Raw genomic sequence first — 1,153,433 nt, 5'->3', positions numbered from 1 at the left:
CAAAGCAGGGAGGAGTTACGTGTCCCACCGGAAACGAGATTGCAATATGCTCAGCTGCGGCATTGCGTGTCCGAGGAGGAGATGTATCAGGCGGCTACACGCGCCTTCATCCCCTTCGAGTGGCTGGTCCGCTCTTATGTTGGATCAAGGGGGCTGATATCTCTGATCTATCAGATCCTGCAGCATCCACAGGCACTACCCTCTCATCCATACCAGAGCCAATGGCAGTTGGCGTCTGGCACAGACATTATGCCCTCACAGTGGTGTTGATTATGGCAGGATATTCCCAAAATTTATCGTAGCATTTCACAGCGGGAAAATTCCTACAAACTCATGACCTAACGGTATTACACGCCCCAGCGTCTCCCTCCACAAGATGTTCCCTACATCCTCTCCTCTGTGCTGGAGGTGCCAGTCTGCATCGGGGGACTTTATACATGTTTGGTGGCCCGCCCATTGTTGACCCTATTCTGGAAAGAGGTCCTTAGCCACATCAACGCCCGTCCGCGCTGAGGACGGGCTGCAGGCCGGGCTGGACTCGGCTGCTACCCCTCTCCCTCCCTCCGATCCTAGCAGACAATACTCGAGGGTCAACCTCCTTTCACTTAAACCGCGCTTGCTGTCTTGTGCTCATCGTTTTTCACCAGAAGGGATTCTATATGCCCGATGTTGCAGGGCCTGTCTCTCCTCTTTTATTTTTGTTTCCAACGATCCGACCACGTTCTTGCCCCTTCCTACCTGTCCACCCACCTCTCTAAGAAATGGCTTTCTCATTAATGCGCGCTCACTGGTCAAGCACAATGTGGCTTTTCATGACTTTGTTGATGCTCGTCAACCGGATTGGGTGTTCATTACTGAGACTTGGACATCCGACACCTCTGGCCATGACTTGTTGATGGCCATTCCCGATGGCTATTCTCTGCACAGGCAGGATAGACTGCTCCGCAGAGGTGGAGGGATTGCTATTCTTGTGAGATCCTCTCTCCCATGTAGCATTAAGCCTCTATCCGGGCCCCAAGATCGCTTTGAAGCCTTCTATTTCTGTATTGCCTGTGCCCCGTCGGCATCTTTTACAGGGATCTTGATATACAGGCCTCCTGGCCTTAGATCGGGCTTCCCTGCGGACCTATTGAGAATCCTGGAACCCTATTTTGGTAAGCCGTGTCTTACCATCTTGGGTGACTTAAATTTCCATCTTGAGGACACCAATTCAAAAGACACTACATCTCTGGTTGAGTCACTTGGAGCTTGTGATCTTAAGCAACATGTGAGCAGTCCTACTCACACGGCTGGTCATATATTGGATGGGGTGTTTTCCAACGATCCTAGATTATCGACTGGCCTTCCTCTTCCACTGGTCTGGACTGACCACTTTGCTGTCCCGTTGCAATTTATTCTTCCTGCCCCTAGTTCTGCCAATCTGACGACTTCCTCACATACACTCAGGAGAAACTTAAGGAATGTTACGGACAAAGCTCTTGTTCCCTTTGTCTCTTCCACTCACTCTCTTGCTGGTAAGGATGCAGGTGAGGCAGCCGCTGATCTAACGAACTCCATAGTCAGTGATGTTGATAGGCTGGCCCCTGCTTCGCTGCGATATGTAGCAAGGCGAAAGCCTACCGCTCCCTGGTTCTCCAGCCAGTTGAGACTTTTGAGGCAGGGATGTAGGTGTACCGAGAGAAAGTGGAGGAAATCATGGGATCCTAGGGACCGAGAGGCCCACAAGTCTGCACTACGGGAGTATAAATTGAGAGTGGTAAAGGAGAAGCAGGAATACTTTGCTAATCTGACCAGCTCTCTTTCTTCTCCGGGGGAACTGTTTAAAATCGCTGATTCATTATGCTCCCTCCAACTCCCTGATCCTGTAGTCCATTCACAGGAACTGTGCAACAAGATTTCTGCTTTTTTCCATAAGAAGATTCTTGATATCCATGCCTCATTGGATGTCGAACGCCTTCTATTGGATCGGAGTATCTCTATGGAGCTGTCTAGTCTTGATTCTTTCAGTAGGGATACTGCTAGTCCATCTCTATCGGAATTCCCCCCCTTGTCGTTGGAGGAGCTGGGTCTCCTGCTGGATAGAACCAAGTCTTCTTCTCCTATGGATCCTCTACCTCTTAAAAAGCTCAAAGAGTGTAGAAGCAGTCTTCTTCCTTCCATGCTCATGGTTATGAACAAATCCATTTCCCAGGGCTCTTTCCCAACGGTATGGAAGAAGGCCATCGTGAAGCCTCTCCTCAAAAAACCATCCCTTGACCCTGGCCTTTTAAAAAACTTTAGGCCAATCTCCCTTCTTCCGGCACCTGCAAAGATATTGGAAGTACATCTAAATTCTCATCTGTCCGCCTTTCTTGATCAATCCGGATATTTGGATAACACACAGCATGGCTTCAGGAAACACCACAGCACAGAGTCTGCTCTGACTCTTGTGGCCGACAAGATCCGTCGGCAAGTGGACTCTGGCCAATCCACTGTCTTGGTTTTACTTGATCTCTCGGCCGCATTCGATACCCTGTCTCCCGCCATTTTAACATCTCTGCTTAGGGAGGCAGGGGTCGAGGGATCGGCTTTGAGTCTTCTAAACTCCTTTCTTTTAGAAAGAGAGCAGAGAGTGATGCTTGGGAACTACCTCTCCCCTGCCAAGTCTTTGCAATGTGGGGTGCCACAAGGGTCGGCCTTAAGCCCGACCCTGTTTAACATCTACGTGGCCCCCCTTGCTAGACTTATAAGATCGCAGGGGATGGAGGTAGTGTCCTACGCTGATGACACTCAAATCATGGTGTCTCTGGCTCATTCCTCTGTGGTGACATCTGCCTTGAGCTTCAGGGTATGCATGCAGTTGGTGGCAGACTGGATGACTGTTAATTCCCTGAGGCTCAATGGCGAAAAAACAGAGGTACTGGTTTTTGGAAAGAACCAGGATGTCTGGTCGAGCGAGTGGTGGCCTTCGTCTCTTGGCACCTGCCCCTCTCCCTCCCAATCAGCCAGAAATCTAGGTGTGATATTTGACACCTCACTCTCTATGTCCCTTCAAGTAAACAGGACCGTGGCCACTTGCTGGGGTGTGATTAGGACTCTAAATAGAATCCGTGAATATCTTTCTCCCCAAGCTCGGAAACAAATTGCAGTCGCTCTTGTTGGCTCCAGGTTGGATTATTGCAATTCCCTGTATATGGAGTCCAACAAGAGCCTTGTGCATCGACTGCAAATTGTGCAGAACGCGGCTGCACGTTTTGTATTGGCCCTTCCTAAGGTGGCTTCGGCGACTAAAGCCAGGAAAGATCTTCACTGGCTTCCAGTGCAGCACAGAATTTCTTTTAAAATTCTTTGCATGACTTACAGAGCATTGGCGGAGGGATCAATGAGTGGGATTAGTTCCTTGCTCGCTCGCTATGTCCCAGTTAGAGGCCTTCGATCCGCTGAATTGCTCCAACTTGTCGTGCCAAGGGTCAGGCTGGCAAGATGGGGAGCTAGGGCCTTTTCAGTGGTGGCCCCTCAGCTCTGGAATTCGATTCCCATTGAGCTTAAGAGGTTGCCATCTATTGAGTTGTTCAAAAAGGAGCTAAAGACATGGTTCTTTAGGAAGTCTTATCTCTAACTGAACGTTCCCTGGAGTGATAAGCTGTGTTTTGATGTTAGGCGCCTTGACGCCCATGGGGCAAAGTATGCGCAGAATAAAAACATTTTCATTCATTCATTCATCAAGGGGGTATTGGGGTTCCCTTTGCCTGAAGCCACAAGCACAATCTTACTAGGTGTCAAACCTGCTAGCCTGAAGGCACTTACCCGGAGCAATTGGATTCTGACGCTCCAAATGCTAGGCGCGGCCAAGCAGCGTATAGCCCTACACTGGAAAAAAACAGAAGCCCCTCCAATCTCAGCCTGGTTTGTGCGTCTCTGGCATGTTGTCACAATGGAGCTCTTCACAGCGCGATTGCAAGGGCGAGACAGGCGTTTTAAGGCTGTTTGGCAACCTCTGGTTAAGTATCTATGTGCTATTGAACATGCGCGCCACATGCCTACCAAGCTTAGGACGCTGTGTTCGAAAATGCTATTGTTCCACCTGACCCTGATAGATTGCTCCCGTAGTGGCTCCGGTGCATTGAGGCCCCGTCGGTGTGGGTGTAGGACCGAGCCTTCTTCCCTTCCCTCCCCCCCTCGCGCACATCACTCCTAGTCTTGCTGTATAGTTTTCCCCCTTCTACATCCTTCCTCTCTTTTCATCTTCTTTTCTCTTGCTTCTCTCCGCCATTTCACAGGTTATTGGGCCTTGTTGGGCTGACTGTTGTTTGAGGGCTGGTTGCCTGTTTGCTAGAGAAATAGACTTCAGGGGCCTTGCTTTACTGCGGGTCCAGATGGCATTACACTATACACCATGTGACTCGGCCGGCCCCTCAGGGGGTGTAGGCGACAACACTGTGTACATAATTACCCTGTGCATTGATCTCTAATGACGCCAGTGAAATGTCCAGCCACGCGGCCAGCCCTGTATAGGGTTGTAGGCTTAACGCTGTCTATCAAATTGACCTGTGTTATGTGTATTTGTCTGGAAAATAAAACAGATTTGAAACAAAAAAAACAGGCAGGACTGAAAATGTTTCTTAGAAGGGCCCCACCCTTTCTATTGCTGGCACCACTGACTATCCTTAGAAGCACTGTAAATTCCTGATGTTATCTTTACCCTATTAAGCAGTATTCAATTTATGACCTTTGGAAGAAATTAACTTCAGTACAAATCAAATGTTTCTTCGGCTGAATAGCCTATCGTCACATTGCATGGCCTTTGTGTTTAACAATTTCCTAGCTACATTTGCATTTACTCATTTGAAGAGTAGCCCCTTATTTTCCAACTAGCTCACAAAACGTGCATAATCCTGGCCTGTATTGTGATAAAGGCTCACTTTCCCTGTTTGCGTCACAACACACCGAGCACAAACAGAACAAGCATTTGCAATGCAATAGGTCTCGCAATTGCGAGATTTTGAGCTATTGGCATGGTAAATGGCAATGCCTTTTATTTGTGTTTAAAAACCCTGCCTTAATAAAAGACATTGTCATTTACAATACCAATAGGGAGAGGTGTGGCGCCGCGGCCAGGGCGACTGACGCTGGAATCTGGGGATCACGGTTCGATCCCCGGCTCCGGCGGCAGGTTAGCCCAGCACCATGTGACTCTGGGCAATAGCTTGCTTAATCTTCCCGATGGCCCCAGCGCCTAGAGACCCTTACGGGTGAATGTGCGCTTTACAAATGTGGGTTATATTGTAATGTGGGTTATTATAGGTCAAACTTTCTATAATGCGAGACCCATTGCATTGCAAATGCTTGTTTCTCTTGTAAAGGTGGCAACCCTTCCATGGCATGCCTTTTTACAAAAAGCATTTGACCACTGTTGCAGTAAAAGTAGAAAAAAATGCAAGGAATATGCAGAGAGCGGACATTGGGGGTACTGGATCCTGTGAAAAAAAGGCCAAAGCCTCCTTAACCAGTTGACAAAGGCATGTCAATTGTAAGACCTGTAAAATACTTAGGTGAGACTGAGATAAGACACCAGACACTGCCCAACCAAACTTTAGCAGCCTGGACTGAAACACCCAATGAGAGAGGGGGGTAATGCCCTTTTTGCCCTATGGGCATTGCGCAACTGAAGTGGCTTTTGGCCGCATTTTTAAGGCATCATGCGGATTCTGCTATGTGAAGCATTACTTTGCAAAAGATAATCACATTGCATAGTTCAGCAGAGAAATAGATTGTATACTGGTAATTAGGTGGTGTCACATTTGTGTGCCATATTGTGGCACAGGCGTATGGCATCAAACAATGGCGTACTGTGAGGAGCGGAGCAAATTTTTGAACAGAACAATACTTTGTTTACATGGTAGCAAAGTTCCAATAAGTTTTCTCTGCGAGTTGAGCCTTGCCACTGAGAATTGAGTCCAATTTCCAAGGTGCAGGTTTGAATCCTGTCAAGGTTGTTTCAGTAATTCATCCTTCCAAGGCCGATAGATAGAGTACCAATTGCAAGTGATTTAACTTCAGAAAAGACACATCGGTTTCTTAAAAATCATGGGCTGTAGCCATGAACGTCATTTGGGGGTAGTCAGGTGTAGCAGCTGCGACCTCTAGCCTGCTCCCTGCGACTCCAGGCACTTCCTTTGAGACTCCTGACCTCTGAGGGGGCAAATGGAGCAAGCTAGAGGTCGCAGAGACCCTGGACTACCTCCAAATAAGGTCCATGGCTGTAGAATCAGACTCGTAAATTCATTCTGCCTGTCTGAATGCTCCCCGAAAAACAGAACCTACCCCGCTGTGACAGTATCACAAATATCCACAAAGAAAATAGTTTTCAAAGGGTGTTTTCACGCACTGAGTAGTGGACCTGCCAGTAAATGATTCCACTTTTGGTAGAGCATCCATGCCACAGAAGTTGAATTCATTTGCATGAAATGGGAGCCCCAGTTAGCAAAGGTACATTTATGAAGTCTTAAACATCAGGGAATGTTAAAAATTACTGGCTCTGGCCATGCTTTTCATAAATACCACATAGAAGCTTCTCAGGCCTTCTATATAATTCTGAAAATGCTAATGAATCTCAACCATAGGAGATTAAGAAGTTTACAACATTACTGATATCTCTCTGCAAGTTCCTGTTCCGCCAAGAAGTCAGGACCAGTTGTTCTTTGCAGAATACTTCATTCTGCTTACAAACCAAAAGTACAGACAGAAGTTACTGACTAAGCAACGTCAGGGGGAATATAGCGACTGAGAAGCTAGCTCGCAAGCACACAATAGTGCATCTAAGCCTTTTATGTGGCAAATATACCTTTAAACTGAGCAGTCCCCACACCTGAACAACAGACAACTGTGCGCTACATAGTAATCAAATTACATATATATAATGCTTGACACAGGTCCATAATATGGATTTGCCGACCACTGTCCCTCATCATACATTACTAATCAATACATTAGTGTTTTCTAAACTTACCAGCCTTCCTCCAATATGATTCACCTCGCAACATCACTAGCGGGCAGAACTAAAGTGCCGCAGAAGGGCCATTCAAACGCTGCAATGAAACCAGACCAACTAGCACTGTTAACCCAGCCCAGCTGCAGCGTTGCCATGCAAAGCAGCAAATATACCATTCAAGGAAACAACCAACGCAACCCAGCACCAGGCACCGGCGCAGCCCAGCACAGGCCGGCCCGCTTCACAGATCAACTCCAACTCTAACTTCACCCCCTTGACCACTAAAGCTCAGTCAGAGACCCGCACTCACCTCTCCCTTTAAATGCCCAGTAATGGTGACCTTCCACGCATTGACGTCATCGTGCCCCTCGCGCTGCCATAACAAACAAGCATTGGCCGCGTGGCAGTAAAGCCGTGCGGCCGTGAAAGGATCATCTTCATGAAGAAAAAAAAAGAGCACACCCCGCATGGCAGTAGGGGGAGGGGGTCTGCGCGATTCCCTTGCGGGAGCGTGCGACCGTATAGTGCTGCACACTCCCGCAAGGAAATCGCCAAGATGTGCACGTGTTGCATTGCAAGCAATGCAACGCGTGCACGTTTTTGCCCCCAAAGCTGTGGCAATGGCTACAGGTCCTTCTCCTATGCAGCGCATGAGCGCTGCGTAGGCGAGACCTAAAAAGTGCCCCCTTTTATGGTGAATACGCTGCTCTCAGGTCAGCCACAAACTTGCGCTGCCCAGGGAGGCAGCTCATTCCAGTGAAATACAGAGTAGCTGTTTCAAAGCCACTCCTTGTTTCACACTGCAGGCGGTAGGTAACCCATGGAGGACCACCCTCTTGAGATAGCGCAGGTGCTCCATATGCGCCAGTGCTATCAGTTTTATAGAAAGGGCTGCACAAGAGTCTACATTATGACATTAGAACTACATGACAGTTAGAACAACTTGCACCTAGATTTCATTTTCTTTTAGAATGCAAGTCGCCCCTAATTTAATGATGAGGTTAGAGGGTAGAGGGAAGTCAGGAATGAAGAGGCTTAGGAGCGTAGAAGTTGAGGCGGCTGTTGAGGTATCCTGGGCCTTGGTTGTGCAGGGCTTTGTGTGCATGGCTGCCCTTGATTCGGTGCAGATAGGTTAAAGGCCAAAGTCAATCTTATTACACTGTGACCACTCCGTACTGACGGGATAACCTCTACATTTTCACAGGCAAACATTTGATACGAAATGGCTACGTAGTCCAATAGACTTTGTGTGCGGGAAGAAAGAAAAGTAAATTGAGCTGTTTTATAGACTGGCATCCTCCCATTTAGGATAACCAAATCTGCACTTCTAATGCTATCAAGCAGAAGGATTCCCCGTTTATCCGTTTTTATTTTGTCCAGTAAAGAGGATTCAGGAATATGTCAGATTTCCTCTTTGTCTGGGTTAGCATATATTGCCTGCGATGAATTAGAAATTTTTGCATTTAAATCTCCCACTAATACCACTAGAGGGCATTCTTCCATGGTAGCTATCTCCTTAATATATAAAAAAAAAGTGAACTCAATCGAGGATCAACATTTTTCCCTGGGGGAATATAGAGATTTGCCACCAGGAAGAAGGTAGACCTACCAAACTCTTCCAGACGTGCCAACTTCATGCAGATGCAAAGATTTGATGGGTGATAAAAGACTTTCCGATTCTAATTAATACTGTTCTTGAGCAAAATGGAGACCCCGCCACTAGCATGTACCTTTCAGAGTGCTTAGCCTAGCAAGAGAAAGTAAGAAACCCATAACAATCAACATCTTTGCACGCCCAGGTCTCTTGTAGGCATATAATCAGAGGATTTAAAGATTTTAAATAATTACATTTTTCCTCATCATGCCCCAGACCGGCCATATTCCAGGACAGAAGTAGCCCCCCCTGGCTACCTCAGAGGAGCACTTCTTTCTACCTCTGTACAGTTGGTATTCAGGGTTTTTGCTACCCAACTCCACTGGGCTAAGTCATCTTCTATATTAGGAAATTGATGTACAACTACAGAATGAGACACCAAATTTTTTGATTGGCCCTATTTATTTAATGAGACCATAATATTTTTAGCATTGCCCATAGAAAACTCTAAGTCAGGGCCCATAGGGTTCAACACCACAGAATTTCTCTGCCTCTGATCTTGTAAGCGTAGGCTTGTACTACACCTGGTAGAATAATCCTCAGAATTTGATACAGAAGTTATATCTAACCCTCGTTTTAAAAAGTGCTCACAGTTCTGTATGGCTAAGTTGGCCACAAGCAAAGAACAGAAGGTGACTCTGGAGAAGGAAACATTCTTGTGCTGAATAATATTCACATTTAGGATATCCCTGCTTTCTAACAACTTCAATGCCTCTATTTCAGAAAAAAAGTGTGAGAATGAGTCCTCTGTTTATCGGATCAGACTCAGTCTCAAATAACCAGCTGAAGTCCACTATGGGCGATGAAGCAGTCTGGACCATATTATCTTTCTTTACGGCATCTCTTTGGGGAATCCATAGAGGCACCCTATCACCATTATTAACCGTCTGTGCCTTCGCATTGAACTCGATCTGCATGTGAGACCCCACCTCTAAGTTACCGTCTGGTCCATCACCCCGAACTATGGACCATGTTTGAGATATAGGGTCTCCACCTTCCAGTATTTTTCTCCTCCCCAAGGGATCATCCCTCTCACTAAGCTGAAGAGGATGAGGTACTAAAGGGGACTGCAGCGGAAGACTTGATGGCGCCACTACTGCTCCAGTGGCCCCTGCTCTCCCATTAGGAGACAGAAGTACTGTGACGGGGTTCCTGGGTGCACCTTCCCCAATTAGCAGTTTAGAACCACCCTCCTCCACTGCAGTCTGAGCAACACTCTGGCTATCTGGGATCTGTGGAAAATGTAACTTTGACATTTTTCGTTTGGGGAATCGCCTTTTCCTTTTTTGTTTCTTGTTCCTATTTTCCCCTTTGCAGTTTGTTGCAAGCCCTCCCCTCTTCCCTACTTTCGTTCCCAAGTTCGCCAAAGAGTTCAGAAGTTGGGCCTGTGGGGCAGATGGAGTTGGGGCCTCCCCCCTGTCCCTCCCCCGCCTTTTTGCCCAATATAACCCTCGATTTTCTCGGCTTCCTCAATGGCTCCACTGGCCCCCCTTTTCCCCTTAATAAACAAAGGGTAAAGTTTTAGTGGGACATGTCCCAAAGGAAGGCCCACTGCAGCTTCCTCAAAAAGTGAACTTAAACAAAGCTCTTCATTTTCAAGGTTACAGGAAGATTCTATCGGGGACAGTGAGAAGAGAGGCGTACCTGCTTGAACAGACACGTCTCTCTCCTCTACACGAGGAACAAGTAAAAGGGGTCTAACATCAGATTGTTCGTCCAGTCGCACGGGTATAATAGAGGGGGGAATAATGGTGCCCAATTTATTCACTTTATGTACTTCGAACAACATTACGGAGATCATTTCCAGCATATGGTCTGAACTAAAAACAGATTTCTCCAATAAAGACAAAATAGAACTTAAAAGTCTTTCGATACAGACAAAATATTCTGAAAACACACCATCCCTCTCATTATCCAGCTTTGGTTGTGAGCAAGGCAAAAATACATCATGAACATCATGAGCATCATAGACGGACTCCACAGAATTACCATTCAGGGGACTTGTACTACAATATAATAGAGGCAAAGAGAAGCGCCTGAGGGGGGAGTTTACAATACAGGTGTTCTTCTCCTTCGGGCTGCTCATTGGATACCCGTTCTTTACAGGGTTCTTCACAGAGTTTACATTAATGGCTCCCCACCCCCTTGTTTGAGCTTCAGTGTCAATGTCTGGGAGTGTAAAGTCTTCCCTTAAATTAGGTTCTCCACAAAAAGAGGCCTTTTCCACCATTGCAACAATGACCTTCTCGGCGTCCTTCCGAATTCCTCCAATACACCCAAGCACACCCTCTTCACTGAGCCCCTTGCCAATGTTCCCCTCCATAGGGGCAGCATATACACCCACGGTCTTACTGGATGATTTTTTCCTGCTCAGTGAAGTGGTTTGCTGATTCTGCTGGTTAAGAGGATGATCCAAGCCCATGCCTACGTGCAAGGCAACGTCCGAAGCAACAGGTATACCAGCAGCCGGAAACTCCACTTCTGATGGATTCGAAGGGATATATAGGCTATGTTGTGACTGTGGGGACCGTTGGATTAAATGATTACCACATGGGCCAGGGACCAAATTTGTCCTTGAAGATATATCCGGTAAAAGGCTGATTAAGTCATCTTCCATGCCTGATCTTATCTGGCCCCTTGCCCCTTCTTGAGACATTATCAGATTCCCCGTGGAACCATAAGGGTTTCCCTGAGCTTCCCCTGTAGAGAGGAGGGGCGATATTACTGAGGCATTCTTGGAGTGCGGACTATCTTGCCCCAATGTTGCCTCCGCAGAAACAATCAAGGGAGCTTTCCAAAAGAAACCCGTAATAGTTGATTGAGATTTATAACAGAGATGTTGTAGATTTTTAATTCCACTGTATGATCTCCTCAATTTCCTTTACAACTAGGAGATGAGGTAAGTACGCGTCCAGAGCGTACTTTTCTGGAAGTCATCTCACTCTTAGGATGGAGACCCACTACGACCACCGCCTTGACCTTGACCACTGCAATGCTGCTCAGGTCCTTTAGAAATATATGGAGTGTTTATGAAGTGCCTCCTAGCCCTTTGCGATGATGCGTAGAAAGGCGCCACTGGGGATGCTGGGGGATGTAGTCCCTGTCCTCTGATTGCGCAAATGTGGCAACAGAAAGAACCGTTGCAATCCCCCGTGGACTGTTTTGGTGGCAAACCAGCGGGATAGGCAGGCAGGAGTAAAGTAACACTGGAGGTCAGCAAGGAATGAGCAAGAGTTTAAATAAAGCTAGTGTCTGTGCCCTAAGACCTAGCGGGGAAGCTGGAGGATATTATCGGGCATACCTGTCGTATTTTGAAGAAGTGCCCCCTTGTGTTGGGGCTAGGTGTTGCCCACGAGATCTGCCACCCACTACCAACTAGTAAACCCCAGCAAATAAATCCCAAATAAAACAGCAAAGAAACACTTCTACAGTGTTTGGGGTGATCGTGGCTCCTTCTGCGCACCGAAACGGTTATTAATACAGTGAGACCACGTTGTTGATTTTCCAGGGCTAATGCGTTGCTCACGGCTCACGGCTCACGGCTCACGGCTCCTGCCGCACCTCAAAGTGGTATCAGTCAGCGCAAAATCGGGAGGCCACTCCCGTAATCTCTGTAGGAATGGTGGGGCTCGCGACTCCCGCCATGCCCCGAAGGCGAGAGAAGTGCTCACACGCAGCTCCCGCCGCGGGTCACAGAAGAGGAGAGAAATGCTCACGGGACCGCTCCTCACACGCGGCTCCTGCAGCTGCTCACCTCCTCTTGCGGCTCCCGGAGCTTCCAGAGCGGCTATCTCTCCGCTCGCGGCTTCCGCAACAGCTTTCCACCACTCTGTCACTGCGGCCACGGAGAGAACGGCCCAGCCGCACCCCCGCGTCGCCTTGGGACGCTTGTCAGCCCCCCGGCCGCGCTTGAGGTTAGCCTGCGGCTCCGGACGCGAGAAGTCCACCCAGCAGGTCCGGACTCTAGTAAACGCCCCGCGGCTCCCGCCGCAGCACCTCAGAATGAAAAGCGGCCCCAGTCGCGCTCATGGGTGCCCAGCGGCTCCGGCCGCTGAAAAGGATGCCGACAGGACCTCGCCGGGCCGAGAGGTAAAAAGCGGCTCCAACCGCGCCCAGGGCTCGTTGGCGGCTCCAGCCGCGGCGGTACTGCCCAGCGGCTCCGGCCTCGTGTGGGTGTGTTGCGGAATGCAGCTCTCGCTTGCTCACTCTCACTCACTCTCGGCGTTCTGCAAGTGTTTGCCATTCGATTGTGCCATGTAAGGTGGAATATCAGCAGTTAATGGCAACTGTACTGTTTTTGATCACTGTGTTGATAGTTGGTAGCTGTTTGAATAATAATGACACGTGACAGCTTTTATTATTTTATTTTTTTTTCGCTCTCCTATAGCATCAGAACTAAGCTGTCAATCTGGGTTATTTGTTTTTTGACTGTTTTAAATTGTAAAACTGACTTGCGTGATGGAAGCACAGTGTGGTGCTCTCATCTCCGTCTAGTCCTATCTCTGTGTTCTGTACTCTGCTGCTCAGCTAGTGTAAGTGATGTCTGAGTGGTGGTGGGTTCTTCTGATACTGTTACTCAAACCATATTAAGTGGCCATTTTTGATCAATGCTTGCATTTACTGTGTGCTGTTTGATGAGCAATTCTGAGTGGTGGTGGGTTCTTCTAATATTGAAACCATATTTAGTGAGCTTTTTCGCTCCAAGTTTGCATTTACTGTTGTGTGCAATGCATTTTGTTGTTCTGGGTGATGGGGCATTTCTCACGGCTCAAACCCAATTCCTTTTATGTTTAATGTGTTGCTTTCTTTATTACACACATATCTCTGCTGTTTAGAGGGTGTGTTTGTGTGTGTGTGTGTGTGTTGTGTCTTTCAACCTGTTTTTCCTTCCTCTTTACTTATTGTTCTCACTTCTATACCTGTTGCCTCATTATTAGTTATCGTCTCTGTTAGGGAGAGAGGTGTGTGGTATCCTGTTCTCATCTCTGTCTGTCTAGTCCTATCTCTGTGTTCTGTACTCTGCTGCTCAGCCAGTGTAAGTGATGTCACAGAATGTTCCTTGTGTGTATGTTTGAGTGGTATTGTCAATTGCTGTGTGTGGGTTGAGCAGCAGGGATGCTGCTCCCGGTGGGGCTGGTTTTCTTGATACTTCTTTCAATACTACTACAACCATCTTATCCTCAAATGCTCCTGTCCTGACTGAACTAAAGAATAAATCTACCTTTTGGATATAACATCATCCCAGTTTACCTCTTTCTCTGCATTCGATATAAAGCCTATAATTCCTCCTCCCAAGTTTTTGCAGAACCCGGATCATCCTGCGATGTCATGGGAGGATCAGAGGGAATCATTTGCAACATATCTGGAGGCGGTGGGTGGTGATGTTTTTGTGTCAAAAAGGAGGTTTATGACAACAAGAGGAACCAAACAGGACAATATTTAATGGGGTCCAGTGTACGTGTCCGAGAGACTAGTCACAAAGTAATGTACAAAGTTCCCCAAGTGGGGTGGTGGAGAGATAGAGTATGTCAAGTGGAGCGTGGAAAGAGAAGGATAGGAAAAGCCAAAGAGGGGAATACCCTTGTTGGGACTAAAACCCTCACACACCTAGCAAGCTAGATGTCATGCTTCATCATATGGGTTTGCTCCTCGTCGGACTGGCGCTGCAATGTCCGACGGGCACCCATAAAGGGGCTCTTTAACGGAGATCTTTTGTCCCAGCCATATGATGCATGCGGGTGTGCGGGGAGGAAAAAGGGGTGTAGTCGTGAGAAGTGTGGTAAAAAATAAAAAAGGTGGGTCAGTCCACAATGAAATTTATTAACGTGGCTGGTGCCCTTGGTTAAAATGGTGGGAGGGGAGATAAATGCTACAGGTAGTATTGAGCAATATACCTACAACCCCCTGATCAGGTCAACATGTTTGATGCCCGGATGGCAATTCGTCAGGACCTTAGTGGGACGTACTACACAGTGAAAAAAATATATATATATAGGGTGTTCATACAACCTTACGCCTTGAGGTCATATAGGGGCAGGCAAGGAAGTCCTGCTGAGTAGGGGTGACCTAGAGAAGGTACAAAACAAAAAACATAGTGGTAGTTCTGTATATGTAATTTTGCAAGGTCATGCACACAACTCGCTCAAAGACATACTCGTGGGTGAAAAAAGAACAATGACTGCAAAGATACTCACAAGTGCCTACTCAACGGACACAACAATGGTTTACCATGCAGGAATAAAATAGTTGAAAAAGTTAAAAAATGACACTGGACATAAGACAAGTGAGGAGAGGCACATAATTGCCGATCTTACCCTAAGGGAGATCATAAGATGCCCCGCAGTCTGCTCCAGTGGGACCTGCATGTGAAGGTCAGGAACCTGGGAGAAGAGGGAGAGTGCGTCGATGTGGAGCAATTAATCGTGCCCAACCATAATGGAGTGGTAGCATATCGGGGGTCAGGACTCACAGAATGGAAATTGCCGATGATAAGGGAATACATCAGAACAACCATTGGGGCGCCTAATTTAGCCAAAGTGAATCAAGTGAGCCTGAGGCAACCCATGAGCCAAAGTGAGCACATGAACACCGAATCAGCACAGACTGTCCCCGCGGACCCCAGCAGGAATCGCTGGGGGGCAGGAGCCAGCCAACGCCAAAACCGCGCACAGGACACAACAGAGGCAACCGATAATAAGGCGCCAACGAAGACAGCACTCGCGTCCAACTGGCGGCGTCGAGCAATCGGAAGTATAGGATAAACTCCCATCCCATCAACAAAACCGTCCCCGGCATGTATTAGAGCTGGATGAGTACACTCGGCGGAGGCCGTTACAGCTGATCGAAGCAAACTTACCCGGATAGCGTGCGGTCAGCGCCGCTAACACCTACCCCCACCGTCTGGTCAGGCCAGAGCAGCTGGTCACCGTACCCGCGTCCGTGTGAAGTATAAGTAGTTCGTGTCTCGCCGAGTCCGCGTGGGGGCGGGGCTTCAACGGGGAGCTGCGCATGCGTCAGAGTGAAAGGCTTCAGACCACTACAACGGAATCGTCAGTGTTGACAGACGCCCGAAAGGAGCGGCCATATTAGGTGTGAAAAATCAGGAGGTCCGCTAAGTAGGGACGAATATAGGGCCAGCTTGGTAAAAGACAGAATTTAATACTATCGACCATGGTGATGGGTGTTAACGTGACAATGCCGACCATGGTACAGAATCATTGAGGCCACATATGTCAAGTTGAAGGCGATGTACCCATCTCTGCTCGATTTTGAACAGTGTCCGCTGTGAGATGTGAGGATGGGACTCTAATACTAACCATTGTATATTGTCTGCCTGATGGCCCTGCTGTGTGTAATGCTCATATAGCCTGGTATGTGTCTTGAGACACCTGATGTTACTCTTATGTTCCATGATGCGTAGTTTTACTGGTCTCATGGTCATCCCCAGGTAATGTTTATTGCAGGGGCAAGTGATGAGATAAATGCATCTGGTACTATTGCAATTGGTATGTTTGTGTAAGTGCCACTTGAAGGTCTCTGTGAGCATAATCTCCTTGATAGGTCGTGTTTGGGGACAAAAAACGCAGCCCCCGCAAGGGAAGTGCCCCGTCACTGCAGGGAGGCCCCATAAAGTACTTTGACTATTGGTATTATGTCTCTTGGGTCGTGTGTGTATGAGAGAATCCTTAAGGTTGGCCGTTCGTTTGAACGCAAACCGAGGTGGTGGGATATTGAGATCACTAGAGTTTAGGATGTGCCAGTGTTTGTTTATGGTTTTCTTGATATAGCCAGAGTTTTTCGTGAAGCAGGTGACACAAGTGATCACATTATCAGGTTCTTTAGGACTAGGCTCCAACAATGTCTCCCTATGGTTGTTAAGGGCTCGTTTGCGAGAATTATATACCAGACGAGCCGGGTAACCTCTATCCTGTAGTTTATGCTGTAGGATGTTTGCTTCATGGTTGAAGTCAGTCCTCTCTGTGCAATTTCTGCGTACCCGGAGGAACTGTCCAAAAGGCAGGTTGTCCCTCAGGGATCTCGGATGATGGCTCCCATAGAGAAGGAGACTATTCCTATCGGTACTTTTACGGTACAGAGTGGTCTTCAACCCGTCCGGGTTGAGACTGATATTGAGATCAAGAAAGGGGATGGTGGAGTCTGATATGGTACCCGTGAACTTGAGGAAGGGATTCTGCAGGTTGATCCATAAAGGGCAAAGTCCAGTCCCTGATAGGCCTATCGTCTCAGGGATTGGCTCTCTCCTAGAGCCACTGTCTAAATTCTGTGACTCCTTTTTACAACCAGTGGTGAGAAAGATACCTTCTTTTCTCCAGGACACCAGGGATGTGCTCCGTCTAATAGATAACATCGAGGGGAGGGAGGGTGTTGATCTCCTACTCACATTAGACGTCGAAGCATTGTACACCAGCATCCCCCAACAAGCTACCCTAGAAGCTGTCGAGACCACTCTACTACAGGAAGAATGGTATTCGCCCACACCTATCTCTTTCGTACTGGCATGTGCCACCATAGCCTTAACTGAAAACTTCTTTCAGAACGGTACCCAGCTTTATCACCAAGTCAGTGGTACTTCGATGGGTTCTACGTTTGCTCCTAGCCTAGCATGTATCTACATGTCTACCTTCGAAGAGAATATAATCAGCTCCCCTAATAATCCCTTCAAAGATAATTTGACTTTGTGGCGAAGGTACATAGACGATATTCTCATACTGGAGAGGTAACCGCACTACCTGTGAATCCTTCTGCACATGGATCAACCTGCAGAATCCCTTCCTCAAGTTCACGGGTACCATATCAGACTCCACCATCCCCTTTCTTGATCTCAATATCAGTCTCAACCCGGACGGGTTGAAGACCACTCTGTACCGTAAAAGTACCGATAGGAATAGTCTCATTCTCTATGGGAGCCATCATCTGAGAGCCCTGAGGGACAACCTGCCTTTCGGACAGTTCCTCCGGGTACGCAGAAATTGCACCTAGAGGACTGACTTCTACCATGAAGCAAACATCCTACAGCATAAACTACAGGATAGAGGTTACCCGGCAAGTCTGGTATATAATTCTCGCAAACGAGCCCTTAACAACCATAGGGAGACTTTGTTGGAGCCCAGTCCTAAAGAACCTGATAATGTGATCACTTGTGTCACCTGCTTCACGAAAAACTCTGGCTATATCAAGAAAACCATAAACAAACATTGGCACATCCTAAACTCTAGTGATCTCAATATCCCACCACCTCGGTTTGCGTTCAAACGAACGGCCAACCTTAAGGATTCTCTCATACACACACGACCCAAGAGACATAATACCAATAGTCAAAGTACTTTATGGGGCCTCCCTCCAGTGACGGGGCACTTCCCTTGCGGGGGCTGCGTTGTTTGTCCCCAAACACGACCTATCAAGGAGATTATGCTCACAGAGACCTTCAAGTGGCAGTTACGCAAACATACCAATTGCAATAGTACCAGATGCATTTATCTCATCACTTGCCCCTGCAATAAACATTACCTGGGGATGACCATGAGACCAGTAAAACTACGCATCATGGAACATAAGAGTAACATCAGGTGTCTCAAGACACATACCAGGCTATATGAGCATTACACACAGCAGGGCCATCAGGCAGACAATAAACGAAGGTTAGTCTTAGAGTCCCATCCTCACATCTCACAGCGGGCACTGTTCAAAATCGAACAGAGATGGGTAAATCGCCTTCAACTTGACATATGTGGCCTCAATGATTCTGTACCATGGTCGGCATTGTCACGTTAACACCCATCACCATGGTCGATAGTATTGAATTCTGTCTTTTCCCAAGCTGGCCCTATATTCGTCCCTACTTAGCGGACCTCCTGATTTTTCACACCTAATATGGCCGCTCCTTTCGGGCGTCTGTCAACACTGACGATTCCGTTGTAGTGGTCTGAAGCCTTTCACTCTGACACATGCGCAGCTCCCCGTTGAAGCCCCGCCCCCACGCGGACTCGGCGAGACACAAACTACTTATACTTCACACGGACGCCGGTACAGTGACCAGCTGCTCTGTCCTGACCAGACGGTGGGGGTAGGTGTTAGCGGCGCTGACCGCACGTTATCCGGGTAAGTTTGCTTCGATCAGCTGTAACGGCCTCCGCCGAGTGTACTCAGCCGGCTCTAATACATGCCGGGGACGGTTTTGTTGATGGGATGGGAGTTTATCCTATACTTCCGATTGCTCGACGCCGCCAGTTGGACGCGAGTGCTGCCTTCGTTGGAGCCTTATTATCGGTTGCCTCTGTTGTGTCCTGTGCGCGGTTTTGGCGTTGGCTGGCTCCTGCCCCCCAGCGATTCCTGCTGGGGTCCGCGGGGACAGTCTGTGCTCATTTGGTGTTCATGTGCTCACTTTGGCTCATGGGTTGCCTCAGGCTCACTTGATTCACTTTGGCTAAATTAGGCGCCCCATTGGTTGTTCTGATGTATTCCCTTCTCATCGGCAATTTCCATTCTGTGAGTCCTGACCCCCGATATGCTACCACTCCATTAGGGTTGGGCACGATTAATTGCTCCACATTGACGCACTCTCCCTCTTCTCCCAGGTTCCTGACCTTCACGTGCAGGTCCCACTGGAGCAGACTGCGGGGCATCTTATGATCTCCCTTAGGGTAAGATCGGCAATTATGTGCCTCTCCTCACTTGTCTTATGTCCAGCGTCATTTTGTAACTTTTTAAACTATTTTATTCCTGCATGGTAAACCATTGTTGTCTCCGTTGAGTAGGCACTTGTGAGTATCTTTGCAGTCATTGTTCTTTTTTCACCCACGAGTATGTCTTTGAGCGAGTTGTGTGCGTGACCTTGCAACATTACATATACAGAACTACCACTATGTTTTTTGTTGTGTACCTTCTCTAGGTCACCCCTACTCAGCAGGACTTCCTTGCCTGCCCCTATATGACCTCAAGGCGTAAGGTTGTATGAACACCCTATATATATATTTTATTTTTCACTGTGTAGTACGTCCCACTAAGGTCCTGACAAATTGCCATCCGGGCATGAAACATGTTGACCTGATCAGGGGGTTGTAGGTATATTGCTCAATACTACCTGTAGCACTTATCTCCCCTCCCACCATTTTAACCAAGGGCGCCAGCCACGTTAATAAATTTCATTGTGGACTGACCCACCTTTTTTATTTTTCACCACACTTCTCACGACTACACCCCTTTTTCCTCCCCGCACACCCGCATGCATCATATGGCTGGGACAAAAGATCTCCGTTAAAGAGCCCCTTTATGGGTGCCCGTCGGACATTGCAGCGCCAGTCCGACGAGGAGCAAACCCATATGATGAAGCATGACATCTAGCTTGCTAGGTATGTGAGGGTTTTAGTCCCAACAAGGGTATTCCCCTCTTTGGCTTTTCCTATCCTTCTCTTTCCACACTCCACTTGACATACTCTAGCTCTCCACCACCCCACTTGGGGAACTTTGTACATTACTTTGTGACTAGTCAAAAAGGAGGTTGCCTATTTTAAATGCCTATTTTAAAAGCACAATCTTGGGGTGGAGAGAAGGAAAGTGTTGAAAACGTAACACATACCATTTGCCGATGAGTGTGATGATGATGAGGCATCCGAGTCTGGGCAGGGGCCTGATGATGAGTATGGTGATGCCATAAGAGTTTTAGAGGAGAATTACAGGAAGAAGGTGAGCATTGTTGTGTAAAGGCATACATTTTTCTCTTGTGCGCAAAAGCCTGAGAAAGTGTTGAACAGTATGTCTTTGTATAAAGGACATTAGCTGTAACATGCAAGTTCAAATATTTGCATGAGGAAATCATAAGAGACCAGTTTATTAGCAGAATGTTAAGCTCAAAAACACAAGTGAAGTTATTGGAGTTGAAAGATCCTTTGTTGGACAAAACTATTACTATAGCTAGCCGAATGGAAAACACATCATTATATGTAAAAGGGTCAAGGCAAAGCGAAATTTGATAAAACTAGTGTGGAAGGAGTTCATATGATGCAGAAAACAGGAAAAGTGGCAGGTTTACTGTCAAGCAACCCCAGTATAAATAATTTGAGCCCTATGGGTTCATCTGCGGGGAAGTTTGTGAAGCCCATGTGTAATTGTTGCAGGAATATGAGACATTTGGCTGAATCAGATTTGTGGTCGGGCACTAAAGCCAAATGTTTCAAGTGCAAGAAGATGGGATATTTTTCTAGGATGTGCAAAAGGGAAGAAAGTGGTGGCAATAAGCATGTCAATGTAGTGCAGGATGCTGTTTGTGTGTCAAGATCAAATGTAAGTTGTTCTGGTGAGGGCGAGGTGGAAATCTTTGTGGTGAATGACTGCAGCCAGCAGCAGGGTCTTGTTGGTTATATTAAGGAAGGGTATGGTCCTCCGATGTGTGAGGTAAGGGTCAATGGTGAGAAAACATGCACATGGGTAGATTCTTGTTCACCTTACACCCTCAAAAGAATTTTATTGATGTAAATAATATGAAAGAATGCAAGGTACAATATTAACGGTGATATGATGAACATACAGTAAAAGATATGAGATGTATAAGGGAAAGATAAGTCAATTATAATAAGACAATGTGCAGTTAAAATAAGAATCAATAGAATAATAATCAAGTAGGTATAAAACATACTATACATGCAAGTCAATATACATAGTGAGCAAAAGAAATAGAGCAACCTAAAGGAAGTTATGGAGGTTTTGCAACTTCTTGTTGTAAAGGAGTTAGAGACAAGGAACGCCTAGCATTCAAATCAAAGAAGGATGTAATGGGGTCCCACAATTGTCTTCTTTTTGTAGCTAAAGCCAGTGGGTAAACAAATGCTGCGTCTAATCTTTGGTTATAACAGACAGCATACCACCATGCCTGATACGAAAGTTTAGTGTGATCTTTCCAAAGTTTAGTGATTTGCTGAAAGGCTACCGCTAATAGTAAGTCTATTATCTTGACGTTAGACGTGTGATGGGCCCAAATAGGAGATATGCTTCCTAAGAAAATGTGGATAATAGAAAAAGGGTGATTTGAGGAAAAAATAGTATTAATTTGGGACCAAACCTTATTCCAAAATATATGAACTGGAGCACACTTGAAGAGTAAATGTACCAAGTCTGCATGTGGTGAGGAACATGTCCAACACGTATCGGAAGTAGCTGAATGATATTTGCTACGGGCAAGTGGCGATATTAGGAGTCTAATATAAATAAAAAATAAGGTCTGAGTGGTGTTTGCAGCCCTAGAAGATTTGCGCAATTTCAGCCAGATTTTATCCCATATCTCAATAGACCATGAAACATCAAAATCCTCTTCCCATAATGTTTCTGTATTGGTTATGGCACGGGGTAGTGATGGAGCGTGAAGAAGTGCATAAATCTTGGAAGCTCTGCCACCCTTAGTTAATAATGTCCGTAACGAGGATATATTAGAAGAATCCATATATTGAGGAGGAGAGGATGCATTGTAAGTAATGTACGCTGAATGTAATGCTTGTGTTAGTAACAAGTATTTGGCATGAAATGTGGGGGGGTAAATTAAAAGAGGAAGCAGCTTGAGAAAATGGGATGATGCGGTCTTGATGAAATAATTGATGTACCCAAATAAGGTTAGGTTGTCTCCATGTTTTTCAATTTTTTTTTTATTATTTATCAGAATAGAAGTATTGTGCCATATAGGTTGTTCAAAAAAGGAGGATATAAGAGGCGGCGGGAGTATCTTGGAAGTATATTTAAGAATAGGAGTAGATAGCGATTGTGGCTTGCGTGAAAACAAAAGATATTCCTCAAAGGTGAAAGGCGAAATAAAGGATTGTTCCAAAGTGAACCATATAGGAGAAGGCACGGAAGGATCTAAAATCCATTTGGATGCTTGATTTAATAAAAAGGATTTATGGTATAATGAAAAATTTGGAAAGTTCACTCCACCTTCTGACTTGGGTAGGGGTAATTTGGATATAGACATGCAAGAGCGTTTATGTCCCCATATAAAGAGGGATAGGATTGAATTAATTTTTTTGAAATACTTCAAAGGTATTGAAAAAGGAATATTGGAAATAGTAAAGAGAACTATGGGAGAGAGCATCATTTTAACCGTATCCAATCTGCCCCACCACGATAAGTATAGGGGATGCCATTTTGTATTTAGCGGTACAAAAGAGGGTGGTGATGGACGGAGCATCTGAATCAATCAAACACTCACACCCAGTCAAAAGATCTGGGTTTAATCCATCACCGTTCTTTAGCCCACTCTGCCACCCCAGTTCAGACATGGCTATATGCAAATCAGTCTGACCCTGTGCCTCATGGGAACAGTCCTGCCCGAACTGCCAAGCCATGTCTTCCCTGGACCGGAAACAAGCTTCCGAGGACCGGTTTCTGGCATTCCAGCCATCTTCAGCCCGGCTTGCTTGAATCCAGTGGCAAAGTGAGCATATAGCCATGTCTGAACTGGGGTGGCAGAGTGGGCTAAAGAACGGTGATGGATTAAACCCAGATCTTTTGACTGGGTGTGAGTGTTTGATTCATTCAGATGCTCCGTCCATCACCACCCCCTTTTGTACCGATTTTGTATTTAGAGCAGTTATTTTTTGTATGCAGTCCTCCATGCTACGAGCAATGGAACCTGAAAGGGAAGAGCTAAAATGAAGACCCAGGTATTTAATATAGTTAGGATTCCTCGTGAAACCCGAATTGGTAAAGTCAGCCCTAAAAGTAAATTTAGTAAGGGGCAAGATTTTGCATTTGTCTTTATTTAATTTGTAACCGGAAACCTGTGCAGAAGAATTAACTTCATCCAGAAAAGCAGGAAGGGAAGATTCGGAATGTGACAAAAACAATAAAACGTCATCAGCATAAGCTGACATTTTAACTGAGGTCTGCTTGAATGTAAAACCGTGAATGTCAGTATTTTGACGGATCCGCAATAAGAAAGGTTCAAGGGCAAGGTTAAACAGGAAAGGAGATAGGGGGCAACCCTGCCTAACCCCTCTTTCCAAGGAGAAGTATGGAGAAATACCACCGTTTGCCGCAATAGCTGCTCTTGGATATGAATATAAAAGAGAAATCAGAGTAGGAATTTTTGGCCCAAATCCAAACCACTTAAAAGTATGGAAAATATATCTCCATTCGACTCTATAAAAAGCTTTCTCATGCATCTAGAGCTATAGCAGGAATGGAATCTGACGAGTGAGAAGTTTTGGATAAAATATCAAAGAATAACCTAGTGTTGTCCGCAAGCAATCTACCCTTAACAAAATCAGATTGCTCCTTTCTCAAAAGATCAGGTAAGTGAGATTCTAAACGTAAGGCCAAAGCCTTTGAAAAGATTTTGTAATCGATATTTACTGAATAGATGGGTCTATAATTTTTACAATGTTGAGGATCTTTACCCGGTTTGGGGAGAATGCAAATAAGAGCATCTGAAAAAGAACCTGAAGAGGTACCAGAGTCGAAAAACGTAGATAAAAGAAGATGTAATTTTGGAAGAAGTAAATTGGAAAAATGCATAAAAAATTCAACCGTAAAGCTATCTGAGCCTGGGGTTTATCCTTTTTAAGAGATTTCAGTGCGAGAATAAGTTCTTTTTGTGTTAAATTCGTCTCTAGGGAAGAAAGGTCGCCAGGTATGTCAGAAGAGAGATGAATTTTGGATAAGAAATTAGATATAGATTGATCGGAAGAAGAGGATTCAGAAGAATATAGTGTTTTATAAAATTGAAGAAATTCATTCAAGATGTCTTCATCCTTATGCTTTAACGACTGATCTTGACCAAAAATAGATTCTATATTACTTTTGTTTTATTTTATTTTTAAATAATTGGCTAGTAATTTCCCAGCCTTATTTTGACCACCATGGAATTTGGCACTGGATTTTAATAAAAAATTTGAAGCATTATCTGTGATGTCTTTATTAAATTGAAGTTTAGTGGCAATAAGTTCAATTAAGCAATCTTTCAATTTAGAAGTATAATAGGAGTGTTCCAAACGTTTGATTTTAGAGAGAAGATCTGATGTGGCTTGTCGCGCTTTTTTACGCTTGCGAGATACATAACCCAGAATGAAGTCTCTAGCAGCAGCCTTGAAAGCATCCCAAACTATTGAAAATGAAATGTCATCGGAATGATTTATCAAAAAGTATTCATGAAAAAATGAGGTAAAGGATGGGACAAAATTTGAATCAAGAAGAAGGGAATTATTAAAAAGCCATTTTCGAGTAAGGGATGGTTTTTGTAGTATGTCCAAGGAAATGGTGACAGGTGCATGATCAGAAATCAATATTGTCATATAGTTACTGCTTATCTATATACTGTGTTAAGTTAGCATGAGCTTATTAAATGTTTAAACGCCAATTTTCCTTTTGCTGCTTCTGCACACGACACATAATTGTTGATTTAGCTTTCAACCTAAAGAGCGTTGTGATTTACATGAGAATAATATGTTATTGCTCTGATATCAGCTTTGCTTAGTAAACTATGTCTGTACAGAGAGTGCTGAAGCTTCAAGGATAACTCGACACAGAATTGTTGTGAGGTCTGATCTCCGCACCTTCATAGACATAACATAAGTGCAGCTCCTGGCAAATTCTAGCTTTAGGCGCGTTTTATATTGCTTTGCTTAGAGCACACATACACACTTGATGCGGTTCGCATGCAGAGAGCTGGTGGAAGCTGATGTGATCTCTTCATACTAGGATCTTGAGGTATGGGCCCGCCCTGATAAAACCCAAAGAGACCTTCTTAGATATTAATATAATATGCTAGTTAGGAGGGTGAGAATTAGGTTTTGTTAACGCTTATTCATTACAGCATCTTAGCATGCTGTCACCTTTTGCTTTCTATGGACTAGTAACTATGCTGATAACTTTGCTTCTGATAATATGTTTCCTTGTATTATCTAAGATACTGCGTTTGAGAAAACCGCATTAGTAAATAAATATTTCAAATGTGCACGTGTCCTCATTTACTCCACGTTCTGGTTTGAAATGATTGTATAACGAAAGAGTGCTCATGTGTTCCACGTGACCTGAGGTATCGAAAGTTCATGTTCTGGTTTGTCTAAGCATTGGGAGTTTGTTGTGACCAATGAGACACTGTAGCTAGCTCGGTAAGGGGATTTTGGGTACTGAGGTGAGTTTTGGGCCACCCTAATTCACTGAGTTCCAAATCTCTATGCACAGTTCTGTAGGAGAACGGAATCCCTGCGACATGGCGCCCAATCGTTGCTGGTCTTATATCATGACACTCGAGTAGTATATCATTCAAACCTTAACCCCTTCACTGTTGTTTCCGGAAAACGGTGGTGTCGGACAAAACCTACCTATTTTTGAAATAGGTCTTTTCAAGCTTGAATCTTTCTAAAACGGTTTCCTTGAATTACTACCCAGTTGTGCTACAAAGTTTACTTAGTTTTTTCTACATTCCTGTGCTGTCATGGCCAATGCCGTGGACATTCCGCAGCATAGTCGCATTGCGGTGCGCAATCATTTGCAGACTTACAATGTTCCCGTTGATGGCTTGGCTGTGATTTTGGTGGTGAGTGCGGAAGCAGCTTACCCGTACGAACTCTTTTATTCGTGGGTGACATTTCCGGCTGTGGACGCTAATTCTGGTGTGTTCCACACTTACACTCCCTCACCTGTGCCGAATGAATATACTCCGTACAGGGCACTGGAAGTACCTATTGATCATTGGCAGCATCGCTTTTGGTTTGGTGGCGCCCTACCCCATTCTTTAACCGCTCCGAGGTTAGGTCCTTTGTCCATTCCAGGCGCAAATTGGCCTGTTTTGGCTGGATTTACTCCTCATCCTCAACACGGCAATTGTACCTTGGCGGAGGTTCGTAGACTACATGTAGTTTCTATTGCCGTGATTCGTGCATTAGTGCAATACATAGGTCGTCATCTCCCGGGTGGGCCCCCGGGGGGTCCGGCTCTTCCAGCAGGACAGGGCGGTTTGAATCTCAGTCTGGTTATGGTCAATGCTGTATTTAGTAAGCGTCCCCAGGAAAAGGATGATTTTCCTTTCTGGCTTGCCGAGAAATTTGACCAGCTGGAAGCAGTATTTCCTAATACAACTCCTGGAGATAAACATAGGATCTTAACGATTAGTTTGCCGAAGGATTTGGCCCCCGAACTCATTGACTGTGAGACCTGGGGAAAAACATTTGCGGCGGTCTATGCGAGGTGTTACGGCACTCCGTCTATGGCTGTCCTGCCTACGATCATTAAACGTGTTCAAGATGATCACGGACCGGAGGCAGCGGTTGAATTGGGTATGCGCCTGTGCGGCTCCTTTGATATAGGTTGCGATCTCATTCTTGCTAATGTCAAGGGGGATGCAGTGAACTTTTAGGTAGCTAATCATTTGGAGGCGATTCCCGACGCCGAGAAACCCCGGCAGTTAGCGAAGATTATTGTGGCTGCTTATAAGACAGTTGGTCGCAATAGCAAGGGCCTAAAGCCTTTTTCTATCAAAGAGAAAAAGCAACCCCAGGGGCAGACTTCGGAGACAGAAGTTTAGCCCAAGTCCAAAAAACAAAATTGGCCTAAAAAACAGAAACAGGGAAAGCAACAGCACAAACAGCAGACACAAGAATCTCGTCTTGCGTCTCCGATGCCTGCGCAAACAGAACGTGTTTATGACTTGCGCGATCGCGCGACGATTAAATCACCTGATCGTTTTCAGGTTTCTGATCAACGCTCTTCTCGTTCCTTTCAGGACTCATCGGCCCCGAAAACCGGTGGTGGAGGAGGCGGAAGAGGTCGGGGTGGTCAGCAAGGACGTGACCAGCCCCGCCAGACAGACGGTGCAGGAAGACAGGACGGCTCTACGCCGAAGAGACCGCAGTTTGCCAAGAAAAAAGTCGCAGCTTTGACAGCGCATCGATATGCCACAGATAGTGAGAACGCGGCTTTGGAATCTGACTTGGGCTCTGACCTTGCTGGACAGCGCAGCGGAGATTACCATAGTGAGAGAGGCCCTGCGTCCACTACTGAGGGTGACAGCGACTGATATCTATGTTGTAATTGAGACAGCTGATACAAGAGTTGCTCCCCCTGATAGACTTTATGAAATTGTCCTGTTAATCGAAGGAGACATACAACGTACTGTAAAAGGGGTGTTTTGGGAAAATCTTTTGTCTACGTATGACATTTTGCTTTCGGAGGCTGACTGGCCCCCACCTTTTGTTCTCGCGGCGCCACGAGGGGAGGAGGTAATCCTCCCCAGTTTCGCGAACGCTGTCTCGAAAGAGCATGCGCTGCATTTTGCAGAAGAGTGGGCTAAGGCTCTAGCGCCGGCTCTGTACCGCAATCAGTGTGGTTGGGATAAATTGTCCCCAAACCATGAGATACCCTTACGGTCTCAGCCACAGCCCCAACCTCAATATCCCATACGGCGTGAAGCCAAGGCTTCTGTCGCGGCAATCCTTGAACAATTGGAATATCAGGGTGTAATTGAAACGTGTGTGTCTCCAATTAATCACCCCCTTTTTACTGTGAACAAGCCGGACGGATCGTATCGTTTGGTTTTGGATTACAGGCATTTAAACTCGCATTGCCGTAACTGTGCAGTACAGAATACTCACGGCTCTGCCCTAGTGGATAGTCTTGTGCGTAAGCGTTTTAAAACCACGCTTGACATTTCCAACGGTTTTCATGCCCATAGATTGGATGGTCTTAGTTCCTAATGGACCAGCTTTACTTGCGCCGGGGTCCAAAAACAATTTTGGTGTCTCCCAATGGGCTATAAGAATAGTCCTGGTATTTTTACTGCCCGCATAGTCTCTCTCTTGGAGAGGATCGACCCGGATGCATGCTCGTATGTGGATGACATTTATCTCACAGACGACGAAATTTGGGAGCATCTGTGTCGAGTCAACAGCATAATTTGTAACTTTGCAGACATGGGTTACAAATTTAACTTTGCGAAATCGCACATTGCAGAGTACACAGTGTTGTTCCTGGGCTATGAGCTCAACAATGAAGGTAGAGGTTTGACTCCTCACTTCCTGGAGAAATGCGCACAGTTGCGCGCTCCGACAACACTGAAAAAATTACAGTCTTTGCTGGGTTTTTTAAATTTCGGGAGAACATACATTCCGGAATATGCCCAGCGTATCAAGCCTTTGTATGCTTTGATACAACCAACTTTTTCCAAGTCATGCTGGCTGCCTGAGCACTCAGCCATCTTGCAATCATTGCAGGCTGATCTGCTCGCTTCTAACTTCTTGCTGACTCGTGATAATCACACTAACCTGGTGATAAGAATTATTCCTGGGACGGTGGGTTTCACGTACCTGACTTTTAATGAAGGAGATACAGTACCTATTGCTTACAAGTCACACTTGTACACTTCGGCTGAAATGCAGTTTTCCACTGTGGAGAAAGTTTTAACGGCTGTGCAGATGGCGATTCTTAAGGAACGTGCTCTGTCACAGGGAAAACGCATGTTGGTTGTTACACCCTGTCCTCATTTGGAGGCAGTTACGAAAGCCAGTGTACCAAATTCTAAAGCTTTGCACCCTCGATGGATTCAATGGGCTGCTTCCTTGACGTCCGTGGATGTCACGTTTATTTTTGACGCCTCATTACGGTCGCAGGAGTACTTGCAGTATGAATTCGTTCATCCTGCTCCTCTAGCTATGCGTCCTTTGGAGGACTTCCATTGCATCATTTACACTGATGGTTCGGCGCAGGTTGCGCATGGCTCTAAACACGCCTACGTTTCCGCATGCGTCATTGTGGTCGGTGCCATGGTGAACGATGAGTTCAAGTCCAGAGTTGTGCACACGCAGACTCTAGGGGACTGCACCGCACAATTAGCAGAGCTTCGTGCTCTTTTACTTGCGTTGGAGTACGCTGATCCTAGTGTGACTACTCTTATTGTGAGTGATTTGCATTACTGTGTCCAGTCTTACAATGAAAACTTGTTCTTTTGGATTCAGAATGATTTTCGTGATTCCAAGGGTAGCACAATAAAACACAAGATGATCTGGGTTCGAGTGGCTGAGCTTAAGGCTAATCTGCTGCTTGTTTTTGTGATTCATACTTTCGGCCATCAGCGTGTGGGAGTTCACGCTGTCGGTAACTCGCTTGCTGATGAAGCGGCGAAATCAGCGGTATCTACATATTTGGTTGCAGCAGTTACACGGTCCAAAAGTAAGATTGATGATGACATCTTGGCGGCTGTTGCTGCCACTGAGAAGGGAGGTAAACATCCTACGGGGTTCCCTTCGAAGTACACATACCACTTAAGTCCCGAAAAGGTTCCTTTTGTGACAATTCCTGAAGTTGGAGAACGTTTGATTCCCAACTCGGTTCGCAGAGCTAGCTTGATTACAGCGGCGCATGAAGGTGTGGCGTCTGCGCATGCGGGCGTCTCGGCCACTGTAGCTCAATTACAACAAAGTTTCTGGTGGCGGGGACTGTACAAACAGATGCGAGACTATGTCCTTCAATGTGACATTTGCCAGCGGATTAAACCTTCGACTGCTGCGCGTCCGCCACAGACACAGTTGTACATATCTAATAAACCGTTAGGTTGTGTTTATTTAGATCACTGCGGTCCTTTTTCCTCTGATACTGCGTATAAGTACATCTTAGTAGCAGTTGATTCATGCACACGCTTTGTGTGGGTATGGCCCCATAGCAGCGCTGATTCACGGACTGTCATGAGAGATTTGCGTGTCTTTGTAGGGATTTTTGCCTGTGGTACCTTCCATTCGGATCAGGGTCCGGCTTTCGCCTCTGAGGCGTATAAGGATGCCATGACTTCGATGGGGGTCCAAGTCAAGTTTTCATCTCCCTACAGACCTGAGGGTAATAGTGTAGTGGAGCGAATGAACCGTGACTTAAAGCAATCATTGACAGCTCGAGTTATAGGCACTGGCAGAAACTGGCTGGCCCACCTCAATGGCGTGCAGCGTGCTCTTAATAATCTCCCTAGAAGGTCTCTGGGTGGGCGGACCCCATACGAAATGCTCTTTGGCATCAAGATGTTCGTCCCTGGCCTTGATGGTCTAGACTGCGTGGCTCGCGCCACAACCTTTGATGAAGATGAACATTGCAATGTTTTACAGGATCTACAAAAGACCAGAGACAGTCTTGCAAAGAAACATGTGCCCTCCACATCGGATGATGCGTTGCAGATCCCGGTAGTTGGCTGGCTACCCCAAGTTGGTGAACTGGTTCGAGAGAAGTTCGATAACAAGAAAGAATTTGGGCCTTCCTATCGAGCTACGGTTCCGGTCCTTGGAGTGAAGGGCAGAAGAACAGTCATTTTACCACCGCTTCCAGGTCGTAAGGAAAACAGGTTTATCTCAATTGACAATGTCAAGATACACAGAGTGGACGATTCTTCTTAGTATGACACCGGCAGTCTCCTGTCCTTCCATTGTGTGAAATTCTGTTTTGGCCACTGCTTCTAATCCTGAACCAGAAGTGTCCATCGAGTTACCTGCAATTTCCAGTCCTTTATTAAGTACTTTGCCTGGTACAGACCATGATGACATTGATTACACTTACCCCACTGACTTATCTATGCCTGACCTGCAAACACATTTGGCCACAGAATCCAGATTTTCTTTTGACTCTGTTTCCAATGCCTCAAAAAAGCCCTCACGGTTTGCAGTTTATGCCAGTTTATTTAAAAAACATTTTTTGATTCCACCTTGAACATATATTTGGCTGGTACGTTTTTCAATTTACCTTTTTATGTCAATTGGTTTTGTGGGTTTTTTTTCGAATTATCAATGGACACTATGTCGAGGAAAGAACATGCATCCGTCATCTCAATGGAACTTTGGCCCCCCTTTCCTCGTCACATTCTGCACACAGACTGAAAAGAGACTCGACATTTGTTAATATCACTGCTTGGCCTGTCCTAGATGGAATTGTGTGGGATGCAGTTAGATTTCAAATTCATGGCCCTACAGAGGTTGTTAATGTCCCTAATGTCCTTAGAGTTAACATGGGGAATGTAGTGAAACAAAACATACGTTCTGATGATTGGGATGTTCAGGCCGTGGAGACTTTGTTTTCTGATTTGAAATACTATGCTGCCTTTGATGCTGAGGATTTGTATTTAGAATCTGCTAATTATGGTGATTTGTTTTGCTTTCAACATTTTGGCAATCACTTCTTACATAAAGCAACTTCCAGAAGGAATGCTGTTAATTATACGCAATGGGAGCATTGCCCAGCTCCTAAACAAGGCAGTTCAAGTACCTTTTTGAAAAAGTACACTTATTTTACTGACTTCAATCGGTCCAATCCCGAGTCTTTTTATTTTAAAATGTCACAGAAGCTGATGTCCAAGGTTAGACTTACCGATACAAAATTGTTGTACTCGAAGTCCTTCCTTGATCAGCTCGCTGTTGGAGGCTACGAGTTGTGGAAGGAATCTGTTGACCTTAAATCTGTTTGGGGTTCTAAAGGCTGGCAGGTACAAGGCACTGAGGCTTTGCACCGTGCATGCCTCATCCCAAATCACATGTTGTTTCTGAACTCTACTATTTCACAAACGACATGCTTTGGATTGGCTACTTCTAAAAAATGAAATACTCCTACCATCCCAGAGTTAGAGGAATATTCTGGCTGGAACAATTTTACTCAGTTTTCCATTAGAGACTTGCAGACACTATTGCTAAATTCATCCTTTAACATTTCCAGTATGGATCCAAAAGGTTGGCTGATGTGGCACAGAAGTGCTGATTCATGCCAGCATCGTTTTTTGGGTTTGTCTGATGGCTTTAAACAGGTCCGACCTGATCCACGTTTTGACTCTGACCATTCTGTCACAACTTATTCAGTAGGCAAATTATGTCAAAATTGACTGAAACATTCTACCTTGGCTGCGGTTAAACTGCATCTATCCAAGCTGAATGAAGATGTAGATTTGAATGATTTCATAAAAGGCCCGGCTAGTGGTCGATCAAAAAGATGGATATATGCTATTTACAATGAAATCTGGAAGACATCTCAGATTGAGGCAGCGACTCGCCTTAGAGCTATTGATCAAGCTAATCTAGAAAAAGTGCTAGCAGTGGTAGATAATAGTATTAATATGCTTTCTTCCCGCATTTACACGTTAGATAATATTGTGTCCTCTGTAGTGGATATTGTGCAGGATGAGGTATCTGCATTATACCATGGTCAAAATCAATTGCATTCTATCATGCAATTTGCGTGGACCCTACAGAATTTGAAATCTGGCAAGGTGCCATGGACCTACATAAATGTTTCCTCTCTCTTTGCCCCTTTTAATTTGACTGATAAGCAGCGCTTGCTTTCCATGCGAGATGCATCTTTTTCAATGTTACATATTGAAAGGTTGGAATCCTTGCCTTTCTCTGTGGCAGAGGCAACTGCTGCAACGTGGCTTATCCACGGTTTAATAACATTGCCATTTGCTTTATATAAATTTACAAATCGTATGCGATATGCTGCTATAGGTCATTATGAACCATTAGGTAATGCTTTTCTCCATGAAGTCTGGTCCCTCCCATTTACTTATAGATGTTTTGAGGACGGACAAGAGGTTTATCTGAATGGGGAGGAGTGTACTGAGACACCGGATCACTCCTTAATGTGTAGACACATTCAATTGCACGGTTCTTGTAACCAAGACCGGCCAAATTTAGCCTGTGTTTTGAAAGGCACACCAGTTCTCGCAATCATTCCCACTTTCACTTTACTGGCAAACGGTAGTTATTTACTTTTAAATAATGAAGATTGTTGTGGGTTAATTAAAGGTGTTGCTTATGTGGTAACTGTATCAGAGCGTGTGGTGTGTTGCAAAAATGTACTTTACCCACCCCCGCATGGGAAAGGGGATGTTTCCATCTGGCCGCGCATCCCAACCTTGACGGCAGAGTTCAATGGCATGAGTAGAATAAGAGCTCTTTTGTCCCAAAAAGAAGTGGAATTGAGTTCGGCTCGAGAAACATTTGTGCTTCACATAGCTAACACCCGCACAGAGGTTCAGGCGCTTTTAAATACTGATTTGCCGTTGCATTTCAGCGAACTAGTTCATTCAATCTTTAACGCGTCCTCCACGACTGGGCTGGCGCACTTTTTTAAAATAGTTAGCAGCGGTCTCGTGACTTCATTTGAGAAAATATTTGGGGTCATTCCTGCTTTCTTCCATTCTATTTTTTCAAGTCTGTTTGGTGGATTCCCGGTTTTACTGGCACTGGCGGCAGGCGTTCTGGTGATCTTTTGTTTCATTAAACATGGATGCCCTTCCTGTGCAAGAAGCCGTGCAGACCCTCCTGGCACTGTTTCGCAACAGGATGCTTGAATATTATGGCACTCTGCCGCTTGCGACTTTAAGCACGGCATATGGATTATCGTTTCGATTTTCCTATTTTACATGTGTCCAGCCTGTGTTTCATTGCCTCAGCTGCAATTTCGACTGGGCCCTTGATTTGTGTCTCTGCAAGACGGTTTCTCCTGACTTCGATTTTAATCAGCTGATGGGTCCCGTCGTTACTCACGAGTTGGTTTGTTCTGGCGAAAGGATTATGGCCTTGGCAGCGATGCATGGACTAATGGGTCATTGCAACATACTCGCGGCAGCGCAAGATTTCTTGGCACAGAGCTTTCTTGAGAACGCACCGAGTTGTCCTCTGATGGTGATAGAGGCTCCGGTACTAGAAGAGCACGTATGTTCTTTCCAACTGTTAAATTGGATGGCTGAACTGTTTTCGGATGAAGACGGTGATTAAATTTTGGAGGCTGTTGCTGCATATTTTGCTTATTCGGTCTTGCACTAAAGCTTTCCAAGTTTCGGATCATGGCCCCTTGTTTTCCACTGACATAACTTTTTGCCAATTTTGCTTGAATTTTCACCTTCCAGAACTATTGGCTTGAGTACAAGTGTACACTGTATTGACATTTTGGATTTTTTTGAATTGGTTTATGAAATTCTTTTCCATCAATTTTTAGATAACATTGCTCATCGTTCTTGAACTCTGCTTTCATGAGGAGGCCCTTATCTTATCTTATCTTATCCGTGCTCGGATCATGGGGGGGGGTGTCATATAGTTACTGCTTATCTATTTACTGTGTTAAGTTAGCATGAGCTTATTAAATGTTTAAACGCCATTTTTCCTTTTGCTGTTTCTGCACACGACATATAATTGTTGATTTAGCTTTCAACCTAGAAGAGCGTTGTGATTTACATGAGAATAATATGTTATTGCTCTGATATCAGCTTTGCTTAGTAAACTATGTCTGTACAGAGAGTGCTGAAGCTTCAAGGATAACTCGACACAGAATTGTTGTGAGGTCTGATCTCCGCACCTTCATAGACATAACATAAGTGCAGCTCCTGCCAAATTCTGGCTTTATGCGCGTTTTATATTGCTTTGCTTAGAGCACACATACACACTTGATGCGGTTCGCATGCAGAGAGCTGGTGGAAGCTGATGAGATCTCTTCATACTAGGATCTTGAGGTATGGGCCCGCCCTGCTAAAACCCAAAGAGACCTTCTTAGATATTAATATATTATGCTAGTTAGGGAGGGTGAGAATTAGGTGTTGTTAATGCTTATTCATTACAGCATCTTAGCATGCTGTCACCTTTTGCTTTCTATGGACTAGTAACAATGCTGATAACTTTGCTTCTGATAATATGTTTCCTTGTATTATCTAAGATACTGCGTTTGAGAAAACCGCATTAGTAAATAAATATTTCAAATGTGCACGTGTCCTCATTTACTCCACGTTCTGGTTTGAAATGATTGTATAACAAAAGAGTGCTCATGTGTTCCACATGACCTGAGGTATCGTAAGTTCATGTTCTGGTTTGTCTAAGCATTGGGAGTTTGTTGTGACCAATGAGACACTGTAGCTAGCTCGGTAAGGGGATTTTGGGTACTGAGGTGAGTTTTGGGCCACCCTAATTCACTGAGGTTCCAAATCTCTATGCACAGTTCTGTAGGAGAACGGAATCCCTGCCACAATATAGAACCTATTTCAGAAGCAATTAAGGATTGGGAAACATGATGAGAAATAAAAAAAAATCTAATCTAGATTGAGTGTGATGAGGTGGCGAGAAAAAGGAATATTATCTTAGGGTGGGATTGCAGAGCCTCCAAGCATCAATAAGTTTAAACTGATGTATAAGATGTGTAAATGATTTATGTGATTTATGGGGACTGTAAGCGGCAACAGAACATCTGTCTAAAAAAGGGTCAAAAACTTCATTACAGTCCCCTACTAAAATAAAATTATCATCATAATATTGGGTGATATATGGGGCTAAGGAGGTCCAAAACGAGGCATCACCAGTTGCAGGGGCATAGATGTTTAGAAGGGAAACCGGAGTATTATCTACGATTAATGTGACCAGTACCCATTGTCCTAGTTGATCCATACAACTCGTGAGAATCTTGACAGAAAGGGATTTCTTAAATAAAAGAAGGACTCCATTACGTTTGCCATCACCCGGGGAGAAGAGTTCACCCACCAACCCCTTTTTAGCTTGGCAGATTCATCGGCAGAAAGATGTGATTCCCTTATGCATGCAATATCCTTATTAAGTTTGGCTAGGTGAATAAAACTCTCTGTCTCTTAATTGGGGAATGCAAACCTCTAACATTCCAAGATACAATTTTTAACGGCATGTATAAAATGTAAAGGGATACAAAACATGTGTTGCATTACAATAACTGTATGTAAATCCATAGAACTGAAAGAAAATAGTACAATAGGGAAAAATTGTAAAGAGAACAGAAGAATCAGTTATTAGCAAAGAAAGATGAGACGTAAAAAGGAAGAATGAGCAAGAGAGGAGAGAAGGAAAAAGAAAGAAAGTAAGGAGAAGAATATAGAAGAATGAGAAAATTGTAACAAGAAAAGATAACTTACATAACATCCAGAACATGGAAGGGGTGGGAGGGTGGAGGCCACATAGAACAATGACGGGTCCAAAAACTCAAGGGGAGAAACAGGAAGGGAGAACGATTCCCACAGACTCCAGGAACAAGAGGGGAGGAGATGATAATCAGGAAACATATCTGTATGAGGAAAAAGAACAACAAAGTAAGTCCAACCCAAGAACTAAATAGCAAGATGATAATCAGCCATCAGAGAGAAACTATATCCGTGAACTGTAAACCTGAAATAACAGAAACATTCTACATGTATAAGGGCTATTTAGAAGTAGAAGCAGAGGCAAATTCCATGTTGTCTGTATTGTGGGAGTATAAGAAACTTTTCAATTTCAGAGGATCATCATAAGTCGTAGTTTTGTTATTGAGAGTCACTTTGAAGAGGCAAGGATGAAGAAGCCCGAAGCGAGCTCTCATTTAACGTAATTGTGGCCTGAAGGAAAGACATTTTTTGTGACGATCAGCCGTGGATTTAGCATAGTCTTGCGAGAAATAAAGAGAGCTTCCTGACCAAATGATACGTTTCATGGACCTTGCAGCAGATAGAATTGTAAGTAGGTCAGTATATTCGAGGAAATACAGGATGATGCCTCTTGGTTTCCTTGCAGTTGAAGAGATCATTCCACCGGGCAGTGAGCCTAGACGATATGCTCTTTGTATGTTGAGGTTGGTGGATTCTGGCAGTTTTGGCAAAAAGGATTTGAAAAAAGCAATTGGGTCAGATCCTTCTGAATTTTCTGCCAGGCCATATATGCGAAGGTTGTTCCTTCTGTTCCTGTTTTCCAAATTTTTAATTAGTTTGTGTAGAAGTGAGACTTGCACACACAAAGGGTCTACTTTGGAAACAGAGGTTTCAAGTGATGCTACATTTTGTTCCAAGGTAGTGACTCTATTGTCCACATTAGACCACTTGTCGGAAAGCATTTGTAGGGTGGACTTAGTTTCTTCTATAAAGGGTCTCAGGGCCCTTATTTCGTCTAGCAGTAGATCCATCGTGGTTGAAGTAGATTGCTTAGGGGGAGAGGGAGGATCTTTTTTAAGTCTTTTAATAGAAGTCTTGTTAGTGCTGGACGTTGATGGGGTGGAAAAGGCAGAAGAGGCCTTGGAAGATTGCGTATCAGGTGTGTCCTCCATTGATAAGCACTGGTAACGAGAGCTAGTATGTATCAAAAATTTCCGTGTAGAAGGTGAGGGTTTATGAAGATCTTTAGATAATCTTCCCATAGAGCCAAGTAGATACACAAGGAATTTTGCAAAAATCAAATGGCACGAGAATAGGAATATGTAACTATGAATGACTCAAATATCAGTACTAACACTTATATCGAAACTAGGAGAAATCACAATTAATAACAGCTAGTTGGACTTGAGAGGACTTGAGATTTGAACACCATATCAAAACACTTACCGGCACCTGTTTTGCGACCTTAAAAATGCTTCGCAAATTCTTTCCCCTGCTTCCTAGAGAGGCAAGGGAGTCTGTTGCGCGTGCGCTTATACTGTCCAGGCTGGACTATGCCAATGCTCTGTTCAGCGGAATCCCTTCTTATCTGGTAAAACGCCTGCAAGTCATCCAGAACGCGACAGTCCGCCTCTTATTTAACATTCCTAGATGGATGAGTGTCCGCGCGGAGCTGCGCTTACTACACTGGCTTCCGGTTGCACAGCGCATCCGGTTTAAGTCGTTAGTTTTGGCGTTTCGTGCTATTCACCAACAAGGCCCCCAATACCTGAGGAAAAGGTTTGTTAGCTACATTCCCACACGTACTCTGAGATCTTCCACTCAGTTTCGACTATCCCTTCCCCGTTTCAAGCGTGCCAGGCTTGGCGGCCAGTCGATTTCGGTGGTTGTGGCGCGCGCTTGGAATGACCTTCCTCTTCAACTGCGCTCCACACCCAATGTAGCCGTCTTCAAAAAACACCTAAAAACTCATCTGTTTAACAGCGCTACTTGAGATTCCTTTTCTTAAAGCACGTGGTTTCGCTGTTCTTTCCCCCGCGCCAGGATACTCCTCAGTAGCAGAGCGCGCTATAAAATGGTTTAATAATAATATAATAATAATACAATGAGCCTTAATATGATCTTAAATGACTAACAAGAACGACAATAATATCATAATAAATTATATACTTTACATGCTGAATCCAAAGTATTAGTACCACAAGTACAGAGTCAGTGAATTCAATAACAACAATCTTGTCATATCATCAAAAAAATTAGCAATTCATACATAAGCATTGAACAGCATAAGTACGACTAACTGAAGTGAAACTGTATATTTGAGACCAAAAGGATTAATTAAATGCAAGCAAAGATCTCAAATAAGGCTACAGAATTAAGACGTAGGCTAAGCTAGAGTCATGTAGCTATCATGAAGTGAGAGAGTTTAATAAAAAAAGCATATCTGCTTAAAAAAGACATGGAGTAGTGACTCAGAGGAGCCAGGCCATAAGAACAACCATGAAAACGATAAGCAGTTATGAAACTATGGCCAGAAACATGTATTAAGGCCAAGTAATGTGAGGAAAAGTTAATTGTACACACAAAAGGGGTGGATAGAGTAAGTAACATAAAAATACACATATACACAACAAACAGAGAGGGCCCCAATAGGGCAAATCGCTCTATTTGAAAAAACTGCCCTCACTCACATACCAAGGTATGTGACATGCTTCATCATCGGGCCTGCTTACAATACGCCCTGGTGTACCCCACACAGGGCGGAGCATGAGGGAGGGGGAAAAAATAATAAATTTCTCTTAACACAACATATAGTCAGGACAAATGAACATAGACAACACTTAACACATAAATTGGTGAGAGTCGTGCAAACTCAATCAACACAGGAACCTCAGAGGGAAAATGCGAAAGAGACAGGCCGCCCCCCACTCATAACATTACCAACAAAAAATCGCCTTCCCTTAAATACTGTGGGATAAATGACCCCAGTTAAATTTCTACTGTTACTACTATCAGACAGAGGGTATCGGTCAACCTTCTTGCCCGATGTGCTACTTCTAGTCACTTATCTTTACTACCACATTTTAAAAAACGTGTGTGTATGTGTGTATATGCCCCACGGTTGGTACTATCTCCTTACTCTTCACTTCTACTGTGAAAAAAGGGGAGGGGAAGGTTGACAGAGCCTCACGGAAGCAACACCCAGGGGAGGATATGACAGGCTGGTACTCGCCTGAATCCCCACTTATCATCATCAGCATCAATCAACCCAGAAAGAAAAGGGGATAAACGGTGTGCAATGAAACCAAAAACCATATGTGTAACATGTGTTAAATGACCCACAATTAAAAAGAGCTGTGCTAAACTGGCAACTACACATTTATTCTGTGCTGTTTGCTCGCTCTATTAAAAACCACAAACCGACATGTTTCATCACCGTCATATACTTTACCGGTGATTTCTTCAGAGTTTAGTTCGGGTCAGCATGAATCTTGCACCTCTGGATTCTCCCTTTATTGTACCAGGTGGCCTCTTTTTTCAAGCCTACCGGCCCCCGTAGAAGAATCTGAAACTGTGGGGCACCCCTATATCATTAGCGGGTCCCGTGTATCGCCTGCTAGTCGGTCTCGTAAGTGTGCAACGGTCTGGCTTCTGCTCACCCTGCGTCGCAGGTCATTTATCCCACAGTATTTAAGGGAAGGCCATTTTTTGAGAGTCGTGCAAACACCAAGTGATCTCAACCGAGGAGTGCGACAAAAAAGTGCAGTATGAGGAGTGATTAAAACTGATTAAAGGTGTCAACCAGAATGCAACCTTTATTAAACTTTTCTTGACACCCCTACCAGGATTAAAAAAAAATGAAAAAGGATGGGAAAACGCCTCTAAGAGATAATTAGGAACCTCAAGGCTTCCCTCCTACCACTGCCAGAGTCAACATGTTTCGGCCGCTCTGTATGCGCCTGTAAGGTCACTCCGGTCTTCTTCAGGACCGTCACATTTGGTGTCACTCTGGGTTCCCCCGTACTTCGGATGTACGCGGTGTTACGGGTCGTGGGTGACTGAGCCAGGACGGGCCTATAGAACGATTGCGTTCTTTGGCGTCCTCCTCACCGGACACCAGTTCGAGTTTGTAATTGATATAAACTCGCGAATTTTCTCCCGCATTTGAGGGGACACTCTCCACATACATTACAGGAGAGGTACGGATCGATTTGACCTGCCTCCCTGTTGGGGTAATATTTCTCCGAAGTATGGGGGAACCCAGAGTGACACCGAATGCGACGGTCCTGAAGAAGACCGGAGTGACAAGAAAAGTTTAATAAAGGTTGCATTCTGGTTGACACCTTTAATCAGTTTTAATCACTCCTCATACTGCACTTTTTTGTCGCACTCCTCGGTTGAGATCACTTGGTGTTTGCACAACTCTCACCAATTTATGTGTTAAGTGTTGTCTATGTTCATTTGTCCTGACTATATGTTGTGTTAAGAGAAATTTTTTTTTTTTTTCCCCCTCCCTCATGCTCCGCCCTGTGTGGGGTACACCAGGGCGTATTGTAAGCAGGCCCGATGATGAAGCATGTCACATACCTTGATATGTGAGTGAGGGCAGTTTTTTCAAATAGAGCGATTTGCCCTATTGGGGCCCTCTTTGTTTGTTGTGTATATATGTATTTTTATGTTACTTACTCTATCCACCCCTTTTGTGTGTACAATTGAGGTCCTTGGGGGTTTGGGGTGGTAGAGTCTAAACTTATCTGACCCTCCCCCCTCTTTTGTGATTGAATAGGAAAAGTTAATTAGCAGTCACAATCCAGTGTCACCACGAAGAATACATGCAGCGCTGAGAAACTTGATGAAAAGAAACTCGCTGGCGCTGTTAATTGCAGGAGAGATATCCTCAATGTGGTAATAAGTGGCTGCCTCACAATATTTCTGAGAAGGAATGGCCTGTGGCGCATGAAATAGCGCGAAGCTCCACAGTCAATTTGAGGGAATGAAGAACATTTTCCGCTGTGTGAGAAAATAAATCTCCAGGAAAGCGGAGCGCAGGGGGTTAATGTCCAGCGATTATGAGGAAGGCGCTGAGGCGGAAATGCGCGTTGAAATTAAGACCGCATAGGAGCAAGCTCCGTCAGCGGGTGCATAAAATGGCGGCCGCTACCTAACCTGGCTGCGCTCCACGAATTACGCGGACAGCTCGATGAATACGCTACTGGGAGACTTGACGGCGGGGTCCGGTGAGTCTTCAGAGCTTCCCCCGCCTACTTCAGCATTTCAGCATCATGTCAGGTCCTGGGAGTCGCGCTGGGCTCGTCTCCGCTTCCCGTGTCCCGTGAGAGTCACGGACAAGCCGCCATCCTCTTCGAGTGCTGGCCTGCCCCCCCCCTCACCCTACACCCTCATAGTCCAAAATATGAGGAAGAAAACGGCTGGTTCTGAGTTATGTCCACCTGATTTTGAACTGGAAGGTTATTGCGGGGGTAAACTACTGTTACTAGGATATTACATGGCAGAATATAAGAATATTAGAATATAAGGGTTGTTCTGCTTAAGCAAGGGTGTATGTGGTTGAAAGAGGGAAAACGCTGTTGGGATGTAGAGAGCAAAAGGCTTTAGGTATAGTCATAAATCCAAATCACCCAGATCAGGTGCTCCCCACCAATGCAAGTCTCATTGCTAACTGTGACTGGTGGTCTGGAAGGTATCCCAGATTGTTTGCTGATGAACTGGGGTGAGAAATGTACATTTGGCCTTTAGGGTTCAGTTGAGCGAAGAGTTGTACAAGTTGTGCACAGCACGGATGGTCGAGCTAATAGAGTCATCCAAGTAGCTTAGTCCGGCAGTTTTGGCGACTAAATCCAACAGAAAGTTGAGGATGTGTGTGGACCCCAGAGACCTTAATGAATGCATTTCGGTCTAACTGCATCCCCTTCCATGCATTAATGAGATGCTCATGAGCATTGGCAAGGCCAAATATTTTTCATCATTAGACTTGTCTAGCGTGTACCATGAAGTGTCTCTGCATGAGTCGAAACATCTTACTTCCTTTATAACACCTGAAGGGGCATTCCAGTTTGTGTGCATGCCCTTTGGGTTGGCATCTGAGCCGGCGGTGTTACAATGTGTTACAACAAGTAATGCAGAATGTTTTGAAGGGCATGTCCAATTAGATATATTTTCAGTATGACATGTTGGTGTGAAGTCCTAACAAGGCAGGACATGATGGTATATTAGATAACGTCCTGGAAAGAATGGAAAAAGCAGGTTTGACTGTGAGCAAGGAAAAGTGCAAACTTTGTGTACAAGAAGTTGAAAACTTGGGGCACACACTGTCTTGTGATGGTACCCGGCCTAAATTTAAATTGGTGGAAGTGATCGAAAAGGCACCTTCAACTACCGACAAGGAACAGCTTAGTTCTTTTTTGGGTTTAGCTGAGTACTATTCCAAGTTTGTTGAAAATTTCTCTGATAAGGTGCATGTGCTGCATCTCCTGATGAAGAAGGGTGCAAAGTATGAGTGGACCAGACAATGTCAACTGGCTTATGAGCATGTGAAGGAAGCAATGGTCAAGGCGGTGGTGGTGCAATCCTTTGAGCCACGTGATAAGACTATGGCTGTAACCGATGCTACTGCGTATGGTGTGGGGTCTGTGCTTGTACAGCAAAGGGGTGGTCAGGAGAGAGTAGTTGCATTCGCATTCCAGACTTTGAAAGGTGCAGAAGAAACATACCCTTCCATTGAGAAGGAGGTATTGGCTTACAGGTGGGGTGTGCCACATTTTAAAACTTATGTCTGGGAGAACATGCTTGAGCTGCAAACTGACCACAAGCCTTTGGGGGAGTTGTTTTCCACCAAGGTTGCTGCTAGAGCTATTCCTAAAATTGTCAAGTGGCTCTATCGTTTGCGTAAATATAATTTTAGCCTCACATATGTTCCAGGCACAAAAAACATGAATGCAGATTGTTTTTTGCGTCTGCCTATAGAAGATGATCATGTACTCGTGGATGAAGAATAGGCAGTAGCGAGTGTGGAGGATGTGTGCAAGGGCGCTATTTCCCAGCAAGAGTGGAAGCAGGCTGTGGCAATGAATACGATTCTCCAACTCGCTGTATTCAATTAATCACAAGTCAGGGGCAGTTATGGTGTAATTTGGCCTGAATTATGTGACTACAAAAAGGTATGGACGGAATTGTCAGTGGTGGATGATGCAATCAGGAGGTGCGGTAGGTTGGTGGTTTCTGCGTCCTTGGTTGATGGAATGGATACATGAAGGGCATGATGGTATGTCTGCCATGAAGAGAAGAGCTCGAGGGGATTTTTGGTGGCCTGGAATGGATGGGGATATTGAGAGATTTGTTCAGGATTGTCTTACATGTGCATGTAGCAATAAGTCACATACTACTGTTGAGACTCCCATCAAAGCTACGGAATATCTATCTAGGGCATGGCAAAAAGTTGATATGGACATATGCGGCCCTTTCCATTTTAGAGGGTTGGATGGCAAGTATGCCTTAGTGTTGGTTGATTACTACACTAAATGGCCTTATGTGGCATTCACAAAAGACATCAATTCATTGGACATCATGTAATTTTGTGAGGAGTTATTTAGAAGAGAAGGAAGTCCAGAGTGTTTAGTGTCAGATAATGGTCCCTAGTTTGTGGAAGGGGAATTTCAAGTGTTCTTACAAAAATGTTGGGTGAACCATCATAGGACGGAAATGTTCCATCCACGTGAGAATGGTCTCGTAGAACGTTTCAACCGTGTTTTAAAATAGTGTGTGCAACTGCCAGTAGAATCGGGGTTGGACTGCAAGGATGACGTTAAGAAATTGTTGTGGAATTATCGCAGTGCCCTCCACTCAGTTACCCAGTTTGTTGCGAGGAAGGGTTGCATGCACCAAAGTAACACCAGCTTGGATGGAGTGGGTGAATTTAGCTAATGTGGTCCATGATGATCTTAAGAGAAGGGTGGGAGTTTATCAAGATAAATATGTGAGTTGACACAACAACAAGTTGGTGAGCTGTCAATACTAGTATGCTCAAGATGATTGGGGAGAACTAGTGGTGAGGGGAAGTTTTCAAAATGGACACATCCCCAGAAAATTGACAAAGTGAAAGGGAAGACTGTGTGGTTGGAAGATGTGTAGAAATGAAATGTCAGGAAGGTCACAAGATGCAATGGCGTAGAACGTGCTCATAGAGGTGTCATGTCTGGTAAAGTTGTGCGTAATACCTTTGAGACATACCCTGGCAGAGACTGTGTGAAGAAGAGTGTAATAAGTAGACCTGTCAGGAAAATGACTATGTGGGTTGATTTGCGGTTTAGTAGCCATATTGCATACATTTTGCAAACATTTTCCCTTGAGCTTTGATGTCTATGTTAACTATGGGGTTTTAGTTTTACTTTCCTCATTTTGTGTAAGAAGGGGGATACGTTATGTTGTACGTATTTTAGTATCCTGTGCTGACTGTTCTGTGAGGTCAGTCCATGATAACTGCGGAGTCTACATCTAGAATCTATGTGAAGATTCTCGGGAGAGGAGTTGGTAGGCTAGCTGGCCAGGGGTCGCTGTAACCAGCTGAATAACGTTCTTGTCAAACTACATCCAGAGTCCTGTTTCGTAAACATAGTACAGTATTTATAGTTTTCCCTGCTCCTCTCTGGTATGCCTTACTCCCATTGCATTTTTAGGTCTCGCCTATGCAGCACGCATGCGCTGCATAGGAGAGAGACCTTTAGCCATTGCACAACTTTGGGGGCAAAAACGTGCACGCATTGCATTGCTTGCAATGGCAACGAGTGCACGTCTGGCGATTCCCTTGCGGGAGCGCGCACCTCCATATGGTGGCGCCATATGGTCGCAATCATCACGCTTTGCTGCACGATCCCGCAAGGGAATCGTGCAGGCCCCCTCCCTGCTGTCATGCGAGGTGCGCGCTTGTGCTGGTTTAGGACTTGTGCCCTGTTCGTAATGTTTTGGTTGCGTTGTCCTCCAGTCTGATTGTAGCGCTGTGAAGCAGTTGAAATATCAACGTTAAAATAGCAAAGTTCTATCAATCCTCACTAAAAGTAAGCAAACTTCAGCCCTTGATGACATCTCTACTGCCACTCTACTCGGATGGGAGCATATTGTTCTTTCTCTAGTACTGCTGGGCACCCCAGAAAAATTCCGTCCAAAAATGAACAAAGTCGATGCGACTTTTATTCCGATGTGACATGGCTTTTCCGTTTGCCTTCTTAAATTAACATGTAACACAACATATGGAATTCCTACAGTCTGGCGATACAAAGAATGTGTGTGCCAGTTTAACATGGGTACATCACACGTATTCTTTAACCTCAACCATGTAGAAAGTATTTTCTAGAATCAAATGACCGCATAACATCCAGTAAAGGTAGCACGCCTGATAACTGGTTATTTAAATCAAGCACTAGGGAAGGGCAAGCGTTTCTAGGCGCTTTTAAATCTTTTTAGTACGTTTTACTGTAAGTTCTGAGCACAACATCCGAATGTTTGTCAACACTAATCTGTCACGGACTGGTGGGCACATCCAACCAGTTACTAACACCAGGATCCCTTTGCTTGCGATCAAACGGCAGACTCTGGGATCCTTTTTAAGAAGAGCTCCGCCTACTGCGTCTTTCCGGCTATTTATCATTTGCACTTTTGCGGTCATATCCAGGGGCCCGGGCTGCTCCTCTGCAACTCCACAGAACGAAATTCTGCTATTCTCAGTCTTGGCACCCCCTCCGCCCGGGAGTGTTTATTTAAAATACTTCACTCATTTAGCTCAACAGTCTGCCAGGACCCTGGGAGGCTGTAAGCTGAGGCCTAGTTTAAGTCTTTCACTTAAGGAGAGTGTCCTAGGAGGGGGGGCCTGGCTCCAAATGGGGCCCCTGGGGCTCCGGGCAGATTCCAGCACAGCGTTCGACAACAGCGAGGAGGAAAGAGCCAAGCTGTTTACACTTCTTTGTGCACGCTGGATACTCGTGCGCCAAAAGTGCAGCATAATTCAGCCTATGTTCCTGTATAAGAGGATCCCTACAGACAGCAGAGCGGTACAGCTCAGTGTCCACTTTTAATGGGCCTTCGTGTGTACAAAACAGATCAGCGTCACCCACCACAGTCCACTTTTAATGGGCTTCATTTACCACCAGATTAGCGCAGTCTGTTTTGAATGGGCTACCCTCGAACAGAGCAGCAGTTCCTTTATAAGAACAGCCTTCACACAAATAGACCAGCTACGGGCCCGAGGTGCACAAAAGCAGCATCGCTCACCACAGTCCACATTTAATGGGCCTCTCATGCACGAACAGAGCGGCGGCATCCACCATTGTATTCTTGTATATCATGAATTTCGCATGCACATATTAGCAGGGCCAACCACAGTCCACTTTACTTCGCGTGCACAGAGCGGCGCCATAGTCCACTTTTAATGGGCTCCACACTGAGCAGCAGTGCCAACCACAGTCCACTTTTTATAGACTTTGCTTGCACACAGTAGCAGGACCGACCAAATACAGCCTACCTTTAATGTAGTTCCGTCCACAGAATAGCAACACCCACCTCACTCCACCTTTAATGGAATTTGCATGCACAGAGTAGCAGGACCAACCAACCACAGTCCACCTTTAATAGACTTCACATGCACAGAGTAGAAGGACCGACCAAACACAGTCCACCTTTAATAGACTAGGCATGCACAGAGTAGCAGAACCGACCAACCACAGTAGTCGACCTGTGATGGACTTCCATGCACAGACTAGCATCACCCACCACAGTCCACCTTTAATGGACTTCACCTGCACAGAGTAGCAGGGCCGACCAACCACAGTCCACATGTAATGGACCTACGTGTATAGAATAGCCTCACCCACCTCAGTCCTCCTTTAATGGACTTCACATGCACAGAGTAGCAGAACCGACCAACCACAGTCCACTCTTCATGGACTTCCGTGCATAGAATAGCATCATCCACCACAGTCCACCTTTAATGGACTTTCCATGCACAGAGTAACAGAACCAACCAACCACAGTCCACTGTTCATGGACTTCCGTGCATAGAATAGCATCACCCACCACAGTCCACTTTTAGTGGTTATTCTGTTCACAAACAGGAGCACCCATCTCTCCCCAGCTGTAACTGTCTCCTAGTGCACACATCGAGCAGTGACACGTATAACACCCCACTGCCACCAATGTAGAGCTCTATGGTTGCCACAGACCATAGAGTGCACAAGTGCGCAAAGTACAATTGTTCCGCTTTCCATACACACATTTATCGGCACTTATATTTATTATGGAGGGCTTTTGTAATACCCAAAAATGTTTTATGCAATTTGAAATACAAGTGTAGGGAAGAGTTATGGCATACAGGCCAAAGCTATCGACTTTGGACCTGGGTAACCAAGTTCGATTCCTGACGCTTGTTCCACATCCTGTGATTTTGTGCAAGTTATTTAATATCCTTGTGCCTAAAAGCAAACTCTGACCTTGTGTAATATAACCGGTGTTCATGTAAAGCGTCCCAATGTCCTTCAACAGAATTCGTGCTATATAAAACTCCACCAAAAAAAGTATTCAGATGTTTACAGAACTTTCCTGTACACTCATGCATACTTGAGGTATGTCTAGCCTAATTGCACGGCCTGGCTGTTTGTCGTTTACAGAGGTGTCAGGGAATCATTGGGTATGATGCACACATAAAGATAAGAAAAAAATATTCAGAAAAATATTATCTTTTTATACACCACCTTAAAAACAAGCACTGGCATAGCCAATAGGTCGCGCTTCTGGGACCGTATAAGTATTTAGTTATGCAGCCCACTATACTTAGTGCAACAACATCAACTGTTGCATGGCTAAACACTTATAAGGTCAAAAAAGCGAGACCTATTGGCTATGACAATGCTTGTTTACATTTCCTTTCTCCTATAGTTTGCTACGTTCCTGCCTGCTATTTCTTTTCTCCAACAGTCTCCCTTGTTCCTGACCATCTTTCCTTTGTCCCAGAGTTTGCCCCCTTTAGTCACTTTTGTTTGATTTCTCTCTGTTTGTTTTCCCCCTGTTGTTTTAGGACTTGGAAATCCACGGACCCCAGGAACAAGTGTGTCTGAAGAGTGTTTACAGAAAGATGAATAAAAAGAGGATAAAGCTGAAGGGAGTAGCTGAGATGCCTCAAGGTAGAGTTGATGCCTTATCTTGGATGCGATATGGAACTATTTTTACACCCCATTTGATTTTATAAAGCAAAGTCCCAAATCCCAATATATTTAGGAATAGCTTCACAGCCTCTTTTTTTACAAAAATGAAAAACCCTGTAAATTTACGTTTATAGCTTTTTCATCAATGAAAGTTATCCTCCCTAGTTGCAGTGACTGTGAGAAGGAAAGAAAAAAGAATTGTTTGTGAATACGGGCATAACACCACAATAAGGCAAGACTATGTAGGTGCCTTAGAGAACCACCCAGAGGGGATATAAAGTTGCTTGTGACCTCTAACATGGCCCTCTACCTTCGGGATTGGGAGCACAGAAACAAATTAAATGTAATATTGCCATAGTATCTGAAAATCCTCTTGGTATTGATGGTTGCAGGGTCCCAGACATGTGATTTTAATTCCCCACTAAAGGATGTATGCTAATCAGGGGTAGCTAGAAGTTGCTACTTCTGGCTTGCTCCTTTGGTACCGATAGTACTGCCTCTGCTACCCCTGGTCTTAGGGAGGCTGACGCCACAAGGTAGAAGGAATAGGGTACTGAAATTCTCCATTACTTACTGCTTCTTGCACTCCTATGTAGCCGATAGGAGGATGATGAGTGGTTAAATCTGTAATGTTGTTGAAGCAGAAAGGTGTTGTGGTGTTGCTTCTTCTACTTCTGGCATTTTAGTAGATCAATACCCAAGCATACCAGCACACTTTTAGATATTAGAAGGCCTGCCGTAGGTGAAAATGCCCCTTAGCCTCATCACGCCTTCCTCTTATGAACATACCAGCAAGCAGATATTTGCAGACTATCCAATAGCCACAAAGATTAGCAAAGATTTCAATATACCTAGAAAGCCTCTGACACTTTTACACAGTAAAATTTACACCATCCCCGCAAAAAAGAACTCACTCCATAAGAAGCATTATTTTTTTTTAGAAAATGTTGCTGCATGAACTCCGATACGTAAACACATCCATCTAATATCGACATATCGTAAGAGAGACACAGCATCACAATCAGAAAGGTTGACAGACGAATAAACATACACAGACACAGAAACACATGATCGTATGCAATGTTTGCCATGCCCAAATGGAATCACTAAACCCAAACACTGTAACACACCCATGCTCATCAGACACTCAGCTGCAACTAAATACCAACTTGTACCGAGTCAAAAATGCAGACGTTTCTAGTCTGACACTGGGTACTCCAATTAACAGATACATCGAAACTACGACCATCAGAAATCCAGGCATTTCGACAATCGGATATCTAGGCATTCATACTATCTGTAACTGTGAACCTTTTTAGGTCTCGGCCTGATCCAGCGCATGCACTGGCCTTGCCGAGACATTTAGTAGCTGCTTTTACAAGTGCTACTTTCCGGGCTACCAGCTTTCTAGAACGCGCACAAGAGCGCGCAAGCACATGCGTGTAATAGCAAGCTGGGGGCCAGCAAGGTAGCACTTGCGGTGACGCTCTTGCGCACCACTCGCATCACCACTCGCATTTTATTTTTTTGTGATCGCGCAAGGCGTGCGCTCGTTTTCTCAAGTCTCTTCACCTGCCCCCTTCTCTCTCCTTGTTTTTTTTAGTTCGGGAACTGAGTGACTAAAGGAGAATCATTTCTCAGTGTGGATCCGAACAGTAAAAAAAGAACCCTTCCTCTGCGTTTAAGGTTACAGAAGGTATAATGAACAGAGCACCGTCCAGCGAGGGTCGTATTGCACATGAGCCAGCGAAAGTTTAAGCAGACTAGGGTAGCCATAGTATTTCTTTACACAAAGGAATGTATCAAATAATACTGCAGTACGCTCTGAAGGGAAATGAAATCATGCATAACATACAACAGGCCATTCGACGCGACTCCATACAATATACTTGCTGTACATACCGAAGCTCTGTAACTTCAGATGCCTGGAAAGAGCCAGGGATGCATACGATGGTAGTTATGCGAACCACTGGCTGCGACAGTTGTTAAATAAAGCAAGCAGCCTTAATTCTAAGAGAGGAACTTTGTTTTCTAATCCTGATGCAATTAAGAGTAACTCATGCGACTCAAATTTAGCACATACCAGCATCCTGTAATTTAAAAGCAACAGGCAGGTGTTCCAGATCTTAAAATACTGAACTCTGTTCCCTGGATGTGAAATGAGTAGACGTAGTAGGAGGAACCCGTTTTTTATACCAGCTCCATTCTATTTCTAGTCAAGAGTTCAAGTCCCGGCTAAAAACATAATAATTGTCAGACAGTTCCATCTTTCACAACGGCTGAGGAAACGGGCTGCTGCCTAACACTTGGAGTCGAGAGGGAGGCGCCCAGGAGCTGTGGAAAAGATCAACAGACGTTAGCTAAGAAGATGAAGGAACTTTTGTGGTCCTGGTGACAGAGCACAGAAAAAGAAGATCGTTGTGTTTCACCCGGAAGTAAAGAATACAGATAAATGCTGTCAGCTTGGAGGAAGCGAAACACACTCTAGCGGTCTACGGCAGAAACAGAGGGATGCTTACTTGATTAACAGAGACAAAGCCAGGGCTTTAATTGGGCCAGATCTCGCCAGTGCTCAGCACCGGCAGTTCTAAAAAGCATGTGCTGAGACTGGACCCTATCGGGCTCTCCATTTTTGACTGCACCCTCCGGTTGAAAAAAAACCCTCAACTTTGCAGCAGTACCACGGAAGCATTTTCAATCTGCTATTCTAGGAAGCCAAGGTTGGTGCTTATTTATGTTTTGCAAATACAACCATTGCAAAGCAAATAGTACTGGCTTGCTGCGGTTGTAATGTTACTTGTTGTTCTCTTTCCAGCAAGTCGCGGCTATCCATTAATGAAGGGAGTTCTCGGGGTGGAGGAGGAACAACCTGGGCCAGTCCTGGGGGTTAAATTAGCGACTCAAGCATTCTGGGGGTTGTAGTCATAGTCCTCGTGTGTACATGTTATCCTGAGGTTGTAGGTTACAGGAATGAAAGAGTAGTCAATGTGAAGTAAAATAAAGATTAATGGCAAGGCTGGGTGGGGGTTTGGGGGGGTGGAATATTAGGAGTAGACTCGAAGAGTGAAAACAAACCACATAGAAAAAAGTACCGATGAAAAATAGGAGTAACTGTGACTGCATTTGTGTAGCTCTTCATAACCCCTGCCAGGCTACAAAGTGCTGTATTGTGGTTTGGGCTAGTGCTTGCTTTGAAGGTTATTTGCTATTAAATCGATGTGGAGGTGTGTGTGAGTGACCAAAGGGGCGTGGGGCTCTGATACTGTTTTACATTGTAACATACCTGCCAACTTGCATTAAAGCCTCACAGTGTGAGGAGGAAGCGGGGCCTACAAGGCACTTTTGAACCCAAACCCCCCTCTTCCCAAACAAAAACAAGCACTTGCAATGCAATAGATCTCGCATGTTTGCAAGTTTAAGCTATTGGCATTGTAAATGACAATGCCTTTTATTTATGTTTTAAAAAGAAAAACAAAAATAAAAGGCATTGTCATTTACAATGTTAATAGCTCAAACTCACGTAAATGCGAGACTTATTGCATTGCAAATGCTTGTTCTTGTGGGTTCCAGGACAGAGGTTAACATTTTTAACAATTGATATTGTTTACCACTGGTGTCCTCGGGTAACAATATGATTACACTGCAATGGTGCCGAATCTGGCACTTTTTGTAGGAGCACCCCCAAACATTTGCCTTCCTCCTCCTACTTTTTATCGAATTCGATTTAGTGACTTTAGGTCTCTGTGCACTTTACCTCTGCTAACCACTGCTAAAGTGTTTGTGCTCTCTCTTCCAAACACGGTTGCATTGGCTTATACCCATTGGAATATTTAATGTACTCACACATCCCTAGTAAAGTGGCACTACTTGTGCCCAGGGCCTGTAAATTAAATGGTACTGGTGGGCCGGCAGGACTGGTTGTGTCACCCACTTGATTAGCACCTAAAACATCTCTCAGCCCTGTCATGCGGGGCCTGTGTGTGCAATTTAAACTGCCACTTCGACCTGGCAAAATAAACCTTTTGCTAGGCCCAAACCTTCCTTTTTATTTTCATACATATAAGTCACCCCTAGGGTAGTACCAGGACAGGTTCAATGGCAGGGTGCAATGTATTTAAAAAGTAAGACATGTACTTTTCAGTTTTACTTTGTCCTGGTAGTGAAAAACTCTTATTTTTTCGATACTTCAGTGCCAATCTCTCACATAGGATAACATTGAAGTTGGCTTTTTACATTTTATACATGTAATTTCCAAATGGGAGGAGATAACCAGTTACATTTTGGTGTGTCTGAAATCCAAATTCAAAACCCTAATATATGGTGAAGTCGGATTTTAAATTACAATGCTGAAAATGCCACTTGTTAGAAAGTTGATATTTTCTTGCCTTAGCCATTAGGTGCCTGAAGCCTGTCTCTGGTCACACGAAGCAGCATCAACAGCCCACAGGGAACCGCCAATGCAAGGCTCCAGCCCACTCATGTGCGAAGTCTGACCTGCTTTTTGCACCACGCCGACTACCACCCACAACACTCTCCTTGTTCCTCGCGACTCTCTCCAACGAGAGAGAAAAGGACTGTTGGCACAAAACTTGACAAGGTAAAACTTCAGCGGGACTAATCTGGAACTGTACCTGACCTCGGCTCCATATCGGTTGGCCTGAACCTTTGACTTTAAACAGGTTCAGTGCAACCAGATAGCTGTGTTTGTGACTTTACGTTTTTAGGCGCTATTTTACATTTTATTGATTAAAAATTCATAACTCTGTTTCTACTGATTGGAGTTTTCCCATGTTGGTCTTGTTTTGTTCATTAAATTGAGCTCTATTTGTCTAACCTCGTGTGGGAACTTTTGGTGCAGTGTTTTCACAGTGTTACTGCTTGAAGTGTTGCACAAATACTTTACACATTGCCTCAAGTTAAGCATGATTGCTCTGTGCCAATCTGCCAATCTACCAGGGAGTGAGCACAGGTTGATTTGGGATTTGCATGTCCCTTTCTCTGACTGGGATTGTTGGTTCTATTCAGCCACGGCTCACACCCCAGTCAACAAATAACGCAATTTCTAACAAGCAGGATGACCAAGTACTCCAATTTAGCACTTGTCACTCACAAGCTAGGAAGTTCAAGTAGGCAAAGCTTAATCAAGGAGGGTGACGATGTACAGTCCCACAGGTAGAAACATGCAGCTTTTTACTTATATAATATAGATCTTTAATTACCCATAAGAATAATAATCTACTCATACTATTATGACAGACAGTGAACACCAACAGTATTTAATACCTTCTCTGCCTGAGATCTAGTCCCAAAGGGTTTTAAAAGTCCTAATCAATAAGCCCTTGAATACTAGTTATTATTTGGTCCTTCAAAGCCTTGTAGATAGTAAATGAGAGAACCCTCTGTGGACTATCAATATCACTGAGAGGGAAAAGCGCATGGGGCTTTCAAGAATTGTACACAACTAGGGGTGGTACATACACAAGGTCAAGCATAGGATGTGGTTCGCAGCAACATGTTTGCCTAAATCAGACTAGCTACTCCCCAGTAAGTGTGGTTCAGTCATTTGATTGGATAAAACATCTTGAAAGGCCACCAGCATTCCCATGCAACATGTTTGCCATGGAGTCAATGGTGAAGTCCAACACTTGCAGGAACATGGACATCACAAGTAACTTGTGTTTTTCAACTATCAATGATTTCTGCCACTTGAGGAGTTTGTGATTCATCTAGACCACAAACCTGGTCTAATCTGACTCTCCAAATGACTCACATAGCACTCTTTCTCACTCATATTCTATTTCTGGTCCAGAGAGAGTAGTCTGTGGCTGATAAAGGCTTTTCAGTACTCTCTTGCCAAAGCATCCGTTTAGAGGATGAAGGGCTGACTGTGTTTAGGAACCTTCATAATCAGCACATGGCATGGGCCATTCTTCAGGTCATCAAAGGATTTACATAGTTCCTTAGATTCAATTACTTTCTTGGCTGGTTCTTCAAGGGCATATCTGCCAGAGAATCAATTTGGATCCCATACTTAGCCATAGATTTCTGGCAGTAACCATCAAGGCCTGGCCAAGGAAGGCTTTCATCTGGTATGCAGTGGCGGCCGGCACAGGTAAAAGCAGTGGGTTTGGTGTGGGGGAGTCGACAGATAATAGGATATGTAAAATTAAACAAAATATAAATAAAAGGACTTACTTTGTGCTCACTGCATTGCCGAGTCGGCGATGCGGGGAGCGCACGGTAAGTGGCTTTATTTTTTTTAATTTAAGTTTACCTATTCCGTCATCTATCCACTTCTCCCACTACTCGCCCCGTCGCCCCACCGCTCTTACCTGTGCCGTACGCCTCTGCTTGTATGGGCATTGGGAACATCCCACTCATTTACTTTTTGGAAACATTGACATATGACACAAAAATCATTGCATCAGTGTCATCTGAGGCATCGCAATACAAAATAATGTGCAGGCAATCGGGCACATCTTTGCTGCTCCAGTGACAGTAATACACACAACAGGAAATAAAACAATGTATTTGATTAGACAACATTAAGATGATGCAACATTCAGGGACTGTGCTTAAGAAAGCATACATTCACTTCCAGGAGTTTGTGTCACATTGTATGCCAGTCCTGAATGTCAACAAGGAGTGTTTTGTCAGTTTCTACCACTTTAATCCATATTTCCTCAGCCAGCAGACAATCTCTGTCCTCTTCAATTACATCTATATTGGGAGGCCTGAAGGTTGTATCCAATATATCATTATCCTACGCTTAACTATTAAGATGTGTGGGGTTAAGTAGGAATGGTGCTGGATTTTAAATTACAGCAAATGAAATCTACTTTGCCTGATATCCAAGCACTTTGTCTCAGTTCAGGTCTGTGATCAGCTCACAGGTGTCATGATCCGAATTAGAGAGTATTACCAGGGGGTCACGTACCCAATCTTGCAGCAATGCTTTACAGATTAAGGAGATACATCGGTCCTCCTCTTGAAGGTACACAATGGCATTTGGTGTATGTGATTCTGGATTCCATCCCTGAAAGGTCAACCAGCATCAGTGTGCAGCTGCAGTCAGTGAAGCACATGTCAGGCACTGACCCAGGAAATTGTGAAATCTGTTCCTGCCTTATTCTTTATACCTGATAAATGATGTTCCCTCATGTAGGTCCCCCATCATTCAACATCCATCCTCTATCCATCCTACCATTTCCTCTACCATTCTCAAGCAGTGTAACTCTGGGTGAGTCCATATCGCCATGTTGGACCCGAAAGGAGTGTCCCTCACTACAAATTTGCAGAAACTCTCCCAGACCTGAGACATCGGCAATATTAAGTAGGCACCGTCTTAGATTCATGCCTCAAGGTCAGATACGTAGGACATAAATCACCTAGGGTATAGCAGCCTGCCAGTAGTGTCTTCTCCCTATTGAGAGTGACTACCATCCAGAGCAGGTGTTGTAGATGGAAAGTTATATATTAGTATTCAAAGTCTGGGAGTGACAAACTTTCCTCCTCACACTGAGGCCTGATTGTGCTCAGTTTGACCCTGTAGCACCCACCATTCCATATTAGTTCGGTGAATATTGTGTCAACCCTGTAAAAATAGAATGGGCTAGGTGGCACATCATACCCTGGAATGAGTATACTGACAAAACACAAAGGCAAACCTACTCAATAAGAACCACTGCATTTGAACATTTTCAGAAAAATAGTAGTTCTTATTAGAATTGTAAATGGATATTAGATGCAAAGATAAGCTCAATCGAACAATAAGAAAGTTCAAGGATTTACATAGGAAAACAAAAGCAAGTAGTCATACAAAAAATAAACTGTATTTCATAAATGCAAATACGTGACGTCCATAGTGTCCCATGTGAAATGGAAACAAAAAACAAACCATAAATGACAGTACAAAATTGAGTTTATCTTCGCATTCCATGGCCCTCACAGTTAAAAACTCCCTGGAAACACCATTTATTTGTTTATCTGTTGCAACATTTGTATATACAGTGTTTCGTATAATGAGAAACTCAACAGACAGGGGTGTTGTTTTAATTGATCAAATAGACAACAGTCTTATGCCTGGATAATGATTTACTGTGTGGTTTTAAATGTGGTACCTGGATAGGTTTTTGGGGATTTGTATTTATTTATCCCACCATATGCTGTGACAAATCTTTCTCACAATGAATTGAAGTAGATATCTGTGATGAGGCGATCTGTACATATCGATATTTTAAAGGATATATCGTACCAATGTAATTATTTTTAGAACCTTTGGTGTTCGAATGTTTTTACTAAACAATCCTTTTTTATTCTGTACTTTTATGCATATTTTAAAATACGAATAAAGATCTTGATGTATTGACAGTACAAGTATACAAAGAAAACAAATATAAAAATACAAGTTTCCAAACTGTAGCATACGGCCAAATGGATAAATTGTCAATTGCAAGCGAGCCCTTTTGACAATCAAAAGGGGCGGATAAATAGTTCCTTTGAGTAAATCAGTGTAATACAGCAAAGAAGAGCACAGAATAGTAATATAATAGTGATCAAAGAGTGAAAGTACCATGCTAGTAATGATCTGAGTGTGTCTAAGAGTCAAAACTGCAGTTTGAAATAATACAACAGCAGGAGAATGCTGCCAAAAAGATTATAAAACAATTAGTGTTATGCGTTGCTTAGCTACATCGCAAGTGCACTAAATACACTAAAATTGGTTAGGATTAAAGTTACAAGAGTGAAGTTTATACTTGCATTAAAGGAAAGGTAAATTAATTCAGAGGTCGAAGTTATGGCGAGGTAATGGCTGTTTAAAAAAAATATCACAAAAAAAGAAGCATATGCAAAGGCAGTAGGTCTACCGCTACCAATGCTATGTAATATGCAATTTAAAATGGCGAGCAATCCTGCAGGTGTCAGAAACAAATCCGTTTTTGAAGTAGGTGGGAGTATCTTATATCAGTACTAGATGCCCCTAATGTCAGTCACAAGGCTGAGCTGTAATCTGGCTGCAGTACCTCAGTTCGCTCTTTGATGGAATTCTCATGGGATACCACCACTTGTGTCTTATTCTCACTTATGGACAAAGATGATGAAGAGGATTCCCTGATGGAGGATATTGAATGTGTAGCTGTGGTGGATGCAGTCCAAGAGTGTGATTCTGTGTTATCCGAAAGTGATTGGAAGACAGCTTGTGAGAATGATACAGTTTTAAAAAAAGTAATTGAGTATTCAACTCACGTCTGGCCTGAACCTAGATGTTTGAGTGGTGATCTGCGTGTTTTTTCCCAAGTGTCAGACGAACCGTTGAAAATGGTATTGTTAGTCGGGGTGACAAGTTTGTCCCTCCCGCAGGATTGCGCTTTTTAATCATTAGCAAAGCACATCTTGGGCATCTGGGATCCACTAAGACTGTGATGAAAATCAAACCGCATTACTGGTGGCCTTCTTTGGATTCTCAAGTTAAGAATACTATTGATAGTTGTCCTGAATGTCTTCTGTCCGATAAACATTGGCGGACTTTGAAGACCCCGTTACACCCTACTGAGTTCCCTAATGCTCCATGGGAAAAGATTGGTTTAGATTTCTCAGGCCCCTATTCTATAATTAATCAAGCTAGGAAATATGTCATATTGGCTGTCGATTATTTTTCCAAATGGATGTACAACCGTTTTGTTGAGTCCCCTGTTGTGTTCTTCGTGTGCACCGGGAGGTACACCATACACGGGACACAGGTTAGTTTCACTTTTCTTTATTGGCATCTCTCATTACTGCTAGTTAGCATCTCGTGCAGCTGCTGGTCCGCACGTCCGTCCCCGTCCATGTCCTGGTCATTGTCTGCCCCCTTTCCTCTGACGTCACCGGATCTGGTGTCCGGTGACCTGGTCACTCTGCCCACAGGGTCCTAACGCCCTACTGTCCGTCGCCCACACTGTCGGGTCACGACATCTCCCCCCTTGTTGCAAACAAATCTTTGTGACACATTTACTATAGTCCTCATTCACAGTTATATTGATGGAGGTGAACGAACGAGAGAAAGAGAGAGATATATATATATATATATATATATATATATATATATATATATATATATATAGAGAGAGAGAGAGAGAGAGAGAGAGAGAGTACTTGTCATTCTACATTTCTTCAATGAGTCTCTGTTGTTTACTGCATGCCCTTCGTGAATCTAGTGTCTCCATCGCTTCCTTGTCCTCTATCTTCTACCTTCCATGTGGCTGCAGTTGTCGCTGCCACTTCTTCTTTCTCCGCCTTCTTTGTCCTTGAAATGCTATCTCTTTCTTGTTATTCGTTGTTTGTCGTAGACAGCCGTTATCATCCATCCTTTCACTTTCGTCACCGCCAGTGACTCTTTGGAGAACTTGTTGTCTTATCATCTATATTATTTCTGCTCAACACCTTTGGTCCTGGCCCTGCGGTGCCTCCTGCCTTTATTTCCTTGGTGGCGCTTGTCCGCTCTGCTCATTGCATGTCTTTGTCCTTTCTTTTTGCTGCTCTTTCTCCTGCGGTATGTCTTTTCGTGTTGCTCCTTTTTACCCATGACCATCCCACCTTCGTCGCCAGTTGTCGTGTTCTTCGTGTGCGCCGGGAGGTACACCATACACGGGACACAGGTTAGTTTCACTTTTCTTTATTGGCATCTCTCATTACTGCTAGTTAGCATCTCGTGCAGCTGCTGGTCCGCACGTCCGTCCCCGTCCATGTCCTGGTCATTGTCTGCCCCCTTTCCTCTGACGTCACCGGATCTGGTGTCCAGTGACCTGGTCACTCTGCCCACAGGGTCCTAACGCCCTACTGTCCGTCGCCCACACTGTCGGGTCACTGTCGGGTCACGACATCCCCTGATACCGAGTCAACCATATCATTTTTTAACAGAATGTTTTCTTTGAAAGGGGCTCCTAAAATTATCGTGACAGATAATGGCACACATTTCGTTTCATAAAAAATGTACACATTTATGAACAAGTTAGACATAAAATACCTTAAAGTAGCTTTATACTCCCCCACATCTAACGGCTTAGTTGAGAGGGGTAACAAAGTGGTGAAGGAAGGTATACAGACAGCATTAGCATCCGGATTGGATGTAGGCAAATTTGTTGACCAAAAGATTTGGAATTATCACACGTCTCCCCACTGTACCACTGGGGTATCCCCTTTTACCTTGTTGAGGGGCAGAGAAGCACATACCCTTTTATTTCCATCTTGGCTAAAAGACGTGTCTGGCGAGGCAAAAGTTAATTTTGATGACATTTCCCATAGAGTACACTCCAAACAGTTATATATGAAGGAACCTTTTGACAGGAAATGCCGTTTGGATGGTGAGGACGTCAAAGTTTTTGATGCCCGTACAGGTGTACAAGGTCAGTAAAGGAGCTGCTTTTGTTGGGGAAAAAGGGGTGGTGGAATAAAAGGCAGCTTGTTAAGGTTTCTCCTGAACAAGCCAGAATATTACAGCCCATACAGAAACATTTCGAGGACGATCTTGATTGGGGACACTGGTAAGATCAGCTAGTTCCTGTGTTCAGCCTTCCCCATCTCAAGACTCAATTCCACCCCAAGTCGTTGCTAGCACTCCAATTCAGACTGATGTCAGTAGGGGTATCTGCAGTTTATCCAGGGGTCGTGTAATTAATTCTTTTAAAAGATTTGAGGATTTCATTAGGTATTAAGATTGTTTATTCTAACTTATTCTTTGCTATGTAATTTGACTTTTCTTTTTTTTTTTTTTTCTTGTAAGGGGAAAGGTGATGCGATGGTAGCAATACTGTATGTTGTTGACTATGTACATTGCACGCTGACGATGTTATTCACACGGTCAGCGCGCAATGCTTATTTTATGATATTGTATTGGTGTATTCTTTTGAATGAGGCTTCATGCGCTCATGCATGGAGCGTCCGCTGGAATGAGGTTCGAATGGCATCAGGCAGTTGCTGTTCGAGCATCTGACCGAGAGGATGCTCCGTGTGTTGGGTGGAGTGAATACTGTCTTTAAATAAACACTTCGACTTCAAGAACAGCCTTCCTGTGACTTATTTCACTTACACTACAAATTTCCATGCCTACATAAACTGCAGAACCCATGCAATGTGGGGAGTTTTTGAGAATTAACATATTTCCCCTTGTTAACATCTACTTTAATTAGTTGTTCGGTTTTAACACAAAGCCTGGCCTGTCTATTTTCGTAAATTGGGCTTTGAGTCAAAACTTATGGATATTTGGCTGACACGTACCGTAACACATCTAGTAATGGCCGTTGACGCACAGCAGGCCAAAGAGGTTTTTTTGCTGAATGTAGGACACTTTAGAGGCACCATACACCTTTTGCACTGGATCGATTGTACCCTTGCAATCTTTTCTGGCAACGAATTTCCTTAGTAAAACTGAGCCCTAGAAATAATATTCAGCAGTTCTTGCGGCTGTCATCCAGGATGAGTATACCACTAGAGATGAAAAATGGTCTAGAGATCTAAGACTTAAAGTTTCCAGAAAGAAAGATTTGTACTCACCCTCTTCATTGTATGCATCATTACTGCACTCCATGTATGCTATATCACATCCATTCTACTTGACAGGCCAGCTAAACCCTCCTGATCCCGTATTAAGCCCAACCAAGATGAAATATACATCAGCCTCTCTTACATCCAATGTTGAGCTATTACAACAAAAAGCATATCCACCTAAAACAGCCCAGACTTATTGGCTTTGCCAATGCTTGTTGAAGGTGCTGGAGCTAACACATGACCTCCTTTAACAGACTGAAGCAGCCTTTCATTAGACTAATGGGGTCCTTAAATTGTTGACTTTTAAACATTTTTCAAATTGGGGTCTTGTTCCTGAAACTGTGATGTCAGGAAAAGTAGGGGCCTTTGCTTTAAGCCAGAGATTTGTATATGTTAGTGTGAATATTCCTTCCACACATTTCCATATTAATTTAGCAAGCATATGTACTGTTCTATCTCATTCACCCCCCACCCCCAAACAATCAGTCCATTGATAAGATTCCATTTATAATGGCTAAGAAAATAGTTTTCTTCACCTGTGCATGGCTACAATAATTCAATGCATGATTCCTCCTGCAGTGAAGTACCTTGATATGCACTTATCTTACACACCATGACAAGTCTAAGAATAGACTTGCATTTCACACATCCACTGAAGAAATGGCTATTACATTTAATGGCAGTGAGTTAAAAGGTCGCTGCTCAGATCTCCGTTCAAGTTCCGGGTGACAGTTATGAGTCTAGGAAGGGTTTCCCACTTACGAAAGAAATCGGTTGGGTACCAATGAGTTATGGATACCTATAAATGTTCGTTGTATCGTCAATATAAAAGATAAAAAATGTAATACGATTGTTTTTAGTATTTAATATTTTTTTTTATTTCAAAGTATTTTATTGAAGAATATATAGATATATACAGTAAATATGCAAGGGTCATATATGTTTGGAAACCAAAAATACTGTGCTTGCAGGATAGCGAGGCTAAACTTTTTCTATCTGAGTTCTGGACGAACGGGGGCAGTAAAGTCCTTCTTTAACTGCTCTGCTTACGATGAGACGGTGCATAATTCGTTTCTTATGCTAAGGTAATAACCGCGTATTTGTTGTCAACAAACTTTGAATATTAAATGCGTTTGCGCACTGGAAAAAATGTTTTACCTTCTCTGTTTACAGACTTTATTTAATTCAGCCATGGGCTTTTTTATGATTTCTGATTTAAAAAAGCTCATTTATTCAATACTGTTCGAGTATGGATTTTGTGCTTTCTTCTGTTGGCCACCAGGGAGCCTAAGAAAGTCATGCAAAGAAAACGCTGCCTTCTGAAAGAAGTAAGGTCCCCATTAACACAAATCTTCCGACCATTTTAATATTTTACATCAAAATGTGAAACAAATATTTGTGGATGAATATTAATTTGTAGCCGCTATTTACCCGGCCACTGTGTAAATAGTGATTGTTTTTCTGCTATTTACTCAGCTGCTGGCCAAATAGTAAAATTACTTACTATTTAACGGACAGCCTTGAAAATAGCAGAAAAACATCACTATTTACCCGGCCACTGGCTAAATATTAGAGGTTCTGCACTGTTTGGCCTACAGCCAAGCAAATAGCAGAAAAACGTCACTATTTACCTGTCTGCTGGCTGCGTAGTAGAGATTTTGCACTAATTGGATGGCGGCCGGCAAATAGAAGAAAAACGTCATTATTTACCCGGCTGCTGGTTAAATAGTAGGGATTCTGCACTATTTTGCCAGTGACTGCGCAAATAGCAAATAAACTTCACTATTTACTTGCCTGCTAGATAAACAATAGCGATTCTGAACTGTTTAGTTGGTGGCCATGCTGATACCGGAAACACTTCATTATGTACCCAGCCACTGGTTAAACCTAGAGCACTGTCCAACTGGCAGCTATACAAATAGCAGATAAACTTAAATATGTCCCCAGCTACCGACTAAATAACAGAGATTTTGCATTCTTTGGCTGACAGCCGTGCAAAGAGCAAAAATACTTCACTATTTACTCAGCCACTGGCTAAACAGTAGAGATTCTGGACTGTGCCTAGCAGCAGTGCAAATAGCAGAAAAACGTCACTATTTACCCAGCAGCTGGGTGATTGGTTGACATTCTGCATTGATTGTCCAGCAGCTGTGCACATAGGAGGAAAACATAAATATTCACCCGGCCGCTTGCTGAATGGTAGTGATTCTGTGCTGTTCAGATGCCAACTGTAAAAATAGCATAAAAACGTCATTGTGGCCCACATGCATCAATCTAGGATTTTGCATTTCTTAAATAGCGAAAAATAAGGAATCGCTATTTAGGAAATGCAAAATGCTATGCATCAAGAAATCCTAAAAGTTTTTAGGATTTCTTAATTTTCGGAAATTGCGATTCCTTAATTGCGAAGTGCAATTAAGGAATGGCATTACATTGATTCCTATGGGTCTAGAGGCCCATAGGAATCAATGTAGTCAATTGGAAGGCAGTCTCAAATTGCGAGTGGCACTTTGAACATTTCATGGGTGCAGGGGGGGGTCCAAAGGACCCCCCCCTGCACCCCTGAAATGTACATTTCAGTACAAGTTACATACACACATGTCCTAAGGACATGTGTGTCTGTAACTGGACAGTTTAAAAAATTCATTTTCAAGCATTTTTAAACAATTTCGCAAATTACCACGAGGTTGAACCTCGTGGTAATTTGCACTTCCAATTTGAATTTTCGCAATTTTTTATTAAATGATGCATTGCTTTTAAGGAATTGCAAATTTGCAATTCCTTAAAAGCAATCGCATTTTTGGAATTCGGTAAAAATAACGAATTACTCAAAAAAGCTTGATGCATCCCAAACACATATTTAGGAAGTGCAAACGGCCGAATTTACCGATTCGCACCGTTTGCACTTCCTAAATACGTTGATGCATGTGGCCCAATGTACCCTGCCGCTAGCGAAACAAGAGATATTCTGTGGAGTTTGGCCGGTAGCCATCCAAATCGCCGAAAAAATGCATTATTTACCCGGTCATTGCCTAAATAGCAGAAATTCTGCACTATTTGGCTCCCTTTTTTGGTCCTATTTACATTCAGAAACAATCATAAAAATAATTTTACTAGCCTAAAGAAATTTCCAACTCTTTAAAGTGTTTTGTACATACCGATAAGTACTTTTGTGGTCACAAACCTCTTGATTTTACAATATGAGGTCCCTAGTGCAAAAACCAACTTAAATGCAGACACTAACTTATAGGTCTAAAGATCTCAAATGTTTCCAAGTTATTTTGATAGACATGGCCACTCAATTATCCTGGCTAAGAAAAAACAATGTAGGAGGCTCTTTATGGAGCTGTCTTCTGTTCCACAAATGCTCCTACACCTTTACCCTCTGATATGACTAATGATAAGGATATTTAGAACCTTTGCAGGATTAGTTAAAGCTGTTACCTCCAAAGCTATATACTCGCTCTTCCTCACAAGGCCAGGGGAATGTACACGGGCCAAATATAGGATTACCAAAAGGCTTCTTGTTATGAGAACACCTCTTTTTCTGCAGTAAATCAGTGCATTCTGGAATTATTCATTCTGGTTAAGGTCAAGCAGAGAGATCCGACTAAAACACCTGATAGCAATGATTTGTAAAAACAAGGAGCCTACTAATATTTAGGGTGATTTTCTCAAAATAGAAACAATTGCATAAGGACCGTTATAAAGTGTCCAGTACAGTATAATTGAGAGGCTTCATTCCAATTACATAACAGAAGTAAGAAAAACTATGAGCCTCATTTAGAGTTTTAAGAAAATAATTAACTCCATCAGGACGGTGAGGACAGTACCTCCGCAATCTTTAGGGACCTCCGCCTGCCAAATGTTGAATTGTGAGTTGGCTCTGTGGACAACTCTACATTGGCAGGAACTGCTGTCATGGCAGTTCTTGTCTATGCGCGGAACATTTGAAGGAGAGTACAGTGACTGATGAGGGGTGATGCCCCGAAACCAGTCCCAGGATGCTTCTTTATGTCCAGGAAGGACCTGGCTTGGCAGTTCGGGTTGGACTGTTCCCATAAGGAACAGGGTAAAGACTGATTTGCATATGGCTGGGTCTAAATTGGGGTGGCGTGGTGAGCAAAAGAATTAATGATTTAACCCAGATCCTGGTGACTGGTGGTGAATGTTTGCTTCATTAGGTAATCTGTCCATCAATTGTTTCTTTTGGGCAGTACAGGCAGACATGATGGACAACAAGCAACCTTAAAAAAATTGTTTTTCAAGAACAAACTCCAAAAGCCGGGGTTTGTTTTTGAAAAACAAAAAAATGAATGGTGCTGCATGCTGGGAGTTTTCACCTAGGGGGGCAGCGTCATTATTTGTTTAGGGTAGATGGTAGAAAGTCCTTCCTTTAAGGGCCTTTACTTTATCAGAGTAAGTATTCAGTCGAGAAACCACAAGCCCAGAAATGAGACTATTATTAATTGAACTGACGGTCCATGGAATATTAATACATTTTCCCAGTAAATCAGAAGAAGACATATAAGCATCAAAGACACAGAAAAAATTAAAATGACAGAGATTCTTAATCATTGACCTTATTACAAATATCTACAGTCTGGTTTGCCTGCAATGCTCTTCCTATTCCTGGTCCTCACAGTCTTTGTTATCGTCCTGGTTTTGTGCCCACTAGACCAGATCCTTTTGTTTCTGGTCCTTCTTGTTTAAGTCTTTGTGTGCCTGATCCTCTTGGTTCATGTCATCTGGTCACCCTGGTCCATTTAGACCCCCTTCTCCTAGCCCTTTTCGTTTCTTTCCTGATCCTTTTGACCCTTGTCCATTTAACCTACTCCTTCTGATCCTTCTCATCCTGCTCATCTGATTCACAGTACATCAGTTCCTACCCTTCCAGGTCCCCTCGGTCTACCTGGGCTCTTGTGTCCTGGCCCTCCTAGGCCTTGCCCTGTTAGCTCTTGTCTTTTTGCTTTAGATCATCCTTGACTTCCTGGCCCTGTGCCTTGTCCTCATGGTCCTTCTGGCACTTCACCCTCTTGGTCCTGGTTCTTTGTTTGGGTCCTTTTGAGCCTTGTCAAGAATCAAGAATTCTTTATTTGATGATTAAAAAAACCACGATAAAAGCACATATATATACATCTAATTAAAATCCAATTAAATCATTATCAGAATCCAGCTTGTAGTACAATCTAATTCTTTAAAAAAGGAGAAAAGACAATCTAAAAAAGTACAATAGAGGTCTTGACAATCATTCCCCCCCTCTGGTTACCCTTAGTCGGACTGACACTTTAATAAAATTCATAATGCAGCACAATGTCAACGGATCAGTTGCTTGTTGTAAATAAATTAAGGCCTCTCGAGCAAGTTAGACCTGCCATGTTGTACTTACAGTCTTTAGGTAATATCTTCATCACATATTCTGTAGCTAGCTTTTTAGTCGCTGCATTTAGAATCAAGTCAAGATCTAAAAAGGGTAACGTTGTAACTTGATTGTTGATATTTCTGTTCCGTTATTCATGACTGTCTAAAGTGTTGCACATCCTGAAGATCTGTATGTACTTTTTAAATTGTAAATATTATTGTGTTTTTTTATTGGCTTTTATGATTTTAACCAAATCGAATAAAGTGTATTTTGAACTTGCCTCTCGAGCATGTTTCATTTTAGCTTGTTTTAAAATATTTACCAAGAATCTTCGCCTAGGCATTGAATAAAAAGGACACAACAATACAAAATGAAGGGAATCCTGCGGAGACCTATTGTCGCAACCGCAGGTTCCCTTCTGCTGAATTGTAGTTAAAAACCCTGCTGGTAACGCTAATAAATAAGGTAATAAATTGAGCCTAAATTGACACATTAAAAACCTATCCTGGGCATTATACATAAGGTATAAAAATGGATCCATTCCCTCGGTGCCCTTAACAAGACCCTCACATTCTTTTTTGACCCTTCGGCCTCAGCTCTCTGTGTTATTTTCTGGGCTAAAAAGCTTTTTTTTACGATCACTTTATGCTGAGGTACAATTGCTACCGGATCGACAAAGAGATTCTTATAGCCCAGGGCTTCTAAGGTGGCCTTTACATAGTTGAGCCATGGGATTCTCATACATTTCTCTCTTCCTAGGCAGTCATTTAGAATTTCCCTACTCAGGGATGCCTCCGGATTAGTCCAAATTTTCAACCTAGCCACTATGGGTCTAAGCTTCACCAAGTCTTCGAGGTATGGCCTCCCTAGTTCCCTATGGACTATTACACCAGCGGTACTTTGTGGAACTTTCAAGATGGATCTTAAATATTTATTTTCTTCCCGCTGACGTTGCGAGATGTTGGCAAAGCGCCATACCTCCGCCCCATAGGTGACTTTGGAGCAGCACATAGAATCATAAAGGTTCATCACCTGTTCGGGACACAATCTACCTACCCTCCTCCCATAGCTTGCGATAGCGCCATTGGTGGCAATCATTTTACAACAACGCTCCTCTACCAGGGAATTAAATTGTAAAGACCCATCGAATAGTAAGCCTAAGTAGGAAAATGTTTTAAACTTTTCTATTTTGTGACTTTCTATCATGTAAATGGATTTGGTGCAAGGTTTATTGCCTGCCAACAGCACATACGATTTGCCCAGGTTAACAGACAGTTCTAAAGAACCCATAAATTTAACAAATCCGTCAATCAAAATCTGTAGACTCTTTGGCGTACGTGCGAGCAGGACCGCGTCATCCGCGTAAAGTAAAACAGGGATGTGACGCGACCCTACTCTTGGACAATCTGTCCTTAAATTTAACAAAAAATGCTCTAAATTATTTATGTAAAGTGAGAATAAAAACGGGGCAAGAATGCAGCCTTGGCGTACCCCGCTCCTACAAGGGAATGATTAAGTCAACCCACCCTTCATATTGTACCGGACTTTTGCCGAGGTGTCACTGTGAAGCTCTCTTAAAATGTTAATTAGGCCAACCTCAATCCCCATGAGGGTCATCATGTCCCAGAGCTTATCCCTATTCACGTGGTCAAAAGCAGCTGCCAAATCCATGAACCCCATATAGATGGCTTCGTTGCTGGCCTTAGTGTATTTGGCAGTCAGCATGTAGAGGTTCAACCATTGGTCACTAGTGGACCTCCCCATCCTGAAGCCGTACTGAGTGTCCGAGATGATGTTATTTTCCTCGGTCCACTCAGTCAGTCGGTTAAGGATCCCCCTACCCAAGAGTTTAGGAGACACGTCAATCAGAGAGATAGGGCGGTAGTATTGGGGGTCGTCCCTATTGCCCTTTTTAAAGATGGGGATGATTATAGCCGTTGATCATGAGGGCGGCAAACCACAGCTAATGGCTGGGTTTATGATCCTAGTCATTATAGGGGCCCACAGCTCCACACAGCTCAGAAACAAATCAGGCGGGATCCCGTCTGGGCCGGGGGCTTTATTTTTCGTCAAACCCTCAATTCCGGCAGTAATTTCCTTAATGGAGAAAACTACATGCTGGCCCTGGTGTACCTTCCCTACCTGCTCTTCAATTATTCCTGCTTCGTGGTTATATAGCCCCTTATAATGGGAGACCCACTGGTCCGGCAGAATATTCGTCCCTATTTCGGGGACATTGCCATCCTGGAAACTTGGTCTGTTAATAATTCTCCAGAATTCAGACATGTCCCTTTTTTCCCCTGCTTCTCTTAAGTCTGCCCATGCTTCCCCCTGTAGGTCTAATTTTCTCCTCTTAGTCTCACTCTTATATTTTTTCCTGCACAATGCAACTTGTTGGGGGTCCCTTGGTCTAATTTTAAGGCTACTTTTAAGCTCCTTTAAAGCCTGGGAGCAATCACGATCGAACCATCGTGGGTGACAGTGTTTCCTTGTAGGCGCCCTTGTTTTTAGCAATCCATCTATCAACTTAGCAATCTGCCCAAATGCCAAAAGTAACGGGGGACCTTCTACTGCCATATCTAAGCAATCCTCAAAAACGGACTTCCCAGTATCCATCAAGGATTTATAGAAGGTTTCCCCATCTATTTTAGACCACCTCAGTCGTCTACCCTGGTCCGTTACCTTCTCAATAATTATACCAGGCTGTCTCCTTCTAGGCCGAGCCAAATAGAGCAACTGCAATACTAGGGGATTGTGATCACTAAAAGAGCTCCATTCTATCCCTACACTAGTGATTCTGTTTTTTAAAACTCTAGAGGTTAGGATATAATCGATGAATGAGGAGCACCCTCTGCCCTTAAATGTCGGTGGTAGACTGCCATCCCTCTGCACGACCATGATATTAATCGTGTGCTCTAAATCATGGTTGTGTAGGAGTTTACTAAAGGCCAGACCTTCTGGCGTATGGTCAAAGTGCGGCCCGTTCTCCACGGGGCAATGAGACCATTCCGCGTCTATTGGAACTAGGGCCGGGCATAGGTGGCAATTAAAGTCTCCCATGACGAATATAGCAGGTGCATGTGCCCCCTTCCTAGCTGTGGTTTCTTGGCTCAATCTGTCATCCAATTCCCCTACAAGTGTATTATAGTCTCCACCCACCCCATTGTTGTAAACGTTAAACATGGTCAACCTTAACCCCTTGCCCTTAAATCGTACGGCTTGAATGGCATACGAGCACCAGTCCGTTTTAGACCATGTGCCCTGGAGGTTCAAGTCTACATATATGGATAGTCCTCCCATGGCTCTACCCGATCTGGAATTTTGTGCCGGGACAAAAAACATTTATACCCCTGGATGTGAAAGGTGCTATTGTCGACCGCCCATGTCTCCTGGAGGCTAATTATCTGATAGCCAGTAATATAGTGGCACCACTCAGTGTTATTGAATTTGGATGCCAAACCCGCTATATTCCAAGGGATAACTCTTACTACTTCCTGAGCTTCCCCTGTTCCCCCAATAGTCCGAATACATTCCAAGGTTTCAGCATGGCCAGAATTCCACCCACTACCCCCTATACGATGTTCAGTAGCTCTGGTCCTGGTCTCTATTATGTCTGCGCCCCTACCCCCAATGGGGGTGGTTAGCTGTACCAATGGACTTTGCAGCCCAGTTTCCCTCTATTTGCATCACCTGGACACGCCCTTCCCCGAGCCCTGATATTATCATCCTCAAGTCAGTCGTTAGTGTCCAGCGAGCTCAGGACCTCATATCTATTGTTTGTTGTGATTAAGTCAATATGGGGAACTGTTTCCAGGCTAGACTGACCCTCACCAATAGCACCAAATTTATGAGGGGGGTAAAAGAACCACAGCGGAACAACATTTACATAGTCGTGGTGAATAATAGCTGATCCCGCCTGCCTCATAATGTCATTAACCAATCTAGGGGATCTAAAACTCACCACAACACAATCACCCTCCATACTTTTCTTGGATTTACCCACCCATGGTACCCTTCTCACCATCTTAAAATTATTGTGCAAGTGATCGCCCAGCACGGTTTTAGCGGAAAGGAAATGAAGGGCTTTGTTTTTTAGTGTAGTCCAATGTTCTTCGCGACCATCCTGGGTTTTCGGGACATTTGCTAGGATTACTGAATATGGGCAAGCCTCCGGGGGAAGGTGCAGTGAGAAATTATTTTTAGTTGGCTGTTCCAGTGGGCTTAGTCTCCCTACAGGCCCCCGAGGCCCTTGTTTTGCTACCTCCCTGGGTTCTAAAGCTGGGGAAGTCGTAGTAGGTGCTACAATTTGGGCTATGTCCTGAGGCAAAGAAGTTATCATAGAGTCCACCAGGTCGTTTACTCTAGTTGTAATTGTGTTCAAAGGGTGAGCCGCTATTAAGTCACTCTCCGGTGATGGGCTTTTATGGTCTTGAAAATATTTTTCTATAGCATTAATCTACCATCTATTTGCTCGAGTTTGGCCATTAATGGCAAGATGAGGGACCTGAGGCGTTCGTCCATAATTCTCATGAACTCGGTCATATTGCATCCCAGGTTGGCCACTACTTCTTTCACAGACTGCTCATTTCTACCTGGGGTTCTGCCTTCAGAAGCCTTAGGTAGAACCTTATTTTGCTGCCCACCCAACCCAGGTAAGGAAATTATTTTCCTAGGTTGTTTAGCTTGTTGCTGGCTACCTTTGGGTGCATTACTAGCCTTTCTTTTACCCGTTACAGTCTTGGCCTTGCTCGTCGGCCTGGCCCACTGCTGCCGATTGCGTGTTACCGGGGGCGAAGGAACTAAACTGCTAGCAGAAGATGGAGTCGAGCTGATAGATAAGCTACCATCTAAGACTGACCCATTAGTAGCCTGCGGGAGATGTATAAGAGCAGATAAAACAGTAGGGCAATCCATTGTCTCTGGAACTAATATTGGAGGTACAATGTGACAAGATGGGTCCAGGGAACGCCTCCTTTCCACAAGTTAAATTTCTTTTGCCACAGCACTTTTGGCTAATTTAAGGAAGGCATCTAAGGTTCCGACCCTACCAGCCCCAGAACACACTTTAGGGTTAACTTTGGTCATAATAATGCAATATTACTCCCCTAATGTATATTACCGGGGATCTCAACCCCGCTGTAACAATGCAATTAGCCTGGTTTAGCAATGTCTGACAATGTCCGGGACCCTCCTTACTGCTGTCTCTGATGCTGGTCAACCATAGATGTAAGAGGGGTGGCCCGTCCCGGCCTCTTTCGGCCCCGGACGGCCCCGCCCTTGTCCCGGGCTTCTCCCGGGCCGCTCCCGCGCAGCGGGTGGAGAGATGGAATACGTAGCAAACAAGCTGTGTGGGCGGGGCTTCAAGCCGAACGCGTGACCAGCTGTAACGGGTCAGGCAGGGACTCCTGGTACTTGGGAGTCCCTGCAGCGTTCGGCACGTTCGTGTGTCCGCCCCCTCGGCTCCCAGCAGCTGCAGACGGCTCCCCAGGCAGACAGAGTCCTTCACAGGTAGCAGGGACCACGAAGCGGCATCCGCGAAGCGGGTGCGGCGAGGAGTAGCTGCAAAAGTACAAGGGTTCCAGATCCCACAGCAGCAACAACAACGGGTCAGGGTGCTTCGCTACACCCCCACAGATTAAACAGTGATTCCCCTGAGCCTTGTCATTTTGGTTGTGGTCCTTTTAGACATGCATGTCCAGTCACATTAGTCATCCTGGCTCTGGCCGAGCTGGTCCTCTTGATCTTCCTCACTCTGGTCTTGTTACCCCCAGGTCCTGCTATATCTGCTCCACCTGGTCCTCTGGGCCCTGGTCCTATGGTCATTGTCCCTCTGGCACTCCTAGGCCTGATCGATCCTGGTCCTATTGATGCTGATCCTTGTAATCCTCCTTACTTTGATCCCATTCCTCCAGGCCCTGATCCTCCTGGAATTCTTGCATTGACACCCTTGTCTTTCTTGCTTGTTCTAACTCCCAGTTCTACTGGCATGGATCGTGTCTTCCTGGATCTGGGCCTGACCCTCTTGGCCCTGGCCTTCCTCCTGCTTGTTCTCCTGCTGCTACACAAACTTATCATTGTTCTCATTTAACTTGTTTTCCTGGGTCTGACCATCCTGTTGCCCATCTTCCTGGCCATTCTGTTCTTGGCTCTGTGGTTTGGACCTCCTGGTTGTGATTATCCTGGTCTTGATGTCCCTGGTTGTGATCCTGTAATATTTTATAAATTCCTTTCCTCCAGTTAAAAAGAGTCTTTCATTTCTAACATCTTGCTGTAGAAAATATCCCTAATAGCCTGAATAATGTCTCAGAAACACATAATTCATTTACATGTCAACACAATACCACATTTTGTTATCCTAACTTGTCCTTAGAACTTGGTTATAGAAATAGCAGATATAAGTTTGGTAACTTTTTACGTAGTCTTGATTTGAATGACATTTTTATGTCATAGCACTCTGTCCATCCTCTTTGACATCTTAAATATATTATGTAGTGTGTAGAAGTTATATTAACTCCTTCATGACATATGATTGGCATAGTTGTTAAACTTCTTTTTGAAATGGAAATGTGTCCAGCTACAAAGTTTGCATTTTCATTTTCTAATGTAGTGCCATCCACTCTGCATCGTTCTAGCATAACTATTACATATTTCATATACCTTTGCAGTAACAATGTACATCTAAGTTCTGATCTGCAGTTTGGACGGGTCATATCTTGATGGGCGTTTTTGGGTACATTTTCAAAGGCCACAGGTTTACAATCTGGTAACCAAATAATTAATTGATATTCACATCCTCCTCATCTAATAGCCCTAGCATTACCATTAAAAATTATTAGCATCCTGGTGAACATTTTGAGAAAACACTAGAAATCCTTTACTACTCAACCTTTTAGGCCTTTCTGCAGCTCTGTTGGTGATATATTTCATGTCTTTGGGTCCATACAGATTATAGCTTGAAAATGAAGTATATTTTGGAAAAAAATAGACTCAAACATTTAAACCTTTAAGTGATTTTGAATGGGAACCAGTACTAACTTGTTATGCACCACAGCTCTAGGAGGCATTTTACTATCCTCAAATGTATTGTAACAGTTCTTAAATATTACTTGCTGTATGGACAAGGCAAGATGTTCCTCTACAAATAAGTACACAGCAAAGGTTTCTCAGTTATCATTATTTTTCTTATTTATTTATTTATTTAATTAATTTATTTATTCATTTCTGTGTTTTATAGAGCGCGAACTTGACCCATTAGGGTATCAGAGCGTTTTACAGGAAAATATAGCATTGCATAGATTCTGGTAGCAAATGGAAGCAAGTTAGTGACCTTGCATAAGCATGTTAAGAGCATTAGCCAGTTTTGTGACAGTTTTTGTGCCACAATATGGGCTAATTTGTAAAATGTAGCTTACACTTCATAGGCTTAACAGTTTCTCTCTATTCAGTTATCTGTTTTTTATTCAGTATCACTCTAAGTGTCACACATAACGAATTCAAATGTCACACATAACCAGGCAAACTATGGATATGCCGCACTCAAGTAGTCTCAAAACTTGGCAGCTATGCATCTCACTGGCTCCCGCCGCCTCCTGTCCCTGCCTGGAGCTCTCCTCGCCACCTACAGATCTCGCTGCTTTTCATGACGGATAGCTCAACAAGGCCGGACAAACCAATATCTTGCAAGACCATCATTGATAGTGCTTTTGCGCAATCAATGGTTGATGGCCTGTTACACTTGGGCCTAGAGGTGGGCAGTGTGTAGCCTGCCTGCAATAAAATGAGGTGCTGCCAATTTTCTAACTTTTGCCCACAGAGGGCACATTACAGCCCAAATTTGGCCCACTGGCCTGGAGAGGTTTCCCCACACAAATGGGAAAAACATCACCCATTTGTGCGGGAAACAGCCCAATCTAGCAACACTGGTTGCCAGTTTTGTAATACTAAGCAAGCACAATCGCCCTTAACCCGTTGGCTGCTTCCGCGATTTCGCGGCAGTGCGGCCGTTTTAAAAAACGGGCGCGGCTGCGTCGGCCACTGGCCGACGGCAGCACCAGCGAGGTAGTGCTGCCGTCGGCCAGTGGCCGACGGCAGCATGGAAGGGGTTACACAGAAGCCTAAAGCTAGCATGAGGCCTTCCATTACAAGCTCAAAAGGAGCCCAACCCTACCATATCATTAAAAGGAGAATCATTAAAAACATTAGAAACATTAAAACAAATTCTCTTGAATGAATAAACCATTTATGTACATGCTTTAAGACCATTCTCAGTATTGTTTGTTGACACCCAAATTCTCCCTGACTGAAGTGCAAGATGTCTGTGTGCTTCTGTTTGACTGTACATGTCTTGTTTGAATATTAAAAAAAAAACTGATTTATTCAAAATTAATTTACGTTTTTTTCATTTGAAAATAGCTTAGCTTAAATAATGCACTTACCTTTTACAAACTATTCTTCATTTGTATATGTAGTTATTTGTAAATGCTTCATACATGTTGCATACCCATTACAAGACGGTCACCACACTACCATTGCCTGGAGTCCTTTTTTTCTTTATGGCTGGCTAAATAAAGACCTCCTTCACACTATGTATAAATAGCAAAGATTTTGTACTATTTGGCTGGCAGCTGGCTAAATAATCACTTCCTTTTAAATAGTGTGGCTTAGCCAAATTCTTATGGTTGTAGCCTCTGAAAACTACTTTTGATGGTTAGCTCTTTTGGCAGTTAAAAAAATGGTGTCATTTGTTGTGTTGTGAGCTCGTGCCTGTTAGTGAGCTCATGGTGTTCCAATCCTCAAGTCCCCCTCGAGCTGTGGAATGCGATGAGATCACCAAAGGACAGAGCACCGAGATGAGAGGAGGTTTCTTGCTGGGGCTCCTCGACACTGTACTTGGGTTCAAGTTAATAAAAAAGTGGATTCAAGGGCACCCCTTCCGTCTCATCTTCCGCTGGCAGAACAAATTGGTCCAGGTGCGATCCTTGGAGGTGGCGATGGAACTCCTAGGCTTGGAACGCCAGGACACAGCGCCCAGGAACAAGGACTCCGGTGACAGGTGACGACGACGCTCGGCGGAGTGGCAAAAAGTGGGCAAACCCACGCAGGGGGGACGACGTGGCAGCGAGGATGCAGGAGCGGGACGCGGCGGTCGCTTCCGTGGCCCAGGTCACTGATGCAGCTACAGACCACGGTGAGGCGGCTTCATGAACTCGAGAGGCCCCCTGCAGCCCCTGGAGGGGGCCACCACTCTGAGGTAACACTCGTGCTTTCTCTCCATGATCGTGAGGGTGCCCGACGACACGATCTGGGAGAACAATGACTGGTGGCTTGTCTGCCTGCCCCCGAGACTTTTCCCTTTTTGTTTAGTGTATGGTATTTTTTCTCTTGGGGTGTGGGAGGGGTGGGCTAGGGTGGGCAGTGGTGGTAGCAGGGGCGGGCTTCTAGTTCGGACACAGTGGTTCTGGACGCTTGATGTGTGTGATGAACTGCATGCTACACTAAGACTTTGGGGAGGATATGAGGGGGGAATCGCCCATCTGGTCACTCACCACGGCGGGTGGGGACACACGGCCTCTATAGAGCAGTACAGTAAGGTCTTCCGATGCCGCCTTTAACTTTAGGAACATGGAACGGTAAGGGGCTGAACTCCCCTCAAAAACGCCAAAAGATCTGGAAGTACATCACTGACCATCATCTGGACATAGTGGGCCTTCAGGAGACTCACCTAGCTAAAGCGGAGGACTCCCACCTTAAACACAAAGCGTTCCCGTTCATCTATAGATCCTCCGCCGCCACTAAGCAGAGGGGGGTGGCCCTGATGTTTCGCTCGACCCTACAAGTCCATCCCATGGGAGTACAAAGCGACAGGGAGGGTCGATGGATCATGGTTAAACGCCTCGTACTATACGCACCTAACACTGGGCAAAATGCTTTTTTACTTACCCTGCTGAGGGCAGTAATAGAGTTTGTAGATGGGCCACTGATCATTATGGGGGACTTTAACATGGTATGGCAGAAAGACCTAGACAGCACGCACTCCCAAAGATCAGACATGGGCACATTTTCCCCTGACACACAGCCACAGATTTTAGACTTGGGCCTCTTTGACGCCTGGCGCTTCCTATATCCTCAGTCCAGGGATTTCACCTTCTTCTCCCACGTCCACCGCTCCTATTCTAGAATAGACCATTTCTTCCTGAGCCAGTCACTTCGTGGGGACTTACGGGAGGCCAAGATTTTCCCACTATCTGTTTCCGACCACAGCCTGCTGGCGGTGGGGCACCACTGGGATGTGAAGAGTACGGACACCCGCAGGTGGTATTTCCCAGCGGCACTAATTCAGGATAAGTCCTCGTGCGCCGCATTACGGTGGCACATTGATGAGTTCTTTACCCTCACTGATCCCGGGGACACCTCGGTCTTTACCACTTGGGACGCCTTTAAGGCGTACATGCGCGGACACTGCATTGCACTGAATACTGCTCTTAATCGGCAGCTCGGCCGGGAGAGGGAGCAACTAGAAGAGGAGCTCTCTTCCTTAGAAAAAGCACACAAGGAGAACCCCTCCCGGTTAGGACTTAGGCAACTAACGGCCGTCAGGGGTAAACTCCGAGCCCACTATACTAACAGAGCAGAATACACCCTGCTGAAACTGCGGCGACTTTCTTACTCCCAGGGAAACAAAGTGGGGAGACACCTGGCCAGGCAGCTACGGGACAAAAGGGAGCGGGAGTACATAGGGGGCATTCAAGATGCGCGGGTGAATTGACGCATCAGGATGACACGAAGGCGGAGCTCTTCGGGGCCTTCTACAAGAGCCTCTATACGGGGGAGCACCTGAATGCTACCGACCAGGCCGATTACCTGCAAGGCCTTACACTGCCGCAGGTCTCGGCGGAGTGGAATGAGGAACTTTCTGCCCCCTTCTCCAGGGAGGACGTGCTGTCTTCTATCAAAGCCTTAAAACCTCATAAGGCTCTGGGGGCGGATGGCTATACGGCCATCTTCTATACAACTTTCGCCTCTGAGATATGCCCCCATCTGGTCCAGCTCTTTAACCGCATGGCGGAAGAGGGAGGGACCTCCCGCACTATGGCAGAAGCACTTATCTCGGTCATTCCCAAGCCCGGTAAGGACCCTAGTAAATGTGCTTCCTATAGGCCGATTGCACTCCTGAATCTGGATGCGAAGCTCTACTCCTCTATCATCGCCCAGCGGCTCAACGACCTGATGCCGGCTCTCATAGACCCGGATCAGTCAGGGTTTATCAAAGGACGCCAAACCCACGATAACACACGGCGGGTAATACATCTAATTGAGAAAGCCAACAAATTTAAGATTCCAGCGGTTCTGGTGGGCCTAGATGCCGAAGAGGCATTCGACAGGGTGGACTGGGGGTTCCTGTTCCGTACCCTGTCCGCCTTTGGCTTCTCCTCCAAATTTATCACAATGATCCGAGCGAACTATCTCTCCCCCCGCTCACGTGTGGCAGTGAACGGTCGGCTCTCTCCCTTCTTCGAACACTCCAGGGGCACTCGGCAGAGATGTCCTCTGTCGCCGCTGCTTTTTGCCCTTAGCATTGAACCTCTAGCAGTAGCGGTGGGAGCCGATCCTGACATCTATGGCCTACCCTTTACGGGGGAATCCCACAAAATCACTCTCTTTGCCGATGATGTCCTCCTCTCCCTCTCGAATCCGGCCCGCTCTCTCCCCCACATGCAGGCAGCGCTAGGGTGCTATGAGGCAGTGGCAGGGTTAAAAATTAACTACGATAAGTCCTATATCCTCAACCTAACGATCCCCCAGTCGGAGCTTCCTCATCTTAAATCGCTCACCCCCTTGCCGTGGACAGGGTCCTCCATCCAATATTTGGGGATCCAATTGACACCCACGTTGGGGAAGCTGTATGCTGCTAACTTCCCTCCGCTCCTTGCTAAAATCCAGTCCGATCTCGCCCGTTGGAAACCCATGTTCATCTCCTGGCTTGGGAGGATCCATGCGATTAAAATGACCCTCCTCCCCAAGCTTTTATACCTGTTCCAGGCCCTTCCTATAGATCTCGACGTGGCCGGGAGAACGATCTGGGACCTGGTGTGGCTGCCAAGGAGCGGTAGACCCAAGAATGCATACCTCAGCACCCCCACTAGCATCACCTTGAAGGTCTGGGACTCAGTTTCCACTGATGATAGATGGACCACCTTCCCCTCTCCCTTCACGCCCATACATTTCAATCCCGCCTTCCCCCCGGCTACACTTGAGAGGCCATTTACGGTCTGGAAGGGCGGAGGTTGCCTAGCTCTCACACATCTATTCCACAATTATGACCCGCTCACATTTGAGAACTGCAGGAGGGATTATGGTGTACCTGAGGGTGAACGGTACCACCACGCTCAACTACTACACAGGGCGCTCTCCCCCCAAGTGAGAGAGGCGGCAACTCGGCCCCTCATGCGCTTCGAGGCCTTTTTGACCGAAACTAAGTCCATGAAGGGGGCCATTACATTCATCTATAGGCTCCTTCTTACCACTACAGTTTCCCCTAGACCCCGGTATATGCATATGTGGGAAGGGATCCTCCAACAGGACATCTCTGACGCCGACTGGACTCACCTATGGTCTGACATCTCCAAATGTAATCATTCAGTGGAGCTTAGGGAGGCACATATGAAAACCATGATAGATTGGTACCTCCACCCCGCCAAACTAAAACGAATTTTCCCGGGTACCTCTGATAGATGTTGGAGAGGCTGTGGGTTCTTAGGGGATTTCTGGCACATCTGGTGGGATTGCCCCATTATTCGGCCATTCTGGGAGGAAATTTTGGCCCAAATTAAGGATATGATGGGATACCCTATTCCTACCTCGATGGTCTCTACTTTGTTAGGTCTCCGTGATCCAACTCTAGAACACCAGACTAGGGCGGATAAGAGGAACTTGTGGCTCTGTATTGGCGCGGCGAAAATTACTTTGGCGGCAGCATGGAAGAATAGGGAGACCCCGGCCATGTCTCTATGGCATACGAGGCTCTGGAGGCTGCTCAGTATGGAAAGGATGGCAGACATTGTTTTAGACGACTTCAAGAATATCGAATTCCACTGGGGCCCACTGGTGACATTCCTCTCTAAGGGCCTGCCATCCGCAGTCTGTCCACTTAGCGTCCGCGCTCGCCACCTATTTCAGATCTGACCCCCTGTAGCTACACACCTGAGTCCTTGTCCTGTGCTTTACGCTACCACCACTGGGGCGGGAGAGGGGGGGGGATGGTTCAGTTTGGGGTTTTAGTTTGTTATGTGGAGAAGCGTGGCTCAGTGGTTAGAGGCGGCAGACCCGGAAGCTGAGATCGGCCGTGGACCAGGGTTCGATTCCCCGCCTTGGCGGGACTCGGGCTCAAAAAAATTCCACGGACTCGACAATTCTCACTCCGGTGCCTACTCGACTCACGGGGTCACACTCTGCAACTCTGGGCAATAGCTTGCTTAATCTCCACTACGGCCCCTCGCGGCGGGATGCCTGGCTTTCACCTTGTGGATACCCTGCCGGGGTATCTCACAGGGGAATACCAGGACGGGTTCCCTAAGCAAGCGCCTTGATACCTTCGGGTGATACGTGCGCTATATAAGTCGCAATACATTTACACATTTACATGACGTCCCTTGTATAGCTCCACTAAAGTGGCGCGTGCCAAGCTACGTACCTATGGCAGGGTCCCTCCGCACTTTTGCCAGCTTCTTAGGTCCATCTGCCCGGGGGATTAACCGATATATTGCTTTGTGTTGTCTCTGTACAACTGGGACTAGAGCGACCTCTTCCCCCATGGACTACTGCCGGCCGATTCCCGTGCTGACTCAATAGCATTCCTTGGAAGATGGGCCTAGTGCACAAGCCTTGACCACGAAGACCCTTCTCCAATCTGTTGTGTCGCTCTCAGGTGACTATTATGGCTACCCCCTGCGTGGGAAGTTGTGCGGGATTGTTGCATTTTTTCACTAAAACGTTTAATAAACACAATTTTGACTAAAAAAGTGGATTCAAATACTCTTGTCTCTGAGTATTTGCTACGCAACGATGGCGGTGAGCAACTTGAATCCTGTTGGACCTACTTGTTGAATTTTGCCATCGCCAACTTACAAACAGTGTTTTGGGAGTTTCATTTGTGACAGCGTGAGGTGCAGCCCGACAAAAGAATCATAATAGCTTATCTCCTCGTCGAGCTACAACCTGGGTTCTTTTTCTACATTTTCTTAGTACCTTTTATTCTTGGGAACTCTCCAAAGGCCGTTGACCGTTATACCCGCGAGGAACTCCTGAGCTACGTGTGAGGCATTCCCTGCTCTGCTATTCCCTTAAGAAGTTTTCAAGATCCTGAGCGGGGACGGAAGGAAGAAATGACGTGTGACACTTCCACACATGTTACGCTCACAACGTGAACAACGTGGCGGCCATCATGGTTAGGTGACTGCTGTCCGTCTGCTCCTGTGTTACAGCGAGTGCTGCTGGGCCTCTTCGGGAACCGGTAGGGCTGCTTCCGACTACGGTGACGCGCACACCTTGCGTGTCACTGACACCCAGAGATGCACCTTTGCCTTCTAACATGGGGACATGCACACCTTCCATGCCACGTATTTTGATCTCCAGTATTTTGTAAAAATACGATTTCACCACGCTGGTCAACAGTGACACGCACACCGGGTGTGTCATTTTAGTGCACCTCCAAGAAGGTTATAAGGATCAACTGGCACATCCCTGCAAGGCTACAGGTACATCTGGTCTGACACACAAGAGATTCAACTTGCAAACGGATACGGTATGCGCAGGATGTCTTGAAGTGTGCACAGCTACAAGGTGCTTTCTCCCTTTTTGTTATGTGTGGTTCCTCAGTAGCGCATTTGCGTGTTCTTTCAGGGTTGTGCTTTGCACATTTTTTTCACACTTTTGGGCAATTATCCTGTTCTGTGCAGCTATGGCCACAATTAATCTTCCTGCTCCACAACCCTCTATGGAGAAGTACGGCGAAGTCAGTAATCTAATGTGGGAAGAGTGGAAGGATTATTTAATAAATTACATTGACACCTTCAAATGTAAGGAACTACCACCTGAAAGGAAAAATAAATTCTCTTACATTGTTGGGGCCAGGTGGTTTACGGGTCTACAATCACATTGAGAAGAGACCCAGGGCAGGTGATGAAGGCAATGTTTTTACACAAGCCATAGTGGAATTAGATGCTTTTTTTGCACCCACTATTTCCAAAGCTGTGCACTACTTCAATTTTTATCACCGGAAACAAGGTCCTAACGAGAAAATTGAGGATTACATAGCTGCCTTGAGGAAATCAGCCCTGTCTTCTTAGTTTGGTGATATAGAAGAAGATTTAATCCGTGATCAGGTAGGTATGCATTGCAACAACCCTCATCTACAGAATAAACTTTGGATCAATGGGGATGCCAGTCTACGTGAAATTACTGCTATCATATCTAAGGCAGAACTTACTTTCAGATGCGGTAAGGCAGTTGTTATTTCAAGCAAGGATAACAGCGATGAAAGGTTCAAATTGTTGAAAGGAAACTTTGCACGTGTTAATGAACAAGTGAAGAAGAAGAATGAAAAGCACCATGGATATCAGAAGGTAGGGTTGAAACCTAACCAAAGGGACAAGTTTGCTGATTTAAAAGGCCAATGTTATAGGTGTGGTAGCTCGTCCCATCTGGCACATGACAAAAGGTGTTCTGCGTTAGGGCAGAAATGTTGCAAGTGTAAGCCAACTGGGCATTATGCATGCGTTTGTCGCAAGACTAAATCGGTGAAATGTCTTGTTGATGAGCTTGAGCAGGGTGAGGAGAGTTTGGAGTCTGATACTGAGGACTCCCACGTTCTGTGTGTACGGTAGGAGTCTTACAGGGCTGAAGGCAGACTGAGGAAAAAAACGGTATGCAGGGTTGTGTCTCGTGGTGTGTCTGTTACTCTTATGGCTGATTCTGGCTCACCCTACACCATTATCAATCATAATACGTGCATTGATTCGTGCAAGGAGAAAATGGGTGAGAAGTTATAAATTCCTGATATCCACCCTGTGAGTTACACAAGCGAGCCTATTGATTCATTGGGGTTCCTCAAACTCCCTTTTGAATATAAATGAAGGCATGTGGAATGCAAACTTTATGTGAAGGCTTCAGGACCGTGTGTCCTGGGGTGGTGGGATCAAGGGGAACTGGGCATTTTACGTGATCCTGACAGTCCTGATTCCGTTCTTAGTGTGGGCGATAGAAAGGAGGATGATGATGCTTGTGGTGTGGAGTTTCCAAGTCTCCCAAGGTCTTCTCTGGGAGAGTGGGTGAGCTGAAGGGGTTCTCACACAACATTATTCTAAAAAAAGACCCTTGTTCTTGTATCCACAAGGTGAGAAATATCCCCATGGGTGTTAAGGAAGATGTAATTAGTGAAATCCAGAAATTAGTGGACAGTGAGCTTATTGAAAGTGTTGAGTCAGATTGGGTCGCTCCCCTTGAGGTCGTCTTTGTGTGGACTTGAAGGAGCTCAAGAAGAACATTTTTCTGGATGTTTTCCTTCTTCCCAGAATATCAGAATTGTTGTACATTACAAGGAACTTGCATTGGGTCTCTACAATAGACCTGACCTCTGCCTACTATCAGGTACCCTTACATAAGAGCAGCATACACCTGACAGCCTTCGTCACCGTGTCAGTATTTTTCAGTTCAAACGAGTTCCCCTTGTGTTGGCATCTGCCGCCGCCATGTTCCAAAGGCTCATGCATCTAATTTTCAAGGACATAAAGAATGTGGTCTTCTTCCAAGACGAGATTCTTGTCATGGGTTCAGATAGGGCTGAACACGAAAGAACCCTGTTGAGGTACTTCGGACCCTGGAGCGGGATGGTTTGACTGCGGAGAACTCTAAATGCAAGTTTGCAAGGAAGAGTGTGACATACTTGGGGTATGAAATCAGTTCAGTAGGTATTTGTCCTTCAGAACAAAGAGGAGGTCATATCCTTTTTAGGTCTGGACAAATTTTATTTCAAATCTTTCCATAATTGTTCGGGGGAAATATTTTGCATCAGACAACTGCTAAAGAAAGGTTGCAAATTCTCTTGCACTGAAGAGTGCCAACTCAGTTTTGAGGGTTTTAAGAAGGATATTTGCTGAGCCCCCGCACTTAAGGTTTTTGAACCAGGTCTCAAGAGTTTCATGACCACAGAAGCCAGTTGGAAGGGTCTAGGTGCGGTGTTATCCCAGGTGAAGGAGGATGGTATGGAATGTATGGTGGCATTCTCTTCAAGAGCCCTCACTCCCATGGAGAAGAGGTACTCTGTCACTTGAGAGGGAGATTCAGGGTTGTGTCTAGGGACTCAAACACTTCAGACAGTACGATTGGGAAACATGTGTTACTATGAGAACGGATCACAAGCCTTTCACAAAGGTGCTCACTTCAATGGGCCTTGGCAACGTGTCTCCTACGATTTCACACATTTTTGTGCAACTGTTGGACTTTTTATACAAGATCAAGTACGTACCCGGCGTTTACAACAGAGTTGCCGATTTCCTTTGCAGATACCCCTTGCTAGTCAGTGGTGACACAAAGAATGAATGGGATAATTGGCTAGTAGCGACTATTTTCGGGGAAGAATTGCAGAATTGCACAGCATTTCTCATGATGAATAGGCCAATGTTTTGTGTCAAGATGAGAATTTGGTATTGGTTATCAATTACATTTATGTGGGTTGGCCTGAGAAAGCTCATTTAAGTAGTGACTTGCTGGCTTTTTGGAAGGACAGGAATGAATTGTCAGTGGAAGATGGTCTCTTACTCAGGAGTGGCAGATTGATTCCACCACTGGATTACCGGGACAAAGTTATCAATCTCTGCCATGGGGGTCTTCTAGGTATCGTTAAGAGTAAGTGCAGGGTCAAACAATCCTACTGGTGGCCCAGCATGGACAGGGATGTGGAAAGAGTTGTCAGGGATTGTATGCAATGTACAAATTCTGATAAGAGTATGGTCACCCACAGATCTCCCTTTTACCCTATTGGTATCCCTAGCTTTCCAGGGAGAGAGTGGAAATGTATGTTTTTGGTCCTGTGAGAGACATCAATGTTTACAAAAATACATTCTGGTCTTAGTTTATCACTTCTCTAAGTGGCCAGCAATCAAGGTTGTAGAAAGGGCTGATTCTGAAACATTATTGCTTTTCTTGGCAGAGGTTTTTGGACGAGAAGAACTGTCCAAGGATATCATTTCTGACCATGGTGGACAATTTATTAGTGGCATTTTTAGAAAATTCATCAAAGAGGCAGGTATAGTTCAAAGGACTAATTCCCCCTATCACCCAAAGGTAAATGATAGCAGTGAATGCTTTCTTAGAGTCATTAAAGGTATTATTGAGCTGTCCTTTAGTAACCAAATGGATCAGGAGGATGAACTAAGGAAAACTGTGTGTGCTTACAGGGTCATATGTTGTGAATCTACTAGACATTGCCCGTTTGAGTTGATGAGAGGTAGATCCCCATGCACAAAGGACAACATGGGGTGGTTGAATAGCACTAAAACTGTCTCATGGTCTACCAAGAGAGTGAGAGACTCCCTGGTGGCAGGTCAAACTAAGTATAAGGACAGGTATGACCGGTCTCACAGGACTAAGAGGGTGTGCTTACGTGTTGGTTAAGAAGGGAAGGTTGACGCGCAAAGGGGAGAGTAGATTATCTGCTCCTCTTAAAGTTGTTAATGTTTTGAGCAATTCTGCCATGCTCAGTGATGGCAAGGTATGGCATGCTAATAGGATAGCTTTGTTTAAAGGCATGGACACATTTGTGAGTGACAAAGATGTTGGACGTGACTTGGGGACAAATGTCCATCCCTTGAGGTATGATTGGATGGAAGATATTGCCTCTTCAGGGAGTGCTTGTCTCCCAGGACCATCTGTTGTTGCTAATGACGATGGGCCACCCTTGGTAACCAATGTTAATGTTCCGCCCTTGCCTATCTGTTCACTTCAGAGTTCAGGGACTTTTGCACGACCTCTGTCTGTTAACCCACAAATCACAAGTTGTGTTAATTCAAATGTTACAGAGGGGGAGAGTTGTATGGGAGATAGGCAGATGGTTGGTATTAAGAGTAGGGAGGTTACTAGGACTGGGAGGACTTGTGTTAAACCTGAACGCTTAGATGATTATATTACACACATTTGTCAAACCTGATGCTTACGTTCTCTTTCGCACTTCACACATGTTGATCTTCTCTTACGCACTTCATTCCTGTGTCGTGCACTCCGTTTGGCGTCACCTTTCTGCGTTTGTTTTCTTTTGTTCTGTTCCTTAAAGTACTTAACATTGTGGGGTATTCCCCCTTCATGCAAAACATGTGTAGTACTTGTGTTTTTGTTTTGGCTGCTTTCTTTTATTTTGTAGTGGAGAGACAGTGTTGTGTTGTGAGCTCATGGAGTTCCAAACCTTGAGTCCCCCTTGAGCTGTGAAATGCGATGAGATCACCAGAGGACAGAGCACTGAGATGAGAGGAGGTTTCTTGCTGGGGCTCCTCGACAGTGGACTTGGGTTCAAGCTAATAAAGAAGTGGATTCAAATACTCTTGTCTCTGAGTATTTGCTTCGCACCATTATTAAAGTAAGGTTTTTAGGAAGTTTGTAAAATATTCTTTTACCTGGCTTAAGTGTTATGATTTCAAAATTGTTTTGGCAAAGTGCCAAGGAACTACAAAAACAAGAGGTGAGATACAGTGCATTTATGGGTGATGAGCGCTACAGTCTATTTTAAATGCAATATAACCTGGCTAAGGACAATCTAAAGAAAAAAGTTCTAAACACTCTTCAAAATGTTTACGAATAGTATAACTGTACAGTATCATGTCCAACTATGTGGATCAGGGTGGACAAGGATGAGTATATTAGTCAAGTTAACGACATTGGAAGAATGCTGTTTTTAAAATAGTTTTAAAATGACTTTTGTCACTATTTTCCCCTGCCTGGTAAAACAACTGTCATTTTTTAATTATTTTGGAAATAGGCCAATTGCATTAGTTGACACCAAGAGGTGAAATAATGTGATTTTCTGATCTTTCAGCTCAACAGCCAGCTTTAACCGCCATAAAACCTGATTAATGAAAATCAAATTAGGCAAAAACAGATACTATTGTTGATTTGCAAAAATCCCTATTCTGGGATAGTGGCCCCACTCTTTTGAAATGCTTCAGAATATTAAGAATGTTTGCTAGAACGTCAAAAATATGTATATTAAGGTGGACACAGATGCAGATATTATCACAAAATGGTGTCAATGGGAAATATTTTTTCTAGATTTCTCAGATTTAATGGATGTTTGTGCGTTTTTGCCCACCCTTAGAGGGGCCTCTGTTATGCAGTCTCAAATAGCACAAAATACCGTCACTAGCACTGTGAGTAGATTGAAGTTTGCACATCAATATGATATTAGGGAACAACCACTTTAGCTATCTTCACCTTATACACCGGGGTCCATATAATGTAATATCCTCTCAGTTCAAAGACCTAATCAAGTTGGATGCCTCTCACAGATTCCCCAGACCTAGAAGGATGCTTTTTCACTCACATGTGAACATGTACGTAATAGGAGAAAAGAATGGCTATATAGAATATACTATTGTACGGGATCGGGAACAGGAGAGGTAGAAGGGAGCGAGTCTGACACCTGAAGTAGAGATTTTAAAGAAGGCTTTATTTTTAAGTATGCTTTTCGTCATCTACTCGAGAGTCTCAGTCGGGCAAACTCGTCCGGCTCCGTCCTTACGCCTCTGGGGAATGCTGGTAGTTCCAGGGTGCTTCTACCACGCAGGGGGTGGGAGCCCGCCAGACCAGTACTTCAGCGGTGGTCGTCGGGGCCGGGGTGCTCCTCACAGGTCAGGAAGGCAGGGGTGCTCCTCACAGGTCAGGAAGGCAAAAGAAAGGAGAAAGAGAGGAGTCACTCTGATGTTCCTCGTAGGACGCTTTGGGGGCCGGGGAAGTGAGGGACACCAAGTGCTGAAGTGTATTTACAACGGTCGTTCCTGTGCCTTTCGTGCTCGTGAGGGAAAGGGTTGAGGAGACTGTACACTATTTACACTAGCTGTTCACTCGTTCGAATGGCCACTACGTGCAACCCAGCCCGCCACGCTGCCCCGTACCTTTGTAAGCCACACTCCTCCCGAGGGAACGTGGCGGGGCGAATCGCCGGTACGTTGGCCTCCTGGCTTGAAGTCCACAGCTGGGCTCGTCAGGATCTCTTCCCCGCCGCAATCCGGTTCCGTCTCCGCTCTCCAAACTCTCACGCCTTCTTCTCCTCGGGAAACGCCGTCCGCAGTCTTCCGGGTCCTGCCTCCTTTTGGCTCCGTGACGTCCCAGGGGGGTGGAGTCTCGTCTCCCTCGACATCGGATTTAAAGGGTCCGTGTTCCTTCTCCCACCGGTACTCAGTGTCCGCCCGAGGCCACTCCTCCGGCCAGGGGGAGGTAGGCTGTGTGTCGGAAATAGAAAGGGGCGTAAAGGGAACAGCCGACCACCAGTCTATTGCAACATCAAGGTCATCACTGTGGACATCACTGTGGCGCCCCGCCCCGTCACAAATATGTACTTGAACTTGCACTTAAACAGTTTTAGAACATAGGCTCTAGGATGTACCTGCGCTCTGGGAGTGGTATGGAAACCTGAGAATACTGTGAGAAGCAGTGCTAGCATGCCCAAATGTAAATTATTATTCGCTACTGAAGAAGGACAAATATCCTGAAACATGTGTCTAGAGATGCACAGTACTGGCTGCACCAACAATGGTAAATACTAAAGACTTTCAACTAAAGTGAGTGTTATCATGCACTTCAATTACAACCATGTATCTTGGCGAATTATGTGCTGGGCAGTGTGCTCCCTCCTCATGGCGATATAGGTATAGATGGCTTTCTACACCTTGTAATGTTTGCAGGGTAATTCAGATGAGTTTACTATAGGGCCAGAGGATTTCAGTGTGTGAGCTTAATTTGCAATGATTCCATTAGCTAATTATTGATTTATTTATTTAGCATACATCTTGCCAGGAGATATCAGAGCATTTACCATTGTAGCAAACTAAATCAAGTATTGGCAAGGCCAATTGGGCTGAGTTGTCATTTAGCTATAGTACCTGAAGTAATTACTAAATGCCCTTATTGAGTCAGAAGCAACAGCTGTAATTCTTTAACAAGAGAGCAGCCACTCAAAACATTACTAGAGATCCCTCTCAAGTCAGAAGCATCTGTTTAACAAATCTATCACAAAGCTGCAACAACTCAAGTTGTTACTAAATGCCCCTCTCGAGTCTGATGCAGTTTCTGCAAACATCCTTCGCAGAGTTTGAGTGTGTGTGACCTTAGCATAAAAATGCATATATGCACTTTAGCTAATCTAATGAATTGAACTTGTTTTCTAAAAAATAAATATACCAATCCTAGTATTTGCTGATGAATCAATATTGCAACTTTCAATAAATGTCTTGATTGTTATGGAACACTTGTGAATCTAGTTTATACATTTACTACCAATCACTGGTAAATTCTAGTGCCTTCAGAGGGCATGGCTTGCCTGATCAAAAGGTAAAGCGCACTTTGAGTGCGCTCCCAACCATCCCTGCCTTCCTTCATAATCCGGCTCGCCGACCACTACGAGACTGCTGGGAGGTCTGACAGAAGGCCCCCCAAATCCAAATGACGATGGCTGGGCAACTCTAGACACAGATATACTCCTGATGACCTGCTGGCCTGGCAGTGCCCTGGCCTACAACCTCACGGCCAGCCATCCCGCAGAAAGTGTTGTACGTGGCTAATGAGAAGCCATGGTGAAGGACCACAGATGTAGGGTGGCACACCTTTGCTATGGCCTGGATGCATTGGTGGACCCAGCTGGGCATAAACTAATTTGCACAAGGCTGCTTTTGCCCACGAAGCCAAAGAGACACATGGCAACATTGATCACCCCGCCCTGGAGACATCAGTGAGGTGGGCGGGGGACACGGGCTGACTGTGGAGGTGTAGAAGCTCATGTTGTGTGACATTCAATTATGATAAGGCCTGGCCTGTTGAACGTGCAGAACCAGTCATATGCCTTTAGGTTGAAATGATGTCCTTTTAACTTACACAATGACATGTCAAAAGATGTACAATTCCTGTAACACATTGATGTCATACTTCCTGAGCAGGAAATGTGCCAATCTATTTCCACAAATAGCAAAGGCCGAATGCTAAAAGTTGATTGGACAGGGATTGTGCAAGTCCTTCTTGTTGATGCATTAGACGATCCCAATAGTTCAGCATGTGAACATCACACCTCCCACCATTTTTTATAACGCTTGCATCACAACATGCTAATACACTGTGATTAATTATATGCCTAATGCTTGTGTAATTCATGTCTGCTGTGGTCAGCAACACACCATGTATTTTTTCATAATGTTGAAGAAGTATTATTTTTCTGTATCATGGTTGGATATGTATTAACACAATGCTTTTGTGGTTTTTGTGTATAAAATACCTGTAGAAAGTTCCGCAGTTGGGACATGCTGCTGCTTTGCTCATGTTCCTGTGACTCACGTATATAGCTACTTACGGAACTTGACAATTGTCTATGTTTCTTTAATTCAGCTTCTACTGAGGAAGGCCCTGAGAGGAGAGGCCTGGGATCCATGCAATTGGCCAGTACACTGCTACCTACATTTTAGCCCCTGCCCTGAAGAAGAGACAGCAAATGTGGCTCCCCAGACCCCCCCCTTTGGAGAGGGGCTGCTTCGGGGCTTGTTCGCCACCTTTTTGACAGGACTTGTCGTGACACCACACACTGGGGCGACCTGGGCTGAGATTGTGATGGTATGTTTGGATCGGGGTGGGGGGTCACCCCCAGTCCTCGACTAATGGGCAGGCTTGTCCCCTTGTAAACGCCTGGTGGGTAGTACAGTTAAGGCACAGCACATAGCGACCCTGAATTTCCTCAGCAACCAGCTACACACCACTCAAGACCACCCTTGGCTGCTCGTGCTGCCCCTACTGTTGATGGGTAAGCAGGCTTTGGGGCCTTCCTAGCCACATTTGACTCTTGGGGTTGTGCCCACATGTTCACACACACCTTGCCATGGGGAAAGATAAAGGGCCAACGACACATACCGAACCAAGATGGACAGATTTACTACCACCCCAGTCACGAATAAGAGTCCGGAAGGGGCCATCCTTCCAAACCCAGGCTTGACAAAACTCAATGATCTTGCTACTGTACTACAAGCCATTCAAGTGTTTCGAGAGGCAGTTGAAACCAAAAATTGGGAAGTTCATGTGGATGTCCTGCTTATCCATCAAGACCTTCACAACATGGACCATAAAGTCACAGAAGCAGAAGAGAAAATGTCCACATTGGAAGACAAAATAACCTCACTGAAGACCAAAATGGCCAAACTAGTTTCTACCACTGCCACTCTCAAATGGAAGATACCGACAATAGATTGCATCACAACAATCTGCGAATTGTGGACCTCCCAGAAGGGTCAGAACCCTCTGATCCCACAGACTTTTTACATGATTGGCTGCGGTCATGGCTACCCACAATCACCCTCTTGTAATGGTTTGTGGTTGAAAGGGTGCACTGGTCCTTGGCACAGCTGCCACTGCAGGGTGCACTCGCACAGCCACTGATAACTAAGATACTTAAATACCGGAACAGAGATTCCATCCTTCCCTAATGCCAGGAGGGGGGAATCCTGACAAGCCGTGAGGTGAACGGCCAACGCGCAGCACAGCTCCTTAGCGCTACAGCGCCCTACCACCGCCGTGAGGGGAACGGCTACCAGCAACCACAACTCCCAGGTGCCCCTGCGCCGCCAGTGACGCCGCACGAGCGCCCGGAGGCGCTTCAAAGAGCGGAGCGCCCAGAGCTCCGGGGGGGAATCCTGACAAGCCGTGAGGTGAACGGCCAACGCGCAGTACAGCTCCTTAGCGCTACTGCGCCCTACCACCGCCGTGAGGGGAACGGCTACCAGCAACCACAACTCCCAGGTGCCCCGGCGCCGCCAGTGATGCCGCACGAGCGCCCGGAGGCGCTTCAAAGAGCGGAACGCCCCTCGCACTCGCGAGTCGCGCGCGGGAGCCGCCCGGGAGAAGCCCGGGACAAGGGCGGGCCGTCTAAGGCCGTCCAAGGACGATCAGGGACGGGACGGGCCACGTCCGTAACATCTTCCATTATGGGTAAGCGCAAATTGGTTACACCAGCGGCTGATGAGGCTAAAGCGAAGGTGCCAAAGTATACCACTAGTATACTTACATACTTAACTACAAAGGTGGGGGAATTATCTTCGCAGATTGCTGAGTCTGAGCGTGATTTGGGCCTTGCTCCCAGCCCCGGGATTGCTGATACTTCTAATTCTTCTGTTATAAACTGTATACCATTGGAGCCTCGGGTCATCATTGAGGCTTGTAGACCTACTTCGCCATTACCCGCAACAGTTCTTCCATGCCCGGCTGTATCTGAAACTGTGATACCTAACCTCCCTACGAACTCCGGGGATGTTGGAAGGTCTGTTTTAACTAGGGCTGGCTCTGCCCAGCCAATCCTTCTGATGGAGGAAGGTATTTTGGCCCTAGTGGAAAAACTTTTCACAGATAGACTTGAGACTGCTTTAATTCAGATTGCCTCGGACATTACTGAAACTCTAAAGGACTGTGTTAAGAACCTTATGGCAAAATGTGATCGTATTAATGATGTTCTTAATATTCGGGCACCTGCCTTCCCTATGCCCCTAGTTCCATGTCCTTCAACTGTGCAGGTCCCTGCCCCTAAAGTTTGTGATCCACCGATAACTAGGCCAGCTAACATTTCTCTTCTACCTATTGCTAAATCGGTGCCACAAAAAGGGAAAGTAGATAATGGAATATATATTCCCACGACAAAGGCCGTCCACAGTGCAAGCTGCTCCACAAGGCCTATAACCCAGTGGGGGGCTGTGGAAAAAAGGGTACCTCCAATAAATTTACCCCCGGAGGCAACACCTTTTGTCGCAATTTTGGTTAACGTGCCTAAAATTGAAGATGGGGTGGTAGAACAACAGGAGACCCTGCTGAGGAACGTTAAAAAATGGTGCAATGCCAATTGCACGGGGGAAAGTAACATCGCAGACAATATTGTGACAAGTAGACGGGTCAACTGGGTGGGTAGAAGTAAGAAAGAGGTATCTGGAGATTGTGTCATTGTAAATTTCAAATCCAAGAATGTCGCTAGTCGACTTTTCTGGGATGACTCTCCTCTGGATCCTGTATGTAAAGGGGTCCGGGCGATGCCTCTGGGCTTCTTTTATCCCCGACTTGATAGGCCAGTCATAAATGAGAATAATAAGTCACAGTCTACTGACAATATTTGGGCAGAGGATAATCTTATCTCACCTATGCCTACTAATGTCTGGATGACTAAGCCAATTAACGGTAATGGTGTAGCAAATGTTGTAAGGAATACACCCTCCAACGATATACTATTGTCAAACATGTTTTCGGCATTAGCTGATAGAATAGACATTGAATGACTAGAACCTGTACCTGAACAAGAAAACCAGATTTGCCAACTCCCAGGCAATACTGATATGACCCTTCCTGAAGTCAGAGTTGATACTGTTACAAACGACCCATCACAGTTAGATGGAGGGCACATACGGTTATTATCATGGAACATTGCTGGCCTACGGGCAAAACAAGACGACCCAATTTGGTTAAAATCAGTGAAGAGCCATGATATAGTTGCCTTACAAGAAACCTGGATGAAAGATAAAGGCTTCTGGGTTGAAGGTTATACTTCTTTCTCTGTTGATGCCCAGAGCTCAGCATCGGGTAGGGACAGGGGGGGTTTGCTATTCCTTGTTTCAGTTAAAATTGCAGGTATTGTTAGAGAAATTCCTAGTTCTTCTCATTACTTTCAGCTGGTGGAAATTTGTTTGGCGGACAAGAATAAGATTGTATTAATAAACTGCTATAATTCTATGCAGGGGGGGCCCCCACACTTTGTTTTAGACGGTTTATCGGACTTTTTAAGTAAATATATGTCTAAACAAACCACTTTTGTTCAGTGTATAATGATGGGTGATTTTAATGTTCATTTGTGTGAGTCTCACTGCCAGATTATTGATGTTAACGGCCCTGACAATACTTCACCGCCACACTTTGAACATAGCCCTAAGGGTGTGGCAATGGAAAACTTGCTATCATCAAATGATTTATATGAACCAGGGGTCTCGGATACAACAAACCGAGTGGTCACGTATAACGCAAGGGGCAGTGAATCGATTATCGACTATTTTTTTATGTCTCCAGGGCTCCTTCGTTATGTATTGTTTTATAACGCAATTGTAAGTGGGTTTAGTGACCACAACCCTGTGTTATTGGTTTTGGATGCTCTTTCCGGTTTGTATAAAGGAGAATTAAGGGCTACCTCTATAAGGGACGTGAGGAGTAAAGATCAGGGTAGACGCCTTAAATGGTGTAAAGTCTGTCCTGAGGATTTTCATGGTCTCATTATTCAAGAAATGGGTGTCGAAATTGGGAAATGTAGGAATAGAGAGTTGAGGGAAGGGGAAGTCGTGAGTGCCTTTGATGCTATCTGTGCTAGAGTCGAAAAAGAGCTTAGAGCCAAACCAGGGAGGGGTTCTGCTCCAGTGTGTAGATGGTTTGATCACTCTTGCTCACAGGCACATTCAGCTTTGCTGAAGGGCCTAAAACAATTCCCTAGAGATAGGCGCTTGGTGGCACACTTAAGAAGACAATACGCTCTGACAGTTAAACTTAGGAAAAAAGCCATCAAAGATGAAGCATGGGACTCTTTGATGGACCCCATAACCCTCAAACATAGCTCCAAATTTTGGGCTATAATTAATAATCCTTTGTTCTCCCACACTAACAATGTGGATCTTGAAATTAACATCCCGGAAGTTGACTGGATTAACCATTTCTCTAATATATATGGCTCTGATGAAATTGCCGAGGCGTTTAAAATACCTCACTCCTCATCGTCCCCCACCAAATTACATTTTACCAAACCTGAAGTAGAGATGGCAATTTTAGGCTCAGCTGTAAATAAAGCCCCGGGCCCGGATGGGGTACCCCTGGACTTATACAAACTTAATTCTGGGATGTGGGCTGAGATTTTAGCTAATGTTTTCAATTGTGTGTACGAGGGGGGTTTGCCTAAAACATGGTCATGTGCTATTATAGTACCTATTTTTAAAAAGGGTCTTAGAAGCGACCCTAAGTGTTTTCGACCAATTTCGTTATTGGATTCTTCAATGAAGATTTTGGGCAAAGTCCTGCTTGCTAGAATTAACACCTGGTCCATAGACAATAATATCCTAGCAGATGCCCAATATGGGTTCCGTGCTGGGAGAGGGACTGAGGACCAATGCTTAAATCTTCACTTATTAATCTCGAAATACACAACTGTTAAAAAAGGGTCAATTTTTGTTGCTTTTATGGACCTGTCCACAGCTTTTGATTTGGTGAATAGAGCTCGGCTGTGGACCATGTTGTTAAAACTGGGTCTTGATCCTCCCCTTGTATATTTTTTGGCAGAATTACACAAAGATTTAAAAGCTGCAATTAGAATGGACCAAGTAGGTAATCGTACCGCATGGTTCAAATCCAGCAGGGGCGTGCGGCAGGGCTGCATCCTTGCGCCTATGCTGTTCACTTTGTATATAAATTCACTTGAGGAAACTCTTTTAACCGCTACTTTGGATACTCCGCGTGCAGGGGAAACTCGAATTCCGGTTCTCCTGTACGCGGATGACGCAGCTTTAATAGCTCGGACCCCTATAGGTCTGCAAAAACTTTTAAATACTTTTAACGATTTTATGCTATCATTAGACCTAGTGATAAACAACTCCAAATCACACGTCATGGCTTTTGGGGCTGGAAAAAACAACTCCAAACAGTTTTACTGTAATGGTGACGTAATCACTAATGTTAAAATTTTCACGTACCTGGGTGTAATCTTTGATACCAAGGGGAGTTGGGCTCCGCAAATTGTGGCTAAAACTAAAGCGGTCAGAAGCTCGGCAACTGCTATTCTAAGTTTTGCCAGGAGATTGGGCGGGAAGCCAACAGGCGCCTTACTTAATTTGTACAGGGCAAAATCAGTGGCAATAGCCAGGTATGGTTCGGGCTTGTGGGGCTATGTTAATAGTGAACCAGTCCAAAGGGAAGAAAATAAGTTCCTGCGTTCCACTTTAGGGCTTCCCCAATCTACAGCCACGTACTCGGTTCACCAGGAAGTTGGGCTTGGGTATATATCTGATACCCTTTTTATGGCCCCTATCTTGTTATGGATAAGGCTTTGGACTAATAAAAACTTGGGTCTAAATCATAAAATACTGGCGGACTGTCTAAAACTAGATAACTATAAAAACATTACTTGGCTTTCATATATACAAAAATGCTCTCTGGACCTGGGACGTCCTGATATTTTTCAGGCCCCTCAGGGTCTAAAGAAATCTGATTTAGATTGGGTGAAGGCCAATTTTATATTATTGAAAAATGTGGAGAGGGAGGAACGCCAACTAGTCAAGCCAACGGTTAGAGCCCACTACCTGACCATTACCTGTCTTACTATACAACCGTACCTTACTATCGTCAATATCCCCTTTCATAGGTGGCTTCTGGTTAAACTTCGGTTTAACCAGATTTATACAGTTTTGTGTGATAGTCATGGTTGGTTTAAGGAGGAGGATGCTCCTGTCTGCAATTGTGATAGTTTTTCTACACAAAATAATATGCATTTTATGTTATTTTGTAATTTCTTTACGGAGCCCAGACAAAAATATTTGGTACCGCTTTTGAAGGATAAAGCTTTTTACCAGGCAAAACCTGCTCTCCTGTACCTTCAATTATTGGATTCTGCGCTGGTCATGTTTAGCGTGGCCAATTACCTCGTTGCTGCGGTTAGGATCAGGAGGAAAAGGCTTAAAAATGCAAATATTAGTGTTTTGTGAAGAAGATCGAAATGGATGTCGTTCACATTTAAATGTCTATTTTATCGAGTACTTACTCTTTTTATGATAACTTTTTATAATGTATATTAATTAATTATTGTTGATGTTTCCTCATATCATGCTTTTCTATGTATATGTAAATACTATTGATTAATGATTCTTGTATTTGCTATGAATTTGTATTGCCCTTCGTGTGATGTGATTGTAGAATGCTTTTATGATTTTTAACTAAATCGAATAAAGTGGTTTTGACTTGACTTGACTTGACTTGACTAATGCCAGGAAACTTGGGCCATTAACAATTCATGCATCTCACATCATGGCTTTCCAAGACTACACCCAGGAAGCATAATGGCAACGGTGCTCCTTTGATGAAGTTAAACAAAAGCTCAGGGCTTTCAACCTCCAATACATGCACCTCTTCCTGGCAAAACTAAAGGTACTCCACTTGACCCAAACCCAGTTTTGAATACACAAGATGCAGCTTGGGACTGTGTATCCGAATGGCCAATTTTGCAATGCCCTATCTTGCACACCGGGACACCTCAAGGTGGAGAAGCCCCATGCACCCCTGCCCCTCAAGAACCCCAACAAAGCCAATGTACCAGATCATACAAGACGCTGAGACCTTCTACAGGATCCCCGTCTCATTTGGTATGGAGACCCTGGCGCACAGGGTTTCCAATGTCTCGCTGTCAGGGGAGACCCACCTGAGTGAAGAAGGAGAACTCAGACAAAGCCATGATCGCACCAGCATAATCCTTGACCAGCCTGCAAATTAACCCAATTAACCACTACCGTTATACGTGGACATGCTTCGCGAGCGGCATTCGCAAATTTATTTGACATAGGGAAGCCACCAAAAGTGACACCTTGGAAACTTGTAAAACTCTCTTTTTCTTCTTTGCTTGCTTTGAGTTAAAGTTGAGTTTGATTGTTCTAGGGCGACAGATGCTTTGAGGGAAGAAGTTTGGGGTGGTTTGTGTTAGTGGGGTGTTTGTTATTCCAGTAGGTTTTGGTTCTGTTTGGATCACCAATTTACTACTAGGTATCACACACACAACGCCTGCAAGACAAAAAGGCCATGCTGTCCCCTACAGGGCCCCTCAGCCCCTCCCCTATCTTTGCCGGCCCTCTTCTTATGGGGGACCAATACACATCAATGATCTTGACAACTCATGGTGGCTCACAAAGCCTTAACCTGGAATGAAAAAGGGGTCCAAGACCACACAAAAAACTGCTGTTCTTTGCCATGCCGGGCACCTCCAACCAGCCATACTGCTGCTGCAGGAGATGCACCTCTAGGGTTAAAACTGGCCCTTTCTTTAACACTTTGGGTATGACAGAGTATGCCATGCAGGTTTCGCCAGAGGTTCTAGGGGAGTGGCTATACTCTTGCATCTTTTCCTCTCTCGGTCCCGTTCACTACTACAGACACTTCCTTGGTTGGTATGGTAGAGTGAAAGGTCTTCTGGAAGGACGCCCTCACAATATTATAGGTGTATATGTTCCACTGCACCTGTCCACCCATACCTTTGCAGCCCTAGCGGATGTGCTCATGGCCCTTCCCAAAGACACAACAATTATAGGGAGAGACTTTAACGCTACACCAAACCTCAACATAGACACTAATGGAACTCCAACACCACATTGCTAATCATGGACGAAGCAACTTACAGGTGGCTGGACTCATTACGCCTCTGTGCCATATGGATAATCTGGCACCCTCATGACAAAGCCTACACTCATGTCAGAGTCACAAAACACACTCTCCCACATCGATCTCTTCATAGTACCCACGACTGATGCTCAACATGTCACGCAAACCTACATCCTTGCTAGAGGAATCTCTGATCACTTGCCTGTTGAACTTCGATTTGGAGGACAGACACATACGTCGCACTCCATGTGGCATCTTAATGCCTGATTGGTACAAGGCAACAATTGCACTAAATTTCTCGCCACTGAACTGCAAGCCTATTTTGAGGCCAATGCTGGATCCGTAGACTGCACGAGGACACTCTGGGATGCCGGAAAGGCCACCATACGTGGGGGTGCCAAGAGCTACATATGACGAATGGCAAAGCCTACCAGATTTTGATACCTGTATCCCTAGAGCACCAACAGGCCTCCGACCCTTCCAAGAACATCAGACACCGTGCTTAGACAGATGGCTCTTGATGAGGCCCATAAAGGGGAAATGAACTAAAGCAAGTGCATGAGATACAAAAAAATGTGTCAGGGCAGCACAACAATATTTTTGTACAAAATGTTGCCTAAGCATAGGTTATCACTCTGGCCGACGTGACCCCGTCTAACTAAGCCGCAGAACAAAGTAAATTAAAGGCTCAATATCATGGTCGATACGCATATTTGTTATCAGAGTCCTTCAACCAACAGTGATGATAACGGAATGTGCCACTTTTAGACACTTGATTTAACCGCATCCATGAGTCCGATTCACAGAACTAACTTAAGACACAATCCTAAACTTACTACCATTTTGGTATTTACAGAAGGCACTTACTCATTTTGGTATTCACAGAAGGCACTTACTCATTTCCGTATTCACAGAAGTTAGGAGTCCTAACTTTAGAACTCCTAAATGCCTTCTGTGAATACCGAAAGTTTTAAAGTTAGGATTTTTCTCAGTTTAGGAGTCCTAAACTGAGAGAAATCCTAACTTTAGGACTTTCGGTATTCAAAGAAGGCATTTAGGAGTCCTAAAGTTAGGAGTCCTAACTTTACTACTCCTAAACTGAGAAAAATCCTAACTTTAAGACTTTTGTATTCACAGAAGGCATTTAGGAGTCCTAAAGTTAGGACTACTAACTTCTGTGAATACCGAAATGAGTAAGTGCCTTCTGTGAATACCAAAATGAGTAAGTGTAGGATTTTGTCTTAAGTTAGTTCTGTGAATCGGCCCCTATGACTGCAACTCATGCGAAGAGGTTCTAATATTTGAAGATAGAACCACTATACAATAGTATTTGGCAGCATCTGCAGAAAGCCACACCAGAACACTAAGTATTTGGCACTGACAAGTGCGCTGACAACTTTGTACAGGAATTGGAAAAATCGTGTTCCGTTAAAGATCCTTCGAATATATAATACAGGTAATTCCGATACCATATCAGGTCTTTTCAGGATCTTCAGACACAGTGCGTCAACTTCAAGACCCAATTCCATAAACATCTGCAAGTTAGACACACCCTAACTGTGTACAAAAAAGACCTGGACGCACTCCTGGAATACAACACACTGGAAGCCCAGATACTGATGGGGAAACTAGACAAGGATGGAGTATTGCAAATTCACCATACCATGATTAGCAACACCCCTGATGTCTACACGACCTTGATAGGGAAGTGGGAAGCTTGGTCTGCCCCTGGCGGACACTGACTGGCAATTAAACCATATGGCACCCTTCCAGATAGCCATATCCGCAGCTTAAGGCTGGTCCTGCCTAGTGAGAGCAGACATACCTTCCCTGCCCGTATTCTTGCGAGCAGGGATGGCATGTCTCTTTCCACTCAGAAGGAGCTTTAAAATTGCTCCAGCCAACTGAGAGAAGACACGTTTCCTTGCCCGCACTGATATGGGTTGGAAACTACTGTTTTCCGGGGTGGGCTCCCCAGGGCCTTCTAAGGCTGGGGAAGGGAGGTTGAATGCCTCACCCCCTCCACTTTTTCATGTCGTCCCCATGGAATGGAGTACCTGGGGCCTAGTGAGGCTTGGGGGGGTGGGCACTCCTTCCCATTTTTTATGATGTTGGCTCTGAGGGATGGGGTTTCCAGGATCCGTGGAGGGTTGAGGATGTGAGTTGCACGCCCACCTTCCAATTATTTTGATGACAGCCCTGGGGGAGTGGGTCCCTGTGGCCTCTCAGACGTTTGGAGAGGGCAGTCTCTAATTGAGATTTTCTGGGCCCTTGCAGACTTTGTTTTTCTGTCCTTACATCAAGAGAAGTATTATTGTATGCCTTTAGTTAATATGATATCAGTAATACGTATATATGTAGTTGTATACTCTTATATGTATCAAATCCTGTTTCTCTATATTGAATCATTTTTCCCCTCATTTAATGTGGTTCAACTGACTCGTGTGCGCCTGCTTCTCTTGAGAGGTACTCTTTCAAATACCCAACACTTTGGGCCATTTTGTTAATAGAATCAATTGCAGCCTTTTCTTTCTCAGACAGGGAGCATGTACCCTCAGTACTACAGTCTCCATGGCCCACTGACTACAACTGCTATATTTCTCAGGTGTTAGTCCACCCCGAGACACGCCTAGAAAACGCCCAGGGATCCTCCTCTCTCTTTTCATGGCCTGCAACAATCAAAGCATCCAGATTCAGTATCCCGGCCTCAACGATTTAGCGTTCAAGACTGCTATTAAATGGACAAAATTGATATTTAAATATTTGATATTTCATATTTTTATCTTTTTCATATTTAGAATAGTTTAACATATTAATTTTCAATTCCAATTGGTTCCTATGAAAACAGTTCCACCATGAAGTCCTATAGTGACGAAGAAGAAGCACAAGTTTTCAGAGACAATTTTATTATTTTCTGAAAAGATTCTGTAGAACAAGCAGTCTCTGACCCAAATGCAAATATATCAACAACATTTAAAACCTCTATGCAAAAGATGCTTGCACGTTATTCCAATTAAAAAAATGTATCCATTGTAAATAAAGGACAAAAGTGTGCTTTTACAGAATTGTTAAATACAAATGACTTTCCAAAATTGGATCCTCCCAGTGAGAGTGACCACATACATTACCTATACATGTGGTTCTTTGGCCTGATACAGATGATGGTTTGGGTAAACACTGATAATGATTATGATAAGGATTACCCAGGCACAATGATCTGATCAGGGCCTTTCAGAACAGTGGCTTAAAACTTTATAGTTGAATTGGGAGAGTTATCTAATTCCCAGCATAATTCTCCAAATAGGGTTTACTAGACTTTGCCTGGCAACCGATGTTTGACCCACTTCAGTCTGTCACCCAAACACTAATGATTGGACAATATATATACATCTGTCACAATATGTTGCCAGCAAATTAAGACAACCTTTAATAGACTCCCAACTGAATGTCCATACTTTTCTTTACCTAATAGCATAACTGCTACTCCTTCAATAAGACCAAATATGTTATTATTTTTACCAGGTTTGAAAAATATCCTAAAAAATGGGTTGAAAGGGTGTTGGCTAATTGTCAAAATATCCAGCAAACAATTGGGGGCACGGAGGTAGAACCTGTAATTTTATCAAATGGGGGCCAGAGGGCAGTATATCTTTTAGACAATGTTCATTCTTCTACGCTTTGGAAGAGTTGTAAGTGTTTACTCTTAAGAATCGATCCCAAACTGGAACATTTGAAGGCTAAAGAAACAGGTCAACAAGCAAATGGATCCTTATTTGGAGACAACTTCATTAAAGAGGTCAGTAAATATGTGTCTACATTTGCCACAATTACCATTGCGAAAACATTTTGGCACTAAGGTTTTTGGGGCAGGGAAAGGAAGGAGGACCTTTGCAGGCCATTAAACCCAACTAGGTGGTTTTAATCAGAGCAGAGGTTTCTACGAATTCAAACAAGACCTCAGACCACAATTATTCCCTGAAAGAATCAGATGATTTAGACAAAGTGGTTAAAGAAACAAAGCATCCCAAAACACAGGTAAGTCGTTTAATTTTTGGACACCATCTGTGGGAGGTCATTTATACTGCATAGCAATTGATAACAGCAGATCCCTGGGTATTACAAGCTGTTCAAGGTTATTGTACAGGCCTTCATGCCCCTCACGTTAAAACTACAGTCCCTCTTCCATTTTCCTTTGCCATGGATCAGGAGTTACTGGTAACTCGAGGTAAGTTTTCTATTACTAAAACAGGCCATAGAGAAGTGTCACTATGATCCAAAAGGTTTTTTAAGTCCAATTTTCTGGTTAAAAAGAAAAACAAAAAATACTACCCAGTAATCCATTTAAAGACGTTCAACAACTATGTGGTCAACCACCATTTCAAAATTCATCTCAGGGATTCATTGCCGAAGAAAGATTGGATGGTACACTTGCCTATTCGGCAATTCTGGCTTACCCCGCAAACTGAAAAATTCTATTATTTCAATATGGAGACAACTTTTTTTCAATTCATAAGCCTATCATTTGGGCCACCTTCGGTTGCTTGGTGTTTTTCCTAGGTAAAGAAACTTGTCAACACACTCATGAGAGCATAAGAGGTAAGATTATTTGCTTATCTAGATGATTTTCATCTCCTGGCCCAAGACAGGAACTTATTGTTAAACCAACTAACACAATTTATGGTCCTTCTACAAAGTCTGGGTTTACTATAAACATGGGCAAATCAGCTTTACAACCTTCAAAACAAATGAAATGTTTGGGAATTATGATGGATTGAGACAAAGCAATCCTGCAAATTCCTCGAGAAAAGGTTTCTCTCATTAAGAAGTAGATGTTACAGGTTAAAAATCTGCAATCTCTGAGAATTTTTATCATATTCAGAAATGATTCTTCTAGACCATGAGTCTCGGTTAGAACTTCAGTTGTGCCTAGACCACTTAGAGGCATGGAATGGCGATTTTATATTGGCCCAGATGTTGCATTAGAGTCTAATGCAAGTCAGTTGGTTTGGGTGCAAGATGTAATCAGTTCTGGCAGCAAATGGTCACAAGAGAAGGCTTCACTGCACATCAATTGCATAGGGATGCTTGCAGGATCCTTTGCAATACAAACATTCGCCAGGATACGTTACTCTATACTTCTTGGAATGAACAATCTTTCTGCAGTAAAATATATAAATCATCTAGGGGTACCAAATCAAAACCCTCATTGAGCCAGCAAAAAGTTTGGAGAGTTTTGTCTTGAGAGAAAGATCTTGATTCTGGAGGAATATTTACTTGCCAGTCTGAGCCTTAATGCATAAAGAACATATGATAGACGGAATGCTGAAAATATCAACGATTCACCCCAGTCACAGATCTGGGTTAAATCCATTGTTTTCCTGTGGGCCATGTCATTCCAGTTTGGACCCATCCATATGAAAATCAGTCGTGATACTGCTCCCCATGGGAACAGTCCACCCTGAACTGCAAGGCCAGATCCTCCCGGACCAGGAACAAGCATCCTGGGAGGGGTTTTGGGTATCACCACTCATCCGCGAGGCTAGCTCGAATCTAATGTCATAATGAGCACGTCTGGGCATACCTTCCCACTTATTGCGGCAAACGCAAAAAGAACAGATGATGGACGGAATGCTGAACAAATAAAACATTCACCCTTGGCATCTTTTTGGAGGTATGTGCTATGAAATTTGAAAGTGGCAGCCGAATGGGAGATTGTATTCACCCTGTGTGGGATTTTGCTGGGCCTGATCCCAGCCCCTGCAAAAAAGAAACTTAGACGCAAATTTTTTATGCTAGGGCCGGTGCTTGCAAAATGGGGGAATCGCCATTAAATGAATGGATGACCACCCACCCGGTTATGCAGTGTGGCTGCGAGATATGTCTTAGTGGGCGGTGGCCGAAGAGGTTAGGATGAAACATGAAAGATTGGAAGATGACTTGGTAGCGTGGAGACAGATGCTATTAGACTTGCAGAATGAGCGGGTTGAACAAGGGGCACACATTGAGGATGCTTAACATAAAAAGGGAAAACAAGCTTACTAATAGACCCCAACAAAGGGTTAGTGTGAACAGCACAAACGCCAAGACATTCTGTCACAATAAGGCACTGCAACTACAGACACGAGAATAATTAACCCAGTAATACATCTGCACAGCACAGAAGTGTGCTGCGACATTGTCACATTCTCTTTATTAATGGAAATAAAAAGCATTTAACTGCCACATCATGTGAGCAGTTACCGGGATGGGGCTTGTTGGGGAATTGTTTAAACAAACATATTGGGAAATCATCCTGTCATTTCATGTAAGCTATATCGTGATATGTCGTGATAATAATGATTGTAAAATATATTACATTGAGAAAACAATCCCAAAAAATTTTTTAAGCAAACATTCACCAACAGCATACAAAAGTAGATTAGGGTTCCAGATATCTCAAGGCTTGAATTACTGGCTTCTTCATCCTTCAATATTCAGAAGGCTTTCTTCCAAATTTGCTCCCTTTGCAATGCATCTTCTGCATCTCGACTGAACAGCTGACTCTGTTGCTACTACAGTTGGAAACCCTTATCCATAGGCAAAAGTAGCGAATGCTTTTTTTCAAGATTGGTCTCCTTCAACTGAATTATGCATTCCCACCTTTTATAATGAAATCTCGGGTATTGACGCAGGTACATTGCCAAACATTAACATTACTGCTCAACCTTGGATCCCTATGGTTCTAGAGCTCTCAAGACAACCTCCAGTCCCCATCTCAATATTTCCCAAGCTACTGTTGAATCCTTATGGTCAGTGTTACGATCTAGTGTTCAATAATGTCCTCAATTTGATAGCATGGATGGTTTCAAGTCAGCCTGCTCGTTTGCCAGTAAAGGACTCAAGGCACAACCAAATTATACAAATATGCCTGGATAGTCTGGAATAGTTAGTGTCTGGATAAGAGTGCAGATCCCTTTTCAGCGCATGATTATAATAGTTAATTTTTTTGCATCTAATCATAATAAATACAGGTCAACTTTTTCAGCTGAACACATAAGATTTGATGGTATACCTGTAGAAGAACATCCTTTGATGTGTATGTTGAAGGAAGTGAGATTTACAAAACCTCCTTCACCAAAATAATCGTATGTGGGATGTGAACATGATTTTGAATATGTTCCTCAGTTGGTGTGACATATCATCTCGGTCACTAAAACATTTATCTGTTAAACTAACTGTCCTACTTTGCTTGGTTTCTTGGAAACAATGTTCTGATGGCAAAGCTTTCTGTTTGTTCTGTCCAGTGTACTTCATCCTGGGTGTACCTCCCAATCTTTAGAAGAAAAAAAACTCACTTAATGTTGTTTTCTATCCCTATGTTCCTCCACAACCAAAATTATGTGTAGGGAAATGTTTGCAAGAGTACATTATGAAACCAAAAGATTTAAGAATGTCATCCTCCTCCCACTTCTGGTCTCCTTTAAACCTCCTCCATAAACAAGTTTCTTTATCAACGTTAGCTTGCTGGGTCAAATGGGCAATGAATTTGGCTGGTATTGACACTTCGGTTTTTAGAGCCAATTCCACTAGGAATGCCATGTTGACCAAAGCCTTTTGGTTTGGAGCAGGATTAGATGACATACTGAAATCGGCTGACTGGTCCAATGTTTCTATGTTTACATTTTATCACAAGCCCATTCCTCATGTTGCAAATTCTGTTGTTGCTATGCTTTAAACTAAATTAATAGGAGCTTCTGGTATTGAAATAAAGGGGAGATTTTATTAGCTTGAGTGATATAAAATCTTGATTTTATTAAAGACCCAGAGACGACTATTATCCCACCACATAGGTTATGTTCACCCTCCCCTTTCTTTTTTCTAATAGTGCCTACTGCATCAAATAACCAACCGACTTAAAGAGAATTTTAATAAGAAAAACATTTTTTAGGAGATTCTCAGTCCAGCCATGGAGATTTTCCCCACAATATATTTGAAATCTCTAGTGGATCTGCATTGTGAAATCAGCACAGGCTTCTTCTGGTGAAGTTTGTGATAAACCCCTGTTTGCTTTGATGAAGACATTTACAATTGTATTGGTTAATATTCCTATTTTAGAAAAGTTATTGGACTGCTTTTGCAAGAAAAAAAGAGCTTGTTGCTCCTAGTCTAAAGGTTTGTTGTGTGATCTGTTGTCTGACTGGTTAATGCCATTATACTGCAGTTGTTTCTACTTGATTCATGGGAACAGTATTTTTTCTTCACGGCTGCCATCAAATTAAAGGCAAGATAAGAAGGAATAATACCAGCCTCCTTGTCTATAATAAGATCAAGACTTATTTTCACTAAAGCTAGAAAATTCTCAATGTTACCCTATGTAAAATGCTGATCCACTGTTGGGAGATGATAAACCGTGTTTTATCATACAGGTTATGAAAAGTACTTCAGAGTCTAAAATGAGAGCATATTTTTTGTAAATTCAAAATATTCTCCTGAGCTATGTGAGAAAAAAGTCAGACACACTGAGTAAAACATGTACTTCCAACAGAAACAGCAGACTGTCAGTTGGTTACCCAGTGTTCTACTGCAGCCTCCCACAGTGTTCTAATGAACAACTAGAATGCTAACATGTATTTTTGACAAACATGTGGCACAATTGAAGCCATCTTGATTGAATTAAAGCTGTCAAACGTAAACCATTTACTTTAGTAATGAACACATTGAAGGGGTTCACATTGTCATAGAAATTATAATTAGTGCTATAGAAAGCAAAATTAGAACTTATTTCCTGTGAGTTCTTAAATATGCTCCCCGTACAATTCAGTAAAACATTCTGACATGCAGACTGAAACATGTAATTTCAACACCAGCAGCAGCCTGCCAGTTAACTCCCTGTGGATGAACTACAGTTATTCCAGTGTTCTAATAAGCATTTATGGTGCTAACATTCTGTATTTATGACAAACATGTGGAACATACTTAAAGCCACCCTGATGGAATCAAAGCTGTAAAACTGCCAGAATTTCCAACAGAGATTACTGCACAAAATAAATAAAACCAGTAGGGGAGCTTGATGACAGAAAGGTCTCTCGAGATGGTCACCTTTTTAAATAGAGCCCAAAATGTAGCCCAAATATAGCCCAAATGATAGAAGTGTGCAAAATGCTTAAGAAACTGATGGGACAAATAATCAAGTTATTCATTACATAAAATTAGCCACTAGGTAAAAATCCTTTTGTTGCTCTTTGAGAACTCAGGAAATGTTTCCTAAGTATAACTTTCTAGAACACATCGCATAATTTCTATGAGAAAAATACACTTTGCTAATTTTTAAAGGGAGTTTTGATTCCATCAAGATGACTTCAGGTGTGCCACATTTTTGTCATAAATACAAAATGTTAACACTCTAGTAGTTCATTAGAACATTGAAGGGAAGGAGGGGGCAAGAGCACATTCTTGAAACACTGAGGGCAGGGGGAGTGTGCCAGACAGAGGCAGCCAGCTGACCACGTCTGGAAGGCAGGATGGGCAGTGGCAGCATAACATGCCAGGCATGGTAGGCAGGAGGGGCAGGGGCAGAACAACAGACCATGGAGGGCAGGGGGGATCACAAGGGCAGCCAGCCAACCATGCAACAAACACAAGAGAGGCTGTGGTAGTGCAACAATCCATGGAGGGCGGAAGGCAGGGTCAGCACAATGGACCATTTAGGGCAAGTGGAAGCGAGTGTGGCAGGACAGCAGACTATGGAGTGGAGGCAGGAGGGGCAGTTGCAAATAGGTCATAGAGGGCAGACGAAAGGGGTAGGGGCACAGACTTGAACAATGAAAGATGGACAGGAGCAGAAAGCGGACCACACAGGGTAAGCGGGAGGAGCAGTGACAGCCCAGCAGACCATGCAGGGCATATAGGACTGGCAGTGGCAGTTCACTGAACCATGGAGGACAGGAGGGAGGGGAATGAGCATGCACACGGACAACATAGAGAAGGGAGGGGTAGCAGTGACAGGATCAGTAGGATGATCATTCAGGGATTGCAGGCGGGGCATTGGAAGCACAATGCACTATGCAGAAGAGAGGGGATAAGGGATAAGAGAGCATACACATGGGAAAGTGAAGGTGGTCAGGGGCAGAGGCTGCAAGCTGACCATGCAGGGCAGTAGCAGCACAATGGACCATGTATGGAAGGCAGAAGGGTTGCTGCAGCACAACAGACAATGGTGGGTAGGAGGGAGGGGGCTGGGGCATGCACAAAGGACCATGGAAGGTAGAAGGGGGAAGTAGGTGCTGGACTCAGACAACAGAGAGCAAGGGAAGGGCAGTGGTGGGGTAGAAAGCTGACCATGCAGGGCGGGCAGGAAGGGCGTTGGCTGCAAAACAGACAATACAGGTGAGGAAGGAGAGCAATTTGCAGCACAACAGGGCCTGGGCTCAGAAGACTGGAAGGCATGGGGAGGGCACAGGGACAGGGGTAGCAAGCTGACTATATTGGGCAGGAGGAGGAGCTGTGGCAAATCAATGTACCATGGAGGGTAGGAAGAAGGGGGAACGGAGATGGGAAATGGGGGTAGGGAAAACAAGCTAAACCGTGGAGGGCAAACAGGAGCAGCACACCAGACCATACCAAGCAGGAGTGAGGGGGCAGGGGCATGGACTCAGACAATAGAGGGTAGGGTGAAGGGGGCTGGGATAACTAGCTAACAGCTGAGAGCAAGTGGTAGGGGCAGTGGCAGCTCATCAGATCATGCAGGGCAGGAGGGGGGGCAGGGCATGGACTTGAGCAACAGAAGGAAGGGAGCTGGTGGGTAGGTGGAGCAAGTTAAGCAAGGAAGGCGAGCGAGAGGGGCAGTGGCACACTAAAGACATCACAAGGCAGGAGAGAGGGGCAGGGAAAGAATCAGATGAGGGAGGATGGGGAGCAAGGACACCAATTAATTCATCACATGTAATGGCAATACAGTTTCGAACTTCTATTTTCATCTAATAAATGAAGATACACTTGTTAACTGGACGTCTGAAATGAAGCTACACTTGTTAACTGGACGTCAGAGGACATTGCAAATTTCATAAAGTCAAAAAGAGAATTTTTTACAACTGGGAAATCATGATAACAGAAGAAATCATGGAGCGATACCAAGTGGTCCTACAAGATGCAAAACCACAAAGCAATAAGATCAAAATAGTCAGCAATGCAATTAGCCCACTACAAACAATGACACAGGCACTTCACTCGATCACAATCAAGACTGACTTTAGCACAGGCAGACCTTGCATGATGGCACATGGCTGAGAAGGGTTTGTATGATGTTAATTTGAATTGGCTCCCAGGAGTGTTAAATCAAGCAGACAATCAACTAAAATATATATCTCCATTCAATTATATCACTCAGGTAATCAAGAAGCAGCTTTCAAAGTATCTCTTGTCCTGAAATGTTAGTGGGTTTAAGATAATAATGCAGGATTCACAGCCTTTTGTCTTTTCCCATGATTTCAATTGCATGCAGGAAACATTGAACAAGTTTCCAAAGGCCATCACAGAATACCTTTAATGTCACATCCTAACAAAAGGAATAAATGGATCTGGGCATGCCACGGGGGTCTAGCAACATATATAATAGCCCTGTAATACTTCAAAGCAAACAAAATCACAAAGGGCTTTAACTGCAATCTAATTAACTCTCTGACAAGAAGAGTTCAATACCACATGGAAAGTCAAATTTGGAGGTTTTGACACAAGTTATGAGCTATCACAGAAAATACAGAAATGGACAACATGTGGTGTCCTTCTTAGAGTGAATGACCCTTTGAGTTCTATCTGGATGCTTCCCTAACGATTGTCCAGTGACACATATCCAACACACCATTAACAGCTGTGCAGTCTAGGACTACACGCTGGCTTCCTGCCACCTACTTGATTTTTTAAAATACTTCTCCATTGCAAAGAGATACGAAAGTAACCATTGCCACAAATTCTCACCATCGCAAATATACATCGAAAGTTGGATGAAATCAATGCATTGGGTCAAAGTAATGACCCTGATAGAATTATTCAATGGATCTTTTCAACTGAGAAATTATATAAAAGGTGGAAACACATTTCTTACCAACCTTCCTCTCTTTTGTCTCGAAAGCAATCGCCATGTGGGAATTGCTACAAACCTTACTAACATAACACTTAAAAGAACAGGCGATGCTTTAAAACAATCTCTGATTTGGTTCCAATGAATGGTATACCCAAGCCATATGAGGTTTACATCACACTTAAACAAAGAACTAAGATTACTGACCGTAGGATGCACGCCTTGGAAATGATGACACAGACACACTTCTTAATTTGCTTGCGACCTTCCAACTGCCAACACCTGTACCACAGGTTACATTTATTGCGCTCCTGAGGCAGGGCTTCACGTTGGACCACTCAGTTGCGCACCCATGATGAACACTTGAAAGCCTCCTCCCTTAGGCGTTCCATATGGTCATACCTAAGCATGACGCAACACTACTCTGACCACCAGCGCAGACCATAAGGCAATAGCACATAAAATGAAGGAACTGCACAAACAATACAAGACAGCAATCTGGGAAGCCAGACAAACAGCTTGCTCTAGTGCTAGTACTCAGAACAACGCATGTGAATTCTGGCAGTTGATTAATAAGGCAGCAAACTCACATTGTAAGGTGTGTGTCACAAATGTTTCTGATGAAGCCTGGTGCAGCTACTTAGGCAAACTGTATGATGGAACCTCGATTGGGCTGGGACTCCAACACAACTTTAATGCTAATGACCTTAAACAAATGCTGGTGTGCACAATGGATTAAATATGATACTTCATAATAAGAAGCAGACCCAAATGTTATACCAGCTGTGCTGTATAAACATGTTACATAGCACTGGAGTCAGACCTTGCAATGCTTCAATATAGGAATATTGCAATGGATCAATATTACAGCCAGCCTATAAAAAAAGTTCTAACAACAGACCTAAGTTTGTACAGGCTTAAAGCACTCTTAAATACGAAAGCTACGTATTTTATCAAACTGAAGTTGAACAACTTGCTAATAGACGAATGGAACGCAAAATAATTGCCCCAGACATGGTTTTGAGTGACCACAGAGGAGGGGCTGCTCATTTCCCTTGGCCACACCTCTATTGTGACGGAGTCTGATGTGAACAATGGCAAAAATCTCAAAATATCACTCATTTATCAGAGAATAACTTTCATTATATATAAGCCACAAATGTCACTCGAAAAGGACAGGTTCATACATTCGGTGCGTATTTATTTAGCACATCTTGATTTATCAAATGCGTAAATTTCAAAAAATTATGGTAGAAGATATTGCAATTAATGCATTGACAATATAAATCAACTTAAAAGCAACACATTTATAGACAATAAATGCATTCAAATATGTCGACGCGCTCACGGTGCATAGAGAAAAGGGTATTTAGAGGGGATGGGTGTGTGGGGGTAAAGGTGGGGACCGGGTAAAGGTGGTGTGACTAAGTTGTAATCACAGTGAAAAATGAGAGCCTTTACAGTCTATATACAGATCCAAGGGTTCCAAAATAATCTCAAACATAGGTTCCGTGACCATCCATTATTGGGTCCTATGTTTGGAGCGATAAACAGTATCGGTTGTCGACGTTTCGACCCCTGAAGGTAAGGGTGATTCAGAACCTCAGGTTGGGGTCTTCATCAACAACAATGTTAAAAAATAATAAGGGGAGCACTTACTGGGAGCTTTTCAAAAATCTGGTTGGGATTTTTGAAAAGCTCCCAGTAAGTGCTCCCCTTATTATTTTTTAACATTGTTTGTTACACTGGTGCTTTATCCACAGGTTGGACAGCCCACTGTAACCATGATCCTTTTAATTAATTACAGGCTTATCACAAAACATAGGAACCTTGGAAGGTCCAAATGCTTAAGGTCCACGCGGGCCCCATGCGAAGTAGGTAACTTTTCACTTTAGTTCGAGTGCATCAAATGATTTAACTGAGTATTAGATACACTCATTATTTTCGCATTATCTATAGGCGCTCCTGCCACACCTCACGTCCTGATGAAGACCCCAACCTGAGGTTCTGAATCACCCTTACCTTCAGGGGTCGAAACGTCGACAACCGATACTGTTTATCGCTCCAAACATAGGACCCAATAATGGATGGTCACGGAACCTATGTTTGAGATTATTTTGGAACCCTTGGATCTGTATATAGACTGTAAAGGCTCTCATTTTTCACTGTGATTACAACTTAGTCACACCACCTTTACCCGGTCCCCACCTTTACCCCCACACACCCATCCCCTCTAAATACCCTTTTCTCTATGCACCGTGAGCGCGTCGACATATTTGAATGCATTTATTGTCTATAAATGTGTTGCTTTTAAGTTGATTTATATTGTCAATGCATTAATTGCAATATCTTCTACCATAATTTTTTGAAATTTACGCATTTGATAAATCAAGATGTGCTAAATAAATACGCACCGAATGTATGAACCTGTCCTTTTCGAGTGACATTTGTGGCTTATATATAATGAAAGTTATTCTCTGATAAATGAGTGATATTTTGAGATTTTTGCCATTGTTCACATCAGACTCCGACCACTTATATATGTACCTGATTAACTGACCCAGGTCAGGGAGTTATTAGGGTCTACCCCGTTGTAACTCACCACACCTCTATTGTGAGCACCTGAGCTTTGCATAGTATAAGTAAGATTCTGTCATATTGGATTTAGGTAAAGAGGGGCACTGTGGGATTGATTGCAGGAGAGCTGTTGGAAATTAACTTTTTTTCAAGATCTTCCCCCAGATTCTTGCCTTAATTGATGTAACCCATTTTTGTTGGTTGTAGGACTCTTGCTTGTGCTCTCCCTTTTAAAGCTGATACAATTTGCATACACCTAATTGGCACATTTACCTTACTTGTAGGTGCCTAGTATATAGAACTATATGTGCCTAGGGCTTGGGCCTGTAAATCAAATGCTACAAATGGGCTTCAGCACTCATTGTGCTACCCACTAAAGTGGCACTGTTAAACATGCCTACAATCGTGCCCCTGCAGTTTCTGTGTGCAGTTTAAAACTGCCACTTCGGACAGGCAAAATTCACCTTATGACAGTCCTAAACCATTCTTTTTAATACTTATAAGTCACTCCTTAAGGTAAGTACTAAATGCCCATGGTGCAGGATCCATTTTATAGAAAAAGTAGGACAAGTGCATTTACGTTTTATATGTTCTGGTGTTGAAAAACCTCCAAAGCCATTTTTCACTGCAGAACGGCTGGCTCTCTCATAGAAAAGAACTGGCCTATGTTTCATTCCTTATGATATATAACTTAAGTTTGGGACTACATAGAAAAATGATTCAAGGACTCATTGCAATAGGAATTTAACATCCCACCTAATGGAATAGATTAATTTTGCAATACTATTTTCACAATGTCACTTTTAGAAAGTTGGCATTTCCAGCCGAAGTCAAATTTGCCTTCCTGACAGTGTGCAGGTTTACTTTACTGTTAATGGCACTCCTGTGGTGTAATGTGTATTGCTGCTAGACAGTCAACAAAAGACCTGGGTGTGGGGAGGTGTGGATATTCCTAGCTGGTTGGATGAGGAGATGTGCCCCTACCCAGTTTACAGCTTCAAATGGGCCTGTCCTGGTCCACACCGAAGAACCTGACACCTGACCTTCCCCTGCCTTTGTTTCATAAGCCAAACACAGAGGACAGGGAGAAATTGACCAGTACCAATTTTAGGGCACCACTGGCACTGGGCATAAAGGTGGCATCCCCTGAACTTGAAAACAGAACACTCCTGTACCTGGGAAGTCTCAGAATAAGGACTGCCCTGCTTACCTTGGACCCCAGAAGTGACTAAAAGGGTCAGTTGGATGACCTTCTGTGTGATTTAACTGATAGAACAAGTTCCTGGTGCATTTCTCACTTCCCAGCTAACCATACCAGACACAACTGGATCTATCCTGGTGCCCTCTGCTGACCTCTGTGGGAGCATTGTGCTCAAGATCCTGGATCCTTGGCTGGAGTCAGAGTGCACTTCTCACCAAAGGTGTACCCGGAATTAACACAGAGGCATGCAGAGCTACGCAGTTCCCAACAGGAAGCCTCGCCGGATCTAACATACAGTCCCGCCACACAGCTCCTCACCATGGTATTCACTGGATCCAACCCCGAATGACACAGAGTCATGCAGCTCCCAACTGAAAGCCTCACCTCACAATCCTCCAATAGACCTGCGCGGCAATAACATTTGCAGTACGACTTTCAACACTTTTGGTTACATGTGCATTATCACGTTGCATGCCGCGGTCGCGTATTATTTATTTGTTCAATTCTGGTAAATTGTACCACAGATCGTTTAACGGTAGGTTTCATTTCGGAAGTATTTGGGACGTTCATTAATTATTAAGTTTTCCAAATCCGAGTTGAATCACTTCTGGTTTGACGTCGGCTTAAATACCGAACGTGCATTCACAACATTCATGACGCAGACACGCTATGATCCCCATGGCGTCTTATTTTACCTTGTCTAGTATCTTGGGGATTGCAAGTAACTTTAATCTACGCATCGCAGACATGTAGAGTGTTAAGTAGTGGGACTTTGGTATAGGGAGCCGTTTCGTTTGGTTTTTGTCTTTATTTATACCGATATTCTTTCTTCCATGTTCACGCAGTTGACCTTGCCTGCACGCACAACGCGGTGGGGTTGATATCACTGTTTTCGTAATACAACACGTGGGTAAATGCAAACACTACGTGCTAGAGCATGCCTTAGTTGTAACATGGATATTTATTTTGACGTGGAGTTCTTCCTCAAGTCATTTCCGATAATCATTTATTTTGACTCAAGTGGTGCAGCGCTCCAGATACCACTGCGCTTCAAAATTAAATATATCATTTTGTTTTCGGTTGCCACTAATGAAGCTTGTTTATTATTTACCCGAAATGCATTCGGTCTCTTGTGAAATTGGAATCCATTGAAGATAACACACATATCGTTGAGGGTGTATGATAAACAAATCATTTTCGAAATGGATGTGATCCCTTTGTTTTGAATAGATTCAACAACTAAGCATTATTAAACTTAAAGTTGTGCAAAAACCTGGTCCTTAGCCAGTTTATTTAGCGCTAAACTAAAATAGTCCAGCACCCCTCCACTTTCCTTTTCTCCCTCGTGGTAGTCTGATGTGCTCCCCACACGCCCCTTGTGGGCAGAATGTATTGTTTACTACATATCTGCCCGCCTAATGGGGGGTCAGATAGTCATCACATCATCAGGGTAAAGGAGGGCGGGGCGATTGAAGGATTTTAACCAATTTACCCCCACTGGGGGAAATAATTCTCCAATCTCCTCCCTTTGGAGCACAGAAATACCATTGAGGCTTTAGGTGTGGGGTTATTACCCAATGCTAGAACCAGAGGCGCAACTAGAGCCACATTTCGGGGAGGGCTACTAAAAATTTCGGGTGGGGGGGCTAATTCTTCCAGTGATAGTCAGAGTGGAACTGCAAGGGCTCTAAAAAGGGGTGAAAAAACAACAAAGCCTTGTCAGCAAGTAAATGGTCTTTTAAAGACCTGTGAGGTACTTGGGTGCGGCTGTGTGTGTGCCCGGGAAGCTGTCTCAGCTGGGCTGCCACACACGACTGGGGTGTCTGAGGACCTTTTAGCTCAATGGGCGTTGCGCGCCTGGCTAGAACTGCCCGGGCCCAACCCATTAAACATTTTTTTTTTAAATCTATCCTTGCCATCTGGTGGGCTTTCTGCTCCAGCTGGGGGACGGACTGGAATGTTAATCTCCCAACTCACCCCTGAAGGGCATAAAGACTGTTGGGGCTTTTACAGCTGGGGTTATGGCCTGATACCTGCGCAGACTGACTCACCACACCCTGTTTTGACAGTATATTTCTGGTGACTAGTAATCTTTCTGCTTTCCCCCATTTTTCTGAACAGACATATACCCTGGTTTCTAGAGGACAATCTGCTCCCAGGGAGGACAAATTAGAGGTAAGTACATAAATGTCTTCCACAGGGCAGAAATACTGTTACGCCATATAAGGGTGTGGGTGAGGCCGGATGTCAGGTTAGGCTGTCCTTATAACATTTTTTAAAACTAATTGAATCCTTTGTTTATAGTGGACCTTTTGCCCCCCGCCGCCCTCAAAGCAGTGCAGATTGAAGAAAGCCCCCCCCAATTACCACCCCACAGGGTCAAAGATTGTTTTTCTATTTTTTTAGGGGCCACTTCCCCATTATCCAAAATCATCCCATGTGCCTAGAAGGTGGATCCCTGCTTCGGGTTCTTTTTCCTGTGGCGATCTTGAAGGAGGGACCCATTAAGTATATCTTTTGTCCCTTTTATAACAGCACCTCAAGGGGCTGAGATGTGCCCACATGCACTGATCAAACTGGAACCATCTGTGCCAAATGACAATGACTGCTTTTTGTTTCACTTTGAGTGACATCCGAGACCTTTATGCACTGCTTGTCACACAATGTAAAAATAAGAATGGGCACAAGGGAAGTTTCAAGCAATGCTGGCTGATGAGGGTCGAAACCCCGAAACCGGTCCTAGGATTCTTGTTTCCGGTCCAGGGAGGACCAGGCTTGGCAGTTCGGGCTAGACTGTTCCCATGAGGCACAGGGTCATGACTGATTTGAATATGGCCAGGTCTAAACTGGGGTGGCATGGTGAGCAAAAGAATGATGGATTTAACCCAGATCGCTTGACTGGGAGTGAATGTTTTGATTTGCTCTGCATTCCGTCCATCAGTTGTGTGTCTTTTGCTGTCATTTGCACAGCAATGGCAGCTACTCCTTTGAAGTTCACCTTTTGGGCCAACGTTCCATGTGGCTTCCTGGGAAGGGAGGCGTTAGATCCCTCAGCCTTCGGGTGGACTTCTCCAAGACTTTTTGCATTCACCCCCAACCCCCATGTTTGCGATTCTTGTTTTTGTTGCCTTTAGGACTCTGAGTACTAGGTTGGAGATAGACAGGTTGAGTTTGGTTTCTACGGAATCATAAATTAAAGCCATCTTTAATGGTAAAGTCAGAGTTTAAGTGACAAGTCTGAGAATGCCACTGATTGAAATGCCTGTCACTGGGTCACATGACTAGGTGTAGCTGGCAGTTGGTTCTTGTGAGACAAAGAAAAGGTAGGTGTTGGCAGGATGGGGCACTCAGAGTAAACTGGGTCGGGGAGTAACTGTCACCTACCAAACTTACACAGCCCTGCCTGAACACACTCACAAAGGACTTGTCACTAGTCTTTTATGTCCCTAGACAAGCTAGGGCAGGGAGTAAAGGGATGCCTGACACCTCTGGTGGTGGAAACCTGCAGAACCTTATCCTCATTCAAAGTTGGCACCAGATATAAATAATGGTCCCTCAGGGCTAGCTCATGAGTACAGCTCTGGACCTCTGGAAGACTTAAAAGAAGGACTGATGTGCTGAAAGAAGGACTGTCACTCTGCTGCCCTGCTGCCCGCCTGCCTGAGTGAGGAGGACTGGACCTGCATCTTGAACCCAAGACCACCAGAGTGCCTCTAAGGGCTAGTTGGCTGGCCTCCTGATCAGAGCCTCAGGGACAGAACAGGCTCCATTAATCCTGTACCCAGCACCAGTACTCAGGCAGCTGTGAGTCCTGCTGTCCTAAGTTGTGCCATACCAGTCCTTGACCCTTGGAAGTAGGCCTGAAGGTTCTCTTCCAGTCTTGCTGTGGTCCCAGCAGAATCAAGGCAGCGCATTGCCTTGCAAAACTCCAAATTGGAAAGTCTGTGCGAAGCATCCCCAACGCAGGGTTTTCGCATCGCAGCCTCCTTGGAACTGTCACTGGACGCGTGCTGACAGACTGCAGCGGTAACTTCTTTTGTCATGTAAGGCTCGGCGATTCAATGCTCAGCATTTACAATTGTATGCCACTTGCACCTCGCTAGGACACTTCATTTTTAAAACCTTTTGCTCATTTGCACATTGCTCTGTTCAGAACGAACTTTTACATACTCTGCCTTCTCTCTGAACTTTCCTCCTGCACCCCGGTCCACCACGGGGCTCTCCCGATTGTTGTGGAGGGTGCAGGCTCACACAGGCAGGTAGTCTTTCCTCAGTGGCAGTTGGGGGCGGAGCACCGCGATTAGCGCCGTGCTTCTACCTATATCTGCCAATGTGCTTCCCGTCGCGCAGCGGACGCCACTGGCGCACCAAAGGCAAGCCCGTCTGCGCCCGTCCGTGGCCGGCCGGGGCCAGGGGCCACGCACTATGCCTGTTCCTCTCTCTGCTACTCCTCAACGGAGCTTAACTCCCTTCAGGGGGAGTGGCCCATCAACTCAGATACTAGGAGAATTCTAGATACACTTGGCATACTGTCCCGAAAAAACACTACTTGCAGTACCACCCCCTATCTTCCTGTCCACACGCCAATTACTAGCCCAAGGACGCCCTCCCCAAAACCTCCCCCCCCCTCTTCCAGGTCTAGTCAGGACCACCTGTCTATATGGTATCTTAACACCCTCTCGATGGTTAAGCACCAACTAGAGATTTTCTATCTTCTTGACTCCATCAAGCCTGACATACTACTCTTATCAGAAACATGGCTAACAGCTGACTCCACCCCGGACATTCTGGCCGCTATTCCGGACAACTACTGCGTCCTCCAGGTTAACAGGCTTGAGGGAAAAGTGGGGGGAGGGAGTCGCGGACATCATCTCCCAGTCACATAACTTCACTTCTCTCACCACATCAACAATCCCTTCTGTTGATAGCCTCCTCTTTAAGTTTGAATTTAAAGGCTCCTCATTCACATGTGCGTTAGTCTATAGGCCCCCTGCCCATATGCCTAATTTTCCCCAATTATTCGGTAATCTGACAGCTCAGCTCGCGATTACCCATGCCAGAATCCTGATAATTGGCGACTTTAACTACTGGCCACATGACCCGCGTGAAAGCCCTTGCTCTGCAGAGTTCTCTCATTTGCTTAATGGAATGAACTTCACCCAGCACATTAAAATAGCCACTCACATAAAAGGACATACCCTGGACCAAGTCTGGACCTCCAACCTCGATATCACCGACCTACAGATTTCTCACTGCACATGGTCTGATCACCATCTTACTTCCTTCTCCATCCCCAACACCCCTACCACTAAGGTCCCCACACCAGACTCTTCCATGATCAGGAATTGGAGCCGGGCTGATATCTCAACTCTCTGCACTTTCTTATCCACCTCTATGCCTTGCACCTCTCAGCCTACAGGCCTTCCGGTCTCGCCGCATACTCGGGCAGAAAACATCAGTGCCTGGTTGGCCTCGGCAAGAGAAAGCTTCGCTCCCCTGAAAAAACGTAAAAACAAGTGGCCCATGACGCTCAGCGTTGGTTCACCAAGGACCTCAAGGATAAGAAACTTGCCTTGCGCCAAATTGAGCCCAAGTGGAGACTTGATTACTGTCCCATTAAAAAATCCACTTTTATTTCAGCCCTAAAAACCTATAAAACTGCCATTCTTACAGCTAAAGCTGAATATTTCTCCTTGAAGATCTTGTAATCCACCAACAAAGCTAAAGACATCTTTTCTATCGTGGGCGAACTTGTGAAACCCGACCGTGTCACTAGTAAACCCTCCCCATCACAAACTCTCTGTCACTCTCTCAACTCCTACTTTATTGATAACATTTCTAACATCAAATCTAGTGTCCCCAAGGCCACCTCACCCTCTGTTCCAGATTACGTTCATCGCAATCCTTCCCTCCTTGATCACTTCCCCCTGATCTCTCAGGAGGCTTTCTTTTACCTCCTCAAAAAGGTCTGCTCAGGCTCTCCGAGGGACAGTTGCCCCCCTCATATTGCCGGCAAGATCTTTCTCAACATTCCTGAACCCCCCCCTATCGCTCCTCAACAACTCCCTCACCACGGGGATTGTCCCTAACCTCTTCAAGTCGCACCTATCCTCAAAAAAGCAGGTTCTGACCCCCAGGTACTCAGCAATTTCCGCCCAATATCGTTGCTCCCCTTTCTTGGCAAAATCTTGGAGGCCTTTGTCGCAAACTGCCTAAGCACATTTGTGGAAAACGCCCAGTTCCTAGACCCTCACCAAGCTGGCTTTAGGCCCCAACACTCCAACGAGTCTATTGCCCAGGCCGTTCACGATGAACTCAGAAAGGGGGCTGACCAAAACAACACACAGGTACTGGTGCTCCTGGAGTAGCAGCGGCTTTCGACACCGTCGACCACAACTTGCTGCTCGAGCGAGTCGAGAGCGCCGGCATCCGGAGCACTCCGTTGGGATGGCTCACCTCCTTCCTCAACAACCGCTATCAAGCGGTTCGTCTTTCTAGCTTCTCGTTGGAGAAAAAAAGACTGACCTGCGGGGTCCTCCCTCTCCCCCCTTCTGTTTAATCTGTACATTCTCCCCCTGATTTTTGTTCTTCATAAGATAGAAGTAGTCACATTTAATTACACTGTTGATCTCCAGCTTATTTTCAACATCGACTCTTCACCCTCCTCTATGGAGAACATCCAATCCACCATGACCTTCATCAGTAACTGGATGAACGCAAACCAGCTAAAGCTTAATCCAGACAAGATAGAGCTGGTCATTACAGGGTCCCCAGGTAACCCGTGGAACCCTAACTTTTAGCCCCACTCCCTGGGTCGCCCGCCTTCCCCAGTCAGCTCGGTCAAGAGCCTAGGCGTCACTATAAGCAGCGATCTTACCATGAAGGCCCAAATCAACTCTGTGGTCTCTGTCTGCTTCTTCCATCTACGAAGAATCAGGAAAATCAGCAGATTCCTATCATTTGAGGCTCTCATTCTAGTCACCCTGGCTCTAGTCATGTCGCGTATTGACTAAGCCAACTCACTTTACGCCGGAATCCCTGCATATCAATCGCACCGGCTTCAAATGGTTCAGAATCAAGCCGCTAGGCTTGTCCATGGCCAGCCGAAGTTTAGCCACACAAAACCCCTGCTCAAGAGTCTACACTGGCTCCCAGTGACCCAGCGCAGCCTGTTCAAACTAGGCTGCCTGATTCCCAGAGCCCTGTCCTCCCACGGACCTGTTTTTATCGCCTCTAGAATACAGCGCTACGTTCCATCCCGCGACCTACGCTCTTCCAGTTTGAACCTTTTGACCCCTTGCCTATTTAAACGGAAAAAACACGGCGGCCTGAGATTCTCGTCTCTGGCACCACTTTTCTGGAACTCCCTCCCCCCGGGACTGTGCCAAATCCCCTCCTATCCCCAGTTTAGGAAATCACTTAAAACATGGCTTTTCTCTCAGGCCTACAACTAGTCCCCTCCCTCCGCCTCTGTCAACACCCCTCTGCCTAAGCGCCAAGAAAATGCTGGTGAACGTGCGCTCAACAAATAATATTATCATATCATATCATCATATTACTGCGCAATCCATCCTCGGCACAGGCCCCCCGTCGACGGCATCTCTGACGATGACGCAGGACTCCACATTGCAGGCCCCACAACTTCTTCTGAACTAGCTGGTAAGAGATGCATCTTTGAAACAGGACTTCGCAATGCAAGCCGATCAACCAGGACCTTGCACCGCCACATCACACCTCCTTGGAACCGCAGCTGCATGATGCATCCTCAGTGCAGGATATTGCAACGCTTAGCAACCAGCATTTAAGGTACTTTGTTTGGTGGGCCTAACTGGATCACTGTAGCCAGACCACCCTCAATCGTGGTCGGCCTGAACATGTGAATTTGCCCCGGCTTAGCACGATGAGATAATCACAGTGGTGCCTTGTGCCTTTTGGTGCTATTTTCACTTAAATCTTTAAATTTGCATACCTCCGATTCTACTGATTGTATTTGTGTCATTTTCATGTTAAATTATTTTTTTAATTTTACTTTGTTTTCTAAATTGATGTGATATATTTCTTGTGTTGTGGTTCACTTTATTGCTCCTGTGCTTGGCAGTCGTTCAGACTGCTCCTCAGGAGGGCAGAAGGCTATTTGGCGGCCAGCAGCTGTGAATGGCCACCAGAATAACTTAGCAACAGAGTGGCTACTTTCAAAAATTTGCTTTTTCATAATAGTGACATTAAATCCAGCTTGTTCATCAAGTCGAGTTTGATGATATGATTAATTAGATACCTTTAAGTTCCAATTTTAGTAATCCCATTCAGACGTTTGCAAGGCTGATATGTCAGCCTGTAACACTGTGGTTGCCAATGGGGCAACCAGTCTTTCCACATTCAAAATGACAATTCACTGCATGTTCAAGCAACATTATGGCAAACCAGCCAGGAGCTGATTGGTACCTCAAACCCTACTGCAGCGAAAGGAAGGGGACCCCTGCCCAAACGTATTCACATTTGCGCAACAAGGAAAGTGAGCAGACACCGCAATTGATTGGAAGTTCTGCTGAATCTGTGGGGCGGAGGTTCGCCCTGAAGCAGTCATCACAGAGTGAAAGAGACTACGTCAGAACCTTAGTAAAGCATGTGGAATATGTCAAACTAGGAAGAAGTGTAAAAAGATGACCTGAGCGCCCTGCCACTGACAGAAATCCGGCATATTACCTATTTTATATGTCCTTGCTGAGTAGCCACTAGGCAGTCTTAGAGGCGATCCCGCGAAAGTTACCTTTTTTCGATAGCATGTTAGAAAAGGTGAATATTGTTGGAGTTGACGCCTCAATCTGATTTTTTAGTTCAAAAGGATTTATCAGTGCCACTGATTTCCCAACACCGCTGGTATCTGGAAGAAGTGAGAGGTGTTGGTCGCTTGGACCACTTGGCGTAACACAGATGGTGTGCCTTTTCCACTGTGTGTTACACAGGCAGTATTCTTGGACCACTGTGCGTGATGGTATGCTTATCCCCTGGGTGTGATACAGGGTGCGATTCAGACATTTAGGGAAAAAAAATTGGACCTGGGTGTTTGGCCAAGAGAGACCTGTGGTTCTCGAGTTATTTCTATATACGTTGCTCTGTAATTTGCTTGTTGCTACCTACCTCATTGCAGGCAAACTTTCCCTTGGCCCCGGTCCGACACGGCTCGTGCCGATTGCTCAGAGGGCTGTGTTGGGAGTTTTGCACTACTTCCGGCGCCATCCCCACTACTTAGGGCACAGAGAGCGGGCACGCGCAGCGGACGCACCGGCGGCGCGCCAAAGGCAAGCCCGTCTGCGCCCGTCCGCACCTGGACCGTGCCCAGGGCCATACCCCCTAGCCGTTCGGGACCAGTCCCGATGAAATCATACTCAGGCATAGAAATCGTACAATTGCGCCCCATAATTAACAGTTCCTGTACTCAGCTTATACCAGATGACCCTTTCAAACTACAAACACAAAGTTGTACTCATTCCCCCTTTAAACCTGTCACGGACTCAAAATCTGATTCTAATATCAGTCAAAGTCTCAATAATAAAATGGGTCTCAACATAGTAGCTGCCCTTATTAATGCCCTTCATTAGGCAAACACAAAGAGGAGATTGCAGACATCATTTCTGACCACAAAATTGATCTCCTGTTCATCACTGAAACCTGGACAGACCTGGCATCCGAACCAGACCTGGTAGTTGCCACACCCGAGGGCTATAACATTGTGAGACAGGACAGAGTAGACAAAAAAGGGGGCGGGTTAGCAATCATTTCACAAAGCAAATTCAATACCAAGATACTTCATGCCCCCTTGAAAAATTGTGAAGCATTATACTTTTCCATTTCACCGACCCCCTCCCAAATCCTCAAAGGTATTCTTCTTTACAGACCCCCGGGATCTAGGACAGAATTTCTGATCACTCTCAGTGATATGTTGGAGTCCATAGCGGTTGAATGCACCTTTACCATTCTAGGCGATTTCAACTTTCCCCTTGAAAACATAAATGATAAGGACACCAAGACCCTATTGGCAGATCTAGAATCAGTAGGCCTATCTCAGCTAGTCCGAGACAGCACTCATGTTGCTGGACACACATGAGATGGCCTTTTCTCAAACTCCCAAAACATATTCGTAAAAGAAATTCTTCCTCTAGTCTGGTCCGATCACCATGCAGTTATATTTAGTATACCTCTTGACAACCATTCATCTACCAAGATATCAGCGAATGAAATGGTTGCATTTAAAATTTGGAAAAACATAGATAACCATCAGCTCAAGACAAATCTGTCCTCCACGCAACCTGAGCTGTCTGACGACCCAGATATAGCTTCTACAGCCTACAACAATTGGCTCCATAATGCTATCAACAAGCTAGTGCCAACTAAAACGTTATCCAAAAATCGAAGCCTCCCATTGGCCCCCTGGTTCTCCTCCGTTCTCAGAGAACAAAAACAAAAGTGCGGAAATCAAGAAAGACACTGGCGTAAATCTTATGCCAATGAAGAAAAACTTCTGTACAAGAGTGAATTAGCGAAATATAAACTAATGATCATTAAAAAAAAGCACATATTTCACAGCGCAGATTGAACAGGCTAAAAATTCAAACAAACAACTTTACCAAGTAGTCACCAAGCTAACACATCAAGTGTCAGTAGCTGTTCCTGCACCCACACAAACATTATGTAACTCCTTAGCAGACTACTTCTACGACAAATTAAACAATATCTGCGCCAATTTCTCTGTTCAAGGAAATTCTTCTGCTCAATTTGTAGTTACAGAGCCCCCTGCTCAGGTCTTAGCACAATTTTAAAAAGTCACCGTAACACAAACTAATATCATGATTACTATTAAATCCGGCTCAGCTAATGACCCCTGTCTACCAGCTGTTCTTGTACAAAATATAGAAATAATAGCCCCTGTACTAACGGAAATCTGTAATGCCACATTTTCCTCTGAGAAGTATCCCATTGCTTGGAAAAACACCATACTAAACTCTGTATTGCCTATCAAGCCTCCCGAAATCTAGGTCCCCAGTTTCTAACGAAATGTCTAGCCATCCACATTCCTAACAGACCACTCCGTTCCTCCAATTCATTTCTCCTGTCAGTGGGGCGACCGACGTTTTGTTGTCACGGTCACAAAACTATGAAATTCCCTCCCGCTCGAGATCAGAGCCTCTCAAACTCTGATGGCCTTCAGAAGAAAAATAAAGTCCTCGCTGTTTAATCAGTAAACTGTCTACCACACTGCCTCCGTCCACAGCGCCGAGACGCCCCAGGGCATTTGCGCGCTTTATACGTTTCAAAAAATAAATAAATACATTTTTCCCTGAGGACTATTGTTAATGTCTTTATGCTGGATCCGATATTGACAGACTATAAGGCTCAGTTAGTCCCATGTACCGTGCAGAGCTCCCCCTTGTCTCAGCATAGCATTGCGCTATGAGCGGGCTAAGGAATCTTTTTTGACAAAGTCATATTTTTTCTGTGTCAGTTTTTTAGGTGTTGGTTGCTTGAACCTCTGGGGGCGTGATACAGATGATATGCTTGGCACTTGGGTGTAATACAGTGTGCGATTGCTGATGTAAGGTGTATGTGTGATGTTGTGGTGCTGTTAAATTATTGCAAACTGCATTTAGTCCTAAGTATTGTGTTTTGATCCAATGTTTCATGTGAAGATGCTATTTCTCACCAACCGTAATTGATGCCAGGAATCAATATAGTTCACATACTATTTTCATTTTGCACTTTTTCTGTGTTGAAACCCTTCATGTGCATTATTATTTGTGTTTATGAAATGTTCATGTTGAGTTTTTGATGCATCTGTACATAGCGCTGAGCTCGTAGTTACGTGATTAGAAGCAGTAAACCCCTGTGTATATTTTCCCCATGATTCAGATCGAAACCAGAGTCCTTAAAACAAGTAAGCTAAGGTATCTTATCCTCTAAAACTACCAAATTTATCATGGAGACAAGTCAAGTCAAGTCAATAATCTTTATTCGGATATTTCGTTATCCATAAAAGTACACACATAATCACGTACATGGTCAAGATAATAAAAATCACAATAAAATAAGATAAAAAAGTGGTAAATTTTTCCATATCATTAGCAATAGCAACAATACTTGCATGACAATGTGCAAAAGTGCATTATTGTCCAAATCATCACCAACTTTCAAATATATTTCTATAGCAGCATCAAATAATATGTACATATGCAAAAATCACCTTTAAAATAGCAGCAATATATACACAGTACACATTCTCAAGCATCGGCTAAAAGGTGGTTTACTAGGGCATTTAGCAGCATTGTCTAAAGTGCTAGTTTTGTAAAGTGCATAGTTCCTATTTAGTAGACCATCTAGATAAAGTGCAAAATACAGGGTTACCCATGAAACATTAGAGTGAGCAGATTACTATGGCTCATATATTTACAAATAGCAGCGCGGAATAAAGTGCAACTGTAGAAAGTGCAAATATACGACACCTCTAAATGCATGTAATACATCTTAGCCTGATAGACATTAATTCATAGATTACTATGGCTCATATATTTACAAATAGCAGCGTAGAATAAAATGTGACTGTGCAAAGTGCAAATATACGACACCTCCAAATATATATAATACATCTTGGCCTAACAGATATTAATCCATAGAGGAGCGGAAACGAATAGCCATTTTTAAGAAGGTGCACACACGGTATATAATGCCATCATCTTTAAGATGAAGAACAGTCTTATAAGCCACTTTAAAATCCTTTGTACCTTTAGCTCTAAAGAATGGTATCAACAGGAGCTTACTATATTTTTGATAAAAGGAGCAGAAGAACAAAAAGTGCACCATTGTTTGATTCCCTGAATTCTGACATGGGCAGGCCAAGTTCTCAATATTAGGTTGGTAGCCTATGGGGAAACACAATAAGTATTTTATAGACCTTGCTCTTAAACGAAAGAGAAGACTACGCTCCCAACATGTGATATCTTTGAGGAGATAACCAGCTGGTATACACGAAGTGAGTTCAGTATCGCCTTCTATTTGGATGTACTGTTTCACAGAGGTTTTAACAGATTCTTGGTTATATCTGATCTCCCCATAATGTTTGTAAAGGATGTTGCAAAATGTCTTCCCGTCAATCCCATCTAGTTCATCAGGACTATCAAAAATATGCTCGAGGTTGACTGCTGCCAGGCTCGCCCGAACTTGGGCCAGCCAGGGAATTCTGATGCCCTGGTCACATTTTAAGCAGTCAGCCAAGATTTCCCTGGTCAGAGAGGCTTCGGGGGTTTTCCAAACCTTTATCCAAAACAGAACAGGACGAGCCTTAATGTAGTCCTCCTAATAAAACAGTTTTAATTCAGTGTGGCTTACAAAAATAGGCGATGAGATTGGTATTCGCAAGAGCCTTCTGCAAAATCTATTCTCCTCAGCCTGTGCATTTTTTAAATTTGTGTATCCCCAGATTTCGGCCCCAAAAGTCATGATTGGAACACATTGTAAATTTTTAATAATGACAGTACCACCTCTAATCTTTTTGGCTTAGGGAGGGTCAATACTAAGTTTATAGCTATCTGAGAATTGTATGCCCAGGTAGGGGGACATGGAGACAACATTAAAACACACGCAAACCCGGTTCCCCACACAGGCTAAAAAACATAATAAGGTTTGCTACGAATTGCATGCACACACGAAGGCACATACATTTCTCTGGCCAAAGGAGGGAACGTTCGACACTAACATACACATGAGAACATACATACAAACCAAATACACAGGTCAAAAGAAAGATAAGAGAAAGGCATTATTAGAACTAGGGGCCATCTTCGAGGACGCCCAGTTCAACAGTCCCACACTACAGATAGCAAACAAAGCATCAGCCCCTCCCCCACAATATGCAGGTATAGAGGTGCTCTTGCTGACTCTCCCCTCATTAGGATACTCTAATCCGCCAGTTGAAGAAATCAACGGGCCCCACAGCGAACAATGAGCAGTTAGGCTTAGGCATGAGGGACTAACAGGCCTGCAGGCCCTGGTAGTCACACAGCTACCCCAGTCTGGTGCAAGGGCTCCCAGAAACTCGACCCCAACCATTGCGCCCGACACAAGGACCCCAGAAGTATGGAGAACATGCACTCCCACTGGTTTAGGCGAACACACACGGTGATTGGAGGTTTGTAGTGGTTTTAGACAGCGATATAGCTAGCAGAAGTGAGGTACGGGGACCAACTCCCCCAGGATCCGATGACAAGGATGAGACTACAGGATTTGCCCAGTCAGCCAAGGGAGAAAGATGGAGTTGATGCTCGAGGCAGAAAAGGCACACAAAACCCACCTCATACTTTCAACCACTAGCCGACGTTCTCGGGTACGGTGTCAAGGATCCCCTTCACGAAACCCCTCAAACTAAAGGTAGGAGGGTTTCGAGTGACAGGAAAGTTATTATATTCTCTCATCCCGCCCAATCTTAGAGGATGAGATCTGCTAGCCAAACTGAGAATGACCATCCAGTTTACTACTGATGGGAACATGGCCTGCTCTTCCCAGTGGCTCCTACCCTTGGATCTGTAGCATTGAAACACCTACTTATCACAAGTATACCAGCAAAGACACAACCTACCAACCAGACCGCCTTCACTGAGGCGGTCTTAGCATACTTGGAAGGACTCTTGGATGCCGGCGAACTTGTTGGGCGGTGGGCATGTCGTGCACATGCCTGCTAGTTGAAACTGCTAAAAGGGCAAAAACTTTTGCAACTAATAGGGTAGTTAAGGATGAAGAGAATCGGGATTATGTCTCATTAGAGTCCGCAATGCTCCCCTGAGAAAAAGAGAGAAATGGGGGCAAGGAATGTGGGGGCAATGGTCATAATGGCTAGATCCCTTGCAGCTTTTGAAATACCGAGCTCAGGCAATGCCACACCACTGCACCTCCACACATCTGGGTATGGTGAAGACCAGGTTGCCTGGCACGATGTGGTGCCTCCAACCTGCCTAAGGACACCTGTCAGCTGTCAAATATGATACCTGAACTTGTAGCTGTCGTAAAGAATGCTGCGCACAAGGAAGACAGAAACCCACTGTGAAGAAATATCCCCGTTGATCGCAGGGGAAGGAAGGATGAGTATGAGACGATTCCCAAACAGGAGCAAGCCCAGAAAGACACTGCTAAATTGGTCCAACACAAATTTGAAAAAAAACACCCTTGAGGGGGCCTTGTTGGTGGTGAGCGTGCAAGTGGCACACATCTTAAAGGGTACACTGCCATAAAACCTCAGAGGGTTTCAACCAAGCTATAGCCGCAGGGGGCAGGGAGGTTGGCAGCATCCAGACCTTAGGGAATATTACTATTTCCACATGATGGGCCACCTCGCAGACAGATGCTGGTTAAAAGCATATCACGAACAGAGATCGATGAGCCAAGGTCAGCCACCACAAAAATCCTAATACTCAAAACGAAGCCCAGGGAAACCCAAATACACCCTACACTCAACAGCAGGCAGGCCAGTCAGCCCCCACACCCACGCAACAAGGATAAGGTACTGGCAAACACGTGGCTACTCAGCCCAACAGGGACCGGCTAGATGTGTTCTGCTGATCTGGCATCCTCACTAAAGTTCACCATTAAGGGCGCCTGAGGGAGCCAAGGCCTCACTCTGGTGCTGATCCCCAAATGTGGAATTGGCTGGCCACGCCCCAGGGGGAGGGAAGTCTGATGAGGAGTGGAGTGGCTCCCAGACCAAGTACTTAAAAAGCTGGCACCCAGAAGCCTGTATCCAAAGTCAATGGGACGTGTTCCAATTACCGAATCGAAAGGTCCCCATTCTTTGGCATTCGGACCATCTACTCATTTTTCCCTCATAGCGTGAAGCTCCAACAGAGCCCCCAGAAACTAAAACCTCTGGCCAGATGGAGTCCCTCTTTCAGTTCTAAAACCTGACCACAAGTGGCGGGTGTAGGAGGCTGGCTCAGTATATGGTGTACACCTATTGGGGAGGCACCCTGCACTGAGTCCAGGGAATCCTTAGTGATAGTAATAGTTGTACCTGATAACCAAAGCTTTCGCGGGGTAGTTGTTGAGAGCAGCTAGGGTGTATTCAGGAGGTCGTCAAGCGGGTATATTTTCACACAAGTTGTCAGTGAAGCTTCCACACAAGAAATAACCACACCAGTGTTAAAAAAATACCGTGTATTTATTATACACCAACACTAAAACTACTTTGGTATATCTCCTACCTGGGGATATCAATACACAATAAAATATACTTCAAAACAGGTAAGTAAAGCACAAAAAACACTTGGGCCCCTATTGTGGGGCCAAACCATATATTAAATACATGAATGTGAGGTGAGTACCATACCAAGACCAACACCCAAGGGACTAGGGGGAGCACTGAACCACCACAGGTAAGTAATTTAGAGTTGCTATTGCAAGGCGCCCGTGTGCAGAAGTGATACCCCAGGTCAGTGTCCATAGGATAACGAGGACCCAGAGGAAACCCGTTGGAACCAGGGAGGTTGGAGGACACCCTCACCAGTGGTGTTGGAATCACCCGTTGTCGTCAATGGGGTACCTCAGATGTCCAGCTGCTACAGAGTTTCATGGATAAGGTTGGAGGAACCCATGTGGAAACTAGCAGAGATCGCTGTTAGCATGAGCTGAAGCCATTTTGCTTGTCGCGTCCATTTTAGTTAGCCATGTGTTTACCATGTGCTTCCCCGTCTTCGCTGTTGCCTGCTTCTCTATTACGCCTGAGTCATCATCTATAGTTAACTCCTTCAGCACTGACCCTGAGCACTGGTCATGCTCAGATCGGCCTGTAGCTGCTAGAATGCACCTGTTACAGACTTAACTAAGGCTATTTTAACTGATGTCAGCAACTATGTATCTCCTCCCACTCTGTTGACTAAGTGATTCTTATGTAGCCTTATATGTGAATAACTATTCGTGTGTACACTTGTACCGCCTCTTTTTGAACCTCCATGACTAGTTACACTGCAACTATCACAATATATAAGAACCATGGTTTCTGTACTCCATGTACTGCCTCATACATTGCCTGAGGGTTATGTATCGATGCAGTTCCACTTATGAGTGTAAATAAAATATCTCTTTCATATTACAGCTTCTGTGCCAATCTCTATTTTGTCAGTCTAAAGGACCAGTGAGCAAAAAAGGGCGGACCCCTTCATCGGTGGGCCCCTGAAAAGGCTCACCCACCACACCTAGACATCAGTTTAAGATGAGGAGTACCTGCAAAAAGAGAGGACAGAGTCCAAACTACCCAGAGGTGTCCAGGAGGAGCGATCCAAGCCCTTGTTGGGGGTACTTTACTGTAGCACAGAATCTTGAAGCTGCAGCTGTGGCGCCTAGGCAACATTGTAGAGGCACAGGAGACATCCATGAGCTGTTCCACGTTGGCTGACGAGAGGCAATAAGGTAAGTGGTGGGCAGGACCACCAACAAGCATTGGCAAACACAACAGACATGTTGCTCAAAGAAATGCTTAGTTGCATATCAGCAAGGTTTGAGGGGCTCACTCAGCAAGGGTAAGTTAGAACCGGCCCTCAGCTAGTAGGATAGTCAGCAGGAACCAATGGAGACCCTTGGAGTCGCAGCAAAGCCTCAGCAGCATACAGAAGATGGATGTCCACATCACTGGAGAAGCAGGGAGGATGTCACTCTTTGAGCTGTGTGATGCTGGAAGCTGGGTCTTCTCGGAGTTCGAAAATCTTCGGTCAGGAGTGATAACAAGCAAACAGACACAGTCCACAGGGATGCGGTTGTGGTCGGCTGGAGAGGGATACAGTCTTCCAAGTAGCAGGGAAGACTGGGCAGGCCTCTGGAGAGCCAATAAAACAATACTTGTGTTGTAGAGCCGGGAGGTGTCCATTGGACAGCAGGAGCCATAAGTTGGTCGCCGTCGAGCTGCCTGCGGATGCAGGGGAGTGACTCTTTCACTCCAAGGTAGATTCCTTCTTGCTATCTTGATGCATTCAGAGTTATGGGGTATTCAGGAGGATGCACAGACACTGAGGTTGCAGAACTTGGAAGAGCACAGAAACAAATTTGTACTTGGAGCCTTCCTACCAGAAGCAGTCTTTGTCTTGGTTCCTGGTTCGATCCAGCAGCAGAGTTTGTTGTCCAACAGCAGAAGTGTCTTTAGACAAATCCTCAAACAAAGACAGTCAGTTCTTGGAGATTGCAAACCGGTTTATACAAAGAGGGTACCAAATGTGCCCTCCAAAGCAGTTTGAAGGCACTCAGAGGTACCCCCACCCTAGCTTAGACACCTATTTCTAAAGGAGAGGTGGCTACATCTCTCCTCTCATGAAATCCTTTGTTCTGCCTTCTCCTGCCTGAGTTAAGCTCTGCAGTTGGAGGGCAGAACAGTGTCTGGGGTCCGCAGCAGCACTGGCTTGCACGCAAACCCTGCAAGGCTATACAGGTAGACATGGGGGTCCTCTAAGGAGCCTGTCAGTACATAGTATCATGCAACTAACACTGGAATCATTATTCCAACATCTGTGAAACCATGCATGACCAGGGTCAGTGAAGCCATTATGTAGCTGGACATTTCAACTTTGGCAGTGTCCTCTGGATACCTTAAAATGGCTTGCACGAACTTACAATGTCAGGGAATAGACTCCAGGGTTTGTAGGGGTGTCTCTGCTCGTGCAGGGGCACCCTCCACTTAGAACCATGCAGGTTACCTTAGGGGTGACTTATAGGTTTTAAGTGCAGTGACCGGAATATAAGGAAACCCTTATACCTGAAGTGAAAAGTGCATGCAGCATTTCACGTAGGCTGCAATGGCAGACCTGCAGACACAGTTTGTCTGGGTTCCCATAGGTGGCACAATACATGCTGCAGCCCATGGAACACCCCTGGTGTATCAATGCTCTAGGTATCTTAGTACCATATATTTGAGACTTACAGGGGTACACTAGTATACCAATTGTGAGGTGTACAAAGTACTTACCAATAAATTGAGGAGAGTGAGCACAGACATTGGGGTCCTCAATAGCAGGATCCCAGAGTACTACAGTCAAAACACACTGACACCAGGCAAAAAGTGTGAGTATCAATGCCAGAAATATCCTACTTTCCTATAGCAGGATCTAGAATTCCTGTATGCCTGGGATAGTGAAGATCCAATAGCCTCCACAGCACACTCACAAGAGTCAATAAGTTGCGAGGTGCCTGCATTGTGCTGAGCCAGTCGAGAGGTTCATCAGGTTAGCCAGATGTCCTTGAGTTGCGAGGCAGTCTCGGTACAGTCATCATTCCCTAGACAAAGTTCAGTGTGGGTTCTTGGCCTTGGCCCTGGACTCCCCACGTTCTTATGATCTCTGCAATGTTTTCTGTTCTTTCCTTCAGGTTCTTTGAATATCCGAAATCTGGCCACCATGCCATACCCCTCTAAAATAAGCAACAGGAGCATGCCCGCTTGTTGGAAGTCCCTAGCTACAAGCCAATACCTGCAAACATGACTGAGAAGACATGGTCCGAGGGAGACGAGAGGTCGCAAAGTCCATCACAACTCCAGGCAAGGGTAAAACACAGAATGTGCTCAACCTGGTATCAGGCCTAGCAATTACCCAATGCATCAGGCCTCACATTCACCATCCAGAGAAAACAAATACACATGTTGAAGCGGTAAGCTCCAACCTCGGACACCACAAGACGATGATCAGTTGTACATGGGAGCCAAGGAACTACTTTTTGACCCTCTCTGCCTCATGATAAGTGAAATAGCAGATCACGCGAGATCTAGGAAAGTGCTCAAAACCTAACAAAAGTAGCCCAACGTTAACCCAAAGAAATGAAGACTATAGAGAAAGGGTGGGACTCAGATTACTAGCGCCACAAGAGAGTTGAATGTTGCACACCGCATGCCGAGACACACATAATCACGAAGCACATTGCAACCACCAACACTTAACAGTGGCACATCCCCTTCTTGTACAGACCTGTTGACATGTAGGTTGAAAGAAACCTGCACCGATGGCACCCACAGGCACAGGTTAGGAGAGACAGGGACTCAACAAAATGGCAACACCAATAAAACCATAGATTAAAACTGATAGATCCATCACTATGATCACAAGAACATGTCAGAAAACGCTAATCCAAGCACCCAGTAAAACCAGAGGGCTCATAAAATAGGTTAATTTTCCTGATTACCCATAAGCTACCATTACCCTTCAACCATCAAAATGATACCATGACCGGGGCCACCTTCTGGTGCCCCACAAAAGATTAAAAACTGCATTAATGGAGTGTGGAGAACACACCCCTGAAGGAAATGCAGGAACCCTAAAGAAACTATCATTAACTATGGCACACATGCAATCTTTTCTGAATTAACAAATGAAACAAGGTCTTATCCAGCAGTTCTAAAATGGAAACTCCAAGTAAACCACCTTTCAGCTGCCACGTCATAACCCCAATGCAGATCTAAAGTGTACTCTACCAAACTTGAAACAGCAAGCCAAGACAAGTATACCTCTGTATACTTGTGAGCCTCCTCCCCACACAACAATCACCCAAAAAAGTCCCAAATTGTGAGCCTTTATGCTCAAACAGTGTGCATATCCACCGCTCCTGCTGTTTCCAAGGAGCAGTATCCAAGACTAATGTCCAATTTCACACAAATGTGGAATGCACCACCGACATCAGGAATGATGATGTCCATCCACTTTTGATTTTATATAAACAGTTTCTTTATTCTTCGTATTCAATAAAATGACAGCCAAACAGCCAATGCGTTTCGTCCAACTGGTGTGGACTTCATCAGGGCTTTGAATTAATAAAACATATAGGGCCAGATGTAGGTAATTTGTTTTTTCCGATTCTTAAATACCGACTCATACCGAATCGGTATTTTAGAATCGGAAAATGGTATGTAGGTAAAATATCGGTAAAATTTACCGATTCGGAATGACTCGGTATCTGATTTCGGTATTTACCGAATCGGTAATTTCCGAATCGGTAAAACCCATTCATTCCTATGGGCCTCCTGGCCGGGGCATAGGAACTTCCTAGCAGGTATAGCCATCCAGGAAGGAAAACCCTGCGACTCCCAAAGCATAACACAACCTGTTAGGGTGGTGCCCTCGCTCACCGTATCGATACGAAGACAGGACCGGCCGTGTTCGCGTCCTCTTCAATGATGATGTGGGCCACGGGCCCCAGTAGTCTATTAAACGATGTACAGCGTGGCCATGTGGGACGCGTTTGAGCCACAGGTTAGGGAGAGTCTGAAAAGTGTGTCCAGAAGTAAAAAGACAAATCACGGTAGTTACATTATAAACATCCTGCGTTTTTTCCTTGGACATGCTCCAATGTCTGGTGAGTATCTAAAAATATGTTAAAGGGGGGGCGTGGCTAAGATGGCTGCCTGAGCAGACGTGCTGCTCCGGAGCTCCCGTCGACAGCCAGCATTAGCACCGGCCCTTGCGGCCGCTCCTGTGACAAGTCGGCACCCATCCACGCCAGACTTTGCCGGGACCCAGCGGCGACGGAGCGGAGGTGACCAGTGACCCCGGGCGTGCTATTTGCCCCGTCCCACGGGCCACCGTCCTCCGCGACTGCAGGAGGCCTGGCGTGGCCTGGTGCAGCGGCAGCGTAGCATGAGGTAGATTGCACCGCCCCTCACCCCAGCGGAGTCGGTGTGCTCCGGGAGCCCATCCACGGCACAGTAGACTGCCCCACTGTATCGCGAACATGCCGGGCGGGTGAGCTTCCCTCCAGGGGAGATCACCGGAGGCATCGAAGAACGAGATCGGGCTGGCCGCCATCTTGGATTGGGACCGGTCCGCCGGGCTGCATCTCCTGCCAGAGAAGGCCGCACAGTAACCCCACCACGGGAAGCACGGCAGAGGGAGACCGCGGATCATGGCCCCGGGGGGCAACGGAGCCCCGACTTACTAACAGCCCCAGTGGAGGGGCCCGGAGACGCGGCCGAAAGGGGGTGGCGCTGCCACAGTTTTGTGGCTAGGACACCACGGGCAGCGGGCGGTAGACCCGCGGAAGGGGAGAGTGACTGGTGGGCGCTGGGGAGGGTCCCCTGGGGCCCAACTGGTATATCCTGAGACAGCGCACTGCCCAGCTTCCGTGCAGGTGAGGAGAGGCCCGGCAACGTTGATAGCGGCGGGCCTAAGCTTTGCTTCTGAAGGGCCCAGGCAGCAGAGAGGTGTGGCGGGGGAGACACCCGGATCTGTCGGCCGATGCAGAGAGGAAGGTGAGCAGACGCCGTGTGGTGAAGGAGGCAGGTGTGGCGTCGTTGGCTACCTGTGAGCCATCGCGGTGGACAGAGGGGCTGCGCCGGAACACCTCACTATTTGACGGGGAGGACTTGCTGCTCCCGAGGACACCCTACTGGGATTCCGGCTCCTGGTGCACGTAGAGACGGCTGGCAATTGTGGTGGCGGGGACGGAACGATCCATGGAGGACTCCCCGAGGGCCTAGCCTGAGCTCCAACAGTGCAGCGGTGACAGGGGAGGCGTGGTTGAGACCCGCATGTCGCTCACACCCGGGCCGGGCCTCCATAACTACGGGCCCTGGGACAGGTTGTGCGAAGCTGAACACCGGGAGTGTACCCCACCAGCAATAAAGGGGTAAGGAGTGGATAGAGGGGAGGGCTCCGCAGCCTACACACGGTTGGAACATGGGAGAACAGCCGACCAGCGTGGCATGACTGAATGATCGTGGGGAATACCCGAGGGATCTAAAGTGTGACAGCAGGAGTGCCCCCGGACACCACCACAGAAGTACTCCCCACGCTGGTCCCCTAACGAGGCCGTGGAGACGTTCACTGTCACAACCGGTTGACGACAAGCTGGCCCCGGAGCCAAGGGGGAGTGCTATAAGACGCTCCCGAGCCCTGAGTGGTGTGGGTTATGTCCTCCAGAACTCGGAAGGACAAGACTTTCAAGGACTTGTTTGTCAAAGCACTAGTGGACAAAATGGCCTCTAATGGGAAAGCGGGGCCCTCGGATCCGCAGTCCGGGAGGGCGGACGGAACGGAACCCATCACAAAGGCCTTTCTTGAATCTATGTTCACCGCCCTGAGGGAGGACATCAATACCTTGAAACAAGAATTCATATCTGAGATCCGGGAGGTCAGGCATGAAATGGATGGCATTGGCGAGAGAGTGGCGGACCTGGAAGGGAAGAGCGATGGGAGAGACACGGAAATGGCAGCTCTGCAACAGGAGCTTCTCAGGATTCATGACCAGCAAGTGGACCTCCAAGCACATGTCGAGGACTTGGAGTATAGGTCTCGGCGCCATAACATACGCATCAGAGGGGTGAGAGTGGACGAGAGCTCAAAGGACCTTTTCACCTATTCCAAGGAGCTCTTCAATCACATCCTAGGCAGGCCACTTGAGACAGAGTTGAGGTTGGATCGAGCTCACAGAGTGGGACCCCCGAGGGCCTCGTCAGCACCGCCACCCGATATACTAGTTTGTGTGCAAGACTTTCGCACCAAAGAGGACATCCTGCAGAAGGCCCGACAAATGCACCCTATACAGTTTCGGTCCGACACTCCGGTACTCTACCAGGACTTATCTTCTCTCACCCTCCAGAGGAGAAGAACCTTCAAGCCAATAACTCAACATCTACAGCAACGCAACATCACCTACAGCTGGGGCCACCCATTCCGACTAGTGTTCCGCATGGACAATAAACTGTACCAGCTGCGCTCACTGTCTGACGCCTGCAAGTTGTTAGGAGTGGATTTGCCAGACTCGGAGAGCGGGGAGGCTGACCCCAGAGACGAGGCCGAGGACTCTAGGCCCTGATGGCGCATGCAAGGACGCAGGCGCCGACTCCGGAAACCCCGAGCTGCGGAGGTAATGGAGGGCAGGAAAGCGGCGCTGGAGGCTGTCTCGGCAGATCCCTCGGGTGGGCCCACTGGCTGACTTTGGACACAAACCTCATAGTCTGCCTGATTTTCTATGGCCCAGGCTGTCGGCGGGAGGGAGACATCGTCTCTGTTGCATTTTCACCCCAGATAATTCCAGACTGATCAACCATGGTTGATGGACTATCTATTTTTGCTCATTTTTTCATACTTAGATTGTTTGGTAGTTGGGGAATTGTGGGGGGGTTTGAGGGAGGGGGTTCAGTGCTCCAGGTCCTGTCCTACTCCAATGCTTGTGTAGATTCCCCGGCCAGTATGATCCCTCCCTGTCTGGCACTCCTTATTGCTGGGGCCGACCCAGGTGGCTCATTATTTCCTCAGCATGGCCTTGCCACTAACCTGTCATGCCCAACACCATCCTTAAGGTCTTAACCCTCAATGTGAGGGGCCTAAATAACCCTGTGAAGCGCTGAGCATTGTTGTAATGCCTAGAACACACCCAGGCTGATATATGTTTACTTCAAGAAACTCACCTGCTGGGGCGAGAGTGTTATAGACTAAAGGCGCGCAGGTTCCCCACTCAGTTCTTCTCCTCGTGCTCTACCAAAACGGCTGGGGTCGCGATACTAGTGGCGCAGCGCTTTCAGGGGGAGGTTCTACACAAAAGCGCTGAGATCCAAGGGCGACTTTTGGCTTACAGTTTCGCTTTAGCGGACTAACGTTCACTATTGGGTCATTACATGATCCAAAGGAAGCCAGGAAAAGTTACTACACTCTGCCCTAAATGAGATCACGGCTACGCCAGATCGTAATATCATTTTGGGGGGTGACTTCAATCTGTTATTTGATAACCAACTGGATAGATCAAGCCAGCGCACACACCAGGTGGGAACGATCTCTGCAGACGGGTTAGGGAGGCTGCGCGATCTGGGGCTCTATGACCTTTGGTGTACTTTCCACCCTCTAGATAGGGAATACTCCTACTATTCTAATGCTCATAAGACCTACGCAAGACTTGACCATCTACTAGTCTCAGCCCGATACGCTCGTTCACGACCTCAGTTGAAATAGGGGTGGCATCATTATCGGATCTCGCTCCAGTGGTTGCCACACTCTCCCTTCCACCCACATCACAACCTTCCAGGGTTTGGCGCCTAAGGGACACTCTCCTACATAGAGCCGAGGTTGTAAAGCACATACAGGCTGCCATCACTGACTACCTCTCACATAATGCGAATACAGATACATCTCTTGCAACACAATGGGCAGCACTGAAGGCTGTAATTAGGGGGGAATTCATTGCTCTCTCGACGGCAGATAACACAGAACGCCAGAGTAAGCGCGAGGAGCTCACAAGACGGGTCCATAAATTGGAGCAGATGCACCAAAGGACGGGTGCTCCTAGGGTGTGGCGCCAGCTCAAGGCTGCCCGCCAACAATTAGGGGCGCTTGATCAAGGTAGGGCAGAGTATGCAGCCCTTTGGCTGCGGCACGCCTTTTATACGGGGGGATAGATGTGGTCGCCTGCTGGTAAACAGGCTTCGAGAGACCCGTCAACGGCAGGGGGTTAAAGAAATTTCTTGATCGGACGGGATTGTGGTCTCTGAGGATGCGGCTATCGCAGAGACGTTCCGTGACTTTTATGCTAACCTCTACACCGGGGGCCCGGCAACTGGCTCCGAGGAGGTCGCCTTTCTGGATTCAGTCTCCCTTCCATCTCTGTCTCTGGCGCAGGCCGAACACCTCCATAGGAACATTCAGACGGAGGAAGTCATTGCAGCTATATCACGCCTTAAATTGGCGAAAGCCCCAGGCCCAGACAGCTTCCCGGCCGTTTTCTACAAAAAGTTCTGCGTGGCACTCGCCCCAATACTTACTCGCCTATTTAACTCCTTTGCGGAACAGGGGGCAATCCAGAGTGATCTGTTACGAGCATCCATAGTGGTGCTACCCAAACCGGGGAAAGACAAAACCAAATGCGGATCATATCGCCCGATCTCCCTCCTTAATGTCGATCTTAAATTGTACACTGGAATTCTTGCCGCTTGACTAGGCCCCCACATGCCCGGTCTTATAGACCCAGACCAGGCAGGCTTTATCTCCGAACGCCAGACATCTGATAATACTAAAAGGATCCTCCACCTCATAGAGAAAGCCACACGGGTACCCGGAGAGTACATGATGTTAGCCATAGATGCAGAGAAGGTGTTCGACCGTGTCCACTGGCCATATTTGGAGCGAGTGCTCGAGAGAGTGGGGATACGGGAAAAGTTTTGCACCCTTATAATTAATTGTTACAAATTCCCTACGGCCGCAGTCCAAGTGAATGGGTACACCTCCTCTTCCTTTCCCATAGAGAGGGGTACAAGACAAGGGTGCCCACTGTCGCCCCTCCTATTTGCCCTGTACATGGAGCCCTTGCCTCAAAGAATTCGGCCGAATCAGGCAGTGGAGGGGATCACATTTTGTGGCCATGTTCACAAGATCAGCTTGTATGCCGACGACGTCCTGATATCCCTGACTAACCCGAAGGAAGCCCTGCCGGAATGTTGGCGGACCTTGATGCTTTCACTCGGGTGGCCAGATTCAAGGTCAATGCAGACAAATCCTTGGTTTTGGATCTCTCGTTGTCGCGCTCTACCAGGGAATACCTGAGACCTCATTTACCATACAGTGGGCGACGGACACTATCCCATACTTGGGGATACAGTTAGCCTCCTCCTTTCCTACCGTAGCCTCTGCTAATTATGCATCTCTAAGGGGGACCATCCATCGTGAGATGGGTCGATGGAAGCACCATCCACTATCCTGGTTGGGCAGGATCGCGGCGGTCAAAATGACCATTTTACCCCAGTTTCTAAATCTCTTCTGCACACTTCCCCTTCGGCCGCCAACCGGGTGGATAAGACAGACACAGTCCGATTTGCCCCAGTTTATTTGGAATGGCAGGAAACCAAGGATGCGAAGAGCACTGGCGACGCTTCCTCCTGAGATGGGAGGCCTAGGGGTTCCCGATCTACAGTTGAACTTTCAGGCGGCTCAGCTACGATACTTGGTTGAGTGGTGTAGATGGGAATCGGGGAAACATTGGTTGTTTCAGGATCAGGCAGTTGTGGCGAGACCGCTGCAGGAAATCCCGTTCTTGCGTAAACCACACAGGCCCCCTAATTTGTACGCTTCACATATAACACGGGTCCCTCTGGAAGTGTGGGATGCCACTAACATCAAACATGGCCTTACTTCCTTTCCATCCCCCCTCACTCCACTGATGGACAACCCTGACTTCACTCCGGGCATGGATAAGCTGGCCTTTGCAGGCTGGAGACCCGCTGGCTGCCGGGTCCTGTCCCACATGCACAGAGCTGAAGGGGTTATCCCCTTTCCCCAACTTAGACAGGAATACGGTCTCCCTGAGACTGAGCGGTTAAGGTATCTACAAGTACGCCACTGGGCACTCCAACCCCAGATACGCTCGAGTGCAGATAGTCATCTATCCTCCTATGAACGCTGGCTTACCACCCATACATCAGATGCTAAACTCGTCTCTGACCTATATAAGATGCTCCAGGGTACTCAGACACACACATACAGCCCTAGCAGAGAAAGGTGGGAGAAGGAACTAAGTAGAACACTCAGTCACAAAGAGTGGGAGGAGATATACTACCGCGCCCGACACTCTGCATACCACATGGGGTTGACAGAGACCTTCACAAAAGTCACAACATACTGGTACTATACTCCAAAGAGATTACATGCAATTGATCGCCAGCGGGACAAGACTTGTTGGTGTGGTTGTGGACAGATAGGCACTCTGGTGCACTTGTTGTGGGAATGCACACACATTCAACCCTACTGGACTCAAGTGCTGGCGGAAGTGGATAAACATTTTGAAACAGAAATCCAGCGCTTTCCAGCTTATGTACTGTTGGGTCTTCCAAACCCCCTTACTTACCCGCTGAAATCTCATAAAAGTAGACAGATTGCTATTGCTCTAGGTTCGGCGATGCAAACTATACTGGCACATTGGCGCACTCCCAACATACCCTCCTTTGTGAGTTGGCTCCATAGACTGTAGCATGTCCTGGGAATGAAGAAGTTGACCCTCACATTAGCAGGGGAGGGATCCACCTACAATGAGCTATGGCACCCATTACTGTCACTCTTGGCGATGGAGTTCCTGGAAGTTACATGTCCACGATATCTTAAGACTATTGCGCCTTACAGACGCACGGGAGGCGGATCATTAGATAGGACATCCGGAGGTGGGGGGGCTGGAGGGAGATGGCTGGGGGGGTATGGAGCACTAGACTGGTTTTTTTTGGAGGGGGGGAGGGGGGTTATTGTGTTTGTGCCTAATTTTCTCTTTCTCTCTTTTTCTTGTATACTTCCATAGCCTCCTTCCATGTACAAGACTTAGATTGTTGCCTTACTACATGCTGGGCTGACGCTCTTGATTAGCACTGTTTGGTAATTTTGAATAGATGTAACCTTTGACTGGCGAAATGTACATGGATCTGCTCATGTGTTCAAACCCAATAAAGACATTTCAACCATAAAAATATGTTAAAAAGGTCTCAAAGCCTGAGGAATTGGTTGCAATTTGTGCCCACGAGTAAGAGCGTCATGGGCTAGTGACCCACAATTCTAGGTAGTACCATAGCGTAGAGATCTAGAGGTTAGATAAAAAGTGTGATTGGCACATAAATACGGGTAGATGGATTAGAAGATTAATGAATGTGAATCATGTGACAGATAAAAGGGACATGATTCAAAATCTCAAAAGGAGGCAAGGCAATTGGCCGCCTAACATTAGTATCTTTATGTAGTACATTATTAGACAGTGGTTAACCTAGCTAACTGATGAGACCTATACATGTGAGCCAGTTACATTCAGGATAAATATACATTTTAGATATGTGGAACCCCTACATAAAAATAAATCAGCACATTTTTAGTGTATACAATTCAGTGATAAAGAAAATATAAAGCTATATAGTAGTACAAAGAAATAGAAACAGTAAGGTCTTAGCACTGGAACAATGGGTATATTCCCTTTGTTGTATGATCCATACTTCCTTGTATGATGTAGTCTGTTAGGAGAGCGGTACAATTATAAATAATCATCAAGTTGGAGTGCCAATTATCGTCTTCAGCAGTTTTGAATGATTATAAAACAATAGAGTAGTGTGGCATGTAACCACACACGCACACCCCCTACCGTGACGTCGGACGGCGCCGTCCGACGCATGGAAAGGGTTAGAAAATGGTCAGCAAAGTAGAAGTTGTACTTTTTTGTGATTTATTCTTTCCAGTTTTTTCTGTCAAACGTAATAGCTAACACAAGCAACCTTGAGAGTGAGCTCTTGATAATATGATGCCTCACAGTTATTGTCCAATATTGCAAGCCCCCACCAAATACGGATGGTCAGACAGTGGAATAAGGGGAAAACAAAGCCTGGTAAGCCGGTTATTGTCCAAGTTGCAAGCCCCCAACGAATCCAGGGCACCAGACAGTGGAATATGAGCACAAGAAGGCCTGGTAAGCCTGTGAATCACAGTGTAGCAATGGAAATATGTAGGTAAAATGTAATAGTTGTGTAATAAAGCCTTCATGAGCCTGGACAAAATGATCAATCCTCCTACAAGTGTTGCTGCGAATGAGGGCTTATGAGCCCTTCTTTTGGGATTTGCTTAGACACCAACACCAATGGGCTGGTCCAGGGACTACTAGATGACTCAATCACCCCCAGCTCTAGCATCTTGGCAATCTTAACTTCAATGCTAGCTTTGACCTGGTCTGACAGGTTTTGCTTTCTTTTCACAGGCAAGCTGTCACGTGGGTCCACATCATGGGTACACCAAGTTGTCTGACCTAGGGTCAAGGAAAACAGAATAGCCAACTGTCTGAGAAAGTTCTAATAGTCTGTCTGCTGTTGGTATGTTAGAGTGGAGTAGAGAACTACCTCCTTTCACTGAACATTTGTTGACATTGGTTGACAGGAAGAGTGGGAGAGGCTAACTTTCATCCTCTTCTCCTCCATCTGTCACCATGACCATTGTGATGTCTGCTCTACCATGATGAAGATTTAGACTGTTTACATGGATAACCATTTGAGGGTTTCTGATGGTCCCTAAGTCAACCAACAAAACTCTTTAACCTTTTCAGACATCTGAGGCCATTATAAGTGACTGACAATCTTTGCCATGTTTTGGCCTGCCCCAGATGTCCAGCTAAGTGGATGTTATGGGCAAGGTTAGGGACGAATCTTTGTACTGTTGGGGGATCACCACTCTCATGGTTGGCCTTGGTTTGTGGTCCCTTGCCTCACTTTACAGAATTCCCTCCTCCCAGTACATATTATAGGTTCCAGTGACCCCTCGTTCCTCCTGTTTGACATCTCAACCCTTCAAGAACTAGTCTTTTGTTCTAGGTCAAGCCCTTTCTGGAGGGTCCTTTTGCTTTGTGGAGTTCTACCAGGTCAGGCAATATTCTCAGCAAAGCAGTCTCCTCTTGAGGCACCAGACCTTCCCACTTAGGATTAGGCTACTAATTCTGGACCTGTGGACTCTGGGATGTGACCTTGCTGAGCTTCCTGTCCTTCTTATTACCAGAGCCTTGGGACATTTTTCCGGGCTCCAAGGTCCCTTGAATTTCCTTTAAGGCTTTTCTGCTTTAGTGTAGACATGAGCCCGCTCTAAGAGGCCCAGCATTGCTGCATGAGTCTTCTTTCCACCTCTGCCCAGCCTGAAGTTTCAAGGCCATTGCCTAGCAAACACTCCACTCGGTTAGCCATGAATCTTTCGGGCACATGCATCAACATTTCATTTTGCGATTCTTTATTTGCGAAAATTAAGGAATCGCAAATAAAGAATCGCAAAATGAAATGCATCATTTTTTTCTTTATTTTTTTGCGATTCGGTAAAAATCGCAATTTTTACCGAATCGCAGGTAGTATGCGGATTTTTATTTGTGAATTGCATTTTGCGAATTCGCAAATTGCGAAGTCGCATTTTTGATGCATTCTAATGACATCACACCCAGGAAGCCAGGAAACTAATCACACACACCTGTAGCCTTGTTTAAACTGGAGGAGTGGCAGTTGGCAGTTGGAGCTCTGCTTGCAGCAACTGGAGGAGTGTGTTTGTCTGCTGTTGAAGGTGAAATGGCCTCAGAAAATGCTGTTGAAGACCTGCATGCCAGTAAAAGGAAAATAAAATTCAGTGACCAGGAGCTGGAAATACTGATTGAAGAAGTCACTTTGAGGCAGGACCAGCTTTTTGGAAAGCAATCTCTTAAGGTTCCTGAAGGAGTCAAGAGAAAACTTTGGCTTGCAATACAAGCCAAAGTGAATGCAGTGGGGGTTGCCCACCGTGATATTAATAATCTCCAGAAACGCTGGTATGACCTGCGCAGTGGTGCCAAGGAAAGAATTGCTAACAGGATCAAGGCTGCAAAAAAGACTGGTGGTGGCACACCCAGGGATAGACCTAATACCCCCCTTGAGGACATGGTTGAAGGAACCCTTGCAACTGAGGCAGTTATTGGAGTTATACAAATTGACACCTCAGAGCATGCTGGCCCATCTCAAGGTAAGAATACATACATACATGTTTTTATAGTGTAAATGTGAGTGGAGGAGACCCCTAATATTTTCGCAGGTGCTCATTAAAAATCCCCCAAATGCATATTTCAGTTTGTGTGAAGTAGGAGTTCAGAATAGCACTTTTAATGAAAGGAGCAATGCATCATGGGAGTCGTAGTCCATGTCACTTTAAAGTTTGAATAAATGAGTTAATAATTCAAAGTACCACATCAACAATGTTAGAATAGGAGACCAGCCATGATGCATGTGTGTTATTTTTCAAATTTAATTTATTTCATGTCACAAAAAGTGCAAAATTTAAAAGTAACATATTGTTTGCACTCTCTAATTCATAGATGCAGAACAGGACACTCATACCAATGAATTTGCAGAAACATATACTCAGGAAATGCAGAACCTTGCAGAAATAAATTCAGATACTTCTTCACCCACTGTACAGCCAAGAAATCACAGAAATAGAGTGCGCCAACTGCAGCACTCAGACAGTGATGAAGACCCAAATGTCAATGTTCATGAGCAACAGAGTGCTGAAACCCCTGCAACCCAACACACACAACTAAGCAGGTGTAATAGGCTCCAACAATTTTATAGGCGCAGGGCACGTCCATCACAACACAGATTATCCTTAGAAGATGACAGCAACGCCAGTGTTGTAGAGTTGAATCTGCTGAAAGTCCAACGCCTACAAGGGAAAGACATAAGGGTTATGAAGGGCAAACTGATTCACATCAGTCAAGATATTAGTACTATGAACAACAGTCTGACTCAAATGACAGAGGTAATTGAGAAAGCACATATGGCGTCATCAGAGAAACTTGACCGTATGGCAACAGCTCTTGAAACAATGTGTGAAGCTATACAGGCACAGCAAGTAGGGAGTGCCAATAGGCATAATAGGTCAGTGACCAGCATGCAGGCTTACACGAGGGCAATGAATCGTCTGTCCAGCAACACTGCACATGTAATCAAGCATACAGTTGGCATGCAAAAGGAGATGACACAATGTTGTGGGGAGATTTTCAGAGGAATGATATCACTCAAATATGTTGGAGATGAAATGCTACATGAGAAAACAACTGGAAACTTACTACCAGTTGGGGGTAGTTATGTTTGCTCAAAAGTCAGTAGCCAAGCTAAAACTACTCAAGCAGGAGAACGCCGTAGCTCCAGAAAACAAGACAATGGAAGCAGCATACCTACGTGTGGTGGAAATCTTACTGGCAAAGCGTTAGGGGTGCGAGGACACAAAAAATTACTTTGAACACTACTTACATTCCTTTTGAAGGACATCGAAATATCAATGCTTTACTATGACTGATGAAAGTCTATGCAAAATAATTTACTGTTTCAAACATGCATGTATGAAGATGTCCTGAGTACCATGACTCCTTTTTGAATTTCAAGAAATAAATACTTATAATTTTGGCACAAGACTGATTTGCATAGTTCTTACTTTTAAAAGTAATGTTGAGTTATCTATGCCCTTCTTCTCCTCCCCTTTGCTGCGTCAGGTCCATGTAATCTTGGTTGGGGTTGTTGAGGCTGGTTGTCAATGTTAGGTAGTACATCCTCCAACTCTAGTTGTAGCCCTCTCCTAGTGGCTAGGTTGTGCAGCATGGCACATGTTGCAACTATTTTACAGCAAACATCTGGACAATATTGTAATGCTCCGCCAGATTTATGTAGTATGCGAAACCTAGACTTCATAACACCAAAGGTTCTCTCTATGACATTGCGGGTTGATATGTGGGCATGGTTGTAGTGCTGTTCTTTGCGGGTTGCTGGATTGAGATAGGGTGTGAGTATGAATGACCTCACAGCATATGCACTGTCACCTATGGGATGAAGAAATGGTAGACACAAAGTATGAATATATTGGGACAGCATGGTACAGAGAGAAGTAACAATCAATTTAAATGTTTTTACCAAGCAAATATCCATCTCCAAAATGTCCAGCAAGCAGTTGTGTGTGGATGGTACTATGTCTAAATATATAGGAATCATGGGCACTTCCTGGGTAACTTGCAACTAAATCAGTGATGATAGTTTTTGAATTGCAAATTGCTTGAATGTTCAGAGAATGGTAACATTTCCTGTTGCGGTAAATGTACTCATTTTCAGATGGGGGACAAATGGGAACATGTGTGCCATCTTTACAGCCAATGACGTGCCAGGACAATGACTGCTGCCATTCTGAAAGAGCTTTAGATGCATTGTGGAACCCCTGAAAATGCACTCCAAATGAGTTTCACCTGCATTTTTTTTTTAAATTACCACCTGGTCTGACTTCTTCTAAAAATAAGAATTCTAAATTGCAATTTCTTAAGGAATCGCAAATTGCGATTTTTCATGCATGCACTTTTTTCCACATTTTTTGCGATTCCTTCTTTTTGTGGGTTTTTAAGGAATCGCAAAGGCATTTGTGATTCCTTATTTTGCGAAAAAACAATTTCACCATGATGCATCCCAGAAGTTGAAATTGCATTCGCACACGGCCGAATTTTGCGATTCGCACCGTTTGCGAATGCAATTTCCTTTGATATATGTGCCCCTTTATGTTTTACATGTCCTGGTAGTAAAAAAACTCCTAAGTTTGTTTGTCACTACTGTGAGGCCCACCCCTCCCATAAGATAACATCGGGATTCCTTTTTACATTTAATAGGCTGTAATTCCTAATTGGGAGTAGGTAGATATGTCATGGTTGATACGTATGAAACTGTAATTATAAACCCTCTTTAATGATTGATTGATTGATTGATAGGCTTTATTTCGATATACAAATACCATAAAAAGCTTGTACAACAATACAAAATACAATATAAATAGCAATCACATTCTAAAATAGACACATTATTTAAACAAGGGAAAATATTAAAACAGTTAGAACCGAATTAAATTGTCAAGGAAAGCCTTTTTGAACGAATCAACCAAGACCATTTTAAAAATTTTGACACAGCGCAAACAATCACAGTGGATGTGTCAGACATTAAAATGCACATCGCCACAATATGACGGGTGCCTAAAAGTCTACATAGGGGTTTTAACCAACGGGTTCTAGGTGCATGATAATCCGGACATTCAAAAAAGATATGAGCCACCGACTCTACTCTGGTGGGACAAGACGCACAAAACGGGGAAAGCTGGTAGGGCCGTTTCCAGCGGGCGACTACTTCACCTACTGGGAGAATCCCTACTCTAAACTTAAAATACAAAGTACGATCAAGAGGGATAGAAATAATATCTAAATAGGGTTCATAAGCCACCACATCTTTAATTCTCACAAAAGCTACAGTGGAGTTGCAATGTCGTGAATCTGAGTGTAAATTAGCGGAGACCCAGTTCCAGTACAACTTTTTAATCATAGCTTTGGGTGGGGCTGTTCTCAATGCCCATGCGTCTGTTAACCCTATCTCCCCCAGCAACCGTTTGACATCCCTCAACCATTTAATCTTGGATCAGCCTGCCTTAGCCATGACCTCTGATAGTGCTTCCGCATAGGAGGCTAGTTCGGGCGTCCGCCATAGTCACCATAGTCGAGCCCAGAGGAGCAGGGGGCGAAGTTGTGCTGCGGCCCCGCCCCCCTCCACCTGGACCCTTCCCTTCCCATTCGCCGCCCCGCTCCCGCCTCCCAGCTGCCCCTCCCTCCCACAGGACCTTATAGGGAGGAGTGCACGCAGTGGTGATCAGTGACCTCTGTCCCTTGGGCCGGTCACTCCACCACGCACCGCGCACACTCCCCGTGGGTGTGCCCAGGCTGCCTCGTTCCCGCCGCTGCCCGCAGCTGTGCTCCTGACCACCTGACCACCAGGCGTGGCTCAGCGCTGTAGAGCTTCTGTAGCGCAGCGCCGCTTCCTGCTGCCTGCTCGACTTCTCCCCTGCTCGTCTTCTCCCCTGCTGCACGTTGTCTCCTGCCTCTGCACTCTCGCTCTGTTTCCCCCCTGTATTGGTGCTGCTTCCCCTGTTGTGCCCAGCCTTTCTAACTTTCTTTGTGTGTCCCTTGCCTAGTCCGCCGTTTTTTCCCACTTTTCCCCCGCCGCGCTTGCCGCCACTTCCCCGCTCCCCGCCGCTGATCCCCTGCGGCCCCGCCCCCCTCCACCTGGACCCTTCCCTTCCCATTCGCCGCCCGCTCCCGCCTCCCAGCTGCCCCTCCCTCGCTCCGCCCCCCCACTCTCCTCATATGGCAGAGTGGCTAACGCGCAGCGTTAACGCGCATCGGGCGCGCCGATTGAGCGCCGAAGGTGCGCCAAAGGTAAGCCCGTCTGCGCCCGTCCGCGCCTGGCCCGCGCCCAGTGCCAGGACCCCTGGCCCCCACCGCCGGAAGCCGACCCGACGGTCCTACAACGCCACCGAACTCAACGCACTCAACACCGGCCGACCCCCGGGCTGCTACCGAGCCACACCGAGACGCACCCACGGACCCTTCAGCTGCCACTCCTGCAAGTTCACCTGCAACCGGACCCACGCTACACCAGCACCCACCAAGCCGAACTCCAGCAGCATCCACCTGAAGTTCATCCTGCTCAACACCCGCTCCATCCACAGACACGCCGTCGAGCTATGGAACCTGCTCGACACCACAGACCCAGACGTCGCCTTCATCACGGAAACCTGGATGAACGCCTCCTCAGCGCCCGACATCGCCATCGCCATCCCGGACGGCTACAAGATCATCCGGAGGGACCGCGTCAACCAGACAGGAGGAATCATCGCCATCATCCACAGGAACACCATCCGCATCTCGACCGACACCGACGACACCCTCGCACCCGCCGAACACCTGCATTTCCAGATCCACGTCAACCCCAAGACCACCCTCAGAGGCACCCTCATCTACAGACCCCTGGGACCACGCACACAATTCAGCGAAGACATCGCCGACTTCATCAGCCCACACGCCCTCCCCTCCGCCGACTACATCCTCCTCGGGGACCTCAACTTCCACCTGGAGAACAACAGCGACCGCAACACCACCACCCTGCTGGACAACCTCGCCAACCTCGGACTCAAGCAACTGGTGACCACCCCCACCCACTACGCTGGACACACACTCGACCCGGTCTTCTCCTCCAGCAAGGACATCGCCTTCAACCACGCCACGGGACTCCACTGGAGGGACCACAGCTGCGTCCACTTCAGCTTCAGTAGAACCACGGTCCACCACCACCAGCAACAGGTTCCCCGCAGAAGCTGGAACAAGATCACTGCAGACCAGCTCGCTACTTCCCTGAGCAAGAACCCTCCCACCAGCACAACGAACCCCAGCCAAGCGGCCTCCAACCTCACGAAATGGATCAGCGACTGCGTAGACGACCTCGCCCCTCTGAAGACCCCGCCGAGCAGACCCGGCAGCAAGAAAGCACCATGGTTTAACGACGAACTCAAGAGCTCCAAGAAGAACTGCAGAGCACTCGAGAAAACCTGGCGCAGAGACCCAACACCAGACAACATGATTTCCCTCAAGCTCGCCACCCGAAAACACCACCAACTGATCCGCGCCACCAAGAAAACCGCATTCAAGGAACGACTGGACAACAATGCACACAACAGCAAAGAACTCTTCAGCATCGTGAAAGAGCTCTCCAACCCCAACGCCGGAAACAACGACATCACCCCTTCGCAAGACCTCTGCAACTCCCTCGCCTCCTACTTCCACAACACAGTCGCGGACATACACAACAGCTTCAGCACCCAACCGACGCGCGCCACGACCGAACCACCGCCCCCCACTACCACCCTCCGCGCCTGGACCCCGATCAGCACCGAAGACACCGTCAACACGATGAACTCCATCCACTCCGGATCTCCGACAGACCCCTGCCCTCACCACGTCTTCAACAAGGCCGACGCTGTCATCGCACCCCACCTGCGGGACATCATCAACACCTCCTTCGTCACCGCTACCTTCCCGGAGAGCTGGAAGCACGCCGAACTCAGCGCCCTACTTAAGAAGCCATCAGCCGACCCCACCGACCTCAAGAACTAACGCCCCATCTCGCTGCTCCCATTTCCGGCAAAAGTCATCGAGAAGACCGTCAACAAGCAACTGGCCGCCTTCCTCGAGACGAACGGCTCCCTCGACCCCTCGCAGTCTGGCTTCCGGGCCAACCACAGTACCGAGACCGCCCTGATCGCAGCAACCGATGACATCCGAGCCCTAATCGACAACGGAGAAACAGCGGCCCTCATCCTCCTGGACCTCTCCGCGGCCTTCGACACTGTCTGCCACCGTACCCTAGTACAGCGCCTCAGCAACGTCGGAATCCAGGAGAAGGCACTGGAGTGGATCATCTCCTTCCTCGCCGGAAGGACACAGAGAGTCCGCCTCCCCCCGTTCAGATCGGAGGCCTCCGAAGTCATCTGCGGCGTTCCTCAAGGCTCCTCGCTCAGCCCAACACTCTTCAACGTCTACATGAGCCCCCTCGCAGCCATCGCACGCCAGCACAACCTCAACATCATCTCCTACGCCGACGACACCCAGCTGATCCTCTCCCTCACCAACGACCCCGCCACCGCCAGAGCCAACCTACACGAAGGGATGACAGACGTTGCCAAGTGGATGATGAACAGTCGCCTGAAACTGAACTCTGACAAGACAGAAGTCCTCATCCTGGGATCTTCACCCTCCGCCTGGGACGACTCCTGGTGGCCCCCCGCCCTGGGCAGTGCTCCCACACCCACGGACCACGCACGCAACCTGGGCTTCATCCTGGACTCCTCCCTCTCCATGACCAGACAAGTCAACGCCGTCTCCTCGTCGTGCTTCAACATCCTGCGCATGTTACGTAAGATCTTCCGATGGATCCCCACCGAGACCAGGAAGACGGTCACCCAGGCCCTCGTCACCAGCCGTCTGGACTACGGCAACTCCCTCTACGCCGGTACCACCGCCAAACTCCAGAAGAGACTCCAGCGGATCCAGAACGCCTCAGCACGACTCATCCTGGACATCCCCCGCCGCAGCCACATCTCCGGACACCTGAGAGACCTGCACTGGCTCCCGGTCAACAAGAGAATCACCTTCCGGCTCCTCACCCAAGCACACAAAGCCCTACACAACCAAGGCCCAGGATACCTCAACAGCCGCCTCAACTTCTACGCTCCCAAACGCCAGCTCCGATCGACCAGCCACGCCCTCGCCGCCATCCCTCGCATCCGAAGAGCCACCACAGGAGGAAGGTCCTTCTCCTACCTGGCCGCATAGACTTGGAACTCCCTTCCGACCCACCTACGCCTGACCCAGGACCACCTCGCCTTCAGGAAGCAACTCAAGACCTGGCTGTTCGAGCAGTAGCGGACCCCCTCCCCCCAGCGCCTTGAGACCCTCCGGGTGAGTAGTGCGCTTTACAAATGCTTTGATTGATTGATTGATTGATTGGTCCCTAATGGATCTGCAACCTAGATCCAGTAGCACTGGTACTGTTGGTGTGCACCTCGGAAGAGCCATAAAATCTTTCAGGAATTTGCTCTCCAATTTGGCTAGTGGGTCCAGGTTGCAGGTGCCCCAGAGCTCAGCCCCATATAGGGCGGCACTAACCCCTCTGGCTTTATATATTTCCACAACTGGGTCTATAGGTTTGCTAGTTGAGGAACGTTGTTTTTCTTAAGTAAGGTGCCTCCCACCCTTTTGTGGCCCAGTAACATTTTTTGGATGTGAGGGTTCCAGGTAAAGGAGTCATTAAGGCGAATACCCAAATAGTCAAACTCGGAAACCCTCTCCAATGGCTCAGAATTCAGAGCTGGGGGACGACCGAGCTTCTTCGGGGGATTCATAACCAAAAACTTGGTTTTATCAGTGTTGATTACCAACCCCCTCAACAGACAGAACTCCTGAAAGCTGTTCAAAAGGCTCTGAAGACCCATAGGGGACTTTGAGATAAGAAGAGTATCATCTGCGAAAAGCAGTGTCGGGATCCGTTTACCCGCCAGGGATGGAGCGTCCGAGGAATTTCTTAGCAGATGTTCAACCACACCGTTTACATAAATAGAAAACAGGGTGGGGGCTAACACACATCCCTGACGGACGCCCCTTCCCACGGGTATCCTATCGGTTTTTTCACCCTTCGTACCCCATCGAACCTGCGCAAAATTGCCAGCATGTAATTTTACCAAAAGAGAGAGAATATGCAAGGGCAACCCCAACTCTAGCAGAACCTTCCATAGCTCCTCCCTGGGAACCAGGTCGAAGGCAGTTTTTAGGTCTATAAAAGCCAGATATAAACTGCCCCTGCCCAGCACCACCACCTTCCAGTCTGAAGGCCTGCTCAATGGTCCCAGTACCAGTGCGGAATCCAGCTTGGAGGTCCGACAAGATGTTGTTTTCGTCCACCCACTGGAGCACCCTTCTCAGGATCACCTTCCCTGCCACTTTTTGGGAAGAGTCAATAAGACTTATTGGCCTGTAGTTGGCAGGGTTGTCCCAACACCCCTTCTTGAATATCGGGACAACCCCTGCCCCCTACCAGGATTCGGGTACAGGCGCACCTTCACTAATGGCATTTAGCAGAGATGACACCAGCTTCCCCCACTCCTTAGGGTTTGCCCGGATTACGTCACCCGGTAACCCATCAGGCCCTGCTGCTTTCAAGGGCACCAAAGTCTTAATTACATCCTCCACCTCTCTCGCGGTAAAGGGAGCATACTCTGAGTCTCCTGGGCAGGCGGCCAATGAGAGGCTAGTCTGGGTAGTTAGCTCATTGGAGGTGTAGAGAGACGCGAAATGATTGAACCAGCTCTGGGCTGAGATGTTACACGTTATCAGGGTGCTCTCTGGCCTGTCCCTAGATCTTATGAGATTCCAGAAACCTCTGGCATCCCTATCCAAGCTCGCTTTCCTGAGATCCGCCCAAAACCTGTCCTCCCATTCTCTCTTAGCTGCAAACAGGGTCTGCGAGTAGTCTTTCCTTGCCAATCGTATGGCAACCAAGGATTTACTCTTAACAGCATCAATCAGGGACTTTTTCTTCACCCTACACTTACTCGTATACCAACCATATGGGTTCGACCTTTTCTCACACTTCTCAGCTCGAGCGCCCTTACTTGGAAGATAGAAAAGTTTGCTCAAAGCTTTGGTGGTGGTACAAAAAAGCGCCGAGACTTCCCCGGGCTTCGGAATCAGTTCACCCAGTTTGGACTGTGCAGTATCTAGGAATGCCGCGATGGACAGCACTTTCTTTTCGTCCATAATGAGCTTACTCCACCTTAGGCGCCTGCCACATCTTGAGGGGTATACCTCCTGGTGGGCAGACGCTGAATGAGGCGCAAGCACCCCCAAATTCGACAACCACAAGGGACGGAGGACAAGAGAGAGAGGATTGTGGTCACTCTCAACAGTTGAAAGTACCTCCATATCCTGCAAATAACCCCAAAGTTTTACACCAAGGAGGAAATAATCTATCCTGGACGTATGATCCACCCTGTTGTATGTGTGGGCTCCATGTGGATCCGAAATCGTCCTGCCATTCGCAGCCCTAAGGCCGAATTCTAAGTTTAAAGAGTACATTTGAACCGCCACCTGAGACCACCTTCTAATGGGAGGTAAAGTTAAAACAGGTATACCTCTCCTAGTATCTTCTTCGACGGTCCCCAAGGTGTCTTCCAGTCCAAGGGGCTCAAACGTGCAGGTAAAGTCCCCTGCGACCAGAACATGAGAACTGTTAGTGCCCCTCCCAAGCAAGGATTCCAACTCTGCCACTATAGGAGAGTCTGCCTTTGTACCCCTAGCATAGATATTAAAAATATCTAGGGTCAGCCCTCTCCTTGGACCCCTAAGTGATAAGCTCAAGAGATCGAGTGAATTTGACACATGCTGGGTAACTTGACAACCCAGTGAGATGGCAACCCATATAAGAAGGCCTCCTGAGGGTCGGCCCTTCCCGGTAGGAGATGGTACTGCTGGCCGAAAGAAGGATGTATAACCTACCTTGTGGCAAGGCTCTCTACTCCAGGTCTCTTGGAAAATGCAGATAGAGTAGCCCTCCACAAGGGTGTTCCATTCCGGTACGGCCAGCTTCCTCGTGATACCCGCAACGTTCCAACTGAGAATCCTTAAATCTGGATCCGCCACAGGAGGCTCGCTGTGGGATGCGAGGTTGAAGACCCGCTCCCCCTCAGGGAGTATGCAAGGTTCGATTTCTCCTTGCTTACTTCCAACACTCAATTTGGCATCCTGGGCTTGGGGACTACGCGCAGCCAGAGAAGGTGGCAAACTGTTGTTAATGGTGTCCAAGTCAAGGGGCTCCGTCCAAAAACTCGAGCCAGAGGACAGGGAACCCGCCCCGGGAATAATGTCGTATCAATATCCTGGCATCCCTCCGTATAGTCCCAGCCAGGGAGCCGGCTGGTAGGGCATAGGGAGGGAGTCATACCTGGGGAAAGCAAAATTGTGTCTCCCTCTACCATCCGAAACAGTCCCATAATGGTTGCCAGCTGGTCTTGGGGCGGTGGTGGTCCCGATTTACAAAAAAGGGTGTAGGGAAACCCCGGGGAACTACCGCCCAATAAGCCTGATAGACTCCACCCAAAAGATAGCTGGTAAAGCTATACTCGGAAGGATCCTCCATTGGGTGGAGGAGAATAAAATCCTATCGGACTTTCAGGCAGGTTTTCGGGCAGGAATGGGGACAATTGAGCAGGTGTTCAGGTTGGCACTTTTGGGGTGGAAGGTGGTGGAACTAGGCAAGGGTAGTCTTTACTTGGCCTTTATAGACCTGAAGACTGCCTTTGACCTAGTCCCCCGGGAAGAACTATGGAGGGTTCTTTATGAGTTGGGATTACCCCCTTATATCTTGTCCCTCCTCATTAGCCTCCATGCCAATACCTTTGCACAGGTCCGTTGGGGTAAAAACGGAGAGGTCACTGAGAAAATACCGGTGTCTAGGGGTGTAAGACAGGGCTGCGTCCTGGCGCCCACCCTATTCTCACTTTATGTGAACGGAGTGGTAGATTATCTCCAACAAGAACCAGCCGATGCCCCCTGTCTCGGAGGAGTTCGGATCCCCACTCTGCTTTTTGCGGATGACACGCTTTTGATCTCGAAGACTCCCCAAGGCCTCCAGAAACTGCTAACGCGCTTTCAGGACTTTTGCGCTGCAAAAGGGTTAATAATAAATGTGGACAAAACCAAATATTTAGTCTTAAATCCACCAAGGAAACTGGGCCGTCCACCTACGCTTAACTCTGTTGCTCTAGAGAAAGTATCCGAATTCGACTATCTCGGAATTCGGATAACGGATAGAATGTCCTGGGCAAACCATATAGACAAAATGGTCCTGAACCATAAGAGAGTAGGAGGAGCTCTTATGAGGGAGTTCCGGGCCTCACCGAGGAGATCGCTCACCCCTGTAATCGAAATTTACAAGGCCAAAGTAGTGACATCAGCCTTGTACGGGGCGGAACTGTGGGGCCATTGCCGACTGGATGCTCTGGCGACAGCGGAGACTAAGCTACTGAAATCAATTATTGCCATCCCCCTGAGCACTCCTTCTGTACCAGTGTTGTTGGACACAGGCTGCAAAAGCATCAAAGATCAAGCTCTGCTTCGCCCCCTCCTTTTATGGACACGAATTTGGAGGGGTGAGGAGTTAAAATCCTACGCTGATGGCCTGGGGGAAATAATGAGCCTGGGGGGCTGGGCAAAAATAAGATGGCTAAGAGACACTAAAAAACTAATGGAGAAAATTGGTCTGGGGGACTACTGGTTATCACGTTCAGCCCCCCCGAAAGAGGTTGTAAAGGCCCTTTTCTGGAAATGGGCTGCGGAGCACCTAATTACAAACTCGAACCACTGCAAGTCTACTGCCGCATTTTTACTAGTTAAAGACATTGTGGTTTTTGAGCCTTATTTGGATTTAATTACCCTTCCCTTTGACCGAGCGCTTTATTTTAAATTTAGAGTTGGTTCCCTTCCTCTTGGTGCTCTGGTATCAAACTGGAGTCTAGCGGCCCGTATGTCCCCCTATTGTGCTTGTTGCCCGAGCAAGATAGAGTCCGTCGCACATGTCTTGTTCGAATGCCCGGACTATGCAAGGCCTAGGAGTATCTGGTTGAAGCCTCTTTGCCGAAACATGGGTACACGTAGCCATTTAGCAGCCTTACGCATCCTAACCACGGACACATCCCCCCCAATTGTATGTGGAACAGCAAAATTTTTAAAACAGTTTTGGCTTATTCGTTGTAAGAGATTGTCAGTAGCGATTTAATTCTATTTTAGATAATTTATTATTGAACACCTTTGTTCTTTTATCCTTTTTAAATGTCTTGTCTAATCTGACTTCTTTAAGTGATGCTTTTTGTAAATGAAAATGATTGTATTGTAAGTGTGCTTATAAGATATCTTGCATATCGAATAAAAGCTTATGACTGACTGACTACTACTCCAATGCCAGCACGACCGATCCCTAAGTTCTGGTTGCAAATTATTGGGGCAACCCTAGCATCCTTAAAATTAACCACCACGCAATCTCCCTCAAAACACTTTTGCCCGTGACCCACCCACCCTACCCTTCTAACTCCCAGAATCAACCCATCTAATTCTCTGGGCAGGGGTCTATTTATCCTTAACCAGTGCATAGTTTTGTTTTTTAACATCTGGTAGGATTCTGGCTGGCCCGCCGTCAAGGGTGGTACATTTGTGAGAATGGCAACATAGGGATGGCAGGCTGGGGCAGATTCATGGGTGGTGTTCTGAGGGCTTCCTTGGGGGGAAGTACACTGGGCTGGATGTTTATGGGAGGAATAGGGTTAATTCTTCCAGATTGGGCTAGCTCAAGACCTTTGCCGATACCAGAATTTCTTAAGTTGACATGGCCATTTTTACCGGTGGCCACAGAACCTGTGGGGTTCTCAACTTGAGTATTAGTTGCCCTTAAGGGATCTGGACATTTAGTTGTGTGCTTTTTAGCCAGCCCTGGGTTCCAATCGCCCCCTTTGGTGGTAACAACAGGTAGAGCAAGGGCCTCAACCGCAGACACCCCATTTACCGTTCCGTCTGCATGAGATAGGTTCGATGGGGTAGCAGAGGTCGCCCTAGCAGCATATCCCCCCCCCCCCTAGGTCATCAGCCCCAATCCTGGAATGCAATTTAATTAAGGACTTGGTAGAGAAAAAATTGTCCAGAGTCGTTTGCTCAAAGCTGTCCAGCCGCTCCACCAGCCTTTTAACCCTCTCTGCGACCGGCATCAGTAGAGATTTCATCAATTTCTCTATCTGGGCAATAAGGGGGAGATCAAGGGGTGTGAGCTCAGCAGGAACCACAGTCAGAATGTCTGGGTTAGCTGGTGACTCAGCGGAGAGCACACCCCCCATATCACCCTGAGAGCGGCCTGCCCCAGCCCCTACAGACTTTAGAGTCGCTACCACCCTAGTTCCAAGTTTCCTGATTTTCTTGTGAGGTTTAGGATGGCAACCTTTACGGGGGCTAGCATTTCTTTTCCTTTTGGTGTGGGCAGTTCTTACTACTGCATGAGATAATGGAGCTGGTGAGGGAGGGGTTTCCCCATCACTAGGAATGTTTTTAGAAATCAGCATGGGGGGTAGGACATTAGCAGGCTTCACAGCCATACTGTCGGCATCAGTCGGTGCAGCTAAGTCTAACGTGCACTCCACCCTATCAGGGCTAGACATCAAAACAGTTGCAAGTGGCTTATCCAAAAATGGACAGACATTGGTTACAGAGTCAATGTCACGAGCTGGAGAGAGGACCGGCGCCGAAAGACCCATGGACGCCCGCATCTTTAAGGGGAATTTAAGGAGTTCAACAGATAGTCGGCGCTCAGCACGTCTCTCAGCTAGGGCAATTTCTTTATCAATCTCACGGGTAGCCCTGGAGAAGTATCTATCTAAAGGCCCTAGGATTGCAGCCCCTACTGAAGAAGGTGAGGGATTACATGGGGGATTAAGTGAATGCATAGACATGTTTTAGAACAACTAACTAAGAACAAGAGAGAATCACAATATACCACAGCACAGAGTCCCCCCCACAAGGTAGCTCGCTAATCAAGAATCAGTGTATAAAACCCAAGAAGATGTCAACTCACTGTACCAAGAGGAAGACAGTATCCAATAGTTCTGAGCTAAATGACAGAGGGTAGGCACAGCCCAGCCTCCTGCGGCCCCTGATGGCCACGGACGGCCCGCCCTTGTCCCGGGCTGCTCCCGCGCAGCGGAATACTCTGCTAACTATAAAGGAAGGAAGAGTGGTCAGGGGGCGGGGCAGGCAGGCAGGGAGAGCGGACCAGGTGATATTACTCGGTCAACAGGGGCTCCTGGGAAACGGAGTCCCTGTATGAGCGCTCGCAGCCCTGTTGCCTGTAGAACCCTCGCCTTCGCCGTGCTCAGCGCTCCAGCGCTAGACCAGGTGCAGGCAATTACAATGTCCTTAACCTGCGGCGAGCAGTAGCAGAAGCCTTGGGCAAAACCAGAGTCAGTAAGGCAGTTCTAAAAAAATCTCCTCTCGGTGCACAAGCAGCAATTCACAGCGTCCCTTGGTCACTCCAACACGGCAGGTTTAAATCCTTTATGGTCAGGGGGCGGGGCAGGCAGGCAGGGAGAGCGCACCAGGTGATATTACTTGGTCAACAGGGGCTTCTGGGAAATGGAGTCCCTGTATGAGCGCTCGCAGCCCTGTTGCCTGTAGAACCCTCGCCTTCGCCGTGCTCAGCGCTCCAGCGCTAGACCAGGTGCAGGCAACTACAATGTCCTTAATCTGCGAAGGAGGAGCCGCGGAGTGGGTCCGGCGAGCAGTAGCAGAATCCTTGGGCAAAAACAGAGTCAGTAAGGCAGTTCTAAAAAATCTCCTCTCGGTGCACAAGCAGTAATTCACAGCGTCCCTCAGTCACTCCAACACGGCAGGTTGAAATCCTTTATGGTCAGGGGGCTGGGCAGGCAGGTAGGGAGAGCGGACCAGGTGATATTACTCGGTCAACAGGGGCTCCTGGGAAATGGAGTCCCTGTATGAGCGCTCGCAGCCCTGTTGCCTGTAGAACCCTCGCCTTCACCGTGCTCAGCGCTCCAGCGCTAGACCAGGTGCAGGCAATTACAATGTCCTTAACCCGCGAAGCGGGACCCGTGGAGCGGGTCCGGCGAGCAGTAGCAGAATCCTCTGCAGAATCCTCTGGGCAAAACCAGAGTCAATAAGGCAGTTCTAAAAAATCTCCTCTCGGTGCACAAGCAGCAACTCTTTATTGGTAAAGTCAGATTTTTCATTACAATTTAAAAAATGCCACTTTTAGAAGCTTGGGACTTTTTCTGCCCTCAGCCCTTTTCGATTGCAGTATGTCTTGGGTCACATAACTGGGTGTAGCTGAGAGTTTTAATTTGTGAATTCCTCCCAGTCACACTGTCTGCAAGTGTGAGGGATTAGGTATGCCTCAATGGGCCATCTGCTCGCAGGATGGAGAGTGGAGCTGAGTCCAGCCTCACTTACAACTGTATGGCCTATGCTCTACCTACACACAAACGGCCTGGCGACCCTGTATTTTCACTGAATCCAGCTTGGACCTAGGGTAGGGAAGTCAGGAAATTCCATACATTTCAAAGAACTACACTCCATCAAAGAGTTGCTCATCACACACCCCAGACACCCCCCTCCCACCACCACCCTTACACCTAATACCACTTCCCCCTCACCTCCTACTCGCCCTACCACACAACACTCCACACACCGGACCTCTATCCTCCCTCGCAATACCAACAATTGCAATACCAATTGCAATCACACTACCACCAAGCGTAATACTCCCTCTACACCTAACAACACTTCCTCCTCACCTACTACTCGCCTCATCACACATCTCTCCCCACATTGGACCTCTACCTCCTCTTGCAATACCACCAATCGCCCCAGACGCACTACCAACACGATCTCAGACCATGACGTACACACCCTTCTCCACTCTTACGTCCCGGCTCCCCAAAATCCACTAGCCACCAACAACATGTCCATCCCAACGATTATCTCTAACCTCCTCAGGCACCAAAAGGATAACAACAGAGGCGCCGTCCCCAACAACCTCACTAATGTACCCCTCATTATAGAATCGTCCTCCACCCTTTGCACCCCTAGCCTTAAATGCATACTTCTCAACTGCAGATCGGCCCAAAGACATTCCACGGAGGTCGCCGACCTCATCATGTCCCTGGAACCTGACCTAGCCATTCTGACTGAAACATGGCTGTCTGATTCCTCTACACCTATCTTGGATATCCTAGTCCCCCCAACTACTGTATCATTAGACTTGACAGGGCCAAAAAGACAGGCGGTGGAATTGCCTGCATCTACAGAAGCAACCTCTCAGTCTCTAAAGTGTCCGCCCCCTCTCTTACTTCCTGTGAATACCTCTGCCTTGATATCATCAGCGAAAGCAAACCGGTATGCTCACTACACATTATATACCACCCACCTGGGGACAAGCTCTCCTTCGTCCAACAACTCATGGATACAATAGCAGCCAACTCAGGACGGCAGCACACCCAAATTTTCCTTGGCGACTACAATCTCCACTGGAATGACAGCAGTGACACAGTGGTAAACAGCCTCAAAAGCTTTCTCAACGCACTTGATATCAACCAAATATGCAATAGCCCGACCCATGAAAGAGGTTCTATCCTTGACCTTATCATCTCCAAAGAGGGCGCTATTCAACTGGAGTCAATCCAACCTTGTGACTGGTCAGATCATCATATTGTCTCCTTCCTCATCAATGAAAAAATTAGACTTAACCCAGTTCAACCCCCAAAGCACAAAGCGTGGAAAAGAGACTTGAAGAAACTCAACCCAAACTCCTTACCGCCTAACAGCTGCAATCTCCTACTTCCCCCTTCTGGCGCTACGGACGTTCAACTTCTGACTGACCACTATCTCAATACTCTGTCCACAATAATCAATGAGGCGGCGCCCATGCAACTGAAAAGAGTTTCGTCCAAGAAGACTTCCAACCCATGGTATGACGGGAGCCTCAATGAGGATAGACGGGCCATGCGAATGGCAGAGCGCACCTGGAGGTCAGCCCCTTCTGCAGTGCACCTAAAAAGTCTAAAGTAACAGAGAAACGCCTACTTCAGGAAAATAAAACGCTCAAAAAGAGATTTCTTCAGCCTCCAGCTCGCCCAAGCTAAAAACCGCCCAAGAAAATTGTTTGAGTTAGTCAGAGCACAATCCAAAGAGCAACCCCAGACACTCAGCTCCATGGGCGCTACACCTTCCTGCGAAGACTTCTCTGCCTTCTTTATCCAAAAAACTGAGAGAATAATAAGCGATCTCCTCAATGACGCTATCCTGTACTCCAACCCCCGACACACAGCAGTGCCTCAACCAAAGAACAATGCTACTTGGTCTTCCTTTGGCACCTACTCCGAAGAAGAAATTGGCAGATTGCCCAGCACCTTGAAACCATCCAATCACCTCTCTGACCCCCTTCCTGCTAACGCTGTAAAAGACTTTTCCCCTTGGCTTCTCCCACTCTGGACTAAGATTATCAATAGCTCTCTTCAACAAGGATCCATCCCCAACGCCCTCAAAGTCGGGCAAGTCACACCGCTACTAAAAAAAACAACAGCAGACCCCACTGATCTAAACAATTACCGCCCTATTACAAACATTCCCACTCTCGCTAAACTGTTGGAAAAATGCGTACCGCTACAACTGACTAAACACATAGATAAGTATGATCTCCTCAACGCTCATCAGTCAGGCTTCCGAGCAGGGCACAGTACCGAAACTGCCATGACTCACATAGTGGACGACGCCCTCCAAATCCTAGACCAAAACGATACCTGCCTCCTCATCCTTCTGGATCTCTCCTCAGCATTCGATACAGTTAAACATGAGAACTTACTCGAACTGTTAAACACAAGAATGGGCATATCTGGGACTGTTCTCAAGTGGTTCACCTCATTTCTACACAACCGGACACAAAGAATCAAAAGCAACAACCTGCTGTCCTCTCCGGCACCTGTATCGCTAGGCGTCCCTCAAGGATCCTCCCTCTCCCCAACACTGTTCAACCTAGTTATGGAACCTCTCACTACTTTGCTACAGACATCTAATGTTCACTTTCACATGTATGCCGACGACACCCAACTTTATCTCAAAATACAATCTCCCAAGGACATCATGCTTCTGAACACCACGATCAGAAACACCCAATCCTGGCTTGCTGAGAATCACCTCAAACTCAATGCGCTGAAAACCGAGTTCCTCCTGATCTCACCTCCCGCTAAAATCTCCACGGCTCAAACATGGCTTAAACACTTAACGGCTCTAAATGTACAACCCATCGTCGTAGACTCAGCAAAATCTTTAGGCATAACACTTGACGCCAATCTCAACATGCAGCAGCACATCAGCAAGGCAACCAAAGGAGCGAACTTCCAAATCAATACCCTGAGAAAACTTAAACCCTTCCTTCCTGCCAAAGACTTCCAAACTGCAGTACAATCTATAGTCATCCCGCACATAGAATACGGTAGCACCGCCCTCTGCGGGCTCCCCCTAACTACAACGGCACCCCTAAGAGCGTCCCTTAACGCCGCAGCGAGACTCATCACCGGCTCAAAAAAACACTCGCATATTTCCCCGGACTTTAAATCACTGAACTGGCTACCTTTTGAAGCCAGAATACATCTGAAAATCGCATGCATGACACACAAGGCTGTTCACATGAACTCACCCGCCTACCTCACTCAAAAGCTGACAATTTCGGGTGGCTCTAGAACTACTAGAAGCACAAACAATCTTTTGCTGAAACCTCGAAGATTTCGGAAGGAAAAAACATATAAACGCTCCTTTTTTAGGAATGGCACCCAGGATCTGGAACTCACTCCCTCCTGAAACAAGGCTCATCTCCTCCAACACACTTTTTAAGAAAGAAGTTAAAGCGATCCTCATGGCTAAATACACATGATCTACTATTCCGTATTACTCATGAATCTGCTCTGTAAGACCTGCCCGACCCCCCTGGTCTATTGTACTACTTGTATTATCGACTTACTTGATTGTATACGCTCACTCTTTGTATTTTGTTATAATGTTGACGCACCTGGGTGACTATGTATATTGTTATATTGTTGACGCACCTGTTTGACTTCGCACACTTTACCCACACCACCTCAACGATCCCTACTTCTCTACTACTGTCGCACCTGTGGGACTATACATCCTACACTCACCCACCTCAACTATGCCCACCTTTAAGCTCCAAATATTTTAAACATGCTTAAGCAAGTATATGCTCCTTATTTTTGTACTTTATATTATTGACGCAACTGTTTGTCTATGCACCGTGTACCGACACTACCTCACCTGTGACCTACCTCATGTTTTTTGACCTACCTATGTAACTAAGCACCTTGTACCTAACTACCTCAAATATTACTTTGTATTACTCCTTATTACTTTGTATTATTATCCCCGTGTCCTTGTAAAGCGCTCTGATATCTGCAAAGATCTTGTTCGCGCTATATAAAACTTTCAAAATAAATAAATAAAATAAAAATAAAGAACGTTTCCAGAAGTTCCTCCCACCTTCCAGAAGAAGGGCATCAGGGTATAAAAATAGGACATTCAGACCGCCTCTTCAGTACCCTGCTGGACCTGCGTAAGGACTCTCAGAGGACTGCCTGTTGCTATAACCTGTTGTGTGCCTGAGTGAGTCCTGAACCCCCAAGAGGTGTTCCACCAGTCCTGGACCATTGTTTGTGGTACTAAAGGTGCCCAGTTGGCCAATTTCATAAACTGTGGTCTTGAACAAAATTTGGGCAAAAAGTTCTTGAGAATCAGGAGGATCAAGAAGGGGGTAGATTATGTTCCATCAAAGGATGTAGTAAGTTTGCGAGGTCTTGCAGGAGTCATAGGACTTTTGTCATCCTTCATTCAGGCGCTTTCCCCAGGACCGTTGCATTACAGGGTTCTTCAGCAGCTGAAATCCATGGGTTTGAGGAATGGTCTGTGGTACGCAGATACAGTTCCCCATCCCAGGAGGCTCAAGAAGACCTTAAATAGTAGTTAAGCAACCTGGACAGCAGAAACATCAAAGCAATTTTTGGGACTGTCCCGGAGTTTACAGTAGAATCCGAAGCAAACCACCTTGGTTGGGGTGTGGAATTCGGAGTGATGGAAACTGGATGAGGGTGGTTCTGGAAGAAACTCTCCTTACACATCAATTGCCTGGAGATGTTGGCAGGTCTGAATGCTTTGATGAGTTTCAGCTCCTCTCTAAAAACCAGTGTTGTATTGATTAGCATGGCCAATTTCATAGCAGTTTCCTATATCAATCGTCTAGGGGGAGCAAGTTCAAAAGAATCTGAATATCTAGCCAAGGAAATTTGGTAGCCCAATGAAACCTGGTCATCAGAAGTGCTGTGTCCTCTCTCCACTGAAACTCAGAGGTATGCAGGGGAAAAGACAGGAAAAAGTTCCAGTCAAGGCTAGGCCAGACGGGTCCCCAAGCTCCTTTGTGAGGAGCGGGTTCTCCCCTCCTCCGACCACATGTCTTTCAAAAAGGCACTGCGGGCCAACAGGAAATTCAAATCTTCCCTGAAAGAAGCAGTGGAAACTGTTTTCTCAAAAAGGAAAAGGGATTCACCCTCTGAGTAAGATTTTTTCTCTTTTTCAGTGGAGGAGATGCCTTTATTGGTTAGGAAGGGAAGTAAGGTAGCACTCCTTTGTAAAAAAACATTAACTTTCCTTGGTTAGCCTGAGTGCTACAAAAGATTGTGGTGTCCATAGCAGCACAATTAGCAAGAGCAGCCATGTTGGCACAATTGAGATAGGAGCCCCTCGTGGCACAAAGAGAATGAGTGGCCTTAATGGAACAAGAGACCACATTTTTGATACTGATGATGATTACTCATATGGTATTAAGGTAGAGTATGAGGCAGATTAATATTTCTTTGATTCTCTGGAAACACTGGATAATGACTTCCTTGAAGATGATTTAGATCCGCCTTCAAGTTCAAAGACTATTAAAGACCCTTTGGGGGTTGTGTGACACAACTATGCATGCCTAAACCATGCGTTCCTTAACAACGCGGCTGGAACAACTAATGAATCTTAACCATGCATTCCTTTAGTACGCAAGTCTGTACAGCAACTTGTTTTAGGGAAAGAGTTGGACTTTGGAACAGTACAATTTACTATTCCAACTCCAGTCCGCACAACAGTAGGGAAAGCTTTGTAACAACATGTGTGGTAAAGAAATTCGTGGTAAGGCACATTTGTTGTTCCGACCGTATTGCAAAGGCAACATGTGGTTCGGCCGCTGTTGTAAGTGCTGTTTTCCCCCATTTCGGTATGTAAATGTTCAATCCTACCCGTATTACACACCCAAGGGGCTCGAATTGGTGGCCTATGGACCATGTGATCTCTTTAATAAATTCTGGATCCGCAAGTCTCTCAATAAAGAGACACAACATTTGATGAGAGACGAATGTCCCAGAACATTCCTGGATAATAAGTCAGGAATTACTCCAAATTGGGACCAGTGTTCCCTGTAAGCTGCGCGCCTGGGCGCCAGCGCACCTCAGTGACCCCGAGTGCGCAGTGTCCCGAGTGAAGCACGCACACATCCAGAGAGAGCATTCGCGAAAAACGGTAATTGTGAGGTTCCAGGGTTGAGTTCTAAAGCAAGTGTCTCCTGCACTTGCTACTTTACTTTCTTAATGGGCCATGGCTGCGGGCTGATTGTGGGCCACTGTGAAATCTTCATGTTAATTGCAGCGCAGAGGGTACTTCAATTAACAGGAATACATTCACAATCAGCCAGTAGCCGCGCTCTATGAAGAAAAGGCATGCATCAAGTTTAAAAGCACAATGTGTAAAGCGCACGTCGTGCTTTTGGGCTTCCTGCATTTCTTCTCTTAATGAAGCGCGCCTGAGGGCTGATTGTGGGCACTTGTGAATGTATTCCTGTTAATTGCAGCACCCTTCTGCGCTGCAATTAACAAAAATATTTTCACAATGGCCCACAATTAGCCCTCTGCCTTGCTCTATTTGGCTCTCCAGTGAGTGCCGCCACCGAGGCTGCTGGAGAGTCTCAGTTTGGTGGTGCCTGCTGCCTGTTATGGCCTGTGTGTTGTATGTAACACGACGGTCTTTCATCCCCTGTCGGTTCCTCCCGCCCACCCCCACATTTTATTTATTTATTTATCACATTTCTAAAGCGCACTGTTACCCGGAGGTGTCCTGGCGCTATATGACTAAGAGTGCATGTGTTACGTCAGAGGAAGTCAGTTTGTAAAAAGCCAGGTCTTTAGGGCTCTTCTGAACGATAAGAGGTCCTGTGTCTGTCTGAGGGTGAGCGGCAGTGCGTTCCATGCTTTAGCCGCTCCCAGAGAGAAGCTCCTGCCCCCCCAACGAGCCTTCCTAGCCCTGGGGATTACCACCAGCCATTGCTCAGCTGATCTAAGAGCTCTTACTGGTTTGTACCAGTGGAAAAGCGCAGTCATGCACTGAGGGCCCAGGCCATTGAGTGCCTTGAAGACTATGCAAAGTGATTTAAATATTATTCTTTTCAGGACTGGGAGCCAGTGTAGCATCACCAACTCCCGAGCCACCGAGTCACGTTTAGAAGCTCCTGTGATCAAACGGGCGGCTGCGTTTTGCAGAATTTGAAGTTTATTAAGAATTCCCTGTTGTGCATTTAGGAGCAGACTGTTGCAGTAGTCCAAGCGCGATAACACTAGACTAGTAACCTCTGTCTTTTTGTGCTCTTCTGCAAGAACAGGCAGCACTTTCCATATTGTTTTAAGCATAAAATGGATGGATGAGGAGAGGGCATTTATTTGGGGCCTGAAGGATAAGGAGTCATCCATCAGGACACCCAGATTTTTAACTTTTGTGACCGGTACCGAAGGAGTCCCCATTTCCTCTGGCCAACAGCGAGGGGACCAGAAAGTATCTCTGGCTCCAAATAGCAAGACTTCAGTTTTCGCTGAATTCAGTTTTAGGCAGTTTCCTGCCATCCAGGTACTGACTTAACACATACAGCCTCTGAATCTGTCTGCTGTGTAGTCTGTTTCACCCGGAAGCAGTGACACCACTATCTGGGTGTCATCTGCGTAAGATGTTAACTGGAAGCCAAAGGATCTGATCACTGGCGCAAGGGTAGAAACGTAAACATTAAAAAGGGTGGGGCTCAGGGAGGCACAAGGGAGGACAAAAGGGTCGGACTCAAAGGTGCCTAGAACTACCTTCTGAGTCCTTCCGGATAGGAATGCATGTAGAATTTTAAGGGCCTTTCCTTGTATCCCACAGGCCCTCAACCGGTCCACTAACAGTTTATGGTGGACCGTGTCCAAGGCCGCAGACAGGTCTAGCAGGATCAAGGCCGCTCTACCTCCTGTATCCATTATAGATCTTATGTTCTCTACCGATTTGATCAGTGCGGAATCGGTGCTATGACCCGCCCTGAAACCGTGCTGTGAGGGATCTAGACATTGGCCACAAAGTAATGTACAAAGTTCCCCAGGTGGGGTGATGAGAAGTTAGAGTATGTCAAATGAAGCGTGCACAGAGAAAGATAGAAGAAAGCCAAAGAGGGGAATACCCTAGTTGGGACTAAAACCCTCACACACCTAGCAAGCTAGATGTCATGCTTCATCATATGGGTTTGCTCCTCGTCGGACTGGCGCTGCAATGTCCGGCGGGCACCCATAAAGGGGCTCTTTAACGGAGATCTTTAATCCCTGCCATATGATGCATGCGGGTGTGCGGGGAAGAAAAAGGTGTAGTCGTGAGAAGTGTGGTGAAAATTAAAAAAGGTGGGTCAGTCCACAAAGAACTTTATTAGCGTGGCTGGCGCCCTTGGTTAAAATGGTGGGAGGGGAGATAACTGCTACAGGTAGTATTGAGCAAGATACCTACAACCCCCTAGTATGGTCAACATGTTTCATGCCCGGAGGGCAATTCATCAGGACCTAAGTGGGACGTACTACACAGTGAAGAAATTAATAAGTGATCATACAACCTTATGCCATGAGGTCATAAAGACTAGCCACATTACTTTGTGGCTAGTCTCTTGGACACGTACACTGGACCCCATTAAATATTGTCCTTCCTGGTTCCCCTTGTTGTTATATATGGATCTAGACATTGACCAGCTCTCAGGAAGGTACTCAACTGAGTGTTTAAGATACCATCCATAATTTTTGCTGGAAGGGGTAGTCTGGCAATAGGTCGGAAGTTATTCAAATCGGTTATGTCAAGGTTCGGTTTTTTAAGTAGCGGGAGTATGGAGGCTTGTTTCCATCGTGATGGAAATTCCCCTTTGTCCAACATCGCGTTGAATAGTGGGGTGAGACCAGCGGCCATGGCCGCGGGGGCTAATTTAGCCACCGTGGCAGGGCAGGGGTCTGATGGGGATCCCGATTTTATCCTTAGTAGTCTGTTCGCGACCTCCTCCTCATTGGTCAGGGCAAAATTGGGAAGCGTCATATTGATACTGTTTCTTGCCTTTGGTGGAATTAGATTGATAATAGTAGCTAACCTACTTAATACATAGATACATTTTGGGAGTTTGTTTTAAAACCAGGACATATACAAAGGAGCATGTTGGGTTTTAAATACATTGGATTATTTTTTTTTATTTGTCCATCACACAACAATTTTATTTTGCCTCAGTTTTTTATGGGAGGTGGATTGGCCAAGTTTAATGTTACTTGGGCTGAGCATCTACACCACAGGGTACTCATAGTACGGCCCGTGGTGTAGATGCTCAGCCCAGGAGTGTCAGCAAACACCGCCTGTTTCTGCTTTATGGGGGCTGGACGATTCCAGGTCTAGTCAAGAGTGGAGATGCAGGGGCGCTATGAAGAGGTCAAATACAATAAAGCCTCATTAACAAGTAAATGGCATTTTAAAGACCTGTGAAGTACTCTGGTGACTGGCGCCAAAGGGGGGCTTTGATCTGACAGCTCCGGGGTGAGAGTCAGAATTAAAGCCAGCGATAGATGTGACCCCAGGCCCAGTGGTCGGACACCACCCCCACGAAGCAGCAAATTCAGAGAGAATACGAGCTGGCTACACAGGTAGAGGGGAGATTGGGGGGGGCTGTCTCTGGGCTGGTGATGGGGACGTGTAGACACAGTATGTGTGCACTGCCCAAGGCACAGAGACAGATAGAGACAGAGACTGACAGAGACAAGGACAGACTGACAGAGACAGACAGAGGCAGAGACAGATAGAAGCAGAGACAGATAGAGGCAAGGGCAGACAGAGCTAGATAGAGGCAGAGACAGGGACAGACTGACAGAGGCAGAGACCAATAGAGACAGAGGCAGAGACAGATAGAGGTATAGAGGTAGAGACAGACAGAGGTAGAAAGTGATAGAGACAGAGACAGAGAGAGAGAGACAGAGAGAGAGAAAGCGAGAGACAGAGATAGAGATAGAGACAGCGATAGAGGCAGGGACAGATAGAGACAGAGACAGGCAGAGATAGATAGAGGCCAAGACAGACAGAGACAGACAGAGATAGAGACAGGGACAGAGAGACGGAGAGGGAGACAGAGGGAGGGAGACAGAGACAGGGAGAGACAGACAGAGGCAGAGATAGAGAGACAGAGAGAAGGAGACGGAGACAGAGGGAGACAGAGGGAGAAGAAGGGAGAGAGAGGGTAACAGAGGGAGGGAGAGGAAGGGAGACAGAGGGGGAGACAGGGAGACAGAAAGAGGGAGACAGAAAGAGGAAGACAGAGTGAGAGGGGGACAGAGGGAGGGAGAGGAGATAAAGGGAGGGAGATAGAGGGAGGGAGACTGAGACAGACAGACAGAAGGAGAGAGAGAGGGAGACAGAGAGAATGAGACAGACAGAGGGAGAGAGGGAGGGAGACTGAGGGAGGGAGACAGAGAGCAACAGACAGAGGGGGGAGACAGACCGTAGGAGCCAGACAGAGGGAGGAGGGCAACAGACAGAGGGAGCCGGAGTGAGACAGATAGACGGAGGGAGACAGAGGGAGGGAGACAGATATAGACAGAGGGAGGGAGACCGAGGGAGAGAGGGAGACAGAGAGAGGGATGGAGACAGAGAGAAAGAGAGGGAGACCAAGAGAGGGATGGAGAGATAGAGAGAGAGATGTGTGTATGCCGGGTCTGGTGGCTCAGTAGATGAAGGCGTCACTGCAGGGGCCTGTGTTCAATCTCATGGTCACAGTTTCTTTTTTGTTCTAGCCCCGCCCACTTCCCCCACTGACCTCACCCCCACCTGTGCGGCCCTCAGCCACAAACCCCACTCTAAATTTGGCTCCAGAGAGAAAGTTTGTGAGTACCCATGATCTACACTAAATAAAACCAGTTTTGTTTTCTGCCCTTCTCCCTTACTTGCTTGCATCTCATTAATACTATTCTTTGATCTAGTTTCACATTGGGGCTGCCTACTCACTAGACATGCGACTCATCTGATCTACCCTTCCTGGAGTCACTCACCACATAACCACCCCACAAGAGTGCTGCCCTGCTTCCGTGTTTTTTGGCACTGAAGGCAGAATGTTAAAAGAGGAGAAGGTTAGGATTGCAATGGGGTTTGTAAAAATACATATAGAAGAAAAGAGAGGGACCCCTTGTGTTAACCAAGGGAATAGGGTACTATTAGCAAGTAAAAAACAAGTAATCCCTTGGATTATGCAAAGAGCCAATAACAAAAAGCTCAACTCTGAGTCATACCTTTAGGTGAGTACAGTACTACAGTCCATGCAATAGACTCCCACAAAACGTTTTTACCATTTATATTCTGACACTCAAAATTTATCACAAAACCTCTTTTTATGTAAACAAGCTTTTTTACGTATTGTGTGGTTTTTAAACAAAAATTGTTTTATGAGTTTGGTGACATCAATATGTGTGATGATTTTTGATAAAATATTGTAATTTGTTAAAAGGCTTTTTAAATAAAAAGAGGTTTTGTGATAAATTGTGAGTGTAAGAATATAAATGGTAAAAACGTTTTGTGGGAGTCTATTGCATGGTGAGTAGTACTGTACTCACCTAAAGGTATGACTCAGATGTAAGTTGAGCTTTTTGTTGTTGGCTCTTTGCATAATCCAAGGGATTACTTGTTTTATACTTGTTTGTAAAAATACAACACTGCAGCTAAACAGTGAAAACAAAAAAATACACTTTCTTTGCAGCTGGGTGTCTTGTTTAACACTGCAGGAAGCTGGCATCAAATCTCCCCTCCAGCCAGATAAATATGCATTTATAACAGCAATTTAAAAATGAAAAAAACACACAATCTCCGCAAATGTATTTTTTTTTTTTTTGGCCGCTGTTAACTACCAATAGTTTGCAACTTACTGCTTTTGATATACGTTTGATACCACATCAGTTTCATGCCATAGTAAAACAGGCTAGCCACCTGACATAAACCACGTGTTTTCTGGGGGCATTAACAAACCATTCGAACATCCCACTTGCATTTTTGGTAATTAAACATTTCAACCAATGGAAACTACAGATTTGTATCCATGTTGTGTTGTGGTGCTATAAAGCCATTGTAGGATTTAGGTGAAGTGCAAACTGCTCCTCTTTGGGGCTCCGTAATTTACTATCCTATCACTACAACCCTTCACTGTCTTTAAAGGAAGATGATAATACCCATTACATTTTACACGTTTTTCTTCGTTACATGTGCCCAGTGGTTAATTTGAGCCAGTGGTCTCACCCTCACTCATTTTTTGGGGACTGGCATTTATTTTTCCTCATCTCGTATTGACCGTGAGCAAGAGAGAGAGAAAGAAACACACCAACTGGAAAGAAGAAGGAAGAGAAAGACAGGAAAACCGTCACAAAAGGAGAAAACAGAGACAGGAAATTGGTATTTTGCTGCATCTTTTTGTCTCTGCATCCAGATTTATAATACAACAAGTAACATTACACCTACAGCAGTAAAATCTTATGATGGTACCACAATTGGAGTCTTGTGCTTTTCTAAACTCTAAGTGTACTTGCCTGTGTCACCAATTAATGTCATGGCGTGTGTATCCAAATTTCAAACCTGCCTTAAGACCCTTAACGTGGTGCTGTATTTGTGGAAGTGCACCGTCTTTTCACTTTTTTAAGCAAAAGTTTGGAGTGATATTTGGAGCTGAACCCACACGCGCAGTATGATTCCTGGCGCACATAGTCATGGCTGCAGCACTCAGAGACCCTCCACTGCCCCTCACATAGGAAAAAAATAGAGGGAACATTGATTGGGACCCAGAGCTGTTGACTTTAAGTCCGAGAAAGATCTTAGGAAAGGTCTTGAGCATGGCCTTAAACAGCGCCAAGACAGATTATTAGAAACACTGAGTCCACTGGCCATGATTGTATATATGACTGAGGAGGCGTCTGTTAAGAGTATGCCTGTAGATGTGGAACTCCTCCGATGTTGGAGCCAATGAGCCTTATGCCTGCATGGCAATGCCAATGCTAGCTTAATTGCGGAGAGGAGGGCTATTCTGATGAGGAACAATGCCAAGTTGGGTGATCCTGCCAACAAAGAGATACCAGGGGACCCAAATGGCTTCCTTTTTAAGGGAAGGGTCATTAAAACCCTGAGAAAATGTGGCTCAACATTCACTGCCTTCAGTAAGGCACAAACTAACATGAGATGAATGTTCAATTATGGAATTTTTGGAGGGGCCTGGCAGTCAGTGGTGGGATACAAAGGTCCCATATTATCATCAGGACCAGAGGGGATATGGAAAGAGTTTCCATGCAAACAGCAGTTTCTTCCCGTAAAGAGGATGAGCCCCTCACTCATGAGGCAGTAGGGGCAGATTCCAGGGATCTGGAGTTCAAGGTAAGACTCAATCCTCCAATTTGTTCTTCCCATTCAAAGGTAGGGGAAAAGTTAACATTTTTCACCCAAAATTGGTCTGCCATAAAACAGGATTTTTGGGTGTTAGAAACTCTGAAAGGTTGCAGAACAGAGAATTGCTATGCGTTCCCTCCATTAGCACTGATCCAGAAGGCATTATTAAAAGTATGGAGGGAACAATGCAGCATTGTTCTGGTAACTCCATTTTGAAGCACACAAGTATGGTTCCCTGAAGTAATGGAGGTAGCTGTGAAAATTCCCCGAATGATACCAGGGATTTCAGGCCTTGTAGAAGGGCAGGAAAAAGAGGAGAATTCTTTAGTGCTAGAAGGAATCTTAAACGTTCCTGTTTGGAGGATTTCAGGAGATCTGGTAGATACTCTGGCCTTTCAGGAAAGGCTAAAAACCTATTTGAAGAGTTGTGGGCACCATGTACCAGGAAAAGATACACAGGAGTATGGAGGAAGTGGGGTAGTAGGTACTTGGAGAGGAATTTAGATTCCATGGAGGCAGTAGAAGTAGCAAATTTCCTCACAGAGTTGTTGAAGTCAGGCCTCTCTTATAGAACTGTCAACTATTACAGATCTGGTGTTTCAGCAGGGCATTCCTCTGTGATTGATTTATTATTGGTAGTGATCCTTTGGTCTGAAGATTAATGAAGGGAATAAAGCTTAGGCGTCCACCTAGAGCGAAGTATGATTCTTTATGGAATGTAAATCCTATTTCTGGCCTATCTGGCTCCTGGCCTGATAGTTCCTATCTTTTCAGGAGACAGATATGTTTGAAGTTGGCAACTTTCCTCTGTCTAATATCCTTTAGAAGAGTCTCAGATGTTAAGACTTTAGAGGTTTGTAATAGGTTTTATTCCCCGGATAGGGTCCATTTGAGATCAATGACTGTAAGAAATTGTGTGTGGTGAGCTGCATGAATGTTTATAAACAAAGTATGCTGTATGGGGACGATCAGCTATTAATCGCCTATGTTAAACTCTACTGGGCAGTTTCTACAGCTACTATTTCACGATGGGTGAAGGCAGTGATGTCTGAGGCAGGAATTGATTTATCAAAGTTCGGAGCGCACTCTTCTAGGGGTGCACACTTGCAGACTTTCTGAAAGCAGCAGACTGATCTAGTGCTAACACATTTGCAAGCTTTTATCTTAAGCCAGTGGAGCACATGAGTAGTGTGGCGCTGGTGAGCTTTAAACATGTATAATGGTAGCCTCCGGTTTTATAATAAAATTGTGATTCTCCAATTAACATACAGAGAGAATCTTGATTTCATTAAAGACAACGGAAGCTAACATTATCCCACCCAACACTCCCATTTACTTATCTTACTATTGTCTATTTAAAGTAGTTTGCTTATTATGATTAGTTGTGGTTATATCACTAACTTGATGATTTTTCCTTACAGAGATAATTATTTACTTTAGGAGGAATTTTCTTCTTTTTCAGATAATTATTTGCAGTAAGAATCTTTCTGAAAGTCAAAGAAGTATCGCTTGTTTCGTCGCAGCATAAAGATGTAGGTTCACAGTGACCTAGAATTATATGTTGTTGGATTTTCTGGGACGGTATGTTTTATTTATGATGTTTATGTTCTTTAAAGGGCTGCATGTTGGGGAAGCAATAAACGTTTATTGCTTAATGGTAGCTTACAGTCTTGTAATGAAATCCGGGACCAACCTGCTTGCCTTTTCACCTGAGATGCATCGCCGGTAGAATTGACTTTGTGGCTTCCCCATCTATGTTCTTCTCTGCAAGAGTAAATCCATGACGGTGGTCCTTCGTCAAAGGGGTATCCAACCTCGTGGAACTGTTTTCCGCTACAGCCCTCTGTTATCCTGTTGGAGTTTTACAACTTCCATTTCGGTGACTAAGTCTGAGCGTAAAAATCTTCACTGTAGCTTCGGCTCAAGGCCATCCGACAACAACGCTCCTTCCTTGGACACATCCTGCAGCCTTGCCCCACTGAACCTTACCTTCTCAGTCACTTTTTCTTTGAAACAAATTCGAAATCTGAAGGTAAGCACTAACACAGCTGTGATATCTTCCTTCATAAGTTTTCTATGATCGTTGTTTATTTTCTACAGAGGTTTTAAGGTATTCTCTATGGTTATGAGATGTGTTAGTTCTTAGTTCTAGATCTTCTAGTATGACAGACTGTAGGAATGTGACTTGGTCAGTTTATATTCCGACCTGGCTGGATGAGATCCAATCTAAGAATAAACTACTGGATGATCACCTTCAAGTTTGGACTTCCCTTCTTTTAAATATTACACTGGCATACTCGGCAGCTTCTTCAGGGATCACAACAACAGAATACTATAGACATTTTCATCTATTGGTGAGAGACATTTGACTTCATTTGAGTTTTGAACGTAATTATTCATAATCTCTACGCTGTGCCTTTTCGTCTATTTTAAGAGTTTGAGCAACATTCGGCACATGCTCATCAGCATATTTTTTTAAAAGAGTTGCACCAACAATTAAAATATCTGATTGGGAGCTTAATCGATGTGGCGCTTGCTCAGGATTGAGCTTATTTCGTTTGGCGCATGCTCATAATTAACTCTATTAATTGCAAAAATCGTCTTAATAGTGTTTACGAAAAAAAGGCCCTGAAACGACTTTTATTTTAAACAGTAGCAGCATGAGCATATCTTTCCTGTTAATACCTCTACGCGCACTGTTTGGATTTAAACATTCGCACTTACCGAATGAATCTTGAAGGTTCGGCTGCTACAGGAACAATGGCATTACGTATCGACGGAAGGATCTGACGCAGGAGCTCCAAACTTTGCCCTGGTTACTAAGCAACCCTGTTGTTTAGCTTACGTGGAGACGTCTTGACGTGGAGGCCATTTTGAAATCCTACATGAAGCCTGTTTAAGCACTCCAGTTAACAATCTCAAGCCCTCGAGTTGCCGAACATCACTTTGTTGGATCTTTGCGAGTTTATTTACATACCTCTTCAGCGACTCACAAGCTTTGTGGTTTTGAGGTAATTTTTCACATTTTTGTTGAGCATTATTCTTTTAAACACTCAGGGGTCCATTAGGATGGCGGGCGGATTGCCCCCGCCAGGCAGGCGGTAGCCACCGCCGGCCTGGCGGGGGCAATCCGCCCGCCATCCTGACTAAAAACACCCCCCGCCATATTATCATGGCATGGTTGGCCGTGGCGGCAGCCGCTTTTCCGCCCCGGTCGCCTTGTGGCCGGGGCGGAAAAGGGTTTATATGGTGGCGGTGTCTATTAGACACCGGCTGCCATATTAGGATAGGCATTTGGGAATGCCTTTCCGTGGCGGCAATGCCGCCATGGAAAGGCATGCGGAGTCCCCCTGCGGGGGCCCGTTGTGGGCCCTCAGGGACTCCGTGGGGGTGGGGGGTGCACATGGGGGGTACCTATGGTACCCCCCTGCATTTCAATGCACAACATGACAGGCACCTCGCGGTGCCTGTCATGTTGTGCATTGAAATGCACAACGTGCATTTTTAGCATTGCGGCGGGCGGTGCTTTCAGCCCCGCCCGCCGCAATGCTAAAAATGCGGGAAGCGCCCGCCACTGTGGCGGGCGCATCTTAATATGTAAAACGGGACCCCCGCCCTTATGGCGGGTGGTCCCATTCACCGGTAGGATGACGGGCGGACAAAGTCCGCCCGTCATCCTAATGGACCCCTCAGTGTGTCCACAGCGATACACTCGCTTCAAGGAAGTTATATCTCTGCAATTTGTGGTGTGTCTTTACAGCGACACACACGCTTTACACTTCCATCTCACAGATGTTTTAATCAAGTGCACATAATTTTGTACAGCGACACATACGCTTTGCGTGTTGTTGAACTGCTTGACTATTATTTTTCATAAAAGTCTATCTCTACAGACTGTTCTGTGATCCAGACTATTCTGTGATACGCACGCATTAGATGGAGAACTACTACAAGCAAGATTCATTGAGCTCATAACTTATATAGTTCATGTCATACATTTCGACAATTATTATTCAGCTGCAACTCTTATTTAACTCTTCACACTACTGTATTATAATAGTAATTCTAAATGTTTTACATGTTTGTGGAGTATACACTTGAGTCTGATGCTAATATCTTCAAATCACATATTTGATTTACAATAACTAGTTCACTTGTGGTATTTTTATAAGCTTCATCTCTCCTATTTTCTGGTATAATTAATTTAATTGTAAATTACTTTAGTATAATTGGGGCTGATACTTTTTGGAGCAATGCAGAATGTTACTGCAGCTCCATTCTTTTTGGTCTGTACTGGTGAACCACCAAATAAGTGGAAGAAGTGGAAACATGTATTTGAGCGTTATGCTAAAGTTTTGCTACATCGTTGAGCGCCAAACGGAAAACTTCTTTGTTGCTTCATTGTTTTGGATCAGAAGGGCAAGACGTTTTTGATCATCTCCCAGAGTTATCAGCGTCAGAAGCTGATGGTCTTAATGAATATGAAATTTGTATATGTAAACTAGACAAACATCTCCCCAAAATTAGCACTATTTTGGAGCGATATCATTTTGGGAAGAGATTACAAAAAGATGATGAAACAGTTGAAGCATATTTAACTGATTTAAGGAAATTGGCCTCTTTATGTACATTCGAAGCTCTGACTGATGAACACATTCGTGATCAGTTCTTGTTAGGGTGCACTATGGATAAGGTAAGGAAGGAACTCTGGTTGCGTGATGAGCCAAGCTTGGATGAAGTTATTGCGGTAGCTAAGAGAATGGAAAATTCTTTAAAATGTGTAGCAATTATTAAAAGCAATGGCTCGAAAGAAAGCATTGTTCAAAACGTAAAAGTGAAAAGTAAAAAAAAATTGGTTGAAGAAAGTCTAGATACTGGGAATAACGTGCACAAAAAAAACCTGTTATGAAAGATAAACATAATGGAAGTTTTGTGACTTTGAGGTGTTTTAGGTGTGACAAAGTCGGACATCTTGCAAATGAATGGAAATGTCCAGCTCTTGGAAGTACTTGTAACAAATGCAAAAAGAAGGGACATTACAGGGTTTAGAAAATAGTAGTTTATGATGACAAATCTGTTAACTCCTCTCCAGAAGAATATGAATGTGGACAAATCGTTTCTGTGGTCAGTAGTAGAACTACCAAAAAATCTTGTCTGTTTGATGACATTAAAGTTGATGGTTATTGTACACGTGTTTTGTTCGATTCAGGAGCAAAGATAACCATTATCTCCAATGATTTTTACGTTAAGAATTTGAAGGATAAGATAAAATTATTCAAACCAGATATCATTCCATTAGCTTATGGTGGTGAACCGATAAGGATTCATGGGTTTTTTCATGGTTTTATTGAGTTTAAGGATAGGATGATTTCAGGAAAGATTTACGTATCAAAAAAGTGTGATAGCATCATAAACTGGATTCATCAGGGGGATTTAGGAATATATTTGGACCCAAATTCTGATCTCCCCCAATTTATTAAAAGAGTTATCTTGCTGTGTTGAGAATGTTACTGATGATGGGATAGCTGACTCACTGAAGAAGGATTATCCCAAAGTATTTAGAGAGGGTCTTGGCTGCCTGAAAGGTTATCAACGTAAGATAAAACTTAAGTGCAATTCTATTCCAGTGGCTTGCAAAGTTAGAAGTGTACCAATTGCTATTAAAAAAGACATGGAAAAGGAAATAATGAAATTAAGGGAAAATGGCATCATTGAGGAAGTAGAAGGAACGGAATGGCTTGCTCTGGTGGTGGCCGCGCGCAAAACGAATGGCGATTTACGTCTATGCATAGACTTGCGCCAATGGACTAAATGTGTAGTAATAGATAGATATCCATTACCTAATATTACTGAATTGCTTATGTTATTGGGAGGAGCAAAAGTTTTCAGTACCATAGATTTAACTTCAGCGTACCATCAGGTGGAGCTTGATGAATCTAGCAGAGATCTCATGGCTTTTGTCACTCCATTTGGGACATACAGGTTTGTAAGAATGCCATTTGGGCTAGTCTCTGCCTCATCGGTATTCCAACGCGTCATGGAAAGGGTTCTAGAAGATTTAGAAGGGGTTTGCATCTATCAAGATCATGTACTAATATATTTATGGAGATGATGTCAACCAACATGATGATCGGCTTAGGTCAGTACTGGGGAGACTGAGCGATAATAACCTGACAGTGAAATTGGAGAAGTGTAAATTTCAGTCTAGTTCATTAAATTATTTAGGGCACAATATTTCTGGCAATGTCATCAAGCTGAAAGAAGATTTGATTAACGTCATTCGCAATATGGCGTCCCCTTCTAACAAGGAGGAGCTAATGAGTTTTTTTTAGGGATGATCGAATATTACGCAAACTTAATTAAAGGTTTTGCTGATATGACTACGAACATGAGATTACTTTTGAGGAAAGGGATCAGTTTTGTGTGGTCAATAGAGTGTCAGAGTGAATTCTCCATGATTAAAGAAAAACTAAGTTGTGCACCGTTTCTAAAGAGTTTTGACTCAAACCTTAAATCGGTTTTAACAACTTATGCTAGTGAAAAGGGGTGGGGACTGTGTTACAACAAATAAGTCCAGATGGTGTCAAAACTGTGTTATTTCTTTCAAGAAGTTTGAAGGATCCTGAGACTCGTTATTCCGTAGTGGAACGTGAGTCGTTGGCTGTTTTTTGGGCTATAATTTGTATGGGGTGTTGAGTTTGAAGTCCAAACAGACCATAAGCCTCTTGTAGAAATTTTTGACAAAAAGGGTTTGGATTTCATTTCGAGTCGTATCACAAAATGGATTATAAGTTTGCAAGCGGACTCATTCAAGCTTAAGTACATCCCTAGTGTTAACACAATTGCTGATACATTGTCTCGCCTGGTATCTTCCTAATGTAAGGAGGATGATGATTTAGAGGAGGATGGTGATTGGGTGTGTTCTCTTGATCTTGGACACATATCGGAAGAAAAGTGGCTAGAAGAGGTTGAATCAGGTTGAACTCTAAAAGAAGTCATGATATTGATCAAAGAAAAGTGGAAACATTTCAAGAAAGGTTCAATTAACACAATACCTTTCTGATGTGTGAGAGACGAATTGAGTTTTGATAAGAACCTTTTATTTAGGGGTACTAGATTAGTGACCCCTGAAAGTAATAGAAATATCATACAATTGGCCCATCAAACTCATGCAAGCATTACAAAAACTAAAGAAAGGATTTCTATCTCTTATTGGTGGCCAGGCATGGACAAGTTAATTGAACGAATTGTACGAGAATGTGATGTTTGTAATGCGAGTGACAAAACTAAAAATACAAGAGTTCAACCAATGATTTTGAGAAATCGACCAAGACATCCGTGGGAGGATGTTGCTCTTGACCTTGTGGGTCCAATTACACGAAAAGGGTTCTCAAATCTTTATTTTGGTCATTATAGACATGTATTCTCGGTGGCCTGGGGTGTTTATCTTAAATAACACTGATTCAAAGTGTATAATTAAATGTCTTGAGTCATTATTTGGTAAAAAAGGTATGCCTAAAACTTTGCTGACAGATAAGGTGTTCATGTGGCATTGTACATAAAAAATGTTCTCTCTATCATCCCGAGGCAAACGGATTGATAGAGAGATTTAAAAGAAACTATAAGTCTGGCGAAATCACAATTCTTTTTTTTTTCTTGAATCTTTTTATTGATTTCAAATAACAGAAAACAGAAAAGAAAACAAAAAACAAGGCAGTACATTACAAACGTGTCATTTCGGCGCTGGGGGGGTACATTTTCAAATCAGATGTCAGAAGTATGTGATGAGATTGGGGAGGGGGGAGGAGACCAGGAAAAAGCAAGATATCTAGATTCCCGTGGAGGAAACATCAGGCTGTGAGGATGACGGGTCAGTGTCCAATTCTGAAGGGGGGGGGGTACATATATCACCACGGTATGCGTTCCATTGAGTCCAGATTTTCCCCCATTTGCGGGGCGTGCCACGGGAAACATACACTGTCTTTTCCCTAAACATTCACCAGTCCATGTTTTGTTGCCACACCAGAACTGTCGGTGGCCTCTGGGCACCCCATAACTGAGCAATGTCTCTCTTGGCGATCATATTACCCAAGGTCACCCATCGAAGCTGCGCCAGGTCATAATCATTCAGCTCCCAGACATTCAACAGACACCGTCTCACCTCAGGCATCGATTGCACACCCGTGACCTCACTCATAACTTCATGCACGCGAGTCCAATAGCGCATCACAGCAGGACATTCCCAAAGGATATGGAGAAACGTGCCTACCAAACCACAGCCACGCCTGCACAGTCCATCCACAGAGAATCCCATGCGCACCAGACGGGGACCAGTCACGTATACCCTATGAAGAATTTTGAGCTGGACAAACCAGAGGCGTGCCGGGATAGCCACTTCCTTCGGGGAAGAGATCGCAGCCTGCCAATCCTCGTCATCGAGTTCCAGACCATCACTAGACCATACCTCTCGAAGGTTACACAGTAGGTCGGTTCTGGCATTGATCAACTTTTTGTAAATGAGCGAAATCGTGCTATCAGGGACATGCCCATCTAGTATCCGATCTTCAAGCGGGGACGCCTCCGGAATATCTGAGCCCAGGGAAAAGACAGACAAAACCGCATGTCGGATTTGCGCATATCGAAAGGATTCTCTATCAGTCAATTCATACTCAACTTTCAGCTCCTCAAACGTCTTGATTCTACCCTTGATCCACACATCATTCACCCTACTGATACCTATCACATCCCACTTATCGAAACCCTTCGACTTCCAGAGGGATCCAAGTTTTTCCGACGCATAAAGCGGGGTAGCACAAGTCGGCTTATCAGCCCAGCCCAGGGCCGCCGTTGCGCGATACCACACCTGCACTGCCGTCCCGTGGGGCCCGTGAGAGAGTTGCCGGCAGATCTCACGTACAGAGCCCTATTGTAGTCTCCACCGGGCAGCAGCCATCTATCCATCTCAAACGCCGGGCTCGGCAAAGGACCGTAAGTGCAGTGGTTGATGGCCCCCAACTGAGAGGCCCAATAGTAGCGGCGGATGTCCGGGAGCGCAATACCCCCGTCATACCACGGGAGCGTCAGCTTCGCAAGAGCGATACGAGAACGGCCCCCCCATATCAATTGTCTCTGTAGACTTTCAATCTCACGGAAGTAGCGGGCAGGCACAATATCAAGTGTATTTTGCAGCGCATAAAGGAACCGGGGGAGCGACATCATCTTAAACAACGCCGCCCGTCCCAGAGGAGAGAGAGGGAGCCTACCCCACGCAGTCACATCAGCACGGAGGCGCTGGAGAGGGGGAAACAAATTGCGTTCGTAACGAAGCACAGGGTCCAAGGTGATAAAAATCCTCAAGTACTTGAATCCCTCCCGCACCACCGAGATAGGACATCCACGAGGCAGGAGAGGAGCCTCGCCGTAGAGAACAGACGCAAGACTTCGACCAGTTGATGACAAGACCGGAATTTTTACGGAAAGAAGTCAAGACGTCAAAAAGGACAATCAACGATTTCCGAGGCGACGTAAGATACAGGAGTATATCGTCTGCGTATAAGGATACCCGATCTTCAAACTCCGGAGTCCATCTAATGCCCTTCAAGGACGGTTCCCATCTCAGCCATGCCGCCAATGGCTCCAAAGCAAGGGCAAACAAGAGAGGAGACAAAGGGCAGCCCTGGCGCGTTCCCCTACCGAGAGCAAAGGAGACCGAGACACGACCGTTTACCACCACTTGGGCCAAGGGGTCGGTGTATAGCAGTTTCACCCAGTCAATGAAGGTAGGGCCAAAGCCGAATTTAGAGAGAACAGCCCAAATATATGGCCACTCCAGCGTATCAAACGCCATGCTGGCGTCCAGTGACGCCAAGATGGCCGGTTCAAGCAGAGTTGCCGCCCGCGCAAGGACTCCATGCAAGCGCCGGAGATTCAGTGCCGTGTTGCGATGGGGTATGAATCCGGATTGGTCCGGATGAACCAGATCGCCTATGACAGTGACCAAGCGGTTGGCAAGCACTTTGGCCAGGATCTTCGGTTCAGCGTTAATCAATGATATGGGCCTAAAGGAGGCGCAGCGGTCACGTGGCTTGCCGTCCTTGTGAATCACCACTATGGAAGCCAATCTTTGATCAGGAGGGAGGGAGCTTGCCTCCAGCGATTCCAAAAACATCGACCGTAGATACGGTGCTATCACATTCGGACGGAGCTTGTAAAGCTCTATAGGGAGCCCGAGGCCTTCCCCGAGCGAACCGAGCGGATGGCAGTCGCGACCTCATCAACTGTAAGCGGAGCCTCTAGGAGATCCCTTTCAGGGTCGGACAAACGTGGCAGCGAGATATCGCGCAGGAGCAAGTGGGAGTCCTGCTCAGGCCTATCAGATACCGGGGAGTACACTTCCCGGAAATAGTCAGCGAAACATTCAACAATATCAGCAGGGTCGGTGATACTCACGTCATTCACATCCACAATCACAGGGACCACTCGACTCGCACATTCCCTCTTATCCAGCCAAGCAAGCAATTTCCCCGCCTTATCCCCCACATCATACAGACGTCCCTGCTGTTCTCTGCTCATCTCCTTCGCCGCATCAGTCACCATCGCCCTATACTCGAGTTGTTTTAGACCCAAAAGGTGCAGCCTCTCCGGGGTGACCCCGGACTCCAATTCCCCTTCAAGAACGGTGATGTCGTTTTCAAGACGGACAACCTCCTCCCGCCGACGTCTCTTAACATTGCCAATCAAGGAGAGGGCCTGGCCCCGAATAACAGTTTTGTACGCTTCCCATAGCGTGACAGAGGAGGGCACAGAACCCACATTTTCAGCAAAGTATTGATCAATTGTTTTAATTAGTTCCGCCCTAACCTCGGGATCGCGGAGATACCAGGGGTTGATCGGGGCCACTCTACCCTCCGACCCCAAGTGAGCGTCCACTACCAACCAAAGTGGGGAATGGTCCGAGATGCCCCTAGCTAGATGTTTCACCTCCCTTACGAAGGAGACCTGGGAGGAGGGCATCAACACATAATCAAGTCTCGAAAGACTGCCGTGGGCCCCAAAGTGAAAGGTATATTGCAATTGCCCAGGATGAAGCAGGCGCCAGCAGTCAGTGAGCCCTAGAGCCTTCAGCAAGTCCCCCAACCAGGATTGTGACTTCGCAATTTCCCGGGGAGGGTAGCGATCACACATCCCCGACACTACAGAGTTGAAATCCCCGCCCACTACAAGCAGACCCTCGGGGACTCCTAAGATCACTCTTCCCAGATCCGCATAAGTAGTTGTCTGGAGACCCGGCGGTACATATACGGAGAGCAGGGTAATAACCCTCCCCTCCCAGCGCCCCACAATGGCGGCGTACCGTCCCCTATCATCAAGGATGATTTCTTCAACAGCAAGAGGGAGGGAGCTCCGAACCAGAATGCCCACCCCCCTGGAACCAGAAGTGAAACCCGAGTGCGCCAAGAGACGATAGCCACGCCTATTCATGGCATGGCACGTATTGCCAAGCAAGTTCGTCTCCTGAAGCAGAACCACATCAGGGGACAAACGTCGCAACAGCTGCAACACCACGCCCCGCTTGATCCTATCCCCCAACCCATTAACGTTCCAACACAGTAAATTAAGTCCCCTACCCCCCATCCCAAAGATCAACCCCATCCCCACCGCACACCGGATGCGACACTATACAGCAGGAGATCATCGATACTATGCCTTGAAGAAAACAATGAAACGTGAACTGCAACCCCCCAACCCCCTGAAAGACCCCGTACAACACACCCCCCACCCCGCACCCCTGCGTAAGACTCAAAAGCCACCCCAACTTGCAGTGTGCCTGTCGCCCTATCATACAACTATTCTACGAAAAGAACCCCAGAGGAGGAAGACTCACCCACCCCCCCGCCCACACCCCAATAAGATAACATGTTAGCAAGTAATAGTGGTATAGCACCAAACCACAGCCGAAAGTCAATACGATGGACCGGGAGCCAAGTCCGCCCCCTATTCCTGCTCCACCAGGCCTCCCTCCGCTCCACCGGAGTGTCCAGAGTGTTCAGAATGACCTGGTCCCGGAGGCAGCGTGTCCAGCCAGTCATTTGCCGCCCCTGGATGATCAAAGAAAAATGTTCGGTCATTGTACACCACACGTAGCCGGGCCGGGAAAAGCATAGCATATTTCATGTCTCTTTTCCTTAGGCTCTTTTTCACCCCCTGGAATCCAAGCCGCTGTTTCTGAACCTGCTGGGTGAAGTCCGGGTAGAAGCTGACCGTAGTGTTCTCATAAGCCGTTGGTCCAGATAGGCGTGACGCTTGCAGGATCGCATCTCTATCCCGAAAGCTAAAGATCCGAGCGATGATGGGTCGCGGAGTGGCCCCCTGCTTAAGCGGGCCACCCGGGATCCTGTGTGCAGGTTCTACAGCAAAAAACTTGCTAAGGCCCTTGGGTGCTAGATGATTCAGGACCAGATCTTCCACCAGCAGGTCCACCGAAGATGCTTCCGATGTCTCCGGGACACCGACCAGACGGACGTTGTTCCGTCGTGCACGGCCCTCAAAATCGTCCAGGCGTCGAGTGAGGCAGTCACGGGCGGCTCGCAGGTTACCGACCTCTGCCTGTAGATCGGAGACGTCAGTAACAAGACTAGATGTCTTTAGATCGAGGGATTTGACCTTTTCATTGGTTTTCGCAAGGTCAGCCCTGATCAGGGTAACATCGATAGCGACCGTATCCAACTTGTGGGCCAGGGCATCATACTGTCGACCCATTGTGGCCTTCATCCCGGCAATGGCGCCCATGACGTCCCTCAACGACAGATCGTCATCCATCGGGGATTCTTCTCCAACATTGGCCAGGGATTTAGTCGACCCGCCCGAAGAGCCCTTGGCGAGGGTGTACCTGTCCATGACATTTGATTGCACGGAGCCTCCTCGCATTGCCGGTCTGGTCTTGCGTTTCTCTCCCTCAGGCTTGGCGGCCATCTTAGTCCGTGCGCCCCGAAGGGTAGTCTGAGACCTAGTAAAAATGGCTAAAGTCGATGCGCCCGCTGCAATTTGGAAAATAAGATGGGAACCTAACACCAGGTGATGAGTAGCAGGAGGCCGAGTCGCCAGTTGTTGAATCGTGGTTAGGTTGAAAGCAGCAAGCCAGAGCGATCGAGACAAAGTCAAATAGGTCTAAGCGCGAGAAACGAAACTGAAAGTAGGCGACCGGGCAAGGGAGGCTCATATGGACCGTTGTTGTTCAATTACTGTCCGGCTGGCAGAGAAACCGGGCCCGGGGCAGTACCATGGAGCAGGCCGGAAAAGTTCAAGAGTCCATATCTTCGGCTCCCGAGGTCCGAATCGAAGTCCGAAAACGGATAAACGATCAGCAGGGCCGTGCCAGTAATAACCCGTCCTCTAAGTCAGGATAAGGTACAGGATAGTCGGTGGAGGTGGCGAAGGTCCGGGAGCCCTGAGCTCACGCGACCATCTTGGGTGCGCGCTAAGCTCCTCCCCGAAATCACAATTCTTACACATTATTGGAACCTTTTTGGGTTAATTAACATGCATTTTCGAAAGGGAAAGATCCTATATGTAGTAGTGATGAGGTTTTAGCTAAGGAAAACCTAAAGGCTGAACAAAGGAAGACGTATTTTAATAGGAAAAATGCTGTTAAAGCCCTTAAGGTTAATGTGGGTGACTTGGCGGCCATCAGATGTCCTGGTATTGTGGGTTGCAATAAATCAAAATACATGGATCCCTTGGTGGTTATTAAGGTATTCACTAATGCAGTGAAATCAGAAGATCATCGTGTATGGAACCTCAATAGGGTTGTAACTGTGAAAAGAAAATATGAAATGGAAAGGAATAAAGATCATCATGATCTCTTGAAGAAGGATTTCAAAACGAATGTTACAGATGACATTTCAAAACATCAAATAATTTTTCAAAATCTTCATCGTATTCAAATAATTTAGGTTCTAAGGTTGAAGAACTTAGAAGATCATCGAGGTGCATAAGACGTCCTACTCATCTTAAGGATTACATTTAGTTTTGTTAGTTAAAAAAAGAATGTTCACTGTATTTATTAGTATTAACATAGTTATGTTCTTTGTTTTTTTTTATTTATTAAAGGGGGAAGATGTGTGATATCTTCCTTCATATGTTTTCTATGATCATTGTTTACTTTCTACAGAGGTTGTAATGTATTCTCTATGGTTATGAGATATGTTAGTTCTTAGTTCTAGTATGTCAGACTGTAGGAATGTGTCAGTTGATATTCTGACCTGGCTGGATGAGATCCTATCTATGAATAAACTACTGGATGATCACCTACAAATTTGGACTTGCCTTCTTTTAAATATTACACCAGCCCAATTCACTTTTTGTATCCAAACTGCGTTTCATCGCAGTCGGCCTTAACTTTCGACTTTGACCTGGTCTCACGCGACTAGATGTACATGGTTGGCACTTTGATCCTTTAGGTGCTAGATTTCACTTTAAACTTTAAAAATTCATAACTGCAATTCTATTGATTGGGTTTTTGTTGTTTTGGTGTCAAATCATTTATTAAAATGTACTCTATTTTCCTAAATTGGTTTGGGATTCTGTTTTCTTGTGTTGTGTTTTCATTTATTGTGTTTTGCGTGCTGCATAAATACTTTACACATTGCTTCTAAATTAAGCCTGACTGCTTTATGTGCCAAGCTACCCATGGTTAAGCTCAGGCTAATTTAATGACTCTTTGTGGTTCATCCGGACTATGATTGTGTTTGCTGCTTGATCAGGGTACACCACCTAGTAGACCAACAACCCAATATCTCACAAAAACATTGCCACCAATTGCTATTTTTTGCTACTGATTTTCATTAGGTTTTGATTTCAACAATTTGTTTCTTTGAAAAACCATGAGTAGTCTCAAAACACAACCCCTTGTTGGATATAGAATTTAGATTAGTTTTCAGAAATGTATAGCTTTCTAGGTTTACCCTTGGTTTTCGCACATGTTTTCCCCACAAACTGAAAGTAAGGTGAAACTGCAAAAAAAAAAACGAGAAATATTGACTACCAGTTAGAAAAAGGCAAAACCTGAGGTAAAAAATGGTTTTCTTTTACAACCCTGCTTGTTCCTGAAAGCTGAGCAGGTATGCTCTTAGTACTACAGATCTTTTGTTAATGCCCTTTTTATAAAAATCATACACAACTTGCACATCACTGTTTCTCATTATTCCAACCCAAACAAATTGCTATATTTTAGCTATTTTCCGTTCCCTTTAAGGGAATCAACACACCCTTGTTACCTTTAAAATCCCCAAGTTTTGTGAGAAAACAAAGGAGGCAAATTTGACCTGGACACCTATTGTGGAAAAGAAAGTTATGACGACTTAAGAGCAAAATGCCCCAAACATCAAAAAAAGGGTCCAATACTGGTGGTAGAAAATCCTCAACAGCTAAGGGTTTAACACTACTTTACTAAATCTTCAATGTTACTATGGATTGTCCCCACATGAATCCAACACAACTTTAGTCAAGCACATCATTGTCACTGTCTGTTTATATGGCAGTAACACCAAATCAATCACAAGTTTTGCAACCCAAAGGTCCACTTCACCCCAAATATAATTGTTTACATTTGCAAGGAACCAATCAATAAAAGTAAAGAGGCTCAATGGATCCAATACTAAGGTCGTTATACTGTGCCCAAAGTTGGACTCAATCATCTCCCAACCATTGTGTTCATCAAAGCATCCAAGGCCTTCATTTCATTAGCTACATCCTAAAGAGGCTGTCTCAAGCATGACCCCAAGATCTCCTGCAAGCAAGCACCTTAATCAAGAGAGGATTTAGCTATGCTGCTATGTATGCTGTACCAAATCCACACAACATTAATTGCAATGCAAAATAAAGCTTTTGACAGACCCAAACACTGACCCAGCACACTCCATACCAAGACAAGTACTTTGGCTCCACATAAAAGTACGATACTTCTTGTAAATATACTCTCCTGCCCAGAAAAATGGAAACAAGTCAACATCTGTATCTCAGGAAAAAAACTTAATTCCCTCGCCCCCTTAAATGAGCTCTCACCTCTGTAAACAAACTGATGGTTGCCACCACATCTATGCTCTTAGGCAGGGAAAGGATACATTTCTCAACCCAAACTCCAGAACAACCTCTACATAAATACACATACATTCTCGCAAGACCTTTATAGTTTTCAACAAGGCCCATAACATCAATATAGTATTACCCATTAACCTTTTGAGCACAATGAATGAATGGGATGCATAGTTATAAAGCAAATACATGTGTCTGTAAAAGATTCCACTTGTAGGGTATGCTGTACAAATCACAATAAATGAAATGGCGTGGCAACGTGTTTTGGCATAGCCCAGGAGGGAATACCAAATCTGTTGAGATTGGCAATCCTCTTATTCTTCCCATAGCAAAATCTTGCAGTGAGTGATTTGTAGGATCTGTGATGTCTGCCTCAGGCCATTGAAGGGCATTAAAGAAACATCATTACACTAAAGGACCTAGGATGAGGGCTTTGTCTAGCACGCATGTTTTATCTTTCCTCACTCTTGTTGTGATTCTGAAAGGGTTGCAGATATTACACAGTGCCAAATCTACAGTCCATCTTTGCTTCTATTTTGCCCTCTGAAAATAGGGTAACTCAGATACTCATTTAATGTGAGTCTTCAACATCATACAAGATCAGTGTTTTAACACTTTCGGTGCTCATGACGAGCTCAGCTCATTCTTTGAGTGGGAGGAATCATGCTCAGCTCGTCATGAGCACAGCGCCACCGTGCTGCATGACGAGGCGAGCTCGTCACAAGCACCACGGCGCCGCGCGCGGCCCCCCCCCCGCGCTGCGGGGATATTAGCCCCGCGGCGAAGGGGTTAAACTTGGTATTGAGGAGGTTTCTTTGTGAAATGTCTTTTCGCTTCCTTGATAAAGATACTGCTGGATATATGGTCAACCTGTAAATGCATTGGATCATGGGTTAAACTACTGAACACTGGCCCAGGGGTAGCATAGCAAAACTGAGGAATGAGCTATACACCAAAATATATAGTTCTTTGCATTGGTGACATTGTCACATCTGTGCAAGACAGACCTAAAAATATTTCCAGAATACAAGATATTATTTAATAGGAGGTATAGAAACGGTTATTGGAGTATCTGGTAATAAGTGGTGCTCTTTCTGAAACCTGAAGAGGAGTCAAACTCTAGTCATGAGGAACTTTACATTTTTTCTGCAGACAAGTGCCCAACATAGGAACCTGCCTGTAAAGAGATCTTTCTTGACATCTGATTGAAAACTGAAATTATCCGATACACAGTGAAGTGGCTAGCTGAAGAAATTCAACTGTGCTGGGTTTAGTCCTAGAGAATCCTATGGTAGACTGATAAGACAAGGACATGTAGAGAGCACAATGGAGTGACCCTCGACCAACCCCTGAAAACTCAACAATCTCGCTACTTCCCTTCCCAGACAAAATCTTAGAGAAAGCCATCAACCACCAACTCACAGAGTACCTTGAAGATAACTTTCTCAATGCCTCCAAATCAGGTTTCCCGGCCAACCACAGCACCAAGACTGCCCTGATCGCAGCTACGGACGACATAAGATGCCTTCACACCCAAGGGTAAAGAGCAGCCCTCATCCTCCTCGACCTCTCGGCTGCCTTCAATACCATCTCCCATCACACCCTCATCACCGGACTCCACCACCTGGTCATCCAAGGCAACGCTCTGAACTGGATCGCCTCCTTCCTCTCTGGCCAAACACAGAGGATCCACCCACCACTTTTTTCCTCCAAACCCAAGAACATAATCTTCTGTACCCTCTTCAACACCTACATGACGCCTCTAGCAGACATCAACCACACCCACGGACTCAACATCATCTCATAGGCCAACGACACGCAGTTAATCCTTTCCCTCACAGAAGACACCAACACCACCAGAGCCAACATTTCAGAACACCTTGTCCGAAGACACCAACTGGATGAAGGCCAACTGCCTGAAGCTCAATTTAGAGAAAACGGAGCTACTCAACTTCGGAAACAACCCCTCAACAGGTATGACTCCTGGTGGTCCACCGCACTCGGTCATCCTCCTGCTCTCTTCAACCACGCACGCAACCTCTGAATCATCCTGGACAGCCATTTAACCATGAAGAACCAAGTCAATTCCATTTCCTCCTGCTCCAAACCCTTGCAGGCTCTGCAAAATCTTCCACTTGATCCCCATCTCCACCAGGAAAATAGTCACCCAAGCTCTCATCTCCAGCTGCTTTGACTATGGCAACACACTCTACACCAGAACCACCAAACAGCTACTCAACTGTCTCCAGACCATCCAGAACACCGCAGCAAGACTCATACTCAACCTCCCCAGGAGGACCAGCATGACCCCCCACCTCAGAGCCATCTACTGGCTCCCTGTACAGAACAGATGCCTCTTCAAGCTCCTGACTCATGCCCACATGCCCCTGCACAATTCCGGGCTCACCTACAGCAACTACTGCATGATGTTTCATCGACCCATCAGGGAACTCTGCTCCACCTCGCTCACCCTGGCCCACACCCCCCCACATCTGATGGAATCATTGCAGAGGTCGTTCCTTCACCTACGCACCTGTCCTTCACTTGAGGAATTCAGGAAGAAGCACAAGACTTGGCTTTTTGACCAAGGATGCTAGGACCTAGTACCTGGAGACCCCCCAGAGAGGCAAGTTACGCTTTTAAAACACTCTTTAATTTGATTTGACAAACGCAATGGAAACAAAAACGGCTGTTAAGCTTGATGGATTCCTTCAAGACATGATACCAGGATTCTGATACATAAACTGACTACAATGGCATGACACATTGAGAGATGCATGACTGTTCTCTAACTCTTCGTCTACAAAAAGGAAAAAGAATGCCCTCCTCTATCAATAGATTGAGCCTTAAGCTAGAGAGTAACTAAAAAACCCAGTGCATTAGGACAATTCAAGTCAACACTACTAGGAGCTAACAGTGCTCCTCATTGTTGATTCTTGATAAGAATGCAAAACTGAGCTGTAAAAACTGGGAGTGCAGTGGGTCAAAAAAGCAGTGATATGCAGGTTATCATTGAACAGGCAAGAAAACTACTATTGCAAAACACTTGGTCCTTTCAAGGGAGTCTAATAGGAATCTGTTTTCCAAATAGGAGGAGTTTCCGAGTCTTCTTGAATTGTTGGACACTTCTTTGTGACCTTAGATTAATGCCCATCTTTTTCAATAGCGTTGGTTCTAGGGAGCAAACGTTCTGCCATTGTACTTCTTTCTTTAGCATTTATAGTGGTATATCAGGTGTGCTCATCTGAGGTTGGTGTTCATAACTGGAATTCTGAAGGTGTAAGCTTTGACAGATAATACAGACCTTTCTTCAAAAAGTGTCAAAAACCTTAAATTGAACTCTTTGCTTCAGTGTTTAGATTTGCACATATACTGGCTTGGCTTGTTCTCTAGCTATTGAATCTTAATGATTTAAAGATGCCTGTGTAAATACTGCTGAAGAATTGTTGCTTAACATGTTCAGTTGGCCATTCATGCTATTGGGCATTTTTTGACAAGTGGGATGAATGACCGGTCAGAATATCAAATATTAAGAGCAGCTTTGGGAGTCTCTCAAGAGCAATGTGGCCTCATCCTGTGATTAAAAAAAAGGCACAGATAAGGAAATGGTGATGGGATACCTGAAGCCACAAAGAGAATGCTAATGACAGGACACCTTCAGTTGCCATTCAAAAGCAGAACAGTTTGTCAATAATTAAAGCTGTAATTTTTCTTTTTCTGGCACTATCAATTACTCCTACTTGCTTTAATATTATAAATGTAAAATTGTGTTGATTCAACATCAATAATCAGAAAGGTTACCTTGGGAAATGCATACTCTCCTTTTACTAGTAAGTGAAAAACATGTAATAAGGAGATATTCCAAACACAATTAATAGGCACAAGCTGGTGTCAGCAGATGGAGAGTTGAAAGCCGTGTGGGTGAGGGTGTAGGCTGCTCTAGCTATGTCCAAGCTCTTTTCAGCTGTATACTTATGGTTTGTGCCAAGAATTCTGTTAGTGGAATCTGATTCCTGTGCCTCAATAACACAGAAAATAGACCAAGATTTAATACAGCAGTATATATTGCCCTTATTGCACTGGGAATATTAAATGCAATGCATTTCTACAACCATATCAAAAGAGCTGTACTCAGTAAGTACATTGTACACAACCTAAACTCTTGCTAAAATAAAACACTTAATGAAACACATCGGCTCACTAAACAATACAGTATACACAGAGTGTGTGAAAAAACACAATCTTTAATCAGTCTATTAAGAACCACAATTCAAAACTAGATCATTGAATACAACATTTTTGATCCACATGCTGCAGAGCTATGGATCATGCAAATATTATTGCTGTAGGTAGCAGCAAGTGAATATCAATAGCATTTCAGTACCACGCAACATAGCAAGAGGCAGTGTTTTATGTCATCTCTTAAGATAAACTAGATTCCATTTTTTGTGAACAATATCCTCTCCTACTATGTGCACTAAGTAAAAAAAATATTTATATAATGTGCATTATTTTGTATTTCTTTAGCCTTTCATTTCAGCAACTATACCACAGACTGGTGCCATAAGCTTCTAGTGGAAGACAACCTGAATAACCTTGACCGTAAGCATAGTGGAATTATTACCTCATGTAATGAGAATACTAAAGCAAAACTCCACCATTAAACACATTTCTTGATTTTGGCAAAGTGAGAACAATTGGTATCCTATTCCCTTTTTAGCAAGATTTTAAAATCACCTTCCAAAAAAAGTGCCTAGCAGTATCAGGCTTTGGCGCAATATTTTTTTTCCTAGATTTTGCAACACATTAGGAGCCCAAATAAAAAGTAAAAAACTTTGCCCCAGTGGTTGCCATACCACACACATGGAGTTAGTCATTTTAGTTAATTGCTTGGGATTTACAATTGTGCAAAAAGCCTGGACTTCTAAATAACTTCATGATAAATGATTAATGGGAGGCGAGAGGAGATCCCCAAAAGGACAGAAAAAAGAGGGAGTCAGTAAAAGCTTAACATTTTCAGCCATCATGATCAGAATCATGGATTATTCAGCTCTGGCTCAAAGAAATGGACAACCGACTATCAAGTTTTGCTTGACCCTTCAAATATACACATATGTAGTTGCCTTTAAATGAAATCCTTTTCACTGTAAAGGACAGATGAAGGCAGTTGTTATTCAGTGATGAGAGACACTTTGATTGTGTTACTGTAATTGGTCTGTCTCAGAATGCTATTCAGATACATTGTATTTGATTAAACTTTATAGGTTTGACTTTTTAATCTTATGGAGTTTTAATGTTTTATCAAAAATGCTTTTGTATGTATGTTTTGTTTTATCTTTTATGGCCTTGTGCCGAATAAAGTTACATTAACTAACTGACTAGAACAATAAAGTCAGAAAACGAATTCAGTGTTTGCCATCGAGGTCTGCATTATCCAATTAAAGTTTTCCTCTTTTGTTGGACATGCAGTAAGTAAGCACATGAAAGGTAGAATGATGGTCGTTTTTTAACAAGCTTTATTTTGTGGACTTCTTACTTTCTTTGCAAAAGACGGCCTACTCCAATGGTATAATTGTTCCTTGATTTGACAGAACCAGCTGTGAAAGTATCTACATGGCTTAGTTGGAAAACCTTTTTTTCAAGTATGTTGTTTATATGTGGCATGTATCACCATAACGAGAATCAGAAATTTTCAATAATACTTTAGTACCCTGAATATAAAATGCCTGATCACCCTGCCTAAATTCCAAACCTTTTTGACATTTATGTTTGGTCCTCTTGCATGACTCACCTGCTCCAAAAATATTGGCTTCCACCTGTGTGCCACTGACACCATCTAATTTTTAGGTTCAGTAGAAGCCGGCTGTCGCAATGTAATTCCAACTTTCTATGAAGCACATTTTTGAGTGGATGAGCACGCACCAGCTCGGCTACACTTGGATAAAATCAAGGAGATGGTGGTTGGTGAAAAAGCAGACCTTTGGTCAGACGAATCGTACCGGTTCAGTAAGACATGATACTGAAATTTTCAGGGATTCACATATTTGTGCTCCTATCTCTACCTGCTCCTTCCATTTTTTACAACTGTGGGAAATGTACTTTACCAGACTGATGATGCCCAATGCACTGCCTTCACTGTCATCACAGGGTAAGTATTGGATTATGCAAACACTGTGAAACTTGGCTTATACATCTCTCCTTAAGCAACTGGTAGTTCAGAACCAAGTAGATCACTAACAGACAGGTGCCTAAAATTCTGTCATGAATGTCCCTTCTTTAGATCTTACCTAGGCTTTCAGTCAGAGAATACATAGTCCTCTGTACTATACGATGTTCATTGTATGGCCGCTCCCTGTAAGAGGCAACTTATGTGATCTTCTGTTTGCTGTTTGATCCTCTTTAGAAATCAGCTGCCATTATACTTATCCCCTATTCTCTGAACACTTTGAGGAAAGCGTTGAAGACCTGGTTCTTTGCTACAGTATCTAAATACCTTGCAGTTAGTTTTCATCCCTGTAGCAACAAGAAACCTTCTACATAGACGAGCAATGAATTATTATTAACCTATATCTATAGAGGTGTAAATAGATATATCTTTATAATGTGAGATGGAATGAAGTCGAGTGGCCATCTACAACATAAACTACACCCATGGTGACACATCATTTCCTTCAAACAGCTTCAAAATCAAAGGTGAAATTTGATAGGGCATTTTCCATTGGTTATATAGAAGATGGTTTTATACAGAAACAATAATCAAATGCAATGATCAGCGGCAAAGACAAAGTATGCCCTGCAATGAACAGCATGCATAAGGAGTAGCTTTTACAGTATTCAACTTAACAATGAAGTCAATGTGAATTTACTTCCATATGTTCAGGATATACCATAGTGGCAGAGATTTGGACAAAACCCATCAACTTTCCCTTTTACATACGTTATGTACTGATACTTGAGTTCCATGGGTTTTACCTTAGATGGTATTCATCCGAAGCTTACTTTAGAGTTTGATTCAATGAATTAAATATTAAGGACTTAAGGTACTGTACCTTCCTTTTTCATCTTTTCTCTTATTTAAAATGATTTTAAACCTTTAACACTGAAGAATATGTTGCAATAGATTATTATTTAACCTATTTTGTAATTAGCCAGTTTTGTTAATCACCACGTAGACTTAATGTTTCTGGGGTGGTAGTGTATGATATGTGTTTTTTTTATTTACGTTTTTGACTTTCCAAAAGAATAAAACTATATTTGGATGACAGGAACAATATTATATCAAATTGTTAGTGATATTTAAGTTGTGATTTTCCAACTATATTACCTGTGAACTGTTCTAAGTGCAAAGGACCAGCTCATCTAATTTTAGGAATTGTGCTTGCTCTAATGACTGGATCGGGATTAGGCTTCTTTACACTAAAACAATAAAGAAACTAATATAATGTTCTTGACTATGATGGCAAACGTCTCCAAACTGCTCCCGTTTCCTATTTCAAACCCTAGAGTGCTGGAGAACAAGTTCCACAAAATCAGTGCATTACTGTAAATAAAACACATATTACAAGAGTCCTACTAAGTGTTAAAAAACTCTTACTCAAGAGGCCCTAGAAACTGACTCTCGAGTTCCAAAGTTCTTACTTTAATCTGCTAGTAATGGCCTCATGTTGGACCCTTCAACCTGAAATTCTAGATCATTTACTTACATTTGCGAACCACTAACTCCAGGTCCCTTGCTCTCAAATTCAAGTGACACCCCACTGATGTGTGTTTCTAGCCCTAAACTAATGCATCAGAATTATGAAATCTCTTTAAAGACATCAAAACTGGTTGAGTCATCGAAAGTGGTCGACCTCATACAGTCAGAAAAATCTCAAAGCCTGGTTAACTTTCTCTGTTAAGATCTCAACATTCCACCCTTAATTGCAAAATTTAGATTTGAAATCATCATACTTGAAGTTATACACTATACAACCAAAACTCAAATCCCTCAAAGTAAAATGTAATGCCTACTCCTTGAGCTGAAACACTTCACAGTATATTGTGAAACTCTCCTTATTTCCTTTCCATTTGCCAATTTTACATAAAGATTCCGACTGGATTTTGTAGCCAACAATATGAACATATGGTAAACTGTTTAACTGCTAGTTGAAACCGTTTTATTCTTAACACAGGATTCTGAAAAGATACACTGAAAGTAAAGCCTAAAATGAGCTTGAGAAAGCATGTAATCACTAAAAAATGGCACAATGAAAAGGTGCTGTGTGTAAAGTCTTACCAGCAAAGACTTACTCTTTAGCGTCTATAGTTCTTTAAAAAAATGCTCGGAATATTGTCATAATATAAAAACATGGCTAACTGAACTTTAACCATACAAGGGATCTTCTGAAAAGTTTAGAAGGTCAGAGATAACTGCTCTATTTTAGAACTTGAGATTGTGATGCAGTTGATAGGATTTGAATACAAAGATGAACAAGAGGTTGCCAATAACCAATAACTCTAATATTATGTCAGATAAAATGTAATAAAGAGCCAATATAACGGGGTTGCCAATAACCAATAACTCTAATATTATGTCAGATAAAATGCAATAAACAGCCAATATAACCGAAGTAAAAAGTGGTCATTCTATATTAGGAATGTGCATACTGACTTTCCTTTTTGAGGCTTGATTCTGGGACTTGGCCCTGCTAAAGCAGTACTGCAGAGGCGTCTCGTTCTATGTACATGGTCATTGCAGTTGTTTTTCACTATTATTTTACTTATCGTAGCATTATAAATATTGTTAAATTAACCACACCAAAAGAAATATAGGTATAAAAATTGTGTCCTAAAATGGCCAGACTTACCACTATATTGAAACCTGAAACCCAGACATTTTAGCACAGAGCATGATTTTACTGTGATGTATGATATATACACAAAGGGGCAGTATTTTTGCCTTGCCTACATGCACTCCTCTCACTTCAAGCTATACAAAGAGAACAATTAAGGCTGTCAGAGTACAAACTCTGTTTCACCCTATAGGAACAAATGTATGGTAAGGATGGCATTATTAGCATTGTATTTGAATGTTCCCTGCTTATACAGTTAAACGTTCTCCCAATCCTATCTCGTACACCTTCAAGTTTATTTGTTTGATCTTTTTGTACTCACTTGTTCTATCAAAAAACTGAGTAAACAGTTCAAACTAGTTAAGTTGGCACCACTGCACTAGAATATCAAAAATGTGTATTTAATAGTAATCTTTAGGAAACTGGAAGCTCTTTACTTTTTCATACTTAGGCACCGTGCTACACATCTTTACAATAAATACAATTCAAGCTGTGCCCTATGTCACGCTTCAGTCAGTGCTCGTCAAAGAAGGCTACAACTATAGTATAAGGCACTTCATTCTGAATGAATTATATATGCACATCTGTCATTTACACGCTAAACACAGCTTGCTACAGATATTCCTTTCTCCTAACTTGTAACACTATATTACATCTGTGAAAAGACACCTAGGCTGATCATCATACGCTAATTACTACTGTTATTGCATAGGTCTACATATTAGATTAGATTAGATATTGCACTCAAACTAGTTTTACATCATTGTAAGAGAACTAAACAGTTATTTGGTTTCCAAGCATATTACGGTCCTTTTTGGACAGAACCACTTAAAAATAAATACATATGAATCCTAAAAAGCTTAATTTATATCATGTCTATAACTGTAATGTTTTAAAAACATTTCCAAGGTATATTGCGATAATATACAAAATATTTCATATTCATTTAAAAAATAAATCCCAGTTATGCACTTGCCATATTTTTAAACACCCATCTGACCATCAATAATACTATTCAAGTACACTATAGATTTTCACAAGCGTTTTAAACATCCTTCAAGTGTTGAGACTTTGCATAGTGCCAACCTTTACTGTTAGTGGCTATGTTAATATGTTTACAATAGTGTCACAAGCTACATCATCTAGGCTGGATATAAATGTTCCATACACCCAAGTGATGTTACAAATGCCACTGCACATACGTCAAACAACTACTCAGATTGTATCTGTCTGTGTGCACGTCACAAACAGGTAAACATGAAAAGACCAAGCAATAGCAAGGTAATGTCTTAAATAATCTTGCCCAAAAATGTTCTTTTTTTTAAATCAATGCACAGTACGGGTGAGTAAAAGTCACAATTGCCATTTTTCAAAAGTACAAATCATGCACTAAAGGCGCTCTTCAGATCAAGTCTCTGAAGTGAGTTTATAACAAGGTTCAATAAACAAGTCCTTGAAAGGTGTGGCCTCCGGTGAATGCAAACATAGTGGAAGTCTTGACACTAGAGTTTTTTCGCACATTCTCATTTAGTGTAGGTTCCCACTTCCCTAAAGCATTAAAATGTTGTTTGTCCATGTAATGCACGACTTCTATAAAGACCTCCAAAGAAGTCTTTAGAGCAAGCTCAGAAATTCTCCAGTCTTTCTTCCTTTTTATATGTTCTAACGCTACAAATGAAATATGATCGCAAATAGCATTCATTTTCCAAAATGGAAGAAATTAAAATGTATTGTACAATGCAATCTTAAATATCACCAAGGAGAAGTCAACGTAAAAAGAATTTGGGTTAATTCCACTGAATTTATACATTTTCTTATCTTATTGTACATTTGCTAAGCTAAGGAAAATTGGCTTGTCTGTATAAAAAAGTATTTTCTTTCAAACATCAACGTCTTTCACAATTGTTAAGACCAAAATACTGCCACTAAACATATGTGAAAGTTCAACTCATTATTCAGTACATCTTATAACCCACAAGCTATGTGCAGGTATGACAATGTCAAATGTTGCAAGAAAATAAATGCTTGCCTCACAAATACTGAAATATCTAGGGCCAAGGTAGTCAGTCATCTGTTGGAGGTACTGTTTTGCTAGTTCAGGCAATCAGTTGTGAAAAGCTATTGCGTAAAGCGATCTTGATGGGCAGAATTATAATACTTTAATCACATTTCCACACCAAGGTTTCAATGCTTGGAAAAGAGTGGCTACTACTACCCCACACAGTGGTGCTCATTTTATTGACTTTGGAAGGATTAAAGGTTATTTTCGTTCTACAATGATTTGAACCTGTGACAGAAACAGTTTTCAGTAGCAGGTGCATTTACACTGAACTCTCACGAACACAATACCAGGGTTCCAAACCAGTCCTTATTAGCCTGAGCGATAACCATAATGTGAACATTCTTTCCGAATTATTGATTGGAATATTGCACCAAAAGTATCTGTTTAGTAACTGGAATCAGATACGGTCATGGACAAAAGTTTATATTCAATGATAACTTTCACTTTTTTGAGTTAGAACTGTACTTTGCAAGACATTTCCATAAAATTAATTTCCAGCTGTTTCTGTATTTTTCAGAGAGCCATAAGAAGCTAACATCTTTTTTCAAGTCAATAGTTTTTTTTGGTTTCTTTACATTCATTTACAAAAATAAAACAGAAAGCAACCAATCCAGCAGATTCGGCAGGGAAACAAACACATCGTTGGATCTGAGATGTCATTTCATCCACCCAATGTTGCTAGACGAAGCAGTTCTTCATGAAACCATTTCATGTGTGATGCACTTGATGAATACTTTGGAGGCATAAGAACATCCAAAATAGAACACTCTTTACCTATTAGCAAAACTTTCAGAAAACGTTCTGCTCTGTTCTACTGAGGAACTAAAAGAAGGGAAGGTATACGAAGAGAACAATTAAGATAGTCATAAAAAGTTAAATTATTTTATCTACTGATCAAAATATATAGCAGTCTGTAAGAGGCCACGCAATTTCTTTGCTAGCAGGCATGATCTGCTTCTTCCATGCTCATACTGCTTCTTCGGCTGCTTGCTTTCGAAGCACCGGGAGACACTGATGAGAGAAGTGGATCAGTTACTGCTGGTGAGAGAGTATCGTCCATCAAAATGTCTTCCAGTTTGGATCTCATCTTTGTGGGCATATTGTAGACATTAGGAGAGTCCGTCATATGTCGGAGGGTGTTACTAAATGTGATGGTTCCATCTGTGAGATCAAGAGTTGTAGTGCAAGAAAGATCTGGGTGGTGCTGCGGTAACACCTCTTGGCCGCAACTGTCTAGAACTGACTCTTGTTTTATCACCCTGTTCACTAGATCTGAAGATGAGAGGCCGGAGGAAGGCATAACTGAAATTCCATGAGCTCTGGCCTGCATCTCTAGCTCCTAAAGAAAGAAACAGAAGAAACATTGGTCAGTAGGAAAGAAGAAAACATAAATTCTTATCAAATCTCACTCTGAATAATTAGACATGAATAAATGACAACTTTAATCAAATGTTATATCAGGCATTTGAAAGCCCACTTATGTTACGAGGCCAAGGGGGTCAGAAGCATAATTACACCCTATATAGTTATGTCACATACATCATATGGCATTGTGCCACAGACAAGCATCATCAGTGACCTCTAGATTATATGTATCATAGTCTACTTTAAAAGGAAATTATCAATTAACCTGGATGAATATCTTGTAACCACACTGATCAGCTGGGGTTCATGGTTTACAGAATGTAAGTCTAACATTGAGGGAAATATGTGTGAAAGTTACTCTACTGTAAATCTAGTTTGAGTAACTATCTGTATTTTTAAGGGTGGAGGGCTTATTAACTAACATGGTCTTCTAAATGCTTATTGAGTCTGACTCAAAAAAAAAAATAGAATATTTTGGATAAATCTGGATTTATCGGAGTAAGTTTGTGTTGGACAACCCCTAAAGATTTTAATGGCTCCTACCCTTTCCTATCTGTACAACATTAGGGGGGAAAAGAGATCAAATCAATTAGAGAGCAAGAGGAGCAAAAAAATTCCTATCCTTTGGATGGTACAGTAACTTTTATGAAAACTATTCCTGACCATTCTGCACCAACACGCCAAAACTAAAGCACTTAAAATGCACTTCGCATCCATCTACCGATCTGCCAGCTTACAATTCTAGACTTGAAACAAATAACATACATTTTTTAAGTTTTTAGATGTCGAAAAGAAATGGTTGCTTCTTCGATCAACCATCCAAATAGTTTGATTTGTCTTATAAACAGGACTACTGTCCCTGAGGTAAGTTACTCTTTTAACATGAGTAGGGTAGGGGAGAGTGTTTGTTTATAACATCTGCTTATTGTAAATGTGGTAAATACACAAGATTAACAGACACATACAAAATGATGTTAGTCTTATCTATCAAATCCTGAGAATGATTGTGCAGCATTCAGAAAATAACCCAAGATACGATTCAGACTTGTCAAATTGAGCTAAAAGGCTAAAATAAGTAAGATTCGCAAATCTGGAAGCACTGTTGTATCCTTGACTTGTTTATGTTATATTACAAAATCCAAGACTACACAGTTGCACATTTTTTACACACAGAGTTGTGCTGAAAAGGTACCTGGAATCCCACTATTTTTAAAATTATTGGATGCATTTGTAATCTGATTTTGAACACAAGGCGGCCAAAATGGGTGGAGAGAGAGAGAAAAAAAAGTGAGGGGAGGAGGAAGAATCACGATGAGCAGACTCTCAAGGGTGCAAATGCGTGTTTGGTGGGAGAACACAATTGGAGATATGATTTGTGCCTAGTGAGGAGTTCTTACTCTCTGCTTCATGTCTATGAGCCTACATGACAGTGCAGTGCCTGATGTCACATGGGTGACTTTCAAGCTGTCTCCAATTGTCAGCCAACACCAGTGGTAGTTTGCCTGTGATAGTTCACAGCAAGCCCCATCATGCGTGTAGCTTCTGCCCAAAAAAAAAAAAAAAACACTGTCCCAAAGTTGCCGGGATGAAAAAGGACAACTATGTGGAATATCTGCTCCCAATTTACTGTAAAGAGACTTTACAAGAACAATCTTTGGGGAAAGAAAAAAGATTTTCCCCTGGAAAGCCTCAATGATCACACATTGCCTTCAGCTAGCAGCTGCGGCCAATGGATACAGGATGTACAGTGATCACACCCCACCAACCCAACACCGTGCATCTCTGCTAGGCATGGGATCGTTATGAACAAATTAACACCTTTTCACTTGGCTTGATTACTCGCAGCAGAAAAGATATTTATATCCCAGCATTTCACACAAAAAAATATGTCTGCATCAGCAAACCTGTATTCGCAGCAGCAGATGCCGGTTTGCATGCTCCAGTTTCTTCTGTTTGTTCTCAAGTTCTCGTGTACGCTGCTGTTCTCTTTGCAGCTTGCGGATGTAATCTACTGACGCCTTCAAAATAGTCCCCTTGTTCCAGCGCATGTCACTGCAAGAACCAAAGCAAAAGACAGTGTTCAGGAGTCAGAGCCCTTCCAAGCAAATGAATTGCAGCAGTACTGGCTAGAGTATCATTTTGTTCACTTAAATATTAGGCATACACAACACTTGATGTCCCCAATTTGTGTACACTATTTAGAGGTGTGTAAAGGAATAGATGAAGCTGTCAGTTGATGTGTAGTTCTCAACTGAACCCCCTTTAAATCTTTGAACACCCCCCACGTACATATGCATAAAAGCCACATTGCACAGTTGCTAATTCATTTGTCAGTGTTTAATGTGCCCTTTGCTTTTGCATTTAAATGACAATTGCTTGCTTCTTTTTATCAAGGGGAGCTGGAGCGGGGAGGAGGGAAGGCGCGGGGAGGGGGAGAGGGAGGGGAAACAACTGAGCTCCAGAAGGTGAAGTGCCCCGTCCCATAGAAACTGATTGGAAAAACAGAACAATAGAAAATGTCATGCCATTATGTAATATGGGAAGACTGTAATGTTCCTAAATTCACTGCATAGTGCCCAGAGAGTGCTTGTTAGGTCAATCACTCCTACAATAATCTAACAACGCTTTACTCACTCTCTGCTGTAGGGAATACTCATGGAACAGTATGGGCCGGGTCGCACATTCCCTCTAATCTCCCAGTCTGTGGAACCTGCCTCCACAGCCCTAGAGGAAAGGTCAATATTAACTTTGACGGCACAGGAAAGATAAATTCGAGAATATAAGTGCAAACATCGTAAATGAAATCCCTTAGAACCTTAAACATAGCATCATATTTTCCTGTCACGAGCCAATCCATCAGACTGAAGGATTAAATATAGATCCCAGACTGACAGCACCTTGCCTTTAGGTGGCATGGCACAGTCTTGTCCCTGCTGCTATATCCTTCCAGGGTGAGAGGGTCTGACAGGGGTTTAAAATGACACAGCTAGCATTCTCTTTGAAAGACGTGAAATACTTTAGCTGCCAGTGTTCCTCCCTATATTGTTGACCAATAACGATAGATGTACCTTAATTGGATCCTCACTCAGTTTCTTCTCTCCACTTAACACTCTGTTTTGATGTGCATTCACCCCATTGAATTGGTATAGAATTCATCACACCAGTGCTTAAATTGACCCGGAGGTTGCTGGTGGAGTCTACTGGCACTCTTTTATGGGGAACAGCACTTATTTTTCCTTATCAAACATTCACTGAGAGCAAGAGAGGGTAACACACACAAAGGGGAACAAAGGTGTAAGAGAAAACCATCACAAAGAGAAAAGGCTGGATCCTGCAAGAGTGAGATAAAAGGGCAGGAAGTAACTGGTAGAAGATTAAAGAGAAATGAGGTGGATTCAAGACTATGCAGCCTTGGCATTCAGTGCACAGACATTTAATAACTCCATCCACAGACATCTGAGCAGAGCTTTGGGCACTGACACACATTATTTTCCAAATTAACTACTGCACCACACTCTCCCTACCCAGCCCTACATCCTAAAGATCTGTGTTACTGATATGTGTTTGGAACCATGCAAATGTACTCTTGTAGAGCATGAGCATCCCTCTACATTACATTAAAAAAATATTTTAGCTCTTTCACTGTAAGGAATATATGATGTGTGCTTACGGATGCATTACCTGACTTGTCACATGCAATTATTTTGTAACATGCACTTTAAAAAAAAAAAATGTTTTAAAATCATTAGGAGTCGTTATGGATACCACCTAAATCTATTTCCATACTTTTGCTTAACAACCCTTTTCAGAAGGGAAAACAGTAAGCTTTTTAAAAGAAAGAACCAAAGGCCAAACGTGTAATCCTTGTTGTGCCCTGCACTATTCAACACAATTTAATGTACACAGGTCCGGCCTTTAGCATGGGTGAGCTCGGCCCACGCCCATGGCACTGGAGCTGCCTGCCTAATCTCCCTTATACCAAGCTCCAAACTAAAGTGTGCTTAAACACTTTTTAGGAAGGCTGCTGGTAACCGTGTCCTCATTTGTTTTAGTTTTCTTCTCGCTGAGCCCCTTAACCTTCCCCACCTCATTTTACCCCTCCAAAGTTTTCAACACACCGATAATTGAAGATGGGTGAGAGAAAGGTAGCGCGCCATCTGGTTTCTCCCTTGGAGCTATCTAAGCAAAGGCCATCTCTGAATGTGTGCACTCTCAGTGTACTATAATGTGTGCCTTCTAAATGGGTGATCACTCCTCTGAGTGTCTGATCTCCCCTGTCGCTGCCACAGACTGAAAGAAAAGGCTGAGTGGCAGGAAAATGGCTCCTAGCTAGCTATGCCACAGTGACACTCAATCATTCATTCATTTTGTTGCTCCTCTGGCTCCTGGAGCAAACGACACAGGATGTTATAGTGCATGTACATGCAGCGGCCGTTGGAAGCGGGTCCATGTATGTGCACCTTGGCCCTCATACGATGTGACTGCACCGCCTGGAGAGGAAGCATGCCAAGGGTGGTCATGAAGGCCTTCCTTTATGGAAGAGCCCTGCGCAGGTGCATGTACTATGAAGGTGAGTAGAAGAGGTTGAGTCTCTTTTGTTTTGGCTATGTACAACTGCAAATGAGGGAACTTTCGCTTTAAAGTGGTAGGATGTTAAGTTATTCAGCCCATTCTGAATCACATGACGGAAACGGTCTAATATGGGGCCAGGTGAATGCAAAATAGTAGAGTCAATGTATGTAATAAAGAACCATGTCTCTGACAATGAAGGCAGGGTAAAGGATTCTTATGCCTTCAATGTGCCATTTTATAAAAATCAGTCAGCTGAGGACAACTGAGGATATCTCTTGGTTCAAATCGTACAAAGTGTTAATGTTCTTTTTAAGAAACTATATCTTGGCACCAATTAAACTATCTAAGTTGGAACAGATCAAGAGAAGGACTTATTTATTTTTTTAAAGCTGTGTTTACCTTTGAAAGGTCGTGCATTACTGAGATTGGGAACCATTTTACACTCTAAAGTATGTGGATGTCGAAATTACCTTTGCGTTTTTTACTGAAACATTTTGTTTGGGGGAAGAAGTGCGAGAAGGATAGAGATGAGTGAGAAGTCTGTATTTGCCGAATTAGTGTATACCTTTATTAGTCTGGAGTGTTAGCGCGTAGACTAAAACATTCACACAGGCATCTTGCAAAGGAAGAGAGGATGAAAACACTAAACATGGCACATGCAAATATCAATTTGCTACATTACAATTGCAGCTAAATGAGTAGAACTGTGTAACTGTTTATTGAGTCAGCGTAATGCCCACAATGGTCAGTTTTGCAATAGCATACGGACACGATTTGGGACATTTGATTATAGTGCACAAGCTCGGAATTTCAAAACAAAATTAACCAATAATGTTATTAAGACACAGTTGCAGTGTTTTCAGCCAACTGCGTGCCTTATGAGGGTAATTACTGTTCACTAAAACATGAGTCACTTAATAAATATAGTAGGAACCACCTTCTGTGGAATTAATAATTTATGTGTGGATTTTTCTAAATTGGGAATGGAGCAAAAATAAAGTCTAAAATACTTGCTTTAGTATAGTTGATGTTGCCTTCAGTATAAAGGCACATGTTTTTTTAAAAAGAGAAATCCAAATGCTCACACGGCCTACTGAAAATATGCAGTGGTGACATTCAAAGGTGGGATAAGCTCCCAATTTACACACCGTGGTTTTCTCACAAAAAATAAATCTTTGCTGCCCTGTAAGAACTGCGTAAAAGGAAAAGCACAGCAATATAACCAAACTATCTTAACTTCTTTAAATAGTCCGACTACATGTTGTAGCTTGTAACAAGTTGGCTTTACCATGGAAAATTGCAGACAACTTATACCTTTTTAACAGAGTCAAATTAAAAAAGTGTATGCTACTTTGAACTTGTTGACAAACAATGCCATCTTTTGAAAATATACTATTCATAAGAACTGTTAATTAAGAGATCTGATTATTTTAATAGCATTGTTATCACCTTTTGTACCCATCTATGTATTTGTATTAGTTTGGCCCATGCTGTTCACCGAGGCTGTGCAGCATCGACAAAAGTAAAGAAAACAAATGTGCAGTGAAACAGACACTTTTGCACATCGTATCATTCTATAAACAGGTGCAAGTGCCACAAAGCATGTGTGTAACCGCAGAATGACACACACACTACTCTTTTTTTTTGATGGTCTAAGAGAGCAAATGCCACTCAGAGCCGTAAAGAAAAAAGAAATGTCAAGTGTGCAAAAGTACTTTTTAGTTTAGCAGAATGTTCAGGAGCAAATGTCAAATCCTGTGCATTCCAAAAATGGGAATATTTAAAAGACTACAAAGGTGGAGGAAGTATGGAGGAGCAGTGTAGGGGAAAGCTAAAGTGAGAGGAAGAATACAAATATGGCTGGGTGGTGAATGAGAAGAAAAGCAGCATATAAAGGGTATATAGCAACATGGTGCTTGGGATGTGGGCAGAAGCGCATAAATTAGATCAGAACACAAGGGAGTGAAAACAGGGCATGCAGCGTGTGGTTGTTTGAGGAGAAAGCCACGCTCAAAAAGAGAGCTAGAAAACACATGACCTTTCATAGAATGCTCAAAGAAAAAGTAAAAGGTTGTTCCGTAAAAATGAGGAGTGGACGAATATAAGTCAGCCAAGCAAAAGGATGGTAAAAGGCACACCCACCATAGTTAGGCAATCCATCTGATAAGAAGCAAGCAAATGAGAGTGGCAATAAAGCCAATGAACGGTAAGCAATGAATGGGCTTTACGTCCACTGTAAGTTTTAGTAAGCCCATACTAGGTCTTTTGCAACCTGACAGCTGGCTCTGTCTTAACGGTGAGATCTAAAAAGGGTTCATGATTATTTCAGAGCTATAAAAAAGTTTTCAAATCATTGCTGCAGTGATGGAATCAACTACTGGGAAACCCAACAAGATGTACTCAGGCAATCCCTTCTTTAAACCTCCAGAATGTATTTTATACATTTTTTAAGTTAACATTATTATTATATGTTGAAAACAACTTTTGCAACTTTTGTTTACGGTCTAAAATTTACAAAGGTATGGTACGTTGAGCATGCTGACAAACAATGCAACTTTTTAAAAAAAAACAATGTAATAACTTTTAAAGATAAATACTCTTCTTTTTATTTGGCAGCTTCCGAAAAGTTAGGATTGATGAAAATAATGTAGCAACCACGTTTCTTACTTTCATGGAACAGATGAAAGAAAATATGCATTATGTTCCACTAAAGGAAATATTAGGTGATCAAAAGTCCATGAATATCCTACTGCGAGAATCCACAATTCACACAAATCATTCAGAGTTGTCGTGGCACAATGAAAATACATAGTTTTTGCTTCTGATTCAGAAATTTCCCTTGCCCCCTCTCTCATAAATGCCAATAAATAGAAGTGAATGAGGGTCTCTGTGTTGCGGTAATGAGAAAGAGATGCATCAAATGAATAAAGGATAAATAGAGACAGGATAATCTAATTTTTTGGGTTCAACTTCAATACAAAAAGTGCCAAATTGAGATATATAATCCAAATGTATGAAATAAGAAGAATAATTCTGCCAAAGTTCTTTACTATCATTTAAATATATATATGTAGGCATTAAAAATATACTTACGGGTCATTTGATTTAGGTATCAAAGTACCTAACTCTTTAATACGATCATTAATATTAAATCTTCTTCTTCTTTCAACTATAATAAAGCAAGGCAATGAAATAGGTAAATTAGACATTTTGTAAAAAGGAAAAAGTCATTTTAAGATAATAGCTAATGCAAATGTGTTCGCAAATAGGTTGTGCACTATTTTCCTAAGTAAGTTGCCATGGAACATATCCGCAGTCCTTTCTGCCTCGACAAAACTGCGTTTGACAAAATGTTTTCTTATATTATAAACACCATAACTGCTAATCCAGCAGCAAATTTGAAATGACTGCACCTTACGTGTATAAAAATATATCCAGCAACTGTATGTGCATAATGAGAAAAAGGTCTCTAGATTTGTGGTGTCATACAGAACACCATTTCAAAGTGAACTGAATGCATATTGCTGTTAAATGATGTAGGCACTGACATACATGGATAGATATTAAGTCCAATGATGAATCTAAATAACATACACATACGAACACCAAGCTATTTCAACTTGAATGAACATTTAGACTCTGTGCCTGATCAAGTAAAACAAATGCAATACACAAAGGACTGATCAACCTACTCAAATTGTGGTTGTCCTTCTTTTGTCTTTCTTTGGCCAATGCTCGTGCTTCAGACTCTGTAATAAAAGAACAGAGAAGTAAAGACATTTTCAATGTGAAACCTCTATAGCAAGGTATGTGAAATTTTGTCAATGGGTGTGTTGGCATCAATGGCAATAACACTTTGATCATAACTGGCTGTGTCTAATTAATATGTGGGCATCCATTTTGGTGTATAATTTGGTACAGGCACTGAACCAAATCATCCAAACTTTACCAATATGGCTCAGTATTCCATTTTTCCATGACGTTCAACTTATAAGCTTCCAATTATTTATATAAGCTGCACATAGACGTTTCCATTAGTCAATGTGAGGGAACAACAGGGACACAGACTCCTAGATGAACCAGTTCATTCTTTTAATGTGCCACTGATTTAAGTAATGATGGTAAATATGATCTGGATTGATAATGGGGACTAAATCTTGCCTCGCGGTATAAACTAAACAAGCAAACTCCAAATATTAGGACCAGAAGTACTCTGTGTTAGAGATATTTGACTTTAACTGATTTAAATGTGGCCTCTCAATGTAGAAAACATTATCAATGGCTCAACTGTTTGAATGCCTCAGGAGCAAAAGACATTTCAATCCATAATAATAATTCAATTGTTGTGCCAAGCTTTCAAGTTTGCAACTAAACTTATTAAATCATGATCAAAGTATTATGTTGTGTCACAATAACTTAAAACATCATTAGATAAAAAAAACTGAGCCACAATTCAGAAAACTGTTTAAAAAAGAACAAAAGAAAATAAGATAGCAGGTCAGTGCCTGTTATGCCAAACCAATTATAATGTACCACTCATGAGCCAGGTTTACAGTGTCTCCGATAACTCAAGGTGAACCATGTACATAGGCCCATGACGAATCAAGACTTCTCTTATATTTTGCACCCTACATGTCTTTGGGAACAGTAGCTGACACAGTCCTTCTGACTTTAAGTGAGTGAAAGGTTACAAAAGCATTCTTTGCCAGTCATTCAGCAAGTAAGTTGTAGCTCTCTAGTTGAAACATTTTTGTGTGGAGTCACGAGTTTCATGACATGTAGAAGACATAGCGAGACTGGTGCCACAGGCACCCCTGACATTTCTGAGGGATTTGTTAATTTTGTCAAGTTTATTGTTATTTTTGGGGGGTTTTGTCATGTGACATTTAGGTGCTTTAGGTTGCCTTGTTTTTAATCTGAAGCAAGAGCTATCCAGCCCTCCATCATGGGAACCATGTTCATGTACTATTGTATGTCAGTAGTGGCTGCCTGGGTGGTTATTACCAAATATCCATGCATCCTATGCTATGGATTATTAATCAATATTAGTATAACAATCTGTGTCCAATAAAACAAATACATTAATTGAAAGTATGTGGTGTATTTATGAATGGCAAATACAACTAATGCTTTTTGTTTTAATTGATTTATTAGTTTGTTTTATGGCACACAGTTTTTTTGTTCTCTAGCGGTAATTATTATAAAAAAAATTATGTATGGTTGTTACTATGGTTACAACCTCAAGAACCACTTTAGGCTAATTGTTATGTATTCAGAAATACGTATTTGCCTCTTCTAATATGGACTGAGAATCTAGTGTTGTTTAGAGGAGGGAAGAGAAAAACTCATCAAATGGTTGCAAGCTAAAAGGGATCCAATGTAACTGCTTAATATTTGATTTATTCTCTTGATCAGGATATCTGAAAGTAATGTTGAACTGCCCATTTCTTATATTTATTTAATATGTTATTCAAGTTACTGTTATGATTTAAGTAATACATTATGCCTCAATCATAGTTAGTGGAGAAGTGTGTCTCACTGGTTAGAGGAGGCAGACCCTGAAGCAGAGGTCAGACCCGGGACCAGGGTTCAATTCCCGACGCGGCAGGGTCTTGAGCCCAAATATCCACGGACTTGATCATTCTTGTTTCGGTGCCTACTCTAATCACGGGTTCACACTCTGCAGCTCTGGGCATTAGCTTGCTTAATCTCCACTACGGCCCCCCCCGCGGCGGGATGCCTGGCTTTCACCTTGGGGTGCCCAGTATGGGTATCTCACAGGGAATAAGCCAGGACGGGTTCCCAAGGCAAGCGCCGAGATGCCTACGGGTAATCGAGCGCTATATAAGAATGCATAATAATAATAATAATAATAATAATAATAGTTACCCCCTTAAGCGCTGCCGCCGGCCAACGGTCGTCACTAGCACTACCTCCCCAGTGCTGCGCACGACCGTTGGCCGACGGGCCAGCGCTCGTTATTTGAACTTTCAGCACTGGGTGCTGAACGTTCGACGCAGCTATGAGGTTACTGAAGGATAAAATATGTATCTATATCTTTACAAATAATGCAATGACAATGAAATCAGATTACAGACAATCCTTTCAAATGAGTGAATACTATGCATAACACTTTATGTTGGCCAAAAGGGGCCCCCTGAACTTTATTATATTGCTTAACCTAAACATACCTCTATTGGAAAGGTGTTATCTCACCTCAAATAGAACTTTAACCCTAACCATTAATCTAATTATAAGCCTAACCTTTAAACTACTCCTAAACCTTAACCTGAAACTAATCCCCATCCTCTTTGGAACTCTGTTACTGCCTTAACTTCAACTATCACATTAACCATAAATCGCAATAACCCTTGCATTACAATTAAACGTGTCCCAATTCAGAACTCTTTACTTAAATTAAAAAACACTGACCTCAATGATAAATTAACATATTATTTTTGTTATTTACTACAGGGACTTGTTCACAATGGTTTTATTCTTTCTTGCAGTTATAACATAACCCTATCAAATTACTTACAACTCAAGTTCTGACAATACAGAATGCAAACATCAAGCTTTGTGATTAAACAATACCACATTATAGATATTCTAACTATTAAAAGGGATATCTGTTCTATAAAGAACTCTGATAGGATCAGTCTCCATATCTAGAACTGTTTTAAGGGACCAAGACGGAGATTGCTACTCTGCAGTGCAAAATATATATGTTCATGTAATAAACGTAGTCCCCATATACATCCTTGTTAATTTCGTTCCCTGCTCAAAATAAAACATAAACACAAAAATATGGTCCAGATTAATTTCACAGCATAGTAGAACACAATTATTAAATTGGTGAATTCAGTACAGTGGTGCCGTTCTGCTTGGATATCAGCAAACAGAACACACAGCAACAACACAAAAATCAAGTGGAAATGGTGTTTTACTACAATAAGGCTTAGCTAAAATGATGGTATACTGGTGTGTCTTAGGCCAACTTAAACGTGATTTACAAAAGACACACTGAAAAATTATGAATATTATTCTAACTAATTTCTCTACAAAATAAGTTTTATATAAATAAAAAAGAGACATTTTAACAAGAATGAGTGAGTTCCTTGTTTTCTGTACTCATGACTTCTACGCATTATTTTGAGAAGGGCTGGTTTAGCTTTCGTCCAATTGACCTTATTGAATACAATGGGGCTTCTCAGTGATTTGTGTCTAAGAGGCATCTATGTACTACATTTCTAAGCAATTACTCAATTTTCAAAAAGATGTATTTCATTAGATGAATGATGTATAGTTCAGCCAAGTAATAGTTTGTTTGCAGTCGTGTTCCTTGATTAGTTAAACTAAAAGGCCCTTGTTTTAATTTGGATCTGAAGAGAACATCAACATATAGGATTTTTTATTTCATTGTTTAATACAACACTGGGCACTGCAGCTCAAGTGTTAATCATTATTTGGTGGAAGGAGCAGCTAGAACCGTGAAGGCATAAAGAGGCTTTTGCAGTCCTGGGTGTGGTGTTGTTTTGCTCCCCCTTTCCAACACGGAGTTGGCATAGCTTACCAATTCTAATTGGTTCCACTCACTCGCCAACTTGAGAAGTGGGGAACTGTGGAACGAAAGCACTGCGTTAAGTTAGGGAAAGGCGTGCCTTCAGTCCAGGAAATGTTATGGTAGAGAAATGCACTATTATTGAAATAACCAAATAGAGCTTTAATGCAAACATATATTTGTGACCACTCCCCTGCGGCCACTGAGGGGAAAAAAAGATGCAGTTGCAAAGGTATTTCTGTGTCTGGTGGTACTTCTGCGGCCTAGCGATATGTGCATTGACAGTAATTCTTCCCTACAGAGTCAAAGTCACCTGAGGAAATGGAGCATGTGATTACAAAGTTGGGCCATTTCACTGACCTTAAGCAAAGGAGAAATGCTACTAAGATAACCATACATGGTTTGAGGGGTGAAAACATTGAATAAAACTACTGAAGACTATTGGAACCAATGAAGAGGCAGAGTTTAGCAAAATTATTTTTTAAACCATGTGCCCCAGAAGAAGTTCATGAAAGAAATTTCAAAGGTAAGAGAGTTTTGAAGTTTCTATTATCAGCAAAGATATCACCCACGAGTATAGGGACTGAATTAAAGAACCTCCAGAGATGCTGGCACGAAGACACTGCAGGGGTGTATCATAACAACAAATTCATCACAAAGAACCCTAAACAAGGAATAGAGATAGCCAAAACACGTTCAGTTAAGGCACTACATAATGTGTTAACATTGAGATCAATGGGTAATATAGGTATGTTTATATGTATGGCTTATATGTACATTAAGTTAAAATATTACAAATGTGATTTGAGTTAGGCATAGCCTTAGAAAGTAAGAAATAGACTTAGGGTTTACTGTAAGAGTTATAATTAAGACACGTAATGAATGACAGATACTGCTAAGGGTGAGAGTAAGGTTTAAGGGTTGCAGTAAGAGTTCTGGTTACAATGTATTCAGAGTTATAATTGAAGGTAAGGGTAGGAAATGGTCATGAAAGAGGACACCAAAGTAGCAGTTGTAAATCAAAATATTAGCTGCAAGTACTTTGGTTAATTCACTGTCATGTCAATCTTTGTTAAGAGAGATCTTGCACATATTTGCTTGAGAGACACTTACCTCCATAGCAACACCCCTTGACCTGATCCCCCACCCCTTAATTTATGTTGGGGATGGGGGACATAGCAAAAACAAGCTTAGTGGGACTCATCACTTTACCAAAGTAATGGTATCAGGGTAATGGCAAATCTTTTAGCCAATAAAGGCTCTAGTCACCCTGGCTCAATGTAACTCTAGGAGGAAAGTTCATACCTTTCTCAAAAGAGGAACATCATTTATAGCTGCACAATAGCATTTATACACTGACAGGTTGGAATGAAATATAACTTCAAGGGTCTTTACTTTGTTGGTAGGAATAACATATTTTGCAAATTGTTTCTTTTTAATACAAATATGCTCATTTATGTACCTTATTTTGGAGTACTGGAAGAAGGGATTCTCCCATTGAGCCAACACAATGTTTAGTTCTTCCAAGATTGAATCCTCAAATAATGCACTCTGCGCAACTAGATGTCAGGATCGCAAGCTCGAGCCTGCTAGGGCAACAGGGTACAGTTGTCCACTGCTGGGAATTCAAATTCAATGCTCACGAAAAGCCTTTATCAATGTACAGAATTATTCAACATTCACAAGAAAAGAAGCACTACCAATTAGGCCTACTGGAAACGTCAAAAGGAGCATTTGCTCTTTCCAAATTTCCTTGTCCCTCCACCTGGTACTGACAGCTCGCAAATCACAAGATACTGAGTTACTACTGAAGACTGGACCCTGTTCCATTCAATCCTTCTGATATCATAACACCAAAAACAAAAAATGCAACTTCCAAAATACATTGTACTTTAAGAATCAAAGCTCAAAATATATTCCTTGTATTTTGCAACAAAATAATCGGAGGTCAATATTAATAGCTGAATGCATCAATCGCTGCTCAGGTTTAGGTTTGCCTGACTGAGGCTCATACACAAAATATTCTATGTGCCAAGAAGAAGGTTTCCACAAACAAATGCCTCCCAACTGATTTGGGAGGAAAACCCCTACTAGCATAAAACAACCTCCAGTACAAGATGACAATACATCCAGGTAAATGCAGATTACTTAGAGAGGAAGTTACAGAACAGTACTACAATCTACCCTCGGGAGCAAGAAACACTGAAGGAATTCTAAGAGGTTCCAAACCACAAAAGAGTAATTTCAGGGAAAAAGTATCAAATTGGGACTTACAGGTGGCAGATTCACTGAAACAATTCAACTGTGTTTTGATATGAATTTAGCGGAATATCTTTACCTCTACTGAACAGGAAACTGGAGACGGAAAGACATTATAAGTATGGCAGCCATCATGGATTGGTCTTTTATTAAAACCTATTATGAGAGATTAGCCGTTAGAAGATGGCTTCCTTGGGGATAAGGAACCGTGGTATAGACTATGCTTGGCCAGTTGCAAACAAACCGTCATATTAGCACCTTACAGGATGTACCTGCAACTGGCGAAGACCCCAGGCACAACCAACCCATACTCTCCCGAGATCTTTTCCACCGAGGATGTGAAGCTCATCAACCCAATCATGTGGGTGGGGAATCTGGGGGGGAGGGGAGAAAAAAAGTACCACTGTCTCACCCATGAGTGGTGAACTAAAGAGAGCACCCTGGGAAGAAAGTTCTAAATCCTCCTGGGATCATTGCGTCATGTGTACCTGATCCGCAACACCAGTAACTTGGATAGGTGGTGTGAGGAATTCCTGGCCGGCTGTCCAGGTGTAACAGTCAATGCTTACACGTGGTACAATATTGAAAATGCTTTTTGTCATCTTTTGCAGTTCTTTGAATTCTTTGCTTGTGAGACTGTGTGCGTGCTTTCATCCCAAAAATAGATTGTGCATTTTATTTTTGACAGGTAAAATGGCATTTTTGTGGGGCTATTTGTTCCTACCTGTGCTGCCGCTCACATTCTTCCTAGGGTTTTGTAAATACAGCCCAGGCACACTGCCCTTCTTCAATAATCCAGTTACCTGCATTAATATTTTTGAAACTTCACAGTCGGACGCTGCGAATAGCCCCAAGCAACCCCTGCTGGTTCCCAGTTACTTCATTTCTGACTGTTCCTAGTGTTCTTATATTTCCTTTTATGGTTAGCTGTGTTTATATGCACTATGCACTGCATTTAAGTTTCCCCTATAGCTGTATCCCATACAGGGGTCTTGGTATCTGCCTTCTTTGTAGGTTTCATGTTGGTTTCCCTGCTTAGGTCCCAGTCTTAGTACCGCCTACAGATTGCAACTGATTTTTTCCAGCAGTAGATTGATAAAATAACTGATTGATAGTGATGGTGGTGGAGTTGGTGGCAAGTTCTAATGCTTACCAAGTGCCTTCTTTAGTGTTAGTCTATTTTTATTTGTAACTTACATTCTCTGTTTAGATTTCTTCTGTGTTTATTATTGTGATATTATCTTTGTATATATAAAGTCTGTTCTATTGTAGCATTTATTTCTATCCTAGTTGTACTAATTTAAACTGCTCTGGCATCCCAGCCGAGCTTTAGTTACAGCAGTGCTAGATCTATATTTCTCATAGAATTATTAGTCTTTTCTACTACAGTGTTGTTTGTGCACCTAACAAAGATGCCTAATTCCCACCTCATACTGCCCATGTGGATTCTACACAGCAAACCTAATTTTCATAGCTGAATTCTGATTTGTTAATTCTGGAGTTATCTTGGGTGGATTTGTATGTTACATTTGTGTATACTTCTCCAGAGCACCATCTGAGCCCCACTGATTGTACATTCAGGCTGGCAATGGCAATAGATTGTCGAAACACCAGTTGCCTGTCACTGGCATGGCTGTGAAATTAAACACTAGGTATTGTAAAAATGAGTGAAGATGATGAACATATATTTATAACAGATCAAGCACTAGATTGGAACACTGGGTATTGCCCACCTGTCTGGTGTTAATAAGAAAACACTTCCCTTAAATTCACTGTTGCCAAAATGTAGGAAACAATGCATTCCCACAAAAGATAACCCCCATTTATTTGCTAGTTTCAACAGCCCACAACCTCCTTAATTCTGGACAATAGGGAAAACGCATTGTTGTTTCTGAAAGCTGCTGAAAGGTTCAGTAGCTAAAACAATGCCAAGTCTCCATTGTTATTCATGTATAATGAATGTTGATGCTTTAAAAGAATTCAGGTTGAAAATCCTCTAAAAGAGTTATATTGTAAATATTGTTTAAGTATGATAATAGATGCTGTTTCAAACAACTTTAAAAGGAGATATGTTTCAGATATGAAATGATAATATTTAGAGATGGTAGAAATTATTTTTATACTTAACGGTAAAGAATGTAATAGCCAATTGCTTATGCATGAATATCTTGGGATTGTATAGCAAGAACATAACTAGTGAGCAACTGAGCTTGGCACCAGATCTGCCAGGTGATCAGGATTGAGAATAAGAGGAAGAATGGAAGAAGTGTGAACATGTTCTCTGGTGTGCAAGACCCAAGAGTCGTGAGGAGTATCAATTCCTTATCACTGGAGGATAAGATTCTCCTTCAGGACATGAGTAATCAGTTGGTTATTTAAGTTCACAGTATTTTGTATCAATTGAAAAAGCTTAGCACCAGCCTTTTACCTCTTGCCTCTTTTGATTTCCAATCTTGAACTTTCATTGAGGGATCTATTCTCTAGATACTGGCACCTATCTTTGTTGTACCAGGAGCTTTACCTACACTACACCAATTCCATTAAATCATTGGGCCACTGCATCTAGGTGACCAGTACATCACTGACCATTACTCTGACCAAAGTAAGAATTCAAATATTGGAAAAATTACATATTTACATTAATATAATGCATGTGCTATTTAATCAAATATTTTTTACAAAATCCAAAATTAAGGGTTAGAAAATAAATAAATCAAAAAGGAGGTGCCAGCGGGACTCTCCCCAAGATATTTTATGTCACAAACACATTTACACTTCAAAAAATATGAAAAGAAAAAATAAGATTTAGAGAGAGCATAAGTATTAAAATAATAAAATAATGGTAAAATAATTGTTTGAAAATAATTTCATACATGCTGGAGTAAGGACCCCATTCAGTAGGTTATTCAAATAATTAAGAATGCAAGTAAGTTTAGGTATATTAATTTTTTTTTAAGTTAAAATAATTATTGGTTATGTCTAGTTGTACATACTGGTTTAGAAGGATTATTTTAAATGAATGAATCTGAATAAAATAATTTTAGGCTTAGGCTAGATAGATAAAAACAAGATCAAATAAATATAAAACAATAGTAAATTTGAGCATTTAGGATACGTAAAAAAACTAGAACTGATTAAATCACAAAAAATGCAAGGAATACCATACAAGTAAATTAGGATCATGTAATTATAGCTTAAGGGCAGTGATTACATTTAATACCAATTAAAAACACAAAATAGTCTTAGGATAACACCTAAAGTTGCTAATACGACAAAAACCTCAGATCATAAAAAAAATGCTTCAAGAAAAAGAGGAGAGAAATGAGAAAAGTGCACCAAAGCGGTTGTCAAATTTCATGGAACTGATCTGCAAACTAGCGGTGGCCAAGCAAAAATATCTCCATGGTAACCATAAAAAACAAACATGAGAAACCCAGAGGCTAGATGAATAAATCTGAAAAGCTACAAAAGCAACACTCCAGGTCGGATACTAGAGAAATTAGACTACCAATGGGGACAACAAGTACAACTTGAGAAGTCACAGACCAGATGATGTCCCTAAGTTTTGGATAAAGAAATTCACAAACGCATTTCAACCTGTAAAAATTCATTAACATGGTAATTATGACAATTAATTCTGTGTCAGAGCTGGAGGCAGGTTGAGCAGTGCCCTGAACCTCTGGGAAAAAGCTTGCGGCTTGGGCTATGTCCCTACCAGAACCCCTTCCTCAGAGGGAAAACCTTGGCCTCTAGAGGATTGAAAATTTGCACAACCTGGTGGGCAAGACTCCTGCCAAGGCTAAATGCAAACAAGGACAACCTATGGGAGATGATGCCACTGATAGGCTGAAAGAGTGTTTCTATCATGGTTTAAAAACAGGCAAGAGGGCAAAGCGGGTGGAAGCGGACGTCATTCGGTACCTCCGACGATCAGGTTGCAAATAATTCTGGGGTGGACCTAACAGGCTTAAACATCCCGAACGATGATGGTGGCAACACAGAATTCCTTGGTGCGTCGCACGATGGTTAAGATGTCAGAGACCTTGGCATCCATACTCTGAACCTGAGAGATAGAAAGGAGGTAAGCAGGGTCAGCAACCTAAATCACCTGCAGGTATACTGAACTCAGAGGACATTTGCCATCCCATGTCCTATGAACAGTCCCCAGCTGACAAGGTCAGCCAATATAAGGTGTGCAAACTTTGGAAGCCTTTGGACAAAGAGGTCGGGGATGCCTGAGGGCCCTATGAAAGATATTGACAGGTCTTGCATCGCTGCCGGATAAGTTGCTGGACATGGCAGGCCCACTGACCAAAGTTCCAGACATGGCAAAGGAGGCAAAAAAAGCGGGCTCGCCTAAAATTCTGTATGGATAGGGACAACATGAAGTGATACTCCTGGGCTATGCCAATTGTGCTGTTTCTATGAAGATATACATATCTCTGCTCATCAGGGTTGACCGTAAACTCACTGACTTCACCACTTCCAAAGGTAAATTATATTGCAAATTCTGGTCTCTGATTTTTTACCTGAAGTATGAATTACCTCTCCAACAACCACGTTTATAGACAAACTACACACATTTTCATGAAGGATATAGCATTCACCTGTTAACCCTTCTTGTCCCCTAGAGCCACAATCATGCATATATGAATCCACCCCACTCCACATCTGGCCAGACTGCATTGTACATCTCATACCACTTTGCTTTGTGGGCTGTGCCATGCCTAAAATCCCCATTTCAGACTACTATCTTGCAAGGTTGAACTTAGGAACCTATTTCTTCAATGAATAAACCACTTTACTATGGCTATGATTGCTAGTTTTTTCAGTATTTTTTCAGTGCTCGTTATGTGATTACAGTTAATATTCTACCAAGCATGTATGTAGTAATTACATTTCATACATTTGTTCTGCTTCAGTGAAAGTAATATAAATGTGTAATGTATTTGGTGAATTTGTGTTTTCTGTAAGTATTATATATGTAAGCTTCTCTCCATCCTAACCCACCTTACACCTTTACATCACACAATTAGGACTCAGATACTTGGTAGGGCTAGGTTTGCATGCAACAAAACAGTGGCTATAAAATAACAGAAATATGGATGTCCTAGAACAATATATCTGATGCAAATAATGGAGGTTGTGTGCGTACCAACAGCACTCTTTTTTCTTTAGGCACAGCAGTGTTTAGTTGAGAAATTGTACCAAGTATTGTATGGTAAGATGGTGTGTTTTATGAAAAAAACAAGAGGTTATCTGAAGATCCAGTGGTCTTCAAATGGGGATCTCCCAATTGACAACAGTTATTCATGTAAAATACACTTACTAAACTACCATATAACATACAATAGAATCAATAAATGCAAGACATACCGTAATATACTGTTGCGTCCAGGTTATCCTCGTTCTAAATGAATGCAAAAAAGCATTGTCAACGTACAGTAAACAGATTTCCAAAGATTTACCTGTGAGCTCCTTTTTAATATTGGGGAGATTAGCTGGACAAGAGTTGCTGATGCTAAGGCCTGAGGGAGGCATGCCTTGGTTGCCATATATATCAATCAAATTACCAGATACAGGTAACTGGAGAGAATAAAAAGAGAAAGAAAGACCTCAGCTAGTGCAGTGGCTAAATCCTTTCTTTCCACTTAACACCAGTCACATATCTACGCTGTTTGATGCACTCTGATTTCACAATTGATCCGTCAATTCTATGAAATGCATTGTAAATACCTGGTGTTTATTTAGTGTACCTGCCTATCTGTAAACAGAATAAATTGTTCAGCCTAGTAATTTCATAGACAGCAGCTTAGAGATGCTGGGTTTGACACTGATATTAAAACAAGTTGAGTACAAAGCATTGCATTTAAAGTTGTCTGTGAATAATTTTCTGATAATGCTAATTATTCCTACATTACATTGTAGGTTATGTTGGACAGTGAATTTATATTTTTTAACTCATATGCTATCCCATAACTATCCCATAACTTGTGCGGCTCAGGAGTCATGCCACTGAAATTAATGAGAAAGAAGTACAGGATGGCTTTAAAGGGGATGTGCTAAATGACCAAGAAACTCACTGCAAGAGATGGACTTTGCTGTGATGGACCAAGATGAACATACAGCATAAGATTAGGTCTTTGGGTAGTGGCAATGTAAGATTGTCAGTGAAGGTAGTCAATAAAATGTCTTTGAGGAGTCAATAGGACCACAACTTCTAAATTGTGAGATAAGGCCTATTGGTACATCAGTCAGGGATTTAGAAACTAACACTACCAAATAATGGAAAAACCAAAAGAGGAAAATATATGACAGTCTTGTGTAAAAGAGAACAGAAACTTTCAATCAAAAGAAATGCCACCTTTCATGCACAAAACTAATGAATGCTATATCTTTTACACTAAAAAATCTTATATGTTTGTGTTGATCATTTTACATCCTACTATATGGTTACAGATTAAAACACCTGGATTTTTCAATGTTACTAATATTATGTTTGACAGCATACGGAAATTACTTCTTATGATAAGCCTATACCTGTAACACCTAAAAAACTTTTGAGATAAACTTTACACATGTTAACAAAGCTATCTCCTATTTGATACATACATTTAAAAAGGATAAATTAATAGCTCAAGATCACTGTAAATTTGGGATTCCAAAATTCTACAGTGTTCCGTGCAACAATTTTCTGAAAAGTTCGTTTTTGCTTTCTTTCCGAATCTTTTCATTCTTAATATAACACAGTTTTCCATTCACTCTAGCACTCTTTTATACTTTCCTCTGGCAGGCTTTCACAAATTGATATTGTTGCTTTTCCTCATCTATAGTTACCTTTTGAGTTATTCTTCATGTTGTCCTTTAAGCTCTCCCTTCTAACTATCCACAGAGTTCGCTGAGTTTATCTGTGTGTCAATACCTAAAATTTTATACTGATCACTTCACATTGGACAACTCTATTAAGGTGTCTACTACTACTCATCCATTGTATCATCCCCGTTTCTTTCCTACATCCATACTCAATGCACAAGTTTGTCACTTATTGACTTTACTCATGTTTAACGTTATTATGAACTAATGATGTCATAAGACTTTACAATAGAACTGTGACCAGAGTATGCCTTCAACTCTGGAAGTAGTAGGTAGACATCACTTCCACTGTTTTTCTCCTTTATTCATATTGATTTTTTAATTCTTCATCTCATAATGACCTTTCTTTCTATATCTTATCTTATTTTTTAACATTCGGCTCTAGCAATGCTCCTCTTCCATTTCTCCTTACTATTAGTTTCTTCTAGCATTTACTTAATGTTGTTTCTTGTATGCAGATCCCATTTTTTATAAACTTTTCTCTCGTCTGCTTGATGGCCAAAATCAGCCATATACTCCAATTCACAAGAAGCAAATGTTGTTGAAAGTCTAATTTGAATCTCAAAAATGTTTATCACAGAATAAAATAGTCAAAGAATCGGGCACACATTATGTTCCAAATAACATGTGCATAATTGGCAAAAGTTCTGACTCTTTAACTACTATCCAATGGTAAAATATGGCAATATTGTCACACATATAAAATTCCCAGACCCTCTAGAAAAAATAAGAATGAAACTGAATTGTACCGTGTTGGCCATATGCAATCCAGGATCCATCAAGCCTAGGATTTCTTCATTGTAGCTCGACTCAAGACTTATTATATCATCAATTACATCATCCATCTGTAACAAAAACAGATGAAATATTTGGATAAATGCTTGATATCATTCGAGTCAAACAGCAAAGTGGTCAATTCATTCATATGAATATGAAATTAAATGCAGTTGAGGCTATGCAGGTTAATTTTAAACAACCTTTGGGATATGTTTGCCCCCCTACTCCTTTGTTGACCAATTTTAGCACATACAGAGTTGATATGCATGTTCAAAAAGTTAGAAATATATGTTCTAACCTCATTTCATGTTGGGTCATTTCACCATGGATTTTATAGTTAGAAAGTTCCACAAAGTTGAAGGCCACATCACCATAACTCAATCCGAGGTATCTTTCCTTGTTTGATTAACCCTTAGTGGGATATTCTTGCCCACCTACAAATGTGGTGACGGTGAAAGCAAGGACTCTGAAATAATGCCCCATACATATATAAAAGGTAACAGAACCGTTTACAAAAATTATTGGGCTAAAGGGTGCATGATGTTTGAAAAATAATATATTTTGGAATGGAGACTTAAACAAGTAAGAGTGTGAATCAGAAACGATCCTGCAGATCTCTGCACTATGTGAAAAGTGAACAAGAATCTTTTCGGTTAAAAAGCCCAGCCATCTTGCAATATTAATTGGTGATACAAAAGTTAGGCAAGCGAAAACCATCAAATTCACCGAGTCAGTCATCCCAGGTCCTTGGCGGATTCGGGTATGGCTATAAGAGCTATTGAAAGACTCAGCAAGTAGAGCAAGCAATAGATGACATTAAAATATGACATGGCAGCTTAAAAATACAAATAATTATTTGTAGACTTGCATTTCAATTTAATGCATCATGTAAAATTACTGCATTGAGCGACTTCTATCAAAATGTCCTATTTCAAAACGTTAGATATAAAGATTTTTAAAAATTCTCTACACCTATGCCATGCATGAGCCAGAAGAAGGTCCCACCTTCGAAAGTATGAGTGATCCATAAAATTACTACATAGTGAGAAACACTGCACCCTAGTAAATTACATATAAACTCAAGTTTTTAACCATAATGCTATCGCTAAGCTGATGTACCAATCCGTGCCCCAAAAATCAGGAGTTGGGGACAGTGAGGTGCAGAAAGGTTAAATTGTTTGCCTAAAATCGCACACTTTGGCCAAGTTTGTTAGACGTTCAAATTACTTTTTCCGTTCTCCCAAAATGCAATTCTGCCACGAGTCACTTCCTGTCTTTCTTCTTACACAATTACAATCTTTAGTGCATAACTGCCGTTAATGAGCTAAATCGGCATATTTTGTTTTTAAACTAGCTTGCACAATATAAAAGATACACAGAAAATGTACTGGGAATTAAATAAGAAATCTCTCCAGAAACAAGTCGAGAAAGTCATGAGTAAGTAATCAAATGACAAAAATGACCACTAACAAGAATAAAACAACCCAGCATAGTAAAAGCATAAAAATATATCTATATTGTTATCCATTGAGCAAGTAAATACACGAAAGCGGAGCACCCCGTTCACTGATAAAATCACCGACAGTATGTGAATTAAGATAAAGAACTATTTCAGGAGCTGTTCCACACATTGTTAAAGGCAATAAAATAGATTAACAATACAGTTCAATGTCACAGAAGGAGCCTGTTCTCGGTTTAAATGGTGGCAGTAAGAGTTTTAACTGGTTGCAACCTCCTAGCCGTATTTTCGTTTTCTTGCAGGTAATCCGTTTAAAACTGCAAGGTCGGCGGAAGGATAAAAACGCACTTTTTCTGAGGTAATTCATCCACATACTGTGTCACCACATCTCTGCTTCGTTTTGGAAGATGCGGTATGATAATATATATATATATTTTTCTTTTATTATTTGAGGAACTTAACAGGTGTGGGTGGGGAAGAGTGTGCAGCGCAGTGACCTGGCTAGTGTTTCAATAGAGGGAACATAGGAACTAGAGCCAGACGTTTAGATTGAGCGATATTCATTTTTGTTTTGGCTCACCCGCGGCAGAAACGGGTTTATTAGAGCTAAAAGAATTTGTATTGTACATAGGACAACGCTTGTTGTTTACCATAAAAATGTGCTGAAACTAAAATGTTAATTTTGTACTTTTCCTATAATGTAAAACAAAGATTCAATGTGTAGGAGAGCATAGTCACAGAGCACGGGCACTTACTGCTTCTGAGACTGAAAGTCAAATGACAACTTGTAGTTTTCCAACTAGTGTCTTGTTCAGGCTTGCTCCATCAGAACTGAATGTAGATATATAGCAAGATACATAAATGCTTGGGAGCAGAGAAAGTCGGTGAAAAGTTCCTTCAACCTGACTGACTACTACATAAAAGAAAGTTATGGTTGAGTTCTGGGCACAAGTACAATAAAAAGAAGTGGGGGGACTGAGCAAGTAAGACAATATTCAAATGACCCCATGACTTCACGACGTTGCGCTATAAAAGAAATACAATAGTGCTAAATGTAAATTTTGAACCTCTGCGCACTATTCGTGCAGGTGCTGCTGAACGTGTCCCGGAGTCCGAAAATTACACCAGGACAAGTTTAGCATATTTCTGTGGGGCCCAAGTTGTTTGCAGGGGGGACGGCTTCCACCCTGTGAAAAGAGTGGGGGGAGGCCGTGTACCTGCGTGTACCCCCGACTCGAGCCCTGGTTGAGTTTAACATTAGAGCAAACCTTGGTGTGTGGGTTGGGGGGCAATGACATACCACGCAAAAATAACTTCACAATGCAGAATGAAGGCCTGGGCACCTGACTTTCTCGCCCCCAAAAGATATACCTGCCCAGGTGCCATGACTGAGGGCTCAGGCCGAATTGTAGATACCAATGAGGACCCTGAGCTAAGCAGGGGGGTCCCGACTCTCCCTGCCCAAACACAGCCGCCCAGCGAAGCATCAATGAGTCTTGGTTCCAAATATAAGCTAGGAAAATGGAACATGGGTCTGATAGTATATGACAGACAAAACTGAGCGACAGTGGGCCCCGGTGCCACTGCACCTGCTGCACTGTGGACAGCTTCACGGCAGCTTAATTCAGAAAGTCATTCTACCGATGGGGACCACGTAGTCATTTTCAAACCAGAGACCATCACGATGAATTCATGATAGTTGGAGAAAAATCTTTTGAGAACATTCTTAAAATAAAAGAAGTGCTCACGTATTCACCTTTTCTTTTAGCTCTGTGACAAATTCGGAGTCACTGGCCCATATCTATCTACTCTGACGTCCCAGGCAACACATGTGTTTCATAAAATAGAATCAGACGCAGCACTGTGCCAAAAACGTAGATACGCGTTTTGTGTCAACTTTCGGATTTGTGAAGCCGCGGATTCAATTTTAAGTATCAACACCCTTCCCACTTTGCTAATGACGAGGTTATAGCACGGATATAGCAAGGCTTCGCGTTTTTTTTCACTTGTTTAAGGTTGTGAATCAATCCAGTGTATTTTTAATGGTGATATTAACCTCTGCACCACACGGTGGTTTTAATATCTGCCGATTAGCTCTGAAGCAAAAAGCGTGCTGTTTTTATCGATGTCACCCTGCAAACCCTTAATTCCGACTTGATTTCTGTCATGCTAAGACTGCAGCCAACTGTTTGACAACCTAACATGCCAGTGTCAGCCTGTGCTTTACTGTAGCACAGCACTGCAATCAGGTCGGAAATATTAAAATAGGATTTTTTTTTTAAAGCACAGTATATTTGCTTTTGTAGGAGCTAAGGAGTTACCTATTTCTGAAATATGTATCGATATTTCTATTGCATATGTCGATAAAGTATTTACACAGGGTTTCAGCTCGCTGTCGAATTCTTGGCACCTTCCCTGCTCATCGGTTTAATATTTCAAATTACTACCATAATGTGAGCAAGACTTAAATTTAAATTATGAAACACGTGGAAGTAAAGCTACTTCTGTAATTTGTCGAGAGGCCAAAGTCACACAGATTTTTCTGTAACTTACTCTCGTTTAAGGAGCGTTACAAAAGTAATCCATACTACTTCCTACAAAACCTTGGTGTACCTGCCCTCTGATTTTTTTGTTATACTCTTTGTTTGATTATCACTGGCCATTTTGCAATTTTCTTCCAGGGATTAAATCTCTATAAAATACCAAACAAATCAATAAAGCCCTAATGTGGCCGAAATACGCCAGTAAACAGAATTGTTAGTAGTCCCCTGGATGTCACGCAATGAAGGGCTCATTAGTAGATACCTTATCAGTCTAACACTACCAATAATCGAACCTCGCTTCGCCAGCATAAAATGGAGGCACCACACCATGCCACGTGCACCTCTTACCTCTTTTTCACAGTGGGAGCTGAGGGTAAGAAGCGCCATTGGGCTGTTCGGTGCGCTGCTTCCGAGCCCGGGTTGCATCATATGGTCGCCGGGCTGGTTAGGGCATGGCAAGCTCAGCACTTGGTTGGCATGTTTACTTCCTAAAGTAGTAGAGAGGTACTGCTTTACCTGCTGCCGCTGGGCTTGCTGAATGTGGTACTTGGTCGGATTTTCAAGGTGGGTCTGCACCTGGTAATATAATAAGAAACAGTGTCACTGGCCAGTGTGTATTCTAGTATAGGCTTAACAGAGTTAAACACATTGAGGAGATTGGTATAAGTTAACAGTTTCAAAGAGGGTCTTAAAGTAGAATGTATAAAACTAAGTAACCAATGGTGCACAAGTTTTCTACGGTGTGCCAAACACAAAGTGAAACTTTAAGACATACTCTTTTCCCTTGTTCCCTTGACACTAGGGACCTTATCTAGGGTTTGGTGGATGGGATACTCCATTAGAAACGTAGCAGATAGCCCGTCCGCCGTATTACAAGCATAATAGATCTAGGCACTTTTAACATGGAGGATGCATTTTGACAATGTATCCAATTCGTAAAAAGTTATACAAGGTCCTAAACTTGGCTATGAACTTGTATGGAAGGGCAGATGCAGAAGGCTTCTTTTTGTAATATCACGGATCACTGAAATACCACGTCACCATCCACGTAGATCAAAATATCATCCAACTTATATCTAGAACAGGAAAATCAACTTCAACACTCATAATAAATAATATCAAAAAGTACATTTTCTTTGTACCTCATCAACCCTTAATAAACTAGTAGTCAAGGCAGAAATAATTTTCAAGTATATGGAGTAAAACAGTTATTTTCACAGTTTAAGCCAAGTTTCACATACCTAATTGGCCGCAATTTGATTTTAAATTACCAAGGATATAGAAGATAGATAACACTACCCGACTCCCTTGCAGTATCACACTCATTTACACCCTTCCTTTCTTCGCTGTCCCCAACCAGATACTTATCCATATTCCCCCCTTCTTGTAAACCGCACTACTGCCTTAAAGCGAGGTCTGCACAAAACAATTTCTCTACATATGTACAAGGTTTCTATCTTAGAGGAAATATGCAATAGAGAGAGAGAGACAATTTGAGAGTAGAAAAACGGAGGAATACAGCCAAATTATGAAACACAAAGAAGTAGAAAAATTGTTGAAAAAATGACAGTTTTGCTACACCTAAAGTCAATTCTCCAAGACAGAACAGATCACGGAATATCACACAAAAAGGAAAAGTTTAATGCAAATTCATTTCCCAACCCAATTATTGTCAATCACGCTCATGGTCAAGTAGCATATCCTATTAAGTCAAAAGCGATGGCCACCAAGTTTCATGTAAACCGCTAAGGGCTACATACGTAAAGCAATATTCTACATCTTTGCAAATTACAGCAAGGAAGAACAAAAAATGAAGGAAATAATGTATACCATAGGAAATAATTCCATCCGTATAACTAGAGATGCATTATTTCTACCCCTTTCCGATGCAAGATTTGCACAAAACATAGACAAACTCATCTATTTCAAATTAAGTCATTGAAATTCTGTCAATATCAACTCATACATTTTAGTCACTGACTACCAAACATACATGAAGCAAACATTTTGCAAGATTCGAAATAAGCATTGCAATTCATCATAATAAAATACTTTATACATTTTAGTGCAAAATGCTAATAGTATGTACCAATGAAATATTAATAGAAATACTTGGAAAGTGATACACAAGCAGTCTCTTTCTGTGGACTATGACTGAAATTCTGATAACTGTCTCTGCTTCAGGACGGAAGCACAACGCCGAACAAACACACAAAAATAGCCTACCTGGTAATGATTGTAGTCCAACATTTCCAACATGGTGATAGTCCGAAAAATGTGTGGTTTGCTAAGCAGGCTGGCAGGCGACTATCTTTCTAAGCTGTTCCTCACTGGAGATCAGTGCATGAGACCATCACAAACAAGTTTTCTTAACACTGCAAAGAAACTTTGTCGCCACAGCACATCTTATAATAACCTAGGCTAATTAGTTACGCGTGTGTAATGAAACAGATCATACAAACAGCCTCTAGGGAACCAAGAAGGCTTAACCCTACATTTTGATACAGTTTTTTCACTGCTTTGACGTCACGCTTTTCCATAAACATAAAAGGACCTTTTTAGTGACGGGCTATCAAAGTACGATTGACAGCTAGCTTGAGGCAAGAGAACTATTCATCTTTAGTTCCAGTCTTACCACCAGACAATGGCAAGTCTCTTTCACTGTAACTTTTAAAGTTGAAAATTCTCTTTAGAAAGCAGACATTGCTTTAAAATTGCAACACATGAGCCTTTTCGAACGTGCATCAGAAGCTTTTCAGACCAGGTTTTCTCGACCCTTGCATATTTTTGCGATGCGCTCGCCTTAGCCAAGTATGACAGGGTGAGGGATAAAACAGATAAATTGTTTTGGCACAATTATCAAGGAAAATATTACAACAGTTTCTGTATACTTTGATTCTTACTTTCCCAAAAACTCGAACTCAAATCTTGTGGAAAGTTAGGCGCTCGAGCAGCGAAATCTCTTAATTTACACATAAATCTATCTTTAACAAGTAATGTCAGAATACATTACCCAAACTTTCTTGAATCAACAAAGGTAATTTATTTACTGGCTTTGTACGTGTCCCACAGTAGTGTCATGTGAATCAAATGCTTAATGTGTCAAAAGCAGGAAAAAGCAGATTTTTCTCCAAATTATGGCCTTTATATTGTTGAAGGGTAAACCGACGATAGTACAAAATGTCACCTTATAAAATTATATCTGCCATAACTGTTGCCTAAACCTTTTGTTAGCAGGTAGTGGAGCCAAGCGTAGGTCTACAACACTTAAAAAAGAAGTAGGTAGGTTCACTGGCAAAAGACAATCAAAAGATTTAACAGCTAATTTGATGTTCAAGACCTTTTTTTAGGTCGTGCATGACAGCGCAGCTGTCAGTCTATGTGATCAAGAGAAAAATAGCTTTAAGAACAGCACTGAGAGAGGGGCTTTGGCACCACCCAAATGTTGATTCACTTGTGTGGAGATTTTGATTGGGCAGAAGTTGAGTGTTTCCACCGAAAAAGAGCGCTTGCACTTCACCTTTTACCTTGAGGGAAAGCTTTTAGTCAACCTAGCAGGACTGTGTTGGGTTAGAGTGACAAGCCATTGATCAAGACTATAGTCTCATCTGTTTATTATGAAACGTTAAGACAAAGGCAATAGGCCTGACTTATTTATTGTGAAACGCAGATGTTAAAGCCAATAGGCCATTAAGGGTGGGTGGATTTTATGACATTACAATGAATGCCTTTACCACACAATGCCTAACCTTATAGTTAGGTGAATTTCTCAGTGACAACATTAATGTATTGAAATAAAAAATAAAAAAATCACAGAAATTCACCAGCTTTAGTTAAGAGTGCTAACTATAACTTGCACCTCCGCCATACACTGCTTATGACCTACATGACATCCCTTAAGACGTTTTTTGACACCATTTATGACATCACTCATGACATCTCAAATGAAATAAATCACTGATGACATCACTGATTACATCATCAAAACTTTGCTTTCCCACATATTGATCTATTATTTAATATGGTATTAGAGGTCTGAGAGTAGCGTTAACAGTCTTACTTATTTCAAAAGAGTGGCACACCTGAAGCCATCTTGACTTAATTAAACTGGTAACATTTAAAACATTTAATTTAGAGAGGAACAACATGGGGGTTCATTTTATCATAGAAATTATGATTAGAGCTGTAGAAAGCAAAATTAGGACATATTTTACATGAGTTCTCATATATCTTCCTCATCTATTTAATTCAAACATTCCGAAATCCAGACTGAAACACACACTTTCAACACCAGGAGCAGACTGCCAGTTAACTCCCTGGTGATAAACTGCAGCTTTACTAAAGTGTTCTAACAAGCAACTAGAGTGCTTACATTCTTAATTTATGAGAAATGTGTGGCACATTTGAATGCCATATTCATAGAATTGAAGTGGAAAACTGAAAGCATTTTCTATTGCTGATACTACAGTAAATGAGGAAATTATGGCATTCATACCAAATAGGTCTCCAAAGATGGCCATCATCGAAAAAAGAGCCCAAATGTAACCCACATACTACCCAAACATAGCCCAGTATAATCTATTGACCGATGTGTGCAAAACGCATCATTTTTATTTTTTGCAGTTTTATATATAGAGGACTTGACCCAAAGTTTTTGGAGTACTCTACATGACAACAGATTTATTTTGGTTTTAGGCATGGGGAGATTAAATGATTTGCTCAGACTCACAGGATGTTGAGACAACGCTCAAACTCAACGTTGAAACTCGAACCTGGTTTCCCATTTACAAAGTCAGCAGCTCTGGCCATGCACTCTCCCCTAAGTGGAGGTGGAACCGAAGGTGGAGTAGTGTGGCTCACTGGTTAGAGGCGGCAGGCCTGAGAGCAGAAGTCAGCCCGGGACCAGGGTTCAATTCCCGACGCGGCAGGGTCGTGGACCTTGGTCAGCGGACTCAATAATTCTCGCTTCGGTGCTTACTATAATCAGGGGTTCCACTCGGCAACTCTGGGCATTAGCTTGCCTAATCTCCACAACGGCCCCACCAATTCCGGGGATGCCTGGCTCCACCTTGGGGACTCCCAGCAAGGGACCATCCCACAGGGAAAGCCAGGACGGGTTCCCCAGAGTTATACAGCGCCGGGACGCCCCGTTGCTGGGGCAGCTGTGCGCTTTACAAGTATACTACATTTACATTTACATTTACATTTAAGTGCAACAAATAATCAAGTGATCAACTGGATAAAAAAAACATAAAGAGAGCAAATAATTCAAAGTGCTTTGGCGCTCTTTGAAAACTCAGAAAACGTGCCTTTAATTTAGTTTTTCAAATCACTAATCATAACTTCTATTGGAAAAGGCCCCTTTATTTTTATCATTTCCAAAGGAAATGCTGTAGGTTTTACAGTTTTAATTCCATCACAATGACTTTAGGTTTGACACACTTTTGTAATAAACACAGAATTTTAGCAATCTAGTTATTCATTAGGACACTATGGGAAAGCAGAGTTTAGAGGCATAGACTCTGACAATAGAGGACAGTGAGGGGGGGACAGCATCACCAAATTAACAATTCTGGGAAGGCCAGAGGAACAGTAGCAGAAAAAGGAACCATGGGGGCAGGGAAAAGGGGGCAGGGGCAGCAAACCAAACTATGCAGGGCAGGGGAGAGAAGCTGAGGGAACACAACGGTCCATTGAGGACAGAAAGAAGAGGCAGTTGCAGTACAACCGCACACGCCAACAGACCAGATTCAGGCAGGAGACTGCTCCTTTTTTCAGCCCAGAAGGGTTTTATTTTAGCTGTCTCCCACCTAAAATTTCCTCTTTTTCAATGTAAGTCAATGGAAAAAATCAATGGCCCTGATCTTCTTTTCAAACTCTCCCTCTTACAGAGTTCCAAATGTTGGTATGTGTGGAACAATGGACCATGGAGGGCAGGATGAATGGGGTAGGGACATGGGCTCAGACAATAGAGAGCAGGATGAAGAGGGCAGGAAAACCAAACTGCCCTTGCAAGGCAAGGGCCAGGAGTTGTGGCAGCACAACACACCACAGAGTGCAAATGGGAGGGCAGTGCAGCACAAATGGCGATGGAAAGTAATAGAAAGGGGACAGGGCTACGCACATGGACAACAGAGGGCAGCAAGGAAGGAGACAAGGGCGCCAAGATGACCATACAGGGCAAGCAGGAGGGGCAGTTGCAGCACAACGGACCATGAAGTGCAGGAGGAAGGGGACCGTAGAAGGCAAAAGGAAGGGGATAGGAGCACGCATATGTACAACAGAGGGCAAGGGGCCAGAGATGAGGACGGGAGCAGCAAGTCGACCATGCAGGGAAGCAGGAACGGCACTGGAAGCACAACACACCATGGAAGACAACAGGGAGTCTATAAGGGCATTTATATTGAAAACAGAGGGAAGGTGGGAGGGGGAGGGGCATCAAGCTGACCACACAGGTGGGAAGGACAGTGGCAGTACAAAAGACCATGCATGGCAGGTGGGAGGGTTAGTAGCAGCACAAAGGCCATGGAGAGATAGAGTGAAGGGGCAGGGGCATGCACAAAGAAAGGAGCATGGAGGGCAGAGTGAGGGGTAGGTGCTGGACACAGACAACAGAGTGCAGGCAAGGGGCTTCATAATAGACCACCCAGGATGGATAGGAGGAGCAGTTGCAACACAACAAAGCATGAAGGACAGTAGGGAGTGGCAGCAAAATGGACTTTGAGGGACAGGAGGGTGGGTAAAGGGGCATTGAACTTGGACCATGGAAGGTAGGGACAGGCGGCAGCCATCTGACCATGTTGGGCTGGCAGGGGGAGTGGCTGCTCAGCAGAATGCTCAAAGTAAACAGGAGAGGCCGTTGCAGCTTCATGAAACATGTTGGGGAAAAGTGAGGGAGCAATGGCATGCACACAGATATCGGAGGGCAAGGGGAAGCAGAGCAGGGGCGGCAAGCTAAGCACAGAGTTTAAACAGGAGGGAGGGGGCAGATACATGGACTTGGACAACAGAGGCAGTAAAGAGGTGGGTATCGCAAAGTAAGCTAATTGTGCAGGGTAGGCAGGAACAGCCAAAGGCATAATAATGGTCAAACAGGGCTGGAATGACAGGGCTGGGTCATGGACTTGAACAATGGAGGTGGCAGGGGTAGCAGGCCTTGGTGGAGACTGCACAACATACAATGCCATGCCAGGCAGGCTTCAAACCCCCCCCCCCGCCCCACACTGTGCATTGCTTTAGACCACTCACTTTATATTATCAAAAACCCTTAAAATTCAATGAATTAAAAAAGGTTAAAGTGATATTATAGTTGGAAAGTGTAAAAATATCAAACTTTTTTTTTTACTTAGAAATTCACTGAAAAAAATCAAAGTATAAAAAGATATCATAGTTAGGTGAAAATGTCACTTGAAACCTACAGGGTCTGATTCACAAAGGGCCTCAGCACTCGTGACCAGGGCCCCTGCAGTTTTGGGGAGTCTTTGCAGTCGGGTTGGAATGTCTGCAATGGGTATTCTCTTCTCATTGCGGAGATTCTGCCCCGAGTGCAGAGACTCCCCCACAACTGCGGGGCCTTCGCCACTAGTCCAGAAGCTCTTTGTAAATCAGGCCCAAGACTTGAAACTAACAAAACCATTTATATTTACTAGTTTAAGTTATCTTAACCAACCATACCTCGTGCCCTAAGGTAACCTACCTATTTTCTAGCATTTAATTTTATTCCCCCACTATCCATTAGTACTGTCCGGGCACAGATGCAGGTTTTTCTTCCTAGTTGGCAAAGCGCAGAGATACCCCTTCGGGAGTTTATTCAGGCGCTATAGAAGCATATAAATAAATAAACAATAACTTGCGTCCCGACTTAGTTTCCTCATTAATAATTTTACATCAAATGCTGCACTGATTTTATCAATGATGTCATAGAAGATGTCATGAGTGATGTAATATGTGTGGTAATTAGCAGTGCATTGTGAAGGTGCTAGTTATGGTTACTTTGAGGCACGAGTTATAGTTACTTGAGTTAACTAGCACTGCTGAATTTCATTGGATTTGTGTGTGTAAAATCTGAATCTAACAATAATGTCCCTATAACCTTTGTTGTTTTTTAAATCAAACATATGCCCTTCAACTAGTGGATCTCCTAGTGGAGGTATATAATGAAGCAATGGAGTGGGGGGAACTTCCACCCACCATGAGAGAAGCACTAATTTCAATGATTCCCAAACCAGACAGGGACCATTTACTAGCTAGCTCCCATAGACTGATTTCTCTATTAAATATAGACATAAAAATCCTTAGTGGCATTATGGCAGCGCGGCTCCTCCCTCGGATTTCCCGGGTCATCCACCCAGATCAAGTGGGGTTTATCCCCAAACGCAGTACCGCATACAACCTTAGGCGTACAGCATATATTTGGCAGGCTCCATGCCTGACGACTGACTATTATGCCATGGCGCTCTTAGACAGAGCAGGTATTTGATTCAATGGAGTGGCAATATTTATGGTCGGTCCTATGGAAGGTGGGTGTTTACCAAGACTTCCTTAAATGGGTTAAACTGTTGTACACTTCTCCCGTGGCATGTATCTGACTAGGACAACAGGTATCTAAACAATTTGAACTACACCAGGGGTCGCAACAGGGATGCCCGCTCTCACCGCTGCTGTTTACGCTCAGGATGGAACCACTAGCGTCTGCATTGCGGACTGGGTGGATGAGGGATCAAGGTACGAGAGACCCCCCATATGGTGTCCTTGTATGCCGTTGATACCTTGGTCTATTTACGCTGGCCATCAGAATCCGTGCCACTACTGATGGCGGAGCTGCGAAGATTTGGGGAGGCCTCAGGACACTGCATCAACACCAGAAAGTCCAAACTCATCCCAATCGGGAGATTGGTAGAAAGACCTCGGGCCGACGGTGGTGTGGAAATGATACCCTGGGGTGAGGAGGGAACGAAATAACTGGGAATACGGTTGGCACAGACCCCCACCAGGTTCCTAGAACTTAATATTGGCAGGATAATAGAAGGGCTAAAGGGATCCATAAGGTTCTGGCGAGAATTACTGTTGTTCCTCATGGGTCGTATTGTGATTATCAAAATGATTATCGTACCCAGGTGTCTGTAAGCGATGGAACACTCATTCTACTCATTCTATAATATACCTTTGAGTTACTTCCAGACATTGGACCAACTCCTTGTCGATCTTTTATGGGGTATTGGGTGTAGAAGGGTTTGCGAACATTACAGAGGCCGTGGGAACAGGGAGGTCTGAAGGTTCCATGCCTGGAGCTGTATTACATGCCATCCCAACTTCAGCATGCCGTGCACTGGCTGGACCCAGACTATATACGTGGAAGGATGAGTTATTAATGGGCACACATACTGGATTTACATTGCCGGAACTACTGGTGCTTGGAGGGGGAACCCCTGCCCATGTGCCATACATAATATGGCATGTAGCTGGGATGTGGGAACAGGCAGTACGAAGAGTGGTTAAGCATGCCCCCTATGCCCCGGGCCTGCCCCTTTGTCATTGCGACCGTTTGCCAGCATAGTGGAATCAATGTCTGTACATAGGTGGAAGGAAGGGGTGCCAAACACTGGAATATCTGTACACAGCAGGGAGATTCATAACATGTGAGGAAGCCATCTTTGAACTGGGGGCAGGACAATTTTTGCAATACAGGAAAATATCCCAAGTTACCCGAGAGATTTGGCCAGACTTCCCAAAGGAACCCCCTAGCACTAACATACTAAAGGTAATGCTGTATATGGCAGGGGGAAGATGATTAATTTCTCATCTATACAGGGCCTTGAGGAAGGATTTGTTGCATGGAACCCTACCAGTGAAACAGAAATGGGACAAAGTACTAGAGGAACTGCTATCAGTTAAAGAATAGGAGAAGGTGCACGAGGGAGTGAGAACAGTCAGCTCCAATGCAAGATTCAAACTCCTGCAATATATTATAGTTCACCAAGTATACCTCATTCCGAGCAGACTACATAGGATTTACCCGACCCAGGGAGATAAGTACCCCAGAAGTATATCACTGGCGGCGGACTTCCTCCACGTGATGTGGGCATGCCCTACACTGGATCCCTACTGGGACGCGGTGTTGACACACCAGCAGAGAGCTACGGGATGGGTCCTCCAAAGGGGAAATACGACACTGTCCTTGGCCTGATACCATCTACTAAAAACAAAAAACAAGTAGGTGTTTTCTTACCCTGGGACTGGTGTTAGGCAGGAGGCGGATTGTAATGGTACGACTACGCCAGAGACCCCCAAGAGTAGAGAAATGGATGAGGGATATGTGTGAATGGGCAATAGTGGAAAGGGTGCAAATGATGATGGTTTGGAAAGATGAAAAATGTGAGGATGACCTTCAGGCATGATATCAGATGCTTCAGGACCTTAGGGGGGAAGAGGACATGGGAACCCATGACCCCACAAATACAGCAGGAAACACATCACAAAGGGGACGTCATGGGGATGGTACAGTGCGAAACACACCTGAAATACAGGTTTAGTGACTATCACCACACCAAAAACCCATGACAACCGGGCCTATAGTTGAGAAGGGAAAGGGGTAGGGAAAGGAAAACCAAAACTTGACTGGATATGTTTGCATTTTTTGTAAGATAAGATGGCGCAATGTGTATTTGTTTAGAATGACTCGACACCATACGGTAAGCTGGGAAACAGGGGACTGCACTGCTCTTGCAATATATGAATGCAACAATGTTTCTACGTAATATAAATGCCAATAAAAACGAATAAATCTGTGAATTTCTACGTTTTTTTAATGCTTGTTCCTAACTATAACGTCTCTGTAACCTTTGGTTTCTTAGTGAATTTCAGTTTTCTTATATAAATTGCGCTAAGATTTCATCCATAATTTAAATAAACTGATATACATTTTCATAAGTTTATAAATGTATTTTATTCACACATTCATTCTTATTATATATGTTAAAACAAAATCTTTTGTTAATTAAGGTAAAGCAACTTATGTAGTCTTTCTATAATTGCAATGCGCCAAGTCTTTCTTTAAAAAAGTGTATTTTATGGATCTGCGGATCTGTTGTGAATCCTTGGACAAATACGGGGTCTGCTGGTTATTTCACATACTTCCAATACTAAAACAACAACATATTTATTGCAAACATATGCTATTGCAAATTCTAAAAGTATATCACTGCCTGTGTATAAGTGTGTGTGTGTGTGGCTTTGTGAGTGACAGTGGGGATTGGCTGTGTGAGTAGGTGTGTGAGTGAATGTGTGAGCAGTTTTGTGGGTCGTTGATTGACTTTATGGGTGGATAAGTGGGTGTGTGAATTGTGTGGGTCTGTGAGTGGTTTTGTGGATATGTGAGTGGGTGTGTGAGTAGTTGTGTGGCTTTTTGCGGATGATGCAGTACTGTTGGCAAGAATGGAGTGAGCAATGCATCGACTATTAGAAGGCTTAGAGTCCTTCTGTATAGCACAGAAACTGCCCATTAACGTTGATAAAACAAAATATATGATTTTCAATCAAAAACAAAAATTGTGTGCTACTTTTAAGGTTCATAGAACATCATTGAAACAAGTATCCACTTATGATTATCTTGGCATACGATTGGATGCTAAACTTAAGTGGTCCCAACAGCAATCCAAAAGTACAATCATATTAGCACAGCAAGCTGGAGGGATATTGAAGTTTGCAAATTCATTGGGCAAGTATTCAGTGAAATCAGCAATCCTAGCCTACAAAATGAAAGCAAGGGCTGCATATTTATATGGCACTAAGGTTTGGGGTTATAAGAAAAGCACCGAAATTCAAAACACTGAAAATAGTTTTAAACAACGTTTGCTACAACAGGGTCCTGGTACACCAATGTTATCTCTGAGGACGGAAATAGGTATAGCCAAAATTGAGGACTATATTGCACTGGCTCTTCTAAGATATTAGTTTGCATATGGTCTAAGCCTGCATTGACATCATATAGACTTACATTGCAAGATATTATGAAGCAGCAAGACTTTCACAAGCTACCTTGGTTTGCTCATTTGTCAGATGTTCTGACAACCATTTGCTTAAATACATATTGGCTTCATCCAGAAACAATCTCAAAGAATAGCCTTGATGTGGTAAAAACGGCATATTGGCCCTACAAACAACGAATAATTATGAGCCACCTAGGTGCCTTATCAAAGCGCTATTTCTCTTTCAATCAAGAATTGGTTTTAATTGATAGTCTGGATGATATGTATCGGGCAGGAAAAAAAGCTCTCTATCTTACATTTAGACTAGGTATCCTACCAGTGGCTTCTGTGATTCGAAGATAGATGAAAATACCTTGTGATGGAATAGAGCAATGCCCTTTTCCCCTTGGAGGATGCGAAACGTTAACACATTTTCTTTTGCTGTGTCACGTAGATATTATTTGTGACCAATCTTCTTAACATCTAACATTAGAACTTGCAAAGAGGCAAAGGCTCTCTGTATGAAATCTGATGACAGAGTTATTACAATGGCTGTTTCTTTTTATATATTTGCAGCACTGAAACAAAGATCAGTCGCACATTTAAACTTGAAGGTTGACAAGCAAGTTGGACAATCTTCTAATGGAGTTGTATACATCAAGTTAGCATGCAAGCAATTATACTTACTTTTCATACATTAAGAATTTATCAGTTTAGTTGCAAGGTTTAGTGAGTTACGCCACAGGTATTGTTGTTGAAATAATGAGTATTGACATAATGATTGGCTAGCAAATAGGTTGCTTGTTTTCAAACCTATTTTATATTGTATTAAAGGAAATAGTTGCATAATAATTCTCATTTGTGTGAGAAAAAGGAGTTACATTTTTATATATGTAAATTGATACTTGTATAGCGCACTGCTCATCCGCAAGGGTCTCAAGGCGCTTGTACGAATACCGCTGTGCAACCCATCCTGGCTTTCCCTGTGAGGTGTCCACTCCTGGGCACCCCCAAGGTGGGGGCCAGGCATCCTGGTATGATCTTAAATGAACTGCATAGTTTATTAAAAAGGTTATTATTTGTGCCGTAGTATTTGATCTGACAAATTATTTAAGATAATTGAGCTGTATATTGAATTTTAATTGCTATGGCTTGTTTGGCTGAAACAATAAACTGTCTATCTATCTATAGTTGTGTGGGTGTGTGAGTGGTTGTATGAGTGGGCATGTGAGAGGTTTTGTGGGTCTGTGAGTGGGTGTGTCAGTGGCTCAATGGGTGTGTGAGTGTGTGTGTGTGTGAGTAGATGTTTGGGTGTGTGAGTGTATGTAGGTGTTTTTTGTTTAATTTGGGACTGGATCCATGACTCCTCACAAATCTGTGAGGATCCGGGCAAATCCACAGATCCTCGTGCGCTTTAAAAAAACAGTTTTTGGACAATTTCCTGCCCATAAGGGGTCCCACAGACCCCCCCCTCCCCCATCAGTCCCATGGGGTCAGAGTTCCTCTACCTTGACCCCTCTATCACTTTTACATTGTATTGCCCCTTGGGAACGATGTCCTGATGTTAAAAATGGTGGCTGCAACTTTTCTCTCAGGTTGCGACCAGCCAATCACAGCACTGCTGTTGGAGCATGGACGTTGGTGGCCGGTAATTTTACCAGGTGAGTGATGGGGGCACACACGCACACTTACACATCATTCACACAGTAACACACCCACTCACAACACTAACAAATACACATATATTCATACATACATGCACGCACCAAACCAAAAAAAACCACATTCAGCTCCACAGCAGCTATCTGACAGGGAAGCCTCGGAGATTCCAGAAGGAGCTAAGGTCAGCCAGTGAGGTAAAGCATCAGTCCAAGTCTCTGAGGTCCCAGGAGAGTTAGGACTGCTGCCTTCCCTCAACTTGCTAAAGATTCTCACAGAATACCATAGTAAGCACAGTGGTTTTAGTGTTGGTGTCAAACCCTCATGGAAGAAGATCTGCTATTTGAAAATTCCTGTTATGTAATTTTAGGAAGGGTGGTATACTACAGTTTTGCCATCTATTAATCTATTATTGTGTAAATATACGTAATCCTGTATCCCAATACCAAAAGCTGACTTGTGCAAAAGCTAAGAGTAATACAAAAGGGCAGATTTGTTTATGGTTGCAAATCAGTGATAAATGCTACAGGCTGACTGATTCAAGGGAAAAAGTTATGTCAGAGGCCATATGTCTAATCTTATTGTTATAAAAATGTATAACAAACTCGGAAGGCCTGATTTATTTATTACAAAACACATGTTAAAGCCAAGCATTTGCGGTTGGACTGTTACTACTCCACCTGAAAGTCTGCATACAGGTATTGTGGTAAATGAACCCTCACAAATTACTGTAGATAACAAGGGTCTTGGTGTTTGTTTCCTGCTCTGGTTTTGTTCTCAGAGAAATCCTGCAGGTAGAACATTTGCACTTTGATAATCCTATTTAATTCTCTTGGGAGTGGTTGACTATTGCTTTGCCAATAATTATGTTGTGTATATTTTATTATTTTATACTTGATGGTTACCTTGTAAGAAAGATTTTTTGCTCATTTTTGTTGTCCTTAGAGGATTTAGTGATGAGCCAATGATAAAAGGAAAAGGCTTGACTCTTTCAATATAAAAATGTATATCAGATGCCTAAGGCCTGATCTGTTGATTATAAAAAAAAATTAACAAATGCAGCACGAATAACTTGTTTCTTCAAAAATGATTTGTTAAAGCCAACAGCCTTTTAATGGTGGGCTGGTATTTTACTGTTTTAACTGCGTATAGGGAGGCATTTTGGTAAGGTTTTTGGTGTTGACAAACCCTGTGGGTAGAAGATGTGCAGCATAATACTTCTTGCTAGACCCTTATCAGAACATCAACACAGTAAGTATTACTTGTGTTAAGAGTAGGAGAGTATTAGTCTAAGGGGTCAATCAAGAGACATGGACATAGACATTAGGTATATGTATGGTTCCTTACATTTAGTTATTCAGAACGTATCTCTTGAATACTTTTTTCAAGTATTTAATCTTGAATGTAGATTTACGTAATGTTAAGTGCTTCTAAGGTAAAATGTTGAGTGTCTGATGTATCCTTCCTAAACCAAAATGGTGTACGCTGTTGTAACCTGTATTGTATTCATCTGGTTACTTTCTCCCTAGCTGCTCAGCCAGTATGAATGTGATGCATGGATTGTTGGTGTGAGAGTCTTGAATGGAATGTTTGGGTGCCTGGATGCTTGAGTGTGTCAGTGGAGTATGGGCTGCGCAGCAGGCAGACTGCTCCTGGTGGGGCTGTAACTCTACAACTCAACTACCTGTAACTGAACTCAATAAATCTACGTAAAACTACGTCCTGGCTGCGAACCTCGTTATTACATACGCATTGTGAAGGTCACATTTCAAATTAGGACAAATGTGAATTGCATATGGCAGCTATCTCTGAACTCTAGTACATCAAAGTGCTTACCCCCGAGAACCTTGCTTACATCTTTTGGTGGTCCCCTCCTTTAAACTCTGTAGATCTGGGGGTCGAAGATTCGCCTTCCTCGGCCCCAAACTCTGGAACTCTCTCCCTCTCCCAGTTAGGACCTCCGGCACTCTCTTCCAATTTCGCAAATCACTAAAAACCTGGCTCTTCCCACAATCCTGCTAATCCCCTCTTTTTCCTCAGCACCCTTTCAGCGCCATGATACCTCCGGTGACAGTGCCCTATACAAAATCCCCTTAACATAACATAACCAATGTCAGTTTTTTGTGCTTGCTCCCATCTTACTCACTTTGAAGACTGATTTGTACTAGGATCATTTCTGCATTCAGCTATATTTATTCACTGGAACTGTTTGGGGTTGGAATTCTGCCATCTATGTCGGAATAGACTTGGACATTTCTTCAAAGGCGATATTGTTTAATGGCTTATTCTATTGAACTAAAGTTACTTTTATATCTGTGGAGTGCCAATACCCAAAGCAATCTAACGACTTTGAGCCCCAAACTTAAATTGTTTTTCTGAACATTTTATAAACTGTGTTCAATATTGTTCAAGTTATTTGTGAGAGTAGGTTCTGCATTCATGCATCGTCACACTGCTGAAGAGTTCGACTTCACACTAACATTTCATATATATTACACGTGAACTATTTGTATTCACAAGCACACGTAGATGCAGAATTTTACCCAACTCTACAAGGCATTTCTTACACAGCACTTTAGATAGTGTGTGATAATTCAGTTCAGAAGACTTTATAGTAAATATGATTTTTTTTATTTTCTTCCGAACTCAAACGCATGAGACAAATCCATTCCAAAAGAGGGTGCTATGCAGTGACATTTGTCTTTCCCAATTCACCTTCCCCTGTGTGCTCTGAAGTTATCTATTAGCCTCCACAGAGTACTGGGTGGGAGAGGCAGAGCAGCACGAAAGTTAGGATACTCCTACAGTGGAAGAGTGAATCTGACAACCCGCTTAGGGGGACCAGGCACGCATAGTTGTCTGCCAGGCCTTGGAAAACACTCTACATACACAGAGTGTATCTGGGTCAGCCAACTTCTGCTTGTTGTGTCATTCTACTTCTGATGATGGCACATTTGTAGGGGCAATGGGTAAGCCCATTTCTGCCCTTGGCTATATTGCCCTTTGAGTAACAGAATGTTGCATAACTTCATGAGCACATCCACCAGACCATGCTTACACTTAAGTGCCTGGGCTAGTGGCATGTTCTTTAGTATTCCATTGTTTTTTATTGTGTAGGTTCCATTTAGTTTATTTTCTTCTTTTTTATTTTAAAGCATCCTGCAACTTCACAGACAGTTCTATCAGGCTGCTCGCTTGCCCCTCATTTTTATCTGTGGTGTGCTGTATAAGTGGAGTCACTATTTCTATTATTATTTAATTGTCCGGCCATCTTGGACTGGTATTGTCCATAGTGTATCACTGTTTAGAAGCAATGTGTTAGCCGCCTAGGATCAATGCAACAATGATATACCATACACTTTAGTATGTGAAGATGGCTGTCAAGAGAGATGTTTAATAAGCAGTCATCCTGGAATTATATTGTGCTTAGTGTATCATTGTGTTTCGCTTCAAGACAGCCAACATGTTGCTTCTAAATGTGTCAGCTAAGCTGGAATTTAAAAAAAAACATGTGCTGTGTACAAAAGCATTACAAGACTTCCCCACTGCCACGTTTAATTTTAATTTTATATTGCAGGCTTGTGCTCACCAAGTTTAGGTGGTGGCATGTGTTTTTTTTTAACTTTTACTCGTTTGATTTACTTTCCATATGTTTGATGAGTTTGTGTGCCTGTTTGATTGTGGATGGGTAAATAGATGAATGCAAGAGTGATTAACAGGATGTATGTATGATGACTTATTGAGTGCCTAAACTTATCAGTGACTTTAGAGGCACTTTCAGTTATAAGCCAGACCCACTGTCATTACCAATGCTTATTAGCTATTTCATAGTTTTCACGAACCAAAGGTTGTAATTTCCAGAGTAGATACTGAGGTTTGAATTGCAGGCTGGAACAATCAAGGACAAAAGTCATCAGTTTTTTTGACTAAATAATACATCAAACTTGTTTGAATATCATTCCTGTGCTCAAATAAACTGGACCTTCGCCATGAAAGTTATTGAGAAGTGTATTTGACCTCAACATCCCTTCTAGTTATATTCCTCACGATACATGCCATAAGCTTTGTTGGCAAATAATTAATAAGGCACATTTTTCCGGTCTCTTCATTTCTGCTGGTGATTTTGTCTGGCTTTTCTGAAAATGAAAACTGCATAGCATTTAGATGTTAAGTATAAAAAAGCAACAAGACAGCCACCATCAGTTGACCTGACTCAGAAAGCCTTCTTGCCAGAGGAAGTTAATTTTATTCCTGGAAGTTCAGGAGTGCAGTATACCTATTCAACTAGTAAGCAAAATCTACTGACCAGAAAATGTTTGCGGGTCGGGCCTAGTGAGGTTAAGCAAACCATGTAAGTGGTACATTTGAAAGAGAAATATCTAAGTTTCTAAGGCGATACAGCTCTGCACCTAAATAGCTGCAGAGTAGAGTCACCTTCTATTTACAGATATTTTCTTGTTTGTGTCATCATTTTTTTTATTGAAGGAAGTTACACAACACAGGTATATCATATCAGAGAATAGAACAATTTATGTCATACTATGTGACTATGGATGATGGGGGGAGGGAGAGAGAAGGGGGGACATAGAGAAGGGGGAGGAGCACTGCCTAAGGGACAAATATTGCATGTAAAGTTGAAGAGGCTAAGCATGCAGTTTGGTGGCAGGAGTGGGCGACCACCTCAAGCGGCAGCGGGTGTTAGTCCAGCAGGCCATGGCTCCATGCAGAGAAGGGGAGGGAGGATAGTAACCCAAATGATCCTTCGCATGGCGGTGGGGGGAGGAAGAGAAAAAAGGGGTGGGCAGGAGCGCCACACTAGTCGAGTGGTGAGGTCAGAGTCTCTGCACTCCCAGTTCAGTCTGTAGGGAGGAAGGTCTGTACATTGGAATAGTGGAGACCTGCGGGGTCGGGTGGGGGGGGAGGAGCGGCTATCCTACAGTGGGAGAGGGTCCCCAGATGGGCCTGCTAGGGGTCAGGACAGTGGGTGAGAAGGTAGAAGAAGGGAGGGATTATCCACATACCTGTGTGACCAGGAGGAGAAAGGAGGGGAAGAGGAGGGAGAGTACGGGAGGGAGAAGGGGGAAGGAGAAGGGGGAGGGGGAGGGAGAGGTTCAGGATCTAGATAGAAAGGGGCAGTAATGGAAAAGGGGGGCAAGGGTTTGGCTAGGGGTGGGATGCAGTAGTGCGTGGATGTCATGTCCGGAGTGCACAAGTGCAAGTCTACCGAAAGAATAGTCAGGGTCTGCCGCCCGGCACTCTTGTGGACTGGCCGCAGTCTCCCGGACGAATAGCAGGATGAAGGAGGGAGGACAGAAGTGACATCCGCTTCAGGGGGCATCCTGCAGGAAGGGTGCCCATGTCTGTACAAACACCTCTGTTTGGTTCTGCATGCTGTAAAAAACAGGTTCATGCGACACAGTCTATCATCGTCACCATCCAGTAGTCCTCCTGCGAGGGGGCACAGGCAGCCCCCATTGGCGAAAGATACAGACTTTAGCTGTGGCCAGGGCAGTATGAAGAAGGCGGCGTCCTGGGTGGGAGACATCTGGAAAGTCTCTGGTGTTGTTAAGGAGGATGGCGGGGGAGTGAGGGGGAGTTGGGGAGGCATGGATACTCCTATGGTGTCTCCGACATAAGACCAGAAGGACTGGACCAAAGGGCATTCAGAGGATGTGAGTGGGATCTCAGTGGAGGTCAGGGCACCTCCAGCAGTCCGTATGGTGGAGTGGACTGGCCCTGTTCAGTTTCATCGCGGTCCAGTGCCATTCGTGAAGCAATTTGAAGAGGCGGAATTTCATCGGGGCTTCTTGGGAGCCCCTGTCCAGGGACTCCAAAGTGTCGACCCAATCATCACTCTCAAAAGTAATCTGTAAGCGGGCTTGCTACTTTCTACGAAGAATACGTGAAAGGGGTTGGGAGAAAACATGGTTTGAGAGCATGCCGTAGAGACCCGACATTATGCCCTTGTGTCTGCCGAACAGGGCCAGGTGGTCTACTACTGGTGAGGATAGTAAGGCCCAGGGGAGAGTGCCGAGACAGCATCTCAGGCTGTACCGTAGCTGCAAATACTGCCAGGCCTGTCTCGGGTGGACGTCAGACAGTCAAAGAGTTTCAGGGCACCTTTGTATAGAATATGGTCTAGGATGAGCTTGCCCGCCTCCATCCAACTTGTCTAACGGAGGAACTGGCCCTTAATGCTGATACGGCCATTACCCCACAACGGTGCCTTGTCGTACAATCGGGAGTCTACCCCCAGTAGGTGACAAGCTCATTGCCAAGCCCTGTGTGTGGCCCAGGGGGCGGCAGTTGTGTGCAGGGGTGCAGTCCCCATAGAGGAGGTTAAGACAAATGCCGCTCAAAGGAGCAACTGTTGTGTGTGGGTCCATTGTGGGGGTACCCGGGAGCAAATATGCCAGTTGGGAGAGAGGGAGGGTAAGAGTATAGTGCTCCACAGATGGGAGGCTCAGGCCTCCATAGGAGCAACGAGCCATGCGTCTGGACACTGCTAGGCGGGTTTGCATGGAGCCCCATATAAAGGACCAGATTTGAGAGTCAATTGAGCGTGGAATGGGTGGAGGCATCACCAGAGGCCAAATGCCTAGTGTGCAAGTAAATCTCGGCGGTGTGACCATCCTCACCACTTGCACCCTACCCCATATGAAGAATCTCAGAGGGGACCATTTCTCAGAGTAAAGCTTCATGTGAGTTATCAAGGGGTTCAGGTTGCCCATGACCACTCGTCCAGATCCCTGTTGACCAGTATCCCCAGATATTTAAGTCGGGAGGCCTTCCAACAGAAAGGGCAGCCATTGATAGCCACCTTCATGGTACCAGACGAGAGTGGAAGGGCCTTGCTCTTGTCCCAGTATACAAAGCGCAAAGTCATCAATGACTTCCATTAATGCCAGGAAGGAGCAGTGGGGTCTATTAGAGTAATCAAAACATCGTCAGCTTAGAGGTAGACTTTAGAGAGGCTGCCCCCAGCAGGTACACCCTCTATATGTGGCGAGTGGCGAATGGAAGTGGCCAATGTTTCCATGGCCAAGAGTAATAATACGGGTGGAGTGGGCATCCTGCTGGGTGCCTCTCCGGATCTGGAAGGGGTCAGACAGGAACCCCCCACAGTTGACCTGGGCCATCAGACAGTCATATAGTAGCTGAACCTTAGCGATAAATTAGTCCCAGGTCAAACATTTTCATGGTGGTGAAAAGGTATTCCTATTCGGTCAATGCCTTTTCAGCCTCTAAGGAGATGGCCACTGCATCGGTCGGAAAGTCTTTAGCGAACCAGAGGGCGTGAACCAGGGTGCGGAGATGGTTCCTGGAAGATCGTCCTAGCACAAAGTCGACCTGCGGGTGGTGAATCAAATAAGGAATAACCTTGCCCAGACGTGTTGCCTTTAGGAATGTGAGGATTTTAAAGTCGCTATTCAAGAAGGATATGGGTCTGTAGCTGCTGCACCATTAAGGGTCTCTTGTGGGTTTTGGTAACACTGCGTTCACTGCCTTGTTAGAGAGGGGTCCCAGAGAACATGTACGTTCTGCTTTCTGGTCAGTGGCGTGTAAGGAATTGATTACCTCCTACCCCCACCACCGGATGAATTCTGCGGGGAAGCCATCTTCCCCCGGGGACTTGTGATATGGTAATTTAGAAACGGCTCGGGCTATCTCCTCTTTGCTGATCTCCCCCGTCAAGAGCTAACTGCCCTTGTCTGATAAGCGTGGAAGGTCAACCCTCTCCAGGAAAGTGGCTACCTGGTCAGCTCTAGCCGGAGCCTCCGGGGTGTACAGTGTTTGACACGACGCAAACTCGTTGACGATGTCCTGTGGGTGAGTGAGGACCTCTCCGCTCGTCGAGCATATGGCAGGTTTGGCCATAGCAGCCACTCGTTATCTCAGTTGGGCCACCAGAAGGCTGCCTTCCTCCTGCTCCTGCTCATAGTGTCTCCCTTTCAGATGGAGGGCGTATTCAGCTTTAGGAGGTAAAGAGGCCATGCGGGCCTGTTCTAGGCGGCGGAGGTTGGGCACAGTGGGGTGGGCAGAGTAGATGTGAGTAAGGGAGGCTATCTCACCTTCCAGTTTATTCTTGCAAAGGGATGTCTGTTTGTTGTACACAGCCATATTCCTCATGAGTCGAACCCATATGGTCGCTTTTGTGACCGCCTAGAGCACCCTAAGGGAGTCTACGGAGCTTTGTTGTCCAACATGTAGGTGGAAACATGAGCTTTCAGTTGAGATTTGGAGTGGTTCCTTTGCACATTCAAGCACCATGGTTTGCGGCCCAGGGAGGCCAGTCCCATGTCAAGGGATAGTAGGACCAGAGAGTGGTCGGACAGGGCGGCTTCCAATATGCAGAATTCTCTGACCTGTGCCACTGTTGAGTGGCAGATGATAAAGTAATCCATTCTGGAAATTGTGCTGTGGACGTGGATCATGAAAGTATATTCCTTGTCCATGGGTGGCAAAGTCGCGAGTGGTCCACCAGGTTGTGATACAAGCCTACATCTCTCAGCAGGGCCATGTCCGTGACAGTCACCTTAGCCAAAGGGCTAGTCCTGTCCTTCACTGCATCCCTAGTAAGGTTCCAATCCCCCCCCCATGAGATACTGGAACTCCCCGATCTCCACAAGCAGATGGTTCAGCTGAAGAAAGAAAGGGAATTCAGCTCCCGTCAGGGCCTATACCAAGCCCACGCAAAGGAATCTCTCTCCCACCCGTAATTTAGTGAAAGCATACCTGCCATCCGGGTCTGACCATGTTGTTACCACCGTAACAGCCAGTGATTTGCGGAGGAGTATAACCACTCCGCATTTGCGAGGCGGTCTGCCCTTGGCGGGGGCTGGTGCGTAAATGCTGCTATATATCACCATGCCCAACCAGTCGCGTTGCCGCTTGTCGGATGCCTGTCTGTCCAGGTGTGTCTCCTGTAAGAGAGCCATTTCCACCCTCTCGGTCTGGAGTTTAGAGAGCACATTCTTTTGTTTGTTGTAGTGCGTGAGGCCATTGACGTTCCAAGATAGACGCGCAAAGGGTGGCGGTGGCGCGAGGCTGGGGTGGACATGTGGACACCGAAGGTCAGCCGTAGCGTTGAATGTTGTGGAAAGGATAAGTGGTGAAGGCTAGGCATGGGAGAGGGGGAGGAGGTGAGGCAGGGAGATGTTCTGGGATATGAGGTTTATGGGGCGGTGGACTGCTGCAGGCTGCTGAGGGGTCGGGTAAGGATGGAGAGATAGAGCGGTGGAGACAACAAGATCGGGATAGTAGAGAGGGAGTGAATGCAGGTAGAGGGGGAGGGGTGGAGGTGAAAGGAGGGTAGAAGAAATGGGGGTAGGGAGAGGGAAAAGAGAGGATAAAGAAATGCGAGACTGGCCACACAGAGAGGGTGCCGTCCAAGAAGCACCAGTTGGCGTGGGATGCGAGCCACTAGAAGAGCACTGAGGGAATTTTTAAAGGGAAAAGGAGGAGAGAGGAGGGGGCTGGAGAGAGGGAGAATAGGTAAGCTAAGCAGGAGTAGAATCGCAGCGCAGGGAATCCCGAGCTGTGTACTGCAGGTCTAGACTTGCGGAGGGAACACACAAAGAGGGCCCCTTAAGGGAGGCATGGTAGACTGAGGAGCATAGGAGCATGGACATGGTCATAATTGCAATTGTGTGTAAGCTAAGAACACTTGCTTGAGTTAATGGATGTGTAATTCTAATAATAAAAGTACAAGAATGCCCCATTTGAGCAGTGGCAGGGGGGAAGAGTATGCGGTCGAAGGCACTAGGTGCCGCTGAGACACTGTAGGACGATGGGCTGTCAGTCCCATTGGAAGGGTACGACACCCCATGCAGTGTAAGAGGCAGAGAATGGCAGGGTCTGCATGGGCGGGGGAGGCAGCATAGGGACAGCACCAATCTGTTCCCAGCCCTGGGGCCAAATTGGTGGCGTGTGTAGGGGTGTATTAGGGGGTCTGCAGGCAAGTCGGAGAGGATGGTTCACAGCGCACACAGCACACAGTACTCATATACATGAAAAACAAGCAATGAGATAGAAATAATAGACTAATGAAACATTGAGATAAACAGTCAATGAAAGAAACATAGTGGTACTCAGCAGTCCGTCGTCAGCTGGGCTCGGCAATCTCTCCATAGCGCCTCCGGGGTGCCGGGTTTGGAGCTGTACGACAGTCCTTAAGGCTCTCATTCTGTGGTGGAGGTGGGTTTCAGGGGAGAGCATTAATTGTCCATGCCCTGCTCCTGTGTGAGTACAGCCACTGCTTAAAGGGCCTGGTTTCTGTCTCCCAGGGAGCGTGCCACCCTGTCAGGGGCTCTGCCCCGACGACCGCGAGTAGCTGCCGGTTGGGGCCAGCAGGGCTAGTGACGAATGGGTGCTGCTCTCCACAGGCACAGAGTAAGCAGTGTCTATGTCCTGCGGGGAGAATCCAAGTATAAAGCGACGTAGGTCCTCAGAATCAAAGAATTCTATCGAGGAGCTGTCCTTAGTGATCCGCATGCTAGTGGGTTTGAAGAGGCCCTATTTGATGTCCAGCTGCCAGAGCTGGGGATGTAAAGAACGGAAGGCTCTGCGGCGGTCGTTGGTCTCCCTGGAGAAGTCTGCAGCCATCCGTACCTTATGGCTCTCGTAGGAGTAGGCTGCGGGTAGCAGTTGTCGGGCCTGCTCATGACGCAGGAAGCAGGCAATGAGGGGCCGTGATCATACTGATGGATCCCGTCCTGGTGTGCCAATGCGGTGAGCCCGCTGCATCTTCAGAGGACTGTCAAAAACAATGGCTGTGAGTTTTGGGAGGGTGCCCCGAGGAAGGATTTGGCGTCAGGGCCCTCCGCATTCCCTGAGAAGCCAAAGACATTGTCCCGCCAATTCCATTCCTCTAAGTCAATGACTTTGCTACGCGGAAATTTCTTGTTCCCTCTCTGGCAAGGTGTTGAGTCAGTCCTCTAGTGCGCCAATTCTCCGGTCAAGGCCATCCATGTGGGCCTGGAAATCTGCAATGTCCAAGCGAATAAATTTGGTCTCCGCTACCAGTTCGGAGATAGACGTGTCCATGCCCTCCAGAGGAGTTTTCCTGGAGTATACGTTCCATAGTGGCATTCGGAGCACCGGTCATAGCGGGTTGGGGTTGGCAGAGTTGCGGGGTCGTTGACCCCTGGCGGTTAGCCATAAGTCAAGATTGGTTGAGAGCTTCAGTGAAGAGAAACGTGCAGGTTTGTCTGTGGTCTTACTAGGAGACATTCTCCATTCATGGCGCCAGGTCCTTGTGTGTGCACCCTTCCTTGAGCAGCGGGAGCTGGTTCTTTTTTCTGCTCCAGCCAGGTGGGAACAATCCCAGTTTACCTGCCGCAAGAGTATTGGCAGAGAAACCAACGTTTGCTCCCGTCTGGCAGAAGCCTTTTTGCAACTCTTGCCAGGTGGGAGCAGACAAGTTTTCCCTGTCCATGCTCTTGTGAATAAGGAGACAGTGTCCTGGGGGGTAAACTCCCCAGGGCACAGTGATTGAGCCGACTCCCCGCTGCCTTTGGTGGCTCAGGGAGAGGGGCCGTGCACCTCCCTTTTATAATTATGATTTGGCCTGGAGGATTGAGTTCTCAGGGCCTTTCTAGGGTCCGGAGGGTGTCCATGCGTCCCCCTTACCTGTATTATTAAATCAGTCCCAGATGTTGGTTCTCAGTGAAGCTCAGGAAGGGTGCTGAGCGCCCCGACCTCCCCTTTAATTTAAGCAGAGACTTCGGGTGGTGTCCCAGGGGCCTCAGTGAGACTTAGGAAGGGGGGCACTTGCCCCCTCCTCCCCATAACATTAAAATATGCCACCCCAGGCCTTGACCTACTTGAGGGTTTTTTTTAAAAGCTTTTTTTATGTTTTGTTGTAGATCCACTGCAAATTTGCTGCAATTTTATATATTTTTTTAATGTTTTTGCAACAGAGGCCATAAGGGGGTCAGGACATCCCTACCCTGCCCGCTTATATCTTTTTTATGTTTTTATTTTAGGACTCTGGACTGAGTACCGGGTCCTCAGATTGCTGCTGAGACATTTTGAGATCTTTAGATCTTCCTAAGCATAAAAAAATCTATATATTTTTGCTTTAATTTCTTTCAAACTGATGAAACAGATTTACCTCAAACCACAAAAGGTATACTTTCTAGACCAAGGTCTAGCTTTCTGCCAAATTTGGTGTCATTTTGTTCAGCGGTTTTTGCAGTGTCACTGTTCAATTTTCCTATGAAAATGAATGGGCGAAACGTGATTTGGGACCCCCCTTTCCCCCTCTTTTTTTCTGCCCCTGCTTCACAGATCACCCTAAAACTTTCCAGGAGATAAAAGTAAAGTGAATATTTTGACCATACAGTTTACCCTCTGTACCTTATGGCAGGGCTTTAAGTGGGCCGGGTCTCACTGGTGCTGAGCAGCAGCAGTTTTTTAAAGGGGGCCTCGAAACGGGTCTCTATCGGGCTCTGTTTTGTGCCCTGGAGCAGGTGGTCTGGTTTTTCCGGACTGCAGCGACATAAGGCACATCGATGTGCGCATGCTCACACTGCTCCCTTCTAGGGGAAGAGAAATCCTTTAAAGAGAGTCATTTTCTCTCTGGATTTCCCTTCTCTTTTTGAAACGCAGGAGCAGCAACATTGTCCTGGTGTCACCAAGGCTTTAAATGGAAGCTTTTGCAATATTATATACAAGCCATAGTTGCTCCTTATTTATCTTATGCAACTAACAACCATTGACAAAGCCAACAATCCTGACTTGTAGGTATGGTGTTACTTGGTGTATCATATATCTGGATGCAATGACAGAAACAGCAAAATACAAGACGGGCGGCACACTATGCTAAGTACAGATTGTTACACTATATGTGTTAAACCACGCACTAATTACATAGGCAACGCCCCTTTGATTGCCCCCTTAGTTTTTCACCCCACTTAAAGCCCTGCTTTAAGGCTTGCGCCATGTTTATGCTCCATGCTTGTGCGCAAAAGAAACCTTGCGCATTGAAATCAGCTCACTGTTGATAATTCAAGAGGAGTCTTCGGTGAGTGATGTTCAGACAGTGGTATGTGGTTCACATCCTGGAAATGGAAAGATTCAGTGACATATCTTCACGCATACTGCTGTTAAAGGGTTTGATACACTTTACAGCTCAACAGCCATTCCAAATGAGTTTCTTTTTTTACTTAGTTTGACCTCAACGTCTGAAACAGCGGGGTGCTTTGTTAGAACATACCCTGCCTAATGAATCGATTGCTAAGGGCCTCCTGCCCTTTTCTAAGTGTGCAGCGTGGATTACTGTAATCTCACACTAATCTGACATTTCAAAAAAAGTCCCATTCTGTAGACCGACCCATTCTTAACATGTCCGTAAAGTGCACGCTAAATCGTAGCTACGTATATCCGGCTGGAGTATGTTCCAGACGAAAATAGCACTTTATAATTACAGCACATTTATGCACAGTACACACATTTTCCTGTTTCTTTTATGCTTTAAATGGACTTGTATGAACTTGTAACATGTATGGGTTGGAAGGAGGGTGAAGTTCCGCGAACTTTGTTGCTCTGTATTACTTACGCAGTGGCGTAGTAAGGGTGGGGGCGGTTCGCCCGGTGCGGCACAAGGGGGGGGGGGGGGGGGCGTCCTCCTCCCTTACGTGCGTTTGGAAAGAACCGCCACAGGACAAAGTGTCTGGCTGCGGCACTTTATTTAAGACATCTACTCTAGGACAAAAAGGTGCCGAGCTTTTTTTTTATTGACTGGGTTATTTTGAGCACCACGGTCCAGAGCAATGTATTGTATACGGAGCTGCAGGGACTTACGGTGACGCAAGTAGATCCATGGATAACCAAAGCATCCGCCTGTTATACAACGAGGCTGCACTTTGGGAACATTTCATTTTTGAGAGAAAAAGTATGTTCTGTTCGGGAATTGACTGCTCAAACACTTAGATTTCATAACTTGGACACATACTCCTGATAGGCACGTCAATGGTGCTTCCCAGAACCAGCGATCAGAGTGCATACAAAATGGAAATTGTGATCCTGGGTAAATGGGAGCAGCGTGAAAGGCCTGGCTGAAGAGAACGAAGTAATCTGTAATTATGTTGGTTTATCACATTTAATTAACGACGGCATACAGCATAACGCACACCTTAAATGAAAAATAAACGCAAGGTAAACTAGTGAAACGGGAAATATGCAATATTACGATATGAAGCCTCCATTGGTTTTTGCGATCACTGCGGCTATCTGTGAGTGTTACGAGATCGGAATCCTGCTTGGTATAGTGGGGAACTTGTGTATTTTTGATACTACGAGGTCTACCCTGTGGCAGAAAGCCCTGTGAATACATTATTTTAAACTTGCATTAGCACAGAATGAGATTGGCTGCAACAACTGTGCAAAATATTTAGTTTTACGATTAAAAAAGCTCTTCTAAAAAATACATTTTAATACACAAACTGTACCTAATCCAAACCTTTTTTTTAACTGTCCATTAAAAGCACACGTTGGTAACATCCTCACCATACCTCTGAAAAATAATAAAGGTTTGTAACCAGGAAGCTTCAAAGGGCTCCACTACCGGCACCCGAGCAGCCTTTACATTTGCAGATTAATCAATTGCACATATTTACATGCTGATTTCTTTCAGCAGGCAATCTAGCAAAAAGTTTGTTTCTTGTTCAGTTTCGTCCCTATCTCTTCTTCAACGGAGACACCTCCTCCCCCTCCTCCCCCCCCCCCCCGTTTCACTTCCAGCTGTTTAAGCTAACTGCCCCCGGACAGTTGTCCTCAACAAAAAGTAGGGGAGCTGTTTTTGTTTTTGTTAAAGGAACAAAATTTGGCAAGTCATGTCCCACATACCCTGACCACTTTGATCTCTGTACACAGTAGAGTGACCACAAGAGTGACCACATGGCACCAAAGAAGCGCTATACAAATGCAATTACAAAAGCCATATTTATTGCTAGTCCTGGGTTCCCTTTTCACAGTGTGTATATGTTGCAAGCCTTAATGTCAGGTCCTACTGAATGAGGTGCATCAACACACACAGGGTCGCCTTACAGTGTCCCGGAAGCGTTTGAATCAACCCCCCCCCCCCCCCCCCCCCATTCCGGGGCAGATTGGGATGTAGACAGCGATGATGCACATTTTGCGCTGCACAATTTCAAAGGGTTCTTGGTCATATCCTCATGCGAGTGAGGAAACACCCCTGCAGGTGGCGTGATTCCTTTCGTGTATAAAGCAACATCGTGGGGTTCAGGCATTGTTTGGCAGCCAGTGCGCGGCATGCACACATCCCGTGTTGCCCTACATCCAGGAGGTGCATTTTAGAGGGCGCGGGTGTGTGGGGGTCTCTGTGGTCCCTGAAATGAATTCCTTGTCTTTGCCAGGTACACACACAAAGCTGTGGCGCTGAGCAGGCCGGCAGTGTCAGGTCCCTAATTTGGCCACTAGTAACAATGGGGGGTTCCATTACAAAAACACTTTGTAGTGGTGCAAATACTTATGCACCATTTCTGGTGCTTGAGTAATATGAAACGAAGCAAACAGTTTTTGGGCAATCATGATACAAACTTGATATATCCGCTGTGCTAACATAGTAAGATTTTTTTTGCTCCCTTGGCACTATTCCAGAAGTCTAAAGCTAAATTTCACACATCGCCTTTAAGCAAATCCTGACTTTAGAGCCAGCAACACTGTTAGGACTTGTAATGCTCGTTTTTTATTGTAAGCACGAATATTCATTCAAAGTCCTGTTATCAAAAAACATGGCCGGTTATATGTGTCACTTACTGCATGGGAACATATGGCCATACAGAATTTCTGGACTCTAGCGTCAATCATAGTTAGTAGCTAAAAACACTCATGTCAGTTGTGATGTGTTTAGCTTCACTTTGATTTTGTTTTTTATATTTTCCGACTTGTAATTTTTTTTTGTTTTTTTTAACAACCCACTTGGGCAGAGGGAGCCAGCTTGGCAATGTAAATCAGAAGTTAACAATACATGATGCTAACATTTAGCTAGAGCATTGGTATGTTACCATAAAAGCTTAACACCAGGGTCAACAAGAACAGAAATACTATTTGAAATAAACATGCCGATCATTCTATTGTAGACTTCCCAAGCCTAAAAAATAAAACTTGTAAAAAAAGTATTTAACATAAAACGGTCAGTTTGTTTTTTTCCATTTAAAATTTTAAAATTCTGTAACTTGGCCTTACTTAAACGTGCTATGAGGCTCTTTCTAACTGCCATGTTTCTCTGTTCACACGATTTCCCCAATTAACTGTCCATTTGCATCTCGAAGCAGCCAAGCTAGCAGACAAAAACGTACTAAACGTCGAAAACTTATCGTTGCCACATGGTATCTGTAAAGGGCGAATTTAGCCGACAAAGACCTAATTAGCCAACCACTGAGGCGAAAACAAAGGTGGATGTCTTGGCACCTGGGGCGAACTGTTTCCAGAAAGGCGCTTGAATACATTTTAGGACTATCACTTAAGGTTTATGGGCTTACAACCTTTTCAGTGAACTCAACCAGAAACAAATTAAGCTCGAGCTCAAAGAACAAAAGCATGCCTTTAGCCTTCTTTTTTAACCTATCAAACCCCAAGACTTTCTCAAAAGAGATCGGAATTTCAAACAGAACAAGAGGGCGCCATAAAATGCACAAGAACGTCAGTCAGTCAGTCCTGTTTTAGCCCATGTATAAATGCACGCAAGGTGGTAAAAGCGAAACTTCAGCTCCCAAAAGGCAAAGCGCTATTGGTAAAAATGCCACTATTGGCAAACCCATAACATCGTGGCACTTGACAGATATATAAATAATATAACCTATAATCAGGGCCACTGAAATTATGCTGCAGGAGAGGGCCATATTATGCGGCAGGGTTAAGTAAATTATGCGGCAAGGAAAGGCAAATTATGCGGCATAACGCAGCACATTTTGCAATAGTATTACTTCATTATTTTGTCATTTTTAAATTTGGTAAGACTGTCTGGGCATTAGTTGCACCGAATTAGTACCAGTTTAATACCTAAATATAGCAATAAGCAAAAGAAAGGTGAGTAGTCCAGCTTTGAAAAGAGCCTTCCACAGGGATGCAAGGCAACACGTATCGCTGCATCTTTAGTAACTTTTTAACGGTTGGTGCAAGAAACAAATATTTTTTTGTTAAAATCTTCAGAGTATGAGGCAGATGATGGATTATGTGGCAAATGCAGCACATCTATGATAATGCGAAAATCGCTGCAGCCGCACAATCGCATCATTCCAGTGACCCTGCAAATAAACTGGGGACAGCCAGAGGCTGCATGACTCAGTAATGAACATTAGTGGAACAGGAAAAAGTGATGCACAGATTTCAGAAATGCAGATTAGGTCTACTCTCTGATCCGGAGGTCAAAGCTGTGCTTAGCACCTGGTTCACTCTTACTGTTTAGATGTTCAAAATGGTGTTGGGGAATTTAAGATTCAGTCTTGAGCCTTTCAGGCCAATCGCAAAGGGAGTCTTCTTAGATTCTGGCATAGGCACTGTAAGTGGAGGAGGCGGGGTGCTGAAGCACCCCCAAAATAACCATACTGGAGTTCAGAAAGTGAATGAGCAATGACTTTACATTTTGTTTTATCTGGTCGCATTTGCTGTGATATTGAAAGACCGAAGTCAAAATTCAGCCTATGGCTTCTGACAAACTGCTGCTTATTCTATTAACATAAACAATTATGTTTAATTTTCCATTTTTGACTGCAAATTGAGAATGTTTTGTAAAATGAACTTTCTGACAATCTTGCTGGAGCTACAAAGCCTGCAGAATGTCATTTTTTAAAAACATAAAATAGCATTTGAATAGCTGTAAAGGAACTGTACAAACATTAAAAAATATATCTGCAGTTAAGCCAACATATATAAAGCACATTTTTTGGTAGTCCCGAAGAGTGATGGAAATAAAATATTTAATAGTGTGAGAAATTGGGTTGTTAGTTGACTGGGGTGTTAACCTTGGTCGAGCAACAGCCACAATCCTCATCAGGGTGAACCACAAAAGTCACTAAATTAACCTGTGCTTAACACTCTGGTAGCTCAGCACAAAAGCAGTCAGGCTTAACTTAGAGGCAACGTCTAAAGTGATTTATGCAGCACACAAACAATAATAAAGTGAAAACACAACATAAGAAAAACCACACACCAACTTGGAAAATAGAGGACATTTTAATAAATTGACACCAAAATGACAAAAATCCAATCAGTAGAACCAGAGATAAGCTATTTCAAAGTTTTAAGTAAAAATAGTGCCTAGAAGCACAAAGCGTTAACTGTGGTTATTTTGTTGCGCAGGACAGGGCAAGTCACAAGTGCAAGCTGACAACAACGGTGCACAGGCCGGATACAGGGAGCAAGCTAGGCCCACTGAACAAGAGTTCCTTAAATCCTGGTCGCTGAGCGTTGCAAGATCCGTCATCAAGGATGTTTCGTGCAGCAGCAGTCTCGAGAAGCTGCAAGGCTGCGATGCGGAGTCAAGCGTTGTCGTCGAGGATGCCATCAGCAAGGGGCTAGCGATGCAAAGGCCTCCGTCGAAGATGAATTGCGTACTGTACCACAGCTGGGCTGGCAGAGCACCTTCAAGCCAACTTCCAAGGGTCTAGGACTGGGGTGGCGCCACTATGTGGGAGGGGGGACTCACAGCAGATAGAGTTTAGGTGCTGGGTACAAGGTGGTTGAACCCTTTAATGTCCCTGAGCCCTTGGAGTAACTCTGGTGGTTGGGTTCAAGATGCAGGTCCAGTCCTTTCACTCAGGCAGCAGGACAGCAGAGATGCAGTCCTTCTTGCCGAGTAGCACATCCGTGCTTCTGAGTCTTCCACAGGTCCAGAGGTGTACTGAAGAGCAGCTCTCAGGGTCCTATTTTTATACCTGGTGCCTTCTTTGAAGAAGGAGGAGTTTCTAGATAATTTCCTTTGAAGTGCATGATGTTCCCTGCTTCCTCTGCCCTGGCTCCTGGTTGTTTGCATGAACAATGCAGGGTTGACAAGTCCTTTGTATGAAGATACAGCACAGCCTATTCAGTTGCAAGTGGGGCTATACCCAGCTCCACCCCCATACTGCCAGTGGATGGCCCATCCAAGCACACCTAATCCCACTATGTGGCTGTCTGTGAGGAATAAACACAGTCCAACTGCAAGCCATCAAGTGACCCTGGGACAAGCTCAAGACACCAAATGTTTACTGCAAGTCACTGAGGGGTTCTGGGGCCATACAGAGGAATGAAGCCAAAACCAGAGTTTATTTATAAGACTATGGAACTGCCACAACAGTTAATGGAACTCCAGGACATGGAACTCTCTAAAGCTAGTTTTATTCTACATCTTTTTATTTGGGGGTCGGGGGGAGGCTAAGAATAATCTCTGAGAATCCGAACATAAAACAGATAGAGTTTTCTGGCGAGTAAAATGTAAATATAGCTATAGATTTCTTTCTAATCTATCAAACAGAATCAATCCTTAGATAAATAAGCATAAACAAAATAAAAACCAGGAATTAGGAAATTAACTTGACTTGTCTGTAGACAAAATGTATTTGGATAACACCAAATAATATAGGACACAGATTTCCATTTCTTTTTAGGACTTTAAATGAACCTGAATAAAACCACAAACTTGTGCTTAAATGGGAGCTGTGAGTGGCTTAAAGGAGTGCTGAAGAGTCTTGCTAGGATCCTGTTGTCATATGCAAAGCAGCTGAAGAAAATAATGTTTTGAGTTACCAAAATTCAGAATTTTAGGAGACAGCCATCCCTTCTGATCAATGAAGATATATCCACATCCAAGAATGGTGCAAAGTACAGAAATAACCCCTATACTAGCAGTATATCCTATCATATCACAATCCAGTCTATCTTAACAAATCAGCAGTCTAAGAAGAATATCCTACTGACTTTGTCTGAGAAATAGGACAAAAATAATGTATACGTGTGTGCTCTCACCAAAACATACATGAATGAATGAACTATGAGCACTAATAGGTGGCTTAGAACAAACAAATGTAAAATATCAATTCTTTGATTAAACAATTAATTAAACGTAGAACTGAGATACATTCAGTGAGAAACACAATTCCGTACGGGTGTATTCTTCAAAAGGTCAAAAATTATATAAAAAGTTGTATTATATAAAAGGGTACAAACTACAATTCACATTGAGGCAAAAGTAACTGAAATTAACTTTTTTTTCATATGGATATTTCCATCATGAATTCTTTTGCCATAACCCATTTCATATTTTTGAAGAATACACCCGAGCTGAATTGTGTTTCTTACTGAATGTATTTGTTTTGCGTTTGATCATTGTTGAATCAAATAATTCCTTTTTGACATATGTTTGTTCTAAGCCACATAATAAGGCTTATAGTTAATTAATTTCATATATCTTTTAATGACATTGATATCCAAAAGAATACCTTGAAGACACTATCACCTGATGGTTTAGATTACCCAAGCTTCCAAAGGTTTATTGGGTTGCCCATCTTTTGTTACGTACTCATCAAAATCACAGCGGACACTGGGATGCTAGACTGTTAGTCTTTCAATAGATTATGGCATTTATAGTGCCAAAGAAGCAGGACCCACCAAACAGAAGTATATATCTACTTTCAAACCCTTTCAGAACTTGCTATGTTATGTTATGTTAATTTTGTCTTTTATAGCGCACAGCTACTCAGAAAGAGTGTCAACTTCAAGAGATGTCAATGCCCTGTCTTTTTAAAAGAAGTCTATGGATTTAAAAGGCCAGTTGCCTGTCTCCTCGATAGACCATTCAGAAGAAGAAGCTACAAAAAATTAAACCAGGAGTTAGATTCCTCAAGCCACGGAATGGCCAGTCATTTTGTGAGACTTTGTCTGAAAAAGATTACACTGTGTTCTCAGGGTGAGAAACAAAATCAAAATACAAGGCACCTGATCAAATGAAACAAGATACATGCCAATACCTTGCAGGTCAATCCTCCACAGAGCATGCATATAGTCTTCATACTGCTTGCCATAGTGGGAGGATCTGTTCTGTCCCAGTCTATTTCAGGCTGGCAAAATGCTGAAACTTTGGATGGATCATCTGCTGCAGAACCTAAAAGGGCATGTTGGTGCTTAATGGGCTAAGTCGTTGCTTTATTTGTTGGTAATTGTACTTTGTTTTCAAAAGTATCTTGATTCTGCTGTGATCATTTTATATAATGTATTAATGTTTATATAATTATACATACATTATATATGAAAGAGACATCTTTCAAACTGCTGCATAGGGAATGACAGGATCTGGGCAGTGTTCAATGAATTGATCTTTCATAGTCGTCACACCTCCCTATGTTAATATGCAACACCTTCAGACATTCTGGACTTTTTAGTCAATAGCACTTACTCACAGGCCAACACCTTAATATGGGAAAAGGAACATTAAATGTCTCAGAAATCAAAGGACTTTAGGCTACAAAGGTAGGTTAGGCTAAAGTTATCACCCATGACACTGAGACGTATGGCAGCTATGGTCTTTGCTAATATTTCTTTTGGAAAACTTAAAAAGCATAGGATATTATAAGGAGAAAAGTTCTTTATGAGATATTGTTGCTTATAGTTTAACTGTTAACAATTGTTATGTAACCTCCGTTAGTTTACACTAGCCCTTGAATCCCTATGATATTATTTAGACTGCGGAGTGACCTTAGCAACTCAGTGGCTGCTATTTGTGACGTGGGTAGGCTGTACTGTCGGTTGGTGGATGAAATAAAGACTCAGAGATGAAACCGTTGTTATGGACTCAATCTTAAAATTGGCGATGAGGATGGGATTAAAGGGCTAGTACAAATTAGCCAAGGTTACAACATTATTGATAACGTTTTTGGACTCAGTCTTAACAAATAACCCATCATTAGGTATGGAAATCATGTTTTAGCCAAATATTGAAGACAAAGGAGATGTGAAACACAATGAAGAAGGGTCTGCAGAAAAGTTTCTGGTGGCAACGTTGCTTGCTGTTCAGAAATGATTACAAAGAAACAAAAACAATAGACCTGTGTCGCCAAAATACTGTTTACCATTCATAACAATTTGCATTTTCCACGTGGGAACAGCAAATAGAACCTCTGAATAAATGTGGATACACATAATAAATTATGCAGTTATATAAATAATCGCAAAAGCTAATAAGCTTGTGAAATTATTTTGCAGATCTATAGACCACACTCTGTATGTTAAAAAAGTGGAGATATGAATAAAACAAGGCACCGCAAGTTGACCAAGACTCCTTGCTAAATTCTGCATCAAATATATCGACGTCAATAGCACATTTTTACCAATTGATAAAATGAGGCAATCCCATCACTCTGTGGTGTTTCCCCTACAAACGGAGCCCAAGTGAGCCTTCCTACTCCTATATTCTGCTAAAGGCAGCACCGGCATTAGAGTATAGAATGAGCAACCCAAGCTGCCTTTAATTGCACCCATCCTAGTTTAATTGACCAAATATCTGGCGTTCACCATTGATAGCAAACTGAACACATACTCCTGCATAGCTAAAATGTGGAAATAAAGGTTTGACCATGCACAACTCACATCACTGTCCTACACAACCTCTCACTAGAAGTAAGAATATGATTGAAAACCCAAAATGTAGCCAAAACCAGACTGTCCAATAAACCTCTCATTTGTCCTTTAAGGATCGGGCATGCCCTGTCAGAGGACAGACTCGCACCACCTGTGAGAACCTTTTACAAATACTTTAAACATGACTATTAAGAACATTCAAGTTTTAAGAACTGATGTAAGCAGAATCCTGTGGGACAACTCCTCCAGAGTCAGTGCTCTGTGCAATATTATTAATTTATCAAAACTGTTATATGAAAAGCAATCCACTAGATTGTGGTTAATTGTGCTAGTAGAACACCTATGAAAAAAGTAAATTCAGACTTTTAAACAAGTTACCAATGCTCACATTACTAGAATTATAAATAAAAACTGTATGTCTGTTCTAACACCCTAAACTCTGACATCCACATATCTATTGATGTTTAAATATCTCAGGCTATTGATATTCTATTTAACGTATTTTAGTAAGCATCTTTAGTCAGTCTTCAGCCTATACAATGAAAAGGGCTACTTGCTTGTCAAAATTTACAAGTACTACAGCGCTTATATTAATCGTACACTCGCATAATGGCAACGAGGCTGATAGCACTATCTGTATATTCTTTCAGTTCAGAATTATTATTTATATCAGTTTTCGGTTTCAAATCTATTTTGTCAGCATTTTCAAACAGACAAATAACATAAATCACCCAAACTTACATACATCACCAGTGGGGTTTAAATATGCGTAATAGGCGGAGAAAAAATTAAACAACATTGTAACAAAATAATCTTGACACGGGGAAAGGAACACACTCAGTAGGTATCAAGAGGCATGTAATCTAGTCGGTGATATAGCAATAGGGTAGTGTCAGGAGGTGAAGGTATTGCCAATGCTTGATTTGTGTGCCAGTTAGGTGAGGCAGAGTGTGCAGGGACAAGATAGTGTATTCAGGGGCCCCACATTTTAGTTTATGTTCAATAGTTGTCGTAAATTTCTCCATGCCCAAAAGGGTCCAGATTTCATATAACCACTCAATTCAATTCAAATTAGTCTTTATTCGATAATTTTTCAATCATAAAAAGACATTTTACAATTAAAAGTTGTTTTTGTTACCACCCACACCCCACAAGAAGCAATATCCACAATGAGTCAAATATAAAACAAATCCTAACTCATCCTATTTACATATTTACATACTTTTAAATATATAGTATTAAAACAGTTATAAAACATTATAAAAACTAATTTCATCAATACAAAGTATATCAGTTACTTATGCAGTATTCAAAACATGTCACTTGCTAAATACAATCTGCAAATTTAAGTGGCAGGGTTTGATGACTATCCTTGGGATTACTCCAAGCTCGTTTTGCGTGCCCGAATTATCCACATCCAGTGGAGAAATTTCGACATGGCTATAACAACAGGCTGGGAGGTATCAGTTCTTAGAATCCTAGCAGCCTCGTTTGCAGATTTTAAGCCCAACTGGGCACAGATCGGTTTTAGCCATGATCGCCTAGGAGCATTATATTCGGGACAAGCAAACAACACATGTCCAATGTTTTCCTTGTGATCAGGACAGAAGGGGCACCGTGGAGATTGGTTCTTATACCACTTTTCAGTTAGGGCATTTAGCGGTAGTGTCCCCACCCTCAGTTGATGATATCTCCTCCTATCACCTGGGATGGTAATCCAATCCCAATAAGGTTCAAGGGCCGGTGCGTGCTTGAGTTCTAAGAATTCTCTGGCAAAGGATCGATCAATACATTTTCCAAAGCTCTTAGACTCAATCATGCTCCAATACAAATCTCGAAATATTTTTTTGGGTGGGAAAACATTATTTACAGGGTCATCCCACAATTGAGATAATCCCATAGCCCTATAAATGTTTTTTTACCTCTCTCATCCATGCTATTTTGTGTCTAGTGTCCTGAGTTCTAACCTCAAGGAAGCCTTGAGCATACTGGGAGAGTTCTGGGGTTACCCACAACCTCCTCCAGTAGGCAACTGATCTGTACTTGGCCATATCCTCAAAACTATGGAATCCCAGATCATAATTTAGGGGTAGCAAAGGGGTTGACATTGGTAGGCCAGTAATGTTGCGGAGGAATTTATTTTGTGCTACCGTCAACTTTGTAAGGTTACTAGGCCCCCAGAGTTCTGCCCCGTATAAAACCGCCGCTCCTACCTTTGCGTTGTAAATTTTTAAAACCGGACTTATGGGTTTGGAGTGTGAGGAAAATAATTCCTTAGTAAGGACTCCTGTCAGTTGAGCATGCCTAGAGGCTAGCTCATTGGTGTGTTGTTTCCAATCTAAGTTATACGACAAGGTAATACCAAGGTACTTAAAAACCTGGGTTTGTTCAAGTTGAACTCCATCCATTACAGCCTTCCCTCTAATATGTTTCCGGTTGTGCAAGACCATGAATTTAGTTTTACTAGTATTAATACCAAGGCCATGGTCTGCACAGAACGATTCAAAAACTCCAATAGCCCTCTGTAGGCCCTGTTGAGTCTTAGATATCAACAGGGTGTCGTCCGCAAACATCAACAGGGGGATCAGTCTTCCTGCCAACTTAGGGGCATCTGTAGGTTGTTGGTCAAAGTACCTGATCACCCTGTCGATGTATAGCGAGAAGAGCGTTGGTGATAGGACGCATCCTTGGCGTACTCCCTTTGCAATGGGAAATTTATCAGTAACACTGCCCTGCTGATTCCAGCGAACTTGCGCAAAATTATTCTCATGCATTCTAATAAGCAAGGACAAAATTTCATTTGGAATGCCCTGTTCTTGTAGAGCTTTCCACAGCTTGGGGCGGGGAACTAAATCAAATGCAGATTTTAATTCTACAAAGGCTGCAAAAAGCATCCCCCCCCCTAATAAAACAACACGCCAGTAAATTAACACAAATCTAAAAACTTGATCAATAGTACTAGTGTGACTTCGAAAACCAGCTTGTAGGGGTGACAAGATGTCCTGATCGTCAATCCATCCATGAATACGCTGCAATAATAGCCTCGCTAATACTTTTTGGATACATGCGATGAGGCTAATAGGCCTGTAGTTGCCTGGGTCCGAGCATGCCCCCTTTTTAAAGATGGGGATTATCTCGGCACCCTTCCAGGTCTCAGGAATAGACGAGCCCCTCGCAATACCATTGGCTAACAGCTGGAAATAGGTAGCCCATAGATCTTTATCATGTAGAAACAAATCTGCAGGGACAAAATCCAATCCTGGAGCTCGAGCTTTGGGTATATTATTTAATGTTTTTAGGACGTCAGCTTTAGAAAAGTGTAAGTGGCTCATAGTGGTGTTTACGGGAGCCACACACTCTTCATCTCCCCTATCCTCAGCAGCAAACTGGGTAGTATAATGAGAGACCCATGCTTCTGGTGACACGTGATTCACGGGTTCACCTCTTTTGGCCCCCCTTCCCCATTTGACAATGTTCCAGAAGGAGGTCATAGACCTTTCTTTGGAAGCTTTGAGGAGGTCCCTCCAGTAGCCTTCCTCCCAGTCCCCCTTAGCTCTAGCTTGGACTTTTTTGTATGTTACTCGGGCATCCCGTATCTTGTTTATTTCTTTTGATTTCACTGCATCAGATAGGGCCCTATAAGCAACCCTACAAGTTTTGTCATACCACTGATCTTCCTTCCTAGTTGGCGTGAGCCGCTTTTTAGTAACTTTTTTTACAAAGAAACATTTCAATTTTAAAAAAAACTCATCATGGATCATTATGCTTTCCTCATTAGCTGCACAATTAGCCCATCTAATACGTCTTATTATCGTTTGAGAGAGTAACTTGAACGTTTTCTCTCTGTTCATTTTCTTTAGATAGGTCGAACAACTTGAATGTCAAAATTAATGGGTCGTGATCGCTTTCAACCCTTGGCTCAATCCACATATCATCGACACTAGCCCAGTTCTCTTTGTTAATCAGAATATAGTCGATGCGACTGTGTGAAGTGCCATTAGTGAAAGTAGGGCTACCCTGCTTGTCCGAGCCCGTTCTTCCGTTGGTGGCCCGCAGCCCATACTCAACACAAGACTTTTAATTGGAGTGCAGCCTCGGACCACTTTTTAATAGGTGTTAAGGAGAGCTGAGGGATATCCCAGATATAGTCCTCTTCAATCATAAGGTCTACATCTTGGTTATCAAGTGGTTCAAAACAACAATTAAAATCGCCGCCAACAATAACATTAGCGTTCAAACAATATTGTTTTAAAAGAGAATCTAGCTGACCAACAGCCTCAGTGGGTTTGCCCCCTGGTAAGCCCCTAGAGTAAATATTAAAAACATAGAGATCCTTATGTTGGGGTCGCTGTAATTTAACCAGCAGTATATCAGGGCTATTAGTAGTCAATTGAAGAACTGAATGTTCACTGTTCTGTTTGACCCATGTTACCAAGCCACCCTTAGACCTTCCCCTTATGCTCGGTATGGCTGAAACATAGAAGTGTAGGTAGCCTTGAATAGGTTCAGGATCGAGCTGCCAGGTTTCCTGGAGAAGGATCATATCCTTCGAATCCAGGAAGGCTGACCAGTCCTGTGATGGAATTTTGCTTTTTAAACCAGCAACATTCCATGACATTAGAGTAAATAAATCATGGACTTGTTCGTTATTGGGTTCCATACTGCTAGATTGGCTCTCCCTGTGTTGTTGGGGGGAATCGGACTCATTTGTACAAGTCGCACTTACGATCAAATTTGGGGGTAAATTTACATTCTGAACGCTTTTGACAGTATAGTCAGATTGGCCAATGGGGTAATAATCATATTTTGTGGTACCCAGATCGGCCTGTATGTTGCTAGCATTTTTTGGTGGATCAATTGTCTCAGCATTAGTCTGAACTATCATATCTGGTGAGTCTCCCCCTACTTGTACACTGTAGGGTATAAATGAAGCAAAATTAGGTCTACCCAGTCAATCACAATCATTTAGCCCAGATAGAAGTTTATATCTGTTTCCTATGGCCAAGCCCCATTCAATAGGGGGAGCCCTTGTTCCTCTATTACTCCTTACTGAGTCCCACGCAAGACCCGGGATCTTGGAAAATGTAACATTCTGCTGTTCCCCATAGAAAAATTTAAGGGTGAGGGGGACCACAGTCCCTGATCTTCTTTGTGGGGGGAAAATATATTTTAAGACATTGGGAAGGACATCCGAATGGGAAAAAGTCACAGTAACACAGTCTCCTTTGAACTTTTTAGGACGATTCCCAATCCAAGCAACCCTTTTCACTGACTTGATTACACATGCAAGCTGTTGCTTGCCTCCTGGTGCCATCTGCATATTTCCCGTTAGCCAGTGCAATGCCTTGCTAGACAAGGATGATGTCAATTCAGTTTGTCCATCCGTGAGTGGGGGGACATAAGCCAACACTAAGACCACTGGAGAGGCTTCTTCAATAAATTGGAGGGGATCCGGTTCCTGGCATGTTATTGGCTGAATTATAGTTGTTACTGGTACACCATCAGTCGCCTGCGTCTGATTATTTAAATTAGTTGGATTTTGGGCTACACAGGCAGGGAGCGTCAACCCGCTCCCCTTTTCTATAGGACTTCTCACATTGTTCTCAGGTGGTTGATCCGGTTTTGTTGCCAGGATTGTTAGCTTGTTGACCCCATCCATAGCCTTAGTCTGTAGGCCGCTCAATCTTTTTACCTCGGCATTTAGTTTGTCGATCTTGGCAATTAGAGGTTTAATTATAGTTTTGGTTTTGAGGTCTATAATGTCAGCTATCTTCTGGAGCAGATCCTCATCCCTATAGCTTTTATCATGGTCGTGATCTTCTCCATATTCGGTAATTTTGGCTTTATTTTTCCCTGTGGGTGTTACTCTTCTTTTCCTATTTCCCGAGCGTAGACCTGACCGTTTTTGCTGAGTTTTTCTGCGGGTTATTACAGGTCGAATTTCCTGTTCGGGAGATGAAGGATAGTCAGAGTTGTGAACCATAATCTCCTGGTCAGAATCATTATTATTTTCCAGATCAGATGGCACTGTGTTTGCTACGTCATCCAACATAAAACTGTGTTGGTCAGCATGATTTTGACTTGAGTGGGCTGTAGTATCTATCGGATCCGTCAGGACATCAAGTGTTGTGGAGGCTGTCTGTTGTGGGCTTTGGGTTGGGCTAAGTAGCTGTAAATTGGGAGACTGGCTTAAGCCCAATGACTGTCTTCTTTCGTTGTTAATTTTGGCAACCACCTGGACCATGTAATTATCTATGGTTTTTGTACAGTCTTGGGGCTGTTTTTTTGACTTATTTTTGTCATGTTGGACACTACGTTGTTATTTTCCCGTTTAGCCACTCTTATTTCGTTGAGATGGTGCCTATCCCCAATTTGGCCAAACTTACTTGTTTGGCAGCGCAAAGAACAAGGTGATGGCTCTGCCATGTGTTGAGTATAGTGGATAAGTTAACGTGTTGGGGAGCCCCAACAAGACATAGCTGGGAAAGTAGGGTATATCTGTGTCGTACATTTCACTGACAGCAGATAAGACCTCTGACCAAAAGGATTGAAGTGTTGGACAGTGCCACAAGATACGGTTAAGTGTTCCATGATGGCCGCAGCTCCTCCAGCATTGGCCGTCCTCTCCCGGTTTCCACTAGGCCAGTCTGGCCGACATGCGATACCAGTAATGTGTTATTTTTAAAAGCGTTTCTTTGCTTCTGACAAGGCAGGCAGAGGCATGTGCTCAATGTTAGATGTCTGCCCATTCTTTATAAGTGAAGGTCGTTCGCATTAGAATTCACACCTCCGTTGTGCAGATGAGATAGGTTTGTATGTCGGGGTATAGAGGAATGTGCAAATGTTGCTAACAACCTTTTGTCCAATTCAAGGGTGAGAAGCCACATTTCAAAAGATGCAAGCAGTCGGCATGCATGTGACCGAATGTGCAGTTGTGTGATCCAATGCTTAATGGCAAGTTATTGCCCATGAGCAGTGGAGGGGAGGCCATAGATCAATTGGAGTTGGGGACAATCTAGAAGGCCATGTTGATCAAAGAAGTCACCCACCCGTTTGCAACCCGTAGTCAGAAAGAGTATAAAAGATGTCCCTGCATATCAGGTTGGAAGTCCAGGTTGCCCACAACAGGTGTCTGCGGGGAGATGGGTGAGGAGAGGTTCTTCATTGTCTGTACTTTATCCCATGTACCCAGAGTCGCTCCAGGCACAGAAGAAATATAAACCCCAACCCGCCTGTGTAGTTTAGAGAGCCATGGCACTTTCCATATGTGAGGTAGAAATAGGGTAGTGTCAGGCCTAGGGAGGGAATTCCATGTTTTGCCCAAAGGAAAGGAAACATGGCAATCAATAAGAGCTCGGTCCGCCTGTGTGATCGTAATGCCCAGCAGTTGTGTCTTCTGAAGGTATTCGAAACCCAGATACTCTGCCAAAGATGTCTAACTCCTGCATGAACTGCGGGAGGGAGACAAGGGGTTGTGTCAAATCAATCATCACATTGTCTGCGTACATGGCTAACTTATGGTCTCAGTCCCCCCATGCAAACCCTTGGTATCTGAGGGTTCCCTTATATCCTTTCGGCGAAGGTCTCCATATATAATGCAAATAAAAACGGTGAGAGCGGACAGCCCTGTCTGGTGCCACGCTCAATAGCAAAAGGGTTCAAAAGCATCCCATTCACCCTAACTCAAGCGATCAGAACAGTGTAGCTGCTCCATAACCACTTTTGAAAGTGTGTCCCAAAGTTGAATTTTTCTAAGACCAGCTGAAGGTAAGGCCAATGGACTCGATCGAATGCTTTTTCTGCATCGATCGAGAGAAGGAGGACTGGTGTGAGAGCGATGTACCTTGTCAATAAGATGGCAGATGTGGTTAGTGTTATCACTACATACTCGCTCAGGTATAAAACCGGCTGATACAGGTCCACCGGACCTTTCACATTGGGGCTTAGGCAGGCTGCTAGGACACTAGTGAACATTTCTGCATGTACGTTGAAGAGCGATATGGGGCAATAAGATGCACACAACTTGGGATCCTTCCCAAGTTTGGGAATAACTGTGATTATGGCATCTCTCTTTGTGTCCATGAGTGTTTCAGAGACACTAAAGGAGTTAAAAAGGCTAGTGAGTACGGAGGTTAAATTGAGGGCAAAGATTCTGTATAAATCGGCTGTGTAGCCGTCTTGGACAGGTGCTTTCCCTGCCTTCACCCGGGCTAACGCCATCAGGACCTGTCTCACCTGAATATATTTGTCCATCTGTGTGGAATCTATGTGTGGAATGCATTCTAGGTGCAGGGTATCGAGAGACTGCTGGGCCAAACCTAGGTTAAGCACTTCTGCGGGATAAAGTGTAGAATAAAAAATATTGGCAATTTGGGAGTCTTAATAGACCCCATCTCCCTGGTGTTGATCCAATTCAGTAATTCTCTGTCTGATAGTTTGGGCCTGCAGATGATGCGCAAAAAGATGCCCTGCTTTGTTGCCTCCTACGTAGTACCAGTGCTTAATACGCAAGAGTGCGTATTCAGATCTATTCATATCAAGTGCTGGAAGTTCTTCGCACTCCTTAGTCAGTTGTCGCCTCACCCTATGAGAGCCAAAGTGTTTGTGGTCTTCCTCAAGTTCTTTTACTCTGTTTTCTAAGTGTTGGTATTTATGGCGGCAATCTTTATTGTTTTTGGCTGCTATGCCTAGGAAGGTTCCCTGTATTGTCGATTTCAAAGTGTCCCATAGAGGTGCAATGGGGGTATCATTACATTTAAGGAATGTAGCTATCGGTGTGTCAATTTCAGTGTTTAGACTCATACTGAAGCAGTTTGGGATTAAAGTGCCAAACTGGGGTAACTTGGACAGTGTGCGTAGGTTTATAGTGATAGGCCAATGGCCAGATAATGCAGCAGGTCCTATTTCCACATTCGTTACTGACGTCATCAGATAAGGGGGGTAAGGTGGCAAGGCCCTGGTAGGTGATGCTGCAGGGATTGCTATTGATTTTGGGAGCCTTCTCGGAGCGTCGGGCCCTTCCAGGAATCAAGGTGGAGCAGCCAGGCAAGAGCAGCCAAAGCTAGGCTGTCGAGTACAGGAGCCGGGGACGCATGGTACAGCATACCCCACTCAGGTCCCATTTAAGTCACATGCTCGATCTCCACAGGCAGCCGACTCCCGTAGTTCACTTGCCAGTAGGGCAACACAGGGAAAGAGCCAATGCTCCACCAATGACCATGACGCTTTCCCAGTCAATGGGGCCGGTAGGGTGCAAGCGTGTTCGTATGACACTGTCTAGGCCACAGGGACCGGAGAAGCAGGACAGCATCAATGCATGATCTATTCATTGGCAGTCAGCAGGGTTCTCACAGGAGATGGCTTGCGCCAGTCCCAGAACTCCGCTCACCCAGGTCCCCGATCTGCCCACTCGATCACCCCATGGCACAAGTCCCGGTCTATGGCTTCCCCCAGCCTCACTGCAGCTCCCTCAACAGTCCGCTTGCGTCGTCCGTCTTGAGAATGTGACCAAGGGAGACACCCGGGCATTAGGCATCCAAATCACTTGATCGCAGGTGTCAGGATGTTCCCCGCAGGTCTTGCAGTTTCTCAGCCAGGTCAGCAGCAAACGGAGACAATATATGCATCCGGGAAATGCCACTATTGCTTGTCAGAAATATCAAACAGCAGAGCTCCATGAAGTTGCTGCCACTCTTATGGCATCTTGGTCACGCCCCTATTTATATCAGTTTTATAGAGTCATTTAGAGTTTGACGGTTGTAGGAAATGAGCATTAATAGGCAGATATACTCTTTGCCCTTGCTAAGTTGTATAACCATGTATACCCTCAAAACAGTGCAGACGGAACATCCTCCAGTTTTTAGCGCATGTCCTACAGCTGCCAAACTCTAACCTGTCCCATTAATCTTTAAAGCAATTTAGTTTGGAAGATCTCATGGCTCGTAGGCAGTGCTGATACACCAATTCTCAGACCCATAGGTAAGTTAACATTTTGCCATTCTAACACACTGTCCCTTAAAAACAAGGCATTTTTTGACAATTTGTTTAAAATTTGTATTTTCAGGTTACCATTGAGGTGTTGCTATAAAGCTGCCTGCAGTGGCCTTAAAATACCACTGTCCCTGTTTGTATGGTCCAAACTAAAAGATTGCTGGTGCTGCAACCTCATTTGAACCATTTTCATATTTTTCAATACTCACCACCACAAGCTATCATATGGATGATCAGAGTCCATGTAAGTAACCCCCGACAGTGCCTGCAACCCGCTTCTGCTGAGTTCACTGTCACTGTAAGAGCATTGTAGAAAGAGAACCAAATGTGAGAAATGCAAGGAGCGGGTCAATGAATATTCTGCATCTATCTCTGGTTCTCCTTCTCTCACCTGAACCTGGTCATCTCAAACTGGAATCACCTCAGCCATCACATGCAATTTGCTTCTAATTCAGTGAACCAGGCTCCCCAATTCTTTATAAGATATGAATTAGAATTTTTCTCCAGGCCAAATCTTCACCCGCAGGTAACACTGAAACTTTAGTATCCTGCCTCGTAATTACAGCTTGCTAAAAAGACCCAACTGGCCTAAGAAGATGGGTCTTACTTTTTCATGCCGATTGGCCATATTACAAGTGCATTATAGCCTCAAGTACTTGCAATATGGCAGAATGGATATCAGTATATTTCGACAGAGTATCCAATCCACCAAAATCGAAATGCGGCCCGTAATTTACTTACTTTATACGTTTTTTACTATTTCACATCTACATTTTGAATGACATTTATTTACCTATTGGCCACCTAACATTGTACTTGATTCCTCCATCCCTGTGCATTCCTGATAAGCCTGTGACCAAACACCCCGAGGGGAGAGTCAAGTGTACCTTATGGCCTACTTGGACTATGGATAGATGAAATTAGGGAGCACCAACATCTCGGCAACAGTACATGAAACTTCCAGCTTTCACTCCACCTCTACACTGCAAATGACGCTTGTGAAAGCATAGCAAATATACATTTACGATAGGGGTTACAGGTATTCACCACCATTAGCATTAATTGTACATTGGCCATTTGAAATATCTCAAAAGGCCATTGCGACTCACTGGTACATTTCATGTGCTGAAAAGAACTTTGGGTACAGTCAATATTTTTGGGATTTTAGTTATTCTTTTGAAAAACTGGAAAATGACAATATCTGAAAAGGAATCATATTTTTAATACCTTAATTGCCCAAATAGCAGTGGGGTTTGAAGGGATGCAGTTTAAATGTATTTATGTTTTCTGCAGAAAAAGTGTCATCCAGAATCTCACTTATGCAAAGAAATTTACTTGAAGGCTTGAGTGGTAGGTATGGGTGTGCACTAGACGTTTTAAGATGCCTATGCAGTTGTGCAAAGTCTGTAAATTTCATCCTTGATGATTGTCTGCAAAGTTTTCCAACTCCGACGGCCATCCTATCCTCTAAAGATTTCCGGCTCCATGATACAACTGAGGTGTGACATCATGGAGCAGTGTATCCCAACAGCCTGCAGACATCCAATGGTCCAGCTGAGGGGTTGCAGAGAGGGCCTTAGGGGAAGTTGCGGACTGGTAAGTTTACAAGGATGAGGAGCTGACCAGACCTGGGGCAGTCCTCAGGGACAGGGCCAAGCTAGGTGGCAGGACCATCACAGCATACGGACTGCCAAAAGAATAGATTGAAGATGTGGCTGGGTGGAATTCGAAGGGCTTGGGGGAGGAGATGCCCACACCTATGGCTCGGAGGATTGCTGCCAAGTGGCACCGGGTGACAGGCTTCAGATGCTAAACAGCACATGGGGCAGCTCGATAATTTCTGATTTTGATCCATTTGCTAAAGCGGACTTTCAAGAAACAATTGTGAAGCTTGCAAATTTTTTTTTTAAGTGAAACATTGCGAGTTGTATGATTTCCCAATTTTACACACATCACCCATGTTCCGGAGTAGTTTTGTGTAAGTGCAGGGAAGACTCACGAGCTACTAAATAGCAGCTGGTTCTGAAGGATCACAGTAAAAGCCCTGTGTTTTCCCTTATTAGAAGCAAAAAAGTTGCTAACTAAATAAAAAATGTTTGAAGGTTAAGCAGTTCGAGAAAATCTCCACTTTAAACGTGCTCTCTACACAGGCCTCAGAAGCCCTATAAGTTACTGCAGAGACACTTGAGTAAAGATGTCAAAAGATGTCAATTTGTAAACATGTGTATTGTATTGGTCCAGTACATGAACTTTAGCTGTCCAAACAGATGACACAAATTATCGAAAGAAACTTCCAACAACCACTCAGGAACAAATAAAAATTACATAATACGTATTTTTTATGGCTAAATCTGTCTTTTCAAAAACAGATTCTTCTTACATTCCACAATACACAAAACATCCAAACAACCGTACTCGTTAATTATACGAATTTCACATCATTTGAAATGTACAAATGAAGCATAAATTAAGCAAACCAAATGTCACATACCCTGGTGTTATTAAAATATGCAGTTTTACCACATGCGGTATTTGAAAGGCGGAAAAATCATTGTTGTACAATAGAGATTCTGGATCTCTAAAGCTTTATCTTTAGATATGCTCCAAATACAACACCACCCTCTTAGATTTTGGCAGACACTAGGGACTGTCGTCTCTTGTATAGAGTCAGATTTATTTTCATAAACTTATGGTGATTAAAATCAGCAAACATAATCACTTAATTAAATTTGATTAGAAATACATTAGTTTGCTTTGCAGGATATACCAGTGTTTCCAAAGATGATCCATGGCACAAAACCACCATTTGCTATGCAGTGGCGTCCCTAGGCCTTTAGCAGCCTGTGGCAGTCCCAGCCTTTGCCACCCTGCGGTGGCCATAAGAGCGGTTCTTGCTACGCCACTGTTACTACATTAGACTGCCTATCAACAAGCATTAAGTTGAGATTAGTTTTGTCTAGGGGGAAGCAGCAAGCAAGTCACAGGCTCAATCTCAATGCCTCACACAAAACCAGTGATATAGGTGATGTGGGAGCAGTCACAAAATGGGCAAGTTGAGGCTATCACACATATTCTTTAATCCTCTTTCCACTTTTATGCAGAACATAACAATGTAGGCACCTGTATAACTAGCTTGCCACTTGCCTGTGGCCTCAGGTTCCTGCTTGGTCCAGACTGATCCAGTGACACCGCAGCTGCCCAGGTTTTCCTGCTGGGGTTTTCCCGACCAGATTTTCCCACTCACCATTCTTCCAGCCAATAGAAGCTCAGCCCACACTAGGACCTACTTAATGCAGGCTGCAGCATGACAGCACCGCTGGCGCACCAAAGGCAAGCATGTCTGCGCCGGTCCATGCCTGGACCGCACCCAGCACCACAACCCCTGGCCCTCCTGCCCCCCAAAGATACACCATTGCAGCGATCTACACCCTGCAGCCTGGATGCCGCAACAAACACTTTTACCGCGCCGATCCATGCTTCGACCATTCACCTGCACCCACTTGCACTTTACCTGCCACTACACACACACCAGCCACACCCCAAACCACCTGAACAAAAACTCCAATTCGAATGAGCCCATCTCAACACATGCTCACTATGCAATAACTCCACTGAATTATGGGACCTCATCACCACCCTCACACCCAACATTTTCTTCCTCACTGAGACCTAGCTCAAGCCCACATCTGCCCTAGAAATTGCCACAGTGATCCCAGACAGATATAAAAACACTCACTGGACAAACACCCTCAACGCCTCCAACCCTGTTACCGCCACCAACCTCGAAAAAGGAAGAGAAAAACGTCAATGCCTGGATCACCAATTGTGCAGACAGCATGGTCCCCATCAAGAACAACGGCTAGAGAAAATCCTACAAAAAGGCCAGTCGGTACACCCAAGACCTCAAAACAGCAAAAAGGAACAGTAAACAGTTGAAGAGAAGATGACGCGCCAGTAAGGACACCTCCGACAGGGCATCCTTCCAGACCTCCCACAACCTCTACCACTGCCTGCTGAAGGCAACAAAGAAGACAGCCCTTCCAGCACGCATCCAAACCAGCATCAACAATACTAAGGAACTTTTCAACATTGTTAAGGAATTCTGCAACCTGGATCCTAGCAAAAACAACATCAGACCCTCACAAGAGATGGCGACAACCTTGCAACCATATACAGAAACCTCAAACCTAAACCTGCACCTATTGACTTTCTCGACAGATATGCCACCACCATAACTGACACAAAACACACACAGACCACCAGGAACATACTCTCCACCTAGGACAGACACCACCATCACTATGAGATTCATCCACTCAGAAGCGCCCACCGACCGTGCCCGCTCCACATCTTCAACCTTGGAAACCAAAGGATCAGCCAGGAACTCACCATTCTACTCAACATCTCTATCATCACTGCAACATTTCCTGGTGCATGGAAACACGCTGAAGTCAGACCACTACTCAAAAAACCCTCAGCTGACCCCACCGACCGTAAAAACTACTGGCCAATCTCTCTGCTCCCATTCCAGTGAAGGCACTGGAAAAGATTATCAACAATCAACTCAGGACACACCTGGAGCAGAACCATCTACTCGACGCCTCCCAATCCAGCTACCGCAGCAATCTCTGCACCGAGACCACCCTGATCTCAGCACCCAACGACATCTGAACCCTCCTCAACCGAGGAGAAACCGCAGCTTTGATCCTCCTCAACTTGTCAGAAGCCGTCAACACCATATCTCACCACATGCTGATCGAAAGACTCCACCACATCGGCATCCAAAGAGACACACTCAGATGGCTCACCTCCTTCCTCACCGGAAAAACCCAGAGGATCCACCTCCCACTTCTAAACCCAAGGAGATCACCTGCGGTGTCCCCCAGAGCTCATCCCTCAGTCCCGCTGCCCAACATCGTCCGGTCCCATGGTCTCAACATAATTTCCTACACACACGACTCAAAACTCATCCTCTCACTCACCAATGACCCTAGAACCAAATTCTACAGATGCATGACAAACGTGGCAGACTGGATGAAGAACAACTGCCTGCCGCTGAACACAGACAAGACGGAAATACTGATCTGTGGCAACAGCAGCAACACATGGAACGACTCCTGGTGACCTACATCCTGCACCCAATCGCTCCGATCGCACCAGAAACCTCTGAATCATCATTAAAAATAAGTTCACCATGAAATTACAGATTAACACCGGCTCCTCTGCCTGCTTCCTCACTCTGTGTATGCTACTTAAGATCTTCAAGTGGCAACATCTACACACGAGACGCACTGTGCCACAGGCCCTCAACATCAGCTGAATGGACTAAGGCAACTTCCTCTACGTAGGAAGCGCCACACACCTCCTACAGAGACTTCAGACCATACAGAACGGTGTGACCAGACTCATCCTTGGCCTTCTCCAACGAACCCACGTCACACCCCACCTCAGGCAACTCCAATGGCTCCCGGTACGGAACAGATACCAATTTAAGATGCAGACCCACGCACACAAGGCTCTTCACAACCAAGGACCAGCATACATTAACCACCGCCTTAACTTCCACCAGCCATCTAGAAGACTACGCTCAGCCTCCCTTTCTATTGCTCATACATCCCGCATCTACTGAAGCAGAAGTGGAGGATGTTCTTTCTCCCACATCGCAGCAAAGACCTGGAACAGCTTCCCCACGCACCTCCGGACCATCATCTCACTTCTGGAATTCCGAATGGCCCCCGAGACCAGGCTGTTCGAATAAGCTTCCAGGACCTGCAAGCACCTGGATACCCTATTGGGTGATTAGCCGCATTTTATAATTCCTGATTGATTGATACCATCATATTTGCAAATGGCCCACATGACCGCTACTAAGGAACGCTGGTATACTGAACACCAGATCACCAATGTTCTTGCTCCTGTCAGAGAACTCAAACGAAGTAAGCATAAGCAGAGCCCACTACTTGGACAACGCATGGCGCCCGCAGAAGGCAAGGCAAAAAGCAGCCAAGTTACAACAAAAACTGGCATTATGATCACTGCCTAGCCGGCCGTTAGCCGCATGCTGTTTGTTCTTTTATTTTATCTTCTTGACTACGAAATAACACTGAACTGAATACAGTCACAAAAAACTGAGTCTTCTTTGCCTAAAACAAATCTGTAGTCACACACAGATTACTACTGGCTTAATATGGAAAACAGCGAACAGTATTTGTTTTAAAATGAATAATCAGATGGGAAAAAATGGAACATACCGATTTTATACACGCTTTGAGTGTACTTGCATGGAAAGAGAAGTAGCAAATATGTGTTTTCACTACTATCAAACATGAAATATGGACCTAGGGCTGAGGCAAAATCAGCTTACTCTATTTCGATTAATATAAGCCCCAAAAGGAGTACAAATTTGTTTTTAGCATTTTTTTAACGGAATGTTATTTGTGGATAAGTATACATTCGAATACATTTCTACAAAAAGCGTAAAAATGCATAAATGGGTTGCAATCCGTTTCCCTCCATGCGAGCACTGGTGCAAAACACATTGCACCATCTGAACTGGAGCCACAGATTTTCACTTCATCCTGCATTATGCAATAATGTAAATGTAAATGTGTTTCGATTTATATAGCGCACTAATCACCCAGGGGTCTCAAGGCGCTTGCTTAGGGAACCCGTCCTGGTATTCCCCTGTGAGATACCCCGGCAGGGTATTCACAAGGTGAAAGCCAGGCATCCCGCCACGAGGGGCCGTAGTGGAGATTAAGCAAGCTATTGCCCAGAGTCGCAGAGTGTGACCCCGTGAGTCGAGTGGGCACCGGAGCGAGAATTGTCGTGTCCGTGGAATTTTTATGCCCGAGACCCGCAGAGGCGGGGAATCGAACCCTAGTCCACGGCTGATCTCAGCTTCCGGGTCTGCTGCCTCTAACCACTGTGCCACGCTTCTCCACAATAAGGGTTTGCTCTATTTTTTCAGAAGTGTTTCGTTCATCTGAGCATTGGAGGTAGAAACATCTGGAGCAGTTGAAGTCACACAGAGCCAGTCTCGGCAGGACTGTCGTTGTGTCAAAGCACAAATCGGAGAAAAACATCAAAGGGACATAACATGTTATTTTGTGAGGGTGGGGAAGCTAGCAGACCCTCGAAGGAAGTGCCCGTATGTGTGTCGTGCAAGTAGCTCATGTCCTCTTCTGCACATCTCCAGGTCTTCCCATTGTGCTACGGATCTGAGTGTTCTGTGGATCGGAAGAGCCGTGCTGTCTGGAAATGTTGCAAGAATGAGGGGCTTCAGAACCACTAGACTTGTCTACTGAAAAATGACTGAACCCCAGGCCAAACTACATTCACGGAGACATGTGACACTTCAAATAAAACCCACAACATCCCATTATTCTCTGAAAAAAACATGTTCAGCGGCGTTCTCGTGGTTTGCAATTAACAAACTAACAATCAACATTGTGCCGCTTTGACCTTTTCAAGTTGTCAAGTGTTTTTATCTGTTCACCCAACAAATAGCACTCTAAGGTGCTGGTGAAAAACACAGACAAAAAAACAGAAAAGGCTTAAACGTGGTGTTAAGCAGGAGGGGCCTAAGGAAAATAGCATTGAGTGACATTCTTGAGGAGCAAAGTTAAGTGGGCATTTGTTCCAAGCTGCCTCCGGACTTGGGAGTTTATCATTTAAAAAAACAGCTATTTTGCCAGACTATTTTCTTCCTTCAATGGCAATCATTGTTCTTAAAAATACAGTCTAGTTGTCATGGGATAGCTGGGAAGGGATGGAATGTTAAATTCTTTATAAATTAGGCGAAATGAAATAGAGAGACGCATTTACCAGTATTGAAACGATAACATTGTTTCGATATCTGTCACAGCGCCAAGATGCACTTGCGCAAACAGCATACATGCAAGTGTATCTTTAATATGCATTTTAATGTATTTAACCCATTTTTATGAAATTGGTTTAAAACTCTCCAGTTATTTCGAACGATTTTAAAAACACAGAATAATTAGCCTAAACAAAAAAGACGAATCATCCCTTTAAAAAAGTATTTTTTTTAAGTCAAGTCAACTTACTTATACACCAACTGAAACCTTGGGGTATTCCGGCACTGGCATGTACCCCACAACGTAATTGTCACACAGTCCAAACAAGCATCAGTAAAGTCAATAGGTCTGGCATGCTGTTGTGAAATACGAGCTAGCCCCCACTTGCTTTACCAATCATCAATGTCCCGGTGGCTGGATGAAAAGGAACAACCTAGCACTCCAAATCAGCAATGGCCTGGGTGTAAGAAGAGTGAGAGAAGCTGGGAACACTGAATGGGATGTGGTCTTTCAAGGTCGAGATTTTACTGACAACATCTAGGGATCAGCCAAAGTCAGCTAACAAACAAAAAGACAGTCATCTTAGCTCAAGCCTGTTCTTTAGTGCTGACAAAAAGAATTAAAAATCCATGAGATGGAAAAGAGTTCCACATGCAATTCAGTAGCTAGAAGAATACTCCTCCTATACAGCTAATAGCGTTAGGTGCGAGAGAGAAGCATCTCTGGCGATGAGCCAAAGCCACTCCATTGCCCTGATTATGAGTGGGTCACAGGGAAGGTGCAATTTAAAGCAACTGATAAAATCAGACTTTGCAGAATTCATCAGGTGTGCTAAATTTCAGATATTTCGAGTTTTTGCACAGCAGTATACGTATTTTGGCAACTACTGCATGAAAACCTGCATGTCACTGTAAATACCGTACTCTTTGCCCTTTAAATTCTGACCCACTCAGAATTAAGGTCGGTGTATAAGTTAAAGTGTCAGTAAGAATACCTCAGCTAAGCATATAAACGCGTCTGTAGCCATGCCTAAAAAGTTACGCTTTAAAATTGCTGACAGACCAACAATAAGGAATTAAACACTTTTGAGCCCTCCTACTTGATAGAGGGCGGGTTTCCTGTTTTACAGGATGCAAAATTAGACCATACCTTTCAGTGGACCCGAGGAGATAAGTTCAGGGCAAAAACGCATATCGAAGAAAGAGTAATCCATAAAACGATGTCAATGTGTCTCTATGTGATATATGTGCTTAAAAATATATCGGAGCTGCAATTATGCAACTTATTCAAATAGGTTAAGGGACATTTTAAAATGTGTTTATGGCTTGAGATGTATACTTGCATTGAATGAAATCACTGCGTCTGTCAAACAGAAAGATTGTTATTTTTAATATAGAAATCAAAGAACATGAAAGGTACAATATGTGAACAATGACCAGACCCCTGTTACTCAAGACTATCTTATACACTATATTTAAGATGGATGGTTACAAATGTGTGTCTTTAATTTTGATAAACTTAACTCACTTGTGTATTTAGATATTTTGAAGGTACCCATAAGAGGCAAATTACAGCATTCTCAATATGCACAAGGAAATAAGAGTTTCAAGCTCAATAAATTGAATTTGCATGAATGTAGATTTGCTTACAGTAAAGAATCCCGAGAGAGGGTTAGCCAATCTAGGGTTGAGCATAAACGAAGATTATAATGGGTCAATACTAAATACGATTATTTACAAGGTTCTGGTGCATAGAAAGATTATTTTGCTGCAAAGTTCAGAGATGCAAAACGAGGACCAGACAGGGAAATTGTCTGATCCTGTTACAAAAAGTAGAGTGGATTGAACTGCTATCAGATCAATTTATGAGATTGTGTCTATACAGTTGTAACCAAGACATCAATTTAAGAGGTTGTTTGATAACCAAAGACATACAATAAAATAGGTGTTTACAAAGTTTCATGACAATTTATATATAACAAAATAATAAAGCCAGCATTAAAGATTACTTACCCAATGTATATCGGCCCAAAAAAGGAACTATGTAAATGTGGGATACTTGTAAAGCACACTGTTACTCTACCCGAGTGTCCTGGCGCTGTAGACCGCTGGGGAACCCATCCTGGTTTCCCCTGTGAGATGGTCCCTTTCTGGGTACCTCCAGGGTGAAACCAGGCATCCCCGGCGTCTGTGGGGGGCCGTTGTAGAGATGAGGCAAGCTTAATGCCCAGAGTTACCGAGTGTGTTCCCTGGTTGGAGTAGGCACTGAGGCGAGAATTATCGAGTCCGTTGACCCTGGTCCAAGACCCTGCCGCGTCGGGAATTGAACCCTGGTCCCGGGCCGTTCTCTGCTTACAGGTCTGCCACCTCTAACCAGTGAGCCACACCTCTCCCTATAACTATAACTCTAACTATAGCCAGATATAACTTACACCAATAACATACTTGTCTAAGGTACAGTAGACTATATTATAATCTAAAAACAAGAAAGCAACAGGATGCGATAAACTGTAGTCAGAATTCTTCAAGAAAGGTATTAGCAACTTAATCTCTATTTTGGCCAAATTGTTCAACTTTGCATTAGCTGCTTAGATATATTCTGCTAGCGGAGTTGGGGCCACAATAGTTGTATTTGCTAAAATATCTGTTGAAACCATGGCCTTCCAGAGATCAATGTCTTTATCAAATTTGCACTGCAGATTTTATCTAGGGTATTGGTGTACTGAAGACGTTAAGTCATTGCAGCTCATGTACATCAGGGCCTGCAAGGACAGTATTAAAGAAATATGGAACACAGAGAATGGACTTAGGACTACAAGTGGATGTTGCAAAGTGCAAAGCCAAGGAGACAGAAATAATGTGGGAAAAGTTCAAGAAGTGAGGTGAGAATTAAAAGCCTCCCAAACACAAAAATGAACACTTAGTACCAGAATGTTATCACCTAAAATAGCTGGAAATTGTGACAGGTTCATGGGGAGTCACCCTGGATTTGTTGTCTTCTGTTGGTGTTAGAACTCTGTTCACTTTAACCTTGCTAAATGGCAGTAGAAAGCCAGTGCTTCTCCTTTCAAAGTGATGACATTAATGGAATTACTCCTAATAGGCATTTGTAACTTATCTCTAAGTCCCTAGTATATGGTACAAAATGTACCCAGCCTGGAAGTCAGGGCCGGCTCTAGGCTCATGGAGGCCCTGAGCAGGGAGTATAGGTAGGGGGCCCGAGGCCGCCAAATCCCTGCCAGGGGCCGCCACGCAAATATGTATCTAAGGATATATATTGGCGTGGCGGCCCCTGGGGTTTGGCGGCCCTGTGCAGGTGCACAGCTTGCACATGCCTTAGGCCGGCCCTGTGGAAGTTTTATGACATCAGCGGACAGCAGCACCTATTATGCCATCCACTTCATTGGCAGGACAGCCATGACTTCAGGCCTACCCTTTGTAGCCTGACTGCAGCAGAGTAAAAACTGCAATTCAAATAGTCAAAATAAACCCTTTTGACTGGAAAAATCCCCCCGTTTTAATATTATTCAGTCTCTCCTATGTAGGCCTTTGCGTCCACAAGGCAGGGTGCGTACTATTTCGAAGTAGGACATGTAGAGGTTTAATGTTAACATGTCCTTACAGTGACTAGCACCCAAAAGCTATGTTTCACTGTGTTAGGCCTAGCTGTAGAAAACAAGAGAACAGATGAAAAACCTAGAACTGCACTTTGGGAATAGGATAACTACTTTACATAATTAATAAAAATCCAATTAAATATTAAGTCAGATTTCTAATATATATTAAGGGAAAGTGACTTTTATAAAGTTACCTTTTCCCAAACTGTTGTTTCTGGATAGTAATTTGATTAGCATTTGAATAGGTGTGAAAAAGGTATGAAGTGGTTCCCAAGAGCAAATAATAGGCTGACCTGAATAGACAGAGATGGCTTCTGTACCTTCCAGAATATGCAGGGGAGAATGCAAGCAGCCTTTTTGACATTGTCAAATCATGCCTGTGTTTCAAAGCCTACATGACATGTCTGCAGGGTTTCCATAACTTTTTGGGGTGTACTTGAAAGGTAGAGAGCAGGATGCTGAAGGACCTGCTTTGTCCCACAGACTACTATCTCTGGGTTTTACACATATCACTTGAAAGGAAGGGAAACAGGATGCCAAAAAAGTCTTGTGCATCTAATGTCTAGTTGCTGGAAAACCCTACTTTTCTTTACCACACTTTAGTCTCTGGGTTTATTGAGGGCACTGGTGGCCTCAAATTTAATTTTTGGCACTACATACAGGAGGACACTAAACCTGCCATCTGCACTCCCCCCACCCACACACCCTCAGCCCACAGAGTCCATATTAGTGAGATCGAAGACTTTCACCATCTTGAACATTTCCTGACACATGGCATTATGGGCAATTTGTGAAAAGTGCATCTGTCTCAAGAGTCTTTATCATCATCATAAAACTGAATTTCATTTTCCAGTACTATGTGATAATCAAAACACTGGCTTCAATGAGATAATTATAGCATTGAGAAGAGGTCTGATTTGAAAAAACATCAGCCAAGGTAACATGATCCTGCTAAATAAAGGAAGTTATTAAACACCACAAATCTTCAAAAATCAAAACTAGTTGTTTGAGATTTACCATTGTTCCAACCTCCTGTGTATTAATGTGGCACCAATACGCACAATGAAATATAATCATAATAACTTAGTTTTGTATTGCACTTCCTTTCACTTGTCTGCCATTTCTAAGAGCCATCAATAACAGGTGGTATTAATATCCAATTTATGGCACTCAATTTACAGCTTCAGAAGGATGAAAGGTTAACTAAGTCATGCCGTGATTCAAATTTGTGACCTTCAGATCACCAAATTTGTTAGCCGCAAACATTCAGGACAGTAAGTCTAAGGGAAGGTCAACCAAGTCTTCATTAGAGATCCCTAACATTTTGTTGTATCTATGTATTACACCAGAAGGCAAGGAAACTTAATGGCCTATTTGATGAGGGCACTTCACAACTGTTGCTTCGAAATAAAAAACTATTAATAATAAATTTTAAAAAGCAGTTAATACATGCTTTCACATAATACGCTGGCGTTTGGTGAAGTGAAGAACGTGTTTTACATGCTCATATCGATTGCCAGACACCAACCGCATAACCTTTAAAATGCTATTGTTGGTTTAGAAATGTCTTCATGAGTTGAGGCACTCTCTGTGTGCAAAAAGTAAACGGTATATGGCTCAGAGACAGTTACATAGCTGCAGTGTATCATTACCTGAAGTCCCCAAATATAATCTGTCAAAAAAAGAGGGCCACTCTTTCTCTTTAAAAATACTGTTACTAATGAATTTGCTTACTCTTGACATCAAACACTCTTCCTCATCAGAAAGGTTAAGGTAAAACCTCAAGTCCTTCCTGTTTAGTCAGGCGAATTATAAAATCAGTGGCAAGAGACCCCATTGGGTGGTGGGAGGTCTACTGATGCAGCCAATCATTCATTCAATCAATGTATCAACCCTTACTCTCAACTGTGACTTATTGACCCAGGCTTTATTGAGGCTTTAACTGACAATAGATCCCAGATCAGCTCACAGAACTGTTTTCTCAGCACACTCGATTGCTCCTTCATGTTAGAAGTAAATGTTACACTGGATCTCCTACTAGTGTGTGTGTGGCCGAACTTTCATAAGATATCAATGCATGTTACATGCAAGACAGCCTCTGCATATAAGCATAGCTGTGGTTAACTCCAGAGACTGCTTGTGTAAACATAGAGCCCAGAAAAGCAAACTGTTTGAATCGTGTTGCTAATAAATGGATGCTTTATTGCCATATTTTACGAATTAAATATTTTGTGACAGAGCTTAAACTAAAAGGAGAGGGAAAGAACACTTTCTACATCTCTAGTGCATGAATTGTAACTGTGATTGCAAGGGAAAATGACTTATAAAAATCTGCTTTGTATGGAAGGTGAAAAAGTAGCATTAACTTCCAGAGCTTACTTGTGCTTCTGATAGGGGCATTGGGCCTTATGTACAAAGCACTCTTGTGATGAAAACATTGCAAATCACAAAATCACTGGGGTTGCAACTGTAAATGAGTTTTCTTTCATGTAAAAAGTCCTTTACTATTGGAAAATTATTACTTACTTTCAAAATACTTTTGAGATCCTTCTTGAATTGCAAAAAGGAGGTGGCGTGAAAGGGGCTTTACTCCTTATTCACAATTCAGAAAGGAATGTATCAATGGTGTGCGACTGTGGTCAAAAATCAATAATGAGTTATTCACTCCCAAGTAGGGATGGTAACTGATTCCCAAAGTAGAAGGGGGTCTCTTAAGGCCCCTTCCCCTCTGGGAATTGCGCATTCTAGGGCGGGAGAAGGTGGTGGTCTGGGGGACCAAAATGAAGAGCTGGCTTTTAAAGCAGTTCTGGTTCCTTTAAGTAACACAGGTCTCAAAATAAATAAATAAAAGTTTCCTTTTTGAAATACAATCATAGGGATGGAGGTCTGCTGTCCCTTAGCAGGACCATCCCTGTGACTGCAGCGAATCACAGGTGGTTGCACATTGTGACCTGACTAATGAATATTAACTAGGCACAATGTTCTCCTACCTCCTAAGATTCGGTATTTTAGAACTGACCTATTAGTATATAGGCCAGTCCACAAAATGCTATTCAATTCGCAAAAAGTTGGGGCACACCTTTTTACCACTTTTTGTGAATAGAATAGTTGTTCATCAGGCCCACTGTTCGAACATTTTTTTGATCAAAGACGGAACAGAGGTTGAGTGACCCCTCATCACTCCATAAAACACCATTATTTAAAACAGGTTTAAACACATGGATCGGCTCTTCAGGTGCAATGCTGAGGATCAGCATTCTGACTGCTGACATAACAGCTACAAGTGTGGGGAATCTATTTATGGCTTATCATAGGAAAAGCGAAGTAAATTAACAAAGTCTTTTAGGTTTGATAGCTGAAGTCACTATAAACATTCTGGGTAGGGATTAGACTGAATAGAGATATGTGATGAAATATGACTGGGGTTTTCTTAACCTTGAATCTAATTTGCATATTTACTGCCGAGTTCTCTGTAATAATTATGATCATTCCATTACACTTATCATGTAGATCAATACCATACAATAAATAATTTCACAGCTCTAAAATACCCATCAATATGTGCCTACTGGTTAGGGGTACATGAGGCTCTATTTATATTTACCTTGAAAAAAAGATTCTCTGACACGAATGCTTGACTCCTAACAACCCCTGTTTAACTGAGGATAGTATGCTAGAGAAAGGGTAAACAGACATAATATCGACTCCAAAATATCGACTGGACATAATAACGAGTATAAAATATAGACTGGACAAAATATCGACTGGACAGAATATAGACATCAAAAATATCGTTTTTAAGGTAAGTAATGTAATATCGAATGTTAAAAATATAGACATTTAAAATATCGAAGTATATAATATAGGTAATTAAAAGTATCTAATTTTTTATAATGTTTTTTATGTTATTATATGTGTGAAAATTGTGTATTTATGTTATAAATAATTTCAAATGAAATTTGTTTTTTAATTTTTTGCGTAATTAAATTCTGTAGCGGGTTGTGGGTTTATAGGGGAATAGGGTGGGAAGTAATTTAATTATAATTAATTAAATATGTAAATGTATTTATTGGTATTATTTTTTAAGTAATTGTTAATTAATTTATACTTGGTAAATAATTAAATTTTAATTGGCAATTAATTTTAATTAATTGAATAATTGCTAATTATGTTAATTTTACTAATTTATTTTCCGTAGCGGGTTGTGGGTTTATATGGGAATTGGGTGGGAAGTAATTTAATTAAAATTAATTAAATATGTTAAAAAAATTATTGTTTTTTTTTTTAGAATTGTTAATTAAAATTTTATGGGTAATTAATTACATTTTAATTGGCAATTAATTTTATTTAATTGATTAATTGCTAATTATGTTAATTTTAATTATTTATTTTCAGTAGCGGGTTCTGGGTTTATAGGGGAATAGGGTGGGAAGTAATATAATTAAAATTAATTAAATATGTTAAAAAAATTATTGTTTTTTTTTTAGAATTAATTGTTAATTAAAATGTTATGGGTAATTAATTACATTTTAATTGGCAATTAATTTTATTTAATTGATTAATTGCTAATTATGTTAATTTTAATTATTTATTTTCAGTAGCGGGTTCTGGGTTTATAGGGTAATAGGGTGGGAAGTAATTTATTTATAATTAATTAAATATTTCAATTAATTTAATTGTATTTAATGTGAAATAATAGATGAATCAGTTTTAATTGTTAATTAAATTAATTTTAATTTGTAATTAATTTGGATTAATAGGTAACAAATAATAATAATTAATTGTAATTTGTAATTTTAATTGATTAATTGTTATATTAAAAAAAATGGTAATTACTTTAAAATTATTTGTTATAGATATTAATGTATATTTTTTTAAATAATATATGAAGTATTTAATTTCCCTACTGTTGCACACTCTGGAGTGGGAATAGTAATTTTTACCCATACGCTATCCAACGCTTTCCCTACTGTAGCACTCTTTGGAGTGGGAATAGTAATTTTAACCCCTACGCTATCCAACGCTTTCCCTACTGTTGCACTCTTTGGAGTGGGAATAGTAATTTTTACCCCTACCCTATCCAACGCTTTCCTTACTGTTGCACTCTTTGGAGTGGGAATAGTAATTTTTACCCCTACGCTATCCAACGCTTTCCCTACTATTCCACTCACTGGAGTGGGAATAGTAATTTTTACCCCTACGCTATCCAACTCTTTCCCTACTGTTGCACCCACTGGAGTGGGAATAGTAATTTTTACCCCTACGCTATCCAACGCTTTCCCTACTGTTGCACCCACTGGAGTGGGAATAGTAATTTTTACCTCTACGCTATCCAACGCTTTCCCTACTGTTGCACCCACTGGAGTGGGAATAGTAATTTTTACCTCTACGCTATCCAACGCTTTCCCTACTGTTGCACCCACTGGAGTGGGAATAGTAATTTCTACCTCTACGCTATCCAACGCTTTCCCTACTGTTGCACCCACTGGAGTGGGAATAGTAATTTTTACTCCTACGCTATCCAACGCTTTGCCTACTGTTGCACTCACTGGAGTGGGAATAGTAATTTTTACCCCTACGATATCCAACGCTTTCCCTACTGTTGCACTCACTGGAGTGGGAATAGTAATTTTTACACTTACGCTATCCTACGGTAATAATATTGATTATAATTTAATTATATTATGTTACTATATATATATGTTTTAACAAATATGATTGTAATTTTTTTTTACTTTCATTAATTATTTAAATATTATAAGGTAAGTATTTTTAAGTATATTTTAGTAATTAATTTTTAATATTAATTTAATTTAACACTGTTTTTAATAAAGTCAATATTTTAATTAACTATATTTTTGTAAACGATATTTTGTAGTCAATATTTTTGTACTTACCTGTTTGTAGATACAAACTCGATATTCTGTCTGTCGATATTTTGTCAACGATATTTTTTCAACTCGATATTATGTGCCTCGATATTATGTCAGTGATCCACGAGAAAGATGTCAGGTTCCAAAAGTTCAGGACTCCTGAAAGACCCTGATGTCCCACGTTCATGCTCTGGGTACCGGCAGGCACATGGGCAGTGGCGACTCGTCAGCTAAAGCGGAGGAGCGTCGCCCCACTACCTTGAAGCAGTAAAAAAAAGGAAAAAATAAATTGATACTAATGTAATGTTATTCTAATTTTATTTTGTCCTCCTGCTGCAGCAGCTTTGCATGACAGGGGTGCAGAGCAGGGGAGGAGTAGTAGCAACCTCCTAAGTGCGCAATGACTGTTTCGCAGACACACTCAGGACGGCGAAACAGTCATGCACACTTTCCCTGTTCTACATACAGGCTGCATTACAGGCTGCATGGAGAACATGCCGAGGCACCCAGTCTCTGGCTGAGCGCTGAACCACGGCGCTCAGACCAATTGGTCAGGGGAAAATGGGTGCTTACCAATCAGACAGTGGAGCCTGGCTGCCTGCATCCTGTTTTATTCCTGACGCGAGGAGAGACGACAGAGAGACGTGGCAGTAAGGTACCTTTTTCTATTTTTTTTATATCCCCTTATCCCCTCCCCTCTCTCTGCCCGCCACCCAAGGTCCATGCCGGCCGCTACTAGACATGGGAGGAATCAGAGGAAAAACAGAGAGAGGGGTATGAAAAAAACATTATTGGATTCACCTTCTAGGTTGATTTGTCTCAACGGGTGTCATGAGGGGACTTCCACCAAACAACCTAAGAAACTTTGTGGAATTGGGGGAAACCAGCAAAAGCTAAGGAGAAGGCCACAGAGGTTGCAGTATAATGAATGGAGTACATTAACAAGAATAGGCAGATAGAGAATGCATGGCTTATGCATCGCAATGGTGGAATGAAATGTAATGACCTTTCAACAGACCAGGCGGGAACCTCAGGATGCCTTAAATCAGGTCACCAGATGCGGAGCAGAACGTAAGACAGGAATATGCAGGAAGGCAAACCAACAGTGCAAGTGGACCAAGGAATGGACCAAAGGGGAAACAGTAATCACCTGAAAACTGGAAAGGGAGCAAACAAAGGTGCAAAGATGGGTAATGTGCAAACTCTGGCAAAGTGGAAAACAGATCAAATATGCAACAAATTGCCAGTTGTCTGCTCCATACTGAAAGGGACCTAAACACAGTCTCTACCAGCAACACCCTGCAAATGAATCAGGCTACATAGGAAGTGAGGATGTAAAAAGAAACTGTATTGTGTGGTTTAATATTTACATTAAATTAATTTTTCACAGCCCATTTCTCCCGACTCTCTAGGATTTCCTGACTCTTGTGGTAAGATAGTCAATTTCGAAAAAATGGTTCCTTTTCTCTAAAGCTAAGGGTATCTACCAGTTGTGACCCCGATAAAATTGGGGTAACATGACACCAGAGCTTGGCAATTCAAAGAGGGCCCTCTCCATTGTATATGAAGAAAGTAACATGTAGTATTTTATATGCTTTAGCAAGAGGTATGGGTGTTTATGGAGGCCAAAAAACAGGGTCATAAAGGCAAAAAATTATTTGGCTCAATACGTTAGGCTAACTTTCTAAGAATGCATTGAAATGCCTCTTTACACACTGCCTTTTGTAGTGCATAAAGTAGTCCCTATTTACAAACAACAAAATGATCCTATCTTTTCTATATAGAGATCTCTGCATACTCAGGTATTCGCTTTGGTAATAAATGTGGAAGAGTGGCTTGAAAACGGGCAATTGCTACTACAAAATGGGGAGGGTTTGGGGAGGGATATGCTAATACAACCACACATCCACAAAAGATTAATACCAGTGCTATTCAAAACGGAACTTCCAAAGTAACAACAGCCCTAAAGGTATAAAAAAACAAGGGTAAACGTACTCAAGCCCAGCCTCGGTCAAGCACAACATGTAGCCCCTTGACATGTACTGTAATACACAAAGTGGAGAACAGGAAATACAGTAACACCCCATAAGAACTAATGTTAAACTAACTAAATTATCTCGCCAATTAAAATGTATAGCTATATTTTAAAGTTACAAAATTATATATAATCAATAATTAATGGATTATTGCAATTTAATAATACACCTAATTCAAAAAATGAATGAAACCTATTAAAATGTTAAAATATTCTCAATGAATAAAGAAGTTTTTTAGCAAGGTTTCCTACAGTTTAAATACAGATAAAAATGTTAGTGTGACAACTTTTTAAGTTCGTTATTTAGATTCATTATTTAAAACACATTTATTTTGATGAGGTAATGTGCTTTAACATTGTATTGGTTATTGGCTGCATTTATATTTTACATTAAACATTTTAATACATTTTTAGAGAATAATAAACGTTAATACTTTTGCCTCTACTGTTCCTTAGAGAGATCATGGTCATAGTGGCAGAGACCTCCACCTGCGTGTGCAAAGTTACTTTACACTTGTACACCCTGTTGTAGAAGGCTCCAGCCTCTTATTTGAGGATTTGTAGACATGGAAATCTACACCTAGGTGTAACTAACTGTACACTAAGAAATGGTTAGTAGCAAAAATATGGAGCGTTACACCTAGATCTAGTAGAAAATATGCACATGAGTAAATATTCACTTTTATATTTAACTTTGAGAATAGGTTCAAAAACCTTTACAAAGAGTTAACTGTCTTCTAATTAAAAATATATATTACAGACTTGCTTTTTATGATGAACTTTGCACTAATATGAGTAACACACTTAGAAGGCTATATTTTCCACATCAATTTTGTGTACGGTCAAAAGTGTAGGTATCAACAGTGCAGCACGTGCAGTGGCACAGGGCACACAAAGGAGAGGCCCACATCGCCCCAGTTAGTGGCTGTTTTCTTACTATAAAACCAGGGCAAGGGGCGGGGCTAATTCTCTTGCTTACAATAGGACCCAAGCGCACCCTTGCTACGCCACCTTGTGGGGATATTTTGCTATAATGTTGACCGCTGACTTCCAATATGCTTTCTTTGCTTGCAAGAGGTAGATAAACTATGTTCTACAGGGCTGTCTCTAGAATATACGGATTCTTCATGAAGCTTCAACCTAACAAGATTAAGGGTACTTCTGGACATAAAATATACTTTAAACCTAACCTTGCAGAAACAAAGATGCGTAAAATTATGTGTTTAAAGTGGATGGATGCATGGCTCTAGGAGCTCTTTCCTTACTCCCCAAGAAAGTACAAAGCAAAGCTCTCGAAAAGTCATTCTCAAAGTTGCTGGAGGATGTACTTTTCCCTTTCATGTTTAGAATGTCAAATATGCGGCTATCTACGCAAGAGATGCTGTTATTTACCTCAGCCTAATGGATTTTACTCGTTTGCAGCTCGGGTATTCCAATAGTTCTTTGTTCAAATCGTGTTTCTTAAAATACAGTTAACATTTGCTCTAGGCCCCACAGCACAGACTTCCTATTGAGCACCCGTGCCTTGCTTCTTAGCTTTTATGGTAGGGGTTGTAACCTTCCAGAGACAGAGGGCGGGAATCTCTAGTCATGAGATGACCCTGAATACCACTAAAAAGACAATATTATGGTTATCGCTCCATGAAATCAGAACTGTGGAGGCCAATCCCTTTCTTCTATTCAGAACGTCAGTGCCACTATTCACGACTGCCCTTTTTTATTTTTATTTCAAAAGTTTTTCCAAATGCAATTTCTAATAAGGGTGTGCTCACTTCCAATACATTCATGTAACTACAGACTGATGAAAACGCTAGCTATGTTTATACCAGAGATACATTTACACTCAATCACATCTATCTATTTTGCTTAAAATAAGGTCACAGACCAATGAATGATTGTCACTTTCTCATTTTGGCTGGTTGCATTTTGACAGATTAAAAATGATGCACGTGACACCCGGTGTAAACCTCTACTGGGGGCATCCAGGACAGACCATAAAGAGAGATTTACATTTGTTAGACCAAAATATTTGGTACTCAGACGATTGATCCAATAATCGCAATCATTTACGAGTAAATGGATGATCATTGATTATAAACTTAGAGGGTATCAATAAACACTGCCACTCTGATAATTGTTTACATGCTGCGGTCAAAATATCTCACGTAACCGAGCACATCAGCCAAGGAATAGCCATCTGTGTGCCATTACATAGACTGGATAGAGAAGATCTCCGGCCCAAACCGACAGCCAAACAGTTCATGTAGTCTCTGTAAGCCAACGTCTTAAACCTGGGATGAAGTTAATAAAGAAAGGGGGTTCTTGGGCAAAGGCTGGAAGTTCTCCCACACACTTTACTAGAAACCATGGGCCTGATTATAATGTCGGTGGGTCCGACACCAACGGCTTGTTGGTGTCGTACCCACCGACATCTGCCCCTGCAGTCCGCCCGCCACATTACGATGTGGTGGGTGGAGGGACCGTCCGCTGTGCTTCTGACAGGCTCAAGGAACCCGTTGGTGCGTCAGAGGGTTAGTAATCCCTACAATGAGGTAGGTAGGGATTACAATGTCCCTTTCCGCCTGCCCCTTCATGGCGGTTCACCCGCCATGAAAAGGCAGATGGAAAGTGACTTTGGGGGTCCCTAGAAGGGCCCCTTTCCCCCCTGGCCCTCCACTATGGGGCTGGGGGCACCTATGATCCCCCCTAAACATCCCTTGCACCATGTGACAGGCACCGCATAGTGCTTGCCACATAGTGAAGGGATGTTTTTAATGTGTTTATTTTCTATTGGGGCGTGTGCTGCAGCCCAAAGCACAAGCCGCAAATGAAAATATACACAATGCGACCACCGTGAAGGAGGTTGCATCGAACTAGGGCAGCGGGACCGCCGATTTCTAGTCGGGTGGTCCTGCTTCCAAAACTGTGCTGGTCAGACGAGAGTCTGACCGGCATCATAATAAGGCCTCATGTGTGAATATGAAGAAGTTACATAGAGTGCTCTGCTTCAGGCACAAAAAACAACTATGCTGGGTTGTGAATATTTAAATATGTTACCAGTAGATTATACAAAGAATTCAGCTGTATGTGCATAAACAAACTAAGCTATCTTACTAGTAGATTAAAGCATATATTTCAGCATGAGCTAGATACAGTAACACAGTGCTTTAACTGATTAAATACTCAAAACGGTAACTAACAAGAAAGTGATAGCAGAAAAGCTTCAGTACATCTTAGTCACTGTTGATCACTTGGGCTGCAATTTGTCATAAAGGGCCCTGCAAAAAGCCTTAGACTTATTATAGCTCAAAAACCCAAGCACAGCTTTTGACCAAGTTAACAGACCAAATCTTTGAGAAAGTATTAATTATGTCGGATTTAACTCACTCTTGGTAGATATTGTTATAAGATTGATGATTCTACTTTCGAAATGGATGGGAAGTCTTGGGCAAATGAAGGAACTTTTTGGGCTAGAAACCCCACTTTTAGAACATATAATGATCATATAACAATCATTCTGGGTGCATGGTCATGCCCTGGACCACACACGTATTCACACTCACATTCATACAATCATCCAGTGTTTCACAAATCAGTAAATCAATCTTTCATTCAGTCTTCACAAACCTCCCTTCTCCCTTCCCCCACTCCACAACATACTATGTTCAACCCATGCTATCACACTCATCACCCCATCCAACCCAGGAAACAACCTCTTCTCTATGAAGTTCCCTGGGACTTGGCTTGGCCACCTTAATTTTTTAACATCTAAAAGCCTTGCATGGTCCAGAAATTTACCAATTACGGCTTGTAATGTCAACTGAGCGCCAAAGGCTCCCAAATCCTGCTGGATACTCACAGGGGCTCCACTGTCACTAGGAAGGTAACCAGCTGCCTCGGTCGGGTGCACCAACAGAATCTGAATGATTTCCTTCAGGTGACAAAGTGTTCTTCAGCTGTCCCAAACCCGCCACTACTCCCTTTCTCTGGCCTGCCTGCGAAGACTTTTTTTCACTGCATCAAAACAAAGAATATCCAGGATCCTGCCTCTGCAAGGTCCCATAATCAGAAGTGTTTCTGAGTAAACAGAGGGCCAGAATACTCATTCTACATGTCCATCTAATGTCAGAGGCGCTTAGTCTGTTGGTGAGAATGTAGGAATCCTGTAAATCAAATGCTGCTGGTGGGCTTGTAGCACTGGTTGTGCCACCCACAGAAGCAGCTTATAAAGTGTGTCTCAGGCCTGCCATTGCAAGGCCTGTGCGCAGTCTAGCACTGCCATGTCGACTTGGCCAAGTGCACCCACTTGCCAGTCCCTAAAGCTTCCCTTTGCTTCATATTAGACACCCCTATGGTAGGCCCAAGGGCAGGGTGCATTGTAAGTATAAGGTAGGACATGCCCTGATGTGTGTAGCATGTTCTAATAGTGAATTACAGCCATTTTCGTTTTTCACTATTGAAGGCTACCTGTTCTCCATAGGCCAGAATGAGCAGCTAGATTATTACATGCTTATAATTCTTACTGACTCTGGGAACACTGTAGAAATTCGAATTTAGTATGCCTGGACTCAGAATAATAAATATATCTTTTAGTAAAGTTGATTTTAATATTCTGTTTTTGAAAATGGCACTTTTAGAAAGCAGGTATTTGATTGCCTAACCATTTGAGTCTGTCTCTGCTGGGTTGTGTATTCCTTGTCAGGGTTTGTGAGTGACAGGGCTGGGGGATTCCAGGAGACAGACTGGGGCAGCCCGGTGGTGAATAGAGAGATCTGCATCTAGATGGGAGGGAGGAGGTGCACCTGGGACCTGAATAGGGCTGGGCCTTCCCTCTACAATGCTGGATCCACCCCCTGTGGCTTGTCTGATGTCTCTGCCCTGCACTGTGAAAGGAGAGGAGGAATCATGTCAACAGAGTGTGCCAGAGCTGTATCTTTCCTCCCCTGTGCTGGCTCCACCTCCTGTGGGGCGTCTGATGTCTCTGGCTTGCACAGTGAAAGGAAGAAGAGAGTCATGTAAACAAAGTGCTCAGGAACTGGTTTGGACAAGGCAGAGGCCTCTCTGCCTTCAGAGAACAAAGGATCTTGGGGTATAAATATTGGGACCCTGATCCCAAGAGATTAGATCACTTCTGGACAATAAACCTTTCTGCCAAGGAGAAGAACCAAGGAAGCTGCAGGAGTTGTACTGCCCCTCTGCCAGTGTGCTGTTTGCTGGGTTGGCCTGCAGTGGTTGCTTCATTGCCAAGGGAAAGGAGAAGGAACTTTGTAAGGACTTTCATCTACAGAATATTCTCCAAGGGCATGAACTGTGCTTGCCTCCTGCTGAAGTCTCGGGGACAAAAGACTTCACCTCCAGCTCCCTCCTGAATTTCCTTGCTGGGAATTCTGACTCCAGTCACTTGCGTGCCACTGGGAGCTGGAAGCGCGACGCATCTAGATGAAGCGTGTTGCCGCCGCAGCTGAAATCATCCCAACGCCGGAGTAGCGAGCCTTCGTCGCATCTCCCTGGAAGTGTGTGTCAATCAAAGCTGCCTGCTGTCACATCACGGAGAAGCGTGACGCCATCCAGAGAGTCGCCCTCAGCATCACCGGAGAAGCGTGTCGCAGGGCCTGTCGCATCCCCAAAGTACAGAGTCGTCACAAGGCTGCCAGGGCGTCATCGACATCGCATTGCCACATCAAGGGCGCCATCTTCTCGCTTCGCAACCGGATCATCGCATCAAGGCGCCATCTTGCGCACCGCATTGGGCCCGCAGGCCGAGAATCTACGCTTCACCTCCGCACCGGTAAGGCTCACGACGAGTCCCCTACTCTGCGCAAGCATTGAGGAAAGACGCAACCATTCCCCCGGGTCACGGAACCGACGCATTTCTCCTTTTGCGAGCCTTTTGTTCACTTTGTGTTACGCATCCAGGTACTTTGTTGAGAACTTTGTCGCATTTACCAACAACTTGAACTAAGAGACTTTAATCATCTTTTAAGTAATCTTAAGTGTAGTATTGTGGATTTTTGTCATTTGTGGTGTTGTGTTTAAGTCTATATGAAGAATACTTATTTTTATAAAACCTGTGTTGTGTCCATCTGTAGTGTTTTCACTGTACTACTGTGTATATTCACAAATGCTTAACACACTGCCTCTGAGATAAGCCTGTCTGCTCGTGCCAAGCTACCAAGGGGGTGAGCAGGGGTTATTAAGGAGTGTGATCCCCTTATCCTGACTCAGACGTAAGGTTCCCTATTTGGACAAAGGTGAATGCCATTACCAACTAGAGACCCCAGATCTAACAATATGGTTGTTGGGTCCTCAAAATGTGTGGGACTACTGGAATTAGTCATGGACTGTTTAGCGCAAGACAGCCACAGAATATCAAGCCTATTATCATACTCAAAACAGTCCTTAATAACCGCATGGTTAAGAGTAGTGCAGCAATTAGTCCAAACAGATAATCTAGGTGACATGAATGCAAGCTTTATTAGGTCCTCAATATAGGAAAGACGCTGGTCTATAAAGTGAGAACTACTAGAAGTTATAGAGTAAATGCCGGCAAAATCTGTTTTCCTCATACTGCAAAGATTAAATATTAACATGCCTCCAAACCCTGCCATCATATAAGCCAGTTGGAAGAAACTGGGTCTTGTATTTGTCAAGGAAAGGCACAAAGGGGTTTGCCACCAAGGGAGGACATCAAATTAAAAAGGGCACCTACAGATAGAGTATTTGCCGCCTTGCTGTTATATTAATATGCCAACACTGTGTAGCATCAAAAATTATTCCTACATACGGAAAACTGGATACCCTCCTTAGCGAATAGAGATGATGCAAGGGTTCAGGGTTATAGGGCCACAACCATAATTAAGGAACTTGAATAATTAATATCAAGATCAAGTCTGGCCATGAAGGTATTGAAAACGTCCACCAAATTGTATAAACTGTTCAAAGTACATGACAGCAGCACAGCATCGTTCGCATACACTAATGCGGGATGGCGGAGGAATTCGTCATTGACACATCCTGTTCCCGCTCACCCAGAAATTAGTTCAACTTGTTCATATACAAAATGAACAAGAGTGGGACCAGGATGCAACTTCATGACTCCCACGTTCCAATATGATCGAGTTGGAACACTCGTCGTAGGGCCGAAACTGACACTGGCAGCTAAATTACTATGGAGAACAAAGATAATGGACCAATGATATATCAAGTGTTATGTCCAGAAGCAGCAACTATAATTTAGACTTATTAATCCAATCAAATGTGTATGGGAGGTCCATAAAAGCAAGGTGCAATGGGCAGCGCTTTATGGTATATACTCTGAACCAGCATTGGAAGATTCTCAAAATATTATGTTCATTGGCCCGAAGGCTAATCCTGGTAAAAATGACTCTGCCCAGTACCTTGCTTGTGGAGTCAATTATGGATAAGGGCTGATAAGATGGGAGTTCCATATGATTCAGCTTCGTACAAATGAGAACAATGATTGAAGATGCTCACAAACTGATGCTGCAATTTAACAGATCAATCTGTACCCGTCCAGGGGATAGGCTAGAAGGGCTTTCTTGCAGTGCAGTGACTACTTTGTGAAGGTCTGCATTGAACTTGATGGAGGTGAAGGAAATGTCAAATTTATTCACACAGCAATCCCTATGAGATGTAATTGGTAAATGTTCGAAAAATGTAGAACCCACTGCTCTGCAGTAATGTCAATACTGATACTCGTCATGCAGCTTCGACTGGATCTAATGGAGTTAACTGTGTTCCAAAACATCTTGGAGCCTTTTGATTCGCTGGCCAAAATTAAGGATTGTCATTTGTTATTCTTAATTTCTTTACGCCTTTCCTTAGAGTAGATTTATAGGCTGTATGACAGGCAGCTACAACAATTTTATCCTTTGGATTTTTAGATAGGGCATTCTTCAAGAGTGTATTAACAATGGAGGAAGCTGCGTTAACCTACTTAGGTGAAGACTGCTTCATGGGATTTACAGGTTTGAGTAGAAGGCTTTTTGCAACAATACACAGATTGATGCATGTAGAGAGATTTTTCCCACGTCCTGCTTGTCAGAAAGACAGATATAAAAATACCTATGATGGGACTAAACCAAGGAATCCAAGAAAATACTAGGATTCGGAAAGCTCCAAAAAGGCCTCAGGTTGTTATGTTTTTTGGCTATAATATAATTTTGAAGCACTGTATGTCATGAACAAAGTAGTCAAGATCAATGCAGGCTGTGAACCCCGATGCTCATATCTAACGTGTGGATGATGAGGGACAAGTCATAAGGCTACTAGGCAAAAATATATAGTCAGTTTTCGATGAACACTCTCTACAAAAAAGGTAAGAATTAATGATAAAGTGAAATCTGCCCTCTTGTGAAAATTAACTGTTACAGTATTAAGTTGCCAAAGTCAAGACCTCTGCTGTTACAAGTGGGAATTACAGTAGTGGCAGTGACAGTGACAGTTCACGTTCTTAAGCAGGCATTTAAGTTGCCACAGATAAACCATTCAGTCACAGAAAGAGGAAATTTTGAAGAAACTGACAGGTTATCAATAAAATTAAACAGTTCACAGAAATTGTTTCTATTAGAATAGGATAATTTGTCATTATAATAGTGAATTGCACTTATTTTAGCTCTTTACAACATAGGACAAAAAATGCCTGGATCCCTCCCTTGTCATCATTTATAACTATGATTTATACATCTGAGCAGGTTTAAACCACCACAAGAGGACCACTTAGCCCTTCCTGAGCCAGAAAGAGCTGTCATGATTGAAATACAAGTGTACCCATCCCAAATGTAATCTGCCACTGCCCAGGTCTCTTGTAAAATGGAAAGGGAATATGGCATTTTATAGAACTTTGTTGTTATTTGCTAAAGATGTTCTATGCAAGAAAACTGTATATAAACCTCAGATTTTTGGGGGTGATTTCGAGCTTTCCTGTGAAGTTGCTAGGGATGCTGTCGGTTTTCCTTTTGACTTTGCTGTTCATTAAGGACTTCGAATGTTTCTGATATGCACATTACTCTTTACTGTCCTATTTACTGACAGCCTTCATAGATTGCACACCATATAATTTCTATACTGCTCCTTTTTATTTATTTTTAAAATAAATCTTTATAAAATCTGTATAAAAATATACATCTTTATTATATATATTCATGTTTTAGTACTTAATTATTGAGTTTGTTCTTAACTGACTGTATTTTGGTATGCTGTGAGGTGCCTTATTTCGGTGATACATTGCCTCATGAAATTGAGGATTAAGACTATCAAATGCCTCAACCTGTGGGGTACTGTTGAGGTAATAATTTGAGGTATACAATTTAATGGGTTGCTGTTAGAAATGGGTTTTCTAGCTGGGAGGGTATGCACCAAAGCCTGGCAGAATCAACCACTCTAGTCAGGATAAGGGGATTAGTTACACGCCTAAAATAACCCCTACTCACCTCCTTGCTAGCTTGTCATGAGCAGTCAGGCTTATGTCATAGTCAATGTGTAAAGCATTTGCGCGTAACTCGCAGTAATACAGTGAAAACACTGAAAAAGGTCACCACACCAGGTTTAGAAAAATAGCCAATATCTATCTGTGTAAAACAAGACCAAAACGATAAAAATCCAACATACAGTTATTCAAGTATATCAATATTCTTAGCCTCCCCCAAAGAGGTGACGGTCACAATTTCAGCTGGAGCAACTCAAGATACTGCACAGGGCCTATGACTCTGGAAATACATTGGTCAAGATGGGAAGAAGACTTGATTCAGCTTGCCTTTGGGGGTGTGGAGGAGAAGGCACCTTCTACCATATACTCTGGGACTGTCCTGTAATACAGACTTATTGGATCTCAGTGGTGGCCTGTATAAACAGTGTCGGAGGAGAGAGTATGTCTCCCTTGGCGATGTGGTGCTTTGTGAATGTATGGGAGGCAATGGATCTGGGTCACATTGAGCAGATATGGGTCACCCTAGGCCTCATGGTGGCCAAGAGGAACATACTAAGATTGTGGGGAGCAGAATTACCGCCACAGCTCATAGATTGGAAGTGTGATATGGACTTGTGTATCGTGGCGGAAAGGTTAATCTATTAAAGTTGTGTTTGTCCCCGTAAGTGGGAAAGGATTTGGGGTCAATGGCATGAATACAGGGGTAGTATATGATACGCGTCAGCGAAGAGGTCCTCTGCAATTGCTGTGGGTGACAATGTAGTCGCAATTGAATGTAGTGATGTCTGCTTATGATAACGTTGAGTTCCACCCTGTGTGAAGTGGGGATCCTGTTTCTATTATGTATATCTGCAAAGCCTGATGCTACTGATTAGATTGTTATTTCTCTGTCGTCATATATTCAATAAAAAAGATATGATAAAAAAAGGAATATCAATATTAAAAAATAGACTTTAGAAATAGTTACTTGAAGTGGCTAGCTCTGTCCGAGGCTACCAACGCCCCCGGTTCCAGCCGGGCGTGGTGTCGCAAGACCCGCAAACAGTAACTTTTTGTTGCGCCCGACTGGGGCAGTGCAGGCCGGCTGCAGCGGAAGTCGAGGATATGGTGTGAAAGGAGCGGTGTGGAGTACGGTGCCCTCAGGTCCCGGTGCAGGCTGTGGTTCGGTGGCATTCGTCCAGCAGCGTCGGTGAGACCAAGGCTGCGGTGTGAAGTGGGGCAGTGCTCGCCGCGGTGCTGACAGTCACGATGCAGGCCACATTGGCTGTTGAAAATCTGGGATTGATGGGGCTGGCATCGATTGGCAGAGACAGCGGTGTGGGACCAGGCGGTCCTTCGTGTAACCCACAAGCAGTGCCCCCAAACAACGGTACAGGCAGCGGTGGTGATGTCAGTTTGCAGCTTCGTCGTCAGTGAGACAGGGGCGGGGGAGTGAAGCGAGGTAGCACTGAGTGCGGTGCACACAGGTCGCGGTGCAAGGAGCGGCTTGGTGGCGGCAGTAGACGTCATCAGTGAAACCAGGGTTGTGGTGTGGAGTGCGGCAGTGCCCTCTGCGGTGCCTTCAGGCCACGGAGCCACAGGCAGTCTTAGTGTCAGAAGATGATTGCGGTTTCCTTCTGGGGCAACTGCCTGGAAATTAAGTGCACTTGTCAGGTCAAAATGGCAGCTAAAAACTTTGCGCAGACACTGCCGTAGCAGATCTGAGACACATTTGAAAAGCTACTTGTGTGGGTGGCACAATCAGTGCAGCAAGCCCACTAGTAATATTTGATTTAACGGCCCTGGGCATACCTGTGCACATTACTAAGGACTTATTAGTAAATCAAATATGCCAATCCTGGATACACCAATCAGTAACACAATTTATCTGGAGAACATGTGCACTTTAGCCCTAAATAGCAGGGGTAAAGTGCCCAGAGTCCTAAAAACCAATAAAAACGAGGTAAAAAAAAAAAGTCGAAAGTGAAATGTAACTCAGCTGCCAGGGGTGTGTCTTTCCTGCTGCAATATTTCCCACCCAAAAAGGGCAGGACATGCTGTAACTCGAAACCTGTCCAAAATCACCACCACACCAGATAGAAAGTGATGCGGAATTGGGCAACTTGAGCCGGGGACTTGAAGAGTGAGAATACAGTACTTTGGAAGGTGAACGTGTTTGGGTCTTTAGCTCCTTGTAAGGGAATATTTCTTTCTGGGTCTCTTGAACTGTATGGTAGACAGGGTTTGGGGCTCCATAGGACTACTGACAAGCAGTGGCTGTCCAGCCTTTGCCCCATTTGGGAACGACATCCTGCTGCCATGACTAGTCCCAAGAGGTGTCATTTGTTTTAAACTTTTCAAGCTTCACACTTGTATACCTTGCAAAGTTTGAAAATATAATTAAACAAAGCTGCAAGTGAGTCGACCACGCAACTTCACACACCCTTAGTACTGCAGCATTTCTTTAACTGTTGGAAAACTGCAGTGAACTTAAAGAAATGGTCATGACAGAAAGAAAGAGCATTTATATTCAAATTGATAGCATCAAGGATGATACCACAATGTATCACATTCTAATATGTTTCGAGCAAGTTCAGTGTTGTTATTGTTTAAATGGTAATATAAGTGCTACAGTTCAAGCTTTTCTCAGCAGCCTGCCAGCTGAAGGGGTTATGAACACCAAGGCTGTCTACTCTTGATTCCACCTCATTTCGCCTTCATTCACCACCACCATAAACTCTCTACTCCTTTTTTTCACACTTCCAGGTTGTTTTTCATCCCTGCTTTCTTCCTTTTTCCGTATTCCGTATTTTTATTTTATTTTATTTCCCCCTTTGCTACTGTTCAAGCTCTTCTGATAGGTGAAAGAAAAATGTGCACTGTTTTTCACAACAAATAAGCTTTTATGTACTTATTGTTTCTTTTTTGCGACGACATGTAACGACCAACTGGAACTCTTAATTGCAAAACGAATGTTCCTGTTTTGTAGAAATAGAATAAACAATACCTTGAAATGAACACAAACAAAAAAAGAACTTGGCTGTACTGTAAAAGATTGTATTAATAGAAAAATAAATCCTGGACGCCTAAAAAAGAGTGCCGGAGGGCCCTACCTGCAATCACCTGCTCAAAAAAAGCACTGAGTGTGATGAACAAGAGAAATGGGACGGAATGAAGGATTGATCTCTGGCCCAGTGAGCAATCAGGGGCTCAAGCAGTGCTGGCCTCAGGAGACTTCCTTTCCTGCAGCTCCACTGCCTCTTCAAATTGTAAGTTCAAAGTTCATTCCAAATGTCTCCAGCCACACACTGTAACCTGTTTTTTTTTATTTTTGCGACTTCTGATTTATTTAATCAAATGACGTTTTAACGGAATACAACTGCCTTTGTACTTTTCAGAAACATTCTCCCACTTTTTATTCAAGCTCCTTCAATAGAGTGTGAAATGTGTCAAACAGTACATGCGACCAGCTTCTTTTCTTCTACGAAGCAAAAAATACCTCCTGTGAGAAAATCTGGGTTGTAAAATATTTTCTGCCGGGAGGTGTGTTAGGAAATGCATCATTACAAGGCCAAATATGTTATAGTGTTAACGTGCCTCCAGCTGGAATTTCACACTGAAACAAATTTAGCAATATGTTGCAGCACCTATTATGAACTGTGTAGTTAAGATGCTGTACACTGGGTTGAAAACTGGAATATTACATTGCTACTGCTTCACTAGGCCTTAATGTTAAATGAATTCATTATGCGTTCGGTGAGCAGGGCAGTGTGGAGTTAATCTTTGAGGCTTCCCTTAAGTGCAAGTTTCTGGTCACCATTCCCCAGCTTTAATAAGTAAAGTGTGAGGAGAGAATTGAAGAATTTAGTGTCTACTAGAGAGAGAGAGACAAGTCAACAGAAACCAAATATAACGAGAGGTAAAGAATCCCTTTAAATCCTATTATTGGTCAGCAAATGTGTCGTTCCAAATTAATAACCTGAGAGGAAGTTACCAGGCAGCATGAAAATCAAGTACACCTAGTCCCTCGTAAAACAAGTATCGATATAGGCAATTTTTTTCTTTAAGAGATTTTCCACATGGTAGACAACCCATAAGAGAACTTTTTTATTTTTCCAATGACGAAAATTGATGTCCTTGTTAGAGAAACCTCTTTCCTCTACAAGAGAATGAAATATGAAGCCTTTCCTTTCCCACAGTGGAAGAGATTTGTTTTACGTATATTTCTAGTTAGGGGAACTACCTTAAAAACACATAGGGGGTCATTAGGATGAAGGGCGGATCCACTCTACATCCTTCCCCGCCCGCTACCCATTTACCTGCTGCCACATTAGTATGACGGGGAGTACCGCGGCGGACGTGAAGACTGTCCGCCGCTTTTCCGCCCGGTCGACAAGTTGACCGGGCGGAAAAGGGTTTAATATGGTGTTGGTGTCTGCTAGACACCACCAGCCATATTAGTATGGGGAGGAAACATGCTTTCTGCGGAGTTCTCTTACAAGAGCCCGTTGCGGGCCCCCAGGGATTCTGGGGGCTGAGGGGTGCACATACCTATGGTACCCCCCCTGCATTGTCATGGACATGGTGGCAGGCACCTCGCTGTGCCTGTCACCTTGTGCATGACAATGCACGCAGTGCATTCCCAGCATTGTGGCGGGCAGTGCTGTGAGCACCTCCTGCCTCAATGCTGGGAATGGGGGGATGCCACCGCCACGGTGGCAGTGGCATCCTAATCATCGGGGCGGGACCGCTGCACCACAGGTGGTCGGTCCCTTCTCCTCTAGGGTGGCGGAAGTCCACCCGCCATCCTAATGGCCCCCATAGTGCGGATGGGTGGCTTGATGCCATAGAAAATGGCATCCTTTTAGTGTAACTTTCTGCTGACCGGGCCAAAACAGTAACAGAACTGTGCTTTGTTTAACTGACACACGGTGCACGTCAGCAACATACCTGTGACCACGCTGATGGTATAAAGGCAGCATCTGACAGTCAGTGTAGCCTGGTGTGCAGGCACAGATAAGGGCTGATCTCAGCTCGTTGTGATAGATGGCCCGACGGCTGTGACTGTCCTCGACCAGAGCAGGAGCAGCTTTTTCACGTCCCTACTGTTCTCATGTAATAAAGGGAGAGATCGACAACTCACGAGGGTACACATACTATGCTTCCAAAAGTGAAATAAAGTGCTTAGGAGACTTGCAAGGCATTCAGTAGACTGCCAACTCTCTTAAAAGGCGGGGTTACATTAGGATTTAAAGGAACTGATCCACAGCTACAGAATACCTAAGGAAACGCAGGCATGCTATTCAGAGCATTACATGGAATTCGGGAATATGATACGGACATTTTATTATATTTGCATGATGTCGAGTGACACTGTCTCAAGCCAGTGAGAATGTTCTAACAGAATCTTCAATTACTTACTGATCTGTTCCAAATTGAGAGTATTTAGATTTTTTTATTAGGAGGGTTAACACCTTGAACCTGGCATTATACTGGATATGGTTGAAAACTGCTGTAAAATTAAAAGTGTAAAGGAATTTGTCATCTAGACAGAACAGCTGGTCCTTTGACTCACAGGGACCATATGGCGCTCCCACACACGTAACTGTAGATTCTACATACAGGTCTTACTTACACTGCTCACAGGTAAGAGTAATCTTAAAACTCAAAATGCAAACTGATCCTACAGCAATGACCTCACCAGTTATGAAAAAATCTGGTATCCCACCAAGTATGGATATAATAATACAATGGTTGGATTTCATGAAAGACAGAATACAGATAATATGGACTTCATACATATCAGTTCTGCTGAAATAAATAATATGTGGAAGGAAGCAAGTTTGGAGGATTTGTGATGTTGAAACTAGAAATAGCACGCTGGATGATGGTTTCCATTCTCAGAATTGCTTTAGAAAAATACATTGTGTCGCAGATCAAACAGATTGAGAAAGAAGTCATTGAGCTAGAACAATAATTCATGAGTTCAAATACTTGGGGCATGAATACTTATGCTATTAAATATTGCCTCACCAAGACACTAAAAGAAAGATTACTCAGGCCTAGGAACTATTATTTTCAGATTCTTGCATTATGCACATGGAGCGAAGATATGTACACGGGCTAAATATCATACACAATTTAAATGGGAACAAAATAAGATATTCTTTGCACAAGACTATGCCAAAGAAACTTCAGTATCGGAAGGCCTTTTTTCAAGATTTGTCCTTAAATGTAGATTGTGGAAATTAGATAAAATTGCAAAGCACATCACAAATGAGGATTACTTACGAAAGGACATTCTAAACCTGGATGAGGTCTTGGCTAATACACGGGAGGCAGAAATGCATGCCTGATTGGTAGATTATGGTGTTCATTTATGATGTTAATTTTGGAAATGATTTATCTGGAGTTCTGCAGAAAACCACATAAGACGAGGCCATGTCTTGACATTATGGGCAAGGCAGGGTACGAAAAGGCCCTCTATGACTGAACTAAATGTGGGTAACATGTGCTGTTAATGGTTATTTCTTCTAGTCACTGATAGTCTACAAAAGAGTTCTATAATACTCAAAGCTTAAGTTTGGAGGTATGTTTCCTAGTTTTTGCAATTACCAGGAGCAGCATTCATCTAATTTTCGTTATTAATGTAACAGGGAAGAATGGTTGTTATAACTATGTTATATGGTATATGATTTTATTTTCATATGCAAGCCGAAATTATATATTTTTGCACTGACTCTGTGACACAGGGGATGAAGATGGGTATGAAGACTCCTGGTCCTGTGCTTCGTCCACCTGCAATTTTTATCCTTTAGAGGAAACAGAGGTGGATGTCACGGAATCATATATTGACATCTGGCCTTCTCCTCTTTTTCATTTCTTTCCCTATTATCTTATGTTACTCTTTTATTTTCCCTGCTGTACTTTGAAGAGAACAGCTATGAAGATTTTGAGTAAAAGTGATTATTTTCATAAATAATGTTAACTGAAGGTACAATTACACAAGTAGCTATATATGTGGGCCATGATTTTAATTTAATACTGTTTCAATATATTAATATATGACCTGTGTATAACATCAACGTATTATCTAAGGGTCTTAAACATCTGGTGAAATGTCATAGGATTTTGGAAAAAGACGGTGGGTGAAACAAAGAGGTGACATAAACCTGTAGCAAGGACAAGAATTAAACAAAAGAACATTTTACAAATTAAAAGGATTGGGTCTCTGGTGTAACAAACTCTGAAGCAGCTGAAATGAAGGATGGAGTAATAATCTTAGAAGCCAAGAAGGCTAGCTTGTCAGGTTTAGATTGGGAGGAGACCTGAGAGGTAGACTGGTTTGAGCTCGACTAAGTAATACCCTTGCACACTATGATCATGTTTAATATATATGGCTCTATCCCAAAACTCCTCGGAATAATGTAAAGATATTGGGAACACATTATTAGCAATACATTGGCGAAGACATTATTAGAGGGGGGTGCTTTTGAATTATGGGCATCAAATTCGACAGATAAAGTTAATTTTGGTCGTAGCTACCCACAGCTCACTTCATCCTTCGTCACGCCTCGTCTTAAATGCATACTCTTAAACTGTAGGTCGGCCTCTAGACACGCAGCTGACATAGCTGACCTCATTCTCACACAAGAACCGGACCTGATAACATTAACTGAAACCTGGCTGAAGGACCCCTCCACACCAATCAGTGACATACTAGTATCCACAAACTACGACATCATCAGACTGGACAGAACTGATAAGACAGGGGGAGGTAACGCCTGTATACCCTGTAGTAATATCTCAGTAAACAGATCCATGTCCCCGGGATTCCCTTCTTGCGAATACATGCCTCAACATCACCAGTAATGGCAAACCAGTATGCTCTTTACGCACCATCTATCACCCACCAGGTGACAACCTCACCTTCACCGAACACTTCATGGATATGGTATCCACGAACACCGGGCGCCAAAATACCCAAATATTCCTTGGCAACTTCAATCTACATTGGGACGACCACAATGATGCAGTGGTCAATAGTCTCAAAGATTTCCTAGATGACCTAGACCTCACCCAAATTTGTAACAGCCCAACACACGACAAAGGAGCTATCCTGGATTTAATAATCTCTAAAAGAGACTCTATTCAGCTAGAATCCATCCAACCATGCGACTGGTCAGACCTTCATATTATTACCTTCTTCATCAAAGAAATAGTGAAACTTAACACGGTTCAATCCACTAGACCAAAAGAATGGAAAAGAGACCTGAAAAAAATCTACCCTAATTCCTTACTATCTTCTAGCTACAACCTACTCCTGCCCCCTGCGGGCTCTATGGAAGTTCATGAACTCACCAATCACTACCTAAACTCCATGACCTCGAAAATGAATGAGGTAGCCCCCTTCAACTAAAGAGAGCCTCCATTAAAGAATCTAAACCCTGGTACAATGGAATACTCAATGAGGACAGACGATCTCTCAGAACTTCTGAGCGTACTTGGAGATCAGTTCCATCCACCAATCACCTCAAGATTCAAAGGAAAAAGAGAAATGCATATTACAGAAAGATCAAACGTACTAAAGCAGACTTCTTCAGCTCCCAACTAGATCAAGCAAGAAATCGTCCCCAAAAACTTTTTGAACTAATCAAAACCCAATCTAAAGAGGCACCTCAACGTCCACAAGACATAGCGTGCCCACAACCCAACTGTGAAGAATTGTCTGCCTTTTTTACTCAGAAGACTGAAAACAACAAGAAGGACCTCCTCAACAATCTTGCACTCGGGAACCCATACAAAAACCTCCCCATCAATTCCAATGACACCATCCCAAATCCCATCAAAGCTTGATCTAAAAAATGCAGCGGATTGGTCATCCTTTGCGACTTACTCGGAAGAAGCTATAGCCCTGAACCCCGCCAATCACTTCACCAATCCTCTTTCCCCGCAAACGCTGTTAAAGATTTAATTCCACTGCTGCTGCCTCTCTGGACCAAGATCATAAACAGCTCACTTCAACAAGGTTGCATCCGGACACCCTCAAAGTAGGTCAGGTCTCACCCATCCTAAAGAAACCCACGGCTGACCCTATGGACCTGAACAACTATCACCCTATTTCGAATATTCCGACTTTGGACAAACTACTGGAGAAATGTGTGCACCTACAGCTGACAAGGTATATTGATCACTTTGACCTTCTTAACAAACGCCAATAAGGCTTCCGAGCAGGTCACAGCACTGAATCAGCCATGACACATTTAATTGACGACGCGCTACAAATCCTTGATCAGAATGGAACCTGCCTACTCATCCTGCTAGACCTATCTTCAGCCTTTGGTATGGTCAAACATGAAAACCTCATAGACCTTCTGAAACATAGAATGGGATTATCAGGGTTAGTGCTAAACTGGTTTACCTCATTTCTTCCAAATCGAACACAACAATTCAAGGTCAATAACTCCATGTCAAATCCCGTCCCAGTAACTTTGGGAGTCCCGCAAGGGTCCTCACTATACCCAACATTGTTTAATCTTTTCATGGAACCACTCATTGAAATTCCTCATGCGTCTAACGTGCAATATCACATGTACGCCGACGATACACAACTATACCTTAAGATCCACATCTTAGAAGACATCAAATGGCTCAACACATCGCTTACGAATACCAGACATGGCAGGCAGAAAACCATCTCAAACTGAAGGCCCTAAAAACCGAATTCCTTCTAATAGCTCCACCTGCCCAAGTCCCCATAATGCAAGACTGGATCAAACATCTTACGGCACTCAACGTTCAACCGACCATCGTGGACTCAGTGAAATCGCTGGGAATAACTCTTGACAATATCCGCAATATGCAAAAACACATCAGCAACACTACAAAGGGTGCAAACTTCCAGATAAACACACTGAGGAAGATGAAAATCTTCCTGCCAATCAATGACTTCAAGCAGGCAGTACAAGCTCTAGTTATCCCTTGAGTGGACTACTGGAATGTCTCTCTTTGTGGCCTACCCAAAGCTACAACTGCACCACTAAGAGCTTCAATTAATGCTGCAGCCAAGACTCATAACTGTTTCTAAAAGAAGCGCCCACATCTTACCGGACCTAAAATCCCTGAATTGGCTATCGCTGGAAGCCAGAATTCATTTGAAAATAGCGTGTATGATGCATAAAGCCATGCATCACAAAATGCCCTAAACATATAACAGATCCTTCTCAGGGATGGCGCCCAGAATCTAGAATGCCTTACCCCCATAAACCAGACTTAACTCCTCCACTGCCTCTTTCAAAAAGGAAGTAAAATCGATTCTCATGGCCCAATTCACCTGAGTGTGGTCTAAAGAAATCTCGAGACCAAATGTATCTTCATTACTTACCCTTTTTAGGTCTCGGCCTGCATAGGCTGCGCTTGCGCAGTCTCGCCGGCGAGATCTTATGTTTCTTAGTGTGGGGGCTTGAACCCGCTCCTCTTCTCCATTGCCTGGCTTCCTAAACGGAGGCCAGCCATTGGAGAAGAGGGGCGTCTGTCCATTTAAGCCCCGTCTTTTTGGGATTGAGGGGTGTGTTTTTTCGTTTCTTTCTCTCCTCTTCCCATTGGCTGGAATTTTACATTCCAGCCAATGGGAAGAGGAGAGAAAGAAAAACACGCCCCCCAGTCGGAAAATGACGGGGCTTTTCGGAAACCCATTTCTGCTTGACCGCCGCCGGAGAAGCAAGGGAGAACGTCCGAGTCCTCCGCCCCAGCTGGTGAGTGCTCGCTTTTCTTGCCTCTGCCCCCTGTTTGTGCGTATTCATCAACAATTCACTCCCCTCCGTAGACGCACCTATGCCCGTCACCCTCCCTACGCCCTGTCAACTGATTCCCCCATCTGTGCCCACTAGAGTTCCCCAGATCATTACCCCTTCCTCCTCCTCTTCTGAGCCCGCCTCGTCGGGCTGGTCCAGGTCGATGTCGAACACGCCAGCCATGGCCTCTGCAGTACTCATATCAGTAATGTTTTGTTCCGTGGGTGCCAATATTCACTGATCGCAGTTCAGAAGTCCGAAGAATAGAGAAATGGCCAGTGCCTTTTTAATGCTTAGACTAAGGGAAGTGACAATTTCCTTAGATATATCTTGCACTACAACGCTACTTACACATGGTGCTGTGAGAGAACTCCGGGGTGAGGTGAACCAACTAACATTGATGTCAATCAAACTTTGGTCTTTCGATATATTTAGGGTGATAAACATTTGTCAATTTGTAACACATAGACTATGTATATGGTGCTAAACCAGTTCGTTTTGTTTTACTTAGATTTCTCTTTGTGTTTCCTACAATGAATGACAAAACATTACCATGAGGAAATGGCCGCTGCGTAGGCATGATTCGGATGCATTGCCTAAATGGTCATATTCAGGTGCAATGCCATTGGCCTCCATTTAGAACCCTGTGAGTTTCTATGCGTATCTCCCTAAGTCCCTTTTTTGTTTCATCGGAGGCAACGTAGCCTGACAACTTGTGTCCGTTTCTGAGTTGTAGTATGAACTTCCCCCCCGTTCGCGCAGCCCTTTTTGTGTATCCGTTCTTTGTCAAATGTTTTGGCGGTTTAGAAGGAAGGTAGACACAGAATGGAAGGTCGAACAGGAGCCGAGGAACAGATACAACGGTTATGTGAGTCTGCGTTTCAGTGGCAGCCTATGTGCGGCACTTATAGACTGGCAGCTTTATGCGGAGTTTTAACCTTGCGAGTCACAACTACTAAGTGCCCATAGGACACGTGTTACACTTTCTGCCCTACAGCGGGTTGCGTTCTGGAACTCGGAGTTTCGCTTTTAATATGGTATGTGCTCAGGAATCCGTATTTAGAAATCACTCATGCAATCGGTCACGCATTTGTTTGAGCTGGAACTTTTGATATTGTAAATGTCTTTTACGTATGTCTCATGGAGTGTATGGATGTGGTGTGTAGTCAAATTATGTGGGTTGGAAGGATTAGTTCGTTGAGGAATTGTGTGGCATGGAGTGTATTAGTGTAGTGGATTTATGTGCCATTGTGTGCTGTGGAATTATGTGGATAGTTATTATGAGGTACTGGAATTGTGTTATGGTGTAATTATGTGGAATGGTATTTTGTGTTTTGGAGTGGTACCTAGTGGAGTTTAATTATGTGGTGTGCTGTTAAAGTTTATGGCATGATGTCAAATTCTGTGGAGTGGATTGCAATTCATCCACTAGAAGAGTATTGCTTTCCCTGTCATATTTTACTTTAAATGTTAATGCTTTGTCTTTAATTCTATGTCAGGACCGGAGGCTTCGGATTATGCTTTTCTTCCTTCGCTTTATTACAAATACACAAAACACAGCAGCCTTAGAAAAGTTCCAATCCATGTTTTAAACCGCAGGAAAAACTTGGAAACAATGATTTCTTTAAAAGTCTGCAATCCAACGAACTACAGCTCCCATGAGCCTTTCAACCTTAGTCCTTTCACTATGTCCAATCCCGGTATGACAGCCAGTCCCTTCTCGACCTTCCTCCTCTTTCTTCGCTGCTCACGCAGCAGTCAGTTAAGTGGCATTTTCTCTCTTGTTATTCATTGTACTTGCCCGTCTGGGGATCGGACGGGGGTGTTTATTTGGGGCTCCGTTATTGTTTCTGTGCCTTTTGCCCCTGCAGAGCCCCAGCCGCGGGAGCGTCCTCGCTCCTTCCGCGGCGTTTGTCCTGTCAGCGGTGCGGTGTTGATAGCGCCCGCTAGAGGGCGCCCTTACGCCTCGCCTGCTCCTCGGCGCGCTCCCTTTCACTCTGAGGAGACGCGCGGAGGAGCCGGCCTGCCACGGAGCTTTGCCCTCTCCACCTCTTGACGTCCGGTGCTCCGTGTCTGTATCTGGCCCGGGATTTGAAGTGTTGACGCCCTGCGGGGTCTGTATTAGTGGCGGAGACCGCGTAAATCGCCGACTGGCGCATGCACGTTGGGAAACGTTTTCTGTGTGGTTCAACGCGCTATAAGGGGTGGTTCGACCCGGTCCCAGTGTGGAGGGTCAGCGCATTGGGGGCTCTAACGTGCGGCCTACCTTGCCAGTGTGCTCCTGGCCCAAAAACGTAGTTGCAGTCCGAGTTGTCTGCCCATAACCGTTTCACTGACGCCCTCTGTGTGGGAGGGTCTGGTGCTTAGTGCAACTTTACCACAGTTGATCGTTATTTGGCTTAGCAGCCATGGAGCAGGGGGATTATTTTGAGGAACCCCACTCCTACCTACAGGAAGAGGAGTTTTACCAAGCGGTCGACAGCTCTATCTATCGCTGTGTGACTGAGGTGGTGGGTCCCATGGAGGACCGGTTGTCTGCGCGCATTGTAGAAGAATGCGCCAAGCTGGCGCAGGCCCATTTGGGAGCGCCTACTGACCTCCCAGGGCCCTCAGGGGAGGGCCCCTCCGCGCCAAAGAAACCCTGCAGGGAAAGAGCTCCGGAAGGGGGGCAGGGGGTGGACAGAGGCGCCTTTGAGCGTCTCAGGGACGCTTTCTTAGCCAAGGCGACTGCTGGCCCCCCCGCACCACTTCCGGATCCTGAGCCTTCTGTGGTTTCGGGGACCGCACCTCCGTCTCCGGGGCTGGACTCCCCAGATACTGATGACGACGGGGAATCGGTCCGCTCTTGGCGTCCCTCGGGCTCGGCCACTGAGTTGCCCCGGGACAGTTCCGGCATGTTGGACCCGGATGAGATTATGCATCCGCGGTCCGCTGCCTGGAGGCCGGGGGACACGGTGGCAGAGTTCGTGGCAGGTCGCCTGCGTAAGCCTTTGGAAAAAGACGCAAGGGGTTGCCTACGAGGGGAGTGTCCGAGGCCCACTTTGGAGGGTAAGGTGGACCTGACGCCCGAGTTGGACGCAAAGATGGCCACCTTCCTCGCCAAATTTATGAAGGACCCACGTAAGGGCATCGACCGTTCCTGGCGGTCATGCCAAGATAAATTGTTGGACGCCGTGGGGCCCGCCACGAAGATCCTCGACATGGCAGAGGAGGCGAAAGCCAATGGCTCGGTTATTTCCCTGGAGGTCTTGTCCAATTGGGCGCAGAGGGTAATCATTTTCTTGGGTAACGCCAACTGCGCCCTATCCACTGAACGTCGGAGATCCCTGCTGATCAAGCTGGACCCGAAGTTAGGCGATTTGGCTTCTTCGGAAGCGGGGGCGGTCGCCCAGGGCGGCCTCTTTGGCGAGCCTTTCATTAAAGAGCTCGGCAAGTTTGTGTCCACGTTCACTTCGCTGGACAAAGCGCAGTCCAGCATTAAGCGTGTATTCCACCAACGTTTTTCCCATGGGGCCGGTCGGGGCAGGGGCCGCCCGACCGGCCGTGCAGGGCAGCAAGCCAGCGGTAGAGGGCAAGGCTCCGGCAGAGGCCAATACCAGACCTCCGCGAACTTCAATAACTTTTACCCCACGAGAGGGCAACGCTTCGGCGGTCGAGGCTACCGCAAGAACCCTGGACCCAATACTTCCAACGGTAAGTGTACGGTCTTCGGACCCGGTTCTCATGGGGGGCAGGTTAGCGGCCTTTTACGAGGAGTGGGCATCGCTCACTGCAGACGCCTGGGTTTTGCAAACCGTGCGTGGGTTCCACATAGACTTCTACGACCGGCCAGTTCAGGTGTGCCCCCCGCGGCCGATCATTTTCTCAGAGTCCGACGCGCGTTTGATAGACGAAGAGGTCTCGGAGTTACTCCAGAAAGGGGCCATTCGCCTATCAACGCGACATCCCGCTGGTTTCCTCAGCAATGTCTTCCTGGTAGACAAGACGGATGGGGGCAAACGTCCGGTGATCAACCTCAAGGAGTTCAACGGTTGGTTGGTCTACCGTCACTTCAAAATGGAGGGGATTCACCTCCTCCGGGATGTGCTCCTACCGCGGGACTGGATGGTGAGGTTGGATCTGAAGGACGCTTATTTGGTGGTACCCATCCATCCTCCCCATCGTCGTTTCCTTCAATTCTGCTGGAAGGACAGAGTGTTCGAATTCACCGCCCTTCCCTTCGGTCTTTCCTCGGCCCCTTGGTGCTTCACGAAGGTGCTGCACCCGGTAGTGGAATTCCTGCCTTGACAGGGTATTCGGATGATCGTCTACCTGGACGATATTCTTTTGATGGGCCAGTGCCCGGTGACCTTAGCTGGTCAGCTTCAGCAGGCGGTCCAGCTTCTCCGGAGGCTGGGTTTCGTCATCAACGAATCCAAATCGGTTCTGGTTCCATCTCAAAAACTTACCTTTCTAGGTTTTGTCATAGACTCCTTCAGAGCCTCCCTCAGTCTTCCCTCGAAGAAGATAGCCAAGATCAGGCATACGTTACGCCAGACGATTTCCAAAGACCGGACTTCTCTGCGCCAAGTAGCCAGAGTTGTGGGACTTCTGTCATCCTCCATTCAGGCGATTTTCCCAGGACCGTTGCACTACAGAGCGCTACAACGCCTCAAGGCCCAACACCTCCGACGGGGCATGTCCTACGACCAGATGGTACCCCTCTCGGAGGATGTGAAGGAGGAGATGTCCTGGTGGCTCTCACACATGGAGGCCTGGAATGGTCGGGCGATCTTCGGGTCGGTCCCGGACCTTGTGATGGAGTCCGATGCCAGCAGGTCCGGATGGGGTGCCCGTTGCGGGGAGTTCTCCACCGGCGGCGCTTGGTCATCCGACGAGCAACAGTTGCATATAAACCGTTTGGAGCTTCTAGCAGGGTCCTTCGCGGTCCGCTGTTGGACCAAGGATTCCGTGAAATCCTGCGTTCTTTTGAAGATGGACAATGTCTCGGCGGTTCGATATGTCAACCACCTGGGAGGCCCCCGCTCCAGAGCACTAGCAGACTTGGCGAAAGAGTTCTGGGATTATTGCCTTTCGCATCACATATCGGTGACGGCGGAATATTTACCGGGTCAGGCCAATCAGGTGGCGGACTGGCACTCAAGGCACCTGAGGGACGCAAGTCAGTGGATGTTGGACATCCCGGTTTTCCGGTGGCTGAACGCCCACTGGGGTCCGTTTTCGGTGGATCTGTTTGCGTCCCGACTGGACCACCAGCTTCCGAGATTTTTCAGTTGGCGGCCGGATCTGCTCGCGGAGGCCACGGACGCGTTCCTCTAGGATTGGAGCCAGGAGAGGCCTTACGCATTTCCTCCATTCTCGATGATTGTACGGACGGCGGCCCAGGTGCGCCGTCAGGAGGTGGAGATGGTGTTGGTTACGCCACTCTGGAGGTCTCAAGTCTGGTTTCCAGTTCTTCTGGAACTTTCTTGGGATTTTCCAATCCTACTCCCCCGGTTTCCTCACCTCTTGCTGAATCCAGATCGGGAACCTCACCCTCTCATCATGCGGGGCTCTCTCCACCTCATGGCGTGGAGGCTTTCCGGAAACGTTGGTCGCTCCCGGGCCTTTCGGGATCGGCTAAGGGCCTACTCTCCAAAGCCTGGGATGATAGCAAGACGAAGCGCTACAAATCCGCTTGGCTTAAGTGGATGCGTTGGTGTCTTCGAAGGGACCTTGATCCCGTGGTCGCAGGACTCGTTCCGATCTTGAATTTTCTAGCCGAATTGGCATCTAAGGGCCTCGCCTATAGGACGATTAACGCAATGCGTTCCGCAATCTCAGCGGGTCATCAGCCTGTGGAGGTTTCCCCGGTGGGGGAACATCCTTTTGTCTGCAGGCTCTTGCGGGGAGTTCGTCTCTCCTTACCCCCGGAGCCCCGGTATTCGGTCCTTTGGGATGTAAATGTGGTCCTGAACCTCTTCCTGTCCTGGCAGGCTAACGCTTATTTGTCCTTGAAGGAACTTTCAGCTAAATTGGCTATGCTGCTATGTTTAGTTTCTTGCCGACGTGTGTCGAATGTCCGCGCCTTGGATGTGTCTGCGCGAGTTTTTTCCCCGGACGGGGTCACTTTTTCGGTGGGACGTCGCACAAAGTCTGCGTCACGCACGATCTCGTACCCACCCTTTGTGGACACTCCCAAATTGTGCGTCATGCAATGTTTGACGGCTTATGAAGACATGACGCTGGATATTCGTCCTCCGGGCGAGCAACAATTACTAATTGCCTTGCGAAAACCACACAGAGCAGTCTCTTTCCCCACCATTGCAAGGTGGGTGCGTTGGGTCATGCAGGAGGCAGGCATTGATACCAAGCTTTTTGGAGCTCCCTCTGCCAGGGGAGCCATGGCTTCTAAGGCGTTTTCGGTGGGGGCTCGTTTGGAGGATTTAATGCGAGCAGCAGATTGGTCCTCGGATTCCACGTTTAAGAGGTTTTATTTTAAACCGGTGGTGGATTTTGCTCAATTGGTTGTGAGTAAGCTTTGAACTAGCATAATCCGAAGCCTCCGGTCCTGACATAGAATCGAAATTTGCCTAGCTTTCGTAACGGTAAGTTTCAATTCTATTAAGGACACGGAGGCGAGGATTATCCCACCCTGGAGTTCGGAGTTGCGAACCCACCCGTATCTCAGTAAGTAAACTGTTTTCGATCTATGCGTTGTACATGCTCTAATGCCAGTTCTTGATGATGTCCTCAGTTTGCATGCGATCAGTGGAGTTGTCGATGCTTCTCTTACACTGTCGTTTTTTTCTGATAGGAAATGACGGTTCCAAACAGGACTAATACGGAATGTGCGTAACCAGCGCGAAGAAAGAGGAGGAAGGTCGAGAAGGGACTGGCTGTCATACCGGGATTGGACATAGTGAAAGGACTAAGGTTGAAAGGCTCATGGGAGCTGTAGTTCGTTGGATTGCAGACTTTTAAAGAAATCATTGTTTCCAAGTTTTTCCTGCGGTTTAAAACATGGATTGGAACTTTTCTAAGGCTGCTGTGTTTTGTGTATTTGTAATAAAGCGAAGGAAGAAAAGCATAATCCTCGCCTCCATGTCCTTAATAGAATTGAAACTTACCGTTACGAAAGCTAGGCAAATTTCGATTCCTGGCTCATGAGGTTAGAATGTGGGTGGCCGAAAGAAGCCGGCATGAAGGCTTGTGCATTTTGGGCTCAGGGATTCCAGAGTATCTTGAGCTGAGCCAGATATCTGACTCAAGCTTGGTTTGGGCTTTCTGTGGGTCGCCCACTTTTGTCACTTAATGATAATTAAGGGGATAAAGGCGTAGTAAGGATATGATTTGACCATGAAAAATGATTCCATAATTCACTGTCCACACCATGTACATTCTTCGCTTCCCCTGTGCCCACCTCACACCACCTGAACCTCATCCTGCTGGCATCAATACGGTCCTCGATCAAGCCACAGACAATGTGTGTGTGTGGCTCTGTCTGTGTGTGTGTGGCTCTGTCTGTGTGTGTGTGTGTGTGGGTCTGTGAGTGTGTGTGTGGGTCTGTGTGTGTGTGTGTGTGTGTGTGTGTGTGTGTGTGTGTGTGTGTGTGGCTGTCTGTGTGTGTGTGTGTGTGGCTCTATGTGTGTGTGTGTGTGTGTGTGTGTGTGTGTGTGTGTGTGTGTGTGTATGGCTCTGTCTGTGTGTGGCTCTGTCTGTGTGTGTGGCTCTGTCTGTGTGTGTGTGTGTGTGGCTCTGTCTGTGTGTGTGTGTGGCTCTGTCTGTGTGTGTGTGGATCTGTCTGTGTGTGTGTGTGACTCTGTCTGTGTGAGTGTGGCTCTGTCTGTGTGTGTGTGTGTGTGTGTGTTGGGCTCTGTGTGGGTAGCTTGTTTTGTAGGTGGGTCTGTGTGAGGGTGGCTCTGTGTGTGTGTAGGTGGGTTGTGTGAGGGTGGCTCTGTGTGTGTGTAGGTGGCTGTGTGTGGGTGGCTCTGTGTGTGTGGGGGTGCTTCATGTGTATGATTGTGGGTGGCTCTGTGTGGGTGGCTCTGTATATGTGTGTGGGTGGCTTTGTGTGTGTGGCTCTGTGTGTGGGTGCAAATGCAATAGGTCTCGCATTTGCGAGAGATTAAGCTATTGGCATTGTAAATGACGATGCCATTTATTTATATGTTTTAAAAACAAAAACATAGATAAAAATAATGACATGAGCAAAGCCAATAGCTCTAACTTTAACAATGCAGAGACAATTGCATTGTAAATGCTTGTTGTAACAAGGGAACATCTAGGCAACCTAGACTTTATATCTTCCCTTTATTTGACGCTATGGGATAGTTTTATGCTGTACCTTTACTATTTTGCTTTTACATGATGTGATATATACGTGCTCTGACCTGCTTTCAATTGATGTAAAAAGAACTTTATTTACTGTAAATCGCTCTGATATCCACAAGGATTTTGTTCGCACTCTATAAAACTTTCAAAATAAATAAATTAATTGTTTCTTTCCATGTACAAATATTTAAATCCCAAACATCAGTAAATACTTCTGAATACAGAGGACAAGAGTTCAAGTTGTTGTCCCTCCCTCACCAGTCTTATTATGAGGGAGCACGGGCATTAAACAATGCAATGGATACAAGCAGGCATAGCAAACCATTCCAATAATTTTCAGGGACCCCATTTGAGTTTTTTCCCCAGAATTTAGACATGTGAAAACCAAATACTAAGATAAATAAATGACAGGCTTTTATTGACGATCTAGTTATATTACACGTTTTTTTGAGCAGTAAAACTGAAACAAGAATAACATTTTGAATAAAGTATAATATTAAGTCCCTACCTTGGTCGGTCTCACGCAAACACACATTCAGAAATACACACAACCATGCACAACCCTTTCCATAAAATGACGTCAGGAACTGGCAAAACAGCATAAATTATATTCCATGTATTAGATGTAAACTTCTGAAATAAAACGAATAAAAACAATAAAATATGCTATGGTTCTTATGGGGATTAACCCACAGTCACCACCTCCCTCTTTATACTACTAACAACCACAGTCTAGATAGACAATGGTGAAGTAGAACACAAAAAAGTAGGATGTTACTAGAGATAACTATAGCACGTGAATTTCAGTGATTTTTTTTTTTGTTTAAAAAGTTGCGTTGTCCTTGAAATTTTCATCTACCTATAACTTTACTTTAACTTTCGTTTTTTTCAGGGAATTTCTAGGGTTTTTATTGTAACCAAAGTAATATTTTATTACTATACCAACACCCCTGCAGGCACCCAACCCCCACCACACACAGCCTGGGCACACTCAAGCAGACTTACTGACTTTGTCAAAGAGTCACAACACCACAATCTAAAAAGAGAGCCTATTGTCTTTCTCAAGAGGTGAGTATAACAATATATTTTAAGCAGATCTAGCATCTTGCTCCCAAAATTACCCAAATGTATAATCCTATGTATATTTCAGTAATCCACACAATGCAATGTTTAATAACAGTGATTATAACTAAAAATATTTAATAAAGTTTTAATTTTAAAAAAGCATGCCATATTGGTGCAAATATTGCCATTAAAGTGCTAAGTGCTATACAGTACATGTAATAATCATACATGGCTAAAATTAACACATCTATAAAAGCTTTTTTTTAAACGTTTTTTTAAAGGGTTTTGTATGGTTTTTATTTAAAAAAATGACTAGTTCACTCTAGGCGGCAGGCTAAGAATAAATAGACTTTTACTTTACACATTATGAACATTTCCTCTTAACATCATATTGGAGTCTTGACTGTCATTAAATCGTATATCTGTTACAGACTCTATCAGGCCGATCTCTTGTGAATATTAAATAGGCCTATCTGCTTCTTTTATTTTTGGTTTGTTGCAGAGGGTCCATATTCTTCATGATTATCAATCTATAGGGTTAAACTAGCAAAGCTGGGCCCCTTTTAAATTTTGTACCAGGGAGTTTCACAAGAAGGTATGCAAATACTCTGTATTATTGAGTCCTGTTGGTGCTTTGCAATCAAATTCAAGTATAAAATGTGACTATCTGTCTCAGCCGTTCTCTATTACCACCTCGACAGAGATTAGGAACGGTATCCACCACATAGTAATTGAGACAGCTGAGATCATTCCTATGTTCAGCTTTAAAATGCCGAGCCACGGGTTAGCTGGCATCATTATTAACAATGGCCCGCAGGTGCTGTAAGATTCTCACATGCACCTGTAGCTTGGTACTGCCAACGTATCTCAAGCCACAGTTACAAGTCAGCACGTACACCACGTATTCCGTCCGGCAGTTATAATTACCTTTGATGGCTATTTTGTTACGGCTAAAAGGTGTTTCATAGTGCGTTGTATTCACACCAAACTTACATGCCCTGCTTGAGGAGCACTTGAAGAATCCCTGCTTAGGTTTCAGCTAGGTAGTAGTTTGACCAATCTCAGGGCTGCTTTTGACTAATTGGGACCTCATTGATGATCCCCGTCTAAAGGCAATAGTTGGTAATGTTGGTAGCCTTGGCGTCAGAACTCCATCTGTAAGAATATTGGGCCAGTTTTTATTGACTATAGACCTCAACTGTCTTTGTTGACAACTATATGTGGTGGTGAGCCTCATTGTATTTGTCATCTTCCATACTACTTGAAGTTTGAGATGTAACTGCGGTGTCCACTTTTATATGATGTACCTTTTGTTCTAATAGGGATTCCCTAGTTCTGACATTAGCTTTTTTAATGGCCTCGTTTATAATTATTTCATCGTAACCCCTCCGCCTGAATCTATCCTTGGCTTCTTGTATACATTTCTCTTAATTCAATTTCTGTGCTGCATATTCTTTTCGGGCTAAGGAATTCTCTATTGGGGATACCACTTATTAAGTTCATTCGGATGTGAGCTTTTGGCCTGTAGCGTGGAGTTTCCCGCCGTTGTTTTGCAGTGTAGTGTGTTTCTTATTTACCTCCAGCTACATATACTTTTGTGTCAAGGAACTCAACATTAGTATCACTAATAATGAATGTAAATTTCAGGTTTACAGAATTAGTGTTTATCGCCTGAATACAATCTTCTGCACTTTCATGGTTGCCCTTCCACACAATAAAAACATTGCTGATAAATCGAATCCAGTGCATTATAATAATAATAATAATAATAATAATAATAATAATAATAAGGAAGCTTATAAAGCGCCTGGTTACGCCCACGGCGTGTCCCCACGCTGTAGTAAGTGGGAGAGAATAGAATCCATGCCCAGACTAGTGACGCACAGGCCTATTAGAGAAGGAACAAGTATGTTTTAATCTCTCTTCTAAACCTGATCTCAGAGGGTTCCAACCAAAGCTCCAGAGGGAGTCTGTTCCAGCTCTTGGCCGCCAAGAGCCGGAAAGATCTACCACCCATCCTGGCCCTCTTGACTTTAGGGACAAGCAACAGGCCAGTCCCATTAGATCTAAGGGACCATGCGGGCCTGTAGACGGTAATAAGATTCTGCAGGTACCTGGGACCGATGCCTTGGGTGATGCAGTGGCATATACAAAGGGCCTAAACACAATTCTCTTCCTGACAGGAAGCCAGTGAAGAGTGTCCAAGGCCCTTTTAGAGGCCGCCCTTCTCGGTTGCCTGAGGATCAACCGAGCCCGAGTTGGACGCAAAGATGGCCACCTTCCTCGCCAAATTTATGAAGGACCCACGTAAGGGCATCGACCGTTCCTGGCGGTCATGCCAAGATAAATTGTTGGACGCCGTGGGGCCCGCCATGAAGATCCTCGACATGGCAGAGGAGGCGAAAGCCAATGGCTCGGTTATTTCCCTGGAGGTCTTGTCCAATTGGGCGCAGAGGGTAATCATTTTCTTGGGTAACGCCAACTGCGCCCTATCCACTGAACGTCGGAGATCCCTGCTGATCAAGCTGGACCCGAAGTTAGGCGATTTGGCTTCTTCGGAAGCGGGGGCGGTCGCCCAGGGCGGCCTCTTTGGCGAGCCTTTCATTAAAGAGCTCGGCAAGTTTGTGTCCACGTTCACTTCGCTGGACAAAGCGCAGTCCAGCATTAAGCGTGTATTCCACCAACGTTTTTCCCATGGGGCCGGTCGGGGCAGGGGCCGCCCGACCGGCCGTGCAGGGCAGCAAGCCAGCGGTAGAGGGCAAGGCTCCGGCAGAGGCCAATACCAGACCTCCGCGAACTTCAATAACTTTTACCCCACGAGAGGGCAACGCTTCGGCGGTCGAGGCTACCGCAAGAACCCTGGACCCAATACTTCCAACGGTAAGTGTACGGTCTTCGGACCCGGTTCTCATGGGGGGCAGGTTAGCGGCCTTTTACGAGGAGTGGGCATCGCTCACTGCAGACGCCTGGGTTTTGCAAACCGTGCGTGGGTTCCACATAGACTTCTACGACCGGCCAGTTCAGGTGTGCCCCCCGCGGCCGATCATTTTCTCAGAGTCCGACGCGCGTTTGATAGACGAAGAGGTCTCGGAGTTACTCCAGAAAGGGGCCATTCGCCTATCAACGCGACATCCCGCTGGTTTCCTCAGCAATGTCTTCCTGGTAGACAAGACGGATGGGGGCAAACGTCCGGTGATCAACCTCAAGGAGTTCAACGGTTGGTTGGTCTACCGTCACTTCAAAATGGAGGGGATTCACCTCCTCCGGGATGTGCTCCTACCGCGGGACTGGATGGTGAGGTTGGATCTGAAGGACGCTTATTTGGTGGTACCCATCCATCCTCCCCATCGTCGTTTCCTTCAATTCTGCTGGAAGGACAGAGTGTTCGAATTCACCGCCCTTCCCTTCGGTCTTTCCTCGGCCCCTTGGTGCTTCACGAAGGTGCTGCACCCGGTAGTGGAATTCCTGCCTTGACAGGGTATTCGGATGATCGTCTACCTGGACGATATTCTTTTGATGGGCCAGTGCCCGGTGACCTTAGCTGGTCAGCTTCAGCAGGCGGTCCAGCTTCTCCGGAGGCTGGGTTTCGTCATCAACGAATCCAAATCGGTTCTGGTTCCATCTCAAAAACTTACCTTTCTAGGTTTTGTCATAGACTCCTTCAGAGCCTCCCTCAGTCTTCCCTCGAAGAAGATAGCCAAGATCAGGCATACGTTACGCCAGACGATTTCCAAAGACCGGACTTCTCTGCGCCAAGTAGCCAGAGTTGTGGGACTTCTGTCATCCTCCATTCAGGCGATTTTCCCAGGACCGTTGCACTACAGAGCGCTACAACGCCTCAAGGCCCAACACCTCCGACGGGGCATGTCCTACGACCAGATGGTACCCCTCTCGGAGGATGTGAAGGAGGAGATGTCCTGGTGGCTCTCACACATGGAGGCCTGGAATGGTCGGGCGATCTTCGGGTCGGTCCCGGACCTTGTGATGGAGTCCGATGCCAGCAGGTCCGGATGGGGTGCCCGTTGCGGGGAGTTCTCCACCGGCGGCGCTTGGTCATCCGACGAGCAACAGTTGCATATAAACCGTTTGGAGCTTCTAGCAGGGTCCTTCGCGGTCCGCTGTTGGACCAAGGATTCCGTGAAATCCTGCGTTCTTTTGAAGATGGACAATGTCTCGGCGGTTCGATATGTCAACCACCTGGGAGGCCCCCGCTCCAGAGCACTAGCAGACTTGGCGAAAGAGTTCTGGGATTATTGCCTTTCGCATCACATATCGGTGACGGCGGAATATTTACCGGGTCAGGCCAATCAGGTGGCGGACTGGCACTCAAGGCACCTGAGGGACGCAAGTCAGTGGATGTTGGACATCCCGGTTTTCCGGTGGCTGAACGCCCACTGGGGTCCGTTTTCGGTGGATCTGTTTGCGTCCCGACTGGACCACCAGCTTCCGAGATTTTTCAGTTGGCGGCCGGATCTGCTCGCGGAGGCCACGGACGCGTTCCTCTAGGATTGGAGCCAGGAGAGGCCTTACGCATTTCCTCCATTCTCGATGATTGTACGGACGGCGGCCCAGGTGCGCCGTCAGGAGGTGGAGATGGTGTTGGTTACGCCACTCTGGAGGTCTCAAGTCTGGTTTCCAGTTCTTCTGGAACTTTCTTGGGATTTTCCAATCCTACTCCCCCGGTTTCCTCACCTCTTGCTGAATCCAGATCGGGAACCTCACCCTCTCATCATGCGGGGCTCTCTCCACCTCATGGCGTGGAGGCTTTCCGGAAACGTTGGTCGCTCCCGGGCCTTTCGGGATCGGCTAAGGGCCTACTCTCCAAAGCCTGGGATGATAGCAAGACGAAGCGCTACAAATCCGCTTGGCTTAAGTGGATGCGTTGGTGTCTTCGAAGGGACCTTGATCCCGTGGTCGCAGGACTCGTTCCGATCTTGAATTTTCTAGCCGAATTGGCATCTAAGGGCCTCGCCTATAGGACGATTAACGCAATGCGTTCCGCAATCTCAGCGGGTCATCAGCCTGTGGAGGTTTCCCCGGTGGGGGAACATCCTTTTGTCTGCAGGCTCTTGCGGGGAGTTCGTCTCTCCTTACCCCCGGAGCCCCGGTATTCGGTCCTTTGGGATGTAAATGTGGTCCTGAACCTCTTCCTGTCCTGGCAGGCTAACGCTTATTTGTCCTTGAAGGAACTTTCAGCTAAATTGGCTATGCTGCTATGTTTAGTTTCTTGCCGACGTGTGTCGAATGTCCGCGCCTTGGATGTGTCTGCGCGAGTTTTTTCCCCGGACGGGGTCACTTTTTCGGTGGGACGTCGCACAAAGTCTGCGTCACGCACGATCTCGTACCCACCCTTTGTGGACACTCCCAAATTGTGCGTCATGCAATGTTTGACGGCTTATGAAGACATGACGCTGGATATTCGTCCTCCGGGCGAGCAACAATTACTAATTGCCTTGCGAAAACCACACAGAGCAGTCTCTTTCCCCACCATTGCAAGGTGGGTGCGTTGGGTCATGCAGGAGGCAGGCATTGATACCAAGCTTTTTGGAGCTCCCTCTGCCAGGGGAGCCATGGCTTCTAAGGCGTTTTCGGTGGGGGCTCGTTTGGAGGATTTAATGCGAGCAGCAGATTGGTCCTCGGATTCCACGTTTAAGAGGTTTTATTTTAAACCGGTGGTGGATTTTGCTCAATTGGTTGTGAGTAAGCTTTGAACTAGCATAATCCGAAGCCTCCGGTCCTGACATAGAATCGAAATTTGCCTAGCTTTCGTAACGGTAAGTTTCAATTCTATTAAGGACACGGAGGCGAGGATTATCCCACCCTGGAGTTCGGAGTTGCGAACCCACCCGTATCTCAGTAAGTAAACTGTTTTCGATCTATGCGTTGTACATGCTCTAATGCCAGTTCTTGATGATGTCCTCAGTTTGCATGCGATCAGTGGAGTTGTCGATGCTTCTCTTACACTGTCGTTTTTTTCTGATAGGAAATGACGGTTCCAAACAGGACTAATACGGAATGTGCGTAACCAGCGCGAAGAAAGAGGAGGAAGGTCGAGAAGGGACTGGCTGTCATACCGGGATTGGACATAGTGAAAGGACTAAGGTTGAAAGGCTCATGGGAGCTGTAGTTCGTTGGATTGCAGACTTTTAAAGAAATCATTGTTTCCAAGTTTTTCCTGCGGTTTAAAACATGGATTGGAACTTTTCTAAGGCTGCTGTGTTTTGTGTATTTGTAATAAAGCGAAGGAAGAAAAGCATAATCCTCGCCTCCATGTCCTTAATAGAATTGAAACTTACCGTTACGAAAGCTAGGCAAATTTCGATTCCTGGCTCATGAGGTTAGAATGTGGGTGGCCGAAAGAAGCCGGCATGAAGGCTTGTGCATTTTGGGCTCAGGGATTCCAGAGTATCTTGAGCTGAGCCAGATATCTGACTCAAGCTTGGTTTGGGCTTTCTGTGGGTCGCCCACTTTTGTCACTTAATGATAATTAAGGGGATAAAGGCGTAGTAAGGATATGATTTGACCATGAAAAATGATTCCATAATTCACTGTCCACACCATGTACATTCTTCGCTTCCCCTGTGCCCACCTCACACCACCTGAACCTCATCCTGCTGGCATCAATACGGTCCTCGATCAAGCCACAGACAATGTGTGTGTGTGGCTCTGTCTGTGTGTGTGTGGCTCTGTCTGTGTGTGTGTGTGTGTGGGTCTGTGAGTGTGTGTGTGGGTCTGTGTGTGTGTGTGTGTGTGTGTGTGTGTGTGTGTGTGTGTGTGTGTGTGTGTGTGGCTGTCTGTGTGTGTGTGTGTGTGGCTCTATGTGTGTGTGTGTGTGTGTGTGTGTGTGTGTGTGTGTGTGTGTGTGTGTGTATGGCTCTGTCTGTGTGTGGCTCTGTCTGTGTGTGTGGCTCTGTCTGTGTGTGTGTGTGTGTGGCTCTGTCTGTGTGTGTGTGTGGCTCTGTCTGTGTGTGTGTGGATCTGTCTGTGTGTGTGTGTGACTCTGTCTGTGTGAGTGTGGCTCTGTCTGTGTGTGTGTGTGTGTGTGTGTTGGGCTCTGTGTGGGTAGCTTGTTTTGTAGGTGGGTCTGTGTGAGGGTGGCTCTGTGTGTGTGTAGGTGGGTTGTGTGAGGGTGGCTCTGTGTGTGTGTAGGTGGCTGTGTGTGGGTGGCTCTGTGTGTGTGGGGGTGCTTCATGTGTATGATTGTGGGTGGCTCTGTGTGGGTGGCTCTGTATATGTGTGTGGGTGGCTTTGTGTGTGTGGCTCTGTGTGTGGGTGCAAATGCAATAGGTCTCGCATTTGCGAGAGATTAAGCTATTGGCATTGTAAATGACGATGCCATTTATTTATATGTTTTAAAAACAAAAACATAGATAAAAATAATGACATGAGCAAAGCCAATAGCTCTAACTTTAACAATGCAGAGACAATTGCATTGTAAATGCTTGTTGTAACAAGGGAACATCTAGGCAACCTAGACTTTATATCTTCCCTTTATTTGACGCTATGGGATAGTTTTATGCTGTACCTTTACTATTTTGCTTTTACATGATGTGATATATACGTGCTCTGACCTGCTTTCAATTGATGTAAAAAGAACTTTATTTACTGTAAATCGCTCTGATATCCACAAGGATTTTGTTCGCACTCTATAAAACTTTCAAAATAAATAAATTAATTGTTTCTTTCCATGTACAAATATTTAAATCCCAAACATCAGTAAATACTTCTGAATACAGAGGACAAGAGTTCAAGTTGTTCTCCCTCCCTCACCAGTCTTATTATGAGGGAGCACGGGCATTAAACAATGCAATGGATACAAGCAGGCATAGCAAACCATTCCAATAATTTTCAGGGACCCCATTTGAGTTTTTTCCCCAGAATTTAGACATGTGAAAACCAAATACTAAGATAAATAAATGACAGGCTTTTATTGACGATCTAGTTATATTACACGTTTTTTTGAGCAGTAAAACTGAAACAAGAATAACATTTTGAATAAAGTATAATATTAAGTCCCTACCTTGGTCGGTCTCACGCAAACACACATTCAGAAATACACACAACCATGCACAACCCTTTCCATAAAATGACGTCAGGAACTGGCAAAACAGCATAAATTATATTCCATGTATTAGATGTAAACTTCTGAAATAAAACGAATAAAAACAATAAAATATGCTATGGTTCTTATGGGGATTAACCCACAGTCACCACCTCCCTCTTTATACTACTAACAACCACAGTCTAGATAGACAATGGTGAAGTAGAACACAAAAAAGTAGGATGTTACTAGAGATAACTATAGCACGTGAATTTCAGTGATTTTTTTTTTTGTTTAAAAAGTTGCGTTGTCCTTGAAATTTTCATCTACCTATAACTTTACTTTAACTTTCGTTTTTTTCAGGGAATTTCTAGGGTTTTTATTGTAACCAAAGTAATATTTTATTACTATACCAACACCCCTGCAGGCACCCAACCCCCACCACACACAGCCTGGGCACACTCAAGCAGACTTACTGACTTTGTCAAAGAGTCACAACACCACAATCTAAAAAGAGAGCCTATTGTCTTTCTCAAGAGGTGAGTATAACAATATATTTTAAGCAGATCTAGCATCTTGCTCCCAAAATTACCCAAATGTATAATCCTATGTATATTTCAGTAATCCACACAATGCAATGTTTAATAACAGTGATTATAACTAAAAATATTTAATAAAGTTTTAATTTTAAAAAAGCATGCCATATTGGTGCAAATATTGCCATTAAAGTGCTAAGTGCTATACAGTACATGTAATAATCATACATGGCTAAAATTAACACATCTATAAAAGCTTTTTTTTAAACGTTTTTTTAAAGGGTTTTGTATGGTTTTTATTTAAAAAAATGACTAGTTCACTCTAGGCGGCAGGCTAAGAATAAATAGACTTTTACTTTACACATTATGAACATTTCCTCTTAACATCATATTGGAGTCTTGACTGTCATTAAATCGTATATCTGTTACAGACTCTATCAGGCCGATCTCTTGTGAATATTAAATAGGCCTATCTGCTTCTTTTATTTTTGGTTTGTTGCAGAGGGTCCATATTCTTCATGATTATCAATCTATAGGGTTAAACTAGCAAAGCTGGGCCCCTTTTAAATTTTGTACCAGGGAGTTTCACAAGAAGGTATGCAAATACTCTGTATTATTGAGTCCTGTTGGTGCTTTGCAATCAAATTCAAGTATAAAATGTGACTATCTGTCTCAGCCGTTCTCTATTACCACCTCGACAGAGATTAGGAACGGTATCCACCACATAGTAATTGAGACAGCTGAGATCATTCCTATGTTCAGCTTTAAAATGCCGAGCCACGGGTTAGCTGGCATCATTATTAACAATGGCCCGCAGGTGCTGTAAGATTCTCACATGCACCTGTAGCTTGGTACTGCCAACGTATCTCAAGCCACAGTTACAAGTCAGCACGTACACCACGTATTCCGTCCGGCAGTTATAATTACCTTTGATGGCTATTTTGTTACGGCTAAAAGGTGTTTCATAGTGCGTTGTATTCACACCAAACTTACATGCCCTGCTTGAGGAGCACTTGAAGAATCCCTGCTTAGGTTTCAGCTAGGTAGTAGTTTGACCAATCTCAGGGCTGCTTTTGACTAATTGGGACCTCATTGATGATCCCCGTCTAAAGGCAATAGTTGGTAATGTTGGTAGCCTTGGCGTCAGAACTCCATCTGTAAGAATATTGGGCCAGTTTTTATTGACTATAGACCTCAACTGTCTTTGTTGACAACTATATGTGGTGGTGAGCCTCATTGTATTTGTCATCTTCCATACTACTTGAAGTTTGAGATGTAACTGCGGTGTCCACTTTTATATGATGTACCTTTTGTTCTAATAGGGATTCCCTAGTTCTGACATTAGCTTTTTTAATGGCCTCGTTTATAATTATTTCATCGTAACCCCTCCGCCTGAATCTATCCTTGGCTTCTTGTATACATTTCTCTTAATTCAATTTCTGTGCTGCATATTCTTTTCAGGCTAAGGAATTCTCTATTGGGGATACCACTTATTAAGTTCATTCGGATGTGAGCTTTTGGCCTGTAGCGTGGAGTTTCCCGCCGTTGTTTTGCAGTGTAGTGTGTTTCTTATTTACCTCCAGCTACATATAATTTTGTGTCAAGGAACTCAACATTAGTATCACTAATAATGAATGTAAATTTCAGGTTTACAGAATTAGTGTTTATCGCCTGAATACAATCTTCTGCACTTTCATGGTTGCCCTTCCACACAATAAAAACATTGCTGATAAATCGAATCCAGTGCATTATAATAATAATAATAATAATAATAATAATAATAATAATAAGGAAGCTTATAAAGCGCCTGGTTACGCCCACGGCGTGTCCCCACGCTGTAGTAAGTGGGAGAGAATAGAATCCATGCCCAGACTAGTGACGCACAGGCCTATTAGAGAAGGAACAAGTATGTTTTAATCTCTCTTCTAAACCTGATCTCAGAGGGTTCCAACCAAAGCTCCAGAGGGAGTCTGTTCCAGCTCTTGGCCGCCAAGAGCCGGAAAGATCTACCACCCATCCTGGCCCTCTTGACTTTAGGGACAAGCAACAGGCCAGTCCCATTAGATCTAAGGGACCATGCGGGCCTGTAGACGGTAATAAGATTCTGCAGGTACCTGGGACCGATGCCTTGGGTGATGCAGTGGCATATACAAAGGGCCTAAACACAATTCTCTTCCTGACAGGAAGCCAGTGAAGAGTGTCCAAGGCCCTTTTAGAGGCCGCCCTTCTCGGTTGCCTGAGGATCAACCGAGCCGCCGCATTTTGCATAGTCTGAAGCCGGTTAAGACTTTTGACAGTGGCACCCAAATACAGTATGTTACCATAATCTAAACGTGAAGTAACAAGTGCGTGCACCAGCGTCTTCCTGGCCTCTACAGGAAGGAGGTCCATCGTTTTGCGTAGGCCCTTCAAGACACCAAAGCAAGTCCCCACTACACGTCTGATATGGGGTTCAAATGTTAGATCAGAGTCTAACCATACACCCAGGTTCTTAGTCTGGGCGCACGGTATAGGGGCTGGACCTAAGCCAGATGGCCACCATACCGATGACCACACTGACGGGCCCCCCCCACCACGAGCACCTCTGTCTTGCTACCATTCACCGTTAGGCAGTTGTTAGCCATCCACAAGGCAAGCTCCTGCATGCACGCCCTGAAGTTGGATGCCGCCAGCTCCGGTGCCCGTGATAGCGAGATAACCAGCTGCGTGTCATCGGCATATGACACAATCCTAATTCCAAAACCCTCCGCTATGCTCGCCACTGGATACATATAGATTAAATAGGGTAGGGCTCAGGTCAGAGCCCTGAGGTACACCCTGATCCAGTTTCATAGCTTTGGAGTAGTGGGCGCCCTGTCTGACCTGAAAGCTACGCTCCATCAGGAATGATTGTATCCATTATATGTGCGTTATACATGGTTCAGTATGTTGCCCTGTGAACCTGTTCCACCCACCTGCCTACATGCAAGCATGCATAGCTGGGGAAGAAACAGGCTTGCATAGCAACCCCCTGTTTTTGCCTGAACAGGTCCTTGCAGAATAAAAAGAAGTTGTTAAAAAGGCACCACCTGATTAGATCCAATAACATAATATTGTGGTTGCAACAAGTTGCAGTTCTAGTTTCCAGGAAATGTCTGACTGCGGTTAGACCTACATGGTGATCTATACTTATATACAATGACTCTATGTACAACATTATCAGCAGAAGACCATCTTTTCACTCAATGTTTTTCAGTTTATTGAGGAAACCCCCAATGTCTCTAACATAAGTGGGGAGCATGGTCTTGCAAACAAAATCAATATATTGTGTTATATTCTCACAAATCCCTCCTATGGCAGAAAAAATTGGTCTGCCTGGGACAGGAGTTGTTAGTTTATGGACTTTTGGTATGAAATAGATCCTAGGAAGTACAGGGAATTCTTTATGCATGAATTTAAATTCTTCGTTGGATATTAACCCCTGTCCTTTCCAATGTTGTAGATCTTTTTTCAACCCATCCTTTGATTTTGTATGTTCAATCATGTTGGTTCTTTCATAGCAGCCAGTATTGCGTAGCAGGCGGTGTGCTTCCTGGATATATTCTGTTCTTAGTCAGATAACATTGTTACCGTCCGTGTCGGGCTTATTAATAACAATCAGTCTTTCATATTGGCGGTCTTGAAATTAGAATTTTTCTCTTCCTATAGTTCACTCTGCGATAGAGTTTTTTTATATCATCAATTACTCGTTCATGGTAGATATCAATGGCATCTTTCTGCATCATGGGAAGAAATGTTGATTTTGATTTAAAAGGACTGCTTCCTGCACCTGATTGGTTTCTCTCCACGGCCTGTAATCTCCTAGATCAGGGCTGTTATGCTGATCCCCACCAGTTTTATTGTCCAACTCATGTAGGGTCATGAGAGTACTTATATCTGAAGCTTGTAGATTGCCCAAACCTGCATTGACATTATCTGGTATTATTTTTTGCTGATTTATACCTTCCTTTATTGTGAAAAACTCCTTTAGTTTCAGTTTTCTAATAGAGGTAAAAATATCCACCCTAGTGCATCCATAGTTGAAGTTACTTTCTTTGCAAGAGGATAGCCCGAGTGATAGTAGTTGGGTTTCTGCCATAGTTAGAGTTATTGTGGTTAGATTTACAATGGTATTGTCTTCTTGCCCTATCTCCGGCACCATTGAGGCTTTTTGGGTTTTGTGCCTCCGACATTTGTGCCTGGCTCGTCTCTTTTTGTTCCTTTGCTGGCTTGTTGTCTCTTCAGTCAGTTTGTTGCTCTCTACTGTTGTGTTGCTTGTATTGATTCCTCCATCTTCTGACTCGTTTTCACTGGTAACCAAGCAGAGGTCTGAGGTGCATGATCCAACACTTGCTGCGCCCATCATCTCTGGATTCATAGAGCTTGTGCTGGTTTTTGACATGTTGTTGAACCTCATTCTCTTTGCATTATCGTATTTGCGAACAAATGTACAAATCTGGCCATACTCATAAACGGCCTTATCCCTGTCAAATGTATGGACCTTTCTAGTTTGATTTTGTCTTCTTGTTATTTTGAGCCTTTCCTGAATTTCCTTTCTGGTTTTCATTATATAATGTGTTTGTTCAAGCAGTTCCAATTGTTCATGTGTTTTGTCTATCTCTGTTAGTAAATCTTCCCTATCACTTTGGGCATATTTAATCAGTATTTTCACCAGATTCATGGATGCCATTAAATTAAGTTGTTCTCCGCACACTCCTTTAGTATGTTGGGATTGGGGTTGTCAAAACTAAGAGCTAATAAAATACGGAGCCCCCATGGGATTCTTCCAGCCTCCTCATACTTTTGGAGGGATTTTTGTTCCCACCATTTCGTGAGTTCATTGCCATGCACTTTTCCAGTGATTTTAACAATGATTTGGCATCAGACTCTTTCTTGTTAGTGCCCGCTGTTGCGGTTTGTCCATTGTTTATGATGCTCGGCATTTTGCTGAATAGCTCGTCAGCCGCCGCCTCCCTCTCCCGTAATTCGTACGCTGACATGTTGCAAATGCTGAAGGAATATTGTGATCGCCTATCGTAATTCTTGTGTCTGCTTTTTTTTAAAATAAAACCAATATGTGGGTGAGTCTCTCTTTTACCATCTTTCAGCCTACAACATTCAATCATAAAAATAACCACAAGGGAGATTTGCCCTCCAACTGAAGAGCATGGAGCTCCAGTTAGAAGTGCTTTAAAAAAAAATAAAAGGTAAATTTGTTATGTTGCTGGGGGTTGTTACCCCCCTTGCAGCCCCCACAATAATAAAAAAAATATTTGTTGGTGCCCTGTGTCCCTTATAGAAACACCATCAAGCTCAAAATAAAAAATATTAAAAAAAGGAAATAGCCCTTGCAGTGCATTATGGGGTCGCTCCTTCATAGAGCAGTGAAAAATAAAAGAGCAGCTCCTGATGCTCATTTATTATTTCTTTTTTTCTTTTGTAAAAATGTGTGTGGCTGTCATGAGATGGTATATTATTTATTAAGTGTTTGCCATGGTGGCCACCCACACCTCTAGTTTTAATATGGGGCCGCGGGTAGGAGCCCCAGGTCGTCCACAGCCCTAGCCGGTTGCCCCTATGGGTGCCAGCTTTTAAAATGTGTTAGTTGGTGCCCCTGCACCCACCTGATACACTCAATGTAGGGGTTGGTAGGGGCCACAGAGGGAGCCCCAAGGGCCTCACGAATCAAGCCGGTCTCAAGCCAACACCATACTCTGTGCTGGTGGTAGCTGGGCCGGCGTAGCATTTTCTATCTTCTCGCGCCAGGCAGGAACAAAGTTGAGTTTCCTGCCCAGGAAAGTGCATGCAGAGTATGCCTGCATCTCCCGAGTAGGGAACCAGAGTTTCCAGTGTGCGGGCTCTCCGACACACTATAAAGTATCGCACCACGGTGGATGTGGAGGGGGCGCAGCTCACCTTCTTTAAAAATTTGGCCCCGGGGATGAGTTCCCAGTAGTGCTCAGGGAGTGGTGCTGCATGCCCTCTTCACCTTTATTTAATAGTCAGCCTGGGGGATGGGATCCCCGGAGCCCAACAGTGGCACCGGGAGGGGGTATACGCCCGCTCCCCTTTATTTAATACTCAGCCCTGGGGGATGAAGTCTCCAGGGCCCAAGAGTAGCTTTGTGTGGGGGACACTCACTTATGCCCCCTCTCTAAGTATTCAGTAATAAGGCCCCAGGGCCCAGGCTCACCCTGGGGGTCAAAATAATATTTTTATTTGTTTTGCCGCAATTCCTTGGGAAATTAAGGTACAAAAATATTTGTATAGCTGGATGGTTGGGTTTGAGGACTCTTGCAAGAGTCCCACAACCCCAATTTTACAAAATAGAGCGTTCTGATTGTCCTTAGGGCTTTTTTCCCCTAGGACTTCCTCACTTTCTTACTTTAGCTGGAGCGAGCGTTCTGACATGCTGTTTGCAACATATAAGAAAATGTTGCTGCAGCCATTGCAGGACTTGGGGGCTAGTCCTATGTCCTGAGATTGTTTTAAAAAAAATATATAAGGGGTAGGGTTGGGATACCCTACCCTCTTTGTACTTGTGGGAGGATCCCACAGGGACCGTCCCTTGCAGTTACAGTAAAAAAGGGTTAATATGACACGTTGGGCTGCAGGTTTATACTGCAGTTTTCCCTCTGCAGTGGCAGGCCTGAAGCCATGTTTTTCTTCTCATTTTACTGGATGGCAAAATAAGTGCTGCAGTGCACAGATAACATTTAACTTTCCATGGTTTTCCACACCATGTTCTATAGCCTTATAGGAAAGTTAAATAGGGCAGTCAGGAATTAGCCAATTTCTACATGTTTTAAGGGTCAGAGACCAAACACTGAGCACTGGACATCATTGACCGAATGTTCAGAAACTAAAAAGCAGCAAGAAAATTCATCCAAAAAAGGGGTGATCACACGAAATAGGGGCATTTTTTCACAATATATGGTTTCCATTCATTTAAATCCCTCTCCCAATTCCGCTACCCTTAAAAGCCTCTTTTTACCCCGTACCCTGCCCCAAACCTTTCAAAATCTTTACTACACCACACCCTTCCCCATCCATATGACCTTTGTACACTAAAATCCCTTTACTACCCCTACCAATCCCTAAATCCTAAAAACCCTTAACCAGCCCTGAACCCTAAATCTACCTTACTACCCCATAATACCCTTAACCAGTTCTGAAACCTTAAAACCCTAAAAACCCTTTACGACCCCAAACCCTTACACACTCCCAAACTACCGCTTAACTCCCTTATTTTATATAACTAAAAAAAACACTTACCTGCGTGGAAAAGGCCTGTGTAGGAAGTGCCAGAAAATGCCATATGTCGTACTTACCTCCATAAACAAGCATTGGAAATGCAATAGGTCTCGCAGCATTAGAGTTAGTGCTTTTAGAATTGTTTATGGGTTTTTGTGTAAATCTTTAGCATTTTTGTTTCCTGTAGCCAATGCTAAAGAATTAAAAAAAAAAGCCATAAACATTTCTAAAAGCTCTAACTCAAATGCTCCGAGACCTATTGCACTGTGTGAGGGTGAGGGGTTGAGGGTGAGTGAGGGTGAGTGAGGGTGAGGGTGGGTGAGGGTGAGTGAGGGTGTGAACGTTCTAATGTGATTAATAGTGGCTTATTCTATCAAAACTGAATTGATAAGTGGTTGAGTAGGTCTGTTAAAGTGATGCAAAACCCAGCCGCTCCCCTCTAGGGGTGTTATTTGGAGGACTAAGACTGACCCTGTATTCTACAAAGTAAGCCTGCCTAGTTGGGTAGACTCATAGTATTGTTACTAGAGATACAGACCGCTTTTAATGCAAGGACCTGCAACACTCTATGCTTTTTTTAGTAACTTTTGATCTATTTGATTGGGAAACACATTTTATTTGCAGATTTTACCAAATATGTATCTAGTGAAGGATTGTATGCCATAATTATGCGGAAAACGCCACATCTCCTAATTACTGTGGCCCTGATGGTAGGGTGGCTAGTCTTTGCCGAGGCTCGACTCATGGCCTGCAGGTCACTGCTTTTGTCGGTGGCTTGAGTGATGGCTTGAGTGATCGCTCGAGGGGATTGCTGGCTTGCCTTCATTGGAGGGTTTCTGACCGGTTAAGTGTAGTGCAGTGCACATCCTGTGATTGTCCCGTCAAGCTTGTATTGCTTGAGTGGTAGTTGCTGATCTTGCATTGCCTCTGGTTCTTGAGGCAGAACAGTGTTTTGCGCAGGATTACACGTTTTGCACGTGGGGAGGCTGGGGTGCATCGGCGTTATAGCACATCTCCGTATAGAACGGTGTATTAAGTATTTCTGTTGACTAGATAAAATGCCCTCCCCAGTACAAAGCATTTTTATCTGCATTATTTTGGGTGGGTACGTACTGTTTTGGTGGAGTGCTTCGGCTGTGTTGATTACGCATCAGGCTTCGCCCTCCTTGGAAGACATTGCATTGGCCCAACCACCACCCCTGCATAGGACACCACATGCAGCACGCTGCGTGGGGGCGGTCTCCTTGACAGGTGTTGACCAAGTTCGGTCTGTATTGTGCAGCACCGCCCCCTCCCTCCCGCGCACACACATGGATGCCCCCTACCCACAGAGGTGTGTGATGTTTGCCTCGAACACAGAATGTACTGGCACTCGCTGGCTGCCTGAACACCCGGGGGGGATGGGGGAAGAATCCATTGGCATGGCAACCGGGGAGGTGGAAGGGGGCATGACTCAAGAGAAAACACAGGGTGGCTGCCATGTTTTGCAACAAACAGTACGATTGCCAAGACGCTGGCTGAGACCGAAGCCTGTTCTAAGAAGCGCATGCAAGCCCTGAAATAAATCACCTGAGCACGTGCGATTTACGATTTTAATGTCTTATTTTTGCTTAGCACTCGCTTTTAGTTTAGACTCTCCTACATACCTGGTGCGACCTGTCCCTTTCCAGGGCGCTGCGCGCGGGGAGCATGATTCGTTGGGGTCCGAAAACCGGACCAGATGTGTTTGCTGAATGTCTGCCTGTTCGTCAAGGCGCTTTCAGCTGTTAGAAGCCCCGTTTGTTACAAACGAGACGCTGTTGTCAGTCTGATTTTAACCGATGCGCCTCCGGTGCTTGCCAGGGTCGTGTCGTCTAGTCTTTTGTTGCAAGAGCTGAAGAGCATCTTAAAACTGTTCGGTTACTGAGTTCTGGCGGCCACAGTGAGAACATCGCTGAAATTGTGTGTCCGTAACTTTGCAAGAAGTGAACTTTGTTTGCCAAGAGAGTACCGAAAAGTGCCCTGGAGTGGAGGAGGGGGGAGGAGAGTAGGGGAGGCACGGCCTAGCGGCCGTGCAATCAAGTAGTGAGGGGGCGGAGCTGGGGGAGGCTGTGGAAGAGAGTAGGCAAGGCGACACGGCGGGAGGGGGCGGAGCGGGTAAACAAAGACGGACATGCACGCGCCCGTGACTTTTAAGGTCAATGCGCATGCGCATAAGCTTAATGCGCATGCGCATTGACCTTAAAAGTCACGGGCACTGCAAGGAATCGCCACGATTCCTTGCAGTGTGGATAAAGAGTGGATAACTCGCAATACTCTCGCCTTGCTCGATGCGCATGCGCATCGACAGGCGAGACCTAAAAAGACCCGCGCTGTAAAGTTAACCCATGGTAACGCCCGCACTGTAAGCATTCCATACAATATGCAAAGAAGAAGTATTGCATTTAGGGAGTTCTTTAATAATCGCAGCTGACAGATGTGTGGAGTCGTGGTGAGAAAAAAACAGGTTACCAATCCCGCAGTGTGAAATGCCTGCATCAGATATGCCTACATTCAAGTGACCTTCAATTTCTAAAAGAAACTGCTTCTCTATTTATGATACGTTGGTGCCACTTCTCAATGACAAACTGGGAGTCAGATTTACTAACGTTGTGTGTGGGCATAAGGGCAATGCAAAGTGATGCCAACAGTGTCAATCAACTTTCACACGCAGAGGGGAGTGTTAAATAGTACTGTGTCACGTACAGCAAAGCTCCTGATAATGAACGCAAAGTGTTCATTCCGTGGTGGGAACAGTGGAAACAACAATGTGAGTTAATACAATCCAACCCACACAAAAGTCACACCAAGTAGCATCACCTACCATTGTGTGATACTAGAATGAAAAGGAAACATACACAAACGGTGGGCAAAAGTTGGGGTGGGCGACATTAACGCGAAATATGTGTAAAATATCAAAAATAAACACAAAAGGTATACATATATGCACTTTACCCTTGAGAGGGTATTCCTCGAGTAGAAAAGGCAATCAAGAAACAGCTCAATAGGCTTTGTGCTGCGGCAGAGCACTTTATCAGGTTCACCGCCACGTGACAAAACTGTTGTTTATGTGGCCGATGACGTCAAACAATGAAATGCACATACAACGCTGCATAACTGGTGTCTCTTCACACAATGCAACACTGCTGATTTCCACGAAGAGCCTGCACAAATCTTTGTAAATCTGCCCGATGTTTAGACTGTGCTTGTAGCTTTATCCCAAGATCACACTTGTTATAATTGATCAAAGTTGGCAGTAAGTTCAGCATTGCTGGAATATCATTCTGTATATAAAGAGAACCTTTTCCTGTTGGCTGTTGGTCGCGCTAAACGAAGTGGGCTCCAGAAAGCAGCAGAGCGACCCTTGAAGAAAAAGCGCCGAAGCCGCCCCAGCGCCTCTCATCTGTCAGCGCATTTTGGCAGCGCTTGTTTGACACTACTGCTTGCGTTTCCCGCTTCGCGGGAAACACTCGCCTGGAACTGCCTACAGACCGCTGGGTGCAAAGAGACTTCACTGACCAGAAGCCTCTGGTAACAGGAACTGTACCTGACACGCCCCCCTCACCTGCCTTCATTAGCGCCTGAGGTGCGCTGAGCTGTGGAGAACCTTTTCCTGTTGGCTGTTGGTCGCGCTAAACGAAGTGGGCTCCAGAAAGCAGCAGAGCGACCCTTGAAGAAAAAGCGCCGAAGCCGCCCCAGCGCCTCTCATCTGTCAGCGCATTTTGGCAGCGCTTGTTTGACACTACTGCTCGCGTTTCCCGCTTCGCGGGAAACACTCGCCTGGAACTGCCTACAGACCGCTGGGTGCAAAGAGTCTTCACTGACCAGAAGCCTCTGGTAACAGGAACTGTACCTGACACGCCCCCCTCACCTGCCTTCATTAGCGCCTGAGGTACGCGCATCGCGGAACGCGCGCGGGCGACGCCGGGCTAAGCCCGGGCAAAGGGCGGGCCCTCTGTGGCCCTCAGTGGCCGAGGTAGGCCGGGCTGGGCCACGGTATTTAGAATTAGTTTTCTCTTAGTTTGTTGCGTGCCGTACTATATATTTTAAGGGTATGTAAATACGCCGACAGGCTTATTGTCACATAGTTCTTTTCTGCAAGTTTGTCTCACGTCCTCATCTCCTGTGACCATATTTTATTTTAAATTTCGCTTTAGTTTTAAGTTTGGGAATTCTGTTGTAGGACCTGTTACTTTTTCTTCTTATAGCTTCATGGAGGCAAAGAAACTACGCTCTGGGAAAGTTGTAATGGAGAAACCTGGTACATTACCCGGTCCTATTCATTTGAGGAAAAAACAAGCTACTAATGATCTCATGAAGGGCCAGATGCAACTGGTTCAAATTTGGGAGAAAAGCTTGAATAAATCCTTAGAAAATTCCAGGATAAGTGATACTGATAAATCTTTTAAACTGGATCTTTTTCCAAATGTGGAGGGAGTTTGTTTGTTGGAGCCTAGGGCAGAAATAAAAGGGTCTTTGAGTCAGCCAAGTGAGGTAAACCTCCCTTCATGCCCAGTATATGTGGCTGTCGCTGATCCTTTGATAATATCATCTCAAGCTTTGGGCCATAATGATCTTAAGGGAAATGATATCTTGGATGAAGCTAAGGGTGATGTTTCAATAGCTACTAGTATTGACTTAGAACTTTGTGGTCGATATGTAGATAAGACATCTTTATCCCATATAGCGGCTAACAAAACACCCGGTGGAGAAACACCCTCTGGTCTGCTATTATATAGCAGCACCCCCTCTATTAAATCTAGCGATAATCTGTCTACACAGAGTGGTGTGCAATCTCCGCAACTTAATCTATCGGGGATTTGTGCTTTTACATCATCCAGCTATCCAAAAAATGACAAACCTATCTCTGAGTCACTCATTGCCCTTGAGCAAATTCTGTCTTCCATATTACTTTTATTGGGTAAATTTGCGAAAGGTCTCTCTAATCGTCTTCATGCATTGAATCAATTCGCCGATGCACATTTTATGAAAATAAATAGCTCTAAAAGTAAAATTATGTGCATCTTTGGAAAGAAGAAGTGCAGATCTAGTAGCTATAATTGGTCCATTAGCGGAGAAAAACTTGAGGTAGTTAAATCCTACATGTTTTTAGGCAAATTAATCTCTGCTAATCTTAGTGAGAAGCCACACATTGAACATAGCTCACGAAAGGCAATGGCCCATGGAAGGGGACTATGTTCTTTGTATAAAGCTACAGGGAAGAGGCACTTCTCTTTATGCTTGGATGTATTCAGAGCGAAAATTCCTGCAACCCTCCTCTATGGAATAGAATTAGTGGATTTGAAACAATGGGGTTTCATGCAAAAAATGGAAGGAAAGGTACTAAGGAAAATCTCCTCATTTAATTCTGCCTGCTCTACATCATCATGCAGGCTGGAATTCGGACTTAGAAGTTGTTGGGCTCAGGGGTTGGCGGCCCTCGTAAGATGGGTAGCCTGTTTGGCCAGAGGTAAACCGGGCACCTTACGAGCAATCTTAAAAAAGGAATTATTGGGCAACTTTAATGAGTTCTCGCAGCTGGTAAAGAATTTTAGAAAAGCGATCATGCTGCTTGAATTGGATGAAAGCACGTTATTCTTGCTTTCTCCATTAGAGTTAAAGCTAAAGTTAAAAAGTATGTCCTGGGAACTTTGTTATAAGTCGGATATACTTGCCCAACAGAAGCATAAAGAAAAGGAAGCCCTGGTCACAACATATACACCAAAATTAGCCCAACAATATCTAATTTGGAATATTCCGCATGGAGTCCGTAGATTTTGGTACCTTTTACGTCATAATTTGCTTCCACTTAATCCACTGTTAGCAAAATGGTATGGAGTTTCTCCTATATGCAATCATTGTAATAATGCTATTCAAGATCTTAACCATGTTTTGTTCATTTGTCCGGTATTGTCCCCTATGCGTCAAAAATGGATAAAACCAATTTGTTTACAATTGGGAATTGTGAATGTAAAAATGTTTTTCCTTGCACTTTATTGTCCCCCTAACGAAATGTTCTGTTCCAGAATTTTTAAATATTTTAAAGAGTTCTTAGATATTTATTAATGAATTTACAGGAGATGCTGATGTTTGTATTACTTGTAGATAATTTGTGCCTGGTCCTGTTGTCGTGTGATCTTTTTTAATTTTTATCATTATGCTAATGTGTATGTATTTTTTATGTGGCCCTCACCGAGAGCCAAATCATAATAAACTTTGAACTTTGAGGATATAAAGAGCTATAGTGGGTATTCTTGCCAGTCAATATCAGTCACTAACACTCAGCTATTACCACGGATACCCTTCTGCATCGCGGCTGGATTCTCAAACAAAGTAGCCCAAATGCAATGGACCATCTGTGCCATGTCAATCAATACAAATTACTGTATTAGAAACACGATGGATTCATTGGATTGATGTAATATAATGGCATAATACTCGGCTCACGAGCTACTATTGTATTGCTTTTATATAGCGCTTCAAACCCCATTGAGCGAGGCGGAAGCACATGCTATCTATCCTCAGAGACTGCTTCTGAGTTGACTCTAAATGTACAATACACAAAAAATAACAATGATCTAAAATTATGTCATCGATCGTCTCATTCCATTTTTTGTAATCCAAGAAAGGAAAATCAGAATTGCATCAATTGCAATTTCCACATCGTTTTCTCTGCCACATCATGCCCCTTTGAAGGGGCAGACTGGCAGCATCATGACCCTTTGAAGGGACAGACTGGCAGCACCATGACCCTTTGAAGGGGCAGCCACCGATGGCTGCTCAAGGACAGAGGTACGCGGCTCTGACCAATTTGTCACAATCATTAGGCTGCCCGTCCTTTGTCTGGGAGACCTCTATAATCGGGTTAACACTTGGCTCCCTTTGAGATCTAATGCTTGTCACGGGTCAAAGGTTAACCAGACACCTTTTTACAAACTGCTACACTGTGCCCTTGGGGCGAAGGCAGTGATCTCTCTCACCTCAAGGCAGACACAGCCTTCTCCGTGAGACTTCAGGAATGTTACAACCCCAGACGGAACAAACACGTACTTTTGTATTTCATTCCGGACGATGTTAAGATGCAGGCCCTTCTGGCACTTGTACATACAAATGAAAGTGTCAATATTCCAAATCTGCATATGTGGAACAACTAATAATGCACTTATGTTTTAGTTACGTGTACATCGACGACATATTACCGAGAAGTCTACTTCTAGTTCTAATGCTTGCCAGGTTTTAGAATTAACTGGCTGTTAAACGAGTTTATAGAAATAAAAAAATAAAAAATGACATGCGAGAACATTTATGTCAAACCTTGATTTAAAAAAAAGCACAATGCCGCGTTGGCATGTGCTGCTATAACAGAGCAGTTTTTACTCTACTAGAAACCGACAAATAATCCCACGGCCATGAATATTTACAGAAGATGACATCTGCTTATAAGTGCAGCGATGAATCACAACTGAGCTATACTCACCAGTCTGGTTTCAGAGCAGCACTGATGTAAGTTTCCGGATGTAACAATGACGCTTTGATTTCATCATCCAATCCTAGCGAGTCTTCGGGCACCACAATGCTCTCGTTGTTTCGAGTAACCTTTGAAGTCGCGTTGTCCTGCTCGGTTACATAAACTGCTTTGCCTTGCTCGCGACAGGCGCTTGTGGGCTATGCAAACAAGAGGACACGCGATGCACAATGCTCCGACTAAAAGCCCAGTATTTATGGGAAGGGAGTGGAGGGCGAGGGAGCGCTAGTCTCTCCTAACTACCTACATGCATACTTTATGTCAAAAGTGCGAAACACGTGCTTATTTGTCTCATCAACCACCTACAGTGAGAACGTGTTTCTGGCAGTGCATAGATTAAGCTGCATATACGTGCTAACCAGCCCCAATGCAAGGATTTTTTTTTAAATCCACAGGTTAAATGAAATGTTGCGGGTTGTTCCACTCTTCAGGCATGTGGCTCTGGTGACCTCAATGCAGCAAGGGCCATATCTATGTACAATATCAAATTGAATCAGTTTCCGTAGGCAGCCTTCCATTAGGTTACCCTACCATTACCCCCAATAATTTTACATATGAAGAAATGTTGATTCTGTATCTACCCTTCTCGGCCTCATGCTAGGCAGTGCAGGACAATAGAAGTACACTCAGGTTGACTTTATAAAATCTACAGTTTGCTACAACCAGAAATTTCGCATATCTGAAGGCGGTTGAGGAGGAGGGATAGATAAAATTGATGAATTTACAACACACCCTTGCTTCTTAGAGATCAGTCTTTTGTACTGTGGGTGCGGCCACTGTTCTACCAAACTTAATGCAATGAAAGCAATTGTATGACAATGTAGTGGCATTTGTAAAGCGCATCATACTTTTAATGAGGCACACGCTACACTGCGGGGGACTGCTTGGTTGGCAAAGAGTTGAGCAGCAGTTTGTCCCATAAGGAAAGCATTTTGGTGTCATGCTCATGTGAAGAGAGTGGTGCTCATATCCTGTCTTACGTCACAGTCGTTTAAAAGTGTAAGGTCAGAAAGAGGACTGTGACGCAGAGCCCACAATCTACATTTATTAATTACTGAAACTTACAAGCAAAATCATATTAGAGGATTTTTATGCACAACTCTGGAGTGGTAAAGGAGTGACTTACAGGCATTGCTGGTTACTGGTAGCAAGATTATTCGTCCTAGTGTTACATGAGTCACACTTCTCTTATATGCGTCACAGGCCTTGATGCATTTTCAGTGGTGGCTGGCAGGGAACGTAGTTGGTGAGTCGGGGGCAAGGGGGGGGGGGAAATATATATTTTAAACAAACTTACCTTTTAAACAGCCGCTGTCTCGCTGCTTCCCTTCTAGGCGACGTCCTAACCAGGAAGCAGCCAGGCTCCCCATAGTCAATCATAACGCTGCAATGCAGCTTTGTGATTGGTCTGAGCGCCGTGGTTCGCCGCTGACGGGGACTTGGAGCCTTTTCATGTTCCTCACCAGGCTGTGCATTACAGCTTGTTAGGGAACATAAAAAGTGTGCATGACTGTTTGGCCGGGCCAAGACAGTCAGGAAGCAGTTCTGCGCACTTGGAGTGTGCAAACCACTCCTCTCCCTGTGACCTCAGCCCCTCCCCACCCAACTGAGCCTCGTAGCAAAGAAAAATAAAATGATATTAACAAAGTTATTATCATTTTCTTTTCTTTTTTTGCTCTGCGAGCAGTGGGGCAACACTCCTCCGCTTTAGCGGAGGAGCCGCCACTGCATTTTAACATAGTTGTTGATACACAGAAAGGATCTGAACCTGTAACTCAGTAACTCTGGATCTGCTAGGCACAATGAGGACATCTAATTAACATGAGCTTTTTAGCTTCATTTGTAGCGTAGGCAGCAGGTTTATTTGAGCTTAATTGTCACACATTTGCTCCATATTTTCTTCCGCTCTTGTTATGAAAGTCAGAGATGGATTCTTCCATTATCTGATGCAGAATAGCTACACATTTGCTTGAAGAATGTCCTTCTGTAAGTTCTGTGCCAACATTAGCCTCCATAATCTTCCTAATAAACTAATAAAAACAGTTTTCTGTCTGATGTAACAAATAAAGGATTGGAGAGAAAATCCTCCAGAGACTCCATGAGACATCAAATCAATGCTGTCACCTCCGCCAGCTTTCAAATACTTTGCATGCTCAGAAAGATCTTCAAATGGCTCCCTTCTGACACCAAAAAGATTGTCACCCAGGCCCACACCACAAGCAGACTATACTACGGCAATCTGCTACACAAACTGCAAACCATCCAAAACACCGCAACTAGCATAATCCTCAACCATTCTCACCGCACACACATCACATCTCACCTCCAAAAACTACACTTTCTCCCCATTCAGAAACACTGCCAGTTCAAGACACTCACCCATGCCTATAAGGCACTTCACAAATAGTGTCCCACTTACCTCAACCACTGTCTACATTTCCACCAACCAACCAGGAAACTCCGCTCTGCATCACTCGCGCTCACCTACACCCCCTTATCCATTGAAGCAAGACAGGAGGTAGGGCCTTGTCTTATTGGCAGCCAAATGCTGGAACGATCTCCCCAGCATACCAGGTTAGCCATGTCACGTATGAATTTCTACAAGAATCTTAAAACCTGGATCTTCAACTGATCCATCCTGCACAACCTGCACCTACTCAGCACGATACCATCACGGGTGACACATTTCATGCTCTCCATAGCCACGTTACATTACATTAATATGCAATGAAAGTATGTAAAGACCCTAGCAACTACCGAAGGCCAAGCTAAGTGACCAGCTGGTCGAGAGGAATACAGACAATGGGGATGCGAATTGATACCTACTCTCAAACAAGTATGTAGGAGGTACTGTATAACATGTCAGATATGAATCATAAACAAATGCAATAAACAAGCTTAATGTTCGGGAATTCACTTATACTTTAGAAATGCTTAAGGAACAATGTGGTTTATCTCATTTTCACCCTCATACTATTTTTGGATACAAAGATGTTTATAATGTATATATGTAGCGTTGGAATAAGATCCCCAATCAGAATATTTCCCCACTAGAGGGTTGAATAAAATTCTCATGCAGGGCTTAATGGATGGGACCACTGAAGGGTTCAATAAGGGGGCCAATTACCTGAAATTAAAAAAGGAAAATTGCTCGCCAAAACGATCAAAAGCATGTTCCATATTTATACATTTGAGATATAATATGAGGAGTTTTTTTTACAAATATATATATATATATATATTTTTGTTTACCAGTTCTAATTTCAATAAAGAAGGCGCTGACTCCATGGAAAAATGTTGCCAAAGAAAATTACTTTATTCCAGATGTCCTAGGCGTGTTTCGGCGGCGGACCGCCTTGCTCACTACATCAGGTAATCTCACAGTACTACTGCATATATATGAGTGGATGACACACAAGGATTGGTTGTCACAGCAACCGTCTATGGGCGACGGACATAAAAGAGTTGGTTTGTATCATCGTGAGTTTGCAAAAAATATACATATATACGGTAGGTTTAGAAAAGTTTTTCCATCTCACTATTATTAAAGCATAACTTAGTTTGCTACCAGCACAATAGATAAATATTATGTACATGTTAAAAATAAATAGAAATCCAAACTCTGACAATTTCTAAAAACATGTGTTCTGCTTCATATACACAGTCTGTAAGGTGCTGCTGCGGTTTCTCTTTAGCATATGAGGAGACATAGAAGAGTTGCAGCTCGTTAGACGATCACCCCACATTAATCATATAGAGGAATCTCACGTACTTATGCCTGTAAATGATAGAGGAATCTTGGTGTCTCTATAGCAAGAGCCTACGTAAAAATGCAGCGGAGAGCTGGAAATGGTCAAATATAAGCATGAAGCCAGCGAGTAAGAGGAGAGGAAGATGGGTTTGGTGATGGCTAATGCACTGTGATGTAGAATTATTTAAAGGGGCGAGTCTTCAATTCCTTCCTAAATTGGAGCAGTGTTGTGGAAGTCATGATAGATATGGAGATGTTGTTCTAGATCCCGAGTCCTTAGATATAAAACTAATGTTCACATAATTTATACAAAAACAGTCAAAAATCTAATACATTATAAAATACCATTATTCTGTGAGCAATAATTCTGGAGTTTAGGGACGGTCTCCACTACATCACCTACATATTCTATACCAAGCTCCCTGATAATTCTGTCCGACTTAACCAAATCAAGGTGATCCGAGAATAACTCACTGGGAGGAATGAGAGAAACATACCTGACATACTCTTTTTCTCCAAAAGGGTCTGTTTCCTTTTGGGACTTCGGAAATCTACCTTGTGCGATTCTCAAAGTTCGCAGGGTACACAACACACAAAAACAAAGTCTATAGGAAAAGGATGGTGCACCAAAATTAGCAGTCCAGGTAGGCTGTCGTATTTTGAAAAAGTCTTTTATTATTTTCAATCTTTTAAAAAGGCCTCAGCCAACGCGTTTCGTTCCCATATGAACTTCTTCAGGGCTAGAGAAAAACTTGGTGACACGTAAGGCAACCAAGCCTAATTTGTAAGTCGAAACCTCCACGTCGTCAACAGGTCAAATTCTTAGCATAAATGAATGCGATGTATTAGAAGGGGTTTCTAACGCCAATAAGCGTCATCGGGCAAGAGTCTTCATGGTCCAGACGTGAGAGAACCACACAGTGATAGAATTTCAGTATAAATAAGAAACTGAATAACTGTTCCTCGGTACTGAGAGGGGGTCATCGACTCTAATTAGTTCTGAGATTACCTAATGGTCTAACAGCCTACATACCGAGGAACTGTGGTTAGGTTTCTTATTTATACTGAAATTCTATCACGGTGTGGTTCTCTCACGTCTGGACCGTGAAGACTCTTGCCCGATGACGCTTATTGGCGTTAGAAACCCCTTCTAATACGTCGCATTTATTTATGCTAAGAATTTGACCTATTGACGACGTGGAGGTTTCGACTTACAAATTAGGCCTTTTTAAAAGATTGAAAATAATAAAAGACTTTTTCAAAATACGACAGCCTACCTGGACTGCTAATTTTGGTGCACCATCCTTTTCCTATAGAATTTGGTATCTGTCTTGACAGTGGAGATTTTTGTGGCCAGCTCCGGATGTTGTTGTACACAATGTCATATTGACTATCCGACATTGAAATTTAAGTGCAAAACCTTGGTCAGCCACAGTTGCGTTGTTAACACACAAAAACAAAGTGTAGACCAAGAGGAGTTTGTCCTGTGCAAAATAATTAATTACACTTTAGTGCCAGAAGAGAACTCTAGGGTGTGCGCTGGTTTCAAGCATCCAGCATAAAGCTCCCTAGAATTCACCCAGGAAACAAACCGAATATGACATGCATTCCATCATTAACGATCTAAAGAGGCAGTTCACAAGTGTCTATCCAGGGAGGTAGGTGATAGCAATCCCAGTTTGCTGCCGAAATCCCAGGTAACTGCCTCATGAACAACTGTACAAACATGCATTGGTAATAGCAATAGGTCTGGCTAATGAATGAAAATGCCATTTGTGGCTCAGTAAGCCAACAAACATGCTCTCAGTCACCCAACTTTGCATTCAGGCTTCCATTCATCCAGCCACTGACTCGATCTTTGACACAACCACAATAAAACACACACAAACTCAACAACATAAGCAAGATAAATTAAGAGAATACAAGTAGGAAAAAAGAAAACATGTTGCCTTCTCCACACAGTGGGCATATGCTTGCAATAACGAAAAACTGTCTTGCAGTGGTATTGCACATATTGTCCATGGCTGGAATGGTAAAACAAAGATACACGATAGATCACATCATTCCATAATGGTCAACTGGTTTAGAGGAAGTGGCCAAGTGGGATGGGGGCACTGCAAATGAAATGAGCGGCTAACAAGAGCCCCATTAGCACTAGTTGGTGGGCTGTAGTACGCTCTTTCGAAAAATAAAAATAATAACAATAGAGACAAATAAATGAAAGAGGAACTATAAAAAGAGAAACTGAAAACAAAAGGACTGGCCAGACAACCCTGACACTGAAGCACATTAATTTTTAAGGAGAATGTGCATATAGAAACAGAAGATGCCATCATTCACAGGTCAAGACAGCCAATGACTGGTGAGTACTCAAACATTACCCCATGCAGTATGCTGTGATGGATGGAAGCGGAGTGTAAATGGTACTCACTCAGATAAATAAATGTCAGAAGAGAAAAAAATGTGTCTATAGCCTGTAACACAATGTGTTAACAACTCACTGTTAAAGGCTACTGTTTTTAACAAATGTTTTTCACAAAAAATAAGCTATACCTACTGCTTTTTTCATAACTTTCCTATTAAGTAGATCAGACCTATGGCATAGGACATAGCTTTTCCCAGTGCACCAATCAGGCCTAGACCATGTAACCATAACAAACAAACAAAGGCCTACTGTATTAAGTGTAAGCCTTCCCACAAGGTAAACTAGAGGCACACAGTTCTCAAATTACACAAGTTTACAACATTACAGTTGACTAAGCAAAACACCATGTCTCCTTAGAGGGCTGAACAAGGATTCTCACAAAGCAAATCTTCTTTCATGGTTTATTATGGGAGTATCTAACACCAATGCCCTTGCCTACTACCGTAATCTGTCATATTTCATGTAACAAAATCCTTCCCGCACGCTTTAATACAGACTAATATTAATCCACCCTTAAGTAGACTGATGTTAACAATAAATAACATTTCATAAGAAACACATAAGGCCTATACCCATGATCAATGGCTTACCACCATAACTAACTCAGTCCTGCTGAATTAAGTGTAAGATTTTTCCCCATACAAAAAGTGCAATACAAGCACTCTTTTCAGTGGAAGCACAAAACATCAGCCCAATCAAATCCGGTACTCAGGCAAACCAATTTGTGAGTGGAGCCTAATCCCCTTTCCTAGTATTACTCTGAAAGCTGTTTTCCGGTTGATCACATAAATCCCCCTGACATCTACATTATCAATCAAATCTACAAATTAAAGAAAAACTGTAGTGCAGTACTAGCTACAAAGTGCTAACTGAGGGGCCGATTATGATGGCGGTTTTCCCGCATCCTCCGGGCCGGCGGAAGCCACCGCCGGCCCGGAGGATGCGGGAAAACCACTGCGGACTGAAAAAGACCTCCTGCCAGATTAGGATGGCTGGGGGATCGTTTTTCAGTCCGCAGCTTTTCCGCCGCGGTCGCCTTCCGACTGCGGCGGAATAGCTATAACATGGCTGGTGGTGTCTATCAGACACCGCCAGCCATATTAGGATGGAGTAAAATGTATGCTTTTCCACGGTGGCTTTTCCGCCGTGGAAAAGCATACGGACCTTCACTTCGGGGGGCCGTTGCGGGCCCCCTGGGTGAAGGGGGGTGCACATGGGGGGTACCTATGGTACCCCCCTGCATTTGCGTGCACAAAGCAGCAGGCACCGCGCGGTGCCTGCCGCTTTGTGCACGCAAATGCGGCGCATGCTTTTTTAACATTGCGGCGGGGAAAGCTTGAAGCTGCACCCGCCGCAATGTTAAAAATACAGGATGTGACCGCCAGGGTGTCGGTCACATCCTAATTTGCACGGAGGGACCGCCGCTGCCCCTGCGGACGGTCCCTCCTACTCTATGGTGGCGGACGGACTCAAGTCCGTCCGCCATCGTAATCGGTCCCTGAAGTGGGTAAATCATGGTGTATCGGCAAACACACATTAACGTCACTAAAATGGCACTCTGAGGTGTTAGACGCAAAAAAGTCTCAGAAAGTAAACAGAAATTACGCTAAAAATCAGTGTTTTTTCCATATTGTATTGGACCTAATGGACTGAGTGAAAGCACCTCTTTTAGTCGAAGTCTACCAGACAGCACAGCTGTCTTGTTTGCTAACGACATCTTCGGGACCTTCAGAAAACGTCCCAGGGAATGGATTGTGCCCATTACTTGCCATCAGCTTTGTGGTTCGTAACTCACAATTGCTTGTTTTCTACTGGCTGGCTTTATTTGCTTTAGCCTGTCCATCTTGAGTTTGTCCTTTCTCTTGCCCAAAGCTTATATTTAGAATATCCTTTCAACAGTGCTCTATTTCGGTAAACAGGCCTTTAAATCTTGTTCTATCTGATTACACTTCCTTGCGTTCAAAGCTAGAGGTCAAATGTCAGGTTCTGTCTTCCCTAAGAGAACTTACTGTTTACTTTTCTTTTGCTGATTTCAACGTGAGAGGATTTATGTGACAATCTTATAGCACCCAACAACCTTTAAATTTCTGTAAATGTCTGTGCAGATATTTCAGAATATGTCAGAATTGGGTAAGCACAAATGAAGTACATGTTCTGGTAATTCTTAAGTGTGGTAGAAACAAATATTTTAATACAATAAAAAACAATCAATACAATAGGTAATGGATTTTCCACACATTATCGTTTGTGCACTGTATACTTTGATCAGTAAGATTGTATGTCTGTGCAAATGTAATGGTTATTTCAATTGAAGATATGTTGTTGATAATGGCAGTGCACCACCACACTATGCAAACTCCACTTTATGCCACTCCACTCTACACCACTGCACTCGACTCTGAACCACTCCACACTATGCCACTCCATTCTATGACACTCCACTCTATTCTTCACCACTATACTCTATGACTCTCTATTCTATACCACTCTACTCTATGCCACTGGACTCTACCCCACTTTACTCTACTATGCACCACTCCAGTCTAGGTCACTACACTTTACTCTCTATCACTTCACTCTACATCATGCCACTCTATACCACTCTGAAACCTATCCCACTGCACTCTACGCCAGTGCCCTTGTCTCGGTACCACTCCTCTGTATGCCAGTGCATTCTATGCCAATCCACTCTATGCTACTCTACTCAACTCAGCACCATTGCACTCAAAGCCACTGCATCCTACCCTGCATCACTCCACTACGCCACTTTACTCTACTGAATCTACTCTGCGCCACTTCAATCTATGCTGCACAACTCCATGCCACTTTAATCTATGCCACTGCACTTTACTCTAACCACTGCACCTTACATGCCCCACGCCAATGCATTCTACACCACTTTACTCAAAACCAATGCACTCTATACCACTGCACTCTACGACAATCTACTCTGCACAAAGGTACTCTATTTAACTATACACCATTGTACTCTATGTCTCTGCACTCTATGCCACTTTTTTCTACTCTGCACCACTGTGCTCTATGTCACTCTAGTCTGCACCACTCTACACACTGACCTCTACGACACTCTAAAATACAACACTGCACTCTCCGCCACTAAACTCTACACCACTCAAATCTGCACCACTACATTCTATGCCACTGCAATCTCCTATGCCCACTTTCTACACTCTATGCCTCTCTAATATATACCACTCTACTCTATGCCAATGCACTATGCCCCCATTCAATTCTACTATGCACCAATGCACTCTTCGCCACTAAAGTCTACACCAATCCACTCTATGCCACTTTACTCTGCAACACTGCACTCTATACAATGCACTCTACTCTGTAACACTCCATGCCAGTGCACTCTACGCCACTCTACTCTAAACCCCTGCAATCTCTGCCGATGAACTCAAACCACTTTACTGAAGTCCAATGCACGCTACGCCACTGCATGCTACCCCACTCTGCACCATTGCACTCTAAATCACTGCACTCTACGGTGCTGTATTCTACTCTCCACCATTGAACTCTACGCCAATGCACTCTACACCCAGTACTTACTTTGAACCAGTGGTTTCCAGTGCTCAGCACTGGCACTTAATTGTCAACACCGGCACTTATGACAGTCTGCCACATGGTGCCTCTGTCTATATAATTTAGAGATAAAGACAACAACAGCTGTTTATTTATTCAAAATACATCAAAATGACTAATACCGGCTGCCCAAGCCATTGTTATAGCTTTGGGGGACTGGAATAGCCTGAATTGTCACACTTATAGGAGTGTGATGATTAGTAATTGTGTTTGTGGTATCATTGGTAGCACTGGCAGAGGCAATGGGTGGCGCAAGCTGCAGTGACCTTCTGACAAGGGCCCTGGCACTTACATTTTGTTTTACAAATTAAGCACTGTCAGACCACTGCACTCTACCCTGCAAGGCGTCACTCCTAACCACTGAACTCTACCCCACTCTACTCTGCACTACTCAACTCTACACCACTCTATTGCACTCTATGCCACTACACTCTATGCCACTTCACTCTGCATCACTCTGCATCACTCTACTCACTCTAATCTTCTCTGCACCACTGCACTCTACTCCATGCCACTCTACTCTATGCCACTCTACTCTACGCTCAGCCGTGCACCTCTGCACTCGATTGTGCACCTCTCCACTCCACTTTGCTCTAATCTAAAACAATCTACTGTACGGGACCGCACTCTATTCTACCCTGCACCACTGCACTCTACTTTACGTCTCTGCACTGTAAGCCAATGAGTTTTACATCGCTTTACTCAAAACTAATGCACTCAATGACACTGCACTCAACGCCAATCAAGTCTGTACTTTACACCACTTCATTCTAGGCTACTCAATTCCACTCTAAGACACTACACTCTGCTCTATCCCACTACACAATACTTTACTCCACTCTATGACACTGTACACATCTACCTCTATGCCACTCCATGCCACTTTACCCCAACCAATTCTACACTCTACTTCACTCAGACACTCTACTCTCTCCAAGACACTCCACAACACTACGTCACTAACTCTACACCAATCTATGCCACTCCATGACACTCTACGTCACTCCACTCCACGCAACTTTACTTTATGCCACTAACTTTCTAGCTAAGCATTATTTCCAAAAAAGGAATGTGGGATTTCTGCTCACCAACTATGTTATTCTAATAGAATGAATGCTCAATCGGGTCTTCCATATTCGCACTGAGTAAAAGTCTAAACGTAAAAGATGTACTGAAATATTAATTGTGCACTGGTACACCCAAACACACAGAAGCACATAACTCTCCATTCATCCAGCTGCCTCTAAAAAAAGCACCGTTAACAACCTTGTCAGAAATTACAAGCACGAAGAAGCGATGCTTTCGGGCATCAGTTTCTAAAGTTAGAGGATTGAACAGATGTTGTGTTAAGAGGTACGGGAAAAGCATTCGACCTTGCTGAAAAAGCATGAGCACCGCCATCCGCATTTGCATTCTCCTTTCCAGACTGAAACCAATCGTGTCTCCTTCACTGGGTGGAATATGGGTTCAAGCAGTAGATATGCTCTCAAGAAGTCCTCACACAAACGAGGCCTATTTGTGTAATTATGCAGGTTCCTGTTAAGCACATGGCCTATAATATAACAACAAACTGAAGCAAGTGAGATTGGCCAGAGCAATGCTTAAAGGCTGTTTGTTTCATGTACAGGTGTAGGACTTGGGCAGCTGTCTTTAAGATAGTGTGCACCAGAACTCAAATGGAATGTGATGCTTTACACTATATTCTCAGCCTCATTTGCTACAAAAAGCTACATAATATTACAATAACAAAACACAACACCAACAAACACAATAGCACTGCACTATAAAGCAATAATGCAAAAAAAAAAATAAACGACCACAAAGCAGCAACAAACATAGCAGCAACAACACACAATAGACACAAAAACATATCTGTTGTGTTATTTTGCTGTTTGTAGGACTTGGCCTTTTTGGCTAAAGTTCCCTAAACTTTTTGCTTTCCCCCTAGACCGTTTTCCTGGCATAGAGTTGCCAATTTAGATGCTTTGGGTACTTTGCCACTGCTGATCAGTGTTCCCTATGTAAAGTGTAATGGTAATTGGTTAGCCATGATTGGTATGTTTGCCTCACTAGTAAAGTCCCTAGTGATGTGCACTGTGTGTGCCAGGGCTAGTAATGCAAAGGCGCGAGGAGAAGGGAACTCAGGCCTGCAGTGTAGGGCCTGCGCGCAGTTTGCTAAGTTAACATGTTGTCCTGACAAGTGCAACCACTTGTCAGGTCTTACTTTCCCTTTTTCATACACAATGGGTACCCCCTGGGCAGGGTGCAGTGTAGGTAAAAGGCAGGACATATACTAAGATGTGTGTTATGTCCTGACAGTGAAAAATACTCCATTTCATTTTGTTTTTCACTGCTGAAAGGCCATTCGGCCCATGGGGTAGAATGAGGGAGGCTAGGTGCTGTGTTTTGGTAGCCTAGTTTCCTATACGTTTAAAATGGAGAGGTGATGTTTAGTATGTATGAACTCACAGTGTCATACATCTTTCTGTGAAAGTGGTTTTGTCACTGTGTGTTCAGAAACCACTCTTTTAGAAAGTGGCTGAGTTTTGTGCTTTAAGCATTTCTGTGTGTCTCTGCTGAATGTGGATTGACTGTCTGGATCTGAGAGGTGAGAGGAGCTGGGAGAGGTCTTGACCCAGGGAGGGGTTGAGATGGCACCAGGCTGCCCTTCATCTGCAGAGTAGGGGAGGAGAAGCCCGGGAGGTGAAAAGGCCTGGGGTGCTGCTATAAACCAATTGACCCGTCTCCTGCTGAGTGATTAAGGATCCGACCCCCAGTTTTAAAGGGAGACAGGTGACACTGGGAGGGAGACACCCAGAACTGATTTAGGGAGTGGTCAGTGACCCCTGAGCACAACAAACTTCAATGACATTAAGGGGTATAGTCATGAGAGCTGAAACCCCTGAACATTGAAATGAAACAGAAATGGATTGAGACTGAAAAGGCTTGGACCCATTTTGTGGTCAAGTGGAACCTCTGCTAAGGAAGGAGCAACTGAAGAGACTGCTGGGGAAGGACCAATCCTTGCTTAGTGATCTGGGGCTGGTCTGCAGTTTGTTGTTCCAACCAAGGAAGAGGCTGTTGGGACTGTGCCTGGAGGCGCTGGGTCCCCCTGCTTGACGAAGACTGTGCTTTGTGCTGTGTCTTGAACCCCAAGGGCCCGAGGTGAGCTGGCTCCCTGTTCGGAATCACAGGAACATAAAAGTTTCTGGAGAAGTCCCAAGCAACGCGGTGTGCATGTTCTTTTGCAGCTTGAGACCCTCGGAAGATGTGCCTTGTGATCGTGGGCACACAGGAAGTAAATAAACGGAGTCTCGGACGCGCAGGGTGCGTGTCGTGGTGCAAGCCAAGGCGTTGGCGAGGAGCGCCTGGTCGTTGTGTGCACCTGGAGAAAGAGGAGGTTTGGATGGGCATAGTGCGTGTCGAGGTGCATCCAAGGCGTTGGTGAAGAGTGCCTGGTCGTGGTGGGCACCGATCAAAGAAGTGAGTCTCGGACGCATAGGGTACATGTCGAGGTGCAGCCAAGAAGTTGGTGAAGGGCGCCTGGTAGTGGTGTGCACCGTGGGAGGAGGTGAGATTCCGACGCGCAGCGTGCGTGTCGAGGTGCAAGCTGGTATGTTGGTAAAGAACGCCTGGTCATCGTGTGCACCAGAGAAGAGGCGAGTCTCGGACAAGCAGAGTGAGTATCGAGGTGCAATGTTGGTAAAGAACGCCTGGTCATCGTGTGCACCAGAGAAGAGGCGAGTCTCGGACAAGCAGAGTGAGTATCGAGGTGCAACCAGAGGCGCTGGTGAGGAGTGCCTGGGTAGTGTGTGCACCGAATTTGAAGTAAGTCACCACAGTGCGGAGGGCGGGTCTCGGTGTCCACTGAGACCGCCGGAAGGAGGGCCAGGTCATTGGGCCCTCGGAGTGAAACAGTAGCTGCCCAGACCAGCAGCCCCAGAGAAGAGAAACCTTTAATCCACACATCATGTCTCAGGGGGTGAGCCAGATAGCCGGTGAGGCTGTGGCTGCAGAATTAGAGTTTAATATTGATGCACAGTTTACCTACAAGGTCGATCAGTTGAGGACATACCGCAGAGCTTTGGAATGGCCCATGAAGAGTAGCATTAAGAAGGAGGAGCTACAAGTGGCCTTGAGGGCCTGGTGGGAAGCCAAAGAGGCTCAGGAGACGGGTGATGTTGAGGTGGCTGAGGATGACCCAGGGAATGGATTTGGTCCACAGGATTTGCCAGTGGAGGGATCAGCCACAGGGGCTGGTAGTAGCCATTCAGGGAGGAGTTTTTCACCAGAGAAGTTGGAGGAAAACCAAAGGGTCAGGCTGCATGAGTTGGAGGTGTTAAAACTTAAAACTCAAACAGAGGAGAGCAGTAACGCTACATACTGTACACTCGTGCCTTGGAGATAAGCCTGGCTGCTCGTGCCAAGCTACTAAGGAGTGAGCAGGGCTATTTCAGACGGTGTCCTTACTTAGCCTAATGTTGAAACGAGGGGTCCGGATCTTACACCTGGCGACAGCGGTGTGGGCTAGTGACTCCCGCCTCCAGCATTTGGAGGCGTCGCTGAGGGATAAAGACCCCCACTTCCAACACTGTTGAATTGTGTTGTAGTGTTCTTCTATTTTATGTGTTGTCATTGTTTTGTTGTGCTGATGCACTTGAAATGAGGACTGCGTGCCTATACATACACATTTTTTCATACAATATCTCTTCAAATCACTATCAAGATATTACAAAACAGTGGTAAAAGTGATTTGCACAAAATAGTGCAACAGAACCCAATGAGGACATGGATTCACAATGAGCTTTAAGAAGATAAAAACCTTCAGAAATTAAACTTTCTTAGGCACGGCTGACCTCCGATCCAAGTAAGAGTGCTGTCTCACATTAGCAAACATCAAAGTCAGCAAGAGCACCAGTGACACCATATAACATTTATACACAAGGCTACACAATGGAAAAAAAAACTATCAAAAATACCTATGATGCTGCAACTACACTCTTTGGGCTTCACCTTTAAAAGAGGTGCCATTGAAGGGTATCTTGAACTTTATAGCTGCAATCAAGTTAAAATCTGACTTTTTCCCGCTAATATACTCCATCAACTTTGTAGGAAAAAATAAGACTGAAACAGTTTTAATTTAAAGTGAAAAGTGTAATAGACAATACATAGACACTTATCGGTGAAAAAGATAGCGTTACAAAATCCTGGTTTCTCTTATTAAATGATAATCTAGCACTCCTCTGCGAGTGATAAAAAGTGTATTCTCAAAGATGAATAAGGCAACTGCTCTGAATGTTCGCCCCTCCATAGGCGCATCATATCTAATAGCTACACTTTCGTAGACACTACATGATAATATCTCAAAGGCATACCTAGCAACAGTGGAGAAGGTGCAGTTGCACTGGGGGCTGGTCTCGTGAGGCCTCCAATGGACCTCAATGGATGTCTTCTATGGCCAAACGATGGACAGAGGGTCCATTTTCCTTGCTTGCGCTAGGGCCTTTGACAACCTAGCTGTACCACTGTAAAACCCTATACATTTAATATCAAGGACGTCAGCCTCTTGCACTCCAGAATGTCTCAAGATTATTAGAATTTTCATTTGACATGCAAACACTCAATGTTTGCCCAATGGGCCACACTGGCGTCCATGTCTGTAGCATGTCATATCTTCTCATGGCTATCCTTTTTCGTGTGCAATCGAAGCCACAGGCAATAGCACACAGGCCTGAATGTTGCTAATAGTGTCTCCTGCATTGCTGTAGACCACCAGGGAGCTATATCTCATCAGTAAGGTCTTGTGCATATGGTGGCACAGGCTCACCGAGGACATGGGTTCAAATCTCGACAATGACGTCCTTCAAAGGGTGCAGGTGTAAGTCTGTCTATTTTGGGGTCCCTGCTCAGAATTGGACTCTCAATCTACTCCTACAGAAAATACACCAACTTCTTCCTCTACTTTACCTACCATGGCCACTTTGTCTGTACTTCTGAAAGGCACAGGCACTATAGAGGAATGGCTGAGCTGACATGTTCTAAGACCAAGGGCTCCAAGATAGGAGGCACCACCCAATGTTGCGTTCACAAGCCTATAGCCGACCTTGACCTCCCTGTACACATTTATCACTTTCAAATTCACAGTCTACATCAAATACCTTGCGTATCACTCCAGAGACCCAGCCCAACACATCTTTCAGCAACTCAGACTCCCCAGAAAGACTTTCTACTGTATTGATCATGAACTTCAAACAAGACTGTGTGAACATGCTCTAGTCCACATCTTCTCACCCACCCCTGGCGTATCAGTTTCAGTAAGACCACAATAGCACCATGAAAGGATTTGTCCTGCCCTGTCCGGCACAAACTGAATTGCAGGCACAGTGGTGCAGGAAACAAAAGTCGTGGTACATGTTGTAAAGTAAAATGGGGATCAAGATAAGAAACAGAAATGCAAGCAATGTGGAATACGGAAGTATGAGTGAAGGAATATTGCAGGCAAAGATTTACTTTAGTTCAGATGCTGCATCAAACATCATAGCTCTCATCACGGAAAGAAATAACCTAAACATGAAAATCAAGAGTGTATCTCAGCTATTCCTATAACCTGTGCTTGAACTGTTTTAGGCATGGAGCAGCCAAGAACTTTTGTACTGAACAAATATACAGAGAGTGGGCTTTAAGATAGTCCCATTCAGCCACTGGTTGGTTAGGGTTGGTCTCCATCAGTGGCTTTAAGACACTGTCATTCAATCTGGGATCAGCCTCGGGTCGTATTTCTCTCTTGCTGTCACTCCATTAGCTATTAGACGTATTATGCCACTTCCTATAGAATGCCTCAATAACAATAATTGAGGTGCAGTCTTTTCAGGAGCAGTAGCTGGTGGTAGGGACTATTCTCCCACCACTAAAAGCAAAATAACCCTGGTGTTAAGCAAATATTTACTTGAAATGTAATCTAACTAAGCATGTTAATGCAATAAATCAATTGTCAGGTGTTATTTTTCAACGTAATCACTTTTTGTGTACAAAGGAATGTTAAGTGAAAAATGCAAAACTCATAGCTGTATTTCTCAAGAAGGGCGCGGGCACACGCGCATGCACAGTTTTCCCAAAGACAGTGATGAAGAGGAGGAGGGCTGCCCGGAAACACCGCAGCTAAGGTAAGTGGTTTTTATTTACTTTAAAGTTGTTGTAGTTAAGTTTTAAGCAATTGTTAATGTGGGGGGTTGGGAGGCAGGTGGTGTAGCAGAGCTCCATGGAGTTTGTTCTCAACTCTGTGGCCCTCAGCATAGCCCAGCTACGCCCACTAAGGCCGGGTTACAATTTAGGCAGTCAGAATTGAAACCAGCCAGTCATTTCGGCTGAATTCCGACAGGCTCAATGATGAAAAAATACATATAGAAAAGCATCATTGTCTTTCTTTGGTCAATTTCATTACGGTTGACGTGGTCATTGTAGCACAGCTTGATAAGCTATCTTGATTATCAGCACACATGACTGTTAAATATAAATAAAAGAAAGATGATGCTGTTCTTGGAAAGTTCAATAAAGAATGAATATTTTGTTGGTCCATAGTGAGTGTTTTCTGGTTGAAGTTCACCCCTAAGCAACTAAATGTGTCAAACAATAACATTTTATCAGAAATCTCTAACATATTGCCTAAACTGCATTCAGGCTTTACTGTTGATCTGGTATTAGAAAGGATGTAAAGCTAGAATCACAAATACAATTTACAGACATTACTTTTCAGCACTAACGGTGAATAGGCAGAGCCTGTTGGTTTTAATAAATGGCTTAGACTGTGGGAAGATGCTATGGTTAGGCATGGTTTAGAATGGTGTGATTGTGTCCCTCTTAAATTGCATGAGCTGTTCCTTAGGTTTGCTGTTGTAGGTGTATATACTCATAAAATACAACAGTACACACAATGTGTTGAAATGCAGTAGATCAGTGAACATGATCATAAGGTGGCAGAAGTTACGAGTAGTATTGTTCATCAGTCATCTTCAATAGTCACCATCAAGTATCGTTCATCAGGGGATGTAGTAGTAGCCTTCCCGTACCTTTTGCTAGAGGGTTCAATAGTAACCTTAAGGTAACGTTCTTCAGGCGTCTTCAGTAGTCACCTCCGGGTAATATTTAGGCCTCGTCCATAGTCAACTTTAAGTATCATACATCACCCTTCTTCATTAGTTGCCTTCTAGTTGTTACTAAGTTTTGCATTCTTAGGGTGCACACTGTACTTTAAATGTTTTTTATATTAGCTTATGACTAGTTTTGTATTTGTTAATGTAATTTATATGAATACAGACCTTGTATATATAGATTGAGTATTTGAGGATGTTATTAGGCCTGCAGCCTTGGATATAAACTGGAACCTTTTTTAATTTTTAATGTAAGTAGCTTTACATATATATATATATATATATATATATATATATATATATATATATATATATATATATATATATATGTTAAGTCATTTAGTTACCGTTTATTGTCTTCTGTGGTCCTAAATATAATTCATATGAATATATCCTTGCTCGATTCATCTAAGACTTACAATTTTTGATGTTGCCATGATGACCACCCTTGTCCAATCGAAACAAGGATATTAATTTTCAGATTGCTTCACACGGTCAGTACATAATGAGTAACAAATGTTTTCTGGTCTGTTAATCACAAATGTACTCAGTTTTTTTTAATGTATTCTTGTTTTACTTTTATGGTGGTATGAAACCGAATAAAGAATATTTGACTAGTTGCCTTCAAAAATCATTCGACGGGTATCTTCACTAATCACCATTAAGTTTCAGCCGTCAAGTGACTTCAGAAGCCACCTTCAAGAATCACTTTTCAGGAGTATTCAGTCGTATCCTTCAACGCATCATTCATCAGGTGCCTCACAGTTGCCTTCAAGGACAAAAATGTATCCAAATCCTTTTCTTGCCATGCAGTTGTTATTTAGTCAGTGAACATACATTTCAGCACACACAAATCTGAATTTAACATCTGTTTTAGAGATCAAAGCGAGTGCCAACGTGCTTTCTTTTAATTGCAGAATTATTGCGTTAGTAATGGTTTTAATTAACAGATGAAATAAAAATTGCCCCAAGGTCTCGGAGTGTTAAGAGGGGTGCTATGTAGGTCACTTGAATAAAATAAATGAATCAGACACCCAGTGTGATGACACAATGCCGGCACTGCAGAGGCTGGTTTTCGATCTTCCCACAGCTTCTAGGAGTCAAGACTTTCAATTTAAATAAAGAGGAAGCGGTCACTTTTACGGACCAGGATAAAAATAGCTGGTCTGCACAGAGGGCATTTTTGTCAAGAACAAAGCATACTATTTTCAAACAGCAAGGGGGCGGACTTCTGTGGGGCTTCCTTTTGAATGTGCAATTTAGCACGGGTGAAAAATGAACTATTTTTAGTATCTTGGGATGCTCCTCCCCAGAATTCCACGTCCTTCTAATTGTATGAGCAGGAGTTCATGTTCCCAAATAAAATGCATTCTCTGTTCGTGACTTCTCATAACTATTAAACATGTAAAAATATCCTATATCAATATTTCACCACATCAGTTTTTTTACGCTTAGTACTAACACAATCCTTTCCTATGCTTTCGGTTCGTGGGACTATTTTACATAGATATAAAGCATTTTATATGCAACATTGAGAGTTTGTATACCAACATGAGTGAAGCGATCACATGAGGATACATTTCAAGGACACTCCGTGTGATATTAATTTGTAAATATGCAACTTACTACATCTGCTACAGCCATGCTATTCTGCCCCATTTCTGTTTCCAGCCAGCTCTGCTATTTTATAATGGTTCATATTTTGTCTTGTCGAAAAAAATACAACGTTTGTTTTTTGTCCTGTCAGGAAGTAGTACTGATCGCTTCAAAAAGACATCAAGCAAAATAACATACACTTACTTTAAGTTTTTCATTGGGGCATAGCAGGAAGTACCTTCTCCTTCTTATGCCAAACTAGGAGACCATCAAATAACACTGGTGGAGAGAGGGTGATGCCGCTGGAGTAAACGCAAGGAGTTGGGTCAGAGTACGGCCGTGACAGATGGGTACCATGGCGGGGAACAAATGGGAATTACGTCACTTCACACCACAAGCACAACAGCACACTGCAGACTTTAAGTGACTACAGGCCCTGAAAGCCCTTACACGGCTTCCACACACGGGCCCACCCTATAAGGGGGTGACTTTTAGGAATAGTTCAGTGTTTGGGGCTTTCCGAGTTTGGAAGATTTATATAGTGGGCAAGACAAGAATCTGACGACGCAATGGTATGTCCCATAAAGATCATCTCATGACATCAGCTTGCTGACTGTAGAATAAACAACCTGGGACAGTCTTGTCACATCACAGTGTAGCAATTATTATAAATTTAAGCCATGGATCTCAACGTTTCCCATAGTAAATGCTTCATCGACCCAGTATTAGTAAGATTTATTAACCAATAATTTGTTTCATGTACTGCCAAATACAAAAATATGGTTTATTCCTGACTGTCCATTTATATTGAAAGGCAGATACTTCAACCACCAACAAACTCCTGTATTACAATTGGTTACAAAAGCGATGGGTGTGGCTATTGTTGACAGAAAATACTTCTGCACTAATGTAAAACATACTTCTTCCAGTTTCAGTATTTTAATTAAATGCATAAAGTGGCTGTTTTTTCAACACTGTTTACCTAGGTCTATGGGTAATCAACTCTAATAAATTATGATTGACTAAATTTTAAACTCTGAATGAAGAGCTACAAGTGCAAGGCAAAACAATTGCAAATTGAGAGGATTTTATTATTGGAATTGAGGCTGGATATTATCTTGCAAATATTTTCCAAATGTGCTTCATGTTCTGCACAGCGCACTGTACGCCTCACGCATAAAGCTGGTAAAGAAGCTGGCCTTGTGATAATGTTTAAATTCTCTCCCCCTCATTCATCATTATTCTGTCTTTTATGGTTATATCATGGGAAACAGCCAGTACAACCCGGCTGTTTCCATGCTTGCTATTACAACACGTGTTACAACACATGCTCCATTTCTACGCGTAGCCTTTACTACGCATTTATTATTAAGCATATGCTTTTACCACGCATGTCTTTACATCGAATTTTGTTATAAAGGTATGTATGATAAAGGCATGTGTAGTAGTAAGAGCATATGCGTGGAAACAGCTGTGTTGGTAGGCAATCCACGTTGTTACAGGAAACGGAGAGACACGTCCGCCTTCTCAAAACGACATGTACTGCCCCTTAGACGAGCTGCCTGCATGAGGAGAAAGGTAGGGCGTTTGGGCCTCAGGTTACTATTTTAGTGGTTTGGGTTAAAGAAGGGTTCTGGATGGAGGGGGAACATAGGAGTAGTGTTTTAGGGTTTAGTGAAGGGCTGGGGGAGGGAGGGCAAGGGTAGTGCTTTAGGGTTCTGACTTCTGAATATGCAAATACCTCAGCTCACAACCTCCACCAATGGATCTCCAAATGCGCTGACTCACTGGCTCCTATTAAGAAAGTGCTAGGCAAACCACACTCCAAAAAGCCGGTTGGTTCTCTCCTGCCCTCCATGAGTCCAGACGCTCCTGTAGACAGCTCGAAAAGAGATGGAGGAGCAGCAGCAAGACCATGGTACCGGCTCAACCTTCAAAACCGCTGTTACCGCACATCATCAATCATCAGCACAACAAAGAAAGAGGCTTTAAAAGAAAGGATCAATGCCAATGTGCACAATAGCAAGGAACGTTTTAACCCGGTCAAAGTTTCCACCAAACCCAGCCCAAGGACAACAGACATCCCAACCTCCCAAGACCTCTGCAACAACCTCAGGGCCTTCTTCCACTGTAAGATTAAGGAGAGCTATGACAGCTTCAACAACCTTGATACCCAAAGACCCTCTCGCCCTACTCAAATTCATTACAGCCACTGACACCATAGCCCAGCAAACCCTGATCCGCTGAACTCCCCTGACAACTGACAACACCCTCAAGATCATGAAGAGAATACACTCAGACTCACCCTCGGACTCCTGCCTGCACCACGTCTTAAACAGAGCCGGCAACTCCATCGCCCGCGAACTCTGCCGCACCAACAACTGCTCCATCAACTCCGCCTCATTCCCAGAAGACTGGAAACACGCAGAGATCAACCCCTTGCTGAAGAAACCCTCTGCCGACCCGAAGGACCTCAAGAACTTCAGACCCATCTCTCTGCTCCCCTTTCAAGCCAAGGACATTGAGAAGGCAATCAATGCCCAACTTTCCGAGTTCGAGGGGAACCACATCCTGGACCACTTGCAATCCAGCTTCCAAAGCAATCACAGTTTGGAGACCGCCCTACTTGCCGTCACAGATGACGTCCGCACCCTTCTCGATCGAGACAATACTGGAGCCCTCGTCCTCCTGGACCTCTCGGCCACCTTTGGCACAGTTTCCCACGGCACCCTCCACGCTGCCAGCATCCGCAAAAATGCCCTCGAGGGGATCTGTTCCTTCCTCACCAGCCGGACAAAGAGTCACGGATACCACCGATCCTCTTGGAACCCACGGAAATCAGCTGCGGAGTGCCTCAGGGCTCAGCCCTGGACCCCACTCTCTTCAACACCTACATAGCCCCGCTCGCAGCTATCGTCAGGCAGCACAGACTTAACATCGTCTGCTATGCTTATGACACCCAGCTGATCCTCTCCCTCACCAATTAACCCACAGTAGCCAAGAGAAACTTCCACAACGGGATGAAGGCTGTCACAACCTGGATGAAGGACAGCTGCCTCAAGCTAAACTCAGAGAAGACCGAAGTCCTCATCTCAACATCCCCCGCCGCAGCCACATTACCAGCCACCTGAGAGGCCTTCACTGGCTCCCAATAAACAAAAGCATCACCTTCAGGCTCCTCACACATGCCTACAAAACCCTACATGACATGGGACCGGCATACCTCAACCACTGCCTCTCATTCCACGTACCCAACAGTGACCTCTGCTCCGCTCCACTGGCCCTTGCCGCCATCCAAGGTATACGCAAGACCACAGCCGGGGGAAGATCCTTCTCCTACCTCAGAGCAAAGACCTGGAACACCCTGCCTCTCCTCCTAAGGCAATCAGCATCTCTGCCCCAATTCAGCAAGGATCTCAAGACCTGGCTCTTCGACTGAACCACAGTGCCTTACGACAGAGCTGCAGCCCCCCCAGGTGACTTGAGACCCTGAGGGGTGAGTAGTCACGCTTTACAAGTCACTTCATTGATTCGAAGGGTTTAGGGTAGGGGTAATTTATCCAATCTTTCATCTTCCTTCTTTTTCGTCCATTTTACTCTCCATTTATTCAGTTCTCCTAGCTTTTTGATATAGACAATCAAATCTTTAATATGAACTATTCTTCCCATTGAGTTCAAACTTTCAATGTCACTTTCTGAAAAGTCTAATCTGTAATGCTTTGCAAAATTCTTTTGTTTACTCACATCGATTTCAAGTTCTGCTGCTAGATCCTCTAATTGATCATATTTATTTTTCGTTTTCCACTGAATGCTTTTGCAAATGAACAGTAGTTCATCATCTCGATAGTAATTTAAACTATCTGGGCCAATTGTTCCAATTATTAATTCTTCGATATTCGCTTTTAATTTGGCCACATCAAGTTTTGGTGTGGTTACCCTGACTTCAGGACTCCCTATGTCTGACATAGCACCCATTGGTGTTTTTGGAGATAAATCCTCATTAAAAGTTAAATCAGGCATTCTTGATTTAGAAGTGTTTAATTCCGTTAAATCTGAATAAAATTTTTCAGCAGCCTTTTGAATTTCTGTATTTAAAGGAATAGTTAATCCATTTTTGTTTGTATTCTTTTGATCAAATACAGGCTGAACAGGACCAATAGTTACTGGAACTGTGACAGCTTCCATGCCTTTTGTCATTCTTTTAATTAATTCTTCTTTAGATCTTATATATTCATTATAATCAACATCTTCAACATTTCTTGTTTCTCTTGCATAATCTTTTGGAGGTTCCCTTGCTCTTGGAGTCATTGTAAAATGTCTACCTTCATTTCGAGCATTCTCGAATTCTGATCTTCTAGGAGTTTCAGTGATTTCACAATTATTTGGATAAAGTTTAGGAGCTTCACTAATTGGAGGTGCACTCGGTGAAGTTTCAGTAGAAACCACCGGAGTAGACCATGATCTAGGAGGTCTCAAAGGCTGATTAGGCTGATTCTTTCTAGTAGTTGTATATATTTCTTCCATAACTGCATCCTCAGATTCACTTTCCATAGATTTCCCTGTAGGAGAACCCATTACCATTTCATGAATTAAATACAATCCTTCACTCATGTTTCCCTGTCTCCACATTCGCAATCTATCTTCATGAGTTTCTCTTTTCCAAGGTGGATTTTTAGAAGGTCTTTTAATTCCACTAGCTTCTCTTTGTAACTGATACATCTCGTCTTCCCACTCAACTAAAGCTTCAAATTGAGTTGGTCTCGGTTTTGGAACAAGAACATTCATTTTCTCTCGTAAATTTCTTAAAACTCTTACATTAAATGAACCATCATTAGGCCAAGCTAAAACACCGTCGTTTTTAGTATAACGTTTCCAACTGTCGAACCATAAGACAGTATGATATCCGTATTCACCTTCCATGTACGCTGCAGGTGTTTTATACTTATGAAGTAGTTTACCACCTCGCGTTTCAATTTTCTTGTCAGGTGAAAATAAATTTTTGAATTTCTGAAATAATGTTGTCTTTTTCTCAACATGTTTAAAATGATAACTCATTTTTAAAAGTTAAATTTAATTCACAAAATCGTTCGTAAAATATTTCCGGGATGTTCCGCAAAACAACCAATCCGTGCGCGAAACACACCAACAAGCCAATGACAGTTGAGCTATGTCACTTTTCTGCTCAACCAATAAATTTGGAGTTTTTCCGAACAACCAATCAGCTCACAGGCCGTCAGAGACTTAAGAGCCAATCAGAATACAGCTTGTGACGTAGGTCACCCAATCCCAGCGCGGCTCTGTGACGTACACAGCAGCTGCGGTTTCTCGCTTCTCACTCCTGGCGCTTACCCTTCCTTCACAAAATCTTTTCACAGCGCCATTTTAAGGACACTTTTCAGTGTAAATTAATTCTTAACAATGACTATAAAGACAACATCTGTTCGTTTCACTATTTAGGATAGTTTACATATATTCAAGTATCCACACTTCGGAATAGGCGGCGCTATTCACACTAAGGATAATATTCAATTGTCAGTAGAGTAACCTTACCCCACCCTTCTAACACGTATAATTATGAACTCGCTTCGCTCTGAACCCACCGCGAAGTGAAAGTTCTAAGAGTTCCACTTGAACATAAAATACAATTCAAACTCGCACTTTTACACGGAAAATTCCCTAATTTCGAACACACATGAAATCCGTACAGGACTCTCACCTGTTTATAGAAATCATGCACCGTTAGCAAAATAACGACGTTATCCGTACAGGGCTCTCACCTGTTTATAGATATGAAACATGTACCCGTACAGGACTCTAACCTGTTTATAGATAATCATGCACCGACGTTAATTTTACCCTTCACTCAAGCTCGGATATAACTAATACTCTCATCACAGTGAGTTTTATGGAAGGCGCTTTGTCCCTATTCTCATGCTGCTTTGATTTCTTAGAAAACCCTCACTATACAAGATTCAGACCTAGCCCTAAAACTGTGCTGCTCGGCGACAACACTATGGTACACGGCGATACCTCTTGTGATACTCGGCGATATCACTACAAACAGAACAGATGGCTTGCGTGACTAATTTTTCGCCACACAATCTATACCGGTATAGCTTACAGATAGCACGAAAAACGAACTTAACATGTGTTAAAACATCGATCCTATTTCTATACCATAACGTAATCCCTAGCAACCAACATATTACCTTGGTTACCTCTTAGCAACCATCAATTTCTGCTACCAGAGAATTGATCCAGCGGGCTATAGAAAATATATCATAAACTACGCTACCCAACTTCATAACCTATAAATAAAATTCTAAACTAAATATGGACCCATTTATAAACCTGATATATTTTGGGCCTACTGAATCAGGTGGTCAGAATAAATCTATATACACATTATCTACAAACTATATACATTTTATACATTTGCAGAAAGAATATTGTCATTAGAATAAAACCCAACCATTTAAATGACCACCATAGGCGACGTGATCTAGCTAATAGTAACCTACACTTCTGAATAACCAAGACCAGCTTGTTTGTCAAAAGTAAGATTTTATTTACTAAATTATGGTATATAAGTTGAAAGTTTTATAAATGAAATTTATTAGCAATAATGCAAGCATGATTATAATGAAATATGAGAAAATTACTATTTAAGCAAATGAAACAATTTTAAAGAAAATATATAAAGTTTAGCATTTCTAAAACCTAATTCCCTAATTAAGCTAAATAGATAGAAATTAAAGTAAAGTTCTTTGAGGATTCTTACGTGCTCCACGCAAAGTCCAACAGCACATCACCCTCATCGGAAAGTCAGAAAGCAGCAGCCAGCCCATCCCTAAGGGCATGACTTTTTATACCTTTCTACGCTAACTAAACTAGCAAAGGAAAGTTTTCAGAAATCCTCGACGTCCCATTGGCTGAGAGTGACAAGTGACATGTCACCCGTTTCTCAAAAAGTTCCATTAAATCATGTCTCATAAAGACCATTGTCTCTTCCACGTGAAGCCAGAAGCTTCCTGAGATTGCAACAAATGTATTAAGTCATTCTCGCAGCGTCCATAGACTTTCAATACAACTTCCGCGGATGCCAAGTTAAGGACTGACAAAATGTTCACTTTCGACCTTGGCCATGTCCGACAGAATGATGTCAGCTCATCAGTTTTTGCTTTGTGAATGTAGCTTCAATAAACGTTTTAATTCAGAATGGGCGTCTCGTGACTTTCTGCAGAATTATATGTCAGCTCTTTTTCTGCGGTTCAAATGACTAGGCCCAAAAGCAGGCAACTTATGTTTTCTAGTATAAAACAAACACAAGAAAAGTATTAATGTAAGAAATAAAGTAGATTCTGTATCCACCCCATGGTTTACTAATTAATTAACCCACCCGATTTATCAAAATGTTACCTAGCCATTGCAAACAAATAAAGCAGCGTTTATATCTACCAGTCTCCGTTTTTCCATGAGACCCATATGCACCTAGAATAGTAGAAATGACATCACACAGACAAAGAAAAGCAAAACAAGCACATGCTTCTTTTAAGTTTGCAGCAATTAGTAATGACAAAAACGAAAACAATAAATTATTTTATTATTTTGTACGAACAAAAAGATGCAACATTTATGCATGTTTATGAGCACACATGTTAGTCCCCCCACGTGTAAAGTTTAATCTAAGTTGTATTAGCACGACATATCACAAATCATTAATAATTTTATTCATGTTATGGAAATGTGACTTCGCGAGTTTAAACAAAATTTTGTTTTCTATCTCGCTCCATCAGGGGAAGGGCTGGGGATCAGGGACGGTAGCGCAGGGGTAGGTTTTTAGGCTTTAAGGCAGGGGAAGGGTATTTTGTTTTAGAAGGGTTGGGATCCAGTGGGTGGGGTAGACCAGGGATTTAGGGTTTAGGGCAGGGGTCAGAGAAACCTTTGCCACGCATATGCCTTTAATATACAGGCTTTAATAACAAAATTTGTTGTAAAGGCATGCGTGGTAACGGCATATTCATTAGAAAAAGCACGCATGGTAAAGGTTTGTCTTCTAATGGCATTCGCGTTGTAACAGATGTGTGGTAAAGGCGTTAGAAAGGAATGCAATATAACGTCATACATCCTTACATCATATATCTGAAACATGCATCATGTCAACGCCTCTATCTAACGAGATAACACAAATAAATGGACAAACAAATAATGCATAAGCAGTGATTCTAAGAACTACAGATCAAGATAAATTGAGGACTGTTTGTACAAATTCACTCACGATGAAATATCACCAGGTAGAAGCTGGTTCTGCCTGCTCTCCTGGGATGGAACAATAGAAAGTGGCCAACAAGAAAGTGCCGGTTTATATGATTGATTTTTATATAATTTAGGAATAACTTCAGAGCTCCATATTCAGGAGCATATGACGGCCTTTCACACTTGCCAAAACCTGAGGTCCATTCATGAAAGTGTCAGGCATCAATTATTGAGTGCACTGCCATTAGATATCTGGGTGATATAAAAATGCCCTAATTTCAAGTATAAACTAAAGAAGCACACCTTGTTCAACTCTTTGTATAGGTCTGACGTGCTAACTGTTATGGCTGACACTTAATACAACTGATTAATAATTAATTTCAGGATTGCTATATATCATGCATGTTTAAAGTAAAAAAGAACAAAAAGAACAAAGTAGATTTTTTTTATTTTAAATGGATTCTGAGTCTGGCTGGTACTTTATTTCAAGATGGAAATTCTCTTTACTGCGTTGATGTAATTTGGTGTTGGTCTATTCACTTTATGCACAATAACTATATTGTTTTATCTGATGGGCGGCGAAATAAGGCTTTTATTGTTTGTTTATAACTGTTGTAAATGCGCTTGTTACTTGAGCCAAGCTAGCAAAGATGATTCATTTATTGCTCTCACAAAACAGTTTCATTATTAGAAGTCACATTTGGTCTTTGGAAGGGCTCAGTCACAACTCAGTTCAACAGACCCCCACTTCTATCTTAACCCAGTTTCATATAGTTACCAAAAATGTCATCCCACTCCAAGAAAACGTAGCAGGCAGAGATGCCTGTGTGATGTACAAAATAGCACTGTCTTCAAATGCATAAAAGATTCGTGAAATATGCAGCTGAATAATTAACACCAGGTACAGTGAATGCATTTTTCTTTCCCAATAAACATCCTAACCACATTTCACGGAGTTCAATCTACTGAGAATATGATGGCCAGGCAAATAGAAGGGAAAGAGCCAATAGGCAAGGTGGGAGGAGACATGAAAGAAAAATAAAAGAGGGGATGAAGCACAGAAAGAATATTAAAAGATACTAAGGGTAACTAATGTTCTAATCGTAAGACAGCACTTTACACTGAACGAAGTTGAAAGTCTAAAATTGGAAGAATGCTACGGAAACCATGCCTTGGCTCTACAAACAAAAAGCTGAAATCCAGCAACTGGATCATTGATTATTTTCAAATTCCTTTAAGAAAAATGCATGTTCAAGCACAATGAAGTGATATAGAGAATAGACAGTAATAATAACATGTTGGTTATATTTTTAATACTCATTTCACAACATTATGGCTACGAAAATTAAAAGAAAGTAGATAAAGAGCACCATCAACAGACCCAGACAAGGAGGGCACCAAGTAAAGATGGATAAACTCAGAGAGGTGGGTATTGTCAATCTGGCATAGATGATGGAGTACAACAGTCCAAAATAATATCTCCTCAAGCAACCAGAGACAGAGACAGAGAGTAAAATAAAAAATTAACAAGGAAAGTGTGAGCACATACATGAATATAGGATCTACTGGTGGCATCCCAAACCCAAAATGGTTCAAGATATCATCTCCTCAAAATAATGTTAGAGTCGGTGAACAGTTACGAAATTCATGGATGCTCCAAGCCATGCTCAACTTTTTTTTCCAGTCAATGGTGATGCCCAAAGGGTGTTTTCTGGCATGATGAGGAGTTCTTCTGGTGTCTAACCCTGGTGCTCCTCTGATTGTGTGAGAAGTCACTGAGCCTGTAGAGAAGTGTAACAGTGTAGTTTATTTTCTGCAGCAAATCTAATATGTGTGTGTTTGTGACTCTGAGACCAAAATAGAAGCACCAGGAGATTTAGGAATCTAACTGCGCATGTTGTGAAGAACGGAGAGAGGCTCAACGTCAGAACAGTGCGTTTGAAGATGACTGCGATTGAATCAGGCCTGTCAAGTCCCTATAATGACAGATGGCTTTCAATCCCCGCCTTGTATAAAAAACTATTTGATCTCAATGTTTGCCATGTTCCTACTCTCCCAGTTCATTTCTCTACTGCGCCTAGAATTAATTCAGTTATGCAGTATACAAATAGGGTAAATACATAACTCCCACCCACCCCTAGACAGTACTGGCCTTTCTCAGTTGTTGGTGCCTCAATTAATCAGATTCTGTGCTATCTGAGCCAAGCTACAAACAGTATCCTGCATTTTGGACACAACCAACATGGTGAAGCCACAGAAGAGCTGGTCTTCAAGGGAAGGGACTCCATCAGAAAAAAAGGAAAACACGGCAGTGCTCTTAGAGAACTATTTTCACTATCAATCTGAACATGACAGCAAGACACCAGGATTCTCTGCAGGTGATATTGGCCCCCTTGAATTTGAAGAAGAACTGTGTTACAATGGAGTTTCTTGAAGCACTTTTAAGATCATTGCCTCTTAGCCATTCCCTCTAATTATTCAAGACTTGAGTTATAATTATTTATAGATGCGATTGCAGGACCTTCGTCTTAGCACTCTTTTGTGTTTCTGATTTCATTGAGGTCCAGACTGTTTTTTCATTTCATCAAAAAATCATACATAGATAACTGCTAAAAGTGGTGGACTGGAATTTACATGGTATGGTACACAACAGCATGGCAGAAAAAATAATTCTGCGGGGACACTAGAGAAAGGCCATAACGCACAGGATATTAAAAGACTAAGAAAAAAGTATGAGGAGTTAATGCAATAAAATTCTAGGTTTACAGAATAGTAATTTGGAGGAATTACACTAAACAACAAAGGAACACATCTTCCAGAAATATTGTGGGAAGAAGAACCAAGCAGAAAATCACCAAAATAGAAATAAGAAACACAGCAAATGAGTACACAACATTACAAACAGCAAAGAACAAAACATGCAAAGATGGTTAAGGCAATAAGCCTGCACCTGCCACTTCAAGTGGCTCAGCAGTATGGTGATGGTACTAGAAAACCAGGAAGTGCACTCCTCTCCACTCCCTATTGGGGTGATGTCCCAAAAACAATAACAGAAAGAAATGGAATCAGCACACATCAATTATAAGTCTTATTTAAAGTTCATAGAACATCAGATGTCCACAATGATTTGAAGAAAATGCCAGGTCCAGATATTTCTCATAATCTCAACAAAAAAAAATCTTTATTGATAAACATGTGCAGTTGTTAAAATCCAATATTTAAAAATGTCATTTAGCCAACGAGTTTCTTCTCAAGAGTGACTTCTTCAGGGCTCAAAATTGTATAAACGTTATATGTCCCTATTCCAATAGCAAAGAAAAAATTCTAAGACACTTCGCGTACGAACGCTGAGACGATTGCTGTTGGTCACCCTGCCTTTCAATGTTAACGTCTGCATTATCATCATCGTACTAAGATGATTGCCTTGCCACTAGACTTATTTGTGTCTAGATCAACATCCTATTTTCTGAACTGTATCTATTGATTTTGTATTGTACTAATGCTAGAAGCCACTTAAGAGCACTTTGCGCAGGTCCAAGGTAAAGGAGCTACACAAAATCAAGTGACCGAAAATGTTTTGACATCTAAAAGTCCATTTAACAAAGGACTGAAACAAGGATGCATTCCGACACCTATTTTCTTTTCACTTTACAAATCGGACCTCACACAATGTCTTAAAAAAAGTGTTGGTGATCCTCCTAAATTTGGTATTCGGTGGGTTTCATATTTAGCATATGCTGATTACCTTATCTTATTATCCACAGCTCAGAACTGTTTTAAAGGACAACAAAACCGTTTTCAGCCATTCAACAATCAGAATGGTCTTTTGATCATCTTTAATAAAAGTAAAACCACGTCTCTTGGATGTGTTAAACCAAAATTCCTCTTGCATTTAAAAATGTGAACCTGTCTCTCATTACAATTAATGGGGTGTAGAAAATGACTCAAGACTCAATTGGTCACTGCATAAGTAAAAGATCTCTTAAACTGCAATGACTGCTAGCTAAGCAATCAAACGATTATCAAACAAGAATGGAGGTGGGGGTATAGGCGGAGCTCTTACTCTAACAGTATCGAACATAATTCTTATTTCACTATATGAATATACAATATCTGAAGAGCTGACATTGTAGAACCTGAAAATTTGATGTATTAAACTCAGACGAAAATGCCTCAACTTAATATCAACACCTCATTGTCAGAAAAGATTGGAATTGGGCCTTCACCATTTACATGCACTAAACCAGGCCTTAGCGGAAAACTACGCTACGCACGCGTAGTTTGCACTACTACGCGCTACGAGAATTTCACGTAGCACAGTGCAAAAACGCGTAGCATAGCGGGCATTTTTTGCTTGTTGCAGTCCTGAATGTCAAGTTGGCGACCGCGAGCGAGCAAATGACATCCCGGCAATAATTTTTCCTTGCTCACGATCAGCAACATCAAGTTGCCGATTGCGAGCGTGGAAAATAAACCTCCAGGCGAGATTCTCAATGCGGGGAGGTCAGGTTTCTCATTGTGAGTGGTCACATATGCTCACGACTGCTCGCGATGAGAAACTACCAGTCCACGCCAGACTGCAGCTCGAGTACAAATCAATTCGAGCGGCAGAATACGACCGCTTGCACTGTGCAAGATGCAGTTTGCAATGATTGCACAATGAGGACACGTATCCGGCACTGTGCAGTCATTGCGAACAACATTTCCTACCGCACCTCGCAGTTCGCATAGTGCTACTCGTAGCTTGCGTAGCGCGAAGTGCACTTCGCCTAGCTACGCATAATGTTACTATGCGAACTACGCCCAGGGTTACACTAAAACAAAATCAATGTAATCAATTATGTCCGTAACTGCTTCAAGGTAGATAAAAATACGTTGTAATATGCAATAAAATATGTTATTACTTTATCAGTCACAGGATATGTGATAGCATATGAGAAGTTGACGGTTTTGCTAACACAAATTAATAATAACAGCAAAGCAATTCCAGAAATCATTAATAAAGCAAGGTTTAAATTGACATTTTTTTCCGGGATAATAAAATCTGTAACTAAAAATATAGAAAGTTCATATACAATTATAAGACAGATTTATATGGGTTTAATGATTGATGCTTATTTCGATTATTCTTCATCCCATCATTGCAATTTGAAGGATGTTGGACTCAACCTAACAAAAGGAGCAGAAAGTGCTGCTTGTGTAACATCAGGGAAGAAACTACAGACCACATTTTAGGTTTGTCTGTTAGACTAGATGAAAAAGTACCTACAGACAATTTTTCGGAAAGGTGGAGCGTGGACAGTCACCCTCTTGAATTTTAGTGTTAAAACAAAAAAGTATATTGGTTGCCCAGTAAAATTCCTAACATCAGAAGCCATTCGTTTACTGAACAGGTGAAATGGAGACATTGAAATTTCGACCTGCGATTAGGACCAGAAACATGGAAAATAAACAGGACCAATTTAATAGATTACCATAATAATCAAATAGTTTTAGCAAAGACGTTTATACTGAGGAGTGGCTTTTCAGATTTGAATGTTATTTCATTTCTTATTCATAGGAAATGTTTGTAGCAAAGTTTATTTTACTTTTCATTCTGTATTGTAAATGGTTTTAATTAACCTAGACAGCTAAACACTAATTACCTTCACAAAATCAGGTGGGGAGATAACGTGATAAAGCAAACACAAAGAGATGATAGACAGAGCGCTGAAACTATTCAGACACTCACCACCTGCAAACAGATCTGGGTTGAATCCATCATCGTTCTTTAGCTCACTTAGCCACCCCAGTTCAGACCCAGCCATGTGCAAATCAGTCTTTTTTTTTATTAAAAGATGAAAAAACAACATACAAGGCAAAAAAGGGAACAGTGTACATGGACATGTGTTCACAGAGGAGGACACCTAGGCACAATGTTACACAATAGGTCAATGGCACATGGTGTGGGGAGGGGGCCAGCGGGGAAACAAATTAAGAATAACATAAAGCACACAATATATGGAATGTCGGATCAGGGGGACAGGGGGACTTCGGGGTTTTCCACGAATGGAGGCGAACATATATTTCCACGGTATGCGCTCCATTGGCTCCAGATGCTATTCCATTTTCTAGGTTTGCCCCGCACCACATACACAGTCTTCTCTCTGAACATACACCAGTCCATATTCTCCTTCCATACCGATACCGTGGGCGGCCGCTGGGAACCCCACAACTGCGCAACATCCCTTTTGGCAATCATATTCCCAAGGGTCGCCCACTGCGTCTGGGCCACACTATAATCATTCAGCTCCCACACATTCAACGGGCATCGTCTGGCCTAGGGCAGCAACACCACTCCCGTGACCCTACCCATCACGGCATGCACATTATTCCAGAACGTCACCACCTCCGGACACTCCCAAAGTATATGGAGGAAAGTTCCAAGCATCCCACAACCACGCTTACATAACCCGTCTGAGGAATAACCCATACGAATCAAGTGCGGACCAATGATATATACACGATGTAAGATTTTGAGCTGAACGAGTCGGAGACGGGCAGGAATCGCAACTTCTTTAGGCGAGGATAATGCAGCTTGCCAATCCTCATTGTCCAGCTCCTGACCATCACCGGTCCAAACCTCCCTAAGACGCACCAGCAGATCCACCCGGTGTTGATCAACTTCTTATATATCAGGGAAATGGTACTGTCGGGGACGTGGCCGTCAAGGACCCTATCTTCAAGGGGGGAGGACTCGGGGATGACAGTACCCGCAGGGAGATCCGAACTTAAGGCATGGTGAATCTGTGCATATCTGAAGAATTCCCTGTCACTCAATTCATATTCTGTCTTTAGTGCTGCATAGGTCTTGATTTTGCCCTTGACCCAAAGATCGCCCACGCAGCTAATACCAATCATATCCCATTTTTCAAACCCTTTCGTTTTCCGGAGACATCCCAAACTTTCAGAAGCATACAACGGGGTCGCACGAGTCAAACGATCTCTCCATCCCACAGACGCATTCGCAGCATGCCACACGCGTACAGCAATCTTGGTAGGTCCAGATAAATCCTTGCCTACCGCCTTGGAGTAGAGCGCCCTTCTGTAGTCCCCGCCCGGTAGCAAATATTTATCCATCTCGAACGCCGGGTTAGGAGCAGGAGCGTATGTCGCATGATTGATCACACTCAGCTGCGAGGCCCAATACTAACGCCTAATATCCGGCAGCGCTATACCCCCGTCATACCAGAGAAGAGTGAGTTTAGTGAGGGCAATACGAGAACGTTCATCCCAGATTAACCGTCTCTGCAGGCTCTCAACCTCTCGAAAGTAGCTCGCCGGAATAACATCGAACGTATTCTGAAGCGCGTACAAAAACCGCGGCAGGGCCATCATTTTAAAAAGGGCTGCACGCCCGAGCGGTGATAGAGGCAACCCGCGCCAGCGCACAACATCAAGTCTCAATCTTTGAAGGGGAGGGAGCAGATTACGTTCATAGCGAGCCACAGGGTCCAAAGATATAAAAATCCCCAAGTACTTAAAGCCCGTCGGAGAGACCCGAATGGGGCATCTGCGAGGCAAGGGAGGGGGACCGCCCGAGAGCACGTATACACAGGATTTAGCCCAGTTGATCACAAGGCCCGAATTCTTCCCAACCGAAGTAAGCACATTGAACAAAACATTCAGAGATTTTCGAGGGGACGTAAGGTACAATAGGATATCATCCGCATAGAGCGAGACGCGATCCTCAAAGTCCGGGGACAACTGGATCCCCTTAAGCGAGGGCTCCCAGCGCAACCAGGCAGCCAGCGGCTCATGGGCAAGTGCGAAAAGCAGTGGTGACAACGGGCAGCCCTGTCGCGTGCCCCTCCCGAGGACCAAAGACGCAGAGACTCGACCATTCACAACCACCTGCGCCAGTGGCTCCGCATACAAAAGTTTCACCCAGCCGATGAACCCGGGGCCGAATCCGAATTTCACAAGAGCGGCCCAGAGATAAGACCACTCAAGAGTATCGAAGGCCATCGTAGCATCCAAGGAAGCCAAGATGGCTGGCTCACGAAAAGACGCTGCCCTCGCGAGAACACCGTGCAAGCGCCGCAGGTTGAGCGCCGTGTTACGGTGCGGGATAAAACCGGACTGATCCGGATGGACCAGGTCACTGATAACGTTCGTCAGGCGGTTAGCTAATAACTTAGCCAGAATTTTCGGTTCAGCGTTTAGAAGCGAGATTGGTCTATAAGATGAACAGCGATCCCGTGGCTTCCCCTCCTTGTGAATCACTACGATATTAGCAAGACGCTGGTCACGTGGAAGGGAGCCAGAGTCGCGGGACTCTAGAAACATATCACGAAGATATGGAGCCAGTTTGTCTGGACACAATTTATACAGTTCAATGGGCAGACCATTAGGACCCATGGCCTTGCCAGAGCGCACTGAACGAATGGCGGAAGCCACCTCATCAGACGAAAGCACCGCATCCGTCAGGTCCCTGTCAGCTGCAGACAGGCAGGGCAAAGTAATATCGCGGAGCAACAAATGAGAGTCGGCCTCCGGCCTGTCAAAGACCGGAGCATACACAATTCGGAAGTGCTCCTCAAAGCATTCAACAATTGCAGCCGGGTCAGTCACGCACACTCCGTCAATGTTCTCAATCACAGGAACTACACGACTCGCCCTTTCTTTCTTGTCCAGCCACGCAATCAATTTACCCGCCTTATCCCCAACATCATACAGTCTGCCCTGCTGTTCCCTGCTCATGACCTTCGCAGCATCAGTAACCAGGGTCCTATAATTTAATTGTTTGAGGCTGAGGGAATGAAGCTTGGCACGGGACACACCGTGCACCAAGTCACTCTCTAGCGCGGCTATCTCCGCCTCCAGACGGACCACCTCTTCATGCTTACTTTTCTTGGCGTTAGCGATCAGAGATAAAGCCTGCCCACGTATCACAGCCTTAAACGCTTCCCACAACGATGCAGCAGATGACACAGACCCCACATTTTCTACAAAATAATGATCGAGGGATTTCAACAACTCGGCACGGGTCTTGGGATTGCGAAGAAACCAGGGGTTTATAGGGGCGACCCGTCCCTCATTACTCATAGAAGTATCCATGCTAAGCCAGACTGGGGAGTGGTCGGATATGCCCCGGGCGAGGTGCTTCACCTCCCCAATGGTGGAGGACAGCGCCGCCGGCACCAGAATATAGTCGAGTCTGGACAGACTGCCATGGGCTCCAGAGTGAAAGGTGTATTGCACCTGATCCAGGTGCAGCAACCTCCAACAGTCTACCATACCCAGTGTCTCCAAGAACCCACTCAAACAGGATTGCGACTTCGGAAGATCCCTGGGGGGGTAGCGATCTATGTTACCGGAGACAACCGAATTGAAGTCTACATCCATCACCAAGATGCCCTCAGGGAGCCCCAGTACTTCACGCCTAAGATCCGCAAAAGTCGAGGTCTGTAGACCTGGCGGGATATAGAAAGTAACAAAGGAGACAGTCCTCCCCTCCCATCTACCAGTGAGAGCAGCATAGCGCCCTCTGTCGTCAAGAATCACATCATCGATTGCCAAAGGGAGGGAGGACCTGACGAGGATACCCACACCCCTAGAACCAGAGGTGAAGCCAGAGTGTGCCACAAGACGATACCCTCGCCGATTCATGGCATGGCACGTGTTCCCAACCAGATGCGTTTCCTGCAACAACACAATATCGGGGGAGAGGCGCCTCAATAACTGTAACACCACACCCCGTTTTATCCTATCCCCCAACCCATTGGCATTCCAACACATTAGTTTCAACCCACTAACCCCCATCCCAGAAAGAAGTGCAGAATCCACCCCATAACGAACACAATGACCTGATCAAGAAGAAATACGATACGCTGCCTTGAAAGAAACCCACAAACACCCAAGAACCCCCCACCACCCCCCAATTAGAACCCGTTACAACACCCCCCACCCTGCACCCCTGCGTTAGACTCAAAAGCCACCCCAACTTGCAGTGTGCCTGTCGCCCTATCATTAAACTAGTCTACAAAAAGAAACCCCTGAGGAGGAAAGAGTCCCACTCCCCCCGCCACCCTCGGGTATATAGCAATAGAACACAGTAATAGAAGAAGTATCGAACCCAGCCGAATAACACGTGAATGTTCAGAAATCAGGAATCATAATGTCACTCTTGTTCCGATACACCGCCCTCGGCTCCACCCGGATGCCCGGTTGAGTCAGTCTGTTTGGGAAGGGTATCCAGCCAGTCACTAACTCCGTCAGGACGATCAAAGAAGAAAGTCCGGTCTTCGTATTCGACACGCAGCCTGGTTGGAAATAGCATTGCATATTTCAGGCCCAAGTCTCTCAGCCTTCGCTTCACTCCCTGAAACCCCATCCTTTGTCTCTGAACAAGCTGCGTGAAGTCAGGGTAGAAACTCACCGTCGTGTTCTCGAATTTTACGGGGCCACTTACTCTCGAGGCCTGCAGGATAGTGTCTCTGTCCCTGAAATTGAAGATCCTGGCGATGATAGGTCTCGGTGAGGCGCCCGACTTCGGTTTTCCGCTCGGCACTCGATGGGAACGCTCCACGGCAAAGAATTTACTCAGGCCTGTAGGGGCCAGGTGATTCAAGACGATGTCTTCCACAAGGAGATCAGTTGCCAAAGCACCAGAAGTTTCAGGGACCCCAATAAGGCGTATGTTGTTGCGCCGGGCCCTGTTTTCAAAATCCTCCAGTCGATGGGCCATGAGATCGTTGGAGGAGCGCAAGCGTCCAACTTCCGTCTGCAGATCAGATACATCGGTCGTGAGGCTAGAAGTCTTCAGGTCGAGAGACCTGACCCTTTCATTGGTCTTTGACAAATCAGCTCTGATCAAAGTAACATCAACTGCTACAGTGTCGATTTTGAGAGCGAGAGCCTCATACTGCTGACCAATGGAAGCCTTCATGTTGGCAATGGCGCCCATGACATCCTGCAAAGTCAATTCGGTCAACGCAGTCGGGTCGTCATTGGGGCCCTCCAAAGCTCGACTGGCGCCACCGGGGGACCCCTTGGGTTGGGTATAGCGATCCATGACATTGGTTTGAATCGGTCCCCCACGTAGAGGCGTTTTAGTCTTCCGCTTCTCGTTGTCAGGCCTGGTAGTCATTTTGAGTGGTGAGCCCCGAAGGGGCCCGCGAGACCTGGTGAAAATGGCCGCTCACCACCAGACCACTGAAAATCACGAAAGTGGGCAGAAAGGACAAAAGCAACAGCTCAGCCCAACACCCAAACCCTCACAACAGTTGGCGCATAATCAGGAAGTAGAGTTAGGCTGAACCCCGATGGGGGCGCGAGGCACTCACGCAATCAGAGGAGGCAAAGGCCCAGAAACGAAACCGAAAGTCAACTCAGGGCAACAGGGGTAGCCCCTCAGGCTGTTGTTGTTCAACTACTCCCCGGCATCTTGGTGTGCCAGCTCCCGGTGTCGCCGTAGGGCGGGCCTCAAAAACTCAGATCGGCGTATCTGCGGTTCCCGAAGTCCAAATGAAATTTTGAAAACAGCTAAGGTGTCAGCTGAGGTTCATCTTCAAGAACCCATGGTCAAAGTCAGGATATCTTTCAGGATATATGCGGAGGGCAGCGAGGGACTCGGGAGCCCTGTGCTCACGCGGCCATTTCGGATGTGCGCGTAGCTCCTCCTCCGTGCAAATCAGTCTTGACCCTGTTCCTCGTGGGAACAGTCCAGCCCAAACTGCCAAACTAGGTTTTCTCTGGACCAGAAACAAGCATATATAGTGATAAACAGTCCACCTTTCAGCTAGCCACACCAATTTTTAAATAGAGTTAAATAAAATAAAGTATTTGAGACCAAAAGGATTACAATCCTATTAGTAGAACTGGAGATATGCAAATGTAAAGATTTAAGTGAAAATACTGCCTAAAAGCACTAAGTGCCAACTGTCATTATCTGGTCACGCCGGACCGTGGCAAAGCCACAAGTTTAGGCCGATCATGATGGACTGCGGGCCAGATACAGGGATCAAGTTAGGCCCTCTGAACAAAGCACCTTAAATCAGGTGTCTGGAGCGAAATCTCGTGGAGGAAGAGTCGCGCAGAAACGGTTCGGATGAGCTGCGATGCGAGCCTGTCTTGAGGATGGGTCACACAGTGACAGTTCCAAAAAGCTGAAGGGCTACAATATGAGGTCCTACATGAAGGAGACATTGCGAAGCGGCAGTTCAGAGGAGCTGTTGGGTCCTGCATCATGCCGCAGTAGTTCTGATTCGGAGCTGCGAGGCAATGCGGAACTGTGAGGTGATGCTTTGTGTTGGTTCTGCTTGGACCACAGCTGGGTTGGCAGAGCCCTTTCAGGCCCCCTTCTAAGGGTCAAGGACTGGGATGGCACCACTTGGGGGGGGGGGGGGTGAGGAAGACTCACAGCTGACTGAGTCCAGGTGCTTGGTTCTAGGTGGTTGGAGCCTTTTCTGACCAAGGCTCTGACCAGGAGGCCAGCCAACTAGCTCGTGGAGTCACTGTGTTAGTCCTGAGTTCAAGATGCAGGTCCAGTCGTTCTTACTCGTGCAACAGGGGACAGTGTAGCAGGGTAGTAGAGTAGTAGTCCTTCTTGCAGCAGAGCAGCACAGCAGTCCTTCCGAGTATTCCACAGGTCCAGAGTGTGTGTGGGGCGCAGAACAGTAGTGGAAATCCCTTTGACAGTATTCTCCTTTGTCCTACTGTCTGAGCGCAATATACAAAGAACTGCCAGCTACACCTAATACCTAACCATATGACTCAGGATACAGGCTGCAGGCACCAAATATTTGGGACAAGAAAATGTCAAATTTCTAAAAGTGGCATTTTCAGAACTGTGATTTAAAGTGACCATTAAAGAGGGCTTTAAATTACAAATCTTTAGACACAAAACTCGACATTCCTACCTGCTACCAATTGAAAAGCAACACTTATTAAATGTAAAAATGTAATGCAAAGTTTTCCTTTGAGAGAGAGGTAGGCCTTGCAGTAGTGATAAACACATTTAAGAGTTTTTCTTTAGCAGGACAAGTTAACATGTCCAACTTTTTAAATACACTGCATCTCATGTTTTGGGCTGTATAGGGCCTATCCTAGGGATAGCTTACATTGGGTTTAGGCCTGGCAAAAGATTTAGTTTACCTGGTCGAAATGGCAGGTTGAAACTGCACACACAGACTACAATGGCAAGCCTAAGACATGTTTAAAAGCTACTTAAGTGGGTGGCAAAATAAATCAGAGCTCCAGGCCCACTAGTAGCATTTAATTTACAGGTCCAAGGTACATGTAGTATCACTTTAATATAGACTTGCAAGTAAATTATTTGTGCCAAATGTAAGTAAGCCAATTTCACCATGTTTAAAGGAGTGCATTTTAGCACTGGTTAACAGTGGTAAAGTGTGCAGAGTTCTAAAAGTCAACAAACAGGTTCAGAAAACAGGAGGGTGAAGGCAAAAGGTTTTGGGATGACCCTGCAGAAAGATCCAAGTCTAACACAAACATTCATCTGTGACTGGAAGAGGTAGCAAATGCACGTTTCAAAGGGAACAGCCTTGTTCAAAGAGATTATCATTCTCAGTGGGAGAATGCAGAGTCTTTTGTGGCCATCCAACCTTAAACTTGTGGTAGACTGGTGTTGCACCCTTAGCTTTAGAAAATAAGAGGATGTTTCACTAGGATAGCCTTGGGCATAAGGCCTTGAATTCAACACTTTGTTTAGTGACGAAGAAAAGGCTTATATTTGAAGTAGTATCAGCATAGAGAGGAATACAAGCATGACACGCAGTGTTGTCGTTTGTTCACCTGTAGTATCAGCATCAAGTTTGTATCCAAAATTACTTTTCAGCTGTGCAGATTTTGAGAACGAGACATCCAAAAATACTTGGAAGATGGCCAGTCCAACCTATGTGAGAATGGATTCCTTACTCCTAATAAAATTGAGAAATAGGCTATGCTGCTTCAAATTCAGTTTTGGATGATTTCAGGTGGTCTGTAACTTGCCACTGATCCTCAGTTTTCTTGGGTAGTCTGCCATGAAACTGTTTGTTGTCAAGAGTACAGAGTGTTGTATGTAACCTGCATGAGATGGGTCTGAATGCTGGCAGGTATACTCTAATCTGTATTCTTTTGAGGTTAAACACAGTACAATACTCATAATGATGACAATATGACTCAGTCTTCAGACCGTGAGGGAAACCGCAGAATCACTCGCACAAGCACACACACAGAGCCGACAAAGGTATGAGTCCAAAGTAACAGCAGAAGGTGCGCTATACAAATGTCAACAACTAATATAAACCAGAATACCGGCTAATGCTTCTGATGCAATATTCCTATCCTGTAGTTCCACAAAAGGTACTTCAGATTTAGCAATTCAAAATGAGTTGTGATTTTTTTTGTTTTCTACTATTCTTTTGTGACCAATCAGTCTTGCATAGGATTCTCAACACTTTGTAGCATCTTTAGACCTTGGCCTCCAAAAAAGCTCGATTTTGTGGGTATTTCAGGGTCTTCTGACTTGTCTTGAGCAGACTATTCTTCAATAGACACTTGATTTGTTCACTTGAGTCATTCCCAAACAGAGAAAAAAACCTCCTCGGGCCCAAAGTTACAGTCAGTCACTATGACCTGCATCACTAACCTTTGAGATTATTGGCGTACTTGCGCTCTCTTCATTACGGCTACACACTTAAGCATACACTCACCTCTGGGATATTTTTACAGATCCATTATGCAAAAATATTGTCAGTGAGCTTTGGCAAGTGGACCACACACATCTTCTGAACAAATAGCCGTCTCCTTTAAATCCATGCTTGGTAAAGAGGACTTTTTATCAATTCAAGAGCCATTACATAGAAGTTCAAAAGTTCTCGTAGATAACTGCTAATGGGTCATGAACTATACACCTTTTCGTAAAGAAAAGTGCACACGTGTAGTACAACGCTGTAAGATCACTACATAACATTTTTTGTTTGAAAACCAAGCTGTAGAATTTAAACTAGCTGATAATGGAGCAAGCGCCATCATTTTACATAAACCTTTTCATAAACGCAGCCAAGAAATGAAAGGAGCACGGCTAATTACCAGCATTCCTTTATGCATTACCTAGCGGTGTGTGGTAAATCTTTGCCCGCCTTTGTCTTGATCCCCAAATTTATCCTTTACTTATTTCTTCAAAGGTTAAAGTTCATTTGACTAATTAAGAGACCCATGAAACTACAGAGAGAACCATTGAAGGTACTTATTTTTTTTTTAACTTTCAAGGTTTTTCTGCTCAGCCTGGTACATTTTAATCTAATTTTACTAGGGGAAGAACTTACGAGAAACTAATCTTGTCACAGTCAGGCAGGTTGAAATTACTACGCGGCGCGGTGCAGAAAGCTGCATACTTGTAAGGTAGCCAGTAAGCACTTCCTTAAGCCGCTGCTGAATGGAAGGAATGTTTCTTGCCTGTCACGTTCAATGTAGTCACTTTAAGGAGTTCGGCTTTTAAGAAATAACGGTCGAATAATCGTTCCACGACTCGTGTAGTAAAGGAGTTTTTGGAAACGACGGTCATTTCAGCCTGCCTTGTTTTGTTTTTATACTAAGCACAGAAGAAGGTAACAAGTCATGCCTCACATCTATATCTGGGCAGTTTGTTTTGGCAGCAGGAGACAAGGCTGGCAAGGCACTTGGAAATCAAGATAGACGCCATTTGACAGTGATACGTCAAGAGTGTATACATTCTATTCCAATTGTCTACCTCGAGAATAGCTCAAATAGCCTAGGTATAGAATAAAACAGAACAAAATAAGTATCTGCACACGTCTCATATAAAGTAGAAAACCTAAGTAACACACTTCTCAATTGAAGTTCCTAAACGATACCCGGCAACATCACAAGTAATTAATTAATCGTTGTTCAGATATTTGACATTCTTTTCCAAATTCTGGGACTGATGTAGCACGTTGCAAATTAGTGAATGCGGTTGCCTGTGCACCTGCTATATTTTCAAGCATTCTGGTAGTGTTTTGCATTATTTTTGCGAAGTCAGCTTTTTGCTGCAACAAGTTATGAACAGTTGTGCTCTGTGTTCTACCTGCATTCATTTGAAACTATTTGCAATCATTCTAAAAGTATTTCGTATTAATTTCGCAACGTCGGGTATCTGTTGCAAAATGTGATTTGATGAATGTTCTGTCCTTATGCGCATTTGAACTTCTTGGGACATGGATCAATAATGTTTGTCCCAATTCTGTGCTGATAAAAGGTCACAACCAATTGCATATAGATAAAACGGAGTTGTGCAAAAGTAATTTAAGAGATACAGCTGAGTCTGTTGTCTGGCTCTTGGAATGACCAGGTGGTACAGCAAAGGGCCAATTCAACAAAGCAGAACTTCCTGTGGTGAGCGGAACTTCCTGTGGTGGCTTCCTGTTTGCCTTTCACTGGCCAGATCAGCAGAGGCCATCTTACTGTAGCAACTTCTCTGTCTAGCCCTCTTTCGACCTGCGGGAGCTTAGGGTTATGAACCCATGTCAATTTACACAGCACCCAATCACCCAGGTTAAATTAGACAAGCTCCAGATGCTACACTTAAAGCATACCAGACTACCACCAAGAAACTTCCTAACAGCCTCCGTTATCTGCATTGCCCCCTTCCTTGATCGCCCGTACCCTTTTCTACAAGATGAGTCATAAAGTGTGCCGGGATACACTAGTGATCAACCACTCTGGAGAAGGGTACATCAAGTGTATCCCTCTGTTTTGCCACCACCACAATTGTGTACCTCTTTTCTGCTGAACTGCTGCACTCTGAACCTGGGTACCACCTTTTTTCTACTTTATGAACTGTTACTTGCTTGCCTATTTCCAAACTTGCATCAAATGAACTACCTCCAACCACACTTGGGTACAACCTGTATGTCAGTTTGTAAATTGGTAACTGTCTATCTCTGCTTAGCACATAAATGATTTGCTGGCGCTTTTGGGCGCATCCTTAATATTACTACATACTACTATACACTACATCCATTAACATCACTATCTTAAATGATCTCACAGATGTCCTCATTTTACCCTGAGATGATCTACCATTGGGACATAACCCATTGTACTTGGTCTCGGACCATGTGAAGTGAGTTTGGAGCCAAGGGTAAGGCCCTGAGCCACCCCATTTCCTTGGTTTTGAGTACAGAGCCTGGCACTAGGACCAGCTATGCAAAGTGGGGGTTGGGTACAGAGCCTGGCCAAAAGCACTCAGTCTAATGTGAATAAAACTCATTGTGTGGAGCTTACAGCCATACACAATGGTGGCTGAATGCAGACAATGCCCCAAGCCCATGAGGCTAGAGAGTCCAGAGAGATCAGCTGTTGTCTGTGTACAATCACACTGTTAGTATTCTTTGTTTTTATCCATTTTTTGCACTGAAACCAGGCATTTTGAGTTTTCAGTCCCTATTATGAACAATCTTCAGCTGAATGTAAAGCAGACTGAGTGCAACAGTGCTTCCTTCACCCCGTCTGTAGGCACGGGGATGTCACTGTTAATGTCATATGAAATGCATGTGAGGTCATGAGAAGAACATGGGCAAGGCAAGAGTTGTTTGCACAGCTTACGATGAATGGGTAATTTTTCTCTTTTTCGTTTAGCATTATACTTATAATGTTACTTTTAATTTATGGGTATTTACAAGGTTCCTATGAAGGTTAACTTGTTATAAGCAACAGAACCAATAAGCAAAAGTAGCCATATTTAATCTTTAGCTTTTTGTGGCGATTTCTTTACGATATGCTGCACCCAGCATTGTCCTTTGCAAGGCTCTTAGTAAGCTTCCATCATTTCAGCCATGCACAGAATGTATAGAGCACAGCCACCAGCCAAGATTTGGACATAACACACTGTGCATGGCTGTAGGGTGTGTAAGGCAAAGGCCTGGCCAAAGTTCTGGTCATGCACTTCACCATCATTGAGAGCACAGAGACGCTCCTCATTATGCCCCATTTTGGACGTAGACCACTGTGTAGGGCTATAGGTCACATGCCGCCAAATGTAATCAGAAGGCAAACCACATAACCTGTAACCCACTTAAGATGGCCTTTGGCTATGTGCAGCAAGGGTTAAATGCCAGGGCCCTGCCATAGGTCATCCCCTGAGCTCACCTCCACGTCCTACGGTTTTGGTGGCAAGTCTGGCCTTTGTGAAGGCAAGTGCTGATCTTTATTTTGGACCAGTAGCAGCCACTACGAAGCACAGGTGCCGAGGCGGGGAGGGTTAGCAAAGGGGCGAATTAATAAATAAATAAACTCACTTACCTGAATGCCGAGGGGTACGGCCGCCTCTGCTCTGTCTCTTCGCCACCAGCCTCCCAGAAGTCCCTGTCCAATCATAACGCTGCCTTAAGCAGGGTTGTGATTGGTCTGGGCGCCGTGGTTTGGCGCTCAGACAGGGGCTTGGAGGCGTTGCATGTTCCTCACCAGGCTGTGTAATGCAGCCTATTGGGGAAGCTGCGAAGTGCGCATGACGATTTGACCGGCCCTCTTGGGTCGGTCAAACCATAATGCGCACTTTAGAGTGTGTTTACACTCATCCCCTACCCCTTGCACTGGCCAGTCCGGCCCACCCGCCCCACCCGGCACCCGAGCAGGAAGGAAAACTAAAACGAAAATAATGTTAGTTATTATCATTTTTGTTTTCCTTTTTACACTGCTCACAGAGCAGTGGGGCAACACTTAGCAGAGGAACGGACATTGTTTTGGACATAACCCACTGCACTGACGGAGCATAAAAGGGATTAAAAGCAGGGCAATCAGGCTCAGTCTACACATAATTCACATTGACTATAGCAATTAGAAGAGGGGGTTGAGCGCATGTCTTAGCCTGGCCTTTGGCCAGCCTTTGAGTCATACTCCCATATGAACATAACCTCTTCTGCGCACCCTTTGGGCCAGTGTAAAGGGGGTTGCGTGCAGAACAGAACCAATAAACAAGCAAACCATATGCCCAGCCCCCAAGAGGACACAGCCTTCAGCCATGTGTAGTGGCAAATGGGTATAGGTGTACTGTGGATTTTCATTTGAACTTTTTAGGATAAGTAGATCTGGATCCAAAAAGTGCAAAAGATTCAGCTGGCTACTTTATCTCTGCAAAGCCACTTCAGAGTGCATGCAAAGAAAATAGCAGTCCAAGGAATTCACACATCAGCAGTCAGTGTCCTGGATTGCATGTCCAAAACAACATTTTTGTTTGGCTTTTGAAGTAAGTATCTGTCCCGCTGCATAACCGTAACTCCCATATTCTCCCTGGGGTCTCTTGACTCTCTCACTGCCCACTAACATCCTCGCCACATTTTTTCGAGATATATGATCTACAGGCACTAATTTTTGCATTATATAATAGCAGTTGCAACAAACTTTTCTCTCTCATGGCCAGCGATTCATGAATCAACAGATCCTCTTGGATGCCACACCGCATCAAGGGAAACATCGTTCCATCCTCCAATGGGATTTCTTTTTCAAATTTGATTGACAGATTCAGAAATCCAAGATCCCGATTCCAATAGTCTAAATATATCTGAATAAAACACTGATCAGATTTTCACTAAAGCAAAGAAAGATTGCAAGTTGGCCCAGACTGACTCCTCCAAGATAAAGCCAACATAACTGAATCAAACTTTAGGAAAACTTAATGTATTTCTGTAAAGTGGTACCAAAGTATTTAAAGATTCTACAAATGCTTTTCTTAAGGGGAGTCCAATCTGCACAAACTCTGCGGGAGTCAACAAGAGCATTACTATTGTTTGGGCACCCTGGTAAAGTTTCAAAAGTCAAATTAATTTTGGAATTCCCATTATTTTTTAAAAGATTATGCAAACTTTTAGCAAGACTGCATCTCGAATTAGCTTAACAAAAGTACATGTATCCTTAGGAGGTAGTCAGAAAAATAGAAAGTGTTCCCTGGGTTTAGATTCTTGTAGGTAGAGGTTATATCTACCAATCGCCGCTACTCATTCTCTCAAAACAACACTCAATCATGCCCATTAGTACCTATTTCTATTAGTAGAACCACAAAAACAAATTAAAGTGGCACAGGATGATTTAATTGCAAAACATTTTTTCATAAATTTAACATAAATTACAATACATTTAAAATTTGAACAAGGCGCATTTTTTTATTTAATACAGTGCCTAATGCTGTTTGTTCAATATGTCAATGCACAATGTGGAAATTCATTTAAAAATAACACATATAATGGAATTAAAAACATGTAATAAAGTTAAAAGTGTCGACGCGTTTCGGTGGACACGGCGCTTAGCCCCACCTTCTTCAGGACAAAACAACATAATATGGATCTGTTGATAGAAAATTCAATGTCAGACAATATCCTTAAGTGCAGTTTTATATTTTGCATGACAATTCCCGTATACTTTTTTACATCCCTGCCATTTCATTGTTTTGTGGTTAACATTTTTTACCCTGGAGATTTGGTCCCCCTCCCGGATTGTTAGGCTTATTTACCTTAGGGCACACTCAGGCTAAGTTCACACTTACACTCTATTGTTATCGTTATTCACTCTACATACCTGAACGCGAATTAATTGTATTCAGCATAGAGTGGAAATTAAAACCGAGAGAGTAAAAAAATATATATCATTACTCCCACAGTGTTAGTTGGCTCACTGAATAGTAAAAGAGAAGGCAACAGAAACTCCCGATAATACACCGATATAGAAACTTCTAACAGAAAACAAAGGTGTGTGATATAGCAATATAAATATAGGCCGAGATGCCACAATTTGCAATAAAGAAAGATAATAAAATGTTAAATTCAATAAGAAATAGATACTGAAATTATTGTCTATCCATAGGTCGTGAATTGATAAACACTGACCCCAAGAACATCATTTTAATGAAAGAATGCGTATCAAATTTAACTGAAGGATACGACCAAGAGATAGTTGTTCAGGTATGTAGAGTGAATAACGATAACAATAGAGTGTAAGTGTGAACTTAGCCTGAGTGTGCCTTAAGGTAAATAAGCCTAACAATCCGGGAGGGGGACCAAATCTCCAGGGTAAAAAATGTTAACCACAAAACAATGAAATGGCAGGGATGTAAAAAAGTATACGGGAATTGTTATGCAAAATATAAAACTGCACTTAAGGATATTGTCTGACATTGAATTTTCTATCAACAGATCCATATTGTGTTGTTTTGTCCTGAAGAAGGTGGGGCTAAGCGCCGTGTCCACCAAAACGCGTCGACACTTTTAACTTTATTACATGTTTTTAATTCCATTATATGTGTTGTTTTTAAATGAATTTCCACATTGTGCATTGACATATTGAACAAACAGCATTAGGCACTGTATTAAATAAAAAAATGCGCCTTGTTCAAATTTTAAATGTATTGTAATTTATGTTAAATTTCTGGATTTTTTTTGTTGCAATTAAATCATCCTGTGCCACTTTAATTTGTTTTTGTGGTTCTACTAATAGAAATAGGTACTAATGGGCATGATTGAGTGTTGTTTTGAGAGAATGAGTAGTGGCGATTGGTAGATATCACCTCTACCTACAAGAATCTAAACCCAGGGAACACTTTCTATTTTTCTGATTATACTTTACCCAGTTCCTGTGGGTCCAGAGGGTAACTCTCTTTCGTTTTAAATTTAAAAATTCCTTAGGAGGTAGACCAGGAAAGGTGTACGCTAACTATGTGTGTCAGCTTTTTTTAATTAAGAAATTAAGTTTCAGATACATCATATTATTTATAGGAGTGTAAATCACAGTTTTACTTTGGAACGTTGAAAACGTAAAGTAAATTCTCTCTGCCCCAGAACTCACAATTCGATGTCAATTACAATATAGTGTACAAACTGTTAGCATACAACCTTGCAAGTCTAATTTTTGAATCGATGCTAGCAGAAAGGATGATTTTAAGGAAAACCGAAAAACACAATGGTGCAGATTCACAAAGGCATTTTCAGTCGGTAGTGTACAGTTGTGGCAGAGAATGTCTTCATTAAAACCTGTTTGAAGCTGTAGCGTAGCCAGGGTGTCATCGGCCCTAGTGCAAGGCAGGAAATGGCCCACTGGCTGCTGTTTCAATGATAAAATATAGCAATAATCCATACTTTTCCACCGTGGAAATGGTCGACATTTTACTATCAGATGTTTTAGTCTGTCTTGACAGTCCAACTGTCAGCTGACCTTTTAGCCTACACCAATATAACTCTACAGTTATTTGCTTCCTTACAAATACATATTCATTCTCATGCAATTTACTTCTAATGTTTCACATTTCCATAGAACATTCCTTTAGAGTCAGACCTAGTGCCATTGCCAATGCTTGTTTTTCTCATGTTACCTAGCTTGACTGTAGCTATGAAGGTAACGTTTTTACTGATTCGAAACATTTTCCTTTATATAAATGGCTGTGCATTACCCCCTCATAGATTCACTTATTTTCTCCTTCACAGTCCCCTTTATACAAAGGCTTTCTTTTGTATTGTGTTTCACACATATTTTCAATTAATGATTTTTGAATTATTGTGATAAACGAAAAAATAGGTGGAAAAAACAACAGATGTTTATCAGTTCAAGTTTTCTGCCAACCTGCGTGCACAAAAAAAATATCATTATAGTAAAGGGGAAAGGATCACAGCAATACTTGGAGGAGATGTAAGGAAGAGATCTCTCCACAGGGGAAATGTATGGTTGGAAACTTACACCCGGAGCTGCTTTTTAGATGCACTAATAGGAATGTTCTAAGCTGCCACATTTCCAAAGTCCATGTGTGACTTGCTGCTTCAGCCCAGGCTTTAACATTGCATTCTGGACTTTGTAGTCTCATTTATCCAATTAAAGCAGCAGGTCTACAAAAGTTCCAGAATGCAAAGAGATACCTTAACTCTAGCAGCTGGTGATCCATGGACCTGCGAACCTTGGCAGGTTTGAATGTATTTTGAACTGCAAATGTGGTGTATTGGCACGATGTTCAGGCGTACGTGTCCTCAAAGACTTTTACACCTTTTAGCAGGTAAATCAGGTCCAATAGCTTTAGGGAAATGCTTAATAACATGGAGAAGTGGGGGGAGATGTTGACTTTGGAACTTGGGGAATCAGGTTTGAGTCCTGGCATTGGCCCAACATCCTGTGATTCCAGCCAAATCCCTTAATCTTTCTGTGCCTTAAAAAAAAAAATCTGATCTTGTGTAATGCAATCTGGTGGTCATTTGACGTGCTCTAATGCCATTGGATCACGTTTGCTATATAAAAACTAGAGAAAATACCAGCAACCGATTTTTTTGTTGTATTTTATATAGCCCTGGAGTGAACTAGAATGCGTTACAGAGGGAAACGCAGAAATATACGCCATATGACAGCAAGCAATCAAGATGTTTATCACAATGTAGAGCAGAGAGTTTTCCACAATGCAAGCAGCAATCGGAGGTGTTTTGAGGTGGGCTTTTTAAAGTTCATTGCCTGGGTGGAGGAAGTATGGTGGGCAATGACCCAGCTGAATTGAGGGGAGTCTAAAAAGGTGACTCTAGAGTCCCCTACTAAATTGTTGCAGGGGCGTGGGAGTCCCCTTGCCAGGAGGGGCTCATTGTTCAGCCTAAGGAATTCTATACTTGCCAGGGAAGTGCTACATCACCTCTATATGGCATGGGCGCAGAGAGCAGACTGGTTAGTGTGTGTGCAGGGCCTAGCTATCATTAGTGCAGCAAGTGCACTACCATAGTGGCAGTTTTGACTCATACGTAGTGTACAGTGGTCATATGAGTGCTGCAAAGAACGTGTCCCATGCAAATCACTGGACTGTTTTTTTTGTAGATAGCTCAGTGGTTACTGGTTTTGTCACAGAGATTTTTTTGTTACTTGCAGTTCATAAGTTACAAATCTAATATAGCACTGTGTGCTATAAACGGTCGCCAATGAGTTGCATGCAAATTGCAAAGTATTGGCTAGAACGTTATGTTTTTCCCCTACTTTCATTATCCTAAGGTTGTTAAAAAGGGTGTGCTTGGGTAAAATAAAGCCAACCCCAACCACTGTGTTACGCTTCAAATACTGGGTTTCTGTTTCTCCAGACCAAGCACCTTTAAAATATACTGCCTATCAGTATGGATGGCATGTGACTGCTACATCTTGTAGTTCTCTTTGTCTTATGTAACATTTCCTATACACTGATTTACACGTGTATGTTTCATTGTATCTCTTATGTGTGTGATATAAAGTGCTCAGACACCTACACTAGTATGCGTAGCACTACAAAACAAATGGAATACATCTGAGAGAGTGTCTATGGACAGAAGAAGGGCCCTTTTGCCGGATGGTAGTGAGGGTATCCATGGAGAAGGAGGTCAGTGGGGGCCGCCAACAAAGACTGTTGCACCGGGCGCCACCAGCACTAAATCCAGCCCTGGGGGTGTAAAGTGCCCATTGGACCCCCAAAATAGCTTTTTTATTAACACCAAATCAGGGGATTGGGGCTTATTTTCCTTGGTTGCAGCAGGGTCTAGGGTATTTTTGCTACCCTAAAGTTTGTGTGGGTAAGGACGAATGAGTGAAAGCTGGAGCAAGAATAACTTTGACCGTGGCATTTTTTCTTGTGTTTACTGAAAGAAAGCTTTTAGTCAATCTGTTAGTCATGTGATTTTGGGCTATTTGTGAACACAGTGGTGAAGTCAGGGCTGAATGGAAAGGTCAAGTGGTCAGGAGGTCAAGCAAGGCAAGCACTGAAACAGCAGGGAGGGTTGTTCTTGAAATTTACACATCTCCATTGTTTATAAGACTAGGATACGGCGAATACCACAACTTTGTAGATGACCTTTCCTGTTTTTTTATGGACTGGCTTGACAACACAGCTTTTGCCAGACAATTATGTGAGCACAATTAGAAATGGATTTTGGCTCTACCTACAAGTAGGGAGCTGAGAGTAAATGTTTTGATAGGGCAGAAGATGTGTGCTACCTCAAAAAAAGAGGTTTGCCTCCACCATCTGTGATCAGTTTGTTTATTTATCCAGCTGGCTCAGCTTGAACTTTCAGGGGCACGCACATGACATTGTAATGCTGGTAAAAGTGTCTTAGATCACTAGATAATGTATGCTGTTTAGCTCTCTCAGGCCTCAGCAGAGATGGGAGGAGGGCTGTCGTTAACCTGAATGGATTTTTAAGTCTGGCTTGAAAATCTGACTGTCACCTGACCTTTTAGCCTACGCCAAAATAATTCAACAATTCTTTGCTTCCATACAAATACATATTCATTCTCGTGCTCTTTACCTGTAATGCTTCACATTACCTTAAAGCATTCCTTTATACCCAGACTTATTGGCATTGCGAATGCTTGCTTTTCTCATGTTACCTAGCCTGAGTGTGGCTATGAAGGTAGAGGTTTTGCCGATTCTAAACATTTTGTTTAATATACATGGCTGTGCATCCAACTCTTGATTCAGTTATTGTCTCTTGTTTAGTCCCCTTTAAACAAAGGCTTCTGTTTTGTGTTGCATGCATATTTTAAATGAATGATTTTTGAATCATTGCGATCAATTGAAAAATAGGTGAAAAAAACAAAAGATGTTTATCAGTTCATGTTTTCTGCCACACCGTGTGCACAAAAAATTATATCATTATAATAACTTTAATAAGGGAGGACCCATTAAACCTATCCTTCAAAGGTGTCTGAATGCTAAAGTCCTTTCACCAATGAGATTAATTTATACTTTATCACCTTGGATGCTCATGACGAGCTGAGCTCGTCATGAGCGACGGCGCTCCGGTGCTCATGACGAGCTGAGCTCGTCATGACTGCGCCCGTTCCGTGGAACGATCGCACGCTGGGCTGATTCACCTGCTGTGCTGAACGTTCCATTGGAACGGGTGCGGTCATGATGAGCTCAGCTCGTCATGAGCACCGGAGCGCCGTCGCTCATGACGAGCTGAGCTTGCCATGAGTATGGGGGCGCTGTATGCGCCCCCCCCCATGCCCCCCAGCACAGCGGGGAAAATACCGCGAGCAGCGAAGGGGTTAAAATATAATTTTACATTAATTTATAATTCCACTGAATCAACTTAAAAATACTAAGATATTATCTGCATTATAAGAACATAGCTAAAAAGAAAGGCAGGTGGTACAAAACGTTTCTGCAAGTTTTTTTTACGTTATTGCATTTTATATTTTTAAAACGCCAAGGATCAATCCCCAAAGATCTGCGGATGTTTTACTGAGAAAATAGGTGACTGCAGCAAGATAATCCCAACACAGATGTGTACTTTCCAGTATGGTGTGTGGGGTTCAGTCGAGATTGGAAAACAGAAGTACAGGCATGATGTGGGGGAATGAACAAGTAACTGGCACAGTGCTGGACTGTGCAATTTTCACATATGTACATCACGCCTATTTAGCACGCAGAGAGCTGAAGGTCAAAGCAACAACCGAGGCAGGGCAGCCTAACAGACAGTGGCATAGCTTGGGGAGGGGGCAGTCTGCCCCTGGTGGCACTTTTTTGGGGGGCGGTGGTGAGCACAAGGTAAGTTTGTTTTATTCGCCCTCCTCTTCTGACGCCTCCCCACACCCTCACTCATCGTCGTTTGTTGCCAGCACCCTCCCCCCACTCTTACCTGCCCCAGCCGTCACTGGGCGACAAACTCAAGCATCGCCGCAGGCAGGAAAAAACTCAAGCTATGCCACTGCTAACATATCCTGCCAAAGGCAGAAGAATATGACATTTCCAATGGAACGTCTTATGTCCAGCCTGACCAAATTCCCAGGGGATGTGAATGCCTCAACCTCATGCAGACATCACAAACACTCCCTACACAGAATCAATAACAACCGAGTCTTTGCAAACAAAAACCTGTCATCCCTTTAAGACACAAGAGGGCAGAATACAAAAATGTAAAGGAACATGAAAAATGAGCTTACCTACTGGAAACAATGAAATCTCCTGTCCCTGCATAATGATAGCAGCCAAATAGTGCCAGATGGAGCAACAATGCTGTGGCAACAATGGCCGGTTAACTTACACAAGATGACATCAAATAAAGGGACCAGTTACCTGAAGCCTGCTTTAATCTGCTAAAATGTTCCCCAATATACTGTGGAGAACAGTGTTTGGCACATGGAGTAGAGAGGGAAGACACCCAAATTGATGAGCAGAGCAGAATGCTGCTGGAATTGACATGCACAACTGAGCTGGGTCCTCAAGGATTATGTCCCACAACTCCCCATCACGTCTATGAGAGGTGGATCTGAACTCCACATAAACTTCGACATGGAACGATGACGGGGCATGTCATTTAAAAAGGCGGGGATATGTTCTCGGAGAGACCTATTCACACATTTGTAGAGGTATAACATGATAATGGAATACAATGGGGCAATGTTTAGTGTTATGGGACTGGTATATATGACAGATCTATATGGGGGAGTAGCAATACGAAACCAGAAAAGGATAGAAGTATACAGATCAAAGTAACATGGGGTGTAGAACATAGTATAGAAACATGACGATATAATCAAACCATAGAAACAATCAGTAAAATCCTTACAGGAATTAGGCCACACTGGGAAGAATCCATGGGCAGGGAATTTGAAGATGAAGATTAGAACAGAATTACGGAATAAGTAGCCTGGGTATCTAGGAATTGCAGTTTTAGGATAATACAGTTTAAATTCACCCATCAGGATAAGTAGAATGTTTAAGACAGGACCAGGAACCTGCCCCAGATGTCCCTTCCCTGAGGCTCATCATTACCACATGGTATGGGAATGTCGTACATTAAAGGAGGACTGGTCAAAAATACTAGAATAAGTTAAAAAGGCTGCGAATACACAGCTGACAGCCTCTCCAGAAGGAGGCCTACTAGGGGTGTACCCGAACCCTAGAGAAGCACAAAGAAGGATCTGCATATTTAACTCTAATTTATCTAAACATAAGAAATCCATGGGATCAAAGTAATAGAGTAGCCCTCCATTAACGCTGTGGAGGTCAGATGTGGTTAGATGGTTTAGAAATGGGGTCTCTAGTTTGCAGAGGTATGCACCTTGTCCAAGTAGGGACCACCACTCGAGTCAGGGTAAATCAAATATACACTAAAAGATAACCTGTGTTCACCCTCTGGTAGCTTGGTACAGAGCAGTTTAGCGTATCTAAAGAGGCAAGTGTAATGTATCTGCGAGACAGACACACACTCTGAAAACACCATATAAAGACTCCACACATGTTTAGATAATTCAAGACCAAAACAACACAAATCCAATAAGTAGATGTTATGAGTTTTAAAGGAATATAAAGAGGCCCTGGAGCGTAGAAGCAAATAGAAACTTTAGGGGGTTGAGGTCGCGAAGGGCTGAGGAAAAGTCAATAGTTCAAGTCGACCGCGATGGAGCGCAGGCCGGGGATAAGAATCTCGCAGGTCCTGTGAACAAAGTACCTTGACCCTGGACGCAAGTAGCGAGATGCGCGTTGCAGTGAGTGATGCGTCAATGTCAGGCCCACAGCTGAGGGGATGCGTCAATTTTTCACCTGTGCTGATGGCAATGCGTTGGCTTATAAAGACTAGCGTTGATTCTGAAGCCAATGCACGTGGTTCTCCAAGATGCCGAAGGGATGCATTGATCATCTTTCAGTGATGGTGGTGATGTGGTGGTTTTACCAATGGCGATACGCAGGGAGACGCCTCCAGGAGGCAGGGGATGCGATGGTCGAGGCAGTGGTTCTGGAGATGCTGCTTGGGCTCCAAAGTGTGATGCGCCAATTCTAATCCCGCAACAGGGTCGATGCACTGGATGCTGCTTCCAGCAGGCGGAGATACATCAATTTCACTGGTGCAAGTATCTGGGCCCACTTTCAGCGAACTAGGCATAGGAGTAGGGGGAGAGACTTTGATATCCCTGAGTTTCAAGCAACAGGCAACAAGCCAATAAGCCCTTCACTTGACTTCAGTTGCAAGACAGTGTCCAGCTCTCCTCAGCAGGGTCAGAGAACAGCAGGCAGCAGGGCAGCACAGCAGAAAAGTAAGCCTTCCAGGTCAGCATTCCAGCACAGGTTTAGTCATTGATGCAGCACAGCAGTTCTTCTGACAGAGTCCAGCTGTAGATCCAGAAGTGTCTGATTTGGTGGGATCAGAGACCCAGTACTTATGCCCAGTTGTGCCATCAAAGTGTGGGTGACTTCAAAGAAGGGTCTTTGAAGTGCACACAGCCCCTTTCATTCCAGCCAAGGCTCCAGCCTATCAGCAGGGGGTAACAGCAGCGGCCCAACCAGGTTAAGAGCCGCGGGGCTGGGTGGGAGGGGGATTTTAACAGACGACGATGAGGGTAAATTAATTATTTATTTAATTTTCCCTTGTGGTCCTCTGTCAAAATCCCCACCACCCTTACTTGCACGGGCCGCGACTGGGGGGTAATCAGCCCTTTGTATGGGGACAGGGCACTGCCTATTCAGATGTGTTAACCCCTCCCTCCCTTCCTGCCCAAGAAGAGCCATCAGAATGCAAATGAGTGCTTAGACACACCTAATCTTCCTGTGTTTGTGGCTATCTAAGGGGAATGCACAAAGTGTAGCTGTCACTCACCACAGACATGTATTAGGGATAGGCTTCAGGCACACCGAGCTGTAAGAGCAGAGAAATGTCAATTTTCTAAAAGTGGCATTTCTATAATAGCAATGTTAAATCTAACTTTGCCAGGAAAGAGGTTTTATCATTACCATTCCAAAGATTTCAAACATGGCACAGCTACTGCTTTCTAACCATAAATTATAGCTTAAAAGTGTATTAAGGAATGCTAGCCTATGAGAGGAGTAGTCCTCACAGTAGTGAAAAACGAATTTGGGTGTCTGTCAGTGCCAGGACATACAACACTTAAAAGTATGTGTCCTACCTTTAACTTACAAAGCACCATGCCTTATAGGCTACCTAGGGACTACCTTAGGGCTTTCCTATGTGTAAGTTTCAAGTTTCAAGTTTAATTTTATTTGTTTGATTACTTAAAATCTTACAAAAAAACAGCTAAAACTTCACCAATGTTTAAAATGATAAAACAATCGTATTTTCAATTAATTTTCAAGGAGTTAAATATATATCGCACACATTTAATTGTCTAATAGCCAGTCCTTAATGATTATTTCAAGAGCCGTATCCTTTAAAATCCATATTCACATGGTCTATTATTTGGTCAAGCAGAAGCTTCCCATTTTTTCTGTACCGCGCAAAGGAATTTGACAAATGCAGAACTCATTGGCAGATCTTCTGGATTTAGACTTACAATCAGAGTCTGTCTGCATGTCCTTACACCACGCATGATGAACATTCTTTTAAGCATAGTTTTTCTTTCGATTTCCAAATCCGGGCAAAGACACAATAAGTGTAAGATGTTTTCTTCTCCTAGTTTACAATGGTGTTATACCAAATTCTGCTATTGTGCTATTTAAGTAGGAGCTGACAATTGTGTTTGTTTTATTATTTACTTCCTGCCACAATAAACGGGACATTTTGTTCTCCTGATCGTTTTTTATTCTGTTCCATACTTTTAGTATGTGCGCCTTCCTTGCGTAGCGTTGATTGTTTAACCCAAACTCAAGTCTCACCTGGGCTTGTAAGGCATTCTTCGGGAGTAGAAATAAAGATCTGTACGTTTTGGCCACGGCTATATTAATAATCTCTGCATCTTTACCATTAAGTGCCTCACTACCATAGGTTAAGGCCGGCAGTAGTTTTGCGGCAATTATTTTTAATAAAGGATGATCGGACAGATCTCCTGTTGTTTTCTGAATGATTTTAAATGCCCCGACCAGGGAGATGGCTTTCCTTATAATGTCTGTTTTTTGTGTCTGAAAATAGCCGTTGTCATTAAAAGTAACTCCCAAGTACTCATAATCAGTGACTTGCTCTAATTTTTTGCTGTCCAAAAACCATTTATGTTTGGATTTAAGATGCACATTTTTCGAAATGACCATTACCTTGGTCTTTGCTTCATTTATTCGCATGCCATTATTTTGTGAATACCTAAAAATCCCTTCAATTAATCGTTGCATGCCCACTTTAGTTTGACTTAAAAGTACAACATTGTCTGCATATAATAGGTTAGATATCAGTTTGTTTGCTAACCTTGGAGGATGTGCGTTGATTTCATTTAGGTCAGTAGAAAGGTCAGCTAAAAATAAATTAAAAAGTAAGGGGTCCAGAACGCACCCTTGTTTCAAACCACTCGATGTAGGGATTGTATTGGTTAGTGTGTTTCCCTCACCTAACCTCACCCGTACCCGTGTGCAGGAGCCGGATCATTTTTAACAGGTTATGCGGAATTCCTTGATTGTTACGTTTGTCTCAAAGAAGTTCTCTGTCGACACAGTCAAAAGCAGACTTAAAGTCTACGAAACACAGGTATAGTGTTTTTTTAACTGTCATTGCTTTGTCAATTAGTATTGATAGTATTAAAATGTTTGTGGAAGTACCAAGGCCCTTATTAAAGCCTGTTTGGTTCGGAGGAAGTACCTGTTTCACCTTTGCCCATTCAGTTAAATTCTTCAGTAGGATTCCAGGAAACAACTTTGCGTCGGTATCCTGCAATGTTATTAGACGATAGTTTTCAAGTGATTGCCAGTTTCCTTTCTTCAGGATAGGTGTAATCAACGACCCTCTCCATGATTTAGGGATTTGGCCACTTTCGGCTACTTCTCTAAAAACATCTGTAAGAAAAATAGACCAGAAATCAGGTGCTTCCTTGTACAGAGCAAAGGGTATGCCATTAGGACCAGGCGCCCCATCCTTTTGTCTTTTAATTAGCCCGGCCACTTGAGTTTTGGTTATTAGGATTTCACAGTCGCCTTCTTGGTCAGCTTTTGTGTACATCAGATTGTCGGCTGGTTGTTTGTGCGCTTTAGATTCCGAACCTAGGTGATTTTTTAGGAACGTCACCCATTCTTCTTCTGATAAGCTAGATCCAATGGCAGCTTTATTTGGTCTGGCTAGGCCATTAATTAGTCTCCAAAATGGAAGATTTTTGTCAAGAGCTCTTGTTTGTCTTTATTTTTTTCATTCCAAATTAATTTTCTTAAAGCGCAATTTGTATTTTTTAATGATGCCAGAAGTCCTCATTGAGAGGGGACTTGGTTAGCTGTTTCCTAAGCCTGTTTCTCATGTTTCTAGTTTTCCTTACGGCATTTGGAAGAAAGATGTTAGTTTTTATTCTTTCCTTGGATTTGTTCTTTTTCCTTTGATCACCTGTCTTTTTTGTATTGTAGGTCACTATTTTCTGTGTAAATTCAGCCCACCGGTCAAGGGCAGTCGACTTTATTTGGTCGTCAAAGCATTCCTCAACTAGATTTTTTGCCATTGCTATTATCTCATCCATATTTTCGGGCTTCCATACAAGTTTCTTACAATCTGTCCTTGTAATGTCGAGTGCTTTTCAAATTTTGGGCAGAATAACTTTATCTTATTAATTTGTTGACTGTGATCACTGTTCGACACTTTTTTTAGACAGTAGGATGACACTCTGTTGAAAAGTACACAATGATGTAAATGTGTAATCAATAGATGAATTACCTCTAGTTGAATAAAAAGAATAAGCCGCTGGACAGTCCGTTGTGAATCTACCATTTAATATCCTGAGACCAAGCGATTCCATGTCCCTTACCAAATTTATCCCTATTTTATTTTGTTTGTTAGGTGTTCCAGGTTCCATTATTGGATCCGGTATTTCCCATTGTTGGTTTTGGGATTGAACAAAGTCATCCCGCACAAAGGATATCAACAAGTTTGTATTAAAGTCACCTGTTACGATATAGTCCGCTAATGGCTCTTCCAAGATTAGCTCCAGAAGCAAGTTATTTAAGGCAGTAATCATCTCTTTTTTTGATTTCTGTTTCGGAGGTATATATATATTGACTAAAATCAGAATTTTATATGACCCGCATCTGTGCGCTTTATATCGTAGTTTTACTACGAGTAAATTTGGATTATTTGTCTGTATTTGCTCATGTTTTGCATCTAATACTAATGGAACATATGTTGCCAGGCCTCTACAGGGGTGGCCAAACTTCTTGTATTTGATTGCTGGCACAAAATATCCCTTGTAGTTTTTTAACATAGGTGGGTCTATTGCCCATGTTTCTTGTAATAATATTAGTTGACTTTGATCTGAGAGACCTTCTATTTTGTCATCAATTAATTTGCTACAAATCCCCTTGATGTTCCATGAGCATATTTGTATTATAGAGGTAGCCATACTCTGCTCTTGTAATAGTACTTGTGACGAGTGTTGTCAATGTTCCTTGTTGCCGTGCAAGGCTGCTGTAATCCATAGTTCCTTTACCTCATTGGTGTCGTCTTTCTTTAGGTTCATGGGACATTTTTTATCTTCAATGAATGATTTGCCAAGAGGGTTTTTTAGAATAGAAAAGACACTCTCTTTTCTTTCAGGCAATAATTGTTTTTGACGTTCAACCTGTAGGAGTGGAGTTGGATAGACCTTCGGTAGTGGCTGGCTGATCAGTATACCCCATTCAAGAAAGGTACCATGCTCTTTCAGGATTAAGTCCGCTAATGGTCCTGTGGCTACTGTTAGTAGCGTTATCGGTAGGCATTCTTCGGGGTTTGGCTGAAAGCCCACACGTATAATGTCTTCTGAGGTTATCATTTCAAGCGTTGTGATCGATTTCAACAGTCGGAGGATATTTCCTCTATTTAGAACGTCGTGTGCTCCTTTTGATTCGTAGAGTGGTTTGAGGACAAGTTGTGTGGACCCATTTTTTTTCGCCGCTAGTGGCTCCATTTCTTCTGTCCTATGTGTAATAAAAGGGGAGTTTAAGGCTTCACAAGGGGTTTAAAATGCCAATTCGAAGTCGCAGTAAACTGCACACACAGGCCCTGGAGAGACAGGCCTGAGACAGGTTTGAAAGACTACTTGTGTGAGTGGCACAATCAGTGCTGCAGGCCCACTAGTACCAGTTAATTTACAGTCTCTGGTTATATGGTATACCACTTTACAAGGGACTTACAAGTACATTAAATATGGCAATTGTTTATACACCAATTTCAACATGTTTAGTGGAGAAGCACATGCACTTTAGCATTGGTCATCAGTGGTAAGTGCTCAAGGTCCTAAGGCCAACAAAAAGAATGAACAAAAACAGGAGGTAAGCAGGCAAAAGGTTTGGGGGAAGACCACCCTAAGGCTGACAGGTCTAACACATGCCAAAGACACACGATTGATGGACGGAATGCAGAACAAATCAAAACATTCACCCCCAGTCAAGAGATCTGGGTTAAATCCATCATTCTTTTGCTCACCATGCCACACCAGTTTAGACCTTGCCATATGCAAATCAGTCTTGACCCTGGGCCTCATGGGAACAGTCCAGCCCGAACTGCCAAGCCAGGTCCTCGCTGGACCGGAAACAAGCATCCTAGGTCCGGTTTCGGGGTGTCACCCCTCTTCAGCCAGGATAGGTTGATTCCAGTAGAACAGTGAGCTGGGACCCACGTCTGGGCATACCCGGCGCACTTAGGGCGAATAAGCAAAAGACACACAATTGATGGACGGAATGCAGAACAAATCAAATCATTCACCCCCAGTCAAGAGATCTAGGTTAAATCCATCATTCTTTTGCTCATCATGACACCCCAGTATAGACCTGGCCATATGCAAATCGGTCTTGACCCTGTGCCTCATGGGAACAGTCCAGCCCGAATGTATTTTTAACTAATGTGTATGTCCTTACTGAGGAAACCCCAGTGAATGAAGGGTAAATGGAGGTAGGTAGGCTGGTGTGGGGATGTGTTTTGATACAGCACAATAGATGCTTCTTGATGGACTCTAGAATATATGTTGGCCCCACATCTGGCCACAACCCAGGATGCACAGCCATAAAATGAGATCAGCTCACGAATCATTAAGTTCCAACCATATTTTTCATTGATAATCCATTTTATTTCCTCCAATTTAATCCAAAATCCAAGCGTATTCGTACTTCTTTTTTCAACTACAAGTTCAACAAATGCCTATCCAGGCTCCTCTTCAAAACATATGGGAATTCACCATTCCTCATAGTGCAACATTAAATAATATAATGCAATGCATTTCGGGCATTAATTGCCCTTCCTCAGAGGTAACTACAATAAAACAATAAAACAAAACATATATAAATCACCAGTTCTCATCCCACACAATAATACAATTAAACAAAACATATATAAATTACCAGTTCTCATCCCACACTCATATTATCATTACTTGGTGCAACCCTCTACAAATGTCATTTAACCTCCATTTTCATACAGCCCATGAGTAAAAAGAAACACCACCAAACGTGCAATTATGCGTTTTTTGTGTGAAACCAAATGAAATAAAATAAAATGAAGCTCATCAACATGCTCTGTGATGTTTACTTTGCCATTTCTGCAGTTATCCCCAACATTTTTGCTCCCACCCTACTGTTTTCTGCACCTGTTTTAGTTGGCTTTTAGGACTCTTCACACTTTACCACTGCTAAAGTCCTAATGCTGTCTCCTTTAAACGAAGAAGAATTGGCTTACGCCCAATTGGCACATTTAATTTACTTGTACGTCCCTAGTTAAAGTGGTACTATATCTACCCAGGGTCTGTAAATTAAATGGCACTAGTGGGCTTGTAGCACTTATACTGCAACCCATGTAAGTAGCCTTTCTAAACATGCCTCCGGGCCTGCCAATGCAGCCGGTGAGTGCAGTTTAAAACTGCCATTTCGACCTGGCAAAGTAAACCTTCAATGCATATTAGTCACCTCTAGGGTAGGCTCTAAACAGCCCATGGGGCAGAGTGCAGTATATTTAAAAAGCTGGACATGTACTTTATCTTTTACATGTCCTGGTAATGAAAAACTCTTACATGCATTTTTCACTACTGCAAGGCCTACCTCTCCCATAGAATAGCATTAGAGTTACCTTATTACATTTAATAAGTGGTAACGCTGAACTGGGAGCAAGTATGAATGTTGAGTTTGGTGCCTAAAGAATTGTAACTTATAACCCTCTTTGAGACAATCACAGGACAGAAAAACTAATGTCTAATATGCTGGGGGATCACAGGTAACCCGGGTAAGAAAGCTCCGGAGCCCAGGCCTCTGGATATCGCTGAGCTCTTGCTTTGGGGCTTACGACGACTGGAGTCTGGGGGTCTCCGTCAGAGTATACATCTTGTAGGAAGTGTTGTATTGTGTTGAGTTCGATTTTGACAACCCTCTTGACAGATGGTGGAGCAGGACAGTTCTAGGGGCCACTGCATGTGGGTGGGGGTAGTTGGGGAAGGTTTATTCCAGGCTTTCAGATACAAGATTTTCTTGTGTGACACAGCTGAGAATATTGTATTCTGAGATGCATATTAACTCCTACATTGTTTGTATTATGTGCTTGAATTGGGAGCTTCCACTTAGGGGTGCAGAGCAGTTACAGACATTGGCAGGAGTCAGAATTCAGGTAGAAGGAACCTTAACTTTGTGATATGCCCAGTGAGACCAGAGGGGGCATCATATAAGTTTATAACCTGGAATGTGAGAGGGCTGAATAACCCAACAAAGCGTAAACTGAGAGATCACCTATCTTAGCCGCTATGGGGTTGCAATAGCCTTCCTCCAGGAGACGCACTTGTTGGGAGACTGACTAAAAGCCATTCAGAGACGATGGCAGGGTAAGATGTTCACTACAGACTATTCTGGATGTGCACAGGGAGCCATGATATGGATAACCCCAGGGATTCCCTTTCAAGCCCTTAAGGTGATTAGGGATGTAGATGGTAGATATGTAATCCTAGAGGGGACATTAGATGCACACGCTCTTTACCTTATCAATATATACGCCCCCAATATTGATGACAGAGTTTATGGGCATAGTTCTCGGGCCACACAGATAACCCCAAACACAGAGATTGTCATGGCTGGCGGTGTTAATTGTGTGTTAAGTGGGGAGGTGGACAGGCACCCCCCCGGCTAGGTGTTAAACCCAGTGCAATAGCAGCACTACAGCTGGTACCGTACAGTTTAGGCTTGATTGATATATGGCATCACCGTTATCCACACACTTGTACATATTCATGCTACACTCCGGCCACTGCCACCTATAGTCGATTGGATTTTTTTTCATACAAATGACAGTTGCACTTTGGGTCTGTGAAGTACAGTACCTGGCCCAATACATCTGGGAAGACTCCTCATTGCTGATGTCATACTCCATTGCTAGGCAGCCCCCAAGGGTCCCTTTATGGCGACAAAACACCAAAACTTAGACTGATCCAGTGATTCAGAACAGTCTAAAGACATCGCTGACCCAATATTTCAATCAGAATTGGGAGACAGCTGGCAGCAGATCCATAGAATAGGATGCAATGAAGGAAATTATCCGGGGAATATGTCCGATGACTGCCGTGAGGGTCCGTCGCACACTAGAGCAAGACCTAACTAGACAGGAAAAACCCCTAGAGGAATTGGAAAAAGATTTGTCCCGGGATGCATCAGTTAGACAGGCCTGAGACTGGCAAAGGCACAAACTTTGTGAATTATGGGACCAGTTAGAAAAATATGACACGAAAAAAGGTAGGCAGCACCGTTATACGGAATGAGATAAAGCGGGTAGATTGTTAGCAAGGCTGATTGGCGCAGTCGACCCCACATCCTATTCTTGCCATGAGGGACCACGGACGCCACATGGTCTATATGCAGAAGGCCATTAACTTAGTGTTCGTAGCCCATCTCCGTGATGTGTATGCCACGTCACGGCTGCTAGAGGGCGGTGGTGGGGATTTTTGACTATTTAAATCACCTACCGTTGCCGGTCATGTAGCGGGAAGATAGAATACTACTGGGGAAGGGGGAATTAGTAAGCAAGAGCTGCAAGAAGTCTTACAGCCATGGTGAAAGCACCAGGAGGGGATGGGCTACTGTACAAATTTTATAAGAATTTCCCATATATTCTAATAGATAGTTGGTATTGCCCAGTGATACAAGGCTTTTGGTCGTAGGTTTAAGTGCAGTTACAGGAGGCCACTGGCTGGGTGATTCCTCGACAATAGATATGTGCCCGCTGGGCCTTCTTCCAGAAAACCCAAAGAGGAGGCTCTTTGGGTTCCTTATAGCAAAAAGGAGAATTGCAATCCACTGGATGGGTCCTCGTGCTCCAACGAGGGTGGCTTGGGAAACTGATGATGTGGTGGAATGGGCGAGAGCGGAGAAGGTACACTTGAGATGGAGGAGGAAAGACCTCAAAGCACAGGAGACCCTAGCAGCATGGGCTGAAATGACTCAGAGCCTACTCGCATACACAGGTTCTCAAGGAGCGGATGTACCAGAGAGCAGGGAAGAGTGGATAGTTCCCAGGGGAGGAGAGATTGACTCTCACTGCCGGGCAGATGGTGTCCTGCCTGGGACTGATATATTCAGATTGACTCTGTCAGTAGGATTGATCCACTAGGAAAGATTTTGTACCTACTATGGAAGCTCAAGGGGGAAGGGGTGGCGGTTGGGGGGTTAGCGTTTGTCCATTCTGTGTCAGTGATGACAGAATAGATTGGCTTTCTTGCAGGTCAGTTTACCTTTGATGTATTCACTGAATAATTCCAATGTTTTGGCCTGACTGCCTAGTGTGTAAGCTGCCTCTCTTGACTATTCAACTGAAAATAAACATTATACAAAAAAAACTTTTAAAAAACCCTCTTTAATGGTAATGTCAGACTTTAAGGGGCAGATGTATCAACATAGAGATTTGCGAATCTCAAATAGCGATTTTTAAGAAATCGCTATTTGAGATTTGCAAATTGGTATGTATGTAGAAAATCGCACTTTTTTGCGATTTCTTAAAATTCCTTCATTAGCAATTAAGGAATAATTTCCCATTCATTTCTATGGGCCAGGAGGCCCATAGGAATGAATGTGAAGTTATTCTCAATTTGCGATTCGCAATTTGCGAATCGCAAATTGAGAATAATTTCAAGGGTGCAAGGGTGTCATAAGGACGCCCTGATGCACCCCTGAAATTCACATGTGTGCGCATATGGCGCACATACATGCCCTAAGGGCATGTATGTCCGCCACATGGCACTTTCACAAAAGCAAAAAAGTGATTTTGTGAAAGAAATAGCAAATTACCACCAACTTCAAGTTGGTGGTAATTTGTGATTTCCTAATGAGAAATGGCACAACTTGGGTGTTTCATACATTGCATTTAAGGAATCGCAAAATTTGCGATTCCTTAAATGCAATCGCAAAATAAGGAATCGCAATTTTGTGATGCCTTATTTTGCACTCAAATGTGCTACATACATACTATTTAGCGAAAATGAGTTTGCAAACGCCGAAATTCTGCGAATTTCGGCATTTGCGAACCCATTTGAGCTTCATACATCTGCCCCTAAGTCTCAATTCTAAAAATGCCACTTTTATAAAGTTGCCAGTACTGGACGTCACTTACAAATATTTATGCCGACCTTTATGAGAAAAACATACAGGTCCGTTTTTTTACTTACGTCACTAGTTTTATTGTTTCATGTTTTCACTAGTGGAGCATTATTTTTTCCATAAACAAATCAACAGCTTTTTTTGTGCATGTACAAATATAAAACATTACATTACATGAAAATCTCAATAAACGGTACAATTTACAAATTTACAACACGGGGTTCTCCTCAGGACCAACAATCTTATTAATGTGAAATGCAGTCTTAATAGAGGCAGGGCCGGCTCTAGGCTCACGGAGGCCCTGAGCAGGGAGTGTAGGTAGGGGGCCCGAGGCCGCCAAATCCCTGCCAGGGGCCGCCACGCAAATATGTATGTAAGGATATATATTGTCGTGGCGGCCCCTGGGGTTTGGCGGCCCTGTGCAGGTGCACAGCTTGCACATGCCTTAGGCCGGCCCTGATAGAGGTGTTGTTAAGTTGACGAGACACTCTATTTAATTGTATGGCAACATTATCGCGTGTAAGTGCTCCAAAGTTCCAAACTGTGATGAAATATTCAAAACGCCGCGTTTTTCTTTAGTCGTGCCCTTCGTTCCCGTGTACTCGCGTCTTTCAGTGTTGGGGAGTCTGTTTGAAACGCGTCGACCTGTTTTGGTGCCTTTTGTCAACTGGAATATAGTGTGAATTGTGTTTAAAAAGCAGGGTTCCACTTCTAAACTGTCTTTTCTGACCAAATTAAATCTTGAGATGTAAAACCATTTATATGGACAGAGAATTCACTACTGACAATAGGACCAAAGTGTATGTTTTGGTGTGTGAGGGAAGGATGAATGAATTGGCCAGTGTGCGAGTTGGATGTGTTGTAAATTTGTAAATTGTACCGTTTATTGAGATTTTCATGTAATGTAATGTTTTATATTTGTACATGCACAAAAAAAGCTGTTGATTTGTTTATGGAAAAAATAGTGCTCCACTAGTGAAAAAATGAAACAATAAACTAGTGACGTAAGTAAAAAAACGGACCGGTATGTTTTTCTCATAAAGGTCGGCATAAATATTTGTAAGTGACGTCCAGTACTGGCAGTTGTGTTGTTCTTTTGATAGATGAGGCTTAGCCTTGCTGGGTCAGAGCCACGACCCTATGTCGTTTTTTCTTTTTTTTACTTTTATAAAGATTGCATTTTCTTGTCCTAACCATTTGGTGCATGCAGTATGTATCCTGGGTACATGATTAGGTGTAGCTGGCAGTTGGTCTTTGTGTAATTCTACCAGGCAATGAGAGAAAGGAGAACAGGTGTTGGCAGAATGGACCATCTCTGACTTGATGAGGAGGGGGCTGTCATCTACCACACTTGTACATCACAAAGGCTCTGCCTGAGCACATTCTGGTCTGATACTAGTCTTTTGAGATCCCAGATGAACTTGGGTACAGGGCAGGGAGGCAGTAAATTCCAAACACCTCTAGAGGTGAAAACCTTCAGAACCTTCCCCTACTTTAAAGTCGGCACCAGGTATAAATAATGGACCCTCAGACCCAAATCTTCAATACACCTCTGGACCTCTCGAAGACTCAGAAGGACTGCTGTGCTGCTATGCAGGAAGGATTGTTACTCTGTTGCCCTGAAGCCCTGCTTTCTCTGTTAAAAGGAATGCACCTGCATCTTGATTCCAGGACCACCAGAGTGACTCCAAGGGCTAGTTGGCCAGATCAGAGCATCAGGGACAGAAAAGGCTCCAACCACCTTGAACCCAGCACCTGAATTCGGTCTGCTATGAATCCTACCCGCCGAGTGATGCCACCCTAGTCCTGGACCCTTGGAAGTGGGCCTGCAGATGCATTGCCAGCCCAACTGTGGTCCTGTGGGCAGACCCGACGCAGCATAATGCATCTCCTTCCAGCTCCGCTTCAGAACTGCAGCATTGCGATGCAGGACCTTGCATCGCAGCCTCCTCGGAATTGCCACAGAACAATGCATTCTCAACGAAGGCCTTCGCATCTCAAGCCCCTCATGTATGGCATCCTCTATGGAAACACAGGACACACAGCTTCTTCTCAGCCACAGCTTCGGTACGCGACGCATCTGCGACGCAGGATCTCACAACACTCCACAACCAGAATTTAAGGCGCTTTTTTAGCGAGTCTAACCTGGTACCTTTACCTTGCTCCATTGTGGTTGTCTTGAACTTGTGACTTTTTCCCAGACCGACACACCCGGTTCACCTCAGTTGGCACTTTGGATACTATTTTCACTTAAACCTTTGGAATTGCATATCTCCTGTCCTACTCATTGTATTTTTGTCATTTTAGTTTATCTTCTAAATTGGTGTGGGATTTTCTTTTTGTTTTGTGTTTTCACTATATTGCTGTTTGAAGTGCTGCATCATACTTTACACAATGCCTAAAGGTTAAGCCTGACTGATTGTGCCAAACTACCGGAGGGATGACCACAGGTTATTTTGAGGATTTCTTGTGACTTCAGCCTGACAGAAATTGGCGTTGATGCTTGCGTAGGGTTTCTCCCCCCCTCAACCAGTAACCCAATTTCCCATAACCCAGTCCTATATTTGAATAGGATGAATCCATGTATGTATGTATGTATGTATGTATCCAATTCACCAAAGCCATGATATCTGCTTATGTTCTCAGTTCCATGAATAAAGTATTGACATGGCTTTCATATCTTCCTGAAAGCATATCTTGTGACCTTCGGAAAGATGTGGATTGGGAACTGAAATGAGAATCAGCGCGCAGTAAAAGTTAATTGTAAATATTTTCCGCATTACTTAATCCTATCATCTCACTGTGCAAGGCATTTGCTCAGCGAGGGGGCACTTATGAAATGCTGCATATCGCCATGAACTATTATGATAGTATAACTGGCATCTAGCGTACACAACTGTGACAGCAGTGGATTACTTGTTTTTTTACGTCATATCTGTTTCCATCAAATTAATGCTGACAAGGATGACACATAAGGTTCCATCTGTACATGATCATGCATTGCATCTAGTTGGCATTTGTATAAACACGTATATATATATATATAGCAAGCGAGAAACACTGATTCATGTGTGACAAATGTGCTGATTGTGTCCATTTGTTAACCATATGAGGATCTCACCAACCCTGCCAACGCCTGAACCTAAAAGGAATTACATTCCACTTTGCAATCATCAAACAATGATAGTGCACACAGTAGAAGGAGTACTGGGTAGGCTCATGGTGTGCCAATGTGTAGGAGTTATGGGCAGATGTACAAGCTGCCTGAGGTGGACAAGAGAATGCGAAGAAGTGATGTTGGAGGAAGCAACACACCAATGTTGAAAAAAGTTAAAGTAGGGAGGGTGGCACAAAGGTACACAGGAAGGAAGGGATTGCGATGGATACCTAGGACACCATTTGGAATGCAGACACTGAAAGTGGCATACATCAAGGGCTCCTTTTCTTTCTTTTTAAAATATGTTCTAGCACCTTTTGTTCCTAGGTATTGTGATGTTCGTTCCTTTGCCTTTTTCATACATTGTACCCAGATCATCCTCTCTTTGGCTGGAGAACCTCATTCTAAGACAGGCAATTATATCCTTGCCTAACCGCAGTAGCTAAATGGATGGCATTGTGCTGTCTCAAACTTACTGGGGAGAAAACAGAGGTCATGATAATGGGAAATAACCCAGACCTGTTGTATCTCTCATACTCGCCTGAATCCCTTGGTCCTCTACCACAGCCTAAAGCAGTGGTGAAGAATCAGGAAATATGGCAGGATAATAAACTGACTTTTGAGACACAAGTAAAAAAAAACTGGTGGTGGGCTGTTTTGGCACTTTAAGCCCAATTTGAAAAGTCCTGGAACATCTACCAGACTCGGCCCAAAGAACTGTGGTGCAGCCTTTAGTGGTCTCTCACCTGGACTACGGAGATATAATTTACTTGGGAGTCTCATAATCTGTCCTACAAAGAGCAGTAAGTCTCCTATTAAGGATACCCAAACACCAGTCAGTCAGAGCCTCCCTGTCTAAGTTACACTGGTTTCCATAAGGAAACGCATTCACTTAAAAAACTTATGTACAGCGCACAGAGCATTTAATAACAAGGGTGCAAGACTGTTGCATTAAATACTAGAACCTTATAGACCAAGTGGATACTTGAGATCAGCCTCCTCCTACTGGGCCATGATCCCCAGATTTCATAGAAGTCGGAGTGGCGGCAGCTCCTTTTCTTTTTTGGCTTCCAAACTTTAGAATGGGCTGCCTTCCATTCGGAGGATGGTTGCTGGGGTGCTACATTTCGGGAAGAGTCTTGAGACATGGCTACTGGGTTGAAATTGTTGGCAGCTCTCTCCAGCTTACTTGGCTCTGACCTTGTTGTTAGCACTAGAAGGCCTTGTGTGAGTAGCCACACGTTCTACAAGTTAGAATAGAATTTTTCATACTGTTCAGAGCTTTGCCAAAAAATCTTTATGTAGTGCACAAAATTGAATTAATGACAATTATATACATTGCCCACTGGTCGGAATGCCCAATCAGAAATTGGGCATTCTTGAGAGGAACTGTGCACAAGGCATTCCATCTTTGTCCAGATACTGATGGATAACAGCTTCAGCCATACTCATCAGCGTTCAGTTGCAATGTTTAGTCTTTGACCACTCATCATTCATAAACGCAAACTATACAAAGGCCAATCACCTTTGCCATAGTGTCTGATGCGTTGTGGCCATACTGTGTCAGCTCTGGGCAAGGCTGCCACCAAAAGCCATGGAATCAATTCCCCTGCTGTAGAAGACCACTTAATATGGGCTAATATGGGATTTGACCATGGTCAGATGAACTGTGCGTTCATTGCTTGCCGAAGGTCACACTCCGAGCCAACCCACCTCTGTATGCCCCATAGCTCGGTCAGTATGGACTATTCCATGCCCTTCAAGCTTTGGATTCACAGCATGGCCCGGTTCATATCGCAAGCCCACGTCTCTTCATTCTATGCTTCTTTCAACTAAAAATTCCCACCCTAATCTGGAAAGATACTGGGGAAAATTGGTTAAGTAAGTATAGAAAAACAGTGTTACTGTTTGTTCAGGGTCACTGATAAGAAGTGAAAAAACATAATACCTGTACTGTACAGAACTGTTCAAATCAAATCTGCCAATACCAGAAGTTCACTAAGTACTCATTGTGGTTGAATTACAAAAAGAGTACAAGTGCCTGCAACTTTTGTTCAAAGGGGATCCTGTCTACAGGTTCAAATCTTGTACCCTTTTAATTTTTAGCCTTCCAAAACCTTCTCTTAATGCAAACTCCGCCATTTGTATTATGCCTTGTAAGTGATTTCAAGCCTCCTGTCCTATGATATTTTCAGTTAAAAAACCTTTTTAATGGGGGTGTGGCTTGCAGCCGAGGAGAATGGTCGCAATCTAAGCGGCTCCTCGGCCCTCGCTACCACACTGTTTCCTATCCGGTACTAGTGCTATCAGGCCGCCCATAACAGATAGCCGCAGGACCACGGACCTTCCGGGCGACCCTGCTGGGCCTCTGCTGCCCGCCAGGTCCTCCTACACACCGGAGTTTGACTCCGACAGCCAGACCTCCCTCGGCCCAAGATGGCGGCCGCGGGCGCCGGACGCCTGACAGTAAACTCCGGGGCCGGTCCTGACGCCCAATAGCCCCAAGTCCCTCTGGGCAGTGTCGTCGAGTCTTGCGGGAGCGATTCCCCACCGCATCCGGTTGGGCCCGCATTGCTGGCCCCTCCAGGCGACGAGCAGCATGGCGATCTACGGGCCCTCCCTGCCGCCCAGCGCCTCCACTCACGCGAGTCCCCGGCCTCTGGCCTACTGCCGGGGACCTCCCTGCAGCTACCGGTGGCACCCGGTTTCCTCCTGCGACGCAGCAGATAGACATACTGCCTCACTTGCTGGACTACCTCCCCCAGCCTGACCACGTAGCCCAAAACGGCAAGAAAGACTTCCGGGCCTCTCGGCAGCCTGCTGGTATGTGACCACTCATCACCCTGAGCCCTACGTTGCCGCGCTGTGAATAGCACCCATCCTGCCTCAGCCTTGCGACGATCGGCCCCCCTGGGTCGTTGACGCTGCCCAGAGAATATAACCTGGTGCGGTCTACACCCCACTCTACGCCCTGGACTGGTGGATACAGGGTGTCCCAGTGCTGACCAGAGTCCTGCCTCTGCGAACCCCTTTTGTTGTTCCTGAGTGCTGCGGGAGAGGTGGTAACTCAGGGGATTTCTTTCGCCCCCCTGCGCTCGCTCCGACCAGGAAGCTGGGGTCCTTCCCCCCTCCCCCACCATGGACCTGAGACTCACACCGTGGGGCCTACAAGACTGAGAGTGGGGTTCCTGCCTCCCCTTTCCCTTGTGTGGACTGCTGTTTGCCCCCTGCCATCTGTGACCGTGTGGACCTGCAATTTCTATCAGAGACATATATTCCAGGGTACGCGAGGCTCGTTCCCCTCTGCGATCGACGTAGGACCCCCCTCTTTTTTCAAATTGCGTGCCGGCAAGATCTGCACTTCACAATGGCCTCTGGTAAGGGAAATCGACCCTCCAACCAAAGACAGATCAATAAATTATCCTGGGGCTCTAAGGGGGAACCTAAAGACACTGCTCCTGACGCTATACCTAAGACAGCGACTACCCCTCTGCAGACGAGACCCCCCACCCTGAATGATGTCATGGAGGCGATTGCTGGAGTCCGGTCCTCACTGGAGACCCGTATTGACTCCGTGAATATAGAAGTTACGCTGTTACGCGCGGATCTTCGGAAAATGGATACCAAAGTAAAAGATATAGAGATCAAAACCTCAGCACTCATAGACGATACCTCCACTCTACAGCAGCAAGTAACCCAACATCAGAAACAACAGCAACAGATGGAGCTTCTTCTCGCTGATTATGAAGGACGCGCAAGACGGAATAACCTCCGCATCCTGGGTGTTCCGGAGCGTCTTGAAGAGCCGGCCGCCGACCTCTTTGTGGAGAAACTGGTCTTACAACATCTCCAACCAAAGCAACTCTCCAATTACTGCTCCATAGAAAGAGCACATAGGGTCCCCGGGGGCAAGCCGAAGCCGGGTGCTCCCCCCCCGCCCTATCGTGGCCCGCGTATTCAATTTTAGTGACCGAGATGTCATCCTCCAGACAGCACGAGCGGGGCCCCCGCTGCGACTTGACAACGCACAGATCATGATCTTCCCGGATTTCACTGTAAAGGTACAGGCTCGTCGGAGCAGTTTCCTTGAAGTGAAGGAGGAGCTCCGCGCACAATCCATCAAGTACTCCATGCTGTTTCCCGCGAAACTCCGCATTGAATCGGAAGGCAAGACATGGTTTTTTGAATCCCCTGCCGAGGTTTGGGATTGGCTTGAAGGATGGCGCCAACCCGAAACTTCCCAGGACCGTCGCAGGAAATCAGCTGATCGCTCTGACTCAGAGGTGCTACCTGAAAGTCAAGACCTATTTGCAGACGCCACGCAAGGTGAGCAGCGCATCACTTGATGGAGACTTATCCGACGACTGGAGCACGTTTGCTCTAGACCGATTAAGCTTGCACAGCCTGAGATGTTGTTCCTCCCCGTCATGCGATTCTTTGGTGGCACCCTGGCTCCATATCCGTTACTTCCTCAGTCTGTCATGACACTGTGTTGCTGCCTGAACTATCCACATTGACCAGGGGCTGCAACGGACTACAGTATTTCGACTACGCGGAAGTGACCTTCTCACTGATTCGTGCTGAACTCACTCCTCAACTTTCACGACCTCCCTCTCCGGATCGGACTCAAACTAACGATCTGCAACCTATCCTGATTCATATATATCCTTTTCTTGAATTTGTTGTAATTGTGTATTTTGCTCCGTTTGTTGTTTTTCCTATGACTTGTGAGTGGTATCACTCATGTAGATGGTTCTAGGATACTACAGCCTCACTCACCCAATGTCCTTGCAGCGGAGGCACTCCTTGGCCCTTAGAACGCCTTATTGACACATGGGAGAGTGATCAGCTTCTTGATTCACTGGGGGGAGAAACGTTACAGAACTTGACTGTCCTGATCCTATCGGGAGTGTGAATGCTGTCCGCATACATTGGCTACTGCTGCTGGTCACTGCCAAATGGCTGAACTGATATAGATCGGACCTCCGGCGTGAGGCCGGCCGGGAGCCCACTGGGTACAATTGGCTATTTGACTCTCCTTATCCTCCTCTAGCTCCAGCTATCATGGCCTACTCTGGTTAATTCATTACTGTTATCTACTATGTGAATACTGTTATTGATGCAAGTTGCATTTGACTGCACTAGACGATATCATCCTGTTAACTGATAGCGAGGGCACCTATGGCTCTCCACGCACCCCATTAATGTTCGGGAGGGCGACAGGCACTCTGCCTAGTTGGGGAGTGGATAGTTTTAAGTCCGCGGGCAGGGGGGCAGGGAGGGGGGTTGGTGGTAGGGATGTGAGATGGGGGGAGGGTTTGAGGGGGACAGGGGTTGTTGGGAAGGTTAAGTTTGCCAAGTCAACGTTATGGTTTTTGGCTTTGTTCATGTTTACATATTGCAGAGAGTCTATGAACATGGAGTGCACTACGCAGCGATCCACGCTTTCACGACACAGTCCACACTTGCTATCAGCCAATGCCGACTCCCTCCTTCGAGAGAGATGGGTGCTTGAGAATCTGGGCCTGACGTTGCTGTCTTTTCTGACTTATTTCTTGTCTCCACGCCACACTGATGTCTCAGGCATGGGCCTACCTACACAATGCTCGACACTTTCTCAAAGAACCCACTGCCCAACAGTCGGCCATACCAGGTCTCTCACTAAACCCACTATGGGCATACCCGGGACTGTCATCTGCTACAGGGCACGACTGGTGCCCCCAAGACCACTAATCCGCGCACACCCTCCGCGCACACCCTCCGCGACCATGACACCCCCATCAACGACAGCTCTCTCACTCATGACGTGGAACGTCAACGGCCTAGGCAATAGAATTAAAAGAGGGATAGTCATACAATATCTTAAACGCCATGCCCCAGACTTGGTTCTCCTCCAAGAAACACACTTGATGGGCAATGCGTGCCAAGCACTACACCGGGGAGGCTATAAACTACTCGTACACGCAGGTTTTACTTCTGGTTCTAGAGGGACTGGGATCCTGGTTCGGAATAATGTTGCACTGACATGTACAAAGACATGGGCTGACCCTCTGGGTCGTTTCGCAGTAATAGAGGCCAACTGGGAAGGCAAACCGCTAAATGTCATCTCAGTCTACATCCCTCCAGCCCTAGGCACGACCGCATTGCAGGCCCTGCAATGGATAATGTTAGACCTCCCGCAGGGACCTCTAATTATTGGGGGCGACTTCAACATGACAATGAATAATGTCCAAGACCAGCACCCCCAGCGGCCGTCACACCGACCGGGTTCTGACCTATCTGACTTCGCACAAACAATGGGGCTTGAGGACCTATGGCGTTCATCTCACCCGACTACTTCTTATTTCACACACTATTCCAACGCCCACAACAGCAGCTCTCGTATAGACTATCTATTCTCACCAACCACTGACCTAGAGTTCTTTCGCCACCCTAAAGGGCTCCCCAGGGGAATCTCGGATCACTCCCCATTTACAGTAGAATTCACGCATCACCGCCAGAGACCCCGCGGCCCTATCATCATAACACCCTGGATCCTAAAAATCCCTGACATAAAAGACGACTTGCTAAAACACACAGAATATTACTTTGCGGAAAATGTCGGCTCGGTGAAATCCGCTGTAACTATATGGGAGACCTATAAGGCGGTAGTCAAGGGTAGGGCACTATCCCTAAAAACCGGTTACATCCGCAAGCAAAGCGAACACCTGTCTCAGGTAGAAACAGACCTGACCGACCTAGAATCACTCCACAACGCGAATCCCACGGACGTGACAGCGGATCGTCTCCGCGCAAAACAAATGGAATATAAGGCGCTGGCCTCTGAGAAGGAGCAGGCTAAGCTCCTGAAAACTCGCCACCGGGTCTACGGGCTGGGAGACAGGGCAGGTAAACTGCTGGCATGGCTGGAAAAACGCAACCAGGGGTCCCGATGGATCCCAGAATTGACCATACCGGGCCAGTCCCATATCACGGACCCAGGTGACATAGCAGAGGCCTTCGCAGCCCACATTGAGAAAATCCACACGGCCAAAGCACTATATAGTGCCGAAGAGTGTAGACTGCTCCTCGACGAGATGAGACTTCCCACTCTTTCCGACTCTGAAGTGCAGGAGTTGGAGGCAGACCTCACCTCGGAGGAGGTTGGAAATGCCTTGTTTGCCGTTCAATCAGGTAAAGCCAACGGCCCCAACGGTGTCCCTATTGAGTTCCTAAAAGGCATGGCAGGCGAGATCCTCCCGCACCTCAAGGCGATGTTTGAGGAGAGCCGTGAGGTTGGATGCCTGCCCCTCGACCAACGATTAGCGTCAATAGTGATTATCCGTAAACCTCATAAACCAACTAACGTTTGCGTCTCCTACCGACCGATCTCCCTCATTAACTCTGAGGCGAAGGTTCTGGCAAAGCTCCTCGTTACCAGGCTCGTGGTGGTCCTCCCCGCCTTGATCCACGAAGATCAATCCGGCTTCCTGCCAGGCCGGAATACGGCGCTCAACCTCCGACAGGTTCATAACGTGATGAGTAGAATGCCGCACCTCCGGGAAGACGCAGCCATTCTCTCCCTAGATGCTACACTGGCCTTCGATTCTATAGAATGGTCGTACCTCTTCGCGGTCCTACATCGCTTTGGCTTTGGTCCCAAATTCATCCAGTGGATCCGATTGCTTTACACTGATCTTTGGGGTCAAGTCTATGTTAATGGACACACATCCAGGCGATTTCCTCTACACAGAGGTACGAGGCAGGGGTGCCCACTATCCCCTCTGTTGTTTGCACTCACTCTCGAACCTTTGGCCCACTGGGTCAGGACTGACAACTCCATCCGCGGCCTCCAATGGAACGATGATATGATCGACAAGATCTCACTCTACGCGGACGACATCCTCGTATACGTCTCCTCCCCCCAAATCCTCTATCAATAGTCTATTACACGTCATCACCAACTTTGGCAAGTACTCAGGTTTTTCCATTAATTGGTCCAAATCGATAATATACATACTACACGGCCCACCACCTCCCCTCCCACGGGGCTACTCGATTGAACTGGCCCAGGAGGGATTCAAATACCTCGGAATATTTGTCACTCCAGACCCAAATATATTCTACGATCGCAACCTTAAAGGCCCACTACAAAGACTTCGTGATGACATTTCTCATTGGAGATTGCTCCCTCTCACTCTCCCCGGCAGAGCAGCCCTCTTTAAAATGCTAGCACTCCCTCGATTCTTATATGCCTTACAGAACTGTCCATTTCCCATAGCCGATTCTTATTTTAACACGCTCGAAGGAGACCTCCGACTCCTTCTATGGGACGGCGGTTCTCCCCGTATTGCTTTCCTCTCACTTACACAGGGGTGGTACGACGGAGGTATTGCCCTGCCGAACATCCGACTTTACTATTGGGCTACCCAACTGACCGCTACTAACACATGGATCTATGGTTCACCCACGAACCCGGCTTTTCACCTAGAGCGGTACCAGACCGGCCGCGGGGGCTATCTAGAAGCCTTATATGGTAAAAACTCTCGAGCCTGATATATAGGCCCGATGTCCCACACAATCACAATCTGGCACCGAGCTAACAAACGACTTGGGTGGGCCAACACTCTTACGCTATCCACCCCACTGTGGACCTCACATAAACTGGGCTCTCTCTGCCACTATCAGGGTTTTGACAGATGGGACACAATTGGCATCTCCACTTTAGGTGACATGCTTCACAAGGGTAAACTGCTGACGTTCGAGGAACTCCAGAAGACACATGAATTGGCCCAATCTGAGGCTTTCCGCTATCTCCAAATCAAACACGCCATACTTGCCAACGTCCCTGATCTTTCTTCTCTTCCACAATCCTCGCCCCTTGAGGATAGACTCTTATCGGAACCCCTCCAGGCCAAAGCAATATCGCACACTTACCGCAAATTATGTAATAATATGCCCAACGCCTTCCAACTCTTACGAGACAAATGGCAGGGCGACATCGGAGACTTAGACGAGACAGACTGGCAAGCGGCGCTGATGTCCCCGCGCGAATCAGCTATCAGTCATAGATTCCGACTCATACAATTAAAGATATTACACAGAACATACATGTCTGTCCCCCTACTGGCCAAGATTGGTAGACACACATCTGACCTCTGTCTCCGTAACTGCGGTCTGATTGGTACTTTCTACCACATTCTCTGGGAATGCCCAGTGATCCAAGATCTATGGGAGCGAGCTGTTCGCAAAATGACCGATGCTCTAGGGAAGCCCGTCCCTCTGACTCCCAGGTGCGGACTCCTCAATATATGGGACCCCACAGATCTAACTGCACTGGAGCAACAGTGGGCAGCTCTGGGCTTCCTCTTACTGAAAAGGGAAATAGCAATGCAATGGGGCTCACCAGCTAAACCGCTTTTAATGAGGTGGGTTGCTGCTATGGATGTGTGTATGTTGTCAGAAAAACGGTCTATAAGATCAGGGGTTGCCCTGGTGTCTGGGATAAAAAATGGGGGCAATGGAACGTCTATAGAGGTGAACTGTGTACTTCCCCCTCTACTGAAATGTCATTTGGCTAGATCTGGTTCCCCTCAAAATCGTGCTGGTGATCCATTGCTGTAACATACGTACTCTATGTCAAATATGTATTTTGTGATTGACTGCTTGATACCACCTCTGCTTTTGTTCAATAAAATATTTATAAAAAAACCCAAAAAAAACCTTTTTAATGATGTTTGTGCAAATGGTCCTTACCACCAGCTCCCCATTAGTAATTTTTTCACTAACTAAATATCAAAATAAAAAAAAGTTATACAATGTTTAAATAAATGCGTTTTCAGAGGTTTACCTTGCTATTTATTATGCACATTCAAAACTATACAATTGAGGTCGTCAGTGGTATAAAGAAAATCTGCTACAACACCAAGCCAGCCCTGAATGGGTACCAGCGGATGAGACAAAGCTGTGTTAATCCCTTTAAGATACTCATATTTTCAAAATTCAAGCAAGACATTTTGAAACATCGCATGGCATGACGTGGTTTGGATCTTGCCCGCTGTGACGACACTCTGTAATACATACAAAAACAGTTGTCTGTCCTGAAAAATCAAAAGCATTACTTTTGATATGTGCACCTCATTTTATCTAATTGAGCGCTTATATCTTATCCCTTCATCATTTTAATTTGTAGCAGATTCGGAGACTGGGTGAACCTGAAACGGGGGGCCCAGAGAAACAAGAAATCAGGGCGTGAGGTGCATAGAGGATCAGAGTTTGAACACACTGGAAATTAGGCTGAGTGAACTAGAATGGGGTAAGGACTCAGCAACATCTCCTTCCCCCTCTTCGCTAGAAGCTTCAGCGAAATAGAGACATATATTCTGAAAAAAGGATACTCGCTTGGCTGATGTTCTTATGAACAAAATGTCTGCAGGTTAAAGTTAGTTAAACATTGTTTTCCGCAAGGGCTTCACAGGCTAGTTTCAGCTTGACAACTCTGAAGATATAAATGCCTGCCACATGTAGGACTGATTCACTGGGTTCATCTACTCTGCAATTCTCTATATAGTCATAACAACAAAGGATTAGAAGCCTGTTTTGGACACAACTAATGTTATAATGAGAGATAAAATTGTTGATTGATTCCTACTTAAACGCAAGGTTTATCAACGTACTTATTACTGGGATGCTTACTCATGTTGCAGAAACATAGATTACCACTTACCAGGCATTCTCAGGAAAAACACTGCACAAAGGTGAGCATTTTAGGCAATCATCCAGTTCACTTACTCTTACAGGGCAATGTCTGACCATCTTGCTAAACATTACACGTTACTTATTTGTGGATTTGCAGATCCAACACAAGAATGAGTGACAAGCACTTTTACATCCACATCTGCTGTCAGAAAATATCCGCTTTAGGTGGCTTCTCAAAACGTATCTTTCTACTTTGTCTTCTCGTTCTGGTGGACAATATTCATTCTATCCCCTGCATACTATTTTCACTTCAGGCACCAAGGCGCCATGACTTTAATGTACAAGTGTTGATCAAAGGTTCCCACCACGAGCTATAGGATATTTAAATTTACAAATATGCATGTATACTCTGAAACATAACATACCTATGTTTCCTTTATTGCTTGTACTCACTCTGACCCAAATTACTCTACCCATGCCTTAATTTCTGCTGTGCCATTAGCAGGTAATCAGCTCTTACAATATTATGACATTGTTCTCAAGTGTATGCCTACAACAACTTCAGCAGAGGACAAGCATAAATCATATTGATGAAGGCGGCTAATAAAATTGTGTAAACCTTCAATTAAATCACCCATTTTACATAGCTGAGGGATTTGCAAATATGTAAGTACTTTTCACTATTTGCTGCAAAATGCAATCAAGTGTTTGTACTATGTTATTTAAATAAAGACCTCCCACTTTGCTAATGCTATTTTAATCAGGTATGTTTTAAACCCCCCGTCAATTCTGGCCATCCTTGGACCCTATGTTTCCCAATATATATATCTCCCTCCAACTGACATGCCTTTGACATGATCACTCGCACAAATTGTAGCCACATCATTGCAGGGCTCAAACCTTCCATTTACTCAGCTAACCCAATCTCAGACTATCATCCATCAAATCTCTCCCTACTGGACGAGCATAGTAAATTATGGTAATTTCTCATTAGCACTTATGTACCAGGGTAAAAGTTTATGACTTTCCTAAAAGTTTGGTCAAGTTTATCCTCCTGCAAAAAAAGCAAACGCTGACCCAGTCAACCTCAATAATTGCTGCATAAGGATGGGGGGGTCTCCCATTTAAGGTCACAGTCTTCCTCAACTATGTGGTTTCTGATTAAAAGATACATGACAATCTTATGAATGAATTCTAACCAACTTGTATTTTTGTATGAAGTACCGAAATTACCACGTTATAAATCATGCATGATGCTCATCGTACTCCAGAAAGAGGTAATTCTTACCTACTGCTCCTTTGCAATAGGTCAACTGCTTTTGATTCATGATTTGGGTGATGGGAACACATCTAAGGAAACCCTCCGCAATCAGACCCGAGGACCCTCTCATATATCTGGCATCATTCACGAAGAAAAACTGAAAACTCACGTGTTCAAGAAAGACTTCACATCCTTAACCTAAAGGCCTAGGACTCTGTGCTCTAGAAACAAGGACAGAGCTCCGTTAACTAAGAAATGACTACTGAAAGAGTGGGCTTGTCTCAGCCTTCAGAGGTCTTCTGGCACATCTCAATCTGTGGGGCAGCACTCTGGCTCAAAGTCTTGTCAACTTCTTCTTGCGACAGCAGTGCTACAAAGCAACTTTACAACAACTAAACAAGTTACTATATCTTTAGATGTATTCAATGAGAGAATTACTATGTAATACAGACATTGTGCACCATAAATAGCTGTGCTAAACATTGTCCTCAGAATCCGATATTCTGGCACTGCTGCATATCATAGACGAAATACTATGAACTGGATTTCACAGCACCAGAGACATAATTCCTTCCCATCCCCTCAGCTTCTATATAATATAATATCCTTTCTTTTTCTAGTAGTAGTTTAACTCTAAAAATAAAATAAGATTCAACCAAGTGTGCATATATTTCACCTTGAACACACAATATTGCTGTGATTTGGCTTTGTATTATTACTACCTACTTAAATCGAAGATCCAAACCAAGATTTTCCATTTATTTGTAAATTAAACTATTTCCGAAGAGGAATGACAAATCTTGCATGCCACAACTTCCCAGAAAGGCTCTGAAAAGAAACAAGGAGACTGCAGCCCTATGACCGGGCGGTTCCTCCACCTAAACGGTGTGGATCAGAGTCAACTCTGACCAACATCGTAATCAGGGCCTTTGTATTTGACGCCCTCCAACCACTGTAAAAATAGTTCACTTCCATTGTTTTGGCCGGGTTGAGAAACAGCACCTTGACCTATAGGTTTAAAACAAACGTGGCAAAACATGTACAATACCAGTTCTGTTCGATTGGGGGTATCTAGAATGTTATTCCTGAACCTAGTTTCATGACCAGTGTCCAGGCATTAGTTGCAGAATATCTGATCTCACACATGCGACTCTTCAACCATATCACCCGTGTCCTGATCCCACAAACATGGCTACACAATGAAGCCAAATATATAGTTAAAACTAACTGTTTACTTCTTGAAGTCCTGCAAGCAGACTCACATCATTACTTAGCACAGACATTGACTATGTCACTTACTGTGTTTGCAGACAGAGGTTTAAAAAAGCAGTGAACCTTGGTTTAATCTTTGGTATGTGCTTCAAGGGTGTGCAAGCATCTACTTGAGCAGTACCATTTCATCCCCTTGCTGGCTATCTATTTGAAAAAGCTACTTTTCAAATGACACTTCCCTGTAATGATGTTACAAGGCCTCCAAATTGATGTTTTTTCTCATTCCTTGATCATTTTGGGATCTCCTCTTATTCATTACCAGTATTAAGTGCACTTATTTGTCATTGATACATGTTTTATATCTTTTACACCTTTGCCAGAATGTTGCTCTCTTGCAACTTAGGGACTGAAAAAGCAAATTCCTAACCCATATGTTTAAGTCTTTTACTTTTTATGAAAATTGTAATAAAAAGCATATATATTTGGATGCACTCTTTCAAGTATATTCATAGTTATTTGCATAGCTACAATGGTGTGTGTGATACAGTAGGACATCTAGATTCTGAACTAAATAAAACATATTTGCCAGTCCTCAAAAATGAGACTCATCAACTTTTATCTGATGGCCTGTAATATCGTTAAAGTTCATCACTAAACAGCAAGGGAGATACAGGGAAAAATGGTGGATCAGAGAAACCTACAGTTAATAGTGTGGGATGAAGAAAGGAAAGGACCTGATTTTCAACACACTGGAGCTTAGGCAGAAAGGCACAGAATGGAGAATAGAGAAAAGAAGATCAGGAAATGGTGAAAGAAAATTGTCTACAAGAGATGTTGTACCCAAGAATGAATAAATTGGTGCACTGGATTAAACAAGTTGATTTCAAAGTGTATTTCTCTGTTGCACTTCAAATTGCCTATGAATTTAAAGACAGGATTAAAAATTGTGAGTAGAACATCATAGAGATGTCAACAACCAGGTTTATGAAGTCAAAAATGACAGTGCTATCACTTGTTATATCAAAATCTGGGAATGCAAGTCAAATGCTAGAACTGAATTTATGTCCAATAAGCATCAACAGTTAGGGCACCAAAACCAGAAAGGCTATAAACACTGGCTTATTATTCAGTTTCCAAACAAGCAGACCTTGTGCTCTAGGGAATAAAATTTCGTGACAGTAGCATCTATCCCATCCATAGTCCAACTCCCATTTCTCCATCCTGCCTGTGACCTCACCTGCATTCACACAGCTGCGTACTTTGGATTCATAAGTGGCCTCTAGGCAGCATGGCAACTTTATAGACCCCTCCCACAATAAACTAATATAGCTATTTCCAACTTCAAATCTAAGTGATAACATAGAAGAGGTAGGTGTAAGAGGTTGCTCACCTGCCTTGCTCCCCCAACATGCTCCTCATGCAAGACTTGATTTAGCCTGCTCCAATAGACAATGAACCCTGTTGCTTCATCCTCCAAGAATGAGGGCAAAACAGCCTCTGTTGCCTGCATCATCTCCACATAAAGGTGAACCATAGGTGTTTCAATCTCTGTGCAGCACCAATCTGTAGTAGGTCCACATGGAACATTTGCTAAGATATTTACCAATATAAGTAACGTGTTACTCCTTCCCTAGAAAACGTAATGCTCCAGTCAGCTGCCTGGTGTCTTGTGCTGGTGCTGACCTTGGCCTCGCAAAGGGCTGTCGTGTCAGAGGATCAGCCCTGGGACCACCTTTTGAAACTAGCATGCACTTCTTTTCTGGTTGATCAAGTGCATTCAATCCCTGATGCAATAACTAGCCTGACAACTCATGGAGCTGCACCCTTCTTTCAGCAATCTGCACTGATATGAAAATCTCATAAACTCCCAAAAGCAATGCTGAATTTCACAATATTTACACTGAAAAAAAACCACTTCAGAATATGGTATTAAAATAAACACATCTGAATATTTTAGTTTGATTTCCCAAATCACTGTCAGATATTCATAAAATCATAAAGATCATCCATTTCCTTGCTCCTGCGGAAATCTCCACTCATCAGAACTTCAAGACCAAAATCTCAGCTGCTGACAAATTTAACTCACTTTGCAACCTTACAAAGAACTGAAAAAAAGGTTCCTGGGATCAACGTCAGTCAAAATGTAACTATAGATGTGCTAGCAGTAGGCGTCATCCGTCCTATTAAAAACTTTACTGGACGCCCACAAAAGATACCACCACCTTTTAGCAGTTGTTAGAGCCAAATTCCAAGGCATTGCCTCGTTAAACAAAACGCGAAATTACGTTAACAATGAATCTAAATTACCCAACAAAGCTGGCACACATACAATTTTACACTGCAACTCTTTCGCCGTTTAGTTTTTGGCTATTTAATATACATGCAAGTCATTTATTCAGGCTGTTAGTCATGGTGTAGTGTGTGCACCACCTTTATTTCACACTGAAATTAAAGTGAAGACATCTAAAAATAGAACCACGGGAGTTACTCTTATGTTTCGATTTGTAATTGTCCCTCTGTGGGTATATACATATTTTAAATATTTTCACTGTCTTTAATTAAAAGGTCCTGAAATCTGGACTAAGTCTCAGTGTGTGAAATCGGGTCTATTCTAAGCAGGTTACAATTTTCCGGTAATTAGGACGCTGCTGTCTCCCTGTAGAGTGCTACTAACAAGCTCCCGCACTGTCGCGTCTAACAAGGAGACAAAACTAGTAAAAGCAGTGAACTCATTTGGGCAAAAAAGGGATTAAAGTAGCAACCCGCATAAAAACTGGAGTCTCTTTGTGCGTTTCAGAGCCTTTCTGGGAAGATGTGGTGTGCAAGATTTGTCACTCCTCTTCAGAAATAGTTATATTTACAAATAAATGGAAAATCTTGGTTTGAATCTTCGATTTAAGTAGGTAGTATTAATGCAAAGCCAAATCACAGCAATATCTGTGTCCAAGGTGAAATATATGCACATTTTGTTTATTATTTTTAGAGTTAAACCACCACTAAAAAAAGAAAGGATATTATATTTATTAGAAATTTGGGTTAAATGCCAGGAGGTTCTCACCTCAGATCACAATGGTTCTCCCTTGGCTTAAATATGTGTTTAGAGTTGTTCACTGCTTTGGAATATTTCAGATAAAAAAATAATGCAAACAAATAAATATGATGCATAGAAAGGCTGAGCAAACTCACATACCTTGAGAACCTCCATTGGTACCTGGGCGGAAGGGGGGAGGCTAGACGGGACTGTAACGTTGATGGCTGGAGTCTGACCGACTGGTACTCTCTGTTGCATGAAATGAGCCGCTTGCTGCTTCTGTTGCTGCTCGCGTCGCTCCTGCTGCTGCATCTGTTCACGCATGAGCTGCTGCCGTAGCAAGATCCGTGATGTCATACTGGAGGAGCTTAGTGGTGGCTTGGCAGCGCCAGGATGCTCGGATGAACTGCTGTGGGAAGGTAAGTGGCAAAGGCTCAGTTTCTTAATTAGCCAGGAATAGTGATAATGCAGACACAGTGAAGAACTTAGCTTGCTTCTAACAAGAGAAGGAAATTATGATGAGATGTGAAAAACACTCCACAAACACAGCATAATTAGAAACTAACGGTGTTCAGAAGGAAAATGTTGCATGAGATGCTCTTTGTATTTTGGTCTTCAGTACCATGTCTAAACTAATTTTAGTAATTAAAACATCTTTTTTATTTGCAAGAAATATATTATTTCAATTTTAGTGGAAGGGGTACAAATGGCAAATTCTGGTAAAATTATTCTTTGGCCAGCACAACAGAGGTTTTATGAAACAGATGCTACTAGTAGGTATTAACAAGACATTATAAAGTGAACACATTTAATAGGAAGGATCCGAGAGAGAATAGAAAGTGGCAGATTAGACAGGCAGGGCTGCAGAGACAGATGGTGCTAAGAAATAAACTGGGTGGCACAGCCCGCTGTGGCAGTATGACAGATACGTTTCACCAACTATATACCTTTTGAGGAATTTTTCACAGGGCCAACGTAAGTGCGTTTGTAGTCTACGGAGTGCAGACCAATTCTGAGTTAATAACATGAAGGGACGTTAATACAAGTAGGGCTCTAGGGAATAAAGCACTACATTTAAAAATGAAAGACAACACATGAGTCCATTGTTCAACATTTATCTATGTGCCTAAATGTGACCAATATTCTAAAGAGAAATCAGTAAAAGTCAAAATCAATACATCTATGTAAAACCTCAGCCAATCTTGTATTAAAATATGAAATCAAGACATCAAACCTATGGCACATATTAACATGAACACAAGAATGGGTGCATCAGTCCAGACTAATATTCGCAGTATAATTGTTGAGCCAAACAATGATATGCATCATTAAGTCTTGCACAATCTGGTATCAACATCGAATAATTCAGTGACCGTATCAACAAGCATGACCTATAGCATAATTTATCACTGTGAAAGATATCCTTCCCTATAACAGATAATAAAACTTAATTATTCCAGACTTAAGCGGTGCCCATTCTTTCTCACTCATGTTCTATGACTTGATAAATCCCATAAGAAAAATGTTTTGAGTTCTACTGAACGCGTATCCTTCATACACAGATCTTTGCAATTCATAAGATATGTTCCTGGGTTTCAGAACTTGCCCTCCTTGCAAGTAAAAATCAGCACACAAGGTAGATTTACAAGGGGATATCCTTCTTTGGCTGAAAAGGCTGCTCCATTGAGTTACAGTGTCTGTGAGCTGTCTCGTTGAAGATGGATACAGATAATGAAAATGGATTTATTGAAAGAGGTGTGACATTTGCACCATGCCTCCAGAAATCTGATATGAAATGCTCGTTTAATAGATAAACAGTTGTACTATAAATTGGGGATTAGGAAGGAGCAGAAAACCCTTGATGTAGACAAAAAATGTAGATTCACTACTAGTAAAAAAAAACATGATATTGCAAACTTGTTCAACGATTGCCTAAGATTTAACAGTATAGTATTTATTGTATATAACAAAAACCCAGAAAGAACATCACATCTAGTCTTCTAGTCTTTAACCCGCAGGCCAATACATACATAAACACATACTATATACAGATGTATTTCTCATTTCAGGCATGAACCAGTAATGTGTAGGACAAACATGACAGAAATGTAGGATTTTAATAGTGGGCATTCTGGAAAACAAAACCACAATTTTGTCTGTGGGGATGATTCAACTGAATGGTTCAGGCTATGCATTCAGGCACATGTCCTGACTAGTTACAATTGGGAGGCACTGTGCATCTGTTTGGTCACTCAACTATGAAAGCATGGTTACAATTTTATTATTAATCATAACCGAAACTGCGAACAATATTAAGAAAGACAGTCCACAAATAATTGTTGATAAATCAAGATACCCTTATTGTACACAATTGCCCAATCAACGGATACCAAATTATAATGGCCTAGCAGAGAAAACAATGACTTAGTACATTTTAGGGTCTTTCTCCTTGTAGTAGATTAAAAACAAACCTTAGTTTCTGAATATGACATGCCTGAGGTCGTAAGAAGTGAGAAAGCAAGTACCCCACCCGCCATGCTTAAATCAAGAGCATGAACGCTTGTACCGAAATAATTGTAGCTTCCTATAAACGGACAGATATGCTGACAGTATTATAGACACATTTACAGAGTTAAAGTGTGGTCAGAAAGACTAGCAAGAAGAGTGCTGGGGTAATTTAAATTCACATAAAGCAAAGATTGATGATCTCGGAACACTAGAGTCCGGTTCAATCTTAATACTAAAGATGCTGGCAATAAAGGGCCAGCATCATTTGGTTGGATTGAGATTAATGTATGATAAAGTTCTGTGTGTCTTGGGATATGGAAAATGCAAGCATCTAGTAGATGTAATTTATGATGACACTAAATACAAGTTAAAGTGTGGCATCTAGACAAAGGAAATCGCCGTGAGGCCTACAACAGTGACATGAAAGCTGGAAAAAGATAGAGTAAAAACAAGTTAAAAAAAAAGAAGTGACAGGAAAGAAATATAGCTGCCTTTGACAGCAGGTATTGAGAAGCTACATCTGAGTGCAGACATAGTTGGAGAACTTTGTTAAAATACCCTTGTACAGTTAAATAAGGATAGACTAAACAGAAGGTTTCGAAATGTACAAAATCATGAATCTCTGGACGTGTGGTATGCATCTCTGCACTGCAAGCAGACATTTTTTACTTCTTCCCTGAGCTACATTAACACAGAGAAGAAAGTCCATGAATGCAAGTGTATGTGATTCACCTACATACCTACTGTACACGGTTTTGCTCTACCGTGCATGAGTGTGTCACTAAAGTGTAAGTGCCGAAAGGTGTGGCAAAGCATCACAAATAACAATTGTGTGTGGGTGACCTCAATTGCACTGCATTCGCTTGGCAAGTAAATAAATCCAGTACTTGTATAGCGCACAAATCACTCCCGAAGAGGTCTCAAGGCGCGGAGGGCCGTTGGGAAGATTAAGCGAGCTATTGCCCAGAGTCGCATGGTGCTGGGCAGACCCCTGCTGCCGGAGCCGGGGATCGAACCGTGTTCCCCAGCATCCATCGTCAGTCCCCCTGGCCGTGGCACCACGCCTCTCCCCAGCAAGTGACATTTTTACCCACATATCGGAGACTACGCATGCAGAAGTTAATCATTATTCTCGTACAATCGGTAGACCTTTGGAGACACGCTGAATGAGTAATATAGACTTTTGCGACATTGTGAACTGCAACTTAATGTTTCTTGTTCCATGAATGTGTCGCACAAACACACAGAAAATGGTTTGTGTTCCAGGTCCAATACAGATGGCAACCAGCCCAGAACCTAAGAGGAAAGATAACAGGCTAGAGCGAAGGAGCCACCATATGAACATGTGCCAAACCAGAGATCTGGTCCGGCCGGGGATTTCTTTAAAAGGCAGACATGAGACCAGCACCAACCCTACAGATGCTCTGATTCAGGTTAAGGAACAGAGGCAGGCATTGCACTTTCTGCAGGTGAAGCAACCCAAAAAGGTCCATTTGATTGGCTAGACAAGCAGAACATTATTTTGTCGTGAGTGGCCCTTCGTGTCCACGTTTACGGTCTGATAAGTGAAATATGTAAATTCAAACTGCACACGCATGAATAAATACACAGACACATATGAACAAACATATAACCCTTGGAAAACGCTTTCTAGAATATATGAATCTCTGGATCAGGGCTATTTAGGTCCCAGAAAGTTTTGAGAATTGTACCGGGAGGACGCTAGGAATATATTTGTTTGCATGTTGGCAGCATGAAGTGTGTTAGTTTCCAAGTGTCAAGGCCCCCCAATGTTTAATTCCAAGGCATTGGCGTATCTCCAAATCATGGGCTCCCCCTACAGAATGTGAAGAGGGGCCCCTTAGTTTCCTTACCTCACAGACATTTATGGGCCATGGGCTGAAAGCCGCCCCCCACCGAACTTCAGGGGCCAAGGACCGACTTAAAACAACCATCTGTGGGAGAACGTATATTGTGTGGGAACTCGAAGCAGACGGCAGTGATACCAAGAGAGACGTCTTAGTATTATTTTTGGAAAGATCAAACAGAGTTCCTGACCATACGACTTATTAAAAAAAAAAAAAAGAAAAACACCATCCTGCTATTTAAGGCCTGTCAAGGCGAAACATTCCCAAACGAGGCTGATCCTTTTGATAAGGAGACTAATGCAGCTGTGGAGTAATCGCACTAATTAGCCGCTCAGGACCAGCAATTGGCCGCTGTACTTAAAATAAAAACCCTTTTGCAATTAGCAGAACCATATTTTCACATCTCAGATGAAAACCTTACACTCTGGGTTTTTACTTCAACCCCTTCCAATTTTGGTGGACAAATAGCATAACATATTAACGGGGCGCTAATTTCACTTCATTTTAAATTCTCAAGTGGCAGAACAATGTTTTTATTTTAAGGTGCTAAAAAATTAGGCTTTAAACAAATTATAGCCAAAGCAGCTTTAAATATTAGGACGAAACAAAAGTGCAGACAAATAAGGCACTGTCCTAAAGTAATTACGGATTTATCAGAATCGACTTCTATGCTAAGCAGATTTGTTTGAATAACTACTGTCGTACAAATTCTTCTGCATCTTAGATTTCCAGATTTTAAGATTATGTACAAGGAAATAAGTCAACCTTTCTGAGTAACCCGTTTTACCTTCAGAAAACAGAATATAATACAAAGGAAAGAAACACCTAAAACACTCCGTTTTGTTTCTTTAACATGGAATGACAAACAGAAAATTTAGAAGTACAAGCCCATGGGTCATAATATGAGATGGGCAGCTGGATTCTCTAGCTCTCCCTCCAATTGAAAGATCTCACTTTGGAATTCCTGTTGCCAGTGGTCAAATGACAACTCATAGGCTTTGCAAGGGCTTGTTTACAAACAGAATATAATACAAAGGAAAGAAACGCCTAAAACACTCCATGGGGAGGGTGGGGGCCCGCAACGGGCCCCCAATAGCAAAAACTGCATGCCTTTCCATGGCGGCAACGCCATGGAAAGGCTGCTCTCCGCCTGCATCGTAATATGAATGGCGGTGTCTTGCAGACACCACCACCATATCATGCCCCTTTTCCACCCAGTCGACAAGTCAACCGGCGGAAAGTCTTTCCGTCTGCCGAGGCCCCCCCAGCCATACTAATATGGCGGGGGTCTTTCAGGTATGGATGGCGGGTGGATCGCCCCCGCCGGTCCAGCGGTGGCTACCACCGACCCGTCAGGTGCAATCCTCCCGCCATCCTAATGGACCCCTAAATGTATACAAAACTCTCAAGTATCCAAGGTGAATGTGTGAGTACCTTATCCAGTCCAGGTGTTGTGCTTTACATTCTGTGATTTATGGTCCTCCACATCTTTTTATAAAACCAGGACTACTTCCCAGAATGGAGGGCAAAAATCCTGGACCAGATGAGTTAATCCAGCATGGACCTGGGAAACCTGAGAGCTCTGCTTTATGCAATTTTCCCTTTTATTCAAACACCAGAAATAACACTTTGAACTAAAAAAAATAAAAAAGAAGTTGTCGCAAATGTTTCTCTGGTTCTGTGTAGGATGTTGCATCTGTGTATAATTATGAAACGTTGGCTCAATCGCAAGCATCACAACTTCTACAGCATGTACTTTCCTTGCGTTATTAAAGCTTATAAAATAACGAGCCAAGACACCCTGCCAAAATGGAAGCCGAAATGGATGCCAAGAAGATCCTGTTATCTCTGAACCACAATAGCACAGGGGACCAACCCTGCCTTGTGTTGCCAAAAGGCACAATGATGAAACAAATGTAAGCATTATTCTGTATCTGTCACCTATATGATAAAGAATCCGGTACCGAAACATTACATGTAAAAAATGCTAAAAAGGGTCCATTAGAAACCTGTTATCTGTTCTTGCTATATTTCCGAGCTGATTTCTTAAAGAAAACATTACGTGATAAGGATCATGTATAATGCAAATATTGATCACTGAAACATTTCCTTTTAACTAGAAATCAACAGCAGCACAGGAACTATTACAACACTTTACCTACAAATGAAAACTGGTCACCCTTAAACGATGCTTTAAAATGACTCCTAATCAATTTGCCTGTGTTGTCATCAGTGTTTCTTCATTACTACAAAATATTAATCTTTCAAAGCAATTACTGCTTTACAGTACTATGAAAGACCATTTTGGGGAGACGGGGGGAGGGGGAGAAGCAAAAAGCTGAAACACAAGTTTAGGTGTTAAACACAGACAGTGGGAAGAAGCATTGTAAATGTCATGGAAGCATTCACAACCCCCACACACAATAACAATAATAAAATGCAACTTGAGCAGAAAAAACATCCACAAACTTCTTTTGAACAAGCATTGGCAATGCCAAATGGTCTAACTTATGAATGAAAGTGACTTTTGTCTAGGCATGCAATAAGTCATCATGCTCTGCAGCTCATCTTTGCACACATGGAACTACTCATCCATCCACTGACTCATTCATGCATTCACAAAAACTCAACAATATATGAAAGCTAAAATAAAAGAATAAAAGCAGAAAAAAGAAAACATGTTGCTCTCTAAACACAGCGGGAATGTGCTTTCAATAACAAAAGTAAACATAGCAGTGCTCATCTTGCAATGGTTTTGTACTGTGGGAAAGTGGGTTTCAGTAGCAGTACCTCTCCCTACTTTTTACCTGGCTTTTGGTGCAACTTTGACTGTAGTGTACTGGGTCCCTGCTGTCCAGGTTCCTAGTACCAGTGTTCTTTCCCCAAAACTGCACCATGATTGGCACGACTTCAGACCCCCCCTGTAAGTCCCTAGTCAATGGTTCTCCTTGTACCTAGAGCATTGGCACTGAAGAGGGTCCCTTGGGGACCCCTCACCAAGGCCATGCTAACTGCTACTGCAGCCTGCATGCCTTGGCGCAGACAAAAACCGACAAAGTCGACATGGCACACTGCCTGTGTGCCATGTCAAAGCAGCACTACTTAAGGTATGAAAGTCTAGCAGGCCTTACAAGCCCTAAGGCAGGGTGCACTATATCTCAGGTGTGGGCATAACTGCCTGAGCAGGTATGCCCCTACAATAGTTAAGTCTATTCTTAAATATTGTAAGTGCCAGTGAAGCCATAGAGAGTACATGGGCTGGTAACTCAACAGCTCGAGTTCCACAGCACCATTAAGGCTTCACTGAACCAAGGAGTGTTTCATACAAAACAACTCCCCTCAATAAACACACATTGATCCCAGTGTTGGATTTATTGAAACATGTACTCAGAGGACACCTCAGAGGTACTCCCTGAAAATCTACCAACCCTGGTATAGTCAGCAGTTTCAGTATTTGCAAATCTGGGCGATTCAGTCTATGTGACCTGTGTCAGTGAATGAGCTGTTTGCACAATTGATGGCATGAACGCACCCAGCACATGTTGCAGATCTAGTGGATTGGCAGCTCGTCCACCCTGCCAGGTTCATCATTTGCCAGTCTGAAGGTTTCGATGTTATAAGAGAAGATCTTCTACCTCTTCACTGTCAGTATATTAAGTTTGCAATATATATTCCTTTCTTTTGAAAGAAGTAAATACATTCCCTGTGGCCTGCTGGCTCCATCTCATTTTGAGACATCTATCATCCTATACAATATTGGGATGGAGTCTGGAATCTTTTGCATTATTTATCCAACGTCCTCATCTTTTGAAATACTTATCATTTTGAGCACAACATTCGGTGGTGGAACTCCGAGGAAGGCAGTGTTCTACCGAAACGCGCGTAGAGATAATCTGGAAACCACCCTAATAATCATGTGTTCAACTAGATGTTTTGTTATATCAACTTTGGCTTATCCATGAATTGCATTATTATCAAACAGACTATATATATATTTAAAATAGAATTATGAATTTTGAATACATTGTTTTGTAATTTTCTAAATACCAGGATCACTATTTTTAGCTGACATGTTCTTCTATTTTCATTGTTTTGAAGTTGCCCTAGATTATTTATAATAGGGCTCTCACTGGCTTCAGGCAGCCTGCCACCACAGACACGTTGACCCCTGGGTCGATAGTCCCTGCTCTATGAGGCCAGAAACAAAGCACATCCAGCGTGGAGGTGTCTCACCTCCTCCCTCAGAATGAGCACAGTGCTCAAGAGGAAAGTTTCAAAGGCCATTGTGTCTTTGTAATGCGACCCCAGCCTCTGCTGCTATCAGCAGGTGGCAGCTCCCGGTTTAAACACCCACTTTTGGCCAGTGGGAAAACTAAGTTAGAATTGGAGGTGTGCTCCCTTTCGCCAACTCCACCCCCCAGGTGCTGGAGGCGAAGTAAAGCACATTGTTCAGTGCCCACCATCTTGAAGATGGTGGGACTTATCCAATCAGGGCTATGCCCCCCCTCCCACAGGACGGTGGCATAATAGTGGGTGTAGACACCCCAGGTAAGAGACCCATTGGTCCCTACAATTTACTCCCCTGTAACTCCCCTAAATCATCTGGTGTTTAGGTGGCACCCCAGACCCTGAAAGCAGATTCAACTAACGCAATAATATGACAGAAGAAGATCGCTGCGGTTCCAGAACTCAGATCCGACGTAGAAGGAACTGGCATAAACTCCTGCGCTGCTCAAGACTCGACCTCTGCAACCTGCTGGCCTTCCTGAAACCTGTGGGGCCTCTAAGAAACCCCAGAGCCCTCCAGCCTTCTGCAAATTGCCAAGAACCTCAATTTGGGCCAGATGTGCTAGTTCCCGGTGACCGCCAGTAAAGAAATACGGTGGTTGAGGACCAGCACTTGTGTCGATGTGACTCATAAATGTGAAACAAACGTAGCAGCTAGCCTCCTTCACCTCACCTCAAGGGATCCTCTTAGCACAGTGACTGGCGTTGGGAACAGCCCTGCTCCTTAGAGCCCGCCCCCCCCTGCTGGTGGCCCCGACGGTGGAAGCAGAAACGTTGGCACAACTGCCTCTCCTCCATGACGGTCTACCCTGTAACTCACCTGTTGCCCGACGGGTGTCGGTGAACTCCGACATCCAGCATCCACAACATCTGGTACTCCTGCTCCAGGTACATCTTGACTCCCGTTGTACCCGAGTCCTGGGCCTCCAAGGGCATTCATCCAGCCGGAGAGGAAGACCTCCGACTGTCACAGGTAGCGAGGTCCTCCGAAACTCCTCGGGGGAGTCCTCCTTGCAGCGACCGCAAGGGTAACTGTGTCGTCGGTACTCCACCATCCAAGACTACACCTTCAACCCAGCAACCACGCCTGCTGGGCTGGCGGTGCATCCATAGAACTATAGTGATGTGCTGCCGGTCACCGCGACGGTAACTGTGTTGGCAGTCTACTGAACTCCATTAAAGCTATATACCTACCGGAATTCAAGCACTGATCGTGATGGTAAATATTTGACGGTATCAACCGCCGTGTGCCTAGACACTGAAAGTACTGCTTACTTTGAACTGCATGGTCTTTTATTCCGACTACCACAGTCTACCAAGTATTTATTAAAGTATTTTAAAACTGTACAAAGCCTATCTCCGATTTGAAGTCTTGCTTCTCAAAACATATATACAGAAACTTGTTATTTTTACACAAAAATGGTCTCGAATTTATTTTTCAGTGTGTGTGTCATTTATTTCCACTGTGAATACAACAATTGCTTAACACTGTCCTCTGATAAGCCTAACTGTTTACTTAAACTATCACAAAGAGAGAGTTAGTATTATCTACTTACTGCCTCTGCCTTCCTCTGGGGATATCTCGCATTCTCTACATAGTGTTCTACATTTTAGTACACTGTACAGAGAGGCATATCTTTACATGTATCTAGTATGGTCGTCTGGTTTTCTCGAAGAGCCACCTGGGATGCTGCTCACAGCACTTGAAATGAGCGACAAGCAAGCAGCCCATTATCAATGCCTGGGGAGCTATGGTATCCAGAAAAGAAATAACATAAAATTAGGAGATGCATAGAAATTAAAGGGAAACTACGTAAAAAGAACATTGAAAACTAAAGGACTGGCAACGAGCGCTGATAATAAAGCACACAAATTTTCAGATTGATGTGCGCACTTGATCTGATAATGCCGCCATTCACAGGGGAATAGGACTAATGACTGAATCATCATAGATCAATGCAGACTGTAAATGGCACTCAGACAGACCAGTGGCAGAAGTCGGAAAACCCAAGGAACGCTATGTATCTATATAGATATATATTTATATACATTTCGAAAAAAATTATGTTCCTTGGCTATTGGCTGAGCCAGACGCCTGTACCCGCTGTTGAGCTGCTCCGGTAATCCAGCCACATTGTTGGAGTATATATATATATATATTCACTGAAAAAACCATAGGTTTCACACCAGTTATAGTTAGGTGGAAATTTTACTCGCATAAAACCATTGAAATTCCCACGTTATAGTTAGTTGGACTCACTATAACTTGCGCGTGCAATGCACTGCTGATGACGTCACATATTACATCACTCATGACATGGTCAGTGATATCACTCATGACATCACTGATGACATCTCAAATGACATCACTGATGACAACATCCTTGTGACAAAGTGGCAGACCTCCTATCAGCATAAAATAACCTTTGACACACACATTCAAAAATAGAAACTAACATTTTCTTAAAAAAGGAGAAACCAATACCAATTACAACAACTTATTAGGTAATTCCAACATCTACATACACATCCACTCATTCACCAACAGTTCTATATAGTCACACATGCATGTACTTACTCATCATATGTACTCATACACCTATACATCCTGTTACACACTAATACTCATCCATATAGTTACTCACACACAAATTCACACATGCAAATAAACTATCAAATAAACATTTACTTGATTATAGTGCTATATACACACCACTACACATACTTCTACAGAAACGGAAACATATTTACTCTCTTAAACAATCAATTATAAAAACACATACTCACTAACCCACCCATACCCACAATCATCCACCCATACAGTCTTGCACACATGCTGTCTTCAAAATACATACAAATAGTGAGTCACTCATTCATGCATCTGTGCTCTAAGTAATATCCCCCACCGAACCATTAGACACTGATACGGATACTCAAAAAAACAACTAATAACCCATATACACACTCATGTAGCTACTCACCAACCCATGCAGCCACTTATACACAAAGTGAGACACAGATACAGATATTTAAATATTTAAACATTACTCGCTAATATATGTATTCACTAAGATACATTTAATAAGTCAGTTAACCAATCAATTTTACACAAAAAAAACATCCATTTAGACATTTATTTACCCATTTATTCTTCCATCAACCTTTAGATATACATATATAAAAAATATTTATTTTTCAGAAAGATACACATTCACTTGATGATGTCATCAGTGATGTCATTTGAGATGTCATCAGTGATGTCATGAGTGATGTCACTGACCATGTCATGAGTGATGTAATATGTAACGTCATCAGCAGTGCATTGCACGCGCAAGTTATAGTGAGTCCAACTAACTATAACGTGGGAATTTCAATGGTTTTATGCGAGTAAAATTCCCACCTAACTATAACTGGTGTGAAACCTATGGTTTTTTCAGTGAATTTAATAGGTTTTTTAAATGCTAATTCCTAACTATAACTGGTGTGAAACCTATGGTTTTTTCAGTGAATATATATATATATATAAAATTTCTATGGCAAAATGAAACCCCTCATTTTGTTCCTTTTCAAATTAAATGTATTAAGTGTTACCACTTTATTCCAATCAAGATGACTTCAGGTGTGCCATACGTTTGTCATAAGTAAGACTGTTAGCGTTCTAGTTGTTCTTTAGAACACTCTGGGACATTCTGTCATTGGGCTATAGTTGGGCTACATCTGGCTGATATTTGGGCTAAATTGGGGCTCTTTTGTCTCTGGTGGCCATCTTGGGAGACTGCATATCAGAATTTTTTTAATGAAATATAAGAGGATTTGAGAAGACACTCAAAATGTGCCCTAATTTTTCTTTCTTCAGCACTAATCATAATTTCTATGGCAAAATGAACCCCCTCATTTTGTCCCTTTGCAAATTAAATGTTTTAAGTGTTAACACTTTATTCCAATCAAGATGACTTCAGGTGTGCCATACTTTTGTCATAAGTAAGACTGTTAGCACTCTAGTTGTTCTTTAGAACACTCTGGGACATTTTGTCATTGGGCTATAGTTGGGCTACATCTGGCTGATATTTGGGCTACATTTGTTTTTTTTTGTCTCTGGTGGCCATCTTTGGGCTACATTGGGCTACATTTGGGCTCTAACATATATATAGCCCATTGTAGCCCAATATATATTTTTTCAAAGTTAATTTTCGTAAAAACCACTGGAGCATATATCTTGAGACATAGCAAAGGCACATCGGGGTACCAGTCCCTACAATTTTGCCAAGTTTGGTGGAAATCCATTCAGCCGTTCGGGCTAAAAGTGAGTCCAACCGCCCTAAGGAAATTAACATGGGGAAAACACGTTTTGGGACCCCCTTTTATCTCAGCCCCCGCTTGACGGATCCCCCCGAAACTTTCAGGGAAGGAGCGGAGCGCAGCGAGGCTAAGTTAAAGAAAATTACAGGCAGCTCCCTCATTCGGCGCCAAAGTTATTCACAATAGAATGTTGCGGATTTCCTATGGAAAACGATCCTAACTATAACTACCTACTGGCGACCGCCAGTAGGTAATATATATATATATATATATATATATATATATATATATATATATATATATATATATATAAAATTTCTATGGCAAAATGAAACCCCTCATTTTGTTCCTTTTCAAATTAAATGTATTAAGTGTTACCACTTTATTCCAATCAAGATGACTTCAGGTGTGCCATACGTTTGTCATAAGTAAGACTGTTAGCGTTCTAGTTGTTCTTTAGAACACTATGGGACATTCTGTCATTGGGCTATAGTTGGGCTACATCTGGCTGATATTTGGGCTAAATTGGGGCTCTTTTGTCTCTGGTGGCCATCTTGGGAGACTGCATATCAGAATTTTTTTAATGAAATATAAGAGGATTTGAGAAGACACTCAAAATGTGCCCTAATTTTTCTTTCTTCAGCACTAATCATAATTTCTATGGCAAAATGAACCCCCTCATTTTGTCCCGTTGCAAACTAAATGTTTTAAGTGTTAACACTTTATTCCAATCAAGATGACTTCAGGTGTGCCATACTTTTGTCATAAGTAAGACTGTTAGCACTCTAGTTGTTCTTTAGAACACTCTGGGACATTTTGTCATTGGGCTATAGTTGGGCTACATCTGGCTGATATTTGGGCTACATTTTTTTTTTTGTCTCTGGTGGCCATCTTTGGGCTACATTGGGCTACATTGGGCTACATTTGGGCTCTAACATATATATAGCCCAATGTAGCCCAATATATATTTTTTCAAAGTTAATTTTCGTAAAAACCACTGGAGCATATATCTTGAGACATAGCAAAGGCACATCGGGGTACCAGTCCCTACAATTTTGCCAAGTTTGGTGGAAATCCATTTAGCCGTTCGGGCTAAAAGTAAGTCCAACCGCCCTAAGGGAATTAACATGGGGAAAACAAGTTTTGGGACCCCCCTTTTATCTTGGCCCCTGCTTGACGGATCCCCCCGAAACTTTCAGGGAAGGAGCGGAGCGCAGGGAGGCAACGTTAAGGAAAATTACAGGCAGATCCCTCATTTGGCGCCAAAGTTATTCCCAATAGAATGTTGCGGATTTCCTATGGAAAACGATCCTAACTATAACTACCTACTGGCGACCGCCTGTAGGTAATTAATATATATATATATATATATATATATATATATATATATATATATATAGGACTTTTATTGGTTTTATTTTGGGGGCATTTGAAACGGACTCACTTGAGTACATTTTAGCACCACAGGGTCCAGAATGCTGAGCATTTAGCCACGCCCACTGGGTCAGGACTTCATAGATATTAAGGTGCTGTTATTTCCGTTTTCCTCTGCTTCCATTACCTGCCACTGACAAAGGGATTTGACATCCTGAAACGCGTTTGGCTAAAGACTGCTGCGTGCCCTTTTAAGATTCCTGTTTGCAAGCTGCAATTAAAGTATTAAGACGAACTAAAGGTGTGTGGTGGCTTCTTTCCGTGGGGCAACTGTGTTTTGGATATTATAGCAGCTACGCCTAGCTGCAAGAAGAGGAGCCCACTGTGTCAAAGTGGGTCCAAGCTAGCCCCAATTATGGTGGTGGCTGAAGGAGACACGATGTTGCCCCAGCATGAAGTTCGTGAATTGCGGCTATAAAGCAGAGACAGGCAATTTTAATTGAATGCCCACAGCTCCACTTGGACCTTTATTGGTTTTATTTTGGGGGCTTTTGAAACGGACTCACTTGAGTAAAATTTAGCACCACAGGGTCCAGAATGCTGAGCATTTAGCCACGCCCACTGGGGCAGGACTTCATAGATATAAAGGTGCTTTTATTTCCGTTTTCCTCTGCTTCCATTACCTGCTTATGATTCCTGTTTGCAAGCTGCAACTAAAGGATTAAGAAGACGAACTAAAGGTGTGTGGTGGCTTCTTTCCGTGGGACAACTGTGTTTTGGAGATTGATATATATATATATATATATATATATATATATATATATATATATATATATATATATACACATATATATATAACATGACCCAAAGACATTATGCCAATTAAAAAGCTAATTTTGCTGTCAATTTAGTACAGGTATTTTTCAATTTCCTTGTATTTAGGAGGTGCCGATCTCCATCACTTCCGCAGGACAGCGGATGTTGAGTAGGTGTTTTAATTTATTTCGTTTTCACATGTTTTAGATAATTATTTCTTTTCCAGTAGTTACAGTCCAAAGAGGGAGCTCTGCAACTACAAAGGGAGCACTGGGATCCAAGTCAGATTTTGTTCTCCCCTCTGGTTTTATTGTGCTCACAGCGCCCAGCCAGCCACACTGCCTGGATGGAGGCCTATTTCAAACACGAGTCATTGAGTATGCATGCCACAGGCAAGGCGGTCTGCACCAATCCGTGCCTGGACTGAAGCCAGTGCCGGTGATGCTGCACTTATTTCCTCAGTCTTCTTATGCTATCTGTCATAGAGTCCCTTGGAACTACACCTGATAAATGAAAAAGTAAGTGCTGCTTTATATCAACCATCCAGCCTTCCACGTTGGAAGGCCTGCTCTTGTGTAGAATATGTCATTACTCCTCTTTGGTCAGCCCTGAGCCCAATATATCCAATCATACCATACATTCATCATGCCAATTCTCTTTTATTCAATGTTCGATCCCTCCCCAAACATCGAGAGCACATCTCCAACCTCATCCTCAAATCCAATCCAGATATATTATCTCTAATCAAAACCAAATATGTGAAGCCTGCATTTCAGACATAGCCTCTGCCATTTCCCCAGATTGCCTAAATCAACGAGTACATCATCAAGGTAAACAAGGAGGCGGCCTGGCAAATGTTCACCGCACTTTTATTAGCTATACTATTTTTAGTATACTTTTACTGCGGGAGAAATTATGATGTTTTACCTTAAAACAGGCCACAACAATCCTTTTTAGGGAGTAATACTATATCGCCTTCATAGGCCCAAACTTTATTTCACCAATGCCCTCTTGGAATATTTTGCCCCAAACATACTTAAACACACCAATTTCACTATCTTGGGTAATTTAAACATGGGTTTTCATGACCCTAGCAATCCAGACTCTGCCTCTTTGAAGAAGCAGTGCGGGTACAAGAGCGCAATAATTGTTTTCGGGCACACATTTGTAAAGCCAGAGTTTTGCTGCACCCCATTTTCTACAACATAGCATTTATATGCCCAACCACTCCACTCCCTTTGGTCTAGTTGGATCATTTTTCAATTCCCTTTCACGTACTTCTATCACGATTCCTTCCGCCAGGAGCTAATCTTTGCTATGTTAGGCCATCAACTAGTCCATAACTAGAAAATCAAATTTCAAGGACTCCCTAGTAATTTACTCCTATTTAGCTCACATCTGATATTTGCACATCAACCACAAGATTTAATGATTGGATAATTTCCGCAATTTACAGTATCGCCCACCCCTCATACTCTGTCTAAGCCTTGGCAAGCTGTTTTTATTATGGAGCGAACTGCGGACGATGGCGGAGGCGGCTTGTGATGGGGACTAAGACCTTCGTATCTTGCAAAACGCATCTGCATTTCAAAGAGACACCGCACTATGGTGATTAGGTGACATCTATACTGCAACAATATAAAACACTTAAAAATGTGGCGTCCCCTCCACACCTTGAATGAGGAATAAAGCCAAATTTAGAGATTGCAATAAGTCGTTTTCTGCTGCGTTCTGCCCTCCTATATACCCGACAGCATACAGCTGCCTTATCCACTTTAATAAAAAGAAATATATATCTGGCTCCGTGGACCTTGACAAACCTCCAGATCGTGCTAAAGTGTGTGAAATCCAGTAGGAGCATCTCCATAAGCACGCACGTGTCTTAGAAAGATTCGCATCCCAGGTTTAGAGATCCTATATCGTATTGTCTGTGACTGGTCCTGATGAAGGTGGTCCCACTGCTGTTTTACCACCGAAACGCGTCGACCCTTCTCCTTCCTTTGAAATCTAAATGACTTTGGTCATTAATTGGAAAACAGATTCAACGCTATAGGACTTTATTTTTTATTTTTGTGATGGGATGGATGTTTAGGAAGTATGTATGTGTTGTATGTGTGGCTCTCTACCTGGTGTGCACATTTAATTGATTTTGTGTTTTATATGAATTTGAAAAACTAAGGACATATATTTATTACTTGACTGTGTTGCAAAATATTTTCCCTGAAGCCTCTTTGCAGAATGTATATATTTTTATAATTGTTGCATTTGAAAAATATGATATAAAGAAAAAAAGACTTTTTTACTGTAAAATGAAATAAAATGAGAAACAATTCACATTTTGTGTTGACATTGTTGGTGTATGCCCTGTGTTTGAGAGGTAACTCCCATGATATAAGTAATTATAGGTCAAGAGGGAGATTTTGCAGTTGTCTTGGTATTTCTTCTCCCCTCTACTCCCTGACCTGAAAGTAATTTCCAGAGGGGGTCCCCCTTTTCTTTACTATTAAGCCTTGGCAAGCACCATTCGGCGCCAACGTTCAATGAAGAACTATTATCTGACTAAAAGCCATTATAAAAACTAGAACGTCTATGGCATCACAACTAGCTTATTGAGGCCAAATTACATTAAAAATCACCCTTGAGAGACTATCAAAAGCTAATCCGCATCAATTAATCAATCATTCAATCATGGGTTTGTTAAGCACAACTACTCACCCAAGAGCGTCTCAAGGTGCTGGGGGGCGCAGTTCCCGGATCTTCAAGGCTACCCGTCAAAGAGCCAGGTCTTGAGGTACTTTGTGAACTTGGAGAGTGTTGTCATCTGTCAGAGGTGGAGAGGGAGGGTGTTCCATGCCTTGGCCACGAGGAAGGAGAAGGAGCGACCTCCTGTTCTGGTCTTCTTGATGCGCAGCACCGAAGGAAGGGAGTGCTGGGCTGAGCGGAGGGATAATTGGGGAGTGTGAAACGAGAGGAGGTGGTTCAGGTATGCAGTTCCGGTGTTGTGGAGGGCTTTGCGGGCATGGGTGAGAAGCTTGAAGGCGATTCTCTTCTCGACAGGGAGCCAATGTAGGGTCCGCATGTGTTGGGTGATGTGGCAGTGGCGCAGTAAGTTGAGGACTAGTCTGGCGGAGGCGTTTTGGACGTTATAATAAAGACACATGTTTAAACCAACAAAAAAAAAAACATCTGGCAATCCACCCAGAGACATCTTTCTTTTTCGCTAAGGGCTTATGCAACCACAGGCATAGATCAGTAAGTTCCCATTCTCACCCAAGCTCGGCTGAAATTGGTCTTTATTTTTCTCTAATAAAATCTCAGCGCTCCGAAACAAATCCCCCCTCTTACTCCCCATGCCCAGTTGGAAATCCCTGGCAACTCTAGCGCACAACAGACCTCAGGTCAACCTTTCCCTAGCCTGTTTTCACCTCTCTTCATTGATGAAACAACTTAATTATGCCCTCTATTAATCAGCTTTCTTTAGTGATACATGCCCTCCACACATTTTGCCCTGGGTTTGGAGGTCCTTCTGCCTTTGATCACTGAGCTGTGTACTATTGCAATATGTTCAGCCACTCTACCATGATCAGTGGAAACAAAGAAAACAAAAAAACTACTGTAGATCCTAATATACTTATAAATACAGACCAATCTCTTTGTTTTCTATTCCTTTCCAAGATCTTAAAGAAATCCACCAATAAGAAAATGTCAAGCTACTTAGAAGCTCATTGATATCACAGTCCATTGTACAGCACCCTAACAGTCTCGGTGGCAGCTACCTGGTCTAACCTGGATCAAGGACTCCCATCCAGTCTCACACGGTTAGATCTTTTGTCCTTGGCATGCTACCTCAAAGGATAAACTTATACCCATTCAACTCAACCACAGTCAACTGTGGGGCTCCTCAGGCATCTTACATCAGCCCATCTGTATTATCTTCTTTCAATGGCTTCCCTGGTTCGATTTTTTGGATTTGAAATTCTATCATGTGCAGACAACACTCTCTGGCATCCCTGATTCAGTCATTTGGATTTGAGATAATAGTGTATGCAGACGACACACAAATCATTGTATCCTTCTGTGAATACCAAACTCAGACTAATTCTACTTTCAGGGTGTGCATGAGTGCAGTTGGTTCGCTGATCCAATCCAACTTGCTCAAGCTAAAAAGTGAAAAACCCAAGGCTGTTCTATTTGACTATTACACAATACTGTGGTCTCTGGATTGGTAACCAACAGAAATAAGGCCTTCCCAGTCCAGTGACATCAGCAAAATATCTTGCTTTCTAAATGGACATGAAACTTACTTTCAAGAATCAAATGAAGAAGGGTAGCTGGTTTGTGCTTGACTATGCTGCTCATGGTGAAGAAATTTCTCCATCTGCTTCCAGATTCTGAAAAAAACCTTAGTGCATTCTCTAATCATTTTGATACTGGAATATTATAGTGCAAAGGTTCTTCACCTTTTGGCTTCTGTGGACCTCCACTGAATCATTAATAGAATCCGGGGACCACCATTATTGGGACCACCATTATTGGAAGCTGGGAACCCAGGCCTAAGCCATTTCTATGATCTGAACTTCAAAACAATACACACAAACATACAAAAACTAGCATAAACCAAACAAATGTTCAAATATAGAATTTTTAAGTTTAATTCACATTCAAATCTAGAAAATGTTTTCACATTTTCATTTTTGCTTTGTTATTTGTATATATGCTAATAATTGTAATATTATTTAATTTGGTAACAGTTGTGGACCCCCCAGTAGGCCTCGCGGATCCCCAGGGGTCCTCGGATCACAGGTTAAGAGCCACTGTTATAGGACACTTCATTTTGGATTACCGGACTACCTCCTCTGCTACTTTCAAGTGGTAGAAAAATGCAGCAGCGCACCTCATTCTTAAAATACCTTCCACAACACACAGTGTCTTATCACCTTAAGACCTTACATTGGCAGCCTCTAAATCCCTTTATATGACCCATAAAGCAAATAATGCCTCAGGACCTTCTTATCTAAAAAACATGTTCAATCTCCGTCAGCTATCATCTTAGATCTTCCTCGAAGAAACTGGTACAGATCCTTACCATCTACAGGATGTGTGTGGGAGAAAATTCATTTTCCTACCTTACGGAAACTCTCTAGAGCAAGCTTCCTTCAGATCTTAAACAACCTGGCTGTTCTAGTCCATCCTCTAGGTAGTTGTGACCTCCCACTTCAGTGCCTTTAGCCAGAACACCCTCTTGAGGTAATTGTATGCCTTATAAATAAGTAATTTCGACCTTTGAATGCATTTCACTGCCACCACTGAACATAAATGTAGGAAACTGGATCCTTAATTGGGATGGAAGGAAGTCCAACACAAGGAATAAAGCCTCAAACCTGTTCTTGTAAAACAGAGTCTCAATAATTTAATCATGAGCTCAACTCCCTGGTAGCTATGGTGCAGAGCAGACAAGCTCAACTTAAGGAAAATGCATACTATGTTTGTCAGTAACAAAACAGTTAGAACGTCAAAAACAAAATCTATTAAAACCTACAACCAAATTGGGAAAATGTTATGAATATAAATATATATATGTATATATATATGTATATATATATATATATATCTATATATATATCCTCACTCCTTGTTTCACGGTAACTCTCCTCCTCACTATGGTGGCGGGCTGCCGGCAAGGTTGTGACCCTTTTTGTAAATCCAAACATAACAATCTTCTTGCATCAAAGATTGCGCCGAGCCCCAATTTCGTGGTGAAGCGTGTGTTATTTCATATCAGGTTTAGGCAAACAATGTCCCGACGCGTTTCGGAACTCGCGTATATATGTATTGCTTTATTTTGGCTTCAAAGCCTTAAAAGCAATACAAACATCACAAAAATACAACTACTAAATGTTGAGTTAAATGACCCCAAAGGACAAAATAAAACAATAGGGGAAGCTGAGATATGAATTTTTAAAGATTTCATGCAGAAAGCGATAATCAGTAGTCACTGTTCACTTTTGACCAGGACTAGGCACACTCTCCGGCTGACTGAGATGGAACATGGGTTGGATATACCAAGTGGCAAAGATTTTACCTTCTGACGTAGTCTCTGAAACAGAGGTTGAAATCCTCCATTGTGGCAAGGTTGCAGGCTGTATCTGTTAAAGTCCTCTTGAAGCCAGCTAGACATTGATGAAGTTCCAATAAAGCTGCTGGTTTTGCCAGGAAAACGTCAGAGTAGGAGAAATTCAAATTTTGGAGCTTCGATGTCACTGCGTCGGATGAATACTTTTTACACCTTCGACCAGACACAATTTTTATCTTTAGACGTAGTCTTTTTTATGGCGCTCAAAATCCTCCAGCAGGGCAAGCCTGGAGCTGTATCTGATGAAGTCTCTATGAAATTGGACACCAGTGCCGCAAGGTCATGCTGACACTCTGAAGTACTTGAAGTCCAAATATTTTCTAAATCTCAAATCTTGAGCGTTTCTAAAGCAGCTTCTATTGGTCACACCTAAGGCTCCCAAGAACTTATGGACAGCACTTAGAGGATAGGACTCCCTGCAGCAAGAGCCACCAGCATGATCCAGTTTGGGCCCAGTTGCTACTGGGTAGCTGGGCAATTCAGGAACAAGGTCACTTGTAAAATCTTGCATTCCTTTAGTCACACAGAAGGTCAGCCAACTGGCCTTTGGGAGTCCACATCTTAGTACTGATTACAACTAGAAACAGGTCCTGCGATTCTGGCCTTCACACTGGTCTCAAACAGCAGACCCAGTCCTCTTCTGCCACAGATCCAGAAAGTGATGAGCTGTGGGTGAGGTGACAACTTTGTAGGTTCCTTGACACTCCCTAACCAATAGGAAAAACGTTCTCAAGAGCAACACTTTCCACTGTTGCAGTATATCCTGTGTGCCTTACTGCAATCTACCCTCCAGTACATCTTGAGGCAAATCCAAGATGGCAGAATCTCTCTGGCCCTGAAGGGAGCTTACATGCCAGCCAGGGATGTGTTTAGGAAAATGAGCAACCCCCCACCCCCTGCTCTTCTGTTATATCTAACTAGTTGGAGACCATCTCCCTCTCCTAATAGGCGGATGCCAAACTGGCTCAGGACGGACCATGGAATGAAAGGCTTCTCTTTCCCAGATCTCCTTTACTCTTAACTATTAAACTGTCAGGCCTGAACCTGATCCCTTTCAAGTTTACGATGTTCCTGAACCTGCTCCATCTGCCCTTCCTGACCTGTTATGTGTCACATACCTCAAACCCAAGTCCTCATGTGAAAAGGTCTAATCCATTGTATATGCTCTGGGAACAGTTTTCACCTCATTGGGGAGCACTGGCAATACTATCTGCCAGCAGGCTAATACTAATTAGCCGAGTGGAGGCTCAGGCAAAATCTGACTTATTTAAAGTCACTTTTTCCAAATATGTATTAAAAATCCGGATTCACCATTGAATTGTATTTTTAATAAACATTAGAAATAGTTTCTGAATTATTTCAGATGCTTTTCCCAAACTGGATATAGCAGGTTATGATTTATTCTGAAATCTAGTTTTCCTCATACTACAGACAAAGCCCTTTACAGTGTAAATAGCTATTGGAATTCAACATTAAATTCTTGCATGTACCACTTTTAAATACTAGGCACCTTACTTTTTGAGCTTCAAGACATACTTGGGGTGACTTATTTAATGATTATTTTCGCAAGTTTGCCTTCAGGTTTAAAAACTGCAGGAGTCAGGCTACATATATGATGGCCTTACTGGGAAGTTACATATTCCACTTTGGAGTTAGCCAATTTAACCATGTTGCTGGGATGAAAGAATATATATATTGGGGCCTGGAATGCAATACCCCAGATTGTAAAGTTCAAAAACCAGCCACATCAATTCAAAGAAATGAGGGTGACTGTGAAAAAGAGGCACTTTATCACAGGCCTCAACATGCATTTTACAACAGATCATACCTATGGCATCTAAAATACCTTTTTCTAATAAAAAAATTAGGCCTATAGCTGTCATCAGTTGCTTATCATCATAACCAACTCAAGAATACTGTATTAATTATTAGCTTTCCCACAAAGCAACCATCAGGCATATAGTCATAAAATGACAAAAGTATACAAAATTAAATTTGGTAAAGTAAATTACTGTCTTTCATAAGAAGGTCTAACAATAATTATCAGAGTGCAAATCTTATGCAAATCTTATGTAACCACAGTTTGTCAGAAGGTGTTAACCAAACCAAAACCCTTGACTACTGCGGTAATATGAGCGATATTGTCAGGTCCCACTAGCCCCTCCCGCTTGTCTTGAACAATGACAGCATAGACATTGCGATATCGATGCCGGGACTAATATAAAACTACAACTCCCAAGCACTGACGTGAGTTGCGGAAATGACGCATGCTGGGTTGCGGGAGATCAGTTTCTGCCTATATGAATATGGCGACTGCCGAGAATGCAGCGCTAATTATTGCTCTGTACCAAGATCCTGGTGCCAGTATGGTAAGGGTCCTCTTGCACCACCATCTGTTTGTTCTTTTGGTGGAATAGTCTGGGTTTTCGACATGGTGGGGAAAAGAACAGGGGTCAAGATTTATCCTCTGAGATTGCGCTACAGCATAAAACACCAGAAGAGACTCCCACTGGTGAGGCTTGCGAATTGAGCACTTCTTGCGGGAAGTCTTGATTGTATGCCTTGCCGGCAGCACTTCTTTGCTCTGCAGCCCTGCTATTGTGGGCGAAGGACAGAACCTGATTCTGGAAATCCTTGCAGGACTTTACCACCACCTGGTTGCTTCAGTTTTTTGGGACCCTTAGGGTGCAATCCACAAGGTAATTCCTTCCAGTTGGCGAGACTGGTTCGGTTCTCCTGTAAGACTGCACTTACTTGAATACGTGTGCCGGACCGGAGATGTCATGAGTGATGTCACTGACCATGTCATGAGTGATGTAATATGTGACGTCATCAGCAGTGCATTGCACCCGCAAGTTATAGTGAGTCCAACTAACTAAAACGTGGGAATTTCAATGGTTTTATGCGAGTAAAACTTCCAGCTAACTATAACTGGTGTAAAACCTATGGTTTTTTCAGGGAATTTAATAGGTTTTTTAAATGCTAATTCCTAACTATAACTGGGGTGAAACCTATAGTTTTTTCAGTGAATTTCATAGGTTTTTTAATAGCAAATATCTATAGGTATGAAAGTAATAATTTTTATAACAAATTTTAAATTGTGTAAATATATATATTTTTTTTAATGTTTGCCCTGGTACGCGCCCCGGGGCGCTCCCGGGGTGCGTACCGGTGAACGTACGGGTGAGCGTAATGCTACGGAGCGCCCCGGGGCGCGTACCGGGGAACGTCCCGAGAGCGCTATTCCCGCGAACGAAAACAACATCACGACGTTTCGCGTAGTCGCGTAATGCGTCATATGACGCACTGCGTAAGCGCACCCGGAAGCACGCGATCGCATACCATCGAGCAACGTCTCGACTCGCGTGTAGCGTAAGCGCGTCGGGTCATGTGATCTGAAAATAACACTTTTCATTGGTGCAGATCAGTTTTGGTTTCCAAATGATGAAAGCTTGGATCATGTGACTTGAAAATAACACTTTTCATTGGTCCAGAACACTTTTGTTTTCCAAATGATGAAAGCCCCCTCCTTTTTTCCTTATTCTGACTTTGTCCTTTGACTGAGGAAGACCTGTTTCAAGTTCTAGCTCAGAAAATGGCTACAGTAGTATTAGCAGCTGGAGCATCTGGCCCACCACCACCACCACCACCTAAAAGACCACCAGAGGATTATATTGGTGGTGAACAGGAAGAGGAGGAGGATGAGGAAGAGGAGGCACAGACAAGAGAGTTCCTGCCAGAAGATAAACAGCCCTACAAACCCAAAGAGCACTTTGTATGGCAGTTCTACAAACTCCCTCCCAAGGGGTTTTAAAAAAGTCAACGCAGCAAAGGTGACTTGCTTAATTTGTGGTGCTGAGCTATCCAGGGGGAACCCTAACAAAAAGTATTCCTTCGGGAATCATACGATGATTCGCCACATGATGCGTTGGCATCCAAACAACTACTCTAATGCAGAGTTAAGGGACCTCTGCAGTAAACTACCCCCATCAACGTCTCGACGCTCAACATCAAAACAACCCACTCCATCGGGTTCGGGGGCAAGAGACACATTGGCTGCTATCCAACCAAAGTTTAATGATTACAAAATGTTATGCAAATATTGTAACAAGTTACTTGCTTATGGTGAGCAAAGCATTGAACTTATCATGGTTTCTGGTGATAACCATGTGTCCAAAAAACCCCTAATTTTTCCTGATTTTTTTCATGCTCCAGTTGAGCCATTTACAATTCCCTGTTTTTTGTTTCTCCCCATAAAAAATACAAAAAAATATAAAAGTGTTCAGAAAAGCCAAAAAAAGTACAAAATGTTCAAACAAAAACATTAAAAAATAAATAAAACAACAAAAAGAAGAAAAAAACAGTTCTTTTTAGAACTACCTTTACTTTATAAAAATAAACCTATATTTTTAAAGAATCTGTGTCAATCTTTTTTCTGCAGGGTACGCATACCGGTACGTGCACCGGGGCGCGCACCGGGGAGCGCACCAAAAAAAAAAAGAAAAAAAAATTAATGAAGGAGTTAGCATGAGGAAAGAACACAAAGAGAGTAATGTTAAGAGAAAGAGAGCTAGAGGGAGAAACACAGAGGGATTGTTTACTACATAGTTAAAAACAGACAAAGTGTAATAGGGTGAAAATGAGAAAAGTAAAATCACTAAAGGAGCGAAAGAAGGGAAGAGAGAGGAAGAACACTAAACTAGATAAAAGGAATAAAGAATGTGTGCATGTTTAAAGAAATACATTTGACTCTTTACAATGATGTTACCTGTGTTAACTCAGTGTAGGAAGCATATTGAGTTTGTTTGCATAGAGGAATTGTATTTTGTAAAATTGTGAAGCTCCATGTGAAAGCTTTTGCCTCAGTCTTATCCCTGGTTTTTACATTTTTGAGTATAATGTGGCGCAGAGGTTTAAAAAGTGACGCATCTAACTCATACGTCACTTTTTAAATATGGTGCAAAAAGGTACATGTTTGGGCTTTCCTGGGGAGCGTAGGTGTTGAGGCTTGTGTCTAAGAGTGCAGTGGACTAGGCTTCATGAAGCCTATCCCCGACTGCACTCTTAGACACAGGTGTCAATTAGAATCTTTACAACGATGTTACCTATGTTAACTCAGTGTAGGAAGCATATTGAGTTTGTTTGCATAGAGGAATTGTATTTTGTAAAATTGTGAAGCTCTATGTGAAAGCTTTTGCCTCAGTCTTATCCCTGGTTTTTACATTTTTGAGTATAATGTGGCGCAGAGGTTTAAAAAGTGACGCATCTAACTACATGTGTCACTTTTTAAATATGGTGCAAAAAGGTACATGTTTGGGCTTTCCTGGGGAGTGTAGGTGGTGAGGCTTGTGTCTAAGAGTGCAGTGGACTAGGCTTCATGAAGCCTATCCCCGACTACACTCTTAGACACAGGTGTCAATTTGACTCTTTACAATGATGTTACCTGTGTTAACTCAGTGTAGGAAGCATATTGAGTTTGTTTGCATAGAGGAATTGTATTTTGTAAAATTGTGAAGCTCCATGTGAAAGCTTTTGCCTTAGTCTTATCCCTGCTGTGAGGCAGATGTTTGTAGATAGGATCTGTGCTATTTTGGGGAAAATGAATGGTTTTTACATTTTTGAGTATAATGTGGCGCAGAGGTTTAAAAAGTGACGCATCTAACTACATGCGTCAATTTTTAAATATGGTGCAAAAGGGTACATGTTTGGGCTTTCCTGGGGAGCGTAGGTGGTGAGGCTTGTATCTAAGAGTGCAGTGGACTAGGCTCCATGAAGCCTATCCCCGTCTGCATTCTTAGACACAGGTGTCAATTTGACTCTTTACAATGATGTTACCTGTGTTAACTCAGTGTAGGAAGCATATTGAGTTTGTTTGCATAGAGGAATTGTATTTTGTAAAATTGTGAAGCTCTATGTGAAAGCTTTTGCCTCAGTCTTATCCCTGGTTTTTACATTTTTGAGTATAATGTGGCGCAGAGGTTTAAAAAGTGACGCATCTAACTACATGTGTCACTTTTTAAATATGGTGCAAAAAGGTACATGTTTGGGCTTTCCTGGGGAGCGTAGGTGGTGAGGCTTGTGTCTAAGAGTGCAGTGGACTAGGCTTCATGAAGCCTATCCCCAACTGCACTCTTAGACACAGGTGTCAATTTGAGTCTTTACAATGATGTTACCTGTGTTAACTCAGTGTAGGAAGCATATTGAGTTTGTTTGCATAGAGGAATTGTATTTTGTAAAATTGTGAAGCTCCATGTGAAAGCTTTTGCCTTAGTCTTATCCCTGCTGTGAGGCAGATGTTTGTACATAGGATCTGTGCTATTTTGGGGAAAATGAATGGTTTTTAGATTTTTGAGTATAATGTGGCGCAGAGGTTTAAAAAGTGACGCATCTCACTACATGCGTCAATTTTTAAATATGGTGCAAAAAGGTACATGTTTGGGCTTTCCTGGGGAGCGTAGGTGGTGAGGCTTGTATCTAAGAGTGCAGTGGACTAGGCTCCATGAAGCCTATCCCCGTCTGCATTGTTAGACACAGGTGTCAATTTGACTCTTTACAATGATGTTACCTGTGTTAACTCAGTGTAGGAAGCATATTGAGTTTGTTTGCATAGAGGAATTGTATTTTGTAAAATTGTGAAGCTCCATGTGAAAGCATTTGCCTCAGTCTTATCCCTGTTGTGAGGCAGGTGCAAGATTTTGATGTAACAGTGTCCTAAAAGTGACGCAGTGAAATCTCATAGATTTTACTGCGTCATTATTACGAGGCTTTTTGTGGAGAAATGACCCCTCTCTGTAAATTACACTTGACAGAGGTATAATGTGGTGCAAAAGGTTTTAAAAATGACGCATCTACCTACATGCGTCACTTTTTAAATATGGTGCAACAAGGCACATGTTTTATGACGCCAATGCGTCACAAAAAGTGACGCTTCAGTAGCGCAAAACTGACGCATGGCTTTATAAATGAGGATCAATTATGTCATCTGTGTTACCTGAGATTAGGAAGTAGATTGTGCAGATGAGGTGAGACATGTCCAGAGGGACAGAGGAGGTGAGGTTTATGATCAAGACTGTAGTGGGAGAGAGGCCTTTCTCGGGAAGCATAGGTGGTGAAGCGTGTGTATAAGAGTGCAGTGGACTTATACACAGGTCTCATCTTCTTTGTACTTGTGGACAGAGCTGTCTTCCACTATACTCTTCAATACAGGCCTCACGTTTTGTGCACCCCTGGAGAATCCTCACCTGATCTGTAACCCTGAATAGATCGTTTGCTTTTTGTCATTGTTAGTGTCCCTACCATTTTCCCAAATTTGGTGGAATTCCATTGAGCCATTTGGCCTGTAGCCCTGTCTAAATATCCTGAGGTAAATTACATGTCAAAAACACATCTGAAGTGTTAGAATTTACAACCAATTAAAATGTTACTTTCATTTTCTACTTTTTTTTCCTGACATTTGATTGGTTATGTACATGAATATAAATGAAAAATGAGAGGGAAACACGCCATTTTGACTACAACTACTTGAGGTATATCTTGAAAGGATTTTCGCATTTTGTCTTCTTCACCTCTCTTTAAAGTAAGTTGATAATTTGTAAGGGGCACTTTAAGTTAATTTGTAAAAACGTTTTCTGATAGTTATTTACTGTCCCTCTGCTATAGTTAGAGATAGGCTCCTCTGTTATATTTATGGATTGACTTAGGCTTCTCTGCTATAATTATGAATTTACTTACGTTTCTTCACAGGCACTTTTTTATATTTCTACTTCCTGCCTGTTACCATACACTGCCCAAAGTTAACTTCACTTTTAAAAAATCAAAACTACCTGTCTGAACTTAAACCCAACTGTGCCATATTTCTACTGATTTTTTTTTAATGCAAATTTCAGCACAAAAATGGAAGGAGAACAGAACGTTTCCTTTGAAATTGTCCTAGAGATGAACAATGAAGAAATCATTGAACCCAATGACTTGGAATTCATGGATGAATCACGGGACCATGAACTTCTACAATGTGTAGAATCGGTGCATTTGTTAATTCAATATGAGGACGTTTCTGACAGTCAAATGTTGTAAGTTATGTTCACTCAAAAAGAGGACATTTCGGACAGTCAAATGTTAGACGTTATATTTAATTTGGAAAAAGAATCTGAAAAATAAATTCATATTTAATAATTCTAAAATTGTTTGAGACATTATTCATTTTTATATGTAATTCTTAAACTAGTACCAAATTGATTATAATGTAAAGTCAGACTTATAGTATACTGTGCAACTTTTTTGTTTTACATAGTAATTTTACTCATAGATACTTCCTTTCTCCCACTATATTATCTCCAATGTGTATTTGACATCTCTTTCCATCTCCTCCCTCCATGTTCTTTCTGCTTTCCTGACAGACTATGGTATGGATTCCATATACCACAATAACTTCTATAACAACATGCAAATTATCTACAGAGGAAACGGTGTACATTGAATTTAAGACTCTGCATTGGTACCTACATGTTGGTACTTAAATCACCCACACAACACAACAACTCTATTCAGTGATACCCTACCTCTAAGCACTTTAAATTATTATTTTAGTGTTTCACTGAGTTTTCCCCATGTGTGGGCGTGGGGGAGGGTGTGGGGGATGTGCGGGGTGTGTATGTGTGTGTGTGTGTGTGTGTGTCTGGGGGGGATGAGGTGTATAGGTGTGTGGGGTATGTGGGTGTGGGTGGGGATGTGGGTGTGTAAGGTGTGTGTGTGGGTGTGTGGGGTGTTTGGGTGTAGGTGGGAATGTGGGTGTGTGAGGTGTCTGTGGGGTGTGTGTGGGTGTGGGGGGTATGTGTGTAGGATGTGTATGTATGTGTGGGATGTGTGGATGTGTCTGTGAGGTGTGTGTGTGTGTGTGTGTGGGGGGGGGAGGTATGTGTGTGGGGTGTGTCTGTGAGATATCTGTGTGTGCGTGTGTGTGTGTGTGTGTTGGAGGGGGGGTGATGTGTGTGTTTGAGTGTGGGTGTGTGGGATGTGGGTGTGGGTGTGGATGTGTAAGGTGTCACTGTGGGGGTGTGGGGTGTTTGGGTGTGGGTGGAGGTGTGCGTGTGTGAGGTGTGTGTGGGGAGTGTGTGGGTGTGAGGGTGTGGGGTTGTGTGCGTGTGGGTGTGTGTGGGACGTACTTGTAGGTACCTAAAACAGCCACAGAACCCAAAAGCTCTTTTCAGAGCTACCCTACCTGTAATCACTCAAAATGATTATTTTACACTATTATTTTCACTATTTTTCACCAAAGTACGCTCCCCTGTACGCTCCCCGGTGCGCGTACCGGGCGCTCCCCCCCGCGAAAATCGAAAAAAAAGTACTTTTTTTTTGTCCCGCGGGACCCTTTTATGGCCCCCACATCAAACCTAGGGGGTCGGGGGGTGTACCCTGCCCCCTTTTGCTCATTTCCCCCTTTGATTTTTGCCACCTCTTGTGTCTCAATCCTACCGAGACACAAGATGGCGGCCGCTGCGGACTGTTTCGAATGTTTACAGACACCCGAGAACCAATCAGCTTGCCGTGCGCAAGTCGCGTGGCGCGCTCCCCAGTACGCGTACCGGGGCGCGCCTATAGATATATACTTTTTTTGAACCTAAATTACTCAAAATCCTCTGGAGCACATATCTTGAGACATAGCAAAGGCACATCGGGCTACCAGTCCCTATAATTTTGCCAAGTTTGGTGAAAATCCATTCAGCCGTTCGAGCTAAAAGTGCGACAGACCGCCCTATGGAAATTAACATGGGGAAAACATGTTTAGGGACCCCCCTTTTATCTCGGCCCCCGCTTGGCGAATCCCCCCCAAACTTTCAGGGAAGGACCAGAGCGCCGCGAGGCAAAGTTGCTGAACAATTCAGGCTGATTCCTCAACCGGCGCCAAAGTTATTCCAAATAGAATGTTGCGATTTCCCTACGGAAATCAATCCTAACTATAACTACCTACTGGCGACCGCCAGTAGGTAATATATATATATATATATATATATATATATGATTTCATTTCCGTTTGCCATAAAGGATAGTGTTGAACGATATGGAGTATAATACTAATGTGCTATTATTGAAATAAGTATGAACATCCAGAATCTCCACTACAGTATTGTTTTGTTTTCTTACCTACTACACAGGAGGTAGCATCTTCTTGCCACCTGTGGTCTGTTCGCCCCTGTGAATATTCCTGGCCTTTTCTTAAAAGGGTAGGTGAGGAGTATTTGTGTATGCTATCATCAAAGCATAGAACGTACATAGGATAGCGAATGTGTTCTTGACTATTCTGCTTTGTTGTTTCTTTATTTCCAGCAGCAAAAAGCCCAGGTCTAACAGATTATATGTTGCCCAAAAACTAGGTTATCCCTCGCTTCTATTTTTATTAACAGGTATTGTCTGTTGGGAATAATTTAGTAGTAAACTGCTGTGGTGTTCCTTCTATAACAAGAGAGTAATTGTTGTTCTTTATATCTGCAGATCTCCCTCCCTGCTGTACCCCTCCTTTCCTTGCATCACCTGATCCCTTCATCAGTCTGTGCTATCATAGTTGTCAGACTTTGAAGTTGTCGGGAGGTGGACCAACTTGAGCATCGATCCGATCCCGAGGATAACCAACCCTGTCAGATTCCATGTAACAAAACACCTTTCTGTAGGCTTTAGTACATATTAATACCAACCAATGTGTAAGTACATTCTTCTCTGAATGAAGATGAAGAGCCAGTGTAGTAGCATTTGATATATGGTTTTAATAAGCTTAAGTCATGGTAGAAATATCCCAGCCATCCATCAAAATCAGGCTCCAGTTCATTTTCATAGCAATTCATTCCAATGGAGCATACACATGTAGAGGTTCCAAAGGAACACACCATCCCGACATTCTACATAGACAGGGATAACACAGCAATCGTAAAGAATATAAATATTAGTTACCACACAACGTTTAAATGCTCATTAACTTTAACACATACTTTTCACAATAAATATGGCCGGCCTACTGCCTTTACAGAAGCTTTTCATAACAATCAGGCCAGTAACCTTTATCGTTGGCTTGGCATCATAACCAACTCAGACCTACAATGTTTTCGCTTAAGTTTCCCACAAGGCAAACATTAGTTATAACGCAATAAAATTGCAAATATCTATAAAATTATAGCTGTCTACATAATAAAAAATCTCTCCTAAGAGACCCTAATAAGGATTATTATAATGGTCATCTTTTATTCCCACAGTTTTTTGGTTGGGTCAGCAACACCAAAACCCTAGCTTACTATAATAATCTGTGAGATCCAAGCAACAAAATACCCGTCTACAGGCTTTAGCACAGTGAAATGATAAATCATCCTTAAAAGCCTACTGCCTTTATGTAATACATGCTTTTCAAATAAGTAAATCAGGTCTGCTAGCGTTGTCATAATATTTCATAATAAGCACATACAACCCTGTGTTATCTGGCATAGCTTGTCCCAGTGAACCGGTAAAAGTATAACCTTTACCACTGGCTTCACACCATGACCAAACAAAGACCTATTCAAGTGTACATAAACTGGCAACAATCATGCAACACCTTTATAAAATTAAAAACATGCAATATGCAGAAAAATATAGTTTGCAAAACAATATACAGCCCCTCTCAATAGGGCCTAACAAATATCACCACTTTAAAATCCCCCAGGATTGTCAGAGTACATGTCGAACACTAAAACCATTGCCTACTAATCTGTGAGATTACATGTAATAAAATGTCTTGCTAAAGCCTATAATGTGATAACAATCTGCTCTTACAGGCCTGCTGGCTTTAACAAATACTCTTCAGGATAAATAAGCTAGGTCCAGTGCCTTTGCCATCATGTTTCATTATAAACAATTCATACCTAGCTTTTCCCAGTGTACAAATCAGTCCAAGAATTTGACACCTTTACCAAATCAATCCTACCGTTAAAAGTGCAAGCTTTCCACAACGCAGTCATCTTGCACACAGTCATAAAATTAAAAAGGTATACAAAATTACAGTTGGCTAAGCAGAATACGGTCTCTCCAGAGAAGGCCTAACAAGGATTCTCACAGATCAAATCTTGATCTGTGGTTAGTCATAGGGGGTAAAGAACACCAAAACCCTTGCCTACTACAATAATCTGTGGGAAATTACAAGTAACAAAATCCTCTGCAGGCGTTCATATACAGTAATACAAACTCAATCTTGAATGGATTAACATTAACATACACTTTTGACAATAAATATGTCAAGCCTACTTCTTTTAACGTAACATTTCATACTAAAAAGATCAGGCCTACGGCCATTATCATTTGCTTGCTACCATAATCAATTCAGTTCTGCTGTGCTGAGTATAACTTTGCCACAGGGAGAAAATTGCGATACAGGCACTCTTTTCATTGGAAGTACACAACTTTGGCGCAATTAAAACATGTGCTCCTCTCCACCAATGTGGACGTAACCTAAACTCCTCTCTGTAGTACTCCTGACAGCTCTTTTTTTTGGTTGATCTCAAAGTCTGGTGAAAGCTGCACTATTAACATAGATCCAAACATTGGGTACTTCTATAGTTTCACATTCATGGAGAAACTTGGCATGTATAACTCTCACTGTAAGCCAGTAGCATGCGTCACAGCAGTACAAAACAAAAGTTGTCACAAGGAATTTTAAGGAAAGTGGCAGGAGACCAGCTTTTTTATGTGTGTATATATATATATATATATATATATATCTCCAACAAAACCCCTCCGTTGCAAAGAAGCAAGAGGCCACACGGGGGAATTCCTTTAGGAGCCTTTAATTTGACACACCGGCATTATGCATTTCGGTGAACATCGCATTCCTCAGATGCCACTGCTGACAGAAAACTGCTCCACTCACACTTAAATGTGTCCTGCTGCACTTCCGTTGGTTTAAAGTGCTCCACCCCTCAATCACCTGATGGCACACCCTCCTTAGTCTTGTCACTTGACTACAGGTCCCAGAGTTCATTGCTCCCGCATAGGTGGTGCAAGGGGGAGGCAAAACAAATCTTGAGCCCATGTGAGCTATTTGTTGTTCAGGGCAAAGTGCGATGAATAGCAATGGGCAGTCCTGTTTTTCATTTACTGTCCTCGGGTTCCCTCGGGTCCCCTTTTGACGTTCCAGCCTCAAATGCAGTTACCAGGCGGGCCGTGAGTCGGCATCACAGTGGGTCCCGGCTCTTCGTGCAGCCACGAACTGCTCAGAGCAGCAGCCCATTCCTAGGTCCGCACTCCGAGGCGGGCTGAAGCAAAATCCAATATATATGTTATAGTTTCCAAAATGTGTAACAAAGAAGGGGTAGAGAAATTAGATCAAGAGTTGATCCTAAGGCTCAATTTACCATTCCAAGAAATTAGAATGGAAGGTCCAACATGAGTCGGAGCCCCAAGTAGCAATGATTAACAAGAAGGGGACTCAGTTGTTCCTAGAAGAAGAGTAATAGTAATACGGTCAAGAAGGGAGGGAAATTGATGAGGGGGTAGTGCTCAGTGGAGTGCTCCCCTGGGCATCCCATTAGTTGGAATGAATGGCCTCACACACTCTTGCGAGTGTCATGCTTCATCATCGGCCGTTGCTCCTCGTTGGGCAGGCGGTGCAATGTCCAACGGGCTCACCTCTAGGAGGGGCTCTTTATCGGAGATCTTTTTTCCAACAGCCTGTGGGTGAAGTGCAAGTGAGGGGCCAGGTAAGAAGTGGATAGTGTAGGTGGGTGTGTTAAAATATAGCAAGGGATACCGGAGAGCCATTTATTCTGGTGGTTCCCATACTATAAGTAAAACCAGTGGGTGGCCTATGATCGCCAGAAATTAGGTTCTGTATCACGATCTAGGACTACACAGCGTTACGTGAGGTCAACATGTTTCTCGCTTCTGCGATTATGCTGCGATTCTTCAGGACCTTATTTAATTTTACATCTATCACAAAGGAAAGACCTGAAAGTGTCAACCTATAAACATCAATTTGTAACTGTTGTACTACCTGGGTGTAACCGCTCTTGCCTAGAGGAGACAAAAGGAAGAGTTACCAAAATACAAGGACAACAATTAACCAATCTTGACCGTGAGCACACTGTGATTGCGTGAAGAGAAGTGACTCTGTGTCTGTGGCATTCTGTGAGCAGTGACCTGTAAGTATCCACTTGATTCACATGTATCACAAGTCATCTCTATCACAATAGAAAAATAATAATAAAAAAATAAATTAAATAAAATAAAATAAATAAATAAAACTAAACTTAAAACATGATAGCAGCAGTTATTATTCATGGTGTCCACTTATTAACCCCTCTGTGATTCATTAGATACTCACCTATAGGTCAAGGAGTACAGGTGTCAACAGTACCCGGTAGGTGTGACTTCAAGGGAGAGAGCCAATAGGGGTTTAATGGCTACAGGGAGACAAAGGCACCAATTTCCAGAGTTATCAGAGAACCCCCAATGTCTTAACGTTTCTTAGGTGGAATACTGATATGCGGGTGGGTAAGCAATTGTATATTTTCAACTGCTTCTGTAGAATGATTGCCATACTCTTATTCAAGTATCCGAGACATAAGCACATATGTCCGTCATATAGCGTGGGCATATTAAGTTCTGATTACAAATGTCAGTGTCTGCGTATTGATTCTTGTAGAGATGCTTAACCTTACATTGTGCTTGGTTCAAAATAATGAGACCAGAGGCCAGTCGCACTCGAGTGCTCTCAGAGATTATAGCGCATATGTCATTCATCCAGCGTGGGCACAACCGGTTTTAGTTACACGCGCCACTGTCTCTCGTGCTAGATGTTGTGGGCCTGCCCAATCTCACCTTGTGCTTGGTACAACTGCGACCTCCAATCAGAGGCCAGGGGTGCTCATATGTGGTTGCCTAAGCAGCAAAGTGATCAGAGATATAAGCGCATACACACACCTCTTATATTAAGCTTAGTGCTCCGGCTTTTTCGAAACCAGATGCCAACAGTACTCCTTCGTAGTCGGCTGAGCAGCGAAGCAAACAAATGTATAAAGAGACATAAGCGCATCCAAACCCGTGCCACTGTCTGCGTGCTGAATATTGAAGTATAGCAGAGTCATACATTGCGCCCTACAATGTGCCCAGTAAACACACACAATCAGAAGCCAAAGGTACTCGGTTGCAGCCGGCCGTGCAGAGCCCGCCATTACTAAGGAAGCGCCCGGCGCGCACATCACGTTCAAGGTGTCCAGGACAGTACACCAAACCTGCTGCACTAACGCGGTTCACTAAAGCAGAGCGCGCCGCCTACTTACTTCTCAGAGCCTCGGTCAGTGCTCTTTCGCCTACCCATCACTACCGGGATCCGGATAGTACCGGGTCCCCGGTACACTGTTGTTTATGTTTGCTGGTTTGGGGCGTCACCACGTCTGGTTTCGAAAAAGCCGGAGCACTAAGCTTAATATAAGAGGTGTGTGTATGCGCTTATATCTCTGATCACTTTGCTGCTTAGGCAACCACATATGAGCACCCCTGGCCTCTGATTGGAGGTCGCAGTTGTACCAAGCACAAGGTGAGATTGGGCAGGCCCACAACATCTAGCACGAGAGACAGTGGCGCGTGTAACTAAAACCGGTTGTGCCCACGCTGGATGAATGACATATGCGCTATAATCTCTGAGAGCACTCGAGTGCGACTGGCCTCTGGTCTCATTATTTTGAACCAAGCACAATGTAAGGTTAAGCATCTCTACAAGAATCAATACGCAGACACTGGCATTTGTAATCAGAACTTAATATGCCCACGCTATATGACGGACATATGTGCTTATGTCTCGGATACTTGAATAAGAGTATGGCAATCATTCTACAGAAGCAGTTGATAATATACAATTGCTTACCCACCCGCATATCAGTATTCCACCTAAGAAACGTTAAGACATTGGGGGTTCTCTGATAACTCTGGAAATTGGTGCCTTTGTCTCCCTGTAGCCATTAAACCCCTATTGGCTCTCTCCCTTGAAGTCACACCTACCGGGTACTGTTGACACCTGTACTCCTTGACCTATAGGTGAGTATCTAATGAATCACAGAGGGGTTAATAAGTGGACACCATGAATAATAACTGCTGCTATCATGTTTTAAGTTTAGTTTTATTTATTTATTTTATTTAATTTATTTTTTTATTATTATTTTTCTATTGTGATAGAGATGACTTGTGATACATGTGAATCAAGTGGATACTTACAGGTCACTGCTCACAGAATGCCCCAGACACAGAGTCACTTCTCTTCACGCAATCACAGTGTGCTCACGGTCAAGATTGGTTAATTGTTGTCCTTGTATTTTGGTAACTCTTCCTTTTGTCTCCTCTAGGCAAGAGCGGTTACACCCAGGTAGTACAACAGTTACAAATTGATGTTTATAGGTTGACACTTTCAGGTCTTTCCTTTGTGATAGATGTAAAATTAAATAAGGTCCTGAAGAATCGCAGCATAATCGCAGAAGCGAGAAACATGTTGACCTCACGTAACGCTGTGTAGTCCTAGATCGTGATACAGAACCTAATTTCTGGCGATCATAGGCCACCCACTGGTTTTACTTATAGTATGGGAACCACCAGAATAAATTGCTCTCCGGTATCCCTTGCTATATTTTAACACACCCACCTACACTATCCACTTCTTACCTGGCCCCTCACTTGCACTTCACCCACAGGCTGTTGGAAAAAAGATCTCCGATAAAGAGCCCCTCCTAGAGGTGAGCCCGTTGGACATTGCACCGCCTGCCCAACGAGGAGCAACGGCCGATGATGAAGCATGACACTCGCAAGAGTGTGTGAGGCCATTCATTCCAACTAATGGGATGCCCAGGGGAGCACTCCACTGAGCACTACCCCCTCATCAATTTCCCTCCCTTCTTGACCGTATTACTATTACTCTTCTTCTAGGAACAACTGAGTCCCCTTCTTGTTAATCATAGTTTCCAAAATAACAGTGCGCTCTCAGTTGCAGTCAAACAGCCGAATTTTATTTGTTTAAAATTCGGCTGTTTGACTGCAACTGAGAGCGCGCTGGTATTTTGGAAACTATGACGTTAACTACTGTCGGCTGTGGCTCTACCGACTTTAACGCGCCAACGGGCGGATTTCCCAGGAGGAGCCTGTCCACATCAGAAAATATATATATAAATATATATATATATTTTTTTTTAGGTTTGGGAAGCGGGAAGAACTGAGTGCAGGTGGTGTGAATGGGTTGCAGAACACCAGCTTTTTTTCAAAACTTGTGTTGGAAGAGGGGGCGTAAATGTAGGCGGTAGTAATGGTCTGTTAAGGGAACACCTGTTACGTATGTTTTCACATAGGGGTGGGCCAGGGGAGGTAATGCGGAGTATGGTGTGGTAGGTTGTCGGGGAACCAGGTATTCATTTCTAATCTTTGGGTAGCAGAGGAGAGGAATGGCCAGGAGTTGATGTGGGGATGACAGGACACCTTGTGCATATAACAGAGGGCAGAGAGCTGAGGCAGATAAGGCCATGTAATGTAAACTTACCCATGATCCAACTACCCATACTTTCTACATGCATAGATGTAGAAAGCAGAGGCTTGGTATCTGGGTGGCATACATAACATATTGTACAAGTAGAAATATGTTTTCACCTCTGGTTAGCCTACTCGGGATTCACTCTCAGCTGTTTGATAGCACTCAAAATACCCTAGAGAAAACAATCCCCATTATTCCCTGTTAACCCTCTAGATTTCTATATGATGTTCATCAATTATACTGACATCAACTATTAAAGGATTAAAACAGTCTATACCTTGTGACACGCCTGTTGCCAAGCCACCACCCAAACATCAGTAGTAGCCAGGCCAGTCCTGAGATGCACTGACCAGCTGGGCATCTGTTGAGGATATGGTACACAGTATATCAATATTATTGGGCACTAGCACGTTGAGTGATTATGCACACCAACAACTTCAATAACCATGGATTGGATTAGTCAGGTATATATATCAATGCCTCCTGTGATGACGATGCGGCTCTTAAACGAGGATTAGAGTCTTCCTCTGGTTCCTTATTGAACGTATCTACACACCCAGTTTGTCAGCCTTCTGTCTTCCAGCTTTTCGGCATTCTCCTCACCAACATCAGTTACTCGCTTATGGTGGTGCCTGCAGCATACACCTCCAAGGCCTCTAGACTTTAGGTACAGTTCACCCTCGCTGCTCCTGGCTTTTGTGGCATCTTTAAAACACTTACTTCCTCAACTTCTGACCATCTGCACTGGCTGCATCTGGCGCTCAAGGGCGTCCATGCCCTCTCAGCTCCTTATTCTCGATGGGCTCCGGCCCAAGTGCTTCTAGTAGATTAGGCATGATCAGCTTCTAGTTCATTGTGGGCAATGTCTTCCCCATAACCATTAGCTCTATGTTTTCAGGTCCTCGCTGCACACATTAGTCCATTAAAATTCCAATATATAGCCCCAGTTTCATCACTACTTACTATTCATTATGCTTCTTCTTGTCCATTCATCAAGACTCCAAGAAACCTGAGAATGATTAGGGAAACGCTTTGCTAAATGTATACAAAGGCTGAGCCTCTCAAAGAATAAATCTTTATGGCAAAGGAATATCAAGAAAATAAATATTTAGACCATTAAAGATGTATTCTTTTAGAAGGAAGAAATGAATACCAAGTGCAGACTATTCTAATAGGACAAAAGTTCCAGCCTCGTACTTTGGAAGAAGGGAATCATTTCTAGTGCTGCATCACATCAATATATCCTACTCCTGTTGATACAATTGGCTTCTCGTGTAGAAATAATCAACCTGTGGATCCATCTCCTTTTTTTCCAATCCCTTTTCACTATATGTCCTTTGCCACCTCTCATTTTTAACAGGTTGGGTAAAAACTCAAGAAAGTATTTGAAGTGCTTTCCTCTTACTTCTGAAAAGTCCTGGAACTCAAAATGCTGCCCTCAAAAGGATGTCATAGTGAAGAGTTCGTACTACAAATAAAAGGGAGCCACCAGCTTGTATATAGGTAAATCGTAGTTTTGAAAACATTTCATTAACACAACCCACTTTTTAATTTTTCTATCATTATGTTACAAGGTCAGTTTTGTTTCCTATTGCTTGATCAAGCCTCACCTGACACCACTGACAGATCACGCTGACTCTGATGCAAACAGTAATGCGCTAATGACCACTTACACTGTTAGAATATTTCTAATACAGTGAAAATGTCTTTTACAACCTTCGGGCTTCAAAATTTTCTATTTGCGTCTGAAGGACAACCCAACCCCAACCTTACATGATCTTCCGTATTAATAATATATGGATGTGGATTTAGAGCATTTTAACAATACTAGGAAATTAGGAAACAACAGTAGGAAATTGAATAGCACAGACAGCCTTCTCTACTATTTCCATACTCCGAACCTGTCATGCCCTACATCAGTCATTCTCAGGATCGCCCTTCATAATCTGGAACTCTGTCTTCAGAAATTAGAACCACAGTGATTCTTGTATCATTACTTTATCAATGAAAGGATCATCTGTTTAGTGCGTACCTTGTCACAAACCCCATGGGGTTCATACACTGTCCTTTGATTTTACTCTTAAAAACTGATGCATGTTAAATCATTAATTCTATTATTTTCCTCCGTTCTTTTCCCATTCTCATCCTTTTACGCTCCACCCTATTTATGTTCCTCTCCTCCAATCCGAAAGTGGTTCCTCTACTCCCAGCCTCCCATCCCTAGTCATACCCTCCCTATGACGTCCTCTTCCTCTTCTGCTCTTACTTCCCACTCCCCCAGTGTGCTACTCCCCCATTTGTCTATCTTCATCCTACTCTTCCCTCATCTGTTCACATTCCCGACTTCCAACTAGTTCGCTAATACTAGTTGTGTGTAAGACTTTGAGTCACATTTATTTTAATTTTTAAAGCGCATCTATACCTTTGATGACCATGGAATATTTAAATGTAATATGAAGGTAGATTAAAGAAATTAAAAGTGGAAAGAGTCAATGAGGGGTTTGGGAATGTGTGGCTTAGTACAACTCAGTATCTCGATGTGGATTGCAGTGGGATGTATGACATTACAACGCATGCTTTTACATCGCATGCCTTTACAACGCGGTATTTACAACGAATACCTTTACAACACATAATGCTTTTAGGCTCTGGATAGTGAATTGTTTAATTTACTATTCCAACTCCAGTCCCCGTGGATAGTAGGGAAGGTGTTGGATAGTACATTAAACACATTCCCTATCCTAGAGCGCCCCCCAGCGCAATGCGTTGTAATGGTTTGCGTTGTAAAAGTTGCGTTGTAAATGCACTGCGTGGTAAACGTTGCGTTGTAAAGGTTGTTTACCATTGCAGTGCAATGCCATATTGGATGGTGGATGCAGATTATTCGAAAGGAATGTCTGATACATTGCATGTCTTCCTTGTTTGGAGTTGCTTTCCACCATGAGTAATTCAATGCACAGACAGCCAAAGATGTACCGGCGGTCAGGGCATTAGATTTCTTTTGTTGTGTTTTACAGAAAGCCTAAACAGGGCTGATCTCCTACCTACTGCATGCCACTTCGTATATTCTTGGCTGGGCTGACTGAAAGTTTAATCTGCTCAAGGTCAATTATATGAGTACCTTTCAATTTGGTAATAATACTCAACATCCAAATGCATGCGACAATTTCTGTTGCTGGTTATAAAATACTATTAACCTTACAAGACACAGAATTAAAACAGTTGTGTCTGACCCTTAACAAATATATTCAAACAATGGTCTTGTGGGACTAATTCAAGCAAGCTCCTATGTATTACTCCTAGGTAATCGCATGCATGTTCCTTCAGCTAGTTTTAATGATCATATCACACAAGGTTTTATACAAAAATATACATAGACACTGATACCTAGGGTTGTGCAAATACAATCATAAGGCTATACGAACAAAGCAACATAGGCTTAAACAATGCTTTCTATAGCAACTGAGGAGATGTTGATGTTTTGACCCGAAGTTCTTTGTCAGTTCTCATCAGAACATTGTCATCTGTCTAAAGCACTTGAGCTATGCATACATATATGGGAATCTGGAACGCGAATGGGACGGACACGGACGCAGTAGAGGCACAAATGAATATCTCTAGTCACTGGGTGCGAAGCCATTGTTGTTGTTTCGAGTCCTTACGGAACCAACTTACAGTATTGTAGTTCAATATATGTATACATACTTCAAGTGCTTTAGACAGATGATAATGTACAGATGAGACCCAACAAATAACTTTGGCTCAAAATGTCGCCACCTCCAAGCCTTAGTTGCTTACAATGCATTGTTTAAGCCTATGTCGATTTATTCGTATAGACTTATGACTGTATTTGAACAACCTTGGGTATCAGTATCTGTGTATATTTTTGTAAATATGATCACATTGTTTAGCATTCCTTCATCTGCACTACTGTTTCACTGTATATTATGGACTTTAAAACATTTTCAAATGAATAATGATATTGGAAACTTAGAGGCGATCCTCATGATATATTCAACTTTAGAATGAAACCTTGTGTAATATGATAATTGAAACTAGGTGAAGGAACTTGCATGAGTGATTAGATTACTTTGGAGTAACACATGAGGTGATCGCTTGACTGAGTCCCACAGGGCAATTGTTTTAAGGTACTTGTTTACCCTAAATTTTGTGGGCATACAGGGTTGCCTTTGTTTTGTTCACATGACCCTTAACACAACCAGTACAACAGATATTTCCATGACTGTGATACTTTTTAACACAAAGAGTAGAGTAGTTTCTAGGTGGCACTAGTAGCACTCCATCAGGACGGTGAGTCACAGGAGAGATGGGGCACTGGCTGTTCTTCAGGGAGTCGGCATCTCACTGGGTTAGAGCATTTTTACCTGGCCATGTTTGCAGTTGCGGCTCGTGCAGGTAATCGCGGTGAGTAGCAGGGCCGCGCGGGGATAGGATGGAAGAGACAAATGACAGACTAGGGAAAATAAAACCACTTACCTTGAGTTCGCCGCATCGTTGACTCGGCGATGTGGCGAGCGCAAGGTAAGTGGTTTTATTGATGTTATTTCCTTATTCTGTTGTTTGTAACTTACACCCCCCACCCCTGCCCCGCACCACCGCACTTACCTGCACGAGCTGCGACTGTATGTTTGTCAGCTCATTGCACAGTTAGATCAAACTTTAACCCATAAATATTGGTACAGCAGACAACTGTGTATGATCAAACTTGCAGGTAAAACAAGCAATGGAAAAGACATGAGGTCTTGGGGTTGGTGACCATTTGACTTGTCAAAGCTTTAATTCTGCTGTAGTCGGCAGAAGAATATTGCGAATGAATGAGAACAACAGATCAACAGATGATGGAGGCCGGCTGAAAAACCCCAATAATCATATTACACATGTAACTTTAGTAAAATCAAAACGTCTTTGTTAACGGCAGACCTAAAAAATAAGGTCATGATAAGTGATTACTTTATTGTATATATTCTATCTCTATTAAAATTACCAAATACAGACACCTCCAACGCCTCATGGAAAACTTATATCTTTAGGTTTGTGGACTTCGACATGCCTGATCCAACTACTACCAAACCTGGCCTCTCTGACATGTAGTCCCACCACAAAAAAAAAAATAGAAATGGGCAAACAGAGTAGTTACATTTTTACGGTGCACATCTGTAGGGCATAACTGACTGTAATCCAAAATTTGCACGCATACAGCCTCCAAACAGAACTGCATGTTCCTTCCTGGCTTGATAAAAAATGTCTCAGCTGTTCAATACATTTCAATAAATATGTTCAGGATGGCATCCGATTAAGATCTGAAGATGCTTTGGCACAATAATGCTCTTTGCAGAACTCAACTCCATACATAAATTAAACAGGAAGAAAAACATTTAATGATTTCAATATAAAAAATGATTTGGTTTTATTTCCTAACAACTTTGGTGCACATCAACCACGATTCCCAGCTGCAATAACACGATGCAGATTTTATAAATAGCTTTGGGGTCAGTGTAGGATTACATAGGGAGGTCCTCAAGATAATATTTTTTTCCACTGCCTCCCAAATATGTTTTTTTAAATCCAAGAGACACTTCGTGATTTTCGGGGTCCTTTAAATAATGCCTTAGCTGATCAAATTCTTAGGCTTTAGCTCACGTATGGTTTCCATATACTTAGGGCCATCAAATTAGGCTGCAGGGAAGGATCAAATAATGCAACAGGGTTCACTAAATTATATGGCAGGGTACACTAAATTACGTGGCTAAAAGATTACATTTATGAGGCATAATGCTGTACATTTTTCGATAGTATTACTTTATTATTTTGTCATCTGTACATATGTTAACGCCGTTGGGCAAAGCTAACCTTAGCGGTTCCAGATGATTAACACTTAAACACAGCAACATGCACCTTAAAAGAGACCAGTCAATGTTTGCCAAGTGCTTTCCATTGCGTGGCAACACACGTTGCAGCCTTTTTAGTAACTTTTGATCGTTTGAGCTAGAAACAATTTTTTTTAATAAAATCTGAGGATTATGCAGATGATGGCTCATGTGGCAAATGCAACTACCACATAATTATGCAGAAATCACCACAGCATCGCATATTATCAGTGGCCCTGCATATTCTTAGAACTTCAAGTTCCAATAGATTTAAGTGTTCGTTTTAAAAACACATCTACACAAACAAAGAAGCAATAGTGTATGATACAACGATTTAAAATTAAAAATGCTCATTGTGCCTGCCACACAGTGCAGGGATTTACAGGGAGGGACCAACGGTGCCCCCTCAGCCCCCAACTGGAGGCCGTAGAAGAAGGGGTGTCCTCCTAGGGGCTCCCAAAGTCGCTCTCCGACAGGCTTTGCATGCCGGAAAGCCCGACATGGAAAGCCTGTCGGAAACCGACATCATAATCACGATGGCGGAAACACCTTCCGTATGGGATTATGTGGCGGTTCCAAGTGGCTGACGGGCTCCTTGAGCCAGTCGGAGGCCAGTCAGATTGACCACCCGGTTTCAAATCTGACTGCCGTCATTGTAATACGGTGGTTGGATTTAAAACCTTGGATGTTGGTCGGAGGTTTCTGACCGACATCCAAATTAGGCCCTTAGTGTTTGCAGGAAGGGAGAGTCTGAAGAGCGAGGTAGAAAAGAGAAAATAAAGAAATTCTGAATAGACTGCAGAGGAGCAGTTGGTGATTCAGACAGACCCACACTCAGAAGGGAACAATAATTAAAACGGGACAGGACAAAGGTTTGAAGAAGGAGTTTCATGGAAGAAAAAGTAACTAAAGGTTTGATGTTTGTGAATGCTGAACAGCGTGAAACTGCAGGATTTAACAACAGTGGGAAAATTAAGGGAAGATTTAAATACAAAAAGAAAAAATAATAATAAGGGGGAATAGGAGAGGAAGAGTGAGCAGGAAAAATACTAGGATTCAGCTCTAGAAAATTAACAAGGACACAAGAAAGGAATACACAAAAATGGGAGTCATCAGCATATATGTGCTGCTGAAACCCACATTCAGAAATAATAGTATACAAAGTAAAACAAGCATTTACAATGCAATGGTTTCGCCTTTGAAAAAGTCAGAGCTATTGGCATTGTAAATGACAACATTTGTATTTATGTGTTGGTTTTGAAAACAGATAAATAAATGGCATTGTCATTTACATTGCCATTAGCTTAATCTCTCGCAAATGTGAGACCTATTGTACCCTACGGACGAGCTCAGTAGACAGCAATTACTACCACACACACACACCCAGAGCCACACACCCAGAGCCAGCCACACACACACAGAGCCAGCCACACACACCCAGAGCCACACACACACACGCACACAAACACCCAGAGCCACACACACACACACACACCCAGAGCCACACACACACACACCCAGAGCCACACACACACACCCAGAGCCACACACACACACCCAAAGCCACACACACACACACCCAGAGCCACACACACACACACACACACACCCAGAGCCACACACTCACACACACACCCAGAGCCCCCCCCACACACACACCCAGAGCCTCACACACACACACACACACACACCCAGAGCCACACACACCCACACACCCAGAGCCACACACACACACACCCAGAGCCACACACACACACACACACACCCAGAGCCACACACACACACACCCACCCAGAGCCACACCCACACACACCCAGAGCCACACAAACACACACAGAGCCACACACACACACACACACACACACACACACCCACCCAGAGCCACACACACCCACCCAGAGCCACACACACACTCAGGAGAGAAGGCACAGCGAGGGGGCAGGGAAGCAAGCACAGCGAGGGGGCATGGAAGCAAGCACAGCGAGGGGGCAGGGAAGCAAGCACAGCGAGGGGGCAGGAAAGCAAGCACAGCGAGGGGGCAGGGAAGCAAGCACAGCGAGGGGGCAGGGAAGCAAGCACAGCGAGGGGTCAGGGAAGCAAGCACAGCGAGGGGTCAGGGAAGCAAGCACAGCGAGGGGTCAGGGAAGCAAGCACAGCGAGGGGGCAGGGAAGCAAGCACAGCCAGGTGGCAGGGAAGCAAGCACAGCCAGGTTGCAGGGAGCAACCACAGCCAGGGGAAGGGGGACAAGGGGGCGGGGGAGCAAGCACAGCCAGGGGGGCGGGGAAGCAAGCACAGCCAGGGGGCATGGAAGCAAGCACAGCCAGGGGGCAGGGAAGCAAGCACGGGCAGGGAAGCAAGCACAAGGGGTCAGGGAAGCAAGCACAGCGAGGGGGCAGGGAAGCAAGCACAGCGAGGGGGCAGGGAAGCAAGCACAGCGAGGGGGCAGGGAAGCAACTACAGCCAGGTGGCAGGGAAGCAAGCACAGCCAGGTTGCAGGGAGCAAGCACAGCCAGGGGAAGGGGAACCAGGGGGCGGGGGAGCAAGCATAGCCAGGGGGTGGGGGAGCAAGCACAGCCAGGGGGCAGGGAAGCAAGCACAGCCAGGGGGCAGGGAAGCAAACACAGCCAGTGGGCAGGGAAGCAAGCACAGCCAGGGGGCAGGGAAGCAAGCACAGCCAGGGGGCAGGGAAGCAAGCACAGCCAAGGGGCAGGGAAGCAAGCACAGCTTAGAATGTCACAGTTCTTTATAAAGGGGTGCCACAGTTCTTTATGGCACTATTTAGGGCCTTCTGCCAACTTCCCTGACGGTTTGGTGCTCCTTAGTCCCTCTATGCGCTTCGTAGCGCTCTAGTACGCTTTGTGCTGCTTCGCGGTAGGTGCCCTGCTAAACCTCACGCATCTCGTGTGAGACGGCGTACGACGCGAACACTGAACTGCCTCAGGAGAGCCAGCGTACGCTACAAACAGGTGCCCAGTGAAGCGCGAGGCGTACCAGCCTCCGGGGGACACAAGGAGGCGTACCAGCCTCGGATGCACAGGCGTACGTGGCGAACTAGCTCGGAGGACACAGGGAGGCGTACCAGCCTCGGGTGCACAGGCGAACGTTGAGAGTTAGTTTTAAGCGCACAATACCTTTTCTTGCGATGTCGGATTCGGTGTGGGCGGCTCTAGGCGGACCACGCCATGAAGGCTACTGTCCGGCCGCCATCTTCAGAGAACTGACCAAAACAAAACAAACAAAAAAAAATAAAATAAACCACCGCATGACGTACGAAAAGGGGTGGGATGAGTAAAAATCGCAGGAACGCCCACGAATCTGCTCCGGCAATGAGCGACAGATCTGTCTTCCAATGGCTAGCCTCCATTTATGGAGCTAGCCAATAGAAGACAGAGGCGGTATAAAGATCCATATTTGTAAGCAAAAGTTTTCGCCTGCGCGATACTGCTTGCGCAGTAAACGCCAGGCGAAACCTAAAAAGGAGTGGACGAAAAACAGAGACCTGCTTACCCACAAAGTGAGAGCAGACATAGGACTTTTCCAGCAGACAGTAGAGAAGTCATTGTCTATCTTTTTTTTGGAGTTGGAAGGCAGTAAGACAGAGGAGAAGAAAAACCACAGGTTCAAAAACTTTGAGGGGAGAAGAGCTCCTTCTCTCAGAAGAAAGAGGTGATACTTCTTGTTAAAAAATAGGCAGGGTGAACAGTGAAGGAAAAAGCCAAGTATGGAAAGTGGAAATGCAGGGTTTATCAAAAACGTTTTTCATAATTTAAACATGAGAAAGGACTAGATGCACTCACGAGGGCTAATCTACTTCCAGTTTATGATAATCCAGATTTTGAGGTGCATTAAATTACCGCAAGTGTTCAGAGATATGCTGACTCAATGGGAGTTTATTTGGAGTTTATTGTCTAGGTTTAGCGTGATAGTAGTTCTCATGGGGTTGCTCACATGGATTCAACATCATCTCCTACACCGACGGCACCCAGCTCCTCATCTAGCTGTCAGAAGACCCCTCCAGCACCAGAGATAACTTCTTCAGTTATATTATGAACGTTGCCGACTGGATGAAGAACAACTGTCTTAAACTCAACACGGACGTCCTCATCTTTGGGACCACCTCTCCCTGTAACGATGCATGGTGGCTGGCTGAACTCGGATAGCCCCCCGACAGAGCCCGCCCGCAATTTTGGCAGCAAACTTTCCATGAAAAAACAGGTAAACGCAGTCTCATCTACCTGCTTCCATACCCTACACACATGTTCCGCAAAATCATCAGATGACCCCCAGTCAACACCAGAAGGACCGTCACGCAATCTTTCATCACCACCAGGATGGACTATGGGAGCACACACTACATAGGAATCACCACATGCCTCCTCAAGAGACTACAGTCTATACAAAACACAGCAGCCAGACTCATCCTGAACCTCTGCAGACAAACCCACATTACACCCCACCTCAAGAAGCTACACTGGCCTCTGATCCAGAAGAAATGGTTGTAAAAGATTTGACCTACACATACAAAGCCCTGAACAATGAAGGACCAGATTGCAATCAACAAACGCTTGACCTTACACCAACCAACAAGACATCTACGATTTGCCTCCCTCTTCCCTGCAGAAACCCCCCAGATCTGCCAAAGCAACAGTGGAGGACGCTACTTCTCACACCTAGCAGCCGAAAGCGTGGAACATCCTTTCCTTGCACCTCAGGACCCCTCCATCACTCCAAGACCTGGCTGTTCGAATGAGCAGATCACCACACAGCAAGACTCTAGCGCCTTGAGATCCTCACAAATTATTTGCCGCACTTTACAAATCCCTAGATGATTGACTGATTGAATGTTGGGATGTTAGTGTTTCAGCCCTTGTCAAATATATGATAGGTAGGTTGTCTGGCTTTGGTCCTTGTGCCGGGGCATTCCTTACATTGATTAGAAGAAGTTTGGAAAACCTCATGTGGACAAACAACAAAAGCTGTGTTTTTTACTACACTTCGGAGGACGCTGAGAAGGTCAGTTCCCGTTAGTAGACAGATGACATGTTTACTCTCATTACTTTCGGTCAGTCATTCAGATTTTTTCCCAGATGGTCAATTTGTTGGTGCAATCATATATGTTGTCAGTGGTATGTCATTGGAAGACAGGTTTGCTCCCCTGACAGGTGTGGATAGAAAGCAGATGAGACTGCGGGGAGGTAGTCCTCTTGTTTGGGCGTGTATGACTTGAGGAGATGACACAGAGAGTTTAACTTTTCTAAGTTCTGATCATTCTGCTCAACACAATCCCATTTATGGTCTAGTATTCGAGGTGGGCAAGCTTCCTTGCTATGTTCAGGTTGTTTCCCTGTGGAATTTAATTGGGCTTCTATGACATGTAGGTGGGTTCTTACAATTTGTTTCCAGGCTGGCTGATGGGGTAGCCTGTTTGAAAGCAGTTGATGCTAGTGCTGCAGCAACAATCGAGGAAGGAGAATCAACAATACCCCCCACATACTAGGCTATGAGTGGTGTTGTTTACTTTGATTTTAACAGTGATACGCACAGGGTGGTTATAATTAAGGGGCATCAGTAACCCCTAGCCATGGTTGCTACTGGGTAATACTGAGCTGTGTACATACTTTGGGATCAAAATGGTTTGATGTCCATTTGATGGGGTTGTGAACATCCAGTATTGTGTGCACTTCTGATAAAAGCAATCTTCATTTCTTATGACCTATCGCGTGGTCGTTCTTGGGTACTCGTCAGAGGAAACAAGAGAGAGAAGTTTTATGCCATTTGTGGTTAATTATTGGAGAGACAACTTATTTAACCTCTTAAGATTCATATAGAGTAGTGTTTTTAAAAGCTCATTTATAGTAAAGGCAGCTGTATGACTGTCACAGACAAGCAGGGTCCCCTTGTCATTTAAGTGAATAAATTGACCGGAAGGTATGTGGACCATTTTTGTTTATGTTATGGCAAGAAGTGTGCAAAGTGGTAAAGGTTGGCGTCTTTTTATATTGCAGAATTCTTTTCACATTTTGTGAAGCTGGCGACAGCAGAAAGTGTTGCCACATGGACGACAAGAACTAGAGGTTTTTTTTCCCACATGAAGTGCCATCATATGGTTGAGACCTCATGTTAAGAGAATACCCAATGGGCAGCTACCAATGAGGACTGTATTGTCGGCTACCACTCCAGGCTAAGGACAGCCCAGAGGGGCACCAAGTAAAAGACTTCTGTTGGCCGTAGGCAACCACTTATGCAGCGCAAAGCGTCCGGGTGCAGAAACTCTATAGCCAAAATGTTGTGTTTTTCATCAAGCCATAAATGTTCATTAGTGAAACCTATGTAGATAAGCCATAAATGAATGCAGTGGGAGCCCCTCACACCCCTGTGTCCGGGGTACCACTTGGCCTGCTGCAATTATGAATACAATAGTTAAGAAAAATAGTAAAGGAGGACTTGGACACTGGGAGAGAACATCACACAGAGAAACAGATAGCGCTAAGGGCTTTTTTTATTCTGAAACCGATGTGGGGGTGGAACATACACCACAAGTTTCAACTGAAATTATTTACGCAATTGTGCTTGAATATTTGTCTTAAACCTTTGTTACAGGTCTTGCACACTACGGGACAGCATATAGGAATGTGGACCGATGGAATGGTATAGACACTGAAAGTTACAGGATGCAGCAGAAATTGCAGATAATCTACAAAACATACACTTGCCCACCCAAATCGCAGTCCATCATACGATCAAAGGTCCATTTTCCTGCACTGAAGTTTGGAAAGAAATTCACCTACTTTGTGTTTCGCCATTTGCTTCAATCTGACGCTCTGGTTGTAGGACATCTACTGTACCCTGTGGTCTGTTCAAATGTCTGCAATTCCCTGTGCTCTGTCAAAACGGTAAGATCTTATCCACTTACAGTGATCAAGAAGTAGCAACTGATCTCATCAGGTAGAGGCGTTCAAAAAGGTGCCTAGGACATAATCGGTCTCGAACAGCCAGCATGAGATCCTATGAAAGTGGTAGAAGGATGGGTAAGTTATTCTTTTAAATGGTGTGTGCAGGACTGGTTGGCCAGGCATGGAGTTGGGAAAGACAAGAGTTTCTTAGCTTCAAAAATCTCACACACCAACTTGAATGGTTTGGTACAAAGCACGTGGGAGAGTTTTGGTTCCAGTAGGAGCACCTTAGGCTCAATGTGGGAACGAGGGATTGTGGGAACTTCATGATTGCTTTATGCATACCCACTGATCGAGTTCAAGCTTCTCTCCTAGCTCCAACACTTCTGTCTGGCTGCCAACAGAACATGGGAAGGCTTCTTCCTCCTAACTTGAATCTTTGAGTCCAATAATTTATTCCAGAAGTGCAAAGCATGTTTCCTGGCTTTGTCCACAAGGCCATCGCCCCTAGGAAGAATGTCATTGTCTGCATGAAGGTTCCTGCTATAAGTAGCTTAATGCCTGGACGTTGTTATTGTCTTCAAACCAGAAACTGGCACTGACGCCAGATAACGCTGCACCAAGTGGACTGCTTGCAGAAAATTCACTGTTGTGAGTGTTAATCTGAAGTGCCCTGCAAAGCTAAGAGAAGTCCTACCGGCCACAAAGAAATCACGGCTGCCCCATGAGATACCAAGATATACAAAATTTACCTGTGTGATCCTAGGGCCCGCTCTTGTCTTTTTGCAAATAGGAATTAGCACTGTGGCGATCACCTTAAAATATCAAGAGTGAGAATACTTGTTCAAATTTTTCAGCAACGTCTCAACAGAGGACAGAGAAGCAGTTTGCATCGCATCAAGGAAACTGACTGTTGCCCTGCCTTTTTGGCATCCTTGAAGCATTCAGGTGGATGGTTGATTTGCCTTCAGTGCACTATTACCCCCTGTTGATAGGTTAAAAAATGGAACCACTTTCTCTTGATTTATTTTTAACCATTTCTGTTTATCTCTTTACTGGTATCCAATCCGTTTTTGGCGTAGCATTAGATTCCTTGATGCAAACCTCATCATTTTGTTTCACAATGCTTATACTTTTTCACAGAAAGGGGTGTTTCCCCTTTAAGTTTATTAGTTCTTCGTGTATTGCAGTTTGGCAGTAGTTGTTTTGTCAAACATAGTTCCCTAAAGATTTTAGCCTTTTTGTCACTCTGGTCTAAATATAAAACAATCCAAGAAACACAATGAGGACTATTTTCCTCTGTGGACTAGACTGTGTGTCACTACTTAACACGTCAGATCAGATCATTCATCGAATCCACTGCTCTCATTCTTTGTTTTTGTTTTGCAGACCCAAAACAGGATCCAGTATGTTATTACCCATTGATTAGATCCCAAAATAATTACGCTGGTAGGTTTACATAACAATTTAATAAGATCATGATAAACAATACAAAAATAATACAGAAAGTTACCAGCTTTCCTACACAACCTTCTCTTTAACAAAACTACTGAGCATGCGACACATGGGGCGGGGCTCTTTCCTCCGAGTTAATTGTCGCTCTAGGTCTTGCATGTGCTGTGCAGCAAGACATATTGTTTACTACACAGTGCACTTACACCCTGCCGACAGCATTCTATTAGTTGATTTCATTGTCTCACATTTCTCAAAGTTCAATTGCCTAGCCCCCATAGACTTTACTTCCTTTCTTTTGTCAGCTCCTTTCTGGAGCATGGACCAAGTACATGTGTTCTTCCTGATCTTTGTTTTTCCTGGTCTCTTCGCAACACATAATTTTTTTTTATAACGGTGTCATTATTATTCCCGGATGTGCAATGTGCTTTCCTACTTTGAAAACTGCCATATGTCTTCTTATTTATGTTGCTTTCACCCTATCTGAATGGTAGATGGGAGGAGCACTCGAAAAATTCAAAAAGTATGTTTCAACTTATTTTTCAGATTATTAATCTTTTTATATCCAAGCGTGCTGCCGGGGTGGCACGTTTGTTCTGTCCGTGCCTGAACTGAAAAACCTATCTTAAGAGTCTGTGACCCTTAACCTCAGCGCACTGTAGCTATGCGTGGTTGTCTCCACGACACTCCGCTTAAAATTATTAACACATATAATGCTCAACTTTGGACTTTTAAGATTCAAGTTTTATCAAATAATAAACAAAATCATTCAAAACATTATATAGATTTGCTCTAACATAGTATTGTTCATTCAGTACATTTTTTTCAAATTCACAAAATTAAACATTCAAATTTCTTTTGCGTAGATGACTTTTCTGTAGCGCCCAATGCATTTCAAGCTCTTGGAGCTCTTCCTCAGGGGCCTGTGGACTAAATAGTAATTTCAAATTACTACCAGCAATCTTTATAGATACAGAAGACCAAAACATCATTATGTACAGGGTATATTTACAACATGACACTCGAAAAAACATGTTTGAGTAGTGAAACCACGAATAACCCACACCACTGTGAAGTGCAAAATAATCACCAAAAATTGCGGGAAAAACCAGCTCACTGATGTTGCTGTCACCCAAGTATTCAATCTACACCGGAAATAAGCAGAGAACATATCATTTGCACCTCACCACTAAATTCAACTCGTTGTGCCTGAATGGAGCTGAACCCTTACAGTACTCCCTTACCTTGCTGCAAAAACTCTTAATGGCAAAAAGCGGAATGTTCTATTCATGTGAGACTCTTGTGGATTCTGAAAAAATAATAATAAACAACTCTCTCACTACCGGGTTCACAACCCTCCAACCCATGATTATTTTATCACGCAATTCTGACTATCATCCTCTTACCTTAACTCGGTACACTGTGTTTCCAAATTCCAACTCTTTCGTCCGTATCTGCTCTCTAGCTGTCACTCGGAACTCCGACCGGCTACACTAAACCACCATTACTCGCGCTCCAAACTTAGTGTGGCAACTTCGAATGAACACTAAAAAAGGACTCCAACAGATAACTATTGCTCACAAAACTGCGGGCGCCATTTTGAAGAGGTGAAAAACGGCTCGCTCGACAACACAAAATGACCTTAAAGTGAAATATAAACACCCCGAAAATCATGTTTCAAAGGAAAATAACGGAAAAAATGGAGAAAATAGTGGAAAAGAAAGATAGTGAAGTGGTTTGTAACTGCTCCTACTCATACATTTTCAAAATATTTCAAATATTCAAGACATTGTTTATAGATGCAAGCATCTTGCTGATGCAGACTCTGCGGGCAAAAAGATTCATATAAAACACGATAGATCTACCTTCTCATTTAACCCTTTGGGTTCTTGTGTTGACAAAAGCCTGATCCAATGTATCTCTCTTTGGAGGAGGGACCTAGTGAGATCAACCCCCTCGTGTGTCTTTACAACTTCCAGTATGGAGTACCTGATTTGAGCTATGCTATGGTTATTGTCATTCCAATGTTTTGCCAAATTGCTTTTTACATTTTTATTCCTAATTGTGCTCTTGTGTTCCGTTATTCTTTTTTTTAACTTTCTCTCTGTTTTCCCTACGTAAATTTTGCCGCAGGGACATTTGATGTAATAGATTAGATTATTGGAATTGCAATCTCCGTTGTAATGAAGTGCAATTTCTTTACCAGTTTGTGGATGATGCAACTTATTACCTACGATCACATTAGAACAATGCACACAATTCTGACATTTCTTCATTCCTCTGTTGGACAATTCTGTCTCTCTTATCGGGGTCATCAACAGTTCTTTTAGGTTCTTTGACCTTGTATACGCAAATATTGGTTTATTATCAAATATTCCATTGAAATCGTCTTCATTCTTTAAAAGATCCCAATGTTTATTGATGATTGATTTCATTCTTTGAGAAGAAGTAGAACATTTTGACACAAACACATGCCTATCCATAGTTTTTTTAGGCTTCTGAGTTAATAAGTTGTCCCTGCTGTATGTCTCAATCTTATTTTAAGCTGTAGATAGAATGTCATCAGGGTAACCTCGTTCTTTATATCGTTGGTGTTGAACTGTCAGATTCTCTTTTAGATCTTCCTCTTGAGAACAAATCCTTTTGATTCGCATATATTGTGACACCGGTAGGTTATTTTTCAGGTTCTGTGGATGAAAACTTTGGAATAACAAAGAATTGTTCACATCTGTGTCTTTTCTGAAAACTTTCGTTTTAATCTGGGTATCTTCAATGTTAATCAAAACATCTAGAAATGGCAATTCCTTATCACTGATGACGTGAGTGAATTCAATGTTCTCATTTTAACAGTGAAGTTGTGAAAATGCTTTGCTCTGCATTGAACATTGATCAGAAGTTGCACTGTAGCTATCGACCAGAGGCTTCAGGTATCGTGGAGCAGATCAACGGCACGCTGAAGTCCCGAATAGCCAAAGTATGTTCATTGACTTCCTTAAGTTGGCCTGATGCTCTGCCCTTGGTACTCATGAGTATGCGTAGCACACCAGACAGGAGGACAGGTCTCTCTCCGCATGAGATCCTGATGGGGAGGGCAATGAGACTTCCAACTGTCCCAACCGCTGCTTTGTTGAACATTACAGATGACCTAATCCTGGATTACTGCAAGGGACTGACTGACGCCATTCATTCTGTGTCCCTCCAGGTGCCGGCTGCTGAGGTTCCATCTTCCAGAGACTTGTGTCATGATCTGTGCCCAGGGGATTGGGTCTTGCTGAAAAAACATGTCCGGAAGAACTGCCTAGACGTGTGCTGGAAGGGGCCCTACCAGGTCATCCTTATCACGAATACCGATGTGAAGTGCGGAGGGTTGCCGAATTGGATCCATGTTTCCCATACTCGAAGAGTTCCAGCACCCCTAGAAGAAACAGCTCCTCTCGCAGATGAAGATTCAGCTGTGGACGGTGAGCCACTAGAGGGGATCAGTCAAGCTGTGGGGGTGTCTGAAGAAGTTGGGAGCGCTACAGAACCAGAAGAAGAAGGACAGAACGGCAGTGAAACTGAAGTTGCCACAGAAGGAGAAAGCTGCTGTGAAAACAACTCAGACACAGAACAAGTCCAGAGTGATCAAGAACAGAGTGAGAGGACAAGAAATAGGAGAACCAGGTGTGGAGCAGCTACTTGGCCTGAAAGAAAAAAAGAGGTCAAGCTTGAAGCCAGCTCGAGAGGAAACTCTTGCTCCTATATCCGAAGACTCGGATCTGGACAAAGGTGTGCAAGAGGAGGAACAGGAAGGTCCAAGGAGATCAAGGAGGGTGCGAGTGCCTTGCAGAAGATACTCTACTCCTGAGTGGACCTACCTCGCTGCAGATGTCAGAAGCACGCAGAACTGGGAGGGTGAGGCAAGTGACCCTAACCAGAATTGACGTCATCATAACAGTGGAAATAGAGTTGCTGATACCAGGATTGGAGGTCGAAGGATTGCTGACTCTCAATATTGTCTATCCTCCTCTCCTGAGTGGAATAAGAGACTTGGTCTTAAACACAGTGGAATTTCCAGTTTGTTGTTCAAGGAGTCCAATACTCGAGGAGCTCCTTCTTCGTTTAGAAATATTAGAAGGGGTGATGAGAGTCGTTGGAACCCGTATAATTCCAGATTGCTAAAAGACTTTGTAGATAAATTAATGAAGAGATAACCTAGCGCCGAGTGGAAGAAGAAACTAGGGACTTCCAATTAGTGGACGGAGAAGGGCTAGGGTTGTCTGTTGCTAAAGAACACAAAGACTGATCTTGCGGAGAAGATTATCAGCTTCCAGGTGTGGTTCGACAAAAGACATTGTGCGGTGAAAGAAATTTGGAACTGCACTGTTTGAGATCATGGAGGCTGGCAACCCGAACCGCAGGGCCAAATGTATAATAGGCACACTTTTAGTGGGAGTGATTTTCCTTATAGCTTTAGTAGTTACTATATCATATGTAGTGGGACATGAAAACGAAGAGAAAGCAACAACAAAACCAAAGATTACATCGACACAGAAACCTAATATTGCTAGTAAAAAGGGGGACAATACAGAGAAAGACAAAGCTTTACTAGCAGCTGAGACTCGTAGGTTACATGTAGATGAATCACAGGGGAACTTTAAATCGAATGCATATGCTAAATTGTTATACAAATATGTTGATGCTATGGAGGCTAAAAATTGTTACGTCTGTATGAGACTGCCAGCCTCTGTAGACGAAGGTATCAGATACCATCATCTTCCATTGACTTATGGAATCACATGTAGTTTGTTGCTGAGCATATTTTATGAACGAGATGGGTTCGAATACTATTTTTCGAACTTTGACTCAGTGTTACCAGAAGTTCCAAATTACAAACATTTAAATAAATGGGATTATTATAAGAGTGAAGACAGATTACAGAAATTTTTCCTTCCATGGAAAACTTTAGATACTTCACATGCTCGAAGAAATAACTTGACTTGTAAAGTGTCAGAAATTGAGAAAAGGTTTGTAGGGCAGGTGGATGATCGATACAGGAGACAAAAGATTTTAAAATCTTCAGGTCAATGGAAAACAGATTGGACCGAAGAAGAAAGGGCACATCAAAGAAAGGGTAGCAATGGTCCAATAGCTCTAGATAGAGAGAAAAGGGGGAAACTGTGCATACACAGAAGTGAAACTTATTATGAGAATGTGTTTGTGGGAAAGGTGAGTTGTGAACATGCTTTCCAATTAGAATACTATTCGAAAGATTTCTTGAAGGAAATGCAGGTGATCCCAAACGTATATTTTGTCTGTGGGAGAAATGCAGACGTGAAACTACCAGATAATTGGTATGGATCATGTTATTTGGCAATTGTCTTTCCCAAAATATACCATGCTGAGGATTTGAAAATCATAGAGGGAGAAACACCAGCTAGAGGAAGAAGGGATGTAAGCGCTGAGGAGGTAGTTGGAGACGTATTTGGTGCTATGTTTCCTATTTTAGGGATAGCACTAAATGATGTCAAGATTAGAAGATTGGCAACAGTTGTAGATAGGTTGTCCGCCAGTACTGCTAGATCACTAATGCTGGTGGAAGGAGAGATGCAATCTATAAGGGCAATGGTTCTTCAGAACCGACTTGCTCTAGATGTTCTGTTAGCAAAAGAGGGAGGAGTCTGTAAGGCTTTGAAGGTCCAGGAATGTTGCACTTACATTCCAGACAATTCAAAACCTTTAGAAAAGTACATCCGAAATATTACTGAAATACACCATGAAATAGAGGATTTGACAAAGGTAACAGTGTGGGAAAAAGTAGGTCGAGGAATGGGTAAAGTTGGAGGTTGGTTTGCCAACCTAGGAAAGAATATCATTTGGTACATACTGAAACCTATTATCATAATAGTGATTTGTATAATCACCTTGTGGGGATTGGTGCGGCTGTATCAATGGTATAGATCAAACAAGTTGCAAAGAACCATGAGAAGGCAAGAGAGGAGATTGACTGCAATGCAGGATAATCAGTACCGGAGTCTAAAGGCTCTAGAGACGATGAAACGAGGGGGTACTGAAACGACTTCAGTCTGACTCAGTCCATACCTCAGGGATGGTGTTTTGAGGGTGATGACTACTGAAAGTCATCAAAGGGGGGATTGAGAGAGCGCAAGTTAAGAAAAACTGTAGAAGCGCACCATATTTACAAGCACGTCATATTAGTCTAGTAAACATGTTATAAGAGTGTCGATTTAAGAGAGTGAAAATACATAAGAGTGTTTAACTAAATGTAGAATGTATATATCTGTGTAAGAACTAATGTAGAATTGTGTAGAAATACTAAAATGATGTTGGAATCCTACGTAATGTGGCTGTGGAAGGGGAAAATGTAATTCTGCTAAACGTAGAAATGTGTAGGCCACATGGCAGTTCACATGAAGTACGGGATGCTGTTACACTTTCTTGTGAGGTAGTGGATTTCAATGTTATTGTAATTCAAAGTAGTATTGATCATGGAACTGAAATATATTTTATAGAAGTGTTTTTCATATAATCATTGTGTGTAATAAGTTAGAATATTGTTTAAACTAAAGAAATTTAATGTTTTACAGAGTGCATAGGCCCGTCCCATGGAGTCCTGTCAGGCCTGAATAGATAAAGTCATTTCTTTTGATTTGTATGTGCTCGTTAGAGAAAAGTCGTGCTAGACACTAACTGTGAATCCTGTTACATGGTTTACGACTTAGAGATATGGTGGAGGCCGGAATTTGGGGCCCACAGAGAAAGTGTCTTTTGCAGGTGCGAGGGGGTTTAATCAGGAAAGTGATGAATAGACTTTTGTTCAAGAGAGCCTGGCACAGGCCTGGAGGAGTCTTCAGGAATTTCCTGGGGGTACCGTCTTGCCGGAGAGGAGCCTGGGAAGCAAGGTCAACGCTAACGATGGGCCTAGAAGGAGTACCAGCATGGAAGTTGCCGCCAGAACCAACACCACGTGAGGGGCGTCTTTGTGGGCGTTTCTAATGTAAATGTGATTTTGTATTAGGGACAGCACCTCTGGGTGGAGGCAAGGCAGATGATCTGTGGAACCTAAGAGAGCGGATGGGTAGGCAGATAGGGAACTGCGAGACTTCGACTTTGAGACAAAGACTAAGGGAAGTGTGTGATCTTCTTTGGAAGTCACCACTGCTGACACCTTTTTAGGTTAAGATCTTGCTAAGTAGGGATGTCACTTAGTCTAGTGTAGGGACAGTCTAATCTGATTTCTTTCCTTTCTGTAAATGACTCATAAGCTACAGCTTGTGTTTATCCTCGTAACTTTGATAATTCTAGAATTTGTTTTGGTGATATTCTTCTGTCGACTAAGAGCATTTAGAAAATTCATGTTTGTATTGATACCCGTATATCTTTTGAATCTTATTTTGAGATGTTTGTATCTCCAGTTAAGTTTGGCTTTGTAATAAACTTTTAAAACTTTTAAGCTTCAGTAGTTCTTTAGAGTGGAGTAAGTCTTTAACTGATTAACCTAGTAGTGGATTGCCTTTTACTCAATGACAGGTACCAACGGTTCAGTCGACCTGAGTTGGGATCTAGATCTATAACCATAGACTAGAAATCCCGCGTTAACACTTTCATGTGCGGCGGTGAATCAAAAGCAAGATCGGTAAAATAAAATGTTTGCCTAAAATCACACAATTTCGTTAAGCAGGAAATGAGTCATTAATCCAGGTTTTCTAGTCTCACTTTGTGCATATCAGCCACTCGGTGGATACCTGTAAAACCATTTTACCTAAAACGTTAATACTTTGTTTTTACCTCTTTGTCAATGAAGGTAGAGCAAGGGTTACCGGCAGGAGCCACGTGAAAGCTCGGCACGTTATGGGCTCGAGGTTCCAATCAGATCTCAAGCTGAGCCACAGCCAGGTTTCAGGCTCGAGCCTGTTATGCGATTTCAGTGGCTCGCCCACCTCTGTTTATTTATAATCGTGACTGCACGTGAATGCATTTAATTTCATTTGTAAGGGCTGCAACTTAACACTATCGAACGGTTTCATCTTCAGGCACTATTTTCAGCAGCTACTAAAAGACCTTGTGTCATCATGTCTGATCAGCTAAGTACAACTTTTTTTAAGCTAGCCGTACTTTGCATTCTGACATTTCTAGTTTACACTGGGACAAGTCACACCATGAAAAACGGTATTAGATGAAAACTTAGATCTAACTGAATTAGTTATACTGGATAAGGAGTCACTGGGTAGCTAAGACATTTTATTTTTATACAGTTACATCCCCAGAGGGCCTGCCCAATAGGAGCCACCTGGCATCATGGCGGGGACCTGGATGTCCACAGCACTAAGCATATACAGGACTTGTTGTTTCTCTTTTCCAATTTTGTGTATGGACATACAGTTCTTAACATGTTTAGTGTTGTTGGCTGGAAAACACAGGACTGGCTGAATGTCACTTTTTTATGACAAGAGGTCAGCTAAGTGTGTAATATATGCTAATAATAAGCTTTCACTCCATGTATATCCTCTTTTGCTGCCCGCAGGTAGAATGAAAAATCCCACGGCATGGAACTGCTGTTCTTTAACCCTGGGCGTAGTTCGCGAAGTAGCGCTACACGTAGCTACGCAAAGTGCACTTCGCAAGCTACGGGTAGCACAATGCGAACTGCGTAGTGCGCTGTTCACGATGATTGCACTGTGCAATAATTGAAAACGGCATCTTGCACAGTGCGAGCTGTCTTACTGCCGCTCAAGAACATTTTTACTCGAGCGGCAGCTTTCTCAACGCGGATTGGTAGTTTTTCATCGCGAGCATACGCGACCACTCGCAATGAGAAACCTGACCTCCCCGCGTTGAGAAGCTCGCCGGGAGGTTTATTTTCCACGCTCGTGATTGGCAACTTGATGTTGCGGATCGCGAATGAGGATAAAGTCTCGCTGATATGTAATTTTGCTTGCTCGTGGTTGCCAACTTGACGTTGAGGACCGCGAGCAAGCAAAAAATGACCGCTGCACTACGCTACGCGTGTTTGCACTGTGCTACGTGCAATTCGCGTATCAATCAATCAATCAATCAAGGCTTTATAGAGCGCACTACATACCCGTGAGGGTCTCAAGGCGCTGGGGAGGGTGGCTGCAGCTAGCGGTCGAAGAGCCAGGTCTTAAGTAGTCTCCTGAAGGTCTCTGGGTCGTCTGTCTGCAGTAGGTGTGGAGGGAGGGCATTCCAGGTCTTGGCGGCTAGGTGGGAGAAGGATCTTCCCCCGGAGGAAGTTCTGTGGATGCGTGGGACGGTGGCCAGTGAGATGTCGGCTGAGCGAAGTTCTCTGTTGGGTACGTAGAATGACAGTCGGCTGTTGAGGTATTCAGGGCCGGTGTTGTGGAGTGCTTTGTGTGCGTGGGTCAGGAGTTTGAAGGTGATTCTTTTGTTGACGGGGAGCCAGTGCAGGTCTCTCAGGTGGGGGGTGATGTGGTCTAGGCGGGGGACGTTGAGGACCAGGCCTGCCGAGGCGTTCTGGATTCTTTAAAGTCTGCTGATGAGCTTGGCCGGGGCTCCGGCGTGGAGGGCGTTGCCGTAGTCGAGTCTGCTGCTGATGAGGGCGTGGGTGACGGCTTTCCGTGTGCCTGTAGAGATCCATCTGAAGATCCTTCGGAGCATGCGGAGGGTGTAGAAGCAGGTTGAGGAGACTGCGTTGATTTGGTGGGCCACCAGGAGTCGTCCCAGGCGGAGGGGTTGGGTCCGTGGAGGAGGATCTCTGTCTTGTCCGTGTTCAGTTTGAGCCGGCTGTCTTCCATCCAGTTGGCGACGGCCCTCATACCCCGGTGGAGGTTGGCTTTGGCGGTGAGGGGGTCTTTGGTGTGGGAGAGGATCAGCTGGGTGTCGTCGGCATACGAGATCAAGTTGAGGTCGTGGAGTCTGGCGATGCGTGGGAGTGGAGCCATATAAATGTTGAAGAGTGTCGGGCTGAGGGATGATCCTTGCGGGACACCGCAGATGGTCTTGGTGATTCCAGTGGAACGGGGAGGCGGACTCTTTGGGTTCTGTCGGAGAGGAAGGAGGCGATCCATTCCAGGCCTTCTCGGGGATCCCAGCGCCGTGGAGGCGTGTGCGTAGTGTGCGATGACAGACAGTGTTGAAGGCAGCGGAGAGGTTCAGGAGGATGAGGGCTGCTGTCTCGCCATTGTCGAGTAGGACTCCGATGTAGTCTGTGGCGGCGATGAGGGCGGTCACTGTGCTGTGGTTCTTGCGGAAGCCTGACTGGGAGGGGTCGAGGATCTTGTTCTCTTCCAGGTACCGGGTGAGCTGGGTGTTGACAATTCTTTCGATGACCTTCGCCGGGAACGGGAGCTGGGAGATGGGCCGGAAGTTCTTGAGGTCGCTCGGGTTCGCCTTGGGTTTCTTCAGTAGGGCGTTGATATAGGCGTGTTTCCAGCACGCAGGGAAGGTTGCGGTCTCGAATGAGAGGTTGATGATGTTCCGCAGGTGGGGTGCGATGGAGCTGTCGGCCATGTTGGTGGTGTGGTGGGGAAGAGGGTCGGATGGGGCACCGGAGTGGATGGTGCTCATGGTTGTGATGGTATCTTCGGTGGTTACGCTGGTCAATGCGGTGAGGTGGTCGTGGTCGGTGGGTGATTGTGGTAGCGGTGCGATGGGGTTGGTGTGGTGCGTCCGGGGGTTGAGGCTGTCGTGGATGTCGGTGATCTTGCAGTGGAAGAAGGCCGCGAGGGCGTCGCAGAGTCCTTGCAATGGCGGGATGTCGTTGGTGCAGGAGCCCGGGTTTGAGAGTTCCTTCACGATGTTGAAGAGCTCCTTGCTGTTGTGTGTGTTGTTGTCGAGGCGGTCTTTGAAGGAGGCTTTCTTGGTGGTTCTGATGAGGTGGTGGTGGTTGCGGATGGCGTCCTTGAGGGCTGCACGGCTATTGGGCGTTTTGTCGTTGTGCCAGGTGTTTTCCAGTCTTCGACAGGCGCGCTTGGAGGCTAGGAGCTCTGGGGTGAACCAGCTGGCTCTCTGGCTGGTGTCCCTGCCGGTGTGTTGTCTCAATGGGGCTAAGGTGTTGGCGCAGTCTTCCATCCAGTGTCTGAGGGCGCGGGCCCCCTCCTCGGGGTCGGTGGGTTGAGTGCGAGGTGGGCCTGTAGTAGTTCCTTGGTGGCCTTGCCCCAGCGACGTCGGGGGATCTGGAAGGTGCGGTGATGTGAGAGAGGTTTCTGGAAGCTAAAGTGGACGCAGTGGTGGTCGGTCCAGGTGAGTTCAGAGGCGTGGCTGAAGGCAACGTGGGGGCTGGAGGTGAAGATGGCATCTAGCGTGTGGCCAGCGATGTGGGTGGGTGTCGTGACGATCTGTGTCAGTCCCAGGGTGGTGAGGTTGTTGATCAGGGTGGATGAGTTGCTGTCATTAGTGTTTTCCAGGTGGTAGTTCAGGTCGCCGAGGAGGATGTAGTTGGAGGAGGTCAGGGCATGCGTGCTGATGAAGTCGGCGATGGAGTTGCAGAATTGGGGACAGGGTCCGGGTGGTCTGTAGACGAGGGTGCCTCTTAGGGTGGTCTTGGGGTCAGTGTGAATTTGGAAGTACATGTGTTCAGCGCTGCTGAGGGTGTCTGTAGTGCTTGTGGAGATCCTGATGGTGCTCTTGTGGATGATTGCGATCCCCCCGCCGACTCCGTTGACGTGGTCTCTGCGGGTGATTTTGTATCCGTCGGGGATGACCACTGCGATGTTTGGGGCAGAGGCTTCGGTCATCCAGGTCTCGGTGAGGAAGGCGATGTCAGGTGATGTGGAGTCGAGCAGGTCCCAGAGCTCGCCGGCTTGTTTGCGTGCGGAGCGGGTGTTGAGCAGGATGCAGCGGAGCTGGTTGGGTTCCGTCGTGGTCGGAGGTTCGGCGTCTTTGGTGGTCGCAGTCGGAGGTCCGGCGTCTTTGGTGCCAGGAGAAGCAGCAATTCCGGCAGGTGAAGGGGCCGTGGGTGCGCTTAGGGGGGGCTTTGTGGCAGCTGGATGGTCGTCCGAGGTTGAGTGCGATGAGGGTGTTGGCATTGTACCGAGTGCGGGCTTCGTGAGATGAGCGTGGTCCAGGCGCGGATGGGGGCAGACGGGCTTGCCTTAGGCACGCCTTCGGCGCGCCCGCTGCGCGCGGCCGCCATAAGAGGCGTGGTGCGAAGTAGCGCAAACTACGCAAGCGTAGCGTAGTGCTTTGCCCAGGCTTATTCTTCCTATCTGTATAAGATTTATCCTATTTTATGGCTGTGAGGGACACGTCTTGTTCACAGATTTATTAGAGTAAAAGCATAAGCAGTCTGTTGCATGACTAAGTAGTAGTATAAATGAAGAATTGCTGAGTGTATCATGCTATTTATTACTGTTGTTAAGTTTGGGATGGGGCCGTACATTAAAGAAGCAAACCCTTGAATAGGTCAAGATATCCCTTTCTACACCTCAACTGTGGTTGATTACACTCTGCACAAATATATATATATATATATATATATATATATATATATATATATATATATATATATATATATATGTATATATAAATATATATACCAGCAGCTCGTCCCGACGTTGTCCGGGTATGAATTGCTGCCGGCCAGTAGTCTATTGTTTTGTAGGATTTTGTTTTGATAACATTTCTTATCTGTGACAGGCCTGTGAAACGCTCCGATTCACAGTGCACTGCTGATGCACTTAAGAGTGCGCGTTCAGTAGTGTGTGAACTCGAGATTCCCTACTTTATTTTTCCTTGCAATATTATATAGCGCGAACTCGACAACATGGCATGAACACAATTTACATTACAGAAGAACACATTCATTTGTGGTAGGCACGGGGAGACAACGCGATTTGCCTGGAATCACAGGATGTTGAGCTGATGCAGAGATTCGAACGTAGCTCCCCAGCTCTAAAGTTCGCAATTCTAGAACTTGTGGCGGGAGGTGTGTCTAAAAGTGTATGTCGGTGCTGGCCATCAATGAGAGAGACCTGTGCATTTTTCAAATCGGTGGTGGAAAAATATGAGTATGTTGCTGGAGATGTGGGACGCCGTGCCACCAATGTACTTATCGGGGGAGAGTAAACACCCATTATTCCGCAACTTTCTTTCCGCATACCATCACTCCGCATACTTTCATTACGAAAGTACCATGACTCCACAATGCCATTATAACGCATGGCATTCCATTTTATATGCTTTTACCACGCATACATTTACAACGAAATTCGTTGTAAATGCATGAATGGTAAAAGCATGTTTTTTTTATGTTTGGATAAGGTAAGTATGGGTATAGAGGTATATGTTTTGGGGTACTGAGGTATGTGTTTTGGGGTGTTTGGGTATTTTAAGGGTTCAGATATAGTTTTGGGTTATGGGGTACAGGGGTAGTATTAGGGTTTAGGGATAGGTATGGGTTTTGGGGTACAGGTGTATTTTTAGGGTTCAGGGCTAGGTTTGGGTTTTGGGGTATAGGGGTATTTTTAGGGCTCAGGGGTAGGTTTGGGTTTTGGGATACAGGGGTATTTTAAGGGTTCAGGGCTAGGTTTGGGTTTTGGGGTACAGGGGTATTTTTAGGGTTCAGGGCTAGGTTTGGGTTTTGGGGTACAGGGGTAATTTAGGGTTCAGGGGTAGGTTTGGATTTTGGGGTACAGGCTTATTTTTATGGTTCAGGGCTAGGTTTGGGTTTTGGGGTACAGGAGTATTTTTAGGGTTCAGGGGTAGGTTTGGGTTTTGGGGTACAGGGGTATTTTAAGGGTTCAGGGCTAGGTTTGGGTTTTGGGGTACAGGGGTATTTTAGGGTTCAGGGGTAGATTTGGGTTTTGGGGTACAGGGGTATTTTTAGGGTTCAGGGCTAGGTTTGGGTTTTGGGGTACAGGGGTATTTTTACGGTTCAGGGGTAGGTTTGGGTTTTGAGGTACAGGGGTATTTATAGGGTTCAGGGATAGGTTTGGGTTTTGGGGCACGGGGGTATTTTTAGGGTTTAGGGATAGGTTTGGGTTTTGGGGTACAGGGTATATTTATAGGGTTAAGATGGGTTAGTGTTTAAGGGTGTTGGAATATTTTAAGGAGTAAGGGTGGGTTATAATTATGGGGTGCAGGGGTATTTAAAGGGAGCAGGGTGGACACCCGGAGCTGGAATGTACAGAACCTGGGAAGAAAGAAAAAATGAAATATTGGGCACAACGCTCGCTTTTTTTTTCTCCGTAATCCCGCGCCCCGTACACGCCCCCGCCCCCAGCACATGCCCACAGCACACGATATGAGACATGGCATGAAGGGCGGAACGTACCACACGCCCCCAGCGTTTGTCATGCCCACAGCGCAACGCAGACACACGCCCACAAGGGACTACTTTGCTGGCACGGTTCTTTTACCTTTTAAATGTATATGGTGGGCGTCTGCATAGCCTATGTCCTTCTGCTGCAACTGCCCTTTCCACCAACGCTGTATTGGGTGTTGTGATTGGTGCTGTGGTTCCTGAGATTACCCGCCTCAAAGTATATGTTTTTAAGTGTTGGCTGAAAATCACACCTGATCCCCAGACCTCCAGTGGATCAGGAAGCACGTATCGTAGGTGTCTGCGACTGATCCAAAAAACCCTTACGTTTTTAAAGAACTTAGAAATAAAAACATATTAGGCGGCCCAGTTAAACAACAAGTTATCCAAAGCACAAATGATTCTAACATCTTAGGCTTGGCGAAGACAAAGCAAGTCTGTTTTTCAGGCAACTGCAACTGAAAAAAAAATCTGAAACCCTTGAAGCAGGTGAATGCATTGTACTTCTATTAAAGCACAACCTTTTCTGTAGTGACTATGTCCCTGGAATATTTATTCTTGCGTCCTGTTGATTGGGAGAGTCTATGGTCCTTTATGTAGATTATTTTAAGTATGTAGCGGCACAAAACCACTTGCAAGCTCCGCACACAACCACTGACCCACCCACTAATACACTCATAAGATCCCTTACACACCCACTCACGGCCCCATACAACCACGCACACACCCACTCAGACACTCACAAAACCACTTGTAAACCCACTCATAGACCCATACAGCCACTCACATACCCATTCACACTCACAAATACAGCAACTCTCACACGCGTTCACACAACCATACAGCCACTCACACACCCACTTACACACTTACAAAACCACTTCACACCCACTCAGCTAATTCCTACTAACCCTGGGCGTAGTGTGCGGAGTGGGGCTCCGCGGAGCTACGCGAAGTGGGCACAAAACTACGCCCACCCGCGCACTCCGCGTAGCCCCACTACGCGCCGCCCGCCTCCCTCCCGCCCTCCCTAAATACTTAAATAAAAGGATAGAAAGCTTTTAAAAACACTTACCTTGTCCGCCGCGTCCCCGGGGCTCCCTCTCGCTGTCCCTGGATTCGCGCCGCCACCGATTCAGATACTAATGCGCATGCGCGGGCGCCTGCGCATGCGCATTTCTCATGAGAAATGCGCATGCGCGTCCGCCCGCGCATGCGCATTAGTATCCGAAATGGCAGCGCGAATCCAGGGACGGCGAGAGGGAGCCCCGGGGACGCGGCGGACAAGGTAAGTGTTTTTAAAAGCTTTCTATCCTTTTATTTAAGTATTTAGGGAGGGCGGGAGGGAGGCGGGTGGCAGCCGGCTACGCACCGTCTGCGGAGCGCGCGTAGTGCCGCCTGGCTACGCCTGCTACGCAAAATGCGTAGGAGACGGCACTACGCGCACTCCGTGCATGGAGCGTAGCTGGCCGCCCACCCTTAATTCCTACCCACACCCCTTTTCTTTTTCTTAAAGTTTTTTCTGGGACTGAAGCAGTGTCCCAAAATGGCTGCCAATATTTCCTGGCTGAAGTGTTGGCAGCCAATCAGATTACAGCACAAGATCGGGAAAGTTTGCAGACGCTTCACGTCCCTAGTAATACAAATGTGCATCTTTTCAAGTGAAAAAGTGGAAAAGAAAACAAATGAATGCACAATCTTGAATGTATTATTCTATATATACAATGTAATATAGGACACTATATCAAATCATGTTGTTTGTTTTATACTGTAAATTGTTTATGATTGCCATATTTGTGATTATCAATCAATCAATCAATCATAGGCATTTATAGAGCGCTCTACTTACCCGGAGGGTCTCAAGGCGCTGGGGGGGGGGGTGCTGCTACTGCCCGAACAGCCAGGTCTTGAGCTTCTTCCTGAAGGCGAGGTGGTCTTGGGTCAGGCGCAGGTGGGTCCGGAGGGAGTTCCAGGTCTTGGCGGCCAGGTAGGAGAAGGACCTTCCTCCTGTTGTCGTTCTTCGGATGCGGGGGACGGCGGCGAGGGCGTGACTGGCTGATCGGAGGTGTCGTTTGGGAGCGTAGAAGTTGATGCGGTTGTTGAGGTAGCTCGGGCCTTGATCGTGAAGAGCTTTGTGTGCGTGGGTAAGGAGACGGAAGGTGATTCTCTTGTTGACCGGGAGCCAGTGCAGGTCTCTTAGGTGTCCGGAGATGTGGCTGTGTCGTGGGATGTCGAGGATGAGTCTGGCTGAGGCGTTCTGGATCCGTTGGAGTCTCTTCTGTAGCTTGGCGGTGGTTCCGGCGTAGAGGGCGTTGCCGTAGTCCAGTCGGCTGGTGACGAGTGCCTGGGTGACAGTCTTCCTGGTCTTGGTGGGGATCCACCGGAAGATCTTCCGTAGCATGCGCAGGGTGTTGAAGCATGACGAGGAGACGGCGTTGACTTGCTTGGTCATGGAGAGGGAGGAGTCCAGGATGAAGCCCAGGTTGCGTGCGTGGTCTGTCGGTTTGGGTGCGGTGCCCAGGGCGGGGGGCCACCAGGAGTCGTCCCAGGCGGAGGGCGAGGATCCCAGGATGAGGACTTCCGTCTTGTCCGAGTTCAGCTTCAGGCGGCTGGTCGACATCCACTCGGCTACCTCTTTCATTCCTTCGTGAAGGTTGGCTCTGGCGGCGGCGGGGTTGTTGGTCAGGGAGAGCATCAGCTGGGTATCGTCGGCGTAGGAGATGATGTTGAGGTTGTGTTGGCGTGCGATGGCCGCGAGGGGGCTCATGTAGACGTTGAAGAGGGTTGGGCTCAGCGAGGATCCTTGAGGGACGCCGCAGATGACTTCGGTGGCCTCTGACTTGTACGGTGGTAGACGGACTCTCTGTGTTCTTCCGTCGAGGAAGGAGATGATCCATTCCAGCGCCTTCTCCTGGATTCCGACGTTGCTGAGGCGATGCACTAGGGTGCGGTGGCAGACGGTGTCGAAGGCCGCGGAGAGGTCTAGTAGGATGAGGGCCGCTGTTTCTCCGTTGTCCATCAGGGTTCGGATGTCATCGGTGGCAGCGATGAGGGCGGTCTCGGTGCTGTGGTTGGCTCGGAAGCCAGACTGTGAGGGGTCGAGGGATCCGTTCGTCTCGAGGAAGGCGGCCAGCTGCTTGTTGACGGTCTTCTCGATGACTTTGGCTGGGAACGGGAGCAGCGAGATGGGGCGGTAATTCTTGAGCTCGGTGGGGTCCGCTGTTGGTTTCTTGAGTAGAGCGCTGAGTTCGGCATGCTTCCAGCTCTCAGGGAAGGTGGCGGTGGTGAAGGAGGTGTTGATGATGTCACGCAGGTGGGGTGCGATGACGGCGTCGGCCTTGTTGAAGACGTGGTGAGGGCAGGGGTCGGTCGGAGATCCGGAGTGGATGGAGTTCATCATGCGGACGGTTTCTTCGGTGCAGATCGGAGTCCAGGCGCGGAGGGTGGTGGTGGGGGGCGGTGGTTCGGTCGAGTTGGACGTGGCGTTCGTCGGTTGGGTGTTGAAGCTGTTGTGTATGTCCGCGATCTTGTTGTGGAAGTAGGAGGCGAGGGAGTTGCAGAGTTCTTGCGATGGGGTGATGTCGTTGTTTCCGGCGTTGGGGTTGGAGAGCTCTTTCACGATGTTGAAGAGTTCCTTGCTGTTGTGTGCGTTGTTATCCAGCCGGTCCTTGAATGCGGTTTTCTTGGTGTCGCGGATCAGTTGGTGATGCTTCCGGGTGGCAAGCTTGAGGGTGGTCATGTTGTCCGGTGTTGGCTCCCTTCTCCAGGCTTTCTCGAGGGCTCGGCAGTTCTTCTTGGAGCTCTTGAGTTCGTCGGTGAACCACGGGGCCTTCTTGCTGCCGGGTCTGCTGGGCGGGGTCCTCAGTGGGGCGAGTTCGTCCGCGCAGTTGCTGATCCACTTCGTGAGGTTGTTGGCGGCCTGGCTGGGGTTCGCTGAGCTGGCGGGAGGGTGCTGGCTCAGGGAAGCGGCGAGCTGGTCGGCTGTGATCTTGCTCCAGCTTCTGCGGGCGACCTGTTGCTGGTGGTGGTGGGTCGTCGTTCTTCTGAAGGTGAAGTGGACGCAGCTGTGTTCCGTCCAGTGGAGTCCTGTGGCGTGGCTGAAGGCGATGTCTTTGCTGGATGAGAAGACGGCGTCGATTGTGTGTCCGGCGAGGTGGGTGGGGGTGGTCACTAGTTGCTTGAGTCCGAGGTTGGCGAGGTTGTCGAGCAGGGTGGTGGTGTTGCGGTCGTTGTTGTTCTCCAGGTGGAAGTTGAGGTCCCCCAGGAGGATGTAGTCAGCGGAGGGGAGGGCATGCGGGCTGACGAAGTCGGCGATGTCCTCGCTGAATTGGGTGCGTGGTCCCGGGGGTCGGTAGATCAGGGTGCCTCTGAGGGTGGTCTTCGGGTCGGTGTGGATCTGGAAGTGTAGGTGTTCGGCGGTAGTCAGGATGTCGTCGGTGAAGGTCGTGATGCGGATGGTGTCCCTGTGGATGATGGCGATGCCTCCTCCTGCCTGGTTGGCGGTGCGGTCCCTCCGGGTGATCTTGTAGCCCTCTGGGATGGCGATGGCGATGTCGGGCGCTGAGGAGGCGTTCATCCAGGTCTCCGTGAGGAAGGCAACGTCAGGAGCAGTGGTGTCGATGAGGTTCCAGAGTTCGATGGCGTGTCTGTGGACTGAGCGGGTGTTGAGCAGGATGCACTTGAGGTGGTTGCTGCTGGTGTTCGTCTTGGCGGGTGCTGGTGCGAGGCAGGTCCGGATGCAGATGAACTTGCAGGCGGTACAGCAGAAGGGTCCGTGGGTGCGTCTCGGGGTGGCTCGGTAGCATCCTGGGAATCGGCCGGTGTTGAGTGCGTTGAGAGTGGCGGCGTCGTACGTCCGGCGGGTGGGCTGGGAACTGCGGGGGCCAGGGGTCCTGGCACTGGGCGCGGACCAGGCGCGGACGGGCGCAGACGGGCTTACCTTTGGCGCACCTTCGGCGCTCATTCGGTGCTCCCGCTGCGCGCGTCCGCTGCGCGGTCGCTGAGGGGGCGTCATAAGAAGGGATCCGTGAGGGCGGGTCAGCTGTGAGGCGGGGAGCGCGTTGTCCTATCAGCAGGCGGGGGGGCGGGTCCGCGGCAAAAACCGGCGCGAAAATCGAGTCGGGCGGCCCTGCGGCGGCTGGGGCGCCGGGCTGGAGTGGCGTCAGCAGGCAGCAGTCAGGCAGCAGGTAGGAGGCAGGCAGCAGGCGGGGAGCGTGGGGGCAACCAGGCCGAGGGCACAATGGTATCAACACAATAAAAATATATATCGTTTGTGATAAAAAAAAGTAACAAAATCGCCAAGTATGATATCTTGATATATTGTAATCGTACGGTTTCCTTTTTGGTTTGCCTGCACTTAAGACATATTCCTTACTTGCCTAGGCCACCAGCCTATCAGACAGCTAACTCCTGTCGAAGTGAGGAGGCCCAAGGGGGAAAAGAGTCCCCTAGGGCCAATCAGAACACTATTTTGTGAAGTTGGGTTTGAGGTACTCTCAAACCCAACCATCTACATGTACATATATTTTTGTACCTTAACGTCTAATCACTGGACCAATATCTAGCTTCCTGATACATTTATTGTAATTCCGTTCAGCAGTTTTTGTGTTATCGCTTAAAAAAAAAAAGGCTAGGGAAAATAAATGTGAGGGGGCGGTTGTTTTGGAACCCATCTTTTTTTCAGCCCACACTTGACGGCCCACCCAAAACTTTCTAGGAAGAAACTAGTCGAAAAAGAGCACCTTTATGGAAAGTTTCCAGAAGATACGTCAAATGGTACAAAAGGTATTAGCAAACCAAAAAAGTTCTTTCTTATGGAAACAGAACTAACTATAATTACCCACTGGCAACCGCCACTGGGTAGTTATTTATATAATATTTATTTTCATGCCATGGCAATTAAAATAAATCTGATCTTATAAAACATGCGATTCAGAGCATCTGTACCAATATGTGCACATTCTCACATTACTGCAGTGCAAACGTCAAATTCCATATTATCACAATACAAGGCAATTAACTGCTTCACAGATTGCACATATAAAGACAACCCTGTGAAGAAACTCTCAGAGCAGACGTAAGACCTACGCTACGTTATTTTACTTTACTAAACAAATGTAACACCTGCCATCCTCCTTACATGCCTATTTTTAAAACAAATGCACGCAAACAAAATTCCCCCGCAAAGGCCATTCCTGCAGATGCGCAAAATGCAATCCGCTATTTATTGCCATCACTGAGGCATGGCAAGGGCATCATAGCCCTTCAGATATTACCTCTCTCGAGTCCTTTCCCCTCCCCACTCGGTCAATCTGCATTTATACCATCCGGACAGACAGACAGCGGAATGAGTATTGTATCATTTGTCATGGATATTGTAATTTTATGGCAAGACCGGAGGCTCCTATTATGCTTTCTTATCTTGCTTTAATTACACAGCAGCCAAGATAAGTAAAAAACTACAGTTCCCAGAGGGCCAGAGAACAACTGGGCCATGGGAATGAAAAAAAAAACGCGAGAACACCACAACCAATCACACGTGAGTTATCAGATAAAGACCCTAACTGACTGCGCAGCTTCCTCTTTTCTTGCTGCTCGCAGTCAGATAAGTGCCTTTCTCCTTTGCTCCCAGTGTTTTATGCATTGTTTGATATTATTTGTGACCGTTTTTGTAATATTGGTATTTGACTTGTTCAGCGCGTCCTCACGCTCGTGCTTTGCGCTACACGCGCGTGCCTCCACGAAGCTCCGGCGCTTCGTTTTCCTCCCCCCCCCCCCCCCCCCGTTTCAGACGCTCTTGGTAGCGTCTTAGCTCGCGCGTCTTCGCGCGTCTTCCTACCGCTTCAGGCTCTCTCTCACCGGTCACCGTCTGCGTGTGACTGCTGCTCCAGCCTCTGTGCCTTCTTAGCTCCGTGTGAGCCGTCGCTTCACGCTCTGCCCGGCCCTCCTCTTGTACACGCCCCCGCTCTACCTATTAACCCTCGCCTACCTCCTGTCCCAGCAAACAGTAAAAAAGGGTTATTTTGGTCCTCATTCACAGCCTAATTATGGAACGTGATAGTTCCTCAGAGGAAGTCCCTTCCCAGGACTCTCACACTTTTAAAAAGGATTTAAATAAATTCATTAATAACTCTGTTGAAACAGCTGTGGAAGTCTCTATGAAGAGAATGTCAAAAAATATGGAAAACTCCATGTTAAGCATCATGTCCAAAATTATGGCCCAGTCTGCGGGGGAAAGCAGAAAGAAAAAAGTGGAATTCTCTGCTCAATCTCGTGCCCCTAAAAAAGCGTCTTTGATTAGCGAGTCTTCCTCGCACTCGACTGAGGACCCAGTTCCTCCCAGGCCTCCTACTAAGGAGGGGTTTGTTGGCTCCGAGGGTAAACGCAAACAAAAAGAGAAACATGCAGAGTCTCCTAGGAGAAAATTAGTAATTTCCACTATATTGGACACAGATGACGATGATGATGATGCTAATTTCGATGACGCTGATCAATTGTTTGACCTGTTTGATAACACTGACCCTTCCCCCCCCTGCTAAATCTGCCAAATTGGATTCTTTTTCTTTTGAGCCTGTTTTTGACTCCGAGGGTTTTCCCATGTTCGATCCCTCCACTATTCGTCACCCTAATTCTACTGAATGGTTCCCTTCTCACCATGTGGGAGAATATATCTCTGCCAGGTTGCGTCTTCCTTTGGAAGCACCGGTAAGAGCCAGGCTTAAATCTGAATGCCCTAAGCCTTCTCTCCCAGACAAAATTACGATGGTCCCCTCCATCGACCAACCTCTCCTCACTTTCTTTTCCAAATTCGGCAAGGACCCCGGCAGAGGGGTGGATAAAGCTTGGACCACTTGCCAAGACAAGCTACTGGACATTGTGGGCCCTCTCGCCCGCATCTTTGATTTGGCGGAAGCTTCTCGCTTGGAGGGTTCTGAACTTTCTGCAGAGGATATCTCCATGTGGGCTCAACGCGCCTTCTGCCTTCTAGGGAATGCTAACTCCGCAATCACTCATGAGCGCCGCAAAGGTCTCCTAATCAAATTGGATCCTAAACTTTCAAATCTGGCACCCATGGATCCTGGCCCCAAGGCGAACGGTCTCCTCTTCGGAGAATCTCTGGTTCGTGATCTTAGTAGATTTGTTTCTACTTTTGCTTCTTTGGACAAAGCCCAGCAAACAGTAAAAAAGGTTTTCGCCCCTCGGGTTTTTGGACGGGCCGGCAGAGGCAGGGGTCGCTCTTCCGGCCGTCCCTACAATCAAGGCTCCAGAGGTTCGTTCAACAACAACCAAGAATACAAGCCTCAATTCTATCCCCAACGTGGCCGTGGCTTCAGAGGCAAAAGTCAACGAAACTATCGTCAAAACTCCAACCAACAAGGTAAGCCTTTCTTCTTCCCCTCCTGTAGGGGGTCGCTTAAAACTGTTTCTTCAAAAATGGTGCACCCTCAGTTCAGATCCGTGGGTCTTAGACACGGTTCAAGGCTACCTGATAGAATTCCTTTCCCCTCCCGTCCAATCTTCTCTCCCCCCCCCTCTCGTCTTTTCCACTCTAATGGCATCTCAAATTTCAAACGAGATCGAGGCTCTTCTCCACAAAAGAGCGATTCAAGTTTTTCCCTTCGACTCCTCAGGCTTTCTAAGCTCCATTTTTCTTGTTCAAAAGAAAAACAAGAAGCTCCGCACGGTCATCAATCTGAAATGGTTCAATCAGTTTGTGGTTTACCGCCATTTCAAAATGGAGACCATTTTACATCTGAGGGACACTCTTCGTCCCAGCGACTGGATGGTCCGTCTGGATCTTCAGGATGCTTACCTCACGGTCCCCATCCATCACTCTCAATGGAAATTTCTTCAGTTCCAGTGGGCAGGTATCACCTATTGTTTTACCTCTCTTCCCTTTGGCCTATCATCCGCGCCCTGGTGCTTCACAAAGCTTTTGAAACCAGTGGTCGCCTATCTTCGCTCTCTTGGCATACGACTAATTATTTACCTGGACGATATCCTGCTCATGAATTCAGACAAACAGTCTCTCCTCTCCGACCTTCTTTTGACTCAGTCCCTTCTCCTGGATCTGGGTTTTCTCATCAACAAGGACAAATCGTCTTTGACTCCTTCTCAGAACACGGAGTTCTTGGGGTTCCTGGTGGACTCTGCTGCAGCGTCCCTTCGCCTTCCCCTATCCAAAGTTTCCAAGATCAAAGCGGAGATCTTATCTGTTCTTCAGTCCTCTCTCTTATCGCTCCGATCTCTTGCACGGATCGTCGGCCTCCTCTCCTCCTCCATTCAGGCCATCTTTCCAGGCCCTCTCCATTATCGTGCACTTCAGCGCCTAAAAATCCGTCACCTTCGACAAGGTCTCGCATATTCAGATCTCGTGGCGCTAGACCCCGAGTCACGCACCGAGCTTCAATGGTGGATAGACCATTTAGATGCGTGGAACGGGCGCACTATCTTCGCCACGGCCCCAGATCTAGTCTTAGAATCAGATGCAAGCCTGTCGGGTTGGGGCGCCCGGTGTGGACCAATCTCGACTGGAGGTTCATGGTCCGCCGAGGAGTCCAAGTTGCACATCAACTGTTTAGAGATGCTTGCAGGTTCCTTTGCGATCAAAAGCCTTTCCAAAAACAGGATTCACTGTTCTATTCTCCTCCGCATGGACAATGTTTCTGCGGTCCGCTACATCAACCATCTTGGCGGAACAAGGTCCAAACCCCTGGCGGACTTGGCAAAGAGTCTATGGGAATTTTGCCTCGCCCATCATCTTTCTCTGACAGCCGAGTATCTCCCTGGAGATCTCAACAGCGTGGCGGATTGGCACTCGAGATTTCTTCGAGACTCCAGCGATTGGAAGCTGTGTCCATCCGTCTTCCTCTCTCTTTCCCATCTTTGGGGCCCTTTCTCTATCGATCTTTTTGCTTCCCGTCTCAATTCCCAATTGCCCCGGTTCTACAGTTGGCGCCCGGATCCCCTGGCTTTGGCGACAGACGCTTTCCTGCAAGATTGGTCTCGTCATCTTCATTATGCCTTCCCTCCTTTTCTGATGATCAACAGGGTTCTTTCTCAAGTTCGCCGCCAGTCTTCGTCCCTGGTTCTAGTTGCCCCCTTTTGGCAAGCCCAGGTTTGGTTTCCGACCCTTCTCGAAATGGCAGTGGACTTCCCGGTCCTTCTTCCCCCTTTCGGAGATCTACTTCTCAATCCTCAGGGCGAACGACACAGTCTCATTCTCGACTCCTCCCTGCAACTCTCGGCCTGGAAAGTTTCCGGCCTTCCGCTTCTGACGTCCTCATTTCACAAGAGGCTTCGATCTTCATCAGCCAGGCTTGGGCTCCAGGAACATCCAAAGCATACAGATCCGCCTGGTCTCTTTGGACAAGCTGGTGTTTGGAAAGGGACCTCGATCCCATTTCAGCCTCTCTGAATTTCATAATTAATTTCCTTGGTTCACAAGCCAGTGCCGGTAAGGCTTACCGCACCATCAATCTCTACCGCTCTGCCATCTCCCTCTACCATTCCCAAATCGATGGTAAACCAGTTGGTGCTCACCCTATGATTTGTCGTCTACTCAAAGGTGTACGTTGTGCGAAACCTCCGTTGGCTAAGTATACCTCTTTATGGGATGTTACAGTGATATTTAAATTGTTTAATAGTTGGCCAGATAATTATGTTCTTTCACTGAAAATGCTATCTGCTAAACTCACCATGTTACTGTGTCTAGTTTCCATTAAGAGAGTTTCTGATGTTAAGGCTCTAGATGTTTCTTCCCGCCAATATTCTCCTTCAGGTGTGCTGTTTCAGATACGCAGACGTACTAAGACTAATTTGGATTCAGTGTTTTACCCCTACTTTCCAGCTCATCCCAAACTGTGTGTGGGACAATGTTTAAAAGTGTACGAACACCGAACTGCTGATCTCAGAACGCCCTCTCTTTCTCAACTCCTTATTTCCTTTCGGAAACCCTTTCTCCCTGTCTCTTCTCCTACCCTTGCCCGTTGGGTCCGTTGGATCATGTCTCTTGCCGGAATTGATGTCTCCGTTTTCGGGGCTCATTCGGCCAGGGGAGCCATGGCTTCTACAGCCTTTTGGTCTGGCTCTCGTCTAGAAGACATTCTGAGATCAGCAGACTGGTCAAATGACAGTATATTTCGTATGTTCTACTGTAAACCTGTTCATACGGTGGCTTCTGATGTTATTAATATGCTTTGAACAAGCATAATAGGAGCCTCCGGTCTTGCCATAAAATGTAGATTTTTCTAGTATTCATGACGGAAAATCTTAATTTTATTAAAGACACGGAGGCGAGTATTATCCCGCCGCAACATTGTTAACATTTGTTCTCCCTCCCTACAGCGAATCCAGCCCTGCCACCGGCTTCGTCTTAGAAGATCTACCCTTCAAATCCTTCGATCTTCTCCTTCGAGTTCTCCAGTTCCAACGCTCCTGGATCCTCCTCCTGGACTCCTGTTTGGTCTTCTTCCTTGGATTCCCCTGATACAAGACTTATGTTCCTGGACTTTGGCTATATCCTTAATTTTATTCATTTTCCCTTTGTTTAATGACTATACTTGATCTGCTCGCCAGCGAAAAGAGGAAGCTGCGCAGTCAGTTAGGGTCTTTATCTGATAACTCACGTGTGATTGGTTGTGGTGTTCTCGCGTTTTTTTTTTCATTCCCATGGCCCAGTTGTTCTCTGGCCCTCTGGGAACTGTAGTTTTTTACTTATCTTGGCTGCTGTGTAATTAAAGCAAGATAAGAAAGCATAATACTCGCCTCCGTGTCTTTAATAAAATTAAGATTTTCCGTCATGAATACTAGAAAAATCTACATTGTACTCTACTGAAAGTCATAGAACATGCATTTCAACTTCTGCACGCCAGAGGGAGCCTTATTTCACAACTTGGTCACAGTCACTTCTGCCTTTCTGCTGGAATATCAATTACAGAGCGACAAGCATGAGGAATTTGGAGAAAGCGTGTTAAATATATGTTTTATGTTCACTTCTTTTGGTCAGTGCCCTACCCGGAAACCTCTCGTGCGTCATGAAAAGATAAATCCACACACATAAGGGACTGGATCTGGTTCCACGTGTCATCCTGGAAATGACAGCATTGCAATCTGGCATAAAATGAGCAGTATTCGAACAACGCTCTTAACCACTTGGATGCTAGGGTATGTGGAGCAATTTACTGTATATTTCCATTGAAATGAATGGGCACTCCATGACGAGTTACCCTTGTCATTAGCATGGAAGTGGAGGATAAGCCTCAACATCTAAATATCCATGAATACTATATTTACTTAATTAGTCTCTTCTGGCATCCGAGCGCTTTAAAATACACACATCTCTGTACAAGGAAAATATTTTCACATATTACAAGCGTAAAAATGTATCATATAACAATTATCATTTTGGTTAGGTGCAAATATCCGAGACATCATAACTAATTAACCCCCCCCACCCACCCCCCAACTCCTCCACTACAGTTTATGCATCAGATGCAGAGTGGATTCTCAAGAACTGCAACACATACCGAGTTCTATTGGATATGCGGATAACAATTCTGTGTTTTTATTTGCATATGACCGCCTGGCATCCAAGTCATATAATATCCCAGTCTTGGGAGACCGACAAAACAAGGAGAATAGATTAATACTATTCGATGGTGGAAATTCCTAGTGACCAGTTACAAATGGTCTCTGCTCGATTCATTTGTATGTTATGGGTTTTAGACATTTTGCTGTATGCGTCAGGAAGATAAACTATAGGTCATACTGATATGTGAAAATATGAACTGAAACTAACAGACAATACTAAAAATAAATAACCATTAACATGATACAAATGCGCTTTTCTATGTAATAGTTCAATAATCACTAAAAACATATATATGCCATGACTTAGGATCAAAACAACGTATTTTACTGCCAATTAACCCCCCCCCCCCCCCGCGCCCCCAGGGCTGGCTCGTTCGATAGATTACATTACATTACAATAAGTAATTAAATACATCATTTCAAATGCACCTGTAAATGTTTTTGAAACACCACTCCCTTACAGCTAATACAGGCTCATTATTGTACTTAAAGTACAAATAAAAAGCATTGGCAAGGCCAAATGCCTTGGCATGCTGATGCAAGTTATTTTGTTTTTTTCTAAATATGTGTTATAAAAAAAACGTTACTGACGCCCAAATATGGCCACCATATGCATTCAATGTACATTTTTCATTCATATAAATCCATTTAGTTGAGCCAAGCATTTTATTATTTTTATTTGTGAAGGCAACACGAAGAAATCACTACCCAGCTAAGCGCTCAAATCGAGACAGCTATATTATTACGTCACTGAAAACACATTATAACAAAAACTTTAAAAAGCAAGAAATAAATCACTATCTTAAATCGGTGCCCAATGATCAGGCCAAATAAAACAAGGTTATTTAAAGATTATATAAAAATGAAATACAACTTAAAAAAATACGCTTTAAACTGCATTTGTCACAGACAGAAAAGAAACTATTTTAAGTGGATGTGAGCAGTGTGCACAAGCTTTGTGCTGTCACTCAAAGTGAAGGGAGCTAACCAGCAAAGTAGATTTGTTCCCTCCCTTTTAATTACATCTAATGTATTCAAGCCGCAATGCGAATCTGACCTATGCCATTATGCATCATTCTACTCCCTCTTTGCTCTATATAGCAAGAACATGTTACCGGTTTCTGGCATTTTTTAAATACTCGAAATATGTTTTATCTATTTTCTGTGGGACCCCTAAAGCTAACATTTGCCGTATGAAATGGTTATTTTTTTGCCTTATGCAATGTTTAACTGACAGCAAGGGCACCTTTCCCATCGCGAAAGGCCTTTTTCTGTAAAATGCTTCAATGCTTGTGGGGCTGGTTCGCACCTCTAGGAGACCATGAAGAACAAGCATTTGCAATGCAATAGGTCTCGCATTAGGAAAGTTTGAGCTATTGGTATTGTAAATGACCCATTTTTTATTTATGTGTTGGTTTTGAAAATAGCGAAATTAATAGCTTTGTCATTTACAATGCCAATAGTTTTAACTTTTGCAAATGTGACACCGATAGCATTTGTAATGCAATATGTGTTGCATTTACGTGACTTAGATGTATTGATATTACAAAAAACAATGGCTTTTAATTTTTTAAAATAATTAATACTTAAAAGTTATTGTAATTTATAATGGCAATAGCTTAAACTTTTGTAAATAACTTTTGTAAACATTATGTTCAGTGTATTTTATTGTGACGAAAATCCAAGAACAGAAGTGCAATATTAACATCTTTTTGTGACATTTGTAATAAAGCTTGAAACATAGAGAGGACATATTTGAACCTGATGCTTGTGGAGGCCTGATGCTTGTGGACGTCGGATGCTTCTGGATGCTTGTGGATGCCTGTGTATGTCTGATGCTTGTGGACGTCTGATGCTTCTGGATGCTTGTGGATGCCTGATGCTTGTGTATGTCTGATGCTTGTGGACGTCTGATGCTTCTGGATGCTTGTGGACGGCTGATGCTTCTGGATGCTTGTGGACGCCTGATGCTTGTGTATGCCTGATGCTTGTGTATGTCTGATGCTTGTGGACGTCTGATGCTTGTGGACGTCTGATGCTTGTGGACGTCTGATGCTTGTGGACGTCTGATGCTTGTGGATGTCTGATGCTTGTGGATGTCTGATGCTTGTGGATGTCTGATGCTTGTGGATGTCTGATGCTTGTGGATGTCTGTTGCTTGTGGAAGTCTGTTGCTTGTGGAAGTCTGTTGCTTGTGGAAGTCTGTTGCTTGTGGATGTCTGTTGCTTGTGGATGTCTGTTGCTTGTGGATGTCTGTTGCTTGTGGATGTCTGTTGCTTGTGGATGTCTGTTGCTTGTGGATGTCTGTTCCTGATGCTTGTGGATGTATGTTGCTTGTGGATGTCTGTTCCTGATGCTTGTGGATGTCTGTTGCTTGTGGATGTCTGTTGCTTGTGGATGTCTGTTGCTTGTGGATGTCTGTTGCTTGTGGATGTCTGTTCCTGATGCTTGTGGATGTATGTTGCTTGTGGATGTCTGTTCCTGATGCTTGTGGATGTATGTTGCTTGTGGATGTCTGTTCCTGATGCTTGTGGATGTCTGTTGCTTGTGGATGTCTGTTGCTTGTGGATGTCTGTTGCTTGTGGATGTCTGTTGCTTGTGGATGTCTGTTGCTTGTGGATGTCTGTTGCTTGTGCATGTCTGTTGCTTGTGCATGTCTGTTGCTTGTGGATGTCTGTTGCTTGTGGATGTCTGTTGCTTGTGGATGTCTGTTGCTTGTGGATGTATGTTGCTTGTGGGTGTCTGTTGCTTGTGGATGTCTGTTGCTTGTGGATGTCTGATGCTTGTGGATGTCTGTTGCTTGTGGATGTCTGTTCCTGATGCTTGTGGATGTCTGTTGCTTGTGGATGTCTGTTGCTTGTGGAGGTCTGTTGCTTGTGGAGGTCTGTTGCTTGTGGGTGTCTGTTGCTTGTGGGTGTCTGTTGCTTGTGGGTGTCTGTTGATTGTGGGTGTCTGTTGCTTGTGGGTGTCTGTTGCTTGTGGGTGTCTGTTGCTTGTGGGTGTCTGTTGCTTGTGGGTGTCTGTTGCTTGTGGGTGTTGGACGCTTGTGAATGCTTGACGCTTGTGGATGTCTGACGCTTGTGGATGTCTGATGTTTGTGCATGTCTGATGTTTGTGCATGTCTGATGTTTGTGCATGTCTGATGTCTGTTGCTTGTGGATGTCTGACGCTTGTGGATGTCTGACGCTTGTGGATGTCTGACGCTTGTGGATGTCTGACGCTTGTGGATGTCTAACAGACATCAATTAATAAAAACGATGTCACTGGAAAGTAACTCTTCCTTCTCCTACAAATATCAATCCATCTTAACTCTACCTCTCAATCAACCTAATCAGGGAAGGCCTATCTACGAGTCAAATGAAATAGCAATCAATACAAGCCTGTATGTGCCAAAGACGCCCTGTCGCCTCAAAGCCACTGATAGATCTGCCCAGGCTTGCTGCAAAGGCCGTGGTCAGCCTCGTGTTTACCATCCCTTGTAGCCCACTTCCTGTGCCCCAGCCCTACCCCTTACACTCTCTCAAAGTGAATAGTAATCTGCCTTCCATCTCAACCACCCTCCAACAATGCAAACTCCACTACGCACTCCCTCGCCCTCTAACACATCCCGTTTGCCACTATCATCACTGGTATATCCTTTAAGTTATCTACTCCATAGCACTTTAAACTTACCATCCTTTTCGACTGTCAGAGTCCTGTCTGTATTTCCTTCCCCAACACAATTTAGCACGTCCAAGGTCAACCCTCTTAAGTACCAGAATTAGCCTCTCTCAACTCACTGCACTGCCAGGCTTCCTTCCCCTTTGCGCCAACAGTAAGTCCCCTGCCTCTTAGTTTGGCAGAGTCTAGACAACTCTGATTTGAAAGCTGACCACGACTTCACTTAGAACAGTGCCAGTTTGACCTCTGTCTATACCCATGGGTCTAAACCTCCTGGAAAATGAATGTCAATAGTAGTCTTGGATCTCCTCTTTGTCACAACCTCACCGAATGTCAATGTTGGGCTTGCACTCCCGAACCGACTGTGCACAAAGTCCCCTTGGTAAGGTCCGACTTACCCACCCTTTCTCTGCAGTCTGATTTGCCTCGTAAGTCCGTGGCAATGTCCAGACTGCACACCGTGTTTGTTTTCTTCCTTTGCTGCACCAAAGACAGAACAGCATGTCCTCCCTCTTCCCTTTTTGTGCCCGGGCTACCACCCTGCAGAGTCCAGACTGAACTCATTCTCTGCAACTAGCAGTACCCAGCATGCTCGCCCTCGCAACCTCTAACAGTGCCCTCCTCCCTCGCTGGCAGGTTGGCCCGCCCTCATCAGCTCCAGTGCCTGACCTGCCACCCCTATCCACCCCTCACACTGCCGTCCTGACATGTCCCAACCCCAGTCCGTCTCCTTCCACACCTACCCACCGCAAGCAGTCAGGTCGCCTCTCCCCATGCTGCCAGGCGGTGCCGAGGGACAAGGATATCAAAGCCAACCAGGTGGGTATCACTCGTATGGGGCCTGGGCAGACCGGACTCTCGGTATCGTCGTGTGAGCGCCGGGAGTCGTCTCAGTCCCGTCACAGAAATACGTCGTCATCGTGCCACTATGCCGCTCTAAAGTCCCCACCGCTGCCCGGCTCCGCCTGAAACGTAGGGCCACCCCTCGTTGTCGCCACTTCTAGAAGCCCCCCGGCCATGTGCTCCTGCCCCACTGCGGGCTCACCACGAACTCCCAGTCGTAATCAAACAGCTCTTCAAATGGACGTAGTGCCCCCGAGCTCCACGGGCTGACTGGTGCCTTACTCCACAAACCAGCAGGGGGGAGCACAAACATTTGCCCCCAAATGCACTCCTGTGGGCGCTATGGGCGCCCCGCTATCATGCTGCTCAACTCTTGGTGCTTCCCTGGGCCTCACAGTGCACTCGTACCCCCAGGCGTGCTTCAGTTCCGCCGCGGGGGGTCGCGGGCCATCCAGTTCACACCGAAGCCTCCCGCAGCCACCAACGGGCAGTTCCTCACCAAATCCGCCGGTACCCGGGCACCAGCAGCAGGCCCCCAGCCGAGCCCCTTTCGTTTGGGCCGCGGTAGCAGCGGCCAGCCCGCCACACCAATCCACATCAGCAGGCGAGGGGGGGCGGAGGGGCGGAGGGGGAAAGAGGCCAAGTCGCTCACCCGCTGGTGATCTGCGCGGACCGGTCTGGTCTCCTCGGTCTGCCGTCGGGCACACTCCGGGCACCTCTTTACAGTCAGGCCGCATGCACTGCTACGCTGAGCGGATCCAGGCTGCACTATAGGGCGCGGCTCCAAGGCCTACCACATCGTCAGCCACTCGTCCGGTAACGGCAGAATTCCTGCGCTGTCCCACTTGAATCTCCAGTAGGCAGGAAATATTGGCACCCACCTGCCCATGCTCTGCCGCCCGCCTCCTCTGGGGGCCGGGGCGCCGCTACCCTCGCCGGGCTTCCGGTTACTCCCGGCCTGCTGCTGCTTCATAGACATGACGGCCGGCCCATAAACAAGGGGATATCGTCAACAAACCACAAGGCCGCTTGAAACGGGGGGAGACCAGCTCTGGGCCCGCAGCTGCGCCGGCGCCTGTCCTGGGCCGAGTCCTGTCCTCAGCAAGCCGCAGGCTGTAAGAGCAACGCGTCCTGAGCCAGTCCTTGTACTTTGTGGGGGCTGTAGCGACCTTGTGCGCGGCTTTCTTAGCGGCCTGTCTCGGGCCTTGAAGCAGTCCCTGCAGTAACTCTAAACACAACAAGCTCAGCGCAACCGGAAGTTCGGCAACGTGAAGCCGGTCGTGGGGCGGGACTTCCGCCTTCTGCGTGAAGCCCGCATCCACGGTGTGCCACCATTGGTGACGCGGGTGGGGCTCCCATGCCTGAGGGAGAGCCCCGCGGTAGCTGCCGAAGTCAGGAGTGGCGGCGATGCGGTGAGTAGGGCTTACTTGTAAGGGGGGGCAGGGGTGTGTGTGAAGGGGGGTTGGGGGCTCGGGGGCTCCGGCGGGTATATGCGTGCGTGTCTGTGTGTGCGTGTGCAGGGGGGGTGGGGGGGCGGCACCATGTGTATGTGCGCTAGTGTGTGTGTAGGTGCGGGGGGTGCGCCTGTGTATGCGTGTGGCTGTGTATGCGTGTGGCTGTGATGTGCGTATGCGTGAGTGTGGGTGCGCGTGCACGCAGTGTAATCCAGCCGAGGAGAAGCGCGTGGCAGTTTCTTGTCCTTCATTCCCCCGAGTCAGCTAGCTATAAGTCTCCACCTGGACGCATCCTTTGGATGCGAATTCCAGGCTCGACCTAAAAAGGGAGAAAAAAAGCAAATTTCATGTAACCTGAGGAAACCAAGCTGCCTCTCATTGCAAGGAAATCTGTAATGACATACTGAGTTTAGACAGGTGTCTGACTAACAAGCTGGTAAGCAAGAAAAAAGCGTAGCAAAAATAATTTCAAGTGATGCATAACAACTGTCCCTTTTCACAAAGTTCATGGGTTCCTACTAGGTTGGGTGCAGATTTGGACATGTATTATTTTCGCAAAGGATTTCAGTGGCACTGCTAGAATCCTAGAACAGTTAGCTTTCCAGGCCAACTTCAAAATTCAGTATTTCAAATGTGTAAACTATACCATGCAGAAAATGTATTCTGCAGAAATATATGATACATAAATGACGCAGAAATGTGCCTTTGCATAAACAAAATAGTTTTCTCTACAAAAAATGGGGTTCCTTGTGTGGAATCCATTTACCCTAGACCTCCAATGAATTATTTCTTACTCTTTCCCACTCTGAAAAAGGCAATGAGGTACTGGAGTACTCAGTTGTGTGTGCTTCCAAGGTGAAAACATCCCTACGTCGTTTATCAATAAGCACTATTTTTTTTCTGTTTCCTCAATTTACTGGGCATTTCCTTCTTATAGTGTAAAGATGAAGTCCAGGCAATATATTCAAGAAAAATCCTTTATTTGAAGATAAGAACAGGTACCATCAGCTTCATCTCCTACCAGCTCTCAGCTCTCTCTCCAGTATTTCCAAACATAACATTCCAGCTTGCTTAGCAACCCCTGTACATTCTAAGAGAGAACTCTAAACATCTTCCCTCTTTAAATATTTATATAATGCATAATGCAAAGAAATAACATAATACAAAGAATAATAATAAATACTATAAGATACTATTTAACAAAATTCAAGGAAGAAATTAATCTATTATCATAAGTTAAATAGTACGGTCATCAGAGACTGCAGAATTTAAAGAAAGAAATTAATCAGTCATCAAAGACTGTGGAGCACAACATTTTGAAATATTTCCAGAACTCCATACTGAGCCATCTCCCAACATCACCATATTTTTCTTCACACTTCTCACTTGAATGGGTTTTGAGAATGTACTATCACCTTTTGCCACCACCCCACTGCGTTTAACCACAACCCATTCACCAACTTGTATATTGGAAGATTTTACTCCCCTCATACAATTATAACGAGTAGCAGATCCAGCTTGTTGATTAGTGACATCTTCCTCAATCCTCTGACGGTCTACCCACAGACAATCTTTGTCTTTCAACCATCCTGACACTTCTTTCACTCCTGGTTCTCGCCCTTTAAGGGACACAAAATGTGACACTCCAGTTACAGAATGTGGTGTTACTCTATAAGACCAAATCATCTTTTTGAGCTCATCTGACCATGATAGCCCATTGGCAATTGAAAGTTGCACATTTTCCATAATTAAACGATTAGTCCTTTCCACCAAACCATTGGCTTGAGGCCTGAACATAGCAACTCTTTCATGTTTCACACCCATTTTACAAAGATAGTCTTGCATTCTTCTTGACACTAACTGAGGCCCATTGTCTGACACAAGAATCTTAGGAATTCCCTCATTCATAAAGACTCTATCCAGAAACATAATTACTTTTTCTGTTACAATGCTGTCAGTAGTTTCCACAACAAACCACTTGGAATGGTAATCGATCATAACCATTAAAAACTTACAATTTGAACCCAATCTGGCAATAGGACCAAGAAAATCTAATGCTACTCTTTCCCAGGGACGTAGAGGAAACTTTACACATGCAAGAGGAGGTTGACGAACAATTTTAGTTTTATCGCTAGTGGCACATGCATAACATTCTTTAACAACTTCCTATACATCTTTATCTAACCCAGGCCACCAAAATGATTGACGTACACGCCTTTTAGTCATGTTCCTGCCCAGATGTCCTTCGTGAGCAATGTTGACAATCTTAGAACTAAGCTCCGACGGTGGTACCAATTTGTTCCTTCTCCATAACTTTCCTTCACTGACACTCAATTCTGACTCAACATTATTATATCCTTTGTAAAGAACATCATGAACAAGATCGCCACCCCAACCACCAGATACACCTTGCATAACTTTTTGTAACACATTGTCATTCAACATTGACGTATCCCATTCCTCCTTAACAAAAGCTTGTTCTTCATTATACCTTATTACGTCAATTTCAACTTCACATTCTTCCACACACACCGTAATAGGCATCCTAGACAAAACAATCAGCTAAAATATTTTTGAGACCTTTCATATACTCAACCTCAAAATTGTATTCCAACACTGATAGAATCCATCTTGAGGTTGAGTATATGAAAGGTCTCAAAAATATTTTAGCGGATTGTTTGTCTAGAATGCCTATTACGGTGTGTGAGGAAGAATGTGAAGTTGAAATTGACGAAATAAGGTATAATGAAGAACAAGGAATTTTCTTGAATATATTGCCTGGACTTCATCTTTACATTGGCAACGAGGATGGGATACAAATCCATTGTGCTTTGCACGCGTGGGTTTGTATCCCATCCTCGTCGGTAATGTAACGATGAAGTCCAGGCAATATATTCAAGAAAAATCCTTTATTTGAAGATAAGAACAGGTTCCCTCAGCGTCATCTCCTACCAGCTCTCAGCTCTCTCTCCAGTATTTCCAAACATGACATTCCAGCTTGCTTAGCAACCCCTGTACCTTCTAAGAGAGAACTCTACACATAGTACCTGGAATTACCCCATTCCTGCAATTACGAATGCAGATATGTTCCCATATTCGTAAACACAGTGGTCCAGGTTACAGTTCCACCAGTCCCAAATCTGTGAACCGGGATGGGGAAAGTAGTCTTAAAAAACTGCTTTTTTTGCGCAAGACGTCTAATTAGGTTCTAAAAAACAAACAAAAAAGTTACCAAAATGATTAAACAATTATCCTCGGCGGAGTGAAGTCTGCAGACTTCATAAAACACTCCATCAAATGGTAGGTGGAGTTGAGGTCCAGAAAACCCATTACTGAGGATGAACCTTCTGAACATCCTTTTACAAAATCGTAAAGAGATTAGCTGTATCCAACTATAGATTAGCCTTGCATAAGAAAGCCGTCCGCCAAGCATGATGGGGAAAAAATCTAACCGAACCAAAGAACGAAAAATTACGCCAGAACAATTGAAATGTACAACCTAATCACAAGCCATGCTTGTAGTACCCCGTTGTGTAAGTCTCTCATTTCTGTTAGTTAAAGAGTTCGTTCTGGCTGTTATGGGCCTAAATATTAGTACATTGTGTGCCTTTTCCATGTCTCGGCATTAAATTAAACAGTAAAAAAAGCCAGTGTCATGGAGAGGGAGACATGGACACACTAAGAAAATTTTAATGAATAAACCATTCAGACCTCACATTCATACAGAACAATGAAACTATTCAGAAAAACGTTTGCTGTGCTACTAAGCCAGTCAGGGATGTAGGGAACAGAAACAATCTATAACAAATTACTGATGTAAAATATGCCAACAAGTTTTCACAACAAGCTGTAAGTAAATTAATTTGCAATAGTTACTATGAAGAGTTGGAACCTAGCAGTAAAAGCCAGTTTTCGTAGGTCTAGTCTAAAGACAACATTAAATGGTGAGCAGCTTCAAGTAAATAAAAAAATCATAAATAATAAAATACATATATACATAACCTCATATAGGGCTTTGGATCAGGCCTCTTTATACACGGGTTTGCTCACCTGTCATTCACATTTTGATTCAACCAACCGTAGCTCGTAGCATGGAGCAAAATGGGTCTTTACCCACACCAGGAACTGAAGCAGTTGTCTCATTAAGTGTTTTACATGTCTTCATCTTGCACTTTTACCTCTCTTAATGTTCTGTTCCTTTCTGTGTGTGGGTTACCTGTGTATATGTGTGTGTAGGTGTGAAGCTTGCAATGCTTCCAGTAAGAGTCAGTTGCTGACACCTTAGAAAGCAGCATTGCAAGCTTCACACTTACACACACATATACACAGGTAACCCACACACAGAAAGGAACAGAACATTAAGAGAGGTAAAAGTGCAAGATGAAGACATGTAAAACACTTACTGAGACAACTGCTTCAGTTCCTGGTGGGGGTAAAGAGTGACTCTTGTTGTAAAGTGGTTGAAGGGTATCTTGCACAAGAGATGGGAACAATAAAGTGAAGAGGACTACATAAGGAAAGAAGTCACCAGTGGTCCTGGGAAAAGGAGGTATGGGGTCGCCATCAGCGGAAGGTGATGCACAAGGCATATACAGGGGTGCAGAGGTTGTACTGGTAGGTGGGCATCGGAAGGAAGCCACAGTGGATGACGCCACGAAAGTAATGAGGGGTCCATTGTCACAGGCAGGGAGGGGGGAACAAAGTGAGAAGACAAGGAAGGAATGGAAGCGCAGGAGCAGGTAGATGGTAGGGAGTTTAATGTTACAGGGATGTGCATGTGTGGGAGATGCACTGGGAAGGCAGAGAAGTGTATGGCCAACACAGTTTAATATGCTTGGAGTATTTCTTTTAGTGACCTATGGAACTGGAATCTTGTGATACACAATTGTATCGTATCTCCAGGCGCAAGAAAATACATTTTGGAGGCATCAATTAGGACTACCCCACTCTACTACACTGTTTATTATGGATAAAGAGTTGGGCCTGCTGTATGTGGAGAATAGTATATAAGTTGCACCTAAATTATTATGGGTTTCCTTGTGGAGTAATCTTGTAGTAAATTTCAAGATAGAGATCTTATTTGAGTAGCTCTTACTTGATCCCTGGAGAAAAATTACATGGTTGAAATACATCAACACCTTAGTTTCGCTTTAGGGCACCTATCCGTGAAATCAGATAGGAACTGGTTGCTAAACTCTTTTTACAATGTGAGCTCATTCGATAGAGAAAGCACCGAAAACTACCAAAAAGTTCAGTTAAAGCTTATCTTCTGATGAATGAATGAGTGAGTGAGCACCAAGTCTTCTATAAGGTTGGACCTACAATCACGGAACTCTGCAATGATTTTCAAGAACTGAAAAAGTTAAATCTAAGCTCATCTCCTGATGAATGAATGAATTAGCACCAAGTCATCTGTAAGGTTGGACTTCCAATCTTGGAACTCTGCAATGATCTTGCAGAACACTCTTGGGGCAGATCTGAAGACAGAAAAAGGAAAAAAAGCCTTTGAACTGCAAGTCTGGTAATAAGGATGGATAATTGATTGAAGAATACGTCAATCAGAATCTCAGCATATGTCTTCAGCATCTAAAGCTCAAGTGCCAAAGTTACCATTTGGACATTGTTGCTTACAAAAAGTTTGCCCTTCTCACTTACCCTACAGAAACCGCTTCTTTGTCAGGTGACAAAGCCAGGAGGAGAGACACTATCTTCTGCCTCTATGGCGAGGGGGTTCTGAATATTTAATATCACGATATACAACTGACTTGTACACACATTCTTTGCAGTTTCCAAAAATTTCATAAGACAACTATGATGACTAGAAACTGAAACCAAAATGCATGGTTATAACACATTTATTGGGATACTGATCTGCTCTTACAATGTGGTTTTAATGTTACTAATTTAGGAAAACTCTTTGGTGCTACCACAAATCAACAAACTACTAGTGTGGAATGTTGCATAAGTCACATTTTCTTCTGAACCTGACCCTAAGCTCTTTACCCTCTCGAACCACCATTGAACTCCGACAGTCTCAAAAGAGTCCGGGTTGGGATCTGGTTCTGAATTAATGTCTGAATACAAGCGGAATTCACAGCTGGGCTTAGGAAGTGTCTTTAAGCATTTTACAGTAGAAGTTTGAAGTTGGGGTGGATTTATGAATGTCATTCCCCACGTTCATTAGTTCTGAAAAAAATGACCTTCCTCCATCTGTTTTAATTTGCCCCATGTACGAGATGTGATGCAAGTATATGCAACATGGGAAAGCTTGAAAGGACATCCTGTCTCTTGCACAAACATGTTTCTGATAGAGATGCCTTGTATAAGGTGAACTGAAGGCTAGCCTGAGGTCTGGGATGACTTTCATCTATGGATATATCACATCAATGCATTGGTCATCATCTGAAATGAGTTTTAAGTATGTACCCATTTCAGAATAGCTTACAAAGGTAATCGCATTAGTTGTCCTTAGGCTTAAGATCCCAAAAAAGGTTTTACTTCAATCCATGCTCGATCTACGGCCTTGAGTTCTTAGGACAGCACGAAAAATAAGCTGCACAGGTTATTCTAAATCTTAGTATAAATACATTGGTAGACATGTCCATGGTTTGACTCTGGGCAGTAGCTCGCTTAATCTTCCCGACGGAACCTTGACACCTTTGGGTAATTGTTCGCGCTTTACACATACTGGACATTTACATTTAGGCTATATTCAGGGCCATGTACCTCCTAGTCATACAGTGATAAAGAGAGGATTGAATGAGTAGGTTGCTATAGGGTGCTGTAAGGATGGTACTTCAAATTAAAAATAATTACCCTAACATCACTGGTTAAAAGAAAGCCTGCATGTTTATGGTTCCCTGTGAGTGTAACATGTAAATTCATGCCACAGAAAACAGTACACAAGGTCAGCCGGATGCACAGAATGGCTTACTGCCCACAGTTTTTTTTAGTGTACACAGCATATGATGGGCAAGGCACTGGTGCAGGCGATAGTCCTCATTTGCAGTGGGGGTGCAATAGTCAAAACAAGCAATAATGCCATTAGGTCTTGCTTAAAAAATAATGCATCTCTCCGTAAATGCTGGCTTTAGGCACACACTAATTCATTATTCATTCTACCGACTGGTTCATTCTTGCATTCATTCATTTAAGGACAACCATATTAAACCACACAGACAGCCTCATTAACATACTCCAGGGTAATTAAAAAAATAAAATAGAACAAATAAGCTTCAACCTAAACATGGCAAGCACATACAATAACAAATACAATTAAACAAAGATGCATGAAGCCATCTTGCAATGGTATTGTACATAGGATACCCTTGTCTTTAAAACCTACAAGGCCTGTCATGTTTACAACCAATGCATTGGCCATTTTACAATAGTAAAACAATGTTACACTATGGACCTTACCATTCTATGACATTCACCTAGTTTAGAGGCAGTAGCCATGTGGGCTGTGGTGCACTGCAGATGAAATCAGTGGCATGCTGGCTGGCCTATTAGCACTGTCGGGGAAGCAGTAATAGCTCTAGAACAAATTTAAATAAAAAGAGGAGAAGAAATCAAAGGTTGCCTATAAACAAGCAAATTGGAAACCTGAAGTGCACTCATTTTCAGGTTGATGTAATTGTGTGATTAGGCAAATACCATCACTCAACAGTAACAGAGCAAATGGTTTAATTGTTCTGACCCATTGCCCATGATGCATGTTATTGTCAAGGGAAATCTCTTTAACTTTTCATGACATATCCTTTCACAATGAAATTATCAGGATTATGGCATTTGGCAAGGCAGTCACAAGCTATATTGTGATGAAGTTACAAATATGTACAAAGATACAGTTTTCAAATCAATTTTACATCCCTCCTAAAACCTAAGGATTATCATGCAGCAAATCATCTATTCCCCCAGTTTTTAGAGTGGGTCACCAACTTCAACATCCTTGTCTACCATGATAGTCTGTGAGATTCCATGCAATAAAATGACTGCCCAGAGGCTTAAACACAGTGTATTAACAATCCACCCTTATAAGCCTACAGTTTTAACACATGATTTTCATGAGAAGCAAGCCAGGTCACTAGGTTTTCTCATAGGTATCCACAATAAACAGATTAAACTTATGGAGTCCAACCAGGGCCGGACTGACTGTAGCGGGCACTGGGCATCTCCCCGGTGGGCTGACATGGTGGAGGCCAGTTTTGGGTTCCTGGACGGCCATTTTTGTTACTGGGGTCTGGCAATATCGGCCCCCTGTAACAAAATCAGCCGAAATTGGCCCTAACAAACAACTAGGACGCACTCCCCCCCCCCCCCTTGGGAGCCAGTCGAGCAGCTTGCCAGGGCCGGTTTTGGTTCCCAGTCCGGCCCTGAGTCCAACATAACTTTTCCCAACAACAAGGCTTAGATACTTTATCATTGGCTTGTCACTAATCGAACACAGGCCTACTGAATTAGGGATAAGCTGGTAACCATCGGGCATACTGCTATAAAGTTACTAATATGTACAAAAACTCAGTTTTTCAAAACAATACATATCTCATCTGTCAATGGCCTAACAATACTTATCGCAATAAAAAGCTTCAACTCCCAAGGTTTGTTAGAAGGAGTGACCAACACAACAAGACTTTTCTACTACCATAATATGAAATTTCACATAAAATTCCTATCAACAGCTTGTAACCCAGTGTGATAATAATCCACCATTAAACGCCTATTGCTTTTAATAAATGCTTTTCACAATGAATAAGCCACGACTACTGTTTGGTTTGTCACCATAAACAACTCTGGCCCATTGAGGATTATTACAGTGCAAATCTTCTATCTTCAAGGTTTACTATAGGGAGTAACCAAAACCATATATCTTGACAACTATGGTAACGTTTGAGGGGGCATATAACAAAGTACCTATTTATAGGCTTTAATACAGAGCAATACCGATGCACGCTTGTGAGGAAATGAGGTGTATTATATGGTGTGGTTGTGAAACCTCATGTGTAATACAATACCCACTACTTAAGGATCAGTCAAGTTTCATCTGTCAAGCATGCTCAGTCATGTGTAGTTGTGACTTCGAGCAGTCAGGCGTTGATAAAGGAACATGTGTAAAGTATTCAAACAGCACTAAAACCAGTGAGGAAGAAAGAAGTATGACTCTCAAGAAACCTGGTATCATTTTATAAAACTAGGTTACCATTTTATGAATTTATAGACACCAAAATGAAAAAGACCCACCAGAGTGTTCCAGAGATAAATCACTTACAAGCAAAAAATACATCAAGACTTTGCATTTTACCGTGAGCAATGAATTTGAAGCTTAGAAACTTTGTCAACAAAAGTCACAGTAAGGATAGATGTGGTTACTTAGAAGAATTTTGGGCGACCAACTTTGGCTGGGAGCCAGTAAAGGGGACTAGTAATGTCAGAAGAAAGAGTCACCTTGTTAAGAAAAGTAGTCCTCAGTCCAGTTCCAGCGATAGAGGCCACTAGTCAATAACTTCTATGGAGTGTTCCTGATGCAAGGTATACAGGATGATGAAGATGTTCAAAGATGCTGTGCAGTCAACAGAGATCTTCCTGGGGTTACTCCTAAGTCTTTGTGAGGCGGTTTTGGCCACAGGGTTCAACATCCCTCAAAGTCCTCTTAGGCTCGACAGAAGGCCAGTCCCCTCTGAGCAACCACTAGCCCAGCACAACAAACTCAGCGGTTCCCTTCGTTTTGCAGCAACTCTACTTTTAGGAGACCAAACTGCACTCCAACAACTCTCCCGGGTCTAGCGGACTCAGTTTCAACTTTTGAGAATCAGGTCCTGGTCTTTTAGGCTGCACGGGGCCGAAGAGAGATTGTAAATTCGCCGGGCAGGCAACTTAAGCTTTTGTGGCCCTGAATTACAAACAGGAAGTCAGCCAACTGACTCTATGAATCTCTTCTTCTGACTGGGGCCCAGAACCATCTTCTCCTTGAGTAGAACACACCAGGCACAGTCCTTTCCCTCGCTAGCCCAATGAGCAAAGGATGCAGTTGAACTTCGGTGCAGCCTCTCTTTGCTTCATTCCTCTTCTCCAGTCCAAATGAGATCTGAGGGTTCCCCTTTTCAGCCCAGAAACTGCCCTAAAGGGCGGCTGCATTTACTAGCCAATGGGCTACTAGATTCCCGCCCGCCTGAAGACAACTTCCTGTGAAGTGTGGCATATAGCTACACAAGAGTCAGGGCCGGCTCTAGGCTCACGGAGGCCCTGAGCAGGGAGTGTAGGTAGGGGGCCCGAGGCCGCCAAATCCCTGCCAGGGGCCGCCACGCAAATATGTATCTAAGGATATATATTGGCGTGGCGGCCCCTGGGGTTTGGCGGCCCTGTGCAGGTGCACAGCTTGCACATGCCTTAGGCCGGCCCTGCAAGAGTACTCTATTCTGCCGACACCAAAAATGTTGGGACCCTTCTCTTGGTGCACGGAGATTGGTAGCCCCCACCCCCGCCTCCCTAAGGTGTGGTTACTTGTGGGTTACTTGCCCATGGAAAACTGGTTTGGCAACTGGTTTCCTCTCTATGTACCCGCTGCTAGCCTGAACAACAGAGCATCCCCTCTCCTGTGTGTTCACCATGTTCCCTACAAAGGCAGCTTCCCCTCTGAAGCTTACCTGTTGGGGTAACACCCTATATGGCTTCCTGCCTGGGAGAGGTGACACCTCTTCGAACAACAGGGCCCTTCTGTATCCTTTCCTAGGATTCGTTCATATGTTTCCCCAGGAGGTCGGGAGGACTATCTTTGAGGACAGTCCATGGCTGCCCAAGGTTTCCAGTTTACGGTCGCTCACAAAGTGGCAACTTGCTAATATTGCACTGTAGTGTAGTTCCTATATTCCCAGTAGGCTCTGCGCATTGGAATAATATATTCAGCAGTGTAGACGTAGGACTGAGGTTATCTAGGTCTCTACTGACTATATTAGACTTAAGGTTTGCCAGCTAGCTCAGAGGTCACTAGAAACTTTCTCGAATAAACGAGGAGGAGTTTAACCTCCCTGGATAGACAAGAAGGGATTAGCTTCTAACAACCATAAAACATGACAACTTTGCTCTCCCTGAATAAGAGTGTATCTCTAGAGTTGTGTGAAAACAATAGACAGCTATTTCACTCAGTCAAATGTGCGTACTTAGTTTCACCAGAATGCAGAGAAAAGAGAGACGGGCGTTTTCAATAAAAGGTGTTATTTATTAAGCAGTCTTCTTCCTCATACAAGAGAAATGAATTGCCACGATTGTAATACTCATGGTAAAGTAAAGTGCGTACAGTAAAAGGAGGAGTATAAAATAATACTGTAAAAGCATTGATATGGTTTCTTAGCCATATGATACTTTAAAATCGATAAAATATATACATACATATATACATTGACTAATCGTACTCAACTGGTGCTTCTAAATACGCCTACCCCGGTGTACCTGCCCTAAGCCTAATACGTGGGAAGGAGTAAGTAAGTAGCAGTTTAAGTTAAGTTTGTTTTGCCAAGAATCTGACTCAAGAATTCTCTGTAAGGGTTTAGTCAGTTCCGTACCTGGGTAATAGAAAGCAGGAGGTCTTGTATCTCTTTCTCAGGACTCGATATCCCAGTAACCCGCGAAGGTATCTGGAAACACCGGAGCTGGATTTCTCGGCAGGAGAAAAGACAGCGTCTCTCTCAGTGCGTCAAGGAGGAGGGGCAGCTTCCGTGGGCTCTCGCATCAGCTGGGCTCTCGGGCAAGTAGATAGCTGCTCTGCTCCAGAATCACCACCGTGTGTTTGCTTAAGGCAACGTTGGTATATTTATACCTGAAAGGTGCCTGGGTTTGACGTAAGGTTGGACATAAGACGTCAATAAAGATGTCACTAAGAACTGGCCGTTCTTACAGTGCTTTACAGGAGTTCTAGGACGAAATCAAAACAAAAGCAAGGGGGGTTTCCCAGGTTGCTGGAGGCTTGGTTTTGTTTAGAGAACTCGGTGTGCTTACTAGGGGGGCGGAGAAGTAGCCTTGCTTAATGTGACAGCATGTGCTACGACTGAATTATGGATATGATTATTATGCCTTTGTATGGATATTATTGATTATAGCCGGACAAGGGCATAAAATAGGAATATCGATTCAGGTTCCTAGATAAAACACTACAGCACTTTGCTCACCAGTGACATTAAATTCGGTCTAACCATTAAATCGGAATTAATGCACTGATTCTTTTGATAACTTACAGTACCAAGTTTAATAGTCATATTCAGAAGTTAGCAAGGCTGTGATGCCAGCCTGTAACTCTGCATTTGCCAAGAGGGCTACTACCTTTTTAACTGTAAAAACGACAATGGTGGTTTTTACTGTCTGGACCTTGAACACATGAAACTAAAGGGCTAACCTTTTAACATAATGCACCCTCCCTGCCTTTAGGACTCAGTAGGCCAGCTATAGTGGTGACTAAATACAAATATTAACAAGCATTTGCAATGCAATAGGTCTCACATTTACGAGAGTTTGAGCTATTGGCAATGCAATAATTTTACTTCTCGCAAATGCGAGACCCACTTCAATGCATATTACTAGCATCCACGCGGTGCTTTCACGTTCATGGAGGCTGCGCCTTTTTTTAGACAAGCCGCGTCTAAAGAAAGAGGCATGGCTGACATTAAAGTGAACCCGTGGAATGGGGCGCTTTGACAAAAAAAGCATCTGTTTGTCAAGTTGACAAACAGATTTTTTGGGGGAAAAGCACCCCATGCCACGTTTTCACTTTAATAGTGTCCGCGCACCTTTCTTTAGACGCAGCTTGTGTAGAGAAAGGGGCGCGGCCTCCATGAATTTGAAAGCGCTGCATGGGCACTGGTAAACAAACCAAAAAAAACACAAAAATAAGTATGCGCGGCCTCTAAACTTAACGCGGACCACGCAGCTAAAATGAGGAAAGAAAGAAACGCAGCCACTATAGTTAAAGCAGTCCACCATTAGTAAATAAAAAAATAAAAGCGGGTGGCGTGCTGCAACGTAGTGGGTGGTATAGGGGCAAACCATTAAACAAAATAGTGTTCACAGTCAAAATAAATCAGACTGTGTAGCAAGACAAGTAAAAGGGCCAGTCGTTATAGGAGGTAACAAATGCAAACAAGGTGGTACCAAGGAGGGACTAACAAGCCTAATACAGATTCGGAAGCCAGCGTTTATGAAGGACAATGACACAAGCCAATAAAAATATGGAAGTAGAGTGGACGGGGCTTCAAAGCCATACTCCAATACTGCATGCCTCGCAGCAGTGCATGCGCTACCCAGGCTTGACCTAAAAAGGAAGGCTTTGCCTTTGGGTGTAATGGCAAAGACAAGGTAGCAGTTTGAAACTGTTCTGCCAGCAAGCAATAGCAGGCAGGGAGTCATTCTTTTACCTTACTGTGGAACAGCTGTTGTTGCAGTCCAAAAGAGGCACTTTAACCTACCGGTCCTAGCGGCCCTGCTATGATATATTAGGGTCTGACAGGTAAATCAAAGAATGCCAATTGGGGACAAGTCAATTAAACATACACTATTTTAAGGGTCAGAGCACATGCATGGAGTCCTGATTAGCAGGGCTCAGGGCATTTCAGAGCCATTACCTAGTATTCCAAATGAGAGCAAAAAGGAGGGGGTGGACCTGCACATAGCCTGTTTCCTCACAACCCTTAAAAGCCTATTGACTCGGATAGGCTGACACATTTTATTGTGAAAAGCATAGCTGTCTTTTTCATAACTTTACATAATAAAAAGATCAGACCTATAGCCTTGATCAATGGCCTGTCCCCTTACACAAAACAGTACTGCTATATTGAGCATTAGCTTTACCAAAGGGTAACAGGTAAAATATAAGGACACAGTTTCAGTGGGAGCACACATCGGCCCAATCAAATGCTGTACTCAAGGTAATCAAAATGTAGGCCTCTTTCTCAGTAGTACTTCCGAAAGCTCTGTTTATGTTTTTCTCCCAAGGCATGGTGATAGCTCCGCTGTCAAGCCTGACATGTAAAGCACTGAGCACAGGGACCAAATTATTGGGCACACTACCACACAGGAGCATTGCGGTGTGCAAGCCGTGAAGACTGCCCCAAGAAAGGTTGGGCAGCCAGTCTTGGCTTCCCACTAAAGAGTGGTAGATTGGATGAGTGCTTCTCTGACTGCATGTACCAAGGCCCCCCAACCTGGCTTAAACCATGCAGAGGAGAGTACTGCCTGTCCCAGTCCCTGGGGAGAGGTAGAAACCCTAAGCAGCAGGGATAGAGTCAGTGACCATACTCGCCTCCACTGGGACTACATGTTCATGAGAAAAGGCTATTCTAGTGCTCATTTGAAGAACTGCAGCCATTGCAAATGCTTAAAAATATCAAGCTAAAGTAAGAATTCATTTATCATTCTCCTCTATGCAACTTCTTCTTACCTGTTCATAATATGGACTGTGATCCTTCTATCTTACTTTTCTCGAATGATTTTGAAACTCCTTTGGAACAATGCTGACTTGGTTAAAAAAAAAAATTGGCACTATAGTTGCTGCATAGCTGCACAATTTGTCTGCCGTTCAGCACGCATACGTAAGGGAGGGGATGTGATCTAACGGCCAGAGCTGCTCACTCAGGAACTGGGGAACAAGGTTCGAGTCTCGGCGTCGGCTCAACATCCTGTGATTTTTGCCAAATCACACAATCTCCCCGTGCCCACTTAAAATGAATGCGTCCTTGTGTAATGCAACTGGTGCTCACTTAAAGCGCTCCAATATCTTCAGGCGAGTTTGTGCTATATAAAAACTGCAACTAAAAAAAAATGAACACTGGTCGAGTCGTTTACTGTTGCCCTCTGTGAATGTCAAAAAATGAACTCTCGCCCACGTCATTCCGTTTAATCTCTGGCTGCAGCAAGATCGCTCCGCGGCAGCGATGTGATGCGCGCGCTTTTCTTCCAGTAGGTACTCAACCCATGCTTAGCCTTAAATAAATCATTGTAGACTACGGTCTCTCTTGCTCACCACCAGATGAAACTCCCAAGAGAGCTTTTGCTTTTCGGCTTCTGACACCAAACCTGACTGTAGGGGGCAGCATCCGCTCACTGGTTACTTGTCCAACCGGAGGGATTGCCAGGAGGTGTTCTTGACTTGCTTCAAAGCGATATTTCTTGTAATAACTGTTGATACTTTTACAAAAAAAACGTCTCTCAAGATACTTGTGAGTCACATCCTAGTCAAGATAAGTGAAACAAGTTTGCTACTTATGTGTATTCTGGTGTAAAGGCGTTCAATGGCAGACACTGCGCATGGGGCTCAGGTTTGGGGCGCTGTAATCGAGATTTAATTTCTTGATTCTAACAAATATCAAGGCCTGATATTGTGAGGGCTACGAAGTGACATCTGTGAAAATAGGCACTACATACAAACAGGTTTGGAATGGGAAAGAAAATAGGACCAGGCAATAAAAAAAAAGAATAAAAAAACGTGACCAGTGTTTGCAAATCGGCACAGTTTTGAACTTGTAAAGACACAGTGTACGAGTGTATATCAAGCTATGGGAATACCGCATGGGTTTCCTTGCCGGTTTAAACTAAGGGAAATTAACAGTAAAAAACGGTCCACAAGACCACAAAACAGGCCCACAAAGTGCAAAAAAAGAGTCCTACACACGGATCTGTCAGACCAGCCCATTTGTCATTGCCTGATTGCCCCAGTCCGACCCTGTTGTGCACGAAAAACAACGCAATCTGCAACTAATCTAAACCACACGGCTACGTCTCTTACTTTGGGGTAATATATATGAGCACCGTAGTATTCAACCAGGCAAATGTATTTCGAGGTCACGTTATTTAGTTACCTCTATTAACACTGAGGGATGCAAAGGCAGATAAATCACAGCGGTGCACATTTAAAAAAAAACTTTCTAAGCTTTGTGACGTGCAAACTAAAAAAACGTTATGCAAACTAATAATAAAAAGTGAGGCTTTTTCAGTGACCCTTTACACCAGTGGGAAACAGCATAGGTAAGATTGCGTACCGTAGGTAATGCGTTATCTGTAAAATCCTGTAAATTTAGCAGGTCCATACTGGGTAAAACAAGGGAACCAAGCAGTGAACCTAACAGGTAGCATCAAAGATGACTGTGCTATACAAGTATGTTTCAAATGGGCAAGTAAGTGTTGAGTACGTCTACCCAATAATATCAGATAATGACTATTGGGTAGACACACCCAATGCTTACTTACAAATTTGACTACTGTGAGAGCTACAGGTGGTCCAAACCTCAAGAGTGGACTAACGCTTGATATTAGGGCATTACCCAACAGGGCAGGAGCGCAGGGTCACATCTTTCTGTCTATAAATGCAGGTATTCGCGTGGCACCTACTTTTGTTTCTCATTTGTTTCTTAGAAGATTCTGGGATATTACGTGGAGAATAAATCTTGAGCTAAAGAAATGTATTTGAATAATTGTGGAGGTGCATAAGGAATACAGTGTCTTACGAAACCTCTGAATAGCCTAAAGGATCAGTCTACTTAAGAAAATACCAGGGGACTTGGAAGCTCAGCCTGCATTTTTACAACAATTCAATCATCCCGTTCTCAGGACTTGGTTAAAACCAGAAATGCACATCCTGATTAGCCCTTAATTTGAGCCGGTGTTTGCCAGCGCTCCGGCCCAGCACTTATTTCTGAAAACTAGCAGTTATTTCTGACAGCCCACCACATGATAGTGCTGTCTGTTTTTTGGCAGAGCACATCAACAGCCAGTTTAACAAGTCAATAAACATTAAAAAAAATAACACCAGCAAATCTGGTCTTCATCGATTACATACAGAAACGCATAAAGAGCTTTGGGGCCCGTGATGTGGGTTCATCTCCTCTGCGGAATAAAGCAATATACCCGCCATTTATTGCCCCTGGGTTCTGGACGGACTTGTTACCTCAACGCCATACATATTATTGTGATGATTAAATCTGTCTTAGCTCCCCATCTATGTTCCACCTTCATTGTTCTTGAATTGTACTGTTCACGTGCATGTATGCTCCACAATGTACAGTTTCTTGAGCGGGTACAATAAAAAGATTAAAAAAATATATCTCACCAACAAGTTGATTCCTAAGGATTTGGGTAACATGGAATAGCCAAACTATCACATGTGTTGGAGTGTGATGGCTCTTAGGTAGTGCTTCGCTGCCATTTGGCAGTGCTGGCAGAGGTAGTGGGAGATGCATGCCTCCCACTAAATACAGACACAAGAGAGGCTCACATTCAGCATTGGAGTCATCGCTCGCCTTTTGGATACTATTCGACTGACCCCACTAGGGAGGGACTGATCGCTTTTAAACATATAAGGACTAGCCTAGTCTTGTTCACTACATGCAGAAGTGCAAAATCACACTAGGGAGTGACTGATTACTAATAAATATACAAGGATTAGCCTATTCTGTATTATTACGTGTACAAGTGCAAAGCCGGAGGAAGTCTTTGACAGGACGAAATGAGTTGGCTGGGCTGACTCTAATCTTTGTCTGACTCCACATAAATACCTGGGGTCCAATTAAGCACTGCTCCTAATAAAAAAACAACCTCAAGCTCCAGACCTAACAAAATGTAATAGCCTTACAGCACCACCAGAAGAGGGCACTAAAATGGACTCTACTAAAGCAGGGAACATTTGATGGGGTTAATGGTAATAACTGTACCAATCTTCTCAAGTTTGGATTCTTTTAAATGCTCTCTTGCTACTCTTCTTCAGGCCTCCATTCACTTTCCTGCTCTTCTCCCATCTCCCATCAGGCCCTGTTATCTTATTCTATTCTCCCTTCTTTCATTCACCAACATCTTTAGATTTTTCTTCACTTCAGCTCTTTTCTCTCTTTCAACTGTGATTTAATGTATTTGCGGACCTATTTTTTGCCTACCACCCTAGTTAAAGCAACCGTCACTTAACTTACATTATGATATGGTTATTGAAACTCTGAATGAATCAATGGTCTTCAAACTTTTCATGCCAGCTGTACTCCTGGCACCGATTAGCTCTCTCCCATAAATGATAAAATCTGACCATTATTATGTCACAGATGAAACATTATGAGCAAGTCAAGACATTTAGGAGGTGCTTGAGTGGGGAGATCCTCTGATAAATGTAGTCAAAAACCGATATTCAGTTGCAATTTTCTGCGTATATCAATGAATATCTACATCTAAGCTTGTTGCCTTGTAAAATGTGAGATCATACCTAAACTGGAATTAATAATAACAGGCCCAAGTCAAAAGTATGATGTGGGCATACATGATCTTAACAGGTGACTTCAACTCGAACCTTTATTCCAATGGCCCAGATGATGACCAGGTGCATGATGAATTTTGGAATATACCCTCTTAAATGATACCTCTAAAAAAAAGTTGTGGCCATCTTGGAGAGCAGATAACGGGCATATGCAAATAAGTCGGCCTCAGGCTAGTGAATAGAAGAGCAAGAGTGTATCAGTACCGACTCCTGCGTTCACCTCACCGAAATCCTTCTCCTCTTTAGACTATACCTTTTTGATTCTTCCTCTGTTCAGCTACTTGGACTCATTCAAGATTGAAACTCGAACAGAAAACAATCATAACTCTCAGGTTTTGAGGTTAAACAAGAACTGTCCATTATTGGTGAAATGTAGTGACACCAGCCTGGTACTACCACAACCAACCTAAAGAGACTTAACTGGAAAGGAGTCATCGAGAAAGGCGTAGAGGAGTGTTGCAGCCCGATAACCGAATCTATAGAAAATGGAGGGTTACGTCCCAGGTCACCATCATGTATAAAGACCATCAAAAAGGAGCACCATAACCAGTTCAGAACTCACATATGCAACCCATTTGAGGCTGAGCTAAGGCAGAAGATCGCAGGCTTCAGATGAAAAAAATATATGACAATTTCTGGGTGACCCTTCTACATGCTAGCAAGTCAAAAAACTCAAAACAATTCTGGAAGATTGTAAATAAGTGCGACCCAGGATGTAGTGTGGCAAATAATGGAAATACAGGTATGCACCATTGGCAAAATCATGTAATTGTGGCCCAACATGCTAATGCAACTGTGAAACCAATACCCAAAGCAGAGTCTAAATGGGATGCAAGAATTTCCGCGTTGAAAATGTCGCTCAACACGGAAAATCTAACCCAATGCACTCCAGAATTACTCGTTCATTCAAGTACGGAGATTTGCCTGGTTTACGAGCAAACAGGTTCTCGAAAAAAATGAACAAGGGAAGAAGAGATCGGGCTCTGGGCCAAAATGGCCTTCCTTAACAACTTTTTTAAAGCAAACCCTGAATATTGGGCGGCCCTTTTAACCCCATTATCCAATTCTTGCGTCTTCAACGAACAGATCCCGGATTCCTGGAGAGGTGCAATAATTCACCTGATGGAAAACCACAGACCCAGGAAATTACTGACAGATTACCTTACTCAACAACGAGGCCAAATTCTATGCAAACCCCCTGCTTGGGAACCTCGAGGCCTGGGCAAACGAACATCCAATAGCATATGTGAAGGCTGAGTGTCAGAAAATTGGGATGCCTTCTGTTTTTGCGGATCAATTATTATGTGCCAGTATGAACAAGAAAACTGTGGCTGATGCATTTTTTAATCGGGAAGAATTCCAGCGAGTAAGGACTTTGGCTGGCAAGCCAAGCATGACCAGATATCTTGATATGGTCAAAACTGACTGCACCACCAATTACATTTGGTGTGTTTGCAGTTGTTGGGAACGCTCTCTGCTTTTTTGTTTCAGATTGGATATCATGAAATATATGATTTGCTTTGAGCCGAGTTTCGTTCGTAATCTTGATGCTAAAATATGCCCCAGCGATGATATATCTGGCCGATCAATGTTTTTTAATGTTCTTTTGTAAATCTTATGCTAGGTACACCAGACACAATCTAACCTGGTTTTTAAGGGAACATTGTCCTGATCTTGGCCAATGTAGACCCCCCTATCAGATTTCTTTTTTTTATTTATTTTTTTATTTATTTATTTATTTTTCTTAGAAAATAATTCCATTACAATTTATCCATATATATAGATAAAAAAGAAAACACATTGTATAGTTCATCTAACAGAAAAAGCGAGAAGAAAAACACATACGAATAGGTTACATACAGGGAGCGACAAGATACTAATCCTAATGTTAACACTACATAAAAATACGAATTAAACAAAGGAGAACACATTAAAAAACAATACATGTCAATTAGACATAGACTGAGTAGACCAGGCCTTGATAGGAAACCAGATCTTTTCCCCCGCATCCTGGACCCCTATCAGATTTCTATTGCCATTAAATGACGAAGAAGCTGTCTTGCACAGAAGAGCCTTTTTAAAATCTGTTGTGCGTGCATGTAGGTCCGTGTTATCATAAAATCTTGCTGCTATTTACATTTTAATCTGGTTCTTGTACATATTTTTTTTATCTTATTGATTATACATTTCTTGCCTATTTTGTACTTTGAGATGCTTTTACGGATGCTCATTGCTTCCCAATAAAGTTTATTGAATTGAATATTGCAGAATTGGAGAACTATTTTTATTCCAAGTTCAAAAGATTTGAGATAATTGTTTTAGACTATTTTATGAGTTGTATATGATGAATGTCTGAACTTTTTGCGCACATGGTTTTAATTAACTATGACATGAATAAATCTGACCTCTTATGATATTCAATTTACAGCTAAAATATATGCAGTGTAAAACACTGCACAGAAGTCAAAACAATTCAAGTGAAATTAAAAGGGGGCATCTACAAGGAAAAGTAGAGTGTGTAAAATTAAGAGTATTTTGTGAGGGAGACAAAACGCCCAAGGGACTTGAGGCGGGTATATTGCGTACAAGAAATTTTGGTAAAAAATACTTTCAATTGTACCTTTCATTTTTACACATTGGCCAAATGAGCTTCTTAAAATTTGCAATGGCGTTCAGCAGTCTCTTTAAAAAGTGTCATTTTTACAATGGACATTGTAAAATGGATATTTTATTTATTTCAGACAAGAGTTAAGTGGTACAAAATGCTGGCTTCTATTTTCTTGCTCCAGCCTCGCTCTCCCCTTGAACATTTCTTAACGCCCAACACTTTGAAGACCACATTTCCTAGACACAAGCAAGTGGTTCAAGGTTCTGTGGCATCAACTGCTAGTGATGTCCGTTCATGTTTTACTGCGATTTTTTTTCTATTTGCTGGAAATTTGTCTATGCCGATCTAGGTAATTGTGCCAGATGGAACATGTGGGCCCGTTCCCTGCAAAGAACAATAAACCTATGAAGAAGACCGCACATAAGCAGTATTTCGATTGCAAAAATAGCTTCCAGGACATATTTAAACTAAGAAATAGTGAAATATAAAAATGATATCAAAATTATCTGGGGTGCTTAGAGTACGACTATATGGAAAGAAAACATTCAGGTACTGTAATGTAAATGTAAAAGAAACACGCTTTTATTTATGTTCCAAGTATCGAGAACCAATTCATATGTTCGCATATTTTAACAATAAGATCTGACTCCCAAAAATAGCATCCATTTATAGGGCCTGAACATTTTGAAAAGGGCAAAAAAAAGTCAGACAAGACCCGGCATCCGTAGAACTGCAGTATCAGCCACGAACAGGAGTTACAACAACAGTCCACAAAGCAAAGCGTTTTATGGGTCAGAAACCATACAGAGGTAATGACCTTCAAAAAACTCCATGTCAAGCAGTAGCAGGTACTAGCAACAGTGGGACAAAGAGCTCATGTAAGCTTTCAGGGGTGCACAGGGGCATTGCCTTTAGCTGGTCTATTATGTACACGTGTACGAAATGGTAACATCCGTGGAACAAGGCCCTGTATAAAAAGCACAGTCAATTGAACAATATAACCCATATTATGTGCGGTTATTAGATTGTATATAATGTATATTTTTGGGGGGGGTTAAATGCATGCCTTTGAAATAAAATAAACAAATAACATATGACTTGTATGTCACAAAATTAATTTTGTGGTCCTATGCGATTATTTGTTATTAGCCGTGGGGGTGTGTAAAGTCAAATAAATCGCAACGTTGCAAGTTTTAATTTTTTTATTTTTAACTTTGCCACTGAAGCGATGGGTAACAGACTGCACAGGACAGATGAGCTTCCTTTGTTCCTTGCACTGCTCCCTGCTACCCGTTAAGAGCCAGCCCGAACTTTCCAAAGCGCGGCACACTGTCCGCTTCACCACAGGCAACCAACCACTGCAGTGCAGCCCTCTCCGCACTGGTTGGAGTTGAGGGGAGATTTGAAGGCCCTGCAACATTGTTTCCTTGCAACGAGGTCCTGCCCAAGTAGCGCCAGTGGTGAAGAAAACAAACCAAGTAGTACTTCAAGGTGCCCTCTAAATGAGCTAGTCCATCATCAAGCCAAATCATAATATAAATCTAAGTTACATCTAAAGATGGTAGCACACATTTAAGAAAGCTTGCATTTACCGGACTAAAATTAGTTAAAATGTTGCACCTCTACAATAAGTGGCTTCACCCAAACTAGACACGTTTAGCTAAAACTGCTAGAATGGACAAAAATTTATTTTTTGGTAGGAGTAGGCTATGTTCATATTTTTCTAATAAACCTCCAATCAGTTTTCATTGGTCAAGAAACAAAACAGTGATGAGGTGCCCTTTTAAAAAAAATGGAAAATGGTTTTAACCAATACTATTTATTCTTGTTTAATCATCAGTGCAAGATGCTTACCTCCATGGCTACCCCCCCAAATCTATGAGATTACATGGCCTCCCTAGAGATCGATATTACTGAAGACAAGGTGCGCAAAGAGATTAGTAACCTACCGCTTCGGAAATCTACAGGCCAAGATGGCTTCCCTGTCCCCTCTTATGAAGCTTACTCTTCTCTATTAGTCAAGCCCCTCATCAAAGTGTTTAACTATTTCCTCACTTCTCATTTATTCAGTGACATTATGTTAGAAGCCTATATTACACTGCTTCTTAAAACAGACAAAGATCCAGCACAGTATACCTCTTATCACCCAACTGCCCTACTCAATTTTGACGCCAAACTGTTCAACTCCATAATTGCTTGCAGACTCCATTCCAGCTTAATAAAAATAGATAAGCTTCACCAACCAAAAAGCGGGGATGGCCTGGGTGGGAACTTCCATCCAATATCTAGAGATTAGCTTGCCAACACACACCCGCTTTCTCTATGATCACAATTCCCTCAAAGGCCTGAGGACCTTACATAAGGACCTCTACCACTGTGGGGAAGCCAGAGATCTCCTGGTTGTGACGATTAAATACATCTAACTTTATGCCAGGCCTCCTAAATACTTTACAAATGCTACCCCTAACCATCCTAATTCGACACTATTGCAAATTTGTCAGAAAATCCTAGATTTGTATTGGAAAGGCAAAAAGGCTAGAGTGGCCCGGTCAACGTTCTACGTCCACTGGATAAGTGGGACCTGACTTCTCAACGTCATTACATATACAAGGCAGTTTATAGCTCCATCCAGCTCTAGATTAGAATCACAATCTCGACAAAAAAAGTGGATGGAAGTGTAACAGAACTTCTCAAAGATACTGCTGACCTATATCTTATGGCTGCCATCTAAATACACTCAAGAGAATCAGGCCATTCTCCCAATCACAGCAACATTGCTAGATATTTGGAACATTTTAAAGTACAAGAAATCCTTTCCTTCTCACACCTTTAATCCATAATCCACATTTCTTCCAAAGGGACCTTTGACCCAGGATTTGCCGCTTGGAACGCATTACCTGCTTTAACAACATTTTTGATGGTGGCGAAGCTCATTCCCAGTTAATATTGACTGAAAAACGGGTCCTAAAAAGGTAACACATATCGCCTCACACAAGCATTCCACTGGGTGGGAGGTCGAGGACTCCACACATACCTTAGCAGGGATGAAACACAGGTGAAATCTCTTTTTAGTACTAATGTGTGGTGGAGGGGTATATCATGGCTATCTAAATATATCATTGCACTCTGTCCACTCCCAAAACTCTCCTATGTCACACTTTGAGAATGTGACCTAGGCACCAACATCCCAGATGAATCTTGGAGGACAATTTGCATAAGAGCAGCAGCAGGGCCGGCTCTAGGGCGGTGCGACCAGTGCCACCGTGCCAGGTGGTGACTTCAGGGGGCGCTCTGTTTGCAGGTTTAATTTGGTTTTAAAAGCACCTGCTGCTGCGTTCCCTGCCTCCAGCAATTTCCAAGTAACAATAAAAATGTGCAGATAACTCCAGTAATTAATGTTCTTCCTGGAGAGAGATCGGAGTTTTGCCTATGTGAGGTTTTGACTGATCATAAATAGCACTGAGGATTAATATGCCTGCTGCAAAGAATGTGAACCGTGCAGATCACAAAGTACATATGATGTAAACAGATAAATGGGTTACTGGTTTTCTATGAGAGATGCTTTTGTTACTAGCAGTTTATAAATTAAAATCCTAATTTAGAACAGTAAAGTATTAACAGTCTTCAAAGAACTGCATGCACACAGCAAAGTATAGATTAAAGCATAGATTAATGTTGCAAAAGGGTTAATTTGGGTAGAAATCGATTCTTATTATTAAATAGAACCCCAACTAGGCCTTTCCGTTTTCGAATTTGAGTTGGTGCTCCTCCAGACCAAGCACTCAAACTATACTGTCAACCAGTATGGATGGCATGTCACTCCTAAACCTTGTAGTCCTATTGCTTAAATACCATTTCCTACACGCTGATGTACACACGTATGATTGATTGTCTCCTGTGTAATGTGTGCCCAATGCAATGTGCTCAGACACCCTACACTGGTATGGGTGGCCCTATATAACTAATTAAATGCATCTGAAAGAGAGTGCTCAAGGAGTCTTGAGAGGCACTGTTAAAATGTGGTAGTGAGGCAATCTGCAGTGGAGGTGGTCACCATCACCACCATAGATGGTGGGCGCCAATAAACATTGTCACACCCGATGCCATCATCGCTAAAGCCGGCCCTGGTCAGCAGGCTCATACCTGTGCATCCAACACAGAGCTAGCTAGTGCTTTTAAGCAATGAATCAGATGGGACATCAACCCTACACGTCTCAATGCTATCTTTAGCAGCTCAGATACCTTCTAGAAGGGCTGTGGGGAATAGGGCATGTTGATTACCATCTGGTGTCCCTGTCCACATATTCAAACTCTCTGGCAGGATATTCTTGCTCAAATACAAACAATACACATATTACCCTCCCTGAAGACCTAATGATGGTCCTTCTTGGACACCCGGAAGCCCAAGGAATATATCCATTGACTATCGCAATGAGAACATTGAAAACCCATCTCCTACGGGCTGCACGACTCAGCAAAGCCCAATTAAGGAAACTCCTCTAGACAAAGTATATGGTGGGGGCAAATCTGGTCGATCTGTGCTATGGAATGCCTTACAGCACTAGTCTACGATTGCATGTAGAATTTGAGAAAACCTGGTGCGAATTCCTAACATATGTGAACATGGAACGTGGAGCAGGTAGGCTTCCCCCAGTAGTTACACAAGCCCCTCTCCACACCAGCATTTGTGAGCTACCTGGATCAGAGGATGATAACATCTAATTGTCTTGACATTTTGCCTTGATTGTTGTTGGAATATTTCATACAATTTAGTTAACCTAGTTTGCCTTTAGCGAACATTGGAACTCTTTAAGGAAAATACTTCTTTGGTACTATCCCAGTGGTTAAACGTATTAATTTTCTTTTTACTTTCACGTCGCCTTGTACATACATGCCAACCCTGCCGATTCAGGCGGGAGACTACCGATTTCAAGGCTAGTCCAGGCCTCCTAATTCCTGCAGGCAGAACCCGATTCTTTGGGGGCCTCAGATGGCAGGGGCTGGCCTTGTGAGACTCGGAGTATGCTTAGCACTACCAGTAACCTGATCCTGCAAGCAAGTACACAACATTTTTGTCACGCTTTCTCTGCCTGCCATTTCTGTGTGCTCCTGACAGGTATGGGAAAAAACATATATTTGAATTTCTGGTATTCGATCCTGCAGCAGCACACTTGCAAGTTCCATACACGCCAATAGAACCAATGCAGGCCGCATTAGAAGTCAATGGGAGAAATGCATTCTCCCGATCAGGTTTTAAAAATCTCTCGCTTTCCTCTTCCAAAATGTTGGCATGTATGCTTGTAGCCCGCTGCACTGTGTCTCCCACTCGTGTGTTACGATCTTTTACCTTTGTTAACACTCCCCTTGTGTTTCCTGTATGAAAATCTCACATAAAGTAGTTAATAAGGAATAAAAAAAAGGTGGGAAAGGGTTCAACGACCAAAGATAAGTCATATGAGTTTCCCTTTCCTTTATGCCCTGAAGTCTGCTGGGTCAGTTCTTAGTGAGTGCCACTGCCACTGCACCCTACTCCCCTATGTGTTGAATGTGAAGGCAATATGTTTCTTCAGGACTCACACAGTCTCTGCAGTTCAGACATAAACTCTTACACCCAACTCGCAGAAGTTGGGTTGGAGTGTTGCAAGCTCTGCCCTCACTAAACAATAGAAAAAACGTAATATTACAAACCACATCACCTAACCGTATTCAATGGTCAGAGAAATTATATCACCACTGTCCCACCAAAAACCTCAGTGGCGTAATTACTCAAAATTGTAAAAAGTTTGGCCACAAGACCCTAAGACATCCAAAGCAATTGGCAGGCACTGCACTATGCAAGTAATCAAGTAACCTAACACACCACACCCCAAAATAATACCCACATCACAACAAATACAATATCATAACACAACATAGCATACGAAAAAGGTATGCTATAACATGCATCACTTACCAAAACATTCCATATTATATCATGACACCCCACCTAAAGCCTCAGCATCCGAGGTCAAACATGGCCTAAAGCACAAAAGCAACATAAACCACCAAACGCCCCATACCACAATACACATAACCATATAGCATACCACTCCATCAGACGGCAACTCCTCATCCCAGAAAGAAATACATATAATTCAGTCATCAATCAGTGTTCTTACGGTCACCCTTTCCCGAAGCCCAAATAGCTCTTCAACTCACCCCTAATTTCCGTAGAATATGCGATTTCCTCTAACTTTGTTCCTGTCCGTCTTGTAACCAATTATAACAACAGCAACAAACACTTCTATGTTAATTCGATGAGTCCTGCCCAGAGCAGCACCTTGAGAAGTGGCCCATGCATTTCTTTACTCAATGTGTTCCTAGGTAGGTGCAGCACGTAAGCAACTCACCGACAAGGACACAAGTGTTAAATACCCACAGACTGGAGAACAGTTGCCATGCTTGAGAGACCCTAACGTTAGATAACATGGTTCACCTGGTATGTGCACAAGTTGTATTTGTTTCTGGCCCTAGTATTTGAGACTGGTAGATTCCTGCTCCATGTTTCTGTTTTTCATAAATCCTGGGGTGACACAGGCAGAGATTGGAACCCAGGGTCCTCTAGAGCACCTCACATGTGCAGGCAATTGGACCCACACACCTGGCCAGGTCTATGCAACTGTTGATTCAATGGAACACCCACACCAGAAACCCTAGCATCAGGTTTACAGTACAGGTTTACAGTAAGAAGTGGACAGATTAGGCTCCAACTACAGCGAGACAGTAAACCAGGCTCTCAGAGTCAATTAGAACCTAGATCACAAACGCCATAAACACTGCTATATGAAAATCCAGGCTCGAAACCACTTGGGTTATTTGAGGTTGCAAGCTCTTTTTTTTATTTAAAAAAATATATATTTTCATCAAAATGGGCACATATATACAACAATAACAAAAAGAAAAATCAGCTGGAGGTTTTACACATTAGGTGAAGACCCCAATAAACAGAAGAAAAAAACAAGCAGAAATTATTACAAAAGGGATACAGAATAATTTCGTACAAAACTGTCAATAATTAAATTATTCCATCCAGAATCAATGGTCTCCACAGGAATTCTAGCTTAACTAAAGAACGGACCCCCCTTGTTTTAGCCAAGGCTGCCTCTAGTCCGTAAGTCTCTCTAATAATAGACCACCAATCCTCAACCCAAGGGCGGTACTTTAGAGACCCACACCCGGGCGAGAGCCAATCTGGCAGCCGCCATCAAAATTGAAAAAAGACGGGCACCTGCCAAGTTATTCTCCTTATAGCCCAGTAAAATTTCGAGATTAGTAAGTGAGGAATCCAAACCTAATTTAAGTTGGAGTAACTTCGATTTTTCGCTAATAACCCGTATTCAATAAACATATGCATCAGATTGGCAGCATATAATCCGCATTTAGAGCATCTAGTCTTATCCCCCATCGGGTTACCCTGAGCCCATTTCGTTATTTTTGCCGGGGTGTAGTACAACATACATGTAATGCGCAATTGCTGAAGTTGCAGACTAACAGAGTGAACTGAATATGCATACAAGATTGTAACATGCGTATAAATGGCTCTATATAAAGGGCAAACAATAATGGAGACAAGGGACAACCTTGCCTAGTCTCACATAGAATTCTAAATGGAATGGACCGAGAACCCAAATAAGATAACTTAGCCTGTGGATTACTATATAAAGCCTGCACCCAAGCCCGAAACTGTGGTCCAAAACCAGCCTTGACTAGTACAGACCATAAAAGCTCCCACCTGAACCGATCGAAAGCCTTTTTGGCGTCTAAAAGATTTCATATAAAAGTCTATCTTTTTTTCTCAGCAAAATCAAACGCTCCAATAACCATATTAACATGGGAGGTAGTGTCCCTACCCATGATAAAACCATACTGTCTCTCAGAGGCTAATTGCAGCATTAACAGAGCCAGACGAGTCATTTGAAAATATCTTGGTGTCCGCGTTAATAAGAGAGATGGTGGAGTGAAGCCGCCGTGGAGCACAGCTTATCGAGGCCCCCCGCACCTATGCTGAGCGCTGAGAGATAAGCGCAGATAGTGCAGAAAACAAACTTTGACAACTAGTGAATTTATATGCTGAGGCGCCGCTACCACAGGCTGATATCACAGGAATCTTACGGCGGGAGTATGAGGGAACACAAGTGGAGGAGAAAAAGGAAAAAAATTAATGTGGCTTTCTTTTTTGCAAAGAGTGGGTGCTTACTGCGGGCATCTCGGCTGGCCACCTGGAGGTCGGTCCTTGACAGGTCGGGTCTGCTCTGGTTGGTGGCTCCAGCATTTGGAGCCGAGGGTCGAGAGAAGCATGGCGCTGCCTAAAACTGACCCGAGGAGCACAAGGGCTGGAAAAGCTGCCGCAGGTGAAGCGGGTGCGTCAGATGGTGAAAGTACCGCGGAGAGAGCCAGCATGACTATTGGTAAGCTGCTCTCGCGTCTGCTTCAGTCGGGGAAAGCAACCAAACTTTTAGCTGGCGGCTTGGACAGCCTGGATAAGGGGGAGTTAACCGTTAACAAAATTGCCGAAGTCATGTTCGCAGCATTACCAGACTGCAACAGTGTAGCAGAGGACTCTGCTTTATTCAGAACTGAGGCGCTGTTGAATGGCAACACTAGTATTAGGGAGGAGAATGGGGACAGCGGGGCAGTCCTCCTACCTTTAGTGGTAACCCAACAAGGGATGGGGGGCGAGCCGCCTGGCATGTCTATAGCTAATGAACAGCTGGTGAACGCCAATCAGTCTATGGACCACGTAGTGGCGGTGGCAAGAGTGGAAAAGGTGATGGCTTCGGGCACAAAGACTTGTGATATTGTAAATGACATGGTGGAGGAAGAAAATGGCAAGCAGGCTTCATATGAGGACATAGAGGAATTAGTTGAGTCCTCCATGCAGGCTTCTCCTACTGACACAGCTAAAGCACCAGCAGGACGGAGAGGGAAGGGTAAAAATAAAGTAAAAAAGCCACCAGTTGGGCAGGGTGTGGGATCTCCACGTGGGAAAGCTATTTCAGATAATAGTCCACTACGAAAATGGGTGCAAGCGAAAGGGGGGGATCAAGTCAATGGCACTACGGATCTCAGGCAGTAGCCCTACTGAAAGCAACCCATCGAAGGCTCACCCAGTGTCAGTAGCAGGGGGCAGTCCTAAGTCGGGGGGGGGGTCAGATGGGGTGCAATCTCTACCATCTGTACCTCCAACATCCAAGACTACTCATATCACACCTGCAGCACACCAATTAGCGGAAGGAGCTATGGGTGGTCAAGAAGCTACGACACCCTCACTCTTTTTAATACTACAGTCTCTGAACGAGCAAACACAGGAAGCTCAACAGTATTATAAACAGGCTTGAAAAGATAATAATAAAATGTAACAATCCTTACAGGAGATGGCAGATAAGCTTGGTGGGGTAACTCGAGATATATCAGAGCTACAACAGAGGGTCCCAGATACCGAAGAACTGTCTGTACTTACAGATGCCCTAGCACAGAAGCATGAGGTTCAGTTATCAGGTATACAGACAAAGTTGGAGGACATGGAAACTCGCCACCGCCGGCAAAACCTTAGGCTTTTTGGTGTACCAGAAGGTGCAGAAGGGGCAGATCCTAGAGCCTATATGGTACAATTACTTCAGAAGGCCTTTCCTGATGTATCAGATTGGGATTGGGACGCTCAGCTGCAAAGAGTTCATAGAGTACCACTGGTCCAAAGGAATAAGGGCAGTCAATTCTCTCGTCCATTTTTGATTTATTTTGGGAACTTTTTGCTGAGACAGGCTGTCGCATTGAAAGCCCGACCTAACTTTTCAGTAACAGTGGAAACAGTTACCTTTTTTGTTAGATCAGATTTAAGTAAAGCCACAATGGACAGGCGCTGGAAGCTGCGCCAATTTATAGGTCCGATAAAAGCTCTAGGTGCTCAAGCTTTTTTGCAAGAACTAGCACGGTTGAAAGTCTTCAAAGATGGACATACCTATTTCTTTACTGAAGAAAAGGAAATAGGTCAGACAGTGCAAAAGTGGCAAACTGATGCTGTGGAGAAGACACAGAGCAAGGGACTATAAATGGGATTTTTTTTCTTGTTCCAACTGCTTGAACTGCTGTTCTTCATTAAATCTAGCTGGCTAGATTCGACCGTGGTATCTAGGTGTAATCACTTTTTTTTCCTTTTTTCTCAGTCCTGTCTGGGATAGCTAAGTAACTTCCTCCACTGGAAATGTATCTTTTTCTTTTTTGGTGGACATTCTTGAGGGGTATTTATCTCTTTTTTTCCCTGATGTATTTAGTAGCAAAAACGTAGGCGCTATCTTAAATGTTGTTGATATAGAACAGGGTGTGGGGGTGATCTCGACGACTGTGACTCTGTACGGCTGCCTAGTCAGTGGCAGCTGGTAAAGGTGGGGAGTCCTCTTCTATGGGACAGGTGGGGGGTTGGAGTTTTGTTTGGGGAGGTAGGGCTAAGGGTGTTGTAATGAGGCAAAAAAAGCCATCATTGGGGCACTGCTGGATCAAGAAAAATGGAAGGTTTTTAGCTAGGTTTTTTTTTGTGCTACAAGGCGAGACACTAAAACGTACTCTTTTTGTTTTGAATCTAAAAGCCGAAATGGAGACTGGGTTGAAGTACGAAAATTGAATTATGAACCAGGTTAAATGTATGGCCTGGAATGTTTCAGGTCTCAATAGTGTAACTAAGAGACAGTTAGTCCGCGAAGAATTACGAACGTATCAGCCACATTTGGTTTTCTTAACAGAAACTCATCTTGCCTATAAAGATCGGCGCATTGAAACATTTAGGATATGATATTATTATTTGTACTACCCAATCTGTATCTATAAAGGGAGTGGCCATATTAAAAGATAAAAGGTTTCTTTGTAGGGTGATTAAGACTCAGTTTGATCAATGGTGGTGCTGGGAGTTGGCACAGTTTGAATTAAAGGACAAAAAGTTTATGGCTTGTGCACTATATGGCCCTAACGTGGACGATCCTACTATATTTGAACACCTCAATCTAGAATTATTAAACTGGGAGGACGAAAAATTGATTATGGGAGACTTTAACTGTGTAATAGATTACGGCATCGACTCTACTGGGAAATGTAGTTATATTAGGATGTGGAAGGCTCGGGCTGCAATACTTCAGCTGGCAAGGCTTCAGTCGGTTAAGGATGTATGGAGGCATTTGTATCCAACTATACCGGGCTACACATTTTATTCAGCTCCCCACAAGTTGTATTCTAGGATAGATATGGCCTGGGTATCGGACAGTCTCATTTTAACATCAGATATGGAAATATGTCCCCGGGTCACTTCAGACTATAACCCCATTATTCTAGTCTTTCAGGTTGAAGTAGAGAAAAGGGAAGGTAGGCTTTTTTCTTTTCTAAGGAATTTGCTGTCGGACAGCGAATATCTTGTTAGAATGGCCAAACATCTTGAGCAATTCTTTAGAGAGATACAGGGACAGCATCCCCATTAGTTGTTTGGGTTACTATGAAAGCCTACGTTCGTGGCATTACGCAAAAATTCATTTTACTACAGAATAAAAAACGCAAAGGGGAGATGGAGATAAGCGTGAATGCTCTGCGTACTATTGAGAAACAGCATGTCGAGGCAGTAAAAAATGCTCAGAGAAATCAAGCTAGTTTGCTCCTATCGTTAATAGATGGAAGAACCTTGGTGAAGCAGTTCCTCGGGGACAAAATGGCAGCTAGTTATAATAAATATCAATTAAAACAATATGAATATGGGGAACATATAAAGCAGATGCTCGCCTATCAGACAGCAGAGGCGAAGGCTAAAACAAAGATAAACGCAATAAAGGGCATGGATGGGCGGTTATATACCGAGTCTTCAGCTATTTTAGAGCAATTTCTGTTGTTCTATAAGCAGCTCTACTCACTCACTTGGACATCAAATCAAGAGGAGATACTACGATATCTCCAAGATAGCTGTCTGCCAACAGTAGAAACTGAGGAAGCCTCTATGTTAGATATGACTGTAACTGTGGAAGAAGTGGAGCTGGCGGTCTCAGCATTGCCAATAGGGAAGGCTGCTGGAGATGACTCAATACCATTAGAATTCTATAAATCTTTCAAAAAGAGTTTGCTTTTGTCTCTCAGTAGGGCAATACAATCAGTGTCTACTAGTGGGCGGTTACCGGAGTCGTGGTGTATGACCCAAATTGTGTTTTAAAAAAAAAAGAGCAAACCACCGACAGAATGCGGATCATACCGGCCCATTTCTCTTATTAACAAGGCTGCAAGCTCTATCAACAATATGGCTGATAAAGGGCAAGTGTAAGGTTAAAAGACCAAAAATCCCTCCAGCACAGCTTGCAGGGATAATCCATGATGTAGCTCTCACACAACCTGTTAAATTGAAGAGTTGCAAGATCTGTCTCCCCATAAAATACCACCATAATTAAAACCTTTACCTTACATAATCTACATTTATTCAAGTCAGAAGAATGCTCAATGTCTCACCCTGTGATCCTGTGGCCCTGTGCCTTGGGAATCTTGTATTAGGTAAACCCACAAACATTTAGTATACCAACAAGAACCTAGAGCGCTCGAGGTATATGAATTGCCAAACTAACTGCACTGTACAAAAACCGGTAACCTAACATTAGAGGCATTGTCATGTTATGTTAATGTTATGTTAATATAATTTATATTGCCCACAAATCACCCCGGGAGGGGTATCTTGGTGCAAGCAAAAACACAGACAAAACGGAGTCTGTTTGTAGAAGAGCACAGTCTTAAGTAGTTTCCTGAATTGGAGAGGTTCAGTGCACATTCAAATGTGTTGGGGTAATCTGTTCCAATACAGAGGGACTAGATAAGAGAAAGATCTGCCCCTTGTATGGGTCCTATTGAACCGTGGGACTATCAATAGTGCTTTCTCTATAGATCTAAAGAGTCTAGAAGGACAATAGAGAGTGAGCCTAGAAGATCAGACTCTTTGTCTTTCAGGGAGTTGTGTCATGCAACACATTTAAAAAATGATCCTTTTACTGACTTGTAGCTAATGAAGTGAGTGCGATAGAGGGGAGGAGGGCGTTCCAGATGGAAGGATGCAAATGAGATGTGCAGCGTAGTTTTGCACTACTTGAAGTTTGGATAGCAACGTCTCATTTGCAGAGGCCAGTAATGCATGTCCATAATCACTGATAACCAGCGCCTATACCAGAGTTTTCCTTGCAGACAGGGGAAGAAGGGTGAAAAATGTCTTAAACAGGATTATGGTGTGGAAGCAAATGCCAATGGTAGACAAAACCTGCTCCTTTATAAAGAGAGCTTGGTCCAATTGGGTGCCAAGGTTTTTGACTACATGTTTAGGACAGCCACCCGTCATTAGATCACAGTTGTTCACCCATGGACACCATGCTCCACTGATGCAAATGCAGTGCCAGGCCTTTCTTTGGAAAGGGGCACGACTCCTAATTTGGGCCTCTGCCTGAACTGTGATAAGGTTACTCATACGCAGTATTTGAGCTCCTGTCTGCCTGCCAGTACAGGCTGATCTACGGTATGGATAAAAGTGCATCTATAAAGCACACTTTTTGTCTGTCGGTAATGTGCACAGTCCTAAGGTTACATAGGAACTAAATTCAATGAATCTCCATATGAGGGTATCTAAATGTTCCTTTGTCAAGAAAACATTTGATCTGCATATGTTTTCTCTAGGCACCCATTCCTAACCAATGGTATTTGGTACATGAATGATGTTTTTGCCAACCTCTGAGAGCATGAAAAAAAGTCTGTTTTGAACAGCTTTATTGTAGGTTTGGTTGAGATGCTAAACCCTCTCGTATATTGTGCACTGACCAACTTTTTACTGCATACGATCAAGTGCCTCTTGGAGAGTAAAGGATGTTTATCTCTCTAGTGGACAGGACAGAATCATTTGCCAAAAACACACTGAAGGTTATGGACAAGGGAGAAACCACAATTATGACAGAGGTTCAGAAATGTTGTCTAGAGCTACAGAGCAAATCTCATTCAGAAAAGTTACTACTAATGGGAAAGAGTAGTGAAGAGGGCTGGCAACCTCAGAGGTGGACCTATTGCTTTATGCCAGGGTTGAAACCCAGCAGGAATTTGTTGCAGGAACAGAAACGCTTTAAGTTAATTCCTGAAGCACGGAAAAGGAAGTCTTAGTTACAGCTGCAGACTGTTCTATGGGAGGAAACTAAAGTAATACATTAAAAGAAAGTTAAGAGATGGCCTTCTATTCAGCCACAGTAATACTGGCCTCATTCCCATGTAATCTGCAGACTAGATCCTCAGCAAATGTATTTGTGATGTCATAAGTAATCATTGCAAGTTATGTAAGGTACAGCTCTACTATTAGTAAAGAGGGTCTCTGCTGAGTTGGCAGAGATGCACCTTTCACTGGGATCAAGCGTCTGAGTCAGTACCATCAGGATGTTTTAAAAGAAGCAGTTCAAGTAAACTTCTGCAGACCTTTAAGGATCAATGGCATTCGTGGAAGCTTGTACTGAGTGTGAAGACAGTTTGAATTGGCTAAGATTTGAGGGGAACTCTAAAAGGATAGCCGTATTTGACGAAGACCAACTGCTTCACGAGCAGAGCTCACTAGGGGCGATTATGGTTCAACGGGCTCAGCCTATTTGACTATACGTTAGTGTTTCCATTAGGTGCACAGTGTGACGCCCAGACTTCCATTTCTAAAACTACAAAAGTCCTTTGGAGTGAGTGCATAAATATTACTCTTGATGCAAAAACATCTACTATAAGTGCCACGTGAGCTGGATATATACTGCATTAAAAAACAAGCACAAAAATCAAGACTGCAAAGTCCAACAACCTGGATCAAACCTCCTTGAAGTATTCCTCTGTATTCGTTTTTAACTGCTTTGCACTTATTATTGTATGTATGCCTTAACAATTATATCATAGGTGTTGCAAAGTCATCCTGTGCCCTGGACACCCTCCAACTTTTTGCTGACTGGTAATGGTGGTAACTGACTCTGACTAACCCTGGGCTCCACCTAACCAAGCCCAGGGCCAGTGCTATGGTAAAAGAGACAGTTAGAATACAGTGATAACACCTACATAAACTGGGGTACACTATGGGTTGGGGTACCCCTGTGATTGACATGACCTACCTTATAAGGCCCAAGTACATAATAGGGCAGGGGGTTTGAAACTACCTCTCAGTCCCTAGTATATAATAGGGCATGGCAGTTTAGAGGCCAGCGACCCTTTCTTCACTTGCATGTGTGCACTGCTGAAGCCTGAAGTAAGTTTAAAAGTAACTCTGTGTTGCAAGACTGCTTTCAAAAAGTACATTGTGCCCAAACTCGACTTTGGCGTTTGGGGCACTTATAATCTACAATGTTTGGGCATATTAGGTACTTGCAGGGTCTCCCCTAGGTGTCCTAAGGGTGGTCGGTCAGGTATCTATAAGGAGGACCCTTATAAAATGAGTTTTATATGCCCTTGGTTATGTGAAGTTGCATATTTCACGCCCCACATTGTGATGAAGTGTTGCACAAAATCGACTTTGGTGCTAGGAGTACTGTGGAGGGGGTTCTGCAATATTTTTACATATTCAGAACCCATGTTCCAGGGGTGGGGGTCCTGTAGATAAAGGCAGAGTACTTATAAAATATGTTTTATAAGCTCTGGGGCTGGAAAAATGCCCCAAGTTATTTTTCCCATTGCAAATCCTCTGCCACATAGGTTAACATGGCAAGAAGTTATTAACTACTAACTTTTGATATGAGAAGGCTAGAAGCACCATTCAAAGACTTCCCAGAATGGTATTAATAAACTCAACAATATGATATTGTTGAATTTCTCCTAAAATGTACAGACAAGAAGGTATAAGACTTTCTTGTTTGTAATCCCAGATTCAGCCTTCCAGTGGTCGGTCCTGATTGGTCAGAGTTAAGTGGATTAGCTGGCTCATTTGAAGAGGATATAAAGAGCCCCTGGCGTTAACCAGTTTTGGTGTGAGGGCAATGCTCTGTTACACAGGAATGCCAGAGCAGGGGGAGGAGTCATAAACAATGGACTTCAAGGGAAGAGGAAGATACCAGTGTCATTTACAAGTCTACTCTTTTAAACCCAGCCAGATTCTAGGCTTAAGGAAGAAATGAGCAAATGCAAGGGGGAGAGACAAGGGAATCAGCCATCCTAGGGGTGTGTTTAGCCAGCTCTTCTCTCCCTGCTGGAAATCAGCCATTATGAATTTGGAAGAATTGGTGCACTTTGGGGCAAAATAGTGCCACACTCTGCAGTAACTGGTCATACCTTGGGGCAGTACCCTACACCCCATTGGACTGGAATGACCTCCTGCTTGACCCAGAGAACTTGAAATAAGTATCTGGGAGGGGCAGAGCCTCTCACATTTGCTGTCTGTTTGAAACCTAAGGAAGCAAGAAGGGCCATGCTGAGAAGTTTGATGTGTATTTCCTAACGCCTGCACTCTGAAGATTGCACCTTCTGCTCCATCTTGAACTACAGCCCTGTGGACTACCTTGCTGTAAAGGACTAAAGAGTGGACACCCTGCAAGCTACAGGTTAACAGCGCTCACCTGAAACAGCACCACCAAGAATTCTCAACCTGGAGCATGACCAGTTGATTTGTAAGGGTTTTGTCCATGTGCATTGTGGGAACTGAAGTCCTCAACTTTCAAGGCCCATCTTGCAGATTCCAGACCATTGGAGTGAGTTTGAGACACTTTGAGACCCTTTGGGGAACTTCAAGAAGAGGTTCCAGAAGTTTGGAGAACTTTGGAGCAACTTTAGGAAAAAGCTTCATAAGGGGACCAACTAAAACTGGCCAGCCAAGCCGCCTGCCTTCAACCGGGAGTCTGCCTGCTGTCCAGGTTTGTCCCGCTGAATAGCTCTGCAGGTCCTACTTCCAGAGTGTGACTGGGAGTAGGTGAAATCCGAGGCCGGCAAACCCTCACCGAATCGAGCCTGGTGAAGAGCATCGAGGAACCCCGCAGGAAAAAGCTCCGTAAAAGTTTCTAAGTCCGAATGAAGAAAAGGTGACTGGGAGCAACCGCGAAAGCCCAACTACCTTCCTTGGTTTGTCCCGCTGGAACGCTCCGGAGGTCGGACTTCCATAAGTTTGACCGGGAGCTCGTCGCAAGGCAATCCTGAGAACCCTCACCGAATCCGGACTTGCTGAGAGATTTGAGAGACCCAGGAAAAAAAAGCTCCAGAAAAGTTTCTAAGTCCAAAGGTAAAAACTGTGAACGAGAACTACCGCGAGGTGTAACCAAGTAGGGATCCTTCACAGTTGGCATGAAACTTTGACTTTGAGCTGTTCTATTATGACCAGATGTCCTGATAAGGCTCTATAGTTTTCTATGTGCTAGATATCGCTAAATCTTTTAAAATTCATATCTCTGGTTAACCTACATTGGAATTTTTTCAATTTGGTGTCATTTTAAAAATAAAAATATTTCCTATTTTTATAAATTGGTGTTGGATTTTTATTGTGCATTGTGTCTAAATTATTTACTGAATTGGTGTTTTTAAATGCTTTACATACTTGTCTTTGGAGTTAAGCCTGCCTGTTCACAGCCAAGCTACCAATGGGTGAGCATAGGAATAATTTTCTAAGACCTTTTCTGAGCCCTATACTGTGTTAGTGGCCTTATTGCCAGAGGCAGATATACATTTGCCCCTAATAATAATCCACTTTCCAACAGTAGAGCATGAAATCCAACAATAAGATCCCGCCCTACTGTTCTGCTTGTAGACTTCTTTCTTCCTTCCCCATTGTTAGATCGGCCCACTTCTCTCTTTCTGCTCCATGCTCTCTCTATGGCAGCCATCTGTTTTATACGTAAGCAGTTTATTGTTTTCGTTGCTGCTTTACATTTTTCATTATAGATTCATAGATGTTTTAAGGCATGGGCAAAGAGGACTTTGCTCTAGGGCCCCAGACTTTGAGTAGATTCCAGACAGCCTTCTTAACTGCCCGAGCCGGATGTGTTCTGCAGGCAGTCCTGCAGCTATTTATTTATATTTAAATATAGATTGTTTTAAAAACCATGTTCTTTTAATTTTTTAGGAAGGGTGATGTGTAGGAGGTCATTACAGAAAAATTGCGTAGAAATGTTTTTATGTTTTTAAAGCCATCCAACAGCCACACAAAAGATTAGTTTAGAAGGAAACAGTACCTCACTTATGAGAAATGTGAGGGGTGAGGCTACACAGATTATTTTCAACTACATTAGTGAGCTCCATTTGCCTTACAGTTTTGAAAAAAACAGGGCACTATATTGCCGTCTGTACATGTTTTTTCGTATATTGTATCTCCCCCTTTCCTCCTTTATGTTTCAGCACATTTTAGCAGACATATGGTCTCTACCATTCCAAGAGTGGCCTAAGCAGAAGTCATTTCTGTGGGTACCTTTCTCTACAGTCCACTTTTTCAACAATATATTCCTACAAGGAAAGACAAAGATATACAGTCCTGCGCAGGGTCCACGTCTCGCTTTCAAGCACAGTGCACAGCTGTTCTGCTCCATTTCCTGAGACTGTCCTTTGTGTAAGGGAAGCTTGTTTGGTGCCTGTCAAAGTGCTGAACCAGCTGTTTGTATGTGTATGTGAAGATATTTTTCAGAGCTGCCACTCACATTGTGCCTGTGAGAGTAATGTCTGCATGGGCTGGTAACGAAACCTTTGGGTGCTCTCCGGGCTCGTAAGTCTGCTGATTTGGGGAGGGATCCGACAGACACGGAAAGGAGGAGGGTACTTTCATACCCACAGAAGGTTTCTTGCAAACACACGTCTTAAATACATACAATTTAATGATATCCTTAGGACACATCTTACTCCTCACACAATCAAGGCTATATATAGGGGGGTGGACATGGGGTGCCCTCGCTGCTCAACTTTGGAACACATGGGGGTTTCCTGAACTTGTAGGGTTCTGGTGGGAGGTAATTTTTCATCTTAAGACACTGTCTAGATCACTCACTTATACACCTGCTGCTTCTTTGCTTGGTCTCCTCTGTAGGTCAGGCTCCAAGAAGGTTGGGAATAGATTTGTGGATTTGGCCCTTTCCTTGGCCAGGCTGCGTATGGCCATGGCCTGGAAATCCTCCTGGGGACCTAGTGTGGTGACATGGGTGTCTAATGTTAGTGGCTGGGCATGGGCTGAAGAAAGGGTACTTCAGAGTGAGGAGGATAGGGCCGTACATTGCAAACCTATTGCTTTTCTCTGGAGGTTAGTGGTTGATGATTGGGAGACCCTCTTGGGTTGAGGGAACAGTTGACATTGAGGAAGGGTAGGCTGTGGGGTGGAGTCCTGGTGGGCGGCGCATAGATGCCGCTGTAGATAGAATGGATTGCTGACCCCCACTTCCCCAGCCCCGCAGCAATTGATGTTGTCCTGACATCCGGTTGTATGACGGAACAACACAGGGAAATACTTTGCATGCCTTTCCATCGCATTTTCTACCACGCATGAATACATATGCTTTTACAACGTATGGCATGCCTTTACCACGCATTGTTTATTGACAGACTGATTGTGGGAGTTTGCTAAATAAATCAGTTATCTACGATTCCTGAGTGCTGCGATTCATTTTTTGCGTGGAAACGATTATTGGACCTGTGGTTGATCCCTCGCATGCACCCGCTGTTGAGCGCTCCAGCTCAAACCACCATTGCGTGAATATAATTGTTTCCTGGAGGCGCCCGGATTACACAGAGGAATAGCCGATAAAAGCCTGAGAGAGCCGAGCAACCGATTGATTGACTTGCTGAGTAACGAGCCACTCCGTGCGGAACCTCTGAGGTCGGGGTGGAGAACGGCGCCCGATCAGGAACCAGCTGGCTTGGTGAGTGAAGCAACTGCTGCAAACAAACGATACAGCTTTGTCTGTGCATTCGACACGGCTTGTTATGGGGAAAAGTGCGAAGTGATAGCCGATGTGTATCTGTTTCCTTCGCGACCCATCAGAGTGGGAATCGTCTTCTGTTACGAACTATAGGAATTGCAAACTCGAACCCAATCGATTGACACGAAATAACTCAAAATTTGTAAAGCTGAGTCCTTCCCGCTCTAACCAAATCCGCAAGCTCGACAATCCAATTTCAAGCATTTACCATGGAAGCTCGCAAAACCAAACGTATGGCGAAAGTAGCTACAATGTTTCAGAAAGACACGGACATTGCAAGTACAATCGTGAATGAAAGTGCTGAAACATCAAACCCAGAAACACCATTGAAACAACTATTTTTTCAGCTGGAAAAACAATATAGACGTGAAATTAACAAAAGCTGGGAATCAATAACTCTTCAAAAATATTTGGAAGCGGACAGGGTCCCACGTGGACTTCGCATTTTCACAATGCCCACCTATCCGGATACAAAAACTGAAATGTTTTTAGAGTGGGGTGAAAATAATATGCAGTGCAGTAAGAACATGATGCGTATTCTGATCAAATTCGCTGATAAAGATTTGGAGGAAATACATGACACAATAAAGGAACTGGAGCATAAAATCTCTGGAAAAGATAAAAAAAGAGTCAGAAAAATGCGCAAGGAAATGGAGGACCGCCTCGAAAAATATGAGGACGAAATTCAACAAAGGAAACATAGAAAGTTTCAAAGAGACGAAGCGGATTACAAATATGGACGCATTCTGACTTTTGCAAAACGTTATGACACCCTTAAATCAAATGTGGCGAAAAAAACACAATTATCCATAAGTGGGTCTGGAAGTAAATCCGATGTGAGCATCGGTGAGGGTACCACAACTAAAGGGTTCAAACAACAAACAAATCTGTCTTTTTTAGAGGAAATGCGCCTAGTGAACCTCGACCAAAATCTGTCAAAAACACAGAGCCAAGCGAGGGGAAGAGGCAGAGGCAGCGGATTTGGAAGAAGTACTACAAAGTTTTCAAAAGCCACAGAAGAACCAGAAGGTCAAAAAACAACGGTTGCAGCCACAAGAAGACAATACCCGCTGAGAAACAGAAACAAGAATCAATAGAAGAGGAAAATTTAATAATAAACCTGTCTGACCACACACTCACACCGGTGGAAAAGCAGGTTTTAAATAAAGGACTGAGTTTCTGTCCACAGAAGCACTTTAATTACACAGATACTAAAATTGACATATATAAGTTTGTACGCCAAAATAAAATTGGCAAAAATCTATGCCAACAAAGAAGAGAAGATTGCACAACAAACAGAGGAGGAAGGGGAACAAATAAATGCCATAAATGAAGTTGAATCAGAATTAACCATTGAGCTCATACCACATTTGAAAGTACTATATGACCTTGCTAATAAATATGAAAATGATCAGGTATCAGAAATGACAATGTTACGAGAAATGGGACTGGACACCCAAAGACATCAAGCAAGCACTCTACGATCAAAATCAACATATTGTCCACAACTATATCCAGGGAACAAAATAGATCTATTTTCAGAAGCCGTGATGGCAGAACTTGAAAAACTAGAAAAACAGCGTAACAAAAAAATAGAAAATGTCACAAAAAAGGAGCACGAAGCCATACAAGCACTGGCAAAACATTCGGGAATAATAATCAAGCAGGCGGATAAGGGTGGAAACATCGTTATCCAAAACACCCAAGATTATATAAAGGAAGCGCACCGTCAGCTAGAAGATGAGACTAAATATAAAAAATTGACGTTCAATCCAATCAACACTATGCAAAAAGAACTGAGAAACATGTTGGACGAGTGGCATGACCAAAAGTTGTTGGATAAAGAGGAAATAAAATATCTTTGGAAAGAAAATCCAACCATGCCAACAATATACTTCTTGCCAAAGGTGCATAAGACTTTAATTGACCCGCCGGGCAGGCCGATAGTATCCTCATGTGATTCAATCTATGAAAATGTCTCACTTTATGTGGATCAATATCTAGCTCCAATGGTTAAAAATGTACCCTCATATGTCCAGGATACTGGGGACTTTTTGCGTATACTATCAGGTATTACCTGGAACCCGGACTTCTTATTGGTTACAATAGATGTTGTGTCATTATACACATCAATCCAACATACAATAGGATTAAATGCTTGTGCTTACTTCCTAAAACAGAGAAACATCTCACAACTGGAACACTCAGCTATGCTACTAACTCTGATCAATACATGCTTGAACAATAACATCTTCCTCTTCAATCACAATATTTATCAACAACTGTGTGGGTGTGCAATGGGCGTCTCCTTCTCCCCAAACTATGCAAACCTTACCATGGGTTGGTGGGAGAAGGAGATAGCATGGGGACCTGACAATCAAGAAGAGTTGGAAAAAATAATGCTATGGTCGAGGTACATCGACGACCTCTTCCTGATATGGAATGCAACAAAAGCAGATTTCAAAAAATTCTTCACTAAACTGAACAATAATGATGTAGGATTGTCTTTCACATACAACACAAGTAGGAGCAGGATTGACTACTTGGATATCACAGTTTATATTGAAAACAATCAGATGAACACGACACTCTTTAGAAAAAGCACGGCAACAAACAGCATCCTACATGCTGAAAGTTTTCATCCCAAATCGGTAATAAACAACATTCCATTTGGAGAATTTGTAAGAATGAAGAGAAACTGCTCCAAGGAGGAAGAAGCTAACATGCAGATTGCCAAATGTGCATCCAGATTGGAAGCAAGGGGATACAGAAAGAGAGACCTGCATAAGAATATGGAAAAAATCAAGCAGAAAACTAGATCAGAAATCCTAATACAAAAACCTCAAGCGACAAACACAAACAAAGTTGAAACACCAAGACTGATCTTGAACTACAGCAAAGAGGCACACAAAATACGAGGATGTGTACAAAAATACTGGCCACTATTACATCAGGATGCAGACTTAAAGAAAGCCTTAGGAAATGAACCAAAACTGTCATTTAGAAGAGTACCATCTTTAAAAGACATGCTCGTGAGAAGCCACTTTGAAAGCTCGAGTAACAAATCCACCAACTGGCTTGAGAAACAACAAAATGGATTCACCAAATGCGGATGGTGTAAAGCCTGCAAAATTGGTAAAAATGTCAAATCCTTCAGAGATCCAGAAGGACGATTGGTGACAATAAAGACAAAAATAACCTGTACTACTCAATATGTAGTACACGTAATTCAATGTGATTGCGGACAAATGTACATAGGGAGCACAATCTGTGCCTTAAAGAAAAGAATGCTCAAGCACATAAGAGCGGTCAAGAATAGAGATCTGACATACGCCACAGCGAAACACATGCTCGAATGTCAAAGAAGAGACTGGAAGAAGATGTGCTTTTTTGGAATAGACAATATGGAATCCAATGAGAGACTGGGTGATCGAAAACTGAAACTACGCCAGCTAGAATCCAAGTACATTATTCGCATGAAAACAAAGATCCCGAAAGGGATGAACCTTGATGAAGAACTTTTTGTACATTTATAAACGAGAACTTGTAATAGAGAAATGTCTGTTTTCCCTTTTGTCTGGGGATATAAACATGACTATCAATATATACACAAACTATTGTTGGGCAAATGGATTGGCACATGATTGACGACAGAAATGCGTTACGAATATGGTTTGATAATTGCATATGGTACTAGATCTAAGAGGTTTTATCATTAAGAATTGTTATTAATTTTCAAAGGTCAAAGGGAGCAACAATAGGTAATCAACTCGCAAACCTCGGCACCAATGGTTCACATGTCATGACTGATATAATTGGTACTATACCTATAATTTGGAATCAAAACACAATGGTGATGAAAGTGCAGTAGTTTGAAAACAATGTGTCTTAATTAAGTTGAACAACAATGCTGACGTCTGTCACGTAAGGTGTCACTGTGTAGAAATACATGTAGAGGAACTACTTATCCCAGAATTCCATGGACAGTACCTGAATCGCATAGCCCTTAAAAACAGAGGCAAAGGTAGTGCCACCCACCGTGAGAAAGGGCGTGTGCCCGAAACGCGTCGGTGTGACAGACTGATTGTGGGAGTTTGCTAAATAAATCAGTTATCTACGATTCCTGAGTGCTGCAATTAATTTTTTGTGTGGAGAAAATATATATATATATTTATATACATAAACAATGTATTTGTGGGGGGAGACTCCCCTGAACCTACCTTAAATATGTGGCAAAGGCATGCACTGTTGTGCATGCCTTGTTAAAACATATGTGGTAAAAAATGTGAAGTAAAGGCACAACGTGTTAAAAACCTTGTTGTAAAGGCTGTTTCCATGACATCCTATAATAAGCCTAAAACACGCATGGACACAGGTAATGTTTACATTTTATTATGTATATTCTAAATATGTATTATTATTATTATTATAAGACATTTAGAGCTCCTGAATTAACCCCATCCCTCACAGGTGTTTGTTTACAAATTGTAGATCTAAAAAACGGATTCAGTGCTTATTTTGAACTGTATTACTAATAGCTGTAATCCCAGAAATCTGATTCTGAGCTTATTCTGTACTGCATTGTAATATTTTTGAAAATGCCAATGAAAAAAAGTGTTAAATAAATAGCAGGAGTCAGGATGTCACAAACAGTGAGCTATGACATCAGAGAGAGGAGGGTGAGAAAGGAGGGGGAACGAGGAGGTGCACTGAAGGAGCAAGGGGCAGATGAAGCATGGTTTACCGCTTAACAACAGCATGAATTCCGCTGCGGCGGTTTGAATAAGTGGGCGGGGCCGCGTCAAACAACGTACGTGCGTAGAACTACCGAGGTAGTGCTCGCGACGGTCGTTGGCCGACGCGCGCATCGAAGGGGTTAAGGAGAACAGGGGTAAAACATACAAGATAAAAACTGACCAACAAAGATAAGCATGGGACACTGTGTCAGAATTGCTATTATTGACCAGGATGGCAAATCTGCAGTAACAGGAAAGGTGTACTGATGGCAGAAAAAAGGCAGGAAAAGGGCAGATGGTGGAAAAGGAACAGGAGAGAACTGGAAAATATGGCCGACTAAGCTCAGCACATCATCATTGCTAAAAAGAAACAAACCTTGGCATGTTATGCTTCCACTTCCTTTCCGCTATGCTAACTAAAATCAACATTAACCAATACAACAAACAGATGAAACTGAGAGAGCGCAAACTGACTTAAATGTATGAGTACATCACACTTACCAGTAGTAAGCACAAATCATGAGGAGAAATGCCATGAGTGCTAATAGTATCTGCAATTATATTCTGAATGTATAGCTAATGTAGAGATTTAAGTAGAAGTGGGACTAATACAGAAATGTGTGACATTATATGATTTTAGTAGATGTGATTATTTCTGAATCCATGTCGTGTAGCTGTTAAAACATAAGATGGTATGTGGTTAAACGCAGAATGTGGTAGGCCTCAGGGTCAGAGCTGCAGAGCTAAAAGGGAAGGTGTTTCTTTTCACGACACAGATTGTATTAATGTTTTGGTCATCGCATTAAATGGGCCATGATTTATAGAGATGTATACTGAATAATAGAATAAGAATATTAACATGCTTTAATTAATGAAGAAGTTGAATGCTATAATTCTGATGAGAAATATTGTAGGCCTGAAATGTTTTAACGTTGATTTACACGTACATGTCTGGGCTGAGAAATGCTGCAAGCTTTTTCTTTTTAGAAGTCTATGAGAGTTGGGTTCTTGGCTACAGATATCTGTCTGCAAAGGAAGAGGGGGGATCCAATTATAAATGAATGAATAGAGGTCTGTTCAGTAGACGGCCTAGACATGGAGGAGGGTTCTGGAATGTTTGAGGGGTATCAGCGGGCCGGAGAAGAGTCTGAGAAGCAAGGTCAACTCTAACGTATGAGGCCCAATACAAAGCATCATGGAAAAAGCCAGAAGCTACACCACGTGAGGGGCGTCTCGCATGGGGCGTCTCAAATGTTGTTGACTGTTTTGTATTAGGGACAGCACCCCTGGGTGGAGTTAGAGCAGATACCTGAGGACCCTTTAGAGAGTGGATGGGTAGGCAGAGAGGGGTCATGACTGGAGAACTATAGGTTTTCACCAAGAGACTTAGAGTGAGTGACTTCCCTTGGGGGTCATTCATTGCTGACACCTTTGTTAGGTTGGGATTTGGTTAAGTAGGGATACCATCTAGAGCAGGGTAGGGACAGCCTAACCTGTGCTTTTCCTCCAACTTAAATGAAGGAGAGATATGCGTCAATGCTGATAGCTTTATTATTCTTAGAACTTGTGTTAGTGATTTCCGTTGCTCGTCTGAGGGCTTTCCGAGAGCACATGTATGTAATTGGACCTGTGTATCTCGTGAATCTCATTCTGAGATGCCTGTATTTGCAGCTTATCATATCTTTACAATAAACTTTTGAAAGCTAGAAGTTGTTTGTGATCTTTGGGAGCAGAGTCCTTTATTGGGTGAACTAACTTGGAAATAGGTGCACTTTCTTTCCTCACAGACAGGCAACAAAGGTTCAGTCGACCAGATCGAGGTTTGGATCAATAGATATAAGGTATCGATCAAAATCTCGCCCTTTCAGTTGGTAGCTATAGAGGATGGTTGCCTTCTTGAGGACGGTGACCTAGGCCAGGTTAGCTTACCCCAAGGCCCCTAGAGATCGATGATCGGAAGAACAGCCCGCCGAAGAAGATCCGGATGACGTGAGACAGAAAAAGCAGCAGTATCGGTCGAGAGTGAGTATAAAGGGTTATGCGTGTTAGATTGCGGTGTTTTGTATTGTATCTATGTTGTAATGTCTGGCGGAGTTGAATGTCTGTAGAGTGACTGTGGAACAGGTTGTGAGCGCGCGCAACCGGTGAAAATCTTAAGTTCAAGGAGAGCTTAAGTGGTTCGGGTGTATCGGACACCCAGAGTAATTGTCAACTAGTATGAAGGGGGTCATGAGGTACCATTGATCACCCGAGAGACCGAGATAGGGGGAACGTAAGAGTGAGTGCGTGAGTAACGGACGCTGGTCGGAAGTTACTGTGTGTGTAAGCAACCTATCAGAGAGACGATAGACATTTCGTCAGTTGTGTTGACAATTACAGATAGACTGTGGACGTACAGTCGAGAGAAGTGACCGCTTGGTCGGAAGTAGTCATTTTTCGGTGTATGAATGGGACGCATGCATAACCGGGAGACGAGTTGAGAAAGGAGGGGTGCTGCTGCGAAGCGGAGAAAAGTGACGTCAGAAAGTGTCGCGCAGTGATTGGCCGACCGGAGAAAGACCGCGCTGTGATAGGCCAGCTAGCAAAGACGTCAGACAGGGTCGCGACGTGATTGGCCGACCGGAGAAAAACCGCGCTGCGATAGGCCAAGCTAGCAAAGCCGCGACAGGATTGGTGGATTGTCATCAGGAAGTAAACAGAGTAGCGAGGCTGGATATTGTGCGCATAATTATGAAGTGTTTTAAATGGCTGAAAGCGGTGTTTAAAAGAGAGAAGCGGGGATCGTATGAAGGGGAAGAAGCCCCGCCGGAGGGTACGCCAGCTCGTTATATGGCAGTGAATGTTGGGCTGCATACGATCCTTTGGATATCAGAGTGGAGTAAGATTACTGAAGGAAATGAGGAACTGACGTTCCCGAAGTACGGGACGTTCAGATTAGAGGTGTTACATCGATTAAAATCAGTCATGACCTCAATGAGACCCTTGCCTAGACCGACCCAGTTTGAAGCTCTTGATGCATGGATTAGGGCAGCGCATGAAAAGAATATGAACAGACGACAAGAAAGGGTGAAGCGATCGGTAAGGGCAGTACAGGATGCCAAGTGGGATGCGGATGCTAAAAGATGGAGAGTGCATAACATGGAAGTAAATAAACTGTACCCAGTGTTAGAGGCGCCCGTAAATAAAAGTCCCCTGGAAGAAGATGAAGAGAGCGAAACAGAGGATAGCCTGATAAACAGATTATTGACAGACAGGCCACCCCCGTATAATAGAGCAGGGGGAGAGGTCGAGCATACTGAAGGAGAAAAGGGGAGCAATGCAGGAGAGCATAGACCGCTTCCCAGTTCAGAGTGGGATCCTGAGGCAAAGAAAGAGCTGTCCCAGCCTAGTCAGGTGCAACAGGTAGTCGGGAGGTTTGTGGTACAAAGAGCGCCGGAAACGGAAAGCGCCACATCCTACCCATTACCAGATGCACTACAGGTACCTGTTACCATAGGTCCTATAATATCGATATATGACCAAGAGAGAGCAAGAGGGGAAGAACGGGTACGGAAGGACAGAGAAAGAGCAGAGAAGGCAAGGAGGAACGATACGATTAATTCCCCAAGTCAGATGCCGATACCCAGAGAGTGGAGCACCCCGATGCACACAGCAGGGGACCCAGGAGGAGATCCTGGGGGCCCTAGATGGCCAATGGATCTGAGGGGATCTGGACGAAAATCCTTTCAAGAGCTAAATGAGTACATGAAGCAGTGGGATGAGGCAGTGAAGGCTCAAAAGAGCATCAATGCTGCGGAAGCTGAAAGGGAAAGTCAGGACAGCCGAGCTCGGACTCACTGCGGGGCTGGGGAGAGCAGCCCGGAGTGGGACTGTAGAGAGAGAGAGAGTAGGGGAGTCACCCATTGGGCCCGGAGGGGAGATAGAACAGACCTGGAAAACAGGGGCCCCGGGAGTGAAGGGGTGGCGCGCCCAATACTCAGTGAAGGGGAGAGGAGAGCGCAAGAGTACAGAAACAGCTTTAAGTGTCCACACTGTGTACCTGGCACCAGAGAACTGAATGGGAGTTGTGAGAGGTCGCACCATAGTCCCTGTGATGACGGAAATGAGCGCAGCCCAGGGAATATGGGGAACCAGGAAGGATCGTATCAGATACTGAGCGATACTAGGCAAAGAGGGAGTAGAGAGCAGAGGGAAAATAACAGAGAGGTGTGCGGTGAGAGGAGAGAAGAAGAAGAGAATGGGCAGAGAAAGAGTGGGGGTAACAGGCCCGTGTTTCATCTCCTTCCAAGATCGGATGGCCGAGCATGGGACCTGGAGAGATGGGAGCAAGAGAGGGCACCCATTAACTCTCCCGAACCCAAACGTAGAGCTCGAAGTTGGGATGGTAGGGAGACCAGTGAGCCCCCTTCGAAAGACATATTGCGAGCTGAGATAAAAGCCAAGAGACTCGATGTCACCAGTTTAAGGTCAGACCTGGATGACATGGTAGATGGTACCCTGCCTTTAGAGAGAATGGAAATGTATGAACAGGATGAAATACTGTATATGGCAAAGGACATTACTCGAAAAGCGAGAGCAGTCCATGAGAAGTTAGTCGAACTAGCAGGCAAATATATGGTGGACTTGTCAAGAACCAAAGCATTACAGGGTAACCACAGGCTACATTATACAGATCGAGACCTAGATGAGAGGAGAACGATTGGGCTGAAAACGCACATAAGGGAACTGATCGCTGGAATAAGGACATGGAGGGCACTAGACAAGTGGGAAGAGAGGTGGTCCAAGAAAGGGACCGGCAGGAGAAGCACGCTTGGTATGACACCAGGACAGCAGGGAATAGAAGCTTACCCTTTGCGTGAAGTTGCAAATGGGAACTATGTACATGTCCCTTGGAGTAGGGGAGATTTAGCTGCTTTTACCACCTCCTTCCCCAAATTACGTGAAAACCCAGTGGAGTGGTACAAGCAAGTGGAGAGATTTGTAAAAATCTCAAAGGTCCTATGGATAGATCTGAACACGCTGTTTGACATTGTAGTACCAGGCGATCTGTGGACAGCATGCAAGGTTAGCGCTGAGTGGCCCACAACGGAGCCAGAGAGAGATGCCAAGACTAATGGGCCGTCCGAGATTGTGATGGCAAAATTCGAGAGAGTGATGACTTGGCTGAAAGAGAAAGTGCCAATGCAAGACATAGATTGGGTCAGAATAGACCGAACAAGACAGGAACCCAAAGAGACAGTTCACGAATATTACGAGAGATTGCTGAAGGCGTTTAAACAGTATAGCGGCTTGGATGTAATGGATCCAAAAGACATAGGGCAATTTGTGTCCAAGTTCGTCCTGGGACTGAGACCGGATATTAGTTTAATGATTCAGCAACACTCGATTTGTTGGCAAACTAAACCTCTAGACGAAATACTGAGATATGCCAGGTACTGCTGTGATGAGATAGACTCCAAGGCTAAGAAACTAAAAGAAAAGTTGATGGTGGTACAGATGCAGGCAGCAGGGAAGGGGGGACAACAGCAACAGCAGCAAGGGACAGGTACAGGAGGAAAGAAGCAGTACAGTCAGAACAAGGGCAATGAGGAGAGTTCCACCTTTAGACCCAGAATAGACATAGCTGCCTTGAAGAAAACGACTAGGTGCCACCAGTGTAACGAGGTGGGGCATTGGAAACGCGAGTGTCCCTACAATGTAGAGATAGGAGAGCAAGAGATAGAGGAGGAAGAGGTCCAAAGCGCGCCTACAAGAGGGGTAACGCCATATCAAGGAAAGGTGCTCAAAGGGGGGGGGGGCTCCTCCCCGAGCCCAGTTCCCGCAACCTCCTCGAGTAGGGACTATGGGTAAGACCTATAGACAAATGCCACTGTTTGTAGAAGGGGAAGAGTGCTATTATGTGGACCCATTAACCGGACAGAGAGTGGAAAGAGAAGACTGCACCCTCGGGGCAGCCTTGGAGGTGGACCAAAGGGGACCCTATGTGGAAGCAGAAGTAGCAGGGTGCCCTACGACATTTCTGGTGGACACAGGAGCCACTAGATCCACGATCAGATCAGCTGCAGTTCCAGACCTGCCCATGTCTGGAGAGACCATACAGGTGGTAGGGGTCGCAAACAGGAGAATAACCAGCCAATTGACAGAACCGGTACAGGTGAAAATAGGGAAGTACAGCGATGAACACCAGTTTGTGGTTTGCGATTCAAGTCCTGTGTGTCTGCTAGGGAGAGACCTGTTGTGTAAATTGAATTGTACTATATACTGTACACCTCAGGGAGTGGAGGTATTGACCAATGATGATGACGCAGATTTCAAAGTTGCAAACTCAAGAATATGCGTGGAGCTGTACCCTACTTTGACAGTAGATGAGCTCCCCTGGGACTTGAGAGAGACAGTGGCACCAGAAGTATGGGATTTCACTGGGGAAGAGATTGGATTGGTCAAAGGGGTGGACCCAGTGAAAATTGTAGTGAAACCGCATGCTGAGTTCCCAAGAACACCCCAATATAAATTGACTCCAGAAACGATTGCAGGCATAAAACCCGTGATCGAGTCCATGATTAAACAGAGAATACTGAAAGAAATCGTGGGTAGTCCATGCAACTCCCCGATTATGGGTCTCCAGAAACCAAATGGGAAATTTCGGATAGTGCAGGACCTTCGAAAGATTAATAACATAGTCGTTTCGTGTTGTCCAGTGGTACCGAATCCATCAGTGATACTGTTTCAGATTCCATTCCAAGCTGAGTGGTTCACTGTGATCGATCTTTGTCAGGCTTTCTTTTCGATCCCTCTGGACGAAGAGAGCCATTTTCTTTTCGCATTTAAGCTGGAAAATCGCGTCCTAACATGGTGTCGTATCCCTCAGGGGTATACAGAGAGCCCATCGATCTTTAACCAGCTTTTGAAGAAAAATCTTGAAAGTCTAGTGCTGCCCCAGAAGTCAGTTCTGGTCCAGTACATAGACGACCTCCTTGTGGCGTCAGAAACAGAAGAAGCTTGCAGGGAGGACTCCATTGCTTTGTTAAATCATCTAGCTGCCAATGGGCACAAGGTGTCCCCGGGAAAATTGCAGTACTGCTTGACAGAGGTGCAGTACTTGGGACACAGAATAGAGAAAGGCAAACGAAAGGTGTCACCAGACAGGATAGAGGCGATCATGAAAATGAATGCGCCTAAGACACAGAGAGAGGTCAGGATGTTCCTAGGGATGGTGGGTTATTGCCGACAGTGGATCGTGAACTTTTCACTGAAAGCAAAGCCCTTGCAAAAACTGACGCACAAAGAGGTGAGCGATCCGGTACCATGGGACAAAGACTGTTTGATGGCGTTCTTACAGCTGCGAGAGGACCTGTGTCGTGCTCCGGCATTGGGAATGCCTGATTACAATAAACAATTTTTTCTTTACTGTTGTGAGAGAGAAGGGTGCGCGTTGTCTGTGTTAGTCCAAATCCATGGGAATGCCCGTAGACCAGTTGCTTATTTCTCGGCTACTTTAGACCCAGTAGCCGCAGCGTTGCCCGGATGTCTCAAATCCGTTGCTGCAACAGGTGTCAGCATTGAGAGATGTGAAAATATCGTCATGGGGCACCCGTTAGAGGTGTGCGTGCCCCATTCTGTTGAACTGTTGATGACCAGGACCAAAACACAGCATCTGACCAACAGCAGGCTCACGCGATATGAGCAAGTTATTCTTGCTGCAGAGAATGTGACCCTCAAGAGATGCTCTGTTTTGAACCCTGCTACCTTGATGCCACTTCCAAATGATATCGAAGATGATGATGAATACACAGACCATGACTGTCTCGATGTGACTGAACTATGCACCAAACCCAGACCCGACATCGTAGATGAGCCACTGACTGACCCAGATGAAATTTTCTTTGTCGATGGCTCATGTGTAAGAGACGAAGTTGGGCAGTTGAGAGCAGCTTATGCTGTTTGTACAATTACTGGAGTTGTGGAAGCTGGGTGCCTGGAAGGAGTACACTCCGCTCAGGTAGCCGAGATTATTGCCCTGACACGTGCTTGCTTGGCAAGCAATCAAATTCGAGTCACCATATACACCGACAGCCAATATGGGTATGGGGTAGTTCATGATTACGGGCAGTTATGGTCTCAAAGAGGGTTCATGACCTCTTCAGGCTCTCCCATTCGCAATGGAGAGTTTGTGCGCCTGTTGTTAGAGGCATTGCAATGCCCAGCAAGTATCGCAGTTGTAAAGTGCACCGCACATACCAGAAATGAGGACTTTGTTTCGAAAGGCAATAGATATGCTGATGAAGTTGCGCGGTATTGCGCAGAGCAAGGGTACTCTTTCACAGAGGTGGAAGTGGGTGGAATAAATGTAAGAACTGAATTAGCCATGATACTGGAAACTGTTGATACTTGGGATGAACTGTCAACCATGCAAGAAAATGCTCCTGATTCTGAAAAAGAAACATGGGAAAAGGCAGGATGTGTAATGGGTGAGACCCATTTTTGGGTCTCAGCAGACGGCAGAGCAGTGTTGCCCAATGAGATGGTGAGTCCAATGGCTAGACTCATACATGGTCCCGTACACTTAGGGAGAGATGCTATGCTGAGAGTGTTTAGACAAACTTGGTACAATCCTAAGTTTAGAATAGCAGCAGAAGCAGTGTGCCAGCGTTGTGTGACCTGCCAGCAGCTGAACGTAGGGAAAAGAACACCAGTTGCACTAAGTCACATAGGAAGGTCTGGAGGTCCATTCAATCGAATGCAGATAGATTTCATTGAAATGCCAAGGTGCAACCGCCTCCGCTATGTCCTGGTGGTTGTTTGTGTGTTCTCCAGATGGGTTGAGGCATACCCTACACGTAGGTGCGACACCCTCACAGTGGCCAAGTTACTGCTCAGGGAACTCATTCCTCGCTTCGGGGTGCCGGCCTTTTTGGAATCAGATAGGGGAACACATTTTAACAGCGAGCTTGTGAAGATGGTTTGTGTAGCGCTAAATATTGATCAAAAGTTGCATTGCAGTTACCGACCAGAAGCCTCAGGAATTGTGGAGCAGATCAATGGCACGATCAAGGCCAGAATAGCCAAAGTTTGTTCCTCAACGACCCTGAGTTGGCCTGATGCCCTGCCATTGGTTCTCATGAGCCTTCGTAGTACCCCAGACAGAAGAACGGGGTTATCACCACATGAGGTGTTAATGGGGAGAGCAATGAGGCTGCCATCTGTCCCAGCTACTGCACTGTTAAATATCACAGATGATATGATCCTGGACTATTGTAAGGGGCTGTCTGACGCCATTCGTTCTGTGTCCCTTCAGGTGCAGGCTGCCGAGGTTCCAGCGTGCCAGGGCCCGTGCCATGACCTGTACCCTGGGGACTGGGTCCTGGTGAAAAAACATGTGAGAAGAAGCTGCTTGGATATTCGTTGGCGTGGGCCCTTCCAGATCATCCTGATCACGAATACAGCTGTGAAGGTGGGAGGCCTGCCCAACTGGATCCACGCGTCACATACGCGAAGGGTTCCAGCACCTCGGGAAGAAACAGCTCCTCTCTCGGATAGACGTCCAGAAGAGGACCGAGAAGCCATAGAGGGGGCTAGCCAAGCTGTAGAGGTGCCAGCGGAAGCAGGGAACGAGTCTGACCAAGCTGAAGACGGTCAGTACAACAGCGAAACGGAAGACGCTACAGAAGGAGAAAGTAGCTGGGAGTACGAGTCAGACCCTGACAGGTCTGAGAGAGAGCGAGAACAGACAAGAAGGAGAAGGAGTAGAAGGGCACGTGGAGAAGCAAATTGGCCGCAAAGAAGGAGCTCTAGCCTGAGGTCAACTCCAGAGTTAACCCTTCCTCCGATATCAGAAGACTCAGACCCAGAAGAAGGTGCTCAGGGCGCTGAAGCACCGGACCGAAGAAGGTCAAGAAGAGTGCGTGTGCCTAACAGAAGATACTCCACTCCTGAGTGGACATATCTGGCGACAAATGTCTGTGAAACCGGAGACAGGGAGGATCCGAGCGGTGGTGGTGTCCAGTTCTGAGCCCATTATCACCGTGGAAATACGACTGTTGGTACCCGGTGTCGAACAAGAAGGGTCACTAACATTCATGCTCCCCAGACCTCCCCGCCTCAGCAAGTTAAAACACATGTTCCTTTCAGAATTGCAATTCCCCGACTTTGGTACAACGATAACAGCACATGAAGAGCACAATCTTCGTTTGGAAATACTGAACTATGCTATTGAAGCTGCAACCACAAACCTGATAGTAGACTGTTAAAGGACTTTGTAAATAAAGTGAACAGAAAAAAGAAGATTACCTAGCGCCCAGGAAGCAGAGAATTTTAGGGAACTTCCCTTGAGTTGATGGAGAAGGGCTAGGGTTGTCTTTATTGAACTGTTAAAGGACTTTTGCGAAGAAGGTTGTCAGCCTCCAGTTGTGTGGATTCGAAAGACAAAAAGATTAAAAAGAGACTGTAAAGGAACGAGAGGAAAAGAACTTTTTGCTAAGATAAGAGAGAGCCATATTGTCTGACGAAATGGAGGCCGGCACCCAGAACCGCAGAGCTAAATGTATGATAGGTACACTAATAGTAGGAGTGATAATATTAATAGCTTTAGTGGTAACAATTTCTTATGTAAAGGGACATGAGGAAGAGGTAAAGGTAACTGATGTGAAATCTGTAGAAACGCTTACACCTACTGTTGCTGGTGAGAAAAGGGAAAACATTCAAGAGAAAGCGTTATTAGCTGCAGAAGCCCGTAGGTTACACGTAGATGAGTCCCAAGGAGACTTTAGGTCAAATGCTTATGCTAAACTCTTATATGAATACGTGGATGCCATGGAGGTTAAGGATTGCTACGTCTGCATGCAGTTGCCGGCGTCTGTAGATGAGGGAATTCGATATCATCACCTCCCGCTGACATATGGCATTACATGTAGCTTATTGCTTAGTATATTTTATGAGAGAGATAGTTTTGAATACTATTTCTCCAATTATGATTCAGTGTTGCCAGAAGTCCCAAATTATAAGCAGATGAACAAATGGGACTACTGGAAGAGTGAAGACAGATTGGCCAAGTTCTTCATTCCTTGGATTACTTTAGATACTTCACATGCCCGTAGAAATAACCTGACATGCAAGGTGTCAGAAGTCGAGAAGAAGTTCATAGGGCAGGTGGATGATCGTTACCGGAGACAAAAGATTTTGAAAAAATCAGGACAATGGAAAACAGATTGGACCGAGGAAGAGAAGGCACACAAGAGAAAGGGTAGTAGTGGTCCAATAGCTTTAGATAAAACGCAGAGAGGAAAGCTATGTCTTCACCGAGCCAAAACGTATTATGAAAATGTATACGTGGGTGAAGTTGACTGTGAACATGCTTTCAATCTAGAGTACTATACTAAAGATTTCCTGAAGGGAATGCAAGTGATTCCAAATGTGTATTTTGTATGTGGAAGAAATGCTTACGTGAGACTACCTGACAACTGGTATGGATCATGTTACTTGGCAATTGTCTTCCCCAAAATATATCATGCACAAGACTTAGTGATCATTGAGGGCAAGACATCATCGAGGGGAAGGAGAGATATAGGCGATGCAGAAATGGTTGGAGATGTCTTTGGAGCTATGTTCCCTCTTTTGGGAGTAATCCTTAATGATGTTAAAATTAGACGACTGGCAACAGTTGTCGACAGGTTGTCTGCCAGCACTGCTCAGTCCTTAATGCTGGTAGAAGGAGAGATGCAATCGATAAGGGCTATGGTTCTTCAAAACCGTCTTGCATTAGATGTCCTACTAGCAAAAGAGGGCGGAGTCTGTAAGGCTTTGAAGGTCCAGGAATGCTGCACTTACATTCCAGACAATTCGAAGCCCCTTGAGAAAGTTATTAGGAACATAACTAATATTCACAAGGAGATCGAAGACTTGAGTAGAGAAAATGTTTGGGAAAAGGTGGGCCACGGAATGAGTACAGTTGGAGGGTGGTTTTCCACCTTAGGCAAAAGCTTTGTTTGGTATATCCTAAAGCCTATCATCATAATATTGATCTGTGGGATTATATTGTGGGGATTGGTGAGGGTATTCAAATGGTACAGAGCAAGAAGGTCAGAAAGGGCCCAAAGAGAACAGCTGCAGAGATTGGCTGCCATACAAGATAATCAGTACAGGAGTCTGAGGGCTCTGGAAGCGCAGAGAATGCCAGCAATAACTGCAGTCTAAATGTTAGTGATGACCCCGAGAGGTCATCAAAGGGGGGAACTGAGAGAGCGCAAACTGACTTAAATGTATGAGTACATCACACTTACCAGTAGTAAGCACAAATCATGAGGAGAAATGCCATGAGTGCTAATAGTATCTGCAATTATATTCTGAATGTATAGCTAATGTAGAGATTTAAGTAGAAGTGGGACTAATACAGAAATGTGTGACATTATATGATTTTAGTAGATGTGATTATTTCTGAATCCATGTCGTGTAGCTGTTAAAACATAAGATGGTATGTGGTTAAACGCAGAATGTGGTAGGCCTCAGGGTCAGAGCTGCAGAGCTAAAAGGGAAGGTGTTTCTTTTCACGACACAGATTGTATTAATGTTTTGGTCATCGCATTAAATGGGCCATGATTTATAGAGATGTATACTGAATAATAGAATAAGAATATTAACATGCTTTAATTAATGAAGAAGTTGAATGCTATAATTCTGATGAGAAATATTGTAGGCCTGAAATGTTTTAACGTTGATTTACACGTACATGTCTGGGCTGAGAAATGCTGCAAGCTTTTTCTTTTTAGAAGTCTATGAGAGTTGGGTTCTTGGCTACAGATATCTGTCTGCAAAGGAAGAGGGGGGATCCAATTATAAATGAATGAATAGAGGTCTGTTCAGTAGACGGCCTAGACATGGAGGAGGGTTCTGGAATGTTTGAGGGGTATCAGCGGGCCGGAGAAGAGTCTGAGAAGCAAGGTCAACTCTAACGTATGAGGCCCAATACAAAGCATCATGGAAAAAGCCAGAAGCTACACCACGTGAGGGGCGTCTCGCATGGGGCGTCTCAAATGTTGTTGACTGTTTTGTATTAGGGACAGCACCCCTGGGTGGAGTTAGAGCAGATACCTGAGGACCCTTTAGAGAGTGGATGGGTAGGCAGAGAGGGGTCATGACTGGAGAACTATAGGTTTTCACCAAGAGACTTAGAGTGAGTGACTTCCCTTGGGGGTCATTCATTGCTGACACCTTTGTTAGGTTGGGATTTGGTTAAGTAGGGATACCATCTAGAGCAGGGTAGGGACAGCCTAACCTGTGCTTTTCCTCCAACTTAAATGAAGGAGAGATATGCGTCAATGCTGATAGCTTTATTATTCTTAGAACTTGTGTTAGTGATTTCCGTTGCTCGTCTGAGGGCTTTCCGAGAGCACATGTATGTAATTGGACCTGTGTATCTCGTGAATCTCATTCTGAGATGCCTGTATTTGCAGCTTATCATATCTTTACAATAAACTTTTGAAAGCTAGAAGTTGTTTGTGATCTTTGGGAGCAGAGTCCTTTATTGGGTGAACTAACTTGGAAATAGGTGCACTTTCTTTCCTCACAGACAGGCAACAAAGGTTCAGTCGACCAGATCGAGGTTTGGATCAATAGATATAAGGTATCGATCAAAATCTCGCCCTTTCAAAACCCATCCTGCAGGTTCATGCATCCGGAGGAATGGTTAGGCTTATATTAAGTCAGGACACTTTCACCCCAAATGGCTGATTGGAAAGCTTTTGGACCTAGCAAGCAACGGCGGAAAAAATATATGCCGAGGGGGAGATCTTAACAAAGCTGATTGGGGAGATTTGCAAAATGTTGCCCACTCACTGGGATTCCAGTCCATCGCTGGTTAAATTAAGTCCACATCTGTAGACATATTGGATCTCCTTATAATAAATTTGCTTTCCACCACCAGGGGCAGTGCTCTTAAACAAACACCGAGCTCCGTCTTTGGTGGTACTTCTCATTCAAAAAGCTAAAATGAAAGACCCTGATGCTCATCACATGCCGCCAGGTGGCAGTAGTGATGCAAAACAAAATGATGCCTCGTCTGCAAAATTTGAGGTGTTTCAAAAAGTCTCAGAGATGTATAAATAATGAGGGCCAATATCATCGTCCCAAAATTCAATGGAAAAAACAGTTGGCAATTAAGATTATGTTTTCCACACCAGTGGTCATAGGACCACATAAAGAAAAAAACACATGCAACTCAATAAAACATTAAAGTATCATTATGGTTTCAATCTCAATTCACAAATAAAAAGTAATGTTAACCAGTTACGGGGTCATACTAAATTCACATCACATTTCATCCCAGGTGGCAGCACAGGTGTGGATGAGAGTCTCCAGTAACAATAAGCAGACACACACAATGCAAAGGCCATTAATGTTTATAGCACAGAACACGTTTATGTTTAGTGGTTCCAACTTTTATTTTGTAGTAATGTCACTAGTCGTTTAATTTACCTGACAGACTTATCTGGTCATAGAGCTACATATTATAAAAATCAATACTGAAATCAGTGCCAGAGGTGGTATTTTTGTCAGACCCTATATTCCATGTCACAAATTGTGTCTGGGGGATTATCAACAGCCCTCAGGTGTGATTTCAAGGCCCTACTCGGTTGTTGAGACCTGCAGTCCAGAGGAAGCAGTGCATCACTGCCCAGTGACCATAAAACGTAGTTTAGAGGCCCAAGTGGAAAGAAGTCTTATTGGCATTATTCGTACACAGCTATTTCTTTGATTAGAGTTTTTTTTGCTAGATAGTTGGATGTGGTATATGATCAGCCCGAACCTAACCAAAAGGTAGCAGAGTACTGTCCGGGTCAAAGATGCAGTCAACGAGTGATTGGTTGGATGGACAGCAGGATTTTGAGAGAGAGCATGGATTGTTACTTCATCTTGGTGTAGTGTTCTTTTAAGCGTTGTGCATTCAGTTCTCTCCTACTATGAGTCAGGATTGAGTGTTGAGTGGTCTTGATGCATAAGTGGATGTTGTGCCAGATCCTCAGAGGCCTGTTGCCCTGTTTTTTCTTTTGTCACACTTATTTGTCTTCAGTTTAATGGTCTCCTGGCTGCAGGTGATGAGCTTAGCAGCCAGTTAGGTGGAGAGGTTGGCCATGGTGGCGTTGAAGATGCGCAGGCTGTCAAGCAGAACCAGCGAAGTTCCCTAAGGATGTGGATGATGTAGTTATACTTCTTTAAGCCCTTATGTGGTGTGCCGCTGCACGCCAGATGCTCTTAAAGGGAGAGGTGGTGTAGTGTAGAAGGCCATTGATCAGGGATTTGCTGCAAATTGCTTGCACATACTTTCAAAAAAGAATGTTACCTAGTAGAAGGACAGAATAGCAGAACACAGCTGTATCTCGGAGCATGTCCAGTAAAAAGAACCACCAGCACAGAGCACTGTGGCTGTAAACAACTACAGAATCTGTATGGGAGAAAAATGACTTCTTCTTAAGCTCTCTGTATGGCCTACAGAGACAGTACCCAAGGGGAACAACTAAATTTACAAGGAAACGAACCAAACAATAATGGTATAATCTCAATTTCAGATTTTATCAGCAAAAAAGCAAACAATCACATTTATTTACAGTACCAACAGGAACAGTGCTGTTGATATCCGGCGCAAGTGCTAGAAAAGAAGAAGAGAAAAGGGGTGCTCAAGTGTTTAAGTGAAAAGTGAAGAAATCATGCTAAAAAACATTTCCAATATTTACAACAATATACACAAGCGATAGCTTTCCGCAATTAATAATACAAACAAAAAGCCTGTTCACTTCCTTCCAGGAAGAATAATGGAAGGGGGGGGTTGGGAAAAACTATGATACAGGCAGTTTACAAATTGGGCGTCGACGTTTCGACCCTATTGCACGTGGGGAGTTTACTACCTCGGCGGCGGGTCTTCTTCAGGACAATAAGGGGGAGGGGGGGGGGGACAGAAGGGCTTGGCCACAATTCACTAGGATTCTGGATAGTCACCTGTAAGACAGAATTATGGTGGATTTTAGCCCAAATGTTGCTTAAAAGACTGGTTTGTTTAAAAAAACATTTTTTGGGGGGGGGGTTACATTACCAATTAGTCTTATTTGGTCCAGATTCCGTCAATTTGAGTGGGTCACCTGTTGGGTACAAGGTGGAATAGTGGTCAGTGATCTGCTCCCTACAAATCACTGACTGCAATTAACAAAACCTCCTTGTGAGGAGTATCCGTCAACTCACCTGTCTGTGAGGCAGTTTAATTGCCGGTGAGTGGACTCGGACAGCCTGGGGGTCCAATCTATAGGAGAGGAATACCCTAGTTAATTCCAAGTGGGACATAAAGCCCATCTGCCTTCAAGTTTTAGTGGTAGATGTGGAATTGCACTTACCAATATATTTTTCTAGTAGGCTGTGGATTACCGGCGCCCCCACGGGCCGTCCGGTATTAGTTTTGACAGACCACTCCTATGTTGCAGATCAGGTTGCAGCGTGTACTCGCTGGTTGAATGGCCGTCGTGTTTCAGCACGAGCCGATATCTAATTAAAAGATTTAAGAAGCAGACGCATTACTTGTATGGCCGCTTCGTGTTTTGCCGTTTCTGTTTGCAAGGGGCGGGGGTATTATATCTCAAGGGTCTGTTTAGCGAAGGTGTCTTACCTAAATTCAGGCTCTCTCCGAGAAATAGCCCAGGTCGAGGATTGTTGTTTCCCAAACGGGACGAGTCAAGCGTCCAGATTCTGTAGTTACTACCGCGTAGTGGTGATAACGCGTGACTTTGTCAACCAATAACCTGAGGCTTGGTTCGCGCTTACATACTGATTCAAGCAACCTCAGACGCTACTGGCACACTATCACGTGTGCTGTTTGATCCAATGTCCTTACACTTGGCCCAGCGCGTGAACACAAAGGGGGGACTACAAATTTATCGTATTAGATCAGATAAAAAAGGAAGGAAGGACTTATTTAATTTACTTTCGGGTTCTTTTAAACCCCGTCCTATATGAAATGTTCATTCAATACTTTTAGATGACCTGTGCTACTCGCAACAGATGTGATACATTTTTTACTCAAATATATACACAGTTGATAGGGTCGAAACGTCGACGCCCAATTTGTAAACTGCCTGTATCATAGTTTTTCCCAACCCCCCCCCTTCCATTATTCTTCCTGGAAGGAAGTGAACAGGCTTTTTGTTTGTATTATTAATTGCGGAAAGCTATCGCTTGTGTATATTGTTGTAAATATTGGAAATGTTTTTTAGCATGATTTCTTCACTTTTCACTTAAACACTTGAGCACCCCTTTTCTCTTCTTCTTTTCTAGCACTTGCGCCGGATATCAACAGCACTGTTCCTGTTGGTACTGTAAATAAATGTGATTGTTTGCTTTTTTGCTGATAAAATCTGAAATTGAGATTATACCATTATTGTTTGGTTCGTTTCCTTGTAAATTTAGTTGTTCCCCTTGGGTACTGTCTCTGTAGGCCATACAGAGAGCTTAAGAAGAAGTCATTTTTCTCCCATACAGATTCAGTCTTATAAATGCAGATTGATTCGCATTACGTATTGTATATTGGTTTACTGATGATTTCATTTTAAATCTATAGTCAAGGACCACTGTTATTATATCATAAATACCCAGGTCCTTTTTGATTTTGTGGGTGAACACCCCATTAATCTAATGATGTAAACAACTACAGCCTGCATTTTAAAAAGCGAAATACTAAAATTGATGTGCTCATACGCGTTTTCAATTGTACGTGAATGAACCTGATGCCGGCACATCCTCAACTGAATCCTACCTCTCAATCATACTGTGTGAATATTGGGAAGAGGCAGTAAAGGTTTTGACAACCATATTTATTGTACTTAGTAAGGTCACATATAATAGAAATGTAATAAATGTTTCAGTAAGTCATAGCTGCTAAGGTTTCAGACTGCTTATGTGTGACATTTTCAAAATTTCTGTGTAATAATGAGTGACATTCATTTTCTCGCAAGCAAAATTAAGCAATGAAGATAAGGGAAATATATAAATATGAGAAATTATACCAATTTGAGCAATGTGAAACTCTAATAAGAGCTTAAAAATGTTGTTAAGCACCAGAAATGGAAGGGCACTAACCTGGTAAAAAGTAGTAACTCACAGCTAATCCTCACCAAATACAGTTTTGCGAATATGTGGTTCATGTTCTTTCTCTCCTTCTTACCTTTTGTCCTCTTTCTTGCTTTTTCCCTTCTTCCCACTGTCTCGTTTCCCATTTCCCTCATGTGTACTCTTTTTCTTCCTCCTTCCTCACCCCCTCAGACCTACCCCCTCTCTGCACTCTGGACCTAAAAGCGCTATGAAGCATTCAGCACAGTCCGCTTTCTAGTGCTTTTTTCAAATCAGTCAGTTATCCAACCCTATTCCTCTGTTAGCCATCCCCCACTTGGTTGCTAAATATAAAAGCTGTCTCAGAGGGGAGAGCTTTTGGCTTTGCGAATACTTGTTATATCTACTCTTCCTCTGCATACTCTGAGCTGCACTCACCCCTGCCCAACAACTGCTCAGACACTGCAGCGTGAAGCTGCGTCCGCATAAAATCAATTTTCCCTGGACAAATGTATATTATGTGCGACGTCACCAGGCCTATTCTCTCGGGGAGAAACACATGAAGGCCATCTACATTAATGGACAAAAAAAGATGAAACCATTTAGACATTCGATAAAAAGTTGCATTCTAATCATATTCAGCATAGAATGTTGAGGAACATAAAAGACTATTTTATGAAATCGGAAATTATCCTGACGTACTTCCTTCCTAATGACCAAGTGTCAGCTCCACATATGTCCTGTCAAGTGTTATATGTGCTGACTTGGCCCTGGGTCCGGCGCGCTCTCATGAAATAAAGAGCTCTGCAGGGTGTTTAAAGAAGCGCACGCTGTGCTGAGCTTTCCTGTGTGCTGCAAGCTCCTCTTGCTGGGCAATCAGTGATAACACTTCTCCCCTGCATCCCCCTGCTACTCTCTTGACAGTGTGTGCGAGCGGGAGAGAAAGGTCTGTGTGAACAGCTAGGAGTCAAGGATACACTCTCCACAATATGTCTGACTCCTCCCTCCACCCACCACCCCCACTGAAATGAAGAAAAAAACAGCCTTTCAAAAAGGCAGAGAAGCTCCACATGCCGTCGGAAACTTGTGTGCTTATTACATCATGAAAACAAAACTATAAGTAACTCTAAGAATAACAACATACAAAATTCAATTCCCTGATGACGGTCACAGTGGACAAACTCAGATCCCCAGGGACGGAGCAGCTGCTGTGTCCTTCACACCAACCCTAATGCACCAAATTACCTGCGGTGGTGACTAAATCCATGTGAGTCAGTCCAAACATTCCGGGCAGGTTGACCGGCGAGAGCAGCTCCGTACACCGGCCGACAGGTTGTCTGGGTCGCCTTTGTCCCGGTGAGGCTCGCTCAGCTATTAGCTGCAGCCATCTCTGGGCACTGCAGTTGAGCCCCATAAAACACCACTTTGCCCTCCGCTGCAGTCATCCTATGTTTTAGCCGCCGCCCCGCGATGGCCCGCCACCCTGCTTGGGCCCAGCTGTGTGTCGGCGTTGCAGAGGCTGAGATCTTGATTGCAGGAAGCACTGCTACCTTTAGCAAAATGAAACTGATTTTAAATACCGCACCACCCACCTATAACTGAGTTTTAGACACACCCCTGACCAGTGTGCCGTGCCTCGCAGGACGAATTCAAGTGTTACATTGTTGCACTTAAGCTCAGCCATCTCACCCTCCCCCTCAAGACTGCCGAACAGCGTGCACCGCGCGCTTCCTGCCACCACTCTCTGCTTTTACCAAATCGTATTTTAACACTAATCAGCCATAGCTTTCGGGACACTTGACAGCCGAGTTGAGGCACTATATGCGGGACCATGCATTTCAGTGCGGTGATGCGGACCACCACACTGAAATGAGTTACTCGAATGCCTGATGCGTGATACTTGGCAGGGCTGGTAAGTGGAATCACATTTTGGAACAGGAGACTGATTCAGTAGTGTCACACAACACTATCCAGAACAATTACAGTAATAAGCACATTAAAAAGTATTCAAGTCAGGCCTCCAAGTTTTTCAAGGCCCAGCAGTAAAGATGAACTCTCTTGACCAATAAGCTAGTGAGACAAAGGGGTGGCAGGCGGAGCGTGCTTGCATGAGGCTAATAAAAAAAGCAGCCCCAAAATCCTAAATTCGCCTGCAATTACTGTATAAATTAGTAGTTCCGATTTAAGATTAGTAGAACTTAACTGTGAGGAAATGGGGTGTATTATATGGTGTGGTTCGGAGATCTTGCTGTGTAAACACACTTCCAACACCTTTAAGGCCAGTCAGGATTCGATTGTCAAACCTTAGCTCAACCCAGAGTAGCTGTTTGTTCCAGCAGTCTGGCTCCAACAAAGGAACAAGTGTAAAGCATTTAAACAGCTCCAAAATAATTGAAGAAAGAAACATGGCTATCAAGAAATCGGGCACCAATTTATAAAAATATATTGTATTTTTAGGAATTTATAGGCCCAAAATGAATAATATACAGCAGAGGGTTCCCGAGATATAGATTTTTAAAGAAAGAATAATCAAGACTTTTCACTCAACTACGAACAAGCACTGTCAAATTCAACAAATATGACATTTGTGAAACTTTTTTAGAAAAAGGTTACATCAAGTATAAATGGAGTTACTTGGAGTTACATTGGGCAACCAGCTCTGGCAGGAAGCCAGTCAGAGGGACCACCAAAGTCCAACAGAACATTTACCTTCAGCAGGAAAGCAGTCTCCATTCCAGTTCCACTGTTAGTGGCCAGTTGCGATTAACGTCTATGGAGTGGTCCTGATGCAAAGGATACAGGATGTTGAAGATGCTTCAAGGATTCTGAAGATGCTGTGCTGTCGACGGGGGGTTTCTTGGGGCTACTTCTTAGTCCACGTTCCTGGTGAGGCGACTTTGGCCAATTTGGGTCGATGTTGCTTGAAATACTGAGTTCAGCAAAAGTCCAGTCGTCACTCTGCTACTGGTCTCTAGGTCCAAGAAAGTCAGTGGTTCCCTTATTTTGGTGATAGCTCTCCTTCTGTATGACCAAACTGCACCCGACAACTCTCCGAGTCAAGCAGAACAAGGTGCAACCTTTGAGCATCAGGTCTCGGTCTTCCAGGCAGCATTGGCTGTAAAATATGATCTGATAATTTCGGGTACCTACTCGCCAGACAATTTTCCTCAACTTTTGTGGCCGTGGGTTGCAAAAAGTAAGTCAGCCAACTGACTCATGGAGATTCTCCTTGCGATTGGACTCGGGGGAGAACTTATCCACAAGCAGGTCACAGTAGGCACAGTCCTTTCCTTCACAGCAAAAGACGCAGCAGGAGCAGTCTAACTTCAGTGCAGCCTCTCTTTGCCAGTTTCTCTTTTATGCCCAGAAGGTGCCATTATAGAAGGTTGTGGTCACTAGCCAAAGGGGGTAGTTCGGTCCCCCCAGCCAACTTTCTGGGAATTGTGGCATCTAGCTATGCCTGAAAACTCTATTCCGGCCATTCCCAAGATGTTGGGACCCTACTATTGGTGTCTGGAGCTTGAAAGTCTACCCCAGGGGTGTGGCTAACAGTAGGCTATTCGCTCAATGTAACCTTTAAATCACATTTACTGTACTGATTCTTTTGATACCTTGAAGTACCCACTTCGGTAGTCCTAATAAAATGTTAGCAGGGCTTTAGTGTCAACCTGCAACTCTGTATTTGCCAATGGGGCTACCGACCTCTTTTACAGTAAAAACCACAAATTAGGGTTTCTGCTGTTGGAACCTTTAAAAGTCCATGTTCCACTTTTTTATATACAGCACCCTGCCTAAATGTTAAAAATGCCTACCTTAAGGGTGATTAAGGGTGACCTATATATCAAAAAGGGAGTATTGGGCCTTGATATTGGCCTAAATTGCAAAGTCGAGTTAGCAGTTAAAACTGCACTATCAGCCTGCAGCTACCAGTCTGAGGTGGCAGTCTGGGAGACATGTTTTACTTTGTCATACTAAAGGTGGCACAACAAGTGCTGCAGTCCACGAGTGACAGTAACTTACAGGCACTAGGTACCCCATGTACCATAAACTAGGGCCATCAGGTGAGTTAAGCTATACCAACTGGAGATAAGCCAATGAGCCATTTACTTTTTAAGGGTCAGAGCACATACCATGAGTCCTGATTAGAAGGGCTCAGGGCATCTCAGAGTCATTACACCAGGGCCTAGTAGTAAAAATGTAGTCAGAAATCAGGGTGAACCTGCAAAAACGTATTTTTCCTAACTATAACAATTGCCTATGAAACTATAATAAAAGCCTTTACAGTAGAGCATGTGCAAAAACAATGCATAGAACACAAATTGAAATATTTCTTGTAACATTAAACGATATATCACAGTGAAGAGTGACTAAATAAGACAATCAGCGTGGGAATTTTTCACAAACTCAGAAACATTCCTTTTATAGGTGAATATCCGGTTCTGTAATCAAACTGCCAATTTTTACCTCAAAAGAATAAACAGAGTTTATTGCAACTGTTTGTCCAAAGAAGGTGTCTGGGCCAAAACTGTGTTTGCTCATTCAGCACCGTTAGTTAAATCTAATCCAAAAATACTTCTCAAATCCGTTCTCATAGTTCTTTACTCGGAGAGTGTGGGAGCTTATTAAATGTGCTGGCTTCAATACAGCAATTGCCCATCTATAACTCTTCATATAAATTAGACAAGTACTGTGTTTGGCCTGCCAGCTATTTACAATTTTTTTAAATATATTTTCCGTCAAAAAAATGACCAACTCACTTACTGCACATGAATACCCAGGCGTGTGTGTACAATCACATTGTACAACTGGTGAAATATGGCCACGATACTGTTCAAGAAATGCAGAAATTCAATTGCTCACTTTCCTAACTCTATGACCATGAGGTTTTCATTATGCAGTTTTACAGGTTCTTTACATTATTCCGTAAACTTGAAGGCGAACACCTTTTCGACTTTCTGCTAATCCATTTAAAAAACAGACTGAGAAAAATTAACATACTTAAATATGCTCAGGTTTACTACACAAACAAAGAGCCACAGCTCAATATTAAATTCAAATCCTTGTTTAATTATTTAGATTTCCATAGCTCTCTCACACACTGACGCACAAATAAATACACATTTTGTAACATAAAGCGTCAAAATTTCAAAGATTGCATAAGGAGTGGCTGCCTGTAGCAAGTGGGCCAATCACTCAATCAATCAAGGGCAGTGGCGTAACGAACCTTGAGGGGGGCCCCCTGCAGGGTAAGTGAAGGGCCCCCCTTCAGACTCAATCTAGAGCTCCCCAGCAGAATTACGGTTCTGACCGGGCCCCCTGGAGGGTGAGGGCCCCCCCGCACCGTGGGCGCTGCAGGGGCCTGTGTTACGCCCCTGATCAAGGGTTGGTAAAGCGCAACCACTCACTCGTGAGGGTCTCAAGGCGCTGAGGCCAGGTGGAGAGCAGATCTGTCTAAGTGCTGTAGTCATTTGAAGAGCCAGGTCTTGAGGTCCTTCCTGGACTGCGGTTCCAACCAACCAACCAAAAGGAATAGTGGTTGCCCCCCACAACCTTCCCAACACCCATCCCCACCTCAGCACAAGCCACTGCACAGGTCTTCATGTTGAATATTGGGGCCTGTATGGGGAGTAACTGAAGTTCATTGGGGAAGTGGGAGAAGCTCCCCTCTCCTCTTTCTGGCTCTTTGAAGCAGCCAAGATCTGTTGTAACTTAAAATAAAAGTTTCATCACATAGAGAAACTGACCAAGATAAAATTTCAAGCTCCTTTGTACCACATTTATGGCCTGGAAGAAAAGCGGCCCAAAATATCTGCGGGCTCTGTTCCACTACTACGCATCCTCCAAATCGTGGCTTGAGATCCACCAAGAACAACTTGATCGCTCTACCATGATGTTATCGCAAGTATGGAGGGAGATCGATTTAGGAAAAAAACATGACAGCCCTTCAAAGAAGATTACCAATCATTTCATGAAATGAACCATAATAACTTGGCCCTCCATATCGAAATAAACAGGTCCCATGGAATGCTGAAGGACAAGGCAGATCCGGAATGCAGGTCTTCCCTGATGCACCCCCAGCACCATTTTAGAAATGGGAATGTTTTATGGTTGCCTCATTCCACTGTGGCAGGGACGTGAAGAGACTTATGTCGCAAGCTAGCACATAGCAAAACAAAAGAAACAGCAATTCGCTTTCAGAATCAGTTTATTATTTATTGACAGAGCCTTTACAACAATAGAAACAAATAGTAGGGAGGAGATGTGGCCTAATAACCAGAGTTGCCAGCTTTGGAACTGGAGAACAAGGCTCGAGTACCGGCATCTGCGCAACATCTTGTGATTCAGAGCAAATTATTTAACCTCTCTGTGCCTTAAAACAACAAGCATTTGCAATTAAATAGGTCTTCCATTTATGAGACTCTTAACTATTGGCTTTGTTAGTGACAATGCCTTTTATTTATGGGTTGTTTTTAAAACCGATAAATAAAAGGCACTATCATTTACAATTCCAATAGCTTAAATTCCTGCAAATGTGAGACCTATTGCATTGCAAATCGCGTTAGGAGAGAGTGTGTCCTGCCTGCAACAGCAGGCAGGACAAATCTATTTGAGAAAATAGTGCTCGGAGGCTTTAATTAAAGCAGACTGAGCAATAACACGCGTAACAGGGAGTGTCCTCATGGGAGGTTACAAATTAAGACAAATCGGTATTAACGAGGGACTACTAAGCCCATTGACCAATGAAAAGCAACAGTTTACAGTGGACAATGACACAAGCCAATGTGAAAAATATGGGCGAGTTGGCGGAGCTTGAAGTACATACCTGAATACAGCAAGCCTCGCAGAGCAGCATATGCGCTGCCCAAGCTCGACCTAAAAGCAATATCCTTATTTTAATGTTTAGGTTTTTTATGTATCAAGTAAGTCAGATCAGTAAATAAGCTAAAACCAGGAAGAAAGATAGCACAGATAAGTCTCAAACGTTTCCTCCCAGTCTGCGTAATCATATTACAGTACTTGAGAAAAAGTAAAACAAATAACTACCAAATTATTTTCACGTTTAAGATGTCAAGAAGTCCCTCTCCAGTGGTAGACCCAACCATATTTTACTGATGCAAGACACTGAGAACCCAACAAGACAACAGTACATATCTATCATACACACACAGAAATGCTACATCAAAATGAGACTCCTAGCCAGTGAGACGAGGAGACTGCTAAAAAGACTGTGCTGTAGCAAAAGTCCAATCCAAGAGAAAACACATTTTGCAAACAGCCTTCAACAATGGCAGAAGTGAGAAACCACTGCATTACACAAAATACAGTTTGCAATAAATGATAATCTTGCATTGTATTAAGGCAGAAGTGTGCATTGCATTTGTTGTTTTTGAAGCATCACTTTTCTACCTTCCAGTAGGTCTCCAAAACTTCATCTGGTGAGTACTCAGATAGCCCTATGACGCCAGTAAGACGGTCTACAACAGCCATGTGCACCACCTGTTTCAAAAAGTGAATGTAGAAATGGCATTACCACCAGGTCCCTCCGTCCTCGACACCTTCACTACTAATGAGATGGATCCATCTCCTGACAGAAAAAAGAAAAGAAGGAATGCTGGACCTACCCCCACCCTTCCCCCCTCCCGCCGGGAGTACAAAAGGGTACAGGTCCCAGCATTCCCTCTGTTCTTTTTTTTCTGTCATTCTAACAGATGGATTGGAAGCGCGAGGAGCTTGACGACGCTCTCGCGCTGGACTTACTTTCGGATTGTTTTCTTCTGGATTTCCTGGGCCTCTCCCCCCCTGCCTGGCTTGGGGGAGTGGCGGGGGGCTGATCGCGCTTCTGGTGGCCGCGCGTGGAGTCTTGGTCCCGCGTGGGCTGGGCGCTCGCCCGATGGCCGCCCCTCCTGGTCTGCCGGGCTTACTGGGGGGCGTGGCCTCCTGTGTGATACCGGATTGGCTGCCACGGGGTGATGACTTCCGGTTTCCGCTGTCTGACTTCCGTCCTGATGGGGTCAGGCGCTGCTGTCCCGGCGGTTTTTTCGAGGGTTTAAAAGTCGGGGCAGTGGTGAGTACCGCATAGCGTTTTTTTGTTCTTTCTGCAGCTTTGTGCCTATTCTTACGTGCTGTGGGTGTTTTCTACGCTTTTGAGATGGGCAAGAGTTTGAGGAAGAGGCGCCATAGGGAGCGGTCTTCTTCTTCCTCCAGTTCCTCACGCTCTCCTTCTCCTGCCAGGTCCCGGCGTCATGGTGGGGGTGATGATGCGCGCTTGAAGCGCTTGATTCGTGAGACCATCACTGAGATGGGTGCTGGCAGGGCTCGTGGCAAGGGGGCGGCCTCTGCTCCTATGTCGTCTGATTCCTCTGCTGATGAGTCGGCGGTGGCTGGGGATTCTGATCTCAAGGGGAAGTATATTGACAGGGTCGCTCTGCCTGAGATTCTACAGCATGTCAAGGAGAACTTGGGTTTCACGGATGTGGCGACTCCCAGTACGTCTGGTGGTTCTTTGCTTCGGCAGTTCCAGAGTTCTGCCTCAGTGGATGTCCCGGTGCACCCCTTTATTAAGGATGTTCTGAAGCGAGAGTGGGCTGATCCAGATCGTATTCTGGTTCCCCGGTTTATGGCCCGCCTTTACCCCCTGCAGGATATGGCTACGGGGCTCCCGGACTCGATCCCCATTTACTCCTTTGTGGCGAGTTTGGTGGGTCGCACTTCCTTGTCGGAGGACGCTGTGCTGAAGGACCCTGTGGACAAGAAGGCCGACGGTGCTCTCAAGAAGGTGTATGCTGGCTCCCATCTGGCCTTGAGGGCTGGTGTTTATGGTACTTATGTGTCGCAATCTCTGATTTCTGACATCAAGTCCCTCTATCGGTCGATGGATGATACCACGGACTGTTCTACTCTTCTTGGCCAGATTGAGCGCCATGTGGAGCTTCTTTCTGACGTCTCTTTTGACGTGGTGCGGGCGGCTGCCCTCTCTGGTGGTGCTTGTGTGGCTGCTCGACGCAGTCTTGTGCTGAAAGACTGGAAGACTGAGTCTGCGCAGAAGGCTTGTGCTTTGCGTTTGCCCTTCCAGGGTTCTATGCTGTTTGGGGGGGAGTTGGAGGACAAGTTGCACAAACTATTTAAGGAAAAGAAGCACTCTTCTTCTTTTAAGGCTTCTCCTGCTGCTCCTACTCCCTTTAAGCCTTTCTTCCGCCCTTCCGCTCGTAGGCAGTTTCGGAAGGGCCAGGGAAGGTTTGCTTCTGGTCGGGGTCGGGATCGTAAGGCTAGGTCCCCTCCTCCTGCTAAGCCTCATTCCTGACTCTTTGGCTGTGGTTCCTGGGTTGTTGGTAGGAGGGCGGCTGCGCTTCTTCCTGGATGCCTGGGTTCAGTCCTGTTCAGACGCTTGGGTGTTGGACGTCCTGCGCGAGGGTTATGTGGTGGAGTTCTCTGTTCCCCCTCCAGACTCCGGTGTCTGCCCAACTCCCTTGCCTGCTTGCCGGTCCAAAAGGAGTCATCTCTCTCAAGGAGTGGAGGCTCTGCTTCTGAAGGGGGCCATTCAGGAGGTCCCTCCGGAGGAGGTGGGGTCGGGCTTTTATTCCCTGATCTTTCTTGTACCCAAGGTTACGGGGGGTTACCGCTTGGTTCTGGATTTGAGAGTTATGAACCGGTGGGTTCTAAAAATTCCCTTTCGCATGGAGACTCTGCAGCGGGTGATTCCTTTGGTGCTTCCAGGTCACTTCATGTGTACCCTGGATTTGCAGGATGCCTACTAGCACGTCCCGGTGCATCCTCGGTCCCGTTGCTTCCTGCGGTTTTGTGTTCAGGGGCGTCACTTCCAGTTCCGTGTGTTGCCCTTCGGTCTGAGGTCTGCCCCGAGGGTCTTTACGAAGGTGGTGGCTCCTTTGGTCGCTTGGCTTCATCTCCGGGGGGTGATGGTGTATCCCTACCTGGACGATTGGTTAATCCATGCTCCGTCCCGGGACCTGTTGTTGGAGGCCAGGGAGGTGGTTTGCTCTGCGTTGAGTCAGCACGGGTTTCTGATCAACTTCCCGAAGTGTCAGTTGTCCCCGTCTCAGGACTTGGTGTTCATTGGGGCCCGGTTTCGTACGAACCTCAACCGTGTGTTCCTGCCTGTCCCTCGGATCCGGTCCATGGTGTCTCTGGCCCGGCTGTTTCGGGCGGGGGGTTGTTTTCCGGTGCGCCTCTGGTTGAGGCTTATGGGTCTGATGGCGGCGACGGTTTTTACGGTGGCTTGGGCTCGGTTCCATCTGCGCCCTCTGTGGGGTTATCTTCTGTCCCACTGGAATCCTGTGTCTGGGAATCTGGAGTTCCGGCTGTCGGTTTCTCCTGTGGTTCTCCCGACTCTTCTTTGGTGGTCCACGCGGTTGCATCTGTCCCGGGGTCTCCCTCTGCAGCCTTCCCCTTCTCTGGTCTTGACGACGGATGCCAGCTCTCTGGGTTGGGGGGCGACTTTGGGGTCCCGGTCCCTTCAGGGTTGCTGGTCTGTTCTGGAGTATCGTCGTTCCTCCAATTGGCGGGAGCTGTCGGCTGTTTGTCGAGCTGTGATGGGGTTTCGGTCCCTGCTTCTGGGTCACAACGTTTTGGTTCGGTCGGACAATGCGGTGACCGTGGCGTATCTGAACCATCAAGGTGGGGTCCATTCGGCCTCCCTGAATGCTGTGGTGGTTCCCCTGTTCTGTTGGTCGCTGCTTTCCGGGGTCGTTGGAGTTGTCTCTCACCCGGGCTGCGTTTCAGCTTGTGTGCGAGAGGTTTGGGCGTCCCTTTCTGGACCTCTTTGCCTCCCGGCTGAATGCGCAGTTGCCTCGCTTCTGCTCCCGGTTTCGGCAGGTGGGTTGTTGGGGGGTGGATGCCCTGTCGGTTCCTTGGCCGTCTCGCCTGCTTTATGCCTTTCCTCCTCTGGCGCTGATTCCTCGGATTCTGGCGCGCCTGTGCCTGGAGTCTCGGGAGGTGGTTGTGGTCCTGCCCTTTTGGCCTCGGAGGTCTTGGTTTCCGACGGTTCGTCTGCTGGCGGTCCGGGGCCCTTGGTTTCTCCCCCTGTCCCCGTCTCCCCTGCGTTCGTCTCCGTCCCTGTCTCTTCTCCGGTTGCGGCTGTCGGTGTGGAGGTTGAGAGGCAGGGGTGGCGGCGGCGTGGCTTCCCTGAGCATTTAGCGGTGGCTCTTCAGAGTTCCCGTAGACCTTCTACCCTTCGGTCTTATGACCGTCATTGGGGTAATTTCAGTCATTGGTGTGCGGGGTTGGGCCTTTCCCCTTTGCTGTGTCCCTTACAGGCTGTGCTTCAGTTTTTGTGGGACGGTTTCGAGAAGGGTTGGGCTGTGTCCACTTTGCGGGCTCAGTGGGCTGCTGTGCGGGCGTTTCGTGCTCCGTGGGGTACCCTTTCGGATGATGAGGACTTGGTTTCTCGTCTTCTGCATGGGTTTTCCCTTTCTCGTCCTGGGTCCCGACCTTCCTTTCCCTTGTGGGATTTGCCTTTGGTCCTTAGGGCTTTGCTTGATCCTCCTTTTGAGCCCTTGTCTGACGTGGCCTTGAAGTTTGTTACTTTGAAGGTGGTTTTTCTTGTGGCCATCACCTCTGCTCGCCGCCTTGGTGAGTTGGGGGCCCTGATGGCGCGTGAGCCATTCTTGTCCTTTTCGGAGGGTGGGGTGGTTCTTCGCCTTGATTCCTCCTTCATGCCTAAGGTCGCTTCTCAGTTTCACCAGGCCCAGGAGTTGGTCTTGCCTGCTTTGGACCCTGGTTTTGATTCCCCGGGGGGTACTTGTTGGTCCTTGCTGGATGTGTGCCGGGCTCTTCGGGTGTATCTGGAGCGCACGGCTGATTTTCGGGTTTCTGATTCCCTTTTTGTCTCCTTTGGGGCTGCTACCCGGGGGCGTAGGGCTTCCTCTGTCTCGATTGGTCGCTGGCTGAAACAGGTCATTTCTTTGGCCTACTCCCTTTCTGGTTCCCCTCCTCCGGTGGGTGTTCAGGGTCGTTCTACCAGGGGGGTGGCTGCTTCTTGGGCTGAGGTTCGGGGTGTTCCTCTATCTGAAATTTGTAGGGCGGCCACTTGGGCTTCTCCCAATACTTTCATCCGGCATTATCGCCTTCCCAATTTGCTGGGTGAGGAGGGTGGTTTTGCTTTGGGGGTGTTGGGTTGCGTTCGCCCTTGATTTCTTTTTCTCCAATAAATCTCTGGATTTCTTTGTTGTCCTGGTGGTTTGTTGTGTTTTTTTCTTTGGGATGAAGGCCGGGTTGCGGCTTTGGTATGTCTCATTAGTAGTGAAGGTGTCGAGGACGGAGGGACCTGGGGGTAATGTCCTATTACGTATGGTAATCCTCATTACTCCGGGTCCCGTAGTCCTCGACATCTTCATGACTTCCCTCCCTCCCTTTGTGCCGAACTTCATCTTTGGGCTTGGTATTTCAGAGGGAATGCTGGGACCTGTACCCATTTGTACTCCCGGCGGGAGGGGGGGAAGGGTGGGGGTAGGTCCAGCATTCCTTCTTTTCTTTTTTCTGTCAGGAGATGGATCCATCTCATTAGTAGTGAAGGTGTCGAGGACTACGGGACCCGAGTAATGAGGATTACCATACGTAATAGGACATCTCGAGCTCCGAAAACCCATGGGTTGTACTGTTGAATAGCCTGTCACTACCATCTAATAAACTTTAGACAGTTTCCGTGTTGTTTCTGTGAGGTGTGGAAATACTTCGGTTGGGAACAAAAGGTCGAGGGTCAGTTGAGAGAATTGATTTAATGTCAGTTGTACCTGACATCACAAGGCACCCATGTACCGATACAGTGGGTGTCCATGAAACAGGAGGGTCTGTCTAGTGCATCCTCTTGATCTGAGAGAGGTATGTTGCGTCATGCTGACATGGTCAGATGGAGGCCACTGCCTGGTTCTTCATGCTTTTGGTGCTCTATGAATATGAGGGTGGTCTAGAGTATTCAGTAGTTGAGCAAAAGGACTTGGTGCAAGCAATAACTAGTTTTAATAAGTAATCTAGTTCAAACATGGGTCAGGGTTTACTGCACTCGATACTTTCACAACTGATGCTGCAAATTTTAGTGCAAACAAATGTACATATTAATGAACTCTACCCAAAGGAACGTGAAAAGTGAAAATTCCAAGCAGCGGCTGCTCTGCTATACTCCTGAAATCTCGATTTAAATCGAGATAGAGTGATCATAATCAATATTCCTCACTATACCTTCTTCTCTCGGTTTCAATGGATTCTTAACTGTTAGCAGATCACTTGGACGAAGAAATTAAACAAAGAGGTACACTAGGCCACCCTCCTTTCCACAAACTCGTGAAATTAGAGGCACATTTCCATGAGGTCTACCAATGGCTTCTCAAGTCTACAAATGTTACAAACAAAACCGTGAGTATTCACTAATGGCGCAGTGGGAATGGCATTGGGTTTAGGGGATATCTCATATTTAGAGTCAACTAACTAAACGCAACCTGGACCATTTAGTACAACATATTGCAGGTCTACCATCGTTGAGAAAGCAAACAGCAGAAAATGCTTTATGTTAGCCCTATAGTTCTAGAACATTACTGAAACAATTTAATTACGAAACACACCACAACCTATGAACACTCATCTAGGGAAAGATGACAGTGGCAAAGCATGAAAAAGCCACAAATACAAGAAAAGAAGCTTTTGAGAATGCATTTTCATTTGAGGTTTTGTGGCCCACTTTGATGCCATAATCTAGTTCAAATCAGAATAAAACGTGTGATAATTCTGAAAGACAGCAATAGAGCAATCCCTTTTATTAAAGGATGATCTAAGTGTCATTTAGGATGACTGTCCATGTATGCAAAATTTTTCAAATGAATGATTCTTAATTACTAGAACAAAAAGCGCTTCTTCCTAAACAGATCAGCAAAAGCTGCCGATATCAACCTTTTATCTTTCCAATCTCTTAACAACGTCATTTTTTGACTTCAATGACCAGCAAGAGACAGGGCTCTCTCGAAACATTGCAAAACACTAAAAGGAACCAAGTGAACTTTACTTCAGTAACAATAAATATGAAGCACCCTGCATGAGTAGGTATTCACGGTACAGCCTCAAAACCTTTGGTTTGCGACTAGCAGATACACACTCGAAATTAGCCTAGCTAGGGTTGCCTCATTCAGCACACACCAAGAATATGCTTGCCAAAAGGTGAGCTAGATTTCCATTTGCAAGATTAGGTAAAGCTGAGCAATGGTGAATGAAGTCGGAGCAGTCATTGTGAGAACTTCGTGCTAGACATTCGATTACAGAAGAAAATCAAGTTTTAAGAAGATTGTAGAGCTGAAAGTTGCCCTTTGCAAAGAAGAACGAGCCACGGCAGTCTTTACAGCAAATGAATTACAGCTGGGTGGCCAGGGCCGGACTGGCCAAAGCAGGTACCGGGCATTTCCCCAGTAGGCCGCAAGGGTGGGGGCCGTTTTTTGTTACTGGGGGTCGGCAATATCGGTCCCCGGTAACAAAATCGGCCAAAACCGGTGCTTGCAAACTGCTCATCTGCACTCCCCCTCACCCCCGGGAGGGCCGGGTGAGCAGTTTGCCAGGGCCGGTTTCTGTTCCCAGTCCGGCCCTGTGGGTGGCGTGAGTGAGGCATTCTTCGCGTCAACCTGGAAGTCGTAGTTCAGTGGGGGAAAATACTGACGCCAATTTAGAGAGAAAAGGCTGCAGGTCCAAGCACCCTGTTGGAGATTTAAAATATAAAAACGTGAGCCGGCTAAAATATTAAGCGTGGAGCCCATGTTGTTAATGCTCAAAGTTTAGCGCTCACACGGGGGAGGGACAGCAATGAGGAGCAAAGAGTGGAAAAGCAGGCGCCTTGGTGCAACCTAAAGCACGGTGCCCGTGTTGTGAAAATAAAAGCTGAGATGTTGACATAGAGTTGGGCAGCCGTGCTGCTGCCAATATTTGCTTAGTTTCCTGGTCAGCTGTGATTACATGCGGCATTCCGTACTGTAAAAAAACAAAAGGCAAAGTAATAGTTAATGACAAAAAAACTATTATAAAAGTGGGCACCTGCTAAAATATTAAGCGGCGTGCTGCTTTGTCATGGGTGGGATAAGGGAACATCATTAAAGAAAATAGTGCTCACGACTAGATAAAGCAGACCGTGTAACACCACAAGTAAAAAGTGCAGTCCTTATGGGAGGTTACAAATGCAGACAAGGCTGTACCAAGAAGGGACTAATAAGCCTATTCATGAATGAAAAGCAAAGATTTTGAAAGGACAGTAACAGAAGGCAATTGAAATTATGGGCAGGGAAATGGGCGGAGCTTCTAGTCCATACCTCAATAGAGCATGCCTCGCAGAGCAGCAAAAGTGCTGCCCATGCTCGACCTAAAAAAGTAATCCAACCCCTTGTAACCTCGTGTAATATAATTTGGTGTGGATGTAAAGCATTCCAACGCCCTCGGGCAGAGTTTGCACCACATAAAACTGTAAATATAATAAATATAACATAACACGAAAACTCTGCCACAATCTTCTCTGCACCGATCATTATACGTCCTGCACTGCACTACAGTATTAGGCACTACAACGGGTGCTGTCAGGAAATGAACAAATATAGGAGAAGCAAGACAGAGGGAGTCCATAAAATCAAAAAATAAGCAGTGGTAAGTGGGTACCCGGTAAAATAACTCTGGACAAAAGAGAGGAAGGTCTCAGAGACAACAAAAGCAAAAACATCCAGGTTGTGCCACACATTCTAGCCCAAATTTTGGAGGTAAGAGGGAAAGGGGTATGTTATCGGGAAGAGCGGAACTTTAAAAAATAAAAAGGTACACAGTGGAAGCCCAGTAGAATAGGATCGGAATTCACCAGGGGACAAAGACTGTCGACAAGCCTATCTCTCTGAATATCTCATGGTAAAAACTCCTAAAAAAACAATATAATGAAATAGAAAACAATACAATATAACGTGTGCCATTTTAAGTAACCAATTGCAAGTATGCATTACTTCTCCACAGTTTTGGCATTTACTATATTCAACTTATTGTTCATAGGTTGTAGAAATTATTGGAAATTAAATATATTTTGTTAAGCATCTGTATCACCAGTCAACCTTAAATGCATAGGCGAATTTTGCATGACATAACTGCAACTTATTCTGGATGTTGAGATATTGCCTCATTTGCAATGCGACATGCCACGTGGAAATCTGTCTATTTATGTTGGCCTGGTGCATTTTTCCATTAGGGAACATGTGCAGAGCCAATTAAGTTGCAAAGGGTGGTGGAGAAAACAAACCAGCCAGGAGGATCTTTCGGGGGCAACAATAGTCTCGCAAACCCTCTGCTGGGGCCACCAAGTGAAGGTTTAGAGACACACTGAATCTGCACCCCACAAAAATACATCTAAGAGGTGGAACTGTTGAAACTTAACTTTACAGGGGCCTTAACAAGCCCATATATGTGGGTGCAGCCAGAGACTATGTTCACAACCATTCAGCTCCCTTCAAGGCCCAGTGTTCTCTGCTGAACACTCTCACCAATTTGGATTATGCTGGGTTTCTGTGCGAATGCACACAGTGCTGAGCTGCATAGGCATCCCCATGTCACCAGTACTGTCATATGTTCTCTCTGATGCAGTATAGCAGGTCCAGAATAATCCCTGTGTGGTGCGCATTCAATGCATATCCTGTAAACTTCTTTACCATTGCATCCGCATCTGTAATAAGGCACTGGGTGCAATTTCAAGCAGATCCTTCATTTGCATTGGGTCAAGATTACTGGCAACTACCGTACGCCATACACTAAGACACCATCCGGTGGAGCAGTACTAAAAGTAAAAAAGGGAGAAAAAAGCAACATTGCCTTCTTACAGATGGTGAGGAAAATAAACGAATTTAACCTGCTTGCGCTAATTTTGACCCCTTTTTATGAATTTTATTTTTACTTCACCTTTGAAATTCCTGATACAGGTTTTACTATTTTACTTGGTTTGGGCAATTACATCCAAATCTATTGCTTTTTGGTTATGCTGCTCCACATAGCCCTCTTTGAGGAGTGCCTTGTCACTCTGGCCTACCTAAGTGAGGCAAGGAACCCTAAGAGAAACTTGATCATATCTGTGGACTGGAATGTGGTATATTTATTTATTTATTTATGTCATTTGTAAAGCGCCTGAACCACCCCACATGGGTTATCTCCGCGCTGAGAACGCATACAAGTGAGGCAGTGGGAGTTAAAAGAGTGAGGTTTTGAGTTTTTTCCTAAAGCTCAGATAGTTGGTGCAGAGGCGTATGTCTAGTGGAAGCTGGTTCCAGATTTGAGGGGCTAGATAGGAGAATGATTTGCCGCCCAATCTGGTTTGCTTGATGCGTGGGATGACAAGAAGACCTTTCCCATTGGAGCGGAGGGTGCACGATGATGTGTGTTTGGTCAGTTTGTTAGCCAGATATAAAGGACCCAGCTGGTTAAGGCCTTTGAACACTAAACAGCAGATTTTAAATTGGATTCTTTTACGGATGGGTAACCAGGCCGCTATCTCATCTTAACCTAAACTGTCTTTCAGTAATTAAGAATATTAATTGGGGTAATTAACGCAAAATATTTGCTAAGAGGCATTTATTAATTTCCTAGTCAGTTGCAATCATTCATGTGTTTAGTCAATATAAGAATCCCTCAGATGTCATTTACTTGCTCATAGTCAGACATGCAAATGACTTGTTCACCAACGCAATATTAAAATGTTTAACCGCAAGTGAATAATTTCCCTAATTTGTTACAATCTAGCAAATTAGAGAAATTATGCAATTGCTTTCTCATAACTCGATGTCCACACTATTTCGGGTTAGACATTAAATGTATTAACTTTTTTCTTCCTCTACCAACACCTTAAAAACACAAAATATTTTAACCATTCTCACGTAGATTAACCATTATTAAAATAAATGAGGATCCTCATCTTTAAAAGGTGCCCATCTTTGTCCCCCACCAAAATGCCTGTAAAATGGCTTACTGGGCTACTGCATCCATTGAAGATATGTGTATAACGTAAAGGACACACAAACAAATCCGGGCAAATCGACTCATCCTTTCATCTTCTTCGTTTGTTAAAGTAACATTTAATCGGATTATAATTAACCCTGCTATAAGCACTTAGAGAAGAGAAAACATATAAATGCGCTAAACAGATGTAATTATAATTATTACTACTAATAAATATCCAAACTGCGGCCTGTGGGAGATTGCTGTTTGACCGGCCCTGGGAGTGGGAGGGGAAGGGGGCGAGTGCTAGAAAAAAGCACCGCTCCAGCTTTTGTTACAGGGGGCCGATACTGCAGCAAAACCAGCCCCTATGGGCACATAACCAACCTACCGGGGAAATGCCCAGTGCCCGCTATGGCCAGTCCGGCCCTGGAGGAGACCCTCCTGAACAAATTACGTAGTGTAGTCTCTTTGAGGCTGCCTAATTTGGTGTCGTTCTTAGCTCGTAATTGCCAACCCCTTATGCAGACTGCTTGTTGTTTCCTGGCCTTTAATTTGAACACTGTGGCACTCAGTACAGGAGAAATATATTCAAATTACATGTATTTACCTTGTCCTGAAGAAGATAATGTTGCTCAAATTTTAAGGCACAGCGTTAGGTTCAGATCCGCTTGTGGAAGCAGAGGTGTTCCTCACTCATTTGGTGATTCAGCAAAAATCTATATCCGTCCCTGCAACTGAGTTACTCATACAAGAGGGTGGATCAGCAAGACATGAACTATTTCCATTAATATTTTTAACACAGAAGAATATCTCAAGATTTATACTAAAATGAACCCGAGAGGCCTCCAATGCCAAAAAGTCAATCAAAATGATTATTTCAATACATTTACGGCAATAAGGTGCACGGTAGTAGGCCGCAACTTATACCATTTTTTCTGCTTGCATCATAATTTTAAGAACATTTTTGCTCTGTGGCATATTACATTATGTGTTGAACTTTTGCAAACATAGAGCAAATTAATTCTGTATTAGATGTGCGGTTTATACAAGGAGGAGGATACTAACCAATTGCTACCTGGCAACAAGCATTGGCAAAGGGAATAATTCTCACATTTGGCGCCTATTGGCTTTGCCAATGGTTTTAGCCATTCGCCACAACATCCCTGAAGCTGTGACAAAGGACTAAAGATTTTTTTTTAAAAAAAGCTTTTGACATGACTGTTTATGTCATTGTGTAGGCCTGAATACCACTCATGAAGGCAAACAAAATGACACCCCCACTTAAAAAAAAAAATTACGTTACCGATAAGAGTTAGGAGTTTGGGGATAAACAATAAACATAAGAGGAGGAAGGGATGCCCACAAAGCTGATGAATAAATGAACCAGAAGCTAGGAAATGAGAGTTGTAATGGGAAGTAGTTGGTGGGCTGTAAGCCCGTTGTAAGCTAACAATATGTCTCACAACAGACAGCGCTTGGCCTCTCTAGTAGGCGAAACCTAACAATGCAGTTTATGTAGCAATACTTAGTTTCTCCAGATCCTGTACCTGAGTGGTCTAAGCTACCTATAGCATCCAAGAGTAGATTCACACATTCTGTACCAATTCTTACAAATGCAGAACTGTTTAGCACTGTTCAACAACTACTCCAGAGGTCTTCATAACTAGGGAGAAAGTGAGCCTCTCTGTAATGGGCCCTCAAGTAACCTCTTTTGCCACTTATGTCTGGGTGGGAGTAGGTGTCGTCATGATTTGCAGTGGAGCTCCAAACAACCCGCAAAGCCCACAACCCACCATTTTCTGTGAGCGAGCACAATGTGGATAGTTTTACCCCTTTAGGGGCACATGGCTGCCAATAGTATGCTGTTAATCATTTATTATCTTTTATTAACTGGACATAACTGCAATGTTTGAACCTCTATTCTGTTCAGAGCTGCACATTTTATGCAACAATTGTGAGAAAATGTTTGTCATTCTGCAGGGGGAAGGCTGATTATTTTTTTTGTGTGCTTTTTTTTACATGAGCGGAGCATAGCATTATAAAGCTTGAAGGCCTAGATGTATCAAGATTCCATTGGCGAATCTTAAATAGCGATTTTTAACAAATCGCTATTTAGAATTCGCATAATAGAATGTATGTAAAAAAATCGCTTTTTTTTAGCGATTCCTTTTTATTCTTTATTTGCGAATTCGCAAATAAGAAATAATTTCCCATGCATTCCTATGGGCCAGGAGGCCCATAGGAATGATTGTGAAGTAATTCTCAAATTGCGAATTTGCAATTTGCTAATCGCAATTTGAGAATTATTTCAAGGGTGCAGGGGTGTCTCATGGACACCCTGCTGCACCCCTGAAACTTACATGTGTGTGCATATGGCGCACATACATGCCCTATGGGCATGTATGTGTGTCACATGCCACCCTCAAAATTGCCAAATTTTGGTTTTTGAAAGGATTTCGCAAATTAACACGAACCTCAAGTTGGTGTTAATTTGCGATTCCTTAACCTGAATTCGCAATTTAAAAAAGCTTCATACATAGCATTTAAGGAATCGCAATTTTTTGCGATTCCTTAGTTTGCTAATTTCACATACATTCCAAAAGATGCAAAATGTCCGTTTGCGATTCGTTAAGGCCGAAATTCGCAGAATTTCGGCCTTAACGAATCGCAAAAGGCTTGATACATCTAGGCGGAAGTCCCTTCGTCTATGCCTATTACAGGAAAGCGCAATGGGATGGGTCCTGCTAGTTGACATGTTGCTACGAAAGAGCTAATGAAGACACTTACTCAGGCCTAGACAGGGCCATGAAAGTCAGGTGCCGCTAAGTTCAAAGTCAGCCAATTCATCAGTCATTAATGTTGCAAGGGCAACAGATGTTTGTCCGGACACTTATGAGAATATCCCTTATAAAGGTGCAGCTAATGCATTGAAATACAGATGTTTCCACATTTAAGGACATAGCCCCATGCAAATAGGCATCTGTGTTTCCCTATGCAGCATCGTGCAAGTGCGTTAGGGAGAGACAGATTGCATAAGTTCCAAACGTCAAGCCTTGCCTGTAACTGAAGACAAAATAGATCATGAGAAAATGTAAATATTGCTCATAAAGATCAGGAATGCCTTGCCCCCTCCCTTTCCCAGGCCCATTAAGGAAATCTGGGGATGGTCAAAAACTAGAAACAGGGGGGTTCTGGTGTGAACTAGAACGCCTCAACAACCTAAAAATATATAATGCATGTGGATACTATGTGCAATAAGAGCCCACACAATCAAGTGCCTTAAATAAGCAAGTCCGCTTCCAACTGTGTTAAAAACTTTGAAACACCAGAAAAGAGCTAACTCCTAATAAAGTCTCCTTACACAACTCGTTAGGGGTCGTAAGTGCTATATAAATACAATTACAAATACGTTTACAGAATATGTTATTTATAGTTTAGCGAATTGTATTTTATATTTAAATAGCACTCTTTAAAATATATATGACAGTATGTCAGACATTGTCTGACTAAGGCTACTAATATATTGTTTTTCTGTAAAACTGTAAATTGTGCAGCAAGACAAGGAAAATGATGCAGAGTTATGCAGTACATTTTGTGATAATATTACTTTTACAAATTGTGATACTGTGCAAAGATTTCTCCTTAGTACCTGTTGAATACCCAAATACACCAATAAGCATTTGAAAGTAACTAGTCAGTCTTTGAAAAGGGGTTCCAATGAGCAGAGAACATGTTGCCATGTATTTTTTAGAAACTTCTGATCCTTTTGAGCTAAAAACAATTTTTGGGGTTAAAATCTGTAGATCATGGCGGAGATGATGGATTATCTGGTAAACAGGGCAAATACGTAATTATGTGAAAAATATGCGTCTGGTGAATTGCATAATTCCAGTGGCACTAAACATAGTATGGAGAAAGGGTCACCACTATCATTTTTATGCTCTCTGGAATATTCTGTTCTAAACACGAGCTGCGCCACCAGATAGTATATCACATAATAACAATATTCAGCCACACTACAGGCTTAATAACGCACTCAATGCATCACACACGGCCATAGTTTAAAAAACACACATCACATTAGCTTGATATTCTTAGAGAACTAATAACACAACAGAGGAAGCAAGTAACCACCTGCCCACCTTCATTCTAACCTCCCTACCCTATCATGCAATTGTATTCTTTCACTTTCTGTCAATCGCTCTGAAGTAACTGAAACGACTTATGACGCTTTCTAAAACTTCTTAAGACATAAATGGCGTAGTGTTCAGCCATATTCAATGCAAAACGTATGTGGTGATGTATTCACCCGACGTAATGAAACTATTCTGAGATTTACAATAAATATTGCCTTCTATATTTATCTTTTCCCTGTTTGGTACATACAATGGATAAACAATTTACGCAAACAGAATGCGGTGTAATATCGCACTTTTTTTTACTCGCCATAAAGCGGTTTGTTCAATAACCTATCACAGTGCAACTTTGGAGCCACGACTCTTGCCAATGCACAGTAAGGCGTGCATGTAGTTAAACCACATATTTATAAAGTATATACACATGCATACACTTGCATTACATAGATAAAGTGGTGCTGCCTGGAATTAAAGGAACACTAACAGCTGAGCCCCTTAAGTGACATGGGGAAAACACTGGACCTATTGACTGCATTTAGGACAGGATGAATTGGGGGACCAATACCCCTCGAGTAGCAATCGAGTGAGAAAACACAAACTCTGCTTGTAGCCACTTATTTGAGGGGCCTCCCTCGAAGACAGTGGGACGGAATTTGCTTACAAGGCGGTAGGCCCATAATAAACAGGAAGGGACTATATTCTTTCACAACCCATCCGGCCCAGCCGTTGCTATTCAGCAGCAAACGCGCGCGCGTTGCTGAGCAGAACAGGCAGGCCACAAGTTCAGATAACACCAGCAGACAACGTAAAGCTGCTTACCCCATCATATAGTCATGGATGCGCTTCTGGCCCAGTAAGCAGAGGGTGTTCATGGCGCGCGCAGGTGTTGTCTTTGTCCAGGCCGCAAGCGGGGAGCCGCACTGAAAGGTCTTGGTGGAGCACGCGCTTCCAGAAACAGGCTTCACTTTTACTCCTACTGCCCACCTCCAAACAACGCTGGGCAGAACCGGCACGACTCTGTGCACAAACCTCTGCGAATCCAAACAGATGACTAACGATGAGCAGGCACGAGCCTTGCCAAGCCCCGTAGTTCTCGTTAACTGGAAGGAGGGCTGGTATGGTAATATCTGTTTGCTGATGCAAAGAGTCAATACATATTTGCTCACAGAAAATCCGGTCAAGTTTTCCTGTCTTATAAACGTTTGTTTATTCACAAACTAAAAATTCTGGCTTAATAAAGCTATGAAATGCTTTTCTCATTGATGTCATGGTTTAATGAATATGACTTTGGGGTCATTATATATTCAAAGAAATTGGGAAGAAAGACCCGTATCACCACTTCTCATGGCAGAGCACAGAAAAATATATACAATGTAAAAGGTATTACAAAACGAACCGCGTTATTCTTTTTTAAAATCATTATACTTTTTACAAAGTGAAAGAGTATGTATACGGTATCTCCTTGTGTGACGGACCCCGTGTCGCACGGGTGCGCACTGCGCAAGTGGAAGAGGTGTGGCGGCCAGGGTGGCTGACTCCGGACTAAGGGGTTCACGGTTCGATCCCCGGTGCCGGTGGCAGGTTACCCCAGCACCATGTGACCCAGCTTGCTTAATCTTCCCGAGGGCCCCCAGCGCTGGGACACTACTTTGGAGGTAGCTGTGCGCTTTACAAATACTGGTATTATTTCATTTATAACTCAACAGTTAATTTGTGGGGAAGAAATGTAACAGGGGTAATCTTACCTCAACTAAACGTGTTTGCTGTGAATCAGCTACATATGAGGACACTGAAGGGGGTGGGGCTCATTTTATTGCGGCACTTGTACTGAGAGGTATTCCTTAAAACACTTGAAATCTGTGTAGTGTACCAAGGGACAATTTGTGCCTTGGAATTCTGAATGTATTGAAAGAACATGTGATTAAAGGCTATTTAAAGTTTTCCACTAACGTCCTGGGGTACAATTTATTAGTGTTTTGCTCAGCACTAACTGAGAACAATGAATGTTAGCCATTAAAACCCACACTGATTCTTTTATGGTTATCGAAACCAGTTACTAAAATACTGGCCATAACGCGTTGGTTGTATGCAGAGCTTGAGTCGGGGTACCACGCGGGTGGACGGCATCCCCCCACTTATATTACCGGGTGGACACCGTCCCCCCTGCCAAACACTCTTTGGCTTCTCTGGGACGAGGAGCTCGGAGCTCACAGCACGCTGCTCACGCGCTGACTTCTCAGATACATTCGCATCTAAGGGGTGAGCGAGGGGCAGGCAATGAGCCCAATGGTGCAAGCCACCTTTCGTGACGTCACTTCCTGTTGTGATGTCACTTCCGATGACTGCGTCTCCCCACTTCTTGTGCCCTGGTTGTATGTTAAAAGAAAAAGGTAAAAACTCTTATGTAGTTAAGAAGGTAGTTTTTGTGTGTGGTGGTAAAACACATTATGTCTGTAGAGTGCATATATTTCTGAAGCAGCTGTTTTAAGAGGCTGAGCTAACAATGGGCTCTGATTGTGAATACAATAGTCATGTTTTGTTTACATTTCATGAAGTAGTTTAAGATTAAATAATGGTAAATGTAAAATGTAGTGCATTTAGATAATACCAGCTGCAAGCCACTCTACTGGTAAACTTAGAGACCGATTAGCTGCTGGAAGGAAAGCAGACGGACACTAGCCCACCTAACGGATGAAATCTGTATTTGACACAAATTGAGTCTTACTTCTGAAATAGCCTCGTTTGTGTGTGAAATATCACTCCTTTTTTGTGCAACAAAATCACCTAAAATGTAACACACATAATATGTATCTGGGTAGTTAGAGTTAGGATCGTGTTTCCATAGAAAATGTATTTTGTGTGTTGCTAATACCTATGGCACAGTTTGACAAATCTCCAGGTAACTTTCCAAAAACGTGCTACTGTTTAACTACCTTGTGTATAGAAAGTTTCAAGGTAATCCGCTGGGCAGGAGCCAAGAAAAAGGAGGGGGGTCCCTAAATGTGTTTTGTCCATGAATTTTTCCATAAGAACTTTAGACACAGCTAGAGCCCAAACAAACCACTGAAAGGATTTACATCATATTTGGGAAAAAGCAGCTCTGCATGTAGCCAACTGTACACTGCACATAATCTTTGGCCATGTGCGGGCGGCAGGGGGAGTTAGCATCCAGGCTCTGAGACCAACCCCCCTCCTTGCAGGCAGCCACCTGCACGCCGTGCCCAGCCATTGGCCATGCTCGGCATGGGGATGGCCACAGGGGGCGCGTGCCTTATCTCCCTGAGCCACAAAGGACCCCAGGGACAAAAAGCCACAGACCTTTTAGGGGAGGGGGAATACATCTACCCTCCTCGAGCCAATAGTGGTCCTTGGACCCCATCCCTGGGGCCATTACTTAAATAAAGGGTAGAGGCGCACCTTAATAAGACCCAGAAACCCCAGTGCCGAGTGCCATAAAAAAAAAGGGGGCTGCAAGATATGCTGATATTCTCATCCAACTATAACGTTACTTTAACTTTTTTGTCCAACAATAAATATATACATACAATATATACATACATATATACACATATACATATATATCTATACAAATACATACATATATATACACATATATACACATACATATACATATATATACACATACATATATATACACATATATACACATACATATATACACATATTCTGTTGATAAGAGGAAGGTGCACCAGGGATGGAGTCAGAGTCATCAAATGAGTCCTGCAGTTTCCTTTATTGTAGAAAAGTTCTTAAAAATTGGCCATCAGCCAACGTGTTTCGTTCCCTTGGGGAACTTCATCAGGGCTTAAAGTATGTAGTGAAAAATATTGCCTTTTCACTAATGTGTTCCTTTAAAGAAAGTAGCCTCTCGGGCGTAAGTCCACATTCAACTGATACAAACCCCTGACAAATCAGGTGGGAGTCTATTTCTCCAATCGCAAACGTTGTGAATATAAATATAAAGGGATCCCCCAAAGTCAGGGGCAATGGTGTCCCGGTTGAAAATATGTCTCGCTGGATGTTACTTGAGCTTAACTGCAGCAAGCTCAGGAAGTGGATGCACAGGACACTTTTTGCTTTTATATAGGGATTGAGGTGCTGAAACTTTGGTCATCCACTGTTGGGAGTTTTCTGTATATATACATACATATATATATATATATATATATATATATATATATATATATATATATATATATATATATATATATATATATATATATATACACACATACACACACACACACACATACATACATACATACATACATTACCTACTGGCGGTTGCCAGTAGGTATTTATAGTTAGGACCTATTTTCAATAGAAAATTCGCAATATTCTATTCCCAATAACTTTCGCGCGGATTGACAAATCTTTGCAAAATTTTCTAAACTCGTCGGACGCTCTGGTCCGCTTCCATCTTGAAAGTTTTAGGGTGATTCGTCAAGCGGGGGCCGAGAAAAAAGGGGGGTCCCATGCAATTTCCCATAGGAAACTTTAGACATGGCTACAGCCCAAACTGCTGAACGGAATGACACCAAATTTGGTAAAAAGATAGCTCTTGGTTCGGAAAGAACCTTTTCTGTTAAATGATGTAAATCCGTTCAGTAGTTGCTGAGAAAATCAAAAGTTAAAAACTTTATATATCTATGGCCGCGGAGGATCTGCGCACCCTCCTGATCACGGGAGGCGCATATTAAGTTGGGGAAATAATTCCCTTTCAATCCTGAGGGCCCCTGGGGCCAACTAGCCCACAAGGTGCTTCCAGTAAGCGCCACTGCGCTGCGTTGCAGAGAGGTGGTCCAGGACGTGCCCGTTTTTACACCTTTTTTTACACCTTTTTACACCTCTCTGCAACGGCGCTTACTGGAGGTACCTAGTGGGCTAGTTTGACCCTAGGGACCCTCAGGATTCAAGGGGACTTCATCTCCCAACTTAAAATGGCCACAGGGCGTGTTTACACAGTGGGGAAGGGAGGGGACGGGGCCTGAGGTGACATGTGTGTGCAAACACGCCCTGTGATGCATTTTAAGTTAGGGAAATAATTCCCCTTCAATCCTGAGGGCCCCTGGGGGCTAACTAGCCCAACAGGTGCTTGCAGTCTGCGCCACTGCGCTGTGTTGCAGAGAGGTGGTCCAGGCCATGCCCCTTTTTACACCTCTCTGCAACGCAGCTCTGTGGAGCTTACTGGAGGTACCTAGTGGGCTAGTTGGAGCCTAGGGACCCTCCGGATTCAAGGGGACTTAATCTCCCAACTTAAAACGGCCACAGGGCATGTTTACAAAGTGGTGAAGGAAGGGGGCAGGGCCTGAGGTGACGTGTGCAAACACGCCCTGTGGTGCATTTTAAGTTGGGGAAATAATTCCCCTTCAATCCTGAGGGCCCCTGGGGGCCAACTAGCTCACCAGGTGCTTCCAGTAAGTGCAAGTGCACTGCGTTGCAGAGAGGTGGTCCAGGACGTGCCCCTTTTCACACATCTCTGCAACGGCGCTTACTGGAGGCGCCTAGTGGGCTAGTTGTACCCAAGGGACACTCAGGATTATAGGGGGCTTTATCCACCAAATTAAAACTGCCACAGGGCGTGTTTGCACACATCAGCTGAGCCCCCCTCCCTTCACCAGTGTGCAAACGCGCCCTGTGGCGCGTTTTAAGTGGTAGTTTTAATCATTTGAGATGTCATCAGTGATGTCATGAGTGATGTCACTGACCATGTCATGAGTGATGTAATATGTGATGTCATCAGCAGTGCATTGCGGGTCACGAGTTATAGTTAGCTGAACTAACTATAATTGGGAAATTTCAATGGTTTTGTAACGCCCCTGAAACCTATGTTTTTTTCAGTGAATATATATATATATATATAATATATATATATATATATATATATATATATTTATACATACATATATATTACCTCCTGGCGGTCGCCAGTAGGTAGTTCTAGTTAGGACCTTGTTTCTATTCAAAAAGCGTATTTTCTTTTGTCAATATCTTTGGCACCGTTTGACGAATCTTCGCAACATTTTCAAAACTAACGGTTTACTCAGGTCAGCTCCTCTTTTCAAAGTTTTGGGTGATTTGTCAAGTGGGGAACGAGTAAAAAGGAGGGGGGTCGCAAAACGCTTTTTCCCCCATGTTAATTTCCATAGGAAATTTAGACACGGCTACAGCCCGAACTACTGAACGGAATTACACCAAATTTGGCAAAAGAGTAGCTCTTGGTTCAGAAACCGTGCTTTTGTTAAATGGTGTAAATCCGTCCTGAGAAATTAAAAAATAAAGATTATCGATATCTGAGGGCAGAGGAGGATTTGCGAACCCTGCCGAGCACGAGCTTCATTCTGATTGGCTGCCAACACTCCAAACCAAAATGTGTTGGCAGCCCCCCCAAGCCCCGGGGACCACCACCTCCCCGGGGCACTAATTATTTAAATACGGGGGTCCCTTGGGCCAGGGGGCCGCAACGGACCCCCGTATTTAAATAATTAGTGCCCCGGGGCTGTGCAAATGATGGAAGGGGGTCATGTGCCCCCCTCCTGTAGCCCTCCATGGCCATGGGGACCGCCACCCCCCAGGGCAGCTCCTGCAATGTCCAGGGGTGCCCACCCCCGGGACATCGCTGTTTGCTATGGCAGGGCAGGAGCATGGCTCCCGTCCTGCCATAGCTACACTGCTTTGCTTCTTGGAAGCAAGATCAGGAAACCTGCTCTCGCTTCCAAGAAGCAAAGCAGAATTGCTTTTGGGCAAAGGGAGCTGAGAGTCAGCAGCTCCCCTTGCCCAAAAGCAATGCCAGCTCCCGCAAGAGGCGGGGAGCCGGCTGGGACCGCTGGGGCATTGAGGCTCCCCCCCACAATCCCAAACGTTGGGGGCCTGCACCGGGGGATGTTGTCCCCGGGGCCAGAAGTGGCCCAGGGGCCCTCCTGGCAAAAATTTAAAAAAGTTTTTTATAGAAACGAAACCAATAGTGGCCCAGGGAAGGGAGGCCATGCGGCCCCCCCTTCCAGTTTTTTCCTTAAAATAAAAATGCTCAAGCTCTAGGGTCCTCAGGGCCCCAAAAATACTAAAATAAGGGGGGCCACACAACCTCAGGTCTTCATCGTTTCCATAGAAACTAAACTATAAACTCAATGAGACAAAAAACTGAAGGAACCACTGAGGGGCACTTCTGGACCTACTCAGAGGTATGAGCAGGGCCACTAGAATTTGCCTCTTTCTGTACCCCTCTTGCCTCTTACTGCACCTCTGTTAGTTCTTTCTGCACTGCCCCTGCTTCTTTCTGCGCTTCTGTTGCAGATTTCTGCATCCTCTTTCCTCTTTCTGAAAAAACAGAGGAGTCGCGGACAGGCAGCCCTTGAAAAGCTCCTTGTATACAAGTACGAGGAAACCAAACATCAACCCGATATTTTTTCCCCTAGGCTGCCCTGGGTGGAAAAAGGTTATGAGGCAATCTGAATCAAGTGAGGTAGAGGAACAGAGTTGTTTATTTTCATACAACTGCTCAATACCTTTTGGTGACATAAGGTGCACGTTGACCCACTGTTGTCTTGCCCACTTATTGATCCGGGCATCCCGCAACTATTATGTGTGCCTCGTGAAATTTGTTAACAAATGTTAGCTAAGTCACCCATGTCTTGCATATTTAAAAAGTGTTACCAGTAGAGATCCCCGTTTTATTATTTCCCTTTTCAAACAACATTAAAATACTTTTGTTGTTTTTTTATCATTTCAGGCATTAATTTTCTGTCAACTGGTTCCGAAGCCCACTGTCCAAATCTAGCACTTTCATCAAGACTAAAAAAGACTAAAAAAATATGCAACTACGAGGTGAAACACAAAAATCTAACTTTTTGCACATACTGGAAGATAATATGTTCCAAATTCAGTTATATCCTGAAATCAAGTGTTTTTTTTAGAAATCAGAAGGTGACACAAGATCACATGAGAAAACAATTTTCATTTTTGTGTCAAAAAGAACACACACCTTATCCTGACTCTCAGGGGAAGTCTCATCAGGTAAGAACATCAGACGGACATTTATGCTTTTTTCATTATGCTTGTTTCAACCATCAACCAGACAGCAGCTATTGACTGAGGGAAAACTTAAAGGATCAATAATATCTAACATACGTACCCCACACCCTCCTCTAAAATTAATTCCAATGGTAGACCCATATTTCTGATCAAAGTTTTCCACATATCCTGATCCCCTTTCACATGTTTAAGATGGCCACAGCGTCACATTTGTTGCAAGTCATCCCAAGGTACATGTCATGACAAATTATGCTGTAATGTATGAACGCGCTCAACGAACTGTGGTCTAGATCATTACATGGTTTACTACAGCTACACTAAACCCACCACTTTAAGAGTATTACCACCAGCACAGGAAATTGTACTTCATCTCACCTACAAAATCAACCCTACTTAGAAGACAAATTGTGTCCACTTTGTCAAGACAGCGTTAATTACATTGTTTGACTCAATTGTTATATTTGCTTACTATGTTCACGTTTATTAGGTCTTTCCCCTCATCCATTAACTTCTATTCCTATTTCTTATTCAAATTTAGGAAAATTACACTGCCATAAGAGGGTCCCAAATGATAACTAAGATGGCCACATGTTTTAGGAATTCAGATTCCCTGAAATGGACAGTAATGCAAAAACTGGAATTCAGAGGCGTCTAGGAAAATGAAAGCAACCCTACTGCAACTGAAACAGCAATGGCTCTATAGATTACATTTGAACAAAATTGGTTTGAGTGATGGAGTGCAATTGGTGCAATTGACACACAAAGAGTCATCGAGAGATACAGCTGTTTCTATGGAAAATGATCAAAGATAAATAATTATTGACAAACTGTAAAACTCTGAGATCACGACAGAAGATATGTTTTTGGGTACTAATATAACCGTGCAGTCAACAATGAATGGTAAATTCAAATTCTATAACCCAATAAAAATGTAAACAATAAAAACAGGAGAAGCATTCAACAGGGTGGCAAAGGCATAATGAAAGACAGCGTAGGAAATACATCTGGCCATTGAGTTAAGCAATTAAATCCTCTAGAAGATTGCATTGCCTTTGTAGGTAAGGTAAAACACCATTTTATGGGACTATGTTAATACTTTTAAAATAGTAGATTTGTTGAAGCGAAACATCCACAATGAATGTATAATAGTCTAGAGCACTGGACAGCAACAGGATGTGGACGTTCATATGCCACAGTGCAGTTAATCAAGATGTTAGGGTGCTGAGACGCTGCATATCGTGGAGAGGTGTGGTGCAGCGGCCAGGACAGGGTTCACTATTCGATCCCCGGTTCCGGCGGCAGCTCAGCTCAGCACCATGTGACCCTGGGCACTAGCTCACTTAATTTCCACGACGGCCCCCAGCGCCTTGAGACCTGCAAGGGTGAGTAGTTTGCGCTTTACAAATACAGATTTACATTTACATTTACATATCGCAGCATGCAGTGGGTGGGCTGCAGTGGCCGTTTTAGAAACATAAAAAGCAATCAGGAAATTAGCAAATTGTGGTCCTTGTCAGAAAAATCTAGCACTAGGTAAGCAATATGGGGTTAGATTCAGAATACGTTTTAGCTGAGAGAGTCCCCTTCCATACTACTGTAAATAGGATGTGTTGTAAATCATAGACTCTTTGTTTTACCCCAGACAGTTGCAGCCACTTGGTGAGGCGGGGAAAGGTGTGGGATAGGAGAAACTATCACAATGCAAATTTCATGAATGTCCAACTAAAGTTCTCATTTATAAGGAGGAGTTGTCCCCCCTGAGAGTCAGGATTGCTTGTGTTTTGTTGGAGATATGAAGAAAATTGTTGAATCATATGATTGCCTGTTTCTTTCTAATATCTAAAAATTACTCACTTTCTCTACCATACGTTACAGAACATATATCTGAATTAGGACCATAACATTTTTGAGTACACATAACATTTTGTTTTTGGGTGACACCAAGTTTTAATATATGTAGTTCCAATAAAAACACTGGGTTTAAACAATAGGCTCTGCAACTAATCAAGGGAAATAATGAGAAGAAAATGTGTAGCAACCAATGCCTGAAGAGCCTTCAATTAAAGGGTATACATTATCTTTTAAGGATGGTTGAAGAAGGCAATAATAAAAGAGTGACCCCCACTGGTAACACTTTTTGCATCTAAGGCACATGGATGATTGATATAAGATTTATAAACAACATTTCAAGAGGCATACATGATTGTTAGGGGACCCCCAGTGTTTACCAATATGCACTATAAGCTACGAAAAAGTTCAGAAAAGTTAGATAAAGACAAAGTATTGCATTACTCTATCTCAGTACAAGGGGATTTCTTCAAAAATTTAGAACTCAGCACAACCTAGGACAGGAGATTTTGTGTTGAAGTTTGCTTTCTTTCTATATATAAGCATACAAGGAGCATTGCGGCTCCATGTGTGTGTTCTCGTCTCCTCTTTTTGCAGGAGTTATGGTCTGTAGAACTTTAGATATTGCTCAAGATTGTATGACACTGAAGACCCTAGCCTGATGCTATATGAATTGACGAGAACCTTCTACTGTATGCGGGTTCACTTTAGATAAAATATACTAAACTCTATAGATATTGTAGTTGCACTAATTATTGTTTTTATTTTGTATATTATATACAAAGGGTCTGATAAGGAAGCACCTCAAACTCCCTGGAGTTTATTCAGTCATTTTCACTGGGTGGGATCATAGGTTAAATAGCTGCAGACCATGTCCTGCGCCGTGTTACCAAAGGGAATTATCATAGACCGCTCCATTTGGTTACTACTGTGAAGGTCTCTGTGCTGCAGTCACTGACTGGTTGGCACCGGTGGTGGTAACACCTACGTCAGGTAATGGTGACTGGCCGTGCACCTACATCAAATGCCCATAATGAGTGACATGAATGTTTGCAATAACCACAGTGCAAGATTTAACACCATGGCATGTGAATGCTATGGGCCATGAAAATCTTTGCAACTCAGTGACTATGTTCACCAGCCAAGTGGGACGTTTAATTTGAAGGATTAAAAGCACAAATCCTTTCTTACATATCTTATTCCACATCACAAAGACATTTGTCAAATAAAAAGCAGAAAAGAGCAAAACTTGTTGAACACAGGGAAAAAACAAGGAAGGAAGCATGGGCTGCTCCTTAACAGAAAAATGATATAACCTACAGCACTCCTACCCATTTTGCTAACATGATGGAGTCAAGGAAACAACTCTTACACATCATGGTGACTGTTTTTGTATGGCAAATTTGGACTTACATAAGAGAATGGACCTGTAGGTGGGAGGTATCCCTGGAAACATGAGTAATTGAATCCAACATGCACCAATAGCTCATGTGTGCATGTTTGTATCACTTAGGTCATCACATGCATCACCCACACATTCACAGTACCCATTATGAGTAGTTCGAACCCAGCTCACTCATATTAAAGTTGCTATGTAATGCTGATATTTTCCAGGAAGAGTGGGTGGTCATGTAGTTTAGCCAGCTATCAATAATCTAATTTCGTATGTCCAGTTTCTTAGTATGATGTGTCAGGCCTCTTGCAATCCAGCCCTTTATTTAATAATGTACCTTGTTGGGGTAAAAGGGGTAATTTAGGGTCAATAAAGGTGATGTAAATGATTGATGGCAGTCTATGCTCACTTTTCTTTCTTTGAATTCAGTCCAGCAACTCTCAACTATCGAAGATGCCATGAAAGTGTGAACATAAACCATATTTTGTTCTTTTCATTTTCCATTGAAAAGCAATTTATTTTAGATTTTATTTGTTGAGTTTGGCAAGTGACCAGTAAACTATGAAAACAAATTTTGATTGAACTGTAGGCAGCTAATAACATGGATATATATATATATATATTATACTTCTCACTGACATGCAATGCATTTATAATATATGGGAAGGGGTACTTTATCCCACAAATATTGGGCTACTTGTGAAGCACCTAGTCAACTATTATAAAGAATCGAATCCAGAACTCCAATGTGTTAACTTATCACAGAGGGGTTCTGACATCAAAATGCCCGAAGCCAGAAAGGCAGGTCAGACCAGGAAGTATAATGAATGCAAAAGACTGATTCATTCATTCATTTTCTTATGCTCGTTTTTTGTTGTTGTTTACAGTGACTAGCATGAAGGAGATATTTATGGCAATGTGTTTATTTTTAGCAATTCTCAGGTAACTATAGAAAAACTAGAATCTTTCTGCATGTTTCTACAAAATCTGAGATACTGCAACTTTTTGTAAATAGAAAAACTATTAACTAAATGAAGGTGATTCTAATTTCTTTTTGTGACAACTATCTAACAGCTTTTTTGATGTTTTTATTTTTGCACTAGAGATTCTATTGTTATTCTTTATATTTGCAAAAATGCGCTCTCTTTCATATGAAAGAGTAACATACTAAGGATTAAAGTGGTTTGTGGGAAAGGTGATGTTGTGACAATGAATTATATAGGATAAATTATCCCCAGCCATACATGATGAGATTATTGCAAGACACTTCAGAGATCCACAAATGTATTTAAACAAGCATTTACAATGCAATAGGGCTCGCAGCATCAAAGTTTGAGTTATTGGCATTGTGTATGACAATGCGTTGCATACATTTTTCCGAAAACTCTGAATTGGTGTATAAAGATTATTTGCAAACTGTCAGATGTTGCTCAATAATATGGAGAGTTGGGAATAATTATGCTATGCTATCTTTTGCTATCCTGTGCTTTTTTATTATGCTGTGCTGTGTTTTGTTATGCTATGCTGTATTTTGTTATGCTATGTTTTGTTATGCTATGCTGGTGAGGGTGTGTGAGGGTGAGTGAGGGTATGTGAGGGTGAGTGAGGGTATGTGAGGATGAGAGAGGGTGTGTGAGGGGGTGAGGGGGTGTGAGGGTGAGGGGGAGTGGGGGTGAGGGGGTGTGAGGGTGAGGGGGAGTGAGGGTGAGGGGGTGTGAGGGTGAGGGGGTGTGAGGGTGAGGGCGTGTGAGGGTGTGGGGGTGTGTGAGGGTGTGGGGGGGTGTGAGGGTGTGGGTGTGAGGGTGTGGGGGTGTGAGGGGGTGGGGGGGTGGGGGGTGTGAGGGTGTGGGGGGGTGGGGGGTGGGGGTGAGGGTGTGTGAAGGTGAGGGGGTGTGAGGGTGAGGGGGTGTGAGGGGTGTGAGGGTGAGGGGGTGTGTGTGAGGGGGTGTGTGAGGGGGTGTGTGAGGGGGTGTGTGAGGGTGAGGGGGGGTGGGGGGGTGAGGGTGTGAGGGTGAGGGCGTGTGAGGGTGTAAGGGTGAGTGAGGGTGTGTAAGTTTGAGAGGGTGTGAGGGTGAGGGGGTTTGAGGGTGAGGGTGTTTGAGGGTGAGGAGGTGTGAGGGTGAGGGTGAGGGGGTGTGAGGGAGGGTGAGGGGGGTGAGGGTGGGGGTATGTGAGCGTGAGGGTGTGTGAGGGTGTAGTACGGATAGCTTTGCATGTGACTTACTGACAACTCTCTTGTGAGGTGTACAAAGACAGAAGGTAAAGAGTAATACACAGGAGCTTCTGAGCAAATCATGTCATGTCCCCACGCCCACAAATAAAAAAAACAACTGCGCCGTAACCTCCCCCCCTCAATATGGCGCACATTACACCGTTCCACTCTATTTTGTAGTGCATGAATAAGAAACAACTTGTGTATGGCTTATATGGAAATGAAGGCGTGAGGAGGAACTTTGGTGGGCAGGTGGAGAACATGTGCCGAAGAGCCTGGAAGGACTTGGATAAAGAAGAGTGGGAATAGCGAGGCAAACGTGCAAATGATCCAATATGAGCTGAGTGACTAACAGGGAGAGCAGACTGCGAAGAACAGTTCAGCTATGTGTGACGAGGGAGCACATGCGCCCTATTCATGTTACCACTAAAGCTGCACGTGCCTCCGTAGCTTGTCTGACCCCTTGACCATCCCTTTAAGACTAGGAGTGGAGTCCTTGTAGGATTTGTCCAGAATCCCTTGTTTCTGTCAGGTACTCAGGCTGGGATTAGATTAGAACTCCACTCTTAAACTACCAACATTTACCCAGACACATTTTTTCGCGCTGGGATTAGAGCACCGAGACAAGATTTCACATCAGCGCAGTTGGTAGACCGCACACATCTCCTCCCCTTTAATAAAATGTTCAGGCTACTCAGGTGTTCTGGCGATGCAGCGCCTGCCCAGTTCCTTGGTGCTTGCAAGGACCATGCGGTCACAGGACTTCACTAGGGGTTGGCTGACATTCTAATTCGCTTCTTCCCTAGTCAACCCCAGGACGAAGAACGATGATGTCCCAAAAAGGAGGCAAGTTTGATGTTCAGGTATCACGTCAGTGGCAGTGCAGACCTTCCTGCTTTGGAAGAAGCCGCTGCGAGCACCTGTTGCAACGAGGCAACAGTGCACGCATCTTTTACTCAGTTTATTGCTGTAAACACAGAAATGATGCTGCTAATATTGTATCTATTACACGGATTGACTACGGAGCCCGTCGGTTGCTCCCTAGCGCTGCGAAGTGCCCCCGTGAGCTATATTTAGTGTGATGGAAATAAAACACATAAATACTAAAAGCAGTGCTGGTCACTGAAATAGCGTACTCAAGTTCCCAGAGGATTGCTGGGACTTGGACAGGAGCTTTTTGAAAGCTACACAAGAGCCTCCGGATATATATGGTGAAACCTGAGGTGCTCAGATTAGTACATGGGCACACTACTGACACCATGCGCTGTCCTTAGAAATAGAGACACATTAAGTAGCTAATCTCACATTCGGCAGATTCACTTATCAATATTAGTGTTGTGTTTATATAGCGCCTCATACCACACTTCTGCTGTTTCTTAGCAATGCAAATAACCAAAGTTGATATCACAGATTGAGTGGTACTCACTGACAGTGCGGCCTTACTCCTGCCTTTGGGTACAGCATGAAGGATGGCCTCCTCTGCTGGAAACGGCCGCGCTCTGCTTTGGCAGTGACAGGGCAGTCGCCTCGGGCCTTTATACAATTCGTGCTTGGAGCTCCGATCTGTGTGTTGTAAAATGGGCGCGGCGGTTGCAGACCAGGCCAGGTTGATGTGCTGCACACCAAATTGTCCCTTACCTCAGCAGCGGTCAAAGTCCATTAACAAGACGTAAGCAAGCAAAAACGAAACCTGCCGTGGGGCGGGACTTCCGTCTTCGGAAGCCCGCGCCCACGGAGTGCCTGGACAGAAAAGCAGTGCTGGTGACGCGGGGCTCCCATGCCCGAGGGAGAGCCCCGCGGAGGATGCAGAAGTCCGGAGTGGCGGTAAGTGGGGCTTAGTTGTAGGGGGCAGGGGGGTGCGCGTGTGTGTATGTGTGGGAGGGCGGGGGTCTCTGTATGTGTGTGTGCGTGTGTGTAGGTGCGCTCGTGTGTGTAACTTTGTGTGTGCGCATGCGTAAGCAGGGGGAGGTGTGGCTGTGTGTTACAGCTTTCCAGGAGACAGGAGCTGGCCACAGCGAGCGCTTTCTCGTGCGCGTGGCCTGCTCAAATCGCCTTCTGCCAGAGTAGATGCGCGCGGCCAGGTACTGTCTCCTGGAAAGCTGCCTCGCTAACAAAAGGGTCTCTGGCGAGACCGCGCTTTCGCGCGGTTAACGCCACGAGCCCTAAAAACGGTCTTCGTCCTTGTTCCTCTATATGGTGATGGAGCACCTCTGTGACTTGCAATATCATTATATTGTACGGTAGGGGTATGTCATTCCATTTATTAAATGAGTATAATATATTTTCTCATGACTGAATTGACATTTTGCACAGCATTTGTTTACTTATGTATGTTTTGCGTTGTATTAAAAACAAACAAAAAAAGACAATAAATCTCAAGCGTGAAAACAGACACCATAACTAAATAATTACAATAGTTTTTGTTGACTTTTAAGCCAGGCATGGAGATAAGTAGATTTCTAAATTTTTGGCAGACGACATAGATACCAACCATATTGTGTTTTTAAAAGGACATATATATGACTCATTATATTTGAGGAGTACAGCGTTGAGCCGGTCTTGTTGAAAGTGATTTCTTTTGTACATGTCGAGGGGCACTACTGTAAAGATTTTTTATACTTTTGGTAGGTGGCTTAAAGTGTATTCACAATATAACACTTTTACCAAGTGCAGTAGCACACATATGCATTTTGTTGTCAAACGTTTAATCAGTTACACTGGCAATGCCAACAAAGACCAAAAGAGTCACAAAACCATCACCAGCAAAAGATCAACAGCCTTCCACCACAGTTATTATCCCTAGAGTAGTAAGAGAACTTAAAAGGGAAGCGGTTTGTTTCTGCCACTGTCAATAAGAGAAGACAGGTTCATTTGGATCTCAGTGGGCCAGCTGCTATGTGGCTTGGGTGACGGAGGGAATGCCTGTGATGACTACCTCCACTTTAGAGCTCTCACCAACACTGTCCAATGCAGAATTCTAGCCAAAAGTGTTTCCAACAACAGGCCGGACTGGCCGGCATTAAAAAAAAAAAAAAAAAAACTAAATGAAAGGTATGCTAGAAAAACAAAAAATGATTTCCATTATGTGCAGGGAGTGTTATGAGCATGAGAAACCGTCAAGCATTTTTGAGGTCCAGGACTGCCATAGCGTGAATGACTATCTTCTGCTTTAAAAAGGCTGATGGGAATGACATCAGTGCTGCGGCCATAGATAGGATAGACCATCAGTGCTTCGGCCATATATAGGATAGACCATCTGAACTCATGGAGGAAGGCTATTTGCAATGGTAGAGCCAGTCGATGTTCAATAGTTGGAAACATAGCCTTCTCTCCATGTCTAAATAAAGCAAGGGGAACCAAAGAATGTGTGTAGGGGACATGTGTACCTTTTTGAAATATATCCCTTTATTTTCTTATTATAATCAGGCCAATATATTTGACATCAGGACCGATATGTCATATGTTGTTGCAAGTAGTGCCTTACCATGTAATACTAGCACAATACACAAAGATGGACCCCGGGTACACTACCGTACGCCTACTCTCAATGCTGGTAGAGTGGCAAAGAGCAGACAGGCTACTTAGAGGAACATGTGTTAAACACTTCACATCACCAACATGGACCATAAGTAATTGACTTAACGCAAATCATTAAATAAATCTGTACTTTGCAGTGTAAAAACATTTAACGTTGCGGTCAATTGGAAAAACACATTTTGGTTACTTAGAGGGTGAGGTCAACTGACCCCGCTCAGGGTTAAGGTCTAGTGAGTCTCTAGAACAGTTCACAACAGTTAGCACAATTTTACCTGGCTCAGGGGACTGGGGTACAGCGGTGCACTTTGCTTGTCAGACAGAGCTGTTAATCAGGATTGTGGTCTTTAAATAACTACCTTAGCAAAAAGGTACTTGCGGTTGGTGGTGAGCAACAACCTTTGGAACCTAAGCAAGGAGCTGGCCCTGAACCAGGAGTCTCCAGGAAGATCGACTATCTGGCACGGGGGACGCGGGTGCAGAGGTGCTTTTGGCTACCAATGGTGCTAAATAGATCTGCGGCCAGTGGTGCGGACAGGCGTGCGAAGAGAGGGTGAAAACAAAAGCAGGATCTTTACGAGGAAGCCACAGGGATGGCTGGTCCTGCAGCTACTCCATCCCAGTAGTGACCATAAACAGTAGGATTATGTCACTCAAAGTAGTCTGAACCTGCTTTTTAGTCTAAATTCAAGATGGTCAAAACCAATCTCGACTGAACACCTTAGCTGCGACTTCCTGCATAGCTCATTTCTCGCCTGCCCGTGAAAAATAGTGCCTGGGGGAGTGGGAGGCTTTGTTCTCGAGTGGGGGACACGTTCCTTTGTCCCATGGCGCAGGTGAAGCCTTTGATACTCATCACCATGATGGGCCGTTCACTAGCCATCTTGCGTGGGCATAAGTGTCTCCTCCTAGATACACAGGTCTTTGTCTCTGGCCTCTGGTAGCGGCACACACTTTCCCAGCATGAGATCAGACTTCCTTCTTGGCGGCAAACCCGCGGAAAAGCCAGCCAAGGGCACTTTACTGCATATTTTTATTGCATGTGATGCCTCAAAGTACATATAGGAATAAATAGATGCTGTGAATCAAAAACATTTATTGAAATGATCAAGAGCTAGTCATTTATAAATTATTTTGTATGTAAAAAAGAAAGACAGCACGAATGAAATGATACTAATGACTACCCATTGTTTTATTGGTCACTGGTCATATCTGTGCAGCATTAACTATACTTAAACTAACTAATAATCAATAAGCGTGCCCCCGACCACACAGTGGGCCCAGTGTGTATAGTGCGAGTTAAACAAGGTGTAATGGTCTGACCAGGCCTGTCTATCATAAAGGGCCTTCTACCTTGTTTGCTCTACAATATACTCAGCAACTTCAGAATCACACCAGCAAGAGACCTGCACAAAACCAGATCAGCATTCTGGCAACTATCTTCGATAGGTGGCTCTAGTCTCCTGTGCCTCATCAGCAGCCATTTTCCTGTACTGCTGGTTTTGGCCTAAATCTCTGCTTCTTCCAGTTGGTAGGAAAGTAAGTGTTCATTTGTGTTTCACTGCTTACGACCTGTGTGTGCTTTGCAGCCATAAGATCTCTGCATAAAAACGTACCTATTCCAAAATAAATGCATTTAAGTCGTTTGTTTGTATTCCGTTCCACGCCTCATAAATATTCTATTCCCGCAGCTGTAAAACCTGTTTATGTCCTTTAGAATTTTTGATTTAAATTGTTATTACCTGGTTAATGAAAATGGGCTAGAGGACAAGAACATACACAACTTTTAATAAAACCCGACACTGCCTGGGCCCCTAAGAACAGGCTACATGTGAGCTAAAGTGGACAAATCAGTGAACTCATATATTACCCAGAAATGTTGGTCTCCTGCAGCCCCAACTGTCGAGGAAAACAAAGACCGAGTGAATGGAATCAACCATTTTCCACATTTCACCGGGTGCTACGAGGTGCAAGTTGTATGATTCACCTCCCCTTTTCTTGACACCTAAATTTAACATTACTATATTATAAATGATGCATTCGTAGGCCGCTGAAAAAAGCAACCACTGACGGGACAAAACTGAGCAAAGAAAATAAGCCCACGCAGTTGCAAACAGTATAAATTATCATGCGTCATATTGTGTACAAATCATAAAAACAGCATTATTAGTGCTGACTAGCTGGATGCACTTTTTGACAGCACTATCTGTTATAATAGCGATGATGAATGGCACTCTGCTTCGAAAATTAAACGAGGAATACCCTTGACATTTAAGATTTATTATAAAAATGTAGCATTACAAAATGGCATCTTCGGTATAAGCAAAATAAAAATATACAGGTTTATAAATACCTAAACTTAAGAAAATAAACCGAATACCGCCCGGAAGTCCGATCCTCATCAAGGAAAACAATTTCTTTGATGAAGAGGCTGGTCTGCTTAGCCGATTTTGTCCTTTGAAAGTTGCCCTTGATCAATCGTGTCTGGGCTCACAACTTTTAGCTCTTCTTTTCTCCTTACTTCTGTCTTTTACCTACTCTTGGTCCTCCAATGCACCTTTCTTGTCGCACTAAGGGGGAAAAAGAGTTAGAGCCGGATTTAGATCTTGGTAGATGGGCTACCACGTCACAACGGTGCCGGATATCTGGTCCACCTAAATACAAATCCCATTTTAGCCTATGGGATTTATAGTTCGGCAGACAGGATATCCGTCACTTTTGTGACGGAGTAACCTAGCCACCAAGACTAAATCAGGCGCTAAATATTTTCTATGTCCCATCTAATCAGATATATTTAACAGTGCAACCCATTTGGCTACACAATGAGGTCCAGAAAACCGTGGCCAAGTTTAAGAATGTTCATTACAAATTAGTAATCAGGTTCAAATAGAACTCTTAAACCTTTGCTATGAAGGTACAAAATGACAACAGGTGGCCCGAGCCTCCTAAAGAAATTGAGGCAGAGCAGTATTAAACAGACAAGTAACTCTGTAGCTGCGATACAGAACAATAACATCAGAATCTGATATTCAGAATACAATCTTAAGTTATCTTTTCTATACATCAGTAATCGAAATCTTCCAAGCACAGTCCAAAGCAGGGCCGGACTGAGAACCAAAACCGGTCCTGACAAAGTGCTTGGCCGGCCCCCGGGGGGGAGGTTGGGTGTGTGACCGAGCTCTTTGCCAGGGCCGGTTTACGACTGATTTTGTTACAGGGCCGATTATGCTGCAAAAACGGCCCTGTAAAAAAAATGGTCCCCAGCGTCCCAAAACCGGCCCGCACACTTGCGGCGCATCGGGGGATTGCCCGGTGCCTGCAACCGCCAGTCCAGCCCTGGTCCAAAGCACAGGAATGGCTCGAATATTTAAACAGTCTCAGACATCAAAGAGTTCCATGCAACAAATAGTGACAAGGCACAGTAGAGTTAGCATCTCAGAAGCTCAGGCAAGAGTCTTTAGTAGGTCAGGAGTCAGTGTTAGAAGAAGCCACACTTAGAGCAGGATTCAAAGGGAACAGAGTTCATTCAAAGGGCAGTTTATTATCATGAAAGGGCTTGGCAAGGAGTCCAAGGAAGGTTCTGCACAGAATCTGCAGAAGGGATTCAGCAAAGAAGTCCGCACAAAAGTCCTCCTGAGCTCAAGGGGAGATCACTGTAAGGGATATGTAGGATTCTGAAGTCAGCCAGTATGAACGGGATATTATAATCCACCACGTCCACCCACTTCGTCACCTCGTCATCTAATGTCCATTGTTCATGTTGGTTCACACGTTGCAGACAGCAACATTCAGTAAATGTCCTACACTCAACACGGGAAGAACATCTCCTTCTCACACCCAGGTTAGGAAATAATAGTCCTTTAATTAATGTCCTGGTTTCTCATGTACTTTTGTCAAAGTCTGCTTCTCAAGCGATGTATTTATCTCTAGTGAAGAAATGTAGCTATTCTAAACTAGCAATGCATGTAAATACCTGCAAGAAAGCCACGTTAGCAAAACGGGGACCCAATATTTCAGGAAATGCAGCATATTGAAATAAAGGCCTAAGCTACAATGTTAAGTTCACCATTTAGTGTTATGGTGCACGTTCAATATACGTGTGCACAATTTCAAGTAGACAAATTCTTTAATACATTTTAGTTCATATTACATAAATCAATACTGTAAATGTTTAGTATAACTGAGAACTGCATATGAATGTGCATACGTGTAACATTAGTACATACATTACCTATCAAAATGATTTTTCAAATAATTATATGTTATACAGACAATATAGCACGTTTAGGAAAGTCGGATTTCTTCATCAGTAAAAGTACATAAGTTATTAAACGAGGATGGTTAATACATTATTCCATCTTCATTAAAACATCTTAAGCACATTCTTTTGAGCAAACTCTCTAATTCTACAATAAATACACTCTTTAATAATAATGTTGAGAGTAACTTTTCTCAGAAATCATTGAATTAAGTAAGAAACGTGTGCAAGGTGCACATTCATGTCGCATATCTGAGGACACTTTCTGTCATATTTCATGTAAAAAATGGACAGCTTTGCGCTGCAGCACCCTCAAGTCAGAAAATACAGGGGCATATTATCAACAAATAGCGATATTTATCGCTAAGAAGGCTTAGCGGAAATTTTTTTATTGCCGCGCATCACCGGATTTTATTGCTGAGATAAGGTGCTATTAGCAACGTTTATCTCAAAAGCGATAAAATTCCCGGCGATAGAGGCAAAATCCGTGAATATCGCTGAGAATACAGCGATATTCACGCATTATCGCTAACAGTGTCTTAGCCATTATATCCACCTCCCATTGGATATAATGGCTAAGAACTGGTCTGAGCAGGCGTTAGTTTTGGGAGATATTCGCGCTTAGCGCGAATATTTCCACCGCTACGCCTGTGTTGGTAATAGGTGATGTTAGCGACTGCTTTTAGTCGCTAACAGGTTGGGTACGCCCACTTTGCATGTCATTAGCAATAAATATCGCTGGCATGCAAAGCGGGCCCCAAACCGCTCGCTATCGCCTATAAGCTGTCGCTAACTGCTGTTAGCGACAGCTTGCTAATAGGGCGATAGAATTATCGCCGCTTAGTGGCCTAAAACGGCCGCTAAAGCGGCAAAAACTTCCTATCGCCCCCTTGATAATATCCACCATTGTTTTTAAACAAAGGAGCTTCACCCCTGCTCTTTTGAGCTACCAAGCCTTTGAGGCTTGACCCTCCAACTGAAATACGCACCTTAAAAACAGACAAATAATTAACTCTATGAAAGTTTTTCAGCTTTAACTGGCAGTTTATGAAGTTTGGGCTTCTTGTGGGGCTGAGTCTTGTCAACTGGCGCATGTATGCACTGATTTAGTCGGACTTTAACCACAAACCAGACTCCATTTCTTCAAAGAAACTTTAAAAGATGTTTGGCCAATTTTGTACAGATTAAGAAATTATTTAGAAAATAATTCTTTGTTATCTTTATTACTGACATAAATGACTTATTCACAGTTTAGAAACAGAGCACAGCTACGGGCCAGGTGTACAAAGCACGGTTTGCAAAATACAAGTTGAAATTTTGCAACCAGTATTTTTGCAACTAGTCTGGTATTCTGCAAACCAACCTATGTAGTAGCAGTTCAGATCACAAAATACCAAATTGTAGTGGGTTGCAATACACCCTTTCTCATGAGTATTAATCAGGTAATTGTGACCCACTAAATTGACAGCCATGGGGAGAGTGGCGTGCTGGGGTCAGCAGACCACCATATATGTGATTGCTTTTTAATAACGCAAAGTATTTTTTCTTAAGTGCAGTCTGGTTCTTTATAGGAAACAGGACTGTGTTTAAAAAGAAGAGCTTCTTTTTCTTTTCTGAGAGTTCAAAGGGGAATGGGTCTTAAGGCACAACTTTTCTTTTGCGAACAGGTTACCATCCCAATTTTGGGGTGGGGGTGGTAAAATATACATTTTTTGCACCGGATTTTAATCACAAAACATTGATTCGTATGATGAGGATTCCGTATGTTAGGGACATCTACAACACGCTCCTTCCAGATACCAAATGGGTATCCATTTCTAACCATTTTTAGCAAGTCGGAAAAACAATTAATAATCTTTTAGGGCCCGATTCACAGAACTAACTCAAGACAAAATCCTAAACTTACTACCATTTTGGTATTCACAGAAGGCACTAAGTATGTATCAAGGTACCAATGAGTGATTCTGTAATAGCGATTTTTAAGAAATCGCTATTTCAGAATCCCTAATTGGTATGTATCAAGAAAATCACAATTTTTTAGCGATTTCTTGAAATTCCTTAATTAATTGCAAATTCGCAAATTGCGAATTCGCAATTAAGTAATACATTCCCATTCATTTCTATGAGCCGGGAGGCCCATAGGAAGGAATGGGAATTTATTCTCAATTTGCGATTCGCAATTTGCTAATCGCAAATTGAGAATAATTTCAAGGGTGCAGGGGTGTCCAAAGGACATCCTGTTGCACCCCTGAAATAAGCATGGGTGCACATGTGGTGCACATACCTGCCCTAAGGGCAGGTATGTGCGTCACATGGCACTTTGAAAAATGCAAAAATGGGCATTTTTCAAGAAATTCGCAAATTACCACCAACTTGAAGTTGGTGGTAATTTGCGATTCCTTAGGGACAATTAGCATTTTTTTTTAGCTTCATACATTGCATTTAAGGAATCGCAAAATTTGCGATTCCTTAAATACAATTGCAAAATAAGGAATCGCAAATTTTGCGATTCCTTATTGTGCACTGGATTTTCCTTCATACATCCCATTTAGCAAATTCGCATTCCCAAAGGACGAAATTCTGCGAATTTCGGCCTTTGCGAATGCGAATTTGTATGATACATGAGGCCCTTACTCATTTTGGTATTCACAGAATGCACTTACTCATTTCGGTATTCACAGAAGTTAGGGGTCCTAAGTTTAGGACTCCTAATTGCCTTCTGTAAATACCGAAAGCCTTAAAGTTAGGATTCTTCTCAGTTTAGGAGTAGTAAAGTTAGGAGTCCTAACTTTACTACTCCTAAAGTGAGAAAAATCCTAACTTTAAGACTTTTGGTATTCACAGAAGGCATTTAGGAGTCCTAACTTTCCTACTCCTAAACTGAGAAAAATTCTAACTTTAAAACTTTTGGTATTCACAGAAGGCATTTAGGAGTCCTAAAGTTAGGACTCCTAACTTCTGTGAATACCAATATGAGTAAGTGCTTTCTGTGAATACCAAACTGAGTAAGTGCCTTCTGTGAATACCAAGATGGTAGTAAGTTTGGGATTTTGTCTTAAGTTAGTTCTGTGAATCGGGCCCTAAATGCTTTCATCACGTCAGTAAAAGAGTTTTAGTGTCCGCAAACCATCTGATTTTTCGGATCAGCATTTTTGTAAACGATAAAACTCTTTGTACATCCGGTCTATGTTCCTTATCTATTCTATTGGGAAGAGGAAAGCTGTTGCCTGAATTCCAGCTCCCACATTACCACTTTTCTCAACAAACGTTTTTGATGCGGAGACCCATCTACAGCACATAATGATTTTCGAAGTGATTTCAAATCACTTGTTTATTCAAGCATATTAAACAGCCACAGAGAAGCAGTGCAAGTAAATATTTTTTTACCTAACAACCACTATCATTTAGTCAAATGTAATGTTTTATTTGCAATCCTGAATGTCATTTACAATGGGGGTTGCTGAATAATTTATTACTGAGAAGGCGCAACTGAAGCATTCTTTATTTTGGTATGCCCATTCCTAAGTAATATTTTAAGTAATATTTTATTTAAAGAAACAGAAGGCATTGCAGACTGATCATTAGGCGTTTTAATGTAGGCACCCTGCTCAAGAAAATCCTACTTGATGGTTCTTCCTCTAATAAACGAATATGCCACAAATCCATTGAGTATGCGGTCAATCACCACTACCTTTGTGCCACTGAAGAGCATGAACAATCCCTCTGTGGGAGAGATGTGGACCCGCACACACTCCTCTTAAGACACCTGCAGCCTGAAGACTTCCTTATGCGGAGATAAATGCGGCAGGTTCTCATCGCCAAACAACAGTTCCTTTAAAAGTTCGATAATATACACTCAGTATTTGAGGTATGTTTTCTCAATCAGCTATCATAACCTCACTAAATAAGAAATTATCACAGGTATTCACTTCTGGAGCTCAAATAATAATGTATACAGCAGGGTTTGCCAAGACAGACCTCCACAAAAAGGTCAAACCAAAAAAGGTTGCTTGAACAAGCGCCTACAGATAATCAAAGACATCCAGACAAAAATATATGAACAAAATGAAGATGGAAGCCACATATGAATAACTGCAGAACATACAAAACATTTTTCAGAATTACATAGCTGTTGGGAATTTTCCACTTTTATACACTGATATATTCCATATTCCGTGTTTGCCAATACTATACATCAACTTGCCTCTTCCCAGGAGGTGAACATTACATTACCTTGGTAAATCCTGACTGCACAGCTAAGGTTGTGATAATTTCTGTCAAATTGTAGATTTCCTACCAACCAATTAGAGTGTTCTGCTGAAGGCTCGTTGGGGACAGAGCCTAATTCTAACACTAACCAAGATTAAATGATCTAACGTGAACACAAACCAGTTAAATGACCCACATTCAAAATGTGTCTGCATTCAGCAATGGTCCGGCTCATGCTGAACAACCTTTCCATTTTATTTTCTTGTAATACATGGGATTCTGTAATCCCTCGATAATAGCCATACTCCAATTTCTTTATTATCTGCAAATTGTGACACACCCGGCCGCTGATTATAAGGAAAAGACGCCAGAACCCGACTATTAGAAGTAATCACATTTGAGTTCTGATGCCACAATGCCTGCTGCCAGAGCCAGCGGCCGAAGTGAAAATAGAAACTTGCTTTTCTTTCTTCTGCTCTATTTTTCTAGCTTACAATGACAAGCAGAGAGCATATGTTTATTTTTGCACTCCTTAGATAGTTAGAGAAAAGCTAGAATCTCTCTCCACATTCTGAGGTAGTGCAACCTTTTTGTTTTAAATGACTTCTATTGAACAGTTTCTAATATCTGTTATCAACAGATGTTCAATTTTGCGCTAAAGTTTTTATTTTTATTCTTTATGTTTGCAAGCAGTCCCACTCCTTCATGTAACAGAGCTACGCACCAAGGTTTTAAGTGGTTCGTGGGAAAGTTGATGATGTGACCATGCATTATATGGGATAAAGTACCCCCTGCAGTACGTGATAAGGACATTGCAAGTCACCTCAGAGTTCCAGAACCTTATAAAGGAGCTCAGCCTTCTGCTTCGTTCCTCTATATGGTTAGGGAAATCCTCTGTGGATTGCAATAGCCTTATGATGTACAGCAAGGGGTACTTTATTGGGTTTCGCCTGCCGAAGGCTGCGCTCTGCGCAGCTTTTCGGCGCAGGTGAAATCCTATGTTGACCATAAGGACTTCGGGAACGTCCCCCGGCTCTCATTGGCTAGCTCCATAAATGGAGGCTAGCCATTGGGTGCCGGATCTGTCCGTCAAGGCCGGACCAGATTCGGGGGCGTTCCCGAGATTTTTTCCCTGGGCGGAGTTTCTCGTGTCCTCTCCCGCCCCCCTCCCGCCGTCCGTGTCCTCTCCCGCCCCCCTCCTTCCTCTCCCGCCCCCCTCCCGCCGTCCGTGTCCTCTCCCGCCCCCTCCCGCCGTACGTGTCCTCTCCCGCCCCCCTCCTGCCGTTCGTGTCCTCTCCCGCCCCCCTCCCGCCGTTCGTGTCCTCTCCCGCCCCCCTCCCGCCGTTCGTGTCCTCTCCCGCCCCCCTCCCGCCCCCTGTGTCCTCGTAGGTGCTTGTTGTTCTCCTTCGCCTCAGCGGGAGGGGGAGGCGGCGGAGGAGGGCGCAGGGCCCTCCCAGGCCTCGCCTCCTCCAGGATCAGCATGGAGCGGAGGGGGAAGCCATGAGTTTCCAAGCCCTCCCCCACCATACGCCCTCCTCCCGCACACAGCACACCACTACCTCCTCGTCCCCCATCTTACCTCAGCCAGCGCCTGCCCGAGGGCCGCCCGCGGGGGAGCAGGCTCGGAATTAGAGCCGAGGGGGAGCGGCGCCAGGCCCGAGACTAGACCCCGGTGCTGCGGAGGGGGAGAAGGCCCAGGGCCCGCGCCGAGGGAGGTAGGGGACCGAGCGAGGCCCGTGGATTCACTCGGAAGGTTTTCAGCCCCTTTCAGCTTCCGCCACCGGAGAAGCGAAGGAGAGTCTTTATTTGTGCCGGGCGGGGGGGAAGGGCGCCCCCCACCGCCGGGAAGCAGCATGGACGAGCAGGGCCGGCTGATGCAGGGCCGGGGGGTGGGCCTGCCAGGGCACCCCCCGCACCAGCGGCCCCCGGGCCTGCAAGGAATGAACCCCCACCAGGATAACGGGGAGCCTCCACGGAAGCAAGACATCGGGGACATTCTGCAGCAAATCATGACTATCACGGACCAGAGCCTGGACGAGGCGCAAGCCAAGTGAGTGATTACCCCGGGGTGACTCCCTGGTGCCCTCTTCAACCCCGATCCCCCTCCCACCCTCAAGTCCCTTACTGCACCTTCCTGTCCTCAGCAGACTCTCCTTACTGTACTCTCTAGTCCTCATTTGGTTCCCTCAACTGTACCCTCCAACCGTCACCACCAACTTCACCCTCTAACACTCATTCCCAACTATCACCCTGGTCCTTACTCCATTGTGCACCCCTCTCGCAGGGGCACGCTCCAATCCCAGACCCATACTGAGTCATCCAACCTCGCCCTTCTTCCGCCGACGCCCCACTTGCACTTTGCCTACAGAACCCCCCTGCCGAACACCCCCTAAATCTTGGGTGACCGGCATGTCAAATAAGTGCTTATTCCTCTGTGCAAGTCCTCTACCGTACTACTGTCCTCAACAGTTTAAAGCGTAGCGAGATCGCAGGCCTGCGGAGTGCTGGCTCCCCCACTCATACTACATCCCAACATCAACCTGAACATGGGTAAGCAGCATGTCCATTGGCATGCTTATTACCCCCATGACCCGCCCCAACCACACCATGGAGCCCTACTAAACCTCCCCTGCTAAGTTCAGAGCCTAAATGTGGCTCCGGCTAAGACAAGACCGCCCCCACACTGCGATCACAGAGCGGAAGAGGCTCAGGCATTGGGAATGCTACAGCCTCCTCCGCGGACCCCCACAACAATAACCAGAGACTGGACCTTGCTTACGCCAAGCCGTACTGAGCCTACATGGGCCACAGTTGGAAGGAACCACCCTCTTTCCCAATGCCCTTCTTCCGCGTTATAAGACCCCAACATCGAACATAGACTGGTTGAGGCAAAGGCCCCTTCAGAAGTACCCGCACCTAGATCCAGACCACAAGGGACATAAGAGGCGAGTGCCTGCCTCTTCGCCAATTACCCCCAACTCCTACTAAACCACCCTGCATCCCATGGATTGCGTAACTTCCACCGATCCACCCAACCGTAAATCGGACTATCCCCGTACCACTGCAGTGCCAGGGACAACAGGCCATTTCATGGGTCATCTTGCCCCGTTCGAGTTATAGTTCTTACTCTCTATCACACTCATTTAATTTACATTTCGCTGCTCCAGGTACCATTCTTCAGTTTCCAACTTGTTCACTTTGTGCCTCAAGTTTCTTTTGCCCTCTTACATTGTTTTCTTTTTTCCTCTTGTATTGTTTTCTTTTTCCTTCTTGCATTGTTTTCTTTTTCCTAACTCCGTCTTAGTTCCCTTTCATACTTTTCTCTCCAACTTATCTACTCTCCTTAACTAGTATCCTCTTCAAATTCTCGGTCCTCCTTTATTGGTTCCTCCCGTGGGCACCTGCAACTCTATCTCCCTGATACGCCACTTGCTTCTTTCTCTTCATGATCCTCATTATCTCACTCCAGATTATTTGATTTCCCATAATTTATCTCTCTGGTCCCTCTTCTCTCTCCAGCTCTCCTTTACCCATTTATTCTTTTTTTTTTTGTTGTCTTCTTTTGTTGGCTCCATTCTATTGCTAACTCGCTCTACAAATGCAATAGGTCTCACATTTGCGAGAGATGTAGCTAATGGCAATGTAAATGACATTTATTTATCTGTTTTCTAAACTAACTCATAAATACAAATTTTGTCATTTACAATGCCAATAGCTGTAACTTTTCCAAAGGCGAAACCATTGCATTGTAAATGCTTGTCTCTTATATATAGTGCTGTTTACCACCAGCCAGAGGTTAAATAGTGGTTACACCACCTATTTTAAAACAATGCTGTGGTCTAGTCAGAAGTAAAGTGGACACTTGTGGTGCACACTTTCCACTAGAGAATGCAGGATGCGTGAAAAAACAGTGTTAAACATTCAAGAGGTGTCCGTACATTATAAGTGGTGCAGTAATGATAGTACTGATTGGTAGCATTACCACAAATCTTCTACAACCATCCAAGCTCTCTATTATAAATCAGCAGGTATTTGGGACAGAAAGGGTTAGATATTTACACTGCATTTAGTAGTCAGACCAATAATTTGTGTAAGAACAGCCAGAAAAGTAGCTTCTACTGATGATGTCTTCTGCAACAGCAAAAAGCTGCCTGAGCCATCTATTACCAGCAGATGAACAGCACTCACTACCGGGTCATCTCCTGGTATCAGGGCGGCGCCTCCTGCAGTTTACCGGAGATATTTTTAACTTTGCTGACAGCAAAAAATGTGCGGTATCACAACTTTCAACACATTTTTTCGACTTTCTCATAATTACCACCCACTTCAAAACAGGAGCTAAATTAAGTTGTCAGTGTACACAAAGGGACTTGTTTTCCAATCTGCTCACCTCTGATTAACACTAACAACGCACCAATTTCTTTTTCCAGTATTTAGGCACCGTGAAAAAAATAAAACAATACAACTATGACAAACCAGGATGGGCCCCAATCACTTCCCTGAAGTTATGCATCACTCTACTGTGAATGGCATGACAGCTAAAACCTCCCACCACAGCTGGCAGGAGGAAGAGGAGGAGGAGGACGAGGCTCGCTGCTTCTATTTATAGCTCGACCAGTCCATGAGCAAACTATTGTTTCGATGGCGTTTGCTACAGTTTTATCGGTACTCCTCCAATCAGACGTCTGCGCGCCAAATAGATTCTGCATGCGCGAGGACATTGTATTCATGCAGTGGAGATTCCAAAAACCACAATCTGCAAAAACAAAATTCCTTTGCAACGCTGATCCAGCAATCTTCTCATTGTGTGAAGTCGTGGGTACCAGCCAATTAAGAATGTGAAAAACAAAAGGTTTTACTGATGAAGACATGCTCATAACTGAATTCAATTTTGTCTTTTACACTTTGATATTATAGGGAAATCACTTTTGTGTATTTTTTTCAGTAATATTTCACATTTGTTTGTTCTCCTAATATGCCTGGACCATCGAGTGTACTCAGAAATTACTTAAAGACATTATTACATTTAGACTCGGAGGTTTGTCAACTGGCATGGGTGTAGATTTGCCTATTTCGGGGATTTATAATGCTTCACAGGTTACACCAGCACGGCTAGCAAATCTAGGCTTAGTGCTAGCCAAGGCTTTCCAGGTCTTATCCTGTAAGATTTGGTGTTTTGTTTCTTGTGCATGAATATGCAAAGACATAACCTTATAGGCAAGTGAGGTGGTGTAGCAAAAGCTCTGGGTTTCCAGTTTTGGTGGCTTCGAAAACCATAAAGGAAGATGCATGGAATTTCATAAAGATGTAGGTTTCACAGCACGTCTAATCTTTCAGACGTCAGTGACTTTAATTGATCAAAATGCAAGTAGTGGACAGTGGTGCAAGAACAATTTTCAGAGTAGGGACGCTGCCATCCAATTAAATCACTAAAGTAATAGAACAACAAACAAGTATAGCAAGTAAGCCAAGCCCATCCAGCAGTAGAGTGGTTGCATTCAGTCCACAATGTCACACGTAAATTATTAAAGCATGGGGTGGTAGCCCATTGCCAATTACAGACAACAAAATTTCCATTGGATTGGACACAAAATTAGAACTGATGTGCAGCATTGCAGAAAATCTTTAGCACTTGCACATCGACACGTAAAGTGTCTTGATTTATTTGAATCCTATTCAAATATTTGCTTCCATCACACTTTAGAATTATAAACAATGTGCCTCATTTGTGCTTTCCTAACTACTGAGGTATTTTGATATATGTGTACAGTTCATCTACAGGCCTTTACATTTTGTTGTGTGTTAGAAAACAAATGACATACTACATCCTTTCTTTTAACACTCCCTGTACCCCATCAAGATTGTCAAATAGTTGACTTGACAAAATCCTCTAACTTTGCAGTCAGAGAAAGAAAAGTAATCACTAATCTTTATGTTTAAAGAATAAACAAAAATCAGTCAGAAAACAAAGCCTGGCATTTAACCTTTATCATTGAAGCACAGCAAATCTGACAAGATAAAAAACAAAATGAAAAGATATTGTTATTTCGTAATTAATCTTTTGAAATCTAAAATGGTTATTTTGGAGGAGCTCCAGAAGCCAATATACCCCTACTTACAGCGCCTATGAGGATGTGACCACTGCTATCATCACAAGGTCAGGGCGGCACCACTGCTAAGGTGGAAGAGCGTCGTCCCACTGCTCTTCGAGCAGGATAATACAATGATAATAAAGTACTTATTATCATTTTATTTTTTGAAGGTTCGGGGTTGGGTTAGGGAGAGGCGGGGCTGGAGGGACAAGAGGAGGAGTGATTTCCACACTCCAAGTGTACATGACTGCTTGGCTGGCTGTCTCGGGCCGGCCAAACAGTCAAGCGCACTTTGCATGTTCCCCACCAGGCTGCATTACACAGCCTAGTGGGGAACATGCCCACGCCCCAGTCCCCATCTGAGTGCTGATCCATGGCGGTCAGACCAATCACAATGCTGCATTGCAGCATTGCGATTGGCTTAGGGGAGCCAATCACAACACTGCACTGCAGTGTTGTGATTGGCTATGTGGAGACTGGGTGCTTCCTGGTTCTGGGACTCACTGGACAAGCGGAGGAGAGAAGTGTCCGGCAGAAAAGGTAAGTGTTATTTTGAATTTTGTTAGCCCCCGCCACTCCACCCTCATTCCCTGCCAGCCGCTACTGCACAAGGTTGATGCCTTGTCCTGCACTTTGTCTCTCCAATGACTCCAATGATGAAGACCTAGGGCAAGAACAAGGAGCTGAAGCTGCAAAATGTAAACCAGGATCTTATATAGGCAAAATATATCAAATTATAACTATGTACATGGGTGCAGGGTTTTTACTACTATGACTGGAAAATTCTGAACCTTTTCCAACACTGTTTATGTAAGTTCATGAACACAATGTTGTAATGGTACAGATTTTTATCATGTCATGTCCTTGCATTTCTTACTGTGATACTGGGGTCCTTGACCAAGAGGGAAGGGTTATTTTATTTAGTAGTACCATGGACCATGTCACCCTTGCTAAACCTCCAGTGCGTTCAAATTAGCAGTCCAATGTATATATCTGAAAAGTAACATCAGAGGATCAGCTCTTTACACACTGAGGAAGAGGAGATTTTAAAAGGGTACACAGCCTGTGTTACCCCAAAAGGCAACTGGAGTACATCAAATTAAAAATCAATGCTAACTCAATAAGGAGAAAGAGAGCAAATCATATCAGAGAAATAGGTTGTATTGTTGAACTTAACCAACACTTTCTATCGCTGCTTCTAAAGTATGCCACCAGATGTTGTTTTAATGCAGAGGAGAAGGGGAACTACATCCTTTAGCAATAACAATTACTGTAACATTGGAATGCTGAGAGGTCCATTGTAGACAATTATGGTTCAGTGCCTTCAACAACCATTATAGATCTCCGCAGAATGTTATATACGGGTTTATGTATTCCTTGTCTTAACTATATGGATACTGTAGATCACTGAGTAGTTTAATAATCAAACAGAGGCACAAGGCAAAATATTATTTTAATGCAAGAGAGAGGGTATTTTTATTCCTTACCATACATGGTCACAACACCACTTACATCCATGGTATCATCCTCTTTCATTTAAAGATGATAGTATATTTGCAGACAGACAATAACAATAGAATATGTAGTGCAAAATAAACACACCAAAAAGCAATTTGTAATTTCTTGCAAAAATAATTAGAATCATTTTGATGCAAGTCAGATTAAAAAAATGTGGTAGCTCAACGGATAGAAACAAGCACCTCTAATGAACTACAGTGTCGAAAATGTAAACACTGTCATAAATATATCATCCTGCAGGTCACTGTTCATTTGAGAAAAAATAATCAGCAGAACAGAAGCTAGATCTTCTTTTGTTGGTTAAACTGTAGTGGTAATTATGCTCTACAACATGCCTTTCACCTTGGCTCCTGGTACCAAGCATTATCAGGTTACAACTCAACTGTAATAACTAATTACAGTTGAGCAGCTCTGTCATTTTCTTATTACAGGTGGCTTAGGATGTCACAACTCAAATATAATTAGAACAAGTAGAGAAGACTGTCATACTGGCTATAATGTATTACATTGCTATATAATTTCACATGTGAAAAATAATATAAACACAAGCATTACCATACTTGCCAACTAACGGTGCCACAATGTGACACACAATATCAGCCCCCTTCACACAGTCTCCTGGTGAGGAGCCAATATCACACAGTAGAAAGGAAAACGAGATGAAAACCACTGTACAAATTTTTGTTTTGTTTTTGGGGAGTTTTATATTGCACAAACTAGACCAGAAGGTATCACATGAGAAGCAGTTGCATTACAGACACATTCCTTTTTGCAAGGCTTGGGAGATTGAGTGATTTGCCCAGAATCACAGGATGCTGAGTGTCCCTGCGGAGATTCGAACCCGGTCCCCCAACTTCGAGGTCGACCGTCATAGCCATTAGGCCACATTCTCTCCCCAATAGAGGTTTTCTAGCTAGTTTTCTGAGGCTTTGAACTGCCGACGTCCACCCCTTGGACGCTCATGACGAGCTCAGCTCGTCATGGAGTGCCCATTCATTTCAATGGAAATTACATTGAATGTCCAGGCACAAGCTCAGCATCCAAGTGGTTAAGGGGGTGAGAAAACACCAGGACATCACCATCAGCAAGCTTTTTTTGGGGGGGGATAGGTGGGCTTGGGGTCAGGGTGGGGTTCCAAAGTGCCTCATAGGTACTTCTTGGCACGAGGCCTCACACCCTCCTCACATGGTGAGGTTGTCCTTCAAGTAGGCAGGTATGCATTACCTCGAATTGTGCCTATCCACTCTTCATAGATCATACTGACAACTTGTAACAGGGCACCCTTTTTTCTAATGCAGACAGTTTTAACTGAGTTTGAGGTGTATTACTGATAATTTCTTACTCAAGCTGACACATAATGCTTCCTCATACCCGTGATGATGGACTTAAATAAGTGCCTCGGCAGAGCTTATCGTGTAACTTGTACTGATGCAGTTTATGAACAGTAAAAGCAGAACAACAACGCTATAGCTGCTGTGTCTTGGTGCTGGCATGAATGTAATGAAAACAAAGCTATTTCAAGTCATATATGTATGCTCATTATTTCTAAGCACATTTATTTTGGTATTCCTAATTAAGAAACATAACCTTCAAAATTCTATTTGACGAATGATTCAGTCATTAGTAATGTGCTTACACAAGCAGTACTCCAGGCTTTTGCATAGGGCACACCTGCCAGTGCCATTCAAACTATCAGCTACAGTAATGCAACGGGACAACACAGCCACCACAGAAAAAGTATTTCTTTGGCTAGGGACTGGATTAGGATGCTACAATAATTAACTAACGAAAAATTATCCTTAAACATCATTGCCCACCTTCTCCAGGGAAGAATACATTAACAAAGTGCCCAGATATATTAGTGACTTTTGGAGCCAAAACATATATATTAAGGGGAGGGGAATGCAGCCCCCTCCCTGGGGCCAAATACAATTAAGCAGGTGAGGAGGTCTTGCAGCCTCCCTGACTAAGCCTTCATAGGCCACGGGGACCAAAACCCCCGGGCCAAATATAATAAAAAAGGGGAGGAGGACCCCACCCCTAATGGAGAGGAGGGTCACAGCCCCCCCCCCCCTCCAAAAGTCTCTTATGGCCCCAGGGACCACATCTCCTGGGGCCTGCATTGTTTAAAGATGGGTGGCCTGCCTCTCCATATTAATAAATTGGTCCCTGTGAGATGGGGCCCCCAGACCAAAAAAGGCTATGGGAGGGGCCCCAAGTCCTGTAATGGCTGCAGTAACATTTTTCTCATGTTGCTGGCAGCCATTCAGAGCACTCGTTCCTGTGGAAGTCTGACTCCTAAAGGAGTGAGATGTCCCAAACAAAAAAAAAGCTCCTAGAGCCAATCGAAACACTATTTTTTTAGGTGGAGCCTAGGCAGCGTGCATGCGCAGTCTCTCGACATACTGTGGGCTTAGACCACACCGTAGCTCACTCTGTGGGCTTAGACCACACCCTTCACTTTCCATTTGTTCCTTCGTGTGCCCTTAGAAAATCCTTGCTTTTCTGTGGTTAATTGCATATATTTGCCCTTTCTCTTGGAGTGTTGCTCCTGCCTATAGCTACTGGCCCTATTATTTGTGGGCTTTCACTTCTTGCTTAATATGTTTGTTTCGGCTCACATTTTATTTATTCATTTATTTAACTTTGGGCCCCATGTTCATAAATGTTCATGTTTTATTTACTTAGGGCGGTAGCGTTGCGGGGAAGTGGATGTGAGCCCTGGTGAGCCATTGGAGTTGGGAGCCGCTGCAGCCACCGTCGCTGCTGAGGCGCCTCTCCCCATCCACCCTCTCCCTATGAGCAGATTCCTTCAGTGGCAGCATTAGACTGACTCCTTCCCCCTGGATCTGCAGCCTACTCGCACCAAGGTATGGGTGCTCTGAGGCCTGCCCAGCTTTTGTGTTGGTGTAGGGGAATGGATGTTTGGTTTACTTTCTGCTGTCTAGGCAGCCACAGCTCAGTGCTGCGGGCAGCCAAGGCCCCCTCTTGGTAGGTCACTGTGCCCCACAGGAGGCTTGAACTCAGATTCTGCACCCGGTTTCTTTTCAGCCCGGCTAGTGTGACGTCACAAGCCTTGTCTTTTGTTTATGGTCTGCAGGCATTGGTGGGAATAGCGTCACGCGCATCCTTGGTCTGTGTGCAGGCTGGGAGTGCATTGAGATGGTTGCAGCTGCGCTCCTGGGTTGTCAAAGATAGCAATAGCCTTGATGTGACTTTATCCGTGACCAATGTATGCAGGCAGGGTGCAGTGCGTCGTCATCCACTGGGTCAATTCCTGAGGAGAGTGTGAACTTTAGATCTTCTACTAAATTATTTGCAGTGCTCGGGCCTTTTTTTCTGCTCTTTATGTTTTGTTTGTTGCAAGTATGTATGATGTGACAGCGGTCCACCCCACCTTCTATGCAAAATGAGAGGTAGGCGTGTTGCCTTATAGCTTCTCTGCATTCAGTAGTGGTCATGTACATGTTTAGCTATCATGTCTTGCCTTCAAAACATTGTTTCTTTTCTGTATGGGCGCTACATGTAGTTTTGAGTTTGCCTCTGGAATCTATTGCTTGAAACTGTTGTAGATCTGTTTCAGTACTATAAAGCCTTGCACTTAGTTTCCATAACATAGCACAAACCTAGCATAGTGTAGTAAACGGCATGAGAGTGACGTTATGGCCTTTGCTACTACTTATGCCTTTTCGAGTTTGAAGTCCAGAGCTACGGTGGATCCCAACCCCCAAAGCATACCACAGCATACCAACTCCAGCGAAAGGCACTTCATCAGAGAGGAGACAGATCAGGTGGCAGGGCAGGACATTCTCTCAGAGGAGACACCCTTGGTGAGGCACCAACAAAGGCAGCCCAGGTAGATAGGTAGGGGTGATCCTTGAATGGAGCTTGCAGGATTGAAGTAGCCACACTGATCTCAGGAACTGAAAGACTAAACAATGGTCCCTGGTGTCAACTACTTAGTGCCAATGTGAGAAAAGTGTCATGATAACCAATTTGTGGAGTTTTAAAATGATACTGAAGGAGGTGACTTGAGATGTTCCTCTTCATCAGGGCCTCTTGACAGCAGGAACATCTGGTAAATGTCCCACAAAAACAGATCTAAGTTTACCAAAGTGAACTTTTATGGGAAGATAATAGTCCAGAATGAAGCTCATGTATTTTACTGAAAGGCACAGGGTGGATGAGATTCTAAAAGGGAAACATTTTGGTGGCCATGAATGTACCCAAAGCAGGTATACAACTCTATAAAATGCCAAGAGTTTTATCTAAGAAGAAGAGATGCCACCAAATATTTAACATTTCATCTCAAATGCAAAATGATAAATTATAGTTTTTTCTGCAGCAGGTGAGACACATACAGCTGGGTACCATGCCAACACCGATGAGCATAGATTTCTTGCTCACCAATTATTCTTTGTAGAGATTTAACAGTGTGAGTGAGAATGAAGTTATTGGTCAGTATGAGTCAGTCTTAATCTGTGATCTTCCAAAAAGGAAAGATGAGAACCATTTCGGAACAGTTCTGCCTGTATCCATTCATCATAATAGAGGACTTATGTGCAATGGTCTTCTATATGATCAATAAGGTCAATAAGGAACAGCGGGGTCAGCTTCACACATTACAAGTAGAGCAGTTAGTTGGGTGGTTTGTGCACTTTTAGGTGCAGTGTGGAAGAAGTGCCAAGGTTGCATCTAAAGTTTTAAGACAAATTTGATCAAGGGATGTGGAGTCCTCCACAATGTACTCTGGAGTAGCGAGAGGGCGCTAGAGAGTAGAATCAGAGAGACGGACCAGAGCGGAGCAGAGCAGAGCAGCAGCTGAAACGGAGCGGGTGGCTCGTCTCTACACCACGACCGAAAGACCTCCAGCCCGCCAGCCGGCCCCTGCATCGCGACCAGCAGGCGGCCTAAGAAGCGGTGCCTGCCCGCTCCAGCAGCGTTCGCGGTAATAGGGACCAAGTAGTTCGGTCCCGACCGCGCGGAGTAGAGGAACAGAACGGGAACCCATGGGCAACTCCGCCCCCAAACGTAACTCCGCCCATCCACCCACCCGCCGGGTACCCGCAGCGCGATCCGACGCGCAGCCGGCCGCCCAAGTGCGGGTGACAGCCTGCAACCATCTGATAGTGCCCGGGGCGGGGCCGAACGCCCAGGCCTCAACGGTGTCAAGTGCAGGGCGGCGGCGGCCCCAGAGGAGAACGCGACCAGAGCTGTCACAGGCCCACCAACGACCCGCAGAGCAGAGGCGATCGGGGATCGGACCGAGGAGGACCGGAGCGGAAGGAGAGAATTACTGACGGCGCTCCGAAGCACCAGTGCCGCACCAGCACTGAAGCGACCAGAGGAGTCAGAGCGGAGTCCCGGGACCTGGCGGACACCGATGAAGGAGACGGACGGCTTGAGAGGTGGCCTCTGACAGTGGGACGGTGAGAGGGGCGCCTGGGTTTGGGGAAGGGGGTGGTGGTGATTTGAGCGGTCAGCGCTGCCATTCCCCGCCCGGGTGACCCCCCTCCAAAGTGCCCTTCGCCTCCGAAGAGTGCCCACTCATCCACTTGTCTTGCGCCTAGAGGGACCTTTGGCTCCTCTTTACAGCCCACAAGCTCGCCAGGTAACACGTGGGGCAACCCAAAGTAAATACCCCCCCCGGGAAGGCGGAACAATTGCCGCCCCAAGATAAGGAAATGGCTCTCAAGAAACTGAGGTCGCGAACCATTTTTATGAAACGAATGGGAACTGAAGAGGCAATCAGGAAGTCATCTACTAAAGCGGTGAAAAGCGGACGGATAACAAGGACCCCCGCAATAACCAATTATTTTTCCACACTTACCTCTAATGACCAAACAGAAAGTCAACCGCCAACTGAAGGAATTAAACCTGAGACGAAGGAGGGTGGTGAAAACATAACGGGAGCTTCACAGGTACAATCAGGTGATCAAAACCTAATAAACCCAGAATTTGACCCAGAATTTGATCCAGAACAAAACATCAGTCCATCAATTAAAGAAGAACCCCCTACGGACTCTGACTTATTTGGACCAATCTCCTCTAGTCCATTAAACATCCAAAGCAGTACTGAATGTAACAACTCATGTATAGAAAGTATCGTCAAGGAGGAAGAAAAGAAGCTCGAAACGCAAATAAGGCCCGAGGAGATACTTACCAGCACAATACAAAAATCCCTGGTAGATCTCGACTATTCACCAGACCTTCACTTGTTTAAATCTTCCAGCTCAATTAATCATAACACACCCGTGTCTAAGTCACTTCTCATCCTACAAGAAATTTTGGAGTCTGTTCTTTCATTTTTAGGCCACATCCTGGAGAACTCAGACCAAACCCTTGAGGTCCAAATAGGAATTTTAAAATTCCTAGTAGAAGAAAAAAGAAAAAAAGACTACACCGAGTCCATAAAAACACAAGAAACCCCAGTAACTACCCAAGAGGCAACAAGTAATAACAACATCAATAACTTGCTACAAGATCAGGAGAAAAGCGACATTGGTACCCAAACGAAAGGAATATCAAACAAGGGACCTCAGAAAAACCACCAGGAGCCAATCACATATTCCCTAAAGAAACTCTTCAGCGAAGACACAACTAACGTTCATAACCAATATCCTATTTTTGCAAATATTAAAACCAATCCAACAATATCCAACTCGGCGACGGATCTTGAAAAGAAAGCTAACACCACACTCGACGGAAAACAAGAGATGGACACACAAAAAATCAAGAAGAACCAAGTAGGAGCTGGGAAAAAAAGAGGAAAACCGCAAAGAAGAATCAAAAAGAAGAAAGCGCGTAGGCTCAAATTCCAGAAAGCAATAATCCCCCCTGCATCCCAGCTTGAGCACGAAGAAAGCACAAAAACACTGACTCCCATCAAGGGAACAAATCGAAATGCGGCAGCAAACGCAGACATAAAAACTCCTCAACAAAATATCACTTTATACCCAAGAGCCGAAAAATTTCTCCCCAATCGAACAACCCTAGGGACAAGGGACCGTTTTAAAGGGCCAGACAATTACGTCAAAAAAAACCCATCCGGGGAAGAAACATTGACTAAATATTTACAAATAACAGAGCTTTTTCCCACTGATAGTGTCCCACTAAATCGCGGTAGAATAGTCAATTTATTCCAACGTATTACTTCATTACACACTTTAACAAGTAAAGAAATTGACTTAGTAATATTCCCTGATAGAGAAAACACCAAAACCGCGGTGGTAGTATTCTGGTCCCCGGTGTTACCAGGGATCATCCTTAGAGAACAAGAAACCTTACATAAATTCGGCTATGATTTGATCCCAACACATGAAATCACAGTCAACAATCCGAAAAAATGGTTCAAAGGAACCTTATGGGAAAACCCCCATAACACCGGCAGACGCTTGGAGGGGGTAGGTGGATAGGAGCCAATACCCAGATGAAATTCCCGGTAATGCACGGGCGTTCCTTACTATCGCCGGTGGAAGTGTTTTTATAACATGGCGAGGACTCCATCAGGAGCGATCTACTATCATGCAGCTGTAGCCTTACAACAGGTATACAGGGTGCTGCCTCGCCCTGTATGTTTTTAGAGGGTTTATTAATTTTTATCACGTGCACCTTATATATTATTATCCCGGTCCTGACGAAGCGCCAACGACCCTTATGGCGACACAAGCGCGAAACATGCTGACCTATGTTCTTATGACACCTGGGCATAGTGTGCCTTAGGGACAAGATTTTATCTAGCAGTTTATCTGCGAAGGGTTTACAATTCATACATTTGCTGCATGTTTACCCTTCTTTTAACAATGATTCTCCCACCACGTAGCACGCACATCACTCTCCTAACCCTCACTAGACCCATACCCCACATACCCGCATGCACCTCCCGGCAGTCCTTAAAAGATCTCCGACAAAGAGACCCTTCGGGGGACCCGTAGGGGATTGCAGCGCCGGCCCTACGAGGAGCAACTGCCCGATGATGAAGCATGACACTCTTCGGGGTGTGTGAGGGCAACAGAGGACAATATTGTTTGTTCCACTTCACTAATGGGTCACATCAACCTAGGATGTCTTTTTCTTCTTTCACGTTTCTTTCGGTTGTGCACGGGTGACTATTTGCACCCCTATGCGAGGGTTACATTGTTGAACCCCGCTACAGGAACAGTGTCCTCTTTTTGATAATTTATGTTGAAATAAGGAGCATGGACACTGGACCTTAATCGCTCCTTGGCCCCCCTCTCTCTTTTGTAAAATAAAAAACCCCCATACTCACACCAAAATCACCTACAGTACTGACGACTCAGCAACTAATTCAAATTCAAATCAAAATCTAAGGATTTCAGTAAAGAATGGTGAAAGGGAAGTTTGGAGCCAAGACGCGGAAGCAAAGGAAGCAGCAAAACTACTCCAGTCTTGGTCATGGATTTCTGAGTCACTGAACGGTGGGAAAAGTGCGAAGTATACGACCCATCCCGTTTAGCAACGGCCTTTTGATAACATCATGGAACATGGCAGAGAAAACCATAGATAAAATGTCGGCAGCCACAAAAAATCGTCCGGACATACTGGCATTACAGGAAACCTGGTCTATAAAAACTTTTAACCAGGATGGTTATTTTGTTTACGACATCCCTGCGCAGGAAGCCAAACGGGGACACGCAAAGGGAGGGATAGCTATCCTACTAAGGCATGAGTATCTCTGGGCCCAAGAGATTCTTGACACCAATTCTAAGCAATTTCAGTGCATAAAGATCAGGACGGAGACTCATCCCTCAGACCCTCAAAAAGGTTTATTACTTTTTAATGTTTATGTCCCCCCCCGGATCAAAGAACGATATCCAATTTGAGGAAACCCTTGACGCCATTCAGCAAATAATTGAAGCTCAATCTTACCCGCTATACCTTATTATGGGTGATCTTAACGGTAAAATATCAAACATCGAAATCTCCAACTGGGCGAACTGGTATAAAGATGAAGTTTTAGAAATACCGGTGCCGACATTCCCGATCAGAAGCAGGGCCGATAAAAGGGGGAAAATGCTACTAGGGTCACTTACAATATTAAATGGAATTATATTGAACGGGAACGTGGAAGGAGACATCCCCGCATCCCACACACGACGGGGAAATCGGACCCTCTCAACTCTAGATTATATGATCTGCAGCATGGAGTTATATGAGACTGCTTCACATTTGCGCACCTACTTCTCAGAAGAGAGTGACCACGCAATCTTGCTATTATACACGCAATGGAAAATAACCACCTGCTCACCTAGCCAAATCATGTATAAATATAGTACAGTCGAGACAAAAATAAACCAAAGACGGATCTACTGGAACTCAACTATGTTAGATAAAATAACAACCTTAATTGATACAAACCATCTTCTATCCATGGAATACTCCGCTGACCTAATAACGAATTTTGAATCCATCATCGAGAATCTAAAGCAAGTCTTTCTAAACAAATTGAAACAAGCTGCTCCAGTAAAAAATAAAAACAGAAATAATATCTGGAATTCCGCAACTGCAAAAAAACTAAATAAACTTATTAGAGCCCAATACGTGGATCGCTCAATTCTAAGGCAGGCAGAAATTCACAAACTGAAAAATCAACTCAAGAGGGAAAGGTGTCACCTAAAAAGAATAACCCAGGACAAAAATTGGGTCGATTTACAAATTGCGGCAAAAAAACGCAACCAACGATCATACTGGTCATTAATCGCAAAGGAAACCGGGACAAAAAAGGCCCTGCATTCCATCCCAGTCCCACCCAAAGACTGGGAAATCTACCTGACAGCTTTGTACAAAGAAAACATGAGTAACGAAGCGGTCGAAAACACAGCGAACAATAGTGAAAAAAACAATGATTCGATCGGACCCACTTCCCCGTTCTCAATAGAAATGCATATTCGAAAGGCGAGATCTACAGGAGCCTCCGGCCCAGACCAAATACCAATCAAGGTCCTACAGGCAGACCCTAAGGGTTGGAGTAAGATGCTCTCTCCCCTCTTTAACTACATCTTCAAAACAGCAATAGTGCCAAAATCCTGGAAGGGGAGCATTATAATACCGATCTTTAAAAAAGGATCAAGACATCAGGCTGGCAACTATCGCCAAATAGCATTACTAGATGCCACAGGGAAAATCTTTGCCGCTGAAGTGTTGGACCAACTCAAAAACTGGGCTTTTTCAAAGGATCTAATCCCCTTATATCAGGCCGGTTTCAGGCCAAAGCACTCGGTTATCGACAACATCGCGATATTACAAACAATCCTCGACAAATACGTTGTAGGAAAATCCAAGCCGGTATACGCAGCTTTTATTGACTTTTCTACCGCATTTGATCGAGTAGACAGACCATCTCTCTGGAAAAAACTGAGGAAGCTAAGAATTCCCGAACAACTATTACAAGTCATAATTACACTACATTCGCACACGTGGTGCCAGGTGCAAATTGGCCGTGATAAGGGCCTGACCTGACCAACATAATTCCAACGGCAAATGGACTAAAGCAAGGGTGTCTCCTAGCCCCCTTGTTATTTTCACTATACCCGAGTGATCTGCCTCAGCACTTGCAACTAGTACCTAGTCTGCCTCCAAAGATCGCTGCCCAAAACTTTCACGTCCTCTTATACGCAGACGATATTGTAGTGTTAGACCTCACGCCCTTCGGTCTGCAAAGACTTTTAGACTCTTTGAACAAATACACCCAGGAAAACTTCTTAGTTCCAAATCTCACAAAAACAAAAATAGTTTCCTTCTCAGGAAGAAAAAGAAGTACCAAATTCCGTTGGAGACTCGGAGCCGGAACAATAGAAGAGACAGACGAATACACCTATTTGGGCATTATTTTTACTAGGACATTAAAAAACAATACACAAATTAACAACCTAACTAAGAAATCTGAGGTGCATGCTGGAGCCCTTCAAAGACTATATACGGCTTCAGGTAACAGACATTTTTCATCCCTTCTCAAAGTATATAGCACAAAGATACCTCCAGTTCTATCATTTGCTCTGGAATACATTCCAATAAAACAGTGGTCATTTCTGGACCAAAAAGAAGGGAAGATATTAAGGAAAATGCTGAAGGTATCACAATCCATTCCGGTGCAAGCTCTCCGCCTCGAATTCTCACTCACCAGTTCATTTTCAAGAGCCATAGCAAATGTCATCAGGTGGGCTTATAACCTGCTACACGCAAAGGATGGAACCCTCCGTTCACTACTCAAAGCCGAGACCTTCGACCGTGATGCTTCGAAACAAGTTTTCTTCAGCAACATGTCCACTGCACTTAAACTAGCTGAGATCAACGTCAACCTGTTGCTTACGTGGACACCATCACAACTGAAACTCTTTTTAAAATGTTTAACCCCCAGACTCAGTTACGATCTTGATTTTTCATTTTCACACTGTGCCAAACTGACTCTGTATAAAAACTTTGCGGAAACAATTGCCCCTAAGCAAGTGCAACAATACATAGACTTTAATCTTTCGCACGGTGCTAGGAGAACAATCACCCTGTTACGGCTTGGCATTCTACCAACACTAACTCTAACATCCAGATGGAACTTAAATGGTTCTTCACTATGTAACCTCTGCACGGAGGGGAGCAGGACATAGAACATCTTTTATTCACATGCCGAAATCCAAAACTAGTGGCAGCGAGGACAAAACATCTGAATCCTATATACATCAACTGCCGTATCACTACTGTAAAGGACTTGATTATAGTATGTAAATCTCCCCCCAATGAATTAGTTTGTTTTAACTTTTATAAATTTTTTAAACCTTTTTTAGCTTTGTATTAACAAGAAATTCTAAAAGTACTTGTAATTGAATTTTATCGTATAAAATTTGTGGTCCTCAGTAGAGTACCAAAACAAATAAAAATAAACTTGAAACTTGTATTTAGAAGGAAGTGAATGGAGAAAGATGCTCATACAGCGCATTCACATGGGAGTTTTGCAGTATGTATTAGGGAAGAATACATTTACGGATTTACGGACATCTAGAGGAGATGTCCAACTTTATTTCTGGGATTCTTTCCTGTGTAAAAAGAATGCACTGTGAATGACTATTTGATGAGATTGTGGCAACCGATAGCGTTTAATAGGATTAGCACAGAGTTTGACCACTTCAAAGACGACTGTGGTAGAACTTATTTGTAGAATTCTGTGATGTCGTATTTGTGATTTTAGTTTGTAAACTGAATCAGAAGATTGCAGTCTTCTCCAATGTTTTTAAGTTCTCCGGATCGTCTTGGTAGTGTTTTGCCCTATGGTCAATGATTTTCAGCGTAAATAATGTGTCCACTTCCACGAGCCTTTCATGTGTCACAACACTGTCAAGGCTGCTTTCCTTATGGTAAGTAGCTTATATGCACAGTTATATGAGGCTGAACAGATCACAATCCACGAAGATAAATATTTTCTGCATAAGTCAGACACAGTGGATATTTAGTCAGCAAATGCTTCAATTAAGGTTGCCTGTCTGTAGACAATGTGCGGTATACATGACCTGAAGGGTGACTGATTAAGTCTGGCTCAAGGAAGTCCAATGGAATGCGAGATAGAGTGCCAATAAAGTAACATTTATATATGTATTGAAAGATTGAGCCCAAGCTCATCTTCTATCTTATTTATTCCGAATGAGTCCACCAGCTGTCTCCTGGCAGAAATATTAATTTCTCAGAAACTTCTGGCATCATACATTCTAACAAGACCATGAAATATTACAGCGACGTGAGCCAGAAACTTACAGAACATAAGATTCGCCTTTGTGAAATATATAAAATATGATGAGGAGGTGTAGGACGCCCTAGTGTTTGTAACAGTAAATCGAGTATCAGTGTCAGGTCTGCTAAGTCTGTTTGCGGCATGCAGCTTTAATATGATGGCATATTCCAAGGGGTTTAGGGAGATATTTTGAAGAAGCACAAAATTGGCTGCACCAATGATAAACAGTGCTTTTGCTAATAAAAAAAATACATAATGCAGATTTTCAAAATCTCAAGAAAATAACACAGCAGAGAAATTACAGGAAACAGGGTATGAACCTATCAATGCCATAACAACCGGAAGCAAGTGTTTAGGCTGATATCCGCTTCCACCAGATCGTGGAAACAGAAGAGGCAATGCATATCGGCCTAATAATGAACCGATATTTACTTGTTTTAGGTGAATTTTGAAATGGGTGAGATGGAACAGCAGTTCCTGCAGGCACTAATGTGGGGGGGGGGGGGGCTCCTGACACTACCCCCCACATTCCCACATCAAATGTTGCCTTGTAGAAAACTCATTCAACATCACAACTGCACCACCCAGCAGTAACAATAAGGGGTGACCAATGGGGCAGGAAACTATATGGGCAAAGGCAAAAATAAAATCACCTAAGCAACATAAAAAATTAAAATTATTAGGAAGAATGATTTAATGGGTAACCATCTTCAATAGTAGTATATCTTGGGAAAGTTAAATAAAACATAGGTAGTCATGAAATCATGTTTGGGGTATAACTTCATATTCAACATTAATAAAGAATACCAATTAAATTACAATTTTCCTTCTAGCAGCACCAAGTAATACTTATTGTACAACACTTTGGATCGATCACACATGCATTTTGACCTTAACCTTGTATTTACAGCTTAATGTGCTTTCATGCACGCTTGCCAGGAATTCACAAAAGGAATCAGAGCAGGTGTAAATTAGTTTAGCGCCGCGGATTCACCGACGTGCAGAGAATGTGCAGTAGTAACTCCCACGCAAGGGGCGGGAAGTGTGCAGAACAAGGCGTGGTTGTCTTTGTAAGATTGTTAATGCACAAACTTGTGTGTTTGTGGCCGTTAAAAAACACTGACATCGGGTGTATTCCGATTCTGGAAGTGGTCGGAGATTTAATCAAGGCAAAAACTGGAATAACTCCTCTTGCAAGATGGGAAGGGGGACGGATCACCCAAGACTGATTGTTTTTTGGGGAAGGACTTTCTCTACGGGGAAAATGTTTTCCCAGCGGAGTAGAAAATAAAGAGAAAAATATGTTTTACTCATTAGGCTCCTTCTCACCTGTGCTTTAGGTGGGGCCCACAACACTTGTTTTTAGGGAACAACACTTATCTTTCATCATCAGACTTTCATCCGGAGCAAGCGAGAAAAAAACATGCAAAGGTAAAATGAGGAGGAAGAGAAAGACGGAAAAAACGTGATATTGGAAGAAAGCTGGAAAGAAACCTGAATAAGTGAAATAAAGAGCGTAGGGCGTAACTGGTAGTGGTTCAAAGAGGCAGCGGTGGAATCAAGACTATGCGGCTTTGCAGGGCACAAGTCCTAAAAAAAGAAGTGGGGGGACGCTGACGTCATGACAGGAAGTGACGTCACGAAAGGTGGCTTGCACCATCAGACTCATTGCCTCCCCTCGCTCACCCCTTAGATGCTATTGAATCAGAGAAGCCAGCGCGTGAGCAGCGTTCTGAATGAGCTCCAATCTCGCCCCAGAGAGGCCAAAGAGTGAATGTGTGGCTCCATTTGCTCCAGTTATCGAGCTCCTGGTAAAATAAGTGGGGGGACGCCGTCCACCTGCGTGGTACCCCGACTCGAGCCCTGGTATTAAGCACCTTCACCTTCGATAGCCCCAGTCACAGGCTTCGAACAGAACTTTGGACACCAACGATTATTATATCAGAAATGAAGAACCAGGGAAAGCTATGCACCGGGAAAAGGGTGCCCGGGAAACATATCACATGATATTCGAAGTAGCATATTGGAAACTTGTGCATGGCACAACTTTTTCAGGCATACTTATGGAAAGTAATTAAATAAAAAAAGCAGTATATCTAAACCTGGAATACTTTTACAGGTGGAAAATTGCTACTTTGTGGAGAATTGGCCTATATTGTCCAAACAAAGCAGTTATCTGTAAACTGAATGCTCCAAGTTCAACTTAATTAACAAATCTTGTTGTAACGATAAAGTTGGGTCTCTGTTCTAAAGTTGCTATATTGGTCATGTAATGTCCCTGTATTATTAGTGAATAATAGCACTGCTGCCTTTACATTATTAGTAAGAGGCAGCTATACTGATTTTGAATGCCAACAAAAAGAAACCAGATAACAGTTGTAAAATTCATTGAATAGCACTAATTTAAGGAGAATTGTCAATTCACGAGCCTGCTGCATAATTACATCCATAAGACATCACCAGGATAACTCTCGAACCACCTATAAAACCATTCTAAACAAGTAGCCTAACTAAACTTGAGGGGGCCTCCCCTGCAAAGTGCATGGATGCTCTGGACCCTGTCAAGAACTTTCAGGCCCACCCGTGCACCGTGTTGGAGAGGGGGCACCACAGATTCTTACGGAACCCTTCAGTGATTCCCTTATTACCAGAGTTCACATTTGTTGCCTTTGCTAGATGTAGGTTTTATGCTGGTCTTACCCTTCTCTACTGTGTCAGTTTGTAGGAACTTTGGGACAAATATACCAAGTATTTTACAGGTCATAAACACTTCGATTCAAAGTTTATGAGCACTAACATGCTTTTTGTTAATTGCTAATCACATTTTAAGAGCTATCATTTTTTCCTCAGCTCCTAAATTGGGATTTCAAATGGATACTAACTCAGTATCTTGAAAGGGTGTGTTGTAGGTGTCCTTCCCAAATACTGAGTTGATTTTTTCTGGCTCCTCAAAGAGGGTGCTAACCCATTCACAATGCAAAGCAAATCATGTGTAAATATATATTTTTTTAAAAGCCTGAGAGGAGGCAGTGTTACAACGAACCACTGCTTCCATTTAAACTTTTAAAAAAACTTTTCTTTTTATACTCTGTCCTTGAAGAAAAACTGTCTGTGTTTAAAAAAAAATTGCTTTATGAAAGAGCAATCACAGACATGGAGATCTGCTGACCCCAGCAAGCACCCATCCCTGTGATGGCCTCCAATCATTGAGAGTTGGAATTTTCAACCTAAGTCATTATTATGCACGAGGTGCGACGAATTCTAACAAATATGATTCAGAATATTCAGAAGCAACCTATTAGTACACAGGTCTGATCTTAAAATCCTTTACTGAACGCAAACATAAATAGAATATATGGCCTCCAGGGTCTCAACCCAAATGTTGTGCCCTTAAAACCTCAAAAATAAATAGCAGATCATGGTTGCAGTAACCTTGACATAAGTTAATAGAAGGAAACTCTTAGTTTGTAGAAGAACAGTTTGTATCAGTTAGATCAGGAAAGTCATTGAGTACATACTGTATATGATGATGCATGTTAGTTTTCCCAACCACATAATCTAAATGTTAATGTTACATGAGAAACGTGATAAATAGACGAAATACAGGTTGATTTGCTTTTACGCAACCATTTTGTAATATTTTTTTCCAGAATGTCATACAAAATGTATTAGAACTGGCATCAACTGACATTTTCCTATGATCAATGCACAATTTCACAAACAATCGTGCTTGAACCAAAATTGGTGGATGGCCTCCCATGATGGCAAGTGGTTAGCCCTATTCTAAGCCCATATTCCCCTTTGCTTCTGTTGTGCTGAAGAAGAGGCCTTTGGCACAACATGACTGAAGCACACTGGTCCTTATCACCCAGTCAAGTCTGCTGATAGACAACTGTGGACAAAATGTGCCAACTGAATAGCATACCAGTTTCCTGAACACTGACAGATAGGATAGCAGAGACAGAACATCTCCCTTTGCATAATTTGCTCCAACAAGATCAACGGAACAAGTTTGAGAGTTGCAGAATCTTTGTTTGACTACAATCACAACTGCAAACTTATCAGTTCAAAGGCACCAGCTAATAGAGCATGATGAGTTTATGTTGCAGGCACTGCACCATCTTAAGAAGACAGGATGTTTTCATGATCTGCGATTTAGCGCTATCATGTTTCAGATCCGATCCTCCTATCTCAAAGGCATTAGGGATAGCGTTTTATTGCACAGCTACAGGTGTGAAGGCCGCCGCGTGAATCATAACGCTCGTCGGTAATCTCCAAACCAGTCATAATACATGTTTTTCCCATTTGGTTTCCTTCCCCAGCCTAATAGCTTCAGGGACCTGTAGATTAGAGGTCTTACTAGGAGCAGGGTCAATGCTTTTCACCCTATTGGTCTCAGAATGGTAAAATGTTGAGTCAACTCCACAACAATGCTAAAATGTGACTTATAAGTAGCACACAGATATTTCCAGCAAAAGTACTAACTCACTGAGCTAACAGCTCACTGTAGGAATTCTGAAGACAGCAGAGAAGCAGCAGGCTTTAAAATACACTGGAACCAGTGCAGGAGGAAATATAGTGGCAGTAACTATTAGTGGGAGGAGCACTCAATAGAACCCAAACAGGGATACACTAGTTTAAATTGAGATTTTCCACAGCAGGGGTGAGTAGACAATCATGATTTTATTGAAAACAGGGAGGCTGCTATTGTGCATACCCTCTTCATTTTCAACTCAGAGCAGCAACTTGAGAAAACATGTAGAACTTAGAATAAGAATCCTTCGACATTCTAATCCATTATATAATTCCATGTCAGGCAGCCATCTTCCTTCTGTTTTGCTGCGAACAAAAAGAAAACAAATTCATCTTGAAGCTTGAAACATCCAAAACTCCTCTGAGCTTATTTAATTATAATATGTTTTAGAAGGAGGTGACTTCAGGAAGTAAATAAGATCAGAGTCTGTGAAAAAACTTAAAGCCTTGCCCTAATCTTACTGACAACTCACTCCACTGGTTTAAAATAAAAAAAATTAAACACCGAATCGAATTACTAATCTGCTGAGGCGAAGATACTACACAAACCCCCTCCTGCCACCAAAGCCTTGGACGTCGTAGCCCCCTCTTGTAGAATGTGCTCCAAACTTTGCAATATCTATTCCAGCCCTCTTCGTGGCCTCTCTAACTGGCCTAGCCACAGTAGGGACAGAAACAGGCTTAAAAGGACACCTGAATGATATTAATAACTGTGCTTTTTCCTTACTCCTCAAATTCTCTGTCCGACTCTCAGAAGCAAACTTCGAACCACACATAACCTCCTGTTCTCCTCCAAAGTTGGATAAAAAATTGTTTGTGACAGTCTTAGTCCTTTCCTGAGATTGAAACAAACTCCCTCTAGTAAATAACTTTGTGATGTTACCTACAAGGCCTTAACATCCACCACCACTAAAAAAAAGAAATTAGACAAATTATCATGGCAACTTTAGTGACAGACTCCTTAAATCTAAAAATTAATTTTCCGACCAACAAGCCAACTCACTCAAAACTAGATCTACATCCCACAAGAATAATACTTTGGGCCCGTGTGTATCCTCAACCTCACACTCCTCAACAACCTTTTCACTACATCATGCTGTTCTGCAGGCAAACTATTCACCAACTCGTGGCCTGCTGAAATTGCTGACCTACTACTATTCACAGAACTGTATGAGCTTCCTTTCAGGAAAACCCCTGTCAAAAAGTTAACCATCTCTACCACAGGAGCTGATATGAGATCCAAACTCTGAGAAACACACCAACAAACCGATGTCTTCCATGTCAACCTGTATGCCTTAGATGTTCCTAGAGCCCAGGAATCTCTGATGAACTTTGAAGCCTCGGACGAGAAGCCAGACACCTGACAAGCTCTCTCAAAATCAACCAGCCCATCAATCTCAACAGTCCCTGTAAAACCAACTTGTGTCTCTCTCCCACCGCATTCACTAACAGATCCTAAACCTCTGGCAGAAGAATTGGATCATCTATCAACAACTCCATGACTTATGGTTACCATACTTAGGATTGCTTAAACAGAGCTATAGTACGTTTCATCACGCCCTCTCCTCACTTTCCACATTAACCTCTGAATAAACGCAAAAGGCGGGAATGCATAACTGCGGGCAATTACCCCAAACTGCAGACACGCATCTACAGCCTCCGCTTCCGAATCTGGCTGTCAGCTGTAATACCTGCACAGTTGAGCATTCACCCTGTTCGCAAACAGATCAACCATTAATGGATCCCATCTGTTGTCCAATGCCCTGAACACTTCCCTGTTCAATCTTCAATCACGAAATTCTTTAACTTCCCAGAATTCCAATCTGCCACCGTGTTGCTCATCCCCGGTATGTACAGAGCTTGAACTATGATTACTATCCTTGCTTAGAGAAAAAAAAATCCTTCGCTAAGTTCCCAAAGGCCTTCGATTAAGGCCTCACAATTTGTTGACATACCTCACTGCAGATACATTGACCAGCTTCAGTAATACCCAACATTTCACTTGATTTCAGACAAAACTCTTTATCGCAAAAGATCCTGCGAACAATCACAGGTAGTTCATATGCATTTCCTTCTCCTGCACAGTCCACGTTCCCCCTGTTGCAAGGGAACCACACCTTTCTCCCCAACCCTGAAGGCTGGCATCCTATTCTATAACCACATCCGGAATGTCACAAATAAATGGCCCTCACATTCAGGCTTCCAAGTTTCCCAGCCACCACTCCAGCTTCCCTGGCCTTCAACCTCTTCAAAGCAAACCTAGCATCCTGGATACTTGAAGTAAAGTTATCCATTCGCACAACATCATCCTCCTTATATCCCTGCAAATGTTCTTCACCTTCTCCGTGGTAATTTCATAATACATTCCAAAGTCCACATCTGAAACAATACCATCTCCTGAGCTGGTTCCAGACAAGCCTTCTTTCTGTTCACTGAAAACCCAAGATCCGCTAACACTCTCAGTGCTAGCTCCGTATGCTCCAGTGCTAAATCCTTGCTCTGACATGCCACAAGTTGCTTGAAACACCAGGCAAGCCGACGTTAAACCAAATGAAAGGCTCTTGAACCTCGATATTACCCCTTGTCAATGGAATCTCAGAGAATTCCTCCGCTTCTTGCAAGCAGGGACTGTCAAGTGCATATCCGCCAAATCTAGACGTGTCAACCAATCTTCCTTCCTCAACAGGTCTCTCAGCATATGAATTCCTTCCATCTTGAAGTGATTGTACTGAACCCAATCGTTCAATTCTCTCACGTTTATTACAGGCCTCAATCCTTTGTCCTTCTTTTCCACCAAAAATATATTACTCACAAACCCCAACATCACATTTTCTGCCTTCTCTATAGCTCCTTTCTTCACCAGCTCCCTTATTTCCTGTTCTACTATCCTCTCTTCTTCCTTTGAGAATCAAATGGCCCTTGGCCAATTTCCCTGCACCAGAACTTATACAAAATCTATCCAATACTCCTGCACGGTCTGCAACACCCAAGGATCTGCCGTTATCTCTTTCCAGCTCTGTGGGTGAGTCTGCCATCCAGTTTTTTTTCATATACACAAAGGGCCTTTTCCCAAACATACCTTGTTGACCTCTTGCTCTTATGACTCCTCTAGATCTTCCTCTTCCCTTTTGCTACTGGGGACAAAACCTGTTGCCTGTTATCCGGAGGGTCTGTATCCAGGCGAGAACGGCACCTGTGTGATCCCAAATCCACAGCCAGGGAATCGACCCTAGTGCCTTTCAACCTGACCATTACCAGTTGTAGCAGCCCACTGAGATCAGCACATGAAGATAGAAAAACTGGAGGAAAGTCTCCCTCGAGTCTATGGGCCCAGCACTTTTAAATACTCCTCTGCGGCTCATAGGAGAACTTAGCGGGGATGCCTCCATCTTCAACAGTTGAGTTGCTGCAACTCTTGACGAAATAGCCCCTATTAAGACCATGAAATTGGCTAGGAATATAACTCTCTGCCCCCTGGCTTACTACTGAGCTCCGCTTGGAGAAAAGTCTCTGGAAGAAGCTGGAGTGTGCCTAGCGGAAAACCTATAACCCTGAGGCAAAATGCGCATATAGAGCAGCACTAAAACAATTACATGGGCTAAATCGCAACACTATTAGGGACTTTGTTGCTAATCAAATTAGATCCTCTGACAATTCTGCCAAAGATGTTTTCAAGATTGTTCAGGGCTTTATTAAACCAGTGGCCTTGAAGAGCACCATAGCCCCTTCAGCCACCCTGTGTGAAGATCGGTCTGTCTTTTTCCAGGAGAAAGTTCAGACAATTTATTCTTCGTTTACCTTGACAAGGTTATCAGCTATGTCATCACCTGTCTACCACCACTCAGACATGGGGGCTGAATTTCGTCTCTTTTGCCCTGAATCGTCCTTCACCGAACTGAATAAAATTAAATCCGGATCTCCGGTTGACCCCTGCCCAACCAGGATTTTCAAACGACTGGCCCTTTTATTCAATCCTACACTTAACCTGATCTGCAATTCTTAACTGAAATCAGGCATCTACCCTATCATTTGGCAGACAGCTCTGGTCTAGCCAATCCTCAAGAAAGAGGATGCAGATCCGGCTGAACTTAACAGCTACCTTCATGACTCTCAGTCAGGTTTTAGATAAGGCTACAACACTGAGAAAGCTTTACTTGAAGTAGCGGACATGATATAGGGATCTCTAGACCAAGGTAGCTATGCGATGCTAGTGGTGTTGGATTTATCCGCAGCTTTTGATATGGTCTCGCATCAGATCCTTCTAGAAAGGCTTGAGCTGTTGGGAGTGACGGGAACCGCTCTAGCATGGTTCCGCTCTTTTCTTGAGGGTAGGTCGCAGAAAGTTCTCCTCCGCCCCTATGTCTTCTCCTCTAGTACCCCAAGGTTCAGCCTTGAGCCCGACTCTTTTCAATGTTTACCTAGCTCCCCTTGCCTCGCTGGTCAAGCAATGTTGTGTAAGGGTTGTCTCGTATGCTGATGACACTCAGCTTGTGTTCTCCTTTAGGGATAAAAATGAGGCAGCATTCTTCAATTTCAAGCAGTGCCTGAGGAACATCTCAATGTGGACGACTGACAGCTGAAGTTGAATACTTAGAAAACAGAGGTCATGCTTTTCAATTAGCCCTCCCCCCACAATCTGAACTTTTGTGGCCACAGGAGCTTAATCCTCCTCCACTTCCAGTTGTCTCCGCCAGGAATCTGGGGTTCAAATTTGACTTTACCCTTTCAGGAAAGGCTCAGATCTGCCAAGTTTCATCATCATGCTTTTGAAAACTGAAATCCCTGCAGAGATTTCTACATACCTTGCCTATGGACTGCAGAAAGACGGTGGTCCACGCATTAGTCAAGTCTCAGCTGGATTATGCTAATAGCTTGCATCAGGGTCTCCCAGCCAATTTGAATAGGAAACTACAGATTGTCCAGAATGCGGGAGCCAGGCTTATCAGAAATGTGCCACTCCGCCATCACATCACCCCCCACCTGCGCAGCCTGCACTGGCTGCCTGTAAAAAGGAGGATAGAGTTTAAGGCCATGACCATCGCCTACAGAGCAGCTAGAGACACTGACCCGCAATATCTGAAGCAGAGGCTTCAGAAATACCATCAGACCCGGGCTCGGAGGTCAAACTTCCAGTAACTTATTGTGGTTCCCCGCTTTGCCCAAAAGCCAGGATTGGCGGCTGGGCTTTCTCCATTAAAACTGCCTCTCTCTGTAACTCTCTGCCTGCGCATATATGGAAGGCCAAGTCAGAACCTATATTTAGGAAGGAAGGAAGGAAGGGAGATAGGGAGCGCTGGGACACCTCAGTCGGAGGTAGCCGTGCGCTCTATAAGCTGCAATAATAATAATAATAATAATTCTTCCCGACCGTCAAAAACCTTTCTGATATCCTTTAGAACTTTTTGTATGGAGTTACATGCACCAGTATACTTTGCCATTTCCTTCACAAATTAATCTCCAAAAAGCAGTCCCTTTGCCTCCTGGCCTGACTCCTTATTAGCAAGCTCTGCTAACTTAGGATCAATGTTCGTAAGGAGACTTTTCTTACGCTCAGAACACAAAGCTGCATTAGTGTTTCCCAGTAAACACACAGCTTGCTGCATCCATTGTCGCAGCTCTAATACATCCACAGCAGTCTCCTATAAATATGCCTCTTCACATGTCAAAACATTTTGTTATAGGACCAAATACATCAAGCAAGCGATCTTGACAACCTTTAAACCCTTGTTTAGTCCTCTTCTGAGATCTTTTCCTGACTTATTCAAGCATGTTAACATCCTCAAGTCTCACTTGGGTGTAAATGCCACCTTATTGGCCGAAGAAAGCCTTAGGCACTCAGATCGAAGTCTAATTCTAACTTCCTTAGACATCTCCTGCCTAATCCAAAAATACAATGGTATGTGGGTCAAACATACAGTCACCCAAAGGATCCTTCACTTAATCTACAGATCCTTTTTCTGAATAACCCAGTTAATTATTTTCTTTCCCACCTCCTCATCACTCCTGCCTCCCAAATCAGAAGAACCCAATATCACTATGTCCTCACTGCTGGAAGATACATCACAGGCCACTGCTCTGTTTATCCCTTTTTCCAGCCTTTATAGCCTTCTCATTCAACTTCATCCAGGTTGCCCTCTGTTTTTCCTTTGGACCGTAATGTCTTTTTGTCTTAAAACCTTTCTCTTTTTGCAGATGTTTTCTTTTTTGAATCCCCTTACGACCCTCATTTGCTCCACCTGCCTCCTTTGCAGACCAAAACGTCTTGTCCTCAACCTTACTTCCATCAAATTTCCCTTCCAGCTTCTCCATACAATTGTCTAGTTTCTTCCCCAACTGGGCTGCCAAAGAAGAATCTGCCTTATTAACACTTTCCTGCAGCTTATCATCTACTACTCAGATGCACAATTACTCTCCATACTTCTTATGTGAAGTTACCTATTCTTTCCTAATCAAATTCCAAATATTCTTCCAAAAAAAACCTGAAAAGCATCACTTACTTCATAGACCCTCAGAGAACAGTAATTCTCAGTGTCACCTGCTTCGCTCCGTGCCGACACGAAAACTGACAAAAAAAATGATCATCATAACCCTAAATATGGCCGCTCTCTCTGCTTTTGTAAACTCTGATTCCCTAACTCAAAATGGCCGTCCGTTTTCTGCCGCGCTTACAGCAGTTGAGCAAGCCCAAACCTAGTTTGGACTCAGTCGACAGTCCTACTCAGCCCTGAGCTCCATACCTCCTGAGGTAAGCACTTGCAAACTCATGCAGCAAAATCCTTTAAAATCGGATTTTCTGCTCACAACTGCCTCTATACCTGAACTCCATAACTTAAACTAATGTGCATCGTGCCGGCAACTTGTACGCCTATATGCCGGTCCCACAAGCGCCCAGCCAACCTCTTCAGAATTTTCTGAGAAGCAAGCTAGCTAATCAACGTACTATCGGGCTGCTCAAAACAGGCAGCCCATAACCGCCATTCCCTCAACAAACAGGCATGCCTAAAACCTCATCTGCAAATACAATACCATTTAAAATGCCTAAATCTCACTTAAAAACAAGAAATCTTACCGGGCCAAAAAAAGCCCACCACATAACAGGTTTTCCTTAATAATATCACGATCTTCTTCAAGCCAAAAGGCTGAACAGACCCCAAACACATACACTCATTCCCATACTATCTAAATCAGCTAAATGAGTCTGTAACGTCCCCGGTCACCAGGCTCAAACGAGATTTCCCAACACACTTAATCGGCTAAACTCTATTAGCAGATATGATTAGACACACATACAACTCAAACCAATTAATCACAATAACACTAACCTCACAAGATCAAAACTCACTGTACTTATCTTAGTAGTGAGCAGAAACATAAAAGGAAGATGGATGCCTGACTGGGATTATATAATGGAAAATAATGATAAAGCATTCTTATTCAAAGTTTTAAATGTTTGTTCAAGTTGCTGCTGTGAGTTGGCAATAAAGAGAATATGCATAATATTGGCTCCCAAGCCCTGCCATAAAATGCGATGTTAGACTAGAAGCCTTACACCAAACTTCTACAGCGAGTCCAACCGTCAGTTAATAGGCCCAGTTTTTCAACCTACATATGTCAATCTATTGCTAGCCCACTGTCAATGAACCAATCAAAGATGCCCTAAAAGCCAATGAAAATCAGATAGCTTCGGTGGCCTGGTTAGAGACACAAATTGCTAAACAAATTACATACAGAATAGTCAGTCAGTCAAAAAAACTGTATTTGATTTCACAAAATCATAAAAGCATACTGTATAAACATACACATACAACAACACAGAACTATTTAATATTCATCAATTAAAATCACAATGCTTATCACTAGGAGCTCAGGATCTTTATCATCAAAGGCCAACCTTAAAGAGTGCTGTGTGCATTTTAACAAAGTGCCAGAATGCAATGGATATTTCATCAGGTTTCCTTATCAATCTCAAAACAACTGTTAGCCATATTATTGTCTTACTGCAAGTGCCCCCTTATAAAATTGAGAAATGTGCAACACATTTTGTGAGATTCCACTGAGTGCCAAAATCTAAAACCACCTTGATATGAAATTGGCTTACGTGGTCTAAGTATGGGAAACAAATAACTTGCTCTTATGGACTGAAATAAAGGGCAAAGCAGTAAAAGGTGTACAGTAGCTTGATTTGATGTGTTATCGCAAGGACATGGTGGGAGATTTTGCATCCATCCACATTGTAGCCGAAATGTCACTAAAAAGTGTACAATGCCAAGGTGAAATCTAGATAAATAAAATCTATACTGAGAGTTTAAAATAAGCGTCAAGTAGAATTGCATCACTGGGGCGGAATCATTTCATTAGGTTCATTGGGTAACAGTTGCTTAGGGGCCAATCTAAATGACTGGCCAAGGTCCTTTTACCAGTAAGCTTCTCTAACTTGAGCTTTAGCTGATGGTAAAATATGAACTGGATCTTCAAAGAAAGAAGAGAGGCCCAAATCACTAAATGTACGTCCAACATATCTTAACCTCTGGATCTTCTCAAAATTACAGGTAATTAAACAGTCCGAAAGAATTTTCCCTAGAAAAATCAAATTCATCTGTAGACACTCTTTGACCCATAGTAATAACTGGACAAGAGCTATACAATCCTAAAGGTAATTCAAGCCCATTTCATAGTGACAGAAAAAGGTTGAGGACCCCTGGGGGACCATGAGAAGCCTCCACGTTAGGCATACTCGACAATTTGAAGCTTAGAACAGTCTGTGTACCCCCATACTCATGGCCCATACGTAGCAACTGACATACACTTTGCTCTATATACTGTCAACATTTCCCTGACGGGCATCTGGCCCAGCTTGGTTGCAAATCGTAAAAAGACATCCATCGGCCTATTGACTTGCGGCACCCTAATGAAATTAGGGTATTCCATTTCAGTAAATAATCAAAAAAGATCCCTAGATAGGAGAAATTAGGGACTTTCTCCATTGGTGTTTTTTGCAGACGGAAAGATTTTGTTGATTTTGGGCTACATACCATTATGAACAATTTTTTGAAATTTAATTTAAAATCTAAAGACTCCATAAATTCTGCAGAACCGTCAAGGGTTTTCTGTAAGCTATTTGCTGTCCTCGCTAGGAGGACAATATCATCTTCATAAAAAAGAATAAAAAAACATTGCCGGCCGTAGGACAATTTAACTTCTTCTGATGTATTGATGATATATATGATGATATATATATATGATGCCTCCAATCTATTTATATATACAAGAAACAGAAAGGGGGCAAGGATGCACCCCTGTTGTACACCCTGAACTGGGCTTGTAGGGTCAGTGCTATCCCCTTCAGGGTCATAGTAGATTTTCACCGTGGTATTCTGATGTAGCCTCCGAAGGAGGATAACCATGGGCTCCTCCACCCTCATACCGCCCATCATGCTCCAGAGTTTATCACGATTTACAGTGTCAAAAGCAGAAGACAAGTCCATGAAGGCCAGATGTAAGGAGTACTTCATGGACTTGGTGTACTTGCTAACAATTAGTGCTACGTTTAGACACTGCTCCACAGTTCCAGGGCCATCTCTAAAGCCATATTGGGTTCTTGAGAGTATGCTATTTTCATTAGTCCATGTTTCCAGACCGGTCAATAACACCCTACCTAAAACCATGGCCGTGGTATCTATCAGAGAGCTTGGCCTGTAGCATGCTGGATGATTTCTATCCCAATTTTTAAATATAGGGACCATGATGGCCTCTTTCATGAAGAAGGAAGTGGACTAAGAATTGCAGCCCTAAAAGTATTAGTCAAGATTGGAGCACAGAGTAGAGGATTCATTTAAAAAAGATATAGTGGAACCCTATCTGCAAATTCCCTGGACTATAGCTAGCTCCAGCTCCTTCACTGAACTAGTATCCCCAAAACCGGAGATTTGCACCAATTCATTACATATAGAAATGTTCCCTTCCTCAGGCCAATGACAATTTTGAGGATTAAAGATGCGCGAGAAGGGCGCAACCAACTCTGTCTCTGCAATCAAACAGTAAATTTTGGTTTCCGGACCCTCAGTGAATAGAGAGCGATTGACAACCATCCAAAAATGTTGTGAGTTCCTGAGGGAACCAGCTAACAATAGACCAGTCCAGGCTTCACTTTTATGCTCTTCCTTTCTTGTTTTAAATGTGACCTTATAAATATTCTATGCTGCAGTCACTGAGACTCCGTTTCTTGGGGCAGCGTGTAGGGCATTTTTTTTAATTCTTTGTGTGCTTTACCACAGGCAAACCGACTAAAAGGCAGAGTTATATGTGTGGAGCATTAAACTGTTAACTCAGAAGATACAACACGGCACAGAGTCTCAAAATCTCTGATCAGGGCAGTAGGTGTGGATTCATCTGGCAGACAGCTGTACATCCGGCTAAGATTCTCCCTGATTATTTTGGTCTCAAAAATGGGCGCTCCCATTTTAATCTGAGGCCTTGGCTTGTGCTGTACTTAAGGGGGAATAAAGTCGTTTGGACTGCCTCCCCACTATATTTAATATTTAAGTGGGCAACCAAAGGATTGGGGTCACTAGCATAATTCGAGGTGACACTAAAATCAATAACCCAATAACTATAGTTACTGGAGATAAGTATAAAGTTGATTATACTGGGATTAAAACCTCCTGAAAAGGTGGGGTGCAGTGAGGATTAGATTTTATGCTGTCAGACATAAAAACTAGGTCTGTGGAAGTAATAATGTTGTTTAAATCTTCTCCATAATGAGAATGTTTAAAATAAATTATTGTCTGGTCATCCTTATTTTCCAAACCACATACCCTTGTGTTATTAAAATTACGTAGTGAACAATTAAAATCCCCTACCAACAGAATGCACAGTGTGCGGCTAGAAGCATTCTCTTTCACAATTTCCTCACAGAGGATACCAGCTACTTGAGTATTTTGCTGGTCAAATACACTATGATAAACATTTACTGCCAGAATGTCCACAATGCACAGCCTATTTATCAGCAGTAGTTGAAACCAGGGTGAGGAATTTAGGAGTTTAACGTTCACATTAATATATTTGTGAGAAATCGGAGCAGCCAGGCCTCCCTTTGCCCTGCCTGTGGTAGCAGGTATAGCTGGAATGCAATAGGAGTGGTACCAGTTCATATGAAATTCTTTTAAGGACCATGTCTCCTGAAAACAAATCAGCTCATGGCTTGAAACACTGCTCAACCAGTCCTCGTTTCCAAGCTTTGTGCGTATTCCAGCAATGTTCCAGGATAATACTTTTAAGCGCGGTTAATTGCCATGCTGCAAGCAACCGGATCCACCCCTGTTTCCTGGGGCCTTTGAATTGGATGTGATAATCGAGGCGTACAGAGCTCCTCCTATGGCTGAATCAGGGTTCGATGGTAATCGCAGAGTAGATACATAGTCCTCAAATGAAAAAACACTTTAGGCCTCGTAAAGCATATTTAAAGTGCTACATAAATACCAATATAAAGCTTTGGCTATGGCAACCATAATTAGGTGTCAGGGCAGCCGAAATGTGCTTCCCACTGTAAATAACAAAAACAGAGGTAACAAAAGTGTCGCTTTCACCTAATCTTAAGTACTAGGAGCAGAATTTTGCTTTACCACAAAAGTCTTTGTTGCTCTAAAAACTGCTTGTACAACAAAAGCTGTTTTTTAAATATGCAGAGCAATCTAGCCCTTTGTCAAAGTTGCAAAACGTAAGCAGCTGTAAAATATGCACATTAATGTCAGCCTTTCTCTTTAATTAATGTACCATGACTCATGGTACCCCTTCCAAGCCTGCCGCATGGTTTCCAGGGTCCCACTACTGTCTATACCAAGAAGCATTTGCAATGCAATAGGTCTTGATTTAAATAGAGTTTGAGCTATTGGCATTGTAAATGACAATGCCTTTTATTTATGTTTTGGTTTTTAAAACATAAATAAAACGCATTCTCATTTACAATGCCAATAGCTCAAACTCGCGTAAATGCGAGACCTATTGCATTGCAGATGCTTGTTTGGGCAGCCTGAGGGGCCGATTTGGGCAGTGTGTGTGTTGTTCGGAAGCCGCCAGCAGCCCAGTGGGTGCCTGAGTGGCCTTTCTAGGGAAGATGGGCTTCCATTACCTCCCTTTTATCAACCGGCAGAGGTGTCACTCCCTTTGTCTCGCTGGGCTGGGCCTCTTAAAGTATGCAGGTTGCCTGAGCAGAAGTGGCCTCACTTCTTTTCAGGTGTGTTTCACCAGTGTGATCTAATCAGTGCATTTTTTTATGTAGAGACCCCCCTTCTTTTTTATAAAACTTTGCTGAAGGATTGTTTTGCGGAAAAGCAATATGCAGATGTGGGCCGCTTTTTTTTTTAGCATGCCCAGGACGATTTTTTAATCCCAATCCAACCCTGGGTCAGTCCAGCAGTGCCATGAGACCACGAGTGCAATTATCATTGTTTGGTTTTTACTTGCGCAAAAGGGTAACTTAAGTGTCACAAATTTGGCAGTGGAATGTTAGTCATAAGTACACTAAATACCATGGAAATGTCGCACTTGACAGCTATGAATTACGCACAAAACAACCAATCACAAGAGGAGACGGTCCTTCTACCTGGGGCCCCCCCAGTCAGCGCACTCGGTGTTCCCAGGCAGTGTCTTGATTTTTTATAAAAGCTTCTCGTTTCCACCAGACATTGTTTCTGAACTAAGCTTCTCTCGCACTGCACGTTTGGAATCAGAGGAGGGCCGCTATCCTTCTTCGAAACCAACGCGCTCGGAGGGAGGCCGGTGCGCTGGGCGCCGGCAGTCACCCACAGGTTCTTGTTGGCTGCTTCTGATCTTATTAAAAAGCGATAAATCACAGTAGCACAGTGGGGGGAGAAAGATGTGGCTTTTACCACCAGACCCTGGAACGTGGAATAAATATACTGCAACGGGTGGAACGGGTTCTACGGCTTTCCCATTGCCTGCTTCAAAGAGCAGCTAGCAGGTGCTATAGAACCGGTTGTGAGCAATGCCTGCGTAATGCCTTGGCCCCAGCTCTTCTGGACTGCAGCACAAGGAAGACAGCAACATGGAGGAAGTGGAAAAGCGCACACGAGAGCAAGCAGTAAACGATGGAGAGAGCATGGGGGCAGATATTTAGCAGGGAGAAGCACACAAAAGAGCGAGCTAGAAAAGAAATGCAGTCTCAGAGTACTGACCCAAATAAATACAAACAACACATCACATTACTGTTTGATCACCTAAAAGTTAGCAAAATGGTGTTCAGAATCTTATCCTCTGCCTCTCCTACCGGTGGTGCATACGCGCTTGAAGCAAATGTCGAATCAATGACTCAAAGACCTGGGTGAGAAAAGTAGATGGCCCCTAATCACTCGCTAGTACACTCTCATGATCGTTTTCAGAGGGTGAAGGATTCTCTTTCCGCCAGTAGAGGGCATTGACGCTCTATTAAGTAAATGCAAATGGTACAAAGTTATCGGCTTTTCATCGTGCTAATGGCGCCGAGTGTGAGAGAAAGAAGGACAGACATGAAGGCCTGCAGAGTGACGCGAGCATTGAAGCGAGGCGCAAGTGGTAAGGGAGGGCCTTCACACCCGCAATAAAAGAAGCCAAATGGCAGCTGTTCACAATGGCAGCTGTGCACGTCACGTGCGCGCTTGTGCGCGTGATAGTAAGCTGGTCGCCGGGAAAGTAGCACTTTTCAAAGCAGCTACTAGATGTCTCAGCCAAGCCAGCGCATGCGCTGGAACAGGCCGAGACCTAAAAAGGTGGTGGCATCCAATGTGAATTCAAATCCTCTGAACCCTTTGAAAGATGACACATATTATGTTTACTTCTGGCATAACCATTCGACCTATCATATGGTGTCCATTGGGTGGTCAGGTGGAATGCACTTATCCATTTATTAAATGCCCGTATTTAAGTTACTACAAAGTAAGTTCAGCCCCCAGAACCTTAGTATCATTTCCAAAGATGGTGCATCACAGACCAAGCCATAAATTACAATGGAAGAGAAGTGATGTGACTGAAAACACGGCGCGTGGCATCCTTTGAAAACTGAAAGACACTTTGAGAGTGTCAGCTCAACAGGAACTTCAGGGCGCAGCACTGCCTCCTGGGAGCCACCACTTACTGCCCCCTCGACTGTGTTCACAACTACTGATTTAACTTAGCAGTGTTTATGAAAATACAACTTATGTGTTTCCAAAAAACACTTTGCAGGTCAGTTCTCGCGACCTCATCTCGGGCTCCTGATAACAGGAGGACAGGGAGAGACTGAGGCACAATCAAGATGGTACTGGCCTATAGGGCAATCAGGCAGTGCCCGAGGGGCTGGTCTGACAGATCAGTGTGCAAGTCGGTTTTGAGCAACTTTTGATGTTTTTATGTCCAGTTGGATATTTTTTTTTTACCGTTGATTTCAATGATATTACCACTTTTTAGCTATCTGCTCCACTAAAAGAGGACACTTTTATTTTTCTGTCCAAGTCTGACACTGGACACAGTCCATGCACAGACTGCGTTTTAAAAACATGAACTCTGTAGTAATATGCTTGGATTGGCCATATCTGAAGGACGCAATTCAAATACGATCCCTTCACTCTGGAGCAATCTATTTTATTTAGCAGAGATATTTTGCATGCCTCAGACAGATCAATTTACCTGCTAGAACAGGACTGTCATGGTGCACATCACAACATATCTGAGGCTGATGACGACCCACACAGAGCAGCAGGATCCCAAGAACTGTCCAAGCTTCCAATGAGGCTGTGCTTACAGTCCTATCAAGAAGCTAGGAGAGGAACAGGATTGGGTCTTCCTTCATGAAATACTGACCCTTGCTCCTTGTTGGAAATCATGCCTTGCAGGTTTCGATGTACTGCACCCGGTTCCTGCTCTGTTGCTGCTATGGAGCCTCCGAGTTACCAGCAAAGGAAACAAGGTAAGTAAAAACAGTGTGTTGCTTCTCTGCATGTGTGAGTGTGTTTATTAGTGATTCAGAGTAAATGAGGCTGTGAGAGACGGAGTGTGTCAATGAGTGATTCAGTGTAAGTGAGCAGGAATAAATGAAAGCGAGTGAGTTAAGGAATGAGTGAGGGAGATTGTGAGTGGAAGTGAGTCTGAGGCGTAGATAGCAATGGTGCAGCAGGTGCCCAGAGGCCTGAGGGGTCCTACTGAATCCTAGTTATTATGTAGAGCACCCATACCTCAGGAGGTGTGAGTGTGGAACAGTGAGTGCAACTGCGTTTATGAGAATCATGAGAACCAGTGAGCGTGGGTACATTTGTGCGTGAGTGACAGTGAGTGAGAGTGAGTATGAGTATATGGGAGAGAGTGAGTTAGAACCAGGGAGGGGAAAAAGAGTGAATGAGGGAGGGAGTATGAAAGGAGTGAGAGAGTGTGAGTACGAGTGGGTCTGAAAGTCACTAGCGTGAACCTGCTGAAAGTGTGTTTTATACCCGCAAACCTCTTGCTCAACACAGCATACCGGTGAATTTTGCCTTTTCGAGGCACCCAAGGCAACATGCTGTGACTAGCATACTGAAGGTATTCTTGACATAAGGGAGGGCACCCAATGGCAAAATGCAGGCCCAACACACTGAAAGTAATTCTTGGCATAGGGGCACCTGTGGCAAAATGCTAGCGCTGTCACGATGGAGGTAATTTTTAGCATTAGCGAAGATATGCATTATAAAATGCAGATCTTGTAACACTAAGTATTGGCTTATGGAGGCAAAATGCTGGTCAATGCATACTGCAGGTAATTATTGGCCTTAGGGAAGGCAGCCATGGCATACTGGGGCTTGTGGGTAGGGTTGGGGGAAGCAAACCATGCTAAAATGCTGGCTCAGACATACTGGACCTTAATTTTGGATATATGGTTACTCATGGTATATGAGAAGCAGCAATGGCAATATTCTGGTACATTCTGTATGTAAATCTTGGCATAAGAGGGTAGACTGGTAAATGCTTGCATTAGCAATTAGTTGAGGTAATTCTTAACATATAGGGAACATCAAGGGAAAATGTAGAATAAAAATGGCTTTTGACATTGGGGTTAATATTTTAAGCCCCCACCACTTTCAAAGATCACCATCCGCCACAATGCGCCTCAGTTACCTACACCACATTGACTGGCTCTTTGTTCCATTCACCTCTGAAATCACGTAACACACAAGTTTATCCCAAAATGTAAACCCTGACCCTAGTCTACAAGATAACAAAGAGTGCAGCCGAGACCTGTACACTTTTTAGAACTCACAAACCAGCCATCGACCTTAACATGTACAGAAGGCGTGGAGCTCTTCGTAGATAACCTGGGTATATTTAATTACATTGTTGCTATTTCTTCCAAATGATTGATTACGTTTTCCCCAACAGCCTCGTCAGAAATATAGCTCAGTGAATGTACTCTCTACATGAGTTCCATCAATTGGCAGAAGTAACATCTGTTATTTACAGTGCTCAGAAACAACAGACTTACAGCCTGATTCATCAAGCTAAATTGCACTTGCAAAGGGCAAGATTCTCAGAGGCTTGCCTTTTGCGAGTGCAATTTTTGCATTTGGGATTCATCATCCCAAATGCAATATTCGCTATTAAAGAATTCGCACATTTGCGAAGAATTGCATTTAAGGAATCTCTATTTGAGATTCCTTAAATGCAATTCATGAATCATTTTAAAATTGCGAAATTGCAATTTTGGGCCGCTATTTACCGAGAGGTCAGACCTCTCGGTAAATAGCAAAAACTTAGAAAAATGTATTTAAATGCATTTTTCTAAGTTGCATGTTACACACACACATGTCCTTTGGACATGTGTGTGCGCAACACCAATGTAGATTACATTTCAGGGGTGCTACAGGGTGTCCTTTGGACACCCCTGCACCCTTGAAATCGCATCCTTATTTGCGATTAGCTAATTGCTAATCGCAAATAAGGAACATGTAGGAATCGCAATATTTTGTGCAATTCCTACATGAATCCCGTTTTGCACGTCCTTAATAGCGATTCCTTATGAATCGCTATTAGGGGCTCGCAAAACGGGAGAATGATGAATCAGGCTGTTAGTGTGGTACGAAGCGCTAAGCACAAGAAGCGATTAAAATTACCTTGGAATGAAGGGATTCTCCTAATGACTAAAAGATGAGCCATTATTGTTAACCCTTTAAAATTATCTAAGTATGTACCATTCTATGAATTACTGCTAAGTGGCATATATTTAGAAAAGGCCTGAGATCACCAAATTCCATTTGGTAATTGTATATTCCTTTCCAAACTTTAAGAGCTTACCGTTATTTAGATAAAGGATGCCAGTCACATACATCATATCACACACCACACTGCTAACAGTCAAATGAAACATTTTCAGGCAGATGTTGAAAATGTCCTAAAAGCAACCCTGGAGAACCAAATATATATATTCAAGTAAATGTAGTAATTCCTCCACTGACAGGAAAATGTAGGTTTTTATGACATTTCAAGTAAAATGTAAAAAAAAAATTTAAACAAAAATGTTGTTGGTGTCAAGGTAATAGTTTTCTGTGAGTTAAAAAGAAGCTCATTGGACCAAGAGAGGCACATTTTTAAAAGCTGGCCCTGACACCCTGCTGTTCAAAGCGCAAATTGTAAAACTGGAACAGACATTTCAAAGAGTTGTAAAACAAGCTTGCCTAATGGTGAAGAAAGCGTTGCTTAGAAAACTTGGTTTACAAAACTCCATGTCACTTTGTAAAAGTCAAGGACAGCGTAGATGTCTTCCGGTCACGGCTAAATACCGTAAAATGGATCCTTGCAAAGTCATCTACTTGTTCCAGAGGTCACCACTATTCCCTTTGGGAGCGAACTTTGATGCTGTTGGCAATCGATTATCTTCCTTTTAGCTGCATGGTTGTTTCGCCATAGCAACTAACAGGGGCTCTCATAACAAAAAAATCCAGCTTCTCATCTTTGATTGAGAGTCGATGCAGCTCATAGGTTTGAAACAAAGTAAGATACAGCAGTAGCATATGAGCATGTGTAATGATGAACATGAATTAGGCGAAGCAGGTGACACCCCTGATCTCAGAGGGAACGAAGGTAGCAACAGATTAGAAAGTAAGGAAGGACTCTCTGTTTTCTTGCTTGTGCCACAGTGGCAAAATGGAGGCTGCTAGGGAGCCTATGAGAGGAAAGGAGGCACCCTGTGATGTCAACAGGGTTTATTTTATTTTATTTTTTTATTTTAAACGTTTTATATAGCGCAGGCTAGACCCGGAGGTATCAGAGCACTTTTCAAGAGCATTAGATCATAGTTACAGGTTACATCGTTACAAAGGTTACACAGTTATTAGAGCATGACAACATCGTTACTTGTAAGGTCAAGATAAACAATAAGCACAAATACGAAAGGGGAAAAGCAAGGGGAAAGATTCAGGGGAGGGGGGCAGGAGCTGGGGAAGTAGACAGGTAATGAAGGTGGGAAAAAGGAGGGGAGGGTGAAAGACATCGCATGGAAAGAGGAGGGGAAGGGCGACGGAGACGCAAACCGGTAGACGAGTCAATGCAACGTCCAAAGTCCAGTAAGCTGTGATCCCAGGGGAAGTGGTGTCACTTACCTATCTCTGTTGCGGGAGGCTCCCTTTACGTACATTCTGCTACCCCATGTATTTTGGTGAAGTGACATACATGTATAGACTTTTTATGTCTACATATATGCAGGACACCAGACCAATATATTGCGGCACAGAGTCTGCTCAGGAACAGAACTATGCTTGGGATCGGCATTTAGGGACTGAGTCATCATACCACCTCAGTATCTATGAGCCAGAGTCTGAATAGCTATAGTGCCTCACTTGCCTCTTAACTTTACCAGAGAAACAAGTGAATTGGCACCCCAGAACACAACACTCTCGATCCTTTCAGGGATCGCGGTAACAGGACACACCCTTCCGTTCTCACACTTGTACTTGTCCTAAAATGCAATATTTGTGCCACAATAAAAAACAAATGCATACTAAAAATACTGTTGGCATGGTCAATAAAGCATATATCATAAAAAGACCTGTCATGTCATAAAACAGAATATCCCTTTTGGTGAACTGTGACTGCCCTTAGTTGGTCCTTGGTTCCATTGCTGATCTCCTACGTGTCCCTGCTGTGAGGAAACACCCAAGCGCTTCGCGGGTCCCGCAGCGCTTTCTGTCTCGTGAAGCTGCTGACTGCTGGGAACTCTTGGTGAGGAGCGCGGGGCAGGTGATAGTGTCGGCGGGGCTGCGAGCACAAAGACAGGGACTCCAGTGTCCAGGAGTCCCTGCGCGCCCAATCAGTCACACCTGGGCTGCTCTCCCCGCTGGCCCCGCCCCCCGCCAACGGAGTGAAAAGCGGACCCTGCCTACGGCCCACCGGGACCCTTTTGGTGAACTGTGACTGCCCTTACTTGGTCCTTGGTTCCATTGCTGATCTCCTACGTGTCCCTGCTGTGAGGAAACACCCAAGCGCCTCGCCGGACCCGCTTCGCGGGTCTCGCAGCGCTTTCTGTCTCGTGAAGCTGCTGACTGCTGGGAACTCTTGGTGAGGAGCGCGGGGCAGGTGATAGTGTCGGCGGGGCTGCGAGCACAAAGACAGGGACTCCCGTGTCCAGGAGTCCCTGCGCGCCCAATCAGTCACACCTGGGCTGCTCTCCCCGCTGGTCACGCCCACCCGCCTATCATCCAATAAGGCTGCTGTATTTGTTGTTTAAAGGTGACTAGTGCTACCGCTTCGCGGGAGCGTGCCGGGAGAAGCCCGGGACAAGGGCGGGACCGTCTGTGGCCGTCCGGGGCCGAGGGAGGCCGGGCTGGGCCAGCCCTCTGTCTCTTACTGCACTGGTTTATACTGATTTAAGAAAAAGGCTTTGTCGATTAAGTGCTAGACTTTAAGTTCTGTAAAAGGGTTGGTGACCTTATTAGTATGTCTGTATATTCTGGTAGTTTTGTTCAGACAACCCAAATGGACGAGTCTGGTCCAGCAGTTATCGGTCCCCTAGACAAATACTTTAATCGGCCCTCACAGGATATTGATAAAGAGATAACGCTTGCAGAGAGGCGTGCAGAGCGGAGGTTGTCTATTGAATTGTTGAAAAACCCAGGAGACAAACGACCTGTTCAAATATATCCTACACTGGTTACGCCTTTGTCATCCTTAAACTTGCCTGTTGTAGCTGAAATATGCCACAATGCTACTATTACTAAGGTGAACCATGGTATTGTAGCAGAATCAACATCTTCCTGTGTGAGTCAAACTGACACTATACTATGTCCATCTGATATATGTGCCCCGGTTCATGTGCCCCAAATAAAATCAGGTTCAAAAAGAAAAAGAAGTACTGCACCCAGAAAATGTAATACTGTTAAACCACCACATAAACTCAGGAAAGTGAGCAAAAAAAATGCGTGCCCTAGTAAGGCTGCCACTAATATAAGCCATAGTGGAGAAAGTATACAAGAGGTTGATGTTGTTGTGTTTATGGAAAAACAGCAGCGGACCTAAGATCGCCGCACCTAAACTCCAGTTCCAAAAAAATCAGTTTTTCCAAATATCTTTTTTTTTTTTTTTTTTTTTTTTTCTTCTGTGCTGCCAAACCCCGACACCAGCTGCTGTTTGGCGTCGCTGTGTTCTCCAGATCAATCAAATAGTTTTTTACGTTGTTGGGGGCGCACCAAAAATAGAAGTCCAAAATATAATAAGTATGAAAATGTCCTTTATTTATTTTTGTCCATTAAAATGCATATTATCAATACGAAATATCACGAGTTCAGCCAACGCGTTTCACTCCTTACCAAGGAGTTTCTTCAGGGCTGCGCTACTAGCAAACATGACAGTGGTGTCACTGGGGATGGAAAGGTAGAGGGAGAAGCTGTCCACCGGAGGCTTAATGCTGTCTGTCTCCAACTCCACGCCTGCATCAAGCAGATCCCCTCTGCAGGCCACTGTAGTGAGTAACTCAGTGGCGCTGGATCTGCGCTCGTAATGGAGCTTCAATAGTGGGCACGCCAGTAATTGTGCACCACGGGTTAAACAACCTAGTGAAAGGCCTGGAGTCCGAGGAATGGTACCTTTAGGACGGCTCAATGGCTACGGAGAGACACGCGGCAATCTGTCTCCTCTGTGTGATGGCAGGGTGTTGTTGTACTGGATAACCAGGGCACCAGCACTGTTAATTTCCCGGCAACTGGCTTGGCAATGGCCGGTACATTACAAGTTTCTAGCAACCTGTTACTAGATCTAGAAAGGTTGCTAAGGTCAATCTTACTACCAATAGAGGAACGAATTAGCAAATTAACAGATAGGCTAGACCATTTTGAGCAGGCGACATTAGAGAATTTCTTCTCTACAAAGTCACTCATAAAAACCCAAGGTAGGCTAGCTGAAAGTAGCAAGCCCAAAAATAACACCCATTGTATACCAGAGGATAAGGGACGGAGGCCACAAACTAATTCTCCAGCGCCACCTAAGTCGGATGGCGCAGTAGGGAAGAGACCACCCAAGCCTCTTGACTTGGCTACACCAGGCCCTGCTAACAATTGTTCCAAAACTACAACTACGTCCCACATCACGGCGCAATTAATGCTGCCTAGTCCAAATTTGTTGCCTAGTGATGGTGTAGGGGGTAACGCGTGTTCTAGCACAGGTACTGCTCTACCACTGTTCCATCAACTAGCAATCCACCCCCAGCAAGCAAACCCGCACATTTCCCTGCACCCAAAGTTCTCAAACCGTCCCTGCCAGCTTTGACTAAGCAACCCCAAAAGAAACCTCCAATGAACCTTACCCCTGATTCCGTTCTCTATGTAGCTGTCCTTACTAATGTTCCACCACTTTTAACGGGACAGAGAGAAACCTTCCAGATGCTTAAAAACAAGGTTATGCACTGGTTAAGGGTGAACCGGCCTCTACCAGGGGAAGTGGATGGATTAATACTGGGGGTAAGGAGAATTGAATGGATTGGTTGCACCCCAAAAAATTTGGGAGGGGACTGTATTGTGGTTAACTTTCAAGATCCAAGGGTGGCAGGATGGATCACAAAATTGGGATGGGGTATAAACAATGGAGGAATAAACATTGTTGACTTAACTTTCTTCTATCCACGCCCTATCAGTGTCCTGACTGGTCCGCTCAGTGAGCAAACTTGTCACTTAAATCCCCCACGGTCTAGGATTTACTCTCCTGTCCCGTCATTCCAGTACTATAACAATCCTATTGGTCCGAATAGTAATTCTCTAGTTGGCTGGCAGGATCCAGGTTGGGGATGCTGACAAAGTGTTTGCCAAATGGATACTGGTGGAATAGGTAACTGCATGAACCAACAAGGGAATTTTAATGACTCTGATCCAAATGCTGGGGTGATGTTAGATGACACGAACTTTGGTGTTGATATTTTGAGTATGGAGGAGGGCTGTGGAGATGTAAGGAATGGGGAGTCACCTACATTGATTGTACACATTGATAATGATATAGGTGGGGATAGTACAAGGTGTAATGTGAGACCTGTCGGGATTGATGTGAGTCTAGAGAATATTCAACAATGTTCTTTAACTAATAGAGCAGGGCTCGACAAATCCGAAAAATGGTACTAGTCCTGCAGGTCTAGTACCATGGAAAATCCCCTCGACCTGACTCCAACCCACTTGACCTCCGTCTCTGAAAACGGAGCAAAAGTGACAAGATAACAAGATTTAAAGGCATGTTTATTGCTCATTTCCTTTGTGAGCAATAAAAATGCCTTTAAATTGTGTTATCTTGTCACTTTTGCTCTGTTTTTAAAGACAGAGGACAAACGTTAGTTTGATTTCCTACTCGCCAGAAAGGGCGAGTAGGACCTAAAAATAGCTCGTCCTTATCCATTCTCCCTCGCAAATGCGAGCGGGCGAGTGGATTTGTCGAGCCCTGTAGAGTATGTGAGGAAGGGTTTAGTTCTGGGAAATTCCTATCGTGGAATATTGCTGGGCTGTGTAGCAAGTCTGAACTACAAACCTGGGTAGATTTTATTAACAGGTTTGACGTGTGTTGTTTCCAAGAAACATGGGCCTGTGACCCTATTTTTCTCTGTGGGTACTTACATTTTTCAATCCCTGCTACTAGAGGGGTTAGGGGCCGGCCAATGGGGGGGCTTACAGTGTGGATAAGGCAGGATTTGGACATTTCTATTAAGGTATTGGATCTGGGCCATAGTGACATCCAGATGCTGAGATTTTCCTCAGAAAAGTGGGGCGTGATTGATTTGTACAACATCTATGCAAGAGGAACAAAATCGGGGAGTTCTCCCACCCTAGAGGCTTTGCTCTCCTTTCTGGAAACCAAGTCCACAAGAAATAGAATTGTAGTAGCAGGGGACTTAAACAGGACCTTCGAACCACTGGATAGTACAAATGATCCATTAGGCCAGGATGAGGATATGCTTTGGGGTATACCATCTTTGAGCATAGAACCTATAAAGCGGTGGACGAAGTACGTACTGCTACTAAATGCCATGTGTTTGGAGCATGGGCTAAGAACTCTAAACGGGAGGACACCAGGGGACAAAGAAGGTGCTAGTACCTTTGATAATGGCCATAGTAGGAGTAGAATAGATTATGTCATATGTAGTCTGTCACTCTGGCAGGGGGTTTTTGATATGGTCATTAATGGTAGATTGGAAAGCGATCACAATCCCCTTTGTGTGACCCATAAATGGTGGAGTGTGGGGCCTTACAACATGCACACAAGAAAAGAACAACTTCCAACAATGGCCAACGACATGCAAAGGTTGAAATGGCCAAGTGTCTTAGCAAATGAAGAATCTATGGTTATTATTAATGCTGAGGTTGACAAGGCTCTCATTTCCATGGAAGCGGCAAAACCTACAATCCCTGGTTCTAGGGAAATTACAGATATTCATAATGGGTTTTTTAGCCTTTTAAGACCACACTTTATGCAACCAGTAAGTATGAAAGGTAAAAGACCTCCCAAAGTGGCCAGGTGGTTTAATCGCCAGTGTAGGGCAGCTCGGTTGGCACTGGGTCATGCAATTAGAGCAAGAGACAGGGTTATGATTAGTGTAGCTAGAAAATCCTACAACCTATGTATCCTCCGGGCAAAAAGACAATGGGATGTAGAGCATTGGGCGGAGCTAAAGGAGGCCGCCAGCAGCAAGGATTCCAGGCTTTTATGTAAGATTATAAAGTGGGGTAGAGGCGGTACCCCTGATAGGCCAGACAATAATGTGGCTGAAGAAGCCTGGGTTGAGTATTTTAGACCTCAATATGCTGATGCAAATAAGGACGGGCTAGGGGAGGTGTTACCGCCGGTTTTTGCTCCTGAAAACTTGTTCACTCTCAAGGAAGTCGAATTAGCTATTTCCTCTGTTAAAGGAGGGAAGGCACCAGGGTTAGACGGAATACCGTCAGATATCTTCAAACATGATATGGATAAGTGGGCGAGGTATGTCCTACTATTGAGTAATGCGATTGCCAAGGGTGGGGTGATCCCGGAGCTGTGGCAAGGTGCCATTATCATACCAATCCACAAAAAAGGAGATCGATCTCTTCCAGCAAATTATAGACCAATAAGCTTGATTGCAACCATACAAAAAGTTTTGGGGAAAATGGTTGTAAATCAGCTTATGGACTGGGTGGATGATAATAATGCCCTACCCCCTACCAGGCAGGTTTCAGGCGGGCCACCAGTACAATCGACCAAGTCTTTCGTTTTACCATTTTGCGGTGGAGGACGGTATTGCTTGGCAAGGGCTGCCTGTATGTTGCATTTGTCGACTTGCGGGCAGCCTTTGATTTGGTCCCACGGCAAAAGCTATGGATGGTATTACATAAGTTAGCCATACCACCTGAACTCCTTACCCTTATCATGCGATTGCACGAATGTAACTTTGCAAGGGTTCAGTGGGGTGGGAATGGCGAGACATCCTCTGACTTCCCGGTAGAAAGGTGGGTCCGACAAGGTTGCGCTATGGCACCCCTATTATTCTCATTATTTATAAATGGGATTGTGGGGAGGATGTTGGATGTTAGTGTAGACGCACCCTCGTTAGCGGGCGTCAGGGTCCCGATCCTGATGTTCGCTGACGACACACTAATTATGTCTAAGACTCCTGCTGGTCTACAACGTGCCCTAAATATATTTGATGATTTTTGTAAAGAGCTAGGCCTTGATGTAAACGTGGGCAAGGCGAAGCTAATGGTCTTTTCCCCGTGCCACAAAGCCCACCCCAGGGTATTCTTGAACAACATCAAGCTAGAAGTGGTTAGCGAATTTACATACCTAGGGGTCCAGATAACAGATGGCTCGGGCTGGCTACATCACTTGGAAAAAACGGCCATAAAACATCAACAAATCTCGGGGGCATTGCGGGGGGAACATCAGAAATCCAAAACAAAACCCATCAAGCCTGTTCTTATAGTGTATGACGCAAAGGCCCTGGGTGCGGCCCTATATGGGGCTGAGTTGTGGGCCTGGGATAACCTATCTACCTTACAGACATCTGAAAACAGGTTTTTTAGAGGAATTACGGGTGTACCCCAGAGCACCCCTCTAATTCCACTGTTTTCTGACTTAAGCAGACGAACAATTAGTGTTAGAGCAAGATTGCGCCCCATTCTTCACTGGAGACGTCTATGGACAACTCCAGAGATTAAACACTATGCAGACGGGTTCCTGGCAATTATCAAAGAAGACAAATTTCATAAGATTAAGTGGTTAAAAAACTTAAGGGCCATGTTAATCAAATTGGGCCTTTCTAATCTGTGGGATAACCCCCAGGGTGAAGTCTTCCCGAGTAAAGAAACCCTTAAGTTGCAATATTGGGATTGGGTGGATACTAGCCTTCTGAGGGGCACGAGATCCGATTCTATGGCTGGACGCTTTTTGGAGGTTAAAATATGTCCAAAACTGGAAAATTATTGGGATAGTATCACTGCCCGAATGGACAGGAAGTTACTTTTCCAATTAAGGTCTGGTTCCCTCCCTTTAAAAATACTGACTGCAGGATGGCAGAATTTGACCTCTAAGTGTTGCCCAGTGTGTAAAGCTGCTACTGAAAGCTTAGGTCACTTTTTATTTGTCTGTAATGCTTACTCCCTACCAAGGAGGGTGTGGTTAACTAGAGTTTGCAAAAATCTTGGAACAAGACGTAGTGCAGTGGCTATAAGAATTCTATGTACATCTACTGACGAGTCGATTGCACTAGGAGTGGCTAAATACTTGGGGTGGGCTTGGTCCATTAGGAGGAGGTTGATAGGTAGTGTTTGTTAGCGTAGTTCTTCAATGCAATTTTAATGTGTTTTTAATGTAATTTGGTTTTTACTCATGTACAACTTGTAGTATCGTATTTGCTTGCACAACTGTTTTAGAAATTGTATATGTATATTGATGAATGTATTATTTGTTATTTGGAATGTATTGTTTTAATGCTGTGCTTTTATGAGATTTTGTTTTCTCGAATAAAGCTTATACTACTACTAGAATATCCCAAACCTCTGTCCCTCCTAATGTCAGATTATTGTATATCAAAGATCTATGTGATTAGAGGCAGAACCCATACTTTAGCAAACACAGATGGATGTTAAACATCTCAGCTGACATAGCAATATTGCCTCTAAGCCTTCACTCAATGTGCCTGCTTAAACTCTTGAGCTCAGCTATATGACAAGACGCGTGCTCACAAACAGCAGCTATGTACTCATGTTGTGTCTAGGTACTAATGGCTGACCAGAAAGAATAACAAGGAGCATTGTTGTTTGACCTTGTCTATAGTATTAAGACTAAATCCCATTAAGGAACAGAAAACGAAAACATATGCATGTTCTGTGTGAAAGCACAGTGTGGCACAACAGCAAGCAGGTTTATATAGTAACATGTGCAAATGAGAATATGGCCTACAAAGTGCACAATTAAACTAACAAAGAGAAAACTACAATGGGCAAAGCAGGAATCACATAACATAATTATAAAGACAAGCTTTTATTAGGTTCAACACATCTAGATATATTTGTTTGTATAAACTCAAATGATGCTATGCAGAGCTACAAGAACAGGATATCTAGATTTATAGGGAGTTGCTTTACTTTTCTATTTTCATATTCATGGACAGAGATTCACCGTGTGACCCAAAGGAACTCTGACTTACTCTAGACTAAACTCAAGGATTTTAACTTGCAGGAGGTGTTACGTGATGCTAGACAAAGCATAACATAATTCTAAACAATGAAAGATAATATAATGCTAGACACAAATCTAAAAATAACAGTAATGAATCACCAACAAGTACTCTTGGCTAATGAAGCAATTCGATCTTAGCTTACAAAATCAGCCAGAAAGTGTTTTAAAATCCAGACCTTTAAGCAAAGTTTATTGTAGGGGACAGATCAGTAAATGGACAATGGTGAAATATTTAAAAATGAACAAGTACCTTAGGAATTATTTAGTGGGGGAAGGCTTTGGGAGGAGTCAAAAAGGAGTGATGGGCTGCGGTAGAAAGCCGCATTTATTGGGCGTGTTGGACAAAGTTAACTATTGACAATTGTGTCTATAAGGAAAGGATCTTCCAAGTCTAAGGAGGGGTTTAGAAAAACATTAAAAACATTTTTTTAATACTATCTCTGTTTACAGTAAGTCTGTTGCATAGTTTACATGACAAACATTTTCAGTGCTCGGCTCGAGCACAGGCGCCTAGAGCCAGAGAGATGGCTCCTAGGTCGGCTCTCACTCTTAATCTGTTGGCTTGCCCACCCTGAATTGCTGTAATATAATTCCTGACATTCGAAATCCAATCCCACCCTTGCGATCACGTCTTTTACTTCAGAGAGTTGTCATTCCAGGTGACATTAAAGCAGCATAATGTCAATAGTGGACTTTCTCAACCGTAAAGGAAGTGTGGGGCAGTGGAAAAAGTTCCTTTTGGGCCTGCTATCTTACCCAGCCAAGATATTTCTCGCATGCTCCTCCGCCTTTTAGGGGCAGCTAGTGAGTTCATCATATATACATGTAACCAAAGTAAGGACTGAGCTTTTTGATTTTAATTAAATGTGAAAACCAATAAAAAGATATTTGGAAAAAAAATAAAAAATCTTAGTTTATTGGGATGTTTTAATATTTATTTTTCCTAGCAGGTTAGAATCTTCATGCAGAGCAACTGCAAAATACTGTGTATGTGTGCTCTTATCTATGAAGACTGCTCGCCTCTCCTCCTCATCGTGGTAACTTTCCAGCACTGATGCAGCCAGAGGCACGGGCGGAGGCACAAAGCGCTCACACAAGTCGGGACTTCAAAGCGCAATATCTCTGCGACCTCAACACCCGTGTGAATGCGGTTTGCGGCGTTCCTTTCAACACAGCTTCGCCTTGCACATATCTCTGTATGTGGGATTTGTTTAGAACTAACCTAGCCAAGAGCTGGCGGAGCTCTGTGCACGTTCAAAGGCAAAGGTACTGTCAATGTGTGATTAGGGAGGCAGCTGGATTCCAAGAGTGAGAGTGAAAGTCATTATCCACTAAGATTACAGTTTATATCCTCTTTAAAAAAAAAAAAAAAAGACATTTACATTTCAATGGAGGTCTTTTTGTTGGGTTGTTCCCTTTTCAATTAACTACTCCCTGAAGCCTGAGTCAGAAGCATAGAGGAGAAAATTGCCATTGAAATTAACCAGTGCATGGTTTCTGGATTACGAAGGGCTTCAGAGGGACAGATGTGTGTTCTGGTGCCTTTTTCCCAGCCTATCACCACATACCTGTGACACCAAATGTGGCTACAGCCAACCAGGGTGATGGTGGAGGTCCACACGTGGCCTCTGAGAGGCTGCGTTTGCCAGCATGTCAAAGTCTCAGTTTCTCCTCCCCAGGCCCTATGTTTTGGGAGATTTGTTTATTCAGGTGTGGGTGAGGGCACTAAAGGAGTTCCCCTTAATTGCCATTCTTACCTCAGGCTACACAGGGGCGTTATACACACAAATTAAAATACAACAAACTAATTGAAATAGAAGTGTGTTTAGGTCAACATAAGATGCTAAACTTGGGTACTCAATATTTTGAAAAGAATGCTTTTAAACAATATTGCGTGAAGGTTCTGAGGGTGTCCAGAGGGAGCAATTTGACAATTTTCTGAGTAGTTTTAGTGTGCGGTAGCAGGTGGAAGGGATAGTGTTGAGTTGATTCGTTATGGAGATAATGCCATCAATCACGATGCCCAGGTTCCTGACTGCTTCAGACGGGCAAGTAGTCTGTCCCAGCTTAGCGGGTCACCAACCCAGTACCAAGAGAAAGGCGTCTTTGCCCAAGAGGTCCACCTCTCTTTTGTCGCTGTTGAGCTTGAGGCTGTTCCTTTTCATCCAGTCTGCTATATAACAGTCTGAACATTACTGTGGAATTGGAATGACCCCTTGTTCCATCAATTGAACATACATAAGAGGTCAACCTGTCTTCAGGATCCAAAGTTCAACTTCTAGGCACTAACCTGGAGAAATTTGTGATATTAGAGTACAGGAGAATTTTGAATTTTACTAACAAATGTAATTCTTTTAAATAGTGTTGCCTAGAATATTAAGGACCATGGGCTACCCAATCATGCTAATTCACTGTGCAATTGGATCGTAGACAGTTTCTTTTCACATGCATGATCATTCTCACACAAATACAGAGTTTGCGGTAATACATATAATCCACAAATACTGAATATATATATATATATATATATATATATATATATATATATATATATATATATATATATGATTCAGTTTTGACGGAAGATGGCCACGACGTCTCTACTCTACTACTTTGCGGTGCTGCATGTTAGCTGCCCCCATCTCTGGCCCTCAAGATTAGTAAAACCTAAATAAACCATTACCAATCAAAATAGGCATTTAATTTCAGCTGTATAAATCCTTCTGGTTCAAATTTTGGGCTCTTAGATAATGTACAGATTAGGACTGAGCCAGGCATCCATCCAAAAAAGTTAACTTTGCTCTTAAAAGAAATGTTACTCTTTTAACAATGTGTAATACATGCTTGTCCTGCCATCACACAGCAACGTTCAGTTTCTTCCTGAAAGCTGTGATGTGATCTCAGTGATGGAGCTTTTTGCACATTTCACTACACCCTGTAAGCAATTCTTCACTTGTACCAGTGAGACTTTTTTAATGTGGGCCAAGCTGTTATATCAGTAGCTTAACAAATGACACACAAGTGACACTGTAAGTCACAGACACAGGGGGACCTCTTTAGTGTGAGCACAGCAGACTTCACCAGAACACAGTCGTGCATGAAGTGTTCTTGCCCCAACCTTCACTGTGGCTCTGCTCAAAGCTTCCCTCCCTCCTTTAAGGTCCTCTGCAGCTGCTCCTTTCTTCCCATGTGGGGCCCCTGCAGCCCATTGCCTGTCCCATCTTTGAGGCCTCTCTCCACCACCTCTTCTCAGCGTTTTCAATTTTTACAATAAATGCAGTCTTCAAAGTAAGGGCTTTACTGCTGGCCCAACGAAGAAAACTTTCTTCAACGATTTGTACCTTTTGTTCTCCGGTGCTTCTATGTTTTTAGAAGAATAGCTAACCCCCACCAGGCTCGTAACGTATCTTCACAGTAGATGTGTGATTAAATTAGAAAGACTCAAATTAGCAAACATGCAAATGTGCGGAATGGCTCACCCAACCCATTTGTAACTGGATGCAAATGGCAGAAACTTGCCTCAAAGTCTATGACTGTGCACTTTTACTGCAAAGGGATTTTTGTGAGCAGTGTTCTCAGACCAAATGCATCTTCTGCTGTGTTTTATGTGTGCTATAATTCTAGACAATATTTATTTCACATAAGGAACCATACAACGGTCTAAACTTGTCTTGAAACATTGTTCACATTACATAATTGATCATAGAATACATTTTCAATACTTGTATTGCTTGGTATTCAGTGCCTTTTGTTCGGTAATGGAGCAGCACGTTAGGCAAGGCATACATGAATACATCATTTCAGTGTTTAATTATTTTTTATGTATCTGATAATATATTTCACCTAATTGAAGATGAGAATGTTTTAAATGCATGCCATCTACATTCTTTGTTTGCCTCTTCCTAGGGACGTCTAGCAGACAATACCTGACCCCACTTTATTTATTGAGTTATACATTGAATTTTCTTTCTCTCCCCAAAATGTCTGAGTAAGTGCTTTATGCAAGTCTGCATTGAAGGTTCCGTTGCTGGGCAGACGCGTCTACATAAATACACATATCTTGGTGCAGCATGCTACCTCTGTGGATGGACATCCCTTGTGTGGTTGATGGATGCTACTTAGGTGCTACTGTGTTATATCCTGTCTCACGTGATAATAATTTAGAACTCTTCGACATTTATACTTTCTCAGACTGCATGCCTTCTCAAAAAGCTTCCTCAATTTTCCTAAAATCCTGTATGGAAAATGTAACTTGACTGATCTTACTTTTTCCTTTCAATGAATGACTCAATCCTTATATCCGTCCTCGCAATACCTTACTCTCTTTGAGCGTTGCATACTACAATATGCATACCTGTTTGCTTTACTCTCTATTATTGTATTTCTGCAAATAGCGCCCACCTCACCTCATAAATGCCAGCCTCCCCTTCTATGAAACCATATACCTGCATCTCAACAAAAACAAATCTCTTCTAAGCCTATCTCTTCCTCCCACCAACCACTTACATGATAACTCTTAATAATTTAATCTACTGCAAAGAAACTAGAATAAATGTATGAAATGGTTTCCTTGAGAGCACAAGGCTAATTATTCTATATAGCTAATGATTTAACCGCTGGTAGAGCGCTGCCCATAGTGAAGTGATTTAATGCCTTGTTATGAATGGTAAGCGCTACATAAATGTAATAGAGACTTCTAACTTCAGATTCCACACTTTAGAATAATCCCTGGACAAAAGACTGGATCCAGAAAATCTTGAGAAGTACTTCGTGTGCAGGCAGGTGACACCGATTAGCTCCACACTAGCCACTCCTCAGGTGATGACATGGTGCCTACATACGTGCCACCCTAGTATGCTAACATCAGTTAGTTTCTTTCCATGCCAACAGCACGGATCCAGAGAGCTATCCTGTTTTTTTTTCTTACTACTTTTAGTTGTCTCTTTTTCAACAATTTGCTCCCAGTCTGCTAGGGACATGTTCCCTTCTACATCTACATCTAATAGGTTTAAGCCTTGTGTGAAATGTCACCGACAGATGTGGGTGTCTGATCCATGCTTGGTCCGTCTCTGGTGTCAAGCCACGACTCCAAGGCCTGTGCCAAGTGAAAGCCCATGTACCCCAAGGTAGTTAGCGAGCAAGTGATAAACCTCTTGGCGGCGCAGCAGAAGATGACTGCGCACCGTTCGGGTCCAGCTGTCGGGGTTGAGATCAGAGGATTCCGATCTCTGGCAGAATCTCAGCTTCATATCAATCTTCTGGAGCAGACAGCAATTGAGTTAGGAAGCCTTCCTTCCATTCGTGAAATAGAGGCTGGTTCAAGTTTTCACGGACAACACACCGCCATGTGGTATTGCAATAAGCAAGGTGAGGTGGGGTCATGGGCCCTGTGCCTGGAGGCTCTGCGCATCTGTACTTGGCTGGAGGGTCAGGACATTTTCCTGGTGGTACAACTCCTGGTAGGATCTTTGAATTGCAGGGCGGACACACTCAGCTGTCGAAGCCGTGCAGATCATGAATGGAAACTACACCCTGAGGTGGTGCAAGGTCTCTTCCAAGAATGGGGAGATTCTTAACTTGATCTGTTTGCCACCACTGAGAACAAGTAATGTCAGCAAAGAGACACATTCTGTTTAGAATGGAACTTGGGACTCCTGTACGCCTTTCCACCGCTACCATTACTGCCCCAAGTTCTCAAGGAGATCAGAACTGACAGTGCCGACATCATAGTAGTGGCTCCAGATTGAACACGGAGAGTATGGTACCCCAAACTCTTGAGCATGAGCATTGGCCCTCCAATCAGGCTACTCCTTCGGGAGCATCTACTTTCTAAGCAGTAGGGCAGGGTTCTGCATACTCTCCACCTTCATGCATGGAGATTGACCGGTGGCAGAGTCTTTGATCTCCCTCCCGAGGTCTGTGATGTTATCTTGACCTCCACAGCCACGTGTTCCTCTAAAAAAACCTGTAGAAGCCTACCGTTAGAATACATTTGAGGCCTGGTGCTCCTCCAGTCATGGGAACACCCATTCTGCACCACTGTCAGAAGTGTTGTTTATTTTGTCTGTGGTTGACGGACCAACCTTCTCTGTTCAAGTCAGCTGCTGTGACTAGTTTCCTGAAAGGTTTACCACACTTATTTCCCCCTACCCACTTTGTGATGCCCAACCAATGGGACCTCAATCCGGTCCTCGAGCCACTACACAGCTGTACTCAACTGCTTTTGACTTTAAGAAATATTTTCTTGGTTGTCATTACAGGAGGGTAAGCTAACTGGAAGATCTAGCAGTTAATTGTTCCATGTTTTGGTAAGGAAATAGTCACAAAAGAAATTGATGTAAGCCTGATGTCAGCCTGCCAAGGTAGTGCTTATATGGGCACCGCAATGTAATTTGTGATGCCGACAACACTGGATCAACACCACGTACCGGTGCGCAGAGGTAGTGCTCAGGGTGTTCATGATCTAGTCTGACACCTGGGCAATATTGTAAGGTGAGGAATCTGCAGCTAGATAAAGCCTCTACCAGAAAAAGCGTTACCGAAGGTATGTAACTTGTTCTTATAATACATACATATAACAGTCCTGCAACTATAGTAAGATTTTATAATATTTGTAACTTTTTTCTATACGGTTTACAAATTTGATGGTTCTAGCAACCAGATGAACATTGCCACCAATCATAATATGTGCTTCAGTATAATATGTGCTTCAGTATCTTTAATGTTCCAAATATTTAGTGTTCAACGTATTGGGCGACAAGCATATCTTTTCTCCTCTGAGAAGCCTGGGTAGACAGAAAAAACAATATGATCCAGTCAACACTTGCTGAGCCATAATGCTTTATTTTTATTTACTTTAAGCCATGCTGCACAGCAGCCCGTGCTGCTGTGCAACATCTTTAAAAAACATTAACAAAGTGATATAACACTTGCATGGGTGAAACCTATTGGCTTTGCCAATTTTTTAATGCCGCTTTTTCTGAGATGCTTGCATTAATTTAAAGATATTTTTACTTCTCGCTTTCCGACAGAGCAAAATCATTTTCATAGAACAATCCTTCATAAACCCTCCACCCTTGTAATGGACAAACTAAAAATGTGCTTAAATTCTCGATGAAAACAGAATCATTCAGTCATCCGCCTTTCTTTGCTCACTCCAATTTCCTGACTTTTATCTTTGGGCATCAAACCTAATGCTTCTTTCAGAAATTAACTACAAGCACTTGCTACATTCAGACATCCTACTTGCTAAATTGACGATTGTGCATACAGATTCTTGAAAATTGAACTCGAGCATCTTAGTATAAGAATATAATACATTCGTTTTATGAAATACTACACTTTTGGGCGTGACTTTTGGACAGTACTGAAAGTAACAAGTATTCACAGAGAGTTTAGTTAGGTTTGTCACAGTATTAATATACGTGATAGAAATGCACAGTGAAATGTAAATGGTGAAAAACATTCAAGTATTGTATCCAGATAAGGATCGCACCAGATGAGATAGGGACCAGTAGCAGAGCTGGGGATTGTAGGCAGGGAGGGCCAGATCCATGCCAGAGTTTCAAGGTGAACACTGTGAATAAGAGGTTTATTTATTAAGATATTCACTGTATCTAAATTCCAATTTCTTGGATAGCCTACAAAGTTGACATGAATACTTCACTCTTCCTGTAATTTTCTTGTTTCTAAATAACTTCTTTTATAAATACCTGAAATCCTAATCCTAAGTGTGACACTAACTGCAATTCTATCCTTTTTCTATCAACCCATATTTAAGCAACCACAAACTGACCCCAAAACGATTTCAAACCCTAGCTCTGCCGTAGACCCTAATCTTGACTATGCATTATCCTGACACTAGTTTAAACCTAATTCTGGTCACAGGTCTAAACAAGAAATGTACCCTTACCACAGGGGTGTGTTTTGCCCCATTTTCAGAACTTCTCTAATTAATCTCAAACTAACATTAGTCTTCTTGCGGTTGAGGTGGAACCAGTATACAGCTGGTAGAACTGCTGGTAGCAGCTTATGATATTCACTTTCTTAGGTTACACTTCACCTAACCATACGTTAGGAAAGTGAACATCTGGTTTCTCTTACCAGGCAGGTGAGGCTTGTTGGAACGATTACAGGGTTAAACAAGAATAGAGGCCACATTCAGTGCTCTAAGTGAACCAGAGCTTGGCCCTGACAACGCCAAAGAACAGACACTGAACCGCAGCCCTATGGTGCCCTCTATTTCTGCCATTTACCAGCTGAAGGGATAAATCCATACCTTCTTGCATGTCACATGCAAGTGCTGCAACACAATGCCAATGTCACGATAAGTCCCTTTTGTGACAAAGGGACAGAGTGACAGATGGCTACTGTTGTTTACCATCGATGTCCCAAAGCATTATTTCATTTCAACTGAATAACTAATTTAGTGCCATTACCTTTTAAACTTGTCTTGATGTTTTTTATGGATTTTGGTCCTGGTGCAAGATGCTATATACACACTGTTAAATACAATATGCTGCTGAGAACCAATTTTTTAATCTGTCTAGCATAGGATGCAAGCTCACGTGTTAATTACACACTCCATGGGTCGTGCAAACGTTCCTCTAGCCACACCCATTTTAGGCCCCGCCTGCTTTTTTTACTTGAAAGTACTGGCTAAGTTGATCATCTGGTCTACAACACGACCCATTCAGCCCCAAAATAAACTTAAAATTGCAAGGTCCATATGGAGACTTACTCCATATTTCTTATGCTCTATGCAAATATCAGACAATAATATGGTTCTACTTTATCGAAAACCCGAATAAAGTTGTCTTTGATTGATTGATTGATTGAGTAAGTTACCCACATTCAGTAATGGTCTATCTGGTCAATATTCTAACCACAGATTCCACACTACACATTATTCCCCAGGTACCAAACTGGATCCGGAGAATTTTCCAGCAATGCTCCTGCATGCCAATAGGAGGTGTCCTGTGGCTCATCACAGCGCCATACTGTCCCAGAAGTTACAGAACAAAGCACACAGATGCAAACACTGTGCTCTGAAGTGAGTTTCTTGTCTATTCCCTTTCCACACCTTCCTATGTCAAACAATTGTTGGTAAAAGTGTGCTGTTCACTTACTCGGGATGTTTTCAGATTTTCAAAAGTGGCCCTTCACAGACTAGGGAGGAGAGAGGGCAGTTAGGAATCTGCAGTATTCACCAGAAAGAGTGTTACCAATGGTAAATAACTTGTTCTTCTGATGGATACTTCTGGCCTCAGGCTCCTTACCTTAGACCAGATGGCAAAGAAGTTACTCCTTAGCATAAAAAGAGGATGTGCCAGGCTAGGAGTCTAAGAAACCTCAGAGTGATGCTCATCGGGATCCAGGAACGAGTCTGAAACATGGGGATGATAGCCTGAATGCCTCTGACTTACTGCAGCAGGAGAAAAGGCTTGAACCTCACAGCATACAGGACTGATCTAATAAATAGAAGCATCTGTGGCTGAATCACATCAGACTTCAGCTCATTTACTGTCAATCCCAATGACGTTAAGATTTCCACTATTGTCCAGAAGCGATCCACAGCTGATTGCGTCAAATCTGCCTCAAACAGCAAATCACCCAGGGATGAGTATGCAGGAACACCCGACCTCAAAAGATGGGCAGCATCACCGCCATAACTTTTTTGAACAGTGAGGTGGGGGTGAAGCCGAAGGGGACACAGCAAATTAAAAGTATTTCAGGCCTACAAAAAATAGCAGGTAACTCATGTGGGACTGCAGGATGGGTATATGAAAGTACGTGTCCTGCAAGTCCAAGGAGATCATTCAGTCCCGTACATACAGACAGATAGGATTAGCTCTGTTAGCCTCTTGAATATGTCCTTCTGCAGGAAAGAGTTCTGGTGTTGAAGGTCTATTATAGGCCTGAGGCCTCTTTTAGGCTGAGGAAACAGTGACAATAACTACCCCACCTTTTTTGGAGTCCAGTACCCATGGTATGACAACTTTGAAGGGTAAAAAATGTACCTCCTCAAGTTGGATGTATGGATACTCCTCTAGAATGTGTTCTGGTAAGGGAAGAAGGTTGGGTAAGCAAAAAAGAAAAGATAGGAAAGGGCACAGCTCTTTTGAACAACCTTCGAGACCCATCTTTCAGATGTGGTGGAACTCCAACCTGGAGATGTGCTGAATCCTGCATCCCATCAGTTTGGCATGAGCCACTGAGGGCGGACTAAAGCAGCTTGTAGGCTTTTGTAGAATTTGCAGACCTGATAGGGACATTGTTTTGCAGGAGGCAACAGCCCAAAGGAACTCACTGAGGCCCTACTATTTGTAAAGTATTCCAGAGCGAAGTCTGGCTTCTCTCTGAAGAGAGAAAACGCATATAAAGTCATGTGCATTAGTGATGCCAGCACCTTGAGTGAAAATCCAGTTGACTTCATCTAGGAATGTCTATGGGGCACAACAATGGTACTAACAGCCCTTCCAATGCAATCCGTGGAATCCAAGCCTGCGTGGATGACATATTTCGCTGCTTCCTGCCCATCATGACTCATCCAAGCCAAGAATGACCTAAGGTTCTCTGGGACTACTGGCAAGATCTCACTGGCCATCTCAATGTCGGGTTGGAAGAAGAAAATATTTGCTTGCCTAAAGCATCAATCCTTTTGGATTCAATGTCCCCAGTTATGGTCAGAAATAAATCAGAACTCACTTTACTGGTTGAAGAAGCCTTTACAATGTGATTTTTAGGAATAGAGTGTTCGGTGAGAAATTCAGGATCATCTGACATGGGGCTTGTTATTAGCTCGCCACCTACTGGCAGACATGAACATGGTTTTGACCAGCTAGCCACCAAGGAATCTGTGGCAATATCACTGAATGGAAGCACGTTCTCAGATGTCAGAGGAATCTCTGTCAAAACATTCTACCTAGTATCAACTGAGGGCAGTTCTAATTTCAGCACCTCAGCTGTCCTCCAAAACACTACTGCAAATGTGGCATTTTTTCTGATTGGTGACCCAAGTTGCAAGTCAATGTCCGCTTCACAGGTGGTTTCAAGTGCACTGGTATTTTGTAAGTCAAAGCATAATGCATCATCGTTGTGAGGAGGGGAGCAAGTAATACCCTCACCATCAATATCAGTGTCCTGGAGTGCACCCCTTTCTGGAACAGGATCAGAGTAAGAACCAAAAAGGAAATGGAGCCACTGCTGATATTTGCATTGTAGTGGCGGTACTAGATTACAGTCAGGCTGACTGACAACTGGTTGAGTTTTCATGATTTCTTAATGTGACACTGGTCGAGCTTGGGACCAATGTAGGTTCAGGATCTGACATGGGTGTAGGCAGCGGGTCATCAATCAGCAACAATAGAGTCTGTCCAAGCGCTGGAGTGGTTTGGACTGGCATGGGTCTTAGAGCAGGAGTGGATGTCTGTACTGAGTCAATACAGGCCTGGCAAAGGGTCTCAAGGGGTCAGATGGCACAGGGCAGTGCTATCCAGTGGTAACCTGGCTAGTAGCCCCTGCAGCTCCGTGGGGACGGATGCCATGCCAGAGGGAGTCAGATTATGCTAAAGATTTGCAGCATGGCCTCCTTGCAGGCCTTAATTTGCTGTGAGGTTGACAAAAGATCTGGGAACTCGGTTCTGAAAGGACCAACTTCGGTATTGGTTCAGTGAATAGCGACAACGAGGGAGTGCGATTCAAATTTTGATGCCCTCATGTCTTCTCTTTGGAATCAGAGTAGCGGGATAGGGTCGAGTCCAGCTGTGCTTTTTTATGCTCACAGTTTGACTTCCATTTTGACTTACTTGAAGATTTTGAGAAGTAAGTGGAGCAATTGCTGAAAGAGCCTGTGACCAGGACCTGTGTGAAAACCTGTCATGTTCGTCAATATACATATTTGCCTCCCAGTCTTAAAATACCTTTGGGTGCACAAGTATGCATTTTTTTTTACATGACTTAAAGTCATGGGCTGAACCCATGTACCAAGGATATGTGTCGTCTATGCTCAACATCCTCTTCCTGCAGTCACAGCACAGCTTGAATCGTATTGTTTCAGTGGGGGACATCATTCCTCAGCACACTGTTGAACAGTTGTTTGGAGTCATCACGAGGCCGATAAATGTGGGAGTGTAGCCCCCAAAACTCCATGGAGGGTGTAAAAAGAAGGGTACTGACATCAGTGTGCAGGGCAGTCACTTATATGTGGGTCAGCTCCATCACTTCCATGGGGGAATGCAGCAGCGAGGAGCTGCACAATACCGCCTATTAGTGTGAGGGGGCATTACCAAAAAATTACCCTGATCTGGTCTCAGGGGGGATATTTTAAATCAATGAATCTAGAGTTAGAATAAAATACGGTAGTTAATTTTATCCCAAATTCAACGACGCAGGTTACGTGTATTCACATTGTCCCATAACAATGGCTGACTCCATTACATGTTTACCTTTTTTGATCTTATACTGCATTCAAAGCCTGCAATGTAAAGAGACACTACCAAGAGAAGACAGCAGGTAAACAAAAAGAGCCTGGTGTGATAGATGACACTATGAAACCTATGAAATTTAACAGGTCATTATGAGTTAGCATTTTTCAAAAGGACAAATAAATCTGTAACCCCGGGCCACTAAGTAAAAAAAACAAAAAAAAACGCAACAGTCTGAGGCAGCAAAGCAGTCTTCGTGGAAGTTGCGCCCTGGAAAGCTCTTGAATAACTTAGTTATTGAGCAACAACATTTCATCAGTCTAAATGATGGGCATTAACAGACGATTGTTACAATTTGACCCTGAAAAACGTTCCATTGGAAAGCCTGCCTTGGATGCTGACTCACATCTTCCTCATCTTAACTATCAGCTATATTTATCTTAGAGATTTCTTCATGCATGGTTTGCCCAGGAATGAGCTAAAACGAAATAAAACAAACTAAGTACAGATTAGCCTTTAGGGTAGCGAGTTTATCATAGCATGGATTCCCCAGGAATCCCAAAGAAAACGTTCATAACCCTTTATGCTTTTCAGAACTGCTAAAGTGACCAAACCAAAATGAAGCATCCACTTAATTTTTCTAGAGAATGCATGCAACCTTTGATCTTGGTGGAGGGTGGTGGGGGGATTTATTGTTCTGCAAACTTGAAGTTTCTGAATGGAGTACACTGGTGGCAAGCGAATGGCAACTGACTTCAGTAAACTTTCTCGAATTTATTTTTACCAACTGCCCCCTTTGGATCAGGAAATTTGCAGTGTTTACTTGCTTAGGAATGCAGAGATTTGGTAAGAACGTTAACAATAAAAGATTTGTTTTAAAAGAATGAAAACAGAAATTGTATGTTGCATTACACAGATCGAAAACTCACGACCTTTTGAAGAACTCAGCTCTTCAATACAGTGGCGGAACTTGGGCTTAGGGTTTTGAGTAAAGGAGTGGGCATTTATTTATTCATGATACTTACAAAGAGCTCAGCTACCCCCACACGGGGTGTCCCGGCGCTAAGACAGGCGGCAGTTGCAGGTACCAAAAGAGGGCTAAGAGTTGGAAAACAGCCAGGTCTTCAAGTCACGTTGGAAAGTGGATTCAGATTCAGCCATACCCAAGGACAGTGGCAGGCTATTCCAGGTTTTGGCAGTAATCAATGTGAAAGTTCTGCCACCCATTCTGGAGCGGCCAAAAAGGGGAGTCATCATAAGGCATTAACTATATTACAACATTCAGTTCTTTGTAGCGCCTCAGGCTATAATTTCGAGAAGGTTTTCTATAGTGCCCAGTTCAGCCAAAGACTCCAAAATAAAATTCTAGCTTTACACCCAAATAAAATCTGTCCTTAAAAGAGCCTATCATGGGATGTTCTCAAAAATCTTCAGGTCGGGGACTTTTTACAGTTTCTGGTCCTATTTTCCCAGCACTATATTACTTTAGGTCCCTCTTGGATTTCTTAAAGAGGGCTTCCCAATATTCATATGCTTTTTTAATTTCTGGTAATGTTAATTGATTCATGTGCTTCTTCTCTTTACTAGAGACATGATTACTTTCATACTAATGATATTTCCAAGATTTGTAGCTTGCTCTGTGGGAGAAACTGTTCTTTATTCCATTTCCCCCACAATACACCATTTTACATGGTACATCTATAAGTATTCAATCCACTCTTCCGATCAATGTAATTTATATGGAAGTTTATGCAGCATGTGGTGCCTCACACTAGGTCTTTGGACTTAGTTTAAATGTCCTAATTTTATTTCAAGGCTTTAGCCAATACACATTTTTGACTCTTGCGGCACTTGTAGCTCTGCCAAGAAATCAATTATGACTGGGTACAGATTCCATAGAATTGGTGGTGGTTGAGTCTTTTGACAAACGGCACCAATGCTGCAAACATTGCTTGAGAAATCTGGATTTTTGCTTCCTTTCACTCCTCCTGATACCTCTCTAGGCCAAGTTGTACCAATAAAAGATACTGGTGAAAGAGGTGTGGCGCAGCAGCCAGGGTGCCTGACTCCGGACCACGGGGTTCACGGTTTGATCCCCGGCACTGTTGGCTGGTTAGCCCAGCACCATGTGACTCTGGGCAATAGCTTGCTTAATCTTCCCGAGGGCCCCCAGCGCCGGGACACCTCTCTGGAGGTAACTGTGCGCTGTACAAATGCTGGTATTTCATTTCATTTCGAATACCATGACATATATTGTCTAACACTATAAAATTAAGTTCAGTGGGTGAGCTCTGTGTTGAGGTTTATCATTGCAACCTCAATCTGTAAACCGATCTTTTCTGCTTAAGGCATGGAGCAGAGGATCCTTATGTTGGTTTTTGTAGCTAATGTTTACTTCTTGAATCCATTATTTCCTCTTCGAATTAAAAGCTGCATTCAAAGCTGCCTTAACATTGCCCTCTTCCTGGTCGGGAAACAAGGAACACAATTTCTGAACCGCGTGTCATTGTGGTTAAAGAAATATTGGCAGTTGCTTTCCTACAACAGATAAAGCGACCAAAGAACCCTAAAGGCAATTCCCAAAGACCGCCTCACACCACCAGACAGCACTGGCTCTGCAAAGCTTAGGTGGTTGGTAATGTTCTCTATCAGTTATGGATCGGTTCCTCACCATAGAAAGGCATGGCAAACCACACCACAGTTGTTTCAGACTGAATGCTGCTTGTTTCTTCTCAAACACACCCTCACCTGGATGTCTACAACCAAGCAGAACCAAGCATTCCCCTATACACCCATACAATAGATTGGAAATGGAATCTGAAGGTACCATATATCTCCCATAGCAAAATTAACTCATTCAACCTCCTGGAATCACATACAGTACAATGGAACTGAAATATAAGCCAAAAAGGAAAGTACAGGGTCATTGCTTCTTCACACACAACGCTTTTTGTGGAGCATGTGCATGGCTGGAGAGGTGGTTAAGGGAATGAAATAGTTTTACTTTAAACATTTTGTAGGGTGTAACATTAAATCTAAGGAACTTAACGACCACGATTTGTTAGCATTCACTGCTTTACAACTAACTGAAACACAAGTTCCATGGGTTTAATGCTTTACTGCTCCTGAAGGAATGAAAAAATGACTGTGTATGTGAATGGCCACATACATACATTAATAATTAACCATGTGAACAAACTATGGCCCACAGGCCTAGAGGCATGAAACGCCTGAATGAATGACATTGTTGGTCCCAACAAAAACAGAACCCTGCATTTAAACATACGACCGGGATTCACTGAGGGTGTGCAATGTAAGATTAACTAAAATTAACACAGTCGGAGTAGCATAAAGCAGAACAAAGGCTGGTGACCGCCACAGAGCAGTCCCCTGCCTTAGCCTCAACATACCCATTCTTGTATTGCCATAATGAATTAAGATCGGCCAGTAGTATTAAAGGACGTAGAACTCTGGAGCCAAAGCAAATACATTTTCCTTGGACTTTAGAAGGACGTTTTAAGGGATGGCTAAAGTGGGCAATTGTCCAATGCCCCAACCTTCCGAGGCCCCCCTGGAAAATTGACTTTATCTACAGCTCACTTCTAAGCATTTCTGTATCCCAACCTTCAACATATAGGCCCAGATTCACTATGATTTTGTGTTGTGTCACTTTTGTTGATTTAGATCATATTTTAAAAAAAGTTTTTGGCTTTGTGATTTGCTAACACTACTTAATTAAGGTATCAGACAGCTGGACTTCACCACCACCCAAGGTATTCATTCACTTGACCTTATACACTTAGTATATTAATAATTCTAACTATAATACTTGAATAAATCCCTTGAAGGCATTTGCACCCTATCACTTTTGTGGCACAGCCCAGATGCAAAATCCTATCAAGCATTTGCTAAGCAACACAAAGTCACCTTGCGTGGTTAGTAAATACAAAGTAACGCAAACCATAGCGCTAGTTTGTATTAATTTGCGTCAGGTAGGCCTGATATGGTTGGAACATGGCCGTTCCCATGCATCCACCCATGTATTTGGACGCAAACACAGATTTCCAAAGACATTTAAACCTGGGTTTGAGCCAAAATGCACCTACCTGATAGAGGCATAACAAAGTAAAATACCTTAATTCCTTCTTGTTATTTTTTTCTTTCTTTCCATGTGTACTGCATTCTGCAACACATAAAGAAAGAGGAGTATCCCTCTACGGAATGTTTTTGTGCAGGAAGTTATCCCTTCCTGCACAAAAACATTCCTGCCTGTAACGCAGGTAGCCTTGCACCATGGTGCCATGCTGCCAGGGTGTCTACACTGGCACTCGGCAGCAGTGTGCCAGCGCAAGGAGAGAGTCGAAATGCTACATATCATTGTAAATACCAAGCATTTCTACTCTATCCCTTTCATGGAATGCAGAAAGTTCCTTCGCTGCGCCATGATGAGTAAAATAATGGTAAATGTGCTCCATAAATGAATATTGTTGAATTAAAAAAATAAAAGTTGTGCCACACAGGGAGCCACACTGGGACTTCAAGAAGGCTTCTACAGAACCAATGCCTGATGCTCTTTCTGTGGGGACTACCAACTTAATGTAAACAAACACCCTCCGAATTAAAAACGATAGGATCACAATCTTGCACTTTCTTTTTCAAAATATAAATAATTTTTGGTAGTTATACATGCATAAACATTTTCTACTATATACCTTCCTTTATTTTCCCTCATACTGGGATGGAATACAGGAAAATCAAAAACTATTCGAAAGAAGGTTCCAGTACTGATTCCTTTGTCAAGGTACTCTAAAATAAGAAGTATAAGCACATGATAAGTAACAGAACCACAAGACCACAGAACATAAATAACCATATAACGAAACCACAGTAAAAACAAGCATTTGCAAAGTCTGCCAGCCTTTTGGCTTTGTGAAGGCTTTTTTTGTCATTTTTTTGTAAAAACGTTATTGTTGGAGGAGCCGATAAACTCTTGGCAATATAAAAAAAAAGCGCAGTTTATGTTTTCTAAATGTTACCTTGCCATAGAAGTCCCCAGTAGTAAGCAGAACTACTTTGTGCTTCTTGTAAAAAGAAAGAATGGCGTCACTCACAGTAAAGGCAGCCAATGGCTCAAGCTGGCTGACACACTGCCCTCTATGCTTTAGGGGGCAGAAAAAAAGTTCAATGATACAACAACTGGCCATGGATGACTAGTGCTGACTGAAAGCCCCAATGAATGATTAGAACATACATATATTTTTACTAAAATCACAGTCTTGGCTAATGCCAGGCCTAAAGAATGAGCCACGGGCCACTGCGGTAAGGTGTGAAGAAAATGCACACAAAGCCTAGTGCCAGGATAAAGAAAAGCACTAAGCAAACATCACACATAGTAATAACCTGACACATGTGGTGGAGAAAAGCAAGAATATGGACAAAGAAAAACATGCAACAACAGAAACAATTTGCTTGATGCGTAAACAAAAACGTAAACGCGAAATCTATAGCTTAGAACAAAGAATGGCAGCTAGGCACAAAATACAGCACCACCCAGTATAGTCACATGCAAGTCTCAAGAGTTTACATTGCTCACCTCAAATGACCAGCTGCCACCTGGTCATAAACAAATACAATTACAACAATAGTATGAGAGGCAATAATCACAGATATTAAAGAGTTTTGAGTACCAAAGATTTTCATCCACAGCTTCCATTGTAAGCAAGGAGTTCTTTATTCAAATTCTGATAGGCGCAGCCAAAGCATTTCACCCAATACCAAGGTCTTCCTCAGGGCACTCAAAGTAGTACTCAATAAGATTTGTTCATAATAGAACATGTCATGCTTCTGGCATAGTTCCAAAGGTCCTTTTATGCTTTCAATCCAGTCATCTTTCAAAGACTGTAGATGCGTTCACAAAATAATCAAATCCTGTTTCCATTTGGTATTATCAGAAGTTCAGAAATCACCAAACCACATAGACGAGGGAGCGAACATAATTCAGGTGTTCATTAACAAATTTCTTTAGACAACATCACTAAATCCTCAAATCATCGGAAACGTGAAATCTATAGCATACATGCCAACATTTTGCAACTGGAAATGTAGGCATTTTGGGGAAAACAAAATCGGGGGGAAATGTATTTTCCCCATTAACATAAATTGAAGCAGAGGCAATCTTATGTAGGAGATGGGTCAAATAAAGCCACTTTTTGCTTAAAAAACCCAGAGCTTCCCACATAATTCGGGACTGTGGGCATGTATGAAATACATTGGAGATTAAAAATGAAAGCATGTACAGACTAGAAATTTCTCCCAGATATGTGACTGACAGAAAGAAGCTTCAAGAGGTACAATAAGGAAATTTGATTGATTTTAAAGTATATCCATTTTTTATGTTGTCATGTTCTTCTCAGTTAGTTTTATGTACCTGAAGTATGTGTGAACTTAGCACTATTTCAGAATGCAAATTCAAATTTGTGATTCACAAAACGTGAATTAGCCCCCTAATAAATGTATTAAAAATGACATGAATATTGCATATTTTTCGGTGTGGGTGAGTATGGGGGAGGTATGTAGTGGGTTCACTGGCAACTGAAAAAAAAGGAGAACGCCATCAAACATGCAAGTTAGCATGTGTTCAATAATTATTTTACATGTCCTTTGCCATCCTAAAACAACTTATGGATTTACTCTTGTCTAGGGCAGAGATGATATCATTGTTAGAGTGAAGAGAAGGGGGGGGGGGGGGGTAATTGCTTAACACTGGTGGCGGGTCAAAGGAAAAATTTCTACCAAGGTAAAATGTTTCCCATGGTTTGGGGAAAAAAAAAACAGTATGCAAAAGGACTTGTGTAGCACAATTCACAATTGTATTTATTTATTTTGCTTTGGAACTCCTACGGAGGTCCACAAAAACACACCAACAATTTAAAAAGACAAACATTACATACAATACAAAATTTCTTCCTTATACATTACTATAAAATTATTTCAAACATACTGAAAAATGTGCAAATAATGCTATAATACGTAAAACAATCACATAACCGACCGATAAAAATTCTTATGTAGCACATTTAAGTAAGCACAATTGAACACTTTAAACATTTTTGCATAAATAAATGGCTATACTTGGAAGCAACAGACAATATGCTAAGATATCCGGAACAACTCTTCAAATCTGCAGCTGACATGGAATCTCTGGATGAGGCATGCAATCATTTGTGAATTCCGTGACAGTTGGGAATTCACTCCAAGAAACCTACCAGGCTAAATTTTCGACCTTATTATGTGAATCAGGACCATGTGCATCAGGACCATGTGCACATGGTCACACAAAGAGGACTTTGCGCTTTAGAAAACTTCATGTTCGACTTCTTGACACCAATTAATTCCACTGCAGTATTAAACAATTACTCTGAACCCGTATGAACCCTTCAAGGCCTAGGCAACATGCCGCTTCTCACTCCCTCAATATATTACTGCCTAATTATAAACCACCTTAATTCGCAAAAAGATGATAAATGTTACAAGTCCCAAGCTTTCATAACAGCGGTCTCTGCGTCAGTATCCACACCACTAAAACACAAAACAGCTCTCAAGTCTCCAAAAATTAAATGCATGTCTCCGACAGCATGATTTAAGAACTAAATTCACACTCTGGCCCTGTCACACCAAGACAACAGCAAATCCCTGCTTTTCTACATGCCAGGCATCCAACTCACACCAGGAAAAAGCCTGAACTCCTCCACTTAAGGAAGTACCTGAAGAGTATCGTGTTTTTTTAAATTTCTTTATTGAGGTTTTGTTCAGAATTTACAGCATCATGCAACAGTGTAACATTGACATATGTGTACTGACAAGTAGAGTGCATCAATTTTGCATAATATGCCAACCCTCCATAAACGAAGGAACCAAATCTATTCTCTTCATATGTCTAGTTGCACTCTACCTTCTATGGCAATCCAGTTCAAACATCCACACCATTCCATTTCCTCCCAACTGATCAGGATACAAAGGGTACCCAAACATTTCTGTAAAACCCCTTAATAACTAAGCAGCACTTGAGGGCTAACATCAAGGAATATACAAGGTCTCTGAGCCACTAGGCAGCCCCAGAGGGGCATGGATGCGTTTAATCACCATGTGAATCATTCACACTTAACTCAGCATCCTCTTTTTCTTTTGCATAAGGTGAGGATGGTTGCTCTGCGTCGGTCTTAGATTAGGTTAGTGGGTCCATTTTTGTGCCTCATCTTCCTCCACCCCACCTTCCGTCGGTGACTCATCAGGCCGTATTTCAGAGTAGCATCTCCCCAAGTCAGAGTCCAGGGTGACAGACGGAGAATCTGCACCCTGTATTTAAGTACCTCCTATCTGTTCCATCAGGACTCCCAATATTTCCAAGTCACAATCTGCGTGTTCATCAGTGCAGACTAATTTCAACCGTCGTTCCTCTGCCACCCCCGTTCTCTCATGCCTCCCTGCCATTTATGAATACTTGGCGACTTGGGTTGCGCCTGGTGTATGGCAAATCTATGTCTCCCGCTTGTGGGGAGGGAGCACTGACAGCAGGCAGTGCTTAACCGAACAGTCTAGCTGCAACTGCATAGCACTCCGGAAGCGTATTCTTTTGAGTAAGCCCTCATCCAAAAGGAACCACCAAGGATGCCAACTAGGAGAACTTTCCCATTTGTAAGCAAGTCTTACTTGTCCTAAAATTGTAATCTACCCTTTTATGGTACACTGCTCCATTGCTTTGTTGCAATGTTTGCGCTATGTAAGTACCTCTGCATGCACACAGAACAAAATGCACGCAAAACTGTTTTTGATAATTTGAAATGCTTTGGACTATCTTATTAAATGAACACACGAATCCATTAAACACTGGCTACATTAAATGCAGCTGAATAAAGAATAAAACTGTCACTCAGATCAGAAGTTATAATTTCAGTTTCAAACATGACAGAATACTTACTATACAATTAATGTTTGATGTGGAGTGACCTTAAAGCTTCGCATGCTCAATTTAAACTCAATTCAATTCTCTCTAGCCTCAGGCAAACAGTGACAATGTCTGACAACAAACCACCTATAACCACAAGATAATAGGTGTGATGTGTGGTTTTACACAATTTATGAATCAAACATCCAGTGGAGGGAAAAGAATGGAGTCAAACCAACTCAGAGAAGCAGTTGCATATAACTCAGTCTTATTACAGTGAAAAGAGGCAAGACCTGCAACGGATTTCAGTGTTTGAACCATTTACAACTAACTGCTTTATTCAACAATAGATCTACTGAGACTAGCACTTTCTTAACCCGTTGCATGCACGCGTCGGCCAACGGCCGTCGCGAGTACTGCCTCGGTAGTGCAGCACTTGTCTGGTGGCCAACGCGGCCCAGCCCACTTAATAGAACTCCCGCACCGCGGAACAATTTGCACAGAGGTTAAGGAGTTAAGCAATTACATATGCGGATTTACTAGTCAGTCCCTAGTATAGTGCACTGTGTGTGCCCAGGGTCTGCAAATCAAATGTTGCAAGTGGGCTGCAGCACTGATTGTGCCACCCACATTAGCAGCTGGTAAATGTAATTCTCGCCTGCCGTTGCAGAGCCTGTGTGCAGTCTGGTACTGCCATGTCGACCTGGCAAGTGCAACCACTTGCCAGGCCCTACCCTTCCATTTTCTGACATGCTAGTCACCCCTAAGGAAGTCCCAAGGTACCTCTGTGGGCAGGGTGCAGTATATGTGAAAGGTAGGACATGCCCTGGTGTGTGTGGCATGTCCTGATAGTGAAATCAGACAATTTCGTTTCTGACTAATGCAAGGCTACCTGTTCCCATAGAATACGAATCGGGGATTTGTTTATAGCATCTTATAAACATAACTACCCCTGTGTAACGCGGGCGGGAGAAAAGGGCAAGAGGCGTGTTCTCGTGACTGGTGTTTTTTTTACAGAATACAGGTAGTCAGTACAAGTTCGTCTGGAACTTAAAGTCCTTCGTGGGGATCGGCTCTGGGCGGATCGACGTGGGCTCCTTCTTTCGGACTCTGTCCTCCTTCCCATATCTGAACTCCTCCGGGGTAGTGCTGCGGAGGGGTCCGTTGTGCCATCAGTTGGTCTCGACATGAAGGAAAAAGGACAAAGAAGGCACTCGTCAGTTCTGGTGAACGTGCACTCACACGTGGACTAGGAAAGGGAGTGAGGAAGCACCAGAGGTGTCACAACATCGGACTCGGTGTGTAGGTAGGGGGGGTGCTTTGGGTAGGAGGAACACCGGGAACAAGGAAACCAGGTCACGGTACGGACCCTCCCTTTCTTCCCACCCAACTTGCTATCCTACCCCATACCTGTGCTAGCCATACACCTCCTGGCGTATGGCTGGGTGGCTTGTGTTGACGGTGGCCTCCTGGCTTCCGCGCCGTCAACGGGTCCGCTTCTTTCTCTCTCTGCCAGTGGTTGGGGATTTCTCCGCTCTCCGCCTGACTCTACTCTCCTGCCTCCGCTCTCCTCTCCTGGCTGCGGCCGGTGAACAAGCACACCTCCGCTTCTTCCACTTCCGTATTTGACGTGGCGGTCCTCAACCTAGGACACGCCCATCCTTCCTGGTCTTCCCAGTTAAAGGTATACGGCCCTTCTTCTTCCTCCGGTGGGTAAAAATGCATGTCCGTGTCCGTCTGATCTCGCTGTTGAGACAAGAAAAGAGGTGGGGTTTTGCAAAAGTCCCTGAGAGGGGGCTCGGAGCCCGCGGTCATCTGGTCTGACCGCCCCTCCCCGTTATACCCTGGTAACAAGGTAGGAAAATAATGTTTAATATGCCTGAACTCACAATGTTAATATGCGTCTTTTAGTGAAGGTGATTTTTACATTCTGTATTTGAAAATACCACTTTTAGAAAGTGGGTATTTTCTTGCTTAGCCATCCAGTGTGCCTCTGCTAGGTTTGTGTAATGCATGTCTGGCTTTTGGATGACAGGGACTGGGGAGGAGCAGTTGCTCCAGAGAGCCTGATGAGTCAGGGCTGGGCTGAATAGACCTGGGCTGCATTTAGAGTAGGGGGAGGAGATTTCCTTTCACCTGAATGGGCCTGGTCTGCATTCTACAATGCTGTTGCCACCTCCTGCCAGGAAGCTGCACCAGAGAGGACAGAACCGGTTTTGACCAAGCACAGGACTTCTCTGCCACCATAGGACAAAGGATTTTGTAGTATAAATATTGGGGCACAGACCCCAGAACTTTAGATCACTTCTGGGAATCAAGAGGAACCTTTGCTAACAAGACGAGCCTGAGAAGCTGAGGAGGAATACTGCCCCTGTGCTGGTTGGCCTGCAGTGACTAATTGCTGCCAAAGAAAGGAGAAAGGACGTTGCTGTTTGCTGTGTCCCCCTGCTTGAGGAAGATCTCCAAGGGCTTTAAACCGAGCTTGCCTCCTGTTCTGAACTCTCAGGGACACAAAGACTTCACCACCAGCCCCTCTGAACTGGGAGTTCTGACCTGCAAAGAGGTGCCTGCTGTTGTTTTGGACCGCTAGAGACTGTTTTTAGCTCGGAGATGGTAAAATCAACTCAACCCCTAGAAGCGTGACGCATTTGTATCGGTTTCCGATGCATTGCCAAAGAAACCATCCCACCACCTGCAGCGGCTCGAGAAATCACTGCACTCGCATTGAGTGCAACGATCTCCAAAGTCCGAGATCGCTGCACCGATTCCGACGCATGTCCTGCTGTGCGGCTGCAAGAATACATGCATTGTCCCTGATCATCGCAGCACCAAGTCTGTCGCAAAGCATGGGGACACAGTACGAAGCCCATTCATCACCTCCCCATGCAGTAAGAAATCGTGGCATCACCTATGCTCTAGTAAAGAACCACGCATCACCTCCCCTGCGCAGCAGTAAGGTACTGATGGATCACCTTCCCCGGAGCAAGGAACCAAGGCATCACCTTCCCTGAATGTAAGTTACTGATGCATCACCTTTCCTGCGGCCCGTTTTGTTTGTTTGCGTGACGTATCCAAAGTACTTTGTGTGAAAAGTGTCACTTCAGCAATTTGCTTTGAACTGAACTATTTCTACCATCTGAAAGTCATATCATTTTACTGTATTGTGGATTTTTGTTGCTTTGGGTCTTACTTGGTTTGAATAAAGATTACTTATTTTTCTAAACTGGCGTGGTGTCCATTTGTAGTGTTTCGACTGTATTACTGTATGTGTTCACAAATGCTTTACACACTGCCTCTGAGATAAGCCTGCCTATTCATGCCAAGCTACCAAGGGGGTGAGCAGGGGTTATTTTAGAAGTATATCCCCCTTACCCTGACTAGAAGCAAGGGTCGCTATTTGAACAAAGGTACTTACCTCTGCCAACTAGAGACCCCCATTTCTAACAGAAACATATTGAAAGTATTCTCCTAAAGTAAGTCTAATAACGATAGTAAATCTTGTTGATTGGCTTTTAGGGTTCCAGTTTGATGACCATTTAAGTAAACTAAAAGAAAGAAAGAGCAAAGAAAAAAATGCATGCAAGTTATTTCCCATGTAAATTCTTACATTTAATATAACGTCTGGCATCCTGACTTTATATTCACTGTTCCATATGTGTGAGAGAGAACAATTTGCATAACTAAGTAATCTTCGTTGCAAAGTAGTTTCAAATGCCCAAGAATATGTGTACTTAACATTATCATTTTAAATGTGTGTTTGGTTTGCATATTAAAAAGTTGTTGTCAAACTTAGACATGTGACATTCGGCTATAGTTACCCAACTCTATGGGAAAATAGCTTTGTAAATTCCTTTTGAGAGTTGGGTCTTCAGATAGTTCTCTCAGCTGGGTCTCAAGGTACAGGTTTAAAAAAACAAAACTTTATTGGGTTTTAAAACATAGAGAAAAAGGTACAGTCGACAGTATAATATGGTGGGAGCACAGTTTGCCAAACCGGATCAAAATGACATATGGAAATAGAAACAGAGCATGGATTTCCAGCAAGCGAGTACTGTGGGGGCAATGTTATATACAACAAGCGATTGTGCACATGTACAGGTGTGGGTCCCAAGGTAGAGATGTATGATAAATATGTAATGTTACATAGGAGCACGAGCCTTGTGTGTAAATTACGAATAGCAGAACCACCTTAGGTCCAAATAGTCAACAAAAGTAACCAACCAGATGGTGCAGAATTACCACATGCTTCTTTGTCAAGCAACTAGAATTGCGTAATGGGACATGGACAAGAATGTAGAACTGAACACAGAAAAATATTCTGCAGTGTAGGTCACAAGCATTCAACATTTTTCCCAAAGATATCACAGACCCAGATGGCACAAAACTACTGGAGTTACTACAACAAACATACATCTATACAAATGTAGTAGTATTTTTATCAGTGCACCAAAAATAATACTTGCAAACAAGACAATTAGGACAGATACCAAGCTGTAAAAGCAAAAAACCCAGAGCTAGAGCAAACAGTATGAGCGCAAGAGTTAACATACACTAAATGTTTACGCTTGAGGGGGTTGGATAGTATGATACCACATTCAATCAAGGCCTAGAAATGAAAGCCACCATTGCATACATTTCATCTGCCACTAATTGATTTGTTTGGTTCCACACAGTCCTTCTTTCCAACCCAGGAAGTCGGCATTTCAGCACTACTCTGGTTTTTGTCGGTTTTCTTCAGGACACACAATGTATCACAACTATAGATTACATTTTGAAAGTCACAACGTTTGGATGTAACACTGAAAGATAAAGCAGCACAACAATACCTAGGAATATCATAGACAGTCGATCAGTTTCGACTTTTTATTTTGCCAACACTGCTCTTGTAAAGGATAGAAAGGGTTGGGGATTCCTCTAAAAATTCAAAGGTGATCTTGAATCAATGCTATGTCAAAGATGTATAAGGAGACAAATGGATCTCACCAGTGAAACAGGTTAGTAGTTTCTATACACACATTATAAAAATGTGGCATGAAATTTAGCAAGTTATTTTGAGGCAACTCTTAGTGGCACTGACTGGCCCCCTCTCGGGCTACTTGCATTTGGATTTGAATAAGGCCTAGGTACGGTTGATCGAAGAACTGAAAATTGCTTAGTGCAGGGCACAGTGAGTCAAGGTACATGCAAAGTTTAAATATGCAATCACAGATTACTCCATTTTTTAACAGACCTTGCCTTAGGAGAGATCAGTGTGGCTGAAGAGGATTTAAACTAACACAGTAGACATCTCTGAGTGGAGAATTCCGTGTGAAAAATGCACGACATAAGGTTTTTCTATCACTTTTGGGCACAGTTGGCCTCTCTGAGAGATGACTACTTTTTTTAATGTGCGATCAAAGCATTACCTGTGACTTGATTCTTCTTCAAGAGAGATACCTATACATATAGGCAAGTTGGCATTTGTCCTATACACTTGGGTTCCTACGGAGATCTATAGATTCTTTAGGCTGCTTGTTACTTTAAGTTTGTCTCTAACACACTGTCAAATTCCTCCTGGTTTAGCTCTTGCTACTGCCATGTATCTTTAGCTTGTAAATAAACTTTGGGTTAAATCCTGAGAGCAGTGCTTCCCAAACTTTTTAAACAGGGATCCACTTTTTAGCATGGCAAACTTTCGCGACCTACCTAGCTTCAATGGACATGAAGCAGGCAATATTTGAATGTAACTAAAGTATCAAGAGTTAGCGCACTGTCATTTATAGATAGCATATTTCTATTGTAATAGCCACTATATTTCTACAGACATATAGCTTTAATAATAAAACTATACTGTAAAGAAAGGATAATGAGTGGAAATCGTGTTTCAGTGAATATTTATCATTTGTGCATCACCAAGAAAAAGTGTCTTGATTTGTTTTGATCCTATTAAAAACTTTGCTTCCATCACACTTTAGAATTACAAAACGAAATACTGCATTTTAGCTTTCAGAACTGTTGGAACTGTACATTTCATTTACAGTTACATTTCATTTACAGTTATTTACATTTTGTTGGCCGTTACAAAAATGACATCCTACAGCCTTTACTTTCACACTCTCTCTACCCTGCCAAATACTTTCACATAATTCACTTTACTTTACAAAATTCTCAAATTTTTCAGTTAGAGGAAGTAAACATCAATCTCAATGTTTAAAAAATTTGTCACTAGACATAGCCTGACATTTGACCTCTGTCAATTAAGCGCAACAAACATGACAAGATAAATACAGAAGATCCATCTCATTAGCTGTTGTTACTGGGCACACATGCTTAATGATGAGATCTGTAATTAATGTGCTAAAAGGCTGGGCATTTTGGTGACCCTCAGGCATACCAACAAACTGCAAGTGGGAACGGCAAGATCTATTCTCGGCATCATCGAGATTCAGTTGTAGCTTAGCCAATTCTGACTTAATTTTTAGGGTTGTGGAGTTTTAGAGTTTTGCCTATGCCTAAAATCCTCTATGTCAGAGACTCTTTGCTCCAATTCAGTAACCCGCAAGGCAAACAGCTGAATATTGACTTTGACCTGGCCCTATTGGTCATTTGTCTTTTTATGGGTCTCCTTTGAAGAGATTCTCATCTCCGAGTTCGCCCAATAGTTAATGTAGGATCTCCTCAATCAGAGGTACCTGAGTGTTTGAGTTGTTGCTGTCAGCTGTGTCTGAGGGGAATTAGGATCTTTCTGCTCACCCTCTGGATCACAGCCTTACAGTCCTCCCATAATATTTATGGAGAGGAGACGGAGCCTTTATTCAGGTTAAAATAGTCTACAATAGCAGTACGGACCTTGACTCTGAAGACAGAGTCTCAAAAGGCCATGGAGGGCAGTCACCATGTAAATGCTCTTGGTGTAGCCAGTAGCGGGGGGAACTCCAGGAGCACTGGAGTGTAGTCTGAGAGTGTTCGAGTTAGGTGGGAGAGCACAGTGGTCCACGTGAGGACATCTCAGGTGGTTGGCCAGTAGTCTATACGTGACCACATGCCATGTGTCTACGTAATGCATGTACGCTCCTCACTTTGCCTCATATGAGAAGCATATTCCTTGGTTGTCTCCAGTCTGCTGTATATGTTGGCGATATGTGGGTGTGTAGAACGCCTTGGCGAGTCATTCACAGTATTGTATTTGTTGTGGTACAATAATCCCTTTGAAAATATCTTCAAAAGCTGTGGGTGTAACCATATTAGAATCCCAAAGAGTCTGGTCATGTTGAATTATTGAAGCTATAAAGTTGCCTGATCACCTAAGGATGCTGACTCAGTGAAGCAATACAGTGGGCCTTTGTTTATTAATGTTTGAACTTTTACAAAAGCTTAACACATTTTTTAACAGCATATTACCCTACATAGACTTTTGTGGGCATCTGCCACTACCAAAGACTTAACATTGCTCATTATTTCTATTAGAATAAGTGTGCCTTGGTTTTACCACGGCAAAGCCAGTTACATTTAAGATGTGCATGTCAACCTTATTGTGTATCAGGGTAATTGAAAGCATCCTTCACTTTCAGGGCAGAGGCATACCCTGATCCAGTATTAACAGTTTGTAGAACTTTGTCTAACCTTGAAAACCCCTTCAAATGCTGTTATTTGCAAAGGCTTTGTCTGAACAGGATTAAGATCAAAGCGTCCTTATGAGTATTTTAGTCTAATTATGATATGTAGATACTTTATAACGATAATGAATGCTTGCTAGTTGTGTACTTACTGTATCTGTTGGTATGTCAAGGAGATGCTCATTCCCTCCTCCGCCAGCCTCTACAGAGTTCAACTTTGCTCAACCATCCTACACGAAGACTGGCTTTCTGGGAAACAAAACATAATCGATACTGTTTCCAATCAGCTGTTGTCCATGCCACTTGAAACTCTCTTTCAAAAGAACGATCGTTCATTTATTTTATCCTGTAAAAGCACTGTCTAGCTGGATCATATACTGAAAGAGCAGTAGATTGGATCACAGAGACTAGGCCACAGGCTATTAAGTATTGTACAAGTCTCTGTGCATGTTTGCTACTTTGCAGCACAGGGATATGGCCAGGTTGGCACTCTCGGAGCAGAGGCCTTAGAAAGAAGATGAGAGAAAGAACAAAGATATTTTCGTATCAGAGCAAACCACTGTGTTTGGCGTGCAAGGTTTTTGGTCTATATTGGGAGTTTGAGGAGCATTAAATAAAGAAATGTAAAATGCAAACAACAAAATGCAGCTGATAGGAGTCCACACGGTCATCAGCGAGCTATTTACAAAAGCACCCTTATGTTCTCTATGTACAATGCTGTAATCAAGCAGAGTGTTGATGGAATATGGACTTTTGCTGTGCACAATGCAGCTAATCCTGAATTCAGAATGTCTTGAAGAGACAGCGCAAGCACTGCCTAGGCATGACCTAAAAACGTTGGTCTTTAAGTACCAAAATCAAAACCGAAAAGTTGAAGCGTCTGCAAAATGCATTCAAATCACATGTAATTCAGCGTTTCTAGCTTTAATGTGATTCACATTACAAATCATGCTGAAAGTTGACTTCGAAGTGATTTAGCAAATCAGACTGGGAGCAGTGATGTAAGCCCTTCTCCATTCAGATCTCGATACCATTTACAATGAACTCTCTCTCCAATTGTACATACTGAACACTACTCATCAAATAGTGAATGTTGAAGGGGAAGCTCAGCCGGCCCCAGACCATCTCATTGGTCTTTAAAACTTAGAAAGACTTAGAAAGTAGCAACTATACTTTGCAATTTCCTCTCTCTACTTGTATGAAGACAGACATCCTTTTAGGTTTACAAGTTGGTAAAGAAATAACTCGACAATTCTTTGGGACTTGACTGTGTTAGATATCGTTGCCTGTGTCTCCACAATAGACTTCTCAGCGTATTCCTAACTTTCCTCTCTTTAGACCTACTTCTCTATAAAAAATATAGCCAGCAAAGGGAGACCCACGCAAAATGTACTGTCTATGCCAACGCCGGTTAACCCATTTAACAATTGTATGTTTTATGTATATAAACCTTATAAAAAAAATGTTTTAAAAAAGGAAGCACTAATTGGGCTGCGGTTTGGGGACTTCGGTCCTTTAACGTGTCTGATACATTTAATTGATTTGACAAACTGTGACAGACAAACACCCTATATTTTAGAAGCCAGAGTTGAAAAAGTTTTGGCTGAAGTTTCATAATTACCATACCGACGAACATGTCATCAATCAAACCTTTTTCATTAATACTGTGTATTTAGATACTGCCCTGAGATCATTATGAAGAATAGGAATTGCGCTCAAAATGTGTGAAAGCTGCGTAACAAAATTTCAATATGATACAGACCCATATTAACAATTTCTTACGGGTATCTCAGATGTATTTTAATGTACCTGAACTGTACCGATAACAGAAAGGTAACTGGCATCATGGATAGCAAATGGAGCTGGACACCTATGGCAACCTTATTTTCTCAAGAAATGTTAATGATATATATCACTTCACCTTGTGCTCCCCAACATTTGTGCACCACGTCATTCTCATCATAGGTGTTATACCCAGCATTATGAGATTTATTGGTAGTGCTTAAAACGAAGTCATCTTAACATTCATTCATTTTAACCGACTGAGTGCACGTTGCTAAATCTTTAGGATGCACAGGTGTCTTAAGCAGATTCAGAAACAGACACAGGACCTTATCTTAGTTAGATGGGTCGTTGTTGAGTATGAGATTTACTGAGGCACCTAACTGAAAAGAGCGTGCAAGGAATAGGGGAGGAGAGTCTTGGGGTATGTTGGGACGATAGAGATTTAGGAGTATTAGAGGTGCCAGTGGGAAGGTGGATGATATCCTGAAAAGTATAAAAGTAAACATTTTCGAAGGCCCAGCAAACCTAACCAAGAATTGTGGTTTACAAAAAAAATAGATCATAAAATCTGAAATAGAGCAGGAAGATGTGCACAGGCCACAGAAAAAGTGATAAAGGCAAGAAGTACTACATTTGTAAACCAAACAAGGACAAGGGCCCGAGATTTTCTTTTTTTCGGTTGTTAGGAACCAGATGTCAATGCGAAAGTTACCGAATATGATGACGACCTGGTCTTGATACTGCCTCATGCCTCTTTCTTTCACCACCTTATTATTCATGTTTCTTCATCCCACTTCTTTTCACCCCTGCATTCTCCTTATGACACTGTTTTCCTACCTTTATTTTCCTCTCTTTCTTCCTTTTCTGTCTTGCTCTCTCTTGCTCTGGGTCAAAGTCTTAAGATGAAAATTAAGTCATGTCCCCTCAAAAGGAGTGTCATTGCCCACTGCCTGCGACCACAGGCACAAATCAAGCACTGCCACCAACTGCCGCTCACCAATTCCAATGAAATAGCTGAGGAAGTTGAGCGTCTGCCACCATAATCTATGAGGAATCTGCAGCCACAACTCCCACTACCAGAGCAGGACCTTGGTGGACAAATCTGTGTGTAACACAGATGTACAGTGTTTCGTGTTTGAGACCTGGTTAAACTCAGCCTACAAACACCGGAGTGATGGGAGGAGATGTGTCCGCAAGGGAAGTGGGGGTGTGTTGCATGTTTGAGCTTCCTCGCACTTGGCAGGTGTTAGGGAGCAGGATCATGTGGCCACTTACCTTGTTATTACCTATTCCACTACACTTCTCCACTGTCCAAAAGAATACGCTCCATTTTAACACTTACAAAATATCATTGTAAGTAGAAAAAGTAAGCACCATACACATTTGAAAACATATATATCTAAGTCAAGACTGTCTTCATACAGCTAGCAAGTATGCATAGATACGTAGTCTGATGGGTGTAGACACATTCCCTAATATCTCCCAAAAATACATTCTTCTCTTGGAGCAGAAAGAGTGGGAAACTTTAAACAAGAAACAATATTCAGCATCAAAATTTTAAGGAGGCGTTGGATCTTATAAGTGTTAATCAGTGCCCTGCGTGTGTAGGAGTGGGCGGGTCCAAAACTAACACCTCAAATGACTAGTGGAACATACCTTTGTACCTCCAGTGCTACTGATCCCCAGCAAAACCCCACAATGACATTGACGACCACAGACTGGGAGTTCATAGACCAACTGCAAAGCAGAGAGTGGACATTACTGTGGAGTTCTGATTCCCACACACAGCCCCATTAAGAGTGCGTGACATACCAAATGCCACAAGAAATGCTCCTGTACAGAAAATGCCTTTGCAGCTATGAGTGTTTGACCTTTGTTACAGTTCAGGAGAAGCCTACGCTATGGATTTATTGATTTCATGATGGTAAGTAGATAATGTTTGGAGTGAACCTGCAACCTACCGGGGAAATGCCACGGTGGCAGAATGATGAATAGGGCACTGCTTGGGCAGTGGGTAAGATGACAAATCTGTTGGGGCTATACTACTCTCCACTTGAGGCTGTAATGTACTAATTTATGCATTGTATCCTCACCAGGAAAAGCCCAAACAAGATAAACATGATTACATGCTGACCAATGGATAAGAAAGACACAGACACAGGTGTATTCAAATGTGCTCGTTCACGCATTTTCATTGTATTTTGGTAATATGCATACCAATCTTTTTCTGCCTTGAAAGAAATATTGCATAACGTAATATTCTGAAGTTATTTTATTGAGAAAAATACAATTTCGTACTAAACCATGACATTCTTGTCTTATTCATGTTTTATTTATAATTTCAAAAACTATTTTCTCGTTATTCAGTAGGTACCATGATAAAAATAGAAAATTCAATCGATTTTTTTTTATACATAATGTTTGAATTGCCTATTAAATAAAGAGTTTGCAAGGTGAAAGCATGTATGGTAGGAACAATAGTGTGTATATACAGTCAGGGCCAGCCTTTAGCATAGGCGAGCTGGGCCCAGGCCCAGGGTGCCAATTTTCTGAGGGGCGTATGGAGCTGTGTGCATTAAGGTTATGCCAACAGCATCACCCTTCTCGTCTTGCACAAGACTTGTCCTTGCCTGTTGGCTTCAAGTTCTGGCTGATTTGCCAGTGTAAAGTGTTTTTTAGTCCTTCATTATCATACTGGAGGGCGATGTTTTAACACCCCTTCAGGCCCCTTCTTTGCCCTCCCTTGGCCCTATGACCCCTGCTGGCACACATCAACAAAACCAACATCTGCGTGAGGCAGCTAAGCCATCGGTGATTTAGGTGAGTCGGGCAGGAATGGGGATGTTTGTGTTCAGGGGCCAGTCCCTGCTCATCCAGGTACTGACCATTGAACACAAAAGGAACTCCCTGCTGCCTCATGTAATGCACTACCACCAGCAATGGCGCCAAACGTTTCTCCCCCCCACCCCCCCCAGCAGAGGCTGGCTACGTATATAGCACTTAACATTCGACTTACAGTTACCTGCTATCTAAATCTGTGCCAAATTACTCGCCATATTCCATATAGGAAAATGCACAATTCATCCTTATTTTCCAGAAACATTTGCAACTTAGTCGGTGCATTTTAATTTGCTAAGTCTCGCATATAGAAAATAACGTTAAAATACTAACACCAAGGAAATTGATGCAAACACATTATGCTGCTGCTGCAGCATTTTTGTAATTAATGAACATGGAACATAGCTGTGATTTTTCAAATGCAAAAAATAAGTATCTAGCTAGTTATTTATGGATTTTGCTATGTGTTAATAGGAAGCAAATCGCAAAGAGGGTAAAAAATTGATGAGAGATTAGTGGAGTCTAAAAGAAGCTTTTTTATGGCTTTAAGTCAGCCTAAAAAATGGTTTTTAATGTGAAGAGGAGGTTGGTTCCACAACTTAAGCACAGATCACTCAGAACTGACCATCTCCTCTTCAGGTGTCTCCTGAACTAACCATCTCCTCTTTGGATGAATCTTGAGGTTGAGGGAGAAAGAAGGTGGTTGTGGAAGAGCAAAAATGTTGTGCTTGATTATGAGATAATTGCTTGCTGGAGAAATAAATATCACTCCTCAAATGCAACACAGAGGACTGTGGAGAGGAGACAGAAGCAATTAATGATGCACTAACGCCTCAGACTCATCCTTCCCAAAGACTGAAACGCGTTGTGTGTTAACTTGGATTCACCATGTCAGTCAATGAAGTGAAGGATGACTCTGTTGGTCATTTAGAGTTATGTAATTATACATACTAAGTTGTGGAGGGCTGTAGTGCGCAACCTGGCACTGGCTTGACCATGATCTAAGCAAACATGCTAACATCCATGGTGATGATGAGTGCCTCATCACGGACACAATAAATGTGGAACCGCACTACACTGTCCAGTTATGCTAATACCAGTAAGTGCCCAGTGTCTTCCTGTCACGTCGCCACGAGGGCCCATTACAAAACCCTATCCAAATTAATACCGTGAGTCAATCAAGAAAGGACCTCAAAGCACCCCAAATCGGACCAATAGAAGGAACAATGCAGACCATTGAGTAGTTTGTTAGGCAGGGCAGCATGGAGACAGTAACAGCAATTTAACACCAAATTCAAAGCAGTAGTAAACACCTAACTGCTGTCACTCTAGGAGGCGCAGTGCTAACTTGGAGACACAGAATGCCAAATTTCATTGAATTGTCCTCCTGTTTCTCGTATACATTTATTAACCGAGACCAATTTGGCACAAAGCTTAGAGGGGCACATCTTCGCATATTTGCTTCATTAAACATTTGAATTTTGGGATCTATAGGAGTTTGTTACATTTACCACAGTTAGATTAAGTGCATTTATTTTGAATTCAGAAAGTAACATTGCTCAATCTTCCACTTGCCTATGCTCGTTTACATAGCTCTTCAAAATACACATTTATGCTCGCTTTGTTTACAATTTGAATCGCCACTGCTCCTTTCAATTTCCCTGTTTGACCATTATTTATTTAGAGGGGCCATTGTTACCAATGGAATCTCTAGCAAGAGGCTTGTCTTCAGCCACCTTCTGCCATTGTTCTTTTACCTTATGCCACGCCACTTCTACTATCATAATGACCTATATTAAAAGAATTCTTCTAGCAAGCAGAAAAGGAGATAATGCAGACTGTACCCATTTAGCCTACTCCAGCGGTGATATTTGACCAGATTCATAAAGCTTTGACCAGTCAATGTGTCTTACTCTTAAACATTCAGGACTATGAGCCCGATTTAAATTGCTGAGTAGTTTATACTGCGTCAGGGTGATTAAATGAAATACTTTGTCTTGACAGAGTGCCCATCCTCAGCATTTATAGATGTCAGTCAGACCAGCGGACATCTCTAGTCATTGGCAGGAACCAGCATCACAGCAGGTCCTGTCAAAGGGTTCAAAGTTTGACAAATGACTCTGTCAAACAAGACGGCGGTCTATAAAACCTTTATCAAGTTTTTGCTTTTTAAAAAACAAAATCCCAAAGCTGCACTTTTTTTAATAGGCATAAACTAATGATCCCCACACCATAGGAGCGATCTTCGATGGTGTTAGCTCTCATTATTATTATTTTTTACTTTTTACTGTCCCTCATTGCCAGGATTTACCCAGCGGTGATGAACAGCAAAAAAAATATAACGCCATCCACTCTAAATAAGGCAGGTGGCTTTACTACTGCGAGGCCGCCAAAAAAAGATACAAACTGGAATTAGCCGTCTACAAAGACCTAATAGGGAAAGCGAAGAGGATCTTCTTCTCTAAGCGTATTAGGGAGGCAAGCAACTCCCCAAAAGAACTCTACCAAACCATCCTCATTCTTGCAGCCCCTAAACCAGCAGCTGTCCCACCCAGTCAGGAACTTTGTGAAGCCCTGGCAAAATTTTTCCAAAATAAAGTGGAGACTATCTTCAACTCTTTGGATGGTCAAACAAAGAGCAACCCCACAGAAGACAACCCCGAACGAATAGAGAACAAGTCCCAGGAAGGTAAACTTCTGTTCTTCGCCCCTGCGGAGGAGGAGTAGGTAAGGAGGCGGATGCTGAGGCTTAAATCAGGATCACCTCATGATCCCTGCCCGCCTACCATAATAAAGCTAGCTGTTACACCTATAGCCTCTGTGCTTACATCCCTATTTAATAAAATGCTGGAAAGCGGAGAATTTCCCTCCCGCTGGAAACAGGCTTCAATCCTTCCCCTCCTAAAAAAAATCAAACCTGGACATTGACGACTTAGCTACCTATCGACCTATTGCCAGGCTGCCGCTACCGGCTAAGATCATAGAGGGAATAATGAACTTTCAGTTAAGTACATATTTGGCCACTGCCCAGGCTCTGGATCCGTCTCAACATGGATTCAGAGCGGGGCACAGTACGGAGTCGGCCTTAATTAAATCCGTAGAAGACATTAGGAAAGTGATGGACGCTGGAGGAAGAGCCGCGCTGATACTCCTAGACCTGTCTGCGGTCTTCGACACGGTCCACCATGAGATACTGGTGGACCGGTTGAGGGCTGCAGGGATTCAAGGCAAAGCACTTAAGATCCTGAAGGCCTTCCTCTCCAACAGAACTCAGGTAGTGACACTGGATGACCAAGAATCCAGCCCGTTCATTCTTCCTTGTGGGGTGCCCCAGGGCTCTTCACTGAGTCCAACGCTTTTCAATGTTTATGTCTCCACCCTGGCACCCGTGATTAGAGCCTTTGGTTTTAACTTAACCTCATACGCAGACGACACACAGATTGTGGTGTCTCTGCTACCAGGAGGTGAAGAAAGCACAGCCAGTAGATTCAAAGACTGAATGCTTGCGGTCAGTGATTGGATGGCAGGGAATTGCCTAAAATTGAACTCGGCTAAGACCGAGGTTCTCCTTTTTGGGGCCAAGGAAAACTTTTGGTCTCCGAAATGGTGGCCGGAAGAACTGGGCACTCCCCCCGCACCTGCCGCCAAGGTTAAAAACCTCGGGGTCACAATGGATGAAGAGCTATCCTTTAGGCCTCATGTAAATGCACTATCTTCAACTACCTACTTTGTTCTTAACACTCTTCGTAAAATCCTGCCTTTTCTTCCAAACGAGCATAGGAAAACGGGATTAATCCTGTCCCGACTGGATTACTGTAACGGATTACTGCTTAATGCTCAACAGGGTCTTTTAAACAAATTACAAACGCTGCAAAATGCTGCAGCCCGCTTGATCACAGGCACCCCCAAATTCGCGTCAGTCGCCCACGAGCTGGTGAAACTGCACTGGCTGCCTGTGCGCAAACGTATTGCATTCAAGGCACTATGTCTAGTCTTTAAAGCCCTGAAAGGGCTGGGTCCGCAGTGCATGACCCAGTACTTTCAATGGTATAAACCTGTAAGATCACTGAGGTCAACCAATCAAGGGCTGATAGTGATCCCAAGAATTAAAAAAGCCCGCTGGGGAGGCAGAAGTTTCTCCTTGGGAGCAGCAAAAGCCTGGAATGCCATGTCAGCGGACATCAGACAGATACCAGATCTGATGTCCTTTCGGAAGGTTCTGAAAACATGGCTATTCAAGCAATAAACAGGCTAAACTTTCGGGAGTGGTCAACCAGCGCCAGGACACCATCTTGGTAACAGTGCGCTTTATAAATGTTGAAAATAAGTAAATATGTAATCCTCTGATAGTCCTTACTCCACAGGGCCATCGGAAGTGTATGTCAGCGACGAAGCCAGAGTAGGCTATGTCACTGAGATACGTAAGGTACACCAGCCTGTAAATGAGCAGGGCGGACCAAGGGTTTGGCAAAGAGGGTAATCTGTCACAGTTGCGATAGAGTACCCGCTCTGCCCAACTCTAAATCAGACATACGACACACCTACTCACAAGAAAACCTTGTGGACCAGGCTCAGAGCTGCATGCCAACAAATTAGCTAGCAAACACCCGCCTTTCGGAGAGCCAGCCTTCTTAGCAGTGGTATGAAGCTACTTTTAGAAAGGCAACCATTACATTTCTTCTAAGAGCAATTAACACCGTCTCCTTATTAAGAAATTGTTCGGTTATGCCCTGCAAGAACAGTTCCCTGTTTACATCCTTGTTTAACAATGCATATTGGCCATTATTCAAATGCTGGCAATATGAGCATTTTAAAATGTTTGTAGATGCTTTTCCAATGTCAAGACGTCTTTAGATTTGCAAACACGTACAGGTTTTGATATGTTAGGTCAATGCTACTAGCACCTTCTTATAAAGAACCACATATTTGGATCAGCCGCCATACTCTCCACTCGGTAGGAATTCGACATCTGAACTGTACTCCAGGCCGAAAAAGTATTTCATGTGAACTGCTGCTATCACAATGCACTGAAGGAAGACAAGGGGAACATGTGAGAGGGTGGACAATACCTTGCTCAATGTTAGAAAATACTTTCTTCTAGAGTGGAGGATTTTTACAGGTTGTCTGAACCAGTCAGAAGCACCACACTTCATTAAATGTTTCCTTGCCTTAATATTCAGACTGCATCCAAGAACCCCCAGATTAGTTAATTTATTCCTATAAAGAATGGAACAACATTTTAAAAAAGTGCCAAGGGACTTAAAGAATTACAGAGGAACTGTCTGAATACCTAAATAACTGAATAAAAAACGATCTGTGTGGCAGGACTTGTATATCATGTGAGTGTGTGAACTACAACCAATGAAATAGCCCTAATCTTTCTTTATTTTCTCCAAGTGAAATCATCACTGGACTCTTGATCCATCAATAATGTCTATTGGAAGAAAATTAATCTTTCTTTATTTTCTCCAAGTGAAATCATCACTGGACTGTTGATCCATCAATAATGTCTATTGGAAGAAAATTTGAAGAAGGCCCTAAAAACAAAGAACAAATATTGCAGGTGCTTCCAAATTCACAGCACAGACTGCTATTTCAAACTATTGCAACTCCACAGTTCTATATATAAAAAAATCCTACGCAGAAAAATTTGGACCAGTCGCATCTTTGGGATGACTTGCATTCTTGTGCGAATACTTTTTGGAAGAAAAATGTTACCATTTCGTCTGCCCCAGTAAAAAAACAATGAAACGCTTTTAAGTGGAAGGGGCATCAGAAATGACCTGATAACCTGCTTGTCGTGATTTACATAACTACCAATCAGTCAGATTTGAGAGGAAAGGCAATAAAAAAAACATACGATTATCAAAGTTAAAAGGCTGTGCTGGCAGATTAAAATCGGTTGCAATCTCAACCGCTAACATTTGTCAACAACGTCGATATACTGGCTTACACTACAGCTAAGAAACATTCAGTTAAGTATTTATTCATAGAGCACACACCATGGACCAAAGCGTAGTTAGACCTTAGGGAACTCCAAATCAACCCCATAAAAGTGTAAATCACCTAAAACTCACTTTAACAATGCTTTACAAAAAGATACTACAGATTTAAAGATCGTTCCCAATGACCTAGCAACTTACAACAAAGAAGGCCCAACCTACCTTCTAAAAGTGTTCTTAGAACATAGAAATCAATGACAGACAGACAGGTCTGCTGACTCCAGAGAAAGTTAGAAAGGATGTTCAACTAAATTGGCTCCAGCGCATTCAAGCTTTCTGGCAATAAATAATATTAACATTGTCTTTAGATTTTCAGGACCAACACCTTCTAATATAATTATTGATCAAATAGAAATGTAAAATTAAAAGACTTCCGCAGGGTTGCGTTTCAATCACTTATACCGAAACGAAAATCCAACCAGGGAGCTACATCTGTAGTTAGCGTTGTTGCTGTTAAGGAAAATCCAGGTGTGGGTCACTGATATAATCAAGACTAGAGTTAACCATGATCCTCCCACAAATTAGCTTAGAAATAAGATTTTCTTTAATTTAGCTGCTGTTGAATGACAGTACAAAGTTTCGAAAGGAAGGAAGCACTGGGGTTATATGAGGCGCGAAACAAAATGCTATATGGGGAGAAACAATTTGTGACAGTTCCAGAAAGCCTATTCACGGTCGGAATGGGACAGGAAATAGCCACCATTGCTAAAGTAGGCCTTAGTATTGAATCCGATAACTAAAAAAAAGTGGTCACATTTGCAAATCGGGCAGAACTTAGCGTGTAAGGATATACTGTATAGGTGTTTTTGCAAGGAAGGGGAGACTTCATGCATTTGTCTTTGCTGCAGGCAATGTTTGTGGCAACTTCAAGGAAAGCAGAACAAGAAACCAGAGGTACTTCCCTGGCACAACCGTATCTCCATGGCTGGACTGGCCGTAGCGGGCACCGGGCATTTCCCCAGTGGGCCGGTTTTGCGGCGTGGTGGCCACTTTTGTCACTGGGGGCCGGTTTTGCAGTTGTGTTGCAATATTGGCCCCTGTAACAAAATAAAAGCGTCAGCGGTGCTCGCACCTAGAGCTTCTCAGTGCCGCCACCCCCCACTTCTGGTGGCTGGTCGAGTGAAGTTGCCAGTGCTGGTTTCTCTTCCCAGTCCAGCCGTGCTTATCACTAGGGGGAGAAGTGGGGATATAAAGGGGGGAGTAGCAGAAGACTTCAAAGCCTTTAGACAAAGGATTAAATGAGTGGGGATGGTGAGGCAGAGAAACCCAGTGCCATTTCCTACTGATGCTACTGCTATGCACAATTGCACAGGAACTAGAGCGGGGGAAGGCGGAAGGCAAATACTTTTTTTTGCCCTGCCTTTCTTTTTTCTCCTTTATATTGATCTTTTGTCACCTTCTAGAAAAATACATTGGAGTTACAACTGCAAAACCATATTTCTTTCTGGTGGCATTTTATTGGTGGTTTTCAGCTGAAACGGACTACCGGAAACCCTACATGCATATTAGCATTTGCTCTACCATTCATTACTATTTGCAGTCAGATCTTGCACTGGCCTAAGATGGCTGCTCTGTCTCGGTGTGTCCACTAATGGTCCTATGCCGTCATACACCCCCCCACCCCATTCCAGCTGGGAACTTTGCAGGCATAGAGAGACCCTGTGGACTATTCCTGAATCAAAAGACGGTTTATACTATTCCTGAGCCACTTAAGAGGGTGATATGACGGATACAGAGACAAGATGATTTAGCATACACAACCCTGGGGATGCATCGACACTTTTCCGAACAAGTGATGGCCTGGAAGGGCTGCAGCTAGGTGGGAAAACAACTCTTATGGTCAGTAATAGTACTGTTCCTCCCAATGTGGGGAAAGTGGTCAGGAAAAGAATGTCCATCAAAAGCCGGTCGAGAATCCGTGGCCCTCGAGAACTCTCTGGGGGCAGATGATAATCACCTGGGAAGCACAATATTATTCAGCTAATAAAAATCTGATTTCACAATTTAACCAAGCAGAGTTACACATCGCAACAGCTTTATAGGGACTGAAGTGGTAATTCTGGAATATTCCTTTTGTCCTCAACATATGTGGCTGGGAGGGAGAGGCAATAAAGGAGTTTTGCAAGTTGTGCACTCCGAAGCCTTGACAAAAAAGACCAATTATGCATTGGATTCACCCATAGAACAGACTGACTAGAAAAGGGAGACCTCCTGAAGTCTATTGCAGTGCTCCATGCTGACAAGAGTATATATATAGACCAGAAATATCGAATAAAGACAGGGGGTAGTGGAGTATGGGTTGGTATTTCTAGGTTAGATGAAGCAGTGATTACTTTGGGGAAAAGAGTTGAATGTTGAAAACTGGAGAGGAGAGAAAGGATATGAAAATGAAGAAATTAGCAAATTCCAAAAGTGCCCGGCAGAGTGTGAGCTGGAGTCCGTGAGCTGGAGTCCGTGCTAGAAACTAGAATCAGTATAAGCATCTATAGCAGGCCCGCAGTATGCCAGGTGCTCCATACAGTGACACAACTGAAGATTCCAGTAGAGTCCTTGTATTGCCTGGTGGGACTACGTAAAAAGACTTCGAAAGTTCAGTTGAAATTTCTGGACCTGGCTTTTTTTCTGGCTATCAGGGTCATAACGATGCGATGGCAGTCCCCCAGGCCTCCTACGTTAACAACATGGCAAGAGGATCTAATACAATGGGGCCGAGCCGAGAGAGCGGCCATCAGGAGGGAGGAAGAGAGGGGTCATCGGAAACAACCCATAGCGTTGGAGTGGGAGGTTATGTTGGTGGAATTGGAAGGGCTTGACTTGGTCCCCTCACAAGCGACAGGGTCTCAGTAATCCACCTGATCTAGAGGACTTTATCTAGGAGGGAGTCCCTGCCCATAGGTGCGAGCGGGTGTTACTTACTCTCAAGCTGGGCAGATTGACGATCTTCATTGCTAGCCCAGTGGACGGTGCCTTGTTGATGATGTAGCGACCAGGAGAGGGTGGGAGGGGGTGGGGGGAGTGTTGTGGGGGAGTGTAGCTATGCTTTGCGAAGATCATTTTGTTTACAAATGAAGGACCTAAGTTACATAATTCGGGTAGGAAATAGACGATGGACGACCAGGACATGTGCTTAGTCATTTATTATGTTTATTTGCAAATGGTATGGGTCGCAGATATTCACCAGATGTAATATTGGGATGAAAATCGAAAACTGACTGTGATGTTTCTATTTCATTGTATAAGAACATGCTTTCATTGCAGTCGATAATAAAGAGTTTTAAAAAATGCATCTATAGCAGGCTATGGAGTCAACACATCCACGGTTTGAGGACGTGCAGGGTGACAGAGCAACTATTACAGAGCACAGCATTTGGGATGCTTATCAGCTAACTCAATCCTTAGGATATCATCACTTGACTGTCCTGGTAACACTGAGATTTCCAGAGACACAAGATGAGAATCTTCGGTTGAAATTACTCAAAAGGAGGTTTACTGAAGGAGCTAACAAATACCGCTGTTTCTAGACATTGAGTCCTAGATTGCTGTCAAGAAGAGAACCCTTCCAAGTAACAAAAAAGAACTAGGTGGAATCAACAATGTTGCAACACATGGCTAATAAGACAGTACTCCAGAGGAATCATCGGCACTCAACTGAGGAATAAAAGAGGTTGGCTTGTGTGGGCCACATGCCAAAAAAAGGCAGATGCCTAGTTTGCCAAACTAGTTTTCAATTGGTGGATCCACAGTTTGCTATGCTGGCAGAAACCTCTGATGCAGCTATCCTTCAGCCAAAGGTCACAAGGTCATTGTGATGGTCATCCCACTCTATTTAGGTTTGGGTGCCGATCACTATTCCCTAGCCTGGGACTGCTAAGGAAAGCTTTTCAGACCCGGGCAAAAATATATATATATATATATATAATGCCCTGGAATGAAGGGAGAATTTTGATTCCCAAACAAGCTACTGCTTTTGTTTCAGAAAATCAAAAAATAATGTGGGGGAAAATAAATGGTGCTTACTCAACATTCTCCTTTGCCTTCGGTGCATGCCCTGCACCAATCCCCATCTATACTTTATATACTGTAATGATGAACATGCTGATGTGGACAAGTTTAAACTACACCCATACAGCATCAATTATCATAAAGTTCACAGCTACATCAAGCTCAAAACCTAACATAGCATATAATCTCGCACAACGCTGACCGAGAGCTAAACACGGTCACAGAACTGTTGATTACGGCTATCTTCATGTGTTGGGCATTAGACGAGTCAAATCTGTATCATACACAATTTAAATAAAAAAGTTATTAGAGAATGTCACTTTATTGAATGATGTGGGGTTGGGATTGAAGACCTGCTGTGAATTTATCTAATTATAAACAATGAGCCCCTAAAGAAAGAAATCGCTTAAAAATCCAATAAAAAAATTTAAGATTTGAACAACTATTACATTCTTGTGTATTAGAATGTTTTGTCTGGTGCAAGATATACTTTATTTACAATACTTTACCACAGAGTTTGTGACAAAGAATGATGTCTTCAAACAAATTCGACCCTGGCGACGGCTCTCTAGATGTATTGCACCAAAATATTAATCAACTTCGAAGACACTAGGACATGTGTGAAACATTGTTACATAATGAAATAAATGCTTAACTTAATCCTGAGGTAAAGTGTCTTAATTCAAGTTGCCTGTCCTTCGCCAGAAACAACAAGCAGTTTTACTATCACATCACATTTAGGTAGCATATTTATTTGTACTGTTCTGCTATCATTTGTGCATTTACTGCTCCGACCCTATAACTCATTAAATTAATGTTACGAAGAATAAAAAACTGCTTTCAAAATTGATTACTCTGCAAGGCAAATGTGTATTGTAATGTTCACAGCTCTTTTAGTTTACCATAAGTAAAATTAGATACTCAAGCTGAATATATTAGGGGATGAATTATCACTAAATTCTGAATGCATGATTCAATTATCCATAAGAACGTCAACTTTTTCTGAACGTTCACAGGATTGTCATTTAAAACTACATTTAGAGACAAAGTTGGCTTTATGCTGTGCACAGAAAATTGAATTTACTAACGCGATTAAAACAGCAGCTAAATTTACAACAAAGAAAAATATGCGACTGACAAAAGACGTTTTCCTGAATTGCTAACATTGTATTCCACCAACGACTATAAAAAAGAATGTAAGGAATTATCTTTCTGCCGCAGAGGGCACAGCAGAGATTAAAATCACAGTTTGTCCCCACAGTTGCTAACATGACAAAAAAGATAAACATAGACTTCTTCTGGAGGCCTGAGATAGCTGGTTGCCGGCACAGCTGTGAGTCTGCCATTTTTTACGTTTAACGTACGAACGCAGAACGTGCCCTTAAACCATCATTAATTTGTTGGTAGAATATTTCATTTAGTGAATCCTTGCGCAATGTTCTCACTCAATTATGTGTGGTATTATGCTAAGTCATGCTTAAGCAAACAGCAAATATGTGAGCATGATAAATATAAAAAAATATTGTTACAGGTGTGGTATATGAAGGGGGATGCAAAGGTTGCTTATAAATTACAATAACAATTGTCTTAGTTACCATGCTAACAGGACTTAGCATAAATTGCCACGTAGGCACAACGTTCACCTTTTCTACAAGAGAGATGGTAAAGGTTTGGCAGGTAAATTGTGTGATTTTTATCTTACTCCTCGCAGGCGTACCAAGATATGAACATATAGGCTTACACAGATGTCAAACGTTGGAGTTAGATCATTTTTAAAAGAAATCAAGCATTTTCATGACATGCTCGCCATCAAACTTATTTGCGCGCAACCGACAGTACAGCATGAAAGTGCATAACAGTAACCACTGTTAGGTCTTTCTGTGCTTTGCTTCTGCAGCGCAAACACTAATTCACAATTAGCATGGTCAGCGACTAGCTGCCGCCTCCCCCCCAATCCGGCACCCAATACCCAGGAACGTGGACACGAGACGTCTTTACTTTTTGGAAGGCGGGCGCTAGTCGCCCGGCCGTATTTATTAAAGTATGAAATTAAAAAAGGTTTTAATTGCATAATCAACAATTTATACAAAAATTCAGCAGGACATTTAGGTACATAATTCTTAGCAACAAGTTTGAGAGCCTGACTTTAACAAAACTCTAATACATGTTGTTTCCTAACTTAGACTAAACATCCTCATCTAGAATTTTTGTACATTTCTGGCCATATGGCAGGGTCACTACCGGTGTCAGGTCCTACAAGCTGCGCCTCCCCTCTGGATGTGCGCATGCGCAGTGTTACCCCGGGAATTGCCCGGTCTACGCCCTGAACTCCATTTACCCACTAAAGGAGGGCCCTTACTCTGCGCCGGTGGCGTCATGAGTCCACGCGCGCGGGGTGGCTACCAGCCTAAGGAAAGCGTGAACTACTCCTACCCGCGCTCCTTTGCCTATTACCTTGCCCCTGGAGTTCTGGGAGTGGCCCGCAGGCCCCTCCCCCTGGGCGGGAACCTCCATAGGATGATGCCCGCCCCCTCAGACCTCAAATATGTGCTCACCGATAATGACCTTACCGCCACAGGCCAGCATTGTTAACCGACGATCTGGCCTCCCCCCTCTAGCCCCTACCTAAGGAAACCCTCCTACTTTCCAAACCCTCTAGCCAGGCCCAGATATTGTCAGACCACAAGACATTACCCTCCTCTGTTAAATGAACTCCGTCCTTTAAGTAATACTTGTCGCCCCAGATGCACCCGTGAGGTATAGACTGCAACAGGGGGGCTCGAAACAACCTATCCAACCGTGTGTTGATCCTCTTTACCGAATGATTCAACGCCCTGACCGAATGTCCCCCCCGCCACTGTAGTCGGGGTATGAGTTGTGACCATACTAGTGTGCAACCGGGGCAGGTCCTGGCCAACCAACCCGCCGTTGAGATAATCTCCTCAATCAGAATGCGCCTACCCAGTGTTGCCAAATCATTCTCCCCGAGGTGAAGTATCACCACTGACGGTGGAGATTGCTGGCGTGCTAAAAGCCCTTGGAAGAATCCCCTAAACTCGTGCAGACACAAACCCCCTCTGCCAAAGAACGTGATGTCCAACCCTAGTTGTGCCGCCCTTTTCCTCTTGTCACCTGACATAAAGACACATTCTGCTCGCTTCACATATGAATGACCCACAATCCAAACACTGTTCTTCATTGTTTCCTGGTCGCCGCTCCGTGCTGATGTATGTTGCCGGTGCCCGACGACAAATTCCTCCCCTGCGTAACAGGTCTGAGAAACTGTAAGAGAGCGGAAAGAAACCAAGCATGAGTGACATGTAATCATAGCATGTCAATCCGAACATACCGTTTATAGCATTCTGAAGACCATCTCCCAATTGTCTTCACTCTTTCCACTGGGAGGCCCCCTGCCACCGCCTCAGTTGCTGCTCCAATCCTGAAGGAATGAGAGCCAAACTCTTTAGGGTCAAGACCTGCTTTCCTAACCCCCATCTCTAATACTTTCCTGAATTGATACCTGGTCAAGGGGCTCCCGTCGGCGTGACAGAGCAATGCCCTGTCCGCTGAGCCTACCAACAGTCCGTGGAATGATTCCACGTGCCTCACCGGGCAGCACGGGTTGGCGGGGGCCCGTTGCAGAACTATGGTGTGACCCCTAGCCTCCTGGTCGGTTTTTGACTTCTGGATAATCACCCACATGGTGTCCTCCCTAATCGTCACACTAGCCCTTTGTAAGCCGCCCAGTAGGTCTGACTTAGAACCTGCCACAAGTTCGCTAATTCTCAGCGCCCCATAGAATGCCAAAGAGAATGCCGCCCTAAAAAGAAGCACCTCCCACTCCGAGCTACAAACAGTCTCCAGCGTGTCCAGTAAGGCTGTCAGCCGGGCCAATCCGATGGGCTTTCTCTTATCCTTCTGATGTCCCTGAATACGGCGCCATCCCCTTAAAGCCTTACGTATCATAAAGGTATTAGTGGGATCCCGGAAGCCCCTAGCTTGAGCGAAGAATGACACCGCTGCCCTATGTCTGTTCGCCGCTGCCACCGAGCGCCCCTCCTTATGCATCCATTCTAAATAGGCTGCAAAGCCATCCTCCTCCGCCCAAAGCGCTTCCCATTGTTGCCCCAAAAAAGAACAATAAGACAGAAACGCCCCTTCGTAAGCCGTCTTGGTCCTGGGGGCTAGGCTAGCGACCACGAGGTCCTGTAATCTGGGGCACCAATCTGCCAAAGTACTGCTGGGAAGTGTGCTGGCGAGGGGTCTGCTGTGGGAAGATGCTCCCTGAAAACCTGCATTTTGAAGCGAGAGAGGGAGTCAGCTGCATTGTTTAGAACACCAGGGACATGTTTGGCCCTAAAATTAGCATTCAGTTTAAGGCACCGCAGTACAATTTCTTTGATCAGACGAAGTATGAAAGGACACCGCGCCCCCTGCTGGTTGATACATTCTACCACCGTCATGTTATCTGACCAAAACACCACTGATTGGTTACATAGGTGTTCGGGCCAGACCATCAGTGCCACCCATATTGGGAAGAGTTCAAGGAAGCCAATGTTGCTGGTCAGACCCCATGTCTTCCATTCATCCGGCCACTGTTGAGCGACCCACCTGTTCCCTAGGATGGCGCCAAAGCCCACACTACCGGCCGCATCAGTCCATAGGCCCAACTCCGCTGATGTTGTGGGCGGGCCAGACCACCCTACCGTTAAAATCCTCCAGGAATGCCATCCAAATAAGCATATCCTGGCGAATTTCAGACGATAGGCGAGTGCGGTGGTGCTTTTCCCTCAGCCCCTTCATCGCGTGAGCGATGGAGCGAGAGAAAGGGCGAGCCATGGGGATGATTCTCAGTGCGAAATTCAATTGCCCTACCACCTCCTGTAATTGCTGCAGAGTGACCTTCTCCTTGCGGAGGCATAGATGCAGCGCTGTCCTGAATTTGTCCACTTTGTCCCTAGGTAATCTAAAACATCCTTCAAGTGAGTCAATCTCAATGCCGAGGAATTCTAAGCAGGTAGTCGGGCCCACCGTCTTCCCGGGCGCAAGCGGAACCCCAAAAGCCCGCATGAGCACGCAAAACTCCTGCAATGCCAGTGCACACTCCTGAGATCCCGCTGTACCGAGGAAGAGGAAATCATCTAAATAATGCATGACCCGCTGATGGCCCGTCACTTGTCTCATGGCCCATTCAAGAAAAGAGCTAAACATTTCGAAGTAAGCGCAAGATATCGAACAACCCATGGGCATGCATTTGTCCATGTAGAACATATCCCCAAAGGTGAAGCCTAATAGATGCTGATCGGCTGGGTGGACCGGGAGGAGGCGAAAGGCTGATTCTATGTCTGATTTCGCCATCAGCGCCCCGGGTCCCGTGGTCTGTAATAAGTGAACAGCCTGATCAAAAGAGGCGTACTTAACACTACAGATACCCTCGTCGATGGCATCATTCAGTGACGTCCCCTTTGGTGCTGACAAGTTATGGATTAATCTGAATTGCCCTTTCTCTTTTTTGGGGACAACTCCTAATGGGGAACACACGAAATTGGGTACTGGCACTTCAGTAAAAGGGCCCGCTATCCTGCCTAATGATAGCTCCTTGTCAATTTTTGCGGCCACCACAGCCGGATTGTGCTTGACTGACAGTTGATTTCTACAATGTGCGCTGCCAGTGTATCCCGCGGCCGGGATCCTAAAGCCTTTAGAAAAACCTTCCTGGAGTAGGGTGGCCGATGTGTGGTCCGGGTATCTGTTCAACCATGGAATCATTGCCACCACATCCACTGGAGTGGGGGGGCCTAACCTGTCTATCTTATAGTGGCTTTCCCCTGCCCCTCTGACCTGTGTTTCCCTGCTTGGACCTACAGGCAGTTTCTGGATGAGAGGGGTGCCCACAGGAGGAACATGCATGTCTAAACTTACACGCGGCCCTTGTGCAGGTGCGCCTATTAAAATCCCAGCACACCCCTTTTTTCTCTGGCCCACTTGCCTTAAACTTCCCAGGTACCTCACTCGTTTGGGGGGGCCGAAAGGGCTGTTGTGGTCTAGTGAACACCTTGACCGCACCGAACTGAGGGGGAGGTGCAGTATCAGAGAACTGTTTGTGCCAAGCCATGGAATCTACCGTGTCCCATGGCAATGATCTATTGAATTCCAATGCCTTCCTGAAATTGACATCATACCCCTTCCATGCCTCCCCAGAATATTGTTCACTCCACCCCACAATCCTGTTCGAGTACCATGCCAATGCTGCCTGTAAATCTGGGGGACGCTCAGCTTTAATTGCAGTGAATACAGCCCATGCTTTCATCCAATTGTTGAGAGTTTCCTCAACCCTAAATCTAGTACACTGCGCCCTCCATTCGCTTGGGAGCATCCACTCTTTTAGTGATTTCGCCTGCTCCATTTCCCTATTATCTAACAACAAAGAATAAATGTACACGTATTTATCCGCCCAAATCATCTCTTTCACAGCTAATGACACATGCTGCGCCAGATTTTCGCTCCTGGAAGGTAAAACACCGTCCCCCAAGAGCGGCAATGCCACTTCCTTACCAAGTGCGGGCACTGGGGGCGGCTGCCCTTTAACTCCGTCCGGCTGGGGAACACTTGGACCTGCAAGGGGAGAAGATATTGGCAATGCAACACTGTCGGCGACCGCTGCCGATCTGATTTTCTCCACAAACCTCGCCGCCTCTGCCGCATGGTCTGCAGAATTCGGGAAGGCTCCCCCTTTTTGGAGCCATGGCATCATGGCCGTTAACTGAGATAACAATTCGGGGGGCATTGAATCTACATTACCCCCCGGGACAACAGGTACCACTGGGGTTATGCCCTGTGGTCCTGGCACAGCTGGCAGGGCGGGTGCCGGGTGTGGCCAGCCTGTACCCGGGATTGTGGGCACCGGTGAGGGAGCAGACCCAGCGTCTACTGGTTGACCTGCCGGCACCGGCACCACGGGGGCAATGGGTGTAGGCACATGCGGGGGTGGGACGACCGCCGGCGGCGCGGCAGGTAACGGATCTACTGGACCTGGGGTGGGGGCCGCATCCCTGGGTCTTTTGGACCTAGATTTCCCGGGCGGGGTGACAAAATCCCCCCTTGGCACTGGTGCCACCCTCTTGCGGATCGGCCTCCCGGATGGGCCCGGGGCATCCCCATCCCTCTCATTCAACCGTGCTTCCAGCTCATTAACTTTCCCTAGCTGTTGCTTAATGTCACTCATCTCCCGCATCATGGCCCGCATCATAGCCTCCATGTTGGACCCCCTTTTTCCACCCCGTGGACCTGGCATGATGCTACCCCAAAAACAACCGCAGCCTACTCTCTTAATATCCCCAACAGGTCAACTATGTGTACCTTTCAGATGGAGGGTCACCAGGGGGCTTTCAGCACCATGCAACGGCGACCGCAACACTAGCGGCTTGTCCGCTTATGTAAGGGGTGAGTAAACCTAATGTAGACCCACCCGGCGGCCACCAGGAGCGATGAGTGCTAGCCCCCCGTACCCCTCTTACCGATCAGTCCCGTGTCCTCGCCGGCGATAATGGTCTGCGTTCACGCCCCACACCACGTTGCGTGCTGAATGCCCTCACGTCCTGTCTGCGAGTGACTTGCACCAATAATGTTGTAAAATTGCCTGGAATTGAGAAATGTATTAACACCGTGTAAAGAAAGTAGGAGCAGATTTAGGAGAAACCTGGTTTTAATACAGAGGACTATTGAACCCTCCCTGTTAAACCTCACTGTAGCTGTGCGCCACTAAAAACACACTATATGAGCAATATTCACAAATAACTCTCGCTCACGGGTAAGGATAATTCAGAACATATAAGGTAATTATCAGATTAGGCAATTACAAGATTAGATTAATGCAATACACTTATAACACAGTTACTGAATGTTACTTCTCCCTTTCTTCCACAACATTCCTGAAAAACGGTATGTGAATCCTAGTTTTCTCCTTGTAATTGCACGGTATTCTAGGGGTCTCCCATCCAGGTGCTGCCCTGGTCGACCCTGCTTCGCTTCCCTGCACGATTTATCGTAACCTGCTCCCCCCGGCCCGATTGCCGTTTAAGGAAGTGCGCTCTAAACCGTTTTTAAAATGACGGGCATATAATAATCCACTGTTGTAAGGAACACAATCCCCCGTATTTCTACCGCCGCTCCCGGCGTATCTCAGCAGCGTACTTAAAAAATTGTGCGTTTTACTTTTCCAAGGACTCGGCGGCAAAGGGGAGATCACAGGCCCTCAGGCTCAGGACTGCTCTGCGAGCCACATGCGAGCGCGCTAGCCAGACCTAAGAACATACCCCCGCTCTCAAATCCCCCGCCCAACACAATACCTTACGGGGCCTTAAGCGACCCGTACCGCGCTCTCCCCGTCGACTCCGCGCCCTTGCTAGTCCGTCACCGGCGAGGCGCTGCTCACGACGGTTCTCCGCTCCTCGGCGATGCTCCCGGACAAGGCTCTCCGCTCCTCCGATGCCACCGGCCCCCACGCGGCTGGAACTCTGGACGTCCAAACCTGCGAGCGGAAAAAAGGAGAATCACCACGTTCCGGCACAAACTTGAAATCCCGCGGATTCTCGCTCCGGAGTGCCTGAAAAAGAAAGCAGAGAGAAATTATAAAACAAAGAAGCCCCGAGCGCGGGGCACACCGTTTCGGCGAGGGAGCGTCCAGGGACAAGGGGGTCTCCTGGGCGCTCCCTATCTCTTTATTCTCGAGGGGCCAGGTGGCCCCTCCTATAGCCCGCCCCCCCTGACCCGGACCCACTTCCCAGGATCCGGGTCAGGGAGGCTGCCAGCCAATCGGCGGTGGGCCGCGCCCCCCAGGGCACGCCCCCACCGCCGAATGGCGACAAAGGAGAGAGTGGGGGCGACGGTCGCCGCGCCGCCATGCGTGCGGGGGGGCCGAGGGCCCCCCCTTTTCATACTATAGCTAACGCACAGTGCAATTTTTTTTAAAGATGGCTCCAAACCTGTTTAGTGTGTATGCACACTTATGTACATGATAATGATGCACGCCTTAGACAAAGGATTTGCACTGGAAAGAAACACTCCTGCGTATCAATGAGTAAGTGGAAATGCAGAGAGAACCTGGATACTCCTTCGGACTCAGAACATGAACTCAAGTCTCACTCATCACGAGTGAGACTCACACATTCATAGGTGGGGAGTGGAGCAACGCAAAAGTTGCCCATCATTTTCACGTCACATATGTCATTAACACTGGAGAAAAATGATATGAAAATGCACTTAGCACATGACTTATGTATGTTTAAAGAAACTAACGTAAGGGCCTTTAATGTAGGATGAGAGAACTTACTTACACAAATTGTCTTGCCTTAGTTTGCGTAACAGAGAATTTTCTTCATTTAGTAGAAAATGCATTCACCTTAGAGATGAAATGTGACTTTCGGAATGTTGTTGCAATTTCACGTGAATAACATGTAACAAACTGACACTGTGATTATACATTTTCTTAAACATGTAGAATGTAATCTAGCCAGCATCGATAACTAATTCATATAATATGTGCCTTAAAAATCATATATTTGATTTAAATGCAGTTCTCCTTCATAGTTATGACTGAATATTATGATGACTTATTGAATATTTCATGTAGTAGGGAACCTAATGTATTAGAAACATATATTAACTTGTGTTTAAATGTGCAAATGCATATTAATTCACCCTACTTTCTTTCGCCGTCTGGGAAATCCCAGTTGTCCACAGCAAGGTGTTCAAAGTAGTGCATTTGAATCCAATTATTAACTTGTAATAAAAACCTTTTGAACTTGGCTACCGATTCCTGGTCCTCATTGAGTAGCCAAATGGGTGGCACTATTAATTGACATTTTGATTGATTGTTAATGCTAACTTCCATCACTTCTCAGACGAATAAAAAGGTCCATTAGAGGACCAATGGTTAAGCAATTGGGCGCAGAAAACGCTGGATCATGTGGAACGCTCACTCACACTTGGAAAACAAGGTTATAAGCTGAACTACAGATGTGACTTTAAGGACATGGCTACTGTTCACACATATGAAGTCTGCGCAAAGAAGCTAGAGGAATCCGACCCAAACCTGCCCTCAGCTCGCTGAGGGTAGGAGCCATTCGGGGGAATGCAGACCAATAATCAATAGTCTGGAAATAATATAATTTATGTATTCCATCACAGCATCTCTGCATAGTATACTTTAAGTGTGATTTTACTTTGTGCCTGCTTAGTTGTCCATAAGAGGAGAAGCAAGATTGTGGAGCATCTCTCTTGGTCCATTGCGCTTTGTAATTTGTGGCTGTGATGGACTGTACATCTGTGTCTGGAATTCGTTAGAAATGTGTTCCCACTTAAAAACGTGGAGGAACCATGTTGATACAGTGCAAGCAAAAATGGGCAACCCCTCACCACATATCTAATCATAATTTCAAAAAAGAAATTTTCGAAGGAGTGCAAAAGAATAAAGTGCACGCATGGGGCCTTTGCAGGTCAGTGGCGTAGCTAGCCCTCTGGCCGCCCGTAGCAGTCCCTGCGTTTGACGCCCCGCGATGGCTGCAGAGAAGAGCAGGGGTCAGTGCTGCCAAGTTTTCACTGTATTGTCGCCCCACGACAGACGTATTAAGGAGCGGGAGGTGCTTGCTAGTGCCACCTCGAGGTGGGAGGTAAGAGCGGGTGGAGACCGCCGCCCCCAAAACTCGTGCCGCCTGGGGTGGAACAACTTCTATCACACTCTACATTGAGAGGCAACTCAAGTTAAGTATCAGAGTTTTTGTTTCTTTCCACTGACATTGTAAACAGGTTATTTATGGCTCAATATATTTAAAGTATGTAATGACTTAGGAAAACAGAAGGCCAACATATATAAGATTAACTGCAAAATGAGCAAGTCATCATCTTCAAAGTACACCTTTTAAAAGTACACAGAATCATATAATAACATTCCTCACCCAAAATCCGAGTAAGATTCCACATTGATGTCGATTACAACACTGCTGAACTAAATTTACAGATATGCTAAGCGATGGCGAAAGCTCCCATAGCAAATATTTAACAAATTCTGAATTACAATAAAACCAAATCCATGGAATAAAAATGTGAATTCCCTGAATCTGAAAATCGAATTAATTATCTACAGCAGTAGTGTTAAAAAAGTGCATAATTATACTTTGTTCATTATTACACTTCAGTCTTGACATTGTAGTTAAATTGCAGTTGTCTGACCTTAAGTAGGATAGGACGGATTTACTGAGAGGAATTCATTTGTTAGGCATATTAAGCTCTCCTTAGTATGTGTTAACTGCTCTTGTCATGGGAAATCTCAGACTTTGAGGTGGGACAAGAGCCATCTTTTAGAGGGACTTGTTATCTGTAAAAAGCACAACTATCTACTTCCCCTTCTGTTGGGTAATAACTAGCCAAACTCCACTGCCAAAGGGCACAATGTGCTGGAGTGTACCTTCTGATGACCTAATAGTAAAGTTTAAATTGTTTTAGAATATTGCTTACACAACGAATTTCAATTTCCCTCCAACACTGTCTGATGTTCAGAGTTTGCCAAGCAGTAGCTAGTTTGCAGCCCTTTACTTGCTGATGGCTACATTGTTCTAGAGCCCTCGACTTTCTAGGGTCCACTTATCCACACAGGGCAGCCCCTTAGAAAGAAAATGATTTGATTCGATGGTAAACATAAAAATAGTAAAATCTGTGTCTGTTTCACAAACAAAAATAAAATACTTTAGAAACCTATGCTCTATTGAATTCCTCGTCACAATGTCATTGACCGGGATGCGGAGCCATACCATTTACACTTGAATGCCCTGTTGTAAATTAAGAAAATGCACACAAATCATAGTTTTCTTTACTTAGTCCTCCTCCGCTATATTTTTTGTGCGTATGTGCATTGGTACGTTACTGTTTTTTCTTCTCCTTCCTAATCATATTTTTCCAGGTGATGAATCTTTTATAAGTCGAGAAACACAGGGTGTTCCATACACCCTGGAAACACGATTTCTTTTGGAGTAAAATTAAAATGTGCTTACAAGAAAGAGCCATGAACAATCTTCGTGAATACTAACAACGCTTAGACATTTGTGAGAGTTCTAAGCATGGCCACCTTCCTCTGAGATGCTGCCGAGCTTAACTTCTCCGACCCCTACGCCTAAACGTGCACCAGCAGAAAAACCTGACATATTTTCCGTTGTCGCATGCAGAATTTGTTGGAAAAAAAAGCAAAAAATATTGATTCCCCCAACAGGTAGCAGTTTTAAAAAAATAGGTTTTTCCCCTTAGCTTACAGTTCTGATATGTATCATGCTCATTGAGTCACATAAAAGGAGGTGGCCGCTATGACGTAAATTAAAGGCTATTAGCCTCCCCAAATATGAAATAAAAAGCCTTACGAACCAGACTGTCTATTTGATCATAGACTGAGGATGTAAAATATTGAGATAATTTTAGTTCAAATATGTGTGGAATTTAAGTGAGGAATTTGCCTTAGGTTTCCTTAATCACTCATCAAGCTTTTTACATAAATGGGTCAACTTTTTGGTTATCAAAGGCTTTGCATCTTATGTTGCAACTCATTGACTGTTCTCCTTGAACTGCTGACTGCTAAGTATGATGCTTTTTGAAAACTAGCTCACGTGGCAATGCTGCTTCCATTAAGGATTTTAAAGTCTGAACCTCATCAACGTTAAATGTCAGGAAAGGCAAAGATCACCTCTTTCACATACAGTGAAGGCATGGTTATTATGTCTGTCTGCTTCGTGCCTGAACCAGTGCACAGTTCCTTCCCATGGCAGATAACAATACTGAACCCTGTTAAAACCTACTGTACACTGCTTTACCTCATACAATCTCATGAGGCTGTATGTTAAGCACGGCAATGAAGGGTCTTATTGCTTAGCAACAACTTTCTGATTTTAAGTTTGATACACAACATAATTGAGTGCCTTGACTGGCTATGGAAAAATCTGCATTGCAAAATGTTTTGTGACAAAGTCTTGCAGACTATAACTAGAGTCTTTTTCAGATAATCCCTTATCTGTAATGCTGTGATGAGGCTGCGTGTGGGGTAAGGCCTGGCACCCAAAACAGAGCAACAAATTGAAGAATGGAGCTAATTATCAAACATATGTGTTTTCTTCAGTTTACGTGGTCTACAGAGTTGAGGCCGTCTCTCAAATGCGACTAAAGTGCATGGATCGAGTCTCTGATACTAAGAGCATGGAAGCGGGAGAAACAGTAGAACACTAACTTTACTTTACCATACCTTTTTTGCTCCAGGATTCAAAGTGATATCAATGTGATGAATCTTCCATCCTGTCAACTCCTTTAGAAGGATCTCAAAGATAATCTATATAACACAGAATGTAATGTCTGTAGAATGTCATCTAAACAGAAAAGTTCCACTATACTGTGACAAGGACATTAATATGTCACTAATGCTCTTTGTAGGGCATTATCATGAGATAATGGCGAACCACCCAAGTAGTGCCTCCTGCACCAAAGAATCTTTACTTGTACCGAAGATGAGTGATTCAATTTATCAGGCAGAATTGAAACGAGTTTAACACGTGTTTCTATACATTACTAAAGCTAGTCAAGTAAGGGTCAGCTGCGGGGAATTACCTCACACAAACCATGCAGCCAGTGGCCAGAAAACATAAAACAAAAAAAAGTAATGAAACCCCTGCTACCATGTTACGGCTTATGCTCCTCTCCAGTTGACAGAAAAAAGGCACAGAATCAAAGATGTGTATTGGGAAAATCACCAACAATCGTCAGTGACATTTGCTTTCCCCACCACATTCCCTTTTGGCAGTTTAGGTAGGCATTTTTGGTCCTTTAGCAATAGTTCGAGAATTACCAACTAGTTTGCTAAACAGTGATATATCTTTAACAACATCACACAATGCATTTACAATGCATCATTTACAAAGCATTGCCTTTACAACACTTAGGGGCCCATTAGGATGATGGGCGGATTGCCCCCGCCAGGCTGGCGGTACCCACCGCCGGCCTGGCGGGGGCAATCCCCCCGCACCATCCTCACACAAATGACCCCCCGCCATATTAGTATGGCGGGGGGGACCGCGGTGGACGGAAAAAACGTCCGCCGCTTTTCCGCCCCGGTCGCCTTGCGGCCGGGGCGGAAAAGGTTTAATATGGTGGCGGTGTCTATTAGACACCGCCAGCCATATTACAATGGGCTTAGGTAGATGCCTTTCCGTGGCGGCGATGCGAAGTGAAGTAATTTGAGATGTCATGAGTGATGTCACTGACCATGTCATGAGTGATGTATTATGTGACGTCCTCAGCAGTGCATTAAGGGGGCGCGAGATATAGTTATCTCTACTAACTATAACGGTGGAACTTCTCTAGTTTTGTACGAGTGAAATGCCCAACTAACTATAACGTCCCTGAAACCTATGGTTTTTTCAGTGAATTTCAAAGGTTTTTTAAATGCTAATTTCTAACTATAACATAGCAGTCTCGTTTTCAGAGTGGTGGAGAAAGGTGAGCGTGGACTCCAAACACCTTTTAGCAATCCCACTGTGTGGAATTTACTGGAGGTAACAGGAGGGGTAGTTAGCCCCCAACGTCAACCTTGGTGGTCAACTACCCCTTTTATTACCTCCAGTAAGTCCCACACAGCAATATTGCTAACATGTTATATCAGGCACGCTCCCTCCGAGCACCACTGTGCAAACGCGCCCCCGGTGCGTTGTAAGTTAAGGGATTAACTCTCCTTGAATCCTGAGGGTCCCTGGGGGCTAACTAGCCCACCAGGTACCTCCAGTAAGCACCACAGAGCTGAGTTGCAGAGAGGTGTTCTGAGGTCACGCCCCTTTTTACACCACTCTGCAAACACGGCCTCTGGCACACTGCTGGTGGGGCGCTGAGGTCCTCTTCTGTCATAAGGACCTGAGGACACAAGTGGACTTCATCCTCCGAGCAGCAATGCGCCAGAAGCCGCGTTAGCAAAGTGGTGAAAAAAGGGGCATGGCCTGGGCCCACCTCTCTGCAACGCAGTCCTGTGGCACTTACTGGAGGTCCCTGGTGGGTTAGTTGGCCCTCAGGGACCCTGAGGATTAAAGGCGACTTAATCCCCTATTTAGAACGCGCCAGGGGGCAAATTTGCACACTTGTTCTGTTAGGCCCCGCCCCTTCCTGCACCACTGTGCAAACACACCCCCTGGCACGTTGTAAATTGGGGGATTAACTCCCCTTGAGTCCTGAGGGTCCCTGGGGCCAACTAGCCCACCAGGTACCTCTAGTAAGCGCCACAGAGCTGCTTTGCAGAGAGGTGTAAAAAGGGGCGTGGCCTTGAAACACCTCTCTACAACGCAGCTTTGTGGCGCATACTGCCCCCCGCATACAAATCATAAAGCCCTGGGGAGGTGGCGGTCCCCAGGGCTGCGGGGGGGGCGTGCTTCCCACACATAAGCAGCATAGCCCCGGGGAGGTGGAGGTCCCCGGGGCACGGGCCCCGGCTATTATTTACTTGAAAATGCCCTCGGGACCTGGCCCACCTGGGGGTGTCATTAAAATGAAGCGCGGGAGCCCATGCTTCGTTTCTTTTTATTTTCGGCAGGATTCGCGCACCCTGCAAATTTCATTGTGCGCACTGCATCCCCAAATGCGATGCAGTGCATGCAACGAAATTAGTTTTATTTATTTATATGTTTACTTACCTGTAATCCTCCGTAATCCAAAGTTTACTACCCCCCACCCTGCCCCTCCCCATGTCACCACCCGGCAGCTACCCCAACACCGACAGCTACTGAAGCTAAGCAAGACTGGAGAAGACCTATTTTGCAAGAAACATTTGTGTCGCTCTCCTGTTCAGGTGGCCTTTCTTGCTGGCAGCCAGGTGTAGCAGTTATTACTGTGGCTTGCACTTTTTTCCCCCTCATAGTCTCAGGGCTCATGAAGGCAACTGCAGGAACAGAATGTAAACCAAGCTCTAACAGCCCACTTTACTTTAAGTTTTCTGATACTTGTCCTTCCTCTATCTCCTCAGAAGGAAATAGGAGGCTGTTGAGGGGCAATAATACAACTCCATTATTATTATCAGGAGTGTTGGGATGTTACTTTCACTATCCATGGCATTTTAGTTCATTAATACACTTAGTTGGAATACTGGATACTAAAATTTGAAGTCAGTCTGGCTCAGACATTTTACCTTTGAGTCCTCCAAATGCAGGCAATTGTGGATGCCAAAAACAGGTCTATGTACTTACAGATGTGAACACACATTGATTTCAAATATCTACCAACTAATTGTAACTATGTTACAGAAAAACGACCATACCTGTGCATGATGTTTGATATCTTTGTTTTTCATCTTTGACAGGTTATAGTCTATGAAGTCTAGGTGAAGTGAAGTGTACCACTCTTCTTTATGAACTAGCAGTCAATTTGTGCCAGTGACTGCAGGTGCTTGGTGCTGGAAGTCATTAGTGGTAGTGTAAGGTGATGGAAGAAAGCGTCATGACATAAAATTAAGACTAGATTATTCTCTAACACCAGCATTTGGCAGCGGGCTCGTAAGAGTACCTTTTGACTTCTTTTAAAATTAAGTATTTGCATTACCTCACTAAGTTCTCATTTGCAAATATTCATATATTTTGTTGATATTATACTCATTGTGATTGCGTCTACCGGCTGAGCGCAACTTGAAACAGAATTCTCCTTTGCTTAGCTACCTTAAATTCTTTCATGGTAGAGGCCTAATGTATCTGTTCAGTATAATAAGGTTGAATCCCAAGTTTAGCTCTCGGCTCCTCCAGCCGTATAACCTGCTTCACATTTCAAGAGCTAAACACACTCCCAAAAATGGCGTCCTCTTCACAGTACAGGTTAGCATTTAGACGTCTTTTTCCCTAATCACCATTCTGACTAAAACCACAGATTGTAGCTGACAGAAAGAGAGATCAAGCGACAGAAATTCGAGAATGGGTTAAGCTAGAAACAATTTTTTGTACAAATAGCCATCTTATGCAGTGAAGTGGGAAAAACGATAAATATAAATGTATGCGGAAAATTATGCAACTATAGAACAGAGTAATTCCAGCGGCCCATCTTACACTATGAAGCTCACCATGAGGCTGCATAATCCTCGAAGACTATACTAGCTAACTGTTCTTCCTTTGGGTCTACATGGGACCCAAATAATGTACCAAAGACTCAGGGATCCCATCTATAAACCACACCGCAAATATGGCCACCAGGGTTACACAGTTACGGAGCCTCGATTGAAATATCCAATATTAAAAACGACCAGTTTTACAGCAAACCCAAAGAAAGGTGTGCAAATAACTCTGATGAAAAACCTCAATTATAACACAGAAACTGAAAAACCAAAACCACAAACATCTACGATAGAAGCCCGTCAACAAGAACAAATCTACCCATGCAGTCTTTGATTCGTGGGATGCTGTAGAAGGTTGATTCCTGAACATACATCAATACATCCCAACTACTCCACCAATTGCCAAACAAAATGTAGCTACCCAAACTTCCTCAAGGGTATGCACTAATTGCAAACCCGGTTTTAATCTGTAAGGTCTGATTGAGTCCTGTTAACAACAAGTACACGTTTCTGGAATGGACATGAAAGCAACTGCCCCTACCCTGGAATGTGCAGCAAAGAATGGGCGACATGGAATGAGAATAACACAGAAAAGTGGGAGAGAGAAACTGAGAAATGTATATAAAAGCTGCAAAGAATTGATGAAAAAGAATGGAAAATGCACAGAGAATCAGAAAAGAAATACTGATAAATGCACAAAAAGGGAGCAGGACTAAATGAGAGATGTACAGAAAACAACAAGGAAAGGATGAGAAATGCTCAGTAGAGAATAAGAGAAAAAGCCCAAACCCAGGCAATGGAAGGCAAAGAGGTTGAGAAATTGGGGAAATTGTAGCGAAAGAAGGAGAATGCAAAAGATAAGCAGAAGGTCAAAAGGAGAGAGGGGATGTTGAGGCAGGTAGCCCCATGAATGGCGCTGAAACTTGACCCAAAAAGGGTACCGGGAACAGGTAAGGTCACATGTGCGAGGTCAGGGTCAAGCAAATCCTGCTGTATCGCTGGTTCGTTCTGCGACTGCCATTAAATAGGAGCGGGATGGGAGAGCAGCTTTGGAGTGGTGGGTGGAGCTAAGAAAGCAGGGAGAGCGCACAACGTGGAAGAGGAGGCAGGAAAGGCAGCGCCAGGGGGATAAGGGAATGAAGTAGTGCTTAATTTGAGGCAGTCGTTTCTGGGGGTTAGCACCGGCACTTAATCATCAACACTGGCGCTTTTCATGAGCACCAGTTAAGAACACATCCATTTATTGACCAGAATCACAGGATGTTGAGCCGATGCTGAGACTCGATTCTGGTAACCCAGCTCCGAAGGTGGCAGCTCCAACCATTACACCGCATCTCTCCCCACTTTCAAGATTAGTAGTTGGTTCTGTTTTAGGCGGCGCTAACAGGAGTAATGGGCTGGTGCAAGCTGCCTCCTGACCAGAGCCCCAGCAGATATTTTGTTTTCTACAAATGAACCACTGGAGTGAAGGAGAGCAAACAAGTGGGAAAAAGGAAGGCAAAGCAGAGTTAAGAGAGCACTTGAGTGTAAAACTCGAAAAAAAGGGCTAGAGGGATGAGATTAGGAGGCAAAAAGGTGGCAAGGATTGAGTGAAAAAGACAGAGAGAAACGTTAAAGAATAAAAGGCAACGGCACAGAAGTGCGGCAAAGAATGATTACAAAGGAGTGATAGATGCCCAGAAAAGCGGCATAGAATGAGTACGAAATGCTAAAAAAAAATCAAAGATTGAGTAAGAAATATTGAGTAAAGCATGAAAAAGCAGCAAAGAAAGACTGAGAAATGCACAGAAAACAGCAAGGAAAGGGTGAGAAAGGCTCAAGTGGCAGGGATTAAAAGAGATGGGGGAAGAAAAAACAGGCCAGCAACTGAGCAGGAAGACCCAAGAAGGCAAGAAAGTGGTGTAAGAGGACAGAAAGCAGGAGAATCAGAGAGAGAGAGAGAGAGAGAAGATGAAGCAGGGAGCCTTGTGACAAGACTGGAGCGAAGCCCGAAAAGCTGGGTCTGATAGGAGGAAGGGGGGCAGAGGCCAAGAGAAGCCTGCTACATTTATTTGCACTCAAACCTGTCAGGTCCTTGCATCAAGTAATAGGACACAGGCTCGACGTTTGCTTTACAGACTTTATTGTCACGACTGTTCCCTTTCCTTCCCTACTCTACTCTGCTCTGCTTTATCCTGTTCCCCCACTCCTCCCTTTCCAGTCCCTCCCATGTCTCCACCGCCCAACTACTGGACTGCTACTTGCACCAACACATCATTACATCTCCCCTCTTCTTAAACAAATGCAAAACAAAATTCCTGCCAGCAGCCGCTGGACATCTCAATGTCAATGTTAGATATTTATAGTTCATCAATCAACCGTACAGGTCTACGGATAGTCCGTCGTGGTCTCAGATGTGCTTCTGGGCTCTCATTTTCACCCTCAGCATGAGTCTCGGGCCTTGACAGGGTATCACTGGAAACTGCATTCTCACTGGTCAGGATTCTTGAAGGATTGGCAAAGGCATCTCTGACTGCCGAAGGACACTTATGAAAGTGTGAGAAATTTTGTGTGATCCTCTTATTTTCAGATTCCTCAGTTATCATAGTGCCCTTCTGCTGGGTAACTACTAATGGCTCAGCCCTGTAGCGACAGTCCGTTTTCCGCTGTTGCTCTTGTTTGACCAGAACCCAATCGCTTTCATGAATTGACGGGGTTTTGGCTCTCCTCCGAGCATCCGCATATGACTTCATCTTTTCTTTGTTCTTTTGATCAGTGGCAGCAATGTCATTATGTTCCAGTGCGTGATTGTCTGACTGTAGGGCATCATCCAGAGTGGGTATCCTGGTCCGTATGGATCGCCCCAACATGAGAGTGGCAGGGCATTTGCCAGTGGTCGCATGTGGAGTTGTGCGATACGCCCGCAAGACTTCATTTAAGGCAACTTGTGGATCTTTCTTGTCAAATGCCGCTTGTTGGAGTGTCTTTTTTAAAGTGGCCATAAACCATTCAACCATTCATTGGCTTGTGGTCATAGAGGTGTTATCTTGCGGTGCCTAAAATTAAAGTGTTTAGCAAATTCCCCAAATTCTTGGCAGTTGAAAGGTGGTCCATTGTCTGTCTTAATCGTTTTCAGTATGCCCCACGCAGCAAAGATTTCATCCAGAACGGTGATGCTAATGGCAGCTCTTGTGGACGAGACGAACTGGGCGATGGGGAACCTTGAGTATTCGTCCATGACATCTAGAACATACTTCCCGGACTGAAGAGGCCCAAAGAAATCTAGAGCGACATCTTGCCAAACGCCGTTGGGTAACAAGGACATTTGAAGGGGAGCGGGAGGTTCTCCCTGGCTCACGAGTTGACACTGAGGGCAATCTTTTAGAGTCAACTCAACCATCTGATCCAATAGTGGGAACCACACTCTCTCTCTCTGAGCGCTCTTTTAGTGGCCACTATTCCGCGATGTCCTTCATGGGCTAGGTTAATTACACCTTGGCGCAATTGCATGGGGATGACTATTCTTTGGTCTCGGAGCACAAGTCCGTCCTTCGTGACAGATAGTTCATCTCTTACATGTTTGAATGCACTCAGTTCTTGTCTCTCACTCAGATCTCTCGTTTCATCTTCGTTTGAATGTCGCCAAGTGTTTGTTCGGAGTCGGAGTTTCACTTTTTGCAGGACAGCGTCTTGAGAGGTGGCATCACAGATGGCTTCCAGCGGGACAGCAGGTGGCTTGGCTTGGTCAACCACAAAGTGGATATATTCTTCAGCTAAGGAAGGCCCTGATGTGCGAGTGGTTTTGGGATGCTTCAACATGTAGTCGGCAGGATTGGCAGACTTTCCAGGTTTGTGGATTATGGTGTATGTGTATTCCTGAAGACGGAGGCCCCATCGTTCTATCCTGGGGGGCATCTTGGCCGCGTCACACTGAGTAAAGGCATTAATGTATATGTCCTGATGATGATCCCACATTCATAGGGGATCGAAACGTCGTCGACAACTTGCACTTGATGATTTGTATTTTCCCATTTGACGAAATCACACAAAGTGTACCTAACTGTCTGTTTTAATTGTGAATATTTTACAGACCTTTTTGCTTTTGCCTTGCATTCAACTGTTTCCTTGTTTGTATTCATGTGGTAGTCGGACACAGGCTGTGTCTCACTCGGAAATTGTCTAACAACCTTACTACTTTTGAATATAACAAATTATTAAATATGTACGGCTGGACATTTAATATAGATTCCAACTTTGGTCTATATTTATTGTTGCTTGGTTACCTGTGTTGAAATTTGGGACCATTGTTTCTTGTAATAGTATCTAACCCCAAGGTCCCAGACCTTTTGCTACTTTGGGTTCCCCTGTTTTGTATAATAATAGGATTGCTCCTAAGCCAACAGGACTGGCATCAACTGTAATTTCTGTTTTCCTCTTGGGATTAAAATATGCCAGGTTGTCGGCCGATTCAACTTCCCTTTTGATCTCTTGAAAGGCTTGTTCGCATGATGGTGTCCATTTGAATGGCTGTCCCTGTTTGGTTAGATTTCGCAGTGGGTAGCTGTAGCGGCGGGACTAGGAAAAGGCAGGAGTCGTGTTTTTGTGATTCCGGTATTTATTCGTTCATACAATGAATCAGTACAGGTCTTTCTGGTCGGTACTCTGCGGGGAGATCGGCTCCGCTCTCCTCGGGTCTTCCGGATTATTCCCTCCTCTTTTTTTCTCCGGGCGGGGCTCCTCCTTCTTCGGGACTCCGGAGGCTCCGTGCTGTCCACCCTCGCCGGCACCGAAAAGGGAAACAGCAGAGAGGCGGGTATCAGTAACAAAGAAAAGTACTTTCAATGGTGCACAGGTAAGGGGCCGTGGGGGAATCACCCAGTGCTGCCACTCCCGTCAGGGACACACCCTTACTATACTATGGAGGGAAGTGGAGGGGAGGGTAACCCGGGATTGTACCAGAATACGTAACCCAAACTAAGTGAGGCGCCTTGCTCTCCTTTTACACCAACCCAGGAAGCGGTCACGCACCTCTGTGAGCCGTACCCCTCCTGGCGTACGGCTGGGCGGATCGTGGTGTTGGCCTCCGGGCGGGTCCTTCTGGTCCGCTGCTCTCCAATCCGCTCCCGTCGTCTCGGGGATGTCCGCTGTATTCCCGGCAGTCCGATGTCTTCTCTGTTCCTGGGTCGGGGTTTCCTCCTCCTCCGCGAGGCTACCTTCGCTGATCCACCGTCCGCTGTCGATCCACGCCTTCCTCACGTCGCCTCGTCCTCCACTTCTCCTCTCGTCCTCGCTGCTTCCCGCCACTCCGCTCTCCTTCTCACTGACCACTCCTCCGGTGTAATAACACACCTGGGACTGTTCGGATTCGTCTTTTATCCAAGGCTCCGGCTCCTCCTCCAACATACCTTCGGTCCAGTTAAAGGACCCGTCATCTTCGTTGTCGCAACTGTATCTATCGGGTCCAGACCACGTTGCTGAATGCGGGGGCTGTGGAGAGAAGAGGGGGGGGGTCACACATGGTCAGTTCGCGCCCTAGTGCGGGGCGCGCATGGGGGTCCCGGTTACAGTAGCTAATGGTGGCATAGTCTCTTATGTACCGAGCACAATAGCTCGCCATTCCTAGAAAGGATCTCACATCTCCGACGTCCTGAGGGCTCTTTGTATCATTCAGTGCTGCCACTTTCTCAGGGACTGGCTTCATCCTTGCTCCTGAGAATATATGTCCAAAGAACTTCAATGTGGACTTGTGAAATTCACATTTTTCTTTGTTCAGTGTGAGATTAGCGTCCAAAAGGGCATGACAGGCTCTATCTAATGCTGTGTCATGTTCCTGCACTGTTGCGCCATATACCAAGATATCATCGCTGTAATTGAGAGCATTGGGGATTTGGTGAATTGTCTTTCTTATTGGTTCTTGAAATATCTCCGCGGCAGAGGAGACTCCAAAACTGAGCCGTTTATATCGAAAAAGTCCAAGATAGGTAGCAAATGTGGTGATATACCGTGATTTTTCATGTAACTCTAATTGGTGGTATCCTTTATTAAGATATAGTTTGGAAAAGACTTAGGCTCCGTTGAGGGACGCGATCATATCACTCAGATGCGGCCCAAGATGACGCTCTCGCTCAATGGCAGTGTTGGGTACCCTCATGTAAATGCAGAGGCGCACTTTATCTGGGGTACCCTTTTTCGGCACGATCACTACTGGTGAAACCCATGGAGTGGGTCCGTCCGTTCTCTCGATGATATCCGCTTGTAGTAGTTCTTGCAGTCGCCTTCCACGGCCCTCTGGAGGTGAAAAGGGACCCGTCTGTGATGCTGGGGTATGGGAGTCACCTTCTCATTAATGTGTAAACGCACTTGACAGCATAATGTCTGGGTCATCACTTACACGATAGAGGATCTCTACCAGCCATAGCCGCTCAGCAGTGGGGAGGCTGAGAAGTCAGTCTGCTTCTGGTCCCTCAATTACATGTATGTGGGCAGGCACAGTGTGGTCCTTGTGAGTGAGCATGGTTGCGAACTTTCCCAGACAAGGGAGCAGTTTTTTAGACATCCATGTGTACACCCTCACATGTGCTGGGCTTAGTGGAGGAGGTGGCTTCATTATGCAATATTCTGTTACTGGGATGTAGTTCAGAGATGCACCGCTGTCGAGCACAAATTTAGCCGTGTGATCACCTACACAGATGTCAAGTCTCGGGTATTTCTTGAGTTGATCGGGGTCAGCCACCATGCAGATGTACTCATCCCTATCCTGTGACACAGGGGATGGGGACCGTGATTATTGCGACGGTGACCTTCTCGACCAGTATGATTTGTGGGACGCCCCACTTGATTGTGATGATCCTGTAGAGGAGCCTCGGTGATCTCGGACTGCTTTTGCGTGATGGCGTGTGGTGGTTGGGCGAGGGTCTTTCTGTTTGTCTTTCCTATATTCTCCACAGACGTTTTCAAAATGATTGTCATTTACGACATTGTTGTCCAAGTGCAGGACATGCATCAGTGTGAAGGAAATCATATCCTCATCGGTAACATTTGAGCGGACGTTCTCGTCTCCTCTCCCTTTTGCTGGATTCATGACGTCTGCGACCGACGTGTTGATGATGGGTTTTTTGGTCTCGACGTTCTGTGTCTGTCACGAGATTGTCTGCGGGTTGTGCGTGATTAAAGTCGGAAGGCTTGTTCACGCTTCTCGGTGCATCCTGCTTCCATCTTCTTGGCATGTTCCTCCGCTTGGCTGTGAACTCTGGTCATCTCTTCAATCTCGTCTAGAGTGTAGCTTTTCTTCAGAAGTCGTCTCCTTAGTGATTCTGATTGGCAGCCCTCTATAATGCGTAGCCTGAGGGCATCTTCAGTGGAGAATGTGTCAAATTCATAGTATCGGGCCAACCGTCGAAGCCGTGTGATGAACGTGCTCATTGGCTCTTCCTTCTCTTGCGATGCGAGATTGAAGGTGTACCTCTCATAATCGACATTCCTTTTGTGTACAAATTTCCTATTTAGTGCGTCACACACTTTGGTGTATGATCCGGCATCCCCAGTGGGCAGTTCTTTTACGAGTTGACCAACCTCCTTTCCTACGAGGTTCCGCAAAGCGATTAACTTCTGATCCTCCTCTGTCACGTGAGACCCTTGCATGAAGTCTTCAAAATCTTCGAGCCATTCTTGCCATCGAAGGCCCATTCCTCCTCCAGCTACAAGTGCGAGCGGTTCCGGAGGGCGTAGAAAGAAAACGCCCATCATGCCTGGTCGGATGGTGCCAGCTGGGTTTTGGGCTCTGCGTGACGGTGATCCTGACATCTTTGCGGCTAATTCTTTTCAGTCACTTTGCTGATCTCACGTGGTATCTGGCTGTACGTGTCCACTTGTAAGGGCAGGGTGCTTGTTGAATGCCTCGCTTCTTTCCTTTTATTATACTCTCGCAGTCTCTGCACCTGTTCGTGGCGCTAAATCAGGTGTCTTGTACTTGCATTTGCTGGTGCTGTTGATGAAATCACTTCTTATACTTGTATTTGTTCGTGCTTGTTGATGAAATCACTTCGTGCACTTGTGTTTGCTTGCTTATGAATACCACTTTTTTTATTTGCATTTGCTTGTACTTGTTGATAAACTACTTCTTGTCCTTGTGTTTGCTTGTGCTTGTTTAAACGAACACTGCCGCCTGACCTCAAAATGGCCGCCGACTATCCCAAACAGGGGATAGGTGCAGGGGGCCTGACTTCAAAATGGCCGCCGTATTCGAAATCTCGCTCCCCGCGAGATCTGGCTTGCTTCTGGACACCACAGGGCCTCAGTATTCATAGATTGGCACTCACCAGGCGGGCTATCACGGCGATTCCCGGGCACCGCGGAGAGACTCGGGGTGGCCTCCCGACGTCACACAGCGAACTCCTGGCAGTCGGTGCACACGGTAAGATTGGAGTGGGCTCCCGGCGTCGGCGTTCACCTCTCCTGGGCACCACACGTGGCGAGTGGATCTTCTGCACACAGCGCACGTCCGCGCTACTTTTCAGCTCACAGGTTGGGGAGGCTCAGGGCCGGACAGGCAACAGTGTCGGCGTCGGCTCTGTTGGGAGCCGGGTACACAGGTGACCGTGCTTGTCGCTACGACGACACCACACGCGCGCCTGTAACCACGGGAAACAGATCCGTCGGCCTCAGGGAAAACAGCGCGTTCAGGCCATGCGATGTATCCCACCTTCGTCGCCAGTTGTCAGGTCCTTGCATCAAGTAATAGGACACAGGCTCGACGTTTGCTTTACAGACTTTATTGTCACGACTGTTCCCTTTCCTTCCCTACTCTACTCTGCCTTATCCTGTTCCCCCACTCCTCCCTTTCCGGTCTCTCCCATGTCTCCACCCCCTAACTACTGGACTGCTACTTGCACCATCACATCATTACATAACCCACACACTGAGATCAGCTGACTGCAATTATTATTTCGTTACATATTAGCAAAGTTGTCTATGAATATGTACTTAACAATTTTTTGCGATATTTTTATAACTGAACCAACTGACAAACCATAAATATATAACAAATGTAAATAAGAGGACTTATCATAGGGTTTTCAAATGTCAGAGAAAATACAGAAATACTGCAAACAACCTCTGCATTGCAAGAAATGTATTAACAGTACAAATCAGAAAATATGCACCCAGGGCATCAACACAAATATTACAGCTGGATTGTTCAGTTCATTGTGACAAACCATAAATTAAAAACAATGCAACAGTATTTAAGTACCGTTTGAGACTGAGACCAACACACAACGGTTAATCGAGCAAATTCAAGTATATGAAAGAAACCTGATGTAAGTATTTTTAAAAGATAACACTTAGCATTTGAAAACGGACTTGTTTTCTAAATGGTTCCAGCCAGGTCCTGTATTTCAATTTCATAAAGACAGTATTTGATGTGACTGAAAATCTGTGTACAGATATTTTGGAAAAATGTAACCTTCTGGCAAAACCAACATGGAAAGGTCAATCAGATTCACTTATCATAAGGTTTGCTTTCAGATTCACTGGACTCAAATAAGTATTTTGTGGAATTTTTAAAATGGATTTTGGCTGTAAACTTGGTAGAGGAAAAAGGCAATTAACTTCATTTGCTTTAAATGTGTAAATATGTAAATAACTGTTGCAATAAAATTATGTAAAGAGGTGTGGCCGAGTGCAGGAAGAGGGCGGATTAAATCGGCGGTCTACTGAGAAATCGTTTGTAATCTGTACATTATACATCTTTAAAATAGGACAGCTTTTACTGGAAGTAATAAGAAACGTCCCTAGATCCAGCTGGTAGCAGAGACTGAGGATTCTGTGCAAGAGGAGCTGAGTGGTAATGAATAGATGGCAACATCCACCCTCCACTGTCACTGCCTTGCACAAGCAAACAGAATCCTGAGACTGTAACAGATTATGCACATATGCCCACCCGACGGGCTGGATACCTCAGGCCCAGCATTAACGTAGCTGACCGCTGAAAGAACGCAGATTGGAAGCCAGACCTCCTCAGATGGCAGTGGCTGCCAGGGAGGAGCACGGTTCCATGTGCCATGAGAACCTCAGAGACCATCTACAGTAGTCTAAGAGAGCTGATCAAATCGACCACCGCAGAGCCAGTCTACCAGGAGCTGGGAGGTGCCCTATCCAAAAGCTAGTAGGCATTTGGAACGACATGATGGCAGCTTGGGCAGCTTGTCACCTTGCTCTGAAACAGGGACTCACTCTCTCAGACAGTTAAGAGGCCTATGCGACGAAAGTGTCCCTTATAGATGCTACAATACAGTTATGGCTAATGTATCTGTGCAGATGCCCCAAACAGGGCTGCATGCAGCTGAAATTTAGAAAGCTACTGGCCAGAGACGAAAATGGTACTATTGGTGGCCATGGCATCTTGAATGTCGGCTACCTCGCTTACGAGCTCAGGTGGGATAGGAGTGATCTACCTCTTGTGCTCAGCACTCCAGTAGCTCCTAGATATCTCAAATACTGATAGCTGGATGGTGAAGCTATATAAATCCACTGCTGGAAATACTGAAAGAACGTGACCCTAATGAAGAGAAAAGACATGGTAATGAGGCATCCCCATCTACCAGTCTGGACAAGTACTCTTATCTGCATCAGCACAAAATAGCAACTGTGCTGTTACTACAAGGTTGGCCAATCCCTAACCTGAACGCAACAATGATTAAGAACCAACTCTTAAGGAAGTACTGTTTGGATAACACAGCAATAGAAACAAGTTGGAGGTCAAACCTTTGGAAGCTTAGACCTTCACCTGCTTGTATAGACTTTACAAAAATCTTCAAAAGAGTAGGGCAATGGAAAGTGATCTGAGTACGATCCGTCCAACAACTCATTAGCGAGCCTGCATGTAGAAAGCTTGTATACAAGATTACTGCACAAGAAAACCATGACAGTCCTCAAGGAGGCACTGGGCCAAGGTGAATTGAATTACAACACCTAGAAGGTTCATTATTGACTGCCTGTCTTGCCCTTAACAAAAACATCTTTGAGTTTGAAGGAACCAACCACCTCTAAATATTTGGGCCTTCTATGGGGGGCACCTATGCCCCCAGTGTAGCAGGGTTGTATGTCTTTGACTTTGAGAATAAGAACATCCTAAATATCCCGACAAGGGCAATAACAATTGTGGAAGTGTTACAGAGACATCCTGATTATCTGGAAGGGAGACGTATCATCTTTTATTCCCTTCCTAGAATAGATAAATTCCTGCAACAGAAACCTGAAGTGCCCTGAACATTGAACACAACTCCTTTAACTTTCTTGGATGTTACCATCTTTGCAGAGGATGGGGTTCTACAAAGTAGAACTTACCAAAAGCCAACGGACAGGAACACATTGTTGAAATTCAACAGTTTCCATCCAAGAGCCTTGAAAGAAAATGTACATATGGCCAGTTTTGAAGATTAAGAAAAAACTACTGCAGTAAGACATCTGATTTCAACCTACAAGCCAAGTCCATTAGTGAAAAACAACGGAAATACCCTGAGAAGACCTGAAGAAGGGCACAAAACCAGAATAGGAAAGCATTATTGGGGAACCAAGGGAGGATGGTTGCCACGACTGCACCACTGACCTGTGTGACTACTTTCAACACTATCTCCAATCAAGTGACGAAAGTGACCAATCAACATTGGCGAATCCTCCAAACAAGGATACTAAACTGGAAGAAGCCCCTCTTTTCATTTAAGAAAGTGAAAAGCTTGAAGGACAGTCTGGTCTCTACTTGTCCTAGACCACAACTGGAGACACGTAAGACAATACGTAGCACCTGGGGCTTGCCAGAGGTAGTGGGTCATTACACATGAGACAAATGCAGCATATGTCACCTTCCCACCACTACCAAAACACTTGATCTAGAACTGGGAAAAGTTTGGACAATTAAGAAACACGCGTACTGTAATTCACCCCACGTGATATATGTGATTACATGCCTGTGTAAGTTTTGCTATGTGGGCTTGACCAGTAGGGAAATTAAGATTTGCATCTGCGAACACCGGAATAATGTATGCTGCAAAAGAAGTACAACAAGGATGACAGACCACTTCCTGAAGAAAGGTCCTATACCTAATGACATGAGAAGAGTGGTCATTTAGCAACTCGAAGGGAGTCTTAACAACATTGCAGGATCTCTTTTATGAATAGGAACAACACTGAATTTGCCGTTTGTTCACCCACACGCAAGGATTGAATGACAATATCCCCTAGAATATAATCTTGATTTAACTCACCTGTCTGTACCCCGATTCAGCCATAGAATAGGAATGGGGTAAAAATGAGTAACTGTATCTATTCATAGGTATAACCGCATACAGTAAACCATACACCTCGGTAGACACTCTGTCAGTGCCCAGCAGTTAGGCGCTTATTCATAAGATTGCTTCTTTTATTAGATAATATATAGCTTCTCAGTACATACTTTAAATTAAAAATCTTTCTGAGCCATGTGCTTATATACTTATTCATTACAAAGAATTTCTATTTTACAAAAAAAATCTTTTTTCTACATCACTTGTGTCTGTCAAGATTACATCATGTACTAAGTTTCTCACTAAAAAAACACTCTATAAGAAAATAAACCTGGCTAATGACTTCTTAGCTCAGGTTATAGGCTACCCACAAGTGACTCTGTGGATTAAAGTTCCAGATACTTCTTCTGTACAATCCAGCCCTCGAAGCAGCACTTTGCTGCTTTAGTAAATACAGATTGCCAGGAAGTGGCATGACGCTTCATGCTGGAATCCGGAAGCATGGTATGATTCCCAGCCAGGTGCACTACTTCAGTCAGCCCCGGCTGATACCCTGGTAACATCAGGATCGCCGTGCGGTCGCGAGTAGGGAGATTTGCAGGCGGATCGCCTTGACGAAGTATGTGTGCGGGCAGGGTTTAAATACGGTTGATACCTCAACCGATACCATGGCAGACCTGGTATATGTGATTACATGGCTGCCTCCCCCGGCAGATCCATGTTGCTTGAAATCCATGTGCCATGCGTTTCCCAGTAACACCGGGACCGGTCTTTTACTTGACTGCCATGACTGCTTGTTCTCCCTGAATTACTCTTCCCCTTGCTGGTCCGTCTGACTCCCTCTGCATTCCTTACAAGTTTACCATTTCCCCTCTACCTTCCATTCCCCATAAGACGTGTGTCTTGGCTATACTATGCGCTAATTACCCATATTATTGACTTAATGTACTCATAATTGGTTGAAACATGCAGACCACACACCGTGATGTGTTACCATTATTCTCTCGCCCTACAACCACTGCTTTTAATTTTCCTACCCAAGGTATGCCTTAGTAAAAATCTCCATATGAGACAAAGAGATGCACCACAACAATTATTATTATTATTTGGGATTTGTAATATGCATGGCTGCCTCAGCGACGAGGCGTCCCAGCGCAAACCAGAAACCAGAGAGAGAACAGGGAGAGCTGCAGGCGCATAAACATCACATAATGGAAACAGCCAGGTTTTTATGGTCTTGCGAAACATCAAGAGATTAGGGATACCTCTGATGTGCGCTGGGAGAGAGTTCCAGAGTTTAGCCGCTAAAAGGCCAAATGAACGGCCCCCATCCCTCACTCTCCACACTCGATGGACACAGACAAGCCCACGGTCGGCAGATCTCAAAGCGCGTCTGGGCATATAGGGCTTCAGTAAACAGGATAACCCAGCAGGGGCTTGGTGCATCAAGATTTTATGAGATGCACAGCACCTTAAACTGAATACGCTGTTGGATGGGCAGCCAATGAAGCTGCAATCTGAACCCTCTGCAGGTGTTTGATGGTAGCTTTGTTGGCACCTAGATATATAGAATTTCCATAGTCAAGCCTGGCAAGAATGGACGCCTGCACGATAGTCTGGCGCACTCTGGGAGGAAAAAAAACCAAGCAAGGGTCTCAGTCCTCTCAAGAGCACAAACCAGACAGCGGCAACAGCTTTTGTCTGTTTCTCAAATGTCAATCCATTATCGAACCAGACACCCAGGTTCTTAACAGCCTCCTTGGGTGACGGGGTGGGTTTAAGATGGTCAGGCCTCCACTGTTCGGACCAGAGTTCCTGGTCCGTCCCAAACAGTAAGATCTTGGATTTGCTGGCATTTAATTGAAGACAGTTACCCTCATCCAATCCGAGATGACCAATAAATCCTCCTTAAACTTCTCCAGGTTGGCACAGCAGTTTTTAGAAAAGGCAATCACCAGCTGGGTGTCGTCGGCGTACAACACCAAGGACAGCACCCTGCCTCTAGCCACTTCCACCAAGGGTCTCACATAAAGGTTAAAAAACAGCGGGCTCAAAATAGAGCCCTGAGGTACCCCCTGGCGCAGGGCATAATCCTGGGAGTGGAAAGGCGGCACTGAAACCTGGAGGACCGCCCTAACAGGAAGGACCGGATCCAATCCATGGCACCACCCTTGATTCCAACTGCACGGAGACGTTCAAGAAGGATCGCATGAGACCGATAGGACCAAGGTCGCGGAGTCTCCCACATCCAGCCTACTCCGAAAGGATTCCGTCACAGCCAAGAGCATTGACTGGTGCTATGGCGAGGGCGAAATCCATGTTGAGAAGAATCGAAGATGTTAAACTCATCGATAAATTTGGACAGGATGGAGTTTACATGCGCTTCCACCAGCTTAGCCAAGAAAGGCAGCTGGGATATGGGGCGATAGTTGCCAGGGTCTTCCGGATCAAGAGACGACTTTTTTATCAATGGAATGACTTAAGCGTGCTTCCACGCCCTGGGGACAGAGGCTAGTTTCAGAGACAAATTGGCCAATTCTAGACCAACGGGAGCAATAAATGAGTGGAACTGGTGGAAGTGGGCAGATGACATCAGGTCAGCTGGGGAGCCAGACTTAATTTTGAAGCACAAGGCCTCAAATTCCTGGGGCGTCAGCAAAGGGAAGAATGACAGACAGTTGCCCTCCATAATGTCCTCCCCTCCAGACGCGTCATTCTCAGCAGGAGTAGTCTCATTAGAAAGGCCCTGATAAATCAGCTCTACTTTATTCACGAAGTGGTGTGCTAATGCCACGCAGTGATTGTTAGAGGCTATAGGGGAGGCACTAGTCTCGCCCGCACTCTTCATATTTTTGAGCAGGGAGAAAATGGTCTTGGCGGGATTGGAGCTAGCCAAGATTTTATCAGCTACAAACTCCGCCCGCGTTCTTCGAATAACCTTATGGTATTCCTTAACCGCCGCTCGATATTCTAATTTTGCAGAAGCCTCGTAGGAGCGGCGCCAGGCACGCTCCAGCTGCTTGCACCCCTTCTTTGCCTGAGTTAGTAAGTCATTAAACCATGAGTTCAAAGGCCCGCGACCTTTGCCACCCCGTTTGGCCGGGATGCAACTATCCAAACGGGCCAACAGCCAGTCGTGAAAACACAAGTTCGCCCCCTTGATGTCTGAGGGAAGTTGGGGTCTATGCTCCGCTAACCACGTAGCAAGCACATCATGATCTAGCTTATGCCAGGGCCGTTTTTGCACAGAGGCTGGACGGGCCACATCAACTCTGCCCAGCCACTGCAGAGAGAATGTCACCAATAAATGATCCGTCCAAGCCTGAGGGACCGGGGAGAAAGTTTGTAAACAACTGAGATTGGAAAAAATGTGATCCAGCAAGTGACCAGCCACATGAGTACCCTCAAGGACATGTTGCGGCAGCTGGAAGGCTTCCAAGTCCACCAAAAAGCTGGCGATCTCGGCCTTTCCTTCCATCTCAAGGTGAAGGTTAAGATACCCCAAGATGGTAAAGTTTGCCGCCTTGCTGGCCAATTGTCCGATTTTATTCACTAGATCTTCACAAAATATTCCAGAAGGCCCAGGGGGTCTATAGATTAAAAGATCGGACATTGTAAGATTACAGCTAAGCTTAATTTTAAACAGAGCACTTTCACAACCCGCTATCCTCTCCTTGGCCAGGCTTCCTGCATAGGCTTCTTTAGCCACCACAGCGATACCGCCCCCTCTCCCCCCCTGTCTGTTGATGCTGTTGAGCGTATAGCCATCGGGGAGGGCTAACCATGGCTCCGCCACTGCTTCCTAGATGAGCCAGGTTTCTATAAGGAAGAGGGCATCATGGCACTCATCTATTTAAAGGTCAAATATCTCAGCATGGTGCCTCACCAGAGAGCGACAGTTAAGGCTAAAAAACGTATATTCAGTGAAGTTGGGTGAACATAAAAACTTCTCCCCGGAATCCACCTTAAAAGCACATAATTTGCACTCAAAAGTTGGCTCCTGAAAAACCCAAGGTGCTGAAAGGCACATGGAGGCCATACCCAGAAGCTCTTCCCGTGTATATCTAAGAGAATCACCTGAGAAAGATGCAGGGGTCCTGGCGACAGGCGACAGCCCAGCACAGACGGGCGCAGACGGGCTTGCCCCTAGACGCGCTAGCGGCGCGTCCGCTGCACGCGGGCACCTAAGTGTCCGCATTTATAGCAAATTAGGTGAACAGGCAGGCGAGGCTGCAACCACTAGCCCGCAAACCCAGCGGTACCTCCCCAAGATGGCGGACACACTCCAGCACTCCGGGGACACGCAACCAGCTATCAGAGCCCCTGCCCGAAAAAGCGTCCCCCTGAGGACAGCAGCAAAAAGATTTCCTTTAAAAACGACGCAGATTAGGTAAGAACACGTGAATAGAGCGATAAAAACAATGGCAGTAATGCAGTTAAACAATGTAAGTAAGCGCTAGCTTAGCTCCCGGCTCACGCCTCAACAAGGAGGTGTAGAACACCTTCGAATAGATACATTATATCAATGATCAAGGGACATGATTAATGCGTCTTGATCGTCCACAGTGATGCCAGGTGAACTGCTACAATAAAGACAGCCCGAGGGTGATCCGGACAGTCAAAAGGTAACCAGAATGAGAATGATAATGCTGGTGAAACAGGCTAATAGGTTCTGTGGAACATTACAACAGGTGTTCATGTGACCGGCGTCCTTCCGCGGCACCTTTGTGTAGAAAAACTACAGTTTGTCAGGATCATCCTCGGGGGTTTCTTTATTGTAGCAGTTCACCTGGCATAACTGGGGACAATCAAGACAGATAAATCATGTGCCTTGATCATTAATATAATATATCATTTTGAGGTTGTTATACTCCTACCCCGCCAAAACCAGGATACTAGGCCGGAGTTTCTCAGTAACCACACTCTCCCTCAAGAAGTCCATTCTATGAACGAAACGCAGTGGCTGTCTTCACTTTACAGTGTGAAACTTTACAATAAGAGAGAAAAAAAAGAGAAACAAAGAAAATAAAGGCAAGAAACAGAACCTTGTTCTTCTTTTGTTATTGTTGTGGTGCACCTCTACATCTCATATTGTCATTTATAACCACTCTTTGGTTTATGCACCTTGGCAGCAGGTGCTTGTACTGTATGCACACATTGATATTTAATCATGTGTAGTGATTTTATTAGGAACTAACAGGTCAGCTGCAGTCTCCTAGGTCTACTGCTTTCACTTTATTGGTACTAATAAAAATCTTGATTGGTAAGGACAACCTAACCTTTAAGTAGTTTTAAAACCACTAACCAATTCACAACCACGTAATAAAAATCCAGCTCCGCTGTAATTAGATGTCGCAGAACACCCACGATGAGCTAGGCATCTTGGGCGGGAACCCAATGATGAAGCATGGCACCGTTCTTGTTTGTTTGTGAGGAAATAAAGAAGGAACATGTGAGAGCCCACAAATTAGAAAACCACTTTAACCTAGTAAAATATTAGCTGCTAGGTGACTGAGTTAAAGCTGAGGGTAGTTTGCATAGTTACATAGTTAAAAGCTACAGTGTTAGTGGTTTAGCTTTACTGACTCAAGAGCCTCAGAAAAGGAACAAAAGCACTCAAACTGAAGATTCCAGCTGGGAGATAACGAGGTAAATATCTGTATAATTTTCACCTACATGGCGAAATCAATAATGAGATTGATAAGCAACTGTGTTTAATACAATGGAAGACAATGTGTGATATGCATAAATTAGAACACCAATCTTATTCAAAGCTTTCAAATGGGGAAGTTGCTGGTAAGGAACATATTCAATCAACATCATACAAGACCCTTTTTAGGTTTCGCCAGCACAGCACTTGCACTGTGCTTGAGAAATCTATTGTTTTTAATACAAACTTAAAAGAGACTTACATCCCGCCTCCTCTCTTTCCTGGCTTCTCACTGGTTCCTGTGCGTGCCACTTACCTTTCGTCCACTTCTATTGGCTATAGCATATTTTCCTCCATTTACCAATGCTTGTTCTTCGTCTGCTTCTTTTACCAGTTTCCCCCTGCCAAAATACTATTAACATTCGTGTTGGTGGGATTGTTTTTTCATAAATAAAGTTTGCCGAGAAAGCATTTTGTCTTGAAGAAGTTTTATATAGCTGCAACTTATCACTGGGAGAGATTCAGTAATTTGCCCATATTCACAGAATGTTGCTCCAGAGAGACTTGACCCAAGAACCTCAGCTCCAGAGGCGGCAGCTCTGGCAGCTGCGCCACATCCCACTACTGTGATGATAGTCAGGGAGCTCTTTCCTTCTTCCCGGACGGGGATTGATGAAAACAGCTGAGTATTCATCATATGGGCGAACTTTTCAGCCAGGTATTTGTCTTCCATTAGATGGATTTCCTAGGCGACAGAGTCAATTGGCTAACTCATCCATAACTGGGGTAATCTGTCCACAAATGGAGAGACCTATTAATCACTATAGTAGGTAATGAGACATGTGTACTGTGATGAAATCTTTCACTGGCTTGTTTAAAGAACCGGAAGCTTTCCCTGGGTAGCTCTTTACAAGGTGATTATTGGGTAGGCGAACCTCTCTTTTCCTCCATTTCGAATGTTCTTTCTTTTATTCATAATATTTTGATACCTAATGTATGTGTTTCATACGTCTAGGGCATTAAGTTTTTCAGTGAAATCGTAGATAATCCCTGTGCTTCCCACTGCAGATCTAGAATGAATGTAGACCGAGCCGATATTTCCATCAAGTATATATGTAAATTAAATTGAGACTATTGTTGTTTTCATGAGGTCAGGGTGCCATCCATTAAGGTACTTCTTGGTGAACCTTCAGCTCAGATAATACTGGTCGCATAGAACATATTATTGTGCTTAAGTATCGGTTGAATGCAAATATTGTTAGGTAAAACTGCACAAAATAAGATCTACTGAGGGTGGGAAGGCATTTGGCCTACAACTTTAGCTCAAGTTGTAAAGAGGTCTCCTGGGCTCCAAGTACATGGAGATACCTAGATAGTTTGAGAGTCCACTACATACAGGAAGTATGCATTATTTGGGGGCCCTGATTCTGGATTCCACTGATGTCTGAACTTCCGCCTTATGTACTGGACTTAGCAGTGTCGCCATATTAATAAAACGTGATCCTAATGTCCCAATGATAGCCACATGTGGGATTAAAGACGCTCAGTTAACTCTGCGTGCTGACTGCTAGTTAAACCGAATAATGTCTAGTGACTTGATCATGAGTGTTGTTAGTAGTTGTTGCTGGGCAAGCTGTGGGGTGTGATCAGGAATGAGCCATGCAACATGCTGCTGCTGTTTGAAAACCAAAAAGCCCGGTCGTTTTCTGAAACTTGAATTCCACCAGAAAATTCCTCTGTAGTACAGAACATGATTTTCAGCTTGAAAGGCAATTTTCAAAAACCCCAGCACACAAATCTCATTGAAATCAACTCTAGCCTATTCCAAATTATACATTTTGTATTTTTTCCTTTCATGGACTGAATTTACTCCTAAATCCCTTCTTCTGAGTCCAAACGTTTAATGCAATTTCAAAAGCAGACTTCGACTCATAAAAGATATGTGCACCATGTAGATAACCAGTTGCTCCATTTGGTGAAGATTTTGTTTGCTATAAATATTCCTCATGTATTCAGTTTCAACTCAATTGTAGTCTCTCCTCATACTTTCAAATTGTGTTGGGCTAGTCTTTGCTCTATTTTTTCCTGTGCCAAAACATTGGTGTGCAATTGAATTTTTCTGCAGATAAAAAGGGAATGTCTATTCTTTCATGGGCACCTTCCTTTGCCATCTTATACTCCAGAAAATTGTACACTATTGTCTTGTTTTTCATTAATGGGGACTCTGCTTTTTTGATGTGCTCTTTTAGGTTTAGCCTACATCCCGCCCCCTTGCTTTTTATTGGTTTGTGTGCTTGCAACTTACTTCTCCTACGTTTCGACTGGCTCTAGCATGCTATTTCCTTTTCTTCCTCATATGTTTACTCTTATCAGTTTCCCGATGCCCAATTACTGTTTTCATCTGCTTTTGAAGCAGAACTTTATTTGATGTTTTGCCTGCACAGAACATGCGCACATATCTGACAGTTCTCGAAGTGGCCCCTCTCTCATACGGAACTACATGCGTCTGGTCAGTTTCATGCTGGCTCTTCTCTAATTATTATTTTTTTGGAGCTCACACAGCCTAACTTTAAACTGGCCACCTCATAGGACGTTGTCTTGTTTTAAAGACAACACACTTCCAACCACACGCCCTACGAGGTGCGCTACTCATAGCAAGGCAGGCGCTTCAACACCCAACACAGGTGCATTAATCTGCTCTATGACTATTGCATACAGGGAAACAAATTGAATGCCCCACAGTTCTGGCACCTCGGAGCCCCACCTACCAAAAATCACCCATATCCGCTTCAGGAAGTTATTTTGCACAGTAGCAACAGCAAACGCTCAAGGCTGTAACTTGTATACAGAATGTCTATTATTACATTACAGCTTGACTGAAACCTGGTTACATCCTTAAATGAATTTGCAGTCTGTCTTCTGTTTTAATGCCAATTTGTTTTTCTACGCACTGCTGTTTTTGCGTGTGAGTGGAGGTGATATCTAAAGGCTGCTCTTGCGGGAATTATTGAGTGTTGTGCTGCAGTTTAGGACGCTGAGAGTGACGGAACCTGTCAGCTGGGGTAGCGTGTGAGAGGTGCCAGGAGCTGGGTGTCAGTAAGCCCCTTTTGAAGAGAGGGGGTGGAGGTAATCCTGGTTCCTCCTGCGGAGAACCCCGGCCATGACCCACCCCACTTTCTAATGTCAGGAGCTGAACACGACTATTGGGGAGGTGCCTGAACAATACCAAAACTTGTCCCCGGTTGGCTCTGGGGCTTACGTCTCCATCTGGTGAGTGACCCGTCTTGATGAAAGAGTCAATCATTTGCTCCCACCGATTACTCCTGTATTTTTAGAGTTGTGGTGTGCACTCCCAGCAGGCTGCTTTCCACTTAATATTGTAAAATTAATGAAATAAGTGAAACTATAATTTACTGTGACACAAAGCAGCAGCAAAGGGATTACTATCATATGATATATTTTTCCTCAATCATGCCAGTGACTTTGCTTCTTCTAGTAACACTTATCTGTTTCATTCTGAACAAAATAGCAAGAAAAAAACAGACCACATTCTGTGTCCTACTGTTCGTATAAAAAAGTTTGACAGTGGAGTTGTAGCCAAAGTTTCTTTTTTTCAACAGATTGTTGAAGCAAGAAAATCCGAGCATCTGACATAGTACACATTCTGGCGTTCGTCTGATATACACTGGAATAACATATTTATGAAGCCAGTGTTTTTAATGCTTCCTTACTCATTCAGGGCATTACAAAATGTAGCAAAGAGCAATGTTCTTATTTTAAGAACAAGAACAAACACAAGGACATTTTGTTATTCTAATAGAATTTTATGTCCAAGTGCCAGAGATTCTATTTCTTTTTCATTTTGATAAATTAAGTACACTTCTTTCGTGTGTTATTCTTATTAACGGTCCTTCCATAAATATGATGCCGTGAGCGTGTAAGCATGCACATCTCAATACATATACATAGGAATCAAAGAGGCATTAAAGCATAAATGAAATGTTGTGGCAATAAACACATGGTTTTCCAAATGTTGGTTAATAATACTTTTAGCTAGTATTGCCATTGCAAACCTTTGTATTAAATGAGAAATATGGGAAGCAAAGACTATGGAGAAATCCCACCAGCAAGCGCACCACCTGTTCTACCCAATGCCCGCTGGCTGAAATATGAGTGTCATTTATCCCTGGTCATTGTTTTACCCACCCCCATTATATTACTACCAGTTACTGCACAATGTATTCCCTCTCTCAGTAAACAAGTCAGAACACTTTTACGGAGTTTCTTTAACTTATATTGCACAACTGCTCATCGAGCTAAAACGAAGGGAAAAAAGTTATTAAACTCATAGGCGAAACCCAATGCATTTACCAATGCTTGTTTTACTGAGCTACCCCTGTTATTGGAAGTTGTCATGGGTAAAATATTCTGACATCTTGACCACTACCAAATATTTGTATATTTAAAAAAACAAATAGCATTTTGTTTATATTGTCTATTTCTTCATTTAAATTCTGCTAGTAACATCGGTTCTAAAGTATTAGTCAAAGATTTTACTTCACTTTTGTTATAAATAGTATTGACCAAGTAGCTTGACTTAATTCTCGGATCTCATACAACAGTCCTTGTGAGCATAGTTATATGTCTTCTGGTTATGGCAAAATCTCAATCCTGTCCTTTAAATGTTGCCTTTCTCAAAGCATAAAGGGCTTTTGATCGTGCTACCTGGTCTTTTCTGTGCAGGTTATGGAAACAATGTGCTTCTCAGAAGAATGTAGCTCATCAATTACAGCTTCATACAAAACCCCAAAAAGCTATAATTGTATAATGTCTAGCAAATGTAAAACACAATGAGGGACGAGATGGAGTTGCCCATTTTCTTGGTTTTCTTTTGCACTCTGTCTGGAATCCTTCCTTTCTAAGCTGTCATTTAACAATTTATCATAACTTAGGAACACAATCTAAAATGTGTTGCTATCCATAATCTTCTGTTACATTACAGGAAAGCAGTATTCCTACCCATCACCCCCTGCTGGCTAGATTGCTTTAAAAAAAAAATGAAACTGAAATGGTTAGCACTGATGCGATTTTGGAGGGTATACTGCGTTTCGGCAGTCTTGCAGATGAAGTGTAGGTAAGGGATGGGCTGGTGGTAATGGTCTAGCATAGGTTTTGGTAAGAGTGAGGTGATCTGGCCTGTCTTAGGAGCTTCTGATAAGATGCCATGCATTAGAGAGGCATTGACAATGATGAGTATAAGAAGGGTGAGAACTTCCCAGACAGGTTTGAGGAAGAAAAAGGGTAAGACAGCATCATCATAGGCTGTGGCTTTGAGGGAGTTGAGTGTGTCTGCAATATCTGCAAGAGACAGAGCTTTTGAAGGGTGGCCATTGTGGGACTCCACACAAATGGGTGTGTGTAAGAGGAGGAGAAGCAGGCTTGGTGTTGTATATATATATATATATATATATATATATATATATATATATATATATATATATATATATATATATATATATATATATAATTCACTGAAAAAACCATAGGTTATTGACCATATATAGTTAGGAATTAGCATTTAAAAAACCTTATTTTACTCACACAAAACCATTGAAATTCCATATATAGTTAGTTGCACTAACTATATATCGCGCACCCGCAATCCACTGCTGATCATGTCACATATTACATCATTCATGACATGGTCAGTGACATCACTGATGACATCACTGATGACATCTCAAATGACATCACTGATGACATCACTGATGACATCTCAAATGACATCACTGATGACATCATCCAGTGACTGTGTGTTTCTGTAAAGTTTAAATATGTTTTAGATATTGAAGAATGAGTAGATGTATAACTGTCTGGACGAAGGATTTAGTAGGTGCATGACTGAATGTATGAGTGACTGATTAAATGTGTCTCACTGAGTGCATGGGTTAGTGACTAAACTGTCTTAATTTGTGCATCATTATGTCTGTTGTTCTGTAAACTACTGCATGTGTTGATCAGTAGCTATATAATTAACTATATGGGTTATTGATTGATTGTCCAAGTATTTGTATGGGAGACTGAGTGTGTGTGTGGCTGGCTGGGAGGTGTGTGACTCTGTGCAGATCAATGTGTACTTGTATCAATGATTGTATAAGAAAGTAAGTATGTGTTACTATATGTTTGAAAATGTAAGGTGCTCTATGTTTAACTGTATAGACAAGAAAATGGAAGTGTGATTGATTCTTTACAGGACTGACTAGGTGTGTGAGTAACTCCATGGATGAGTGGCAGAGTGTGAGTGTCTGTATAGGTGTATGAGTGCATATGATAGTGTTGTAAAGATGAGTGATTGTATGTATGAATGATTGTATGGGTGAATGAGTGAATGTGTGTGTAGACGTAGGAATCAGTGAGTACGTATGTAGTAACTAGTATTGGTGTGTCAATGGTTTCAAAAATTATACTCTGTATTTAACACTGGGTGAAACAGAGGTTATATTAAAATGTGAGGAGATGCATTGTATTGTCACATGAATGATATCATCAGTGATGTGGTCATTGATGTCAAATGAGATGTCATCAGTGATGTCATCAGTGATGTCATTTGAGATGTCATCAGTGATGTCATCAGTGATGTCACTGACCATGTCACGAATGATGTAATATGTGACATGATCAGCAGTGGATTGCGGGTGCGCGATATATAGTTAGTGCAACTAACTATATATGGAATTTCAATGGTTTTGTGTGAGTAAAATAAGGTTTTTTAAATGCTAATTCCTAACTATATATGGTCTATAACCTATGGTTTTTTCAGTGAATTTCAATGGTTTTTTAATAGCAAATATCATAAGCTGTCGAATGTCAAGTACGTGGTAAGTGAAAACATTTTCGTGTTTATGCACACTGATCTGCTTTGAATGGTGCCCCCCCCCCCTCATTTCTATTAGGAGTACTCTCTCTTTGCAGATAGTGAAAGGTAGTTAACGCAGGCCTTTGCCCCCGTTGTAATCCGTCGTGCCTGCTTCTCTCTCCATTTGATTGATTGTTATCCAAGTATTTACTGTTTTAGAATTAGTTCTCTTTGGTTCATTCTCTATTTACAAACAAACACAGAGTCGCAATACTCTGTTTAGTCTTTGCAGATAACGAAAAATCGTGTAAAAAAAAAGAAAAGGAATCGAGCAAAATCAGTAGGCCACTAATGGGATCTCTTTTTGACCTCGCTAAAATAGAAACATTAGGAACAACCCCTCATGACAAATACAAAACTAGTGAGATGAACTGAACTCCACACAATGATGGCTGCAAAACAGCTCGGCTCCGCCACCCACCCCGCCCAAAATAACGATAAAGAGCGGCTGCCATGATTGGTTGCGGAATGGCCACAACGGAGCTACGAAATGGTGCTGCTCTCATGCTAACCCCAGCTTCGGTCTGAAACATCCAGAAACACTGTAGACTACCAATTCGATCAGTTCCGGTAGCGCCCCAATGTAACCCGGTAGAGAAGAACTAGCCCTCCCCTCTTTGACTGATGGTTCTTGTTGCCTGTCCTTTCTGTTGTCATTTAACAGAACTATTTAGCCTGCTGAAAGGGGTTGTGTTTCGACCGCTGGTTGGTGGAGACATTTTGACTATATTCTGGACCTGCGTTGTCGCGTAATGCGTCATATGACGCGCCGCGTTAGCGCATCCGGAAGTCCTCCGGGGCGCGCAGCGCGTAACGTAAGCATAACAAGTCATGTGACTTGTTAATAAAACTTTTCATTGGTTCATTTTACTTTTCTTATTCTAATGATGAAAGCCTTGGTCATATCACCTAAAAATTACGCTTTTAATTACTTCCGAACATTATTTTCTCTTAAATATATTTTATAATGTTCCAGGCTAATGTACTTTCCCGGAAATTTTACAACTGTCCTGCAAGTAAAATATATTCTTTTTTCGAGAAAAAGAGCGTTTCTTCGTCCCATGACGGAGCCGTTGAGCAAAAGAGGGTCGACCTGCTGTCTTAGTCGCCGATACGCCTGAATATGAGATTCTTATCGATCACTTTATGTTGCAGGAATAGAAAACACAACAGCCCTTGACCATTTATCTTTACTGCGTTCCTTCGTATTATACCTTTTACCCTTCATGTAATTGGTCTGCTTTATTTCACTTGCCTTTTAATGATTCTAAAACAGTGACTATTATTAAAAACTTTACCAATGTATACACTACTACCATGTTTTCTTTTAAAAACCTTTATTGTGAAAATTTCATTATACAAATACGAGCCTATAACCACGTGGGCCTGCCACGGAGCAAACTGTAATCGTATATGATGAATAGACATTTACACTGTAGAGGAACGTAACGGGCGGGCCATTAGGTTGCAAAAACTAAGGTGTCTAACAGTTACGGAATCGGTGGACGTACATTTTATAATTAAAATACGACAGGGCCAGTTACAATAAAATTATCTAGATATACATTTGCGGGCAAGTACCATGGGTGACGTTAATTCGAATTTTCAACAGTACAGTAATCAATAACACATCAGAACTTAATATCAATAGGGATGTCGAAATATTCAATCAATTCTCGTCCCCGCCCGCCATGTGCTTCAAAACTGCATACGTATCTCGTGATTTCAAGGTTCTGCAACCAGTACACAACAAGGAGTTACGAGTCCCATTTATTCCGGCGCCATTTTGGGCGAGGACGGGCAGGTCCAGGATATAGTCAAAATGTCTCTACCAACCATCGACTATGATGATGTTCATATGCTGTATTTATTAGAGTAACACTCATCTGCCCACATGAAATTAATTTACCACAATCTAAACATGTCATTTTAATCTTTCCAAAGTTCTTCTAAATATTTGGGACCGTTTCCCTTGCCTCTGAAGCTCTCAGTGCCACTTCTTTGATGAATGTACTAGCAGGTCAGGGGTTCTCCTCCAAATCTCTCTTTTATGCAGCACTATAATTAATTGGTGCCACCTCTCCATATGACGATGCATGGTATAGTTACCACAACTATATATTTTTTCGGTTCCTCTGGAGAGTTCATCGTGGCAGATGAAGCGTGTAACATACCGGGCATTTACCTTTTTTTGCATGTACAGGAAAGGAAAAAAAAATCGAGCGTTCGAGTTCTTAGGTGTCCCAGGGCCATTTTAGTGGACCAGGCCCAAATCCAAAGAACAGCTATCTCACAGGCTAATGGGGCGACCCACGCCGAGTTTCAGCATTGTAGGATGACCACACAAGTACAGCAACTTGCTAGACATCACCTCGGTGCCATCCGGATCTCGGCGCCCCACTGCAGATGAAGTGCCTCTCAACTATGAAACCACCACGGTGACATCCGGATCTTGGCGCGTTGTGCTGCCTTCGGCCTATTCGCACATCGGTCCGCTACTGACGCCATCTCACAGGCTAATGGGGTGACCCACGCCGAGTTTCAGCATTGTAGGATGACCACACCAACTTGCTAGACATCACCTCGGTGCCATCCGAATCTTGGCATCTCAACGCCTAGTGGTATCTTCCATACAGAAAATATTGTTACGCTGCCTTTGGCCCCATTCGCACATCAGTCCGCAACTTAGACATCACCTCGATGCCATCCGGATCTTGGCATCTCAGCGCCTTGTGGTGTCAGTCAGAAAATATTGTTGCGCTGCCTTTGGCCCCATTCGCACATCAGTCCGCTTCTGAAACACCATCTCACAGGCCAATAGGGCGCCCCACGCCGACTTTTACCATTGTACGATGGCCACACCAGTGGCACAACTTCCTAGACATCACCTCGGTGCCATCCGAATCTTGGCATCTCAACGCCTAGTGGTATCTTCCATACAGAAAATCTTGTTACGCTACCTTTGGCCCCATTCGCACATCGGTCCGCAACTTAGACATCACCTCGGTGCCATCCGGATCTTGGCATCTCAGCGCCTTGTGGTGTATTCTCTTCAGAAAATATTGTTGAGCTGCCTTTGGCCCCATTCGCACATCCGTCCGCAACTTACACATCACCTCGGTGCCATCCGGATCTTGGCATCTCAGCGCCTTGTGGTGTCTTCTACTCCGAAAATATAGTAGAAAATATTGTTGCGCTGCCTTTGGCCCCATTCACACATCAGTCCGCTACTGACACCATCTCACAGGCCAACAGGGCGCCCCACGCCGACTTTTACCATTGTACGATGGCCACACCAGTGCCACAACTTGCTAGACACCACCTCGGTGCCATCCGGATCTTGGCATCTCAGCGCCTTGTGGTGTCTTCAAATCAGAAAATATTGTTGCGCTGCCTTTGGCCCCATTCGCACATCGGTCCGCTACTGACGCCATCTCACAGGCCAACGGGGCGCCCCACGCCGACTTTCAACATTGTAGGATGGCCACAGAAGTGCGACAACTTACTAGACACCACCTCGGTGCCATCCGGATCTTGGCGCGTTGTGCTGCCTTCGACCTATTCGCACATCGGTCCGCTACTGACGCAAACTCACAGGCCAACGGGGCGCCCCACGCCGACTTTCAGCATTGTAGGATGGCCACACCAGTGCGGCAACTTACTAGACACCACCTCGGTGCCATCCGGATCTTGGCGCGTTGTGCTGCCTTCGGCCTATTCGCACATCGGTCCGCTACTGACGCAAACTCACAGGCCAACGGGGCGCCCCACGCCGACTTTCAGCATTGTTGGATGGCCACACCAGTGCGACAACTTACTAGACACCACCTCGGTGCCATCCGGATCTTGGCGCGTTGTGCTGCCTGCGGCCTATTCGCACATCGGTCCGCTACTGACGCAAACTCACAGGCCAACGGGGCGCCCCACGCCGACTTTCAGCATTGTAGGATGGCCACACCAGTGCTGCAACTTGCTGGACACCACCTCGGTGCCATCCAGATCTTGGCGCGTTGTGTTGCCTTCGGCCTATTCGCACATCGGTCCGCTACTGACGCCGCCTCACGTGCCAACGTATTTTCTCCTAATTTTACACCCTATGCCGCATAACAGGTCATGTGACTTGTTTATAAAACTTTTCATTGGTTCATTTTACTTTTGGTTTCCTAATGATGGAAGGCTTGATCATGTGACCTAAAAACAACACTTTTCATAGGATGAAAACTTTTTTTTTTCCCCAAACGATGAAAGCCCCACCTTGTTTCTGGATGTTTCAGACTGAAGCTGGCGTCAGCATGAAAGCACCACCATCTCGTAGCTCAGTCGTGGTCATTCCGCGAGCAATCATGGCAGCCGCTCCCCACCAGAAGCCTGCAGGAGTCGGAGCCCCCAAAACTTTTGATGAATTCTCAAGGCGGAGGGGACGCTTTCGAGAATGAGGTCCAAGACCTAGCAGACACGCGTCCGATTTCCAAGGTGTCCCAGGGCCATTTCAGTGGACCAGGCCCAAAAAGGAAACAGCCTGCCGCCATTTTGAGAGTCCTGTGGCAGCCGCCTATCGCTGCACCGCAAGAGTGGGCGCAACTCAGCTGAATTGCGGCTTTTGACACAGTGGACCAAAAACGGACGGAATGGCAACTGAAACGGTAAAGGGGCGCCCCACTACAACAGATGACACTCCACCTGGAGAGGCCCGTTCACGCCGCCTCCCCCGGGGCGCTCCACGCCGTTATTCGGAGCAGCATTGTAGGATACCAAAACCAGTGCGGCAACTTACTGGACATCACCTTGGTGCCATCGTTCTGCTGCCTTGGAACTATTCGCGCAACAGTTTGCTACTGATGACCCACCCCCCGCGACGCCCCATGCCGTTATTTGCTGGGTGGCAACTTACTAGACATCACTTTCGTGTCATCTAGATTTCAACGCGTTCTGCTGCCTTGGAACTATTCGCACAACAGTTTGCTACTGATGACCCACCCCCCGCGACGCCCCACGCCGGAAATCTGGACGTTGTGCTGTGTTGGGACTATTCGCACAGCCGACCGCTACTTCGTTGTTTTTCCCTAAAAATGTTTATATGTTATTACTATTTTTGTTTTCTTGTATATATTTATAAATTATTAAAGTTTTATAATCTTACTACTTTGTCGGAGTGCTATATATTTTTAATGTGACACATAATTGTAAAAACTTTGATGTACAAACAGTCATCCCTGGAATCTTCCGCTTCAGGCTCGGTCCCCTCCCCAATCACAATACAGGATGGTTTTCAGATAATAGCAACGCTTCTGCTGTGACGAATCTCATCGAGTGTGGGCCTTGATCTACTATAACTCCTTTGAAGAGGGGTGATTCTTTACAGCTGTGGCCATAAACTACATCTGCAGGGCTAGCTGATACCCTAGGACCAGCCTGGACAATCGGACACAGAGGAAAAGGAGTGTCAGAGGGTGCGGTAGTGAATAGGGCGAAAGGGAGGTGTCGGGCGGGCACAGGGTGTGATTCTCAGGGAACAGCAGCGCAGATGGGGGAGGTTTATTACCCATGCATAAGACAGAGAGCGGGGGTGACCACTGCCTGGGGGAGATGTTTGCGAGGGTGGGGAGCCATGCTAAGGATCGACAGCGTGCACAGAGTGGGTCTGGTCAAGGCATCTAAAATGGCTGCCGTGCACGACAAAAGTGTGGCATTTGAAAAAAGACAAGATGGCGCAGACAATGTTTTTCAACACTTCCTGATTTCCTTCGAATCGAACGTTAACAGACGTTGGGGCATATTACCAAAGTTAAGCGATATTTATCCCTAACGATGCTTAGCAACGATTTTTTTACCGTCAGAAATTATCGCAGATAAACCTTGCTATTATCAAGGTTTATCGGAAATACGATAAAAAACGACCGCAATGCATTAATATCGCTGAAAACTCAGCGATATTCATGCATTACCGAGCTAATGCTCTTAGCCATGTTATCCACCTCCCATTGGATAACATGGCTAAGAACTGCTCAGGGCAGGTGGTAGCTTTTAGAGATATTCGCCCTTATCTCGAATATTTCCAAAAGTTGATAATAGGAGATAGCGATGTTAGCGACTGTTTCCAGTCACTAACATCTTGGCATGCCCACTTTGCATGTCATTAGTGATAAATATCACTCACATGCAAAGTGGGGCCCAAGATGGTCGCTATCTTCTACTAGCCGTCGCTAACTGGTGTTAGCAACAGCTAGGTAATACACATATAATTTTATCTCCGCGAAGCGGAGCGCTGTTACAGATATATATCTTGTTTCTGAACGTTAATTTCTCAAAATGCACTGAAGCACATATATTGAGACCTAGCAAAGGCACATCGGGCTACCAGTCCCTACAATTTTGCCAAGTTTCGTGCAAATCCATTCAGCTGTTCGATCCTACCGAGAGACAAGATGGCGGCCGCTACGGACTGTTTGGAATGTTTACAGACACCGGAGAGCCAATCAGCTTCGCTTCGCAAAGCTCCGTAACGCGAAAAGTACGCGAAGCGGTGCGCTGTTACAGATATATACCTTTTTTTGAACGTTAATTTCTCAAAATCCACTGGAGCACATATATTGAGATCTAGCAAAGGCACATCGGGCTACCAGTCCCTACAATTTTGCCAAGTTTCGTGCAAATCCATTCAGCTGTTCGATTATTATTATTTTTATTTTTTTTTGCCCCGCGGGGCCCTTTTAAAACCTCCACATCAAACCTAGGGGGTGAGCGACAATGTACTATGCCCCCTTATGGTCATTTGCCCCTTCGCTTCGGCCTCCTCTTGTCTCTCGATCCTACCGAGAGACAAGATGGCGGCCGCTACGGACTGTTTGGAATGTTGACAGACGCCGGAGAACCAATCAGCTTCGCTTCACAAAGCTCCGTTGCGCGAAAAGTCCGCGAACCAGAGCGCTGCCCGGTCCGCTGTTACAGATATATATCTTTTTTTAAACGTTAATTTCTCAAAATCCACTGGAGCACATATATTGAGACCTACAAAAGGCACATCGGGCTACCAGTCCCTACAATTTTGCCAAGTTTCGTGCAAATCCATTCAGCCGTTCGGGCTAAAAGTGAGGCCAACCGCCCTATGGAAAACTCAATGTTAAAAACACGTTTTGGGACCCCCCTTTTTTCTCGGCCCCCACTGGACGAACCCCCCCCAAATTTTCAAGGGCTGCTCAGAAACAAAATGTGCCATTTTCCTGAAAATTTCAGCCAATTCCGTCCACAAACGCCAAAGTTATTAGACATAGAATTTTCAAAAAACCCATAGAGAAAAAATCCTAACTATATATACCTACTGGCGACCGCCAGTAGGTAATATATATATATATATATATATATATATATATATATATATATATATATATATATATATATATATATATATATATATATATATATATATATATATATATATATATATCCAAAAATAGCAGGATGCCCAAAGTGAAGAGGCCACAGGAAGTTGAATTTTTGCTCACGAAATTTAATGGCAGCTTGCAAGCAGGCAAAAGGACAGCAAATCACATCAGTGAAAAATAGTCGCCAGACGCGTTTCAGGAGGTTCTTTTTCCCTTCTTCAGTGGCTTGTGAAACAAAAGGGGCAGGAAGCACCGTTCTTATGCACACCTCAATTGCAAACACCTGCCATGGTGGGCGTGGCCATGTGCATAGCCTTCTGGGTGTTGTAGTGCGCAAAAAATTGTTCCCCAGTGGGCGTGCTGTTCCAGTCCCCAAAATTAACACCAAATGATTCCCAAGTGGGTGGATGCACTCGCCGTCAATTGTCTGCCCCGCTTTGTAGCTGACATTCTGGAGCGATCGGGCACCACCCTGCAAGGTGCCAGATCTCCTTCCTCCCTGTTCGTCTTACACCTCATAGTGCAAGCTCGGGATCCGCACACCGGCGATGGGCCTCTTCTCGACCGGGACCGGCCGATTTAAATCCAAAAATAGCAGGATGCCCAAAGTGAAGAGGCCACAGGAAGTTGAATTTTTGCTCACGAAATTTAATGGCAGCTTGCAAGCAGGCAAAAGGACAGCAAATCACATCAGTGAAAAATAGTCGCCAGACGCGTTTCAGGAAGTTCATTTTCCCTTCTTCAGTGGCTTGTGAAACAAAAGGGGCAGGAAGCACCGTTCTTATGCACACCTCAATTGCAAACACCTGCCATGGTGGGCGTGGCCATGTGCATAGCCTTCTGGGTGTTGTAGTGCGCAAAAAATTGTTCCCCAGTGGGCGTGCTGTTCCAGTCCCCAAACATAACACCAAATGATTCCCAAGTGGGTGGATGCACTCGCCGTCAATTGTCTGCCCCGCTTTGTAGCTGACATTCTGGAGCGATCGGGCACCACCCTGCAAGGTGCCAGATCTCCTTCCTCCCTGTTCGTCTTACACCTCATAGTGCAAGCTCGTGATCCGCAAAATCAAACACGTTGGAACCAGGGACAGCCGTGTTGTGAGACATTCTACAAGTCAGCATGGCGGTGTTTTTCAGCTCCCTCTGAACCCACTGGGGTTTTTATTTGGATTACTGGGAGAGAGGCGGCGGCACCCACTGGGGTTAAACTCAAGGGGAACTCCAAGTACCAGCATGCCTTGCATGCATACGCCCACTGGGGTGGGACTTGGTGGAGTTATCAGGTGTTCCCTATTGAAGGACTGCTGTTTCCCTTCTCCATTTCGCCCGTGAACAAGAGCACAGGAGTGCTTGAAACGTGTTGGGCTGCTGATGAATTTTGGTGGGAGACTGTCACTCTGTAAAGCTGAAGTCTGCAATTAAAGGTGCTTATACTCCCTGGCTAGTGGCGTCTTTATATGGGGCAACCTGTTTGGATGGATTTTGTGGCGGCTGGCTCGGTCGCGAAGACGCCCTGCTGCGAGGTGCAGAGCCTGTGTTTGCAAAATCAAACACGTTGGAACCAGGGACAGCCGTGTTGTGAGACATTCTACAAGTCAGCATGGCGGTGTTTTTCAGCTCCCTCTGAACCCACTGGGGTTTTTATTTGGATTACTGGGAGAGAGGCGGCGGCACCCACTGGGGTTAAACTCAAGGGGAACTCCAAGTACCAGCATGCCTTGCATGCATACGCCCACTGGGGTGGGACTTGGTGGAGTTATCAGGTGTTCCCTATTGAAGGACTGCTGTTTCCCTTCTCCATTTCGCCCGTGAACAAGAGCACAGGAGTGCTTGAAACGTGTTGGGCTGCTGATGAATTTTGGTGGGAGACTGTGACTCTGTAAAGCTGAAGTCTGCAATTAAAGGTGCTTATACTCCCTGGCTAGTGGCGTCTTCATATGGGGCAACCTGTTTGGATGGATATATATATATATATATATATATATATATATATATATATATATATATATATATATTCACTAGAAAACCATAGGTTTCAGGGACGTTATAGTTAGTTGGACATTTGACTCATATAAAACCAGAGAAATTTGCCCGTTATAGTTAGTTGAGCTAACTATAACTTGCGCGCCTGCAATGCACTGCTGATGACATCACTCATGACATGGTCAGTGACCATCTTCAACAGAATGCAAGGAAGCTCGAAATATTGGTGAGTGCTGCCTTTTTACTTACTTCCGTTCATCGCCAAATTTATGTGGTACATAGAGGCAGACAGCAGTGGATCCGATAAGTCGATTTATTGCAGGAAAACAAGACAGCTTAAACAGCCACTAACAGGACCGGACAGCAAGGCAACCATCTTCTCCAGCACCGTATACAAACTCCCCATAATTCCCCCTCCTGACAGCCCTACATTCTAACATTACATACTTACATTCTAGTAGCATTACATACTAACAATCTACTGTGACTTACATTGGAATACTACACAGAGGACATGACTTTACAGCAATGAGCTCATGGTTTCATCCACCAGTCTTGAGACCGGTAGAGGTGAGTAGTTCGCTTCCCACTCCCTGTATTGTATAAAAGCAAATTAACACTACTTCCACAGGTATGCTACAGCGACCAGAGCACATCACTGTACAGCAAAGAGCTCACAGTTTAGGCTCACGGTATAATCCCAGAGTCTTCATACCAGTAGGGGTGAGTAGTTCACTTCCCACTCCCTGTATAAACACATACTAACACTACTTACACAGTTATCCTACAGCGGCCGGTATGCTACAGAGCCCATCACTTTACAGTAATCAGCTTGGTTTGATGCCCGAGTCTTCACACCGGTAGGCATGAGTACTTCGCTTCCCCCTTCCGGTATAGTATAAACGCATGGTAGGGGTCAGTAGTTCGCTTCCCATTCCCTGTATGGTATAAATGCCTACCAACACTACTTGCACTCATATGCTACAAAGACCAGAGCACATCACTCTACAACAATGAGCTCACGGTTTAGGCTCTCGGTTTCATACCCGAGTGTAGCAGCATCTCATCTCAGCACCATGTACTCTGAGCAACACTGCACCTTCAGACTGGTAGGAGTGACTACTTCGCTTCGCACTCCCCCACAAAGGTTACAGTGCTCCTATCCTCCTGTTTCCTACTCTTTTCGCCCTTTTTTCCCCTTACTCGTTTCAACGGAATCACAAAATGGCTGCCAACACTTCCTAGTTGCAACAGCTCGCAGCCAATAAGCAGCAAGCTTGTTCCCGTAACGCCTCAGCCAATCAGATGGGAGAATTCCCAAATATCGATATCTTTAAATTCCGATATTTCTCCAAAACTACTGAAGGGATTTACACCAAATGAACAAAAGTGTGCTTTCTAGACCAAGACCCTTCTCCCTGCCAAATTTGGGTAATTCCGTTCACCCGTTCGACCTGTAGCCTTGTCTAACGTTTCCTATGGAAATTGCATGGAGAAAACATGTTTTGTACCCCCTTTTTTCTCTACCCCCCCTTGATGAATCACCCCCAAACTTTCAACATATGAGCTGATATGAACAAAGAATTAGTTTGGAAACTTTCATGAAGATTCATCAAACAACACCAAAGTTACAAGCAAAACAAAAAATGCTCTTCCAATGGAAACTTGGTCCTAACTATAACTACCTACTGAAAACCGCCAGTAGGTAATTATATATATATATATATATATATATATATATATATATATATATATATATATATATATATATATATATATATATATATATATATATATATATATATCAAAGCACACTCTTCAGCACTCGAGGATTGACGACGCCGTGTCTTGACAAATATCAAACTTGTATTTGTCGGCTGTTCAGACGCGTTTCGCCTGTACCAGCAGGTTTGCTCACCAAGCCTGCTCGTATAGGCAAAACGCGTCCGATCAGCCGACAAATAAAAGTTAATATTTGTCAAGACACGGCGTCGTCAATCCTTGGGTGCTGAGGAGTGTGCTTTGATATTACGGACCGAGCTTGGGTGGTCAGCGGGACGACGCGCCCTCTGGTCAGGAGTTTGCAGCAGTTGTTACACAAGCAAGCTGGAGCAACATACATATATATATTATATTTTTTTTGAACTGATGAAGAGGTAAATGGCATTATGGAAAGTCGGATACGAGGGTCAGCAAGAGGGTTGATGCAGTGCTTGATTGTCTTGGGGAATGGTCTACTTCTCTGGATTCATTGATGGTTTTTGTCTCGATCTGTGCTGTGGCTGCAGTGATGAACTGTCTTTCTGTTGCATGCAGGGACTTTATTATCAGCACCAGGGTTTTGGCTGGCACCTGCATGTTTTAGTTGGAGCATGATTGTTCATTCAGTTTTCCAAACTAGTGCTGAATTAGTTTAGAGTGTGTTAGCATCAGACAAGAGATGAATTCAAGCCTTAGGTTGTTGATGGAGAAGTCTTTGAAGGATTTAAAGGTTTGGTATTTTATTTTTAGTTGACCTGGATTTGTTTGTGGGGTCCTAAGCAGGGAGTTAGGGATAGCAAGTTGAACATTACAGTGAGGGGATAGGTGTGCATTGAATTGTTGGTGACTTTGAGAAGAGCGGGTATAGGTTTTTTCTTCGGAGTGTGTTGGTTGAGTTACATACTTTACCGCTTGGAGTGGGTCGAGGAAGTTGAGGAAGGTGTCTCTTTAGTCTACTTTCTTATTTTTTCTTTTTTGTATGGGAGGTTGAAGTCATACAAGAGGGTGGTGTAGGCATTTTCGGATGACTAACATGGAAAGGGCCCACTGTATTTAACTTTAATTCGACTTCAATTACATTTTTCCACAAAGCTCTAAAACTTTTTGTTAATCAGCTTATCCAATTACTCATTCTTACCATTACATGCTCTCCTGTTGTCAGCCTTGAGATATCAGTGGAACCTTTTTGAATATGTAACATTTGTCAGTTTCTAGTTTCCTTAAATGATGCATTGCTCAATAAGGCCCCCCATTTGGAGGACGTTGTTATAAAACAAGGGGTAACCCAATTGTAGTCAAAGGACCTGGGTATCAAATATTATAGTCAACAGTTGGTCCTAGACATTGATTCAACATACACAATGTAATGGTATAATTCAATTAGTCACTCTAGTCATCATTCGATTGAATCCACTATAGTAAATATAGAACAGAACATGACAAATACAGTAGCCCAAAATATCAATTGATACAAGAAAAAATACACATAAAACCAAGCAAATATGTCTCACCAATGTCCGAGAGACTTACTCATTTAATATATATTTTTTGAAAATAGCAAATATAAAATACAAATATTTACAAACGGGGTTTACTGTCAATTGATGTGCACAGAAAAGAGTGAAAGAAAGTGCTCGTGTAAGTGACCAAGACGGTCAGTGAAGAAAATTAGGATATTTTGAAAAATAAACACAAGAGAGCCTGCCCTAAATTAATAGCTCGCAAAAAATGTAATTCTTTCTTGCTGGCACGCAGTTGGATAATCCTCCGTATCCCTGGATAAGTCACAGGAGACAACCGGAAAGGGAGGGGGGGCAGGAAAGCGTAGGTGCAGGCTCCAAAGGGAAGGAGTTGTCGACATTTCGACCCAAAACAGAAAACTGGGTAACTGGGTTCCTCAGGGACGGGTCTTCATCAGGACGGGGGATGGGAGGGAGGGACTCAAAGTGCACGTAGGTGTAGTAACCCCAATATCAGTGGGCACCCTTCACTGGTGTGCCACTTGTGCGACGTTAGTCTGCACCCAACACGGATTCGACAGTGCGCTGAAGTTAGCACCACAACACGTCACTTGATAGGATTCTCAGCCGTCGATACAGATTTTTAACTTAATAACTTGTCCCAAAACGCGGAACAGTCGGTCTGCCTCCGTTCGTACGCTGTAATGGCTCCAAAATGCCTCAGTGAAGAGCTCTTGGGGTTACTACACCTACGTGCACATTGACTCCCTCCCTCCCATCCCCCGTCCTGATGAAGACCCGTCCCTGAGGAACCCAGTTACCCAGTTTTCTGTTTTGGGTCGAAACGTCGACAACTCCTTCCCTTTGGAGCCTGCACCTACGCTTTCCTGCCCCCCCCCCCCTCCCTTTCCGGTTGTCTCCTGTGACTTATCCAGGGATACGGAGGATTATCCAACTGCGTGCCAGCAAGAAAGAATTACATTTTTTGCGAGCTAATAATTTAGGGCAGGCTCTCTTGTGTTTATTTTTCAAAATATCCTAATTTTCTTCACTGACCGTCTTGGTCACTTACACGAGCACTTTATTTCACTCTTTTCTGTGCACATCAATTGACAGTGAACCCCGTTTGTAAATATTTGTATTTTATATTTGCTATTTTCAAAAAGTATATATTAAATGAGTAAGTCTATCGGACTTTGGTGAGACATATTTGCTTGGTTTTATGTGTATTTTTTCTTGTATCAATTGATATTTTGGGCTACTGTATTTGTCATGTTCTGTTCTATATTTACTATAGTGGATTCAATCGAATGATGACTAGAGTGACTAATTGAATTATACCATTACATTGTGTATGTTGAATCAATGTCTAGGACCAACTGTTGACTATAATACCCCATTTGGAGGACAGCAGCAAGAAACTAGGGGCCATTTTTGGAGCTCGGCATCGGAGGGACATCTGCCAAACAATAGTGGATGACTTTTTTCCTGTAAGAGTTTATTGCTGTATAAGGCACTCTTCATATGGGAGACATGGAATCTGCCACATTTTGCTGGATGTCCTGCTTCCGCCCAACTCTAAAAATGACCCTTACTCTTTTGTAGGTAGGTGTTTGTATTAGCATGGCCCTTTGCCATGTTGGCAGAGATATCCACACAGAAAGAATAGGAGATTAGGAGAAGAAAGTCTCTCCACATAGGTTTGGGAGTAGCATTTTGTAGTACATTAGCAGTACTGCTGTGGTACTATCTCAAGTACAACAAAAGGCAGTTTGTGTATATGAACCCTCATGATAAACTGTACACACTTGATTACTACTATATTTTGCTGTTATGTAAAACTAAATCCTTCATTAGCGCTTCATGACAAAATCTGTCTTTATCTATCTTTCCAATGTTGTCTACTTTTGCAGTAAGAATCTCTTATGTTCCCTTAACTGACATGCTTAACCTTCTATAATTACATATGTTACTTTACAATTAACTGAAAATTCTAATATTGTATATTTGTTCTTAACTGTATTTTTTAAAATTGTTGCTGTGCTTTTCAATATTAGTTTAGATGATTTGTAGCCATCCCAAAAACTATGTTAAAAACCAGATGCCAGAAGCAGTTCTGGTCCATTGCTTTCCATACTGAAGTGGCCACTTTAAATATTTTCTGCATTATAATGAATGTCTGCAGACCTGCATGTGTGCTCTAGGAACATTTGGTAGTTCACCTTCCCTAGTGGTTAACCGTTTTGTATAGGTCATGTTTTCTTTTCAAGATACAGCACTGTCTAACCAATCTGCAGTTCCAAAGTTGTAGCCATCACATAGACATTGCAAGATGATTTTACGTTTGTATCCTGTAGCATGTGTTTAAGTGGACTGTTATTTGTAAATGTTCTTAGTTTCAATCTCATTCTAAATGAAGCTAGTAAGTCTTTTGTAGCAAACTGGTGAAAGATATTCAGTTTAGTGTACAGTCCATTTAGAATGCAACAATATTGCTTCTGAGATTACTGATTTTGTCAGGACAGAATTTGATGACAGGAAGTGGCACCAATAGTTTGTTTTAAAATCACGAAACATTAGTTATCCCTAACAATCATAAACCCATTGTAAATATCATGTTTGCTTAATACAGCATGCTATCATTGCTTTGTGACTAATCAAATCATACATTTCTCCTGGAATCTGATTAGGAACAGAGAGAAATGTGGTATAAAGTAACAACCTCTTTATGAATTGCCCTTTCATTCTGGTCCAGGATTAAATAAAATCTACAGAATTACCACCAAACCATTATTTGCTACGAGGGGAATACACTGCTAAAAGCAGGAAAACCCTCCAGGTGACACTCCATGGGGAAAAACTAAATTAATTTGAAAATAATGTGGTGTATTCCAGGCTTCCCCGGTAATTCATTGTTTTAAAGGAGATTTTAGGGTTCTCACACATAATCCCCGGGACTTCCTGCCACACCTGTGGTGTAAACTCTAGGGTAAGGGATGACCATCTGAAATTCCAGGGAATCTGTGGTGAAGACCAGATGGTAGAAACTATATTTTGGTGGGACTTTGAATATTTACGACCACTTGCTCTGGAATGGTATTCTTTGGACTCTAATACAGACAAGGAATAACATTAATTTAAGAAAAGTCTCCCCAATCTTAGTTATGTAAAACTACCTTACTAGCCATGTGATCCACCCCATCCTTAACCCTACTAGAAAACTTGGCCGCTGGCTGCAAGCATATACTAAAGGAAATGTTACTAAGTGTATGTTCTTTAGCCCAAATCAATTTGGAAATTATTATGTACCCTGTGTACTACAAGCCTAAATTAAGGACCAAAAACAAACAACAATGTGGTACATTTTTAAATTTAGGCAAAAAAGAAAATTACAAATGTGGGGGGTAGCTGCTGAGCCCACGGGAGTTTACGTTTAAGAAAGTATTAATCTTGTCAGTTAATGTAACTGTATAGGAATGTAAATTTTAACAGGTACTGTAAAAATGTTTGGTTGATTCCTGGTGTCACATTGTCTAACAGAAACTTTCAACAGAACTTACACTACCTAAATGTGTACCAATAGTTGAAATTCCATTTTATTGACCTCAAAGTACGAAAATTCCTCACCCATGCTAATCCTTTTTCTTACAATTGTACAGATTGAGAGTTAAAAAAAAGGCATCGGCAAAACTCATATAAACATTAAATTAGATGATTTTAATGTATCATTTACGTACATTTCATACTGTAAACACAATTACTTTTGTACAGGATTACTTGACATTTTAAAATCTATTCCAAACAGTGATTTGAAGTCACATGAGATATCTAGTACTCCCTAATAAAAATAGATAATTGAACATCATCAACAGTAACAAGGAGTATGGTAGGTAGCAAATACCTTAAAGGACATGAGAACTGTTGTTACAGTATCAACAACCAACTATCCAGTTTTATTTAGAAAGTGGAATCGTACAAACAACTCATGACCATTCCTTTGTAGTTAAAACTGCCTTCTTAATGCCCAGGGCCTGATACATTTTCAGTGTACTTTGGCAAGAGGCAGCATGCACTAAATTATGAATACAATTTAAAAGAACACAGGACTAAATATGCATTGGAGGTAGATTACTAAGACTCTGAGGTCAGGTTCAGTGTTTCTAGTTGAGAGCTTGTAATTGGTTGAGCACCAAGTGATGGCATCAAGAAGTTCATATTTTTAATCAATTTACTATCCTAGATTAGAAGATTATTAATAAGAAGCAGATATGTGACAGGCAGTTTTCAGGAAAATGTCAAATTTTGTTTTGTCCTAAAGACGTGTAATTTTAACCCATTGACATGTACTTATTTTTGGACGTTTTTAAAAATGTGCTTTCTAATTAAATATAAATTGCACTAAAGGCAGCCTTGTCGAGTTGCTTGCAAGCAAGCTCAGCTAGATTGGACTGGAGCGGTGGTAGAGGAAACAGTGTTCTTTCTTTTGCTGTTAAGATTGTAGAAAAGATCGCAGTTACTCAGACTAGTAACATTTTATTTAAACATATGTACTTATATGTGCTACAAATAAACAGATAGAGACTGCTAACATAACTCTAGATGTAAAATGTTTGGTAGACACCAATACCCTAAATTCCATCGAATGAAAATTAATTTTAATTACAGTTTAGATATTGGGTGAATACCTAAGTTATTGATATGAGAAGAGGATTTGCATATCCCTTGCAAATTACCCAAGCACAACTGAGGTTGAAATTAATTTTTGATTTCTTCATTGGATGGAGCTTCAAGAGCTTTAAGACTAGATCACCTCGAGATACTTCAGCACAATATTTCAGTATATTTTATAGTAGAAGTTTAACACAAAAAAGGGGAGAGACGTGCTAATGACCAATACTTTCATCCTCTCAAGGAATACTTAGTATCACAAAGTGAAAAATTCTCAAAATCTAGGTGTTACTACTTTGGTATAGAGAAGTTTATCTGGGAAATGTAAGACCCTGAAAAACATATAGTGGAATGCTTCATCATCAGGCTTCCCACGCCTCTCCTCTATATGTGTCCAGAGGAGCTCAACCACCTAGAGTAGGAGCAAGGCCTTTTTTTGTATACTTAGGTGGGCCATACAGGGAACGTTCAAACAGTCTAGAGCCGTCCCTCTCTCTAAGGTGGCTGGGTGATAGTATACCTAGAGCATTGACAGCACGATAGCTTTTAATGTACTCAGCAATTGCCATAATGAAACACTTTTAGCGGAAAGCCAGAGAATGTATTTTGTTAATACAATGTCCTAGAATATTTCCTTATACATTGGAGTTGTTGATTCATCCCACATTCTAACAGACCAAATGTTGCATTTCCACCCTCCAGAGAGAGACACTCTATGGGAGAGCACAAACCTTCTTGTCTCCATCCCCTCATACATCATGGATTGTGAGCCCTACCATACCTCTGCCTTTGAATTCCGGTACCATACCCACTGTGAAATATCTTCATCTGGACTATTCTGAAGCTTGACATTGTTTGTGCATTCCCACAAGTCTCCTTCCAGTCAGCGTTATTAACAGTTCCCAAGTCACACTCCCATGTGCTACTCATTTTTCCCACATTATCAGTCAGTTGGTTAATCAAGGTCTTGCAAGCTTAGGGTACTGCCTGCTTTGCGAGTAGGGCAGATAGCAAACTGTTTTCTATGGGGAAACAATCCCGTAAGTCTGAAAACTCTGTAGTGTCTGGAGAGCATGTGTCTGAGCTGCATGTACAAAGCTCTCTGTGAATCAGCTAGACCAAATATTCTCTTTGGGTCCTCATATGTCTTCAAGACTTCATGACCCCAAACATCTCCTGCATTTGAGATACCAATCTTATACTATTTATTAAACGCAGTCTAACTATAAACTTCTTTCAAAAATTTGCTATTCCACAGTGGAGCAGGTCACATTCTCTTTCAAACCTATAAAATCTAAATCTATTTTCCATGCTTTAAGCACCACTTCTGTGGGAGCCAACAGTTCTCCACAGACTTTTCATCTATACAATCCAGTATCGCATCCCTTGTTACCCATCACATAACTACCTACATTCAACAATGGTTAGGGTTATTAAATACATGGTACTTCATTCAGCAGTATCAATTGACTGGCCCAGTAAAACTTCATATGTGAAATGGCAAGCCCTCATCCTATGCCCCTCTGCATAATGTTGCCAAAGAAATTATAGAGATAACTTTGTCGGGGGATGCAGCATCACATCTAGCCTAGTTAGGCATATAACAATGTAAATAATCATTTTAAACAAAGCTGCCCTGCCCAAGAGGGGCAATGGCAGTCTCCTCCAGTCAACCACATGCATTCTAAACCTTGTCAGTACAGATTATCTTCCAGAAAGACCTATGAATTTCAGGTGATCTATTCGCCTAGGTATTTTAAACCTCTGTTGGAGACGCACTGTGGGCAATTGAATGCTTTTGGAGGTACCCAGAGAAGATATCTGAAAATATTCTACATTTGTTCTGAAGCCTGAGTAGTGGATTCTCTGAGTTTCCAGAAGGGATGTTTCAAGTTCTACCATGTAGATGAGTAAATCATCTGCTTGCACAGAAATGTTTTCCTCCAAATCTCCCCTTATCCATGGGTTCCAACACCAACGCAAAAAGAATCTGTGAGAGGGCACATCCCAGTTTAGAAATGGTCTTACAGGGGTAGTTCCAAGAGGACCCATTTCACATTAACTATTGCTGTTGGAGCAATCAATCTCAATCTAATGTACAAAGTCAGACCAAACTCAATTCTATGGAAGATGGCATTTAGAAAGAGCTGCAACAAAAGTTAGGGATGAAAACAAAATTCTCATTTTAACTCTCATAGGAAACAAGGTAGAATAAACAGCCAAATGGCCTTACATCAAAAACTGGCATGAAAGTAGAACTTTACTCAAGGAAAAGCCCTTCCGTCGGTGTAAATCTGTTCAGTATTTTTTTCTTTATATTTCTACAAAGTATTGCCCTGGGAGGTCCTGAAATTCATGCATCTTGAGTTCTCGCACTCAACTATCTAATAAATCTCAAACATGATTGGAGGAGGGAGCTTTTTCTCTCATGGTTCATCTCGGGTCCGCAGACCGAAACTCGGGTTTGCTCTCAAATTGGCTGACTGCAACTTAAAGAGAATTGTTGTTGTTGCCATTACATGATGTGGAGATGTAAGAGCCATAAGGGGCCACAGTCAGCATCACCTTATTTCCTGGGTCAGGTGGGGGGGGGAGGGCAAAGGGACCATTCCTTGCTGTAAAATAAAAAAATGCTGATTTTGTTGTGGGGTTAGCAGACCCTGATGTGGCATTAGTCGACCCAAGTGCTATTTCAAGTGTTCACTAAGGCGAATTTGTGGTCCCCAATCTCCCAAGCAAGAGGTTAACTGGCATCCTGCAGGGTTCAGTGAGTCAATGGGTTGGCCCAGCAGGCCGGGCACAAGGCCTGCACATAGGCCAGGCGCTGTGGCTACCTCCACTGCGCATAACTGAACTATGAACTATGAGCAGATTGCCAACCACCACCAGAGGGCCAAAGGACAGGCCATCTGTCCAAATCCTGCTATGGGTTGGGCAAACCATGATTCCAACATAAAAACCAATGATTATGACAGCGCAGTATTTATACCAATAAGTAAAAAGCATATGCAGACCAACAATTAAGACTACATTTATAATCTTCTTTCATAGTATTAAGAGTATATAATATGTAATCTCCATAGGATTATTTACAATATTTGTAACAGCATCGGTCACCTTAAGGGTGAGGCCACGAGTAATGCATTTCGTGAGAAAGTTATGGGTTACATGACTGCTGTACGAGTTTTGGATTGCGGAGTTAACCATACCTTGCACGTATCATTGTTTTTTCAGTTTTAATTTGAAACCATAACTGAACAAAAGCTAAGAATTTTTAAGTGAGTTCCTGTAGCAATTTCCTTTAAACAAACATTAAGATGTCATTACCAAAGCAAACCATAAATTCAGTTTAACCTTTGCTGTTTGATTGTAAATGTACACACATATTTAAACCAAATTGAATGAAGTATCTAGTTTACATCAATATTATTTTGATTATCTAGGGCCAGATGTACAACCCTAAATTGTATAAGCAAACAGGGTTGTGACCCGTTTGCGCATGCAAAATGGCCCAGGGCCATGTACAATCCTAAACAATTGTATTAGCGACTCGCTATTTAGTAATTGCGAGTTGCAATTAGGAAGAAGCGTTCCCTTCCTAATTGCGTCCGCAAATCAAATTACAACCCCCTTCAAGAGGGTGATAATGCAATTGCAATTTGGAAGGGGTCCCTACGGGACCCCTTCCACTTTGTGACTGTCTCTAAAAATATTTTTAAGGGCAGGCAGTGGTCCCAGGGACCACTACCTGCCCTTAAAAAATGAAGCGAAAACGATTCATATATTTTCTTTTTAAATGCATCCCATTTTCCTTTAAGGAAAACGGGCTGCATATTAAAAAAAACTGTTTTATTTAAAAGCAGTCCCAGACATGGTGGTCTGCTGAGCCCAGCAGACCACCCTACCTGGAAGGGCCTGTCATTCCCAATGGGCTCGCAAATTGTGAGAAGCTCATTAATATTAATGAGACTCGCAATTTGCGACCCCATTGGGAATCGTAAACAGTGTTAAACACACTGTAGTACATGGCAAATTGCGACTCGCAAATGAGTCGCAATTTGCTAGGCACAATTTTGCTGGTCGTACGTCTGGCCCCTAGTCCACTGACCTAAGACAATTGCGGTTTCATTGGTTATACGAAGCACCGGCCAAGCAGTTAAAAAAATAAGAATTTCTGAAGGAGCAGCTAACGTGATCTAGTCATCAAATATCTGAAAACTTCCCATAATTCATATAAATTCTTTACTTTCAAACACTATAGATCACTGAATATGTATGCTAACATACAATATAATAATTGCAAACACAACAGTGATGGACAGAATGTGGATCAATGTCACACATTCACCCCAGTCCAAAGATCTGGGCCCAAATCCATCGTTTTTCCACTCCACACCACCCTGGGTTAGACAATGGCGATATGCAAATCAGCGCTGACCCTGTGCCCCATGGGAACAGTCCAGTCCGAACTACAAAAGCCATGTCCTTCCCAGAACGGAAACAAGCATCCGAGGACCGGCCCGGTTTCGAGGTAACACCTCTCATCAGCCCGGCTAGCTTGATTCCAGTGGTGTGGAGTGCCTGGGACTCACGTCTGAGCATCCCCAGTACACTTAGAGCGGTAATTGCAAACACAACAGTGATGGACAGAATGTGGATCAATGTCACACATTCACCCCAGTCCAAAGATCTGGGCCCAAATCCATCGTTTTTCCACTCCACACCACCCTGGGTTAGACAATGGCGATATGCAAATCAGCGCTGACCCTGTGCCCCATGGGAACAGTCCAGTCCGAACTACAAAAGCCATGTCCTTCCCAGAACGGAAACAAGCATCCGAGGACCGGCCCGGTTTCGAGGTAACACCTCTCATCAGCCCGGCTAGCTTGATTCCAGTGGTGTGGAGTGCCTGGGACTCACGTCTGAGCATCCCCAGTACACTTAGAGCGGTAGTTGCAAACACAACAGTGATGGACAGAATGTGGATCAATGTCACACATTCACCCCAGTCCAAAGATCTGGGCCCAAATCCATCGTTTTTCCACTCCACACCACCCTGGGTTAGACAATGGCGGTATGCAAATCAGCGCTGACCCTGTGCCCCATGGGAACAGTCCAGTCCGAACTACAAAAGCCATGTCCTTCCCAGAACGGAAACAAGCATCCGTTGTTGTGTTTGCAGTTACCGCTCTAAGTGTACTGGGGATGCTCAGACGTGAGTCCCAGGCACTCCACACCACTGGAATCAAGCTAGCCGGGCTGATGAGAGGTGTTACCTCGAAACCGGGCCGGTCCTCGGATGCTTGTTTCCGTTCTGGGAAGGACATGGCTTTTGTAGTTCGGACTGGACTGTTCCCATGGGGCACAGGGTCAGCGCTGATTTGCATATCGCCATTGTCTAAACCAGGGTGGTGTGGAGTGGAAAAACGATGGATTTGGGCCCAGATCTTTGGACTGGGGTGAATGTGTGACATTGATCCACATTCTGTCCATCACTGTTGTGTTTGCAGTTACCGCTCTAAGTGTACTGGGGATGCTCATACGTGAGTCCCAGGCACTCCACACCACTGGAATCAAGCTAGCCGGGCTGATGAGAGGTGTTACCTCGAAACCGGGCCGGTCCTCGGATGCTTGTTTCCGTTCTGGGAAGGACATGGCTTTTGTAGTTCGGACTGGACTGTTCCCATGGGGCACAGGGTCAGCGCTGATTTGCATATCGCCATTGTCTAAACCAGGGTGGTGTGGAGTGGAAAAACGATGGATTTGGGCCCAGATCTTTGGACTGGGGTGAATGTGTGACATTGATCCACATTCTGTCCATCACTGTTGTGTTTGCAGTTACCGCTCTAAGTGTACTGGGGATGCTCAGACGTGAGTCCCAGGCACTCCACACCACTGGAATCAAGCTAGCCGGGCTGATGAGAGGTGTTACCTCGAAACCGGGCCGGTCCTCGGATGCTTGTTTCCGTTCTGGGAAGGACATGGCTTTTGTAGTTCGGACTGGACTGTTCCCATGGGGCACAGGGTCAGCGCTGATTTGCATATCGCCATTGTCTAAACCAGGGTGGTGTGGAGTGGAAAAACGATGGATTTGGGCCCAGATCTTTGGACTGGGGTGAATGTGTGACATTGATCCACATTCTGTCCATCACTGTTGTGTTTGCAGTTACCGCTCTAAGTGTACTGGGGATGCTCAGACGTGAGTCCCAGGCACTCCACACCACTGGAATCAAGCTAGCCGGGCTGATGAAAGGTGTTACCTCGAAACCGGGCCGGTCCTCGGATGCTTGTTTCCGTTCTGGGAAGGACATGGCTTTTGTAGTTCGGACTGGACTGTTCCCATGGGGCACAGGGTCAGCGCTGATTTGCATATCGCCATTGTCTAAACCAGGGTGGTGTGGAGTGGAAAAACGATGGATTTGAGCCCAGATCTTTGGACTGGGGTGAATGTGTGACATTGATCCACATTCTGTCCATCACTGTTGTGTTTGCAGTTACCGCTCTAAGTGTACTGGGGATGCTCAGACGTGAGTCCCAGGCACTCCACACCACTGGAATCAAGCTAGCCGGGCTGATGAGAGGTGTTACCTCGAAACCGGGCCGGTCCTCGGATGCTTGTTTCCGTTCTGGGAAGGACATGGCTTTTGTAGTTCGGACTGGACTGTTCCCATGGGGCACAGGGTCAGCGCTGATTTGCATATCGCCATTGTCTAAACCAGGGTGGTGTGGAGTGGAAAAACGATGGATTTGGGCCCAGATCTTTGGACTGGGGCGAATGTGTGACATTGATCCACATTCTGTCCATCACTGTTGTGTTTGCAGTTACCGCTCTAAGTGTACTGGGGATGCTCAGACGTGAGTCCCAGGCACTCCACACCACTGGAATCAAGCTAGCCGGGCTGATGAGAGGTGTTACCTCGAAACCGGGCCGGTCCTCGGATGCTTGTTTCCGTTCTGGGAAGGACATGGCTTTTGTAGTTCGGACTGGACTGTTCCTATGGGGCACAGGATCAGCGCTGATTTGCATATCGCCATTGTCTAAACCAGGGTGGTGTGGAGTGGAAAAACGATGGATTTGGGCCCAGATCTTTGGACTGGGGTGAATGTGTGACATTGATCCACATTCTGTCCATCACTGTTGTGTTTGCAACATACAATATAATGTCATTCAGACAAATATTCATGTGCCATAAGTTTTGTTTCAGTGCAGACTTTCACTTTTTTAGATCTGTGTTATAGTAAATATATAATGTCACATTAAATTGGTACAATATTGCAACCTAGATCTATTTAAATGCCAGCTGTGAAAAATGAACAACCCTTGATTCTGTAATTATCTCAGTGTGACTTTCGCACTTGTGCAGAATAAGGTTAATTTAAAATTGTTAAAAATAAACCAAAATTTGCCACCCATTTCCTCCAGTCTGTGAACTTTCAAACTTTAAACACAACTAAAGTGTAATGTTACCACTTGTATTGAATTTACAGCCCAGGTGTCCCGATGTTCGAGGAGATTTTGGTCTTGAATATTGATACTCCATAATATTCATATGAGATGTTGCTGATTGAAAAAAATGCTCTGTAATGTTAAAAGTGCAATTGTTTAATAAATAAGGTTCTCTTTTTAAAAGACTAGGTCAAGAAAGAATCTTTCTTCATCATTTTTAATTGCTTAATAGTATATTTAAAAAAAACGCCCTGAATCAAGTCATGTAGTAATGTTTGTAGAAGTGGGGATATATATATTTCAGATGGCAGTGCTCTCTGCCATTCCTATTTAGTGGAGGCCCCTCCGTTCTATAGATGTCCCACCCATAAGAAGCCATTCATCATTCTGAGGTTTCTCTTTTGGTAAATGTGTGTTTTTACGAGCTTATCATTGGGGTTCAGGGCTACCTAGCACAGAGGCTGCCATTGTGTGAAGTGAGACCCTTATACCAACTCGTAAATATGGGAATTGCATGCAAAGCATCCAAACTATTCACTTTTCTGGGAGCCGATCCCCTGCATGACAATACATTCCCATTCATGTACAGTTTGCTGTGTGTGAATGTCTTTTGGATTTGCAGAGGTTCACTGAGTAAACCATGTAGGAGGTATTTAGAGTAAGAGCCCGCGTTTTGTGCACATCCAGTACTTTGATTATTGTCTTGACTACATCCAGATTGGCTCTTCTCCTTATTCACAATTTAGAATTACTAGGGGCGGATATCAAAGAACCCTGCAGCACAGTGATTATCAATTTGTGAAAATACCCTGGACTTTAACCCATACCGTTTTTGGACTATGATTAATTTGCGATGTCATTTATTCTTTGGCTATTTTTTCACTTTACTGCTGTGTCTTCCGACAAAGCTTTTCCAGTCCTGATAATGGCCCTGAAATCATTTTTGGGTTGAAACATCATCGACACCCTTGCCAATTCGAACATAATACTGATTACCTGTTTTGCTATATAAACTTCAGGACCTGAGAATTGTTTAGACCTCTAAAGCGGTTATTGTTCTATTTCTTTTAAAACTACATACACTCTCACTGGCTTGGCATTGTTCACAGTGTGATCTCATGAGCACGGAGCAGTTGTTGGAGGTTATTTTGCATATTGTTAATATACTATACATTTCAAATGTATTGAATGAACCCAGCTCCCTGTTATTGATTGTTAAATTATGTGGATATATTTGATTATCCCACTAAGAACAGCTGCTCTTGAAATGTGTATATGGCCATGGTTTCAAATAGGGTTTGGGCTCCCCCTGTTCTAAACAATTTCTCTCATGATCCAGCATTTCACCCCACCATCAAAGCAGTTATGGAGCAAGGCTCATATAGTTCTTGGCCTTTTCACACTCTGGTGGTGGTGGTGGTGCAGCTACTGGTTTCATATTTTTGTTTTAAAACCTCTTTTTTTAACCCCTGTAGGATAAGAGCCACATATTTCTTTTGCCCAGGATGCTTTATTTTCTACGTCAGAACATTCAGATGATAAATGTGCATACTACGAAGATTTTTTTATAGCATATTGTTCACAAGTCCCAGTCATAATAAGTGTAATAGGTTAACACATATACCTCAACATTCTGTCTGCAAGTTATCACCCAGTAGTGCAATGTCAGTGTTGGCTCTTTATCCACAAAATCTTATGGCAGAAAAATAGGAAACTTAAAAAACAAATTAAAGCTTTTACTAATAAAACAACACCTAACATGTTGACTATCCTAAGCTCTGACAATACTCAGACCCCACTCACCAACAGGGCCCTCTATAGGCCTCGACAGTGGATCTCTTTGCCTTACATCTGCCATATGGAGAATGGAGAGGAAAGCAGCAGAATATGCTGCCAGTCATCAGCCGGCTCTTTTCCGGTGCTTGGTCTGCCCATCCACTTCTACTGCTACTGTGACCTTACCACTGTAGACTGGAGTTGGAGGGGCACCCAACCAGAGTCCACTGCCAAGGAAAAGAAGTAAACTCGGAGTAGACTGTTCTGAGCAGGAGGTGCTGTTCCTGAAGTTCCTGTCAGTCTCAGCACCCCTCGATTGGTGTATGTATCTTAAAAGCAATCAAGACACAGCAGAAGTAGCTGTAGCCTGCAACCACACCACTGTTATTCAGGTGATATCTGACGTGCTGAGGTTCATTTAAATGGAACTGTTTGTTGCTTAAATGGAAATAGGACTTCAGGAACAACTGATGGAATTCAGACTTGAGATCCAATAAAGTGGATTGTTAGGCTCCTCTCAGCTGAGCAAACAACTCTAGATTCTTAGGAAGTGAAAGGCAAACAACAAAAGATGTTTGTTATGCAGTCTCAAATCTGTACAAAACCTCATAGAGCTGGACTTCTTCGGTACCAAAACTATGGGTGAAATCCACTCAGAGGCGTCCACAGATTCAATAACTCCTTCATCTCTTAGTCGCTTTAGTAAGTAACTCAGCTGTTTCCTGACACTCAAAGGAACATCCCATAGCTTGTTAACAGGACTGTAATTTGCTTTTGACTCAGGGGTGGCTCCTGCGCTAAGGAGGAGGAGTGTTGCTCCACTGGTTTCCAGCACTGCAATTTTTTTTAAAATGATAATAACACGCTGTTATCATTTTACGTTTTTGTGCCTGTGCCGAGGCAGTTTGGCAGGGTGGGCAGAGCTGGGCTGCTCACAGAGTAGGGGAAGGAGTAGTTGGGCACTTTCTAGGTGCTCATGATGGTTTGATTGACCATCTTGGGCCGGCCAAACAGTCATGCGCACTAAGCATCATCTCCACAGGGAAGTAATACACAGCCTGCACAGACTCCCGCTGCCTTTCCAAGTGCAGAGCCACGGCGCTCAGACCAATCACAATGCTGCTGACAGCAGTGTTGTGATTGGCTTAGGGGAGTCTGGAAGCCTGAATGCTTCCGCCCCACAGAGAAGCAGAGGACGGAGAGGAAGGAGGAGAAGTGGTTGCCAGCGGGTAAGTGCTCTTTTCTTTCTTTTTTTCTTTTAACCCTCCCCACTACTACTGGCCCTAAGCAGCCGCCACTGTTGTAACTCAATTTTATAAGTGAAACCTTTAACTTTCCCACAATCTCCATCAATCACATCAATGTACAGAGAAATTATTTCCTCAGTACCTTGTTGTATTGTATTGTATGCAGTGTATCGGGCAGCAAGATGAAGGGTCGCCAAATTGAAGTGTAGGTACTCAAAGAGTCAGGGGACACTTCAACAAGTTTATTGAGTACAAAGCCACAACGAGCAGCTAGGCCATGTTATCAGCTCCATTTAGAGAAGACAACTGCTAGAGTCATCATCTGAAAACAAAAAGGAACGATAATGGCACAAGGGGAAAGGAAGCATGCAAGGGAAAAATACGTTGAAAAGAAGACACAATAACAACAATGTAAGTTTGTAAGGGAAAGCATGATATGCTATATAACAGGCATATACTGAGCAAATATTCAAAAGATTGTTCGCATTTGACAAATCCACCGCATAAATCATAACAATACCCCAGCCGTGCACTGTCTCCTCTACTCCTTTCATACACCCACCCCAGCCTTTTCAGCAGTTTTGTATTTGATGTCAGTCTACGCAGAAGCAGATTGTAATTGGAGGCTTTGTTTTGGCATAGTACCTTGCTGCTTGGGTTTTTACCTCAAATATCATTATAGACTTGGTACTTCATTACGGCAACTGCACACCAGCTACAATCCTTCCCTCCGCAAGCAAATCCTCCAGTGTTCCAGTTTTATTCCTTGGTCTTGCCTACGTTTTTGAGAGTCATTGCACATTAAAAAATTTACCTTTCCTTAGCACTAAACCTGGACCCGCCTGGTGCATCTATGCTCTGAAATGTGTAAAACGTGCCCATCATTTGAAAGAAAAGCCCCATGTCCAGCACAGTGCCAAGATTAACACTGGTTCCTAGTGCAGAATAGAATGTTGAATGCAGCCCTTCTTCCACCTCTGGAGTATGTGTTCTGTCAGCCTGCACACAGCAGATTTAAGAAAAACTGTTAAATGTTAATCTCGGTGTCAGGTGACTTATTAACTGGAGATCTGACTTTGAGTTCTCTGGTTCTCTAGTGCAGTATGAGTTCCGGTCAACATTTATATTGCTCAGGATGCACAGACACATTTTGAAATGAACTAATGATGACATGAGCAGTTCTCCTCTGAAATATCCTAGGCAAAATGTTGATCGTAGGAAATAATAATAGCGCTGCACAGGATGATTGTGCCTCTAGCCAAAGTCTCTGTCATAATCCTATTACCGCTTAACTATGTAGAGATTTACCCAGTGATGCATAAACCCATGCTCCTTTGCCACCTGTTATCTTGTTGAAATGTATGTTGTGCAATATTACCACTAGTATGGCATGCAGCGCATTGGAGTTTGGGTACCTTCGCACCCCGGACTTGAAAATGTCATCAAAGATTGGATTCTGATATCTGGTGCTTTGAATTGATCATCTGTAGTGTCGGTGCAGTTAATACAATTCTTAAATGTATGTGTATTGGAGTTAAGTGTGCTACAGTGGTATGTGGTGCTTGGTGTGTGTCCTCGGAGGTCTTTACAATTCTGGAATGTGCTGTGTGGGAGAATATGCATGTATGTTGCCTGGCTGGAAGTATGTTCCTGAAGTAATGGAAAGTATGGTGTTTTTCAAGCAGTGGTCGAAGTGGGCGGGATCGGAGGGGCACGATGTGCCCATACTTTCAGTTAAGGAAAAAAGTTCCCCTACTTTTTGTGAAAAGACAACCATCTCAGGAAGGTTCATACCGAGAGCTGACTGCTTCAGTTGCAGTGTAAGAAAGGGAGTCTCCCGTGATGTGAAATCGAAGGTGGGAAGAAAGGTAAACAAGCCTTCTTCCTAGGGCGCCGGCTTCCCTAAATGAAGTGTAAATGTGCACAATTGGGCCAATCTGCAAATGTAAAGGGAGCTCAGAAGCCGGCAATGGCTTTGATTAATGGAATCACTTGACACTTCCTGATCACACACATTGATTCTTTTTGAGTATTGGAAACAAGTTACCAGCTGAGCTGTGAATTGTGTTCCTTTTAAAGGCTCGTATTACAGGGCTACAGGGTCCTGTGTTAGCCCTTATCTATTTTCCACTGCCCCAACTAGGATTCAATTCCGCAGCTTTTCTGGTTACAGACACTGACCTCAGCAGTGTATTAGCTAATAGAGGTTTCATAAACTACTATACTGCATGTCCCAATGATTAACTTAACTTGCATATATTTTACATTTAAGCCGTGTGTTATTTTATGTGTGCATACCTGAAGATGAAAGATCGGAAAAAGTTACAGATTTTTTTTTTTTTAGCCATGCCTTTGACCCCACCCCCACACCTACTTGCCCTGCCCCCATTGTGTACAGCATCACAGTTCCCTTACTTTTTGTAATGCATTTCGACCGCTGCTTACAAGAGGCCACAGTGTCCCTCTTTCCAGACTAGCTGTGGGCTATTGGTGGGTACTGGTTTAGTATGTTAATTGTTTTGTTGGACTAATATTGTTTTTTGAGGAGTGTAGTGCAGGTGTGAGCTAGAATGAAGTCCAAACCCATGGTACTTCTGCGATGTGTTGAACAGGAGTTCATTTTTCTAGCTGGTTCTTTTTTTTTTTTTTTTTTTATGGTGAGATTGGTTTTTTATTGATTTGTACTGTTGTGTTTTTGTTATTACCGACTATATCTAAAATCTGAGCTGTGTTTAGTGTGTGGCGAACGCTCTTTCAAATGTGTTATTTGATGTTGTGTGTTGTTTCCTAGTAGATGTTTGTGAGCAGAGTGACATTATAATACGAGTCTCATCGGCTTGTCCCATACAACAAATATAATTTAAATAAAAACATAACTATTCCACAGTAAATTATATATCAGGGGCGGCCGGCACAGGTAAGCGCAGTGGGGAGGGGCAGGGCGCGGCCGACAGAAGACGGAATAGTTATTATTTATTTATTTAATTATACATATTTCGCCGTCTGTCGGCTTCCCCCCACCCCGCCCCACCACCTTACCGCGTTTACCTCTACCAGCCACCTCTGTTATATATAGAAACCTACATCTACGGCAGCGCTCAATTTGAGCCAAGGATTCTGGTGCCAGCACTTATTTGCCAACATCGGCACTTATGACAGTCCGCCACATGGTGGCGCTGTTTCCAATTTAGAAATGAGGACAACAACAGTTGTTCATACATTAAAAATTACTAACACCTGCCACCCAAGCCATTGTCATGGCTTTGGGGACTGGAATAGTCTGAATAGTCACACTTGTAGGAGTGTGATGGTTAAAATTGTGTTTGTGCTATCATTGGTAGCACTGGCAGAGGCAACAGGTGGCGCAAACTAAAGTGGCCTCCTGAGGAGGGCCCTGGTACTTATTATTTAACAAATTAACCCCTTCCGCACTCATGACGAGCTCAGCTCGTCATGACTTACACCGCTCGTACGCTCATGACGAGCTGAGCTCGTCATGTAACGCGGTATTTACAAAAACGCAGCGCACAGCGGGAAAACCGCTAGCACGTATGCGATTAAGCACTGCCTTTGAGATGTCCACAACACTATTACTGAGTAAAGTTCTCTCCGCCCACCTTTTGTCACCAGTATTTTCACAGATTTCCAAGGCACAAAAGCTGCATTTTTGCAATTCTGGTATCAAATAATAGTGAGTGATTATAACACCTATCACTAGACTATGTGCTGTTTTATTTAGTCGCAGGCAAGCTGCAACTTTTGTTTCCATAATATTCACTAATAGGTAAAAAATCTTTTTCTAGTAGTTTAATAACCAGCACAGACTAATATAATGTTTTACTGTTCTTTGACATGAACGAGCAACATCTGTTTCATACTTCATTGAATTTTTTAAGGATTTTTTGTACGGTTTGCATAAAATGGTCCACTTTTTCTATCACTTAAAAATTGAAGGGTCAGGGCAGCCTCGTTCGAAATTATTAAGGATATTACAAGTCGCAGAGAAACTAGAAAAGAGTCCAAAGGCTTCATGAAGTCATGCAACTAGGAGGACTTGTAGTATCCTGATACCGCACAGTAAAGTGGGTATTTTATTTCATACGATACAGTCGCACCATCCACCTTCATTCCAAATCCCTTTTAACTTAAAACTATTTTGCACCCCACTATGAACGAGATACTGTGGTTATAGATATATGGAACACACGTACTGCGAAAATAAACACCCCAATGTGTAGGTTATGAAATGTGTTTAACCAATTTATTTTGTTCTATTTTTAGAAGTGACTATTTTAGAATGTGTGGTAACATGCAGAAACATTACCTCTTTCTTGTATACTGCAGTGCTGTAATTGCCATATTACAGTTTGTAGATATCTCGAAAGCTAAATAATTGTACACGTGATCTCTAAGACATTTTCATGCCAGTTGTTGCCCAATACCGTAGGAGTTATTTGAGTTTGTTGAACTTTGTAATGTTGTTGCCTTCCCTTCTTCAACTTGTTTTTGGTTGTTAGATTGACGGTAAATGTATAGGCAGAAATGGGAACTGGCCTCAGCTAGTTACGACATGGCTTAATGTTTATAACATGAGCTATTTATAAATTGTACATTTGTTTTGTTTAAGATGGAGCTGAAAACAAGCCTGTAATATTGTTTTGCAAACACGTTTCTAGGTTACTGTTAGGCTCCAAGGAAGAAAGTGCCACTTACATTATTTCTTTTACTTTACTGGAAAAGTAATTAAAAAACGAGCGCCTGACTGACTAATTTTATCTGTAAGTGATCAATACATTGAGAAACATCCAAGCATCCACGCATTGATCCATCTGTCAAACTGCAATGGCAGTGTTAAAGCTTACAGCACTGTGAGATGGAACCAAAAACTGTCTTAGCAGTTTAAAACCCCAGATGCAAAGTAAAAGAGAGCACCACGGCCTTACTCTGACTTCTGCAGCCTTATGATGATGTATAGAAGTAGGGGTGCAGTGAACTTTTTCTGCAACCCTCTAATCCAATTTTTATATAGATTTTGTCAAACAATTATAATTTTTTATTTGTGGTATGTTTGTTGCACGTTTTCAAATTCCTGCTTCTTATCATAGAGGATCTGTAGTGAAATGGGGACAATAATTTGTAATAGTTTACAAGTCGTGCACATAGCCTGGTCCACCTGTTCTGTTCTTGCAATTTGCAGGTTATTCAATGAAGAACTTGCAGCAGGTGAAAGCAAAAACGTTGTCTCTCTTCTTCGGGTCTGGTGTTTCTGTCGGTGTTGCTCTTTTGCAAGGAAAAGGGACAGAAGAGGGGGAGTACGCGGATATTGACAACCCAGCCTCGTTGCGAGACAACAGCCAAGGGGGTGCCCACTGCGTGCAGGACAAGCATTTGCAATGCAATACGTCTTGCATTGGCAAGAGTTTAAGCTATTCGCATTTTAAGTGACAACGCCTTTTATTTATCTGTTTTGATAATTAACACATAAAGAAAAGGCATTGTCATTTACCATGCCAATAGCTCAAAACTCTTGAAAATTCGAGACCCATTTCATTTCCAAGAAGCGGCCGTTATTATCCTGGGCTGCTTGAAAAGTGAAAGCGTGAATTATGTTGCAGGAAAGCATGTACTGCCTGCAGTAGGAGAAACTCATTAAAGAAAATAGTGCTTACAGACTAAATAAGACATACTGTTTAACAACAGAAGTTAAAGGGCCAGTCCTCATGGGAGGTTACAAATTAAGACAAGGCGGTACTAAGGAGGGACTAACAAGCCTATTAACGAATCAGAAGCCAGCATTTACAAAGGACAATGGCACAAGCCAATGAAATATATGGGCGGTGAGTCGTCGGAGCTTCAAATCCATACTCGTATACAGCAGGCCTCGCAGAGCAGCCCAGGCTCGACTTAAAAACATCAATCAGTAACCCGGCGACAGCGGCACCAGTAGACTTCTGGTGACTTGGCAGGCAGAGACCCACAACTATTGCTATGGCACTAGAAATCGGGGTTGCTCAGGCCAGAAACACAAGAGTCAGAGGTCAAATTAGGCCAGTACATGGAAGCATAAGACCCATGTTACCTCACAGAGGGCTGGAACCAAACCTAGACGACATGAGTCTGGGAGCTGACCATGACCATTTAGGGACTGGTAATGCAGAAAACAGCGGTTCCCAATGGACACATTTGAATTAATACTCAGAAGTTAATTGATGTATATATCTTCCAAAATGTACTATATAACATACTTATTACCATACCCACACCTGTATACAGGAATGGATACAGTTATGTCAGTCAGCACAGCGTTTATTCCATTGCAGCAATGGAAATGGGCCCTGGTGTCACAAGTATCAGACACTTGCCCTATCCAGAGTTGACAGGCTGTTTGGGAGAGAGGAGGTGCAAATCGAGGTCAATGAGGCTGTTGGAATTGTTTCACACATTTTCCTTCCTTGATCCATCTGCATAGACCAGGGCATCAGCAAAGAATGTCTCTGGGGTCACTTCAATAAATAATATGCATATTTATGAAAAGCTCATTCCGTTTGGAAAGTGGTAAAATGAAAGGGCTAAATCTCAAGCAAATACTAGTAGATTCCGAATTTGCTTCCCATGTAAAATGTTAACCATATAATTGGTCCGGGCATAATCCAAAAAGTAAACTGTGACAAAATGTTGCTATTTGTGTGGTCAACCCCAACTTTTTGCTGAATTTTATTGAAGATTTTTAGACTCAGTACACTTGCACACCACTGTCCAATGCCCAGAGTATGTACTCCGACCCCTAAAGCATGTCGAAATTGGCTAATTCCGATTGGCATCCATAACTTTTCTAAAAGACCATAGCACATGCAGCAGAAATACACCCATGGCATGAAAAGCTATATGTCACCAGTGGACCATCCAATAGGGTGACAAAGGAAAACCTGGCATACCATTGTGGCCTGAATGCTACAGTGAAAAAACTGTTATGCAGCCGGTTAAAATAACCCTTTTTGACGGGTAGAAATGTCCCTTTTAAATATTAGTAAGTCACCCCTACATAGGCCTTGTAGGCAAAAAGGCAGGGCGCATGGAATTTAAAAGTGGGGGAGGTAGAAAATGAATATCACCATATCCCACAGTAACAAGGTCCAAAAAGGTATGTTCTATGTAGCGGGCCAAACTGTCCTATGTAGAAAACAGGGCAGATTAAAATACTAATACTGCTAATTTGTGAAAGGGGCCAGCTAGAAAAATAAACCACTATTTCTAATATTTATTAAAAATTCAATTAAATCATAAAGTCGGATTTCATTTGCATCTAACAAATCTCAGGCTGTGCTCAGTCTGGGAAAAGTTTGGGAAGAGGGGTGAAAGGGATATGATATTCTTCAGAGGACCACACAATAGGAATAGGATGAGCTCAATAGAATATGTTTGTAGGTGGGAGGGGAGTGTGGGCATTCTTTAGACACTGCACCGTCAATCCTTGCCTGTCATGTCTGTTGAGACACATGTAACCCTGCGGTGCACTTGAAAGGGATAGAACAAGATGTCAGCACAAATCTTATGTAATCCCTTTGCAGTGGCTGAAGGGCCCTGCTTTTGTCCTACCAGACTTTAGGTTTTAGTTGTGGATGGACAGTGGTGATTGCCATAGTCCTCTCCCTTACCCAACCCCAGCCTTTAGACCCCACGTTTAGTGTGGCTGAAGACTTTGAACATGTTAGATTTGCTCCGACACACGGCATTTTGCCCTAGTTTGTAGCAAAGCAAGCAAGAAGTAGAAGATAGACAGATTTTGAGAACATTTACTCTATTGGTCTAGGATTGTGTCTTATGGTTCTCCATCCACAGGCTGGTGAATCCCGTGAAGTTGGACCCTCACCCAGCCATCTAAAGAACAATGCGGGACTTACAAAGGCATACCAGGTGAATGGAACCTGCTGCACTTGGCATCTGTGAGAACACTTCAGGAGGTTGGAACCCCCTTACACTTGAAATCCACAGACAGAAAAATGTCCAAAGATCATAAGGCTAATCCCCTGGGTGGCCAAAGGAACATAACAAAGCAAAGACATTTCTGTGAAGAATCCTAACTTAGCAGTGGTGATTGGAAGGGGACTTGACTTTACTGCTGCCCTCTGCATTTCGCCCTGAGAGTGTTTTAGTTCTCCCTCCGAGATCTTGAGGGCCTTGGAAATGAACTCCAGAAGTTGGCTGGGTACCAAAAGAACTTTAATTTCTTTATCAAATCCTTTGCTATAGAGCTACAAGAGGGTTGACCACAAACATTGTCTGACCACCAGCTCCATGGAGTCAGATTGAATTTCAGTTTTGTCCTGCAAAAAGAGTTTTTCCTACAAAAAACAATAGGTAGAACATTTTTCTGAACTCTCCTACTTCCAAGCCCAAGTGGGGCCATCTACCTGGTGTATCAACCTGTGATCCATCGCAGTCAGCCTCAAGGTGTGCATAGGTCCCGGTCTACCGTGACTGTTGCCTACCCTTGGTGTTTTGGACCTTTTAGCGCAATCTTACTTACATCTTTAGAAATTCATTTCTTAAGTTCCCCTTATTGGATTTTTGTCTTTTTGTTGTAATTCTGTTAGTTAAATTGTACTTTATTTTTAGAAATCAGTGTTTTTTTTGTATTGTTCATTCAAAGTTTTAACTGTTTTGGTACATTTAATTGCTTTATACGTTTTCCCTAAGTTAAGCATGTCTGCTCTCTGCCATAGTTACCAGGGTTGGCGCTCAGGTTTAAATTACTGAAACCTTTGACTGGACCTATCAAGTTAGAGACTTTATTATTTGTGGTGAATTGCCATCCACCTCGATTAATATTTCACTTTCTCACAACAACGCCCTGGGTGAGTATGGCAGACCTGCTCTGCTGATTAAATCGCTACATGTTCATTCTGTAAGGTTAAGTAATTACATTTATGGAGTATCAACTGTCTGCAGATAGAGACAGCCTTTTAATCTTTAAGATTTCTCTCTGTCTTTTCCACTCAATCTTTGCATCTTTTTGGCCTCCTAGTTTAAGACCTTTTACCCTTTTTTGATCTTTGCACGCTCCAAGTTCTGCCTTACCTCCCCCTCTCCTTTGAGGCCTTTACACTCCGATCCTGGTAACAACACTCAGTTAGCCCCATCCACTGCCCTAAGCTCCTCTCAAACCCGGTTTCTACTACATGGCATGAGCAGCTGGTTTAGCAATGGCAAGCCTATCTGTGACCTGCCCGCTCCCAGCATAAGGACCCTTGGTTCTCCTCCCACCGATCACCGCTACTCCTCCGCTTCCATCCTTACCCTGAACCCTGGATGCACCTCCCAGCACTGCTGCTGGGCCTTGCCAGCCAATGCCAAAAGTGCCTTCCCCTGCTCCACCTGCCACTTCTTCTCCCCCCTCGTCGCCCCACACACAACACATTTACCCCCACCTGTCCACCTGTCCTCGCCCCCATCCTTCCTCATCCTCAACACCTGCTCTCTCAACATTCATGTTGCCAAAATCTGGGACCGCTGCATGACCACACGCTGGACCTGAACTTCCTGACAGAAACCTGGATGACTTCTGTGCCGGCTCACGGCATTGCCACACCTGTCCCAACAGACACAAGATCATAAACCAGGACTAACAGACCCAGAGGAGGCCTCACCATCATATTCATTGCTCCACTACCTCTGATATCACCAACAGCAACATGGAATATGTGACCTTCAAACTCCACATCAACATCAACTACACCCTGAACGGCACTCTTGTATACCCACCTCCCCCCTGGACCTTGAACAAATTTCAAAAACACAATCGCAGAATTCGTTGCTCCCTTGATACTCGACTCCAGCCCCTTCATTCTCTTAAGTGACCTGAACTACCACCTGGAAGACCTAATTTACCCCCAACACAGCCCACCTCCTAGAGGACCTGTGGTATGCATTCATTTTGTAGGTGAGATGCAGAACAGAGCAAAGAAGTGACGTTCTGCCGGCAGTCAAACACCACTAACCTGGCAGCAATAAACACTTTTGGGCTTGACACTTCTACGATGACAGCTGTGGCTCTGAATAAGTAACTAGCTGCATAAGTGCTGCGGGTAATACAGCCGGCTTGGTGAACCAGGACTAGAGAAGATCCACATCATTACCATGGGTCACATAAGGAGATCATCACCATTTCTGCAATGAAAGGCCTGACATGTGACGAAGCCTTAATGACTTGCAAGGGTGCGGTCCAGAATCTGAGTGCGTCCATATGGCTGACCGCCTCATACAAAAAAGCAAAGGTTCTCCCCAGACAAGACGCGCACCAAGCTGAGAATACAGTTTCCAGAATAAATTGAAGTAGTTCTATGGTGAGGTCCAGTGACTCCCTCCACCTCTTGCTATCTCCTGAGAGAATTCCATCGTAAAGCACACCGACCTACCAGTGGTGTAACACAACTTGAGGGGGGGAGGGGGCCTGCAAAGTTCACTGAGCCCCCTCCCTGTCCCCCACACTCCAGACCCAGTCAGCAAGGTCGGATTGGGAAGGCGGGCAGTCGGGCATTGGCCGATGGGCTGGGCCTAAGTGTCACCTGCGGGCCGTTTTTTTAAGTCCTGAGTCACCCGGCCCACCAAACCTTGCATTTTTCGACAGCCCCTGAGCCAGGTCGCTGTATTGTGATACAGGCTGACTGTCAGGGCAGAGACTTGCGTCACTAGCCTGCCGTCGCAGGCTTCAGATTAGCACCTGGGGGGGGGCTTCACAGGCACCCAAAAGCAGTGTTTCTTCTCCCCTGCCAGGCTGTCATACAGAGGCGGGACGGGAAGAGTAATGCAGCCTTGCTGAGGGGGTTTCAGTGTCAGGTGATAACGGCCGATGGCCCATCTTCACCTCAGTCCCCATTTCCCCCCACCTCCGAGGCCTGACCAGAAGCTTTGTTCTTTGCTTCTTTCCACCTCTGCCAGGCCATAGCCCCGAGGCTATCGTGGGCTGGGGAGGGGGTGAGTGGGAATCGGCCTCCCTGGGGCCAGTTGTTGTTCTGGCTGTAGGGTAATTTTCACCTCACCCCCTTGGGTTCGACCCAGGCCAAAGTCACTGTCTTTCACCTGCCCTCTCCCCCTCACATCACATTGAGGCTTTGGTGGACGGGGAGAGAGAGAGTATTCCAGGGCTTTGCTGGGTGCCAGGTGTTGTAATCTCAGTCCCAGTATCTTTCTGCGCTGAGTGTAAGGGGTTGGTGGGGGTGGGAGTTGGAGAGGGGGGTTTGCATAGGCCTAGCTGTGAGGCTACTTTGACCAGACCTGCCAACTTTGGAACTCGGTAACTATGTTAGAGTCCCTACTTTAGCTCAAAATCTTGAGATTCTGGGCAAATCACTTACAGCCTGATTCATCAAGCTTAATTGCGCTCGCAAAGGGCCAGATTCTGAGAATCTGGCCCTTTGCGAGTGCAATTTTAGCATTTGGGATTCATCATCCCAAATGCAAAATTCGCTATTAAAGAATTCGCATATTTGCGAGGAATTGCATTTAAGGAATCTCTATTTGAGATTCCTTAAGTGCAATTCATGAAACATTTTAAAATACCGAAATCGCTATTTTGGGCCGATATTTACCGCGAGGTCAAACCTCGTGGTAAATAGCGAAAACTTAGAAAAATGCATTTAAATGCATTTTTCTAAGTTGCATGTTACACACACACATGTCCTTTGGACATGTGTGTGCGCAACACCAATGTAGATTATATTTCAGGGGTGCTACAGGGTATCCTTTGGACACCCCTGGCACCCTTGAAATTGCTATCCTATTTGCGATTAGCAATTTGCTATTCGCAAATAAGGAATAACTCCCCATTCATTCCTATGAGCCTTTAGGCCCATAGGAATGAATGGGGAGTTATTCCTTATTTGCGATTAGCAATTTGCTAATCGCAAATAAGGAATGTGTAGGAATCGCATTTCTTTATGCAATTTCTACATGAATCCCGTTTTGCAAGTCCTTAATAGCGATTCCTTATGAATCGCTATTAGGGGCTCGCAAAACGGGAGAATGATGAATCAGGCTGTTAATGTCCAGAGGATGAAAAATAAAAACATATTTTATCTCCTTTTACGCAGCTTGTGCTCATGTAAATAGATCCAATGTCCTTGGGACCAGTTCACACTATATTAAAATTTAATTAAATATTTTACAATTGTTCATGTTTTAAAATGTTGCAAACGCTAGAGGATGATAGTTAAAGATGAATCTTTATATAGAATAACAACCTTATTCTTTTTTAACATGGCTTTTCTGCCTTTTTTAATTTTACGATCAGCGACGCTTCGTTAAGGCACCTTTAGAAATCAATATAAAGTGCATTTGCTTTACGTTTACTGTTAAAATACATACTGATTTTGGGGGAAAATATTGGATGCAGATGATTTTTGTCATTTTTGTACAGGCCAGGATATTAAAATACCCATCAGTTCAGGTGTTGTTATCCTTGGACCTTTATATTTCACCTTGCCCGTCTGGGCAAAACTCAGTGCTCCTAGTTTTTACCCATCTACTGGCTCTATAAGCTATAAAATGGTAAAATGACCAAACATTTCTATAAACATGTGCCCAATGAGACTAAATCAATTGGTGTTTAATGAAAAGAGGCAGGATAAGCAGCATCGGATTGGTAACGTGGGCATTCGGGCAATACTCGAGGGGCCGGTGTCCAGTCCCAGCTGTGGGCTGCTTTTTTGAGCAGTCTGGGGGTGATTTGGTGGTTTCTGTGTTGTCAGATGCTGCCAGTGGGTGCCCGAGTGGCCTTTCTGGAGACAGATGGGCCTCAATTACCTCCCTTTTATCAAAGGGCAAAGGTGTCACTCCCTTTCTCTTGCTGGACCGGCCTATTAACATATGCTTATTGAGAGGGGGCAGGGGGCCAAAGCAAAACTGGCCTCACTTGTATTCCGGTGTGTTTTACCAGTGTAAATGAATCTGTGCATTTTGTTTTACCCCTCCCCCCCTCCCTTTTTTTTATTTTATGAAACTTCGCAGAAGCAGTGTTTTGCAAAGGCAATATGCAAATGTGGGCCACTTTTTTATAGCATGGTCGGGCCGATTTCTAATCCCAATCCAACCCTGAAGATAAGGGAATGTGGGCCATTTTTTAGGTTTCGCTGGAGCACGGAGCTTTAGCTCCGCCTTCAGAGAAATCTGTAGTCTTCAGTAAGGGACACTTGAATCCGCCCTCTGTTCCATTGGCTAGCTCCATAAATGGAGGCTAGCCATTGGAACAGAGATCTGTCCGTCATTCACGGACCAGATTCGGGGGCGTTCCCGCGATTTTTTCCCTGGGCGTTCCCTCTGTGTAGTCATGCGGCGGTGGGCGGAGTTGTTTTTCTTTTTTTTTGTCTCGGCATCCAGCTCATTCCGCGGCCGACCGCAGCCGCCGGAGGAAGTCCAGTTCCAGGTGAGTGCTTTTTATTCCGCCCCCCCTCCCGCTGTCCGTGTGGCCCTTCCCGCCCCCCCCCTCCCCTCCTGCTGTCCGTCCGTAAATGCTTGTTCATTTATTTAATGCATTTTTATAAAGCGCGGACTTTGCCCGGAGGTGTCAGAGCACTGTACATACAATAGCGAGTTACGTCGAAGTAGGGATGCTACTACAGCTGTGTCGGTGCCATCAGCAGATCTGACGAGGAGTTCTGCATCAGGAGCGAAGGCTTGAAATGAAACCCAAAGTCTCGGATTAACGACACTGCTGGTGCCAGCTGGCCATTAATGAACCCAGCGCTTCGAGGCGAGTGATGCAGATCTGACGAGGAGTTCTGCATCAGGAGCGAAGGCTTGAAATGAAACCCAAAGTCTCGGATTAACGACACTGCTGGTGCCAGCTGGCCATTAATGAACCCAGCGCTTCGAGGCGAGTGATCCTTGGGGCGCATGCGCCTGGGATTAGTATGGTAGGTCTGCGCATGCCTAGGAGGCTGCAGACTGTCCCCGCCTCTGTCAGAGTTTAGTGCCTCCTTGCACGGCCCCTCCTCTCGGCGCTGTAAACTCTTGTTGCCACCCAAACGTGTGTATCGAGGGGTGAGGGTGGCCCGTGACACACGCCCTGCCCAGGAGGGTCATTTTCTGGCTGGGGGTGTGTAGTGAGCCGCGCTGGGCATGCGCTGGAGAGCCGCGTGCCCCTGTCAGAGCCTGGCCTCTCGGTGCTGTGCTAAAGACCAGGGCTGGCCACGGATTATCAACCGCAGGACTCAGACCCGTCTCCCAGCAGGGGTGTCTCTCTGAAGTCGCCCAGTCTAGCCCCCGCCACAACCCCCTTTGTGTGAAGGGTGCTTTTTATTCCGCCCCCCCCGCTGTCCGTGTGGCCTTGCCGCCCCCCCCTGCCGCTGTCCATTTGCCCGTTACCGCCCCCCCCCTCCTGCTGTCCGTCCGTAAATGCTTGTTGATTTATTTAATGCATTTTTATAAAGCGCGGACTTTGCCCGGAGGTGTCAGAGCACTGTACATACAATAGCGAGTTATGTCGAAGTAGGGATGCTACTACAGCTGTGTTGATGCCATCAGCAGATCTGACGAGGAGTTCTGCATCAGGAGCGAAGGCTTGAAATGAAACCCAAAGTCTCGGATTAACGACACTGCTGGTGCCAGCTGGCCATTAATGAACCCAGCGCTTCGAGGCGAGTGATCCTTGGGGAGCCGCGTGCCCCTGTCAGAGCCTGGACTCTCGGTGCTGTGCTAAAGACCAGGGCTGGCCACGTATTATCAACCGCAGGACTCAGACCCGTCTCCCAGCAGGGGTGTCTCTCTGAAGTCGCCCAGTCTTGTCGTGTATTTCTATAGGTTCTGAATCGATCCCCCTATTCCTGACCCTATTCTGGTTAAACTACCTAGCTAGTTAACTAACAGTCAGCCCATGAGGCAAGAAATCCCCCATGATGCAGATACCGTTATCTGACGCAGTCACACTACGGCACAGGAACGTGTTATCTGATTAGGTCATAACGCTTGAGATCTAATTAGACAAGCGACATTCCTCCAGCCCCTGATAAGGCATACGACGTTCTCATAACAAATCAAACCTATGACAACCTGGATAATCCGTGCGGCCATTGTTTTGATTTCACAGAGAACTTTAGTAAAGAATGTGCTAACGAGCAAGTCGTATGACATCTTTATTGACGTACCTATGTCCATCCTTACGTCAATCCCGGCACCTTTAAGGTATAAATATTGCCGACCTTGCCCTATGCAAAACACACGCGTGGTGACAAGACGGAGCAGCCATACTTGCCGAAACCGAGAGCAGAAGCAGACCCCGCAGGCAGCAGCCCCGCCTTCCTGACGCGCTGAGAGACGCGCTGCTATCTCAAGCCGAGAGACCCAGCACCGGCGCTTCTGGGCAGCCCTCGCAGGCAGCCTGGAATATCGAGAGCAGAGAAAGAGATACCATTCCTCATTCATCCTAAATTCCAGGTACAGAACTGAATAACCCCTCCTAGAGAATTCTTTAGTTATTCACTTGGCAAAAACAAACTTAACTTAAACTGTAACTTTCTATTCCCGCCCACGCATTAGACTTAGGTCAGGTACACGGGGTAGGCGTATTTAGAAACACCAGTTGAGTACGTTTAGTCAAATGTATATGTGTATGTAAATATATTTTAATCATTTTAAAACATCATATGGCTCAGAAACCATATCAATGTTTTTACAGTATTATTTTATACTATTGCTTCTAATGTATGCACTTTACTTAACAATAAGTATTGCAATAATATCGATCCATTTCTCTTGTACGAGAAAAGAGACTGATCAATAAATAACACCTTTTATTGAACACGCCCGTCTCTTCCTTTTCTCTACATTCTGATGAGACTAAGAATGCACGTACTGACTGAGTAAAATAATTGCCTTGTGCTCACACGACTCTCGAGATTGACTCTTGATTAGGGGAGAGCAAAGTTGTCATGTTCTATGGTTGTCAGAAACTAAATCCCTTCTTGTCTAATCAGGGGAGTTAATCCTTCCTTGAACATTCGAGAAAGTTTCTAGCGAACTCTGAGCTTAGCTGGCAAACCCAAAAATTAAGTCTAGTATCGACAGTAGTAGACCTAGTTAACGTCTGGCCTAGGCCTTTACTGCTGTAGGTACTATTCCAATGCGCAGAGCCTATTGGGATAATAGGAGCTACACTACATGGCGCCCAACGTGTTTGGAAAGGGCGATAAAACTAACGTAAGACATTTAGAGTAACTCAGTCGTGCTTTCTCACTCAGACCCCTTTTCCCAAATACTTCAAAGACGTCTGGAGTGGGTGAAAGGTTATTATATCCTCCAAAACCTCGCAGGAGGGAACTCCTATGTATGGTTCTTGGTCTAGTCAACGTTGAAGGATAAAACAGTTCCAAAATATTGTGCATCTAATCTCTGTTTCCATAAAGAAACCTGATCTGCAAATAAACATAATACCATCCTGTCAGCAAAATGGACAGCGATGAAGAACGAGAGGTTACTAGATTAGCTACTGAAATAGCAGATGCTGATGCTACCATGCAAACAGCAGACCCGGATATAATACTCATCCAGGTCGCCAAAAGGAGATCTATAACCTTAAAACTTATAGAAAATGGACTTACACCTAGAGGTGGCACAGTCATATTCGTAATCGAGGCACACGAATATCGGCAGACAGAGGTATACTATACATGGATACATTTTCCAGCAGCTAATACTGTAACAAAGTACTTCCACTATTACAAAGTAGAGGAACCTCCTAATGAGTACACTCCTTTCGAGGAGGTGGAAGTACCACTCAAATTCCAAGAGCATTTGCTCTTATTTGATGGCGCCCTAATACATAACAATCACATTACAAGGCTCGGTCCTTTAGGAAGACCAGGAGCAACGTGGCCGGTCCTAGCCGGATACACACCACATCCAGACATCGAAAGAATGCCTGCAGCAGAGCTGTTAATACAGCTGAAACAACTACTAAAAATTCACAGACAATTAGTTCAGTATGTAATGCGGACTTCAACAATTCAGCCAGCGATTAAACTTCCACAGCTGACCCCTCACCAGGGGAACACAAATAAAATTACACCACAGAACATCCAATCCTGCCTAGGTAAAGTCCCAGCAAAACGGGAACAAATACCATTCTGGTTGGCACAGAAAATTACCCAAATAGAGGCGGTGTTTCCTGACACCACCCCATTAGAAAAACACAGGATTCTGACTATATGTCTCCCAATGGGAATCGCACCACACATTGAGGACTGTGACACTTGGGGTACAGTCTTTGCTTCCATCTACACAAAAACGCACGGTGTTCCATCCATTTCGGTAATACCAGATGTGCTAAAACAAATTCAAGATGAATACGGTCCAGAACCTGCTTTAACTCTTGGTATGAAATTACTAAAAGACTTCAAGCAGGTCTCGGCTATATTACTAGCCAACATAAAGGGTGAAGCAGCAAACGTGGCGATCCGCCAGAGGTTAAAAGAGACAGATATAGCAGACCAACCAGCTGAAATTGCCAGAATCATAGAAAAATCCTATGAAGAACTAGGCAGAGATAGTCTAGGTGGAATACCAGTAAAACCGCAACTGACTACAAGTCCAGAAAAAATGTTTTTTAATAATAATAATAATTCACCAAAAAAGAACTGGGATGGGAACAAACAATCCAATCCTAAAGAAAAGAAATTCCAGTCCAGAGGAAGGTCTCCTAGGCGAAGAGAGAAATCTCCAAACCCGAGACAAAGGTCACCCCAGAGTGAACCCTCTGGGAATAGATATAACCTTAGAAATAGGGATAATATTAAAAAACCTGATAGATATCAAGACATTGATACACGTCCCTCTCAATCTTTTCAGAATTCCTCGCAGAAATCGGAAAGAAGAGGACGATCAGAAGAGCACGCCAAGTCCAAAGACAAGGAACCTGCTCAACTGAAAAAGAAATCACAATTTCCAAAAAAGAAGGTAGCCAGTATCAAGGTAGTTAACAATGCCGAGAATACTGAGGACACAACTGAAAAATGGAGAGTGGGCTCAGACAATGCTAGACAGCGCAGCAGAGGTGAGCATAGCTCGCAAAGTCCTTATGAATCATCTGGAGACAGTGGACACGAATGAATACCTTCAAGTGGAAACTGCAGATACCAGAGTTAGCAAGCCCCACAAAATATACGAGATAACATTACGTATAGAGGGAGATAAGACTAGGAAAATTAGGGGACTATTTTGGGATAACCTCTCAAAGGGTTATGACATCCTTTTAGCTGAAAAAGACTGGCCACCAGAGTTTGTCAGGGAGTGCCCTCATGGCGAAGAAGTAATTATGCCTGCCTTCTCGAATCAAATCCCGATTCATAAAAAATACACACTTGCTAGAAAGTGGGCAGTGGCCTTAGCACCTGCTTTATACAAAAATCATGTAGGATGGGATGAGGATTCTCCTCCTCACAAAATCCAGTTAAAATCACAACCTACTGCACAAAGGCAGTACCCAGTTAAGCAAGAAGCTAAAAAACAAGTAAATGAAATACTAGACCAGCTAGAATACCAGGGGGTGATTGAAACTTGCACCTCGCAAATGAACAATCCTTTGTTTCCGGTCTCCAAACCAGACAATTCATACCGTCTAGTTTTGGATTACCGACACCTTAACACATGTTGCAAAACTTTTGCAGTGCAAAATTCACACAGTGCTGCACTAATGAATAACATAGTGCGCAAAAAATACAAAACTACCTTGGACATCTCCAACGGATTCTTTTGTCAAAACATAGCACCAGAGAGCAGATATTTAACAGCTTTCTCAGTAAATGGCACTCAAAAACAATTCTGTCGGTTAGCCCAGGGGTACAAGAATAGCCCGGGGGTATTCTCAGCGAGAGTAACAGAATTACTACAACAATATGATGATGAAGCATTATCTTATGTCGATGACATTTACTTAACAGATGATGACTTGGAAACTCACTTGAAAAGAGTGAACACCATAATACTTGGTTTCGCTGCAGAGGGTTACAAATTCAACTTCAAAAAATCCAGAATTGCCCATCTGAAAATCCAGTACGGAGGATATGAATTATCAAGTATTGCCTGGTTGACAGTCTTTTAAGAACTAGAAGAATTGGAAAATCTAAAATATGAAAAAACGTATCCTCTGCCAATCGACATTCTGCCTCTACGACATTACGCCTGTGTAATCTATACAGACGGACATGCTCAACCCTCCGTTTGGGGAGAACATGCATACAATCCCACATGTGAGATCACAAAAGAAGTGTGGCGCGGAGGTAAACTAAGACCACTATTAACAAAATCACACTCAGTAGAAACTAATTCAGAACTGCAAACTGAAATAATAGCTTTGAAAATGGCGCTAGATAATGCGGATCGCGAATTCCCGACACTTATAGTGTCAGATTCATATTTCTGCGTCAAAGCATATAACAAGGATTTGCAGACATGGATTCAGAACGGTTACAAAGATGACACAGATGCACCAATAAAGCAGAGACTTCTCTGGGAACAAGTAGCTCTTTTGAAGAAAGAACTACCAAAGACTCACGTGACTCACTCACTGAGTCATCAACGTGATGGCGTTCACGTTGTAGGGAATTCATTGGCTGAGACAGCCGCAGCGGCAGCCACTAAATCGGCTCCCGTAGATCGAAAAAAGCGTACATTAAAATACATTGACGGTGAAACATTGCTGGCGGTGAAAACGTCATCAAAAGGCGACTGCTCAGCGTTACCGATCAACTATCCACTCAATTATACATACATAATCGATGCAAACTCCGTCCCTTTTGCTCGAATCCCTGGAGTGGGGGATAGAGTGATTCCAAACATGGACAGGAGAAACTTGTTAATCGCAGACGCACACATGGGCGAGGGTCACAGACACCTTAAATTAAAAGATTCTCTGGAAGATTTACAATCACGGTACTGGTGGCCAGGCATGAGCCTCCATCTTACCATCTTTGTAAAAAACTGCCCAAACTGCAACAGAGATCGCAGTGGGGAGAGAAGCAGTTTAATACCTCGTCGTATCAAGGCAGATAATATTACCAGCAAAAAGAATGGCTTGCGATTAACATATACAGGCTAGTTCCCACTTATAATGTAGATCCACAGCACTCGGCTGACGTCCGGACTATTATACAAGATTTGCGAGTCTAAATGGCATATACGCTAAGAGCATGCTACGTTCGACCATTTTTTTTTCTTTTTCTCAGGCAATCCAGCCTGGGGGGGGAAAGAATGGCCAAATGAGCACAGCCCAGCGGGAATCTTCTCACTTCCTTCCTGAGGGTATGGGATGGTGTAAAGAAAAAACCAAGACAGAAAGCAATCTATAATAGAAAGGATATTAGGTTCGGGAGCTGGGTGGGTCAAACATCTAATAAGTGTCCAACGTAGTCTAAATAACTTGCCAAGAAATTCTCTGAAGGGATTCAGTCCGTACGAATTATTATTCGGAACTAGGATGTTGATCTCTGACCTTGATAGTCAGACTTCAGTGGTAATAGAAAAAAGCTTTGATGTCAAAGACCGTTTGGCTATTTTGCAGGACTTAAACAAAACAAGAAAAGACCTGAGCAACATACAGTTGAAACAACAGCCAACAACCACTGAAGAATCACCACCTGTCCCAGCAAGACCTGTCTGGATTCCAAAAGTCGGGGATCTAGTCAGGGAGAAGATCGCGGTAAAGAAGGAATTTGGGCCTTCTTACAGAAAAGCAGTTCCTGTCTTGTCTGTCAACGGGACAAGATCAGTTGTACTACCGCCACTTGCTGGAAAAAAGGAGAACCGAGTTGTATCCATCGACCTGGTAAAACCACAACATGTGGCCGATAACAAACAGTAGGCCAAGTGGACTCCCAATAAGTAGCAGAACACCAAGGTTTGCTACCAGTACAGAGGTCCTAACAAAGAGGCTCATCACATTCGAAACGCCTACAGAAGAACAACAAGGACTATGCAACAATGTAATAGAACTTAGACCTCTGAAAACCCAAATAAAGACATTTAGCAGAGACACACCAATCTATACTGAAGTACCAAGTGAAAATGCAAGAAACAAAAATCCTGAACCAATTGGAACAATTGACAGAACTGCATCCGGTTACTTCATCAACTTCGATGATTCCTCTGAAGGTTTCAGCGAACAAAAGACACAGCCATCATCAAAATCCTTTAAAGAAAAAGCGAAGGAACTTTTGAAACAACTAAAAGAAACATATCCGATTTCTCCATGGATTGAATTTTGGGTGGGTTTTGGTGCATTTATCCTCATACTTTGGCTCATCATGGTATTTACTTTGGGACGCTTCATTGAGGGAAAATATGCTAAAATGGACACAGCAAGTCAGAACATCAACTTGGTCCTCAAACCACACACATCTTCACACGTCGAGAAAAGAGAACTTTCTTCAGAACTTTCTTCAGCCAACTTCACAGCAATTCCAATACCTGGTGGGGTAGCCTGGGACAACACTGACTATGAAATGTATGGTCCGGTCGAGATCCTGAAATATCCACACCAAATTAAGATCTCTTTGAGTGACTTTGCAAAACCAAACTCATTTGCTGATGATTGGGACTTTGAAAGTATAAACAATATGATGTCTGACTTAGTAATGTCTGCTAAATTTACAAAACATGATTATTTGCAAGGTTCTACAAATTATGATAGTATGTATTGCTATAACCACTATGGTAACCATTTCTTGCATAAATCTGCACAACCTAGAAATGTTTTAAATTATAATCAATGGGAACATTGTGCTACACCTCCAAAAGGGAGCTCTAGAACCGTTTATGACAAATATTCATACTTTCAAGGTTTTAACACTAGTAATGCTGAAACATTTTATTATAAATTGTCAAACAAGACAGGGACCAAAACCATGATAACCAACACAAAATTGATTTATTCTGATTCATTCTTTGAAAAAATGAATACTTTTGGATTCGATTATTGGGACAAAAATGTTGATTTGAAAAGTGTTTGGGGTACAAAAGAATGGCAAGTACAGGGTATAGAAGCTTTGTTTAGAGCCTGCATGATCCCAGAACAAATGATATTTTTAAACGACACTGTTCAACAAACCACCTGTCTTGGCTTAGCCAAAATCAAAGATTTAAATAACCCGTCTATTCCAAAGCCAACAATGTTTAGCAATAACTCTGATACAGATGAAGAAATAGACATAAACCATATACTTAACCAAAACAGAACACATCCTGATTGGAAACAATGGTTGATCTGGCCCACAGATACAAATAACTGTCAAGATAGATTCCTGAATAAAACACAGGGTTTCAAAATGACCAGGCCAGACCCTAGATATCCCCAAAGACATCACCCAGGGATAATAACAACCTACAGTGTGGGCAAATTATGCCTTCAATGGCTACAAACTTCCACACTGCCTGAAATTAAGCAACACCTAACTTTACTTACTGATGGTGCTGACTTGCGTGATTTCATAATGGGACCACGCAAACAGCGTCAAAAGCGTTTCATAGCAGCCTCTGTATATGCAGCATACAATGAGGCCTGGAAGGTTACTCAAATTGAAACAGCAGAGAGAATACGTGAAATTGATCGTATTAATTTGGAAAAATCACTTTCTGTAGTGGACAATGGGTTAATGACTCTGTCCTCCAGAATTTTTTCATTGGACAGCATTGTGTCTTCAGCAATCGATATATTATCACAAGACTTACTGTTATTACAACATGGTCAGTCACAATTGCGTTCTATCGTACAGCTTGGCTGGACGTTACAAAATCTGCGTTCAGGCTATGTGCCTTGGCGTTTAATCAACACAACGTCACTATTCCAAATCTTTAACCTTACTGATAGACAAATCGGTATGGCGCAGAAGGGTGCTGATTATACAATCTTGAGCATTGAAAAACTAGAAAGATTACCGTTGACAATGTCAGAACGACCTGTCAGTGAATGGATAATCCACGGAATCATAAATATTCCAATCTCAACCTTCAGGTTTCAATACTGCCAAAAATATATACAGGCTGGCATGTACGAGAAATTGGGAAAGGGGTACCTTAAAACAACTTGGAACCTGCCCTATTCACATGCATGTGTCAGTAACAAAGGACAGAAAGTGTTTCTTAGTGGCAACAATTGTGCTATGTCACTAAGCGGCACACTTCTGTGTAACGGTATTAGTTTGCACGGAGCCTGTGAAGGGAATTCATACAACCTTTCATGTCACCAGCAAGGCGCACCTGCAACTGAAATAGAACCATTCTTTCAAAGACTCTATAATGGGAGTTACATTCTTATTGTAGACCGCAGATGTTGTAGTCTTATGCCCGGGACTCCTTATCTCGTCACTACGACGGCGAAGGTCAAGTGCTGTGGACGTTCTTTGTTCCCCAGCTCCTTTCCAGACAGGGAGGCAAGGGCATGGCCCGGTTTGAAAATTACTTCTATTCGAATAGACACTTTAAGCAGAATGAAAACAGTGCTTCTTCAGACGCCTACAAGGCTCACGTCATCTAAAGAAACGTATGATCTACAAGTCGCAAGGACGACTGCAGAGATACATACATTATTATCAACTAATTCCCCCGTACATTTCGCAGAAATCCTGAGCGAAATCTTAAATATTTCTGATACCACTGGGGTCTCAAAGGTATTTAAGACAGTATTTTCGATGGCATTAACACCATTCAAAGCCATACTGGGTATTTTTCCAGATTTCGTCCATTCGATTTTTGGCGGACTTCCCCTGATCCTGGGACTAATTGCAGGAATCCTATTCCTAGTCCTTATTTTTCGTTATGGCAACCCATGTCACAGATCAAACTCTCGCGACAATGGAAGATACGATCCTAGCCATTGGATACCGGGACCGGATATCAAAAATCCTGGGACTCTCCCGGCTTAGAGACCTAAACATGACTTGGTTTCTATCATTTCGACCAATGTGGCAAAGGTGTGTTTTACCTGTACTAAGGTGTCTGCTATGCGGAGAAGAATGCGTGTTAGACACCTGTCTGACGCTACAATCGGATGCGCCGGTGGATGCAGATACACTGTTGGTTCCTACCAAGGTTCACGCACTGTGCTGCCCTCAAAGGCTGCCAATTCTGATGACGGCATTCCTGGAATCTTCACCACCGCGATTGAAGGGTAGTGAAGTTCAAGATGAAAGCAGCATCGAACAGGTACGACCTTCTGTCAGCAATGCAAATCAGAATGTCAATGGAGACAATCATGCGCACGAATGCATGGTTACCCCTATTTCCGACTTAGTGGAACTTTCCCATGAAGCTGTTGACAGTTTTTTCGAAAGCCTGAATGATATGATGTTCTCTCCGGAACAGAAATAGAGACTTTTGAGTAAACTCGCACACGGCGTTCCCTGAATCCGGCCTTCAACTTAAAAAATAAAGTACATGAACAATTACAATCCAGTTCACGGACAGCAACTTTTTTCAGCAAGCCCTTAAAATATTTTTCTATATATTTTTTCCCCGGGACACTGATCTTCTGCTTAAAGTAAGAAACTATTCCTAGAGAACTAAGATTTCTATTTTTTTAGATACTTTATAGACTTTATATAGACTTTAGCTGCCCGCTGGTATGTTCACAATATATTTTATGTGATGAAATGGTTTCGACTTTTTTTCTGTATAGCCATATTAAGAGCCATTTCATGTGTATTTCTCATATACCAACAAGCAATAATGCATAACAATGCGTGTTTACTTTTGCATTTAATTCATAGCTTAAGTGCATACAATATATATGACTGCAATTTTTCAGTATATTTGAAAATTTCAAAATGCATTTATGTATTTTGGGGTGGTAAGGTATACACTATACTCTATAGTATGTTGTACTATGTTATACTATGCATAGATTAGTAGATATGACCATAGTTAGCGTGGAGTGGGTGTCGTGTATTTCTATAGGTTCTGAATCGATCCCCCTATTCCTGACCCTATTCTGGTTAAACTACCTAGCTAGTAAACTAACAGTCAGCCCATGAGGCAAGAAATCCCCCATGATGCAGATACCGTTATCTGACGCAGTCACACTACGGCACAGGAACGTGTTATCTGATTAGGTCATAACGCTTGAGATCTAATTAGACAAGCGACATTCCTCCAGCCCCTGATAAGGCATACGACGTTCTCATAACAAATCAAACCTATGACAACCTGGATAATCCGTGCGGCCATTGTTTTGGTTTCACAGAGAACTTTAGTAAAGAATGTGCTAATGAGCAAGTCGTATGACATCTTTATTGACGTACCTATGTCCATCCTTACGTCAATCCCGGCACCTTTAAGGTATAAATATTGCCGACCTTGCCCTATGCAAAACACACGCGTGGTGACAAGACGGAGCAGCCATACTTGCCGAAACCGAGAGCAGAAGCAGACCCCGCAGGCAGCAGCCCCGCCTTCCTGACGCGCTGAGAGACGCGCTGCTATCTCAAGCCGAGAGACCCAGCACCGGCGCTTCTGGGCAGCCCTCGCAGGCAGCCTGGAATATCGAGAGCAGAGAAAGAGATACCATTCCTCATTCATCCTAAATTCCAGGTACAGAACTGAATAACCCCTCCTAGAGAATTCTTTAGTTATTCACTTGGCAAAAACAAACTTAACCACTTGGCTGCTAAGGCACATGATGCACTTCCATTGACTTTCCATTGAAATCAATGGAAACTCCATGACGAGTTACCCTTGTCATTAGCACTGAAGGGGTTAACTTAAACTGTAACTTTCTATTCCCGCCCACGCATTAGACTTAGGTCAGGTACACGGGGTAGGCGTATTTAGAAACACCAGTTGAGTACGTTTAGTCAAATGTATATGTGTATGTAAATATATTTTAATCATTTTAAAACATCATATGGCTCAGAAACCATATCAATGTTTTTACAGTATTATTTTATACTATTGCTTCTAATGTATGCACTTTACTTAACAATAAGTATTGCAATAATATCGATCCATTTCTCTTGTACGAGAAAAGAGACTGATCAATAAATAACACCTTTTATTGAACACGCCCGTCTCTTCCTTTTCTCTACATTCTGATGAGACTAAGAATGCACGTACTGACTGAGTAAAATAATTGCCTTGTGCTCACACGACTCTCGAGATTGACTCTTGATTAGGGGAGAGCAAAGTTGTCATGTTCTATGGTTGTCAGAAACTAAATCCCTTCTTGTCTAATCAGGGGAGTTAATCCTTCCTTGAACATTCGAGAAAGTTTCTAGCGAACTCTGAGCTTAGCTGGCAAACCCAAAAATTAAGTCTAGTATCGACAGTAGTAGACCTAGTTAACGTCTGGCCTAGGCCTTTACTGCTGTAGGTACTATTCCAATGCGCAGAGCCTATTGGGAAAATAGGAGCTACACTACAGTCTAGCCCCCGCCACAACCCCCTTTGTGTGAAGGGGCCCTGCCCCCCTCCAGACAGAGGCAGCGAGGGGCGCCTGTCAGCTGCACCCTCGCCATCCAGCCTGTCCTCACTGGAAAGAACTACAAGTACCAGCATGCAGTGCGATCAGAGCTGAATTACTACTACCTTATGAGCCAACCCACCGGTGCCAGGCAGAACACCCACCTCTGTGCAGGGTGACCCCCAACCCAGATCCGGCAGGAACCGGGTATCCAGCTGAAGAACCCCACCACAACCTCGCCCCTGTCCAGCGAGAACCTTTCACTTGCCCAGCCAGGTCCATATCTGTCCCGGTCGCACCCACCACTGCCCAGCCAGTTCCATTTCAGCCCCGGTGCCACCCACCACTGCCCAGCCAGGTCCCATCCCTGCCCTGGTGTAACCACTGCCCAGCCAGGTCCATCCCTGCCCTGGTGTAACCACTGCCCAGCCAGGTCCCATCTCTGCCTTGGTGGAACCCACACTGCCCAGCCAGGAGTCCTGCCTCTGTCCGACAAGGCGCCCACCTCACAGCTCTGCGCCTTTGATGCCAGTGGCTCTAATTGCAGTAGCAGTCACAGCTACATCCGGGGTCCCGTGCCCATGTTGTCAGTCCTGCGTGCCTCCTGCGCGCCCATGTTGTCTGTCATGCTTGCCCCCTGCGCGCCCATGTTGTCTGTCATGCTTGCCCCCTGCGCGCCCATGTTGTCTGTCATGCTTGTCCCCTGCGCGCCCATGTTGTCAGTCATGCTTGCCCCCTGCGCGCCCATGTTGTCTGTCATGCTTGCCCCCTGCGCGCCCATGTTGTCAGTCATGCCCCCTGCGCGCCCATGTTGTCAGTTATGCTTGCCCCCTGCGCGCCCATGTTGTCAGTCATGCTTGCCCCTTGCGCGCCCATGTTGTCAGTCATGCTTGCCCCCTGCGTGCCCATTTTGTCAGTCATGCTTGCCTCCTGCGCGCCCATGTTGTCAGTCCTGCTTGCCTCCTGCGTGCTCATGTTGTCAGTCATGCTTGCCTCCTGCGCGCCCATGTTGTCAGTCATGCTTGCCTCCTGCGCGCGCGTGTGTGTGGCTCTGTGTGTGTGTTTGTGCTCTGTGTGTGTGTGCAAATGCAATAGGTCTCGCATTTGTGAGAGATTAAGCTATTGGCATTGTAAATGACAATGCCATTTATTTATCTGTTTTCAAAACCAACACATAAATACAAATTTTGTCATTTACAATGCCAATAGCTCTAACTTTTACAAAGGCGAAACCGTTGCATTGTAAATGCTTGTTTTTAGTAGTGCCCGGGCTCAATTGGGATTCGATCCGACCCTGCCAGTCAAGAGCTTTCAGGCCAGGGGCCAGCTGCCCGTGCACAGTGCCGGAAGGCCCACCCCCCCTGCCCGCATCGCTGGGGCTATTGTTACGCCACTGCGACCTAAATATGCAACTTCTCCAGCCGTGTGCTCACGTTCATCCTCTTTGGCCTTGATGGGGTGGTCAAGGAATGACGCCCACAGGCACTCACTGTTGCTTTTCATATCTGTGTAATGTGTACTGCAGTAGTTATCTTACCGACTCAGTACGCTCTGACTCTCCCGACATCTCAGGGCTCTCTCTGCCTCAGAACATACAAGACACCGAGTGACACAGCATCTTAACTGACAAAGTTATGATGGCTCGAGTCGGGGGTACACGCGGGTGGACAGCGTCCCCCCACTCTTTTCACTGGGTGGACGCCGTCCCCCCGGCCAAGAAGCTGGGGCCCACAGAAATAAGCTGAACGTGTCCCAGTGTAATTTTCAGACACCGGGACACGTTGAGCACGTGACGTCATGAGGTAATTTGCATATTGTCAGTCCCCCACTTCTTTTTATAGGACTTGTGCTGTGGTTATAAGCCTTCTCAAAAGACGACAGCCAACCCACTTAAACAGCTTCTTCACCCGCCAGAAGCAAGCAGCAGTGGGAAAGTAAGCCTGCGTTTGACTGTTGGTGAAAACACTTACGACGTGTAGATCACGGGTGCAGTCATGCATGTTTAATGGTGAATTCGAATGTGGTAGTGCTGTCTGCAGACGCTGGGCGTGGTAAATTATGGTGTATGTGCAAATCATTTCTGGCACTGACTGACTGAAATGAGAGCAAATCTTATCTTCGGGCAGCACCGAATAGCTCTTTGGGAGGTCTGCAATATGTCATACAATATGTCACCACAGGGTGGAGAAGAAGGACAACGCAAGATGCGTACATTATATTCCCAAACATTAAACAAAGCAATTACACTTTAGTCACTACTAACCAGAACAAGCCTCATGTATACTGATTGCACAGTAAGCCACTGTGGCACTACCTACTTACATTTTCCCCCTACAGCAAGTCCCTTAACTTGGCATTAAACCCTTGCAGAAATAAATTAGGGAAAACTCATGTAAATTCCTTTTGCATAAGTAGGCAAAATTTCACAAAACTTATCCAAAACTAAAAAGCTGCCATTTCGTTTTATATTGTAGTGTAACGTACTATCGCATCAAGCATTTCACGCTAAAAAAAAAAGCACAAAAAAGCAAGGGATGTGAACAAAAGTCGTTCAAGTTCTGTCAGTTTTGCGTAAGGATTTAACTTACACGTAGTTGCATGTAAATAAGCATAATTTCACACAAAAAAAGCAGAGCACGAAATGCCTAAATTACCCAGATTACACAGGTGTATTTGAAATTTCAACCGGGCCTAGGATAAAACTGCTTCTCAAATGGCAAGTGCTTGTCACATTGACTAAAGCAACTGAAAAGCAGCCATAAGGGTAAAGCTGCTGCTAGGGATTTCTCAGTCGTGGCAGTACCAAGATCCAAAAATTAAACGGAAACTAACGGTATGTGTAATTCGAAGCGCTCCATTACAGCTAATGTAGCATTAACAGCTACCCTCGGTATCGACTCTTCCTCAACTTTTGGCCGGCCTGTCAGTGTCTTTCTTGGTTTCACTATATTTTAAGGGGTGATGGGATGTACTTTTGCATGCATGCTGCTGCTCGGTGTTTGCTTGTCAATTGTTGGTGCCATCTCATGCCGTTACACATTGAGGGTCCCTGCCGAGACTCAACCCGGTTCCCCAGTTTCGAGGGCCATTGCCCTAGCCGTTAGGCCACATCTTCTCCCCCAATTCAATCCCAGTGGAAAGAGGAGGGAAAGTATAGATCGGCGTTTCATTAGTAACGGCAGTAGAAGACACTCACATGCTTTAATCAGACAAGTGAACTACAAATACTGCCTGGATCAAATACAGAGGGGCTTATTTACAAGCCCCTTGAGCCAACAATTAGTCACTTTTTCCCATACAAAAAGTGGCGCACTGGCGGCGCAAGGGGCTTGTAAATAAGCCCCAAGAGTTTGTAAAATGTTCTTAACTCTGGGAGCCGATCTTTTTCTCCTACTTAGTAGTTAGTTACCCGAAAATGCAAAAGAAAAATGTGCGAGAGAAAACTCTTTGAAGGGGCATATCTTAACTTCACTTAGGGTGTCCACTTCACTCCTCAGAATCACGGTCTGTGTGTCCTGGGCTTTCATGTGACAGCCTAGTGCTTTCTGGGTGTTGTAGTCTCGCTTTGATTACAAGGTGCTAATTAGTGTAACACACACAACATTAATGATTTGTAGGTGGGATTCCCAGGACTAGAAACTAAGACCCTGATGACAAGGAGTGAGGTGGTCACCCTAGTCTCCAACTAGCCATTCTCATAAAAGTAATACTGGAAGTGTTCAGCGCACCACACAAGAGATTAACAATCGAAATAAAGTCACTTTAAAAGTGATTTCAGCGCTTCAGTGCAATGCTAAAACGCACTTTCTTTTTTAGCCATTAATTATTATTGTCCTCAGCTAAGGCTTCAATTGTATTTGCCCTGAAAGTAATGCATATTCAAATTGGCCACCCGTCAAATAGCATTAGCACAGGGTTTGCTGCTTAGCTGGTGCACAATTTGCATCTGTTCCTGAGTTAGACATCACAGAATGGGGAATAACACACCAATAGTACATAATATTCCTCACTGAAGTGCGCACAAACACTTCAAGTACGCTATTTCCTTCTGCGAACAAAGAAGCAAACACTGGCTTAAGGTGCAATTTGTAACTGACAAGTAATACTACTGTATTTTACGGAGATTGCACCCTCAATAGGTCCCAATTATATAATTGGGCCCTACACTTTCCTCAATCCAAGATTCGATCTTAATAAGAGAGTGCAAACACCCGAGGTGTCTTTTTGTATGGGTCACTTCTTTTCATTAACTTATTTCAGCGCATTGATACCTTCCCCTACCTGTACAGACTGGTGGGTACTGGTTGAATTCATATGCAACAACCTAAAACTTAAGTCCACACCAGCCCCCAGCTCACCCCTTGTTCCACGGTGTTCTGGTCACATTTGTTAATAATGTCTGTGACCCCATAGTGCATTTCTGAGTGTGAGGCTAGCCTAGGGTTGGCTTACTTAAAGAGCCAGGTCTTCAGCTTCTTGCAGTATTTAAGAAAGGATGTGCATACCTGCAAATTGTTGACCAATAAAGCACCAATATGTTTTTCATTCGGATCTACTACACTCCACCATATGAGCCTATTGTGCTGCTTGGAAGTAGGTCTTACTATTCAGTACTCCCAGCATTCTCTCTTTGGTAGGCATGTGTGAAAACCGCTTTGCTGGTCTGAGCCTCTACCTGGCCCACATAAGGTTCTCTAGATCTTTTTGGATCTTTCCCAAAAGATCCTTAGTAGGCTGAAATGGCAGTGTTCCAAAGAGGAAAACAATCTTAGGTAGGATGGCCATTTTCCATCCTGCTAATCTACCAAGCCAGGAGAGCCTCTTACTATGCCAACTTTGTGCAACTTCGAGTATATTTATGTATATGTATTTTATGTATGATCTTTTTTGCAGTGTGACAGATATCTAAGATTCCTTTGGATGGGATATTGGTTGACTAGTGCCATAATATTTAAGATTTGCAACTTTTGTAGATTTATATTGAATCTCGAGACACATGCAAAATCTTTAATCTCTTTCATTATGGTAGTGCAGCGTGTACAGGGCCAGTCAAGAGATCAGAACATCATCTGCATACCTACTGAGTTTGTGTATCTACACCACCGCCCATTTTATGTTGAGGTTCCTTCATGCCCTCTTCTGCAGATGGCTTCATGATTCGTGCAAATAACCTCTTTGAATATGTAATGGTTAATGGTTGTGGAGCACCTCCGTTGACTCTCACTTTTGCTACCAGTGTACAGTTCCCATTGAAGACCCTTTTCCTAAATTTTGAACTAAACACCTAGAGAGTCTCATTCGAAAAGGGCCAGTTAAACCTTTCTTTCTGAGTTCATAGCCATTTGCACGATAGGTTTATTTGTTTGACATCATTTTTTTGTAGGATCCACTTGGTATTGTTACTAAAGTTCTACACCCCCCCCCCCCATATATAAACAAGATTTTTTTGGTTCCACGAGTCCAGTCATTAGGGGGGGCAAGTCTGTGTGCAGTATGCCTGTGAGTAGACAGGTGTTTACATTTATCAAGGATAAAGGTAGTATGAGGCACTGGATGCATGGTCCTAACCAGGATTACAAGTGCTTCGAAGGATAGTATGTGCCAAAGATCCTGTGTCTAAGAATGGCTTGAACAATCAAGTTAGTATAGAAACGAACTCTTGACAAAATGACTTATAGAAGAAAGACATGAAGCCATCGGGGCTACTGGCTGCGTTTAATTGCAATTTAGTTATGTCTGATATCACTTCTTCGATCAGGATAGGCCAAGCTAACATAAAACTCCTACATGTGTTTTTCACTACTGCAAGGTCTACTTCTCCAAGAAGAGAACATTGGGTTGCTTTATTACATTTAATAAGTGATAACTTTCTGTTGAGAGCAGGACGGAATGTCCAGATTGGTCTCTAAAGAATTGTAATTTAAAACCATCTTTAATGGTAAAGTCACATTTTAAGTCACAATTCTGAAAATACCACTTTTAGAAAGTTAGCATTTTCTTGGCTCAAAGATTTGGTTCCTGCAGTCTGTTTCTTGGGTCACAGGACTAGTAGCTGGCATTTAGTCTTTGTGTATTGCTCCCAGACAGTGAGACAAAGCAGCATAGGTGTCGGCGTGATGGGCTATCTCTGACTTGATGAACGGGAGGGGCTTTCACCTGCCTGAGCACAATCACAAAGGATTTGGCACTAGTCAATTATGACTCCATACACTTGTTGTGTTTACTTTTGTATTCCTATTACATTGTAGTAGCACCAGATAGAATGAATTCCATTGAGAACATAGAATGTATTAAGTCTTAAGTGGGTTCTAGTCAGTTACGGTTGGAAGCTACTGAGAGTAGGACGTGTTGGCCTTTCTCTCCCTATATCTCAATAAAGAAGATTACTACTTACCTTCTATTATATGTGTATTGTTTATACGCATCAAAATTGATGACGAGCTGTCTTCCGATGAACCTTCAGAAATCCTGCCTTATCTGATGTGGCGGCGGGTGCAGAGATCTTGAAGACAGGCACCACAGTGAGTGCTGAAATACTGAGTGTAAGTTGGCCCCAGTGTCACAGAGGGAAGTTAGGCCAACACGACAATGGCAATACAGTTTTCTTTGGTTTACTCAAAGAGTACTGAATTCATGAACTCAAGTTGAAAAGATTGGAGGGATCGAACCTCCCCAAGGAGTGCGATTGGTCACCCTGTTAAGCTTGACAGCATATTAATTGATATATTTGATAACTCCCCATTGGCCAGAGGGAGTAAACCGATCAGCACCTAAGTTTCTTTAGGATTGAATTGAACTTGAATTAAAAACAGAGTGCCACACCACCTACATTCGCTTATCTATGAACTCTGACCTAACTTGTGTGGGCACCTACCGTACATTAATTGTAAATTATGGAGTACGAAGACATTTCCAATTTGACCGAAAATAGAGCCAATACATTCGCTTTTTCCACTGAGGAAACTAACAGAATCTATGCATTGATACAGGAAGCAGATCCCACAGCTGCAGGTACTTTTTCATCACAGAGCCTGTTGAAACAATTACTATACACCTCTAAAAGGATTATAAACCAAAAACTTCACGCAGGAACATTAATTAGGTATCATAAAGATCAAAGAATACCGAGAGGGCTACGAATAGCCCTAAAGCCAACACTTTGCAGGAATAATCCAAAATATCACAGAACGGTGGTATGAAATATTAAACAAATGTTCATTAGACCTTATTTTACTGATCATGGATGAACTATCTAAAGTTATTGAAGATCTCGATAAAGATATCAAAAGAATTCAAACGAATTTGGAAAGTAATCTTACAAAAGATGACCTTGATCGAGCTTTAACAGATATTAATACACAGCTTGACAAATACACAAGGGAGATAAATGACAGAAAGATTCGCAAATATAAACGCGACACTATTGACTACAAGCTTGGGGAGGTGTATAATTGGGCTGAGTTTTATGCACAACGTAGGCAACAAAGACCATTTCAAAATCCGTCTTCGGACGAAGGAAGTTCATCATCTTTTGATTCTGCCCATAAAGATGCACAAAGAACAGATAGACGAGGAAAACAACCTGATAACAGGGATAACACCATCAATACCTCTGTCTCTACAACATCAGAGAGGCCTTTTTTAGGGAGAGGCCAAAGCCACCACGTCGAACCAGGAGGAGCAAGAACACAAAGAGAGCCAAGCTCTTCAATAGCCCAATCAACACGCAGCAAAACAACTTAGTTATTAACATCTCGAAAGAAAAATTGTCCAAGAACCAGCTTTCCACCCTACAACGTGGTTTATCATTTGTACCTACGTACAGACCCAACGAACTGGAAATGGAAGTGAGCTTTTTTAAGTTCATGAGAACCCTTCGTTTAAGACATTTTTTCACAAACGTAGTTATTGAACCGAAGACACCAACACAAACTGAAGATACATTGCTAGGATTAAAAAGCAAAAGTACGTTCCAGGCTCCGGTAAGCCACAAAATTCTTGACTCATATGAAACCATCACAACCAATGAAATAAAGGAGTTGTTCAGGAAACCATCCTCTAAGCGCTCCAACTTTTCCACCTATGAATTTCGAGCGATCAACCAAATTATTGAGAATCGGAAAATCAAATGCTGTAAAGCAGACAAAGGAGGTGCCCTCGTTATAATGGACACGGAGTTTTACCTCGAGAGTGTGAACAACCATGTATTTGATGAAAAGTTATACATGGCACTACCTAATGACCCTACCAATGTATTTAAAGACACCTTGAATGTTATCATCAACCAAGCGGTAGAGATGGGAACCATCACTGAAAAAGACAAAAGATTTTTAATACAAGATCATCCAAAATGTCCAAGCATACATATGCTGCCGAAGATACACAAGGACCTGATGAAACCACCCTTCAGACCGATTGTGTTGACAAGGGGTTCAATCCATGAACCCATAGGTAAATATCTAGACCGACACTTACAACCACTAGTACAAAAAATGTCCACGTACCTTCGTGATACGACAGATTTCCTTACCAAACTCAATGAAACAAAAATAGACGATACCATGGAAGTGACACTATGTACCATCGACGTGTGTTCACTCTACACGTCGATTCCACACAATAGAGGCATTGAAGCCATAGAGTCGTTTCTGATCAGTCATGACATTAAGCAAGATCTAAAAGTGTTCCTGTTGGAATTATTACATTTCACGCTGTACCACAGTTATTTTTTCTGGAATGAACAACATTTTCAACAGTTAGCCGGAACTTCCATGGGGAATTGTGCGGCCCCCAGCTACGCAAATCTCTTCATGCACGGTTGGAACTTGAGAACATTCTTGAAAATTCTAGATGGCAGAACAAAATCTATAAATTTTGGAGATTCATAGATGACTTCTTCCTTATATGGAAAGGACCATCGATTGAAATTGAAGAATTCATCAAATACATCAATAATATTGATGATCATATACAGTTCACACATTCTATCAACACTGGATCCATCCCATATTTGGATGTGTTAGTTTCCTTGCAGAACAACCGTTTCCAAACAGATGTGTACACTAAAAACACAGATAGAAACAACATGTTGCTTTTTGACAGCTGTCATCCCATGTCGTTGAAACAGCACTTACCCTATTCTCAGCTGCTAAGAATGAAAAAAATATCATCAAGTGATCAAACTTATGAAAGAAATGCAAACCAAATGATAATGAAATTTCGTGAACGGAAATATCCAGACAATGTTCTTAAAGAAGCTGAAGAGAGAACACAAGTTATTTCCAGGGAAGAGTTACTCAAAACACACCTAAAGGACAGAAATCAGGACAGACCAGTGTTTGTATCCAAATTTTCAAACTTAAGCCAACAAATAAAGAGAATAGTTCTAAAGAATTGGGAAATGGTAGAAAAAGAACCAGATTTTAAAGGACTCTTTAGCAAACCTTTGTTCGCTTACCAAAGATCAAAGAATCTTAAGGACGTGATCGAAAAGGATATACACCACAAGAATGAAAAATACACAGGAACGATCCCTTGTGCGAACTGTGGACACTGTAATAATATAATTCGTGGTAACAGCATTAACCATCCCACTACAGGAAAACTCATCAAACTTTTCACCAATGCCACATGTGACTCCAAAAATGTGGTGTACTTGCTTAAATGTCCATGTGGACTCCCTTATGTGGGTAAGACAGAGAGGAAAATAAAAACTCGAATGACTGAACATAAGAGTACCATAAGAAACAGATCCACCAAGGCCCCTGTAGCCGCACATTACATTTCCAACAGCCACAACATCAGCCAGATACGCTTTATGGTTTTGGAGTGTGTTCCTGTGAAGCAAGGCTGTGACAACAAAAAAAGACTGCTCCAACGTGAGATATTTTGGATCAAAAAACTAAATTCCTGCAACCCCACGGGGTTAAATGAACGGCTCGAATATAGCTGCTTTTTATAGCAGAATAAGTTTTTGCAACATACCATTCAACTAATTGAATCATCCCAGATAGTAATATAATTTTTTTGTAAATTTGTTATGCATCGATTATTATTACCCTGTTAGTGATTCAGATTCATGTAATGTATCTTTTACTTAGAATATTGCCGCATTTATTGAACCTCTCTTATTTGCTTTTTTCAGCTCTTACACCACGTTTGATGCACACAGCGTTCGTTTAAGTTCACTATACTTTACTTGAAGTATACTGCACCAACATGGCCGCCTTTCTACATACATATCTCGTAACTATTAACCACAGCGAATCAACTTGGTTAACTGCACGACATTATATACAGTTGAGTATATTAGTCACTGTTAGGTCCCCTATCGTTACCATCGACTATTTGATTATATTTTAACGATGATAAGGATTTACTATACACTTCCGGGTTATGAGGGAACCACTTAGATCACATTGAAGCGCATGCGCACCAGTGCACAAACCCGATTCCGGACGGATTGTGAAGACAAACTACGCTTTCTTCCGAACCACCCGCCTGGTGAGTGAAATATAGTGTATACTCCTGTATACGGACTAGTCGTAGTGAATTCACCTTTAATACCCGTTATGAGTGATAGATTATTGCCACCACGGTGACCACACTCACGATACCAGTGTACAAACAGTACCGTTTCACCACCCACTTTTCGTTTGATTCACTTAGTGTCTGTACCGATAACATTAGTTGAGATTCACCCAGTGCACACGTATATGTACTTTGGTTTTAGTCACAGGGAAGCCTGAATTTCTTTAACTCCACTTTGACTAGATTCCCTTCACGCACTTCCCCATTTCTGTATTAAAGTGCACGCTAATAAACTGACTGACAACACCCTTCACGCATAAATGTCTTTCACTTATACAGACTGTGACCTGCTTCCATATCTTTGACCATACCTCATTTGACTTTACTTCATAGATATGTATTTCCCCTGATGAAGTGCGGACAGCACGAAATGCATTGGGTATTTGGATGACTAAAAGGATTGTATGAACCCTTGGAATATTGTTGAACCTTCATATGGCTGTGATGTAACAGCACACTTCGAGAACATTATTGAACAGATGAATAAATATGAATAACAATTCGTTTTCTTTGGTTTACTCAAAGAGTACTGTATTTATGAACTCAAGTTGAAAAGATTGGAGGGATCGAACCTCCCCAAGGAGTGCGATTGGTCTCCCTGTCAAGCTTGACAGCATATTAATTGAAATACAGTGCGCAAGGACATCAGCCACCATAAACAGTTAGCGTGCAGGTGTGCAAGACTACTACTGCTGCTCACTGTCACGCAGTGCGACTCACATGCATAATATGGAGCATGAGGAGATCAACTGACCGTAAGTGTGTACGCAAGGACATCTAATGCGTGCAGCGTGCTTCAGCCATATTGGAAGTCACGCTGAAGAAAGTGTGGCTTGTCTGCAGTCTAGTTTTAGAAGGTAGGGGTCATGCAGCATGTCACTGCCATATTGGAGTAACCTAGTCTAACCTTTTGACTATAAGCCTGTGCACCAGTATGTGGATAAGATAACTGTCATTTCTCTAGGATGTTTTTCTTCAGTTTATAACGCGGTATTACAGCAACAGTTCTGCACATTGGCTTTCTTCTGAAGGGCATAAGGATCACAAACAAGCTTTATGTACAACTAATCTTTGCCTTCACTGCTTCATTACAGGTGGATGTATCCTTTTAAGGACGCATACCATGTGCGTGTCACATACATTTTCGTTGACACCACCACAACCATTCATGGCATCCAAGGGTAATATACCCATTAAACGCAAGAATGGAAACAATATTTTGTTAATTACATCATTACGATTGAGGATGAAGAATTATCTTAGTTTAGGAAAGCAAAAAATACTGTTACACTTTTTGGGCCTCAAGGGCTCATAGTATATTAAGCCATGGAAAAGAAACCCGCAGCTCTGATGATGCTAGTGTTTTTAGGGCTCGCAAGCGAAGCGAAGAGAAAAGCCCTTTTGGAGGGGTTTCAAAAAATGGACCTGGAAATTCCTCACGGCTCGTGCGTGTTATTTCCTAGGTACATTTTGATTGGGCTTTGCGTGCGTGTTTTTTTTTTTTAACAGAACACGCAATAGGCCATAGGCGGTTGCGTAGCTCCGCCTTTGGCCTATTGGTGTCTGTTACTCGCACCAAAGCCCATATGTCTTAAATTATCGCGGCCAGACACGGCAGCGATAATTGAAGACATATGCACGCAGTGGCGCGCGCGCACCACTCGCGAGCTTTTTTTTTGGGGGGGGGATCCATTTCACGAGGCGGGGCACGTTGCCCAGGTAGTCTGCTGTGCATCAGTGGAGCGCGTTCCCTGTGTTCTGGTGTGCTTTCTGTACGCCGTCTCCAGCTTCACCCTCTCCTTGTGAACCTTACTTCAGTTTTGAACGTTTATGAAGTGCATTAATTGTGTTTTTGCATCTCTTGTGGTGGAGAGTGGTGCAATCGGCCTGTGGCACTTTCAGTTCAGTTCCTCCTGCTTTGTCCTTGTCTCACTGTACTTGCGACGGTTTATGAACATTGTAAACAAAAGATGTTGCGGTTTCCTAGTATTCATTTAATTGACATCAGAAGGAATAAGTGCCAAGTCCGCCCCTTGTACCAATTGCATGTAACCTGTAAATCCCACGAGAGGTCAGCGAGTGATCGATTCGTGCGTTGTGTCACTCTAGAGTTAGCAACACAGTTACTCATTTTCACCACCACTTCCATGGGCGCCGCCATCACTTGAGCAGCAGCTGGCGCTGAGGGCCATGGCACCCCGACTTTACTACTGAGCCCAGAACCACAAGGGGCACTTGTAGTACCACTAAACTGCCTCTTCTGCTGGGAGGGCGTGCAAGCCACCGCTCCCCCGGGGCCCATCTGGGATAGATCAATCCGGCTACTGTTCGTTCTTCTCCCAGCTCTTCAGCTGTAAGGCAGTGCCAAGCGTCTGCCATTCTTCCAAGGAAGAAAAGAAACAAGGAGAGGAAACATGTACATTACACTCATCTCTGGCACGTGGGCTTGAAGAAAGGTTTCTGTTCACAAACACGCGCGCTGAACTACCACTGGTACTGGGGTCACAGTTTATATTCAGACATGTAGACCACACTCATCTTGGAAATGGGTTGGGGGGCGCAAAACACAGGTGTGTAGTCACAAACATACACGCTATGCTTCTGTGGCACGGGGCCTCCCAATCAAAGCTTTTATTCGCAGTCATACATGCCACAATCCTCTCTGGCAGAGGGGGCTCCAAAGAAATGTTTTTATTCACAAACAAGCACAACAAACTCCTCTGGCACAAGTCTCTCACAAAGGTTATAATAATACATGCCTCTCTGGAACGGGGGGGAGGGGGGGCTCACACGAAAGGATTTTATTCACAAACATGAAGACTACACTCCTCACTGGTACAGGGGGCTCACAAGAAAGGATTTTATTCACAAACATGCACACTACACTCCTCACTGGCACAGGGGGCTCCAAAGAAAGGTTTTTATTCACAAACATGTACACTACACTCCTCTGTGGTACAGAGCTCACTAAGGTTTATACTCCCAAATATGCACACTATGCTCGTCACTAGAATGGGCCATATGGGGTACACAAAGTATTTTATTCACAAACATGCACACTACACTCTACTCCACTCCACTCCACTCTGGCACAGGGGCTCACAATAAAGGTTTTTATTCACACACATGCAAACTACACTCCTCTTTAGTACGGGGCTCACAATAAATGTTTTTATTCACAATCCTTCACATTACTTTCATCTCTGGCAGAGGGGGCTCAAAAGAAAGGTTTTTATTCACAGCAATGCACACCACACTCCTCTCTGTCACGGGGACTCACAATAAAGGGTTTTATTCACAAACATGCACACTATACTTTTCTGGCACGGGGGCTCACAATAAAGGGTTTTATTCACAAACATGCACACTATAATTCTCTGGCACGGGGGCTCACAATAAAGGGTTTTACTCACAAACATGCACACTATACTTCTCTGGCATGTGGGCTCACAATAAAGAGTTTTATTCACAAACATGCACACTACACTCCTCACTGGCACAGGGGGCTCCAAAGAAAGGTTTTTATTCACAAACATGTACACTACACTCCTCTGTGGTACAGAGCTCACTAAGGTTTATACTCCCAAACATGCACACTACGCTCGTCACTAGAATGGGCCATACGGGGTACACAATAAAGTATTTTATTCACAAACATGCACACTACACTCCTCTCTAGTACGGGGCTCACAATAAATGGTTTTATTCACAATCCTGCACATTACTTTCCTCTCAGGCAGAGGGGGCTCACGAGAAAGGGTTTTATTCACAAACATGCACACTATACTTCTCTGGCACGGGGGCTCACAATAATTCACAAACATGCACACTATACTTCTCTGGCATGGGGGCTCACAATAAAGGGTTTTATTCACAAACATGCACACTATCCTTCTCTGGCACGGGGGCTCACAATAAAGGATTTTATTCACAAACATGCAAACTATACTTCTCTGGCACGTGGGATCACAACAAAGGTTTTTATTCACAAACATGCACACTACATGCACACTACACTTCTCACTGGCACGGGTGGGGGCACACAATAAATCAGTGCGTAAACAAGTACTTTGTACTTATAGTCCATGCTTATGAGAAGCAAGGCTGGCAGTCTCTTTTACTGGACTATAGGTTCAAAGTGCGTGTTTATGCACCGATTGCAGTTTTTTTTAAAACAAATTAATAAAAGGCAGTCATTTACAATGTCAATAGCTCAAACTTTAATAATGCGAGACCTATTGCATTGTAAATGCTTGTTTAACATGCCTTGGAGGATTTCGAGAAGTATTATTCCATGTCTGTGTGTATTGGGATTGACAGACAGACTTTCTTTAGGAATAAATTGGAGCCAGCCAAAGAATATGTCTTATCCCTAAAGAAACTGGCCCTAACCTGCAGATTTGGGGAATGACATGAATAACTCATTAAGGATTAGATTAGTATGCATGTGAATAATTAACATATTCAAGAGAGGTTATGGATTTATGGGGCGGCACCTTTGAGTGATGTAATTTCTGTTGTAAAAAAGGTGAGATTTCTAATAATTGTGCGAAAGCAACCAAGTTTAATTTAAATGATAATCCTAAAGAGATGGACTATAAAGTAACGCAGAAAGGGAAAGGGAGGAAAAAGTTCAGGAAGAAAGTAAAAAAGCCATGGCTAAGTAAAAAGGAAGGACATGTTATAGATATGGTAATAAGGACCATCTGGCCTACAGTAAAGTGTCCTGCAAGAGACCAGAAGTGTAAGGACTGTGGAAGTAAAAGCAATGTTGCGATGGTGTGTACGAAAAAGAAGTCAAGCAGTAGTGTGACAAGAGTTAAAGCAGGTTCAGACTCAGAGACTGAATCAGAAGTGTCAGGGCCAGAATTTAGTTATATGAAAAATGACTGTGTCCTAGGTATCACTAATTATATGGAGGGTGAGAAGGTCAATTACCTTCAAAAGAAGTCAAGGAACAAACCTGTCTGTACTATGAGAATATGAGTAGTGGAAATACTAATTGAAGCAGATTTGGGCTCACCCAATACAATAGTAAACAAAGGGGGTTGGAAGGAAAAATTTACTGGAGTACTAGGATGTTCCCTGTCAACGCCACATGTAACTCCTGAGAGTTTTACAGGGGAACCCATCCCAATGGTGGGATACAGGAGGTTGAGCTGTGAATTTAAAAGGTAGAACAACTATGGGTAAACTCTAGGTTGCAGGTGAAGGACCATCAGTTTTGGGGTGGATAGATGAAAGGGCAATGAACATCATTCTGAACCCCAAAAGTAAAGAACATGTGTTAGTCATAGGGAGCAATGAGCAGAAGGGTGGAGCACTTAAAGACACTTACCCAAAAGTATTTTCAGGAAAGATTGGTACGCTAAGTGGTATTCCCACAAGATTGGTTTAAAAGAAAATGCTGTCTCCAAAGTGCAAAAAGTTAGAGAGATACCATGGATTTTTAGATAGGAGGTAAACCAAGAAATTGACAAGTTACTGAAGGCAGGTATCAATGAACCAGAAGATGCCTCCAAGTGGATTGCCCCATTGGTAGTTGCTAGCCATGCCAATGTTAAGATCCACATATGTGTTGCTCTCAGGTCCCTTAATAGCAACATTTTGGTAGAAAAGTCCTGCTTCCCAAAATTTACCAAATATCAACAAAGGGGATGACATTGTTTACCTCACTTCACTTGTCATGCACATAGCACCATGTAAAATTTAAGGTGGAGAGCAAAAGTCTAACCACCTTGATGACTCCCCAAGATTATTATCGGTTTGTACACATGCAGTTCGGCCTTGCTTCAGCGGCGGCGTTTTTTCAGAAGTGAATGCACAAACAGGTCAAGAAAATGGTGGGAACAATAATTTTTCCAGTATGACATACTGGTCATGGGGAAAAACAGGGAACGACATGATTGCAGGTTGCATTAGATACTGGAAGTTCTTTGGGAGAATGGATTAACAACTGTATTTTCTAAGTGCAAGGTTTGGGGTGAATTTATTGGATTAATTAGGACATGAAATCACATCGGAAGGAATCAAACTTAAGGGACAGCTCCTTAAAGTAGTAAGGAATACCCCAGCACCCACAAATAAAGATGAATTACGTACATTTCTGGGGCTGGTAGAGTTCTATGCCAAGTTTGTCAACAATTTGGTTAAGTTCAGGTGGTAAGATACTTTACAAAATAATTTTTAACAGATCAAAGAGAATAGTAACAAGGCTAAAAACTTGCAGGTTTTCATCCCAAACTTAAATGTACTTTGACCACTGAGGCAAGTAATATGGGCATTGCTGTGTCAGAAAGATACTGATGGTAAAGAGTCCACTGAAGGTTTAGCATTAAGAGCCTCATCGTCAGCAGAACAGCGATACTCAGTTATAGAGAAAAACTCTTGCTATTGTGTGTGGTTTAGAGTATTTTATAAATTTTGTAGGGGGTTTTGACGTGGATTTCAGCTGTGATCACAAACCTTTGCTTAAAGCGTTATCCTCAAAAGGATTATTTAATGCTACGCTCAGGATCGCAAGAATGTCTGTATGTATTTTGTATTATAGGTACAATCGGAAGTATCTTCCAAAGTAGCAGCCTGTTTAAGTAGATTACCTTTACCAAGTCGGTATCAACAGTTGGGAGAATGCGAGTGTAACTTGGATGAGTGATGAAAGGAGTAGTATTATTTCATGGGAAGAGTGGCAAAAGGCATACACAATGGATGTCACCCTGGAGTGCGGTTAAAGAAGTTTGTGATTAAAGGCTGGCCTGAAAAGAATATGTTGCATGCCAGTTGCAGGAATTTCTGGGAGGTGCGTAATGAACTAACAGTGATGAATGGGAATGTTATGAGAGGAATGAATGAGGTTCCTCCCAAGGAGTTAAAAAATATTCTATAATTAAATTGTGCCATGATGGGCACTTAGGTATTGTAAAAAGAAAGAGACGGATCAAGGAGACTTATTGGTGGCCTGGCATTGACACTGAGCTTGAAAAACAGTGAGAGAATGTGAATTGTGTGTGGATGCAGTTACGTTATAAATATTATTGAAGCCTCAAGGGAATCCTGTGCCTTGTCCTGAGATGGTTTAGGAAACTTTGGGAGTGGACATCACGGAGACAACTGAAAGGGAAAAGGGTGAGTGATGGTGTGCCATGGTGGCCACATGTGCCATGGTGGCAACAGACTGCTTTTCTAAGTGGACGGAGGTTGAATTTGTGAATTGTGCTAATGCAGCGAATGTGGGGAGATTCCTGGATGGTATTTTTCAAAGGGAGGAAGTTTTATCAAAGAAGATCATTACAGATAATGGTGTACAGTTTAGAAGTGAGTTGAAGGAAAGTTTCCTTCCTTGTAATGGGAACAAACATAGGTTCACTCTGTTTCTATTATCCTAGTGGCAAGGGCAAAGTGGAGAGATTTAATTGTATTGTAAAGGGGACTTTGCAGTTGGCAAAAAGTAAAAAACGTAATTGGATGGTGTACATTCAGAAAATGTGTGGGTGTAACATACTACACCATCCGTTACAGGGTGCAGCCCAACTACTAACATGAGAGGTAGGGTATCTTTTATGAAGAAGGATTACAACAGTGGTCACCAGAAGTGGTGAAGGAGAACATTATAAAAGCATTATAAAGGCACAGGGCTTACACAAGGAGTATGCGGACAAGAAAAGAAAGACCTAAGGATTGTGTGGTAAAGAAAGGGGAATATGGTGCGTGTTAAAGTGCTCTAGAGAGTCAAGAAGAGTGAAAGCAAATTTTCTGATCCACTGGAAATCCTAGATGTGTTAAAAAATTCAACAAAGCTAAGTGATGTGCAAGTGTGGAACATGAATCAGTTTGTTAGGTGAAAAGAGAGCAATAAGAAGTTGAGTGCAAAGGTTGAGGTGGAGAAAGAAGTTGATAGATATGGCTGTAGTTACAATTGGAATATGAAAGTGATCTAGATAGAAAGGAATGAAACGTAGAAAAAGAGAGTGGTGACGTGGAAAAGGACACTGAGGTTAGTGATGATTGTAGCAATTGGAATGCAATCTAATACTAAGTCTGGGCAGGAGATTAAACATCCAGCATATTTACAGGATTAAATTATTTGACAGGGAGCACTTACTTTTGTGCCCTCTTCAATTCAGTTACACTTATTATGTTCATTTTATAATATCTTTTCTTAGATACCATTTATATAATATTTTCATAGTTATTAGTTTCCTAAATTTTTGTATATTGTTTTAAGGGGGAAGATGGGTTGTGTTAAATTTTGTATTCTTATTACTTTGCAGGAGTGCAAAGTAGAAAGTATTCTGTTGAAAACATGGAATGTATTAAGTCATAAGTGCGTTCTGGTCAGTTATGGCTGGAAGCTACCGAGTGTAAGACGGGATGGCCCTTCTCTCCCTATATCTCAATAAAGAAGATTATTACTTACCTTCCATGGTATGTGTATGGTTTATAGATGATAACAAGCGGGGGCCAGGGCAGGGACGCAGCAAATTACAAACACCTCTGGGGGTGGAAAATTCCAAAACATTCTCCTACTTCAAGGTGTATAAATAATGGATCCTCAAACCCAACTCTTCAGTAGACCTCTAGTCATGTGGCAGATTCAGAAGAACTGCTGTACTGCTCTGCAGGAAGTACTGCTACTCTGTTGCCCTGCTGCCTGAGTGGAAGGGCTGGAACTGCATATTGAATCCGGTACCACCAGAGTGACTCTAATAGCTAGTTGGCTGGCCTCGTGATCGGAGCCTCAAGGACAGAAAATGTTCCAACCACCCTGAACCCAGCACTTGGACTCAGTCTACTGTGGGTCATACCCCCAAATGTTGCCCCCAGCCCTGGGCCCTTGGAAGTGGGCCTTAAAGTGCTCAGTCAGTCTAGTCGTAGTCCTCAGCATCTTCAATCGTGACGCAGGAACCTCGCATCGCAGCCTCACAGCTTCTCAGAACCGCCACGGCGCAACAGGCCTAACTTGTTCCCTGTATCTGGCCCGTGCTCCATCACAGTTGGCCTGAACTTATGACTTTGCCCCAGTCTGGCGCAACTAGATAACCACAGTTTGCACTTTCTGCTTCTCTACGCTATTTTTACTGAACAGTTTGAAATTGCATATCTCCAGCACACCGGGTTGGATTTTTTTGTTTTAGTTCAAATTATTTATTACACTTTACTCAATTTTTTCTAAATTGGTGTGACATTTTCCTTCTATTGTGCTTCTACTTTATTACTGTTTGAAGTGCTGCAATAATGTTTTACAAATTGCCTCTAAAATACGCCTGACTGCTTGTGTCAAACTACCAGAGGGCTGAGCACAGGTTAATTTGGAGTTTGCCTGTAACTTCCCACTTAAAGGTGTTGGATTGGGATAATGGCCCCTCCCTCTCTTTTGAATGTGCCACATGAGAGATATTGTCTTGGAATTAATTTGGATTTTATTTTAAACCAATCTTTCTTTGCCAGGTGTTTCTTAGGTGGAGGCAGATTTTGTAGTTTGTATAGAGTGGCCAATCTCTTAACAGGGTGTTGAGGTCTCTGATGAGGAAACTAACTATTTTTAACCTGCTTAAGATCCCGACATGGGTGCAAGTGTGTGAAGGGGTCATTCTGCTCTTCATCCCTCCTTGACTCCTCGTAGCCTACTTCACCTGATGAAGCCTTTTGTTTCAAGCCAATGTGCCTCTATAGTATGGGAGATGGCCACCAAATTCTCTGTGTTGAACCTTTGCCCTCCCCGCTCCCACCCCACCCCATCGTCAGAGCTACTAAGTTGGTTATGAGTGACAATTTAATTTGTTTTAGTTTTATTGTGCCTATATCTGACCTTTACAATACCTGTGTGTCCCTATGAGTAATCCTTTCCAACAAACTGATAAAAAATATATATATATATATATATATATATATATATATATATATATATGATCAAGGCCGTTTTGTGACGGCCGAAACGCGTCATGCCGATGGCGAGGGAAAAATAAAGCCACATCTTTGAAATTCTACCTTGGTGTTTTGAGATCTGTTCCGCGGTGGTGCGAGGAGACGCATTGCTGGACTCTTGTTTCGATATATATATATATATATATATATATATATATATATATATAGATATTCAAAATAGGATATCCATTCCATTTCGTCACACATGGATATCATCCGGCACTCGAGCAAGGGTATCGTTAGTTCAGGCTTATTTATTCATTTAGAGTTACAATAATGTTCTTGCTCGCCACTCCACGGCGAGGACAAAACCAGGTAAGGACCTCTTTCCAATGACCATTTAAAGCACTCACAGCATCAGGCAGCAAAGGTAAACTCCAAACTTTTCTTCAAGTGAAAAAGCAGAATGCATTTTATTCCATACAACGAAAAATAATGGACATAATGTCATCCAAATATATATATATATATATATATATATATATATATATATATATACATATATGTATATAACGCTTAGTTTATAAGCTATCCCCGTTATGCATTATAATTGTATAAATGTTGTAAGAAACCAACATTGTTTAAATACTGTATGTAAAGTACACCATTTTGGGACCTCCTTATCTATGCATACCAGTTTGGCAACTGTCTATGAAGAATGCTGGCTCTAAGCAATTGGAAGAAAAATCACAGTACAGTGGATGAGTGATCAATGCAGCCCCCCCATACAAACAGAAACCCATCTCGTACTCAAGTGATAGTGGGGTGGGTTTATGCTCTTTTTTTGCCTGATGTTTCTACTTACTTCTCTACAAAACCGCTTTTCACTCAGACATGGGTTCCTTTTTCCTTCGATCTTTAATCTTGATTATCCTGTCATCCTCCGCTTCCTTTTAGCTTTAATTCTCGGTCTCCTCCCTGCTCACCTTTCTCAATTTCCCGACCCTCTCAACAAACACCCTCTTTCTCTTTTTTCAATGTAATATATTTTTCTCCTCTTTCCAATATAACGTTCTCCTTAGTTGTCCTGTGCTGTGTCTCTCTTCTCAAATCCTTCTCTCCGTTTTCCTGTCTCACCATCTCTCACATGGTTTCTTCTCTATGGCATCTTGCTATTTTTAGCCCTGTATCCAAAGTTTTTGACGAACTACTTTCTTTATTGTTCCATACTTAGGCTTTACTTTGTTTCCCTTTAGTGTTCTTATCTCCACTCTATCATTCTCCCCTTCCATCCGTACTTCAACAATTTGCACACAAAAAATTCAGAAATACCTGTATAAAGATTAACCTATATCAAGTGTATCTTCTAGCGTCTTTACCTCTTCTCCATCCTCTAGCCGTTATTTGACCCCACATTTCTAGTCACCTCCTCTTCTCCACTTTCCCTTGCATCCTCCCTAAAGTTTAGCTTTCGCACCCTCCTTGACCAGTGTCCCCTCTACGCTTTGCCTATATCCTTAGTCTTCGAAGTCACAAGTTTGTTCCCTAGGTATGTAGTTTTAAAAATACTTTATGTCACTGGAAGGGCAGGGCCTGGGCAGAGTCATCCTGATGACGTGAGCAGAGAAGTCTATGCTTTGTTTATAAAAAAAAAGTAAAAAACTCCTTAGCTGCCTATGCTGTGCAGTCATATGATGTGCAGACATCAGCGTGGCAGACAGAGCACCAAAGACAGCCAACAAGGAAAACCTCTCTTAGAGCTAGAGCAAGAACTGCCTTACAGTTATTTAGAGCTTGTAGCTGGGCAGGATTTACGTGTTTTGTTTCTGGGATTGGTTGTTAATCTTACCTTTTTCTTTATTGGGTGGGAAGAGATGGTGGTTGCTTATTGCTCCTGGTGTAGTTTGTGAATATAGGTAATGCTGGCTCTTCATATGGACTTCTAAATGATTGTTGGACACTGCGAAGGCTGGTCTATAATTTCGTTCTCTACATGCCATACTTCACGGATTATCTGCAATTTTAGGCAATACAGTGTGATCACCTATGCTTCCATATCCACTTAAACCCATAAAAAGAAATAAAAAAAGTTATTTATGGTTCGCTCTTAAAATGTGTTGAATGCGTGATGTTTTCCTCTTTTCGCTGATATGGGGAAAAGTGCATTCAAATGTGTTAGTGTCACAGGTGATGAGTGATACTTGGCAGGGCTGCATCGTCTCTATTGCTCTCATCTCCCACTCGTCTCATGAATTTGCTATTCCATCTTGTATGTGATTTTATTCCGTAAGTCTCTGGGCTGGTTTGCTTGCCTTGCAGTTGGATTCTTCATCTTCTCTATGAGTATTGTCTTCTGATTATGGGCTATAGCTTATGCGTTCAGTTTGTTCTTCGTTGGTTTACCAGTCCCTTTCTTCAATCTGTTATTTCTAAGAGTTCTCAGTTCAACTATTTCTAGGGAGTGGGTTGTTTGTTGTATATGCGGGTTGTCTGATATGTTCAGCAGTAGCTTGCCTACAAGGGTGATCTTTTGGTAATTTCTCGGGTAGACGCTTCCATAAGGATGGCCCCATTTACACTGGAAACCCCTTTGTCTCTTAAGTAGTCCAACACTAGTGGAAATGCATGCCGTTGCTGCAGTGTAATACTGGAAAGTCCTAAAACAAGTTCAGTTTCTTGCCTTCAAATGTAACCGAGCCATTTAGTCTTGCAGCTCCATTATTTCACCTTTTTGTTTAAAATGGTGTACATAAGTTAGTTATAATTTCTGGGGATCCACCTCCTCAGGGGTTCACTCTTCAGAGTACTATATTCTTTGAAGCCTCAAGTCCCCTCGTTTGTCCCTTCAGTAAATGTTCGAAGAGACCCTTCAATGTCTCTCCCTTCGGTTTCTAGAGGCACTTCTAAATTCCTATGTTATTGCGTCTCAAATGATATTTGAGGTCTTCTATGTGGTCCTGGAGTTCCATGTTTTAATATTTCATCATCCTTATCTCCTGCCTTAGGTTTCTATCTACTCCTTTCAAGCATCCCTGCGCCCTCCAGAACTGAAACCAAATAGGCCAAGTTGTCCATATCTTGCATATTTGTCCTGATGTTTTTGCTATGTACTGCACTCACTGAGGAGGCTTTGAAAAACAATTCCTCAATGAAGGATAGCCTAAGTAATGCCTAATTGTTCTCTTTTGGAAGGGGTGGAATAATGTGCTGCTTAAATATTGGGCCTCTTACTGTGGAGAGCTACTATTCAGCTACCATTGTTTTGTTTGCATATTGGTGTCTTTTTCATTCTTCCTTTTGGCCATTATTGGTATACATGCTTTGGGGGCAGTTATAGTTGTCTATGAGGCCAATTTCCTCCTTTTGTTTCTTCTGCTGCATGAACGGGCTGACAGCCAGGTTAAGTCCCTATGCTTCTGGAGGCTGCCTATGAGCCTACAGTTTCGGTGTCTGACCTCACCATCATATGTCTGTATATGATCTTTATATTAGAGGCCACCGTTTATTCCTACTCACATCTCGGTTTGACTGTCTGAATGTCAGATCCCCAGCTCGCTCTGTCGGCCCCAAGCCTCAAGTCGCCAACTATACCAGGTAATGGTCCTTGAACTTGACTTTCAGACTCAAACAAGTCTTTGCCACTCATTGTCCATGCTGTTCATTATTGTGCTGGGCAAGTGAGCATATACCAATTATGTGTCTGAGCGTGGGTGGTGGTCAAGACTGTCTCTCTGATTCGTTCAGTGTGCACAACATTTCAGGTCTCTGATTTCTTTGACGGAGCTTTAAGCGTTAAGCCTGTACTTCCGTTTTGTTGGAATAGTGGGCAGTACTGCAAACTCTTTTGAAGACGCATTGCATTTAATTTGAATGGCAGTGGGCTAATTCTATGGCAACCCCCTAAGCTTCCATATATTATGAAGTGTCTGCAGCAGGATTGTGATCTTTAGTTTAAGATCTGGTTTTGGACAAGACCATTTGATATCAATAACATTATATTTATTATAATATACTTACTAATATGGGCTTTAAGCCAGCACTCTTCATTCATTGGTCTTTTATTGCATCAATCACATTTTCTTCCACCTACTACAGCATATACAGCCTGGAGTAATAAGTCAGCCCACTCTAGCCACTAAATAACTTCACTGTGCGGGACATCATTCTTCCATTTCATAAGTAGCACATCCATATGCAAAGTAGTTCCCTTATTTGCCAAGGACTACGATGGGAATGCATGTGTTTTTGAGAACAAAAAACATATATATTGTGCTTTTAGTCCTTTTTAGAATGAGAAGGGCCCAGTAAAATTTTGCAAAAATCCAATGCCAGTCATATTGGCTTTGTCAATGCTGTTTTTTCTTGGAATTTTGTATATGGTGGACATGGTTTGAGTGTACTGACTCCAGTGCTGGTCAACTAAAGTGTACTATCTTACGCATTTTTTAAGCATGAGAGATTAAGCAATTTGCCCAGACTCACAAAACATTCAGCTGAGGTCAGGATTCAAACCAGGTTTCCAAGTTCCAATGTCGAAAGCTCTAACCACTGGATATTGTCCATTTTAGACTGCCGTTTTCCCTAACTAATTAATCATTTATTTCTTGTTTATAGTAATCCACATATACTTTTTTTTGTAATTTCAGTCTTCCTGAAACACCTGAAGAGCCACATTTGGTTGTCTATCTAACACTATCTTGAGTTTGGATTGTGGAACTCTTTTGGACCTCTTGTTCCAAGACAACAAGCTGTCATTAAAGAGGTTTTAAATCTCTGCCTTTGCAAAGGGAAACAAGATCGACCTTGTTCCTCAAGTTTTAGATAATAATCAGTTAAATCGCCCAGATGGTTTTCATTCCGCGGAAAGTACAACCTCAGCGGTTTGCACAATATGCTGCTTTCTAAATACACACAATAAATGGAGGAAGCACTGTCGTGGGAAGTGCAACTGCTGAGTCCGTAGTATTTATCTTTTAAATGTACCACACATCGTCTTCGGTGGAGAAGAGAAGCAATCATGTTGTGCACGTTTCATTAAAAATAGTTCATATTCGTGGCTACAAGGAAATACCAGCACATTCGGTTTTTGACAATGTAGAAGAAACAATACCCTTGCATCGAACCGCGCATAATCACTGCCAAACCAAATCAATATTTACTGTTCCCAGACGAAGTTATATTATATTCTAGGCAGTGCATCTGTGATATTTCGTTTTACTTTTTCGGTTTGCAAATATTCTACTTGGTTGCTTTTGTGTGCTTTGTTCTGGGAGGCTGGTACTTGAAGAGCCCTTAGAACGTTAGGAAGATACAGGGAGGTTAGGACCACCGACAAGAAGAACAATCATACACATATATTGGCCCAATAATGTGTGCCCATGCAAATCCATCCACTTTAACCAATGATGATTGAATATTCAGTAACAACTTCAAAGGCCGAGTCTGCGAAGCTCAAAATAAAACAAATGCAGTATGTGAATTTTTCAGGTGAAAAATAAAATACTATGACATAAGTTTTGTGAATGACAATAATGGAGCTAAAAACCTTAGCTTTCTGTGCTTGTCATTAATATAGTGTTACAGTCTGCTGTCAAGGGCTATCCTGGTTCGTGGCCTAACGAACCCTGGAGGGCTGCAAAATACATGGGGGGCCCACACTGTGGACCCCGTCAGGCGCTTTCAGGTGAAGGGCTTGCCTGAGGGGGCCCCCTGGAGCTCTGGTGCCCTCCTGCACCGCGAGGGCTGCGGGGCTATTGTTACGCCACTGATCCAGGTTGTTAATGACCCTGAACCCACGTTATAGGCCGAGTTGCGGGCGAGGGCCTATAATGAGAAAGAGGGCCTTTCACAACAAATGTAGCCAGATGCAGAAGGGTTATAACACTATTAGAATGCTTAATCTACTGAGGGCAGAATGATCTAAATGAAAAAATGCGAAACACAGAGGCAAACACTGCAATGTTGGAGCAGAAGGCCTAGTACAGTCATTTTTTAGCCCTGAGCCACTCCACTGTGTTTCAATGAAGCTATCAACATTCCAACGTGCTATTATTTTTTCAAAAATCTTTAACATCTGTTTTCAGGAATTCCAAGTTACCCCGGAATGTTCTTACTCCCATCTTTAAACGGGTGGTACTCCAAATATTCCAGACCGAACCCATACCTTCTTTTCCTCAGTAACTCTAACTTTTCAACATTCACTCACCCTTACTTACACTGTCACTACAAATCTATACCTGCCCATGTTCCTTACCCTTACTCCACCCATAACATATGCAAGACTGTAAAACGACCTATATATATTTAATGCTGGGCTATCCACCTGACCATAAAGGCCTATCTTATTTTCATCTTTCACCATATCCTCAGTTCTAATTACATACCTAATTTATACCCTACAGTAACCCTAGATCTAAAAATATTATTAGTACCTACAAACTCTCACATAAATCTTAGCTCATTTTAAGTGCTCAACGTCCCCTGTATCACACCCACACAGTACCCTTCCTCAACAATTTTCACTCCCATGTTATTGGAATCATGATTTTAATCTGAGGTTTGTCACCAGAACAAATTAGGTCACCTTTAAAATAAGCAATGTCTTTCTTTTTGTCACTATCCTTATTTAGTAGCACTGTCTTTAAAGCATAGCTTCATCAACACAAAAGCTTCCTGAGGCAGTGTATATTCAAGCTCAAATACTGAGAAATAAAGTAATTTACTTAAAATGGAAAGTCGTGTTTGGACCCTCTGGGATCTCTGCTGTTCAAAAGCATCCTTATTCCAGAAAGTAAATGTTTGTCAGACTCCAGGAAGCTAGACCGCACTACAGCCAAGTTCACAAGTAAAAAATGTTTTTAACTAACATAAAATCTCCGGTTTTACAGAAGAACCAAAAATGGAGCAATAAAAAAGTGACTGAAAGCAACAGTAAATACAATTAATAAACTAAGTATGGAGTATATTAAAAATGAGGTTCGAGAGTACTGTGGACTGGGCACCACAAACGTATGCACTCAAGGGGATGGGACAAGTGTGGCAGGCATGTGCATCTGCAGCCACTGGGACCCCTTCACTGAAGCTGCATTGTCAGTTATTGCCCTGTGTCTTATCAAACCTACTAAAGTGTTGTTATAACAAAAAGGTTTTAGATTTGGCCTTCAAGCATCAGTGGTAGCGCGTGGCTAAGATGGTGGATGGTTGAGATGCTTTTCTCTGTCCCTCCACTAGCCATCCCAGGCCCACTAGTTCGAGCATCGCAGGCCCCGGAACGGATGGCCAACAAACATACGGAGGGGAGGGCCTGCTATCCGGCTACCAGACCTGAACTGGCAGTGCCGGGCATCGTACTGGATCCCTGTCGGAGACCAGGAGCTTGGGGAGGGCCGGGGGGCTGGGCACTTTGCCCGACTCTGGCAGCCCCTGCAGCAGCGAGACAGCAATGAGCAGGCCGGCAATGGACTGGGGCCATGGCCAGGCCGTGGGAGCAGGGAAAGCTCGCAGAGGATTGCAGTGAGGGCCGGCACGCCTGACCCCGCCTGAGGCTCCTTCAGTACCTTGGCGGAAATTAAATTCCATGGTGGAGCTCCTGGGGGCGTTTCGGCTCCAGGCCCCCCTCCTGTTTGCAGTGTGAGGTGTGCGGGCTCAGTCAGCCAGCTAGGCCGCGATAGATACAGTGAGGCCCGCGGCTGGAACTGAGCCCAGGACGATGATCCCTCTACAGGCAGTGATAACGAGCCGGGAGGACCCCTTAGATTATACCATCTGCCAAGCCTGTGAACACTCTATATTGCTGCCACATAGTGCTGCTTAAGGTCCTTCCTGCACATTCTGACAGGTCTGGGGCACACAGCATCTACGTGAGCTATTTCTGCCGCAAGCACCAGAGGTAGGGGGAGCCCGAGGCCAAAGCCAGGTGGGAATCTTATCATCTGGAATTCCTAGACGCTAAGGCACTGACAGTCTACACAAGCCTTCAAGCTCAGACATTGAGGTGGAGCTCTCTGGCCCGGACTGGGTGCGCCTCCTCTTTCAGGACTGTATATGCGTTGCTCGAACCTGTCTACACAGCTTTCTTGAGCGGGCCCTCCAACGATATCATCGACTGCTTCTGGTGAGCCCCGCCACGGTGACACGGCCTCAGCTCCTTCACGGCTGCCTGCTCTTGGGATTGTGCCTCTTGACCACCTACCTACTCACAATATCTCTTTAGGCCACACAACTAACTTTTCCCTACTAGCACCAATTTGCTACAGGTGTCCACAGTGCCATGGTCACTAGTAGAGGAAAGAAAGATTACTCAGTCAAAGTCATGCTACTCAAAACTCCTGGCTACCACACAGAGGGTCCCAAGCCGCACCAGGGTATGGCAGAACCAGAGTATCCTGATGGACCAGGCAGCCCCCGATCAACCTCACCTTCATTCAAGCCCTGTTTTACATTTCTATGAGAGGATCTCAAAACCACGAAAAGGAAGCTCTTGAATGACCTTAAAGAAGGTCCATCGTGACATAGATGCCCTGGGTGATAGAGTGTCCATGCTGGAAGACCAGGCGGCTAGTAGGGAAGAAGAGATCGAACATCTTCAGCAAGAAGTCCTCTGTCTCCGCGACCAACATTTGGACCTTCAGGCCCACACAGACGATTTGGAAAATTGATCACGCTGCAATAATATTTGCACCAGGGACATTGTATCCAGCACAGAAGGCACTGAGATCACAGCCTTTGTGACTGACCTCTTTCGGGCAATCCCCGAGGGGCCCTCGGAATTTCAAATCAAACTGGATCGCAACCATCGGATGGGCCCCAGAAGGCCACCTCCAGCTTCACCTGCTGATATTTTGACATTCGTTCTTAACTTTCTGTTGAAAGAACGCTTCCTTCGATCGGCCTGGGACAGACATCTGCTACAATTCCAGGGCCACAAACGGACCCTTTTTCAGGACTTGGCGTCATCCACCCTTGGAGAAACAAAAAGCCTTTTGCTGGGTCATTCTCACCTCAGGTCCTCTGGTGTATCAGATTCCCGGGGGCACCCATTTCGGAGAACTTCATCAATTCTGATCAGTAGAGAAGGTGCGCAGGCTCCTGGAGATTAAGGCTGCTTCTCCAGATTGGTAACATTCATCTAGGCCGGACTGTGGACACTGTGGGGCCACCAAGCACTCACCCTTGAGGCTCCATCCAGACCCTGATACTATATCTAAGGAACGGCAAGCAGTCTTAGCATTGCTCACTGAAGAACCCACAGACCCGTCATTGCCATAAGCTGGCCACAAACGTCTATCTCAGCCTTTTCGGTCTTTCCTCTTCTCTCTCTGATTATCTGGGTGGAAGGCCCGGCTGAGGCGGGGGGAGGGCAGGAGATACTAGCCACTATACCCTTTCTCTTTCTTCTCTGCCAATAGAGCATCACGTTCTGGACATTGACAACATCTGTGATGTTTTTTCATCTGTTAGTTTGGTTTTTGGTGGGTTTTTCTACTTTGCTTCACGGTATCCCCTTACACTGGATCTCTTTCATAAGAAAAGTACATTAGAAGTTACCTCCCACATGGCACCTATAGCGGAAGATACGCCTATAAAACCAGACTCTATGCGTGGGCCCATGGATTGCTCTTCCTTGTTCTTACCTGCATGATAGTAGACCTTAAGATTCTTACCCTGAATGCAAAAGGGATTGAACAACCCAATCATGAGAAGGCACATTACCTCAAATTGAGAACATTCTGTACTTTCCATCCCTCTCTACCAATACTGCAGGGGTAGCTATTCTTATTTCTAACACCTTCAAGGGGAAGATTGGACCTAAGCAAGCCGAAATCAAAGGGAGATTGCTAGCAACTCTGTCACAGTGGGATCTCAAACTTTGACCCTAGGCTTGGTGTATGCCACCAATGACGGGCAGGACCTGGCTGGATCACCGGACTGCTGCCTGCTGATGGGGGGGGGGCCTTAATCTGTTAACAACATAGACCGCTCAGCCCAACGCCATGGACAATCTGGGGCCCTGTCCTCGGATGGGGCAAAGTGGCTACAAGACATGGGTCTGGCAGATATATGGCAGACCCTCCACCCCCACACTGTAGCTTACACATTTTATTTCCACCCCATAAAACATATACCATACCAGATTACTTTATAGGTTTGCAAGGACTCGTCCCCTTACCACTGCCACCAAGATAGAGCCTCCCTTTCTATCAGATCATGCTGCAGTGACCCTTACACTGGCTATCCCCCCAACTGGCGGCTACATGACACCCTATTACACCGCCTGGACATAGTAAAGCAAATTACTAAGACACTAGAGGATTCCCTGGCCTTCAACGATACCCCAGACACCTCTATAACCACTCTTTGGGAAACACTGAAGGCATTCGTATGGGGGGGGGGGTGTTACTAGCAATCTCCTCAGCAGGTATTAAGATCCGCAAGGAGAAACTGGATCCCCATTTCCACCAAGTCCTCGAATTGGAGCACATACATAAATGAACTGGCGGTCCGCAGGTCTGGCGTCAACTTGAAGCAGCACGTTAGCAGCTTGCGGGCATCGAAACAGACAGGGAGGAATATGCTGCACTGCGTTTGCGGCAGACATATGCCGGTGGCGAGAGATGCGGACACCTCCTGGCCAATAGATTGCGTGTACAATGCCAGATGGCGAGTAAGCAGATGGTGTTGGACCCAGCCGGAACAGAATGCAGAGACAACCCGCATATAATAGAGGCGTTTCACAATTTTTAAAAGGACCTCTACGAGGCTCAAAAGCTGCCTATGGAGGCATCTTCCCGATATCTGCTGGGTGCTGCCACGCCCAAATTATCACCCGATTAGGCGGCTGGCTTAGACAGTCCCATACGCATTAAAGAAGTATCCTTTAAAAGCCTCTCAAATCTCCACGTCCCGATGGGTTTCCTGCACTTTTTAAATAAAACATTGTGCCCAATCATAGCTCCTACCCTTACTAGACTGTTCAAAGCAATTGGTAACTCCTCAACCATTCTCCCTTCGATGCTCTTAGCTTCCATTGTGGTCCTTTCAAAACCAGGTAAAGATAAAGGACACTGCACGTCTTACAGACAAATATCTCAATGTCAGCCTAAAACTCTTAACAGAGACCCTTGCAGCTAGGTTGGGACCTGTGTTATCAGGGCTCAAGAGACCCTGATCAAGCTGGTTTTGTCGTAAACCGTCAATGCCGCGACAACACCAAAAAGCTCCTCCATCTAACTGACAAAGTCCAAAACTCCGTCATAGAACGCATGTTAATAGCGATTGACGCTGAAAAAGTATTCAATAGAGTTCACTGGCCATACCTGGTGGCTCCCCTTAAACTTATGGCTTTAGAGACCGTTTTCGCAAATGGATCTTTAGTAGCTATACACAGCCAACAGCAACAGTGCGAGTGAACAGCTCCATTCCCAATCTATCGGGGCACCAGGCTGGGGTGCCCACTCTCTCCTCTATTGTTCGCTCTATATATGGAGCCTATATCCCAGAGAGTTTGGGACCGTCTCTTAATCACAGGCATACATTTCGGGGGGGGGGGGGGGAGGCATACAATCAGCCAATATGCGGACGATGTCATAGGTAGCATAGAGGACTCCTTGATTTCTTTGCCAGCCTTCCCCAATGGGCAGCAGGGTCGATCCCCTATATAGGGCTTCGGCTCATGACTAGGAACTCAGAACACCATCTCCCTTAATTACAAGAATACACTCCATCAGATCCGCCTAGATGTACATCCCTAGAAGCCATACAGCCACACATGGCTAGGCCGCACTATAGCTTTGACAATAACCATACTACCGAAGATATTGTACCCATTCTAGATGCTTCCGGTGAAGCCCCCCCTGGGGTTATTTGCACTCTCCAACAAGAGATCAACTCCTTTGTCTGGTTGTATAAACAACCCTGAGTTAGCAAAGACTTAAGCTATAAACCTCCCAGAGAAGGGGGCCTCGGTATACCAAATGTGCACCACTATTATCAGGCCACGTAGCTTAGAGCCCTTCTAGAGTGGTCCAAAAAGCATTGGCTTCCCATGGGCCGGGCGGTGGCAGGCAATCTTTCTGGAGGATTTCCTTCCTTCATAAATCCAAACGCCCCTGAAGCCTGTACCAATTCCATATCAAGAGACCCATATTGAGGGCCTGGGACTTAATAGAACAGCGGGGAGGCGTGGGCTCACTTCCTTCTCTTCACCCCTGACACCTATGGTGAGCAATCCGGACTTCACCCCAGCCCTCGAAACCATGGCATTCCGACACTGGAACCAGGAGGGATGTAGATCCATAGGCTATCTATTCGACAGGGAGGGACCCTTACTATTTCAGAGACTAGGTTTGGATCATGCCAAGCCAGAAACTGAAAGCTTCTGCTATAACCAAGATCGACATTGGGTGTTGCACCCCTCGATACTTCCCAACGCACAACGATATCTTACTCCCTATGAAAAATGGCTGCTTTCTAAAACTTCGAACACCCAACTCATTACAGAGCTCTACGGCTTCCTTTGCTCGTTTGCCTCTCAGCTTGAATCTCCCGGTCAGAAATGCTGAGAAATGAAAATAGACGGTATACTAACACAGCGGGAATGGGGTGATATTTATCTTTGTGCAAGAAACGCCTCGCAAAGCCACTGGCATCGAAACAGCAACTAAAATAGCCACAAATTGGTACATCACACAAAACAGACTGCACAAAGGGAACCCAGGATGTAAGCCTGACTGCCGGCATGACTGCAGCTCTTTAGGTATATTAACTCATTTGCTATGGGACTGCCCTAGACTTGCATCTTATTGGACACAGGAGCATGCTGATAAAGACACTCATTTTGATACATAACTACCTCGCTTCCCTGTCTATGTTATTCTAAGCCTACCTAACGCACTCACATTCCCACTCAAGTCATGCAGAGGAATACAGTTTGGCCTTGCTCTGGGTGCAGCCTTGCAAAACATACTGTCACATTGGGGTATGGGAAAGTTCCCACTTATCAGGGATGGCTACACCGACTATGGTATGTGCTCGGCATGGAGCATATCTCCCTTTCTTTATTGAATCAGGGGACATCCTTTCCAGATCTCTAGTGCCCATTTCTTTCCCTTCTGAGCTCAGAGTATTGTGAACTCACTTGCCCCAAATACCTACGCCTCCTACAAATCACTGAGCATTCGACTAGCTTTAAATAAAGGTACACAGGTGCCTCCACATTTCTCCTGGAGTTTGGTCACATTCCTGATAAACACGGGTTGTTTCCAAGGGGGTTTGGGGGGGGGGGGTTGGGGAGTTGGGACTGTTGGATAATAGTGACAATGTCATTGCTAATAGGCCAATGGCCACTGATCGCTTCATTTTGTAAAGCTAATAAGGAGATGTAAACCATAAACAGTTTGTCTTTAGCTTTGACTGGCATACTGATTTGCATTACAAACTGTATTCAGCATTAACACTGCGCAAAGTTGTTAGAATCTCAACAATCAAAGACTAAACAGATTAAAAGAAATTTTATTTTCATATCACCCCTTCTGTCAGAATCAGAAGTTCTTACAGATCTACAAATAAGCGATTTACAAAACTTAATGCAGATTACATTTAATGCTGATTTAAAATTGCTGCCACTGCAAACACATTTCCATACAACTAATCACAATGCAAGCATATCCTTATATATGAAGATGAATGGATTTCACCCATATAGAAAGGTTGGTCAGGCGATGCCCAAGTGGAGAAACAAGCCAGTAAAACAGAATTTTAGCCAGTTTTCGCCCTATTATTAGCCCCTCCTAGATATTTAATACCAAGGAGCAGTGTACCCAAGGGGGTATGTGGTCACTGAAAACTTTCAGTTATAACCAGATTGGTATGTAGACTTCCTGAAACTAAGAGAGGGTTACACCTCAATTTCTTGCTAATGCTATTAAGACAGGATAGTCTCTCCCTGTTCATTTTGCTGGATCTCTAAGATGTGTTTGACATGACAGACTATGATATTTTGTTAAAGGTGCAAGAGACTCTCTTGACATTCGGTCAACCTTTTAGGAGCATGTTTCATGACCTACAGCGCACTGTTTCGAATCTGTGCATTTAGTTGAGCCCAGCTCAATGGTAAACGGCTCGTACAAAGTGGGCAGAGAACACGTTTCGCTCCGACGCAAGCGCAACCACGCTTGCCTGAACCACACAATTGCCGTAACCACGCATATTCGTGGTTAAGGCAGATAGTGGTTTAGTGTTCAGAACGGGCGAGGAGAAGAAGCAGCGTCGAAACAGGAAGCTCAGGACGCGGATAGATAATTGGGGTTGGGGCTGGGTTTGGGGGGGGTCATTTTTAGGGGTGGAGGTTGCTTTTAGGGCTCAGGGTGGGGGGGGGGGTCGGGTTACTTTTGGGAAGGAGACAGGGTTCATATACCAAATTAGAATATGTGATTTAAAAACGTGTAATTTCAGGAGGCCATAAAACTCAGGGTAACCTTCTTTCAGTATGCGTGTGATTTTATATATAATGCAAACACTATTGAAAAAATAGGTACAGGTACCGTTAAGAATAAATACCACGCCAGGTTTGATGGGTGACAGGATCTGCAGTGGTGGAGGAGATATAGTGGCAGAGAACCGTAGCAGCGTGAGCAGTGTCAAACTAGTTGAGAGGTTTTGCAGAGACAGACTTTCGGTCTTTCACCTACATGGGGTGCAAGCACACGCTGGAAATCACTTCCAGCAAATCTTGGTCTGCTCCCAGATATTTGCACTTCATCACGCAACAGAAACGGACTCTGGGAAAGTTCAGTTCCTTGAATAACAACTTGCTAAACTGTAAGCTCTGTATTTGTTAAAGAAACGGTTCACATAAACATATTACTGTTAATTTTATCATATCTAGAATTGTATTTATTTATTTATAATCCGTTTTTAACTTTAAAAAAAAATTGTATTAGTTAATATGGATGCTTTCTCTATCTTCACATTGTATAGGTTTTAATAATATCCCTATATAATAAAGAATATATTATATATATATATATATATATATTACCTACTGGCGGTCGCCAGTAGGTATATATAGTTAGGATTTTTTCTCTATGGGTTTTTTGAAAATTCTATGTCTAATAACTTTGGCGTTTGTGGACGGAATTGGCTGAAATTTTCAGGAAAATGGCACATTTTGTTTCTGAGCAGCCCCTGAACATTTTGGGGGGGTTCGTCAAGGGGGGGCAGAGAAAAAAGGGGGGTCCCAAAACGCGTTTTTCCCATGTTAATTTCCATAGGGCGGTTGGCCTCACTTTTAGCGCGAACGGCTGAATGGATTTGCACGAAACTTGGCAAAATTGTAGGGACTGGTAGCCCGATGTGCCTTTTGTAGGTCTCAATATATGTGCTCCAGTGGATTTTGAGAAATTAACGTTTAAAAAAAGATATATATCTGTAACAGCGGACTGGGCAGCGGCCCAGGACGCGTACTTTTCGCGCAACGGAGCTTTGTGAAGCGAAGCTGATTGGTTCTCCGGCGTCTGTCAACATTCCAAACAGTCCGTAGCGGCCGCCATCTTGTCTCTCGGTAGGATCGAGAGACAAGAGGAGGCGAAAGCGAAGGGGCAAATGACCATAAGGGGGAATAGTAGATCCTCGCTGACCCCCTAGGTTTGATGTGGAGGTTTTAAAAGGGCCCCGCGGGGCAAAAAAAAAAAATAATAATAATAATCGAACGGCTGAATGGATTTGCACGAAACTTGGTAAAATATTAGGGACTGGTAGCCCGATGTGCCTTTGCTAGGTCTCAATATATGTGCTCCAGTGGATTTTGAGAAATTAACGTTCAAAAAAAGATATATATCTGTAACACCGCACCGCTTCGCGTACTTTTCGCGTTACGGAGCTTTGCGAAGCGAAGCTGATTGGCTCTCCGGTGTCTGTAAACATTCCAAACAGTCCGTAGCGGCCGCCATCTTGTCTCTCGGTAGGATCGAACAGCTGAATGGATTTGCACGAAACTTGGCAAAATTGTAGGGACTGGTAGCCCGATGTGCCTTTGCTAGGTCTCAATATATGTGCTTCAGTGCATTTTGAGAAATTAACGTTCAAAAACAAGATATATATCTGTAAAAGCGCTCCGCTTCGCGGAGATAAAATTATATGTGTATTACCTAGCTGTTGCTAACACCAGTTAGCGACGGCTAGTAGAAGATAGCGACCATCTTGGGCCCCACTTTGCATGTGAGTGATATTTATCACTAATGACATGGAAAGTGGGCATGCCAAGATGTTAGCGACTGGAAACAGTCGCTAACATCGCTATCTCCTATTATCAACTTTTGGAAATATTCGAGATAAGCGCGAATATCTCCAAAAGCTACCACCTGCCCTGAGCAGTTCTTAGCCATGTTATCCAATGGGAGGTGGATAACATGGCTAAGAGCATTAGCTCGGTAATGCATGAATATCGCTGAGTTTTCAGCGATATTAATGCATTGCGGTCGTTTTTTATCGTATTTCCGATAAACCTTGATAATAGCAAGGTTTATCTGCGATAATTTCTGACGGTAAAAAAATCGTTGCTAAGCATCGTTAGGGATAAATATCGCTTAACTTTGGTAATATGCCCCAACGTCTGTTAACGTTCGATTCGAAGGAAATCAGGAAGTGTTGAAAAACATTGTCTGCGCCATCTTGTCTTTTTTCAAATGCCACACTTTTGTCGTGCACGGCAGCCATTTTAGATGCCTTGACCAGACCCACTCTGTGCACGCTGTTGATCCTTAGCATGGCTCCCCACCCTCGCAAGCATCTCCCCCAGGCAGTGGTCACCCCCGCTCTCTGTCTTATGCATGGGTAATAAACCTCCCCCCATCTGCGCTGCTCTTCCCTGAGAATCACACCCTGTGCCCGCCCGACACCTCCCTTTCGCCCTATTCACTACCGCACCCTCTGACACTCCTTTTCCTCTGTGTCCGATTGTCCAGGCTGGTCCTAGGGTATCAGCTAGCCCTGCAGATGTAGTTTATGGCCACAGCTGTAAAGAATCACCCCTCTTCAAAGGAGTTATAGTAGATCAAGGCCCACACTCGATGAGATCCGGCACAGCAGAAGCGTTGCTATTATCTGAAAAGCATCCTGTATTGTGATTGGGGAGGGGACCGAGCCTGAAGCGGAAGATTCCAGGGATGACTCTTTGTACATCAAAGTTTTTACAATTATGTGTCACATTAAATATATATAGCACTCCGACAAAGTAGTAAGATTATAAAACTTTAATAATTTATAAATATATACAAGAAAACAAAAATAGTAATAACATATAAACATTTTTAGGGAAAAACAACGAAGTAGCGGTCGGCTGTGCGAATAGTCCCAACGCAGCACAACGTCCAGATTTCCGGCGTGGGGCGTCGCGGGGGGTGGGTCATCAGTAGCAAACTGTTGTGCGAATAGTTCCAAGGCAGCAGAACGCGCCGAAATCTAGATGACACGAAAGTGATGTCTAGTAAGTTGCCACCCAGCAAATAACGGCATGGGGCGTCGCGGGGGGTGGGTCATCAGTAGCAAACTGTTGCGCGAATAGTTCCAAGGCAGCAGAACGATGGCACCAAGGTGATGTCCAGTAAGTTGCCGCACTGGTTTTGGTATCCTACAATGCTGCTCCGAATAACGGCGTGGGGCGCCCCGGGGGAGGCGGTGTGAACGGGCCTCTCCAGGTGGAGTGTCATCTGTTGTAGTGGGGCGCCCCTTTACCGTTTCAGTTGCCATTGCGTCCGTTTTTGGTCCACTGTGTCAAATGCCGCAATTCAGCTGAGTTGCGCCCACTCTTGCGGTGCAGCGATAGGCGGCTGTCACAGGAGTCTCAAAATGGCGGCAGGCTCTTTCCTTTTTGGGCCTGGTCCACTGAAATGGCCCTGGGACACCTTGGTAATCGGACGCTTGTCTGCTAGGTCTTGGACCCCATTCTCGAAAGCGTCCCCTCCGCCTTGAGAATTCATCAAAAGTTTTGGGGGCTCCGACTCCTGCAGGCTTCTGGTGGGGAGCGGCTGCCATGATTGCTCGCGGAATGACCACGACTGAGCTACGAGATGGTGGTGCTCTCATGCTGACGCCAGCTTCAGTCTGAAACATCCAGAAACAAGGTGCGGCTTTCATCGTTTGGGAAAAAAAAAAAGTTTTCATCCAATGAAAAGTGTTGTTTTTAGGTCACATGATCAAGCCTTCCATCATTAGGAAACCAAAAGTAAAATGAACCAATGAAAAGTTTTATAAACAAGTCACATGACCTGTTATGCGGCATAGGGTGTAAAATGCGGAGAAAATACGTTGGTACGTGAGGTGGCGTCAGTAGCGGACCGATGTGCGAATAGGCCGAAGGCAATACAACGCGCCAAGATCCGGATGGCACCGAGATGGTGTCCAGCAAGTTGCAGCACTGGTGTGGCCATCCTACAATGCTGAAAGTCGGCGTGGGGCGCCCCGTTGGCCTGTGAGTTTGCGTCAGTAGCGGACCGATGTGCGAATAGGCCGAAGGCAGCACAACGCGCCAAGATCCGGATGGCACCGAGGTGGTGTCTAGTAAGTTGCCGCACTGGTGTGGCCATCCAACAATGCTGTAAGTCGGCGTGGGGCGCCCCGTTGGCCTGTGAGTTTGCGTCAGTAGCGGACCGATGTGCGAATAGGCCGAAGGCAGCACAACGCGCCAAGATCCGGATGGCATCGAGGTGGTGTCTAGTAAGTTGCCGCACTGGTGTGGCCATCCTACAATGCTGAAAGTCGGCGTGGGGCGCCCCGTTGGCCTGTGAGATGGCGTCAGTAGCGGACCGATGTGTGAATGGGGCCGAAGGCAGCGCAACAATATTTTCGGAATAGAAGACACCACTAGGCGCTGAGATGCCAAGATCCGGATGGCACCGAGGTGGTGTGTAGCAAGTTGCCGCACTGGTGTGGCCATCCTACAATGCTGAAAGTCGGCGTGGGGCGCCCCGTTGGCCTGTGAGTTTGCGTCAGTAGCGGACCGATGTGCGAATAGGCCGAAGGCAGCACAACGCGCCAAGATCCGGATGGCACCGAGGTGGTGTCTAGTAAGTTGTCGCACTTCTGTGGCCATCCTACAATGTTGAAAGTCGGCGTGGGGCGCCCCGTTGGCCTGTGAGATGGCGTCAGTAGCGGACCGATGTGCGAATGGGGCCAAAGGCAGCGCAACAATATTTTCTGATTTGAAGACACCACAAGGCGCTGAGATGCCAAGATCCGGATGGCACCGAGGTGGTGTCTAGCAAGTTGTGGCACTGGTGTGGCCATCGTACAATGGTAAAAGTCGGCGTGGGGCGCCCTGTTGGCCTGTGAGATGGTGTCAGTAGCGGACTGATGTGTGAATGGGGCCAAAGGCAGCGCAACAATATTTTCTACTATATTTTCGGAGTAGAAGACACCACAAGGCGCTGAGATGCCAAGATCCGGATGGCACCGAGGTGATGTCTAAGTTGCGGACCGATGTGCGAATGGGGCCAAAGGTAGCGTAACAAGATTTTCTGTATGGAAGATACCACTAGGCGTTGAGATGCCAAGATTCGGATGGCACCGAGGTGATGTCTAGCAAGTTGTGCCACTGGTGTGGCCATCGTACAATGGTAAAAGTCGGCGTGGGGCGCCCTATTGGCCTGTGAGATGGTGTCAGTAGCGGACTGATGTGCGAATAGGCCGAAGGCAGCACAACGCGCCAAGATCCGGATGGCATCGAGGTGGTGTCTAGTAAGTTGCCGCACTGGTGTGGCCATCCTACAATGCTGAAAGTCGGCGTGGGGCGCCCCGTTGGCCTGTGAGATGGCGTCAGTAGCGGACCGATGTGTGAATGGGGCCGAAGGCAGCGCAACAATATTTTCGGAATAGAAGACACCACTAGGCGCTGAGATGCCAAGATCCGGATGGCACCGAGGTGGTGTGTAGCAAGTTGCCGCACTGGTGTGGCCATCCTACAATGCTGAAAGTCGGCGTGGGGCGCCCCGTTGGCCTGTGAGTTTGCGTCAGTAGCGGACCGATGTGCGAATAGGCCGAAGGCAGCACAACGCGCCAAGATCCGGATGGCACCGAGGTGGTGTCTAGTAAGTTGTCGCACTTCTGTGGCCATCCTACAATGTTGAAAGTCGGCGTGGGGCGCCCCGTTGGCCTGTGAGATGGCGTCAGTAGCGGACCGATGTGCGAATGGGGCCAAAGGCAGCGCAACAATATTTTCTGATTTGAAGACACCACAAGGCGCTGAGATGCCAAGATCCGGATGGCACCGAGGTGGTGTCTAGCAAGTTGTGGCACTGGTGTGGCCATCGTACAATGGTAAAAGTCGGCGTGGGGCGCCCTGTTGGCCTGTGAGATGGTGTCAGTAGCGGACTGATGTGTGAATGGGGCCAAAGGCAGCGCAACAATATTTTCTACTATATTTTCGGAGTAGAAGACACCACAAGGCGCTGAGATGCCAAGATCCGGATGGCACCGAGGTGATGTCTAAGTTGCGGACCGATGTGCGAATGGGGCCAAAGGTAGAGTAACAAGATTTTCTGTATGGAAGATACCACTAGGCGTTGAGATGCCAAGATTCGGATGGCACCGAGGTGATGTCTAGCAAGTTGTGCCACTGGTGTGGCCATCGTACAATGGTAAAAGTCGGCGTGGGGCGCCCTATTGGCCTGTGAGATGGTGTCAGTAGCGGACTGATGTGCGAATGGGGCCAAAGGCAGCGCAACAATATTTTCTGACTGACACCACAAGGCGCTGAGATGCCAAGATCCGGATGGCACCGAGGTGATGTCTAAGTTGCGGACTGATGTGCGAATGGGGCCAAAGGCAGCGTAACAATATTTTCTGTATGGAAGATACCACTAGGCGTTGAGATGCCAAGATTCGGATGGCACCGAGGTGATGTCTAGCAAGTTGGTGTGGTCATCCTACAATGCTGAAACTCGGCGTGGGTCACCCCATTAGCCTGTGAGATGGCGTCAGTAGCGGACCGATGTGCGAATAGGCCGAAGGCAGCACAACGCGCCAAGATCCGGATGTCACCGTGGTGGTTTCATAGTTGAGAGGCACTTCATCTGCAGTGGGGCGCCGAGATCCGGATGGCACCGAGGTGATGTCTAGCAAGTTGCTGTACTGGTGTGGTCATCCTACAATGCTGAAATGTAGTGGGGCGCCCATTTACCGTTTCAGTTGCCATTCAGCTGAGTTTCGGCTGCTCTTGATGCTACAGCGACAGGCGGCTGCAAGAGGACTCTCAAAATGGCGGCCTGTTCTTTGTATTTGGGCCTGGTCCACTAAAATGGCCCTGGGACACCTTAGAACTCGGACGCTCGATTTTTTTTCCTTTCCTGTACATGCAAAAAAAGGTAAATGCCCGGTACGTTACACGCTTCATCTGCCACGATGAACTCTCCAGAGGAACCGAAAAAAAATATAGTTGTGGTAACTATACCATGCATCGTCATATGGAGAGGTGGCACCAATTAATTATAGTGCTGCATAAAAGAGAGATTTGGAGGAGAACCCCTGACCTGCTAGTACATTCATCAAAGAAGTGGCACTGAGAGCTTCAGAGGCAAGGGAAACGGTCCCAAATATTTAGAAGAACTTTGGAAAGATTAAAATGACATGTTTAGATTGTGGTAAATTAATTTCATGTGGACAGATGAGTGTTACTCTAATAAATACAGCATATGAACATCATCATAGTCGATGGTTGGTAGAGACATTTTGAGTATATTCTGGACCTGCCCGTCCTCGCCCAAAATGGCGCCGGAATAAATGGGACTCGTAACTCCTTGTTGTGTACTGGTTGCAGAACCTTGAAATCACGAGATACGTATGCAGTTTTGAAGCACATGGCGGGCGGGGACGAGAATTGATTGAATATTTCGACATCCCTATTGATATTAAGTTCTGATGTGTTATTGATTACTGTGCTGTTGAAAATTCGAATTAACGTCACCCATGGTACTTGCCCGCAAATGTATATCTAGATAATTTTATTGTAACTGGCCCTGTCGTATTTTAATTATAAAATGTACGTCCACCGATTCCGTAACTGTTAGACACCTTAGTTCTTGCAACCTAATGGCCCGCCCGTTACGTTCCTCTACAGTGTAAATGTCTATTCATCATATACGATTACAGTTTGCTCCGTGGCAGGCCCACGTGGTTATAGGCTCGTATTTGTATAATGAAATTTTCACAATAAAGGTTTTTAAAAGAAAACATGGTAGTAGTATATACATTGGTAAAGTTTTTAATAATAGTCACTGTTTTAGAATCATTAAAAGGCAAGTGAAATAAAGCAGACCAATTACATGAAGGGTAAAAGGTATAATACGAAGGAACGCAGTAAAGATAAATGGTCAAGGGCTGTTGTGTTTTCTATTCCTGCAACATAAAGTGATCGATAAGAATCTCATATTCAGGCGTATCGGCGACTAAGACAGCAGGTCGACCCTCTTTTGCTCAACGGCTCCGTCATGGGACGAAGAAACGCTCTTTTTCTCGAAAAAAGAATATATTTTACTTGCAGGACAGTTGTAAAATTTCCGGGAAAGTACATTAGCCTGGAACATTATAACATATATTTAAGAAAAAATAATGTTCGGAAGTAATTAAAAGCGTAATTTTTAGGTGATATGACCAAGGCTTTCATCATTAGAATAAGAAAAGTAAAATGAACCAATGAAAAGTTTTATTAACAAGTCACATGACTTGTTATGCTTACGTTACGCGCTGCGCGCCCCGGATGACTTCCGGATGCGCTAACGCGGCGCGTCATATGACGCATTACGCGACAACGCAGGTCCAGAATATAGTCAAAATGTCTCCACCAACCAGCGGTCGAAACACAACCCCTTTCAGCAGGCTAAATAGTTCTGTTAAATGACAACAGAAGGGACAGGCAACAAGAACCATCAGTCAAAGAGGGGAGGGCTAGTTCTTCTCTACCGGGTTACATTGGGGCGCTACCGGAACTGATCGAATTGGTAGTCTACAGTGTTTCTGGATGTTTCAGACTGAAGCTGGGGTTAGCATGAGAGCACCACCATTTCGTAGCTCCGTTGTGGCCATTCCGCAACCAATCATGGCAGCCGCTCTTTATCGTTATTTTGGGCGGGGTGGGTGGCGGAGCCGAGCTGTTTTGCAGCCATCATTGTGTGGAGTTCAGTTCATCTCACTAGTTTTGTATTTGTCATGAGGGGTTGTTCCTAATGTTTCTATTTTAGCGAGGTCAAAAAGAGATCCCATTAGTGGCCTACTGATTTTACTCGATTCCTTTTCTTTTTTTTTTACACGATTTTTCGTTATCTGCAAAGACTAAACAGAGTATTGCGACTCTGTGTTTGTTTGTAAATAGAGAATGAACCAAAGAGAACTAATTCTAAAACAGTAAATACTTGGATAACAATCAATCAAATGGAGAGAGAAGCAGGCACGACGGATTACAACGGGGGCAAAGGCCTGCGTTAACTACCTTTCACTATCTGCAAAGAGAGAGTACTCCTAATAGAAATGAGGGGGGGGGCACCATTCAAAGCAGATCAGTGTGCATAAACACGAAAATGTTTTCACTTACCACGTACTTGACATTCGACAGCTTATGATATTTGCTATTAAAAAACCATTGAAATTCACTGAAAAAACCATAGGTTATAGACCATATATAGTTAGGAATTAGCATTTACAAAACCTTGAAAATTCACTGAAAAAACCATAGGTTATAGACCATATATAGTTAGGAATTAGCATTTAAAAAACCTTATTTTACTCACACAAAACCATTGAAATTCCATATATAGTTAGTTGCACTAACTATATATTGCGCACCCGCAATCCACTGCTGATGATGTCACATATTACATCATTCATGACATGGTCAGTGACATCACTGATGACATCACTGATGACATCTCAAATGACATCACTGATGACATCACTGATGACATCTCATTTGACATCAATGACCACATCACTGATGATATCATTCATGTGACAATACAATGCATCTCCTCACATTTTAATATAACCTCTGTTTCACCCAGTGTTAAAAACAGAGTATAATTTTTGAAACCATTGACACACCAATACTAGTTACTACATACGTACTCACTGATTCCTACGTCTACACACACATTCACTCATTCAGCCATACAATCATTCATACATACAATCACTCATGTTTACAACACTATCATATGCACTCATACACCTATACAGACACTCACACTCTGCCACTCATCCATGGAGTTACTCACACACCTAGTCAGTCCTGTAAAGAATCAATCACACTTCCATTTTCTACTCTATACAGTTAAACATAGAGCACCTTACGTTTTCAACCATATACTAACACATACTTACTCTCTTATACAATCATTGATACAAGTACACATTGATCTGTACAGAGTCACACACCTCCCAGCCAGCCACACACACACTCAGTCTCCCATGCAAATACTTGGGCAATCAATCAATAACCCATATAGTTACTCATATAGCTACTGATCAACACATGCAGCAGTTTACAGAACAACAGACATAATGATGCACAAATTAAGACAGTTTAGTCACTAACCCATGCACTCAGTGAGACACATTTAATCACTCACTCATACATTCAGTCATGCACCTACTAAATCCTTCGTCCAGACACTTATACATCCACTCATTCTTCAATATGTAAGACATATTTTAACTTTACAGAAACATAGTCACTGGATGTTGTCATCAGTGATGTCATCAGTGATGTCATTTGAGATGTCATCAGTGATGTCATCAGTGATGTCACTGACCATGTCATGAATGATGTAATATGTGACATCATCAGCAGTGGATTGCGGGTGCGCAATATATAGTTAGTGCAACTAACTATATATGGAATTTCAATGGTTTTGTGTGAGTAAAATAAGGTTTTTTAAATGCTAATTCCTAACTATATATGGTCTATAACCTATGGTTTTTTCAGTGAATATATATATATATATATATATATATATATATATATATATATATATATATATACATATATATACTTATACTGAAAAAAACAACGATTACTGGGAGGTTATAGTTAGGCTCAGATTTTACTCATACAAAACCAGGGAAATGTAGCAGTTATAATTACCTGAACTAACTATAACTTACACTTCCGCAGTGTGCTTACTGCTTATGACTTCACATATAACATCATTCATGACATGCTCTGTGACATCACTAACAACATCATCACAAGTGTGTTCCGTCCGTGAGTGTGTTTTGTAAACGCTTCTGAAACTTAAAGATATATATGTATTAGGATAAAGCATAAGTTAAATTACTATTCTTTCTGTCCTTTGCAAAGCTGGAACGGTCACCTTGCTACTGCTTATTACTATATTTGGAGGTAAAACCGGTACTAATGAGGTGCAACCAATGCCTACAGAGTGTTACTAAGTTTAAAAATAATTAAATAAGGAAGTAATACAATTGCAAAATGTGCTGCATAATTTGCCTTTTCTTGCCACAAAATTTACTCAACACCACCTCATAATTTGGCCCTCTCCTGACGCATATTTCTAGTGGCTCTGGATATAGGCAAGTCAAAAAAGCGCTTTTCCAATGGAAACGTGGTGCTAACTATAACTACCTACTGGCCAGACATACAGACAGACATAAAGACACACACACCTCTAGACAGGAGGAGATTTCTATAGAATATATAAATTCTGATATCGATGGTAGTTACATAGTGAGTCAAGAAGTAATTCTTTGGTTTTTCTGAGCAGTCTGTGAAGGAAATTAACGTGGATGTTGGTCTCAGAGTCTATGATCTGTAGGTTTAAGCCAGCGACGGCTCCTCCACTATGGCGGAGGAGCGTTGCCCCACTGCCTGCCTCAGAGCCAGCAAATGTAAAATAAAACAATGTTCTTCCATCATTTTATTTTGCATTTGCCGGCTTTTAACCAGCCCTGTAGGGAGGGGTGAGGACTAGCCATGGGAGGGGGAGGAGGAATGGTACGTGCACTCCACTCCCTAAGTGCTCATGTGTGTTTGGCCAGCTGTCTCAGGCAGACCAGAACACACATACGCACTTAGGCTTTCTCCAGCCCAGCTGCATTGAGCAGCCGGGCTGGAGAAACACCACAGACTCCTGGTCTGAGCAGGGATCTCTCCAGCCTGCTCAGGCCAATCCATGTGCTGCTCTGCAACACAGGAGCACAGGGATTGGATGAGAGTCTGTCCCAGGGGCTCCTGGTACCCATTAAGAGGAGAGGTGGCGAAAGCGATGCGCCGCTGAAGGCGGCCAGTGGCTAAAGGTGTTTTTAAAAAAAAATCTTTTATTTCTAACCCCAACTCCGTATGATAACAGCACCCTTTATTTGTGGCGGCCGCCACTGGTTTATTCTCTCCATCTACGAATGGCCTTCTGTCTCTACTGTGCGTGCAAAAGCATAACGGAAATACACACAGATAAACTGGTATTCTCCATTTAGCAAAAGTACACCATGGCTCACCAAACTTTTCTCCAATTATATTAAAGAACACAGAGTTAGATTAGTAAATCAGCCTGAGTGGCATATAGGAGGGAGTTGGACCGGGGTGCACTGGAGTGAACTACTGCATGGGTTTGGAAAGCAATCTAATATGTTGTAAATATGTTGGTGGATACTGGAATCTTTAAGTGGGAACAAGGTCCTTGCTGTTTTTTGTTCCTCAAAACGAACAAATTAATTATATAAATAAAACAAACAACAGTAAATTATCTTATCCTCAATTATTTGGGGATGGTTTCATGTATTATCTCCCAGTTTTAATGGAACCCGAGAAATACAAGCACTTCTGGGAGGCATGGACGGTGGGGGAACTTGGATGGTTAAACGACCTGACTGGAAACCAAACGTCATGCAACAGGTTGTGACTGGAAAGGGGCCATTGGAGCTTTCATGATTGGTAAAAGGAAAAGTATCCTGCCTACCGGAGAAATGACAGTCAAAACGCTTTCCCGTTTTCACTCATTCCTTTCCTCTTACTGGGACAGTGGATAGGGGGGACAGCCAAGCATATACATTGTGAAACTGTTCTACCATTAACATAGCCAGGCTGGGCTGCCACCCTGTAACGACAAAGCGTTGACGATTATATGTTATATGTTGTTAAAAACAATAAAAATGATATTGAAATTAAAAAAAACGTGGCCATTCTGCCTCTGGTTGGGCTTTTAAAATGTTTCAGATGGGCGAAAGTTTTACAAGAGGCAAAAAAGTGTAGAACAAATGTAGCCTAGCGGGTCAGCTTCATCAAAATAAACCTTTTTTTTTTTTGCACACGGGCCCTTACAAAACCTCTCACAATTTAGTGCCTGGATAATAGACCTTCCCTTCTTTGACTAGGGTCACATAAATACTTTGCTGTACAGTGAACATCTTATGCACGTGTCCTGAACAGAAATTGAAATTAAGTGCTGTGGTTGTGTAATCACATGAGAAGAACAGTGGACCCCATTGTGTGCTTCAGTTTGACTAGAAGGCAGACGACAGCAGATGATCGTCTCGCATTCAAAATAAAACTTTCACTTTATCAACCAGACTCTTGGAAAATCCGAAGTCTTAAACACTACAATTTTTGTTGCAAAATGAACACCCTTTATTTGTTCCGACAGGACAACTTCTGAACTCGATTGGGTGCTGTGGCTCATTTGCAAAAAAATACTAATGCTCACTTTTAGCCCAAGCAATTTAATCTACCACAAAGAAATTGGACTAAATGCATGCAATAATTTTCTTAGGTTCACGAGACTAAACTGCATAACCAACAATCACCAATAACTACTGGAACATAAAGGATTCTTACTCTTAATTCCACCTCATTCCCATTTCTTCAAACTCCCTGCAGTTCCTGCCTCTTTCTTTCACTCTTGCAGGTTCTTTTTGTACCTGCTTTCCCCCTTTGCCATTTCACCAACCTCCTCTTTGCAGCAAAAACAGTATTATAAGTCAGATGCAATTTGACCCAATGCAGGTTGACAGGAGCGAATAGGGCACATACACTAGTTATGCACAGAAGAAAGGAGAAACATTTGCTTTCAGTTCGTAATTCCCCCAGTCATAGGTGTCAAATTTACAATCGGCAATCTAATGATAATACTGGATGACACGACTTCTGGACACAAACCTCTGCCAGAGACTGTCTGTAGTTTCCTTTGATGAACCTGTTACAAGAGAACAGTTTGGGAAGAGGAAGTGGTGGGTCTACATGTGTGATGAGATTGAATGCTGGTAGTTGGCTTTTATCCTGCAAGTTGGCAGACTTCATCGCGATAGGATTTTAGTCTTTCAGCTGCCCCACAATAATCCTTGATGGTAACTGTTCAATCCTATTGTATTGTATAGCAGCATTTATATAGCACTTACTACCCTTAGTGTGGTGTTGAAACACTTGTTGAAGGTGATGCTTCAACAAAAGTTCTCAGAGAATCCAATGCTGTCGCAAACAGCCAAAGTTTTCACACCATCAAAACTGTATCAAGGAACTTTGTGATGCTTGGATTGTTCCAAGGATACTACAACAAAGTAAGTAAAATCGGACCACACCTACAGAATTGAAGAATTGAAGTCCCATATACCATCAAGGTACAATGCGCTTCTACTCTTGGTAGATACAATGTTATTGTTGGGGCAGTTCCTACACAGAGGTGGCCTTAAACTGGAACATAGAAGTTGGCCAGGTATAAGAGAAGGACGGCTCTAAATTGGTTCTATCAGGGGCAATAGTATGATATGACAAACTTCCAGCCACTCCTTGGGCAAAGAATAAGTGCAAGAAGAAATGGCCATTTATTACAGAACCACATCTATGAAACTGCATGTCCAGCGTCATTATCGAAAAGACAAAGAATGGCCTGGAGGCAGGTAACTCACCCACAGGAGCCAAGTGAGGCTTTAGGGAAAATACTTAGCATTTCTACACCACCAACACACATCCATGAACCTACGTCCTGCACCCTTGCCAAAACAAGGGCACATACTCAGCTTGCATGTTAAGTATCATACGGGTGCTATTCATATAGTGTTGGATCCATATTGCCCTGGTCTTGGTTTAAATAATAACTATGCACCCCTCCTCTTCGGGCACTAGGGTTCACAGGGCACACAGAGCAGCACAGGCAATGTGGAGACCTACAACTAACACTCATTGCCGAGGCTTGTGCTCCTCCACGACTATGGCATAACCAAATCGGCTGAACCGGCTACTTTCCTGGTTCTAACCTCAAATCTCTCTGGCGGGGAGAGGTGCCTTCAATGTAGTCTTAAAGCATACTAAAAATGAGGGAATTAGAGGAAGATGCAAAGGTATTGATCGTAACATACTAAATTTGAGGAAGATGCAAAGGTATTGATCGTTGTCTGGCTTCTGATCTGAGGAAAGGCAGTGTGCATTTATGAAGCACGTGCAACAGAGTATAAAGGAAGACCGTACTTGCATTTTCAAATCTCAATCTAGAGAAAAAATAGTACTTCGAAAAAATTTGAAATATCAATTTAAAAACCGCAATGATAATATCTCCAGGCAAGGTAGTCGATTGTAAAGTTCTCACTCCGAAGACAGGCAATGAAAAAAACACCTCGATTCTTTTAATTTACTAACTTGTTTGTTTAGAAATAAATCAACATTAAATGTCAGATTGCGTTCCATAAATGACTTCTGGTACTAAGCAGAGGGCTAAGGGCATATTATTAATCAAAGCTGTTATAGCTGATGACTGCCTTTTATCTTGGACTAAACAAAATATTTAACATGCAACTTTAATCTGCCCTTTAACGTCAGGAGTATTTATATCTTTGAGCCTTGAAATCAACAAACCGTGTTTCCCCCGGAATCAGCCAGCACTGGATCAATAGCGCTCTAGTTTTAGCATAGCCTTTTACATACTACTGAAATCGAAAACTAAAAATGTCTATTAAATGTCACTTTCTTTAGTGTGTTTGATCGTTCTGTGTCTGCATTAAAACAAGCTGGTCACATGTAAGATCACACCTTTGTTACCCTTAATCAACTATTCAAGTAAATGCAGTTAAGACATGCTTACACAAGATTTCTGAAAACGCGTTATGTATGGTATTTTTTCTGAATCTGGATGCCTGTCTTACTGACAAGGTAACACCCAACAGAGGCAGCCCTATACCCCAGAAACTGGGGTCATTAAACAATGTGAAAACCAAAATGATTCGGGGAAGAAACGTATTTCATAAACGACATATATAACCAAAAAAGATAAAGTGACAACAAGGTACCCACAAAAATTAATCTTTTCAATGCAGCAAACCTTATTGTTGGAAAATGTGCACGGAGACAACACCACAATGCAATATAGAAAAGAACAATTTGTGCACACAATTTTACACTCGACAAACATACACTAACGATAACAGTGTAAATGACAAAAACTGTCACAATGGCAAAGGGTTATTGATTCAAATAAAGTGTGTCTATATTGAAAACAGAAATATGACACAGTTCATGCGTTTCCCAATTTTCCAGAGGTACATCGATGGCATTCCAACTCTTTACAACTTGTTAGGTCATCTAAGGTCACACATTGGTCATACATGAGCCAGCCGACACGTGTTTCGTCGCAAGAAACCACACTGTTTCCGCGACTCCTCAGGGCTGTAGGAGTGAAGATTTCGGACAAGCAGGTCGCGGTGCCGGTGATAATTCCGACCCGGCTCCGCTCGAGACCGGGTATTGATAGAAATTGGATACAGATTCCACAAGAATGGAGCGTAGTTCATCCAACAATATTAGGTGGAGATCCTTTTTTGCGGACCCGAAAGAGTCATCGTGAAATCATCCCCGCACCTCGGGGACCTAAAGACTGGTAAGGCCACTTGCCTTAACTTTGAAAACACAGAGCTTGAGACTCTCATCAATATTCCGACTTCGAAAAACAGTGTCCTCATATGGGTTTTCAACAAAGGATCTCCACCTAATACTGTTGGATGAACTACGCTCCATTCTTGTGGAATCCGTATCCAATTTCTATCAATACCCGGTCTCGAGCGGAGCCGGGTCGGAATTATCACCGGCACCGCGACCTGCTTGTCCGAAATCTTCACTCCTACAGCCCTGAGGAGTCGCGGAAACAGTGTGGTTTCTTGCGACGAAACACGTGTCGGCTGGCTCATGTATGACCAATAAAAGAAGAATCGATACTTTTGTGGACCACTTCTTCGCCTTGAACTCTGTATTTTATGTCCATTGGGACATCGCTTTAACTTTAATGTGCCTATAAGTGTGCTGCAGAATTTGTGTTTCGTTTACTTGGTGTGTCCCCTTAACACACCTTGAGGGGTTACAGGGCCTTGCCTCTCATCTGCATGCACCTTCTGTCTTAAGCCTCCTATTGTGCGCTAACTTAGCAGTGCGCCCAGAATTTCCCTCACGTCTAAAACCCTGTTTCTTTAAGTTATCTAAGGTCACACAACATGCTTTATGAGCAACCACATAGGAAGCAATCTGAAATTTCTGAAATTATACATAAATATATGAGAGGGTACCAAGAAAATTAACAACCAATCCTTGGCAGTGATGAATCAAAGACCAGTCCCTGACATGAGTCACCAGTAGGTCAAACATCCAATGTCTAAAAAAAAGTGAATGATGCAGAATGCTGAAGAAGAGTCATCATTCCTAGTGCAACCATAAAGACTGTTTAACCAATTCATTACTCAAACAAAAAAGAAGAAAGGCCAACACCAGTGATAAAGACAAAAACGTCATCCATCAATAAGATAAAATTCAAGCAACATCAAAAGTTCAACCCAAGTTAAAGAATGACTCCACAAGTGAAGGAAACTTTAAAAGAATAATGCCGGTCACTGATAGCATGTAGCACTCAGAGCTCAAAAAGATAATTAATTTTGGAAGCCCAATGCTCTTTTTGGTAAACATACGTAGCCAATTTAAGGCCGTCACAGTTTAGATTACCTAAAAATAAAGCATACGTGCAGACTTCAGAACGAGAGGGAGCGATGGTGAAAAAAACTACATGCATTCTAAATGTTTAATAAAACAGGTTTACCAGGGAACGAGGTTCCCGTGTCAGCATAAAATCAATCCATGTGAATTCACTAAGCTCTATTATTTTAACGTAATCAATGTAAGGTCATCCAAGAAGTTCAATTCCTTAAGAAAAAACACGTGGGCATCAGTTAAAAGTGACTTACAACAAATGTTTTGAAGACCTTGTATAAATCCTCACATCTTAGTTCATCCAACTTACTGGGGAACTAAGTTGCCATGGACTCCCACAATGCCGCATTGTCAGGACGCACAAGAAATGCAAAAAAAGGGCAGTGTTTAAATATGCACTGATCCCGCCAAAAACAAAAGACAGACTACCCATCGTTGTCGTCCACAATTGAAACCCATTGCTAAGATTCCATTATCAAATTAATATCATTTAATCCAAAGCAAAAAATATGAAGAAACTATTCAAGTTTTTTTAAGGAATAATAGATTAGGAGACATTTTCTTTAACTCCTCAAAACCGCAGTGTGGCGAAACACGCATGCGCGGAGCTTAAATACTGCTTCTCCACAAGCAAGCTCCTTTCTTGATAGTCGTGTAAAATGGGCTCACGTGGCTACTAAACAAAATAAATAAAATATGAGGGAGAGAGAAACAGAGATTCATTCAGCTTCCAACAATATTAATCTTGCAACCATTGAGGAATGAATCACTTGTGTTAACAATCCAGAGTCTCAAGGCCGTGTATAGGAGACCCTCAACCACACTTTCAAAGTTGAACATTCGGTACAGGGAGAGCTGCAGCAACTTCTGCTGAGATGGCCTACAAATGAGGACCGTCAACTTTTCCTGCGTCCCACGGAGGACTTATGCCTCCAACTAAAGCCATAGGCAAAGGCTGCACCTATTACAGTGTTTCATGCTATCCACCATGCTCACGGACGAAGAAGGGCAAGTGAATCTATCCACCCTATCCATTGCATAGGTGTTCTGAGTAAAGACCAGCCACTCACACTACGGTACTGATGAAGGCCACTTGACTTGCATGAGCCATTCTTTGGCCGAAACTTGTCGACGTTCCACGAGGTGCTATGGACCAGTAATTAATCCACACAAGCACCACTATTTCTTTCAACCATATTCCTCTCCTGATTAATAAACGTCTCTAACAGGAAAAGGTGATATTTTTAATCACTTTTCATGATTGCGGCCACCAAGACAGACTCACTACTGGTGGAGGTTGGTTAATGACTTGGAGAACCGAATCCTCAAATGATTACGGCTTGATGATGGCACTATTTACCTTACCACATGAGCGAAGAAAAAAACATACACAGCGCACTGTCAAAGTGAGGTTGAGGTGTCCGATACAATATCTTTGAGAAGTGGGCTTGTTGACACAAGTGATTCATTACTAAAATATAGCTAGCCACTAGAAGAGTCTAAAATTGATGATACAGTAAAATGGGAAACAGCAAAAAATTAGGTGGAGTACCGCGATTTACAAAGTAATCCATCATTTGCATATATAATCTGGCCAGGGATTACATCATCTCTTATTGACGAAGCACTGACTGCACTAACGGATTGAAAACAATAAAAAAACAGACGCCACAAAACTAAGTGAGTTAGACAGAAAATACCTGTTCACATAAGATATGCTACAGGAGGACCTCTAACTTAGATGAAACATAAGAAAATCTCACTAACAAATTTCCTTAAATCACTCTAACCTTAAAGAGGAAGATTATGCTGTATATGTCAGTCTTAGGCGTTTAGTTTGGAGGTAGAAATGACAAGCCTTTAGGACTAGTTTTAGCTATGCTGCACAGCCTCCCCAATGCTATGCAGCATCGCAATAAACGTGTGAAAAAGCATAGGTGGCCACTGGGTTCTTTTGTAGGCGCACTCTGCAAGAATGCACTTGCCTACAAAATGACACGTTTTTTCCCCCCTATTTGTTTAACAATCGAGTTAGATCAGTAAATTAAAAAAAAAGTAACATAAGCTGTAGGAGGAAAGTACGCATGTGGGGTAACAATATGGAGGGCCGAATCACAGAGGGAGAAAAGCATAATGGAGGGCCAGAGAAAGCAACACGGAGGCAGGTAAAACAAGCATTTAGTATGTACTAGGTCTGGAATCAATGATAGTTTGAGGTATTGGCTTTGCAAATAATAATGCAACGCCAATAGCTCATAATTTCAGTAATGCCAGACATAGTGCATTGCAAATGCTTGCATAGTGAGCCAGGAACCAGGATTGTATTTCTCGGTGCAGTACCGCAAGCTGGTTCTAGAACTCCCTAGTGAGCAAGGCAACAGCACTGCATGTCTAGGAGCAGTACCGCAAGCTGCTCACAGAGGTCCTTAGTGAGCAAGGCATCAGCACTGCATGTCTAGGAGCAGTATCGCAAGCTGCTTCTAGAGGTCCTTGGTGAGCAGTTTTGTGAAGTTGCTGCTGCTATATTAAAAAGTAGCATTAGTAGAATTAGGTAATTAGTAATTTCACTTCAAGGCTTTGATAAGTGGGCCAGGAGTTTCGGGTTGTGGCTAGACCAGTTTTGTTAAAATCATTTCACCACCCTTTGAGCGACGCATGCTTCACATAAGGAAAGACCAAAACGGAGATGTTGATAACACGTAGGTAAAGCCTCCAACATTTTTAACAAGACCTATTTCATTGTAAAGAAGTGGCCGCGATTGTACTGGGCTTCTTTAACAATGAAGGCGCGCATGGAGCGAAGGAAAGCTTGTTGTACCTGCAACAGGAGAAAGGTATTAAATAAAAACGTGTTTCCAGACTAAAGACGACGTACCATGTAACAACAGAAGTAAAAGGGCCAGTCCTCATGGGAGGTTACAAATGAAGACAAGGCGGTACCAAGGAGGAACTAACAAGCCTATTTACAAATCAGAAGCCAGCATTTAAAAAGGACAATGGCACAAGGCGAAGACAAATACGGGCGTAGAGTGGGCAGGGCTCCAGTGCATACTCCAATACAGCGCGCCTCGAAGAGTGAGCAGCACATGTGCTCTGCCGCTAAGCTCGACCTAAAAAACACACTAGGGTGGCGGGGTGTGCAACAGAGAAGGCATCAATAGTGGTAGCAGATGGTGAAAGAACAATGTGGAAGGAGGTGGAAACGTACGAACAAGATATTGTGCAACATGGAGAGAAAGCAGACAGGAGAGAGGCTCGTAGGGTAAAGTTGCATAAAATTAAAATCCTGTAAGACCGGCTTGAAGGACTTTGAACAATTACATTTTTAGAATGTTCTAAAAAGAAATCTGCTTCGAGAACAGGGGTAACATAATGAACAGTAAAAAAAGCATGCACTATCAAGAATACTTAAGAAAAGCGTGGTTTCCATTTTCGAACTTATGTTAGTGTTAACAGTGAGAAATGAATGCCCAAGTAGAAGTAAAGGAAAGGTCCTAGATGAAATCGTTTAAGAATGCTAGTGCACCAGACAGCAAGTTGAAGTAGGAAATTGTATAAAACTGAAACCACACAGAGAGGTTCAAAGAAAAGCGGTGTTAAAGGTAGAATTTCTATAATGTAATGAAAAAAAAAAATGCAGGGAGTGGTGTGAACCCCATAGACTGGGATAAACATGCACTCTCAGAATGCTTTTAGAAAAAGGAAAAAAAGTTCAGAAAAGCAGACACTTTTGGAAGGATAAAGGAGGCCATCACAGAGCTGGTAAACAGGCTACGCACCACAAGATGGATGGGCTAAAAAAAGAATACCATCTAAGCAAAAGCAAGAAAATAAGAGGTACAAACCAAAAAGTCAGTGGAAAGCAATGGGTGGACATTTCAGCTACTGACATATCTCCAGAAAGTCCTACGCAATCAGACAGCTCCAGTAACTTCGAGTAGCAACACCCCACCCCAACCAGCGCCTGGATACCCCTCGGTGTGGTTAGCGCGCTCTACAAATACTGATTGATTGAGTGATTGACAGCTGCCTTCGACCTAAAAGGTGTCAGCAGAAAGCAGAAGAACGGCATAGGTGCATCTTTGGGCCTTCTAACCTTCAAGAAAACTGTTTTCTGTTAAGAAGTTTGTTGTAACTTGTAACATGGGTTCACCCAAACCCTCTCCCGGTTTCCCCCCCTCCTCCATGTAGAATGTTGGTATCTCCCCAAGTGACAGCTGGGCGCTCGCTGTGGAATGTTGACACAGTGACCCGAGCTATGAGTTTGACAAGCTGACGGCAGTCTAGGATGTTTCACCAGTAAATAAAGAACTTAGTTTAAATCATCTGTGTCACGCTTTACTACATTTTCATGGCGACGAGGAGGAGGAAACTGAGCCAGGGACAGTGACTGCCGTTTCCCTGGACTGGTGAAGTGCTTGTCAACCATATCGAGATTTGAAGGAGCCCGTGTACAAAGCCCTACAGGGAAGTGACCGCGGTACAGGAGGACGTGGGAGCAGAGAATATCATCAAGTAAGGCGACTCTGCAGCGTTGTCCCAGTACAGTACAGTCCTTTTGTTAATGCCCGTGTTGTCAGGCTTAGCTCGGGTGTCTTATCGGGCATCGCATGACTGATAGTGACGGGGTCACGAGCGTTCAGGCGAAGAGAAACTGATGGGTAAAGGGTTCGTTTCCGCATTCGGGTGTCTATTCGGGCATCGCTATCCCAGCGTAACTGAGGGACTCTGTGCTAGCTGAGTGAAGTAGCGTCGAACATTTGGCGCATAGTGTGTGAGGGCAGTGACACGATCGTTAAACCAAAGGCGGTCTGGTCAGTAAATCAGAAGTTACATTTGGAAGCTCAGAGGTGAACTACACTTGCTCACAGCCTGAGGACGAGTGGATGTTTCTCCTCATGGTATCAGCCCCCAGCGTGCACGGAAAAAAGGAAAAGGAAAACGCTTCAGCGTGACGCGGAAGCGGCAACCTAGCAGCGAGTCCTGACTGACTGCGCGCCCGCCAGCTGGCTGAAGTCAAGCAGCGCACTCACCGCGGGTCCTCCTGATAACGGAGAAGACTCGTTTCTGGGGGCACACACCAGTGGGTACGGCGGACTGACTGCACGGATCTACGTTTCTCAGAGGGGCAGGTTCAAGAAGCCATAGCCCAGCCGGCAGTATACATTTTCTCACAGGAACTAGGCTGAGGGAAGCCCTCAGCACAGGAAGTTCCCGCCAGCCGAGGGAAAGCAGCAGTTCAATTGGAGAGTGACAGTAGACCTGTAGAGGCAGAAAGTGGACTGCACACCCCTGGGTGCAGTGTGAATGTTTTGCTTTTGTCATGAAATTGTGCCTCACACTAAGGAGAAAAAGTGAAAGTGTTTAATATTTGCATGTGGATTCTCCTCAGTAGTAAAAGTGGAAGAGTTAAGCTAATATTGATGGTAGTAGTTCTGTTAGAAAATTCATTTATCAATAGATTGTGAAGTTTTATGGCCATGGCAGGAGCAGGAATGAGCCAACCACCCCCATTCCTCAATGAGTTAGGTGAACCAGTTATTCCCTGGAGAAGGTGGGAAGGAATATTTAAATCATACCTAATAGCAATTGGTGGTAGCAACTACACTAACATACGCAAACAACACATATTGCTACATAATTTAGGTACACATGGAAGGAAAATATATGAGGACATTACTGGAAGATTGATTGAAGATGAGGAAGAGGTGGTGGAGGAAGGAGTCAACGTTTATGAAAGCACCTTGCGAGAATTAGCAGCTCATTTTAAGGAGAAAATAAACGTAGTGATGGAAAGGCATAAGTTCTTCAAGAGAGTTCAGAAGAGGGAAGAGAAAGTGAGCAATTATATAGCAGTGTTGAGAGGGTTGTCAGCCACATGCGAGTTTGGTCAGCTCACGGACTCGTTAATAAGAGACCAACTCGTGAGGTGCACTAATGACACAAAGATACAAGAGGAATTACTTACTAAAAACCCCAATCTGGAAGAGGCAATTAACATAGCTAAGGGCCTAGAACACACAGCACGCTGCATGAGAGAAATGAAGGTTTCAGAGGGCTTTAACAGAGAGAGGGCTGAAGGAAAATCTAGTACAGAAAGCGAAACAGTGTGCAAAGTAGGTGAAAAGGGTAAAGAGCTTACTCGCAGCAAGCTCAGTCCGTCAGTGTGCTACAAATGTGGAAGTCCCAACCACTTAGCCAATAACTGGAAATGTCCGGCCAGGAATGTACAGTGCCGAAAGTGCAACCGGTGGGGCCATTTTTCTAAAGTGTGTAAGGCCCCGGGGAAGGCGGTACATGTTATTGAGGAGACACCCCAGGAAGAGGAAAGGGAAAAGTCTTACGTGTTTCAAGTGGGGGATGAGGACAATAATGATGATGTGTATCCAAAGTGTGATGTTTTACTTGATGGGGTCAAATTTTGTATGTTTGCAGATTCATGCTCCCCATATACTCTAGTAGATAAGAAAGTGTTTGAAGACAATTTTGCCAATCACCCTGTAAAATTGCTACCACCTGATATCAGTCCCAAAGGTTACAACAAAGGGAAAATTCCACTGGAGGGCATGGCGATCATGAGAATTTCTTTTAAGGATAGGCACACGGTGGGGAAGATATATGTTTCTACTAGAGGCTCGACCTTATTGAGTTGGAGACATCAGAAGCAGTTGGGGATTATACTTGACCCAAACAATAGAGAGCAGGTGTTGTTGATTGAACCAGAAGGAATATCCGAGGACCTCACCAGTGAGTTCAGAGAAGTGTTCAGCGATAGATTGGGTGTATTCAAGAACTACATGCACAAGATAGTGTTAAAGGAGGGGGCGGTGCCAGTAGTGCACAAGACCAGGTCCATACCTTTACGCATGAGGGAGCCCCTCCAGCAAGAACTCAAGAGATTAGTCAGTGAAGGGGTCATCACAGAAATTGAGAGTTCTGCATGGCTAGCACCGATTGTCATCATGGCCAAAGATAAAGGGAACAGCATAAGACTCTGTGTAGACCTAAGAGACTTGAATGCGAACATCCTTGTTGACAGGTTTCCTCTTCCCAGGATAGGGGAGATGCTGAGCACAATAAAGGGTGCCAAGTATTTCAGTGTGCTGGATCTATCATCGGCCTATTATCAGATCAAACTCCACCCTGACTCCCAAATCCTCACTGCATTCACCACCCCGTTTGGAAACTTCAAGTTCCAGAGAATGCCATTCGGATTGGCATCAGCTGCAGCTGCCTTCCAAAGGGTTATGCAACATGCATTGAAAGATTGCAGGAACACCGTCTGTTTTCAAGACGACATACTTATCTATGGAAGTGGGGAAGAAGAACACAACGAAATGGCTAGAAGAGTTTTGGAAAAATTGAAAGAGGTAGGCTTTACCACGAAACCTTCCAAATGCAAACTGGGAGTAAGCTCGGTAGACTACCTGGGACATACATTATCCGAGGACGGCATCAAGCCAAAACTTGACTTAGTGAGGGCAGTGGAGGATGCCCCAACTCCCAAGAGCAAGGAGGACATATTGTCGTTTCTAGGCCTTGCTGAATATATGGCCAAGTTTATCAAGGACTTCGCGATGGTTTCACAGCCTTTGAGAGACCTCATAAAGAAGGACAGTGTGTTTGAATGGGGCAAGGAACAAGAGATGTCCATGAAGAGTATCAAGAAAGCCATCATCGAAGCTCCGTATATAGGGAAGTTTGATCCCAATGGTGTAACCATCATCTCCACAGACGCGAGCAACAGAGGCATAGGTGCGACTCTGGCGCAGAAAGAAGGTAGCAAGATAAACGTGATAGCCTTCGCATCTAGAACACTCACCTTGTCAGAGAAGAATTACTCAACCATTGAGAAGGAGGCTCTAGCAGTGTATTGGGCTATACGCCATTACAAATTTTTCATTTGGGGTACCACGTTTGAAGTACAGACGGACCACAAACCGTTGGTTGCCCTGTTCACAAAAAAGGACATGGAAAGCATGACGCCCAGGATAGCCAAATGGGCAGTAGGCTTACAAGCCTATAACTTCTCTGTTTCATACATTCCGGGGCAACAAAACAGAGTTGCAGACTTCTTGTCGAGAGCACCCACCGAAGGAGATGAAGAAGAAGAGGAGAAGAATAGTTCTATCCTGGAGGTGCGAATGGCGGCGGTAGAAAAAGAGTCCTGGGAAACACAAACGGAACGAGATGAAGATTTGAAGAAGGTGAGGAGGTATATCGTGGCAGGATGGCCAAAGAAATGCAAGGATGTGGAGAAAGAGATCCAGCCATTTTGGAATGTGAGAGAGGAGCTATCGGTGGAAGGGGATCTTGTGCTGAAATCAGGAAAATTAGTCCCTCCAGAAGCCCTAAGGAACCAAGTAGTTGAACTGGCCCACGAAGGACATCTTGGGAGAAGCTTGTGCAAGGCCCGACTTCGTGCAGACTACTGGTTTCCAACTATGGACAGAGAGATGGAGGATAAGGTGCGTGATTGTTACGCATGCGCCTTGAGCGATAAAACCAAAATCACAAGAAAAGCACCACTGGCACCAGTGGAAGTTCCAGAAGTGCCGTGGAGCAAGTTAGGATTTGACATTGCAGGTCCCATCCATGGCAGAGGTCCGCAAGACTGTTATTTATTGGTCCTAGTGGACTACTTCTCGAGCTGGATAACCTGCAAGTCAGTACACAGCGTGAGCACAAAGGTGATTGTTGAGTTCCTAAAAGAGGCGTTCACCCAAGAAGGCATACCCTCAACTTTGGTCACCGACAACGGCGTCCAACTGGTGTCAGAAGAAATGAAGGATTTCCTCAAAGACTGCTCGGTGAATCACATTCGAACGCCACTGTATTGTCCAAAGGCCAACGGAAAAGTGGAGAGAGTCAACCGGATGCTGAAGGAATGCGTACAGTTGGCCAACCGTGCAGGAGAGAACATGGAGGAAGCCATAAGGGACATGCTGTGGGCGTACCACACCACGCCCAAGTCCACCACTGGAAACACGCCTTTTGAGTTACTTAGAGGAAGAAAAGCAGGCACCAAACTCACTCCAGGATGGATGGGGAGAAAACAGACAACGGAAATCGAGCATGGAGAAGTCAAGAGAAAGATAGAAGCCAGCCAACGTAAATACAAGGAGTGGTATGACAAAAAGTGGGGAGTAAAGGAGAGAAAATTTCAGGAAGGTCAAGGAGTCTATGTAAAGAAACCGGAGAGACTATGGAGAGGGGGCGACAAGTTCTATGCCTCCAAGACCATCCGCAGGCCCAATAGAAATTCGGTGGTCCTGGAAGATGGGAGGTTATGGAGCCATGATCGAGTGGTTCCAGCAGAAAGGAGAGAACAGGGGACAGGAATAAGAAGGGCAGGAAGTAACGAAGTAGGAGAGAACATAAGGCAAGACAGAAGGAGTGATAGACTCAGAACATCTCCCCAGTGGCACAGGCAGTACATAATGAGATAGACACACATGCAGACTCAGACTTTCATTCGCTTTTTGTATTGTTTCCTTAGTGTTTTCCAATTTCCCTTAAGGGGGATGATGTGTTGTAACTTGTAACATGGGTTCACCCAAACCCTCTCCCGGTTTCCCCCCCTCCTCCATGTAGAATGTTGGTATCTCCCCAAGTGACAGCTGGGCGCTCGCTGTGGAATGTTGACACAGTGACCCGAGCTATGAGTTTGACAAGCTGACGGCAGTCTAGGATGTTTCACCAGTAAATAAAGAACTTAGTTTAAATCATCTGTGTCACGCTTTACTACAAAGTTACACACTGGTAAGTTTCAGAGGGATTTATTTCATATAAGCACAGTATCACCAACTCCTACTGCCGGACTGTCAGCTCTCCTGGTTCAAACTGTCGCACAAGAGATGATGCCATTGAGATAGAACTGCTCTGGCAGCACATTATATCATTACAACACATCCCCTTTAATGAAACTACAAAGGAAGAAGAGCACGAAACAAGGAGGAAAAAAGAAAAGAAAGGAAAGAAAATGAAAAGTACATAGGTAATGAAATGGCACGACATTAATTCAAATACATCACATATTAGTTCGATAGATCACATAGTCATCATAACACTTAGGAGAACAACGAGACCTAGAAGAAGAACTTTGTGGATGGGCATTCAGAGAAGAATCACACTTGGGCCAATCAGGACCTGGTGGAACATCTGGACATTAAGGAAACGAGGATTTGTCACCTTGGAATGTCACTAGGCGGGACATGCTCCACTTACCACCATTGTGAACAGTGACAACATTCTTAAAGACAGAAGTTATGACAAAAGGGCCCATAAATTCATTGACACCCTTCCTGTGCCACCGTGATTTCTTTACGAGTACCCACTCACCAACCTTCCATGACGTGGCTCTGGTTGATTTCTTTAAATCGAACCTCTCCTTGTATTATTTTTGGTAAGACTTGATTTTAGCACCCACCTCCTCTTTATTCAAAACAGGACCTTCAATGAGAGGTAACCAACCAGGATTAATTTTGGACAAGGCAACCCTCCCCTCAGTATATGAACAGGGTTTTTTTGCAAAATAGTAATGAGGATAGAACGATGTGCCCACCAATTACCCCTCAGACCACCTTTATGGGAAACCTTCATTTCAATTGCCCTCTGTACAGATGCTTTTACCACCCTGTTCATGCGCTCTGCTAGTCCATTTGCCTGCGGTGCATCAAGTGCAGTTTTCTGATGGGTAATGCCAAAATCCTTTAAACATTCTTTAATTTCCTTTGAGATAAATTGCACCCCATTATCCATAATGAGGAAACGGGGAACACCTTCAATGGCAAATTAATCTCCAAGAAAATCAATAACCATTCTGGTGCTGACAGAACTCACACATTTGGTGGAAACCCGTTTGGAAGAGTAATCCACCAAAAGAATTACATATCTTTCACAAAGTCCTATTAACTCAAAGGGACCCATAAGATCCAGACCAAGCTTGACCCAAGGCTCTCGTGGGACCTCAACAGGTGACAAAGGAGCGGTACTGGTGACCCAGGATTTATCATTGGACGCACAATGACAGCACTCTAACAACTTGGCTATCCATCCTGGGCCACCAATACCTCTCACAGAGTTGTGACTTGGTGAGATTTCTTCCCAAATGCCCCTCATGAGCAAGGAGAAGTGTGGCTCACTGGTTAGAGGAGGCAGGCCTGGAAGCAGAGGTCAGCCCGGGACCAGGGTTCAATTCCCGGCTCGGCGGGGTCCTGAGTCCTAAAATGTCCATGGACTCGAAAATTCTCGCTCCGGTGCCTACTCGATTCACGGGTTCACTCTCTGCGACTCTGGGCAATAGCTTGCTTAATCTCCACAACGGCCCCTCACGGCGGGATGCCTGGCTTTCACCTTGCAGATACTCTGCCGGGGTTATCTCACAGGGGAATACCAGGACGGGTTCCCTAAGCAAGCGCTTAGAAACCGCTTGGTGATTTGCGCTATATAAATTCCTGTACATTTACATTTACAAGATATCAGGGGGTACACCTCTCTCACCATGCATATGCTGACCCTGACAAAGGGTAAGTTTATTCCCGATGAACCAGAAAGGCCATAAATCAGGGTCAAGTTTCTTGCAGCCAGGCCACCCTTTCAGACAAAATCCACTACAGTAGGAAGCAACACATCCTCCGACATGGCCTGCACCCATTTAAGTTCTTGGATAGCAGGCTCTTTGACCCAACAAACCCCAACAGTTTCATTGTCTAGAGCATCTCTGCAACTTTCAGTGGGCAGTCTTGATAAGCAATCTGCTGCTTTTTTGTCAGAACCAGGAATGTATTGTACTTGAAAATTAAATTCTTCCAACCCTTTGCTCCAGCGCTTAAGTCTAGGTGTTAGTCCTTCACTCTCCACACACGAGAACACTTGAACCAATGGGCGATGAACAGATCTCACCAAGAAAGGTATGCCCCATAAGTAAAACTTAAAATGTTTTATTGCCCATGCAATGGCCAAAGCCTCCCTCTCAATGCATGAGTACTGCTGTTCAGGTTTTTTTAGTGCTCTAGAGGCAAATGTAACAACCTTCTCCTTGTTACCATCAATTTGGGGAAATACTGCTCCCGGGCCACACAAGCTGGCATCAGTTGTCAAAACAATCTTTTTCTTGGTATCAAAGTGGCCATGAGTAGGCATCATAACTATTGCTTGCTTGATGGAATTAAAGGCTGCATTACACTCTTGCGACCAGGCAAACTGTATACCTTTCCTCAGAAGGGCTCTGATCGGTTCAACAGTGGTGGCCAAACCTTGAACAAACTTTGAATAAAATTTGGCAAGGCCAATGAAAGACCTCACCTGCTCTTTTATCAGCTGGAGCGGGGGCATCAACAATAGTCTTTGCAAGATCCAGCTTTGGTTGGATGCCTTCCCCAGAGATAACATGTCCTAAATATGTGACGGAAGACACACCAATCTTACACTTAAACTTATTAACAGTCAAACCTTTGTCAGCTAGCCTTTGCAGAACAGCTTTCAAAATACCATCATGCTCAAAGTCATTCTTTTCGTAAACTAAAGATGTCATCCTGTTAGACATGTCTCCTAGGACCATCTTCATGATTTGCTGAAAGTAGGCAGCTGCCGAGGCCAGCCCAAACGGCTTCCTGATGAAACCGAATGCCCCCAGTGGTGATGCAAAGGATGTTAAGTGCTTGGAATTTGGATGGAGGCGTACTTGATGATATGCTGAGGACAAATCTAAGACACTGAAAACCGTTGCACCATTAAGCATGTTAATTGACTCAACAATATTAGGACGGGTTTGGAGGTCCACCCATATCCATTTGTTTAGACTCCTCATATCGACACACATCCTGATATTTTTCCCTTTATCCTTCGGGGCTAAAACCACGGGGGCCAACCATTCTGAGGATTCAATTTCCTCAACGATATTCACACTTACCAGGCTCTTGAGTTAATTCCTCAGGGGTTCTAGCATCATGTTGGAAACCCTTCTAACTTTATGTACAACAGGTGTTGCATTCTGCTTTAGAACTATACGATGCTCGAAGCCTTTAAGCAATCCAAGGTTGTCAGAAAAGACTTGGGGAAACTCCTTAAAGAAGCTGTTGGAAGTCGCAGAGTGATCAACTAACATGACTTGCTCGGAGGGATAACAAGCATTCGGGTTGAGGATTATCCCCAAGTCTCTTTGATGCCTCCACCCAAGGAGGTTATTACCTCGTTTGGCAATGTAAATCTTTCCAATGGTTTCCCTTTCCTAGAAGTGAATCTTCATGATGGCATAGCCAATTATATCAATGTGTGAGCCACCATAACTGACCTGAGTAATGTCAGGGGCAAAAAGCTGTAACTCAGGAAAGGTTTTGTCCCAAAGTTTGTTGCCTAACATGGTGATAGGAGAGCCAGAATCTGCCAGAACCACAAATAACTTGTCTCCAATAGCCACTTTACATTCAGGCATGCTGATAAGATCTGCATCCACCATGCCATCACCTCTCACACTCAACATAATGGTTCTTGAAGTGTCATTAGTGGTTTCCACGCTTTCCACTGTGCATGCCCGGCCACCAGGCTTGCATACTCTGGCATAGTGACCCTTGACTCTGTACTTGTGGCAGGTTGTATTCTTAGCATAGCAGTTAGGGTAGTTAGAGGAGTGGTTAGAGGTCCCACACCTATAACATTTTATCCTAGAAAAGTCTCTAGAAGGCTTTACCCTAGTCCCCAGTACAGCCTTAGAGACATTGTCAGTGGAGTTTTGAGGTACCTCCCTTTGAGTTAACTCATGAATGCTACTGGGAGTTGGAGTATCGTCAGTTGTTGCTTTATGGGCTTTCATCTCTTTAACCCAGCCAGAAGCATTTTCCATCCCCCAGACGATGGCTATAGCTTCCATGAAAGAAGGGTTTCTAGACTAGAGCTTTTCCTGCACTCGAGGACTGTTGGTGCACCTCACCAGTTGATCACGTATCAACGAGTCTGTGAGCTCATCAAACTCACAGGTGCAGGCAAGTGTCTTTAGCGAAGCAATATAGTTCCCAATCTTCTCATTGGGCTCCTGGATCCTCATAAAAAACGTGTGTCTCTCTAAGAAGACACTGATGCGTGGTCCAAAATTAATTTCTAAAATTTTTATAGGCATTTCGAATACATCAGATGGTTCACCGTCACCTTCGCCGACCGGAATTTGTCAATACTTTCATATATGTTACGCCCTTCTATTCCAAGGTTATGGAGGAGAATTGCTTGTCTCCTATGAGCTGAGAATTTTTCACCTCCAATTGAGACCAAATATGAATCAAATAATAATTTCCATCTTTCCCAGGGCAACTGGGGTTCACTCTTTACACAAAGGAATGGAGGAGGCTGGCTCATTGAAGTGGCTGACATGCTGGCAGCGTTATAACAATTATTTGCTTTGGGAGAACAAAGAGAAACTGACACCAATAATCAAAGGAGATCAGACAATAAGGGTTACATTGGTTGAGTGCAGAATTTCTCTATAGCAAATGCAGCACAAAAATGCATCAAAGGAAGTCACATATCCCACATTAAAGTCTTCACACGCAAATGCGGCACAAAATTACTTGCTTGAGCGCAGGGAAATCATAAAAATGTCATCAGTAATGAAAAAGAAAACAGTACCTGTAGAATGTTGAATTGAATTTGTATTAGTCCAATATCCGACTTTGATAATTAATCCGAGATGCGGCTCCGTAAGGCTCCGTTCTGTCTTTGCAATGCATGAGCACGTGATGACCTACTAACGCATGCACATCATCCGCGTCAGCGTGGGCACAAGTCTAGCATGTACAGCGTCGCAAGCCAGCAAAAGTCGTTAGAAAAAACTAAATAGAAAAAACGTGCCCAAATTCTGTCCCAAGCTCACACGAAAGCAGGAAAAGAAACAGCAGCCATCGAGGAATCCTGGCCAGCAGGGGGAGTAAAGTTTTATTCAAACAGTATTGTTAGATTTTGAGTTAGTGAAGCCTTTACCTGCAGAAGTCCAAAGTGTGGATTGAGCCTGTCTCTCTCCTAGGATATTCTGAACAGGAAAAGCAGCTCCCCAGCCCCCACCCCCCACCCCCAGGCCAGCAGACCATTGGCTATTCAACTACCAGGCAAGTCTGAGCCCTCCTCTCACACCTGCCCAGGCCCCTTAAGGCCTTGCTGGGTGCACCCCAAATTATTCTCCTCCATCTTGTGACTTGCAGCCTACCTGTGCCCCAGATTACAGTGAGCAGAGTCCAGGAAGTGGTAAGGAGACAGACTAGTGCTGTCTCTTCCCAAAACAAAAGTTGTTTAAAAAACGATTTTCCCTTTCTGTGATTATTGTCTTTGCATGTGGTTGTTACAGTTTAAAATTGCAATTTTGACCTGCATGTGTTTGTTTTGTGTTTTAAACTTGTGGTTTTCCCTGCCCATGATTGCTTGCATTTAACGTGTTGAATTGTGGGATTTGCAGTCCAACCTCTGTAGTTTGTCCCTTTCATTCCTTGGTGACAAATCTGTTTTCCCTCCAAATTTCTCCTTTGCTCTGTGCTAAGACCTGTGTGTTAAAACAGTGCACCCCCAGCCGCCATTTTGTGTTCACAAGCCAGTGAGGCCAGCCCCCCTGACCCCCCCCAGCAACAGGGACATTCTACATCAGAGGGTGCTTCTGTGAGCTGTTTAAACTGTATTTACTGGGGCCTGTGCACTTCGTTTTTTGGCAAGCAGGGGGAGTAAAGTATTATTCAAACAGTATTGTTAGATTTCAAGTTAGTGAAGCCTTTACCAGCAGAAGTCCAAAGTGTGGATTGAGCCTGTCTGTCTCCTAGGAGATTCTGAACAGGAGAAGCAGCTTCCAACTCCCTGGCCAGCAAACCTTGTCTGAGGTCGCTGGGACCTTATATGGTCTGCTAGTAGTTGGCACATGTGTACACTGATTGGTGGTTGTTTCTATTGGGTTAGGATTAATGTCCTCATTGGTTGGGTATTTGAGGGTTCTGATTGGTTTCTGGGTCTGTGATTCAATCATTGTAGGGTTGGGACTAGGGCTAGGGTTAGGACTTCTATTGGAAGTAGGGATTAGGGCTTCCTATGTTATTGGTTGTTGGGGGTAGGGCGGGAGTAGGACTAGGGTTAGACCTTTAATCCCTCCCATGCTCGTGACGGAACCGTTCCGTCACGAGCCTCAGGTGGGCTGTGCTGGTGACAGAATGGTTCCGTCACGGCCCGCTCGCCGCGCCTGCGCGGCGCGAATTCCGCGCCTGCGCTGATGTTCTAATGGGCGGGCGGGTCCGTGACGGAACCGTTCCGTCACAAGCACAGCTCACCCGAGGGCCGTGACGGAGCGGTTCCGTCATGAGCACGGGACCGCCGCGCGGCCCCGCCTCCCCCTTAGAGCTGCGGCGGAATAGCCGCCGCAGTGAAGGGGTTTATTGGAAGCAGCTATTTAGGGCTTCTGGTGTGATTGGTTGTTGGACTAAGAGTAGGGTTAGGCTTTCTATTGGAAGTAGGGACTAGGGCTACCTGTACCATTGGCTGCTTGGACTTGGGTTGGGACTTTTGGTAGAGCTAAGGCCTTAATTGGACGTAGAAATCAGGGGTTTTGAACTGATTGGGTGCTTGGACTAGGGCTAAGATTGGCAGTAAGGTCCTGGTCTCCTATTGGTTCTAGATTTTAGGGCTAGTGTTGTGGTTGCCGGCACAGGATACATTGTAAAAAAATATATTTATACGAATTTCATAGCGCACTCTGCATCGCAAAATGCGATGCAGCGCGCTCTTCGAAATTCGTATTATTTATTAAATTGTTTACTTACCTGCAATTATCCATATTCCGTTGTTTACCACCCTCGACCCTGCCCCTCCCCCGCACCGCCTCCCTGCCCCACCGAACTCCCTCCACGGGCCGCGGCTGCTTGCCAGTGCTGCGAACATCCGTTGGCCGACGCGGCCGCACCCGTTTCTTCGAACGTTCAGCACTGGCGCAGAACGTTCGAAGCAACAAACGGGTTAAAAAGGTATGAGTTAGAATCAAGGTGATGCAGCCTTGGTTTTCGGCACCCTGATCATCAATAGGACCAGCAGAAGGCTTCTGAATAAAACTTTGAGCCCCAGCACTTTTTACAAATAAGCATATTTTCTGTGTAAGTTCAAAAATTATGTTCTCATTTACCACCCTCTCCCATCCTTGCACATTCTCAGTCATCTGATACTGAGAAAAAGTAGGATGAAATAAAAACAAGGTGCTTTACTCATTTTAAAAAAAGGTATTCTTGAATGTGAATTACCTGTAAAATCTACAGCTTACTAGGAAATTTCTTAGGTATATTGTGAAACCTGACACCAAAGGAAAATGTTGTTCTAAAGAAAGTTTGAACTTTTTGCATGTTCAAGACCGACCACTGGAAAAATAACAAGCAATGGCAAAGCCAATCAGTCTCACTTTTACTATGCTCCTACGTGATATGGCAATCCTAGTTTGCTTTGGTATAGGTAAGTATACCAAACACCAATCGAAAAGGGTCACTGAATTGTGTGCACTTGAGAGCAGCCATCTATGGATTTGTTTTGTGATAGAGCGATTAAACATTGCCGCACATTTACCAGGGTCATGTCTGCATGGTTTTGTGAAGGAATATACCATTCAGATACTGGCGCTCGTCAATGCTGGATTTCCACATTCAGTTATACAAACACTGTCCAAGCCAATTTTCTCAGGGAGGAAGTTGTGTCAGCTGGCAGAAAGCAGGGATGGGAAGAGCAGGGCACCAGACACGTAAGGGGTACAAAAGCACGAAGAGACTACACAGGCGTGGCTACAGAGAGACAACAGCTGAAAAAGAAAATTGAACAGTCCTTTATGCACTGGGAGGAACGGAGTCCATATGAAATGGTAGGAGTGTGTTGAGCATCCCATTGGCCTGTGGGTTGATATAAGATGAGGTTGACAATTTCTGTAGCCAATGGCTGGAAGAGGAAAGTCACAATAAACTAATGCTTTGAATGGGCCGTCTCAAAGACCGCTCCCATTATTAGATACAGAGGGGCTGCTCCTTCAGTAAGCTTGAGGAGCGTCACCCCACTGCTCTGCGAGCAGTGTAAAATGGAAAACTAAAACGGTAATAAGTAAAGTTGTTATAGTTTTAGTTTTCCTTCCGGCTCGGGGGCGGGGCGGGTGGGCCGGGCTGGCCAGTGCAGAGGGCACGGGAGGATAGTAAAGCACATTCTAAAATGCGCATGACGGTTTGACCAGCCCAAGAGGGCCGGTCATACCGGCTTGCGCACTTTGCATTTTCCCAACCCTGTCTGTGCACCAATGCACGGCGTTCAGACCAATCACAGCGCTGCTTAAGGCAGCGTTGAGATTGGACAGGGAATTCTGGAAGACTGGGAGCATTCTGTTGCGGCGCAGAGGAGACAAAGCACAGGCGGCAGCATCTGGCACACCCAGGTAAGTTTGTTTATTTTTATTTGTTTTATTCCCCCCTCCCTTCCCCCCCACCCGCAACCCACAACCCCCCACCCCACCACCCACGCTTAGTAGAGTCCACTACTGGATACAATGGGTCTATTAACAACAGACAGCGGTCTGTGTGTGAGGCCTAAAAACGATAGATGAGTTTCTTTCAATATAAGTTAAAAGAAAAATTTGGAAAAAAGGTATACACAAAAATATTGACGAATGAAGCATTACAACATATTTCCCTTTCAGTAAAAATTTGGGCTAGATACAGAAAAAAAGTAAAAATCTACAGATTCAGCTCTCCTAATGCGGCCCTACTGTATATGCTGTGCCCCTTCCCAAATTACCAACAGTGATATTTTGGAAACGTTTTAATCTCCATGATATGCAGTACTGTGTTCTTCGCTGTGCACATGTGACCTGTTCTAAATAAAGGATGTTTTCCACTTCTTGAACAAGTGGAACGAATATAAACATTAGAGTGAATAAACTGTATCCTAGTAACCAAGGTAAGCATAATACTTAGAAACCCCTGGCCACAATAATATGAAACAGTGTACACTTCCGATCATAATGTAATCAAAATGTAATCTCTTCTTCATGGTTATTTTAGTAATCTAATCTCAATTTTCATAGCAGTACTGCAGAAGTTAACGAAAAGTTTAAACTCATGCTACCAATTTGGAGTAGCAATAAAACTATTAGGATTGTGAAGGCTCTCTCTGTAGAAAACATGCCTTTTGAATCAACTATTTCTCGGACAGGATCCTGCATGCAGCTGCATACATGATAAAAAAAGAACAACCACTAAAAAAGCCAATAGGTCTCGCCTAGGTGAGAGCTTTTGACTTTGCCAATGTTGTTAAGCTATGTTGTACAGCTGCTGTGCACCACCAAGTTAAAGATTATAAAAAAGCTATGACTAGGGAACCAGACACCAAAAAAAAGCGCTATGACGAAACAAGTGCTGGGCACATAATAGTGCTTTTTTTTTTAAGGTGGGCGGGGGGGGGGGGGGGGAGGGGGGGACGTAGGGTTGGGGTCCTAAGAGGGAAGAAGCAACATTGACAACGGAAGGATGGGGATGGGATCAGAAGCTGCATGGACTAAAGTGTGGGGGTGGGAAGAAGCAACAAGAACAACTCTGCTAGCTAGATAGCAAAATAGTACCTCAATCACAGTGCAGTGGAAGGACCCTAATCATGATGATGCAATCAGTACTTGGTCCATGCTCCTGACGATAGAGCAAGTAAATCCAGCACGTGCTGCCCAATTAGGAGGTAGCAAATGAGAGTGACAATGAAGCCCACAAATGGTAAACAATGGGAAACAACCTTTACTGATGCCTTAATCACGACTTACCTCTACAACTAATTCTTTACAACGAATGTGTATTTACTTCTCATATCTTTACCACACATATTTTTACAACAAATATGCCTTTACTACGCATATTTTTACAACAAATATGCCTTTACCACGCATGCCTTTGTCATGAAAATGTGCTTTGCAGGCAAGTGTATTTTATAATATATTACCTACTGGTGTCTCCAGTAGCTAGTTATAGTTAGGACCTATCTTCTATAGGAAAAGTGCTTTTTGACTTGCCTATATCTTTGGCATCGTTTGACGAATTTTCACAAAATGTACCCAAAAGAGTGGCCCAGTGATTCTTGTGGCACATGGAAAGTTTCGGGGTGATCAGTCAAGCGAGTGACGAGAAAAAGGGGGGGGTCAAAAAATGTGCGTTTCCGATTTTAATTCCCATAGGACCTTTAGACATGGCTATAGCCCAAACTGCTGAATGGAATTACACCATATTTGTCAGAAAGGTAGATCTTGGTCCAGGAAAGTGCCTTTTTGTGATTTGGTGGAAATCTGTTCAGTAGTTGCAGAGTTAAAGAAATTTCCAATTGTATATATAGGGGGCGCGGAAGATCCACAACCCTCCACAATCTTTGTTAGTATTGGCCCCTGGGTAGGCAGGGTCCGGGGGCCTTTTTATAATAAAGGAGGGGGTGCAAAGGCCCCCTCCCTGGGGCTTAATAATGCGCCAAGGACTACCAACTCCCCTCTTTATTTAAAAATGGGGGCTATCGGAGTCCCCAGGGCCCCGGTGACCACCACCTCACTGTGACCACTAGCCTAAAACAAAATGGTAGGGCATCTTTGACCCACCTGCCCCGGGGACCCCCACCTCCCCTGGGATAATGCATAAATAAATAGGGGGCCTCTTGGACTCCCCTGAGACTTGGGAACGACCACCTCCCCGGGGTCACCTTCTAAAATTAAATAGGGGGCTTCCTGGACCCACCCATGTCCCGGGAACCAACACCTCCCTGGGGCTTTTAAATTTGTTCCCGACCCTAGGGACCATCACCTCCAATTTTTCAACAAGAAAGGGGAGGTGGCAGCGTGAAACTCCTCCTAGAGCCATTAATGGCCCTGGGGGCTGCCTCCCCCCAGGGCCGGCCCCTGTTATGTCCTGGGGTACCCACCCTCGGGACATAACTGCTTGCTGTGGCTTGGTGGGAGCTTCACCAAGTCACGGCAAACGCTCTGCTTGCAGCAAGTGATAGTATTAAAAACGCTCTTGTCTGCTGAAAACAGAGAGGAATTGCTTTCACACAGAGAAAGCTGCCTTTCCAACAGCTCCCTGTGTGTGAAAGCAATGCCAGCTCCCGCAGGAGTCAGGGAGCCCACAGAGACTACGGGAGCCTTCAGGCTCCCCCGCAGTCCCTGTGCAGAGCGGGTGGCCTCCACTTTAAGATGGCTAGGACCGGGGGGGATGGTGTCACCGGGGCCAAATTCGTCCCAAGGGGGGGAAGGGGGGGAGCGGGGGATCACGCGGCCCCACTCCCCTAAATAAAAGATTTTAAAAAGTCAGGGCCTTGGGGGATGGGGTCACCAGGACCAAAATTGACCAGGGAGGGGTGGGGGGCAACACAACCTCCCTCCCCTAATGAAACATTTAAAGAAAAAGAAAAAGCTGACCAGCAATTCACCCGAAGCCCTGCCCCCTTTCACCACAACTCTGCAAACACACCTTCTGGAGCACTACTAGTTGGAGGATGAAGTACCCTTGGCTCCTGACAGTCATAGGAGGCCAACTACTCCTCCAGTTATCTCCAGTAAGTCCCATACAGCGGGACTGCTAAGAGATCATCAAAGGTTCCACTCCCTTTCTCAACCACTCTGCAAACGCACGTCCTGGTGCACTACTGTTTGGGGGGTGTAGTCTCCTTGGATGCTGAGGATCCTTGGGGACCACAAACCTCCTGTGAACTCCAGTAAGTCCCACACAGTAGGATTACGAGAGGTCTTCAGAGCCCACGCCCCTTTTCTCCACCACTCTGTATACCCGTCTCCTGGCACACTACTGGTTGGGGGTGAAGTCCCCTTGGATGCTGAGGGTCTTTGGGGGCCAAGAACACCTCCTCTTAACTCCATTAGTTTCACACAGCGGGATTGCTGAGAGATGGTCAGAGAGCCCAGCCCCTTCCTATACCACTCTGTAAATATGACAACTAATTAAAAAAACTATAGAAATTCACTTAAAGAACCAAAGATTACAGGGACGTTTTAGTTGGGAAATAAAAAATTTTAAAAACGTAGAAATTCACTGAAAAAAAACTAAGGTAACAAGGACGTTATATTTAGGCTCAGATTTCCCTCGTACAAAACCATCAAAATTCCGCAGTTATAGTTACCCGAGCTAACTATAACTTGCGCCCCCACAATGCAGTGCTTAAGACCTCACATATTACATCACTCATGACATGGTCAGTGACATCACTGATGACATAATCCATAGAAGCGTTCAGACACCCACTCACATACCCACACAACCAACCACATACATATTCAGACCCATTACAGGTACTCACATAACCACTCACTCATCTATAGAGCCACTTACAACCCCCCTCTTACAGCCACTCACACAACCACTAGCTCACTATACAACCAGTCACTTACCTATACAGCTACTCACACAGCCACACACTCACCCATACAGCTACTCACACACCCACTTATTCACTCATACAGCCACTCACACACCCACTCACTCACCTAGCAAGTTTCTCAAAACAGCCACTCACTCACCCTACAAGCACTCACAGTCACTCACACACCCATACAGCCACTTACTTACCTATTCAGACAACCATACAAGCACTCTCACATCTGCTCACTATCCCATGGTTATTGACACACTCCCTCTCCAATACAGCCACTCACACACCAACTTCCCATAGAGCCACTCACACACCCACTCAATCACAAATACAGCTACTCACACAGCCACTCACATACCCACACAGCCACTCACATACCCACACAGCTACTCACATACCCACTTATACACCCATACAGTCACTCACACACCCATACAGCCACTCAGACACTCACTTACACACAGATACACACATCCACTCACATAATATATATTAGAAGTAGTATCGCTCATTAGTAGTGCACCTAGTTTTCTAATGTAACTTTTGTAGTAGGTTAGTATAGATGTTTAACACTGTTATTTGAGATGTTATGAATGATGTCAGTGACATTTGTCATTAGTGATGTAATATGTGAATGCCATAAGCAGTACATTGAGGGGGCATAAGTTATAGTTAGCTCAGCTAACTATAACTGCTTAATTTCTATGGTTTCCTACGAGTGAAATATGAGCCTAAATAGGGGGTCCCTATAACCTTTGTTTTTATCAGTGATTATATGTATATCTGCTATGGCAAGGGTGTTTTTAGGGTGGGTGTGGGTTTTTGGGTGGCAAAGGTATTTTTAGGGTTTTGGTTGTGTATGAGTTTTTAGGTGGCAAAAGTAGATTTAGGGTATGGATTTGTGGGTGGCAAGGGTATTTTTAGGGTTTAGGGTGGGTATGGGTTTTTGGTTGGCAAGGTTGTAATTAGTGTTTATTGTGGGTGTGGGTTTTTGGGTGGAAAGGGTCTTTTTTGGGTTTAGGGTGGGTGTGGGTTTTTGAGTGGTAAGGGTATTGTTTTGACTTTGGGTGGGTGGGGGTTTTTAGGTGGCAAGGGTAATTTCAGGGTTATGAAATGAGTATTTTTTTTTTGCGGCAAGGGTATTTGTAGGCTTTAGGGTAGGTGTGGGTGTTTTGGGTGGCCAGGGATTTTTTTAGTGTTTAGGGTGGGTATGGGTTTTTGGCAACAAGGGTAGAAAATAATGACCCTCATGCACAAAGAGCCCATTTAAGGAATAGTAAATTGTGACAAATAACCATTCGCAATTTGTGATTCTTTAAATAGACTGCAAAATTGAATTTTTCAGAAGTGGGTGCCATTGACACACCAACTTCTAACGCATCCATTGGTTTTTGGAGAACTGACCTATGTACTAATTTGTTGGTTTACAAAATATAATTCGCAGTGTGTCACAAATCAACCTACCTCATCAATAATCATGAAGTAGGTTATAAATTGAGACCCATAACGATTGGTTACAATGACAGTCAAGGTGGCCTGCTAGGGTCAACAGACCACAATGCCTGTGATTGCATTTAAATAAAAGCATTTTTTTTTCTTTTAATTGCAGCATGTAAAAAAAATAAATGCCACAAACCTTTTTTATGAGTTGGCAGTGGTCATATGGGGCCCTGTCTACTTATTAAAAAAATGTTTTTGTGAACATTCACAAAGGGGAAGGGGTCTCCTGCGGACTACTTCCTAGTTGAGAATGTCTAACTAACTGTTTGAAGAGGTGGTAAAATATTAATGTTTTCTGACCGAATTTCGGTAGCAAAACATTATTACATAGCTTAAAGATTCTCTATCTGGAAGGGACGCCCTTAATACACCCCTTCCAAATACTGAATCTATATTTATTCCCAAACCCAATCTGGTTGATTTGGTATGATTCTGTAACATGATACCTAATCACTATTTGGGTTTAGTGAAAAAAAATGCCATTTTGCAGTTGGAAAAGCTCTGATTTTCCAATTGGGAGCCTTATCGACTATCAAATGGTTAGATACCTCTAGTAAGCGATCACAGTCAAGCCCTACAAATCACAACAGATGCCTAGTATTATGATAACACTGACTAAACCGATATCTGTTTCCTACTCTTGTTTAAAATATGTTGCACTATGGGATACTTAAGCAACAGCTGTTGCAGGATAAAAATTTGACAGGAAACTAAATTAGCCAGAATGCTTTGAATGACAATGCAAATAATATTGAAGATGGCATTAACAATTAAATGCTGTGGGAGCGCGGTCGAGCAAAACTGAGCAGAAGTGACTTTAGAGCGCTCAACTCCATCCCCAACAATATTGACCTGCATCTGCTCCGCTCTGCCACCCACCGTGAACCAAGCAGGCATCTCACATGACTATTAACAGTTCTTGAAGGAGATCAAGGAAGAAGTCAGCAATAAGTAATGATCTAAAAATGGTCTCAGAGCTACAGAAATATGGGTTGTACCTGGGAAATCAAGTCACTGGCCTAGAGACGATGTGGATGAGCACTCAGAGGAAACACATCATCTGGCTGACAGACAACTGACCCTGGAAGACCCATAAGAGTATTTGATGTTATACCATGAAGACCTTGAAAACAGGTTGTGCCTCGCTGTGCCAAGGGATAGCCCACACTTTCAAACATCTGGAACCTCCTGCATCATATCTGCAACTGAGCTGCAGAGCCTTAGATTTACTTAGATCAAACACACCTGCACCACGTTGAGAATGTAGTAAGAGTTGCCACCAAACATTCTCACCAGTGTTCAGTTTAACAATATTTTAAAAAAAAGTTATTATGAATTTAGTGCACCAAAAAAGATTGATAACTTTTGACGGCCACAACCTTCAGCTTTACCACAACCTGGAACGGCAGTGGACGATAATCACCTTTGCCAGCAGGATATACCAAATTGTTTGCCCACCCATTTGAACTCACCTTTACATGAGATGATCAAAAACAATTTGTCAAATCCTTGGATTAAGCGTGTTCTTTTCAGGTATGAAGAAAGGGACAACGTACACATTAAGGACTGATAAGAAGTGAAAGAGACTGTGTGCATGGAGAAAGGTGAGATGGCGAGAGCCAAGATTTAGGATCTACAAGAAATGCAAAAGTTGGGTGGCATTAAAGGCTAAGAGAGGGTAGCTGTTCTGAACAAACCCACAAATTTGTTGACCTAAATGTGCCAACCTGTAGAGAAACTCCCGCCTGGGCTTCTGTATGTATTGTGGGTAGGCAAAGGGTGCTAGACCAAGGGTGTGGAGTGAGACCTGGCAGACATCTACACAGCTCAAAATGATTATCGCTACTCCAAAGGGGAAACGTGCGAGATATTACCTATCCACATGGTAAAAGTTGGAGTTTATAGATTGAGATTTTTGGACTTGTATTACCTGGGTGTGGGAGACGCGTGTTTGGGGCTAGGAAACAAGGCTCACTGAGAGGGTGACAGACAAGATAATGAAGAGGAGACACAGGGCCCATGCCAGAGAGGATAGAGGGATAGAATTTACAAACTATGCCATCCCCTGATTAGAGAGAGCCTTAAAAAAATTAAGAGCCTTTGACAGAGTGCATATACCACAAGTTCCAGTGGTCGGGGGTTTCTGGGTTCAAAACCTCCAGACCTGATACTACTGGGTCTCTGACAAAAGATCCAAAGCACAGAGCTGCAGGCAGCAGCTTCAATGTTGCAAAATTTCACACTTAACTGCTCATTGCTTTCAAAGAGTTGAGCCAACATCTCACATCTGCAACTTCTTTTGAATGGGGAGAGTAGCCATTATCTGGATGAAGGCCTTTCCCTCTTTTTACTCTTTTTCTGTAACTAAGAGTTTACTAAAGCTTATGAGGCGAAACACATTCACAGCTGGGGAAAAGACCACATGTGCAACTATAGGCTCCGTGTTCCTAAGAAGGACAAGTAAACCCATTCAGTACATTAAGAAAACAATATTGCCTGCCAGAGTCGGAAAGTTTTAGTTACCTGAATGTTTCACAGTGGATTCTTCCAGCCAAACGTTAGAAAGCCGGCCTCAAGGCTACTCACCACCTTTGAGAGGTGGATGAAGGACTGTAACCTTGACCTAAGAGGTGAATCACCATTCTACAAATTACCTCAAGAAACAAACCACACTAGATAAAAGTTTGGACCTGTAGAGGTGGGAAAAAGAAGTGGGAGGGAGCTCAGTGATAATATATGGGGAGGATCCACGACATGACAGTTATGCCCTTCCCTAATATCAAGCGAAAAGGAGCACAATATAAATACACTTTTGTTCCGTACACCAGAGAAACTGATATTGTGGGACCAAAACAGGGGAGATAGTGTTGGAAGGAATGTGGAGCACCAGGCACCTTTGAACATTTACTATGACACTGTCCGTAAATAATGATATCATGTTCGCCATGAACTTGTTGAGATACTCATAGTCCAGACACAAAAGGGAGAAGGGAGTAGTTATTCTGGGTTGTCATTCCCAGGAACAAACTAACTGAGAGGCCAACTGTTTTTTGCTTTTGCCCGAACCACAGCGCTACAGGCTATCCTAGCTCTGTGGAGGAAACAAATTATGCCAACTTCAGGGTCTGGGTGACCCAACTTTGGGACATGTTAACCAAGGATAAATGTACCTATACACTGGAGCACAGACGTAAATCATTTCAATGTGACTGGATGCCCTTACAGGCCGATGTTTTATGCACATGGGTCTCCATGCTGAGCTTATGGTTCAGCATGACCCCAAGGTTGCGGACAGAGTCCGCAGGCCGTACGTTGGAGCCAGTTTCCGGGGGCCAGAAGTTATTAGGGAAAGGACGAAGGGTCCTCGAACCAGCACTAAAGAGCACCTCGGTTTTCCCGACATTAAACTGAAGCGAATTGTCCTTCAGCCACCTTGCCGTGCTCCGAAGACATTTATGTAGGACCTCCACAGAGATAGAATCCTCTCCTTCTAAGGAGAGGATCAGCTGTGTGTCATCTGCGTAATTGACAATTCTAAGGCCAAAGCCTTTGATAAGTGAAATTAGCGGCCTGAGGTAGACATTAAAAAGTATTGGACTAATAGCGGAGCCCTGAGGGACTCCGTGCAGTACCGGGGAAAAAGATGATTGAAAAGGGGGCATGGAAACTGCCTGCTGCCTGTCCTGCAAAAAAGAGTGAAACCATAGCAATGCCGTGTCTCTCACTCCTGCCTCAGACAGCCGCTTCAACAAGATCTTATGATTCACCGTATCAAAGGCGGCAGACATATCGAGCAGGATCAGAAACGAAGCCTGTCTTCTGTCTGCACGCCTTTGAAGTTCGTCCATGGCGGTGATGAGGGCTGTTTCAGTTCCATGGGCAGGCCGAAAACCGAATTGGTCCTCGTCAAGTAGCCTTGCCATCCTTCGTTCACTCAGAAAGGTGCTGCCCCTCTTACCCACCCTTGCGCGTGCCCAAGTGGTCAGATGCACCATCCTGAGCAGGTTGGACTATTGCAATGCCCTCCTGCTTGGGTCCCCCGAGTTTCTACTGGATAAGCTCCAAAGGGTCCAATCGGCGGCTGCGAAACTGGCCCTGGGGTTGCCGAGAAGATCTCATGGACCATCTGCGTTGGCCAAACTACACTGGCTTCCTCTTAGACAGAGGATTCAATTCAAGGCCCTTTGTATAGTTTTTAGGGCCCTCCATGATTGCGGCCCAGCCCCTCTAAAATCTAAGTTCGCATGGTATGTCCCCACCAGACATCTTCGTTCTTCTGATGCTAAACTGGTAGTTATTCCCAGATTTAGGAAGGTTAGAGCCGGAGGTAGATCCTTCGAGGTGGCGGCCGCCAGACTATGGAACACTCTCCCCACTGAGATCAGGCACATTAATGAACTTCTGCAGTTTAGAAAAAAGGTGAAAACTTGGCTTTACCCTGGTTAGTCTACTTCAACTGTCCCTACTCCTCGCCCTCCTCTGTTTTATGCTAGCGCCAGGATGCCTGCAATGGTGACAGTGTGCGCTTTATAAATTCCCAAATATTAATAATAATAATAATAATAATTACTCACCTGCCCTCCTTACCATAAATAATATGCATACTCTCTGAATGGAAGTGCCCTAAGCAGGTAGGACTGTATTCGACCAATTTACATAGAGTTGTGCTGATTGCCCTGGGTGGAGAGGGTAGATTTATGGGAGAAATGGATGAGTAGTGGATGGTTACAGATTCATACATATGCCTACTGATATTTGTGCTAAGATTTCTCGTCGACCTGAAGGGTGGATGTAACAATGTGTGTTTAGCTGAAATTAACACAGTTAAACATAAAATATTGAATGCCACCTGGATAGTTGAAAATGAAAACTGAAATTGATTTCTGCCTTAGTCCATCGAGACTCGCTCTAATTACTCTCAGACCATGAACGTGATCTCATTGGAATATTTCATTAACCAGAGAATGTGGATGGATGAAACTTAGCTTGAAACACTTGAGAGAACAGGAAGCAATGTTTGATGTTTAGAGTAAACCATTTAATTAATTTTGTCCTCTCAGGACATGAGTTACTAGAAATCCAGGGTGACATGGATGATTGACCATCAACCACCCTTACTTGACAGTCAGGATGAGATCAAATTGGACAGAGGAATATCCACTTAACCAACGAGCATGGTTGCTTTCTGGAAGGAAGGGGTTTAGTACTGTATCACTTTAATGGAGAGTGTCAATAATTTACAGCCACTTCTAGTGGGAAGAAAACGTTAAGACAATTGCCCTTCTCTTTAAACCCATGTCACCAATCCCAGACACACCCAATGCCTGAAAAGAGGCACCTCAAACATAGTCATCCTGTTTTACAAACAGACATCTTTCCTTCCCAGTTTAAAGTCAGAGCAGTATCACTAGAGGCATTAAGAAACTTGAAAGAAAATAAACAGATCATGAATTGTGTATAGTGAAAAGCATAACCTGAGTTCTGAAGGTGATATACACAACTTACAGTGCCAAACTATTAGCAGTTAAGTTAAAACTGTCAACGTCATTTGGACCAGCTCTTTCTGAAGTTACAACCATTGCAACATCTCAAATTTCACTTTCCAACTCCAAGGGCGTATAATCGCTCCCACCATTAAACTTTTTTTGTAAAATGTTTGAACAGCAACAACAATATGAACAGCTACGTATAAAGTACAACTGGGCGGGAGAGAGCAATGGCATCCATAATCATATACAAAGGGAAAAAAGCACATGACAATAGACAACAACATGACTAGCAGCTCCCTCTGGGGAGAAAGCAATCATATGATGTCGACTTAGGATGTTGGTTCAAACCTTTGGAATTGGGGAGCTGTGCATAAACTCAGAACGAAAAGGAGGGGGGCGAATCGGGACCAGGGGGTAGCTAGGTATAGCGTGTGTGAAGGTGTACGGGGCTCATCAGGCGCACTGAGGCTATTGCATTGGGATTAGGATTGTGGTAGGGGAGGGCCACTAGGGGTGGCTGAGGCCTCACCAAGCATGGTAGTATTTGAGGCGGTGGTTCATTAAGGAATCTATAGGGCTGGTGCCCAGACGGTAGAAATCGCCGGTAGGGAGCCAGCGAGTTGGGATTCACAGGATAAATCGTCATTCAGGGTGAGCTCTAAGAAGTGACCGAGGAGTGTGCCCCAAGCAGAAGAAATGGGACGCTTGCGGAGATGTTTAGCTATCCTAATGGTGAAGGGCCTCCCCCTTAGCTTTCACCCAGGGTCGTAGCGCCCCATGCCAGGCCGTGACCGCAGGGGCATGACTCGATCTCCATTGTACAGTGTGAGTTCATTTGGCGAGGAAGAAAGAGAGGCTGACAAAGCGAGCCCTCACCTCCAAGCACTCTCTCAGTTTCAAAATTTCATGGGCACAGGCCTCCCATGTATAAATGACACAATGTTCTGAAACTTCTCGGAATATGGTGTGGACTGAATGCCAATTTGCAGTGAGAGCAGGACATGACCATAGCATATGCTTTAGGTCTGCAGATAGTGTTTAAGTGAGGTGAATAGTCCAGAAGGGCAGTGGGGAAATAGCGATTGAGTTGTTCAGGTGTCAGGGAGGCCTTATGTAGAACTGTGAACGGTACGTTTTTTGAAGTGTGCATTCCGGGAGACGTGTTGTGGAAACTCTAATGCCTTGTCCCACTCAGTGTCGTGTAGTGCCTGTCCAAAGTTGATCTCCCATTTGTCTCTTAGTGCTGTCAGTGGGATCCCTGTGTGTTCCTTTAGAGCCTTGTATGGCCATGTAATCATTTGACGGCTCGCTTCCATATGTAATAGAGTCTGCAGTGGGTTGGAGCTCTTCATCAAGTATGGACCAGAGAGTTCGGAACGTGAGACGTCGCTGGTGGTATGTCAGGAATTGACCCCTTGGGAGGACGTGATCAACTATTAGTTGGTCAAGGGACAGGAGCCGTCCCTCCTCTAAGAGATCTCCTACAGAGAACAAGGAGCAAGTGTGCGAAGCTGCTAAGTCATCTAAGGAATGGGAGCCCAGAAGATGCGGTAGGCCATGTACGGGGAATGGGGCGTAAGGTGGGATGTGGTGAGTAAGGCACACAAATCTTTTGAGACACCTATGGGCTATCGTTACCTGCAGTGACTTTGGGGCTCGAGGGGTGGCCATGGGTAGGAGGAAACCTCAGAGCACAGACAGAGGTAGGGGGCCGAAAAAGCACATGTTTCACCCATCCCATCATCAAACCTTTCTGCACTTGTGGCAGTGAATCTTTAATAGAGCCAATCTACCCATAACAGAGCCACCGCCAACAGCATTCTGGAACTCCTAATCCTTGCCATCAGCTTTTGACCCACATCCAGTGTGCACTGGCAACTATCCCACGTAGCCCAACCAACCCACTCATCAATATTAGTGGCCTAGAAGAACTCCTAGCTTCCTCCATCTAGCCTATTCCATCTTTGTTCAAATATGCAGCCATTTAGAGGAAAGCAACAGAAACCACACACCCATTTCAATAACTCCTTTGTCACGCATGTAAAACCAAGAGAAAAGCGACATTTTTATAACACTGTATCTACTAGCTGAAAAAAATACATTTATGAATGGACACTGAATTGAAGGATGCAAGTAAACAAGTGGCTGACTTGGACATTTGAGAGGAGACTCATCAGAGCTACAAATCTGTTAAGGAGATCAGAAGTAGGCAGTAAGTATTCTGTTTACAGTACAAAATAGGTACTGCATATTCTGCTTGCTCCAGCATAGTAAAGGCACAGACGACAAGATTTCACCTCCTCAAGTTCCAAGAGTTGTTTCAGCATGCCAATGCAAAACTCCTTTGAATCAGACTCTTTGCCCTACAACGACCGTCAGTGACTACTGGCGATGCAAGATCTGCACTTCGCGATATAGCATCAAAAGCCTCCAATGACAGCAAAGTGCATCTCCAGCAACGACCGTTCCAGATTATCAACAAGATCTTTGCACTACAGTGATGACCGCCTACAACACTCAGCTTGCTCTTCGCACTTGGGTGACTACCACCCATGATGCTCTCCCTGCTCTGAGCAGCCTCCTAAACAGCTAATGGAACTCTTCACGCTAGACATTAGAATGTATTTTTTTCAGCTGGATTAAACTGGTGCCTGTATCCAGCCTGCAGTCGGCCTGAACTTGGGATTTCCAACTCCGTCTCGCATGACCAGATACCAGCAATTGGCACTTTGACTTTTAAGGCACGATACTTACCAGAAATCTTTAAAATTGCATTTCTCCGGTTCGGATTAGATTTTAGGGCACCACATTTTTTATTACATTTTATTACAACATTGGAATGTTGAGAGAGCTCCAGGGAAGACAATGGAGTAGCTCTGGGCTTATAATTGCTGGTATAAGCCAGGAGTTCCAATATTCCAATGTTTGTCTTCATGTTTCTCCTTTTTTAATTTAGACACTTAGTGGGTGGAATGTTCTAATAGCCCTCCTGCCTCGGGCTAACCCAGTTGTTAAAGGCCCTCTCCCTTATTATAGACTTGAGTTGCAAGGTTCAGGGTCTTTAACAACCAGTATAGCTCCTGGCAGTGTGCTATAAGGCTATATTCTCTTTTTCTAAATTTGTGTGGGATTTTTCTGGTGTTGCGTTTTTACTATATTACTGTTTGTGTGCTACATAAATACTTTACACATTTTCTCTAATTGATAACCGGACTGCTTTGTGCCAAGCTACCAGAGGGTTAAGCACAAGTAAATGTATTCGCCCTGACAAGGAATGTGGCTGTTGCTTGAGTAGGTTTTTTCCAACCTCAACCAACAACCCAATTTCTCACAGGGAATATCTGCTTAGTACCGATATCCACAAATTATCGTTTCTATACTATATAGTATTAACAGTAAAACTGCTAGTCAGTGTGAATTTTGCTGGAATTTCAATGACAAATCTGCGGTCTGTAAATGGTGTGCTAACACACCATGCTTTCGTAATATATTTGCAGCATTGGATTGTGTTCCAAAATGCACCACCGGCTACATACCACACACTCTTACAACTCTCTTGCTGCTGAATGGGCACGATTTATTCGCTATACTTGTCCTTTGGGTGACGCTTGGACTTTTCACAATCCCTATAACTTCAGTGATGTAACACGGATAGCAGCACCCACATTCAGATCATTGTTCTAGCACCACTGAACTTGAGCATCAGGCGTCCAAAATTCACCTGCTTTACAGTTGTTCAGTGCACTTCCCTTCCTACTCTGGTGCTGCTAGCATTTCCCCATAACAATTGCAGGACTCAAATTCTAGCACATTCTTAAAGTTATCACTGCAGTTAATAGGCGGTCAGACAGAAAAAGAGAACGTTCTTTGTGAAAGAAGTGAAAAGTCTGCAAAAACGGCTAAATGACTACAAGCGAAAAGTCTGAACAGAACAATAGTACATTCCCCATGAACTCCAACTCCACACACCATGATGTACTTATTACAAGTCTATATACTTACCAGTTAATCACGACTAAATGCCGAAGCGAATGACCACAATTCTAAAAACCCATCATAATTGTGTAAGGAATGATACGCATAATCAACATAACAATACCTAGCTCAGAGTTCCATGATGTTTTAGGGCACCGAACGTCCCTTGTCTAATTAAAATCGTATTTCTTCAACAGCACAGTTGTTCCCATCTCGTTTGTTTTTATTGCTAGTTACATTGGGACTTTGCCTTTGACAAAGCAAATGGAGGTTTGCTCACTCCAAGGTTTACAGAGATTGTTTTCATTCCAAGATTTCACAAGATAAAGCAACGTTTGAACGTTGTGTCAGAGAAAGGCTTTACGGCTGCGATTGCAATGGTTTTGGTTGGAGTGAGTGAGCTTTGTGAAGGATAAAAAGCGGAATGAAACAAGGCATCCAATAAGTCTGGGCCAGCATTGTCCCCCACTTGCATTAGGTTATTTTTTTTATCACTTATAATATCTTATCAAAAAAAGAAAACAAAACACATACAACACAGTCATGCTCAACATATTAGCATCAAATATAGCAATGAGAGGATGCCAGTAAAACTTTAAAAACAAAAAAAATCTCAAACGCTTATCCTGGTTGGATGGGGGGGCAACTACAGCTGAGTACACAGGTGATTTGCATAAAGTCCACCTCAGCTCCTCACACATACAAGCCAGGCAGTGACAAACAATATACATATAAAAAGGCATCCAGCCAATTAAAAATATTTGTTTGATGGAAGGGGTGATCCTGGCTGCACATGGGCGGGTATCTCCAGATCACAGACCCGGAAGTAATTTAAAACTGACAATGAAACGGGTCAGTTCCTGGCCCTGTATTCAAGTCCTCAACTTTTTCTTCAAACACACACTGAACAATTTCTTAACAGCATGTCAGCAAAAGAACTGGACAGCTACTCCCAACAATCACATACACAAGCGCAGTCTTGTAGGAACATGTCGCTGTCCTACTGGAAAAATTACAGCTAAACTCTTACAAGCGAGCATTCTCCTTGCCTCAAACATCTCCAACAGAAATCCCGCTTGAGTTTGGACTCATAAAGCAAGAGCTGGATAGAAGGTCAACCACAATAAAATGCTGGTTCAAAATACGGCAAACACAAGACGCACCACTTAACTCACTACACAAAGACCTCCAGGAAGCCGGCCCTAAAAAGTGATCCGCAGTCAGCCTACTGTAAATACTTAGAAAATGCATCAAACAATTGGATTTGACATCATTGTGGGGCATGAATGTCAGCTGTAAAACTGCTATCGAGCCTGGCAGAAAAAAACAAATTCAGGTCTCGATCTCATGCCTGGATGGTGATCAAAAGCTATGATGCCTTAAAATCAACAACGTATTCAGGTATCCCCTTCCCAGCACACATAAAACACAGACTAATGGCCTTGCGCTTTTGGCAGAATACCAGCATTGGCTAGTAAGCCAACCTTGGACCACACTGGACCACGGAATGCTATATTGTAAAACAAAAAAGGAGAACTTTATCCATCTAGTCTGTCTCTGCTCCAACCTGCCCAATCGTCGATCAGTGTTATTAAATAGGACTTTTAATGAGAAAGGCATCCGATCAAGTGGAGAAGCATTAATAGCAAGCCTCAAGCCAGACGACCAGCAATTAACTTGCCAACTGATCAAATTCCTGACAATGGCGTCTTTGGGGCCCAATGGAAAAAGGGGGGGGGGGGGGGGAAGAAAGCACCGACCCGAGACTCAATGTAAGTGTGATAAAGGCCGCTTTATTGGAAGCAGGTGCATCCTACACAATAACATCCTTGGCCTGCGCCGCACAATCTAAACCTCATAAATATGTAATTTCCTGCCTCACCCCCACCCCCTCCCCTAACTGATTCCCACAATCCACAAACAGTAACAATTAGCATAACGTCAATTTGCCTCTCCACCTGGCTAAATACTTTATTGTGCTTGACCTACCCCCCGATAATCCAAACAGTTCTCCTACTCTTCCCCCATATATTAGGAAGAACCGCCCCTACATACAGAATGCACCCCACACCTGCTCCAGCGACATGCTAAAACCCCCCACCCAATCCAAAAACCCCCCTTTTTGCACAGAATACAAAACATTGTAAAGAGCCTCGAAAAAGCCCTGGCGCAATTCACCACCGAGGCGAAACACGTGTCGGCTGTCTACGTTTCAATCTATACAAATAAAGAGCAATTTTCAACAAAGCACGGACTCTTCTGATTCTATTCATACAAAAAAGGATTGAGCCTAAGGACACCAAGATGTAACATCCAACACACCCATCACCCCTTTCAAAACCCCTTTTTGCACCAGCCTCCAACAAAACCAAGCCCAAAATCCCCATCGCCCCCAAACTCCCCCGCAAAGGAAGCTCCCCCGTAAACAGCGATGCCTGCCCGTGGGCACCCCCCCTGAATCATGGCCCAGGGAGGGTGGGAGGGAAAAAATTGTCCAACCGACACCCCCCGCCCGGCGGCCGAGACACCTCACTTAAAATGGTGTCTCTGCCGCGTGGCCGGGCAGTTACCACAGCCCAGCCCAAAAGAAGCCCAATCAAGCCCCGCCCCCCAGCCCAAAAGCTACCGAAACACCCAAGCCCGTCCCCGTGCGGCGCCATCTCTACCCCCCCCCCCCTTTCCCCGGCCCCAAATTCCCCCGGGCGGGGCAGGCCTCCCTTCGGTCGGCCGCCCCCCCCAGGACCCCATTGGGGCCCAATGGAGAAAGGGGGGGGGGGGAAGAAAGCACCGACCCGAGACTCAATGTAAGTGTGATAAAGGCCGCTTTATTGGAAGCAGGTGCATCCTACACAATAACATCCTTGGCCTGCGCCGCACAATCTAAACCTCATAAATATGTAATTTCCTGCCTCACCCCCACCCCCTCCCCTAACTGATTCCCACAATCCACAAACAGTAACAATTAGCATAACGTCAATTTGCCTCTCCACCTGGCTAAATACTTTATTGTGCTTGACCTACCCCCCGATAATCCAAACAGTTCTCCTACTCTTCCCCCATATATTAGGAAGAACCGCCACTCGAGGGACGTGCTAACGGTCCTCGACCCCCCCCTAGGACTCCCCCTCCCTTAACCCGGGACGTGCCACCTGCCCCATTCGGCAGGACCACCCCCTAACTATATGGCTGCCGCGGACCCCCCTCAAACCCCGTGCTGTCCAGTCCACGCGTTCAAACCGCCGGCAGGTCCTCCCCCCTAACCACAGGGCCATGCCCTCCGTCCCAATGTATAGGGCCATGCCCTCCATCACCACGTATAGGGCCATGCCCTCCGCCACCACGTATAGGGCCATGCCCTCCGCCACCAATGTATAGGGCCATGCCCTCCGCCACCAATGTATAGGGCCATGCCCTCCGTCACCAATGTATAGGGCCATGCCCTCCGTCACCAATGTATAGGGCCATGCCCCCGCCACCAACGTATAGGGCCATGCCCTCCGTCACCAACATATAGGGCCATGCCCTCCGTCACCGACTTATAGGGCCATGCCCTCCGTCACCAATGCATAGGGCCATGCCCTCCGTCGCCCATGCATAGGGCCATGCCATCAGTCCCCATGCATAGGTCCATGCCCTCCGTCACTAACTGTATAGGGCCATGCCCTCAGTCGACGTCACCCCCCGGGGCGTGCTTCCTGACCGCGGAATCGAGCTCCCTACGAGGTATGCCGCACTGAACCGGGGCCGTGCCCCCTCTCTGGCGCCCAGGGTCCCCCCCTGTCAACAGAAGGCCTGAGAAGCCGCCCAGCGTCTGCAGGCAGTCCGCCGAAGCCGGCCGTCCCACCAGAGAGAAGCCCTACGGATGCGTGTCCCACACCGGAGCCCGTCCGCCAGGAAGAAACCCCTGCCGCAGTGCCCCCAACTCCCCCCAGTCACCTACCATACCCCGCAGCCCCCGACCTGGCAGCGTCACCGTTCCGCGTCAGACCCCCCTGCGCGCTGTGACCCCCCTGTCCTCCGGCGGGCATGCTCCCTGTCCACGGAGTCGAGCTCAATACGGAGAATGACCACACCGACATGGGACCGTGCCTCCTCTCTGGCGCCCCGGAAGAAGTCCTCCACACAGTGCGTCACCCCCCAGAGCCTGTCCGCCAGGAAAAAGCCCACTGCAAAGAACGTACCTCTCACCCACACACGACTTGAAATGCCCGCGGCCTAACCGCGCCGCTGTCCCCGTTCACGCCGATAACGCCCGTACCGTCCGCTCGAGCTCCCCAACCTGCACCTAGGCCGACACGCCAAAAAGTATACACCTCGTGTTAACAAAATCCAGACATCTTCATGTAGCTGATGCTAGGGATGATCAAGGTGTACTGAGTGTCTGAACCAGTCATCCTGAAATCCCCTTTTTATGTGGAAAGTATTTCCTTAATACTTGCTTTTCATATAGGTGGAGCTCATCCGTTCCCCACCTGCTTACTATGTGATTCACCGATGAGGTGGTGTGAATCTGCAGATTGTTCCCCTCCCATTGTGCCCCCTCCATATCATTTTTCCAGACAAATACCCAGTTTGGTTAAAATTTGCCTATATTTGTGCGCATGCAAACTCTTCCACGCCAACTGTTTTCCAGCTGAATTACTACCTGGGACTACATTCTAGTGAGCACTCATCCATTTTCAAAGGGTACTAACTTATGTACACCAACCAAAACCAAAATCTAATCTAATGGACGGAAGTACTCTTGTGTGAACTTGGATCTACATAGCACTGAAATTACAGGCTGCATACAAAGTTCTACTGTTCGCCCATAATTGAATACATACTCCTTTCCATTCCAGTAAGAATGAACTCTGCTAAGCAATGGATGCACTGTGCTGGTTATTGGGCTATTGCCAATCACTAACCTATCCACCACTCAAATCACTTTCATATTTCACTATACTAATCCCTTATAGGTTCCGGAGTAGCAAGCTACCCACTGAAAAGCACTTCGGCACCCCGTCAGGGGTAGTAAGCGCTATCTACAAGTAATTACAATACAATACTTAGCACTCTAAGGCAGCGGGTGATAAACCAGCAATGTCCATCAGAAATCGTGCCGTCGAGGTACAACATTCAGCCCAAATTCCAGCACTAACAAAAGCACACCCATGTCAAAGCGATATTGGGCCTGTACGCGGCCAGAAAGTTGATAAACTCTGCTGCTGTCGCTACTTCGCCCGCGCAAGCTCCCGCACACACCCTAGCCAATCTGAGCCGTAGCTTCCACGAGCCATATTCGGAATTCGGCGTTCCCTCAGAGAGACAATGATCACGCTCATGGGATAAATTATGCCTGGTCGGCGGTTTCGAGATTACCAACAACCGAAAAGGTAGAAGCCTGCGGGGAAGTGTGAAAAACGGTAACTTTACCCAACTTGCCTCACGTTTACACAAAAAACGTCCCGACGAGTGCGATCCTCTCAGTGCCCTTTCATTGTACCGAGGGCATTGCTTTTCCTGCCCCCTCTCACCTCCCCTGCCCCCGAGGCTGGCGTGTAGCAATAAAAACCCGCATTAATGGGAGCAGTACGGGCCCTTAAGTTCGCTCTGCTCCGGGTTCGACAGGCGCGAGGGAGGGGAAGGGCTATACAGTACATTTGGAATTTTGCACTCTCGTAGTTCTGTTCGAGCTCCTGTTCCCTACGTGCTGGCTCAGTTTCCATGGCCGGAGGGGACTAGGGAGAGACTATATGTGGCAAGGTCGGTCTCCTGCTGCAATGACATACGAAGACCGAGCCGTTTATAAGGGAGTTTGACTGAGGTCGTTACATGTATACTGCACTCAATTGGTGCCGCGAGGCCGTACCAGACGACAGGCAGTAAAATATTACAGCCGCAGTTCACCTTTCGTGTGCGACCAGCCCCATAACCGTGTATGTGACCCTACCCTAGACACCAACTGCATTTCATATTCTGTAAATATGCATAGAACCGACTAAAATTAATTATTGCCCAAAAGCCTGAGAATTTAGATAGCAGCCAAATACGTGTCCCGTGTCACATGAAATGTTGCGATGGAAAACAACGAGGATAACAAATGCGATGCCGTATGTCTATTATGGGACCACCGCGCGACGTCAGGATGTAGAAGCGGAAAGGACGACGCCTCGCTCACCCTCATTTCAATTCAGCAGCTGCAATACTATCCCGCTCCTGTACTGTCCGCTCCGCCAATTAGCTGCCTTGATTATACAGTTCCCCACAGTTTGGAAGTACCACTGTATACGAACTCCGTCTAAAAGGATTCAGTTCAGCTGCTGCAGTCCATTGTCCCCGTAATTGAGATAATCCCATTGCTGGCAGATGCTCCGTGATGTCACCCGCCCTTGTACCCAGTGCCCTCCCGCCATAAGCAGTGCCCGGAAGTCACGCGAACGGCCTCTCCGCAGTCTGCAAACCCCCTACTTATGCTGGTACCACCACAGAATTGTGGCGCCGATACCATAACACACCAGTACCTATCACGGGGCAATGCCAGCCTATACTACTACCACCCCACTGCACTATGCTATCCACATCAGTGTTTTGCTACCCACACCAGGATAGGCTCTACAACGCATTACCACAGTATTGTACCTGCACCGTGATGCTACGTTTCCTACCCACCAGTACCACTATCGCTTATACCACAACCACGTGTACCACAACCCACTATTCCCTCCTATCCCCCAACAGGGTACCCACCATAACATGCTGCCTACTGAAATACAATGCCAGGTGTACTAAATCGTCCTCCCCACGGTACCACGTTACCACACACCACAGTACCATACAATCAACACACAATGCCATGCTAGCTAAACTTGAAATAACCCCTTATGCAGAGAGAGCAGAAATTACCGCCCCCCCAAGAAGCACAACCGTCATTTCTCCCCTGCCCCAAATGAACTCCGTATGGACCCTTCGGGTAGGGGCAGCGGGACTCACCTAGTCCCACGTGGGAGCCTGACCGCCCGCACCGGGCAGAACAGGCCCATCCGCTCGGCCGCGTGGAGCCGCATGCTGCTCTCCCGAGCCGCGCCGCACCAGCGAAGTGTCCAGCCTGCCGGGAAAATCCGTTGCCATTGGTAGTAGTTCCACAGTTCGCCTCTGTTTGTGCTGCGGTCTCTACGGTGTAATTGAGCATTGTCAAAACACAAGCGTTTTCCGCGAACAGTCCTTGCACCGTTGCCGCGAGGCTTTTCATCCCAAACAAAGTCCAGGTGCGAGAAACGCAAATCATCAACGAGGAGGCAAGCAGCCAGGGAAGAAAAAATTGTCCAACCGACACCCCCCGCCCGGCGGCCGAGACACCTCACTTAAAATGGTGTCTCTGCCGCGTGGCTGGGCAGTTACCACATCCCAGCCCAAAAGAAGCCCAATCAAGCCCCGCCCCCCAGCCCAAAAGCTACCGAAACACCCAAGCCCGTCCCCGTGCGGCGCCATCTCTACCCCCCCCCCCCTTTCCCCGGCCCCAAATTCCCCCGGGCGGGGCAGGCCTCCCTTCGGTTGGCCGCCCCCCCCCAGGACCCCAATCTAACACATTGGGGAGAGGATGAAGCCTTACGCCTAGAGCAGTCGACCTCGGAAACTGGGTTCGAGTCTCAGCAACGACGCTCAACATTCTGTGATTCTGGGCAAATCAATTAATCCCCCCATGCCTAACAAAAATTAATGTGTTAATCTGTAACAAAACTGGTGCTCATGTAAAGCGCTCTGATACCCGATGTCTTGGATCTAGTACGCTCTATATAAAAATTCTTTTTAAAAACTCAAAAAATCTCGTAAAGCACAGTTTTGGAGGGTGTAGGGATTAATGTCAGTAATTTGGATGATGAACCAGGATGGTAGCCCTTTTAAGCTGATACAAATTCGGTTTAAGTATTTCTCCTTTTTAACCATCACATATAAAGGAAGATAGAGTCTGCACGTTATAATGCACAATTGCACTTCTAATTTTAACCATTTTTATCCTACTAATAGATTAGATTTGGAATAAAAATATGGCTATGGTTTTACTTAACTAAAACAAAACTATTGAATTGATCAATTTCTTAACAATAAGTGTAAAAAAAACACTAAGGTAATCCATGTCGGTCCTGCTTATGTTTCACATGCTTGACTTAATCTTGCATTCCCTCGGAGTGTTTGCTTTTTCCAGGCTGATGTGCTAGTTTTTTTCCCCCAGGCACCATATTACTCTTGTCCAATGCATAATTTGAATTGAGTCGCATTCAGGTTTTTATATGGGAGCACAACTGAGTTGTCAGTGCGAGTTTCCCTCAGTGCCTGTCAGGGGTGAAAAGGTTTTCTGAATACGTGGGCCATCCAATCCTTGCCCTCTCCGCAAAGTGCACCGACCAATGGTCATGTATGCCAGTCGTCACCCACCAAACACACAGATGGCAATCGACTCAACTTGTGCACAGGAGAAGAGTGGAAATGGAAACCGTACCCAAGTCTGTAAATAGGACAGCTATAGCAAGATTTGATGGCATCCTATGCAAATCATAGAGAACGCATGGGCATGCATGTATTACTTTATAGACAGCTTAATATACAGCACTGCGAGGCGATGGTATGCGTCATATCCTGTGAACACTAACAAGGTATGCACGAAAACGGGGAAAACAACCATGCAAAAAAGTAAGGAGTAGTAAGCGTTATGTAGATACAATTGGTGCGCATTCGCGTCTTACTCTTAGTATTTCACTTTGTGTGAATCCTCATCTGTAAAATGTATTTCTAAATTTAATGGCTTTAAACATTTAGAGTTAAACACACATGTAATTCAGAACATAAATCCAATGTATTGTGGCAGTGCTGAGGAGTGCAGGTACTCTCCCTTTCAAATTAAAGAAGTGCAGGTTCTCAGTACCAGCACATTACCCCCAGGTCCCTTATGTCCTCGGCCCATTCATTACTAATGGAGATTACTATCTCCTGACAGAAAATAAAAACAAGAGGAATGCTGGGATATACCTACTGCCCCTCCCCCCGGGAGTATAAAGGTAGTATCTACCCAGCAGCCCTCCTGTTCTTTTTTTCTGTCTTCGACAGAATGGCTGATGGATGCTGTTGGTGTGGGGGGACTGCACCTGCTCCTGCTGGGCTTGAGTGGCGTTCGGTCCTCCTGTGGCTCCTCCTGTCCGGCTGCCTGGCTTCTCGGGCAGGGGTGAGATTCCTGTTGTGTCTCCCCCCCGGCCTGCCGGGCTTGCTGGGGGGGATTGACTTCTTCACGGCCGCTGTTTCCGGTTTGCCGGCCCTTTGCGGCTGGTGCGCCGCCTCCCGGTTGCTTCCGGGTCGCTGGGAGCGTCTCCCCGAGCCTGGCCGGGTGGGAGACGCGCTGCATTTCGATTCCCGGATCCGGCTGTGGGTGTGTGGGGGCCTTGCTGGTGCTGCTCCGGCCCCCGCTCCGGGTGAGTCCCGCTTTGCGGTGTTTTTCCTCTTGTCTGGTGTTTCGTGGGGGTCGTTGCAGTTGGGTTCTGACCCCCTGCTGCACGAGAGTCCTCTGCTTTCCGCATGTTGGCAGGCTAGCCTTCTGGACATTGCCTAGTTGCAGTGCGGAGTCTCCTGGAGATGCCGGGGATTGTCCCCGTGGCTTCATACATGCTAATGCTTGCACTCTTGCCTGGAGCGCTTCTGTTCCTCCCTTCTGCCTCGGATGTCTAGAGGCTGCCGCTGCTGCTGAGGCCTGCCTGGTGTGACTTTCTGTCCGGGGTGCGCACTGTACTGTTGTTATGCCTTGTGCTGCCCCGCTTCTGTGGCTCTGCGCTGTTGGGAGCGCAGTTGCTGCTGCTGTTGCGTGACAGCTGGGCCGGTGCTCTGCCCCCTACTCTCCTTGGGGTTGGGGGGTGGGGGGGGTGTGCTTCCTGCCTCTGTGGTGGGGCTGCTCTGTCCCTGTCGCTCTGCCTGTCGTGCCCTTTCGGGTTGGTCGGGCGACTTGGCGGTGGGTGGTCCATGTTCTGGTCTCGACGGGGGCGCCCTTCCTCCGGTGTTTCTCGGCGGTTCTCCTTTTCTCGGGGTTCCTTCCGACTGGGCAGGGTTCCTCGGAGTCTGCGGGTGCTTGTGTTCTGTGGGCTGCCTCTGGAGTCTTTTGGGCTGCCTCCCTTGGTTCGTGCCTCCCTTCGCCTCTCCTCGCTTCTTGCTGGGTCGCTGGGCTTTGGGTCTCGGTTTCTGGGGTGCTTTCCTGGGCCCGGGTCTGGGGAGTGTGTGCGCTGCTGCCTGCCGTGGTGGCTGGTTGGGCTGTTCCTTTGGCCCCTGTTTTGTTCGGGGTCTGGTGGCTCTGTGGTCCTCTTCCCTTCTGGGTGTGCGGTTTCCTTTGCCCTTCCTGTGCGCTTGTTGTGCGGAGGTCGGTGCGAGTGGCTGTGCGGTGTGCTTTCCTTGTTCTCTTTGCTACCTGTTCCGCTGCGGCTGGGTGTGGGTCCCTGTCTCCTTGTTATGGGCTCCTCGCTGCAGTGTTGCTGCTCGTCCGCCTTCTGGGTTGCCTTGGCTGGCGCTTCCTTTTTCTGTGTTGATTGACGCTTTGGCCTCTGTCGGTCCTCCGGTCCCCTGTGCGGCGTTTGGTTGGCCTCCGCTCTGGCGGTTTTGCGCCTCTGTTCGGTGTCGGGGCTTGCTTGTGGGCTCTGTGCTGCCTTTCCTTTTGGGGTTTCCCTTCTTCGGGGGTTCCCCTGCTCTTGACGCCTCTGGGGGTGTTTGCCCTTTCGGCTTCTGGCTTGGGTTCCGGTCGCCTCTGTGGTGGCTGGTTCTTTTTGCTGCTCCTGCCTTTGCTTGCTCGTGGGTTCCCTGTGTGGTTGGGGTTCCCCTGCCTGCTGGTTGGCGCCTTGCCCTCTGGTGCTCTGGTGCCGGTGTGTCTTCTTTTCTGCTTCGGCGGCCTGTTTGGGTTGCCTTTGGCTCCGGCTCTCTGCCCCGTCTGGTGGTGGGTCGTTGTTCCTGCTTCTTGGGCCGCTGCGCGGTGGGTCCTGTGGGCTCCCCTCGTGCGGGTTGGCCTGCCGTCCTGTTCTTCCTCGGTGGTCTTGCCTCCTCTGCGGGCTGGCTGTGGTGGCCTCTGCCCTGCTTCGGGTCCTGGTTCTTCCCTTCCGGGTTCCTGGTCCTCTCCCTCCTTTGCCTTGGCCGCGCCTGGTTCCTCTCGTGGGTGCGGTTGGTTCTTTGGGGTGCTCTCTCCCCTCTGCCTCTGCTTGGGTGGCTTTTTGGCTGCCTTGGGTGCGGCGGTTCGGCTCCTCCCGGCCTGCTCCTGTTGTCGGGCGTGGTGCGTTGTGGGGGCCTGCTTGGTCCTTCTGGTGCTGTGGCCTTCCCCTTGCTGGCTGTTCCTGGCTTCCCCTCCTGTATCGGCTGTATTGGCTGCCTGGGGTCTCCTGGCGGCTGCGGGGTCCTGTCATGCCTCCTTGTCTCGGGGTTGGTGTGTGGTCCCCACGCTCCGCTGTCTGATCGGTCGCTTGGTCTGGCCTGGTGGTTTTCTGCCTGGCCGCCTGGGGCGGTGGGGTGCGATTGGCTGCTTCCTGGGGGTTTCTCCGCCGCCTCTTCTGGTTTTGGTGGTGGTGCGGAGTGGCCGTTGTTGTTGCATCTCCTGGGCCTATGGATTCTTGTCTCACTGGATGTCTGCTGGGTCTGCCTCCCGGCCTGCCGGGCTTGCTGGATGGCATGGCTTCCTCCTGGCCGGTGTTCCGGGTTCTCGGCCCTTTGGGGCGGGGGCCCCGACTCCCCGTTTTCTTCGGGGTCGCTCTGCGCGTCTTCCCGTGCTTGGCCGTGTGGGAGGCGCGCTGCGCTGGTTGCTGTGGCCTGCGTTTGCTTCTGCTTGGCTTTCGGCCGTGGCTTTCTGTGGGGGCCTGTTGCCTTGGGCTTCCTCCCTGTTGGCTCCTGTTCTGGGCTGGTCTGCCTTCTGTTTGTGCGTCCTGCTCTGGGTGCCTGGTTGTGCTCTTTCTGCGGTCCTGGACTGCCTGGTGGAGTGTCTTCGGGGAGTTTCATGGGTGGCTTGGCGCTTCTTTGCGGGTGCCCTGTATGCCTGTGGGGTGTCTGGTCCCTGCGTCGTGGGGTTCCGGTTGCTTTTGGTTGTGGTGTGTTCCGGTCTGGTTCTTGTTTCTGGCCGTCACACTGTTGCCTTCTTGTTTACCCTTCTTGCCTCTTCTGGGGTTCGTTGGGGCTTCGGCGGGGCTGTTGGCTCTCGGGCCTGTGCTCTGTTGGGGTCTTGCCCTGTTTGTCCTTCCCTTGTTTTGGGTTGGTACTGCGGGTTGCTTTGGCTTCGGCTTGGGCTTCCTGCCTGTATCCCTGGTTGCGGCTTTCGCCGTGCGGGGTTCGTCCCCTGTGCTGGCCCTGCCTTGGGTCTTGCCGGGCTGTGGGTTGTGGTTTGCTTGTGCTTTCCTCCCTGGCTGCGGTTGCTTCTGTGGGGTCCTCTGGGGTGGTTTTGCCTCTGTCTCTCTGGCCTCTGGGTTTCTGCCCCGGCCCTTTGCTTGGGCTGTTTGGGGTCTTTGTGCCTGGCCTTTTTCTGCTTTGGCTTGGCTTGGCTGTGGTTGTTGTGTCCTTAGTGGTTCCCTTGCTGTTGTCTTGGGTCCTCCGGGTCCTTGGCCCGTCCGGTTGCTCTCCTGCTTTGGTGTTCAGGTTTGCCTTCTTCGGGCTGATGATTCCTGCTCCCGTTTCCTCCGCTTTGACTGGAGTTCTGTTTTGGGGTTCCTGGGGTTCCTTCGGTTCCCTTTCCTCTTTTTCCGGGTCTCTTGTCCCGGTTGGTTGCCCTTGTTGGTTGTTCCTGCTCGGGTTTCCTGGAGGTGCGGGTTCCCTTTGCCTTGTGTCCTCGTCTTGCGGGTCCTGGTGGCTGGGCTTCCTCTGGTTTGCTCTTCGTTCCCTGGTGTCTGGGGTTTCTCTCTTTCCCTGGCCTTGGGCTCGGTCTTGCCTTTCGGGTCGGGTTCTGGTGGGCTTCCGCTGTTTTTCTTGGTTGGGCCATTTGTGCCTCTGGTCCGCTTGTCTCCTGCCGGTTCTGGCGTGGGTTGTCTTCTCCTTCCCGTTTCTGGCTTTTTGACCTGGTGGTTCTTGGCCTTTCTCTTCGTTTGGCCTCTCTTCTGCTGTTGTCCCCTTGCCTGTGGTGGCTTGGGTGTCTGTGTTCGCCCTGTCGCTGGTTGGCTGTCGGGTGTTCCTGCGGTGGGCTGGTTGGCCTCTGTGGTGGCCGGTCTGGTCGTCTGGCTGTGCGCCCTTGCTCTTGTTGGGTGTCTGCTGGTCTGGTAGGGGTCCCTCTTGTCGGGGGCTCTGCCTGGGGTTTCCCCGGTTCTTCCTTTTTCCTTCTGCGGTTGCTGCCTTGGTGTGGTTTCCTGGGTTGGCTTCTGTTGGGTTGGGAAGGCCGGCTTTTTACTGCTTTGGTATTTCTCCATTAGTAATGAATGGGCCGAGGACATAAGGGACCTGGGGGTAATGCTACATTACTTACCGGTAATCCTCATTACTCCTGGTCCCGTTGTCCTCGGCCCATTCATACGCCCCTCCCTCCCTCCCGGGCGGCCGGCCTTCCTGTCTGGGCTTGTTTGTACAGGAGGGCTGCTGGGTAGATACTACCTTTATACTCCCGGGGGGAGGGGCAGTAGGTATATCCCAGCATTCCTCTTGTTTTTATTTTCTGTCAGGAGATAGTAATCTCCATTAGTAATGAATGGGCCGAGGACAACGGGACCAGGAGTAATGAGGATTACCGGTAAGTAATGTAGCAATTAAAGCACTGGTCTTGAACAACTAGTAATCATTTAACAACACAAGAATTCCAGATCTGAACGAGTATATGTAATCATCAGTGCCGAAAAAGAGTGGGAACCAGCTGATTTCAGTTCTGCCAAATATCTAGAGCAGAAATGGCACCGGGCTGGGTCAAGTGTGTCCTGCTGGAGTGTGTGCACGCCGGGGCACGTACGGCAGTGTTAGCACATGTTCGGCAGTGTTAGCACATGTTCTGAGTGTGCGCCAGTCTGCAGCCAGCAGCATGCAGGCTGGGAAGTGGGCTCATGTTTTACATTCATCTGAAAAGCGCTGCAAATACCTGGCTTTAAAACGATCAGTAATTGCTTTTGTCTGAACTGTGCTCTGACTGGGAGCAGTTGGAAGTGAAAGGGAGGCCCCTGGATACTGGCCTCCTGCCAGCCTCACATACACATCCATCAGAGGCAAATGATTTACTCACCCTATGCGTTTTTACAGGTCGCCAAGAAAGGTAAATGTCTTTGTCTGTAGGATATGTAGGCCTATGCTTGCTCTGTAGGAAAGACTGGTAAGGCTGTCCATTTTTATTGACTCACATTAATCTGTCCAACAGCGCACAATACAAGCTTGGTTTTTTGGCTCTAAAAATGGGTTCTTGTGGCTAATGATCATTTTTATCTACCTTTCAGTGACAAAAGATCGAGTTCAAATTGGACAGTTTTCAAAAAAACGTTCACAAATTAGCCCTTAACAACTACTACTGCCAGCTCAAAGCCGCAAAAAAGAAGATCCTGGTAAGTCGGAATAAAAACCAGCACCAACGAAACCAAGGAACTCTTCACCATTGACAGAGTTCACCTGCCCGTCAGCCACAGAAATTTCCATCCATCCCTCTCTCATAGGAACTCAGTGACTCCCTCGCTGACCACTTTCACAACAAGGTAGCAACCATCTACAGAACCTTCAATCGTCAATCCTTCAACCTCTCTGCAACCCATCAACCACAACCACTTGCTCACTGAATGGGAACAACCCAGCTGACCGCCCTGATGAACGCCATCCAGTCACGAGTAGCCACTGACACTTGCCCACACAACTCTTTAACGCCAGAAGCAGCAAGATCAGCCACCAAGATCAGCCACCAGCTCACCATCATCCTTAACGCCTCCTTAACTACAGCCACATTTCCCAACGCATGAAAGCATGCAGAGGTTAGACCCCTCCTCAAGAAACCTTTGGCGGACCCCCAGAGAGCTCCATGACTACCATACCATCTCCCTTCTCCTGTTCCCCGCCAAAGTCCTGGAGAAGGCCATCAAACTCCAACTCACTGATCACCTGGTAAAAAACAAACTGCTGGACCCATCCCAATCACATTTCAGAGCCAACCACAGCACTGAGACAGCCCTGATTGCGGCAACAGAAGACATCCAAGCCCTATTCGTCAGAGGAGAATCAGCCACCCTCATCCTCCTGGATCTCTCTGCAGCCTTCAACATCTTCCACTGCACACTAATCGATCAACTATGCCAGACTGGAATCGCAGACAAAGTGTGCAGATGGATGGCCTCCTTCCTCAAGGGGCACACCCGAGTTTGCCTACCTCCCTTCACCTTGCAACACAAGCACACGATCTGTGCAGTACCCCAAGGCTCATCACTCAGCACTACCCTCTTCAACATCTCCATGACTCCTCTCACAGACATCACCTACTCGAAAAACATAATCTCCTACGCCCACGACACTCAGCTTGTCCTCTCACTCTCTACAAACCCCCACCTTGATGAAGACTAACTTCCACAACTGCATGAAGAATGTCGTGACATAGATAAAAGACAACTGCCTAAAACTCAACACGGACAAAACAGAAGGTCTGATCTTTGGCATGCATACCGCCCTGTGGAAGGACTCCTTGTGGTCAGAGGAGCTCAGACCCACCCCAATGTCAAAAGACCACACCCACAACCTCAGCATCATACTGGACATTGAACTCTCCATGAAATGACAGATCAACACCGTTGCCTCAGCCTGCTGCCACACAATTTGAATGCTCTGCAAAATCTTCAGGTGGCAAAAACGGTGACAGAGGCCCTCATACACAGTCGGCTTGAGTACAACAATGCACTCCATGCCGTCCCCTTCACAGAGCTCTTGCAAAGAGACTCCAGACAAAACCAGCCGCCAGACTGATCCTCAACCTGTCCAAGAGGGCACACATCACCCAGCACCTGAAAGACCTCCACTGGCTCCCTTCTCCCACCTCGCCGTCAAGGCATGGAACACCTTCCCCCTCCACCCTTCTCCTTCGCTGAACCACTTCAGGAAGGGATTCAAGAACTGGCTCTTCAACTGATACCTGCAGCATCCCGGGGTGATTAGCTGCGCTATACAAATAATACTTGATTGATTTACTGTGATATTCTTTTGAGGCCAATGTTTGTAAAAAACAACGCAGCCAAGCTGCCCTGATCCATGTACCGTTTGACTCCATGCCAGATGAATGAACATTCTTTTTACCAATGCATTCCTAACTGATGTATTTCTTAATTAAAATATTTCCATTTCTAGAACTGCCAGGTAATATTGCAAAGAAAAAATTGTGTGCTGGTATCACTAAAATCCTCTGCACAATCTTCACAAAACAAAAAACTTCTCACTTCGCACTCCTCACTAAATAAATACTTGCAGCACATTCATGTTTCACTGTGCAAGTTCTGCAAGTGCAGACAATAATATAGGAGTGTATGAGGGTACATGATGTGTATCTGACAACATTTCTGACCAATAAGTTGGCAAAAGAACTGATGCTAACTCGGGAGTGTTGAAGTTCCAAATTAAATGGGGCAGAATTATTTTAAACAATAAGCCAAAATACATTGGAGATTTGTATGAGCAGCTGTAATAATGAAAAGTTGAAAAAACTGATTGGCTGTAATAATAAGAAAATCGAGGTAAAAATAAGAGCGAAGTCACAAAGGAAAGCGAAATGCATAGGATAGAATTAAGAACAGCAAACTTGATAAAGAGGAGAATCTAGCAAGCATTATCGGGGAACGATGTAGAGGGAGTAAAGTCGGGCACAGAACAAATATTTTAAAAATGGCTCAGAGGTAAGGGGAGAACGCAGGAGAAATAGGGAAAGGGCAAGAAATAAGTTGAATGATGAAGGGAAGGTACTACCGTTTCACCTGGAAACAAAACTATTCATGACATATGCTCAGGCACAAAGCTAAACCTATTTTAAATAGCCTTAGGAGGCGGAGGGGAAGAAAAAGATGAGACCAGAACAGAGTAGAAGAGTCTGAAGTGAGAATTCATGAACAATGTGAACAACAGACAGAATCTCCGGCCAAGGAGGTAAAGTATGTGGGCGGTTGGGCGGGGGAGGGGGCAGCTTTTACACCTGCAGGCCATCTTCACTCGCATTGTAGGTACCAGTGCGATTGTAACCATTATGAAGGTAGAATCCATTTTCACTATCCAATAAAAGAATCAAAAATACAGGCACCGGGCCACTTTAAATACATTGGTGGTAGCAAGGCAGAGAGGGTCTTCACATAAACGTATAGCAAGTAAGTAATGCATTTTTTGTATTTTTGATTAAAACCATAACAATTGAACATAAAATCAACAAACAAAATACTCCAAATTTCCATGTACTTAATTGCATTAAAATCAGCGATATTCCATTATTCAGGTAATCGGTGCAATATACCTTCTTAAAGTGCCAAGCGCCTAGATCTAACCCAATGTAAATGAGCAATTTCCTTTATAAAAGTAAAATCACATAACCCCTAAAATTCATATCCAATATAAAATGTTCATAATACAAAGTCGGCAATATATAAACAGGTCTGGTTTATAATTACGGTGAACCAAATTACAATAATGCCTAAAGGCCTGTCCATGGGCAAGAAGAGAGCAGTACAATCTAGGAGGACAAAATGATTATTGCACTCTAGTCTTCTCATATTGAGCCTCCGATATAGCCGCTTGAGCTTAAAGTACCCGCTTGGGCTTAATGCATAATAAACATATAATGCATAAGTATATAGTGTATCAGTGATCATTGCCTGCCTTCAAAACAAACCAAAAGGCATGTTTGAATTTAACTGTGAAACAAGAGGAGGGAAGGAGGTATGGAGAACAGCCTTAATGTGTGTCTCCGTCTTTACACTGGCGATCATTGCTAACCAGAGCCAAGTCTAGCCTTCGTTTCATGTATATATTTTTAGAAACGATCGAAGTGTATGCGTGAAAAGAGGGGTGGCCTCTTAGGGATTGTCCACATGTTCTCTCGACAGCAACAGTCTCAGAAGAAACAGAACATCAAGCTCAAAGCAGGGCCATGTCAAAGCCATTTCCAGTCGTGTGGCTGACAAACAACTAGTTAACATGCTAGAAGCAGGGGCGCACCGAGGCCCGGCACATGCATGAGTGGCCTCCCAGCTCACCATGCTGATCATTGTGGGCAATGTTTGCAGAGAGTTCTTGCAATGCTTCTCAATCACTTACATTTATACAACCCTGATACCTGTTCACAAGCAGTCCACATAGAACGTCTACAGTAATGCAGAATGTAGTCTGGGACATGTTGTAAGGGCGCGGTGGGGGTGGGGATCAGGGGCGGCAAGTGGGTGGATATCATAGGTTGCAGTGTTGTTCATGTGTCCTCCTTCCCACGATATGCCCTAGCATAAAGTATTGATGCCACCGTGCCCGTGCTCCAGCGCCCCTGGTCCCTGCCCCGCTCCATGCAGTGGACAGATGCAAGGGGCAGGGACCAGGGGGACAAAGAGCCTCATTCCTTAGAGGTGTCGCTGGCGTGAGGTCTAATGGGGAGGGAGGGCAGCAGGACCAGCGACATCCCTCTGATGAGGCATCCTATTAAGCACTGTTGCAGCCAAGAAGCACCACATACACAGGAGGCCTTTCTTTAGGAGTATGTTTTAAGTACTAAGCAAAGCATATTATAAGAATTTACGTTAAAGAGTCTGCAGAACAGAAGGAGGCAGGTACATGTCAGTTCGCTCGGTTCAATCACAATGAATGAACACACACTCCAGCATGTAATAATAGGACTATTGTTTTAAACCGGTATTTTGTTTTTCAACACTTTGGATGTCAATGTAATAAAACCTAGTCACACCACGGGGACCGTATAGGACTTACCTGTTGGAAACTGCTGTGACAGTAGAGGATACTGCTGAACCATGCACCGGAGTGGGATAAAGTATTAAGGAATGTCGATTGATAATATACCGAAATAGAGGTAAACTGTGTTTTTTGAGTTGCATTTGTTTGTGACCTTCACCCCAATACCAAGGATTAAAATGACTAGCTGTTAGGTGCGGGCTATTGTATTGAAATAACAGGAATGCTGTTTATGTTCACATTACTTAACAAAAGGATGCTGTCAGACCTTGTCTAATTGCACATTATATCATGCCTCAGAATGTCTTCCAAAGAGTAAATGTAACTGTATTTTGTTATAATGGAAAACTTGAAAATAAAGTAAAAAATAAAAAAAAGTAACTAAGCATCTTGCGACAACAAGACTCAAAATAATTTCTTGCTTTCTCGGTGCAGCCAAACGAAGGCAGTGCCCAGTGTCTTTTTGCAAAAGTAACAAAAAAACATGTTGATGGACGGAATGCTTGAATTATTCACAGTCAGTGGCGGGAGCTTGAGCCACATTCCAATCCATCATTTTTGCCTCTATGGCACTCTAGAGCGATGCAATTTAGAACCAGTAGCAAGGAGCGTAGATGGTTGGATGAATGGGTACGTTCATGAATAGATGGGTAGAGGCAGACAGCTTACATACCAATACTACAGGCAAAGGCTGAAGATAGCAGTAGTGATGTAAGAAAAAGCACATGAATTACCAATATTATGCCAATGCAACCCTTACACTAGAGCTGCTGTATTGTATCATTTGATGTTGCATTGTCTTGTACTGCATTCTACAGTACTGCATTATATAGTACTTTGCAATGTATACACTGTATAGTATAGTGCTGAATAATTCTAAAAAGGTATAGCCTTTTCCACAGTTGAATAGCAATGTATGTTATAGTAATATTGCACCGCACAGCATTGCAGTGTATAGTTATAGTAGTTTTGCACTGGGTTATTGCCTTGCACTGCATCGGTAAATAGTTGCTCCAGCTAATTGAGGCGGTATGGAGGCAGCTGTGAACTCGAAGGGTATCAGGAAGAAGCAGCCTCCGAAGGTGGGGCAGGGATAGTTCCGAAGGAACAGAGCTGCCTCTCATATCTAACCAAACGCAGGTCAATCCTCCGCTTCTGGAGCACTAAGACAAACGTTTATTAAGAACCCACACACATCACCTCTGCTCCCACACTGGCCAGAGCAGACACTACATCATAAACAGGCACCTGAGCTATCAACTAAACACTGGTCAACTAAAGAACAGGAAACTGATAGGAACCTACCTCCACTACTTCATGTATGCCCTCTCCCTGGCAAGGCCTGCAACATCACTCTAGTCAGCAAACCACCTAGAGGCAATATCACAGCAAACAACAGTGTGGTCAACTGACCTGGTTAACTAAGATAACTGGCTTGGAAACTCCAATAAAAACAGCAGTTGCTGAAATATTGGCTAAAACATGTCACTACTTCGATCCTCCAATCAAAAAGTATGAAAAATCATATCCCGCAACAAAACAGGCCAAATTAATGAATACAAGAAATATTGCCAGATGTATGACCGTTTTTTGAGGTCGCAAAAAGGAAATCGTCCCGGTTGCGACCGTAAAATAGGTCTGCCCTATTTACAAACCCTATTTTGCGAGTCGGTAACCTATTACTGACTCGCAAAACAGGGTTTTGAACTTGCTATTAGGAAGGGACGTGCCAAGGTTGTCGCTTCCTAATAGCGAGTCGCCCCTCAATGTAAGATTGTTTTTTGACTGCAAAACACTCGCAGTTTACCACCCATTTCAAATGGGTAGTAAGCCACGTGCAAACGAGAAGAGGTCCCCAGGGGACCCATTGCCCCTTGTCACTGGCAGTGAAAATATTTTTAAGAGCAGGCAGTGGTCCAACAAACCACTTCCTACTCTTAAAAACTGAAACAGTAACGTGTCAGGTTTTCCTTTTTAAATGCATCCCGTTTTCCTTTAAGGAAAATGGGCTACATTAAAGAAAAAAAACTGCTTTATTTAAAAAGCAGTCACAGACATGGTGGTCTGCTGACCCCAGCAGGCCACCATCCCTGGGAATGCTAGCCATTCCCAATGGGGTCGCAAATGGCACCTGCCTCATGAATATTGACGAGACAGACACTTTTTGCGATTCCTAATGGGGTCACAAATTGACTGGGACCCTGTTGTAAATTCCAATTTGCGAGTCACAAAACAACACAATTTGTGACTCGCAAATTAGAAGGGTTGTACATATGGCCCCTGGCTACCAACATCCTTAGAAGTTAGGCACTGAAAATTATCCCACCCGCCCTCATGCGTGTTAGAGGAAGAAACAGACCAGCCACCAAATGTCAGAAATCCATCGTTGAGTGTACCAAGCCTCAGCACCAAGTCCAATCATAGATTCCACTTAAACCAGAAATCATAATCCTTGACGGACAAGTTACTCACCTTTGGTAATGCCTTAGCTGGTAGAGACATGATCTAGCCACAGATTCCTTACCTTTGAATTTCCCAGGTGTCTGGCTGGATCCGAAAGATTTTTCTTCGTGCTATAACCTAACGCGATGGTAAGTGGTGTCGTTCAGCTCCATGTGACGCTGTCAGCATCGTCTCTGCCGTGTACATCCGCATCACCTACATAGGCACCATCTCAGCGTGCTGACGTCAGTTACCTTTTGCGACTTTCCACGCCAGAACACCACATTGCAAAGCTATGGTAGCAGCCTTAGCTCTGGTGGAATGAGTCCTTAAGCCCTCAGGAAGATGCTTTTTAGCCAGAAAGCAGCAAATATTGATGCAGAGGACAGTCCTCTTTTGCACTGGTTTGATCCAACATACCCCAGGAAGAGTTGGTCGTCCACCCGGAACTCTTTATTGCGGTCATGATAGAACGACAATACTCTTTTTTGGATCCAGGCAGTGGAGTAGCTCCTCTTCTTTTTAGGAGCACTGAGAAAGGGGCCAATGTAACCAATTGCCCCATGTGGAAAGGTGTTACCACTTTCGGCAAGAAAGAGGCCTTAGTGCGAAACACCAACTTATCAGGGAAGATGGTCAGGTAAAGAGGCTTGTATGACAGAGCCTGCAATTCACTCACTGGAGTTCTTAAAGCACTCCAGCGTCATGTCTGCCTTGTCTCCGAAGAGACGGGTGCCATCAAAGGGCATGTCCAAGAGAGAGGCCGGACATCCCTCAAAAAGCTAGTAGTCCTCAACCAGGTGTGGCGCCTCACAGCCACTGTCTTTGAAATCACTCTTCCCAGTGAGTCGGTCATGTCGACGCCACAACGGATTGCAAACTTTGCTGCATCTCTCCCGTCTCACACCGCTTGGGAAAGGATGACCTGGGCCTCCTTAGGGAACTGTGGCAGCACTTGCGCAACCGTTTCACACAAAGTTTGGGCATAATGGCCTAAAAAGCATGCAGTGTTAAGCATGCAGTGTTCACCAACCGCAATGCAAGGCTGGACGTAGAAATACTTTTCTTACCAAAACTATCCAGCCTCTTGGATGGTGCAGAAGGGAACAAGTGATGGGAGGTAGAGGCTTGGACCACCAAGTTCTCGGGGGTAGCGTGGTTGGTGAGGAATGATGGGTCACCTGGTGCAGGACGATGGCGGTGAGCAATTGTCCTATTCACAGGAGCACCTGTGCTGGGCTTGGACCATGTGCCCAGTAGGACATCAGTTACGGCGTTGTTGAAAGGAAGCAAGGGTTCTTATGAGGAGACACCAGCCTGCAGGACCTCCGTCAAGATGACTGCCACAGAAGGGGGCTAAAGGCCCGGGACCGCAGCTGCCCTTCGCACCACCTCTGTTTCATGGCAAAGATGGAAAGTGGAATTATTTAATCTTGAAGTAAAAGTTCAAATAACAGAAACCAGTTGTCTAAGAAGACAATGGAGGAAAACATACATCAGTGATACAAAGTGACTTCCCCAGTGTGTGGTGCAATACACTATAAGACTTTGAGAGCATAACATCAAGCCCATTGCAATAGTGTAGGTAGAGTTTAACCAGTAGATGCTACCAAACTTAATTGCTGGTAAAGTTCATGGTAAGAAGTCTCACATCACTTCAATCCTAAAATCATTCTGGACAAAAAAGATTACCAACTACATTCTCAAACAGTCTAGAAAGATCACAGAACAGTCCTCAGAATATTTCTGCAAAGCAACATTAAGGCCACTCCCTACATATGGCAGTTTTCAGACCTATCAAAATTGGCCAGATTATCTTACTCCAAAGTAAAAATGTTTTACTAAGGGTTGACTAAAAGGGGATTATGGTCTACCAGAACTTTATTCAATAACACACATTTTCTTATTGAAAGAAGATCCTTCCTTAGAACAGGTACAGGCTGTCACTTGCACATAAGTTGAAGGGAAGCCAGTAGGTCGAAATAGCTAATAAGGATCTGGAAATGCTTAGTCTAACTCGGTATGAAGAATAGGCTTTTTCCCCCACTAACAAAATGAAGACTCTAGGTTGCACAGTGGACACACATGTCTGGACCTTAAATGGACAAAGACTTTTGAGTCCAAATTACTAAAGCCTTTAGAACCATGCCCAAAAGTGTCTCATGACTCCATTTTGGCAGCTGGGCTTGGTGGTGGGATTCTGGTGTTCATAAGTATCAAGCTCCAGAACGCTACCCTTACTGCTAAGCTACCTAGCTGAGATGTGGATAGGTATGCAGGGAAACTAATGCATCGTCTTTCCTTTGGAAATGCACTCATTCAAGAACCTCATCCTTGGAGTGTGCACCTCACCTAAGCAACAGCTGCTTAAACTTATTGGTAAGGCATAAGTTAACAAATGTAACCAAACCCACACATTAATAACTGTAAGGCCAACTCGGAATAAGAGTTTCAGTCCTCTATTCATAGATCAAGAAATGCAAATCAATACCTTTTCTAAAGCAGACCTCTGAGAGGACAGTGATCTTTACGGAACATTACTTTATTGCGTCACATTGTAATTGAATCACCACCTGTGAATACCTCTTATAGTAAGGCTGCACTACCACAAAATAGACAAGGTCTAAATGGGAGTGGTGAAGTATTAGCCAAGGCAATGGAAAGCTCATCATTGGTCACTGTGCGTTTCTCTAGCTAACTGTTGTAAGAGAAAACCTTTTAAATGAATGAAATGCCCCAGCATGTTTTTATGTTAGATAATCCTAGAGTAGTCTCAAATGACCTCTCTGATTCATGGAATTGTGCAAAGGTTTTTGCTGTATGAGAATAGCAACACAAAAAGGTGATGGAAGGAATGCTGAACATTGTTAAACATTCACCCCCAGTCACAGATTTTGGTTAAATCCATTGTTTTGTGCTCACCATGACACACCAGTTTGGACGCAACCACATGCAACTCAGTTTTGACCCTGATCCACATGGAAACAATCCAGCCAGAACTGCCAGGCCGGGTGCTCCCTGGACCGGAAATAAGCATCCTGGCACCGTTTTCGGGGTATCACCATTCATCAGCCAGTTTATGCCTGGCTTGATCAGAGACGATCCCGCTAAAACGGTCCCAGGATGCTTGTTTTCAGGAAAACAAATATGGATTCAACCCAGATCTGTGACTAAGGGGTGAATGTTTGACGACGTTCAAAATTCCGTCCATCAACGTTTTGTGTTGCTATGGTTTATGAGAATGCTAGGGCACAAAGATGTGATTTCAATGCCCTTGACAGATCAAGTTTTTACACAGAGAAGTGGCTCAAATGCTTAGACAAGTTAATGATTTCAATACAAGGCATCTGTACTTGCTTCCAGTCTCTCAGTTTTAGACATACTGTTAAGTATGGTTCTGCATGGCCTCTTTATTGTCTTGAGTTGGTTACAAGATATGTTGTGCACACATAAGTGCAGCTCGTGCTACTCTAGTCTAGTTTTACACTCTATGATTAGGGTCTTGTGTGGCACCTTGAATTTCAAACTGTTCCACTATATTAAGTGTTCAGTCTGGTAACAGTAGCGTATCAGCCATTTCGGTTGCTTATACTAATATAATTCTTCCTTTTGGCTATATCTTATCTACCCTACAGTCATTATAAAATGAAGTGTAGCAATTCCACTTTGCGTGAATTAAATTAATTGCAATATTAAAATGTCCCTTTCTTGAGCATATATTAGATTAAAAATACATGAAAGCAATACTGTTCACATTAATCATGGACTTCATTTTCCCAGTAGAATTCTAAACACCATAAATATTAAATCTCACCATACATAAGTAAAAAAGTAGTTACAATGTAAATATTTCCTAACATCTAAAATACACCTGAGTAAGTAAAACCTTGTATAGCTGAAAGGGGAACTCTTACCTAAAACAAGAATTGGCAAAGGCAAAAGGTCTCACCTGTGGGAACCATTGACTTTGACAATGCCTTTTAATGACAGAGGTGCCATTTTTTTTTATCAATCTTTAATGGATCAGTAAATAGAAACATGAAAAATAAATAGCACAAAAGCATTTCTTTTAATAAAACAGGATGGGCTAGCAGCAATTCTTTGCCTGCTCTTCCTCTCAAAAAAACTAATAAAGACAGTGGGATAGGGGCAGAAAAAAGATGTGCGTGGGAGGAAGCAATGGGGAACGGGCAGGGGAGGGATAAAGAGGAACTCTGGGATCAGCAGCATGGGGCAGAATTAGCAGCACACGAGCGAGAAAGCAACATAGGACAAGGGAGTTGAAAGGAGTTGGGGAGGGAGAAGCACACAAGAGAGCTTGCAACATAAAGGAGACCGCAACATGGAGTGCGGGGTCAGGTCAGAAAACACATGAGGGAGAGAGCTGGAAACATGCACTCTCATGGAGTTCTTAAGCAAAAAGTAGCTCCCTAAAAGAAAGGAGTGGAAGGACAGTAGCCAACCAATCAAAGAGATTGGAAAGAGGCAATGCTCATAGCGAGGGACAACACAAGATGGACAAGCAGGGACAAGTAAAGCCAATGAACAAGAAGCATCAAATGAGAGTGATAATATAGCCAACCAATGTACGCAACGGGTGGGCTTTAGGCCCCTGTAAATTCCTGATAAGCCGCATTTGGTCTTCTGCAACTAAACAGTGAAATCTGGTGGGGGAGAAGCACACAAGAAAGAAGTTACAACATGTGCAGTGACGGCTCCTCAGCTAAGGCGGAGGAGCGTCGTCCCACTGCTTTTCGCAATGAAAATACAATGGAAAAATAAACTGATAATAACTTGCGTTATCATTTTATTTGTTCCTGCTGCGCCATCTCGGCAGGGCCGGTGGATCTGCTCTGCTCTCAAAGCAGGGGGAGGAGTGATGGGCCCTATGTAAGTGTGCATTAATGTTTGACCGGCCCTCTTCGGCCGGCCAAAGATTCATGCGCACATTGAATGTTTTCCATGCAGGCAGCATTACAGCCTGCATGGAGAACATGCCCAGGCTCCCATTTCCTGGCTGAGCGCTGAACCACGCCGCTCAGACCCATCACAACGCTCCATTGCAGCGTTATGATTGGCTATGGGGATCACGGGAGCCAGGGTGCTTCCTGCTAGCTGCTTCCACAGAAGAGCAAGGAAGAGTATGGTGGAGAGGTGGTGGTGGCAGACTGGCCGGCAGGTGACTTTTTTTTAACCCTCCTCCCCATCTTCATGCCTCTCCCCACTATTACTTCCCAGGAGCAGCCGCCACTGAACATGTGTGCACTGTCTGGGGGTCTCGACCTAAGGAGTCTTGCTCATGATGGGGAAGCAATTGCCCCTACTGTATACATGAGCAAGCTAGGCTGTTGTCCAGCAGGCTAGGAGAAGGTCCAATGTTGGGTTATCATGGCAGCCAGCTTTGTAGCCCTGTTTGCCTGGGCTTTCAAACTTCTTTTTGGGCCATGAAACAAGCCAGTGACAGGAGGTATGCCAGGAGTTAGGACTGTTTTTATACGTACGGGTAATGGTCTGCCAAACAACATACTTGCAATTTGCAGCATATATATATATATATATATATATATATATATATATATATATATATATATATATATATACATATACATATATATACATATACATACACATACATATATATATATATATACACACACACACACATAAATATATATATATATACACACACATATATATATGCACACACATATATGTTCACACACATACATATGCACACACACATATACATGCGCACACATATATACCTGCGCACACATATATACCTGCGCACACATATATACATATATATATAAATATATATATATATATATATATATATACACACACACATACGCATAAATGCACGCGCACACACACACACACACACACACACATATATATATGTAAATGGAATGGAAAGGCATTTCTAAAGCGCATGGCTACTAGAGAGCATCCCTGCGCTAGTAGCGTTGCAGTTTCAACTACAAACAGTCTTAAGGAAACAGATATGTTTTAAGTTGCTTTCGGAAGGTCAAGTGGTTGGGTTCCAAACGGATATCAGTGGTTAGAAGGTTCCACAACCTTGCAGCATTAAATGAGAAGCAACGTCCCGCATCATGTTCTTCTTATTTTTGGGACTACCGCCAGTAGTTTGTTGTCTGACCTTAGAGATCTCTTGGGACGATAAGGTTGAATGATGTCTCTGATAGTGGGAGGACCTTTGCCTCAGAGTGCTTTATGCATGATACATGGAGCCTTAAATTAGACTCTTTCCTGAGTGGGTAACCAATGGAGTGATGCCAATGCTGGCTTGGCTGAAAGGCATTTGAGAGTGTTCAGAAGAAAGCGTGCAGCGCAGTTTTGCACTATCTGTAATTTTATTTATAGTTCTGAGTGGTGCTCCTAAATAAATGGCATTAGCATAATCCAGGCGAGATAAGATCATAACTTGAACCAGTAGCCTCCTGGATGAGGGAGGTAGCAGGGTGACTATCTTTCGTAGCATTCTTAAGATCTCGAAGCAGCAGACTGCTTCCTTACTAGCTTGTTCTTTAAAATCTAGCTTATGGTCTAACCATACGCCTAGACTCTTAATATGGTTCTTTGGGGAGGGAGGTATCCCCAGACAGCTAGGTCAGAAGGACCCTATATTCAGCAAGGTGGAGTTGCCCAAGAGCATAAACTCAGTCTTAGTTCCATTTAGCTTTAAATAGGAGTCGTCCATCTAGCTTGACACTTTTTCAAGGCATAAGGCTAGTTTTGAGCCGGTGTTCTCCTGTTGATTGAGTGCCACCACCAACTGGGTATCATCAGCGTAAGTGATGATCTGAATGCCCAAAGGTGGAACTATGTCTGGCAACAAACTCATGTAGACATTAAATAGAGTGGGGCTCAGGGAAGAACCCGGCGGAACCTCACATCTAAAAGGCGTTCGCTTGGAGGTAATTCCTTCTTCGAAGACAACAAAAGATCTATAATCTAGGAAGGACTGCAGCCATTTTAATGCTGTTCCTGCCACTACTATCCTCCTCAGTCTCTGGACCAGCAATTGGTGGTTTACCGTGTCGAAGGCTGCACTGAGATCTAATAGAATGAGTGCAGCGCAGCCCCCTCCGTCTAGGATTTTTCTTAATTCTTCCACCGCTATCAGGAGAGCAGTTTCTGTGCCATGTTGTGGTCTAAAACCATTCTGTGAAGGGTGAAGACAAGAGTTGTTTTCAAGAAAGGAGGAGAGAGTCAAATGTACATGCTTCTCAGCTAGTTTACCAATTCCTGGTAATAAGGAGATGGGGCGATAGTTGGCCAATACGTCAGGGTCAAGGTTAGATTTGTTTCAGGAGTGCTCTCACCATGGCCTGTTTCCATTGAAGAGGCACCATTCCCGTTGCTAAAGAGACATTTATCACATTTAGAACAACCGGGGATACCGTTTCGGTGATTTGATTTAAGGATATTAGAGGTAGCAGCGTCTGATGGTGCTCCAGACTTGAGCTGGCCAAGAAATCCTTGGAAGGAGGACAAATTTAAAGGAGGGATGACCTCCAGCAACTGGTCCCCATCGTGGGTTATCTCGTCAGATAGCAATAGGGTATGTGATGCCATCTCTTGAGGAAAGGATTTGTAAATGGCTGGTATTTTATTTGAAAAGAATTCTGCCATTTCATTGCAACGGTTGAGGATATCTGCAAAGGTAATGGAGAGACTTTACAATCCGAAAAATTTCACGTGGACAGTTTGTCGACAAGGTGATTTTTTACTCATAGTAGAGAGCTTTGGCTGCCTTTATTTCTATTTTATAAATCTTTATAGGCTCTCGATACTTTCTTTTAATAATTGCAAAGGGATATTCCCTCCACATTCTTTTTACTGGATTGTCTAAGCTCCCTAAGTTTAGGCGTATACCAAGTATTTTGGTTAAATCCTGGTTGGCTGTGAATCAATTGTTTTGGTAAAATCTTGTCAAGGGATGACTCTGGCCAATTAACTAAGTTTTCATTTGCGGTGACTGGGTTAATTTCAAAATTAGGAACAAAGTCTTCCAAGATGGACACCCAGGATTTTGTGGATAATTTCGACCAGATATGCACAAATTTGCTGTTTTTTTCGGCCTGAGCAATTACCTCCTGTTCTATCCAGGAAAATGGGATTAAAAAACGGTTGGTCCAGGGTATTGGGGTAGGGTCCATAACCAGAAAATCAGGAATATTTGAAAAGATAGGGTCCAGTAAGTGGCCTTTACAATGAGTGGGACCTTTGACTAATTGGGTAAATTGAAGCATCTCCAGTCCTTCTACTAGTTCCGTTCGAGATGGAGATAAAATGTCATCGAAGTGGAGATTAAAATACCCTCCCCTAAGAGGGTAAAGTTGGGGAAGGAACTGGCTAAATTTGCCACAGTATCAAGAAGGTCTTTACAAAAATTGGCTAAAGCACCTGGAGGTCGGTATATTAAAATCCCTGAGAAGGTCCTAACGTGGGAAATACTTAAAGTAAAATAAATACTTTCGCAATCTGGTAGAGGTTTATTAGTAGAACGACAGTTACATTTATTCTTATATATAATGGATAGTCCACCTCCTCTACCGGTGTCCCGATCTCGCCTCAGTATTACATAGCCTGGAGGGAGTGCTTGGACAATCATAGGATCAGCCTCATTATTCAACCAAGTCTCTGTTAGAAAGAGAACATCCGGGCTTCCCTCTTCAAGTAAGAGGTACATTTCCAGTGAATGTTTAGATAAAGAGCGGCAGTTCAATAAAAACTTTTTAATGGCCTCTGTAGTAGGGTGAATTGAGGGTGTTTCGAGTGAGAGGCAAAATTTAAAGCCACAGGTGTGACAGAGCCTAGTGGGACTGTTTGGGGACATTGTATGTAGGCACTTACTTTTTGGTGCTCCTCTGAAGGAGTTGGGTTGGTCCTTAGTATAGACAATTTTTTCCCTAGTAAGACCAACAGGGGTTTTGGCCCCTGGACCCGGATGGGCGCCGACGAGCTGCCTTAGGCGCGCCCGCTGCGCGGTCGCCTCACCAGCTCTTTTTAAGGCCAAGGGAGCGTGTCAGCGTTAGGAATCTAGAGCGCTGACCTGAGGTTCTCCCGTTCGCTAAACCCAGACCCACCGGAGCATTGAACACAGCTACTTTCAGTGCGAGGGTAGAATAACACAAACGATTTAGGTTTTTAAATAGTGCCAATCACAGTTAAAATCCAATTAAAAATTACCAACCCCCCGGAGCATTGAACACAGCTCCTGAAGTGCAAAACACGCAATAGCAGCAAGAATGTCTAGAAGTGTAACTGAGTGTAGTTAGAGGCGCCCCCTCTGTTGGATACATATATCCAACAGTTTTTATCGCTCTGACCCAAACCACTTCACAACGGTGGTTCGCAGTGGGGTGGCGAGCCCTTATGTATCCAGAAAAAGTGTTGTTTCTTCCTCCAGTAAAACACACCGCGGCCCAAATTGCTTACAAAACATGTTTATATTTGGCAAGACAACTCTACACGTTTCGGAGAACAAAGCTCCTTGCTCATGAGTATATATACATAAACACACACATGTACATACACATACATATACACACACACACAGACGACACACTGACAATTAGCTGCAGATCGGGACTCTCCCTTTGATGAATATGCGACTTCAAGGGGTCCCCACCTGTGTGCTCCATGGGGCGGCGGGGCCTTGCTTAGATGCTTAACAGAGTTCCTCACTAGGTCAGCAAATTGCAAGTATATTCGAATAACTTGAATATGCACAATCTGTGAATAGGAGTGAATGGCAATTTTTTAAATGAGTGGGTTACAAAACTGCATAACATAGGGATCCAGGTCCAGATAAATTAAATTCCATGCGCCCTAAACCTCCATCTCCCAACCTCCATCCCCCTCCCCAACCTCCCCCAAAACCCCAGGGGTCATAAGGGAGGACATGTCGACCAGCACGATGCTGGAGTAATTAACTTCTTAGACATTAAGCATTTCATTTTTAACCATGACTCGGGTACTCGCCATAGTAAAAGTACACTTGAGACACCTACTAGAAGCTTCCCAGGGTACCTTGAGCTCGATAATGATACATGACTTCATTTTATGACGATAGCTAATCCTCCGGAAAATATGCTATGCTGATCCCAATTATATGATTTGGGTTTCCATCTTTGTGTTCAGCCGTGATTAGTATTATCAAAGGATTCATTACTGAAATAATTCTCTTTATAATGCTATCCAAACCATTCTCACTTAATGATTCAGGTGTCATGTGGGAATACTGACTGGCTAGTCCAATTTTTGGGTGAAGATCTTTATGACATTTTTGTCTGTTTGGGCTTATTGCTTATAAACAGGAATGAGCAATAACGCAGTATGTAAGTTTGGTCTCATTTCAATGCTCAATGCTCCATATTAAACCTGTTTTATGTGTCTATTCCGAGGAGACCCATGGGTGCTTGGTGCAATAATATCATTGCAAGAGTCATGTGCTTTAGAAAAACTACTATTTCAATGGAAGAATGTGTCAAAGAACACTGCTTGCCTTTCAGTAGTTGAGTTCCAAGAAGGAAATCATTTCTATGGTTAATTTCTCCAAAGTCTACGACAGAGTGCATCCAAGGACAATACCCGTCTATGGTGGAGTGGTCCCAGGAATCTCATTTTCCAATGCATCATGATTGTGTGCATCAATCTATCCACTCCAAAGTAGCATCATGTTTTCTTCTTAAAGCACTAAAAGAGAAGGCTTCTAGATTTAAAAAAAATAAGCAGTTGCATGTACAAAATAACACCCACCTACGTACATTAGACCATACAATGTCACTAAGGTTCCACGGGCAATAAGCGATTGCCATTGGTGCTGCTGTCCTTCATTTCACTCATTTGGCAACCCCGGCGAGATATCACAAGCTTGGTTCAAGCAATAACAAATATTAGTCTGGTTTACATTGATTTTTTAAAATAAGCACTACAAATTGGGGCACAGGCCACCTTACTTCTATGTAATTAATGTACAATCGTTAAAAAAATGTTTTTAAAAATCACGATCGTTCAAATTATACATCAAACCACCAAAAGGTGCTTCAACCCCATCATAATAGATGAAGAGCTGTACAACTTCTAATAATTGACAAGAATAAAACCAGCTATAGCTACAAAAGGTTGCACATAACTCCTAGTGGTGCAAGTAGCAACACTCCACGAAAAAGTGACACACGGTTTCACAGGGATCTTTCCCCGGAAAAAAGATGGCAACCTGTATCCTCATCCAAGCTTTCTTTCCAGTACAAAGTATGAAAAACTCGGATGTAAAAAGCTAAGCTAGTGCCCACACCATCATACCATACTGTAGCAATATTCCTCAGCTTTCTAAAGAAATATAGGCTACATAGAACTGCAGTAAACTTTTTTTGAGCGCAACAGTTCTCAAACCAAGACAGAACTCTATCAAGCAGGTGTCCTAGTCTAAGGATACTCAGTTCTTATCGTTGAGATCAGCAACCTTTGCCTGTCTTGAGGAAGAACTGCTGAAGTCCTTTGTTAATTGACTGAGACAGGATTTTGAGGGCCAATAAGCTAATCTTTTTTATTTTGTTAGATCTGGCATCCTTGGCGTGGTTTCCCCCTATCTTTTTGCCTCTACCTCCTGTATTTTTGATGCTGTGCTGGATTTCGTTTTTGCTGGTTTAGATGCTTTGAACGCTCTGCCACTGCTGATCAGTGTCAGAGTGTAAGTGCTCCCTGTGTAAATTGTTACTGTAATTTGATATACCTGATTTGCATATTTTTATCACCAGGAAGTCCCTAGTAAAGTGCACTGAGTGTGCCAGGGCTGGTGATGTCAAATGCTACTAGTGGGCCTGCAGCACCGATTGTGCCACCCACATGAGTAGCACTAAAATGGTGTCTCAGGCCTGCCACCGCAGTGCCTGTGTGCAGTCTGTGAACTGCCATGTCCTCCTGGTCAGTGTCCCCACTGACCAGGCCTAACCCTTCCCTTTCTGTGCACATTGGTCACCCCTATGGAAGGCCCAAGGTACCCCCCTGGGCAGGGTGCAGTGTATGTGAAAGGTAGAGCATGTACTTGTGCAGGTGACATGCTCTGGTAGCGAATTACAGCCATTTTCGTTTTTCCCTGCTACAAGGCTATCTTGCTCCATAGGCTATCAAGGGGGATGCTGGCTACAGTGGCACCAGCAAATCGTCCCAGAGGAGCAAGATAGGACATAAAGGTCTGGTATCCCTGAACTCAGAATTTATTAACACATCTTTTAGGAAAGGTGTTTTTTAAATCCTGTGTTTAAGACCAGTACTTTTAAAAAGTTGCTGTTCTCTTGTCTGATCTTTCTGTGTGCCTTGGCCTGTTGGTGAATTGACTGTCTGGTTTTAGAATGACAGAGGCTGGTGAGCCCCAAGGAGGCTGGTTGAGTCAGCCCTAGGCTGAATGACTGCATCTGCATCTTGAGTGCTGGGAGGGGATAGCACCTGGGCCCGAATAAGGCTGTTACTGCCTTCCACAATGCAGGCTCTACCTCCTGCTGGGCGGCTGACGACCCTGCCCCTCACTCTGAAAGGAAAGGAGAAGCCAGGAAAACAAAGTGCTCAAGGAACACCCAGAACTGGTTCAGACCGGGCTCAGAGCCCTCCTGCACAAAGGGAACAAAGACTTTTAGGGGTATAAGTACAGGACCCCTGACTACAGAAAATTAGATCATCCTGAAATCAAGAAGGAACCTCTGCCAAGGAGAAAGCTGAAACTGAAGAAGGAAGACTGTCCTGCTGTTGCTCTGCTGGACTGACCTGCTGTTGCTTTGCTGCCAAGGAGAGGGGAAGAACTTTGCTTTGTGCTGTGTCCCCTGTCTTGAAGGAATCTCCAAGGGCCTGAGAAGAACTGGCTCCCTGTTCTGAAGTCCCAGGAACAAAAGGACTTCACCCCCAGCTTCCCTGAACTCTACTGAGAGAGTTCTGTCCTTCCTGGAGTGTGTGGCCCATGTGTGGTGCCTCTGGAAGTTGTACCTGTGTTGGGGAGCTGGAAACCAAGCCTTTAAAGATTTTCTGCAAGTTTGGTTGCATCGCTCGCTTGCGGAGCACATCCCTGACAGTGCGAGGAAATTCCCGCCGCTACGAAGGTCGAGATCGTCGCAGCGCCTGTTGCCGCTGCCAGAGCCGTCGCATCCTTCGTTTGCGGGACGCACCAGACCGGTGCGGGAAGATTACCATCGCTGCGAGTGTCGTCGCAGAGCCTGTCGTCACTGGGTGAGATCGCCGCACTGCTTGCTTGCGGACCGCATCACGTCGCTGCGAGTGTCGTCACAGAAGCCATTGCATTAAGGAGCTGCGAGAGAGAGATCACCGCTGGTCCGCGCATCGTCGCAACTCCAAAGATCATCGCATCGTGCCTTTGCGAGAGAAAACTTCCTAGGGAACCTACGCACCGGAATCCATACCAGTCTGCCTTCCTCCCCATACAGACTGGATTCGTCGCAACACGCCTGCTGCTGCAGCGGGGTTGTCGCATCGCCTCCCCAGGGTCTCAGGAGCAACGCATCGCTTGTTTTCCACCTCACCAGTTTCTGCTTTGGAACTTTGTCGCATTTAAAAGGGACTGTTGGCTAAACGTGACGCAACTGAACATTTCACGCAACTGTGGATTATTTTATCGCAACCTTAAGAACTCTTTCGCAACCATATTTTTGAACTGTGTATGTTGGATTTTTGTCGTTTTGGTCTTGTGTAGTTTAGATTAAATACCTCAATTTTTCTAAACTGTTGTGGAGTCAGTTTGTGGTGTTTTCACTGTGTTACTGTGAGTGTTGGTACAAATACTTTACACATTGCTTTTGGATAAGCCTGACTGCTTGTGCCAAGCTACCAAGGGGGTGAGCAGAGGTTATCTAAGGAGTGTTTCCTCCTTACCCTGACTAGAAGCAAGGGTCTATTTGAACAGTGGTACCTACCCCTGCCAACTAGAGACCCCCAGTTCTAACATATTTACTATAAGGAATGGACTAAATGTACTAGTTTCCGGTGCTTGGAAAAAAATGCACATGTATAGGTGTGAACATAAGTAAAAAAAAATAGAAAAGTTGAATAGATTACCAGTCGAGGCAGCTACAACCATAACAGATCTGAGTGAAATGTTTCTGCATGAAAAGCTGGAGACACCTTAATAAAAAGTGAAAGGGTCCTTCACGGTATCGTCATTATCACTCACAAATACACCATGGCTTGTTGTACAAACATACTGTGACCACATGAAAACTAATTCTAATACTAATTCTGTTTGTTTGACTTGACACTGTAAATGTATGTTTTTGTGTTTTATTGCACAACATTGTGCTCTATTCCCAGCAAGAAGTTTCCCATTTTAAAGCTGTCATATATTGATACATGTGGGTCCCAGTTTCCGTACACTGGTAGGTGGTAAACAACTTCTGCGTAATGGCGGCTAGCGGTTACCACAAACTGATACAGACGGCAAGCTGCATCCAAATAAACAGAAGCGAAGCAGCTTCCACGCTCAGACACAGGTGCTGAGCGGTTTCCATATTCTGACATGCTGCTGGATTATGACATATACCAGATATCTCCAACGAGTCAACTGGGAGCTACCCGTAGCTCTCAGACACCTTCAAAACAGCTTGCAGCCTTCTATTCATTTTTAAATAAGCAAAGTGTCCAATATTTTTTTTAATGTTAAGGGAAGACTGTTTATTTTACATTATTATCACCAGGCTGCAGATAGCAGAGCCTGATAATGAGCAGTGCTCAGTCAGATTTATGGGACAGGTTGTGTCACTTAGGCGAAGAACTGAAATGTTTAACTCTTATGTAAAAGTCCCAACAAAAATATGTTTCTGAAGGCTTTTAAGTGGTAGAAATCAAAATGAAAAAGTGACCTTAATGATTGACGCTTCATTTTAATTTTCTCCCATTTCAAAGTGTTCTACTTACAAACAGGAGCCCTCCTGCTCCTAGTGGCCAGTAGACACTGTACCTTATTTATAACTGAAAATGTGTACTTTTTTTCAGAATGAAAGAAATTAAGAAAGCTTTTTCTATTACACCTCAAGCATCAATGTCTTTCTCATAAGACAAATACCTCAGTGTTTTATGAAGCATGTTTATTCACCTAAAATTCCTTCCATTTAAACAAATGTATTTTTCTGTCATAAATACTTGGTGTCTGTAAATGCAACACTTGGAAATACGAGACAATATAAATTATGAGTTTTATGGAATCCACATAAACAAAGTTAACACTTCAGTTTCATTTTCTAGATACAGTGCCATATTTATAAGTGAAAAATACAGCCATTATTTTAAGTTGGAGAAATGTAAAGTTCAAAAAAAGTTTAATACCATGAACAATTTTTTTATAACATTTTTCTGAAGTTGAGATTTCTCCCATTTGTGTTATGCATGTAACGGTATGTCCTGTGCCACAAGAACATACGACACAGTCTCTCAGTCACCCGTACACATATATCCCCATTTATACACACACATCTTCATACATCTTCAAAGTCCACGCTCTCATGACACACATGGCAGCCCTTTCATAGTGCCACTAGTCAAAGTATTTTATTCAAACCATAGCATCTAGCTCTATGGACATTAGGCTTAAAGCCAATTAAGCTAAAAAGTGGGGGTGTCTGGTAACAATGTTGCTTAGCCTTCAGTAGCTCATGATGATTTTTGCTGATCAGAAGTAGCTGTCACTACAGAAAATGTTGGAGATCCCGACACATACAATCAAATGCGTGCATAGAGCAGAACAACAAAATTGGAGATGCTGCAACATATGAGTGGAAGCAGGCGGCAACTACGACATACGACAGGTGGCAGACTGCTGGCACATCCTGGTACAGGTTGTGGCTGCTTGTAACCGCTCACTAAAGAGAGGAGTGAGTTGGGCAGCGGAAATTGCAGTATTCGCCAAATCCACGGTCCTCCTCCATTGGAGTCCTGATCCTATCCTACTGGCTGTCACTCGCCACTCAAAAGAAGGACACAGACTGTACACCAGCAGGTGTTGCAGGCCATGGGGGGGGAATGGGGATGCCATTAACGTTGCCCTGGCCCAATCACATAGCAAGTTGCCATTGCCTTGCTGTAGCTGAGCAGTGCCTCAATCCTAATGTACTGATACAATAACTTTAAATAACAAGCATTTACAATGCAATGGTCTCGGCATTGTTACAGTTCGAGCCATTGCCTTTGCTCATGACATAATTTATATTTATGTTTTACTTTTGAAAACATAAAAAAATGACATTGTCATTTACAATGCCAATAGCTTTGCGGTGCATTAGCCAAGCTTTGTATCCCTCGGAGGTCGATAAAATAAACATATTTAATAACTGCACCAATTTACTGAGCACCCGGAGATGGCAGTGGGAAGTATGTGCTATAAAATATTAGAGATTAAGAAAGACGACATTGTTAGGTTAAAAATCAATTGTATTAAAATACAAGTCTGGTGCTGTATACATTAACCCTGCAGCAATGTGAAAACAAGTTGTCCCACAGAAGCTGACTGGCTGCCTGTCTTGGGTGACTCAGTCTTAAGAAACTCACCACTTCACAGTAAAACCCCGGGGCTTTACCTGAAACACCCCTTTGAAACGTGTAAAGGGGATGTGTGGTCGTGTTTTGCGCACAGGAAACCGTTTAAAATGACACACGAGGTTTTACCATTTTCATGACCTGAATTGTTAACATTTCAGAATTCAAATGATCCGGGGTCTGACGGCAGAACATACTTTACGTACCCTATGCTTTGTTGCGCTGTTTATTTATCTGGAAGTGTTGTAAGGCGGTATGTGTCTCCTTGGCATGGTACGCCTTGTTAGAGGCGCGTGTATAGCGCTTATTCGCTCTTCTTCCCACTATCTGTAGTAAAGAACCGGCACCCGCCCATGCCACGCCTCTCTAGCCAGCACTTACAAACACTGTCAGAAGCTGCAAGCGCAACCTGCGGAAGGGGCCTGTTGCACAGCGCCACTGTTTGCATTGTAAAATATTCCTTCGTACCGCTGCGAATGTCTCTTCCCGGCAGCGTTTGCGGGGGGGGCTGCATAGCCTCCCTCCTGGTCAGGGTAAGGATGGGAACACTTTCAGCACTTACACGGTCATCATACTCCCCTTCGAGCCTCCTAAGCACGCGCTGCCCCCTCGTCCTCCTGGAGCCTTATGAGTCATGAGCTATGCATAACAAGTGTGACGTAAAGCGCTCAATTTTATTTATTTATGCGTTTTTATATAGCGCGGACTTTACCCGAAGGTGTCAGAGCGCTTCACAGTAGGAACAGAACTGATACATGACAACATTACAAGTGAGCAACATACAAAAGCAAACGTTACATTACTCAATACACTACAATGGGATGCTTATCACTATAAAATATAGCCGAGCCCTAAAAAAACACTGAAACGACATTGAAGAAAAAAAAACAAGGCGTGCTCCAGCAACAGGAAGCAGGCGTCCAGTTAGGAAAGCTGTTATCAGCGCCGCGCGCCTCCCTGCAGACTCCCCCTGCATTCCAGAGAGGCGCGCGACGCGATCCGGTATGCTATGCAGCTGTGGACCAAGACCTGGCCGCGCGCACAACGTTATCCTATGGGAAAACGCTGCGCGCGGCCAGGTCTTGTCTCCCTTCGGCGTTCTCAGACTGCTGAGACACCTACTATAGTTCTCTGGCGAGAACGCGCTTTTCAAGCGCGTTATAGCCAAGACCTAAAAAACAGGGCAGTGTCCCCTGTGCCACACTATGTTTTGGAGACAAGAAAACAAGCATTCTAACCATAAAAGTTTAGGATATCTTTTGTTTACAATGAAATTGATACATTTTCAAGTTCGAATTTAAATTAAATATGTAAACAACATTGCTACAACACTACATTTCTACAAACCAACATTTCCTTCACAGCTAAAGTGAAATGCTGCTGACATGTATTTGGAAGTTCTGTGAAACATTGTGTATATAGTAAACATATTTGCCATTTTAAAAATTGTAACGTATTTTATATATTAATTGCTGGCTCAACAGTGAGGAAGGTAGAAATAAATCAACGTTGTTTAACTGTCTCCATAGATTGCACAGTGCACCTCAACTGTATCGTCTTCCTAAACTGCAATATCATTACTTCATCACCCTGACCACTATATTAGATGCCCATACACTGTCTACAAGAACAGTGTCAAACAAGTATATATTAACAAAGATTGGCAAAGGTCTGGGTTTAATGTGCTAACACACGCAGTGTTAGCAAATTAGAGTGAGACGCACAGGAAGAAGCCAGCAGCGATAAGACAAAAGTTGTAAATTAGTTCTTGTGCAGTGCAATAAGTAGGCGAAAACACAGAAACAGAGGGGGTGGAAGGATACACCCAAAAAGTCCACACCATTAGGTAAGGACTAAGCTAAGACAGGTTTGTCAGCCTGAATCCAATGGCTGAAAAGGGCTGGTCGAAGAAAGCCACCTCTTTGAGGGGTGAGGGCACAAAGCCGTTCCATGTATAATGAAAGCAATAGGTCTGTTTGATGGTTGCACTGTAACAACCTAACCCTAAAAAGGGATTACAATTAGAAAAATAAATACAATAAGAAAGGGGTCCATGGTAGCACAAGCTACAAACATGCATGTAAAACTGCAAATAAGATATTTTTATAAACTGTTTGGAGTTAAGGCTTAGAGTACAATCAAAAATAAAGTAATAGTTACAGATTCACAAAAATCCAAGATTAAAAAACCCAAATTAAATACATTTCAGTAGAGGCTGCTATGAGGTTAACCCGGGAAAAAAAGATACATATATTACCTTTATGTACGTGGAGGTTTCATTGGGAACTGATGTAGTGCAAATGAAGTAGAGTAGGGCGATTTCAATTAGATATATAAAGTAACCTACAACCCACTTCAGAGGCCCATATAGGCACAGCAAGGCTAGGGCTTTATAAAAGAAGTTTTCAGAATATGTTAGCCCACAGTAGCTTTTGAAAGCGCAGAACTTTACTAGTGAGTTGTAAACTAAAACATTCATAATTCTATAGTTACCAAACCACACATGGATGTAACAGGCACAGAGGTGATCAAATTCCAAGTCCCAACTACATCATTATAGATTTAAGTTGAGCTACATTGTGCCAATATTTCTTTTAATATGAGTTTCCCTTGGCTGCAGGAGAGTACCACACTGTCCAACACCACGCAATATACTTTCACTTTTCATGTATCCTCTAGAGCAAATGGACTTAATATGCATTTACATACACTTTAATGACATTTACCACGACAACGGCTACCTCCTTGCAGCGCCATCAACACGAATGGCACCCTTTGCAACGGACTTGAGAACGTAACTTTTCAGCGGGCCTAACCTGGTCCCTGTATCTGGACCGCGCTCCATCACGGTCGGCCAGCACTTGGGACTTTCCCCTGGCCCACACAACCAGATCACCACAAGTGGCGCTTTGTGATTCCTGGCGCTATTTTCACTTAAAACTTTGAAAAATAATATCTCCAGTTCTACTGATTTTTGTTGTTTTGGTGTAATTTTGTTTATTAAAATGTACTCTACTATTTTATTTAGTTAGGAATTTTGTCTAGTATTTTCACTTCATTACTGTCTGAGTACTGCATAAATACTGTAAACATTGCCTCTAAGTTAAACCTGTGTATATGCCAAGCTATCAGATGGTTAGGCACATGTTAATTTAGTGACGTTTGTGGTTCTAATAACCCAATTTCTAACACCAGCATGTATACATATAATTTTAAATGTGGGTAAACCCCCATGCCCTGTTGCTAATATTTTTAATGAGGACATTCCCAAACCTCCTTTTATATTTAATTATTTTTTAAATAATAGTTTTTATATTATAATTTAATCACTCATACCCATCCCTAATCTGTAAAGACCCCTTACTACCCCATACCACTACCCACTACTGAGCCCTAAAAGAACCCTACTACTCCATACCACTATTCATCCATGAACCCTTTACTACAGCCTGTCCTTAAGAGCTTTGCAAATGTAATGGGTTATAACTTATGGCAATGTAACTTACCGCATTGTAGTGATTAAGTTGCACTGGTCCCTTATTGTAGTGGATGTGTTTTAATGGCGGGCCCCAGTTTTCCTTTTATATTCAATCTACACAAGTACTCTCAGAGTTAAATGCTACAATAGTCAGTCTATGATCACCAACTATCACTCTCCGCTTGATACCTCTCCCCACAAAATATAGACCGGCACATGGCCTGGCCTTCCTTTTGGAATTTACATGCCCAGCATTTGGTTGTTTGATGTACAGGACAGTTCTACAATGTTGTTAGCATTCCCTGAGGTTTTGTTATTAGGCAAACACTGCATGCTAGTTCTTTAAATGCTTTCAGGTCTTTGTGACTGACTAATGTCAGTGTCTAAGGACTTTCTAAAATCCTGCAATATTAACCAGTGAGCCTGGCCGTGACACAATTGTGACAGAGTTGGAGTGGCCATTGGCTTTAAAGGGTTAATGCCAAGTTAGCCCTCTGTATCAAATGTGCCAGGGCAGGTCACCTGCTGATTAGGGGGTGTGCGAGTGCTTGATATCACTGTTTTTTGCTCCCCACCAAGTTAAATGGTACACCCCTTAAGAGAGACAATACAATATATTTGAACATTTTAAAGTTGGGACTACATTAAATGGTATAAGTCTTCTGCTCCAACATTCTAATGTTTGTCTTTCAGTGTTTCCCTTTTTCATGTAAAACATTGTACCTTCAATGGGTGGGATATTCTTTTCGCCTTATAGCCCTTCTGCCTTGGGCTATACCGGTTGTTATAGGCTCTCTCCCTAGTTATAGGCCCAAGTTGCACTGGGCCTTTAACACTCCACAGAGAGCTATAAGGCTATAATAATGGGTTTATTGGCATAAGCACAGCAACTCCCTTTCGCAGTCACACACACAAGCTAGTGACTGGCTGAGTGGCGCATATGGAGGAGAATGGGCAGCAACAGCATTCTGACTAGTTTGCTGGGTTCTTACCAGCCCACTACTGCACTTGAATGTTCATTAGTAAAGAAACCTCAAAAACAATCAGTAAATAGCCTCCCCAGAGGTATGTCCTCAGTAAATGGGGTGGGGTGGAATGGGGAGGGAAACTGGGTTTGTTTAGGACTTTTTTTTTCTAGGTCCCACAAATGTGCACAACAAAAAAAAAGCAGTGGACTATCAGATGGTTGCACTAGTTTGTGTGACTATATTCATTAAATTGCAATTATAAGCGCTCAACTGTTCATGAACCCACTGCTAAGGAATCATGTGATAAGCAAATTAAGAAACCATTTAGGGATCTTAGGGAAGCAATGTTTGTGATGTATTCTCTTTTCAATACCAGTTTAGTACAAGAAACATAGACAAGTCATATTACAATGGATTCACATATTTATGTGTAATTTCTTCCTTTATTTTTCATTAAAGCCTTAAATCAGTTAGCCCAGCCAATGCGTTTTGTCCAGAAGGACTTCATCAGGGTTCTGGAAATATCTGTGTGCGGTCCTGAAAATTCACTCTGTCTCTTTACCCAGTTTGAGGGAGTTATTGTAGAATTGTCATCATTATATACGTTGGTCATCACAATTTATAAGAGAGTGTCAGTCCAGTCAGTATGGTCAAATATGCATCATCACAGAAGGATTTGTTTGATGGAACTTGGAATATTCTCCCACCCAAAAGGCAAAATCAGGTGATCTGAATTTTCAGGACTGCACACTGATATTACCAGAACCCTGATGAAGTCCTTACGGACGAAACACACCGGCTGAGCTGACTGATTTAAGGCTGCAAAGAAAAAAAAGGAAGAATTTACTACATAAATGTGTGACTCCGTTGTAATATGACTTGTCTATGTTTCTTGTAGTAATTTGGTATTGAAAAGAGAATAGACCACAAACATTGCTTCCCTAATATCCATACATTGAGACTGATATATTTGAAATACAAGCACTTCTGTTCCCACACACATACATGTATATTATATGAGATGCACTACAGGACTATGGTGTGGACCACTTGAGTACACTGTACAGCAATAAACATAGTTTTACATGACATATCTCATTTAAATTCAATGTTGCCTTTGTGCTCCTTAAATCTCGCTACGGTCTCAATTGTTCTGCCACGACTTTTAAGCAATGCAGGCTTAAAAAAAATATTGAGCTCATATTCAGTAGAAAATGATAGCATGTATATATATGATGTCATTTTACAAAAAAAATCCACAGAACGTCTCCAAAATATTTTCATTTAACAGATGCTGTTTTCAGCTCGTTTGCAGCAGCATGCCAGGTGCACGGCAGAAGTCCTCGAAATATAGTTTTAAGTGGAGGCTTGGGGCAACCAACATTTATATACATAATATGTCCTGAAAGTTTTCCTACGGCTGCAAGAAGGATTATGTGACCACAGAAAGTGTAAGTCTGCAACATCAGTGTTAATCAAGATTTTAAAAGTCCACTATGTACAAAACATAGATAAAAGTCCTCACCATACAACACTTTTCGCAGTATCAACATCCATTTACCCCCTATTACTCTCCAACCCTCACAGCTGGCTGTCATAGCCCTTTTAAACCCAAATGTAATGCGTACCTTTTGTCAGCCCTTTACATACGGTAATATATTTATTGCAACTCTTATGTTATAATATTTCGTTTTTTGATATTTAAAAACTATTTTAGATTTGTTTGTAGATTACATATTCTAATAAAGAGACTAAAACTTTCCTACATTAGTGTGTCAATCCAAAACTCTGCGTAGAAGATGCTATACCCAACTTTGAGGCTACGTGTGTGGCTAGTACTTTGCTACAGGCACGACAGGAGCCCCACTGGCCTGGGGTCCTGTGTGATTATATCGAAGATAGCCCAAATTAGTACAGGTGGGTAGGCCACAGTCACTGGCCATTTGTGCCGTAGGGAATTTCTGCGGGGCAGGAGCCACTGGAAGCTGATTCTTGAAGGCCCAGGGCTGGTGCCTTTCAAATGTGTGGCAAGGGTGTCATGAAACCTAGTGCAAGCAAGGATTCCGGCCTCTCTTCACTAATGGCTGGAAGGTAAAACACAGGGGTAGTTATGATTGTGGGCACTTGGTTTCTGGGCCCTGGTGCCACTTCACAACTGATAGCGACATCCTAGTGTCCTTTGCCTCCAGCTCCCCAGGGTCGGTAGAAGCAGGCACAGTAGAGAAAGAGAGAGAGAAGAAGGGAGTGGGGGCTGCTTTGAACATTTCTGACAAGGCGTCTTTTGTTCCCAAAACAAGCCCAGGTTATTATGAGCTACCAGAGACTGCGTAGAAATCTATCTTGCTGTTGACATTTGGTCATAGAAGAACACAAGCACCCAGTGGTGACCTAAAAATGATTATGATACCATGGGGATAAGGGCAAAATTAACCTGAGAGAGACAGAACAAGTAGGGGAGTGGTGAATACAACATTGGTACTTTAAATAGTGTGGCCAAACAAATGGAAGCATGGTCACAAATCAATTTCTGTGGGAATTTTGGTGATGGTGTTGTATGGACATTTTAGTTCGAGATAGGAATATCAGTATTATTTCAGGTACAGAGAAATCCAACTAATTGTTAAGCCAACTTCATTTAGTTGCAGCTTACATATAATATTTGTGGGCAAAACAGGTCAATGACAAGACCCTTAGCTTTGATATAAATTATCTATATGAAATGTGTGTGATATTAAATAACTATTTATACACATAAAATAACATGTTATTTTTTTTAAAAATAACACATTGTACAACAGAAATATTTGGTCTTTACCAAAATATAATGTATGGGTTAGAAAAGAGTTACTGTCAGATATAATCTCCTAGTAAAGCTCGTCCAGTTGCCTAAAGGAATTTGGTACCATCTTAAGAAAAGAAAAATAAATATGAAAGGTTTATTACCCTTGGTTTGGGCTAGATAATCTGACCTAGAGATGTGTCATTTGTGTGTAGTGTATGCTGTAAGCAACTGGACCACGTTAGGAGCTTCCAAACACCCAATTGTTTTGGAAGGTATTTTATTTGGTATGCCTTTCATTTTGTAAATTTTTGGAGGAGGTGAGCAAGCCACTAAGAGCTCGAGCTAGGCTCGAGGTCCTTTTGGAACATCGAGCACAGTGCAGGTCGAGCGGTTTCATTGGAGGGGATGTGGCATAGCATCTACAGCTGCCGCCCACGTAAAATGGGCAACCAGGTGCAAAGCCTGGCCTTGGCTCAGCATCCTGTTAATCCTTGAAATCTCCCTGTGCCACAAAAAAGCTGTAATGTAGTCTGTGTGTGTCGAGAGGGGCTCTTATGTTTTGGGTAGTGTTTACACTATGCAAAACTGCCAAAAATTAAATAAAGAATAAAATCGGCATTCTGCCAGTACACACGCTCTAGTCTCATTCTCCAAGAATTAACGACTCAGCATTAACTATTGATGTCAGAGATGCCCATCTAGTAGATACATTGCACACTGTGAACCTGGAAAACTTGGCTTCATTCCCTATTTCCCTGCTCGACCAAAATCTGATCCTAGAATTTTTTTCTCAAATATTGACCTTTCTGGTCAGCATTACATGAGAACACTTTTAAATATGAGCTCAGGATGTGTGCTGTACAAAACCTCTTATGTTTGATTTTTATAAAGATGTTCCTCCATCCAGTCTATGCATCCAGGTCACATATAGGGTATGCCTGACAAATTACATTTGCCTCTGAGTTCACCAACAGCATTGCCATCAGGGCGGGGGCATGAATTTTTCTCGGTGCTTGTTTAAAAACTCCCACTTTAAATTAATACTTATCAGTGAAGAGATCGATTTTGATGCACTACGGTGACACGTTTCTGTGTGTTAAAGAAATACACTTTTTAGGTTTCAACCTGGCGAGGGGCACGAAGTGCCCCTCCCAGTTTGAAAACTTTTGTTTTCAGTAGGGATGTTTGGCCAGCCTCTGTTTCCAATTGGCTAGCTCCATAAATGGAGACTAGCCATTGGGAGACAGAGGCTGTCAATCGCGCTTTCTCTTGAAAACGCGATTCGGGGGCGTTTCTGGTGCTTTTTTTAAGCCCCGCCCCTTTGTCCCGGCCCGCGCTGCGATTGGCTGCCGGCCCGGGACACCCCCGTGACGTCATTCCCGGGCCGCACTGTGATTGGCTGCCCGCCCGGGACACCCCCGTGACGTCAGCCAATCACAGCGCGGCCCGGGACCTGACTTGTTATTTATTTTTTGTTATTGAAAAACGTTAGCCAATAAGATGGCCCGGCTCCTGGTTACACATATTATCGCGAGTGTTCGACCGGAGCATGCAAACCACCCTACCTAGGGTACGAATTTAGCGGCCATTTTAACTTAGTCTATTAGTGTTGCAATAGATTAGGTTTGTAAAGAAAACTGACAGTTTTTTTCATCTTGACTAAAGATAGTAACCTACTTGAAAAAAAAACATTGTATATAAGCTTTATTAAAAAATAAATTTGTATTATCTAGAAGTACTGAGTTCTGTAAGTTATTTGTAATTTATATTAGGATAAAATACACCTTCGTCTTTTTTTCTTGTGACGAGTCTCTATTTGTATCAGGAATGTATGGGCATGCTATTTTCTTCGTAATTCTTTTTGCCGTGGCTGATAAAGGGTTACTTTAACATGGCAGGCGATATGACTACTAGTGAGTGGCCTGTGCTTGCCCTTCCCTTGAAGTGAGCCGGGGTCGTCGGTCACTCTGGATCTTTTGAGTCTTCATCAAGAAACATGTTTCTAGTGTCAAGCACCGGAAAGCTGCAGCTGCGGAGAGCGGTACGAAGGTTTATACACTGCACAGTTTGAGTAATATGGGTTGAGTGGTAGTCTTCGGATTTTGTGAAATTGTTGTGGGTCTTTGAAGTCATTCAAGTTTGTCATATCTTTGGATGTACTTCGCGAGTAAGATGCATAAAATGAGTCCGGGTTGAACTTTCGCCCACACCGAGTGAGAAGTGCAAGGCATACACATTCTGATGACAGCTCTGAAATGGAACAGAACAGCCACCAGGCGCGCAACACCCATTGGGCTCACGGGGCTTCACTCACCCCCCTTCCATTCCCCCCCCCCCTATTCCTACCCCCCCCCTCATTCCTCCCCCCCCTCATAAGAATCAAATTTCAGAACACACAGTGTTAATCATCCGGGAATATAATGCGCATCATTTTTTTCTAGCCCGTTAAACATTAGGTTGCAGGGATACATTGCTAGCCAATTTAGCCGACTTTCAGTTGTTCCACATGCTAGTATAGTTCTTGAATTATCCAATGCCGAGTTTAAGAAGATCACCCATTTTGTTCCTGCTTGATCTGGGATTTGTAGTAGTCATCCCGTTTTAACTCTCCAGATACCAAGATGCAAAGCTTATAACCGAGCGTGGATGAGCTTTTTTATTTTTTTATGTGGGGCACATTTAGGGATTCCGATCTAGATAATATTGCCACGTTCTCCTTATTTTTGTTGTATTTCTTTCCTCCCGTTTTGTTTTTGTGTGGATACTTAGCTCCATCTGCTTAGCAATATGAACGAGAGTATGCATGAATATTGGTTTCCTTATTCATGCCGTTCGGTAATGCTAGTTTTAATTGTCATGAATGATAAAATGGTCCTTTGCCATTTTTGCCAGAGCAAGATTAAGTTGCACTTATTTTGCCGAGATTGGTGCTTTGAGTGCCTGAGCCTTAATAGCCTAGCCGTTTCAGGACTGCTGGTCAGGTATATCTGACACCCGATGCCACTGGCTACACGTGGGCCTGTTATATTTCATGATATAATGCAGCCATGATGGTTTGTACACTTGCTGCCGTGATCTGTTCGTCAACTGCTAATCCCAGGTTTGAATGATCATAAAACAAGTGAGTGGGATTCATGTGCACATTAGGTGCATATGACATGTTTAAAACCTAGTAAGATAGCACAGTGGGTTCGTTTACATGTTGTAAAGATATTTATGAAAACAAGTCATGCTGTTTGTGGAGAAGGTTTCATTGTCATTGTGCCTGCTATATGCATGTAACGTAAAAGGCCTTGGTTAGAATCCTCCCAGGGCTGGCTTGGGCGTTCATTTATGTCTCACGGCTGACTTGGACGTTCATTTTTGGCTATCAGTGAATGAATGCTGTTACATTGGGTTGTTATTAAGACTTCTACTCGGGAGTCAACATTTTTTTTTGTAAATCTTTTTATTATAAAAAAAAAAAGGTGGGGGAATAGACAAACCGGGTGCCATACATTCCGATAAAATAATGAGGTGAACAGGCATAAAAACAGGATATATATACACGAGCAATGCAAGAATAGTCGAGACGCCTACGCTTACGTTTGAGAAGCGGGATGTGCAATAGTACAATACACGATCCACGTTAAGCGCCAGTCCTCAGAGCCTGTCTACCCAAAAAAATCAGAATAATAACAGAAGCATGATCACCAGATATTAGAAGACAATCGAAGTCCGGATATTCCACCAACTATACTTATAAAGAAAAGTGAAGAGAGAGTGAAGAAAAAGAACCCATAGAACAAAAACCAAAGACAAAATAAACAAGCATTTACAATGCAACGGTTTCGCCTTTGGAAAAGTTTGAGCTATTGGCATTGTAAATGACAAAATTTGTATTTATGTGTTGGTTTTGAAAACAGATAAATAAATGTCATTGTCATTTACATTGCCAATAGCTCTAACTTTTCCAAAGTTGAAACCGTTGCATTGTAAATGCTTGTTTTAATGTTGAAGACACCTTATCATATTGGAGCATGATGTAGGTTACAGGATTTGCATGCCAAATATGTTTAAGGCTCGGCTTGTGCATTGGCTCTTTAACCAAAGCCGACCCTTCAAGTCGGTTCTCCTTATTAATTTGCTGGTTCGCTCACCTCTAGTTTCTGTATGTGTTATTTGTCAAAAGACAGGTCGGTGAGTTTCAAAGCACAGCAAGGCCAATCAAGTAACTTAGCATTGTTGTCATAACCATCACTACCTCGGAGGAGAGGCGGCGTCGAATAGGGAAAAAAAGTCAAATATACTACTCATAATTAAACAAGACGTCACAAAGCCTCGCTACTCGGCGCCCTCATACTCACCCAGGTGGGAGGGTGAGGTCTAGGCACACAAGAGCAGCAGTGGTACTGGATGCGATTACGGCACCGTAAGAAAACGTTAAAGCCAGACCTCAGATAGCACAAACAATTTTCCTATACGCATGCATTTTGTGAAAAAACGAGTGACGCAATTCATCATATGAAATCAAATCAATGATAACAATGAATATCGGGAGATTTTAAATTTCTTATATACATTAGACAAAGTGTTTTGTAAACAAACAAATCAGGCAGATGCGTACAATTATATAATGCAAGCCAGAACGAAGGTCCAGTTTATAAAGTAGCCTGCTAGCTCCTTGTGTCAACAACATTCTTGGTATGCTGAATAGTTTGCAGATCTAAAGAACGGCCTCGTCTAAAATGCCTAGTTTACTACTTTTACGGTTCCCCGAGTAGGTTAACCTGCGTTGCCACGCTGAAAATAGCCGCGAGTTATGACACACGCCAGAGCTCATGCAATGCTGACACTTGAAGCTGCCAAAAAAGTCTCAAAGCAAATACTGCGTGTGCAATGACAGCGCCTCTCAGCTATATCCATCAGACAGGCAAACTCCCCCGCTCCCGTTCTTTCGCCCCGCATGAAAACACTGCCATGTCACCGGGCACTGACAGGGCAGATGCGCGTCACCTGCAGCCAAGCGGTCTCTCCCTTGAACTTTCTTTCCAATACTGCGAGCGACCCAGCTCTTCAAAGGCACGGGAAACTTGCCGCACTACGGTGGTCTTGTCTCGCAGCTACGAGCCGGTGCTACTTGTGCCTGGCACGGGTAAAAGGTGCACCCATAAGGAGATACAAGATTAATTATTTTTCATTTAAAGCAGATTCTCCTCCTATCCGTGGCGTTTTTGACAAATGCCACTCCGAAAGCTGTCTATTCCACAATAAAAATGTTGTATAAGAATGGCAAACAGATGCGCACCATGGACCTCTGTTGCTGTCATGCACGTGTGTACCGAAGTGCTGCCCCAACTACCAACAACTCCCAGCTGTCACTAACCTGCATTTGATGGGCTGGCTTTTCAGCTCGTAGTATGTCTTAGGCTCCTCGTGGAATTCGTCACTGACTTCGAAATCCGCCACTATGCCAGATTCAGACTGCATGGCTGCTACTGTAAGTGGGGCAAAGCGGCTAGTGGGTGAACATGAGCGAGGAGTAGGCAGGGCTGTCAGTGCCAGCTGGCTGTGCTCACAGTGCCAGCCACAGTCCACTCCCCTGCCCCCTCCTGATCATTGACTTTCAGCTGCGTTGCGTTTTGTCTGGGATTCGTAGTTTACATAGATGCTTGCCGCGTTGCTCAACATATTAAGAATAACACTCATAAACTACCCAACCCAGCATGCAAAGCTCCACTGAAAAAAACAACACGTAATGACTCCGGACCATGCGAGCTTAATTGTTTTCATATTCAATTGTTTAATGTTTAGACTAGAGGCTGACTGCGCGTCCGGGATCAAAGGAAATAGAAATAGGACGATCGAATAATTGCCCTGTCTCCCCTCCTTGTGGTATGTCAAGGCCAAGTCCGTACCCTTGTGGGGTCAATCTAACCTTCCGCCCTTCACCTGCGCACTCACCTTGTAAGTGCTACAGCAGTTATCATCATATTTTATTAATGTTTCACTGCGACAAAGGTGGAGTGAGTGTCTTCCAACTTCAGGAGATGGCTATGTTTTGGATTCTGATCGATTTTTCAAATTTGTGGTAAAGCTTAAGAGTCATTGCTCGTTGAAATAAGGAAAAAGCCAAAGGCTTAGTGTTCGGTCGAAGTGCATTATATACACGTGTTTTTAAAAGGGTCCTACGATTAAATCAGTACAGTTTTATAAAACAACGAGACAAAGGTTTACCCGAGGGTCACTTGACATGTACGTAAAAGTAGAAGTGCCGTAATTAGTTTGTGTATCATTTTAAGCTCCAGGGAAAACGGCGCGCCAAAACGACACTCTACACCAACATAAGAGGAACAAGCATTGGAAATGCAATAGGGCTCGCATTAAGAAAGTTTGAGCTATTGGTCTTATAAATGATTTTTTTTTATTTATGTGTTATTTTTTAAATAGCTAAATTAGTAGCTTTGTCATTTACAATGCCAATAGTTATAACTTTAGCAAACACCTATAGCATTTGTAATGCAACATGTTGTGTATTTACGTGACTTAGATGTATTGATATTACAAATAACAATGGCTTTTAATTTTTTAAAATAATTAATACTTAAATAATGTATTTAATTTGTAATGGCAATAGCTTAAACTTTTGTAAATACATTTTGTGACGATTATGTTCAGTGTTTTTTATTGTGACGAAAATCCAGGAACAGAAGTAAAATATTAACATCTTTTTGTGATTTGTAATAAAGCATGAACGCTTGAAAACAGCTTGAAACATTGAAAGAACATATTTGAACCAGTGATGCTGTGGTTGCGCTGAGTGATGCTGTGGTTGCGCTGCATGATGCTGTGGTTGCGCTGAGTGATGCTGTGGTGGTGCTGAGTGATGCTGTGGTTGCGCTGAGTGATGCTGTGGTTGCGCTGAGTGGTGTGTGCATCGGTGGAGCTTAGTGGGTGCATTGATGGAGCTGTGTGGTGGGTGCATTGGTGGAGCTTAGTTGGAGCATCGGTGGAGCTGTGTGGTGGGTGTATCGGTGGAGCTGTGTGGTGCGTGCCTCGGCGGAGCTGTGTGGTGGGTGCTTCGGTGGAGCTGGGTGGTGGGTGCATCTGTGGAGCTTTGTGGTGGGTGCATCGGTGGAGCTGTGTGGTGGGTGCTTCGGTGGAGCTGTGTGGTGGGTGCATCTGTGGAGCTGTGTGGTGGGTGCATCTGTGGAGCTGTGTGGTGGGTGCATCTGTGGAGCTGTGTGGTGGGTGCCTCGGTGGAGCTGTGTGGTGGGTGCATCGGTGGAGCTGTGTGGTGGGTGTCTTGGTGGAGCTGTATGGTGGGTGCCTCGGTGGAGCTGTGTGGTGGGTGCATCAGTGGAGCTGTGTGGTGGGTGCATCGGTGGAGCTGTGTCGGTGGAGCTGTGTGGTGGGTGCATCGGTGGAACTGGGTGGTGGGTGCATCGTTGTAGCTGTGTCGGTGGAGCTGTGTAGTGGCTGCATCGGTGGAGCTGTGTGGTGGGTGCCTCGGCGGAGCTGTGTGGTGGGTGCATCGGTGGAGCTGTGTGGTGGGTGCCTCGGTGGAGCTGTGTGGTGGGTGCTTCGGTGGAGCTGTGTGGTGGGTGCATCAGTGGTGCTGTGTGGTGGGTGCATCGTGGAGCTGTGTGGTGGGTGCATCGTGGAGCTGTGTGGTAGATGCATCGGTGGAGCTGTGTCGGTGGAGCTGTGTGGTGGGTGCATCGGTGGAGTTGGGTGGTGGGTGCATCGTTGGAGCTGTGTCGGTGGAGCTGTGTGGTGGGTGCATCGGTGGAGCTGGGTGGTGGGTGCATCATTGGAGCTGTGTCGGTGGAGCTGTGTGGTGGGTGCATCGGTAGAGCTGTGTGGTGGGTGCCTTGGTGGAGCTGTGTGGTGGGTGCATCGGTGGAGCTGTGTGGTGGGTGCATCGGTGGAGCTGTGTAGGTGGAGCTCTGTGGTGGGTGCATCGGTGGAGCTGTGTGGTGGGTGCATCGGTGGAGCTGTGTGGTGGTGTGGTGGGTGCTTCGGTGGAGCTGTGTGGTGGGTGCATCTGTGGAGCTGTGTGGTGGGTGCATCGGTGGAGCTGTGTGGTGGTGTGGTGGGTGCATCGGTGGAGCTGTGTGGTGGGTGCATAGGTGGAGCTGTGTCGGTGGAGCTGTGTGGTGGGTGCATCGGTGGAGCTGGGTGGTGGGTGCATCGTTGGAGCTGTGTCGGTGGAGCTGTGTGGTGGCTGCATCAGTGGAGCTGTGTGGTGGGTGCATCGGTGGAGCTGTGTGGTGGGTGCCTTGGTGGAGCTGTGTGGTGGGTGCCTTGGTGGAGCTGTATGGTGGGTGCATCGGTGGAGCTGTGTGGTGGGTGCCTCGGTGGAGCTGTGTGGTGGCTGCATCGGTGGAGCTGTGTGGTGGGTGTCAGGGGGGTTCCCGAAAATAATCGCATGTCTTTATTTCGTGCTGTCTAATTCCTTCCCCAGCTTCCCCCTGAATCTAAAGCAAGGCCCAAAAGAAACAAATTTTGTGCGTTTGAATTGATCTTTAAAAGCATAAAGCGGCATAGCTTTGATAAAATATGAGGGTTAGAGAAAAGAGAACGTAAAGTATGCAAAGGAGCTGTTTTAAATATTTCAGTAGTTCTACTGCTATAAAATCCTCCAATCCAAAAGTACAGCGTTGTACTGAAATTAGCCAGACAAATATGAAAATTAGGAACGTTTTCAGCAGTTTTACTTTTATAAATCCAATACGTCATCGAGTAAAAAATGGATAACATAAAATGCTTGTCGCAGGAGCTCTAATGAGAAGAGAGAGACTGGAATAGCAGCTCTCTGGCAGCCTAAGTGAAAGCAGGGACTCTGCTGGTGTCTGCCTCTCCCCACCAGAGGCAAGCATGCAGAAATGTCTCGCTGATGTGTTTATCCTCTAATCAGTTCATTAGTTATAAACAACATGACATTAGAAGTTAGGAGGCGGTTGATATAAATTTTTATTTAACTAGTCGATGTTTAATCCGTCACGCTGAGCTGCATAGCAGCGAGAAGGATCTCCCTGACAAAAACCGGTTAGAACTTCATAAAATGCCATCATTGTCCAGGGGAGAAATAAACATGGAGGGTGTGGGGGAGGGGGGCATACAAATAGCGCGAGGTGGGCGGTGTGGGGTTGGGGTGTGGGGAGTAAAGGAAAGGGCTAGGATAGAAAATTGGTGTATCTTCTCCCTAGAAACTCAGTTTCTAACCCGAGGCAACGACGGAGAGTGCGTGGCCTCCTTTATCCTGAGCAGTTGCCAGGTTAATCAGAACACTCCTACCCAGTCAACAGATCAGGGCTTGATCCATCATCGTTTTTTAGCTCACTGCACCATCCCAGTTCAGAACCTGGCTATATGCAAATTAGTCTGTCCCTGGCCCAGTGCATCATGGGAACAGGGCAGACCAAACTACCAAGCCAATTCTTCACTAGAAAGGAAACAAGCTTCCGGGTACCGGTTTCTGGCATTACAGCCGTCTTCGGCCCGGCTTGCTTGAATCCTGATGGTGCAATGAGCAAGGGACTCATGTCTGAGCATACCCTTCCACATTCATGGTGGCCAAAATAGTTACAAAAAGGGGGTGGTGATGGACAGAGTATCTGAGTTAATCAGAACACTCCTAACCAGTCAACAGATCAGGGCTTGATCCATCACCGTTTTTTAGCTCACTGCACCATCCCAGTTCAGAACCTGGCTATATGCAAATTAGTCTGTCCCTGGCCCAGTGCATCATGGGAACAGGGCAGACCAAACTACCAAGCCAATTCTTCACTAGAAAGGAAACAAGCTTCCGGGTACCGGTTTCTGGCATTACAGCCGTCTTCGGCCCGGCTTGCTTGAATCCTGATGGTGCAATGAGCAAGGGACTCATGTCTGAGCATACCCTTCCACACTCATGGTGGCCAAAATAGTTACAAAAAGGGGGTGGTGATGGACAAAGTATCTGAGTTAATCAGAACACTCCTACCCAGTCAACAGATCAGGGCTTGATCCATCACCGTTTTTTAGCTCACTGCACCATCCCAGTTCAGAACCTGGCTATATGCAAATTAGTCTGTCCCTGGCCCAGTGCATCATGGGAACAGGGCAGACCAAACTACCAAGCCAATTCTTCACTAGAAAGGAAACAAGCTTCCGGGTACCGGTTTCTGGCATTACAGCCGTCTTCGGCCCGGCTTGCTTGAATCCTGATGGTGCAATGAGCAAGGGACTCATGTCTGAGCATACCCTTCCACACTCATGGTGGCCAAAATAGTTACAAAAAGGGGGTGGTGATGGACAGAGTATCTGAGTTAATCAGAACACTCCTACCCAGTCAACAGATCAGGGCTTGATCCATCATCGTTTTTTAGCTCACTGCACCATCCCAGTTCAGAACCTGGCTATATGCAAATTAGTCTGTCCCTGGCCCAGTGCATCATGGGAACAGGGCAGACCAAACTACCAAGCCAATTCTTCACTAGAAAGGAAACAAGCTTCCGGGTACCGGTTTCTGGCATTACAGCCATCTTCGGCCCGGCTTGCTTGAATCCTGATGGTGCAATGAGCAAGGGACTCATGTCTGAGCATACCCTTCCACACTCATGGTGGCCAAAATAGTTACAAAAAGGGGGTGGTGATGGACAGAGTATCTGAGTTAATCAGAACACTCCTAACCAGTCAACAGATCAGGGCTTGATCCATCACCGTTTTTTAGCTCACTGCACCATCCCAGTTCAGAACCTGGCTATATGCAAATTAGTCTGTCCCTGGCCCAGTGCATCATGGGAACAGGGCAGACCAAACTACCAAGCCAATTCTTCACTAGAAAGGAAACAAGCTTCCGGGTACCGGTTTCTGGCATTACAGCCGTCTTCGGCCCGGCTTGCTTGAATCCTGGTGGTGCAATGAGCAAGGGACTCATGTCTGAGCATACCCTTCCACACTCATGGTGGCCAAAATAGTTACAAAAAGGGGGTGGTGATGGACAGAGTATCTGAGTTAATCAGAATACTCCTACCCAGTCAACAGATCAGGGCTTGATCCATCACCGTTTTTTAGCTCACTGCAGCATCCCAGTTCAGAACCTGGCTATATGCAAAGCGTGGAAGGGTATACTCAGATGTGAGTCCCTTGCTCATTGCACCATCAGGATTCAAGCAATCCGGGCCGAAGACGGCTGGAATGCCAGAAACCGGTCCCCGGAAGCTTGTTTCCTTCCCAGTGTAAGAATTGGCTTTTGTAGTCTGGTCTGCCCTGTTCCCATGATGCACTGGGCCAGGGACAGACTAATTTGCATACAGCCAGGTTCTGAAACTGGGATGGTGCAATGAGCTAAAAAACGGTGTTGGATCTAGCCCTGATCTCTTGACTGGGTGAGAGTACTCTGCTTAATTCAGAGACTCTGTCCATCACCACCCCTTGTTGTAAATAATTTTGTCCACCCTAAGCGTGGAAGGGTATACTCAGATGCGAGTCCCTTGCTCATTGCACCATCAGGATTCAAGCAAGCCGGACCGAAGACGGCTGGAATGCCAGAAACCGGTCCCCGGAAGCTTGTTTCCTTCCCAGTGTAAGAATTGGCTTTTGTAGTCTGGTCTGCCCTGTTCCCATGATGCACTGGGCCAGGGACAGACTAATTTGCATACAGCCAGGTTCTGAAACTGGGATGGTGCAATGAGCTAAAAAACGGTGTTGGATCTAGCCCTGATCTCTTGACTGGGTGAGAGTACTCTGCTTAATTCAGAGACTCTGTCCATCACCACCCCTTGTTGTAAATAGGTCACGTAGACGCCTGGAACGGCAGAGCAATATTCGGCTCACAACCAGAAGTGATAAGCGAATCAGACGCCAGCCGATGGGGCTGCGGCGCACGCTGCGGGGACATCTCCATGGGCGGCAGTTGGTCTCCGCAAGAGCTATCCTTGCACATAAACTGCTTAGAACTGCTGGCAGGCTCGTTCGCAATTCGGACGCTATCGCCGAGGCAGACCTCTTGTTGCATCCTCCTCCGCATGGACAATGTGTCAGCGGTGAGGTATATCAACAAGTTGGGCGGCACGAGATCGTCTCTTCTTGTACAGATAGCCAAGGACTTTTGGCATTACTGCCTCACGAATCAGATCTCAGTGATGGCAGAATACATCCCGGGCCAGGCCAATCAGGTGGCGGATTGGAATTCCAGGCATCTCAGGGATTACAGCGACTGGAAGTTGTTTCCCGGAGTCTTCCAGTGGCTTCAGACTATTTGGGGTCCATTTCAGACGGATCTGTTTGCATCCAGGCTCAAATGCCAGAATCCTCAGTTTTTCAGCTGGAGGCCGGACCCAATGGCAAAAGCGCCCGACGCAATCCTACAGGATTGGTCGAATGCGATTCAATATGCATTTCCCCCGTTCTTGATGATTCCCAGAGTGATGAAGCAGGTGATCAGACAATGGGCGGAGATAGTCCTGGTGACGCCGTGGGGGACGTCCCAGTCGTGGTTCCCCAAGTTGTTACAGTGGAGTTGCGATCTTCCCCGGTTGATTCCGGACTCGGAAACGCTATTGCTGGGCCCTCTTCAAGAACGACACCCTATGATTCTAGAGGGCAGACTCACACTGATGGCATGGGGGCTTTCAGGGAACAGTGGCACTTGCCAGGAGTTTCGGACAGGACTTCTGAATTTATCAGACAGGCCTGGGCACCTTCTTCCAGATAACGGTACTCCTCAGCCTGGAAGAACTGGGTGGATTGGTGCGTGGAACGACATTTGGATCCCGTGGGGGCAGACTTATCCCACGTGTTGAATTTTTGTCAGATAAGGCGGCGGACGGCCTGGCTTATCGATCGGTAAACAATTTTCGATCAGCCATTTCTGCCGGGCTTGCCCAGATAGACGGGAAAACGGTGGGTATGCACCCGGTAGTATGCAAACTACTTAAAGGAATTAGGGTTGCCAACCCACCTAAACCCAAATATACGGGTCTCTGGGACGTTTCTTTAGTCATTTCCTTATTTAACAGGTGGCCGGTTAATACACTCTTATCTAGGAAGCAAACTGACCATGCTTCTCTGCCTGTCGTCGTGCAGACGTTCATCGGATGTGAGAGAACTCGACGTTACAGGTATTTACCCCTGAAGGGGTTTCTTTCACTATTACGGGACGTACTAAAACATTGTCACGTCATATTGATTATAATGCTTTTCCTGAAAATGAAAATTTATGTGTGGTACAATGTTTAAAGACGTATGAAGAATGTACGAAGGCCTTGAGGCCTCACGGTTGTTCTCAGTTGTTGATTGCACAGCAGAAACCATTTAAACCGGTGGCGGCCGCCACTATTGCCAGATGGCTTTGTTTTATAATGCAAGAAGCTGGTATTCACACTCAAATCGTTGGTGCTCATTCAGTGAGAGGCGCTATGGTGTCAAAAACGTACATGTTGGGTTCTAACATTCAGGACATTATGCGTTGTGCAGATTGGTCCTCTGAGTCGACATTTAAGACATTTTATTATAAGCCGGTGGGTGATATTACCTCTGTGGTTTTTAATGAGCGTTAAACTAGCATAATCTGAAGCCTCCGTTCCTGTAATAGAATCAAAAATTTGCTAGCATTCGCGCCAAGAATTTTCAATTCTATTAAGGACACGGAGGCGAGGATTATCCCACCCGGCTTGGTTAGGAATAACAATCTTGCCCACCCAGATATTTGATGATGTTCAAATTTATTCAGTGGTTACGGTTCTTTCATTTCCTTTGTTTCAGGATCAGACAAGAAGTCTGAATAAGAGAAGATGGCTGCCAAGAGCCTATGCCTGAAAACCAGTTATTCTTCCACGTTGAAGGAGATTATACAATTCTTCAAGTTACCGTTGGACTTGTGTTCACTACAAAGAAAGAGGATGATGGGAGCACGCAGAGGGTTCTTATGGACTATGGGGGCGTGCCTATACATGTCTGCATCATGGGCAATGTAGTTTTGTTATACTGTTATTTATGAAAATATACATTTTCATTGGCTGCTGTGATTTTGCAGTAAAGATTGAGAAGCATAATCCTCCCCTCCGTGTCCTTAATAGAATTGAAAATTCTTGGCACGAATGCTAGCTAATTATTGATACTTCTCCTTCCTTGTATGATATCTATGAAGCCACAACGCTGAACTGTGCCATTGTATGACTCATGGGACGAGGGCCAACAATTTGCAAATGCTTAAAGTTGATTGGCTCCTACTCTGTAGGAACTGTAAGGAGTGTCTAGGCTATTGAATTCCATGTTTTAATTGTGCATCATTATGATAACAGTCTGATTCGATCCTGTCCACCTTCGAAGGCAAATGCCCCTCTGCCTCTCTAGAGACCTTATGCTTACTTTATTTCTTCTCATTGAGTTAATCTCTTGAGCAAGCACATTACTCCGTTGTCTGATTGGAACATTCAAATGGCTCTTCCTTATAGGCTTTATTTGCTGACGCCTGCTACTTAAACCTCCCCGATCCCACTTCTGAAACTTTAACTTAGCTTTATGGAGTTTCCCTTCAGGGGAACCACATCTTTTATGATTTGGCTGCAATAATACTTAAATAATCTGGCTCTCTAGTTGCTTTTCTGACTGGCTTGGATTATATTGACTTATGCTGTAATCAGGTGATTATTGATTTATGACTAATCTGACTAATTTAAGTTTGTAACTTTGATAATCTGCTAATAAAACCGTTATGGTTAGCAAATCTACTGTTCAATTTCATTCTTTTGGGGCACATTGTGCCTTATTGTTATTGATATGCCATTGAGTTGTTGATATTTAGCCTCAATTCAAGACAAAGATCAATCCCCTAGAGTACAGCTAATATTCAAAATGTGCACCAAGTCTTTGCACAATGCAAACCCATGTCATTTTGCTCCATCACAGCCAATTAGGGCACAGTAGTATCGTCAGAATGTGACACTCGCCGGAAATGGCGGGGAGGTGATACTGGGGATTCTCAACTCTCCCTAAGCTCCTATCACACAAGATGGCAAACCAAAAAGACACCAATATAAGGCTGAAAGGCGGATTTAACAGAAGAGTCCTGGAATATAAAGATATCCAGATCTTTAGGCAATGTGCCTTACAAAACGAAATATCTCATTAAACAAGGTAATTCCTGAAGCAACTCATCCCTAATAAAACCCCAAGCCCCTCCTTCTTCTAAACTACCCATCACACCTTCAAACCTGCCCTACTACTCATGCACCCACTGATATCACCACTCGCTCCACGGTCACTTTCTCCCAATCCATCCCCTTTCTCTTTGACCATAGCTCCGACCTCACTGGGCTTTGCTCCTTCATACTGTGAACCCACTCATTAACAACAATTGTACTGTTGACACTACCAATCCGGAAAACCCAGAGGAATTTTCCTGCCTCACACCCCTTCCTTTAAAAAAGCAATAAGGCTGAACATAAATGCACCTTTTGCTCTATAAATGCGCTCCCAACAACTCAGCCACTAGTAAACACAACTCAAACAAGTAATATTTGTTGTCTGGCAATGCCAAATAGACATCATTTTGCAGAAACAGCTGTTGGTCTTCCTGCACAATCTTCACATGTTTTAAAACTGATATTTCCAAGTCTCTTAAAAAAAAACACACATTTCCCTGTTGACCTTCCTTCCTTCCTTGTCTCTTAACTGAGCTGGGCTTCCTCGCACCTTTCCATACCTGCTTCTGAACCTCCTATGTACACACCAAGTGTGTTCCTGCCCAAACCTCCTTAATGCGGGATAAAGCTGCCTTTATCGAGTTTAGTATGCCAACTCCAGAAAGCTTAACCAGGGTGTTTCACAAAGATAAGTAACTAATAAATCCGTAGAGGTCCTACCTGATATGAGCCTAGATAATGTACTCAGAAGTTCACCCGATCTCATATCATTCTATCCCCATCACGAAACAACTACATGAGCTTCATCTAGCCCCAACTGCAGCCGCAGCCCGTGGAAAGATTTTTGTGGGGCAGGGAGGCGGTGCGGGGGAGGGGCAAGGTGGACAGTGGTAAACACCGGAATATGGACAATTGTAGGTAAGTAAACAATTTAAAAAATAAAACGAATTTCGTAGCGCGCACGCTGCATCGCATTTTGCGATGCATGGTGCGCTACGAAATTCGTTTTATTTTTTACATTTTTTTACTTACCTGCAATTATCCATATTCCGTTTTTTACCACTGTCCACCTTGCCCCTCCCCCTCACCGCCTCCATGCCCCACCGAAGTCCCTCCATGGGCCGCGGCTGCCCAACTGCCTTCCAAATGTCCTGTTTTCCATCTGTTTGGCAGTCCATCAAACTAATGAATGCCCTACAATCCATACACCTCTAGTGTTGCTGATAGGGCCAGCCACACAACCTATTAAAGAAAGCAAACAAATAACATTTTAAACAAACATAATAAAATATATGATCTGTTCATCTTATTATACTGCTTGTAGCAAGATGAACTCCACCTGCCTAAAATTGAAGGGCGTTATTACGATTTCGGCGGTCCGTGGACCTCTGTACCGAATGTCCAACTGCAGAGAGCTCAACAGCCCGATCGCCGTATTACGAGCCAGGCGGATTGCTTTTGCAAAGACTGCGGCTGAATGGCTGAGACCGCCAGGGGACCGCTGACTGCTGGTTCACAGTCGGGTAAAGGCAGCTCCCAAAGAGCAGTACAGGGGCGCTGCACCGCCATCCGTATTACAGGTTGCCTTTTCTATGAGCTAACATCAGCGGTCCAACCACGTTCTTCAAAGTGGCGGATACAAAGGATTTGGGGCGTGTACTCCCCCTTTCAGGTTCTTCCAGTCAGAGTCTGGCGTGGATTCCTTTCTTCAGGTCCCCCGTTCACAGCAGGATCTTCACCCAGAGGATTACAACTCTGTTTGCTACGATCTACTGGTCAGCCCTATTTGTACCATATACCCATTGCCATGACTGGCCACATATGGTATATTTCCACATGTATCAAGCATGTGCGTGCATCAGACACATATGTAGTAGAAATGCACACACAAGCATCGATATATTTTGCAATAGTACTCACCACCACCACAAGATGTATGCATCCAGGCTGCTGGCACCATAGTCAACTCGTAATATGGCGGTCTATAGACCGCAAGCACTGTGGGCTAATGGTGGGCAGGGATGCGGTTCTCGGTCAGTCGGACTACCAAACTCGTAATCAGGCCTTTCGTTTCTCCTCTGAGAAACCCGAAAGCCTTACTTCAGTTGCTCTCCCAATCCTAAAGGAATAAATTCCATACTCATTAGCTAACAAACCCAGGTTTACCAAATCTTACCGTAAAACTCCCAGAAAGTGGAAAGCTGATGACATGAAAGTTCCACCTGCATGTAGAAAAATCTGTCCAGACAAATTCCCTGATATCTGCAGAAAGTCAAACTATCTTGCAACAGGACAACAAAAACATCTTCAGACCTGGACAAAACGTTCTGCCTCTCCCCAATTGGTTTATCTTACAACTCAACAACCAAATAAACACTTCATCCTCAGATGCCATAACTTGTTCTGACATTATCCCCAAATATCCTTTAATGGCCAACAATTCTCTAATCTGAAAAGCTCCAGAATGAAGCCAAATCATTCATTGAGAAAACAAAGTAACCCACTCTGACACACAAATAACTACTAAGTTGTACATTATATCCTCCAACAACTTATAGGCCTCCACCTGTCTAATTGCACACTCCCTTCCCAAGCCCATCCTGCCAAATTCCTCCTGCACACTCCCCTTGCCATCGGACCACACCCGTAGAAACATATTCCATAGAATGAAATGTCTGCATATTTTTCAGATGTGGAAGCAGGCAGATGAAACAGAGTTTACCCATTTCTTCATATATAGCTTGCTGTCGAAAATAGTGTCAAGGTTGCGGGCGAGGACTGTCGGGTGGGTGATGGGCGAGTTCAGCAGGCTACCATGATGGTTCACTGACACAATATTGAAACCCTAAATATTGCTGTAAAAAATTTTGTGTCAAAAAATATTGAGCACAAAAATATAGTTTTCCTATACTTATAATGTAAATGACAAAAATATTTAAAAGAATATATCGTTTCACATGAATATCAAAAAATACATACAGAAATATTGTTTTTTAACATATATAGTTAATCATAGTAAACATGACATATATTAGCATGTAACAGTAATATAATGTACATTAAATATATTTAAATGATATAAAACATATATATAACTATATCCTTCTTTAAACAAACACACACACACATATATGTATGTGTGTATGTATATATTCAGGGAGCTGTAGTTTGTGGCTACGAACTACAGTGGGCGTGAGGTCACATGATCAAGGGGTGGAGCTCCCCAACATATATATATATATGTATATGTATGTATATGTATATATATATATATATATATATATATATATATATATATATATATATATATAATATATAGATAGATATAGTCGATACATTACAAACCGTACCAAATAAACTGTTTTTTTAAATTTTAATTGAATTACACATAAAAAGTAAGCAAATATAAAAAGATACATTTTACTAAAAATATATTACAAACATTATTAATTAAAATTATATCATTTTAAATAGACAGAAACATAATAATATAATTTTAAATACTATAAACAAACTTATAACATTCTAGGAATAATAAATATACTATTCCCACTCCAGTCTGTGCAACAGTAGGGAAAGCGTTGGACTCAGGTGAGATAAAATTGACTATTCCCACTCCAGTCTCTGCAACAGTAGGGAAAGCGTTGGACCCGGGAGAAGTAAAATTCACTATTCCCATCCCATTCAGTGCAGCAGTAGGGAAAGCGTTGGACTCAGGAGGAATACAATTTACCAAACAATTTACATAATTTGTTACCAATTAATTAATTATTATTTAACTTCCCACCCTATACCCCTACAAATCCAACTACCCGCACCTAAAATATAACTTCAACAATATTATTTATACATTTTACATACTTAATAATCAAATAAATCATTCTTATTAGTTAAAAATATACAAATTAATTATACTTCATTAACTTCCCACCCTGTACTCTTATAAACCTCACAATCCGCTACGACACAAAAAATAATATTTTATTAATAAATAAACAATATAAATAACTTAATATTACAAACTATATTTAAAAACATGAACAATTACACAAACAATATACAAATATACAATTAAAACATTATTTAACACATGAAGAAAATTAAAAAACAATATTTCTTATCCTAAAAAAATAACGGCTATTTTTGTCAACAATTTTTTTGCACACAATATTACTGTGTCACAATATTAAAAACTCGATATTTCAACAACTCGATATTTTATATAAATAGTTTGACTTTATCTGCTGTGATGAACATGGGATCAACGCCACTGCCATTTCATCAGCGGATGCCTGTTTTGGGCATCACAAACCTAGCTGCTCCAGGATCCCCACCTTCAATACATCCTTCCTATCCATATTCTGCAGAACTTTTAATTCCACAACTACTTTCTTAACCACCGGCTACAAAAAACACAGCCTACTTTGGATGAAAACCCTCCCCTTGCTTAACCCTATCAAAATGCCAGAAACTAACCTGCCCCGAAGTGTGACGATGGGCAAAGAGGCTGTCCCACACCAGACCCAAACCTAATATGCCTGCATGAAACTCCCACCCATCTCCAACTGCCAATTCGGACAGAGTGTTACAGAAAAGTGGCACTGACCCAAAATGCCCAGGCAGAGGCAGAGAGAAATGTTTCCAGCAATGCTTGGTTGTTCATTAATAAGTATAGTTAGCTACTACTGTATTGTAATAGCGAAGATATGCTAACGTTACTTTTCACATTATTACAGGAACAGGCAAATACTTCCCAGCAGTCAACGCGTCACTAGTGAATACTGACTCTCAAAAGCTCATTGGGAGTCTGGCAGGGAAAAAACAAATTGCTGGGTGCACTTTTGATAGGCTATTAGAACGTATGTGCCCATAAATGTACCACCATTAACCACGAAGAAGTCACGTCCCAAATCATAATGGACTGTTACTCATCAAATCTTTGGCAGCAAATCCTTCAGGAACCAGATATCAAAATAGTTAACATGCTGGCCCTGGAACTGTCAAATGAGCCATCTCCAGCCTGGACAACTTTCATCTCAACAGAATTCTATTAATCAGTTTATGGTAAGTATTTTAAAATAGAAGTGGGTGAGCAGCTGAAAGCTCGAGCCTGTTGACTGACTATGGCTCAGCTCAAGGTTTTCTTGGAGCCTGGAGCCCAAAAACAAGCCGAGCTTCCATTGGAGGCGACGAGGCTTGGTGGAGACAGTTGACAACCATATAACATGGGCTCCGCTTCCTGTGCATCCTGCCAAATCTCCCTGTACGGAAAAATAAATGTGTAGCCTAGTCTATGTCTGAAGCGCTCTTCTATCTTTCGGCAAAGTTTGCGCTATGTAAAACTGTGCTATGTCACCCTCACTCTAATCTCATACGTCAACAGTTATATTGCCTTTGCATAGTTGCCAACTGTCTCGTTTTTATAGGGACAGTCCCAGCAACTTGGAGACTGTCCCAGGTAATATTGTTGCAGAAACTGTTCCCCTTTATTACACACAGGAACGCAAACAAGAACTTTCTATCTGCAGCAGCCCTGTGCTGCAAAGTTTTCCGGGAAATCTTTTTCAAATGTTGACAACTATGCCCTTCGCTGTCAGAAAGAGATACCCATTGAGTGGCTGAATTGTGCAGTTTGAAACTGGAAAATCTGGGATCATTCCTGGCTTCCCTTCGTGACCCAATTGATTCTAGGCAAACACTTTATTTTATGAAGCCGCCTTTTTATCTATTATTATACATGAGGGCACCTTCAACCACAGGAGTTCAGGAAGTGTGCTGTTCAAAAACCTCCATTGCTTTTGATTTAATTGACTCTAATGTTGCTCCATCTATATAATAGGAATATACACCACATATAGGATACACGACAACTACCTCTTAGTTTACCATTAGAATTGTCATCAGGACAGTGGCAGGAATATTTCTCAAATTAGCTTTTAAAAACTCTAATTTCTAGTAAATACTTCTCAAATAATCTGAGGAAGTAAGGTGAAACGCTTCCACATGTTAAAGAATTACACTGTTGAATTTTGAAGATATCTTTTCATATTCTAACATGAAAATATTTGGCATGCAAATCATGCAACAAAGATCAAGTCTCAGCTCTTGCACGGGCTCTTAGAGCCAGAGCCAACCCTTGGCACAACACTTTCTGTTACTTTGTTTCTGTTTACCAATGTTATAACTGTTTCTGTGTACTATCTGTAGCTCAGCTTCAGTTAGCATAGAAAAGTTTTTTAATGTTTTGTCAACAGAGGAAGATTGGACTAGGAGCAGAGTTATGTTGGAATAAAGTGTTAATTTGTTGCGACTGCGATTCAAAAATGCTCTATCACTAGATTCACAAGTCCGAGATCTGGAAATTTTAGGAAGGAAGGTGTTAGCAGAAAGCAAAGCTCTGGTAGCAGTTTATAAAGAGAATTTAGTGGCTAAGAAGTCTGGTAATGGTAGATTACTCTACCCTATGTATACAACGGTTCCTTTTTTTAATCTATCAATAAAGAAAGTACAGGGAAAGTAGAAAGAATACAGAAAATAGTTAAAGAATCCTACTGTAAGGGCCTCATTAAGTTGCGGTTCGGACTCCAACCAATGGCTTGTCGGTTGCGGTCCGAACTGCATGTAGTGCTGCGGTCCGACTGACGCATTACGATGCGTGAGGTAAGAGACAGCAGAGGAGGGACCGACTGACACACCCCGACGGGCTCCTCGGTCGATCAGAAAGGCCTCATAATCCCTTAAGGACGTCAGGATTAAGATGTCGGTTTCCAACAGCCATTCCATGTCAGCCTTTCCGACATGGAAAGGCTTAAGGAAAGTGACATTTTGGGGCCCTAGCAGGGTCCCCATCTCTCCTGACCCTCCACATCTCTGCTTGCGGGCACCTATGGTGCCCCCCTGAACATCCCTACATTGTGCGGCAGGCACCGTGAGATGCCCCTGCCACAGGGATGTTCACAAAATCCCATTTCTCAATGGGAGCTTGTGCTGCAGGCGGTTTTCCGGCTGCCGCACAAGCTCCCATTGAGAAATAGGAGTTTGCGACTGCACCATGTGCGGTCGCATCCAAATAATGCGGTCGGAACCGCCGACCTGAGGTCATTTGATTCCCAATCCACAGCAGGGTTGCTCAGAGGCAACTCTGACTGACATCGTAATAAGGGTCTTAGTAAAATCCATCATGGACAGATACAGAGGAAAGTGGAAAATCTAAGTACAACCCTGTTGGACTTGGCTCTGCTTGCAGGGTCATCCCAAAACTTTTTGCCTTTCCCCCTAGTTGTTATTGCTGACTTGGAATTGGTGGTTTGAAAGGAAACACAATAAAGATGTACGTTTGATGTGTACGATGGAAAATGTTAAATACTGTGCAATGGTGTACGCAGGTTTATTTTGACCATTGTGTGAATGTCACTTTTAAAATGGACGCCATTCCTGTCTGCACATGTGCCGCCTGAATGAGGTGGGTTGGCAGTCTAGTGTTTGAAGTGTTTCTAAGTGACAGAGTGCCCTACACCTCCCCCACAGTGACAGTTGGGACTGGAACTGCCAGGAGCCTTCTAGAAGCTTCCAGCCCTTTCTGGTAGGTGGGGTGAGGGGTGTATAAATAGCAGAGCTGGGATAACCTTTATTGAAAGCTATCCTAGTGGTAGCTATGGAGAGCAGCCTTCAGGCTTAATCTTGAAGGAATGTAAAGCAGCTTGTTTTACCAGAATTTCACCTCCTAAATGTCTAAATGGAAGGAGAACCACACAGTGTCTATATAAAAATATGTATTTATTAATATAACACTCTCTACTAGTCTCTGTACGAGACTTGGGCACAAAGCACACAATACTGAATCAATAGAACATTCATAAACAGCACAATACACAACGGGCTCCAGGGAGAGACCGAACCATATACTAAAAAAATGATATAACAACAATAACTGGACTAGACACAGTGCCTAGAGCACGTAGAATCGCTGGGACTCCAAAGAACCACCCAGAGGAGTGACACATGGAGCCCACGGAAGACGGGTGCAGTGAGGAAACACAACCACGTGCTCCGTTCAACTCTGTGGAAAAGTCGCAGTTGCGGGTTGCACGGTCACCACGAGGGATACTCGTCTCAGAATTTCTGAGAGGGCAGATCGACCTCACGGACCTTTGGGAACCCACCTTCTGTGTTGCTGAAATCTTCGGAGTCCTCAGGAGCTCAGGAGAAGCAAACCAGTCAGATACATTTAGGTGCCTGCTTTTGCAGGGGAGTAACTCCTTTACCTCAAGGGAGATTCTTCAGTCGTCCAGGGTTGTGCAGGCAATCGAAGTACTTGGTTTCTTCTTAGCAGAATCTTGTCCAGGTTAAATCTAAAGTCCTGTAGTCAGGTAACCCACTTTATACCCATGGGAAGGGGTTGGACGGATTCTGTGGATCCTCCTAGAGGAGGGGCAGTACAGAAGGGAGATTCCACCCATGTCCTTTGTCCAGTTTCGCAACAGAGCAGGAGCCAATGGCTCCAAAAACTGGTTTGAGCTGGACTATGCCCAATATACAAAAGAGGGTCCCTGTAAAGCGAATAAGGGGAGAACCAGGGAAGAAATAGCAAAGTATACAACACTCAACCCCTTAGTAGATTATTGACATCACACATTACTTAATAAAACATGTCCCACAGAGGAACAGTTAATTTTTAAATTTTTTATTATCAAATGATAAAAATATTATCTCACTTTAAAAAAAAATATTGATATATTATAAATCGCAAACAGTAAATTCAACATCTACTATATTTTTTTTAATTCATCTCAGACAAGGGAGCTCCAATCTAATAGGGAGAGAACCACATAATTTAGGTACATGTCTACACAGAAAACATCAACAGACAAAAAAAGAAAAAACATATAATCAAAACTAACAATGTTGCAAAGACTAACAGAGTTACAATACACTCCAAGTAAGGACACAATTACAAATCACACAACAGATTTCAAATATACAATGCACAACCAACACAATTGCGCTGACGCGCATTTCGGTAATACCATGTACCATCCTTCATCAGGGCGCTGACTTCATATGATGCTTGAAGATCAGAAAAAAACTGTCTGTGTAACATTTTATATATAATTGTATGCTGATACATTTGAAGGCTTTGTATAATATATCACACAACTCTGTGGGAACAAACAGAGCATAATGAATAATTCTATACATAATTTACTCATGTCACTATTACTTTGAATCACAAATGAGCAAGTTAGGTTCAACTGTGAGTCCAGCAGAACCAAATAAGTGCCATGAAGCAAAAAGTTTTCATCACCACACATAAACACAATTCCGAAAATGTTATGTAATAACCCGGTGTCAAGAGAAAATACCATGTGACATAAAAGTATAGATACCCTGTGACTGAGAAATATAGAGAAATGGCTGTACTCATAAGATATTTTATTTTAAAAAAGTATAGATACCCAGTGACAGAGAAATATAGATAAATGGATATACTCAAAAAGGTTTTGTAATATTGTATATGTTGAATTGACTGTATGTGATTTATAATATATCTATATTTAAAAAAAGAAAAATCATATTTTTATCATTTCATAATCAAAAATTAAAAATTAAAAAATGAACTGCTTCTCTGTGGGACATTTTTCATTAAGTAATAATCTGGTAAGGGGTTGAGTGTTGTATATTTTGTTGAGCTGGACTATGCACAGGGTCACCAAATGTGCCCCTAGTGCAGACATTCTGGCACTCTCAGAGTGCACTCACCTAGCCCCAATACACTAAACCCTGTCTGGGAGGAGGTCATGCCTCCCTGTGAGAGGATGCCTATTGCCATGCCTTCCTCTGCTCGTGCTTGGCGCAGCAGCAGGAGAGCAGAAGCGTGTCTGTGGCTGGCAGTATCCATTTTGTGCTTTCCAGGTCTTAAAAGCTGGTACCGGGTAGACCGGTGACCCACAGTAGTGGTTCTAGAAGGGTGGAATCATACCGCCCACACCAGATACTGGTGTGGAGGTATGATTCCAAGGTGTTTGACACTAAACACGACATGTTTCTAAGCAGCTGTTTTAAAGTTAGCATTTACCGCAAGGTTATAATGCACTTAAACATATATGTCTGGCTGCATCACAGACAACCCCGGAGAATGGTCTCCGAAGGCTGCAGAGGGGCTCTGCTCTGCTCATGCAGGGGAACCCTCTCACGTAAAACCCAGCACCCTGCCTTCAGGATTGTTAAGGCTTGCCATAGGGGTGACTGATAGGTATTTAAGTGTAGTGATTTAGATAGATATAGTGAACCTATATCTCTGTAAGTGGTGCAAGCACCATCTTACAAAGTCTGCAGTAGCAGGCCTATTGTGTCAATTTGAATGGCCTCTCAGGGGTGGCATAATACATGCTGCAGCCCATGGGAGGCCCCTGGGGTACATATGCCCTGGCTACATGGTGTACCATATACTAGGGACTGATAAGGGTACACCAATATCCAATTTGGAGTGTACCTAAAGTGCATACATTGCAATTTAAGGGAAAAAGCAGATAGACTGGGGTCCTGGATAGCAGGATCCCAGTCAGACTAGGCCAAAAACAGTGATACATCAGCAAAAAGGGGGTACCCATAAGAAGCAGATCCTACTTCCCTTCAAAAGTTTGGGGTTTTCACCCTTCATCTGTTTTAGCCATAAGAGGAGCTTATGGTCTGTCTGAACAATGAAGTGAGTGCCAAACAAGAATGGCCTCAGCTTCTTCAGAGCCCAAACCACAGCAAAGGCTTCCCTCTCAATAGCTGACCAACGTTTCTGTCTGGGGGTCAGCCTTCTGCTTATAAAAGCTACTGGCTGATCCTGACCCTCTTCATTCAGTTGTGCTAACACAGCCCCTAGCCCCAACTCAGATGCATCAGTTGAACAATGAATTCTTTGGAATAGTTAGGACTTTGCAGAATGGGAGCAGTGCATATGGCTTGCTTCAGGCCATCAAATGCCGTTTGAAAGCTAACTGTCCACTGAACTTTCTTAGGCATTCTTTTAGAAGTTAAGTCATTCAAAGAGGTCACTATGAAGCCATATTCTTTGTCAAACCTCCTGTAGTACCCAGTCAGGCCCAAGAAATCTCAGACCTGAGTCTGGGTAGTTGGAGTTCCATTCCATGATAGTTTGGATGTTGCTCTGCAATGGTTTAACCTGACCTCCACCTACAAGGTGGCCTAGGTATACAACCATACTCTGCCCTATCTGGCACTTGGTGGCCTTAATAGTGAGGCCTGCCTTCTGCAGGGCCTCTAAAACATTTCTCAGGTGGACCTGGTGAGCCTCCCAGGTGGAGCTAAAGACAACAATATCATCTAGATAAGCTGCAGTACAGGCTTCCAGACCTTTGAGAACTTTATTCGCCAGCCTTTGAAATGTGGCAGGTGCATTCTTCAACCCAAAAGGCATCACCACAAACTGGTAGTGCCCACTAGGGGCTGAAACTGCTGTTTTTGGTTTTGCATCCTCAGATAATCTGATTTGACAGTAACCAGCTGTCAGGTCAAATGTACTTAAGAACTTGGCTGAGGCCAATGTGTCAATTAGTTCATCTGCCCTTGGAATTGGATGAGCATCATTCCTACTGACTGCATTGATTCTCCTGTAGTCAACACAGAACCTCATCTCTCTCTTACCAGACTGGGTGTGAGGTTTTGGTACCAAGACTACTGGACTAGCCCAAGGGCTATCTGAGGGCTCAATCACTCCCAGTTCCAACATCTTCTGGACTTCAGTACTGATACAGTCCCTGACATGGTCAGGTTGCCTGTAAATCTAATTTATAACAGGCAGACTGTCACCTGTGTCCACCTCATGTGTACACCAGGTAGTCTGACTTGTAGTCAGTGAAAACTGATTGAGGACTTTCCGGCAATCAGTCTGTTGTTGTTCAGTGAGGCTGCCTACCAAGGCTATACCATCAACTGAACCATCATCGGGGTTCTGTGAGAGGAGATCAGGGAGTCGATCACTCTCTACCTCCTGTCCCTCATCATTAGCCATAAGCAAGCCCATGTCTGCCCTGTCCACATATGGCTTGAGCCTGTTCACATGGAGGGCCCTATGGGGGCTCCTAGGAGTTCCAAGGTCCACCAAGTAGGTAATCTCTCCCTTTTGCTCAAGCATGGTATGGGGCCAACTCTACTTATCTTGGAGAGCTGCTGGGGCTACAGGCTCCAACACCCATACCTTCTGTCCTGGCTGATACACAGTCAAAACAGCCTTTTGTTCATGCCAGGCCTTTTGCAGTTCCTGGCTAGCCTCAAGGTTTTTGGTTGCCTTCTTCATGTACTCAGCCATCGTGGAGCGGAGACCAAGGAAATTGTCTACTATGTCTTGTTTAGGTGATTTGGTAGGTAACTCCCATCCCTCCTTAACCAAACCAGAAGTTCAAAAGGGCTGTAACCAACCCCCTTCTGAGGAACCTCTCTGTAGGCAATGAGAAGGCAGGGCAAAAGGATGTCCCACCTGCGCCTAAGCTTTTCAGGGAGACCTTTTATCATGTGCTTGATGGTTTTGTTGAATCTATCAACTAACCCATTGCATGCATTGTGGGTGATAGGATGTGGTGAATTTGTAATTCACTCCACACTCCTTCCACATAGCAGTCAGATAACCAGATATAAAGTGTGCATCTCTGTCTGATACTACCTCCTTAGGGAAACCCACTCTGGAAAAGATTCCAAGAAAGAAAGATCATTTAGGGTTTCGAATACGTGAGGCGAACAACTCCTCCAAGGAACTCTTTAAAATACTTCAGGAGTTCACAAATCCCATAGTAAATACACTGTCCATTACCCCTACTCAAACATTATGTAACAATCTAGCAAACTATTATAAAGAAAAAATAGACAAGATATATTGCTCTTTAGAAGGAGGAAAGGTATCTAGCAGGTCATCCCCTTTGGGGAGAGATCCCACGTCACCTAGATTAGACTCCTTCTCAATCATTACCATAGAGCAATTGGAAACTCTGCTGGCACAAAATAAATCAGGTGCTCCAACAGATCTGGTGTTGCCATTGAAAATGGCTGAACTAGCACCTATCTTAGCGCCCCCTCTAACTAAGGTCTGTAATATATCCCTGGATACAGCCTCCTTCCCAAGAAATTGGAAAAAGGTGCATATAAAACCTTTGCTTAAAAAAGCGCTGGCAGACCCGGTTGAGCTGCAAAATTGAAGACCAATCTCCTTTCTTCATAGTAGTTCGAAGGTCCTGGAGACTTTGGTAAATAAACAACTGATGCTATATTTGGAACAGCATAGTCTACTTGATCCCTCGCAATAAGGATTCCGCTTGGCCCACAGCGTGGAGGCGGCATTAGTGGAGGTCACCAATACTAGCAGGATGTCATTTGACAGAGGGACCCCCACTATGCTTGTGCTCTTAGCTCTTTCGGCTACCTTCGACAACATCTCTCATCGTGTCATGCTAGATAGACTGCGGGAGATTGGTATCGGAGGGGCTGCCTGGGCTTGGATACAGAGTTTTTTGAACAACAGAACTCAATGTGTACAATTTGGCACACTTATCTCTCAGACCATGGCAGTAGACAAGGGCGTTCCACAGGGCTCAATTTTAAGCCCCACTTTATTTAACATCTACGTGGCTCCCTTGAGACAATCTTATATGTGGTAATAGTCCCCATAGAGACAAATCCAGCTCAGACGAAAGCCAAGTTTAAGGCCTGTATGCTGCAAATTGCCATCTGGATGAATCAGAACTTCCTGCAGTTAAACTCCAATAAAAAGGAGATCCTCCTATTTGGGAAAGCAACAAAGATATGGTCCGCAGACTGGTGGCCATCCGAATTAGGGGAGGCATCAAATCCTAAGACACAGCTACGGAACCTGGGCATATGGATCGATAATAAAATCTCGATGGAGGAGCATGTAAAAGCAGTATCAGGAACCTGCTTTGGTATCATCCGAATGCTGAGAAAAATGTTCCCATGGCTCCCTATGAGTGATAGAAAGATCGTAGTACAAGCTCTACTAGTCAGCAGACTTGACTATGGCAATGCGCTCTTGACAGGCATTAGAGAAGATCTTGCAGCAAGGCTACAGGTTGTGCAAAATACAGCCACTCGACTGGTTCTTAATAAACCATGGCGTCCTCCTTCTCGCCCTCTCTTGCAACAGATGCACTGGTTACCTGTAAAGAAGAGAGCATTGTTCAAGCTATTGGTAATGGTGTTCAGATCGCGGCAGGGAATCGGCCCCCTTTATTTAAGGAGAAAGATTACAGCCTATACCCCTGTGCACGTTATTTTAAAGTTGCAACCCCTGGTTTAGCCGTGTGCATTTTGCTGCCAAAAGTGCCCGAGAGATCCATCCCAGGAAAATTCGTTTTGCGCGATATAAGTCTTAAATAAATGTTTAAAAAAATCCAGGAGAGCTCTAGCCACTGCAGGAGCTGTGGTAGTCCTAGAGGGAATTGGCTCTAGATACCTAGTGGCATGGTCCACCACCATTAGTATGAATTTGTGCCCAGATGGAGTTGGAGGATCCATGGGACCAACAATGCCAAACCCAACCCTCTCAAATGGAACCCCCACCACAGGTAGTGGTATCAGGGGGGCCTTTGTAGTACCACCTGCCTTACCCCTGGCTTGGCAAGTGATACAGGAGCGACAAAACTCTTTTGTGTCTTCTGACATGTAAGGCCAGTGAAAGTGAGATACAAGCCTGTCCCAGGTCTTGCTTTGGTCTAAGTGTGCTGCTAATGGGAAGTCATGTGCCAGTGTTAATAGGAAGTCTCTAAACTTCAGAGGTATAACCAACTTCCTGGCAGCACCAGGCTTAGGGTCTCTACCCTCTGAATACAGAAGTCCATCATCTCAGTAAATCCTGTGGGACCGACTGGCACTCCCAGCAGCCTCAGTAGCAGTTTGCTGTCTGAGGGGTTCAAGAGAGGGGCAGCTCAGCTGCTCCTGGCTCAGATCTGCCCTGGATGGGCCCCCTATCCCCAAGAACTCAACCTGATAAGGTTCAAGTTCCTCTGATACAGTACCTTTACCAGGACTGAGATCATCTCCCTCAAGAGACTGATCCTCACTCTGAGGTAGGGAGGAAGACGCAGCCTTACCCCTTCTGCTCCTTCTCTTGGAAGGCACCTGGTCTATCTTTTCAGGATCCAGGGCCTGTTCAGTTGAAGACATTTGTGCCATTGATCTAGTCATGGCAAACACATCTGCAGGGATGCCCGAAATTTCTGCATGTGTCCTGAGTTCCACTTCAGCCCAAGCTGAAGTCTCCAAATCATTGCCCAACAAGCATCCTACAGGGAGGTCTGAGCTAACCACAACTTTCTTAGGGCCAGTTACCCCATCTCAGGTGAAACTCACAACTGCCAAGGAATGGTCTGTACTGACATTGCTTGCATTGGTCACTTGGTACATCTCCCCAAGTATGATCTGTTCAGGGTCCACAAGATCATTTGTCACCATGGTGACACTTGCACCTGTATCCCTGTCTGCCATGGCCTCCTTACCATTGATTAAAGGTTATTGTCTGTACATGCCCAGGTTACTGGGACTGACAAATAAGGAGGCAATATCCATGCCTCCATCACAGACTAAAACAGACTGAGTTGGAATTCAGATTAGGCCAGAATCCATCTCAGATCCCAAGGTTAACCCTACTATACCCTTGTTCTGTACACCACTACTTGGAACTGAGCTAGGGGGAACAGTTGCCTTAAGGGCAGTGGTGGCTGGAATAGATTCCTTGGCCCTTGGACAATTGGTATCCTTTATTCAATGGGTCTTCTCTCTACATATATGACACTAAGGTTTCTTTTTGCCTTATCCCTTGTTTGATTGTGACCCCCTCCAGATGCAGGTTTTTGGGGCCCTTGTGAAGGCTACTGGTCTTTACCCTTCTCCCCACCCTTTTCTGACGTTTTAGCATCTTGCTTCTTTTGGTCGCCACCTTGATTCTGAGTTTTCTGCTTCACCCTGGTTCTGACCCATTTGACTGCATTCTTTCCCAATTCTTGGGGAGAGGTCAGATCAGAATCAACCAAGTATTGATGCAAACACTGATTTTGGCAATTATTCAGGATATGCTCCCTCATAATTAAATTGTAAAATCCTTTAAAATCACACACCTTAATGCCAAGTAACCAGCCTTCTAGAACCTTAGTAGCACAATTTACAAAGTCAACCCAGTCCTGAGTCTGTGCCTTCTGAGTGTCTCTGAACTTAATCCTATACTGTTCAGTGGTTAAGCCAAACCCATCAATGAGAGCACTCTTTAGGACTGAATAATTATCAGCATCCTCTTCTCTAATAGTGAGGACCTTATCTCTGCATTTTTCAGCAAAGGAGAGCCACAAGATAGCCACCCACTGCTCTCGAGGGACCCTCTGTACTTTACAGGCCCTCTCTGGTGCAGTTATCCATTTGTGGATGTCATCCCCACTTTGATAGGGAGGGACTATCTTGTTCAGGTTCCTATGATCATGAGTATACTCTCTAATCCTAGGGACACTGTTCCTGCCACCATGGGACTCTAGTCTCAATCTTTTGTTGCTCTTTGGCGCTCTAGGGATTCCCTGTCTAGGGCCAGTTGCTCTTTCTTGAGCCTGAGCTTGACTCGCTCAAGCTCCACAAATTGGCGCTGTCTAGCGTAAGAGCATTTTCTCCTATTTGATATGGCAGTCCCTACATAAGTTGCCGAGTGATGAGACTCCACAGAGGGAGTTCTAGATCTCCTAGGTAAACTCTGTACTCTTCCTGGTGGAGTAAAGAGTGGGCCACTGCGGCCTTCTCCCTCACCTAACGGAAGATCTATGTTGTCCAGGTTAGATTCATTTTGATTTTCCTGGTCAGGGTTTGAGTCAATGTCAAAGAAGGTTTCACTTCCTGGCCTTTCCTCATTCCCTGTTCCACCCACTCTATCTACCTCATCAGACCCTGGGGTCTTCCTAAGGTCATCTAATAGCAAAATCTCAATGAGACGTTGGGTGTTTGCTGTTCTCCCTGTCCTCAACTTCCTGGACACACACATGGCTTTCAATTCTTGAAATGAATGACCATTATACCTAGGTGGCAAAGAACCACTTGGTTCTTCTCTAGAAGACATACTAGTGTTATGTGGTGTTGGCACCTACCTAACCTAGTGGAGACTAAACTCTCTTGAGTTGGAGAAAGGGTGTGCTAAACCCGACTCCACGTTCAGTAGAACTTACTGTATTCTAATCTTGATGTATTATATGTACCTAATACCTAGTGGTTTTCAGTTAATCATTCAATTAGATTTATCTGGTAAAACAATAGCAAGCTTGAATCCCAACCGCTGCATACCAATGTGAGAAGGTGGGTTGGTATATACTGTCCACTAATTAAAGTGGGCACCTTGTACTTTTCCACACAACCCTTATGATGTATGAGGTCAAAGATAATCTTTATTGAAAGCTATCCTAGTGGTAGCTATGGAGAGCAGCCTTCAGGCTTAATCTTGAAAGAAGGTAAAGCAGCCTGTTTTACCAGAATATTACTTCCTAAATGACTGAATGAAAGGGGAACCATACAGTGTTTATATAAAAATATGTATTTTTTAAATATAATACTCTCTACTAGTCTCTGTACGAGACTAGGGCACAAAGCACACAATACTGAATCAATAGAATATTCGTAAATAGCACAATACACAACAGGCTCCAGGGGGAGACTGAACCATATACTAAAAAAATGGTATAACAACAACGACTTGACTAGAGACTGTGCCTAGAGCACGTAGAATCGCTGGGACCCCAAGAAACCACCCAGAGGAGTGACACAGGGAGCCCACGGAGAACGGGTGTAGTGAGGAAACACAACAGCGTGCTCTCTACAACTCTATGGGAAAGTCGTGGTTGCAAATTTAAAGTTTAAGGACACTTCTACAAGGACTTCGAGCAAACCCTTTGGAACATAGGAGATTCTGAGGCCAACCCATCAGTGAGTACCAAGGTACCTGTGTTACCTATCCCAGAGGAGCCGGGTGCATAGTGGTCAAGTGGTGTCGGAAACCTTAGTCGTTTTCAATGGAGAGCTGCATAGAAGTACTGCTGCCAGGACGGCGAAGAGTGTCTGGTGGAATCCAAGCCTGGATTCAAGGTGAGAGGAACCTGAAAGTAGAGGGGACAGAGTCTGGATCACTTAAGGTGACCAGGGGCTCGGTAGTCGAATGCCCACAGATGTCGGGTGCATCAAGGGAAAAGAAGGGTTGCTTGATTCTGTAGCCACGGGGACCAGGAGATTTCGAGGACAACCAGGATCACAAGGTGAGCTGCCCCACAAAGGATGTCGAGTGCTGAGGAGTCGATGTCCGGCTGGAGCACCAACAAGCCTTGGCAACTGTAACCCACCGGTCAGAGGAAACAGGTTCCAGAGTGGACCAGCAAGGTCCAGGGGATTCTCCAAGCAATGGAGAGTCAGGGCACGTCTGGAGAAACCAGGTAAGCCCAAGAACAAACAAGGTGACCCTCGCCCGGACCCACAGGCCAACGGACCAGGGATTGCGAGGAGACCTCAAGCAAGTTTGCAAAGGACCAGCCCACAGGACACTCGGAGAGTGGAGGCCGGAAATCCTCACTGCAAATACTGCTCGGAGCAGGACTACACGGAGTCCAATGCACAAGCTTGGGGATCGTCGACAAGCATATGCACCTGCAAATGTACGCGGTGCACAGGGGTTCAGGTTGCACGGTCCCCACGAGGGATACTGGTCTCAGAATTGCTGAGAGGGCAGATCGACCTTAGGGACCTTTGGGAACCCGCCTCCTGTGTTGCTGAAATCTTCGGAGTCCTCGGGAGCTCGGGAGAAGCAAACCGGTCAGATGCATTTGGGTGCCTGCTTTTGCAGGGGAGTAACTCCTTTACTCCAAGGGAGATTCTTCAGTCGTCCAGCATCGTGCAGGCAGTAAAAGTACTTGGTTTCTTCTTAGAAGAATCTTGTCCAGGTAAAATCTAAAGTTCTGTAGTCAGGTAATCCACTTTATACCCATAGGAAGGGGTTGGACGGACTCTGTGGACCCACCTAGGGGAGGGGCAGGACAGAGGGGTGGCTACACCCATGTCCTTTGTCCAGTTTCACGCCAGAGCAGGGGCCAATGGCTCCCAGAACTGGTTTGAGCTGGACTAAGCACAGGGACACCACATGTGCTCCCATTGCAGACTTTCTGACACTCTCAGAGTGCACGCACCCAGCCTCAATACACTAAACCCTGTCTGGGAGGTGGTCACCTCCCCTATTATCATGCCTTCCTCTGCTCAAGCTTGACTCAGCAGCAAAAGAGCACAATCGTGTATGTGGCTGGCAGCATCCAATTTGTGTTGCCCAGGTCGTGAAAGCTGGTACCGGGTAGACCGGTGATAGAAGGGCAGAATTATACCTCCCACACCGGATACTGGTGTGGAGATATGATTCCAAGGTGTTTGACACCAAACACGACATGTTTCTAAGCAGCCGTTTTAAAGCTAACATTTACCGCAAGGTTATAATGCACTTAAATATGTCTGGCTGCATCACGGACAACCCCAGAGAATGGTCTCCGAAGTCTGCAGAGGGGCTCTGCTCATGCAGGGTCACCCTCTCACGTACAACCTAGCACCCTGCCTTCAGGATTGTTAAGGCCTGCCATAGGGGTGACTGATAGGTATTTAAGTGTAGTGATTTAGATAGATATAGTGAACCTATTTCTCAGTAAGTGGTGCACGCACCATCTTACACAGTCTGCAGTAGCAGGCCTGTCGTGTCAATTTGAACGGCTTCTCAGGGGTGGCATAATACATGCTGCAGCCCATGGGAGGCCCCTGGGGTACCTCTGCCCTGGGTACATGGTGTACCATATACTAGAGACTGATAAGGGAACCCCAGTATCTAAACTAGATTGTACCTAAAGTACATACATTGCAATTTAAGGGAGAAGGCAGATAGACTGGGTCCTGGATAGCAGGATCCCAGTCAGACTAGGCCAAAAACAGTGATACATCAGCAAAAAGTGGGGGTAACCATAAGAAGCAGATCCTACTTTCCTACACTTGCTGTTTGTGGTAGGAAAAGGTTTGTAACCCACTGTTGAAGTCAGAAACTTCTACATTTAAAAAAGTAGACAACATTCTGAATACAGCAGTAGGTCATTTATGTAGAACACTCATGGGTTTTCCATAGAAACTAATTGTTAAGATGAAAAACTAATGAAATAACTAGGAAAAAATATAAATAGGTGACTTCATTTTCATTTGGAATTTTTTGTTCCAATGGCCGATTTACAGAAGTAATACACTTTTACTTCCATCAGACGCTTCTGGTGTCAGCCTTCTATAGAGTTTGTTGGTAGTCCAAAAACCTGTGATACACCGAGCCAACAACTAAGCTGCAGCTTATAATGATATTTCATTGTGTATCAACCATACAGTATTTCACATGGTAAAATGTAATGAATGAAAAATGGGTGCTAAAGAAATATATGTATTTTTTTTCCTGCCCAATATACAGAGTATGAACAGTAGTTATTTGTACACTTCTCAATTTGTGGTTATTCATGCTATCATGTGAGTGAGAGGGAATTTCGAAAAATAAATGATTTCTTGCACACTAGCTTACATTTAGAGGCCCTACAGAGAGAAATTCCTTTGATAATAAATGTTCTACTATACTATATTCCAACATATCTCCCAATAAAAACGGTACTCTACTTGTGAGGCTTGGGTGTATCTCCCGAGACATGAAATTCCCCAAAACTCAACACATAGCCATCAAAATTGAACCATTTGGGCGGTCAGTAACTGCGGTAGTTGGACCTGGGCTCTGATGTGAACTGAGGAAACTTATTTAGGCATTTCTGAAAACTAGTCATGCATGGGAGGACAGAGTATTCTGACTTGCTTTGGTCCACAAATTATTCTCATCTAGCATGCCTTGCAAGCATAAAGATAATTTCTGTGAGGGAAATGTATTATATTGGAGGGAAACAACAACATTTCTACCATCCCCAATACAAAAAATGGCACCCCAGTTGTGTGGCTGAACCTTTCGCCCATGACAGGAAAGAATAAAAACTGTGTCAATAAAGTCAATTGGGTCTTCGCACAGTCCGAGGTTTCATCTGTTCTTGTCCTGTGTAATCCCTTTTTGTTTTAAATTTCCTTGACATGCAGTTTGTAGTGGGCTTTCTGTGCTTCTGAGGGGGTAGATTAGGCGTATGCACCCCAATCTTACTCCACCCCTGAGGCAGATAGATTGTTTGACCCATTTTAGAAGGGGGTCTCAGCTGATACTAGGATGATTTATTCCACACTTTTTTATATCTATTTTCTGACGCCTAGTGGCTTTCTGCTCACATAGGGGGCTGTTAGGGGGTAATGTCGCCAGTCTCCTCCTGGGGGCAGAAATACTTTTGTTTTATAGTTAGAGGCACATGCACAAGCCTTGGGGGCCACTCCCCTTTCTAGTTGCGTAGTGGGTGTCTTGGGGATTGCAGTCCTGCAGCAATTCTCAAACAGGGATCCACTAGGGAGTAGTACCACTATTTCCAGCAGTAACACTACCACTAGGATGTATGCTTGAGAGCCTATGGTGTGCCCCTCAAGCACCGATCAAGGTACCAATGGCACTGACTAGTTTCATTTTCAATGAGTGTGACCTCAGCGCACTGCATATCACGCTGATTAAAGAAAAATCCCTTTCAGAACGTGTTGGAAATTTCCACCTCATGTATCGACATTTGTTTTTTGTTTAAAGAAAATCTTTATGATGAGAGCACTAGAAGGATTTACTCGTTGAATGTGAAGGAAGAAATGTTTTCATCCTCAATGTTCCGGAGGTAAAGCATAGGATGTGAACTTCTGGTTATTAGCATTTACTGACTGAAGTGTGGTTAAAGACGAACGAAAAACCTCATGTCATCAGTTGTTCAAACAAGTACCACAAGAAGTAGTACAAAGAGACTGTGGGGCCTACTACGATGTAGGTCGTTAGGCCTCCGACCTCAGGTCGGATGCCTTACAACTGACATTATCGGTTTCAATTCCGACCTGCTGATTTTGATTCAGTCTGTAGGAATTTGAATTGGCCATTCATTCCGGCTGGCTTCCGACCGGCTCGGCCAGTTGGAACAGCCAGGGTTTCCATGCCGGCCTTTCCGACATGAAAATCCTGTCGGAAAACATGTTTGGAGGCCACTGGGAGGGCACCCTTTCCATTGCGGCCTCGGGTTGGTTGTCGAGGGGGCACCTATGCCGCCCCCCTTTTAGTTAATCCCTGCACCCCGTGGCAGGCACCTTTAGGTTAAACAGTGTCTGGCAGAGGCATGTCCACCTGATATCGTAATAGGCCCCTGTGTGCTTTAAGTCCGCCCCCTTCCGTTATGGGATTTCACGGTTTGCCATTACTTAGATGGATTATCCATCTACTCCATGGTATTTTATGGATCCTTACATTGTCCCTTTTGTGTTGCTATCATGTTTTGGCAATGAATTTCAAGCAATCCCTTTCTTAGATTGCAGATACATCATGTCATGAAGATAACTTCTGCTAATTCGGTATGTTCAACAAAGGGGCCCCATTTCCTGTTTCCATACTGGTGTAGCCAAAGATGTTTCTTCATCCTGGAATTTTTGGTTTACGACATCTAAGAGCAGCATACAAAAAGACACCTTTTATCATACATTTCTTCTACCAAAAGACAAGCCTTTCCTAATTAAGATCATAAAATACAAGGACAGCGATACTGTTAATCTCTTGGACTAGTGGTAGAGAGTTTGAGTTTTAAATATCTAGTTAATAAAACTAAAAACATAAATTAATGGTGGTGACTCTTTAATAATGCATTTATAGTTGTCTTAGTGAGGAACGTGTTTGTCTCACGTCAAGAGAGCGGGAGATTTCTAGTCCAGTTACGTTCTCCCAAATACACCGTTTACTCACAAAAGGGCAACTGGACTATGCAGAAGAAATAAAGAAAAAAAGTACTGGCCAAAGTTACATTTTTTCATTGGGATATACTGTGAAGTATTTTTAACTCAGTACCTATCACTTTGTTCTGGATCCCTGCATTATCCAGTTTCACTTTTATCTAAAAACTCCCAGAGACCTTCTTCTGGTTGAGTCCGCCCTGGTGGTATTATCCTACCAGGGTGTGGGGAGGCGCCGATGATGAAGCATGTAACAAAAAGTGAGTAAGGCATTTATTTCAATATCTTTGGATACCCCAGGAAGACAAATAAACTTTAGTCGGTACTTTTGTTCTTTTCTTTCCTTTGCATAGTTTAGTTGCCATTTAGTGACAAACTTATACATAGTATTATGTGTGTATGCATGTTTGCATGTAGTATTTGTGTAGTGCAAATCTATCTGTAAAGCATTGGAGCACTGCACAGAGTCAAAGATACGGGGAACATCCTTTACAACGCAACTTTTACCACGCAGTGCCTTTACGACGCAACTATTACAAGGCATGTCATTACAACGCATAGCGCTGGGGGGCGCTCTAGGATAGGGAATAGATTTGATTTACTATCCAACACCTTCCCTACTATCCACGGGGACTGGAGTTGGAATAGTAGATTAAACTATTCACTATCCAGCACCCCTAAGCGCTATGCGTTGTAAAGGCATGCGTTGTAAAAACTGCGTTGCTAAGGCATGCGTGGTAAAAGCATGCGTTGTAATGTCATACATCCCAAAGATACAGTCAAGAAGTGATAGGAGAGGCACATGGGTTCTTTAAAAGAAGTGTGTCTTCAGTTCTTTCATTAATTGAAGCAGGATTGGGCAGTCTTGATGGAAATAAGGATGTTGTTCCAAATCCTGGGTGTGTAAATGGAGACACCTATTGCGAAGTTTTTTCTTTTACTTTTTTTACATTTGTTTGCCTCCATCCTGATGGAGTCTTTAATTTGGATGTGCAGAGAACCGCTAAAGATGGCGAGTTTGTTAGCAAGATAGGAAGGGGTCCAATCATGATGTCTTTGCACAGGAAGTAGCCAGTTTTAAAAATAGTGTAGACTGGAAAGGGGGGCCAGAGGAATTCCACCAGGATGGAGTGATGGAGTAAAAATGTTTTAACGTTCTGTAAGAGACTTGCTGTGGCATGTACGATGCCCTTAACAGAGGCTGGGAAGCCATGTCTCATCCCAAGACACCGCCACCATCATGATGTCAATCCACTCCAGCTCCCCCTCAGAACCCTGCCCTCATCAGATCTACAACCTTGGGAGAGAAGACATCGGCACCCACCTCACCGAGATCCTCAACACATCCCTCACAACAGCCTCCGTTCCCGCTTCCTGGAAACATGCAGAGGTCAAGCCTCTTCTGAAGAAGCCCTTCGCCGACCCCAGCAAATTTAAGAAATATCGCCCCATCTCACTATTTCCCTTCCCGGCCAAAGTCTTGCAAAAAACACCAACAGCCAGCTCACAGAACACCTTGAACATAACAACCTTCTCCAACTCCTCCCAATCAGGACTCCTGGCCAACCACAGCACTGAGACTGTCCTGATTGCAGCTACAGATGACATCAGATACCTCCTCGACCAGTGAGAAACAGCAGCCCTCATCCTCCTCGAACTCTCCCCAGCTTTCGACACACCCTCATCACCAGACTCCGCTGGCTAGGCATCTACCACAATGCTCTGAACTGGATCACCTCCTTCCTCTCTGGCCGCACTCACAGGATACACCCCCCATTCCCTGATGAGCTCAAAACATAATTTGTGGCATCCCCCAGGGCTCCTCGCTCAGCCCCTCCCTCTAAAACGTGTGCATGATGCAGCTCGCAGACATTGACCACTCCCATGGACTCACCATCTCTTACGCCGAGGACACACAGTTCATCCACTCCCTCACTGATGACACCGACACCACCAGAATCAACTTCTAGAACACTATGTCCGACGTTGCATGCTGGATGAGGGCCAACTGCCTGTAACTTAATTTGCACAAGTCGGAGTTTCTCATCTTCGGAAGAAAGCTCTCCACCTTGAACACCTCCTGGTGGCCCACCGAACTCGGCCCAGCACCGGCGCCTTCATATCATGCACTCAACCTCAAAATCATTCTTGACAGCCAACTAACAATGAAGAACCAGGTCCACGCCATCTCCTCTGCCTGTTTCCACACCCTCTGCATGCATCGCAAGATCTTCAGTTGGATCCCCACCCACACCAGGAAAACTATTACCCAGATCATCATCGCCAGCTGCCTCAACTACGGCAACACACTCTACCCTGGTACCAAGAAAAAACACACCTGCTCAACCGGCTCCTGACCATCCAGAACTCTACTGCAAGACTCATCCTCAACCTCCCTAGAAGGACCAGCACCTCACACCACCTCAGGACCCTCCATTGGCTCCCCATACACAACCGATGCCTATTCAAACTCCTCACCCGCACCTTCAAAGCCCTCCACAAGCAACATTGGACCTGCATGCATCAACCACCGCCTGACTATCCTCGTCTCACCAGAGAGCTCTGTTCCACCTCCCTTGCCCTAGCCAGCATCCCCCGCAACCGCCATAGCCTCAGCAGAGGTCGTTCCTTCTCCTACATAGCCACCAAGTGCTGGAACGGCCTCCCCCTCCACTTGCGCCCATGCCCTTCACTCCTAGAGTTCATGAAAAAGCTCAAGACATGGCTCTTGAGCAAGGACGAGAGAACCCAGTTCCTCAGCGCTTGGAGATGCCCCCCCCTGGGGTGATTAGTCACGCTGTATAAGAACCTCATGATTGATTGATTGATGGATTAAGGTATTGTCCATACAGATGAAAGAGTAAAAGAAAGTGAAACTGTTACTCCTAAAAAAGTGATTTCCAAATCCTCTTTCTTTAGTAGTGAGGGCTAGTACCAAGCCATCTTTTTTCTTGGTAATGCATTCCTTCAGGGTTAAGTTGTGCCCACAGATTCTATAAATAACTTTCCATTAGGTGGAAGTTAGGGATCAAAGCCGGTGTGGTTCATGTCATTGAGCCAGTAATGGACTAGGTATTGTTTCTTGTTCTTGTGGGGAGAAACACTGGAATTCTGTATTGTTGGGGTTAAGAACCAGGTAGAAACTTGGGGCCATATGTATCAACATTACTTATTGTGATTCCTAAATAGCGATTTTTAAGGAATCGCTATTTAGAAATGTCAAAATGGTATGTATGTAGGAAATCGCTTATTTTTAGCGATTCCTTAACATTCCCATAGGAATGAAGGGGAAATTTGCGATTAGCAATTTGCTAATCGCAATTTAGGAATATTTTCAAGGGTGCAGGGGTGTCTCAAGAACACCCTGCTGCACCCCCCAAAATGACATGTGTGGGCATATGGCGCACATACATGCCCTAAGGGCATGTATGAGCGTCATATGGCACCTTTGGATTTTAAAAAAATTGCTTTTTTAAAAGAATTCGCAACTTACCACCAACTAGAAGTTGGTGGTAATTTGCGAATCCTTATGGGCATTTTTGAATTAATTTTTCTTTGATATATTGCATTTAAGGAATCACAAATTTTGCGATTCCTTAAGTGCAATCGCAAAATAAGCAATGGCAAATTTTGCGATTCCTTATTTTGCAGCCAAAATGTTTCATACATACCATTTAGCAAATTACAATTCTGCGAATTTCGGCCTTTGCGAATGCGAATTTGCTTGATACATATGGCCCTTGACTTCCACAAGTAGATACGGTGCAGGCATTGCTTGGGGCATTGGATGCCTACAGCATAGGAGACTGTCATGTAGCATTGTGTATTGTTCCCATCTTGATGAATTTGGATGCTTTTATGGGCGAATAGACCCCTATGGGGCTCTGCTTTGTGGTTGAAGATGACAGTAACAAGATGGATGGATGGGGACTCTGCAGATGATAGGGCTTTTTGGGCCCTGAATATACCCATACAGTTAGACACAAAGTACATTTCTGTGTACAATGTATTAATGCATTTAGGTACCATACATGAGTCAACCACTTTGTCATAGTACAAACTTCCTTCACAAACTACAGTTAAATAACTAATTTCAGACCTTCTTGCCAAGAACTCCTGTACCACCATAGGCAGCTTCACTCAAATGAGTATTCCACTGTTGCAAGGTGGAAGTTTTATGTGATATGGCTGGGAGCCCTTATCATGTAATACTAACACAATATACAAAAGCCAACCTCGTATTTACCGGTAGCAGCCTTAGCTCAGTTCTGATAGTGTCACATAAGCAGTCAGGCGTACTCGGAGGAACATGTGTTAAGCATTTCACATACCAACATTGACAACAAGTAAGGGACACTACTCGAAAGAAACCTTTACACCAGCTTATAAAAATAGAATGTATTTATATATAAATATTGATACTAAAACAACCTTTATACTTTGCAGATAACTGGAGTTATCGAATTTCAAACGTTAGAAAATAAATGCAGTTGAAGCTGTTAAACGATCACCATTAAAGTCAATAGGGGAAAAACAAACTTAGCAATGCGATACCTGCAGGGTGAGCCCAACGGAGCTCTCTTATAGTTAAGGTTCTGTGGGCCCATAGACCAAGACTCAACACTCACTCTTTTGTTACCTTCACCAGGCAGTCCAGCTGCAGAGGTTACTTGGCAGTCCTTAGTGCTGACGTGATCCGCAATAGCTGTCAAAATGCAGTACTTAGCAAAACCACACTTCCTGATGAATATATATGCTACCCTTTAGAGAAGAGGCCTATGGGGACCCTGGACCTGAATCTAACAGCTGGATTTCTTCTACCTTGCTTGGCTGCTCCGTGTGCAGAGTTAGCTGGCAGCTGTCAATCACTGGGGCAGGTTGCGCTAAAGATGCTTCACCACACGCTCAATGACACCTTCTTCAGGATGCAGAAACACATGTAGCAGGGTCGTTCTTGGTCCCCGTCAGGTTCTCTTGAGCTGGAGATGTTGATGGAGAGATTGAGCACCCAACTGGCGATCACCAAGCCTGGGCTGTGGCAAAAGTTACCTATGGATATTTCAGCGGCTGCATGTTGACAGGAGTGGACTAGCGTCTCGAAACATGACTTCAGCTAAGCTATCATTCATGGCTTAGAGGACACCACATCTCTTTGGGCTCGCTCTTGACAGGCTCAGCAAGTTGTAATTCTTGGGATGCAGCAAGACTATTATTCTGCAGGTTGCAGTTGACTGGTGCCACCAGTCAGTGGAGCCTGCTTCGGATTTCTGGTGTCCACTGAAGTCCCTCTTGCTGGGAGCAACAAGCTTTTCCCACAGATGGACGTCAACACTTGGGTACAATATATGGTCTCTTCCAGGCACTTAAGTGTCCTCTCTTTGTGCTGTGGCAGAGTCCAAAATCCTGATTCTCGGATTTCAATGCAGAACTGATGTTCTAGGGCGATGGGAGCCCCTTAAATCCTAGTTTAGGAGGTGTCAAGGGCATGAACAACAGTGACCAATGAGCTACTGGTCCCTGAAGCTAACCTGCCCCTGTTGTTACATAATCCTGTGGGTGTACATCACTATACTACCCAGAATACTTTATTTCAGGGTTTGTCAAAATGGCAGAACCCTTCCTCTGCTGTACTGACTTCCTAGCTTGCCCTCAAGGTGTAGATCGGTTTTGGGGAGTGTATGCCTTCTGCATAACCCATTTTTCTGCTGCCCATAGTTGCAGGGCAGGAAGGGCTTTGTCCTCGAGTGGGGAACAAGGTATCTGCACATCAAGGACGGTGAAAGCTTCTGAGGCTCACTGCCTTGTTAGCTGTAATCACTAGCCATTCTGGAAGGGTGTAGGTGTAACCTCCTTCCTGCCCAGGCCTTCGTCTCCATCCTCGGGAAGTACTAGAACATCACACCAGGAGGGCATACACCTGCCTTGGCAACAAATGGCATGGGTAAGCCAGCCAAAGCAATGAAGCTTTGTATCTCGGAGAGGCTCCCACACAGGGTGGCATCCCTGTGTGTGCCACCTCACCCTCGACATGAGAATCACATTGGGAGTCAAAAGCATGGTGTTTAATACCAAACAAGACACAATTCAGTTGTCACATTATGGAGCTGGCTATCTCGAGTTTGCCTGGTAGCAAGCTCATGTTACTCTATGGGACGCCAATCACTTACAGTAAAAGCTTGCTTCACAGGGTTATTGTAGGGCTGTATATTCAAGAACATATATATCCTCACCTTTAACATAATGCACTCCACCTCCTAGGCTAAGGAGGGCAACCTGAAATGTGACATACTTACATAAAGGTAGTGAGTTGGCACTGCAGCATGTGGTGCTTGCAGGGCTCTTCTTGAGCAGAAATGCTGCTTGTGCAGGGCTGCAGTGGCAGACCTGGAAACACACTTTTACTCGGGTCCCCCAGGGTGGGACAATAAAGTGCTGATGCCCTGGAGACACCTCTCATTACTCTTGTCCTGGGTACCACTGGTACCAACTACTCTGGACTTACAAGAAGTGATAAGATCTTGCCAATTGGGTGTACCAATTCACAGCTACAGTTTAAGGGGAAAAGCACTGACACTGGGCCCTGGTTAGCAGGTCCCAGTGCAAGTCCAGATCTAAAAATATAGCATCTGGAGCCAAAGGTTGGGGGTGACCATGACAAAAAGGACACATCCACCATAGGCCCACAGTATGAATTTCACATAATTGCTGTGGTGTAATATTGCCCCAGGGTAATTATGTTACCAAACATTGCGCTTTTACCCCACTTTGATTTTACCACCCTTTACAACATAGTGAGGCCTGCATGGACAATAACTTGAAGTACAGTTCTATTACACTCATACCTGCATTTTTTCCTCATTTCTGAGCAGTTTTGCCAGTAATAAGAATAAGAATGAAGTCAGCTGAAGCAGGAATGTATCAAGACATTGTTGATACTTACGAATGCAGCATGTCAAGAAGGTTTTGCTGGGTGGGCATTAGTCTGCCTCAAACTCACTGCCACTTAATGAAATGTAACCATTGGTGCATTACAGATTTTAAAATTACACTCACAGGATCAATAGCATTAGGGATTTGGTGATTAACAGCCAGGCTATGCCTGCAATCCTTGCAGAAGTATTTGGGAAAGAGGAAATTCTTGTTCTCCTTGGGCTAAGAAGTAGAAACAGGGGGGGGGGCTTGGCCAGCAACATGGCAGACTAGCCGCATTTGCCGGAGCTCCAGCCACCCGACACAGATCCTGGTCCATATCCTGTCTTCTAGCCATATGTGGAAACTGGATTCGCTAGCCGCTTGCACCTAAACCCCTAGCGCCTCAGAGGAAGCGCTTAACAGGGCTGTTGGAGTAGGAATTGCGAAGTTTCCACAACCCCTATGTAGACGACGTCCAGCAGCCAAGATGGCCGTCCGGACCTGCCGGTGATAAAGCACAGCTGAGGACGTCCCCATGGTGGGGGTAGGAGAGTCACCCACCGACAAGGAGATGGGTGACGGTACGGAGAGCGAACGTTCAGTCCATACGGTGAGGTCTCTATTCTCCCTCTCCCCTGCCCTGCGGTGGTGTAGAGGGTGACACCGCAGGAACTGCACACACTCGACCCCTGGATCGGGATACCGGGGTAGCCTATGATGGGAGGGGACAGGCAGACCCGACTATGTAGAGTGGGGATCAAAAGCCGCCACCCGAACAGCTGCATTTCCCCCCCCCAGTGTGGAGGGGGAGCAAGATTGCCCGCGTGGGGGCCCCCTTTTGCTTATGAGACTTTTTGCTGCCTCCACCCACAGATTCACTGGATGGCAGGTCGCGTACTCCCGGATCCAGGCGCTGGGGGAGAGACTCACATCACAGCAGGAACTCCCTCTGCCCTACGCGACTACACCACATGAGAGAGGACTGCAGCGACGAGAGCCCGGGACACAGGGGCAAGAACGCTGCTCACGAGAGGTGCATGGAGACTACAGTGACATTACTGAAATTGACTGGGATTCACAACCCTAGGGGAGGCGCTTTAACTATACTGCAATAGTAAACAACACAAAATGCCCAAACCACAGTTACTCAATACAATTTTTTGATATAGGGTAAGAAACACTTTATTATCGCTTCCCTGGACACCATTATTTTGTGTCAACCATTTTCTATTTTCTATAATTTGAAAAAATTGCTGACAGAAAAAAGACATTGATTGCAAATATTTACAAATATTTACAAGGCTGGACTAATGTTAGAAAACATTAAGGGCAAAGACTATTTACACATTTAGAAATTATTAGAACACACAATAGAAAATATTCTCACATCAGACATTATTGAAAAAATAATAATACAAACATATCAATTTACGAACAACAAAAAGCTAACAAACACTGAATGAGAGAAACTAGGGGTTGGGAAGATAAATGATTAAATATCTTGTATATTTTAGTGCTGGACCAGCCGGTCCTAGCTTTAGTGCAACAGTAATACTTTATGTCTCCCAACCAATACTGCCGACGCGTTTCTAGACCAGACTGGAGTCACTGGTCTGTCATCAGGGCTGTATGTATCTTGTATCTGTGGGATACAAAAGCAATGTTTTGCTTAATCTAGTGTGTGGGCTCCTTTTTATCATACAGTAGCTGTAATGTCGGTGTGCGCTACATACCAAGGCTGCTCAGTGTTGAATTTCAGATCAAGTCTTTTGGGGGTCCGTTTAAATGAAATAACGTGGCCAGGCAGAGAAGCCTAAAAGAATTTAAGGGATGTTTTTAATTTTTATCATTACGAGATTGGTACAATATATTCACTAGCTAAAACAAGTTGGGGAGTGGAAGCATACCTTTTACTTTCAGTAGTGCCGAGTGCTGGCAAGGTCCATTAAAAGCGGCGTGACCATCAGTTTGGGTTCTGAGATATGGGAAAGATTAATATTCAGACGCTTAGCGGTGTGCACATTATGTTAAGCACTCGCTTGGAGAATTTGAGAAGGGATTGCCTACCTTGATTTAATCTCTCATTTGCTCATAAATGGAATTGTTGATTTCAGCATTCTACAAAGAAAAACAAAGCGCACCCTTAGTAGAATATTTTAACTGATTCAGCGCTCAGCAAGCGCGTATTAGTGCAAGTGGGACAAATATCTGTGGCTGGAGCTGCTGCTCTGTGCTGTAGGATTCGAATTTCTCTCAGTAAAGATGGCCGCCGCTATTTCCTGTTTGTTATATGCAAAAGCTATACTGATGCATTATGGGGCATGTAGTCCCATGAGTCACATTTGCTTGAAAATGAAGGCTAGAAGTGCTGTCTACAGCACCTTATCTTAGTCTAAAGGTAATGGGTACGTCCTTCCAATTGTTTATTGTATCATGTATTTTAAAACAAAGGATGAGTACGCTAGATTGTACTAGAATTTTGGGTGGCTTCTCTGGGTCAGTGACCTGTTCTCATGCAATAGAGGACCAAGACCAGCGGGCAAGCCAGGGATGTCTAACCGATGCAAAGCAGGACCGATGTGGTCAAATATGCGCTATCTCAGACAGGTTATTTAAACCCGTCTGTGCTCTATTGAATTTTAAAATTAGATACGCTTCTTTTTGTAACAGAACGCGTTCGACATCATGGCATTTTGACCTGGAGTTTACAGTGTATAGGACAGACCATTTGAATTCTTGCTCAATATGGCAGTGTTGTGAGGAGAGGACGTGGGCCAGTGAGCTCTACGAGTGTTTCCTTCACCAGAGGGAAGCGCCGTGCCTATCTCCCAAGAGTCGCTCTCTGTGTTGATTGCCGGGGCACAAACTAGTGGCTTCCCCTACTGTTGCTGTTGCCGTGTGAACGACAGCTCAACTACCTCCAACATTAGACAATGGCTAAGGATAAAGAATCCAAGACGCCCTGCCAGGGGAAAAATGGACAAGTACACTAAAGTGATCCTCAAGCAGGCAGAATCAGAGGGGGACACGCCGAGTGCGCCAGATAATGCTGCCATCCTTCAGGCGATCCACGCCTTTGAGAGAAGTCATTGAAAGCAAAATGGCAGAGATACGTACTGAGGTAACCCTTCTTCGACAAGACGTACGCAATATCGCAGATCACGTCACCCAAATAGAGGCCCACATATCTGAGGTGGAAGACGTGACACATACCTCCAAGGGTGATATCAAGGAACAATACAAACAAAAAAGTGAGGGGGGTCCTAGGGGAGAAGTTTAAAGACCTATTAGTATCTTGTCCCCCAACTCAATTGTCAAAAAACACGGAAGATACAGTAGGTCTAATACGCTATCATAATAGGAAATCCTTATTATGGAAATTCAGAGTAGTAGATACCAAATGATTATCTATAAAAAACACAAGAGAGCATTCTTAACAATCTCAAATCGTGAGTGAAGAAACCCATCAGCACACCGATTGGTGAAGCCTCATCATCTGGGTTTTGTGACTGCGAATGGTGCCCATGAAACAACACCTCAATTAATTCAATGAGGGTTGTAAAGTGTGGATCATCAAACGCAAAAGACAAGCTATCACACAGAAGATGGGTGTTATAAGGAGCTGATAGGAAAAATTGCAGTGCCCAAACAATAATGTGAAAAAGTTAAAAATACCTGTCGTGATGACTAAAGAACAATTTTATTAGGGGTGACCATCAGGACGGTATGTTTAAAAGCAGAGTGGGTATAGTATTTTGGAAAAATATTACTAACCATCAAGGATATAAAGTGGTCAACATGTTTCAGCCCTTCCGGGCTTTCGTCAGGACCTATGAAGTTCACTACTGCAATTTGTGATAACAAAAAGAGGACCTACCAATGGTATGGTCGCTTCAGTCCAAAAGCTCTCCTGTGTAGTCAGGAAACATAGAAAAGAGGAAACAAAAAATACAAAACAGTCTGTATCCGGTACTCTCTCAGATTGTGTACAGAATCTCAATGTGAACAGCCTGATTAACAATCACTGTCAATATCGGATTAGAATCATGTGTATATTACTCACCCATAAGTGTAGGGAGGAAAGGCCTCACCTCTCCTGGCACTCGCTTTCTTCCTGAGCGAGTGCCAGGAGAGGTGAGGCCTTTCCTCCCTACACTTATGGGTGAGTAATATACACATGATTCTAATCCGATATTGACAGTGATTGTTAATCAGCCTGTTCACATTGAGATTCTGTACACAATCTGAGAGAGTACCGGATACAGACTGTTTTGTATTTTTTGTTTCCTCTTTTCTATGTTTCCTGACTACACAGGAGAGCTTTTGGACTGAAGCGACCATACCATTGGTAGGTCCTCTTTTTGTTTTCACAAATTGCAGTAGTGAACTTCATAGGTCCTGACGAAAGCCCGGAAGGGCTGAAACATGTTGACCACTTTATATCCTTGATGGTTAGTAATATTTTTCCAAAATACTATACCCACTCTGCTTTTAAACATACCGTCCTGATGGTCACCCCTAATAAAATTGTTCTTTAGTCATCACGACAGGTATTTTTAACTTTTTCACATTATTGTTTGGGCACTGCAATTTTTCCTATCAGCTCCTTATAACACCCATCTTCTGTGTGATAGCTTGTCTTTTGCGTTTGATGATCCACACTTTACAACCCTCATTGAATTAATTGAGGTGTTGTTTCATGGGCACCATTCGCAGTCACAAAACCCAGATGATGAGGCTTCACCAATCGGTGTGCTGATGGGTTTCTTCACTCACGATTTGAGATTGTTAAGAATGCTCTCTTGTGTTTTTTATAGATAATCATTTGGTATCTACTACTCTGAATTTCCATAATAAGGATTTCCTATTATGATAGCGTATTAGACCTACTGTATCTTCCGTGTTTTTTGATATCAAGGAACTACAGGCTACCATGAGGGATCTCATGTGGAAGGTCGACGACGCGGAAAACAGGGCACGGAGAAACAACCTCCGCTTCATAGGGATACCAGAAGGGCAGGAGAACACTCATCCCATCACCTTTTTGACGATGTGGTGGCAAGAGGTCCTCCCAGGAGCTAAGTTCTCTACCTGGTGCGAGAACCCCACCTGGAGCCCCGCCGTGTCCCTTCATTGCCCGATTCCTAAATTATCAAGACCGAGATGTAATTCTGAGGGAAGCCCGGAAAATGGGAGAACTAAAAGTGTCCAACGCTAGAGTTATGATCTTCCCTGACTACTCTAGGGAGGTGTAGAAGATGCGGAGGTCCTTCGACTCCGTAAAAGTCAAACTCCAGACCCTACGCATCCAATATATGCTTCTCTTCCCAGCCAAGCTCATGGTGATCTTTCAAAACTCGACTCAGTCCTTTCAAACACATGAGGATGCCTGGGCATGGATTGAGGAAAGCCTGAGACTTAGACCAGAGACTAGTGGCACTGCATCGCGCTCAGGAGTCTTACTGCCAAGATGGGAGCCTAGACAACAGAAGGTGTAAGCGAGACGGCGTCTTACTGCAAGAAAATCGCTGGACTCAGGTACAATGCAGCCAGGGACACCATATAGACGAAGAGGGGGACCCCTGGATGAGGAACCGGGGGGGGCTCGGGCCGCCTCTGGAGACTCAACTCAGGGGGATAGCACGCATGCTGACCAATCCGAACAGGATTCCCCAGATGGCGACAATCCCCTACTTCAGGCCATTTACCAGGCAGAGAGGCCTGAAACGACGGTCCCGGAAATAGTGGCGGATCATCAACTGCTTCAACACAAACGTGGCAAAGAAATGTAAACCGCGATGGAAGAATCGGCCGGTGACAGAACGACAGTGAGGAGGCCACCCCCTTAGACTCATTTGTGCCGAGGAAGAGGCTGTGTGAACCATCTTCCTAGACTACGTCAATATTCTTTGTGGTTTTGGTTGTTGTGTGGGGATAAGGGGGTGGGGAGGGGAGGGAGCGACAGACACCTCAGTGGACACTTATGCTTGTCGTTATGTTGACAGTTGTAGGGTCAAGCATAGGGCGCTCGTGGATGTAGGGTGGGGACTGAGATGGGGGGAGTTTTGGGGCTTTCAATCTAAGCTTTCTTTGTTTTCTTTAGTAGCAATGGGCCGTTTTACATTTGAGAGCCAAGAGAGATTGGAATGGTGAATAGATATATCAAACGGATTAAGCCAGATATAGTTCTCTTACAAGAAACTCTTCTCCAGGGAATGCGATGCACATTTCTTGGGAGAGAGGGATACACCACATTGGTACATGCTAGATTTGCCCCTGGGGCTCGGGGTGGCTGTTCTTATCAGGAAAACCCGACCCTTCCACGTAGATAAGACCTGGGTGGACCCTGGGGGCAGGTATGCAGTAGTTAGAGGGCTGTGGGGCAGGAGAGAGTTTACGCTGTCTAGTGTGTATGCCCTGCCGCATCTGCAACCCCGAACATTGCAGGCAGTGGCTAAAATACTGCTCAATTCCAACTCATCAGTACACATTTTTGGTGGCGACTTTATTGACGTGATGAACCCAAATCTTGCTAGAGCCCATATCGCGGTTAGCGCTCAGAGACCTACCCCACTGGCAGACTTCGTTCGCTCTTTGGGACTGACCGATCTTTGGCGCCGACACCACCCATTCGACCGTAGTTACTCCTATTTCTCGGGGGCACACAGGACCTTTTCCTAAAAAGAATACCTCTTTGGCCGGCAGGAGAGATTCCATTCATTGACGAGGCAGATTATCTAGCAAGAGGCATTTCCGATCACTCACCACTACAGTTAAAAGTAGGGGGTGGGGAACACAGACCCAAATAAGAATGGAGACTGAACCCCTGGGAGTTATTCTTCCAAGAGAATGAAGGCTCCGTTTCCTCAGAAGCCACCCTTTTGGAGGCATAGAAAACAGTCCTCAGGGGGAGGCTACAAGATGTAATTGCTGAAACACAGAGAGGAGACGTTACAGATACAAGGTCTTGAAAGTAAATTGCTAGAACTGGAACAAAGTATACCCCCGGATAACGAGGCTGTGACACTTAGACAGTTGGAGATTACGCAGAGAAAATTCAGAGCTTTGGTAGAGGGGGAGGCCCGTGCTCAAATTCTGACTACTCACCCCAGACTATACGAATCAAGAGATAGGGCAGGGTAGGTAATTGCTTGGTTGATCCGGAAAGAAAGGGAAGCAAATTGGGTAAACCAATGAGAAGAGGAGGGGTCATGGCATAGGATGGCACCCACAATAGCGACAGCATTCGCAAGTTATTATACTACCCTATACGCAGCCCAATCAACGATACCGGAGGATAGCATATATGACTATCTCTCAGCCATAGATATGCCCATCCTGCAAGTAGAAAACATGGCGGCCCTAGATGAGGAGATTACTCTACAGGAAGTGCAGGCTGCCATTGCCAAACAGAAGTCAGGGAAAACTCCGGGAGTCCGAATGGTCTGCCGGGGAATTCTTTAAACAAAGCACTACTACAATAGCTCTGTGCATTTTGAACATGTTTTTGGCTGCAAGAGATGAGGGAATGCTTCCCCTGGATCTCTGCCAGGCCACGGATGTGGTCATCCTAAAACCGGGCAAACCCCGAGAAAAGTGTGGTTCTTATCGACCAATTTCGCTCCTTAATGTGGAGACCAAGATATTGGCTTCTATATTGGCCACAAGGTTACTGGCGATCATCACGTCCCTAGTCCACAAGGATCCGTTGGGCTTTATCCCTAGGCGCGCCACACCTCAACCTTCGTAGGTTGGCAAACTGACTAGACACAGCCAAAGGGAGTGGTGTCCCCCATAGGCTCTGATCACTTGATGCTGAAAAAGCATTTGACACGATACACTGGCCTTTTCTATGGAGAGTCCTCGTAAAATTTGGTTTTGGACATAACTTTCGGAAGTGGATCGATCTCTTATATACAAACCCCAGAGCTAGAGTACGGGTAAACAGAGCTAAATCAGCTGACTTCCTCATTCAGCGAGGGACTCAACAGGGTTGCCCGCTTTCCCCCTTACTACTTGCCCTTGTCTTGGAACCGCTGGCGTGCCTGATAAGAACACATCCAGATTTAACAGGGTTCCAGGACCCCGGAGGCCAGCTGCGGGCTGAACGCATCTCGCTCTACGCTGATGATATACTCCTATACATATTCAACCCACACAAGACACTCCCTATTATTTTTAGACTAGTGGAAGTTTACGGTGCACAGGTGGGAATAAGATTAATTGGGGGAAATCGACCATATACCCACTAGGGAGCCACATTGACACGCGGTCGATCCCCGTACATCTCCCCATTGCAGAGGAAGGCTTTAAATACCTAGGACTTTATATTTCCAAAAATGTGACAGCTTGTCTAACCTGCAACGTTCAGCACGGGCAGACTTCCGGGACGATGTGATTAGATGGAGGCGACTCCCCTTTACATTGCTTGGGAGGGCGGCTATGTTTAAAATGATTACACTCCCCAGGCTAGTGTACATTTTTCAGAACACACACACCTTCATTACATATATGGGGGCCACGGGGTCCGCAGTTTGTTGTCAGGAACCCAGAGGGCAGTTGAGGCCTGGAGGGAAGCTGAACGAGAAATGAAATGGGGACAACGATTGACCACGGCCAGACCTCTATGGGAAGGTGAACGGTTACCGGAACTCGCAAAGCTAAAGGATGGGATGCTATTGGGATTACCATGTTAGGGAACATAATGAGGCAGTGCGCCCTAATGACATTTAATGAGTTGCAAAGGGAATATAGCCTGTTGGATACGCAACACTATAAATATATTCAGCTCCGACATGCCTTGTAGGCATCTCCCATAACGTGACCGATCTCCCGGAATATGCCCTGCTAGAAGGACGACTGCTACAAGAAGAGATACTAGGGAAAGCAGTCTCCCGGACCTTTAAACTTTGATAAACAATGCGCCTGATAACCTGATAACTCTTTGGAATAAATGGGGGGACCTCATGGGCGTATTAGAGGACCTTGATTGGGAGACGGCACTGTTGCACCCGAGGGAGGTGGCAATTAAGCTTAGGTTACGATTAGTCCCTTATAAAATTCTTCATCTGGTATACTGTGACAGGGCAAAATTGCACGAGATGGGTAGGGCAGAGACGCCGGTGTGTCTCCACTGCAACATGGAGCGCGGCTCTTTCATTCACACTTTGAACTACATACTTCATATATACATCCCGATAGATCCTAAGTATATTCTGTTAGGCATACACATGGATGTTGACATTACTAGATATCAACTCCTGCTCTGTAACCTAGGCCTTGTAGTTGCAAAACGAGACATAGCCAAAAATTGGGGGAGACCAGAAATCCCCACCCTGAAGGACGGCGCACTGCCATGGATATGTATATGGAAGCCGAGAAGACGGTATACAAAGCATGGTGATGTCCACGAAAGTACAGAAAAATCTGGCAGTCATGCCTGAGTTATTACCATCTAGAGATGGAGGAGGAAGATACGGCAATACTGTAAGTCAAAAGAGTTGGTGTTGGGGAGCAGGGTATGCCACCCTTAGTACATATCTAGCGGAAGGGCTTGGGAGCTGGGCACTGCGGGGGGTGAATGATATCATGGGGTAAGATGGAAATCCATACTACTGTTTGCTTTCAGCCACTACTTCTTGTGAATCGTGTTGACTGTAATCAATGGAATCTCACTGAAATGTACCTGCTGAGTTTTGTTGTTTTATTGCAAAATAATAAAATTAAAAATAAAATATAATTAGAAACAGACGCGAAGATTCAGGGGAGTGCTTGGAGTGTTACACCCCAAGCACACAGTGTATGTTCTGATAAAATGTTGGGTACAAGGGCTTTCAGTTGGGTATTGTGAGATGTCAGTCGGATTTCACCAGTGATGTTTGCATACATAGGGTTAAACACGTACAAAACCTCCCTCTATGTCTTGAAAGTCCACAAAACATTGATTATTTCAAAAAATATTGTGCTTTCTCTCTTAATACTTCTAACAATCTGCATTCCTCTCCCTTTCCACTGGCCATCTCATGCACCCTGCTTGTCGCATAATGTATTGAAACATTAAATGCCTGTCTGATTGTCGGAAATTCTGAAGCTCACCCTCCCCAATCTTACTGACCAAACTAGTAGAAGAGATGCTATCACATGCATCATAACCCTGTCTTTTGAAATTTCCCTACTTGTCATTTTAATAAGATTGCAGCAGCCAGTCAGCCTTAGCCAAAGCTTGTCCAATTTCTGAGAGAGTGTCGAAGATTCAAAGAATAGCCACACATAATTGCGTTCAATCACACTCTGTGCGTGGGAAGATACAGACCCCTAGGTAGGTGGCTTCTGTAACATAACAGAGGTCAGCAAAGACCACGGCAGAGCTAGTTACAATTTGAGTTTTGCCAATATTCAATTTATAACTGGTTACTGTGCCTAAGACATCCTCTGCAGCCTCAATTCCGGCTAGAGCCTGAGCAGGGGATGACAAAAAGATGATCTGAGTATCATCAGCGTATGAGAAGAGGGTGAGCCCAAACTTCTCAATTACATTTGCCAATGGGCGAACATAAATGTTGAAGATTGTCCATCATATGTACCAAAGCACACCAAAATACTGTTACTTTTATCCTCAATCAGTAGTATCGCACACAAAAAACAACACAAATTTTTGAAGTTCCGTTGGCAAATGTTCAAAAAGTGATCCACAGAGGTTGATGTATCAGGTCACTCTATTTTATTCCATTCACAGACAAGAGAAGATAGCAGCTGATACGCGTTTCGTCCTCCTGGACTTTCTTAAGGCTTCTTTCAGAATTTTAAAGGGCAATCCTTTCCGCAATGTAGCATAAATGACTTAGAAATAAAAATCCAATGCATGAATATTATATCTGCCTCTTTTGATTCGATAATGAAAATCTCTTTCAGCCACGGTAGACGTAATGCTCAAAGTTTCACCAATGTCTGTCACTTTGTTTCCACAGAACATTATCCAAACAACCGACTCTATCCGTCTACGATGCGCATTTAACCTTGATAAGTCAGTGCAAGCGTAGCAGCATCCAGAATCTCACCCAGACTCCCGAATTGCCAGCATTAAGTCTACCCTGGCTTAAAGAGCTTTTCATTTTCAAATCAAAAGAGGCAGATATAATTGCAGCCTAAAATTGATCTACATGTCCCTCCATACTTTACCTACCACTCCCAAGATATTAAATATCTTTCCTAAATCCTCCATAGTTTCTCCTACGGGCTCACTACATTTTGCATTGGACCTTTGGGCCACAGCAAAACCACTGTTTTCCTAAATACATTGATCCACCCCAGGTTCAAATATCGGGGTACCCAGCAGGATTGCAGGAGGTATTTTGTGTCTCTGAGACTTCAGAAGACAGGAGGCAAGCCAGCAAGCCCTTGTAGTCACTCTGGGTTCAAGTGAGATGGGTCCAGTCCTTGTCCTAAGCAGGCAGAAGGGCAGCTCAGCAAAGCAGAGAATCAGTTCCTCAGAACAGTAACATAGAGCAAAGTGGCAATCCTTACAGCACAGTAGCCTTTACTCAAGCAGAGGTCCTCCCAGGTCTAGTAGTGTACTGATTTGGCAGGGTCAGAGCCCTGATACTTGTACCCAAAAGTTCCTTTGATATAGGAGGTGATTTCAAAGCAACTCTCTGAAGTGCATATGGATCCCTTTCAACCCAGCCCTGTCTGCCAGGCTAAATGGGGGTGGTGACCAGCCCTTTGTGTGAGGATAGGATTCAGCCTATTCAGATGTAAGAGTGAGCCACCTCCCTCCCTTACTGCCCAGGAAGGCTATCAGCATGCATATTAACGCAAATGACTCCTCTGTTGCACCCAGCCCTTCCTGTGTTTGTGGTTGTCTAGAGGGAATGCACAAAGTGTAGCTATCACCCAGCCCAGATGTGTCTTGGAGACAGGCTGCAGGCACACAGATCAAAGTTAAGAGCAGAGAAAGGTTCACTTTCTAAAAGTGCCATTTCTAAAATGGTAATGTCAAATCCAACTTTACCATTAAAGAGGATTTATCATCACCATTTCAAAGATATGAAACATGATGTAAGTTATTCCTTTTTGATTAGGAATTATAGCATAAAACATGATTTAGGGAATTTCCAATGCTAGCCTATGAGAGGAGTAGGCCTCACAACAGTGAAAATCGAATTTAGCTGTTTGTCACTACCAGGAAATTTAAAACTTAAAACTACATGTTGTCAAGCCCCGGATTCTCCATGGAGGCAGAATGTACTATTTCCCAATTCCCACTCCCCAGAACACACTACGTATATGCAGCTGCTCCAGGAAGGGGGAAAGGTGAGTGGGACAGAGAAGAGACACTCAAGCTTGACCTGGACTCCTTCTTCTTCTACCCGACTAAGCAATTGCTGGAGTTCCTAATGCACAGACAGAGAAAAAACTTCAGAACCAAAATCTAGTTAGCTTACTCCTACACTTTCCTCTCTACTAAATTTACTTCTCCCCCCCCACCAGGTTCTGCATTAGCACTTGCTCCTCTTCTTTTATTTTTGTGGTAACGTCAACAATGAATGTTCTGGAGCTGTTGATACCTAATGCACATAAGAAACACAAATCATGGTTATCTGGTTACCCCTTCTTATACTTACTAGGTCTACTAACACTATTGATTCCTACCTAATATGTAAATGAGTTAATCTTTCTTTATCAATTGTTCAAAAAGGTATTGCAGATCAATGAATTGTGTAAGTCATTTAAGGAGTTTTACTAACTCCCAATCGAGTCAATGTCTCTCTGTTACTGTTTTTTATTTTGCAGTTGGTTCATATCCGACAAATTTTCAAGTGCTCAGCTTAAAAGGTAGGAACGCGCAAAAAGGTACAGGTTAGGTAAAATGTGGAAGGACAGATAGAGGAAGGAACGCTAGGTAGGTGAGGTAAGAAGCTTGAGCTGAGCGCAACTGCTTGATTCTGTCAAGGCGCTCAATTCAATCCAACTGAGGCAAAATATCAGGAAATAATTCAGCTCACTTGAACTTAGTTGAACAACAAGCTGTTCGTGACTCTCTCACGTGTTTGCCCTGAAAACGAGATGCTCAACAGTAAGCCTACCGGAGAACTGCAATGAAGGATTCAATTGTCAGGAGTAGACTCTGGAACTGAATCGGCTGGATTTGAGTGCTCTCCACTGACGGTGAAGACACTTGGGATGACTGTAGCTGAATGAGTTTTGTGGGCAAATACAAACCGAGATGTAACGAAACTCGGAGTACTCGCCGAAATAGTCAGGAGACTATTGCGGAATACCCTGGATATACGCTCTCCTAAATAAACCAACGTTAGCAAGAGCACCCCAGAAAACAAACTTCTCCACTCAAATAGCAAATTGAAGTGCACAGTAGATGCGCACGCTCGGAACTCAAAACCTCAAGTCTCACGAGATTTCGTAACTCTTCTCCACCTATGCATGGTTACTAGGGAAAACTTGGCAGCCAACTTAGATTGTGTTTTTCTCTCTCTCTCTACACATCTACCCACAGATTGACACAGGATGGTTTTACTATTACCCTGCGCTTCTTACTTAAACTCTTCTCCCAATGAATGACACTCACTTAATTCATGACACATGTCCTACCATTCAGTTATACAGCACCCTGCCCTTAGGGTCACTCCGGGCCTACCCTAGAAGTAATTTATGTATAATAAAAGAGGATTTTAAGTCTTGGCAAGAGGGCTTAAATGCCAGGTCGAAGTGGCAGTAAACTGCGCACACAGTCCCTGCAATGGCAGGCCTGAGACAGGCTTGAAAGGCTACTTGTGTGGGTGGCACAACAAGTGCTGCAGGCCCACTAGTAGCATTTAGATTACAGGCCCCGGGTATATGGTCTACCACTTTACAAGGGACTTACAGGTATACTAAAAATGCCAATCAGGTATACACCAGTGTCACCATGTTTAGGGGAGAAGCACATGCACTTTAGCACTGGCCAGCAGTGGCAAAGTGCTCAGAGTCCAAAGGTCGTCAAAAAGATACAGCAAAAAGTGGAGGAAAGCAGGCAATACTTTGGAGGAAGACCACTCAAAGAATGACAGGTCTATGAACGGTCGATTGGTTCTCTGTACAATACTTTTCTCTCCTTCAGCCCCAGTACACATGTCTACAACAGTTAGCTGATAAGTGGACAAAGAACTTCGGCTTGCCGGTAACCAAAGGGGAATTTGCCTTTGGGCATAATTACAATGCAGTTCGGACCGCAACTGGCAGCCTGTTGGTTGTGGTCCAAACTGCATCTACTACTGCGGTCCGATCGAAGCATTGAGGTTTGTGCGGTCGGAGGCAGCAGTAGGAGGGACCGACCGACACCTTCCAACAGGCTCTCACCATAATCCCTTAGGGACAACATTTCTCCTACTGCGATTATGATGTCGGTTCTGACTGCTTTCCATGTTGGCCTTTCAGACATGGAAAGTCAGTCGGAAAGCAACATTGGGGCCCCTAGCAAGGCCCCCTTCCCCCAGGCCCTTCGCATCTGGGCCTGGGGGGGCACCTATGGTGCTCCCTGGAACCTCCCTGCACCACGTGGCCTACACCGTGAGGGATATTCCTCCTTCTTAATCAGACAAGTTTGTCAATCAATGGCTGTGGAGTACATTCCTCTACGCGGGTTTCGGCATGAAGCCTTCGTCAGGAAGCCACATATTTGCCAAACAAGTCCTGTATCTGTTGATGGTCTGTAATTATATTCAATTGCGTAGATGTCCCATAGCTATTTCTGATTTAAGTTTTTAAGTTATGTTGGCCAAGTTATATTGAGTCATGAATTATCTTGCGTAGGAATAATGTGCGGCTGGATCCCGACGAGAGTTATACCAGTCACCTGACTGATGCCGGGGAATATGGTTAATAACCGTATAGACTTCCCTTGAAGCATCTTGAAAATATCGGCACTAATTCAGTAATTCAGTGAGCAAAGAGCCGTCCGTTTATTCACGAGAATGAGCTGACGCATATATGCTCTAACCACCAACATTACTCCTACGCAAGATAATTCAGGACTCAATATAACTTGACCAACATAACTCGAAAACTTAAATCAGAAACAGCTATGGGACATCCATGCAACTGAATATAATTACAGACCATCAACAGACACAGGACGTGTTTGGCAAATATGTGGCTTACTGACGAGGGCTTCAAGCTGAAACACTCATAGAGGAATGTACTCCATGGCCATTGATTGACAAATAAATGTAAATATACGAAATAAAGTCCTTTCTGTTTACCTCCCCCTTTCTAATGATAACCCAGTTAGTATTTACCTAGTTTTAAGCAACATATATGCGTGGTTTGACTTACCAATCTTCAGGATATATGCCACAAGTAAACGGACAAAAGCACATCAATGCAATTCTCAATTAGATTATAACAAATGTGTACTCTTTATGACACAATATACGACAAATTAGTAAATTATGCTTTGCAAATCAATGCAAATTAGTATCCCACGTGTATTTGTTTGTGTGCATTTTATTCTATGTTGGTTAATTTCAAAACCACACATTTAGTACTTATTATTGTTATGGAAAGTTAATCTCACAAGGGGCATACAAAAATGTTTGTTTCCACCTTGCTCCATCAACTTCCCCCTTTGGTGATTTTATCACCAAATACCTCCCAAAATGTATTACATTTTTAACTCAACATGTTTCAAATTCCTTTAATTAGTACTTGTTACAATTCTGTTTCTTCTAAGTTCTTTGTATCTTGATAAAACTTTTCTTTATATTGCTCCATCTCAATATCACCCTTTTCTCTTTCCCTGTCTGGTTTTTCTTCAATCTTTTTCCTCAAAGACCTTTTGACATGTCTTCTCTGTCTACATTGACAACTTAGTCTCAAAACTAAGATCACTACTATTATTACAGTTACTGGTATTAGTATTTTACCTATTATAGATCTACTTATTTCATAAAACCAATTTCTAACTGCTGATAAACTTCTACCAAGTTTCTCAAGAACACCTTCTACTTTTAGTGGTTCTATTTCTTTATGCAATTGTGTAATATTTGTAATGTATCTCTGAATGTTATGACTCTTATCAGGAATGTATGTGCAGCAGTGTTGGACATTTAAAATTCCACAGACTCCTCCCTCTTTTGTCAATATTATATCTAAAGCAAGTCGATTTTGCATTACCATACTTCTCATAGCAAACATTTCAGTGTTAACCATCAAAAATCCTCCAGCTGCATCTGTTGACAGTCTATCTACTATCGTTGACAATTTTCTAATTCGATTTGCATTAAATGATATGCCTACTGCTGGTATCAGTGCTCCAAAAACATCACCTATTATTTCCATCACACTTTCTCTTTTTCTACGACTTAGGGGTTAACCTATTTCATGAATTCTATTCGTACCTCTGTCGACATGGAACATTTTGGGAAAGACAAATCCAATATAGCATGAACCATACCAGTGGTCAGGTAACCTATAATAAGCTTTGTACACACACAGGAAATAAATTCCCCGGAAAACTGGGTCATTTAGACCTTTAAATCCCCATCCCCCTTTGATAATATATATATCTTCACATTAACTTGCACCCACAAAGTAATTATCGTACACAGTGTTATCTCTTTGAATACATAATTTCCCTAACATTGGTGCATCTATACTTATAGCCACATTTACATTATGTCCTTCAATATTATCATCTGAAAATACTCATTTTGTAGATTTAGTCTGTTTTACTTTTTCTTGTCTCTTATATTGTTGTCTCCTTTCTTCTACCATGTTCAAGAAAGCTTTTTCTTCATTTCTCATTTTACAAGTCAAATTATGTTTAAAAGCATAACCATGAGTCAATTCTTGGGTTTACAAAAAATATTTACCAAAAACTTTAGCAGGCTTAATTTGATTTAGTTCTGCTACAATTTTCAATTTTGCGAATACATCATCTGAATCAGAATAGTAGTATTCTAATTTTCCAGATCTATAAAATAGACTTTATATAATACTACAGGTCACACCATATGTCAACGGCAAATGGTGATAGGTGACACCTTCCGACACAGATGCAGGCAGCTGTACACAAACATAACAGTCGCTGGCATCCATGGTTCTCACATATTCAGACAATAATTTTGAAAAGGTATTTTTAGAAAAATCACTGACCAAATTATCTTGATGGATTTCAGGCCTATTATATACATGTAATTTCTCATTTCTCAAGTCATTATTTTTATCTTTCAAACTCTCATTTGTTTCAGTCTTTCAATGTCAGTAGTAAAAGGAATAAACATAGCAAGAATTAACCATATCAACATCAATATTCCAGTACAAATTAGCCACATTCTACACCATTTTCTAAAAATAGAACATTTGGATTTAGTCACTTTATTAGTAGCCATATTTTTAGAATTTTTTTTTACACAGCAAATATTTCAATCTTTTTAATTTTGATTGTCTCTTTTCCACCTTATTTCACTTATAATGTTCCTTCGAATTCAATTACAGCTTTCGTTTGGATATATATATATCCCTTTCTTTTCACTTGTTACATTAGAAAATCCTTTTGCTTTCTTTATGTTACAGTTTACTCATTTTCTTTTTTGACACCTTGGCTATATAAGTTCTCTTGGCTGCTATTTACTTCTCTTATTGGAGGCAGCACCATGTAGGTCCACTCAGGTGATTTGTACTTTTGATTTGGTCTTCTCACTCTTTTTGGCCTTTGCACAACTTCTATTTTCTTTCCTAAGAACTCCTTTTGACTGGTTATTTCATTTACTTGATCCTCTTGCACTTTTGCTTTATTAACCAGTTTAATTTTTAGTCCATCAGTTTCTTTAGGCCAATTATCTCCTTTTCTTACTCTTTTTATTTCATTTATGCCCTCGTGATCAGCAGTGTCTTAAGCAATACCCTGACAATACTTGTCGTTATACTTACCACTGGGTGACTCCGTGGTTGAAGTCAGTACAGTGTACTGTATGCTGAAGTACTTTAGGGGTAAAGAGAATGCTCCGTTTTTGGGCGGGGAGTAAGCTCCGGAGGTCGCCATGCGAAGGAGTTTATAGGTTCAACCAAACCAGTGTGAATTGACACACCTGTTTTACTGATACGCCTTGTTTTCACTGTTGTGGCAGGTTGACATGGTTGGTTTTATGTACACAGGCATCTATTATCTGTTCAGATAATTTAGTTATTTAGTGTCTGACTACATACAGACTCAGAAGGCATACACTTAGCAGAGTAGTATGGTCATCTGAACCTGAGTTTATGGCACATAATTAGCGCAGGACACAGAAACAGCGCAATGTATACATCTAAGCTTGGCTACCATATCCGTTGGGCGGGGGCTTAGAGGTCCAGAGGTTGTTTTGCAACATGACAGTCTTAAGAAGACGTCAGTAGACTGGATGAATGACTAGAATTATCCCAGCAATGCAAATGGGGTAACTCTGACTGAAGGAAGTTCATTTTCTTACATGGCGGGTCTCTTAATACCTGAGTGGTTACCAGGAGAGGTGAGGCCAATACCTCGCACAGGACAGGTGAGTGGATCTGTCTCAATATTTTATAGATGAAGTAGAGAAATGCAATTGCTGTTATTATTGTTTACTTTATTTTTGTGTGTCACCATCTCTTACAGGCGTGAATATCACCCTGCCTGTATGGAGGTATTTGATTAAACACTAATTGAGTATATATGTCCATTCTCTATTTGCAGTAGCTTTAACATGATAGGGTCCTAAAGAAAGCCAGGGCAAGAGGCCCTATTTGGCTAAAACTAGTAAACCGATTAGAACAGCGGCATATTTGGTACAAGCCGCTCGGGGGCGTGGTTTCGGCGCCGACCGGGATGGCAGCGTGAGCGAGTTGCTCCGCGCCGAGTCCCGTTTCTACTCCTGATTTATCCGGCCCCACGCTACCTGGCAGCCATAAACGTGGTCGTGGACGGTCGCTGACCTGGTGGGAGACAGCCTAGCCCCCGTCGGACCCGGGAAGCCGAGTAGAACGGACCTGGTGCTCGGCCCGGCTCAGCTGGACGGAGGCAACAAGATGGCGGCACGGACGGAGTGAAGCTCCGAGACTTGTGAGGGGAGCGGTGCGGGGCCGCTTGGAGGCGCCTGGAGGTCCGCCGTGAAGCGCAGCACCAAGGAACGGACGGTGGGTGCGGACCCTGTGCGGCGGCGGAAGACGGCGCGGAGCACTGCAGGTAGCGGCGCCCCCCTCCCCCACCTGCCCCTCAAGCCGGCTGGAGCGCTGGAGCTGGGCTCGTGCGGCGCGGCCAGACACTGCAGGAGAGCGGGGCCGCCCGGCCGCTGAGTGTGCCGCAGAGGGAGCCGCTGAGATGCGGCAGTGAGCGGTGCGTCATCGGGGCACTGGGGGAGCGGCGGACCACAGCGCTTGGACGCCCCGGAGGGCGGGCGGGCAGAGCAGCGGCTGGAGGATCGGTCACCGGGGGAGGCCCCACCCAGTGACCAGCGTGAGTGCACCGGATCGGCACAGTGTGGTGCGTTGTGACCGGGGTGACCGGACCATTCCTGCTTAACTAGGGGCGGCTCATAGCGCTGCAAGGAGGGCTGCATCTGGACTTTGGGCGCTGGGCGCGTCTGCTGGCAGTGCCTTTTGGGATGTGCGTGCGACCCATCACGAGCCCACCGTTTCTGCCATGTACTTTGCCAGTGGAGTGACCTGCTTCCTGGCGGACATGGTTGCCTGTCCCTGCTTGGCGCTACATTTCGGGCGCCTTCTGCGGCTCTAGCTTGACCCTCTCCGCGCAGGGGACCACGTGCTACTCTCTTGCCACTTGCTGGGACAACTGATTGGCCTGGGGCCCGCCCGAGCACGGCGGAGAGGCTTGGTCGCCCTGGCTGCGACGCACGGAACCTGGTGCTGCTAGGGGCAGGGGGCTTGATCTGCCTGGGAGTACGGACTCACGGCTGCCCGCCTGCTCGGTGGGGCCTACGATCTCGGAACCGGAAGCGAGCGGCTGGGACGACTGGCTCCGCATCACCAAGATTGCCCTGGAGGGGGGAGCTCTGCGCCAGTTTAGCTGTCTCATCGTTGGTGCCAGGCAGGCCCAGGTTCGGAACGTCAGGGGGAACTATCGCCGCCGGTCACCTTCGGCGTCCCGCGCTCAAGATGGCCGCGCAGGGGTCTGGAGTCGCTGTGGCGCCAGCGTATAAGGAAGGGAGGTCGGAGGGGGCTGAGGACGGTTTCGCGACAGAGCCCTCGTCGCAGGAGCAACGGCTGAATGTCCGCCTGGATGCGATATTGGCTGCGATCACCGCCACGAAGGACGAGCTGCACCAAGACATAGCGCAGGTGGCGACGGGGCTGGGCCTGCTGAGGGCGGACCACGCCAAGCTCTCTGACAGGGTGAAATCCAACGAACAATTGCTCCAGGAGCTGAAACCGGCCGTGGTCACTGCGGAGCATACCCTTGAGGACGTGGTTCGTCGCCTCGTGATCCTGGAGCGTCGGGCAGAGGACGCGGAAGGACGCAACCGCCGGAACAATGTGCGGGTGGTGGGGCTCCCGGAGAAAGTCAAGAAGGGTGACGCAGTGGCCTACATGGAGGACTGGTTTCGGACAGTGGTGGCGCCGGAAGGTCTGTCCCCCTTCTTCTCGCTGGAACGAGCGCACAGGGTGCCCGCCAAACCGCCCCTGGAGGGCAGACCGCCCCGACCGATGGTGGTCAAACTGCTGCACTACAAGGACCGGGATCTGCTGATCCAAAGGGCGAGATCCCAGGGGCCCTTCCAGGTGGAAAACAGCAAGGTGACGATCTTTCCGGACTACACGCAGGAAGTACAGCGGGGAAGGGCTTCTTTTCTGTCGGTGAAGAAAGAGCTGAGAGAGGAAGGGATTCAATACTCCCTGCTATTTCCAGCCAAGCTGCGGATTATCGTTGATGATAGGACTCACTTTTTTCAATCACCGGATGACGCATGGTCCTGGCTGGAGCTGTATCGTGCGAGGACGGATCGGGCGCACAGGCCCGCCAGGGATCGAGCGCAGCCGGTCAGGGTCAGGAAGTCACAGCGCATCCGCTCCCGAAATAGGCGCCAACGGGCCGAGCGAGAGGCGCAAATGCTGGCCGATAGACAGAGTGCGTTGGAGGCCACGGCGACCATCACGGGCTCGCAACAGGAAGACGCCGCCAGAGGTTCGGCTTCGGAGGAGGAAGGGGAGAAGACCGGTGATGAAGACTCGGAGGTGGGGGGAGCGCAGGGGCCGGAGGTTACCCCACAAACATCAGATGGTATATTCAATGGGTGAGGCTCGTGGCCGCAGAACTGTTTGTAAGGCTTGGACACTCCTGCCTTCTATTGGACTGCCAGGTATGGGGCTGCTTTAGCAGTGTGGGGCTGGGGGCGCGGGGTGGTTGCTCTGTCGTCCTGGTTTGGGGCTCCATAGTCCTCATCAGACCCTTAAGGTCTTCTGTGGTGTCGACTGCAGACTAGTGTGATGTGTTGGGTGTTTGAGGTTTGGAACGGGGCTGAAGCTGGGTTACTAGGCCCTGTCCTGGGGAGGGGGTGGGTGGGAGTTATGGGGTGTGTTTTGAAGGGGTTGTACAATTGCTGCGATGCGGGTCACATTTATTGGCATGCGCCACTGTTGGGATTGATGCTCTATGGGGACGTTACCTAACTTGAAATGTGTCACATGGAATGTCCGGGGTATTCGAACTATGGTTAAGCGCCACAAAGTACATGCCTACTTGGTGAGGCGGGGCATTCAGATAGCGATGCTTCAGGAGACTCACTTGACACAGCAAGAATGTGGGGCGTTGCAAAGGCGGTGGCGGGGTCAGGTGTTTGGCACGACTTACTCGGCATTTGCCAGGGGGGTGCTGATATGGATCAGAGCGGGCACGCCGTTCCAAGTCACGAGTCAGAGGATAGATCCGGAAGGTCGTTATGTGGTGGTGGAAGGACGGCTGTGTGGTAGGGAAGTAGTGCTGTGTAACATTTATGCCCCCAACGCTGATCAGGCGCATTTCTTTGAGGGTTTGTCGCGCTCACTGGCGTATTATTTGGCGGGCCCTATATTACTGGCGGGGGATTTTAACTCCATTTCAGATGTACTGATGGACAGGTCACACCCGCCTTTGGCGGACTCCCCGGTGCGCAGGCTTGCGACCCATAGGCGAGACTGGCAGGAGAGGTGGGGCTTGGTGGATGTGTGGAGGGCACAGCACCCTGACACTCGAGATTACTCCTACTTCTCAGCGCTGCATGATCTGCATGTTAGACTGGATTCGGTGCTGTGTAGCGTATCTCTGGCGAATGTGGTGATTCACTCTGAGTATTTGTCTAGGACCATTTCGGACCATAACCCACTGCTGATTTCTGTGCAATGGCAGCGGGCGAGATCGGTGGTCCCTACTTGGAGACTTCGTCCGGAGACGCTGGAAGACCCGGCGTTCTGTGACGCGGTCCGTCAGGGCATAGACGACTACTTCACGGTCAATGCTGGTTCGACAGCAACGAGAGCGAATGAATGGGATGCGATGAAAGTGGTGGTGAGGGGGGTATGTATGGGACGGTTTCTGACTGTGAGAGGGACAGTGCTGAATGACCTTGCGAAGGCGGAGGAATTGCTGAGGGGGGTGGAACAGCAACGACCCGAGAAGCTGGAGCTGCAAGACAGCTTGTTGCGTGCGAAAGAGGTGGTAGCGACTGAGACGGAGAGATTGAGGTGCTATGATTATAAGTTGTATGCGGTGAAAGTGCATGAGGAGCGAGATAAGGTGGGCACGCTCCTTGCGAAGTTGGCAGATCCGTCCCCTAGAAGGTGTCCGTTTATGAGTGTGCGACAGGAGGATGGGGAGGTGGTTTACTCACAATCAGCGGTCCTGGGGCGCTTTCAGTCCTACTACACGGGTCTGTACGCCAGCCACCTCGAAGTGGAAGCCACGGACATTGGTAATTACTTAGATCAGATCCCTTTGCCGATGTTGGGTGAGGAGGACGCCCGGGATCTGGGGGGCCCCGTCACCCTAGCGGAAATACGAGGGGCGATTAGTCATATGGCACGGAACAAAACCCCTGGGGTGGATGGACTGCCGATCGAGTTCTACGCCACATTTATGGACGTGTTGACGCCCAGACTGCAGGCTGTGTATGCGGAGGCGAAACACCTGGGGAGGTTGCCTGACTCTATGACGGAGGCGCTGGTTGTGCCCCTGTTGAAGCCGGGCAGAGATGCCTTAGATGTCTCTTCTTTTCGTCCGTTGTCTATGCTAACTGTCGATTACAAGATTCTGAGCCGAATCTTAGCCACCAGGCTTTTACCGCTGATGACCTCTTTAGTGCATAGGGATCAAGCGGGTTTCATCCCCTCTAGGAGCACTTCGATGAATATCCGTCGGCTGATTGGGGTCATTGATAGTGCTGCCTCGACGGACCCTGGCCCGGTAGTGCTGTCGGTTGATATTGAAAAGGCATTTGATAGCTTAGAATGGGATTTTCTAGATGGCGTGCTGTTGAAGTTCGGAGTTGGGGAAGGGTTCCGGGGCTGGACGAGAGTGCTATACTCGTCGGCTAAGGCGCGGGTGCGGCTGGGGACCTTGGTCTCCTCGGTCTATCCGGTATGTAGAGGCACGAGGCAGGGCTGCTCGCTCTCCCCTCTGCTCTTTGCCCTTGCGATGGAACCACTGGCGGCGCTGGCGAGAACAGGCGTTGTTTTCGACGGGATTGCGCAGGGCCTTGACTCGCATTATATTTCGTTATATGCCGATGACTTGTTGCTGTACCTGGCGGACTCTGGAAGAGCTCTAGAAGGCGCGGTGGACATGTTGGGTAGGTTCGGGAGGCTTTCGGGCCTCAGAGTGAACTGGACTAAGACTTGTGTGTTTCCGTTGCGGAAGGCCACGCCCTGCCCGCCGCTCACAAGGCCGGTAGTGTGGGAACCCTCTTGTTTTGTTTATCTAGGGGTGCGCATCTTCCATGCCGCGGCAGACCTCCTTGAGGGGAATGTGGGGCGCTGTATTCGGGCGCTGAGAGGTAGCATGGACTTCTGGGCTTCTCTCCCGCTATCTGTCCTGGGCCGTGTAGCACTCTTGAAAATGGTGGCACTCCCGAGGCTCCTCTATTATTTTCGAACATTGCCGGTGTGGATACCGCAGGGTGTCTTTCGAGAACTGAGGACGTTGGTGACTGGCTTTCTTTGGGGCCATGGTCGCCGACGGGTGGCATTGGCCACCTTGATGCGACCCAAATGTGAGGGAGGGATGGCGGTCCCCGACTATGAGCTATACTATCTGGCTGCGCAGCTCCAGGTCCTGACGCAGAACGTGGCCAGAGAATTCAGGGGGCCTGAAGATGGCCGGGGGATCGGCGTTCAGAGGCATGTCTTGTCGTCTATCGTGATGCAACAGAGACTGGCTAATAGCGACCTCACGATGGAGGAAAGGACATTTAGATTGTGTTGGAACAGGAACCTGAGGAGGGCTGGGAAGCGCCGGCCGTACGCACCGGAGATTCCGCTGGGAATGCTCACTGCCTTACCGCACGGAGGTGATTGGTCCCGGTTGTTAGAGTGGGAGGACCTGGGTTTGCAGATGGTGGGAGACCTCTATGTGGACGGGACGATGGCCCCGTTCCAGACTTTACAAGAGCAATTCGGTCTACCGAGTGGTACCTTCCTGTTGCATGCGGCGGTCGTGGCGGCTGTGCAGAGGCATTGGGGGGGCGGATTGGCTGAGCCGGAGGTGACATTGGTGTGCCAGTATGTGGTGATGGCAGCGGGCACCGTCAAGGCGGTGACATGCCTCCACAATAGGATGTTGAATGAAGGCCTGGCCCCGTTAGTTGAGTTGAAGTCGCGTTGGGAGACCAGCGTCGGTAAACAAATTCCGGACTCCGTATGGGGCCAGGTGCTACACAGGACCTGGAAGGGGACGAGGAATGCGAGATTCCAACAGGTGCATTTTTTCGTGCTCCATAGGGCATATTTGACCCCGGAGAGGTTGCGCCGACACTTCCAGGTGCTTGATGCCATGTGCCCGCGATGTCTAGAGCCTGAGGTGGATCTTGACCACATGCTGTGGTCGTCCGAAATTGGGGGACTACTGGTCTGAGGTAGGGGACCTCTTGAATACTGTCACGGATCGGGAGGTAGACTTTGACATGGCCGCTTGCCTGCTTCTCTGGTTCCCACACACCAAAAAAACCAAGGTAACGAGCAAATTCATCGGGTTGGGATTGATACTGGCGCAGCGTGAAATCACTTGGCATTGGAAGTCCAAAGAGGGGCCGTCTGTACGGAGGTGGAGGAATGAACTGGTGAAGTGGTCGGGTTGTGAGAGTGTGTTAAGAATGCGCCAGGCGACTAGAACTGGTAACGAGAAGAGTCTGGAACTGGCACGGTCTTGGGAGCTGGTGGTGCAAGCGTTAAGGGACTACCTAACTGCAGGCGAAGACACTGATCAGTTATAGGCTGGGATTCCGTGTGACTACTTGCTTGTCGAGACTTCCTGATAGTGGTCACCTTAGAGCAGGAAGGAGATGGGGGAACCCGCATTGGCAGCAGTTGAGGGGGGGGTACTGGGAGGGAGTTGTAGGAGGGGGTGGTCTGCCGGCTAGCGGCAACCTCCCGGAACTGGAAGGCCCAGGTGGGTACTCGTGATGCTTAAATGACATGACATTGATGTGGCCTAGGACTAGATGGAGAGAGTGGGTTGGTTGTTTTGGGATAAAAGCAGAGACGAGGTGCTACACTTGTCCTGTGCCCCGGATGGGGCACGCACCGAGGTACCTCCAGTGAACTGTCTCATTGAAGCGCCGCCCAACCTCCGGGATGTGGGCTAAATGGCTGTGTATTGTGTTACTGTCGTACTGTATGATGGATGCCGTTGGTATCTCGGTGGGCTTGTTGGATGTGTTTATTCCTGATTCTGCATTAAAAATATGTTTGCAAAAAAAAATATTTGGTACAAGCCGCTCCTGCACTATTTTTAATAGGTTTGAAAGCAATACTGGAATAAAAGTGTTTTTTGCTTCCATATCCTTTTTACATTTTCACATTCTTTGCACTGCACTTTTTTCTTCTCATTGACTGCTCTAAACAGAGGATCGTAGGCAGATCCTGTCTTAACTGGCGACCAAGTTGGTTACTGCTTTTTGATTAGTATGTTATGTAATCCACAGAGGCACCCTCTTTGACTTTGAGGTGTTGTGGTAGGAAAGCAGGAATTCCAGATGATGACACTGGCCACGAAGGGTAGTTGATGGAAATCCTATAGCCACTTTCCTGAGTTGCAAGGAGTTCATATGAATGAGGAGTTATTGGGTGTAACACAAGGTTTGGGGACTGTATGTTCAGCATTTGCATTTTTTTCTTACTATAGTCTGTTGACCACCAGATTCCAGTTGTGTTTGAACTTGTCGTGGTCTTTGCCATCGAGGCACCAAACAATTTCTCCTCCTGTGAACTTTTATCCTCACCCAATCTCCAGGAACTAGATCATGAGCTGGATGTTTTTCTTTCGTTTGTGACTCAGTTCCCATCTGATGGAACACAGAAGTTACTACGTCAGAGAGATTTTTGCAGTAATCCAGTATGATATCATCATTTATGCTCAACAGTTTATCAACTGGTACAAATGTTTGTCTCATTACTCTTCCCATCAAAATCTCATGTGGGCTTAATCCTGTTCTCTTGTCAGGAGTACTCCTCAGGGTCATTAGAACAAGTGGCAGGGCATCGGGCCACTGTAGACCTGTGGCCAAACACATTTTGGCGATTCTGTTTTTTATTGTTCCATTTACTTGTTCAACCACCCCTGAAGCTTCTGGTCTGTAAGCACAATGCAACTTTTGATGAATGTTCAGTGCTTCACAAATCATTTGCATTAGTTCATTGTGAAAGTGAGATCCACAATCTGTTTCAATAGTTACTGGGAAACCGTAGCATGGTATTATCTTGCGTAACAGGAGTTTGACAACAGTTACTCAATCACTACTCCTAATGGGGAATCCATCAACCCATCGTGAGAATAGACAAATGATCACAAGCACATACCTAAGTCTGTTACATGGAGGAAGCTCAATGAAATCTAATTGTATTCTGGTGAATGGATCTCCCTCCCGTCCTATGGTTCCCAGACTCACAACAGTTTTTCTTCTTGGGTTCAGTTGTTGACATACAAGGCATCTTTGACAAAGGCTCTCAGCAATCATCCTAAACTTTGGATTATGCCATGTCTGTCTAAACAACCTAATCATAGCGTTTCTTCCAATATGGGCCTGACCATGATACATTCGGGCCATGTTTGAAATCATGTTATCTGGCATTACTGGTCTTTCATCTTTATTAACCCAGATTTCATCCTCTTCTCTTTGTCTACATCCTGCATTTAACCAGTTCTTCACTAGCTTCTTCCTGCATTTGTTTTACCTCCTGCCATGTCTCCACTACCGTTGTTAGCATCAAAGGACTTGAAACATGTTCAATTTGTCTATCCCGATTAATGCATGCTTGATTTTTGGCACAGTATTTTGTATTACCTTGTGTTATATAATCATCTCCTTTCTTATGGGCTGCACATTTAACTACAGCTAGCTTACCTGGCAATTGTATGGCATCAATCAAAATTTTCACAAATTCAGTATTTCTGATGTGGAATCCTGCCGAAGTCATATAACCTCTTTGGGACCACAGTTGACCATAGTCATAGACAACCCCAAATCCATATTGACTGTCAGTCACTATGGTGATCTGATTTCTTTTCCCAACTCACATACTCGAATCAAAGCAATCAATTCTGCAATCTGAGCTGAACGGATTCCTTTCTGTCAAGATGCTTTAAATACATCTGCTACTGTACAAACAGCATACGCAGCGCTCAATACACCCTCATCTGTTCTCAGACATGATCCATCCACAAACATCACATAGTCAGGTTCAGGTAAAGGTACATCTTTGATGTTAGACCTTGGTTTGGTGCAATATTCTAGTACATCCAGACATTTGTGATCCACTTCATCTCTTACTTCGATATTCATGGCATCAGGTAATAATGTACACATCTTTGGCATCTGGCCCCCCCTTTATGCCATGCCCCTGTGATTTGCAACAGTTTATGGACTTTTCGCTGGTCGCGGACTGTGATGTACTGCCTCTCCTCCAATCCCTTAAGTCGGGCTCTTCCTCTGACCCCTGCCCTGCCCGGGTGCTTTCGGAGGTGGCAGCCATTGTCTGCAGTGAGGTCACCCACATAGTGAATCTCTCTTTATCTTCTGCTGAGGTTCCTCTTAGTTGGAAACGGGCAAAGCTTCTGCCGCTTCTGAAAAAACCTGGGCTGGATGCTACTGTTCCTGGGAACTATCGTCCCATATCACTTTTGCCAGCACTGGCCAAAATATGTGAGAAGGTGGTCTTTCATCAATTGGAGAGCTTTGTTGAGACCTCTAATGCTCTCCATCCAGCTCAATCAGGCTTTAGGGCGGCCTATAGCACGGAGACAGCTTTGGTTGAGATGGCGGAATCGATCCGGGAATGTTTGGACGGAGGCGGCAGAGCGGTCCTGATTTTACTGGACCTCTCTGCCGCGTTCGATACCATTCCACACGAGCTCCTTCTAGCCAGGCTGTCTGCTATTGGCATTGGTGGAGATGCCCTGGCCTGGTTGTCCTCATTTCTATCCGACAGGACACAACAGGTCTGGATGCCGCCCCATGCCTCCGAACCCAAACCACTTCTCACCGGGGTCCCACAAGGATCCACCCTTAGTCCCCTACTGTTCAATATTTACATCACTCCCCTGGTTTATCTAGCGGAACGGTACCGGGCTAAGGTTATAGGGTATGCCGATGATACACAGCTGCTGTTTACCTGGCCAGATGATCATCTGGATACTACAACAGTTCAGCTGTGTTTGTCCTCAGTCTTTCACTGGTTAACTTTGGCCCAGCTGAAATGCAATGAGGACAAATCTGAGGTGCTCTTCTTTGGTTCTTTCCCCCCAATTTCAGGAATACGTTGTGGCCCCCGAACATTCCCAGCCCCAAGGTGATGGGTGGCCCTGCGAAAAATCTTGGCATTTGGTTCGGTGAGGATCTACGATTCGAGGACCACATAAAGAAGCTATCTGGGACATGCTTTGCCACGCTGAGAATGTTACGCAGATTCTTTCCTCTGCTTCCTAGAGAAGCAAGGGAGATGGTTGCTCGCGCACTCATCCTGGCAAGGCTGGATTATGCGAACGCCCTGTTCAGAGGTATCCCAGCTTACTTGGTTATACGCCTGCAGGTCATTCAGAATGCCGCGGTCCGTCTCATATTCAATGTTCCGAGATGGAAGAGTGTTCGCTCACATATGTGTAATCTTCACTGGCTGCCAGTATCTCAATGCATCCTGTTCAACTCTCTAGTGCTCTCGTTTAGAGCAATCCACGATCAAGGACCTGCCTATTTGAAGAAGAGATTCACCTTTTATACCCCCACACGAGCCCTCAGATCATCCACCTCGTTCATAATGACTCATCCTCGCTTTAAGCGAACTAGACTTGGGGGCCAGTCTATAGCTGTAGTTGCTGCCCGTGCCTGGAATGCTCTTCCTCTTCAAATGCGTTCCATGCAAGGTATTGCCCAGTTTAAGAAAAATCTGAAAACCCACCTGTTCAGGAGTGTGACATAAGTTGATTTTCTCGTCTGTTCTCCTCTGCTTCTTCCCAATCGCGCCAGGATACTCCCAAGTAACAGAGCGCGTTACAAAATGGTTTATACATACATACATACATACATCTTGAAATTGTAACATTGTCTGCACCTAGAATTGTCTTCTCATATTTTTTCATTCTGTTTTGGTAAGGTACTGCTTCTTAGTCCTAGTGAGGAGAATCTCCACGGGTGAGGTACATACACTCTCAACGGAAATCCCATCACTATACCTTCACTTTGTTCAATACTCATGCTTGTAGCAGCTACTGCCTTTAAACATCCCGGCAATGCCTTTGCAACGGGATCCAGAACAGCAGAAAAGTATGCAATTGGATTTCTCAGTTTTCCATGTCTCTGTATTAAAACTGACAAGGCACATCCTTCCCTCTCACTGCAATATAGCTCAAACTCTTTTCCATAATCTGGCATTCCTAAAGCTGGTGCTTCGCATAGACTTGTTTTTAGCTGCTCAAAAGCTTCCAGTTCTGCCTTGTTCAGAGTTATTGGGTCTTTTACATCTGCTTTTGTCAATCTCTGCAAAGGTTTAGCTATTAGTGAAAATTCACTAATCCATTGTCGACAATATCCGACCAGTCCAAGAAACATTCTTACCTGTCTCTGTGTTTTTGGAGGTTTCATTCCCTGTATCATTTTGATCCTTTCTAAGGTGACCTGTCTGATTCACTTAGCAATCGTGTGTCCCAAATATTGTACTTCTTTTTGACAAAACTGTAATTTTGATGGTGACATTATGTCCTTCATCTGCCAGATGTTTTAACAAGTAAACAGTGTCTGAAACACATGCTTCTTTTGTTTAGGATGCCAATAACAGGTCATCAATGTACTGCACTAGAACTGATTCTCCAGGTAGACTCAGATCTACTAATGATTTCTTTAACAATTGATTAAGGATTGAGGGACTTTCAGTATACCCCTGAGGAATTCGACACCATGCTAAAATAAGGTTTTTGAATTGGAATGCAAATATTGGCTGGCTTTCAGGGTGTAATGGAACTGTGAAGAACGCATTACATAGATCAATGACTGTATACCATTCTGCATCATGTGGAATTTGGTATAAAATTACTGCTGGGTTTGGCACAATTGGATAATATGGAACAACTATCTTATTTACCTTTCTCAGGTCCTGTACTATTCTGAACATTCCATTTTGCTTTTTCAATCCCATTATCAATGAATTACAAGGACTGCTTTCTATTTCTCTCAAAATCCCTTGCTCAATAATTTTTTCTATCAATGGCGCTATTCCTTTAATTGTTTCAACTGTCACTTTGTATTAAGGTATATTCGGATAGCTTACTCCTTCTTTTACAGAAACTTTTACAGCATCTACATTTTTCATCAAACCAATATCTTCTCCTGTAAAATTCCACACTTGCTCTTTGACTACCTCTTTCAGTTCTTCAGGTGTTTTCTCTCGATCAAACACAGGAAACATTTTATTCTTTTCTGCTTCAATTAGTGTCATTGTAATTTTATACAGACTATCCTCATCTGGAGTTTGGAGCTCTATGCCATCTGGTGAGCAATAAATGGCACAGTTCATTTTACACAGTATGTCCCTTCCAAGGAGATTTACAGGACTACTGTCACATACGACAAATCGATGCATGTCTTTGAAATTTCCAATCTCTATTGTAATTAGCTTTGTTAAGAACGTATTAATCTGCTGATTTGCTACACCTACAACTTGAATGTGTTCACCCAAGAGAGGAAGATTTTGAATTTCCACTGATCTAACAGTAGAACGGGTAGCACCTGTGTCCACTAGGAAAGTCACATCTACATCATTCACCTTTTCATTCACATATGGATCAGACTGATCTACCTCTAGAGTAGCGCCAAGCATGCACTATTCTCCCTCTCTCAGACACCATCAGAAACTATCATCCGACTCGCTTCCGTCTTATTTCAGCCAATATTGCGGACTCATGTGCACTCTATTATTTCTCGTTACCTGGTCTGCTGCGCAGAATCTGTCTCTGTACTGTATCTCTGTAGGTTTACATTGTGAGGAAGTGGAGGTTGTGGCACCTGACACTGTGGATTAACTAGGTAATTAATCAGAAAGGAGAATGGACACTTGTAGCTTCATAACCATTGGTTATAATGGATCACCCTCATAAACGCTATGATGCCAAATGTGGTGTATATCTGTTATCCGCCCCACGTTTAGCGTTATGGCATAGTCATCGGGTGTCCAATAATGTGCTATATGCCAGCCTCATCCCGAGGCAACCTCTGGTCTGGGTGGCAGTGTCTAAAGAATGAGGGGCACCCCCAGAGGGAAGGTAAAGAAAAGTAAAAAGTTTTTAACTAAAAAACAATGCCTCACCAAAAAGAATCTTTAATACAAAATGGAGAGGTAATGTTATTAAAAATGGTTGGATATGGTGGTTGAACAAGTTACTGAATCACCTTATATCTTTTCAAAAACGGTCGACATGTTTCTGCTCTTTCTGGCCCAGCCGGGTCTATAGAGCATTCGTCAGGACATACAGGACAAACTGATAAGTACTTACACCATTTGTGTAGTTTTACAGAAAAAAGTGTCTTTTCAACAATTGATTGTACTGTTGGTTTCGCTCCCTGAATTGAGAGGTTAGCGCTCGTCTTCAGGGTACGTGGGTGTTTTCTCAACCCGAGCCACATGTTGGAACGGTCTCCAGCAGCCAGCACAGGACGTGGAGACCGTTCCAACATGTGGCTCGGGTTGAGAAAACACCCACGTACCCTGAAGACGAGCGCTAACCTCTCAATTCAGGGAGCGAAACCAACAGTACAATCAATTGTTGAAAAGACACTTTTTTCTGTAAAACTACACAAATGGTGTAAGTACTTATCTGTTTGTCCTGTATGTCCTGACGAATGCTCTATAGACCCGGCTGGGCCAGAAAGAGCAGAAACATGTCGACCGTTTTTGAAAAGATATAAGGTGATTCAGTAACTTGATCAACCACCATATCCAACCATTTTTAATAACATTACCTCTCCATTTTGTATTAAAGGTTATTTTTGGTGAGGCATTGTTTTTTAGTTAAAAACGTTTTACTTTTCTTTACCTTCCCTCTGGGGGTGCCCCTCATTCTCTAGACACTGCTACCCAGACCAGAGGTTGCCTCTGAATGAGGCTGGCATATAGCACGTTATTGGAAACCCGATGACTATGCCATAACGCTAAACGTGGGGCGGATAACAGATATACACCGCATTTGGCATCATAGCGTTTATGAGGGTAATCCATTATAACCAATGGTTATGAAGCTACAAGTGTCCATTCTCCTTTCTGATTAAGTACCTATTACAATAGGGAATTGAATGGACCTCGACTCCTCCTCCCTCCTGCTTGATACTGTGGATTAACTACCTGTTGCGATGGCGATTGTTGCTGAATTATCTCATTCTGCACCTGTGGATTCAATGATGTATTTTCCGGATTAACTCTCGGTGGATACTTACACTCTTTCCTCCAATGTCCCATCCTACCGCAATTATGACATGGATATTTTTTATTTAATTCTTCTATATTTCCAGATAACTTTGGTTTGCTAGAATTTCCTTTCACTCTATTTTGGTTACCTTCTGCATTCTTATTTTCTAACTGAGCTACTTGACGTTCTGCAACCTTTACTTGTGCCCACATTGCTTTCTCTTTGAGTTTTCTCTGTTTTACCTCAATTTCATCACTACAATATTTTGCATGTCTCAGAACTTCGTCCACGGAACATGACTGCCATCCCATCAAATTATGCTTAATCATATCCCCTATTTCTGGTCTCAATCCAAACACAAAGCGATATACAAAGTGACTCATATCTTTTTCATTCAATTCCTCATATCCACTGTACTGTTTAAATACCAATAACAGTCTTTCATAAAATGCATGAACTGACTCTTTGGCCTCCTGTATTGTCCTGTCTATTTTTACCCAATCTGTTTCTTTTGGTGGAATTTTATTTTTCAAAAACACTATAACTTGCTCATATTTTCGCATCACTTCAGGTCCAAGAGCACCTGTCACTTTATCTCGTGGATATTCCTCTTTTGGCCAATTCACCGTAATCTTACATTCTGACCATAAATCTGCTGGTACTACTATGTCAAACAACCCATCTAAATCTTCCCATAAAACCTTTGAAACCTTCACAAATCGATCTACTTGTCTATACCACTCTACTGGTTTCTCTCTCAATCTGGGAAAGTCATTTGTGAATGATAAAATATCTTGTCTGCTCCAAGGTACATGTACATATCCTCCTCCAGGTATTTCTCTCATAGAAAATTCTTTTACCACCTCTCCCTTTTCTCTTACCGGGAAGGCTAATGTGGATTTTTCACTGCTTTCCTCTCTTTTCTTTGTCCAAATAATTTTCCATTTATCCATATCTCCCCATTTTCTCAATAACACAATTCATTCTTTTATTTGAGTAATTCTCCTTGCTGTATTCATGTTTTCTATATCTTTGTCAGTAAAATCCACTCTATACGGTTTCTGCAAAATTTTATATTTTGTAAAATCCACTTACATTTCACTTGCTAGGTTTTCAAACCTTTCATGCATGCTTTTTGTTTAACACGTAATACTTTTACACATAAACGTGATCTCATCATCCTGATAATTCTTCAATCTATCTGTACCAATTGTTCCAATTATTAGTTCTTTCATGTCAACTTTTAACCTGGCTACATCTAGCAATTTTGATTCTGTCTCTTTCAGTTTTAAGGTTTTGATACAATCACTTAATTCTTGCTCTGTTGGCCCTACTGGAGTTTGTGTTAAATCAATTTTCGCTACACTTTTCTCAGGAATGACAGATTCTGACTCTTTTCCTGTTGGGACTTTGTATGGAAGACTCTGATTAAAAGTCAAATCTGGCGGTGTCATTTGGTAAGTACGTTTAATTTCTGACAAATCTGGATAAACCTTTTCTTTTACTTTTTGTAAACTCTGATTTAAAGGAATAGTTAAAGATGGTTCTTTTATTTTCTGGTTTTCAAACACTGGGATTACAGGACCTATTGTTCCCGGAACAGTCACATATTCTATATTTTTAGTAAGCTCCTGTATCTTTTCAGCTAATTTATTTGTTGAACGTATATATTCAGCAGTACTCTGTTGTGATTCAACTTGTTGTTCTACCCTATTTTCCATACTCTCCATTTCATTTCCTTGTTTAGGTGTCCCTGTATATCTTGTTCTGATTAATGGAACATCTGGTTCGTATCTCATTTCTACTATTTCTGGGAGATCTCTAAAATTTGAGAATCGTTTTGGAGTTTCTGTTTGTCTATCCTTTAACTGCGGAGCATTTGGGGTTGTACCCATAGAATTTGCTTGGTATGGCCGTGGTCTCCTATTTAGGATCTCTTCCAATACTGCATCCTCGGACCCACAATCCTCATAACTCCTTTTTCCTGTTTCTATATTATTCCTCTTTTCTGTACATTTCTGCCCTTTTTCCTCATCTACCAATCTAACCGGATACATTCCATCACACATGTTAGCATCTCTCAATCTTCGCATTCTAGTCTCGTGCATTTCTCTCCAAATTTTACGACCTCTATTCCTTGGTCCTAGGTAGTCTCCGAACCATTCTTGCTCTAAATCATGCATTTTATCTTCCCACTCAGCTAAAGCCTCAAATTGAGTTTGTCTAGGTCTTGGTTCAAGCTTCATCATTTTATCTCTCAAGTTCCTTAATATCGCAAGACTAAAAGATCCTTCTTCTGGGAAAGCTAACACAACATCATTTCTGGTATATCTTGCCCAATTCTCTAACCATATACATGTACGGTAGCCATATTTTGTCATCATGTATGATGCAGGCCTTTTTTGGCGGAGGAATTTTTTTTCCCTCTCTAGTTTCAATTACTTTGTCTTTTTTTAATACATTTTTCAGTTTTTGAAACCATAAAGGTTTCTCTTTCTCCATTCCGTAATAAAATTCCATTTTGTTATTATTCTCCTGTCTTTTCAAAAGATCGCTCTCTCTTCCGTAAACTGCTTCATAACACCAGCCTATCGCAGCGCGGTTCACACAATCGCACCGATTAGAACAAGATACGTTTCATTAGTGCTCAACCAATTATTTCGCTGCTTTCGCTGATGCATCAATCAGCCCTTACTCTGTCTTGTTCATGCGGACCAATCACAGTGCGACACTTTTGACGTCAGCCCTGCTCCAGCTTCTGCAGCTTCGACTGACCCCTCCTTTACAAAATTTATCAGCACACTGTATTTACACTTTTTATACAGCAAAATCAGTTAGTAACTACATAAAACAATTCCATTGATCTGTTTCGCTAAAACCAAAAGGATAGTTTCCTCAATCATACAAGAATTCTCTATTTCCAGTAGACAGCGCTTACCTCTTCTCTAACACAGAATTTTTACTTTCGCCGATAAAGTAGCACTTCCCTCTACCTTACCCTTCTCTCAAGCTTAGGTTAAACTTTATTACTCTCTCAGGTAGAGTTTTAAGACAGAATACGCAATGATCCCTGTACTCAAACCCAAGATTTCACAGGTTGCCCTCGCTACACATTCACCACTTTTACAAGTAAAGGTCCCTAAACTTGTAACATATGACGATGTCACCTCTTTGAAACAGACTATGCGATGTGCGACTTCACTTGGCACACTTTCTCTGCCTGCAGACAGAGTGACCAGCTTCCCACACTTTCCGGAAGCCTTTTCAAGACTACATATAACACCATACGAACTTAACAGATGTTAGTCCAAAAATTCTGTACATCACGATTCTATGTATTCTCTTCTACACATCATATATCCTAGTTAACCTATAGCAACCTATCCTCTGCTAGCAAGAATTACTGGTGCAGTGCGGCTCCAAAATCTTTTCATAAACCATCACCTTAACCCGCGGAGCTACTTACTATTTTCTAACAACTGGGCCCATCATTCTTACCTTGCATTCATTCACACATTTAGTCTTCTCCGAGGCTTCAGTAATGATCCAAAAGAGGAGTTGCGGATCTATAGAGTAGTATCTAGACTAAACTTTATACATTATTTACAACTGTAGTTTTATTTCTAATACCATGGTTTCTGAAAGAAGAATTTTAGAAACACCCCACTATTCATTTATTTTATTTGATCTGCTAGTAAAAGTTAACTAAAGGACAACAAGACCTGCTTAATTCTCCATTTATTTAATTTTTATTTAGAGATTTAATCTCCTAGCATGATCTCTACGTGTTACTAAAAATGAGAATAATTCAGTTATACAATAAATCATGAAATAAAAGTTACATTTCAATAACATTCATTTATTAGCATGACAGCTTTAAAGAAATACAGGTAGATTCATCAAGCATTTTTGTGAGCGCAAACAGTGCGAACCGCAAAATTCGGCCGTTTGCGCCCACAAACATGGCATTTGAGATTCATCAATGGTTCATGAACTCGCAATTTGAAAAATCGCAAATAATAAATAAATCAATTTGAGATTCCTTAAATGCTATTCATGAACCTTTTAAACATTGCGAAATTGCTATTTTTGGCCGCTATTTACCGCGAAGTCTGACTTCGTGGTAAATAGCGAAAACTTAGAAAAATGCACTTTAGTGCATTTTTCTAAGTTGTATGTTACACACACACATGTCCTTTGGACATGTGTGTGCGCAACATCAGTCTACATTTACATTTCAGGGGTGCTACAGGGTGTCCTTTGGACACCCCTGGCACCCTTGAAATCGCATCCTTATTTGCGATTAGCAAATTGCTAATCGCAAATAAGGAATGACTCCGCAAATAAGGAAGCTGTAGAAATCACAAATAAAATTTCGATTTCTACATGAATCCCGTTTTGCGAGTCTTTAATAGCGATTCCTTAATAATCGCTATTAAGGACTCGCAAAACGGGACACTGATGAATCTGGGGGATAATTACCTAAATATAGACGCGAAGACATCAGCATAGAATGTCATAGTTCCAAACGAAAACCACTATGTCTCTCTCTCTCTCTCTCTAGACTTCGTACCCTTTCAAAAGTTAAAGTTCGGAAAAATTTCAAAGATCAAGTCAAAAGGCGAGTTTCGCTCAATGTCCCCACTGTCCTCTTTTATACACTTTTTCACTAACTTATCTATCTAAATTCGTAACTCTTAAGTTCTAGAATGTCTGTGATTGGTCAATTTGGAGTTGGATGAACATCACCTCATCGTTTTACATTTTAATTTTATGCAGAGTCATCCTCACGTCGCGGAAAACTGGGGTGTCATTGTCCCAAGTTTTACTACCTTCGAAGAGTCCTTTAAATTGTTATTTTCTGAACTTTTCCCACAAACCAATATGCTGACTTCACCATCTTTTGGCTTAGGCCTCATAAAATGGCCACGCTGTCCTTGACCCATACTGCTCAGTCACAAGCAGCTTGCATCTCCGATCTGGCGCCTGCGCACTTCTACCGCCATTTCGGAATTTCAGTCCGCATCCATCTTTATTGGCTCATATGGGCCTCAATTTAGGAACTATTATGGAAACAAACACAAATAAATGTAAACTTACGAAATAAAACCCTTTCTGTTACCTTCCCCTTTCTAATGATAACCCTGTTAGTATTTACCTAGCTATAAGCAACATAAATGCGTGGTTTGACTTACCAATCTTCATGATTTATGCCACAAGTAAACGGACAAAAGCACATCCATGCAATTCTCAATTAGATTATAACAAATACGTACTCTTTATGACACAATATACGACAAATTAGTCAATTATGTTTTGCAAATCCATGCAAATTAGTATCCCACGTGTATTTGTGTGTGTACATGTTATTCTATGTTGGTTAATTTCAAAACCACACATTTTGGGGTCGATTAGGATGGCGGACGGAAACGGGTACTGTCCGCCATGGTCGGGGAAATTTTACTCCCGGCTGCGCCGCGGAGATTCCGCGGTTGCGATTAGGATATTCATGTCACGAAACTCCGACCGCGGCGGACGGATCATAACAAACACCGTCCGTGGTGGACGGAACACATCTAACTCTGTCCGCGGCGGACAGAGCCTAATGAACAGCCACCGCCGCGGACGGGAATGACCGCGGAAAAAGACACATTTACCGCCATACATGTGAATACTCCGTGTCCGCAATTAGGATAAATCCGCCTGTACCACGGAACGCACAGCCATCCACGTCCGCGGCGGAAAGAATGCAACGATAAACAGTGCATCACTGCGGAAGGCCAACACGCACAACATCCCTAACGTCAAACAAATGTCAGAAAGTGTACCGCAAGTACAAAGCAAACATACAAACATTGACAACGCCCCCCCCTGATACACCAACACCAAGCACAAGCCACCATGACACGCCCCAAGTACCCAATAATGCACACTAGTCAACACGCCCACCTACCACCTGACTGCCAACAACCATTGAGACACGACTATAAAATGACACCCACACACTACCACAATCCTTTGCATCACAGCATTGCTGCTAGCAAGAGGCCCTAATCGATATACAGCTTACTCAAATAGAAGACACACAACCACCACCCTACCACACCCACCACACAAACACCCACCACACCATTCCTACACATCACACACCACACACCTGCACCCCCCAACTCACTCAACCCACACACTGAGCACCACACACCATGGCACCCAAAAAAAAAACTAAATTCACGGAGACAGAGTTGAAGGTAATGGTAGATGAAATCATCCGTGTTGAGCCCCACATCTTCGGGGCCCAAGTCCAGCAGACGTCCGTGGCGCAAAAGAACCACATGTGGGACAGGATCGTCAGTCGAGTGAATGCGTCAGGGACCGTGCCGAGGACGAAGCATGAAATCCAGAGGCGGTTGCATGACCTGAAGACCCGGGTGAAAGGCATCCGCGCCAAAAACTATGCAAGAGCCAATCATACTGGTGGCGGAACACCCCCGGAGCCCATACCCTACACCGATTGGGAGGAGAAGGTGCTGGTGATACTTCACCCAGAGAGCCTAGACGGACTTGATGAAGGAGAAGAGGCTGGTAAGTACAAACCAAGCACCACGATCAGTACGACATGGTCAGGCTCACACAACTGAGAAGACACATCTCCTACGCCCCAACCCATGCACGTCGGACACCTACTCACCAACATGTACATGGCTACCAACAAGCCCCCATGTTCACGGGGAGGGTGGTGGTGGTGGAGGGTGTGGTGTGTGAGAGGTCCAAACTACAACTCCCAACAGGCCCCCATGTTCACGGGGAGGGTGGTGGTGGTGGAGGGTGGGGTGTGTGAGAGGTCCAAAGTACAACTCCCAACAGGCCCCCATGTTCACGGGGAGGGTGGTGGTGGTGGAGGGTGGGGTGTGTGAGAGGTCCAAACTACAACTCCCAACAGGCCCCCATGTTCATGGGGAGGGTGGTGGTGGTGGGTGGAGGGTGGTGGTGGTGGAGGGTGGGGTGTGTGAGAGGTCCAAACTACAACTCCCAACAGGCCCCCATGTCCACGGGGAGGGTGGTAGTGGTGGAGGGTGGGGTGTGTGAGAGATCCCAACTACAACTCCCAACAGGCCCCCATGTTCACGGGGAGGGTGGTGGTGGTGGGTGGAGGGTGGTGGTGGTGGAGGGTGGGGTGTCTGAGAGGTCCAAACTACAACTCCCAACAGGCCCCCATGTTCATGGGGAGGGTGGTGGTGGTGGAGGGTGGGGTGTGTGAGAGGTCCAAAGTACAACTCCCAACAGGCCCCCATGTTCACGGGGAGGGTGGTGGTGGTGGAGGGTGGGGTGTGTGAGAGGTCCAAACTACAACTCCCAACAGGCCCCCATGTTCATGGGGAGGGTGGTGGTGGTGGGTGGAGGGTGGTGGTGGTGGAGGGTGGGGTGTGTGAGAGGTCCAAACTACAACTCCCAACAGGCCCCCATGTTCACGGGGAGGGTGGTAGTGGTGGAGGGTGGGGTGTGTGAGAGATCCCAACTACAACTCCCAACAGGCCCCCATGTTCACGGGGAGGGTGGTGGTGGTGGGTGGAGGGTGGTGGTGGTGGAGGGTGGGGTGTCTGAGAGGTCCAAACTACAACTCCCAACAGGCCCCCAAGTTCATGGGGAGGGTGGTGGTGGTGGAGGGTGGGGTGTGTGAGAGGTCCAAACGACAACTCCCAACAGGCCCCCATGTTCACGGGGAGGGTGGTGGTGGTGGAGGGTGGGGTGTGTGAGAGGTCCAAACTACAACTCCCAACAGGCCCCCATGTTCACGGGGAGGGTGGTGGTGGTGGGTGGAGGGTGGTGGGGGGTAGGGTGTGTGTGGTGTGTGAGAGGTCCAAACTACAACTCCCAACAGGCCCCCGTGTTCACGGGGAGGGTGGTGGTGGTGGGTAGAGGGTGGTGGGGGGTAGGGTGTGTGGGGTGTGTGAGAGGTCCAAAGTACAACTCCCAACAGGCCCCCATGTTCACGGGGAGGGTGGTGGTGGTGGAGGGTGGGGTGTGTGAGAGGTCGAAACTACAACTCCCAACAGGCCCCCATGTTCACGGGGAGGGTGGTGGTGGTGGGTGGAGGGTGGTGGTGGTGGAGGGTGGGGTGTGTGAGAGGTCCAAACTACAACTCCCAACAGGCCCCCATGTTCACGGGGAGGGTGGTGGTGGTGGAGGGTGGGGTGTGTGAAAGGTCCAAACTACAACTCCCAACAGGCCCCCATGTTCACGGGGAGGGTGGTGGTGTTGGAGGGTGGGGTGTGTGAGAGGTCCAAACTACAACTCCCAACAGGCCCCCATGTTCACGGGGAGGGTGGTGGTGGTGGAGGGTGGGGTGTGTGAGAGGTCCAAACTACAACTCCCAACAGGCCCCCATGTTCACGGGGAGGGTGGTGGTGGTGGGTGGAGGGTGGTGGGGGTAGGGTGTGTGTGGTGTGTGAGAGGTCCAAACTACAACTCCCAACAGGCCCCCATGTTCACGGGGAGGGTGGTGGTGGTGGAGGGTGGGGTGTTTGAGAGGTCCAAACTACAACTCCCAACAGGCCCCCATGTTCACGGGGAGGGTGGTGGTGGTGGGTGGAGGGTGGTGGGGGGTAGGGTGTGTGTGGTGTGTGAGAGGTCCAAACTACAACTCCCAACAGGCCCCCATGTTCACGGGGAGGGTGGTGGTGGTGGGTGGAGGGTGGTGGGGGTAGGGTGTGTGGGGTGTGTGAGAGGTCCAAACTACAACTCCCAACAGGCCCCCATGTTCACTGGGAGGGTGGTGGTGGTGGAGGGTGGGGTGTGTGGGGTGTGTGCGACAGGACACAGAAATGTGTACAAATCTATATGACCATGTAATGTCCACATTACTGACCAGCTCTATCTTGTCCCTCAGGTGATCGTGAACTGACTGGGGAAACCAGCACCCGGCCGCAAGCCTCGCCTCCCACACATACCGGACTCTCTGGTGACGATGACACAGGCAGCTCCTTTGCGGAGGATGGAGCGGGCCCAAGCAGACAGCCAGGGCCATCTGGCTCACAGGGACTCCCGGGCCCGACAACCGTCGCATATGTGACTCCAGCGACACCTGCCTCTGTGATCTGCAGAGTCCCCACCACCACCACCACCACCACCACCAGTACCACCAGTACCACCAGTACCACGACTCCTGCCTGTGCCACCCAGCCTAACCCAGCGCACGACGCAGGTCCATCGGCCTCACACCCAAGCAGGGTGAGTGGGCCACAAAGGAGAGAGGCGACGGGACATCAGGCAATCAGGCGACCCACACTCCGCCGTACAGAGGAAGGACAGCTACCCCATCCTGTGGCTGAGTCCCTACAAGCCCTAGCCAGGTGCCAGGCGTCATATGACCGTTCCCAGGAACATGCAGATCGTGCACACCAGGACTCAGTGGACAACACAAACATTTTGCGCGAAATCTAGGGGTACCTTTGCCAGATAGTGCACATCATGGGCCAGCAGACAATAATGTGGAGGGAATGGATTGGCCGGAACAACCCCCCCCCTCCACCAATTGTCGTTGCGCCACCGCCACCGTCACCTCCACCGCCACCGTCACCTCCGCCTCCACCGCCGCCGCCACCACCACCACCACCTGTGCCTCTGGCGACGGATGTGGCCCATGACCAACCTGCACCCCCAGCTGACTCTGTTCCACCTCAGAGACGGAGGGGCCGCTCGAGGCTGGAAGTGGGTGAGAGCAGTGTTGGAGCGCCATCCACACGCTCCAAGAGGGGCCGCCAATGACTTTGTCACTGCCTGTGCCAGACATTCACCCTGCAAAGTATCCTGTCCCACAGAGACAATCATTGCCACTGGTCTGCTGGACTAGCCTGACACCCCCCAATGTGGTGTCAGCACGGACATTTCATCTGCCATTACCTTCAACTCCAACTCCCTCCCCCCCACTTACTTGTAAATAATCACCAGCACAAATACACAACCTGTAAATAAATTTCACTTACACACTCAATGATGTTTTGCCTCCATGTTTATTCACATGATTGCCTTCAGAAACAGACGTAAACAGGTTCAGGGATCCTAGTCGTACATGATCATGGCGCTGCGGGAGTGACCTAGGGAAAATCAGAGACAGCAAACACACGTCAGGAAACACAGTCACACACATCACAACACACTGCACAGCAACATTACACAAACTACACTCATCACAAAAGCATGGGATGAGAGGACACACATCATGGAGACTTGTATGTCCAAAGAAATGAAGACACACATATGCAACCATCACAAACAAGAACACACAGCTGATGCACCCCTCATCCACACAACACCAGCAAACATACATAAGGCATTGTCAACTGGCACAAGAGGTAGTTACTCACATTCAAGGGAAGTAGCGATCAATGAGCTGGCGCCTCTGGTCCACACCTTCCTCCTCACCACTATCCTCATCAGTCGATATGGGTGGGATGGGAGACCGAGGAACTTCTTCGTCTTCAGGGTCCAAGAGCAGTTCAATGTCATTGCGCACGGCCAGGTTGTGGAGCATGCAGCAGGCAATCACGATCCTGCATACTTTTCCTGGTGAGTAAGGCAGGGCCCCTCCGGTCTTATCCAGGCACCGAAACCTAGACTTTAGCAGTCCAAAGGTACGTTCAATCACTCTCCGTGTCCTTCCATGTGCATCATTGTAGCGCATTTCACCCGCTGTAGTAGGATTACGTATGGGACTGAGGAGCCAGGGCCGGTTTGGGTACGCCGAGTCGCCTATGTAGGGGGATGACAGACACAAACATCACAACAAGATATGGTGGGTACCCCATGCCACACAGAGATCACAAGAGTCCCCACTGCACACTCACCAACAAGCCACGCTTGACCGGGTCGCAGATTTGCCATCAGTTGGGGGACAATGCTGCTCCGCATGATGTGGGCGTCATGTGCGGAGCCAGGAAATCTTGCACACACATGGGAGATGATGTTGTTTGCCAGGCACACCACCTGCACGTTCAGCGAATGGAAGTGTTTGCGATTCCTAAAAACCTGCTCACGTGCCCGTGGTGGAATGATAGCGATATGTGTGCCATCAATTGAACCCACAACGTGTGGTATGTGGCCCAGTGCATAGAAGTCTGCTTTGACTGCTGGCAACTCTTCCGGCCGTGGGAAATGGATGTAGTCATTCTTGTACAGCATCATAGCTGTTAAAACATCCCGAAGTACCGTGCTGAACATGGCCTGTGACATCCCCCCGGCATGTCCAACTGTGTACTGAAAGGTGCCAGTAGCAAAGAAATGTAGTGCCTCCATAACCTTTGCAGTGGGTGTAATAGAACCAGGATACGTCCTACGTGGCTGCAGATGAGGAGACAATTGGGCAACAAGCTCCATCAACCGACGTCGCTCCAGCCGGAATTTCCTAATCACCTCCTCGTCAACCATATCCTCCAGCACAGTGTATGGCCGATGCACATTTGGAGCCCTCCTGTGTGGGAGAGAAATGTAACTTGAGTCAACTTACAAACGACGCATACGTGTGCAACTCCATCACATGTAAGCCAACATTAGCAACAAAAAATCTTCGAGGGAGAATGGTCATATGTGTGACATCTCTGATAGTCTATACAATACGGAGTGGGCCGTTAACAAAGTGCAGCCACTTGCAACAGGAAGCGTGTCAACACGTACAACGCAACGTAGTCACATGTGAACCTTACTGACAATACGTGTGTCTTTACCCTAATGTTTAGTAGCCACATCACAGACACACATGCAAGTGCATGCACACAAACGATAATGATACACACACACCATGTCATCATGCCCCAATGCCAACAGCAATAATGTTGTGCATACGGTAATTACATGCATGGTGACACAACGTCCAAAACACATACACTGAATGCATGTGTACCACCACCATTGTAGTCACCTCGCCAGAACCACACACTGACAACAGATTCATAATTTGGCCATACAGCCATGATGTACTGTGTAGTTGTGAAGATGTAATAACGTCTGTAGGGTCACACCCGACGTCGACACGTCCAAATGCACATCTGTTGCCCATTGTGTGCCCACCGATGGGCATAGTATGGACACACATGCAATAGTGTATGACATATGAACTTTCCCTATCACGCTCACAACCCTCATGACGCAACTGCAGACAACACATCACGGTGCAGCGTCTGACAAGATAACATAATTGGCGCCACCATGGCGGTGCACAGCTTCCGCTACTTCCCAATGGCCATACGCGGCCAGCGTCCCTCTTCCCATTGGCTGCATGTGCACGGACCGTCACGGGCACACATCGGCAACCGCACGTGCAAGCTTCAGGCACGGATGCTTCAGTTGCAACAATGTTCTATCACTGGCGCCACCATGGCGGTGCACGTACTCAGCGGGGGAGGTGCAGGCCTATACACCCTTTAGATGTACTCAATGGACATGCCAGTTCATGTCCCCTCTTACAGTCACATTGCATCATCCTCCATCATCGGGCCTAGGATGGCCGTGCCGGACATGTCCACAACCGCCGTGCAAGGCCATGTCCACAACCGCCGTGCCAGGCCATGTCCACAACCGCCGTGCCAGGCCATGTACACAACCGCCGTGCAAGGCCATGTACACAACCGCCGTGCAAGGCCATGTCCACAACCACCGTGCCAGGCCATGTACACAACCGCCGTGCCAGGCCATGTACACAACCACCGTGCAAGGCCATGTCCACAACCGCCGTGCCAGGCCATGTACACAACCGCCATGCAAGGCCATGTACACAACCGCCGTCCTAGGCCCGGCCTGGCACGGCGGTTGTGTACATGGCCTGGCACGGCGGTTGTGGACATGGCCTGGCACGGCGGTTGTGGACATGGCCATGCACGGCGGTTGTGGACATGGCCTTGCACGGCGGTTGTGTACATGGCCTGGCACGGCGGTTGTGTACATGGCCTGGCACGGCGGTTGTGGACATGGCCTTGCACGGCGGTTGTGTACATGGCCTGGCACGGCGGTTGTGGACATGGCCTTGCACGGTGGTTGTGGACATGGCCTGGCACGGCGGTTGTGGACATGGCCGGCACGGCCGTCCTTGGCCCGATGATGGAGGATGATGCAATGTGACTGTAAGAGGGGACATGAACTGGCATGTCCATTGAGTACATCTAAAGGGTGTATAAGCCTGCACCTCCCCCGCTGAGTACGTGCACCGCCATGGTGGCGCCAGTGATAGAACATTGTTGCAACTGAAGCATCCGTGCCTGAAGCTTGCACGTGCGGTTGCCGATGTGTGCCCGTGACGGTCCGTGCACATGCAGCCAATGGGAAGAGGGACGCTGGCCGCATATGCCCAATCGAAAGTAGCGGAAGCAGTGCACCGCAACAACAGGGCCAGTCATTGGCCCATTTCACGAACACGCATCCAGGGCTGACCAATTGCTGGCGACGTATGCCACTGACACGTGCTGAGGGCCCTATATATGTGTGTTGCCCAAAAGCACACATCCTACCCTGGGGACCAGTGCTGCCTGTTCACCTCGACCTGCTGCTGCTGCTGAGCTGACCACCGACTGCTGCCTGTGGCCATCACCTTGACCTGCTGCTGCTGCTGAGCTGACCACCGACTGCTGCCTGTGACCATCACCTCGACCTGCTGCTGCTGCTGAGCTGACCACAGACTGCTGCCTGTGACCATCACCTCGACCTGCTGCTGCTGCTGAGCTGACCACCGACTGCTGCCTGTGACCATCACCTCGACCTGCTGCTGCTGCTGAGCTGACCACCGACTGCTGCTCTAGTGCCATACTCCGTGATCTTGACATGTCGAGAGCCAAAGAGATCCGGTCTCGTCCCTTCACCGCCGCGGAGCTTGATGTCCTCGTGGACGGTGTGCTCCGCAACTATGGATGCCTCTACGGCGCACCCGGACAGGTGGTAAGTGCAGTGTGGGACATGTTGGTGTGCATGAGGGGGCCAAATAATCCTGCCTACTGCAATCTTAGCTGTGTAGTGTGGGCTCGACATATGTTCCGGATTGTGCATGGCTGATGACAGATACGTGTTGCCCCTATGTGTGTGACAGGCCAACTGTCCACTGACTTACACCCTTTTGTCTCCCATCATGGTAGGTCAAGCTGCACCTTCGCAAGGACGTGTGGAGGAGCATTGCACGTGAAGTACGGGCATTGGGGGTGTGCAACAGACGACATACACACTGCCACAAATGCTGGGACGACATTCCCAGGCTGAGCAAGAATGTAGCGGAAGTGACACTGGGGATGATTCCAAGGACGGCCCGTCTGGCCCGACGCTCCATGACCCCTCTCATGCACCGTATCATTGCAGTGACGCATCCTGACCTGTCCGAACGTCTGAGTGTCGATCAACAGCAAACTAGCGGTGAGCATACTGTCTGTGTAGGAAACATGTGAGTGCAATGCATGTATTGGTGCACAGACACAGTATTGAGTTCCGTGTTGCGTATGTATCTCTGTGATGCCATGTTGGTCCCATTGGGTGGGTGTCATTTGACATCCAGGTCCGCCATGTTGACACACCACTTGCTTAGTAGTTGAGTGTTGAATCACATCCCCTAGTGGTCCATGGCCCCATGGCAGGAAATGTGTGCAGATGTACGTGCTCCTGCCCTGTCCGCATGCTGTACATGTGTCACGGCCACCAACGCTTATGTAATGTGAGGATGACTGGTAGAGGTGGGCCGTGTGCAGGATGGGTGCTACAAGAACTTTGTCAGCTATGGAATTTGGGAATCCTTGTCCTTCTGTACGTGAGTGTGCCCAAGACTTACACCTCTTTTATGTGCATTTCAGCTATGACAGAGGACACTCGGCCACAGACGGAGGAGATTAGTCGAGGAAATGCGTCCGGGTCAGACTTCGCACACACACAGACTGACACAGAGGAGGGCAGCGCCGGAGAGGGGGACAGGACCGTCCCTGAGGACTCGCATGTGGAGACACCATCGTCCTCATCTTCGGAAAATCTTGGTGAGCCTGCACTGTTGTCACAGACTGGGAGTGGGCAATCATCACCTTCTGTCGGAACACAGCACACAGGGCCCACACTTCTGCCAACTGCACCATGTACTGTTCGTGCCCGCAGGAGTAGGGGGAGCAGAGTGGCGTTCGGTGCAGGCACCGCTGCCCCTGCCACGGTGAGCCAAAATGCACTGTGTGCTGAGGCCGTTGATCTGCTGCGACAGCTGTGTGTGGGGCAGACCAATATGACAAATGCTTTCCATGACCATGATAGGAAGTTGGGGCAGGTGGTGGCATTCATGGAAGGGATGCATGGCGATCTTGCTGGTCTACACAGGACAGTGCAGTCATTGGCAAGCAGTGTGTCATCTGCAATAGTACAGTCGCATGGACAGGGTGCTACTTCTGTTTCCCCATCTACACCACTGGATGTCTCAGGGGGTAGTGATTATTCTGAGCAGGACTCAAATACAGGTTATTGCACTAGAAGCAGCGTCAGACAGCACGTCAGGGCACGCAGGGCACAGACCCCATCCCCTAGGTCAGCAAAATCTGTTCACGACGACAACGTCAGATACACTGGAGTACACACACAGGATCCACAAGTGTTGTTGGGGGACATGCCTTCAGGAGCTGCACAGGCATTCAACACAAAAGGTACTCCCAAGGCAAGGGATACTCACAAGTCCATGGAAAGTCCCTTGGACAAGGCCACTCAAAAGACAAAGGCACCTCCTAAGAGCAGGGAGACTCCCAAGGGCAGGCCCACAACAGAGGAAAGGGACCCTCCCAAGGACACGGACAAGGACAGTCAAAAGACAAAGGCACCTCCTAAGAGCAGGGAGACTCCCAAGGGCAGGCCCACAACAGAGGAAAGGGACTCTCCCAAGGACACGGACAAGGACAGTCAAAAGACAAAGGCACCTCCAAAGAGCAGGGAGACTCCCAAGGGCAGGCCCACAACAGAGGAAAGGGACCCTCCCAAGGACAGGGACAGTCAAAAGACAAAGGCACCTCCTAAGAGCAGGGAGACTCCCAAGGGCAGGCCCACAACAGAGGAAAGGGACCCTCCCAAGGACACGGACAAGGACAGTCAAAAGACAAAGGCACCTCCTAAGAGCAGGGAGACTCCCAAGGGCAGGCCCACAACAGAGGAAAGGGACCCTCCCAAGGACAAGGACAGTCAAAAGACAAAGGCACCTCCTAAGAGCAGGGAGACTCCCAAGGGCAGGCCCACAACAGAGGTAAGGGACCCTCCCAAGGCCAAGGACAGTCAAAAGACAAAGGCACCTCCTAAGAGCAGGGAGACTCCCAAGGGCAGGCCCACAACAGAGGAAAGGGACCCTCCAAAGGACAGGGACAGTCAAAAGACAAAGGCACCTCCTAAGAGCAAGGAGACTCCCATGGACAGGCACACAACAGAGCAAGGTCCATCTCCCAAGGCCAGGGACACACACAGAGAGCAGGTGTCTACTGGAGACAGGTACACCACAGACGACAAGTCTGCTGGCAGGAACAGGGCGCCGACCAGGGCACAGGCAAAATCCAGAGACAACACTCCACCTAAGGATAAGGCACATCCTACGGACAAGGCTTCTACCATGGACAATGGCGCAATCGAGGACAGGCATACTTCACCCCTGGCTGCACTGAGGCTGATGTTTTCGACTGAACGCAACACAGATGTCTCCGCGGCGGAGTCCCCCCATACCTCCACTCCCATCCAGCCCAGTCAGAAGCAGAGGAGGGAGTCCCCTGTTGTTGCATCCCCCATTACACATGATTCTGAGTCCAGACGGCAGGCACAAAGCAAACGACAAGCACGCTCCAGCACGTCCCCAGAAACCCGATCCCCGGCTGCAGATGCTCCACCTATGGTGGGTGATATTTGTTTAGAGTCACCACCACTTGCCAGTCCTGTCCTGTCCAGGGTGCACTCACACATCCCTAAGAAACGCAGACACACACCATTGACACCTGCCCACCCCGATGTCGCTCAAGGTCAGCTATCCCCAGCTCCCAGGGCCACCCTGCCTCCTAGCCCATACAGCCCTGTGGCTCATCATTTCAGTGGTCCCAGTGGCGCAGGTGCAGTTGACTCTCATGTATCAGATAGTGGCACTGTGTCTGTTGTTTGCTGTCATGCATCATGTTGTGGCACAGTCTCAGTTGTGCCCTCTCCTGTTGCAGGTCCTGGCAGTGTATCTGGGTCTATGGCTCACGTGTCAGTGAGTAGATCTGTGGCTGTGTTGCACACTCCTGTTTCTGGTGCTGGCAGTCTGTGTGGGTCAGTGGCTCAAGTGTCAGTGACTACATCTGTGGCTGTGTCTCACATTCCTGTTGCTGGTGCTGGCAGTGTGTCTGGGTCCGTGGCCCATGTGTCTGTCACTCGGGCTGTGGCTGTGTCTCACACTCCTGTTGCTGGTGCTGGCAGTGTGTCTGGGTCCGTGGCCCATGTGTCTGTCACTCGGGCTGTGGCTGTGTCTCACACTCCTGTTGCTGGTGCTGGCAGTGTGTCCGAGGCAGGTAGTTCACGCAGTCCACCTGATTCTGTGATGTGAGGTGCTGATCACTTCACTCACATGTTATTTCACACGGTGTGTCCATTGTCCATTGAGAACTGCGTTGCACTCTTGTGGTCCCTGGGACGGGTTGGTTGGGACACGTACTTGTGCTGCCTCTGATGTACCTGCTCTGTACTCCACAATGCCCTGTTGATGTTCTGATACTGCATTCTGCCCTCTGATGTGCTGCCTCTGATGTACCTGCTCTGTACTCCACAATGCCCTGTTGATGTTCTGATACTGCATTCTGCCCTCTGATGTGCTGCCTCTGATGTACCTGCTCTGTTGGGCACAATGCCCTGTTGATGTTCTGATACTGCATTCTGCCATCTGATGTGCTGCCTCTGATGTACCTGCTCTGTACTCCACAATGCCCTGTTGATGTTCTGATACTGCATTCTGCCCTCTGATGTGCTGCCCCTGATGTACCTGCTCTGTTGGGCACAATGCCCTGTTGATGTTCTGATACTGCATTCTGCACTCTCACGTGCTGCCTCTGATGGACATGTTCAGTGCTATGGACTGTTGATGCACTTGGCCCCTCTCACGTGCTGCCTCTGATGGACATGTTCAGTGCTATGGACTGTTGATGCACTTGGCCCCTCTCACGTGCTGCCTCTGATGGACATGTTCAGTGCTATGGACTGTTAATGCACTTGGCCCCTCTCACGTGCTGCCTCTGATGGACATGTTCAGTGCTATGGACTGTTGATGCACTTGGCCCCTCTCACGTGCTGCCTCTGATTGACATGTTCAGTGCTATGGACGGTTGATGCACTTGGCCCCTCTCACGTGCTGCCTCTGATGGACATGTTCAGTGCTATGGACTGTTGATGCACTTGGCCCCTCTCACGTGCTGCCTCTGATGTACCTGCTCTGTTGGGCACAATGCCCTGTTGATGTTCTGATACTGCATTCTGCCCTCTGATGTGCTGCCTCTGATGTAGCTGCTCTGTTCTCCACAATGCCCTGTTGATGTTCTGATACTGCATTCTGCCCTCTGATGTGCTGCCTCTGATGTAGCTGCTCTGTACTCCACAATGCCCTGTTGATGTTCTGATACTGCATTCTGCCCTCTGATGTGCTGCCTCTGATGTAGCTGCTCTGTACTCCACAATGCCCTGTTGATGTTCTGATACTGCATTCTGCCCTCTGATGTCGCTGTTCTGTACTCCACAATGCCCTGTTGATGTTCTGATACTGCATTCTGCCCTCTGGTGTGCTGCCTCTGATGTACCTGCTCTGTACTCCACAATGCCCTGTTGATGTTCTGATACTGCATTCTGCACTCTCCGTTGCTGCCTCTGATGTACCTGCTCTGTTGGGCACAATGCCCTGTTGATGTTCTGATACTGCATTCTGCACTCTCACGTGCTGCCTCTGATGTAGCTGCTCTGTACTCCACAATGCCCTGTTGATGTTCTGATACTGCATTCTGCCCTCTGATGTGCTGCCTCTGATGTAGCTGCTCTGTACTCCACAATGCCCTGTTGATGTTCTGATACTGCATTCTGCCCTCTGATGTGCTGCCTCTGATGTCGCTGCTCTGTACTCCACAATGCCCTGTTGATGTTCTGATACTGCATTCTGCCCTCTGATGTGCTGCCTCTGATGTACCTGCTCTGTACTCCACAATGCCCTGTTGATGTTCTGATACTGCATTCTGCACTCTCACGTGCTGCCTCTGATGTACCTGCTCTGTTGGGCACAATGCCCTGTTGATGTTCTGATACTGCATTCTGCACTCTCACGTGCTGCCTCTGATGTAGCTGCTCTGTACTCCACAATGCCCTGTTGATGTTCTGATACTGCATTCTGCCCTCTGATGTGCTGCCTCTGATGTACCTGCTCTGGTGCCCACTTTGCCCATGCTCACGCATACACTGTGATTATACCCCTATTATGTGGAATAAAGGTAGTCATCATGTCTCGTGGTTTGTCGTTTTCATTCATGTTAGCGTACTACAAATGTGTATTTCTATTTGCTTCTCATCAGTGGTTTCGGTAACATGACACTCCCCCTCCCTACGTCACGACCCTTGCAGGTATTCCCCTCCATGCAGCCAATGGTTTGTGCCTTACCTGCGCCGGCGTCGATGGTGGGCCAAGACTAGGACGTGGTGGATCGCGAAGAGCATCGGGAAAGCGTGTAGCGCTGGGTCCATGGTGGCGAGCAGCTCGTGGTGGGTCTCTCTGCTATGTATCTTTTCTTCGCTGTGGGGAATCCGCCGTGTTCAGACAGGTTGTTTTTCCGCAGCGGTTTTATGTGTATTTTCCGCCATCTTGATTTGGGGGACGGTCTTAGACGTCAGTACGTACGGCGGAGCCTCCGGATGTGTTCCGTCTGCCGCGTGGTCGTGTGTAGTTCGGCGGCGGTGCGTGCTTTTCCGTCGCGGACGGAAATTTGACACAATTTCCTATCCTGATGTGGCGGACGGAGTGTCCGCGGCAGGCGGACCCGGAAAAGGCATTTTCCGCGTACTCCAGGGCCGCGGTGGCTCTTCCGTCCGCCATCCTAATGAGCCCCTTAGTACTTATTATTGGTATGAAAGTTAATCTCACAAGGGGCATACAAAAATGTTTGTTTCCACCTTGCTCCATCAAGGTCGAACAACAATGCTCCTTTTTATTTTGTTCTGGCCAGGCCTTAGCACCTAGACAAAACATACTGATGCAGCTGTTGTTTGGGACAACGTACTTTGGTCTTATTGGAATACACAAATAGGTACCACACACTTGGAGAAGGACCTTCCAGAGAGAAGAGCGAGATGGCACCTATGATGTAGATCTACCATCGATAGGCTAAGGTATGGGGTCTGCAGACAAAGTCCAGAGATGATCTAATATATATAATACTGGTTCTATGCAAGGGGAGGGAGGTTAGGGTATTCTGTCTTTTCATAATTACATCTCCTTTCATGATTCATGGACTAACTGCTATGGTGACCATATTTGTATTATGCATTTTTCTGCTTGTTATGGCACATATACTGCATATAAGAGCACGTTAGTTAAAATAAATATTTTAAACTTGTGCGTGTCTCTGTAAGATCTTATTGCTGACAAGTACTAGAGTGTGAGCAAAAGGGTGTGTCTTGCAACCACGATTCCTGAGTGTTTTGAGAGTGTTGCGTTCTGGGGTGTTTAATCACTTGTTTTTCTGTGAGTGAGTAGGCGAGCAAGTGAGACACTATAGCTAGTCGGTCCTGGGCTCATGGGTACTAAGATGGTAGAATGACTTAGCCCCTATTCACCAAAGTAGTATAATCCTATGCATAGTTCTGTTTTGGGCAGCATCCCTGCAACAGTCTCAGGAGTCCTCTAAGCATATAAACTATTCAGAACTTCTTGCAGGCTCCGTTGTGATCCCAATCTCCCTAAAAAACCATACCCAATTTTCAATTCTCCGTAGAATGGACAATCTCATTACAGTGAATGATATGAACCACCCCAGAGGTGCAGGTTTCAAAATGTAGCAGTCCTAGTGAATCAATTCTGGTAATATTGCTTCCTTCATCATATATGAGAAACAGTAGAATACCTTACTGTCCATCTGAATTCAGTGGGGAACTTGTGTTCAAATCATCTCAGGGGTTACAGCGACTGAAACTACACATCCCATTGTTCAGTACATCCACTCAAATTGGGGCCCATTCACAAAAGACTTCATCCAAATTAAACAATCAACTTCCCCAATTTTACAGTTGGAGACCAGAGCCTTTAGCAATTGCCACAGATGCATTTCTCTAACCCTAGAACCAAGATGTCTTTTTTTTCTTTGCCCCCACCATTTCTAATGGATTTGGTTCCCGGATCAGCTAGAATTGAGCATAGGCATTCCAGTTCTTCTCAATTTATCTCAGCCACACGGAACCCAGCCCATCAGTGTCACAAACTCATTCTTACACACTAACTTCAATCAATGACTTGTTAACCTTTTGGGAATCCTTGGTCTGTTCCAGAACCTTTGTCATCAACGCTTACCCTCATTGACAAAGCCTGTACACCAGGATCCTCTAGAGCATTGTTTCTTAACCCAGGGTTTCAGGGACTGCTTAGAAAATTACATACAAGTGAGAGATTAATAATGTGCCTATAAATAAAAAAAAATGTATGTAAAATGTAAATTTCAAACTATTCTGTAAGTGTGTAGAAATTTTAAATTGGTTGCTACAAATTAAGTTACCACCCTTATATTGATTCAAGGGAGCAGTGCAAGTGCATCAAACAGAATACAATATGGGTGATGGGTGGCCTTAATTGAATTTAGAAAAGCTCCAACCTTCCCATCATTTTTTTTATTTTTTTACATTTGTGAATTAAACTAAATATTTCATTGTGTGTGTATTTTTTTGATCAATGTCTGTTTCCATGTTTTGTGTGCTGTTTTGCGGTTCAAATCATCAAAATTGCTTGGTCCGGGGTCTCCAGATTCCAAAAATTATTCAGAGGGAGCACCCATATTCAAATAATGATTCAGTGGGGGTCCCCTGATTCCAGTAATGACTCAGAGAGGTTCCACAGCAGCCACAAGGTTAAGACCACTACTCCAAAGTATACAAATCAGTGTGAAATCAGTAGTCTTGCTGGTGTTTTGAATCAAACACAGATACAATAGCGGGTGTCTGGTCCACTGAAAACTATCTAGGTCATTTGGCTTCTTCAGGTAAGTCCTATTGAACAGTCAACATATGTAGATCAACTATGTCTTTACAACATCATTACTGAACTTAAAACCCGCTGGGGAGCGTCCTTTGATTTGTAAATTACATTGCGGCTTAAGGTTAAGCATACCATCTTCTAATAAATACAGTTACTTGTGGGACATCAGTGTAGTTTTGAAACCTTTAAATTCATTGTCTGATATACCATTATTATCATTGAAGGTTTTATGAACAATATTAACCATGCTGATATGCTTGATTTCTTTCAAAAAGAGTATTTGATGTTAAACACTTGGATTTATCAGGCGGGCAAATTACTTCTTCTGGTGTTGATTTTAATATTACAAAAAATACTAAAACTCTTATTACTCCGGCCAAGTATGGTGCATTCCCAGATCATCCAAAGATTCTACTTTTAAAACCTTTTCCTGTAAACCTGTGTACCACACTGTTCTTACAGTTGGTAATTCGCTTTGAAATAGCATTATATGAACCTCTGGTCTTATAATAAGATGTGGATTTTCCAGGAGCTTTTGCTGAAAAGTCCTAATTTTACTAAAGATACTTAGGCGAGCATTTTCCCACCTCTTTGTTTGTCATACGACCTTGCATTGTTTACAAACCTCTCCCTTGTTATTTTCATAGATTTCTCATACATTTTCCTTTTTTTCTGACTGGTCAAACAGCCCCAATGAAACAGAAGCCTTCAAGGAATTAGTAGTGTTATTCCTTTTGAGGGCGAGTACATTTCCCACTTAAATTTCCTCAATTGACAAGATCTTGGGGAAATGGTACAATCTGCTTCTGCCGTGAACCCAGGGATAAGCCTTGTCTCTTGTCAAAACCATACAAATGTAAGGTCGGACCGACTTGCGCTACTACCTTTTATGTATACTGCTGAATTTTTCTTACTGCCTCTATTAATTGTTGAGCTGCTGCCAATGAATTTCCTTTGTGGTTTTCCAAATGCCAACAAAGTTGATTATCAAAAAAAATAAATCCTCAATTGAACAATATAAACTGAATTCTTTTTGGTTGCATCAATAAAGAGGACTTAACGGTCTTGAAGGCAGTCTATTTATACTATCATTATGATGTAACCCATATTGCTCGTTTAATCAGTCCAATACCAAAGGGGTGTTGTAGTTAGTTTTTTTTATTAAACTGTTTTTACAATTCCACTTCGCGTTTCTTTCTAGCTGCTGTCTGATTAAATGGGAAAAGGAGAGCATAATTATTGCCTCTGTATCTTTATTAAAATGAGTACTTCACAGCTAGAGCTCTTGGAAAATCCACATTTCTCCACAAGTAGTTCTACACTGCAGCAGTCAATTAAATCCCAACATCCACGACGTAAGCCCCAAAAAGTCACAATCCAGCCATAGCAACAGTGGGCTACGTGGGGAAGAGGAAAAGGCTAGCATCTGTCAGTCGTCTAACTGCCTTCCACTTCCTCCATAGCATCAGCAGACATGTCTGGACAGAGCTTGGTGCAGTTATGAACCATTCACCCACCCAACTTAGACAAACATTTAGCTGCAACCAGATGCAGAAACTACCTAAATGAACATATGCCTTTTGTGTCATCAGGAAATAGATGCCACTGTAGGTAACGTTACCTGAATTCCTCTAGGCACCTCCCTTGAACATTTAATGCCACAGGACCAAAGTTAGCACCTTTTCCCGAGCTCCTAAGGGAGACATCTTAAAGAACAAACGTTCATGGGCGGAATGAATGCAAAAGTATTTTCCACTGGTAAAGGTTTGCATGCCTTTCACCCATTACCTTTTGTTCTTCTAGGGGAGGCACAGGCGGACCAATAACCACATGCAGAATAAGATCATTGGTTTTTGAAAGAACACAGTTAAATCCTCCCCCCCCTCAAGGTTAGCCAACTAATCCAGACTGGCAACAAGCTGCCCCATTGCCATGGTGAGGTAAAAGCCGTCCTAACGACATGACAGTCATTGCACCAGGACTGGGTACTGTCAATGGAGCCAGTGAGTGTGCATGAATGAATGAATGAATGAACGAACGGTTCCAAATTGTCTAAGGTGAAGCCTCAAAACATCCCACGGGCTCTTATATTGAGAAGCAGTGAGACAAAGAATGATGTAAGGCCCTCCGTTTTGGATATCGTGTCTTGAAGTCGTGACTCAAGTTAAAAGCCTGCGTCGGCCTCATAGCTTGAAATTAGGGGGCAGATTTAAAAGCCCCTTGCGCCACATTTGCGTCGTTTTTAACATGGGAAAATTAAGCAAAAGTGGCGCAAATGGCTTGTAAATCTGCCCCTGGGCTTTTACTTTAAATGTTGGCGGCACACGTCGCACGGGTACGGGTTGAGTCCTCTTTCTTGCAGCGCCTTGCATGCAGACGTACTTTCAGATGATCGTGTTAGTTGCATAACCATGCGAGGATTGAGGTCGGCGCTTCCTAATCACAGCGCCCATCATTTCCTGCAGCAACGCTGTTTTTACCACATTTGATGACCGCAAAAGGAAACGCAGCGGCAGTTTGTGTCTGCTCTTGCGGATTGCCACTGCACGACAACATCTGGGCTATGTTGTCCCAAACACAGGACTAACCGGCGGTTTGTACTTCCCTTTATAAAAAAAAAACATACTCGCCACTGGCAACGAACGGCCTTTGGTCGTGATGCTGCGTCGAATACGTTGTCGCTGTGTTAAAAGTGCCTATTTTCATGATAGAACATTGAATTGCTCTTTTGTGCAAGTAGAGATTTTTACAGACAACATCAAATCAGAAACGATAGTGATTTCGATTGGCGTTGATTAGGGGTAGCCAGAAAGAGCAGTTGAGCTGTTAACCCTTTGGTACCCCCCCCACACACACACACACACTATTATTACTAACTCTCATCTCTAGTGATATGAGGGCAAAACGTCGCTAGTTGGTTGCACAGGGCACATGATATGCTGGAACGCTAGAACGTGTCCAGCAGATCACGACAGATAGTGGTACCCAACAGTGGCATAGCATGGGTGTCAGAGCCCCAATACGAGCAAGGAAAATTGACCGCTTGACAATTTTCACCCATGAATGTGTTCGGATGCAGGCACAATCTGGTTACATTAGGACCCTCAAGCACATATACCTGGTGGCACTACACCTGCTGCACTGATGATAACTACAGACCTGCTTATGGGTCTCGAGGTTTCTCATTCTACTTGTTTCCATCTCTCCTACCTCTCTGTTTGAGTCTCTCCTCTCATCTCGTTCCTCCCTAGTTCTTTCTCCTCCCTACTCTCTCCTTCAGTCTCTCCCTCTTCACCTCTTGTATCTCTTACCCTACTCTCCTTGATATCCTTATTTCTGCCTCCCATTCCCTTGCCCCTTTTGCACTTCCTTATCCCTCTCTCTCATTTTGTCATTTTTCCTCTGCTTTCTTACAAACTTTCCCTTTCTTTCATCCCTTTTCTCTTGCTGTCTCTCCTCCACATCTTCCTTATTCTCTACTCGCCCCGTGGAACACCCACCCACCCTCACAGAAGAGTAAACACAGAGGGCCTCATTTATGAAAAGTGACGCATCGCTGCGTGAAAACAGCAATGCGTCACTTTTCACTGCGCCCTCCTTGCGACATGCTGGATGCATCATATTTACAATATGACGCATCATGTCGCAAGGAGTTACAGATACGTCAGTATTTCTGACGTTACTGTAGGCGCAAAAATGACGCATTGCTGGAGGGTGTCACAAAAGTGACGCAACTCCAGCAATGGGCCATTTAACATGTGCAAGTCCCATTTCAATGTGCCTGCATCAGTCTTACGCCTGCTGTGAGGCAGGCGTAAGAAAATGACGGATTTGGGTCCTAGAAGTGACGCAGTGAAATCTCATAGATTTCACTGCGTCATTTCTATGAGGCTTACTTGCGACAAAACGCCCACCCTGCATACATTATACCTGGCGCAGGTATAATGTGGCGCAGGGGTTTACAAAGTGACGCATCTACCTAGATGCGTCACTTTGTAAATATGACGCAACATGGCACATTTTTTACCCAGCTGGTGCGTCACAAAAAGTGACGCACCAGCAGGGCAAAAGTGACGCACAGGCTCATAAATAAGCCCCAGAGTCTTGCCCGAGGCAGGCACGGTTTAAAAAAAAAAGTTTGCGCGTAACGTAACTGCTGCAGGCGAGCTTGGGCCTCCTCCCACCGTTTAGGCCTTAGTGCCACGGATAACCAAGCTCATGGGAACACCCCCGTTTGCTTTCAGTAATTCCCAATTCCTGGCAACTAAGCAGCAAATTGGAGACAATCGACAGGGAAGAGTTTGGGTGGGAGTGTTCGGTCCTGTGATTACAATCTAGTTGGCGGGGTCGTAGGTCCTAGATGGCATTTCCACTATTCCTAGCATTTTGGAGACTCGACACCCATGGTGAACCTCCATACTTCTGACCAAAACATTGGTTGATAACTAACTGCCTCATAACCCTTGTCAGTGACTTGAAGCTACAAACTCCGATATGTCCAGTCTAATCACAATTATGTTGGGGAATCCGGATTGGATACTAGTTTCTGGAAACAAATTTCCTACTCCAAAACGGACATCCCAGTTGACATCTGTCAGGTTATTTTACCTTCATGTCATCCAGAGTACTGCGGACTCAATCGCTTTAAGGCTAGAAGTGCTAGAAGGGTAGGGCCACCGGCAGGTCAGCCCTCCTTCCAACCAGCCTCACCCCTGAAAGGCTTCTCCCGAAGGAGGCGGCCAACTGGGCAACTAAGCGCCTTCAAGCATTAATGTCATTACATGGCTACGATGGTCCACAGGGCGGAAAGGTCACTGGCGAATCTGCCCCCCACCCGCCAAGAGTCCCCTTTTTTCATCAACTGCCCCAAAGCTTGTTTGTAGGAAAGCCTCAAGCCCCGCATCTGACTGGTGAATGCCTTCTTCATCAAAGCATTCAAAATTACCCAGGTGTAGTAGCCCATGCCCAATGGTGTCTATGAATGCCATCCTCAGAATAATTTTCACCGAATGGTTTAGCTTTTTCACTGACTTATTGATCCTCTCAGGGTCAGCATCGCCAGGCCATCACCCCGAGGAATTACCTCAGACCACAATACCAGGGCGCCCGCAGCAAATGGCATAGTTTAGTGAACATCGGTATGAGCTCCTCACTTACTACCCGTCTCCCCATTGGGATCATGTCATTCACCCCGACATGAACGGGTAGAATTTCTGGCTTGGGAAGCCTGCCGAGCTCAAGCGCTTCGCTCAACCGCACTGTCAGGTGTCATAGCTTAATGCCGGCCACACCCAACCAGTGGTGTTCCATTTCGGATCTCCTTTCCCAGACATTGTCATGGAATCATTTTGCTGCACTGTTCACTACTGAGTCCCCGAACCAACACACGTTGATGGTTTTCCCCGTAATGACACAAACGGAGGCTGTCATTTTCTGCCCTCCATAAAGCGGGGAGGGGATAGGGAGGGGGATGGGGGCTCTACCTGCCTGCAATATCCCAAATGAGGTCGGACGTAGCATTAAAAGCAACATGTTTTTCATCTTCCAATAGCCTTAATCCCCACTGGTGATATTCCCATTCCTGCTGCAGTTGTGGCTGCCCCAATCTGAAAGAAGTGTGAAGTAAAACCTAATGTGGGCAACCCCAATTCTCCCAGGGACTTCTGTCAGATCCATGTAAATTGTGCCCGAGCCATTGCGGACCCATTTGCATGCAACAGGAAATCGGGATGTCCCTCCGATGGTCTGACTCGCAGGTACTCTCAGGCCAGAGAAACCGGACAACCATGTCAGGAGGAAGCCTTGCCTAGCTGGACCCATATACCCTTACCCCTGGCATCAGATTTGGATTTCCTGCCCAACAGGCACAGTGAATATAGACCCAGTACCACGTCCTCTCGCTTAATCCCTGCCTGTGTGTCTGCCTGTGATGTAGCTACTAATTCTGAAATTCGGAATGCTCCGAAAGCAGGACCTCAAAAGGGGAAGAACATGCACTGGGTAAAACACCTAAAAGTTGGTATAGCCTGTCTACATCATCGTCTGCCGCTCTGGTACAAATCTACTCAAGCGGCAGAAAACGACCACTTGCACTGTGCAAGATGCCGTTTGCAATGATTGCACAGTGCGGACAAGCTTCCGGCACTGTGCAATCTGTACGAACAGTATTTTTCCTACTGCACTACGCAGTTCGAGTAGTGTGAAGTGCACTTTGCGTAGCTACGCGTAGCGCTACTACGCAAACTACGCCCAGGGTTAGTCGCAATGCATGGGTGAACCCTGATCGTCGCACATGCCTGTGGCTGAAACACTTCCCCCTTGCTCTGCTTGCTGGAGTGACCACTGAGAGGAATGCCCGTCTTCAATATTCTGTCATGTAGGAGAGATGGTATCGAGGCCAGGAGCCGTTGGGAATACCTTACATACTGAGCGGCCAATGCTTCCATGACGGAGGCCTGCAGCCCTTCGAGCCTAGCAGGAAAGGTAAGCGGACCTCATAGCGTGCGCGGCCCCAGCTCAGCAGGGGCCTCCTCTTTCTCGACCATGTTGCAGGAAACAGAAACAGAAAAACTGGAGGAGCCAGGAGTGCCAACCCCCTTTATGGCACCAAGGTTCAGTGGGTGGAGCTGGCTTTTTACGGTCCAACTGTTCTTTTGTTCCCTGTTGAGAGGTGACGTCACCTGATGTCAAAATGACTGGGACGAGGACGAGGGATGTAGGGGTAATGTGTGATCCAGTCACTTGAAGAGCTAGTCTTATGTGAACAAGAGGAACAAGTATTGGCAAAGCCAATAGGTTTCGCCTAGACGAGACCTATTGGCGTTGTGAATGGTTTTTTAGCTGTTGCAGCGCAGCGTGGAGTGCTGTGCAACATGGCTTAAAGTAAATAGAAACATAGCGCTATGGTGCGGCTGGCGTTGACCATGTCATAGCGCTTTTTTGTTTTCTTTAAGGCATGTTGAACAGCAGCCTGCGCTGCTGTGCAACAAGTTAAAATAAATTATAGAAATACAACAAAAAAAGGCTACAAGTAGAGAAGGAATAAAAAAAGAAAATGAAAAGAAACATGCCTCCATAAAAGACCACTAGAAGCATCGCTGTTCAAGGATGTGTTTTTTTCCCCTCATTGCTTACCATCCCAAAATCTGCCTCTCGTTGCCAATCACTGTGAAACAACCTGCTGCATTCTGATGTTATAGGAGCAATAAATAAAAGCAGTTAGCACATGTATTGGAATATTGAGAGTGGGGGCACTGAGTCATACTGCTCATTCTACAGTCAGTGTCTTCCAGTCAAGATTCTATACCCCATCAATAACAATAGAACAGTGAATCTTCAGACAGCATGAGAGAAGGAGGCGATACATATTTAGGCAACACAATTAGGTATTCTCTATACCTCTGTAAGCTCCCTCTGAAGAGGTGTGCATTCCTTAGTTCAGCCGAGGGCCAATAATTAGCATTTATGTCTTTGTGTTCAGTAATTTTAAATTGCCTCTCTTATGAAACTTCTCAATCTGAGGCCTGACGTACCACATTATAAACTAGTTTTCAGTGAGATCTTCTCACTTCTCCTTACTAATTTCCCTTGTTCTGGATTCCGCTAGAATGAACGGTGATGCCACAGAAAAGAAAGCCTAGCTATCTTCGCTAAAAAGCGAGTGCAAAACGTATTTTAAGTTCATAAAAGCCACATGCATGTCCTGCACAGGAGTGCCTTGTCGTTACTGCTTGAATTGGCACAGATATCAAATTAATTAAACAGACAAGGATTATTATTTTCTTTTTTGCAGTTTTTTATAGCGCGAACTCGACGTGAAAGCATTGGAAAACTTTACACGACAATTTTAAATTAAACAAGGACACATTTATTTTCTGTTTATAGGCATATGGAAAGTAAGTGATTTCTTTAGAATCACCGGGTGTTGAGATGACGCCGAGAATCAAATCGGGTCCTTCAGTCCTAAAGTCAGCAGCTTTGCCCATTATGCCACATCGTTTCCTCCCAATGAAGAACACCATTCCTCTAGGGAAAATTGTTTGTTAAGAAGATGAGCGCGAAGTGTAATGTGAAGCCACATCTTTGACGGTTTTCATTTATATTGTGTGGTTTGTTTCCTGCATCAAGTGTGAAAAGAAAAAAAAACATTCTGTCTGCACAAATATGTTTCTGACATCTGCACGTTGCTTTTCCTGTAAATATGGTAATTTAGAAGCTGGGAAGCAAGATGAGTGAGGAGTGTGGCGGTTGGAGAACAATGGACAGTGGGGAATATAGATACCGTACACAAGTGAAAGGGATACCTCCTAATTGAATTAACAGAGGTGCAGCAGAAAAGAAATCACAGTTATCTTCACTAAAAATCGAGTAAAATGCTAAGCATTTTTTTTAAAGTTCATAAAAGCCACATTTGTGTCTTGCACAGGGTTGCCTTGCAGTTATTGCTTAAATTTGCAAAGATATCAAATTAATAAAACAGACAAGGATTATTATTTTATTTTTTGCAGTTTTATATAGCTCGAACACAAACCAAAGGCATTGGAGCGCTTTACAGGAGCAAAAATTAAATTAAAGAAGGACACATTCATTTTTGGTTTATATGCATGTGAAAATTAAGTGATTTTCAGAGAATCGCAGAATGTTGAGATGACGTTGATACTCGAACCCTGTTCCCCAGTTCTAATGACAGCAGCACTGCCCATCACATCACATTGTCTCCTCTCATTGAAGACTGCCATTCTTTCCTCTTGGATAAAATTAAATTAAACATGGACACATTTATTTTTTGATTTATAGGCATATGCAAATTAATTTGCCTAGAATCACCGGATGTTGAGATGACGCTAAGAATCAAATCGGGTCCTTCAGTTCTAAAGTCAGCAGCTCTGCCCATTATGCCACATCGTCTCCTCTCAATGAAGAACACCATTCCTCTCGGGTGAATTGTTTGTCAAGAAGATGAGCGCGAAGTGTAAAGCAAAGCCACATCTCTAACAGTCTTCATTTATATTGTGCAGTTCGTTTCCTGCATCAAGTGTGCAAAGAAAAAAACATTCTGTCTGCACAAATATGTTTCTGACACCATAGTGCTAAAAAAGGAGGAGGAAAAGTTCAAATGAAGCAGCACAGATCACATGCAGCCGGCAAACACGCTTGCTCACAAAGAAAAAACAAAAAGCAGATGAAAAGGAGTACTTGGGCCAAACTCCATTGATAAGAAAAACCCATGAAGAACAAGAGGAAATAGCATTCTACAACCAACAGAAATTGAGGAAAACAAAGTGGCAAGCACACAAACGAAGAAAAGTGAGGCAGGCTGTAAGCCCCTTTTAAGATGTATATTACAAGGGATGCCACAAGCACAGCGCAAGTATGAAACCTAAAAATGTATCTCGTAAGAGAAAAAACAAGATTTTTGTCATTTGCTTAAGCGGATGCCTTTCCGAAGGGATGATGTTGGAGCTGTCAAATATCTAGGTTCATTTGTGAGGAGGTAATCCTGGCCAGATTTAGCTTTGCATTGTGGGAATAGTAGTCCTGCTTTTCCTATTATAAAATCAGGACTACACGTTTCAGATAGCCAAGTAAGAATATTTTTCCCTAGACTGTATGAACTACTCACATATGTAGCTTGGAATTTTGAGCTGTGTATGCTATTTTAGGATAAATTGGGGCATAAATTCTTCAGAAGGGAACAGGTGCAACATTAGTAGCATTTCACAAAGTAGCAGGTGTCTATTGTCTACCTTATATTGTGAGCCCAATGCTGGTTCTCACACCACACAGGCAATAATATTTGTCAAAACTTTGCTTTTTATAAAGGATTTCATTATTTGTTATAATTTTGCTTTTTATAATGAAATTCTACAGAACATTAATAGGCAAGGGCCTTCTACTTTGAAAGTTATTTGGAGATATGAGATCTGTTTGCGGATGATGTCCAGTACTTCACCTTCTAGCAGCATTATAGGTCTCTGAGGTTCACAGAGGATGGTGTCCCATGCCACACATTCTAGCAGCTATATAGGCCCATGAGGTTTGCAGAGGATGGTGCCCCAAGTCACACCTTCCAGCGGCATCATAGGTCCATGAGGTTTGCAGAGGATGGTGTCCCAAGCCACACCTTCCAGCTTCATCATAGGTCCATGAGGTGTGCAGAGGATGGGGTCCCAAGTTGCAACTTCTAGCAGCATTATAGGTCCATTAGGTTTTCAGAGGATGGTGCCCCAAGTTGCACCTTCTAACTTTATAGGTCTATGAAAAACATTTTAAAGTTCATGTCTCCGGTTCCCCTTACTCAAGTTTTGTCTTTTTTGTGGCATTTCGTTTATTACATTTAGCCTAATTTTTTTTCTTATTCGGATGGTAGTAGCATGTGGTGCATTTTGACTTTATTACTGTTTTGGTACTGCATAAATACTTTACACATTAAGTTAAGTATGCAAGCTCTGTGCCATAGCTACCTGGGGACTGAGCTCATGTTAATTTAGTGACTTTGAGGGTTCTTCTTGTCAACATTCGTGAGTATTCCTTGTGATGGGTAGTCACCCACCCCAAACCATAGTCCAATTTCTTACAACATGGATATATAGTGACTTTTGGATTAGTAGTGTCATTAGCTTATCTGCAGTCATGGCCTCTGCTAACAAATTCTCAGACTGTTTGGAGACAAGCTGTTTGCATTTAGAAGCCCCTGTTCAGTTTTCTTTGGCCTTCACAATCATTCTCCTGGGATAAGGTTTCTCTAGGCTATTCATGCTAATAGAATGCTATTGAAGTCCCCTTACTAGAAGGTTGTTGAGTGAGACATATGTAGAAGTGGTTTGTAGACCCCAGTGAGGAGAATACTGCTGTATAAGAGAGAAGCATTTTTCTCTTCTATTAAGTAAAGACTGGCAGTAGGTCCTAAAGCCACTCCAAGGGCTGGACAATGATGACATAACAAGCATCTGTAATACGATGAGGAACGTGGGATTTGGCCTAATTTAAGCGACAAATACAGCTTGGGCTTAATATTTTGTTGGAGTGTGCAGTCTAGTTAGTTGCATTTACCAACTCTCATGAACGGGTAAAAAGGTGCCTTCTAGGGATTTATTTGGTATACTCCGTTCTATTGCTTTTGATATATATTTTTAACTGCAAGAATTATTGATAAACTCGCCAGATATTATTCAAATGTCTTTTATTTAAGAAATATTTTTGTTCCTTGTGAGGACATAAGAACCAATGAACCAATGACAAAACAATAAACATTCAAAACACGGGTATATATGAAAAAAAGTTTTATCTTTTTAAATTTATTAACGGTACTACACAGTTATACAAACAATGTAACAAGAGGAAAATAAATACAATTGTATAATCCTTCAATGTCACTATTGTAAACACTGTTTTGTAGCGCAGCGAAAATTCGGCAGTCTGCAGTCGGATTAGTAAGTACTAATCCGACTGCAGACTGACGAATTTTCGCTGCGCTACAAAACTTAACAGAATAAACTCCTTCAATTGAGAAGTTTCAGGGGACTGGAAATTTAATTACACTGTCCAAAAAGCACCGGAGTTCACTTACCTGTAACTTTTGACGATTATTCACCTTAAACAAAAGTTACAGAATGACGATTGATTTGACATATACGTATCAATTGTATTTTATAATTCTTGAATCTTTGGAAACAACATTCAGGGTTCAACTGTTAAATTTATGATAGTCCTGAAGATGGTCTCATGGACAAATGCATAGAGACCGAAATGTCGACACTCACACTCTCTTCTGGACAATAATGTACAATGAGTGTTTAGAATAGTGACATTGAAGGATTATACAATTGTATTTATTTTCTTCTTGTTACATTGTTTGTATAACTGTGTAGTACCCTTGATAAATTTCAAAAGATAAAAACTTTTTTCTATATATACCTGTGTTTTGAATATTTATTGTTTTGTGATTGGTTCATTGGTTCTTATGTCCTCACAAGGAACAAAATATTTCTTAGATAAAAGACATTTGAATAATATCTCTCTGGCGACACGTGTTGGCTGCTGAGAATAATATTTGACATGGATGATTACCAATAAATACAGACATGGAATTATGACTTGGATTGAATATTGAGCCCCAGTGTCATTTTTCTTCAGGATACCTATCAAGTGGACTTCAACTTGATCAGGACTACTTTATGACCGGTTTTCTACTACTTGGATTTACTGACATATATATTTCAGAACTCAAGCTTTACACCTTACTGTTGAGTGCTCAGTGAGAACCTTATAATCTTTGAGCAAGAGATCAACATTTTGGGGAGATGGTATGTTCTAAACTCAAGAGCCATAAAAGTATAATCCTGTTGGTTTTAATTTGAAGTTTCTTACCTCCTTAACATCAAATTGAAAAGTTATTTTTTACTAATGAAGGTACGTGACATTGGACATTCCTCGACATTTTGTTTAGAAAAACAAAAAACATCCTTCAGGTCTATGTGCTTCCCTTTTTGTCGTGAGGTCATGATGTTATGAGGTTTTTATAAAAGTTACAACTTAGGCAAAAGGCCCCATTTATTTATTATGAAACACATATGGTGAAGCCAGTAAACATTCAAGGGCGATTGTTAATGTACCCTGTTAGCCTGGTGATATGTATTTTGTAACACAAGATCAACTTTGTAGGCAAAGATTTTGGTGTTGGTTACTCCCGCTGACAAACCATAGGGTAGGATTATTCACACTGTAATCATTCTTGCTATAACTTCTTGTAAGGTCTGACGGGCTTACATTGGAGATTAAAAGAGAAGGGAAGAAATCAGATCAGAAAAATGATGTCACTCACAGGGCAATAGAGCCAATGTTTCAAGCACTTCACTCGCAAATATGACAACATTCAGCATGAAGCAATGGGTTAGACACATTAGACTCTTTTTATTTTCATTATTTTTAGAGTAAACTGCAGCTACCAGGCAGTGCTAACAGGCGGATTTTTTGCCATTCATTTAATCTGCAGTGCGCCTCAAACTCACTGGTGTAACGTAACTTGAAGGGGGACTCCTGCAAGGCACGTGGAGTGGCCCCCTCCGGACTCATTCAGGAGCCCTCCAGCCAGAGGATTGTGCTGAGGGTCCCACTGGAGTTTGAGCCCCCCCCCCCCCCTGCACCGCCGGGGCTGTGGGGGCCTATGTTATGCCACTGCACAAACTCTAGACCAGGTCATGGCCTCGGAATGGTATTGTCCATAGTTTCACTGTTTTATTTTTCCAAGATGGCCATCATATTGGTTCTAAACATGGCAATCATACAGGAACTTCGACAGAACTAAACGGCATGTACAATACCAGTGCAAGATGGCCACCAGCTGCTATGTTTAATTTTATATGTCACTGTCAACCCTGCCTAATTTCCCTGCGTGACTTGCTGCTCTATTCCAGGTATTTTCTTTTTAATTCTGGAACTTGTAGGCTTGTATATTCCATTAGAAAATCAGGACTACAAATCTCAGACTTCAAAGAAAAAACCTGGATGGGAGCAGCTCATCATGCATAGACCTGGGAAACTTGGCAGCTACATATTGCTAGCATATGCCTGCAATGTGTAGACTGCAGCATTTTTTTTTTTTTTTTTTTTTATTCAATTTTTTTTTATTGAATTGAATAGAGTAAGTTTCGCATATACATTGTATACATTAGTATTCTTGGCTTTACATGTGAGGTGCTCGGTGGTAGCAAGCACGAGAGAGAGAAAGAAAGAGAGAGGAAAGAGGGAGAGAGGGGGGGGGGGGCTATCGTTTTAAGTATTTGTCTAGGGCTGCCCACATGTTCTATTTGGCTGTGTGGTTCGCCGCCTTGTGTTTGGCAGTGATGTTGTCTGCTGCTCGGAGGAATGTTACCCAGTTGAACCAGCGCTTGAAAGTGGCTTTGCTGGCGTTCTTCCAGTACCCCAGAATATTTTTAACCGCTGCCGCTAGAAGCATGTCAACCAAATCTCGCATTTCTTTGGATTGGAGTTGTGGCTCTAGGAAGCCGGTGACTTTTCTACTTTCATACTTTTTAATTTATGGTGCATATGTTGTTGAGTTTGTGTGTGACGTTATTCTGATTGTGTAAGTGGAAGAATAAATGAATGAGTCAGTGGTGGATGAGGGGACACATGCGCGCTAAAATGAGTGACAGAATGCATGCATGATGACTTACTGAATACCTTAACCCATCATTGACTGGGGAGGCACTTTCATGTAAAAGCCATTGCTTGTTACCACATTGCAAATGTCACAGTGTTCCTTATTTGTCATCTTTGCGACCAGCAAAGTTGATTAGCACAGCTATCCGCATGCCAACTCAGAAATATTAGTGATTTCACCTGCCTTATAGAGGATGCACCTGCAACAACCTACTTCTGTATGGACTGAACTTTTTCTGCTGAGTCATTTGCAGGACATTTGTTCTCTTGCATAGCAGATGTTGTTTGTTTGCACTGCAGCTCCTTAATTGCATTTTCTGCAAAAGAGAGGCAGGCTATATCGACCTTGGAGTTTGTACATTGATGATTTACTCTCCTGCGGTGACCGACAAAAAGGTTTCATTAAACCGAAGTATGTTATGGGGGTAGGACATGTATTTCTAGCTCCAACCCAACGCCATCTTTTTTCCCCAAGGGAACCTGCACAAAAGTGGAAAGGTGGTTTGTATTCAGTGCATTCTTTTTGAAAACCGATCATTTACATGATATTCACAGAATAAAACAGAAAGTAAACCATATTAATTGAAGTTGCAATATTTGTTAATTCTGCAATTATTAATTAACTTTTCAAGTGTGAAATATCGTAGCAGAAATGTTTTTTTCCTAACACTGCACATTTTATTTCCCATTGTGTTGAATGGAGTATGCAAACCTATCAAATATTTTTTTTTCTCATTAAAATGGAACACTTAACCTGTTACAAATGACTTTTGTTCAGCACAGATCACAAAAGATATTTTTTTCAAATATTTTGTGAACGAAAATAATACAAATGGATTGGCGTCATAGAGACCTACACGACACTGCTTCCTCAGGACAAAGAAGGGAAGTATTTGCCTTGGAATTTGATTGAAATCTTGAATTGTACATTAATCAAAGGATCACGTCGCCTGTACCGCAAAGTGCAGTACAACATCGACGCTATAAAACCCACGTTAACTACCACGACGTTTCTGTTTCAAGAATCTGCTGTTGGCATAGACTTAGCTTGTGAAACACCAGTTGAACTTGATTGCCTTATGGGTGAAGGGAAGAAGCAACAAGGACAGCAGGGGAAGGAGAAAGAAAATAAGTATAAAGTAGTACCTCAAACAAAGCATGAGCAGTGAAAGGAACCTAATCCAGATGAAGCAAAGAAGAGTAAGTGAAGCCGACTCGCACTGCCATAAAAGAAGGCAGTAAATGAGAGTTGAGAAGGGGTTCCCTTATTTCCATAAAAGAACCCTCACCCACTAGATGTACTAGAGGCATGCTTCATCATTGGGGGTGCCTCCCAGCATACCTAGTGTATCTGGGCGTACTTCAGCGCTTAAGGTATAGCGGAGCTAGAAGTTATTGAGGGATCTCATGTTTTAAAATAATCAGCAGGTATTCCTTTCTTTATTTGAAATGTATTAGTGGGAACCTTTAGTAAGGTTAAAAACAACAAATCTTTATGTGGATGAAGTTACTATAAACTCATACATCAAAACCAGGGTCTACATGTTTCAGCCGTATCGGAAGTGCCTCTCAAGGTCAAATGGCTTGCTTCAGAACCTGAGATTTTCAAAGATCCCTATTGTATAGTTATGTCAAAAAAATAAAAACAAATTGTGCACATGTGACATATATCAATTTGCTTTACATCATCCTGTTTTTGTATGTCTTACAGTTTCATTTCCCTTGTCACAAGATAATTTCTTGGGAGAGAATTTGTTCCTTGACAATTGATATATTTTCAAATGTGGATCTTAGAGGACACTTTGTAGGCCCTCTGTGGGCACGGCACCTTGACGAAAGAATGACATTAGGGTCCGTCCGACTCTCTGTGGGGATAAATTGTTGAGAAACATATTTTCAGGAAGGAATTATCTGGTTGACATACCTTCAAAATATGAAGGCCATGTATGATTGATTTTAATAGGATTCTAGAGCTGTAGTATCACAAATAAAATGTATTTTGGTCATACCAAAGGTGTTTTTATTGACTCACATATTTTTGTTTGTTTTATGTCCTCTTCTCTCTTACTGTTTTTGTATGCCCACTTTAACAGGAGTAAGGTTTGGTCAGTGGCAGACAACACATGGCAGCATTAGTGAATACATAACAATCAGACAGCATGATTCATGATAATATCTCCATACAAAAGCAATTAACAAAATATCTGCTACAGCATATATTATTGTGAGGCTGGCATAGTGTGTTTGCTACAGGAGCGGTAAAAAAGATAGGTTACTAAAAAAGACTGACAAGTAGGGATTAGCACTTCCAGTCTTGGGGTCATGGATGGTGAAACAGGAACAGAAGGAACAAAGGTCTATATAATTCTTGTTTACTTCATGTAGTTTCAACTCAATGCCCTTGCACTAGCCACTCCTCGGCAAATATGAGGCAGCTTAGGGCCCAAGATGTGACAAGTGGTCAATGCTGTCATGACAGCGGTTGACAAAGATTACATTATCAAAAACAACATTTGACCTGTTCACACGGTGAATACATTACTCAGAACCCTTCCAATCCATTACAGTCTATAAACTTTATGCAATGGACGAGCGGTTAACCTTGTACATCTGTACAGGAGGGACCTGGATCACCATTCTATTATAAAAAATCAGTTGTGTTAATTTGTTTAGTCTCCCTCGGTCAAACCCACCCCCTGGTGTGATATGACCGAACTAAAGTAAGCAAGAGAAAAAGTAAAAAAGGTGAGAAAAGGTTGGCGGTGCCTCACGGAAGTAACACTATGGGAGTGAGCAGGTTGGTACTCACCTGCATCCTCAGGTTCTCATCAGCAGCAGCCACCAACCCATAACACAAACTGTGGTAAAGTAAGACAAAAAGAAGGAAGGCAAAAGACAAGGGGGCATATAATCAAGCAACCGCGTTAAAATGGAAACTGCTGCTAAATCGGCGATAATGGGCTTGATAATATGCCCTTGAGAATTCCAATAGAAGCCCATGTTCAGGTGTTAACCTGGGCTTCTATTGGACATGGGCATCACTTAAACCCTCTTAGCATGTGAGTGTGTACACATCCACTATCTCACTGGCTGTCACGGTTGCTGCAAACGTCAGTCATAACCACGCTGGTGTCTGGCATTCTCTCAGCACCTCTTACATTATGCCATTTCAGCTTCCCTGGCATTTTGCTGAATATATGTTAATTTACTACAGAGGCAAAAAGAAATCTGATTATCTATTCAGACAATATAGACACTGTCAGGAGTATTCTTCCCCCTGACATGCCTTGAGATATACGCCCCATGTAACTAACAAGTGCCTCCTAAAATCAATTGCTTTAAAGAGGATATTTGAAACCTTCTCAGGTAGCACTATCTAAAGTTGTTTCTGCTTCCTAATAGAAATAAAGATATAGTTCATATATATGAATATATATTTATATTACCTACTGACTCTGCAGATCAACCGTACGGTGGCCACCTGCTGGGGAGTACTAAAGATTCTCAGGAGGATTCTTCACTATCTCTCTCCCTCAGCACGTAAACAGGTGGCAGTAGCATTGATAGGTTCACGGTTGGACTACTGTAATGCGCTTTATGTAGACTCCAACAAGGGGCTCATTCAGCGATTACAGGTGGTTCAAAATGCGGCTGCTCGTTTTGTCTTAGCACTTCCCAAAGCTTCATCTGCTACGATGGCCAGAAAGAGCCTTCATTGGCTGCCCATTCATCTCAGGATCTCGTTTAAGATCCTTTGTCTTGTCTATCGAGCTTTGGCAGAGGGCTCTTCTGATCCCCTTGGTGCCTTGCTGACCCGCTACCAGCCTGGTAGATCTTTAAGATCTTCAGAGATGAATTTGTTGGTTGTCCCACGTGCCAAAAGGGTTCGTTGGGGAAACAGAGCTTTTTCCATCGCTGCTCCCAAACTATGGAACTTGTTACCTCTTAAGATTAAGATGCAACCCTCTCTGTCTTCCTTTAAAAAGGCGCTCAAGACCTGGTGTTTCGTCAGGGCATATCCGTAATTAGGATTAGTCTCTGTTATCTGGTATTATTTGGTTAGGCGCCTTGACGCCCATCTGGGCTTAGTTGCGCGTTAAAAATTGTTTTTCATTTCATTTCATTATAGTTAGGACCTAGTTCCATAGGAAAAGTGTTTTTTGTTTTCGCAATATCTTTGGTGCTGGTTAACGTCTCTTTGCGGAATTTTCAAAACTAGTGGCCGGCTTCGGTCAGCTACTGTGTTGCAAGTTTCAGGGTGATTCGACAAGCGGGGGCTAAGAAAAAAGGGGGTACCAAAACGTGTTTTCCCATGTAATTTCCCATAGTAAACTTCAGACACAGCTACAACCCGAACTGCTGAACGGAATTACACCAGATTAGGCAAAAAGGTAGCCCTTGGTTCAGAAAGAGCCCTTTTTGTTAAATGGTGTCAATCCATTCAGTAGTTCCTGAGAAATTTGAAAAAGAAAAAAAGTTTCGATATATAGGGACGCTGTGGAGTTGTGACCCATCCCGAGCACGAGCCTCACTGTGATTGGCTGCCAACACTCCAAACCGGGAAGTGTTGGCAGTAAAAACAAAGGTGAAAAACAAGAAACGGGGCAGGGTAGAAACCCCCTGGCCCCCCCTCCCCAGTGAATAGGATAACAAAACTAACACGTCAGGCCGGCCCTGGGGGATGAGGTCCCTGGGGCCAATAGAGGGCTCAGGAGGGGGCACGCAGTCCCCTCCTTAAAAAATTAAATATATATCCGTGGCCATGCCCCGGGGGATGGGGTCCCTGGGGCCGAAGTTGGCTGCGGGAGGGGGCCCCACGCTACCCCCTTCCTGTTTAGATTATTTATTTAAAAAAAACAGGGGTCAGGCCTTGGGGAATGGGGTCCCCAGGGCCCCAAAAATATAAAAAAGAAGCAGGGCCACATAGCTCCCCCTCTTAAAAAAAAATAATAATAAAAGACCGGCATGGTGCCGGAGGCCCTGCCCCTTTCCAGCAACACTCTGCAAACGCGCCCTGTGGCGAGTTTTAAGTTAGAGAATTAATTCCCCTTCAATCTTGAGGGTCCCTGGGGCCAACTAGCCCACGGGGTATCTCCAGTAAGTGCCACAGGGCTGCGTTGCAGAGAGGTGCTAAGAGGCCACGCCCCTTTTTACACCTCTCTGCAACACAGCTCTGTGGGGCTTAGTAGCGGTACCGGGTGGGCTAGTTGGACCCCAGGGACCCTCAGGACTCAAGGGGATTTAATCCCCCTATTTAGAATGCACCAGGGGCCCGTTTGCACAGTGGTGCAGGGAGGGGGCGTGGCCTGATTTGACAAGTGTGCAAATGTGCCCTGTGGCGAGTTTTAAGTTGGGGGATTAATTCCCCTTCAATCCTGAGGGTCCCTGGGGGCCAACTAGTCCACCGGGTACCTCTTGTAAATTCCATGGGGGCTGCGTTGCAGAGGGGTGCTTCGAAGCCATGCCCCTTTTTACGCCACTCAGCAAATGCAGCTTCTGGTGCACTGCTGGTGGGGCAATGAGGTCCTCTTGTGTCATGAGGACCTCAAGACACAAGTGGACTTCATCCTCTGAGCAACAGTGCGCCAGAAGCCGCGTCCACAACGTGGTGTAAAAAGGGGCATGGTTTCAGAACACCTCTCTGCGGTGGCGCTTACTGGATGTACCTGATGGGCTACTTGGCCACCAGGGACCTTCAGGATTCAAGGGGACTTAATAGGGATGGTATAGTTAGAAATTAGCTTTTAAAAAAACATTGAAATTCACTGAAAAAACCATAGGTTTCAGGTACGTTATAGTTAGAAATTAGCATTTAAAAAACCTTAGAAATTCACTGAAAAAACTATAGGTTTCAGGGACGTTATAGTTAGCTGGACATTTCACTCCATAGAAATTCCACCGTTATAGTTAGTTCAGCTAACTATAACTCGGGCACCTGCAATGCACTGCTCATGACGTCACATATTACATCATTCATGACATGGTCAGTGACATCACTGATTACATCACTGATGACATCTCAAATGACATCACTGATGACATCATCCACATAAAAATATGATGCACCTCCTCATAATCTAATATAACCTTTGATACACCCACTGTAAAATATAGACCATCATTTTCTAAATCATCAACACACCAATACCAGTTACTACATTCGTACTTACTGATTCCCAGGTCTACACACACATCCACTCATTCACCCATCAAATCACTCCAAATACAGTCACTCATCAATACAACACTATCATATGCACTCATACACCTATACAGACATTCACACACCGCCACTCATCCATGCAGTTACTCACACACCTAGTCAGTCATGCAAAGAATCAATCACACTCCCATTTACTCACCTATACAATTATACACCACCTCACTTATTCTTACAGAAACATGTGCTTTTGAAGTATAACCCATCCGCGGGAATTTACTCGGTCTGTTGGGAGATGGCTTTCCAGTTCAGGCTAGATATTAGGGGGAGGGTTTTTAAATACGATGATGGCAAGCCAGTTTCGACTTTCCAGCTGGTGGTGGTTTTGCATGTGGCATTGTGGTCTCTTGGCCTGGACCAAAGCATGTTTGGGACTCACTCTTTAAGGATTGGGGCAGCGGCGGAAGCGAATAGGGGGGGCTGGGCCCCAAGAAGAGACATGGGTAGATGGGCTTCGAGCTGCTTTTGTAGATATGTGAGGGGTGAGGTAGATGGGCCGAGTAATCTCCAGGCTGTCAACTTTGTTTCTTTTTCAGGTTCTGTTCCTGGGCCGCAGGTGGCGAGGATGAAAATATGGATTGTGGGCCACTCCTTGGTGAAGTGGGCAGAATGGCAAACTAGGGCAAGCAGTCAAGGCCAGAATCTAGGTTTCAACAAGGTTGAAATGTAATTGTAAACGCATTGTAGCTGGTAATTAGGCAGGAGCTCTTGTCCCTGCCCACCCATTCCTGAAGTTAGGCTTTTGGGGGGTTAGCTCCTTGGGTTTTCAAGTTTTCAAGCCGTTTGCAGCTGGTTTGTTGGTACAGGTGTGCAGTGGAAGCTATGTGCTTAGGTTAATGCTTGATTCAGGTGCATTAGCGGTGGGATGAGAACTTGTCATGATTTACAGAAGTTTATTGTTTGTCAGCTGCAGTTCAGGCTAAAGGGGAACTGGTAGGAAGTTCAAGCCTGGATGACATAGGAAGTTCAAGGTTAGGTAAGAAGTTCAATGAGGTTCAAATTGAAGTTGAGGTAGGAAAAGGGAATGGATTTTAGGGGTCCTACTTACAGTTGATCAGCTCTGATGCAAGTATATTATTGAGGTGTGAAGTTGTTATGGGGGAGGGTTAATTTAGGGGTGAGAGGTAGTTTATTATATGTATATTGAGGTTATAGTTTTGTAAGGCAAAGGACCAGGTAATGTAATGTGCACCTATTTCAATAAAGCAGCCTTTTTTATACAACCCTGGTGTCAGTGCTCTGTGCTGCCCCTCTTCTTCAAACACAGATGACTACAGTAGATTGCTGGCATATGGTGAACTAGGTCCAGCACAAGGGCGGACTGGGCTCTGTATTTCTTGGACTTTCTAGGAGCATGGTTGGACGTGAGGGCACCCTGAATTTATATAAATGTAAAACCCGCCTAGTCCAGTGTAATATCTATGCTAATTTGTCAAATGCTTTTATGAATTATCACGCTTGAGGTGTGTGGGTATGTACACTCTTCGTGATGAACAGCACAAGGGTAATAGTTTACTTGAGGATATTAAAGACAATACTCCTGGCACAGCTAGACGAGATACACTTCCCATTTTGTAAACCTATCAAATAAGACACAAAAACGATGTTGAGTAAAATGGACACACAATAAAAATAGAATCAACGTAATTCCTATGATATGGGAAACAAGCAAATGTCAATTATACAATTTTCACAGCGGCTGACCCTCCAGTAATGACGTTCCATCCATAAAATATTACTTTAAGAAATTAAGTACTATAACTACCATTAGCTAAATTGTTTGAAACAATGGAACTAGAGCTAAGGCAAGGCAGTCTGATAATCACACGGTGAGGGATGATACGTTTGATGATTCAATCATTGAACTTTCATCATCTCTCTCTCCCCCCAGAAACTATACATGAGTACCAACAAAAACAGATCATTCGGGTAGCTTCACCTTCAGTGAGTCAGACGAAAAACTACTAGATAAAATTAAACAAACACATCTAGAGAGAGAGTGCACGGAAGACAATTCCATAATAGGGAGCCACAACCCACTGTGATTCTTGCAAGTATTAATTCAACATTTCTTGGGGCTACTAACCCTTTAAACTGGCAAACACAAACTGGAATTGCAGGTGGAGTAAATGCAATTTCTTGCTATCAGTATAGCAAACATGGAAACAAAAGTAAAAACAAGGAAGCACAATTAACTACCCTTACATTAGGCAATTCGACCTCTAATTGTGATTGTGCCCCAAATGTGGACAAGCTGTGTACTCTACCGGACTAACTGACCCATCTATTAATTTGTCTGAAGAACCTAGACTTACAACAAACTCACAATACTGCAGAACTAACATCTGATATAGGGTTGTAAGAGTCTAGTACACATAAGGCTTTTCCCTGCCTTCACTCTGAAAAGCAATTCTCCGGATCAAGTGAGCCAGACGACATTAAAGCGGCCTGTTTTAAATACAATGCCAACCAATAATATCATAGCAAGCAATAAGACCCCGGTTGTTACTCAGAAATACATGGAAGAAAATACCTCAATCTGCAAGAACCCGAGTACAAGACAGAGGAAAAGACTGAAGAAAAACAAAAATAAGATTAGGAGGGTAAAAGCACACCAGTCAGCTATCAACATGGGAACTCAAACCGCCAATAGCCATATTGACCAGGCAGCATATTGGCCAATATTTTATAATAGCAGCTTAAAACAACCACTGCAGCAAAGACACCCTGATAACTCGTCATATAATACAGGCAATCAAATTAGCTATGTAAATGGTAAAAATGAGAATATGAGCATACCGATTCAACAAGCTGTACAAACATCTTTGAGCAGTAAATTAGGGTACCATAAGAATGAAAACATTGTAACCCAGCATGCCTTGGGTTTAACTGCAGCCACTTAGAGCCAAACAATTCTACAGAACGATGCAATTTGGAAATTTGGGATAACAATGGCTGTTCAGATGTCACTGTGGAAATACAAGTAGGGCTCGGTAAAACACGACAACAGAGGACAAACACATTCAAAACAAAATATTTTTCACACCCCAATACATCTCGAGAGGCAAAAATGACATGTTCAACCGTTCAAACATTCTTCACTCATTAAAACACATACCAACACTTGAACACATGTGTTCCGTGGACATAATTAGGTTGTAGGGCTATGAATCAACTGTAGACACATGGGGACATCAGCAGCAGCTAGCACAAGTACTTCAAGAGAAACAGGTATTTGCCCATTGTAAAATCATTGTTCAACCTATGGAACCAGAAAAATACCCCCAGTTCTAATCATGCCCAAATCAGCTGTACCAACAAAGGAATAAAAACTATACTCAGAGGTACAAATTGGCCAGTTATATTCCACCATGATCCGGGTAATTCAATCAGAGTGGAACTGAGCAAAATGAATCACAAGAAATGCTTCATCAGTGCAGCCTGACCTCGAGTCTGGTCAAGACTGGAGCTGGTTACCCACCAAGTATTAGCCTCATCCTATGCCTAACATGATAAAAGAACCAAAAACAGCATCGCAAATAGAAACTGGATGACTATAGCAAATCTCTTGGAAAGTTGCACGTCTAAAAAGTAAAAAACAATTTTCGGATGCCATAAATGTTTTACAAACAGGGAATATCGACTGTCTACAAGAGACATGGGCAATGTGCCCCTATCTCATAGAAGGATGTCACCTGATAAACCAGCCCACTGTTAAAATCAGCAAGTATGGCAGAGCAGTGGGGGGCCAAGCCATGTATTCATCCACAACACTGATGGTAAAAACTACACCCCTATAACTTCAAAACCCTGAGATTCAGGCAATAAAAAATGAGAATATTATGATTGAGGTAAAGTCTAAAAAATACAAATTATTAATGTATACCTGAAACTACACAGAGGGATCATAAATCAAACAAATCAAGTCTTTTGTGAATCTTTAAACAGTCTGTTCCATAACCATGCAATTTGGGAGATAATAATAACTGGAGATTTCAATCTTCAAAACCTGTGGCATCTACCAGACAAAAGTCAACCTTTGCTGTTATTTGGCTTAGATCCACTTGCTAAACAACTTATTGCTTTACTTTCGACAGAGAATATGAATGCTTTACAAACTAGTGAGTCAAATAAAACAAGCACACAATGGCTTCCACCCTCTTGCAAAGTTATCACAACAATTGATTACACCTTTACCTCTGAAACACTAATTCAAGTGTGGGACCAATTCAGTATTGTTGAATGAACTGAGAGTGATCACATGCCACGGATCTGAAGCTTATTGCTGATTCACCAGATAGCAGATGAAATCAAAACACTGGGGATATCCTGTGCAACTGAGCTAATTATACCAGTGAAGATGATAAAATGGAGCATACAATCATGTAATCTGCTAGACAAGTGGCAAAAAAGAGGCAGATGAAGACAACTCATTAGAGTACCTATAGGTTGGTAAATTATCTGCACACAAATGGCCTGAAAAAATAACTTTTCTGCATAGGTGTTTAAGAATAAGGACTTAAAGTAAGGAGTCAACCTGGTAAAAAACGAAACGCCTGGTACAACTCAAATGTAAGGAAATTCAAAACAGCATTAAGATCGACAGCAGACAATTTAACAGAGATCGACTTAATAAAGAGCCGAAATACTGATTTAGACAAGCACAAATGAGTTACCGGACAACACTAAGGGCGGAAAAGAGGAAATATATGGAGGAACAGTGGTTACATCTTTACACCTTACTGGGCCCGCATAATTATGCCAAATTCTGAGACTATGTGAATACCATAAATAAGCCAACTAAGTGAGGGAATGGAGTCACTAACGCCCCACTGAGTCAAGCATGACAAAGCAAAGCAAAGTTAAACCAGAGCAAATCCAACAACTAAATCATTGGAGGATGAACTCATTATTAACATAATCAAAGTCAAGAGGGCCCTACAATCAATCAGAGAAGGTGGAGAGCTCAGGCCAAATGGCCTCCCAGGCTCATTATTTAAAGCAGACCTCGAGTTCTGGGCACAGTGGCTTACTCCCCTATATATTTCATCATTCATGCATGCTCAAGTCTTGGACTCTTCGAAAGGGTCTAGACTGCACCCGATATACAAAAAACATAACAGTGATCCCGCTAACAATCGATTAATAGCACCGTTGGACAGGGAAGCAAAGGTTTACACCAAGATCTTGTTAGGAGAACTTGGAGAATAGGCTGATGAGAACAAACTAATACCTGTCTGTCAGACAGGGTTCTGACTATAATCCTCGAGAATTGACAATATTGTATTTCTATCTTATATGGCCCATCGCATCACCAGGTCTACAAGGCTGACTCTCTTTTCCTGCTTTGTGGATCACTCCACAGTCTTTATCCGAGTAGACCTCTGCCATTTATGGTCTAAGTTAATTTGCTGAGACATTTGCAGAGATTGCCCAATGCAATAGTTTCCCTATACTCGGAGAGTTGGGTTAAGATAAGGGTTGGCATGAAAATATCTGCCCAAATACAAACAAACTAAGGCCTGACACAAGGTTGCGTGTTGGGCACCTCTCTCATTCAATCTCTATACTACAGACCTTGTGAGCACTATATTAAAAGCCAATTATTTTCCTCCAAGGCTTGGCTCACACACAATTTAGCTTATTTAGTATGCAGACGACTTGGTAACACTTGACTATACAAAAATTGACATGCAATGCTCTCTAGACACACTATACAAGTATAATTCACTTAATAAGCTGAAAGTGAACACCGAAAAATCAAAGGTGATGTATTTGGAAAAAAGAATAAGCCTATCCAGCACTAGCACCTGGGACATTTAAAGATTGAGTACACTCCCGAGTATCTGGGAGTATTACTGACTGGTACATGTACTCCGACCACCCACATGAACAATATATATTTTTTTATTTTTATTTCAAAGCATTTTATTTTATAAAGAAGTGAACAAGAATAAGAAGTACATAATTTAATAAAAGTGATACAGTTGATCCAAGATAAACACACAATCAGAGGCTAAACTTGAAGCGTAAGTATAGGAAATGCATTCCTAGATAAAAGTAGCCTGTTAAATGAACTAATTAGGTAAAGGCTAATATCAAATCAATAAACAAATGTATCACTCTTAGTTGTTATAATCGGGGGCAGGGAAGGATATAGAGCTAAAGAAAGAAGAAAGAAAGAGAGAACAAGAGAAAAGATGGAAGGGGACAGAAGACAGGAAAGAGAAAGAAGGATTCCCAACGGACCAACCAAACACGCAGAACACAAGACGCCACTCAAACAGACACATCAAAAGGAAACTGAGCAACCAACCCTTTTGATGACAAATCCATATAATCATCCAAAACTTTCCAGACCCTACTAGAGATAGATGGAGAAAGGTGAGCTTGATCAACCGAGGTGTGAGCACTATGCAAAAAGGAGACCCATGCCCACCAAGTATGATAGGAAACAGAGGAAAAGGATTTCCATTCCATAAGTATGACTTTCACCGCAACAGTCAAAAGGAGATCCATCAACTGTGATTCCATTGGATCCAAGGGGAGAGGAACAGGGGCAGCCAATGGACCCAATAATATTAATGGAAAAGAGAGATGGAACTCAATACCAAAGATGAGAGAGAGATGTTTATGAATGAGGTTCCAAAAAGGCCGAAGAAGGGAACAGTCAAAAAACATATGCTGAAAATCGCCCATCAACAATCCACAGCTCCAGCATAAATTGTCATCTTTGAGATTGAGCGAATGTAGACGAACAGGCGTCCAATGAAGGAGGTTGACAGAGAAAAATTTAGATTGCATTAATGATGGGGCAATTTTATTTCGAAGAGAAAGTTTACTAATCAATTGCCAAGTGTCTGAAGAAATATGATCCGTAACTCCATGATCAAAATGATGTAACCATTTTTGTTGAGCAACCGTATGTGCGGGCAGTGAAACAGAAGATAAAAAATTATAGATTTTGGAGGCTACGTGACCAGATTTAGTCCAGATATGAAAAAGAGAAATGGTAGAAGAGGTAGGATGAAGATGTACCTTAGCGAGTGCCACTTTAATTTTAAGAAAAGTATAAAAATCTAAGTTAGTTAAAGAATGCTTGTGAGCCAAGGTGGACAAGGGTAATGGCTCATCATTAGCACCATAAAGATGGTTAACAAGGGAAATCCCTTTAGCCGCCCAATAGGACATGAGAGTGGGAGTAATATTAAGTTTAATTTTAGAATTCCGCCAAATAGACGACCACCTAGTTTTATGTAATGGGATTGCCACTTTCTTGTCTACACTCCGGACCGCAGCAATTGTATCAAGAATTATAGAACGAGAAAACAGGATATGCAAAGTAGATGTGGTGCAAAAAGAGGCAGTCGGCAAAGGAGATGCTAATTCCTGTTCTATTAACAACCAAGAGGGAACAGGAAGAGGTGGAGGAGAGAACCATAGAGCACCTTGAGAAGCCAAAAAGGCAGTTTGGTACTTTCCCCAATCAGGAAAATTGCAACCTCCCATATCACAAGGTCGTCTCAAGAATTTGTAAGCAATTCTAGCACGTTTGCCATTCCACAAAAATTTAGAGGTCAGAACATCAAGTTCACGAAAAAAGGAATCTGATAACTTAACCGGAAGCATGGATGATACAAAATTAATAATAGGTGTTATTATCATTTTAAGAGTCTGAAGGCGACCCCACCAGGAAATGTGTTTCGGAGACCATGTATCCAAAAGACGACGCACTTTAAGAAGAGTCTGGGATTCGTTATAGGCAGTAGTGGCGTATAAGGTAGAACAGAAATAAATACCTAAGTATTTTAAATGTGTAGACTGCCATTTAAAACCCGCAGAGCCCATATGTGAAGGGAAACAATAGGCATTCAAAGGGAACATTTCCGTCTTATCTTTGTTTAAGGTATAGCCTGAAACCTTTGAGAAGAGGGAGATGGTATTTGAAATATCAGGGAGTGCCAAGGTGATATCGTCTGAGAAAATAAGAACATCGTCCGCGTAGGCAGCAGTTTTAATACAGTGAGGCCCAAAAGAAAAACCTTTAATGTCTGGGTGTAACTCAATCAATCTGAGAAGAGGATCAATAGATAGTAAAAACAAAAGCGGAGATAAAGGACAACCTTGTCTAGTGCCCTGACGAAGATTAAAAAAGGACGACGTAGCACCATTAACTCTGATGTTAGCTCTAGGTTGAGAATATAAGGACATTACCATATTAATGAAGGAGTCACCAAGGTTATGTGCATAAAAGACAGCACGAAGAAACGGCCAAGAGACCTTGTCAAAGGCCTTTTCAGCGTCAAGGGCCAAGGCCGCGGCAGGGAGTTGAGATCGTTTAGCTGATCCAAGAATATGACAAAAAGTGCGTATATTATCGCGCGCAAGACGACCCTTCACAAAACCGGTTTGAGAGGGATGGACAAGTTGGGGAATAAAGGATTCCAGTCGTTTGGCCAGGATTTTGGCAAAAATCTTAGCTTCCATGTTGAGAAGAGAAATAGGGCGGAAATTTTTGGGATCTGAATGATCTTTCCCTTCTTTTGGAATCACTACAATAGTAGCTTCAGCTGCAGTACCAGAGACAGACCCATCTTTGACAAAAGAATCAAAGACAGATTGCAATTTGGGAACAAGCTCAGGGAGAAAAGTTTTATAAAACAGAATAGGGTAACCATCAGGGCCCGGGGCTTTGCCAGAACGCGTAGCTTTAATTGCTGTAACAATTTCCTCAGGGGAAATCGGGGCATTTAAAAAAGTACGAACATCCTCAGAAACCGTCTGAACCGGAACAGATTTTAAAAAATCTTGACAATGCTCAAAAGAGGTTTGATTAGAAGGAGTGTATAAGTTATTATAAAAATCACGAAAAACTTCAAGAATTTCCCCAGTCTGAAATTTTTTAGAGCCCGAGTGGTCCGTAATAGAAGAAATTTGAGAGGACTTAAATGAGAAATCTTGACATTTTAATGTAGCTGCAAGAATCTTCCCAGCTCGATTCTTCAACAGTAATCTTTTGGATTTCTGCGCTTGTACTCCAATATGGGCTCTTTTGGTAACTATAGTATTATATTTGTATTTTAATTGTTTTATTAATTGTAGACAGGATGCATCTCTAGATTGTCTAAAGGTAGATTCCAAAGTTTTAATTTCAGTTGATAAATCTGTAAGCTCTTTTTTAATATCAGAATTCCGTTTGGACATACATTTAATAACCTGACCACGGAAAGTGCATTTAAACGAATCCCAGAGGACAATTGGGGAAGAGACTGAACCTTCATTCTCATGGAAAAAAGTTTCTATTGCATTAGAGAATTCATTAACCTGAGCAGTATCATGCAAAACTTCTGTATTTAATCTCCAGGAGCGAGCACGGGATTTAGGAGCAAAGGACAACAAAGTAAAAGTAACCGCCGCGTGATCAGAAATCAAAATAGGATGAATAAGCGGAGAAGAGGAGGACGAAACAAGAGAAGAGTGAACAAGTAGATAGTCAATATGAGAAAAGGAAGAGTGAGGTGAAGAAAAGAAAGAAAAGTCACTACCAGTGGGATTGTGAAGACGCCATATATCTTGAAGCTGAGTGAGGGAACACATGTTAACCATTTGTTTATGGGATTTTGGAGGACAAAACTGAAAAGCTGAATTCCTATCCAAAATGGGATCCATCGGTAAATTAAAATCACCGGCAACAATAAGATTCCCAGCATGTGGGGTATCATGTAATTTTTTGGTAATCGATTTCCAAAAGGTTGGATCGTCAATGTTAGGGGCATAGATATTCATCACATAAAGATCGTTATGTCCATCCGACAATTTAGTTAACAACCAACGACCTTCAGAATCGTGATCAGAAGAAATTATAGATAAACCTGAAGTCTTGGAAATTAATGTAATGACCCCATTTCGTTTGCCAGAGGCATCAGAACAGCAGACATCAGAAACCCATTCTTTTTTCAAAAATAACGCCTCTCTGGTAGAGACCTTGGTCTCTTGAAAAAGGATCAGGTCCGAGGAAAGAGATTTACAATAATCTAAGACTTTTGACCTCTTCACCGGATGATTTAAACCCTTAACATTAAGGGATAATACATTCAAACCCGGCATGGAAGTACATAGAAAAAAAAAGAGAAAAGACACCCTAGATGACAGAGAAACAACCAACTGCACAGAGACAAGCAACCAAATAGCAAACATAAAGAACGAAGAGGGAGAATCCATGTGGGAAATCCGAAAGAAGAAAAAAGACAGAGAAGAAGAAAAGAGAAGGAAGAGAAGAAATAGCAGGGGAGGCCTGAAAAAGACCAAATTCATACTAGGGAGAACGTGGAAAGGCGAGCAAGGGACCCGTACAAGGAGGGATAATAATTGATATCAATAGCCCCAATAGATTACCTAGTTGATGACAATAAAATAGGAAAAGGGAACAATCAAAATATAAACAAATATCAGCATAATAGTATAAAGAAGAACAATGCAACAAGTAAATCTGTAAAGTCACACTGAGTTAATAATCTAATATCAAGTGTCATACATATAATATGTAATAATACTAGTCATTTTGATACTGAAAAATACAATGTGGTAAAGTAAAAAAGAATACACAATTCCATGAAGATAACTATGTGTATCCTAAAAAGAAACATTCAATTAATGAACAATCCTTAACTGCATAAAACTTACAATATGTAATTGAAATGGAAAATGCACGAACATATGAAAAATATAAGAAAAGACATGAAGAGAATAGGAGAATAGAAAACGAAAAAGAAAGAGAAGAGATGATACATATCAGAGAAAGGCAACTGTTATTAATAGACAAGCATCAAACAATGAAAACTGACCTGAGATGAATATTGACATAAAATATAAACCACTAGAGCAGAGGACAAGAAAATGAGACTAAAATAGTGACCAACTAAGAAGCAAGCAATAGAGACAGAGTAGTAAAGAGCACAAGGAGGAAAAATGATATAGGTAAATAGAGTAAACAACAAGACTCAGAAAGAAGGAAAGAATACAGAAAAAAGATATACTAAGGAGAGGAGTAAAATAGAGCACAGAGACATAAAATAGAAAAGTAAACAACAACAATAGTAAGAAAGAGAAGCAGTCAAGAAATCTAAAAGGAGAAATTAATTAAAGGGGAAACAAAGAGAAGACAGTGCAGACATGAAGCAGAACGGAAAAACTCCAGTAACGGAATTAGAAATCAATAATGTAATATACGATCAGCAGGAAAGAGATGAGGAACAGAGGAATACAGAAAACCACCATAAAGGAGACAAAAGGAGACATTTCAAGTGCCCGAGGCACCAGGATCCTGTGAAGTCGCTCTTTGAATCTCCATCTGTATCTCCATCTGGTTGTCTAGGAAGGTAGCTAAATCAGCCGGCTCATCGGAAATTCTGGAACGACCCTTGTAAGTAATGCGGAATTTCGATGGACCAGAAAAGGAAAAGGGAATGTTCATCTCAGAAAGACGTTTCGGAAGATTAAGGAAGCCCTTATGACTGTATCCCTGGCATAGTCCTGAGAGATTGAAATTCGATGTCCTTCCCAGACGACATTTTTAGCCTTCCTCATATGAGTAAGAATTTGTTCTGTATGTTGATGACGCAGTGGCTTAAAAATTATTGCTCTTGGCTGGGTTGCAGATTTAGAACGAAAAGTTGGAACACGATGTGCTCTTTCTATCTCAAATTCTCTCTGGAATGAGATTTGCAGAGTGTCAGGAAGCCAATGATATAAAAAATCAATCATAGACGACGATGATTTCTCTGCGTCTTCCGGCAGACCAAAAATGCGTAGATTAGATCTACGATTGCGGTCTTCCTGCTCAGTGAGATCTTTTCGCAATGCCGCCATTGAACGCTCCAAGTGGCTGAGGGACCTGGACTGTTTCTGCACATTATCCTCTGTGCAACTGATACGTGATTCCGTGGCCGACACACGAAGAGAAAGGGCTTTGAAATCATTCCTAATAGCGGACACCTCCACTTGTAGTAAATCCGTATTAGTCTTTGTTGAGTGCGCAATATCATGCACTTCATTAAGGCGCGTTAATATTGTGTCAAGAGTAGAGTTGGTGTCTGATTGAGCAGACTCAGGCGTAGGAGACAACGGTTTAAGTCTTTTAAGCGAAGTGCCAGCATCTTTTAAGTCTTTATTAGTTGAGGAACGGCCCATAAGTGCAGCCATGAAGTAACAGTCCCAAAGAAAAAAAAAATGCACAGCCACTTGAGGAAAAAAGAGGACAGAAACTGCGTAGTCCACACCAAAAAAAAGTGAAATACAGCACGTAAGGAGCGCCAAATAAATGACAGCGGCGGACTGATATGAAGGGCAGGCACAAAATTGTATAGTCGAGCCTCATATACATCAAGAGGTCACAGCAAACACATCATGAGAGAAAAAAAAACAGCGCCAGCAACAGAGACCTGCACTTAGGAAATCAGAGCGTGGGCAACATAATATCCAGCCAAGCAGCACAAAGAGCAGAAAAGAGAAAAAAATATTACCAACTGCAGTCTCCGGAGGTAAAATGTCCTGGATATCCACCACAGCCGGCAAGAATGTATCCAACGCGGCACTTCTGAAGAGAAATGCCGGCTCCGTCAGAAGCGGTAAAATGGCGGCCGCCCGTGAGGAAACCGAGCGTCCCAGCAGCTGGACAGGGAAGACATGCAGCCGTCGGGAGAATTCACCGAAAATGCCGTCAAACAACTCCCTGCAGATTCCGACACATAGAAATGCCGTTTCGTTGAGAAGGGGCAGTCAGGAAGCGGAGGATACTCTCCAACGGGACACACTCGCCTTGGAGCTCAAGCGCGATACGCCATGCTGCAGCGGCGCGCAAGCCACGCCCCCCACCCACATGAACAATATAAAGAAAAAAGCAAGTAAGCGGACGTTTGTCTTGTCTAAGCTCGATTCACAGCTACACAGCCCATCTGTTGAGGCAATACTTAAAATTTCTAATGCAAAGCTAATTCCAACAGTCGCTTACAGCCACCTCACTTTTCCCTCAAGTTCAAGTTCAAGTTCATGTATTTATAAAGCGCACTACTCACCCAGAGGGTCTCAAGGTGCTGGAGGGAGGGGTTTACTTTTTATCGAATAGCCATGTTTTTAGTTATTTTCTGAAGGAGATGTGATTCTGAGTAAGGCGGAGGTGGGTGGGGAGTGAGTTCCAGGTCTTGGCAGCCAGGAAGGAGAAGGATCTGCCACCCATGGTGGTTTTTCGGATGCGCGGGACTGCGGCGAGGGCTTGATTGGATGATCTTAGTTGGTGGGTGGGATAGTAGAAGGACAGTCGGGTGTTGAGGCATTCGGGTCCTAGATTATAAAGGGCCTTGTGTGCGTGGGTAAGAAGGCGGAAAGTAATTCTTTTGTTGACGGGAAGCCAGTGGAGGTTTTTTAAGTGACCGGTGATGTGCTCTTGGCGCAGGATGTCTAATATGAGTCTCGCTGATGCGTTTTGGATGCGCTGGAGTTTTTTCTGCAATTTTGTTGTAATTCCGGCGTAGAGTGTGTTGCCATAGTCCAGTCGACTCGTGACCAGCTCCTTGAAAGACTAGAATGTATAATATACATGCTCATTTTCTGCTTACCACAATACACATCACAAGCACAGATTTAATTAGAATTCGGTCTCCTTTGACATACCTTGGAGTGCGAATCATCTTCAAATACCATTACCAAGTTTAAATGTGAAACCAGACATATTGAAGTCAGTGATGCAAGCAATTTATACCCAGAAGAACAACCAATGGTCAAATTACCTGCATACTGCTATCAAAGATCTAAAATGATCTCTGGTCCACTTCTCTAGTTTAAGTTCCTATCCAGCCTTAAGAGCTCTATTGAAAAAGCAAGTACAACTTATATCAAGGGATGTGGAGCAGACAAAAAGAAAAGGCACAAGTTGAATATATTCTCAAATTTTACGACACTACTCCAAAGCAGCCTTACTTAAACAATGCACTGAGCAGGGCATGTAGAATGAACATCTTGCGCGCACTGTTCATGGTCCTGCCAATCAGCAAATACAGAGCAACATGGATGGCACCGTTAACTCTCAACACGGGCTACAGGTTCTGTAATTACGGTAAATAATCAATCACGCACTTGCTTTATTACTGCCTCAAACTTTTATTAGCACAACACATTTTACTTCAGACAATGTTCCTAAAAAAGGGATCACAACCTGTAGAATTGCCTTAGCCCTATGCGTTACTATCTGCGACACAATGGAACTTGCATGGTTTGCAAAATGTATAAACATAGTTAGCAAGAAAATGAAAATATTGCAGATATGACAGCAGTAAAATGCACTAGGACGATAATAACATTGTAATCGATATGACTTTAATTGCTGGATTTGATTGTGTTTTAGGTATCTATTGTAACAATTTTAAATATTGAAGCAATACACTTATTTTCAGATTATATCTTACTTCAGTTTGCTAAAATGTCCTTATTTGTCAGCACCAATATTTTCAACACTTCCCATTTCACTCTCCTCAATGAACCCCCCTTTGTCTCAGCAGATTTCACTCATTTAATTAAAAGTAACCTTGATTCATGACTGCTAAGTAACCTTTAGCTTTACCTACACATTCAAAGTATCTTGTGCTGGGCGGGCTATATTTGAGCCTCTTGAAGTAGGAGCGCTGAGGATGCTGTAGCACCCTCAAAATAACCATGCTGGAGTTCAGAACCGGCCTGGGTTTTTGTTACCGAGACGTGGGCTAAAGAGTACTTGGGCCCTGACCTGGTGGGAGCTTTTCCCGAAGGTTATACACTGGTCAGGCAGGATAGGGTCGGACGGATAGGGGGAGGGGTAGGTATCCTGTTTAAGGAGGGTCTGGTATGTCACACCACCAATCTAACTGATCCTCAGGAAACCTTTCAGGCCCTTCATTTCTCCTTAAATGGGCCCTATGTGGTCCCATTTACGAGTATCCTTCTCTATCGACCGCCGGGGTCTAAAAAAGATTTTGAAAAAAATCTGCTCGGCATTTTAGAACCCTATTTTGGTCGTGAGCACCTAACGATTCTGGGGGACTGGAATTACCATCTGGAGGACCTGGTGTCCATGGATCCCTCTCCCTCCTGGATACTTTAACTGCTTGTGGGCTACATCAGCGAGTAAAGGGGGCCACCCACCAGGCGGGTCATACGCTTGACGGGATTTTCTCGAATGACGGGAGGCTGACTGTTAAAGATCCGCTTCCTCTCTCCTGGTCCGATCACTTTGCTGTCCCAATAGAGCTGACCTTTACCTCCAAGAATAGTAAAATAAGAGAAGGGAGTAAGAAGGAATCTCAGAGAAATTTTCAGAATATCTCAAATGAGTCTCTTGCACCGAGGATCCCTAGTGAGGCTATTGTCCGGGAGGAAGATGTAGGCTTGGCGGTACATCAACTAGAAACCGCCGTCAAAACAGCAATGGATGAGCTGGCCCCGGCCTCTCTGCGTTATTGCGCTAGGAAGAGGCCATCGGCCCCTTGGTTTTCTGAGTCACTAAGGCTTTTTAGGCAGGGAGTCAGGAGACAGGAATGCCTCTGGCAGGCCTCCTGGGATCTCAGGGACAAAGAAGCTCATAAAACATTACTGAGGAGGTATAAGGCGGAGGTCATCAGAACCAAGCAGGAATATTTTTCAACTCTCACTGCCTCGCTGTCCTCCTCGAAAGAGCTTTTTAAAATCGTTGACTCGCTCACCTCCCTGCAGATGCCTGACCCCGTCATTGGGTCGCAACAGCTCTGTAACGACAGTGCCCAATTTTTTCAATCAAAAATTGGGGATATCTACACTGCGTTAGAGCGGCAGAAATCCTCCTTATCCATTTCCTCTCCTCTTTTATCCACCCGCCTATTGGGGGCTGAGGTCTCCTCGCAGGGCAGTTTGTGTAGTTTTCCTCCCCTCTCTCTTTTAGACCTGGAGAATCTTCTTGGTAGGATTAGGTCAGGCTCCCCGCTTGACCCATGCCCTCTTAAGCTCCTAAAGCAGTGCAAGGAGACTCTGTTGCCGCCATTTTTGGAGATCATGAACAGGGCGATGAGGGACGGGATCTTTCCATCGCAGTGGAAGAGGGCAGTGGTGAAACCACTGCTGGAAAAACCCACACTGGATCCTGGTGTGTTAAAAAAAATTCGCCCCATTTACATCTGAACCAGCATCTCTCAGCCTTCCTGGAAAACTCCGATCTTTTTGATCATTCACAGCATGGCTTCAGGAGGGGGCATAGCACGGAGTCGGCCCTAACCATTGTGCTTGATAACATCCGCACTAGAGTGGATAAGGGTCAGACTACCCTGCTCATCCTCCTGGATCTCACTGCTGCGTTTGACACCCTCTCTCCCTCAGTATTAACATCTCGACAGAGGAAGATAGGGGTGAGGGGTCTGCACTTAGCCTTCTTGCCTCCTTCTTTGATCGGAGAGAACAGAAAGTCAAGCTGGGTGAGTTTCTATCTCCATCCCTTCCTGTGCACTGTGGAGTTCCTCAGGGGTCGGCATTAAGTCCGACCCTCTTTAACATCTATGTAACCCCACTGGCCAGGCTTATTAGATCTTTTGGGATGGAGGTAGTCTCCTATGCCGACGATACCCAGATCCTAGTGTCTATCGCCCATTCTGTCACGCTGACTGCCTCCAATTTTAGACTATGCATGGAGGCAGTCGCCCAATGGATGATTAGCAATTCATTGAGGCTTAATGGCGAGAAGACAGAGATTCTGGTGTTCGGCGGAAAGAAGGAGACATGGTCGGCGGAATGGTAGCCCTCTTCGTTGGGAGTCTGCCCAGTTCCCACGGACCTGGCCAAGAACTTGGGAGTCCTGATCGACCCTTCGCTTAGCATGCAGCAGCAGGTGAACAGAACAATTGCTACCTGCTGGGGTGTTATTCACATCCTTAGGAAGATCAAACACTACCTGTCCTTGCAAGCGAGAAAGCAAGTCGTTGTAGCCCTTATAGGGTCGAGATTGGACTATTGTAATGCGTTGTATGCAGGGATCAATAAAGGCCTGCTGCAGCGTTTACAAATGGTCCAGAACGCCGCAGCGAGATTTGTTTTAGACCTGCCCAGAGGTTCATCAGCCTCCGCTGCTAGGAAACTCCTTCATTGGCTTCCGATGGAGGATAGGATCTGTTTCAAAACTCTTTGCCTGACATATGGAGCCCTGGCGAGAAAAAGGCCGGGAGGGATAGGAGATCTTTTGGTCCCTTATAGCCCTTCCAGAAATTTACGTTCGGCTAAGAAGCTCCTGCTACTAGTACCCCGAATTCGTAGAGCTAAGTGGGGGGACAGAGCTTTCTCAAGTCTTGCGCCTAAATGGTGGAACACTCTACCGGAAGAAATTAAGTCTCTGCCCACCATGCAAGCCTTCAAAAAGGCCTTGAAGACTCGTCTCTTTGCCAAAGCCTACTTGTAGTTTTGTTTTTTGCCTTTTTTGAAGACTTTTGTCTGTTAGGCGCCTTGATGCCTCCGGGTTTTAGTTGCGCAATATAAGTTGTCTTTCATTTCATTTCATTTCAATGAGTAATATAAAAAGAAAAATAAAGGCATTTTATTTTTAGTGTGCCACATTTGCTGTGTGATTAACGACAATGATGAAAAGTCAGGCTATGTCTGACAAATTGTTGCTAATACCTTTAACATAGGGAATATTTTTTACTTTTCTTTAGAAAGGCCATGGAAAGTAAATGTTTTTTAATCATTCTGAAGTGTGATTGAAACAAAGGTTATAATAGGATAAAAACAAATCAAGATACCTTACTTGGTGCTATGCAAATGATTAGCACTTCTTGTGGCAGGATCGCACCAGAACTTCAGGGTCAACAAAGGAAATATCAGGCTGCACTAGGACAATTTAGGCACTCAAGTAGACTCTCTCAGCTTCTCCAGAAAGATGCAAAGGCCGGGTGATGCGCCTTCACCCCTCGGGGACTGGCAGTAATGCAGATAACAGACCTAGATACATAGTAGTTTTGTTAGCACTCAACGGAATTTTCGTCATTACTTGGGCAATAAAGCGGAGTGGTTTGGGTCCCACTTTTATACTTATTTTCCCGAATGGGGATATGGCTCTGCTGTCAAAAGCTTCAGAACCAGATTGGTTGGTTCTCTTTCAAACATAATTTTGTGACTGTTCCTCAGACACAGCCTTTGTGTAAGGTGATGGCACTCATAGCAGTTAGTAATGGCGTTGACGCTGATTAGAAGTATCCAAAACAATGGCACAATGGAGTGTGAGATCTCTGAACATGGCTGCCATTGGACTTCAGGAAATAATAATCACAGGCAGACAACAAAGGCAGCCCCATCCTTGTAACTTGGCCACCCTGGACAATACAAACTGCAGTCGCACTCTTCACTCCTACCATCTACAAAATGGCTGTGCTCTGAATAAAATATTCAGTAGCCTCTTGCTAAGACTGCCCTTACTGAATTTCTAAAGAAAGCCCTGTCTCCATCCTTACTCACTTCATTGTCTGAATCCCCACCCTCAGACACAAGAATGCAGACAATACATTTCCACTGTCAGGGGAAGCTTTATCCATAATCCATTTTATGACATACTACACCAGGTTCCATCCAAAATAGATCCCTTTGGTCCTATCACTCGGACTCTAATCTGAAACAAAGTTCTACCACCATACAAACCTATTACACATACAGACCCTCAACATGAACATGTCAGCACAAGATATGGGGTTCACTTTCAAAGTGGAACTTTACAAAAGAGTAGTTAGTAGACCACGCTCTCTCTTGTCAGAGATAAAAATGTTACGACTTGCTTGCTCACTGAAGTTCGGGCCAGCTATTAGGCCCCACTGCACCCAAATATCACTAGCTGACACTTTAAAGTGAGTTGACCCATTGGCTCACGTTGTATGCTGTGGTGACCGGGGGCAAAATGTGAATGTCACTTGAACAAACCAATGGAAGTTGTTTGCTGAAAGAAAGCCCCTGTTTTATTTATGTGTTAGTATTTTCCTTATAATTTTTTTAAAATGAAGCTGACAACACAGATAACGCCTCCTTGTCAGACTTAAAAATATCACCGTGCAATTTTCATTTGCACAATATACTGCCACCCCGATTTTGAGAAATTCCAGAGGTCCAATAATGTTAATTTAATTAGACCAAAAACATGCAGAAATCCCGTGCCACTGGGACATGAAAAGTTCACAAAATGCCCTACATATTGACTGCACTCTTATTCCAGTATGTATAAACTATCACAGATTTCATGATGAGCTACACCATGCACACTTGTCAGTGGATTAATATAATTATAGCGCTCTCACAGTGCACTGCCATAAAGTCTTGCATGTAAAGAAGTGTAATCTTGAGCCCATCTGGAGATAATGTAGGAGTGCATCATCCTCACACATAGTCAACACTAAAAATTCCCTATTGTAACTAATATACTAAAAGGGGTAGAATATTTTATAATAAAGGTATTTTGTTTTAAATATATGTATTTAGCATGTGATTAATAAAGTTATGTAACAATTTATGATGTAACTTGACAGGAGAGAATAACCTGAAGTGTCATATTGTGAAAGATACTTAATTGGGATGCATCCAGCTGATGTTTAACATTTATATGTGTTATCTGAATTAATCAGGTACAAATGCATTTTCAATGAGATGTTTATAATTCTTGCATTTATTCGTGCCTTGAGCAGTTGCATATATTTTATGTGTAGAAAGGTGCACATATTCTGTAGCCCTCTGCACATGTTAATTTAGCAAACTGGTCCTCCAGAAGAAATTAGTTAAGTTGGTGCTTACATTAAGATTTTAAATTGAATTCACCTTTAGCCTTCATTGTGGAATGTATGCTGCTGAGTTGTTTCTATTTCATGTGTTGATAAGCCTCATTATTTAGAATAAAGGAGGCTTGTGTTAATAGATAGCAAAGCAAGAGAAGGAGGAGTTCAGGGCCGGACTGGCCATAGCAGGCACCGGGCAATCGTCTTGTGCGCCGCACGGGTTGGGGCCGGTTTTGGGCCCCTGGGGGCCGTTTTTGTTACAGGGCCGTTTTTGCAGCAGGGTCGAAAACTGGCCCTGGCAAAGAGCTCGGACGCACCCACAACCCCCGGAGCAGGGGGAGGAACCCCTGGAGGGGGCCGGCCGAGCACTTTTTGCAGGGGCGGTTTTGGTTCAAAGTCCGGCCCTGGATGAGTTGGATGAGGGAACTGCAGTAACGAGTGAGGAGAGGAGTTCTCATGGAAGAAGAATGACCAAGTATGAAATGAGATAATGTGCTATCTGGCTCAGAAAGGTGCTGAAAGTATCCAGTTTTGCCAGAGCTATGAACATTTCCCAAGGAGCAGTCACGTGAGAGTGTCACGTCGATGACAGTTGATAATATGTGCTGTGTTTTCTAAGGTAGAGAGTCCATCTTGGGTTTCCTTAAGGAGCAGACCTATGCTACTGCTTGTGTGGCTTTGAGCTACTTGACCCATCGTCTGACTATTTTCTACTGAAGAATCTGATGGCTAAGGGTTAGGGACAGCATGGGGGTGGTAGGGGTTTGGGGTATTTGGATTTCATCACCGGGGGCATATAGGAAGTTTTTTTTTAGGGTGGGGGGAGGGAGGTTGAAACCTTAGCCATGCATTACCCCTTTACCACGAAATTGCCTGGTAAAGGCATGCATGGTAAAGGAATGCGTGGTTAAGATGCATTCATGGTTCAGGCTGCATGGTAGAGTTACAAGTGGTTGAGCCATGCATGCCTTCATCATACAACCATAAAATGATCATGCGTTAAGTTTGTAATAGATCATTAATAATCTTTCAGAGACTTTGACTGGTAGCAAATGTGTGTGAAAATCAACTATTCGCCCCCATGTTTTCAAAATTTCTTCCCTGAACCGACATTGAGATAGTTGATGAGCTTCTTGAAATTCGAGGGCTGTGCTATACTCCCACTGACTAGTTAAGTGATGAAAAGAAGCAAATCTGTCACAAAAAGGGGAAATGTCAGCTAGCTAGCAAAATCATGGGATTAGCATGATACGGCAATTTTCCTTTTGAGTCAAGGTCATGAGCATCGTTTAAGTTTTTTTTAGCTGGTAGCAGAGTTATTAAATAAAATGTCTTCTTTGTTTTGATTTCTATTTTGCCTTTGGTTACACTTTTTCTATCAGATGTTTCAGTACTTTAGTAACAATCCAAACTTTGTGTTTGCATCCAATTACAATTAAGTACAACAGTATCCCTTCTGGATTAGTACGAAATTGTTGCAGCCTTGTTTTACAGCTGCAATTTTCTGTTGTATTTTGTTTCTCTGTGTTCGGTTAATATAGTTAATTTTGTATTCAAACATATTTCTTCAATACAGTGTGGGAAACTCCGGGTGTACTAAATGTCAACTGAACCTCCAATTAATTTTGGGTTGAAAACAGGTATAAAGGATGGTAGACACTAGATTTTGGTCTAAAGTTTGGAAGGAGGCATTGGGCAGGTATCCAAAGAGACCGAAGGGAAAGTGCACACTAACATTCATTATTTTGAAGTTAGTTAATTCACCAGGGAGGTCTGTCTTGTAACTCTGCTTTTGTGTAACATTTCCTAAATTGAGCCCACTGGCCTATTGACCGCCAAGGGGCATCCCACTTATGCTAGAAATATCAATGTAAAATGCAGTTCAATTTACCCACTAGAGAGGATGTGCCACTAATGGCTAATGAGACTCTAGCTAAACTAGAACGTTTAGAGCTATACATGCAGAAACAGATAAAGGACCAAAGGCCTTATTTATCTTTGACTCGATGAGTGTAACTCACTAATTTTTTTCTGATATCCTGGATCCTATATTAATAATGCAATGATGTCAATGGTACTGTAAATGCAGCAGACTGAACAGCCACAGTGTAGTTATAGTTAGGGTGTTCATAGGAAGAGCTTTTTTTTGTTTTGCTATTAACTTTGTTGCCTTTTGGCGAATCTGCACAAAACTTTAAAAAAAACATTTCTTCCACTTGAGCTCCTTCATGGAAAACTTTGCGCTGATCCATCAAGCGGACGCTAGGAAAACAGGTTTGAAGCAGTGCAATTTCCCATGTTAATTTCATAGGAAACTTTGCTCTTGAGGGCTGAATTGAATTTGATACCCAATTTGGCTAAAATGTATAACTTTACTCAAAAGACCTGCTATTTTTGATTTGGTGAAAATCCATTTGCAGTCTTCAAGAAAATAGATTTTAAAGAGGGGCTCGGGTTGGGCATAACGGGAGTTAAACATGTAGACTGGGACTGTTGGTGTCCAGATATTCCCTGCCTGGACAATTTAAAGTGGATTAATGAATCCTGATTGACTGGCCACAATGATGACAATATGTTATGTCTTTCAGTACAGCACTTAGCAACATGAAACCTGCATCCTTAAAAAAAAAAATATATATAAAGAGGCATGTGTTGAGGCCCCAGGGCACCCCTCTAGATCGGCTGGCCACAACACGGACAGCATGTGGCAGGACTCTATGGTTGTGGACCCCCATTGAAATGCCTTATAGTGAAAGCCTGTTTTTTGAGAGACACAAAAAGGAAAAAATATTAAGGGTGATAACAAATTTAGTGACATATAAATCATTTGTTGGAGTTGATCCAGTGGGTTCAATCACTCAGCGCTGGGACCAACCTTTATCTCTTTAAGGATTTACTCCTCTGGATGGATCATTTACCACCATATTACTTACTTGGTTACTTGGTCCTCTGACCGACCCTTCTGCGTCACACTGAGGGGAAAGAGAGTTAGCATTTCTTGCCCGATCAATTTAATTAACAGTGCATCGATCTGGCTACACAATGAGGACCAGGAATTTGTAGACAAATTCAAGGCTGTTTATTACAAATTAGAGATTAGATTTATATAGATCACTCTTAAAATCCAATTTGAATAGATTCAGTATAGCAACAGGGAGACCAAGCCTCTTGAAGAAATGTACGCAAACAAGAATCAAACAAACGAGCAGCTCTGTAGCCACGATACAAAACAACATTAAGATAGGATGCTTGAAATACAATCTAGCTTGGCCTTTCTTAAGCATTAGCAATTCAAATCTCTTCAATATGAGCTAAAGCACATAACTGCTCATAGTACAAATCTACAGCAGAAAATAGCGGTTTTTATGCATGAGAAGCATTAGCAATAGCATTGCAGAAGCTCAGTCAGGAGTCTTCAATATGTTGGGAAGTGTCGCTTGAACTACACTTGGGGAAATTAACTTGACATAGGGAACTGACTCTAAGAGGCCATTCAAAGGAGCCATGGGATTTGGGGAGCTTAGGGAAAAAGGAAAATTAGTTCACGTCAAAGTCCAAAGGAAGGCTCTGCAGAACTTACAGAGAAAGTTCAGGAAAGGAATTCAGCATGCGATCTGGAAAGAAATCTGAAGTCATATGCCACTCTGTCCAGGGCAATCGATAAATTATAATCCATGAAGTTCATTGTCAACTCCCCTTTAGGAACATCATCAATAGTGATCAATTGTATTTGTTTCAAAAGCCCATATAGTTGACATAGTATTTAGAATGAAACATTGTAGGAAAGCCACACACTGAAAATAGGAACATCGTCTCAGGCCCAATATCATGCGTAAGGACATCAGTCCATTGTTTGTCTACAGAGTTCCCATGTGCTGTTGTTTGGAATCCGTTCCCGGGCATGAATCTATTACTTGTTACAAGAAATGTATCTATTGAAACCAACAGGTGGGGAGTACGCCTGAAAAGAAAGCAAGTCAGCAAAATGTAGAAACACACTGAATTCTCATGAAACCAATAATCAGGCCTTCAGTGTAAAACATCTAACTTAAAACATTAAATCAATAATGCACATTGAATATGCATGCACAATTTAAACATATATATATATATAATATTTCTTTCATACTTTAGTCCACTAAATCATATAGCAAACAATAGAATTTGATGAAAGCAATTATACTTGGGAACTACATGCAATAGTATATACATGTTACATTAATGCATACATTGATGACATTTTATTTTTTTAACTTACATCAACAGTCTACACATATAAGGATCATTTAAAGCCATGAACAACATTTCTAGCAGTTACACGGACGATATTGCACACTCTTATGAGTCAAGTGAAAAATCTCCAGCAATGAAATGAAAGTGAAGGAGCCGAGTTTCCACGTTCTAGATCTACTCTAGAACCTCAAGTTGATGGTACTTGTCTCAGCATGAAATCGTGGGTGAGAGAATTTGTTAGTAGGTCAATAAATTCAATTTCAATTCACTATGACTCTTCAGAATCACAGGCTACCAAATGAGGTTGGTTGATTTATTACATAGCCGAAAATAACTGAACGTACAGGTACCTCAAGATGAGCGATAATATTATCGCCAGCCCTTGCGAATATGCCCCCAAGTTCCCCTACATCCAAGGTTCGTGTGAATAAAGCATTAATCTGCCCTACACTAGCACTAACGTGACATCTCTTACTAAGCATTTTGCGGGGCAGGATCAGTTAAGGTGTCAGCATGTGGAGTTTTCCTCTGAAGTCTCCCCACATTGATCTGGTCAAGCAGCATGAAGCTACTAAGACATAGCTCGTTCTAAGATGCTCTCTCTCTCGAGGCAGAGAAGAAGTGTTGGGCTCTTTCCCTAAGTACGATACATCAAAAGCACAGGTGGCTTCCCAGGATCCTTCACAGGTCACGCCATCAGGTCAGGCCACATCCTCATAAGTACTTTTCCATTGGGCAGCGATACTCCAGAGCGGTGGTGAGATTACGTTGATTCCCAGGCTCACTCCGGTAAGAAAAATAAAACAGTTCTCCATTATCAGTATCCCCTTCTCTGTTTGCCTGATTCCTAAAACAAAGACATTATTCTAACTAACAAGGATGATTCCTCCACCTGCAACAGAAACGTGAGAAAGAACAGAATCCAACGTGCACATGAAATCCAATTATTAATTCAAATGCGAGAGCTTCAAAGGAAAATGCATCTCAGGCATACAGAATTCAGCTAACATAAGGGAAGTGGAGCATGAACTTTACAAAGGTATATAGAAATTAAATCATTTACAGTTAATAATTTCACCTACTTATAAAATGACATGATTAATAAGCCCATTCAATAATGAAATATTTGTCTATGGCACAACATGTGTGTTCAGTTACTATTCTCTGCTATTTACATTCATTTTCCACATTATTTCCTAATGTATTCTACATTTTGGCCTAAACACATCACGTTCAGGTCATTATATAGGTGGATGCAGTCTAAACATGTGATTATAATACACCCTTACAATAAAAATGAGTTTTTGTGCTACATCAAAAGGATGGTTTAAAGATGAACTACACATTACAAATGTCTCATTTTTCAGTATCATACACGGTATTTTGTGTGAATCCTTTTAGTAGTAACAATTATATAAATGTATTAATGCATGTCAGTCATTTTATTAGAAAATCCTTTTCATTTAGAGACATTTTCTATTAATAAAGACGGGTTCTACATTAACCTAACAAATGCATTTCTCTAGACATTAGTAAAACATTCAATTTAAAATCTAAAACTCTACATTAAGACTTTCTGCGTCAGCAGTATGAAGTGTAATGTGTGTCAGAAACACGACGACACGCAGGTTTCATGTGCAAAGTGAACATTCATTTGTGTGTCAAGAGTCGGTCATTTTGGGGTTTCGTACATATGAAGAGTGGGCCAAATGCGATGCAGCGGGCACAACAAAATTTGTTGTATTTTTTTTCCGTTACTTACCTGAAATCGTCCGTTTCCCACATTTTACAACCCCCCACCCTGCCCCTCTCCCGTCCCACGTCACTGCCCGGTGGCACGCCCTATACGGGCCATGTCCGACTAGAGAGCTAACCTTCTGTATTTATTGACAATAGTATTGAACATCTGAATGCGATCTTGTTGAAATCAAAGCTTTAAAACTTAAAGCCTTTCCGTTAGAAGTGAAAAAAATGGGGGGTCATTTTCTCATAGCAAATATGATTAGGGCTCTAGAAAGCTGCAGTGAGGAAACATTTTCTATGAATTCTCAAATATCATTTTCATCCATGTCAGTACAACAGTTTGAAATGCAGACTGAAACGGACTTTCAACACCAGCAGCAGTTTGTCAGCTAACTCCCTAGTTATCAGCTGCAACTTCACCACAGAGTTGAATGAAAAGCTAGAGCACCAACAATATATACTTATGTCTGAAGTGTAGCACAACTGAATACCATCTTGATGGTATCAAAGCTATAAAACGGACAGATTTCATACAGAGGAGTCTGCAGAACGTGATAAGTGTCCCTCTGATTGTCCAGTATCTCACAAATATTCCTGGGCTTTGAGCTGAATTGGGGCCCCACTGAAGCGGTGAGGATACCCTGAAGCATTGGGACCCCCTAAGGTGCGGAGTGCAGGTGCCTATGTTACGTGCCTGAACACCATCTGGATGGAATCAAAGCCGTAAAAATGAAAAGGAATTTCTTACAGAGGGTATTGCAGTAAATGAACAAAATGAGGAGTTTCTTTTTGTCAAAGCAATTATGGTTAGTGCTCTAACAATAGTAGTTCTTAACCTGTGGGCCACATGCCCTCAGAATTCCACAACGCATTCTCAGGAGGTCCATGAGCTAGAGTGCCTAGCACTAGTCCAAGCTGTCTCCAACCACCAGAGGCATTGGGATTGGCTCTCAATAGCACCCCTGTATACATTCACATCACACCAGGACTATGGATGACAATGTAGGGGTGGTGGGACTGAAAATAATCTGGCTAATCGTCATTTAGCTTTATATTATCTGCAAAGTGAGTAGCCTTGTTTTGCTGTCTTGGCGCACATTGCGTTTACTTGTGTGTGCCGAAAGGGCTATGAGATCATGCTTCATTCTATTGGTTAGCAAAGCAGAGAACCACTCTGTCAGAACTGACAATGGTTCAGCCACACATATTACATCTGAGCCTCCCTTGTGTTGTTTTGTTGCTGAAAAGCCTGTTAACCGGCTGAGAAACACCTGCACCAGCAAGCAATTTTCTAATCTACATGGACGGAGCGTGTAGCACCAGGTGTTGAGAGGGTAATTAAAATATTCGTGAAGCTTGACTTGCGTAGCAAACCTCCAGGAATTCACTTGCTACAGGTAGTAATACACTTGCTACACTTAGTAAGGGCAGGCAAATCAAGGAATAAAATGTACAGGGAGATAGCTGTAATTTTTGGAGGATCCAGAAATGTCTTTTGAGACGAAATAGATGACCAAACAGCTGAAACGCGTAGAAGTGGGTTCTCTGGTACTGGCTTCGCCCACTCGTCGTCAATTCATGTTGTGTCTTGAATGAAGGAAGTCCACGCAGAGAATAGGGTTTGAAGAATAGGTTTATTCTCATAGGTTGATAGTCAGCACCAAGGACCCTCACAAAGCAACTCCCATCATCAACCACCAAGAACAACTGACTCACCTGGAGCTTCCAGGAGACTAACATTCCAATATCCTAGGCAACCAAGAATGGCAAATGATGCAACATGCACCATGACCATGTGAACAGTAAATGTAACTTAAACAGAAGGAACATAAGGATATAACAATCATCTTACTCTGTGTGCTTGTGGTCTCATCCTCTCATTATCAAGTACATGGTTGTAATATGTGTTGAGACTGCGACCAAACATCAGTAGTAATATTTAATCAAAAGGAGGTGATCCATGTTAGTGAGAAAGTTCATGTTCAAATTTCTCATGTTTTGCTTAATTTACTTTCCTAAAAGTACTGACCTTTTCCAGGATGTTGTTTTCTTGTAGTTTTTTTCATACTGGATTTTAATCTTGTGCTTGCTGTCACCTGTGGTGCTTATATGTGTCTCTATGAATTCCATTTGTTGGTGGGTGTTTCTAACTGCCCATAACTGAAAGGTTTAGAGTTGAGACTGAAGGCAGTGTAAGTTCTCTCTGTGCCTATCAGTGGGTTATTACGCTGTTCAGACTACATGATATTGTAATCATTGCTCTCTCTGCAGAGTGCACAGAGGAATGGTCGCATGATCTAATTGTAATTTTGATTATATGTGAAAGTGTGTGAAGGAGGTACATAGCTGCTGAAATATGGCAGGGCTAAAGTGTTTACAGTTGAACAAATTTGTTCTTTTCTCTTTTGCACGGATGGGGGGGGTTGCAGTAAATGAGATGTAAGGAAGTGTGTGCAGAAGGAGAGAGTGAATAGAGGGTACAGAAGAAGAAATTGATGAGATGCAAAAATGGAGGATTTCATAAAGTATGGGGAGAAAGAAGCTTGGAGTCCCTGGCTTACACTAGTAGTTTCAGGCCAACATAAGTCAAAAGGTTAAGAATAAACCAGAGTGGTAAACTCTGCTCCTCTCACAAGTTTGCGGAATTCGGGCACTCTGCGGAGGAGCGCAGAATTCCTGAATTCCACCATTCGGGCGTGACGCGGAGTTTTTTTTTCCGTTTGAGCACTCAAGTTTTCTTTTGGTGCTCAGCCGCGAGCGCCATGACTCTCAGGCCACTTGGGAGTATGCGCGAGTCTTCTCACACTGCTAGTGAGCTCACGCAAGACCTCTTGCTTACTCGCACGGCAACGATCTAGCATCCTTAGTGTCGATTGCGATCGCAACAGGAGCGGTCAAGCAGTTTTTCTACTTGAGAATTCAGCTGAGAGGCATTTGGAGTGGATTTTCTTCTCAAATTGTCAGTTTGAGTTGTTTTTTGTGCAAGAAGCCATTTTAAAGCATTTTTTTCAAACCAGAAAGAAATGCCCCAGAGACTCCAACATCCTGTTCCTGCCCAGCAGGCCCCTCCCAGTGCTTTGTACCTCTCCTGATCACTTTTCATTGGGATTTGGAGCTTGGACGGATCACTTTCCTTGTCTTCTGCATGTATACCATAGGATTTAAGGAATTTGTTTTTTAGATATCACAAGTAAGTTGAAAAACTGGTGTATAAAAATGTTGTTTGTTTGACTGGGGCACACACCTGGATTTATTTGTACTTTTTTTCCTATTTTTAAAATTTATTGTGGTGGGTCCCCTGCAGTTTTGGTAGGGGTCTAGTTATTTTTTGGCATTTCATTTTTCTTCTTTTTTGGAGTTGCACAGTTTACAAAATTTTCTCCATGTTTTTTGATACATTTGCAATATTGATTTAATTCACTTTGTGGCCTAATCTGCCAATAGGCCTTCCAGCCAGTGGGCCCTGTACTATTCATGGGTGCATAAAACAACTGGTTCTGTGGTGTCTTTAGAATTGAAACAACATTTAGGCCCTGGATGGCATTGGATTATAATACTAAAAGTGTCTTTTGTGGTATTTCATGTTTTTTCCCCTTGCAAACAGTGTTTAGGTGCCTTTGGGGGATGTGTGTTGTTGTGAGCATTTTAAGCACTGTTAATTTTCTTTTTTGGCATTGCTGAATTAATGCTGTCTTTTCTGTGTTACCATGCCCCTTTTGTCTGGCCAGCATGTGTGTGAATGTGTGTTTGGCATAGGCCACCATTTGCCTTTGTTGTTCATTATGCCATTTGGTCAGTGGCCATTTTGTATAGTCAGTGTCCACCCTTGCCCTGCATGTGTTTTTTTGTTTACCAGGCCTCATGCTTGTTGAGAGTGACCATGAGGCTGGCGGTCATTTCGTGTAGCCAGCCAATGTGCTTTCCCCGTAGGCCTGCATGTCTTCTTTGTTTGTGGTCATTCCTCCTTGCTGGTTGCTGTGACCATGTGGCTGGTGGCCATTTTGTGAAGCCAGCCAGTGTGCTTTTGCCAGGCATGAGGCTGGCGGTCATTTCGTGTAGCCAGCCAATGTGCTTTCCCCATAGGCCTGCATGTCTTCTTTGTTTGTTGTCATTCCTCCTTGCTGGTTGCTGTGACCATGTGGCTGGCGGCCATTTTGTGAAGCCAGCCAGTGTGCTTTTGCCATAGGCCTGCATGTCTTCTCTGTTTGTGGCCATGCCTCCTTACCGGTTGATGTTGCTGTGCTGTGATGTAAAGCAAAACGTATCTTCAGGTCTTGGCCTTGAAGAAAGTTTTAAGAGCGTTCGGCGGCATGCAACAGTGGCCATGTTAGCAATGGAGAAATCACATACAGCTGTAAACATCTTGGAGGAATTTACTAGCAAGGTGTATGAATGGCTGCGACCCAGAGGTCTTAGAATTGGATTTGTTGCCACGGACAATGGCAATAACTTAGTCAAGGCCATGTCAGACGGAGCCTATTTCAGGGTCTTGTGTTTGGCCCATTGCCTCAACATGGTGGTACGAGACTTGCTCAAAAAGGAAGACATAACACGCAGCATACTGATCACCTGAAGAAGAATCTACACCAATTTCAGCCATTCTTTTCAAGCCTAGAAGCAGCTGCGGATTATTCAGCATAATAATAGAGCACCAGTTAAATCCTTGCTAAAGGAGGTGCCAACACATTGGAACTCCACCTTTTACATGCTGCAACGTCTGAACAGTGCAAACAGATTAATGACTATGTCATTAAAAGAGGAGGGATTGCAGTTGGGAAAGCTAGGACCATGGAAGCAGACAAATGGGGCCTAGTCAAATGCCTGACACAGATACCACTTCCTGGAACTTTAAGTCCCACCCTGCAGTTCTGGGGTGCCACCTTCAACTTCCAGAGAGGGCAGTCTTGTCTCACAGCAGCCAACAACACCATCAACCAGAACTCCAGAAACAACAGCAAAAGAAGGACTGGACCCAACCTCTGCATTGTATTGGCTTCAATTGGCAGGGCTCATGCCCAGTGCTGAGGCAAAGGCAAAACAGGTTGAGCAAGAGACAGCACCATTGACCATCCACAGGATGTTCCAGGAGTATCTGGATTATCCAAAAGTGGGCTATGTGGACCATAATCCCTTGATGTATTGGTATGGGAAGATGCGCCAAAGGCCAGAGCTCAGGAGGCTGGCAATAAAGTGTCTGGCTTGCCCTGTAAGCAGTGTGTCTGCTGAAAGTGTGATCAGTGCAGCGGGTGCAGCTGTCACAGTGAGATGGACCAGTCTCTTGCCTCAAAATGTGGAGAAATTGACTATGATTACAATGTACCAACATTGTATACCACACAATTACACTGTTCCTTCCTGAAACAGCAGCACAGGAGGAGGAAGAGAGTGATTGGTCTGAAATTGAATCAAATGTGTTAGTTCTGGGTGGACCAATGGAGTTTGAGGACAAACCCAAAAACAATGCACTATGGTCAGAATTCAAGTTATATGATGACAAGGATATTGCCAAAATTATTTCAACCATAAAACCAAACAACCATTTCAATGATCTCCTACCAGCAAACTGCTGGTCTGAATTAACCATCTACTCATCCCCTGTTGGACAAAGATTATTAATGCTTCACTTTAGCAATGCTCATTTCCAGACTGTCTAAAAACAGGGCAAGTCATTCCAATCTTAAAAAAACCTACAGAGAACCCCTCAGACCTCAACAACCTTCGTCCAGTCACAAACATTCCCATGCTTGCCACAGTTATGGAAAAATATGTTCAACAACAATTAAGCCAGCACATTTCACAATTCAAACTGCTGAACGACTACCAATCAGAGTTCCGACCAAATCACTGTACTGAAACAGCAATTCTTCACATAGTAGATGACGCTCTACTTGCCCTAGACTGCAACAAAACCTGTCTACTAATTCTGCTTGACCTTTTCTCTGCCTTAGACACAGTAAATCATGCAAAAATACTAGAATGACTGGAAGAAAGGATGGATTTAGTGGGCACAGTCCTAGAGTGGTTTAGATCCTTCTTAGAAAAAAGATCACAAAGATTCATGGTGACCCAAACCCTATCAGCATTATCTCCAAATCTTATTGGTGTACCACAGAGATCAAAATTATCCCCTGCGCTATTCAATCTTTATGTAGAACTGCTAACAGAAATCTTAAAGCAGGCAAACATCTCCTTCCACATGTATGCTGATGACACACAGCTATATATATCAAGATTTCATCGGTCGAAGAGATCAACATCATGAACCAGGCCTTAAAGAGGACCATTCATTGGCTAACTAATAATCATCTCAAGCTTAACCCGCATAAAACAGAATTCCTTCTAACCACTCGCTTTTGAGAATTTTGGCAAGAATTCTTCTCAACGGGGGAAAATGGCAGCCGCTAATTAGTAGCAGTCGCAGGCTCGATATTCTCTCTCCAGGCATGCACCGATAGAAATATGAAATTGGAATATAAACAGATGAAAATCACATCGCAGGCAGAAAACTTCCGGAGATCAAACTAACCTGCATCTTTTTCATTGATTTTTTCAGCCTGATACTCGCTCCTCGATGTGTTTACAGAGCGCTCGTTGTGCCCCCGGTGTGAGGTAGATTCGGCGTGCTCGGCGCCTGGCATGCCAAAGTGGCGGCCGGGGGGGGCTGTGCCTCGCAGAGGATGATGGTCGGAGGCTGCTGCGAGTCTGGCACAGAGGAGAAGCATTTCGGCGAGAGTTAGCTTGCGGAGGAGATCGGCACCCGCTCGCTTGTCTCCGTGTTTTTCTACTAATTATACTGAATTACCTCAGGAGTGTGTCCAGATAAAAAAATCTAATATCAGGAAATAAGGAAGGAAGGGAGCTGGAAAACTCGAAGGTGGCAGAACCAAACGCATGGCTAACCTCAATGATTCCCGTAAGGAGAAGAGGGAGAGATTGGGGGCCTAAATTACATTTTGAACGAGGAGGATGGGTTCCAGGAGAGACAGGAGGGAGGCTTGTATACGAGACAAATAAAGTTAATTGATATACTCTCGGGAGCAGGGATACTTGGGGGTAAAAAATTCTTCCCCCAAATTAGTCAATACAAAACCGATACTGCCAGCTACCACAGAGGTACAACAGAAAGCTAAAAAAGTAAAAGCGGCTAACACCATTCTGAATCCAAAAGCCCCTAACGCTAATACTACTTCCAGAACAGAACAAATAAGAATTTCTCAAATTAAAACAGGTAACATACGAGTCACTCCCTCATTAAGATCCTACTTTAAGGTCCAGAGTATACAGTCTCCTGCAAAAGAAGCAAATCTTTCTCCTGGATTTATTCCAGATCTAACAGTGGTTGAAAGCAGCCTTTTGACCTCAAAACAAACCCAACTACAATCTTTAAATAAAAACGATAAGGGGGAAATGGAGCCATTACCTTTAGAGAATAGGTACGAACTGCTCTCACAAGAGATTAATGAAGTCACAAATAGTTTGCTACCCTCCCCCTCCCCGCCTTATCTGAAAAAGACTACCACGCTGGGAAAAAGGGGTATATCGGATGAGTCAAGTCCATCAGGCACCTTAAACACTCGGTGTGATAAGGGAGCAACCTCTCCTACCGAGGGGTTATTAACTACACTGTTCACAGAAATAAGAGATAAGTTCTCAATCTCTGAAAATAACCAAGTAAAAATGCAGTCTGTGAAACCCTCGAAGCTAAAATGAACGCTATCTCTGATAGAGTTGGAGCAATGGAAGTAACTGTTGAAGGCCTAACAAAATGAGTAGATAAAAACATGCAGGACATTCAGGCATTAAGGGGGGGAAGATAGAACCTTGAAAGGGAAATTGGAAAGCTTAGAAAATGCCGCAAGGTGGAACAACATCAGGCTCTTGAATGTACCGGAAGATGCAGAGGGTGAAGATATAAGACTATTCATTATTAATCTTCTCTTAGAATTCCATGCAGATATTGACAAAAAGACTCTGGAAGATGACATACAAAGAGTTCACCAAGATCCCTACTTTAAAAAACCCGGGAAGAAAAATCCTATGAGGACCTTGGTTAACTTTAAATCGTATGCATCATCTTACACCTCTTTTACTATACTGATCCCCCAAAACAAACCTTTCTAAACTCTTCCCTCTTTTCTACCCCTCTCCAACCCTTCTCAATCCAAATAACTGACTAACATATCCACCACTAAAGTTACTTTCATGTTTCACTATACTAATTCAACACTAATCGTGATGGGTTCCAGATTAGCGTGCTACTTGCGCTTCAAAACCCCATCAGGGGTAGCAAGCGCTATATAAATACAAACCTCTTTCCCATCACTATCCCGCCACCTACCCTTCTCTACCCAATAACTGAATAACATATCCACTACTCAAACTACTTAATATTTTACTATACTAATTTTCAACACTAATCCTTTATGAGTTCCGGAGTGGCGTGCTACTCACCAGAAAAGCGCTTCAACATACATCAGGGGTAACAAGTGCTATATGAATGCAAACCTTTCTTCCCCTTTTATCCCTCCGCTATCCTTCTCTCTCCAAATAACTGAATAATATCCACAACTGAAAGTACCTTCAAATTTTACCATATTAATTTACAACTAATCCTTTATTGGCTTCCTGAATAGCATGTTTCAACACCCCATAAGTGGTAACAAGCGCTATATAAATACAAACCTTTTTTTCCTCTTCTATCCTTCTGCTATCATTCCAAATCCAAATACCTAACTAACCTATCCACCACTTAAAATGTATTTGCATGTTTCACTATACTAATTCAACACTAATCCTCTATGGGTCCCGGAGTAGCGTGCTACCCACCGAAAATGCGCTACGACACATCGTCAGGGGTAGTAAGCGCTATATAAATGCAATTACAATACAATACAATATGTTTAAAGAAAAGATCCTGGCAGGAGGACTAAAAGCAGGGGTCTATAAAAAGGCTGGTTGGACATTCCGCATCAGATCGGATATATCCCAGATCACTCAAGAAAAGCAATGGGAGTTGGGGAAATCAATGCAAGAATTTAACAAAATGTTTAACTTCAACGACCCAGATGAAGCAAATGTCCTGATAAACCAGATAAAGACTTCTTCAGCCAGATAAGAGTAGCTGTAACTAAAAGCCTGGATAGAGACAGATCCTGAAAATAGAGGAGCTCCTCTAATAGTAGTAAGGGAGGTTTCCCCAAGGGGTGGGGGAGGGTTCTTCTCTTAAAATGTAAAAAAAAATCCTTTTTAGTTATGCACAGGGTGAGGGAGCATGTGGGAGAAAATAAAAAGAAATGTTCTCATTTAACATTGTTACTTCAGAAAATCTCTGGCCTTTTTTCTAAAATAAGAATAATGACAATCATCTAATACTCTATGTCTAAAAATTATAGAGTCAAAAACCTGGAAATCATGACATGGAATGTAAATGGATTGAGGGTTCCCCCTAGAAGAAAAAGGATATTGGAATACATAAGATTATCAGAATGTAAGGTCTTTCTTATCCAAGAATCCCATCTACTTAAAGAGGAATGGGCATTGATTTTAAAGCTCCAGAAAGGGATTGAATATTGCATCTGCACAACTCAATCCTGTACAACAAAAGGAGTTGCTATATTAATAAAAAAAACGGCGTTAGCTGTGTTGGGCTAGTGTATAGTTGATCCATCGGGGAGGTGGGCAATCGCTAAATTAATAATTAGCGGGGTCGGGATGACTTTAGTAAGCTACTACGGTCTTAACCTGAATGACCCGGCCTCCCTTTACACTTTGCTTCTTCACCTAACTGAAACTAATAACTATATAATTCTAGGGGGCGATTTTAATTTGTTCTTAGACCCGAGTCAAGACTCTACCTCTCGTAGAGTTGTATCCAACACACAAAAGATGAGAAGGGATTTAAGACAACTAATGTCAGATATAGGACTAATAGATATTTGGAGAGAGATGGACACTAAATCTAAAACAAAAGGTGGAAATGTACGTTTCACAATAAAAAATGTGGACCTATGTCAAGGATTAACTTTTTTCTAGTAGGGGCAACAGCAAGCAGAAACACTATTCAAGTAAGCCATGTCCCTGAGCATATCTCAGACCATTCTGCAGTCATTTTAAAAATAGCTATGAGCAATGTTCAACCACCTCGAAGGTGGACTATTAATCGAGCATTATTACTGGAACATACTATAACTGAAAATTTAAAAGAAGAAACTAAAGAGTTCTTTGACATCAATTTAAACTCCGCTCCAATTCAAACAGTGTGGGATACTTCTAAAGCTTTCTTAAGGGGCATGTTAATAGCTATTTCCTGCTCACAAGCTAAGAAAATAAAAGAGGAGACTAAAAAGCTTGAGAATGAGATATATAGATTGCATGAAAGTCTCAAAAGGGATCAGGAGAACGCGAACATTCTAAGTAATTTAACCTCTGCAAAACATAAACTTGTTGATTTTTTAGAATCTATAATTAAAAAAAATGAGATGCTAGCAAACTTGCACATCATGAATATGGGGAGGGATGCAGTAAGCTCGTCGCCTGGAAAACAAAAACTGACCAGACGAGAAACTGGATAAGGGACCTATGATGCTCAAACACTGGTAGTATAGTTACAGAAGATGCTGAAATCGAGGAGGCCTTTGTTCAGTTTTTTAAAGAACTATGTACAGAGGAGAAGATAATCGATGAAAGTCTCATGGATGACTTCCTATCAAAGTTAGCTCTTCCTACATTCCAACAAAATGATAAAGAACAAATAAACTGCCCTATATCTGTGGAAGAAGTAGTCCAGGCTTTCAGATCTTTCAAAAAGGGGAAAGGAGCGGGGCCCGACTCCATCCCCAATGAGATTTATAGTATATTGAAAGATGAACTAGCACCTATTCATTTACAATTATTCAATTCCTCTTTTATAGAGGGCCATAGTTCCCCTACTTCGTGGGAAGAGGCAACAATCACAATTCTTTTAAAATCTAATAAAAATCCTCGTATCTGAGAGTCCTACCGACCAATCTCGCTTTTAAACTGTGATCATAAAATCTATACACAGATTATTACTAGACAGTTGGACAAAGTAATAGGCCTGCTTATTCACCCAGATCAAAAAGGATTTATGAAGGGGAGGCAGCTTAGCGAACTAACTTATGGCCTTATTGGAGCTATAGATATGGCCAAGATGCATAAGACCTCTCTGACAGTAATGACATTCAATGCTGCCAAAGCTTTTGATCGGGTCAACTGGGTATTCCTGTTTAAAGTAATACAGCGCTTTGATTTGGGTGAAAAATGCCTGGCAGCAATTAAAGCCATCTATAAAAACCCCTCAGCAAAAATGTTGGTTAATGGGAATCTAACCAGAGCGATACAGTTCGGAAGAGGGACCAGACAAGGTTACCCCCTTTCACCGTTACTTTTTAATATGTACATCGAACCCTTAGCTTGTAAACTAAGAGCTTGCCAGAATATTATCCCCTTTAAATGCAATGGATGAGAGAAAAAATTGGGTTGTATGCAGACGACCTTGTTATTTTTACAGGTAATCTAGAAAAATCGTATTCAGAAATTTGGTCAGAAATAGAGAACTTTGGAAAGGTCTCAAGGTACCTCCTCAATCCCCAAAAACAGAGCTAATGAAGTGGAATAGGAATTCTGAGAGTATCGATGCAAAAAAGGAGATAAGATATTTGGGATTTCAGATAGTCCAAAACATTGACAAAATTGCACAAGTAAATTTTGAAAAAGTAACAAAGGAAGTAAGCTCCCAATTACAATCTTGGGGGCACTGTTCCTTTCCTTCTTGGATAAATCCAACTTAATAAAAGTTTGTTTAACACCATCCCTTTGGAGTTCCCAAAATCTGGTTTAAGAAGGTTCAGGGGCTCTTCTCAAGCTTTATAGAATTGCTCTAAAAAAACTTAGAAAGAGAAAGGAATATGGAGGGGTTTGCAACTCCTGATTTGTATTTGTACTTGTGCGCGTTCCCGTTAAAAAACGTTTGACAATTGATGTTGGAAGACTCCATGTTCTCTCCTTTGTTTAAAGCCCTTACAACTGATTTTTCCCAAAAAGCTGGGCACTTTCTTTTAAAGTTTGGCCACCCAAAATTTTTCAAACAAGTAAAATTGAATATTTTGTCATCAGCAGTAAAACTCTGGTCCCAGGTGAGACGTTTAAAAAAAATTCTCTATAACAATGACATTACCCCAGTTTGGGACTCTCCAGGGTTGCCACTGTGCTTGGAAGATGCCCTAGCGACCCCTGTAAGGAGCTGCAGGATTATCACTTGGGGGCAACTTCTTTTTGAGGCGGAACTTATCTCTTGGTCGCATTTATCAGCCATCTGCGGAAACCGGGTCTCAAAGTTTAAATACTACCAATTGCTAAGCTGGACAAAATACTCGGGAAAAGATCTAAAAGGGAACTCGATTCTGGCACTAAAGATCTGCTCCCGCCGAACTAAGTAAAAAGAAGTGTCAGAGTGGTATTGGCTACTTGTCTAAAATGGGGAAGAGGAGCGGGCATCATTTATGGCGATTTGGAAGAAAGACCTGCCAGATGAAGACCTCCAAAATATTGGGCAAGTATCTATGTCTTCTCTTTGGTCTTGCATAAATGCTGCACCATCAAAAAAGAATCACCTTTTTACAGCTCATAAGGCCTACTGGACCCCCCAGAAAATATAAAAAATGGGAAATCGAGAGATCAAGAAATGTCCCAAATGCGGAGAAGCTAGAGCCAATGAGGTCCATATGTTTTGGAGCTGCCCGGTAATACATTTGCAAAAAAACACAGTTGATGGACAGAATGTAGAACAATGTCATACATTCACCCCAGTACAAAGATCTGGGCCTAAATCCATCGTTTTTTTGCACTCCACACCACCCTGGGTTAGGCACTGGCTATATGCAAATCAGCTCTGACCCTGTGCCTCATGGGAACAGTCCAGTCCGAACTACCAAGCCATGTCTTTCCCAGACCGGAATTAAGCATCCAAGGACCGGTTTCTGGCTATCAGCCTTCATCAGCCTGGATAGCTTGACTCCAGTGGTGTGGAGAGCCTGGGACTCACGTCTGAGCATACCCAGCCCACTCGGGGTGAAAATTGCAAAAAACACAGTTGATGGACAGAATGTAGAACAATGTCATACATTCACCCCAGTACTAGGATCTGGGCCTAAATCCATCATTTTTTTGCACTCCACACCACCCTGGCTTAGACACTGGCTATATGCAAATCAGCTCTGACCCTGTCTTTTGACTGGGTGTGAGTGTTTGATTGGTTCAGATCCATCACCACCCCCTTAATACATTTGTACTGGAATAAAGTGGGTAAGACCATATCAGATATTATGGGGTTAGAAATGAAATTAACAACTGTGTCCATAATTTTCGGGTTACCCCAAGGGAGGTTGATGAACGAGTACTAACAAAAAACCACAAAGCCCTACTTTTTACTCTGATACTCCTAGCTCGTAGGGAGCTTTGCATTAAATGGATCTTGCCCTGTCCGCCTACAGAAGATGAATGGATCCATTCCATTCAGAGGGTAGCCCTTTTAGATCAATCTGGCAATTGTACTAAAAAGACAAAATATTGGAAAATTTAAGATACTTTGGGTGGAGACAGGGACAAGACATATATGAAGTTTCTCCTTTTTGTAAGGGGCTTTAATTTTTCTCTTTCTGGTTTGGTTTCCCCACTTTTATTCGTTCTTATACATATGATTTCTGGTTCCAATGCTTAAGAATATGCTCTAGACAGAGTCCAGTGGACTGGTCTGTTTGGTCACCCTCTGTAAAGTGGGAGTACAGTGGCCTACCAATTATTTAAGACTAAGGTCGAAACCTATACAAGTAATCGAAGGTGCAGCTCTGGAGATACGTAGTATCTTTCCCCTCTCCAGGGGTGAAACCAGACCGGTAATTTAAAGTAAATCCTTCAGATACTTGAAACTGTCAGAGAAACCTCTTCTTGATTTTTGGAGCATATTACATTTAAATGAGGACAAAAAACCCCCCAAAAAAACAGAATTCCTTCTGATCTCCTCCCAAAAAAGCACAACAAGTATAATGGAATGGACCAAGCTGATCACTGTGGTAAACTGTTCCCCGGTTCTAGTAGACTCAAGCAAGTCTCTTGGAATAGTGCTAGACAAGAACCTGAACATGCAAACCCACATTAACACAATGGCAAAAAATGGCCGCTTCCATTTAAGCTATCTTAGAAAACTGAAACCTTTCATCGTTATTTCAGACCTCAAAACGGAAGTCGAGGCACTAGTCATCTCGAGGATCGAATCCAGTTGCACAAGTCTAGCAGGACTACCCAAGATCTCAACAGCCCCACTAAAAGCATGCCTCAATGCAGTCACAAGACTTATTACAGGCTCGAGAACATTTGACCACATCACCCCTCATCTGAAAGCGCTTAATTCACTACCTTACGAAGCAAGAATTCAAATAAAAATGGCATGTATCGCACATAAAGCAATTCATAATAAAACACCATTATACCTAGCCCAGAAAATCACATTATCAGGCGGCAGATCTCTCTGAGCCATGGAGATCTCTTACTGAAACTTGCCCTCTTCCAAAAGAAGAGAACTTATTACAGAGCTTTGTCTGGTGCGGCACCAAGAATTTGGAACTCACTCCCACCGAACATTAGAAGAATTGCGTCCACTTCAGTTTTCAAAAAAGAAGCGAAGACCTTTTTTATGAGCAAATTTCTCCCATAATAACAGTAGGCTAGACTCTGTTAGGCCACTTTCCTGATCACATACCTTGTTAATATAAATCGATCGCTAGAAGTCATCAGGACTTGTATAAATGATGATGAAAATGATGAAAGTACAAATGTTCCTCCCTAAAATCAATGTATACATACATATGATCTTGTAAGCACAATTGTTTCTCTCAAAGTGTTGTGCGCTTGTTTTTTGCTTATGCTCGTGTGAAACCTGCTGTACTAAGATAAGACTTTCTTAATGTAAAGCGCTCTGATACCCTATCGGGTCATGTCTGTGCTATATAAAACACTGAATAAATAAATAAATAAACTCTACTACCCGGACTAAGTATGCCAGTGCCCCAATAGAACTTGTATGTTTTTCTCATTGAACTTAGTTCTTTCTTTCCAAAAAAAATTAATTAGCTAGAGTAGCATTATTATTTTTGTTTGAGATTTATGCTTCCCCACCTTTTTAATTAGTCACATATATACTGCCGGATTGCAGTTGGACCAGTGTGCATTGAAGAAGCCTCCATAACTCCTTCATGACATAGGGGACAATGCCTGCTCCTGTGCATGCCTATTGCTAATGCCTATATTTACAACAAGGGGTGGTGATGGACAGAGTCTCTGAATTAAGCAGAATACTCTTACCCAGTTGAGAGATCAGGGCTAGATCCAACACCGTTTTTTAGCTCATTGCACCATCCCAGTTTCAGAACCTGGCTGTATGCAAATTAGTCTGTCCCTGGCCCAGTGCATCATGGGAACAGGGCAGACCAGACTACAAAAGCCAATTCTTACACTGGGAAGGAAACAAGCTTCCGGGGACCGGTTTCTGGCATTTCAGCCGTCTTCGGCCCGGCTTGCTTGAATCCTGATGGTGCAATGAGCAAGGGACTCACATCTGAGTATACCCTTCCACGCTTAGGGTGGACAAAAATATTTACAACAAGGGGTGGTTATGGACAGAATTAAGCAGAATACTCTTACCCAGTCAAGAGATCAGGGCTAGATCCAACACCGTTTTTTAGCTCATTGCATCATCCCAGTTTCAGAACCTGGCTGTATGCAAATTAGTCTGTCCCTGGCCCAGTGCATCATGGGAACAGGGCAGACCAGACTACAAAAGCCAATTCTTACACTGGGAAGGAAACAAGCTTCCGGGGACCGGTTTCTGGCATTTCAGCCGTCTTCGGCCCGGCTTGCTTGAATCCTGATGGTGCAATGAGCAAGGGACTCACATCTGAGTATACCCTTCCACGCTTAGGGTGGACAAAAATATTTACAACAAGGGGTGGTGATGGACAGAGTCTCTGAAATAAGCAGAATACTCTTACCCAGTCAAGAGATCAGGGCTAGATCCAACACCGTTTTTTAGCTCATTGCACCATCCCAGTTTCAGAACCTGGCTGTATGCAAATTAGTCTGTCCCTGGCCCAGTGCATCATGGGAACAGGGCAGACCAGACTACAAAAGCCAATTCTTACACTGGGAAGGAAACAAGCTTCTGGGGACCGGTTTCTGGCATTTCAGCCGTCTTCGGCCCGGCTTGCTTGAATCCTGATGGTGCAATGAGCAAGGGACTCACATCTGAGTATACCCTTCCACGCTTAGGGTGGACAAAATATAATGCTAATGCCTAGTCTTTTTTTTATCACTTAGCACTGGAAGGGCTGCCCCCCTACTAAACTGCCTGACAATACCATATTCCAATGTGTTGTCTGCATCAATGATGATGTAATACCTATACTGAACTACCCGTGCTTGGATTGGATGAGGTAATTTCAACTATTGCAAAGGTGAGTGACTGATTGCGTGAGTGATGATTTAAGTTGTTTGATGATTCATGTGGTGGTAGACACTGAGGGAGGGATGGTGTGCTGAACTGTAATATGGGAAATTTCTTGAGATGATTATTGATTTGAATTGTTTGGGGCTTGACTGATGGGCACTAATTTTTTTCCCTGTAGGTGATAATCAGCCCTTTCACACTTAGCCAGATTTTATTAATTGCAGTGTGTTCTACTTTTTGTGGTTTTTTGGAGACCAGAACAGTCACTTTAGTTAACAAAAATCTATGCAAAGTACTGCAATTCTGTTTCATTCTCTACTTGTTCTTCAATAGCAGTGCACTGCACTCTACGTTTATCTTGCTGGGGTCACCGTGATTCATGTTGATGATGATGACTGGTCTGGGACGGCGTTATTCAAAGTCAGGACTGGAGGAGTATCATGGATCATGGTGGGAGCTACAGGACTACCTCACCAATAGCTAGAAGGAAGAAGATATCAAGGGTACTATTGAGCTTAGTTCAAAGGTAAACCAAGAGTCTGAGGCCTACCGTGTTTGTGAAATGTTGCTCTGTGTGTGTGTGTGTGTGTGTGTGTGTGTTGGACTTGTGGCACAATTGATACTCTGATTCCCACTTTTGTTTTCTTTCTTCTTCTTACACTCCTCGTGAAGCTCACCTTTCTTCTGTCCTTCTCCTTGACTCTAAAATACAGTTTCTCTTTTACAATCTGCAGGTATTCTTCTAGTCTCCTTCACGAACGAAAGGTAAAAGCTTGCCGAGCTCAACAACACTCCTGCTCACCATCTGGACCAGTGCAGACAGGCCTCAAAGAGTGGACATTCCTGAGGACAATGCAGACGCACCACCCAATTTTGCAATACAGTATAATTTTTCTTTTAACAATCATTTTAACTAAGAGAAGTGGGTGGGTGGGTTCACTCCCTAACCTAGAAGACAGGACATTTAGTTATATGGTACATTGGGTCTTAGGTGCAGAAGGACTGTTTGCAGTGCATGCATCTGTACTGTGTCATACTCATTACTTTGTTTCCTTCTGGCAACATATTGATGGCAAATTATGTGCTGCTGCTTATTGCCCAGATGAATGTTGCCCTTGTGTTTTAGTGTTTGTCTTTGTCAAACCTTTCCATAATTCCATTACCCATATATTCATCATACCCCAAACCTCTTTCCCCGAGCTGTGTGATTTATTGAGGTGGCTTAATTTACACCATCAATGGATCAAACACTTGGTGGTGCGGATGTGGGAAAGCAACACCAACTTACTGTAGAATCTTCTAAGCAGTAGCCCACACCAGCCTATTACCAACCAGCACATTAAAAATGATCTATATTTTTTAGATATAGAATGAAGAACACCAGTCATCTGCATCATCATTCAGCCTTGTGTTGCCTAACCGTAAACACCTTACCTAAGCTTGTCGACTCCGGACTTTGAGTCCATTTTTTATAACTTGACGATTCACAATAAGACTACTAGCTTCACATTAGCCAAAACATACTAGTATTGCTATTTTGTCTATTTTAGCACAATCAGGCATTATCATTGTGTCATCACGTAGTACTCTGGTGGTGTCAATTCTTTGTAAATCTTTGATAAATATATAACCCACTTACTCAGTCTTTTTACTTCCTTTTGTTCCCCACGATGAATAATCAATCAATCATTCAGATCAATTCTACAGTTGGAGTTCACATAGGTGGAACTGGAAGTGGGACCTCGCTTGTGAAGTTGTGATGCCTCCCCTGTAATTGCTGCATGTATATTCAGGTAAGACAAGTAGTGTGGATGTTATTTAACTTAGTAAGAAATAAATTAACTGCTACTGTTTTTTATCTAGATAGATCATAACTTCAACACAATATAGGTCATCATGGCAGCATTCCTCATAATGGTCAAGATAGTTAGAAAAATATAAGCCTAGAATCTATAACTAAGTGCTTTGCTCTCTTTTAAGTTACAAGCACATAAACAGGCTGTGTAAAACTACTTGAAGGCAGCATTGCAAAGTAAAAGTAAAATAAACTACTTCAAGCATAAATTTCGATTAGAAAAAATAGTTTCCCTTTTAATTATTTACAAAGAAACCCACCCTCTCACCCCAAACAACTTGCCCACCGTGCTCCAGAACACACCTGACCTAAGCTCCAAAACTCAAAATATTTCAAGAAAGTCTCTCCAGTCCCAACTGGGTGGGTGGGTTCACTCCCTAACCTAGACATTTAGTTATATGGTACATTGGGTCTTAGGTGCAGAAGGACTGTTTGCAATGCATGCATCTGTACTGTGTCATACTCATTACTTTGTTTACTTCTAGCAACATATTGATGGCAAATGATGTGCTGCTGCTTTTTGCCCAGATGAATGTTGTCCATGTGTTGTAGTGTTTGTCTTTGTCAAACCTTTCCATAATTCCATTACCCATATATTCATCATACCCCTAAACCTTTCCCCAAGCTGTGTGATTTATTGAGGTGGCTTAATTTACACCATCAATGGATCACACACTTGGTGGGGCGGATGTGGGAAAGCAACACCAACTTACTGTAGAATCTTCTAAGCAGTAGCCCACACCAGCCTATTACCAACCAGCGCATTAAAAATGATCTATATTTTTTAGATATAGAATGAAGAAAACCAGTCGTCAGCATCATCACTCAGCCTTGTGTTGCCTAACCGTAAACACCTTACCTAAGCTTGTTGACTCCAGACGTTGAGTCCCTTTTTTATAACTTGACGATTCACAATAAGACTACTAGCTTCACATTAGCCAAAACATACTACTATTGCTATTTTGTCTATTTTAGCACAATCAGGCATTATCATTGTGTCATCACGTAGTACTCTGGTGGTGTCAATTCTTTGTAAATCTTTGATAAATATATAACCCACTTACTCAGTCTTTTTACTTCCTTTTAGTTGCCCACGATGAATAATCAATCAATCATTCAGATCAATTCTACAGTTGGAGTTCACATAGATGGAACTGGAAGTGGAACCTCGCTTGTAAAGTTGTAATGCCTTCCCTGTAATTGCTGCATGTATATTCAGGTAAGACAAGTAGTGTGGATGTTATTTAACTTAGTAAGAAATAAATTAACTGCTACTGTTTTTTATCTAGATAGGTCATAACTTCAACACAATATAGGTCATCATGGCAGCGTTCCTCATAATGGTCAAGATAGTTAGAAAAATATAAGCCTAGGCTGTGTAAAACTACTTGAAGGCAGCAGTGCAAAGTAAAAGTAAAATAAACTACTTCAGGCATAAATTTTGATTAGAAAAAATAGTTTCCCTTTTAATTATTTACAAAGAAACCCACCCTCTCACCCCAAACAACTTGCCCACCGCGCTCCCAAACACACCTGACCTAAGCTCCAAAACTCAAAATGTTTCAAGAAAGTCTCTCCAGTCCCAACTCCCATTCCACCCTCTCCACCCAGCCTCAACAAATCACTCCCACCAAACCAATTATTTTTAAAAGGGCTAAAAGAGGGCATTGTGGACATCTTTCCGGAGCTGGTCCATTTTCTGCTCCATCTAGGTGAGCCAACCCCTCGATGGTGTCCAGCCGCTGCAGGATGTGGCCTGTTGCCATTCTATTCTGGTGAGGTGTGGCAGCAATTGGCTGGAGGCGGTGCCGGCGATGGGATGGCTGTAAGGCTGGAGGCTGAGGGGGACCAGCTGCACTGGGACCTGGCTGTTGTGCATTTATGTCCTCCTCCTTCTCTTCCAGGACCACCATCCACCGGTATGCCTGCTGGATATGCTCCAGCCTCTGCTGCCTCAAACGGACTGCTGTCTCCTGCCAGTCGGGTATTCCAGCTGGACCAGCAGGAGCAGCTATATTGAGAAAAAGATACATTGTAAATAATGCTCTCTGCAAACAGTTGTTTTAAATAAGTTGGTGGCATAGTAGTAGTACATTGCTGGTCCCTAGGGCCATGGGAATTTTTTTGATGTGATTATGATTAGGAGAGCCACAAGGCCAATTTTATGTTTTACCAACAGATGTTGCTCAAACATAAAAAAGCACTGACTGTCAGGGCCAGACTTGCTCCTTGGCATTTTGGAATGCTGCTGAGCTGGGGGCTGATTTCGTTGATGGAGACCTGCGTGTACTGAACAAAATTTGTTTTGCTTTAATTATTTCGAAGTACACGTCAAGTCAAATCAGCCCCCAGCTCAGCAGAATTCCAAAACGCCCGGTAGTCAGTCCGGCCCTGCTGACTGTGTGGCACAAAAGTAACAGGCAGAGAATAACATCACAGGATTAAAAAAACAATGATTTGATTATTTTGTTTTTTAAAGGCTTCTCAAGTAACTATAAACAGAGTCAGACACTTTCAATCAATCAATCAATCAGGGGTTTATAAAGCGTGCTACTTACCCGTGCACGTCTCAAGGTGCTGGGGGAGCAGCTCCAGATCAGTCAAAGAGGCAGGTCTTGAGGTCCTGAACATGTGCAGGATCGGGGAGCGTCTGATGTTCACGGGGAGATCGTTCCAGGTCTTGGCCGCGATGTGGGAGAAGGCTTCCCCGCCGGTTCTATTTCTGCGGATGCCAGAATGAGGTCAGTGGAGTGGGGGTTCCTCTTGGGTATGTGGAAGGAAACTCTCCTGTTGATGTATTTGGGCCCGATGTTGTTGAGTGATTTGTAGGCGTGGGTAAGGAGTTTTAAGGTGATCCGCTTCACCACGGGGAGCTAGTGGAGGTCTCGCAGGTTAATGGAGAGGGAGGAGTTGAGGATGATGCCGAGGTTTCGTGTGTGGTCTGTAGGGGTGGGTGGGTTGCCGAGGGTGGAGAGCCACCAGGTGTTGTCCCAGGCAGAGGTGCAGGGTCTGAGGATGAGGCCCCCGGTGTTCTCTGAGTTGAGCTTCAAACAGCTGTCTTTCATCCAGGCTGCCACGTTCTTCATTCCTTCCTGGAAACAGAGTTTCTTTGTGAGTGAGAGGATGAGCTGGTTGTCGTCGGCGTAGGATAAAACACTGAGGCCATGCTGTCTGACGATGGCGGTGAAGGGGGCCATGTAGATGTTGACGAGAGAGCCATGTAGATGTTGAGTTGAAAACTAAATGACTTCTCATTGATGACGGTATTATGCACTAAATGGAGTACAAGTTGTGTGTGGTGCTAAAATAACGAAGCCATGCTTAGTTTGCTACTGTGTGCAGCTGTAGTTGACAATTATCTATTTTTAATTCCAATGGCCCTGCTCTTTGCCAAAATCATTTCTCTTTCTACCCTGTCTCCAAAGAGGCAAATGAATAATAAATAAGATCCTATGTCAGTCATACACCTCATGTATGAAATGCCGATACGAATATATTATCATGTCTGCCGTAAGTTGGCATTGAGGAAAATGAATCTAATGTTTTGCACCACAGGTAAAGGAACAGACTATATAGATTTAATTTGGCACATTTGTCACTGTGTATTCCACATGCCAAACTTTCTATCAAATCATGCACTTATTTCCACTTTACTCTGAGGCCTCTCCCGCCACCACGTATTTCCAACAAATTCATTTGCTGGACAGTAACCAAGGAAAGGAAACTTGATGTTATCTACTGCAGTGGGTAGGGTAGAACAATTAGACAGGTAGGGTAGAGCTTTTTCATATATAATAGAGGTGGTATAATTCAAAAGGGAAAACTCTGAACAAGTGTAAATTAAATCTGTTATGGGAAATCAGAAGATATGTTCTGGAATCACTTCACATGGGTATCACATGATTAAATTTGGCACATGCCAAGAATGGATTTTCCAATTTGCAGTGTATTGCAGGGGTGTAAGTTATAGTTAGCTCAGACAACTATAACTAATGAATTTCACTGGTTTTGTCAAGTGAAATCTGAGCCTAACTATAACTTCCCTGTAACCTTTGTTTTTTTCAGTGAATTGCAAAGGTGTTTTTAATTATATTTCCTAACTATAACGTCCTTGTAAGCTTTGTTTTTTTCAGTGATTTTCTATGGTTTGGTTTATTCTATTTCCTAACTATAACATCCCAGTAAACTTTGTTTTTCAGTGAATTTCTATGGTTTTTAAATTTTTATTTCTTAACTAAAATGAACCCTGTAATCTTTGGATTTTTTTTAGTGAATTCATAAGGTTTTTAAAATTGGATTTCCCAACTGTAACCTGTAACCTTTGAGCAGCATCTGTCCAAAAACGAGCTATGGGGATTATACAAAAAAGAGGCACGTTCTTACAGCCCATTTATACTGTACTGTGAACTTAACCTTAAAATCATAACCTCTTCCCTTGATAGTTCAAATTGTTCCATTGCAAGTTGCCTCCATAGTCACCAAGCTACCCATAGGAGCAAGAAATAACCTTGTACGCATCAGGAATTAATGGAAGATGGGCTTAAAACCAACCATGTATATTTTGAATATCATGTGATGCCCTTTGAATTGTGCAATTCGTAGCAACATTCTAATGCATAGGTACTTGCATATATTTTCTTATGGGCCAAAAGGTTTGGTCTGGTATGTGATCGAGAGCCACATTGATGCCAGCAGAGATGTTAGGAGTGGGGGGGTTTTTGCCCATAATGTGGGTGTAGGGGAAGTGAAGCATATACATATAGTGGCTGAATTGCGCAATGTGAAACTAGAACACCTAGGATTAATCCCAGCTACCCTACATTACCAAATAGTGTGATCCTAGGCAATTGTTTAATTTAACTCTCCCTCCTTTTCTTCATTATCATATATATGAGTACCTTGAAATACATGATCTCAGGATGTGTGCTGTTCAAAACCTTTTTTCTGTGTTTGATTTAATAAAGTATAATGTTATTCATGTATAATCGGAACCCAGGCCACCCCAAGATGCACGTAACAACTGACTTGCCTCTTCTTTCACTATTGGCATTGTTGTCTGGGTGGTAGGAAAAATGAATGTTTCTAAATTCATGTTTGAAAACTATTATTTAAAAAAAATACTTAACGCACTGATTTAATCAGATAGACTGAGCTGGAATAGTTCTGCATGTTAATGAAATACACTTTTTGAATTCTGAAGAGACATTATCATTTTTTACACTTTTGCTACAAGATGTCTTGAAAAGAGAAGATCTTCCTAAAGTTAAGCAGTTTTGCCTCCCTAGCTACTTCCTTTCTTTAACTTCGATAAACCTTTAAATACATGTTTGCTTGTTTATTTAACATCTTAGTTTAGTGCTGATGGAGTAAACAGCAGCCCAGTACTGCTGTTGACCAGGGGGCCACATGTAAAGGTGAAGAGGGCCTCATGTCTCGTGCCATACTTTGATTATCAATGTTCTAATGCCTCACAGAGTATGTGTTGTAAGACCCCTTGCAACTCCCCTGCTTAACCTTTGCCTGTGTCTGTAAGATGCATTATTTTTCTGTTTTTTGAAACTGAAATGTTAATTAGGATTTACATTTGGTGCGGTACAACGGCGCACATGATTGTGCAATGAAAACATACACAAGGGATCTCTTGGGAGAGAAAATATCCTTTCCGGTGGAGAAACCTCTTCCCCTACACCACATCTAATGGAAAAGTGACAAGTTTGTGAATTCCCACAAAAGTACATGTGTGTGGGCATTCACAGACTTCAAAGTCTAGCCTCATATGGGAACACTCACTTTCTCACCACTTGAGTGTGGAAAGCTGATCACTTGTGGCAAAGATATCTGCACTTGTGTATTCCTATCGGGCATAAAACATGTACATTTTGTTGAAAAATTATGTTAATGACAGAATTTTTCTTTGTGCATAGTCTCTATACATGACTACTACTGCATTTCCTTTTTCTTTGTCTGCTTTTTCCTCCAAGGTCCTTTGATGCCTTAGTTTGGAGGATCATTTTAGAAAAGAGCTAAGTGAAACTTTGGGCTAGCCCAAGAGAGGTAGAAATTGAGTTATTCTTTGTTTGCCACTGAAAATGGCTCTGTGTTTCTAGTCAGAGGTAAGAGCTTCATTTTCAGAATGGGTTTTGAGATTATTTGTATGTGGGGTTCAGGTTAGGTAACTGCCAAGGACAAGGGGAACTATGTCTTCTAGGGGACATTTTAGTTTGCATCTTTTGGAGCACAGCTGCTTTACTTGCACATGTATGTACATGTTTTTTGTATATAGTGTAACCCCACCAAGAAAGTAGTGGAGCGCTGCACAGGGTCACAGGCAAAGATTCAGTCAATATGTGTTTGGAGGATTACCTGGTTTCTAAGAGTGAAAGTGAACTATTAATCCATCGAGATGAGGAGTGTAGTGCCCCTTAAAGAGGTGTGTCGAAAGTGGGCAATTGGAGTTACTGGATGGCTATAGCGAGTAAAACTGAGCACATTAGTCTGGTAAGACCGGAGATTTTTAGCAAAATGTGTTAGCCTCTTCGTTTCCCTAAGTTCTCAAACCATATATTTCTATTGACCTCTGGAAGGGGGGCATCTTCCCTAATCTCCACTTGCTCCTGATATATTTATTAACTGGCAAACAGTATTCTTAATATGTACTGTTTTGGAATAGCTAGGGAAAGGGGTAATTGATCATGTTCTTTCCTATGAAGCTAATGATATCAGATTTCTGATATTTGACACGAGGGAATGGACAGAAAATATAGCAAAGTGTCCCAATTTTCCGCAGTATCTCCAACAACTCCTGTTCCCCTATTCCATCTAGTGTCTCGCTTTGGCTTGAGCCCTACACAATTAGCTTTTCAGTACTGATGGATTGGAGCTGACCTTTGGCACTAGCTCTAATTTTTTTAAAGCTAGAATTGCAATGACACTTGCCTATCGGGGTCTTTAACCTTGAGGGGAGCTTCATTTTCTGTGCTCTGACGAACCACCTCACGACAAAGTTAAAAGCTTTCTCTTCATTGAAGTCCATCCTTGCCGCCACGCCATTATGCGCCTCAAAGACAGTTCATACTTCCAGTCGCCTCTCGCTTTGTTCTATTTTATTTTGCCATCTTGAAAGCTCATCTGATTAGTTTGTAGCAGGTAGAGCTTTATTGTGTCTACCCTGTTTGTCAACAACTTTGCCACTCTTTCGTAGTCAATGTTCAATAGGAATTTGGGGTGATAGGATCATACTTGAAATGAGTCTTTGCCCTGCTTGGGAAGCATGGGGATTGCTGTTTTGAACCAATACCCCAGAACTGATTTCTAAATTTCAATTGAAACTTTTAAAAGGAGCTATTGTTCTATAGAATTCCAGCTTGGGTCCATTGGGACTTGAAGCTTTACATTTTAGGAGTCTGTTAATAGTGTTCAATAATTCCTGCCAATTGAGTCTTGTTTAAATTAGATATTTGTTAAGAACGTAATCTCAACAGTGATGTCATCATTGATGTCACTTGAGGAGTCATCAGTGTTGAATATTATGTCATTAGATGTCTTTACTGCTATCAATTACGAAATCATGAACAGAGCATAGTGAGGGCATGCATTATGGTTTGCACTGCTAACCAAGATTAGCTAAATTTAGTGTTTTTCAATTTTTGTTTCATCACCTTATCTTACCGTAACTTTATCTGTAGGTTTTAGAGAAGGTTTGTTTTCATCATTTATTGTTAAATAGCGATTTCAATAAGTATTTGATTTCATACTGCATCCGCTTCCTGTGCACCCAAATTCCGGTCTGCGTGGACGCTGGTCATGTGCAGCAGTAGATGATAACAGGGCTGACCTATTAAAGTCATATGCCCAAACTAAGGTATGGTCAACCCCTCTGCAAACAGCGCTTGGCCACGTGCAGCAGTGGCGTCCACAAGGCCTGGCCTAGAATCAGACCCTGTGCTCAATCCATCGTATGGCCTACACTCACTGTGCACAGCCTTCCGCTGTGGGCAGCAAGGAATATCTGCAGGACCTTGACACATACCCGCTACTCCCACTGGGGCAGTGCACAATTGGGTTTAGCCCTACGGCCTTGAATTCAACCTATTGAGCAAACAATCAACACTGGCACAGTGCAGAGGGGGGTTATCTACACAGCTTGGTCTTCAGCTAGGAGGACATCTAGCATACATGACTTTTCACCTATGAACATCTGGCTAGTTTGGTAGAGAAGGTTTCTAATGTGATAGATTGTTTGATTTCAGGTGCACGGTTTATCCCAATGAAGTATCGAAAACCCTAATCAGCCTATTAATATTTTAGTCCTCTTCTGGTATGCAGGCATGTTCTAGTTGTTTTGTCTCACCAGTGCCCGGTCATGTGTGTCACTTCAAATGTGAAGTCACCAAGGTTAACTTTGATTTAATGCAATTTAAGAATGTCTGTCAGAACCACTTTCAGAGGGATATGGGTCATGCACGTGCTACTGGCCTCCTCTTGCATGCACTGTTCTTTCTCTGTACTGTATCCTTCCCAGGCACACATAGACCCAGTGCAGAATCACCTATCCTGCACTGCGCAGCACTTTACATGTAAATGATCTAGGCCTAAGGACGAGTTAAGCACACAGCAACAAAACTTTAAAAAATGAAAGGGCCTGTAGGCCTCACTCCAGTGACACTATTTAAATAATACTGGTTGGCTCCTCCTGATCACTACCTGGCATGCTGCCACCAATGCACTCAAACTGATTAACTTCTGGTGAAGGTAGTAACCTTCCACCAATATGAGGGTAGCACTTTGGCCACCCCTCCTGGGCCAACAAGACCACGATCTATGAGAAAGGCCTATGCCATGGTATGCACGCATGCTCTGTGTTTGCCTATGACAACAAAATCACCAAGCAGGATCCAGACAAGTTGGGCATTCAGGGCAGGGGTACATGTCCATTACCATGCAGAGGACATTTTGCCCCAACAGCATGTCTGAGTAAGAAAAGATGCTTGTTTTCACTAGGCAATTTTTTTGAAAAGATTAGCATTTTCTGTATCTTATACTTCGGCAAGATTCTTTTGAACTTAAGTGCTCCGAAGAGTATTGTTGACCTTGTCACTTTTTGCTTGCTGAATAAACATTGCACATCCACAGTACACTACCAGAGGTTTGGTGTGTTGTATAATTACTAGCTGTCTGAACTTTCCCAGGAACATGCGCTTTCTACTTGCTGCTGGGTCTCTTGAAATTCAAACTGTTTGACAATTGGTAAACTCGAGTTTAAGGATTCCGCTTAGTCTTAGTACATTTTGGAGTTTAGATTCATCCAGTGGAAATTTAAGTGATTTTGGAATAGGACTCAATTGCTTTTGGTTACAAACTGCCGAGGAAGTTAATTGTCTGTAGTAGTATCTCAGAAGTAATTGTTCTGAACTTTTAGGAATGTGATTCTTCAGTTCACGTAGTAGTTATAGTTTAGAAGATCAGTTGTATCCTGAGTGAGGTTTCTTCAGTGTGAAAGTCATCTTGATTGGGAAGTAACAAGGTTCCTAGTGTATCTTAGTGTTATTTGGACAGGACTTTGGGACAGAAAATTATATTAGTGTTTGTGTATGTCTTATAGTAAGGTTAAACCATGATTAGAGCCGGAGTCTATTTTACAAGACGATGGGGATAGTGTCAAGGAGACTTCAAGGATAGTACAAACGATATAGACCAACTGTGAAGTCATTATTGGACAGTCCTAACAGTTCAAAAAGAAAACTAGCTTGAGATTTTTTTTGCAGACCTCAGTGTGCCTCTTTAATGAGAAAAAGCCTTCTTAAGAGTCGCTATATTGGAAAATATCTTTCTCCTCCACTATTTTCTGCACTCATACAGTCTGCAGACATTAATATTCTTCAAATTGGTGCTTCAACCTTATGAAAGGAGGGATAGGTGGATCCATGATATTTCTACAGTTCTGTCTTCTCCAAAACCTAGATCCTGTGATTTCCTTAACAATGTATTACTGGAACCTGATATCTGACAAAAAATACAAAAGTTGGAAATATGAAGCAATAAGTAAAAAAAATATATATTTCATTTTTGAAAAACAAAGGCAGTTTTTAAAAGAGCAGTGTTTGGTTTTGTGTAGGGGATTGTTTTTTTCTGTCTTTGCAAATTTTGAATAGAGTACTTTATAGCATATAGACGTTTTTCAAAGCAACATACACCTGTAGCAGCCGAGCTGAGACAGCTGCATTAAGACAGTGTTCAAATTGGTACCATAGATACTACTGTTGATATTCATAAAAACGTTGCCAATGCTTATAATGGTACACTTGCGTACACAAACGAAACCGGATCATTATTATCAAATTCGCCTGTCATGAATTCTCCATCAACCCAGACTCAGAAATATGTGATCAGACAGACTCTGCATTTTAGGCCCGCAGTAACTGATTGACAGGTCACAGGTGGGGTGGCACGTAGCCGGAAGACAGAGGTACAAACAGGAAACACAGGTCCATTACCCAGATAAGTGCAGCAACACCACAACGGTCCAGGGAAATTGGCCCCAATAAAGCACACATGGCCAGAGCGGAACACACATTCCCAAAACACCATAAGGTCAGATGCCACATGGAGCTAGGAACACACAGCCAATCAGGACACTGCACATACAGTACACACAGTGATCATGCGCCAGTCATACCGGACATCTGGACACATTAGCCACTGGTCCACATTGTGTCCACGCAAGGTCGAGGCCCACCTACATTTGGTATCAGGGACAGACAAGGCCCGCATTCTTCTACCAAACAAGCATCACCAAATGTACTTTTATGACACCAAAACTGTATAAAACTTGCTCTGATTGATTGTACTTTGAGATAGTCTGCAGACCCGTTTTTGTAAAATGTACTCACTCCCTGATGAAGTGTTTAATTAAACCAGCTGTTCCTGTTTAGCCAAACGCCTCTTGTATTTTTTCTTCCAAGGTAAATTCATATTTGGCAACAGTACGGACTTGCCTCAGACTACCTATCCGTGTGGGCCATGAGTCAGTAGCCCAATCCACCAGAGAAAATAAGGTCACGTGGTAGAGACACTTTAGAGACATTAACAGTCAATGAAAATGGAGATAGTATAACAAAGTGTTCCCACAATCACCCCACATTTTTTTATATTTGCAATGACATTCCCTCATTTAGTGGACTGATGCTTCAATTAAAGCATAGTGATCTATGCCCCTTAACCATTCCTCTAACTGCAGCACTGTAGTGGCTGACAAGCGTCTGGCTATGCCATGCTTTGCCAAAAGAAAACTGCTGATTTTTGATTTAATGCTTTTTCATTCTGCCAAAAACTTTACAAAACTTGAACAAAACTATGTTTTTGAATTTAATTTACTGGTGGGACTTGATGTAGTACTCATCCAGGTGCTGTAAGCCAGTCCAGGAGTTCTGCTTGTCACACCAGAAATGGGCTTTGCACTCTATGTAGGACATAGCCATAAACTGAGACATTGATTTTTTTTCTTTTCAACTACAGCATATTCACTGGACCATTATCACGAGCTTGCATCTTTTCCGCTTCCGGGCTTGTGCTTTGTAAAATTGTTTTTCTGGAGCATGCTTGTTCCAGTACTGATGTCAGACCTTGCAGTTCATGTTCTAAGCAATTGCATTCATCCATGTCCCGGCTCAAACCTTTCTTAAAATGTGCATATGACTTTCCTGGCATAAACCATGGTATCAGATGACTGGGTGAAAAAATGCCAAACAATTGAATCCTTGGGCATGTTTCTACGTCTTGCGATGTCTCTACAGCAAACAAAACATTGTCTCCAGCTTCCTGTGGTTTTTCCCATCCTCCAGAGGCAGTCATCCTGTTCTGCTGAAAACCAAAATGTGGATGTCTCTAGTTGTCAGCGCGGAATAATCAGAATGTGCAATAGCTGAAACTATTTATGGGATATGTATTTTTTCTCAAATGGAGGGATTTGTAATCTTTCAACCAATGAAGGCATGGCTTTCCTTTTTAACTTTCCATTTAGCCAAAATTAGGAATTCCTACCATTGCGTTTGGATAAAAAAAAAAAAATGTTGATTTGGTGTGTTCTTGTTTCAGGTGTTCGCACCAAATACCTTTAGTTCCTTTCTGATTTGCCTTTTTTTAAAATCTTTTTTTGGGGGAGGGAGTGGGGTCCGCTGTATCTGGGTTCACTGAACTAAATTTGAGCCCAGAGTCTGTGGCATAAAAGTGAAACCCAATGGCCAATAGGCCCATCTCTGTGTTGTCCACTTCCTCAAAATCACACCCAGAGTAGGTGTAACACAATGCACGTAGACCTAGCAAGAGAGGCAACTGAATTGCTGGTGAAAATAATTACACACAAAATGAGCCAGATGTACGACGGAAAATTGCATGCGCAAATGGGTTTGCGACCCGTTTGCGCATGCAATTTCCCTCTGGGCCATGTACAGACATTATTTTGCGACTCGCAAAATAGTGTTTTGCGACTTGCTATTAGGAAGGGGCGTTCCCATCCTAATAGCGACTCACAAGCCATGTATGAATGTTTTGCAACCGCAATTGCGGTCGCAAAACAATCGCAATTTACTGCCCTCTTCAAGAGGGTTGTAAAGCACTCACAAATAGGAAGGGGTCCCCAGGGGACCCCTTCCTCTTTGTGAATGCAGAGGAAAATATTTTTTAGGGGCAGGCAGTGGTCCCAGGGACCACTACCTACCCTTAAAAAATGAAACAAAAATATCTCATTTTTAATTTTTTTAAATGCATCTCGTTTTCCTTTAAAGAAAATGGGCTGCATTTAAAAAACAACTGCTTTATTTAAAAGCAGTCCCAGACATGGAGGTCTGCTGAGCCCAGCAGGCCACCATACCTTGGAGGGCCAGCCATTCCCAATGGGGTCGCAAATGAATATTGATGAGGCATGCAATTTGCAACCCCACTGGGAATCGCAAACATTGTCTCTGACACTGTTGTACATGGCATTTAGCGACTCGCAAATTGCAACTCGCAATTGAGCGTAATTTGCGATTCGCTAAATGCCATGGTCGTATAACTGGCCTTTAATGTCCTTTTAGATTTTGGACCACCCTCCAGAGGGTGCATCCAGTCAAGAGGTACTCTTGGAGGAAAGCTCTGAGCCTGGCACTTCATAATGCACCCACAAAGAAAAAACAGACTCCACAGAGGACAATGGGAGAATGTGGGGGCATATTATCAAGAATGACGTTAAAATGATTGCCGGTTTAGCGGCAGAAAACTGCCGCGAAAGCGGCAATAATGGGCTTGATAATATGCCCTGGAGAATTCCAATAGAAGCCCATGTTCACACCAGAACATGGGCTTCTATGGGAATTCTCTAGGGCATATTATCAAGCCCATTATCGCCATTTTAGCGGCAGTTTTTTGTCGCTAAACCAGCGATAATTTTTAACACCGTTCTTGATAATATGCCCCTTGGTTCTTGAATAAAGGGCACCAAATGTCTATATTTTAATCCTTTGAAGCCCACCCAACATCTTTTGTAAGATAAATAGCCCAAAAACTACAATAGAGATATAACCAGCTACAAACAGCTCATTTTCAGAGTAAAGTTTTAGTTTCATGTAAATTTAGGAAGTTATTCTGTTAATCAGTTTGTCCTGTAGGGAAGTTTTTTTTAAATTGTGAATAGAGTGAGAAATGCGTCCCGCTTGATTAATCACTCGAAGACTTTCAAATCAGGAGCTGACCGGAGCGTCCCATTAGTTTTGAACATTTCACGAAGATTCGTCAGACGGCTCCAAAGATATTGGCAAAAGAAAAAACGCTTTTCCTATGGAAATTAGGTCCTAACCATAACTACCTACTGGCGACTGCCAGTAGGTAATATATATATACACACACACACACACACACACACGCACACGCACACACACACACACGCAAACACACACACACACAATACATAGCAGACCACACAATATGGCCCAATATTGCCATCAATAGGTTCTGGAGAAATCCTAAACGATAAGGTCATATTATACTTGTCACCAGTTATGTATTTTACATGCTTATTTTGTCGTAGTTAGCTTAAAAAGGGTGTTTTTTCAAGCAGGGAAATGTTTACAAAAAATATTGACCATTGACTGGACACTGAATGGAATGCTTAGGTCTTGTTTACATTCTATGAAGAGAAGAGATTCTTAACATTACAATGGGCAATAGTCAAAGCCAGTGGAATTAAGTTATTATAAGGTGTTTACTGCATAAGTATGGATTTACAACTTTGCCACATCATTTCCAGACTGCAACATAAATGGAACCCATAGGTCAACTGAATCAAAATAATACATCGTAATGCTGCATCATTTTTATTTCCTGTTATGTAATTTAGATTACCCTGTCAAATCAAATCAAATCAAATAATGCTTTATTCGGTTATTAGAAAAAACTTCAAAGCAAACAAGTAAAAACATTCAGGATAAAACGTAAGTTAAAAAAAGATAATATCTATTATAACAAGAATACAAACATTGTAATGTATTTTGTTTAAATCGAACCAAAAACTCAAAATAAATGTAGTCTATACATTAAAATATACTTAGATACATCCCAACAAATTCTAAAGCATTCCCACGTCCCTCCCTGCAAAGAAATGCAACTATCTGGTTACCATGTCACATAAATGGGTCCTTCATTATTAACATAAACCTAGAGGCCCTGACACTGGAAAAGTTATGGGGGGTCATTATGATTATAAAATCCACATTTCACTTCGACCTGTAAAATATTGTCCTTGTCAAATATGGGTTTATCACTCTGCATCTTCTGACATGGACCGATCCAAAGCAGCCAAATAGGATCATCCATCTATCTATCTATCTATCTATCTATCTATCTATCTATCTATCTATCTATCTATCTATCTATCTATCTATCTATCTATCTATCTATCTATCTATCTATCTATCTATCTATCTATCTATCTATCTATCTATCTATCTATCTATCTATCTATCTATCTATCTATCTATCTATCTATCTATCTATCTATCTATCACTATAAACAGATGTGACTTCTTAAATAGTATTTTATTGTACAGTACTGCTTCACAGGCTGTCATTACATTAATTGCATTTAATTTAAATTAAGGTGAAATTTGTTTGAAGAAAATCACACATTTAGTAAACTTGATTGCTTTCATTAACAAACACAATGCTTGCCCATATTTCTGCAGCAGTTTCACTTCATTTTTCTCAAATCGCAAATAACTCTTTTAAAGTTCAAACCGTGGGTGCAAATGAGGCAGTGGATTTTTTATTACAGCAAATGACTGATTACGGTATTGCTATGTTCCCCATTTTCCATGACACAGCAAAACAGTTGATGTCATCAAACCAGGGTCACATGAATTGCTAATAACAGGGTATCATATGACAATGAGGAGGAAACACTTTAACTTTAGACCAATATGTTTTCAAAAAGGGACTCTGGCAAGGAGGAGATTGTGTAAGTCTTTCTTTTACAGAAGAAACAGACCACTGCTGCTGTAATGGCAATGTATCTATTTATGTCGACATTTTTATACAGGAATTCACAAGAAGCTATTAGGGAGTTGTACAAAGAACAAGAAGATGACCAGCACAGCTCAAAGAGAAATGGACAAAAGAGTAAATAGCTATACGTGTAGATGCACACATTTACAGATGAAAAAGAACTGATGAGTGTAGAAATGTTTCCATTTCTACAGGGTCACCCAGGATAACTTGCCTTTCACTGAACCCTATCTTTCCTCACTATAGAAGTCTGTACACTTTACCCATGCTAACATGTATCAATTTGCCTGTGCTCCTCACTTTCAACACGATTAAATTGGTATTGACCTGACTGGCATACGAGCTTACTTATAAGTCCCTAGTAAATGGTATAAATTGAGCCCAGGAACATTAAGACAAATTACAGCAGTGAGCTGCAGAACCTCTTGTGCCACCCACTACCTACAGTAACAGGGTAAAACATGGCTTTGGACCTACAATTGTAGCCTGACTTTGGCAGATTAAATGTTGTGATTCAACCTATCAAATGTATTGTTAAACATGTTGTTGTACCCTGTACATAGAGACACAGGTAGCCTTGTAGTATTTCCAAGTCTTCTTTATTAGTTCCATGTCCGGTTAATATCTTTCTTAGGTCAGCCAGCTCTGGTCAAGTACCAGCCTCACCAGGAGCAGCCTGCTTAGCTGCTCAGCCTATCTCTAACTGTCACCATTCATCCTTTCATCCACTCAGGCACCCAAGCATTCCACGCATCACAGTCACACCAACATTCCGTAACCAACTCACATCCTGGCTGAGCAGCGAGGAGGACCTTGGCTGGTTTACATGTAAATGCAATACTGAGGATATAACACATGTCCTTACAGTGACTAGCTCCTCAAAGCTATTTTCACTGTAGCAAGGCTGGCTGTTCTATAGGAAAACACCGTGATTCAATATTAAATATTACCACTGTATCTCTGAACTAGCTAGAAAAACTATTAAACCACTATTTTTAATTACCATTAAAAATCTAGTTCAATTGTGGTCAGACTTCTAACATTTATTACGGAAAAGGTACCTTTAGAAAAGTACCTTTCAATGCCTAATATCTCTTGAGGCCCATTTGCATGAGCTCCAACTGCCACCCAACAGCGGATGGGGTGTGAAAACTGTTCCCAGAGCAGAGAACTAAGTCCTGGGCATGGGGAAGTGATGTTCCCTTGACAGGATGACCAGTCGGTTTGGACCCAGGATCTGGATTAACTTGAAAGAGGCCTCTCCAGTCACAGGCAAATGTTAGCTGACACCTTGGTACTTCTTTTGTTTCACCAACCAAAGCAGGCTTCAATCAAAGTGGGCCTCCTTTTGACATTAAAGTATCAAATCCTGCTGTATTGTTAAATTCTGCTTGACAGATCTGCTGGGTTCAAATATAACACTGGGGCATGCTCCAAAGGCCCTAACAGGGTGCCGAAACAATTTTTGTATGTCCACTTTCTGGTTACAGGACAACCCTGCTTTGTCCTGTCAGTTTAATGGATGTACCATAACTGCTCCAAACTGCATTTTGGTGCTAGATGTGGGAGGACACTAGGATTACCATAGTGCACTCTCCACATACACTCCTAGCACTCAGAACACAAATTTAGTATGGCCAACGACTTTTGCCATCTTAAAAATGCCCAATGTGGGTAGGATTGGACCGAGAACTTTTACTCTGTTGGGAAGGGCATGCCCAGGAGTGATTCCTACCTACTAGCTTGTGCAAGTAGGTATAGGCATAAATGTAGCACCTCCACAGTTTGACTTCCTAATACTTCTAGACCTAAGGAAAAACAGAATGTAACTGGATGTGCTGTCTGTGTCCTGCGAGAGGCACAGAAGGAATGAACCTGCTCTCCTTTGTACCCTGGACAAAGATCAGACTCCAAAGGTCATAAGGCTGACCTTCTGATACAGTGACACATCAAGCTAGAGGCCTTTTCTGCAACTGCCCAGCTGATCAGTGGCAAACAAAACTGGACTGGACCATGCTGTTGGCCTCTGCCTAGTACCCTGTGAGTCTCTACGTGCCTTCAAGGAGGTCCTCAGGAGCTTTGGAAGTGCACTCCTGTGGTAGATTGGGACTTAAGGAATACATTGAAGGTAAAATCTTAGGGTGAGACGAATCTGGTTGGTTTATCTGACCAGTGCTCCATCCTAGGCAGCCTCAAATTGCATCTACATTCTGGTCTACCTCGATGATCGTTAACATTCTTAAAACGTTAACAATTCATATCTCCACTTCCCCTTGTTGGATTTCAGTTATTTTGATGCAGTTTTGTTGATTACGTTTTGCACTACTTTTCTAATTTGGTTTGGGATTTTTTGGGTTTGGATTTCGATTGTATTACTGGTGGTACTGCATAAATACTTGACATGTTGCCCTAAATTAAGCCTGTCTGCAATGTGCCATAGTTACCAGGGGTTGAGCTCAGGTGAAATTAGACACTTTATCGGTTCATCCTGACCAGGGTTGTGAATATTCCTTGAGGTGGGTAGTCACCCACCCCGATTGCTAAGCCATTTTTTTACAATGATGATACGTGTTGAGGAAGGCGAAAAGAAAGTAGATGAGCCGCCTTCCAAGCTCTTAGATTTAGCACATTTAGCAGTTTAATTTGATGCATTTTGACTTGTGAATCTGTTTTTTAGAACTTACCTTACTCCATCTGTGGCTCTTGGGGAGTGGTGTGAAGGGATGTAACTGCCCAGGTAACTCATTACTGGACGTGTTCAGTGCCAGCCCCCATTTTTGGGACAACTAGTGATGCCAATTTTACAGCGCTCTAGTTGTTATTTTTTGGGTACTCTATAAAATGAGTACCGGGGCACATCTAGGCTCATACTTTTAGCACTTTAATCAGATGCATTTTAATTTGATGAAGTTTTAACTTGTGAATCTGTGTTTAAAAAAATACCTTTCTCCATCTGTGTTTTTTGCGTAGTGGTGTGAAGGGGAGTAACTGCACATGGAACTCAAGGTTGGATGTGTTCAGCCGCAGCTGCCATTGATGGGACAACTAGTGATGCAATTTTTAGAGCACCCTAGTTGTTATTTTTCAGGCACTCAATATAACGAGCGCTGGGGCACGATGTGCTACAATTCAGGCTTGTACGTTTAGCACTTTAATCTGATGCATTTTATTCTGATGAAGTTTTAACTTGTTAATCTATGTTTTATAAATTACCTCAATCCATCTGTGGCTTTTGGGGAGTGGTGCGAAGAGGACTAACTGCACAGGGAACCCGATGCTGGCCATGTTCAGACCTGTACCACACATCAGGTGTGACTCTAACTCAATTCAGTGTGGTGTTCAGCATCACCGCACTGAAATGCATTATCACGCATTTTCATGCCACTGTCGTCAACTGCTGTCCCAGCGCTGAAACTGGCTACACCTGGCTGCTAGTGCGCGCACTGGCGCCTGTGACACCTGTGTGCCGGCTCTGCTGCTCCCCGGACTTGCCAGCAGGCTCAGTGAACAGTTAATGATCTTGCTCTGCTGGCTGCTACAATGTTACATCTTGTTGTTGCCTGGCTGCACTGAAATTCTTAAAGTTTTGGGATTGGATAAAGGACTTACTTGATAAACTTTTTCTCTTGAGAATGCTGAAGATAGGATGACCACAGGAGTGGGCCCCTTGGTTCAATATGCAATCACTAGAACTTAAAGGAAGTGGAGAAAGAATTATGATGCTAGTAGTAAAATAAACTGCAAGAAGTCAGTGAAAATATACCACTATGTTATAAGAGAAGCTCGAGCCATACATTTTGGCATGAGGATTGATGGGGAGGCAAACTCGCCAAAATAACTTTTAAAATAATAAATTATTTTATGAAAGCTGCCATGAAGAAAACAAGAATTTTGCCATCTGAATCTTGATGTAACATGCTGGCCAACAATTTTCTTGTAAAAGTCAATAATATCTGTGCCACCCTACTAGGGAATGCATTGTCTAATGGCTTTGTCAATGGCCTCCCCAAATACCTTAAGGCCAATGTCAATGGGCCTCCCCAGGACCTCATGGCCAAGAAGGAGCTCTCAGCCTTTCCGGACATTAGGAAGGACAATATTGAAGGGATAATGAAAACTGTAAAATCTGGCTCTCAGTTAGACATAGTCCCTCCTGCGGTACTGATGAAAGGGGAAACATAATTTACCTGGTTCTAATTGAAAATTTTAATCTGTCACTCAAGAGCTGTACTGTACCATCTTCCGGTAAACATGCTATCGTAATACCCCTGCTAAAAAATCCATTGTTAGATCCTGCCTTCATTGAAAACAGGCCAATATCCATACCTTCAGACATTAGTAAAATCCTGGGAAAATGTGTCAATAGACCTCTTTCAATATTTATGGAAAATAATAAGATATTACATACCACCCAAACAGGATTCCATCCTGGATGCAACACAGAAACTGCACTGTTAACAGTTATGGAAGAGCTGAAAAAATCCATGATCAAGGTGGTGCTGACACTATTATATTACTGGATCTCAGCGCAGCTTTTGATACCATGTCTCACCCCATTCTACTACAAAGATTAGAAGAGGTGGACAATTATGAGCTCAGCGCTTAAATGGGTTGTCTCTTTTTAAAATGACAGAAGCTTTAGTTTACATGGAACCTTACTATTCAAAATCATACCCATTAAAATGTGGGGTGCCACAGGGATCTGCACTAAGCCCAATGCTATTCAACCTGTATGTTTGCCGGCTATCAGATACTGTATCTGCACATGAATTTCCAGTGGTGTCATATGAAGATGACATGCAGATTGTCATTTCACTGACCCCTGATGCAGTGGCAGTCTCCAATCAGCTTAATGCGTGCCTAAAAGAAGTAGCAATGTGGTTGTCTGCCAGCTGCTTAAAATTAAACTCTATAAAACTGAAGTGCTAGTAGTTGGCAACAGTCCCACTAGCTGGAGAGAAGTAAGCTTGCCGGACTCTCTAGGGGATCTCCCAATCCCTAAATAAGCGGTAAAAAGTCTGGGTATCTGGATTGATAGCAATCCATCACTAGGGGTTCAAGCCAAGAAATTAGCTGCAAGCTGCTTTGGGCTACTAAGGACACAAAGAAAAGTGTTGAACCTATTACCCCACTCACTGCAGAGAAAGGTGGTGCAAGGATTTGTGTTTACGTGATTGGACTATGGGAACTCACTCTACCTGGGTAATCCTCAACTTGTGATCAAAAGACTAAAGGTGATTCAAAGTGCAGCTGTGCAGATCCTGCTGAAAATACCTAAACATCTTGGTATTTCCAGGGTATTGGCATCTTTACATTGGCTGCCTATTTCCAAAAGGGCTTAGTTCAAGGCTCTATGCATACCCCATTGGGCAGTACATAAGATAGGCCACCCGCTGCTACAGCATTTGGTATGTCCTTAAAGTCCAAGAAAATTGTTACCTTCCAATACGCTAGGCCCGCTAAAGGTTCCTAAGATCCCTCTCAGTGTTAAGTTTGAGGCATTTGTTTTGCATACAGCTGGCTACGCTGGTCATGCAACAGTGGACATTGGTTTTGGTGTTAGTGGGGTTTGAGGATAGGGATAGGAGGAGCTGAGTGCCATCAGAGTATGATATGATGTTCATAGGATTTGACCAGTGTGGCCAGGGGGGGCATGTATGTGTTGGACAGGGTTGGACTCAGTGGGGACCCTAGGGTAATGACACAGATGATGTTCTTTGGGCCTGAGGTGTAAGGCAGGAGATGGACGCTCTGGGTTTTTCTGGTGAAGAAGGAAGTGATCCAATTAAGGGCATTTCCTTTGTGTGACACAGTGCTGAAGGCTGCGGAGAGGTCGAGGAGGGTCAGGGCTGAGGTCTCACCCTGGTCTAGGGGAGATCAGATGTCATCTGCGGCTGTGATTAGGTTGGTTTATGTATTGTGATTAGCACAGAATCCCAATTGGGATGGGTCCAGGATGTTGTTGATCTCTAGGTGGTTGGAGAGTTGGCTGTTTATTGCTTTCTCCAGGACTTCAGTCGGGAACAGGACCAGCGAGATGGACCGGTAGTTGTAAAACTCGTCTTCTTAGAACGGTGCAGTAGATGAGGGGAAAACACCCTGAGCCCTATAGATGGACTCCAAAAGCCCACACTTCTAATCTACACACTGGTCTACGCACACGCTATTCACATTTCAACTTATTTTTAGTGTAAATTTGTTCATAAGTATACACAATAAAAGAACATGGTTCAATGAGCTCTTCAAATAATCAAAAGTAATTTTTGATGTTCTTGTGTTCTTTATTCTAATGATTTTGACCATCCAACACGTGTTTCGTTATAAGGAATTACCCATTTGACTTTTTCAGGGCTGTCTGCAAAATATGGACTCTTTTGCGTCCTCTCCTAGGTTCTACTTCCGTCCCGGCTGTTCCTGCGCTATTCCTTTTCCCAGTCATACAGGTGCTCGTGAAGATGGAGGGATGAACAGAGCATACTCGCTAAGAGACTGACAACACGCAGAATCATCTGGAAGCAGATGTCAGCATTGAAAGGAGAAAGGCCAGAATAGAGAGCAGCCTTATGATTAGGAGCATATAGTTGAGGTTGTTCAGCTGTCAGAAGATAGAAATTGCAGAATCATTAAAGGAATAGCGCAGGAACAGCTGGGACATTTCCTCTGGTTCAGCAGTATTTGTTTTTAGCAGAGGTTTTACTTCTGCGTGTTCTGCCCTGCCTCCTTCTGGGAAGGAGGCAGAGGTGATGGATGATTTGAGGATGGTGGTGAGTTCCTTACTGATGGAGTTGCTCCGCAGGTTGAACATGTGGTGGGGGCAGGGGTCTCTGGGTGCTTCAAAGTGGATGGAGCGCACAGTAGTAGCAGGTGTTTGTGTGATTAGTTGATCCCATGTAGTGATTATAGTGTTTAAGGTGTAGTCGCTGCTGTTGAGGAGTTCCTCAAAGTATTTGCTGCTTGGTTGCGGGTCGAAGTGTTCATAGACGGTGGCGATTTTATTGTGGAAGAAATCAGCGAGGGTGTCGTAGAGCTCCTGTGAGGAGGTTACGGTGTTCTTGGTTGCTGAGGATTTGGTGAACTCTTTGATGATGCTGAAGAATTCTTTGCTATGGTTGGAGCTAGCCTCAAGATGGGTGGCTAGGGCTTCCTTTTTGGCATTTTTAGGCATATATGATATTTATTGAAAGCCACTTTGAAGTTGGCTCGGTTACTGGGTGTTTTGTTGATGCACCTGCTTCTTCCTAGTCATTTGAAATTGCATTTGGAGGCTTTTAGTTCAAGAGTGAACCAGCTAGTGTGTTTGGAGGGTCTGCCTTGTTCTGCAGGCTTGAGGGGTGCGACTATACCGGTGCATCAGTGAGCCAGATGTTGAAATTTAGGACGGCCACCTTGAGGTTGGCGGTGGTGTCCGGGGGAGGGGGGAAAGGTGTTGAGTGTGTTGGTCCATAGATTTTCTGTTACCTTGCTCCTGCTCCTATGGGTGCTGCTGGTCTGGTTGGTGGAAGTGTTGGGGGTGGTGGAGATAGTGGAGATGGAGAAGTGGACGATTATGTGGTCAGACCACTTATCAGATGGCCAGGAGGGCTGGAAAGTTGGAGATGTCCTTGCAGAAGGTGGGGCATGGTCCTGGTGGTTGAAAATGAGGTATTCCATAATGTGAGTGGTGTCTTTGGCGGCTCCTGTGCAGTGGAGGGACTCTTTGTGGAGGATGGCTATACCACCTCCGTGTTTGTTGACTCGGTCTCAGTGTCTGATCTCGTAGCTGCTGGGAGTGGCAGTGGCGATGTCTGGTGGAGAAGCGGGTTGGGTCATGTCTCAGTGAGGAAGAGGACGTTGGGGGTGAGGGAGGTGATGGTGTCCCAGATTTCTGTGGTTTATTTGTGGAGGGATAGGGCGCTGATCAGGAGGCACCAGATTACTCTTTTGTCTGTACGTATGGGCCGGGTTCCAAGGGGGGGTTGGTTGATGTTGCAGGAGAATCAGCAATGTTGCCAGGAGAAGGGTCCTGCCATTGATCGGGGGAAGTGAGGCTGCAGAGGTCGCTGCAGAGGTCCTATGATCAACTCGGCAGGGCAGTTAACTTGCCTCTGGAGTAGCTGTGGGTGGTTAGAGATCTAGGGGTCCTAGCGCTAGGCACGGTGCAGGTGCGGAAGTGCACAGATGGGATAGCCTTTGGCACACCTGTTCTGCGCCCGCTGAACACAGCAGCTGCGCATCCATGCGGCAGCCTCCATTAAGTAGGTTCCTGGGAGAGGGCGAGGCACTGGGCGCGGTAAGGAGAAGGCGAAAAGCAGGAGGGTGAAAGAGGTTACTTTTAGGCGGGAATCAGAAAACACGATTAAGAAAAAGATGCAGTGTTACAAAATAGGGACTAAAGAGTCACATTGGTGGGGGAGGTCATGAAATGGCGGGAGAAAAAGAAAGTAATGGAGGCACAAGTTTTATTTGGAGGAAAACAAGGTCTATGGAGGCAAAAAGGAGGGGAAAAGGTTAAGTTTAGGTGTGAAAAAAGACTGTTTATGGAGGCAAAAAGAAGGCAACCAGGTTACGTTTAGGTGGGAAAATACACTGTTTATGGAGGCAAAAAGGAGGCAGAAGGTTACGTTTTGGTGGGAAGAAATACTTTTTATGGAGACAAAAAGGAGACAAAAGGTTATGTTTTGGCATGAAAAAATACTGTTTATGAAGGCAAACAGGAGGCAAAAAGGTCACGTTTAGGTGGGAAAAAAGGCAGAAGGTTAATTTTTAAGCTGGAAACAAGACTGTTTATGGAAGCAAAAGGTTAAGTTTCGACTGTATAAAAGACTGTTTATGGAGGTAAAAAGGAGGCAAAAGGTTAAGTTTAGGTGGGAAAAATACTTTTTATGGAGGCAAAAAGGAGGCAAAAGGTTAAGTTTAGGAGGGAAGAAAGACTTTTTATGGAGGCAAAAAGGAGGCAAAAGGTTAATGTTTAGGCTGGAAAAAAACTGTTTATGGAGGCAAAAAGGAGGGAAAAGGTTCAGTTTAGGCAGGAAAAAATACTGTTTATGGAGGCAAACTGGAGGCAAAAGGGTTAAAGTTAGGCGAAAGGAAAGAAGTAGCGCCACCATGCCACAAAATCTTCCTAAATTTGGGCCTAGATACGTACCTCAGTAAGATGTATAACTGCAATGGCTGATTCTGAAGAAAACAATACTTCTGCGATTACAGCACAAGTTTAATTAATGGATCTTTACCCCACCGTTCAAATAAGCACTGGCAGGAGGGTTGCATTTTTGGGGTCTGCCCGCACTGTCTAGCCTGGAGCTCAGGTTAAGGGATGTTTCTACAGCACAATGCTTCACAAAACACCACCTCACAACTCCTAACAACCAGCAGCAGCCAGACCACCGCTGAAATACAGCCTCTCAGACATTAATATAAAACCATACCTATAGCTCTTCCTCCCAGTTTGTCTCTATTAAATAGAAACAGAGAGAGCCAGATGCCGGTCAAACACTAGGAAAAAATGGTTCTTAATAAATATAAAGGTAAACATTAATGGAGCTGGTACAGGCGATATCTCACACCCTCTCTTTTGGGCCCCGGTGCCACTGCACCGGCTGCCTTTATGTTGCTAAGGGTTGTACAAGGAAAAAAATAGGCCCGGGCACTAAAATAAAAGTGGCCACTATTAGCGAAGCAGAAAGTCATAAAGTAGAAATAATCAGATACACAACAGTAAAAACTGGCTCACCTGGTTTGTAATTGTAATTGTAATAGTAATTTCTATTTATATAGCACATTATCACCGCCAGTCTCTAAGCGCTGTGAGAGGATTCTGCTTTAGTCGCTGGTGGAAAAAAAAAGTAGGTTACCGTGTGCCCCATGCCTCCTGGAAGAGTATGGTATTGAGTTTTTTTCTGAACGGAAGTAAGGAGTGTTCTTTTCGTACGTTGTCAGGCAGTTTGTTCCAGATTTGCGGGATGATGGTGGAGAAAGCTCTTCCTCCGAGGGAGGACAGACGGGAGCGGGGCAGACCAGGAAGCTGGCCTCTGAAGAACGGAGCGTTCTGCTTGGGATGTAATTGGCTAGGCTGTTTTTGATGTAGCTGGGGGCCTGGCCAAAGATTGATTTGTGTGTGATGCTGAGGCTTTTGAACTTCGTCCTCTGCCTGACCGGAAGCCAATGTAACTGGTGTAGGAGAGGTGAGGCGTGCGTGTGACTGGGCACTGGACACCAGTCTGGCTGCATCGTTCATTATTATCTGAAGTCTTGCCAGTTGTTTTCCTGGGAGCCCTAGGTAGAGAGAGTTCTCATAATCTAGGCTTGATATTATTAGTGCTGATACCACTCGTTTAAGGGTGTCAAAGGAAAGAAGGGGGGCTAATTTCCGCAACTGTCTCAGTAAACCTGAGCAGGTGCCCACTATTATTGCAGGGTGAGACCTTCAATTGAAATACGTGACTTACACGCAGCCCATTTGAGAAGATACCGCTCTCGTGCGTTTCCTTTTTCCCGCTATGTGTGACCACTACAATGTAATCTGCTCACAATTTCATACCACTAGGACCACCCTCATGTATACGGTCCTGTGTGAAGCAAGCCGACTTCCCTAATTGGGTACAGTATTTGAACCACGCAGATGTGCATGACGTAATGGGTGAAACCTGGTGATGTTAGGAATGTTTTCCATAATAAGTGAGAGTCTTGGGTTTTACTAACCGAGTGGATACGATTGAGACTAACTACTTGGGTGCAAATGTTATGTTAACACATGTATATACACTGGTCGCTAATGGATGAAAAATATCAGAATGCGATCACATCGCCACTGAGACAGTTATTCCGTCACGTAATCCATGATATGTCACGGAGGCATGTACTTGAATGGCACAAGTAGGGGCTGATACCTCTATACAGGCGAGCACAACAATCCTGGTGCATGCTCACATTTGTGGCACACGGTCTAGACCACCTATGTTACCGCAGAATAAGCAATCTGCATACCAGTATATGATGCTGTTTGTTTTTTTGTTTTTCTTCCCAGACGCAGCCTGGCAGTTGACACACACAGCACACTCTATACTTTGAGGAGCAGCTACTCTGCCCTCACACACTGTTAGGATAGGGATCCCCATCCTTCTAACCTCACATAGGGGGCCTCCTTGCCCTGAAGAAAGTCCCGGACCTTCACGGCCATTGAGGACTGAAACATGTTGGCACTAGGGTCATAGGACCATAATACCCTGACGAGACCCACTTGTATAAATAATTTTTATACAGCATTTTAACTTCTCAGATAGACCCCAAAATAAAGGGATACCGGTGATCTATCTGGGTGATTTTATCTTATGTAAAGCCCCCTCCTCGAATATATCAGAAGAGCTTCCCAACACTGTGGTCGAGCCCACCCCAACTTGTAGGGGTCGGGGTGACCCGATGATGAAGCATGACACCACTAGGGTGTGTGAGGGTAATATAAACAAGCTAGTCTTTTGCCCTACATACATGGTTGCGCTAGGCACAACCTTATAGCTTAACTATTCGTTTGGCTCCTACTTCTCTAGTTCTAGACCGCAGGTATAATTTCTTCACCTTCTACTCAACTGATCACCCTGTGGTCCACTGGAGTATTTTTTCGTGTTGCCCACTATTGTTGACACCTGTTGGGTCATGGACAGTTTGTCGTCACTCTTGATACCAAGGCTGTTTACCGCCGAGGCTGGCTCGCGGTATTTGCCTTGTTGCCAAAAGAGACTGCTCCATGGGTTGGTGTCCGTGGTGCCGGCCAACACCTCTGTCATGTCTGGGTTGATTTTGAGTGAGTTGGCCAACATCGAGTTGATAGTGAATTTGAGGATGTTCTGGACTCTGGCATGGGCTACTGGAGAGTTATCAATTTGAATGATAATTTGGGTATCGTCGGCATAGTTGTAGATCTGGCACTCCAGTTGATTCAATGCGGCTATCAAGGGTTGGAGATAGGCATTAAACAGGAGGGGCGACAATGCTGACCCCTGAGGGACCCCGCATGGAAGTGTGCCCGGCCTGGACACAGCGCCAGCTAGCTGCACTCGCTGGGAGCGGCCCTTCAAAAAGGATGTGAGCCATGTGAGCGCCATGCCATGGATCCCTAGATCAGAAATCTGCGACAGGAGTAGGTCATGATTTACCGTGTCAAATGCCGTGGATAGATCTAGTAGGATTAGGGCGCAGGGTTTCTTGGAGTCTGCCCTCAATCTCAAACCGTCTAGTACCGATAGCATAACTAGCTCCGTGCTATCTTGTGCTTGAAATCCTGCCTGGTTGGTTTGTAGCAAGTGGTTAGCTTCCAGATGATGCGAAAGTGAGGAGAGCACATGCTGTTCTAGGACTTTTGAGAGAAATGGAAGGTGGGAGATTGGCCGGAAATTCTTCCGGTTTTTGATGTCGGCCCCAGGTTTTTTCAGGAGTGGGATGACACGTGCCTCCTTGAAATCCCTGGGGACTTGTCCTGTTTCGAGGGAGGAAAGGAGTGACATGATCTCCACTTCTATCTCTGGGAGGGCCATCTTAAAAATCCTTGGTGGGCAGGGGTCCGCCGGTGAGCCTGATTTCACGCGCCCTATTAGTAGGGCCAAAGCTTCGGGCATGAGCGGGGGGAAAGAGGTAAGCGGTTGATCGAAGGAGGGACGTAGGGGTGTCGGTTCGAGAGGGCATGGAAGCGTGGGGGTGTGCTAAATTGTGGTCAGGAGATCCTCTACTTTGGAGGAGAAGAAGGTTTGAAATTTGTCACTGTCTTCCCTACCGAAGGAAGGCTCCTGTTTATTTACCTGTCTTAATTCTTTTAACATTTTGAAGGTCTCTTTCTGTGTGTTATGAGCGGACACAATTTTGGCTTCATAGAATTCTGCTTTTTTAGTTTGGATTGCTTTTTTGTATGTGGCAAGTTTTGCATGATATTTTAAGAGGGCGTCGGGGTCGAAGGCTTTCCGCCAGGCTCTTTCGCTTTGGCGAAGCAGTTGTTTCATGCTTTGTAGGTCATCACTGAACCATAGTGCCCCCTTCCCTTTGTCCCTAATCTTTTCCCTGCGTGCGGGTGCTAGTGTGTTGATGACGCTATTTAGCCTTAGCGTGAGGGGGCTACTTTGTACATCGGGATCTCCAGGAGGGCGACAGTGGGGGCTGGATTTACTTAGTGCTGAGACCAGGTCCTCTGCCCTGACTTTATTCCAGCTCCTAGTAATTTTCCATTTTAGAGGTGGAAGGGCTCTTCGCTCTAGGAGTTGGAGGGAGCCACTGATGATATAATAGTCTGACCATGGGCAGGGTCTCGTGACTGGGGGGTCTGTAAGTGGCAGGGAGGTCCAAACTAGGTCAAGTGTATGCCCTTTTTCATGGGTGGGGCCTGTCACGGTTTGGTGTAGTTCTAATGCAATATAAACAAAGAAGGTTGGAGGGGGCCTAAGGGAGTTTTAAAGACTATGCAAAGATACGTTCCCTTAACTGGAATACACAACACAAAAGTATCGATGGGTCTAAAAGGAAGAGTCTATGTGTGAAACATTACACCTGTTCTTTCTAAATCATCCTATATTTAACTAAATACAAGGTGAAAGTTGCTAAAAGGTAGTTTGAACAAATAACTACCTAGATCGTTAAGGTGGTCGACATGTTTCGGCAAAATTGGAGCATTGTGTGCATTGCCTTCATCAGGACCTAAATATATATAGTGCTACTGCAATTAGATAGTGAAACAAAAAAAGGGAATTAAAATAGTGTAGTTATTTGTTCAAACTACTTTTGCTGCTCTTTTAACATTGGTGGAGCGAGCAATACACAGAATAAAATTTCATATTTGCTCCCTCACCCAATTTTATCTTTATCCTCACCATTATTCACTATTTTTTCACTTGCACTGCAATCCAGTCACACATGTATCTATATAATAGTACTACCTATACTAAGACCACTCTGGTTACTACCAGGTCTGGAAGTTATAACATCTAACCTTCCATGTCTACCGGTAGTGTTCCAAGTAATTGGTCTACAAGGTATCCCAAATGATGAAGGGCGGTTCCGTGTGGTGACTGATGGGTATCCCTTGTTAATCACATCGAGATTAGGGTACCTTTTAGCAACTTTCACCTTGTATTTAATTAAATGTAGGATGATATAGACAGAACAGGTGTAATGTTTCACACATAGACTCTCCCTTTTAGACCCATCGATACTTTTGTGTTGTGTAGTTCTAATGCAATCAGAGCTTCGTCCATTAGATTGTCTTGGCTCTCTTTGGGGGATAGCTCCCAGTGGAAGTTGAAGTCTCCCAATATTACTAGGCATTGATATCGTGAGCTCATATCATGGGCCAGTTCCGTCAGGCATTCAATGAACTTAGACGGCGTTCTCTAGGGGCGATACACGATCAAAATGGCGACGCAGGCTGAAGGGGAGCAAAACTTCGCCCCTAGTACCTCCGCCCCTTCGATGCTCTCTTCGAGGAGCGTCTCAGCCTTCAGGGAGTTTTTGTAGAGGAGAGCAACCCCTCCCCCTCTGGTGTTGCCCGGTCTGTTATGACATAGGGCAGCGTAGTTCGGAGGCATGGCTGCTACTAGGTCCGGCGTTGAGGATTCCTCAAGCCAGGTCTCGGTTATGCCTAGTATGTCTATGGTTTCATCTTGTAGTAGTGAAAAGACCTCTAGGTAGTGTTTTTGCAGTGACTGAGTGTTCAGGGCGGCAAAACTAAGAACTGGGGAGTTAAGGGGCCCGAGAGATCTCGGTGGGAGATTTAGAAGGTTGCCGTAGGCCCTATGGGTAGGTGGCCTTAGCAGCCCTTCTGATTTAAGTATGGCTGCTACCTTCTTATCGAGCGGCGCTATGTCACAATTTAGTCCGTTAAGTTCTGCCAGGGGGTAGGTAAGGTCCGGGCCAGGGGTCTTGGCCCCTGGTCCCGGCTGGGCGCGGACGGGCGCAGACGGGTTGCCTTTGGTGCGCCTTCGGCACGCCCGCTGCGCGCACTGCGCGCTAGCTCCAGCGTGGTAGAAGTAGCCTGAGGCTCCACCCGCCCACCAATCAGCCCTGCTGTGCAGCGGCTGGCTGTTCTGTGCACTAGACCGGGAACCAACGGGAAGTACTTCTAACAGGAAGAGGGGCGTGCTGTGGAGTGATGAGGTAGGTTTTGGCAACAGAGAATGAATGCAAATTAAAAAAAAAATCCTTTTTTTAAAATAGTCAAACAGTGCAAAAGAGCAATATTTCGCAATTTTTAAAAAGCAGGCAGCGATCGTGGCAGCGTTACGATAGACCCACCCTGACCTGGGCAGGACTCTCTGATCTGCGCGCTGGCTCCAGCGTGGTAGAAGTAGCCTGAGGCTCCACCCGCCCACCAATCAGCCCTCCTGTGCAGCGGCTGGCTGTTCTGTGCACTAGACCGGGAACCAACCGGAAATGCTTCTAACAGGAAGAGGGGCGCGCTGTGGAGTGATGAGGTAGGTTTTGGCAACACAGAGTGAATGCAAATTTTAAAACTTTTCCTTTTTTTTAAAATAGTCAAACACAGTGCAAAAGAGCAATATTTCGAAATTTTTAAAAAGCAGGCAGCGAGCGCTGCAGCGTTACGATAGACCCACCACGATCTGGGCAGGACTCTCTGATCTGTGCGCTGGCTCCAGCGTGGTAGAAGTAGCCTGAGGCTCAACCCGCCCACCAATCAGCCCTGTTGTGCAGCGGCTGGCTGTTCTGTGCACTAGAAAGGGAACCAACAAGAAGTGCTTCTAACAGGAAGAGGGGCTCGCTGTGGAGTGATGAGGTAGGTTTTGGCAACACAGATTGAATGCACATTTTAAAACTTTTCCCTTTTTTTAAATAGTCAAACACAGTGCAAAAGAGCAATATTTCGACATTTTTAAAAAGCAGGCAGCAAGCGCGGCAGCGTTTCGATATACCCATCACGACCTCGGCAGGACTCTCTCTTTGAAAAACAGCCTACAACTGCTAAAAAACTGGCCCACACACACCCATCGGGCAGTGCCTGAATTGCCCTACAGGGCAGTCCGACCTCGCTACTGATGTCAACGTTTCCGTGAACTAACCAATGGGAAAGCTAGCAAACATTTCTTTGTTTTGATTTTCTTCTCACCAGTTCACTATTCTCTTGTTTTCCATATACCTGACAACGCCTTCAGATAACTGCAGTCCAATGTTATCAATCCCTTTTGTTCTACTAACATAAAAATAGTCATCATGAGGGATAGCGCAGACTGGGCCAAAAATGTTGTCATCTGTCAGAGTTAAGCCCCCTCTTTCTATGCTAAATACTTTTCAGTGATGGACCTTGGAAATATGTATTAGGAGTCAAGTAGTAAGTTAGACATCTCAAATGTACATTTCATTAACAGCTTTAGTTCAGACAATGCTGAGAGTTGTATTGTAGTTTCAAAACTTTATTTCTCATTAAGAGATTAGTAAAGTTCTTTCTTTATTGTTGGTCTTTATTTAGTTAGTCCATCAATCAAATACGTTTACAGAAATCCCATCAAAAGAAAAGATTAGAGAAAAGCATCAAATAATAATGAAAGAATTGGTACAAGAAATATTATTGCTGGACACCAAAGGTAGTGTCCACTGGCTCAACCACATTAAGCAATGTTTGGGTAAACTTGGCATGAGTGACCTATGGCTATCCCTTGGAAATATAAAATAAAACTCTGTAAATCTCTTTTTTAAAAAGAAATAATGGAGCCAAGTAGAGGATATCTGGCTAAATGGGAAGAATGCAGGGGCATTAACAATCTCATTCCTTAACATTAAAGAAAAAATGCAGCAAGAAGACTTCTTGAACCGAATAGAGCCACCACTTGCAGGATCACTTTATGTAAAATGTAGGTATGGTATCATTCCAGTTAACAGTTTTGTTAGTAGCTGGAAGGGTGTCAACATCTCACCCGGTTGCCCAGGGTGTAAAGATGTTCTTGAATCAGAAGTCCACTTCTTGTTTTTGTGTCCCATGTACATACAAACAAGAAGGACCTGGCTAATTCCAATCTGTCGAATTCTAGCAGCTAATCGTCTAATAGAGATTGTCAGATTCTTGAAAAGTGATAGCACAGAATATTTAGGGGCAGATTTACAATGAAAGTGACTCAGTGCATTCCGCAAGTCATTTGGCTGCGCTGCACTTTGTCACTTTCAAAGCACTGGGATGCAACATATTTACAACAATATGTCACATCTCTGGACTTCCCCCTGCGCTGGCACACAAACAGCTGCCATAAACCGGTGCAGGTACCCTTGCACCATGGTGCGAGGATGTCTGCTTCATGGGGAGATTGTTTTTGTGCAGGAAGGGGCACCTTCCTGCACAAAAACAATCACTACAGGCATTTTCCTCTTTCTATGCATGCTGTAGAATGCAGCACGCATTGAAAGAGGAAGAAACTAGGAGAAATGAGACATTTCTCCTCATTGCGCCTCCATACGCCTCCCCTGGGGAGGCGTAGCATTCACACGCATTTCCAGATTTATGATTCCTCCTAAATCTGGAAATGTGTCTCGTTCCATGGGTGTTGCTGTGGGTTTCACGGAAAGTGCTGCGTGTAAAGGGGCCGCATTTACAAGGACAGAAAAAGTCACGCAGGGTGGCTTTTCCTGTCCTTGTAAATATGGAACAGGAAAATACGACCAGTACATCACAAAAAGTGACATACTGGTGGCGCAGGGGGCTTGTAAATCTGCCCCCACAGTCTTTAGCCTGTCCGGATACTTGATCCATGCGTGGATAACATGTTGTAGAGAAATAAAGAACATTAAACAAGCACAGACGGGGTAATGAGTATGCTAACTGTAGGGAAGACTAATCTTGTGCATGGAAGAGTAACATTCAAGGGATTGTAACGGAAAGGAACTGTGAAATATACTAGGCTCCCATTTTACCGCTTTAAATATCATGAATATTTTCTCTATTCTTTTTTAACGCATTTGCGCACAAAAGTTCATGATATTATTTTAGTACTTGATGTTCCGACCAATTATGCTTCTATTTTTATGGTCAACTTGATATTTTTATCTACTTGTGACGGTAATATACATTTTTTTTTTTATTGCATATGTCCCAATTTTATTATGACTTACTTGCTCATAGATGTTTTAAATGTATAAGCACTAGTCACTTTATTGAATAATAGAGTTAGCAGATTAGCGAACAGAATGCTATGGCAAGATCTATAGGGCCAGATGCATCATGCAAAGAAATAGCGATTCCTTATTTGCGATTATTAAGGAATCGCAAATAAGGACTCGCTGTTGGCTATGCATGATGAGGATAGCGAAGAAATAAGAAATCGCAAATAATCGCAAAATACAATAGCGATTCCATGTTAAGGAATCGCTATTGTTAAAAAACTCCAAACTCGCATTTAGCGAGCGATATCGCAAATAGCGATATCGCAAATTACGGGACCGTGAAAACTACAGAGTCGCATTGGGAGCAGGCTGATGACATCACAACCAGGAAGTCAATCAGCCCATGCTGCCACCTGTGCACAGAGGAACACAGAGGCAGAAGCTGAGTGAAGGGAGAGAGAGCAGAAGAACACAAACTGCAGTCTGCTCACAGGTGGAGACAGCCATGTCCCAAACAGCTACAGAGGAGGGTGCACTGGCCAGGAACCGAAAAATCAAGTTCAGTGAGAGTGAACTTGACCTCCTCATTGAGGAGGTTGCAAACAACCATGAGAAGCTATTTGGGAAGCTCTCCCTTAAAGTGCCAGAGGCAGATAAAAGAAGGATCTGGAACCGGAATAAAGACAAGGTGAATGCTGTGGGGGTCACACATCGCAGCATAGATGACTTAAAGAAACGCTGGTACGACCTGCGCAGTCGTGCCAAGGAGCGGGTAGCGGAAAGGCTGAAGAAGGCGAAGGGGACTGGAGGAGGAGGCCCAACAGTCCCAGACAACACAGCCCAGGAGGACATGGTTGAGGGCACAATTGAGCCAGAAGCAGTGGTGGGAGTAACGCAGCTGGACACATCCGGGGCGGCCAGTAGCACACAAGGTAAGATGCATGACAATCAACAGAACAATGTACATACTGATAGTGTCCAAATGTAAATCAACCTTCAAATTCACATTAGAAATGTTCCAGCACACTTTTTACATAGGGAGTGGGACACTAATGCATCATGGGACTTGTAGTCAGTAGAACCCAATTGCCTGTCAGAATCCAACATAGTAAGCCCAAATGCTACCAAAATGCAGTACAGTCATTGATGAGAGACAGTGAGAACATTAATGTATAGATTTATTAATGTTGCTCAACTAATGCAACAACATAAAATAACATTGCACTGTTTCACATCACAGATGCAGCAGAAGTAAACACTGATGACAGTGATATTGGAGACAGCACACAGGTCATCAAGAGGCTGCCGTGTCAAAACCTGTGACACCACCACCCAAATCCAAGGCACCAGCAAAACGCAGGGCCACAGTTACACCACTGCAGCCAATGGAGTCAGAACAGGAATCAGTTACCGCTCCTAGTACAAGCCGTCCAAGTGCGAGCCACACAACTACACCACAGGCACATGTCCGTCCGGGAACAAGACGCAGGCCAAGGACCCATACTTGGGCACAGGATTCAGGAACTCCCAATGAGTGGGGTGGCGTGGAGTCACAGATGGTGCGGGTGCAGCGCGAGCAAGCGAGGCACATGGGAGCCATCAACCTGCAGATGACGAAAATGAACACAAACATATCTGTAATGGCTGAGAGTGTGAGGGAGCT

At 44.0% G+C, this 1,153,433-nt stretch overlaps 1 protein-coding gene across 12 annotated transcripts; it reads right to left on the bottom strand.

Moving 5' to 3' along the window:
• Positions 1-199,651: 199,651 nt before the first annotated feature.
• Positions 199,652-958,971, bottom strand: MITF (melanocyte inducing transcription factor). 12 transcript variants are annotated; one of them, XM_078661337.1, is made up of 11 exons: positions 958,752-958,860; positions 606,131-606,342; positions 433,953-434,202; positions 229,084-229,311; positions 224,706-224,801; positions 222,460-222,493; positions 210,956-211,012; positions 210,357-210,432; positions 205,326-205,415; positions 204,596-204,743; positions 200,965-202,665 (listed from the first exon to the last, which is right to left on the bottom strand). In XM_078661337.1, the coding sequence occupies exons 1-11, from the start codon at positions 958,755-958,757 to the stop codon at positions 202,264-202,266; spliced, it is 1,599 nt and encodes a 532-aa protein (XP_078517463.1). In that variant the 5' UTR covers positions 958,758-958,860; the 3' UTR covers positions 200,965-202,263. The 12 variants fall into 12 exon arrangements, with proteins under 12 accessions (XP_078517464.1, XP_078517469.1, XP_078517470.1 ...); XM_078661336.1 differs by lacking the exon at positions 222,460-222,493 and adding an exon at positions 222,552-222,669 and having other exon boundaries at positions 202,135-202,665; XM_078661338.1 differs by lacking the exons at positions 205,326-205,415; positions 222,460-222,493 and adding an exon at positions 222,552-222,669 and having other exon boundaries at positions 199,652-202,665.
• Between the last annotated feature and the right edge of the window lie 194,462 nt (positions 958,972-1,153,433).

This window comes from Lissotriton helveticus, chromosome 9, assembly GCF_964261635.1.
Source record: "Lissotriton helveticus chromosome 9, aLisHel1.1, whole genome shotgun sequence".
Taxonomy (NCBI): domain Eukaryota; kingdom Metazoa; phylum Chordata; class Amphibia; order Caudata; family Salamandridae; genus Lissotriton; species Lissotriton helveticus.
The sequence above is the reverse complement of the archived record's forward strand: the minus strand, read 5'-3'. Positions and strand labels throughout refer to the sequence as shown.

Bases quoted from the DNA above. Each gene is read 5' to 3' on its own strand.
- MITF (XM_078661336.1), bottom strand. The intron at 222,670-224,705 runs GTACAATTCAGT...TATTCTCTCCAG, and splicing joins GATTGCATATGGCCAACACG to TTACCTGTATCTGGTAATTT. The intron at 205,416-210,356 runs GTAAGTATATTT...CCTTTCCTCTAG, and splicing joins ATACCTAAATCAAATGACCC to GGCTGTGGAGGCAGGTTCCA.